The sequence below is a fragment of the Vidua macroura genome, chromosome 4 (genome assembly GCF_024509145.1).
Source record: "Vidua macroura isolate BioBank_ID:100142 chromosome 4, ASM2450914v1, whole genome shotgun sequence".
Lineage (NCBI taxonomy): Eukaryota > Metazoa > Chordata > Aves > Passeriformes > Viduidae > Vidua > Vidua macroura.
The window spans coordinates 62,150,673-63,268,768 of record NC_071574.1 but is presented as its reverse complement, the minus strand read 5'-3'; the positions used below and the strand labels follow the sequence as shown (position 1 = coordinate 63,268,768).

General features: G+C 38.6%; 10 protein-coding genes across 19 annotated transcripts; 4 read left to right on the top strand and 6 right to left on the bottom strand.

Annotated features, from left to right (window-relative positions):
- Positions 1–27,131: 27,131 nt before the first annotated feature.
- Positions 27,132–50,313, bottom strand: SH3TC1 (SH3 domain and tetratricopeptide repeats 1). The gene is made up of 17 exons (XM_053976120.1): positions 50,106–50,313; positions 47,728–47,802; positions 45,419–45,546; positions 42,860–42,965; positions 42,518–42,661; positions 41,689–41,863; positions 41,300–41,373; positions 40,300–40,495; positions 39,134–39,261; positions 36,513–36,554; positions 33,267–34,952; positions 32,725–32,905; positions 30,698–30,848; positions 29,430–29,552; positions 28,988–29,138; positions 27,919–28,115; positions 27,132–27,705 (listed from the first exon to the last, which is right to left on the bottom strand). The coding sequence occupies exons 1-17, from the start codon at positions 50,311–50,313 to the stop codon at positions 27,475–27,477; spliced, it is 3,996 nt and encodes a 1,331-aa protein (XP_053832095.1). The 3' UTR covers positions 27,132–27,474.
- A 17,595-nt stretch (positions 50,314–67,908) lies between these two features.
- ABLIM2 (actin binding LIM protein family member 2) lies at positions 67,909–195,671 on the top strand. Of its 7 annotated transcripts, none has more exons than XM_053975986.1 (22): positions 67,909–67,971; positions 103,946–104,089; positions 115,748–115,931; positions 125,790–125,905; positions 129,740–129,866; positions 131,896–131,989; positions 146,803–146,890; positions 149,506–149,564; positions 151,712–151,789; positions 156,397–156,543; positions 158,416–158,448; positions 161,055–161,175; positions 162,886–162,984; positions 168,374–168,475; positions 169,788–169,841; positions 173,309–173,361; positions 173,964–174,087; positions 178,328–178,386; positions 180,350–180,404; positions 181,738–181,802; positions 181,974–182,054; positions 193,932–195,671. In XM_053975986.1, the coding sequence occupies exons 1-22, from the start codon at positions 67,956–67,958 to the stop codon at positions 194,043–194,045; spliced, it is 2,013 nt and encodes a 670-aa protein (XP_053831961.1). In that variant the 5' UTR covers positions 67,909–67,955; the 3' UTR covers positions 194,046–195,671. The 7 variants fall into 7 exon arrangements, with proteins under 7 accessions (XP_053831961.1, XP_053831960.1, XP_053831963.1 ...); XM_053975985.1 differs by lacking the exon at positions 67,909–67,971 and adding an exon at positions 96,146–96,298; XM_053975988.1 differs by lacking the exons at positions 67,909–67,971; positions 162,886–162,984 and adding an exon at positions 96,146–96,298.
- Positions 195,672–205,248: 9,577 nt separating this feature from the next.
- On the top strand, positions 205,249–319,154 carry AFAP1 (actin filament associated protein 1). Of its 2 annotated transcripts, XM_053976479.1 has the most exons (18): positions 205,249–205,325; positions 255,531–255,659; positions 260,732–260,829; positions 273,726–273,834; positions 279,186–279,397; positions 282,408–282,587; positions 291,814–291,906; positions 293,402–293,486; positions 296,703–296,852; positions 300,110–300,321; positions 301,719–301,864; positions 305,281–305,398; positions 306,817–307,074; positions 308,875–308,989; positions 310,222–310,386; positions 310,957–311,147; positions 311,871–312,032; positions 316,452–319,154. In XM_053976479.1, exons 2-18 carry the CDS (start codon positions 255,533–255,535, stop codon positions 316,476–316,478), a joined length of 2,448 nt encoding a protein of 815 aa, XP_053832454.1. In that variant the 5' UTR covers positions 205,249–205,325; positions 255,531–255,532; the 3' UTR covers positions 316,479–319,154. The 2 variants fall into 2 exon arrangements, with proteins under 2 accessions (XP_053832454.1, XP_053832452.1); XM_053976477.1 differs by lacking the exon at positions 306,817–307,074.
- An 11,481-nt stretch (positions 319,155–330,635) lies between these two features.
- SORCS2 (sortilin related VPS10 domain containing receptor 2) lies at positions 330,636–860,169 on the bottom strand. The gene is made up of 28 exons (XM_053975679.1): positions 860,067–860,169; positions 686,412–686,479; positions 559,738–559,837; positions 436,306–436,470; positions 431,445–431,518; positions 422,118–422,182; positions 419,596–419,714; positions 416,267–416,356; positions 406,133–406,312; positions 400,748–400,894; positions 399,284–399,386; positions 390,176–390,252; positions 383,208–383,299; positions 381,634–381,741; positions 368,394–368,514; positions 366,986–367,119; positions 366,285–366,413; positions 364,358–364,529; positions 360,454–360,640; positions 356,459–356,592; positions 355,199–355,322; positions 353,376–353,488; positions 351,630–351,755; positions 346,946–347,045; positions 345,625–345,727; positions 337,099–337,244; positions 334,900–334,979; positions 330,636–334,561 (listed from the first exon to the last, which is right to left on the bottom strand). The coding sequence occupies exons 1-28, from the start codon at positions 860,094–860,096 to the stop codon at positions 334,538–334,540; spliced, it is 3,111 nt and encodes a 1,036-aa protein (XP_053831654.1). The 5' UTR covers positions 860,097–860,169; the 3' UTR covers positions 330,636–334,537.
- Positions 860,170–909,162: 48,993 nt separating this feature from the next.
- On the top strand, positions 909,163–915,326 carry GRPEL1 (GrpE like 1, mitochondrial). The gene is made up of 4 exons (XM_053975723.1): positions 909,163–909,271; positions 910,116–910,284; positions 911,701–911,782; positions 914,262–915,326. The coding sequence occupies exons 1-4, from the start codon at positions 909,201–909,203 to the stop codon at positions 914,606–914,608; spliced, it is 669 nt and encodes a 222-aa protein (XP_053831698.1). The 5' UTR covers positions 909,163–909,200; the 3' UTR covers positions 914,609–915,326.
- Positions 915,327–916,981: 1,655 nt separating this feature from the next.
- TADA2B (transcriptional adaptor 2B) lies at positions 916,982–923,207 on the bottom strand. The gene is made up of 2 exons (XM_053975721.1): positions 922,924–923,207; positions 916,982–921,627 (listed from the first exon to the last, which is right to left on the bottom strand). The coding sequence occupies exons 1-2, from the start codon at positions 923,191–923,193 to the stop codon at positions 920,635–920,637; spliced, it is 1,263 nt and encodes a 420-aa protein (XP_053831696.1). The 5' UTR covers positions 923,194–923,207; the 3' UTR covers positions 916,982–920,634.
- Positions 923,208–924,208: 1,001 nt separating this feature from the next.
- On the bottom strand, positions 924,209–989,408 carry TBC1D14 (TBC1 domain family member 14). Of its 2 annotated transcripts, XM_053975719.1 has the most exons (14): positions 989,198–989,408; positions 983,186–983,921; positions 967,883–968,003; positions 953,177–953,295; positions 950,491–950,573; positions 948,365–948,482; positions 946,740–946,846; positions 945,831–945,911; positions 944,238–944,332; positions 943,134–943,205; positions 941,706–941,834; positions 938,643–938,752; positions 928,773–929,031; positions 924,209–927,536 (listed from the first exon to the last, which is right to left on the bottom strand). In XM_053975719.1, the coding sequence occupies exons 1-14, from the start codon at positions 989,238–989,240 to the stop codon at positions 927,471–927,473; spliced, it is 2,139 nt and encodes a 712-aa protein (XP_053831694.1). In that variant the 5' UTR covers positions 989,241–989,408; the 3' UTR covers positions 924,209–927,470. The 2 variants fall into 2 exon arrangements, with proteins under 2 accessions (XP_053831694.1, XP_053831695.1); XM_053975720.1 differs by lacking the exons at positions 967,883–968,003; positions 983,186–983,921; positions 989,198–989,408 and adding an exon at positions 957,294–957,371.
- On the top strand, positions 989,307–990,983 carry LOC128806850 (collagen alpha-1(I) chain-like). Its single transcript, XM_053976683.1, has 2 exons — positions 989,307–989,976; positions 990,270–990,983. The coding sequence occupies exons 1-2, from the start codon at positions 989,307–989,309 to the stop codon at positions 990,320–990,322; spliced, it is 723 nt and encodes a 240-aa protein (XP_053832658.1). The 3' UTR covers positions 990,323–990,983.
- Positions 990,984–996,493: 5,510 nt separating this feature from the next.
- On the bottom strand, positions 996,494–1,060,189 carry KIAA0232 (KIAA0232 ortholog). Of its 2 annotated transcripts, XM_053975717.1 has the most exons (9): positions 1,060,032–1,060,189; positions 1,043,075–1,043,578; positions 1,029,030–1,029,167; positions 1,015,885–1,015,951; positions 1,014,447–1,014,528; positions 1,009,877–1,013,174; positions 1,002,096–1,002,177; positions 1,000,120–1,000,217; positions 996,494–999,136 (listed from the first exon to the last, which is right to left on the bottom strand). In XM_053975717.1, exons 2-9 carry the CDS (start codon positions 1,043,303–1,043,305, stop codon positions 998,957–998,959), a joined length of 4,176 nt encoding a protein of 1,391 aa, XP_053831692.1. In that variant the 5' UTR covers positions 1,043,306–1,043,578; positions 1,060,032–1,060,189; the 3' UTR covers positions 996,494–998,956. The 2 variants fall into 2 exon arrangements, with proteins under 2 accessions (XP_053831692.1, XP_053831693.1); XM_053975718.1 differs by lacking the exons at positions 1,043,075–1,043,578; positions 1,060,032–1,060,189 and adding an exon at positions 1,039,807–1,040,121.
- A 40,721-nt stretch (positions 1,060,190–1,100,910) lies between these two features.
- S100P (S100 calcium binding protein P) lies at positions 1,100,911–1,105,599 on the bottom strand. Its single transcript, XM_053976132.1, has 2 exons — positions 1,105,437–1,105,599; positions 1,100,911–1,101,194 (listed from the first exon to the last, which is right to left on the bottom strand). The coding sequence occupies exons 1-2, from the start codon at positions 1,105,572–1,105,574 to the stop codon at positions 1,101,045–1,101,047; spliced, it is 288 nt and encodes a 95-aa protein (XP_053832107.1). The 5' UTR covers positions 1,105,575–1,105,599; the 3' UTR covers positions 1,100,911–1,101,044.
- Between the last annotated feature and the right edge of the window lie 12,497 nt (positions 1,105,600–1,118,096).

Here is a 1,118,096-nt window from a genome sequence, read left to right as displayed (position 1 = left end):
TAAACTGGAGTAATAAGCACTGTTTATTTATCAGATTGTCTGCATCTCATTTCCTGAACCAAACAGCAAAAGTCTGTTTGCACTCCTGACATTGCAAGTCTCACAAGCTGATCCAAGAGAACATCTGTCAGTTTGTTTTCAAGACTGGACATTGCAGAAGAAAAGAAGAGGTGGGAGGAGAAATGAGACTTTCACAAACACATCAGTTCAAACAAAGTGAGAACTTTCTCAGCTGTCTTCATAAGCCAGGCAAGCTGTGCCCTGGAAATATACTTTTAAGGAAAATTTCTTTCTCTTTCCTCCATCCCCTAATAGTAATTGAAAAGCAGAGGTCATTTTTCTTTTTTTGTGTTCTGCCTAAAACTGATGCCAATAAACAATCTTTGGAAACGTTAATGAAACCAAAAGTCTATTCAAGAAATGTTCTGAAAGTATACTGAAAGGAAAGGTAAAAATCGAGAGCTTTTTCTCCTCTAACATGTATTCAACTATTCTGAACTCATTGCATTTGGTGCAGGAGAAAAAAAGGTAGGCTTTTGGCACAGAGACAGGATGATCTGAAGGAAATGCCACAGCCTGCTCTCTTCTTCACTGGCTTTCCAGCCAAAAGAACAGTTTGTGTCAGTATGTTTAAGAAGAGGAAATTGAGACTGTTAATAACAGAACTGGCCTAGAAATCATAAGCTGTAAATTTTGCCACAGTCGTAACAGGCTTTTTTGTAGATCTGGAAGGGGGAATTGTATCTCAAACTTTATTGTTAAGTTATTCTGCAGTCAAAAGATAAGTGTATTTTTAAGCAGGTGTTTGGGAACAAAATAAGAATCTGTTTTTTATTGGAAAATACTGATTCATAGAAATGAAAGGTGTCCAGAGGAACAAAGCAAGAGGATTTGTGTTTTGAAGAGCTGTTTGATGTGTGAGGGTGTTTATAAAGAGACATGGGTAGATCAAAATATGTGTTTGAACAGGGAAGAATGGAGAAGGAAAGAAGGAAAGAAAAGACCCCTTTGTTTTTTCCCTCCATGAAATCCAAGTAGCAAAATTTCAGGCTTTTTTCCTGAGCTGTAGGAGACAATTTATATTCTCTGATCTTTCTGGTTAAGAACAGGGACTTGGCTTTGGTGCTTTGGTGTTGCAGGTAAATATTCTATCTACACTGGAAAATTCAGTTTCTTATATAGTTTTAGAAACTTTTGGATTTTTGCAGAAGCAGAAAGAAAGGAAAGATCAAACCCACCTAGTAGTGCAGGTTTCCTGCTTTGCTGCCCCCTCTCCTTGCTGCACTGTGCAAGCTCAGGTGGCTGCTTAGGGGGCTTGGGGGGGCTCTGCAGACCTCAGGCAGAGTCAATGCTCAGCAGAATACCAAAGTTTGTAGTTCTTTAAAAATACTGATCTATTACCTGATTTTTTAGGATTACTGATTCTTACCTCCTGCTGGCCTCCAGAGGGAGAGTGGTGACACCAGCTACTATCAGTTCAGTACATGAAGGGCTATTTGAAAGAAAGAGAAATCTCCTTCAAGTCAAACTTTTGTGGGTTCCCCAGACAAGACATGTTGCCAGGCCCATGCTACATCTGCTCTAGCTCACAGATCTGTGTGTGTGTGATTCGAATTTGTGGAAGCAGCAGTCACATGGAAATGGTTGTGAGTCATAGAAACTCCTTATTCTTGTCATAAACAGTTACTGTGAATTGAAGGAAAACAAAAATGTAAATGGCATTTCAATTATTTTCTGCTCCATGAGCTGCTTTGCTGTTGAACAACTGCCTAGAACTTCAAATAACTTAATCCCAGCTGATGTATCCCTGTGAATATACATGTCCTGCAACATCCTGCTCATCAAAAAGGATACAGTGCATTAAAGGGGACTTAATTTCTAAGGAATGAGTTAAACGAGTCACTTTTAGAGGTTTTCTACTTGGCTAGGCCGATATGTTGCACCTCAGGATGCTCTTAATGAACTGCCAGAGTCAACCTAGAAGAGCAGTTCACAGAACAGTGAAAATAAAATCATCTTATAAGCCTACAGAAGACCATAAAGTAATAAACAGACATGATTCAAACATACTTTGTCTCAGAAGCCTAATTTCATCTACAATAGAATAATAGGTATTGTAGACTGTGTAAAAGCTGTGAGTGTCACATAATTACATACTGATATTACTAATACCTTTGATGATATTTTTGTAAGCAAATGGTGAAATTAAAATCTGGGTAAAACTTCACAATGCACAACTTCTCTGAATTCTGTCCAAATAGTCATCAGTCCTTCAAAGTCCATCACAAATTATGTTGGATGTTTCCATAGGAACATGTCTTGAACGTTCCTTCAGCTAACTGCAAGACAAAAGAATAGAAAAATTGAAAATTACATTTATTTCTTTAAATGGAGAAGTCTTTCCAGTAAATAAGATGCAATTCAATAAGAGCAACTACAGAGTGCTACACCTTGGCACAAGTAATGAGCAATCCAGTAGTGAAACTGACTGGTTCAGTACCATTCCCCATGTAAGTTTGCAAGCTTGTGAGAGACCCCACCACCTCACCTCTCCTGTTTCCTCTTGCCTCACTGCTTGTAAGGTCTCAGTTGGAATTCAGTGCCTAGACTTGCATTTGTTGCTTAAAAAGTAGTACATTAATCAGTTGGAGAAAATCCACAAGAGTGTAATATCATTAGACCTTTAGAAATATTACTTACAGCTAAGCTTTAAAGACCTGAAATTGTTTAGTCTAGGGCAAAAGAAGACAGAAAAGGGACATGATAAATGTATTCAAATATGTAAAAGGTTGCTGAAAGAGAGTAACAGTCTGTTATTTGTGTTCACTGGGGCAGCTCAAGAAGAAAAAGTCTCAAAAAGCCACTGGAGAATTTTAGAACTGGTACTACAAAGATTGTCTTCAGTGTAAAGTGTATTTTTAAATATAAAGATAGCAAAGGACTGAGTTTGTGGACAATATGTGGAATCTCTATTTTTAAAGACCTTGTTTATAAGAAAGCTTATATAGTTTTTGTTCAGAAATTGCTCTAGAAAGAACAGGTCCTGTCTTGGAAAGATAGGATCTTGAACTCCCTTCCTATTTCATTTCTGATTGTCTCACCATAATGCAGACAAATGGCCTGATTAAAGGGTATATGATTGGATAGCAGAAGTCCTTAAATGAGTTCAGGGAGCCCACTCACATTTTCAAGATAAAAGAAAGAAAAAGACAGATTGGAATTAGAGATGAAGGAGGATTCCACTAAGACTATTACAGACTAGGAGTTTCAGTAGTGTGATAAAACCACAGGGCAAAACCCAAAGAGAAATACATTGAGACTGAAAGTGAAAATGGTTGTACAGCTAGAGTCTGAGGCCTAGGGATGATCAGAGGATAAAGTGCTGAGGGTGGGGGGGATCTAAGAGAAATACATAACAGATGGGAGGGTGGGGGAAAGAGAAACATTTCCTCCAGATGGCATGTATTATCTCCTGGAAGGATTGGCAAGATTAGAGAATCTTGCCAAAAGGAGGATATACTGAGAATAGAGCTATACTGACTGTATTACATTAAATTCTATTCAGCAAGTAAGAAAAGACTTCTTGTAAATTAGTTACTTTTTTAGAAATGCAGATTCCATGTATTAACCCAACTTGCTCCCTTTGTACTATCATTATTGGTATCACTCTGCATTCAGTACACAACTATGCATATTTTCTAAAACATCCCAAAATCAACCTTCTTCTGTTTTCCATTTCTTCCCTAATTTTTTTTTTTTTTTCCTTGATACCATCCCATTTTATATGACTGTTTTTTTCCTTTTTGGCAGAGTAACAAGGTTCAGGGGCCTGCAGATTTTATGAATCTTTTTATGGTGGCTTGGCTTTGTGGAAGGATGGTGTGGATGTCACTGGATATCAGCCAGTCTTTCTGTGAGAGGGTCTGCAGGGTAGGTGCCAAGAGGGATGGGGACTGGAAGACTGAAACAGAATTTTAGAATTAATTAGAGAAACAAATATAGAATTAATTCTAGAAATCAAAAGTTTAAATTTATGAAGAAACCTTTATTCTCTTTAATTCATGACAGGATAAATTGTTATATTTAACTTGGGAAGAATTAGGGGATTTACCATAAAAATGGTGCTTGCCTAGAGTATATGATGCTTTTCTCATCAAATTTTTCTAATTAAATGATCAGTCAGTCCAAAGGAGGATTGCTGAAGAAAGGTGGGTTTAGGAGCCTTTCCAACCTCAAGTTTTCAAACTCCCGAGCCTTTTCCTAGTTATGAATTAAAAAATTAATAGCCTACATTTGTGGGGGTGGGGGGGAGTGTGTTTATGGTCTTCTTTGTATAAGCCTGAGAGTTGTGTTTTTGAGCTTCCCTCTGTGAAATGAGAACTGGAAAATTGTTTTATTATGGAATGGAAAGTCTCAAATTACTACTGTAGTTAATGTTTGAAGAAAAATACCACAAATTTCAATATTTGCCATAAAATTATAAGAGTTGGAAATTCTGGGTTAAGTCAGAGGCCTAAAACTTAAAGGTAAGTAGAACTACTTCTCAGGAATTAAATAGCAACATAAGCACAATTAGGAAAATAATAAAGCAGCCTCAGTTTTCCCTATGAAGACAGAATGATGTCAGAAGAGAGGAGCTAGCAGAACTCAAAAGCCAGGGTAGGGAGATTGATAGGATGAGGGAAACCATAAAGAGGGGAGCATGAGGACAAGTGTGGAGAAGAGAAGGTCAGTCCAAAGGGCCTCTCATTTATGGTGACTTAAAGCAGATCCCTGGAAAAAAGTAAGAAAAGTGACACTTCCCATGGTAGATGGTGCTGCTGATTTGGAAGCAGCAGTTTTCTCACATCCTGCCATTACTGTTCTAAACTGGAGCTCTCAGCCCAACCATGTGAGTCAGAATAGCTTTGAGTGAAAAGGCTGATTGCAGAGGTGGTTGTTACACCTTCTCACCCAAGCTATGGGCATTTTTATTAGCTCAGCCCTGTGAAATAATTGGCCAGAGCAAGTTAAGAAGACAGGTGTTACTGTTGGTCCAAGCTGTTTGCCACAGGGCTGCATTTGCTTACCCTGGCACGTTTCGTGTGATGTCAGCACACAAAGAATGTTTCTGCAGATAAAGCAAACAGCAAATGATTTCATGAGCCTGTTTGTGACAGATGTGTGCAGTGTGAAGAAACATTGTAGCACTAACTATAGTACTCTTCAAGATCATGTTATTCCAGCTCATTAATCACTTCTCTCTGGTCTGTCTCCGTGGATAACTATCTGTGAAAACTCACCAGTGCTCACACAGCTTTCTGCTTGCCACCCCCTCCACATAGAGGCCTGTTGAAATTCTGTGTATCGTTATCAAAGCCCCACTGAAAGACAGATGGGAGCTCTACCTCTTTCACGTCTGCTTCACACTCCTCTTCCATTTGGGGCCAATAGCTGCCTTGTACAGGAAATCTCACGCAATGTTTCATGCTGAAAAAAATAATGGGTTTAATCAGTATTCTCACAAATTCTTTTATCAGTTTGCTTTATCCCAATAAGTTAAAACTATCATGGCTTTTTTTGGTGTTGACTGGGTAAAAGAAGAATTAATAATTGGCACTCTAAATGAGAGGAATTTGCATAATGAAATTACTGAATCATATTGCTACAGTGAAATTGGAGCATAAAATATGTTTGGAAACATGCATGTTTTAAGGGTATTTTTTTTAATATGAGGGAGGAAAAAGAGGAGATGCTTGTCTTCTCTCCTCTCCAAAGAACCCAAGGGAATGTATAATTACTGCTATCCCCAGGACTTCTGTGTGCTCCTGGCCCAGTTTTTGGAAAATTTTACTAGTCAAGAAGTCATGCATGCCTGTTTCCTCATCCTTTACTTGTCATGGAGCAGCTGCATTTCAGAGTTGTTAGGAAAGAGCAGTGACTACATATGGAAGAGAATAAAATTAATATATCAGTATTTTAAGTTGAGATTAAATCTGAAAATAAACAAGTAATGTGATGTTCGTTGTTGCAAGGAAGAACAGGGATTAAAAAATTCCTTCTCTATTGGTGCACAGACTCATAAAGCTTTTCTACAGACAAATCTTTTAACATTGGACATTTTTGGCAGGTTGAGTTGCAAGGACAGTTCTTTTATACCAGTTTCTTGGTGTTCAGGAACAGCAGCAAAGAACCAGTCAGGTCCCAAATGGAATGCACTTTTCTCCACTGAAGTGCCATTCAGTCAGGTCAGAGAGCCTCAAAATTCCAATCCCACTCTCCCCACCCTTCCTGCTATCCTAAGGGAAGGAAGAAGGCACTGCATCCTTAGTAGGATTATGATGAACTTTAGTTTTCCAAGGCAGTAGATGAGGTGTTTGGTGTTACACAGTGCTACAAAGACATGAGCAACTGAGAGGGGATGGAATTCCTCACAACCAGGTGGCTGGAAATCCCCAAAACAGGTCAAGTGTGACATTGCCAGGTGGGAGTCACTGCAGTGAAACAAACCCAGGACTGAAATAGCTTCTGCACTGAGGTGTCTGGGTATAATCCCTGACTGTACTTTGGCCTAAATCTTCTCTTCAGAAGACCTGAAGGAGATGAAGATTTAGTTATATTTTATATAGCGGTATAGGGATTGGAGAACTCATCCTGAAAGCAAGGAAAAGAACTGTGTGCCATTCTCACACAGAGGGTGAGAGGAGCTCCTCCTGGCTCTCCATCTAACCTGTCACTAGCAACTTCCCCAGGTTCTTAAGAGGTTGTCTCATCAGAATTACTTTGTTTAATGTTACCTTTGTCTCTCATCCGGCTTCTTGAAGAATCTCTCTCCTTGTTTCTTCCATTTATCCCCTGCCTCATTCACCTCCCACATTTAAAGAGGTGACTCTTCCACCAGATGTCTGATTTGGATGTGATGAACTTCACTCACATGAATGATATAATTTATCAAGTTATAGAGGTCCCTTTTCATCCACCAACACCCCCACATCTTTTCCCCCAGAGCTGCTCTCAATCCATTCTCCTTCCAGCCTGTATTTGGATTGGGAATGCAGTCAAGTCTGTCTGTTGTATCCACAGGGTATAACTAAACCAGTGAACTGTAATGATAGTTGTCCCTACATATTGTGCTCAACATTTTGCTTGTTCTTATATAAATCAACCTGCTCTTCCTATTGTTCTTCTTCTGTTAAGTGTTCCTCATCTTATAATATGTTTCAAAAAAAACCCTTTAGATGAAAGCATTTATCATGTTGAAATGTTTTTATCAACAAATGGGAAATCATCTGGTATCAATATTTAGTAAATAAGTATGATTTAGCAACACCAAAATGTTTTTTCCCTGTTTTTGTAACTCTCTTTTCTTGACATGCACAAAGTGCCAACAATCTGGTTTTCTATTGTAGTTAATGTTTTCTTATGCATGCTTTTTGATGGCTGTGGTCTAAAAACATCTGTTCATGGACAGGATCACTTGGGATTTTGGTTGCTTCTTGATTTCCACTTCAGTCTTTGGAGTTCAAATAACGCCCACTCACCTGACAACATCAAAACTAAATCAGAACAAAAGCCCATCTGCAGTGGGTGAATTTCCCAATGCACAGCTGACAGCAGATCTAGAAGGGAGCTGAACTTGGGGCCAAGTCCAATGCAGCTTTTGGTTTGCAGAGCTCATTTGAATCCAGAGCACACCAGGAGAAATCTTGGCACCTAACACTGAGTGCAGAATGCAAAACTAGATCCACAATGTTCTGGACTTGGTTTTAATGGTGTTATATAACCTGTCCAGGACACTGAGGTCAGTGTCTTTTCCCTTGTGAAATGTTCAATAAGATCTTTGATTGACCACAGGCCACCAAGGGTCAGGTTTATCTTTCTCAGCAGTACAGGGTCTCTTTGAAGCACATTGGGCACTTGGAGGGAAGACTGCTGTCTGCTGAATCACTACCACCTTTTCACTGCAGCATCCAGCAGTCCTTTGAGATCACAGCTGCCATCCAGATTTTAGCCACTCTGAGCCTGCATTGCTCTACAAAATCTGGAGAGATGATAACCTAAGCTTGTGTAGTGTCTGAGTTAAAGCGTCTCACAATTTCAGAAACCTTTAAATCAATGGCTGATAAGTATTTACTTTGCAGGCAGGCTAAAATTTCCACAATACACACAACTTCCAGAATACAAATACAGCTTTCAAGACACAACTAGAGAGATCAAACTGAGTTAACTAGTGAAAAGGTAAAAATGTATAGGGAACTTAGATGTCATATTAGAAAATCTATCTCTTCACACTGAAAGCTTCCTCTTAGATACCTAAATCTGTGGTTACAATGAAACAGTTTTACAAAATTTGCAGGAGCTATAGAAAATTACATGATCTGGAGAGCCATTACAGTTCTTTGAGGTGAAAAAGTCCTTATGGATCAACCTGGAGGCGCTGGCAGAAAAATGAAAACTTCAACTCAGTGTTGGTTATCAAACACAAGAGAGAGGCTCTCTAACTTTTTATTGTTATGGACTTTGAGTTATAGAATGTTTAGTTGAAGATCAGCAGAACATTTAGTTCATTTCATGAATATCCATTGAATTCAAGGTACAATTAATTTCATCAAATGTGGGTCTCTACTTTCAGATTAGAGAAATAATTCCATGTATTTTACTGATATATTAACTCCATTCATATTAAGATTATGTAAGAGTTGTAGACATGTCATTTGCAACTACTTATGGTTCAGTCCAGTTGCACACATATGGATCTATTGCCATCTGAGCTGCATTCTGTCTGGCCTGCAAAAGGGCACTGGCGCTGCAGAAGAGCACAGCTCTCTTATATGTCCCATTTTTCCTGGCAGCCTTGCAAATGTCTTGAATATATTAAAGTGCTAAAAATCACAATCTGCACTGATACTTAGACAGTTGAATTCAGACCTTGAAGTTAGGGGAGAGGAATCACATGCATTGTGTCTTGTTTCATTTGAGAGCTTGAACAGACTTCAGTTCATCTTTCACAGAGGACACTCAATCTTTCCCTTGGTTTAGATGGGAATCAGGTAAGCTATATAAAGTAAAGGTAACAGTTTGGGAGACTGAATAGCCCTTCAAACTGACACTATCCAATATCCAATGCCACAATAATGACTGCATTATTTCATTTCAAATGAAAGTAATTGATTGGTCAGAATCAAAACTTATGCTTATCTAATGGCTGTTTTTTTTAATCTCAGTCCTGTAGATTAGTATCTGCATCCCTGATAAAACTGGTGTAGTGCATACTAGATATGTATCCAAGACCCAGATTTTATAATACTGCCAATGAAGTTTGATCCAATTAGCAAGCTCCAGAGCTCTGTAGTGGGAAGTTACTTTGTAGTCTCAGTAGTCCCAGTAAAGGCAAAGCAGGTCTGGCCATTGCCCGACAGCTGAGGGTTGGGACAGGGCAGTCACCACAGCAGTTACAGTGGAGAAATGTTGTACAGTGCAAAGATGTTGCTGTGATGGGTTCTGATTTACATTTTCAGGAATTTCTATCAGGCACTGTTTATCAGATTCAAAGAAATTGGAGAGGGTCTAGAGCATTCCTAAAGCATGCTGGACAATCCAGCACATCCACTCTCTCATAGCTGTGGAGGCATTCCTGCTGACTCTGGCATCAACAGGGGAGGGACTCAAAGCCCACTTCTGCTGCCAGAACTCTCAGAGCAGAAGCACTTTACAACAAAAAACTGTGCATTTATGAGTTGAAATGCAATACATGTCATTTTCCTGTTAAAACTTCCTTACACATATAAAGCTTTGCTTCTTGGCTTGCATACAGTTGTCCCGTCCTAACCAAGCTGGATATCGAGCTGTCTGTTCTCTAATAAAGCCCATGACCATCCACACTCTTGGTATCTTTATGCCAAATTCTTTTGATGAGTTTGTTTCACTAGGCATTTCATGTACACACAGAGAACAGTGACCAGCAGGCATCTTACATTAATTCATTTATTCTAAATTAATGCAAAGACTTGAAGAATATGCTTTTAGAAGGAGACCAATATCTCTTTTTCGTGTTGTAACTGTTTTTCAAATTCGGCTTCCCTTAGACAGTAGAGAGAGCAGAAGAACGTGTGGGGTTTATGAATTGTCGCTAGCAAACTTGTGTTTCATCTTTTTAGCTAATTTTCACATTTGAAAATGACATCTGCTCCTTCCTTCTTTCTCAGTAAGACTTTTTAGGAAGAGATTAGATGCAACCATTTTCTAAAATCCCAATATAATGAAACAGCTGAAAGAGAAGCTTAAAAGAAGGCAACTGAAAAAGAAATATATTCCCCACCATGATCATAACTTATAGCTATGTGTTATGAGAACTCTAACAAGCTAATCCATCTGGTTTTGGTTTTCAGTCACAGATGAACTAACAGCCTCTCATTTAAGTTATTACATGGAACCACTGTGAGCTTAAGAAGCATTAGTCATTTTATTTGCATTCAAAGGGTTGTGTTTTTTAGAATGCAAGGAATATCCCTTCCCTTAAGAAAGGAATATATCCTGCATAGCAAGGATTAGCAGAGAGGTTGAAAAATATGTGTTAGCTAAAAATTGATTACATAGACTCATTTGGGTTGGGCAAGGATCCTTCTGTGTCATCAATTCCATTCCACTGCACCAGCATCAAACTGATGATACGAGTTGGATTGTGGGATGGAAGAAAGTATAATTTCAGAAAGGAAGAACCTAAAATTATTTCAGTCTATGTGTATGAAATTAAGGACTTTGAACTGTTCTGATCTCTCTCCTGTAGAAAGCACAAACAAGATTTGCATTATTTTTGCCAGCTTTCTTTTTAATACCCTCAGTGTGATATTCATTGATACACATTTTAATTCTAAATATTTGCTGTTTCTTTTCTCACTGTTTCTTTCAAGAAGGTACTAAAAGTCCTTCAGGAAGTAGTTATCAGCAGATTACATGAGATTTAGCGTCCATGCTTTTGCCATATAGCAAAGAAGCTAATAAATGGCCTTCAGCTTGTCTGCTACATTAAGGCCTGTAGCGGTTAATGAAAACTTCTAATTGTGGAAATATGCTTCTATTCAAGGGAAGCCATACCATAAGGTCACAACAGGCTTTCTTTTTCACGAATTCAACTCAAGTTTGTTGTAGTTTTTACTCTGCTTCCATTTGGCATTGGGTCAGGCCTCTTCAATGATGAGTTTGAAGCCCTCATAGAGAGGAGAATATTCTATGCAATAATAATTCAAAGAAATTACCATGCTACAGTGGAGCATAGCAGAAAATTTTGCTGTCATAGGAATTCTAGTCTTTCATTTTGGTTTTGACCTAGAAATTATCTGACATGCTATAGACAGATTAATTGTTACCATTTTTTTTTGATTGTATATGTTGTTTGAAATAAGCTCAAGCAGTTGGTTTTCAGTATGTTTTCTATTTTTTTTAAATATTAGTCTCATTATCCCTTACTCCAATGCTATCACTATAGATTTCATAGAAAGGCAGAGATTATCTTAAAAAAAAATTGAACTACATTATCCCTAACTCACTGGCAGTGTGTCCTTCATTTCTCAGAGACTGACAAAGCAGGGCTCAGCTGGGCTTGGGAGGGTGTTAACTTTAATTCAACACATATCTAAGTCAATATATATCTGTTTTCCTGCAGATAGAAAACCAATCAGACACAGTTGCATGGCAATATATTCCAGACTCTTACAATGCAAAATAGCTAATTTCCCAAAGAACCATAGGGTAACAGCATTGTTCACAGGAAGCATTTTTAGGACATCACTGTGTAAGGTCACAGGAAAAGAGACTTTGGATTCCTTCCCAAAGAGCTCCTGATAAAAATACTTGTGTATAACTTGGATCAAAGATGTCCAGACTGTTGAATGGAAAGACAGAACAAAACTCTGAATTTCTGTGACCAGAAAATTTCTGTTAAATAGTGCTATGTTCCATGCTATGGTACATTTTATGGGGTTTTATTTTGGTTTATTTTGTTTGGCTGTTTTTTTTTTTAATTATGTGTTTTTTACTTTTTTAGAAGCTTCAGTGTGGTGTGATTTTTTCTGTGGCCTACATCTATCATTAGCTATTGTTTCTAATTCTTAGTAGTTCTGTCACCTTTTCTATTAGACTATAACATTTTAGGGAAGAGAATTATGGTCTTCATTCTACAGAGATAATGTTGTCTACACATATGAGAGTATATAGACATATGTGTGAAGGAATTTCTTTTCAGGCCTCCTGGAGGCAATTTTTGGTTCTCTTTACAGGCTTTGAGGATATGTCCTCTGTGGTGTCTGCTCTGTTACACTTTGGGTAATACTAGCAGAGATCCCAGAAGCTGTTTATATGAGAGGTTGGAAAATCATTTAACAAGCTGTTATTCTCCCAACCAGCTTCATAATTCTCTCCTACAGAAAAATGGGATTTGATTTGCTTTCCTTTAGGCCTCATGACATAGGTCAAGATTTTCCATGGACAAATACAATCAGCACTGGTATCATTTCATAACTCAAAATGGCTCATAAATCCACAGAAATTTTCCATTAGTGAGAGATACATTTACCTCAGAAATTCATTTTTATAAAAACGACAGCCAAAATATTCTTGAAGTCATCTCCTTTTATATCCATGGTAATAGCCATTTTGACATAAGGTGCATTTGGAAATTATGGAATTTTCAGTTTAAAATTTAATAAAAACATAACTTATTGATCTCACTTTACTTTCCTCACTAAGTCACTGGTCCTATAAAAGAAGAACAATTCTGCACATTTCTAAAATTAAAAATTATACTAAATATTTTATTTTCCTGGTATTTTACTTTACTTTTTCATCAAAAGAAAAGTAATTTTTAATTAAAAAATATTTAAGAATCATTTCCAATCCATACTGTTTATACTAATGGGCTGTTTATTCTTAATAACAGAACCAGGACCACATTCTGCCTTATGGCACATAAGGGCAAACATGAGGGTTGGAAACCACAGCCTTAGTGTTGCCTTTTCAGTCCACTAGTCTCAAGCAAAAATATGGCTGTCCATTGAAATTCAGCAAGAGTAAGCAGAAGATATTATTTAGGATCAAGGTCTTGTGAAAGGCATATTCTATAAATAACAGCAAACAGAAATAAAAAATGTATGCCGTCATTAAAAAAAATTCTATTGCTAAATTATGCCTAGCACCTGTGGAAGACAGCAATCAGCACCCAGCCTATAAATTTAACATTTTTTGTTCACATAAGCAAGTCTCAGTTCTTGCAGACTTGGTTCTGAGCTTTGCCATTACCTCACTCGGGATTTGTGCTCACTGGTGTGTTTGTGTTTGTGTAGCAGTGGAAATTTTTTTTCAGCAAGTATGAGAAGAAAGCCTGCATGTTTTTCAATTTTGAAAATATTATCTTTGGCAATGAAAGTGATAAACTGAGTGGCTAAAAATGGTGTACTTTCTAGGGTATATTTCTTGGTTTATACCTGAAATAGGGCACCAAACTCAATTACAACAAATCTCTCAGGTGGCAAAATTAGCACAGTAGCATGAACTCTGCCAATTAACCCTGAGAAGGCTCTCATTAATCTTGATTTTTGGAGTTACGTAGCGATACAAATAATTTATTGCACATATTACTTATTTGGTACCATAGAATGGTTGTGTGCACCTTTATAACTTTTGCAGTGTTACTGGAGAAATACTGTAGTCACTGGAAAAGCAGTTGTGTTTTAGTCTTCAGGGTGCTAGCCTGAGTTTTCATCAACTTCAAACCACAGTGCCCAAAGTGGAAATGCCAATATAGGACAATCAACAAAGTCAATTGGATGTGTAATGGAAGTTTGCAACACTGGGATCATTGTGCTTCACACACAGCTGACACCCAGCAAAAGTAGGTAGATGGAAATTGCCCCACTGTTTTACAGGTGGGACTTCCTCTTCTAAAAGAAAACTTTTATTCTGATAAGGACCTGCTTTTGGAACTGCAAAGCCCACATATGATTATCTGGGACCTTTGGATAAATACTAAGATATTCAGTAATGGTATCCATCAGTTTGTGGGAAACCACAAAGCCAGAGAGGCCCTCTGTGATTTCACAGTATTATTGATCTGTTTAGAACATTCTGTTACAACTTCCTCCATTTTCTATTACCTCTTCCCCAAAATTAGCAGTGCCTGATGATTAGAGAGGGCAACCTGTTGCTGTTACTCTTTTTAAAAGACTGATTTATTAAGGAAGTTTGAAACTGTTTTCCAGATTGAGCTGTCAATCCAAATAAGCAAAGGAATATCTTGTTAGCAGATTCTGATGGGACTTAGATTTGAGGTTTGAGCTATTAGTCATATAGAAACTAAGGTTGTACCACAGGAAGATCATCAGTCAAGAGAATGCACTGGCCAAAATTTTAAGTGTCTGTGGGTTTCAGATTGATTTAAGCAGCTGATAAGCATGAGTTTGAGTTCTGGAGCTTTGGTTTCAGGTGCTGAATATCTGACCATTCATCTGTGTAGCTCACACAATAGTACTTCAAAGTATTTTCATTGAGGGCAGTGGATAGAAAAGCGATGTAAGCCAGAAGAAACAAATAACAAGAAGAATTACTGGAAAACATTGTGTCATGCTTCAGCCAGTATTACATCTGATTCTGCCTGATAAATATTGTAAAATTTTGCAAGTAGCTTCATTTTTCAGTTACCATTAGGGAGTCTTACATTCAGCTGAAATAAAAATCTGCATATGAAACAATTCTGCCTATAAAAATGTTTTACTAGTGGAAATGAATTTCTGAGCAGACCAGTAACATGTGATTGATGTAACATTTCTGTTCTAAATTATGGGTTTATAGTCCAAAATGTTAGTGACAGCTGTTCATTAGCCTACACTCCTCTATCAATCTCATTTCCTGGTGGACAGGCACCCATAGCAGAATCATCAGTCTTGGTAAGTAATTGTTTCTGCATCAGCCTGGAGACTAAACTATCCTCCCATAAACTGAGAAAGCCTTTTAGCGTCATGTATTTCATGCTGTGCCTGTACAGATAAAGAAATCATGTCTGTCTCTTTTGCTGTCATATCTACTTTCATTCACAAGCACTAAGCTTGTCTGAGCACAAGAATAATACAATGGAAAAGTTAAATCTTCCAAAAAGATTTTTTATTGTTTAGCTTGGGTTTACCAAAGCCCATGCAGTCACTGTAGGATACGTCATTCCTTACTAAGCATCTATCCAGTGTTTTGGTATAACCACCATTCAAAATCTCTCATGAGCTCTTCAATCTGATTAAATCCCATGACACTTACAGTTTTGTCGCTGGTCACAAGCACATTAGCACTGACAGTGCCAAAGATATGGCTATAGCCTAAAAAATCTGAAATAAAACAGGTTTCCCCTATCTCTTGCTCTAGTGATGTAAGCATGGTTTATTCCTACAGAGCACAACCAAGTGAAATAATGCCTTTTTAGTTAGTGGTTGGACAGCTAGACATGAAAGAGTCTGAATCACCATCTCCTTTGGCTTCTATCCACTATAGTCTGGGACATTTACAGATGGAAGGCTTTTAATCCCTCCAGCTAAATCTGGTCTATTTTGTCAAATTAAATCCTGAAAGCATGCAAATGCAAAGGATCAAATGGATCCCTAGGGATCTAGTGCAACCCTGGTGCCCTGAGGCAGAAATACCTACAGCCAGGACACCAAATATTGAAAAAAAAAAATTTATCTAATTTGTTTTTTAAAAGTGCAATGAGTGTGACCCTCCATATGTGGTAGATCTTGGTATTTCAATCAAGTACTCCTTCTATTATGAAAATATACAGTATAAATTGTTTTCCTTTCCCCTGCAGATGAGAGGAGCTATCCTCTTTGTAAAAGGCTTTTACATTGTCAAGCCTGTTATATCTGCCCTCGGTCTATTCTAGACTAAACATTGCTCCTTCCACAAAGTTCATATTTTCTAAACTTATTATCGGTTTTATTGTTCCTCTTTGTGCTCTAATTTGTCAACATGTTTCTTCTGTTGAGTTGTGCCTAAACTGGATACAGTCCCAAGATCTTGCTGGACAGAGAATAAATTTTTCTCTGTTGTCCATGACATTTCTACTGATTTGAAGCTTGTCATTCTTGTACTACAGCCAAAATGTTTATTAATGTCTGACTTGCCACCCATTACAATTCCCCATCAGCCTGTTACCCAGTCAGTTATTCCCCTTCCACATCTATTTTCCGTAACACAGGCCTTCAACACGAGTTTCCTTTCTCAAAGAGATTTGAATTCTGATCCTGCCCTCAGTAGTGCATTTAGCCCCTTCCAATTTGCCATTAAAGGCAAATTATATACATCCAGATTTCTTCAAAAGAAGGCTGATGTTTGAAATCCTTTCTATTTTGATAGTGTGAAGTCCCAGTTGCTTGTTTTCGAATTCTTTATAAATCACATATTTACATCATGCATTCCTGTAAAAGAGGATGTATGAAGTGACACTGTTTTACAAAATTTGTCATTTATGACTTCACCTTCATCCACTGTCCCATTAAAGTACTTATCCTGCAAAACTCTGATGTGTGAGCTCAAAGACACTTTACCATCATCTTGGTACTTCCTACTGCCAATTTTAAGCCAGTGGCACATATTATGCCTTCGTTTTATTAAATCTCACTTCTGAGATCCTTGGCTTCTACAGGTTTCTCAAAGTATAAGGACAATGGCAACCAAGGAATTGCAAAAATTGTTGTCAGATATAAACAGCAGAGACTTTGTGCTTTTCTGCTGGACTCTCTATAGTAATAAAGAATTCCATCCAAGAGTAGGCTTTTGGGACTGAACCAAATTTACATGTTCTTGGGAAAAGGATGTGTGAAATAAATTTGTTACAAGTTATTTTCCTTTAATAAGTTCAATTATAAATATATAAACATATTTCTAAGTCATGATTTAAGCCTCAACAATAATGAAAATTTATTTGCATGGTGCTTTGTTCCACGTATTTTATTAGTTTGTTTTCATTCATGAAAGATGAATCTAAAGAATGAACATGATTTTAATCTGCAGAAGAGCATAGACCAAATGAAAAATTATACTTTATTCCACCCAGCAAAGAGCTACACCTCCCCTTAGATTGAGAATTTGAAAGGAAGAAAATAGCTTCAGGTTGCTTTCCAATGTTCTTTAAAGTTGGATGAATTTAATTCATTTTGTTTTCCACCATTTACTCAGAAGTATTGCATCAAGATATGGGTTATTTCAAACATTGATATTCCACCATACCCTATAATACAGGATACAGAAACTAAACATGATAGTAAAAATCAACAAATTCTTCTTTCCTATGCCTGAATTCAGACATTTGCCAAGATTGTGAACATATCTGAGATATTTATACTCCGCTCAGTGAACCTATGGATCTGGGGAACTCAAAGGTTGTAACTTAAGTACTTTATTCCATGAGGTCTAACAACAAATTATCTTTCATGTATCTTCCATAGTACCCCAATTTTCCTTACATTGCATGAAAATAAATTTTTCAGTCAACTTAAGCAAAATAAAAATAGGGCTAAAATCTTAACAAGAATTGTATGTTTGCAAAAAAAGAAAACTTGAAGAATTTTTGATCTGCAGTAAAGTAATAAAGGTACCTAAGAAATGGAAAATAGGCGTATTATACAAAATTTTAATTCTGAAATCTTCCATCTTTTCGTAATTCTGTTGGTACTTTTCATGTACATTTATTACTTTTTTGATGCATGTAATTTTTACCGAAGACTTCCTATGGGAATGTAGCTAATTAATTATTTTATCTTATTGGCATGCACATCTTTAGTTACCAATTTGAGTCTCTTTGCTTAAACTATGTTACTGGTAGCTCTGGAGTGAGTTTAATGGCTTTATCTTTAGTTGCTATGGCATAACTAATCAATAACATGACAAAAAATCAACTTTTGAAGATGCAGTGAAGATATTAAAAATTCATTGTTGTCCTGTGCTTGTCCACTGAACAGATTTAAATCCTTTTTTTTTTTTTTTCCTCTGAAAGAACTGGATGCATAATTTATTCTAGAGATTACAGTTGGTTGTTTATGCAGAATAGAAATAAAGTCTTTAAAAGCAGTGCAGTAACACAGCATTAGATAAAAAATAATGCTAAAAAAGAGGATCTACAAGTGTCATGAAACTGGTTCTGCTATGTTGGAATTCTCCAAACTACTTTGACTGTAGTGGAGAATATTCCACACACATTGATACTTTAATTCAAGCCTAGATGCATATTAAGTTAGATCTTTCAAGAGTATTTTAAATTACCTGAGTGATATTGAAAATACACATTTTTGCCTAATCAAAACCTTTATATTAAGGTGTTTCACCTTTAAGTTAAAATTTCTGAAATTACAAAAGAATGAGGGAAAATATGGCTTGATGCAACTTTTGAGTGATAAAAATTATTCAATTATTCACAGTTTCCTTTATATTTTCCTGTATTTCAGAAAAACTGAAGTCTTAGTTTTAAAATCTCCTGACTCCCCAGTATTGAGAATTAAATGAAGAATAAAATTATCCTGTCATTGATAATCTCTCATGCAGTATAACTGATAAACTAAGTGTGGAAGGTGTCTGCACAAGATGACAAATTGAGGAAGAATCCAAGCAGAAATTGTCAAACTCTTATTCCAGTGAAATCATCCAAATGTTAGCTTCATGGAAGTGTAAACAAAGCAGTCAGTAAATTGGCTAAGGAATTGTGGAATGGGAGAAGACTCTAATTACGGAAATACAAATCAGCCAATAAAGGATAATGGATTTTTTCAAAAGAGAAAAAAATCCTGTAAGGTCTTGAACTATAGGGAAAGTGAGAGGCTGGTTTTAAAGCATGCACTTGTGATCTTCTTCCAAAATCAGACTTCTCTAATGGGTCTTATAAACCAAATCCTGTAAAATGTGTCCCACTCTGCAGCCCACTTTCCAGTAGAACCTTTAATATTTTGTAGAGCAGTAAAAGAGAGGGGAAGGTCACTGAAAGGACAAGCGAGAAGGATGTGTAGGAATATACCAAAACTTTTACATCCTGTGGAGAAGTGCTCCTCACGGTTTAGTGCAAACACAATGATGAGGAAATCTCTCTCATTCATCCCTGCCCACGTAACCCACTTCTCCAGACTCTCACGTGGGAAAACACACACCAGAGCTGCTCCCAGATGGGAGGAAGATTCAGTCTCTCAGCCCACATTCACTGTTTCCATTTTTTCATTCAACTTGAGCCCTTTTGCAGGACCTCAGCATTCAGCTTTTATCTCCCATGGCAAGGGAATGTTGTGCTAGATATAGACCTTGAGCCAATCTCAAATTCTTAATTTGACCCAGATCTACAGCTTTATTTTAATGGAGCTTGGCTGATTTATGTGAACTGAGAATGTGGCTTATTGTCCAAATCAGAATTCCATGTCTCAGCAACTGAGTAAAATAAAACCTTAACTTGTGAACACAGAGGTCCAAAGGCAGCAATATAAATATTTTTAAATGCTCAAAGTTTATATTAGATTTAACTTGCTATAAACCATATCCAGCATATTTAATCCAGGATTAGTTTATAAAAAATAATTTTAAAATAGAACACAGTTCAGAAAAGATCAACAAATACATTTGGGTAATCATGGTATAGATTTTAAAGTAAAGTTGATGAGCGCTAAAAAAGCAGATTGCAAAACTGCAGATATTTGAAAATTAAAAAAGAATAAAACCATAGTGAAATGTGCTCAGTGCACTGCTTTTAAATTTTACCCCTTGCGAATTAGAAAGGATGTGTATAACAAAAAGCAGCAAAGAATTCTGAATCCATATAATTGCTGTGACAATGGGAGATTGGACATTATGTAGCACTGTCTTCAAAAGTAGTTCCCATGGCATTTTTCCTCATTTTGAGCAGAGGATAAGCCTTGTTCATACTTATGACAGCTTTTCTCCTATTTCCTCTTGGAAGTCTTGTAGGTTTCCCTTTTCAAGGCACAGAGTATGCACATGGCAGAGCCTGCTCACCCCCACAAGATTCAAGTAGATGAAGCTTGCTCAGCAGGCACAGAATTTTGGTAGTGTGCTTCAAAACATCTTTCCTACACAAGTTAAAAATTTTTAAAAGCTTATGAGAGTAATAATTTTCAAAAGGAAAAAGCACACTGGTAAAAAAAACCTTCCTCTTTCCTGGCAAATCAGTGTTCCTGGTCACTAATGTTTAATAGTGAACAGGTAACAAAACTTTGCTCAGTCTAAAATAAACATTGACCAATTAGTACACTTTTCTCTAGACTCATTCTTAGAAATAGGATTGATTTTTTTCCAAGATTAACTGGTATGTGGCAGACACCCAGGAACCAGCAAGAGCATTGAAAAGCCTGGCAGGCATAAAAGTAAAAATGATGTCTAAAAAAGGAAAGCAATAGAGCAAACATAATTGGCAAAAGATGCAATAAGGACAACTTTTCTCTGATTTAGTAAGAAAGTGTATCATCTTTTTTATTATCCAGAAAGTTACGGATGCAACTTTATACACATGATCAGTTGGAAGGCAGAAAAAGGAAATATGTAACAGAAAAGTGATTCAACACAAAAATTCCACTGTGAAAGAAGAAAAAATATGTTGGAAACAAAGACATCAACTGAAATTCATTAGTAAAGGACAGATTTTTAGGCTAAGATACTTTTTGACATATACCTCAATTTTCTTGAAATTTCCTGTAGTTGCAAATATTTCAAGCTTATAAGAAACCTGTAGTTATCAGTAAGTTTAAAGAAATGGGATATCTTGGATATTAAAGAAAGAGTAATAATAATCTAATTATCATTATTTTATGCTGAACAACTTATTTACTCAGCTGTATGTTTTCATGTAAGACTGCTGCTATCTCTGGTATGCAGGAAGAACAGAAAAAAGAACTTTTATACAGTGTATAATTGACAGACCTACAGCAGAGCATAAAAGAAAAACAGTTTTCAGATTACTTAGTAAGCAATTTACAAGTGTTTTCTCTTGAGTTCAATTCATCAGTACAGAATGCATGATTTTAACCATGTCTTTATACAACATAAGTCTTGACCAATATGAGACAAAGATTCAAGATTTAAAGGAATTTGCAGTGCATATCACTTTAATCTTCCAAGGAAATAGCTACAGGTTTATGCCAAGAATTAAAAAGTCAAGAAGAAATAATTTCTAGGGAATAGCTTCATGGATAGGGTGGATGCATTAATTTCACTATCCTGTGTCTGTACAAGTCAGGTGTTTCTGTGTGGTTAATACAAATTTTACAGGAAGTTCCACTTAATATGAGGAAAAACTCCTTTACTGTGCAGGTGACAGAACACTGGAATAGGTTGCTCAGGGAGGATATGGAGTCTCCCTCACTGGAGATATTCAAGAAATGTCTGGACACAATCCTGTGCAAAGTGCCCTCAGTTGACTCTGCTTGTGCAGGGAGGTTGAGCCAGATGCCCATGTCCAACGTCACCCATTCTGTGATTAAGTGAATATCAGCTCTGAAAACAGAAGACAAATCCTACCACATACATTTTACATTTGTGCTTAGAAATTCAAGTCTAAATTAAGAAGGGAAGACTGAAAAGGGATCTGATCAATGCACACAAATATCTCAAAGGCAGGTGCCAAGAGGATGGTGCCAGACTCTTTCCAGTAGTGCCCAGTGACAGGATGAGGAACAATGGACATGAAATACAACACAAGAAGTTCCTCCTCAACATGAGGAAGAACTTCTTTACACTGAGGATGGAAGAGCACTGGAACAGCTGCCCAGGGAGGTAATAGAGTCTCCCATTCCAGAGACATTCCAAACCTAGACATGTTCCTGTGTACCCTGCTCCAGGTGACCCTGTCTTGGCAGGGAGTTGGACTGGATGATCTCCAGTCCAGCTCCAGGGAGCTCCCTTCCAATCCTACCAATTCTGTGATTCTGTGAATTGGGAGTGAAATTGCCTCAGTAAACAACAGGTTGTTCAAGGCTGAAGATATTTTTTTAAAGGAATGTGGACTAAAAGTGATTCATTTACACTTGAATTTCAAGGAAATACAGATGCTTTGCTGCATTGCCACTGAAGAGTGTAACTGGATTTGGAAGGTTTTGTATGTTATTATATGGATAAGAATTGCTAAAGAGAAATTATAGAAAAATATAGAAAATAACTTAGGAGGTTGCTGTATCACTAGACCTAAATCCCCAATTCTTCTAAAAACACCCACCCTCACCCATTCATGACCAAAGGTCAAAGTGTACAAGAACTCCAGAAAAGGAGCCAACATTAGGGTTCACATTCAGTTTCAGTCATTTCTTAGGTGTTCACTTGCAGCTCCTAATACCCATCTGCTCTTGCTGTCTTGCTTTTTGATATTACAAAAATCACACTGTTATACTGGCAGTGGGTTAAATCTTCTTCTTGAGGGAGAAAAAGAAACAGCTGTGTTGAACCTCAAACATGCACCCATGGCATATATTAGCAAAGGCAGGCACACAAAAATATGTCTTCATCTTAAGCAAAATGCAAATAGGAGGATAATGGTCCATGACTTTTTGTAAAGTCTTTTCCCAGCTTGGGAATGGATTGGATCCTGAGAAGTTTCTCTCTCCTTCAGTGTATAACCTGACTGATAGAACACAAGTATCTAATACCAGCCCACAGTGTTAAATATACTTCAGGAAAGATTCAGAAAGAACCAGTGTTATTTTTAGAAAAGCAAAAATGCTCCATATATTATGCTCATTTCAACTTCCAAAAAATTAGATATTTTCCATGCAATGGTGGAATTCCCTTCTGTTGACTTGGCAAAGAAAGGCTACTTTGAACAGATTTTGTACATCTGCTACATCAGGAAAAACACCTGCTGACAATTTTTGAGAGTTTCCCAGCACATAACTCTCTAGAGTAATTCAGCATCTAAATGGCAAACAAGTTTCAAAGTATTGTAAGTCAGAGTAATTGTGTTTAATTTGCCTCTTCATGGAAAAATACAATCCATTTAGTATGTCAGTGCACAGGCAACTTAACCTGCCACCTAATGCCAGAGAGAGACAGATATTTATGAAATTAAATGTTTTTCTTACCTTCATTATCTGAAATGGCCAAATGAAGGCAGCAAAGCATTAGGAGCAAAATATTTAGAGGAATATTTCCTGAGCATTCAGCAGAGAATAACACCAGGCAGGCAATTTGTATTAACTGGGAAAACAGCTACTTATACCAATAATAATAAAAATATGTAACAATATTTTTGGTACAGCTTCAGAAAAAGTTCTTGGTTCCTTAGGTTAGGTATTTTGAATGTCACTGCCTAGACTGTAGCACCAGGCTCATACAAAGAATTAGTGAAGCATTTCTCTTGGCAAAACAAGCAGATGTCAAAAGTTGACCTTACTTAAAAATAAGACCAGGAGTTTTGAGCATGTACCTGCATCCAACCTCATGCATCAGGTTTCTTCTCTACCACAGTACCTCTCACTTGCACAGCAGTTTGCCTGTTACAAAATAAATCAGCATAATACCTCAGAGCAACTTTCTCTAGATTGTGGATAAATCAGTTAAAGGCGTTTCAAAGTAGCTTAGAATTATTATCTTCAGTTCTTTTTACACTATGCAAATCCTCTTTTGCTTTCCCAAAGTGTATTTCCCTTGGAATAGATGCTGACTGGTGAAAGCTCTGTTTTGCTTGCCCTGGTAAAGGGTCTTGAAGAGTTTTAGCTCATCCGTTTCTAGAGGGTTTATTTCAGTGAGTCATGGGGTTGTTAGGGCTGTTTTTTTGTTTGTTTTAAGAAATTTTAGCTGGATGGAAAGGATATTGGAGAAAGTGGGATGCTTTTCCGAGTTGGTGTAGTCCTTTGTTAGCTGGCGGGCGGGAAGGCGCTGATGCGAAGCGAGACATTGCCACCCCGTGGCCAGAGGCGCTCGGCTGGCCAAGGCTGGGGCTCCGCCCGCAAAACACGGAGTGCCCAGACCAAATTAGGGCTTCAGGGTCCTGGAAAAACGTGAAGGGGGCTTCAACTTCTCCAAGCAGGCCAAAGCTGCAAACACAGGGACACGTAGCCCTGACATCTATTACTCCAAAGTGAACTGCTTATCCATGAGAGGGGACAGGACTGCCCTGCCTTGCACAGACACACACGGAACATGCAGAGTTTGGAATGTCTTTTTATTGAACCAGGAGAGAGGGAGAAGACAGGCCCCTCACTGCCTGAGTACAGTACTATGTATTTTCCTCTTTGGAAACATGAGCTTCTACAGGAGGACGTCCTTTCCAGTAATTAAGTATTCCGTACCATGGTACCATCACTACAATTTCCTTCTCGTCAATCCCATTTTAAAAATGAAGGGGTGATACTTGGGAACGTGTCATTTCTGGATGAGAAAGCACCACAGGCATCTGGCTCTATATCTGACAAGGTTCTACACATGGAGCTGCTCACAGGCACTGGTTTGTGCCAGTTCAGGAAGCAGAACATTGTTATTTCAAATCAAGCAGAAATACCTACAGTGTGTCAGTTCCTGCAGAGCTTTTAACAGCTCACTGGCACTTTTTGGCTCCTTAAGAGTATCAAAATTTGCTGCTGATCAGCTACATAACTAATTCTGGGTAGAAGCCCTCTGAATCTTCATACACTTCCTATGTCTTTTTCATTTATCATTCAAACATCCCATTTCTCACTGTCTTTTCTATCAAACAGACTCTGCAGAGACATGATTCTATACCCTCTCTAGGAGGTATCTAGACTCCATGCTGTTCAGCCTTTTTGCTTCATTATGCTGGAAGAATGTTCTACCAGTTATCTGGCCAAAACTGATCATTTACATAACAACTATGGGAAAACAGTTTTATAATAATCAGATTTCCATTCAATAAAGACTTGCAGCAGGAAGCTCATTGGGTAAGATTCATCTCCCACACCTCTGGAATTCCACACTGCAGACCATTCTCTGATGCTAAAGAGACTAGGGCCACCTAACACGTGTCTCCTGCAGGGAAGATGAATCCTACCACTCCCAACAGGATGAACAGGACTTATCAGTGTAATCCTTCTATCCAAATTCAGTTCCTCACAGAAATCTGAAATTCCAGATTTGCTGTTCAAATGCACATTAATTGTATTTGTTATCTCAGAATCATAAAATGATATTGCACTCCCTGGAGGAAAAGATTTAGTTAAAGATCAAACAGGTTTTGAAGCAGTTTTTAAAAATTAAACATGCCATTTATATATATAATAGAAATGCAGTTCTTTGAAATCCTCTGCACCTGTGATGTACTTTAACCACATGCAGTAGCAAAACAGAATTCCCATGTCACCAGAGCAAGGAGAGAATTCAGATCCTGCCTTTCCAAAAACCAGATACATTTTTATATACTGCTCTACTGGCTTCAAGGGAATGGTTAAGAAATTCCATGTACTATACAATCTTAAGCATAATTTAACACTAAAGGGTAAATTAATAATGTAGAACAAGATTGCTATGAAAGTAAAAATTCTGTGGGATCAAGGCAACAAGATGAAGTAGCCATGTAAGAAAGAAGATAGGTCTTATCAGCAGAATTGAATTCCAGATAAAGTGCAGCTTCCCTTCCCAGAATACAGAGACAGCCTATGATTGCAGCAATCAGAATCAGCAAGAGGTTATAAATTTAGCTAGTCATTCTATTTTCCATTTCACCAAATGAAATGGAAAATAGAATGTCAAGCACTGAAAAGCAAGCTAATGAGCAAAGAGCAGCATCCACCATTTTTACAGCTCTGAAGAGATCATACAGGACTTCTGTTGAGTTTCCAGGTCAAGAGCATCTGGGATAATTAATTTCCCATGCTTAATGGGACATGATGACAGATTCATGCTGGTGTCATAAAGTCATTCCTAAGACACCATTATACTAAACTTTCAAATTTACAGTGTCAGAAGAGAAAACAAGCAAACAAAATGCTTATTGTGTAAAGAGCCTTCTAGAAATAGCAAATACTAAGTGTTTAATCTCAAATGCCACTTTAATTTCTGGACATTGAGTTAAGAGCAGGACCATGAGTTACCTTGACTAGTTAAGTCATCACACTGCTTCAAGGTGGTTAAAAGGCCACAGTTATCATGATAGTGGCAATTATCCGTTATATAGACCATGTGAAAACAATGGAAAAAGATGCACTTCCCCTTTCCCTGAGACCATCTCAATTATATCTAGATCTATATATACAGACATAGATATGTAATATACATATTGTATATATGTAGGTCAAAAAGACAACAAAAATCAGATACCTGAATGTATATATAGAAAGAATTCAGAGCATGCTCTGAATGACAGATTTTAGGGAAAAAAAGATTCTTAGGCAAAAAACCAAGGCAATGAGATTACATAGCTATAGAGTTCTGAAAAAAAAAAGCGTGTTTTTTACCTTTCCCCAGACATGACAATGGAAACAAATTTAAGATGTAGCCAACAGCCCCATCTGGTTTCTGAGACTGAATGTGCAACTTCCAAAAACATCCATACTTCCATTATTTGTAATATCCCTTAAATATAAAATAAATCAGCAGTTTCTGTAGAGAATTCTTGAGAGAATGATAATCTTAAAATTAATCTGATCTAATATATAATTTCTACTGTAACTTCAGTACAAAAATGTTCTGAGACAAAAATTTAGAAGTATCAAAATTAACAATCTAGACTTTTTTTGTAACCAAAGTGAAATAATACATTTTTCTGAAATTATTTAGTTCTATTTAACACAGTAGGAAAAGCTGTAATAAGTCATTGCAGCCAATAGTGACAGTTCTGAAAATGGCACTTAAATTGTCTTTGAAAATAGGGAAGGAGGGCCTTCACATGACCACTGAAATCCACAAAACTCACATTATGAGAGCCTTCAGATCTACAAACCAGTTAGCTCTTAGTAGAATATGTATGTAAATTTTCTTGAATTAGAAGATAAAGCTAGTTCCCATAAGTACTGCAGTAGATTAATTTGACAGAAAATGAAGAGTGGTGTCTGGGGAACTGGGTGAAACCAATTCTCAAGCTCATCTAGCATGCTTGTGCAGATGCATTCACTTGATGTCAAAAAATGTAATAAAGCTAAGTCAGGCAAAGGAAGCCACAATTCATATTGAGTGTTTTTTCTGCTGTGACACTTTATTAAATATTTTTCATTGCATCTATGCATTAATCATTTTCCAATATCCATCAAGGCAGAAAGATACAGCAAAGAAAATTGCAGTTTAAAAAAAGGACACTGTTTAGTTTCTGTTTTAGTTCATAGACTGATCCTTAACAAGTACAAGACTGTATCTCAAAGACAATGAAATGTAATTCACTGTCATATAAACTGGTAATTTAGTCTGGGATGAGGAGCTCCACCTTACAGCACAAAGATAATGAGTCATTGAATGCAGCCTGCATCCTCCTCCAAAGCCAGTGCAGTATTTCCTTAGGTACTTCTGCAGTAGTTAGGCTGCATTTTCCAAAAATGCTTATGAACTCTTGTAACACCGATCAGGAGCTAGATTTATTCTCCTTACATTCAGCTCTGTTGCAAAGGTTCTTGCCTTTTGGTAGAAGAAGAGAGACATTTCCCGATCCACGAGGAAATTATGGTAGATCACAGCAAGTCTGGTGTAAATCTTCAGTTGAGCTTTTTTATTGCCCAGGTCCATGGCAGCAGCAAGCGCCAATTGGTAATAACCAGCTGCATCAAAGGGGTCCTGAAATAAGAGGCTCAAAGATAGTACAACCAGTGCAAGAGGACTGCAGAGCTCAGGTTTGTAAGTATCTAATAAAAATAATATAGATTCTGAGTTTTTGAGGTTTTCTCACTTTACACTCAAAACACACAAAACCAGAAAATGGCAAAATCTGATTCCATTAAATATTACTCAATATAAAAAGTTGCCACACAAGTTATTAAAATTTCTTACCTTAAGGTCATAGAATATAATATCTCCTAAGATTGAGTACACCTTGACATAATAGAGTGTTTCCTCCTCAAACTCCAGAGGAGAGGAGCAGAGGGACAAGGCCTTTAAATAGAAGTGTTCAGCTAGTTCACAGTGACCCAAATGGTGATGGATGGCTGCCAGGCGATGGTAAGCTATTCTTTCATTTAACTGGTTTCCTAATGAGATAACGTAGGGGTCAGGAGAAAAACAAAGAGACAAAGTACTCAAATCAATGCTACTTTTTAAAAAAAGTCTGTATTGAATTTGCTGAATTTTATTGAAAAAAAACCCTACATTTGCTTAAGAGATGCATGGTCAAAACTGCCATTCAAGAAAAATCCTATGGAATTTCTGAATTTCCTGCCATACGATTTAGCAGTGCCTGGGACTTTAAGAAATAGCTACATTCATCTCTCATGTATATATTATAATACACACACAGAGTGCATACCTACAAAGAATACAAATGGATTATTATGAAAGAAAGAAAGTTAATGGGAATAAAGATTCCCTTGCCCATTCCAATATATATTTTACATGAAAATTTACAACAAAAATATTATTTTCAGACTGATCAAAATGACCTCTCTGTGCTTGTACAGAGGGTTAAGAAGGTTCTTCATCAGTTGAACAGCTACCAAACTTGAAGAATAGTCATTTTGAAACAAGACCTATCATTTTTGATTTTTCCATCTTATGTTGGTTCACAATCAGAGCTTTGGGCAAATCTGAAAGTACTCTCAAAAGCCTCTTAGGACTATTTTATTCATGAGTATTGTATCTTAGCTTTTAGAAGCACACTCAGTTTGGACATAAAATTCCAGGTTTGATTCTGTGCTCTACCACAGGTTTTCCATTTGATCCTAAGTTGAGGAGTAAGCAATAAATTGCTCATTCTTGAATTAGAAGCAAAAAATAGCAATTATAGTAGTGTTATGAAATCCTGGCAAGAAATGATTGAACAAGGGAAGAATAAATTTAAATTTAGAGTTCTGTTGTATTTTTAGAGGTATCACTCATACTCAACTATAATGGAAATTGTTCTTACCTAATTTTACACTGAGGACGAGAGCTACTCTTGCATATTCCAGACTTTCCTCATAAGCCTTCAGATTCATCAGCAATTCCACCAACTTATTGCATAATCTGAGTTCAGTGGTTTTGTTGCCAGTCTGAACAGCAAGCGGGAGAGCCCTGTCCTGAAACACACAACAGCAGCTTAGGTATGGCTGAACCCCTGTGCACTGACAGGCTCTCATTTATGTCAAATCAAGTAATTTCTGGTTTCATTTTGCTCTTTGTTTAGAACAGTTCTTGCAGCCAGAAGTGGATTTGAAACAGGTGATATCTACTAACACCATGACAAGTACTCAGCTGCACTAGGTTATAAACAGTTTGCTGAGGGGTTCAGCTTTTGGTTCAGCATTTGCAGAATACCTGCTATGGTGGGAGGTACATAACTATCAATGCAGCAGAAAAACTGCACAAACCCTGTAGAAAGTCACTGCTTTCTCCTTTTCCCAAGTACCATTGAAAAATATGTCTCCAGCAGCTTCAAACAATTCCATTCCTAAATTTGGATCTCCTGTGCAAAGAGCAGCATCCTGAGCAACCTGAAAAGTAAAAAAGGAGTGGGGAAGGAAAGAAAGAAATTAAATGTTGTTTACTCAATGGTTAAAAAAATCATAATTATTAGCAATTTTAAAAAGATCTTTTTATTTTCTCTCTTATTATAATGATGAAAAAGGCTACATTTGATTTGAACATGCTCCTTTTTGGTACCCTGTCTTTGATCAAGCCAGTGGCAGATGCTGAAGAAGAAACAAAAACCTGGTTACCTTTTTCTGGTAGTAGTATCCTGCTATCTTTGTCAGCACATGACATTCTAAAACCAGTGTATTTGATAGCTGCCAGATAGTAAATTTGAATTAGATCAAACATATAATAGAAATAAATTCAAATTGTAAGTTAGATATTGCTAACTGCAGATTTAAAGGCCTGTGAACTGATTTCTGTAAATAAATGCAGGTCCACTATTCTGTTCTCATGGATAAATACATGTCTTGTTAGCAAAAAGGATTTAATGACAGAGCATGCAAAGCAAGAATACCAGGATCCTCAGAGAAAATAGTAATGAAAAATGTGCCTTTTACATTAGGCAAGGTTAATAATCCTGCTCTGGCTTTGTCTTCTTTAGTTCTCAAATTGCATTCAGTTAATACAAGTCCTTCTTTCTAGTTGAGCACAGAGGTGTGCAAGACACAGGTTTCTGCTCTCACACGTGAAAAGACAACAGCAGTTCCAGCTGGCTCCGTGTCATACTAGGCAAGGAAAAATTCAGATGCTGTGGAAATGCTTCCTAAAGAAGCTACTCTGTTTTCCTGGGAATCTGGCCCACAAGCCAGCGTGCTAAGGTGATTATTCTCTGTTACCCAGCAGAATGTAGCATGCCTGTGTCATATAGTTGCTGTGGTGCTGTAGAGCTGGTAAATGATGTTGAAGGAACGCAAGAATTAACAGCAACTAAGAAAGGTCACTGCCCAGAATCCTTCCAGAATCAAGAAAAAGATTAAAATGGATTAGCAGTGGAAAATGCGGAGACTTTCCCTTCACCTGCTGAGCATTACATGAATGTTGGCACTAAGTGATCAGAACATCAACTGGCAAAATGTATGGAATTTTTATATCTAATTACTCTTACCATGCCATCTGCACAACACTGATACCACGTGCATGCCTGTAAGTGTTGACAATGTACCTGAATATAAAGATCCACAAGCTCGTTCTGCCTCAGAACATAATATATCTTTCCTGCCCGGAGCCAAGCATATGCCTCCTTCTCTTTTTTCTGGAGATCTATAAATATTCCAAGGCTTCTTTTGGTATATTCCAGAGCTGACCTGTAGGCCCTGAAACAGGGAAAAGCGCTAATCACAGAAGGGTTCTTCAGAATTGCAAATAGTTTTCTTCATAGCAAGAAATGTTGCTGTAAGACATTCTGTTTCCCCTATTTAGGGCACAATTATAATTTCTCATTATATTACCCTAGTAACTACAGAACTCTTTTTTTTAAACTTTTGTTCTATCCACATTTCCTGTTAGATTGTTACCCATTATATTTTATTATGTAAATGTTTTATATATAATGATATATAAATTGTTATATTATGTTATGCATAAACTTTTTCCTGTTATATCTTATATTATTTCAAGATAGTTTATATGTGTCCTTGCTCTACCTCACACTTGTGAGAAGTAGAAAAGTCTTTCCTCATCTTTAACTCTTCTATAATTTATGGATTTTTCCTAAAAATGTCAAAGAAATCACATCTATTTTTTTAAATCATCTATACATCTGACTTAAGTGCAATTGAGACTAATCAGCAATTTTTGAAAAAAAGGGAGAAACTGGGAGGAGAGTGGTAGGGCAGAGGAGAATGGGACATCTCATGATCATTTCTAGAAGAACTTAAATTACCAGATTGATCTTGTGGTGCTTTATACCAGACATAGAAACCCTAGATGGCTTAAATCTTTCTCCATCTTGTGCTAGATTCCCATCACCTTGACCCAATGCATTTTCTTCTGAGCACAAGACACAAACATATTAAAATAGAACACGACCCACACAGTTGTGGTGTTGGAAGAGCTGAGTTTCCTTGTTACTCAGGACAACTAACACAAAGAATACTGGATACTGTGATCTAATACCACATTGAGTTTATGCTATTATCTGGTGGCATGCTAAGGTTATACAGTCAACATCTGGGAGCCAGGCTGCTGGGATATACAGATTCCATCTACTACAAGCACAAAGCAGCAGCTTCTCCAGCTAGTAAAATCTTTCTGCAAATTCCAAGCAGCTTGAAATCTTAACCAACTCCTTTGTCTTCAGTCTCTGCAAAGGATGGTCACCAACTATATCATGAAAAAGGCCTAACGAAGCAAAATAAATTGGGTGACCTACTAAGCATGTTAGATGCTCAGACTATAGGCACTTAAAGCTAAAATAGGCATCTGTTCTCTTTCCAGGACTGAGAACATTTTTTTCATCCTTAGTGAGGCAAGCTTGGAAATATCTGAATCTAAAGTAACACCTTGAAGTACAGCAAGAAAAAAAAAAAAAAAAAATCAAACAAAGCAGCCTTAAAAACACTTTAATCATTCTTAGAGAAAACTAAGTTTCCTCAGCACTTGCCACTATAATTTAACTTGTGCAGTTTGTTATTTCAATAGATCAGTGTAAAAAATTGGAATTTGGAAAATAAGACCAGTATAGAAATTGTAGAAGAGCAAAACTATGCAGGTTTCCACTTTGGCTTTGTACTTATGTAAGTTTAGAAAAAAGCCCTTCCTTGAAGAGAAACACTTACATAGAAGCAATTTAATGCCTGACCTATTTGGAATATGTCCTTTGGTGCCTGAAAAAAAGTCTTGCAAAAATCCTTGAAAACAAATCACCTGATATAGCAATCATCAAGAGCTGCATAATGTATAATAGGTTTAAAATGTATTTACATAGATTTTAAAAATAAATTGGTTTTTGAAGTAGTGCTAATCCCCACAGAACATCTTGTCTCTCTTGAGAGATTACAGTTACTTAAAAAGAAACAAGAAAATTCTCCATTAGACTGGACTTTTCAATTCTGATAAAGTGTATTACCAAAGCAGAGAGGAAAAAAAAAGAAAATCAGTCATATTCAGTTTTTGTACAAAAATTGAGATCCTTTGCAGGATGGAAAAGTTAAAATCAGAATGAAAGAAAAGTCATTCAACATGTCTTACCTTTCTGTTCCTAAAGACAAATACAGCTGACTAATGGTTTCCAAAATTTGTCCCTCCAGAACTTTGTTGGACATCTTTCTGGCTAAAGATAGTTGATATTCATTGTAGATGACACACTGAGTCTCATTGGGAGCAACTGTACTGTAGAACTGACACAGCAGTTTAATTGCTTGTAGTTGACCTAGGAGAATGGATTGGAAATACAAACATGAATTGCTGTTTTAAAATGAAAGTTAATTAATTTAAAAATTATTCATTTTCACTGTTTCACAAATTACAGCACAGACGATGAAAAATATATAACAAGAATATCCCACTGCCACTTCATTCATTCCCAAAGTTAACAAAGGCTATGGGCTGCTTCATACTTAATTTCCAAAATAAAGCAGTAACTGAGTCACCTTACCTGCATTAGCTGCCTCAATCATACTAAGAAGAATAACAAAGTAATACATGCATCTTCTAAGTACAGATGTAACATATGTGTATAACCAACATTTCCAAACAGGGTACATTTTGTGGCTTATAAAAGATATACTTACTCTCCAGATGACTTGTCTCCATTGCAACTAAAAAAGCCCATTCATAGTAAAACCTTCCTTTCTCCCTTTCAGTTCCACCAACATAATAACATCCCAGCTGAAGGAGGACTCGGATAAAATCTTGACCACAGTCCATAATTGGAAGCTTGGAGAATAGCTTGACTGCCCTGATAAAATAATGTTCTGCCAACTTGCTGGCTGCTGCATGCAGGCAGAGTGCCCCAAAATTAGCCAGGGCTATGGCTTGGTTATGGGTCATCTTGGTCTCTTCTGAAAGACACAATGCTTTGTAGTAGCTCTCAGCAGCTTCTTTTGTGCTGTTTGTCCTTTTCAAAGCAATGGCAAGCATGTTATAAGCGATGCCGAGTTGCTGAGGACTGCTCCATGCAGAGCCTACAACAGCATTTAAAATGGCTAAAGCCACATCACATTGCTTGTAAAGAATGTATAGCCAAGCAAGTAAAACCAAAGAGTTGATAGTTTCCTCTGGCTTAGCAGAAGCAGAGTCCAGTGCTTTCATCATGTAAGCAATGGCTTTTCCATACTGTTTGTGGTGGCTGTACAGCTTTGCTAAGCTGAGATAGATAGTGCTGCACAGTCCTTCCTCCTCATTAGTAAAGTCAGAAGAAAGGGCCTGTATGAGATAAGGTGCAATTTGGGGTGGGAATATTTGTCTGAGTTTTCTCAGGCCATATAGTTTGGGAGCATTTTTGATGACTAAATCAATCCTTTTCAGGGAATCCATTAAGGTACTGGAGCTCTGGGGAGAGGTAACCTTTATGCAACTTAACACAATGTGTGGCAAACACTTTTCGTGGTAGGACTCTGCCAGTTTGAAGTAACAGTTGTTGGATAAATTGCTTTGTAAACCCAGGTCATTGAGCAACAGCTGAAACCTTTCCAAGAATGGCAGTGCCTCTTGGTGTTGTTTGTGTGCACTGTAATGTTTTGCCAGCAGAAAGCATGCCCTTGCCTCTGCATGTTTGTTCTGGCTCAAAATTGTCCTCTTCAGAGCATACTTCAGTATATCTGACTCCAGGTCAGCACTGCAAATGTAGTTGGGAATTCCCATGAGAAGAGATGCAGCCTTGTCAAAAATATGAATACACTTTTCTTTGTTTTTCTGGGTCAAGTAGATGACTGTTAGATTTGTGTAAAGAGCAATCACAAAGTACAAATCACTAAACCCTCCAGCTACTGCTCTCAATGCTTCCTCAAAATACACACGAGCTTGGGAAAACTTCAGCTTTTTGACACTGAGCCTGCCTAAGAGAAAACACAGCCTTGCTAGTGCCCAGGACAGATCTGCTTTCTTTGCTGCTTCCCTTGCTAATCTTAAAAAATTAACCAGTTCTTCTTCTTCTGAAAAGCCATAAAACATGCTATTTGTAAATGAATAAGAGAAATTATACAGGCTTTTGAAGCTGCTCTCATACTCTTTCCTATTTAAGAAGAGTAACAATGGCTCAAAGATGTCAGATACTTGAATATCTTCTTGACATATATGGAAACAAGGCCCTTCAGGTAGAGGAAATATTTCAGTCTTTGAAGAGAGAGCAGATTCCTTCCCTTCAGCAGTTGGCTCTTCAGCTTGAGTGGCCTCCAAATTCTTGAAGTTCTTGAGCAGTTCTTCTATCTTGCCATTTTTGCTAATGGATACTGGGCTAGAAGGTGAGCATGCAATTTCTGAAATTTAAAAAAAAATTACAGATCACCACTCCCTGTATGCATGCACACAAAAGCCTTTGATAGACCAACTAAAACATTTGTCAATGAAGATGCTGTTAAGAAAACATTATATAAACATACCATGATTTCTTAACAGAATGTCTAGGAGACAAGCCAAAGGTGTAAAAAGATAGCAAGGAGGATGAAGAAGTGTGGGAGACTGGAGGAGTGGGAATAAACAGAACTTGCCACATGTAAGCAGGTTAGTGATCAGTACACTTGTCTAGCCAGGCCCTGGGCCTGATCCAACACTAATCCAACTGAAGTCCAGCATTAATTCAAACTGCCTTTGTCTGTGTATACTCAGGAAGTACAGTCAGTGTATATTCTCTGCTCTCTCCATGTGTACATGAACGAGAGACCTGCCAAAGAAATACAATTCAGACTAGCTGGTAAGCAGAAGGGAATCTAGGAAGATCCAAGGTCTGAAGTGGATAAAGGGCCCAGGGTCAGGGCATAGTTGGACTTAAGGTGTGAGGGGAAATGGGAATTCAACTATTCAAGTAGAGTAAAGGTATGCCTATGTCCTGACAGCCTGCTCAGGCAGGTCAGCCAGGGCAGGGGGTAGGACTGTGCTCTTTGAGCTGGTTCAGTCTCACATGGGTGCTTGGGGTGCCTGCAAAGGTTCTGTTCTCCTGTCCTGGCCAGCCAGGCCTGTGTATTGTGTAATAGGATTTCTTCTATCAATCAATATCAGCCCCGATTCTCTGCTGGCACAGATTATCTTTCAGAAAATTACCAATTTGTGGCAACTGATGTGGCCATTGATCTCCTAGCAACAACATTGTTGAATACCTTACAAATATAATAAAGGCAGATATGTCATCAATTCTTAATCCTCCCACTGTTTTCCAGCCCAGTTAATAGGGCAGGGATTTGGGATGGAGTATACAGTCATAGTCAGTCCTTGAGTTTACAGCTGCAGATCAACAGGAGCTTGTTGAAGTTATAGATTTAGAGCTCAATACCCTTAGACTCTCATTTCTGAAACTGCAGCAGAATCATAAATATAAAAATCGTTGTTTAGGAAAATGTTGTACAATATGAGTAATGATAGTGACAGCTTAGCAACAAAATGCCAAAGGGAAATAATTCTGCATTCTCAACAAAATATCTCCTTTGGGAAATCTATTTCTGGGACAAAGCTTTCTAGTAGACAAAATCTGCTGGAATTCAAACTCAGCAGTTGCCAGGTGCCCCATAAGCAGTATTTTGCCTTGATAAACAATGTGGAGGGGCTGGGAGGTGGTGAATGTGTGTCACATCAGTGAAAGGGAAGTCATAGAATCTTCAGCTGGATAGAAAGTCCCAAGAAAGACACTTGATATCAGTGAAAACCCACAATGTCATACAGAAAACCTAATAAGAAGGGGTTAAAGCAAAATCTCAGAAAGAAAACAATGACCAAAGAAAATTAACATGTGAAGAGACATAGAAGGAGAATAGCTGGCAAAGACACCAAAAATATCATAAGTCTCATTAATTTTATGTAAAACCTGTATGTGTATGAAGTATTACCACATTCATGAGCTTTCTGAAATTCGGGTTCTTCTAATACATCTGTAAGAAAGAAAACAATCATATTAGCTATAGTATCTTGGTCATTTATTAGTTTCAAATCCCCTAAAATAAGGCTCTGTTTCTAATTCTTTAAGTCATAAGAATTTGATACATCCTGGAAATTTAGAAGAAAAGAAATATTCTGTCTGACCCAAAGCTAACAGGGATTTGTGCTTCTGCTGACACGATTCACTGCTTCTGCGTGGCTATCATCAAGTAGCTACCTCTGCTCAGTAAGGTGGGGAGCACATCACAGTCAGAATTAAAGCCACCCTGTCCTGCAGGAGGGAGCCATTTCTGCTGCATTAAAATACAAGTGGGCAGCAAAGATATGACCATTTTCCACAACCCACTCGTAAAATGAGGTAGCAAGGAGCCCTTCATATTTTTAGTGTCACTCCCAGGGTAGAGAAGTGGGAAGGGAAGTTATTTAGGGTTGTTTGTGTAGATAAATGTCAGACTTTTGTAGCCATTCCAATAGCAGGTGGGTGAAAAAAATACCTCTTATTTAAAAAAAAATGAGCTTAATTCTATAGACATTATAGCTATAGATCTAGCTTTACATTTAAACATAGCACATCTGGAGAGCATTTAAGAATTACTATTTTGTGTAGCAGATATTTCTCAAGGCATTTCAGTTGTCATGCTGCATTTCAGGAATATTTTCACTATCTTTCATACATTTGATGCAATAGGGTACAGAGGGTATGAAGGATATATATATACAAAAGCAGAGGCTCACAGACCTATTTAAGTTCTATTTAAGCTGGTGGAAATCTACTTTACTAGTCTTTGAGAATGACCTCTCACTGACTGTTTACTTCTGGAAGTCCTTTTTATAAATGCTTTTCTGACTTTGGTGGATGAAAGCCACAGATGTTTACAGTAGTTGTAACTTAATACTCTAAATATTTAATCAGGGAAGTGCTCATAAGTAAATACTTCTCAGTAGATTGATGTAGATGGAAGAATTGAAAATCCATTTAGTCAGATCGCACAACAAAATATCAAGTGAATATTGAAAGTGCTTGCTCTGGATAAGTTGAGTGATGAGAATCAATTGAGCTGTTTAAGGGAAAAGTGGTGAAGATGGTACTATGAGCTTGGGAAGATGCAAAAGAAGGTGGTACTTAAAAAGATCAGGGAGGAGATACAGTGAAAAATGTGCAACAGCAAAAATAGCAGTATGTCCATTAAACCCATGACATGGTTTAGAGATTTGAGCTTTTGTTCCCAGGGTTTTCATCAGAGCACAGGAGGTGAGGTGTGGAGGCATTTTGCACATTGCCAGGGCAGGTCTGACACGCCCTAGTTATTGTTCACACTCACAGTCTGATTTGCAGAATTAAACCAACATGCCTGACTCCAACCTATACAGTGGCTCCTTTCAACCTGAAGCCTCTCAGGATGGCACTAATGGAGATAAAACTTCCTTAGATATTGGACAAGCATATGCATCACCAACAGCCTGTGGTGGAATAAGAAACCACTGCCTCTCCTCAGTTCAGCAAGACTATTACTGATGCCTCAGGCTTTTATATTTTTCAGATTCTGTAATGCTTTAGTGTGTGGGTCTGGGCTTCATGTGGAGGATAGGAAGCTCTCTTCACAGAGCAGGGATACAAATTCCTTCTCTAGCTGGAGACGAAGGATAACTGATCCAGATCTCAGGCCCAAGAGCATAAACAACATGGACTGAAGAGAGGAAAACAAGAAGGATGGGACTTCATGGGCTGGAGCTGTAATTGGGCAATTAGCTCCAATATGCTAATGGACCAAAACTTATAAAAGTGTGAGACCCCGTGACCAGTTGTCCATTTTGTGACCATTTTGGGCTCACCATGGGTGTAGGCCTGGCTGGACTCTTGTGCTGCCCAAGGTAGATCTGTGAGATCTCCTAATAAATACCTACTTTATTCTTTAACTCTGTCTAGTCGCTGTTCCAGGTTGGCCTTCACAAGGCATCATTACATCACCCTGCCTGACAGTAAGTCTATAAATGTGAAACCCCAGTTATCCCAATTGCATATGCACAGCACAGAGAAATTAGAGGTGTATCAGAGATTATGTTACTATGACTAGATTTTGCTATTTTTCTATACCTATGAAAATTAAATCAAGCATGAAGTGGTGTGTGTTTGCATTAGCTGTCAATAATTATTATGCTGCGCTATCTTTCCCAGGACAAAAAGCCAGCAGTGTTTGGGTGTACATACTGCTTTTTACAATGCAGCCATGTGAAATTGTAATTTATAATTCAGTCATGTAAAAGCTTGGAGATCTGTGCAGCACAATAAGAGAGTTTTTAAAAGCCTGTTGTTTAAATTCACTCAGAAAAAAAAAAAAAAAAAAGACAAAAGATTTACAAATCCTCTGCTGGAAAAACCCTTGAAACAGCAAAAAAAATAGCAAAGATAATATAAAGGATTTTACATGCCATATCAAAGATTCAATTGATTACTAAGATATTTCAAAATAGGTGTAAATGCTGGGGTATCATTGAAAAATTAATTTTATAACAGGGGTATAGGAACTACACATGTATCTTGTGCAATAAAAGGAGTAAAACTTATACTTACCTATTCTGTACACAGAGCAAACATCTGTGATGGAGGTTTGTTTCAACAAATGTACTACTTCTTCCAAATTTTTTTCTTTTGAAAAAAAAGACAGCTCTTCTGCTTCAAGAAAATCCAGATCTTGTGGTCTAGCAAGGAAAGGAGTAACTTTGAAGGTGCCTGAAAGCAGATTTGGCTTAAGGAGCTCACTGCATCAGTCACATATGAACTTGTTAGAGAAACCAGTGCAATCTTTACATTACAGGTTGTGCTGTGTTCAAAATTAGTTTCAGTCAATTTATAAAATATGCATATGAACTGATAGTAACTATGCTTACAACTAACAGTTTCTGCCATATCAGAGTAAGCTTTATGTCAGTGTCATTGGATAGCATTTTATGAGAGTATTTATTAGAAGCATGAGTCTTGGAGGACTTTATGGTACTGATTTTCAAATATAAGCTTTAAGTTACATATGAAATGGACCTGCAAGCAGCATTTAAGAACTCCTTGTTTCAGCATGCAAACAGTTCAGGCATATTAATAAGAGCAGCCTATTTACATGGTGCCAATGCATGATGAAATATACCCTTTTTTAGACACTAGTCTGCATTATTAGCAACTGTTTGCAAAGGTCCCATTAGAAGCAAGTTAAGGCATATAACTGAGGGTACTAGAAAAAAAACAGAACTTGGATGCTTTAACATAGATCTTGAGAGACCAGCAAGAGAACCTTCTGCAAGGGCAAAGCTGCTTGGATCGTGTAAGCCAAAGAATAGAAACTGAACCAATGCAGTAAGTCCAGCAACCTCTTTTCCCAGGAAGAAACTCAGCTACAGAATAATAATATTTTGCAATATTTAGGCAGACTTCATATTCCAATTCCTTTGTAGTTTTGACTGATATGACAACTCACATTAAAACAACAGCAACAAAAAACCCCAAAACCCAAAAAGCCAAAACAACAAAAAAATACACCAAAAACCAAAAATAAAATCCCAAAAAACTAAAAAACACCCCAACCTCCCAAACTAAACACAAACCAAAACAAAAAAAAAGCCCCAAAACCAAAATAAAAACAGAAAAAAAAAAAAAAAAAAAACCAACACCCTGAATTTAATGTTCAGCATTTCAAAGCTGAGACTAGGAGACTAGGTTCTTTTTGTTTATGAAATATAAATACTCACTTATTTCTAGATAAGTCCAGTTTAACATGACCTGTCTTTACAAAACCTATTTGGCCAGTAAACACATGTCTTCCAAGAAACCATTCCATGCATTCAATGAAGTAGCCAAGGATCTCTATTTTGTCCCCTTCCTGGAAACTCAGCTCTTCTGACACAATACTCTCATAATTCATCACAGCTAGACAGGATCCCATTGCTGTGTAATAAGGAGATAAATAATATTTGCAGATAAAGTAATTTAACAATAGAAATACACTTAATAGAACAGCAAGTCAGCAGAATATCTATATTTAACAAAAGACATTCCTGGAACCTGTGAGTTGAGTATCTGCCGTGACAAGATTTAAAGCATCCCAACCTCATTGGTTTGGCTTGATGATTAGATCTGTAAATAGCATAAAAATCTTAATTTCTCAACCATTAGAAAGCAAAGCCTAAAATATTCTCACAATTCTATCAGATTTCATAATGGAGCAGCAAAAATATATGTTTTAAGTCCTTAGTTTCCCACTTACAAAAGGCTCTGAACTTGGGCCGGAGCAAAGCACTTGAGGCAATTTAAACAATCACTATGGGATAGATATGGGTATATACCAGTCAGTACAGTATTAAAACTGAAATCATGGAAGAAAATAAGCCATATTTGCTCTCTAACCTCAAACCATCTGTATAAGTTTAATTTCTCTGTCAGTATGAGAAAAAGCAGCACACATATCAAAGATCCACAAATACATTGGTGCATTTTCTGAGGCATCCTCAACTCAGTCACTCTCTACTACCTTCTGTACTATGTAGGAGGAAAAAGAGGAAAGACAAGACTTTAGAGTTTAATCTTAGACCAATTTATAGTCTCACTAATTTTACTGCAAACTAATTTTGAAAGCTGTTTCACCACTCTAATACAATGGACAAAAAGTTATTGAACTTTTTAGAGACTGTTCTAGCAAAAGCATGAAGTTTGGGGTTATTCTAACGTTGATGTTTGAATGAAGTTTCTTACCAACTTTTCTGATCGATTTAGATTCATTTTTATATGAAAAATCAATGGGATTAGAATATCCTTTAAGAAACCACCTGAAAGCAGAAAAAGAAATTGAAGTTAGTGTATTCTTCACTAAATATCGTGACAGTAACAGTCATATTTAAAATACATATCAAAACTGATGTGTCCCTCCCACAATTAGCTTTCAATTTCAGCACTGCCCATACACTTCAGACACATTTATGGTTTCTTTAATATTAGTAGTAAAAGTACTGCTACTTCAGGAAAACAAACCAAACTGAGAAAGTCATACTATTATTCCCTGCCCCAGGTAGAGGCATCTCTAAGCAGATGTGTGTATATGAATCAGATGTAGATGGAATAGATAGGTAGAGTCAGGTACCTACTGATGGAAAGGCTCCAATGGCTCCAGGGAAGCATTAGACCACATGGGCATGTCACTATCCACAGATCCACCTGTTGCACCTTCAGTAAAAGCCCCAGTCTCAAAATAAGTTTTTTCATTGTCTGTAACCATCATCTTTTGTATTGTATTATCAGGATATAAAACAAAAAAAGATCCTAAAACAAAAGCAGTTGAGCAGATGTCATTTTGTGTAACATTTTAGTGTCATATAAGCCCTAAAACTGTCTTCAAGAGCATCAGAATATTAATTTAGAAATTGAAAATCTGATCGTTGTCGAGAATTTTCTTGCTGATTGTCAGATATTCATCCATTTCTGTCTAGTGTGTCTTTCAGTAGGGAAAAAAAAAACAGAGATGATGTCTTAATGAAGCACAGAGCCCTCTGCTGCAATTCTGCATATTCCTATTGCAGAAACAAATCATCTACCTATGACGTCCTGTCTCTGGCAGTACCAGCAGGTGATGCTGTTTAGGAGAAGCATATGAGCCTGGTAACTGTTTATAAACCACATCCTGCACATCTCCAGAAGCTGCAATAACATGAAGCAAGTTGGAATGTACATCACTCCCTAATCCTTTTGGTATCCATTTATGCACCAGCTGCACATGAATTTCTTCAATCCCTTCATGATCTCACTGAACCTAATCTCTGTTTGTTCCTTTCTTTTCTCTTTACAATGTGCATTTGGAGTGAGTAAATTTAAACTTCAACTGCATTAAGTATTTCAATAGGTCTTAATGTCTGATTTGTGGATTTTAAATAAAGATTCTTCCCTGAACCTAGCCTTAGCATGTACAGTCTTTCTTACCTTCCTGTACTAGCAGACTTCTGTACATCAAATTTAATGATTTTTCATTTATACAGACTTCAATGCCCGTATCTTCCTCCTCTTGGGAGTATAGCCAGAAAGACTGGTCTAGGAATAAATTCTCCATGCAATGATTTATAAAACCTAGGAAAAGAAAATCCAATTTGTTTTCTTTGCCATTTTACAGTATTACACAAAAATACAAACTTTCATAGAGTTAGAGACTACTCCATTATTACTTAATGCACAGTGTACAAATCACAAAATTCAACAAGTTCCCAGAAATTGTGTGCAATTGAATACAAATTAACACTGAACTATTGTATGGTGAAACAACTTTACCCAATGAGTGGTAGGTTAGAAACTTCCATATTTCTTCAAAAGTTTTAAATGTCACTACTATTAAATCTTGATCACTGTGAATAGACAGGAGTCTGGCAGAAAGCTCCTAAAAATCAAAACAAATACTTTAATTACAATTACACCAGATTTAAGCATGATTTCTCACTAGGTAACACTTAGGCTAAAATACTATTCATTAAGAAGGATTTAAAAAAATTAGAATCCAGAATTTTATCTGTATGAGGTATCTGTTCTTTAACATACAGGGAGCCAAATTTTAATCTGACTCTTGCTTAGCAGTTGTACTGACCGTTTCAGTGAGCTTAATTTACAGAGGAAATAAAGACCACACTGAGTGAGACTGAAGGTTTGTCTAGTTCAGAAATGTCTATGTATAGTCATAAGCATAACCATATAGTCAAATGTATATCTATAGGCAAGTACATAGTAGTTCTTTCCAAGAATATCCTCTGCACAGAGTGGTTTACAGCTTGGGAACTGCCTTTGCCAGACGTGTGGGCATTAATATTAAATAGTGGAAAGAAGCTAGTTTGGGGGTTTTTATAACTTGAAATTTCTCACTTGATTGGTGTAAATGTTTCGGTTCTAAAACTTCCTAATGTAGATTACCCTCAGAGCTCTGTACACACACAAAAATGCAGCTCCTTTGATGCAACTTTGAACCTGCTTCCTGGTATAGTCTTTATCCAGAAGAGATATTGAATAATTATTTCCAAATTCACTCCTTTTTGGTTAAAACAAATATACTGAAGTGTTATTTTTCTTTTTTAAAAAATGCAGTAAGATTTTTTAATCCTCATTTGTACTGGTTTACATTGCTAGAATAGCATTAAATTACACTTTTAACAAAGATAAGCAATGACCATTGTAAGTGGTAATGATGGATTTTAAGTTATTCCAGAAATGTTAAAAGGAACAACTACATAAACTTTCAAGTAAGTGAAAGGAAAACACCTTTTGATGGATTCTAGACAGAGAGGAGTAATATAGAGTCTGGTTGCACTCCAGTTTGTAGCTTAGAAACAGGGCACCCCAGTGATGCTGCCTTTCAGGGAAATACAAAGAACTGTGTAATTTATGAGACAAGTATCTGAATCACTATCTCAGAGAATAAATCAAACTTAAAGCTAACAGGTATGATGATACTGTAACCTTACTCCCATCACATTAAAATGGAAATGGAGCTCGAAAAAAATTGAAGGACTGATCAAGAAATTGATTCTAACTCAAGGCAGCAGGGAGGAAATTGTCTCTCAAACCTTTTCTATAATATGAGTAAGATGGAGCTGATTCACTGATTTTATGACTGCTACAGCACAATTTTAAAAAAAATCACCGAATTAATTCTGTCTAACATCCATATTTTAAATTCACACAATCTGAACACATTAAAATATAAAAGTCCAACCTAGACTTCTTCAGCAGGCATGTCTCATCACTGCTTTGATCTTCTGCATGCACCTTTCTACACCAGATTACATATTAATGAGAACCTGAAATCTATTAATAAATTGCCAACACATGCTGAAGTATGTCAGCCTCAGGGGCTTCATGCACTGCTGAATATCAAAACATTCTAACGAAACTTAACATTATCTATCTTGTTTCCTTCAATGCCTTTTCCAGTCTGTTTCTAATAAGGCCACAAATCTAGTCCATTTGTTTGCTCTTTGCCTCCCAATCCCATTTTCCTTCCTCCCTCTCCCTCTAAACACAATCCAGAGCAGAGAAGCAGAAGTACAGACTTTGCACAGCCACAAAGTCAGCAGCCTGGTGGTGGGGTGGTCACAAAACATGAAAGGAAAATGGTGTAGCAACATGTGTCTGTATTAGCCAAAACCATAACTAAGATTTCAGTCATTTGGCCTGCTAGTGAAGGAGGCTGGAACCCATGGTACAGACAAAAAAAAAAAAAATAGACACACCAGAGGTTAGATGGTATTTTTTTTTTTTCAATATGAAGGAGGAGACTAACCTTTTTTTTCAAAGTAAACATCACTGGTTGTAGAGGACAGGTTTCTCATATACAAAAAAATTTGAGTAATAAAATTTGGCCAACAATTGTATGCTATTTAAAGTTATGGCCATTTAGCCCTAGGAAGTCCTAGGGCTAATGCTTAGGCTATTCTCTTCCAGACTTCCTCTTTGGCTTAGCAGTGAGCTTCCCAGGAAATGAGCATGCAAAATAACTCCAGGTGTCTAGAAGCTGAAGTGATGGGTCAATACAAGGACAAATTAAAATAAATCAAAGCCCCATTATTTTCCTTGATGTAAATGAATGCAGAAAATTTTTAAAATAAACACATTCAATTACTTATTAAGGTGGGTTTATTTATTTTATATCAATTTGATGTTCCAGTCTTTTTCAATAATTATTTCTAAAGTTTCTAACTGGTTTTGGGCCACAGGAAACTGGTTACTCAAATTCAAGCACTCAGCCTGTAGATGGAAATAGGACTCAAATACCTTGCAGACTATTTCAGTAGCACAGGAGGTATTATCTGAATAAATAAAACAATTTCCAAGCAATTGACTTACATTGAAGACAGTCATCACCTCCTTGCTGTCATTTTCCAGAAGACGGAGCTGCCCTCTGAGCTGTCTTTGGAGCCTGGGATCAGGACATCCACTCTTTCTTTTTACCATTGTTAACTTCAAGGAGATATCTAGAGGAGGAGATCCATTTTCAGTACTACAGGGTTTGTGAATCAGCTTTGGATAACCAGAAAATGCCGCAAAATCATAGAATACACATTAAGATAGATTTTTTCAGCTTCAGAGACAGGCACACAGAACACTGATCTACTGCATGTTTCTTTTACATTTTTGTTATCCTGTAGACATAGAAGCCTAGCATGAAACAATTTTGAGAGACAAATGATACTTATGGATGGCGAAGGGAAAAAAAAGAAGAGAAAAGCAAGTAGATTGGTAATTTGTCAATTTAGACATTTCTGGGCATTGCAAACATGCCCAGATTTCCAAATATTCCATGCATATCAAAAATCAAAGCAAACAGATACTGGCATCACCAAAAAAACAAAAACAAAAACAAAAAAAACCCTAAACAACAAGAGTTCAGCATGTTACAACCCTTCATACTAATCTTAAATTCATAGCTATCTGACATGTCACCCCACTGCTTCAGAAGGCTTTTATAAATCAAATGTTGTAAAAGCTGATTCTCAACTAAGCTGGTTGAACAGTACTAACCAAGTTAAATGGTCCAACTACAAGCTCACTTAGATGATTTTCCCAGCACATCTGTAAGCAGCTAGATGCGTATTCCCAAGCTCTTGGCATCTGTTTATGAGAAGCTTTTGCTACAGCTAAGGGTCCAGTTCCAGCCAGCTTCTCTCACATAAAGAAGACCTTTGATAAAGCTGCTTTTATTCCATATTAATTTGGTAGTTTAGCTCAATAGCAGTAAATAATACATTTTCAGACACCCAGATGGTCACATATAAGCCAATAATACCCAGTCAGGAGGAATTCCAATTGCAAAGTATGTAAATAGGTCACACTTCCAGCAATATGGTACTGTTGTGCATACTAAAATATTCCACCTCCGCTGAGTTTCACATTTTAATCTGATAAAATAAATGGTTTTCACGTTCTAGTCTAATATGCTGTATCTTGATCTGTTTTCAGAGGGCTTCCTATGCATGTCTCCAGGAGTTTTACCACGACTTGCATAAATTACTCATTACTTTAAGGTCAAGAAGGGTGGCTCAGAAATATAAACCTGTGTTACTGAATTACAAGGCCTCTCCCTTTAAGCTGTGGTCATATAGTCAGTCGTTAGTAGGAAGAACACAAAATAGAGTCTCTGAATGTTGTTCAGATCACTGCTAGAGTAGAATTACTGACCTTTTCATTTTACCTGAAAACATAAAACATACTGGCACGAGAGAAGACTGACTTAAAAATGTATAAGTACAATGTGTACGTACATTTTACTCAAACTGGTTCTGAGGTAAATATATAATGGTAGGCACACAATCTAAATTTTATAAAAAGTTAATGTTAATGAAATAATTATTACATCAACTTAAAATAACAAAAATTCAGCTACTTCTGTCAAAAAAAAAAAAAAAAACTATAATAATGCCTTATAGAGATGCAATAAGGTGCAAAATCCCATTATAATATCCTGTCTACTTCTGTGAGCCCTGACCCATACCTCCAGTTACAAAGAACCTAAATTCTGTCCCTGCAAGACAAGCAGGTACATAAAGCACAAATAATTTGACTAGAAATAACCATATGCCTGGGGAAGACTGCCTGCCACTGAAGTGATTTGTCAGGTCAAGCCAGAGAGCAGAGAACAGCTCAGTGTTGCTTTTGATGGCACAAGAAGGGAAATATGCCAAGACCCTCAATTCACAGTGCCTGCCATGAGCCCTCCAGAGGTGAAGCCTGCTGAACCCACTTACTGAAGAACTGCACTCGATTGACAATTTACTGAAAATACAGCATTAAAACAATAAAAAATAGATACTTGGAAAGGCCGCAAACTTTAAAAGATAAGAAATTTGAAGGATTGAAAGGCATATGTAAAATAAGCTATGAACTTTTTATTTGCTCCTCTTTTTTTTTGTAACCAGTATATTGCAGTACATCAATTATGTCTGGTTTTTATAGCAGTTGCTCCCTCTTTTTGCAAGAAATTTTAAACAAATCTTATGTATAAGTTGGTCACTTCACAGCTGCCATGAAATACATTATAAAACTTACAGGAGTGGTGACTGCAAATGTTGACATAGTTGAGTTGTCTCAAAAATAAAAAGTAAACTATGAGAAAATCATTATAATATTAAGATAGGATGGGAGAAAAAATGCCTTACCAGTTGGAAAATTCTCTGCCTGACTGGGAAGGGTCCTTGAACTGACATTCATGCATTTTTCACTTGGAGAACACTCTATTATGATAAATGAAAGGAATGGTTATGTGCATTTTCTAAGTCATATAAATCACATTGAAAAAAACCCAACAAAATACCCCATGCTTTCAAAGCATTTGATGCATCAGATAATTTCTAAGACAGAATAACTATCTTCTCCCCTTCCTGCTATATAATTCCCAAACGCCACAAAAAGTATTTGCAGAATATGTCTTTCCTCCTGGACTGGAGGGATCATTGCATCATTTTGACGTGAAATTTCAAAATGGGGAATTGGTGGAAAGAAAGGTTCTCAGGAAACAGAATTCTCATTGGGGAGAGAGCAAGGGTCAGACCTAATTTTCTCTGCCCTTGCACCTATATTAAAAATGGCTCCCACTGATGCTTCAGTAGTATAAATTGCTGTGCTTTGTACCAATTAATACATGGAGAAAAATAACTCTTTTCTTCATCTGTTGTATATGTAATACATGCAAGGAGGTACTGTAAAATCAAGTGATCTGACATTTCAGGAAAATACCACAAATAGGATATGTTTTGTATTAATACTAATCTGCTTTTTTCATTTAGCCCATATTTCTTCCTGTCCTTTGGGGAAGGATATATTTTTGTGCTGATAAGACAACCATTTCCATTTTCTCAAGGCTCCCTGGGCAAGTATCAGTGAAGACAAGGCTTCATATTTCTAAGAATAAAAGAGAAATAGATCTTTCATTTTTACTAGAAAATTTCTGAGGCAATTTTCATGTATCCCAAGACATTGTCCTATGAAGCTCTGCTTTTAGAATAAACCCTGTAATATAGCAGGGCATGGTAATTTCCAGGTCTTTTGCATCTTCCCTCAAGTGCATCTATGAATGTTACATGAATAAAGTCATGCAAATAAATAAGGATACATAAAACAGAGTTTTCCCACTTCACAGAGAAAGGAAGTAAGCACAAAAAACATTGTCTTTAATGCCTGTTACTAGCACATACTCAAACTAGAAATTGAAATCCCCAAACACCTTAGTTTTGTAGGGTTTTGATTGGGTCTTTGACAGAAACATTGCGGTTGGGATTTTATTTATTTTCTTAATATGGACTACATGACGTTTGGTTTAAAATAGAAATTTGATAGTAAGCTCACCACAGTGCAGGCTGACTGTGTTTAGGAAACATTCTAAATTCAAGTCCCCTATAGCTTCTGGGACCAGACTTACCTGTAGTTCTGCTTTTTCTGGTTTTACTGACAATTACAAACAGAAATTGTCAAAACTTGACATGTTATCATTTTGATAATCATTTAATTGTTAACAAGAACACTAAATTAGCATTGGTTTTTGATATGTGAACTATTATCACTATTATTTTGATATTAAAAACTATAAATTTCATTGAAAGGTTGTTATCAAGACATTAACATCCATTTCTGTGACTTTTAGGAAAAGGCAAAGCCTATCAGCAAGTATTTGAATTACCCATCAGTTTAATTTAGAATAATAGTTTGCTGTTAAATTTTAGTGAAAGGCTAAGAGTTACTATAAATACAGTTTGAATATATTTAAACTTCTTAAAGTATTAGAATTAGGTTCAAAAACTTAATATTAACGCCTACTTGGTGGAATGTCTTGCATACTTCTTGGAAAGCTAAAGAGCAACTTTATACTGCCCTGGGATGCTTGCACCTGGTCTTTGATGTCAAAGTGTTGCAGTTGTGAACAGAAAGATACTGTGCAAGTCACAGAACATATACTTTTAAATGAAATAGGGTTTTTTCCATGATTTTTGGAAGTGTTTTCACATTAAGAACACTCTTGAGCCTACTGTAAACTAAGAGCCTGGCCATTGCCACCTACCTATGTTCCTCTACTCCTCTACCCAAAAGATCCTTCTGACTTGCAAGACTTTACTCCACAAAGTAGATTTTTTTTTATACAAAGGCAGTGCTACACCTCTGATGAAAAAGGAACTTAAAAAATATTAAAATTGAAACTTGGCTTCTGAATCTTACAGATATAGCCAAAAGTGCTAGAAAAATAACTTATATTTCAGCACCCTGGCTCTTGGGTTCTGATAATTTTCGTCTCCTCTTATCTTACTAAAAGATAATCCATTTGCCTGCCCCAAGTGAATTTCAGTGCAGATTGTTCAATAGTCCAATCTATGCAGCATTTCTATGGAGGAAACATAGCTGCTTTTTGTATTTCAAAAGAAGCCCATCTGGGTTCTGTGATTCTGTGTAAAACACATGAGAATTCTCAGTTTGTGCACCATTTAAAAAACACAGTAATTCAAGCACAAGGAGGAGTCAGGAGTAGAGGCACCACTTGAGGTCTTACCTGTTTGTTCTTGCAACGTGTCCATCCCAACTCCATCCCTGAGGGTGCTGATGGCAGCATTGGTCTTCACATGTTTGCAGTCACACCTGCACATTTGCTGCTCTGTTTCTTCCCTCTCCAAGTTCCTGTCTTGCTCTCCCTCCAGAGCAGGGACAATGGTGTTTGTGCTGAGCATAGAAATGCCACCTGCCACTGCCAAACTCTCCATAATTTGAAGTTCCTCACAGTAACACAATTTACATTATCAACAACCTGAAAGGGAAAAAATATCAATAATATTTTGTTTTAAAGCATGAGAAAAGATGAACATATTCAAGAGCTGTCCCTCTCCTGAAGAGTTTATTTTAATTGTAATATGGATTAAAGAATTTTGCTATAGGCTTTTTTCAGAGGAACTGTTGTGTAACAACCAAATTTATCCCAGAAAAAGATCCTGAAATGAGGTGGCATCACTGCTTTAGGAACAAAGCAACAGACTTGGCTAACAGCAACAATCAAAGGCCTGAAGTGAAATGTACTTGTGCCCACTGCTAATTATTCATTCTTGGCCAGCTATAAAGCAGAGCCTCCCAGGGATAACATCATTCACATCAACAGAGGAATTGCAGGGGAAAAACATCATTTTCTAAAGGTGACAAGAATGGAACAAGTACTGCATGCTGAATTCAAACAACAAAGAAGGTTTATATAAATTCAGCTGAAGAATGAATCCTCCACAGGAACCCACTGTGCAGGAAGATGGACATCCAAGTATTACTTTGCAGCAAAGCAGAAAAATGAAGCCCTACTGAAGCTAGAGGCTGAGTCTGGCAGCAAGACTCCATTTGGCATAATCAGGAAGAAGGAATAGAAATGGAAGTAGAGCACAAGCTTCACTGCTGCCTGCAGTCACTGAGGTGAGGCATCTTGCAATCCCATTTCTTGGGCACAAGCTACTTCAGGGTCAGGAAGATACAGTCAGACCACCAGTCAAAGCATCTGCAAAGGATGTGACTCATGTAGCCAGAACATGCCCACTGATGCCCCTTTTCCGCAGTGGGTTTTCACATGTGTCTAAATGATTTCATAAAGCCACAGGATAGATTTTGTTTTAGTCCTGTCATTTGGATTAAATGTGAATTCCTTTGTGTTTACTCCAGCCATACTCACTAACGAGCTACATTCATGAGTGTCCAAGGTTGTAATCTTCAGGAAATTTCATCTCATTTGTTTTCCAGCAGAAATTGATTAACTCTGAAGCTGTAGATGAAAGATGCAATTCACTTCTGCTCTGCTAAAGCCTCAGACTAGTGCCTGGTCACCTAGTGCCCACTCATGATCTGCCTTCAGTCTGGTCAAGAAATGTCTCACTTCTGTATGAAGTGTCCCAAAGCACATTAATTCTGGCCTTTTTCTCCACAACCCTGCCTCTTCCAACACTTCTTGTCCTCCAAGCTTCACATCATAGATACCTAACCCTGAGCAAACCAAGTACCAACATGAACAGCACAACAGCTGCCAGCAGCCTGCCAGGGTAAGCAGGTACACAGGACAAGGCAGGATCTGTCTGCACAACTTTCCTACTCTTTTAGAGTCATTGAAACCTTTGCCCCAAATGAGCACTTCTTGAAAAAACAGTGAACTATAGATAGACTGAGGCAAGTTATGCAATTATAGAAAATTAATGAGGTATAGTTACAGGTTGTATGACCAGCTCAGAGAATTAAACCATAACCAGATCTACCACAAGTTAATGAAGTATGAAGAAATCTAGGCTGGATTTTGCTTTAATGTTTTCATTGCCTCATTTTGCCATTTATTCAAAAGTGCCTATCTGAGTGCTGAGGCTGACTTTCAAAAGATGCTTTTGGTGCTGCAACACAGTTCTTTATATAAAGCTATGTGTAAAAATTCGTATATGCACCTATGAAACACAGGTGGTAACTCAAACACAAGTAATTTTTATCCCTTCTCTCACAAAAGAACATTTTAATTAACATATTTGGTTGACACTAAAAAACTGCCTATCAGACTTGATGACCTAGTTATAAATGATTAAAAATACAGACTAAACTCACTATGCCAGGGATCTGTTTTTCCATTTATATAGCTGATCCTTTCCTTGAAGTAATGACAGTAGCTAACACCAATCTTTTCATTACTGTACCAGGATTATATGTAATGCATTCCAATTTTCACACTTAGAAATTAAATACTTTTCTGCCTATATTTTGTAACTAATAGTATGTCCTGTTGATGAAGATGTAAATATTTTTGTATTAATGATAATTTGGTTCCAAAGGAGGTTGTTTAAATTATATTTTTCTATGAATCCAAAGCCAGTTGTTATTTTTAGATCAGGATTACCCTTAATCCCAAAAATGAAGTTCAGTGTTCACTTTATTATTTTTTTTCCATAAGCTCCTATCCACAACCAAAAATATCATTCTACACAAAATTTTGGAAAAAAAAAACATACTCTGACTCAAATTATTAGAATTCAGCTGAATTGAAGAAGAGATACTGATAAAATTTTTCATCTCTTCTGCATTAGCTTCTGTTGGTAAGAGTAACATATATGCAGGTCTGTGAATGGACTTAGAAAGCTTGGTGCTGTAAGAGCAAGTTGGACATCTGAACAAATCAAAATGGATATAATCTGTTTAAGAAGATTCAGTCATAGAGCCTAAGCCAAGGGAAAAAAATCAGAATGAGTGAAAGAAAAGCAAAACAGGTATGTCCTTATGTATGTTTTCCCTGGGTTCTTCCAAGATGCACAGAAGAAAAACTCAAACCTCAAACATTTTTAGCAGTCATGTTCTCCTCTATAGATTTGTTTTCCATTTTTAATGTTTGCCTTAACCACCAAATGTCAACCCATGTGGCTTTGTGTAAGTACTGAGAACAAAATAGTAAACTTTCCTGTAGCTAGGCCCCTTGTCTACCTAGGCCCTTTTTAATGCTTATCTGGCATCTAAATGTATCCTAACTGACGCTAATTTGGTCCCAAGTGACAAAGATTTCATAGAAATTTACATTAAATCCCTGTACTTTTATTATTTGCCTTTAACTATCATGTAAGTACCCCAAGACACATAAGCAAAGCTACAGTATAATAATCCTATTTATTATGCTGATGCTTTATCAATTATTAAATTGTTCCACCACAAATGAAAGCAGATTTAATGGCACAGAACCAGAGAAAAACATTCATCCAATATAAAATAGCTTTAGAGAATATTAAACTGCAGTGCTTGAGTCACTCTCGTTGTTAGAGATTTTTTCATAAATCTATAATACTAGTAAGTATAATGGTAAATTAGCAACTAACACAAGATTAAGATCTTCAAGAGTCAAGATCTAGCACTCACCATATAAAGTTTGTCATCTCAAACTAGTTCTTATAATCTACATTTATGTGCAGACTACGTGTACTGACTACGCATTTTATTTATCATTTAGGTAAAACTATTTTTCTTGTACTCTTTGAGGCTTGACCAACAAATTCATATTTGGTGCAGGATGTTGGCTTGCAAATAAAACTTACTGATCTTCCTGTTTTTCTGAACCCAGAGCCAACCTCTACTCAAAAGCCATGCAGCCAAGAGGTGGCTCTCCCCACTGCTCAGGGGGAGGCTCAGTTTCCAAGGCAGCAGAGAGAGGAGTGGCAGATGCTGGACAGCTCAACACCTTGGGTGCTCCTGCGTGCTCTGGTGTCCTCCCTGCCCATGGCCCTGGGTACTCTGGTGTCCTCCCTGCCCATGGCCCTGGGTACTCTGGTGTCCTCCCTGCCCATGGCCCTGGGTACTCTGGTGTCCTCCCTGCCCATGGCCCTGGGTGCTCTGGTGTCCTCCCTGCCCATGGCCTCAGCTCCCTGGACACTGGGAGCGTGTCCAACACCTCTGTGTGCTGCCCCACGCCCCTGTCCAGGCTTGTGAGGTTCAGAAGGTAACTCCACCTTCCCTGGCCCTTCTCAGGGCACAGCAGGCAGGAAAGGACAGAATCCAACAGTTGCTGGGCATCAGGGGAAATGAGACAGTTTGTCCTCCTGGAAGTTAACCAGAATAATTCCTTTATCATGCCTTTCTGTGTGTTCCTGCTTCCTTTTTGCTGAGTGTTTTCAAAACCTAGCTAATCCCAAAAAAAAAAAAAACACATATAGCTTGGTATTTTCCATGTAGGCTGAGGGTTGTTTTTCTCCCCTGTGGTTTTTTTTTTTTTATTATTTTTAAGATGTATTGTGGATGATAGGAACACCAATTCATTCCCATTTAAAAGGTGTTGAAGGAGAAAACCAATAGCAATCACTGAACCAGATTCTCTTTCTTCCTCTAAAGATAAATTTCTGAGGCTAGGACCTGATATACAAAAATGGGCTTTATTCAAACTAGCTGCCTAAAACCTGTATGCAATACAACATTTTTTTCATTCATCATCTTCCCTCTAGGAACCTCAGGACAATGTACTAATAACTTACTAAAGACCTGTCCTGCAACTATATTGCCTTAAGTTAATCTAGGTCATTTTCCCAAACTGATGCTAGAGTAGTTATTTTATTCCTTCCTTCCAGTTCCAATTAACATTTCACATCTTCTGTATTAGGCTACAAACATCTTAAAGCCAAGATCACTACAAACTTTTTCCTTAGAAAGTAAATCACAGACTTGATCTCTATGAAATTCAGTAACAGGCATGAATGTAAGAAAAAAAAAATCCATATTAGGTTCTGTATAGGCAACAATGTTTATGTATTCCACATAAAGGTAACCAAATCTATAATCAGGGTAAACAAACTTAGGAATCTGAGTGCTTTCCAAAAATGGAAGATTGACTCCTTTATCACAGAAGTAACTCGAGTTTAGTTAGCAATTCTCAGTAAACAATGTTGCAATAGGTATCATTGTTCCCAGCTGGTCTACAAACAAAAAAGCCCTAGCAAGCTTCAGAGATGCAATAGATGCCTTTAAAAGCTTTGGCTCTCTCTATCATTTATTTTCTTTATATCTCAGTAGCACTGAAATATATTTTTCATCCTCAACACAGCTCTAAAAGCACCATATGTCCAAAATTTCCAAGTTGAGATATGGAAAATTGGAGAACAAATCCACAATATCATATGCTTAAAAATAAGCATAAACTCAAGGCATGCTTTAAAATAAAAATCAGATCACTGTTAGAAAACTATAAAAGGCATCTGTGAATCTCAGTACTTCATTCTGAGTGCTAGATGTGACAGAACTTGGCCTGTGGCAGATAATGCAGAGGAATAAAGTAGGAGCTGTTGCTACTGAATTGCAGCTCAGCTGACACCACTCTACCTAGAAGAGGGAAACAGAGCAGCACAGAAAATCCCAGCAGGTTCTCATAACTGTGACAGATCACATTTACACATATTTTCCAGTGATTTCATTATGGACACACCAAAGAACAGAACACTACTGAAATTACCCATTTAACTGGCTGCAATTCCAACACATTGACAATAAAATAGTCAGATACCAGACCACAAGTACCTAAAAGAGAGCAAAAGGGGGAGATGCAGACATAGAGCACAGGACTTCCCCTACCTTTTCCAGGTCTGATCCACTGTACCATGCTGGAAAAGAGCAGGCAGATCCCTGCCTTCCTCAGCTCTGCTCAAAACTGACTCCAGCACAGCTCTTCCTGTTTGACCTTCTTATCTTTCCTGTTGATTGCACAGCCTGGCTTGGAAGTGGTCAGTACAAAAAGTTGTCTATTAACCAATATGGTTAATTCCAAAACTTTTTTTTTTTTTTTTTAAAGAAAGAAACATTCCTGAGAATGGAGTTGAGCTACTAAAGTTCATTATGCAAAACAGAAATGTATCCAGTGTGCTGGAAGGTTCATTCACACACTCCAGTTTTTCAAACGAATAATTCCTTGTGGCATTTTGCATTGGTGGCTAAAAGGCTCCAAGGGACACATCCAGGCCATTGTGTTAAAAAAGCATTGTTCAGAAAAAAGTTACAAACAGTCCTTCAGAGAAAGTACAGGACTTTGTCACCCTTTTGCTTTCAATTACAAAACTAGATTTCTTGCTATCATTACAGCTGCAAAAAACACTGATGAAAAATTGTTAGACAAAAAATTTACACCATTATGCTCAGGTTTAAATGCAGAAGTCTATTATTTAGCAGATCTATCATGCATCATGCAACATTAAATATCAGTTTAGGGAGTTGAGCAAGACTGTTATAGAATGCACACAGAGTTTATCTTTTGTGTAACAAGACTCATCCATGCACCATATCCTAAATGACCCACAAAAGCAGTGGGGTTCAAGGTGATGGGCTGTCCCCACTGCACTGTTGTCCTCCTACAGCTCTTGCCAGCAGGAGTACCAAAACCAGACCCTTCAGATGCCTTTGAGACTTTAGTTATGACTCCTGCCAGTCCATCTCAAGGAGCATGCACTTGAGAGTTGTTTTTAAACATTAGAAATCAGGTGTTAATTATAAGTCATGCTCTCATTTACCTTATTTCATCCCATCACCCGACGTAAACAGGAATTATAAATGCTACTTCACACTGATCAGGCAGTCTGTTCCTGCAGTGGGCTTGGGAACTCTCCATCTTCCCAGAAATTATGCATTTGGAAGATACTCAAGTGATTGTGTAAATCACAGCCAACCAATCATCCCAGAGGGAATTAATTGATATTGCACTATAATGCAGTACACAAAGCATACCACTTCAGGAATAATTAATTTATGTAGTAACTATGCCAACAGCATGAAATACCACATTTGTCACCACTTTACTGATTAATTTTCCATGAGTTTCATAAATGTCTAAGTCTTTTCATCACATTTATTTTATATGTATATTTAAAGATAACATTTGGTTACATTTTATTACATCAATTCTTCACTGGTATTCCTCTTTTTTTATGTGATTCAAAGTAGTTTTGAAAAAAAACCTCAAAGAATCATCTAAGCTTATATTTTTCCCAATGGATAATAATCTTTCAGTCTCTGAGTCCAAATCATTGTAGAATCTACCACTGATTAGTATGTCCCTAAAATCTTAAAAGATACAACTAACTTTTATTTTAGAGTACTGAAATTAGGAGAGATGCAACTCACTTCAAGAAACACAACAAAATAGCACCAACTGAACTCCAGGCTCCTTAGCTCCCTTTTCCATACTATCATAAAATAGTTTGGGTTAGAAGGGACTGATAAAAGTAGTCTTCTTCAACTCCTCCCTGCAATCTTCAACTAGCTCAGAAATGTTCAGCTCTGATTTTACTCTGGAGTCATGCTCCATGGTATTTCATCACACCACAGCCAGTATGTCAATTCTTGGTGATGTATATGGACGTGTAGTTTAGGTGGAACAAGAAAAAAGTTTTCAGTTTCAAGGTAATGACATCACAAGTTGGCCCTGGACTGCCTATTGTCTTGTTGGAACAGTACTAATCTGCATTACAAAACTCTAGGTGAATAACGTTATTGGACAGCAGCTCTCAGGAAATAACTCCAGAGACCAATATATTGCAGCAAACAGGAAAAAAAAAGAGGTAGCACAGATTGGTTTCCACATTAGTAATCACATCCCTTATACTACATTCTAATTACTATGAATTGTGCTACCTGTTTCAGGTTTCCTTTTGCTAAAAATAGGCTTCAAAGTTGTTTCTACTAGTCAATTCTTTAACTAGTAGAACTACATGAAGACTTGATGGCCCTGTTTATGTTGGGTTGTCCCTGATCTCTCCAGAATTATTAAAAGAAGCTGACAGGAGGCTGGAGAGGACATTGGGTGTTGATACAAAACACTTCCTCTAATTGTCTCTCTCAGGCATTGCCTTTCATCATCCTGTTTGCCCTTCTGCAGCTGCATGTTTGTCTGACCATTTTTTCACTTCAGCACCTTGTTTTAGGGAAAAAAACACATTTTAATTTTAAGGCTGACTCATCCCTTCCAGTATAACTATTCTATCACAGTTGGGGAAATACCTATGAAGGAACAGCCCACTGCCAAAGGGACTAACTCTAACTTGTAAAAATATTGAAGCATAACTCATTTGATTATTCACTGGTAAGTGACAGAAATGCCAGTTTTAGGTAAGAAGGGATATTCCCTTGCTGGAACCCATCATAAAAAGTCCCGTTTGTTCCATGTTTTGCTGACACTGGTATTCTCCACTATTTACATCTAGCCTGGCAAATTTGAAATCACACAGCATACTGACTGCTGTCTTAGCTAAATCATTCTCTGTTGGTTCCTCTTTCAACTGGTAATTGAGGTACACCCACTTAAAAGAAATGTAATATTATACAATCTGTATTGCAAAGTTCAAAAAGAAATATCAATTGAGCCCCTAGATGTGAAAAACATTCAGCTTGAAGTACTAACTCACAGTGGTAACATTTTAGCAAATTTACCCAATTATATTAATTCTAGCCAGATTATCAGCATGCATGGATATTAGTTGTGCTATGTGCATGCTATGATTACACACAACTTCCAGAGAAATAGGTTTAGCCATATGTTTCCTTTTGATTAACATGTTATCTCTCCACAGCAACTGCATATAGAGCTAGCTAAGTGCTTTCTTCTGATCTCTTGTCATCTTTGCATCTGCCTGCTTGAAAACCAGATAGCTTTACTTCCCCCCAGGTCTTGAAAAAACACCATCCCAGCTCCACAGCCAGGTTCAGAAAGGAAAAACAGAAAACACAAAAAGAAAAATACACCGCCACCCATCTGTACGGAAATGCTGTCGCCTTCTAGTCTGCAGGAAAATGCTGAGTCAAAGCATCCAGCTGTGACACCACTTCCACAGTTCCTGAGCTATTTACACAGCCCACTACATAATGGCTAAGCTGGCTTACAATTACCAAATGCTAATAGTAGAGTTATTAAGCTTGCTATTCCTGAGCACAAGGAGGACCATGGCACACACCTTACAGAGCTTCCTTCCAAGTTCAGCATCTCCCAAGTGCCACTGCTACTCTCTTGAAAACACTTTTATCTGCAGACCAAAAAGCCAACATACTCCTAATCAAGGAAGCCCATATTCAAATGTCAGCAGGCAAAAAGGGATCCAGTCATGACTGGTTTCACAGTTCCATCTCAGCCATGGCATGGATCATAGGCCTTCCGACAGCAGAGGAGAAAATTTCTAAAAGAGTCTCACCAGCTCAGAATAAAAACTGTAATTATCACTTACAATTTAGAATCACTAATACTTAGATGAATCATTTCATTCCTATACTTTATGGCTGAGCAGGATTTATTTTCTTCCCCACAGGAATAACAACCTCCCCAAATCAAGCACAAACTTTGGAGTCCCGTGCAGCACAGAAAGCACATTACTTCTCAATCACCCCAAACCAAATACACTGAGAATTTGTATTCACAAGCTTCAGCATAGGAAATGAGCTTTCCCTGTTTTGCTTTCATCTTGCAAGTGGAATTAAATTCCTCTTATCTACTGGAATTAACAAACCACTTGGCAAATAGAGCCTCTAAAACATCCAAGTATAAAGAAATTAGAAAATATACGTTGACAGGGAAACAATAATTATGTTTCTCTACAAATCTCCAACTATTAAATGGAGGAAAAAAAGAAATCTGTATCCCAGACACTTTACACTTAAAATCCCACAGAACATCCTTTTTTTTTTTTAAAAAATATTTTTTTCCCCCTGACAGGCTAAATCCCCACCTTTTGCAGCATTACAGTGGAATTAAAGAAAAAACAGGTACTTCCTTTTATAATTAGGTGAAGTGATTTTTAATTAAAGGTTAACTATTTTCAGCTGCTTGAAGTTTGCAGGTAGAAATAAGAATTTATTCTTAAGGAAACCTTCTTATAGGTAGCCAGGAAATAATTATATATTACAGTCATATATTGAGTAGAGATTATTTGTTATGCTGTTCAAATGGATTTGATATCTCTTTTCCTTCAGAGGACTCTTTTCACAAGGTCATATATCCATCAAGGTCAGAAGAGACCTTCAAGAGCATCTAGTCCCACATTAAGCATTTAGAAAAAGGCACCACTCAAGGCTTTTTCCTGGAATAAGATTTCTTGCTGAGGTTGTCACAGCTTTTCTGATGTCCTTTAAAGCAGAGGAAACTATGTCAGTATATCTAAAACTGTTTATTCTGAGGAGTGGAGTAGAAAGGCACAGCTCCTTGATCTTTAAAAAGAAGGGGGAGGAGCAGCAGCAATGAATATTTAGTTATGCTTCAATTCCTTCTCCCTTCCTAGGATTTGCATAAATGTGTACTATTTGAAATGTATTTCTATATTTCTATGTACATATTCAACTCTTTTCTTTACTAGAGTGCCAGAGCACTTCTGGGATGGATAAAAAGACTTTCAAGAAAGAAGCACTTACAATCCTTAACCATACACTGAAACACTTAATTTGCAGAACTGAAATTTTACCCATCTGTTTGGTGATTCTGCTTAGTGCTAAAAAGTGCAGGGCCATGGAAATTTATTTATAGGAGCTTGAATGTATGTGGAATACAGATATCTCCTGAGCTAGATTTGGCATTGAGAAAGTAAATTTTGACTTCCTTAGGCATTCAAAAAGTGGAGAAAAGATGTTTCGATATGGATTCAGTGGAAATGAAAGCTTGCTTTTGGCTTTCCTAATGCTCTGTGGAAGAACATGCCTGAAGGAATATCTGGAAGACCAAAACCTATAGAGAGCCATCAGGGTAGAAACAATTACAGAATTTCAATTTATCATCCTATAAGCTCTGTTCCATTCACTAAGTGCAACTTGGTTTAGTGCCAGTAGTTTTCCCTGTGACCAAGGAAGCCCAAAAATACTGTCTTCCTATAGTTTGGGATTAGCATTTCCAGCCACCAAAATGTCTACAGTGAGAAAATCCTATAGTGATAATTTTGACTTCAACAAATAACTATAAAAGTCTGTCTTCACAACAAACTAGCAAAATAATTGGAATTTTTCCAAATTACTGCTGCCCTCTAGTTGAGACCCGAAGAAGGGTTTACATATCCATTTTTGCAGCTTTATCTGTAGATCTAAGTTGTAATTTCTAGTAACAACTTTCCTCTCACATTTATCTTTTTAGACCATTTGGCCACAGGTACCAGAACTAAGTATAGTAAAAGGTGTTTATAAACATAACAAGAACAACATTTTTCTGCTGAAGTATCCAGTCTTGTATGCTTGAGGTTTTACTTCTTGTAAGAAGAATAAAATCTTAAAGAGGTATAGTGCAACCCTCAGTCTTGAGAAATATGAGGAAAGATTTCTGTTTATCAGGGAAAATCTGAGACAGTGGAACTTTTGTCAATATAGATCTGAAAATCATGAAAACTCTAGATGCTTCCGGTCTGAAATTTGGCCTTGGAACCATCCTACAAGTCCATTTATGGATTTTTGATTAAAATAACTGTACTTTTACTGGCCACCACAGACAATAATGGTGTTAAGGTGTGAATGTGTGGGGGGATGGTATAAAAAGATTCCTAAGTTTAAGGCTATGCAGCTAAACACAAAAAATTTAATAAGCATGAACATATTTTGGACTCACTTCATTAAATGCACGGCATGTTTAATGTACATTAATTATATTCAGTGACATTTTTTCCACTTTTTCCCATGTTTGAAAAAAAAAAAGTTTCCATTCCTTCTTTTTTTCCTATCCTATCCTTTTTTTCCTGTGCATATGCTATCCACAGTCCCCATGTAAACTTTAAGTTCTCATTTAGCTAGGCTTGGTCCAGGCCATTTCATACAGACTGAGACCTTCCCCTAGTGGAGCCTGGAAAGCAGCACTGCTAGTCCAGGATGGCTTTGTTGCAGCTGAGGACACAGAGAGAAGTATCAATCACAGCTGCATTTTTCTAGGGCCTGATGTCTCAAAATGTTCACTGCCAGAGTGGGCTGAAAGCTCCTGCAAACTGTCACACATCTTCCCAGGCAAAGCCTCACTTACAGACAGTGCTACACGAGAGTTTTATCACATCAGAAGAGTTTATATTCTGCTGGCTTGAGGCTGTGTTGTATGGGTTTTTTTACATAAGAACAGGGTTAGATATGCAGTGTAGGATATGAAGTGGGAAATCAGCACACATTAGCCTGGGCTGCAAAACACAGTTAAATTGACTCAGAGTTAAATTGATGTTACTGAACTGTAATATCATCTACTCCAAGGGAGAAGCTGTAGCTTCACATAAAGAGTGGTTTTCCAAGGAGTCATACTGGCAAGGGATCACAATATACTTAATAAGTGTTAACCTCTCTGCAACAAAAGGGACCTCATTATCCTTCTTGTTCACTACAGAAAGCACAACATTATTTACATGTTTACTGCTGTAAGTACTGATATCAGCGGTTACACACACTGTGTGACATGGCACTGAAATCCTTGCAAGCTTCATCTGCCATTCCCAAATTAAAATTAATTTTTGCCAATGTTTTTTGCAAGTGTAGTGACTTTATATTATTCATGCTTTGTTTTGGCTCCTCCCCAAACCTTTCTTTGCATTTGTATTTCTGCCCATTTCATTGCTGTGACCTTGGAGTTTGTCACCCTTGTGTATGAATTCTATATTGGTGCTCATCATTACCTTCTAGACTTCCTGCCATGTGCAGCAGTCTGCAATACTAAAATTTATTTGTTCTGACCAACTTTCCCAAAGCTGACTGCTGACATGAGAGAACAGTCTTTGATTGTCTCACTGTAACAAAGATTTCTTTCATCCTCAGCCATTGCTCCCTTTGATGTTATTTCACGCTTTCTGTTTTCAAAGTTTGCCTGGGAGTTTTATTTGACCTACTGATCATAATGCATTTAGGTTTGTAATGGGTAATGGATATCTAAGTTATAGCTGCTCATGCAGTGTTTATATTCTTCCCACAGTGTGAGAGGAGCTTTGTATAAAAGTTATTGCTGACATCTTGATAGTGCAACTCAGACATCTTAATATAGTGCCACGTTATTATTTCATTACGTCTGCTTCACAGGAATTCATTATTTATAAACACGTGTGCTTCTGGCTCAGTGAGTAGCTGGCAATTTATTCCCACATACAGAATCTCATTTTAAGATCTCAGTTTGGTACTGTTCTGGAACTTCAGACTCACCTTATATTTTATTTACTACCAATGTCATTCCGATACAACACAGAGAGTAAGGTGGTGGAGAGGTAACTGCTGTCACTGGTTGCAAACACAAGGGTGGTTATTTTGGCAACTGCCCCAGTACCATTCTGTGATATCTGTGATAATTGTGTGGTAAAGTAATTTTAATGTAAAAAAGTCATAACTCGATATGGAATTAGTAATAAAATTAGAGAAGTTCAAGTCTAGCTACTGTAACCCAGGCAAAGTAGCCCAGCCCTGAATTCCTAAGAGTTATATGACACCAGAAAAATAAAAGTAGAAATGCTTTTAACACAGAGATGTTTAGGGAGCTTTCATCACACAACAGTGAATCAGTAAAAAACAAAAGAGGGGTCATGACAGCATGTCATGTCAGGTTCTTAATATTCTGTGATACAAAAGAATTCCTATTTTTGAATTAATAGGAAAATGACATATTTCTATAAATTTGTAGAACATGATTGAAGGATAATTTCTCACTTAAAACATAAGCACTTCAAAATACATTACTGTAAATTGCAAGATTTCTTTTGTCTTCCAGAAGATATAACAGCTGTCAAAAGACAGCAGTTCAGATTGAAAATCAGCCTATAAAGTAGAATTCAAGTTAAAAAGTAAAAATTACTGTAGATTCTTAGGAGCTTAAATTCAGTTTTCAGGACTATACAATAGAACTTAATGGCATGAAATACAGAGCTGCACAGTAAGATTCACAAAAGCAGGTCTAATTTATGTGATTTTTTTCTAATTTTTTTTCATGAGATATCTATTTAGGACAACTTCAGAAGGGTTTCAACAACTAATAGCATAGCTGGCACAAGTAATTGTTCTTTTAGGTTTCACTCCAAGTTGGTATTTTACCTGCAAATCTTGGGATACTGTATTACCTTTGAACATGAAGCCAAAGGAAAACTTCACCAGGTTAAACAGCTGCTTGGATTTGTAGTTTTCTATAGTCTGGATTAGCATGTAAATCACTTCTGGCAACTGGATGGATAATGGCTTTTTTCAAAGTTTTTGTTTGTTTGTTTTTTGTTTGTTTGTTTGTTTCTTGTTGTTTTGTTTGGGTTGGTTTGTTTGTTTATTTGGGTTGGTTTGTTTTGTTGGGGTTTTTTGGAAGAGATAAAGGTTCTGCTTCATTCCCAGTGCAGAAGTTCTAGTTCCTCTCTCTCTCTTGCTGGATCCTCCATCATTGAGGTGCTTTTAAAATATGACCCCTCTTATATGGCAATGACCTAAAAAACTTTCAGACAAATAATCAAATAAAACTAATCATTTTATTGTCCCGGAAGACTATGACCACCCTGAAGTTGGAAACTACAGAAATATTAGAAACAATCCTTTTTTTCTTGCTTCAGCTGGACCTTTTTTAACTGAAGACACACTATATTGAATTTTTTATTTTCCTTTACATTTACAGTGCTCACTCTTTTTTTCTTTACAGGAAAAGATATTCCCTTACTGGAGGGATGATACATAAAGATATATTCCCTTATGTGAGGAGGATGCATTTCTGATAACTGGGATGGTTACAAATTCAATAGCTAGTGAAGATTTTGTTTTCCTGATACAGCTAATGCAATAGAGCAAGACAGAAAGATGTACTTAAGAAAAACATAGAGTTTAAATGCACATGGACAGTAAAATGCAAAGTTCTTCCATAACATTGTCCAAATAATAGTAGTGGAGAAATTTTAACAAACACTTGTATGCTAGAAAGTAAATTTGTCTTGCATAGCATTTTTCAAACTAAAAAAAAAAAAAAAAAAAACCAAAAAGAAAAGGTCTTAGAAGAATTCAGGATGACACTGAGGACATGAAGGAAGATCATCAGGTTTGCCAGGTGCCAATTGAATTCACAGTAATGACAGAAGTGGTGCAAAGTGCTGACAGGTCAAAGGCTGACTTTTCAGCCTTCTTTGCCGTAGCTGAACAAGCTGATTGCTTTCCAAAATGAAAATCAAGAGATGACTGCCCACTAGCCTGAGATTGGTAAAAAGAGGCTGAAAATTACAGTGCCCCAAAGAGTGTATCTGCCCTTTCTCAGGACAGAAAATTGTCCTGAAAGATTTGAGCTATTTATTCTGTGAGACTGGGTGCTCAGTTTAAATTATTTAGTATAAGTCTTCTTGGCAACTCTTCCTGGATGGTTTCACTTTGACTGTGAAGCCAACAATTTCACCACACTTTTGCTATCAACCCTTTCAAGGCCAGCTTCTCAGAGAAAGAGACAATGCTTTTCTGGAGAGCAAGGATAACATCAAATCCAACAGAATTCAGAATAAACTCTGCCAACCATTTTTGCCATGTACCACTCATGCACTGAACTGTGACCTCTTCCCAAGTAATGCTTATGTCATCTGTGTCATCCATGATACTGAACTACCTCCAAAAGCCATTGAAGCAGAGTTTTTTCTGGAAAAGCTTGGAGAAGGTCTTTTTTAGACAGTAGACCTTTTAAATGCTGATTACTCCCTTATTCAATGGTTGGAGTAATGGGATCTTACCAGAAGCAGACCGTGATTTTTCCACTGGTTCACAGGAGCTTTTAATCAAGCTTGTGGCAGGTGGCATTACCCTAAACAAGGGAAAATTCAAAGTCCATGGCCTGTTTCTCAGTGTTTCCTAAGATCTGGCGCCGTGAGGGCACTTCGAGCATTTGTGTAGTAACCTGGACCTTTAAGTTGTCTCTATGACTTGTAGGAAAATCTTCCAAGAACCTCTTGTGACCCTGGGGTTCTCACTGCAATGAATTATGAAAGGCTTTAGCAAGCATTCTCCTTTTGCACTGCCACCCAGCAGAAGGGTCAAACTGTCTTTTAGCAGCCTTCAAGCCCAAGGCAGTTTCCTCTTCATTACCTCCAATATGGATTGTACACCCACCACATTCAAGACAAGAGTTCTGTCTAATTTAGCTTTCAAAGCAACACTTATGCATAGTCACAGGGTTACTAATATCACTCAGAGATTGCCTTGAACTCATGATGATTATAATATGTGAAGACACTTCATTACTAGAACCAAAGTTGATAATCAACAATAAAACTCCAGAACAAATGACAGAAAGTGACAGCAGCATGGTACTGAAGTTACAAGTCACCCATTTTAAGGAATGACTAACTAGAGTAGGGGTGAAGGGTGGAATCTGATAGAGCAGTGTAAATTCATAAGTGGCACAGAGGAAGTGAACAGGGAAATGTATGTTTGCTATCTCTTCTATTACAAGAATGAGCAGGTATCAAGTAAAAATAGCAAACAGCAGGTTCAAAACAACAGCAGATAGTTCTTCACAGCAGACAGGTCAGCTGTGAAATTCCCTGCACAGGATGCTGTAGTTGTTTGAAGTGTGCATGGGTTCAAGCTACAACTGGACAAGACAACAGAAGAAAATCCACAGAAGATTCTTCTAAACCAAGAACACACATCTGGCTCTAGAAATCCCCTCAGCAAATACCCTCTGATGGTGGCTGTCAGGAATGGGATGTTACTTGTTTGGACTGTCTGATCCTGTGGCTGCTCAGATTGCAGGTCCACATTCTTCCTGATGGCAGTGATTATGTCCAGGGGTTCCCCATGCACAGAAGGTACTGCCATTCTTACACAGGGCCAAGGACCCTGATTCTCTATCAAAGTGTGATGTGTAAGCACTGCTTCAGAGCTCATCTCTCTTCAGTTTCAGGTGTAAGATGGGAAAGCTGTGTAGGTTTCATGCTTACAACTGTTAATTAAGTTATAACTTTTAGGCAACTGTGAGTGGAACAGAGCAGACTGATATTAATGCAAAGCGAGTCTTCACATCCCTATTTCCTCACGCTGTTACTGTAACCCCAAGCTGCCCTGAGCACAGTCTGAAATCAGCATCGGTGCAGCTGTGTTGTACAGCATGCTTATGCAACCACTCTGGCTGCTTTTGTATTTGTTAAAACAGATGTTTGATTTTTTTAAAAAAAAGATCCCATTAATTCTCACAGAAATAAAACAGATTTTCAGATGGATGAAATGCTGAATAAATCGGTATTTAATAAACAAATGGCTTTAATAGTAATAGTGTGCGCTTGTACTTTCAAATCCAATGGATCAGTGAAAGTTCACCTGATCCAGAAAGCACTGCTTTTCCCGGCTAAACGCCCAGACTTGCTGCCAACACCTTCCGTGCGGTGCAGCGGTGCCTGGGAGTCTGGGCTGCGCCGAGGAACAGCGCAACCATCCTCATCGTCACTGCCCGGGCGCTCCGGGGACACGCCGGAGCACCTGTGCACCTCAGTGCTTTGCTCGGGCATCGTAAGAGCCCCGCACAAGAGGGACAGGAAAATGCAGAGGAAGATCTCAGCCGCAGGGCGAGGGAGGCCGGGCGGAGCGGTGGCGGCCGGCAGGTGGGAGCGGGCTGCGGCTTCAGCCGAGACCTGGGGAGAAGTTTCTGCGGGGCGGGGGGGCTGCAGCAGCTCTGCTCGCAGAAGCGGCGGGGCCGGAGCCGCCCCCGCCCGCAGCAAGGCACGGAGGGGGATGTAGTCCGCGGGCGGCGGCGCGGGGCTGCCTACACTTCCCAAGGTGCCGCCGTGCCGTGCTGTGCCGTGCCGTGCCGAGCCGAGCCGTGCCGTGCCGGGACTGCGGGTGCCGGCACCTGGCGGCGGGGGCGGAGCGCGGCGCGGCCCCGCTGCGCGGCGGGCGGGGACGGAGCCGGAGCCGCCCGCGGGGGCGCGGTGACGGGCGGCGGCGGCAGCGGCGGCAGCGGCCCCTCCTGCGCGCCATGAGCACCGGCACAGGTAGGCGGGCGCGGGGGACGGCCGGGACCCCCGATGTTTCGGGGCATCTTTGCCGCTGCCCAGCTCGGGTCCGTCTCGTTGCCAGGCGGGCTGCGGGCAGCGGCGGCCGGATAAAAATTGCTCACCTAAAACCACCCGACAATACGAGAATCTGTGTGTGCGCCGGTCGCGGGGGGAGCTGCCGCAGCCTCGGGCGCTGCCGGAGCCGCGGGCGCTGTCGGGCGGGAGGGGCTGCGGATCCGCCGCGGTGCGGGCGGCGGGACCCTGCGCGGGGGCTCCGGCGGAGCCGCCCCCGCCCCGGGCGTCCCCCGGCCGGAGCCCGCAGGACGGGCTGGGCTGGGCTGGGCTGGGCTGGACCGGCCGCGGCCGGGCTGCCCTTGTCCATCCCCCGCTGGTACCCAGCGGCTCGGGCGTCTCGCCGCGGCCCCGCAGCCGAGGTGCGGTGAGGGCAGCATCAGCTGGTGCCCCGGCCCGCCCGGCATCCCGGGTGGGAGCACACAGCTTTTCAGACGGGGATATTTGGGTTAAAAGCCGGCCTTTTCTGCTGGCCGAGGTATTGTGGTGATAGAGAAGGTGGATATTAGGGATGTGCCACGGAGCCCAAGCTAGGATTGCTGCCCGGAGGAATCCAGTTGCCCACGGCAATACAAAAGTAATTTATCCTGTGATACATGCAGGGTTTGAGAACTGACTTGGAACTGTATTTTTTAGCGATTCAGCATTCATCTGCGTTGTGTGTCGGCGGAGGGTGGTTACTTCAGAGCACAGCTGATTGCAAAATATTACAGTCCTTAGGGCAAATGCAGCGTTGTGCACAGAGGAGAGGGGAGACTGTGGGAGGTGGTTGTGTATTTCGTTTGTGAGGGTAACTGTAGTGCTAAATATACGCTCTGCCACAACAACAGGGAGAGGCTGAATAGCTACAATTATGTGGTGACTCTCTATGTCAACATGCTTAATCATACCACATCCTCGCACCGAGCCAAACGGGAGCCTGGTGTGAACAGACGAGAAGCAGCTCCGGCTAAGGACAGTGAGTGACCTGGGGTCAGGCACCTGCTGCAGATTTCAGCTGAAAGCCTGGTCTGGCATTTCCTCATGTTTGTTAATGGTGTAAGTGCTTTCGTGTGTGCTGGTTGTCCACGTTCCCACATGGCCTGTGGGTGAAACTCGTACTGCCAGCATGCCAGTCCTCTCTGTGGAAGTGCCCAGGCCAAGGCAGGTGTGCAGGTGAGAGCAAGGCATGTGTTGCAGGGTGTTTGAACTACGATAGAAATCCCAAGTCTGTTTCCGGTCTTTAAAGAACATCGAGATAGTTAACAGGGATGGTAAATTTCCTTTGGCACTGGTGAAATGCTGGTACAGAATCCTTTCCTTGGTCGCCTGGCTGTAATTTTGAACTGAAGAACATGAAATACTGAGAAATGTTTAAGTTCTCTTGTGGTAGAACTGAGCCTGGTAGAGGAAATATTAGAGTCCAAATTTTTCTCTCTATAATATTTTATATGTCAATTAAATGGATTCCGAAGTTATAAACCCAGTAGAAAAGTTAGTGCAGAGGAGACTTGACACAATTCTATCTGAGTAATTGCTCCAAACACGGTGTAAATTAAATAGCAAAAAAGAACAGTGCCAAGATAAAAATAACATCCTGGGAAAAAAGAGACTGGAAAAAAAAAACCTGAGAGTTCTTAGGTCTCCTTTGAAAGAATAACTGGCAGTTTTAGGAGTTTTGGTTTTAAGTATAGGGTTAGCTTTGATCTTTCCAAATTTTGATTTTGTGTGTCTGTGTGGGCTATGTAAACAACCTGCAATCAATTCTCATGATAAATTAAATGTGAGAAGCCCATATCTACTCAGTGAAATCAATGGAAATTTTCCACTAACGTTGACAAGTCAAGTATTGTACAACAAATTCAGTGCCACAATTTGTTTAAAATTGCTGTTCCCAAAAGATTACCACCAAAATTACTATGGAAAGGTTTTAATTCAAAGTTTGCTGTTTACTCTAACAGAAATATATTTGTGGTTCTGCAAAGAAAAGAAGGGTGCAGTAGTGTGTTAAAATCAGCCCCACACAAGATCGAGTGAATTGCTGCATGGTATGGTAATTTAGGAGAAATCCCCAATATTTCTTTTACTCTTGAGATGGAGCAAATCACTGTGGATTTGCCTTATTACTCCAGAAACATTTGCTCAGTCTGTGTCCTCTCTTGCACCAAGGCAGCACATCATTCACTGTCTGTGTCAAGGGGGTTTCAGGCAGTGCTGTGGCACTGCTTTGTCACTTTAACCATAACATTTGACATTGGGTATAGAAATGCTTATATTTGATAAGCGTTATGTAGTTTGTAATGTATTGATATAGCTAATGCAGTTTAAAATGGTTCAATAGTACATGCATTGAGCCATTGTCCTGATGAATGGACTGCAGACTCAGGCTATAATTTTAAATCTAGAAAGCATATGGTCATCTGGTATAGTAAGACACAGTTCAGATGCATTATTACATATGTTGTAATTAGATTTTTCCACACATGATTTTCCTCGGCTGCCTTCTATATACTTACCATTGGTCTTGGCTGAAACTATTTCTAAGAAAGAGCCTATTCACTGCTTTTTATACCTGGGAGATTTGCATGAAATGGTTGTACTTTTAGGATACTAAAAGTACTTTTAAGAGTTTATAATATGATTTTTCAGCCTAATAATTAAGTTCTTTGCCATCTTGAAATAATAGCAAGAAGAACAGAATAGGTTAAATATTTGAGATTGTGAAAATGAGGTTCTCAATTTCCAGAAATAGGGTAACATGATGTCTATTATTTAAGTGCAAAAAGGGAATCACGGAGCTAATTACACACTAGGTGAGTTAGATTAAATTAGATTAAATTAAATGTCATGACACAAATTCACCCAGCTATTTAGTCTTTAAACTATTATATTAAAGGGGCAATTTGATTGCATGGATCAGAGAACAGCTAATGGAGTGTCACAGCCCAAATGGAGCAGGAATGTAGTGGCTCTGGTTACAAAAGAGGTTACTCAGGTTGGTCACACAGGGTCCAGCTCAGCTTGGAGATGATTAATTCCTTTTCAAAGTTCACGTGCAACTATGCTGATAAGAATCCTCCCTAGAGACAAAAGTTATGATTGTTTCAGACTGTGCTATATTTTATACTTAGATACAGCAGTTTTCTTTCAGCCCTTCCTTCTGAGCACTGGTGAAGGAGCTAGACAGGAGCACCAGGAAGTCAACTTGCTTTGGAGTTTGCCTGCTAATGAACGTGTTCACCTTATAAGATGCAATCCTACATGTTTCATTATTAAACAAAAGCAGAACTACTTCATTTCATTGCCATTTTAGCCAAGTTTCCCTGAAAAAAAAAGCCCAAACAACCTGTATTTCCTGATGGTATTTTCTTCTTCTGAGGTTGAATTGCAAAGATGCTGTTTGATTTCATAGACTGTAAAAAACAGGAAGCTGTATCTTGGGATTTGTTAAGGTTTTGGGGGATTCTGTACAGCTCTTAAGAAAATGGTTTCAGCTCGGTACATGTATCTTTTAAATGGCAGCATGTTCTTGGATGGTGGAAACACACAGCACAGTTAGGAGAGGGTGAAGTAGGTCAGAAGAGATTCTCAGGTGATGTCACATCAGCTGGTAACTCCTGACTGCAGGACATCCTGTTTCCTGGTGGCCTTCACATGCTGCAGCCCATCTCTGGAAAGGTGGCTAGTTCTGCTTAACAAAATCCAGATATTTGGCTTTCTGAGTGAGGTCGTTTTCTTGCTCACTTGCCTATTTTCAGTGCAGCACCTGTCCAGTGCTGAGCACCCTTCTGGGCTGGTATGGGCTGGTACCTGTTCACATCTGACTGCCCCTGCAGTATGATGTACAAGTAGTATGCTTTCAGTTTTGTTCTTCAGGACATTATTGCTTATGTACTTAATCACCAAGAGTTATCTTTGATCTAAAAACATAGAGGTCTAAGAAATGTAGAGAAAATTGAGAAATACAAGCATGGCTACTTTTATCTCTCTTCTGTGTGATGGGATGGCCAACATTCAAGGAGAAGTGAAGAAATCCTGATTTTAGTTTTGCTCGATTTGACAAACAATTCCCCTCTACACCGCACAAATTAAGGCTTTAGCAGTGGAAACTCCTCTCTCCTGATTGCTGTTAATTGTAAGCTCACTGCTGCATTTTCCAGTCCTGTGGGGGTTTGCTGGTGCCATTAACTCACCTTTGGACTTTGGGTTCTCCAACCAAGCACCCAGCACTCTCAATAATGAATTAAACATATTTGTGTTAAATGGGTTTGTGCTGCATGGGGCTGTTAGAAACAGAGCTCTGTAAGTGCCAGGATGAAAGGGGGCCCAGGCAGTAGAGCTGAGTCTCTGCACAAGCCCAGCATCAGACGGAGGGCAGTGCATGGGCCTTGGAGATTATTGGACAATTTGCTGGCTTCCTCTCTGCATTCTTAAATATAACCTTAAGGCAAACATTTCTGAAATTGTATTATTCCCTGTGTCAAGATCCATTAGCAGCGTGTCAAGGTCCATAACTGTTACTGTCTGAAACATTGGAATGTTTTTTTTTCACAGCTTATTAGTTGATGTTCGTGCTCTGAAATCTAGATGGAGTATTGTTTTGCATGAAGTGTGGTTACTTATTTTTCCATTTCAGATAAGGAATGTGAGATGAATAAAAACTTTGTTCAGTGAATATTTCAATAGCTTTAGGAGCCATTTTTTCCCCTTTCTCTTTAAAATCAAATCCTTCTACTGGCATTAGTCAAATTTATCATTAACTATGTTTTGAAGAATCTCCTGATCTTATAGGACAAGTTTCTTGATCTGTAGATGAAAGAAGACAAAGTCTAAATGCAGTTTGCTGTGAAAAATGCACATTCCTGAATTGCAGGAGATCACTAGTGATGGTTTGAAAATACTTCAATTGCTCTTAATTGCAGGTTGGTTTTTTCCTACTTAGAAACGGTTATTTTTAGGTGTAAGTAATGCTATCATTGTAAAACAGTAACAGATTGCAGTTGCTCCTCATGGTGGATATGAAGAACAAGTGTGTAATCTTGGTTGTTACTGCATAGTAGCTGCTCACAAATACAGCATCCAGTTCCTTGGGAAGTTTTCAAGTACCTCTTCTGTCAGTTCATTTCTAGCATGAGGCACTGTGATACTTCAGAGGAGGATGAAATGTGGTTCTTCCTCTTCCCTTTTGCCAAATTCATTTGTGCTTCAGTGGTAAAAAAATCCCTCACCTGTACTGGTTTATGGAGTGAAATGTCTGGGTATGGTATACAAAAGGGGAGCACTAAGCATTCAGTAGTTGTGTTCCTTCGAGTCTATTTCAGGCAGTGGCAAAGTAAGATTGAATTTCTGTCATACTGTTTGTATGGTAAAATTCATGGTGAAGTAAGAGTTAAAGTTTGAGGCATATCATGAAGAACAAGCCACAGAACCTGTTCTGCTTAAGTGTCAGGCAAGAGCTTTTGTCACTTTAAAAAATAGGTCATATACTTCCTTCTCCTCCTAAGTATATGACTTAGAGATTATATGACATAGAGTATATGACTTAGGGTAAAGGGAAATTCAGAAGTGATTCATAAGGCAGTTTACTAGTTGATGTCTAAATATATACCGAGATCTCCTATGCTGATCAACTTATTTTTTGACTTATTTTTATTGGCTTATTATTTGACTTATTTTTACTTCTGTCAAGAGAGTTTACTGAGGTATGTTTATAAATTCTAGATTGCTGTAAATTTTGCAGTTTAAAATAATGTGAATGCCCTAGAAGTCATGAGAAATACTTTTACAGTTTCCTATTTGTTTTTGTCTCTGTTACCTTCATTTGCTTTGCTCTGTTTATAAGTTCTTCCCCTTTCTTTTTCTGTTGGTGTTCTCGGTATTGCAAACTCAGCTGGAACCTGCAAGTCAAACAGGCTTTTTCTGCTCTTTACCTTGTAAGAGCCCACTGGGGATATTTGACTGACTTCACCTGGGAAGTTTGGCTTTATGGAGTCTTGTAGGGTCTGTGATGTTTCCTTTGGCTTTGCAATACCAGCAGCCTGAAGGCAATCACTTGGTTACAGTTTTAGATGCAACACAGATACAGAGGATCTAATCTTTAAGGTCACGTACACAATTGTGTACTGATACCAAAGGAAAGCATAGAAATGGCTGTGTTGCCACTGTTACCCTTGATGAGAGGAAGATGGGAATGGAGAAGGGTTTGCAGCCAAAGGCCTTAGCTGGGACACAAGGCAGTCAGGAACAGCTGGGGCTGCGTATGTCTGTGCCGTGGGTGTCTGGCACGGGCTCCGGCACCTCACCCCTGTGACTTGCACATATGCTCTCTGTTCTGCTGTCTGTTAACCTGGCTGCAAGTCAGGCTTGCCAATCTGGGGCTTTGCCTGTGCTCCGAGCCTCGGTTTGCTCTGCAGCTCCAGCCCTGCTCAGACTAAACTCAACCCTGTGCTCTGCCTCTGGCTTCAGGCAGTGACAGAAACGTTGCTGGGTGCAGGTGATGGGTAAACACTGGTGATAAGGGAGGAGAGTTGTTTTGCACTGACCTTTCCATGACTAATAGTGTAACTGAGCTATGATGTTCCCACCCACCTGGTCAACAGAGTGGACCTTCCAGGATTGGTGCTGTGAGCATGATGGGGAAGCTGCTGTGTGCTTCTCTTGAGAGTGTGGCAGGCAGGGAGAGGTGGTGGAGAGCTCTGCTCTTGATCCACCTGCAGAAGAGAAGACAAGACAGAGGGGAATTGAATTGTGTTTTTCAACACACCCCCCGCCCCCGATGGGAGGGTGAAGTGGAGATGAAGCCAAGCTCCTCTCACAAAGGCATAGAAAAAGGGCAAGAAGCAACAGCGAGAAGGGGTAGCAGGAGGAGTTCATGCTGGTTGTAAGGAAAAGTGAAATCCCAGGGATAGTGCTTGAACCCAGGAGGGAACCAAGGGCAGCAGAGGGGCATTGAAATCTCCAGCCTCTGAGATTTTCAAAATTTAATAGGCCAGGTTGCCCCAGCACTTACCAAACTGAAGATTGACCTGCAATCAGCTGGATCTCTGGGCATCTGGTCCAAAGTTTTCTGTGGGTATTTGAAACTGTCCTTAACCATGACTGCAGAGCATCTGTTGTGTTGCTACAGAGATCCACAGGCAGATTAATCTTGAATGTTTCGTGTGGCCATTTACCAACCAATCTTCCTGGACATGTTTTGATGGCTCATTCCTGCCTTGGAAAATTGGAGAAAAATTAGTGGCAGCTGCATGTATGAACATTGGTAAGCTGTCCTGAACCAGACCCCGTGGAGAAATGTGTCACAAATCTGTTGAACAATTGCCTAAAGATGCAGACCTGTCCTGGGGGTTATGTATGTGCAGCTGCAGAGCCCCTTGACTGGGACGTGGAATTCGGTGTGAAAATCTGTCTTCTCCACTGCTGAGACTTTGAGAAGTTTTAAGTATCGTCACCCATCACTGCGAACTGCAGTGTTTTATCTCTCTGAAACCAGGGCATTTATTTGTGTGCCTTTTTACAGAATTAGGTGCAATGATTTCAGCATCTTTGTTCTAACAGCCACAGGTTTTCATGGTACCAAACTAAGGTAACAAGCATCTCAACAGATTGCCTTAATGTGTTGTCAGTGAGAGCACAACCAAAGCTTTGCTAGCAGCTTTTCTAGCATCTTCTGTCTGTATGAGCCATGAGACCTGTAGTAATGAAAAAACACAATTGTGTTTATCGTGTGAAACAAGATTGTGTTTCAATTTGCTGACATTTATTGTCATTATTTCAGATCATTAGACTGTACCAGCTTGGATTGAGTGCTTGTAGCCCAGTAGCTTGTTTCCAGCTGTGCCCATTGGCTTGACCTGGGAACTAACGGTGACAGGGGCTGTGTCCATCTTGGTCTTGTATATTTTTCAAGATGGTACTAAGGGATCATCACCTCAGATTTTAGCTTCTTTTTGGTAGTGTGGCCTAAATTTCATTAAATGCATAAAGCCAGCTTAACAAAGTTCTATTTATATCTTAATAGAGCTACCCACTGACACTGCTGCAGATTTGCTTGTCTATATTATTAACAGGATTTGACCTAAGACTAAAACCTAGGTTGTGCTGGGAACCCTTAACTTCCATTACTGCAAAACTTTGGGGTTAAATCATTTTTCTGGTCTGAAGTCATATGATACATTTTCATAAAAACTGCTGAAGCGATAGGCACATTTTGCATTTCTTTCCATAGATCTATAATTTTAACTTGTGATATGCCTGAGTTTTTTCCCAAGGTCAAAGCTGACTTTTGATGGGAACAACTCAGGCTGTGTCCTGTGAAGTTTATGAGATTGATGTTAGGGGAGTGCTGCCAGCTCTGAGGAAATGCACGGCTGAGCTTTCTGTGTCTTGTCTCTGAAGCACATAAGGTCTACATAGATCTAGAAGCGTGCCATACTCATGCCTATTTTAGACAGCAGCAAACAGCACGAGCTGCAAATTTAAGTTGGCAGAAGAAGCCTGGCTGTTAAGCTGAAGCTGTCAGAAACTGCTACAGTGTTGGTTGGATGCTTGATTTACCTGTCCTGCTAAGAATTAGAAAGGCGAAGCTTCTCAGGCCCTTTCTAAATACAAGGGTAAATAGTATTTTTGGAAATATGTAGAAATCCTGTATATTGGAGGTAGTCCCAGTTTCCATCCTAGTAATTTTGCTATCATACATGTGTTTTGTATGGTCAGTAATTATGTATTTATTACAGTGATGATGCTTTCAGTACAGCTGTTTGTACCGTGGGCATCAAAAAGCACAAATATTTCAGTTCTGCACTCCATCTTTAATTCTAGTTACTTGCATAAACTATTTTTGAGACACTGCCTAAGTAATGGGTCAAATTCAGTTGCTAAACAATCCTCTTTTCTGTGTAAGTGGTTGTTTTTGCTCATATATCCTAATACAGAGTTGCTTGCAAATGCAGAAGTGTTTTCTTTCAAGACAAGAAAAGCTATTGAACATATAATTTCTCCTGATAGTCCATTTCTGTGTTAGTTACACTGAGTGCTTAGAAGTGCTGTACTGGTTTACATTTTTGTAATAAAGAAATAATTTTCTTTTTTCCCTAGGTGAACCTGAATCTATTTTAAGGAGTTTCATGTCTGTTGTTGCTTAGAGAGACCTTAGCAGTGGGTAAACAACAAACCTTGACATTTTAAAGGAAGATTCCTACCCTTAGCTTCCCTTGTGGATCTGGAAGGCAGATCATGTCTCTTGTGCTGGAAGGCAAAGGACTGAAATATAGATAGCCCCTGTGAATTTTCTAGTGAAATCATTGTAACTGTGCTGTGGAAAAAAAAAAATTACATGGGCATTATTTCCATTGCACAGATATTATGGTACCATGAAGAATTAACACTTACTAAAGAACCAGATTGGTCACAGGCTACCTGGCATTTCACCTTGGCAGCTCTGGGTGGCACTGGAGCAGTGGGGAGGGAGCACTTTGGGTGGGCAGTAGGAGCTGCACATCCACAAAGCCATTGGACAAAATGGCTTAAAGAAATCACAGACAAATAAACAAATCATCCTACATGTTCCACTCCTTCCTGTCTCTAGGCTGCTTCCAACATGGCTCTTGAATCTCACTGTCAGTGTTAAAATCTCTTTTCATCAATTTATTTTAACTTTTTATTGCATACGTCTTTGTAAGCATCCTGAAATGGTATGGCTTAAAGAAAGCAATAATGCAATAAATGACTGGAAAACTTTTAAATACAAATAATGTAATTATTATGATAATTGCTGTTATATGAATATTCCCTGTATTTTTTCCTGACTGCAGTTTATATAGTTTGTAAACTATTGGGAGGAGATGTTGTCTCTGGCTTTGTGTCATAGGTAAACAGCTGTACTATTTTTAATCCCAAACTAAAAGATAAAATCTTATCTTTGGAAAATTTTCCCATATTTTGCAGGAACCCCTTCCTTTTTTGGTAGAATGTATGACATTTATGTTCTCTGATGTCCGAGTTTCTTTTTGGTAGAATTTCATTATGGTGTGTTCATGCTCATATTTTTGTAAATATGTTTAGCTTTCTAATAGTATTTTTTGTCAATTGACTGCAAAACTCTCACAGGGGAAGGGGATTTGCTTGTGCACACAGAACTGAGAGGAGATTTGTGACTTGTGTTGGGTAGGATTAGTCAAAAGAAGAAGAGTCTGGAATATCAAAGTCTGAATTAAATGTTGCTTTTTACATGTGTAAGACTTAATACATTTTGGGTTATTTTTGGCATTGGCATGAGTGGCTGACATTTTCCTATAGATGTAAGAAAGGAAAATGAAAGGTTAATTTGTTTACCATCTTCCCCTAAGTTTTGAAAATAATATCTGGTCTTTAGCTTGTCCAGCAGCTCAACAAGGGAGGGAAGAGTTGGGCTTGAGAAAACCAACTGCAACAAAGCCAGTTTCCTGGTGCTAACTCCATGCCCCTGGCAGCCTAAATATTCCTGCCCTTCATTTTTGTTTCTTTCTGGATCACATCCATGAGGAGATTTCATTTCAAAAAGAAACCAAGATTGCAGCTGATGTCACCCATCAGATAAAACTTCACATGTAAAATACTTTAAAAGAAAAAATCCTTAGGACCTTACCCTGGAATTTATTTTTTTAATTTTTTTTTTTTTTATTTTTACATGGTAGGAAAAGGCAGCATGTGCTGGCACCCAAGCCGTGAGCGTGCAGCCCCACCAAGGAATCTGTGCAGCCCACAGTGACGCCTGTCCCAGCAGACTCCTGCCAGCAGCTGTCACTGTCACTTGCCAGTTCTTTAAAGCTCTTTAAAGGTGGCATAACGTGGCAAAGAGATAACGTGCAGCTTTTTCCTCTAGAGGCAGGCTTAAGTTAATATTCCCCCAAAGGCCATTGTTATGGATAAGCGCAGCTTTATGGATAAAGTGGAAAAGCTCTGGGTTTCTCTGTGCTCACCCATCTCCCTTTCCCAGCTGGGTAGAGAAGCTGGGGTTTGAGGCAACTTTCCAATTTTTCAATTTCTGCAGCTTTCATCAGTTACAATCACATGGATTTAATAGGTAATTTAGAAAATATTTGTGCTCTCTTCCAGGTCACACTGATAGCACATGTCAGCTTTTGTGTCCTCCAGTGGCCTGAAAGCTGAGTTGTTGGGGTGAAGATTATTTCAGCTCTGAGGGCTGGTACTGAGTCAAGCTTCTTTACTGAGTATGATTGTCTAGATAAAGGGAACCTGCTCCAGGCCACACATGGCACTCCAAAAGATATTGAGACAACTGAGTCCATCTTAAAAATATCTGACCAAAGGGCACTCTGTTGATTGTGTCCTGTTGCTGTGTGTTTGGAAGCATCAGATTCCTGTGTTTCATTTCTTTGTCAGCAGGTTTTGATCATGTAATCATCCCAGAACTGTCACTGCTGGTATAAGTTAATTGTTGGGGGAAAATCATATGCATGATGAGAACTATTCCAAGGAGAGGTGGAGACAGGCCACATTGGGGGTGCCTGCCGGGGAGCAGCACAGGGTGGTTATGAAGAACTGTTGCTGAACACACACTCCTTGCAGCTTTTTTGTTGTTAGAAGCCTTTTGACACCTCTGGCCTGTGTTCCAGAGTGTCTCACAGTGGGTTGTGCCTGCACCTGCGTGCAATGGGCCATTGCAGTCTCAGTGAGGAGTGGCTGTCTGCCCACCATCAAGTCAGATGAGCTTGCTGTACAGAAAAATGCAGACGAGTGTTTCTGTGCAGGAATTCCTCAATGCCATGCAGCATTATCCTTTAGCTGGGTTTACAAGCACAGAAGCATGTTTTAAGAGCTGTATTTTTAAAAGTGCACTCCACAATTTTGATTTTACATTAGAGTTTAAGTTCATGAGGGTTCTTTGCAGAGCTGTTGACATGACCCCACTGCTGAAGCAGCAGCCAGCCCTGCAGTGCCTGTAGGAGAGGCCTGCCATAGTGCAATGCCTAACCCAAATCAACAAGGTAAGGCACTGGCAAACTAAATGTCTTATTTGTGCCCAAAGCCTCAAGAAACCAGACGTGCTAATGCGAGGGGTGCTGATTTATCAAAGGGCTGCAGCTACATGCAAGAGGATTATTTTTACTAATACATGCTTAGAGTTTGTCAGGCTAATAAGGCTCTGCAACATCTCTTGTGAATGCACAGAAAAGTTCAGTAGACTTCATATTGCTCCTTCAGTTTCAAATGTACAACGTTCATCTTTACAGCTTGGAATTCCTCATTTGTACTGCTCATTATAATGTTTTAAAAATTATTCTGAAACTGATTCCTTAAAAGTTTTTGAGATGAAGAATCTTCAAGTTCAAGACTAGCTGTACTGTCATGTATAATCCCATTGAATCATAAGGAACTATGTATTCATATAAGAAATAAAACTTCATTCTGTAGTTACTAAAATCTATTCTTACCTTAGAATTAAAATTTTGAAGAATATCTTTTGAAAAATTTTGATTCAAATAAGAATATTTAGATTTCAGATTTTAATACTGTTACTCAGAGACCCATTGCAAATATAGCTTTGGTCAGCTTTCTTAGGCAGACACAGAAATTAAGCTATTATGCCCTAAGGTTAAACCCCTAGAGCCCCTTCATTTATGAATTATTGTGCTGCAGATTGTTAACAGAACATATTATACTGGAAGTTTTATCTGCATCTGTCTTATATAATTTAATGCAAATAAATTGTAGATAAAATATCCTAGGACATTAAATGTTTATTTGTGATAATAATTCTGTTTATTCAGCTTGAGGAAACTGGAGGTGAAGTTAAGAGTAAGTACACTTAAAAGGAAGCAAGAAAACAGGTTTTAATTATGATTTAAAGTAAAATAAGCAAATAAGTCTGAAATAAAATGATTAAAGATTGCTGTAGTGGTACATTAACATACTAAACTATTTAGAGTGTGACACATTTTCCACATCAGAATTAAACAAATAGCAGCTTAATACGTTAAGTCATTTCAGCGACATCTGCTCTGTCAGTTGCCTACGGGCTGGAAAATGAAGTATTATAGCTAAAGATCCAAAGATGGATCCAGCAGCTCAGGATTTGCTCTGAGTGCTGGAGGGCATGGGGCCAATTCTGGGTCCCTTGGCACCAGCCATGTTGGTGAGATGCCTTTGGCCCCTGCCTTGGTTTGGTACAAGGTGCTCAGCTGTGGGCGTTGTTGCCACTGTCCTATTTCCCCACCACAGCCATAAAATCAGTGAGTGGGACAAAGAGGCCACTTCTGCTGTTTCCAAGAGGATTTTCACTTGCTGTGGGAGTATTTTTTATTTATTTGTTTATTTTTTTTTCCCCTTAATGTTTTTTCCTTTCCTTGGGGCTACCTACATTGGTGAGTGAAACTGCCCTGTCAGCCCTTCCCAACACCGTGGGAATGTCACTTCAAACCTCACGTGTTGGTGTTCTCTCTCCAAAGCAAGGTATTATATTGTATCTCCAGGACTTTAAATAAATAAGTACATATATTTTCTGGTTTTTAAAAAATACTCTAGTATCATCAATTTAGAATATACAAGCAGAAACCAAAACCTTATGCACATTCCTGAGATCTATAAATTAGTCCATGTACGCGCACAAGAACATTAAGGGACAAATCAGGAGTAGTGGCATCCATAATCATAAGATGGAACAGAAATTGGAGCCTCTTTTCTACCATTTGCATTTAGTTTATGTTGTTCATACTGGAAAGGGATGAGAAGAATTTCTAGAATGCTAAAAACTTCTAACCTTTTTCTGCAACTATGACAACTAGAACCAAATTAATCTAATAAGAAAAACTAAAGAACAGATTGCTGTACAGTCACATATCTCTGAGGGATGGTACTTAATTTAAAACAACAAGTATTTCAAGGCTGTGATAGAACTTTGAGGGCTTAACAATACTTCTTATGTTGCAGTCAAAACTCCCAGAGCTCCCATATGGAAGAGTCAGCCAAAATTCACAGTGCAGCCAGATTAGCAGTGTTAATCACATTGCCTGTTCTTTAAATTGCAAGGAACCTGGGCAGGGTGTAGAGGCTGGAAACTGGATATCTGTGCAGTAATGCCTGTGATCCTGAGGATATATTGTTAGGTGGGATTGGTGTTTATTGTCTCAATAAAATCTCTACTTCTAAGGCAAATTGCAATGTCAAATGTGTAACTTTGTAAGCTGCCTTGGTTTCTCTGTATGTTTGTTCTGTGCATAGATTTAAAAACTATTTGGCTGCTCTACTTGTGCTGTGAATTTTTGGTGGTGGATCACTGATGTCACTGTGTATCTTGTATTTGGTTTGTAGGGTCAGTCCTCAGTTCAGGCTGCTGCAAATCCATGTATTGTTGTGACTGGTAACACTGTGGGACAATAAAGTAATTATGACATTTATATCTAAAAGAAAGGCATTTATTTAGCCATTTAAGCATGAGTATAATATTAGTTTCTATTATTTTAGAATCCAGTGGTCTAAAGCTACAGATGAGAAATGTTGACATACCCCTCAGGGCATTCCAAGTTCCTTTATGGCAGATCCTGATAGAAGAATTTTGGTTTGTTACTTACGATACATGATGCTATGATGGAAGGTGGCTGTGTAAAAAAAAAACCTGGATGGACAAAATGCTATGAGTTAAAGGTGTTCAGCAGCAGTGAAGAGTGGATCAGCTTTCAGATGATACAAAATATGGGTTTGGAAGGCTAATTTTAATCACCCTGCTTTAAATTTGTGTCCTCACTCACCTGTGATGGTGTTCATGTTAGAGAGGGATTTTAGAGAGACCTGCTTTGCTCATGCGAGGGTCCTGGCACTGGAGGAAGTGGAGCAGGGCTGTGGACAGAGGATGGGCAGAGGCTGGATGCACAAGGAGGGTCTGCAGGAGCCAGGCTCCTTTGGGAGGCTGAGGGAGAGCATCAGTGTCTTCATGTCCCACTGCTGGGCTGGAGAGAGGATGGACCCAGGCTCTGCTCAGAGTGGCAAAAGGACAGGACTCAACTCCATGGCAGCTTGCACCATGGCAAGTTCTGATTAAGTAGGAGAGAAAACAAAATTCCTGAGAAGATTGTAAAGCACTGGAGCAGGGAAAGTGGCAGCCTTACATCCTTGGAGGTTTGAGTTTTGGACGGGATGAGGCCCTGGGCAACCTGATCTGGTGGGATCTCTGCTGAGGAGGAGGCTGGACTAAATGACCTCCAGAGGTGCCTTCCAACCTAAATGATTCTGGTTCTAAATATAGCGTGTGGGAGTGCTAAACTTGACTTTGGCATGATTAAAATTACATTTAAAGCTAAAGCAGGAGAGCAAGACAATGCTTCTGGGGCCCTTGTGCAGCACTTCCAAAAAACACTGGCTCAGATACATTTCCAGGGGAAGCTCAGTTATTCTGAAGCACAGTGTTACACCAGAGTTACATGGTGATTTTAAAACCATAGCTATGCCTCAGAGTGTGTGTGGTGCTTACATGTGCTTTGTAAGAGGTCAGATTTATTTCTACAGGTCACAAACTGAACAGCTGAATGGATTTGAGGCTCCTAACCCCCATTCTGTGACAGATAATTAAAAGATCTAATCTCTTGTACAGTTGACCTGAGAATAAATTTCTAATAGTCTGTGGATTTGCTGCACAGCAGAGTATACAGCTTCTCGTTATAATTTAATATGTTGTTAGTACAGCTAGAACAATTTTGAGATGTCTTGATTTAAAGTTGAATCTTGGGACTGTTATTTTCTTTTTGAACATAAAAAATACAAGAAATTCCTAGCTAGGAGAGGTATAATCTCAGTATTATAAAACTGTCTGTAAAATGATAGCAAAAGATACTGAGAAAAAGGAGTTTTTATTTAAAGATAGACCAATTTCAAGTTTAAAAAAAAACAAACTTTATTTTATTACATTTTCTAATTATGTCCATACCTAATCATACAACCAATAAATGGATTGATATGTGCCAAAGTTGAGGTTTAGCATATAAGTATTAAGGCTTTTGAGTAGGTCTAAATGTGTTTGAAAGGTTTTGGTGCAGTGCTTTAAATAAAATAAATTAAATCTTACTGTGTGAGTAGAATAATAAACTTTAAAGTGATTGTTATAATTCTACCTTTGTACAAATCTAATCTCACTGGTTGAAAAGAGAACGTACAAAATGAATGGAGAACTCCATCTCAGTAGTTGCAGAGGGATGAGTTTATTTTCTGTCTTTTTCCAGTTTCTGGTAATTATTAACACACCAAATGTGAAAGTAGGAAATCTGTCAGTCTGCTGGAGCGTGTTTGGGGACTGCTGCTGTTGTGCTGGAGAGTTGGACACTTAGGCTGCCAGTCTGGAGGACAAAAAGATGACTCCCAGCAATTTTCCTTTATCCTTTCCTGATGCTAAGTGGAACTCACAGCTGAAATTAACCTAATCAATTTTTAAATAAGTGTTGATTACACCTGTATGGATATAACCACCCTAGCAGACTGTCAGTAACAGGGCTGAAGGCAGGAATTATGTGGCAGATTTGATCTGCAATTGGAAAGAAAGTTCAATAGAGGTTTAAAAGAAGCAAATTGTGAAGTGCAGCAGAAAATAATCTTGAACTAGAGGTTCAGGGATTCTGCTGCTTTCTGAAGAGCCATACTGAATGGCCTTGTGTTAGTGGTGTATTTCTAAATCAAGATAATATTATTGCTGTGTGTATAGAAAACCTCCATGACACTGTCTTGCAAAAGAATATTTATTAAAATAATCCTATATTTTTAGATGGCAATTGTAGAATGACACAGTATTACTCATTTTTTTCCAAATGGTTAGCTAGTCTTTGGGGCACTTTTTATTATTTTCGTTAAGAGGAAGAATTGACAGCAGGTATTCCTTGCAAAATTACATTTTCTCAAGAAAATAATATTAAGAAAGGCCTATTTTGTATGAATGGCAGGGCCCAAGATCAGGCAGAGTTCATCCTGCTATTTCTCCACTCTTAGAGAATCTGTTGTTGTTCTCTTACTATTGAAAACAGTAGTTGGTGGGGTTTGCATTTCCCCTAGTCCTTTTCTTTCCTCAGGACCACATCTGTGTTGATCAGCAGTTCCCAGGTATTTGTATGCAGGGGTTTTCTGTTGTTTTACAAATATTCCCCTAAAAGAGGTAGATTTGTTCTCTTCTCTTTGTTTTTCTTCTTCTTTCTTTCTTTTTGACTTAGTCTACATTAAAGATACAATTTGCACATTTATTTACTATTTGGTTCTATCCTGACTTGCATAATCAGCATCTGGAAGTAAGAGTTTGTAACATTTTGAAAACAATCAGAAAGAGAATTTCTTCTTCTAATGCCTAATTCAAAAGCTGGAGATTAATGATGTTTCATTTTTATTATGCAATACCACATATTGCTAATTTTTGCCCAAGAGAAATGCTTAAACCATTAAATATTATATCTGCTTTGAATAAAATATATTTGCAGATTGTTTCATACACAGTATTCTCACTGAGTGATTTTGTTGGGGAGTTACTAACTCTTCTGATAAAATTTGCTTGCTATTGGCAGTAGCATTTCAGCAACCTCTAGCAAACCTCTGAAGTGTTACCTGATCTATTTGTAGAAAGCTCATGTTTCCATAGAGGGAAGAACTGAAAACTTGTTCTTTTGAAGATTACAGCTGCCATTGGAAAAGATGCCATGTTAGTCTTACTCACAGTGCTGTGGAAATATGAAGGTGCCTGAAAGCATTGCTGTGATCAACTCAGTGGTGCAATGCAAGGCATTAAAACCTGTCTGCCCTGGGCTCTAGCAGGGTGTCAGACAGGGAACCTGTGACATGATGGGGGCCATCAAGCTTGCATGGCTTGGAGCATAAGTGGAAGTTGTTGTTCTGCGCCAGACTGAAATTCAGAGTTTTCAACTCTGTTTCAGCTCAGCTTTGGAAGAAAATGGAGATAGCAGAATTTCTAATGCTTAGTGATACAGCAAATCCTACTAACAGAGTCACTTAAAGAGTTGGGATTGATTTGTGATTGACAGCATGAAAAATGTTGTCAGAATGACTGAGTCTGGAAGCTAGGTCAAATTAAGGATTTCTGCAAGTAATGGTGGCTAATTCAGAGTTTTCTGCTTTTGGCATCTAAGGTCTCATTGGTTGGGTGAGCTAGTTGGTTGTCAGTAGAGAGAAGCATTTCCATTTCACATTTTCCACAGCCCCAGTGACAGTTGTAGCTAAAATTATTACGGTGGTAAGGATTGGATTGCATTAAGGAATTGTTCCTAGTTCTCTGCTTATTTAACATGTTAGCTTTTACTATGTCCTTTTCCTAAGTCTTATGTAAGAAACTCTATTGCTGAGAAAATTCAATTGCATCCTATAATTTTTTACACCCTGAGGAACCCAACAGTCTTTTCAAGGAGTTGCATATTGTGCTTTGAATATGAAATTAATACTTACTGATTCCAGCTCGATCAGTGTAATTTTATTAGGATATGTTTTCCTTAGGTACCTCACTCAGTGCTACAATCACATCTGTATTTTAAGAGAGCACACAAAAAGCAAAATAACTTTTTGAAATTCAGGCCTGTTTCTACAGAAACACTTACAAAATGAAGGAGTTTAAAAGTCCAGATAATGATAGTGCTTAGCAGTGCAGAAAAACAAGTCACACAGGAGAGAATGCTGATTTCATTCATTACAAAGCAGGATTGTCCTTCTTTAATTCAGTGAGAGCAGGGCTGTCACTCCAAATGATAAAGTGGGATGTGACAGAAAGGGTATTTACCATCTGAGTCATCATTTACTTCAGGAGTATTTGGACTGACTCTTTGTTTATCTTCTGTTTTGGAAATAAACGCTGCAAATGTGCTGTGATAGCATGGATCACTTGTTCTTTCTGTGTGTTGCATTAAACTAAAGTTGGGCTTCTCTTTAATTAAAATGGTTATTTTTCTGTGGTGCTCTGGGAGTAGAGCAGTGCCAGACTCTGCTCTGATGCTCCTTTGATACATGGTCAGCAGTGGGGAAGGGTGAACAGAGCTCCCAGGTGTCACAGCCCTGGGAAACAGTAAGGGAGACTCACTTCCTCCAGCAACACGGTGGAAGGAATGTTTGAAGAAACTCTGTGCCCAGAAGAAGGGAGATGTCCAGGAGAAGGATTGAAGTTGGGAAAATGAGATGCTAAGGGCAGTGAGGAAGGAGCATTTGTGGGAAAATAGAGCTAAATTAGAAGTAAATGGTTGCAAGTAGATTGGGCATTGGGTATTGTCCTGCTCTCGATGAGCCCAAGTGCCTCATGGCCATAGCTTGTCCTCTGTTCTTAAACTGTGTGGGGGTTTGGTGGGGCTGCATGTACTTGTTGGGCTCCTGGCTGGCTGTGTGTGGACACATCCCTGCACCCCACAGTCCCCCAGTTTTGACTGTGCATAATTTGTCCTGCTTCTACATAAAGCCAGCTGCCCGTATGTGAGTGACCATCCAGTGTGGGGTAGTGGAAGGGAGCCTGAAGTGCCTGAGGTGGGAGGGCTGTGAGTGCAAACAGCCTCAGAGCTGGGCAGGCAGCAGAGGGGATGTGCTGGAACATGTCATGGCACGAGCTGTGTCCTTGAACAGCCGTGTCTGTGATGGCCCAGCAGCCCAAGCCTGGCTTCGGTGTCATGTAGGTCAAGGGACAGCGCCTGCGTCACTGCCCTCTTAGGAGGTTGTTCTTAAGGACTGGAATTGGTGGGATTATTGGCAATTGGAGCAGCTTGCAGCCAGATGAAACTCCTGGTTTCCTTGCCCTTGTTGTGGGGGGGAGGAGGAGCGACCTACATCTGCCCACGGGGCTGTCAAGCTCCACACTGCAGTGACTTGCTAGGCTTTTCTCTGTTAGGGACAGAGATAAAGGCTTCTCTTGAGACAGAGGGAAATAAATGTTCTTGGTGTTCACCAGGCCTTGGCTACAATTTTAGATTAATTGTATGTTTTGTATAGAGTGTGAGGAATTAACCAGCTTCAGTGGCTGGATGGGGAAGAGTGTGCTTCAGGATCTCCTGACCACACTGCTGTTCGCTTGACACAATAAAGATACTTCGTGTTTCAACCCCGTTGAAATCAGAGGAGAGAGGTTAGTGTGGAATTTGGCACTAGATTTTCAACTGTCCTTTACTGAATTGCATTTCTGTACATTACCTGGGAAAAATGCTGTACAGTATCTTTCTTTTTACATATAAGACATGATTTTATCAGATAATGTTGCTGCTTCCCCTTCTGTCTGTAAAAGGTGAATATAAAGCTTCAGAACAAAATATTTATTTTGAGCTGAAACACATTTTGTGTCTGAATGCAGTGGTGTTTGCAAATTAAGCAACTCAAAACTTGGTCTAAAAGCATGTTGCACAGATACCTCAAAATGTTCCTGTTGATAATAGAACTGTTAGTTGCAGAACTGTGCAAGAAGTATCACTGTAGCTGAAGGCTCTGGGGTCGTGTTGGTGTGGATGTAACACATTTCTGCTGTGGATGTGGTGTCAAGAGATAATTGCAGAAATTGTGTAGCCTGAATGTGAAAAGGGAGGCAATGTGCTGGTTTGTCTAAAGGGGATGAAACAGAATTAGATTTGTATAAGTGTAACTGAATCTAAGAAATTCTTACAGTGTGAAAAATTCTCCAAAGATAACTAACTTGCACTGTATGAGGTAGTGTGGCTTTAGTACCAGAGCTTCAAAAACATCAATATCTATGTGTATTTGAATTAACTCCATGATTGCAATAAAACAAGAGCTAATCCCTTTCTAATGCCAAATTAAGCAGAGCAAATAAAAGCAGGAGTTCAGTTTTATATTTCAGAGTAACTATTCTAGACATTTTTATGCTGCAGACTACAACATAAAAAGGAAAGAGCTTTGCAAAGGTCCTTAAGTTATTAATTGTAATTCTTTTAGAAATATATTTCATATAGTGCTAGTCGAAAGTTAGTAAATTATATTAATTAATGATTGGGGTGATATATTGTGTCTTGGCTAGCAAAATGAACTATTGCTTTTATATTATTTTATCTTGCTTTTACTTTTTGGTGTTGCTGTAACAAACAGGCATCATTGTTGTTAGTATTACTCTGTTTGTACCAGGGAATGGAAAGACAAATGAGCCGTGGAAATTCCTTGTACACTGTTTTTCCCCAGTTACAAACATTTGCTCATTTCCAAGCCAGGGAATGTGCTTGTCCCCCTCCCCCTTTGGAGGACACAGATGGAGCAGATGTTAGAGTGAAGAGTGATGCAGAGCAGGGGTGCTACAGACCTGGGTGCAGGAAATAGCACCACAGTCACAGTTTCTGGTGTTGGGTCACGGCTTTCCAAAAAAGAATGCCCTAAAGATGAGGGTACTGGCAGAAATATGGTTTGGGTAACTGGTGGAGGTGCTAGAAGTGATCATCAGGCAGCCAGGGAGGTGCAGAACAGTAGTAGATATAGAGTCCAGTTATTTTTTTTAGTTGATTCTTAAGATTTTGGAGCTGCTTACAGTGGAACTGAGCAATAAAGAATATCAATTAATTTAGACACACTCCAAGAAAAAAAAGATCTGCTTTGTTTCTTGGTATTAAAGCTCAGAGACATAATTGCATTTCAGATGTTATGGATGGGAAATTGTAACCTCAGGCAAGCGGGGGAAAGGCTGAACTTTCTGGTTGTGATGAGCCAACTGCTGAGATCAAAACTTGACAGAATTAAGAAATAAATGCTGATGAAAGTTTTTGACCCAGATCGATAATGATTTTACTGGTGGACTTTACTGGGAGCAGGGTTAAGTGTAACAGCATCACATTTCCAATGATGGCTTCTTTTTTACTTTCAAAACATCACTCCACGTTGTTGACAAATTCCTCAGTGATCATCAACCAAAATGAATGCATTTAAGTAGGATTTGGATCTGACCTGCTGCTTTGCAGCTACATCCCTTCACAGAGAATGGGATTTGGAAAGCAGGCAGAAGAATGTTCTCTGGCATGGTCCCTGTGGGCTGAAGGCAAGGATTAAAGTGCTGGGAGCTGCGTGTGTGTGAGAGGACACAGAGTGCTGCAGATGAGGATGTGTCTGAAATCCCCAGTCCCATCTGGGGCAGATTTCTTCTTCAGGACTTTTCACTTGGGATTTGAAGTCTAGATCCTAAATATGATTTTCAGTGTTTCTCTCCTTTGCAAACCCAAGCAGAGCTATCTGTGCAAACACCAGGGTTGGACTTGCAGCTGCTTGAGCCTCTGAGGAAGAGGAATTTGCATCCATGGTTCTCTACTGGATCTATTGGTGTAAAACTCACCTTGCCACTTGTTCAGGTGGCCCTAATCTGAAGATGGTAGTCAGCTTTTTTTGCACAGGGTGGTCTCTGCATGGCCATATCTAAACGGTCCTGGTGGAGCATCACCATAGCTTGACAGAGCTGCAGGGTTTGTGGAAAGGCATCCCAGGCTTGTGGGATGAGTGTATCCAATAAATGTGACAAGGGTTCAGAGTGGTCTCTTTGGTCACAGAGCTTTTGTTTCTTGGAAAACAAGGAAGGTAACTCTTGAGATGGAAACTTCTCAGATCTGCTGGGTGACACCAAGTAAAGCCCTCAGTACCCACACTCACAAAGGACATGAGCTATAAACAAGCACACACAGCTCTTCCCACTACATGTGGAAGCCAAAGGTGCTTTCCCACAGTTGGCCATGGACAGCTAGGAAATGGGAAGTGAAAAATCAGCTTGCCCTGCCTTTGGATGTGTTGAGGAGGGGTTTCCAGCCTTACAGCTTTGGACTTACGTGTGTGGCATTTCAGGCACATGAGTTCTCTTAGACATAGACCCAGGCCTCTTAACTCTCAAAATGTCCCATTTTGGGGGGAATGATGAGGGTGGGATGTGTACCTTTTTTTTTTTTTTTTTTTTTTTGGTAAGAAATCTTCAAAGTTAAATTTATTGATTCCAATTAAAACACATGAGAGGTTGAATCTTTTTTTTTTTTTTCTGGATAGCACGCACCCACATCATCATTTGATAATATTGTAAGGTAGCTGGTGATTGAAAAATTATGGCAATTTCTGTGTAACTTTTCAGAAGAGAGCAGTGCAATGAAGGTCCTTTAAGACTGTCTAATTCTTTAGGTAATACTTCTGTTTACTCTCTATTTAAGCACTTGACATTTCCATTGATTAAAAATCCAGACAATTTAAATGGTAATTTTATATATAAAACAATGATAAATTAAAATTTAGTAATCTCTTTCTCTCTTTGTGTGCATGTAGCATCAGCCCACACAGAAGAATCTTCCCTTTAAAGCCTTCTCCATGCATTCATTTAGTCCCAAAAGAAATATCCAAAAATTATCTTGGTGTCTTTGCAGAGCCTGTCATCTTTTTTGCCCACTCACAATCCCCTAAATGCCAATATCACATTGTAGTTTAAATCCTCCTGTATTCAAATATATAAATGAGTTTTTTTAATTCTCATGCCTACCACGTGCACATTTTGGCTACACCAACTGACGTTTATTGCCTTGTTCTGCTTATTTGATTTTCCTCACATAAAATTCTGATTTTTTCCTGGGTGGTTCTTGTTACAGTACCTTTTCTGTTGCAGCCAGGATGCCTTCCCTTAATACAATACATCCCATTGTGCTAGCTCACCACTGGGTATAGAGTTTCCCTCTTGCTTTTTGAAGTCCTTTCTGTGAAAAGTCCCTTGTAGCGCCTGACCTTTTAGAAACCTTTTATTAACCTTTTGTTAATTGCTTGCCATATCCTTATTAGATGACAGGTTTTCTCTGAGCTAAATTGTAGCCTATAACCTCTACCTTAGCAGATCTTTCCTTATCTGAGGTCTGCTCCATTTTACTGGCAGTCCCTGTGAGTTTTAGAAGGTCAGCAGAGTCCCGGGGTAGCAGGTTCATTCCTGAAGGTGTGTGACCTGCGGGACCATTGCTGTGCCTCTCGTTGTCTCTCTGCTGCTAACCAGACCCTATCCCTGTATGCCCTGACCTGGGTCACTTTGCACACTGCATTCTGGATGTCCTCTCACCTTATTATGGGGCAGTGTTTGGCTTTTTCAGTTCTCTAAGCATTTTCTTGCACCCTGTTTTTAGGTTTGATACACCACTGTTTGCCATTATAAAATCTCTGCTAAAGGCTTTGTAGGGTATATATTTGATTTTTGCTCACTATTTTGGGTGCACAGTTTTCTGAAGAATATTAGATGGTGCTTTCATTCTAGCTGGGGGAGCACAGGGGTCTAATGCCAGCTTTGGTCTGGATCTAGGTCTGCCATAGAGAGATCCCCCTTGGAAAAAGGAGCTGGGAGTGGGAGAAGTTCTGCTTTCATTCATCCAACTTGCTGGCCAGCAATCAAGGGCTGTCATCATGGATTTCAGGGCTTAAGGAATCTCTTTATTCCCAAGAGATAGCAAGGAGCAGAGCAGGACTCATGACCCAGTTACCTCTGGAGCAAACACAGCTGCCTGCTCTCCGTCAGAATTCAGAGTGGATCCTCAGTCTGATTTTTCCTGCTTCATGAATATGCAGGATTCACAGAATCACAGAGTGGCTGAGGTTGGAAGGGGCCTCTGGAGTTCATCTAGTCCAAGCTCCCTGCTAGAGCAAGTTCTTTATTTCAGTGCCTTGTACAAGAGCCCACTGTCTCTGACCTGCTTGCACGTCTTTCAATTAAAGGGGAATTGCATGTGGCTCATTGCTGTGCAGCTAATGAGAAGTGTTATCTCATGCATGGACTTGAGGATGGAGGTGTTTGAGAGTCAGAAGTTTAAACTCAGGCTGTTTCTGAGCAGGACAGGTTTTGGTGGCATGCAACAGGTCACTGAGGGCAGAGTTGGGTGGTTTTGCAAGTCCATTCCCAGCAGAAATTGGATTAATGCAAGAGAGGCTGGGCAGACAGTTGGAAGACATGAGTTTAGTTGTACAGGCACCATTTACCTAATTTACCCTTTTCCTGCTCATTTTCACTTCTGCCATGGGTTTGTCCTTTTTTGATTCTATCATGAATGCTTGGGGATGTGGGCCATTCAGCAGTAGTTCCAGCTTTGGACAGAGCTGCTAGGAATACCTCAGTTCAATTAATAAATTGTGATAATTAGGAGAAAACATCTATTACTTAATTTTATTTTTGTCCTAGTGATAAAATATTACTGAAATCTGTATCATTATATATAGAAGTATATTTAATTTTATTGTATTTTTCATGTAATAGAGTGTCCTGAGTTGGAAAGGACACACAGGGATCCTCAAAGTTTCAAGTCTTAGCCCTGCACAGCACCATCCTCAGGAGTCACACCATGTGCCCCAGAGGATTGTCTAAACACTTCTTGAGCTCTGCCAGGCTGGTGCTGTCACCACTTCCCTGGGGAGCTGTTCCAGTGCCCAACCACCCTCTGGGTGAAGAACCTTCTTCTGATATCCAACCTAAACTTCCTCTGACACAACCTCCATTTGTGTCAACAGGCCATTCCCTGGGGCCCTGTCACTGTTGCCACAGAGAAAAGGGCAGTGCCTCTTTTTCTTTGTGTATTATCCCCAGTAGAAAATCCAAATTATCACTAACCTGGATCAAAACTACCAAAAGCAAAAATAACATGAAGCAGCACTGCAACCAGTTTTAGCAACTTAGAAGAAAATACATCTTAAAATGTACTGAGAAAATTTGTGAAATATGATGATTTCTTGTATTTTCTAGCATTTTCAAAGTAAAATTCAATAATCAGAGATTATTTATGAAAAATTAATATCTTAATCTGTATTGGGACTGGACTCTATGGAGTCCCCATTTGCTATTGAACAGACATATATACAATTGGGTAGAAACTTGTTGAGCGACTTAAAGTCCAGGGACTTAGTTTTATAAAATCATAAAGGCTCCTGTGTTGGAAGAAACCCATGGGGATTGTTGAGTCCAGCTCCTGACTCCACACAGGACAACCTAAAATTTAAACCAATATGCCAATCCCAAGCAACATAAGAGCTGCTGCAAGCTAACAGGTACATACCTGTTGTATATTGCCAAGTCCCTGAATCTCAGGTGGTGTTATAGCTCTGATTTTTTAAAGAATTCTTAGCTAGAAAATACTTCCATATTTTATAGTGAAGAACATGACCTACATTCTTCTACATTTAATGAAATAATCGTTCCAAAACATTTTCAGAGGCTGACTGTGAAAAAAGCTCAAAATGGGCCTAATGAAGTGCAGTGAAGAACAGAAACAGGGTTAGACTATGCATTGTCACCTTTCTAGAGCCACATTCCTAGAATCCTACTGGAATATCTCAAACTGAAACGAACCCATGAGGATCATCAAGTCTAACTCCTTGTTCCTTGCAGGAACTACCTAAAACTAAACTATAACCAGTCAAAGTACTACTGACATTCACTTTAGCTTACATTTGGGAAGAGGGCAGTGAGTACAGGAAAAAAGTGTAAGTTAATTAGGAACAGGTCTGAAATCTTTTTAAAATGTCCTTTTTAATTCATGGTACCACAGGTTATAAAAATTTTGCAGCCAGCTAATCCATTTCAGAGTGGCCTAAATTCATTGCTGTCTGGTGGCTGTTTGCAAAGATGTTGGTGACGGCATTGACCTGGGTAATGTAACCTTGGAAAAAGCAAACCTGAAACAGGAGGGGTGAGAGCACTGCTGTGCCTATCAGGACTTCACTTGAGATTTTAAGAGGAGCCAGGTGTCCTGTCCTTCTCTGTAGCAAGGGCAGTGTGCTGTTACTACTGTTAAAACAGTGGAGTTACAGGTGTTTGGTCTGTGTTGATTTGAGAAATCAGGTTAAAGCTACACAGTTTTCTGGATCATTTGCAGCAGGTCTCTGATCTCTCGTCTGTGCTGCTGCCACTGCTGTCCCTTGTCATGCCCATCATGAGTCAGCCCATCATGCTAAAGAAGGGCAATGGCCTCGTGCTTTGTGCCTATGAAGCCCATGGGTGGTGATGGAGTTCCTCAGAAACACCACGAAAACCTTCTGAGCTCCTCGAGTGTGATTTCTCCTTTGCTGCAGCCAAGTGGTGAGACTGCAGGGGGAGGCTCAGGGATCGCACCTCAAATTGTAAATACAAATCAGTGCACTGTGTGACTGCATTGTGATCGTTCAGTGTTAAAATGCAAGTTACCAAGCATTTAGCCTTGGGAGCCTGGCAAGCAGAGGGAAAGGCTGTGTTAGAGTGAAAGCCCTGTCACTTTTCCTGCCTATTAATTTACGTGCCTTCAGAGTGTTGCCATTTAGCAAAGTGCCTTTTGTGTTTCTGCCAAGCTGAAGTAGCCTCTGGGAAAAACTAAGTAGGCCAAACCCTGCAAGTATCTGGAGAGCTCAGCCAGGATGGCTGATGGTGATCCAAAAGAGAGTGAGGATGGATTTGGCTTCATGCAGGCAGCACAACAATATTGAACAAAATAAAAAGCTGACATAAGAGTTTCGTGTCAAGAGGTATTGCTGCAAGATAATGCATATAGAAGATTTTTTAAAATTGAGTAGTTAATAGTTTTGGTTCAGTGTATAGCTGGGATCTGTGCTCTGGGTCTCAGGCCGTGTCAGCTGAGGGCTATTTAAAGTTAGAGACCATGTCTGGCATGGCCCAGGGTAGTGGTGTCCTCACCATATAGATTCCTGAAGTCGGAGTACTTATAGAAGTGCTCATTCTGTTCCCATGTAGTGCTTTAAATAGCTGCACACATTACTGTTATTCCAGTGATACTCATTCCAACTCCATCTGAGCAATCAGGGCAGAGATTTTTGGCTGCCAGGTATTGCACAGTGGGAGCATCTCACTGCTTTCATCATCTCCTTCTGCCATCAGTGCTGTGCCCTCCTGCACCAGGGGAAAGGGACCGCTGTGTTTGGGGGTTGTCTAAAGGGATTTCCCTGCTACCTCAGCCCGTATTTCTAATTTATGACAAGGACTTTGCAGCTTTTAGTTCTTTTAGCCCTTCTCCCCAGGTGCCCAGCACCACCGCGAAGCGGCTGTGGTATCACCTGATGCGAAGACACCCCTTGCTGGCACGTCCTGCATCCGGTCCCTCCGGCACAGTGGTGCCACCGCCACGGACGTGACAATATTTCGGCTTCTGTCGGACGCTATTTTTGCTCGGCGGTGACGAGGTTGGCTCCGCCGCCGCCTGTGCGGGGGTGCCGCAGGCGTCACCTGACCGCGGGCGCGCTGGGTGCCGGCGGCGGGGGCAGCGCACGCCGCGGGTCCCGCTCCCGCAGCAGCCAGCAGCACGGCTCCTGCGCGAATTGCCCCTCTGGAAGGGAACTGATGCAGGAATGCCCGAAGATACAGGTACAGTGTGGTGACTCCGCATTCTGGTCAGCCTAGACCTGAAATGACTCGCTTTTCATCTGGGGCTGTGGTAACTGAATCACTGATGCTGCCGTGAGAATAACAGCTCTGTGTTTATGTGGAAACACAGCAGAGTGGGGAAAGATGCTTAAACATTTATTGTAAATTATGCTTTGTGTTCTTTTAATGGCGATTTGGAAATTTATAATGAGTCTGGTAGTTAGCTGACAGCTCAATTTGAAAACTTTCCTCGTTTTTTCAATGGAAATTGACTTCAGTGTTTATATTAGACTACAATGGGAAAAAAGTCCCTATTTCTTTATGCAGCTATCTTGGAGTATTGTTTCTATATCCTATCTCATTGCAATCTGCCTAAACCTGTACAAAAATAGCCTTTACAATACTGCTGTAGCAGTTACTCCAGCTCAGCAGAGATTTTTATGAACTGTGTTTGAATTCAGTAAATATTTTATTATAATAATGAGGGCAGGAGGTTAGCTTATGCTGGGTTTGTTTATGTGATGTGAATTTAGCACAGAGCATATGGTGCGATTTGAAAATCTTGTGTGAATACTCGAGCTGTGTTGCACCTCCTGTGCTTGGTTTATTCACATCCTGTTGGATAACACCTCTCTTTTGCCTCTGGTCCCATAAACTCTGTAATTGGCGGTAAAAGCAGAGGTCAGCTCAGTTGTGCTGTGTGCCTGGCCTGTATCAGCTGTGGGTTTCTGTTTTGATGATGATGAGTAGGAAGTGCTGGAAAAGGCATGCCTTGGAAAGGCACTGTAGGAGTGGTTGCTTGTATGTAGTAAAAGCAGGTATGCATTTCAAAAAGGAGCACAGTTCTTTAAGCATTTTGCTTTGTATTTTTGGACACTGTGGAAGAATTAAATTGAGACATATTGATGTGGAGATTTATCAAATTTGATGACTATTTTCTCTTATAATACAGGAACTAAAGAGAGAAGTAATAGTGCTTTGCTGGAGGAGCCACCACAGAGGTCTTGGAAAGAGCAGTGAGCACTTCTGAGGGGATGCCCAGACACTCTTGGTGCACAAAAACACTATTGGGAAAGAGAGTTAGTTTGTGTGCTGGCCTGGGGACACTTCAGCCCTTTGTGTGGCCAGCTGGATGGCTCGAGGGACCATGTCATATGGACATTGACAGCAAAACTTCTTTCCCTTTGTCCTCCTGATCTGGTTTCTCATGAGACATACAGAGGAACAGGACATTTTTTTGAGAAGGTGCCATAAAGCAGGGAAACATATTTGTAAAGTCATTTAACACAAGGGGCTAATTGAGAAACAGGGTAAACCAGGTTATCACCAGTTATTTAATATTATTTTCCAGAAGATCTAACATGTCTGCTTCTTAGGCAGGGGTGGGGCCAGGGAATGGCTCTTGCCCACTGCTGAGTGGGGTTGGCAGGATGGATGGGAAGAGCTTGTGGAGTTCCCATTACACAATTACTATTTATCTCATCTTTTTTCTGGAAAGGACCAATGGGGTCTCAGGCCCCCTCAAGCCTCCATAATGAATCACTGGTTCTTAAGAGAAAAAAAAAAAAAAACAACCAACCCCCCCTTATCTAAATTAAATGTACAGCTGACACCCATGTAGCTCTCTGACCACTGCATGTATTAGTGTATTATGTATTTCTGTGTTATCTTCACTTCAGAACAGCTCCTCATCATTGGATTTTAAACACAGACACAAGATAGGGAGAGAGCAGAGGCCAGCTTTGCAGTGGGAATAACACTTCGCTGGGATATATAGAAGCACTTAAATGCTTCTTTCCTTTGTTTTCATCTGGATGTTTTTAAATTCAGCCCTGAGTGTTTTGACTCAGTTGATACAAGAAGGGTTTGTTAAAATAACAACTTAAACTCCAGTCTCTAATTCCTGCAGTACTTGTGTGCGTCTTCTTTAATCCTGCTTCAGGAAGATTGCAAATTTAATTCCCCTCTGAGCTGCTGTGAACCTCACCAAGTCACTTGATACAGCATATTAGCAATCAACAATTTTGTCCTGTTTCTCAAATACTTAGTGAGTAAATGGCATTTGGGTCTCATATTTGTTTATTTTGATTTCTCAGTAACCACCTGTAGCTATAGAGATGAAAGGTTTCAGTGTCAACACAAAGATAATTTGCTGGTAATTCCTTCTTGCAGAATAACATCCCTTACTATTGCTGTGTGGTTTTGGTTCAGAGTTGGAATGTGGCCTTTGCCTTTGTTGAAAAAGCTGAACATTATTATGAACTAAACAGCTTATAATTACAGTTTTAAATATTGATGTCTAATATTTTTTCCACTCAAAAATATGTTTTCATCTCATGAGGCAAAAGGTGGTGGATTTATGGAGGAGCCTGTAGTGCTGATAGTTGCTAAAGAAAATTGTTGTATCTTTTCTGCTGATGGAGGGTTGCTGTTGCGGACCAATGATACTTTATTTGTGTGAGCCTGAAATGAAAGGCCTGCACTTCTTTATCCCAGCCTCCAGAACACAATAATAAAAGCCCCAGAAAAAACCCACAGAAAGGAACAGGGAAGGTGCCCCCACCCCCCAAGCCCTTTGTTTTTCCTTTCATTGTTGCCTTTGGGCTCTGGTTCTGCGCTGTCCTTCCAGGAGCCTTGGTGAGGAATTACCACTTTCCCTGCATTGAGAGTTAATTGGGTGGGTTGCAAATATTAGGAATAAAATTTCTTTTCATATGACTCTTGTCTCTCTACTCAAATTACATATTTCTTTAGACCACAGTACTCTTTAAAATGTCAGCATCACGGAAGGACAGGTTGGATGGGGCTTTGAGCAATGTAGTGCAGAGGAAGGTGTTCCTACCAATGCAGGAAGATTGGAACTAGGTGACCTTTGAAGTCCCTTCCAATCCAAATCATTCAAGGATTCTGAGATTATAATATCAAATTGTGTCATTTGGCCTTGTATAATTTTGGGCTTCTTTAATCACCAAGAGCAGTAAATCTATTAAACTGTTTTTTTTTAGAACAGAGTTAAATAATGTGGTGCAAATGAGTTATATGGCCTTATAGTAAACAAAGAAGGTGGAAGTCTTTATTGTTAAACTGCACAGTTGAGGTTTGATTCCAGATTAAATGTGCATTCTTAAGCATGACACTTCTTAATTTTCTGTACTTTCCAAGCTCAGAAATGGCTTCTGTAGGTTCCTGTGCAGAGTTGAAACAAAACACAACAAAACTGGAAAAAGCATTACGACTGTGTCAGTAGGACACGTCTGCAGTTTCTGGACATGTTTCTTCATCAGGTGTGTAATCTGCCATGAAGATTTCTCATTTAGCTGTTGGAGAACCTGATAGCAAAGGAGTTTGTCATCTTCTGCATAGACCAATCCTAGACTGGGTCTTCTGCCAAGAGTTTGATTTCCCTCAGCAGTTTGCTCGCAGCAGAGAGGAGGTGACATTTTCTGTCCCAGGCTCCTGAGCAGAGCATGGCCAAGGACTTGTGAATCCTCTTCCTTCTGTCACTGCCACCAGCCTGTCTTGTTCTGCTTCCGAAGTGTTCCTGTCTCACCCAAATCTTTTCCCTATCTCTAGCACCTTATCCCGGTCCCCAGAGCTGTTAAGTCTTGCTTAGTCTACAATGACAAAGGAGCTGGGCTTGGTCAAAGGGATGGCTTTTTACCACAAGCTGTGGATTTTGGATCCAGTGTACCTGTCATAGTGTTCACAGAGGTCAGGCTGCAGCCTTTCATCCCAATACTTCCAAAAGCAAGCTGCTCTGCTTTCTTTTTAATGTTGAAAACCAATATATTGTATACTAACCTTTTTTCACCTTTATAAAAAGCATAAACATTTTGTCTGAAATTTTTCCTGAAGAAATGAGTTTGAGATCATCAAATGTGAGTAATGTTCATGTGAATGGGTAAAGTTTGGCAAAGCTTTCAGGCAAATATTGTGATTTTTAGGGATGATCCTCTATAGGACCAAGAGTTGTACTTGATGATCCCTGTCTATAACTCAGGATATTCTGTGAGTCTGCAAAAGTTATAAGCACACTGAAAACATCACAGTGGCCATAAGATGTGTAATGCAGCTTTAATAATAAACAATGCCACTGTCCCTCTTTCCCTGTGGTACATGCAGCAAGTGCACGTCTAGAGTAAGCAGTATAAAAGTGAGGAGTTTATCTTATCTGACAATTCTTCAGCAAACTGTTTCTGGTTAATGTGCCCTCCCTACTTGGTCTAGAACTAAGCAGAATTATCTACTGTGTAGCCTGGTGGACACAGACTGAGTCTTGACATCAGAGATGTGTGAGCACTGGACAGTTGGCAAGAATACTGGCAGTAATGTCCCCAGCAGACAAGCCTTGCACAAAGAAGTCCTGTGGAAACTGCTCGTTCATTCCTTGCCAGTTTTTGTCCTTGTCAAAAAGTGAGTGCAGTGGGATCCTTTTAGGGTTTCAGGATTAATGAGGAGCAGAATGTAGTCTGGGAGAAAGGCAAATTTAGAGAATCAGGTATTCAGTTGTAATTTTGTTTAGAAAAAGTAGCTTAGAGTTAAGAAGGAGATTTCTACAAATCAGGATATAATGGAAGAATTTAATTTTAAATGAACTCTTTAGTTAGTTATGATCTGATGAGTAGTCTCAGATCATTACATTCCATCAGTAATTCATTATTTCACTTATTAAATATGTTGATTGTTTCTTCTGCTGCTTTGAAGACTGATTTTGATACATAAAGGCATAAGGTAGAATGCTGAAAATTGCCATGTAAACTTATCTCCTTAAATATAGTTTGAAACGTAAGTTAAAATGTGAAGTTCCCTAACGAAATTAGTTTCTCAGGATTATCAGCAGTTGAAATTTCAACCTAAACCACATTACATGTCAGTGTAATAAATGTAAAATAAATAAATGTAAAATAAATAAATGTAAAATATAAACTAATATATGATTAGTTATATGATTTTGTTGTACTAGACGGAGAAGTAAGTGTTTTAAACTGCCTTGAGAAGGACTTCTTTGTAATGATCTCAGAGGCACTGTAGTCCCACTGGGGTTTTGTGTGAAATACTTAGTAGCTCTGAACTGAAGAAGAGAAAAATAATTACTTCTTTGTCTGCAGTGTGTATTTTAAATATGCTTTGTGTTACTTAAAGATTAATACAAAAATTCCAAAAGAAATTTCTAAGAAGAATTTTAAAAAAAACCCAAACCTAAATATTTTCCTTTTTTAATTTCTTTTTGAGTTACTGAGTTTTTAATTACAAACCTTAATTTAGAGACCCAAAGGGAAGGAAATGTGTGAAGTCCTGCCCTGTAGCTCTGGACACTGAGCACCATCATCACGGAACTGACACATCACGGAAATCAATTTTTTTTCTGTTTTCTGTCACATTTTCAGTTTGTAACCATTGCCAGAAACCAAAAAAAAAACCAACTTTGCAACAATTTTCAGTGTTCTGCTGCTTTGCAAAAAGTGCAGCATTGGACTCCCAGGGGCAAGAAATCAAGTAGAAAAGCAGTGTTTTCTCTGGAAATGGGAGGCTGTTGTCACTTAGGGAAGGGTGTGTTTGGAGGGGTGGGCTGCCCTCTGGCAGTGCTCCTGGCTTCCTCCTGGCCCTGCTCTGCCCTGCGGCTGGAATTCCTGAGCTGGGTTCTCTGCCCTGTGGGACACACCACAGCATGAGCTGGCAGCCTTCTGCACTGGCCAGGCACAGATGCCTCTGGAGAGATGCTGTTCTGAAAGGCTGAAACAGGGGAATAGTTGAGTGTGAAGAAAAGTCAGTTGTTTAATTGTTCCAGTCAGAATTTTATATTTCAAATGCAACTGTTTAGGCCCAAATGTTCTGGCTATGGTCAGCTCCTTTTAAGTCAAGTCTTTAATGAATTACATGCTATGAATTTGATGTTTGTTAGCAAATCTGGAAAGAACAAACCTCTATTTATAGTTGCACATCTAGCCACTACTCTAGTAACTAACTCAGGAAAATACTTTGGTTTCTTACAGGGTTGATTCTTTTTCAGGGTGGGTCGTTTGTTTTGGGCAGGTTACAGTACAGAGAGATTCTTGCGTCAAAAGTAAAATATTGCAAAGTTCAAAGTTTCCTCTGTTTTTATTTGAGGAGTAACTCAGACCCTCATCGTTGACTGAACGATCTGTACTACTTGCTCTGTGCAAGTTTGGGCATCTGCCTTTTTATAAACTTCCAGCTGCCTGTCATGCTTATGTTGTTTTTATTGGAGATGTCCTTAATTATAACCAGGCCTTCAGTAATTGCTCCAAAGTTCACAATGCCTTGAGCAGAACTTTTTGACCATCACAGAACGTGTAATTTTACCAGACAAAATGCTAATTTTGCTAAAAGGCAAAATGCTAATGGGTGGTGAATAATGTGGTGAGAAGCTCAAGCCCATGTATCTTCTGGGTTAAAAAAAACCCCAAACCACTTTAGTTGCAGGAGTAGAAAGTGCTGTTTTGGGTAAAACTTGCAGCAAGTCCTCTGGAAGAGTGTGTGGGAGGGAAGCTTAGCATCTTACTGAAACACTGACTCCTTCAACTCAGTGGATGGGAAAAGGCCTTTTTTTGCTGAAGCATATTGGTGTATGAGAGGTTGCTTCATCTTGACTGCTTGGTTGGTTGGTGAGTTTATTTTGTAGCTAAAATTTAAACAAAATCCCTTTGAAATAAGCAATCCAGCCTTTGAGTAAGCATGCCACATTACAGAAGAAAATGTCATTAAATATGTCATTGACTTGAAATGCTTTATATGCTTTCCTGTTATTAGTTCTTCACACAGGGAAAAAGCCAGATGTGTTGAGTTACAGTACAGCTCCTTTATAATTAACTGCCTTGATGTTTCCTCTCTTGACTCCTAAGTACACTGTGATAAAATATTGATGCAAGTGCTGCAGCAGGACTGCAAGAATAAGGTCATATCTCACCTGTTCCACATAACACGTTGAGATGCCAACTTATCTTGTGTTATCAACAGCACAGTAAATGCAATTTCTAATTTACATCACAAGATGGCAGCAAATTTTTAATTCACTTAATTTTCACTAACCTATATTAACCTAACCTCTTGGAATTGTGGTTTCCTTACAAAATGACAGAAAACTTTGTTTAATGGTCAGATATGTGTGCTCTTTACAGGGATGTCAATGTTTCAGAAGTATTCAAAACACCTACAGAGCTGTATTTCTGCCTTAAAATCAGTAAAAAAAAAGCATTTACTATGAACTTTAAAGATCAGTAGCTCACAGTGTAAGAGTTACCAAGTCCCATTAAAGATATTTTGAATAAAAACCTATAGCTTTTATCTACATTCTTTGATTTCTTGAAGAGAAAATATGACAAAGCATTTTTTGAAACTCAGGTGGAGGCTCTCAAGACTTGATCATGTGGATTCTTTCTTCTATAAGGAATTCTGATTTATGTTTGAAGTGTTTTCAGTCAAAAGCTTTCAAAGTTATGAAATAACGGTTGGCTTGGCTCAATTCCTTTTGGCAGATCTTTTCTGCTGTGCTGGCCAATTCCAGAAGTTAAAATTTTAATCTGCTTGAGCTGATTTGTCCTAGGTGTTAATTGTCATTGCTTGTAGGTCTTAGAGAAGATGCATTTATGGCCTTTAAAATGCTCTGCTTTTTGTTTTCCCCTGCAGTTTCACAACCACAGGCTGTACATAGCCAGCTGGAGAAGCCATCCAGTACTGCAATTCTCTGCAATACCTGTGGAAAACCATGCAAAGGAGAAGTTTTGAGAGTTCAGAGCAAATATTTCCATATTAAATGCTTTGTTTGCAAAGGTAAGTGTGACTGCTGCTTCTGTGAGTAGGGCATTAGCAATGGTGTGTGACTTAATGATCCTGGAACCTTCACAAGCATATTTTACGATCCAATCCATGCCTGAAAGGATTTCCTATGAAATCCCTGACTCCTTACCGTGAGATTATAAACATCCTAAGTCCCAAAACTGGAGAATGTTTTCAATGGATATAAAGCTGTTTATATCCATATTGGAGTTCACTATAGATTTGAGATGTCAGGAGGAAGAGCACCTTGGGAGAGCAGTGCAGAGCTTGGAGAGAATGAACATTTGCAAAGAAATTCAGAGGTTTTCTCTCTTCCAGTTCTCTAATATGTTCCATAGGGTGCATCATGGCCACATCTGTCCACGTTCTCTTGTGTTGGGCTGTGATCTTGAAATTCCAGTGTGACCCTCTGTGCTTTTCCATTTTTTGGGGGGAATGACTTGGTTTGCTCCAGGTTGGTGCCTGGTGATCTAATATTGTCACATGAATAGCAGACAGATGGTCACAGGAAAAGGGAATTATCTGATACAACACTCCTTCTGTAGATACTTGCTTATTTAAAAACCTATCTGGAAGCTGCAAAGATCTAATTTGTTTTGAATGTACAAGTACATAAATGTTAACTGATGTTTACTGAACAATCTGCTTACTCCATTATTAACCAGTGCTTCAAATGACATTTATTAATCGCTGTAGCCCAGTCTAGAAACATGAGTATGTCTCTGGTTCCAGATGTTACTGTAACTATTTCTAATCTTCTTTAGAGGAAATACTAGAAAGAAAATGGTCACTATCTGTTAGCTATGCTGATATTTTTTTAAAATCCCATGGGATTGAGTACATACTATTAATAACTGAGGCAATCTTTAATGAGTTAAGACAGGACTAAATGTTCAGCTCAATAATTGTATTCTATACAAAATTGAACAGCAAGCAAAATAAGCATACTGCATTTCCTAAACAGCAAAAATATTTTGGTCATCTATTCAGAAGGGACAGCAGAACACAGCCCATACATGCATCTTTTAAGTTCTTTTAAAGCCAACTGTTCTTACAGGAAATTTCACAATTAAATCAGTTTTTCAGACCTAGCTCAGGAAAAGAGCACTTGATTGTTATTCAGGAGTCTTGTCTCCTACATGAAGCCTTGGTAACATTCTGGTATTTCTTCCATATTTTTATCTTTATGAAGTCCAAGCCCTTTTTATTTTTAACAGATTTGCTATGATTCTACAGAGGGAGTAAGACAGAATTTTACATCCAATTTTTGGTTTTATAGGCCATCTCCATTTAGATGATGCCAGGTCACCAGCAAATGCATCATGTGGTCACTTAACTGATTCGCTGATCCCAAATTTATGCAGTGCAGAGGGTTTTTTTCCCACCTTCATGCAGAGGAAGATGATGAGTGCACTGTAGAAGCTGCATTGCCCCTATCTGTCTGTAAGAGATAAGAAGGAGTTTGTTCTGCTTCTGGCAGATCTTGGATAAAATGAGGAAAAAGTCACAGTTAACGAGGTAGCAGGGTAGCATCTGTCAGCCACCTGTCAGTCTCTCAGCTGGCACAGGAGAGTGTCAGAGGTGTGGTTAAACTGCTACTTGGTGTCAAAGCTCTTGGGCTCCTCCTTACTAATCATTTTGCTAAGTTTGCCCACATGATTGGTTTGAGGGTTTTCTCTCATTATTTAAATGCTATAATTTCTTTTATCACCTTTCAAGGGTTTCCATCAATTTTCTGGCATTCTTCTGGTATCTGTTTTTGTTTTGTTTCTGGCCTTTATTTGTTACTTAAGAAGCATAAGTTGCTTTGTAATATGGATTTGCCATGTTGTTATGTGAGAAGAGCTTTGGAACAGAACAGAGCACTGAATATATATTTCACTAACTACATAAAAGAAGAAAAAGCAGGTTAGGCAAATGTGACTTAGATTTTTTAATTAATGGATGAAATAATACAGTTCATGTGTTAGGATTTAGCAAAAAAGAAAATGGTATTCAGTTCTGATCAATCTGCTTTCAGCCTTGGAGGAGAGTTTTGTGCCATGGCGCTTGCTGTGCACGGGCAGGGTGATGATTCTGGGAATGTATTTATCTTACTGTTGATTCCACCCTGTGGTGCATTTATTTCGATGCTACTCAGCAATGCAGTTTGTCCTGTCTTACCTCATCCACCAAAGATAGCACATGGAATGAGGCTGTGTGTCCAGCATGCAGTGCAGCTGCAGGACTGTCCAGGAGAGATAATCCCATGTGTGGGCTGGCTGCATTGTCCTGCTAAGATGCCTGCCTGCTTGGTTGACTGCCTCTGTATTAAATCATCTTGCAGCCTGCATCAGAAAACATGTAATATTTACAAAGCTGCAGGAAATTTTGGTCCCTCTCACAGAATTTACGGCTGTACAGTGGTGGAAAATGCAAACTGATATGAATGACAGATGACCACGGTGTCGTGTTGAGAGGTATTAGAGGTCTGTTTGAATGACCTCATCAGTGACAGATGATATTACACTGGAAGAAGTCACACTTTTATTGAATATGTGTGAAATTTGAAGCTATTTCTTTGATAGTTTTGGATAAATTAAAAGGTTTCAGAGGGTCAAATACATTGAGTTCTGTATTTCTACCCTTTTTTTTATTAGGCTAGAAAGGTAGTTTTGTGTATTGCCATACTGCTGCCTGATTATTCATAAAATGGTTTGGGTTGGAAAGGACCTTAAAGATCACCTTGTTCCAGCCCCCCTGCCATGAGGAAGGACACCTTCAACTAGACCAGAATGCTCAAAGCCCCATCCAGCCTTGGGCACTTCCAGGGGTGGGGCAGCCACAACTTCTCTGGGCAGCCTTCCTTATGGTGACTGTGAGTTTTAGAATGGTAACAACAACTATATAGATGCCTTTTGTATTAAAATTAAATTACATAACCAAGGAAGGTTAGTACAAAGTCACTAATTCCCTTGCAGTTCTTCTTTCATTCCCATCCAGTTCTTCTTACATTCCCCAGATAATGATTCTAAACAATTCAAAGTTTTTAAAAGGCAAAGAACTTCTTTATTATTCAAGACTAAAAGACACATCCAGATTAAAAAATTTAACAGCAGTACTGGGAGCATCTGCTAGTTTTGCTCAGTGTCAAAGTATAATAGGCATTATAAATAAGGTTTATACTCATATCTATTCATATGTGTTATTTCCTGTTTAGCTGCACATCTAATCTGCTGTATCTGCTAAATACTGTAAGGAACATGCCATCTAAGCATCAAGGAAAATTACTGAAGCAATAAAATATTAGTGACTTAGATTGTCAAATTTAAAAAAAAATTGAATATAAACTATTCTGAGGGTGTCTGTTAGGTCAGGACTGCATTTAATGGAGTGGATGGTATTAGAGAAATATTAACTTGGAGCTTGCTTACAACTGTGATTTAGTACACCCAGTAGAGAGACACGTTAACATAGAATTGTAGATAGGAATATGTAGATGCTGTAATTATATTATCTTGGGTAGCCTTTGATAAGGATAGAAATTACCCTGTTTTATTAGTATTTGGCAAATATTTAATTTTCTGTGTTTTGATAGTGTCCTGACACTTCCAAAGTTGCAGTGACCAATTTAAACAGGGGAACCCATACCATCTTGCTAAAGAGTGTTCTTTGTACATATGTGAGAAGAACTATAACTCACATCTGTGTCCTTTCCTGGTTAGTCTTCATGAAAGGAAATAAACTTCCAGTCTGAGCCTTAGAGGTAAAAACATGACCTGTGTGCTATACCTGCTTCATTGTATCTCATATGTATCTTGTTTTACCCCTAATCAAAATTATTCTGATTGCTGTGTCTTGTTATGGGTGCAGCACATGCAGTCTTCCCTGCTGGCACAGCTACTAGTTGCAAGTATATTTTTTTTTCCCATTAATTTTCATGTTTTTTTTTAAATTAATCTGCTAGAATTTAGCACATCTTCAGCTTAGAATGGGGTATGTGGTTCTGGGGATTAGTGTTTCTGTGACCCTGCAGTGTCCTGGGAACTGTGAAAAGGCCCAGGTCTGGATATATCACTTCTATAATATTTTCTCAGTAGAACATCAACAGAACCCAGAGTTATATCATTTATTGGGAAGTCCTATTAATGGGAAGGTCTAAGACAAAATATTCAGTGAAAATATTCAGTAACTTGACAATAGGAGTTATTTCTTTGTTAGCTCAAATACATCTGCTAGGATATGAACATGTTCTAAGCTAGGCTGAGTGATCTGAGTGACTCACATTTGAACATAGCTACGGGGTTTCACATTTCAAAATGGGAGTCACTTACGGGAAGATCATTTGTAAGATTTCCGAGTCCCAGATTTTTGCCAGGCAGTAGCAATTTCTGCTATTTCTGGTGTCATGGGCACTGGAGATTAGTGTAGGGAGTCTTATTTATCAGGCACTCTCAACAACGTGTCCAACACTTCCTGAGTCCTTCAGGAGTTTGCAATCCCAGATCGTATTAACTCAGTATAACAGGAAAAGCTGTTTCCAATGTAAGGCTCACCAAGGTTACAGAGTGTGGTAGGTTTAGGGCTGCCTTACCAATGTCATGTTAGCTTGTAATTTTTCACTTTTCACAATTTTCACATTTTCACAATGTTTCACTTTTTCACATTTTCACAATTTCACTGAAATTATCATGATGATAGTAATGATCACTTTTGCTGGTGCAGAAGTAATTTAATGTAGCGGCAAATGGTTCTATATTGTGGTTTTAAAACCTGAACTTTAAAATTTTTAATCACTGATTTTCTAAAAACAGCTCAATAATTAAAGCACAAACAAATTTTGGTCATTTAGCTAACTTTCACTATCACAAAGTAATGGATAATTTCTTTATAATCATGTTCTTTTTGCAACCTTTCTTTGCATTCGTTAAGAGCTTTGTGCAGCCCCTCACATCCTGGCCATATGCCCATCACACCAGCATTCTAGCAACATGGTATATATATTTCAACCAGAGTCTGGTGAATCTTTTTTTAAGAGTATCTTTCACGAATTTAATAAATACATAATACTAGTAAAGCATGGTGAAATTGGAGGAATCATGGTTATGAGTACTGGTAAAGGAATATCTTAATAACATTCAATAGAAGGAAGCTAACTACCCACCAAAGGAAGCCAAACCTCTGTTGCTTCTGTTTTCCAATTTATTTACTCCTTATTTGCATCCTTCTAGTCCGTTATAGTAGAAAGATAAGTGCTCATTAGAGAACTTGAATGAGACGTTATAGTAAGAAGGTAAATGCTCATTAGAGGATAGAATTTTCAAATCTATGTAAGGTTTGCAGGCAGTAAAGATACTATTCATATAAAGAAGTTTTGAACATACATAGTTTCAGCCCACATTAGATGATGTCACAGAATTATTATTATTTTAAAAAGCCTGTAAGTCATTTTAATTACTCAAGTTCTCTTTTTGGGTAAGGTTTTCCCTGTGCAAAAAAATGTCAGTGCAAGGATGTCTTTATGCAGGGGACTTCCTGACTAAGTGATGTTCTTTCCCTTGAGGACCCAGCAGGGATACAGCAGCACTCCGGAGTAGCTACTGGGCATTTCAGTGCACTAAAGTGATGTGATGCCTGTATTGAGACCCAGGGAGAGTTGTTGTATAAAATTCATCACTGGCACAGTGGTGTTATTCCACCTCCCACTTTCTGCAACTCATTAACATGAGACCATCTGCCATATCTGTGAATAGAACGGGGACTTAATTTGCAAACCTGGAACTGGCACCCAAAGCACTATTAAAAAAAATCTGAAAATATTTGGTGTTGTTGCTTTGCATGTTGGGTGTTTGTTTTGTTTTTGGTTGTTTGTTGGTTTTTTTTTTTTTTGTGCTGTGGGTTTTATTTTATTTTATTGTTTTTAAAAACCTGTTTTAATTAGTCTAGCTAATGACAGCAGTATTTTATTTATAAACACTTAAGTTGCTCTTAGGTTTAAAATGGGTTGAAGCACATTACACTGTTTCTTAAATTTCTTTAGCATACTTGTAAATTTTAAATAACCCGATTGAGTCCTTAAAACAAGAGATGAGTATAAACAAGACATTTTTTCCAGTTTTCCTGGGGATTGTTTTGGTAGTTTGAAACAGCCACATACCTAATGCTGTGAGGACCTTGCTCACCTCTAAGACTATGGTAGAGTTTTTATAGGGCAGTAACACTGTCTCTAAGCCTTTGGGAAACTATGATCTCCAGAAGGAAAAGGGAAATATACTTTCTAATGAAAAATTACTCAATGTGTAGTTCCCATTTATTATAGGAGTCAAGGTACATAATGCACAGAAAATTTCCTAAACTTTCCTTCATTTAATTGGTGCACTCAAATATTTTGTCAATTTCATAAGAGTATTCTGAATCTTAAAGGGTTTTCCTGCATTGAAGTGTTTACTCCATAAATTAATTTGTGGGCATCATGGCCAGTGTGGCCTGGGAGCTTGTGTAGGTGCTGTACTCTCTATCCTTTATAGCTTTATCAGTGCTACATATGCATGATGAAGTGTTGCAGGATAGGATGTATCCCCACAGTTTTCTGTATCTTTTCTGCTCCTGAAAGTTGCTGGTTTTCTTCCATCAGACCTGTCTGCCTTCCTGCATTTCCTGATTGGAAGCTGGAGAAGAGACCAGCAGGTCTGTCCAGGACTTTTCTGCATGCTGCTTTTGTTTGCCCTGGATAGTAACAAAATGAGGTATCATTCAAGTCCTTGAGATTACAGATGGTATTTTAGATATTATTGCTAATACACTGCCAGTGACTGACAGGCTTGAGTATTCTTGATTTCACAGATGTGTTTGGAAAGACAGTTGCCATCACTCGTGCATAGAAGAGTGATTGAACTGTATGGTTTATATACCCCATTGCAAGGTCCCTTCTGTCTTACTGCTGCTCACCTATAGACTGAATGTTGAGGTGTAAATTAACCAAGAGATGATATTCCCATGCCAATATTTGTATGGCCAGCAAACTTGGAGTTGGGAAAGACTTCCCCAAAAGCTTTGTGAAAAGCTTATCTGGACTTACCACAATAGACCATGCAAGAAGGAGTATCAGAGTCGCAGCCATCTGCTGGAAATGAGCTTAGACTGCTTCAGATTAATTGCAGTTCAGTTTGAACTTCAGTCAAAGCTGTAGCGGTGGAAGTTTGCCAGGTGGTTCTGATTCCTTCTCACAGGCATAGTGACCAAGAGAAATATTCCACATATGATCATGGGCTTTTGGAGAATGGGATACCAGACTTCATCAATGGTGTATGAATACACAGAGTGTAGCTGCCAAAAGAGAATAATATCAGCGGTGTACTATGTGCCACTCTTAGGATTGTGGTCAGCCAGTGGCATCCATCTCATGGATGGAGGAAAACACCAGAAGTGGACATAAAACCACAGTGCTGAGGAAGAAGAATTTTATTTAACTTACATCAGGCAGAAAATGGGAGGGAAAAATTTAGACTTGATATGTGCAGTTGCATGTAAGCAAACCACTTGATTGTCTGGCACGTTGACAGCAGAGCAGCACTGTTGGGATGACAAGACCTGCAGTGCCTGCTGCTGCTGCAGTGTGCAGCAGCACAGTGAGCGTAGCATCCCCCAAGCAGCTCAGGACACAGCTGGTTTTTAGGCCCAGCATGCAGCCAAAAAATTAATCTACTTTCAGTAGGCTCATTTGGCAGCACAGAAAACAGATGCATTTTATGTTTGTACACTGCAAATGGAGTACTGATGGCGTACAGTAGTGGAATAGCAATGTGCTTAAAGTGCATTGATTAATTGATTTACTGCTATTTATTTTTATAAAATCATAGCATAATGGGAGGGACATTTAAAGGTCATCTAGTCAAAACTCCCCTGGAATGAGCAGTGATATCTTCAGCTAAATCAGTGTGCTCAGGGCCCTGTCCAACCTGACTTTAAATGTTTCCAGAGATGGACCATCTACCATCTCTTTGGGCAACCTGTTCCAGTGTCTCACCAGCCTCACTTAAAGAAAAATTCTTCCATATATCCCATCTAAATTGTACTTATTTTAGTTTGAAACCATTACTATTACACATTGCATAAATTCCAGTGCTTCAGGTGCTGCTACAGACACGGTGCTAAGGAAAAAAGTAGTCAGTTTCTAAACCAGTAGAGGAGCCCCTCACATCTATATATGAATTATTTTGGTGTCAGGTAATTGCAAACTGTCTTGAAAAGTGGAATTATCCAGCTGTAAGAGAAGCCACCATGAGATACAATCCCTAAAAATGGTGTGGGTATTGTCCCTCTCAAGTACCATAGCACATCCAGGTACTGGCTTGCTTCTAAATATCATAAGAATAAGAGACAAGCACTTATTCACTACTTAAAAATTCCTCCTAAAGCTCGGGAAAAGGCATTGCCATGTATGTAAGGTAATACTGAGACAAGAAGATGAGTTACTCTATGTTAGTCTCTTCATTAATATAATTACTGGTTTCAGTGCTTTTCTCTTACCACCAGGATGAACTCCAGAAACTGTTGAAAACTGTTTCTAGGTTAAAAATAACCCTTCCTCTAGATACTCCTTTTGGAAGACAAATGCTAGGTAGGAGTGGATGTGACATAATGCTCATTTCCTGTCCTAGGAGAGTAAGATCTGGTAGCTGCCTTCAGATATTCTCCCTAGACTTCCTCCAGCTTTCCTTTTCTGGTTTCTTGTTTCTGTAGCATCATCTCAGATGGGCAGTGTCTTCGTCCATGTAAGTAGCTGGCAAGGGGCACAGCATCTCACCTGAGGGAAGGCCAATGGATCTCTTTTCCTAGCAGCTCTTCTCAGCTTTAAACCATGACTATTTTAATATCCAATCCAGTATTTAACTGGAATCCTTATGTTTTTGTCTGGTCAGCTGGGTTCAGCAAGTGAAGGAGCAGGCAAGGCAAGGGTTTGTGACTCAAGGTTTGGCCTGTGGAGCAGAGCTGGTGATGTTCATTCAGCCACTCTTTGCATATGGGGAGGCTGAAGTGATGGTGATGCAGAAAGGGGCCTGGTGAGAGGCTGCCAAGCTCACTTTTATTTTGAAGTCCCAATAACTCGTTTTTCTGGCTCTCTTTAGCTGAGCAGTTTCACTGCAGGGTTTCCTGAGAAGCCAGGATTAAGTGCATTAGTGCAGACTGCTTTAGTGACAGAACAGAGAGATCAATACCCTCAGGGTGAGACAGAGTGCCACCAAATGCCAGTGGCACAACGGTTGTTGAACCCACGTGCCCCAGACCTTGAACCAGGACTCTCTTAGCTGCAGTGAGACAGAGCCTGCCTGGCTTCCATTTAGACTATAAATATAGATTTGCTTGTGCTTATCTCTCATTTTAGCAGGTGAACAGGGACAAAAGTGCACAACAGAGCAGTGGCAAATAATTTGTGGCTACACTATCAAGTCATCTTCCTCTGGTTATGGAAGCCCAGCTCTAAGTCCCTCTGTGATGGTGCACAGCAAAATGTGTTAACCAGTGCCTGTTCTGTAGCTCCAAGTGGCTCTTGGTGCCTTTGTCCAGGTGCACTGCAGTCAGGTGTGCTACTACCAGCATAAAGAAACATATTTAGGGACATAACCCCTCTCTGCACTTTTCAGAAATGCAGTTATGTCCTTATAACGTTTTTCTCTTATGATCCACTTTACAAGTTCAAACACTGTATGATGCAATTTAGAACTGCTCTAGGGCATCAGTATCAGCTCAGCATGCTGCTCAGCATCATCTTAAATCCATAGTTGAGCTCTGCTTCTGGTTCACCAGTAGGTAGCTGAAATATATAGGCTGAAAGAAACTCATGATATCCAGCAAGTTGTGCCAGACTTTTGGAAAGTCTGTTCAAAAAGCCTGTCCTTCGTAAAAATGAGAGCATGGGTGAGAAAGAGAAATGCTAAAGCAAATGTGTTAAGCCTGTGAGATAGAGAACATGAACAATGTATTGAAATATAAATCGTCTAATTCATGTTGTCCATGACACATGCAATATGACTGGAATTATTTTGACTTATAGGAAAGATTAGAACACATAGTTCTTCAGTTCTTGACCATGCACTAATACAGTTCTAGAATGATTGTTGTTTTCTGACTCTTAGTAGTCAGGGCCATCTCCAGGGAGAATAATGAGCACTGAAATCCCACGCAGGGATGAGCCCTCGGAGGGTTCAAAGAGGGCCTGGAGCCCAGGCCTCCTGTGCTACAATTAACAAAGCCTATAAAAAGGGGAGGGTGATTGGATGTAATTTGGAATGAATGATCTGGGTCCTCTGCTTTCTTGGGGTTTCTGCTCTGTATGTGTTACTTTGTGCCTTGGGCATCTCTGTTGGACTCTTTTCTTGTAGTTTAGGTGAAAAATGACTGATTCTGACACTGCAAACATGTTTGGGTGTGAATTGCCAGGCTTTACATTTAGAAACCAAAGTGCCTGTGTGCTCTCAGGTACCTGAGTGTAAATCTCAGTCTGGAATTTTAGAAGCATGGATACTTCTTCTATTTTGGGACCAAGGCACTGAGCAACTCTACAGTGTTTTGTACATGCATCCCAAATTTAATAAGCAACATTCCCACTCCTTTTCTGTGGGCTGTATGTGAGTAGTGACACTGCTGTGGTTCAGCATAGTTTGACTGTAAACACCATTTGCTGATGGGAACACATTCCTACATGAACATCCCCAGGAGCAGGAGTACGTAGTAACAAGTGTGGTGCTGTGACTTGCAGTAAAGGAGTAGTCAACACAGCAGCAGAATCACAACTTTGAAGTCCAGTTCCCTTTTAAATCAAGTCAAGTCTGTTTCCGAAGATCCTGGTCAAGGTGGATGATGGTCATGTTCTACGTAACTGCTCTTTCTGTAGGACTTCACCAGACCATTGTATCTCTCCTTTCTCATCTTATATGTTCTCAAAATTCCAGCCTAGCTTCATCCTTGGTGCAATGAAGAAGACTCCTCAACAGTCTCAGAAGCCTTTGGTTAATCAACTATAACCCTTTTCTACAGGTTTAGTTTAAAAAAATCGAAATTGACATTTAGGACTAAAATCTTACTTTTGCCATGAGTGGATGAACCTGGAGGTGCCTCCAGTTCATAAGTGGTGAGTGATGTTCATCAGGTAAACATGAGAGCTGCTTTAAACTGATATAACTTTTGAAAATGTGCAGCAGTGCCATGAGCATCAGCCCCCGTGTTTAGAGACAGCTCTAGTTAACCCTTTTGTGTCTAAGAGGAATATCAAACACCTGTAATCTGTCAGAGATGTTTCTTTGCAACATTGCTGGTTTAGATTTTAAAGATTTATATCCTTTATGCATTTCTTTTAACCTGTTAAATATGTTAGATGTTGTATATGGTAACCCTGAACTTAACCTCTACAGACTTTAACTTTGTACTCACAGCTGCTGCACTGAGGGTTTTACATTAAATAAGTCCAGGCTATGAGTGTCCAAAATACATGACTGATGTAATTTACTGTAAGAGTAGTGTCTTTCAGATGCACATCTGCTCTGTGATCATAAGCCCCTATATTGAAGTGCTTAAATACTCCACTGTGAACCATTCAGATCACAGGTGAAAAATCAGCCTAATCTTAGAGCATTTGTTTCTTGCCTTCTGAGTCTGCCTTTTCTCTTTCTGCAGCTTGTGGATGTGACCTGGCTCAAGGAGGATTTTTTGTGAGACAGGGAGACTACATCTGTACTTTGGACTACCAGAGACTCTATGGCACACGATGCTTCAGTTGTGATGAATTCATTGAGGGAGAAGTGGTCTCAGCACTGGGCAAAACCTATCACCCAGACTGTTTTGTGTGTGCTGTCTGCAGGTAGGTTTTCTACATGAAGTTGTGTTTCTGACGCCAGAATGCCCTGAATGCCAGGCATTCAAACCTATTGCCTAGAGATAGGGGTTTTTTTTTACTCACTCCTTAAAAAATTTCATAATTAAAAAGAAAAAAAAAAATCTGTAATTTTGAGTGCCTCCCTTTTTTCCAAATGTGTTTTTCTTTTTTATGTTATCTTATGTGTGAGGTTTTCAAAGTACTTTAGAAACTTCCACTGTCTTCGTTGTAAGACATTTTGCCCCAAGTATTGCTTAATTTCTCTGGTGTCTGCTGTTTTGTCATTTGTTGGCTTGAAGTTACAAAGGATTCCAGTGCCAATGGCTGAGTCCTCAGCAGGCTGCTACTAAAGCCCAGTGTGGTTCAGTGGGATCATTTCCCCCATGGGTCCCAAACTCAGCAATACAAGGGACTGATGTCATTTCGATCTGCATCTTAATCCTCTTGTGTAGAAATAGCACAAACATATATATTGAAAACTTCATGAAGAAGCTTGAAGTGCACTAAGCCTTCAGAAAACCTTCAAACTGCTGTTTTAGCAGTTTGCATCACATGGAAATGCTGCCATAGTTTCTCTGGCTAAACTTGAGCTTTTAGGAGTACAAGAAAAGCAACCCCACTTTCAAAGGGTTTCAGAGCCCAACGAGGCACTGGTGCAGCACAGTTTAGATGCTCTATGTGCTGGTGCCTCATGCAGGTGACTGTGCAGTCCCAAACCAGCATGGCCATGTCACTGTGGCTGTCTACCAGCCCAGCCTGCCCTGCCCCTGGAGCTCAGAAATCCTCCTGTGATGATGCAAGAGCAGGACGTCAAATTCCAGAGCAGCTGTGGCTTGTGACAGAATCTTCAATAAAGCAATTGCACAAATAATAATAATAGCTGTGATAGAGGGGAGACTCTGAGATAGACAAGCCTTTATTGTATTAAATTCTGTCTAAGTTTTGATGTGTTTAATAGGCAGTTTTTTCTTTTGGATAGTTAAATGTGGAGAGTAAAGATAAGAAAAAATCCTAACATCTTTTTCATATTTTATTTTTTCTTTTAATAGTAAAGGAAAATTACTTCAAGTGTATCTCATTAATTAACTGCTGGCTGCACATGCTATTGGCCTGCAGCCTGGCAGTATTACAGCTCTTGTAGAGATGAGCAGAGCTGTTTTTTGGTACCTTTATTCTCAGCACTAGTACCTTCTCCGTCATTTAAGAGAAATCAAAAAACTGGTTGATTCCATTTTTCTGGCTAAACGTGCCTGTATCCTCATCACACCACTAGAGCTTAGCAGAAATGTATTTAACTGTTATTACTGTACTTAGAAACTACCTACCTTGGGTTTCAGGCCATTGGAAATACCAACTGCTGCTTTATTTAGTCAGTCCTTCAGCTCTGGTTTGGAGTTTGGTGATACAGTTTATTTTGTCTCCCTGAAATTTGGAATAATTTTCCTTGTGACTAAAATATTTAAGTACATAACAATTCAGGTGAGTTAAATTGCAGCACTGGAAATTATTCATATTGCAAATACAATGTGTGATGAAGATGTGGTAAAGCTTTTAAAAATGAAGTTCCTGACACAGTAATCTATCATATAAAAAAAATAAAATCAGAGATGTTCCCTAACCCTCTGTATAAATAAATAGATGTATTAAATGCTGTTTTGCTGTTTCTAGTAGTTCAGTAGAGAGACCCAGATCTGCTTCTGTTGCTTTTCTTGGAAGGACACACAAATTCATATTGTCTACATCAGAGCCAGCTAATGCCCTGCTGACTAGCAGGATTCAATTAGTGTCTCCCAGGGGGGTTGTAACACTGATTTGTGGTGCAGAGCAGCAGAAGAATCCTGTCATGTATTTATATGCTTTAAATCAGCTTCAATTATCCCTGTCATTGCAAGCCAGACATAACCTGTGTTTTTTATGAGGAAGAGTGTCCTATCTAATCATCAGCATTTATTTTATTGAGCGATATCCTCAGTAAAAATAAGGTTGGTAGGCTGTAAAGACATGTTGTTTAAGCCAAAAGAAGGAACTTGTTTGTTCATTTAAAAAACAGTAATAACAAAATAGGGGGGAAATGGTGTAAAACTCTCTACCTTGATATTTTCCATGGTGGGAAGAGTCAGGAGAAGCATTTGTGCCCTCATTTTTTACAGATGGGTGGAAACCTTAAATACTGTGCCAAGGCACACAGTCAGTAGTAGTTAGTGGATGATGCCAACTGCATTTGGCATTACCTTTTACAGACAGACTTTGATGTGGGTGCTGTGTTAGAAATCTAACTCCAGGATGGTGTGAATTAGAGAGGTGGTGACTGCCTGCCAGTGGGGCTGATCCTGCTCTCATGGAAACCAAGTCAGGTTCTTACTGTCTTCAGCACGACAACACTGGCAGCAGAAGGCATTTTGCACTCATGACACATTTCTCCAGAATGCTGCAGGATTGTTGAATTTTTTAAAATGAGCACTGCTGCAAGCCCTATTTCTGTAGCTGCTGAAGTAACACTTCTAAACCGTTTCTACATTGCATAGTAAACCAGTGTCAGTAGCAAGTCCTTTTTTTCCCCCCTTATTTTCAGAGAAGATAAGGTTTGAATAGAAACATGTGGGAAGTGTATGGTAGCATCAGTAAGGAAACCTAGCTAGCAGGAGCAGTAGGAAAAAGTCAGCAATCCAAGGCCAGTTGTCTCCTGATATTACTACTGTTGGATGCCACATGGCCCAGTGTCACAGGGAACTGTATTCTTTGTACCTTCTGCACTGCATTTGTAACCTGCTGCCCTCCTCTGTGAAAAAGCTGGAGTGTCAGAAATCCAGCTCATCCTTGGGCATCTCTTGGGAGTCAGATGCTACTGCCCAGGGCTGCCGCAAGCTAAAGTCTAAAGAAAAATAAATGAATTAATATTCAGAGAAAAACTGGTAGAAGTACAATATAATGTGCCATCCTAGTTGATTGTTTCTCTCCATCCTGTGTTAAACAAGTGGCTCTTTAAAAAAATCAGGTTTCAGTTGTTTGCTGTGCTGGAGTAAAGATTAAGGGCTTAATCCCTACTTCTTCCAGTGCTGTTCATAGTCTAGTGAAACCTTTTATCTGCTGTGGTGTTTTGTGATGATAATGCCTAAAACCAGGAATGAGTGGAAAAATAACAGCATAGATTGAAAACTGTTGCAGATTAAATGCTTACTCTGAATTCCCAGGAAGTGGCTGAGCAATCTTCTTAAAGCTTCATTAATTGGAAGGAGCTGTGTCCTCCAGAGGGCTGCCAAAAACATTTCCTTCAAAAGCTTCATGTGTTTGTAAAAGTGAAATAGAAAGAGGGAGAAAATTGAGGCTGGCTGTAGCAATAGAAGCTTAGTTTTATTAAAATTGTGCACATACTTCTTACATGTGTGTTGTAGTCAGGACAGTTTGGCTCTTATATAAGATGGGAAAGGGCAGGACATTGAGTCTTTCAGAAAGAAATGGGTTGTCATACCTGTGATAATACTCTGAAAATGGAATTTTCAGGAGATGTCTTAGTGTTAACAAGTCCTATAGATTTAGTAAGCATATATAAGATGTATGGTCTGTCTAATGTAGTACCTAGAGTAGGATTTGTGCTACTTGTGGGCTGTTTGTTCACTGAATATTAAGAAAACTGGGATTTGATTTTATGGGTATTATTGTAATTAGTAAAGTTGGAGGCTTGGTGTTTATGTATCCAGTTGGAGGAGTGCATGCAATAATTACTCCTTTAGTTTCAGTATTCTTGTACATAAAAGTTGGGAAAAAAATGTGGCATGTAAATGATAAAGAGACGACAATTTGACCCCTAGGTGGAGGGTAGATTAGCACATACATCCTGGATTAATAAGGAAACAGGTTTGTGTTGCCTTTACGGAATTTTTATATTTAAGTTTTTCTGAGCTCAGGAAGTTTTCTTTTAAAACAACATCTTGACAGAAGCTGAATATGTGCCATGTAGAGGTGAATAGTATGTGGAGGAAAGAGGCAGATACATATTCTTCAAGGGGTTGCCTGCCAAATCTAGCTATAAAACCTCTTTCAACCCATTTGTATTTTTACTGTCTTCAGGAAGGTAATTCACTTTGGCCAGGCAGTTGAATATAAAAAATCAGAAATCTCAAATTCTTTTCTTTTTTTCAGCAGGAGATTGTGTAGTCCTACTGCTAGTTCTAGAAATAACAGAGATCTTTTGTGTATGTATGTCTTAAGAAATTAGGATAATACTGAAAATTAAAAGTTCAAATTCAGTTTTTTCTTAAACATAGCAATCATGACAAACTTTTTGAATATGCTAAGCCTTTTTATTTGCTCACTTTTTTTTAGTGCTGCTGAATTTGGAAAGGGTTTGATTTCCACTTAAGCAGTACCTGGTGCTTCTTAAGGCATCTCATGAAATGATCTTCATCCCACCACCAGTCACCCACTGAACCCTGCTAGGTATTGCAGAAACCTAGGGTGCTGAGCTCAAGATTTTGAAATCAGCCTGAGCGTTCTTGGCATTTTGATTCTAAACCAAATATATTTATCAATATGTAGTTCTTCCTGAACAAAGGGATGGTGGTGTGCTGCTCTTCAGGTTTAAGTCTGTGGCTCTTTAGAGGAAGGGTCTGGAGTGCAAGTCCTGTGAGGAGCAGCTGGGGGTACTGGAGTTGTTTATCTGGAGAAAAGGAGGCTCAGGGATTATTTATTGCTCTCTACAACTGCCTGACAGGGGGTTACAGTGAGCTGGGGGTCAGTTTAATCTCCCAGGCAACCAGCGATAGGACAAGGGGAAATGTCTTTATGTTGTGCCAAAGGAGGTTCAGATTGGGTATTAGGAAAAGCTCCTTCACTGAAAAGGGGGTTAAGCATTGGAACAGGGTGCCCAGGGAAGTGATGGGGTCACCATCTCTGGCAGTGTTCACAAAATCAGTAGACATGATGTCTACATGATCACTATGTGATGACATGAGCATGGTGGTGTTTGGTCAAAGATTGGACTTGATGATCTTGGAGGTCTGCTACAACCTTAGTGATTCCAGGATTCTTTGGTTCTACATGGAGCATCCCTATAGCCCTAGAATAATGTAGGATGGAAGGGATTTATGGTGGTCCTGTGGTCCAGCCCCTGGCTCAAAGCAAGTCCAGTTTGAGTAGACAGCTGATGGCATTCCTTTAACATATTTCTGACAGATGCTCTGAACAGTGTGTTCCAGCATTCAACAAGCTCATGGTATTTTTTTTTCCTTATATTGAGTTGGCATTCCCCATGTTCCAGCTTATATCTGCTGCCTCTTGTCCTTTCACTCTTTACCTCTGAGAAGAGCGTGGCTCCAATTTTGTGTACGTGTCACCAGGTAGTTTTAGACAGCAACACGATCTCCCCTGGGCAGGTACATCTGCTGCAGCAGCCCCTGCCTGCCCATGTGTCCTGTGCTGCAGCTCTGGACCTGGCCACCTTCCCTCATCTTCCTCCAGTAAATCTTGTCCTGAGGAGCCCAAGATGGTGCCTGCTGCAGTCTCCTAAATGATGAGCAGCAGGGAAGATCACATCCCTGGATCTGCTGGCTACACTAATGCCTCCCAGGATGAGGCGGGCCAGTTGCTGTGGGGACATGCTGCTAACTCATGTCCAACATGGTGTCCACTGGGACCCCACATCTTCCTATGCTTTCCAGCTGATTAACCCCTGTGGTGCACTGGTGCAGGGGGTTGTTCCTCACTGCTTGCAGGATTTAGCAATTTTCCTCACTGAAATTTGTGTAGATGGTAGATAGCACTCAATGTCCACTTCATATCATCATTTTAATCCACAGGGATTAATCCCTATGGAGCACCTTGAGGGATGTGATTGTACCAGGTACGAGTTAGAGCAGAATTTGATTCTGCTGGTCCTTAGGTTGCCATCTGACATTACACCTGACCTGGTGTAACTGCAGCCAGCTGCTGAAATGAATAGCTTTCCTCTCTCAACAACCTGACCACAGGCTTCTCTTAATTTTCATATATCAAATTTAGTTGACTGTTCAGCCACAGAGTCAGATCAGCAATTTAAAGAATAGATGGGCATCTATCTGCTCTGAAAAAAAAAAAGGAATATTTTCTTTTGTCCTTCCCAGAAAGCTTGAATGATTTGCCCACAGCTGCATAGATTGAGGCATGGTGCAGAGAAAGACCTGACCTTTTGGCATCAGCACACAGTTACCCTGGATTAGACTGATGGTGATTTGATGTCTTACAATATAGTTTTGTTGGTCACCTCCAGATTTTTTTCTGGGTTTGCAAATATTGTAGGCAGGTGGATAAAACAAAATTTGTTGGGAAATGAGTCATAGATGTATTAAAATTCTGCAAGTCATTTGAGAGAGCTGCTTTAAAAATGCTCTTAATTCTCATTTTAAAAATAGATTATCCAACTGTGAAAATCTCACTGAATATTTATTAAAGGATAAGTAGCTAATTAAAACCCTGTCCTGGTTTTTGCAATACCTAGCAGTGTTCAGTGGGTGACTGGTGGTGAGATATCCTTGTATTTGAAGGCAGATATGCTGCTCTTAGCCTAAAATTCTATATATAGTCCTGCTCACAACTTAGAGAGCTCAGAAACTGAAACCTTGTTAATTGACTGTTACCACCTTCTGTTGTGCCTTCACTCATACTGGCACTGAAATGCTTGAGCAGAGCTGCTCGTGAAAGGGAGAGGTCAGCAGGTACAGGAAAACTGACAAATATGTTGGGTATGAATTCCCAGTGAACAAGACAGTGAAACAAACTTTGAGACTTATGGGTTTAGCAGACCTGTGAGAGGAGGGAATGTCTGTTTAAACCTTGGGGTGGACAGCTCCAAGGAACTTTTCTCTGGGGTTTTTTAGAGCAAGATGTCTTGCATATTTGGTGAACAATAAAGAACCAAAATTGTTGCCCTCTTGCATTGGAATGGAAGGGCATGATGATTAGCTACTGAACTCTTAGAAAATAAACCAAGTACAGTATTTTTATGGGCTAGGAAACCCCCTACATGCCCTCCCATCTAAGGAGGCTCTGTGACTTTCTGTGGTGCCTATGAGCTTTGGCATGTTTGGAGGTGTCATCTGCCTGGTTCTGTCCTTGAGCCATAGGAGGTCAATAATTCTCTTCTTTGCCTCTATTTTAACTTATTTCCTTTTAGATTGTCTGATTGCTTAGGCAAAGATGAGAGCCATTTCAAAGTGGGCAGTCCCTGCTTCTACATTAGCTTGGTGCATCTGTTTGAGAGGGGCTTCTGAGCTCCACTGGAAGTTCAGCTGGATCTTTATTCGGTATATCCCTGAGTCGGGAAGATGCAATTATAAGATATACCTTATCTCTCCCTACTGCTCCTTATATCCTACATACAAGATTGTTCAGTAGTCACAGTCATTTCTTCAGAGCTCCATCTTCTTCACTGCTCACAGCTCCAGCACGTCACCATCCCCAGGATTATTAATGGTGCAAAGCCTGCTGTTCTACTGAGACATCTCATGAGAGCCCAGCTGGGTCATGAGCTGAGCCCAGCCTTGGTTCCCATGGAGACTGTGGCAAAACACAGTTGGAGATGCTGTCCTGTCCAGGGCATGCAGTTGTGCATAGGAATGAAAAATGCCAGGGTGGTTGTTTGATGGTATCAGTGGAGCAGGGTGCTGCTTTTGTGGGGGTTTAATTTGGAACAGATTACCAGTGGTTATAATAAGTCTGTGTGTATCTGTAAGTCAAGATGAGATGTCTTCCTGAAAACATGCAGGAGATCAGATACAAGTTCTTGTCTCAGTTCTGCAATGGTTGAAATCCCTTGGCTTGTGTCTTTCCAGGTCAATTAGTAGTGCTAAGTTCTAGGCTTGATTTTGTAATATTTCTTTAAAATGAAAACACAATTAAATGGTTTCTTTCACATTTACAGTAGAAAACTAGGACAGCATTTGAATTGTATCACTCCATTTTTGCGACAGTTTTTGGTAAATAATAATGAATTTTTATTATCTATATAGAAGTGTATCACATTTACTAATTTTTATTCAAATATATGTATGTTCATTTGAATAAGCTTTGGGTTGGTCCAGATGACCTTCAGAGGTCCTTTCCAACTTCAACTCTTCTGTGAGTTCATAAAGTTCTTTTATTATTCCATGTATTAGAAGTATCTCTGACTTCAAAAAACATCAAAATCTGTTGCAGACAACAGTTATGACCTAAAAAGGTAGCATTGGGACTTTTTTTGAATATGTAACACAGAAGCTTGCTGCTGCTGCAAGACAGGACAGGTTTGCTTACTGGAGTGCAGCTCCACCACATCCTGCCTGTCACACTAGAGACAGTGTTGTGTTCTGGTTAGGTTATTGAGTAAAATTCATGGTACAAAATGCTCCTTGAAACAGATGGAAATTTAGGCCTCCTGGATCTATGCTAACGTGGTGTTGGACCTCATTGTACCAGAGTCATACACAGATCATTGAGTTGGGTCAGAGAGTAAGGCAATATTAAAGGCTATTTCCATAAAGTTTTTTTCCTTATCATAACTTTAGGTAAGTGACAAGGTAGGATGTTTTTTGACTATAAAAACTTGAGAAAGAGAAAAAAAAAGTTTATTGCAGAATTCATTTTCAGATATCAAAAAAGATAATAATATTTACACTTCATGTGCCCTCATGATTTTTTAAATTATCACCAGTGGTCCAAAATGGATAGCACTTTGCTGGTTTCAAATATATTTTAGTAACATTATATAGAAACAAAGGACAGCATTGCTTCTATTCTTTTTCTAAGTAATAAAAAATATTTTAATTTAATTGCACTGGGAGCAATTCAAGTGTAAAATAAGTTTCTCTTAGACAGTTTAGGGAGCAAAATAATGTTTAAGTTTAGCACAAAGTATCTGTGTAGCTTTTGTAGTGGAGACAACCTTGCAATTGGTATGAATTTGATAGCATTTGTGGGAGCACGCCATGAGTTTTAATGAAATGTTAATGAAATAAGGTGGTCAGATGGACTTCACCATGAAGCAGAAGGTGTGTGTTGTGTTTGTGCCCCATTAAGCCATATTTTGATAGCTTGGATGGGAATTTAGTTGGACATGAGCTTTGGGTGGCGTGAAATGTGTTTCTAAACCCTCACCATCCTTCGCTGCATATGAAGTGATTTGTCCATCTGGTTTCCTTAGAGGAAAAGCCTCAGTGGTTTCTATGCCCAGACAAGGAAGTGCGCAGCAGAGAGCTTTTGTTTTAAGAACATTGATAAAAAGGAATGATTTAATTAAGTGTAAGGAGAGCTGTTGTTGGCTAGGGAAAACAAATAATGTGGACACTGTGGGTTTTATAACTGGGATAGGTTTTTTCCCTTTGAGAGTTCACTAACATTTGCTTTCTGAGCACATATATTAAGAGAAAGACTTTGATGTGATAAAAGTTGTGAGGACAAGTGCTGATTTTTAATGTATAAAAGTCATCGCTTTTTTGCAGCTATTTAACAACATAAAAGCAGCTGCATTTGCCTCTACTTAACTCCCTGTAATGCCAATTTTATTTTCATTCTGTAACTGATCCTGTTAGTGATGAACTCTGGCTGATACTACATTTCTTAGATACACAATAATTTGGACTTGAGTGCTCACTGTGTTTTTGTATCTTCAGATATTATTATTTTTCCTAAGAAGCTGTAACCATCTGCATTTGAAGTTCTATGTTTGATATGCCCCTTTGATACTTAAGCCTCTAAGTGGCTGGAAAACTGAATGAGAACTGGGCAAGCAGAGAAAAAGAAGCCAAAGTATAATCAGTTCCTTTATGGAAAGATATTTAATTTTGATAAAGGCATGAGGCAGTAACCAGTTTGCTTTTGTTTTTGCTGTTGTAGGTTGCCTTTCCCTGCGGGTGACCGGGTAACTTTTAATGGGAAGGAATGCATCTGCCAGAAATGTTCCCTGCCCCCTTCCAGCAGCACTGGCTCCTTCCCTGTACAGAACTTGCGAAGTAAGTACGGATTTCTGCTCTTTTCAGCCAGCATTTTCTACTCTTTTCTTAGTCTGCACGGGTTTCAAGAACATAATTTTACACCAGTATGTAAAATTGGAACTTCTACTACTCTGCTGCATAAGAGGTGTCATGAAATTCGAGGTAGCCATGTGAAAAAGTATAGGGTGGTTTTTCAAGAAAGTCTGATATTAAAAAGAAACACAGATGGTGCCATTATAGGATTAAGAATACATTAAACCTCTCAAAGATTTGATTAAAATGGGCTAAATCAAATTATCTGGAGAAAAACATAATATAGATGCTAATATTTTTGAGGATTTAGTCCAGTCCATCTGAAATAAAAGCCAATGTGAGACTTAATGATTTTTAAGTGTTCCAGTATTGCTTCAGAAAATATCAGTGGCAGGACTGCATGGCTAAATACTACACAGCAAGGGGTTTATGTGTGAAGTGTCAGTGGAGGGCATTCACCTTGACCTCAGACTGTTGTGCACTATCAGAAGATACAAGCACTATGGGAAAGAATGGTCTTTTCACACCAACTCCTTTGCAGTAGATCACAGAGAGGTGATGTTGCTCTGAACTCTGTTCCTCTGCTGTTTTGCTCATAAAGTGCTGCCGTGCTTTAGGAGTCCACCACTACCTTTATGTAATTAAACAGCAGCAGCAATTCAATTAAACAGAAAAGACAGAACAATTTTTAATGACTGTTGCATCAAGCTGGATTCAGCATGGCTGAGGAAGGGCCCCATGGATTGCTCATCTTCTGCGTAAGGAATCTAGCCCACTTCTGGGAGAAATCTCTCCTTTTTTTCTGTTTTCTTTTTCCCCCCACATTTCTTCACAGAAGTTTTCACCATCTCCTTTCTACAGTTCATCAGCAACAGCTGCTGTGTGAATGCTCTGTGAGATGCTCTATTGATTCCTCTTGCTAATGCCGTTCTCTTTTGGGGATAGGTTGGCCCTCTCTGTTAGGTGTTTTCTCATGTCACTTATGCCATAGATGGATCCTCCTTGGCCATCTTTGCTATCTCCTTATCATATGTGAAAAGTGCCTTTGACTATAATGGACATTATTTGCCTGGTTGAGTACTGACAGAACAAGTTCATTTGATTATCTGTGATACAGAATCCTTTAATATATTTACATTCCCTTGCTCTGTGCACACGCACACTGTGGAGAGTTTTTCTTCTCATTGCACTTCCTCAGCTCTCCTGGGTCACTGCACTGAGCCTTCCCAGAGCACAGATACCTGCAAACATCAGCAAGCCACTTGCCTCAGAGGGATACAGCACTGGGAGCAAGCATGTCTCTGTGGCAAAACTGACCCTGGAAAATAAAAGTTTTCCTTTTTCCCCACATTATGTAGAGCAGTGAATGGTGTATCTCCTGGGAAGAGCTTTCTTGGAAAAGACCTTCATGCTTTAAACAAGCAACTCTTGTTAGTAGTGCACAAAAACATGACCTCAGGCAAACTTTTTCAAGGAAGGAGTAGTACATTGACCACTGTTACATTGGGTTTGTTCCTGTCTCAGAACTGTCTGGTGTGTACCACGTGTGCTGTTCCCCAGCCTATTGTATCTCGGCAGCGCTTTCAGAACATACCTTGGGGGCTCATTGAGCTCCCAACATCACTGCCCTCTCTGACAAGTCCTTCTATATTCATCCTCCCCTTTTGCTTCTAATGTCCTTCATGCATTCCATTTGGAAGAAATAAAGAATGTAAAATACTTGCTTTCTGCCTGAGTCCTTGAATTTTTTATTATATAAGTACCTACCTCTCTGTTTTGTTTTGTTTTATAAAACAATAGCTCTGAAAACCTCTTGTGACAGTGTTGATTTTGAGAGAGTACTCAAGGAAGAATATTAACATGTAGCAGCAAATTGATGTGTTCTGCAGAGTTATTGCTTGAAATTAGTTCAAGGATGCTGCATCCAAGATGGGAAGACAAGGACATGCATCAGTAGGCACTGTTGGCATAGCAACCACAATATTTGTTTGTAATTATCTGGCACTTTACAGAGAAAACAGCAGTTGGGAATAAAAAAAAGTAGCTCACAAAATCCTGCATTTCTGCCCACCCAAGCTTAAACCAGCTGAAAGGTGAATGACATTTGAGCGCATGATGTTGTGTTCGGTTTGTGAAATAAACCCTCAAGCAGTCGGATTAAATTAGATTTCCAGATGAATCCCCAGTACAGGGGAGATCACAAACAAATTTCTGATTGCAGTTGAACAACAGATACTGTAGAATACTGCAGGGACTAAAACCAGGCACACCCCCAAATGTTCTTTATTATTAGCAAAACTCAAATGTTCTGATTTGCAGTGCACATGCTTTTGTGCTAGGCTTGTTTCCAGGTATTGGAAACAAGAGGGTAACATTAAAGAGACACATTATTGCTCCCTCAATACATTCCAAATCCACTAAAGGAAAATACAAACTATACTTTATCACTGTGTGCTCAGAAGTGAAACATTTACAGTTTCACTTACTGTCTCATTAGGGTCATGTAACCAGCAAAATACAGTCTTAAATCAGAAGTTTTCAAGAGGACTGTTTAAATGTTTTAATAAGATCCTAGGTTGAGAGTTCTTTCTTAATAACTAGATAAATCTTTCTAATGCATTTGCCTAGCTTTGTGTTCCATGTAAGACATTGCTATGGGTTTGTTTTCTCTCCTGGCATTTCTGAATGATTCAGTGTCTTTCAGGTTTTGTCTTTTCTCTAGAAAATTGTTGATATACCTGAAGAATTCCTAAAAATACTATGTATTTTTCCACATGAGATGGAAGATATGTTATGGAGGATTAGAAGGATTACTGAAATATTGCTACTAGAATCAATTTATCACTGGCATTTATCCCCTTTTTTTCCATATATTCTGACTATTTCAACATTTATTAAGAAAATCATCCATAGACAGGAAATCTGTAGAGTGAAGAGTGAGTGATGGACCTTATAGAGTATTAGAGGGTTCATTTGGGATATAGAGAACCAGATCCAAATCCCATGTCTACGTAGTATCTCTGAAGAGGGCAGAAACTGATTGTAGGTTTGGCTTTTGCTAGCTTAGTCAAAATCTTCCATTGTTAAAAAGAAAGACAACCAAACCCCCAGACAGTCTTGTTCTCAGTTACTCTTTCTGGGAAGCATAACTAGTTTACCTACAGCCTGTTAAACCAACATGGACTAACCTTTGTTACCAGTTATTGCATGTTTTACATGTATTGTTTCTTAGCACATCTTGGACCTTTGTGTAAGTGAATTTTTATAGAGAATAAATACATAGACGGCCATCACTTTCATTTCATATTGAAATGTCACTAATGCCTCTTAAGTATTGGTGTGTTTTTCCTGCTTACAGGGCATTTCATACCAGAATTTCAGCTTGGATTTTTTTCATGATTGCAAAAAGAATTTTGAAATAAGTAGAGCTTGCAGATCCAAATTCAAAGGCTAATATGAAGAATCAGTTGATTCTTTTACTCTTTGTGTTTTTTATTTATTTTATCAGGCTGATTTGTGATGCTTGAAAAATTAATCAGCAAAACTTCATTTTCTTAAATGCAGTGTAAATGACTTAAAGCCTAAGTCACTAGGAAACTGAAGTCATCAGCTTTTTTCTTTGAGTGATGCATGTTTTTTAGTTATTTCAGAGCTTTCTAAGGGCAGCAACACTTGCCATCCACCACTGAGCAGTGGAGTGAGCAGTGGAGCCCTCGTGAGCTATTACTGGGACACTGATGGATCCTTGTACTGCTGCAACCAACTGCTGCATGACCAACTAAAGAAAATGATTCATTAATTTGGTTTTTTCTCTTGCAGATTGTGGGGGTTGTGGTTCAGAAATAAAAAATGGTCAGTCCTTGGTCGCCTTGGACAAACACTGGCATTTGGGCTGTTTTAAGTGCAATACATGTGGCAAGCTACTGAATGCAGAGTATATCAGCAAGTAAGTAAAGGAGTATTTTGACCTTTTTAAAGCATTCTTCTAATGCCAAATAATTTACCATTTCATACCCTTTATTTTATATATATATATATATATATATATATATATATATATATATGTTCAAGAATATATAAGATATTAGATATTATTGTCTAAATTATTATCTAAACCGTATTTTAAAAATGAAATGGAGAAAAATAGAAGTCACATTTTTCCATTTACCTGGAATGGGACTTGACAAAGCAGCTATGCTACAGAGAGGCAACAGGTGGAATATGTTTTCAAGACCAAATGTATGCCCTTAGTTACCTATGGTTTTGCTCTCTGTGATGCTGTAATGTACACAGCTTGTTGTTTACCTGTTGTAAACAAGCAGGTACTGTTCTTTCTAGATGTATTACATAAGAAGAAATGTTAGCCAGAAGTTCATTAAGGATGCACATACCATGCTTTTGTGCTGCTCCAGACCCTCATGCTGTCAGATTTGGACTGAATGTGATGGCAGCACTGAGAAACAGCACAGAGCACACATACAGACCACATCCCATGTCAACACTTTCATCTGGCCAGTGATATGCAGGCCTTTCACTGGCCAAGGCTCTGGGATTAATTTCTGCTTCAGAGAAGTGTGTTATGCTGAAATTTTCTTAAGCAGCAAAATAACTCAGTCACCAGTGCCCAGAGATGATGGAGTTTCAGAGCCTGTCCCCCACTGACTTTAAACAATTCTTTGGATTTCAATTAACACAAGTACAACATTTAATTTCACAGCCTGCATTGGAGAGCAATATTTATTAAAAGGGTGTTCTTAAATAAGGTTTTTTTAATTGTCTCAATGTTGGGCTAGTCTGCTGTATTTTAGTACAGTGCTTTTTTTGCTTGTTATTGAATATAACCCCCCTGTAAATTGTAAAGATATAATTATTGCAAAATCAACTTTTTAAAAAGGCTAAATGCCAAATAAAATAACTCAAGAGAAGAAACATCCTGTCTTTAATTAATTCAATTAATTATTGTGATAACTTCTAGATTAGCCTCTAAGAAATCCAACTTCCAGGCTATAAAATTAATTTCTATGTTTCTCCAGGGAAATGTCTGATAAAATTATGCCTCTGCTAATAAAACATGGGCTGTTTTAGTATAATAAACAAAACATATTTAACTATGTTTAACTTGAACTTTGAAACACGAGAAGAGTGTCCAGTTTCTTCTTAGAGCAATTTGTTTTCATTCATCAGTTTAATGGTCTACATGTGCAATTTAGTAAAATTGTAAAATGTAAAACTAACAGGTTCTTGTCAGGGCAATAGTCCAAATGTTCTAGTTTTTACTCTTTAAAATAAAAGCTGAGACTCCACGTTTATTTTTTCATATTTCAAAATTGTGTCTTAATTCACTGGTGGTGGTGAAATAGCTGCTTACATCATGCATGAACACACTGCTGCTCAGGCTGAATTCTTGTTGTCATTGCTGGCATCTGTGGAGCACATTCCCAAGTTTTTTGATCCATGACTGTCTTTAAGCAAGTCCAGTCAAGCGTGTCAGTAGATTTAAATGTTTACCAAAACTTGGTTTACAGACAAGATATTTGAGAAATTACTCTCTGCAGTCTCAGCTAAAGGATTAGGTAATACATATATCGGATAATACATCAATGGCATGAATTAGATGATGAGGGGAAGAGTAATATGTAGAAGTAGCTATCTTTCCACAGAGGAAGAAACTCATGAAAGAATTTAATAGGTAACATGATTAAAAAGGTGGTGTGAGGGTCTCAGACCACCTGAGTCTTATTACAAGTGTTATTACAAGGTTGATGTTTAGCAACAAAGGAGAAAATTGGTCCAAAATAGTTGTTTATTACTATTCAGCTTTTTACGATATTAATAAATACGAGACACTTGGGAGGCAGGAAGGCCCATAAATACCCAATAAGGTGTTGAAACACTGACATTTTAGATTCATAATCTCCCAGTAAACTGTAAGCTTACATAAAGCAGCATCTGTACAGCCTGTTGTTCTTCCCTAGGGATGGGGTTCCATACTGCGAAGCAGACTACCACGCCAAGTTTGGTATCAGGTGTGACAACTGTGAAAAGTACATCACAGGAAGAGTGCTCGAGGTAAGGAGAACCTGTCATTCAAGCACATCTCAAAGTGTACAAAAAGACTAGCTCTTTTGGATTTAGTCCTGTGCTTACAAACGAGTGTTAATGCAACAGCTTAATGTTACTTCTATTAAATACCAGGACCTTTTTCTGTAATAGGGTTTTTTGTTTCTTCTGTTAATGATTTGGCAATACACAAACTCCCTAGATTGATATTTATGGTACTAGAGAATGTTCAGGCAGCAGAAGTAAAAAATGAATGTGTTATCAGGCACGTTTTAAAACTTGTACTAAATTAATTTGTAATTTCTGGGGTTTTTTTAATTCTCTTTTATGTTCCCCAAAGATAGGATGAAGCTGTTGAAAAGTAAAATGACTTATTTGAACTATGTTTTTGTAGCCAGAAATGAACTGTGTGGCAGAGATTTTTTTGCACTTGTTGTTCTAAGAAGCAGGAAGTTGTTTAGTGTAGGTGTATGTTTTTTGTATGCAAAAATTTCCATATAACTGACCCAGTGTCACTAAATGAATATATTCCTTTGATCAGAATAAAATTTATCCTTGGATCTAAGTGTATTGTTACCCTGTCAGTGTCATTTATGATCTACTTTTTCTTTCTGCTTTTCCCTGTGAAAAGTCCAAGCAGTGCTGGAGTTAGGGAGAGTTGCTTAGTTCACTCTTTTCTCTTCATCAGCTAAAAAAGCCTGGAGAAGTCCCAAAAGGCTTCCACCAGAGAAAGATCTGCTTGGAGTCACACAAAGTCTTAATATCCAAGTGGTGGACAATTATAACTTGCTAGGAACTGATGAGCAAGTGTCCATACCAAATGGGAGTCTGTATTGCATGGGATGATATGGTGTTAACATAGGCATGAGAGACTTCTCCATTAACAAATGGTTTTACAGACCTGTCCAAAAAGAGATTTCTAAAAGGGAATTTGAAAGAGTATAAAGACAGTTTTCTCACTTTTTTGCACACAGTTGTCTCAACTGGAAGAGGCAAAACAAAAGAAAACGTCTTAAAACCTTCAAAAATGTAAAAGGTGACCAGTGGAAGCTGTTTTGGGAGGCATCAACCATTGACACTGAATGAAAGGGAGTAAAAGGGTGTGAGATTTGAAAGTGAAGGTAATTAAGAGAGGTGAATGCAGAGAGAAGAGTTAAAGCTGTAGCAAATTTGGAGTGTGCTTACTCAGAGCAGTTTATAAGGAGTGATTAATACTGAGATAGGAGAAGAAGAGAAGCTCCAGTTTCTGTACTGAGTCTTGGCTTCACAATATTGTGTTTTTCTGTCCTGGTTCTTGCCTTGAAATATGTGCAAGAATGCTCTTTTTATGTGGTAATATTTTACCTGCAGTATGGTTAAACAATAGCATGTGGTGTGATGTGATTAAGAACTGGGTCCTTACTGTCTCTATGGGTAATAAAAAGAAAAAAAAAAAGCCTTAAAGATCTGCATAGTAACAGTACCAAGTGTGATCTGTGGAACCTGGGAGCACATGTGACTGTAGTTGATTCTTCTGACTGCTTGGTGAGAGTGTACTGAACAGGAAGACAGTTCCTGGTTTTTATTGTAGATGAGCCAGTAGCAAACTTGGGAAAAACTAATTTTTGAAAGCTGTTGTAGGAATTCTACCATGACAGATTACATATGATGGTTTTGGTCAGTGTGTGTGTGTGTGTGTGTGTGTGTGTGTGTCCCTGTCCTCTCCATTCCCCAGTGTTGCTCTAAGGGCAGCTCTGTACCACTGATCCTCATCTTGCTTTGGTACTGGTTCAGGCTGGGAGCTATGGCATTTAACTGTGGAAAAAATACTGATGCAAGATACCAAAACCTTTAAAAAAATAGATTAGGAGAAAGGACTTTCAGCATCTGTAAAAGCACAGATAGTATCATTGTGAAACAGGAAATATAGGTTGAGGTTAGACTGGAGCAGGAAATGGATTTGAATGGTTACAATGACTTTTAATGTCTGGACACTTGTTGGAAGAACCTGGGAATTTTATGATCTGTAAACTTTTTTTCTGTAGAACTGTACAAAACAGTTTGTTGGTTTGTGTGCAGTAAAGCTAATGAAGCTTGAACATGGGTGCATGTCCCATGTCCTAGCATTCTGCTGTCACAGTAGGTCCTGTTCCTCACAGCATCTCCCAGGATATCTGCTCCCATCCCCTCTGTTTTTCTGACACATCTCAAGAGCTTTCTGTACGTTCCCGCTGCCTCACGGTGACTCACACTGTGAGCCTTCTCCCATGGTGATCAGCCTGGATTTCCATGACTCTTTGGAGCTCTGTAAGGGATCACTTAAAGCAGCCATTGAGTTTCAGTGTGGACTGTGGAGAGCAGCTGGATGAGGAGGTCATGCACACACCTCGTTTCAGTCAGAAGCCAAACAAAAAGTCACGGTCTGAGCAAACAACTTTGAAAGGACGCGGAGAGCGTGTCCGTAGCTAACGTGGTTAAGGCATTTGTTGTTTGTGTGCAGCAGATGGACTTGCTCAAAAGGCTTGGGACTGGGCTGATCTTTTCTCTCTCTCTCTGGTCTTGGTATTGAACTTGATGGCTGTTTGTCCCTAGCAGGCTAATTGGTGTGTTTGTGTATCTCCTGGTCAGGAGGACAGAGACAATGCAGGGTAGTCATGCCTGTTCTTTGTTGTAGGAGGTATTATTAGTGGAGTTGTCTGGAATATTGACACATTTTTCAAAACATCAGTATTTCTTTTTGCAATCTTGCATATTTTCTGGAGGAACACAGAAATAACAGGGCAAATTGCTCTTAAAGTGAGGGGAAATCTTGACAGCAATACTTATTAGGCAGGGGAATACTCTCCCAAGGGAGCTGCTGGAAACTATCACTTTGAAAGTCTTGTAACAAGATTGGACAAGGCACCGGAAAATCTGTGTTAGGGAACAGTCCTGCAATGACAAAGGGAGGGACTATATGACCTAATAGGATTTTTTCCATCTCTGATTTCTGTGATAATGTCAGGAGGACAGCTGCTTCCACAATTATTCTGTGCCCAGATTTTATAATATCGTCTCCCTTTCCAACACTTGCTCATTTTAAGTGTTTATTCAGCAGAAAGGAAGGGAGAGTCAACTAGTGTGAGTTACTGATAAATTGTAAAGTATGACTGTTTTTGTAGGTTGTCAGCCAAATACAATGATGATTTAGTTACCTAAATTCTTCTCTCAGCCCATTTGCTGAGGGCCAGAGTAATTCCATGTAGTAAATGGGCTTAAACACAGGATAGCTTTTTTTATAATTCCTTTCTAGTTTCTTTCTTCCCTTCCAGTCCACCTTGGCTTGCACCCACTCTCCCAGGGAACTTGTACTGGAAAAGCTATAAAAGGGGCTGAGCAGTTAATTTATGGAGATGATAAATTCTATTACTTTTAAAGTAATGATTTTGCTGGTTTGGTTTTCTTTTAAACCCTACCCACCAGTGCATTTATGGGCAAGATTTGGTTTGTTTGTGATGCATACGGAACACTCTTAAATGCAAATCAGTCCTCTCCTAGAAGTTGTGTTATTTTATCCCTGACCATATTTATTGGTAAACCTGCCAGCTTAAGGGAGGAGCAGGAGGTTGCTGGAGTTTACTTTTGTAGTTTGACTTAAAATGCACTGTAGGAGAGAAAGGGTTTACTTCAGTGCTTATGCTGTATCTCTGCTGCCAATCTGCAATAGTTAGCATCATGCAATAACACACATTTTAAAATAACAAGCCATTGATTTTTATGACCAGCCATTTCCCTTTTGTCATGTTGCAATCTATTTCTCTGTACTTGGCACTAAAAATATTTTTCTCCTTTTTTCTGTTAGAAGCAGTAATTCATTAGTTAAAATTTCAACTTGTGCAAATGAGCACATCCTAAAAAAATGTAATTGTCTTTAAAAAAAAATAATGTATTTATTATGATAATACAGAGCCTGCTTTAAACCCCTTTCATTCAAGAAAACACTTTCCATTTGTTTCCTCATTTTTAATCAGTCTTTTAGCTGCGTTTTGCTGGGGGAGGCAGAGATGTGTAGTCTGTCTCTTGGTCCTTCCCACATAGCAAGCTGTGTAAAAGGTTTGGAAAGCTGTTGAGGTTCATGACAAAGCTGTGTGACAGCCAGTGACTCCTCCTTGTCCTCTCCTGGGAGGTATGTCTGGGTTTCCTTAACATCTGATACTTAGAAACATCATGTCAATTCCAGCATCTCTCTATTTTAATGTGGTCCGCATTAAAAGAGTCAAAAGCTTTGGATAAGATTGATTTTTAGCTTTTTTAAAGTGTTTTCCCCTCCAATTGATGAAATCTAAGGAGAATTTATAGAGAGTAGTCTTAGTTCCTCTCAACTTTCATTTTACAGAACTGAGTGAACCCAATTCTCCTCTGCTGGTAAAGTCAGCTCCAGGCTTTTCTGGTGATGCTGGACATTCTCACTGTGGGTTCCTGGCTGGACACACCTTCTCTCAGCATGGATGAACACTGTACTCCAGACAGTGCCTCAGCACTATCTTGTGCAGTGATAGTAACCCCTTCCACCATTTCTAAAGAAAGTGCTTTCCTTGTCTATCCCACACTGGTGCAATTTTCTTCTGGGAATTCTCTTTAACACTGACAGCCCATAGTGAGATGTTACTTTGAGGGCAGGGGATCTCTTCATCTGCTTTTTCAGATGGTGGCTTCCTTCATTGTTAGATGAAGCCTCCTTATCCAGAGATAACCTTCTGGGGATGTTTTAATGGCAAACACAATATAGGCTGTGAGGGGGTCACATTTGCTTTGGTAGGCAACTGCATCCCATCAGTGGCCCTCAGGGGTATTTTCAGCACTCAATTTCATCTCCAATTGTCCTGTGATTCACAGCTACATGACTCTGGTGTAAGTTCAAGTGCTGTTGAAAATCACTTACAGCAGTTGGAACCATCTTTATGTTCAAGATCTGACATCCCAACACGGCAGCATGGCACTCAGTTTATGTGGGGGAAGAAAGAGTTAGCATTTTACTCGTTTACATGTATGTATAAATGTCTAGAAAAACATAACCAGTATATGTTCTTAAAATCTATTAATCACAACCATGTGTTATTTTGAAATAAGGGAACAAATGCAGTGGGCACTAGGCAGGAATGAGACTAGAAATGTCAGTAATTTATATGTCAATTAAATGTCATGACAAAATCACAGTGACTTACTAATTAAAACATGAATTTTATTTTTCATAGTTTGTTTTTACCTTGCCCTAGGGTTGAGCTGATTTTATTTGCAGCCATATCTACTTTGTAAATCGATTGCCTTTCCCTTTGCAAGAGTCTCAGGATAGCAGAGAGACGATACTAATTCTTTACAGCAGGGAGTACAAATTTCTGCCTGCAGTGTGGAAGAATGGTTCATTCTGCAATGTCTGTTACCCTGCTGTTTCATTAACAACAGGACCCACTGATGTGTGAAAGGTGCTTGAGCAGCTTATTATATAGGAATTAACAGTGAAACATGCAATAAAGACAGCTCTGTCTGTAGGAGAGAAGGGTTCCCTGTGCATGGGCAGCCTCGGGAGGGCTGTCAGAGCAGCAGAAGGATCCAAGTGTCAGTGCTACCTTCGGTAGAAACTGCTCTCTGCGCTTTTCTCCCTTCAACAGAGAAGAAAGAAAACTGTTGGAAAGACAAATCTAAATAAATCAGCATTAGCTCTTGCAAAAGGAGACCATCTAAGGTAGGAAACATTAACTAGCCCTTTCAGTGCATAATGTTTGCTGAGATGCAAGGCATTTTGCAGCTTGGGAATGGTCTCTGGTTTGATGCCACTTGCATTTATCTGGGGCTGCTGGCTTGCAAAGGCAGGTTAATCATCAGCTCGTTTATCTGAATTAGGCTGGGTAAGTGTTGACAGTTGATCTAGACTTTCTGCTTTAAAACTGGTATCATTAAAAATACTCTCAGCAAGCAGATAAATAGCAATGCAAATGCTTTTTTTCCTTATCTTTTAGCTTTTTCTGTAGCCCAGTTATATTGGTCTAGATGAATTTACCTCAACTTTCTCCCACTTCCAGCCTTTCCCTTTTTAGCCCTCTTCTCTCCAGAAATACAGAGCTATGCCTATCTGTCTTTATTGTCTGAACTGCTAAAAACTCACAGATTGGTAATGTGTCACGAGAAAACTATACATTAAACCAAACTCTTTGCATAGCTTTTACCCTGTAAATAATTTGTTAGGTTTATTGAAGAGCACTGAATGCCATTTGATGATAGCTTAAGACTTATATTTTTACCAAAGGAAAGGGTTCTGCAAACTGTTTCTGAATAACATAGAAAAGTTTAGGATTTGAGGGAAACTGATTGATAGAGAAGAAAGAATGACTGTTCCAGGTTTTTTAAGAGTTTTTTATTTATTTTCTCAGCTGCTTATTTGCTTTTTTGTTGAGAATTCCTCCCACATGTTGGGGAAAGTTCTCAGTAGTGCTGCTGTGCATTTGTGCTTGTGTGGGTTTGTACATGTTTGTTTTAGTGCAGAGTTTGATTTTTGAGCCTGGCAGACTTGTGGTGTCCATTGCCTTTCCTCACGCAAAAATGTAGTACCAGTTAACTATCTTAAGTTATCTGAATTGACTGAAAGGATCAAAGGAGTGATTCCAGTAGTCACCCTGGTACCTGCTGAGCCTCAGACCCCAGCAGCAGAGTCTGCAGCTACACTGCCTCCCTAAGCCACGTGTTGCTGTGGTGATGCACTAACATCCAGTGCCGTTTGCCATTTGCGTGTTCTTACGTGTGAAACGTTGCACCTCATGGATGTCTTCAGTCCCTCATCCAATTACTTTGTGTATTCTTTCATTCCTGGTGGTCCTCTGACCCACATCAGGGGAATGCTGCTGTTGCACACCTCTGCAAAGCTCTGGACCTCCCTTGACCCAGTCAGCAGCACAAGCCCCTGCCTCCAGCTCTATCCTGTAACCGTGGCAGTGGTGCAGCAGTGAGGGCACTCAGTGACAGTTGCCTTTGTTGATAAAGTATTTCCAGGATGTTCTGGCCCATGTGAAAACAGTTCAACATGTCAGCTAATATCAGGAGAGCAGCCTGTGACTCATTTCTTGTAGCTTTAAGATTTTTTCATCCTACTAACCTTCAGCATTTTTGGTGCTTTTACAAATTTCTTTCCTCCCCCCAACCAAGTAAGAACTTCTGAATGGTATGTTGAACTGGAAATATGTAGATTAGGTCTGAAAGTAGAAACTTCCTACTTTCAGGAAGGTTTATTAATGTCAGTTCTGCATGTGACAGCAGCATTTCCACTCCCAGGTACATCTAGTGATCCAGAATAGCAGTCCTTAGTCAGGCACAGAATGAGAGACAGCTTCTGTTCTTAGATGTTTACAGCCCAGATCACCATGTTTGGCTTGAAAAGAGCCAGCTGGCTTGAAAAGTGCTGGCTTCTTCTGATAAATGGGGCTGTTTCTCCAGGGCTGTTCAGTGTTGGTTGAGCTTCATCCTTCCCATTTGAAATGGGTGCGCTAAATACACAGCTGCAAAGTTGAAAATTAAGGGGAATATGTCTGCAAGTCATCTTTCTCCTTCTTCACTCCCTCTCTCCTCTCAAGAGTTGGCATAAGTGAGAGCCAGCTGCAGCTTGTCTTGGCCCCTAGGTGAGTTTTAAGGAGTGGGAAAGGAAGGTGGAAAAGAAATAAAGGAGATTTGGTGAGCAGATGGAAAACAGAAGCCTCTTCCAGTCTCTGTGGGTGGCAAGAAAAATTGCAAAGCTGAGAAGAAAAAGACAAAGGAAGCAGATCACTCACTCCGTAACAGAAACAACTGAGTGCAAAAATCAGAGGTTTTAGGTATGACAGACCATTTTGATTTACAAGAACATTTACCAAATTGTGTAGAAAAAAAATACACTGTTGTCCTTTTCCAGATTTTATCTGATTTTGGCAGGGCTGAATTTGGTCCTGAGCCAGAACTTGTCTGCAGATGTCACAGAATGATATTACAGTTGTAATAGTGCTAGTTTTCCTTCTATTATTTATTTTTTCTCAATTATCCCCTTTATGGTTTTTTAATTACTTTTATTTTATTTTCTCCCACAACGATTAGAAACTTCTTCTTCTGTGAGTCCAGTATTATAGTAAGTTGTTATAATTCTGAGATAAATGTTCCTGTTGGTACATTTGATCTGTACCTTATACCTGGAAGAATAAAGAGTGTGTGGGAAGCAATTAAAATGACTCAAATGTGGGAGGGAATTCTCAAGGCTCTGCAAAGCACAGCAGGATGAGCCAGAACCAAGACAACATGAAATAACTGTACATGTGAGATTGCTAAAGCTGTAGGTAATGCTGCAGGTGTGCGTAGTTAGCATTTCATGTGACTGTTTCTTGGCATCCAGTAGGATGATAAATGAATCCAGTAAGGAGAAGATGAGGAGAATGATTGATATAAAACATTACACTGCATTTACAGTGGTGTAAATCCTGATGAAAAAGGTTCATTTGCCCTGGCACGCTGTTGAAGTGAGTCAGTGGTGAGTCAGGTCCTCTGTGACTAAGAGAATTAGTGAGAATTTTTCTCCACAGAATTCTGTCTTTAGCTTCTGGCTCTCACACTTTTTTTCTCCTCAACACTGTTGTATGACATAAACAATAGACATTTTGCCAAATACCTCTGCCTTGACAGTGTTGCCTGTCCCTTCAAAGCCAGTAGATGAAATGGCAGCTGTTTACTAACTTTGCCATTACTGCATACAACTACTACTGAGTAATTCTTTGAGTCCTTCTGTTGCATATGCAAAACTCTGGCTTTGCTAGAAATGAGAGTGGAGATTTTATGTGATTCCACTTAAGGCTGTTAACTGAGCAGAGTGTTATATGCCAAGTACAAAGTGTATTTTCTGAATAGCATCGCTCTAATTTGAATATACCCCTTAGAATTCAGTTTATGGAATTGTAATATGCTACAATGTGGATGCAGTGGCAGGGTTATCAGTGTGTTCATCCACTGCTAACACTTGATGGTGCAGTGCTGTGCACCTTCTTCATGGTATTCCTGAGAGAAAGACAGGACAAACCTCTGAGCTCTAGATTTTACACAGCCTTTTGGATTAAATGCACATTGTGCAATGTGGGTTGAAGCACTGGCCAAGAGCAGGAGGGTTGTATTAACATGTGGGAATAAGCAAGAACAACCCCTGATTGGGTTTGCCTAATTGGTGGAATAACTTGATAGGAAAATTTTCTAAGCCAGTTCTGTTCTCTGTGTTTTCTAAGCCAGTTCTCTCTATTGTTAGGTCAGAGAGTTATTAAATAACATATCTAATGTAGTTCTGGGAGCAGGAATTAAAACCTTATCTCAGCCAAAGTCGGGGAGCTGCATTTACTTAGAGAAATTAGGGATTTGCCTTTATAAATCAATGCAGCGACTGATTGGGCTATTTAACAACAAAATGCTGTATCTCATTCAAAAACATTATTAAATTTCATAAAGATAAATATGTGGAGTTCCTTTTTATACCTGTGCTTCATTATCAGTTTCCTGTACATTCCTGGCACCTAAGAAAAAGCACAATTCATTCACATAATGGCCTAATATCTTAGTAAAAACAATCATTTGGGGAATGAATAAAGAAGTATAAACAGGATGGATTAAATATCCATTAAAGGAGTTCAGTGATTTTACATCTTTTTTATTTATATACTCTGAAAAAAAAAAATTCCCAGTGAAAGTACCTGCTCCTCAATGTTGAGTTTAAAATGACAGATAATGAAGCAGGTACAAAATGATAGAGAATGGGAGCAGAACAGAGCCAGCAGATTTTAAGGAAGTCTTCCACAGAGTGCAAGAACTAGCAATGTGATTTTGGTGGAGGACAGCCATGATAGTTGAGGGATTGGAGCACATATTCTGAAGAGATGCTCAAGAAGCTGAACTTGTTCAGCCTAGGAAAGTGATGGCTTTAATGGAACCTCATTGCAGTGTTCTTATACCTATGAGAAGGCCCTTGAGGATGTGGAGACAAGCACCTTACTGAGACACATGGTGGGAGGGCAGGAGACAACTGTCATAAATTTAAAGCAGGGAGGTTCTGACTGGATAAAAAGGGAAAAAAAATTCACTGTGAATAACTTAAGAATAGCTACTATCCATTGGAGCAATATTCTCAGAGGTTGTGCAGTCTCCATCCTTGAAGGTTTTCAGTATTCAACTGAAGAAAATCCTGGGCAGACTGATCTGAATTGATTATCAACCCTGCTTTGAGCAGGAGGTTGGATTAGATGAATTATTCTATCATTCTGTGATCACTTGCACACTTCCTGGCTTTAAACTGAATTCTATTTCTGTTGCCTGTACTATGAAGTTTACCTGAAGGAATATCAGTGTTCTTTAATGAACAAATGGGAATGTCCATCTGAATGGACATTACTCAGAAAGTAGAGACAAAATATACAAAAGAGAATAATTTTCTAATTGAAGTTGTACAATTTCACCCATCCCTACATTGCCTAAGTATTTTTCCCCTTCTCATCCCATACAAATAGTAAGTTTCCTCCTCTTAGAAAAGCAACAGAAGTCAAGTCATATGTCTTCTATGAGATCTTTAATACTTCATTTAAGGTTGAGAAGCTGCCTGATGGGAGGGATTATTGACTGTCAGTAGTTTTGTGCTTTATTCTGTTTCCCTTTGCTTGGCCAGGTGGTTGTCTGGTGATGACACAGCTCTCCAACAAATTTGTTCCATGTGAAAAGCTTTTAACTAAGAATGCTTTATACCAGTCTTCTGTGGGCTTTGTTTGTGGGTCAGGCAGCTGTACCGTGCCTTGGCATACCCACCAGCTCAGTGATTTGTAGGCTGTTTTTCATTATTTCTGTTCAGGGTAGGGTACAGTTAGGACTTGACTTGGGGATTTTAGAGTATGAGGTTGGCAGGATTTGGATCTTCTTCAACAGACAATACTTAGTGGTAATGAGGAACTATTATAGCAACTAGATTGTATGATACACTCAAAATGGAAAATATGCTTTAATATGATTGAATCATTGCAGCAATCCAACCTTCCACAAACTTTTTACTCCCAGCAATAAAATGTCAGTTACCCCTATGCATTTTGATAACAAGATAGATTTTTTTTAAAATGTTATTACTTTTCATTTTTACAGGAAAAGTTTACTGATAGCTTTTAATTCTCAGGAAAATAATCAGATAGTTGTAAGTTTGTCTAGTATATTAAACAATTTTCTGTACTTTCTGTCTTCCCTTTACTAATTCCTTCATTGAGTAATGCAATGAGGATGTACTTAGACTTCAGTGATGAATCGGACATCAGAAATCTTGAGTCTTCCTTCCAGGACTCAGCTCACACTCTGAGCTTTAGGCTGCTCAATTTCTCATGTGTCAAATCCATAAGCAATTGTCGCTCATCAACTGCAGTAAAAAATTATATCAATCACACTTCCAGAAACAGCATGAGAGATCAGACAAGCAATGTCATTGTGGTAGAGTTACAGCTATTGTGCATATCATCTTTTATATATTCTACCACTTCATCACTTATGGCAGCCATAGCCAGAAAATGAGCAGAGTTTTTTGCTGAGCTGTCTGCAGTAATGTAATATATTTTTCCTGGGTGATGACAGCTAATTTAAAACTCAAATTTAACTAGTTAAGTTGTTCCTTTTGGTATGAACTGCTCTAGTTTTGCTAGTGCTGCATGTTTTCCAGGCCTGGTGACCATACTGTTCTGAAGACTTTCAAGTAACACCCCTTACTGTCTCCAAATTGTACTTTGAGCGATGTGATTCACATTTGTCACATCAGCTTTATTCTCCTTTTACTTAGTTCAAGCCCTCAAGTTGTGAGAAATGAGGAAAGGTGGTTGTATGTACTTTGTTGCAGAGCTCTCTGGTCCTGCTTTAAGTGAAGCATGGGTTTGTGTGTGGATGTGCTGTGGGACAGGTTGCAACACTGAGATAGTCCCTGTGCTCAGGGCAGGAGGTCCATGTTCATCAGCTCAGATAAACATCATTCCTCATGTTGATCAACCCAGAAGGCCCTTCCTTCTCTGCAGAGGAGACTTTACATTCAAAGGGGTCTCTTATACCTAAAGGGAAAGAACTAACTCATAATACTTTGTCTCAGAGTGTTGAGGACTGTTTTGACTCCATTTAAATTGCACACTAAGAGTGCAACTTGATGATTGTGGAAAGCTGGTTCATGGTCAGTTGAAGAAAAATTAAATTTTAGGTATAGGTACTGGATTACTAAGGACACACTTTGCTATTCAGGTTTGAGGTAATCTCAGCTGAAAATTACGCTTCAAATTGATCTTCACAATAATACTATATTCACATTCGGATTCCTGGGCACAAAGACCTGGTGCAGTCTTGAAGCAATTGTAGGATATTGAAGAGGTTTTTTAGAACTTATCACTTGAACCATAAGTGATCTCTTAAAGATGAATGTTGCTTCTTCTGTGATGTGAGTGTGTTGGTATTTTATTAAACACTGAGACAACAATCTGTCAAACTAAGCTTTCAAACTGTGCAAAGAAGAACTAACCATATGGTTAGGAATTTGTTTGCTGCATTGAACTACTTCACATCAATATAAGCAAGAAGAGAAAAAATGAAGAGGCCTTTATTACAACTAGACCAAAATCATACAATATTTGCTGCCCTAAGCTTATAAAATAGCTGGGTTCTGCTGGAACCAGTTGTTCATCTATGAGACCAAGCCCCTGGAATTGAAGGGACAGGAGAAAGGGGCACTGGTGAAAGCCTCCTCGGCATTTACCCCAGGGACTCTATGATTCAGACTCAGGTCCTATAATTTGTGATATCTAATCAGGGTAACTGCATATGCATATCAGTAAATAGTGTTAGTTAATTCCTGCATCAGCTGCCTAGCCTCAGGTTCAGCTAGCACCTCTCATTTAGAAATATGGTGTGGTCTTTTTTAAATACTTCCAAGCGTTGAAGTGTCTGCTGTCATGTCTTCTGTGCTTTGATTAGAAGGACAAAAAAAAAAATTAAAGGGGCGATAAAAGTCACTGTCAGCACTTAGACTCACATGAAAAATTTTGAGTTTGTGCCATTTTGATTCAGAGATACTTATGCAAAATGCACTGGAGTTCTCGTGGTGTGATCATCAGCAAAAAGTTTACTATACTTTCATCCCCTAATTTTTCTGTTACAGTTGTGTCTATGTTATAAAAGAGGTTTTTCTGTGCCATTCTATACCTAGTTGATATTACTGACTATGCAAGTGAATTCACTAAGTGAATTAAAATTATATATTTGGTTGTATTGTTAAATTTAGGGAAATAGACTTTGTTCTGTGATGCATCCAGGTTATCTGAGAATTTGTCCTGGCAGTTTATTTTAGCAAAGAAGTCATTTAATTCCCTTAGAGAATATTAGCCTGGGAATTGTATCATCTGTGCTAAATCACTTGAGTTATTGAGGTTATGCATTCCATTAGCAATGCTTGTGCGCTTCCAAGGCAAATTATATTTCTTTTCAATTTGATATGCCAAACATAAATTTATCTGGTGGTTGAATACTCTTCCGTGCTTAAACACCAGTCAAGCAATTTTAAACCTGAAGTTTAAGCTTAATACTGATACTTTGTGGTCTAGTACTTTAAAGGTGTTATCACAGATAGTAGTGACCATCTTCCATGTCTAAAATTACAAAAATCACTCTGAAATCTGCACAAATGATAACATAAAAAGAGTGAGCTTGAGCAGAGCTGTTTTCAAAATGGCAGTTCTGATGTGCTGTGTTGCTCTTTATTGCTAATCTGAAATGCTGCAGCAGGTTTTCAGGAGTGAATCAAGTTAACACTGATGCAGTAAAACCAGAGATTCTTTAATTTAGATTTACTGCATTCCTGTGATTGGTATTGTGAATGGCAAAATAGCCCCCAGACACAGATTACATTCTTTAATGTAAATGCTTCTGAAAGCTTTAAAATTCAGTGAATAAGAAAGAATTAGAAAAGTCACCTTCATAGTAACAGGGCTAAAATGCTAGATTGATAGAAGGGGATGTGCAGTGCAGTGCTGTGAGAGCCTGTTTACATGCTGAAGGCAGTGGGGCAATAGTTGATAGTAGTTTCTTAAATGCATCCTAGTCCTAGTAGCACTTTCAGTGTTTTTCAGGTAAGCAGGTTATGAGACATTCTTTATGCACCAAAATGTACATATTTTTAACTTCAGGAGAATTTCTACTAAAGTCAGGCTTAGCTTAATCTTAAGTTAAATGTAGTTTACTTTAGCTCTAAGCTGTAGAGTTACTTGTTCTTCTGGCTTTTGTTCCTAGTGGAAGACCTTAAGCCATTTAAAACATGGGCAATTCTGTTTAGCTTGGAAGAGTGTGAGGTCAAAGAGGAAAAAGGAACTCTTTAGTACAAGTTACCTGCAAGACACTTTCAAAGCAGCTACAAACATTCCTTGCATAGAATGGTTTTTGCTGAGCATTACAATTATGTATTCAATGAACATACAAGTTGCAAATCTGTGCTCAAGGTTATGACCTCCCAAATTCCTCATGCAGGTAAGTCCTTAGCTACCCTGCACTTGGTTTACAGGGAAAATGTGTTCATTGCATAAATTTGTTTCTGTCCTGTAAATTCAGAGACTTAACTATTGCACATAAACTTTTTTTGCTTTGTGTAGGCAAGACCATAATTACAATTTAAAGCATGAATTGTCTAGAATGACAAATCAGCATTGTGGTTGTAGGAGACTGTTGAACTAATTGTCGTAACTAATTAAATTATTCAAGAGAATGAAAGAAAAACTGCTAAATTGATCACTATGCTTAATCAGCTGTACCTTCTTTCTGAACAGGCAGGAGAAAAGCATTATCACCCAACCTGCGCACGATGTGTCAGGTGCAATCAGATGTTTGCAGAAGGAGAAGAAATGTATCTTCAAGGTAAATCAAACAAACAAAAAATAAAACAGTTACACTTGGCTCTCTAGCCCACAGCCGCTTGCCCACACCATAGGCTTGCAGAGGAGAAAGTCAGTGTTACAGAAGGACTAGTGCAATAACGTAGGCAATGGGAAAGAAAGTAGTTTGACATAAATATGAGCTGAAGTCCTACATATGTAGCAACTTCTAGCGCTACTAAACTGATCAAAGAAAACTGCTTGCACAGTTAAATACAGGGGAAAACTTTTCAAAGGAAAACAGAAAAGAGAAACTCAGTAGGATGTGGGAACTGCAAGGCTGGTGTATTATCCTAAAATCACATGCCTGCCCACATCTGTGTTTACAACTTTGCAATTGTCTGTGGTTTTCTAGAAGTGTACTTTGAAATTTTTACTTAAGCTGGAAAAGTTAGACTTTATTTAGAACACAGCAGTGGTCTCAGTAAGATCTAATTATGGTTTAGTACTTTATTTTAAATTAAAATTTTATTGTTACTTTGGTTTGCAACAAGAACTAGCTCTTTAAAAGACATAGTGATACTTGTCTGTGCTCATGAATTTTCCCTCAGCAGCCAGAAAATGCTGCACTTCTTCCAGTTGAAAAGGATCTTAGCAGAGCTGAAACCCCATATGAAATCAATGCTTTAAAAAAGTACATCAAACTACAAATTTGTTTCTAGATTTCAAACTTTCTGAAACTTGTTTGCAAGTCAGTTTTTTTTTTTTAAGTTCCATTTGTTGTGAGGGTGGATATTTGTTAGGTTTTGTTCTGATTATTAGTTCAAATAATAGCAAGGTATGCTCATGTTCTATTTATTTGGCTCCATTTTACTGTGTTTTCTGATGCATGGAATGTTTACACCAGCTTACTGTCATACCCTTTTTGTCTTCACATGGGGAGCAGTTTCCATTGGAAACTGGTGTTAACGCCATGAAAGATCAATGATCAGTTATTTGGACTGCCTAATCTGTTAAATAATAAAAAATATTGGAGCCCAGGGTTTTATAATGTGTTCTTCATCCTCTTAATAAACTACTGTAAAGTTACTTTAGGTGTTGTGTGCTCCTTAGCAGGAATCTTCAGTGGTCATCTAACAGACAGCTTTTTGGGTGAAAGGACTTTTTTTCTTCAGTGTGAAAATGTTTCCCAGACAGTGTTGCTTGGCTATAGACAGGAGTAGTTAAAAAAAAAATATATAAATACTTCTTAAATCTATTGGGATAATTTGAAGCAATTTATGGGACAAATGGGGCAAGCTCAAATCCACTTGTAAGTGGAAGATAACAGCATTGAATTTAAAGGTGCTATAAAAATGTTTCTTGTCGTTCGGTAACAAAAAAACCCAGTAACTTAGTAAACATAATTTATCTGGTCTGTTCTTATAGGTACTCTTTTACTGCAACAGTCTGGGTTCATCTGGGTTATTTTTGTGAAATAAATTCTAATGATCTCCATCTGTCTTCTGGGAAATAGACTCTGTTTCTATCTTGTTTCCAAAATCCACTAGTTAGAAAACTATCAAACTGCTGTGAAAACAAAACATTCCCAATAACTCTTCTTGGTACTCTCCACCCAGTATAAACATTAAGCATTTATTATGCAAAGGTTCTCAGATTCCAGTTTAGTCAGGCAGAAGTTGTAGTGCACTCACGCTGTTTACCTCTGGAGCTTTAATCTGTGGTATGTCTATGACCAGACTGGCATAAACATAAAGGTTTCTTCTTACTATTAAAACTTGCAAATAATTATTTTATTTTATACCATTATACAAATTCCACTTCTACTGAACACTATTTTAAACATCATGTTCAACTTTTTGAAATATTTTTTTTCCTTTGTGACTAGTGCAAAACTATTCAAGTTTCTCTCTCACACTCATTGTTTACTTATATCTTGTCAAGAGCCTTGTTTCAATACCTTTATACAATAGAGAATTGGTTCATTTGATATCTCCTGCTTCCTCCATGATGGACATTCCCTTGAGTTTATGCAGTTCCTTAGTAGCTGACTTACAGGAGACAAACATATGGGAAGTGCAAGATTGGAACAGTGAATAAATGATAGGCTGGATGTTCAGCTAGGGTTACATGTGCTATACATGTGGAATAGCACAGTGCTATTCCATCCCACAATGGTGTGCTACTGTGTATGACCCAAGCCTGACTACTACAAGAGTATGTATTATAAGAGTGTAGGAAATGCTAACTATATATAAGGAAAAAAGTTACCATGAAACAGGCTGCCCAGAGATGCAGTGGAATCTCCATCCTTGAGATAGGCAAAGCCCAGCTGGACACAGGCCTGCCCTGAGCAGGAGGTTGGACTGCTGGAGCTCCAGAAATCCCATATCACACTTCTTAGGACTCAGATTTTGATCTACCATATTGAGGCACATGTAACTTTCTGAAGTCTTTTAAATGTCTGCGATCAGGGTCACTGGGATGGAGAGGCTGTCATCTTGACCTCTGAAAGTATCCTGCACTAGCAGGGGAAGTAGTCAGTAACCTACACCTTATAAATCCTTATAGGAGGGTTTAATAAGGTTCTTATTTTGAACTTTTTAAAGGTTCTTATCGTGGAACTGAATTAAGCAGAACTTTAAATTTACTTTACAGGAACATCCATTTGGCATCCACTTTGTAGACAGGCTGCAAAGGCTGAAGAAAAAAACAAGGTAAAAAACTATTTTTACCCAGTGTTATTTGATTGCCATATTATTCTCTCTCCTTTTTTTTTTTTTTTTCTTTTTTGCAGCAGGCATGGATGGAAGGGTTTGGAAAATTTTCACTACTGTAATTTTAAATTTTAAATGATGGGAATCTACTTGGCTAATGAAATGTAATCATGTAATATAAATACTCTGCTTTTAATCAGTGATTAAAGCTACAGATTAAGGAGAATGTTGACCTAAGAGTTATATATATAAGCTGAATAAGTAAAAATGTGAAAATATTAATAAGAAAAAAAAGTTAATTTTTAACTTCTGTCTGATTATGATGTTATCAGTTCATTACCTCTTTTCCTGTGGCTCTAAACTTAAAAGATCAGAGGACTTTCATTTTATTTGTTTCTACAAAAAAATAAATCTCCTTGGAGTCTCTGTTTTATTATTTGTTTCTAAAATGTTGGCAAGCCAGCCACAATTTAATTTAATCTCTGGCTTTAAGTACCTCCTTAAGTTGGATGATTGTGCACCTCTCTGTGTGCAAGGGGAAAAGGGGGCAATTCTGGCAGAAGATTAGCAGATAAATAAGCTGTCCCTAGGACATGAAGAATTAATGATCCTTCTGAAGTGGTGGGAATGAGTTACAACTATCTCATTTAATGTAGAGGCCAAGCGTGGGTTTTTCACTTCTGATGTTCTCTGATGCTCCAAGTGGTACCCTTGGTATCCTTGTTCTGCTTTGGTTCAAGGCTTGGAGGAAGGCACATGGGACAAGTCAGAACAGCAGGCAGCATCCATAAAAAGATTGCTAAATCTGGTGTGTTAGAAAGTCCAACTTTGACTAAATTACAGCTTGAAAAAAAAAAAATTGTTTGGGCTTTACCCTAAAGGATCTTGGCTGTAGTTTTTGTACCCATGTATTTGGGAAGTGATTGCTTGGTTCATGACAAGCTCTGAATACCAAAAAATGTTCCTGAGCCTAGCAGTTTTTCTTCTTCCTTGAGTTTTTCCTATTTTCTGATCTTTATGTTCATTATTGAAAAAATAAAACCAGAAGGAAGGATGCCGTTTTTAAGAGAGTAATAATGAACTTTTCAACATAACTTGTAAAGTCTGGAATGAGATCTACTGCTTGAGAAATTTACTGTTTGACCTTGCAGTTTGTTGTTTTTAAGTTCTCTTCCTATATATAGATATATGAACAGCATGTAATTACAGTAGGTGACAAAGGCAAAAGGAGAAAGTGGCAGCATGCTCAAAAACTTTGAAGATGGAGTGGAGGGGAAAAAGAAGTTGTGAAAGAGAGTGACAGCATAAAGAAAGATGATGGGAGAGTGAGATTTTAAGCAGAAGGGAGAAAGCTGGAAAAGACAGGAGGAATCAAAGCAGCAAGGGAAAGTAAGATCTATAAAGAGGCATTTAGGGAAAAGAGGTAGGTGGAAGAAGAAGAAAAATGTGTAATACAGAAAATGAACTAATAGAGGCAATAGAGTCAACAAAGGTGTGAGCTTTTATTGAAAAAGCTGGGAGTTGGTGTGGAGCAGGCATGGTTGGGGATGCTAAAAGGGGTAATGGATCATGAAGAGAGTAAAGAACATGTGTGAGATGTGGGATGTCTCATATCTAATTCCTTAGCCACCAGAATCCTCCAAGTCCTTCTTCTCCCTTCACCACCCAGTTTGTGGAGGTGATACTGGAGATTGCCCTGACCCAGGTGCAGGACCTTGCACTTGGCCTTGTTGAATTTCATGAGGTTTGCATGGCCCCACTTCCCAAGCTTATCAGGATCCCTGTGGATGGCATCCCTTCCCTCCAGCGTGTTGTCCCCACCACATGGCTGCTGTCATCTGTAGGTGTGCCAAGGATGTGCTCAGTCCCACTGTCTGGGTCTTGGATGAAGAAATGCTCTGGGCCATTTCATTCTGAAGAGCAGGGATAAAAAACTCATGTGTAAAACAATTCTTGCATTTTTGAAAGGTTAAATTGATTGTGTGCAAGTGTTCTTTTATTCTTAACTCCATGTTTTGAGCTCTCTATAATATGTCATTTTTGAGTGGTAGAGATTGAATTAAATGTCTTGTATGCTTTTTTTGAAATAAGTTACATTATCTTTGACTCTCCTGTATTTCCTATCTATTTCACTTCTCCTGCCATAGGAAACAAGGACTTCCTCTGAGAGTATTATTTCTGTACCTGCTTCAAGTACATCAGGTTCCCCAAGCCGTGTGATCTATGTGAGTATTTCTCAGTGAGATTTGTTCTGTGGGATGGGGAAATCCTTGTGCTTCCTCCTACAGTTTAGCATGTTATATGGCAAGTTAATGTCTCCAAACCACTGCAGTTGCTGAGTCCTCTAAAATGGAATTATTTTCTCAAGTTTAAAATATTTGAATACTGCATTTGCTCTAACAGAATTCTGGCATTTTCCTCCTATATTTTGTGGTGTATTTGTAGCACTTACACTACAGCTAGTGCTGGCTTATACCAAAACATGCAGAATACCACAGTTCTTTCTGAAAAGAAAAGTTTAAGTAAACAGTACAGCCCACAGGTAGATTACAAGCTTAGATTTGAACACAACTTGTTTGAATTGAGCTCCTGAGCCTGCATCTGATTGCTTATGAAAGCACTCATGGGTGTGATAGCATTGGCTGTGCCAAATGCCAGTCCCTCACTCAGAGGACCTTTGATGTGTTTATGGTTTATGAAGCACTCTGGAAAGCTCATTGAGAGAATTTAAAATAACAAGTATAATAAAATCTTAGGATTTTTTTTTTCAATACAAGATCAAAATTGCTGTTGTGTTCATGATCAAATTCTCAAGGCTACCAGCAATAGATACAAAATACAAATGTGGTATGATCCATGCAGATATCTCTTGCAGTGCTTCAGCATTTCCAGGGCTTTTCTTTCTCCTGGTCAGGTATCCCTCAGGTATGCAGGTCATCCTCATCAGTTAGAACCATAAAGTGAGAAAATTGCTGGAGATGCAATTGGCTTCCAGAGAGGTTATTATGCAAATATTAAGGGCTTTTGTCTCCTACATCAAGACAAGCAAAAGAGTGCTTTGGCTCTGAACATGTCTTTTTTCCTCAAATAAAAGTAATTTTGAATACAATATGTACTGTATCTGAGTAAGATTGAACTTGCAGTGGAACAAGTGCCCCTTCTCTAAATGCTTATCAGTGGTTCTGAGTGTTGCTGAATACCAGTGGTATATTACCAGCCAAGAAATGCCATTGTGAAGAAAGTTCATTGTGCTGGGAGCCTATTATCATGTAAGCACTTTCTTTGGCCAGATGAGCTCTTTTTCTTCAGGCATGCACCATCTCATTGTGTTTTTAAGCATGAGAATTCTCCTAAGATTTAGAATTCTCCTAAGATTTATATGTTTTTAGAGGCATTTATGTAACTGCAGGATGGTACTGTTTTTATTGACGTTTGTGTTACAACCTAAAATGTGCTTCACTGGCTGTTAAAAGTCAAGGATGAGCCTCCATTCTCCTTTTCTGTTTTTGTTTGTTTCTTTGTTTTTAAAAGCTATCATTAAATCAGCGCCCAACCCTGATGTTTTTTACTGTAATATAAAGCTGGGACTGGCAAAGAATAAAGTTGTCTAGCAATACGAGTCAGTCAGAAAAAAATATTCCCCAGAGGAGTACAAGTTCTTATTCTATCTGTCCCATCTCTCACTGCTTAATTGTCAAAACTTAATTTTGATTGATTGAATAAATCCTATTTTGGATTTCACAAACAGGAAAGTAGAAAGAATTAAAAACATGTTATTGACTTCTATATTATCACAATGGTCCTTTGGCTATCTGTTTTTACATGTGTTTTCTGTTACAGGAGTGTTATGACATACAGACATGCTCAAGATCTGTCTTGTGTACTTTTGTGGCTGTTTTTGCCAAACCTAAATTCTTGCTGCCACTGAAAGGAAGGTCCCACCCACATGTGGCCCTGTCCCTCTCTGGCTATGCCTTCCCATCTCCTCCTTGCTGCTAATAGTAGTGTGTACACACAGATATGCAGTCAAATTTGAGGCCAGACTGAGCTAAACAATAACCCAGGAAAAACCTCCAGATGACCAAAGAGGCAAGAAAAAAAAAAAAAAAAAAAAAAAAAGCCCAAGCTGTCTACACGACTTCTGATGCTAGAGTAGAAGGCAGAACAGGGTGGGATGGTGCACACAGGACAGCAGTTTTCAGCAGTAGCATAGATTCAGATCATTAAACGTGTAGTAAAATCATACCTTAGCAGCTGGTGAGCTCTGTGGAGTATTTCATGGACAAAAGAGTTTAGAGAAAACAGTTCCATCTGAGGAACTGTGAGTTTGTGGTGCTTACACTTCCAAAGCCATCAAGTCAGAGCAGTGCTGAACATCATCGTGGGCACCACCCCATTGCAGGGCAGCTGTGCTTCTGGGCCACGGTGGCCTGGTCACACAGGGAAAGGTAAAGAAAGGTTTTTTGTGACATAAATGTGAATGTGCTTCATACAGATGGTTTACTAAAGCCATACCACTTCTTCTTCATCTACTGGTAACAGACTTTGGTGTCTTCTTGCACTGAGAGAGGGCACAGGCCAGTGCCTTCTGAAGGTAAGGGACATCTTTTCATGACCTGTAGGGATGACTTCATTATATCCAGACTGAAATTTTCCCTAGTGCTGGCAACCTCTCAGAGTCCCTAATTAAAAATTGGTTGATTTCTAAATTATGCCATTAAATAAGGTTTAAAAAGTCCTGGTTTATATTTGCTTAATTTTATTAGGACAGAATTAGGTGCTCCAACCTAATATATCCAACTGGAAAGCTTACACATAGCTGTGTTATATGTGCTCTCACACAAGGAATAGAAATCACACTAAATTTTTATACAGCTCATATTCACAATTATACGTTTGTAAAATTACATATTCCAAATGAAACAGATACTCTATACTTAGAACATGGTTTTACCAGAACCCTAAATACCAAATTACTGAAGAAATGGCTTGCAGCCTCTCAACTGTAATTTGAGCTTTCCTGAGCCGATTTGAACTCCATTCACATAATTGAATGTAGGTGAAACAAATAAAATAAAAATACAGCGTAGACTCAATGTTTGAAGGATTGAGTGTTTAGAAAGCAATTGTATCCCTAAGGTGTTTCTTCATCCAAATTTGCCCACATTGTTATATCTAAACTGAAAGGAATTACATAACAACATAAGTTTTAGTCCTCTGACAGATCTGAAATCTAATGGGAAGTTGCACATCAAGATGGAGAGCCAGATGACTGTAATTCACATTTAAATATTCCCAATTCTGAACTACTTTGGATTCACTAGAATAATGGCCAAAAACCTGGATACCTTAACTGAAATCACAGCCTCTTTGGCCTTCCTTGTAGGTATAATGCTGGCCAAAGTATTTCTGGGACAGATTGGACAGACAGATTCTTTACCTTTGCATTACCTGTCTCTGCATCAGAGCTCTCTGCTGGTTTCTCAGAAGGGAGGGATTTCTTTTCATTAAGGGGCTATTTCATTGTTCTTTAGCTTCTTAAAGGAGCTGCAAAGAAAGTGAGATCTGTAGATTGGTGAAGAAGCACATACTTGGTTAAACCACATTTTTTCATTAGTGTTCAGGATGGGAATATGTGATGGTTATGGCACCTTAGTTCTACTTTCTTATTTAAGAGTAATCTTCCTTCTTTTCATGTAGTTTATGTTTGCACAAATTGATGCATTGTTTTAGAAAGAGGGGTAACTGGAAGTTGTCAGACTAAATTTTTCCTGTGTTATTAATCTGATAGAAAACTCCCCTGGAAAATCTATTGAACTTTTCTTAGCTCATACTAAGAAAAAACAGAATTACTGCACACATAAATCTTGGATACTTTTGTATTTTTGCATGTGGAAAACATTATTACAATTTTATAGCTGATCATACTGAGATTTTCAGAGCAAGATGCACTCATCATTTTGTTGCCAACAAAGAGCTTATCCTTCTGCAAAACTTGAAGTGGGAATGAGACCATTATGCTGCCCATTTCTCCACTCTCAATGTGCCCAACTTATTGTATCTACAGCATCGTATGTGCTGGATAGAGTTTTGGTGCAATTATCCTGAGGATAATCTGTTGAAATGTGGCAGCTTGGTAATAAGTTACACTTCTGGAATATGTGTAGTGGGAGGAGAGCAGGGACCAGTACAGTCTTTTCCCTATGTTGGTTGTGTGAGTCTGATAAGAGGATTTGAACTTTACTTGAGTGGCATCTGTGATCTTCCACCATGGTGCAAATCCATCATCTGATGGTTTGTGACCCATTATTAAGGGCTGTTTAGGCATAGTCAGGAAAGGAGGTGAAGCTGTGGGACACAACTGAATGGGAAAGATCAAAGAGCTGAGTAATGCTTTTCAGCATCTGGAGAGTATATGCTGGAAATACATATTTGGTCATTCCCTACTGCTTACAGCAGGGGAATTCTGCACACCAAAACCACTTCAAAATTCAATGTGTTTTGAAAAACTGAAAAAGACTACAATATATGTCCCCTATATCTGTTTGTGCATCCAGGAATAAGTGGGATATAACCAGGGAATTGGAATGATGCCATGCTACTCCTGTTAGCCAAATGCCAGTGACAAGGTAGAAGGCAGCAGTATATAAAACAAAACAGCAGTAATATTTAGCATAGTGTAGTAAATACAAGAGATTGAAATGTTCACAAACAAAAAAAAAGTGGTTTATTATGATTATGGCTTTTCTACCTACATTTATCTTTCCTAGTCTGATTGCATCCTCCTCTTATTCTTTCTTATTCTCACTGCTTTCTTTCCTCCTTTTCTTAGGCAAAGCTTGGAGATGAAATTCTTGACTACAGGGACTTGGCTGCTCTTCCTAAAAATAAAGCCATCTATAACATTGACCGCCCAGATATGATCTCCTATTCTCCATATATCAGTTACTCTTCAGATGACAGGCATAGTTACGGGGAGGTACTGAAACATGGGTATTTTTTTAACTCTTGAGTTTCAGGTTCTATGTGCATCATTGAACATGTTGCCAAAGACTATTAACATGACTATTAACTTTTTTTTTTTTTAAATGTAACTTTTATAGCTCTAGTTAATTGAGTCATCCATTCATTCACAATGCCTTCCAAAAAAAAAAAAAAATGAAACAACAACCTAACCCAAGATGTTCATTTCTGTTAATTTCATTTTTTAGTTTGTAGAAATTAAAACATTGCTTTCTGTGATCATTTTTTAAAGACATGACATGTAATTAAAATGTTTTTCCATGGGAGCAGTTCTGCATGCGGTAGGAAACAGGAGCCATTGCTAATTATAATGCAAAAATGAGAAGCAAAGCCAAATGTCTTTCATGATTTTTTTTAAATGTTATTTTGGTAACACAACATGTTATTTTGGTAACACAACAATGGTATCACTTTCCTGTGTACAAGTTTCTTTCAACTGTCCCTTACTTAACCTCATCCTCATGTCATGCATGCACTTCAGCCTTTTCATATGCAGAGCTAATATGATACAGTTTGTGCTAATGAAATCTAATTTAACTCAATACTAACATACTAATAACTAATTCCAGGCTTTGTGAAACATACTTGTATATAACTCCTGTCATGCAAGTTAGTTCTTCTTCTCTGAACATACCTGCATTTCATTTGACTTTCTGATTGCTTTTATAATTTTAGCTAAAGTTCTGCAAATTAAACCATTACAATATGCTAGATATGGGCAAGATACATACAGTCTAGCACGGAAGTCTGCTTGTTCTCTCCAGGTGTCAGTGAATGGGCAGAAATAAATGCTATAATTAATGGTCATGATATTTAGAATAGCCCTAGTCATGCTACCACTTGCACCTTTTACACTTAATCAGTACCACTAATGTCTCAGTACCACTGCCAGGTGAAGTGCAGTGCGTATGTTAGGTTTTGCAGACTTTATTCCAAGTCCCCTCTGCACAGTGCTGAACCATGATAGCTCCATTGTAAAGTATTAAAAAATAATTAAATTGCATTTGGTAAAGGGTTTAAATGGTATTCAGGTTTCTGATTGCACAAAATCGAAAGCTGCTGCCTCACCCTGAGCATGTGGAGCATAATCACTTCCTTTCTATGTCAGAATTTGTTGGTGCTGCTGATGGTTGTGGCCCGCCTCAAGTGCCTGGTGACATCCAGGCTTGGCAGAGGTGCACAGACCAAACATGGACTGTGTTTGCAATCCAACATATTTCCTGGTGCTTCAAATATTTATTATCCTTGCTATTACCAGGGGAAAAAAAAAAAATCCTCTCTCCCAAGTCTCAGCGTTCTGGCTTCTTACCTGCAGCTGCAATACTTTCAGTCTGTTTGCTCAACTAACCAAAGATAGTGTTTGATTTGGAAAGAAAAATGAGCAGCAGATTGTCAAATTACATGACGTTTAATTGAAAATAAATAGTGCAAGTGTTTTTCTTTCCCTTAAAATGGTCAGTTCTAGTGCTGATTTTGGAGGTCCTTCAATGCATATTTAAATTAGGGTTTCTGTGTAGTTTCAGGCAGTTGCTGTGCCTGGGAGTTCCCTGTTGCCTTTCTCTGTGGCACAGGACTGGCCTCACCAGACCCCAGGATTTTGTAGTAGAGAAATCACTCAAAGACAAATATGGAATTATTTATATATTAGGCCTTATGTACTAAATTAAAAATAGATAATAAAAAAATTGCCCTAACTTAATTGACAGGTGTTTTTCCTAACTTTATCATGTGTTAAACATGGATAGTGATATTTTAAGAGTAATTCTTCTCATGAGTAACATCATGCATGAATTTGTATCACTAATTTGTTGTGTGTTGCTGTTTGCAGTCACCTCAGTTGCTCTCTCCAACACCTACTGAGGTAATCCCCAGTGCCTTTGTTCTCCTATTCTGACCCATTTTGTGATGCATAAACCTGGTCATATTAATAACCAGCAGTTTGAAATGTGGGGTTCACCCCTTGCCTCTACAGTTCATGGGGTTTATAATTTATGATTTTCAGAGTGTTACTTGTGTTCAATATGTGCTCTGCTTCTGGATTGTTTTCTGTATGCATCTGTCTCCACTGTCATCCATGTTTCTGCTTTCCAAAATAAATATAAAAATATATAAATATGGCGGTCACTTCTTCGAGCTCTACTGAATAAATTATATTGGGAAATATGATTTATGTTCACATTTAAAGCTGTCAGTGTGAGCTGATTCAAATTAGTGCTTGGCATAGATTTCTCCTCTTTTTTTCTTCTCATTTTTTAATTCCACAAATAGTTAAACTGCTTATACTATTTGTGTGCACCTAATTTTAAATCATCTGCACATACCTGAACTTCTAGGTCTGTGTTTTTTGATGTGCATTAATTAAGTTAGTCATTGTTTCAAGAAACACCTTAAAACTTTGGAAGCAGTGAAAGCATTTAATGTATTTCCCAGATAGTGACTCAATTATATATCATGGGTCTGGCTAATTTCTCCATTATGCCAATTTTATGCACTGCAAAATTTTGGTAATAATGGAGAATTAACGGCTTTAATAACTGGTTAACAGAGAAGTTAACCAGTAGAGATGCATTTTTTTTGATAATTTAAAAATAAAAGCATGTTTTGTATAATATTTGGTGACATGGACTAGGTTGACTGTTCCTTGCAGAGACATAAGGTACACAAAGGTAAGGTCTGAAACAATATGAAAACTTGATGTTTTGTAAGATTATAGTAATATCCTTTAAATTCAGTTACTAAACTGCCAGTTTTAATTTCCAGAAGAGATAATGGTGTGGAGGTTGGGACTGCCATGATTTGTGTATACTCCCATGTTATCCAGCTTCTCTGTGCTTGCTGTCTCTTTTTAAGGAATCTGTGATCAGGTGCTCGGGCATTATCATCTGCAAACTTGTCACCAGTTTTGTTGCAAGGATTTTTTGTTAGGGGAGAATTCCACTGTGTCATACAGTTGGACACATCACAGACCATTAGCTGACACTCATATGCTATTTAAATATCATTACAAGACTCTGTAGAGCCATTGCAATACTGCTTGTAATTCTCTCCACAAAGGTTAGAGTGGGTATTGCACAATGTAGGTACAGTGGGAATGAAGCATCTCAAGCTGGACATAGAGGAGTTGGTGGCAGAATTCCTGCAGAACACTGCACGCTTGGGAAGGCATCAGGTGTTCTTTGCTTTTTGTAAAATTACTTTGCTTTAATGTGATGTTAAACAATAATACTGCGGGCTACTGTACTGAGCTGATTTTCCACTTTTGAAAATGTAGCTAGTAGGTCTGGGGTAATGTTGAAGGGACAGAGCATATCGTGTCCACAGGAGAAACCTGATGATGTGAGAATATTGTACATCGCTGTAGAGTCAAGGATAGTCCCAGAGAAGCCAAATTCATCTAAAGATGAATGTATGGCCATAATTAAGTTGTTCTGATAGGAATGTGGGAGATGATGGTAGGGCTAATAAAATACATGGTTTGTTTAAATGATGAATCAGCCAGTGGGAATCACACAGGTGCCTAAAGGCATCCCCATATTCATGATAAGTGGCCGACATTTGTCACTTGACACTGCCACAGTGTAGGATATCTTCATGCTTTTCTACTGGAACAGGAGAGGGGAAGCAATTTTGAAGTATGACTTTCCATAAAAGAGCATCTGCAGGTTACATTGATTTGTTCTAATATGAACTTAACTCAAGCCAGTTCTCACGTGTCTTAAAACAGGGGAAATTTGAATTTGATTTTATAGCTAGTTTACACGAAGTCACTTCCCCATCTATTTCACTCAGTAGTGTTTTGCTGTTAAGAAGACCCTACTTGCAAATTGCAGTTGCAGTTTAACAAGCTGTTGAAAATCAGTAGCTTGGAGGATTTGTACATGGTTTTAACTGGTTGAAGCCAAGGGTTTTGTGGGAATTGGATTGTATGAATGGCTCTGCACAATGGTGCAGTGTTAATGCTAATGTGTTAATATTTGGTTTCTTAGGTAATGACCATATTACAGTGTGTCACACTGGGCAATTTATACACAATCAGTTTAATGATGTAGTGAAACCAGCAAATGCTGATTTTTGTGTTGTCTGCAACCATTATGCATCTATTCATATGGGTGCAAAGTGACCATAATACTGTCATGCTGACCTGAGCTCATCTTCCACCCACTTTCATTTGTTCAGGAAATTACACTGTCCTGAAGCAACACCTTTACAGTTCTTTTCCAATTAAATTGTAATTTTAAATTTACGTCTGTGCTGACTTTCCTGGCACCATGACCATTCTCTGGTACTTGGCAGAGCTCTTTCAGTCACTCTGCAGGTGGAGGTGCTGAAAGCCACCCCATTTCATTAGGACTGCATGGAATCTTAGGGCAGCAACTCCCATCTACACAGCACAGAGATGGCATACTCTGCCTGTTTGAGAAGTTGCTTCTCTTCCCTAATAACATGTGTTTCCTCTCTTCCTCTAAGGGTGACCAAGATGACAGATCTTTCAAGCAGTACAGGACATCAAGTCCTAGCTCTGCTGGCTCCCTGGGCTATGGTCGGTACACCCCCACCTCCCATTCTCCTCAGCATTACAGCAGACCAGGTAATCCAAAGCAGCCTTACTTATTCTCTAGATTTTTCCATTACTTTGTAATGTAAGTAGAATTGACTTCAGCAGACAGGGGTTTAAGGTGGAATAGCAGTTCATTGCAGTGATTTATTTACCGTAAAAAGCGAGTTCCATGGGGAGTAAAGGCAACAACTGCTTCAGGAACGTGCATCCAGGAAAACAAAACTAGGCATTTACGAAAAATTGATTCCGTGTATACACAAGATAGGAGGGTTTAAGGGACTTAATCCTGGTCTCATCCTGCCTGAAGATACACACTCAATTCACAGTTCTTCCAAGGTGTGGCACAGTAGCAGTGAATGCACACAAAGCCAAGAGGGTGATCGAGTGACCTTGTATGACGTTCTTGTACCACAGGGTCGTGGTTCTTGTCCCCTCTCCACAGTGTAAGAGCTGGAGGAATGACTAATTCTGATGGCTGAATTTTAAAGGCCAAGTTGCTTTAGTTCAGAAGTTTACAGAGTGTTTTTTGCAGTTTTGGGCTGTAGTAGCAGCTGTGTTGGTGCTCTTGTCACACAGACAAGAGGGATCATCTCCTTTTGACCTTTGCATGGGAATGCTTTACAAAACCCCTTTCATATTTGGACTCTGTACAGAGTTTTATCCTTGGAAGTAATTGGTGACATTGCTCAAAATTAATTGTATTTTTTCTCTACTCCATCATTTAGGTGAAGAACACAGAGCATTTATATTTTTTTTTTTTTTGTTGTCTTTTAATTTCTTTGGGAATACATTATAATTCTAAACTAGTTTGAAAATATGCATGTTCTTACTCTTTCCAGGGGAAATGAAGATTATAGAGGTAACAGAAACAGTTTTTGACAGGAATTTAATATTTGTACTACACAAAGTCTTTTGACAAAATGGAAATGAGGTGGAGTATAAAATAATCTATTAGAGAGACATTAATCTCTGCTGAAGGTCTGGTAGCTGTCATACCTCATCTTATTAGCACAGTGTTAAAGCAAGGAGGAAAGACAAAAGGAATTCCAAATAAAATCGAATGCTTTAAAATTTAGAAGTTAATCTTCATAATCACCATTTTTAATAATTGCCACTGATCCTGCAAACTGTGTTATCAGGACATTATTGCAGCAAAGCAGAGATGACTTGAGAATATTTTTCAAAGTATTTAATCGTATATCTAACTTTCAGAGCTTAAATAACTTCAGGATGTTTCTTCAAATACTTAAATTAGACATGCACTTGAATGCCCCGTGCATTGTGAACTAAATCCTACCAGTGTGCAGCACCAACAGTGAGAACTGGACCCACTCATGGCACAGTTCTCTGCAGAGACAAGGCTCTTCCCATTTCATTTCATTAGATCCATTATAAGCATTTCTCATTCCCTCTTGCAGCTTTTTAATATGCAGGTTTTCCCCTGAGTGCAGCCATGCTTTTTATGGTGCCTTTTCTGGAATATTTTCTGATGCGTTCCGGCATTTTGGGTGATGCCCTTTCTGGCTGCAGAAAGCCCCTGTCCCTTGGCCGACCCCATAGCGTGGCCACTGGCATGTTTTTAGCAATAACCAGAGAAAGAGGAAGACTTAAATGTAAACTGTATGTTTTCTAAGCATCAGGAGGAAAATGTTCCTGGAAAAAAAAGGATGGCATTGTAATTTGTGGCTTTCAGTAAGTGAACTAAATAGTTTATTTTCACTTACTCTCTGTTGCCCCCAGCTGGTACTCACAGTCTTGGTACCAGTAGCTGCATCTCCCTGCCCCAACACCCAAGCCTTACATCTACATTCAGACATCATTACATCCCTTTCTTCAAAGGTAAGGTCCAGGAATGCAAAACCGTGCTGTGATAATGTAGATTTATTCAGCTGTGTTTCACTTTTATGTCTGTGCAAGCATGGCTTTCACTTGGATAAAATTTGTCTTAATTTTGTGCAAATGCTTCCTTGATGTACTGTGTAAGTTTTACAAACTGAGTGGGTATGGGGTGTTTTATTTTTGCTTTTTCAGTGAGTGTTCAGTGTCTTTCAGAGGGGTAGAGGGAAGGAATTAGCTTTTAGAATGAAACTGAGGAAGGGAAATATTCAAAAATCTGTTAGTTCTAAAATACCTTTATCCTTTTTGGTGATGCTAAATAGTATAATAAGCTTAGACATTTGATACAGCATAGGATGATCAGTTATTTAACCTTTTAGCCTACATTTAGATATCCTTCATATTATTTGTAGTATTGCCAAAAATTATGACAGCTGGTTACATCAGTGCAACTGCCCTGATTATCAATTAATCTGTGCCATGTCTTATAAAACAGTAACTAAATTTGTTCTCCTTGCCATTAGTTTTTTTGCAGTGGATATTAACTTCTAGTAACCTCCATGTTGTGGACGAGACAGTGCTAAGGAATGCCAAGAACTTTTCAGGCAAAGGCTTTTTTTTAGTCAGTTGGTAAATGTCTGAGAGAGAAGGCATTTACCTACCACATTTGTCTTCCCCTGCGTCTGTCTTCTCTAGTAACAATCAACTTTCAATGCCTGTTCCTTGACTCTCATATACTTTCTGGTTTAATAAAGTAAAACTGTTTTTCTTGAGGTTGTAACCAGTAAAGAAAAGGGAATGACCCTCTGCAGGAGACATACTTGCACATTCAAGTGAATAGCAGGTAGTCATTGCCCTTGGAATAATAACTAATGCATGGTTTTTGGGCCCTGATGCTGCCCAAAGTCAGCTGGACATAAACCGGAACAGAATCAAGCTTGAAACATCCAAATATGATCCTTGAGAGAAAATTTTTGAGAAAAGAACTGATGAGATGAAACTGTTTGTTGTTGTTTTAGAGGCTACCTGCAAAGCTCCTTTCCACGACCGGAAGCAGTCAGCCTCGCACACATTTCTTTAAAGGCTGACACAATCCTTTGTATTCTCTGAGGCACTGCTTGAACTGTTTTTGTATCTGTCCTCTCATTTTGGATGGTACTATCCAACCTAATGTACTGAATAAGAGAAACTTCTTTGGTGTGCTGCAGCACATGATTTCAGTGCATGGAAAGCTCTTTCTCAAAGTCCCATTGGCAGTTGCTTGGCAGCACTGCTGTGCAAATGAGTTTCTGCTCACTGCTACCTGCTGTTTCACAGAGCAGCAGCAATTATTAAGTGCTGCTGTTTGGATAAAGGAATCGTCAAGTGGTAGCTCTTTGTGCCCAAATAATTTTTAGTAATGTGACCAAAATTATAATATTTTGCAATTCTGAGGCACTTTTTTATCAAGGAGCTAAAATATTTTGCAGGCAGTACCTTTCAATGCCTCACAGTGTTCCTGTGAGGTAGGTGAACCTTTTTATAATTTTCCTAAGTAGGTAATCCTGAGTCCTGCCAAGGTTGAATAGATTATTCACTGGTTTACACTGAGTAAATGTCCCTGTCCAAAATGAGTCAGAAGATTTGCTTCATCCTCTTCAAGGTCTCTGAATTCAGAGTTCCAGAGTGTGGTTTTTTCCTTATCTTTAGAAGCCTTTTGATGGTGTGGATGTGTTCTTTTTTTCTCTTCAAAGTGGTTAGTGTGGGAAGAGTGGGATTGTAGCAATAGTTGGTTTGTAACCAGACCAACCTTAATGTTCCCACTTCAGTTTTAAGAAAGTGAGATCCTGCTTATTTTAAAAAAATTATAAGATCCAAAAATAATACACTGCACTATACTAGAAGTAATCTTTTTAAAACCGGCTCTCCACATATGTCATAAAAGAGATTTCTTTACACTTCCAGTAGACAGATACATTACTACCCTAGGGAAATTAAGACAAACAAAATCTTCCTTTTGATTTCACTGAGGTTGCCTCATATTCTTCCTGATAATGACAGGGTTCATAATTTTTTCCAGTGACAAATATGATTACTAAGTTCCTGTTCTTCCATCAGTGTTCTGCAGTCTAGCTCCCAAGAAGTGTAATGGGATGAGCTGTTATTTATCATGAAGGCAGATGATTTGAAGGTTGTGCTCTTTTAAGGGTTTTTGTCTTCAAAATAAGTCCTGTGACAACCTCACTTCAAGAAAGCTTCACAGTTCATGCCACTGCAAGTGATACGTGTGATATTCCAAGCACCTATGCTTGGTGTAGTAGTTCCTCTTGAGGTGATGAATCCTCGAGTGTGCTGAGCCCTGCTGAAAAAATGTTTGCTTAAAACATGGTGGAAATTATCTTGCCTTTCTAGTGCAGGAGCACAGCTTCCAAAACCCTTTTTTTTTTTTTTTTTGGCTTTGAAAACTTGAAAAGAATTAGTCATCAAACTTCAAAAAGCTTCTTCTAATTTAGTCACTATGGGCAGAGATATTAAAGGGCCCAGTTTTGTGAGTAGGCTTAGACAGCTCCCTCATTCAACCAGTGGCATTTGTTTGTTCTTCAGTCCTGAACTTAGATAGCTCTTACTGTAACTTATTATAAAATTTCCCATCCTCACAGATAAGATAAAAGCTGACTAAGTAGGAGATATTACCAATATTATACTTCTCCAGACAGTGCTTTGCCAATGGAGCATGGTCTGAGCCCTGGTCAGTTGGCTCTACACACACAGGGTTAAAAGTACAGCCTGCCCTGTCAGCAGCCAGAAGACACAAGGAAGTTTTGTGGTTTATACTCAAGTTCAAAGTAAGCCTTCCCAGATTCTTTCCAAGTTAAACAACATCCAGGGAAGAGTTCAGGATTCTGGTTTTTTGCTTTTCACTGATCAGTAGAGAAGATCACAGCCTGTGGCTGCTTATGGCAGAAGGCAAACCCAAAAGTTTGAAAAATTGCTCTCTCTGATAGTTGTCTTTTCTCTGAGAATTTATTTGAAGTTCTTCTTCAGTCTATACTAGGCAAACCTTGAAAGAGATAGTTTATTGGCAAAGTCTCATTTCAGAGATTTAAATTATAGCCTAGCTTAAGTGGCTGTCTGTAGTTCTTACTCATTAACTTTCTACATGGGTCTTCAGTTTGCTTTATTATTAAACACTTACTTTCGTATGCAAAATGTGAAATACAACTACTCACATGCTTATCTGAAGCAGTGGCAGAATTAAAGTTCAAATGTGCATCAGTTTGTATGAGTGGAGTCCAAGAAGAACCTCTTCTATAATTTCATCCTTAATTCTTTCATTTTGAGCAAGTTAGAGGTGATGGCTTTGCAAACTGCTCCACACAGATGATCCTTGCACTGAGCAATTTTTAGTTTCCCTGTCCCCTGGTACTTGCACTCATATCTTGTGTTCCTACAAGTTTATTCCTCATAATCAATGCTTCCTCCTATTTCCTTGCTGACACTCTACCCTATCACTGAAGAATGACTTTCTGTGTGTGTACCATACCAGCACCTTGGGTCGCTGCTCAATGAAGTGATTATTCATGCAGATCATATATGAGTAGACATTTTAATAATATGCTAATTTTTAAGTAAATGAGGAATCAATACACTGTGGAAATTGCTTGAGAACTTTAATTTTCTATTTAAATTAGATAACTCCAATAACAATATCTAATTTGAGTGAAGGACATTACAGAATTTTTAAGAATTTTGGAGGTGTAATGGACCTTATTTTACTAAGTATCTACTAGTGACATGGAGGCTTCTTCTATTTAATAGGGATAGGCAGGAATCTGGGCAGCAAGCAGCAAAGAAAGAGGGAATTCATAAATGTGGAGTGGAAACCTGTCCCCACTTTTTTCCTTCCAATGGCAAAGTGGGAATCAAGAAACTGAATAACCGTCTGGTTTCTTGTCTGAGGACTACATGCCTGCAAGCTTGTGGTGATGCAGCAGATTTTTAGTAATTCCATTTTTTTTTTAAAACATTTTGGAAGGACCATAGGCTATCAGCACCTGTAGTTGGGATTTCAATCTCTCAACATCCCAGATTACACTTTTTCAACAAGAAATCACAGAGTGGTCACAGCTGAATAGCTTTTGAGTTACAATTTTTGGTCTACTGTGAACACTACAAACGCAAAATTTAGGATGGATTAGTTAGTGTATTGTGATGAGATAACACAGCACGCTCCTCTGACCTCGTCTGTCCTGTCTCTGCTCCCACTGAGCTCGGTGGCACTGTCCCCTTGACCTCAGTGGTGCATGGCAAGGCTGGCTTTGGTGACAGTGGGATGGCCATGCACCCACTGTGTGTCAGCAGAGACCACCTCCACGGGCATGGCCGTGACAGCTCTGGTAACCCAGTAGCTCTGTGGTTATGAAACATCCCCTTCATGAAGGCAGATCTAATGCCCTGAGCTGCTGCACTTTCTTTACCCCAGAGAAACTTGCTACACCATCATCATTACTAGCCATTAAATTTGTGCTTCATCCACACTAAAACAATAACAGCAAATTAACAATCGTTTGATGTAAGAATAAATGTCATGTTTGCTTCCAGTTGCTTAACAGTGCTGTAAACTAAAAGGATTTTACAAGTCCCAAAAAAGTAGAGCTTTACTTTTTTGTTTGCCAAGCAGCACTATAATGCCATAGAGTGTGCTTCAGGGAAATAAGCCAAGAGGAGATGAATGGCACCTAATAAACATTTGAAAAAACAAGTGGGAAAATGAATATGGAAAAACCTATGTGTATCTTGAAATCTGGTGAAGTGACTATGGCATTATAGATCCATGACTTGATAATCCAACCTTGTTTGCATAAAAAGGCTGTGGCATGTTACCTGTGGGAAAAGTTTGCAATTGAAAGCCAAATTTCAACATCTCTTTTTGTCACTGATATATGCAGGATTTTTTGACTTAACCATAATGTTTATATTTTGGTCTAGTCCTGCTTTGAGATAATTTAAGCACTACTGAATTATGTATTACTAATTTCAGGGGCAGGCTACGAGCCATAGCATTAATTTTTTAAAACACTTGATCAGTAGATTATTCAGTTAAGGCTATGCAAACCACATTGCGAGATTCTGGATGTTTTATCCTTTGATTTTCTTTTTTAAAGCATCATTAAAAGAGAAGTTTTCACTTCAAAGTAGGGCATCTTAATCTGATATCTATCAGATAGCAATTTTTGATGAGGTGTTTGGAGTCTGAGCCAATATACTATGCTGAAAAAGAATGGGTTTTACAAAAACATATATTTAAAACTGTTGGATTAACAAGTCATTCTGAACAAGCTTTTATGCTTGAAATACTCTACTTTGCTTTCCATTTTTCTTTTATCTGCTTTCTTTGCTCTTCCCCTTGGAGGCAGTGAAAGTGGTCGGAGCACTCCAAGCTTATCCATGTACTCTGACAGCAAATCTTCACCTTCTGTCTATCAGCAGGCTCCTAGGCATTTCCATATTCCAGGTAGGCATTGACTGCTTAGCTTTTGATCTTCAATTTCTAGCACCTGTTTGTTCTCTTCTGAATGTAATTTTTTTTGGCATTGATTTGTGAATTTCAAAGTGTAGAAAGAGAAAATGTCTGCTAAGTGAATATCTGTTGTTAAACTTCATCTCAAAAATAAAAGAAAGCTGTGTGCTTATGTACCTATATGTTAAAAAAAAATTGCTTTACAGAAAGAACAGAATGAAAAATGTTACCAAGAGTACAAAGTTGCAGCAGTGCTGGGTTAGTGGCTGATCTAGATGATCTTAGAGGTCTTTTAGAGCCTTAATGTTTTTAAGATCCTGTGATTTATAGTGCCATAACTGCATAGATATATTGAATTTGTGTGCAGGAGGAATGACTGAAGGGGTTTTTGTTATTTGGGTTTTTTTCTTATCATTCTATTATCTGAATTTAAGTAATAGTAACATAAACTTTTAAAAGAAGCTGGAAGACTTCAGAACTGCAGGAGGCTCATTGTGGCAGTCTTTGTATATGTACTCTACTGTTTTCAAGTTCAGTTAACAAGCACATTAAACTTACATCCACACCATTTGGCTTTTTGACTGCTAAACACATCTACCTTCTCACTGTATTCCTTTTTTTTATTCACATTTAGCTTCTGTGGTTAATGTTTCTGTAAACAGACCACAATTAGGAATTCTATCTGCTCAGGTTCACAGTACTGAATAAATTTGATGTCTGTACAATGTGATATGGGAACCCTGGATTGTGGCTCTGAGTGCTTCCAGAAAATTCCTGGAAGGCCAAGTTAGCTATACAATTCAAAGTAAAGACAAATTATAGGATTTCCTAAAAGAACAGTTTGTATTTCCAGTATAAACATTCATGCCTGAACATGTACACGTTATTTATAAATAATGGAGAAAATTCTTTTCCAGGTGTGACAGTTGTAGTAGTCTGTTGTACTCCTATATGAATTTTCAATAGTGGCAAGTGTGCCAGTTTCTTTTTTGCTGATAATGAAGTATATACTGGTAGTGCAGATACCACCTACATATCACCAAAGGGATGCCACTCAAGTTGTCTTAGAGCATTTTGAGGGACTATGAGGGGATTAGGTTGCATAGGTAGGTATAAAGGTTTTCAACTTATGATGGATAAAGTTCCATTCTCTTTTAATCACCAGTGAATGGCAAAGCACAGATTGAATGCATAGTCTTAGCTGAAGTTTTTGCATTGTTACTGTTGCTGAGAGGAGACAAGAGCAGCGTGGTCTGAACTGCTTGCTTACTCTTTCATTCTTTCCTTTCTCTTTCCTTTTCCCCAGACACTGGCGTAAAAGATAACATCTATAGGAAACCTCCTATCTACAAACAGCATGGTACAGTCTGCTTTTCTCTGTTGCAGTTTTATCTATGTGTCTTTGCAAAAAAATGTGTATTGACTCCCAAATTCGTTTGCTGTAGTCTTTGCATTTCATTATGTCCCTACAACCTCAAATATAAAAGGAGAAAAAGTAACATGAAAATTAAATAGCATTTTGTATAACATGATGTCCAAGGATACAGTGAGTTCTCCAAAGCTGAGATACTGGTATTTTGATACGTTGTGATGATTCAGAGCTGATAATGAGTGCCACATAAACTGCTGTGCTACACCCTGACTGCAGTTCCACACCCTGTTTGCCCTCTCCTGCCCCTCTGTGCCTGCTCCTCAATATAAAACCTTAGATGCAACTTCTCAGGCTGAGCAAAAAAAAAGAAAATACAGACAGTTTAAAAAGTTGATTATTATAATGCAGTTTGGAAAAATCATGAACAAATGCAAAGTAACAACCATCTAGTGTAAGTCAGAATAGTTTCACTCATTTACAGAAGCTGATGATAGGACTCTGATATCCTGTGTCCTGGCTGTGTAATTAAATTTTATAGATACATTTGGTTTGCAAAGAGGATTCTAAGCAACAGCCTTATATTTGCAGGCTGGGCATTTTTATATCAGTTGCTGTCTGTCAAAGTCTGGAATTATGTCAGTTTTGCACTGCTGTATGGAGTTGTCTCGTAATCACTGAAGTGAGCAAGAATTAAACTAGCAAGTCAGCAATCTCATTAAGTTAACAAGAATATATGTTTTAAACTTTCTTTTCTACATTATAGATGTTTTGAAAGATTGTGTTGAAAATGCTTTTTTTTTTCCTACCAGAGGGCAAAACATAATTTACTGTAACTAAAAAATCCCCAAAAACCATAAAATCCAGAAACAACAACAACAACAACAAAAATCAATAAACTTTCCTTCCAGTAAAAATAATACAAATGAAAATCAAATTTAAAAATACTTATCTTTTGTTCTGGAAGGACTTGCAACTAAAGCATGAACACATAAGCAGCTGATGATTCAGCTCCTTAAGCTAATGGGACACCGAACAAATTCATAGTGAAAAGGAGCCAGAGAACATTCCTTTGTTGAAGAGACCAAGTTTGAACAAACAAGCACAAAAATGTTCTTTAAAACAAGAAGTGCAAGAAGCTCTTCCAAAACATTCGGTTTAAATAGTTTTAGTTACATCAGCATCCAACAGATTTGCTGTAGCTACAGCTTCTGTGTTTCTGTTATAAACAACCAATTCCAGAATGAGAAAAAGGTGGTGGAAGAATGGAACATGCAAGAGATCAGACTCAGAGCTGGGGTTGGAAAGTGAATAGTGTAGGAGCCTGCATGGTTGTGTTTGTATGTTTGTGTTTTAGAAATATTTGATCATTCAAAGTTACTAAAAAGTTTTGAAATCACATTGGGATTCATGGCAGAACCGAGTATCCCTTGTAGTGGTGAAGCTAATGCCCAGTACTGATGAAATTCAGGGCACTTAGATTTATCTGCCAGCACTGTGTTATTTGAAGCCTTCTCAGGAGCTTGGGAGGGGCTGGCCTTCATGGCCCTCGCTGATTTTGGCTGTGAATCCTCTGCATCTCTTTGAAGTCAGATGCTTTCAAGATCTGGTGGAACTTTCTTGAAATTTCTGAATAGAAATCTTGAGTCAAGCATGGGGTGTTTTTCCTTTGAAAACATCAAAATTTTTGTCTTGAAACAAAAATAAAATTTACAAAAACACATCAGATCCTCTATACAAATTTCTGATGTAATGGGAGCAAGATCTGTACACGTAACCTGGAATAACTTGTTGACTTGCAGTTTAGGGTGTGCTCCCAAAATATCTGTGAACCACATTTAAGCCCTTCTTGCAGTGTAGGGGCTTTATTCATCATCTGTCATATTCGAATATTCCTTCCTGTTTTATTCCTCAGAGAAGCAGCTTGCCATCTTGGGAAAATACCCTTGTCAGGATGCTATAACTGTGAAAACCTTTTTCATAATGCTGTTCATGTTTTCTAACCCAGCTTTTTTTTTTATTCCCACACTAAATTGAAGTGGGGGGAAGCAGCCAAACCCTCTACAGTTCCAGATTTTCACCTCTAACCTACAGATATTTTCCTTATGGCAATTTGTAATTTTTTAGCTACCACGTCCTCAGCAAAACCAGTTAAGGTCTGGATGTGAGCTGTACAATGGCAGCAGAAATTGCATCAGAATAACACTGAAATACTTTCAGTGATGGCCTTTCACCTGTGTTGTTTAGACACAGGGCAGATCATCTACAGACATGATGGCTGGGGAACTGGAGAGGGCAGAGATTTTCCCAACTTGCTGGGAGTTTTTCAGCACTTCTAATGGTGCAATTTAATCTCTGTCTCTAAGAAGCTCATCTGAGCTTTAACTTTTGTATTATCGTACTCTTTCTCTTAATAATAATTACATTTTCTGTCTACATTGCATTGCACGGGGCCATTTTTCTCAGGCATTGCAGACAACCCCTTGTCACATTCATTTCTCACGGGCTTAAAGTTATGCTCTGCCCTTCCATTATTCCAGTTTTGCACCATTAAAACTCTCCCCAAACTACCCAGAGGGATACAAAGGCAAGTAGGGCTCAAATTTTAAGAACTTACCTGAAATTGTGTGAACTTTGGCACCAAGCTTTCTGTAAGATTCTTGAGTGTAACTCGGTGTCTGGAACAATACCCTGGGAAATAAAAGACAAGGAAAAACACATTCAAGGGTTGGGAACTATCTAATGAAGAGCTTTTAGGCTTTCAGTTTTCTTCTCAGCAAGTTGAAAAGTTACAAGGAAATAACCCATGGTAAAACATCAACTTTTTTTGGGAAACATTCTTTAAGAGTACAATATGGGCAGAGGAGGAAAATGCAGTCATAAAAATTGGTTGGTCAAGAATTTTGAATTTTAGAGTCTGACAACACAATCTCTTTTGCATATTTTATAAAGAGGCAATGCCAAGTTTGTTTATAATTTTCTTTACTATGATTGTCTGTCCTCTTTGGGATCCCAGGAGACCCAGGTGTGCTGACTACAAAATATCTGTGTGACTGCTTGTACTTTCATGGTCATTGTAACACAGAAGGGGGAAGTGGCTTCCCTGTGAGTGGTGGCCATAGAAATTTGTCCCTAAGTTATGATGTACAATTCCTTTTCCCACCAATCATTCCCAAAAGTAGTTTCTTCCTGAAAATGAAGGTTCAAAATCCAGCAGGAATAGATTCTCTAAATTCACTGTATACATGAAGGATGAGTATTACTATAATAATTTCAAAATTACTTTGATTAATTATGTGAAACCACAGCTCTACACATCAAATTTTCTGTCCCACTCTGTTTTTTAACCTGATTTTTCTCCCCTCTTAAAAATATTTGGAACATAACTACAGTCAAAACAGAAGATAAAAAATAAGATGCATTCTATTAAAATTTTTAAAATTAATTTAATTTTACAGCAGCAAGAAGATCAGAAGGGGAGGATGGAAGCTTGGATCAGGACAGTAAGAAGGTAATGATCAGAAAGAACAAAAGGAAGTATTAATCATTCTTGAAGAAACTGGTTTTTAAAACACATTCATATGTAAAGGTATTCTTTTAAATAATTGAAATAATCATTACTACTTTTAGGTCTTTCCGAAAAGACATAGAAAAGCTTAATCTCTCACCCAAAGGGTTTAGAATATACATTCTGCAGTAAAGAGAAGTAGGGATATTGAGATTAAGAGCAATAAACTATGGATTTTCACTCGGTCTCAATGTCTGCGTTGGTGATTCAGCTAATCCTGCACACACAGGATGCATATCAACCTAGAAGAAAAATGTCAAGAGCAGATTAATTATAAGAAAATGGCATAGGGCACCTTCTAAAGTGGGGCGCAGTGGGTAGCTTCATGAACAGAGAAACTATCCTCAGTGCAGCTAAAAACTGAAAGTTTCTGGTAGCTGTGATGTCTAATTCACCATACAGTCAGCTTTTATAATTTGGTAAAGGATGGTACAAGCTGCAGTGAGCAGACAAGCGGTTCACAAGGCATGTGAGACAGCCGAGGTAGGAGAAGTGCCTCTAGGTGTTAAATCTGGTATCTTACAACAGGCTTTTCCTCTCTGCAGCTGAAGACCAGCTGGCTGATCCTGAAAGGGGATATGGACACCAGAACCAACTCCCCGGATTCGGAGACGCGGTCGCTGTCCCTCGCTGCCGGGGCGCAGGAGGGCACGGCCGCCCAATACTCCCGTGAGTGCTGCGCCCACCCCGCGCTGCTGGGCACAGGAGGGGGGTCCTGCTGCAGCCCCAGCCACACAGCTCCCTGGCTGCCTTTGTGCTTCTGCTCTGCCAGAATTACACCCATTTGTCAGTTTCTTCTGCCGTGGCTTGTAAGCGTTCAGTTTGATGATGAAACTATAGATTTGTATTCGTGAAAGGAGCAGCATTGCCTGTGTAAATGAACTGTTGTCCCTTTGGAGAGCAGAGATGCCTTACCACAAAAACCCACGCCTCATAAAAGTGCCCATTTATTATATGAGACCTGTTTTCAGTAGACAGGATGGCAGTATCAAGCAGATTTTTCATTTGTGCTAATTAGTCCTTGACACAAACTATGTATTTTGAATATTGATGGAGCCATTTCTTCTCTATCATGATACACATAAAGATTTCCTTGCTCCAGAGATTAACTTAGGCATTCTTTTTATCACTCACAATTATAAGGTCACAGAAATATTCCAGGTGAAAAAGGGAATAATTTTGTAACTGAATACTGGCCTGGAGAACATATGCCCATGCTAGCTGTCAGTACCAAAAAATTGTTCTACACATTTTTTATTACACATTTCAGCAAGTCTAGCAAGCATTACTATTGGGCCTGAATTTTACTTTTAAGTTACATACATGACAAAAAATAAGTTTAATGAATTTTAAGAAATAACTGGAACATTCCTCTCCTTGCCTCCTCCACTTTACAACATGCAGCAGTAGCAGGTCATCCAGGGTAAACTAGTTGGGGAAGCAGTTTTCCAAAAGAATGCACCCAATGCAAGGCATGTCTGGCAGCAGGGCTAGGATGTCAGTGTTGTGGGCATTTTGGTAATGTGATAGTTGGTTCCATCAACTTATATTAAGGAAATTATGGCTTAGCTATGCAAGGAAGAGGGAAAACAGATGCTACAAAGTCTGTAACAAGATAAAGAAGAAAACTTATTTTAGATCATCAGTCTCACTGGTCTAGCTTAAAGGAATTTGATAACTAAATCCTCACTAGAAATCACAAACATGTGCTTAAGGTGTATTGCAGGATTCCCTGTGCAGGGGAAACCAAGTCTGACACCTCACATGCTTAGCATCTGTAAATTGTTGCCCACGAATGAGCACCTTTGAAACCTTTCATTGTCATACATACATGGGGTATGTCTGGAAGCTTTATGGTGTAGATCTGATGCTCTTCTACACATGTTTTGAGAGACCAGTCCTGAAGTGCAGATTTTAAGCAGGGAGAAATATGTAGCACACCAAGAAGTGTTATACAGGAGCAACATATGGTGTTCATTTTTTCCCCTGAGCATGTTGCTACACCTGTCACTCTGCTATACTAGCACTTCTTTCATATTTTTGATTATCTTGGGAATGTGGAACTATTAAAACTATAAATGGAATAGATAATTAACACCTCTGTGTCAGGGTCAATATCACATTTGTTTGAATACAGGTTCTGTAGTTCATTTTCCATTGTTTTTTATCAGCATTTCTCTGTCCCTCATGAAAGTTGACTCCATTACCCAATTAGCAGCTACACGGAAATGACATTGAGGAAGTTTTATCTTCTTGAAATTTACACTTTTCCTTACGCTTTTATTCACTTACCTGACTGTTTTAATATCTGTGGACATCCGAAGTAATTCCTTCTCTATTCAATGTTTCCCTATTTAGCTCTGAATATTTATAGTCTGTCATATGTCCCCCACTGGCCACAGAAGAGTAGCATCTCTACCTCTTGCTCTTCTGCTTGAGAACTCTGGCTTTCAGCCCCATCTCTGTGGCATAGTCAGTGACTATCAAAGAAAATACACTTGTGAGGCATAGGTTTGGTGCCAAGTGGTTACATGCAGAGTGGAGGGAGTTAGCAGGCTGTGAATTGGTGGTGATGTTTCCAGATGTACTGAGCAAAAAGCCATTCATTTTTCTGTCCAGCCTCTGAGCAAACCAGAGAAGGATTGTTTTGCTCTAGAAGAAATTTTGCTACATTACTTAAATGCCCAGAAGAACACAACTAACAGCACAGCACATCAGTGTGAGGCTTGTGCAATCAACAGGCAAGAGTGGAGCTTGTATCTCCTTACATCCACCTGTGAAAATGGGTCTTGTTTCTGTATATGTAATAGTTAATAGTTGTTCTGTATATGTAATAGTTCTGTATATGTTTAATAGTTAAACATTTTCCATAATTTATGATTTTAAGTGTTGTGTATTTGGGAAAGCAGGCATCCAGGAAGGCATGTACCCCTTGCTGTTGATGTGTCCGTGATGTACTGAGAGGTGGACAAAGCAGGAGCCATACCCCTGCAGAGGGTAGCTGATGTTCAGACAGTGTCTGATCACAGGGGAAGGTTGCCGGATCAGCGGCTCTCGGTGCTGCCTTTCGGGCCGTTCCGGCGCAGCTCTGCGCTCCGCTTCTCCGGGCGGCCACACGGTGTCGCCGGCGCCGCGGGCGCGGCTCGGCCCGGCAGCTCCGGGGCAGCTCCGGGGCAGCTCCGGGGCGGCTCCGGGGCAGCTCCGGCCCGGCTCCGGCCCGGCTCCGGCCAGCTCCGCGCCTGGCTGGCTCTGTTCCTCACGCGTCTTTACCTTGGGGCAGTGTTCCTCGGTGACCGAGTATTGTTTAGGGACGGAACAAACCTCACTCGCCCGTCTTATCTGGAGCCAAAAGGCCGAGAGATTGATCTGCACACTGATGTCCGACATAGCAGCTTTTTTCCAGGCAGGAGCAGAGATGACAGCTTTGTTGCAGATACAGGCATTCTGTCACAATGGTATTATTTTACTCTTCTCTCTGGTGGCACTACCATTCACATAACAGGCAATTATAAGGTTTTTGTTTCGTTATTTTTTTCCTCTGTTAAATATAAAAAACTGTAGTTGCCCTTCTCTGATGGTAGGAAGTATTTGGCTTGCAATTCAGTGTGAGCCTGTTGCTCCCTGTTTAAGTACATTAAGTGCTTTGAATTTTTTTTCCATCATGACAGTGATTCACTGGCATACCCTTAGCTTTTCATCCTTGCTCAATACTGCACTTTCTGTTCCATGGATGAAATACTCCTTCAGTGCTCAAGCCCTACCTGGGTTGTCTTTCACCTTTGCTGAGTGCTGAGTACTGACACAGTGCAACTCCCAGTGATTCCATTTCTTCTTTCCTTGTTCTCTTTTTATTTGGATAGCTGGAGAAACTTTTGCTATTTGTTTTAATATCATTTTCAGTGTTTAACTCAGCTTGACTTCTGGCAGTTTTCAGTTTATCTCAGCATATTTTGAGCTCTCTGCTGATCCATCTTTTGCTTTTTCTTTCAGTATGTTCATTCCTAATAATCTCCTTAGGGTATTTATTAATCCAGTGGGGTCTGGATTCCCTCCCTGCATTCCTCTTTGGACACAGACTGCTAACAATTTTGACAGAAAGAAGTATTGTACATTCAGTTCTTTGAGCTGACTTCTGTAACACTTCGCATCAGTTTTACATAATGTCCTGTACTGGAATCAGGAATGTTTATTATATATGTGTTTGTTCTTCTATTGCTTAACTTTTAAACTTTCTTATTAGAGTCTTAATACTAAAATTAAGGCATTTCAGTTGTCTTACAACAACTACACAGTTTCATCACTGTGTTACATCATTTATTTGTAGTAACACCACTTTGCCAGTTTTCTCCATTTTTTTCACTTCGGTGTATATACTCTGGCGGATTTACTTTATCCACTGTTGTATCTTCATTTTTGCTTTTTTTTTTTCCAAGAGAAGTTTTATAGAAAGGGGAAAAAAAAAGTTTTTACTTTTTTTTTAAGTGGTAGGGTATCAAACCATCTTTTTTAAGAAACAAAACCATAACCAGAACTCATATAGCACATTCAGAAGTGATGATCTAAATCCCTTTAATCCCAATTTCATGTTATGATTTAACACCAATCTGGAAGGCAGAGATTTCACAATCTCTCAAATCTCAAACTTTGCATCATGTAGGTGCATGAGGCTTCCATAATGTAAGCCCCACAACTCCCTCCACATGGTGCCCTGGCATGCTGATGTTCTAGATATTGTTACACATGTTCATGTGCATGAAATATGGAGAAAAGATGAGCCTAGGTCAGTTATATTTCATCTCATTGATAGAATATTTGCATTGATCTTGTAATTGCTGTTTCTGGATGTTTTCTTGGATTCCCTGTTTTAGTAGGCTGTGAAAGATTTAGCTATATATTATTTCTTTTACAGGATTTCCGTATTCTAAGTCTGCTTCTCTACCTGGCTATGGAAAGAATGGCTTACATCAGGTAGGTACACATTTAAATACATTCTTCAGGAAATAAGATCTCATAAATAGACAACTCAGTAACTAGTTGAGAATCTGCACAGTAATAACACTTCAAAGGTGTTTTGGCTGCCAGCCCTGTCTGACAGATTCATTCCCTAGGTGGGTTACAGTTTGTCTCTCTGCAAGAGTAAGACTGACTGAGGCTTCTTTTAATTGTGTGCATTGTGAACATTGGGAATCTTGATTCTCCTCCCAAAACAAAGATCTAAAATGTACAGGCTGCACATATTAATCATAGGATAGCTTGAATTAATGATAGAGACAGGCCTGTAATTAGGCAAGTAATGATCTTAGAGCAAAGGTGGAACAGCCCACATCCATTGCTTTCCTTGAACCATCTGTTTTGTTTTTTCTAGTGTAAATGTGTGCATGTGTGTGGTGTGTGAATTCACACACAGCCATTGTACTTTTAAAGCAGGGAGGGATCAATGAAGATTGAATGACAAGCAGCAATCTAGAAAGAAAATTGTCTAACAAAATTATGATCAGAACAGACAAGGAGTTATTTTTTTAATCCTTTTTTGCAATTTTTATTAGTCTTTAATAAAAAGGAAGCTTTGACAATGTGGCCTCACTCTCTCTGGCATCTAGCATTATGAATTCTCAGTTCATGGCTTATACTATTAGGTGAAAATACACTATGGTTTATAGTAATGAGCAATACATAGATGCATGTGCACCTACCTTTTGAAGAATTGATTTTTGTCCAAATTGCATGGAGAGGACCTTGTTCAAATTCCCTTCTTTCTCCAAAGGAAGATGTGAAACCTGCAAAAGCACATGAGGAGGATTAAACCTCCCCAGACAAGAGTCAAACTGAGAGTCATTTGGAAGGAGCTACAAGATGGAAATTATCAAGGAGTAGCTAAATGGATTTTTCCATTTAGCTGCTGAAATGTCCATCCCTTTGAGTTAATATTACAGGACTAATTATGTCTGTGTTGCTTCAATCCCTGATTTCTTGAATTCTTCTCTGAAGAAAGGAATGACACTGAAATTTTGTTGAATAATATTTAGGAATTTAAAAGGGTCTGTATAAAACTAATCCCACCTATGAGTCAAGAGGGGTTGTTCTGACTGTTCAGAATAGGTGTTGCCAGTAACCTGAAGTGAGCAAGACACTGACTTGTGCCCAGCCACTGCAATGGTGAGGCACTAAAGCCATCCCAAGGCTTCCCGAGGCCAAAGCACTCAGGATGCCTTGCAATGTGATGGGAAAGCAGCAGATGGCAGCATCTGTCCCATATAAAGAATCCCAAACCTGTATGAGAGTTGAAAAGGTTGCTCATGGTCAAATCCTTGAGGCCAAAATTCCTCTCAGAATGGATCTCCTCTGTTTGGATTGTAGGTTCATACCAGCTTTTGTGGTTTGTTATTTTTAATCAGCCATCCTAGTGCTGCATAAATAAAACCCCAAAAGCAAACAACGGGGAGCCTTGCAGGTTATTGTGGGCATAGCTGTGCACACCCATTGATACCCTAGCAGGCAAAAATGAGACTTGGGAAAAAAAAATCCCATAATACTGCTTTTCTGATTTCCTGTACTGTTTTTCATCGCAGCATTTGTCAGCAAAGGAAGAAGACAGTGGTTCAAACAAAGCACATATATGGTACATGTAGAGTTCTCCCTGGTCAGTGGCATCAGCAGTGTGAAGCAGAAGGCAGAAGGAGAAAAGTTGCAGTGCAGCAGAAGTGATTTGTGATGATGGCAGTAACACATCAGCATCACACAGAAAAGTGACAGTTTCAGTGTTACCTTGCTTACTTGAGCAATTAGGTCAAATTTGAATGAGACTTACTTCTCTTTCTCTCACGCAAGGATCTGTATTTTGGTTCTATGTCTTTCTTTTTTCTCTCAACAATGTTTAGAGTGGGGTTTTTGTGCATTTTACTGCTACATTGTTTCTTTCTTTCTCTGTCAGCCTGAAACTATGGGCCAATATGAAACGGACCAGGATGCAAGCTGGGGGATGAAAGGTACATTTTTTTTTTTTTGCAATATCATTTCCACTCCCCTTGTGTTTTCACCCTTTCAGGATTTTAATTAACACATTGCCATACAGGTTACTATTCCGAGCTCTTCCTGTAGTTCACATAATAATGACGAGCCAGAGACACAGCTCAGTGTCCTGTTTATCACAGAGAATCTTCTTTTTACCTACCCCAACCTAAAGGCCTGACAGAAGTCTTGCATCATAAGGTAGTGCAACCAGGCTGAGTCAATAGCAGGATCCTAGATATGTGGCAACAGCCTTGTGGTGTTGGTCTTGTATCAAAGACAGGAGGAAATTTAAGATAATCATTCCTTCAAGTCTAGTTGGAAAAGGTCTATTGTGCTTCTTTGTCGTGCTACAGCGTGGTTAAAAAGTGCAGAGTTCAAAATGCAGAATTTATTTGCAGTGTTTTCTTTTATTGCAGTTTTAAGTGGACTGTGCACTTAATGTGGAACTTGGGTTGGAATTTTCAAAGGAGCTGAAAATTTTTATTTCCAAGACACTTTAATGCATTTTTAAAATCTTACTCTAGTGCTTCACTTCATGACTCTGTGTTGATAAAAGTCTTTGTCTCTATGTTTGAATAGGTTAAAGGACAGGTTTTGAAAAGCAGACTCAATCTCTGATTTAATTTCAGACCATAAAGAGGTCTGTGAAAACCTTTTGGCTATCCTGGTCGCATTTAATCACCATTGTGAATAGATAACATTGTGTAGTTATATCATATATAGTCATACACTGACCTAACTAGAATTCCTTTGTGCTAGTGTAGATCCAGGAGTCATTGTTACCACATCCCCAAATCATCTTTTCTTCCCTATTGTTATTCCCACTGCAGTCAGCCCAAGTGCAGGGTGTTGGCATCTTGTAATATCATATTATTTCAGTGGTTTTCATCTATGTTTCCAAACTGACATGCCTTTAATAATCCATATATTTTAACTATTTTCAGTAAAGAACAATAAGGGCAGGAGTTTTGGATGACAGACTGACTTAACTCTGCACATAAGCCTCCTGTAAAAAGAGATACCCAATTTTGCCAGACATACTCACCGTGTAACCCAATGGCATCGGGAGATGGATTTTCTGTAATAAGCCTTTGATTTCCAGGACAATTGCTTTGGTAATAGACAGTGTTATAGGCATTCAGGGCATGGGGGTCAAATTCTTACTATGCATGCAGTTATCCAACAGCTACTGAGAAGAGACAAATGTAGTAGCAGAGCACATTTGTGATGTACCTAAATGTTCATTGTGGTGACACCAAAAGACGGCTATAAATTCTAAACTGTGAACCTGTTCTCATTCTTTTGCAGAATACAAGGTAAGAAGGGCTTTTCCAACACTGGAAGAACAATCAGAGTCAGCACTTCCTAGCAAGGTTACATGGGTTCCTTTCTTTTATTTCATTTTATTAATTTTTGTCCCAGTGAAATATTTGTCAAATCAGGATGCAAGTATGTACCATTTTTTAGTAAGTTCCCTGTACCACCATTTCCATGCCTCAGAACTGGACTCAGCTGGAGTTCATATGCTCTTGTCTTTTTAACAGATTTATCCTTATGAAACACTTATTGTAACAAACCGAGTTCGTGTGAAATTGCCTAAGGATGTGGACAGGACCAGGCTGGAGGTAGGAATGATATTTGCTTGACAGTTCTGCAAGCACTTCTTCTGTTTTGCTTACTATCCTGGATATCCCTGCACCTCAGTAATAGCAGCAAAGAAGACAGAAGAGAAGAGAAGAATATCATTATGTCTTGTATTTTTTTTCAAAACAGTCAGTATGTAGGCAGTTTAACTAAAAAATTGCCAAAAACCTGGCAAATGTCTGACCAAATGGTGTTTTACAAAGATACTGATGAAACCCATCAGTTTTAGATGATTTTACAGGGTATTGGAAGTTCAGGTGGGGAATGGGAAAACATGGAGTTTGTTTTGGTTTGAATTCATATTAAAAACATCCTCACAGAATAACCTAAATATTACAAAAAGGCTCAATTTATCCTGAAAACACATGCACCTCTATTTGGTTCATTGTCTTATTCAGCCTCTCCTTTGGCTGTGTGATCTGTGGTCACTCTACTACAGCTTTGCTGTACCATCCACATTCACTTAAGGTAGAGAAATGCAGATATAATCTATCATAACAGAGAGCTGAGTTTCCAAAGATCAAATCCTGAAGTTGATGTTCAAGCAAAATTCCCAAGGTTGATTTTTTTGACTGCTCAATGACAGGACTGAATAAAGACGCACCTTAATTAATCTTTCAGTGAGCTACTATTAAGAAGAAGAGATAGCTCAATAAAAAAAATATGTGATGGCATATTTTGGACTTTTAGAGAGATTTATATTTTAATAAATTTACTGTATTTTGAACTTGATAATATGACAAGAAAAGAAGAAGGAAAAATTACTTTTAAAACAAGAAAAGAAGAAAAACTTTGAAGGAGCAGAAAGTTCTTCATTAAAGATCAGTTTTTAAAAACCATTATTTTACCAAATTTGCATACATGTACTATGCTTTGAAGTTGGAATTATGCTCTTGAATACTTGAATGTCCTTGTCACTTGATTTCCCAACTAGTGTTTATTTGATTGTAAGGAAAAGAGAGCCTCAGTAATGTGCTGTTTTAAGTGTGGTTTATAGCAAGGCATGATAGCAATACTGAAAAGCATGATGAGTCTGGAAAAAGGAGCAGGGAGTTGGAGGGATGCTCCTCTGGACATACCCTGTAAAGGATTCTTTCATATATATACGTACACACATGTGTGTATGTGTGTGTTAAATAACAGAGTCTTTGTTTAAACACAGCAGACTGGTCTGCATAGCAAATGCAGCTCTACATTGCTTTGTTAAGACAACATATAGTTTGCTTTGGATGGATCATGCCTACCCTGGCTGCCATTATCTGTAACTCATACACCATCCTCAGCTGGGATTGCTGTTTGTTTAACTTTGGAGCTGTTCAGTCTGCCTCACACCAGGTGCAGCACAGGGCCTGTTGGCTCAAGGAGCTCAACCACTTCAAAGATCTCACAGAGGTTTTTGCAAAAAAGAACAATAAACAAGATCTGCTTCAAACCTGCACCAGAAAAGCAGTGAGGGGACCAGGCCAATCCTGCTGATTGCTGCACTATGCTAAACACATGTGTCTGCAGGAAGGACTCCTTTGTAGAATGTCTTACATTTAATTTAATAGGGATTGGTAGTTCTTTAAACAATTAAATTAGCAGAGTTTTAATAGCACTGTAACTACCGTAAGAGCAGAGGCAGTTGCTCATCTACACATTGAAACCATATGCAGAGTTGAGTGACAGGCACAAACCATTGCCTTCCCTGTCAGCCTCTTCCCCTCTTTCCTGACCCTTTCTTTTATATTACAGAATTCCTGGAAATAAGTAGCTTTGCATAGAAAAGCAGCTTACTATTATTTTCCTTTTGTGGCAGAAGTAGAAGATAGCAACTTAATTATTGACTTGGTGTGCTCAGCAGATTTCAGGCTTGGGCAGGACCCAGGACTCAGGAAGCCCAGGACTATGTGTGTTTTTAGGTTTGCACAGAAGCAGACCAGGCTTAGAAATGTGGATACAGACTACTGTCTGTTAGTGGAGGGCCCACTTCACAGTATCTTCAAGCTTTTGAGGACAGCACTGGGAATACTGAAAGCATGTACTAAGGTTATATTTCACCTTTTCTTGAGGTCCATTTCACACTTGCTAGATGGTATGATTCAGTGCTTGGGATCTCTTAAGAGGCAAGTGCTCTTTCCAATCCAAATTGGTTTCCAGCTGATGTTCTGTTTTCATCCTGCACATCCAATGTCACTTGTGAAAGGGCTGGATTTCACCTACAGAAATGGTAGCAGTGCTAAGTCCATGTATTATCCAAGCTGTAGGGTGATATATCTAGGAAAATCTCCTAAGAAAAAAATCCATTTGCTAATACACCAGTTTTATTCTGATTATTTGTGTGGGCTGAAGCCTCACCTTGCTGTTGCTGCTGCAAATCAGAGCAAGTTCCTGGGTGTGATGGTTGTGGCCAAGGGTACAGGTGGCGTCTGTGAAAGGAGACCTGGAGCTTCTGTGCTTCATATCAGCTGCCAAACCTTAAAACAGTCTTACTGTGTCTGGTATCAACAGAATATCTCTCTCACATGTGATGTTTCTGATTTCCTGGTCCACTTAGAAGCAGTAAGGTTGACTAAGTTTGCATGAAGTAGATTTATTTAAGAGCCATCTCACAATTTTACTTGAAGCAGCCTCCTCTTTGTGAAACAGTTTGTTGTGAACTTTGAATGATCCATCACAGATGTCATGGAAGGGGCATTACTGTTTGTCTGTGATTCACTCTTCCAAGCAAAGTCTCCTACATTGAGTGTTCCTATCACGAGAAGTGAGCTCAAGTCAATGATGTTAGCTCCTGGGGTCAAATTAAGGGAGGCTACAACGAAATCTTGGCTAATGTTCAAGGAGCACAGGAGGGTGGGGGTTTAATGGGTGGTAGTGTTTTCCTAACTTCACTCCCATTGTAAGTATTTTTTAGATTACACTGTTGTGCAAGAAATTTATTTTAAGGATTATAAAACATATTTTCCTGTAAAAATACGTATTTTTCTAAGCCCAAGAGGTATCTAGAGATTAGGATGGCTCAACTGGTAATAAATGCATTCAAATAATAGTCATTCTTTCCTCAAAAGTACGTGTAACTAAGCATAGAAACACTCAGCATGTTTTTGTTTGCTTGTCTTATCTCAGCAGCGAGACAGAAGTACCCAGTTCCTTGTGCTCTTCCAAGATGTTTATGCCAACAGTGAACTACTAATACATGCAGCACCAAGAACTGGTTATAATGAGCAACCTGCTGATTTTTAAATATGTTACTGGCACTTTGGTTTTTGAATAAATAGCCTGGATCTCACTTTTGTATAAACTGATTAGAAATGCAGGGAATTTACAGTAGATAAGGATTTGGCCAAGGAATTTTTTTAAGAGTTTCTCTCTACCACAGTGCTGTTTATTGTAACGTTAGATGAACGGAGCAGCATTCCCATGAGCTATTCTAACAGGAAATGGTGAAGAACAAGTTCATTCACATAACATTGCAGAACAACCAAGCAGTAAAACAGGGGTGGATTATATAACCTGGGTGGAAAAGAGGAATTGCACCCTCACCATGTCTGCAGATGACATGAACTTGAGGGAACTGCAGCTGATGCTTAGGTGAGCAGAGCCTCTGTTCAGAGGGACCTGGCCAGGCTGCAGGAATGGCTGACAGACACTTCATGGAATTCAGTGAAGATAAATCCACATTCTTGCACTTGCGACCAAGTAACACTGTTCATCAGGACAAGATGGGGGGAACAGCTCTGAGGAAAAGTACCTGATGATGCTGTTGGAGAACAAGCTGAAAATGAATCAGCAGCTCACCTTTGTAGTAAAGGGGTTATAGGGCAGAACATACCCTTCCCAGAGGGTGGTGCTGGAAAGCCAAGAGGCAACAGTCACAAGTTGCAGGGAAGGAAATTACAAGTGGCTATAAGGGGAATGTTCCTCACTGGAGGAGTAGTGCAGTGAACAGGTTGCCCAAGAGGCTGTGGAATCTTTACCCCTGAAGGCAGAACACAGCTGGAAAAGGCCTTGAGGAACATGGACTGTTCTGTCTTTATAGTCTTCATGGTCTTTAAAGTTGGCCCTGCTTTGAAGACCTCTGTAAGTCTCTAATTTGCCTAGATTGGTATATTCTGTGAAGATATAGAGTGTAATTACAAAATGGCATTATTTGGTGGGTTTGCTGCAATAGCATTTGAAAAAATAGACAATTTGGTCTATCTTGGAACTTTTTATCTTTTTTTTTTTTTTTTTTTAATGCAATAGTTAAAATATAAGTGTTCTGAACCAAACTCCCCCATTTTGGACAACTTAAGTCCTGAGTTTTCAGGACTAAGACATCACCTTTGGATGGTATACATTGGCACATTCCTTACCTGATGCTTCTTAAAGGAAGTTGGGCTTACAGACACTTTCAAATATTTTGCAACCTTTTTTAAGTACTTGAATACCTTTATCATTTGTGCCTTGTGCTCCTAAAAGCATGCATAGGGTACTTTTATCTTAAGTTGGATATTGTTTGCCTGTTCTTCAGTCACATCAGTGTGGTTCAGTGCACACATTGCACATTCATATTGGTAGTTCATGCCCAACTGCATAGATTTATATTTTTTTTTCCTTCTGCAGTTGCTTTTATCACAGAGTATAAGATTTCTTTTGTGGTTACAGGCTGGTAGTTTTGAAAGCCAACACAGTTAGGATCTTCCATTTGGAAACTATGTTTTAGTGTTTTCATTTAATTTCCTTATCTTAATGTATCTTAGTTTTTTTAGCTGTTTCTTTTGAATGTCAAGGCTTAAAAGCATTATCCATTCATGCCTATCAAATGCAGTAGAAAGTAAATTATTCCACTTTTTGTTTGAGCCTGTTCATTCTTTGTTTAACTGAGACAATTGCTAAGGAAAAAGTACTCTGGAATGTCAAGAGGCAAACTTTCATTTGCCACCTTGTTCTCCTGTAAACAGAAATGAAAGCTTTAAACATGGGTGTGGTCTTACTTGAACAGAGCGCTCACTTTAAGTCAAACACGCTTTTCCTCCTGGAACTGCTTGTCTGGATTTGCTTTAGGGATAACATTTTTTCCACTAGTTTTCATTCAACAATCATTCTCGGTTCCAGCCATTTGAGCTTCAAACATTTTAGGACTTGTTTCCAGTAACTGAGGCTGAATTTTTAAGAGCCCAAGCTCCTGGATGTCATTCATACAGGTAGCATTGTGTGTCCCACCTCCTCTGGAGCTCAGATGGGGAAAACGAGAGCAAAATTGGAATGCTGTGTGTTTTACAGTTTGCAGTTTGGGGCTGGGTTTGAAGTTATAGGATGACTTCACAATAAAGGTCATAACCTGGGGTGAAAAAGTGTGGGGCACTGACTTCAGTAGAACTATTTCACAGTGTTTAACTTGAAAAAGACATGTGTGGTGTTTCTCATTCTAGGCATGTGCTTGTGTTGTATTCAGTGATGCATGTTTATATCAGATTTCAAAGCCTTTTACAAAACGAGCCATTATAAAATGAAAATACGCATTAGAATTGATGTGATATGATGTGAAAGGTAATTTCTTTGTGAGTGGAAGCACTGTAGGAGTGAACAGAGATTAGATGTGGAACATTTATATTACAAGTACACTAAAGTCCAAACTAAGGGAAGCTGGAAAATCTACTTTAAGAATAAGGTATTTTATGTCTAAAACAAATGAAATTTTGGAAACTCATTGTCTTCTTTATATTTTCATAATTTATTATGGATTCCAAGTTTGGTTTTTTATTTATGAATTATTTTCTTAATTATACAGAATTTTTTATCAGCCATCAGCTGGAGGCAATGACTTATGTCCATGTCAGTAATGAAAAAGCTCATTTGACTGACACGATGGTGGCATTGATTATCATCAGAGATATTCTGTGTGTATGCTATTTAAATAATATGTTCTTATACCTGAGAGAAATACTTACATCCTCCCAGCTTTTTGTATCTTTATGGATGACTCAGCTGGGAAAAATACTGGCTGTATAGTGCTCCTACAGAAGCTTTTCTGTGTGCCTTGTGCTATTTCCCAGGAGGTTTGATTGGCAGTGCCCTGCAGTGGCAGTGCTGAGTGGAATGCAGCTTCTCCATGAGACTTCATGGTACCCAGAAACACTGAACGAGATAAAGCCCCAGATGCAGGAGCCTTGTAGAGGTGCTTGGGGTGATATGAGCATGGGGAAGGGTCTCAGAATCCTTTCCTTGCTGCTTCTATTACTGCTTTCCCTGGGAACTTTTCTGGGGACTTTCAGCAGAGCCGCCCTAGTGATCTTTTGATACCTTTTAAAGTTCATTAGGTGGCAATTCATGCCATTTCTTAACTTTCCCTCCCCAATCACATAATTACTTAATAGTTTCAAATATTTATTGAGCATGAAGCTTAATTAGGCTGTAGATGAGCATAACATTCAATACTCCCTTGGGAATGTGGCACATGGCTAATTACAGCTTTGCAATTAGCCATGCAGCAGGCTTAGAAGAAACCTCTGAAAAGCCTGCTGAGCCCCAGCAGTGCAACAGAAAGAGGGGTGAAGAGTGCAAACCTTGTGAAAGCAAAATGAGGATTCAAAAGTCAACAGAAAAAAAAAAATCCAGCAAATTTTGATTGGCCATCTGAGAGTTTTATTTGGGCTAACCTTGAGAGGCATGAGAGAATGGAGTGGAAGGGCAGCGAAGAAGAGAAAAACTGGAGAGGGGAAGAAGTTATTATTTTCTAAGTGTTGAAATACTTCTACAATCCTGAATCTTACTATAGGAAAAGATTGTATCTCAGCAGCAAAGCTTGTGCACCAACTTGAAGAGCTCAGGCTTGGTTATTTACATGAATGCTCACTTACCTGTGAATAAACCTTTCTCAATAAATCCCTGTTTATTTTGAGTATTTCTCATACTGAAATCTCTGGAGAAGATCCTGTAGCTTTTATTTCTGGATTACGTGAATCGGAAGTTGGAAGTGTTGCAAGGATTTTGAATAAAAATGAATTGAAGTAGACAGCTACTTAAAATTACACTCCATAAAACAGAGTGCACAGTAGTGCCTCAGAGAAACTGGCTGAGTCACTACAGATTCAAGCAAAGGCAGTGTAGTGCTCAACTGTCATTTCCCATGAATACAGCAAAACAAAGAGCAAAAGAGAAACAAACCTGAGGTTTTAAATTCCTCTAGGAATTAGGACCTTGAGTTCTCTAGTCTTCAACTCATCACCTGCTGCCATCCACTGAGTTCTTTCATTGGTTCAATATTGACTCATGAGGAAGTAAGATATCCTTGGAGCTTCCTCCATCAGCAGGTTTGCTCATGAGGATTCACAACCAATTACTGACACAGAACAGAGATGCTTGTGAAGCACCTCCTGGTCACCATGTACTGCAGGATGGCTGCAGGTGAGCTGCAATTTTATCTTCCTGTGACTTATTCATACTAATGCCACGTTCCTAAGTGCTGGTTTTGGCTGGGGTAATTTTCTTCACAGTGGCAGATGTGGGGCTGTGTTATGGATTTGTCCTGAACACAGGGTTGATAATAGAGAGATGTTTTTGTTATTGCTGAGCAGGGCTTACACAGAGCCAAGGTCTTCTCTGCTATTCATACTCCACTCTGTCAGGGAAGTTGGAGGTGAATGGGAGGTTGAGAGGAGACACAGCCAGGACAGGTGACCCAAACTGGCAAATGGGATATTCCAGATCATGTGACATCATGCTCAGTATGTAAAGTGGGGGGTGGAAGGAAGGGGGAACATTTGGAGGTTTTGTCTTCCTAAGTAACTGCTATGCACGATTGGCCCTGCTCTCTTGGAGATGCATGAGCACCTGCCTGCCTGTGGGAAGCAGTGAATTAATTCCTTGTTTGTTTTGCTTGTGTGTGTGGCTTTTTCTTTCCCTATTGTCTTTAATTCAACACATGAGTTTTCCAGCTTTCACCCTTCCAATTCTTTCCTTGATCCCACTAGTGGGGGAGTGAGTGAATGGCTGTGTGTGTTGCCAGCTGCAGTGAAACCATGACACTATGTGTTGGTTTTGAGCATCTCTGAATTTCATTGAGAGCTAAATTATTCTTGGGGAAAAGAAATCTCATTGAATTAAACAGAGATTATAACTCTATTTAGAATTATTACTGGCTTTTTAGCACACCACAGAAATAGAGACAAGCCTCATTAATTTATAGCGAAAAGCACCACTTCCTTCTGAGATAACACTGTGGAGCAAGTATTTGAATGTGCAATTAATTACTTTTGTTCTGAGAGAGTAAAAAATGAGGTCACGTCTGTACCACTCATTTTCATGTTTGTGTTTCATAGAGGATGAGGATTTTCTGTTCTAGTGGTTTCAATGCAGTGGAGAGGTTTAGCTCAGCCCTTGCTTAGTTCTGTATATCATAATAAAAGCCTCAGATTAATACAATTTTATCAAAACAACATGATGCCATAGTCCTTTCTACTGGAGCAGTATCTCACTTAACTATACCACAAATGCTGATATTCTGATGCTGTGAGGTCCAGTATAGCAGTCATTGTAGTGAAGAATCATCTTTAAATTGCTTACCTTATCTTTTAGCAAGGATTTCAGGTAGCATCATGTTAACATGATTATGTAGCTTCCAAAATGACCTCACTTACATACAGTGAGTTCAGAGTGTGGGCAGAGCAGGACCTTGGAAGGTCCTCTCTACTCTCCTCAGTGTCTGCAATGTGCCCAACCTTGCTGTTGATGCACAGCAGAGAAGGAGTTTGAGTTAAGCTGCCTGAATATGGCCAAACTGTCACAAAGGGAATTAGGAATCATTTACTAGCACACTGTAAAACACCCAGACTTCCTATGTAAACAAGGCCAACTCTAGTAAAAAAAAAAAAAAAAAAAAAAAAAAAAGGAATGAATGTTGCTTTTACTAGTAAGTTTGGCCACTCCTTCCTTTAATAGGCCAGTGATGCATTATTAACATAGCTGGATATTTTAAGCTGATCCATTACTGAAAAAAAGAAAAAGGAAATTATCTTCTTGGTCTTGTAAAGCATAGCTTCACCCATATTCTCTCATACCTCAAGATGAATATCTTTCATATTTCCTGCTCATAGTTTTCAATTTCCCTTCTTTTGTTTGACGAATGAGAGAAGGTAACGCTTCAGTTAAGGCAAATTAATATTCCAATAGCTGAGAAGAAAGATGAATCAGTCCAGAATTTCTTACTCATACATTTTTTCTTCCTTTAGGTTTGGGAAGAGCTCTAGGTTTTAAAGCTTTAAGGAAAGCTGTTAGGAAAGACCCAACAATGAGTGCAGGCAAAATTTAGCATCACATAGAAAAGTGTGACCATAAACTTCTCACACTGGTGTATTCCCCTGGTGTTTAGACCCTTCAAATACTTGTAGATACTACCATATTTTACCTTAGTCATCATTTGGCTGAGCTTAGACATACTCAGGCCTTTTAGTGTTTCCTCGTAAATCAAACTGCAACCCATGGTTACTTTCATTGCTTTTATCTGAAGCTTTGCCAATTTGATGATATCATTCTGGGACCAAGGTTTTATTCCAAATTTGAAGACAGAACTTAAGTCATTGCTGCTTCTAGGGTCAGTCCCAAATCTAGAGCCCATGGTGCTTAAGAAGGGTATGGTGAAAGCTTCTAAGATGCAGGGACAGCAGCTGAAAATAGGGGGACACTGGGGACAAACTGGCATTCTCAGAGAGTTCACACCAGAGGGAAAATGTTCTCTTCTACCAGAATTATTTTTGCATGTGGATAAAGCATTGATGGAGTAAGAAGCTGCTAATATGGAAGTCAGTTTGTTAGTCCTTGAGATGAGGGCATATGTGGAAAAAAATTAAAAGCAAAGAAACTCTCAAATTGAATGGATGTGGAAATAAGTGAGCTTATGCTTTCTCCATCTCAGTCACTTTGTCCCTGGGCTGGAAACTGTCACCTGCTTTTGGACCAGGCAGCACCCAATGAGACCTTCTGGGAGGAGGAAAAAAATGTTGCTGTTATAAAACAAAACTTAGTTATAAAAGACAGAAAATGAGTGTATGCAAAGAATGAAGGAGGTGTCATCTGGGCACAGGCAGAGGAGCACAGTGCACAGCTAATTCATTCTGGCTTGGAGAGCTGTGTGTGGATCGAAGGCTCACTAAGCCTGAGGGCAAAACAAAAGGATAATTGGCAAAGTACAACATTGGAGAGGGAAGGGGGAATTGCACAGCTAGTACTGAGATGGGTAGCAAGCTTCATTAGGAGGGGAAGATGTAGCAAATGTTTGGCACTCTAGAGGAATGGGGTGATTTAGGGCTCCTTGAGTTTTCCTCCACTGACCTCTCAGATCTAATGAGACCACAGCAGTTTCTCGTAATACATGGTGTAAATTACCTCAGGAAAAGAAAAATGGTGAAAACATAGTGCTTTTAAAGTTTTATGTAATTTTCTATGCTTTGGATGATTGGCAAGGTAGCTTTACCTGCAAGGGTATATAGGCTTTCTCTTTTTCTGAGTAAGAACTACAGTTTGCCACTGCTTTCTTCTGCATGAGGAGATGTCTCAAGTGTTATCCACAACCTAGGAAGTAACATAAAATAAAATATTACACACTTTGCTCATCCAGACTTCTTTTTCAATCCTACAGCCTACAGATATGTTCCTTGCTTTGGGGAGTTGCTAAAGTTAAACGTACTTGCATTTGTCCACTGGATTACCAGGAAAATATTCTAAAAAAAACAATGCAGAGAGAAGTTACTTTTTCTTTCTGAGCCCAATAGAATTAAATTCTGCCAGTGAGAGATTGTTTCTAAAATACATTGTCAGATGTTGCTCATTTTCATGTGAAAAATTATCTTCTTTGCTAAATATGCATGGAGTGTTTGTTCCATGCTATGAGCAGCTCTTATGGTGGGTTGTTGTCATTTGTCACATGAAAAGTGAAGGCTCAGTTCCAAGACTTTAGTCACTATTGTTCTGAATATGTGGAATCTCAAGGGAAAAAAACAAGTCCTGTTTAAAAAAAAACCAAGTCTGTCCTTTCTTAAGAAACAAGAACCCATGATAACCATTCAAAGTAATTACATATAATGACTTTTTACAAACAATTTCTTTAGTTTTCTTGAGTAAATTACATTAGAAAGATGAAGTCTTTGTTAATAAATGGCAAGTGAAAATTTACTTCCAAATTCATTCACATATTTACCTTTTCTACCTTTTCTGTGTGGATGCTAATAATTGCTAGGAAATTGTTATCCTACCTCCTTCCAATTCTTTATGATGGATTTCTTCCCTTTTTCTCCATCTCTTTTTAATTTTTTTTTTTAATATTAAAGCATGACAACATTGAAAAGAAGCATATTTCTTGACATTTAAAAACCTCCTACTTTATCCAGCCTGAACTTCTGACTAGAGTCTCTCCCCATGGATAAGCACATTTTGGATTTCAGAATTTAGCAGTATGCTCTCTCCTTTGTTACAAGGTTGCTATTAGTGGACCAGTGTGGTGTCCAGTGCTTTCATTAAACATCAAGGCAAAACAAATCAAAGTCTAAAATTACATTGTTATCAATCTCTTTAAAGTCCTGGAATAACTTGAATTTGTCTCAGTGTGCTCTGTCATCAGGCACCCTGGATAAACATACTTTTTCCCAAAAACCATGGTTTCTGTTCAGTTAGAACTATATTGAAAAGATTACTTTTTTTCAAAAGTCACTACTGCCATCAATAATTTCATTTCCCAGCTACTCTGAGCTCATTTGGTTTCGATGCAGTCTTTTCCAGAAACAATCTTGGAATTTAAATGCAAACCCTAATGCATTATTTTGTGGTGTGTTTTAAAACTTAGGGCAGAAATATTCCTGTGCACAGACAAGCTTAATGATATCTTTTGTATTTTCATTTTCAAGAGGCATTTGTCCCCTGAAGAGTTCCAGGAAGTCTTCAAAATGAGTATTGAGGAATTTGATCGTCTGGCACTTTGGAAGCGGAATGACCTGAAGAAAAAGGCCCTGCTTTTCTAAACCCTCCCGGATAAAATATGTGCTTAATCAAAACAAAAATAGTCTTGCCAGAACTATCACATGCACTTGCTGTTGAACCATTGTCCAGCTTCATTGTGTTAGTATGTGTCGGGGAAACAAGACAGATTAGATGGTAATGTGTTGGGATACAGAGAATTTGCTAATCTTGCATTTCCAGCTGGTTTTGTCAGTAACTCCTGGTCCTACCCAGTTTACAATGTGCAAAAAATCTAGCTTTAAATTTATTGTTGCTTGCATTTGTTGCTTGATGCAAATGGAGACTCTGAAAGGAAGAGAAAAAAGTGTAGCTGTACACAGGAAATGCATCCAACATTTTGTTCCATTCAGTTTTATAATGCAATTTTTACAAAATCAAGTAAGTAATTTTCCAGCAGGGGATCAGATGCTATTAAAAATGTGGTAAAAGCCAAAGAAAAGCATATCCGCAAGCAATTATTGCAATTGTTTCTCTGTGGTACTTTTTAAGAATGAAAGCAGAAATATGGAAGCACCTTAATTCTACTTCTTATATTTAAACACAGTGTACTCTTTAAAAGATCATATTTGTCTAGAAGGTAACTATCTATCTTTAATTACAACACCAGAGTTTTATTTTATTAAGAATATATTGTGACATAAAACGGTTATAATTACTAAAATGTATACAGACCTACTAAGATTTAGTTCCATTCATCAGGAAAACTGAAGCCTTATACAAAACTGGTTGAAGAGTGTATTGTGCCAGTTGACTGTGTTTTCCTACTAGCTTGGGGTGTTTGAAAAATGTTTTTTTTACATTTCATGCTGATAAAATACCATGTAATCTTAAATTACTATGTAGATAGATCTATCTATCTATAAAAGAATTATTTTCATTTATATATGTCCTAAGTGAAGGCATTCTTACTTTCTCAACTTTCCAGCTTTACACAGTAAGCCATGAGAACTGTGATGGCATTTGGTAGATGTGGAAATGGAACAGTTCAGCATAAAATGTAACAAAAAAAGCTTGGTGTGCTCTATCAGTAATACAGACAATTAGAATCAAATCCATAAAACCCTCATGCATTACTATTTGCATGTTTCTGTACAAGTCAATTTGAAAAAAAAACAAACTATGTGATACTGGTGCAGTACCTTGAAACTATCTTAAATAACAAGCAAAGATAACAAAATCTAAGCATTTGATATAAGTGTTAGACCTTAATATCTCTTCCAGCTGAAAGACTGTATTAGATTTAATAGTTTCATTTGGTCAGAGGTATGGTTGCTGACAAAGAATGTTTTAAAGTGAGTTGCTAGTTTTTTTGTGATACTAAATGAGCGTTACAAAAAGTACATTTTTCAGCCATGTGTCAGTATTCTGCATTTTTACTGCCTTGGATGTTTGTACTCACCTCCTACTTCACTTTGTCTCTTCGCATTTCCTTACGGTAACTGGTTAATATATGCACTACAACACACTATTTCAACTGACCCAGCATTGGAAAAATCATAGCATTGAACATGCCTTCTTCCAACTAACTTTCAAAGTCCATGCTGTTGGAAATATTTTCTCATTACCTAAATGTTTTGTCTGATGATACAAATGTTTAAAAAATTCATTAAAACAAAGACATAACTGAATGACTTTGCTAATGTGTGTATAATTTTTTAGATCATATTGCTGCTCTGGATAGGGTCTTCTCATTATATTAATGTAAATAATATCTAATTTGCATTAAATTTGCTCACTGAGGAGAGCGTTGAGTGTACCTCTGAATGTCAAGTTACTGTAAAGTTAGTCTTGATTTAAACAATCTGTCAAGCAATGTCAGCAAGCAGAAGTTGCTTCACTGGTGATATACAAAACCACCAGCCTGTGTAGAGAACCATTAGCCAGTTTCAAATGAGAGCTCCCAATCACATGTAGACCACATCCATGATGCTCTTCAATCTCAGAGTAGCTTGTTGCACTATTTTGTGAAAACTGGCAGCCCACTGAAATGAGCCAATCCAAAATGTGACCAGCAGGGTCCATTGCAACTAAGAAAAATTAAATCCAGAAGAATAATTGATTGGAGAACATTATGAGGAAGTTTGATGTTGGCGATGACCACTCTTCTCATCCACACATTCCTGGGACATCAGACTGATAATAGGCATCTTCTCAGTGATTAAGAAAGTCTCAGGTTGATCAAAGAAATCCATGTATCAGTGCAGATCAGGTTCAGTATGGATTTTCATAAATCATTTGAAAATTTCTTAATCACAACAGCTTTTGTACTGGTGTAAGATTCAACCTGTGCTGTAAGGGAAAAGTGCATTACTGAGCACCACAGGCAATCAACAGCTCTGTGCTGCTCTACTGTTTTATGCACCAGCAGATGTGTGGCTGATGACAAGTGAGGATGCTGAGCTCATGTGATCTGTTTGACTCATTTGCACTGTTTTGAGACAGTTCATCTCAAGCCTTAAAAGTGGCTCTTGAAGGTCCTTGTCCTACCTGAGCTAAATTAGGTACAACTTTTGTTTTACATACCCCCATCTAGACTTTTTAGCTCATGAGCATGCCCAACTCTATTAGGAATTGTATCCCTTCCTGTTTCTATATTTGCAGACAAATTCCTTTATCATTCTATGCTTCCTTTTATGGTCAGTGAAGAGAAAAAAAGCTCTTCATTCTCATCCTAATGTTCAAAATGCAAAATGAATTGCCCCTATCATATTCCTGTCCACTGAATATAAAGAATGGCAATCCCTCTGCAGAAGTACACATTGCAGGCTACCTAATCTTGGATGAAATTAATTCTATGCCTACAGTCTATTGGGGGACATAAGCCAGTTTTTACCAATTGGTAGAATACCAATCTTAAAACCACTTGCAGTTCCTAGACCATGTTACCAAATCACTCTCAAGCATTCAGGAAAGTACTTTGAATTGCACAGATCTCACAAAACTCCCTAACACAGTAATTTTTTGTGCTTATTATACTATTCACTAAACAGGCATGCATTCAATGCCAAACACGCAAAAATGTTTTAGAAGACAGTCAGTTTATCAACATACATTCCTACTACCAGCCAAAACCAAAATGGAATTTTGGCTTCCATACACAAAACCTTTGCTGACTTTAGATGAACAAGTACTCTTGTGTGTCCTTTCATTTCCATGAGAGTTTGAACTGGTCTGTGGATGTCTGTTCCATGCAAAGGGGGCACAGCTCGGTAAGCTGTTCATGTTTTCACATGACACATGCCAGTGTGTCACTCTATATTTAAAGCATCTACTGTCGTATGGTGCAGTGACCTATTCAGTTATGCTTTCTAGCCTAACTAAATCATCATTTACAGTATGATATTGTGTGCTGGATTTGGCACCAGCTAAATATACCAGTGTAAAAGGACCATAAAGTGAGTAGCACTGTAATTTACTTCACTGCTAAGTTGTCTCTACATCACCTAAACTCCATAAACCATGGTATACCAAAGAATGCATGATTCCTGTTTCTAAAATCTGTCATGTTTTCCCCATTTAAAATTTGCAAACTGGAATTTCAGGCATGTTGTTTTCTTTCAGGAACTTTGGGTGTCTAATTAAATGTGGATAGACTGATATGTGGGTAGTAAATATTCAGGTTCCATATGCTAATCTTATGTAGTATTATGAAATGGAAAAGGCATTCAGAGTAATGAGATAAGACTTTGCCAGAATGTTCCATCTGATAGTGTGGTCTGGTGTTGGCAGTAAAAAACTGAGTCTCAACAAATCATAGGCTGTTTTTCAGATAATGCTCTTTAGAGTTATTAAGTTAAGTATTCTATAGTCTTGTTTTCAAGGACATGCTGCCTTTCAGCATTTTCATAAGTATGGATATGGCTATACAGCTCAAAAGAGAAGTTTCTCTCTTGGAGAAACTTACTTTGATATGTATACAAGAAGCAGGGGAATTCTGTCAGAGATTTCATTTTCATTCTTGGATCTGAGCTGTATGTCTCAGCTGCTCATGTCAGCCCTATGTATGACCTAATTCTCACCTCATGTATTTTAAAGAAGACATGTCTCAAACTCAGCAATGAAAGAGACAGCATTTCATCATCACAGTCTTTGAGACAAAGGAATATGTGGGGTTTTGTGGTTGCTGAAGGAATATCTGACCAACAGTTCCAGCTAGGAAACCAGGCATGCAAGGTTACCATTATAGCTGTCTGAGAAGGCTGGACATTTTTGTCTGACCTTCTGCTATTTCTTTTCCTCATGGTTCAGGCAAGAACTCTGAAACCTGTAATTGCAGAAACAAGAAAATACATAGTTGTGAGACAGTACCTGGAATCTAATAACCCTCTGAGACAAGGCTAATTTTACATGGGCAAAAAAAGATATGGTTCAGACGAAGAGAGATACCTGGTTTTACATTCCACATTTTGATTTTGAGAAGCCATCTATTTCACATTTCCCAAGCATGACCAAGGCAGACCAATTATTTTACTAACCTTTTCACATATCTGCAGGAAAATGCTGTTCTGTTATTTGCAGATGAGCTGGATGAGATCCCAGGCACTTCTGTCTGGCACTCAACTCTGGTGCATAAGCTTCAGAGTGTCCTTATATTCATAGTCTCCTGCCCCTTTGATTTGTGTGTGAGAAAAAGGAGAGGATCATTTTATAAACTTCCTAAGACCTCAACTGACCTTTGACCAATGGGATTACTTGATAGGTCACAGTTGTGGCTACCATTTTCATATATCTTGAGTACCTCAAAAAAAAAAAAAAAGGCTGTTATTAATATCAGAATGACAGATGTGACTCTCTTGCACATGTAAATTTATACTGGAAGCTTGCATCCTTTTGTTACATCCAAGCTGCCTCTGAGGTATGGCTAAATCCTTAAAGGCTCATAGGAGGTGCTGGCTCAGGCTTTTTGAGTCTCTGTATCCCTTCTCACTTTTTCTAGTCTTTGAAAAGCTATGTTAGAAAATGTGGTACTCAGTAAAAGTACATGGCCATGAAAAGCAAGATCTCAGTAGTTTAACTCACAGGTGAAACACCCACAGCAAATTGCAGTTTGTTGTGTTATTGCAGCAGGCTGTTACTCCCTCCTCACAACAACCATCTCCATGAGTTACAGCTCAGAGAAGTTACTTCTAAATGCTGCTACTTTTCATGATTTCGGACATTTTTTTTATTCCCCTTAGTGTTTGACATCTGTGCCCACAGGTGCATGTGAGCAGGTAGGTTCCATGTTTGTAATGCTTGGACAGACATCTGCAGCACCCGGGCTGTTGGGACCAGCCAGTCCTTCCCTGCCAGCCTGGACAAGCAGCAGCTCCAGAGGGATCAGGAGGAAACCAAAACCAGGCAAAAGCATCGTGTCCCACACGGGTAAATGTATCACAGTTTGGACATTAGTATCCCAGCTATTACATATTTGCCTTTTGTTACCAGTCTGGATAGCGTTAATTTCTGTTTTGAATCTGGTTACATTTGTGTCATGGATGATTTGTTTTTGATCTGTCTTTTTCCATTTGCTATGATACATTCTTTTATTATGTCCTCTACCTTGTCTCTCCACTAATAAATGCAATGTTTTTTATTTCTTTGAAATTAAAACATTTCTTTGCCCTTGATAGTTCTTCTGCAAATTTCTCTCAGCCCATTGTACCTTGTGTTCTAGAATGGTCTGACAGAATAAAGGCTTCCTATTTGCCATGTTATGACAAGCACTATAACTTTTTTTTTTTTGGGGGGGGGGGGGGTGGGGGGAGGTAAGGAAGAAGAAAACTGAGAATGTCTTTGACTTTTTTTGTTACTAATCTACATTATGCTGATGCCTTGCTTGACCTAACCTCACTCTTGCAAATTGCTGGGTTTTTTTTTTTTCATTCAAGTGGACATGATTCTGAGCTCTGACATGAGTCATTATTATTTCTACTACTATACATTTTTTTTATATTAACTGATAATTAAGAAAGCACCATGACTGATAACAAATTAAACACCTGAGGTTGTTAATGGTCTGTCTGAACTTCCTTTCAGTTCTCTGACCTGGAATAATTCATTTGAGGAACAGGGTTAAAACTGTTCATGCCACTTGACAATTCTGCTAGTCAGACTTTAAAAAAAATTCTCTCAAGTTACGGATGTGGAGCAGAAACACTTTGAGCACCCAATTTTTTCCCAATTTTATACTAGACATTTTTCATCTGAAAATTAGTTTTTGATGGGTGGAAGTGCCATGAGGATTGTATGAGTTGCTGTATAAGGATCAAATTCTTCAAATTGCATTTTTTTGTCTTAATCCCTTTTTTGAGTATGATAACTGATTATTTTTATAGTGTGATAAAAATAATGTAATAATCAAAGACTATTGAAATAATTTACTCCATTTTAAATGGCACAGGAGACAACATAAATACAGAATAGAAGTTAAAATTTATCTTTCAATAAGGTCCCACTTTTGGCCGTGTTGCTTGAATTCAAAGAAAGCAGGGGCAAGGAGGCAAGAATTAGAGGAAATCTTCCCCTCCTGTATTCAACTTTAATATAAAACTTAAATTTATAAGAAGTAAAATTACAAGAATTGGAATTTTTTTTTTCAAGTTAGTAATACCCAGAGGCAGAGCTACTTTTCAGTGATTCTGAGGGTTTAATATGCATTTAATAAAGGGATGTTAGCATAGTATTTTGAAAATGTCAGTAACTAAATGCTAATCCCACTGAAATCACTGGCATTCGTACCTGCACCAGAGCGCAAAGGTCAGGTTATACAGAATTTCTTCCAAAACTGAAATCACAAGGAAGGATTGTTTGCCTATGTTTAGTTCAAACAGAAGAATATAAGTGGAAAGTAACTATTTTTACCTGCACATTAACGTTCTGTAAAATGTATATTATCCTTTTTTATATATTCCTTCCTTTGCCCTGATTCAAAGTCAATAACCTAATTTAAGGTATTTACATCTCTGTGAATTTGCTTGCAGATAGTTTTGTTACACACATGACCTACCTGTGTGGAGAGTAAGGAGAGGCCTGTGCATTGTAGAAAAGCAGCATAATCCCTGCTCTTGGAAGTTTCTATGATGCACACTTTTTCAAATTTGCTTTTTGCACAAAGGTGAATGGCATTTCTGCTATATAAATCCTTTTGGCACATACATGTACTCAGCACTAAATGATTCCTTAAACAAATTTTTCAAGTGTATCTAAAATATAATTACTTTTTCCCCCAGTGGACCTGGAAATTATGTGGGACCCAAGAAGAAATAACTCATTATACTCTTTTAAAAAAAATTAAAAATATGCCATTAGGTTCTTAATAACAATAGATTCTGCTGTAACAGGATCACAGTATATTATAAGAAAGGGAAGAAGACCCTATATTTATCAAGAGTTATGTTTGTAAAATACATTTATTCCTAGTCTGTAAATGCCTTGAGTGTCTGAGACAACTTCAAAAACAGTCTTGTTTTCCTTACAGAAAAATTACGGTTTCAAAGTAACAGAAGAAGATTTCTGTTCTAAAAAGGTGTAACTTGCCTCCTGCTTTTGAAATCCTGCCATCAATATGTTTTACTGAAGAGAGTGGCAATTGCTGCAATGTCACTCCATCTCTTGACAGCCCAGATTGCACAGTATTTTTGCCTGCTTTTCTCTCTTCCCTGACACCATCCATTCCCCCCGGGCAATACAATATGAGGCAGGAGGTGGGACACATCAGGAGACAGCTGATGCTTGCTCCAGGGAGCCTGACGTCCCCTGCCTGACACACCAGTGTCACAGGGCAGTGTGGGGTCTCACATGAAGTCAACATTTTGCCAGTTGTAGGCTTTTTTTGTCTTCTCCAGCCCCCATTCCAAAGAAAAGAAAAAAAGAAAACAAAAAAAAAAAACAAAAAACAATCCAAAGAGGCAAATTATCAGACAATCTGTCTGATACCAAATATTAAGAACATACAGGCTTTTCCCTACAGCTATGATTTCACTTTAAGGTATTGGAAAAAGGTTCAGGCACCTTGAAAGGACTTACTGAACTGTATTGAGCAGACTTTCAGGGAATACCAGTCATGATCTGGAGCATCCAGTAGGTTTTCTTACACTTGCTTTCTCAATAGGATGTTGCTGAGTTTTTGGGGTCTCTTACACTAGTGAGTTGTCAAGTTATGGACTCAGTCCAAGGCAGATCTGAAGTGGAATTGAGTGTATCTTTAAAAACCGACCCATACTTCTAAATGCCTAAAGTACTGTTTTCCTGCCTTTTTGCATTACTTAAGTGAGCCAAATCCAAATTGCTTGGAATACCTTACAAGACATAAATCACAACAAATGGTTGGAGATTTTTTTTCTCATGCCTGTGTTTCTCAGATTTCATCCAATGTTGATTTTCCAAGGGAAAAAAAAAACCCTTAAAATACACATAAATAACTCTTTTAAGCACATCCTAAAGATAATAAATATGGTCTGTCATTGTCATGACTTCTCTATTTCAACACACTACAGATTATCTGATGGGTAAAGTCCCAGTCTTGTAAACAACTCTATTTGGATTCCTTAATGCTGGGACTACTTGATTATTTTATTTTTCTTTGCTCTGATTATTTTCTTTTCTTTTGTGATAACCAGTGCTCAGAAGATTACAGGAAGATTGGGGATCCCTATGACTAAGCTTCACCAAGTCCTGCCTAAAGCTTGTGAAGATTATTTCTACAGTAATGAAGTTCCCCTTGATAGAATAGAACTTCATAATGAACTATTGATAATAAAGACAGTTTTGAACACTGCATGAATACTTGGTCTTAAAGTTAAAAAGTGCTTTTTCAAGCTGGAGGACATGTATTTCAAATAGAGACATTTACACAGATTTGCTTTCTGCTGCTTTGTGTTAAAAGATGATTAGTTTAAAAAGTTTATTGGGTGCAAAGTATGACGTACAGTTACTGTGGACCTCAGATTTCCTATTAATGATGTGACTTCAGTTTCCCTGCAAGCAATTCCTTAGGAATCACTTGATTTATTTTGATGATATTGTGTTCTAGGTGAATTATATGCTGCTCTTTTTAATTCTATAAAATAGAATTTGTATTTAAGTAGTGTCATTAAAGATTCATGGGGAAGAAATTCAATGAATCACTAAGTTGTATTTTGCAGCTGAAGTAGCTTATAGAATGTATATGTACAAACTAAAATGTGGGGGAGTAATGACATTTTGAAGTGCAGCATTGTGAAAACTAAAAATTCAAATAAGAAAAAAGTCCTTTTGAGCCCTTCAGCCCAAGAGTTTGTCCATGAGGAACAGCTTGTGCTGTCTGATGATTGTCTTTATGATAGATGGCCCATTATTTAGTCCCTTTGGAGTTACCACCACAAGACACAAAGTCTTAACCACTCTCTCCAACAGCCTAAGGACAAACCCTTAAGTTATCTCACTTTCATATCTGACAGAGGGCACAAAGCGCTTATTTTCTTGATGGTCTTGTGATGACTCTCTCTCATCTGTGTTTCTCTGCTCATCAGCTTCCTAATTTCTTCAGGACATTTCTGTGGAAGAAATACTCCAAAGTGTTGCCAGAACCCTGTTTACAGACCACAGCATATCTTAGGGCAGGCAGAGGCTGAAGTGTTACTTAATGTGATGTGTGCATTAAAAAAAAAAAAAAACAAAAACAAAAAAACAAAAAAAAAAACAACACAACAACAAAAACTGTAGGCAGTAAAGCCAGCAAATAATGCTCACTGCAAGCATACAAATCAGTGTTACTGCATGCACCACAGCAGCCAAGGGCTGTGCTTTTATAGCAAATTATTGGATTGTTCTCCCTAGAGATCATATTTTACAGGTCATGATACAAATTAAGTAGCTCAAAGAGAGCAATAGCTGCAAGCAATTGAACCATGGAGAAGAGGAGCTGTGGTTTAATTTTTTCAAGACCAGCTAAGCACTTTACTATTGCCTGAAAAATCACTACGTCTAAGTATTCCAAAGCCTCCCCCACCAACGCACAACAAGTAGAATAGAAAAAGGCAGGTAGGAGCAGGCTGCTGCTCTAATAGCTCATCCAGTAGGCAAGTCCTTCCCTGCCCATACCCAAAGGCATACAAGAAAGAGAACAGCTGGAAGTGAGATTTTAGGCTAAGTAATACTTGTTGAAAAGGTTGGGCTGTGAATTCAGCTCTCCTGTTTTGGGCTACAGAGATCTCATGCATATCCTAAGTGGCCACACAGTGTACATGCTGACTAAATAGAATTTTCCCTGGTCAAACCTGTTACCTTTGGTATGACCATCTTGGAATGACTGAGGATGATGAAACAGGACAGAAGAGCATATTAAACCTGGCCAGAACAACCCAAATTGTATTAATCAAAATTTAAGGTGCGTAACAAGTTGCATACTCTCTGGTACAAAGTAAGCTACAAGCTTGTACAGAATTAGGCACTTGCATGTCCAATTTCCCCAAATACTTCTCACAAGAGCACACTTGTGCATCCAGCTGAAGTTAAAGGAGTTCTGACCCCCAGCTGGATTAAAGACAGAGTTGCTAGTATTAATGTTCTTCCTTTAGGCACTTCCATTGCCCAAGTTCAGCAATTTGTTACAAACTGAAGCCTTCAGGTTTACTCAATATAAACCTTAATCTCACCTTGATTTAGATCTGGTTTCTATCAAGCTAAACTAAGATGATGGAACCAGGTGTTAAATCCGTGTTGGGTTTGTGCATATTTTTACACCATTTCAACAAAAGAGCTTAAATTTTAGATAAATGCAGACACGCTCAGTATGCCCCAAATCCATGTCATTCCTCCACTGCTCAGGTCACAGCATCTCCTGGGCAGGAATGGGGAGGGCACGGGCTGCCCTGAGGCTCCCGCTGGGATATCGCAGTATTCCAGCATTTACTCGGGGAACAAGCCTCCGGCTCCTGGGACGCTTTACTCTGGGGCAAGAAGCCCAGGTTTGATCTGCCAGCATCTGCCTCGCAAGGAGCACTTCGGCTCACCTGCCCCTGCCCGGGGGCTGCCGCGCACACCTGCCCCATCCTGCCCCGCACCCGGGGGCTGCTGCGCTCCCCCCCGCCTTTGTTCCGCTGGCTCCGCCTCGGCGCTGTCCCCTCCCCGCGGGGCGGGCCCGGGCGCGGGAGGGCGGTGGGAGCGGGCGGCTGCTCCCGCCCCGCTTGTCCCCTCCCCGCTGTCCCCTGCCGGCGCGGCGCTGGCTGCGCTCCGCGGCAGAGCGGGGCTGCGGGAGGAGCCGCGGGAGGAGCCGCGCTCGGCCGCTTTGTGCCGGCAGCCGCCGCAGGACGGCCGCAAAGGTAGGAGGGCTCCGGCCCCGCTCGCTCCCCGCCCGCCCCGGGCAGCATCCCTGCCGAACCCCGCCGGCGAAGAGGGAGCGCAGGAGGGAAGAAGAGGGAGGGGAAGGGCTGGATTCAGAAATGGGCTTTTTCAGCCGCTGCTCCGCTGCTGCTCCAGGCAGCCCCGTGCTAGGAGAGCTGTGGGCTTACTGGGAAAAAAAAAAAAAAAAAAAAAAGCTGAAAAATAATTAGAAAAAAAAAAAAAGAGTCTCGCTCGTTTTCTTGGGCGGGAGCAGCACAAGGAAAGAGCTGGGAGGGAACCCGATTATCGGGCGGTGGCGGCTCCTGCCCGGGCTTTGGGAGGGCAGGAACCCGGCCGAGATCCTGCGGAACGCAGCCCTGTGTCCGCCATCCCGAAACTCGCATCCCTTCCCGGGAGAGGCACCGGCCCGGCAGCCGCGCTGCCGCTTTGTACCGCTGCGAGCTTCCTTATTTTCTGCCTTGCGGGGTGGGCAGAGGTGGTCTCCCCGCAGGCTTGGCCATTTGATCTGTTTCATCATAGCCGAGAGATTGCATCATGTTGCAGTCCTGGAGTCAGTCAGGGCAAAGGCGAACAGAACCATCTTTCCAGATCCATCCCGTTGGCTTCCCGGGCCGACCCCCTCCTTGATTTCCTGTTGAACGGAGGTTCGAGCTGAGAAGCAGCCTGCTATTGGAGGCTGGGGGGGACAGGTCACAGCGACGTGGTTCGATTTCTTCCACTGAGAGGTTTTTTGGAAACTCCAGTTTGTCGGTCCTACGCGCGGTATGTGTCTTGTGCGGAGGGCTTAGAGGAAACTTGCCAAAGATTTAGGCGGTAGGAAAATAATGGGCGGCAAAAGAGCCAGATAAACGGCGAAAACCAGGAGTCGCTCCATAATCTAAAAGCTCTGGAGTGACAGGAGGTGAGTGGATTCAGGCAGGCATCCCTCGGCAACCCAGTTATTCACCTGCCCTAAAGGATAGTGCAGCTGAGTAAATGCACATTCTGAACGGCAAGATAAGACACATGTGAGAAACAGAAAGTATTTAGCTCGCTTCCCCTCTGGATCCTTTATGATCATTTTGGTGCAAACACTTGGTGTGCCTGTGCCTGTTCTGTTTATTGTATTACTGAAGTTTGCGGCTGAGATCCAACTATGAAATGATAAGTCTCAAAGCCAGAGAGATTCAATTAAATCATGTACTTCAGTCTATAAGTACTTCAGTCTGTAAGTAACCACTTACACTATTTTAAAATTTTACAATCTTAGTGAAGGATGATTTTCCTTTTTCTCTCCTGAAGTCCTCAGAGTTGAAGAGATATTGTCTGAGACATAAAACCCAAAAGCAAGTATTGAAGTCTTAGTGGGACAGGCTGTATTTGGTACATGTATGACAAATTGTGCTATTCCTTTCAGTGGTGCAAAGACAACTTGCTGTAAGGCGACAGATTCTGCTGTTCTTTGTGCAGTTCTTTCTTTTGTTCCATAGGGGAAAAAAATGTCATGACATGGCTTGGTTCAGTTCTCAGAAGTATCCATAGCAATTAATGATTATTCCATAACTAGTGTCTCACCCTTGCAGGTGCTCTGCTACTGTTTGCTCCAAGTGTTACAGGACCACTCTCTTCCGTTCATGAAAATAATAGTATTATGAACCTTTTTTTGTGTGCCTTTCTGAGAATGTCTGTGCAGGGGTACAAGGGAGCAGCTTGGCAGCCAGATGGATCTATCCATCAGTGCTCTCCGATATGGGCACTTGGTGCCTTTCCGTCATCCCTTGTGCCTCCTGGTGGTTTCCATGGGAAGAACTGCACAATTACTTCCTTGTTTTGAACAAACCATTTTTCCTTTTAGAACTGGTGTAAAAGAAGAGCAAATGCTACATTAAAGCCAGAGGAAGAGCATCCTGTCTTTCTGGGGCTATAGGGCCCCACATGGGTTTAAGAAGAATTTGAAATGGATTTCAAAAAGAAAGATCTACAGTTTTCTTTGTGTGTCAGCCAGTGATTGCAGTGACAAGCCGGCAAACAGAACAATGAGCAGATACTCACTGCCTTTGGTGATATGTGGCACTGTTTGGTGTTTCCTAGGAAATTTGTCATCAAAAGTCAAAGTGTTGTGTTGTGTTCCTGTGTCTTGGGTAGATTTTTAGATGAAGGGATTTGGAAGGTCTGTGAGGTTGAAATGGAAGTATTGAAGCAGTGCCAGTGAGGATGGGGTAAAATGCAAAACTTCAATAGATTAACCACTTACACTATTTTAAAATTTTACAATCTTAGTGAAGGATGATTTTCCTTTTTCTCTCCTGAAGTCCTCAGAGTTGAAGAGATATTGTCTGAGACATAAAACCCAAAAGCAAGTATTGAAGTCTTAGTGGGACAGGCTGTATTTGGTACATGTATGACAAATTGTGCTATTCCTTTCAGTGGTGCAAAGACAACTTGCTGTAAGACCAGGAATTGTATTGCCCTGCTGCTTGCTGCAGTTTCCCTTGTGACATAGCCTCAGGACAAAGAGACAGCAGTTCAGGGCTGGTTGATGCTGTCTGGAGTCGACTGATTTAATTTCCATGCATTTTCAAAAGTTTTGTGTCTGATAGGTCAGTCAGTGGGAGTCTAGTGTCCAGGAGCCCGCCTGGTTAACTGCTTTGTTCAAAGCTGTGCTCTTTGTTTCCTGAGGAGGATCGAGGAGGAAGAGGAGGAGGAGGAGGAAGGGATGTACTTCATTTTCAGATCTCCTGCTGAGGTGGGAGGGTGGGATGCAAGGGCTTGCACCTCCAGACTCCTGTACAGTTTAGTCCATTATATGCTGTTATGGGTGAGTCACAATAAAGCATACTGTGGCAATTTTTCAAAAAAATTATGCATCCCTTCCAGTTGTGCAGTTCAACTGGTTTTAAATGTGAATGACACCTAGCTACTGGTATGGTTCTGACTTCCCTGACTCATCACTTCATTGACAAATAGTGTTTCATCTGGTATAGAAACTGTCTGTCTGGGCTGGGCGGGTGACTGTGTTACAAGTATTATTATGTATGTATTATTCCAGATCAATATACTTCTAATGTAAAGTGTTCTTAGGCTCACAGTTCAACTCTTAATAGTCAAACCCAACAGAAGTAATAGAAATGTGGAAGTCAGCTGGAGGACTGCAGGTACTGTGAACTCTGAGCTTTTAGTGAAGGATTGAAAAAGCCAGATCTTGAATGTACTCCATCTATAAGGATTGTCTAGGAGGAATTAGTTTTAGGAATTAGTTTTCCTACTATGAAGCACCCCAAGCTGACCTTAGAGCAATTCAAGTTTCCAAGACCATACTAGATGTCTTTTTGGGGAGTGTCTGCATGGAGCCATACCAAGAACAGTCTGTCAGCACAGAATGAGCAGGTAAGAAGACACGTAGCTGCAGTGGCACAGGGGTGACCCTGAGCTCAGAGTTCAGGGCTTACACCAGCACAGCTGTCTCACTGCACCAGCCTATCTGTACACACATGAAGGTCTGCCTTTTGTAGTGCATCAGTGCTCTAAAACACTATATGTAGATTCAACTGCTCTTACTCTACTAGGTGATCTTTAAGGTCCCTCCAAACCCAAACCATTCTGTGATACTCTGTGATCAGAAGTTAACTCTTGACTCTCCAGGCCATAAAAGACAGGCTGCTGTGAGTCATGATAATGAGTAGTATTGCAGGAACATAACTTGGGTTTGTGCAATGGGGGATATCTCATAGTAGGTAACAATCTTTTGGGACATAATCTCTATTTTCCAGAGATATGTCAAGAAATTAAAACCTGAATGGCAAAACTGCCATCAGTTTCCCCTTTGCCATCCCAGCGAAAAGTCAGTCATGGCTTAGTGTGCATAGTAAGGTTTGACTGCCAAAGGTGCTGAGCACCCTTAACACAGTAATGTCCAAATGAGCTGCTGGTGGTTACCTCTCTTAGAGTATGTCTTTGAAAATACAGGAGTCTGTGAAAAGGATAAATCAATATCTCTTGTATATTTTGCCAGTGTTTATCAAGAAATCTAGGAAAGAAACTCCTAAGAGGATTTTTTTTTTTTTATTAATTGGATCTTGTATAGATACTGCTCTTTACCTGTATTGGTATTTAAAAATTTGATGGTGTATGTTTGGCAGTAAAAGGAGCAAACTGATAGGCCTCTCTTTTCTAAATCTCTTTCCTCAACTGAAAAAGGAAAAAAAAATAAAAATCAATGTATTATTCCTTTTATGGTGACATAGTGGTGGGATTTTTTAACTATCTGGGGGATTTCTGCTGCCAACATCTCTCTGCCATTATGTAGTTTTGAGCTGAGTGATAAAGACTATCTTTCTCTAAGACAGATGTTGGTAATGGCCTCATTGTGCCAAAATCTTTGTGAGGACAAAATGCTGTATAAAAATATTTCCATCCATTAATAGTGAGTGCCAGAAAAGAGTACACAAGTGGTTTCAAATTTAATCTGTAATGTAGCTGATGTCTCAAAGATAACAACATCTTACCCCCAAGAAATACAACACTATATGTGAGGTAATTGCTATGAGTTACACTGAATATATATTATTCATTAGGGGACTGTCATTATATCATGCTTGTGAATTCCCTAAGGTCTCTTATCAGTGTCCTCATGACATCTCAAAATCTATGGAAAAGAGGATTTTGGTGTCCCACTTGACTGCCGATGCTTTGGCTTGCTAGTAGCCACTTCTAGTGAGCATGCTTGTCTTGTTAATTTAAAATGAATAGACTCTGGGAAAGGAACTTAGTTCATATATTCACATTATCAGAGGGAGCACTCCTTCACAGGGAATATGTAGTGGTATGTTATCTCAGTTTTGCAGAAGAGCAAATAGTAAAAGTTCTTTCATATGTAGCTTTCATGCTAAACTACTCTGCACTGTCTTCAAAGTATAAAGGCTCAATATTTGGCCAGTTGCTGTGGATAGATAATTTTTTTTTTGTTTTGGTCCATTAAAGGATCTTTAAGTATGTCTTTGAAACTTATCTGGTCTCTCATCAGTTACACATACTTATGGCATTCCTCTTAGAAATTGGAAGAGAGGAAAAGGCAACGTAAGGACAGAATTTCCCTGTTATTAGCAATTAGTGGATCCAGATTTTATTTTCCTGTACCTTTTTTTGCCAGGAGCAGCTGCAAAGGGAGAATTACACTGTGACCTTCACAGCACTTCCTAGTGCCATCATCAATCAGATCTGGCAGAAGCTTTATCACATCTATCAGTGTGGCTCATAAGCCACATGCTGTCTAGTCTGGGGGGAAAAACAAACAAACAATGGGAGCTACTGGAGGGTTTGTTTAAAATAAAACAGCCAGGAGTGAGCTTTTCCCATATGTGCCAGCTTTGTAGGCAGATTTCTGGTTTTGCCGTGTGCTGTTGGGCTGATTAATAAAAGATGATGATTGTAAAGCAGTGGAGGAGACTTTCACTGCATTTCAGTTGGCACTGGCAACTCATTCACAAGTAGTTACAGCTTTAGCGTTTCTCAGGCGATGCTCTTCAGTCCCATTCTAATCTTCACCATTATTTTTACAAAGGAATTTATGCAGTTAGATTAATTCAGGTGTTTTCTACACAGGTAAATGTTACAGAATAAATAAGTGTTCTCAGACTTCTCTGATTCTTATATGAAATTACATAGCTTTCTCAGATTAAGTGCTTTTTTTTTTTTTTTTTTGTTTTTTTTTTTTTTTTTTGTTGTTTTTGTTTTTGTTTTTGTTTTTGTTTTGTTTTGTTTTGTTTTGTGGGATCATGTATGCCTTTGCAGGCTACTCTAGGTCTCTTCCAGAGGCAAGTTCATAATGTAGCAGCCAAGGTCAGCTGATCAGCTGCAACATCTCCCTTTTCAGCATGAAAAACATTATTAACACCCTGTAAGTAGCTGATTTGTTTTCTGGTTGGTTGATTGGTTTTCCCTATTTACCTTGGTCTGATAATGGAGTTTTTCCTAAAATTTAAAACATTTTGTGTTCTTACATTTTTTCATTTTTACACCAAGTTCACTGCTGCTTTCAAATTCCATTTCTTGCCATCTGCAGTAGATAAAACCTTCTTGCTTTCCTTTCTTGGGCTCAGTACAGTGACAGTCTGACAGGTTGTCACCTTGCAGGCACAGTCCTTGCTGACAGGTAGATGGGAGACAGGCAGAATTGTTACTGTATGTGTAATTCTAGCTGCCTTCATGGTGATATGTTTGTGTGTGTATGTGATATATACAAATGAAGATGTAGATGTATACAGATAAAGAGTGTGTATATGTATAGGTGATATATATGTTAGAGCTGCCTTTGTCACACGGGTTTTCTGACAAAAATGGCTAATTGCTAGTAAATAAATAAATGTACTGTTACACTTTTGTGTAAAATATTAAGGCCTTGAGCTTCTGACTGTAATGTTGATGGCCAACAGCAGGGTGTGATCTGTGATTTCTGTGGTTTTTAACCAGCCAGTTCTTGGCAGAAGCCATCTTGGTACCAGATCTGGGCAAGGAAGTTTGAAATGCCGTATGAAATGAGCAGGTGCAAGGAAAACGCGCATAAAATGTGAAATACATTTAGCAAAAGGTTATCTGTTCTGTCAGGAAAAAGGAAATCACATGAACTGGCTAGCTAGTTATGGAAATACTTTTGTGTTTTTCCTCAGTGTGTGCTGTGCCAGTTTGACAGGCTTTGTAGCCCCAGCTGCTGCACTGGCACGGGGCAGGGCTCAGTCCCTGCCCCACAGACCGGCAAACCTGGGGGGCAAGGAGCCTGCCCAAAACTGTACTGCCTGCTCTCCATCTTCTGGTTCCAGCAGCCAGGCACCATGACTGCACAAACACTTGGTAGAGAGGTTTTAAGAGTCCAAAGCCATGAGCAGTCCCATTTCAGCAGGAAAAAGGATGAGGAGGAGAGGGAAAGCTGCCAGCAGGAATTGGTCTGAGATGCTGAGTCCTGTGTCATTGTTTGGGGGCTCCTGCTTCAGGAGGATGCAGCAAACCAGCTGGCTGCCTGCTGCAGGTCAGACCAAAGAAAAAGACATGGTTTCAGCCCTGAAAACAAGGTGGGCAGTAATGAGGAAGTAATAAAATGGCAGGAGTTGAAAATAGGAGAGGTAATGCAAAAGGCAGAGGGATGAGTTAAGGAGCAGGGCTGCCGAGTGTCACCAGGGCAGTGGTGGTTGGGAGCTGAGCTGCAGAGGGGCTGCTCTGATGCTGCTCTGCTGCTGCATCTTAGCATAGATCAAACAGAAAGAAACTGCCCCTTGGAGAGTGGGATTTATTCGTGTAATGCAGTCCATGCTAGGGAATAGAGTGACATACTGGATTTGTCACTGGCTGTAAGAGATCAGACTGAAGAAAATAAATGTCTGAAAATGTTAGGAAGCTCAGTGATTCTAAGCTCTGTTAATACACAGCATTATCAAAAGAATACCCCTTGGAAAATTGAAAGATCTTTTTCTTGGAAGGGGGAAAAAGTATTAAGAGTGAAGAGCTTCTGAGAATACACAGAACTCTTCTCGTTGCCTGAGCCCTCTGTCTGCACCATGTGTTTGTCATTAACACCATGAAAAGCTGTGAGTCTCCTTAGAGGGGGAATGGTGGGTGCGTGGTGGGTCCTTCAGGAAGAACCAGGAGAGCTGAGAGGAGACAAGGGGCTAGGTCAGGCCACAGCATTTTGTTTTGAGCTTAACAGCAATGAAATCCACCCTGAAGAGTCTTGGGGAAAATTCTGGATGAGGGCCAGTATGAATAATGCTGAGTGCAGATGGGTGGGACCCCACCTGGTTACAAAAACAATCTTATTTCCAAGGTTAGCTATTTCTGCTGAAAAAGGGGATATTTAACAAGTAAGGTTTAATTTAAAAGAAAAAAAAAAAAAGCAACAGTTGGAGGCCTTGAAAAACATATCCAAATCAAAATATCTAAAAGTCTCTCACTTCAGAAATTAATGAAAACAAGCCCCCAAACATGCAGACAGCTGAAAGCACACACCAAAAACCTCAGATAAACAAAACAAGTGTCCTCTGGGGAAAGGAAGAGTTGTTCCCTCTCTGGGAAAATTTGTCTGTTCCTGTGGCTTGTGAACTTTTCATCTTCTCTGGGACTTTCTGCTGTCCTTGGTTTGCTTTTTTCAGCTTCTTGGTCTTCTTTCCCTGGAGCCTAGAAAATGTTTATGTGAGCACTAGACTTTAAGGAAATGAATGATGAGTGCTGTTCCTCAGGGGTTGGTTTTGGGACCAGTCTTGTTTAATTTTTTGTCAGTGACAAGGGCAGTGGGATTGAGTGCAACTCAGCAGGCACTAGCCTCCACTCCTGCAGCTTGTGGCCATCAAGACAACTTTCCCCTTGTGACAGCCACATCCTGAGCATTATTCCAAAGCTAATCTGGAGCAAACTGTATTCAAGAAGCCCCAAAAATGCAACACTTAATTTTAGTCTGACTCAAGTTTCCATTAGTCTCCAGTTGACTACTGTTCCTGTCTGTCTGCAATGACTGAGCCTCACAGCCCAGCAATTTCCTTCACATCTCTTTGGATCTTCCTCTTTATTGTTGTTTGCAAAACACTGAGTCTAGATTTTGCATATGTGGAAAATCTTGCTGAGAGCTGTCCTCCCTTTGACCTCATTCTTTTCAGATCTCTCATTTTTCTGTCTTGCTTATAGTCCAGCTATGTAACTTTTAAAAGTGGTCTGAGTGTAAAAAATAAGTTGTAGTGAAGGCTTGTCTGTAAACAATAGCTCTCTACAGCCCAAGGGCAAGTGGATATGTGTGTAGAAGGCCCAAATGACTGACTGTCCTAAAGAAGTGACTAAAATACTGATTAGATTCAAAGGAAAGCAAAAGTTGCCTTGAAGAGGTGTGATATTTGGGGATTTCTAGACTTCTTCAACCCTTTGTAAAACCTTCAGGTTTTTTTTTCTACCACAATAACATCTTTTAAAGCATTATGGAATTAGCTCTGCTGTTCTTGCCCTTGGGATTCCAGTCTAGTTTATGGTCAGCACACCCACAGGCTCTAGGATATAAGTCCAAACTCAGATTGCCCTGAAGTTTATTGTACTTTATGGGAGCAAAGGGTGAAATCCATCTTCAAGACTTGGGGTCATTTGGGCTAGGCTTCCTGACATACCAGCTCTTACAAAAACCCAGCTGTTCTGAGGTTTTCTACCAGCTTTAAAGAAAAACAACCAAATAAAGAAAAAGTACTCTGGCAAATAGGGATCAAACCTTAACTTGATTTGAGTGTGCTTTAAGTAGTCTCAGTCTTTGCATTGACACTAGTTAAGTTCTTCTGCTTCAGGGAGGTAACTTGGAAGCAGTATTTGTGAGCAAGTCCAGGCCTTTCCCTGCACACTGCTGTAGGGAAGGCTGCTTCCTACTGAGGTCTAAGTGTTTCCCTCTGTGAGATAGGATCTGAACAACCCAGAGCAAGACCTACATGTAAATAATGTGAAAACAAAAATACATGAAATGATGCTGCTTTCCAAGGTGTGATTGTGGAGTAGTTCTTGGCCAGGAGGCATCACTTGGATGGCCCATCCTCAGCCAGGACCAAAGGAGACAGCACAGCAGGAACGTGCCCTTTCCCAAGCTATAGTTTGAGCCATGTGTAGAGAGCAAAAGAAGCACAGCCCTTCTAGCAAGTTGTCATCAGTGACTTATAAAGCACTTGGTACCTTAGAGCAGCTCTTTATATGTTAATAACTCATTAAAATCTAATGACTTCATGAAATTGGACAAGCAGTAGGAACTGGAAATGGCAGATGCTCAGGGTGCAAAGGGAAGGAGAGAAGCGACAGGCTGCCTGAATGCTTGGAAGAAATGCATAATAAAGTTGTAAGGATTTTGGTACACTGGTCACCTCTCTCATCAGCCCTGCTAGTGCCTCAGCACTCCTGAGGTTTCAGTACAAACCCACAGTCTTCTCTAATGAAGTGCAAGGAAGGGAGAGAAGCATGTAAGAATCCTTTAATATCTTCTCCATTTATTTGTGTTGCCACCCCTCCTTTTTAAGCTTTCCTTTTTAACTCTTGCAATGCTAGTGAGTTTAGGAATACTCCTAAATTCTGGGATAAACAAGCTTTTATCTGCTTTACCTGGAAACCTTTCTGACATGATGCCAGGTGTTACCTCCCTAACACCTTTTGCCACAGCACCTCTGAACTGCAGTTTGCAGGGGTCACCTCACCTGCCCTTGTGCCAAGCAGCCTGCAGCAAACATCTCACCTGCTTGCATGAGTGGTGCCCCTCAATGCTCTGCTGTTTGCTAGTGAAATACAGACTGTGCCCTTCTCCCAGTGAGCCTGCAGAGAAAAGCTGTGCAGGTTTTCTCACTGATGTGAGACGTGCTGAGACCCTCCACATGTACCTGCACTTCTCTTTGATTGCCTTCACCAGGGTCAGCTGTAAGAGCTGACCATCCTGGATCAGTTCAGTTCATGCCAAAATAATCGTTCAGTTCAGTTAATAATAATAATTCAGTTCAGCTGCACGCAGTGCACTGAAGCAACAAAAAGTATGTGTGTAATTCCAGAGGGCTCTTACCAGCTCTAGGAGGGGTGGAATGAGGCATGGCTCTGTGTGTAACATAGCACTTCACAGGGTTGTTTTGTTATAATCAGTAATAAAGAGCATTTTTGTGTCGTTCAGTAATATAAAAGTAATATTGAGCAACTGCACTTTGTGATGAGAGTTGCCAGGGTGTAACTACATAACAGCAGACAAAGGGCATGGCAAGAAGGTTTTTGCTTGGATTGAAGAAATTGTTATTAGAGGCATAATTCTCCAAAATTGTAGTTGTTGGACCATCTGAAGTAAGCCTACCTAGGAAAATATTTAATTCCTTTTGCCACTGTTACTTTATTAAAGTGAGAGTTTCTTCCTGGTGAGATTTTTGTAAGGGGGAAACTTCACATACACTGGTGGAAGTTGTCCAAAGCAGAAGGGGAAAATGCCATTTCAAACTGTTAAGTACAGAATTAATAAAGGCCACCTGGAAAAATAAATGTTCATTTGTTGTTGATTTTGCATGTAAAGTGCATTTTCTTCTGGAATTATTATTTATACTGTAGTAAACCCAATACAGAATTAAGTAATTTTATTCAGTTTTTAATGTGGCATTACAACCAGCTGATGCCTCTTCCTTCCTGTGCTTAAGAATTAACATTCTTGTCTACAATAACTCTTTGTCTGCCTGTAGGCAAGTGAATTTTTGTCATTGACTAACACCAGAAAGATCAGGGACTTGGGACCCTAACACTAGGGCTGCTGGGAAACACTGAACACCAGCAGAGAGGCCTTTGAGTGGAGAGAATTGAGGATTTTCATTGCTGCCATTATCTTGTTTTACATTCTGCTTGTCTGCCAGCTTGTAGCTAGTAACAAAGATTATTAAATCTGGGCTTTTGAAAATCCCATTATTTTCCTTTCTTTATCTGATCACACCATGGAATTATGTCACTGAATTAAAATTCTGACAGTGGTAGACTTTGTGTCCTGGATGATTAAACATTTTGTCAACATAAAGTTGCATGGTTTCTAATTTAAGGATCAGAGGGCTGCATCCCTTCTGCTCAGTGTGAGGTCTAAGAAATAGCATCACTAACCTAGCAAAACAATTGTAAAATGTGTATTAAGACTAGCAAGTGAATTCATTGGGGTAGTTTCCTATTGCCTTAGCTTCTTTGTCTTCCCAGAGGGCTTTTTCCTACCTTCTTCATACATGCATCCATTTTCAGAATCTCTCAAAGCAAGAACTGTGTATTCTGGATAAAAAATGTGCCACCACTCTTTTGCTATATAGTTATTATAGGATTTTTACATGTTAGGTCAGATTGGTGTTGTTTTCCAGATTGAAAATAGTAACTTCTGAAGGGAAGATTTAGAATGATGTATTAAGTGTGACTGATAGCTGATTTTCCAAATGATCATCTATCAGCATCTACTCATACAGGGCACTTAGCAACATAGAATGACCTTAATCTTGCTGCAAGTCCAAAGATGACAATATATCTGCTGGACTTGAAAAATATTAAACTGGTTTGTCTACACACTTCACTTGAAAAAATATCCTACCCCAAAACAACCATATTAGTTATTGTTTATGCTTTTGTTTGTTATTAAGCAGCAGTCTGCCCCACACTGGAGATATTTTGGATCCATGTCTGAATGGTGCCCTATCCTCTGTATATGACTTTTGCCATCCTTTTTTTTTAGCCTTGCCTTACTCTTTTACTGAGTACCTGTGTCTGTTGTTAATTTTCATTTGTGATGAATTTCAGATAGGGTCAGTAAGTATCCTGACAAATTGCTTTAGAAGACAAATGGTGAGCAAGTGTCCCCATTATAAGAAATGAGACCAAGGTGCTCTGTCGTGGAGATTTTCAGTCCCTCGGTAGAGAATCTTGCTGATGGGAACTTGTTTGAGTCTCTTTTCTTATCAGGAGACCATGGGTAGAAATTATGGAGGGGATTTCATTGCTTTCAATCACTGTCCTTCAAAGACAGAATGTAACTTGACATGTGCAGCCAAAGGGAAAGTGAAACAGAAGGCAACCAACTTGGACATTGATTAAAGATATGAATGATTGCAAATAGTAGTAAAATTTGTGAAATAAGGTGGTTATCTAATCAGGTGTAGAAGAGCAGTAGTGGGATCCAGAGGGGTACTAAAGGGATATTTAGCTGCATTATACAGTGTACTCTGGGGCTGGAACTAAATTGCTATGGCTGAACTGGCGTTGGTAGGTCAGGAAAAGCAAAGGTACTGAGGTTAGTGCAAGCCCTGCTTATCTGTGGGACTTGTGGGAATAGGCTTGCTGTTTGTTAAAACCATTTTCACTATGTTTGTGGTGGCCTGTCATGTTTGCTGTTTTGATGGGTGTCAGCTATGAGCCAAAAGTGCTTTCTTTCTGTCCTCCCTTTTCTTAGGACAGTGGGATGAAATCTTTCATTTGTACATCACATCTGTTACGTTTTTCATGTTTTGAGGCATGGAGAAAAAGACCATGATGCGTCTGTGACAGGAGGAAGCCAAAGTTAAAGTGAAATGAGAATGTGTTTTTATGAAGTTATGTTACATTTACTGATTTTGAAGATTAGCATTTGGAAATGTGCTTCTTAACTGAGGATAAAAAGTTTGTTTTAATCTATTCACATCTAAATTAGGACTCAGCTATTGGTACTTACAAGGCACTAAGAAAAGCACTCACTCAGACCATCTGTTGAGAAAATGGGAATATGAAACTGTCATTGTATGTTCACAAATCCTGCCTGTCCCTGGCGCTTTAAGAGCAGCCTCATGTGAATGCTGAGTGAGTCTGAAACTGAGGAGGCTCTTTGGGATCTCCACTGTGGCTCTCTGTGGTGCCAGTTAATAGGTTCTTCAGAAAATGCAAGTCTAGATATTTCTCTCACTTCTGTTCTCAGCAAAACTGGTTAAGCGCTGTTCAAAGATGACATGAAAATAATAAATAATAATAGCACAAGTAAATATATGTGAGTATAACATATCACTAAACAACTTTCTAACTATATTTAAATATGTTACTGTAATGAGAAAGCTCTTTTTCACTTTCATTTTAATAAACATGGGATCAGATTTCCAAATGAAAGGCGTGTGAAAGCTGATAGGCACTTAGAGTGGGATGCATTCTGCCTGACTTGAGCCACACGTGGCAGAGCAGGTCTACAGCTGAGCTCCTTCCCAGCAGTCCTTCTGTACAATCAGGGGATGCAAATTGGCTTCTCTAGGATGTGATTATCTGATCTATTCTAGACATCTATTTTAGGAAGACTAAATTTCTCCATTGACTGTGCATTGAGCCTAGGGCAGCTAGCTGAGATACAGATGACTGCTTTGGAAGCACTGGCATGTAGTCAGAGCAGTGTCACTGCTAAAGCTCAAATGGCCAGCCTCACCTTTCAACCCTATAAAATGAGTAATTCATCTGAATTAAAGGAATTTATTCCGGAGGTTTAAAACAAGATAATAATTCTTTGCATTTGCATATAGTGTACTCCTACTTTGGGTTTAGTTAGTGCTTACTAAAAGGTCTGTCACATCTTTGCATGGCTATTTCAGGGCTTTGATGGCTTATGGTATTCAGGGAAATCTTTGAAAAGAGACTGGAAATGTGAGAAGGATTGCAGAGACAGATTCTCAGTAAATGAGGTTTATAATATTAAATTCTTAGTGGTGTTCTTCTGGGCATTGCTGTATAATTTTAGTTTTCTGATTTATGACTAGTTTGCCATATTGGTCCCATATAAAATTATTTGCATACCAAATGTGAGTTCATTCAGCTGTGAGATTTTTATTTAGGCTGCTGCTTTCCATGCCTAACTAATTAAGATGTTGTGCATTTGAGTAACTGAGGTTCTTAATCTTCAATAAACTAAAAATAATTAGTTTTATTGCCACTGTTTAAAATTTTAAAACAACAAATAAAAGTGCCATCAAAATAAAATGTTCTCAAGACAGGAAAAGAAACTGATTGTGTAGTGGCTTGGAAGCCATCAAATGGGAAACTACAGGTAGAATTTGGGGAATTTTTTTTCCTTGTGTGTTTGAAAAATGTGCACACTAGAGACTGTAATTTCTGGGAAGTTCAAGTATCTGGGTTTCAGCAATAATTTACTAATCTGTTTAAAAATGAATCTTACATTTAAACAATATCTGGGATTTGGGATTTTGATAGGAAGCCGAGGGTGGACCAGTGGCTTGGATTTATTTCCAAAACATGATTCGTTTTTATTTCAGGTTTGGCCAGAAAGTACAGATATAGATAACTGAGAAATATGCCTTTCTTCAGCAGAAATCTCTGAAATATTGTATTGTAAGGTGATCTCCTTAAAGGCTGCTTTTTAATCAAACTCAGTTGTTTTGGTTTTTTACTATATACTGTATCATATTACATTTTGAATGCATTTTATATATTTATCATTCTGAGGTAGTGTAATAGAGCAATAACTTCCGTGGAATGTAGAAGAAATTTAAATAGATATGACTGGAAACTGTAAACCTGCAACAGCACTCAAATGACTCCAGTGGGAAATGAACACCTATAAAAATGGGTTTGCCCACGAGATACAATCAGGCAGAGTTCGTTACACACGTGTGTTTGCATTGAATCCAGTGGAAAAGTTCAGAGGCTTTTAAATATGTCTATTACCATGCCAAAAGTCCCTGGAACTGCAGACCTCGGAAGATGCAGAGCACCTTATGAAGCTCCTTCCTTTACCCCTAAGGCAGACAGCGTACACAACCCATGTTCTCGATTTCTTGTTGATATTAGTCAACAGTATCAGCCTTTGTCTGATTTCTTGTTGCTGTTTAAGTCTTAAAAATAGTTCAAAGACTTAATAAGCTTAAGCTATTTTGTAAGGAATGTAGGTCTTCATCACTGCTGCAGGCTGAATAATTGCTGTGTGGCTACATGTTGCTTGTATGGTAGGTGACCTCCCAGAAAGGTTCATTAATGTTTGGAACAGGATGATTATTCTTGTATTGTTTTACCTAAATAATTTTTGTTGAAAGAAAGAGATAAGTTAAATATTATTAAAAGTTGGAGAGGTAGAGTGTATTTTAGAAAGTGCTGTTCATAAACACATCACATTCACTCAGTGCAGACTACCACATGGTTTCTGTTTAATTTAGGCAAGTGTCCATTTACATGTTCTTTACAAGGGCTTGTGATACATTGAGCAGTTAGGGTTTATGTTAGCTTTTTTATATTAACTAGAAAGGCAAGGTGGAAGTAAATGAGATCATCAAGCCTTGGTAAATACTTCTATGCTTTCTTCAAAACTGTATCCAATATCCCTAGCAAAATACCACGAGGTGCTGCAGGTGTTGGTAGGAAGAGATCAGCTGGAAATATATTTACACAGCTCTCCTTACCTTTCTGTCCAGAGAACTTCTGATTTCTTTGACAGTTAAAGACCTTAAGTGCAACAAAATGTCAAGGACTGGGCAGGGATTAAGGATTTTAAGTGCAAGGAACAACCCTCTGGGCTGCCTCCCTTTCTCACTATTGACCTCGATTTAGAAGAAATTGGTTTGTACTAGCAACCATGTAGCTCGTAGATGCTTACACCTCTTGTCTTCTCAAGGATATTAACAAATTCAACGTTTAATAGGATTTCTTGACTTTAAACTAATTTGTAACTTGTCTTCTCCCCTTCAAAGTAGTGTGGTCTGCCCTAATCTAGTGGAATGTATTGCAAGTGTAGTTCTGGAATAACACCACATACTGTTCAACGAGCCTACATTGAGAGAGGCTCTCAGTTGTAAAATGGTGGAAACTTCTAAATTTTTTAATTCAAGCAACCTCATTTTCTGATCACAAGTAGATCTGTTGAGAATTGACCCTAGCTTCTTTAAAGATGACTAGCTGGTGCTGATCACTCCTTTTGTTGCTATTCTGATATTCTGCAGAATATGCTTTTGTTTATCTATCTCACTATGTAGGTACTTATATATATATATATATATATATATATATAAGTATATACCAGTTGTTGTTCTTGGAACAGTGGAGGATGTTTGAGAGAATGTTTGAGAGAAGCCATGCTATGAAAGAACACTCAAATCTACGTCTACCTGTATTGCCTCGTCCCTGGCACTGAGATTGCTGTGTGACACATACCCCCGGGTCTCATCAGGGGACCTGAGGCTTCTCTGCTTAATTTAGGGAAGCTTGCCCATTTTTCCTGAGCCCTGGTGAGGATTTTTAGCTTTTCCTGAGCTGTTGGATTTTGATGTAGAAACAGAAGCATTGGTAGTGCTTCCAGTTGCTGAATTGGTTTAGCTGAGTGTGAGTTGTGGGATAGAAAAGATGCAGGTACTTAAACTGTGTTATGGACAGCAGGTAATATATAAATACAATACATGTGTTTATACATATATTATATATACAATATATAGAAATACAATACATTAACCCATTGCAGGAGAATTCTAAAAGCCTTCAGGAAAAATTTCTTCTGATTGCTTCAGATGCATTTCCATTTTTCTCATAAACTGGAAACACCAACTACCTTTCCATACTCAATCCTTAAAGAGAATGGGTTATTGGGTTATTTCTGTTTGTTTGAGTGTTGGGGTTTATTGTTTTGTTTTTTGTTTTTTGTTTTTTTTTTTTTTTTTTTTTTTTCTTGGTTTTTTTTTTTTGTTTGTTTTGTTTTTTTTTGTGGTGATGGTGGGGGTTTGGTTTGGTTATGTTTTTTGTTTAATGCTTTAATTTGCCATATTGCTTGTGGATTTCAAAACCTTGCCAGAAGGTATTTTTAAAATCGGTCACTCCTCTTGGTTGTCACACATCATCACAAATCAAAATACTTGTCAACTATTTTTCCAATAAATATCTTTATTACATTTATCTTACAGTGTGAGCATATGTATGTAGTCTGCTTCAGTAAGGGTTGAATAAGATGCTTGAATCTTACTTCAAGAAAAGGAGACTGTAGTAGGAATTGTAACATATTCAATTTCACCTGGAGAAGAATGTCCTGAGGGTTAAAATACATCAAAAAATTAAATAATTTCCTTTGGAATGTGAGATGTGGATAACTGTGTGCATTCCTCTGCTACAACTTTTGCTTATCCAGTTGCACTCTTTTCTATTTAATTATCAGGAGCACAAATCAAAAAATATAAAAAGGAACAAGTAGTTATGATATCCCATTGAATCATATTTATGTAAGAGAATATAGTCTCTACTGATATTTTACTTATTGACCTTAAACCAGATTTCAGAAGGCAAAATAAACAATGTCCCTAATGTAAAACATGAAAGATTACAGGACTGTTTAATTCTTACAGAATTATTCAGAATGAACTTTCCCACTCTTTGCATGGTTGCCTTGTAGTCTTTAAAAGCACAGTGCTGCATTGTTATCAGAGAAGATAATGCTTTCCACAGAGCTGCAGGAAAACACCCCTGCTAGGAATGCACTGCCCCAGGGAGGAGAAAGCTAAAGGTGAGCCTGCTTGCAGCTTTTCTTTCATTTGAAAGTAATTATAACATTTAGGCTATTGGTGACATTGCCTCTGATAATTCCAGCAGGTTAGAGCATCTGAGTCTGTTTCACATGTAATACACAGAAGTATTTTGCATATGTTTTTAATAATTACCATTTTCTCCTTCGGGTGTTTTTCCTTTGGGTGTTTTTCCTTCAGGTGTTCCTATGCAGCCCCAAATTTCTCTGTCTGAATCACGCATGCTCCAAGAAGCTGGGCGTAGTGATGATAAAACCAGCTTTGTTTCTGCTCCCACATAGCTACTGAGTTCTTCAGATAAACAAGGGAAACCCCAAGGAATAGGGGCTGCTCTCTGAGGAGCTGGGAGGGAGCTGCAGCCTTCCTGCCTTTCCTGACCCAGGAAACAGAGATGTTTTCTCCCACCACTTGTCCTCTGGTAGCTGTCATGCTTCCACCCACAGCAACATGGGGATAGTAACTTATGGAAATGTACAGCTGTGTGGAGATATATATATATAGATATATATGTATATATATATGTACATCTTTATACACACACATATGTAGGACTAGACCATGTGCAGTGTTACCATTGTGTGACATCTGCACCAGAGACTGCTGTTCCACAGTGACTTTAAATCTCAATGTAGGCTGCTACTCCAAGATATTATATCATTCTCCCTTCCTTGCTCTTGTCCTGCAGAAGCACCAACAGAAGCTCTCACTGGCATGTGATGAGCTGGCTCCAAGCCCTCCTCTGGCTCACCCACGGCCCAGAAATGCTAAATTTGGCCCAAAGGAAGTCATGGAAATGAGGGATCAGGGATGACATCAGTCTCTCTCAGCAGCAGCCTGGGTTAACTTTAACTTTTTGTAAAACCACAGCTTTCAGGAAAGGCAGGGATGAAAAAAAACCCAGAAATAACCATCTGATTTGAAATACCAACTTGCACACTTGAGAGTGCTTCTTTCACTTGTAGAGACTGCTCTGAAAGTCATCTCAGTATCTCAGAAAGTGACTCTCCAGTTATTGTTTTTTCAGTGCTGGTGACTAATTTCAAGGAGAACATCCAGCCTAGCCTAAGGGATGGCAAGTTCTCTAATCAGGAAATAGTTAAGATGAAAGCACCCTGCAAGCATCTTGGAAGGGGGGAAGTAGAAAGGACATCAGCAGGAGTTTTTTATTTATATTCAATTGTATATCTTGTCCTCTCACAGAATATATTATTTTATCTCATGCCAGTCTAAAAAGAGAAGTTGGAGGAATACCTTTGGAATTTAAAGTCTTAACAATGTCAGAATTACCTTTTGTCCTGACTTTTTCATTTTTCATTATTTGCATATGTTACAACTACTGTCTAAATTAAATTGGCATGCATCAAAGAGATTCCTTAAGAACTTGATTTTTTTCACTTAAATCTAATCATGTTCAGTTTTATTTAAGTCTTTAATGAGGATCACTTATTTCCTGTGAAATTTGTATTTTGTTTGTATTGAAATTGTATTGTATATTGTATATTGTATCACATTTTCTGTGAAAACTAAGAAGAAAGAAAAGGAGGATCTTAGGACAGGCTCTGCACAGAGCTTCTTTACTGGTAAGCCTGTCAAACCCTTGGTTAAGAGCTCTGGTGTACACTTCTTGGGCAGCTGAAGTTAATTCTACCTGTGCATAGCTGAGCTACTTATGATTCAAGCTGAACTGCTTGGCATTCAAATACTAACAAGAAACAGGGATCTTTTGCATGAACGTGACTCTTCCAGTCACAATGGCTCAGCAAATGAAATGAGGCTGGCTCAGCTTCCATGCATGGGGAGGAGGGAGAGGGACATCCTTGGCAACTGTGCCAAGGTATGCCCAAACCCCAAGAGATCCATGTCATTCTGTTGAGATGAGCTGATTGTGAAGGGCCTGTATAGTGTCTCTTCCTTTTGTCTTTTTTTCTCCTGCCTGAACTTAGGTAACAATTCAGGACTGACAAGAAGGACCCAATAACCCATTATTTCTGCTCCATAATTAGGCTTTGTTGTGGCCACTTCTTTACAACCTTCTAGTTTGTCATATTAGCAGAGCTGTGTTTCCTCCACACAGCTTTTTTTAATCATGAAAGGATAAGGTCATCTGAACTATATATATATTGTCACTGCTAGTACTTCAGGCAGACACAGAGCTATTTCTGATTAAAGTGATGTGCAGTAATATCAGGAGGTGTTGGATTCTGCCATGTTTTTCCCCCTGTTACTCAAACAGTGCTTAAGCAGAAGCATAGCAAGTCCAGGTTGAAGGTTGTTCCTGGACTTCTAAGCACATCATTTGTATCATCCACTTGTAAATCCTTCCCTTTCCATCGTTCTGCTTTTCATAAAACTGACTGCTAGAACATATGGGAGGAGTTGGCAAGCCTTCTGCAGTATCTTGGCATGTGGGAAGGGGTCTCTCAACCTGGAGCAAAGCAGTTTCTTCAGACAGCCACCAGCTGTCTGAAGATGTTTGCAGCTTTTTTGTCATCTTGTCTCATGCCCAGATGACAGAAAGGTTTATTATTCTAGGCAATTACAGTGAATGTTCCCCACTTGTTTTTCATCTTTGGTATGATAAATTTGGTGATGAAACCCTGAAGGGTTTTTTAATGGTGTTTTTTTTTCCTTATGCAGAGGCTGAAGGCCAGTAACATTATAAAATGTCATCCCTGCCCTCCCTTACCCACGTTTAAGTAATAGACGTAATTAAAGGTAAAAGTGTTAGCTTTCATGTTGTTGCATTACCTACAGCAATAATCAAGTAACTGTAAACACTCCAAGGTGTGGGATGTGGTGGCCATGTCTTGGCCAAGGCTGAAGGACTGATGGCAACCCTTTGCCAGGGTAACAGGCAAACACTTTACTGGGAGTGTTGTCTGCAAGAGATGTCAAATAATCCTCAGGACCCAAATAACCTTTGAGAGGGCCTCATCTAGAGCAATGTCTCATGTGGGGCACTGTACTTCAGGGATAATTTGGACCATAAAAAAGATTTCAGCACAAAAGCAAAAGGAATATTCAAAAGTTCTGAGGATGCAGCCTGTGAGAGGTTGGGGAAGGGATTTCAGTTGTTTAGCAGAGAGAAAAATGAGGAGAGGCATCATGATAGTCTTCAGGTATGTTAAGGCTGCAATAAAAACAGCGTGTTCCCCATATATTCTGTGGGTAGAACCAGAGCAAATGGGCTTAAGACTCAAAAAAGATTGATAAAGCATGTTAGAAGCACTCTTTCTTAGGTTAACAGTTTAAAGGTTGGGTTTGGGTGCCAGGTAAAAGGTTGGACTGATTTCCCTAAGGAATGAGATAGCTGGTCTTACCTAGGATGAGAATGATGAGCAGCATCACTTCCTCAGTGTTGCTTTCAGCCATATTCTTTGATTGAAGACAAACTATTTATGTTGTGTGCTTTTTCCTATTTTTTTAACCCTTTGCCATGCAAAAGATTGATCTTTTCTCATGCTAATGCTTAATGATGTCTAAACAAAGTAAACTTAAACAAGAGTAAAGGACATTTTTCATGAGGTATCTTGGATTTCCTGGCTGCTCTCTTCAGTGACCTGACAGCTTCTGTTCCCCCATCTTAAATACAGTATGATGGTCATACAGTGACTAATGAAAAATAGTTTTGACCTTTTGGAAGCTTTAAATGCTAAAATACCATTGTTTCACTTATCATATCCATAATTCTTCTCAAATCACAGTTCCTTGTTCACCCAAAGCTGCTCTTCCATAGAACTTTATATTTGGCGTTATTCTGTTCTTTTCTACTTTTATTGTGTTCAAATTAAATTCTACAGTTGTAGTAAAATTTACATGTCCTTCACCCATTCATCCCTGAAAGCAGCTGCAGGATGGGTTGCTTTGTCACCTCTTCTCAACAGCAATGCCTTCCCTTTCTCTCCCTCCTCTTTGCCTCTCAAATGGCCAGAATTTGAAAACCATCTGCTGTCAGGCTGGGACGTGCTTACTGTTTCCTTTCAGTTTTTAGCTGCTGGCACTGTTCGCTCCCTGATGGGAGCACATGGCTGTCCTGAGTCAGCTCCCCACTCAGCCTCCTGAGAGCCAGCCCGCGAGGGACACGGCTTGCAAAAGGCAGAGTGGTGTAGAACTCTGTCTTATTGAAGTCTTCAGGAGGAAAATCTCCAACTGAGTGTTTATAGGAGGGAGTGTTGGAGAGGCTCTGACAGAGCAGACATCTTCTGGCATTGCGGTCTGTCCTTCCTCTCGCTTGCTTCTGTTGTCTCATCCTGCTTCCTCTGATGGCTGCTGCTTTAGAAGTGGCTTTAGTACAAAAAGGGTTTTCTTTGAAGTGTTGTGGAAATGCCATTTCTAAGAAAATATGACCAGCAAAATCCCAGCTTTCTTTTTCAGCTGTCTGGTTATAGCACAGCACCAGTATCTGTGTTTCTCCTCTTCTGATGTAATATGAAAACTTCCAGTGACTTTTACGGTTCAATTGCTTTTGGCAAACTTCGAACTTTTGGTTCTCCATCTTAAACCCACGCACTTGTATAAACATAACTGGCTTCAAGCTGTGTCAAATATAATCACTTAGCTACAAAAACAAAAACACCCAGATATAATTGCTAAGATTCTACTTTTTATAAGCATTTTAGACTGAAAATGAGAATTTGGAGTGACAATCACACGCTGCTTGCTAGTATTTTTCCCTTTTTGGTTCTTCCATTCATTTTTCCCTGTTGTCATCCTCTTTCTATTCGCTGAAAACACATTTTTACTGCTCTGAGCCCCACAGAAATATACTTTGCCTAAATTGTGTCTTAAAAGCATACAGAGACACATGACAATGGGAAATACAAAGCAAAAGCTGAAATATGACACCACCATTCCTTAAGGAGAGGAATACTGAATATTAAGTGAAATCCTGAAGTTTCTTGTGCTGCTGCCTAAAAGCAGCTTGATATGGGTGGTGAGCATTAAAAACCAAACTATGTTGTGGAGGGAGCGGAGTCAGCAAAACAATTCAAAGAATTCATTGGCTTTATGTTTCTGTTTGAGAGTAAATATTTGTTCTACATTAGTCAAATAGGAAAAAAAGAAACTAAAAAATTATTTTTAAAAAGTCAGTGTGCTGGCAAAAACAAACTCACAAGTGGTGGGGCAGGAGAGATTGAAGGGTTTATTTTGAAGAGGATCTTGAGATATTTTTTAGCAATACCTCCCTCCCACACAGTGCTCCAAAGCAATGGATCACTTTTGGCTTTGTTTGAAAGTTAAAAATACTAACCAAAAAAAAAAAAAAGCCAAACAAAAAAAAATAAACAATAAACAATCTCCCCGTGCTTTTTTGAAAACTGACAGTAAAAGCATGGAAATGTTGTTCTGTACAAATGAGGTCAAAAAATGGGTTCCCAGTCCCCCAGAGCTACCCAAACCTGAACTCTCTGAAAGGCTCTTCCTGAAATTCAGAAAACGCAGTTGCACTTTGCATGAACATCACAAGCTGTAATAAGAATTCAATTTGTTTTATACTTGTTTGTAATTCCAGCTTTTAGTTAAAAAAACAAAAACAAAAAACAAACAAAAAAAAACAAACAAGAAAAACCAAATGTGCCAAACAATTATTAAGCCTTGTGTTACCTTCCATTGAGCAGCAGCTCTGGGACTGGTGAGACTGCAGGAAGGGCAGATGAACATGAATTCACTGCTGATCCTTTTGCAGGCTTCACTCCTACACTTGCCCAGGTATTGTCTAGTTCACTTCCCAAACACACTTCCCCAAACCCTCTGAATGGAGCTTGGAGCTGCTTTCAGGGTAGACAAGCAGCTCAACACAAGCAGATAAGGGAAGAGCTGAGTGGGGGTCATTTTTGGGGGCTGCTGTTCCTGCTGCTTCCCAGTGAGGATGGGGTGAGCTACAGAGGAGTTGTTACTCTACCTGTGCATTCCCAGAATTTCCTACATGGGCCTGAAGACAGACAGTGAACCTATGGAGATGTGCTCCCAGAAGCTCTTGCAAAGCCCATCAGAAGTTACGTGTACATGATAGAAATCCCACACCTGAACTGGGTTAGTCTGCTGAGCAGTGCTGCAGATGTTCCTGTAGCAAAAGACACGTTTTGTCAAATATTTGAGTATGAGTAGTTGCTTGGTTGATTATATGGAAGGTGTTAACTACTGAACAGCCTGTAAATGTTTACTAAGCTGTAAAAGTCACAGAAAACTGAAATCTTCTGAATAAGATTTAAAAAATCCTTGAGAATCTTTTCTAGCTCTTTGTACAACCTGGGTATAAATTCAATTGTAAGTTACATTATTGTCTTCTCAAATGATAAAAATACTCCAAATTTCATAGTAAGATAGCTGAATTGTTGAAAATTCCAAAGGTTTCTTTTCTCTGTGGTCCAATTTGCTCCACTGACAAAGAGAAAAGCGTGTGGTTAATATTACTAGAGAAAGTACACACTTTATTGATGGAACTGCTTTCATTTACTTGGTTTTGGAATACATGGGTTTACTTAGGGAAAATCCAGATGCAGATGATTAGATGAAAGGGAAAACCACCAAAAACAATAGGATGAGACTAAATCTGTGGAGCCACCATAATGTCTCTGCATATCTGGATCACTATTTTCTCATAATGAGTAACAGGACCCGGAAACCCTTTAACATATGTTACATTCACAATGAATCAACTCACGGTTTTACTCATATCCTTTTTATACTTTTATAAAACAAAATTTGGATCTGGTTCCAGCAATTTAGAAATGTTTTATGGCAGCTGAATCAAAGAATTTGGCAGGTTTTGCAGTTTGGAATGCCACTGGAATGTTTTGAAAAAGCCATACTAATGTCTTAGTAATAATGAGGTAAAAGTAATAATATTTTTTTTTGTTGTTGCAAAAAGTAGGATTCTAATTTTTATTTGACTAGTTAGAGGATATTCACTCTCTAGGAGATTGCTGTAGGTTTTGTCTTTCAGATGATAGAGTCTCTGTAAGGAAGGAGTCATCCATGAGCCTTCTGACTTTTTTCTGTATTTGCATGGAGATGGATGGTTCATATGATATGAAGAAATGGACTGCTCTGTTTTGTTAATAGATTTGTTTAGATAAACTTGTTTAGGAATAATTGCAGAAATTTCTGGTCTCTTTCCTTATAATATTACAAAAAACAGTTATGAATACATATTGGTTTTCTAATATCAAGCTTGGTTTTTCAGGGAACTAACAGAAAGACAATGTAGGATAGAGTTTTTATGTTTCACATAAGGGCCAAGAAGGTGCCTAGTGCTCCCTGGAAATTATGAGAGTGTAATAACATCAAAAAAATCTCACCCCTCTTTCTTAAATATTTAAACATCAATGAACTACCATGTCAAAATGTTTAATGTGGGCAACATGATTCTGGCATAAATAACATGATGCTTTTTTTTTTTTCTACTAAGTTTGCTGCCTAGCAAAATATGTGTGCTTTTTGGCAAAAAGCATCAACAATTCCTAACAAACAGAATCTTGTCACTGATGCTGCATTTTCCAGAAGGACTGAGATGAGGAATAAGTGCAAAGAGTTAAGGAACTGGTTTCTTGATGCCAGTTAAGTATTGTGTTAAGTATTTTAGGAGTATAGATGGATTTTCTTGTAAATCAGAGTAAAGTAAGGAGTAAATGCATGAAAGTTAACAGAATACTCCATGGTTAAAATCGGGGTCTTCAGAGTGTTGGTGTATTTACTCCTTTATGTCAGCTAACATGGCACATGAGGGCCTATTTGTACAGGAATTGTTGGATCATTTTGTTTGTGCAGAAGTTACATTGTCAGTGGTTTGGCTCTGGTGTCCTTCCAGGCTGTGTTAAATGTTTGATATGGTTGGAAGAGGCACACTGGGAGTCTGACCACTTCCATCAGTAATGAGAAGACTTCACCATATTGCAACACTTGTGAAAAGAAGGTGTCAGTATGTCACAGTTGTGAGAGACCTTAAATAAAGTCAACGTAGGCTGTACCGGAAGAACGTGAAGAACCTGAGACTAAAATGTTGTAATCTAAATTTCCAGCCTTCCCTATCTGATCATTGAAGCCACTGGTTCCTGATTTACAGAGGAATGAAGCTTGAAAACCACCAGGAACTCAGCAGGGTTATCCCATCTTTGGATCAGCTTACAGAGCTGGAGTTACACTGAGTTCTTGTCGCTGAGGGTCACTCCTTGGCTACCAGCAGAGAAATGATCCTTCTTTGGCTCTCTAAGACCTTGGGACTGAACAAAAACCTTGATGTTTTGATTTTCTTGTTCAGTGGTATCTGTCTGATATGTGTGCCACTGGGGCACATACAGGGTGCCTTTGGGGTTTAATATACCTTCCCATGTGCTACTGGGATTAAAATACATTTGGAACTCTGGTCTGCAGAGCAGGTGTCCCATCTGCCAGGGACAGCAGAGGCAGCAGGGACCCAGGTTTCATGAGCAGTGAATGCGTATGGGCACAATTATGCAATGCAGAGATGTTGTTTCTCATTTGTGTTTTTTTAAATTAACAGAACTCTCGGGAAAAACAATGTTTGTGCAGCATATTCGTATTTTGTCATAAATTGTTAATGCCTACAGTCCAGTTATGATGATAAATTATTAATTATTCACGGTTTTGTACTCTTCTGTATCTTCACGTAGGATAGGTAGCTTGTGGAGCATTAATAACTCTATTAAGCACTGGAGCACTAAGAAGGGAATACATCTGGTAATAGCAAGACTTTCATAAATTTGAAACAAATTGAATTAGGGAAAACAGAAGAGCGAACAATCTTAGACTATCTATTAGTGTTTGAACAAAGCCGTATTTCATTCAAAATTCGTCATTTAAAATATATGTTAGTAGATCATAATCTTCATTTTTTATTGTATTTTAGGTTTGATTTCTCCACTTTTGGTGCACAAAATTGGCAAAATTGCAAAATTGGCAGTTATTTTAAGTAGCAGTCACATCATTAACAGTCTTTGCAGGTTTTTCATTGTTGCAGTTCAGATTTACCAAATACTTTTTTTTCTCTTAAAAGCTGTTTACTCATAAATTATTTACCTGTTTCAAAACAGAAGGTGAAATAGTCTGTGTACTTTTTCAGTAGATGCTGAAGAAAAAGAAAGGAAAGTTGGACCACATAGTCACTACTGGCATTTGTTAGGATTATTATGCTGTATAACAGCTTGCTTTTACTAAATATCTTTTTGATTGGCCACCAAGCCTTTCCTGGACTTTTAAAATTTGACAGTTGAGTCAAGCATGTAATTTCAAAGATTATATTAGAAATTTGGAATTGGATTACAAGTTTATGGGTGCTCGACTTCATGACAATTTTGATTTTTAGACTATTCTTTAAACTAATAAATCTACTATTTAGTTCAGACAGATGCCAAATAAATGACTTCTGCCAACCTGGCTGATTTTTTTTCCCTTTTCCTCTCTGAATACAAAGATAAGTATTCTGTTAGTGTTCATTTGAAGGGACACAGTAATTGGATATGTACATGTATTCATCTTTAAGTTATTAGTTGAAATTCGGCCAACCTCAAAGTCATTAACATGACTGAGACTGTTTCCAGCTAGTGGGAAATGAGCTGGAAGTCTTATCTAACTGTTGATAGGCATCTATAGTAAAATGCTTTTGTTGCCACTGATGCAGAAAATATATCTGTAGTGGGCATAATTAAGTATATAAACAACAAATAATGTAACTTCTTAGGATGCAAAAAAGTTTTTTGCCTAGAAAAAATGTTGTCTGTATCATTGTTTGAGGTCTTCTAATGGAGAGTATCTTTTGGAGTTTTCCCTTACATTATTGTGCTATGCCTGCTGGGCTTTTAGAAATAAGACTTCAGTTTTCATGACTGAGATGTATTTCAGACATGGTAGAATAACCTTCAGTATAATTACAATGTCTGTATGTGGATGAAATCTTGACACGAATGTAGCTTTGATCCAGAATGGAAGGCATGTAAGAACTGTGTCTCTCCTAACATTAAGATAAATACTAGAGGCAGATGAGATTAAATGTGGAAAAACCAACCTGAGCATCTAGTCCTGCAAGTAGTGGTACTGTCTTTGGAGCTCTAGTAAAACCTCAGTTCATTTCACACTGTTTTGCAATCTTCTGAGTATTAGTATAATGAAAATAGTAAAAGTATTGTCAGTATATTGTAATTGTCATCAAAAGTTTTGTTCTGCAGATGTGGGCCTTCTGCAGAAAGTTCACTGTTTATAATTCAGTTAAATTAACTTGAATGTATTAAAAACACATTTATCATTGTAGATGCAAAAAACTGTAGAATTAAATGTCTTTAGAAATTTAAGTAATTTAACAGGCTGGGACCTTTCACAGCCATAGATCATCTCCCTGGAGCCCGGAGTATTTCCCTTTTGAGGAAGGGCTGAGGGAGCTGGGCCTGTTCAGCCTTGAGGATACTGAGGGGATTCTTAAAGGTACGTACAAGTATCTTTAGGGCAGGTGTCATGATTGTGGGTCAGGCTCTTTTCAGTGGTGCCCAGAGGCAGGGTAGGGGCAACAGGCACAGGCAGAGCACAGGAAGTTCCATCTGAATATGCAGAAAATCTTCTTTATGTTGAGGTTGAAAGAGGACTGAAACAGGTTGTGGTCTCCTTCTCTGGAGAAAGGCACAGCCTTCCTGGATGCAACCCTGTGCAGCCTGCTCTAGGTGAAGCTGCTTGAGCCAGGGAGTTGGACTAGGTGATCTCCAGAAATCTCTTCCAACCCTAACCATTCTATGATTCTGTGACAGAAGGATGTGAGAGTCTCAGGTCACTTTTCAGCCACTAAACACAAAAGGAGATGGGGAAAACTTTCATGCAGAACATCAAGCTCTGCCTCCTTGAGTGAGGAGGAGCAGACAGGGTGATTACAGAAAAGAATGGGAATGAATCTGTCAATATGTGTCCTGCTGCATTTGGATGAAAGAATGCCTTCCTGCCAGAACATGTACCAGCCTTCTGAGGACCCAAAAGGCGGTCTGAATCTCTGAGTAGATGAGTCCAGAGGAGCATGTTCTGAAAAAAAGTGACTGGTCACATGAATTCACATTATTATGGCTGTGACTGGTGTATTTTGCTTAATAACTTGTAGAAGCTGATAAGGATGAAGGTTCCCCAGGTGTCATCTACCCCGCAGCAGGTCTCCCCCAAACCCTCTCAGTTCTAATTCTGTTACTGTTTTGAAACTATGCTTTGCACTTTGAGAAATATTTTTTTTTGTCTTTATTTTCCTTAGCCACTTCATCACTGACAAAAAAAAAGCAAGCAGTGGCCCTGCAGCACAAAGGGTGGTTCCAAGGCATGGCTGTGTCTCTGTCCAGCAGAGTTGTTTTGTGCCTCAGGAAATGTGACCTGTGCCATCATCAGGTCTGTAGTTCCAAGAGACAGTGGCCTAATATAAAAGGACTAGCAGGAGGTATTTAATGAAAATTTAGAAGGCACTTCCATGGAGACAGCTCTGAATTTTCTATATCTTAATGTTAGCAAAGCATTCTCTTGAAACAAGAACGACTTGTTGAATGTATAAATGGATTTTGTGATTAAACTCGACTATCAAAAGACTGCATTTTCAACCTCAGAGTAAGACATTAGCAAGAAGAACAAAAAGCAGTTGGAAATTGAGTTGCTCCAGAGTAATTTTAAAATTAAAGTCAGCAGCTCTGAAGATGACAGCACCTGACTGGATTGTTTTACCAGGGACTTGGTTGGATTCATGATGAATGCAGCAGATCTAACAGTTGTGCAGCTACAGGGTGAGATGGCTCTTACTCAAGGAAAAGGAATCCTTCCTTTTGCACTCAGTTGAGGTGCACTGCACTGCTGAGTCTAGTTCTTGATGGGGGGAAAAGCCAGAAACCCACAGAAGAAAGTGAGGACAGAGCAGCTCCACCGTTTCCCAACAACCCACAATCACACTGGGGCATAGAATTGCATTTTCTAGCCAGATGTGCTAGAGGAAAAGGATCCAAGTTAACTTTTGTGTTTGCTATAGGTTCTGCAGGTCTGTTCAGAGTGACATTTCCCACATGCCTGAAAGCAAGAAGGTGTTTTAGGACTGTTTCTTTTATTACAGTTGTCTCTGATGTAACGGAGATTTTTTTTCATATGAAACCATATAAAAGTAGTACATTATGGCATTGACACTGTGTCCAAATTGATGTTTTTGTATTACTTAGAAAATGTTCCAAGCCAAAGGCAAAATGCCCCAAATTAGCTTCGAAAAAATATAACTCAGAGAAAAAATCGTCCCCTGGATAAAATCCAGCTCTGGAAACAGAGAGAATTAGATTGTCATCCTAACTGGCACCAGCTCCTGCACAGCATTTGGCAGATTACTTAACTCAGATTTTAGCTGTAGTGTTTGTGATTAAGTGAAGAGGCTCTGGTTTCCAAGCAGGTTAGTATATAATGATATTTTAACTGATAATATGGGCCAGTTCTCTCAAAAGTGCTGAAAATTTTGAGCTTTTGGGGATTTTAGAAATGAATCAACAAAATTCATGTTTAGAAAAGCATGTAAAATAATGATGTAAAGACAGACTTAAATGTCTTTCTATTTACAAAATTACTTTAAGGAATTCCAATGCCAAAATTTAATTGGCTTTTTAAAAGATTGAAATGCATGGCTCTTACAAAGGACTAAAATAATAGCAAATTATTCTTCATGGACCAAATAGACTAAAATAATAGCAGAATGTTCATTTTTTTCCCTCCAAAAATAAAGACCTTCTGTTCATCATAAATACTACAACTGAGAAGATAGCGCAAGTTACAAGAGCTTTTGTTTACTTTGTTTTGAATACAATTGGAATTTATTTCTGCTTCAGAACAAAAGTTTAGAGGAGAAAAAAGAAGCTTCTTATTACAGATGATTTTAATTTACTTCTAATAAATCTGACTTTATACTCATTCTTCTGAGCTCTTATTGGAAACTGCCTGAGCAGAAAGTTAATTTTTCCTGAAAAGTCACACTTCCTCCTGTATGTGAGTAATAACGTGTATGTTTACTTAGTATTTTTTTTTTTTTTAACTAAATAAAATACCTCTCCAAATACACAAGGCTGCCAAGAAGTGGATATTTGCTGTTAATTTTCATGGTAAGTTTCCAGAGCATCCTTTTCTAACATATAACACTGTGCTATTCTGAGGTGTAATAAAATGATCTTGTGCTTTTAAAGCATTAAAAAATGGCTCTGAAGCCCTGGCTATAAATGAGAGGACCTTATCTCAGTACCTCAGGTTGGTGGGACACTTACATTTTTTTCTTGATAGAAGACTTCTGAACAAGCCTTTGGTTCTCAGAGGGGATCTCTCACTATCCACATAGTATTTGTGCTTGGCATATTGCAAATCTCACCTCTTGGTGTGGCATTTTCTCATAGTCTTGAGAGAGTAATGATTGAGGAAGTGCAAAAGAGCACTGGATCTTCATCATAGCATTTGGTTCTTGCTGAGGAAATGGCCATTTAACCCTTCACTACCTCCTCCTTCTAGTAAGAGTACACCAAGGCATAACACTATCAGAGCTGACCCTTGGCAGTGATCTGTGTGTTCCATGAACTGCCTTTCACTGGTGGCTCTCACAACTGCTCAGTTACCAGCAATGTGGTGTTACAAAGGGAAACTTCATCATTCTGGGATGGGAGCTCCTTTGCTTCCACCTCTCTTGCTACCATGGTGAAGCTGGTGGCTCTGGCACACAGTTCAGCATCTTTTTGTGAAAAGCACAGCTGGACAGCTGTATTCCCACCAGACTGTTACATTAATGTTCATCAAAATTATACTTTACCTGCTTTATTGTACCTAAATCCTGCTATAAAGGAGACTTCTGTTTTAAGGAATTCAACACGTTCTTGTACAATGCCAAAATAAATAGGGAGCAGGAGACAGGGATGAAACAGAGCTAATGAGGATTTTCTGCTGAGTGAATGTTTGGACTGTAAACTCTACAGTGGTTTGGGCTGTGTATACACACTTGTTTTCTAAGGAGGCTGATCTCAGCACCGGTGTCCAAGAATATATAAGATTTTGCAAAGAGAATAAATAAAATTTTGAGAAGACAGATAAGGCTGCAGCCTGTCCCAAACCAAAAGGCAGCAGAGAGGCTCATTATGAGGTGCTGAAAGTTTAAAAAACATGAAGATTCCATGCTCTTTGAAAATGTGTGTAAATTAGAAAATAATTTCATGCAATTAAGATAACCAAAATAATAAGCAAATAAACTATGACCCAGACTATTCCTTGAACTCATCTTTGCCCTTGACTTTTCTGCTGATTCACTGGCACCAAGACATGCTCCAGTGTAGGGACAGAAACAGGGACAATTTGTGATGATGGAACCAAATATTGCTAAGATCCTGCCAAAGCAGATGCAACCCTTTTCTCCTGTCTGTCTATGTCTGAGTGCACTGTTGCCAGAGGTCCAGCTTTCTAACAAATGCACAAAAAGAGCATGTGCCATCCCATCGTTTTGGTCACCTTGGCATAACCAGACTTCTGGGAAGTTTCTTATTAACCCCTGAGAAACAGATAACCCTATCTGGTGTGTTTCCTACCCTGTGGACAGACTTATTAGCAAAAGATACATTCTTTGCATCCTTGCTGATATTTTATATTTATACTTTTAGTTGTATTTTTCAAGTTGCTACCATTCGTATTATATCAATTGTTTTCTTTGAATTGTGTTTACTCTATTTAAAGTTCTTATGTTATTTAGCTTCCTGTTGTTTAAGTGGGAAAGACTAGAAGATGCATGTTTATTTGTTCATTTGGAAAAACTTCACCATTACTCAGACCACCTAGAAGATTAAACCCTGCCAAAGTACCGATGACCTCTCCTGTGTACTTTACTCAAAGGAATATACTATAAATAAGGATAAATAACAATTCCTTATTGTCTTATGCAGGGAAAGTTAGAAATGACTGAACAAATTAGACAGAAAGGTTGGATTGCTTGCTGGCAGACCTTTGGGATCATACTCTGCTTACATTTTACTTCTTGTCATGCTTTCAGATTTCTGTAGCTGAAAAACCACTTAAGAGTTGGATGACATACATAAGAATTCTTATGTTGCTTTCATATATGTGTTTTAAAAGATACAAACAATATTATTTTTATCTCCAATGACAAGGTGATAAAAAGCCCCAGAGGAGGTATCATTTTCTTCAGTGCATCTCATGGGTCCATGAAGAACCAGAAGCATATCTGCTTTGTCTGGTATCTTTCTTCTATCCCTCTAATTTTGGAGGAGCAGATGTGTTGGGGCACAGCCTATTATCTGTCAGCTTCCTAGGCTTTCCATACAGGCTTTGAAGCCAGGATTGTTTATTCTCCAAATAGGTTTCTGAGATGGTATTGAAGCTTCTTGAGGCAAAATTGTCCTGGTGTGTGGCTGAGACTTCCCTAGCTTATACCTGCATAGGTACCTGGACGTGTTTGCTGTGGTGCTCCTCAGATGCAAATTCTTCAAATCAGAGCATAAGGGGCTTGCTAGACACTCGCTGACAAAATGTTGTTTTCCAAAGTTGATATATATTCTGAAAAATGCCATCTGACTGTGATGATTGCCAAAGAGCAGTGTTTTCAAGGCACCACTGCTGAACCTAAAATTTATGTCAAGAGCTCAATGAACCCTTTTCTTTTAGCTTTTAATTTGAAGCCCTGCTGACAGCACTGCTCCATTGATCTGCTACATGGATCACTGAACTGTGGCCTCACAGACCAAGCTTTGGGAAGCTGTTAGCAGAGCTCGAAAGAGTGATATTATTAGCTCACGATTTGCTACACTTAAGCAGTGCTCCCAAAGGAGCAGGGTACTGGACTGAGTTTTCAGAGTTCTGAATTCACCTCTGTTTTTGCCATTTATTTTTGTAGTGGTCTTGGGCAATTGCTTTTCTCCACAGTCACTTAGTTGTTGCTCCTTTAACCTTAGAGAAAGATAATTGTTGAAAGACTTGATGAGACTATGGAGAAAGAGCAATCCTCAAGTTCCACTTAGATGTTTGAAACTGGGCTTTTATGCCTTGTTTTTTTTAATCCATAAAGGGAAGATACCAACGCTCAAACCTGAAGCCCCCTAAGTTGTGAGGCTTAATGAATATTCATGCAGTGCTCTGAAGAGTATGTGCCTAAGAATTTTCCAAATAATAATTACACCTGCTGACTTGTATTCCAAACCCCCTTCCACCCTTTCTTTTACATTATTTCATCATATAGTCTCTCAGGGCTGTGGAACTGAGACCATTGGAATTTTATAATGAACATTTCAGAGTTGTGCATGCGGTTTGCTTGCATATGATGATAATTTTCACCTATTGTTTTATTTCTCTATGTTCTTCTTGTTTCAGGCTTTTAGGATGAGCTGTTATAGTGGGATACAGTTTCACTGTAGCCTGTGATATAATTTTTTGCCAGTGTCATTGTGTCAGAGGGTGACACAAGCCACATATGTCCAGGCTGTGCCCTGGCATCTGCAGCCACCAGTGGGGGTGATGTGTTGGCATGGTTGAGTATTTTTATTCTGAAGCATTCATTCTTTCTCCATATTAGAGATTTAAAAAAGGAATCCGAGTAGTTCTAATTAATCCATGCTGCAAATAACCTCTGGCTTGGATTGCAATCCTGTCTTCTTCCTCCCTACTCCTGGATCTAGGTAATCCATTTGCCTGCAGGCTAGTGCAAGCCAGGAATGTAGGTCTGGGGCCCAAGGTGACCTGTGATTGTCCTTCCAGGCCAGACTCCTTGGGCTGGGGAGACTGGGTGTCGCTCTGAGCCTGCACCTCCTTCTTGGCAGTGGCTCAGCATCCTTCTGCTCCACGTCAGGATAATGAGGTGAGGGGCCCCGGGGGCCGAGAGCGCTGCCAGGATGGCTGTCAGCCCCTGACTTCTCGCCAGCCATCTGAGCAAGTTTGGCACTGTAGATCGAGGAGAGGCTGGAAACTAGAAAGTCATGAATGCTTACATGGTTCTGCCATCATCATCATCATCGTTATTATTATTTATTAACATCTGCACATCTGGTCAGGCCATGCTGTGGCTTGTGCAGAGGCAGCTCCTGCCAGTGGGATCTGCCTCCATTCACAGGGCTGGGACAGTCCTGCAAAGTCAGGGAAACCTGCACAGTTGTGTTGAAACTTCTTAATAAAATTTAATGTTATAAAAGTTTATATAATAGTAAATTCTATATGGTTTTAACAATTTATTTAATAATTTTCTATTTAATGATTTACTATATAGGAGTTTGGGCTTTTTTAGGATTAACATAATGTTTCTCTTCTTCAACAGGTCAATAAGAACTTTCCACTGCATTTAGGTCATATTATTTAGATCCACATTTTCATTACAAAGCCAAAGACAAAAATAGACAACACTGTCAAAAAAGGATAAAATTAGTCACATTATCTGGAGAGGGCCACAGCTTGATTTGGATTTTCAGATGTGCTAAGAGTTAGATTATCTCAGCAGCCGTTGACACTGGGAGAACTTTACCATTAATGGGAATCATTAGAAAAAGCTTTTTGGATCTGAGATTCCATTCGGTGTATATACACATTCAACATGTATATATTTGGTCTGTAGGGCTAATTTGGTGTTGCAGCACAGCAGTTACATTGACCCCAAATTTGTGGCTTTAGAGAACTGCAGAACACAAAATTTCCCCATTTTTCACTGGTCTTCCCATGAGGGAAATACCAGGGTGTGCACAGAACTGCCCTATGCAGTGTGGTTGGGACACCAGCCCTCAATGTGTCCTGTCACTCCTTGTGATATCTCACACAGGAAACAGGACACAGAGGACAACTTGATTCTTTGATTACCCCAGTATTGCCTGGTCCTAGGATAAAAGGAATTTCAAAACAGCCTGAGTTTGTGACTAGAGCCCTACGAGCTCCATGGGGCATTAATGTGGGTACAAGCATGTCTATGGTCGTGTTCCACCATGAAGTTACTCCAGCATAGCTGGGTATTGCTTTTAAAAACTTTATCAGACCCCTGCTTCAGTCCATCCTGTGCCTGCACAGGCACACATGCCAACCCAGAGAAGAGGCAGGAATGACAGCCTGGGTTTGGGAAAAGCTGTGGTTTGGGAAAGGTGCCCATAGCTGCTTCTTTTGGTGGCAGTGCCAAGTTATGCTCTGTGACAGTCTTTGTGGTACTAAGCCTGCCTCAGTTTCCCATCTGTAAACCACGGAGTGCTGCTTTGTAATCCAAAAGAATGGTGGGAAAATGGAGTAGTCTCCAGTGTCTTGAGAATGAGCATTGCTTTCTAAAAGTTAGGAGATGATATTTGCTCTTCTGTTTCTCTGACTTGAAAAATTGCAAAGGCTTTTTTTGGAATCCATGCCTTCATCATAATGATTTCTTGATTTAGCTATTAGTCAATTTTCATCACTTTGCCATCTGGAATGAAAAGGATGTGTAAGCTGATTCGCCTTTCTTCATATTTCTCTTAAGGAAAATGTGGTAAAAAAAAGTGTAATCATGAGAAAACAGATTAAATAAGCAAAGAAGACAAAAAGCCTGACCCCAAGCACACATTTGCATCTTTCCTATAAACAAGCTATTTAACTGAGATAAACCTTTCTGTTTTTCTTCCAAGAATGCTGTAAAGGTTCATGGATTGTGAATGACCCATCTTCCTCTTGTTTTTCTTCTCACGTTCCTTCCATTTCATCAGGACCACCTTGCCTTTTTGAAGCACCTTTCTGCCATTCTCAAATGCTCCAAAACAAGGGCTTATTTACATAGATTATATTTTTCTCCTGGTCTTTTCTGCCTTTTGCCAATTGTCTGTCCATTTCTTTTTTCTAGGAGGTGGACAAGGTTGACTAGCATTATTTTATTGCTAATGTCAGTATCTGTCCTGAGCCCCTACAAATATGGGGACAGAACTAGAAAGGACTTGGACATGATGGAACATTTTATCCTTTCTAATGTTGTTTGGATTTGGGTTTTGGGGTTTTTCTTTTTAGTTTTAGAACTTTATTGACTATAGCCATGGTTCTCAGACTGTAGCTTAAGAAAAAATGGTTGCAAACAGTCATCTTAGCAGTTTCTTCTCACTTCATTATCAAAGTGCTTTAAACAGAAGGGAAATGGTTTGGGCTTTGGTTTTTTGTAGATACATACATTTTGCTAGAATTCCCCTAAAACCTGCTGAAGTATATTTGACTTCTCGCTTTCTTATTGTAAATAATTTCTAAATTATGATAATAATTATGAAATAATAATATAATAATGATTAAAAATACATGTAGGGTAAAATACATTTTACTAAGAGGCTTTTAAAAATGCTCAATTTGATGATGTTCTTGTAAGAAGTTTCTAGTGTGTCTTCCATGGGAAGGAAGAGAGCAGGTTTCTATCTCAGATTATTGCCCCTGAAGCCTGTGGAATTAGTTCTTCTCTAGAAGTCAGTATGTTGCAATTTATGTATAGGGAATGTCTCTCTAAGACTTTCTCTGGATTAAAGGCCACGGAACTAAGATTTGTATGAGAATTGTAACCCCAATATATATGCTTGCTTCTTCTCACATCTTGCTTTTCTTCATGCAGTGCAAATCAGATGCAAATAGGAAACTATTAGGAATAAATGATCAAGATGATAAAATGCAATTTCCTTGTTCCCTTAACAGCCATGAACAGCCCCTAGAAATTGGACAGGGGTAATTTATACAAGCAAGACCAGTCCTGAGTTTTCTGTACTTTTGCTTGGGAAAGACCTTCTTTTGTTCTTTGAAAGAGATGCACACTTTATTAATTTACTTTTTAACTCTGATGAAAATGCATGGGGGATGAAGAAGGGGAAAGTAAAAGAGCACAGACCAGGAGGAAGATTCAGTCCAGTTTGTTTCAGGGTCTACAATTTGGTCTCTCTTGATGGAGAACAGATGCTGTCATATTAGAGGCCACTGTCACCCCATGTGAGTTGCAAAGAGGGTGGCATGTGTCATCTAATAATGATCTAAAGGAGGATGGACGTAGCATTAGCTTCTGGTTCAAGCAGCCACTGTATTAATTTTCAAGTGAGCAGCAGCAGCAGCAGATGGTGAGATGAGGCAAGGATGAAAATGCTTGCCATGGAGAGCTTTTGTCTTTGTGCAGCAGTCAGGGCTCGGCTGCTGCCTGGCCAGCCCAGCTGGTCAGTGTGAGCCCGGCTGGTCAGTGTGAGCCTGGCTGGTCAGTGTGAGCCTGGCTGGTCAGTGTGAGCCCGGCTGGTCAGTGTGAGCCCGGCTGGTCAGTGTGAGCCTGGCTGGTCAGTGTGAGCCTGGCTGGTCAGTGTGAGCCTGGCTGGTCAGTGTGAGCTGGCTGGTCAGTGCGAGCCTGGCTGGTCAGTGCGAGCCCGGCTGGTCAGTGTGAGCCTGGCTGGTCAGTGGGAGCCTGGCTGGTCAGTGCGAGCCCGGCTGGTCAGTGTGAGCCTGGCTGGTCAGTGGGAGCTGGCTGGTCAGTGGGAGCTGGCTGGTCAGTGGGAGCTGGCAGGTCAGTATGAGCTGGCTGGTCAGTGTGAGCCTGGCCGGTCAGTGGGAGCTGGCTGGTCAGTGGGAGCTGGCTGGTCAGTGGGAGCTGGCTGGTCAGTGCCAGCCCGGCTGGTCAGTGTGAGCTGGCTGGTCCGTGCCAGCCTGGCTGGTCAGTGTGAGCCTGGCTGGTCAGTGCCAGCCCGGCTGGTCAGTGTGAGCTGGCTGGTCAGTGCGAGCCTGGCTGGTCCGTGCCAGCCCGGCTGGTCAGTGCGAGCCCGGCTGGAGGGATCCTCACGGGGCTCAGTGCCAGACACCAGCCTGACCCCGTTGTTTGTACTCTGATGCAATGGGATAACTTTTATAGAGAGTCAGCACATTTTTGATAATAACCGAGACCAACAGATGCATCAGGCTGTGGTTTCCTAGTTAGGTTATGAGTCTGGGAAAAACAAAGCACATGAACTCAGGAAAATGTGCAAACTTGCTATAAACTCTAATCGTTGCTGTTTTGCTTTTTTTCTTGAGGGAGGGTGCTGGGTTTTTGCCTTCGAGATCTCAGTGGGAGGACATTTGGCAGTGCATCTTCTTTGTTACTCAGGAATATGGGAAAAGCTGGGGAACACCATTTGGCAAATGTGGTAAAAGAAACCATCCAGGATCTCATCCAGACAAACAAGGCATTGGATTGATGGCACACCCAGCCCTTGGTGAAGCTCATGTCGATCAGGACATTCCCTCAGCTGTGACAGAAGCTTGGTGAGGACAAATGGACATGCAGTGAACCTCTTAGTCATAAAATGTGACTTCCCTGCCTGAGTGATACTGCTGAAGTGTGCTCAGAGGTAATTTCTGCTTGCTGTGTAGTTTGAATATAGGATTTTGTTCTGAACCCAATGGTCGGTCCATTTTTATCTTGATGGTATCCATCAGCTGATACAAGTAGGCAGTCACAGAGAGAATATGCTAAGGATGTACGTAAAGTGCTTTTCTTCTTCTCTCCTGTGGCCTGATAGGAAGTTTTTAAATGCTGTAACAGTGAGGAGCTGATGTTGCTTGTGCTGTTCAGTCCCAGCACTTTTTACAAACTGTAAATTATCTCCTTGACCTGAAGAAAAGCAGCCAGATTCAGAGTGAGTGAGAGCCACTGGTAACATTTTGGACATGCATCCTCAGAGCTTAGAAGTATTCTTGGAATATGGACTAATAATTTTATTTTTTGTAAATACCACCTCTCTGTTGGGAAGGGCCAGGTGTGAGGGGGAGGATGGCGTTGGCACAGCTGGCCAGGCAGTGCCTGTGCTGGTGCCAGGATGTGTTCTGGCAGCTGCCCTGGTCTCCCATCCTCAGAGCTGCATTCTCCCACTGCTGGCAGGAGGAACAGACATCTGACTGTTTGTCTGCTTTGCTCCTTTTGCATTGGAATGAAGTTAGTGCCTTTTAGATGTAAATAACTAAAACTTTTTTTTTTTTTTTTTTTTCTCTCTCTGAACTCATCCTGCTGCTTTGGTTAGTGAAACTGATCAGAAGGATTGGGAGATTTTTTTACCATGGGAAAACATTTGCAGGGTCTGACCCAAAGGTAGATAACAAACCAGCTGCATGATGAGACATGGTGCAACTGTTGGTCAAGGGGGAATGTGAGGATTATTGCTGAAGGGAATGCTGAAAGAAAGAGGGATTTCATGGGAGAGAGGGAGGCTGCTTGGCAGGGAAAAGGGAGGCTGTTTCAAACATATGGGGCAGTGTGACCAGATGTAAAAAAAAACCCAGATAATGTCCAGGAAACAGAAAATTATGCAAGAGGAGTCCAAGTCATTGAGGTAAATTTTCCCTGAGATCTTACAGGTAAATCTGTCTAGCACAGTCTGTATTCCAAAGAGGTGCAAGGCTGATTGGATAGAAGAGGAAAGGTGCCTAGAGCAGCCTGAGAGAAAGGTGTTGACAGCAGTTTATTACTGTTACTTAAACATATGCTTTTTGGTTTCATGATAAATTCATTGCACAGCCATAATTAAAATGAAATCTGTGTAAAATACAAGGATTTGCTGCCTGTCCAAGGTTGGAGTGAATTAATTGGGCTTTAGTGAAACTGCACAAAGTACACCAGATAAAGACCCAAAGTTTTGAATAAAGGAGTTTTTTTCTTTCTTTTTTTTGTTGCAAGGAGAAATATTTTTTTTCTTCCCAATATGTCTTGTTTTCTGGATGATCAGTATTGCAGTTGAAAATCACCATCTATCAATACTGTGGATATTGAAAATAATTCAGGTTTCCAAGTTAGTGTATTTCAAATGGTACATTGGTGACATGGTGACAGCTTCTTACATGAGATTTGTGGGGTCTAAATCCAGTAATGAAAATTGTGCCAGAGTGTTTGTGCTCCTCTCTTCAGCATGCTCATTTTCAGGTCCCACCCATGACAGTAATATTGCCCATGCCCTGCCCAGGTAATGAGCCTCTCGTGTACTGCTGCCATTATTTAAAACTCCACTGTCACTTCCAGCATTTCATGCTAGAATATTCAAATGATGAGATTTCTGGCTATTTTAAAGGTGGGAAAATGAGACTTTGTGATAAAATAGCATTTTGAATTCCAGTCCAGTCCATAGCTCAAGTGGCAAAATTTCAGTCGACTTACTGGACCAACTTACTATTAGTATATTCTTTAGCACCTCTTTTTTTCTAACAAATATATGAAAATGCACTTGTTTGAATTCTGATTCTCCTATTGTAAGAAAATATAACTTAGTTTAAGAGACGTAGGTTTTCATCATTTTCTGGAATGTACTTTCTGACTTCATCTTCTTTAAGAGAGAAAGTGTAACCTCTGATCACTTAGTAACAAATGGAGACAAAGAAGGGGCCTTGAAGGTTGCTCTGTGAGCTCCATTGGCAGGTGTGGATCCCACTCCTTGCTGATCTCTTCCCTGTGGTCAGGGTGTTTGCTGTTGCCCTCCTTTGTAGCAGCCTCTGTCCAAGCCCAGAGGCACCTGGATCAAATCCAGGCTCCCAGCACTCTCTGTGATGGCCATGGCAGGCTTCCATGGGGAGCCTTGGTCTTGTTTGCATGCTGGAGAGGTGTGCTGAGTGAAGGAGCTGAAAGGAGTAATTTGCCTCAGGCTGGCTGAGCTCAATATTTTTTTTAATTTATTTTTTATTTATTTTCAGAAACTATAAAATTAAAAGTTTATTTAATTTTCCTGTCTTCTTAGTAGCCATGAAGGAGAAGCAGAAGGAGTGAAAAATCAGAGAGACATTAGTATATTTCAGAGAATTAACCTGAGGGGTAGAGGGAATTGAAATTCCCCATTTTAGAACTACAGCTTTCCTACTTTATCATAGCTAGATGAATCCACTGTTGAAAGGCATATATTGCTGTTTTCAATAGAGAATATATTTAATGCATTCATGGATCATGTGTGTTATCTGTATCAATGTGTACATCTATTAATAGAAATTTTCAAAAGCCTGACAGGAAAAGCAGAACATGCTTCTCTTCTTAGGGGAAGCATCAGACAATAATCAATGTATGGCAGAAGTTACTCATTGCATAATGAACCCAGCAGTGAGAACTGTCACATAAAAAGTGTTGTAGGACAGAAAAAAAGGGGTTCTTTTCCATCTTCACATCCAAATTTGAGAGCTTCTGAATCTATTCTTGTAAAATGAAATATTATCTTATTTCTGGCTCTAATTTAGCTGCATACTGGAAGTCTGGAGCTCCAGATTCACAAAGTGAAAACTGCTCTTCAGTTGTACTGCTCACATGGATGACATGATCAGGCTCTGGACTTGAACAATTTTTAAGTTTGCTATTCGACATGAATAATAAAATTGTGTTGCTCAATACAGAAATACCAAATTATGATGTGCAGTTCCTGCCATTGCCATATTTGTATTTCTTTGTCATTGTTTTGCTATCCTGTTTCTCCATTCCATTAACTTCCTTAATTTACTGTCTCACATTTCTTCTGGATATGTAATTATTAATAACTTTGAAAGAAATTCTACTTTAAGAAGAGGGATCTGTGTTCATATGAGGACCTGAGTGAAGAACTCCCAAGGGGTGCTGCAGTGCTTCTCTTTGTTTTTACTGCCACAGGTCACTGTTTCTGTGTGACTCAGCCTTATCTGAGCCCCATTTCCCCTGGGATTTGGAGACAGGCACAGACTTTCACCTCCTACTGCAGATTTTCTGTCCTCATCATCAGAGGGAACTGCTTTTCTTTTGTGGATTTACAGCCTGTTCCTTAATTCTGTAGTGGCTGCTTATCTTTGGTGGTTTGGAGGGAGGGAGGAGGTGAGATAATGCAGGAGCCAGCAGACAGGACCTGGAATGTCTTGTCCTGATGGGATGATGTCAGCTGATACTTTCGGAGAGGGTTAAATGCAAGAAATTCCAGTTTCCTGCTGCAGAAGGTGATGGGAGTCCAAAAAGAAAACTCAGCCTGAGTGCCCACAGAGAGCACAGAGGCAGGAGGGTGAGACTTTCTCATCCAGTGAGGTTGAAATCCATGTTCATGTGCTTTACAAAGTGTGTTGCATTTCTTTTGGGAGCAAAAGAAATCTCATATGGAAAACATACTTTTAGATAAAGTCTTGAATAACTTTATAAAGTCCACTGTAAGTTTGTTTAGTTAGTTATCAGCATTTCTTTTTCTTTTTGGCTAGCATATTATGAGTTCCATGTAGATAATTGGTACTTCAATAAAAATAAATGCCTTGAACACTGTTTTTTTTCTTCTTTTGTTTCTTATTCATTTTTTATCTTTATTTCTCCTTTATTAATTTTCCTTCTCTATTTCATTTTTAGTTCTTTTTTTTCTATGAGTCTGTGAATTTGCTTAAAAGCAGATGTTCCTCTCCAAAGTCTGTGGTGTTGCTTAAACACTGGTCTGCACGTTGAAAAATAAATGCTTTATCCATCCACCCTGTGCTACTGGATTACACCCCACCATTGCTGTCACTCATTGCATGGCTGTAGGATTCAGTGATGGAGCAGGATTTTTGGCAGCTCGTTTCTTGTCCAAACATTCCTTAATGCTTTCCCACCTCTTGTTTTATCACCCAGGTATTGTAACAGTAGCATCTGGAGCTCTGATAGCTTTTTTGGAAAGCTGGTTTTGTAAAAGCCAATTCCTTGAGAGCTGAAGCAGAGAGAAGAAGGAGAAAGAGGAATACATGTGGGTTGTGGGTGAAGTGATCCCTTGACATTCACTGAGGTTGATCATAAATATGCATGAGACAAGAGGAGTTTTTAGTAGATTTGTTTTGCCTCTCTTGCCCCAGGCTATCTGGAGAGAATCTTTGTGACAGGCCAGGGAGTGCCAAATTTTAAACAAAATCTGTTTTGTTTAGAGGGGTGTAATTATTTTTATGCTAAAACACTCTAATGGAAATCCTTATGTATGTTTTACTTGCTTCATACTAGTTCTTCATCTCTAGGGCTTCATTTACTATTTAGGATTAACCCCTTTTTAACACACTACCATTCTTCACTGCCATGTATCCCCAAGCTGATCATCTTCACTTTCTGAAGATATCTAGTATGTTTATCAGGTAGAATCCATCACACCTTGAACATTGTAGTTCTCAGGGCAGCAGAGAAGGGCACGTGCAACCAAGAGAAAACAAGTGAGAAGTCTTGTCTCCTCACAGGGTGTTCCTCAAGCAGCAAGACTTTTTATTTCTTGGGGCAAGGGATTCCAATACAATTTTCAAATATGTCAACTAGTTTCTGGTAGCATATTGAAAAAATTAAAAACTTTTCCTACTGCTAAATATGCTCTTACTGCCTGCTTTAAGATCTTGTGTGCTTCTCTGTGAAAATCTTTTCCTGGATAATGATAAAATAGTCACGAAAGGAGCTTTTTTATTAATTGCTGGATACAGGATATTTGTAACTGTTTTATAGGATTGAGTGAAAGTGCATCAAAGTGATTTTGTATTTTTCTTCATAAAGAGTTTTGTCTCCTTGTGGCTCTGCATTCATTGTAGTGTCCCTGATATTTATAGGTTTATAAAAAATAGCCATGGTTTCCTCAGCAGTAGTCTGTTATGAGCTTTTAAATAAAATATTCAAATTACAGCATTCAAAACTAAGGATAGTGACACTATTTCAAGAGAAATGGATATAAGCATGAAGTTCACACTCTGCTTTTTATTTTAAATGAGAACTTATGTCTCGTTTCTACAAAATTGCTTGTGTACCCAAATACCAGTGAGGTTTTTTTGAAGGATTGGGAAAGTCTCTATGTTTCAAGAAGTTTTTATATGTAGGTTGAAGATTGGCCTCAATATTACCCATTAATCCAATCAGATTTGTTTGGGGAAGTCAAGTGGGATCACTCCCCATGAAACTATGGCTCAGGATGCTGACGTAAATTTTTAGCTTTCCTGGAAGATGTACTTAACATAAATATACCTCTCTACACAAACAGAGAGGTAGCAAGGTGAAAGTCTCTGGCCTGTATTGTACACAAAGTCAGATTAGGTGATTTGTTGTAGTGGGTCTCTGTTCTAGCCTTTAACTTCTGCAAATAACAGACTAAACAGAGAGCAAAAAACGTAAGCACAGAGAATTTTGATTCAGCAATGTTCAAGGAACTGATCAATAGAATCTTCTGAAAAACTGAAACTCAATTAAAATTCATGTTGCTGTGATAGATTTGTATACTTATGTATTTTCATAAATGCATTTATAACAGAGATGCAAGCATGGAAGTAAAGTTACTCTGTGTGGGAGGTTTGTGCTGGATGGACAAGACAATAATTAATAAACATACTTCCTGTCCTCCTTCCTGGACTTGCATTTCTTTTTCTTTAAAAGTTCACCAGGGTATATTAGTCAACTGAAAAACACTTTCAGGTCATTTGTGCTATGGCAAGGTTAAGAAATACTGTAATTGGTAGGATGCAACAAAAACATTCTGACCATTTTTCTAATGAGCTCATTCTTGTAATTTCTTCTGATTTAAGGAACCTTGAAATCATGTGTGTGATGCAGAACTGTCCCTGCAATTTTTTTCAAATCAACTGGAAGTGAAAACTATATTCTTTTAAAAAATGGTTATAAGCTAGTATATGTAAACATAGATTTGGAATAATTGCATCATTATGCATTTTTATTCCCATTTGGTTTTAGTTCTGGTTTGGAAGAAAATCTGCAGTGTGATGTAATTGCTTTCTGATTATTTTTGCCTTGGTGTATTCTGTTGCTGGCTTGTGTATATAGTTTTTATGTGCTGCCATTTTAAAAACTTTAAAACTCTTGAGAGCCGGTCTTGGAAACCCTTCTGGATTTATCATTGTTTTTTTATTTGTGCATGGCAATTACAGCAGCCCATTAGGGGCCTATAATTCCTACTGAGCATAGAGTGGACTTCTCATCATTTAATATGGAATGTGATCTTGTTCCTCGGTCAAGCTAAAATCAGCTTACTGTTGTGATTACCATCCCTGGGCTCCACCCTGCCTTTCACCACCTTCCACTTATCAGTAATTCCTTTGGCAATGAGAATACAGCCAAAACTGTCAAATAAATTGGCCCCTTTTTGAGAGCCTTCTTCTGATTATTATTCTTTCTTTGTGGTGATGTCAGATTTCCAAGGGTAATCTCTCACTGGAGGAGTATGTTTTTCTTTGGTGCTTGCATCACCCTCTCTTTTTGAGTCTCCATTTAAGAAATAATGATTGCTTACTGAAAATATGTAGATTTTCTGTTAGTTCCATTTTTTTTTTTTTTTTTGTGAGCACATCATCACATTTCTAGGAAGGAGAAAATAAGATTTTTTAATCTAGAAAATCAGCCAAGGATTGGCAACAGGGAAACTTATTTCGTCCTCTGAACATACAAGTTTATTTGTTGCCATCTTGGAAAAAAGAGTTTTCAGTACTTTATTTCAATACACTCCATGGCAGTATTTCTGCTCTTTTCCTTAAGCAACAAAAGTACTAACAGAGGAAAGTATGCTCTAGGATATGTGGAAAGAGTGTTTCTTGCTAGCTGGGAGCAGTGTTTCCCTTCTTTCCTTTTGGATGTTTGACATCAATGCATATATGAAGTCAAATTCAGAACTTTTCTTCCTTCACACTTTGATATTTATGATGCTATTAACTCCCACAAAAGAAAATACATCCCTCATTTAGTCCTGGTAGAAACAATGTCTAAGTGTTCATGTTTAGCATTCGTTAACAGCTGCTAACAATTTCATTCTGTTGTCGCACTAGCATTGTGAATTAGCATTCATGGCTGCTTGCCTGAAGTCGGTGTCACACACCTGTGAGCTTGGCAAGGCAGGAGCAGCAGTCTTGCCTTGCTCTGTGTTCCTGGCAGAGGCACTGCTCGACCTCTGCACCTCTGGACAACAGGCACACGCGCTGAATGTCAGCGTGCTGCTAAGGCGGTGTTTTGGTGCCTTTTCAAGTGTTGCCTCACTGGTATCAGGTTCATTTTCCCATCCTCTTATCCATCCTAACCAAAGCTTTGTTTTTTAAATCCTCTGCTGGGGAAGTTAAATGGCTTCCAGTACCTTTGATGGGCTGGTCATTGTAGGTCAATGGGAAGGGGTCACCAGGGACTGCAATGCAGATTTCCTCCAAGACACAGAGAAAAGCCACACGTTTATGGTACAACCAGGAGAGATTTGGGCTGGTGCCAGCTCCCAGAATTCTCCCCAGTTGCGGTTTCCTATCTCTTGTCCTCTTGCTTCCCTGTCTCCTTCCCTGGTAACTCCCTCTTGCTCTGTTTTTGTTTCTCATTGTGCAATCCATCTGTTTATATTAGATTATAAGATCCTGAGACGAAGCATCTGATAATTTTTAATAACTTAACACAGTTGTGTACACTTTGCATATCAAAGGTATCTGATGCTTTCATCCTTTTTTTCCCTTCCTAGAAGTGAAGGTGCTCAGCAAAGAAATGAGGTGACTGTGGCATACAGTATTCTTTGGTGAAGAGGTGAAGGCAGAGCTCCTTTTCAGCCTATTTACAGTCCCTTGCCTTAAAGAAATCAGGAAACATGGCATTGCAAATAAATATTAGTGTATATATGAAATTACTAACAGTAATTGCAATTACTAACAATAAATACGGCTGTAGAACTACATGAAAAATATACATTTCTTGTTCTGCATGCTGATTAGGTTTCACAATGATTGCCTAGATTGTATAATAATGATAGCTTTTGAAAGCATATATCATATCAAGTAACTATTAAAATATTCATATATTCTGTAACTAAAATGAGCCATATTAATGAACTTTCTATTCAAAGCATATTTAAAAGCTGGAGACTGCTCTACACAGAATGGAATATACATCTTGTCTCTAAACTTTATAATTTGTGAAAAAGATATGAGCTGATTATTTGGGTATTACTATTTTTTTTTTGGTCATATGGTCTTTTCATTTCTCCTAGAGTCTTGTGATCACTTACCACTTTGCAAATCTGAATCTATGCCTTTGTGCTTCAGAAAGCTGTATGCTGTATATATGTTGTTTCATAATTTGAACAACTCTGGAAGTAATAGGGTTGTTGTGAAATACTTTGGATTTCTGACAGAATTCTAGAGAGCTTAGACAGCTACAAATGTGATGGCAAAAAAAAAAATTACCATTGTAGCCATGGGATGTTTTTCATGAGCTAAATTGTGAAGTAACACAGACAGTTTTCCTATAATTTTAAATACCCTCTTTCTGCCAATATATTGTGAAAATCTTTGAGAAACATAGCTCCTGAAAATGTGGACAGTTTATGTAATGGCAGTGTTACTGCTCAGCTGAATAAAGAGTATCATCAACAAGAAAAACTTGGGCAGGATGGAATTATATGTACAAATGAATAGTGTGTTTGAGAAAATTTGTTTGAGAAAATTAAGTGTATGGGTCTGGAGCAGAAGTCCTAAGGAGCAGTATCTAAGGGAGCTGAGATTGTTTAGACTGGAGAAAATGGGATTCAGGGTGGCCATTGTCTGCAACTACCTGAAAGGAGGTTGTAGGGAGGTGGGTGTCAGTGTTTTACCCCACATAGCAAGTGACAGGAGAAGAGGAAATGTCCTCAATTTGCACCAGAGGATGTTTAGTTTGGATATTATGAAAAATGTCTTCCATGAAAAGATGGTCAAGCATTGGAATAGGCTGCCCAGGAAAGTGGTGGAGTCACTGTCCTTGATTAACACATGGATGTGGTGTTTAGGGACATGGTTTAGTGGTGCACTTGACAGTGCTGTGGTTGGACTTGATGATCTTAAAAGTCTTTTACAGCCTAAATGATTCTGTGAAAATACTTGCCCAAGCATACTTCTTCAGGAATTTCTTTGTTAAGCTGTTTTCATGCCCTGGTATTGCTGACTGGCACATCTTCTGCACTTGCCAGGAGTTTGTTGGCTTTCCCAGAGCAGTCAGAACGTAGGTACAGTCTGCAAATGCATGGGAAAATCTGCTTTTCTTGGAGACAAATATAGGCCTGGAGTGCCTTGCAGGAGTGTAGCTGACATCTGCAGGCTTCCCTGCACTGTGCTGTTGTCAAATGTGGGATAAAGCAAATGCACCTCAAACAAGGGTTGGTTAAACACCCTGACACATTCTCAGAAATGGAAGAAAGGATTCCAGGTTCACTTGGATAAACAATTGTATCAGAAAGGTTTTAGGAATAGGGAAGAGCTGGTATGGGAGTAAGCAGCAAAGAAAGACCTTTTAGAGGTCTGAAGGGGCTTAGCAGCAGTTGCCCAGTTAGGCCTTGAAAAGACTATAAAAACAAATGGGACTAAGTAGAGAAAAATTTTAAGTGGAGGCATTTTGGAATGAGGATGCAAAACTATAAATAGTACCTCCCCTTAAGCAAAGGGACCAGAGAATCTCAGAATTATGAGAGAACTGAAGCATGAAAATGTGGTTCAATACCATGGGTTTCCTCTGAAACCTGCTGAAGGGATGTCATAGATCAGGCTGTAACAAAGGTGTTTGTATGTATGGTCTGAGCTACTACTGTTCTTAGGACAATGCAAGACTTCAGAGATAACTTGAAAGGAAAAAAGTAGAACTGTGCTTATGAAATTCATTGATGAAAAAAATGAGAAGCACTGGGAATAGAGAGAAGGAATGTAATTTTTTCTAGAGTTGGAAAGCTTTGAGATCTGGAATGATAGAATAGGATGAAATGTGAAATGCATCACATGGAATCTGGGGAGTGATAAGAAAACATGTGAGAGATTGGGAGCTTGTCTTTGGAGATCATAAAAAAGAAAAATCACTGCAAAGAAAAGAGTACCTGCTCTTTCTTACCACAGCAAACAGAAAAAAGAAGATGAAGGAAAGATTCATTAAAATACCAGTGGTGTCTGGAAGCTTTACCAAGCCTTAAATTTGTTCTGCTGTAATAAATTTTGCAGTTTGTTAATGGGAGGGGAACCAGAGTGGCAGAAATAGAAAAGCCAGGGGCCACCATCCCTGCACATAACTTGTCTAGTGCTGGCTTCATCATGTGGCATGTGAAAAGTTACATCTTTCAGATTGGAAATAAATGTTATAAGTGCCAGCAGTGTTCACTAATGGATTATTCTGTTGGTTCTGTTAGTGTATAATAATGTTAAAGTATCTTTTCAGCAGGGAGGACTTCATTTCATTTTTAAGAAATACTGGAAAATAACTGTGAATGTGGATAAATGAGAATTAACTCTTATCTTTTTTTTTCCACTGGGACTTTTCATAAAAAGTAAATCTATTCTTTTGTCTTTCAGCCATGGAAGAGTTAATAGTTGAGCTGCGCCTGTTTCTTGAACTTCTGGACCATGAATATCTAACTTCCACTGTCAGGGAGAAGAAGGCAGTAATAACTAACATTCTCCTGAGGATACAGTCATCAAAAGGTCAGTGCTGGGGTGTGTTTTCTCGCTTGCAGAATGCACAAAATAAGTCTGTGCTCAGTGAAATAACTTTTAAGAGCTGAAGACAAGCCCTAAATTGAAGCAAGACAGAAAGACAGGGTGAAGCCAAAGTGTAATTTTCCTGAATGCTTTCCTTTGTGTCCAGCAGTAAAATATTGCAAAAGGCACACTTAGAAGTATGTTGGGTGCACATAGGTGAACCCAGCCATAGAATTATTGCCTAGGTAGAATGTTTTCACTTCTGCTGGTAGAGTGGCTTCTTCATTTAGTTCGTGCCAGTAATGCTCTTGTGAGTTTTAATGTCAGAGAGTGCTGGCCACAGCACCGTTTCATCTGTCTCAAATGACCCAAATCCATCAAAAGCCTTGATACTGAGGTGGAGTCTGGTGCATAACTGATACAGGAGTGCCAAGCCAGAGATAGGAAATGGTTGTCAGAATGTTTGGATTGCATTTTGCAATTAGACTTACTTTTGTGTTTTCTTCCTATCTAAAACCATTTTTATTGCACAATTGCTTGTCTCCGTCAAGGTTATGGAACTGAGTGCAACATAAGTGATTCACTGTGTACAGGAACCTTTCCACAGAGTTTTAGTGAAGAGCATTCCTCACTATTTTTTCTAACAGTACCCTTATATTTTTTACCATGCTTTTCTGTATGCAGTGGCATCTGGGCCCTAAGACCTCTGTCTCCACTACATCTGACAGAAGTACTGCCAGTGTAAACCCCTGGTTTAGATTTTTGAAAAATAACAGAGTTTGTTGAAGAAAAATGCCACATTGTGAGCAACTGTATTTCTCTTGATTTGTTTCTTCTCTGGTAGAAAAATGTGGTCTTGTTTGTTGTAGTGTTGCCCCCATTTATTAAAGAAATAGTTTTTGCCGTGGGATTTAAGTCCAAGGAGATCTTTAAAGTAATGATTGTCCTCTTTTCCATTTTGACATTCTTAAAGACCCACCGCTATTTCTACTTCCTACTGAGAGAACAAGGTAGATACCAATTTCTCATATTGTGGAAGGAGTCTTCATGCTCCAAAAGCTCATCAAAATACACCAAACTCCTCAAAAATCTGTAGGGGTGAACCTGCAATTTATGTTTAGAAACAGCTGTATTTTACTGGCATTCAAAATAACCTCAGCAATGCTGAGCTGACACTGCGTGTTCTTCTTGAAATCTTTACAACTAGATTTACTGAGAAAAACATCTGACTTTTTCTAGAAGTCAGGTGTCATTCTGTTGCCAGCTTTGAAAACATGGGGAAAGATTGTCACATCCTTTCTTTTGGGATTGTGGATGGTGTTCCAGGATACGAAAACCCCTCCATTTCACAATGCTGAGTATGTCTCTAGACTCTAGAGTTCAATTATTTATGCTGTTAAATTGTGGAGTGATGCTTGCATTGGTTTGGCCTGAGCAGACTTGTGTCCTCCATCAGTTTCTAGGCATGATGTGGGAGTTAGCTCGGCAAAGATCTGCTCCTTGTAGACAGCTCAAAATCACTTTGAGGGCGAGAGGTCTTAACTGTGTGAATATCAATTTCTGTGTGCCAGGACACTTTCCTAGGTGTGTCCAGTCTATGGCTCTACATGTGGTGACAGATAAGAAGACCCCAGAACCATAGCTTCAGCACCTACCATTTAGGTTTTAAAGCCTATTGCAGGCTCTGTAACAAGATCCATTTCATCCAATTACAGGATCCATCCATCACCAAGATCCCTATGAGATCCATGTATTAAGTGGTAGGGCTTTGCTCAGTGCGGTTGTTACTGGAACATTTTACTCACCTCTAGTGCCTTCGTTCAAGGAGATCAAATGTAATTTCAAAGAAAAGTTGCAAAAGTGATTAAAGGATCCAGAAATATGCCTTCAAATTAACCAAAATGAGGTGTCATAATTAATCTTTATGTAGAAAAGGAGTGACTGGGAACAAGCTCCTAGACTTACACAAGAGTAAGTGCAATGGCTGAATGCTTGTTTTTGAAGTGGAAATAAAGCATGTTTTGAGCATTGAAGCTGTGAACTAATGGAAGAACTTAGCAAGTTCTGCATGCCATTGCTGGCATCTTATCAAGATGGAATATTTTGCTAAAAGATATGCTCTAGTTCAAACTAGAGTTAAGGAAACCCCATAGTTTGGTTAAATAAGAGATCATAGGACTATGCTTTATATGTCTATAAACTTTAGTTTGTGTAATTGAATAGACTTCAAGCCAGCATGGCCTCTAAAAAAGCATCCAGTTTCTCTCCCCAGGCTGCTCATGTATTGCCTCTTCCTTTCTGCTAGCACAAACATTATTTGGTTTTTTTTTACTGGTTTAGTCCTAACCAGTGTCACTTCCCTGGTCTGGTTCAACCTAAGGCCACACACATGCTGGCTCAAAGGAGAGGTTGGTGCAGGGACAGGAACAAGGCAGGGAAGGAGAGGAACTGCCTCCTTGGGAGCTCTGCCATGATGTCCTGGCCTTGAGTGTGTGTGAAACTACCCAGGGAGTCATGTACTTTACTGGAGCCGACCCTGCTGCTTTTTTTATCAGTCATAACATTCAGTACTCCCATCCCTTTGAAACTATTCATCTCTTCATTAGAATTAAAAGCAATAAAAGATGCATAAACCCACAGTACTCTGTAACTAAGATGAACTATCATTTGGAGTCTGTTTTTCAAATTGTTGTTTTACTCCACCCACACGACTCCACACGAGCTCTTAGGTTGCTGGCACAGTTTAAGAGGCTTGAGGACTATGCTGAGTTCAAGCTCTGTAGTTGCATTTGCAAAAATCAACATTCATGAATCCAATAGGATTTTTTGATTGCTGGAGAAGAACCTGTAAGATCAATGGGGAATGGTGATGGTGGATCTGGGAAACTGGGAACTGGCTGCCTTTGTTAGAACGTCTGGAAATGAGCAATTATGTTTTTCTTTGTAAAGGTGTGGAAGTTACTGTGATGGCCTGGTTTGGTTTCAGTAAAACACTTCAAACTGAGTGAGTTCTCACTTGGGGAATTCTTTAGAAGTATTTTGCCTTGTTTTGTTCCATCTCCCCTAAATGCACACTGTTTTCTTCATCTAATATCTATCAAGCAGAGAGAACTGGGCCAGGCAGATGTGTTCTTCAGGTTGTAGCTGCTTGGCCTCAACCTGCCCTGCATCCAAACCAGTGGTTACTCTGAATAGCTGGCAAAACTATAAACCTTATTTTTCTTCCTGAGCCTTGGCATGTCCAGTGGAGTGTAGGTCTGAAGAAAACACTTGGCATTTCATTCTAAAACTCAGACTTTTTTCTAAAAAACAAAGACACAAAGAGTTTATTTTGGAGTAAGAACTGTTGCTGGATTTAGTAATTTAATATGACTGTCAACACTGCCTGTTTTCCTTAACAGGACCTGATGCCCTAAATCTGTTGTACTCCTTTTGCAGTGTAATTTGGTAGAAGGAATTAAACGTTAGAGCAGGTTCTTGTTTAAATAGATATACATGAAAACTGGAGAAAAATAGTTTTATAGAGTCAACAGTATTCACTTGGAATAGTTTGGGGTTTTTTCAGTAAAAATTCTTTCGTATATGACTTCTGGTTGTTATGGAAAGCATGGGAGACATGGATATGGATGGCAGTCACAATATGGACTCATCACTCCTTTTAAAGAGCAATGAATGAAAGTTGTACTGAAAAAAAAAAAGAAAAAAAGGAATGTTTCCCAAGACTAATCACTCTCTTTATTTGTAGGAAGAAAGAAGAATCAGTAGTCTTTAGAGACAGTTTAATAATATCAGTGTTGTTTTTCAACCCATGACTTCACAGCCAGTGGGACTGGGATATTATGACAAGAAATGTTTCATCATTGATTACATTTTTGAGAATTATATGATCTTGACCAAAAGGCATCCATTTGACTATGTAAATATATATTTTAAAAATGCAGCTAAAGACTAGGAACTAAATTCTGTCTAGGGTTAAGAAGGGTACAATCCATGGACTGAATTTTTGCCAGAACACTGAGGAGATGCACCCTAATCTTCTTTTGATATTTAGAAGAATAAACAATATCCTGTTTCTATGAAGGGAATTCAACTGTGATTTAAATTACTGTGCCAAAAACACATAGTGAGTTGGTCATTCCTCTTTTCTCCTGTGAGGGAGATGCAACAATGACACAAAGGACCCTCAAAGCAATTTACATTCATTCTTTTCCCTTATCAAATTCACCTGGAAAACTACAAGGTTATTAAAAATAAAAAAAATAGTAAGAAGGAAATGCTGGGAAAATATGCTCAGTGTGCATTTCTGTTAATGCTGAATTGGTTTGGGCAGTGTCCCTCAGCAGTGCTCCAGGCTGGAGTGTCACAGCATCCTGCTCCCCTGGGACTTAGACTCACACCACAGCTCCATGATCAGAGGTGGTGGTGGCAGCAGGGTCCCAGGGAACATGGGCACTGTGGGCTTGGCCAAAGAGCTGTCACCATCACTTCCAGGAAAAGCAGGCAGGTGGGGGCTCTTTTTCCACCCTCTTCTTCATTCTTTTGGCATGAAAGATGGTTTGGGGCTTGTTTCTGCATGATGGCTTTGCCCATCCAAAATGTGCTACAGGAACAACTGTTGATCATCTCCACTGAAAAAAGGCAGCTGGTCATGTACTGCCCACAGGCTATGTTTTATTCACTGTATGGTGCCACTGGGATGTTTTCAAATGTGGCCTATTCCCCCAGTACATGTTTTTATCTGGCAGGCACCTTGGCAGCGTGTTTTGAGTTTGAGATGGATGGGCAGTTCAGAATGATTTCCTGTAATTTTTTTTAATGTCTGGTATTTGTTGATCCAAACAGCATATATGTCATTATCATATAGAGCAAGTATGTGTTTGTTCTGCTTGATTAAATTCCTGAATTCCCAGCATTCTTCCAGTCTTGCCTCAGTAACTGCACTTGGGAGGTGGGCTGTGATCAGAACTGCATGCCAGATTTCAGTGTGTGACAGTCAGACATGGGAGCCACATGGGGAAAAAATACCCCATTTGCATCCACCAAGGTATTAAGTGATGTTTGTTTCTCTTCCACAGGTTTAGAAATAAAAGAACATGTCCAGAAGCAAGAAGTTGCCAACAGTTTGCCGGCGCCTCCTCAAATGCCTCTGCCAGAAATACCTCAGCAGTGGCTGGTGAGTGTTATATTTAATTATATAAATATATAGAAGAGAGAATGTATTTATGGTAAGTCCTAAAAGAATTGGTTACAAGGGAGAAGAGCCTGCAGGTCCAGGGAAATAATTATTCCTCTCACCTCTGCTTTGGTTGAGGGAATTCGGTTCAGCCTGAAGAAGAGATGTAAAAAAATTCCCTGTGGTGAAATAAGCCTGGGAATAGGTCACCTGCAAAGGCTGTGGAATGGCAATCCTTGGAGATTTTCAGAATTCAGACAAAAGTCTGAGCAACATAGCCTTAATTTCAGAAGTTGACCTGTCCTATGTTGGAGGTTGGCTTAGCCAAGCTCACAGGTCCCAGACAGTTTCTTACACTTTTACTGGCAACATTTCCTGGAGCAAGCCTAATGAGAAGATTCCTTTCAGTCGCTGAAAAATGAAGATGCAGAGTTTAAAAATGAAGGAAGAATACTTCATTTTTTATGAATAAAGTCTGTAGTGCCTTTCCTGCCCAGTCTCTGGGTAAGAAATTCCCTTCAGATCAAGCAGATGCACTGATTCTTAGAGGTGTTTATAGCAAAGATACTGATTGAGATCTGTAATTCAATCCTCCAGTTGGGAGCAGCTGTCTTGTTATAGAAAAAAACTGTAAACAAAGTTTCAGTGCTTCTCTCCTAGTGACCTTACAGTAGATATGATGAAGAAAACATTTTCAACATTTTTTTGGAGAAGCATAAGCATATCGTGGTTCAGCCTGTTGAAGGTTGAACTGATACTGATAAAGTATCCATCCCTTTATTCTTGTGTGGAAAATTTTGTGCACAGGGATGAGGACCATCCATGGAGACCCACATTCATTGAAGCAGGAAGCACAGATGCAGCTTACAGGGCCAGAGTAACTGGATGGCTGATGTTCTGCCTCATTTTAGTGTGGTATTTTGTTACCACATTTATGCCTGGGATATATAAGCCAGTAGCATCTTATGAACATATAAACTAATGTATCAAATCAAGCTCCCAGCCAGCCTTTTTTTAAAATGCTATGGACTGCAGAAAAAAAACAAAAAACAAAAAAAAGCCACAACAAACATGTATTGTATAGAATACCTTAATCTTACTTTCTTTCTAAGCAAAGCTAGCTTTAGGTTTGTGACAGTAGATTAATTATGCATATATTTAATGGATGCAAAAGAAGTCTTATTAATATGCAGTGAAACTTAGAAAATCCATTTCATGGTTAACAGTGCCAGAAACTGATTATTTTTATTTAACTCAAAATACATACAGCATAAATTAGAAGGGAAAGAGTTCAGAACAGGCAGGATAATTATGCAAAATGAACATGCCTTTGAAATGTAGACTTCAGGTACTTCAGGTTTCATAAACTGAAACCAACTAAGATCCTCAGTCTTTATATTTGTGTGGGTTCAGTTTGGCTCTGAATATTCAAGTTGTTTTTCTTAGGACAGCCCATCTCCTTTTCCTTTTTCATACACTAATGTGTAAATTCCCCTAAAGTTGGTACAGCTGCAGCAAGTTAAATGGTGTGAAGTATGACTTAGGTCCAGGAGGTCAGCACTGGTTTTTGCAGTAGTTAATTTTGGATTTTTAATAACAAAAATATTTCTCTGAGATACTGTGGGAATTACCATGGAAGTTGACACAGTTAGAGTTGGCTGATCTGCAGTGTGGTCTTCCCATGCTGAGCCTGGCAAAGTGGAGTTTGAACATGGCCCTCCCTTGTGATCTGCCTCTAACACTGCAGATGTTTTCACCTCAGTGAATTCATCAATTTTTTCCATAGAGTTAAGAGCTGATTTTTGTCAGTGGTTCTGCAATTCTGCTGCTGCTGTCAGGCAGTGGTGGATTTCACCTCCCTTTCAGTGCCACTATGAGATGAGCCAGGAGGTGTCCCAAGCCTCCCATTGTCTTACACTATCCAAATACAGGTTAAAAGTGGTGATATTTTAATATGGTGTCACATTGTAATTTGTGAAAAAGATGACAGACTGCTGCTGTCCTGCAAAAGACCAGGAGGAATCCGAACAAAAAGACAAAACCATCAGCTTTTTTGTCCTTTGAACACTGTGGTAAGCTCAGACCCCAGTCTTACTTTGAATTCTTCTCCTGAAGTCACATTGCTATAATGGAGTTGATCATTAGCTGTTTCTTGGAAACCTTTCCCTATTAGGTGTCTCTTAAACCCTTGATATTATTGATATGTTCAGAGACTGTCATATTAGCTTTCTTTTCATACACAGGACATTAGTGACAGTGGCCAAGATCTAATTCTCTCAGCCATTACTGCTCTTGTATGGTGATTTTTCAATCCACCCTGAATCAATGGACTCCTAAAAATTTGTAGCTGATGCCAATCTCTATGAAAACTGTACATAATTGCAGTGATATAAATACTGAGCTACCTTTCCAGCCACTTTTCATAGACTGTGTTTCCATAGCTGAGTGGCAAAAAATTCCCTGGGCCCCACAGGCTGGAATATCCTGCTGCCGGTTGCCCTTCTTCACGTGGCAAGTTGGAAGTCATTCTCTATGGCACCTCTTTTTGACAGCTATTCAGGACAAAAAGTTTTTTCCACTTGCTAAGTAACATCTAGTGATGGTCTCAGCCTCCAATGAAAACACATTGTGCTGATGGAGCATAGGAATTTACTGGAGGTGGGAATCAATAACTTCAAATAAATTATACACTGTTTTAAAATCTCTGGGTTTAGCCCATTGAATGTGATGAAAATTAAAGGTTCATTTACACCACTGTTGCTCTTTATGTCACTCAAGGATTTCTGCATTCAAAAATGTTTAGTCTGAACTGGTGTTTAAGTTTCTCCTTATGTAAAGATGTGTGGGTGGGAAGGAATTCAATACTCCTTAAAGTAGTGCCAGGAGCCAGAATTATGTGTGGGCAGGTGCTGTGCAAGGTTTCCTTTGTAAATCTGCAAATAGACCTGCATATTTGCTCAGGCCAAATCTTTTATCAGTTTTGTTATTCATCAGCCCATGAACAAAGAGTATAAAATTCATTTTATTGAGACCTACTGTTAATAGTTTAAACTAAGTCTCCAGTTAATAAAACACATTAGAACCTGGAGAGTTTTCCTGGACTCTGTGGGCTTTTAAGGGACAAAGTTGAGGGACAAAGTTGGGCCTTAGATACATTTGAATTAAGAAAATCACTAAGCACACAGTCTCTTAGTAATTCTCTTTTATATACATTTCCTTGGCTACATCTAGCTCTCTAATGTAGAGGACTAGTCTGGCAGACTTTCTGTCAGGCGTAGAAAGTCCAAATCCCTCTTGCTTTAGTCTGTGTGTGCAGCTCTTTTAGGTGGCTGGCAAATTAAACTCTGCAGATAAAGGATGTGAAGCTTAAGGGCAACGCTGAGTCCCTCTAGAGAGCTGAGACACCACTTGTCTGGGTGTGTTACTTTGAATTTGCCAGCAGGGATGCAGTGCCAACAGCTCTGAGGCTTTGTTTGGGTCAGCTGCAGAGCAGGAGGTCGCTGTGTTTGAAATGGAGTCCTGTCTGTTCTCCCTTCCGGAACCTGCTCACTGCCAGGGCTTGTCTTCAGCCTGCCTCATCCACCTCCACATCAGCAGCTGCTTTTATGGCTTTCCCCTGCTCTTCACAGGCAAGAAGCAGTGCTTGATGATGGGTTTGGAGGAATAACACAGCCAAGGCTCTGTGCATGCTTCAAAGTGCTGCTGATGGTTTAACACCTGGGATCCCATCATTGCACCATCACCAAGCTGCCTTGAAGTACATTTTCCACTGAGGCAGTGGGATAATATCCGGTGTGTCCCGCTGCTCAGATGTGCCTGAGGATTACTGGCATAAATTATCCACAGCATGACAGTGACAGAATACTTCTAGCCTCCAAGCATTTGGTTGTCATATTACATCTGACAGTTGGTGATTTCATTGCACTGTGCTGTCCAACAAAATCAAACACAAACAGCACACTTAGCTATTTTGCATGTTTTTCACAGTGAAATTGAGTGTACGTTTTGTTTTTCTTGGAATATTGACAATTTAATAATTATTTAACCACAACAAATGTTCAGCAAAATTCCAGAACCCTGTAGATATGAATCAAAAGAATGGGTCATCTTCCTCCAACCCACTCCTGCACAATACACATTCACTCTGTAGGAGTGCTTCATATAAATGGGTTTCCTGTTGTGGAGAAATCATTTGACAGCCTCCCTTTATCTGGCTGCCTGTCAGATAAACTCTTAGATATTTATTAGAAAATGCTGAAATGAGACAGCATCCTTGCAGAAGAAGAAAAATCACTTGGAAATCAAAAAGAATCTTGAGGTGATATATCACCAATTATATTAATCATTCTTTGCCCAGCAAACAAAAAAGTGACAGTTTTTGAACTTTTTCTAAAGTGTGCCTTGAGAAAAGTGCCATGACAGAAGCAAAGGGTCCATGTGTCAGGTGGGTACTTGGGATTCTCTGTTTAATCTGCCTTTTCCTTCTAACACTGAAAAACAGTTGTTATTCTCTGTTTCTCTTTAAAGATGATCTTAAGACAGTGCTAATTTTCAGGTTCTTTCCTTCCTTCCTGGAGCAGAGTCAAAAGAAGAGTCGAAAGCCACAAAAATAAATTTAACAAATATTCATTTGTTTCGTTCAGAGCTGGCTATACCCTCAGCTTGAACAGGTCTGAGCAAGTTCTTCCATAATGATGGAACAAGTACAGAAGCCTTTTTTGAATTATCAGTGCAGTTACTCTTACTGCAGGCAGTGATAAAGTATTAACCCTTTCAGAAACCAACTAAAATCTACTTGCTAGCATTAGGTTTCTTTAACCCACTATTTCAATTTTAAAGTTGTTCCACCATCCCAGTACTCATTGCCAGTCTTTGTCTGTGTGTTTAAGTAGGTCCTTTCCCCCTCACCGTACATGTGCTTCAGATATCCTTTGTAATCCAAATCATATTCCTCTCAGATTTCATTTCATTCCACTGTGTATAAGAAAGGCTCTATCAGTTCCTTTCTGAGCTATGGTTTAATGCTAGTGAATGATACCAATGTTTCTCCTGAGCAGCTGCTATAAGGATCATGTACTTTGCTCATGGGTGACCAGAACAGCAGTCATAGGACATAGAATCATTTAGGTTGGAAAAGACCCTTAAGATCATTGAGTCCAACTGCTTGCCTAAAGCTCCCATTAAACTGTGTCCCTCCATGCCACATCTACACAACTTTAGATAGCTCCAGTAGTGGTGGCTTCACTGCTTCCCTGGGCAGCCTGTTTCAGTGCTTGGCCATCCTTCTGGTGAATACATTTCTTCTGATATCTGAACCTCCCCTGGCATGACTTGAGACAGTGACGTTTGTCCTGTTGCTTGTTACTTGGGAGAAGAGACTGACCCCACCTAGCTACAACCTTCTTTCAGGTGAGGGATAGGGTCTCTCCTGAGCCTCCTTTTCTCCAGGCTAAACACCCCTGGCTCCCTCAGCCTCTAAGACTTGTGTTCCAGACCCTTTCCCAGCTCTGTTGCCCTTCTCTGGACTCGCTCCAGCACCTCAGTGTCTTTCTTGTTGTGAGGGGCCCAAAAGGATTTGAGGTGTGACCTCACCGGTGCTGAGTACAAGGGGACAGTCACTGCCCTGGTCCTGTTGGCTACACTACTGCTGATCCAGGCCAGGTGCCATTGGCCTTCTTGGCCACCTGGGCACACTGGGATTGTGGAATATAATATGTCATTGCATAAAGAATAAGGAGGAAGAAATGTATACCACCTCTTTTTGATGTTAGCAATGTCTTGCAGGACACTATAGTTGCTATTTCTGTTTTCCACGGTTGAGGCTGGTGAATTATTGTTGATGATTTATTTCTCATTTACAAAAGGTACCCCAGAAAAGTTTTAGTTAAAGCAATTACCTTCTCAGTTAATTTATAGTATACCTTTATAGCAATACACATCACCATATTTCAAGACTTTCCTCTTGTCTAAGCTGCCAGAATGAGCTGTTCTCAGCTGCTTTTAGTTGGAATTTACATTTAAACTGGATGAGTTAGAGTAGAATTGAACTCCTTTACCAAATTCTTTCTATGATCATTGTGAAGCTATTTGCCTTTTGTCTTTTTTTTAACTAGATACTGATGATCTTTGACCTTCCTACAAGAAAATTATTAGATTACTAATGCCACAGATTTCGCAGGATATTTTCCCACTATTTATTGTAGAATGCTCACATTTCTGACCTCAGGTTTTTCATTTCTTGTTTCTATGCCACAGCTGTCCATAAAACCCCATCCCTGTGTTAGGGACCAAATTTTTTTGCTTTCCTGATCATACTCATTAATGTTTTGTGCACAAATACATGGGGAAGAAATTAGGCCAGTAAGGACCAAGTCTCCTCTTGTTGTAATTTGATGCAGTGCTCAGACCCTTAGACCTATTGTTCCAGTGGAAATGCTGTTGGGTATACTTTTATCACTGTACTGCCTTGTCCTCACTGTCATGTCACACACTTGGATGAGTTTATTAACTTCTGGAAGAGAAAGGTGATTTTGTCTTTTCTGGGGAGTACAGACACTTCTTTGAGCACAGTCAGAATAAACAACTCTGACTGAGAGCCCCATGCTGTTTAAAATTCAGATTAATCTTTCTCATGTAATATGTATGAAAGTATTCCCTAGCATTAATTAAAGCCCATTTCATTTCTTGGTACACACAGCCCCTTTGCTTGACATGAGTCAAGTCTATTGTTTTGTCTGAGTGATGCTTCCAACTGGCTGTGTAATAATCTTTTACTATAAATTATGAATGATACAGAAATACCTTGTTTTTGTTTCTGGCTCATTCGCTTTCACTTTTAATTATTTTTTTAGATCTTCTGTTTCTTCCATTGAGTCAGGAGTTTATTTTCACTCCAATCTTCCACAGAGTTTGGGCGTAACTCTTTCCAGCTACCTGTCTTTTCAGTGGTGCATTCCATGCTCCAGTCTTTTTGGGTTTATTTACTATCTCAAATAATACATATGTAATTACATACAGCAGCAAGAACTGAGACAATTTGTGTCTGGACACAGACTGACAGTGCCATCAGAGGTGCAAGAACCAGCTGGGTTTTCTACTCAGTCAATATACTATGTTGTTCTGTTACTGTTTCCACTTGGTCCTCTTCATTGTCATCTTTGCCTTTCTGTTTCTTAGGTGAAGGGGTTATTCAGGTATCTGAGCAGATGTGTTGTAACTTGTGAAATAGTAACTCAGCTCCTGGTGAGGTACAGGTGTAAATACTCTTCAGACAATCTTCAGATCAAACTGTGGAGCCATAGGACGCCCTGATTCATTCTTCAATGCCAGCAAGTCTGTTCAGATCTCTTTCCCATCATCAGTCTGTGCTTTCTGAGGCTGTGATCTGTTTGTAGTCACTGTACATACTAAGCACTTTTCCAGTGATACCTTTAATTAGGCATTCACCCCCGAGTCAGCAGACACACTCTCAGGCTGTGTCAGATGTTCCTCCTCTCCCTGGAGGACAGCATGCCAAGTGTGTGCCTGCTGTTCTTAACCTTAAGCCTGCTCAAGTCCCTGTTCAGGATCACCCCCTAAGGAGAAGCTCCACTTGAGCTTATACTCATCCTCTGCTGGGTGATCACTTCCACTTCTTTCCCCCTTGCCCTCATCTGAGGGCACTGCAGGAGCTGGTGTGTGGCCAGTTCTGCATGAATCCCAGACCATGGGATTCATATTGCTGGGCATCCCATTATGTCAATCTCTGGGTGTTGGTTTTTCAGGGAATTCCTTCTGGTTTTTCCTGGTATCACTGCCATTGTAGAGGTGTGTGCTATAATTGCATGTGCAGTCAGAGATGGTCAGGTGGGACTACACCAACAGCCCATCAAGTGGCCCTGTTACCTCCCTTCTGGTGGGGCTGACAGGGTTACTCCATTCCAAAAAATTGAGTTTTGTAACTGTCTAGCTGGTTTTGCTGCCTTTTGTGCTCAGAAGCTGGGAAGATAAATTGTTAGACTTCCTTCACATTATTTGGCTCCCGGTTTTGTGGGCTCCAACTGACAAGCTCAGAAATAATAAACTTAGAATATGAGGCAGAGGTCAAATGAAGACTATTTCTCAGCTTTTCATTGTGTACACTCAGGCTAATATTGCACAGCTTAAAATGATCTTAATGTCCCACAAAGTCAGCACTTTTGTCCTGAGTAAATCCAAGGTCCATCCAGGTCCTCAATTTCTAGAAATAAATAGTGAATTCTCTTTTGTACAACTATGAATTTATTTAAGGGCTGTCGTACCAAGCTCATGGCAAGTACTAATGCCCAGTTTCCAACCCTTACTGTGTTACAAAAAAAGCCTGATTGAAATGTATGCTCAGTAATTTTGTGAATTGCATTTTACTCAGTTTGTTGGTTCATCTTGCTTTCTGGACCTCCATTTCTTCACCTGTGGAGTTAGGGATCACAGATGTGTGCATACTCTTCCCCCTGCCTCCAGGCTGAAGATGCAGTGGGGTTGTGCAGAGGTCAGGTCTAAGCTTGCTCCAGAGCAAATGACATGTGCCCATCTCAAAGTTTGTTCTTGACAGCCCAGATTTGCCTGCTGGCTCCTGAACAGGTTTCTGGGACATTCCCATTGTGTGACCCCTTTTCTGTTCTTGTGTTGCTGCCTTCAGCACTGATGGGTTATGTATCAGGTGGACCCAAACTGGTGGCTGATGTAATAACACAGCTGTAATGTGGCACTTGAGTTGCTGGCAGTGTTTGCCTGCAGCATGGGTTATTGACAGGCTCTGCTGAACTCACTGCTTTGCACTGGAAATCTCCACATCCTAAATCATTGCATGAAGGAAGGTATTTCTTTCTATCAAGTCTTCATTGGGGTATAAGGTGATTTTATATCCTCAGGCCTCTGTACATTGACATTTATTTTCCTTTGTCTTTCAGGCTGCTTTCCATATTGTCACCAGATTATCAGATAGACCATCCATAAAATAAAACTTACTGTCTATCTTGCTCAGTACCCTTGGACAGAAGGGGGGAAATAAAGTAGTGTATCTCTTAGGATAAAGGAAGAAAGAGTTTATTGGTCTGTGGAATACAGGTGGGCAGGTAGAGGGGAAGATCATAATATGCCATTAAATTAAGATGTCCATACAAGTCTGTTTCAAGAGTCCAGTAGGATAACAAATTTTACCATTTTGTTTCTTTCTCCTAACAATCAATCCTGTAAGCTGGAATTGGGCATCACAATCCAGTCTCTAATTTCATCAGAGATCTCAACTCTGTAGTGTAATGATCTGATCACCTCATTTGCTTCTTGGTTTCAATTAAAGCAGCTCTCAGTTGGTCTCAAACCCAGGGCCTGACAAACATCTTCATCAGTACTGTTTCATTATTGCTGTTATTATTCTGGACAACAACATATTACATCTTTGTCTCTATTCCTCCAAGGAGATAAAAGTAATGTCCATTTCTTTTCTCAGTTCTTATTCCTGTGACTGAGAGAGGTGGTTTATCTTGAGAGGCAACATTCTCTAGGTTTCTTCTCTGTTGTCTGTCATTAAAACAGAACAAAACAAAAAAAAAAAAAAGGGGAGAAATTCATGCTGATGCCTTCCTTGCAGGTTGCCAGGTCTTTCCTCCTGATACCACTCAAGCTACATATGTTCTGGTTTTTTTTTTAGATTTAATCTTTTTACAGAATATGTAAATAATTTTGTGGGGTTTATTGCCTTTTTATTTTTTCAGGTAAACTATTGAAAAGTTATTGAATAAAGACTTAATTCATAATTCATAACTTCATCAAAATTCTTCCAGCAAAAATTGCTGAGTGGAAAGAATGAAACAATACAACTAGCAATAGTAAAAACATTAAAGAACTATAAATACTAGTAACTAATACCAGAATGCACACATATACATTTTTACGTATCTTGGTGGTCAAACTCATAAACTCCATAGCTGCTGAAAGTTACAGCTGTTTATGGTACAGATTTGAGTGAGATTTTATTTTTGTATTTAATCAGTTGCATTTTTTTTAATATTAGAGCAGCCCCACTTTTATCAGAAAGTATTTAATGTTGGATGTTTCTGTTTCTCCCTGGAAAAAAAAATATATAATTGTTTTCAACTTTGTTATGGCAAGCACTGCAAAATGCATTTCAGAGAGGAGGGCCCAGTTAATTCAGCAATGGATTCCATCTGTGTTGACCTTGGCTGCACAGCCCAGCCCGCCTCAGCTGTATGAAGTAACTGGTGCTCCAGCAGGGTCAAAATCAGACAAGCACCATTTGTGTTTCATTTCCTTTTTTCTTTCTTTCTGAAAAACATTTTGTCTAAAAACAGGGATTTTTTTTTTCTCATGATCTTTATTGGAACTTCTCATTTGCCCCCGGATAAAATAGAGCTTTGAAACCTTGGTGCTGTGTCAAGTCAAAATTGGGATGACTCAGGACATGTATTTCCTGGGTGAATGAGGTTCAGTAATGATAGGAATTTCATATATTGTATGCACCTGATGGAAAAATGGTTTAAGGCTCAACCAAGAAATTAATTTGTCTAATGAAAAGGGTGGTATGAATCTATACTGCCCCAGGAACAAACTGTGACCCCAGCTAATGAGAACAAGGTTCTACCCACTGGTGTGAAGGCGGAAAATCCACTCTTTGGAGGCAGTTCTGCCTCTTGTGTCTACACTTCAGGCCACACAGAGGTGATATGTGTACGGCAATTCATAATTGCTGTCAATTTTCCAACAGTAATGAACATGTAATAATTTTTAATGTCCCTTATGGCTGTTGTGCAGCAGCTAACCTTGACAGACTCATTTATTTTGTCATGATGTGCAGGTTGTCAGTTTGATTTTTTTCAGCAAAATTATGGGATCACTACACTAAAAGTCATATTTTTTCTTTATTTTGCTTCTTTGACATATAATTTCTCTAGCAAATCTGGTCTGTGAGGAAATCTGATTTGGTCCACATTACAGGTAACAGTAATTGCCAACTGTAATTTGTAATTGATTGTGACATAAGAAGTTGGCTGTATTGTTTGATAATAGAAGTAATATTAGTGTAAATTTCAGTCTGACCAGGAATTTCTGTGTTTGGTCATGAATCAGTTCATTGTTCATGAAGAAGTTTCTCATTTTACTTGGTGTGCAAAGGTAAGTCCCTGCTGGATGAGCTGAAGGGCAGGGTTAGTCACCTGCTCCTCGCCTTCCTGCACTCTGGGAATGCACAAGCACTTACCTGCAAGGTGGAATAACCTACTTGATAGGAATTTGACTACAAAGCACTCTAAGGGTGGGACTCATCTTCATGATGGTGTTAAGAATTGGGTGACTGATGTAGGTGTGTGATCAGCAATGAGATTTGGAGAGGTCTAGCTTTGAAATATTCAAAGGTGAATGCAGCCCTGAAAGTGCCCACAGAAGTAATTTCAGTGCAGTTAATGGCACATGTTATTAAAGCTCAGGCTCCTCCCAGGTAACTTCAGGTCTGCAGGAAAAGAGGAGCAGAGTCCCTGTGGCCTCGTCTGTGTGATGTGGAAGAAGGCTCTGCTAGACTGGTCAGCCCTCCTGAGGCACAGCCCAGAAGTGTCTGTGTCTGACCAGGTTCTCGCTTCAGTATCTCCCTTCATTCCCTTAGTTTACACTGGATCAGTCCAGTGCAGACAAACACCGTTGTATCTCTGTGATTCCATGAAAAAAAAAAGTATTGAAAAACTGTTACTGCAGAAATGCGACTCTTCTTGCAAGTTAAGTTTTTGTAATCATGCAATAAACCATTGGTGCTGAAAAAAGGCTTCAGTATTTTCTCTAACATACAAATATGAAGCTAAAAACCTGGGGCAAATAGGAATGGGTTCCATAAAATACAGTTGTTTTGGTACTTGTTAGGAAATAGAACAGTAAAGTCATACAGAAGAAGTCACAGAGTACTAAATTAACTTTGTTTTTACATCAACATACCACCAGTTGGTCAGTTTTAAATTAAAAACAGGTTTATATTTAAAAGGATCAATTTAGAATTTGACCTAGTATTTGACACTTATTTTATCATGTAATATTTTCTTGATTTTTCAAATTTTGTCTTGTTTGTAGTTCATTTTTCACTATGTAGTAATAGCATTATAAACATTAATATATATATTAAGAATTGATTTGCCATTGAAGAAACACCTTTCATGAAAATATGGTTTAATTATTTGTCCTTAGTCTCTGCCAGCCCAGGCTATTTAACTTTTCTACAGTGTCCAACCAAACTGCTGTTTGCTGCTGTAATGTGAAGTATTTTAGGTGTAAAATATTAATAAATAAGCCTTAAAGTGATCTATGCATAGAAATCTCTTTCCTACATAGACCTGTTAGTTTTAAATGGAGAACTGTATCTTTTCAGCAGTTTTACCACTTAATGCTGTTGTAGAGAAAAATTCTTTTAATGTAGCTGTTCTATTGATCTTGTCATTCTTAGCAATGACAAGTAGGATTCTACAGTGTTTATCATCTCCAAAGGACTCAGTTGGAGGAAATGCAAGAAGGTTTTATTTCCTTATCATGAGTAAAAGTCTGGACAATAAGGATACATTTATAAATGTATCAGCATGTTATGAAGCATAATTAAGTCGCTTTACTGCTTCAAGTGTCAACCTTTACTTATTATTGCTTAATTATAACAACATATGAGGAACTTGAGATTTGGGCTTGCTTCTCATCTAAAAGATGCTGCCTTGCAGAGCATCTAATTGAGCCCTCCAGAGCCTTGCCTTTAGAGATAGTTAACATAAGAAAGTCACAAGAGCAGGGTTTATGAAGCTGGTTGCATTGGCGCTGATCATGAGCAGATGTTCTGTCCATGTTTAATTTAACACCTTGTTGCTCTGTAATCACTTTTTCCTTTTTTGTTCATTTAGCCACCAGATAATGGGCCTCCACCACTGCCAACATCCTCCCTTCCTGAAGGCTATTATGAAGAGGCAGTGCCACTTAGTCCTGGGAAGGCTCCTGAGTACATCACTTCCAGTGAGTAAGATATTTCCAGACAGTTTCTGAGCAGTTGGTAATTCCAGTGTCCTTCAGCTTTTTTAGTATTTGAGAACTCCATCTCTGTTGGTGCTGTGGTGTTGTGTTGTGAGAGTTACTTTGACAGTTTGGGCCAGTTCTGGGTATCCTCACTGGCCATGCACTGGACTGGTTTGCAGAACTGTTTTGGTGTGCTCACCACAGAAACAGTTTGCAGAATGGTTTTGGTGTTCTCCTTTTATAGAAAACTAAACTTGATGCTTAGGTGAGGAGCACATAAACAATTTTCAGCAGCTGTTGCAGAGGGTCCAAATTAGTCATTAACCTTTTAGATTGCTTTGAACCACAGACAATGGGGGCACTGGACCAGGAGTCCAGAGTTAAATATAGCCCAGAGTAAACGCCTTTAAATTGATCATATTGTGAATGTAGAGGTCTCAGAAACTGGTACTGACCTGCACATCTGCCTGCTGTGCCTCTATTGCACTGAGTTGCTTGCTAAAATAGACAAATAAAAAGGAAAAAATTAACTGTTGGAAAGATATGATTTGCAGTATTTGTGATGGCACATTGTGGAAAGGGAAAGGGATGAATTGGTCATGGCAGCTCCCACAAGCCATGTGTGATGCCTGTGTCAGTACTTTTGTGACCACTTGTTCAGGGCAGTAGGCAGAGGGCTGCCTCTAGTTGTCTACCAGAATGTCCTTCTGCAACATCCAAGTGTTCTTTTTCACACCCAAATACTTCCCCAAAGAGCTGTGCGCTTCAGTGGAGCTGTGCTGAGAGCACCCTGATGAAACACTGCAATGACTGCTGTGACCTCTACACAGGGTCATTTATGTACCATGCTTTTTTATTGGCTGGAGTAATTTATTACTTGTGTAGGGCTGATTTATCACTAATCATTGTTTTCTATGGTCCAAAGATTAAAGGCATATCTTCCCCTATTTTATAGCCATTTTAATTATTTTAAATTATCTCTCTGTTCTTAAAACATGCATAGGAGTCACCTTAAAACTAAAATACTATTCATCTGTACACTGAACAAACTGATGTTATCTAGCAGCTTTTAATTAACCTAAGAAATTCAAGATAACAAATGTGCTGGAAAGCAAATGAAAGAACATATGGACTTAGAAGAGCAGCAGAATCACTCTTCTCTTCATTTCCTCCCTTGAAATGCTGCAGGGTGGTCCTGCAGCACCTGTAACTAGTGAGCTTCTGACTTGGGTTTTGTCATAAACAAGAGCCATGCTCAGGCAGAAAAATGTTAATAGTGCAAATATTAATAGCACTGCTAAAAAATCACCTAGGGAAAACCAAGACAAAGTATGAAGCTGATTTCTTATTGTACTTAACCATTTAAATGCATAAAAATATTTAGGATAGCTGCCTTAAAAGTTCATTAGTAATTTCATAATTTAAGTGTATATATATATATATATATATATATAATATATCATATATATTTTATATAGTATATTTATATATATCTCCAGACATTGAAAGCTCTGTTAGTGTGACTTAGCATCTCACTTGCTGAGATTTTGTTACATTTTCTTATGTTCTGAATTTTATCATATCTTAAAAATTGTGTTAAAAGAATTCCTCTCTTCACCAGTAATGAAGCAGCTTTTAGATTCAATGTGCAGTTAGTAATACATCTTAGCTCATGCAAAATGTCCACTAAACCCAGTTGTGTGGTAATTTGAATCAGCTATTAAAGTGTATTAAAAGAGCTAAGGTTATAACCCTTGGAGTATTTGAGATGGAGAAGACAATAGAAAAAAGTGCTTGAAGTAGAAGAAGTGCAAGAATGCATCTATTGGAATATATATAATTATTTTAAGTAAACATTCCTATGGAATTTTGTTGTAATGTCATAAATAGCACAGAGACTTACATACCATGTGTCTTACCTGTAAAAGTAAACAAGCACTGAAGAAAATTGCAGAACATAGTCATGAAAATGAAATATCCATAACTTTCCCAAATCCCTCTAATTGGTTTGTAAATAAGTGCTTGCATGTAGATGAAAACAAGAGTGTGTATGACTCGTCTGTTAACTCTCTCTGTATGAAAAGCTACTGATCTCTACAATATGTCTAAATTAATACAGACTAGTCTTAGGAATACACTATTGCAAATAATATGAAAGTCCACTGTGATTTTCATGCATAACAATGGGAAAATTTGTGAACATGAAGGTGAAAAGCCAATGTCAAAAGAAGTTAGATGAATGTGCACAAAGTGCAAAATATGCAAAAACTTGTAGATTAGCAGCATTGGAACATGTTGTATCAGTGCATCCTTACCCTCTGAAATTTTGAAAGACTTAATAAATGCACTTTGTTTTGGAGAGAGAGACATTTTTCTCCACATGCTAGTTTGTGTGTCAGAGCCTGGAAATCTTGTTCTGGATGTGATGGAGCAGTTTGGAAAACAAGCAGTAGAAGCAGGATGTGGTAAAGAGGAGCCAGGTTTCATCAGGGATGATATGAGCATTGGAGGATGTCCATCCTGGTGTGAATCACACAAGAAGTTCTTTGTCTGGCCAAGAGTCCCACAAACCAAAAAGGGAGGCATGGAGAGTATTTAGTAGGCAGGATAAGGCAGCAGGTCCCCCAAAAATCCCATTAACCTGGGTCAGGATGGGAGTCTCTCCTGTTGGCTTTCATCCTCCTAGAAACAGGGATTTGGATAAAACTGCAGCTGCAGTGCCAGCAGAGTCCCAGCTGAGCATACAGCTCATGGCTAGCAGGAAATCTGTGCTAGGAATGCTTGTGAGCCATGTAGGAAATACCTGTAGGGTATTAAACGTGCAGAATTTCAGTTCCTACTATGAAGTCCCAACAGCTTTCTACAATTATTTTTTTCTAGAAACTGGTAGAACTTGCTGTAAGAAAATAAATAATAGGCTTCAATGTTTTGAGGAAAAACCAATGATTTAACCAAGTAAATTTGCTAGTAATAAGGCAAGATTGTTGCATGGGGCTTATAGTCAGAAGAAAATCAACTTTTCAGTGTAGGGTAAAGGGATGACCTGTAATTTCCATCCAAGGTGAAACATCCTTCAATGCAATATGAAAAAGTTAAATCGTATTCTAAACAGGGAAGAAAAACAGTGTGTTGAAACAGATTCAATTTTTTCATCCTTTTGATTGATGCACTTAAAGGTGTAGTTCTCTGATAGATAAGTCTCTGTTGTTCAGACTTCCCATCTTAAGAATGCAGAAAAAGAACCCAGCTCCACTCTCTTGGGAAGAATATACTTGAAGATTGTCCCCTCTGAACAGTTAAGTTTCAAGTTAATCTGACAAAATTTAACCCCTAGACACTTGCATTCAAAAGGTAGTTTCTTAATGGAAAAATTTCTTTAGCAATGATAATGGAAAATCCCACCAGAACAGTGTATCCATATCTCAACATGTGAGCAGTGAGTTCTTACTTCTGCTTCTCACCTAAAAATCAAAATTGTTTCAGAATAATATTTTTGCCAAAACCAAGGCAAAACCACAGATGAGGTAAAAGAATATTGTAGAAAGGGACCAAACATCAACATGAACATTGTGACATTGGCATAGCTGCGACAAACATCACAACTGAATATAAAGAAAGGCTCATTAAGGTCTGATCATTACATCAGACCTTACATTTTGTATTTGGTAGCTCCATGTGAATGATTCAGTCTCTGTGCCCAGCAGGCTGGTGTGCTGCTGTGTGTTTGTGACTGGTCAATGATCTCTCAAGCATTTCCTGATGTTTCTGTGTGAAAGTTTGTGGGAAGCTGCTCTGAAAGAAGTTGGAGCAGGGAGAATATTTTGGTTTGATTCTGCATTTGGGGGATTTTTGTTTAGGCTTTTTTCCTTCTTCAGGGGTAAGAAGGATGAAGCAGCAAGTTCTACTAGATCTTATATATTCTTTTAAATAAATATGCAAAAATAAATACTCTGGAATAAACGTTTCCAAATTTGTCAGTTTAAATATTTGCCCTAAGTTTCTCCGTCCTCCTCTTGATTTTTGTAAAGCATGTGAAAAATTGGAGTGTTTTCCCACTGATAATCATCTGAGGCTTTTACCACTTGCCCATATGGAGCTGCCCCAAACCAAACACCCAGTAGCAGAATTGACTGGAAAATAGCAATTCAATTTTAAAAATGAGCTTCCAGGGTTTTAAGTTTTACTTTCATTTCACTTTGGGATGGAGATATACTGTTTCATCCACTTTTATGAAAACAGAAATTGGATCAGAATATCTAATTTTGATTCAGAGATGTGAGGTATGTTCCATTCTGACTATACACATAGGGAGGAACTGATGCAGAATGAGCTTTCCAGCAATTCACTGTCTTGTCCTCCTCCCAGTCTTTCCAATTCTCCTTCCTACACCCCAAATGTCTCCTAATCACCTAGCTAAAGCAAACAAGAGATTTTCTTCTACCTTCTGGCCTAAAAATATATCAAAGTCTACATGAAATGTTTAGATGAAATTTCAGCTTTTAAAAATACTCTGGTTAGTTTTCCTCTATTTGAACATGTGCCAGTGGATAACAGGCGTTCCAGTGTTATTGTCTGAAGGGCTTTACATACATATACCCACATAAACAAATAAGTATGGATGGTGGAAGACAGGGTTCTGTGATAATGGCAAATGAGTTTGCTAGTTGAGGGTACTGCTAGATCTGTTTGCATTGTTGAAAATGAAAGGCCTGAAGAAAAATTGTTTAATTAAAATGGAAGCTTGCCATTCCATCACCAAACTTGGGGCAGGATTAAGCAGCTGAGGCTAAGCACAGAACAGAAGATTTGTGCACAATGCTTTTACCTCCATCAGAATCTGTAGTTCAAGGGACAGCATTGTCTATTGAATGCTTATTGTAGCAGTACAGGGGCTGTATTTGGGAATTACAGGAAATGTTATGGTGGGTAGATACTGCCCCATAATGTGTTCTTATGGCCTTTGCCATATGGGGTGTTTGTTTCTTGATGTGGTGTCCTAAAGCAAGATAAAGATGTTTCTCTGTGAAAGAATTACAGAAAATGAAGCTGTCAAATAATATTTTGAAGATAATGAAACACTACCTGAGATTCTAGCTATGTATTCCCAGTTTATTGTTTCATTAAAATTCACAAGGTGTCTGTATGGGTCTTCTATAAAGTTTCATATTGGCATAGTATCTCTTGTTTAATTAACTGAATGCATTGATATTACTGAGCACTGAAACAGTAACTTGTTCATGGCTGACTTTCAAAAGCTTTTGCTTAAAATGAATCTTCTTGAGGTTTTCAGTTATTTCAGTGTGCTTCATGGCTAAGTGTTTTAACCTAACACTTTTACACTTTTATTAAAGATTATGACTCAGATGCCATGTGCAGCTCTTACGAATCCTACGATGAAGAGGAGGAGGATGGAAAGGGGAAGAAAATGAGACATCAGTGGCCTTCTGAGGAAGCCTCTATGGATCTGGTGAAGGATGCCAAAATCTGTGCCTTCCTTCTGAGAAAAAAGCGATTTGGGCAATGGGCCAAACTACTGTGTGTTATCAAAGAAAACAAACTACTGGTAATTCTTATTTTCAGCTAGCTATATTTTCTTTGTACCTTTTAGATGATGTATTTATTTTTACAGGAATCTGATTTTTGGAATATGTTCTGCAAACAGTGGCCAAGTCTGCAGTAACCTTACCAAAGAGTTCAGTCATGATTTACCCAAGAAGCAGAAAAGCACTGAAATTATAAGTGTTATCATTTTGCCACTTAGAATTTTTATTTCATTTGAGCTTGAACCCCAGCAGTTCTCTGATATTGGAAAGAACATCTGGCCCATTATCTTCTAAACTATTTAATTTGGAAAAAAATAGTTGCTGAAACTGTAAATCCAGTCTTTCATTCCCTGCGGACAAAAAAATCTCATAGGGAGCTCTGTGTGTGAACCGTTGGATCAGACTGCTGGAGAGAAAAATCCCTTGTTGGACTGAGAATTCACTTGGCAGCATATGCTGTGGTAATGTATACACTTTAAACTAAACCTTTGCCATCTGTTCTGCAGTAATTATGATGCAGTATTCACATGATGCACAGCTGCATTATAAAAGGGACAGAAACAAGTGGATGTATTTATTCCTTAAGCAAATCTGTTATGCTTCTTTCTGATCGGAGGCACCAGTGAAAGATTCCATTAATTATCCACTCATAGATTTATTTTTGTTTTCTGAAAAGAGACCTTAATTAAGGGAAACACTTACTATGTGTTGTTAGGAGCAAACTAATGCTTATAACAATCAATAAGTTGGGGTCATCAGTGCTCCTGCCTTCTGATATGGTGCTTCCAGCCATTCTACCTAATTACATAACAATTACTGCAATATCCCAAATGTTAAAAGCTGATTAACAGGTCATAGAACATTTTCTGTGGAACCTCTATATTCTGCAATGGTACAATGTAGTTTAGGTGTGTTCACTTTTCAACTACATTTGTGCTTATGGCAGTACAGAAAATAGCAGGATATGAAATGGAGGTAAGAGGTTTCTGAAAATACAGTTGGAATGAATTTGTTAGTTTGCAGTAGCTTTAATTTTTGTACCCTCCTGTATTTAAATGTTGAAAAAAAGGTTCATTCTGATTCAGCTTTTATTATATTCTAATAATGCCATTATCCTTAATGCACATTTTTATTACCATATATCAGTATCATACCAGATTTCAGGACCATCTGATAACAACTTGAAGAAAGGAAAGAAAGAGACAGAGAAACAGATTTTTCCCTGAAGTCATACAGCATTTGTTCTACAATTACATTTATTGCTCCATATAAAAATATGTTATTTTTTATATTTTCATTTCCTTTACCCACATGTGTGGTCCAAAAAGCTTTTTTTTTTTTTTTTTTTCCTTGTAGCGATCATCTTTCAGTAATTCTGTAATGGAGATTAAGAAAATAAAAGTCACAATAGGATTCTAATGACCAAGTTACACAAGATTGGTTTATTGTTTGAAGGAGGACTTGGACAGTTAACTTATGAGATATGCAAGTAAAACAAATATGTGTTCTTAGGGATTAGTAATTGCTTCTGTCATAAATGCAGCTGTCATCATAAAACAAAAATATTTTAATTAGAATTAGACATTAGAAATAACTTTTAGTAGGGAATTACTTTTCACTTAAAGTCCATTAGGGACTAATTTTTCACTTAAAGTCTTTGTATATATACATACTTCAGTTTTAGCAATGTATAACTTTAAATAAAATATTTAGATTAATATAAAAGGAATTACAAGCTGTTTATTGGTTCTTAAAGTGAATAATGTTGTATATCTTCAAGATTTCATAGCTTGAAAACTTAGTATTTTTTAAATGTTGCAAATTAAAAATCTGTGACCAAATTGGAGAAACTTTGGTGTAATGGGCTTTGGAGAGGGAAGACATATCAGTGATCTGCAGAGGCTGGTTTAGAGTTGGCTGTATTTTCTCAGCTAACTTGTAGTGTTTATAACATACTTTTGTCAGCTGCTGTCTTCCTGACAATTGCATCCTGGCATGAATACTGCTGCAGGCATGCAGAAGTTCATGTGCTTTTCTCTATTCACATAAATGCTCAGCTATTCTTTGTATGCAGATACTAATTAGTCTTATTGATTGTCAGAGCCCCCTTTATTATCAGATGTCTTTTTAGCTTTAGTGCTTATTTGTATGAGGGAAAGCCCAATTTACACAAGTATATAAAATAACTGGATGTTCGTATAGAGAGTTAAACGTTGTTCTGCAGTCTTTGGGAGCCTCAGCTGTACTGGTGTGTTGGAAAGTGGGAATGGAGACTGGGTCTGTAGGACATGTGATGTAAAGAGGGAACCCTCTGTCTTCAGATCACCAGCTCCAAAAGAGAACAGGTCATCAGTGACCCAGCATGAAATGGCTGTTCATTGACAGCGTTTACTAATGAGGGAAAAAGCGTAAGTACATCACTGTAGCCAGGAGCTTGCAAAATGAAGTAACATGGAAATTTGTGCAGGGACTATTAGACTCTATTAACTGAAAAAGTGTGATTTTACCCACTTTCCATGAAGTTTTTTTTAATTTATCTCAAGAAAATGAACAGATGAGTAAGGCATGTGCAAGTGTCTTTGCAATTTCAGTGTGTAGACAGTGATACAGATTTGCCTTCATATGCTGGTCTGTCACTGGAGGGCAAGGTAAACATCTGGGCTTTAAAATTGTTAAGTTACAAGTTTTATTCTGCTGCTACATGTGAACAGATATCCTAAATCACCCTCTTCCTACCTGATAAAGGTTAAGGTTGAGTCATAAGGATAATGCAGAGACACTTAATGCTCTCCATATGTTTTACCTGTCCTGCAATAAAAGACATCTATTATTGTCATTCTGGAAGTAATTTTGCTTTACAGAGTGGATGAGTTTTCTCTGGCTGAACTCCATGGTATGTGGTAAAGGGATGTGTAAAATATATTCAAAATTTTATGAATTAAAAATATAGCATTTCTACGTAATAAGAGCTTTCCCCCAAGGTTCAGAAAGATAATATCTAACTCTGGAACTTTCCTTATGGTTTTTTAGTGTTACAAAAGCTCCAAGGACCAGCAGCCCCAGATGGAGCTGCTCCTGAATGACTGCAGTATCACCTATATTCCCAAAGACAGCAAAAAGAAGAAGCATGAGCTGAAAATCTCTCACCAAGGAGCAGATGCCCTGGTTCTGGCAGTGCAGAGCAAAGAGCAGGCAGAGCAGTGGCTAAAGGTAAGGGGGGATTTCTGACCAGCAGTTTTTCTACCCACAAAGTGTTCACATTGCTCAGTTGCTGTTACAAATTGAGACACAGACAACAACTTCCAGACAAATCCAGACCACTTAAATCCCATCTAATTTGGGACTGCAGAAATACAGACATTAAATTAAAGCCTCAAAGCAATTCCTCTGCGTTAACCCAGTGCTGCTGCTGTGATGGTTTTCACTACTAATAGCACAATGATCTGGCACAGAGAGGAGAGGTGGCAAGTTCTCTTCCATCTTCTTCTCCATTTTCCAGAAAGATTTGGTGGTTAGGGCACAGTCGTGGTGAATGGAAGGTTCAAATTCCCTCAGGTGGAGGCAGCTGGCACCCTTATTATTTTTGGCATGGTGCTGCCTTTTTAAAAGTAAGATTCTCTGAAGAGATACCTGTTTGAATTGCTCTGGATGGAGAAAAATCCTTCAGCTTCCTGAAGGCCATTCAAGTTTCCTAATTCTGGTTTAGCAATGTATCATCTGTTATGGTTTGTCCTGGGAATGCAGACTTCTGAGAAAATGGGATTTTGTCATCTTCCATTCCTCTCTGTTCAATGTCTGCTAACATGGAAAATCCCAAGGCAAGGGCTGCAGTTACAGATCCTAACCAGATTACTAGTATTTATGTTGGCCTTTGCCAGTCCCAAAGGTGGAGGTCAGTGAAGTAGTGTGGGAAACTATCACTGCAGTTGCAGTAGCAACTGTTTTAAGACCTTGAAATCCAGCCTTTTAAATACATGTATAAATCTGACTGCATCAGACTCATCAGGCATTCTCCATGCTGTGCTCTGATCTAACCTTATATGGTACTTAGTTTTCTAAGAATAAATTGTATTTCTCCAAATACAATTGAATTAAACACATCGGAATTTCCTGATGGCACATAATTTTTCTGCAGAAGAGGGAGACATAAAATGCAGCTTAAGCAGTATAAATTCTGCTGTGGGCTAATGTACTAAATGGAAAATTAATCTGTAATTTCCTATTTTGCAATATTGGAATATACCTTTTGGGGGTTTGCGGTTTATGTGTGTTTGGTTTTGACTGTGGCTTTGTATCCTAGCTTAGAAAATGTTCTCTCTATTGTCATTGTAATGGCAACTAATCCCAGCCATGTATTTGTTAGGCTTCTTCTAACATCAGTATCTTGTTCTAAGTTTTAAAGTCATGCAAGTGTCCCACTAGTTCAGCTAGCAGTTCAAAACCACTGATTGGAATGAAAAGAAGTTCATAAGTCAGATTCCCTTCCAAGGGAATTCCGCTGTAATTAGATCATCGAAACTGCACCCTTATTTCCTGTGTTGTTCTAAATTCGGGTTTGGTAATACTGAATTCATTGGCATCTATCAGACGTTCTTTCATAAAATTGTTTTATTTTCTTTTTTTAAATTGTATATAAAGCATCCCCACACAGGCAGACAGAGCAGTACTAGATTTTTCCATATCCCAGATGCATTCCTGCTGCTTCAAAATGAGAAGAAAAAGAGGGATTTTGTGCAGTTGCATGTTCACACAGTTGTGTATTCTGTGTGTCTGCAAAGCATTTGGAGACAGTCTGACAGCACTTTATTTAGCTCCTTCATGCTGCAAAGCTCTCTATTCATGAAATCTTTCAAGTACATGGCAGTGTTACTGTACTCAACTTCCAAATCCTCAGTGCTGCTTCAGCCCCTTGCTTCTGCAGTACAAATTAATTGCCTGTCCCACAGCTAACCAGAAATGATCTGTGCGGCTCTTGCAACAGTTCCAGTGTTTTCCAAAAGAAGTATGGCCTTTAGAGAAATAAAATAAGCATTGCTTTCTGTATTTTTTAAAATACACCAAAATTTAAGGATTTTTTTTTATTATTATGTAAGCAATTATGTTTGGCTCATTCAAGCCTTATTCAAAATTAGCTTCTGAATATCATGTGTGGCTTTGTGTAGGACATTCTTAAACTATGAAGGAGGTCACTGCTTCATCTTGGGAGATTTTAGCTTTCCCAGCCTGTCCTTTACATGTGATTTCTGTAGTTAATAAAATGGGCAAATCCAGAGACTGCCAATGAGAAAGGACTCTACAACTATATTTTTAGAGCATAAGATGCCTTCTTGGTCAAAGATACTGCACCAGTTTGTGCCACTTGAGGTTAGATTATCACCCAGGAGCAATGGGTTCTCATGAATTCAAATGTTAAGTGTTTAAAGCTTTACACTTGATCCTCAAAAGCTCAAAATGTTTTTGGAGACCAGATTGTCCTGTGAAAATGAAACCTTTTTTTATTTTCCAATTCATGTATATGATCAGTATAGAATGTTTGTTAAGTAAATAATTTTAAAATATCTATTGGAAGACAAATTCTAAATCAATGCAGAATACTTTAGACTTTTTTTTTTGTCAAGATGACACCAAAAAAGCCCCAACTGATAAACATAGTGCAAATTGGAGTCTAGACTGAAAACCACAAAGGGAGCTTCAGATTTACCAGCTAAAAAATGCTTGATGAAAACAGATAGCTGATGTCACCAAGGAGCCTGTCAAGTTTTCAGAGGAAGGAGCAAAGCTAGTATAAATTCAGGCTAGAGTTGAGATCATCTCAGTAATATGGTGGGCAACAAAAAGTGATGGAATTTTCCAGACTTGAGTCCTAAAATGTTCCCACAAAAATGTATGTGAAAAAAAAATGTGTGCAGTTACACATTCTGACCCAAAAATGATCTTTTTCCATGTGTGCTTGAGTATATGTGCATCTGTGCACTCTTTTGTGGTCTCGTAAGGTCTGAAATTTTCCTGTTTGTCTCAGCACATCCAACAGACCGGTAAAACTACATTTATTTGCCAGCATCCCTGGGAAATGCTGCATTAAAAATAAAAGGACTAGTAAGACCATGACCTTACAAGAAGATGCTTGTTCAGTGGCTTCGTTTGTACAGATGAATGTGCTCTGTGTGCAGTACCCTCAGACTAGGCCATAGAAAACTGCACTCAATATTAAAACTACATGGATGCCAAAGAAATTAATTTGAGGTAACTTGTTGTAGAAGACTGGTAGAAGAAAGAAATGGTCACGGTGACTGGTCCCAAGGCCTTCTCTTCCTCCTAACATTCCTCCTGCAAAAATGTATTTCTGATTTATCATGCATGAGATGTAATCTATCATTCTGGAGTACTGGCCTTGATTTTAATTTTTCCCTAACATTAGGCACCCTTTGTTAACTTCTCTTCATTTTATGGTGCTCTGTCACTGTGCAGCAATCTCTCCAGCTGAGGGTCTGTAATTGAGCAGTGAATCTTCCAGCCATAAGGAGACATTTCTTCATCTATCATTTTGACAATGCTCAGCCAGTTCTGAGCTTGTTGTAATAAGGAGGATATTTTGCCCTGAAGAGAGAATAAAATCATGGTTGGGACTGTATCCAGTCATCCAAAGGCCCTGCAACATTCCTTATAGGGCTGTTTAGCTGATTCACCTACCCAGTTTTTCTCTCTGATTAACTGCATGTTGTCTCTCATGAAAGTCTTTGAAAACATCTCTTTTTTTCACTCCCCTAAGTTTAGTGAAGGTAGTCAAGTAACTTCTGGCCTCCAGTCTTTATGTGGACAGCTTTACTGAAGAGTAAACTACTGACAGAGCTGGTCTTTAGCCAGTTTATATCAGCATAAAATTGAGCTTGTAACTGTAAACATAGTGTGGCTGCTTTTGCTTTCTATGGGAATTTCCAGCTAGAGATCCTCAACACTTCAAGCATTTCTTTCTTGTCTTATGTAATGCTCCCCAAAGAGGTTATTATCTCCATTTTGTAGCTGAGTAGAATCAAGTGCTGAATGATCAAGCCCTAAAACTGACTAAAAAAAGTGGTTTTGGGGATGCATACTTAGTACTAGTGATTTCCATTAAGAAACTTAAAGAATGTACTGTGACCCAAGACAGTCTGGCCAGGTTCTTTCTCCACTGCCCATCATCACCTGCAGCAAACTAAATGAAACCTCCCAGGAATTACACCCCTGTTGTCTCAAGCAGATGGTTTAAAGTATCTCAGTTCAAGTCACAGCAAGGTCAGTGAGTTTGCATAAGAGCTGTTTAGGGCCTCACCTGCAGAGGGGACAGACCAAACTGCACATGGGAGTTTTGACCAGTCTGCAGGACTCTGCCAGTGGGCAGAGCTAGAGGATCCCAGCTTGGCTGTGACCCAGAGTCTGTGTGTGTGTGACCAGCCCCATGGAAAACAACACCTTATTTAAAAGAACCAGATGTATATGTAAATTTAAAAAGCCCAACCAAACCACCCTCAAATACAGAACCACAAACATCCCATTTATTTATTTTCTCAGTGATAATTTTTCTTTGGGTTTCCTGGCTAAAATCACAAATGCGAGCTGTCACAGTCAGAGCAGAACCAGGAGGGCTGGGATTTTCACCATTAGATATTATTCCTCCTCTCTCCTACTCACAGCTTTGGATGGAAAATTATTTAAATCACACCTAGCTCAGACTCACAGCCTAAAGTGCCATGTGCATCACCACAGCACCCAGCCTGGGGACACAGCTCCCCTGGCACAGGGCACCTCTGCCCTTGGAGCAGCAGTGCCTCCTGCCACCCTCCCCAGCCTCTGGGGAGTGCCTCCTCCCTGGGCTCTGCCTGATCCGGTGGCCATATATGGCTATGGACCTCATGGCAATAATGCAGGAGAAATGATACAGGGCTTGTCTTGGTTGAGAAAGTCAGAAAAGTATTCCTAAGGGGATGCAGAGGCACTAAGGACAGGCTTACTGACTGCTAGTCTGCCAGAATCTCATCCTCACTTTGCTCAGACAAATGGCAGTAAGGCAGAAAGATTAATTTTTCCAGGCTAAGGGATACCTAAGAATAATGCTTTCCAGTACAGAAGGTAAAAGGAGTTTCTTTTTGAGACTTAAAGCGTAGGCTGTGATGGGAATGATTTCTGCCTTTCCTGCCTAAGATTTTCCTCCAGGTAAACTCCCTGAGGCATTTCTTCTCTGCAAAACACTAAGAGGAGTTTTGGTGCTCTCCTAGGGAGGAGGGTATTGACACTAACATATGTCATATGAAACAGTCCACAAGAAAGAGAAAATGAGGATTTAGTCATGCCAAAATGACAGAGAGTCCCAGAAAGTCAGTACTCTTCCAGCAGTGAAAAAGGAGTGCTTCAGGAATGGGAAATACTGACTTACATCTGGAGCCAAACCCTTTTCCCTCTGCTGTGTTGTACTGAAGCAGATTTCAGCTTTGCCATATTCCTATTTCCAGAGTTAAGTGGCAGAGCCAAGGGATACAGCCCATCCCATTTCTAGCAATTCCAGTATTTGCAAAACATGTGGGCAGAGGGGGACAAGTGGGTGGGTGGCTGGCTGGGTCTCTGGCCTGATTACATAAAGTAAAGCAAATGTGCAGTCAGTCTGTGAGCTTTCTGTCTTGAACTCGATTGAGTTAAAAGTGTGAGTTTCTCATGGGAGTTTCATGAGAACACAAGATGGTACAAAATGCTGTAATCACATCCCTGTGGTAGGGAGGCTGTAGCTTGAGCTCATCCATGGTATCCACCAGGAGAGAGGTCTGCAAGCTCCTCGAGCACAGGACAACTTTGAGTCTTATTCCTTGACAGGTCCCAGAGAGATCAGCCATAAGGAACTATCTACAAATGTACTTTTGCTCAGAATTTGTTTGGTTTCTGTGTGGCAGGGACTGGCTGGCAAGCAGCTGGCTTTCTGATTTTACTACAGAGCCAGTGCTTTTTATCTGGAGCTTAGAACTTTGAAGTAGCCAGAAGAATCTAATTTACTTTTTCTGACTTTGCATGTAGAAAGAATAAATGTTGGGCAAGTATTTTGCCTCCAGTGCTGGTATGTCTTTTAAAATAAGATACAAGAATTATAGAAATTTGTAGGTGAATGCAGGTATGAAGTTTTTTATAGAAAATATTAGTGCTTCTGTAGTAAGATAGTTTTAAAGAAAGAAATATTCCAGACACACCATGTGGCAGAAGCAGGGAATCTTTCCAGCTTCCTACCTACAAATATTTCCCCTCTGTGCCTTATGTCACTGCACTCAGTGCTGTACTCTGATTTATATCCTGATCCACCTGGGGATTCAAGGTCTAAAGCCCAAGTCTGATTAGGAGCAGCTAAGGGAGCTTGGGCTGTTTAACCTGGAGAAAAGGAGGTTCAGGGGGGACCTTTGTGTTCTCTGCAGCTCCCTGAAAGGAGGCTTTAGCCAGGTGGGGATCAGTCTCTTCTCCCAGGTAACGTGTGACAGGAGAAGAGAAAACTATCTCAAGTTTCACCAGAGGAGGCTTAAATTGGATATTAGGAAAAATTTCTTTACTGAAAGGAACAGGCTGCCAAGGAAAGTGGTGGAGTCAGTCCCTGGAGATATTTAAAATACTGTGTAGATGTGGCACTTAGGGACATGGTTTAGTGGCGCATTTGGCACTCCTGGGTTAACCGTTGGACTCTGTCTTAGGGGTCTTTTCCAACTAAGTGATTCTACAATTCTATAAATAAGGACTAATATTACAGTTCAGGTTGCAGAAGCTTTTTCCAGGTCTGCATTTGAAGGTGGTGGTTCTGAAGTCTGCTAATTGTAACATTGTAATGGTAACTGTGGTACTTAAGATTCTTGCTATGGAATAACAGAAGATTATTTTAAATGCATTTAGTTTTGAGGCTATCCAAAGAACTACAGGGTCTTCAGTTTTCTGATTACATTTGCTCATATATTTTAAATATTTGAATAGGTAGTCTGCTTATGATCTCAGTTTGATTTTCCTGGCAGGTCATACTGTGTGTGTGTACATGTAATGTACAAAGGCATTTATGGTGAGAAAAAGAGAATTATTTCCTTTCCCCAATGTGTGAGAAAAATTAAGGTATTAATGGAATACTTAACATTACAAGGTATTCTCAGTGCAGCCTTCCATGTGATGCCATTTTATTAAAAATAACATTTTGGGTATTCCTTTTTTTTTCCCCTTTCTGGTTTTGAAGCTATTGAGATATATTTATTCATATTTTTACACATTTCATTGCAATGGATAAAAGTTTCTTGAACTCCATTCCTCACTCTCACTCACAGTTACTTTTTAATGAAAATAATGATCTTTTGTTTTCATATGGCTCCAGAATATGGAACATAGAAAAAACTGACAAGAACTTTTGAGTCTTGTGATTGAAATTATGCAAGCTGGCAATCCTGGTGGAATGTTTTATCCTTAAAATTTTTAGCTGAAGCTATATGCATGTGAAAACCAGATTTTTAATGGCAGCTGTCTGCAAACGTAATTATAGAGAGTGCATCCAGGCAACCATTGTATATTAAAGACATTTCATCCTGGTGAGGTGGAGGAGAATGAGCTTTGTGCTGTGCACAATTATATTGCACATAGAAGGTGATGAGCAAGTCTTTGCCAGTGAACCTTTTGAACCCAAATGAAGTGTTGGATCCTTGAATATGCATTTACATTAGATCCTGCCACCAACTCCATTTTGACAATGTGTCATTTTTTGAATCAAAATTTAATTACAACCCAATTAAGCACTTCAGCTTCAGTTCTTAAATATGTGGGGTACGATAAGAACCGGATTTACTTGAGTGCATGACTTAGCACATACTATTGAGTCAGTGCTGCCAAATCATTTCCCTCTGTTCTGTCTGTAACTCCCATTACAATCTGCCTTTGCCAAAATTAACTAACTGTGTGGTGTGAGCAGATGCTGAAAACATAAGCCATTGAATGAAGGTCATGCAGGAGAGAGAAATGAATGTTCCCAGAAACTGTACAGTCACATTTCTCTAGGAAGAAAACAGCAGTGTATTTACACCATACTGAGGACCAGTGATTGAAAAAAAACCAAAACTAGATGCATAAAAAAATCTTATGATTTTGGGGAGTTCAAGGCTTTTCTTAACTCTGAGGTCCAAATCCTCTGCCACAGATACATCTACATTTTGTATTACAAAGGACACCAAATGCCATGAAATGCTGGTCTTGTTTCTGGAACAAAAAATAGGGTAGTTCAGACAGTCAGGTAAGGATGCTGAAGTTTTTGAGATTCTAGTTCAGAAGCAAAAGTGTAGATTAATCTCCCAGCTTTGGTTAGATTTTTTGGTGTGTCATTGAGTGAGTGATTTCATCATTCTTTGGTTCCTGAGTTCTCCCTCTGTAAAATGGGGCTGGTGTTCTTCCTTTCTTTATGGTGTATAATGCCTGTAATTTATGATATGCTCCTGAGTAGCATAAGAGTCTTTTTAAGCCCATAAACATTTGGTTTGTTTTAACTTCACCCTTACAGGGAGCTTAAGTGCTGGGAAAGGACTGTTTGATGCTATCCTTTGCTTTTTAGTAGTTTCCATATCAAAATTGTTCTATTTGAAACTCAGCATGAGTTTGGATCGAGAGCCTGTTCTCATCAGCACAAGCAGATTCAGGATGATAATGGGCTGGTGATAACCTCACAAGAGATAAAACCCTTACCTATATCCATGGGGAATCATCAAACATCTTTACTCATTGTGTACTTTTACATTTATGTAACTTCAGTTACAGGTTTTTAAGTTCTTCAAATTCCATCAAAATATCAGCAAATTCCCAGTTCAAGATTTTTCTTTAACTTTTTAGAACAGAAAGTGCCATTTCCATTTGCTACAAACATATTTACAATTACTTTGACCTTTAACTCTCAAGTTAAGATGCATTTATAATACAAAAATGCCCCAAAATACCACAGTGCAGTATTGACTCTAATCTGATCAGCACTTCATTAGTTCTCTGGAACCAAAATCCAGAATCTGTGTAGTATATTATACAAAATTCTTGTCTGTTGGCTTGAGGTACCTTAGATCCAATTTTCTCATCATCGTAATGAAATTAGTTTGGTGGTGTCAGCTGAGTTCATATTGCAAAATTAGCTCATGGAAATCAGCAGTGCTATTGGTTTCTTCACTTAGGAGGGCCTTGGAGCTTAGTCTGTTTAGAAACTGAAACCTTCCACCTCTAGACTTTATGTCTCCTTCAGGTCATATATGAAATGACTTAGGGAGTGAGCATGGAGAAGTTGTAGTGTCACCCTGCCTGACAGCTGCCAACCTAGTAAATATCTGTGTAATTCTCCTTCCCATCTCCTTTCACATCTGTATATAATTTCTAATCTCTCTGATTTGTATTTTATGAATAACTAATAAGTTTTGCCTTGTCTCCTAAGGTTATAAAAGATGTGTGCAGCAACTGCACGGGAGCTGTAGACTCTGATGGGCCATTGTCTAGTTCTCCAGTACACAAAGTGGAGCTGGAAAAGGTAAAGTTATCAAAATGGTGAATGCAAAATTCCTTATGATTACTCAAAGAGACACTGGTAGGCACTGGATGTAAATCCTTGCTGCCTTGTGTTGCTGTTTCAGGCACACAGTCCCTGTGTTGTGTTGGTTTGTTTGGATACGTGCACACATCCTGCAGAGTTGAGGTTTCTGCCATGTCAGTTTGTTTGGCCATGAACAAGCAGCAGGCTGGCTTGGGTCCAGCTTCTCTTCAGCCATAGCAGGGTGCAGATTAATGGGTCTGGTACATGTGCTGAGATGCAGAGATGGTCTCCAGCAAATGCAAACAGCAAGTAGTGGTGTCACTCCTGAGAAAGAATAGATGAAGATTATACCAGGGTTTTAAGGGAAAGTCTCTTATTTTGGGGAATTGAGTCCTTGAAGAGCTCCCTGGGCATGCTGAGGTCACTGTTTTGGCAGACTCTTCCAAGCATTCGTGTCTCAGTAGAGAAACTTGGCTACTCACACATGGTGCTTGGCTACTCCACTGCCTTGACTCAGCAGGATGTGAGAGCACAAATTAGGGAAGTGAGCAGCTTTGCAGTGAATGATTGGTGCATTACCAGCACCAGTTTAAGCCCCTGCTCTGTTAAGGCATCCATGTGAGCAAATCTCTCTGCAGCCCCTGCTTAAAAATCTCACTGACAGTCTTCATCACCCAGTTCCTAATGACAAGTGCTACCCCTGTGGTGGAAGTGCACCACTGCCTGTGGCACTGTTGCTTTGGTGCTGGGAACTGTTCCAGGACAGCCCAGACTTCCTGGTTTCACAGGCAGAAGCTGTTGAGTTTGCATGTTTGCACACACCTGCAGAGTACTGACAAAGCAACTTAAAGTGTTGAAAAATTGTTTTTTTTTTTTCTAAAACACATGCCATGAAAAGGTGTAATTTATCCTGTCATCCATTCTTTTTTGTGATAATCTGCGCATCTACTTCACCACTTCTGAATAATGTGGTCATCAAAACTGTTCTGTCATAAGCTCTATCTACTTCAGCCCAGACCTCATGCATAACCATTACAGAATAATCAGTGCTAAAAATTCATTTCAAAAGCCTTGCTTGCACATATTGAAAGCACTTGGAGGACCTTGTAGGAATACACTATTTTCTGATAAGTTGTAATTGCAAATGCATGTATGAAGCATTTTTAAAGATACAGCTTTTGCCCTACTTAAATCTGATATGTGTAATTCTTTATTGCAACATTTAGAATCTAGAAATACATTAAAATACATTGTGAATTAGGAATATTTCACTGTTTTTTTTAAATACACTTTCAAATATTTACTATTTTATTGTTTCTGTGACTTTCTAAAGGCTCTTATACTGAAGTTTTTACTATCTCCTAATTCTCTTCCAAGTGGATGAGAGCTTGAAAGTGTATTTAATTTCATAGTAAGTCTGTTTTTGAAGGGACTCTGACATTTGACTTTATGAAGGTGCAAACATTGTCAGCTGATCTCTTTGCCCCTGCAGAAGCTGTCGTTTGAGAGGCCAAGCTCAGATGGGGAAGGTGCTGTGGAAAATGGCATCACTACTGTGTGCAATGGTAAAGAACAAGGTATGTCTGCTGTAAGTAATGTGTGCTTAGAGAAATGGAAATACTTCACTTTTATCTTCCCAGAAAGTTAAAGTTTTTGAGTGGTTTTATTAGGATTCAGTTTATCTTGAAAGCTGAGCTGTGTCAAGAAGGATTCCTTCAATTTTGGCAGCAACATTTGATGTTATTGTGCAGGTAAAATCAATATAATTAGTATAAGGAAACAGAATATAGAAATTTTGATTTGGCCTTTTCTGTGTTCAAAAGTACAGGTTTTCAGAGCTTGGGCGACCACTATAGGCAAGTAACAGTTTTTTTCTTAACTGTATAGTGGCAATATAAATAGTGGTGTAAAACTTCTAAGCAAAAAAGCTATCATTAAAAACTAGAAGGAAAGAACCATGTATATTTTTATATATATGTATTTTTAATATATGTGTGTTTGCATAGATACCTTCATATATAAACTATCATATTACATACGATTATTTATATTAAAAAAATATATAGTCATGCAATATCAGTGAGTTTTTGAGTACATATGTGTATAATTTTGCATATGCTACTTTGGAGCCATGCATTTTCTGTCATCCTTATTATCTGTAAATCCCACATCCAGAGGGAGTTCTGGCCAAGTTCTTTCTAATACACTCAACCCTTATGCTCTCTTCCCCATCCCCTTCCCTACTCCACAAAGCAGAAGAAATTCTGTGGCTTCCTTAACTTGCTATTAGATAAGTCATTTTTCTGTTGCTGTTAAGTGAAGGGTAACGTGAGCTGCACTGAGCACAATGTCAATACTGGCCTTGGAGCCAGCGCTGTCTCACCTTCTGATCTTATCCCTTATCTCCTCTCTGGGTCATTTTCCAGCATTTCCTGGCCATACAGATCTCTGAACACTATAGGACAATGTCATGGTTTGTGGTTTTCATGGTACATTTTTACTTTTTTTTTTTTTTTTTTCCACATTTTAAAATCTTCTATTAAGCTTTCATAAAATTCTCAAACCTGTGGAGAATCATCTGTGACCCAAAATCTGTGTTGACCACGATGTCCAGAAATACCTGGTGGCTCAGGTACCCTGCAGAAGGTGTGATGATGCAGCTGGAAAAGCAGCCCAGCTTAGGCGCCTCAAGGAGGGTCATTTAAAATCCCACTGATTTTTGAAAATTGACTTTCAATACATAGTAGGAGAAATTATGGGCATTAACGACTGCAAGAAGACTGCAGTGTCCTTGATGAAATTACACTATGCATTTTTGAAATGGATAGGAAGTGTTTAAGGGAGTACATGGCAAGAGAGACTTCAGAGAATGATCATCTCCAGCTGGCACCAACCACCAGCCTCTGCTCTGCTCTAAACCAGCTGCTTGCTTTGTTGTGGGGAAGGAAAGGAGAATAAAAAGCTTTTGTGAAAAAAATCACTGGCAATTGGGCAATTAGTATATTCTCTAGACTCAAAACGATTAAGTCATGAAGGCCTTATTTTTGCTGCCTCTCAGTTCTGCAAGGAAGAAAATCCAGCAATGTAAAGGAAAGACAGGACAGAAAAACAAACACTAGAATGGGCTTATTCCACTGTCTGGTCATGCCTGTGGGAATGATTCCTTTTGGTTTCTGTCTCACAGAAATGAGATTTTCTGTCTCTGGCTTTTTTCAGTGCTTTTCATCTGCCCCTCAATAGCCACAGTCAGCCTTTGGCTGCTGCTGTGTGGGATGGAAACCTGTCTGAGGGTAGGTGCTGTGCCCCCAGGCAGGGGTTCATGAGCTCGTTGGATGGGTGGCCTTCCTCCCTCCAACAAGGGAGCCTGTTGCATGTTTAGAGAGAACAGTGTAAGTTGTGAACACCCTTCCCTTGAAAAAGATAATTAGACCTGGGTGTGTTGGAGTTGGCTAGGGGCAGCTATTGGCACTTGCAGAGCTGCCTTTCCTCCTCAGCACTGGCAGATCTGTACAGTCTTGGCTACAGATACAATTTCTAAATAATGTTCCATGATTGCTAACAATTAAACTAAATGATAAATTATCCCATGGTGAGTCCCAAACTGCTTCTCTATTTGCCATGCATTCTTCTTCCCAGCTCATCAGTTCGTACAGTCATTTCTCATGTGAACATTTTGTCCTTTTTTCCCTCAGTTTGTGCAAGTCCATAACCACTGAGTGTTCCCTGTTGCAAAAGAAATTGGTATATTTGGGATAAAAATAGAGCAGCTCAATTAGTAATTATTTTAAATTAATTGTTCATTAAAATCACATATCAGGGCAAGTTGATGGAATTTTTGCTGCCCTGTCAGTTAGCAGAGACTATGTTGCCAGAATCCAGTTTAGGCTATTGAATGCAGTTTTTGAAGTTTATTTTTTTTGTTCTGTTTTTGCAAGTAAAAGGCTTGTTTTTTTCTGAATCTGTTTAGTCTTAGAAACTCTTCTTAAAAAAAAAAAAAAAAGTGTTATTATTTTAATCAGGTAGGCACTTTTAAACACCATGTCCATAGTCCTTGCCATATTGCATTCAGCAGCTGAACCTGCTTCAGTTCTCAGAGTCGTAATATTCCTAGTATCAAATGAAGTCAGTGCAAGCATAGACTGGATGTTAGCAAAATACCTCTTTTCAGCAGAGCTTTTTCTTTCCAATGGTCACAAAAATGCCAACTTATAGCTATTGAATATTCATGCTGATCCCACTAATTTCTTAGTAGTTAATTCATAAGTGTTGTCTTTCTAAAATGTCCATTGTGGTAAGATCTCTTAACCTAATTGTACACGGGAGAAGTAATTTTGCTCAGCAAGCAAATTCTGTCTTTTTTGTGTACTTAATTATTGAATTATTTTGAGAAAAATGTTTAGGAACATTTAAGAAAACAATGAAGAAATGTCTGACTGGATTTTTATTGCTGTGTATATGAGCTAAATTTGTATACAGGTACTTCAGTCATACTCCTAAATTAGATGATGACTGCTCTGGAAAGAGACTTGAAGCTTGATTAGATTGAATAAAGTTGCAAGATTGATTTTTGTTTGTATTATCCCTCAGAATGTCATGATTTTTATAACACAGAGGTTATTAGGGAATACAGTATTTGTCTCATTGAAAACTGTAACTTTTGTACAATTGTTTGTCTTTGCTCTTCTTTATGTCTTGCATAGAATGTTTTTGTCTGAACTTCTGTTTTTATTCAGGTTCTCTCTATTGGTTGGTGTACACACACTATTAAATACACACTTCTGCTTTCTTAACAGTGAAGAGGAAAAAAAGTTCAAAAACAGAAGCCAAGGGCACTGTGACTAAAGTAACAGGGAAAAAAATAACAAAGATCATTGGTTTAGGAAAGAAAAAGCCATCAACAGATGAACAGACCTCATCAGCTGAAGAAGATGTTCCAACATGTGGTACGTGGTTTTTCTCCTTGAGTCTTAAATGCACATTGTTATTAAAATTTTATAGCATTCTAGCCTAGGGATTTCTCTAAAATTGCTTTTACTGCAATAATTCTTCCCCCAACATTGGAAGGACGCACCCAGACTGCCAGAGGAGTAATCAAGAGTTTGTCATTTGCAAAGAGACTAAAATAATATGACTTTTTCAATAAAATGGTAACACAGGCTCAGGTATCACTGCTCTTTGCAGAAGTGAGGAAGAGGAGGAAGAGAAATGTGACCAAGAAGCATAAAGAAACAAGTGATGTTCTCAAACAGATGGTTATAAAATGAATATAGGCTGAACTATGAAATAAATTGAGGCTACAAAGTAGAAGAAGGTTCTTGGAAAGTGATCAGGTCTTTTATAGTAGATTGTGGTTAAGGTTTTATGGAATAGCAGACTGCAGTCAACTAGACTCAACCAAAATGATTTGAGTTTACTTATGGATTCCTAAAGTGGTACATATTGGACAAAATGAAGTAACAAATTTCTAGTAAGCTCTTTTAACTCTTAATTTTGACCATTCAGTATGACAGTTGTAGTGCACAAGGAAGTGTATAAAAAGGCATGCAGAAAATGCTTGTGTTTTGTATCGTAGCTGTTACGATTTGCTCACAATTTAAGATGTTGTGCAATGCACTTAGCTGATGTCCTCACAGCTCTGATACTTTAAAACAATGCAATGTTCTTATATTATCCAGTTTATCTTCTGGTGCTCCAGTATTAGGTAACACTTACACATGAATAAGATGGAACTCACCCTTCACCCAATCCCTTCAAAAGACAAGTTTCCTTGGAAAGCTTTGAAGCAATTGCACCAGATTCTGAGTTTGGATTTTACCCTTTAATTGGCTAGAAAAACTTAAGGAAACCCAGAAGTCTGTGATTAGGGAGCAGTTGGCATAACTCACTGGAGCATGAAGTGTGATAGATGCCTGTCCAAGGTGATGGAAGCAGGTCCATGGACCACCAGAGAGAACTTCATTGATTACAGGTGGCTTTCAAGCCACACTTTGAGCATCATTCACATAAGCAAACTTTGATTAAGTACGTGTATGTGTATGTGTCTGTACATCAGCTAAGTACAGATGTGATTTATTGACCAAAAGAACAGCTGAGAAAAGCTGTGTCCAGCCAGATGCATTGTCCAAAGCATCTGGCCTCCATAAGGGCTCAAACTTCCGGGCTCTCATACTCTGTTGATTATTCTGCATTATGTGAGAAGTTAACCACAGCTGTACAATCTAATTCCTCATATTTCTATCATTAGTTTGGATATGGACATAAATACAGATTCAGACGTTACTATTTGCCTGCATTTGGCTCTACTCAACACCACTTGCAGATTTTAAAGGAAAATATATAAATGTCTAGGCTTTGGTCATTGCAGGAAGTCTTTGCTAGAAGGAGTTTCTCACCACCAGCAGTTTGGCTCAGTTCAGTGCCCTCTGGGAGGCTGCTCCATAGTTGAAGGTTTTTACACTTTGGAAGGCACTACCTCCCATGAAGAAAGGGAAAATCCCAGCAGGGCTGCATATGTCACCCAGCTAGTATAGAAACTAAAACCCACCTGCCCTTGCAGTCATGGCAAAGCTCTTGCCTACACCATCACTGCTCCTGGACTGCTGCACTAAGCTGAAGTGCTAATGCCCCAAAGGGAACACACTCGAGGCATTTTGGTCATGTCAGCCCGTGAAGGTTTAAGCAGGGATTTGTGGGGGGGAAAGTGGGATCCTGTGTAGTTCAACTCTGAAGTAAGAAGTTTTGCAAGAGCTTTTCTGAGAGGTGCACTGGGAGCAGAGGGGAAAAGCTGTCTGAAAAAAAGGACTCTCACTCCAAAACAAGCCGTATCTGGCTTGCACAGGAAGGCTTTTTTCATTTCTATGGGTTGTAATGCAATGCATAGTGATACAGGGTTTTGTTACAGGAGGAGGGAGGAGAGCTGAAAAGTGTGATTATCACAAGGAGCCAAAACCAGAGGATTAAGCACATCCTCATTTTTTATAGCACCTTCCAAGATGTGAACAATTCTGATCTGCTATATCCTGTTGGAACACACTTTGACATTGGAACCATAATGTTGGAAGGAAAACCTAGAAAAAAGAATAATAAGTAATAGTTTTAATGAAAACCAAAGAGAGAGCTCTCCAACAGGATTAAATGAAAATCATGTCTGAGATAGAAGAAAGCTTTTTAACCTCACTTCTGGCTTTTGCAAGATATAATTTATTTCCCTCCTCATAACATGTTTGGAAGCAGCAACATGCTGAATTCATGTACCATTTATAATGTAGAAGCAGAAGTAAAGAAGTAAGAGGTGTTTTGGTTTGTTTTTTTTTTTTTTTTTTTTTTTTTTTTTTTAATTTCCAAACGATACTAAGGCAGGAACAATGGGCATTGCTTTGATTGTAATGTTTGAGTCTGGAATAATTTTTGCTATGGCACAGAGAAGGAAAACCACAAAACTCTGCCTGTTTAATGATATTATATGCCTAGACACTCTATTGATAGAGAGCATGATCGAAGAAGTGGGTGCTTTTCAAAGAAAATGATATTTTAATATGTAAGGGTACTGTATCATAATTACTTCCTGAATTTTAAACCAATCTGATTTTTTTTTCTATTTGCATAGGTAACAATCTTTTAAGTTCTTGTTTGCAAGTGCTGCAAACCAGATGTGCATTCCTCTTTCTAAATGTAATTAGAACATAGAGCATCAACACTTCCTAGGTATTTTAAACCTTGCTTTTGGATGTTACACAAGGTAGCTGAATACATACTTACATAATATGAGCTGCGATTTTCCCAGAAAAAGTTGGCCAGCCACAGTTACCAAAGTCATTACCCACAGAGAGGCAGAGCGAGCACATCAGTTGTGTATGTAACTGTTTTTATCAGTGTTCCTCTCCCATTCTTACTGAAGTCCTGGGGACCTGTGTACTCCTACACATGCAGCTGCTGCAGGGACTGACACAGAACAGCCATTTGCACATGAACTGGATCAAAAATTAATATGCTTTTTCTAGGTTATTGGCACAGTGAAAGTTTTCATTAAAAGAAGTGGGGCAGGGTCATTTACTTGTCTTCCTAAAATCCATCTGGACTTTCTATTAGAAGAGGAACAAGTTATTTAAAGGCTAGCATTACACTGAGAAGTAAGTTTCTTCTTTTCTTCCTTTTCAGAAAAAGCGAGGAGTAAAATATCTCACATTTCATTTTATTGCAGGATATCTCAACGTGCTCTCTAATAACCGTTGGCGTGAGCGCTGGTGCAGAGTGAAGGACAATAAACTCATTTTCCACAAGGACAGGACAGATCTGAAGACACACATTGTTTCTATCCCACTCCGTGGCTGTGAAGTCATCCTGGGGCTGGATTCAAAGCATCCCCTGACCTTCCGCCTGCTCCGCAACGGGCAGGAGGTCGCTGTGCTCGAGGTACAATGGCTGTGACTTTTAGCAGCTCCCACAAGGTGAATTAGAGAAGCACTTTCATACAGCCTGTGTCTGTCCATTCTAAAAAAATCTTTGGAATAATATTATTGCAGAGCTGAACAATAAATATTGGAAGGAGGAAAGAAGTAGCAAATGCTGTAGACAAAGAAAGAGCTGAGATTAAATGTAGTTCAGAAATCTTCTCAGTAAAATACTTTTCTTTGCACTGACCTCCCCTTGACCTTGCACTAGAATATCCCTGCTCCTTCTCTAGGCACGCTTTTGTATCAGGGATATAATTACTTTGGGTAAATAACATAGCAATAATTAAACAATGGATCACTGTTGATGAGAGCTCTAAAACTCCTAATTTTGATTTGTCTGCTATTTATGGGAACTCCTTTTGCTCAGTCTGTGTCTGTATTAATAGAATTATGCATTTCAGAAAATGCAGTGTGCCAGCAGCCTGGTATGTCTCTTGACTTAGGCTTTCTATAGGGGCTTTATTCATCATCTTGTAAAACCTGAAATGAGAAGACACTTAAATGAGCAGGAAGCAACCTTCTACTTTCAGTGGCAGGACAGGCACTTTGACTGCTTTGGGTTTCTGACTACACATCATGTCTCCTGTCCTTGCAACCAGGCCTGTTATCTGAGATCAGTTAAGAGAGCTTGAAAATCTGGAAAACAGCTCAAGGAACTGTGAAAAGCAATGAAATACATAAAAATAAGAAATTTAGAAACTACTATATTTTGTTAATGAAAAATTGTTGCCTTTCCCCCGCTACTTCAATCCAATATTTGTTTTGCTACTGTTTAACTTCTGAATTGATAAATTGAAGCAAAATACAAAAAAAACTTCAGTTCTTTTAGTAGTATTAATGCTTTTACTTGTGTTATTAGGAAGATGAATGCCAGACAAATGTAGCAAAATTTTTCAAAAAATAATGTTAAAATCTCTTCACTATTTTGTTCCCTCTTCCCTCTTGTTTGTGTTTAACAGTAACACTTTCTTCTCAGGAGTTATGCTATCCAAAAATCCTCCAGCCTAGCATAAGAAAATAATTATGTTAAAGCTTTCAATATTCTGAAGTCTAAAATAAGCATTACTTGAATCTAAATCCACTGGCCTTAAATGATTATTTTTTCGTCTTTTTAGTGGATTGCCCACTTTGTATTACATCATAACTGATGAGCACATAGCTTAGTTAAAGTGCCCTTCTAGCAAAGCAGATTTCATATGAAATCCTTGGGTTTTTAAGAGTTCAGCAGAATGAAACCAGAGCCTCTCATGCCATGTGGTAGCAATTTGTCAACCAAGAAGAATGTGAATTTTGCAATAATGCTCAGCCCAGTGGCAGAGCAAAGACCTGACCTACGTTCTCACCCTCTCCTCACAGGCCTCCTCCTCAGAAGACATGGGCAGATGGATAGGAATTTTGCTGGCAGAAACGGGGTCTTCAACAGACCCTGGAGCTCTGCACTACGACTACATCGACGTGGAAATGACGGCAAGCGTCATCCAGGCTGCAAAACAGACCTTCTGGTGAGCGCTACCCGGCTGTTCCCAGTGCTCTGGGAATTTATATCCATGTGTTAACTCCACTGCCAGCACTGCTTATCAGAATCCACCTCCCCCTTTGGCAGATACTGAACTCCTGAAGTGTTTCAGCATTGCAGCATGTTAGATGTATTTAGGATTATTGTGTTGGAATCCTGCTAAGTTCTGTAAAAGATGCAAGGCACTATGCAGCTTTACTCAAATCTTTACTGATTTTTTTCATTAAGTCCCCTTATCAAATGTTATATTTTAATCTTCTCTTTTACCTAAAGTCTTAGAGCTATTCCTGGAAGAGAACAAATATTCTGAAATACGCAGCTATGTAATTCACATTTATTGGCTGTATTTGCTATACCTATAGGGAAATATACAGCTTATTGTATGTTATATGCTGCACACTCACAATGTATAGCAAATTTAAATCTTGGACAGCTACATAATCAGCATTTCCTTCTCAAGTTCTTTCTGATTAATTAAAAACTTTATCAAACCCACCCCAGTTCAATTAATTTCTGGGGTTTAATATAAGAGGTGAAAATTGAGAAAATGCCTAGAGGGTGCAGCATGGAAACTGTTGAAATTGCAAATCAATAAAGTGAATTCCCCGTTACTGATCCTGTGCTAAAAGGAGAAATGCATACTTAGCAGATACAATGATTTACATTTTCAAATCATTTGAGGCACTAAAGCAGTCCTTGGTGGGAAAAGACCATAATTTTTCCTTGGCTATATGAGGTTTTTAGATCAGGAGTGAAGAAACAGTGGGACAGGGGGATGCCCTGCTGCAGTTGTTCCCAGTGGTCAGGGAGTGGGTGGCCTGAGAAGACAGCTGGCAAAAGCATCATCCCTCATCCCACTGCAAGATGACACTCCCTAGACTAATTTGGAATTTGTGTGACTTAATACATTAGAGAATCACACCCCATCTGCCCATCATGACTTTAAACGGTAGAAAATGAAGGAAAAAAAAGAAAAAGAGTTCTGGAGTTTTACAAAAGTAGATTCTTTTGCCATTAGCAAGCTTCCAAGAGGAGTTAAAAGGGAAAATGCCCAGCTTCAGTCAGAGTCCAGTTTGAAAGACTTCTGATGGAAATCAGACTTGACTCAGTGTTAACACAAGCCCAGTTTTGTGAAAACCTAATAATTTTGATAGAATTAAAATGCACTTAGCAGTCAGACTTATGTTAATATTTGTTTAGAAGTTAATAGAGCCCAAAAACTTTATCCTGTGTTGACATGTATTTTTGCTTCAGTCAGCATCTAGCAATAACCACAATTAAAAGAAATAGAATTGTAACCTTTTCCCCCTGAATTCTGCGTGGATTTCCTTTTCTGCACAAATGTGGTACTAATTGGAGCCAAGTGAAAAAACATATGCAACTAGACCACATGTTAGAAAGCAATGTCAAACAACTTGCAAAATAGCAGAATTTCCCTGTTAAGAATTAATTAAAATGCATTGTGTGTCTTTAAGAGCCTGTGAGGGCTTGCTGATAAGCAATAGAGTAGCTGTCTGCTGATTTTCAACTACTGCTAGAAAATGAGGAGAAATTACAATGGTACTTAAATGTTAATGAACTACTACATTTGCCCTTTATAGAATGAATATCAGTATTCCAAATTAAATGCAGTTATCATTAAAGCGTAGTTTATCGCTCAGTCACTTTAGATTATTGGTTATTCACTTACTAAGACCGATGCTTTGCAAAACTATCAGCTCCTCATTAATAGTCCCATCAATTTCCTTCACCTAAATCATTAGGTATGGAGGAAAAGCTAATGAAAAAGTGCTTCCAGGCAAGTTTCTCCATTTTCCTTCTAGCAGTTTCTGAATACAATTAACTTGCATGGATGCACCTGAAAACATGATTCATGAGGATTATTGAAATTATGATTATGAATTGTTTGCAACTGCTGAGATAAATCCTGCCTTCCTTTGGTGGTGGAAATAATTACTACAGGTGTATCAGATGCACTAATGAATAGCCCAGCTTTCAGACATGGTTATTGTATATTGCTGTAATTGGAGTCTCTTAACTAGAAAGAAACAGAGCAATAACTCCAAACTCAGTTCTTGAGACCAACCAGAAACACTTGTGCAATGCTGTTCTTTAAGAACAGTATGCAAATGCAGCCCTCTAATAATGTCTAATAAGGTATGAGTTATGATAAGGTTAAAAGCATTTTTATCTTGGGGTTTTCCTTGGGCTTTTTGCTGTTAGTTTGCTTGAAGTAAGAAAAGCTTCTGTCTAATGTTTTTTCCATCCCCACACTGCCCTGAAAGGTTCACAGTGAGCTGGGCAGGTTTATCCCTCCTGTGAGCCCAGGTTTCCCGTGGCCCAGGTGATCCCCAGTTCTCCCTCTGAATGAGAAACTCAATGGACTCCATGTTATTCCAAAGCCAAAAGAAAGCAACTGTTGAAACCACAGCATTCCTGAGCTCCTGCCAACGCTACAGAAGACCCTCTCTGCTTTAACAGTGCTTTATCATATTTTATGAATGTCAGCACAGACTCTGAATAGTTCCATTGTTTGGGATGGAAAACATTGTTTTCCCATTTATGTACACCTGAAACTGTAGGAATGGAATTATTTTGGATCTCACTCTATACCTTATTCAATTCCAGCAGTTGCTACAAAGGAAAACTCACCCTTGGAGTCATTATTAAGCAACAGTGTTGACTGGGACAGGATAAGGGGGAAGAAATTAAAATATATTATATATATATGTATATCCCTTTTGAAGTTTACAGAGGATTCAGGTCCACCATGTGTAACAGAGCGAGAATGAGCATATAGAGTATTTGCATGTAAAATTACCCACAGAGAGTTGGGAAGCATAGTGCCATAGCCAGCCAAAAGTCCTGATACAGAAAAGAATTCCCAGGTTTTGAGGAAGTAATTATTCAGGAAATTTTTATAGATATGGTAACTTGGATTTCATTGAAATTATGTGGGTTTTTTTCGAATTTTTGCTGGATTTTATTCTTGGTTCTCTCATTTCCTAAGTTTGCTTCCCCCTAAGCATGCATGCACACAGAAACACCTGCTTCTCCCCAGTGCAGACAACAAGGGAACGTTTCTGGGACCCTGTCAGGCTGGTGTGTAACAGAGACCAGCAGGTTCCTATGTAAACATGCCACTGAGCAATTACAGCTGTTGCCCTCCTGGCCTTCACACAGTCATATCCCCACTGTAAGAATGGAGAACAGGAACACATGTTGTGTTACTGGCTGTAGCAGCAGTGTGCGAGTAGCAAAGAAAGAAAAACTGCCCTGCAGAAAGTGAGAAGCTCTGTGCTTCCAGGCTACATAATCTAGCACAGGGAATATACCACTGTATCATCATTTAGGCTTAGGTTTAAGTGCTGGTTTTTATTATTTTTGCTTTGCATTATTCAGTTTCATGAACAGGCGGGTTATATCTACAAATCCGTACCGGGGAAGCGCTGCCAATGGCTACGCCTGTCCAAGTGGAATGGCACTTCATTACGATGATGTTCCCTGCATAAATGGATCGGTAAGAGTTGAATTTGCACAGAGCAAATGGTTTGCATGTGTTGAATGCGTAGACATCTGAAAATTATATTATCTAAAGATCCTCAGTGGGCAGTTTCCAGATGAACTCATATTTTTTTGATAGGTGGTTGCAAACTCCTCTCACACCTACAGAATATAAGAGCACGGGACATATTGTTTACATTAACCTGCATGTGAGCCAGTGTGCATTTAGAAAGCAGTTGCCTGCTGATGATTTGTTGCCAAGTCCTTGAATGTAATACTCACTTGAGGAGGTATTTTTTTAGATCACACTGGAAAGGGCAAAATTAAGGAGTCAATTACACCAGGCACTTTTTGATGTCTGTTGAAAAAACACTAAAACCCAAACACTTCTCAGTCCCTGTGGCTGCATTCCTGAGGATTGCAGGTGCTGCTCGTCCCAAAGGAGAACCACAGTGGTCACTTCCATCTTCATAGATTGCAGAGCTGATCATAGGCAGATGTGTAATGGGATTTAACATCTAGTGGATGCTAACCAATAGCAATATGGGGTCCTCAGGAAGGTTTACAGGGGAGCTATGTCTGCTCTTAATTTGGGCTGTTGTGTAAAGGCCCCAGTAAGGGCGAACTCAAGAGAAATTAATAATTTCAAAGTGTGAAGTGGACTGGACATTCAGTCCTCCAATATGTCAGTAATGTCCAAAAGATATTAGAAATCCCCTTTTGGGAACAGTGCATGATCACGTGTGTGGAGAGCAGTCTTTGTGTAGTTCTTGGATGTGCTCATGCCTTTGTTTGAGTAGTGTGCTGCCGTGGCCAGGATGAGTTAAGGAAGGATATTTAGCAGTCAGGTTGGTTTCTTTTAAGGTTAATCAGATGAACCACTGGAGTACTATTGTTGAACTTTCAATTTTTCTAAAAATTAAAAAAAAAAAAGAGATATTTTAGTTCTTGTAGCTCAGAATAATAAATCTCTGTCAAATAAAATACACTAGCATACCAGCAGCTGATATTCATGGGAAAGACATGTAGCCCGAAGAAATTAAAAAAAGAAGCTAGAAAGAACTTGGCTTCTGATACTGCTAGGCTGTATTACTTTTAACAACTCACGTACCAGATGTAATCCCGTGGATTCATCTGTGTAAACTGCTAACATAGTCTGCCTGTGCCCCCTTGGTGCTCGAGCTACCAGCTGAAGGTGCAGTCATGGTGACAGGTTTGCTTATACTCAGGGCTGAGGCCGTGAGCCATGGAATGCAATGCTTGCTTTCCACACAGTGTCCTCCCCCCACTTTTCTAAATAGTTTAAGTAGTAAGTGTATGCTCACTAAGCACTGAGGGCTTGCTGGAGTCCAAAGCATCACTAATGTTTTAATTTCACTTAGGAGGTTCTGCATGGTGCATTGTTCACTAACTGCCGAGGTGTGTGTGTTGCAGTGGGAACCAGAAGATGGCTTTCCTTCTTCTCGTAGCAGGAACATGGGAGAAGAAATGCTTTATGATAACGCAGGCCTGTACGATAACTTGCCGTCTCCAAAAATCTTTGCGCGCTATCCGCCAGCTGACAGGAAACCCAATAGGTTGTCTACTGACAAACTCTCCTCTAACCATTACAAATACCCTGTCTCATCCAGTCTGTCTTCTGCTCAGTCTGTCACTAATACCTCTGCTGTGGGGAGGGGATCTGGCTCGCAGGTACTGTACTATTTGATACTTAACAAAGCTTTTTATTTGTTCTGTTTATCTGGTTGCTATCTGGAGGGACTCAGAGTCCCTTAACGTTAGCACTGAAGTGCCTGGAGTTTAGTTATGAGCCCACTGCAAATGAAGCAGGTTTGCAAAGGTATAAATTCCAATGTGGAAGTAGTGGTACTTGTGAAAGGCTTTGCCAGCATGTTCTTGATGAATTACAGATGGCGAATAATAAGAAAAAAATAAATGTGACCTTCCACAGTTAACCTGAATGCATGTCTAGCTATCTTTTGGCTCCTCAGGCAGAGATGTCTTAGAAAAACCCCAAAAAGATAGGTGACATGTGACCTGACTGTGACAGCAAATTTATCTCTTTAGAATTGTACTAATCTATATATCATGTATACTATGTTTATATATTTTATGAATATGCATATATATAATAACATTGATTTTATATATTTAGTAAATTATATAGTATATATTTGTATATACCATCTTTATATTATTGCTTGTTATTTTCTTCCCCATAAAAAAAAAATATAAGCCTATGTGTGCTACTTTCTAAGGGTGGTTACAGACTTTTGTACCTCAGAGCAGATGAACCTACAGAGCAGATGAAGTCCTGTGAGCTCAGCATTGTAGCAGATGGACACAACCCAGCAGGAGAGCAGAGCTCCCCTGCTCACAGCCATGCCAGGAACCTTCTCAGAGCCCTTAGCTGGTCTCTGAAAGGTGGACATTGGCTCAAACCAATATATCACAGTGTGAATATATCACAGTGATGCATGATTTTCAATCTTTTCTGACATGGAGCAGTTAAAATAAATGTTTCCCTTGAATAAGGTACTTATCATGCTGTACCAATCACACATAGTTAAATGTATTAACTCACTTAACCCTTACAAAAATTTTGTATTGGAATATTGGAATTCAGTGCAGTTGCAGAATTGGAGGTGGACATGAGCAATAAATTACTGCAGCAGCATGCTTCACTCCCAATTCAATCCTCACAAACCTTTGGAAGCAGGAGAACAGAGCATGGTACACATATGCCCTGTGCTTGGCTGGAGCATCCTCCTTGGAAGCACTAAGGAGTAGTCAGGGCAAGTTTATCTTTCCAGGGCTCAGTTCATTGCTGTGAGTCCTCTAAATGGAAACCCCTTGAATACGAGATGTTCTCTTCCTGGCGATCTTGTGAGCCTGTCTGGCCGTTATGTGAGAGGATTTTCTTAAGTAAGACAAGCTTTTAAGTAGTAGCTAGAAGTTGTGTAAGGGGAAGATATGTTAACGCCTAGCACTTAAAAACATGTAATAATCACATTGTTAAAAAAAAAAAAAAATCCACCACAAGGATGGCAAGGTCATACAGTAAATAAGAAACAATGTTGAATTTTTGTGTGGCAAACCCTGGTAGGTCTTGATGTGTGAAATTAACTCTGAAAAACTTGTGTTTCAAGAGTCTTTACTGTGAAAAAATTTTCAAAGGTACATCATCTTCTGCCTTGCAGTGGCTTTCTTAATACTGTAAATGCCAGGGTTCTAAGCACCTTGGAAACCATGATGCCACCAGAAAGAGGGAGTTCATCCCCTTGTGATTGCTGGCACGGCTCCTGCTGAGCAGGCAGCTCCCAGAGGCATCTCTGGAGGAAGCGCCGTCTCCAGCTCAATCAATGTGCTCTATTAAGGCTCTCTGATGTAGCAAGCAGGTTTCTCTCAAGCTCTGCCCTTGATGAAAGGGTGAAAGTAATGCCAGTGGCACGGGAATAGCTGGAGCCCATTTATACTTTTGTTTCCAAACAGTTTAAAGGCAAGAAGCCTCCTGTGACTACTAATGGGATCGCCGGAAAAGCAAGAACTTTAAATAGCCAGCCGAAGAAATCTGAAACAGTTTCCTGTGTGAAGCGCACTGCATCCAGTAAGTATCTGTCCTCACTGCTGCCTCGCTGGGGAGTGGGGTCAGGAGGGTGCATGAAAGAGCTCTTGTCTTAGCAGGCAAGGTAAAGAACCAGTGTGCTTTTTGTGGGGCTGAGAGGCTGAGGAGGAGATGCCAAGACTGAGCAGGAGAGACCTTGGTGACTTAACTCCAGTCACACCACACGAGAAAAGGGTGCCTGTCATATGGGAGAATGATAAATATGGAATGTGGACCCATGGCTGCTGCAAAGTCATGAGGACAGCAGGGAAAAAAAGGATAATGATTCCACATTTGGAGCAGAGAGGCATTCTGTGTTCCTGTTGGGAAAGGAAGATGAGGAGCTGGTATTGACATAAGAACACTGTTGCACAAAAGTGGACTTATCAATGAAGTCTTATTTAAGAAGCTGTGGATTTAATGGCAACAAGAGAAATCGGTGTTAGGCTTTTGGACAAAAATAAGTAGCTTCTAAAAACAAAAACTCGTTTAACAGCTCTTTGTCAGGAATGTTTTCATACCATAGAGTGTGCCTTCAGATATGTGACAGACAAAGTGATCTCTTAGCTGGTGCATCTTCTTTTAGTCTGCAACTGGAGCAGAGCTATAGAGGGGGCTGGGATATGAATTAGACCCCAAATATATGTGAGCCATGAAATGAAAGCATTTGTATGGGAAATTGAAAAAGAAAGCTGTCAAGCATCAAAGAAGTGTGAACATCTTTGTATTCTCTTATGTAAGGTGAGAAAAGATGTGCACTTGAAGTAGGAATGAAAGGCAAAAGGCCAAGCAGGTTTTTTTCCTCTGACCCTTCCAATTAAAAATGAAGGGTTCATGGCTAGAAAGGAGCCTCCTTTCCATCTTCTGAACTACAGAGAAAGGCAAGGCCATTTTTCAAAACCAGTGTGCTATCAAATAACTGGTATTTCTCATTTTCCTCATGTAAGTATAAAAAACAAACTCTATCCTCTATCATTGTTGTAGCTGTGCTGCAGAACTTGGCAGAAATCATGGACCTTGAGAAAGTGCCAGTGGAAGAGCAAGGCCAAACCTTTTCCTCAAACCATAGAATTATAGAATGGTTTGGGTTGGAAGGGAGCCTTGAAGATCATTCAGTTGCAACACCCCTGCCGTGGGGAGCCATGACATGCTTTGTGTCATGTTTAGTCTCAGGGACTAATTCAGAGTTGTGCTGTTAGTTTAAACCCTAATTAACTACAATCTGATCCATGCAGATGCAGAGCAATACAAGTATGGCAAGAATCGTGTGGAGGCAGATGCAAAGAGGTTACAAAGCAAAGAGGAGGAACTGCTGAAGAAAAAAGAAGCCCTTCGGAACAGGCTGGCCCAGCTCCGGAAAGAAAGAAAAGATCTGCGTGCTGCCATTGAAGTCAATGCTGGTAGGAGGTGCTTTTTTGTGCTGAATTCTCACCTGGGAATTAGGTTTAGTTATCCAAACAGCTTTGTATTCTGTGCTGAAGATATGTCACCCTAATCCAGGTTAGGTTCAAATGCTGCTGTGTTCTGTAATGTCTATATTTGCTTTCTATATGGATACAAAATGTGTAAGATAAAAATACATGTGTGTAAGTGTATATACTTATTTTATATATGCATGTGTATGCATCACATACCTAAGGAATTGCACTGGTGAGAACTTCAGATAAGCAGAACATGGGAATGATTTTTTTGTCATTAGCTAATTATATTTTCATGATACAGAAAAATAAAGAAAACAATACTGATTTGAAACCAGAGTAGATACCTAGGAATGTCACTTGATAGAAGGCATTTGATTTATGGTACTAAACTTTTTACATGAAAAAGGTGTTCTATGTAAAGTACCTAATTTTTTTTTTGTCACTGATATCTAGCGACCTTGTTTCCTTACTTTATAGAAATAAAACAATTTCTCTAAGTTCAATTTAACATTATTATTATTGAAATAATAAAATTGCTGTGAATGACAGGCAGGAAGACCCAAGTGATTCTTGAAGACAAGTTAAAGAAGCTGGAAGAGGAGTGTAAGCAGAAGGAGGCTGAGCGTGTAAATCTGGAGCTAGAACTGACTGAGGTGAAGGAGAGCCTTAAGAAAGCCTTGGCTGGTGGCATCACACTGGGCTTGGCTATTGAACCCAAATCAGGAACATCAAGTCCACAGGTATGCAAAGCCATTGAACATGCAAATCCCAGTACCATGGGCTGGGAGTGCTCAGCCTTCCCAGCTCCAGCAAAAATGAGTAGGAACTGAGAATTGTATAATGGTTTATTAAGCTTCAGAAATAAGAGCAGAATTAAATACCTTTATATGTTGCTTACATTTCCAGCAGCAGCAGGGAGCAGGTAGACATGGGAATCACAAGCAGGATATGTTAAGATAATGTGCAAAAAGCCAACACCTTGTCCTCAGTGGCTGTATAAATGCAGGGACTGAGACATTGCTCCAGCCCAGGGAGATTTAAATGCACCAAGTCATCATGCAGTGATGAAGACCTGCTTGTGCTGGTCCCCTGCCAATTGTGTCACACTCTGCACGGGCTGCATCTCACACCTTCAGCATGGAGCTTGGCAGTCTGGGCTTGTGCTATAGATCTGTGTCTGAAGCAGCCATCAAGAAAGATCAGAGGGATACATCAATTTCTCTGGATTATCCATAGTTGTTTAATCAGACTCCTAGTTGTTTAACAGAAAAGAAACTTAAATTTTCATCACAGAACTCACATTGTTTTTTTTCTTTTGTTCTAATCTCCTTTTCATTTATTCATCATTATTATGAATATAGTTTCTTTATAAAAGAGTTCTGCAGTTCTGAATCTAAAGTAGAAAATATTGTACGTGTGACTACTTGGAGGAAACTCAATATAGACTTTTCACTCTTTATTAGTCTCCAATTTTCAAGCATCGAACTTTGGAAAACTCTCCAATCTCCAGCTGTGATACCAGTGATACTGAATGCTCCATCCCTGTGAACAGCGCAGCAGCTCTGAAGCGACCTCCCTCATCAAACAATTCTCCATGTCGAGGCCATGTCCTTCGAAAAGCTAAGGTGAGAGCACTGATGTCTTAATTTTCTTTTTTTTCTGCTTTTTTGTACTTTCTTACAAGGCCTTATTTAGCCTTAAGAAGTGAATATCTAAATTACTCATATTACTACATAAATACTGCTGGTTTGGGGAACCTTGTTTTTCTCTTATGTAGAAAGACATGGAATTTTTGCTTTGAAGATTTAATTTGCAAAGTAAATAGCCTGTGGTGTAGACCGTCCATGTGTCTACTACTCTGTGTAGCAGAGAAGTGATTAAAAGAGCACTGTTGCAGTAAGTGATTAGAAATGGCACAAGATTGGATCTGATCTTTTCCAGCCACTGCAAGAACAGAATAGATGTACATTGTAATTAATGACAATGTGTTGTGCAAGTATCTACTCAATGTACATTTGAAGTTAAAGTTGAATTACTTTAATTTTGTACTGCAAGTACCAGGCCGAAATTTGCTGTCCTCTTGTATTGTTACAGTTTTTCTAATGTCTGTGGTTTAGTTTAAATGGGATTTGTATGACCATCCTTCTGGGCTGAATTTGCTGGCAACATAAACATGTGGACAACACATAACAAGGGTGACAGTAATAGTGTTGGGCCCAAGCTTTTGTTTATTTAGTAGTTCACTGCTAGTTGTAATTTTAAATAGCAATAACCACAAACACTTGTTGCTCATGAAGGCTCATTTCATTGATGTCTTCTGTACTGGGATTTCTTCAAGTAACTTTTGTTACATGTAGTCATTGATTATATACATTTCCCATGTCTGAGCATAAGCCTGGAACCTAAATGTAGTAGATATTGAAAAATCAGCATCTCAAAAAATTATATTATTAAATTATCATAATCGAGTTACTTTTCCTGATACACCATTTGTGACAGTTTTCTCACCCTTCTTCTACCCCCTTTGCATGGACATAAACTGCTTTTTCCTGACAGTTAGCCTAATTCATTTAAATCCAACCAAGAATAATTACACTCAGTTTTCAGTTTCTAGGTTTCAGTTCTAATAGGTTTCAGTTCTAATCAACTTTGAAGTTTGCAGCTTGTGTTTCAAACCTGATGAAGGATTTATGTGCTCTAAAGCTTATCTGCGTATTCCAATTATAGCCTAATTTGTGCCATAACGATATCATCTCTAACTGTACACTCTGTCTTAGATGTGGATGTCAGCTCAGCAATACTCAGGGAATGTGGTCTAGCAGAGCACAGTCCTTGCAAATGGGAGCATGGATTTGTGCTGGACATCTAATCACTACAGCTGAAGAAGACAGGCCATTATAAAAACCTAAACATTTTTGGTGTAAAGAATACCTTCCTGTAGTACATTTTTTATGCCCAGCACATACTATATAGGAAAAATCCTGTTGTGTTGTTTGGTGTCGGTGTGCTTTGGATGGCACAATAAGTTGGTCAAGCTTTTTGTGAGAGAAATCTTGGATATAGGATTAGGCTAATCTAAAAGGATATGGAGCAACTAAGCATATTTTTCCCATGCTGGGAAAAACAACTCAGAGTATCCAATTCAGCTTTAACAGCTTTTTCCCTAAAACCTCATGCACTAAATATTAAGAGTGAAATTTTGCTGAATTAGATAGTGCAACCCAATCTGTTCTCAGCCCATTGGCAGCCACAGCTGCCATCAGGTGCACATCTGCAGCACGCCCCACGCTCGGGGGTCGCTGTACGTGTGCGGGGGTGGAATTTGGCTCTCAATTCTTTTGGCCTTTTGCAGTTGTGAGTGAGCCCAGGCCTTGTCAATGTGGCTCAGGAAAGGGCGTCACACGTGAGTATCCCAGAGCAGGACTTGGCTCTCCACGCATGGATGTCAGTGCAGTTTGTGGGAGTAAAACAGATCCCACGGCTGTGCTTGCGCTTGCGTCTCCAGCAACTGGCACATCTCCCAATGCTATGAGAGAGTTGTATGAACGTTCAAAATGTCAGAATATGGTTTTCCCCCCTGGTGTGTATTTGAATGCACTGAATGCCTTCCTTCTTGGCCTTTTCCTTGCCTGGAGGGTGCTGAGCCTGTCACCTGGCAGCCTTGTGTTCACAGCCAGCCTCGTGTCACGGCCGTGCTCAGCAAGCAGCAGCGCTGCGCATGTGCCGGGGCAGCTGCTGCTGCTGTGCCCTGCACAGCTGGGACGTCAGGCACCTGGGGCAGCAGGTTTGGAAGCTCTGCCACCAAAAGCTTTCTCCTCTCAGATGCACTAATGTTAGAAAGGAGTACAGAGAGAAGCAGTAAGACAGATCTAGTGTTAAGTATAAGAAAGAGAAGCAGTTTAGGGTTTGGCTGTTCAGGACACACAGTATACATACACATACATATGCATACATACATTTGAATTTTTTAACTTTTCTTTTTGCAAGTATCTTTAAATTTTTTTAGAAAGTAATTATGTGCTTTTTTAAGAAGCCAGAAGGCATTTTAATTGCCATTTTGTCTCAGCTCTACTTGGCTAAAAATGGAGACTCCAATTAAAATATGGAAAACAATATCCTGCATCAGTAGTCCTAGAGAAGTAAAAATATTTAAATATCCTTGCTGTACAGCAATTATTTAAACATTTCACATAGTCATTTAAATATCAAATTAGTTTCTAAAACCAAATTGTTATGTGCAGCAAGAAAACTGAAATTAGTATTTCTCATTTGTTTTTGAAACTAGTGGGCTGGTGAATGTCAGCATCTTACATCTTGCTTGTGTTCAAGGACTGGAGAAGAAAAGGAGCTGTCCCAGTTTCTCAGCTCCCAGTCAGGCTGTCAGTGTTGACTTAGACATTCTTTCCGTGGTGTGAACCTGCAGGAGCAGTGGGAAGAAAGAAAAAGTTCCTTTTGCACCTGCAAAAGATGTTTCTTCTTTCAAGGCTTATTTAACACTTTAAAAAAATCTCCTCCCAGTTGCTTAGCCAAAGACTACCTTTATAGCTTTGGTAGCATATCTATGGAGAATACACATTTAATAGAGTTTTAAAGTAATCTAATTTTTACCAGTACTGTATTTTAACTTCAGAATTACCATAATTTGAAGAGTAAAACTGAATATTTAAAATACACTGAATTTTAGTAAAAACACCATTTAAATAAAAAAAAAAAAAAAAAAAAAAAAAAAACAAAAAAACAAACACAAGTTTAGGAACAAAGTAAATTATCATTGCTAAAGCAGCCATCAACTTTACTGTTATTTTACAACAGCTGAAGAGGCGTCGTGGTCATACAGCTGTTCAGCCAAACTAATGCTCTTACTGCTTTCAGCAGCAGAAACAGCTATTTACGTGCATAAGTAATGGATCTCAGTCAGAGCTCTTAAATGTTGTGGAATGAGTATTGAATTCAGGAATTCAGGTTGGAAGCCAAGTCAGCAGGCTGCCTGCAGAGTGTCTCTCTCTGGTGGGTCAGAGAGGAATCTGCAGCCCCCAGTGCCTGGCAAGGAGCAGCTGGGTGTTTGCTCCAAGGGGATTGCTGGAGCCAGAGGCCACCTTCTGTGGATCTTCAGTAGTTCCTGATGGCTGTAAGGGTGTCATTCAGGGAGGGGTACAGTGTGGATGTCCTAAGGTGAGCCCACCCTGCTTCAGCCCTTCTGCTCCTGTGTACTGTTAGGAGATGCTGTAGGTATCATTTGATAGCCACAAGTTTTTCTGACCTGGGGGTTCAGCTGTAGCAATCTCATGATTTTCACTTACGTGGCAGAAGAAATGGCAATACCTTGTTCTGAGACATGTGACCAAAAGGATTACAGATGACATGTTTTGCTGTGGATGGTGTCCTTGTCCTCAGCTAACGGGAAGAAACTGAGGCACAGAAAGTCAAAGCAATTTCTTTAACTTGCCAGGCAATAGCTCAATTTGGAATATCTATAAGGGAAACAAATGCAATGCAAACTGACTTGTTTCTCTTAACCCTGCCTGTTAGTCTCTCTGCTAAGTTGCTCTTTTTAGCCATAAATTTATGTGTTTGCTGTGAGTCTTATAAAAAGAAAAATGAAGAGCAGTAAAGCAATCACTTGGTGTCAGCTCTGAGAGATCTTGAGGGCTTCCTGCTGTCTCACATGAGTCATTTAGAGAGCCCTGTGTGCTTAAATCAGCCTCTCCCTTACTCAGGGAGAGTAAGGGAAAAAGCTAAAGCTGAGTGCTTTAGCTGTGGAGTGTGAATTGCTCCAGAAGTCCCCTCTGCACAATACAAACATGGCTTATTTGCACTGCACTAGAAAACAGGTTGCTGTATGTAGCTGTGGAAGGGTGGATGCTGTGCACAGACTATCAGAACGTACTTGTTAGCATTCCCTAACTAATTTTTGGGCCGAATCCAGCAAAGTTAATGAAAAAACTGTTACTGACCCCAGTTGTGGCTTAGCACATATGATGACATCAGTGAAATATCCTGATTTCTTTTAACATTTTCTTTATCTTTTTTTCCCCCCTTTGCAGGAATGGGAGATGAAAAATGGAACATAAACATAACAAAGCCACACACTTTCCATAAAGGCCTTACCTACTACAGACCAGATATAGGCTGCAAAGGACTCACCTGGAAGGTCACATCAAGTGATAAAACATAAGAAGTTTTAGAACTCTGTTAAGTTAATGGTAGCTTGGCGCTAATTTGCCTGTATTCCCTCTACTGTATTGCTGTGTAACTACATGTGCCCCTTTTTATTAGCTGTAACTCCTTGTTTCCAACTTCACTGGTAAAGAAAATGAAAACCAAAAAAAACATAGGAACTAAAAAGGAGCATAAAGTCACAGTTGAATGTTTACTTTGCTGAACCAGTAAAGAACCAGCAATGTTAATTACAGTGCATCAAACGGCCAGAACACTGCTGAAGACTGGTGTGAAATCTTGACTCCTGCAAGGTTAAAACTGCCTTCTGAACTCTGCCACAGAGCAGGTCTAACTCATCAGCAGAGGCTTTGCTGGTGGCTGCTCACATGGCAAAACAAACCTGAAGAAATGTGCTCGCAGAAGCAGCAGTGCCTGCTCGGCCCAGCAGCTCTGCAATGACAGCGACTCATTGGTGAAGCGTTTTTTGGATACTTTTTAGACAGATGCTTTTGTCATTGGGAGATAAAAAGCTGCCAAACTTGGAGACAGATGCATTTTTGTATGTTCTCTTTATTGCTCTTCTGAAGCACCAGTCATTTTCAAAGGTCATGTTCTTGAACTATGACTTGTTCCTGATTTTTTTAAAAGGCAAACAGGTATTTTTAGATACTGCTTCTTTTCTATACATTTTAAAGAAGAAAAAGAAAACAATTGAACTTAGTCCTCGACAGATAGTGGCAACTCAGAATAACTTATGCAGTCAGTCTTGTTTTGTTTTTTATAATATAGTATTGTTAAACTTGAGGTATAGAACACTGCTGTACTTTGTTTCCTTTGTCTGTTTTCAAACCTCAGCTATTATTTTTGAGGAAGATGGACTGAAAAGGTAATAGTTTTCAGACTCTTCTATAAACGGCTCAACAAATAATTGGGGATTTTCTCAAATAGGAGTCCATTTCTGTTCACTAGGAAACAGCATCTTGCATTTTAGTCTGTAAAATTATAAAAATCTGTTTTTCTTTGTCTCCATCCATGTCACTTCTGAGAAATTACATGCAGTAAATTGCCACTGAAGCCCTTCAAAATCTCAAGATTGGTTTTAAAAAATCAGAAGGGGGTTGGGGGGAGAATGTGTAATAAGATGGCTTCTTTTAAGTTTTTCTCTTTTGTTTTTTTTAGGCCTTTGGAGAGCTTTCAGTCATACTCTCAATATTTTTTTCCTCCTCAACTGTGAGGAGCAGAAAATTAATTTTAAAAATTACCTCAAAATATGAGTGGTATTTTAATCACAGATGTTAGGGTTGGAGTCTTGATAATTAGTTAAGATTGCAATTAAAATCACAGAAGTTGGCAAGACAGCAGTCATCAAGGATCCCATCCCTTTATGGCCAAGCCTGCAGATTATCTCTTAGCTTTAGGAAGGGGTGTGTGCAACTCCTGGTGGGTACACTGGGATTCTCAGCTGAGTTGGATGCCAGAGGACTTCCTGCAGGAGCTTGTGGGATTTGAAGGCACAGATCTATCAAAAAGACCTGACAGGAGACAGGGCTGTGTCCTGTTCCCAAATGCATTTAGGGCCAGGGATCCCACTGACCTTAGCAATGCAGAAATGGGGCCCAGCATGAGAAAGGCTCTTTGCTTCTTGTGACTGTACTTGGTACAAAGTGCCACAGGAATGCAGATACAATAGGAAAGCAAGTGTCAGTGTGGTTTTCACTGAAAACACAATTTTTTAAATATTAGTTTAGGTCACTTATTAACTCTCTAACTAGACGGCACATCCTATACTGTATGACTACAGACTAAACAGCGTCAAATTCCCATAAATAATAGCAGAAACAAATTTGAAGCAAAAGTAAGTTCATTTAGGCTTTTTATTTCAAATTAAGTTATTTATTTGTATATTTCAATAAGTATTTAATTTATATCTGTACATATTTATAATGCAAATTAGGCTTCTAGTCAGTGTTAGCAATGATGTAACAGTTGCCATTAAGAAGTGGTCCCGCATCAAGTAATGCAGAGTAGTCAAAAGCCAGATCACTTGTCTTGTTTACCCAATATTGGCATTGTCTCTTTCCACCCCTTTAAAAAAAAAAAAAAAAAAAAAAAAAAAGAAGAAAAATTCCTTGGCAAGGACAGGTTTTAATCTACACCTGAGGCAGATGTGTGTAAATCTCTGCCCAGGAAAACAGAAATTGTGTGGTGCAGCCTTCCTTCAGCTCTGCTATAGGTGCAGGTCTCTGTCAGCACCTACAGCCCCCTGGGCCCCTGTAGTGTCTGCTGCACAGGGGCTGCCCCCTAAACTATACTTCTCTCACTCTTCCTCCAGCAAAGGCTCCACAAAGCCACAACCACTTTAGTGTATTCTGTGTAACAGCCAAGGTTCTGAAAGGAGGAAAACCAAAAAGCTTGGGAAATAACCTCTCTATAGACCAGTCTCAGTGCTGTGAAATGTACTCTGTTGCCTTGAATAGCACTATTGCTGCACAATTTTTTACAAAGAGCAACAGAACTTGTCTTTTTCACCGTTTTTAGATTCCAGGATCACCAGGCAAACTCAACCATAGAGCAGCATGACTTTTGTTTTAAAGGAAAACTCTTGTATTTTGAACCATTTCTATGTCTTCTAAGAAAATGTTACACTTATGCTTCCGCACCAAATGCCTGTTACTGTACCAGGTGCTTTTTTTAAATGGTTTGTTTTGTTTGGTTTTTTTAATGGGTGATGCTTTTTTTATAAAAAACCAAGATCGTAACTTTGGGGGATCAAGGGTGTTCTTTTAATGAGATGATTGTGGCAATTTGATTTTTCAAATGGAGAATATTAATTTAGTATCAAGTTTTGTTAGACACTTTCAAATTAATTGGCCAAGGGTGTATGTTGTATGATAATGTTCTCATATTAAGAATGTAATTATTTCCTTATTGTATTTTTTAAAAAACAAAATCATATTTAAAAAAATCTCTGTGAAAAAAAGCATGATAGAAACATGAAAAAAAAGGTTTTGTTTTATTTTTGTTATTGGATATGTTGGCAGTGCCCATTATAATTGACTGTAAATATAGCCTTTCTACTGTATTTCTCAGTGTATTTAAGTTCTTTTGACACACATTCATGGACAATTCTGTTAAAAAAAAAATAACAAAAGTCCAAAATAGACCCACCTTCAAATGTGTGTCTTAGTAGCTTCAACTAACTTTATGCCTTTCTAGTTTAGTCTTCAGAAAGTCTTGCAAAGTGTGAGAAAAGACCGGCACCTGGTAGGTGCGACAGATCCGAGACCATTATTAATAAAGTTACCTGTCAAAAAAAGGATTTGCATTGTTGTTTCTTGGTGTTTGTCAGTTCCAGAGGCACCTTAAGGTGCTGACATGGCACCTTAGCAGCTCTCCTGCAATAGTCAGCAGCTGAGAGCCATCCTCCCATGCCAGTCAGTTGAAAAATGTTTGGACATTATCATGAGTATATTTTGGTTGTATCAGTTGTATCCCCATTTAACTGAGCAATGACCTCCTGCAACTTGAATGCAGCCCCCAAGGACTCTCTTGGCAATGGAAATGTGGAATTTGATGTATTCAGAGCTCATAGCAGCATTTCCTGCTTGCCTGTTGCATCTGCACCAGTTTGCTTAGATGTCAACTCCACTAATAAATTATGCAATATGTAAAACATTAAAAATTACTTCTAAGAAATGAAAGTGGATTAAAATTAAGCTGAGCTAATTACCAGGCTATGTAAAGATGAATGCAGCAATTTCTTATAGATGACTGACAGATGAGATTGAGCAATGTTAAGCTGTAATTACTCCTTGCTGCTTTTCTTAGATTTCGCTCTTGCTCCTGTTACACCACAATTATTACCAAATTTATAAGGTAGAAAGCTTAAATAGAATATACATTTAATTTTCTCAAACTGAGGGAAGCAATATTCTAAAGTAGCTATTTTTTTTTTTTCTGTAGTTACAGCCTCCAAGATCATAATGGAGTTTTAATAGGTAGGTCCATGTACTTACTGCACAATAACAATTAAAGACAAAAAAAATAAATGAAAAGAAACAAAACACAAGAAGAAAAATAAAAAAAATAAACCTGCCATAATCCTGTGGTCTAAAATACAGCAAATATCGCTAGTCTCTGTCTGATTCACAAGACTTGGAGAAGCAAATGGCAAAAAAAAAAAAGAAAACCACCTGCATTGTTGGTGTCTCAATCATCTGCTTTTGGACTTACACAATATTATCCAAAGCCTGGGCTCTGACTGCCATAAATAGATAAACTCTATGGGAGATCGTACAAGGGGCACAGCAATCCCTCCAGACAATGAAAAATTCTATTCATATTACAATGAAGCTCAAGGGAAAAACAAAGATAAGGTCATTCTAGTGTGGGGAAAAAAAAAATCTTGAGAAGGGGACTGTGCTAACAGGTTATAAAAATGGGGAAATAAAATAGTCCCTGCCACTAACAGTGCAAACACTGAGGCTATCAAAATCAATGATGAAGTTCAAAACAACTGCCCAATTCAGCTACAGAACTTGTCACAGAATTTTATTGATGCTAAAAGCTTATATGGGTCCATAAACAATAAACAACATTTGTGGCAGAAAGTAATTACTTAAAACTATCAAACACAAAGCTCCCTGCTTCAAAACAGAAAATTCCAGCTCCAGGGAGGCTAGAGGCTGGAAGTGTGTCTAAGTGTCCTTGGGTGCTTCCCCCTGCTCTCCTGACATATTACTACTGATAAATGAAGTTGTTTTCTTTCACAGAAAAATACTTTTTTTCACACCAGCAGTTACAAAAACATTCCCTTCTACAAAGCTGTGTATCATATTCTTTTCAATTTGACTTCTAAAGCAAGAATCTCTCTTTTAAGATCATGGTAATGCAAAATTTTTCCTTCACAATTTATTAAATAACAAAAAAATTAAATCTTATCAAGGGTATTCCTTGTCAGTAATCTGATTATAAGGGAATAATTTTCATGTTCAGATTTTGTAAAAGCAGTAGAGTTGCAGTTACATGGTCCTGAGCTGAACATAAGCTTAATTCATGGTTTATTTACTGATTTTTAAATAGACTTTTAATTGCTCTCACTGAATTATTCCTTAGAATTTTTAATTATTTAGCCTGTTTTTGGCATGTACCACTGATTTTGATTTTTTTTTTTTTTTGAAATCAGCTTTTGGTATGATGCTGTAATGGCAGGAATGGATCCTTTTATCACTTTCAAAATACACTGTGCAGCATTTGTACTATTTTGCTTTAGCTTTTGAAAACCATGAGGGTGAGAGTACAGTACATTTTCTCCACAGCAGCTGGATCCATAAGAAAGCAAAACATCTTTCAAGGCATAAATCACAAAAAGAAAAAAAAATGAAAAGAAATCAGTGTCCTAATGGAAAACAGGAAAAAATATTGCCTGTTGTTTATGCCTCAGAAGTTTTATTATAGAGACATGAGTTATGATGATGTTGAAACCAGTTAAGCTTCAAAACAGTATAGCAATTAATATGACTTTGATGACGATAGCAAAGGAAACAGAAGTGAAGCAATTATTCTTTTCTTTCCACAGAAATCAGTTTCTCAAGTAAAGTAGCCCTTCAGGTTAAGTATTAGCAAATTTTATTTGGTGTCTCATTTATGGGAGCAGCATGGCTGTGTCTGTTCTCACTCCTGACCTTCCAAATCAGGAGGTTTCCTTGGAAAGAACTATTGGAACATTAAAAATAACTTTAGAATTTCTTTGAGTTTTGCTTTTATTTATATCAGAGCACTAAATTTGGAAAATGAGATGTCATTTGAGATTCAAAAGTCTGCTTTTGTAAAGATAAACTGCAGTTAAAGCCTCAGCTAGCCACAGTATAGGATTAGAGAACCTAAAATGACAAATGGCAGTGTTTCCTAGCTGAGCTACACAAGTAGGGGAAGCCTCAAGCTTCATTCCTGCATTCAGCCTCACATTTTAGCATGGTGTGCCACAGGGTAGGGTCAGACTGCCCGCACCACAGCACTCCTCCTGCTGCCAGCTCCTTCAGCAGGCACTGTGAGAAAGTGCTGAACTAGGGCAGACTGAGAAAATTCAGTTTAATCTTGTCAGAATTATTTTTCTTTTTAATTATCCATCTTTAGATCCTCAAAATATAGCCACTCTATGAATAAATAATCCATTTGTGGCCCTACTGAAACTTCATTGCAGTCTATAAAATTTGTATGGCTAATTAAAAAATCGGTAGATAATAATTCATGTTGCTGCTTTATCCCAGTATGAGGTTTAGTAAGACATCACATTGCAAATCCACAACCACAACAATTAGCAACACTCCTGGTTTTCCCTGTTGTGGGCAACAGGCAGTGAAAAGAGCCATGAAGTGTTTATTCTACCAGTGTCAGACTTTCCATGGGAAGGCACCAAGCTACACAGCAGCAGCCACCTCTCAGCAAACCCTAAACTCTATTTCAGCCTGAAATAGGAGCTACACCAAAAGCAGCTCATCTCTAAACTTTGAAGCAGGAAGGAATGCCCAGTCTGTAGGGATGCAAGGCATATTCTGACTTAGCAATTCAGTGACCTTTGCAAAGACAGAGAGCACTTGCCAGGACCAGTAGGAGAAAATCTTTAGGACATTAAGGCCAAGACTTTATAGAAATACACTATATAATTTTGCATTTCATTTCCAAAAACTGTAGGCAGAGTGAAATAAATATACGTGGTAGCTGGGCATGTTCAGTGGGCATAATTCTGAGGATTTTGGATTTGCTGGCTTTGTATATGATTGAATATAGTTTGTAGCTTAGTTTTATTTTGAGTCAAGGCCTGATTCTTACACACAGCTACATCCAGCTTAAGGGCTAATTTTGACTTGCAGACCCCTCAATTTTGCAAAGAGAATGCAGCTTCTATAGCACAGGCAATTCCTTAGGAAAAGAGTGGGATAAAGGAAGGGCAATTAATAAAAAGAAAAGAAGATATTGGAATAAAGGCACGGGAAGGGCAGAACACACATACTTTTGTTCTGTTGATGGCGCTCTATCATAGGGAGATCAAGGCTGAGGCCTGCGGAATTCTTTAGCAAGGCAGAAATAGTCAGCCTCTGACTCAGTGACTTCCAGAGCAGCAGCTGCATGGCTCCCGTCTCACCGCAGGATGTCACCCTCCACCAGTTACACTCCAGACACTCATCTCCCAGGGAAAAGGAAAAAGGACTTTTCCCTCTTGCCCTCGGAATGGAGTCGAGCTGCAGTGTAGGAGGATGGAGTGGCTAAAGAGGAGGAGGATGAAGGTTTGCTGCGGCCTTTGGGCTCAGTGTTGCAGAGTTGAGTCGTTTGCTGCCCAATACAGACACACAGACTCTGGGGACTGGTTAAACCGGTTCCCCTCCACAAACCCTGTGAGAAGCTTCAAAAGGAAAACAAAGCAATCAGTAGTTTAGAACCAAATTTTATTAAAGAAAATCCTGGAGTGCAGGTTCTCAGGACAAATGCATACCTTTGGATGCAGTGGAGTACACAGGTACGTATACAGTAGTTTGCCTGCTACATGTTTGGAAGCTGAAAGAGACCGTGATAATCTGTACTGCACAGTTCATCACCATTGTTAAAAGTTGCCAAAACCTTGCTTGTGGATCGCTAACAGATACTTGGTTATGTGTGTGCACTACATATTGCACAAGACTTTTTGATTAAGCTATTACTTGTGCAATTGAATCACAGTTAAGTGTTACGTCAAGCATATTCAAACATATATTTGCTTCCTTTTCTCAAAAACAGCACATCACTACAAAACTGCCATTAAATGTTACATATTTACAAAAATATACAAATAACACTTTTCCCCACTTTTGACAATGCACCAGTTATGGATTTGTTTCATTCTTCACTTGAGCCCTGTTACTGTATACAAAGAAACCTGCTTAAAGTCAAGGTCACCTGAAACAAAATTAGGAGAAGGCATGTTCTGTTTTCACAAATACTAGAATGTGCAAAGGCAGAAGGAGAGGACTGTGTAGCCTTGTTTGTTAAAGGTAGGGGTTATAGCATACTGATGACTGCTAAAAACCTTCACATGGAGTGGAAAAACCTTTTGATCAAAAATCCAGTTGGATACAGTGTTAAGCATTTGCTGACCAAGCAGTCATAAGCAGTTAAAAATTCAGTTCTACCTTGGTTGTAATTAGCTTACATCTATCCAAAGAACTCTCATGCTAGCAATGGGAATAAAAATTATGGTGAAAATCAGTAAGTAACCTGTGTAAGCACAGGTGCATTGAAAAGACTGATTTTAAACTACAGTTGCTTTCCAAATTCACCGCAGATTAAATTCTTCTGTAACACAAAGCTGAACTGATAATGTCTGTGGAACTGCATGGCCATAAATAAGAGTAGAATTTGGCCCTGCAATGCCAAATAAAGGATGTTCCACATTAACAACAAGGCAGTGAGACATGCTTTGTGAATCTTCACAAGACATTTGTCAAGTCTGGTTTTTATTTTATAGGCTTTCATATACTTACCAAGAGCTGCAGCACTAATTAGTCATGAAATATTATTTAGGCTTGCCTTACTTAACATTTTTTTCTCCTTTTGTTTTAATGGGTAATGCCAGCAAAGTCTATATTTATCTGTCTTTACCTGGATTAAGAGACTTCGCACCCGCCTGTGCTGGAACAGCCACAGATGCACTGTAAATAAGCTGGCTTCCATCCTTTACTCTTAAAAAGGAAAATTCTCCCACTCCAACTCTCATCTCTCCAAATATTCCTCCAGTCTAGGATGAAGCAATATTCCTAGTGCTGCTTCATAAATACAACAAGTTAGTACACCAAGTTCATTTAGGTGAGGAAGGATAATACTTGATGCCTCCTAAACCCACACTTGCAATGCACTAGGGTGGCATTCTTGAAAACCACCTTCTGCAAAGAAGCCTATCAAAGTTTAATGGAAAGGTAAATCACAGGCACTGTACATATTTGTAAAAATAAGTGGTAAGTAAAACATAAAACGTGGAAGCTTCCCAAAGACTCTGCCAGATGATCAAGTTCCCCACCCTCTTCCAATCTGCTGTTTCTCTGCAAACTTCTTGTATTTATTTTTCCTCAGCCACACAGAAGAGGATGAAAATTAGTTAATCACCTTTTAACATCAATCCAGTTTGTGGAAAGAATGACAATCAGAGAAAAACAACTCAGAGAAGACTGGAATCAAGAGAGGAGAATTCAAGTATACTTCTCCATTTGATTATGTTTTCCCTCCAGAGCCTCCTGCACTGCAGCAAGTGCAACCCATGACTTTACACCCATGAGAAATAAATCATAGCCTGTCAGTGACAAATGAAAAAAAGGATCTGTACTCAAAGGCCTGGTGTGTATATGAAACGGAGGAACTCTCTGTTCCTAAAATTAAAATTTCTAGTCACATGTTCAGTAAACTCCAGTCACTGCTGTTTACCCTCAGGAATACTACACCAGCTCCATTCATCTTCTTTATACATTATAAAATTACAGCTCATAGAGGCATTCTAGCAAATTGCATTTCAACAGTATAAATGCAAGAGACAGACTCTGTAAAATATTTTTTTTCCCTTGTCTCCTAGCTTGGTGCTGTGCTAGGGAGGAACACCATTAGCAAATGACCCCCAATCATCTGGAGCACACATTCAAGCATCTCAACTCCAAAAGCAACATCTTTTCCATGCACCTCAGGTGGGATGTTGCTGCAAGTCAGATCTGTCTTAAATTATAGGCAGAGAGGTGGTGATAATTTTGGATGTATCTCATGCTGCTTCAATTTAGACTCATGGTTTAAAGTCTCTGCATGCAACCAACAAAATAAATAGTTGCCATTACAAATCAAAGTAAGCTTCAAGACTTAAGCAAAACAAAATCAACAACATGGTAAAACCATACACACTGGTAACACTGACTCTCCCTGCTTTTCCTTGTCCTGCTTAGTCCTGTGCTCCCCTCCCTCCCACACCTCTCTCACACTCCCTAAGACAGGCTGTACCCTTCCAAGATATGGCTGGGCTTTTCAATGATCTTACTCCCATTACATTCTCCCAGCTCCTCCAGCATGATGATTCTACCAAATATATCTGGTGACTTTGCTTAAATTTGTATTTTATGGAACTTGAAACCAAGCCATTTTCCCCACCCTCTAGGAAAGGTTTCATACAGACTCATTCCATAAACCTGTCAAATCACATTGCTCCCGACCCTCTATTAACAAAGAATTCTCTTTACTTCACCTATTCTTCAGCTTTGGGTTGTAACAATGTCTCTAAAAGGCTGTGTGTCAGCTTGGGCCTCAGCATTTACCATACTGAAATACAAACACAGCCCAGTGGTCTGGCAAGGTGTCTCTACCCCTGCTGCAATTCTGTACCTGCCAGACTGCGAGGCTGGCAAAGCAAGCCAGCCCTTGCTGTGGTCCAGGAAACTCATGGGAACACCATGTCTCAGCCTATAACCCAAAAGGAGGCAGAGGAAGATATTTGGGAGATAACAGATAACCATCTTTGTCAATTAAATACATAATTTTACTACAGACCAATGGCAAAACCAATATATACACTGGTGAGAGAGGAAATGCTGGTTTTTATTCTTTCAGAGAGCATAATACTCATCCACATCTCAAAGTAGAAGCATGTGCTCTCTGGGATGAACATCTGAGAGAAGTTTTTGAAAAGTAAGAGATAAGAATTCCAGAAAGGTTCAGCAAAAATGAGAGCCAAAATTAAAGCTGAAAGGATTAAAAGATACTGAAATGAGAAAGAAACAGGAAGGATGGGCTGCAGTGACACAAAGTACAGGGAACCTCATTGACTCAGAAAATACAGCAGAGCTTAAAGGAGAACCAGGAATGGGGACGATTGTTATTCTTCTTGCTATCAATTGGGACACAGTAGGGTGCATATCCAAATAGAAACACAGACAGTAACATAAAGGAGAACAAAAAGCAAGGAAGAAAAAGTGGACTGTAGAAAACTGTCATCTGGAGAAGCCAGGCAAGGCAGAGCCACAAACAGCAGCAGTAATGAAACACAACAAAAGGACTACAAAACAGGGGTGGGGGGAAAGGAGGAGAAACAGAAAAGAGTGGAAATTCAGCTTTTTTTTTTTTTTTTTTTTTTTTTTTTTTTTTTTTTTTTTTTTTTTTTTTTCTAGTTTCAGAAGCTATTTGGCAAAGATTTGGAAGCATTAAACAATGCAGGTGACTTCATGAACAGTTACTTCAGCATCTCAGAAGATTAACCCCAAAGAGAGGAGTGTATTTTCAAGTAAATGGAGCCAATGAATTTGGCAATTCACTGGGCAGTTTGTTTGTGAGATATTCTAACCATTTAGATGTTCTAACCATAAGATATTTTAACCATTTAAAGGCCCTAATGTGAACCTGAAACATAGAGGTGGTGTATTGCAATATTCTCCTTTGGATTAGTTTTACCATTTGCAAACTGCCTACGTGCATGTTATTGATGTTTGGGGTCATGTTTCTTCTGCACAGTCCTTTCTATTCAAAATCCTAATAAGAATATCTCAAAAGCCACATGAATATAAACCTACTGTTTTCCTGTATGAGCTGTCCTCATTAAAAGTATCTCTTTCACCATTTCAGAAAGATTTCATTTTTAAACTCTTAATCAATAAGCAGTGTGAATTAATACTTTTTCTAAAAAGCGAATAAACCAATTCATTTGCTTTGATCTGCAAGAGCAGACACTGTCAGTAAGAACTAAATATAAGTATCAAAAGCTGGCTAAATTAGCAACAAATAACATAGAAATATAAGACATATTAAGAAAGTTATTTGGAATGCATGGTATTCCTGGTGATTAATATACTCAATATACCATTAAAAATACGTGCAAAAAAGGCATATTCTTTAAGCAGTGCCAGGTACGGCTGCTTGTATTATTGCTGCTTAACAGGGCTTTATGTCCACTATATTGCAAGTAATCAGTGTAAAGATGCAAATTATACAGAAACTCAGAAATCAAGGCTGATCAAGACAGATGAAGTTTGTGTGAAATCCAACTGTTGCAAGGAAAAATATTAAGCAAAATTACTTGTGTAAAGGAAAGAATGCACTTCTTTTTAGGGCAAGTAAATGTTCTCTGAAAGAAAATCAATCTGGAAGGAGAGAGAGGCAAATAGTTTGCAATTAAGAGTATGTATTTTTAGAGATATTACTAAAAGGTATTTAATGCGAACCATAATAGCTCTTTGATACGGATTTTTTTCACACAGCTATGTTGTTGTATTTTAGAGTACATATTTCTAAGCCTTCTAGTATTTCTTAGGTACTGTCTTACAGAAGATCATCTCGGATACCAGCATATAAACTAGATGGAAACAGTAATGCTGACATGCTTCACATATGGAAAAAAAAAGGATGAAAAGAATGGAAGTCATACATGGCTCCACAATTCATAGTTTAAGTAATTTACTACTCCATTTAACAGGAGGAAAAAAGCTAGGACTGAAGACGTACAGAAATGAGATCTCATATTAAAAATCATGAAAAGAACTTGCTGTACATATCAATTTCAATGGAAAAATATCCCGAGGATACATTCTTTAGCCTCCAGAGCAGCCTGAAGTACCATTACAGGTTCTTCTTTCCCCAGTAACATGCACCCTCTCTGCTTATGCAACACACTTGAAAAGAAGGAACAAATAAGAACTTTTTCTGCATGACATTCCCATCCAGATTTGGGAAATGGGCTGTTCTAGGATGTCTTAGTATGGAGCAACCCTTCTGCACCCCCTCCAGTCTGAACATGCACAGACAACTGGAGGCAATGCTGCTGAGGTGATCAGCTGGGTAGAAGGGCTGGCTTGGGATAGAAGATTACAAATTTGAGAGGGCACAGCTTGACATTTCCCAAAGACTGCAGGGTTAGGCTATTAATTGCAAAAGCTAACCAGGGGTCTGAGTTATTTGTCACTTTGATGATTACAGAATAAAAATAAGTCAAAAACATTACATGAATAAAAATGCATTTAAATGGCACTGAGAGGGCAAATGCTAAGATGCTGAAAGGAAATACAAAGCATGAAAATACAAACTTAACATTAAGATAATTATCTGAGCAGACCTTATTTATAGCCAATTAAATGCCATTCTAATGAAAGATTTAAGTTTTCTCAGACTAGTACTGGCTATGTGCCAGTCTTTTGAAGAAAGTTGTAGAAGCAGTGTACAACTGGGACTAAAACAGATAATGAGCCAGGAAGCAGCTTTCTGGATGGACTTAAAAGACAAAACAAAATTTTGCATCTCAAAAATCAAGATTTATAAGGATAAATGCTTATAAATTTTGTCCTGGTGGAAATCCAATATTTTGAGAGAAATGGGTACTTACTTTCATCTAAAATGCCAAAATAAAAATGAATATGGAAACAATATAGTGGTATCAATCAATATACAATAAAACAACTACAATAACTCCAACTGGCAGGGACTGTGCAATGAAATAAAATGTTTAGTCTCTCTTTTCCCCTGAACTCTCATTAATGAAAAAATGACAAAACTTTTTTAATAGGAAACATAGGAGAAATCTATGACTGAAATTGTCATTGATTCTATCTACTTAGAAACATTGACTTGAAATAACACTAGAAATTCAAAACTTATCAGAACCTTTGGTTCATCATCAAAAAACTACTGTATGTATTTAATTTCTTATAAGGATTTTCTTTTTCCCACATATTTGTTTGAGCATGTATCTGTGTAAGGAGGATGGAAATTACTGTAGTTCCATTCTAGTGACCTCTATTAAAGATACAGCATACAGTCTTCCCACTAAGAGAAGGTCTCATTGGACTGAAAACACAGTTAACCATGATAACCATGTCAGATGAAACTTGCTTTGCACTAGGAACTAATGGCAAAGCACTGATTTGTCTTACTCTACAGGACAGTTAGTTAATAAATTATCTATTTTATATGAATAAACAGCTTACTCCTCATTACACTGGTCATTGAAAGAAGAAAATGCATCAAGAAGGATTTAATTCAATGAGAATATTATAAAAGAGTTCCAAGAAATTGGATGTGAACTGTGGATAACAACAACGTCTCGCCTCAGGCCTTCTATTTCTTCACAGCCATTTCCACCACCCTCTTCAACAGAGTATAAAAATATACACTGCTTTATATTGCTTATATTATTGAAAAATTAATTAACACTGTGTGCATTTTCCCTTAATGTCCTCTGAGCATTTCTGAATACTTTATATGGATGGGCTGTTCCAAAGCCATATAAAACATTTAATGTCAAAAGAGAAAGCAAAGACAACAGCTGTAAATCTTGATGGCTCTGTTAGAATGCTTCAGATCATACTGCTTGGAGCACTCTGAAAAGTACAGTGTTTTTGAAATTGCAAATATATCAGATTTTAAGAAGGCCAAAAGAGGCCAATGAGGCCAGTACATTGCCAACTTTTCTTAGATTCAGTATACTTCAATATCAGTGCTGATAAATATCACTGTACCCATTTTTATAAGGTTTTTGATCAAATAACAATGCATACAAGTGAGTTGACAATACTAGTGTGCAACAGCAAAATCAAAGCCAATGTTGCAGTGCTACCATGTAACAGTATGTTCCAATAGCAGTGTTTAAATAAAATGACCTTTTTTTTTCTTTTTTACCAGTGATGCACATTTTTTGAATTATGCATTTTTTTACATTTATACATAATTGCAGCTGGTTTCAGTAGAGAAGTTTTAAGAACAGTGATAATTACAAGTGAAACAAAGAAAGTTAAACCATTAATAATTTATACTCATAAAATTCTTTTGCTCTGATGATCCTGAACAAACAGTAACTAATTTAGCCTCACAATGCCCCTGTGAGGTTGGTAATTACTATCAGCCCCATTTTATAGGGGGGAACTGGAGCACATACAAGGGAAATAACTTGCTCAAAGTCTGGGTACAGAATCCAGATATCTGACAGTCATCATCTATTTCTTAGCCACCACATCACCCTTCCCCACTAAAAAAAGCTTAACTGAAATATGTACAGATACTGTATGTGTGCATGCACACATGTGTGACTAGCACTCGTGCATAGGAGCAACTCTGTGTTTCTGAATACTCACGTATCAGGATTTTAGATACATATAAAGAATATAAAGATATCAAGAGACGTGAGAACTAGCACTAGTGAGTCTTTTCATTGACAGACAAACCAAGACACCATGAATGAGAGAATGGTAATAATACTTTCTCAGTTTTACAATAATTCATTTTAAAATTATTCTTGTGAGGAAATCAAAGGCTTCCTTTATTATCTGCTGGGTATTATTAATACAGTTACGGTAATACCAACATGTCTTTAGAAAACAGTTTTTAAGACATGACAAACCAACCTCACAGGAGTGCTGCATGAATCAATTATTAAGCATTGGAAAAAATTATTACAGGCACTACACTGTGCTAAGTTTTAATTAGAATACCAAGCAGTTAACTATTCTACCACATTCCAAAAGACTCCTGTGATCAGAGACACAAATCACCCTGAATTAAATGTATAAAATTATCTGTTAAAGCATAAATTAGATGTGTGACCTAGTTCCAAAAGAGTCCTTTACCAATCAGACTAACCATGTGAGAACAACCCCAAGCCAGAGCTTCCACCCCATTCCTTGTCTATGAAGCTGGTTTGCCACTCACCTGCCCTATACAAAAAACCTATTTCAGATTTATTTCACAGGAACAAGTAAGATGGTTGCAGTGTTATTTTATTCTCTGCTCCAGAGCTCATTTCCACTAGAAAAAGCAAGAAGAGCTGGTGAGGAGAGAAAGCCCCTGGAGTTTACAATTCACAGCATGTTTTGTATAAGCACTTCTCTTCAAGAAACCCAGATTCAGATACATTTAAGACCTTGGATTTCCATAGTCTGGCGTACAACAGTCAGCCAGGGCATTGCTTCTCTGTTAATAAGTTTACATGGCACTATACAACTAAATAGGCAGAAATCTTAGAACAATTTTTGTAATTGTTTTCCTGAGTGGTTTGCAAGTGCTTTTCAGAATCTTCACTCTAACTTTCCCACCTAGTTCCTTACAGTAAGTTTATAATCTAGATTTTCTTGTGCTTTACTCATACATCCTATGGAGTTAGAGCCTACAGTACTACACTGAATTACCACCTCCCAATCCGCTGCATTTGATGATAATATGTTTTATATTCACAGCTACATGGAAGAATGATTCCAATGCATACACTGATTTTAAGACAGTTCTTTTCTATTTGACTAGCCTTCATTATTTTCTGTTTGCATACTCTGGACGATGCACTATCTGTATCCTTCTTAAACAAGGTGTTGGGCGAGCTTGTCACTAGCATCAGTATGACATTCAGTGAGTACAGAGTTATTTATTCTCTATCAAAGGCAAAAAGTGAAGAGATTATATAGGTTTCTGAGAGAAGCATCCTAATCCCAGGCAGCTGTGACACACAGGATGCCAGACATTTAAACTTGCCACACTACACCATACTTGTTTTCCAACATGGCTAAAATAAACCACAGAGAAAAGACAAGAGGAGTGTGGATTCACTGCATTGCCATTCTTTAGGGATGCAGAGTCAAGACTAGGAAACTCTGACCCAACTGACAAAACTGGGATGAGGAAACAAGGATCCGACTCACAAGCCTTTGTGCAGGCAGCTCCTCCAGAAGCCCTTCCCCTGCTGTCCCTGCAGAAAAAGGGGCCAGTGGTGGTAGGGACTGAGAGACACCCCCTGGTGATGGGGAAGAAATGGGAAGCCCTAAATCCCTTCCCATCATCCCCGTGACCCTCTGGATTGTCAAACCAACCCAAGTGGAAAAGGTCAGGTTGGGATTTGCCCACTCCCACCAGCAAGGGCAAATGCCAGGGGAAATCCCAAAGAGGGATGCTGTGGGAAGGAGATGGCAGTGCTACCCAGCCCTTCCCAGAGCAGAACTCTGACCCACCTGGCACAGCTCCCCTTATAGGAAGTTTAAAAAAAAAAAAAAAAAACATACAAGGAAAGCTGCATAAAAGAGGTATTTACACTCTCTGGAAATTTAAAAAGAGACAGGCCACCAATCTAGGGTTTAACAGGAGAACTTGTCTGGCAGCTGCCATCATCCTAGAGGGGTTTGCTCAGGAGAAAAAAAAAAAAAAAGCAACTAAAATTACTGTCTTCAAGTGAAGGCACCTGGTCTGGAAATAGCATCAAGCTGGTGTTTTTCTTTCACATGTGATGGGACTAGGGGAGATACTGGTGCTGATACTTTGTCAGGACTTGCTACACTTACAAGAGAATTATTGTATATTACAAGATATCCTAATTAACATTTTACTTCCTTTAATCCTCAGAAGGGCCTAAGCCTAAATTTGTTAGATTGTCTCACACGTGTTTCAGTTAAGAGCTGGTCTCATCTAGGAGTGCATTTGTCTCTCTCTCAGTCCTTTCCCAGTACAGAAACACTTGGCCTACTAAAAAAATTGTCATTGTGATCAACCAACCATCTTTTCTGGTCTAGTCACTTGTGTAAAAATCACCTTTTCGGGCTGAAGACTCCCAGCCTTCCACTGAATACCTCAATCAAAAATATAATTAAAAAGTTACAGTCAATCATTCTAAAAATAAAGAAATAGAGCATATACAGAAAAGAAACAAGGTGGCATTGAAGGTGCCTAGGGCTACAAATTTGCTACCATAGTTTGAGTTTTGGTCAAAATGAGTTCCCAGGCCATAGAGTGAATACAAGACATGTTATCCTTCGCCCTTGGTAATTGATGAGGGATGCTTTTTTCCACAGGACTGATAAGAAACCTCCTCTCCATCAGCATTTACAGCCATGTTTGCAATTTCGGGACATCACCAGGGAAAAATAAAATGGTACAGTGAAGAGTCTTTCGGTTTTTGTGTTCAGCTGCAAATATCAGCTAACCAGGTAACTGTGCATCTCTCTGGAGTTGATGCTCAAAACCACGCCTGAGTGATTGCCTAGGAAAATACAGAAACAAAAGGCCAACATTAGTGTATTTAAGGTAGTCCACATAAAATCCCCCTTTTATTGCAGAGACAAGTAAATTGCATAAGAGAGTGTCTTTATCAAACAACAGGTCAGGTGAAGGTTGGTGCAACAGCTCCATGTACCTACAGCACACTTTTGCACAAAGCTTTTGCTCATGGTGGTGGATTTGTGGTGAATTCCTAGGGTTTCTATCCCAGTGACAGCATAAGTTGGTTCTCTTTGTGGCTTATAAAGGTGTAGTTGTCTCGAGGGGTGCAGGTGAGGGAGGAGAATGGAACCTGAGGCGTCCATTCGACATGCCACTGACCTGGGACTGGACACTGACCGGCATCAGCAATAAGGGAACTCTGTAGCTGTTCAAGTTGCCACTTCTCCCAGAAGGAGTCACTGCAAGGTAATGGTGTTGAGGAGTCCCAAGGTGGGGGTTGCGATAAAGTAGGCAACATAAAATATATAGAAAACAAAAAAAGTGGATGGGTGAGTCTGGAAATACTGTACTGTGGAAATTCAAAAGTTATGAGAAGAGAGAGAACAAACAGAAACCCAGGCCTGTAAATCCCTGCTGTGCATGGAGCGGAGGCGGCTACTGACATCTCCCAAGAGGGAGGGAGAAAGCTCACCAGAACTAGAAGGGATCTCCATAGCATAGGAACCTTCTGCAAATAATGTAGTAAACCAGAATTTAATATAAAGCAGGGATTATAACATGTTTCATACTCTAAACCAGATAAAATAGAGTATCATTAATAGGAAAATTTTCTTGGCAGTACTGAGCAATACCGGAGCTAGTGGAAAGTATTGCAAATAACAAAACAGTAGAGCGAGCAGGAGTGTAGTTTTATGTATTAAATAACATCTTCTCTCAAAAAGCTGTACAGTAGCTGACAAATACAAATTATTATGATCCACAAAAATAAACTTTTTACACTCTCCTGCTGCAGACAACCTGGCTGAAGCACAAATCACCTCAAAATCACATTTATATTCTTATGTCATCAAAACATCATGATCTTGTACTCTTTAACCCAAAAATAATGCTCTGCTCAGATGGAAGATTTTTGTTTTCTCTGAGTAACGAGTGCAGGGAAAGCAGAGATTAATTCTAAATGTGTTACAAATCAGGGTGGCATTTCTTTATTAGAGCATCCCAAGCTGCCTTCTTTTAAATAAGCCACAAGGGATTTTCTACCATTAAAAGAAATATGCTTTTGTACATTACTAGAGGTGTTTGAATGCTCCACTTTAATAGGCATGTCTGCAAGAACCTTGTTAGCATTCAGCTTCTCCTCTAAAGACCCTGGAGACAAGATGACCAAACAAATTTAACATAGACTTTGTTTTTCCAGGTTTGTTTTTGGAACTAACTCCGGTAAAGTCAGGAGAGTAACAAAGGTCATCTTACAAAATTAGAATGAAAGCAGTGATACTCATACACAAGAGATAGAAACACACAAAGCAAAGCAAGAGGCTGGATTCTTCCCTTGTGTTCAAAGCTAACACCTCCAAGAACCTAGAAGCAGCACACAGTTCTGCAAATGAAAATAAAGACATCGACAACAAACAAAAAAGGTGAAACCCAAGATAAAGAAATCTCTCGTCAGACCAGGTTCTGTCTTGCCCAGGCTACCTTGGGTGCAGCTAAAACACATCTTCTTCCTTGAGGTTCACGAAAACATTACAGTTGCCTTTCACACCATCAATCTACTGCTACAAATCCCAAAAGCTTTGGATCATCTGATTTATTTTCACAAATTTTCAGAAATGGAACTGGGTGCTTTTTACATTGTCCTAAAATTTTCAGACTGTGACCTGAAAGCAGTCTGAAGAGAATGTATTATAGATCAGAACTCCATGTTGCATTAAAATTAACCACAGGGTGCCAGGATATACACTTCCACCTGACACTGAAATAATTTGCACTGAGAGATACTCACAGAAAGTTTCCCTCATGGGTTCTTTACAACCACCTCATGAATACTAGAAAATCAACAGCTAAATTAAGAAAGACTTATGATACTTTTGATACATGAATAAATTTAATGTTTCTAATAACAAAAACTTTAAATGCCATTGGAATATGAAGGCAAATAAAGCAATGGAGCTCCATACAACCCATGAAATCTCAGAAGCATTGACTCTACAAATCCTTCTGGCCTGAACTCAATTTTCCACTAAATCAGGGGATTATTGAGTGAATTCAACTGTTGCATATTATATCCCATTCTACCAAATATAATTTATCTCTAAAATTGTCCAAGTCAATCTCCTGACATTAAACTACTATGTCTGTACTCATGCTCTATATAGCACATCATCCATACATTAGGCTGTATCTCAAGTAAGCCAAAAGGTGACTGAGATAATCCCTTGTTAGTGGTGTTACCATTTGCATCTTTTTGAGACTGAACAGAAAATGAAAAAGAACTAAAATGAAACCAAACATCAATTTAAAATTAACTACTTGTGAAAATTTATAAGCTAAAAACGAAGTTACCTCTTGCGTTACCTAGTGTTTGAGAGTCCAGATCATCATCAATAAACTCCTCACCCTGGATGATGTTCTGGGTGTCCTCACTGTGATTAACAGGGCTTGTCATCTCCTGCTCTTTTTCATTGTGCATCTGAGCGTAGACATTTCTGCCTGGCAGTTTCCTAAATGGGACAAGAAAAAATTTTGGGATGGAATTCTTTCGTGTTACACACACTGGCATCAGAGCAGAGCTCCAGCAGGACAAAATTGTTCCAGAACAAAAAATGATCACCAATCCCATCCTTCCTTATTTTTTTTTATTATAACCTAAACTTACAAACTCTTTGTTCTCTGTCGCAGTTTTATGTAACTGCTTATCAGGATCTTCAGGCTAACATAATATTTAAGCATCCATTTCTAAGATTGGCAGACAATGAACAATGTTGAAAAAAAATACTAAAGCCACATAAAACCTATTTTAAGAACTCAAGCAATAAAAGGGCGCAGTGGATGTTCATTCTTGATCCCAGGTTTCTTCACATACATTAAGCTGGGCTGCAATCATCATCACATCTCCCTGAGCATGTGGGCTGACATTGAAGTGTGATAGCATCTGCTGGCACTCATAGTCAATCAGGGACAGGGAGAAAAAGTCAGGAGGAGTCCAGGAGACAGGGAATGGAAAGGAGCAGAGACGGAAGAGCCAGGAGGCCAGGACCAAGGGAGAAGGAATAAGAACATAAACAGGCACCAATAAGAGCACAAGACAGGGGAGGCTGGTTAAGTTTAGCAGGCAGCACTGAAGGAGACACAGTATAAAGTTTGGGAACTGATGAATTAGACAAACTTCACAAGAGACAATAATTCACTCACTCTGACTGGAATCTAGAGAAACAAAAAGCATCTTATTAAATTATCAACATGGCTGAGACTGGGAGGCTTACGACTTAATATTGATAAGGGGCTCTTAACTAGATAAATTTCAATTAGACTTTGTCAACTCAAAGGGAAAAATCAGGGACTGCTAGCTTTGCAACAGATTTTATGGTTTAAACATTCCTCAAGAGCCATGCCTTTTGTGCTGTGGTTGTGTTCACCTGCAGTCTGCCTAGGCACATGAGGACATCCTTTCCCAAGCACCAAGCAAACACTTCTGATTAGGGAGCTGCAGGCTCTCAGCTCCATTTTCTACAATGCCAGAAGATGCTTGACAGCTTGAGCAGCCTGACAGCAGATCATGGCTGTCAAAGTTTGTGCTTAAAGCCAGATTATTACAATTGGTAGAAAAGAAAAACAAGAAGAGAAAAAAACAGGGTTGAACATCTGTGGTTTCTGTTGAGCCCCTTTAGACAGTGAGAGAATAGAAAAAGTGACACTAATTTTTAGGCATCTCTCTAAAAGCAACCATCTCCTGCTCCATATTACAGCAGCAGTTTAAAAGCTGGATAAATATACAGATTATTCTATTTTCTCTAGGCTTTTGAAGAAGATATGTTTTAAATGCCATTTCACAAGAAGGTGTCTTTAGCATTTTAGTTTGAGATAAAAAAAGTTACTGCAACAAACTATTCTGAAAAACAAATTCCATTGCATCGAAGGAATGAAATTTAACTTACTAAAAAATTAAAGATGACTGAGGATAATCTCCTTCCTTTAATCTGAGCAATCCAAAATATAAATTGAGTCCTACATATCTACACAAACACACATATCTGTAAAGGTAGGTGTATACACGCACATAATTATATCTCTAAATAAAAATTAGGTATTTTATCCCATTATTTGTAAGCAGTACAAAACCAAAAGGAAAGGAACAAGGATGGAAAGTCAGTCTGATGACACAATGCTGTGCTATTATGATCACTTCAACAGGTCTGAGGGCTCCTCCAACAAAAACATACACATAAAGCCAAGCCCTGCATCACTCTCCTTTCATTATATGGATAAAAAAAGCCATTTTGCAAGAGGGAAGGACATCCCTCATAACCAAAACAAATACATTAGGTAATTAATTTTGATTTTTTTTCTCCAGGGCCAGTAACTCCAGACTGTTTTTAATGTGGCAGGTAATGAAACTGGTCATGTGGAGAACTATTCTCTCAATCAGACCTGCATCAAACCTGTCAAACTGCTCACTTTCAGTCCACCATCAAAAGCCTAAGGGAGACAACACCCAGAAGAATGTCTGTAACGCATCTGCAGAATTAGCACATATGTTTCTACAATAATTATAATAACCTTCTCTGAACTATTTCTGACAGATTGGAGAAGCATCAATGGCATTATCAAAACAATTTTGACATAATAAAATTGTTAAACATCTCAAACCCATATGGCGCATCAGACCTTTGCAGCTGAGTAAAGGGAGAAGAGCTGCCAGTGTGACTACTGCCTATGAAACCAGGTTAACAAAGTGTGCCCTTTGGTGTAAATCCTGAGGCTTCAGCTCACGGCTCCTGCACAACTTATTAGTTAGAAATAACCATGAGCAGAACACATACTAGTAAGCATATTCAGGAAGAATGACGAAACCTCTCAAATTCACAAATAACCATTAAACATATTGTTGCTAAGACCATTTCCTTATGGTTTAAGAATTAAAGGAGGAAAAAAAAGTGTGAGCTGTTATTTCTCACTTGCCTTATCCTGCCCAATTCTGCTACGTACAGATCCTCTGGGGAAGGTATAAAGCTGAGGTATTCAGTACTTCAACCCTTTCCTTTGCTTCTCATACTTACATGGAAAAGACTGTAACATGGAATGGATCGGAGGAAGGAGAATATCACAGGCCTTGAGAAGACATGTACTGTAGGCATTAGACCTTTTATACACTACAGAGATCTCTCTGTGTCTCAGAGTGGTTGAGGTTTACAAGGAACACACTCAACCACCCTGAAGAAAATGATAGTCCATGCCTTTCCAAGAGGCATTTTTAATACATGTGCCAGATATTCTGTTTACAAGGGACAACCACACTGTGGGATGAAATAGAATGTCGATACTGGAGCCTCACTAAAGATGGGCCTGATTCTGGCAATTTTACTTCTTGCTTCTCGAACATGCAGGAAGGAGGCTGCCATCTCTACTTACACCGAGTAAAACTCTAGTGTACCCTGATGTACTTTGCTCTTCTTCAAGAAGCAGTTAATTTTGAGTCCAATGTAACTCTTTGAAGAGTTACAAAGACCCAAATTCTTGGGTCTACATAAAAGACTACTGTGAAAACATGACAAGACATGAAATTTGACCCAAGAGATTTGCATCAGCAATATGAAAATTGAAAGCACATTTAGAAGAACAGACAAGAAGATTATGCAATAGTTTCTTTGGGGGCTTAACTCATCTGCAAAATGCATGTGCTTCACATCCATCACTGGAGACAATTACCTCTGCTGAGCAGCACTCCATGGTTTACATTTTTAGTTCCTTTTGGTTTTCCTGTAGCATTTTATTTCAATCATGAAAAAGAAGATATTTTGCCTGCCTTGAGGACCATAAAAATATAAGCTAGAGATGTAATTCTGCACACTACTACTAAAGAACATCACAGCACATGATTTTCACCAAGCTCTCCAGGTCCCACAAAAGGTCTTCCCTTTTAGAAGATATTCCAGGAAGTATTTTGTTTTCCTTCCTTTATTCACAAATTCTAATCAATTCATACCCCAAACTGTTAGCACTTAAAAATGTTCAGCAGGAAGGAACAGCAGGAGGGGGATGTGATATTGATTCCTACTCATTTAAGCTCTAGCTTATTTGGATTTCAATTCTTTCTTTGTGGAAAAAAAATATCCATTTGCCTTTATGAAACTTCATTTATTTTCCAGAGGATTGATTAAAATTCAGTTCAGTATAAAAAATTTGAACATATCCACATGGCAAAGAATATGGAATAATGTAGCATTCTCTTGGAACTTAAATAAAAATAACAACAATAATAAGCCATTAAATAGAATACTTTATTGTGGTGTTGACTTTATTATGTTTGGATAAATGTTCAGATGACTGACTTCTTTGTGCTTTAAGGCACTCCTGATACACTCGCCTCTCTCATTTCTGAAATCTTTTCTGCATGCTATTACTTTGATTTCTGAGGATGTTTTTACAAAATATTATGGAACATTAAATTAGTGCCTGGTTTTTTTTTATCACTAAAAGGCATGGATTGGGACTAAGCTTGCTCTCATGGAACATAAAAGTAGTATAAGCAAGGTGGGGAAAAAAGATAGCTTTTCTTCAGAGACTGAAAATGAGATAGTAAGTCAATGAGGCAGAAAGATAACACAGTTCTGCTCCAGATTGTGGAAATTACCCAAGAGGGGATTCATTTACCAAAATTGGTACTTGATAGTAGCAGGCAAAAAAGGAATACACACAAAATGGTATAAATCTGGGTGAAGACGATTCATGTGATTTGTGAAAACAGTGCATGCAGCTTTAAGTAGTGTAGTAGTTTGCATACAAATTAAAAGGTGAAGATTTTCATACTCTTTCAGAGAATTGAATTTGCTGCAATTAACCAGGTAAAATACATAAGCACAAAAGCCAGCTATTTGCTCTGGTTTGGCTACTCTAATATCCTGCTATTATACAGAAATGAAAAATAAGAAAATGATGATTTCAGATCTTCTGCTAGTAGCATGATGATTTCAAGGCAGCTTTGATGTGGCTAAAATATAATTTTCCTTTCCTTCACTTTGCCTGGTGCAGACAGTGCTATTTCCCTTCTCTATACTGTTGCCCAGGATCCCACACCATAAAGCTTCTTCTGAGAGGATGAAGAAATCTTTTCTGGATGGCAGCTTGAAAACCACAAAAAAAATACAAACATTGTTTCAAAGGGAATGGAAGAAATGTGTTTTTACTGAACCAAATCTAGTAAAGATGGCATGGTATAAGAAAACTCTACGCATATCCCAGATCTGCATTAAGAAATAGCCCTGGATTTTTCAAAATTATTTTCCAGCTGCTTCATATTGTGGACAAAAGAAGCAGCTGCAGTCCATTTTACCTGGATGCTTAAACAACTGGAGCATACTAGTGAGTATTGCAACATGTTGTTTGCTTGAGGCACACGCTCTGTGGTGCTTTCCATAGTCAGGAAGTGAGAGCAGAGCAGAGCAGGGCAAAGACGCTTCACTCGTGGCTTGCCCACCACCCAAACCTGCTGACAGTGATGCTCCTCCTGCACAGCCATGGTTCATTCACCTGCAAGGAATGACCCCTTGATCCTTGTTTCCATGCTCAAAATTCCTCCCCTAAACTATCTAAACCAAAAGCTCAGATAAACCAAACAGCTCATTTGCTGAACACCATTTCAATTAGTTTCTAAAAACCCATCACATTTATAACTTAAAATTTATTTGCCACATACTGAGTAAAAATAGCCCTAATTGGAATTCTTTATCTATTCTGATCACAAAGGATCAAACTCCTGTGTTTTCTCAAAACATTTTTGCTTCTTTCTTTTTTTTTTTTTTTTTTTTTTTTTCCCTTTGTTTAAAGCAATGAATCATGCTTGGGATTGCCAGGAGTCACTTCATGAGCTCTGGGGACTCCAGCAGCAGTTTTTCAGGAAGTGGCGGGATGCACAAAAAAACCATCAGATAAAGTGGGGGGTGCATGAATTTCAGGAATGGGGACATGAAATGACAAACACTTGCAATTTTACAGCATGTAAAAACAGAGGGCAGCAGTCTTCCTAGTCAATGCTTAAGTATTTGGGATTAGGGCATATAAGAACAGATGTGACCCACAGTCATCTAATCATTAGCTAGACAGCCATGACACTTCTGGTTATCCAGTAGATCATAAAATTATAGACTTCAGGAAAAATTTGGGCAGGGGACAAGACGTTTCAGCACTCAGAAACCTTGGGGCAGTTTGGGTGTGTTTTGCCATTTTCTATCAAAGCTGTAGGTCTACACAAAAGTCTGCTATCTTCTCTCCTTTTTTTATCACAAGTCCTGAATTCTGTCATTGCAAAGAGATGACATGCTCTCACATGTGAAGCTGTAACCTCCCTGCGAATCCAGTTACCATCTTATTTTTGCAAGCCAGTTTTTCCATCTTGCACCTTTGCAGGTATCAAACTTAACTTAGAGCCAGCAAAGAGAGAGAAAGAGAGAGAAAGCAGCTCAAGACATGCTCATACAGTCTCCTGCAAACCACCTGCTTTGCATGTGCTCCAATGCTAGCTGCAGGTCCTGCAGATGCAATCAGTTCAGTGATAAAACTAGGATCAAAAAAAATTTCACTGAGGTAGGGAAAAAAAGTTTTAACCCTTCTATTAATCTACATGAATGAAGGGAAGGCACCGCCATATGTCTTCCATCTCCTCCTTAGGTTTGTAAATCATACATCATAATTATGGACAGTATTATCCTTTCAACACTTTACACATCTGTAACTTCTTTGTGGAATTAAATAATATTTTTATTTCCTCAAGTTATCTGAGTTACCGTAGGCCACTGTAGTTCTGAAATTATCACCTAAAATTGAACATTTTTTATTGCCTATGGCATTCTTTCAGCAAATTTTTAATACCCAGGCATATAATAGTGAAAAGTCTCCTTTATCTATTTTAACTTGTAACTTTTATAGCTATAAAGGACACTCATTTCATAGCCTCAGTCCCTATGGACCAGTTTGTAAACTATGTATTCACTGTACTGACTTTAAAATGACTGTACTCCCAACAAGTACTCCATGGGGACCCAGCAATGCACCAACCATCTCCTTAAACACAGGAGAGACTTTTTAAAAAGGATTAAAGACTTTGGTGGGACAGGAGGTCACAGGGAGCCCATGAGGAAAAAGCGATTTTTGAAACATAGCACTGATTAGGTGCTCAATATTCTGTGAAGAAGAAATTGCAAATGAAGGATGCAACAAAAAAATTGTCAATTTTGAAAAGCTTAGCAGTAATATTTAAAAAGGATTCTTTCAAATATCTCAGAAACAGATAAGATACAGACTAAAATTGAACAATACTGCCTGGTCATTCATCAATGCCAACAGCAGTAGTAGGCTACTGGCAAACTTTTGAATATATCTCACAATAGTGCTCACTTGCATCTAAATTACCCCCAGCCCCCAAATGTAAATGCAAATGATTTTCACGAATTATATACAGAAGTGTGAGAGACATTAAATTTGTAAATTGTGCTGTATTTTCCTCATTAATAAAAGCTCTACTTATAAAGCAATGGTTCATTGGGCATTTTAGAAAGAACTCAAGGAAGAATATGTTTCTTTCCTTTCTTGAATATTTTATACTTGTTCTACCATGCAGTAATTCTGACTGTTATTTAATTGCTCTCATTTAAGAGCTAATAGAAGATATAAATCAGAAAGCTTTTAAAAGATATCACAAGGAAGTTTTATGATTGAAACACAAACAGAAAATCCTCCATTGTATTGCTATTGAAATAATATAATTACATCACATCAACCATTTTTATGTTTTTTCTTCGCTTCAGGCACCTAAGAGAGCAAAATGGGTTTTTAGTCCATTGTAGACAGTCTGATACGGTATTCTGTGCTTTGTCCTTTAAAGCAATCAGTCACTATGAACTCTAAAGCACTTAGGTTCTTGAAGAAAAAGGAGTTTTTCTCTATTGACATAAAAATATTTTAGCTAAACAATCTCTTACTTAAAGCTAGCTTAATTTACCGCTGTAAAAACTTAATGCTGCTCCTAGTTCTATAAACTTATATTTATTTTAAATAAAAATCACTCCTTAAAAAATGAGGCAAATCAGTATGAATCCTCACTGAGGAAGGACAAGGGAAGATGATGATGATGATGATGATGATTGATGATGATGATGATGATGATGATGATGATGAAGGCTAGTTTCCAGTATGCTCAAACACTGCCCCATGAACAACAACAAATTATTTAAATTGCACAGCAGCTTGGTTTAAAATCAGTCACAGAGATATCAGACTGTCCAAGGCTGGCATTGCTCAGTTTTGAGAATATACTCCACACAAGGGCCACTTGCAGAAATATTTCTTCCCTCCACACTCTCTACTGCCAAGTTAATGCTAATTTCTTTCTGTCAGTCATTCTCCATGGCATTGCCTCAGCAATTAAAATGTAATGTGTGCAAAGAGAAGCCCCAGAGCATTACATGCTTTGATAAAACTACTCTTCTAAGCAAATCAGCATTGCAGATGCACTCCCTAGTTTTATCCCTAAATTCCGATAGTTTTAGCTTATTCATAACTGTTAGGAGTAATGAGAAGGGAATTAATCAGGAATAATATTTTATTATTAAGGAGATTCAACTCAGATTCTTGATGGCATTGTTTAGACAAACTGAACAAACTCTCCATAGGTCCCATATTGTTGATATTTATCTGGGAACACAGCAAGTGAAACAAGCATCAGTGCAGTACCTTGATGTCTGAAAAGTTCAGAAAAATATGACTTTCAAAGTGGTGTACTTCGTACAATTCTTCAAGAAATCTTCTTTCTAAATAACAAACTCTGTCTTGCTAATCCATGGATAAATTTAATTATTAAAATGCATCTGTTGATTAAGGTTTACTTGCCTTTTGAACTTGTAGAGGATGAAAGCCCCAACTGCAACTAGACAAATAACAAAGAGAACCACAATAGCCCAGTAGCCACTGCCTCCTCCAATCCTCTGGGAGTCTGAAATACAAAATAAAAGAACAGTTTTACATGTCCCCTTCAACATCATTCACATTCTTGAGCATTCTTTTCTATGTAATTGTCAGGTAAAAAACATTGGTTGTTGTTTTTGCAACCTCTTCTTTTCACTCCATCTGACTTCCCACAGAATTCGTTGCTGTCTTGTTACTGAAGGACAGAGGACACATTTAAAAAATAGAAAGCAACAAACAGCAAAATCCAAGATCCTGAAGATTTAATTATTTGCATACTCAGTGGTTGTTTGGGTTTTTTCAGGGAATCTAAAGATGTCATATTAAATGATCACACCCCCTAAATACATGCTTTGCAAAAGCAGGGCTGTATTAATTTTATAGATGGAGAAACTAAGTCTCTGAACAACAAACAAGCACAAACAAAAATTACAGAATATTTTCATAAAATATTCAAGTCAAAGCTGGACTTTCTGGTTAAAACATCATTTTAACATCTCTCTGTTTAAAATACACACATACTCTCTTCAACCACTTTCCATCAACAGTGAATCCAGGGAGGCAGGAAAGGCACACCACTACCCCTGCCCCTGCCCTATTTCCATTTGTTTTAAACAGAGAAAAAAACTTAACTTATCTCAGGACAGGATTAGCAATGTGGAGACCCTACAGCAACCTTCCCATTAGTTGATCAGAAGATCAGAGATACATGGCAGAGATGCAGCAAGCCTTGTGTTAGACCCATCTAGTCACAGCAGCAGAAATAATGGCTGATACAGGGCAAAGAAGTTCTGCTTTCTTAGCAGCCAGTGCAACCTAAAGTGCTTTTAGATCACCAGATGAGTTTTTGAAGCCTGGTTGGCTCTTCCTTCAGGGCACTATTTTGTACAACGGCGGTATTTAATTTATGTTGTGGTAACACAGAAAAAGCAAGAAGCATGTGATACAAATCATGAGGTATGAAAAAATGAAAACATAAAAAAAATATTTGTTTGGTTGTGATTGTTAATTATGACCAAATGAAAATGTATACATATATACGTGCATGTATATATATATATATAAACATATATATAGTCATATATGCATATGTGTTTATTTATATGTAACAAGTACCAAGTAAATATATACATATGTGTTATATGTACACAAACATATTGATATCAAAAGTCTTTCTCCTTAAATTATTAGAACTTGAACAGGCATCCGAAAGTTGGTCTACTGATAGTTTTTTCTGTATATTTACCTGAACTGGAGTCAGCTAAAGTCACTAAGACCCAGTATCCTCCTCTCAGAAAGAAACTGATGTTGTGTGCATTCAGGGCCTGCTTTATAGCTGCTATTCTCTGAAAATACAACAGAGAGAATGTCAGATGTCTTGTACTCTGTTCCACTTTGAAACACAATGTTTTAAAAATGAAAACCTCTGGTTCTTTAAATGGTGAAAACACTTGTCAATGACAAGTTGAAATCTAAAAGAAATTCAATATTTAAAAATCAAGCAAAACTTCAGAAGACATAAAAGCTGAAAATGACACAATTTTATAGCCAAATCTTTCTTTTTGATTACCCAAGTCTTTACGTTTACCCAGTATGAGACAGACAGCAAGCAATTTGCACACGCTATTGGGTTTACCTGGGTCATAACTCACACAATGCATAATCCATATTAAAAAGCCCCCATTATTCTAACCTATCAGAAGAAAACCTGTGATATCACTTTGGATTTCTTGCCATGAAAATTAACTACTATTTAATAATGAACTGCATGTCATAATTTACCTTACCTCCTTACCTATAATGGAATAAATTCCATTTATAGCTAATTTTTAACAATACTCCATAGAAATATATACATTCATCCATGTGGAAAAAAATCAGTATTCCTCTCATTTTCCTCCAGTGAATAGAGCATAGTGAAATATGGTCTCTCATATTTTTATGGAGCAGAACCATAAAATATACCCTCACATCCTAACCCCAGATGACAAATTGTCTGAATTATACTTTCTACTTGCTTGTGTCTTCAACATGGTCAATTTTCTAAAAGATCAAAGCTGGTTTTATACTCTATGCCTTATAATTTGGGACACGACTTCCCAGAGGATGCCAAATTAGAAATCTGCTTTATTTCCATGAAACCTTCACAAGTAACTCCTTTTATGATATTATCAATTATGGTGCTCATCTTTTACAAGCTTTTGAAGTATAATGGATAAAAATCCCTGTAGTCCCTCTCATATTATGGACAGACACTATACAAAAGTTCAAATATCATCTTTTTTTTTGAGGAATATCTAACTTCTGAAGCTATTCCACTGACTTTATTAAATTTTTTTAAGTGGGAATGACTCAACGTAAAGGTGAAGTGAGCATGGCTTCAGTTATTTCACAAGACAATTACAGCAGACAGCTCCTAAGTATTTATCTTGCTGCCCAAAGCCTGAAAAGAAAATGGAGATGACAACTCCATTTAGGAGTTAGGAGTAACTCCTCTTTAGGATTAGGAGGGTTTAAAGTGATGCTGCTGTCAATGAATAAAGTTTCTTTGTATCAATCCAGGTTCATTCGTGAGTTCATGGTGTACAGTGCCAGAGACAACTACTTTATGTTAATCTGACTACAGCAGTAAATAAAATTTCTGAGCTCCATAACTTTTGATTCCTCATATTTTCCTGTTAGGTCCATAAGGAACCCAACATTTGATGTGGTTTTTGCTTGAGTAATTAAGACTTGTTTGTTATTTAACTCCCCACTGCTGCATTCGTACCCAAATCTATATGAACAACCTGTCCTCAGGTCAAAAATTTGAATCTCATATGAATCCAGCCAATGGTTCTGACTTACTTATTTCACTGACAGACTGATGTTTTTTCAGTGCTCATGGGTTGGTTTTTTTTCCTGCCCCAAGGTATTTATTGAGCTCCTCTCTAGACTTCTTAAATTAAGATTCATATACCAACATTTGAATTTTCCATCTTCTTTTCCTACATTTCTTTACAATGACAATAATTGAACATGTGAACACAATGGCTCCTGCATTATAAGAATGTAAAAGAATGAAAAAAAAAGATACTATTAAAACTCTTACCCGCTTCTACATTTTGGGTTCTGACTTTCCCTTTTTGCCAAAGCAACTCACTGGGAATTTTTGTGAAGTAGTTTGTCTGGATAGAAATCTTCCTCAGAGCCCCTGCCTTCCAGATTATACTTTAATTACATTTTAATTGACTCTTTCAACTGGACTCATCCCACCTGACATTAGACATGCAGTAGATGTGCATAAATTAAGCAACCAAGTCTTCTCTGGAGTCAATAATTAGAATGGAATATTTTTGAAATTTCTCTGTTCTTGAAAGCAGGTTAAATCACAGTCAGCTTTTATTTTTCCCTGCATGTATTTGAAACAAAAAGGGCTTTATTAGAGTGGAATAAAATTTCAGAATTTTCCAAAGGGCTCCTCCTACTGCACTGACAGCTTACTTACTGTCATTGTTATTGATGGCTACTTTTATCAGTAATGATTCATATTCTACATGACTAACCTAATAAACAGTATCACATCCCAACTCTTCATGTAAAGCACCAATAAAAAATCCAGCAAGCAGCTGTTCCCTGCCTGAGCAAGAAATTATGGCCTTTAATCTTTCTGAAATAATGTAACATTCCCAAATCTAAAAGGTTTTCAGCCAAGAACAAGGAGGTTCTCTTGAAGAAAAGACATTTTATAACTACGTCTAAGTTAAAGGTATCAGGGCTACCTCCTCCAAATGTGCAGAAAACATTCTGCATTGCTGAGTTCTCACAAAAATGTCACAACACTGACTTTGAGAACTGGCATGAGCAGTGTGACAAAGCATATCTTTCCACTGATTCATGATAGAAATCTTCAAAATTCTCTTCTAGTAACAGAAGGGAATGTAAGGAATCTTTAGACATATGACAACATGAGTATTTTCCTGTTGGCTTACCAGAAGCTATTGCTTCTAAGTTTATTTATATAGGGTATATTTTCAGGATATTTCTCAAGTCACAATTGATTCTGATATAACACATTTTATCAAAATTTTTGCCATTGACAACAAACAACAAATTTATATGTACATATCAATAGCTAAAACAATGTCCATTAGCAATAATATAAAACCAGAAATGTAGGCAGCTGTCACAAGAGGACTGGCTCTCCATCTCTACAGCACTGTACTCTACAAAACAATCGGTGTTGAGATGTGAGACTGGTGTACCTGACTTATTATCACAGCACAGCATTGGCTGCTGTAATCGCTTCTGTCTCCCTTATTCCTGCTCCAGCCATGGGTCTGACCTGGTTCATCCTAACAATGTCAGAAATGTACACATATTCTCCAGATTATACAATTAGTTTCCCCTTCTAGTGCTCCTCTAGTTCCAGGAAACCTTTGCAAGGTCTTTCTGGAGAGCTAATTACACAACCGTGTCCTGCTACACTACTGGGACATCCCTATAGCCCCGCTGAATGGAAGCTTTTCCAAATCATTTACAACATGGGATTGCTCCTCTTTATGCTTTAAAGGAACTCACATGATGTTTCATACACAAATATGAGAAAAACCTTGGGACAGCATTGATTTTAACTGATACTTTTCAAGCTGCCTTGAAGCACAGCACTAATATAGAAATTGAGATTTAAAGGGAACTAATACACATAACACTTTGCACTGAAGTAAAATGTTTGTACAACCAAAAGAATCTATCACCATTAGTTTCCTTAAATTATTGAACATGTGCATTCCCCACAGGCTCAGAATAAGGAATTTCCTTTAGAAGCTTCACCTTGCTTCTTCAAGAAATGTAAATTTTCAAATAATTTTGAAGTCGTAATATTCTCCTGGCTGAAAGCCGTAGTTCATGAATGTGTCTCTAAAAAAGAAGTAGCTTGCTAAAATTAACTATTTCCTGCAACATAATCAGGAATTCAGACTCCCAGGAATTCTCACTGTGATTACATGGGAGAACAGTAAGGGTTTCTGCTGAAAAAAGTAGAAAACTTTGTGCACTCTCACATTTTAATGATAGACATCTGTTCAAGTACTTGGACAAGCTCAACATACTCCTTTGGACCTTCCCAAGTATATCTCATGAACTCCAAACACAATCTCTTTGGTTTATATCAATATGAAGAGCTTTGTTTTACCTACTTCTCCAGCTGTTCGGAGACCGTGACCTTGTCTTAAAAAGCTGTAAAATGCCCTTCAAAGTTAAGGATACCTTACACTGATTCTTTGTAACTGGCAGGACATGAACTGCAAGGTACAGGCACAGAGCTGGGATATGTTTCTTCTCTATCACAGCAAAAGGACAAATATAATAAATTGTAAGTGCCAAACAGTCTTCTGGTTTTCAACTGGCATGAAGTCTTTTACTACGGAGGAAACATGGTTTGAAAACAACTAGGGAGAAACTAATGTCCGACTTTCAATCCTGTGTTCACTATATTTTTGTTTCTTAGCAATTGAAAAGGACATTTTCTTACAAGGGCAGAAAATACTTGCTTGATGCTTTTTACATTATGGGTCAGTGACTAAGATTCTGGGTTTGTTTGGACCTGAAATCTAATTTCCTTCTGAAGACAGTGCAGAGACTCTTTGCTCTACTGGATCTTCACAGAATGACATTCATCACTGCTGTTTCTGTTTAAAAGATAGACCAATATTAAATATTCTTGAGAAATACACTAATACTAGAAAGAAGTAGATTATGCTGGTCTGTACACTGTCAAACACAGCAGACATAGCTGCTGTAGCATTCACATGTATCTTGTCAGATGGGAGTGAGATCTTTACATAGGCAGGGATCACCTCTTAATTTCATATAAAGACAATGAGAGTACAGCCACTTATTGCAAAACAGGATGAAGACTGTCCTAGGCAGATGTGCATTGCTCTTGTTACCTTATCACTTGTTATGCTTCTCTTCTTTTTTGGTTGATTTGCTGGTAGTAGCACATGCAAGTCAGCAGCTGTGGGCAGACCAGGTTTCACAACTGTCATGAGTGTTTCCTCAGGTATACTGGTCTCCTGTGAAGACAACAAAGACACACTTTGTGTTTTATATAAAATACATAAGTAACTCCACATATGGCTTTTAGACTTCATTGTTCAAATCCTTAATATTTAAAAGGAATTCCACTAGAAGCTGAAACATGAACAAAGCCAAACATAAATGTACTGAAATGTGAGTTGCTCTTTGAATATTGGAAGACCTAAGTGTTGTTATCACACTGAAGTAATTCAGTGGCATCAAGAAAAGAGGCAAAATGAAGAGGCTTTCAGGTTCTATCAAAACCCTGCAATGGCTGAGCACTTTTGAGATAATATACAAAAAGAAATCCTGAGTGGTTTAGAATCCTTTGTGGGCCATTCAGACACAGTGTAGACTAAGAAGTGTGTATTAATTACAGCTACCTTTAGCTTTTGAAGGTTGCTTAGGGAAGTGCTTAATGGACACAGAGAAGTCCTTCAATGTGAGACTAAGAACACTCAGATTCAGCTTCCGAAATTGTAATGAACACCTTTATTCCCCTGCTGAAAGTCAAGTGCATATCTTTGTAAAATAGTTTGTGCAAATTTAGCTTTTAGTCCCAAATTTCTCCATGTTTGTACAATGCAGCCACACAATTCTAGTGACCATAACCTGGGCACTTTCCTTGGCCTTCCCCAAACAGATTCTGAAACTCCATTAAATTGTTCATATACTTTGGCAAATGTTTTAGTAATTATTAAATGCAAGAGTATTTTATAGGGGAGTAAAATATTTTTTGATTGACAGTAGTAGAACTCATTATGGAATGAGTTTAATTTGATAAAAGCAAGAAATTAATTTGACATTCGATAAGAATCTCAAAAAAAGAAAAAAGCAGGAAACTCTATAAAGTTAAAAAGTTTAGAACCTGATTTGTATGATTGCAAATCCAGGAAGAGTAAAATGATTTAAAATTCAAATATTTTATAAACAAGCTGTATCTCAGTAATACTACCCTCATGAAAGCCAGTGTGTGCACTCTTAGTTGCTGGCAGGGTGTTTGCCTCAAGGGCTCTCAAGCCCAAAGTTTCCATGAGGTGATCTAATGCCACAGCACTACTGCATAGTTTGTATTTTATTTAATCTACAGGATTCAGGTGTTCCAAATCCAGATTTATTTTGTGAACATGCTCTGAAAAACAACTGTGTGCCTAAACAAATTGTGTGCCTATATATTATACATAATTTTCAAAGTTACAAAACAAACATAGGAAATTCTTTCTTTCTGTTTTGTTTTTACACAAAGATAATGTCTGTTATATTACACATTGCTTAGCTTCTAAATCTATCACATTTAAGCTACTTAACTCTTCCTGCTTTGGAGTCAGCAGTGTTTGCTAATATATCTATCCCTAATCCCAGAGAGCAATATTTAGCATTAATTGCCAATTAAGCTGTGTTAGAACTAAACTGTCTGTGTTACAATATCATTGTCGACAGCTTGCACTTAAAAGTGACACTAGGCTCAAGCTTGCATGAAATGTGGCTCATGAGGTTCACTTTATTATTTTGCTCTGCCTCCATTTCAAAAAACCTTCCAAATGAGAAGGTATTAATTTAACCTTCAAGCTTTACGACTGGCGAGGGAACATTTTACGACCAATCTGAAGGAGCACCTTTGCAAGAAGTCGCGTCACCACCCGCCCAATGTCTTCCCTCCACTCCGGTATGTCGGGGTTGTACATGTCCAGGTCCTTAGTAAACTTCAGAGGAAGAACATGAAAATGATCTAGAAAAACAAAAAGAAATAGCAAGAAATAAACTAGATTGCAAAAGGGGTTTGACAGAAGGAAAAGGTAAAAATCTCTATTTAGCACTTTTTGCTGTGCAGCGCTGCAGTATCTAGGACCCCTGCTGCTCTCTGTTGTCAGGCATTCAATTTCCTTCTCTGTTTTCATCAACATTGTCAAAATTGTGCCCAAAGACTAAGGAAAGGAGGAAGAAAAGGAAACAAAGCAGATTTACATACATGCTCTGGGGTCATAATGTTCCCAATAACTTTTCCCTAGCTCAATAAGGGAGTATTAAAAGGAAGTAATTGGTTTCTTTTATTTGAAATGATAATGTACCAATGGATTTTGTTCTCATGGAATCATAAGCATGTGGGGGTTTTTCCACTAGATGTTTCTGTTTTCGGTATAAAATGAATACGTTATTCCATAAATTAGATAAGAAAATAGGAACAGAGATTATATGACAAAGGCTAACTACTTCCCTCTTTGATGAAAAAATAAAACAAAGGTACACCCACAATATTTCTCTGGATACTGTCTAAAATATCTGAAATACTAGAAATGAGATGATCCTCAGAAAGTAGTCTCTAAAATCTTCCCTTTCTCCCTACAGGATCCTTGGATGAAAACCTAGGGAACTTAATGCAAAGCAGGGATAGAGAACCTCTGGAATGCACAAGTCAAACTGGCTTCCCCCCAATGTTTCCAGCAGAATTTTATTTTAACATGGCTTTCTTTTTCAAAAGTTTCTTTATTTTCCTGGTGGCCAGTACTTTCATGCTCTTGATATCAGGATTGGCAAAAGAAGCACTGGAATGATAAAGACATTGATGCAGTAACACTAAGAGGGTTATATTTCTAAAGATTTCTTAAAAAACTGATGCATTTATAAGTGGTAACATAAATATTATATCCATTTATCTTTAAAAAGGAGAAGGTTCATAAAAGCTCCATTTAGCATAAATGGAGGTTTTGCCATTATTTCAAATTAGTAAGTATACTAAAAGCAAAAATAACAGAATCTTCTTCAGACCATAGAGATATATCACGTCTTGTGTTGCAAGATATCTGAAGGCTTTTAGCTCTGCATTAAAAGAAAAGCTTTTATGCTTATCACAATTCCCACATGTGACAGCACGAATACAAATGTAAATAATTTTCCAGCACTGCATTTTCCACAGTATATTCTGCCTTGTCACCACATTATAAAACACAAAAAAGCCACACCAGGGCACAATATGGAACAAGAGCTGAAGGGTTATTTCATAATTACAGCAGAGCTATATTTGATCCAAAATCTCAGATAAACATCAAGGTAAGAGCGATATATTGTGATGAAAGGCAATTATTTGACATGGTTTTCAATGCTGAGAGCATTTTCTTCTTTTTTTTCAGAGGTATTTAGACTACTTTACTTACAAGTTCTGGGAAACTTTCTAGTCACAGTCCAAAATACTACTTAAACACATATAGCACCTGGGAACCACAGTAATATTTAAAATAAGCAAAGGAAACAAAATGTTTGAGATTAAACCTCCCATAGAATCCCACTGTTCAGCTCTGTGGAGTTATTTAGTGACTGTTCATACCTCTAATTTTAACAATTAAATCTGGCATTAGATTTAATTTTACAGTAAGCTACTTGTGGTAGGGCTGGTTTTAGAGGTCCATATGAAACAAAAAAAGGAAAAAGACTAATGTCTCACCAAAAACATGGACAACTTTTGAGTCCTGAAGCATAGAACTCCCACAGGAAACTTGCACTGTAACTCTGACATCACCTGTCTCAGCAAACTTTGTCACCAGAAAACTCTCCAATGTAAGCAGTGGCTTTAAAAAAACAAAGAACAATTGAAAACAGAACTTCAGGAAGAACGACGAGAACAGTGCTGGAAGAGACTGTTGTTAAAAATAACACCCAAAAAATTTCACATCAAATTTAAATTTTTCAATATTTTATCAAATAGATCTATTTTATCAAATAGATCTATTACAATTTTCAATATAGAATTTTTCATCCCCTAAAAGGATCCTATATAATCAGAATAGCAGCCAGATGAGGAAAATTTCTTTTAGAGTAATCAGTCAAGTACTAGGTTTTCAGTCAGATCTCACTAAAATTAATGGTGTCTGAGGGAGACTCAGCAATCTCTACAAGATTGTAGGAAGCAACTCATTTGCCTCAAAAAATGTAGGGTATGTCAGGGTCAAAAGGATTAATGCTGTCAGCTTAGAGCACCAGCCCACAGTGACCTCTAAGGTGGAGCTGAGATACTCTGTTCCCTTACCACATCCTTAAGAATTACAAAACCCTTCACAAGACCCACATTGCCTCTTCTTGCAATAGCAAATTCAATAATGATGAGCAGATACAGGCTGGGATTAGGGTAGACAGCACATTCACAAGAAGAAAGTTCACTGCACTTATTTGAAGCATTCTTCTGTCACACTTAGTCTGTCTCAGAAAGAAAATATCTTATCTGTTATTGAAGAAATTACCTTAAAAGAAATTAACCCAGCTATATAATAAATATTCCCCAATAGAAATACTTGGATATTTAATGCTCTAGGACATGTTTATATAGACTTTGATCATCAAATGAATAACACTAGATTGTTTGAGTGCTCTCAATGTTTTGATATCCTTTAAGATAACACACACACACACATATATATATATATATATATATATATATATATATATATATGTTCAGAACTTCAATTTACATCACTCATGTTATTAGCTTGGAAGTGCATAAATCTAAGTTTCATCATTCACCAGTTACGACCCCAAATCCATTCCCCTCTAGAAGTTTTTTTTTTTTTTCCCCACAGGTAATGAAGTAGAAGAAATTGTTGTTTCCACCACCGACAAAGCAAATAGTTTAGAAACTGAAAGAAAGGGACAACCTTTATTGGAAAGAGATTGAAATAATCTCTTGAAATAATCAAAACCGTTTATGTACCTGAAGATTGTTTCCTATCCACCAGTAGAAAACTGTCAAATTAGGGTTCTTGGGCAGAATGACAGCTGTCAGGTTCACCTCCTGGTTTCTCCCAATGACTGGAACCACTTCTAAATTTAAAGCCTGGAGTGGAGCTGAAAAAAGTTCCAAAAATATAATTGAACAAGAATCTATCAATTTATTAACACCTCCTTCCCTAAAAGCCTCCCACCTGTTCAAAATAAGGTCCTGAATTTATTTTTCCCTCCCTCCTTTCCTCTCTCTTTTACATCCATGTTGAAAGCTATGGACATAATTGGAAAGACCTCATTTCAACTAAAAAACATCCCCCAGATGACCCCAAAACCCCTCAAACAAAATCTTACTGCAATAAGACAGATCAACAAAATGGACTTCTCTCATGCCCATTCTTTTCATTCATGTCCAATTTGAGAACATATAAGCAAATTACTCCAGTTAAAAACTGGAAAAGGCAATCTCAGCTTTTTTTTTCTTTTTTTAAACTCAGTAACAAAAGATCAAACGAATAGAAATCTAACAAATCTCAAATTGCTAAGGGAAAATCAGAAAACTGAAAAAGAATGCTGCTGACTACTCATTTTCATTATAAAATATAAAATATCAGCTGTTAGGCTCACATTAGGCTCAAATCTCATTAATTCATGCTTTCAAAAAGATCTGTACATCAGGGGAGCATTTATTTGCAAATCAAAATATATAACCTCTGGACTCCAAAATGTGCCTTAGAGTAAGTTGATTCCTGGCAGAACTACTAAAACCATAAACATTATTATTTGTTTAAAAGAAATGCATCATTACAACAGTTTTATCTGCTTGTGTTATGTTTATTAGTGTTGTGCCGTTTCACAGTACAATAACTGTGTTGAAAGAAAATCTTTCCTTCAGAGGTTTCCCAATATATCAGAATGTCTGAAGGTAAAAGCTTTTTAACAGTACAACATGATAACTACAATTTCTTAACTTCACCTGCACCAACTACCTGGGATATGAAACCACTGTATAGCTCAACATTCATTCATTACACAGAATGAATACTAACCCATCCATTTCTGTTCCGTTCTAAATATTTTTTAACTCATTCAAAGGTTTTTCATCTCAGTGCAAACTTAATGGCAATTAACACTGGTCTAATGCATTTCTCTTATTTTGTATCAGGAACTGAGTCATTGCTAGTTCACTTCTAATTTCACTTTGGCTAAACTGACTGAACTTCTGAGAGCAAGTTGTCCAAAGTCCTTTTCCACCTCACTTCACCTAGTCTGTGTGGTGCTTCATTCGAATGTAAGGTTTAATTTTACTCTGCAATTTCTCCAATAACTCTTTAACCACCTACATGAATTCAAGAAATGTTGGGTGCTTTAACAAATTATTTCTTCAGTGGCTTCCAGAGGAGTAAAAATGCTTCTCCAGTGATGGTGTCTTTGAAGAAAATTCAGAAATGTTAGGAATTCCATTAAACTTGTTCCTCCTAGAAATAGATTTTCCTTCTGGAAGGATCTGAGAAACTTTCTGGCTTTTGACATAAATGTGTTTTCACAGAGGAAACTGATTACTTTGAGATATGGTTTTGTTCCTGAAGAAGATTACTTTCTTTTCCAAAATTTTTAGAGGCCAAGTTGTTTGGTACTTGAATGATGACTGTAATTTCAGCTTTGCTGTTTCTATATATTAAAGAGCTGAGAGTAATTACTGCAAATCCTTCTGCTTGTCTCTGTTACACAATTCCATAATGCATTTGAACAAACTTCATAGCACCCTTAAGTGTGTACAATTAAGATTGAAGTTACATGATTTCTGTTTACCTAAGTAAAAATTTCAGTAGTTTCCAAAGTTCCACACTACACAGGTCATGGTTCCATGAAAAACAAAATGCAGGCAGCATATACATTAATGTATGTATGCAGTTCTTCTTTAGTTCTTTTTATTCTGAGTTCTTGGGCCTCTACAGTTGCCTACTCACATTTATGCTAATTCTAATTTCTAATTTCTCTTGCAGTTCATTAGAAAGTTGTAGATTGTTTAATCTGGATCAGAAAGTATGATTTGGATGACAGGCCAAAATTCTTATAATTGTCCTGCATTACAAATATCCCATAGCAACCTGGCAGAAGTGAAAATATTTCCCCTACCATTTGTCTCTGAAAAAATTCCCTGGGAATAATACATCAGTTGGAGACTGCTGACTCCTGAAAACAGAATTCTACAGAGACCCCTGCTTTCATGGCATTCCACAGTGAAAAATGTCCCTTAATGGCTATCAGTGTTTCACTAGAATGTAGAAATTGCCGTTTAATTAGTGCCAACTAATTTCCTCAAATCTTGTAATTTACCTAAAAAAATTAAACAGAGCAAATCACATGTAAAGCATTTACTCAAGCAGGCTGTGTAACACACTTCCATGAGTCTGCCAGTCTCTGTGCAGCATTCAGGGGCAGGCTCAGGAAGGAATCACATCTGTCAGTGCCCTGCTGCCTCTGCACTTCAGCACCAAAGTCTCCCTAATGTACCAGTCATTTACTTGTGTAAAATAACTCTGCTTTCTGTAATTTTAAAATCTGCTGCATAAAAGAGAATCAACCTCCTATAGTTGTACTGTTTATTCTAACATAGGCCATATTAAAAGCACACTTTGATAAAGTCTTCTGCTTTCCATCATGGCTTGCTACTGCTTGTCATTTTCTAAAGGGTTAGAAGTTATTCTTGGAGAGAAGAATGTCACACAGAGTTTTTCCTGTTCATTGCTTGTACAGATCTACTATTTCTTTGCCTACTCCACTTCTCAGCACCTAGAAGCTTCTAAAATGTAACAGTGAAGCCCTAAGTACTTTATCCGAGCTCTCTGTAGTTGTCGAATGATTTAAAAAACAAACACAAAAAAGAAACAGATAATGAAACTGAGGTGTAAAATTTGATTCTGATTCTTTCTGCTTGATATTAACAGGAGATTGGTCTTTAGCATGAATGTGTTTGGCTTTGTCTGCTAATCAAAGCAGAACTGGAAACTCTGAACTCAAGGACACTGACTAGCAAAATACAAAAAATATCAGCCGTCACTAGACAAGCTGACATAAGGCAGATGGCTCTGTGCACAACCTGGTATATGGCTCCAGTGATTTCCATTGCTTTGGGATTAGGATGGAAGACACACCACTCACAACAGAGGGAAACAGACACCTGGAGAATGCAAGATAAGTATCTTTTCCTTTGATGTTACTTGTTTCTGAATTTTTGACGCATCTGAAAACAGGGAATAGCTGTCTTGAATCTCAAAGGAAGAGGAGAAATCTGTTCCACTTTTGAGTTTCCTTCTTCATTTCAGTTATGAGATGACTGAGGTACATTAAGCTTGCAATGGTGCATGATATTCCCTGGGCCGTGCTATTCTTTATTTTATATCTGTTTGATTGGGTTTTTTTCAGTCTTAATTAAGGAGAGGAGGAGAAGTATAAGTCAAGTAATACTGCCTGCAAATATTTGAAGTTATACCCAAGCACCATTTAAAACCGTGAGAATTAACTACCTAAAATTTAGATTTAGAACCACTGAAATTTTGACTATTTTTTAAAATCATACAAGAGCTCATGTTTCCCAACACATTTGTTAACTTGCTTTACACTGCACCTGGAAGCTCTACAAAGACATAGCTCAAAGAATAAAATTTTAGCTGCTAAGGCTGACAAGGGGTGTTGAATCAGGAAGATGGATCAAACCTGAAATTTATACTGAGGCATGCTTGTTATTTAAAAGATTAATAAACCATCCTTCTGCCAAATCCAAATGAAAATAATCCTGACCTCCCACTGGATTAGGTTTACATGCCTCTGCATTACCAACACACAACACTGCAAGACTGCATGAGGATAGAAAAAATATGGTCTTTCCTAATTGTGACTAGTAATTTTCCTTCCTACTTCATAGCTGACATGAGGTTTTTACACAGTGGCGAAAGTAAGAAAACCAAAGAGCTGATTTACAGCTGACTTGGACGAACACCACAGCCTCGTCATGCCCAGCCACGTTCTCAGCCTTCACCGACACACGGTAAATCCCAGGATTCTCGTAGCGGTGACGGATGGGCTCTCCAGTCATCGTCAGGTTCACGTATATCGCCTTAAAGCCGTCTCCAAGATCTACCTGGTATTTGGTACTCAATACATCACCCTAAAAGGAAAACACATCAAAAATATCTTAAATGGCCACAACCAAAATAGACAGGACACAAGTTCATAACCTTTTACCGAATCACAGCAGCGTTTTCAGCCCCAGCCACACATCTTGACCCAATTGCAACAGCTGCAGTAAAACCACTACTGCCATGGCAATTGCATTAGTGCAACAGATGCTGTGTGCACTAATAGAGAAAATACCATGTTTACAGGGCAAGGTGCTACCTTAAAATTATATACCCCAGACCACTAACCAAGTTGCATGCCACAGAAACCATCACTCTTCTCTTAATGCAGCTGGAAATTATATAACTTAATGGTGCAGGGCAGCCCCAGGTTGAAAAGTGATGCTCATGTGATTGCAAGCAACTGAAGATTGCTATTTTAGCTATTTACTACTCATAGCACAAGCTTCTAGCCTTTGCAGTTATAAAGTAAAATTAATTGGCTTAGATGCTCTTCACAGCACTTTCCAACAGCCCCTTCTTACTGTCAACCATGTGGCCTTTAAGACCCAAGCTGGGATCTTCACACAGAGTTGTAGAGTGTTACACTGAGCTACCAGCATGCCAAGAACTAACATGCTCTAGTGCAAAATTAGATGCATGCTTAATAAAGCAGATCACTGAGCTGAGTTTGGGAAATGGTTTAAAAGTCCAGTCAAATAATCCTGTCATGTCAAATAGCTCATGAAATTTATAATTCATAATACTGCTGTTAAGTGCTCCTTTAAGTGACACTGTTCCTAAATTCAGGCCTAAAGTACCACAAGGCTGATACCATTGTCAGAGGACAAACATGTCCATCACTTATGTTGTCATGGCTTAGCTGCCCAAGAGAGAAATCAGGCCTGTGCCACATGGACTGGTCATTTGGATGCAGTCAAAGGAAAATTGGTTTTAGCTGTGAGCAGCAGCACTTTCTCAATACTACTGGCAGCACTGCCTGAGCAAGTGGCCCCGATTCCTTGACCTCCAGCAGTGTGGATGTCCCTGCTTGCTTCCCAGAGATCATGGCCATCCCAGCCTTGCAATTCAGACAGGCTGCAAGGCCAGGCTTTGTAGAAAAGTCTCTTTGTTGTGGAAACATAAGTATTGATTTCAAAATCTTCCTTGCCTCTAGGAAAGGAATGTATACATCCATATGCTGGTCAAGTGACATGAAAGGCCATCAAAGCAGAAAAGGATTGACATTAAAGTATTCAAAAATCACTTTATTTCTCCAAAAGCCATTCTCTGAAATGCTTTATTTCAAAATTTAATCCTAAAAGGCAGCACTAATGTAATTATTTTCACAATGGCAACGATCAGTGATTGCAATAATCTCCCCACAGAACTGGTGAATTACCCAGAGTTGGACACTTCTAAGATTTAGCAGGACAGGTGCCAGGCATTTTATCCAGCCCTATGCCTTTCCCAAGAGAGGTTGGACCAGATGATCCTTGAGATCCCTTCCAACCTGTCAATCTATATTTCTATGATTCTTTGAAAATCAAAGGAGGTATCATGCCTAGAACCTACCTGCCATTACAAAAGGAAGGAAAACATACTATTATTTCCTCCTTTTATTATTTTGTAGTGTGGATGATTTTCTTCTATGTTTTATCACATGAAATAACGTTGCTTATAAAGTTAAAAACTACCCATAATAAGGAACTGGTAGGATTATCAAATACTTAAGCACTATATTTCAAAACACATAAAGGGCTGTGAAAGCATCTTCATTGCGAATAGTTTTTTTTCCCAAATAATGTCTTTCTTTTGACAATAGAATAGTAGAATTTTGCAGAGGAGATAATATGTTATTAAAGTTTAAAGCAGAAGAGATATTTCCTTGCCAGCAATGTGTTAGTAAGTGGAATCTCTTTAGATGACATTAGCTTGCATACAATTCTTGTTCACTCTGTCTAATGCTAACAAGTGTACATGCATATTTTTTCCAGGTGAGACAGAAACCAGCATTGAAAGACAGTAGAGGAAGGTTCTATTAATGTTTTATTCTAATAACTTCCCTCATGTAAAGATGAGGGTGCTTTTGTCAAAACACCAAGGTATTTCTATTTCCTGACCAGTAAAGACAGAGACTGGAGAGACAGCAAAACAGTGACAAAGGGAAAAGGCAGATAAATCTATAAGGAATTGGGGCTTTCACTTCCATAAAAAATAGAAGATTTTCATGACATTATTTATTCATATATTCAGCCAACAAAATTTGGGGAAAATTATGATCATGATGGTGTATTTAGTTGCTATTATTATTTCTAAGGACAATTGCAAACTGCCCAAATGTGGCAGAAGCCTGCTTCCTTTCCTCTCTGATGTCTGGTATTCCTGCACCAAGCAACATGCATTCACAGAAACTAGCAAATTAATTTTGTTCACCAGAGAAAGTAGTATGTTTTGGTTTGTTGTAGGAGAGCTGATTCTTAAATTCAGTAATTGTTACAAATTCTCATTAGACTTTGTCATACAGATTAAGTCCTAAGCAACGCTCAGGACATTTGAGTTTAAATATTATTCTTAGCCATAGAGGGCACCAAACTGCTATATTTCTTCTGATGTATGGAGCAAAGACTTCACCAAAAGACACAGCAAGGGATTCTCTTCAATATCCCTTACTTCTGGAGATTTGTGAATAATTTTAAATGTTTTTCATACTGCCACAGAGATTCATGAAAGCTTCAATAGGAAGAAAGTCAAACTGCCAATCAAAATCATTAGAGTCCAAACTGTAACCAAATGCTCTAGGCTTACAATAAACATTTCCAAACAAACTCTAAAAAGAGAAGGCAGCAGGACTTGCCACACAAACTGGTGGGGCACTGCACACACTGGGACACAGAGCCTGCAAAGTATTAAGCAGCCCAGTGTTCTGCACGTAACCTTCTTGATTCTATTACAGAAATAAATCCCAAGTGCTCGATTTGTACAGCACAGGTTTGCCAAAATGTGTGAACTTTCTTCAAGTTCTTGAAAACTAGTGGGGTTAGCCAGGATTACAATACTCTGGTAACCTGAGCAGAGCAGTTATAGCTTAATGCTAAAAAACAAGCATGAGAAAACAAACCCATGGCAAACAATTAATCCAAAAGCTACTCACTGCTGCTGGTCAGGGTCTTAGCGAATTGTTTCTCAATAAACAGAAAAAAACCCATATCTTTGGCAACATAACTAATATATAATAAATATTATATATAATATATATAATAAATATTATAAATATTATATATATAATATATATAATAAATATTATATATATAATATATATAATAAATATTATATATATTATATCAGCTCTTATGCTGAGCTATTTGCTGATTTCTGTAATGCTTTGCCTCATTCCTTTCTGAAAGGCTGATTCTCAAAAACACCTAAACCTGATTATTAAATGTTGTCTCCATTTTTGTTCTTCTCTGATACAGCAGTTGAAATTTTCAGTCCAAAAAGACTTTGGTAATCCAGTTACTCTGATTTTCCAAGAAACCAGTGCCTTTTCTGCTGAGGAGACAAATCTTGTTCTGTGGGTAGAATCTGGAGGTTCACTGAGTTTACTGGCTTATCTTATTCACTTGAAATCAAGTTTCAGTATTTACAAAGCTGTTAATCTTTGTCTCAAGCACAAATTAATCTTCATTCAGCAGCAAAACAGGTAGGAATGAAACTAACTCTAAAATCAGCGATTCAACTTCCATGTAGCCAATGTTTATTACTACCTGCTCTTGTTGGACAATGAAGGTGATGTCTTCCCCAGGCCTAACAGCCAGACTTTCTTCTCTGATGCTGATCTGTAGTCCCTTGGGAGCAATCAGTGGACACATATGGTGTGCTAAGTTCTGCTGCAGGTCTACTCCACCTTCACACACATTAGAAACAACTTTCCTGTACCTGCAAAAACAGTAAACAGTGGGCACAGTGAATTGGAGGTAAGCAAAAGAGTGCCAGCAAAGGCACCAAATGCATGTGTGATTGAGGCTACTGCATTTTTCTTGGGTTCACAAAGACAAGATTGCAAATTATCAAAGCCAACTAACAATGCAAGTACTTTCATTGGGGGTACTTTCATTGCCTTCAGTAGGGGAAACCCACTAAAGAAAGAGGATGTGGAGTGTGGATGAGAATTTCACTTGCATGCATTGGAAGAGTCTGTGTTTTCCAACTTAGAAACATGCCTGACTAGCCCTCAGGGACCTAGACAGTCTGCTGTCTTCTCTGTCATCCCCTTTTCTAATATCCAAGTCTTCAATGCTCTAGAGATCTGAGTTCAAATCCCAAAGATCAGAAAAAAATTAGACAAAACAGCTTCTACAGAAGCTTCTAACCCAGAACTAATTGCTTAACTGCTGCTTCCAAATCTGTTTCTTAAAATACTTAAAGCATTTGTTTAATATAACCAAATAAAAGAGTGAAAGGACTCACACTTTTAAAGTGCTAATAATGAAATAGTCGGATGTGTACAGTAATTATTTACAAATCACTTTCACACAGGTATGTTCTTTTTAAACATCTTTACAGAGTTATATTTCATTCTTTTGAATTCCCACTCTGTATATCACAGCTGTCAGCCCCAACCCAAAAGGCAGCATTTTCCTCTGTAAGGTAAATATACACAGAGACTGTGATTCTATTGCCAGATTGGACAATTCAGCATTTGGTTCTCATCTCCACAACTGACTGTGATGGTGTTATGATAAGCTAGAATAGATGCCAGCTGCAAGTTATTCTCAGCACAGACGTCAGACTACATTGACTACATTGTACTGTATATTCTATGCAGTATTGTTTATAGTTACTAAAGTTTTCCTTTGATTCTGAGTGTCCCATATGGGCAGGAAAAGAATCTATTCTCCATAGAACTCCTTGCCCTTATGGAAGTGAGAAACTTGGAAATTTTGTGAGATGTTGCCGGTTCCTCAGATTAATTCATTGGATCCAAACTGAAAATTACTCTGAACCCAAGAAATGAGCTAAAAGACTATGAATGAACATCCCTATCAGAAATGTAATAATAGATACAAAATATTACCAAAAAAATTAAGATTTTGAAAAGACAGCTCCGCCTCTTCTCAAATGGATTCATTTTTAAACTGCTGTGAACATGCAAAGCAATATTTTTCTTTCATCAGTTAATAGGAAGCTTCTGCTCATGCTCTAAGTCAGAATCAGAACTTTTCCATTTCCCAGTTTTTACAGTTTGCCTTGTTTACATTTCATAGAATTACAGACTGGTTTGGGTTGGAAGAGACCTTAAAGATTATCTCTTTCCAACCCCCCTGTCATGGACAGGGACACTGTTCACTAGATCAGGTTTCTCAGAGCCCTATCCAACCTGGCCTTCAACACTTCCAGAGATGAGAAATCCACAGTTTCTCTAGGCAACCTGTGCCAGTGCCTCACCACTCTCACAGCAAAGAATTTTTTTCCTATTATCTAATCCAAACCTTCACTCCTTCAGTTTAAAGCCATTCCCCCTTGTCCTATCAGTATGTGTCCTTGTGTAAAGACCCTCTCCAGCTCTCTCGTAGATTCCATTTAAGTATTTAAATATCAATTTCTTTCAAATCACATTTGAGGCTACTGGTTGAAATATTTTCCTCCTCTCTAGAAGCCTCATCATGCCCATGAAATGCAAAATCAGCTTACCCAGTGCTGCTGGTGTATGCCTGCCCCAAAACACAGTCTTCAGGAGGTGCTTCTGGGTTAAACCAAAAGTCAGCAAAGCATTTGCTCGACTCCAACTTCAGAGGTGCAGAGCGCTCAAACCCATAATCACTGAAAAACAACACCAAACGTGTTACTATTCCCACTTCACTCTGCAATCCTGTTTGGGGTGAATGAGACTAAATTTTTCAAAGTAAATATATTTTTTCAGTGTTATTCTACTAGATGAACATAGAAATTGATGAAGCAAATTCTGTTCTAATTTCAGTGGGAGTTGTGTACACTTGGGGGAAAAACTGATTGCAATTACTTTGTCAGTTCTGAAAATTGGTAAAAAGAGATTTTTTTTTTTAAGGTTTCCTTTGACACTCAGACTAACCTTTTTTTTTTTTTTTTTTTTTTTTTAAGCTTGCCTTTAAAATTAATTCAATGGTCATTTTTCAGGTCTTGATCAATAGAGAAAAACATCAGGATTTGTTCCATCAGGTGAAACAAATACTTAAACATGTCAACATTTTTAAACAAATGTAAATGTAAAAGAAACCTGTTATTCAATAAAAGGTTGCCTATTTGCTTATACATGAATATGTAGGAACAAGGGCAAAAGGAGGAAAATAAACCTATCTCAAACTCTACGTAAATATTTATTAGAAATAAGTCAAAAGGCCCACAGACAGACTCACCATAAGAAATCAGTGTTCACACATTCACAAACTTTGGATGTGAGAGCTGATGTGAAACTTTTCCCTTTAATGCACCATGATGAAATCTTCCTCTTTCGAAAGCTTCTCTGCTGGCCCATGATGCAACGATCACCCTGAACAGCAAAGCACTGGACTTATTGCAACAGAACCTCCACAAACAGACCTTGTGTTGTCCTGAGAAAGGCTGGTCTTACTGTCAAGACTATAACCTTACCAACCCTCTGATCATCAGATATATAGGTATAGAAAGCCTTCATATCCACTGCTGTCCACTAACAGGTCATTACAGAGTTGTAACACAGGCTATATTTCCAGGACACAAATCTGAAGATGCACGTCAAAATGCAAGTGCAATTTATGTTTCATGAGTGCCCAACCTGTGTGCAAAGCTCAGAATGGCCATTTAAAAATTTCATCTGGCTGCAGATATCTGAATTTCTCTATATAATCATATCTCATGTTGGCTGTCCACCTGAAACACCAACCATGTGGACACAGAATAAACTCTCTCCATAAGCACTCCACTGGTAACTGGACAGCTGCAAGTACTCTGTCAAAGTCATTTTAGAAGTTTCTAATTTTTGAAAGATATTTCAATGTCAATACCCAAAGATACTGTTACTCTTTAGGCTCAGATCTGTGTAACATTCTTTGTATACATACAGCAGCCCCAAACAAGAGGTGTAAAATTAGGCATGAGAGCTAGCAAATAAGAGCTGGAGTAACACTGAGTAGCATGCAAAAAATAAACCAACCCTGGTAGAAGAAGCAGAACATAAAAATTAGAATGATTATGAATAAATATGATGTGTTCCATTTAATAAAAAATCCCACCACATATTGGTCTCTTTAATCAGTACATTGTACAGAGAATTTAGCTTCCAAAAAGTCGATGTGGCCAGAGCATCATGATTAGCACAGCCTTAGTGCATTACTGCAGAAAGGGTATTGCCCAAAACAACTGGACTCTCTTATGTGATTGGTCCACTGAGATCCTAAATTACTTCTGGAATGGACTTTACTTATGGCAATTTATATATGAGTATGGTATGTGGTCAGGAAGTTGGCAGAACATGACTGCATGTTGAAATTGTTTCAATCAATATTACACACTTCACTTTATGGGACATGCTTCCCAATCCAACAAGACCACCTATTATTATGGCAGCCCCCAGATATACTTCTGCCTTTTTTGGGACACAGATCACACAACCAAAGGGAACACAAAATCCTCTCTGAGTTTAAACTCCAGTGAAATCAGCATAAGGAGACTAAGCCGGGGGTGTAGCATCCAAATTCAATTTGGAAACATTTTCTCAGCACACAACTCTATAGGAATCTGAAAGCTATGGAAAAGTTTTGTCAGTTAATATAAAACCATGAATACCTGCAGATTTGTGAGTTCCCAAGACTCATAGTCTTCATCAGTGCACTCCCTGGGGAAGGATGGTCTGAAATCCACCTTCACCAGTTCCCAGTCTGAACGGTAGCTGATATGTCCAAAGACTCTGAACAAAAGACCAAAAGGAAACTTACTGCAAAGAAATACCATACAGCTGAGATTCAAAATTTCAGTCCTATCTTTTCCTATCCACAGCCATAGTTCTTTGCTAAAAGTTCCCAGGTTAATTTTTTTCTTCCACTTTTACTCCTCTTCTATGAAGAATGAGTTGTGAGGAACCATTTTCAATGGTATGAAGCTTTACAATGAAGTGATATAATGCATATGTTAAAGATTTTTCCCTAGCAAACTATCCAGAAATTTAATAGGGAATAATATTTTCTAATTTGGAATAAAAATTTTTGTCTTGACTATTATCTTGCTATGTGAAACAGACAGAGCTCTGATTTTGACTGGAAGTTCAGATCAGGGAGCAGAATCCCAGATCACAAGAGTCAGTTTCCAGCTCTGCCACTCATTCCTTATGATTTGCAATTTCTTCAGTTGTTTTTGTTGTGGGATTTTGTGTTAATTTCTACAGTCTTCAGATTGTAATGTGCTATTGTTAAGCTCACAGCATTATCATGATATTCTATTAATTTCTTAGGAATAAACTACATCTTCACATTGTGCTGGAGAACTCAGAGTCTCTTCTTCATTTCAGATAGTTCAATGCATAACAAAAACCAGCCACAAACTGTACAATTTTTGTGTGTGTGGGGGTGGGGGGGAAGAAAAAAAAGAAGGAAATCTCATTACTTTAAAAAACAAGCTGCACTTTCAAAGCAGACAACGTTTTTTAACTCAGAATCTTTATTTCCAAAACAGAATGGGTATGTATGACATCCAACAACAAATTAGAAAGGATAAAGACTCTTTTTGGGCAAAAGTAAAATGTATTTGTGGTTTGTATCAGGCTTATGTGACTTACTTGCCAAAGAATTTAAGGTTAATTCTGAAGCCAACAATTTCTGTGCAGTTCATACTGCACAGAGTTCATATTCCAAGCTTTAGTATCATTGTCCAAAGTAATTAATTCCTTTTGTTTTGCCCTCAGCTTTGTCCAAATCCAGGCACAACAGGAACAGTACAGTTTTACTAAAAGCATTCTGCAGTGCCCAGTCATTTCTCTTGTCCTGAATTCCAGGTTCAGATTGGAACTGGAGTAGACCAGAAGTGATTGATTCTCTACAGCACAGAGGCAATATACAAAGCATGTTCCCTGAATTCTACCAAAAAGGCTGAAAAATAGTTCACAGAGACTAAAGATGTACAGTGATTTCCCCCTTTCCTTTCTGGTGTCTTTGCTTCCCCTCTACAACAGAGAGATGTAGATATCAATAGGTTATTGCTCACACTGCTCACATTATAATGACTGGACAACCCAGGCTCACAGGAAACCACACCACAAGCACTGCAGTTAATGAAACACAAACATGTGCATTTAGTTTGTATGTCTTACTCTTTTCTTGTAAGGCTCTGAGATTAAAGGACTTGGATGATCTAATTCCTTTCCTTCTAAATGTACTTATGGCTCAGAAGTAGAAGCAATACACACAAACTAAAAAATGTGTCTCAGTCCACTGGCTGTATGTGCACATAGGTGTGTGGTCCCATTTCTCTCATTGAGCCTAAGGGTTTGGTTCTTTTTTCTGGTTCAGCTGGGTCCTGAGAGCTGCTGTCACCATATAATCTTATTCACTGGTAGTTACATACTCAATAAAGTGTCTACTTAGGTGGTCTCTTGCTTTTTCCACAATGCCTGTTTCAATATGACTAGGTTTGCTGACAGACGTGAAGTGTCTTTGTATGCAAAATACCTGCACCTCCTTTCTAAAATCTTTGTTTCTCCATACAAGGTACTAACATAAGGCAGATTTCACCATGTGCTTATGCCACTACCTACCTCAGAGATTGCTGCTCCAGACATCACAAAACTTCACAAATTTACTACATTTCTTTTATTAATTCATTCATAAAAAATACATTCAAGTGCAAGTAGCCAAGTCCTGTTAAAGCTTTACTCCTGCCTCAAGAAAAGTATTTTCAACAGAACAAATGAAATTTTCTCCATTCGTGTTAACTATCTCAGGCAGATTAGTCAAGGAAAGAGGACGAAACGGGATTGTGTTTTGAGTTCAAGGCAGAACAGAATAATGACATTCTCCTGAAAACATAATCTCTGAACTACTATTAATGATCTTTGAAATCTCATGAGGGTGATTCCAAATAACTGTGGCAAGGGAAAAATGTTGCTTATATATATAAATATGCACACACAACCACACATACACATTTATATGTATATATAGAACCAGAGATATAAAGGAGCAAAACAGAGCTCAGAGAGTTAGAGAATTAATTTTGATATCCACAGAGATATCAAAGAAATTATTGAGCTATCCACTTCTAAGCACCTTGGAGATAATTAAAATGATAACAAACAGCTACTACAGATTTATCAAAACCAAATCATGTCAAACTAATGCAATTTTCTCCTTTTACAAGGTAACTAGCTTAGTGGATAAAGGAAAGAAAAAAATGTAGCATATTTTGACCTTTGTTAAAACTGTTACACATTTCTACCTGACATTGTCTCAATGTAAAAAAGAAAACAGTGCAGATAAAATCACAGTGCAGAGGAATGGAAATACATATTGAATTAGAAGAATTCATTTCCAAAAGGTAGTTGTCAAATAAAGAATATTTTGAGATATGTATCACAAAGATATGATGGGTCCACAGCCAATATTTTCATTAACAATTATAGTCAAATGAGAAAGACAAAAAAATTTGCAGGTAACACATGAGGAAGGGAGTGGACATTGACTGATGGAAGCAATGTTCAGAAATCAATATGATGACATATTCCAAAACCAAGCAGAAAGTACTGGAATTAAAACAAGAATGCAGTGTTGCTGCAAAATAAGAAAGACTAATTCTAAGTTGCATTCAGAACTCGAAAACAGAAGACATGGAGGAAATTACTTTGATAAACTTGGCACTGGTAAAGCCTCTGGAAGAATATTGTGTCTAATTTTGGATTTTATATGCATATTTACAGACCCACTAAAAATGAATTTGAAGAGGGGCAAAATGACTCATAAGCTGCTTAGAAAATGTAACCAATGAAGAATGATTGAAAGAATTGGGTTTTTCACTGGAATAGATAAAGCTGAGAAGCACAACAAAATGTTTGCCGAGTCTTGTTATAAAGAGCTGTCTTCAAAGAGACCTGGAGGAAGGGCAAGAAAGATGAAGGACAAGGATAAACTTAAAGGATACAGACACATTATTCTCTAATCCCTTCTCCTCAGTACTGGTGAGTTTACATGTGAAGTACTGGGTCCAGTTCTGGGCTCCCCTGTACAAGAGATGCAATGACTGGAGGGAGTCCAGCAAAAGGCTGTGAAGGTGATGAAGGGGCTGGAGCAGCTCTCGTAAGAGGAGAGGTTGAGAGAAGTGGGACTGTTCAGCCCAAAGAAGAGAAGGCTCAGGGGAAACTGTCAAAAACTGTCTATAAATACCTGGAGGGAAGATACAAAGAAGATTCCTTGCTAGGATTGGAGCCAGGTCTTCAGCAGTGCCCAGTGACAGGACCAGAGGCAACAGACTCCAAATGAAACACAGGAAGTCTTCTCTGAACACCAGGAATCAACATTTCTGCTGTGAGGGTGCACCATTACAGGTGCCCAGAGAGGCTGTGAATCTCCAGCCTTGGAGGTATTCAAAAGCCATCTGGGAATAGCTCTGTGTGATTGGCTCTGGGTGCGTCTGCGTGAGCAAAGGGGTTTGACCAGAGGTCAAAGTTCTGACCTCAATGATTTTATAATTCTAGAATTCTGTATAAGTAATGATTCAAGATGTTGAAGTTGTTTATTCTGCCCCACTAGAGTGAGAAATTAGAAAATATCAGGATTATAGACAGAGGTTAGATAAATATTGCCCACTTCCACACCTTATAATGATAGAAAAACTATAGAAATTACTCTGGAAATTATGCAAAATCTACTAGGATAATATGGCAGCTATGTAAAAACCATACATGCAAACAGCAAAGTCACTGTTTCAGGGGGTGAACTGTCACATTCTCTTTTGTGGATTTCTAGGAGAAGACTGAAATAATATTTCTGCATGTTAGTCCAGCCTCTTGGAAAAAAAAAAAACAAACCCAACAAAAACTCCCAAAAACTCATTTCCATCATTTCCATTATGGCTGTTCTGATTCTACAGACTGAAGACATGTTCTCACAGAGCACAGTAATAACACCAGTGTTCCCAACATTCTCTGGCTTAAACAAAATCCCAAAGATTTAAGAAAGTGTCCCAGTACAGTCACAAACTCCATTAAAAATGCAGACATACAGCTTTGTAATTCCTAGGGTAAATTTTCCAAGGAATGCAGCATTTTACACACATCCACTTTAGCAAACTCTTTGGAAAAAAAAGTCTTAATGATTATTAATGCTGTTGCTGCAGTAGCATGTGTTGCAGACACCTCACATGAGCACATTTAAATGTACTACTAAAGATCACTAGAATAAAAAAGAAGTATTTTTCAAAGTAACTAAGGCAGGTATTAAGTAGGATTCAATGGATTAGACAAAAATATGAGCTACAATAAAGCAATATATAACAGCAATCACAATATAATTGCTCAGGTGCAAAATATATAATATATATGATGAATAAAATCATATGAATGAAAAAAACTGGAATGGTGCAGCAAGTGTAACTGATGACTAGAAGTTATTTATCAAGATTATAGCAATTTATAAGCTACTAAAACCTTCTTCTTGATTAACTATATTTCATTAGAAAGCCATCAAATCAATTCTGTTGAAACTATAAAAGATTATGCTGTGATAAATAATTTTTGGAAGAAATTCCAATTACCTTGGAAATTAATTTAATTTTATTTGCAAGAATTTAGGATCCATAATTTTAACTTCAGTGTTTCAGTTGCCATAACAACTTTGTACATTTGTTCCTAGTTCATTTATGAGCACATAATTTTTTAATTTGATTGCATCATTTGATAGATAAGACAGTTTAATGCAGTTTTTAAGCTAACTCATTTAAACTATTTGCTGGAGGATTGCTGGTTATTTCTGTTCCTGATAAAGCTCATAATCAGGCAGAGTTAATTTACCAGAAATTATATGCAATGATAATCTTTTCCAGTAAATTCTGTTCAATAGACAAGACCTATTCAATAGAGACTCCTTGTTCAGGTGAGCAGTAGTAGCTGTGTCATCTCCTGCCTGTGTGTTTTGCTTTACTCATGAATACCTGAGAACACTCAAAGACCTCAGAGTGGCAGGAGTGATCCTGCAGGACTTCCCCACCAAGGTCACAGAGGTCACATGGGGAATTTATTGAGATGTTTAATGTAGCAACTAAAACTGTGCAAGTTTCACAGTTGTACTGAGGACAAGTGATGACAATTTTGTGATGCACAGTCACTTTTGTTTGAAATCAGAAGCCTCTTTCATTCTAGACTCACTGCCTTAATCTCCAAGTGCTGCACTGGCTTTTGCTCTGCTCTATATGAGTTTGCCATCAACTGTGATGTTCAGAACAGGACACTGTAGCAGAGTGTCTGCACAGTGATGAGCTACCCTGTTGGCATACTCTGCTAAATTCATATGCCACTTGGGGGTGGCCTCTAGTTTTTTTTGAAAGTGACTTCAAAAGTATAGAGCTACTGACAGTAAAAGCTAGGATTTGAATCAGGGTCTGCTGAGGGCCCCACATACAGGTGATATGGGCAATCCCAAGGGCTCTCTCTTGGATAATATGTCTAAATTTCTCTGGAGAGCACCTAAACAAAGCTGTCCAAGCATGTACTCGAAATTCTTTACAGATCTAAACCTCAGTAGCTACCAGTGAGTATATGATGAAGCTGGGAAAGGAAACCACACTATGAGAGATGCTAGTTAATTGTTTTAACAATTCTTTCTGTCTCCTTTTAAATGGAAGCAGTCACACAGCTTTGTAAAAAAATTATATTTATACCTTGTTCCATATATGAGGTCTCCTTTACAGCAGTAAATCATATGAGAAGGAAATAGAATGATCAGTGAACTTATTGTTTTGTATATTTTTTAACTCTCAGACCTCTCTACTAATAACACAATTGCAATTTCAGATTAAATATTCAATCTACCTTACAGTTCACTAGATATCAAAGACCATTTACATTAAAAAACCATCGTGTTTCTCAGTGATCTTCTACATAAAAGGATTAGTTAGAAGTCTCTTGTCAATTCATGGTGAGTTCAAAGAGCTGAGTCCTTTGCTCCACATAGACCTTTACTACAAATGATGACAATATCCATGAAAAAGCAAATAAATGTGACAATCTTCTTTTTTGTTCTGCCTGTTGTGGTTCATATTATTACGGTGTCTTTGAACATAGAGCAAGACATGCCAAATCTCTGTAGAAATGACCTAGCTGAGGAGTAAAGTGATGAGATGGTGGCATGGAAGGATGTACTTTAGTATAGCCACTGCCAACAGGTAGTGCTCTCCTTAACTCACAGGAATAACATTATTAATGGAAGACTTTCCAAAGGGATATGGGTTGGCAGAGACAGCCATGAATATGTCCTACAGTGATATTTAAAGCCTACTATTTTCAAAAGAGAAAATGACAAGTGAATCTTTATTAGATGAGCTTTCTTTCCAACAGTTGTCTTTGCCTCCATTACACCACTGTAAAATCAACAAAAACCTAGATAAGCCAGAGGGTTCCTTCTGGTAAAATGGATGAAAGTAATGTGAGATTCAAGCTGCAGTCTGTTACACATCAAGATTATAATTCAGCATATTTTTCTAATTCTCCAAAAGAACATAGCAGAGGTCACATTTTAGTGGCCTTCCTAAATTGCAGCTACAGAAATGATGAATGCTTCCATGTGCAAAAGCAGACACCTGCCTACATAAAGCAACTGCACATAAATATGCTTGTGTATACAGGAGATCATGTGCAAATATGCTGAGACATTCATGATTTAAATGTCTTAAACTACAAACACATGCATATACTTAATACACTAAAGAGAAGAGTAGGGTTTCTTGGTTGGGCTTTTTTTTTTTTTTTTTTTCTGCCAAAGTGAAAAATGAAGGGAGGAAACAATTTAGTTGAAATTGAACCAAAATATGTTTTTTCATTGTTTCCTGCTCCCATAAGCTAATAATTGCCATTCATTCTTTAATGCCAAAACATCTTGGTTTTAGCTCTTTGGGGGAAAAAGAACAGAAATGAATGCTTAGTTTCTCAGAAGTGCTGGGGAGAAGCAGAATGAGGGTGTTTCCACTTCATCCAGGAGTTCAGTAGCTCCATGATATTTGTGAATTACAATTTGTTGAATTACATCCAACATTTTTCCCCATCTATTTGATAAATTCCTGTCCAAGAAAAACCTTTTAACATGTATGCTGTTTGGAAAAAAATGCAGATTTAGTGCCTAGCCTAATGTCTTATGCAGAAGTAAATACAAGGTGGACAGTGAACAAAATTGTTTAAAGAGAAACATATGACACTGTAGAGGATAGCTTTTACATAATTTGACTCTCTGTTTTCATCTTACTTAAAGATCAAATTAATTTGGGAAACTTGCAAAATTTTATTATTCCTTAGCTAATACTCTCTTTCCTACTCATATATTTAAAAAACAAGTCTCATCATAATTAGAAATTCTTAATTCAGACTTCACCTAGCAGAGTTAGAGTTAATAGATTACAGTCATCTAAATTGTGCTTCCTTAATTTTGAGAGCAAAATATAGTTCAACGCCCCAGCCAAAAGTAAATAAAGTGTTAAAAAAATTTAGTTGTTGTCTAAGTTTGTAATGGTTATTTATTTGAAATAGAAACTAAAAGGGAAGCATAGTTAGAGGATTAAAGCTTCAGGCATTCTCTTTGACAAAGGCTTAAAATTACACAAAGCCTATTCTGAATGAAAAAGCCACATCACCCTTTTCTGTCCTCTCCTCCTGTAAATAGGGACAAGGTGATAACAGATTCTTACAGAACACGGATTCCTAATTTTCAGTTCCTCTTACTCAAATATATTAACAGATCTGTCCTAAAAAATGTATTAAATATGGGTTTTAAAGTGACACTGAAAGCATCCTGTTCCTGTGCTTCTGACTACAATACGAAACTGTAAGGAAAGAAATTTAAAAAGCAAACTTTACCCACTAAACTTCTTTTGAGCAGAGGAAGAGACCAGGGCAGTACCAGGTCTTGACTCCAAAGTCACAAGTTGGTGGTGACACTGCAATGCTTTGACTTGCTCTGCTAACATCTGTGTCCACAGAGGTGACAGCAAAAGCATTAGGTTTGCTGCTAAACAGAGATCTGTACATCTGCATTAGCTGATATCTAGATTAGATGGCAATAGAATAAGCAGTTTGCTTTTCCAATGCTTTTTTCACCACGTTTCCTCTATCTACTCTCAGATAGGTTCCTTCTCATGCAGAGAGCAGAACAACCATTTCATACCTGAGCAATGATTCTCATTCAGGACATTAACTAGTTGAAAAGAAAACCTAGAATTTGCCTTCAGAAATCAGCTATTCTCCAACATAATAAGGCTTTACCTACCTTTTATAGGTGTTGCAATATGAGAAAGTCAGTAGAGAAGAATTCTAAACACAGAGAAGTACCTTCACCTAGTAAGATACTCAAAGAGAACAGGAAAAGGAGTGTGCTGCTACGTGTGACATTAAGTTCCACAAAGTACATGTAATGTTGACTGTTATCGATATTGTTATAGGTGAGGTTGACATTCCTAGCAGAATCAACAGATACAAAAATCCAAACAGCTCTGCCTAATATCTAACACCTATTAATATTCACCTAGTTGAGTAAGTTAAAATTGGACTATCTTCCTGTTTCCATGATCACCCAGGAACCCAAAAGGAACACAATGGGCATTCAAGACAGCAAAACCTGTATGCAGGAGCTCAGAGATGTCATAAAGTTCCCAGCAGCATCCAAAGTTGTTTTTCTATAAGACAATACAAAAAAATAACCCTCTGGAAAAAATACAATTACCCACAAGGAAGATTTTGATTCTACCTGACATAAAGAAAAGCAGTTCTTTTATGTAACCTCTTATTGGCCTTTTAAAAGGGGCTATGGTCTGTGGTACTATGGTTATTGTGCCTACTGGGTTTACACTGAAATCTAAATAACCTGGTTTGGGAAACCCTCCCAGAAGCTGAGATGTGATTTAGAAGCGTTTTCAGCAGGTTTGAAACTTTCATTACATTAACTATTTCCTCTGAAGAGGAACTTCAATATTTCAGACACACAAAAATTCTTCCTTTTGCATTGAGTTAGGACATTACTCAATGCAGTATTAGTGAGTAATTTTTCCAACTATAAAAAATTGTTCAGTATAACACTGGGTTGCAGTAACTTTCGTTGCTAAAAATTTAGAACAAAATAAAACCTACTAGTCCATGCACTATTTTGATGAAAATATACTCGTTGAGAAAATTTCTTAGCAAAGCTTACTTACTCATTTAGCAATAAATATTGGATTTGAGCTCCTCATTTAAGAGTTGATTTTTATACAGGTCAAGTTTCCTAAAATTAATGAATACTTTATTGCTTATCTTTCCTAAACTCCTAACTAGGTCTCTTTAGAAATGGAAATCTAGACAGATTGAAAACAGAATGATTTTCCTAAAGTTTTTGAATACTTTACTACTAAAACGCCTAAAAATCTTAACTAGGTCTTTTGCAGTGCACAATGGAATAAAATATATTTTTCTTAGCATTTGTATGTACATATCTTGAATACTGCAGGGGATTTCGATGAATGATTTAGATTAATGTTGACTGACAGATGACAACAGAGTTTTATAAAAACTTTTGACAAGTTAACATTTGGCTTTCCTCTCTGTTTTGAAGAAAACACAAAGCTTTCTGAAATGAAGACTTGAGGCAACCAGGTTCACATTTTCCCGTTTCTTCAGTAAAGCTTACGAGACCTCTTCATTTTGGAATGGAAAAGAGTCATGAGCAACATTCCTGAGGGGTCACTATTGGGATTAGCAGTGTTGAACACGTTTGCCAGAACATGGACAGTGGGATCAAGTGCTCCCTCAGCGAGTTTGCCAATGACACCGAACTGTGCAGTGTGGCTGGCACATTGGAGGGAAGGGATGCCTTCCAGAGGAACTTTGAAGGCTTGAGAGGTGGGCCTGTGTGAACCTCATGAAGTTCAACAAGGCCAAATTCAAGGTCCTGCACCTGGTTTGGGTCAATCCTAAGCACAAATACAGTCTGGGTGGAAGAATGAATTAAAAACAGTCCTCATGAGAAGGAGTTGGGGATGTTGGTTGACAAAAAGTCCAACATGAGCCAGCAGCATGTGCTCACAGCCCAGGAAGCCAAATTTATCCAGGGCTGCATCCAAAGCACTGTGGGCCTCAGGGCAAGAGAGCGGATTCTGCCATTCTGCCACTCTGTCCACTCTCATGAGATCCCATCCATAATGCTGCATCCAGCTCTGGGGTCCCCAACATGAGAAGGATGTGGAGGCGTTGGACCATGTCCAGAGAAGCTGTGGATACGCCATCCCTGGAAGTGTTCAAGGCCAGGCTGGATGGGGCTTTGAGCAATGATTCGAGTAGGTGTCGCTGCCCATGAGAGGAGGGGTGGAACTAAATCGTCTCAAAGGCCCCTTCCAACCCAAACCATTCTGTGATTTTATGATTCTTTGATTTTGGATAAATTAGGACAGAACTGGAATTCAAGCCACTTACAAGTCCAGTCAATATCTCAGACACCATACTGGAGAATAAGAAGTCTCTTACACACAGACTGACTTCAGTAGAACCAGGATTTTACCTTAACAGTCAATTTCAGGACACAAAAAATATTCTTTGACTCTTTTGTGACTTTATTCTAGAAGCTTTAAATTAAATACTGTCTATTCCTTAATTTTGCTGCACATTTTTTCAGTTATTACCTTCCCACTTCAGAATTATGCTATCTCTCCTAATATATGCAGATTTTGACATCATACTCTTTATTCAAAATTTTCATTTAAGCACATTCCATACCAAAGGAAGAAAATCAAATTCCACTACTAGGAAAATATATCAGACTAGGTCCTTGGCAATGGATTTGGGGATTCCTCAAGGTGAAAGACACTATTAATTTATTTCCATTGCCATTTACAAGTTCACCTTACCATGTTCTACTTGGAAGAAAATTCTATCTAACAAAATGAAAAGGTGGCATAGTTGATTTTTTTTTTTTTTTTTCCCCAGGGAATGTGTATTTCTCAAAAGCAACAAATCACTGTAGATTAAGTCAAGCATAATAACTTAGTACAAGTTTTCAGGAAAAATGAACTAAGCCAGACAGAATGACAAAAGGTCTTGACATGAAGTCAGACAGAGCACCACTGGGCTGACAACATCACCCTGAAGGTAAAACAGTCAAAAGCAGTGGGAGAGACAAGGAAGTTGATACAATGGCAACAATGAAACACATACTACAGGTTTATTTTTCTCATTGTCTTTAGAATCTGGTAGGAAATGTGCATGTGTCTTCATGGCCAGTCTGTGCTATTAAATGTTTGATGCTCTCCATGCTCAGTAAAACTAGCTCAAAAGTAAGAGCCTACAAGCCTGGCATTACACATTAGAGCCAGACTCTTGCTGTGCCTTTAGATATATACAAGTCATGTGATGCTTTTGTTGTCAACTTGGGCTCATGTACCAAATCTAGCTGCAGCTCTACATATTTTAGATAGATGATTTTAGAAAGGCATCGTGTTTTACAAGAGCTCTTTAGCCCATTTATCCAGATCTTCCAAGCACATCTTCACAGAATCACTGTTTTTAATGATACTTAATAAGGGAAAACACCCAAGTCCATAGCACACAGTTACCACACATAATTTTATCTGCCATTAAGTAAAGTTTGGGATAAGCTTTTGATCCATCTACTTTTACTGAAATCAATGGAAATCCCTCATTCAGAGGCATAAATGTCTCCATGTGGCATATATGATATCATAAATCTGTATTTGAGAGAAGAGGCAGGTGATGGGATAATACTGTTCTTCTCAGGTGCATAATGGAGGATAAATGGGGCAGTGAAGAAAGAGAAACAACCAACAGACCAAATCCCACCTCTGCACAGTGCTATGAGCTTGGCACAACGCTTTGAAGCACATTGGGCAGGATTTCTGTTTTGCTGAGGATCCTTTATACACTGGGCTAATAAGTTATTTTTCTCTGGGGAAAATGCTACTGGTACCTGTCAAAGGCAGCTCTATTTGCAGCTCTTGGGAGAAAAAGCTTGTCACGAGCACACTGAACTCCATATAAAGAATCACACAAACTGTTGCAATAGGAGCACACACAACAACCTGTGTGCATTGCCCTGAGTGCATTCCCCTCTCTGGCTGCAGGCAGCATGTGCCTTTCTCCCTGACTGGACAGGTGGTTTTTACTCTCAGACACTTATAAGCATTTATCCTAGAGATGGAGCAAAATGGTGCAGCTCAGATCCAGATGTCCCCAATCCTTTGGAAATAGACAGATACACAGGATAAACAATTCTGAGTTGCAGAATCTGGTTATTTTTAACTCTATTCACAGAATCTGCGTCTGTCACTGCACAGAATAAAAACAAATATTTGATAGCACAGTGCTTGGCTACATCAAGTACTGCAGTGCTATTTACTAAGACAACACTATAGTTTTTTACACTGTGAAGACAACAGATGTTTAACATTTTTGATGTCTGACTAAAAATCTGTAGAAAACAACAACAACAACAACAACAACAAAAAACAACAACAAAAAAACAACAACAAAAAAAAAAACAACAGAGGAAATACTTATTTTTCCCCTTGTAAAGCAGATTGTAAAGATTTGTAAAGCAGTCCTATTATTCCACTCTCCCCAGTGGTAGCTTTGCAAGATTTCATTTGAACATAATCTTTAAGATCTGAAATACTGCAGTCAGATGATTTCAAAGACAGGTTACATACCAGGGAGGTTCAGACATCTACTGTAAGTGTCTGTGTGACTGTGAGAAGCAAAAGCCACTGACTCAAGGACCATCTCAAACATGCACAGCTGAAAATCTATGCAAACGCATACACAGAGAGAGCCCTGAAAAGAGAGGCGGAACCAAAACCTTACGTCATGACCAGTGTCTCATCTCCAGGTTCACTAAGTAGTCCATCTACAAAGACAGAAGTGCTGGTAAAATTATGTGTGCTCCAGGTCTGGCCTTCATCTATGCTGAACCTGTAAAAAAAGCAGAAAAAGCTTTCATTTACAACTATTGGTATACAAAGCAGAATGTACTTTAAAAATCCCCTCACTACTAAAGCTTAGGATTTTCAATCACAAAATAGTGTGCCTACACAGTGCATGATATTAATGTGATCTTCTTTTCAACAACTTATCCAGGGATTCACATTTTTATGAGAAGGTGTAATAAATTTTCCACAAAAATAAAATTTCTCAGGTCGATTAAAAACTGAGCTCTGTCAACAAATTATCTTGCTACCTTGAAGATTCAAAAGCAAATTAATTAACATTTTATTCTTTCTAGTAGTCTCTGAGATATAGACCTGTTAAGCAGAGGCCAGTGAAACATGAGAGGCCAACTGCTAAAACATGGGAGGTGTACTAACTCCAGGCACCAGTATGAGGATGGCCCTTCATGGCTGCTACCATCCACTTAAACATTTGCTAAAGATACTGATGAATCAGCCAAACATATTTCAAAACATATTTCAAATATGCATCCCAAAACTTATAAGTCAAAGTCTCTTTTTTTTCTGTACACTTCCTTCAGGTCTTTTGGACAGTATGTTAATGATGGCTTTCACTCCAGATAACCAGGTACACAGCCTAGTTTCTATTCATGTATATAACACAATTCTGCAAAAATGAGCCAATTCACAAGTGATAAAGATGTATTTTTACATCTTTTAGTGTCTTTTTTAAAAATATATTTTTATGCTGAAGATTATAGCTCTGTGTGCCTTTACACAAGGTTACCATGTTTTGCTGCACTATCATACAGTCTAAAACTTGATATTTTATAACAAACTGCTTTGCAACAAACCTTTCCTGCCAAACGGGCCGAGAAGGCCATTTGCTGCACTGTCACCTACAAGAAGATCTATGCACACTGCAGTTAATTTGTGCATGAATATCTCAGATGAGCTGTGATTCTGGCACACCAAATTAACACAGCACATAAGTGCAAATAAATCCTTCACCTGTTGGCTTCCAAACTCTACATTAAATTGCTCTTGCCAGAGAAACTCAGGGCTATTCTCCAATTTCCCTATGGCCCTTAGAGGAGACAGAGACTTTCCAGTATCAATGAACTCTCCTGACTGCACACCTAAGCCACATATGCAGCACAGGCTGAGCATCACTGACACGTACTGATGGTGCCAGCCAGTAAAAGATAAACAGTTATGCTGAACATGCCTTCTACTGCAGAGTTCCAGAACAGTCTTTTAAGCAAAAAATGCCTACAATGATGCAAGAAAATTTTATTATGATTAATGCATGATTCCGTGGTACCATTGGTAAACATCCAACTGCATTTTTGTTGACCCAATGAATGTTAAATTAAGTTGACTCCACCTGCAGTTCATACATGATCACAATGAAATGCTTATCTTAAACTCTGAACTTTGCCTGAGGTCTTGAATACACAACAGCTCTATTCTAATTGACTGTAGAATTACTTGAGTATTTTCAGAGGGATAGAAGTGTCTTTGATAGCCACAATAACTCCACCATGGTCCAAGTACAAGATGTGGTGCTCTTCTTCAAAGACCTACAAGTCAGACAAAGAAAGGCTAGATAAGCAAATGTAAAAAACAGCTGAAATAAAATGAACAAGCAAACAAGAATTAAGAGACTTATGTTTTATAATGTCCTCACTTCAAGCTGAAAAGGACATAAAAGTCAGGTTAAGTCTTATATTTCTCACAGCTGTAAAAGAAAAGAAAGTTAAGTAGATGAATCAGAAAAATGTTCAGGTTCAAATCACAGTCAGATTAAACTGCCTAAAGTGATTTTAGCCCAAGCTTATATTTCTCATAGTATGCATTCTGCCTTCCTTCCTGTTATATATCACCAAGTGACCCATCACCTTACTTTAGTGTTTGCCATATTCTGCGTATCCTGCAGAATAAAATGCTTTGTAGTCTAATTCTAAGGAAAAAAAGGAAAAGTACTGCTGTGACTTTCTCACATATTCCCCAGAACCTACAGAATGTGAAATAATTGGTGCAAGCATGTTTTCCATAATTCCAGTGTCAGTGAGTTTAAGTTCAAATACTATGTGATGTCCTATGGAGACCACTGTGAGTTTGGAACCAAGATACATGTAATATTGATTTAATGGTATAAAGGATTAAAAACTTTATAAATTATTTTAATTCCTTTTCTAGAGGTCATCAACAGTGCTAAAATAAAAGCACAGATAGATACCTTTGCTGTTTTACATCTAAAATCTGTTTTAAGACAGGATTTACTTTTGTTATTAACCTCTGTAAGTTCATTTAACACAAAACCAAGCGATATATGAGAATTATACACATTTAGCATTTATAGACAAATATGCAGCCTCCCGTATGCTTTGACAAAGCAAAGGCGAGAACAATAAAGGTTGGCTTTATTTTGCGTTGTAAATAAAAAATACTGACAATACAAATTATTTTCTTTTTTTGACAAAACTAAATGCTACATTTAGAGGATTTCTCAGAAAGACTGAGCCAGAGCCAGGGTGAAAATATCTTACAGCACACTCACAATTACTTCAAAAATAGGAAGCATTTAATTTGGGTTGAGAACTCAGTCTTCCTCTCATCTAGTACGAACATATTTTATGGGAATCCTAGGGCCTCAAGTGTCTGATCAGTTTTTGATCAGAAGTTGCCAATTTACAGGCAAAACCTTTGATACAAGGCATTGATAGTCTGACCTACTCATTGCCCCAGCTGCGTATTTTAGAAGAGAATTCAGTAAAGGACAGACATTAATTTTAGATGCACTTCAAAAGGATGAAATCAGCTGGAGTCAGATAAGCAAGCAGAGTTGTGATCCTCCTCTAAACTTTGTTTGAACTTTCTCTCAAACCAAAATGCAACAGGACGTGCTGGGACACCAAGTCTCCCATAGCTTCAGCGCTGAAGATAAAGGACGCTGATACCTGCACCACTTAATGCAAATCAGCCTTTCCCAGAAAAGGACCATGGTAGGTCTTCACATAGCATTTTAATAACCCTGCTTTAGCACACTATAAAGTACAGAGGACACATTACAGGCATATTAATGCTGTTGTTGTTTCATGCTCTTCTTGTATACACTTCAAACTTTTAATAAACAAAATGCATGAAAGCCTTATGAAAACAATCTTTCATCTTCAGTACATTGAAATGAATGAACAGTTTCATGCCTGTTTATCACAAAAGTAAATATTTATCTCTACTTTTTAGTAAAAAAAACCAAGACAAACAGTTTGCAAAGGATCAAGGCAAAGGTGGTCCCAGTGTGAGAGATGAAGTTCAGACCTATGAAGATGAGATATGTGAGTTCACAGAAGGCCATGAATTCTGATATACATTTCTCCACTAACTAAAGCAGGCAATAAATCTATTCTGATCCTTACTAGTAGCCAGCCACTACAGAATAAGATTTTTATAACCTATTTCTGTTATTTTTTTGTGCATGTTTTGTGCTTTATAATCACAATATCAGCTTCTATTCTATCCTCTTCCTTCTGCTCTAAATGCTTTTCTTCCTCCATCTGTCTTAACACTTCAGCAGCTATTTCAGGCCAGAATATCTGTTGGAATAAATTGGGACAGCTCCATGAATTCAGTGAGAGCATATTTAAATGGTTCTAGAAAAAATATATGCCATACAATTTTACTTCACAATACAGAAGTTGAAAGAATAAACAAAATTCCTGATATTACTTTTTTCTTTCATCAAGCGGTATCTATTACTAAATTGAAATCTGGAAACAGAAGCTTTTCTACACAGAATGAACTGCTTAGACCTTCTCAGGGTTGAAAGGCTGGAATTACATCCCTTTTTGTTGTGCTTAGAAGTGTTACCATCTATCTCCTAAGATGCCTGCAGGAAAACATGTATTCTCACTTAACTGAAGGTTTTCCAAGTTGCTTTGATACACAAGGATTTGACACAGATAAATAATATTCTAACAAAAAACCACCAGACTAAAGCTCCAGAGATCTGGATTTAGTTCCTAGACAACCAAAAGGCTTTCTGTGTAACCTCATTAGTTTAACTGAACATTTTGTTGCTGCAAGAGCTACTCTGGTAGCAGATCAAATGTGAAAGGTTTATTATGGCTGACTTCTTCCTTTTATTTAAGCCATTTGTTTTTGAAATCCAGACCTTTCTCTTACTCTTTGCTGTATAAATACTTTGCTGTATTTCAAGTACAGTGTTGTAACAGATGCTGTTGAAATAACAACTGCAACCAGAATTGTGAACACAAATCAGTATTAAAAAAAAATAAAAACACTCACATATATACATAAGGTAATCCTTAGCACTTAACAGAGTATCCTAACATTTCATGTTCATTAACCCATTTTATTATATTCTTTTCCTGGTATAATAGACAGAGAAATCTTTCAAATAAACATGAGTTCACCTTAGGCTGCATCTTCGTGATCCACTTGGCACTTAAGTCAAAGGTTGGACTTAGGGACCTTAAATGTCTTTTCTAACTTTAATGATTCTATGATTCTAAGCCCACATATTTCATGATAATTCTAAGCCCACATATTTCATGAGATTCTTTTCTTCTACAGCCCAGTTCATGGCATGGATGTTTAAAGTGCTTGCCAAAGAGCTCCTAAAGCACTGCTAGTTACAGAGCAATTTTGTACAGTACATAGCCACAGTTTTCAGTTTTCCTCAAAGAGTGATGGTTTCAAGGTATACCAACAAGCAGCTCAGCCATGCAATAGAAAGGTAGAAGAACAACTGGAATCTACACAAGTGGTATTGTGGTTATTTATAATAACAATTCTTGGCTTTGCTTTTTGTGTGAGCTGACACAGGCAGGATGCAGGAGCAACCACAAAACCACAGATGAAATGCAATAATAAATTTATTCTCATTACCTGGCCAAGCAGGGGAGCCCTGAAGCAGCACCTGGGCAGAGACATACAAGTGGGAATGCAGACACTGCAGAGCTCAGTCCATGCCAGAGGATAATCCAGCCCACTGTATTGTAGGGGTTTGCACAGGTGTAATTTACCACTCTGCTTTGGTCTTTGCAGCAGCAGGGCAGGAATCTCAGGCATATTTGATACTGTGCCTCTATCACAGGCTTATGTTATCTAAACACAGATGTTTGACTTGTCCAACACAGAGGGCCAAAATATTAATAGTATGATATATGTGGGTTTTGACACCTGCACATCACTTGACTGTGTTTACAGTCCTCCTCACCAACCTTCTGATTTTACCTGGATATTTCTATTTATCACCAGAACTTACTTAATTTCAAAACCTCTTATTTAAGCATTCATTTCTGTCTATAAACTCTGGCTGTGTTTATAGGTAAGTCTTCCTTATATGACCACATCAAATGCAAGCTATGGAAGGTTTGATGCTGTCTCAGAGGACACCATTGAATTACAGGATCTTTGACCTTCCCCTCAGTCCTATAATCCAGAGTCCTATGAACCAATACTGCTATTATATCAAGAAAGGTTTAATTAATTCCTTCCATACATTTTCCCCTAAGTCTCTTATGTTTGCTTTTCTTTATTCTCTGTCTCTATACACAAGAAGATACAGACTCTCTCTCTATACACAGACTGCTCCTCTTCTCCTCTGTACACAGCTCAGCAACATCATGCGAGCTTGTGAAAAAGGTGCCAGACCCTCACTAATGACAACCACAAAGTCTCCAAGGCAGAGACCTAAACTCAGACAAAGTGTTGTGCCAAAGCACAGGATTTCACCAGCTCACAAGACTTGCAATTGACTGAATTATCTAAATTCCTGTATCACCTGACTGAAGTCTTTTTTTTTGTTGTAAGAACTCCAGCAGAGAAAGGAAATGTGCTGCTGTCCTCTGGAAGAATTGTTTAATTGTGCACAGTGAGGCCGTGAAATACATAAAATAATCTACAGTTTCATTCTGATCACAAATATTAGAATTGAGTAATCTCTTTCAAGGGCTCCACAGGAGCTTCAATTAAAATAAAGCAATGTTGTTTGCCATTTTGACTGTCACAATGAGGGATCAGTTTGTGGTCGATTTTACAGCATAATTAGGCACCTTAGGGTCAAGTTACAACACATATCATTTACCTGTGTGTCTCTACAAATAAAAAGCAGTGAAAACATGAATTTGATCTCATTCCTCTTTTCTTCTTATTTTTCACCCCAGAAAAACTATAAAACTTTGGCAAATGCTGACAAGAAATCATGAGAGGCCTCTAAGAAGTATTAAACAACACAGTACCCACTGTAAATCCTGGAAGGCTTTTGCATTTAGACACCTATTTATTGTATGCTAGATTTCAAGATGGAATTTGGTATAAAATTTTATCTTTTAAACATCAAAGGACATAATCATTATAAAAATAACCCATTTCTTTTTAAAGTACTCTGTGGAGTACTAATGGAATCCTACCATAGCAATATAAGAAACTGTCTGTATTTTTCTCTTTTAACCTCAAATTCCCCAAGCTCAGTAACACTACTGAGAACATTTTCACACTTAATGGTTCTAAGAAAATAACAAAATTTTATTTCAGCTGAACACTACAACACTATTTTAACTGAAATCAAATTATTTTTTGAAAACATTTTGGACCTTTGAGAGTGCTTTTTTTTATCCTGGATATATAGTATATATAGAATCTATATGATATTCTGTATTGTTGCTATATACATATATAGAGAAAGAAAATATCCCTATGCTGAGTGCATTGGGTTTGCACAGCAAGGTTTTGGTAGCAGGTTAGTCTACTGGGGTGGCTTCTTTGAGACACTTCTAGAGAAGCTGTTCCACATCCTACAGCCAACACCAGCCAGCTTCAAGGTGGACATGCCACTGGTCATGGTCGAGTCAATCAGCGACAGCAGTAGCACCTTTGGGATTATGTATTTAAGAAGTGCACAACAGCAACTCCAGCAGGAGTGAAGAGTTGAAAATATGAGAGGGGGAACAGCCCTGCAGACACCAAGGTCAGTGCAGAAGGAGGGGCAGGAGGTGCTCCAAGTGCCAGAGCAGAGGCTCCCCTGCAGTCCCTAGAGCAGCCCATGGTGAGGCAGCTGTGCCCCAGCAGCCCATGGAGGTCCAGGATGGAGCAGAGATCCACCTGCAGCCCATGGAGGACCCCACACTGGAGCAGGTCGATGCCTGAAGGAGGCTGTGACTCCATAGGAAGCTGATGGTGGAGCAAGTTTGCTGGTAGGACTTATGATCCCACAGGGGACCTACACTGGAGTTCCTGACGGGCTGCAGCGCATGGGAAGCACCTGCTCTGGAGAACTTGTGGGGAACTACAGCCCTTGGAAAGGACTCATGCTGGAGAAGTTCAATGAAAGCTGTCTCCTGTGGAAGGGACCCCACACTGGAGCAGGGGATGAGTGTGAGGAGTCCTCCTTGTGAGGAGGAAAGAGCAGCAGAGATACGTGTGTTGAACTGACCACAGCCCCCATTCCACATCCCCCTGTGTGGCTCAGGGTGAGGAGGCAGAGAATTAATGAGTAAAGTTGAGCCTATGATGAAGGGAGAGGTAGGGAGATGCTGTTGTAAGAATTGAATTTATTTCTCACTATCCTACTCTGTTATTAATTGGCATTCAAATAAATATTGCCCAAGTCGGGTCTGTTTTGCCTGTGATGGTAATTGGTGACCAATTTCTCCCTGTTCTTATCCCAACCCATGAGCTCTTTGCTATATTCTCCCTCCTCTGTCCAGCTGAGAGCAGTGACAGAGAGAGATTGGTGAGCACCTGGCATCAAGCCAGAGCAAACCCACCACACTGGGACAGAGCAGCTTAGGAAACAACACATGAGAAAGGTGAAAGCTTTAATTGAAACTAGTCAGTGGAAGAAAAAGTCATTCAGAATTAAAATAGCATTACGATATCACTGTTCCCTTTTTAATACATTGGTATTTGTAGTCTCTGAATTTATCAAATCATGCCAAAAAACCTTAAAAATTTTATTATTTTTTGCAAATCTCTTGTCACTCTCACTTTCAATGAAGAAAAGGTTTATGCTTTAGTAACAGCTTTCAGACTATGAAGCAGAAGAATTTGTGCCCTTTGTACCTAAGCTATGTCTTTTAGCTCAGAATGTTTGTACTGCAAAATCTCCAAGTCCACTTCATCATTAGCATAGGAAGATTACTTAAATTATTAAAAAACTAAACTGACACTATGTTTTTTTTTGCATAAGATACTTACAGGATCTTTAAAGAGACCAAAATATTTGAACTTCAGCAGAACCTGACAGCCTGATCAATTTGAGTCTTAGAAAATCACCTTCTTAATCTCTTAGTTTCCAAGCAAACTAGAGATAATAATACCACCTCCTTCAAAAGAGTGAGTATCTAAAGATTAGTTAAGCATTACATAATTCATCACATTTGGTACATTCAAATTATTTCCAGTTTCCTTTGATGATTTATGCCTCCTACCTGACGCCACGTGTTCCCACAGTCAGATGTTATGTACATCTCTTCTTTATACTCAACCAGCTGGGACCCCAGGTTACCTGTCACAAAAGAGGAGAAAACAAGGATTGCATCCATATGAGCAAGAGAGATTGGATCTAGTCCTCATGCCAGTCTGAGTGAGAAGTTTCCAGGTCAGAGCAAGAACGAAACACAGTTGAACAGGCTTACTTCATTTCTGGTAGAACCAGCAAAATCCTTTAAAAACACATATGTACAATTTCAAAGTCTTCCTTTCCATTGCTAGGTTGTCCATAGGTGGAAGCAATGAGGCTTGATTCGAATACAGAAATGCAGAAGTCAGAGCAACATTTTAGTTTTGTTGCTGCATGCTGAAAATTTATTATGAAACAGCATGTATTTAAGAAGTAAGTATGAAACATCCATAAACTCAGAAGCTTTAACCTTAATCATATTCTGTAAAGTTATTCACATTGAACTCAAACTGTTAAAATGAAATATTTTATCTTTAAAACTTGAAGTGGTAGCTAGACTAGAATCTGGTGAAATATGCAACACAAAGAGAGGGGACAGGACTTTTGAAAAAGAGTAAATACAAAAGAAATGAAAGCAGAATTATTTGATTTACCTAAATATTAAGCAGAAAGTTACTGAATATATTGACAAATAGCACTGAGGAGAATTCAGTTAACTGAATTCAAAGTTAACAGAAGTGTTAAACTTGGGGAAGATGATAGCAGATGCAGTCCCAAATACAGAGATCTCCATCTTTTAGCATGCAGTACTTCAAATAGCAAATTATTAAACCAGCAGGCAGTTTAGTGTTCTAGGGGATAATCATTCATGGCACAATATTCCTTCTAAATTATATCCTCCTGGGGATTTTGACTTAAATATATGGTTTGCATGTTTTCACAGTAGAAATAAGATGCAAATTATCAGATCCTCTTAAGCAGAAGAGACGATGAAAGAAAACACTTGAGATTAGATTAGCACTATGAAATTTCACTTGTGTGTTATATAAATAGCTGGTTTTTAACCACTAAACCAGATCTGTTTATAAAGAGTGGGTTTACTGGTGCTGAAAGGTTCCCAAGAGGAACGACAGCTCCTACTGCCCAAAATACACACTCTATTTAGACTATCAAGGGTGTATGTGCTCCACTCTTTAACAGGATAACTCCACATTATTTAACCCTAAATATATCCTGGACAGGATTGGAATACTTATATTGAATCAGGGAATTTATAGGAGTCAGTTAATTCCTTCAAATTGCATCTAACAGTTCAGAAGATGCCACTTCCCAGTCTTGGACTTTTCTTGGGTTTTTGTCTTTCCAGCACACTGCACATTCTCTCATTTATCACATAATTCAGCAAAGATTTATCTGGTCATAGAATCATAGAATACGTTGAGTTGGAAGGGACACAACAAGATCATTGAATCCAACTCCTGGCCCTGCACAGGACACCCCAAGAATCACACCATGTGCCTGAGAGCATTGTCCAAATGCTTCTTGAACTCATGCAGGCTTGATGCTGTGACCCTTTCCCTGGGGAGCCTCTTCCAAAGCTCAATCACCCTCTGGGTGAAAAACCTTTTCCTGATATCTAACCTAGACCTCCCATGAATATAACCAAATGAAATAGTTCCAAAATGAAAGCTTCACACATTAATTCAGTTATATTTTCTCCCCAAATACAGCTTTAAGATTAATCTGATCACTAGAAGGAGATATGAATGAGAAATCACCTTCTCAGGGCTGAAGGAAGGGAAGGAAGATTTGATAAATTGCATATACAAAATACATTTATTTTGCTCTTCTTGCTTTCCTCTGTTATACTTTTCACTGCTCTATCACCTGCAAATGGATATATTCTTGTGCTCCTGAAGTTAATCACAGAATGTTTTCTATAGGACAGCTGAAAACAGAAATATTTATTTGCTTGCTAGAATCTAACATACTACTGTCAGTCTACACTCTTCTTTACACAGATAACTTTAATAAATGCAGTGTTAGTTTTGCTCTTGAATAAATGCTGCTTATTCTACCTCTTTTCACTACTTACTGAATTCTACTTGCATGAGTAGGTCTTTATTTTGAGCATTGCTAGGGATCTGCACTTTAAAGAATTCAGTGGTAAATTGCCTTGCTAATGGAAAATTAGCCTGTAAACTAAACAGCATCTACTTGTGCTTCATTAAAAAGCCTTTTCAATCCAGCTGATTTAGTAATGACATTAGCAACAGCATTGTACTTGCAGCCCTGTTAAAAGACAGACATGACTTCTAGTTCTGATTTTACCTTTACTGTCTTTCCTTGGGAAAAGAGCAAAAGGAGTTGGTGGGCTCAGTTATAATTCCTTTTCATTCTGCCTAAACCACAACTGATGCCAACAGGAACAGAATCTGGGACACTGCTTTTGGAAAAAAGGACTTCAGTGATGTCTGACCTTTGAAAACAGTCCATCCATGGGCCAAGGGTTGAAGCCCAGAAGTGCTGCATGCAGGACCTGCTGACTGTTGACACAATGTCTAATTGTGTCATTAATGAAGGCTGTAATTTTCACTACTTCTAGACTTTTTGGGACACACAATTACATTACATAATTTTGGAAACTTTGTAAAATGAAGTCTTCAAGCAGGGAAAAAACCAAAACCACACTTCTGTAAGGAAGGATAAAACTAAGTGCAGCTGGAGTTTGCTCTGTGGGTTCCACAGCCTGCTGAAAAAGAGCACCAGTGGATTCAGAAAGAAAAAGCAGGCAAGGCCAAAAGAAGGAAAGCTGCAGCACCAGGGGAGACAGGCAGGCTCCTGCAAAGTGCAGTGGGAAGCACCCATGCAGCCAAATCTGACATGTGACAGAGAGAAGGAAACTTCCACAGGAACAGACAGAGATGCATAAGTTTCATAATCCATAGAAAAGGCACTCTGAAAGCTGTTAGCCTGAAAAAGTAGAACTGGAATAAAACCAAGACCTTCAAAGATCCAAGTGAACTCCCCCCACTTTTATTAGCAAACCCTTCTATTTAACATGTGTGACACAAAAGTTATGAGCTTTCTCTAGTTAAAAACGTACATAGTTTTAACTTTATTTTTCAATATGCTAATAAAACATAACTTCAAAGATTTGGAGCATTTTGTTCTTTTTGAGATTTAAAATAAAGTGCATAATTTTAGGCTCTAGCTACCTTGCAGAGTGTTGTGTTACTGGATAAGCCAGCAAACTTAACACAGTGCATGCAATGGCACCCCATAAACCCCTTTACAACAGCTGCAATTCACATCACATGAAATGCAAAACAATCCTGACATTAATAACACTGCAAACAAACAACTGCAAAGCCACAGCAGCACTCAAAGTAGAACTGAGAAATTCTGAACCTTTCCATGACATATCTGAGGAGAATTATAAAACGTATTTGTGGTAAGTGTGGCACCGAATAACATGTGAGCACAACTGACCTTGTGACCAAGTGACACGAGAAGGTGAGAAAGAAACAATTATGCCCAGCCCAAAACTGGAAGTCAGCGATGTTTAAGTACCATTCCCACCATGTCTTGAAGTGTTTGGACTGTACCACACCCCCCAAATATTAGCATGCTACTTTGCCTGGTGGGACACACCAAAATCTGTGCTTCCTATTACAGCTGTAAATATCTGCAGCAACTCCTCAGGTGTGCCACTCCAGCACAGAAACTTTTCTAGCTTGTTAGTGGGTCTGTGTTAGATCTCAAAATCCATCTGGGGGAACAAGTAAATGTAATCTAATACACTGAAGGCAAGTCAGGTTCATACTGAAAAAGTAACTGCAACTGGAATGGGTAATCAGCTGCAGGTATGTGCTGTTTTGGGCTGTGGCAGAGTTTATTTTCTTCACAGCACCTGGTACAGGGCTGTGTTTTGGACCTGTACTGGGAACGGTGTTGATGACAATACAAAGATGTTTTCAGTACTGCTGAGCAATGCTTACAGAGTCAAGGACTTTTCTGCTCCTCAGACCACTCCACCAGTGAGGAGGCAGGGGGTGCACAAGGAATTGGAAGTGGGCACAGCTAGGACAGCTGACCCCAGCCAACCTGGGGATAATTCCAGGCCATGTGTCAGCATGTTCAGCAATAAACTGGGAGAGAGGTTGGCGCAGGGGCATTGCTCAGGGACAGGCTGGGCACCAGGTGGTTGGAGATAAACAACTGTTTTCATTTACATCACTTCTCTTTCTTGGATTTAATTTCTCTTTCTCCTTTATCTTTTAATTTCAATTTATTATTATTATTTATTTCAGTTATTTAAGCTGCTCTTCTCTCTATCCATGAGTTTCCTCACTTTTACCCTCCCAATTCCCTCCCCCCATCCTTCTGGAGGGGAAGTGAGCAAGTAGCTGTGTGATGCTTAGTTGCTGGCTGGACTTTAACCATGCCAAGGCTAAATTAGTCACAGCTACAAATGGTACCATTCTAACATGACTTCTGATCTGAGTGCCCTGAAAACTCCTCTGACACATGACACAGAGTGTTTGCCATCTAGACTCAGCAAGATTTGTTTGTAATGCAGAAATTTCTCAAATTTGTCTTACAATATTTTGTAATTTTTTTTTTTTGTAACTAAATGACCCATTTGTGTGCCTTCTCCAATGCCTGGGGGATGATACACACCTGAATTGTCCTTAAACACTCTCCCAAAGGGTTTGCCACCAACACAGCCAGGATACTATGATAGATGGACTCTGCTTGAGTTAGGTTTGCTCTGCTGTTATGTTCTGACACTGCTTCTATTCAGGAAGCAGAAGGAAACATTTTGGCCGGCCTTTTTCAGTTTTTGATTAAGAACGGTCATTTTTCATTTCTGCTACTTGCATTCTTAGAAACCTTTTCAAACTGTGTTTTGAGATACATGAAACCTTCTTTTACTTTTTCACTTGTCCAGAGTAAAGCTGATTTAAAGTAACTGCATAAAATCGTGTGTTCCATCCTTGCAGGGGTGGCAGTACCAAAAACTAGAATGCAGAGGCACTAACTACTGTTTAACACAGCTTTTTTCCAAGCTTTCTGTAACTCTGCACATGACAGTTTAGCAGCTAGTAGCAAAGGGAGGTGAAAGAAAGCAATGATTTTCAGTGATGTCTGGTGGCCAGCAAAGTTCTCTGGAAAGGTGGTGTAGCTGTGAGAAACACAGCTCTCAATACAGATTTGGGCATTTTAGCAAGTTCTTACTGCGTCACAAAAAATATGGAAGATTACTTAATTTAAAATTTACCATCCACTTAAAAATTTACATGTTTTAAGTGCTAGTTATTGCTGTGTTTACCATAGTTATATATGTGACTTTGGACACATTTACAGTAAGAAGGAATAATCCCCATATGCAACGCATAGATAATCCTTCTAATATGGAAAATCTTTTCCAATCACTTAAATGTAGCATACAGGCAGACACCTACTCCAAAAAGAGAGATGTGCTTTGCCTAGATTACTGGTAATTAATACAGTTGTAACATACCTTTGGGCCATGCACAATAAGTTAAAATTTCATGGTTTGCAGTCTTGTAGTCACAGTACAGAACAAACATCCAACCAATTTGTATTTAAATCTCCCAGACACACAGTTTTGCCTGGCAAGTTGAAGATGTGTTCAGATGAGGGAGTGGGGAATCAGAATTGAGGAATGTAACAAAAATTTAAAGAAATTTTAGGATGTTCACTCCAAAATGTACTTGGAAATGCTCAATCACCTCCCTGTTCCCTTATTCTTTTTTTGATAGAAGCATTCTAGTGTGCTACTTCTGTGAAAAATGATAGAAATTCATCACAATGTATGCAATTATATTTGGCCCTGATATGACAAAAAGTAAACAAACTTTTCCAGCACTCCCTCAATTTGTGTGAATGTGCAGAATTTACTGCTTGCTTGATTTGCCATCTGGATTGGAAGCTAAGCAGGCAATTATTGTAAACTAGCACCTGAAAATGCTACACTTCTCTAAACATTTTTCATAGAAAAGTCCTTTAGCAAGTTTATAGTAAAAATTTACACATCAATTGACACACATTTCATAGCTGATGCTGTGAGGAATAGAAGTTGTTGCCAAGATTAAAATGTACAAAAATCAAATGTAAATGCAAAATCCTATTGCATTTCTTAAAGAGAGCAAAGCAGTTATTTAAAATACCACTTTCATATGCAACTACAAAATTTAATATTCTGTCTGAACAATTTATATACAGACATAAGCTAAAAATATGAATTCCTGAGAACTATTTATGCAAGTTTAACAGAGTGGTATTTTTATTTGTAAACATGAGATTAAAAGGATGCAATTTTAACATTTTATTAAAGATGTTAAATTTTACCAATTGTCTAGGTGTTAATGCAGTTCACCAATTAATTATTCCTTTTTTTTTTAATTAAAACAATATTCAGTAGTCTCTGATCTTTCCAGCATTTTCCATATCAAAACTGTACTTAAGTCACAGAATAGTTTTTCCATTACCAAAAGCAGCTATGTTGTATAAGCTTCCTAGAAAGAAGCCAAAATCTACTTTTTAAAAGGATTTTTTTTTCTGCTTTTTGATCGATAATATTCTTATGCTTAGGAACCATATATCCAGTTCTTATCCACCTGTTTGCATCACTCATTTCTACCCCATGGTTACACTTCCAGGAAAAAAAAAAAATCATATTATTTTTTGTCCTTTAGTTTTTCAGCTAATGGGGGTTTTCTTGTAAATATTCTCTATTTCTATCAACTGCCAAAGAGGCCTTCTCAGCACCTGCTCACTGGTCCTGAAAATTGATTATCAGAATTGTACACAGTCATATTAGTAGTGTCATTGTACAGTATTTTGCCAGAGTATTAATAATTCTCTCTCTCTGTTGGCAATTATTTACCTATTTCACACCAATAATTTTGCTTTTTACAACACAAGGCACTGATGATTCTTAGACATGCTGTGATCAACTGACATTCACGGATCTTATCATCTTCAGCCAATTCCAGATGTCTCTCCCTAAATCTAACAGTAAAATTCCAATAGTGTGTGATGTGGCCCAAATAATCTGATTCCTAGATCTATTAAGAACCTAATACTTATGTTGATTTGTACAGGATTATCAGTTCAAGGATCAGGCCAAAGGAAATTCAAGCTCACTCTATGTAAAGTATTTCTGATAAGAAGTGTAAGTTTACAAGGGTATCAGGTTTTCCAGATAAGACTGAACACATGCACTGAATCCAGATGACCTGGGCATCCAAATAATGTAAATGCAAGTCAAAATCAGAGTTGATTCAGGTCATCTTTTGGCAAGGGGATGCAGTTGCTCTATAGTATTTTTAAGGCTTCCAAATAGATCCCTTTGCTCTGTTTTCAGCTACAGAAGCTTTTCTTCTACCAGAAAAAGGACACACTGCACTCTCTTGCACTCAAATTTTTAGGTAGCTAACAGCAAGGTGGCTTGCAACTGAGCAAGGGCGCCTTCTACCATTCCCATTACATTACTGGTTGCTCCACAAGCAAGTCAAATTTGGCATATTAGTTCAGTTCTTCATGATATCAGGATGTTATCAAAACTACTCCCTCCTGATCACATTGAGGAAAGCTGTTGACAAGTTCTCTACCTGGCAGAGTAAGACAATGTCACAGTGATAAATGTTACCCCATTCTAGAAGGGAATTAAGGGCAAAATATATATAACCTGCCCTCCCTAATGTGGTCTCAGAGAACAGTGCACTTAAAAAACATCTACAAACCCCAAACAAAAGAAAACAACCCAATATCTCAACAAATATCTATTCAAGACATCAGATTACAGTGCAAAGAGAAAGAAAAATGAAATAGGAATAATGGAATAATTAAATCTCACTGATTAATTTGCTACTGGAGGACATTTAAGCATGATATGGTGAGGCTAAAATTAAGTACCTACATTTTGAGTGCTTTCATGAAAAATGAAGACATTTGAAATGGAAGATATTTTTTTAAATATTTGAATTCATAAAGTTTGACCTGAACACATATTAGGAATCTATCTACAAGGGCATTGCACAAATTCTTAGTCTCATTTGTACCAATAAAAACATAGCAGCATTTCACATATAGATTTGTCTCCAGTAAAATACTTTGAACTCTCTTTATATTACAGAAAAACTTGAAGTCTTCCGTTATATTGAAAATTACTAGTACTGGCAGCTGTCATTCTCTTTAAGTACCAAATCTTCTCACCTTGACATTCTCAGGAAACCTTCAACGTAGTAAACTGTTTGTCAGAGACTAGTGTAAGATACAGTATAAGCCATAATTCATTGAAAACAGATGTGCTTTTATGAAAAGAGAAGCCTACATGTCTGCATTTCACCTAAACATTATTCATAACATAAGAATAAAATAATGTAATTTTAAAAAGTTCTAAGTATCTTTAACATTTAGACAATTTTGAAACAAAGAAACAGAAGATTAAATAAAATGAATAGATGGACAATAAAGATACAAAGCAAAACTGAGTTATGTGAATATTTTTCTTGATGAGTGCTCAACACTGCAATGGAATTTCCTTTATTAAATTCCACTTAATACTGACATAACTCCATATGTAAGTTATAATGGAGAAGCCACAACCAGCATTGTTCCCAACACAGCGACACATTTGCCTCTTTCAATTCCTCTCTCTTTAGGCAGAAAGGAATTAATAAAAATTACAAGACAAATTATCTGTATCCAGGCCTAAAGAACAAAGGACTGACCACTGTTTCCATCAGTTTTTCTAGGTTAATCATGATGCTGGAGGGCCTACATTCTTCCAGAGAAAAAAGAATGCAGGACATGTCCTTCAGCCACCATCACACCTCCACAGTACATTAATGGGGAAGGAGGTAGTGCACAGCAGAGCAGAGCATGATGTACCCAGGTGACTGATAGAGATCTGTCTGAGAAGACACAACTCTGGGCTTTTCATTAACTTATGTATTGAATTGTTTGATCATAAAGGATTATTCTGCAGGAAATCCTTATTTTGGCAATGTTTGCAGCATGGTATTCTTACAAATCCAAAGACTAGACCTACAAAGACCCCCTGCCACATTTCAGGTCTTAAAAAGCAATGCCATGCACTTACCTGCCCCCATGATGAGCCCTGGTGCAGTGTCCTTGGTGTGCACTGTGCCTGACACATAGGGATTGTCTGCCCACCGCAGATGGAGGTGGAGGTAACAATCAGGCTTGTGGGGGAAGAAGCAGAGACCAGGTTTTAAAAATCACTGCTACCAGTTATGCTCCTACAATAAATGAAAGCCCAGACAGGGAGCAGCTTCAGCAATGTATGTCTTCATAGAGAAAAAGAATGGCTGCTTCCCATGGAGCTAAATTCCAGTCTGAAATATCAATCTTCACTTTATATCAAGAATCTCTGGTGATATCTGCACAGTGTGCCACTCTCTTAACAAAAAGATTTCCAAACTCAAGGAAATCAGCATTATTATATAAACCCCCTTCTGACAAAATAATTGCTTAAAAATGTTAACTAACAGCAACAATGTTTGTTGGTCCCAGGTAAATGGTAAAATTATTATTAAAAACAACTGTTTGGGCTGAAATGTCTCTTTTAGTAAAAAGGTGATATGAAAAATAGCATAATGAGTTTAGGACACATCAAGAAGCAACTTATTGCTTCTTGGCCTTTGTGCAGTGCACTCAAAGGTCATATTGTTCACAGCAATGTGCCCAGGGGCTTTACCAGGGGCCAGCTGCCAGCACTGCCTGGGAGCTGCTGCCACTGCCATTGTCCCACTCATCTCCCATGGATCTGCACCACACCCTGCAGGCTGGAGCCTCACAGCACAGCCTTGAACTCTTCAGAAGGGAACCAGCTGCTCCAGCCCTCCACTTGTGCCATGGGGAGAGGGAGTAAAGCTCTGGCTGTAGCAGGACTACTCATTTTGCTCACCAATGCAGAGCTTTGAGACCTCAGGAGCAGAGAGACAGTGAGAAAAATACAAGGTTTTCAGTCAGCCTTACAAATAACAATATACTATGGGCACTTGGGCCATCTAAACAAAGAGAAATAATATCATCTTACAAAAATAAAGGAATATTTTATGCAAGTTACCATGGTATTTATTTTCAAGCAACTTTCAGAAGTTCCCTTTAACAGGGAACCAAGAGTTACCTTGTTTTCTTATGAAAGAAAAATATGAAGAGATGGAAAGAGAAAAATTATTGGTAATCTCTGTTTGACTTATGGTGTGCCCTGTATATCCAAACAGAAATGACTGCCATGATTATTCTGACCTGGGTTGTGTGGTTGACATGTGAAGAAGAAGAAGAAATGTGTCCTCTTTGTGTCAAAGTGATCTCAAATATGAAATGCAGTGCACCAGAAAGCCCTGACTACTCACTCTACACGATGACTGGACTAAGAGCCTGTGGAACCACGGCTCATGCAGTGCAAGCCCATTTGCCTGCTAGTTTGGCTGGTAAACTCAGCACAAAGCTCTTGGGCTGTTGGAACGACTGCACATGCTACCATGCAGATAATTCTTGCACATTTTAGAGGGAGGATACTCCAAAAAGAGCTACTTACAGGTTTGCAATTGGTGGGTTTGCCATTCATATCGATGTCTGGAGGGTTTAGAAAATCCCAGTCACGGCCTTTGTTGTAGGTTATCAGAGTCGTGACTTTCCCATCAATTTTCTGGTTGGCCAAAAAGACTCCTTTTACACCTCTGACCTGAAGCATAGAGAAGAAAAGTTAATATCCAGCACATACACATTTTTTTCAACAAGGATTATCGCTGATTAGCTGCTCTTTTGTGGCTCTGAACTGTGTATCTCAGGTAGTTTCTCCTGGTAACTGAAAGGAAAGTGGATGATACCTAAAAAAAATATGAGGAAGGCAAAAATATAAGAGGAAAGGCAGAAAGGGGGAAGGCAAGGACAATTACAAACTGATTTTCATTTCTAAATGTATTCAAAAAGGATTTGCAGTTCTCTCTATGTCAGAAGGCTAATCAAACTACATGTTTAATATAGCAAACCACAATATTTTATAGAGCAAAATATAAAAATTATGATAGCATGGCCTCACCAATAAAATTTCTCCTCTGCATTTTCTTTAAATATGGACATCTTTAAAATGCCACTCTACAAATGATGTAAGCAATTTTTAACAACCATCTAATTTTAAACCTGAATTTCTGTGCCCATATAATATAAATATCACAGAAATAGGTTACAATAACACAACACAGTATCATATCTTTTCAAATAACACTGATTTGGGAAGCACTCTTGTCCTTTGCAGGAAATAAATATAGGCAGATCATCTGAGGAAGACACATTGAGGGTTGAATCACCCTCTCAAGCATCTGAAATGCTTCCACACTCCAGTTAGCCACCCTTCACCTGTTTAACCTCTCGAGAAAAAATAATATCAAAAAAATGACCCTCTTCTCTTGGCCTGTTATTTTATTTCAAAACAACCTGTATTAGAAAATTACTACAACTCAAAGAGTTAAAGTTAATGGGTATAATTTTAGAAGCAACCTGACAGTAATTATACCTTAATATGTTTAGTTCTAGCCCTAACATTTATGTTATTAACATATTAATGTATATTCCACCCATGGGCATGAGATAAGATCTTCTATTAAAACTGAAGGTTTCCTTAAGAGTGCTCCTAGTTCCCTTTCCATTATTTATGAGACTTCCTGAATTTTTGAAAAATTCTGGACAACATATATAAACTGATACACATTCCCAGCACAGTACAGCTTGCTCATCTCCTTGGCTGCTGACTCTTAACAAAACTGAATCATTCATTACAAATAAATGCACAAGACTGATGAATGATCAGGAATATTTGCCTCCTGAAAACATGATGCACTTCTGAACTTTTATTTTTCATTTGAAATATTTACTGTTCCTCTCTTTTTCCAACTGCCAGTTATTGACTCCAATTAACATTCATTTAGCAGAAGTCTGCATTGAAGGTGAAAAGAAGGCATTCCTACCACCAGGCTACAGATTTGATACTCACTGTTTATAAATACAGGAAGGAACTGATCCAAACTTATAAACAGCCTAGAACTTGGAAATATATATAAGTTTATATATATATATAAAAATCTGTATAAACATTTAAATACTCTACTCTCTCATGAGATCCTTCTTTCTTAAATCCTGTGCATATGTGATTGGGTTACTTATCCAGGATGCTGAAAGTTCAGAACCACCTCCAAGTCAAACATACCATAAAAGTCAACTATTTGCAGTGCAGGTGAGAAAAGGAAAGTAAGCGAAGATGAACCTGCTTTCTTTACTTTCAAAGCATTTTAATCTTGCTGGGGATTTTTTACATAGTCTACCTTTGAGACACAGCTCAGCCATGAAAAGTCTGGCAGTTCAAATATTTACGTGGAAGGGCAGACTTGGGGAAAAAATTCTGTGCATGTCTTCCTTCCAGTGAACATAAATAAATATTTAAACAATAATTAGATCAGGGACTGCAACTGAGGTTTCCCTCTTCATTTATGGATGGCAAAACCAGTGCTGCATCATGATTATTTTTGTTTCTCCTCTCTTTCCCCTCCCCACTCCCTCATTTAATGAATATTTAATAATTCCATATAATCATCAAATGGGAGTCAGGCTAAATTTTTTCTCCATGCCCACTCTCATTTCTAATCTAACCAAGCTCCAGGGTAACTTCTCCTCTCTAGAATATGGGACACAAGTGTTTGAATCTATCAAACACTGAAAGGTTATGAAAACATTTCTTCCAGTGACTCAGTTAACTTCTCTCACTGCTGCTTTAAAAGATAAAAGCCAACCAGAACTTCACAGCAGTTGCACTTTGAATGAAAGGTATAAACCCTGCTTGAAATAATAAATAGGTTTCAGGCATCTATCTTCAGAGCAAGTTCAGAAATATCATGTTTGGAGTGATACATTAGTCTAAAACCCTATAACTAACATAAAATTTTGGTGTGTAAAAAAATGGCATCTTTAAAACATCCCATCCCTGTGTAGAATTTTCCATTTCATCTGTCCTGTGGCCTATACAAATACACACCTGACTCTGTAAATACTGGAAATGAAATGTGTCTAATCTATCTCCAGAATTAGACTGTGATGCCAAGGCACCAAATTCTTCTGTACATTCTACTCCTTGACTTAGTTCCCTAATCTAAAATTGCAAGATAAGTATCTTTCTATCAAGAAACGAAAAGAGTCACATTAATAATAAGTTTCTATGGAAAAGAAGACATTTCAACATTGTGCAGTGCTCGGTTACTCTGATGAACAGTGCAGGAGACACTCAAGACAGCTAAACAAGGAAATTCAAAGCACCTTTCTGCTGATTTTTCTGAACTTCGAGCTTAGTTCTCAGAGTACCTATTTTCTTAAATAGTTCAGGGAATAGTTGTTCCCCAGTACTCTTAGAAAAGCACTTTGTCCCTTATAAAATTTTCTGAGACTTTCTGCTGTTACTTATTAATTGTTCCCTGTTACACTTCTGATACTCCATCCCAACAATATTCTGTTTAGTTAGTAGCAAGAAGAACAGTTCAGATGGTCCCACAGTGTTTATTAGCAGCAGGTACTGAAATGTAGAAATTACTGCTATATAATATATGTTTGTGACTGACATTTAAATATATACAATTTGTTGTTTGGGGAAAAAAGGCATGAAGAAAGTATACTGCAACTCATGTAGCTCTTATCTACATAAGGAGTCACAGCAGGAACCAATGTAGAGGTATTACATTAGCATGCCCATTCTGCAAATATGCCTGTGTCAAATTTGTGACTCCTTCACACTGGCAGGACTTGATACAATTTCAAGGATACGCTCCTTGTCACATAATTCAAGGGCATGCTCCTTTTGGACAGTCATTTAGTACTTAATTTTTTTTTTCCTTCTCTTCTTTAAACAAGTATTTGTAAATTGTTCCCTTTTACGTGTTCAAATGAAAAGAAATGTGGAAAAAAAAAGATAAAGCATATAAAAGAACATATATACAGACAGACAGATACCTATTAAAATTTTTATAGCAGATGTACAAGTAAAAGATTAAGTGGAGTCAAAAGAAGATAACAAAGATGAACAGTACAAATTTTAAGGAAAATTATACACTGGCAGAAAGGGAAATTTTCCACCACTGAGGACTGTCTCTGTGCTGCACTGAAGGTTCCCCTTCCTGAGATGGGATACTTGCATTAAAATGCCCAAAAAATCTCACCCAGATTAGACCAAAAAAAAAAAAAAAATCCCATCCTCAAGGGCGACAATATGTGTTTTATTTATTAGCAATTTTATACTGAGTAAACAACCCACACATTATGAGCACTTGATCCCATTCTAGTAAACAAGATGAGCACTAATTATTTATCATGCAAGCTATCTAGAAGTCATCAGTGGTCTCCTATAAAGCAACTCAATTTCAAAAATAGCTTAAAAAAATTGAATTGTATGGCTCCTTGTGTATTGCCCTTATCATGTGTACTGTCCTTATCATGTGTACATTTCCTTTTTAATGTAACCCTACAAATTGATCCAGCACACAATGAACTACAATTGCATTATCTAATATGCCCTCAGTAACATTGGGAAATTATGAAACAATCAGTGTAACTGAATTAAGTTAATAATTCTTGTAGACAAAAGGATAGCCAGGGGTAGCATCTCTGTACAACTTATCTGAAATTACATGCTACAGGTGATGCAAGGAGTAGAGATTAGAAAGCACCTGACTGCCTTTTAGTAAAAGCACCTGATGCCTTTTAGCTTTGCTTGGTCACAGGGGTGCCCAAGAGTAAAATGCTGCAAACTAATGCTGTCAATAAATCACCCTGTGGGAACGTGGCTACACACAATGCGTAGCTTCACTCATTAGGAAGCCTCACTTCTAAAAAGGTAGAGTCTAGAAAATAATCACTGGTAATGAGAGACCTTTTTGTTTTACCACAGCCATTTAGAAAGAAAAAGCTAAAGAAAGATGGAGGAGATAAGGAGGAAGAAAACACTATCATTTTCCCCCACCAGGAAGAGTCTAATTACAGCCATTTAACAGTTCTGTCAGTGTGTGCCTCGTATCCAGAATTACTACAAACCTTTGCCAAAGAAGTCTGGTGCACCCTTAAAGTTTTGGTGTTTTTTTTAAATTAACACCAGGCAAATTACGTGTAATGGGACAAACTGAGTCAGACCAAAGCCAGTTTAATGTTCTGATAATGGCCAGAAAGAACAGAACCATAGCAAATGTACGTCTTATTACATTGAAATTCACTGCACTGAAATTCCATTCCCTAAACAGGAATGGAATTGATAACAGCCTGTGATACTCTTCCAGAACACTATAGTCTTTTATTTTGCCAAGTGCACTGATGTTAAATACAAGATAGATTTTTTTACAGCCGAGTTTGTTTCATAGAAAATGCTGTTGGCACAAGACACGTACTGAAAGCAAGTGGATTTGCTGTCCAATATTTAGTTTTGTTGGCTCTTAGCCTTTCAGAACTGACACAACCTAGCACAAGGCTTGCAGGATTACTACTTAAAACCCTACTGGCTAAAAGATGTCCTGCTCTTAAGTCAGGAAACATGACACTGAGTCACCTAGAAGAAAAAAGCTGTACATAGACAGCTGCGTAGCTTCTTACTTCAATAGTAAATTGTGCTGCCAGATTCACTTTTCAATATCTAAAAAAAAAAACTTAGCAAGTTTTGGATTTGCACATCCATAGAACCCCATCCCAAGAATCTAGTTAGAGTACACAACACATTAGTAGGGCAAGAGAGAAACATGTAAGTAGTAGCAATGTGCTACAAATAAGACAGAAATCCTAGACTTTCTATTTAAATATAACTGTGAAAATACAATACTTAACTTAATTATACTCATAATAATAATAATAAAAAAATCCTCCTCACAGACTACAAATAATGGAAAATATAAAGATCTACCTCCAGAATATCTATCAGGACATTCTCTTCTGGCTGCTTTGTGCTCCGGACATTCTCCAGCAAGAGGGAGTAGTAAACACCTTGTGGGTCAGACTGGTACAGGTTGTATGTATCTGTCTGGTACCACTCCTGTACAGCCACAAACACCTGGTTTTCATCTGTACTGATTATCTGTAAGTCCTGTAGGAAAATAAGGTACATAATGACTATTTTTTTACATAATTTATATTTTACAAACAGTAAATTGGTCAGGAGAGTTTAATACTGGGGGGAGGGGAAACATCTGAATGTTTAAAAATAATAACTTCCCAAATTAATACTAATCAGCATGACTATCCCACTGCTCCAAGGTGGTTCCTCACTGCCTTCTCACTGCAGTGCAAACCACCTTAGTGAAGAAAAATATCATGAATGTGCAATATCTGTAATCTGCTTTGACTTCAGCAGGAAATGATTTTTTGAAAGGAAAAATAGGGAAAGGAAAAAAAAAGAAACAGGTGACTGACTTTGCAAGATCTGGATAAGAGTCAATGGAAACAACATTAGCAAAGCTAATCTAAAAAAATAATCTTCAAGTAACAGAGAAATGAAAATTAGGTAAAAAAATAGCATAGCACAAAGAGGATCAGATACAATGTACAGCAGTTCACATAGGATATAGTATTTATCATGCACACAGCTCTTGTGCATTATAGTAGATTACATTAATTTGTCTATCTATGTCTACACAACTACTTAAATATTCAACAGTAATAACAGGAGAGTCAACATTCTGCATTCATTTTCCAAGAATTTCAGGCATGGATATTGCTACAGCTTGCTTTCCGTTTTCCCAGATTCTTCACTCCAAATGTCTCAGACAAAAAAAATGCACAGCTGGAGAAAATAATTTAACACTAATATCAAACAGAAGAAATAAATCAGGAAGTAACAACACTGAACTAAACTTAGGACAGAGAATAAAGGGACACGAGTTGGCAACATGATCTGGCAGCACAAAGGCAGAGGTTGGGGCTATGTAAGAAATGACATCAATTCACAGAGACTGAAAGCTTGTAAACTCTTCATGACCTTGGTACTTTACTGGGATACTGTATTCAGTTCTGGTCACCTTATTACTGGAAAAGTAATAAGGCAATGGAGTGAATATTAAAGAAAGCTACCGGAATGTCAATAGAATATGAAATTAGGATGAATTAGCTTAAAAAAAAAAAAAAAAAAAAAAAAAAAAAAAAAAGAAATCAAGAAAACAACTTTGTAGAACTCAAGGAGGCAAACCAAATTCATAAGAATCCAGTTAAGACTGAAGAAAGTGTGAGTAACAGAGCAACACTGAGAACCCAGCAAAGCATGGTAGTCGTACTGTAGGCAATATGCACAGTGACTGAGGCACTTGGACTAAAAAAAGACATGTATAGAAGTAAAATAAGGCAAAGGGAAGATTTTTAATATGATCTGAGGAGGGTTATTAAATACTAATAATTTAGTTACATTTAAAGTATTTTTGCATATGTGACACATCTCAACACAAAAGAATCTAAGTGAATGAAGAATCTAAGAATCAAAGCTCAATGCTGTTTCCAAAGACTCCCACTTGAACTTTGTAGTAAAGTAGATTTTTTGTTTAGCATCCCAGGAATAGTTTTGTTGTTTTTTTTTTTTTTTTTTTTTTTTTTTTTTGGGGGGGTTTTTTTGTGGTTTTTTTTTCTTTTTTTTTTTTTTTTTGGTTTTTTTTTTTTTGTTTTGTTTTTGTTTGTTTTTTTTTTGTTTTTTTTTTTGTTTTTTTTTTTGTTTTTTTCTTGGTACTGAAAAATTACTCCAAAGCAGAGAGTCTGGCAGAAATGCCAGCAAAACACAGCAACTGATCACAACAGGTTCTTTTAAAAGTCTCTTTAATGTATAGAATGTTTCATCTCCTTCCTTAAACCAGGGCAACATGAGGTTTGGTAGCCCACATTATACTACGTGGAAAGTTCCCATGACTATCTGATAACAAGGATGGAAGCAAAGCAGAGCCAAAAGGAATAAAGAAACAATATGTTAATATGAAAACCTCTAGAAAACCCTTAAAAACCCTTCCACAAAGCCAGGAGCTTTCTGCAAAATTAACGACTACATTATTACAATAAAACATTTATACAGTGCCACAGACAAATGCAAACCTCCAGGGAATGTAGGCAAGGCACTTGTCCTGCCCCAGTGCTGTCCCACTCCATGCTTTCCCTGGTGAGGTGGCAGTGGTTGCTCGGGTGGCCCTTGGTGGCAGAGGTAAGAGCTGGAGGAACAGGCTCAGCTCTGGGTCTCCCATCCCAGGGAGGGGTAGGAGCAGCTGAGCCATCAGAAGCAGCATGCAAAGAGCCAAAATGTGCAGGGCACAAGGACAGGGAGATTAATTTTGGGCAGACTGTGGGGGTCACATGAGGGAAAGAGAGGTTGGATGCAAAAGTTTACTCAGCAAATCAGAGTTCACTCATCACAGAGTTCACAGCCACTGGCAGTGGCTGTTACTAATAAAGATGTTTGTCCTCTCAGGCTGCTGGTTGGTAACTTTGCTGAGGCAAGAGCTTAACAGATCCTGGTCTTAGCAAGTGAAATTACCCTTGCACTGCCTTGAACTTTGTTCCTTCCTTTCAGAATTTATGCATTCAGATTTCCAGTTCAGCCTTACAGCTATTTTCCTTTCACAGTGATTTCTTTTCCTTCAAGAAACAAAGCAGTCCTTCAGTTATACTACCTTGCAACAATCCTGTGCAGCATTTCCTGCCCAGTGCTTTCTGATACAATCCTCTGGGAAATGTAATTGACAATGTGAGGAAAACTGCAAATTTCATGCCCAATTCTTCAACTTATCTTTCAAAATCGTGGATGACACAAGCTGCTGAAAATCTAGTTAAAACAAAGGTAAATTATCATGTCACTCGTACTATTCCTATTCTGATACGTGAATTTAAAAAGAATTAATTGATTGGCAAATACAGGGGATGGGTTCCATTCCTTCATCCCAGCTACCCCCCACTGCTCAAGAGGTGAGAAGCACATGGAGAGGGGACATCAGCAAATATTGCTAGGCAGTACCTACTCTCTGTCACCTAAGAGTTAACTAGAAAGGATGTCTGAGGAAAAAAAATCTTGATGGAGGGAATGCACATTTTTACTGCTTTATCTAATTCATGGACACAGATACAACCTTAGGCTGTAACCTCAGCAGATTCTATAAGGAAAGCATTTATTCTTTTATGATTTCACGCTTGGACTAAGGCAATTGCCTCTTGCTGGAGCTCCTGCTTTCTCTCTCTACATTCTGCAAGCTACTCAAAGTGTCACTGATCATCTAATTTTTTTCTGTAATTATGCTATTCACACACAATTTATTCAAATTAATTTATAAAGACCTTCTTTACTGATGCTAGAGATCTTCAGGGTTTGGAACATTTCTTATTGTCTCTATTCAGATTTTTTGTATCTCCAGGCTGCATTTTCATATACATTCCGTATTAAGATCTTGTGGTTTTCTTTCACTTCCATGCTGAAATGAGAGTCCATGCCTTTCCAGATGTCCCAAGGCAGAACCTTTTCCACAGTTTGCCATAGCAACCATGCTGTTTCCTCCGTGGAATGCTCATTTCTCCATGGGCATCCCTTCTCTTATCTCTGCTACTTTACTTTTGCCCTCTCAAGTCTGCCATGCCTGCTCTATCTCTTACTGACCCAAGTATCCACGCTCTTGCCATTTTCACTTTCCTCTTTCTCTCTTTGTTTTTGCAAAGCTCACCAATGTCAGTTGGTATCAGCCATAGACTGTGATTCCCAAATACTCCCCTTACCTCCTCTTCTTAGGTTGTAAGCTTTTGCACATTTCTAAAGTTCTATGAGCTGCATTGTCCAAAACTTTTTTTTAAAAAAAAAAAACCTCTAAGCCCCTATGAGATTTCTCTGTTTTGTTTACTAAGGTGCTTCTTTTGCACTGTATTTTGAAATTCCTTTATTACAATTTTTCCTTCATCCTTCCCTCTTCACTGGGATATGTTAGACCACACTAAGCACAGAAATCTGTATATTTATCACTGAAAATCTGTGAACCTACTCATAGGTCCAAAGCAGTTAATCAGCCCATGGAATTAGAATTAAGGACAGCTGGAGATCTGTTGAATCAGAATTACTTTTCTACAAAAAATGCTAAAGGAATCCTGATCAAAGAGTTCATATTAAAAATTGGCATGATTAAGTTAGGCATCCAGTGACAGGTCATGTCACTCCTGCTCTCTCAGGGACTTGTAAGCTGCTATGTTTGTACTACATCAATAGCAGAGAACATAATTAACAAACAAATAACACAAAGAGAGTTTCAAAGTAATACTCAAAATAATTAGGCATTTACAGAAGGCCAACTTATGCCAAAAGATGAGCACCACTTCAAAGAAACTCCATATCACATGGAACAGACATGGTCTGTTAAATAAATGAGTCTGAGGGTGTACACAAGGCATTGAAACAACTGTGCATGTTCAGCCATGACCTGGAGCACAGGCATCCAAGAACACTTCCAGCAATTATACAGACACAATAAAATATTTCTCCTTGGAAACACTGCTTAAAAATTATTTCTTTACTTCTAACACAGAGATACCAACAGTCTTTTCATAATTAATTACCTGCTTTTAATGTAGTCAAGTCTGTTATCACATAAAGCTGAATGAACACCCAATCAAAAGTTGGTCCAAAAAAGCACAAAGCTATTAAACAGAGTTGGGATATGGGGGAGTTTTGGATAGCAGGAAAGAAGGAAAGATGTTTAAAGGAAGAAGGAGAGAGAAATGAGTTGTTTTCATTGTATACAGACACATACCATCTACATTCAGTAACTGACCAGCCTATAAGTCTGCAAATACTTTACAGAATTTTGTATTCAAAAAATGCTCAGTATGGTTTACCATATTACTACCTGTGATAAGAAACTCTATGACACAAATAAGTACAATTACAGCCTGAAGACAGAAGGCTATAAAAGATGACAAAGATTGTACAGCCCGACAGTGCTCCTTTGTCTACAATGTGCTGATAACATAGAAAGTATCATTCAAAATTCTTGGGTTTTACATCTTATAATTTTTGGTCAGATGTCAGAATTGTGCCCCTTTGCAATCTTCTGATGCTGTGGTTGAGCAAAATGTTAACATGAAATAAGCAATGTATTAAACAGAGAATAGTGAGGAATAAATATATCAGTAGTGGAACAAGGCTCGGTATTTTCAGTCTTGACCTCAAGATGTACCACATTTATACTCCTGTAATCTCTCGAGCACAATCAAGGTAACTGGATGGCACATATCCCAAAGATAATCCTCCTAATCTTCCTTGCCTGGCCGAGGAAAAGAAGTTCATGTAAAGAAATCAATAACTTGCACAGTGAAGGAAAGAACAGTTCCTTGAATCCTCCTCAGATGGATTTGTACACCCAGCAAGTCAGACAGCTTCTATAGCTCAGGTTCACTGGCTGCTGTGGTGACACTGCCTGGAAAAAGGAATATTTCCCCTGCATCAAATGCCACTGCCACCTGCATTTCTACTTTGTTCCCTTTTTTTCTTTGCTCAACAGCCATACCAGTGGCCTTTCAGAAGAATGGAGCTGCAGCTGAAAATTGCTCTTCTGCCTGGTACAGGGGAACAACCTCAGCCAAAGCCTCGCAGGGTAGTGAGTGGCAGAGGTGGTAAAGGGTCTTCCCAAGTGGAACAAGAATTTCTGTGAGACTAAGAGCCTTGCTAAATGAGCTGTCATAGACTCAGTAGTTTGCAATCCAACCATCAGGCAGCCAAATCCTTAGAGAACATCACACAAAAGGGTTGCGGGAATCTTCCATAATTTCTGCTGTTAATGGATATGCCCATTTAAGGATTGTCTTATATCTATTATTGAATGATACAGACAATTTCAGAAGTAACTCTATGGTTAAAACAGTGATGTGTATTCAGACTGAGGCAAGGAAGAGGTGGGCATGCTTTGAGGTGATTAGGTGATAACCAAACAAAAAGAATACATGGATCTGATAAAAGGAACCTATAGGAGATTCATATTGCCATGAATAAAGTACAGACTTCAAACTATTTCTAAGGCAATTGGATTTTTTCTTCTTTTGTTTTTGTTCACTCTTCCCCTATACTTCCATTTAACTTGGTTACCTAAAAAATTTTACATTATTGCCTATTTCACAAGATTGAAAATAGATACAGAGATTGAAAAATATGAAAGAAGATTTTTCCACACCATATCTTTTCAGAACTAAACTTTCTGAATTGCAGCAGGATACAACAAACAATAGAGCTCTTGCATCATTAAAATTTTATAGGAGGCATGAACGAATGCAGAATCAATCAATGTCTTGCATCAGTTCTTAAAGGGAGATCATTATCAATGGAATTTATTTAAGAGAGATGGGAAGAGGACTCCAAATAATTAAATTATTCCAAATTGCAATAGTAAAATTGCCATAATTTGTAGCAGTTTCCTTGGCTTGGTCAAAAATTTTGTTAACATTTTTTTTTGCTTAAACTCTCAGAATGAACTAGTTCCCAGTTTTATTGTTACCCACATCAGAGCAAGACTGAAATACCTGAACAAGGACCAGACCCAATGTACTGCTCCAGTCCCCCTCTTCAAATTGCCCTTCTCTAGGCAAGGGCAATCAGAGCTGCAGGAACTTGTGCAATACAAGTGTGCTGACAGTCTGGATGGGGCTTTAGCCTCTGCCCCTGGGCAGACTTGCTCTCCCAGCAGTGGCAGCTGAACCTCTGCTCCAGGCTGAAAGCAGCCTAAGGGGGATTGCTGGATCCCCTGGGACACTCCTGGATGCTGAACCAGCCAAGCTGACACACAAATGCACTCCTGCTGCTCTTGGCTTGATTTTGGTATTCACTTCCTATGAGTTCCTAACTGCTGATCTAGTTTTAGCAGCACAGAACAAACAATCTTGGTAAAATGGAATACAGTACAAAAACCAGTTCAATTTTAAAGTAACAGTTTGAAAACAACAGTTTGAAAATTCTTCTTCTGTTTGGGTGAGCATACAAGCAACTTTTAATATGGTCTCACTAGTCTTTGCTATCACCCTTCCTGGCAGCAGCCAACACTTGTCAAATGCAGGAGACAGCTGTGGGATTCCATGCAATGTCAGTATCAAACACAGTGTTAAAAAAAGAAAAAGATCTCTCAACAGCACAGAAAAAAAGTTTAAAAATTATCTGAATCCTGATGGCCCCCAATGGCTCTGCTGTCTGTACACACACAGAGCTATGATGTGTTACAAAAAGGTGATCTCAGTGGCACTGTGGAGCTGGAGCCCAGAAACTTAACTGAGGAAAAGCTTGGCTGGAAGCTGCTTTTAGCAGCCTTTTATTCACAAGTAAGGAGGACTGTAGGTACGTCCAAAGACACACTATTTTTTTTTTTTTAGGTTCCTCTTTGGGAATGGATTTGGACAAGTACAAACATAAACACAAATGCAAATGCAAACAACATAAAAAAAAGAGAAGAACTTCTTTGCAGATTTCCAACCTTTTCATACTGAAAGGAAAATGAGACATCAAAAACATTTTCTAACTATTCAGTCTGAAACTGCTTGTTCTATCTCTATATGCAAAATCATCATGAAAGGAATCTATGCAGCAAAAGAATAATATCTGAAGAACTCAGCCCAGTTCCCTAAGGCTATAGGTTGCATTTTGGCACAGCTCTCCTGACGGGTACAAGGGAGGTACAGGTACATCCTTGACCAGTCTACAGCATCTTCTGACTTGGTTACAGTTTTTCTTCCCTGTATACAATCACTGCTCAAAAATTCTGTACAGAGACCACTTGGAAAGAGATTTTTTTGACACCTCATTTCATGCTTTCAAGAAAAATGAAATATAGCCTGTTATAGTCATGCTTCATCTCCTGGTAAGGCAAAATCTAATATTTAAATCTCTCTGAAACTCATCTTTCAAAAACTATTTGATTTAATCCATCTTAAAAAACATCCTTTGTAAATTCATCTATTCTGTTTTACTCCTACCACCATAAAATAAGCAACTCCAAAGTCACATGTTCTAAATGTACATTTAATGTGCAAGTGTCTTTGCTGATATTCTGTGTCTTTGCAAAGTTCCAGGATCCAATTCTACTGTACTTGGATGATTCTCACTGAAATATAGCACTGTGAAAAATTTCAGAGCTGTGTTCTTATTTACTTCAGTGTGTAAAATTTCTTTTGTAATGTGAAGGTACCAAATAAATTAAAAAAAAAAAAAAAGTCTTTCTCAGAAAAGGTTAAAATGTTTCATATTTGCCACTATTCTAAATGTATGTCTGGCTTCCAGGCCCTCTTCCTGAAATTTTCAGCTCTGTTTTGTGCAGATACCAAAGAAATGTCTCCTGGAAGCATTGTCAAATGTTAAAGAGATAATATTTACTTTATTCCTCTTGTTGTGTATTTCCTGAACTAGGAAGAGCACAAAAACATCCCTTTCAAAATGACATAGTCAACCTGTTCCTAGGTAGTTATAGACTCTATCCAAAATGAAACCATTAACTTCTAATTTATTTATTCAGTCAGGCCTGGGGTAATCCCCTTAGCTAGAAAAAAAAAAAAAAAAAAGAAAAAAGAAAAATAAACAAAAGCCATATTTTCCAAGGCAAAGAATTGAGCATGCAGCACTATTTCAAACAATCCAGACTCCGTATGACAGAAATGCCAGGGAATTGTGACTGACACATTATGAATGTGTCAGAAGCTCCTTGTTTACACTCTGCTTCCCTTCCTTGCTCCTTAATTTCTTATTTGTGTCCCAGTGCAGGGTTCAGTGCACGGCAGTCCCTCGAGGTGTCCATGTTTGGCATACTTTAACCTTCAAGACCTGGATATTCTCCTGCTGTTTTCCTGACTACAATTTCCCCCAAGAAAGCATAAAGGCTGCCTTCAAGGCCTAAAAACACAGAAATAACTTTGTGTTGGTGTTGGTCTACATACCTGCCTTTGAATATACATGTCTTGACGAGATAGATAGATAGAGAGAGATATTTCTGTATTACTACTAAGAGCATATCCAAGTTTCAGATTCTTATTCAACTAATACCTGAGGATTTGATCTGAGATTCTGGTAATATGTTGTACATTTAAAATTACTTCAGACCACCATTTATACTGGCATAAAAAAAAATCTAAGATGAAAAAAAATCTGATATTAGAATGTTTGCTTTATAGCAATAACAGCAAAAGGAAATAAATCGTACTCTAATGTCCTTCCTTAGATGAGCAATTGATTAAACTAATACAATTCAAGGCATGCAAGGAAAACAAGTTCTCTGCTAAGTGGTAGAATCACAGAGAATCAAAGGAAAGAGCAGGAACCTCATGAGACCTCCAGATCAGCTTCCTGCTGGGAGCAGGGTGAACTGTAAGGTCAGAGCTGGTTACTGAGGGTTTTATCCCACTGGTTCTTTTAAACTTCAAGTTATTTTTCTTCAGGACTGCAGAAGCCTTCTAACTGTAAAGTTAGGAAATACACTGTGTGCAGCACAAAAAATTCAACTGCAGCAGCTAGACCATAATTTAAATTTCTGTGTTTAATTGCTGATTTACTATGGAAATATAAAAACCCTATCACTAGGGAGATATGGTAGACTGAAGGAACCTCTCACCAAGTCTTGCAATTTCATTGAGCAGTCAAAGTCCATACTGGGATTCTTTAATTACATAGAGAAACACCAAGTAGCAAAATTCTCTTATATTAGAATTCATGCCTATACCAGACAACACCATGTGGAATTAAAATGTAATTGATTCTTGAAAGAACACTTGCTCTATATCTTTCCATTGCCATTGGATGTATAACACTGCCTCATGGAAGCAAAGCTCAAAAACTGTTGCAGTAACTTATGACAAATAAGCTGTTGTATGTTATTCCCCTCTATGGTTTATGAGTACTACATTAATGGAACACAAATAAAAGCAGTATTCAAAATAAAAAGAAGGATTCACAATTCCTTACAAGGAGAAATTGTGAACTCAGAATAATGAGGTTTGAAAAAGAGCAGAACAAAACTAGGTAGAAAGAGAAGATGACAAATGCAAAAAGAGAAAGAAAAGCATGCATACTTACTTTTGGCAATGCATATTTTGGCAACTTCATCTGTACAAAGCCATTCCGACGGTACGACACGAAATACTTGGTCCGATTTGCTGATGTTGTCTATACAAAGGAGAAACAGAACTCTGTGACAGATTATGTTAAATCTAGAGAATTTGAGATTGAAGACTGTTTTGCATTTAAGCTGTAACTGAAATATGTAGTCATTACTTTTAATGCAATGTTCCAAAGTACCAAAAGGAATATTCTAAATAAACATCAGTGAAAATAGCCAACTCGCAACCTCTCCTGGATTTTCTAACCAGAAACGTATCACCAAAGTGCTGGTATATAAATTGGCATAATTCCAACTAAACCTTTGAGCAACACCAGATAATATCAATAAGTAAAAGTTAGCCTTTGGTAATATTCCACCTTTTTTTCACATTGATACTTGTCTTCTTTCTTTTACTTGGGAAATCCATTTAAAATCCTACCCCAATCTCACTATTTTTCTCCTAAATTTTTGTGTTTAAAATGGAACCTGATTTGAAAGACAGACTATCCTGAAACATGAACACTTGATTTGGCTTGGTAAAAATAAAGTTGATATCTACATACCTGAATATTTTAAAGGTAACAAAGTATTTAATATCGTATCGTTTTTTTTTGGTTTTGGTTTTTGTTTTTTTTTTTTTTTTTTTTTTTTTTTTTTTTTTGTTTTTTTTTTTTGTTGTTTTGTTTTGTTTTTTTTGTGGTGTAAAGAATGTGATGCCTTTAGGAATGTGATTTTTTAAATGATGATGGATCAAACCAAAAATCTCATCATTTGCTTAACTAGTGCTAAATGGCAGTCTTACCCATCTGTTCACAGGCTTTTTTTAAATGCATGTTTTAACGTCATTCATTTAAATGGAGATGATGCAAGGCAGAGGAAAATTGGACTTGAAGCATCTAGTCATGCCAAGCCTTACTGGTATTAAAGGCTGGTCTGTGCTTAAGTACAGCGTTGAAGCTTTAATCCTCCTACTGAAATCACCTCTGAAACTGTCTGACTGTCAGTGCAAAAAAATGAGTATTAGAAAGTTTCTGATATTTGTGGTATATACATACTAAAGAAATGTGGCTGAGATCTTCCTCTAAGATGGTAAAAATCTCCAAAATAGATTTGGGCCAGTGCAGACCTGCAACACTCTCAGGGGTAGGGAGACAGTGCCAAACTCTCCTGTCTTTTTGCACAGAGGATTCTGTCCCATCCTCCTTCTGACAGGCATTGCGGTGATATCATGAGGAGTCCCTGGTCTGATTATAACTTATATAACTGCACTTTATTGTAGTGATAAAAGAATTTCCACATGGTTTCAAAAGTATGCTGTCTTTCAGATGTGCAGCTGCTGTGTGCTTGCACTGGAAAGGTTGCACTGGAACAGGTAAATGCTGTCCTGCCTCACACCTCTGGGGTGCTGTGCTTCAGATGTGACTACAGGATCCCAGAGTCACCCTCTATCCTCCAGTAATACAGATATGGCTAACTGCAAACCAATTTAGCAATAGGATATACATTACATACTGTGGTTTACTGCAGAAAAGTCCAAAGGAAAAACACTAGAGATGTTTCCCCTTTATGTGAACACGTGAACATCTCATCTACTGGCACTGACATGTCTCAGATCTAGAGAGACCAAAATACCAAAAACATCATTGAGCAGCAACTGTCTATTACTTCTCTGTACATTTCCACCTTGCAATTCCATTTTATTTCTGCTCATGTCTGTCATGAAAGGGAATAACAGCTCAGGATGCAGTTGTACACAGCACCCAGCAAAGCAAAATGCTTGACAAGGAAGCAGCCAGAGTTTTGCTGAGCACAGCAGTGTAGAAGTTTGCATGGTGAGAAGCAGTTCTCAGCATCTACATACTATGAAATGGATTTTTAGACTGTTCCTGTGGGGAGCCACAGATGATAATTGCTTTGAGCAAAATGTGTGCCATGAGTGCTAGATCTTATCTGAAAAATGCCTACTTTAGTCCAAAAGTTCTTTCCCAATGCCATTGTTTGGGTTTTAGTTTTGGAGGTTTTTTTGTGTTTTGTTTTGATGTGGTATTTTTTTTCTTTTGGTTGGTGTGTGGTTTTTTGGTTTTTTTTTGTTTTTTTTTTTTTTTTTTTTTTTTTTTTTTTTTGTTTTTTTTTTTTGGTTGGGGTTTTTGTTTGGTTTTCTTTTTTGTAGTGTTAATTCTTCTAAGCCATGTAGGTCCTTGAAACCACTATGGCAAACAAGAGGAGAACAGATGCTTTGTGACCCTACTAATTTACAGGTTGTTGCAGAAGAAACAGTCTCAAGAGGGGAAAGCTGGAAAGGAGATAATCTGATGCACACTGAGGCACTGATGGGGAGGTGTATTCATTGCCACAAAATTGTTTTCCTGCAAAACTCAATAAATAGATAAGTCTTGCAGCAAGCAAATCTCATCAAAGTAAGAGGAAAATTATAGCCAAGCAGTAAGGAAAACACAAGCAACTTCCCTAGTAAAGTCTAATAAAACAAAGAGGACATAACTGCTCCTTGAGAAGTTTGCAGTTCTGATAGATTCAAACCAGTGCCAAGCACTTAAAATAATACTTACAAGTGTGCCTGAGCTGTACTGGTGCCACATGGCTGACAAAGTTCCAGCCCATATTTCTGCAGGCAGGTCTTGTAATTTGGGAATGAAATAACCCCAATGTAGTTTGGACCACCATGAGTTGTAGACGTGGTGCCTGGGGACATGGTTTAGTGATGGACTTGGCAGTGTTAGGTTTGTGGCTGGACTCAATTTTAAGGGTCTTTTCCAAACTAAATCATCCTATGATTCCATGCTAATTTGTTCCAAGCTCCCCAGCTATGGCCATTTTGCTTCCTAAGCACACCCATGTTAGCAGTTCTTTCCTGGCAAGAACATTTCCTCTTCAGAGGAGAATCTATGTGAAGATGTGCAACTACTCTGTCAGTGGTTGTCCTTGGATGTTCTTCCCAGGGAACATTTTTGTGTTTTGTCCTGGAAAGGACCTAGAAGAGTTTGTAATCACAGGAACATACGGTTTGCATTTCACCTAATACACAAGAGTATTTATAAAAAGTAACACAGTCCATTTGAAAATTTTAATATAGTTAAAGGGCAACTGGTTGCACAAACTAAAGATTTTTTTAAATTTCTTTTTTGTTTGGACTGATAAAGGAATGCTTTTTTCCATGTAAAAAATCATAAATCATTCATGAATCCACCCATTAATTCCTCCCTGCTCTCTACAATGTTGCTGCATTGTTTAGAATTTTTGTTTTTGAATTTGAAAATGAGCTGTCTCTCCCAAAAAATGGCAGTACCTGAAGAAATATGTAGTCGTCCTGCACAGTCAGGGAATCCCGATCAGTGCTGCCAGCAAATGGGACTGTCATTGTCTTATCAGAACAATTTTGAATCTGGCAAGTGATGTAGCGATAACCTGAGGGAAGAGAGACAGAAACATATGACAGGGCTATCAAGGGAAAAAGAAGCAAGCAGTATTAAATGCTATTCTTGTAGGAAAAAGGCTGCCTTTGCCAGGTAAGTTAGTTGTAGAATTATTATATTAAACTCTCATATAAGACTTTTTCAATCTCCAGCGTACTGAGAATATATTAACTGCTTACAGTTCAGATCGTTCCCTGAGGCAGCCTGTTATTATCCAAATTTTGCTGGTCCAGAGAGATTAGGGGTTAGATGAATGAGCCATTCATGGGTGGGGATAATAGAAGGAGCCTCTTTTCTCACTTAACCTATGCACAGAGCCGAATTATTCACTTGGAGTAATGGCAGCCTGACACAACATAACTGAAATCAATAGATCAACCCCAGTATAAAACTGTGATGAATGAGAAAAGAATCAGGCTCCATTTAATAGACAGCGTGCAGAATTTTAAAGCCTGTTTTCAAAGCTCTGTAAGAATGTTCAGACACACTATTAGCACACTATTGGAACTGGTCTGTTGGGGCAGGATTTCTATATTCAGAGTTAATACCTTGCTGAAAAAGCTTAGACTGATTTATAATCAGAGGAGGCTATGGCCTTTCTCTTCCTCTCTAGTCAGCAAGGACTATTTTCTCTTCCTGGGTTCTTAGAACAGCACCACTGCATCTTTGATACAATCTGCTCTTATCAGAGAGAGCAGAGCCAACAATCACTATCTTATACCAGCTGTGACTTAAAGACCTTCCCTGGTACTCTTAAAGACCTTCCCTAAGCTCTTGTACAGCTCATTCTTTGTCACAAGCTTCTGAGCACAAAGTAGTTGAATGACTTGCCCAAGCACAGTGAGGAAAATGTTATTTACACAATCTTGTGCCCAGATCACTAATGCTACCCACACTCCAGGTACAGTGTGAGAGAGCAGATACTGTATCCACATGTCCTTCACTACTTTTGCAGTGTGAGGGGAAATGCATCTCACATTTAATGACTTTTTATTATAGAAGGACAAACCAGTATCCTGGATGCAATTATTTGTTATAGAATCTGGATCTGTTTAAGAGGCAGTTAGAGTCAATCCAGCTTCTCTTGCTTATGTCCAAATCATCACCATGAGGATGTTTGGTGCAGCAATGGACTATCTAAAGTCTTGCAGGTGTTCCTAGTTCACAACAAAAAATTACAGTTCTTTGTCATATGGGTAGTGCAAAGATGCTATTTCCACTAAAATCAATGGCTATGCTTGTATTGATCCTAATTGCATAAAGTCAGTTTGTTGAGAATCTAGCCAGGAGATATTTCATGAGAGTTTTTCTTTCTCTGCTATTTCTTAAATAATACAAATAAAATAAAAAAACCCACAAAAACAAAACAAAACAAAATGACAAACCAAAAACCAAAACAAAACCCCAAAACTGAAACAAACAAACAAAAAAGGAAGCAAGCAACCAACCAAAAAAAACTCAATAAGCAACCAACCAATCAAACCAACCAGCCACACTCCCCTCCAAAAAAGCCACCCTAAACCAAAACCGACCAAATGCAAAAAAACCCAAACACCCAAAATCCACCACCAACCAAAAACCCCTTTGTATTCAGGCCCTGAAGGATCATCTTACATTGTCTCTAAAGAAAACAGCTGATGGAGCTGTCACCATGTCTCATAAATCTTACCGCTAAAAGATTTAGACTTTTTTTCATTCAGCTTATAATATGGTAACTTTGATTTTTTAATAGGGCTATAATTAAGAAAAGCTATGGGAACAGAGCAAGCAAAACTGTGCATTCTTTATGACTCAGTGTTAAACTGCACAGGAACTTAGATGATCTGATTCAAGGAATTAAATTATCTTTCAAGAGTATGATAGGTAACAAGAAACGATACAAGCTTTTGGAATCATGGTGACTCTTTAAGCACATTCTGACTACTAATCTGCTTTTCCATTTATTTTTCTTTTGAAGTTTCAAAGTATACTGGATACTATAACATGAGGAAATTCTGAGAGATGGTGGCTGTTGCACTAGACCTGACACGTGCAATGATTCACATTAACAGACACTTACCCGGCATTAACGCTGCATTGCAAGTTTTATTTGCAAATCAGGAAAAACTGTCCAATGTTTAAATGTCAGGATAAATTGCACTATTAATGGACATTATCAACAGAGCTTAGCATCTTGACATCAATTCCTCTTAAAGTGAAAAACAAGTAGATTTTAAATTACACTATATTTTTATATAACAGGACAGTTTTGCTGACTACAAATAAACAGAGAAAGAATCTGACTTGCACATTTTCTCTTCTGACTAGTTTTAAAAACAGCCCGAAAAGTACCTCTAAACCAAAGATAAACAACTATATACTAGTGTATCAATTGATAACATTTTCATTTGCATACCTCCACTGGGGTCCTGGATTTCCATATGAACTAAATCAAGGTCCCCGTCAACTCCAGCAACAGCCCTGAGAACATAATATAATCAAGTTATGTAGAGCCAGCTACAGAATAGTAATCATGTGGATGGAAGAAAAGAGATAATTTCATACTAACCAGCTTTAGAATTCTAGCTGGGAATAAAATAAACCCCATTTATAATGTCCTATTACTAACATCTATAAATAGTTTTTTTTCTACTTTACATTATGCTTTCCTTAAATTTCTTTAAAATCTCTTCTACTAAAAAATGCATACAAGTAGAATCAATTAAAAAATGAATAGAAATATGCATGAAATCAGGAAAAACCTTCATAATCATAAATTGATATACACACACACAGATATGCAGACACTCACATGCGCTGGCAAGAGCTATAGCATCTTTTTACAATTATGTTTAACATTTGAGACTACAAAGCAGATTTAATGCTAAAAAAAGGGTTAGATTCCTTTCTTATTAGAAGTATCTTAAACTTGACACATGGTTTCCATAACAAATTGATATCTTCGGTTACTATACTCAAGAGAAGAGCACATTCTGCTTTGGCAAAGGAAGTGAAGAATAATTTTGAGAAAAATATCCTGAGAAGGAAATTCAGTCAGGGTTGATCAAGGTACAGTTTAACTTTGTAAAGGTGTAATGGGAACACAGGATGATGTTCTCCCAATATCTCTCATGTCAAATATGCTCAGCCAAAAGATGAGTTTTCTGCCCCAGGGCTTCCATCCCAGCCTGGGAATGGCAGCCCCAACTGTGCTTTTTTCTGGCCCTTCTATTGTCATTAGTCAGGCAGATTCTGCAGAGAAAGCTTTGAGCTGGCAGTTGTGCTGTCACAACGTGAAACAGAATCCGACCCCACTCCCACAGACATCACTTTTCTCAAGGCCCTTCACTGGCAGGGCAAGAGTCAGCGAGTCAGAAGATGCAAGCTGAAGACATGCAAAGGAGACACATTGAGTGATAAAGTGCAGCTCGATGCAGATATTAAAAAGGAGCACTAAGATACTTAAGAGAAAATTATCATTGTGATAAAATTATTAACAAGCAAATGCAATAAAGCTATACTTCGGACTGAAATTGCATCATTATTTAATGATTTTAGTAGCAGTGATTTATGAGGAGTGGTTAAAACTCAGACTCAGTAATTGATGGCTCCTCAGGAACAACAGGCCAGGGGGAAGAAACTGGATGACTTCCACTGCTGCATAACAACCAGAAATAATCACATATGCTGATTTTCCCTAATAAGATAAATGATCAGTCCAAAGGAGGAAAGAGAAGGGGAAAGATGAGCCCCCTCCAAGCCATAAGATGTCAGAGAAACTTATAGTGGGATTTTTTTTTTTTTTAGCAAAGCATGGAAAAAATCTTGGATTTATTAAGAATTTGATCTCTCAAACACAAACTATTTTAGCATTTTGGAGGCAATACGTTAGGTTAGAGAAGATTTTAGATCCACTGAGTTCTGATGAAAATAAAATGAGCTTGGGAAGGGATCTATGAACTTTTGTGCTGTGTGTGCTGTTATCTATGTTTCTAGATAGCTACAATACAAAATCAAGCCTGTTATAACTCTGTAGTCAGCAATTTGAGGGAAGAAAATGTTTGCTGAATATTTTACTTTTAGTGTTGGACCTCAGGCAGCTGAACCAAAAAAACTTTTGGGTTGAATTTTCTGAGTCTGAGCCTGACATGCTAATAAACATCAATAATGCAAAGAAAGTTTTTGGGTACTTCTGAAATGACTTCTTGTATCTATAATTTATCACACATGATTTCATAAGCACAGTTTGAGGTATTTGTTAATATCTTTACCTTCTCATCTTTATTTCAACAGCTCAGAATTACAATGATCTCACGTCTATCATGCCCCTCCTAACAGTGGCAGCTGACACATGTAGACTCAAATCTTGTTTCCATTGTAATTTTTCAGTGAAAAAAGATGTAACTGATCTGTTTTAATGAACACTGCAGAATGAAACTTTCCTACCCAGACTACTTTTCTCCTATACACTTTTATTAATTATAATTATTTAGTTAATTATAAATTACGCAGAATATTTCAAAAATATTATTCGTGTTTTTCATTACTCTAATTGTACTGATGAACTCTAGCAGCAGACACTATTTACTCAATGAAGATGTTACACCCTCAAAGTCTACTTTTGAATGTCAGCTAGGGAGCAGAGTTTCTGAACTCCAAAGTCCCTTTACCCAGATTTACAAACACTTAGGAATCGTCCTTTCTTCTTTTACTGAAAAAAGACCAAATCTCTTACAGCTGCTAAGAAAATCTGCAGAAGAGAGTATAACTAATATAGAGAATTTGAAGCTATATCCCTGAAGAATAAACTAATCTCATTTCAGTGGACTCCTCTGCCAACAGTACTTAAAAGATAATGCTGTTATTTCACTCGTGCTTAAATCATGAACCAGAGGAAAAGCCGTGTGATACTCTGAAAGCTAAACACAGACCAGGGCCCTCTGCCCAGCTTCTGAAAATAATAGCAAACGAGGTGCATACAGGAACACAAACCTTATGTGGTCCTCTGAAAAGGAAAGCTTAGTTGCATACTTTTTCATATTGAGGGAGAAATGTAAGACAAAGTTGGGGTTTTTTTGCATTTTCATTTACAAACTTACTACTACCACAACATAAGTGCACTGTACCAGTATGAGCTTTGTGTCCACACATCCACTCACAAGGACAGTTTACTGTTCCCCAGCTGGCTTTAGAACAGGACCTCTTCTGTCTTATAAAGCATAGATGCAATGGACCCTGATAATCTGACAGCTTCTTCCTTTTTGGTTGGCATTTCAGAATAAATTTTAATTTTTTTTTTCCTCCAGATAGAACAAGCACTTTCTTAGGAACTATCTCCTTTTCTCGATTTCAGTAGTGGTTGTTTTTTGGTTTGATTAAAATTCCCCCACTCTTCTCAGAGTACTTTGCAATTAAAATGTTCTCACCTCAGCAATCTGGGAGTACTTGTTTGTTTAGTAGTTTTACTTAGGCAAATTCAGGGCTTTCTGGTTGACTTTTTAATGTTTACATTCAACTGCTGAGTTTTCCAATGAAATTCAGACTAACTTTCAGATCAGGCATGCCTTCCTCTAGGAAAAGAAATATTTCTTGACCAAGTGTACCATGCTGGATAAAGAAAGTGCAGCACACCAACACTTCAGATCACACAACAGGGTGGTTACAACACTTCAGATTTAAAAAAGTCCAACTTGACTGCAGGGTGGTGTAAATAAAAGCAGCCTCAATATGCTTCTTCCTTTTCCTGTGAACACAAACTCCCTTGTGCTTGTCTGACACCATGTTGAGCCTCTTGGGAAAAACAGTTCTGCAGAATGTAATTTTAGAAATTTTTATGAGGGATTTCTTATGCATATGAGTTTTTACACTTTATAGAAGTTCTCCTGAAAGATTAGCTGTTGTATGACCTAGTTCTTCATAATTTTTTGCATTAGTGCTTTACCAAGTAATTTCACTGACCTTAACAGCATAATATCAGCATGAAAATGGTGCAAAGGAGGTGACTGAAAAGCCCTTTGTGTTTGTCTTAGTAGGTGTATAAATGTATATTTCACGGTACAACCATTAGGCATTCTGTAGTTTTAAGTAACCGTACTGAAATTCTAAGAATTTAGAATTTTCTGTTAGAGGTTTTATGGGAGACCTTTGGTATTATTTTAATAAAATCTTTTCTTTAATACAGCTACCTCTCTTTTTCCCTAAATGCCCCAACATTGTCTTCCTCTAATTCAGTGCAGCATTAGGAAAACACCAATACTCACCTGAAATTTCACAGTTATGCAATATTCATTATTATTACCAGGAATAAAGTTTATCCAAAAAGCAACATCTTCCCCATTGATACTGACTGATTTCTATCAACTGGCTTAAGGGCACTGCCACGCTTAGAAAGCAGGTTAAAAGTATACAAATGTTTTCACTAAGTAGTTTAAAATGGCATTGACTCTTGGCAAGCTGGCTACTCAGGAAGACAAAACTATGATTTGATTCATACAACCTAAAAAAGATCTGCTTATGACTGATTTGCGTTTCAGGCCTTGTTGCCTTCCCATCCACTTCAAAAGACACACCTTTAATGATTCAGTCAGTGCCTTACACAGCCAACATGTGCTGTTATTCTTTATTTCCTATGCTTAAATGCTTTTTAACAAAAATGTTTTTCCTGCTGTTTTGTCCAAACAGAAGAGCTACTGTGGTTTTTCCCTGCCTTGGGTTCACCTTGGCTGGCCACAAGGTGCTCACAAGCTACTCTCACTGCCCCATCTTAGCAGGACGGGGGGAGAATATATAATGAGGTCAAGAGTGGAGGTAAAGACAGGGAACTCACTCACAAATTACTGTCACATGTGAAACAAACTTGACTTGGGGAAGAGTAATTTAATTTATTGCTAATGAATAACAGGATAAAATAATGCCTCACCCTGGCCTTCACCACAGGCTGCAGGGGTGTCTCTGCCCTGGCACCTGGAGCACCTCCTCCCCCTCCTTCTGCACTGACCTTGGTGTCTGCAGGGCTCTTCCTCTTACATATTCTCACCCCTTTCTCTCACACCTGTTGTGCACTTTTTACCCTTTAATCTCTTATCACAGAGGCACCACCAGCATCACCCACAGGCTCAGTCTGGCCAGTAGAGGGTTTTCCCTGAAGCTGGCTAGAACTGGCTCTGTCTGACATGAGGGCAGCTCCTGATCTCATCCTACAGAAGCCCTGAACGCTCCTGCTACCAAACCTTGCCACATAAACCAGTCACACACTTTATCACACAGAAACAGAAACAAAACCTTTTTCAAGTGATTAAGTCAAAGAATAAAAAATTCATTGACAAAGGCTCAGTGAAGTCCTCTCTGCATTTCTCTCCTTCAGGACATAACATGGCTGAAATCCTCTCTTTCACCTGACACTTGAACAGCCAGGCACCCACTACATTTGACATAAATTGGTACAGCTGTGACTGAGTATCTGTGTGGAATTTCATTATGAGAACAGAACTTTGTCCCCTGAGAACAACTGCTTCATCAAAATAAACTCATCATTTTTTATTTTTATGTTCTTACCTCTCAAGAAAATGGAAGACCTGTAGCTAAAAATAAGAGCAACTGATGCCCATAGCATAGGATAGAAATATCTGAGTGAGTCAAGGATAAAGAATTCCTAAGGCTCTAGATAGTCATAAAAGAAATGTGTTGAGCCTAATTCTCTGGTAATTACCAATTCATTTCTTACTGTCCCAGGGAATATTTGTGCTGGTGTAGACAGCTGATTCACAATCTATTCTTTGCTAATGTATTACTAAGACCTATTTTGAGAAATCAAAAGGATTTCTCAATGCTGCATAAGCCTTGGGGACTGAGAAGAATAGCAGCAGACCTAGAGGAATCCCAAACTCCACTACTCTTTCTTCTTCTCAAGGATTACCACGTAATACAGCACTTTTTAAAATGGGCTTCATACACAAAAGCAGCTCTATACCATGTAATGGGTGAGTGTTTGATGTTTGGCTGGGATAGCTCATATCTTTGCATTCCATGCTACAAGTGCACTAAGAACTGAAAAAAGCACTTATAAAGGATGGGTGCTATAACATCTCTTAAACTGAAATCATCACACTGGGGCAAATGCAGTTTGTAGGCAGAAGTAAAACTGGTCAAAGCAAATGAAGTTTCTTAATTTTACAAAAAAAGAAGTTGCTCAAAATTTAAAAAAAATAGCTAATTAGTATTTATACAGAAAAAAGATATTTATTTTCTGTATGTTGATACAATTTTTTTAAAATTACAGTGTGACTTAGTATTTTATTTTGTTGCTAGTTTCAAATCTGACTTTCATGCTTCTGCTTTATAGCTCTTTTGGTTTTATAATAGGGTAGAATAAACTATTTCATTTAGAATGCACCAACAACCCTCCAGTCCCACTGCCTGACCTATTTATTACTGACCAAAATTTAAAGCAAGTGGTTGATGGCCTTGCCCAAATGCCTCTTAAACACTGAGAGGCCTGGGACATCAACCAGCTCTCTGGTAAACCTCCTTTGCCTCCTAAAATGCTAGGAGAAGACAAGCATTATGAAGGCTTAGCCAGCTTTCTTTTTCAAAAGAATAAATGAAACAAATAGGAAAATCAGCTAGGACGGTGTAAGAAAAGATCACACTGTATCACAGAAGAAAGAAAATATTCTGTGCTCCTAAATTAGAGATGGTTGTATACAATTTCCACTGATGCCAATACTATTTTCATTAGTTCCACTACCATGAAAGATCAAATTCCACACATAAAATCTAGAAAGATATTTAAGGAAGGATCAAGAACACATGGAAAGCAAATAAACCCTTGAAGATTATATTAATATGTTGCTTATAAATCTATAATACGTATCTGAACATAAATATTTAGAATACTCAGTGTCTAGTGACCTTCCCTTAATATAAATACATAACATGTTCCATCAAATTAATTGTACTTAGATTTTAATTTCTTTTTGAAAACAAAAAGAAAAGCTTATTCAGGAAATGCATGACGATATGGCTGCTTCTGAAGGCACAAAAAAATGGTTTCTACAAAGCACAGGAAAATATTATGACTGATAATATTTGTAGTTACCAGACTGAAACAAAAATCTTAGGCTATATTATTAACCTCAGTGGCAAAGATCAAATTGAAATCAAAGAGGAAACATCTGCTAAAGATCTGCCAGTGAAATGTTCTTGGCACAACCAGCCATGATCAGCAAGAGACATGCCCTCATTTATCATGAGATGTACAATTAGTTTGGCACAATATTTTTAACACATCAGATGTATGTTGACAGGAAAACAACACTAGACTTGTCCTTACAGTCAAACTATTACAAAGCCCAACTCTTACATCTGTTGAAAACAACACAAACACTTGTTTCTATTGAGCACTCAGATAATTTGGGTGACAAAGGCCATAAAATACTGGAAAGTCTCACATGACAGACAAACTCCCACTGGAAAGCCATCGTGTCCAACTCTCCACTCACAGCTCACTCTTTATATATTGCAAATTTCCATATGAGATAGAAGTAAAATATAGATCTTTAATCCTTGTAAGTTTATGAGAAGGATAATTTGGTAGTGATGCACTGAACATCTGCTTCCAAACCCTTGCTGTTGCTGGCTGATTTCTCTTTTGAGAGAAATCACTCTGGTCTATATATAGAAAAGAGGAAAACAACCCCCTAGAAAATATTTCTACCAGTTATAAATGTACAGACTCTTCAGATTTATAATTCTTATTTGTGAGGAGTATGACATTTATGAACAGCCATGACTTTGAAGTACTACATTGGAGTTATTCCTATCCTATTCCTATGGTATAATGAAACATAAGGATTCTTATATATTAAACATGCCGTACACAAAACAGTGACAAATTATTTGGGTTGGAGCAAAACTGACACACATTTCAGTGGCTTTCTGTATTTTTCATAATTTAAGTGTGCTAAGTGTCAGATGAGCAAAAACTCCAATTAAAAAAAAAAAAAAAAATCTGTGAGAGAGAGGCTGCCACTCTTTTTTCTTACCTGTTAGTGACTTGGATGGTTTCCAGACTTCATACATTTTAAAATATTTTTATTAAAGACATAACCACATGCCCTCATTATTTACATCCCATATAATCTCACTAGGGAAGAATTGGATATAAGGCAGATATGGCATTTCTGACACACAGTGCTACTTAAAAACAATCATACCTTTCCACAGGGTACTTAAAAGACCTGAAAAGTGTATGGCCTATGAAACTCCATCTGCTGTGCAGAAATAAGCTGTTCATTGCTGTTCAAAGCTATACTTTGCAGGAGCAAGTAAGCAGAAAGTGTCTGCTCAACTCAACTGTTTCAGCAGATAAAGTTGAGGCTAACTGGAATAAATCAGATGAATGTTCTACAAACTGACCATAGGCTACTTTTATAAAATTATGGGCAGTAAGTAGGTTGCAGATTGAAAATGAGGCACTTGGAAGGGTGAAAAAGCTTGTGTGTTGTGCCCAGGGCTAATGAGACCAACAGGGCAGCAGGGCAGGTTAGGTCTTGTGCTCCCAGCTCTTTCAGACAGGGTTTGAACTGTCCCTGTGTCTCTGCCCCAGTCACAACCTTCCCCCTGCCCAGCTTCAGCAGCAGCAGCACACATGCAGCACACCCTTGGACTCACCAAATTATGCTTTGGGCAGTGGCCAAAGTATCTGTGGGCACCATAACATCTCTGTGAAATCAGTTTATGCAGGTTTTGTTTTGTTGCTTTGCTTTACCCCAAGTATGGCCAGGATGAGTATTTATTTCAACACAAGAGCGAAACAACTACATGAAAAACTGGGAGGGTCACAGACGAAACTAATAGCAGGCACCTATTGCAATACTGGCACCACCCCCAGCAAACCACAAAATTACCACTGAAAGCCAGATATGTTTCCATAGACATATAGAAAATTATACTTTGCACAACTGACAAGGATAAGAGTCCACTTAGGAGTTAAAAGCCATTTAGGGAACACAAGAGTTTAGTGTAGTATGACTTAAACCTATAATAAAAAATACACACAGAATTTAAATGTGAAAGGTGGGAGTGTGAAACTGACCAATTAAAAAAATAAAATTAATTAAAACACTATCAAAAGTTTAATTTTGGTTTTAAATAAGCTATACAATTTTCAAAATAATTTTATTTGTTAAAATAAGGACAATAACCTGATTTTCAAACATTTTGAAAAATGTTTGAAAACCTGTTAAAATCACTTCTTAAATACTTAGTGAGATACATATACAATGTGAGATCCCTACACAATACTTGAGCTGAAAATGAAATAATTAGATATATATGTTCTCAATAAAGTCATATTTTCCAGCAGTTTTTTAGCAGTGCATGTAGGTATGATCCAGCCTCTCTTAAAAAAATTTTATAGATCTTTCTCTGCAAAAACATTCCTCTCCTTTCTAAAGATCAATTTCACCAGTAAAATGGTGAGCAATTTCATTCAACATTGCAGCTTTCTTTAAATCTTGGCCTCCGTAGATCCAGACCTACAGCCCTTCCATGTGCTGATACTCAGTAAGATCCCTGGCATGAGTATGACTTTGCAATAGAGGATACAGAAACATTGCCATCATCTGCAAAGGATGGCAAGGCTCACACAGTCCCCATTCCTACCTCTGTAAACATCTCCTTGGAGTAGAATGAAATACTTTTATTGCTCATTTTATTATTTCAAAAATAACAGACTTCTTACCAAAAAAAATGATCTTTAGAAACTCGTTCCTGCAAAAGGTTCCATTTTTTCCCCAAGTCAATAGATACATAAATCTAGAAAAAGAGAATAAAAGGTGAAAAATTAAATTATAGGAAACTGATAATACTGTACATCTTCAAAGACAGGCCCTATATCACTATTAGAAAGACAGATTGTGCACAAATTAAAATAAAACAAAAGCAAAACCAACAAACAAACCCAATAGCACATTACCAGAAGCTCAGTACCTTGTTTTCCAGAGTAACAGCCTTTCATAGAGAAATTATTTTAAAATATCATCTATAATAAAGAAAATGCTGCAACAATGACTTTTTGTTTACTGTGAAAGCACAATTCATTTGGGGTCAGATTCTTTTTTACCTCAGCATGGTTACACAAGAGGGATGGTAATAAGGCACTTCTCCTTATTCCCTTTCATTGACAAAGAAGCACACAAATGTTTCCTTTATGCTTCAAGCTTTAATGCCATGAAAAACACTTAAGCCAGGAAGCCAATAGATTTAAAACTCTGCTAAAATAGGACCAATATATTATATATTACAGAAATGCTTGAGAGATTTGATGAGAGATGCACTTGTGGGCTTGATCTGCAGACACTAATTTGTAACCCACCAGAAGTGGTCCTTCAGCACAGAGGCAAAAGATGCCCTGGAGGAGAAGGATTCCAGCTCCACCTTCTCTATGAACAGTTCCCCACTGGTAAAAAAACAAATGCTAATGATATGGATGGATATCAAAAGTGCAGATGAAAGATGTTCTCCCTCAGAATAAAGTGGGATCTAAAATAGCTCTTAACAAATCTCCTTCCTTTAGCATTTACCTTCAAAATGTGTTTCCTCCAGTTAAAATAGGAAGTTTCTATCAGACTTCTAAAAAGACAGATTTAAAGCCCCCTGCTGTCTGCATGCATTTCTTATTTGATCCAATTTACATAAGATGGGTTTTCTCTTGATATCTAATAAGGGGGATAAAAAGGCAAGTAAAACTGTTCTTCTCTGATGTAGAAGTCACCAATTCAGTGACTGAGTGTTGTGGGGAAAGTATCTTATAAGAAGTAGTCAGGAATGCTTATGTTTTAAAATGACAGGTTCAATGACAAAAGATAAAGAAACCCCAGTTATGTATTCTGTTCTACTACAGAAAAACAGCAATATTAATATGTAAAGATAAAGGTTGAGGTAATGTAGCATAAACTCTATGGGTAAATTTACTGAAGTTTGAATTAGAGATAGGAGAGAATTTCCCAGTTACTCTGCACTTCACAATAACTGGGTTTCCTTGCATTGAAGGAAACACCTGATTAAAGTAGATAGACTACAGGGTAGGAAACTACAATAGGGACTCAGATTGCTTATTGACTCAGTCAATGCACAGACAGAAATGGTTTGGGATCAAAAATTCTTCATCCTCAGAGCTAAATGATTCAGCTGCAGAGCCAGGCTCTTGATTTGCCTGCTAAATTTCTGCTATTAATTTTATGTGGTTTAGGATTTGGTGCAACCAGTGTATTTTATAACATCCTGCTCTGAGCAACCTCCTCTGGGGGGATGGATGTGGCTGTGAATGGGCTGGACCATGCAGGGTGAAGAACCTAAGCTGCTTACTCCTTCAAACACCTGTCACCACAGACATTGCAGAAAAGAAAACCACCAGGTTTGTCATTTTTCTAAAAAGCCCCTGCTCACTGAGAAACCTCCCTCAGTAGACTGCTTAAATCTGGGAGAGATGATCATTTAATGCATTATCCTAACCCTGTTGTCTAAACTGCAAAGAAAGCCAAGAATTCAGAAATTCCCGGCAAAAGGGAAGAGAACTGTTTAGGATAAGGGACAACACTGGCACGTGAACAAAGGGATATATTTTTTGTCATCAATGAATTTCAGAAGAAAATGAAAGATTCTCACCCTTTGAACATAGACACATATACAGGAGAAGCCAAAGGCCAAACGAAATCCACCCCCTCTCCACCAAACCCAAACTACCTGCTCACATACACATTTAAGATCAAAGTCTGGGAGCTTATGAGTGAACAGTTTGGCTTTCTGCAGAGGAAAAAAGCCCCTGCAATCTTACTGTTAGGGAGAGTGAACTAGGACTAATAAGGCATATTCAAACTCAAATGAAATTTTAACTGACACAGCATATGAACTAGATAAAAAATAACATGTAACTAACTTACATACACATTGAACTTTCTGCAATAAAAAACCCAAGTGATCTATATGCATTATGTTTTTCAACGGGCACATACGATAAAACTCTTAAATGAGATTAGATAGGATGTGAAAACAGTTATTTTAGTAGACAGCTAAAATCTCTGGCTTAAGCAAACAGATCTAATAGATCTTATAATTTTGCTTATTTTCACTTGTGCAATAAATGTGTGGAAAAGCTTTTTTAAAAATATTGAAAATATTTTTCTGTTTGGCCATTATTTCATCCTTTCTGCTTCCAAATGAATTAAAATTATTATCTAAAATAATTTAAATCTATTTCAATTAAAATCTATTACATCCTTGACAATTTTTTTTTTTTAAATCTAGAAGCATTTATGTAGGCTCAGCAAATAGATGATTGTTATTCATTATAACAGAGGGGTAGCCAGAAAAAGAGTGTATAGATTTGAGGCAATAAATGGATTAATCCAACCACAGTGACTGGATTTGCATTCATTTATAGTGCCAGCTAGAGGCTAGAGATTTATTTAAACAGAATCTAGGGTTCTGAATGAAAGAACAACACATATTTTGCAATATGAAATAAGCCCTAAATCAAATCAAAAGTTGTGAAAAAGGCCAAGATGCTCCAGTAGACAAAGAAGCCTTGCTGACTGCTATTTATGAAGGACCTGATTCCTTGCATTCCTTGCAGTCTCTTACAAAGTGCCTTCCTAAGAAATTATTTGAGTAACAGAAGCTAATGGTTTCTCCATTTTAGAGTTTTAGATTGTATTAGATTCTGATACTACTTCTTTTTTAGGGAAGGTAAAGTTACTTAACTCAAAAACCTAGAGTGTACTGACTCCTCAGGGCAATTTGAGATCAACACTATCTCTCAAGATCATTGATTTTAGTACAGTGACCTTTTCTTGTGTCAAGTTGCAATTTTGATTTTCAACTCCTTCTCTGCAAACATCACTTTATCTTCCTCTCCCTTCTAGACCAAATATATCAGATTTCATACAAAACATAAGCAGGTTACTGACCCAGTTATAGTCAAAGGCATCCTTCATTCCTACACATCTAAGGTAAAGATGTAGGACTTGTCAAGGAAGTCTTTATGGTTGACTCTTTTTAGTGTCACTGAAAGCCTGAGAAAAGTCCATCAGATTACCTAACCCTTCCAGCTACTCCTGCAGAGCTATTCCTTACTGAATATTTTTTTTTATAGTTTTTTGGTTTTGGTTTTTTTTTTTTTTTGTCCAGTCACATTTTAGGCATGGCAAATTTTTAGGCATGGCATCACTCCTTTTGGGAGATTATCCAAGTATAAAATGCCTGAAAATCTTCCTAACATGCTTCATTCATCAAAACACAAACCAGCTGCTTCACTTTGTTTTTCTACCTCCTGCTTTCTTCTGACAAATACTTCTACCCACTTGCTGTGGGCTGGACAAATTGTTAATACTTTTTGGACTCTTACACTTCATGATTCTGCCACTCTAACTATAAAAAATACAGTAATTATATCTACTGTCAGGAACAAAAGTCAAACCAAACGAAGATATTTTCATAACAAAGGCTTTTCATTACTTCAGGCTTCCCTGATGCATTTTATTTACATAACATGCATTCAAATTATTTGTAATTGGGTTACGATTTCAAACCAAAGCTAAGTAAAATATTTAGTGTAATTTATGACTTAGTTTGGTTTGCTATGTTTTTTATTCTAGTTCTAGCCTTATTTGCAAATGCCTGTAAAAATGAATTGGTTTGGGATCAGCTGTTAACTTACATATGCAAAAACATATCTAAAAGGGTGACTTGATATAGCATCACTGGAATCAGTGCAGTATTTGGCTGCAGTATGTGCAACTTCTCTGACTAATCTGACCACCTAAACATACACTTTCTGTGAGGTATGATCAGGGTAAAATGGACTGAAGTTTACCAATTTAAGTTTAAAACAGGAGTAATGGTAGAGGTGAGTCAAGCTGCTACCAGGACCAGAACGACAGTGAGTTTGCAGCTGCAGTTTTGGCACTGTGAAAAAGAGATGAGCTACACACTTAGAGATGGTGGGCACACTCATCAGTGCTAAGCTCAACCCACCCAGAAATTTGACTTCACAGTTTAACCACAAGAAATCTGAAAGAGGGTAAAAATTTACAAACATGAACAGCTCCTGAATCTGAAAGTGGTATAAAGCCACTATAAGAGAGATAATTATTGTACATTTCTACAGAGTCACTGACTCCACAAATTCTATTCTGCTATATGAGTGTGCAGTTTGTTTTGTATGAGTTTATTTTATGTCCTGTGAACAGACTTTGGAGGCAATATTTCAACTTCATTAACTTCCTACTGTACTATAAATTTTTTATGGTCACTTTCTAGTGAGGACCATGTTTCATTATTATTTAACTGTATTACGCAGAAGGATAAATATTCTCAATATCCATATCAGCTGAAAATGCCGGTATTGAAACTACCATAACCACAAAGATTTGGACATCAATAAGATAAATATTTAAATAAATCTGAAAACCACTATATGATTCCCTTCTGGACAACTGTTATTTCATAAAACCCAACACTAATCAGCATGTCAGAATTGCTTTATATAATCTTAATAGAGTAATTCCTAAATTTCAAAGAAATGCAGTGTCTTCAAGCCTTACCTTGCCTTCCTTGGTATAAGCAAGTACTTTATCTTCTTCTTTTGGGTGAAAAAGGAGAGTTTCCACAAAGAAAGCAATGGGTTGTTTCTGGAAAGTGGCTCCTTCATCTGTGCTTATGAAAAGGCTTTGGTCACGGTCATTATGGGAAGAACTTACAAGAATTATCTAAAAGACAAAAACAACAACATACCTTCAGCAGCCTGATTTCTCTTTAACAGAAAACAGAACCTTTTTTTTTTTTTTTTTTTTTTTGTGTAAATGTCATATTCTGTACACACCTTACCTTATGTATCAAAATTCTGCAGACAAGAAACTCAAATCACTTAAGAGATAAGGATTGCAAGATTTTATTAATCTTCCCTGACCAATTCTATGAATGCTAAATTCTATAACTTCTCTTGCAATCCACACCAAACTGATTATGCTTCTCATCTCTACTCAGAATGACTGCCTTGGGTTTTGGTGCTTGTACAAGGTTCTAATACTGATAATCTCTAATAATCTCTTTATCTAGTGAGGCTACTAAATGTAAAAATAATCATTGCCATAGCAGAAGAATGACAGAGGAGAAACTTCTTTATAATATCTCTCCATTGTTTCACCATTCTCCCCTTCCTGATATATTTTGAATAAAAAGGCAATTCACTTTGATGCAGAAGAATATGCCAACAAATTATTTGCATTTCCTTCTCAGGTCCAAACAATTCCTTGACTCAAGATAATATCTTGAGCTGTTTCCTTGTGTGACCTTTATGTTAAGCTTTAAGCAACAAAGAAATTCTCCCCACATAATTTAGTTAGAATTTCACTCATTTCAACTTCACCTTCTGCTATAACATCATGGTTCTAAAACTGCCAATGTTTTAATCAATCCATTTTGATTGTTTTTCCAGACCAAAAGGGTCCAGTTGGCATTCAAAAATCTGCCTTTATCAACTGATAGCCTGCAATCAAACTGGATTTTCAAAGTCCAGCTGGGCTCTCTCTAGCTCACTCTTCAAAAACAATTTAAAAAAATCCTTAATTCAAAATGTATTTAGAATATTCAGCAAATGGTGCAGAAAACACCACAGAATACTGATCACTCTGATACACTGACTGTAAATTGCTTACAGAGATAAATGACAATGAGTTATTCAAACAGAATTACAAGAATGTGAATACAAAAAAGGAAAGAGTTGAACAAAAACAGTACAATTTTTATGTAGTCATTTTTTTAGAGCAGAGCTGAAGTTAAAATTTTGAAACTTCAAATGAATTATACAGATACGACAGCTGGGCTGAGCTTTTACTGCAATTGGTCTTGGGGGGAAAACTATAAATTCAACATTTATAGATGCTTCAATTTGACAAGTAACTTAAGCATGTGCACTTTTCCTTGAAGCACATACACAGTGGCACTAATTTTGAGGGCTTTCATATACCTCAAATGGGGAACCTATTGAAGTACATTGTTGAACAAGAGAGACAACTGCAAATACTTTAGGGTTCATGGTCCAGTGCTGAAATCCCACACTAAAACAAATATTAAGGCAAAGGTATTCCATTAGCTGCGTGACTAGGTCAATAAGAAGAGCAAAATAATAACCCATTACATTGTTATAATCTTGCATTTTCTAATGATATAATTTACCCAAAAGAAAGAAAATTACATTTTTATTGGAAAGCCTCTATAAATGACACCTTCACAAATGCCTTCTCTTATTTCTATGGTATCCACTGGCTTTCTGTCTCTTGGGCTTTTTGTCTCTTCAAACAGTGTCTGTTTAATTCATTGCTATCTACACTCTTCCAGTAGCTGCTGGTGGCCTAGATACAAAGACTCTTGTAACACACTCATTTATTAGGTTTTCTGCAGCAGGAATGGCATGAACCTGAAATTGAATGTGGCTGCCATGTGCTGTCCTGTGCCTGCATCTCAAGGGGGAGTGAAGAAGTGTTTATGCCAAGCACAGACATTTGTACTTTCTTGCCAGTCTGTGACTTAGGCTTAAAATATCTATTTTCTCTTGGAAATAAATAAATTCAAACTATTTTCCTGCTGAGAGAGGTATATAGGGCTCATTCCTAGTGTTTATGACCAGAACATAGAGAGAAGGACCTGATCCCCAGAAAAGGCGTGAACTGCACTTGTACAGAACAGTAATCTCTGGACTACAGCAATACTATCTTCCTTTTTTTTTTTTTTTTCTGACACTATAAATCTTACACTTCAAAAAATATCAAAATTATGGCTTCAAAATAATAAAGGAATGAGATTTATAAAATAGGGAGTGGTTTTCACTGTTAATGAGTCTTAAATATAGGCATTGCTAAGTTTCATAATGTGGACTCAACAGAACTGAAATCATAAGAAAAATACTTTTCATAATGTAATGCAAACACACAGTGATATTTGCTAATGCTGTCCTTCAAAAATATTATGTATCTTTTGGAGTTAAAACGATTTTAAAAAATAGCCTAAAGATTGTACTTACAAGTATATATGGCAGGGCTGCTAACTATTCTTTTATTCACACACACATCATAATTCATTTAAATAAATACTTTTGAATTTCACTCAGTGTTGTAATTTATATTTTAATAGTTTAAACCGATCATTATGTGTCAGACATACAGATTTCCTCCCACAGCTAACACACCGGGTGCTCAGACTTGCCTGCTGGCTAACACCAGTTATTTAGGAAAATGCTCCAGAGTAAATATCGTATCCACATTAGATGCTTTCCATAACAAGCTTTATTTACTTTGAAAGCAGAACAAGTAGCAAAACCCTCCTGAAAGCAACTGATGAAGGGATGCAACTGGGACATACTATCTGGAGAGCCAACCAGCAGTGATGGCTTTAACTCAAAATAAACTTCTTCCCTGAATAAGTCTGTATTTAAAAACCAGAACAGATTTTAAACACAGATAAATTTGAGCTCCTTATAAACATTTTGCATATAATTTCTCACTCCTGTGAGATTCTTCTAATATTTTTTTTAATTGTAACTTTATATTATGTTGTTTATCTCAGACATCAGTACTTAATCTCCATCCAGCTAAATAAACCACAATAACACGTGTATACAGTCAGGTCTTATTTAAGTCTACGACTGCTAGTAGCTACACAGAAGTAAAAAAAAAATATTTCAAGGAGATAAACAGCCCTATGGTTTGTAAAGAAAAAGAGTAAAAATAATATCTGTTATAGACAAACAAAGGGAAAAGGAAAAAAATCCAATAAAAAAGAAAAACACCACACCATGCCAATATAGGAATTAAACCATTCCAAAACTAAATAAAAGCCATACTTTTCCTCATTACAGGAAAAGTCAACGAGGCAGGAGTTAACAGAAAAACCAAATAAATCTGAAAATAACATAATTAAATCCATTTGTTTAATCTCTCTTTCAAGACTGATTGGCCAATATGCATGTCTAACCATTCCTACTATGAGTGGAATCACAATCTGAGCCCCAAAGAATGAAAAGATTCTGATGGCTTAGGCTACAGTTCTTTGCATATCAGACTTTTTCTTTCACTGTTACCATGAAGATTTGGAATAATCATAGTGATTACTCAGGAGTCTTAACTGTAGATTTGGCAGCCATTCAAAGCTATGCTGCAATTTCAAGTGGCAATAAACAGAGGATATTAACATGCATCATTTGCACTGTGTCTGAAATATAACCCCCCTCCCCTCAGTTTAGGTCCAATCAAAATTTAAACTCAAGACAAATTTCATCTTAATCAGCACTTTCTCTAAAACAAGGCAATTTTCTAACATATTACAATTGTGCTGTCTCTTTCAACTCCAGCAACTGATCTTAATTTTAATTGTAGCTGTTATTTTCCTTTTTATTTCCCTAGTATTATAAAGAAAAAAAAAAAGTAAAAATGCCCATGATTAATAAATTTTTACACTCACAGCATCTGACTTGCTATAGGAGACTTCTGCAGTAAGTGGTAAGAGAGATGAGACACTATTTTTTAATTCTATAATCCTCCATAAAGTCAGAAATCAAGACACTCCTCAGCATGCCTTACTGACCCTGAAGAAAGAAACCTCCTTTGGTCAGAGTAAGAAATGAAAAAAAATGTAGACTCTTCATTTAAGCACACAGCAGACATGCACTGAGAAGCCAAGCATGGCCATGAAGAACCTGTGCTTCCTCAGCCACCCTCAGTAAGCTGAACTCCCACTGGACATTGAGAATTCATCTCTGGGGCATCAATACAACCCTAAAGAATGCTGCACCCACTCCAGGGACAAAAACCCTTAATGATGTGAACTTATAAGCCATTCACAGTGAGGTCAAATCATTTCATAGAACACTTCCAGGGAGGGGTCATTAATAACTACTCTGAACAACAATCTTTCCAGCATCTCATCACCCTCACAGTAAAGAACTTTTTCCTAATATCCAATCTAAATCTGCCCCCCTTCACCTTAAAGCCATGAAGCGCATGCACTGCTAATGCTTAGATGAAGGTGACACCAACACAGAAACCTCTGATGGGAAATGGTCTCTGTGCTAGTACTGCCAATCTCAGGGCAGTATTCACAGAGCTTCACGGCACCCTCAACATTTCTAAGATTAATTAACTCATCTATTTTTCTTGGGTTTATAATTCATATTATTCATGTGTTATTAGATACACTTGGCTGAGAGAGAGAGATTACTAAAGCTCCCGATCCCACTTGTAAATGAGATGTTGCTTCTCAGGCAGCATTCATAAAACACACAAAGTGGACTGCAAAAGGTTATGATTTTTATTTTGGATGGTATGAGAGATTTGATAACTCAAGAGTGGCTAAGTGAGAGTGAAATATAGTCCCTTTACTTTCAGAGTGGTGAAAAACAATACCTAAAAAATCAACCCAAGGTCATTCCAAGCAGAGAGTAAAATAAAATGTCTCCCAGATAGCACTTCAATCTTGTAGATTTTCCCTGGAAGTTGCATTACAAAATCACTCCTCACAAATGTTAAGTTATAAGTGGATCTAATAAGTCTGCTTCTGTGTCCAACTGAATTGGGTGGAATACATACAGAAAGGAATTTACATACATCCCAGAACAATATTTTACTTTTTATGCTAAGCATTCACAGCTTCCTCTAGAATTTTTACTTTCTCTTGAAGTAAGCTGTCACACAGAAGCATTTCAAAACAGCAACTAGTCTCTAGGAGAACCACCATAAGGGAAGGGAAAATGGGAATATTAAGGATGATTCCTGAGAATTATTTGCTACACTAATCACACAATCTCTGGACACAATCAAAGGCCATCTGAAGCAATCCTGGTGGAGCTAATGGAAAGCATGTATCACAGTTTCTTCTCCCCTGGGTTGTGGTCAGCTCATTCATCATTTGGAATATCACAACAGAAGGTGCAATATTTTTTGTCTAGTATCAGCAACATATTAGGCACTTTAGGATGTGGAATGAATATTTAGAGGTCAGGATCTTAAAATAAGCTGGTTAGCAACTGGAGCAGTTGGTAATATATAAGACATATTGAAGAGGGAGTGAACATCAGAGTTAGAACCATAACAGAAAAATGTGTTGAGAGTAACTGGACAGAGCACAATTGGCTTACATTGCACCTAGGCAAGCCTGAAATAATATAATCAGATCATAAAAGAAAATAGCTTTGAAAGAGTTGGGTTTCCTTTAGGGCATTCACCATAGTGAAATCAAGTTTATGTCATAATAATGAATGCATGCAGAGAGACAGCTATGGATGTTCTGACTGGTGTTGATGAACAGACTGACAATTCTGCCCTGTTGGCAACCTGTATCTATCTAAATCAGCCAGATCTTTTGAACTAAACACCTCAAAGGGGCTGATGATGCCAAGTCTCTAGGGGATACCAATTACAACTCAGTTTATCAGTCTCTTTACTTAGAGAAGGGTAGGGATACACAAGCTGATCCCAATTCCTCTACAGGAGCAAACCTCATGCATCTATAACCTGCTAGAACCAAAACATCATTGTCACTTGACTACCATGCCAGTGCAAATTTTCATGAGAAATGCTCTCTTCAAAAACATTTCAGAGCAGTGTCTCATGCTACCAGCCTGAGAATTCAAAAAAACTGGCACACAATAAGCAAATTAGGAATTTCTGCAATATACTGAGAAAGGCATGAATATGCCAAAGGTCACAGTAAAAACAGAAGAGTCCTTTGACCTTCTTGCAAAGTCCAGTGTTAGCCTGGCTATTGCTAATTCTTCAGCAAAAGTGATCATTTGATGTGCCCCTTGTAGATTCCTACATCCAAAGTGGGCAAAACTTAATGTTGAGATGCTTGGAGGGGTGCTCACCATATTGGTTTGCTCACATATTCAAAAGTCTGGGTTTAAATCCATGCACTCCAGTGTATCAAGAACTAAATCAGATGGTCTTTTCCAGGATGCTCTAAATCAGCAGTTTGAGAGGGGAATAGCATTGGGGAAGGCATAGTGACAATTCTTGTCACAGCAGGGGAATGTTCCCTAACCTGGTTTTGTATTGCCCATGAAATAAGAACATTTTCTGTGTCTCAGAGGAAGAAAAAAAAAAAAGGGGAGTTGTATTAAAAGCAGAAATGGGCAAGTTTCACTCCTTCCCACCGATATTTCCACAAACATTAGTATTTACTGGAAAAAACAGGCACACAGAGATCTTTTTAGCTTAGACATTCACAGATTAATCTAATTAAAGAAGATATTTTGTAGACCTCCAACTAAACTGTAAATATTTTCTGCCTGAACACATCACAGAGCAAAAATATAAAACAATGCTTTCCAAACAGGATAATGGATGCACAACAAATGAATGCATATGTGATTTGATCTAAATTAATGAAGAAACAGTTCAAACAGTTCCTAGCCACCAGCCATTAATTTGTCAACAGCAAAATCTGCACTAAGCTCAGAGAGAAATTACATGGATGGTAATTAGTGACAGGAAGAAAACATGAAGGAAAAAAGGCAGTTGTGGTGGTTAAAGTTATCACTCATATAGGATTGATCAGGACCTCACCATCTTCTGTAATAGATAAACACTTTTCTGTCTTAAAAATACTAAAGGTATGCCTCTTGGTCCTTTACTACAAATCTCAGCTCTGTTATAAGGCTGTATAAGAATGTTCTGGAAAGACTACAAAAATGACCTTTCAAAACATTGCTCTGGGGAATCTCACTTTGCACAATTTCCCCCCTCCAATCCCAAATACTCATCAGGTGTTTTCACAGGCAAAGGTCTTCCCATAATGCACCCAAGACATCCCTAACACCAGTTGAGGCATCAACTTCAAGCACATCTATTCATTTCTCTCCCAGTTTTATAGAGCACTTCTTATGGAGATCAAGGTATTTAATGACTGCCACAAGTTATAAAGAATAAGTAACATTTTCCAAACTTGTAGATAAGAAATGTCTCTCTCTCTCTCTGTGTGTGTGTGTGTGTGTGAATACACACATTTGCAAACACAAACAAGGTCAAACAACCAGATGGGCCACCTCCAAAGCTGCTGAAGCTGCTGACAAATCACTGAAGCTTTGAAAGGCTCAGTGACTGGGAGAAGCTCCTAAAGACTGGAAAAAATAAACACCATGCCTGTCTTAGCATCATCTACAAAATGCCTGCGTGTCTCACAGGTCTCACATGTATTTTGCTTTTGCCCATTTCCATATCAAAAGGGGTAGCTGGCACTAGGAAATGAGCTGTTAAAGTCCTTATCCCTCAGGAAGCCCTGATTCCTTTTGAAAAGTGTAGGCACTTGCCTGAAAGGAGGTCTGGGTATAGTTAAAGATTGAACATGGTCTTCTCCCCTAGACCATGAGGGAAAACACAAACCTGGGGGAAAGAGCTGCTCTGAGCAAGTCTTTCATACTTAAGTCACAACAGATTATGTGGGTTTAAAGGAGAAAATGGGAGACAGAAAAAAATGGAGAGCAGCAGAGGCAAGTGCTGGAAAAACAGTAATTATTTTTCACTTGAATTTGGCCATATCTCCATTATGTAGGCTACAAAGCTTAATTATAAAAGCTCTTGCTATTGAAATATTTCCCCTTATCTTTGATATCCAGTCCAAATGGACTGGAAAAAAAACTTTGAAAAGCAGAAAGAAAATGTCTTTTAAAGTAATTTTTGGTCCCATTAGGGTGAATCTCATTAATAGAAAAAGGACTTCACTGAAGAATAGAGCTTTTATATTCAGAAGCATACAGTACTGCTGTGCCTGATTGTAGCAGCACTGCAGATAATAAACCTTTCTCCACTGGGGCTTAGATTTTTTGCAATTGTAAAATACCCATTTGATATTGAGGTAGGATTTCAGTAAATACACATATCTGTATCTGTTGTCCTAGTTTTCTCTGGGTGTACTTGGGAGTGGTGTTGACTGGTGCTTTTGGAAGAGGATGTTTAAAATATTTTTTTCATTGAAAAGCATAATTTTGTCCATAACTGAAATGTATTGCTGAAAACCTACATCAGATTTACGAGCGTGATTCCTAGGGCCCATGAATGACTTAGGGGGAGAGAATAACTCCCTCTGGGGATGCTCCACCTCATGAACATAGTTAGAAAATATTTGTTGGGGCAGAGATACTGGCTTTGTTCATTAGTTGTTAAAGCACTCATATGTGTGATTGCAGGACCAAGTCCTGGCCTCATCCCGGTTGAATGCTCTTATTACCAAACCTTAGGTACATATTCTCACACATACGAGAGAGGAAAGGCTGCACAACACCCCAACCAGCTCAGAAACAGAAACAACATGCTCTTGCTCATTTGCTACATTGGAAAAATTTAGGGGCAAGCAAGTGTTATTGTTTCTATCTTTGTTCCTGAGAATGTTATTTTGACTCTTTTCCACTACATTTTAATGAGTAGTTTAAAAGTGAATACAGACATTAATAAATGAGTGAACAAACATATCTACTATTACCCTTTTCTCCTTTTACTAACATTCAATCCTCCTTAAAAGCTTGTAATTAAACCAGGCATTTGTTTGCTTGTTATTTTGTTTGGTTTTAACATAATATTTTACTGGAAATGGAAAGTTGAGGAGCTTGGCTCCTAGCAGTGTGTGTAGAGACAGAAAACAGCAAGGAAGATTTCAGGAGCTTTTTCTCCTGCCAAGAACATTGCTAGAGATTCAGCTACAAATTACAACTGATATGGAAAAAGAAAATCCAAGCAATATTGTTATTTTCCTTTCTAAGACAAGCAGCTACCCAGAGCTCTAAAAACATGAGACCAAAATTAGTCTTGGAGTTTCAATTCTGATCCTAGTCAGATAGAACTCTGCAAACTGACCATTTTGCAGATCCTGGGACTGATGCCATCTAAAGCAGAATCCAAACAAAACATCAGCCTTATCACTGCTTTTGCCCTTACAAGATTTTTGCAGTGGTTCTTGAGGCTGTAACATGAATGTCTTACGAGACTTTACATTTATCACAGTTTCTCTACATTTCCCATCAATACCAACAAGATGGGAATAAAAATTTGTGTCCTTCGAGTGGCGTTAAGAGATGGGTTCCTACAGAGTGTGGAAGTAACTTCACAACACAGCTGATGAGGGACACAACTAGGGCACATGACCTGCTGGACCTCCTGTTTAGGATCAGAGAGTGCTGTGATCACAAAATTGTAAGTTTGCTGTTCTTGGAGAAGCATTTATGACATTTGGAAGAAGGTTGTTGTAGTAGCTACCACAGGTTGTCATAAGGCTATGCAGGGAGAAACTGGAAGGGCCAAAGCCCAGCTAGAACTTAATCTGCCTAATGCCATTAAAAAAAAAAAAAATTATGGCTTTTCTTGTGTGTTTTGGAATGCAGATTTTTATTGTTTTGTTTGGGACTTTTTTTGTTGTGGTTGTTGGGTATTTTTCCTGTTGGCATTAGCCCTGCAAATGACACTATACTTTCTTATTTTTATAAAATCCTTGCCAGTATAACTGTCCAACACACCTTGTTCTTCACCTCTTATGCTTTAAGCTACTGCAGCCTGGGACCACAGCTAGACATTGAAAAAGAATATAAGGATACTTACAGACTTTTTGTTGATTGCATTTGAGATAACGCTCCTAAAAACTTGTAAGTACCATCAAATCACTATAATACAACACATCTGGGTGGAGGCCAGTTTGAGCAAGCCATAAAGGATGAGACATAAAAAATGAAACACTAGGATATATAAAGAGCCTCTTCCACATAATTAAAAGTTAATTAAAAACTCCCAGTATAATCTATATCCAGAAAAAATGGCCTTTTGTAATTTCTTCAAGTGAGTTTCCTGAAAGAAGCACTCATCTGAGACTGCAGTCCATTCCAGAAAAGTAAATAGAAATCACAAAATAATCAACAGCCTGTCCCCAGCGGCATACTCATTTACTAACAGTTCTTGATAATTTATTGCAAGTTAAACAGTTCAGTGACAGGCAGGAGAAAAAAAGGGGAAAAAAACTTATTTATTCTCTTTTCTGACAGTGTCTCACACTCAAACCTATCTCACTTCATCAGCTTGTTCCTAGGCATTTCTTTGAGAGAATTAATAAGTGGACAAAAAAAGTTTGTAGAGAAACAGACTATAACTTTATTGTTACTGAAAATAAAAGGGTTGATAGAACTCAAAAGGTATCAAAGATGACACATTTACAAAAAAAGACCCACACAAAAAACCCCTCGACCTGCCCCCCCCACCAAAATGAGAAAAAAAAAAAATATCCCAGCAACCAAACTCCCCCAAAAACCAAGAGAAAAGATAAGCCTCATTCAAGAAGCAAGATTGCCCAGGTGGATGGCTACTTTTCCCAAATTGCCTCCGAACAGACCTTCGTGGTCTGTGAAATAATTTGCCTACGATAACTAAACAATATGTTGTATGTTTATACAAAGGATCCTAATAAAAATGTTTCAGGAAGAGTAACGAAAATTTCTATGAGTTTTAACTGTATAAATCCAGGTGGTGATTTGGCATGCAGAAATAACACCAATGCTAGAATTCATAAACAAAGCAGCAAGAAGACCCCACCATCTAAAATGTGCTCAGCATGCCTGTAGTCCCAGCTAGGTTTCCAAAGGACTCCAGCACATCCATTTTTCTGTCAGCCTGATTACAAGTTGCCCAGGGCAAGACTCTCTCCCTGCTTCCCATCTGGACAGTGCCAAGCTCAATCATACCTTTGCCTGTAGGTGCAATAATGATAAGAGTAAATAAATACAGCTGCAAAAACCAGACTGGTCACACCCAGTGCTAAGAGCAGCTGAGTGTTTTTGAGGCAATTTTTTTTTTAACCCCAAATGAGAACTTGGTGATTTTTAAAGAAACAATAATTATTTATGGCAAATTAATTCAAATGAGCTACACACTGTCCTCATTTCCTCTGTCATATTCGGAAAGCAACTCCACTAATTTAATTCACTGTACTACTGCTGATACACAAGTGGTGTGATTTGCAAACTGCTCAGCATCAGAAATTCCCAACTGTGGCATCGTTTATGCTTTCCACAATTTTTAGAGAATTCAAATCTATGCCTACAGACAAGCCTGGGTCTGCTTAGCCTCATATTCTGAGCATCTTTTCCAAGGTTTATCACTAGGAAGAGTTTTCAGTATCCCTGAGCTATGAATGTGACTTTACAAACAACCATGGCTGTGGGTATTAATGAAAGGCTTGCTGTGATCTGGGCTGTTAGAGCAGCTGCAGACAAGGAGAAAGAGAGCAAAAGAGAACAACACAGGTTCATGCCCCAAGAACCTGAAGTGGCACCACGCTAACAGACAATAATCACTGCAAGCAATTGAGAAGCTGAACTGCTCCCCTGGAAAACATGCTGTGACAGAGAAATGTCAGATTGCCAACAGCCAATTGAAATAGAATGAAACAAGAAGTTGAAGTTATGTTTTTGGAGTGGCCTATATAATTTCTGCGGAATGCTAAATTCTTGCAAACTCTCAACAACAAAACACCCAACCTGTCAAACCTCAGGTAAGATGTGTTCATCTGATTCCCATCACTCTCTCAGTGACATTGAGGGACTGTCAGGTCCCTCTGCTGAGCAGGGCACAGGATTCTACAGAAATCCAACCAGGTGAGCAGCTACAGCACGATGTCAATATTTTTCTAGTACAAAACAATTGTTTAGTTCTTTCTTATCCACATTCAAATTTACAGTGAGTGCATATATTTAGTCTTTCAGTTTTGAGAATTCAATTTGTGAATTCATCTGAATTAGACCACAGATTCTTACAGAGCATGAAACCTACATCTACTGCAGAAAGGGAACTGGGACCATAAGATTCAACATAGTGCAGATTTGGTCTCCAACTAAAACTTGTTCTAGAATAAAGCAATTTTCCACTGGGAAAAAAAAAAAAAAAAAAAAAAAAAAAAAAAAAAAAAAGTCTGTCTTATATTGAGGCATTTTTCAGAAATAGGTAAAAGCTAAATTCTGCAGCCTACCCCCATGTTCACACTATAACTTATTAACCAAAGCTTGGTTATCTCTGGTTTCTACCAGTAAAATGAACAGTCTTTACATGTCTGCAGAGCTTTGGAAACATTCTTGAGATACAGATCATGTTACAACATGCATTTCCAGTTTGTATGGTCATTAGTGTCTAAGATTTACCATGCTCAGGCTGGGAATTTATATATTTTGTTCCTCCAACCCCCAGGTACATATTTTGATTTCTCTCCATTATTCATGTCTAAGTGAAAATGCAAGTTGGCAAACTATTACTGAAGGAGAGGGAGAAGGAGGAAGAGGAAGAGGAAGAGGAAGAGGAAGAGGAAGAGGAAGAGGAAGAGAAGGAGGAGGAGGAGGAAGAAAAGGAAAAGGAAAAGGAAAAGGAAAAGGAAAAGGAAAAGGAAAAGGAAAAGGAAAAGGAAAAGGAAAAGGAAAAGGAAAAGGAAAAGGAAAAGGAAAAGGAAAAGGAAAAGGAAAAGGAAAAGGAGCAGTGTAGTTTACAGGTAATTTAAATATGCATCTCCATCAAAAGATGCAGTTAAAGTGATTTTTCGCTGCCCTGTATCTTTAGCATATCTGGGCCTCCCAGGGAAGCATTGATTGTCTGTAGTTCCCATTATGTAGCTTGATAGCAATGGGTGATCCTGTGATACTATAACTTCCATGAAAAATGGTTTGGCTTTATGTCAATATTCTGTCTACACTTGTCTTCAGAATTTAGGAATGACTTCAGATTTTTTTTAATCTATTCCCAAATCCTCTACTATTTTTAATCAGGTCAACTGTGACCTTTGTTAATCCATACTCACTATGCTAAATATAAGGGGAAAAAACACCTTCAAAAGTTTTAGGCTACTTTTTGCAATGTTGTTATAGTGAAAAAACAATTTGTTGTGGATGGTGTAACATAATGGAAGCTGACAAGGTACAATAACTGTTTCCCAAAGCACACTGCACTCTGCAAACACACATCACAGCAGCAAAAACCACACAGCTTTTCCTCAACAGATTTGTAATAAAATTATATGCTCACAAAGCCTTCCCTCTCAACACAAGGCCCTAAATCTATGCCAACTCTACTGTATGTTGAGGTGAGTCTCTGCAATCTCTCTGCTGAAGGCTACATTCCAGAAAAGGAGCAGTAAAAAGGCCTGTCCTGGTCATAGACCAGAATATTACGATAAATTGCTTTACGATTCTTGGAGCCCAACAAAGATGTGGTGTGATGGACAGGCAGCAAACTAAAGCATTAGAGAGCCCAGGCTATATTTGATATTCTCTCAGCAATTCAGTGTAAGACTTGAGGGAGTGTTTACCTCACCTCTCTGTGCTTTATAATACCCATCAGAATAATGTAGGTAAATGCTTATGTGCATTGCAGGATTAATGTGATGGAATAAAAAATATGCCTTAATATTGAACTGTCCTTTGCTGTAAATACTCCAGAATATCCCTACTTATATTTCTTAAAAAAATAACTACACAAGTTTCATCCTCTGTGGGTTTCTTCTCATTTTCTCTGCTGGCATTTTGACCGTTTGATGTAAAACTTTTGTTGCAATGGGCATAGTGTAGATCAAAATAGTAACCACTGAACAAGAAAAAAAATATTGTTTTGTGAAGAAAAATAAACATTTTTACTGTTCAATGGAATGTCAAAAGCAGATTTTCCATAAAGTAAGTGAATCTTCTACTCATTCAACTTCGTAGCTCCCTGTAGAAATGACAGAGCCAAATATGAAGACCATTAAATCTGCTGAAGCTCAGTCTAACAGATGCAAATCTTTACCCTGAGAAATAAATGCTGTTGCTGAAATACCTCTTTTAATCACATTTGCCACTGTAAAAATTGTGGCTAAAACAATGAAGTCCAGATGTATTTTGACCTTTCAAAAAAACAGAGTTGGAGGTCTATACAGTCCTTCTTTGCTTCAATACAGGAGGTGTTTTAGAGAAATAACTAAATAATCATTCCTTATGTAAGGCAAGGCTGCTGAATCAGGTCTGCCGTGACCATCTGTTGAACTAAAACAATTTGTGATGAGCATTTTGTTTTTCAGAGGTATAAGAATTCAGGCCTTTGAGCTGCTTTATCCTCCATAGCACACCAGCGCTCTGTGAATTTCATATTATCAAGAACTACTCAATTCAATGTGAGAAGTTAACACTTGCACTAGCACTCCATTTTCCCTACCCTACCTGAAAGTAGTTCTGACCTGAAAGTTAGCCAATATACCTATTTTTAGTTCTAGCAATTACCACTCTTCAGACTCTCACCACTGAAGAAAGATCTGAATCACAACACTCACCATTATATAAAACATATGAATGGACTGTACTTGAACTACTCAAGAAAAAGGAATCAAAAGTTATGTCAAATCATGCTGACTATAGGTTGGTATAAACTTTTCTTTGACTCAGGAAAAAGGTCACTCCATCAGCACTGATAGTTACCAGTGCTCCTGGATGCTGAGTTCTGTGTCAGTTTATTGGAAGTAATGGAATACAGACCAGACACAGTCTGATCACAGAAAGATTCTTAAAAATATTTTTCAAGGAAACATTCGTGCACAGTCTTGATCGGGGTTTTATTAAAATAAACACAGTTCTGTATTCTGCAGAATACAAGACCATGAGTGCCTGTTGCAGATGGCAGAGAAGACTTGGAGGCTCCTGACTGTTGTTAGCATTCCCTTAGACCAAAACCCAAGAAAGGTTTGTATTCTGCAAGATCAGCCTTCCTCATTGAGCTAAGGACTAAAAGGAAATCAGAACTACAATACTCATGGAACCTCACTGGAAATAAATAAATAAATAAATACAGACTTTACAACTACTGCTGAATTATCAGAATATTTTTCTTCCTAATATCCTTTAAATTCTGAATTGCAGTTTGGAAAGCAAGAAGTATGTAACATAGATTTCCACCTGAAATTTTAATCTTGTAAAAAGACAAATGGATAAAATGAATGGAAATCAAGTATGAGTCTCACATCAATGCAGTTCTAGTGTGTTCCTATACAAGAGTGAATATGTACCACTGCAGAGAAATATGTCAAATAATCCTAAGATTTAATTATTTTCTTTCTATTTACAGAGCACATGTATTTACAAGAGTAATCTTAAGGACCTTTGAAGAACAGTATTTGGCTGCTTGAAAAATATTAAAAAGCCATTAAAATGTGGCATTTGTACAATTCATGCAGACAAAAACTGCAGGAAATCTTAAAAGTCATGCTGCCTTCTGAATAATCACTGGGAATACCAGCATTACTCACACCACATCACTAGTTATTCCTCAGTCACAAACAACTGCAATTAAGGAATGATTGGAAAATGTGAAAATGTATCTTACTGGGCTACCAAAATTATTTTTATCACCTCAAGAGATGCATAAAAAAGACCATGTCAGTTACAGACACTTTTTTTTTTCCCAATTTATACTGTATATATAAACAACTCCGTTTTCACCAAACTGGACCTCTATTTGCCTTGCTTTCAGTAATAATTATAGATACAGTCAGTCTTACATGAGAATAATACAGGTACATTTTTCCTTGTTCATCATCTCTTTACTCTCAGTCTTGCTTATTTAATTACATCTATAGCAGAACTTGCCACATCTTACAGGGACAAACCATTTTACATTTCGGTAGTGGCTGTTAATCATTCAACCCAGCTCCTTGCTATCCAGACACATTAATTTCTTTATTCTCATTACAGTGCTGAATTAACACATATCCCAACATTCAACAAGGAGCAGCACTTCAGGTGCCTTGATCCAACATGACTGAATCATTGACATGACATTGCTTCTGAATCAAAAAGACTTCCTTGTCAAAAGCAATCTCCAGTTCCTACAACTTTCTGCTGCTGCTCTTCCTTTCTCTCCCTGCTCTTGCACCAGTCTTAATTTCCCCTGCAGGGATACTCGTCTTTTTTCAATCCCACTTAGCTTGCTTAGATACAAACCTAACACTCCTGCTCCTTCTAACTTCAAGTGTCAGATGTATCACCTGTCTACTCAGAAATACCCACAACTAAAAGCAGTGTGATCCTGTATATAAGTATTTGAAGGGAAGGTGTCAAGAGGATGGAGCCAGACTCTGCTCAGTGGTGCCAGCCACTAGGACAAGAGGCACTGGGGAGAAACTGATGCACAAGAAATTCCACCTGAATAACAGGAAGAACTTCTTTACTGTGTGGGTGACCAAACACTGGAACAGGTTGTCCGGAGAGCATGTGGAGTCTCCCTCACTGGAGATATTTAAGAACTGTCTGGATACAAACCTATTCCATGTGCTCTGGGATGACCCTGCTTGAGCAGGAAGGTTGGACCAGGTGACCATGTGTGGTCCCTTCCAACCTGACCCATCCTGCGATTCTGTGATCCTGTCTCAGAAGGCTAAAATACAACAGTTTTATCTGAAGGACATCTGAGTACTTCTGTACCTCTTTACAAACCACAGCAGCTCAGAAATGTGAACACAGAGAAGTAAAGAGATTCTATCATTTCTACTGTAAAAAAGCAAACAGACTGAAGGACAAAGGAAAAATATTACCATTACTCTCCATTTTGTGAACTGATGGAGAAAAATAAAGATCTGCTTAAAAAAAAAACCTCTTACTACAGCATGTAAACAAAGACATGGCTTTGAAAAAATACTGAGAATAAAGCAATTTCTTTTGTGACACCGTAATTTTTCCAATTATGTCAAAACTTGTTACTCTAAGCCCTTAAAAATCTGGTCTTGATCTTAGGCACTAAGCAATTTTGATCCTTTCTGTCCTTGCCTACCACCCCCCAAATCTGTTCCCAAAAGGATTCTATAACAGTGAAGTTTGTTGCATTTTATTAATGCAGTGCATTTTCTGTTTCACTCAAGAACTTAATACATAAACTTGATACTTAGTACAAGAATACACATGTCTTAGTTTCATATATGAATATATTTTACGGCAGCTAAATGCCTGCTCTCAGTGTGTCATTAATACCAAGCACCTATAGCATAGGGCTATTACTTCAGAACACCACACTAATCTTATGAGTAACAACTCATCCTTTCTATCAGATAAAAAAGAAGTAACAATTTCTGATCTCAGATTACAGCTGTGATGTTGCTGATGGAAGAATATTCTGTTTAGTAGAACAACCTGTGTTACCTTTTGTTAGGGAAGTGTCAACTGTGAAAGGCTTCATTAAAAAGAGAGAATGAATGAGCAAGACATAAAAGCCCTTTAAGAAAGTTGGGCTGTCAGGTTTTCTCCAAGGAAAGTAACAGCTCTTTCCACACTGCTGTGTGAACTGAATTATATTTGACATTTACTCCAACTCAAACCTACCTAAAAGTTACACAGTCAATCAACATTCATTAGAGTCAAGCAGATTTATTAAAGTGTTTTTCTCTTCCCTTCACACCCCCACCTTTACAGATCCTCCATCAGTAACTTTCCAACACAGCATGGTGCAAGACAGTCAGCTTTTTACTGAGCTCTGTGCATGGCATAGTTTAGCTTAGTGAGCTTTACGAAGGTGGTGTGTACCTATGAAACTTCAGAGATAAGTTTAATTGAGGCAGGTATCACTACTGATACACAGCTGACACAGATATGCACCACTGCCCTTTAGGGACCTGTCCAAGGCTTTGCTATCAGATATTTGCCACCAGGGGTTTCAGGGGAGGTTCAAAAGCTCTAACATTTGAGATTCCTATCCTACCTCCCCAGCTTCTACCTCTTAATCAATTGTGATAAGCCATCACTTGTACAGCAGGTTGTGAACTTACAGATTAGACAACAGAACACACTCAGCTGTGCTCAAAGCATGACAGTGTTGGTCTCAGTGCAGTGAACTGGGGTTGCAATGTGATAGCATTAAGCTGTGCTCCTGTTCAAATGCAGGGCATGCTTCAGAAGGCCAGGTAACTGAAAAACCTTTTATCTCTCTGTGACATAAAAATAGACAATAAAACCCTATAAAAAATTATGGAAAGTTTTGCTGCGTGTCTTAATATTAACTCTGAGCACCTGATAGTGCTCAAATACATCTATTATGAGGCTTTCATTTGTTGGAGGACTTGATCTAAAAGGCAGCCTGCAACACACATGTAAACAGCTGAATCAGTTATGCATTAAACTATTGACACGAAACAATTTTAAGCATTCATTTACCATAAAAAGGCAGAGCAATTGCTGTATTTTTCCTAACTATAAAAGCCTCACAGTTTCATACCTTTTAAGTCTAGAAAAGGCCACTACAACAGTCTCTCATGGGAGCAACACTGCTGAAACTGCATGTGATAGTAATGTAAATTTCTAGCATCATTTTTACACTGGCATAATTTTGCTGGGTTGCTGGATTTTCCCCAGATTTAATTACGCCTTCAATATTATGCTGCCTATACTGCTCATATAAAAACCACTATGATCTAAACCTTCAAAATGGGGCAACTTTATTTCCTGTATAGGGTTCACTGCACATGTCCCCTTTTGCTGTAAAATGTAGTTCATGTCAAAAAGCAGAACAGTCTCAAGATCAAGAGGCACTGGTGAGAGTCATACTAACACCATCCACACTCAACACTCAGCATCCTATCAAACAAATCCACCATGGTGGGGCTGTGTATGAATACTTCAGGTTTTATCAGAAGATTTTGGGACACCATTAATATCCAAGTAGCCTTCATTTATCTCTACATTAATGGAATCATATTCCAGCTGAAGAAAGGTCATCAGCTGTGAAGGACGAGCGTTAACCACATTAGGAATTGCAGAGGCAGTAGTGGCAAGTAAATTGGGCTCATGAAGGACTCATGGGCTGTATTTTTTCCCTGAAGCCTATTTTCAGGCAATTTTTCAGTGCCATCAATTACATCAACAAAGTGAAACACTTTGTTTATTCCAGACTTGAAATACCTGCTCTTTAAAATAAACAAACAAAAATGACACTTTACATAGCTCCTTTCTTTAGTCTGCATCTCAGAAAATGCACTCTGTGCAACCAAAACATTTCTCTCTGGCTTTAGGACAACAGCTGGAGGACAAAAAAAATACAGTGAGATCACGAATATATATGACTGTCAGTTTTCCATCTGAACTGTTCACTAAACAACTTATCTTGGTTGAAATCCAAAAATGTTCCATTAATTTTAATGGAATGACTTTGGAATTAAACTAGCATGGAGCACAATTTGCTCCTTAATGACAGTTATTTGCAAAGGGAAGCTGTTTCATGTAATCAGTCAGAACACCTGCTTTTGTAATCAGCCTGTGGAATCAGACAGATTACATGATTACTACCAAACGTTGTGCAGATATATGCTGAAAGAATTCATTGCTACTTCATAATTTTAATCAAGAAAAAGGCCCACTGAAGAAATAAAAATAAGGTTCCATCTCAGCAGGTATTAAGAGGATGGAAGAGAAGCATGACATTTGCCTGAAGCCTGTTTCTGAAACAGATTTACAACTTTTAAACCAAATTTTTTATACCAAAATTCCAAAGAGAAATGCATCATTTGACAAGGTCCACATAGGGCTTGAGATCAATCTGCAATCCACTGAGATCATCCTTAATTTTAACACCATTTTACAGTAGCAAGGGAAAAAGGAATTGGCAGTGGACATGATAACCTCCCAGATTCATGGTACAGTATGAAGAACTTGTGTGGATGATGAAAATTAAGACACCAACCTCTTCCCAGTGAGATCCGCTGTGAGATTCTACCATTGAATACAAACTTTTACTAGAAAAAGTCACAAAAAAAAATTTGGCACACCCTCCACCAAGTCACTGGGCATTTGTACACTTTTTGTTTCTCTTTTTGATTTCTAATTATGTTGTAAAATAGTTGTATTTGAAGACCACACTCAAAAACATATCTGACATGAAACAAGCTGAGAAATAGCATCAATTGAAAAATCTTGCAGATAGTGAACTTCACATTGGATTTGTATAATAACTAGTTCAGAATAAAGCAATTGGACTGCATAGCATGCAAAATGCTTCAGCATATTTATAAACAGACTGAAAAATCACTGAAAAAATAAATCTACAGTCTATTATCCTGATAACACTGCAGCAATACAGAGAAGTAATTAAGATACCTGACTGTAAGGACTCAATCATAACACTATTATGAATATTTTCAATATGAGGAACTTCAATATTGAATTCAGTACCGTATATATTATAAAAATAGGAATATTTGCATCTTGAAAATATAGTATGATTGAAATCCCAAAAATTACAAGGTTCTCTCAGCAGTGTGAAAATATCTCTGTGTGATGTTTGAGCCATATTACATTGCTTAGAAAATTAAGTAAATACAAGCCTTGGAGATTGCTAATTTATAGCATAGGAAAGTTTTTTCAGTAAAAAAAAGACTCTTCAAAAATGTTGGTTACTTTAAACCTTTTAATAAAATTCCTCTAGTTATAAAGAAAGCCCAAGAGTATTTTACCCTTTTTCTCAGCTTGATTAAGGACTATGGCATGGAAATGCTACTTTTCTGCACTTTTTTCATGTTAAAAAACCTCCAAACCCAAAAACTAAGCAAATGACAGTTCTCCAAAGGACAGAGAAGCTTCCAGCAGTTGAATTCAGCCCAGAAAGACTCAGGTGCTCGTGCTTCCAGTGTTGCCTGCATTATCTACAATTTATCAGCTCTCCCAACTACCTGGGGATTGAAGAGTTTTTGTAATCATAAACTTGCTAACTCTATTATACTAATGGACATACTGTCAAGCAGGCTCTTGAAACATTAAGATGAATGACCATTTTGTCAGTGACAGAGTAACCATAATGAATGACTTAATTTTTAAGAAGTTGCATAATTACACATGCAAGTAGATGCAGACTGCATGGGACTGCATCTCATGTACATGTTTACTGAAGCAACAACTGAATTTTCATCATTACTATGGACATAGGTTAGAGTTTTGTGCTTACAGAGATCTATACACTTTTATACATACATGTTCCAAACATATGAATAAAGCCTCTCAAGATTGTTGCTGAAAACAAAGTATAACCTTCTGGCTTCATCTTTGGAAGAAAAGCTAAGAAATCAATTCCGTAGAATAGAAAAGGCTACAATTAAGATAAAATTTCAGTGCACATTTGATTGGATTTTATGTTTATAAAACATAATATATTTCATCTGATAGAAAATATCAAAGAAGAAATATCAAGAAATACAGATACAATATGTTTTCCTTAGTATTTACAACAGCACCTCTTGATTTTTTCTACCAAAAGCACTTCTATGTTGACTACCAACCCATGTAACACATTACACGTGTATGATGAAACCACACATCATGTCTTGCTGGAAAGCAACACAGAATGTGTCATCATTTAATCAGGTTGACCAAGCACAATTCTATTTGTTTGGTCAGCCATGCACATACCTGCTCACGTGGTTTATGTGTGGCTGTATTTGCAGTGTGCTCTTAGCATCAAATTATGTCTTTTTTTGCATTACCAAAAGAAACCAAATCATGATGTGCTACCTCAGTATTTATTCCCTCTGCATTTCTATAATTTTCTGCTATCTTTAGCAGAACTTGCTGGAACTCAAAATCAGAAAGAAATAATGAAAAATTAATTTTTCTTATTGCCAGATCTTCTGTCTGGTCTAGTGCTAGAGAATCCCTTCTCTACATTCACTCACAGCGAGAGACCTCTTGCTGTATGAGCAGATCCAATGAATCCAGTGGGTTTACTCCTGCAGCTAGATGCTAATGTACACGACAAGTAAAGTCACTGAAACTGGGCTCCAACATGTTGTTTGTTCACAGTTTTCACAGATGTTTTCACAGATGTGTTTATTCAGCTCCTAATATTCCAGTACTCCTGTCTCAGAGATATGGACCAGAAATGCTGGAGCTGTAATTGTCAAAACTTACTCGGAAGTTTCTTGGCTCAGCATCTCAGGTATTCATCACAAATTAGTCTTTGAGCATGTGCTCCTTTCTTTCTTGCATATAGTCCCACATACCTTCTTCATTGTCTGGCAAAAGATTGATATCTAACCTTCAAAGACTGTTTACTACCTAATATTAAAAAAAAAAAACAAGTAGCAGATATGGAAAATAAAAATTCAGTCTTAATTTTACCTAAATCCAGCCAGAACTATAAGCAACTTAAAAGTCCCACATTAGGAAGTACTAGGGAACTTTAATGACAATTACAAATACTTGAATCAACTCTTTGACAACACATGCAGACCAATCCCATAGTTTTGCTATCTGTACATTTTGTTTTCTATTGCCATGGGATCTGCTGGCAATAATGTTTTGCTATTAATGTGTTATGAAAGATGTCTGATTTGATTTGCTTCAAACCCCTGCTATCTGGTCTGTACCTCATATTAGCAGGATGTTTATTTAGGATCTGTTGCTCAGTATTTTCTATTTTACAATTCTTAGCTTCATCAGTGTTCAGGGAACCCAGGGAGATGATTCTTTGTACCACCAAAATCCTTTACCATCTTCTTCACTTCCACTTCAGAGAAAAGTAAATTCTTGTCTGCTCTTCCCAGCTTTACAGACTATGACATATTTCTCCTTTCACATCGACTGGCTTTATTTCAGCCTTACTTTATGTCTTCCCTATTGGCCCTTTTTATAAACATGTTAGGGTCAGATTACATTTTCAATAAAAAGAACTTGAATTTAATTTATTATCATGTTAAAAAAGTTCTTTATCTATCATTGTTATCAATATGTCATCTCTAGAGTTTTTTGTGGTTTTTTTTTTTTTTTTTTTTTTTTTTTTTTTTTTTTTTTTTTTTGCTTAGTATATGACCTGTTGGACACTCTGTATGTAACAAGCTTCACATTTGGTCAAGCTGAACTTTGAGAAGACCTGTTTCTTCTTTTGCTCCTGTTTGAGTGCTCTTGCCCTAAGATGTGTCCAAAGGGAGGAGGAACCTTCTGCCCTCTGGTTATATTTGTTCTTTATCATGTTCTTGGTACAGAGCTGGAGGCTTAGGCAGAGAACATTGTGCTACTTTGTAGGCATTTTTATTTCAATGGATTTCAGCTATTCTTGTGTTTTAAGTCACCAGAAGCCTTTAAGTTCCAAGCCTCCAGTAATCCAGTTAAATATTGGGAAAGTGCTACATAAGCATTAAATGCAATTGTTAATATCTTCCAGGGGCTCCCAACAGCTCAGATCATTCTTAACTGGCCCCCTTGGCTGCCACACAGGGCTGTATTATTCATCTCTGGAGGGAGATGTGTCCAGTCAACTTTATCCACTGCCAAATATGTTTATTTATTACAGCACTTCAATGCATTCCCTAAGCTCTTCTGTTCAATAGCTGGTGGAAGAGGCAGGATTAAAAGACTGCTTCTCAGCGTCTTTGGCTATCTTTACATTTTTCTTCAAAGACATGTATAGGACAGAAGCTACCCCATGGCTTTTAGAAGCAGAGATGATGAGTGATCCTCTTTGGCTGTAAAGCATACCTTGCAGCTGTTCCTGATTTTTATTTCTAAAGTTTACTACCCTCCTTGATCTCAATTGTAACTTCACTGAAAAACTGAGGCAAGGAAATGTCAAGTTTTAAAACAAGGCAACAACCTTTTGGAAACAACATTCTCTTTAAAAAAAAAAACCACAACAAAAATGAAGGACTTAATGGCTTAGTGCAAAATGTAACAGTATGTCTGCTTCCAGGCAAAAGCATATTAATATTTTGTTTAAACTACGATTTTTTCTGATGCTACAGATTCTTAAGGTATTCTCTACAGAAGGGTAAGAGAAAGCAAGAAGCCAAACATCTTTAAAGGTACTCACTAAGTGAAAATTAATGAGATACTCTTTTCCTCTTTTAACATACCCATAGGGACTGTTCTATCGGCCAAGAATACTAACAGGTTTCACTTTTCTAAACACAAAATCACCATGTGAAAGCACAATTTTCCTCTGAATATTCTCTAAGCCCAGCCCTCTCCCATCTTCATTATCTTTCCTTCTTGGCTTCCTCCCCTAAAGGGAATCCTTCAGATTCAAAGGTGGCATATTATGACTGGGAACCCAAATGCAATGGGGTTACATTTATTTGACTTAGGAAGTAAACTGCCTTTTCAAAGAACTTACCCAAAAGTATCTCATTCCATGATGTGACCTTACTCATACAGCTAGTCTTTTGACAAATAATAAAATTTTTGCAAGTCTAGAATAGCTTAGGTAAGACAAAATCTACATGCTAGCATCATTAGCCTAGATGCAGGTTAAAAAAGCCCCAAAATGGAAGCATTCACCTTGAATCCCTAATATTTAGCATAATCCAACAATATCTTACCTACATATTTTTTCAATGAGAGTTATTTCTTTTCCAAAGACACAGTTCATTCTTATTAAAAAACAGAAGACCATACTCATGTGGTACAAGGAGCATGAAACAGTTGTCCACTTAGAAGCTGCTGCTCATTAAATTTTTTCGAAGGCTTATTTCAGACAAGACAGATTTATTGGATAAGAAAGATTAAGGAATCTATTGCTTCTCACTTACCACTAGACACAGCAGTATATATGTGTGCTTCATATGACATGGTCATCATCCTGTAGATATGTAACTTGCCTCAACCTTTCACCCTCGCTTCTGTCCTTGGGATTACAGCTGTGTCTAAATTCAACATCTTCACCGGGTAGGGATTACCTCACATTTTCTATGCACTGCACGAACATTAACTTATTAACCTTCATAACAGCCATGGGAGATTCATCTGAAACCTATTCAGATCCCACTGGAGGATATGGGAAGATTCAGCTTTGAGTCAGGCTCCATATAAGTAAAGCAAAACATAAGATTCTGTTTAACTCAAGACTACATAACGACCCAAACTTCAGTCAAGGTCAGTTTCATCCTCTCGATTATTTACGGATGTTCCAACTCCTCTGGCTGTTTAAAACATTCCTGTTACTTCTGGTTCTGCTTACAACAGCCAGAGTGTTACAGCAAATCTCACAGAGAGGACAAAATGTTCAAGGCTCCTTGTGGTTTCATTTAACCATTTTTAATATTTTTAAAGCAATGCTTGTGCTCTGAGAAATGAAGATTTTATCCACATCATTACTGAATGGACCAGGGTGCTTGGTGGGATTGCAGCATGTTTTAGCCTATGCATTTCTGAAGTTTAAGATTACAGAGTACAGTAAGCACAGGATATATTTTTCTAAGGTATCTAAGCATACCTTTTCCATTGATACATATTCTTGTAAGTCATTTAGTCACCTTAAAAATTATTCTAGCTATGATTAATTATGATCAATAGAAAAATCAAAAAGTGGGTCTCAGTGCGATTTCTACTGTGATTACTTAATGGAATTTTTATAACTCATAATGAACCTAATATTTAAATTAATTAAGTCCTAATATAAAGGCTTTTTTCTTTATAGCTATGATAAGTTAATTACTTATGAAAGGAATAACATAACTCGAAGTGTTTGAGGCAAGTTTGAATGGGTCTTTGAGCCACCTGGTCTACTGGAAGGTGTCCCTGCCTATGGTAGAGGGGTTGAAATTAGATGATCTGAAAGGTCCCTTCTAACCAAAACCATTCTATAATTCTATGATCAAACTTTCAGAAGGCTTCTTATATTGCTGAGATATTTGGTGTTGAGATTTTGAGTTTGCATTTGGGGTTTTTTGCAAATAACCAGTGGCAGAAATCCTTAATAGAAACAGAATACCCTTAAATTAAAAGCCCGGTTAAACTATAACCTTTTCTTAAAGGCCACAAAGATATAACATTGATTCTTGCTAAGGCATATCACTCCATGCCAAATATAGTTAAACTCTCCAGGTTCAGTTTGAAAATTCAACATTTTTCTCCAAAATGACCAAACAACTGCCACAAACTTCAAAAATCACGAAGGACCCAAGCCATCCTGAAATGGACCACTGTGACTCTTTCCTTTAAATATTAGTACATAGAAAAAGGAAAACTTCAATTAATATGTGCATTAAACTAAGTAGTATTGTCCTTGTGTACTTCCCCAAAGCTTTTTTCAGAATTCAAGAACCATAACAATAGGACTGAGAGACCCTGAGTCCAGGTTCAAAGAAAAAAAGGTTCTCTTGAAAACTCTTCCAGTAACCTGATAGCTGAAATGCTTTAAAACGTTCTAGCAGAACTTACTGTCAGAGTCCTCCAGTAAACATAAGCCATGTTATTTAGGGTTCCTCTGCTAAAAAATCACTTATGTAAAACAAACTTTCAACTAGAGGCCAGGTTTGAAAATGAAACAAATATTTGGAGGAACATAAAACACCTTTGCAAGAAGAGCAAAAAAAAGCTTGTCTGTTTCTGCACATTCTTCTGACTACTCTCTTTTATTTCAACAAATTTTCATTTCCTTGTTCAGTGATGACTGTTTTGGAAAATTTTGAAATTTCTTCAGTAGACAGTTGTAGAACAGATAAGGGGCTTAGGCAGGAGAACACTGCTGTAAAAATCTTTCTATTGGAAGATCTGTATTTCTGACTCACTGGAAAGAATGTGCCTTTAGAAGGAACACACAAAAGCTGACTATAAAGTATAAGAGGACTTGAAAAGCTTATATACATCATCTGCAAGCCAAACACTGTATCACAAATATCAATAAAGGCAACTTCCAACCCTGAGAAGCTGGGGGAAATATGATTAGTACTTAAATAAATAGATTGATGTCCCCCTGCAAATCCTGGTTTAAGATTTTATACTGCCATGAAGAAAATTATTAATTTGACTATAACAGAACTTTGGCAGCTCAGATGACCTTGACTCACAGTGTGAGATGCTGTCCTGGCACAAACACAGGATTGCAATTTTCGGCAACAGTTTTGACTTCAAAATACAGAATTATAGAACCTCCCAGAGTAGGAGGTTCCACTTGATTTCAATTACTTTATTTTGACTTTTCTCACGCATCCAAGCTTGTCAAGAAGTAAACTAGATGGTTGCTGTATTATTTGACAACTACAGCTACGTGGTATATGGGCATTGCAAAGAATTTCTGCTGGATAACTTCTTTGATGGCAAAATTTCACTGTACAAAGTGCTTAGGACTTTCCATCTACTAGAATCCAAAACACCATGCATAGCTTTACATTCTCCTTCAGATCTTGTCTATTAATATGGTACACACCTGAGAGGCTTATCTTTTACAGAAAAACCCATTTTACAGCTTCAAGAAATTTGTTAATACTTTTATGTCACATTGGTCAAATTATGATGGGACACAAAAGCATCAGACTAATAATACAGAATCTCAAAGTAACAGGCTAAATGGAAAGCATTTATGCTAAGCTTTACATAATATATTTTTTACATAATATATTTTTTCTTTATAACTAATGTAGTTGATACAAAATAGGATACTATGTTAATGGCAAAACCCCCAACCCTTTGGGATTGGTCATTTTTATCTTAGCCTGGGCTTGATTTGTGCTTAAGCTAAAAGAGGACATCAGTTCTGGATTCCATTTTCACTTTCCTGTTCAATGACACACACAACATTGAGGTTTTCTCCTCATCTGGTTTTAGCTGGAAAAAGAAGATCACAAAGAAATACAAATTACACCAGATGAGCCCAAGGCACACTACATGTGCTTCACATTTCAAATGTTAAATAGTTTAGATCATATAACTAATGAGAAAAAAGTTTTGCAAACTGGTTAGTTGGGGTTAAGTCTGAAAACAGACAAGACAACAGACAAGAGATGAAATGAACATGAGCTACTAAGGCTACAGGCCTCAGAAGAGTAAAGGAGAAGATGGAATAGTGCTGCTTTCAAAGAGGAGTAATTGTTTTATATTAGTGAGACTATAAAAGTTACTTATTAAAAAGCAAAATGCACTATATCCAAAATGAAAATTACCGGAAGGGATAAAAACAAATGTTTAATTTTTATATCAACTGCTACTGCCTGACTTTGACATATTATTAGTGTTCACTTCTCTATTTCTTCAAATATCAGTTACAATACCAAAGTGAATATTGGAAGAAATGCTGAAGCAGGATTTCACTGGGGTAGCAAATATGGTTAACGTGCAAACAGATTTCTTACTTAAAACATGGGTATCACTATAGCTGAAACAGAGCCACTTCCAAAAAATATGTCTGGAAACTGGTCACCTACTAGGTGGATTCAAAGCAGGAAAGTAGGCCTAGTGCAATGAGAAATTACAGAAATATGCTGGAGAAGGCAGTACTCTTGCAACTAAAAATGGCCACTGTTCACAGAGATTTAGCCCCCAACAGATTGCATAGTCCCCTTAACTGCATGCAAATAAAGAGAAATCTGGCTGAATGTTTATGCTTTCACTGCCTTGGCAAGAAAATACAACAGCTATATGCATCTAGCAATAAATACTGTCCCATTTCCTAAAGCAGTTGCCTCTGGCCACTGAGCAATTCCTATTAAACCCTTTTTTTCCCTCTCTTCCCAGCAAGGCAGCACGATTCAGCAGTACAAACTGCACCCCAGTGACCACCCATCCTGCTCCAGGAGCTGTCATTTTCTGGGGCTCACTCTGCCAGGGAATCACAATGAAGAAGTGTCTTCACTTTCCTGTCTATTGCACTTTTCTGTAAAGATGATGGTGATGGTGATAATACCTTTGTAATCACAAAAATAGAGGGGAATGATAAATGATTTATGGTCTGTAAATGATTTATACAACACACTGATATAATGGGGAACAACATTTAAGTGTAAAGTGTATTTCAGTTATGTCAGCTACAAAAAATAGATCACAAAAGCATATTGGAGCTTGCAGTAACATTTTTTGCTAATTAGTGGTGCAAAGGGAATGAGGAAACTGGCCTTCCAATACCCATCACTAATGAGACTCAATTTAGGCCTTTTACATAATCTACTTATGAGAGCAAAGAAAATCCCCACCCCATCTGATAGATATATACTGGGATAAATTTCCCAGAGAGATTTGCCTCAATCATGAAACCAAGCAGAATGTTAAGACTTTGATGTGAAGATAGAGGCTTAAGATGAAAATCACTCTACAAATTAAAAAAATGTGCCTTCCAAAATAACAGCTGGAAAAGCTTCTAAAATCAATACAGAATGAACGATTGATAATGATGTCTCAGACCAGAACCTAGCCAATGCTTTCCCTGGGCACAATCGTTAAGCTTTTGAAAGTGCTTATATGCTCTGAATAAACTTAATTTGAAGTTAACGTGCTAGTTGCCCTTTTTTTTTCCAAAACAAAAACAAAAAAAACCAAAACCAAAACCAAAAAAAAAAAAAAAAAAAAGAAACCCACCAAAACACAAAACACCCACACATAAGGATGTACCTGTGGACAACAGTGGTTAGCTGAATCAGTCCTTAATGTGCTTATAACATTTTCTTGCAGCATTAGTATCTTTGCTAGTCAGATACTACTTCACCACTTTTTACAGATCCGAACCCTCCAGTTCCATCAAGCTCATAATGGAACTTATGAGCTCTTTCTTGGCTATTTAAAAAAATAAGTTTCTTTTTAGCCTCAGAAGAGAAATACCACAATACATAAATCTACAAATTAACTACCATGTAATGTGAAAACCCACAGAAAATGCAGGTGCAGACAACGTCTTATAAACTTGCAGGATGCTTATTCAAAGACCTGTACAAGCTGGGCAAAAACTAGTCATAGTTTACCAAAATATATCCAGCAAAGACATTTGATGACACATTTGTTGTAAGATTACACAAAAGATAAACTGGGCATTGTCAATGACATGTTTTCTCCAAAGGGTCTTTTCAACCAGAAATCAAAAAAGTATATACAATAATAACAGCTACTACAAAAGCCTTGTTTTACACTGGCACCATTGCACACTGATTTTTTTGCCAAGGTATGTTGCCTTCAGGTACAGACCTGACCCAAATGGTGATGTTCTCTGACAAGAGACTCAGAGCTGCCAGGGAGGAAAGCAGCAGGATTGCATCTTTAACATCTACATGCATCTACTACTGATTTAAAAATATGCAAATGGTTGTTAGGGTCTAACGTGGCGATGAAATTTGAAATTATATGAAATTTACCTACTTTGCCAACACAAAATTTATCTACAATTTTCAGCAAATCAAATGAACCTGAAACACATTATTTAATCAACTCTACAAATTGTAAGGTCCAAACATAGGACAATACATTAGAAATATGCTATGATTTAGAAAACCTTTGTTCATGAAGCAACCTGAATGAAGTCAACCTCAGTGATTTTTCTTTAAAATCCCTTGAAATATGTATTTTGTGCAAACTTGGGTAGGTTGAGCAGTTTTGAGTTTTACTATATGGATCTATGGGTTTTTTTCCTACTGGAGCAATACATGAAAGTTTTTTATTGTTACACTTCAGAATCAAAAACTAAGAGTAATTCATGAAAGCTATGTAGAAGAACAAAAATCACTGAGCTGGCTCATCCCAGCTACAGTTGCTAAGCAATTGTTATGTTATCCTATTTGTAAAGTGCTATCTGTATACATACATATCTTTTTTCCGTGCCATCCCTAATGTCCTTGTTTATCATCCTGTACCCTTTGTCACTGACCAACACCTCCACAGGAAAGCAAAAAGACCACAGTAAATTTTAATTTATTTCTGTTAAAGTTTTAGCTGATTAAGGTAAAGGATGACATGATTTGACCTCCCATTAAGAAATTTGAGCAAGTGTTGCTTTTCCAGACAAATTATCAATAACGTTTTAATTAAGGTTTGATTGAGCCAAAGCAATTATCACATGGCAGCAGGTACTGAGCAGCAAAGAGCTCGGGGTATCATTCTCTCCCTGTAAGGGCTGGAAGAAGACAGGGTAATTACTATTGACGAGCCTAATCTTCCAGTCTTCTAACCTCAGGCATGCTCAGAGAGACAAATCCCACTCAGCATTCCTTGTCGACAAATTGGTCATTTACATAAACATGTTTTCTCGCCAACATACGCTATTGTAGTAGATTTCCCAACGATGGCAGCAGGCCAGACACTTACTTAGCAGCCAGTGTTCATGTCTTTTGCATAAACATATGTGCTTTTCTAGCCTTTACATATAAGTCTGGAGACAAAACCTTACTAAGGGCAAGTGGAGCTTTGGGTCAAAACCTACTGACAAGGGTCCCTGCCTTTGAAGTCACTCCCTATTATCATAACAGCAGACAGCTATAGTGCTTTTTTCCCCACTGGACACTTCCTGTCCCCCCAAGGAAACTTTCAAGGCTTTTGGAAATAAAAATACTGTTAGAGAGAGCATACACATTTTTTTTACATACTGGTTTAGCTGTCCAAAAGCATTACTTCAACACTGCATCTCCATTATCCACACAAAGCAGTAACCCATGGCGTGCCCTGCTCAGGTTGTTTCAACACAGAATTTACATTTGTTCTCCAGATACCAGACTGAAGCTGTGGAAGGGTATTATTTCATTCACAAGTTTTATTCACATGAAGATGCTGCATTTATTACTGTTCACCCCCTTGTCCCCTCAAAGGTCAGACTGACTCCATTCACAAGGAATGAGAGCACCCTGACAAGATGCTTATCTGTAATGACACTAATGTAGATTATTGCAGTTACACTTACTGATAATAGTGACTGCCCACCCAACTCATGGATATTTCTGTGGTCTTCTACATGGTATTAGGAAAATAAAATAAAATTAGGAAAAAAACCCTTATATCTACCTCTTATTAATTATATTACTTTTTTCTTTCTTTTCTTTTTTTTAATTTAGACTAAGCAAACTCAAATGCTGCAGTATAAACTAAGTGGATACACAAAAATATTGACAGAATGTTGACAGATTTTTTAGTAAGTGACCTCTGTGATGTCCTTCAAACATTTTACAGGCTATCCCTGCTGATGAGCAGCTAACCCATCTCACAAGGCTCCATCACACAAGAAATAGGATATCTAATTATTCTGCATCCATCACTGGAATGATCTAAGCTTGGACTAAGAAATAACCACCGTGACATCTCATTTAATATTAGATATATTTTAAAGATGATCTTTTTAAAACAGATTTCCTTGTAAAAAACAAACCAAACCAAACCACAGAAACCAAAAAAGAAAAATCAAACATTTTTGTACATCCAATTTAACATTCTCCATCTTCTCAATTATTTCACAGAGAAATTTGCAAATGCATTTGCAAAATGTGATTACAGTCTTCCAAAGGCTAAAATTCCAATCATCATATGAGGCCTTTTCTGCTTCACTGAGTATATTTCTCTAAATGTTCCTGACTCTCATTGCAGGTCAAGGGAAATATTGTTAGTATTTATCACTTGCACAGTGTCAGAAAGAAACAGTAATGCACTTCCTACAGACAGATGGATGTTATTCTGAAAGGCATAAAATCAAAGTAGGTAAAGAAAAAAAAAGAGAATGGATAAAAGCATTCCTAAGCTCAGTACACATTTTGTTGTCTCAACTCTATTTGTTTTTCTTTCCATATTTTTTTGTAAATAAAGTCATAGCCTGATAAAAGGTGGGCAGCAATGTGTACAAACCCTGCAATATACACTCCTCTCTGGTATCATCCATGCTGAGACTAAATGGTGGGACAGTATCCCAGTGCCTTATCTGAATAGATTCCCAAGCTGCCTCCTGCCTCAAAAACCCTTCTGTTTTATTTCTTACATGGCTAAGGATTTTACCTACACTTTACACTATAAAGCCAAAAAAATAAAAAAAAAAAAAACACTTCTTGTGCTTCTACAAAAGAATTGTAGAAATTCACTATGGTGAGCAGTGCAACAAACACTTTGGATACAGGTAATCCTGCAAGGAGCAGGGAGTTGGACTTGACAATCCTTATGGGTCCATTTCAACTTGAGACATCATCTGAGACTCAACAAGTAAAAAAATGGAAAAGGTAACTAACTGAAAGATGCATTTATTAAACTTCATCTGACAGTTCAATCCCTTTTGTCCTTGAACAGTTTAGTTACAGCTTGAAGATGACAGCTGTAGATTTCCTTCCAAGGGGTTTCAGAGTTTTCTCTCAATATATTCATCATGCATTGATACCTTTGCAGGGCTAAAACGAAGATTACACTTTCTCGTATCTGTTGTCAGATACCAATAACATGGATTCTAGTAAGTCTGTAAGGATTTGGTCTGAAACTTTTCACTCTGTGTCCCAGTTCCTTACAGTCTCCTTGTGATGAGGTCAGTCAGGGAGGAAGGGATAACACATTGGCTGTTCATAAACCTTGGGCTGTTACTTCCCTGTTTATCTATTTTTGAGACTAGTTATAAATTTTGACATTATATTACTGCACTAATGAAATCAGAGGAAACCTTCATAATAAATATTGAGTGAGAATTGAGAAATTTTTGCTGTCAGATTCCCATACTGGCCAAGGAAAGTATCCCCTGAGGTGCTTCAAAGGCACCACTGCTCCCAGACCTGTAGTGGGGCAGTGGGGCAGCATCCTGTACTATGGCCCAAGTCTGAATCTGATTGAAATAACACTGATAAAATTTCCTCTGCCCCGAGTGTTGCAGAAAGTGTTGCTTCATGAGCTGCATAATTCAAAACCACAGGGAATTATATTCTCTCCCAAACCAAGCATCTCCTCATTGACAGGCACAGGTAGATGACATTAGTTACCACACAGCTCCTGGAACTCTTCATTCACCAACGCAGCTGTAATTAACCTTCCCACAAGCACATTGTTGTTGCTCTGGGAATCCACCCTGGGCATGGAGACAGTTCCATCCTGTGCTGCATATGCCAAGGAAAAGTCACACTTCTGAAACTGCGCTGTCACTCAGGGGTGTCAGAGCGGTTGTGAGCATCAGCATCTTGGCAAGAGATGGGACGTCAGCTCAAGAGGACAGTCATGACTGATCTAATGAAATTAAGGCCACAGGAGGTGCCAGGGAAGCCAGAAAGCCACTGGTTCATACCAGTTCAAATCACCTTTCCTCCCACTTCTCCAGAGTAAACAATCACTGCAGGAAATAAAAATTTCAAAACAAGAGGAAAGAGTGCAGGAAAGCACTCTCCTGCATTTCCACATATAAATGACATCATACTAAACAACAAATTAAAAACAAAGAAACCAACAAAAGAATTAGCTCTTTAACCTAATCTACAACAGGCACAGAAACTCAATAAGACTATTTATTTTTAAAATTAATTCAGTAGACTTACCTATCTGAGAAAACAAGAATCATAAAATCTAAACAGAATAGCACCTTTACTAGATAATATTTAGTTTGCACACCACAATTTGCATTATAATCATCATCTGCTTTCTTCTCAGAAAGGATTTCTAAAGACCAACATAATGAGATTTACAATTTATTGTATTTGTAATTGTACATTACCGTACGAATCTCCAGCATTATTTAAATTTATCAAATAATATTTATTAGTAGTCTGGGAAGCCTTTAATTCAATAATAATCTACATTTGTCAAATAAAGAACTAGAATACATTTTGAGTTCCATTATCTTTTCTTTCTTAAAAAATTGAATTTGTATATTCACTAATTTTCAAAATTCAGTGTCCATTACATCTTTACATCATTAACTCCTTTGGATCCTAATACAGTATTAATGAAATTAAAAGTAAAAAACCCAATCCATTTGTAGATATGAGAAGGAATTTCTAACATAAAACATTCTATTGCAATGTAAAAGTAATGATGTGTTCCTCAGGTTTCCACAGAAATATTTCATCTGTCCATATTTAGGGAGGTAAAATAGTACTCAGGCATCCAAAACTCAAATAGACAAAATTTAAGCAGAATCCAAACATTAGAGCTGAATCCAAACATTTTCACTGTAACACCTTCCATATCTAATGGTACCTGAGAACTTCTGCTTTCTTTTGAAAAAAAAAAAAAAAAACACCAAACCCTGGGATGTTTTGAGTTTGCTGTTGTACACTTGCTGACTTTGCTCAGCTCTTTCTGTAAATGCCTGCCAGCTCCAGCTAAGACTCACAAAGTCAGGCATCTATGGGTCTAAAATTTGTGTCTACTAATCTGGGAGATGTACTTAGCCACTGCCCACAAGCATGGACAGCAAGAAGCTCAAAAAAGCAGAAAACTAAGAGCAGAAGACAGCAGCATTGCTCACATTTTCCTAATAGCATGTGATGGCTGAGCACTCTGCCTAGGAAGTGCAAGACCTGATACTATATCTTCACCTGAAAAATACTTATTTATTATTGTAGAAGAATAGCAATATAAAAAGTATAAAGCAGAGTCAGTCAGAAGCTGCAGCATGATTTCTGAGCTGTGCTCTCTCCTGACAGACAAATGCCTATCCCAGGAACACTCCAGTCAGGCCACAGACACATTTTTGCCTGCTGTCTTTGTTCACATTTTCCTGACAAATGGCTCAAAGGCATTTCCAGGCTTCAACAGGATTAAGCACTATCCAGTTTTGTAGTGGCACCACCAATAGTTGGGAACTGCAGAAGGGGCAGGAGCAGGTTATCAACATTTCAAGGGCAGCGGTGGCTGGAGGGGCTTGTGTGTGAAAGGCTAACAGCAGGATGGAGGTACTGGGATCTGCCTGATTTGGAAGAACTGGCTCTGAGGGACCAGGGATCACAGCTATTTAAGCTGCAGATGGTTGAAGATCTCTTTCTTTCTCTTCCTCCAAACCATGTTCCGCCAGGGATCTCACTCTCTCCCCTTACTTCCTCATGACACCACTGACAGTCTGTAGCTGCTGCTACACCTTTGCACTATGTCCTGCAGCCCCAGGCAACTGGCTCCTGCTTTGAGCTGCTCAGACAGTCCAGCACACTTCACATCTTGCACACCTGACAGTCCTCATCTGTTTTATAAAGAGCACATGCTGGAAGGTGGGATTTTGGGCTCCATTCCTGGAGCTGGATATTCAAAGAACAACTGATGATATTCAGCAGTGTTGCAAATCCTCTCCCGGGTCACCTTCAGACCTGCTGGGTGATACAAAAGGCTCATTCCCTCAAAAAGCTTCATTCCCTCAAAAGGCTTTGAGGTAACGAGGGTGAGGATACCTCACTGCCCTTTTAGGGCATTCAAAACCTGCTTAAGTTAAAATGAAGACTGCTTTTCTACTCTTTTTGCTTTTCTTCTGCTAAGGACCTCCCATTTTCACTGGGCTGGTCCAGAATTTACAGCACTCAATAGGAAGAACTGTAATGACAACACTTTCTTTGAGCAGGCTATTTGATATTGACCTCAACAGTGGTGGATCAGGCTCTAACACACATATAAATTTTTACCCCAGTACAGAAGAAACCAGCTACAACAAGGAGTTGGGTCTCTGTGACAAAAGTGAAAGTGGAAGGAAATATATGCTATTTCCATGTTCACAAATGCATGAAACACCCAAAACCACGATGGGTCCCATCACCTTGATTACCAAAATATGACCTTTACTCTTAATTATTTTCATGCTTCTGAAGGTTTGAGTACAAAGCCTGTCATAGCTGAGTTTTTCATGGTTGGAAGTATTTGTCTATGTCCACTGTGTTTATGTATTAAGCACTGTTAATGTACTCTACCACTAAGTAACTTTTTCAGTTTAAAATCAGAACATAATAAATTTTTGCTTTCTTCAAGTCACTGCTGTAGTGGTAATCCAAGAGAGGAGGCAGAGTCTGTATTTCAGAGATCCTCCACTATGTAACTGCTTGAAAGGCACTTAGCTATGTCTTACAACTGCTTTTATCACTTTGTGTACTAAGCAATCTTTTTCCTATTACCAGTTACATCCTCCCGAAATAAAACCGTTGGAAAGCCCCTGCACCTCTGCTTAATGTTAAAAGTTACCATTTGTTCACTGTAACTTTCCAAATTGCAGCAGTTTTTTCTTATGGGATTTCTATATGTTCTTGCAGCATGCAATCAGATACTAAAAAGACTAGGGAAAATTAGACACTGAACTATGAACTTTTCTGGGTGACCTTAGACAACTTTTCTTTGTGATTCATCCAATTAATCTGGGGGGAAAAAAAAAGACAACAAAACTGCCAAACTTTATTCCACCCCCCCACCCCCCCCAAAAAAAAAAAACCCACACTGGAACAAAGATAACAAATACCAACAAAAATAAACAAACAAAACTTAATAAACCCACCCACCCACAACAGTGTAAAACTATCTCAGATCTTGAGGAAAATTGGAGGTGACATGTCATCTGAGCTCACCTTGTAACACCATCCTTCTACAGGGCTGAGCACATTCCTGAAATTTTGATTTTATAAATTATGTATACTGTACACTGCTAGAAGATACAAGTGCAATCCTGAGAAGTCAGAAGTGCCAACTGGCTAAATCACTATATTTCTTTATACTTACATTCTGAACTTAGAATTCACTGTGAAAATTTCAATTAGTGCAAACTATGGTGTACTAATAAGCTGAGTACAGGAAAATATCCTAGTTTGCAGCTTTGATTGTACAGAATTCATGAACTTACCAGTGAAACATCACTAATGTGGTAGCAATAGATGTTTGCTTATCAAAAAGAAATCACTCAAATTAAGAATTTACCCACCTAACACTGCAGTGCCTTTTTGTGTGCAGTGTCTCTTTAAAAGGTGCATCAAGAATTTAGGCCATCATATTTAGGACCCACTGTTTGTCAGTCCAGGACATGAAAAGGTGTCCTACTTCTGGAAATATTTTTGCTGCTATTTCTTTTCCTGTGTGTTCCCTACTTCTTCATCATTTGGGTTTTAAAACTTTACTACTTATTTTCTATTCCTCCAAATGCCATTTTCTATCACTTCCTGCTGTCTTCCTCTGCACTTGTCTGGAGCTCACAATTGAAATGGATTATCTGAACTCAGCACTGTCTCCAGAGAAGTCACCATGATGACAAAATTCAAGGAAATAAAAACATATGAGTTACTTATTAGTCAGAGGAAAGGGGCAGACAGGACAGGTGGGGACGAAAGGGAGACGAGCCCATGATTATTTAAACCTCCCAAGTGAGTCACGATGAATAAAACCCTGAGCCCAGCTGAAAAGAAGAATTTAGGAATCAGGAATTATATACTTCAGCAAACATATTGACAGTCTCTCCCATAGAAATATTTCCCCTTGAAGCACAATAGAGTTGCAAAGGGACTGTTTCTGAGTTGTATTTTGAATATCTCACTGACAAATACACAGCAACACGCCTTCACAATTCACCTGCTTGTCTTAATTTACAAAGATAATCCACAACATGAAGGTATTTGGGGTTCTACTGTTGTGTGAAAATGATGGAGACTGTTTCTAAAACCAACCACAATTAGGTAGAAATAGACTCCTCAGCCTTGTCAAGAATGACAAGCAGTTGGAAAGAAAGCTTTTGCATTAAGTAACAGGTTGCAACCTTCTTCTCTAAAGGAGTGTCAATCTGTGCACTGCAATGATGAGAGGAAAAAGAAAAAAATGAGAAGTTGTCAGGCACTGAGAAGGAGAAGCGCGGATTTGGTATGAATTCAACAAACAAACAAAACACAAAATGTTTTGGTACAGATGTAGAGTTTAGTACTTGATTTTGTCCCAGAATAGACAATTTCCAGCCATAACAGCCTAGCAGTACCAGGAAATCACTTTAATAAGTACTTTCTTGTTTGGTTATCACTGACTTTTTTTTTTTCCATTAAAATTATACATATGCTGAGTTACTGAAATCTCTATAATAAAATTATATTGAAACATTAAAATAAGTTATTTTAAAACCTAAACAAAATGCCTGCAATGAGCAGGAAATGTCTCTTACTGAAGAATAGCTGTTATTATTATTGTTTCGTGCTACAGCAGATGTCTTATAACCCTTATATGTACTATCCAAAGTACTTCTACATTTTCGATATTATATGCCTCATGAATCAGAACATTTTTGTAAGACTTTTCTGATTTAATAATACAATATTTTAATAATACTCAAAGCATCTTGAAAAGAGTCTGTTTTGCCTACAGACTCCAGACAAGCTCTCTTCAGCTCATCACACTGATGTCAGTCTGTGATTTGTATTCTACAAAGAAGTTCAGTGGACCTTCAGGCCTAAGATTTATTAATTTATGCACTTCCCTTACAAAGCAGCACAACAGCAATTACAGCTTACTCCAAACTGTTTCAAGTTTGAGGGATCTGGACTGATGGGCCAAGGCCAGTTTTAGGAACTTCCACAGGGCCAAGTGTTGGCTCCTACCCCTGGGTCACAACAACCCCAGGCAGCACCACAGACTGGGACAGAGTGGCTGGAAAGGACCCAGCAGAAAAGGACCTGGGGGTTCTGATTGAGAGTGGCTGAACATGAGCCAGGTGTGCCCAGGTGGTCGAGAAGGCCAATGGCACCTGGCCTGGATCAGGACTAGGGTGGCCAGCAGGACCAGGGCAGTGATCATCAGTCTCTTCCCCCCAGGTAACAAGGGACAGAACAAGAGGACATGGCCTCAAAATACACCAGGGAAGGTTTAGATCAGATATTAGGAAAAGCTTCTTCACTGAAAGGGTTATCAAGCATTGGAACAGGTTGCCCAGGGAAGTGGGGGAATCACTGTCCCTGAAAGTGCTTGAACATGTAGATGTGGTGCTTAGGGACATGGTTTAGTGGTAGGTCTATAGCTAGATAAAAGTAGGTTTTATAGATGATTTTAGAGATCTTTTCCAACCCTAATGATTCTATAAGTATATGATTCTAGGTCTCTTACTCTTCACTAACCATAAGTAACTGCCTCTACCCCAAAGTGGTTTGAGTATGACTTGATAACTTGGTGAATTCTAGTGGTCAAAAGCTGTTAGCTGTCTTCCTCCAAAAAAAAGTAGAGACAATTCTATCACATTTCATTAGGCTTTTTTTTTTTTTTTTCTTAAATACACAGCATGAAAATGGTAGGGAATCCTCCTCCCCTTCTCTTGATGTCTTTATTGAGTGGATGTCACTTAATTTCATTCATTGGATAGCTTTTTCTCTTAGATACAAGCATTTTCTTATGAAATTTCCTTTATGTCTGTTATCTCCAGGGATATTCTGCTCTTACCATTCACTTAATATCACTTTTCTTAATCTTTATAAATGAAAAAAAATGCTCCCAGTGGTGTGAAAAGCATTAGATTGGGTTGACAGTAAAGACTGGTGTTCAAAACCGTTCACATATTAGCAGGTGACTAATAAATCACAGCAGTATTACAATAGTATGCAGGAGAAATATCCCTGCTTTGGGTGATCAATATGAAGAAACACAAATGAATAGCAGAAAATGACCAAAATTTGATGGATTGACAGGCCTATTGTAAAATAATGAAAGAAAAAGGAAAGTTAAGCCCAGAGGAAGAGATCAGGTCCAACATCTAGGGGTGAGAGTGACAGCCACGCTATTACACGATCAAGTCTTAACATTATTGTTCGCTCAGAAAAGATCCAGAAGAAGATACTTCTAAAAGTGGTAATTCAGACAAATTTTCAGCCACCTATTTAAGCCAGAGTTAGTAAAATCTGAGAAAAAAACATATGAAGAGTAAGAGAGAATCCATCATTAGAACTAGAAAACTGAAACTGAAAACACAATCAGTTCAGTCAGTTCTAAAGAACTGGACACAAAGTTTGGGAAAATGTCCAGTAGTGGTGACACAGACGGCTTCAAATGACTGTAACAAAGATTATGTTCCAACTGCTTATTCAGTTTCAGATTCAAAACATAGGACAATGTAGCCAGATGTAACTGCCATGATATCAAGAAAAGTTTATGATTTTCAAGTTCTCTATTTTTCCACATCTACTGGAGGAGGTTTTCATTCTGCTAACAATGTCATTTTTTGGTCTAACTTTGCCAATTTAATTATAATAAGAATTCGAGACATCAATATTAACTTATTTTTCCCAGAGCTTTATTTATTACTTGGGGAATCACTGATTCACAGATTTTTAATGGAAAGGATCATCACAACTCCTAGCCTGGAATCAGCACAGTTAGGACTACATGATACCACTTAGTATTCACAAGTTCAGCTAGTATTTGTCTACAGTATTTTTCTCATTATAGAATAAATCAATAGTTTCAAACCTCAAGAGGTACCTCAAGAGGTGAATGTCACAGCCCATTAAAATTTGCATGCAATATGAAGTTTAAATTGCCTGGCTGAGCATTTCTGGAAAAATACCTCCTCTTACCATATACATAAATTGTAGTCATGCTACAGTCACATGATATCTTAGTATTTCTTTTGAAAAACAAATGTACTACTTAAAATTCTTTGAAATATATATATGCAAAACTCCTCCAAACATGCAGCTTTCAGTAAAAGAGTCACCTAATTTGTCACAATTTGGATTTCTTTACTATGCTGCAGAAGGATCCAGCCCTGCATGAACTCATGAGCTGCAAGGTTAACCACAGGTAATTGAAAGCTGTCATCTAAATGACAAATCCATTAAATACTACTGGAGATTACTGGTAATTTTTACTCATTTGAGAGGACTATCTCTACAGTTAAAGAAAAAATGCTGGCATTCAGTCTAGGTACCTCTCTTATCTGATTGTCTTAGTCAAATGAAACAACGATATGAAAATCTCTCCTGGATGTGAAGCAAAGAAAAATTAATTGATTTGGTTTGAGAAGGGCATATTGGGTACAACCCTTAACTGCTGGCATTAAATAAGGTTTTAGAGCACTGCTATTTGTTGAGAAGCCATCACCAGGATGGATAACTGCATCTGTGAATGAGGCACATGCTTAGAAATCCCAATAACAACTCACGGAATCCACTTGAAAATACAGTGGAGAGTATTAACCTGACAGGAGGTTGAAGCACTTCATCCTCAATCGTCTTCTTAACTGGCATTGGCCTTTCCAAGCACACACATGGCACATCTCTAGCACCTTTCCTCCTCTCTGCAGCTCCCACAGCCTCAGAGCTGCAGCTGTCACACACCCACTGCCCAGTTTCCCATTCAGTTCTTATTTTCCTGATAAATGATTTGGCTACACTCAGGTTCTGACTCTTCCTGCTGTTCCCATCTGTATTCTCTCACCTTCTCTCACCCTTCTTCTCTTATCAAATGCCCAGAAGAAAATCTATCAACAGCCAAGTATAAAAATATCCCTCCTGCATAGTGATACATTTTTCCATTCTTCTAATCCATCTGTAAAAATGGTTGATGTTCAATATGATATGTCTTGAATTCAGCTAAATATATAAGGGTTAATATCAGGATATTAACCTATCATCATGGATCCAGGCTCCAAGAAATCAAATCACATAGCATTCAAATTCCTGTAAATCTTTTACAAATATAATGTCATAGAAGCTGTGTTATTCTCATGCCCATAAGGAATTGTAACTCCTTTGACTTCTCTCCAACACACTCCTTCTAATTGAAGCTGGACCTTCTGCCAGTAGGAAAGAGTTGTTAAGAGAGGAGAGGAAATAAAATACCTGTCAATATGTCTGAAAGAAGAAAATATTAATATAAGCCATAAGCACTCTGGCATTTTTGAGTACATGCCACAAAAGGATCATTTAACACACTGGTCTCAGAGAACTGCCTTTTAAAACTTACTTCTTCATTTTTAAAAGGAACAAGATAAAGTAAAAAATTCTTCAATTGAAGAGATTGATTCCCACAGTAACATTGCTCATGTAAGGCAAAGTCATGATAAGGATTATCAGATTTTGTCCACTCTGCAGAAAAAGATTCTTAATGATCTTATGAAGAATCTAACTAAGCTACATTCAGTGAATTTTTGTATTTAATCACAACACATCAAGTATTCAGAACTGAATTTTGCATGTTTATTAAAAAGTATTAAAGAAGAGAGGAAAATCTACATTGAGAAAAATTTTATAAAATTCTGATAAGACTATGGATGTATATTTCTAAATACTACTGCCAGTTAAAAAAATACATTTTTCTCAAGTAAAAAGCCACCAAAATAATATTTTCCCTAGAATTTAATTTATACAATAAGACTTCTAGAAGACTTTCTCTTATTTATCCTGAGAACACTGACAACAAGAATGGATAGAGAAGTCCTCTAAAATACCAACATGTAAACACACACAGAGCCAGATGAAAAAGCAGCACATCCTATCAGAAATCCATCATGTATGTACAAAATATAGTGAGGATTTGAGTGTCAAATCTCACAGTGGTGGACTTCATCAAAGAAAGAATTGTGTCTTCTTTGAATACTGGACCAGGATTTTCTTCAAAGCTTTCTGTGAAATTGACTTCTAACAAATCACCTTTAATCTTTAAAGTCACAAGAAAAAGGTGCAATTCTAGAGATGTTATAGCTGCAAGAGTGAATTCTTTAACTAACTTGTGGTGGTGCACTAACTGACCATTTTTATTAATACAATTGAATTTTAACACAACTTCCACTAAACCTAAGCCATTATGAGATCTAAGGATTCCAGGTTTCTCATTACAAGGAGGATATCTCAAAGCTTTGCCTTGAAACAATGCACTGAATGAGATCTGCTACAGCAACTGCACTTGTTCTCCACTGAAATCTGATGTCACTGTAATGAGACTGATAATACCTTGTTACCACAGAGGAAAGTCTGTGATAAGATAAAGGGATTTCCCTGTAGCATAGCATGAATTTGTCAGAACAAAGAAAGATCATCCCTGCTTATCCTGTAGTACACAAATTTAGTGAAATTTGCATTATAAATATGATTGCAAAGTATCATAGTAGATGACATTCTCCTTCAGAGATTGTTCATAGCTATTTATTGGTCCTTCACTCCATATGGAGATCAAAGTCAAGCTGAACTGCTCAGAAGTTTGTTACAACCAGAAATACAGTCATGTATTAAATAATTTTATATTTATTTAAACACATAGTACTCAACCCTGACTTTACTAAGATGCCAAAACACCTGCTTCCAATGGACTTTTAGAAGTGCAACTTCTTTCAGGTCTGTAAATAATCTGACTGACATATAAACAGAAACATTAATGAGTTTTCATGAACATAGTAAAACTTAGTGTGATACTGTGTTAGAGTGATTCTATAAATGGGACAAATTAGCCTGGAGGAGAGAAGGCTTAGGAGAGTTTATCAGTGGAGTGCAAAGATGATGGAAGATACTTACAGTGGTGCCCAGTGACATAACCAGAGGCAGTGAGTACACAGTGAGACACAGGAGGTTTCCTCTGAACATCAGGAAATACCTTTTTGCTGAGTGTGACCAAGAGCTCTCACCTTGCTTTTTGAGCAACAAAAGTTTGTATTTGCCAAAGTCTCAGTGTATTTATCCTAGACTAATTCCAGTACCTTGAAATGTCACCACTGGAGGATACTGCAGGAGAGGCTCAACTACATACTACAGATCCAATCAAAATCAGGAAGTCAGTGAAGCAGCACCCATTCAGCTCTTTCTTGCCTTTGAGTCACTTCTGAACATCCTGGGTTGTACCAGCAATTCCTTCATAGCTTATGATACACACAGCACTAGCTAAGCTGGTGACAAATTGAATTTTGAAGTAAGTATGCATTTAGAAGATAAGAAATGTGAGAAGTTCTTTCTGGGTTTTAAAATTCTGTTTTGGATTAGAAGAAAAAAACCCGAGAGTTTGGTTTTATACTAATATTTAAGTAGGCTAATAGCAAATATTCTGGCTAATACTGAAATTAGTGAGGTTTTCCTACTGAGATGCCTTCTTTTTTTATTCATTGCTTTAAGCTGTTTTACAAATATGCTGAAACTACAGCCTTGAATGGCTTTAACAACATAGGAGCTATTGATTTTTGCACCCAGTTCCAAGAGATGATGAATGTCCTTTTTCCACTTCAGGAGAAGAGAGATGGCAGCTTTTCCATCTGTTGAGACTGAGAACCTTTTTCACTGAAAAACAGCTGGGTCTTTTTTCCTCCTAAGGGAGGAAAACCAGAAGAATTTGGCCATGTAGATGTTCTTTAATAGACAGTGCTTACATTGAGAGTCTACAGCAAAATGGGCTGCTTTCTATGGAGGGCTTGTTTGTGTCCCAGGCACCAGAGCCAAGGGAGATGGCAGCATTATTTGCTGAATGTTGCTGTTACTGCAAGATAAATACAGCAATTCTTCTTTTTATCTGTGAAGTGCCTTTCAGATAAACAGTCTGACCTGAAGTAAAGTCCTTTGCTGTTTAAAAACAAAATCAGAAAAGATCTGTTTTCCCAACAAAAGCAAGACAAAGCAGAGATGGCTTTGGACCTGATGTTTAAGACCAGCATCTGATGCCATCCCAACCAGGGTTACATTAGCGGAGGGGGGGGGAGGGGGGAACAAAAAAAAATTAAAAGGAAGTTCAAGAAAAATGCCACTGAAGAAATTATGTGACATGGAAACAAGACAATACTAAGGCTGAAATTTGCAGGACCTTTGCTGTCAGGTTCTGCAAAATCAAAGTCAGTAACAAGCCCTGGCCCAGAAGAAGGAGCCCAGCAGGGCCATTAGGACAGGGTTAGGACTGACCTACAACTCTCCAGTGGAAGTGTTCTTTTCTGAGCTGCTGAGTACTGAAGCAGCATTTTAGGAGGATAATAATCTGTATGAAAATTTGTTCTCTATTTCACCTTTGATAGGCTACAATGTAGAAATGCTTTTGCTCATAAGAATGAGAGACCCAGGGACTAAGTTTGCTCCTCTTCCAAGTTCAATGCATATTACATCCTCAATGCATACATTACATCCTCATATTTTCATATACCAGTAATATACAACAACTGTTCAAATACAAACATGTTGTTTCCAAGAATCCAACATAAAGATAATAGATGTTACTAAATGCATCATATGCATTTATTACCTGAGGTCAAAGAGCTCTCCCTGCTCCCTCTGCACTCTGCATTTCCCCAACACCAAGTACAGACACTTGTTCTTGAAACCTCAGAGAGTGGAAGCCTCACTTTACCTCTAGGCTGCCTGTTTCAAGGCTTCACCCTCCTTATTGTTAGAAGTTTTTTTCTGATGTATAACCTAAATCTTCCCTGCTGCAATTCAAGCCTTTTTCCCACTGATGTCCCTGTAAAAGACCAGGAAAGCATTCTCTATCTCTTTGCAACAGCCTTTTATATATTTGAAAGCTGTATCATAACATCGTAGTCCTACCTTCTCTGTATCAAATATATCTATATATATAATCCAATTCCTTCAACCTTTTCTTAGGGTTTTGTTTTTCTTAACAGATTTCTGAGGGCTCTTGGATTTTTGCTGAGCTCTCCTAAATTGGCCCATATCCTTTTGACCTTAGGAGAATCAAGGACTAAAGAATTCCTTCTGATGTTTAACACAATATTCCTGTGTTCCTGTCACACACTCCAGATGGTGTTTGACACCACTGACAAGAGATTGTTTACCTAAGTTCAAGTTAAAATTGACTATTAGCACACAATTTTTCTTGTATGGCTGATTCCTAAGGAATCATTACCTACCCTCTGCTTGCACAGTTAATTATTCTGTTCTAAATATAGAAGCTTAAATCTGTCCTTTCTACACAGCTAAGCTTATTTTACTTTTCCCATAGTGTTTCAGTAACGGAATGGCTAAAATGATTTTATATTCACAGGATTCAGACTTTGTCTTCTAAACACCCTTGTATGTTTTATAATGGTTTTGTCATGACCTGAAGACTGAATAAGCAGTCTCTGTCCTTCATTCAAAGTATTTAATGAAAATATAGAATATCAACTGGGCTCCTAAAAAGTCCCATTTGATATATCTGTCTGTTCTGACAGATTTTCTAATGCGTTAGTATATAGACACCTACAGCTTCTCTCCTATCTATCAAAACTGTTAAGCTGTCAGAATAGAGAAGCGACTTTACTTTTTTATTTTCTTGATTAACCTTGGTTTCTTGATTACAGTTATTATGCATAATTATAATCTTCCAGTTTCTTACAATAAAATTATTTATTTCTTCCAATGTTTTTCTAAAAAATTAGTTAAATTGCCAAGATTGTTCCTCCTTCCCTTCTTTTACAGATGGCATTATGTTTGCCCTTTTCAACTAGGTTTTGCTTAAAAACTATCATGCCACTGAAGGCCAACCAGTTTGAAAACAAACTGGAGTATTTCTTGCCTATATGCCTACGAATCCTCAGTTTGGTAGGGGTTCTCAAAGTGTGAGTAACATTTACCACCAGCATAAAGACCTGCACAAAATGCAGCAGTGGCAGAATAGTAGTCTGAAGTCCAATGTTTTCCTCTGCCTGGAAGGATTCAAACCCATGTCTCCTATCCAAGCAGCTGTAGATGTGAAATTACCTCTTGGGAGGGCACAGAAGGGAGGAACAGGGTTTATGAAGCCTTGTGGCCCTTCTTAAAACAGCACTCCTGTATTTTATAGCAAACAGTCTTTGCTTAGTACAGAAGCTGAGCCATAAGGATCCACATCAGCCCTCTGTATCCTTCCTTTCTCACTTCTGGTGCTTCAGAGGGCACAAGGGCACAGTTTCAGCAGGACAGGAGAGTCAGAGTCCATCATGCTGATGATAGCACTGAACCAGTCTCTTTCACCTCCTAAGCAAATATTCCACTAACACAGGACATTAATATCTTCAGAAGTCCCCTCCAAACTACAGCTGAAAGACTACTGCCATCTTCCTAGAGTGTATCTAATAAGATTCCACACATTATGTGGTCTGTCCTAATTGCTATAATTGACAATATTTAAATCATCAATCATTATGCACAGATATTCTAAAAGTCAATTCTAATATTTAGCAAATCCCTCTAGAACAGTATTTTCTGTTTCATCCCAGTGTATTGAATTTATTTACATCAGCAAAACTGAATTCACCTCACTAGAAAAACACTGATTGAGGCCGTGCACTTAGAAGTACTGACATAGTCTGAGTGCCTGAAAATATCACTGCAAGAATGCTTACTTACTCCTTAGATTCACTGTTAGAAAAACACTATATTTATTTCATAATACATAAAAATACCTATTTCAATGCACCCATACATACAAAGCAGTGATCACATTCAGAAAGCATAGCCTGAGAAGTAGTTAAATGTCAAAAAAAGCACATAATCCCTCTCCCCAACAAAAATATCTTTTATTGGTATCTTTCGATCATACTTTTAATTTGCTTCCCAACAGGGACAAAAAACCCACTACATTTAGCATATCACAAATTTCTGATCATCATAATCATCCTCTATGCTGGATTGCTTTAAATGTTAAAAGAAAAAACAAACAAATAAACAACTAACCAACCAAACAAAAAAAACCCAAACAAACAAAAAACACTACAACCAAAACTAGAAGATTACACTTATCAAAACAAAAATATATGGAAGCTATTCATTATTCCTTACTTTAGGATCAACAGAAATAGTACAGGTAGAGCAAGGAAAATAGGCAACATAAACATAGAAATGTACTGTAGCTAAGCTAGAAAATAATAGAAACTACTTTATTATAAGGTACAAAGCTTAGAAAAGATGCTTGCAAAAGACATGATCATTATTATTATTATAGATCCATATAACATGGGAATGCCTGTGGGTGTTCCTCTTATACATGTGGGATTTAGCAGCAAAGGAAATGAATATAAATAAAGCAGTAAGAAACCTCTCCAGACTTTGGTTTAGCCCTGCATGGCCTCCTTTGTCATTCCAGCTGATCAATTGGTTTTTAGTGTTAGCAAGAGCTTATCTTGCTAACATTGCATGTTTCCCAGCTTATTTAAACTGTAAACCCTTGAAGCAAAAAGCTGACAAGTTTTCTGGAAGTAACCACAACATGAATAAATAGCTACACAATTTATAAGTCCAGGACAATTATATGTTCTTTAGGCTATTTCATCCATTCCTCGTGGAAGTTTATTCTAAAAACTTTAACTCCAATTCAACAAAAATAAAGTTTCCTCTTAAATCAATGGATTAGGCTGAGAACAGCTCCAAAATACAACCAAAATGAACAATAGCATGTTCAGAACATGTCCTGTTCTGAAACTCAGGCACAGAGCAACACCTCTGATCACAGAAAAAGGCCTAAAACTAAGAAAAACATTGTCTCCATAATTTAATGGAAGAAGAAATGACCACATCTGTTTTACAGAAAAGAGAGATGGCTACACTGCAGTTCCCCTAAAATGCTGAAGTTTGTTTAAAATGCTTAAGTTATGTCAGGTTCACCCCCCTTTCATTAATAACACACAGTTATTTGCAGGGAAATAAGAGATCTTCGGAATAGAAAAGCAGATAAATCCTTGTATATGGATAGCCTGATTCTGTGGGGCACACTCAGTGCTCCAGGTGTAAGGCTTGCAGTGACCCCAGCCAACTCATGGGAACTGGGAGCACAGCTGGAGTCAAGCTGGTGCCTCGATGCTGTGCCAGAGAAACCTTAGTGCCCCACAAATGCCATTCAAATTAATTGTGTACAAGCAGAACCAATGGCAGCTCTTCCCTTAAGTTTTATACCCACTTGTCTCCTAACATACTAAAACTCATCAGAGCCTAAAATTCAAAGCAAACTGATTTTTCTGTAAGTTTTAAGCAAACACTGGCAAGACTTCCAGCAACTTCATATCGAAACAGAACTTCATCTGCACAAAAAGATTCAAGAGAAGCCTTCCACTCAAGGACTTTATGTTCTCCTCTCAGAAAGGAGAAACAACAGACTATGTGCAAGAGGTTACAGAGCCACAACTCCAACTTCCATTGAATGGAGAAAGTCTCTGACTTCAGGCAGGGGCAGTAACCCACTGAAGAACAACTAAATGCCTCTGGTACAAGTGTCGAGTACTTGTGAGCAGATAGAACTCAGTGACAGATTTCCTGAATTTAGCATAGAAGTACCTTTCTTTCAAAAGGATACTTTACATTCCTATAGTCTTGACCTCCTTCTCCTTGGACAGAACATCTGAGCCTTTTCCATTCCATCCACAGGTACCAGACTATCTTCTCCCAAATGGTATAACTGGTATCAATATAACTAAATATTGGCAAACCATTTTCTTTCAAGTTTACCCAGTTCTGCTTGGAAGACAACAGTCCAAAAGCTTGCCCAACTCTTTGCAGCTTTATGATCAGTGCAACAAAACATTGATCAACTGCCAATATATTTGCCTCCTTTGTAAGTCTTGGAAAGCACAGAGAAGCCTAAGGGTGTAGTTTACCAAGGTAGCTTTTCAAGTTCTAATTGGAATTCCTGTTTCCATACTCGGACCATGTCAGTTCTGCAACTCAGATCTTTGAAGCATCAGTGCAAAAGCTATCACCAAGACTCATCAAGCAGTTAAAGAGTGAATTGAGTAGGACACAAACATTTTGACAGGTAGATAAGTAGGTGAAATGTCCAATTTTTCTGATTTCTGCTAGGAAATTAGAACACATGGTATAATATCCCAGCTTCTCTAGCAACAGAATTTCCACACTGTCCAAGAAGTGCATCAAATGGGAAAAAAATGTATCATCTACAGTCTGACTAACCAGAAATTTTCCTTTCTTCTTATTATGAATAATGTTGAAAACACTACAATAAATTCAAATGTCAGAATCTATTAAAAACTCCTTGCTAGAAGAGGTTTGATTTTCAGGGGAAAGAAATCCATACAGATCTGACTTATTAATGGTTTATTAAAAATTAATTCATGCCAAGAGCACATTAAATGTTCATCTTATTAGAGAAAATATAATGATTTCAATGAAGATAAAATAAGAACTAGATGTTAAAACTTATTAATGGGATTAATCTTAAAAATGTATTGTCTAGAAACACCACAATGGAAATGCTAACATGATAACTAAACTCTTAAAAATTTTCTCCACAGCTATTTTAAAGTTAAACAAATTTTGAAAGCATTTATTTTTCTGACACTTGATCACTTAAGACCAATAATTTTGATACGATACAAATAAATTGTTTGGCAAGCCTTTGCTTAACCCCACAGTGCTCCTACCCCAAATACAATTTCTCTAGTGAAGTTAACACTATGGTATTAAGGGAACAGGGATTTAAGTTCCAGTCCTGTATTTCTTTTGTGAATGTAAATAAATGATTTTCTTAAACTAATAGTAGCTTTCTAAAAGAGGGTTTAAGGAAAAGATTTTGTAAAATGTAAGGCTCTCAAGTAAAATTAACATGCATATAGGGATGTATGTCAAGGTAGTGTATTAGGACATATATAGAGATGTTAAAACACTTCTGTCAGAAGCAATATAGGGTATAAAAACAAAGTAACCAACAGCCTTTTAACAACAATATTCAAATACAATGCTAAACTAATATTACCAAGAACATTTCTTTTCTCATTGTTACACAGAGGTAAAAATTGCCTCATCACTGAATTTTTATTCTGATAAATTCAAGTATTCCCACTTAAATGATAAAATATCAGTCAGTACAAGAAAAATATTCTGGTTGGGTAGAGCAGTTGCAATGCTGAAATACAAGTTTTAGGCAGCTGTGATATTAAATAGCTCTAAAGTTTCATATAAAAATCTGCAGTCTTCTGAAACAAATATTGCATCCCTTTTCATTTGCATAGACTCTTTCACCCAACACATTAGATGGAAATGTCACACCTCAGGGGATAAAATGGATGCAGAAAATTTTCAATTGCAATCATCAAGAAAAATAGCAAATACCATGCTTTGTACTCAGCCACAATTTCTTTTAAACTTGAGCAAAACTGAGGCATTCCCACTCATTGCAACATCATTACATTTTCCAGGTACCTCTCCCTGTTTAATCACATTATAAGCTTTTTTCCTGATCTTCTGCTTCACTATTTTCCAAGTGCTTACTGTACTCCTCAGGTTGGTGTCATCTACAGATTTAATAAGCACATTCTTGACACAAAGGCTTTTTTTTTGACAGTGAAATATTAATAACATTCCCCTATTATAGCTTTTTCAACAGTTTTTTATCCAACTACAATAATTTCTTCTGTTGAAGTCAAAATATGACGCCTACTGCCTGTCCTTTACCCACAAGGCCTGTTATTCTACACAAGATGAACATTAAATTGGTTTGACATATTTTGTTCTTGGCAAATGTATGTTTACCATCCTTTATCTCCTTTATTTTTCTAGGTGCTTACAGGTACCTTGAGTGACTTCTTCCAGTATTTTTCCAGTAACTGAAGTAAAGCATGTAAAAACCCTCACTGAATAGCTGAAGTCCTGAGTAGAATGGATATATCAGATATTAATTTAAAATAAATAACATTTTTAAATGCTTAGTTGATTCAAATTTTATGCAGCCTAAAATACCTAGGCTTCCTAATACCTGAATATTTTCTTCTTAGAAATACAGTTGTGACATTCACCCACCAAGAGTTGGGTGAAAATTAACTTATTCAAATATTTCACTTATTTAAGCATAATAAAAACATAACACTCAAAAACCTACCCAATGTTCAGTGACACAGGTTTCAGCACGCAGTAGGCAATCATTTTTGAATTCATTAATGGATTGATTTTACTGAGTTTCATATTATTGCAATTTTTACAAAACTCAGTGTTTGAAATCCTAGTACAAAGACCAGGGAGAGCACGTGTATTCTCTGCCTACAGCAGACCCAACAGCTGTTATCACACCATGGCTTTGAACAGAGGTAAGAAGTAGCTCAGGTGGTGCTTTGCATCAGCTGTAACCACTTAAGAGAGAGACAGTGCTCACCTTGCTTTATTTAAAAGATCTCCTAATGGGATGTGCTAAACTGATGTCAGCAGAATTTTGTTACTATAAAATGAGGCATGTCACTTCCACATTACTTAAAAACAAAGGAAAACACCCAAAATACCCATTCCTTACATATTTAAGAAACAAAACTAGGGACATCACAAGAAGGAACAGACAGTTTTGAATTTCCTACCTTAGGAAATTCCTTCCTTGCTCAGCAAGCCCTGACTGCCTGCTTGACAGAGAATGTTAAACATACTCTACTGCAATTTACTGCAAGGCACCTTATACTATATTGACCAAAATCCTGCTGCAATTTCTTTTCCTATTACAATCCCATCACATCTTCAGGTGAAGAAAATAATTCTGGAGAACCTGCTCAATTCGACTGACCCTGAAAATTTTAACATTTTTAAATGGCATATCTGCTTTTTCACACCTAGCATTTCCCTTAGTCTTCAGTGTCTACACTGTGAGGAAAAAAGACCATGCAAGTACAACCTTTCTGTTCACTCGAGTAATATTTTTATATATGCAAATATCTGGCTTACTTTCTGTTGACCATGACTTATGTATTGAATTGATATGTAACGTGCTTAAGTCACACAGTTTACTACAGACTTACAACTGCAAATAAAAGCTGATAGGTGACTGTCTTCAGCATAAAACCAGGCAAAGGAGATTATATTTTTAGCAGAAATATCCCTATTCTCAATTAAAGTGTGTTTTCCAGGCTAAGTGCTTTAAGAAGATGCATTTCCTTTTCACAGCACAAGGATTTGATGCTGTGATGGGTATATTAATACCAAGCTGCCAGAAGTGCTTAGTAATCTCCTGTGGGTGCAATCAGCCCTGCTCACACTGCCTTCACCCAAAACAGGAAGGAGGAGTGAAAAGAGTTTTACCCATTATCCTACAGAGTAGGAGAGAGCAAAGCTTTAACAGAGCCAAAGACCTGAAGGGGTCTGGGATGTGTCAGGACCCTGCCTAATCCAGCAAAGGCTGTGACATAAGGCAATTCAGAGACAGAGGCTGTAACATACACTTGTTTTTCTGACAACCAAAATCTCTGTATCCTCATCTAAAAAGAAATAATTTAAAATACCAGCATCAAAAGATGAACCAAAGAACTACCTAGGAAGCTCCAAAGTTAACAAGGAGAAACCTACAGCATGAGAAGAGAGTTGTCTATAAATTCCTGCCATATTCTGAAGCTAAGGCATCTGAGTAAGGGCTCTGTGGCTCCCTCCACTTGAGGTCCAGGTGCCAGAGACAGGACTTGTACTAAAAGCCATGTCCAATTGTGGGTGACAAGAACCACTTACACTGTGCCCTTTAGGTTAACACATATAGCCAGGAATGGAAGAGATGGGGTCAGAATTTTTCCTTGGGTAGAAGAAAACACTACCTGTCAGGTACTTCAGAGAGGCAAGTCTTCTTCCATCTAATTCCAGGTGCTTTCCTAAATTTGGAGAGAATTCGCTGCATATCTCTCCAGGTTGAGAGAGAATAGATGGGTGTTAGATGGGCAAATTATCTGCAAATATGTTTGATGAACTGTTGCAGACAGGTAAAAGATGCTATAAAAGAAAGGTTTTGTGGATTTCTTCTCTCTTGGGGTTCCTGCAGGTCAGGGTGACCCCAAGAGAGATTCGAAAAGAGTCTTTGCTTCCTTAGCCCAAACATCGACAAAGAAGTCTTGGAATGCTTCCAGTTGCTTTTTCAAGGTTGTTTATTATTTCTTATCTACAATATTTTCTCTCTGACCTGCTGAGATCTCAGCAAGGCAGCCATGGCATTCTCCTCTGCCCTGTTGGGCAGTGTTTACCTTTTATATCAAAAGTTACATATAGTATGTTTTCAATTTATTACCAATACCTAACATTTATGTTGGACAGTGTGTTCCTACCTTAAACCAATAGAAAAGTGTCACTATCACAGCAAGACATGGAGGACAAGAAGAACAAGAAGAAGGTCAGGACATGCCCAAATCCCTCCATCTTGTACCCTGAACCCCTTATTTTAAAATCCCAAAATTCTACTTTTCCACCCTGTGTTAGTTCAAATACCACAATACTAAAACCCTTGTGACTTCTAATTCCTCATCCAGAGTTGGCAGTTTTCCACAGGCTAAAATCGAAGCCACAGGTGTTTTTGACTTCATGCCAGGGTCTCCAAGACCCCTGCCAGGGTCTTGAGAGAGCCAGGGCAGCCAGAGGGATTCCTGGACTCCAACAAGGTCTTATAAAATATGGATTAGGCCCTGCTATTTCAGCTAAGATAGCAATAACTTGCAAGTTCCCAGGCAAAGCAATCTTGGGAGTGAAAGTTCATTAACACAACAAACTATTTGTAGGTGAAAAACAAGGGCACCTGTAATAAAAAGGGATCTGTGTCATAAGAATCAGAACAAAAAGTCTGTAAACTAACTAAAAATATGGAGTTTGATAGATATGCAAAATACCGTGTACTGACCAATGAACTAAGCGTGAATATATTGTCAGCCAATAAGATCTGACACAGTGATAATCCTATAAAATGTGACCTATGCAGTAAAGATTCGGCTTTTTTGCATGAAGAAAATGGAGTCTTGGCTGACTTATTACAACAGTGAACAACTGCTTCTCTCTTTCCATTCATTATTGAGGTGAGATCCTGAACACCTCAGGGCATTTCAATTAAGCATCTAGAATTTACTGGGAGGAGTACAAGTCAGAGTGCCTGTCCACAGCCTACAGGAGAGTCTGGTGAAGATGTGTTTCATGGATGCATATTAGAGCAGAGTATTTGCAGGCAGAGTGAGCTGTTCTGTGGCCACATGCTCAGAGTATTCAGTGGGAAGTGGGAGAAACTGGGTTATTCACCCTGCTTAGTTTATGCATTGTACATTTTACAGCCACCCAATGAAAACAGAAAATGCCCAGAGCAGGGCTCTGAAGTCAGGCCTGAGTCCCCTGACATTTGGCCATGGAGCAGTTTGCAGGGGAGACACCACATTCCTATTACACATTTGTGACTGAGGTGCATGCAGGAGAACAGAGTGGAAGAATTACACTGCAGCCCTTGCCTTTTATTAAAGGATAACCAAAAAACCCTCTCCACACACAAAACCTGGATCGCACTTTGTATTGCAATCAGACAAACATTTCATTTGTGGAACACCATGTGTCCAAGGAAAAACCAGAAAACTATTAAATAAATGTACTCATCTCATAGCTGCAAATGTTAAATTATCTTTTTTCTTGAAATTGCTACACAAAGTGCCACAGATCATCCTCATCTGTTTCCAGCTGTGATCTAATGCTTTAGAGGGATGCTTAAAACCTCATGCACCTGGAGATTAGGAGATTTCTATAACTCCAGCTGATCAGCTTGCAAAACCAAAGCCTAACATTTTACATAATTTGTACTTTATATTTAAAGTGTGCACGATGGTTTCACATTCAATAAATTTTATTGTGCTCATTTTCACATTAAAAATATTCTTCATGTTATTTTCAGATTACTTATTATGGATTAAGCCTTTCTAAGGGGTGGAAAGGGTGAATCTTGCAAAACAAGCTTGGTTTTTCTGCTATCCTGAAGGATTGCCCCCACCCCTTGTGTCTATTTAATAGGTTAAGTTTCTTTACTGAGACTAGAGAGTACCATAACAACATTAATGACTTTTAAGAGAAATAATCAAATGGCTTGCAAATAAATAAAATTAAATTTTAAAAAGTGGAGTGGAGGGGGGAAAAAAAGCTATTTTTTACTGAGGTACTTATACTCTTTATCCTTGTTTTTAATGCAAGATTGGTGAAATACTACCTTATGGAAGCTGATGGCAAAACTCCCTTGCTCCTTTGGTGAGAAATATATTAGAAGATAGGCAATAGAAGGGAGAAAAAAAGCTGCATTTTCTAAGCCTGGTGCCTGCTACTGGAATGTTGTGGTGGAATGAGGTTATGCAGAAAGAAACAGGGATGTGTTAGAGTTAAATGCAACGCTCAGAAAACACAAAAGAAACTGGAATGTTAATGAACCAGAGAGCACAGTTAGAATGCAGAATTAATTTGTAGTCAAGACAAGTGAAGCCTGAAATTTGCTATTGGATTCTGCTACTTGTTGTCTGAAGCCTGTGTTAGGTTCTGAGGCTTGCTTTTTCCTCATTCTACTGGGATTTAGCACTTAAGAATAAGCAAAATTTAAGTATATGAGTCACACTAATGACCCAAGAGTAGAAGGCTTTAAAAGTCCTGTTTCTTGGCCAGCTGAGGTCAATTATACTCTTAATCCTTTTGTAATAAATAAATAAACAAACAGAAAGGTAAGACAATCCTTTAACTTGAAAAAACAGAGGGTGGACATGATGGATGACAAGAAGTTCCACATAGTTCCAAGCAAGAAAAACACGTGTACAGCTCTTCACAAAACTGCAATTTTGGCCCCATTTTGCAGGAATAGCATAGTGGAGGATTCAAGAGTACCTGTCTCATTTTTGCAGTGGTACTGCTGGACTGCTTGCCCATGCTAATTTATTTACCTCTTCTTAGCAGCACCAGCATCTTATCTATTATCAGCACTAATTGCCCTTTTCACCACTCTGGGCTCACTCATAGATGCTTCCACAAAGGTAGTGACATTCTGAATTAAAAGATACACACGGGCTTCTGCAGGGACATGTGGCCCTTGGAAGTATCAATAAGTATTTTATACTACTGCCACCTTATTTTGCAACTTAATAGATGTTCTCTGACACTTCTCTAATAAATTCTGTGCTCTTCCAGCACCCTGAATGCATGGGGGTAGGTCCCCTCCTCATGGAACTTGTTTGCAGTTCCTGAGCATGATGACGAACTGCCCTCAAGCCCCGTTACCACACACCTCCTGAAGGTTATTCTCTCTTCTCTCTTCTCCTCTTTTCTCTTCTCTCCACATGGCACATCCCTGCAGCTCCTTTACAGGACCGGCAGCTGATATGTAAACCAAGCACTGCTTTGCTGCCTCATGTTCAGCTGCTTTTGCTGCAGCCCTACAACCCATGCCAGGTTCCTCCAGGTATGCAGATCCATTTCTTTTGTGACCATGTCTTCAAGCAGACAGTTCTTCTCTTCTGTCTCACCCACTGTGTGTGTGCCCAGTGTGCTGGCCATGCTCTGACATCCTTGCTGAGCTTGTGCAGTAAGACCCTGAAGATCATCATCTAGTAACCTTAGCTTTTCATCTCCATTCCCAATAATTTCAGCTCACAGTGTAAATGTTTGCTGTCAAATATGATTCATATTTAAATTAATGGAATGCCCAAAAGAAAAACATGGCCATTACTTTTTATGAGTTGCCCATGTTGAGTGGTACTTGATAATACAGCTCATTTGGACAACTCATTCCTACTGATTTGCAACAACAGGAAGGCAAATAAGCTAAAAAAATGGGGAACTAACCACAGTGTGGAGAACTGAGCTGACATTCAGACATAAGAAAATGATCTGGCAAAGAAAACCCCTTAACAGATTATTCAGGACTACAGGTGCTCTTAATTTCACTAATAGGTCCTGTTTTATATTCTTAGCAGAGAACCATGTAACAATTACTAGGTGAAGAGGAGAAGCTAAGAATAGAAACAGGATAATTTAAGATCATTTTTCATAATGATTTCTTCCATATTTTAATATGTTTTCAAAAATAATTGTAAAAAAAATCTTGGCAACAACCTCTTTCAACTAAATATTTAATGCATATTGCTTTCAGAACAAAAGAGAAATAATGGGAAACTTAAGTTCTGCACTGGGCCTCCTTTATCTGTAAACTTTTATTGAATCTCCATGTTTGCAAACAATAAATAATAATAATAAAACCAAGCATTTTTATAGTTGTTTTCATCCATAAACTCCAAGGTACTCTTTAGTACGCTTGTCTAACTATAGCCAATAATTTTCCCCTGTTGACTGGTGTGGAATGCTCAGTGCAAGTGTAGTCCATTAAAAGGGAAATGAGGAGAAAGATTGTCTTGTGGTTAGTGCCTGTGACTGGGAGTAATAATTCTTCAGTTTTATTTCCAGCTCAGACATTTACTCACACAATGACCCTGGTCAAGTCACTAGCATGAAGAAAGAAAAAGAGAACAAAGTTTGTACCTTTGATTTAACCACCAATATGAAGTTTGATTTTCCTAACTGCCAACTGTCTGGAAATTCTCTTTGTGTAAAAACCCTGTCCTAATCCCTTGTTCCAGTAGTTGACCCATCTGAAATTCAAGTTAACTGGTTTAACTTGAATCAATTTCAAATCGATCTCATTGATTTGTTATAAATCTCAACTGTATACATGCTTAGCCTAACTAAACTCTCACTTAAGTAACAAGCTTATTTAATAAAATATCTATCTTATTAAATAAAATTTCAAGTCAACAATTTTAGAGCTTCTGGATTAGAAAATGGCATTGGTTTATCCTGGTTCACATTCAGCTTTCCTCTAAGGAACCTTTCTATCCTGGACCTGCATTTTGTAGGCACTGTTATGTCATGACTCTCCTCTCACATGATTCAATTCTGTTCAATATATTACATTGTCAAACCATTATTGTAGATTCCTTTTTCCTACCTTTAGCTCAACTTTTACCAATCTATCACTGCTGAGAAATCTGTTCCCAATTCCAACTAGCCAACCTTTTGCAAATGTCTTTGGGGAAAAAACCCAACAAACCATCACACTCAGAAAATATTCTAACCAGTAACACTGGTCTGACAAGATTAGTCTTGATTAATTTACTCTTATGACAACAGTGAAAACTTGACAACAATTTGTGGGTTTTTGATCAAACTGTGAACTACTGGTTTTCTCAATACAAGGAAAACCAAAGCAAACCCATATGCTAATAAGTGATGTTGCTGCAAACCTTTTCTATGGATCACTAATGAAAGCCAATAGACTATCAATGGCACCTTATTGAAATTATCTCTCACTCTCTCAAATATAGTAGAGGGCCTCATTTGTGTTTAACACATTTAAAAGGGAATTCTCACTAGTGAGTGTATACATTTTAGAATCAAACTGATTCTAAATATCAATATCACATAGATTCTACATAGCCACAAATAGAACATTCTTGATGTTCATATTTTACAAAAATTAAGTCACATTTATAAATGTTTTAACACAGTGTCTGCATCAATGTGCTACAGTAGGAGTAAAATTTCATGTGCTGATTAGTGAGTACTGGTATACACCCTGATTTGAGAAAGAAATTACCAACTTGTGTTTTTATTTCAGATCTTTTCACTATCCTCAGATTATCTATATAACAAAGTAATTTGTTTGTTAATTGGCATGGCACTATCCCCAGTAAAATCAATGGTTTTACTTCATTAATTAACCAGCAGAGCCTTCTAACATTTAATTTCTTCAATGGAAATTCTTGAGAGTTTAGTTTGTCATACTGCAGAAAGAAAATAAATTATACAAAAACATACGAATTGAAGTATTTCATGATGCACTTTTCTGCCAACAGCATAAAGAAACTTTCCTTAAAACTACCAGCAGCAGAGAAACACCAGTTCTAAAGAGAGAATACAACTGAACATTCAACTACTCAGTACAGGGGTCAAGAGGGAATGAATATCTGGAATTATGTTAAATGGAGAAAAAGAATTTACTTCTACCTCTCCATTTTCATGGGTGAAAATTTGCCATTTTTTTGTAAATTCCTGAATCAAAATAAAATGGGAAAACTATGAATAGGCTGTGGAAGATTAGAAGAAATTTTGTAAACAGAAAAGAGGAGAAATAGCAGGGGACAGAAAATAGTCAGAAAGGTATGAGCACCAAACAGGAGAAGCAGCAGTAGTAGGGACAGATGAGAGGAGAGAGGCTTGAGATAAAAGAAAAACTGTACAGAATTCTGTTCCACAGACTCAAAAGCCTTCATAATCTGTTCACTGAGCAGCTTTATGAAGGGAAGCAAAGTAGCATATAAATAATTGAACATCTTTGTGAATAAAAAAAATTGAAAATAAACCCATCTGTTAGGTTTTCCACAGAAAAAACACAAGCTTATAACATCACAAAAGCATGTTGACAAGAACTTCACCAGGAAGAAAAGCATTGCTTTATAATACTTAGTATTCATAAAATCACAGATTAGTTCAGCCTTTCTGATATATACATAAAACAGTTTCAAAAATAATAACTATCATCAGATTTTCTATCTTTGTTGAGAACAGGTGAATGCTTTTCACTGAATTTGAGCCCTCTCCATCTTGTTGGTTTGATCCCGAACACAGCAACATTTTATGTGCTTTGTAAGAAAGAGGGGGAAAGATCAAAGGAAATATCTGAAACATTAGGAGTAACACTGGGCAATGAGAATAAAAATTAAGTTCAGTGCTTGTAGCTAGGTTTAACAACAACATAGGCACAAAGGGTACATACATTTTTTTAAATGGCACAAAAAAGCCAAGAGGGTGGCTCAGGTCTGTATTATGTTACTACTGTGTTATTTTTAGTACTGTCATCACACAAAACCTATAGTAGTTATATTTCATTTGTATTTTTTTATATGTTGCACACTACTCAGATGGGGACTGGGTCTTTTCCTGTAGCTTCTGTAAAGTTGAAATACTTCATATGGTACCATAGGAATTTAAAATTCTAATACAAGTGAATGTGTGAGTCTTGGTTCCTGACCTAGCAGGCATTCTTTCCTAAGCATTTCCAGTGGTTTGCATGCACCTGTGGACTGTAAATGAAAACAATTTAAAATAAAAATCCCCAAAATTATACATTTATTGCCGGTTTTAGCTCTTGTAGTCAGATTTATGAAGATACAGAAAGCACTCAAATACAAATATGTGCTTAAAATGAGCCCCAGCAGTGCCCACAATCATTTAGCTAAACTTTGGTTTTAATCACCAAGTTGTTTAAACATTTATGCAAATTCTACAAGAAGGCTGCCTGCTTCCTTTGGCCCCTTAACTTCTTTATAAACCTTAATCAGAGTCTGCAGTTTTATTCACGTGACCTTAAAGCTTCATGAAATCTTAAACACATAAGAGATCTATGCAGAAGGGAGCCAGATCTTATTCCAGAATTTCTATTGAACTATTTATTTGATTCCCCATTAATACTATGATAAGGAAAGGAAAAAAAAAAAAGGGGGGGGGGGGGAGGAAATTGCTGCAGTTTGTCCCTACAACATTATCTCAGCTTTGTCCAAGATTGACAAGACACCTCATTATACAAGCCAGCATGTGTACAAACTGCATAGGGACACAGAGATGACATTTATAAGCTCTGTGTGAAATTTTCCATGCAAAGCCCAAGGGACAAGACTATGTTGTTTGCCATGGTTTGGAAAGAATTTAGATCATTTTTAAGCCAGTATTGGGTCATGTTGTATGGTAGATTACCTTTTCCTTTCTAATCTTGGTAGCATCTGGTTAATAAACAATTCAAATACACAGGGGATATGGTAGATCACTGAGGATATAGAAGTGTTCTAATTTATTTAGAGAAAGTTCTCTTAAGGTGAGAAAATGGTAATTACCCCTGCAACACAGAATCATCAGCATCTACGCTTGAGGAGCTGTAAAAAATCAGTCTAAAAACTGGTTCAACTTCAAGAGCCAAGACAGTCCCTACTGCATGGCTCACTGGAGTCCAGACCTAAATGGAGCAAGTGAAAGAAAGCAAACATACCTAAAAATGCAGCATTCCAGTTGTAACTGTTTGTCTACTTCCAAACAGCTGTTCCTCTGCCCCTTCCCTGTGCAACAGTAATGCCAAAGGCAGGGTGATTTAAAAGATTTCTGCTAGACTTATACCTGCTATGAGATATCCATTGCCACTTCACACTACCTTTTATTTATTTTCTTTTTATTTATTTTTTAATAAACTGCAATTTGGTAGTTAGATTGGAACAAATCTGATTTTACCCCAGCAATCTGGAAAGACAAAAAACCTCATTTCTCTCTAATATCGTGGCACAGAGGCAGACACCTTGAAAGGGCAACTTTTAGCAGTCATTTTAGACATTTATTTTAGAACAGGATGCATAATATTTATACTGCCAACAACAATCCAGAAATGTTCCAGCCTTTAATATCTGATACAGAGATTTCCAATGTTTGTGAACTATTAGTTCTAGAGACAGATGTTAAAGCTCTAATTGATATTAATATCAAGTTTACCTTTTTTTTTAACCTGAAGATATAACCATTTTTTTAACCTGAAGATATAGCCATTTTGTAGACATCCAGATGGCTGAAAATATTCTCAAAGGCCACACAATTAATTGCAGTATATGGTTCATAACAGAGAGCACAGTCACTTTATGTGTGCACAGCTAATTCTGAATGCCTTGAAACACCATCATATTGTCATTTAATGAACCTCTCTCCTAATGTTGCCAGTTTGTGATGTCTCCCTTTGGAAAGCAACAAAAAAAAAATTATCTGCCTTGGATATAAAGCCAAAGGTGGTAAAGGAAAGCTTTGGTCTTCTATTTCAAAGAGAGTAAACAATGATATTGAAATTTTCATTAATGCCACCATGAACATATCTATAATTATTTCTGCTGATTCTTGAGACCTAACTATTAAAGAAAGCAAAGGGTTTTTATGATACTTTCACTCCCAGGATTAATTATTTAAAAAAAATATTATTGATGTTATTTCTTATAGTAAATATAATGATAATATTTTTAATATTAAAAATATTATTGATGTTATTTTTTTTAAGGAAATTAATACAAATTTAGAGCTACAATCACTGGTACTCTACTGGTGGCAACAGAAATATGTTTCATTTTACCTTAAGTTCACATTAAAAGAGTCTTGCATTCTGTTTGCACCTCTTGGCACACTGGCCACTAAGAAGATACAGTAATATTCTGCTTTCTCATTGAATTTTCATTAATATCATTTATATTTTAAAATAGCATCAAAAAAGAAAATAAATAAATTTATTTTGTGTGCTCTGTAAGTCCAGTGGCTGGTAAACTGGACCAAAGGAACACTAAAACATACCCCTGAAGCAGGCAGATAGTATCCAGAAGCTTCAATACTAAGTGGCCCAAAAACCTTCTGAAAAACTCTGTGCCAGGGTTCAGTTCAGCAGCAATTAGTTACGAGCATTTGAAAAAAGAGAGGCAAATGCTCTGCTGGCTGTACAGACCAGCAGCCCTGCCCCAGGGCCTGCCAGTCACTGTGATGCAAAGAGGAGCACTAACAACTAAAGAGAAGCAGGCTACTCAGCATCTCCCAATTCTTAACATTTGCCACAGCACATTTTCCTCTCAGCACACCCAGGGCAAAGCACAGGTTATTACACGGGGTCGGTTTTTTATTTCACTTCAACCCAGCTTTCATTTATAAATATATGTCTCCTCCATCTTCATTCTGGAACATTTCTTCTGCTACAGAGGCAAGTTTCAAATATTTTATAGATTTATATACATACAGACACACTCACACACTGATTATAGATGACTTCTGATTGCCTGTTAGACAGAATTGATCCACTATTAATATGATTAATATGTGTCTACATTTTAGTACAGGAAAAACCTGGTCAAGTATCCTCATTAGTTAGAGAGCTTGGTTTCATACAGACTTGTAACCCTACCCTATAACACTTTCTCTCCTCCTTCATCTAAGCACACTTTCTCCTCAGAAACTGTAACATGAACAGCTGCAATGAACCTGGCTGTTTGTGCTCAATGCTTGCAAAACCAAGTTCAGTTTAAACAGGTATCCACTCTTTTTTCATCAGCTACAAAATAAATATCACATCTTACATAGCAATTATATTTAAATATCCATCACTTGGGATGTGAATGCAGAAACACTTAATTTTTTTTGCATTTTGATAAATTTTCATTCTTAATAATGACATAGGTTTAGTACTTAACAGTGGAGCAAAATAAACAAAAATACATTAAATGGATATGGATAAGAGAATATTATTATTATTACTATTATTATTATTATTACCTTAGAAAATATGCATCTGGTGGCAAGAAGGTTAAAAAACTTCAAGCAGAAATTCCCAATAAGTTTAACACATATGCATTATGGCCTGGAAAGACAAGGTTTGATTTTCAGGGAAGATAACCAGCATTACAACCCATGGAAGTCCTAAGAAACAAGACCTCTTCAGGACCCTTGCAAATCCAGGCTTTATTTGCTGTGCATCCACCTCACAAAAGAATTTAAGGAATTTAACTCAAGGCCCCAAATGACAGGTTTGCAATGCACAGAGTTAAAGAGCTATTGTGCTGGATGGATTTTCAATGGAAGGCACCATTATACCTTTTATCAACAGTATGAAAACATACAAGAAAGAAATATGCACAGAATTCCTGGAGAAACACCAGAAAAGCAGTTGGGAGGGGCTGTGACAAGGAGGAAACCAGAAAAATTTCAAGCAAAAAAAATCTGTACTACTATAACTTTTGTTCTACTTCTTCTGTTTTAAATTTAAGATTAAGAGAGTGTGCCAAGAAATACATATGGGCTCCGGTCCACAGTGCCCTGGAGAAGGTCACTAAATTTTGCCCGACTACAAGAAAATCCTCTTTGAGTTGGTTTAGGACAGCATAATTATATTGCTTATTCCAATGCCACAGTAAAAAAAATGCTAAAAAAAATGAACACACTTCATCAGTGAGTATCTTTACAAAGTCTCTGTTTTAAATCTGTTTTATTAAAAAAACATATAAGTGAATAGAAAGATCATTAATTAGAGGGAGTGGAGACAAAATTATTTTCAACAAATGGTTCCTAAGATGCTTGGGGGCACAGTTACCCATGGTGCACATATACAGTATCCAACACAGACTTTACAGGTGCTCTCCAGATTTTGCTGCAAGTCTGTGAAAAATAATAGTCCTCTCAAGGACATCCATTTTCCCAGGGTTTAACAAAATAAATCTAAAAGATGAATGGCCTTTTTTAAACCAGTCTCAAAATTACAGGGATTCACCAGTATGGCAGTCTCTTTGAAAGTAAGGGAAAGCAGCCATAAACAGTTTAATCTCCTGATTTGATGATGTTTTTATACCCTTCACATCAAAACAGAGCAGCTGGTATGCACTAATGAATTGGCCCATGGCTCCTAGCTTTAAACTCCCTCTTGCTCATACTAAGTCCCATTCTAACCCAATTTGACACTCACAGCAGAAGCAGCTTCTTGGAAATTTTCGGTTGGCAACAATGGTAAGGGTTGGACCACAGTAAACCGTTCTGAGATAGGCCAGAATGTCATTCCTGATTAGGAAGCAAAAAAAACTCCATGGTTTAGTTCCAGGCAGTTCCTTTCTTGCTGCTTCCCACCACCACCTCTAATCAGAGCTCTACCTCATACATATTTGTCACACCCATCTGGCAATAGTCTCCGCATTCTTTATCCCTATGAACCACAAATGAATGCAGAAAGGGCCCTGTTCTCTCTTCACACCAATCCTCTACAGCCCAAACCCCATCCCAGTTTAAGTGAAAATCATGGAATCACACAGCAGAATGCAATGCCACCAAGAGGAGGGGGCAATGAGGCAAGGACAGCAATTTCAGATCTCCTTGGTCAAAAAAAAGTAAGCACAAAGGAACTTGAAAGGGTTCAAGGAACCCCTCAATTGCATGTCCTAGTTAAAATGATCCTTGGTCTTTCAGAAAACTTAGGTTTTAACTCAGAGAAATCGGACTTCATACAATCATAGAATCATAGAATTGTTGAGGTTGGAAAAGACTGTTCAGTCCAGGCATCAAGGTAGCACCACCACTATTCACCATTAAACAGATTATCAAGTGGCATATCCACATGCTTCATTAACACTTTCAGGATGGCCACTCCAACACTTCCCCTGGGCAGTGTTCCAATGCTTTATAACCCTTTCTGTGATTTTTCCCCCTAATATCTATTCTAAACCCTGTGTAACAGACCAAAGCTGACACAGAAGCAGACTGCATTGCCACATTTCATCCCACAGCTGGAGCAATAACAGGAGCTTGCATATTTTCTAGCTGCTTAAGTAAAAAAAAACCTCACTGATATTTGCAACAGATATTTAATGACCTATAAACAGAACTAAATCTAAAACATTACACTGGCCACTAGACAGAAGATTGAAGTGAGGGAAATTGGTTTGATAGATCTGGAATTCAGGAAGAAAAATTACATCTCCCTTTCATTCACTTCCTCTTCCTTTGGTTATTCGTATAAGAATAATGAATTCTCATTCTCTTCCTTAGAGGCTCTATCAATAACATTGCAGACAAACCCAATTAGCATTTAAAGGCTGCAACCTGCTTGAATTGCTTTGAGATTCCTTTGAGCTCATCTACCAGTCAGACAATACACTGAAACTGATTTAGCCCACTCTTTTTGAAATATCACTGCTATTTTGCTCTTAATATATCACAAACAAAAACATGCCTTCATTCTGACAGAGGGCCACGATGGATTTTGCATAAAGTTGAATAAATGAGAGCAGATGATAACTAAGCAAGATTCAATCTCATGGTTTCAAACAGTACATCTATTTTGCATAAACAAATTAACTTTTGAAAACAGGTTCCCCAAAACAATTTACTTTATACTTGGCTCAAAAGTGGTGAAATCTGAAATCATCCTAAAGCCATGCTGGTCCAGGAGTTCTGAAATTACTTTGAAAACACTCAAAGCTACTCTCATTTTTGAGGGTGGATGTTGCACATTATCATAGATGCAGATGCTTCACTTGTTCCCATATATATATTTCCAGGTTTTTTTTTTCCAAGGCTGGTAAAACAGTAGCCTCACTACCATCTTAAGGAAATGACTGCATGGGTTAATTATGCAATGTGTGAATAAATCTTTTCTTCAATTGGTTTTTTATTTCCCCCTTCCAGTTTCAATCAGTGTGTCCTTGTTCTTCTATTCAAGCTTTAAAAATAAAATACAAATTCACATCCTGCTTTTCTTTACTGTAATCACTACTTGGGCTAATTTTACTGTTTCTCTCTTATTCATCTCTCCTTAAATAGTCTAAGGCATTTCAGGCTCTTCATATTTTCTCCATAAACACCTAATCGTCCCTCTAAACCCCTCTCTGTCTCTCTCCGGTGTCTTTCTGATGCAGCAACTGGAACTAAACACAGAATCTCAGGTGAGGGCAAAGCACTGATTTTTCTTAAGTTTTTAACAAAATCATCATCATAGTGTTCTCAGCATTTCCCCCTCCCTCATTGTCACAACTTCTGAACATTTTTTTATTCCTTGGCAGCTGTTGCACATAGAAGCCTGAATGTAGCTGTCTACACTGATGCCAAGATCTATTTTTGACTGGATGTTGTCAAGTTAGAGCATAAAATTAATTTCTAAATTTAAACATGTGCATGAATATCTAGACCTGAAATATGTAATGAAGAGAAATAGGCACTTTAAGCTACAAATTCAGACATACATTCTATGATTTGAACTACATCCTAAAAATGCAATTTCTTCCATCAATTACAATTAACTGAGATATTGACATCTACACCTTAGGAGGAATCCTACCCAATTAACCATCTTTAATTTTTACAATTCCATCTATACATGTTTTTGAATACATTAAAAAAAAAAAAAAATGTAACAAAAAAACCTAAGAAAGAAAAAAAAAAAATAACAATAATAATTTTAGGAGATTTTCCTCCCAGGCCTGAAGCCAGTTTTGTAAAGTGATCAAAGACACAGACGACTACCAGAATGGGTAAACAATGTTTATCTTGATGACAATATTTCGAAATCAATGTTGTTCCATTCATAGTTCTCACAGTTTTGTCACATTTTTCTGAAGAATTGTCAAACCATTTTTTCTTTCTTTTCTTTGGGAACAAGCTTCCATTTCATCTGACAATTTCCAGCTTGAATTACAGAGTTGGATTCTCTGCTACTTTGTTGAGTTGGTTCCATGGTCAGATTTCAGAAGGGCACACAAGACACTCAATGTGCAAACCAAATTGATTGAGAATTTCTCTGAGACAATGTCAGCTAAGAACTCCCTTCCCCACTTTGAAATTTCATTCCTATTTATGTCATTGTAGAGAAGTGAAGATGGGAATGGCAGCTGAGGAAGAAAAGAGAAAAGAAAGCGAGAACATGGAGCTGACTTAAAAAAAAAAGAAAATTCTATCTTTTGCAGTAGAAGTGACTCTATTGGTACAGCACATACAAGAATATGGGATTTATATTCCACAAAAATAGCATGCATTGCTTTCTGTAAAAAAAAAAAAAAATCAAAAACCCCACAAAAACCCAAACCAACATCTTAGAAAGGTCCTGAAAAGAAGTCAAATTTAAAGTAAAATTCCAACAGCATCATTGTAATTTTGTGCAAATGTTGAAAGCTAGAGGAAGATTTTGTTTCCTAATGGCAATGACAGCAGCTGTGCTCAAGAGCTGTCCTGGGTTTTCATTTTGCTTGCTTGTTTTCCAATAAAGTACTATTGATTCCCAGTCAGGTGGTACAAAAGGGCTGTATAAAATAGTCTCTGAGAAAATTACCACAATGTCTTTACTCACCTTCCGCCCTCTCCTTCAACTCCATTTAAACAAAGGAGACTTAATGATTCCCCTGCTTGGTGCTTTGGAGAATAGGAATGTGCACTTAAGACAGCAACTGCTGTTTGCTTACTAAATCTTTTATCTTAAATGCAGGCCCTTTAAGAATATGTTGAGATGATTTTAAAAACTATGAAAAAAATTAGAAGTGCTTTCTGTATAATGAGACATCAAAGTTTGATGTGGAATATGGTTTTGCAATAAAAATTTATCCTTTCTCATTTACATTTCAAATAAACCATTAATATCTTACAAAAGGACTGAGAACTGAGATAAAACATATTTTACACTTTGATATGTTAGCTGTTGTTCACCCCTGTGGCTTCAACTTTTTCTGCTACTAGAGTACTACAACTTCACACTTTTTTTAATTTAGCCTTATGCCATCACCAGTATCTGAAGCCCAAAAAGCTGCCTTGACACGGGTTACCAAACACCACAAAAACCTACAGTACAGACGGATTATAGCTTCAAAATCTTTCAAAAGGGACTTGCAGCTTATTTTCCTCTTTATCCCCATTTAATGTCCTCAGCCCCCATTGCAGCAGGCATCATCTGCTGCTGAACTCCCAATCTGACTCTTGCTGTAACCATCTGTAACCTGAAAACAAATTTAAGAGAAAGATTAAAAAAAATCCCATGAATGTCCTAAATGATTAACCTGAGTTTCTTCAGCCAATACTGCCAAATTTGTAGTTGTATATAATCTAGGAATGCTACCAGGAAGGAGAGGAAAAAAGAGGTCAGTGGTGCTTGTTCCCACCATCACCACATGCTGTAAGAAATCCAAGCAAGTTTGTATCCACAGGGTCCCAAAGCAGCAGCTGAAAGTTCACGGCACTAAAGCTCCACCTGAGCAACAACATTCAGGATCCAGAAAACATCTGTTTATTGCCTACCTGACTTGTTTCAAAAAAGCATTTTTAGGATATAAAGACTGTGATTATTCTGGAGATAGCCTGCCTTTGATTCAGTGAGAGGTCATTTCTGGTTTGTGCGCAGCACGGATTCAGTCCTGTGAGAGAGACACACACCTTAGAAATGCTGATAAACAGACAAAAAGGACAAATGCAGCCACACTTCATCCACATTTTCCAGGTGAATGACCTCTGCTCTCCATAGAAAAGCACAACCTGACTCCCACTGCACATACAGATCGCGAGCACCGCTGCCAGAATTTCTGCCAGCGTATTATTATCCAAAGCGTGTTTTATCAAAACTGTATCAGCCAGAAGGAGAATGTGGACTGCAGAGAGCCTCGGCATGCCAGGTGCTAGGAGAAACCAAGATTTTTAAAGTGAAATCCACTAGAGCTGTTCACAGAGCATCATCTGGGGATGGATGTTAAAGGTCAAGATGGAATAGCATCTCTTTTACTTTTAACTGGGTCTTTTCAATCATATATACCTCCAGAAAGCATACATCTGGTAAGATCTTTATCCTGCCTGGTCTTCCTTCCAAAAGAAAATACTTTGGAAAGTTTAAGACAGGTTTACTTAGCCTGTTTTGAGTATTCAAGCATAACAGAGAAAGCAGTGGTCTTTCATTAAGAAAAAAAGTTCTGTACTTTTCTGCACACTCATCAATCTAACCTTCACATTTTATCTGTAGTTTACTTGTTTTGAGTGCTGACAACATGCTGTGCACTTCATGAGAAGTAATCCCTGCTCCAGAGAATGAGGGTGATCTGCAGTTTAAAATCACAGCTAGTCCCCACTGAATTAAAAAAGATTATCCATGTGTGTAAAGTTCCATTTATACAAAAAAGTAACATTTAGAGCTTAAAGGAAGGCTGAAAACCATCCACCCCACCCCACCCCCCCACCCCTAACCAAACCAACCATTAAAAGCCACTGGAAACAGCAGAGGCTGGAGTGAAGAGGGGAAAATCAAAGAGTGCTTCCCACCCCTAAAGAGCCCCCTGAGAACAAGTCTGTGCCACTGTTCAATTAGCCCCAAACACTGATGTTAACAGGACTGTTCATATGGATATGGTTTCCCCAGCTGAGCTCAGGTATTTTCAGCAAAACATAAAAAACCCCTATGGCTGGGGAGCAGGTTTTGTTTAAAATTAAAATAAAATTAGAATAAAATTCTAATAAAATTAGAATAAAAAAATCAGAATAAAAATTCTTCTTTAAGTTAATACTTTCATATTGTTGGCATTGTACATAATCTAAGTCCTGATGCTTGTAATAAAGGACTATATGGTTTTCTGCACATCACCAAAAAAAAAAAAAAAAATCAGATTATAACATGTTGTGCATATAGATTAAAGAAATTACTCTGAGATCATGAAGGCCACCTTTGGATCAACATTACTCCCATAATAGTTAACCATTTGGGGTAAAAGGTTTGCATTTGCTGTTGGAAACTGCTTGTTTACCAACTCAAATACATACTGTATCCACATGAAAATTCAGACTATCTCTTATCATGTTTCCAGATGAAATATGTGTCTGCTCTCCAGTTCCAATGGGCTTTGTATCTATGTGATGCTATTCCAAATCATGAATTACTGAATCTCTAAACAGAGAGATTTAGAAGTTGATGAACAAAAAGGCTCTAAGACAAGTTTTCTTTCTTTTCAAATATTTCAAGAAAAAAAAAGGATTAGAAACTGTCCTTAATAAAATCACTTCCCCAATGCATTTTCCCGCTTTCTCATTAAAGGTAAATTTAAATTTAAAAAGTCAATACCTTACAATATCATAACCACATTTTTCAACCTCTTGTGTATTAATGATATTAATTCAACATAAATTTCAAAGTAGCTTTATTAAGCAAATTTCTGCATTTTTCACTGGATACAGCTATTACAGGAAACTTAATGCCTCTCAACTCTACTAACAGTCATAAAACACTTTGCAGAGAGATTAACATGATTACAGTATCATCCAGGGAGACTCTGAACTATGGTTCCATCTGAACTCAAACTAAGGGGTTTTGCTACAGCCAGCACTGTCAGCCTGTCACTGTCAGAGATGTTGCTACATTCAAGTTAGGGGAAAAAAATGAAAATCAATATTATTATAAATTATATGTTTTCTAGAAGTTTGCAGTATTTAAGAGACATATCTTGAGAGACAGATACTTGTTTGTAGACCAAGCCTTTGAGCCACAAGAGTGATACTGATAAAACACATACATGTGTCAATACTTGAATGAGTAGTCACTAAAAAGGTTACAAGTGCAGCAATTCTAATCCAATTATACAGGCAAAAAAGTCCATAAAATCTATATCAAAAGCTGAAGTCTAAAACTTATTTCCATTCCACAGTGACAGATGAAAGTGATTTCATCCTTAGAGGTATCTACTGAGTGATACATTTTTTGCTATCATTTAATAGTCTAGTTATTTAAAATCAATACTCCCACGCATGCTGTCATTCTTCTCCTCCTGTCCCATTCAGGACTGGGGAAGCAAAGAACTCCCATATGTAATTATAAATCCATTTAAAACAAAATATTGAACCATGTTTTCAAATCTTCTTCCCACTACATGGCATTTTCAATGTAATTACTTCTAAAACTTCCACAGCTGAATTTAGTTTCCTTATAGAATAGGCTTGGGAATGCAAAAGAGAAAAGGCTAGAAATGCAGAAGGGGATGAAAACCTGTATTGAATTTCAGCATAAGTATCAATACACTCCTCTGGTCACATCCACAAGGAAGTCAAGACACCTACTTGCCAAAATAGAATAAACAATCGCACTTTTTTAGATGCATAAAGGTTTGTCTAACCAACTGCCCTGACAGGGCTCCCTGAGCCATGCCTGTAAGCAGAAGCATGATGAAAAGACACTCTTACCCATCATCCCAGCACAGACATATTGATTGCAGGGGTAAAAAAAACGTAAACTTGCATATATTTAGTTTCCCTTGGGTCTGTGTTAAATTTTTGGTACTTTTTAATTATTATTATTATTTCTTCTTTTAATCTACTCCCTATTCTGAATGTAAAGACTGAGAGTAGAATATAGAGTGGAATTCAACTCCTGTTGGTACACTGTAAAGGGCAGAGGTTCAAGAGTGCACCTAATATAAATGACATAAAATAGTGAAAAATACCATCTCCTCCTAGAGATTGTACATTGAGCAAAAGCAAAAGCTTGATACTGAAAGAAGACTGGAATTGTCAGCTTCCTCTCAAATTAAGTATTCCACTTCGTATGGAATACCTGTGTCACATAAGTGACACAGGTAGTATTAGGGGTTTTTTAAGCTGGAGGAAGGAGTGTGGGAATTGTTATTTACTGCACCATATGATCAGCTACACTCTAGGTTAAAGAGCATGACACCTATCAGCTTAAAGCCATACTGGACAAGGACATACACTAATACTTGCTCATTGGGTCAGCAAGAAGAGATTTAGAGAGGCAAGAAAAGCCAGTGATAGGACTTGTCTCTACATCCCCTCTTCCATGAATCATTTGGGAAGGCAAAATCCTGAATTTGGTTCAGAAGTACTTTTATATCTACTGGTCACTGAGTAGAAAGTAGAAACCCTTCTAGGGGAATGGAGATTTCTCTGAAAATCAGAAGCTCTGGTTTGGATTCCTTCTAGTTAAAGCAGTCCTGTGATCCCAGTATTACATTGCCTAGACAGATGCTCTTATCACTTACCCACAGGTATCCAGGAAAAACCCCCATTTGTAACAGCTATAGCAGCCACAGCTTTGCAGCTTTGCAGCACTGTCAGTACATGTTAGACATGTGCTAAATACACCTGCTACAGTATTTGCTTGGGAGGTTGAGCAGTGAGTGCAGCTGCATGATCCACACAGCCTCTGGCACCAGGCACGAGCCAAGACATTCAGCTCAGCTGAGCCTGAGCCACCTCTGGGCTCTCATGGCAGTAAAACACTGGGCACTTGAACTCCACTAGTGAAAAGAGCTGGACTTCCAGGGTTTGCAGCTCACTAAGTGACATTCTCAGGATTATTCTCGTGCACTTTGATTCCATCAAAATTGTACTCAGATGCTAAATTTTGAGCTAGGCTTAAGCAAAAATGAGGCAACAAAGGAATGAGTAACTGGGAGAGAGGAGTGTCACAGTCACAGAGAAAAGTGTATCCATAGCTATCTGCTGAAAGAAATGAGATGATTTAGAAAGCGATGAGAAAGTTTAGCACCCAGTATCATGTTCATCCATTGAATCCATCACTTAACAAAGACAATATACAGCAAACATCACATGAAAAAGCTATAAGGGAATTCCATTTGAAGGTTAAGAAAGAGTACATTGAATCATTCTAGGAGCACCCAGATATATTCTGGTATATCTCCTTCTGAACAGGATAATTTACTGTGTGATACACATCATACTACTGAAGCAGTTTTTAATTAAGACTATTCAGTTATAGAAGAGCAAATACTCAATAATAATCTATTTAGAGAACAATATTAAACTTTAAAATATACTGGCTGAATTTAGCATTTAATATTTTTTTAAAAATAATATAGTCACGGGAAGCAGTGGCCAGAGGAAGATGCAGATGCTTTACAGGGCTTTTGCAATTTTATGCTCTTCATATGATTAACTGCACTAGTGATGACAGAGGTTTCACATCAATGCCATTCCTCCAGGAGAGGAATAGATTCTGAGAAAAACTACTATAGAAAAGCAAATCTCTGCTCCACACTTTTTGCCCTACAGTTTTTCTACACTTCGATCTTCCACCAACTCACAGTTCAGTACTTTTCAAAACAAGAGTGGCAGCTTTATGTTTAAGAGCATAAGCATGCTTTTCTTCCATTCATTTCTTAATCCATTTTTAAACCATTGCAAATGTTTGGCATCCATAGACTCATGTGCCAACAGTGAAACACACAAAGCAGCTGCAGAAGGAAAGTAGGACTACCAGAAAACCCAGATAGACTATCAAACAAATCTTTCTCTTTCAAATATTAGTTGGTTCCTCAAAAGCATCTCTGACATATTTCCAATATTCAGAAGCCCCTCAGTATACATGTTATTTATTATTTTTATTGTTTAAAATTGTTTCTAATGATTAGTTATGGATCTTGGGCTTACTGAGTAGATCCACAGATCACACATCTTCCCCCTCCTTCCCATCCAATTTTGAGGTATATTGCATACTTTCTAGTGCTCTGGTGGAACATAAGATTTCAGCAACTGTTACAAAGCAGAGCTATTTAATCCCTAAATTCCTTTTCCCTCCTGGGTAATTACCATCAGCCTCCGGCAATACATTTCAATATCTCCTCTACTGTCACTTCAGATGTTCCCTGTGAACAAGAGTGATGGTAGGAGGAACCCTTGATTCAATGCACACAGTAGAAATTTATTCCACTATCTTTATTGTTTCAAATTTACACCTGACACAATCAAACCAATTGATTATCTTCACTGTGCAACTCTGAAGTGGGGAACAACAAGGTGCTTACCTTCCTTTGATGGGTATAAAGTCAGAGTAATTGATATTTAAGTGTTCTCACTGCAAACAGATTTTACTGCAAAAAGAACATTATGCAGTACAGATAGCAGAAAACAAGTAATTATCCTGAACAGCAATTAAGTTTTTCACAAGCTCAAGTTGAAAATCTATTTCATCCATGCTAGGTTAAAAGCATTAAGGAAATTGGTCCAAACTTTCATATCAACCAAGGAGTATTATTTAAAAAGATGAAACAACTGGATTTGACTTTTGTAAAGGTGTTTCCATAAAGTCTAATTTAGAGGATCAAATTAAAAAAAAAAGAAACAAAAACAAAACAAAACAAAAAAAAAAACAAAACAAAACAAAACAAAACAAACAAAAAAACCCCCACAAAACAAAACAAAACAAAACAGAAGTTATTTTGGTTTGGGTTTTTCATCTCACAATTTACCCTTATTTCTGTTAAAACACTTATGATCTTTCAAGATTTTGCTCCAGAAATCCAATCGCCTATGGAATCCTTTACTTCCTTCTGCAGATTTAACTATATAAATTTATCTAACAATATTACCGTAAAGCCATGTTATTTTATGGAGGGGCATTTGTTTTCTTTATGCTTTTGTAAAGCCAAACACTTTCACTGGCAAGACTGCAGCTTCCCACATAAAATGTTTATACCCTTTAAAAAACACTTTATCACATTAGTAAACTTAAATTGGAGCTGTCAGATTTCTTCAAAGTATCCTGAGGAATCTGTCAGCAGCGTGGCCATGTGCATAAATTCTGGCATTTCCTTTCACAGTATATCAAAAACTAGACAGATGAACGATCTGAAACTGTTATGTGTGTGCTGCTGTCTGAAAGAGTTAAGCTGTTTGGTTTAATGGCAGAAAAATGTTCTTCCAGCTGCACTTACATGACATAATCATGATGTACAGTCAATGGTCACATTTACAGTCGGCGAAATAACACCATATTGGATATGTGAAAGCAGCAGGCAGCACACTGCCCATTTGAGTTCCCAGCTCTAAAAGCCACCCTTCAGTCAAACACTTCCCACAACAGACACAGCTCTTTTCTAACTTGCACGTCTGCATCGGCCATCAGCAAGGAGATGGTCAGAAGACTTGACTGGGAGGTTGGTCTTGTCACTAGCCCTTGCTGCCAAATAGTGATTTCAGGGAACCATACCTGCATTTACTTCTAGAGTAGAATAAATAGCAAAATATGGTCAGCAAAATGCTCTCAAATACAACAAACATATACCACAATCTCAAATGTCTTGTTGACCAAGTTCAGCAAAAAGAGGCCTTCAAGTGCATCATCCCAAGTACAAGCTAATGCAATCAAAATGGAAATGTAAAAAAAAAAACAGAAAGGGGAAGTAAAAGTAGCCAAATATTACAAAGATTTAAAGGTATTTACTCTTCTTACAGAGAATTTTGATGAAGGAATCAATACTTCATATACACAGGAGATATGTGAGTAGAGTAACAGAAAATAGCAACCTGTTGCGGGGTTAACAAGTACTGTCTGCTTAAACCAGATTTAGGCTTTTCATACTCAGATTGCACTGTTGATCTGGTCTCTCTTCACCTGGCCTTTACTAAAAGAAATTGATTCAGACACTTTGAAATTGCCTAGCTGTGGAGAAAACTGCTCTAAGCTGAACTAATCACTGTTGCCTTTCTTCTCTTTCTTAAACAAACAAACACAAACCACCCCCCCCCCCCCCCCCCCGTTTTCTCTCTGTATGAAAAAATAAAAAAGTATTACCAAAGTTTCAATTCTTGTAGCTGCTGGTTAAGAGTGAAGAAGTCTTAGGAAAAGAGAAAACAAAAATTGAGAATTACATCCCTAGATATCTTAACTACTATCATACTGAAGTATGTCAAATACATTCTTTATTAAAAAAACATAAAACTGAATTCTCCTACTGTCAGTGTTACTTAATTTTGCACCCATTTAACCAGAATTTCCCTGACCTAATGAAAGTTTCAAGCAACCTCTATTGTCATTCTACAGCAGCAAAAGCAACCCATTGCTCATTAAGGTGGGAGTTTATACTCAAAGACACTGTAAAAATTGATTCCTTTGCTCCCCTTACTACATAAAGACTCCTCAGACAAGGTATGTGCAGTCTCTGCTGCATGCAGTTATGGTAGGGCAGCAGAAACATCAGCTATTAACATCCCCCTCGCAGCATCTTCTGACTCCTGGAAAAACAACAGTTAAGCAACATATAGACAGAGGTACTAACAACTTTTGACTTGCCCCTGGGCTAGGCATGAGTTGCCTCTTTCTGACCTGTCTTGTCATAATAGCTACCACATTTTGACTAAGACTTCATTACGCAGAAACTGACAATCAGAAGGCCTTTTTTTTTTAATGAATGCTGATACATGGAAAGAACCTGATCCCATCAAACCTGCTTTTTCAATTTTTATATAAAATATGCTTCATCAAGTACTCAGATAGCTCAGATCTATCTCCCAAAATTAAAAAAATCAAGTTTTTAGATGTACTTACATCTAATAATTTTCCAGCATGTAATAACTGGTAGACTACAATTCTGCAAGGAATCAGTAAGTTTATATTTAACTTTATACCTCTCAACTAATTCCAAATACCTTATTTTTATTGTAAAACAAGTCATCTATCACTATGCAAGAAATATATGAAGCTGTAAAACCTAATTTAAAATTACTGTAATGTGTTGGTCCTTTCAGAATATCATTGTGCCTGTGCAACAGCAAACTAAACAAATCTCTTGGTTCAAAGAACATCCTGACATGCATTTTAATGCCCCTGAATATTCTTTGTCATCTGCAATAATAAATTGAGAGCCAGTGCTCAAGGAAATAAAAAAAACTCATCTGAAAGGCTGTCATTGGCATAAGCAACTTCTAATTGAAATGTTAGAGCTTTGAGATGAGAAAAAGTCTGTGGTTTTTACAGAGGAAACACTTCTGTGTTCTTATTTAATATATGTATATACACACACATACACACGTCCCTTCATCTACAATCAAGGTCACACAACTCTCACTGATCATTACACAGAAAACTTGGGTTCTAACTCCAGTCCTCCAATTGATAATATCACAGAACCATTGAGTACAACCTTTGACTGATCAGCACCTTGTCACAGTCCTTCTTGAGCAGCTCCAGGGATGGTGATTCCACTGCTGAAGAACTCATTCAGTGCAGGTAGCTCGGTGAGCAGCTGCAGCGTGAGCTGCAGGTTGAGCTGCAGGCAAAAGGCCATGAAATGCCACCCTTTGCAAAACAAAGGGCTCAGGGACCTGTGGCACGAGCCAGGGGACTGGACACTTAGGGCAGGAGCCAAGGACTCACAGACATTTTGTGCTTAGACTGAGAGGTCATTGTTCGAGGTCCCTCCTTGGAGGCACCAGCTGGAGATATTATTTTGTTATTGCACCAAGACTAAATTATTTTAACAATTGAGACATCTGAAACTGTGCTGTGGGAATCCTGGTCTGGCTGGGTGAGTGTGGGGGCTGTAGCTGTGGGGTGGCCTCGGTCCCAGCTCAGGTGGTGTGGGTGTGACTGCCAGAGTGGCTCCTGGATGGTTGGGTAGGGAAGTTTCCTAAACAGCACCATCTCCTTGGGCAGTTCATTCCAATGCCTGAACCCATATCTACCTTACAGGTCTTCAGTAAACAAAATACAACCTCAGACAAAGGATACTAGGGGTATTCAGGCCATCTCAGAGTATGCTGGAGTGATAAGAAACAATTTTTAAATTAATTAATATGCTTACATATAAAAAATGTCTAGACAACATCGATGAGTATGACTTCATCTGTATTAATTAAGAAAAACATTAAGACAGATAAAAAGGAGTGCTATAATTGGAAGAAGCAACTGAGACAACAAAAAGTAGTAGCTGTTCTGATTTTTTCACATAAATATGTAGATTATCTTTGTTCCTCCAGTAACTGCACTGCCTGGTTTATTCTTCCCTTTGTTACTCATTTCTAAGTCACTGCTGTGGAATTGGGCAGCTCTTTCATTCAAAACCTCAAATACACAATTTGCAGATTTTATAAGAAATATGTTGTACTGTCTTTATCCTCCAAAGCAGAACAAGACAGATTTTCTCATACTAACTCTAGCTATCTTCAGTGTAAAGGTAATAGTGTCAGGCCAATGGACAGAGAGGGCATTATTTTCTTACTCCATCCTTTTCTATGCTGCTTTAATAAATATAATATTACTATGATAAGAAAGACTTTGTATTTGGAACATGCTTTTAAGATTAACCATATTTTTAGGAATTCTTTGTAAACAGAGCTTCTTCCTTTGAAGTTGGATTTGAAAACATTGATAGTGTTTATCCCAGAAGGGAAATAAACAAGAAGATTCATAATTAATGTATCAAAAATAATGAGTTATATTGAGAGGGAACTTCAGCTCTCTGTCTCATGACAGAAGAGTCATTCCACAAAAATGACTAGTGGTATACTTTAAAAAAAGGAAATATTAACTCCTTCCTCTTCACTCCTTGTTATGAGATATTGTTATCCTAAACAAATTTCTCTTTGAGACAGGATATTAAACTAAGCAGATCACATCTATCTACCTTAGATTCCCATCTATTAATGTTGGTTTCTTAGCACACAAATACTCTAATAAAGAAGTTTAATAACAATAGTCCATGCATACATTCAGCCAGAGATTAGATTCCAAATTCAGTTATTATAGTTTATTCAGCTAACAAATATTACCTGGCCCATGGCAACCATCAGTGTATACAGTCTTAGAGCATAATAAACACAAATTAATGCACTAAAGCTTAATACACAGTGTTAAAGATAACTTACGTGACTGTCAGACACAATACATGATTGCGTGTTTAAGGTGTTAGCACCAAATTCATCCCTCCCAGCTGCAGACATCCAGGGGTAATACTTAACCTGTGTGCATGGCATGGTTTGTGGTCCTTCTTCAGTGAGTGAAGACTCACACTGAGCTATTCACATCCTAGATGGAAGGAAATGCACCCTCCAAAGGCCATGCCCCTCCACAAGGAAAGACTACGATTGAGGTTAGGAAGGTAAATCAAAGATAGCTATGCACGTTTTGGAATTAAGCTGAAGCCAAATGTACTAATCTCACCCCCAAAAACTTTTTTCTCCGTGATTAAAATAAACCAAGAAAAAACTGAAAGCTGGCAGCTCCAATGGCTTCATGTTTCTACAAGGTGTAAGCCTTTCCCTTATATAAGCTGTTGGCTAATTCTTTGGCTGAAATCTACCCCTCCTGCTGTTGACCAAGGAATTGATTGTATAAGGACCCCTCTTCCTCAGCACAGACTTGGGTGGCTTGACTTGGATAGCTACTGAGCCTTGATTAAACAAAGATGGTTGTTTTGCACAAAAGATGCTGAAAAGCACTTGGATTATTTGTTCTGCTACCTCAGCTGTCTTCTGCCAAAACTTCCAATGCAAAGGTCAAGCAATTCAGGGATGATACCATCTCAGCCCACTGCAAGTATTTCTTGAAGGCCATGTGACCCCAGCTGAAATTGCACTGAATTCACAGAACAAAGTATTGCTCCTTCAAGGAGGAAAGGACTCAACCTCGGATTACAGACACACTGTGAACTGGCAGCATCACTCTTAAAAACTGTTAATAATTCATTGTTAGCCCCTGGAGAAGAACAAATTAAAAATGCTGCTTGAAATCTCATCTTTATTGGCAATACTGGCGTAAAAAAAAAAGCAACTTATTTTCCCTATTCACTGCATGCAAGCACACAAAGAAAATGGCCTTCTTTAAATGAAAACAGTTGCTGACATTTTACATTTCTGATTTTACTTTATTTACAGAGGATTCTGATTCTGTCTACTGGGAAATGACATTTTCCTTCAGCTAACAAAATGAAAATATATAGAAAAAATGGTGGAGCTGGCATTTGCAGGAAATACAGCCAGAAAATTACAGAGGACAAATAGCCACTTGTGTTTTCTATAATTACACAGAAATATGAATTACAGTTTGCATTATTGTGTTTCATTTATGATTCTATTTATGACCTCAAGAAAACAATAATAGAATCCTTTTTAAAATCTACCTTTCCAAGCACTAGTTAACACTGACTACCAGAAAGGATATTTCTTCAAATTATAGTCTTAAGAGTATAACTATAAGTTTTTAATAAGGTGACTAAAATATAACAATGAATATATGCAAGTACAGATTGATCAAAATAACAAATTAATTCTTATCTCTTATCCAGGAATTACCATAGATATTTATTGGAAGATAATGTTAAAATGATCTCATGAATTTATTTATAGCCTTGAAAATACAGACAGAAAGATGAAATATTAAACTCACAATAGAATTATTCAATCAAATATATTGCATTTCATCCAAAAATAGGATATCAGGCTAACAGCATATTCTGGTTAGGCAGCACAATTTGACTAAGTGCATATTTTTATTTGCTACTTCTTCAAACTGTCAGCAATTGTAAAAACACAGACTTTGTTTCCAGTGATAGCTGACAACACAAGTAACCAGTTTTGCCTTTCCTACATGCTTGAAGAACTGTAGTATCATTTATCCATTGCAAAGGCTCACAAAGGCCTGGCAGAGTGAGATTAATATGTTTCTTTATGAAGCAAGCAGTAATGTTTCTATCCTTCCTTCTTCTTGAGTAGTGTCTGACTGCAAACCCTTTGTATAATCAGGGTTGATGGGTGTCACTGGAGGCTCAAAGTAAAATAAATGCAAAAATCACACTTCAGAACAAATAAGGGAATACTAAGTCATTGTGGAAGAACTTAGAAAGGATCAGCAATGCTTCTGGTTTTCAATTTACTTTTCCAGCAGAGCAGTAGCAGAGCACTGCAGACATCCCCATCTATTTGCACTGCAGGACCAACAACACCCACTCTGGAAAGCTAAAATACTGTATTCCCAAATTGTTTACATCAAATACAGAAAAAAAACCCTTTTCTGCACACTTTCAGATCGACTCTGAAAAGTGAAAGCAGCCAACAAATTCAGTCTTCTAGGAGGAAAAAAATCAGTTGTTTTTTTTACACACAGGAACTCGGGTACCTCGTTCCCAAGTGCCACTTCCATCAGCCTCCTGCAATGCTGCAGCCAGGGTGCAGCAAGAGGAGATGCACTGCTGGGGGTCACAAGTCAACAGCCTGAGTGCTGAACCTTGGTAAGCCACCCAGGAGTAGAGCAAGCCAGGGGACACCACAGTTTATAGTCTGCTCTCCCCATGAAGTTAGCATGGATTTGGTAACTTTAGAGGAGTTGATCAGGATTGATCTGGTGTAAGTGCTGAGCATGTCACAGTCCCATATTTGCCGCTCTATTTACAAAGCAGCACCTCAGATTCCTTCTGAAAATCCAGCTTTTCTGCAGTTCTGCTGAAAGCAATTCATTTGCTAATACCAGCAGTCTCACTGTTTTATCCACTGTAACTGAAAGATTTTTAACAATTTAGCTAACCATAGTCTTAACTGCAGTCCTTTGGGTACTACATCTTTAAAAATAAGGCAATAAGGAAGATGAATAGAGAGTAATCCAGATTCTTCAATACACACTTCTAAACCAACCCAAGGAGGGCAAAAATTGACAAAATTTCTGAGTTTGTATGAACGTGTACAGAGCACACAGGCACATATTTAGATGCAAATACTCCCTTTCCAAAGCATCTAACACATTTCTTAGTGCTGAAGGCCCAGAAATGACAGGCCTATGACTGTGCCTTTGTTGAGGCACTGAAGAGCTCCTCTAAATAATTTTTAGGTTGAATTCCCCCGCCTTCAAATCATCTTTAGAGTCCTAGAGAATCAAACTCCCAGCAGGTGGCTCAGCTTTAAAATAAAAGTAAGCAGTGACAACCACTTGCTAGAAAATTATTTTTGGTTGTAATTGTAGGGTGGGACTTACTAAAGCTCTCATTGCCTAGCTTTGCTCCCACAGGCTAAGTGAAGAATGCTATGATCTCCAGCAGGAAGCCAGCAAAACAGCCTTTGACTAGCCAACCTCATCCACAATTACAATTACATATTTTGTGAGCAACTCAAGAAGTAGCCAGCTGCTCCAATTAGAGCTTATATAAGTGAAGTAGTATTTGGGGTTCTTTATCTCCCAGAAATTTGTCACCATCAATGATCATACAGAAAAAGATCAATACAGAATATTAGGTAGGTAGGGTAGAGTACAGTTAGCAAATAAATTTTCTCAAATGTAAAATTTTATAATGCCACAAATCTGTAAGGAAAAAATAAGCCATAGAAATGCTCTTAAGAGCTGAAAAGCCAGCTTTACCATGTAAGGCCTCCAAGCTCAATCTGTTCAGCAAGAGCAAACTGTTCTTACCTAAACAAGGAAAAGATGCAGTGAAAGAGAAATGCTCAATTTTAATGCTGTATGTATGTTAGGATATGACAGATGAAAGCTGAAATAAGAAGACTTGATGTTGTGGCAGTGAAAATAAACCAGTTTTTAAGTTCATGGTTTTGTCTTGTCCATGTTCACATGAGATTTAGTGACTGGGACAGAACCCAGCTCACCACCCTTGGTTTCTTGTGCAAATAGCATCAATACTCTGGTTCTGCTCTTTACACATCGAGCTTTGTTTTTTTTCCACCTCCTTTCAATTGCAGTTCTACTCATCTTTAAATACAGAGATTAATTTTTTGCTTATGGCTTCCTGCCAAACACTCCTTCTTTCATGTTCTTGAGCCCTGGCTTTATTAGCCTTGTCTATCAGTATGCCCAGAAGATGCTCTCACCCATGCACCTGACAGGCTCTTCCTAACATTTCCTAAAGTACTATCAGCAATGAATTGTCTTTCTTCTTAGTCTGAAGGAATTCTAAGTTTCTCCTCTCTCCTTTAGCCTGTCAGAAGCATTACTTCCCTGGCATTAAACATTCTGTTGAATGATCCAGTGCAATAAGAAGAGTTACAAACCTTTGAAACTTAAAAAATCAATAGTTTTAAAATATGAAAATTCACCTATAGTGATTCTTTAAGCTTTTTTCCTGAAGATCTTAATGCCATCTGCAGCTGCTGCTTTTATTAAGATTAGAATTAATGCATTTGTATTTTGGAGCAGATTTATATAGTGGCCCAGATGCAATTAGGGTTCAATTAAAATTTGACGTTGGAGATTCCCAAATCCAACACAGTCATGCATTAATGCACAAAATCACTGCTGTCCAATAGATCTGCCTTTCCATCTTGTGCTACTGAGACTTTGAGGAAGATTTTTCTAAGGGTAATGTTGGGTTACTTATTTGAGAAGTGAGAGGTTCTGGCCACTTACAGGTGATCTAGAAAAGGGATATAGGGGTTCCTGCCACAGACAGCTAGGGTGGTACACTGACCACTTTGCTGTGCCCCCCATTTGCTCTTGCTGCCTTAGCAGAAAGGTTTTTAAATTTTTTTTCTTCACATTGAAACTCCTATCAGGTGGCTTGTATTTGCTCTATTACTTTAAATTATAGAGGAAATGCCCACCAAATACCCCACCATGGAATCCTCTCCATGCCTCCTGAAATGACACATGCCTTTTACTGAAATCTCTGACACCAATAAATCCTAGGGTTTTTTTTTTCTTATAGAATAATAGACTATCCTGAGTTGGAAGAGACCCACAAGGATCATTGAGTCCAGCTCCTGGCCCTGCACAGCATCATCCTCAGGAGTCACTCAGTGTGACCAAAAGTATTGTCCAAACACTTCTTGAACTCTGTCAGCCTTGGTGCTGTGGCCACTGCTCTGAGGAGCCAGTTCCAGTGCCCAGCCACCCTCTGGGTGAAGCCTATTTACACTAGGCCTTTTCCTTGCTTCCTAATTCTTCATTTCTGCATGTTGGCTCTTACCCAAAATGACAAGAATTTCTACAACCATCCAGATAAACACTCTTAATTCCCTTTAAGACCTACTTTTTCTCTGTGTTAAATATGACTTTGTGTAGCAGATCTGAGTTTAATTCAGCCCTTTTTTTTTTTTTTTTTTTTTTCAAAGATATTTGAAGACATCTGAGAAAAGAAGCTTAAGACATTACAATATCAGTGTACACAACAATCCTGCCCTGGTCTGACTCCCTAGTTTTTATCAAATATTTAGATTTAGATCCCTTCTGATTTATTTTGTAATCACTCAGTAGAAATTTGTGTCTTTTTAAGGCCTTTACTCCTTCACCACTCCAGGAGCCCAGGTGGTTCAAAATTTGTGTCACAGGGTGGATACAGGGCAGATCCATGAGATGCTGCTCCCACAGATCCAGAGGGGCATCACTGATAGGCTCAGACACCTCAAGGAAAAATGCAACAAAGGGATTTTGTTTGAGGCTCTCAGGAGGAATAACAGTGCTATGCTTTTATAATCAGCATGTCCAGTGGTCAGGCTCCACCATGGAAACTGCTGATCCAGTTACCAAACTTAACCAACATGAATATCAGTCATGTGCACATTTCTTGAAGAGAGAAAAAATAGTCTCTTTCAAGTTAAAAAGTTCATTCTTTCATATCACTGTTGCAGAAACTCATAATTTTTGCCTGACTTATTACCAAGTAACCTCGTGAATATCCAAGGATACCACTCACTCACTCACCTCCCTGTACAAGCCTTGAAGGCTTCAGAAATCCCTATTGATCCAACGCTAACTCCCCTGAATTCATAAGTCAACAGCAGCAGTGGAAACTAGAGCTTGCAGGCCTTACTGCAGAAACCCATCTGTCAAAAGCCTGGTAACACACACAAATGTTTTCTCAAAGAATTGTTAATTTGCCTCCCTGACATCTGTGACACTTTTAAGAGTCAAAAGCCAACGTTGCTTGTCTTGATACCCAATTTTCTATCACCGCTACTCCTCACAAAGTTTTTCCATGTAGATCTGCACATTCTGCAGGTCTGAATTTCCCTGGATAATGTGTCTTTAGCTATTTATATATTTATTAGTTATACTTTAACACAGCAGTTCTGCTCACCCCCGAAGGCTTCTAAGTCACATATAGGGCCAATGAAGCTTCTACAACAGTGTGACAGCTGACAGCTAAAGAAATGCCTAACAATTACAGATTTCAGCAGGTCACATTCTCAATGAATGCAAAAAAAATCCACCTTTACTAAAAGAGCCATGGAATCTAAACCTCATCAAGCAGGTAGGACACTGATGTTCCCCCTTCAGCAGAAAATACCTGTGTTAAATTGAACAAATTACAATTAACTTGTTTCAGAAGGGAGATGATATTCACACCTGCTGCCAAATCTGACTGGTACCACACTGAAATAGTTCACTAATTATATATTTCAGAAATAGTGCATTGGCATGCAACTGAGGAAGATGCTCAAGTTCTACAAATACATCAATAATTTTCAGTACATCCTATGCATTAATAATATTAAAATATAACTTTATATGTACTTCCTTTCTCTATTAATCACACTGAGACTTTCATTCAGGGCTAATTTTAAAGGAATTTAGTTACTTCAATCATACGTTATTGATCCTAGTTTCCTGTCAGAACTACCACCTTTCTCATTATACCCTACTAAAACAATGCCCACCACAGATTGTTACCTAGCTCAAAATTACTTCCAAGTGGTTTTGATCTGCAGATACAGAGCTACATTTATCAGGAGACTCCCTGCCTATTCATTTTTAGCATCTCTATTTCAGTAACATTAGACACAAAACAGTTACTGTCCCCTATTTCCCATGTCTGGAGGAAAACCTGCCTAATATTAATACAGCTGTTGTCTTGAAAAAGACACCTTCAGTAGAGCCCATCTGAGGTAACACAGATGCCCAAGTAACCAATAGGAAATTACTTTTATGCCCAAGTAACCAATAGGAAATGACCACGGACATTAAAGTGTATTTAAAATGGTCTCACACACCTAGTTGTGTATTTTCTATTATATTTTTCAAAATAACCCCAACCAAGTTACTACTAGTAGGAGTGAAAAGACACTTCAGCAGAGATGGAGTTCAAATCTGTCATGGGTGTATATTATTCTGAATTTAATTTCTTCCTGAAGAACAGTGCACACACAATTGAGAAAGAACACAGCTTTTCCAAAGACAAAAGACCTGGATTTTAAGGAGATCAGCTATTAACAAACTCAAAGTTAGAAAAGATATCCCCAGCTCACTATGTTCATCTCCAGGCATCCTATGATCTTGCAGAAAGGCCCCCTCTAGCTCACCTATTTTTTCTGTACTGCTGCACTCTCATTACACCAATTTACAGTCTGCATCACAGTTCCACAGGTTCAGAAGTCACATTTTATTGCTTTGGGAGGTGCTCAAAAATCCTCTTGGAGCAAAGAGAGGTATCAACAGCAACAGACCCCAGTCACCCATCTAACATCTAAGAGTAATAATAACAGCAATTCATAGCAGAAGACATGAAAAACTGAGCAACCAATAACATCTATAGTTTCAAGTCATTTTATAATGCATGGCAGAAATGCAGATAGAAATTAGGATTTCCTCATTAATAGTTTTCATTTGTTGGGTCAGAGATAGAAAAAACTCTTTAAAACAAAAGTTTCCTTTTCTAGTATTGATTTAGACATGCAAACTTAACACAGGATTAGATGCTTAAGGTTTTAACAGCAAACACACACACAATGAGAAAGTCAATGACAATGAAAGGCCAAATTCTAAATCTTCACTGGCTATTTCTAAAAATCTGCCTCTCAGTGTACATTTCCTCAGTCTCTAAACAAATCTTGTTATAGTCAATCAATGTATGTTTCATCTCTCACTCCAACTTTATGACTTCTCATGGTGAGATGTCGCTGGCTTTTTATTAATTTGACAACTAAAACGTTAGTACGTTTTAGTTGTCAAATTAATAAAAATGCCTATGTTCTTAGATTGCTACAGTGAAAGGAAGTGAGACCCTTCTCCCTACTAGATTACTACTAATTACTACCAACATTTGTGTCATTTCTGGACCTGGCCAACACTGTACAAGACTACAGAATTACAGCAGCAGTACTTTTATGGTTTTTTTACAAGTCACAGGACTGAAGAATTATGAGGGAGAAAATGCCATTCTTTAAAAAAGAAATTATATACAGTTGAAGACTTTCTCCTTTTTCCTAAATCATGAGGAACCAGAGGTATAGTTTGACAAACAATTTTTCCTTTTTCCACATACATCTTTTCTTTAATATTTTGCAAGCTACTTCTTTGTGCAATACACTTGCTCAGTTAGGACACTTAGTCCTTGCATCAATTCTGAATATAGGACAAAGGATTATGAAAAACTGTTTAAAACCTGCAATATTAAATGAGCCATAAACACTGGATTGTTATATACCAACCCTTGAGTTCAACTCGAGGATAACACACCACACAGATTTTAATACAATAAATGGTCTAGCAGGAACCAAGATGAGCAATACTCATTACTGTGACTATAAAATCAAATACAGGAGCAAGCTGGAAGGACTGGCCACACACCACTCATATAAAATACGACAAAACATCAAACCAGTGCCAGAAGACTCAAATTATGATTTCTTTTTCCACATCCTAGCCTTTGTCTATTTCAGGGAAATCACTTCAGCCAGTCTCAGTTTCAAAAGTGAGCACCATAGCATTAAGAGAGAAGCAGGCAACAAAAAAAAGTCTCTAAAATGGTTTGATCGCTACTTAAGAGAAAGGTTTGGGGGTTTGTTTGAAATGAAGGGATAGCTGAATCTGTGATTTAATGTCTGAAGTTGATGAGTGCATGGGCTGGGGACAAACATGAACCACTTGAAGTAGTGCTTGCCTTGCACTCAATGCAGGGAAGGCAGGTAAGAGCCACCAAGGTCAGGTCTGCTTTCTTCCTACTGCCATGGAGGTGGAAGCTCTCAGATTTTCACTGCTTGTACTTATGTATTTAAGTGATTTTACTGTGACCATGGCTGAAATATTGGTCCTGGTTCCTGCCCATTTAAGTAGCTGTTTGTTAACAGAAAGCTTAAAAATCCAATGACCTTTTGTAGTTGCAGCAACGTGTGTGTTATCCTGCCAATATCTACTCTCTCATGAGCTCCACGCTCATTAGTTGACATTAAGCATGATTGCCATAAAGGTGATGTAGCTGAACTTTAAATGGTATCTGCATTGTCCTATGGATATTTATTCCATGGCTACACTGTAATTAAAGGCTTTATCAAGCCTTTTGGGAAATTCACTTACAAAACAGAGTTAAAGAAATTTGAATTGTTCTAAATTACTGTATTTTCACCCAGAAATTCAGTAGACTGCCATAAAATGCAGCAAAAAATCTTAAACAATTTTTAGACTGGGAACAGAGATTAGCAACAACCAGTTCATACAATTACTGTGTTATTTTCAGAGAGCGTTAACAGACACTGACCTAAAGACCAATTACTCTTCTGCCTCATGGACGTATGAATGTCTTGAATCCCACAATATGGAAAACACAGCTCGTGATGGCTGAACAATATGTTGTATTAAAAAAATTCTCCAGAATGCACTTCCTTGCAGCAAAACAGAATGAAGTCTGTATTTTCCACCCAACCAAAATGTTGCCACTTAGACAGCCAAGAGACAGAGCTAACCTCAGTCAAAAATTCTTTTTGATATGTTATCTGGGTAAGAGTTAAGCCTGCTTTCTACCCTTTCATAGTTAATTCTTGCCATTCTAAGTGTGGCTAAAATAAATCCACAGCAAATCAACCCAATATAAACATGAGATATCACATTAAGACCGATCACCTTAAGTCTACAAAGCTCTCCTCTATAAATCAGCTTATTGTTCCAGGCCTTCATGTTAAGAGCAGTGAGAGACAGGTTAAACACGGTGCTGAAGGATGCAGACACACAGTACATTATATCTCCATTTCAACCTTTCTGAAAGGTAGTCTGAGGAAGTGCAGTAAACTCAGTAATTTCAGTGAACTATGCTGCACAGATTTAAGAAAATTATTTCTTTCTCCATCCATCGAGATTAATTTTTCATGTAATTAAACTGCTTTCATGGATCAATAAGCACAGATAACAACTAAAAGTAGTACAAGAGCATCCACCAGCAATCTTTTTCATTAAGTACATAACAAAATATTATTTGTTAGGCTGCAACACAAAATGCATCTAAAGGATCTCATTTTGTTTGAAAGTCGAGGGACAGCCAGAACTTGTGACCTTGTAGAGATAAGAACATAAAATCAAAGCATTCAGGAGCAAACAAGCTAGTCCTTATAAATTATATGAGGTTTAAATCTAATATGAGCTTTAAATCTAATTTTTAAAGGCAAGGCTCCAATGAAAATATAAACCCAGTTAAAATGACAGCTGTTAGAATTAGGCCCTCAGCAATAATATAATCACAAAGCAAAATAAATTCAAAATCTTTAACAAAAAAAAGTAAACATTTCAGATGTGTATAAGCAAATAATTTTTTTACATTTTGACAAGTTGATAGTTCTTTAAAATCACTGTATAAGTAGGAAGTATCACTTAGGAAGGAGATGAAGAGTAGTGAGAGAATACAGAGAAAGTAATGTTTGAGTTTTTAATTCAGCTCCTTGACATTTTATTTGTGTTGCTTAAAATATCAGCCCTGATTGAACACAAAAATCTACTCCTGTACTAACAATGATAAAACCCCCCCATCATAACAACAACAAATATTGCTTCTAAATACTTAAGACCCTTTTTTTTTTGTCAGGGAAAGAAAGATATATTTACGCTTGTTCCCTTGCCAAATTTTGCAGTCTTTAGGAACCTGAATTTGAACTTTGGCATTCTCTTTTGAATTTGGCCCAGTGTTAAACTGATTCTTTCCCAGAACTATCTTATAAAGGTCTTTGTATTAAAAAAAAAAAAAAAAAAAAAAAAAAAAAAAAAAAAAAAAGCTTCACTTTGTTTACAGATCCCACATGAACATCCTTTGTACCTGGAACAGTGATTTTTGGAATCACCAGAGAAAGCACAAAGCATCACAGCTACACAGTACAGAAACCAGTGAGCGATGGCATCCATTTAATAAAGCTTGTGATAGCTCTATTTCTTCATAAAAGCAAAAGCAATTTCAGTAAAATCTAGAACAGCGATATGTCAGTTTTCAGAAAATCCTGGCTAAAAAAAGATGCATATTTTACATGAACTTGCATATTTTTTTACATTTGAATACTAGCAGAATTTAAAAGCATTAGCACCATTGGTATTAATAGCCTTTTCATGCTCAAATCCCACAAAGCAGGACTACTTCCCTTAGTTTCCATTTCTCAATGCTTTAACTGCTAAAAATGTGTCTGTTCCATTGTCCCTGCAAGCATATCTGTTCCAGGCAAGAGACCAAGTGAGTTTTAGAAATCTCAAGAAGAGGCATCCAATCAAATTACACCATCCAAAGATATTCACACTTTATCTATAAATGACTCAGAAGCCAAGACAAGGTAGGACAATGATCGACCATTGACTCATTAACAGCCCCACATCACATCTGCAAGTGTGCTCTCAACACACAGAGGCAGAAATGGTTATTCAGTTTTGCAGGATGATTGGAAGCTTCATATTCCAGGAGTAAAAACAGGGTCTCAGCCCTCAGTATATACTACATTTCTAATTAGCATAAAAATACTATTCTGCTTTTCTGAAAAGAACTGTAGCTGACAGGGTAATCCCAAGGAGAAATACAATTACTTGTATTGTATTGTCCTCTCTTCCTTAACAGTTGCTCATTAAGGGGCTTGATGCAAGTGAAAATGGTGTCAACATTCTCCCTTAATGCAAAGCAGTTGCTTCCCAGCCTCTGATCATTTTGACATTTTCACCCAAAACAAAAAACATTTCAAAGTCTGCACTGTCTGTAAGGGATACAGGAAGTGGAGAATCTGTTTATTCTTGCATGTTTGCTTTCAAGGTTTATCACTTGGTTCATGTAGGAAGAGAAGGGGAAAAAGAAATGCCAAGAAATAACAAAGGGAATACAAGAAAGGAGCACATCTGCTGATGTATGCTGTTAGAAAATTGCATACTTGGAAAAAGGGGGGATACATGAAACATTGACCCCATCATCTTCCTCACATCCAAAACAGGGTTCAATCTGGACAGAAAATTGCCACTCCTAGATGGGAAGATCTGGCTCTGCTCCCTTTGTATATTATATATAGATTACAGACAATATCTCCCACAGTGTAACATGCATGCCTCCACAACTCTCCATGGAGGTAATTTACAGGAATTTTTGTGACCCTACACTGACCAGCTTTCTGCAATCAAAAGAACACATGCAGCTGAAAGTCAAACGTGCTGTGGCTCCCATCACAAAGCTGCCACACTGAGCTAAGCAGGAGAAGACAGAAGAAAGCCTCCCACAGGCTGTGTTCTGCAACGCCCTGCATCCCTGGACAGCCCCAGACAAGCCTGCTATACCTGGCTGGCTGGCAGTTTCTCTATATAATGTTTGAAAATTGTACCAAAATTCCTGCATCCCTGGACAGCCCTGCATCCCTGGACAGCCCTGCATCCCTGGACAGCTCCAGACAAGCCTGCTATACCTGGCTGGCTGGCAGTTTCTCTATATAATGTTTGAAAATTGTACCAAAATTCTCTGCTGGGAAGTAACAAAGACAAGCTGACAGTGGCAATCAGCAACAAGTACACGTGCAGTGATTTTACTGCCACAGGACTTCACATGCTGGCTCGCCCCTTAAAGGTGAGCATCTATGGAGAAAGCAAAAAAGGCTGTCCCAAGCTTAGTGTCTTTATGCTAATGTATTTTCATGTTTCATCGTCTTTTTCAGCATGTTTCCTACTCTTACCCTGTCCTGTTCCTTTGTGCTGCCCTTGATGCTTTCACAGACTTAGATAAGGAAATTGTACTCAAATAGATAAAGCTGTCTTCTGCCACTATTACTTACACCAAACAATACCATATAATTCTTCCTCTAGATCCTTATTCAATATGAACAAAGGAAATACGACCCAATCCGAGAATCTAGTATTCTTTTTAGAACAGTTTTCAAGTTTATCTATACAATTTTATAGAATGAACAGAATTTATCTAATACATTACAGTTATTCCACAGGGAGAGAGAAAAGGGTAAGGGAAACCAAGGAAGTAAGCAAAATAACTCTGGCAGGATATGCTTAGATCTCACCATACAACTCCCCCCACACAGAAAGAAACACACAGCCACCAAAGTAAACATATATTATACTGTACTTATTGATACAATTATAAAACCATTAATTTTAAGAAAACATATGTTTTTCTGAACTTAATTTAAATGGAAAAAAATCTATGATTTCTACAGGGTCACAGTCTTGCAGTGACTATTGTGTTTATTATTAGATATTTTAATCTTACTTTCCTAACCAGGATGTCTTACTCAGGTTAGACAGTGGTGGATGTCAGCTAATCCACACCTCTAAGCCCATAGAAGTGTCACTTGAGACAAAAATCTCAAAGGCAGCAAGTCAACAAGTTCCACTGACTCCATCAATGCTACCAAAGAGGGGTCTGGCCCACCAGACACGTTTGCTACAAAACTCTGCCACAACAGCATCCTCACCAGCATCCCCTGCTCTCCTCAGATGCAGCTCTCATTGCCACCACTCTTCTCTTGACCTTCAAGTCACCAAATGATCTTGCAGATGGCCTCACTTTGCTGGATGGTACTACAGACATGGGTGCCTTCTGTACGTCATCTGCTGACAGCTCAACAGAGATTTACCACTCACCTTCTTCCTAATTAACCTGGGCTAAATTACAGGCTAGTGCAGAAAAAAAATTCAGTGTGGGAATGACTACTAACATAGAACAAGGAACTGAACACCTGTACTCATATTTATAAAATTAGCCTCACTTTTAACAATTTCTGCTTAAAGAAAAGCTTTAACTATGACAATGTAGCTATTGTATCTATTCTCTAGTTAATGTGCTGCAAAGGCCTGCACACATATTTTGTCTGCTTTAGCAAAACAACTAGCTGCTCCATCTATTCCTTCAAACTCCAGTTTAGCTTCATTGCCTCTCTCACACTTCTAGCACTGACTTAACTGGTCTCTTTAGTCCTCACAAGTGCATTAACAAAGCTTCCCATCAAAGTATCACCCAAAGTACTATTATTAGCTTAGCTCTAATATAGCAGAGAAATTGAGAATGGCTGCAGCTAGAAAAAGCCTATGTAGATGTTACTTGTCTGACAGCTTCAGGCTTATTTTCAACATGTTAAATAACTCAAAAATGACTCAGGCAGCTCTTCACTGACATCAACCCCTGCACAGCTGAGTAAGTAATGTTAAGGCCCTGTAAATGGAAGGAAATCCTATTATGAATGCCAGAAGGGGCATCAGTCTTTTCTTCCAAGCCAGTGCTCCCTGTGAATGAGGGGAACAGTACTAAGAACCAAACACAAAGCCTGATTTCTAGCAGTTACAGTAAAGCAATACATTCTTCCAAGGTGGGGACACCCAGGGAAAAGCTCCAAAAGACTCCGGAACTGCTGAAATATTGACACTTTCAGAAACAAATCTTAAACAAGAAAATCTCTACACTACTAAAAACTTCATGGAGGCTATACTGAATAAACAATATCTGGCTGCTCTGCTTCTTGCAATTTATGTTTTTTTTAAATTTCCTTTTGCCACTTTCTTCATTCAGGTCCTAACAACCCCAATACCACCAGCCAGCCTGCAGTCAGGCAGGAAGAAGCTGGGCTCTACAGCCTTGGTCCTGGGGAGGGAAGGGGGGACAGGGCAGGGGGAAAGGAGCAAGTAGATACACAAAGAGAAACTATTAGTCACTGCAAAATGTCCTGCCAGGGAGCGTTTGGGAAATACTGTTATTGAGGGGCACATAAGCGTAAGCAGATCCTTTCTGTCACTTCAGAGGAAAAAGGGGTGAGGATGAAGGAGGTCTTACAGAAGGGAATATCTGTGCAGAAATGGCAGTTAGTCTGGGCTAACCAGAAAACAGTAGCTGAACCTCAATGCCAAAGTCTGTCCCCATTGAGAGCAAGGAAATCAAATTCCATTCTCGTTTTATCTTGGCGCAGATCTTTTGCTTCAACCTCTGAATTACACCAGTTTCTGTGATTAGGACTCAGGGCCATTATTTTTGGCCTTTTAAAAAAAGACTGCACTAAGCTGAGAGCAACTATGTCTAGTATACAAGTGGAGCAATGGGTAAGTTTTAATTCAGACACATTAATCAAAGAAAATAAAGCAATGTAAAAGCATCTGGCAACACACAAATTAGTAAGACTAAATGTCTCACTTCCCACAGTAATTGTTTCTTGGTTTGATAAAGGAGGCTTTTCTCCTCTCAACTGTCCTGAAAGGTTTGCATTTTCCTCCCTTCTTTGAACCCTCTAAGGTATTGCCATAATGAACATTTCTCCTGGAGACTTCTGGATAGATTCAGCATATTTTGGCTGTGATTTCCATGTGACAACTGCTAAATTTCATTACATGAGCGCCACTGCAACACTTGCTGGACTGGAGCACAGTGCAGTGATGTATTAAAAAGGAGAATGTTGCATCTTGTCTCCTCTGTGGCTTCTGCTGTCCCAGGTGGGCAGAGACACAGCACTTACCTGTAGGCCACCAAACTGGTCTTTATATTATTTTCCTCATTAACTGCCCATATATCCCAAGGGGAGCTGTATCTCTTTATGGATTCACTTGGAAAAGAAATAAAATAAGTACCTTCAGATGATTACGTTTTATAATGAGATCTATTTGTCTGTCACAACCAGCCTGACAGAAGCTTTTCCTCCTTACAGAAATTATAAAACAGACTGCTTGTTCCCTTAAAATGACTCTACTCTTGGCCCTTCATACACAAATTTATTCTTCCAGTGCTCACACACAGTTTGAGCTTTCTTTCATTTAGTTAAAATGAAAATTATTTAATTTCAAGATTATCTGAATCATACTAAATAATTCATGTAACTGAAACTAAATAACAGCCATGGTCTCAGTTATACATCAAATCTTGGTGTAACTTACATGACATAACATCAGAAAACATCGTCTTTGAGCAAGGGATACTCAGACTCTCCAATTACTTCCCGTTTACCACTAGGGGCCAGCAGTTCACCCGCTGCTGCTACAAGGAGGAGTACCTGCCCACCTGAAAGAAATTCTGCTCCCTCTTCCACCTGCTAAACCATATTAAAGCAGGCTAGAAATTCATATCCACGCATCTTACACATAAGGAATAGCTCCCTTTGGTCATTAGAAATACTTTATAGAGGGAGAGAGAATTAACTTAGGCCATTATGAATTTAAAGGAGGTAGAAAAAAAAATAGAAGCATTACAATGGGGGAGAACAATGGGGGGTTTTTGTGGGGTGGTTATTTTCCCCCATTGAAAGCTCTAAGCCCAAGGAAGGGTGCTAATTGTTTTCACTGTTTTAATGCTGTCTCTGAAATTAGTATCTATGGCCTGAGTCATATAATTTAACATTTGGCTGCCCTTCCCTCTAGCTGTATGAGGCTACCTAGGGAGCAAAGACACAGTGGATTTGGTATCTCATTCCAGCACATTCACTTGGAGACAATCCCTTGCTTTGGAAAACGGCAAGCAGTAATCGTATGGAAAAAAAGTCTCTGTTTAAACATCAAAAAAAGTAAAGATGTTTAATATGTCTTCACCATATATATATATTTACCTTTACTTGTTTTGAAGACATAGGAGTAAGCAAGAGCTACTAAACAGCACCTGTATTATACAGCTTTTATGTCATGGTGTCAAAATTACAAGGGAAAAACCTCATCTTATCACAGACATTGCATTACTGTAAACAATTACCAGATTATGCAGCTCTGGACAAAACCAGTTTAGCATTCTTTTGGGTTCCTCTGGACTTAAATAGCACCCATCTCCTAGGAATTTTGTAATTTAAGAGCACAACAAGAGAACTACTGAAAGAGATTAAGAGATTAAGCTATTAATTAAAACTTTTATCTGATATTTAAAAACCAAGCAACCTCTAGTGGAGATGAATAAAGGACAAAGCTTTAGTTATAGTTGTCCTTAGTTACAGTTTTCCTAAGGAACAGACAACCAGTAAAAGATGAGCCCACCAATTTCACCCCCTTACTTCCACCTCTTTGCAAACCAGTGGCTAAGACTGCAATGCAGATACTGCTCACATGGGAATACCTTCAACAATAGTTTCTCCCTGAAAACTGGAACTCCTTTAAGCACTTTTGCACTATGCTGTGAAATAAAGTCTCACAAAATATTTTTGCCTACATTAGGGAGGTTCCATAACAGTGATGGCTGATCCCAGCTAGGAAAACCTTGGCATGGTGCCCTCTTGAGAGCCGGGAAGCATCAGAGGTGGTAAAAGGCTTCTTCAAAGTCTGAGCAAGGAATCTCTAAGATTAAACCTAGATATTTTCCCCATTTCACAATAAGCAAAACAGCACAGCATGTAGGGAAAACAGCAGTCACATGCTGCCCATCAGCCTCAGAAAAACCCCAAACAGCAGACCCTCAGCTTGATGTGACAAGCAAAGGTCCCCTGAACACACTGTAATTGCATCAGTTTATACCAGCTGTGAGTCTAGCACAGGGTTTTCCTAACTATTAGCAGCTGGTATACCTCTGTTAAAACTTCTCAGCACAGTTCAGCTGCAGGTCAGTCTGGTTTCAAAGAAAACAAAGATGATAATTTTGGTGAAATAGTTGCCTGAAATAGAATAAAATACTCATTAGGGAACTGAGGCTGCTCCTACCCTCAAGAGCATTTGTTAACCCTTGTATTAGGTTCCTCAAATCCTTTCTGCTTGCAGTGTAAAAGCAGCCCAGTTTTCCCTGCTGCCTCCATTTTGCATTGTCACAGTAGTGTGCTTGTAGCTTCTCACATTTTTAAGTCAGTAAATGGGTTTCAGGACAACAGACACCCAAGCCCCTGAGTATCAAAATTCTTTAGGAAAAAATAAGATGTAAGAGAAGTCAATTCCATCTGTTCAGCTTCACTGAGTCCTTCCCTTCTTTTGGCATGGATTTTCCATTGACATCAGGCTTGCACCCCCAGCAAGAGGGATGGTCAAGCCATTACATTTACCAAAACAAATTATGCAAGCTGATGATAGTAATTTCTTCTGGCAATATCACTCAAAGTATGGAAGAGGGTATAGAGGAAAAAGGGCTCAAAATCAGGTGTTGTTATCAATGAAACTTTATTTATGTCAGCAGAGAATCTGTGTACCAAAAGAAAAGAAACAAGAAGGGAATGGCTGTAATTCTTTAGCAGGAATCCAAATTGAAGAATAACATATCTCTAACAGAGCTACTTAGAAAGTCCTTCAGCAAGTACACCTGAATCCAGTAATTGCAGCATTCTTACAGCTGTAAACAGATTACTAAAAAGCAAGAGTAATCCTGGGGAAAATGTGACTATAGGAGTGGTAGGTCTCATCTAACTATTTTGTATTATTTAGCACATATTTTCCAAGTAGTAGAAGACCTGCATTTTCAAAGAGAAAAATAACTGCTTTACCAGAGCCAGGGAGAAAAAGGCATTTTGAGAGACTTGCCCATTAACATGGAGCATAGAGGTTTGCAGATATCCAGATAGGCTTGATTAACTACTGCTTTTGCTTGACTGGCATACAGTTTGCTCAAGAGGCCCAACACTCACATTAAGCCTAGAGTTTTAATGTGCACTGGAGACTTAAAATTCCCAAAACTTGAGACTGACATGTCTGTCAATGCACAAGAAAAGAGTAGGTACACATTTATAGAGGTAATAACACAGAACTCACAGTTCCGAGCAGAGTCTTGGAAACAACAAAAATTATGTTTGTATTCAGAAATAAAACTAAAATCAGTGATATTAGCTCAGTTAGACACACTATAATAATTTTATTTGTTATTGATTTGTAGGTTTGTATGTTGAGACAGTTCTTCTCTTTTTTAAAGTAGCACACTCAGCTTTAAGAATGTGCCCTCTGAAAATCTCAAAACATTTGCTTCACATTATGGTCACTGCTCTGAAGTCTGCAGTGACAGGCTCAGATCCTAAAAACCAAGTTTCTCCCTTTCTGTCAGAGAAAGTCCACCAGTTCACAACAGTGAGGGAGACAAAAGAGATCTGAATCCTTTCCTGTGACACATGCAAACTGACAGGTGTGGTTGGATATAGCTGTTAGAAAATAAAGAAAGCTGAGCAGTTACAGCTGTTTGTCTCAGAAAAAGAGAATTGTATAATCAGCAAATCTAACTGAGTTGTATTGATCGAGCCAGCAATGTTGCCTCTTCAGAAACCTGATGAAAATGCCAACACAAAGGCCACCAATAGGTGCTCTACAGTTTATGGGGAGAGCTGAAAGTATGTACAGAACATTCTTTGTCTATAGGCATGGTGCAGATTCTCAGACTGTGTTTTCAAACTTCACAAAGAAAAAAGCCCTTTAAAATTCTACCATCGATACCCTGTGTGCTCAGCCAAACCCCCAGCAGGTCACGCACTGGCAGTGAGGAATGCCTAGGAAACTACACATGGAGAACACTGCCAGTTAATTGGCTGGCAAGCAGCACTCTGCAAGCAATCCCTGATGCTGTCACACACAAAGTGTGACCCACCTCAATGGTGTCTAGCTTTCTCTGTATCTTTTTCCATGAAAAATTGCATTCCAGCACCTCACATGCAATTTTGCCATGAGTTACACAAATTTGTCTAACTTCACTTGAAGTGAAAGGTATAAAGCAGTTTACCTACATATACACATTGTAAACAAAACTAGATTGAAAAGGTGGAAAAAAGCCCCATCAATAAACAGCAAATAATGCAATGTATAGAAAAAGAAAAAAAATCTGCAGGATAGTGGGTGGCTCTGTAGAGGGGGGAATACTCCATGTGCACACTGTGTATTTCTCTTTTACCAGTGAACTTGCTACAAAAGGAGCTGGCAAACCTTTTGCCTAAAGGGAAACCATAACTAAAGGCATCTGCCACAGCATTTACTGAATTGCAAAACACAACTTCAGACACCCTTAACTCCCACACAATAGATCACCAGTGCCTCTCAGGTTCAGCTGGTCTCCAGCTGAACAGGAAGGTTGTTATGTAAAAAGTCAGCCAAGTGACAAAAGAACCAATATCAATATACATAATGCAACCAAACCAAGTGAACTTGGTCATCTTGCTTACAACAGCATGGCTTTCCATCCCTGGAGAAATTGGGATGTTCTAACAGGATGCTGATTCTTGTCTCACTTGGGCTCCAGGGGCACGACAGGAGAAATCTTTTTGTCCCATCAGAGAAGGAGAGGGGAGAAAATGCTACAACCTTGAAAGATCTAGTTCAGATACCTACAAAAGGGAAAGGATATCAAGGAAATTATAAATAAATGTTTAAAATGGGTATTCTGGCCAACTGGAGAATTGAACCAACACATTTTTGTGCAGTGAGCTGTGTGAAACTGGTGACTTCAAGACTCAGAGTATCTATTTTAAGGATTTATACTGCAGGTTGTACAGCATTTTCATTTCTTGTGGTGTCTTTCACTCTGCAATATAAAATCAGATTATATATATAAATGGGCTGACTCACACCACTCATATGAGAAAGAGTCATATGTAGTTTTGAATTTAATTGAAACAACTTAAAAATAAATAGACATTAATTAAATCATACTCTGACTAGAAGACCCATGAAACTGAATTCTGAATGTGTGGGGCATTCAGTCACCCGAGAAACTGAGCAGACCTCAGGAGTTCTCCATGCCAGACCCCTGCTCAAGCTGACCAGCCTGGGGGCTGAATTATGAGGTTAGTACAACAGCTAACTTGGGTTGAAAATACTTGTGAAAAATTTTGGGGTGAAAAGGAAGAAGAGGCTCACAGATACCCCGTGGGGAAGCCACAGACAAGGCTGGGCCCCCCCTCCCTGGCTGCAGCCTCATCACCATCATATGCTTGGCAATCTCTGCCTCACTGGCCACAGGATTCCCCTTGGCTCTGAGCTCCCCATCCCACAGGGAGCAGCTGCCTTGCCTTGCACCCTCTGACATCAAATACTGAAGCTGGAATTAATTGCATAGACTTCTTTAAGCCAGGGATATCATTCTGTGTGGTGAAAATAAAAACTAAACAGCACTCTAGAATTTTAAATTAATAGGAAGGTTAAAAAATGACAGTATAACTATGATAAGTAATCAAGTAGCTTCCCCAAACCCGTATGCAAATGCACTAAAAAGGTCTATTTTTTTCAGGTATAAGAAAAGGTTCAAAGTGAAAGAACTGCTTTAAAAATATTTTTAAAATATATTGTAAAAAAAGGTACTAGATCATATAAAGTATTTTAAATAATAGAAATAACTTCAAGCTACTTGAGTTTACTTAATCAACATCAGACAATGCATGCTGTGATGTAGAACCACATCACTACTTACTGATCCAAATTAGTAATTTATCTATAGGTAATGAAATAAACCTTAATTTTGCAGGTTGGGTTGGTTACATTACCAGATCAGTAAAAAGCAGGTGGATATGTTCAAGGTATTCTGGGGCAAGGTATCTACTCTACTTATAAATGGCATTCATTAATCACATAACCAAAAAAAAAAAAAAAAAAAAAAAAAAAAGAAAAGGAAAAAAAAAAGAAAACTGAAAAGAATAGCTCCTTTTTAGGAACATATTTCAATTATTGAACAAATAACGTGTTCACAGAAAAACAGTTGCCCTTCTATAACAGACAGTTTTAATGAGTCTATTTCCATAAAAATGCTTGATTTTCAGCTTCAAACCACTCCAGTGCCCTCCTTCAACTCCCTTGCTAGGCATCTGATTAAAAACAAGTATCATGAACAACATTCACAGTTTTATTCATTTGAGTCTTGTTCCAGGACTCTGATATCACTCTTAGCTGTTTCCCATTAAATGCTCTAGGGCGTCCATTGCTGATTAACACACACATGCACACACCTCACATCCCACACTCCATTTCAAAGAACATGGATTGATTTATGGATTGTGATATGGTCTAATACCACTTACAAAATCTCCTACTTTCTATTGCAATGAGAGTAAACCGAGTCACCTTCACAAGAGAGATTATTTGCCACTTCCACAAGAGATGGAGGTTTCATTTCTCTACTCCCTGACTTTCAAATTAGCCATTCACAGCTCCACAAAGGTAAACACACCAAACCCTACACTCTCACCAAAAACTGCTACATCCCTACAGAGCAGGAGCTCCTAGAGCATGAGCAGAGCAGCCAGCCTCCTCTACAGTGTCCTGGGTGACAAGCCTCTCCTGCAGGAAGGCTGCTGCATCAGATTCTATTTGAAAGACAAACAGAAAAAACATCAGGACTCATTTCACTTAAATCCCTGGGCTTTCTTTCCCCTTCAATCCTTTGGGGTTATAACTTTGTAAGAAGAGCTCCTTGAAGACCAACCTGCTGCACTCTCTTTTTAGGGGGGAGGGAGAGGGAGAAGATATGTCTCTAGAGCTCTGTGCTGGCCTGAAATCATATTTAAACTCACTCATTGGGAAGCAAGGCTCTGGGACAAATCCCCAGCACATATGTATCCCTGCAATACAAACCAGCTGCTGTGTCACCTCTGCGTGGTCTAAACCTGGACGTCTTCCCCGTTTTAGTGGTGCTTTCCATAACAGTAGCTTAAATCCAACTCTTACTATTGGCAGAATTTCAAACCCTTTCACACTACATTTGCCTGAGTTTAAACAGCACTGAACCATGCAGTGAAGATATAGCCCAAATTTCAAGCTCTTCCAGAAGAGCCTCCAATGAACAGCCGACCAGGAACGCAGCAGCAATATGATACTCCTTTAATTCCTCAAGAAAGAAGAGGACAGTGCTTTTTCTCAATCATTACTATGGTCATTACATATACTACTGTATTTCAAGACTTAACATTGCTCTGATTCACAAGCAATAAAGGAGGGAATAGAAAGGCAGTGGCTCTGCCAGGTCTGCTCTTGGTCTGGTTTGGTTTTTTTTTTTGGAAGTGTGAAATTGCTGTCAAGGCAATGAACTGCCCATTTCTGTGGAAGGTGTTCCTTCAGGAAAAACCTACAGTGGCTTTAGTCCTTTTATCTCAGTAGAGGTCACCCTGAAAGCTGCATTGAAGAAAAAAACAAAAGCATGTCTGATGTAATGTGTCTGACTACTGAGAAGGAAAAGCCCCACAAGCTTGAAACAAAGCCTCCAGCAAAAGATTTCTGTGTGCCCTGTAACACACACAGCCATCAGCAATTTATAACTTTAAAAAAAAAGAGCTAAGAGGAGGCTTCAGATAAATTGCATTTTGCTGTAAAACAGACTTGATTTGCTTGGGAAAAAAAAGCTACTCTTCTAATTTATAAATTAAGACATGGAGAGGTTCCTGTCCCACTCCTCTACTAAAGACTAATTTTTGCACATTCCATCTTATTCCCCAGTTCCCAAATACAATTGTGCCAAATGCTTAACCTTAAGCACTGCACTGAAGTCAATAGCATCATCCACTTGCTTAATGCCAAACATGACCAGATTAAACTCCAGCTGCAGCAGAACACAGAAACCAACCTGAAATCCAGGGTTTAGATGAAACTGTGACCAGCGCTCTACAGGACACGGGGACTGCTGAGGCTCTTCTAATGTTCATCTTAGAGATACAAAATAACACAGCAGCAGAACAGGGAAAAGAGCCCAGGATTTGTAGCTTCTCTGTTTCAGACTGTCTTTAATTTCTCAGATCCATTTGCTAATGGAGTAGTTTGTTAGGCTGTTTCAGTCCTGATCAAGACATTTGAATATGAATCTTACTTTAGATTGTTGCTGCAGCTGCTTGAATTAAGCTTGACAAGTAGCACAAAAAACACAGAGTAACAAATATGCATTACAGGTCCCTTAAGCAAAATCCTTACTGATTTTAGAGGACACCTGAAGAGCTGAAACACTAATTAAAAAGACATGCATGGATTCTACATAAGCAGTATATGTTTAACAACTTTCTTAAAAAAATTTATTAGCCTAATTTTTAAATTTGCATGACAACACATACTGCAGCCTCTGTGTACAAGATGTATGTACTAAGCTACCTGACACCAAAACAGGACTTTCTGAGGCAATAAATAGCAGTAATTTCTAGTGAAGATGATGGGAAGAAATGCTGCCATTGGATCATCTCCCTGGAGCTCCTAGAGCCTCACACTTCTTTTTCCATGGCTTTCTAACACAAGCCTAGACTAAGGATATGTCTTTTCTAAATAAGAAAGAAGGTCTGAGGAGGCAGTGGGTAAGTGGTGTTAAGTCAGACCCTTTCATTAGCAGTGGTTATTAGTCAGAACTTTGCTACTCAATGCAATGATGCATCACAGCAAGTGTACAAGAAGGGTTGAAATATACAAATACAAAGCAACTTATGCTATTGATGAGGTTAACATTCCTAAGCAAGCAAAGATACTGAAAAGTCAATTTATAGCAATTTCAAAAATATCATTGCTCAATAGGCAGGCCAAAACTTTCAACTTAGCACTTCATTTTAGCACAAATATTTGTTAAAAACCAAGCAAATACCAGCAACTCTTACTCCTCTCTTTTACTGAAAAATCAATTGTTTGCTGTGGGAAAAACATGAGCCAGGAACATATTTAAGTTCCTATTAAAAAAAAAAAAAAAAAGTGCAGAGAATTTTACTTAGAAAATGTGGACAAATGGGTTATTCCTTGCAAAGATTTATAGATCATCTAGAGGCTGTTGTCACACCAGACTTAAAACAATTTTACCACACTTAAGAGGCTCAAGAATACTTTTGTTTGAGCACAGAACTTTTCTAAACATAATGCAGCTCTGCTAACAGCCACCAGCCCTCAAGTGGAAGCCCTTGGAGAGGTATTACCCTGAAAGCCATCTATCTTTTACTTCAATTTGCAAGCAAACACCAACACAGAGGGCCATTAGAGAACAAGTGCTCTCTGGATGCTGAAAATCAATGGAGGAAAATTAAAAATCAACAAAGCTCTCACATACAGCCTCTTAAATGAAATGGCCTGTGATCCAGTCAATCCTAGTTAAGAGGAGAGTAAAATAAAATCTTAATCAAGGATGAGCTTTAGTGACACTTCTTACTATATTTATATTGTATACCAGGTACCTCCAACTATAACCTGTGTCATAAGAATATAATCTGCTAATAAAGAAAGTCATAATGCATAGAACAAGAAACTATTTTGAACACTCAAGTTCTAATGCCAGACTAAAGTCTGATGCTCCAAGAAGGTTGATGACAAATGAGGTGGCACAAGAAACATAGCAGAAGTTTTGTACAATATTTTGATAAATGCTCCTTCATGTACATCCTCAAGAGTAAATTCAGCTAATTTACATTTTATCAAACTTAGGTTAGATCCTGTAACACCACTGGGAGCAACACACTGCCTGTGATGCTCTTCCATGTTGCTCACAGCCATGGAGAAATTAAAAAAATAAGGAAATAAAAATATTGAAAAGATTTGTTTATGCTGTTTTGTCTACTAATCAATACCACCAATGAACCAGTCAAACCACTGGTTCTGAGAACATGAATATAAAGATGGCAAAATAATTCAATGTCATGTGAATTAATCTCTCTGTTACCTTTTAATAAATATGCAACAGCATGAGGTTTCCCAACAAAATAGAAGATCATTCAGCAAGGCAATTATTAGCCATCCTAATGTGACAATTCCCCTAGGATGTAATAGGTATAGCACAACAAAGTAGTTTTGTCCTACATACACTGAAATAATCTTTACTGGTTGAATTCATTTTCTCTATTGTTTCTGCATAAGGAGAAGGTCAGTGTTTCTACTTTTGGTGATAATTCCTTAACATGGCAAGCAGAGAGAAGATGAAAGGATTTACTTACATCCTTTCTAATTTCCATTATAAACATGATTTCTGTGAGGAAAGAGGAATTCAGAGGTAAAAAATAAACAGAAATGAGAGCCCTTACACCCAAGGCATGTCTCCCCATTTGCTTACAGCCTGCTCAGCAAATAGAACCAGTAATTCGAACTTAATGCAAAGGATAGGGTAGGAAACTAAGCACAACAGTTTTGACTGAGAACAAGCAAGATGTAAAGATCAGGTCTCCAAGTTATCTACCTTTTTACTGCAACTGCTCCTAGGTGGATGTGCAAGAGTACTGCATGACACTGTGGTAAGGATTGGTTGTTTTACAGACATACTGGCTGGACAAGGTGAAGTGATGAAGCTGTTAATTACTCCAAAAGATCAGAACAATTTGCGCCTTTGATATGGTGATGGATTTCTCTGTTTATTTATGTGTCACGGTCCCACCTGAGGCTCTTTGAGTGCATCATCCATAGTTAGATGTTGTGGAACCACCCTGTGCTTCCAACTTCAGATAGACAAATCTGGGCAGAATATAGTTTCTCTTTCCCTGTTCTTTCAGAGAAGAATCAGTGCTTCAGGCTCTTCTGTGAAACTCCTTTTACTCAGCATAATGGAATTACAAATCCAACCAAAGCATGTAACTCCTCCACAAACTTGACTGCTACCTCTTTTGTTGGGGCTGTTTTCATCAGCAGCAAATGAAGTCTCTCCTCTTTGCCTGACCTTCTAGAAACATACAGACTTTGAAAACCTTTTCACACACCTTTCACCTTTATCTTGTACAAAGACTATTTTTCAAAGGCTTTGCAAGCTGTTGGGCGCAAAAAGCCTTTAATGATTACCATATTTTCCTTGTTGACTAGTGTGAGTGTGCTAAAAATGTGGGCATCACTGATGTTCTTCTACCAGAAAATACAAACTTTAAAGTGCCCAAATGGCCGCCTATGTTATAATCATGAAGACAGATGGAATGGCATATCTGAACACAAGCACAACAAATTGAGGACTACATCAATCTGCAGAACTGACATTTCAGGATAATTGTTTGGCAGTCAAAGTGTTTTCAAAAATGATAAAAATGAAAATTTGCATTTTATTCTTCCAGAATAAAGACAGTTTCCACAGGTGACTAACTCAGGAAGTCTTAGATGACGGATTCAATAATTTTTAATAGGTAAGGGAATAGAAGCTAAAATACAAACTGTACTTTAGCTTTTTGTTTTCACCGCTGAGGTTAAGATAGTTGAAATTAGGGTGACAGAGAGAATAGCTCAGAACATCTTTCTTTATTGAAAAGCTCAAGAAAATTCATAAGAAATCACAGTAGATTTTCTCTGATTATAAAAGGCAAAGATAAAATGGCAGTTGCCAAAACCTTGACTACACTGCCTGTTCTTCCCTATCAAGGTTCATTTGATTGCAAGTTGACTCATCAGATGTTGCTTTAACACCTCTTGAGATGCACAGAGTTGATGTCTACGCTCCCCTGAAGACAAGAACATATTTTTCAAGGCTCTAGGCTGCCAGCCGCACTGCAGTGAAACATATGCTGTCCTGTTACTTCAGATAATAAACAGCTTCTCTTTTGTTCAGCGAATCAGCTGCAGAAATAAATTATTTTGTCTCCTGAGACTATTGAAATGAGTGAGGTCTCTGCAAAAAGGCATCAACTGCATTGTGTTTACTGGGTAATATACTTCTAACACACGGCTTGATTATTGCAACCAAGGTATGATAATTCAGCTGGCTTTTGTAAGCAGCAGCTGAGGCAATCAGTTGTGACTCTGCTATTCCCAACAGCAATCCTTATGGAAAGACTATAAATATTGCATACCCACCATTACATGTGATGAACAAACATTGACAATAGACTGTATTCTGAAATGGTCAGTAAGTAACCTCATTCCCATAAGAGAACTCCATTTAGGAAGTGATTTTTAGATTGAGAAAGTATATCCAAGATTACAAAGAGGTCTGATGACATTGTTTTAGAAACTTTGAGTGCTGACAGCAGTCACCAGCTCAACCCCTTGTGGCACTACTGCTTGTACTCTCATTCCCTAGGCATGAAGAGCATTTCATCTAAATAATGGGTTCTTCACACAGACCTAGTCTCACAGCAACCATCAGCACACTTATTTAATTTGGAAGCCACCCATCACCATGGTGCACTCATTCCCATCATCCAGATCATTAACATTTTCATCAGTGATCTGGATGGGGGGTCACAGAATCATAGAATACCAGGTTGGCCAGGACCTCCAGAATCATCTGATCCAGCTAGTCTTGGCAAAAGAGTGCACTTTCAGTAAGTTCCCAGATAACACCAAGCTGGGCTGGAACGTTGATCTGCCAGAGGGCTGGAAGGTTATGCAGAGTAATCTGGACAGTCTGGACTAATGAGCCAAGGGAACTCTATGAGGTTTAACAAAGCAAAAGTGCCAGGTCCTGCCCTCATGACCCCTTCATGTCCCTGGCACTTAGGGACATGCGATAGTGGTGGCACTGGCAGCATTAGGCTTACGGTTGGTCTTTCTTAAAGGTCTTTTCCAATATAAATAATTCTGTGACTTTATGGTATCCCAGTGTGAACTGGGGATTCATACCCTGGAGCTTTAGAAAGGGAAGGAGTTTACATAGAGGTTTGAACAAAATAATGCCAGGACATTTCTTTGTCCAAGGAAAGAGATAAAACACCCTGAAAGCAGAGCACCAGTTTGAGATGACTCTTGACTAAAACTGTATCTGATGTGCAATTTTTCATCTGAGGTACAGCTCCCTTTCAGTGCTGCAGTATTTAGCAGTGTCCATGCAAGGTTGCCCAGCCATACAGGGTGAGCTGAATGCTGCTGCTGTTGCTCCTGGTGTGAGCATGCCAGGAAAAGCCCCCTCTAATCTGCAACTGGAAGAGTGGGAGGAAAAAAAGAGAATTGGAATGAAAATAAGCTGGAATGGAAAGATTCAGGAAGAGACACTAGGGAAACACTTTTTTTGGAGCTATCACAAAAGCAAAGTGGAGAGAGATGTGCCATTTCCATCAGCCCACCACTCCCAGAAGCTGACTAGAGTCACAAGGAATAAAAGCAAACCAGGTCAGAGTGATGCCAGACTTCCCCAGGTTACTATTCCAGTTCTTGCTATCTGAAAAATCAATACTCAAAACACATGAAAGGCCAGATTGCAGCACTGTGCACTGCTAAACAACCCTAGATGAAAGGTCATCAAACTGGAGTACGTCTGATTAACATATAACATACTACCACAGAGCTAGGCAAGCCTAAATTGAAGGTTTCCTCCTGTTGTTTACCATTCCTTAAGAAAAGAAAATAAGCTGGAAACTTCAAGCATCTTAGTGTGCAGCAATCACCATATATTTACTGGATTTAAAAGTAAACTGAAAATTTACTGTGTGTTCTTACATTATTCTTAATTTTCCTAAGATCTACCAAAAATGCCTACAGCCTTGAGAACCGACCTTTTTTTGGAGATTTCTGGTAAAAGCCAGAATAGATGTCAGTGCCAGTTTACAGCTGTAATGTTCTCTGGGGTAATTTTGTTAGCTGAAGCTGTGGGAAGGCAGGAAGGGGGACTCTGGCATTCTGTCACTGCATCATTTGCTGATTTTTAAATAAACTTATTTGCTATCATGAACGCTAAGAGCCTTGGACTTTGTCTCTTTTTTCCTGGGTGATATTCTGAACATGGCTTAAATGCTGTGGCAGGTGACAGAGCAGTGTTAAGGAACAGCAAAGCGTCCAACCTCAAACACTGACAAGCTGCAATAGTTTCTTTAGTCAGAGAGCAGACAAGAGAGATGGTAAAAAACTACCACAAACAAAACACAGCATGCTATCACAATGTTCAAAAGAGATAAATAACTGGCAATTACCTAAATCATGGACCACTGAACACAAGATAGAAAACCAGAGCAGTGTCACCTGTAGACTGCGAGCATCAGCCTAATGAATTTGCCTCTTAAGATCTTAGTTAAAAAATGGGGGGAAGAGGATAATGCCCTTACTAATGAATCAAAAAAAGGAAAAATACATAAGCAAAGCAGTATCCCTTATAGCTTGGAAGTAAACTCAGAATTATAAATATTATGTAAGCAAAAAATTTACCAGCTATCAGAGTAAAAATGTATAAGGTTCTGGCACTTATAAGGCTATTAAAATGTCAGGGCACTTTCAGAAAAAAAAATTTTGGCCAGAAAATGCTGAAGTAGTAAAGGCGACGTTTACAATGCACGTTTTAAGTCTGACTAGTTTCCCAAGCCAAATGCTAATTTTAATTAGGAGAATTTATTATTTTTATAAACAAAACTTGACATAATTTTAAAGCACTACATTTAAAAGGGTGACAACCTAAACAAAATATTCCACTTTATTTCATTGGTTTTCCTTATCTTAGCTCCATCAACACTTTCCCAAATATTTTATTTTAATTTGGAAGTCAAGATACATATTTTTTTTCAGAACTTTTCAGAGTCTTGGTAAAAATTTATGATCTTATCCTAATACAGCCATGTGGTAATGGTACTTGACATGGTAAATGGTTTATAGAAGATACGTGTTAATAAAAATTGAATTCTGTGAACTGTGCAGAAGCACAGGGGCAATGCTTTCCAACCAAGTATCTAGAATTAAGATCCTATGTGTGAATTCAATTCTCTTCTTCATTTCTGAGTATAACTTTTTTAAGATGTTCAAATTGCCTAAAACACTTTAGAAAAGCTTTAAAACTTTCATTACCTTCACAGAATAGCTTTCTACAAAGTTATGAAATTTGGCTCAGAAGTCACATCTTTCATCTTAGAGATATTTTATCTTAGACAACAGATAGATGGATATTTTATCAAATTATGTGTATTCACCTATTTAATCTTAAAAAAAAAAAAACAAACAAAAAAAAAACAAACCAAAAAAAAAAAAAAAAAAAACAAAAAAAAAACCAAAAAAAAACCAAAAAAAAAAAAAAAAAACCACAAAGTGTAAAACTCTACTTGATCCCTCTTAAAGCTAATTATGATCTTACCATTGAAAATACTTCCTGAATTTTAGTCTTTGATTCTGGAAATAACAACCTTTTTGGGGTTTTTTTCTGTCATGAAAATACACTTTCATATAGTTGACTGCTGATATTTATGGTATTGATAGACCTTCCACAAGCCCAAATTCCTCTGTAAACTGATAATAATTTATATTATTTAATTAGTCTAAGATTTCACTGTGGCAGGAAAGACTAGTTTTCAAGACTAGTCTTCAAGCTGAGAGACTGGCTTAGATGTGTGGCATATTATTAAATTTCTCTAATTTCTTTCCCATGCAAGTAATTTACATCTTTCTGTTTCCACATCTGTAAAAGGGAAATCTTATAACCTCTCCGGAATTCCCAAAGTTATTAACAAGCAACGCCAAGTCATCCACACGCACATAAAATTCTGAGATCTTATGGCAGAGCACAGCACACAAGTGGTTTTAATATGGTCTTGCAATATACCAAGCAATACATTAGTACCTCCTGAATGGAATTTTAGTCCAGAATGGACACTTTTATAGACTACGTTAGCCTAAGTCAAGTGAAATTTACAGTTGGACCTCACAATAATAAACAGCATGTAAGAGTTTCTGAGGAGCCTTTGCTTTGCAATCCCAAAGCCCAGCACAAATCCTGTGTCCCTGAGACTTACATAGCAAATATGTAAAAATAATAATATAGATCCAGATCCACATCCAGACTTCCTGCTCCTGTGCTACAGGACTTTTTAGAGCATAGAAGCATTTCGGAAATCCTCAGCAGCAGCAGGTAAGAGAACCATTGCCTTTGCTGGAGCCCACAGAAAGAACAAAGTGTGAGACACTATTATTCTCATGGACAGACTGGAACCTTTAGCCAAATTAGCCCCACTCATTTATGCCTGCCAGCACTGCATCCCAAACAAACTGTAAAAGCATTTAAACATGGAGTGATGTAATCTGTAAAAAAATTAGTTCATAGGTATGGCTGAATGAAAAAAACAGGACATATATATTAGCACTATAAAACTACTCTAGTGCATTTACTATCTTAAATTGATATGAGATGTTTGATTATTCCCATGGTTCCCAGGCTGATTCCTGTAGTCATAGTTACACTGAAAGCACAGCTTTTATGTAACTTGCAGTCATCCATTTTTGGCACTGAGTTTTACAAGATAAACACCTGCAATCCCCCAGTGCTACCTGACACACTTCTATCCCACACTCTCCCTGCACAGATTTGTGCCTTCTAAAAAAGAATGAGAGCATCTTAGTCAAATCTGAAAGCCAATCCAAGACCCAGACTGCTAATTTTGTTTAGAGGACTGAGAATAAAATAATACATCTGTAAATTGTAGATCCAGCAATTGCAGGAAAAATTAATCCTGTTCTTACTGGGGCAAAAAGCTGACTTTTCCCATTTCAGTGAGAATAAAAGTATTCCAATCATATTCAAATTATTACCTATGTACTGAACCAGCCGTGACTGATAAATGCCAAACAATCTTTAAAAATACAGGAACATATTTATAACAATTATTTTCAGCATACTGCAAATCTTAAAATGCTGTTGAATACTGCAGGGGTGTGACACAAAAAATACCTGATAAATGTGCATTTGTCTTGAAACGGGTTCATAAAAATACTTAGCAATTATTTAGGGATCATATAGGTGATCTAGAGACTTCAGTATTATGGTCTTAAGTTTATACACAAGGAAACTAAGCCAGACTAATTCTGTACTCTGTGCAAAACCTTACCTTGCAATCTGATCTCAAGGTAGGCTGTCAAATCATGTCATGTCACAGTGGTTTTGCACTAGGCAAGTGCAATTACAAGGTATGAGGCAATAGGAAGTCAGGCTTCAAGGAGGCTCAGGTTTGCTCAAGGTCATAGAAACTGATGTCAAGTTTCCTGGCTAAAAGCTCCCCGACTGAATCATCCTACCACCACTGCTGAAGAGATTTGTTTTATGAATGATACTTAAGGATGCGTCAACAGATTTATTATTATTATTATCCCAAGAATACTGTGATTTTTGAATAGAAACATAGACCATTAGCTACATTCTTCTAAATAATATTTTTCTTTCGTAATTGTAGCCATGAAAGAAAAAGCTTTAATTTGGTCCACAATCTATGTGTGAGCTGTAGGAAGAAGTAATGCTCAAAAATGGAAGAAAGAAAAGTAGAAAGAGTTTTGGAAAGAGATTAAGAAATGGAAAAGCAGAAAGAGGTGATGAAAGGTTACAAAAAAAACCCCACCAAAAGAACAGTGAAGAGAGAAATACCTGATAGTCACAAACTTAAACAAGATTGCAGAAGATCCCTCCTCAAAACTAAACAGGCAATATTAAGAGAATCCACTATTCATTTCATAGCAATCTTCTGCTATGAAGGGATGGCAGAAACCTAGTGCATTACTCCCGCAAATGGAAAAATTCTGTCTCTATTACAAGCCCCAAAGAGACCACATCAAGTGGCTTCAGAGATGGTTCAGTTGAATATGAGATTCCAGTTCCCAGGAGGAAGAATCTTTCTCTGACAGAAACACATAGGGTGAAAAAAAAAATTAAAAATCTGTTTTATTTTTGCAAGAATCTTTGCTGACTGTGCTCAAACAAATTTGTGCAGGCTGTATTAGAACATATTTGCCACACAGGTCCTGCTTTTTCAGTAGACATTTGCTGCTGCTGCAGGGTGCTGGGGCTACTTGGAGTCAGGGCTCATTTCAGAATTAGAAACAGGTAAGCTAACAGCTACATTCATCCCTTCTAGTAAATCCACAAAGAGAGTGGAATAAACAAAATCACTGGAATACTTCATTTCTGCAATAGTTTAAAAGTCCTGCTTGTGGCATGACAGGCAGATTGCAAAAGTTGACTGGTTTAACACCAGTTTTACTCCTGGCAGATCAGGGGGGCAGCAGCCCCAGGGATTCTCAGGGGGCTGAGCATACTGCCAGCCCTGCAAAATGGTCATGACCATTTAAACCCTGCTCATTTCCACTGTGCTTCCATGCCAGCTCTGGGGATAAAAGTCCTGCTGCATCTCTGCTACTGAGAGAGCCAGAGAAGCCTGTGTGGTCTGCACAAGGGAAGTTGAACAGCAGTGGTGAAGAGAAGCAGGATTTGACACATCAGTAGACTGGACAATGCTAGCATAGTGCGAGGCGTGGACGCTGGGACTCATCCACCGTTCCATCATTGGGGAAATGAGAAGGAAACACACAGGGCTCTAAGAGATGCAGATGATCCATCAGCAAGCATGATGAATATGTTTCAAACACTCTACACCATTATTTTATTGGGGCTGTCTGAGGAATATACCTACTGGTCACTGTCCTTGTCCAGACCTCCTGAATGGTACTCATCTCTTGTCAAATCCAGTTTAGCAGTTTTCACACCGTCTCCTAAGCATGGACCTCCTGGTTCCTGCCATTAGACTCTGAGTTAAGATGAAAGAGTTCCAAATTTCCTCCCTTCCACAACATGGGGAACATGATACAGCCTCTTGGCATGTTGTGATGTTCAGTAAATAATTAGACAAAAGTAATCTCAACATACAGGATTATTGAAATTTATATAAATAATCTAAATCAGTCACCAAAAAACCCTCATCTTGCCTATGCCAGTTCAACAGAAACCTGACTCTGTTCTATAGACTTACCTGTACCCCTTTCATCCAAGCAGATTTGGGCACCAGCTAAATACTTATTGAGTTCAGTAAGAGGCTTGTTACCAGTCCTTTACCATTTTCTCTTTTCTCCTGTTTTCCCTTGCTAAGATTCAGCACCACTAATGCAGCACATCTCCCTTTCTTGTTTTACCTGTGACAGAATTCATGCAGATTGAGTAACTCTCTATTCACTCTTCACATGGACACCTTCTCCTTTGGACACTATCCCATATATGATGATTTGCCTCCTTGTTATATTTAATTCTGCAAGTTCCATATTGCATCAGAAAATCTTCCAGGATGATATTTGCCTGGGAATATATAGCCTTAGAAAAAATATTGATTAGAAGACTTTTGTAGCTTTTGCTAGGACACATTAAATTCTCTGCCATGATGGAGAAAAGCCTCATTCAGGTCTCACTCAGGTCTAGAGATCTGCTGCAGATAGCTGTGGTAGATTATTTGAGTTTGTTTTTTCCCTTAGTTGTTATCTCAAGCAGAGAAGGATTTCAAAAGTACTTTCAGGTCAAGGAGCACAGGGCCAGGCTGTACAAGGGAAATACACAACTTGCCTGGTTGTACAAGGGAAATACACAACTGCACTGCAAATCCACAACTTCCACCCCCTCTATATTTTTCTCTGGCATATGGCTCAAATTTAGAATTGGGCCTAAGAATTTATATTTTAAAATAATGAACTTGAAATAACAACCTGGTCTAAATTTTGTAAAATTACCCTTATTTTTAGACATAGCAAATCAAAATCACAGACCTTAAACCCCTCCCACATGGAATATTGTGCATTCCCATTCCCTCTGACCAGCACACCCTCCCCCAGGTGCTGGGGGCAGCTTCAGACCTGCTTTCTGCTGCATGCTCTTGATTGACTGCTCCTATTTCTCCAAGCAATGACCCCTGCTCATCATAATAGCAAATAAAACCTTGCTGAAAATACGATGCTTGGAATCCTTCTCTTTCCAGAATTACTGGGAGGGAAATAGATGTCTCTCAAGTGCAGAATCATATGCACAATGGTCTCTTAACAGTTGCTTGGAGGTCTTTTCCATTTTCACATAAATCTTTTTTATGTTGTACTCCCACCAACTAGTCATTTTATTTTTGGCTTCACTACAGTAAACTTAATTTAACATTACGTCTTTTTGGTAGTTGTTGGTGTGCTTTTATAACTAATGAGTTTTAGACAGGATATTCATAAAAACAGAACAAAAGCATCTATAATGAGCATACCATAAAGACAGGCCTATTTTTCCTCAGAATAATTGTATGCCTGAGCACAAAAGATTGCAAAAGTTGCACATTAGGCTACAAAATCACAGTGGAAGGTCAGTCTCAAAAACTTAAATTGAGATCTCTAAGCATCAAATGAATTCTAAGATAGAATAATAACACAGAATGTCTGTTCAAGCATGCAGCTATTTAACTCACACACCTTCTACCTTGATTATCCTATATACTTACATGCTGTGGGAAACCTACATGCTGGTCATGGCATTCTACTGTTTACTTGTACTATTAGTCAGGTTTGTTGGCTTGGCTGGTTTTTGAGGGTTGTTTTCTTTCTTGTTTTTAATATCAATTGCAGCTTTTAATGACAGTGTACTTCAGGTACTGGACTGTAGAATATTTATTGGCTCCAAGAGAGTAGAATTGACACAAAAGTTTCAGAGGCACCTTCAGCTTGCATGGTTCAATGTTTTAGTAGTTTAGTAGACATGCATTCAAAAAGGGATTCAAAGAAAAACGTGTGATAATCAACAAGATCTAACCATGATCAACAAGAGCTGGGGATTCCTTCTAGCTCTGCACATACAAGAACAGGATGGAGAAATGCACAGAAAGAGTTTTGATGGAAACAAAACTAAACTAAACCTTTCTCTGTCACACTGTAGAAAAACTCATAATCTACTGGTTAGGAGAAAGGGTATTCTCAAATAGAGGAATAATACTGCTCCTACCTTCCACTTATTGAAAAGGTTACAAGGAGTTAGAATATGACAATGACATAGGAGTTATACAATTTTTTATGCAGCCCTGTTTACATACAAATTGTGAAAAAGCCCTGGTTTCTCAACCGTAGCAGAAATCAGTCCAGCTGGAAAGCTACAGCTCCTACCCTCCATTTAGCCAGTAAATAACTCAAATACTTCTTTAATAGCCAGATCCCAAGCCATTGTTTCATCCACAGTTTTAATTTTCAACAGTTCCACTCTGTTTCTCAAAGCTTTATCCTATTTTTTCCACATATACATAGTCACACCCCATCAAACAGCATCCATCAAATCCTCCCAATATATATCATGGGCTTGGTAGTGGTGGATGAACCTCTGCTGTGGACTGTGACTTCAGCTAACAGCTCAATGAAAGCTCTGACTGTTTTAACCTATTGAGTTCCAGCTGTATTTAGTAGCTTCCTGGTTGTCAACGAAGCAACTGCTCATCAGTCATGTGTGAATAAAATCTGGGATTTCTGCCCAGGACTGCCTCTCACAGCAATCTAACAACTAGCAAAGTATGGGTGGGGAGAAAAAAAAAAAGAATCAATTATTGGGCATATTTCTGGTAGCATCTGGAATACCTGAAGACAAACTGAACAGTCATGGACTTAAGCCTTAAGCAAAATGATGCAGTCAGGTCACATTAGTGCTCTGATGGTGCATCACTGGAATAAAACGGAATGGTGACACTGCTTATAAGGCAAGAACACATCATGGTAGAGATCTCCACATACAGACTCAAATTCTGTAATTTCACAGGGAAATGTTCCTGAAGTAACTACTCGTCTTATTGAAAGAAATATCCCTTACCTGACTACTACTAAAAATGTAAGATAATTCTGCTCTCTGTATTTGCAGATGTTCTGGCATGGCCTCTAAGGAAACTGATACTTGAGCAGAATTGTTCCTTACAAGTGAATGCAGTCATACTGCATTTTGACAAATTCCACAACCAATTGTTCTACTCTGAAAGACCAATGTCAAAATTATGTATGACTCCATTTACCTGTAAATGCTTACAAACATTGCTCAAGACAATTGCATCTTGGGAAGTGCTTTTATAGGTCTAGCAAATACTCTTCTGCAAAGTGTAACTCATACTATTTAAATTATCAAGAGTTAAAATAGTGTATAAGAAAGCCTATATCCTTATTACTATCTTAAGTGTTCTGCGTTGTTTGGCAAGCAAGAATACATGTTTGTCACCTTGTCTTTCAGTTTGGAAAAACATGCATCTATTGGTTATTGTGACAGCTGGGAAATATAAGTGTTCAACTCATTTAACTAATAAGTTAGTGTATGCACAATCAATACTTATTTTCTCTTAATATCAAAAGCCTGAATATAAACTGCTTAGCTGCATGTTTTCCAAAAGCATATAAATGGAAGGATGGATGCACCAATTGCATTAGCATGAATTAAAATTAAAATATGCACTGAATGTGAGGGAAAAAAATCAGTGTGTTCATTCAACTCCTCCCCAGCAACACTACATAAAATCAAATATGTAATTTCTACATCCAACAGCATATATGCCCCCAAAAAATGTTAAATATTTTCTTGATAATTTAGCTTAGTGAAACTAAATTCTGATAACTTTTTTTCTTCTGTAGAAAGAATTTACTTTGTTCACCAGATTCCAGACTGACACTGTGGAAGCCTTAATCCCATACTCTATAAACCACACACATCACACTTCCAAGTCACAATTAAAATGTTGGTTTGGAAAACAGGGAACACAAAGCAAATTATTTCCTGCACATGATGGATTTCCTGCACCATTCAGCATGTGCTAATTACTGAAAAGGAGATAATTACATAAATTCTGTTGTTTAAAGTGCAGGAACATCCCTTATCACTGCACAACCCTTCAAGACTGCATTGGGAAAGGCTATTTTATAACAGAGATCAATGAAAAAGTGCTTCAAATGGAGAGGTTAGCATCAGAGAGCTTACACAGCAGAACTCCCCTTCACTAGTCTACAGCTTTCCAAAACTGTATCAGTGTCTTTAGCTGCTGGTTTATACTACACTAAAACCAGACAGAATGTAAACCAAATATTAATGCATCCTAAGGAAGCGTGAACTCTTAATTAGAGTGTGACCCTGCCTATTTCTCTGCTGTTTCATAGCATTTAGGGTGATGATCTTTGATCCTACTTGGTCATTTGCAGGTAAGCCAAGATGTTTTCTACTTGTGCAGCTGCTGACTGCAATTCAACTCTGCCTCACAAACAATACAGCCACAGTTCACACCTCCATCCCATGATTTCTTCAGAAAGGTCCATTCAGAGAAAAAAACAAAGCCCTCTAACACTCTACCCTCAGAGATTTGCCATCATTTCTTGTCAAAACTGGGTTTCATAGTTCGAGTTCTCTGGTAACTGCAGCAACACAATTTCTGCATGTGCATTCTGCTGCCTTCAGCCATAAAAAGACCCAGTGAATGAATTTACCTCAACTGCCAAAAGACTGTGTAGACATGACCTTGATACAACTCCTTCCTGATTCTTAAGTTAGGCCTATGAACAGTACTCACCACAAGTTATACATAGAAGGCTATGGCACATTTCCAAAGCAAAATGGAATGTGCCGCTTTTTGAATTAATGTAGTGGGGTTTATAGATGATTTCCATACTTCCTCCAGCTTATTCAGTCCCCAGCATTCCTATATTTTACCTTATAACCTTGTGGGGGTTTTCATACAATCCTTTTTCCATATGTTGTACTTTTTGCTATTGCACTTCATCATCAACTGCATTATTTTCAATACATCTTAAGAAAATTAAAATTAGAGTAATTCACATAAAATTTCCAGAAAAAATTCACATTTACTGTATAAAGCTCACCTAGAAGTCCATTAGTCTGTCTGGTATGATTGCAGCTCACAGAATGGATGCAAGCTGAGTGAAAGTCTAAGCCACTCCAGGAGCTGGTGTACTGGAAGCTATGAACTGTAAAAATTATGTCAGCCCAAGAACTAGACTGGAGCCTTCTAGCAGATATTTCATTTAATTGCATTTCAAAACAAATAAACAATCTCCCACTTTGTGTTTGTTTCTTGGCCCATGATAGTTCTAGTCACACCACCAAATCAAAGAAGGCAAAGGCTGGGACTGGGAGAATGAAGAAATTGCCATGGAGGTAGGAGAAGAGGTTTGAGACCATGTAAGGAACCTGAAGGTGCACAGGTCCATGGGACTTGATGAGAGGAATCCACAGGCCCTGAGGGAACTGGTGGATGAAATGAGCCAACAGCAGTGTGGTGCCAGCTAGGGTTAAACCATGACCCATCTCTTTGTATATCTTTGTAGGAAGCCACAGTTTGATTCTGTTCAAACCCACAAGAGTCACAAAGTCAGTTACAGATACCTCCACAAGATAGTTCAACCTTATTCTCATAGAATTCTCACAAAGAACTATGATTTTAACAGTATGGATTGCCTGGCCTGGAGATACCCATATTTCTGCTTTGATTTTTTTTTTTTTTTTTTTTTTTTTTTTTTTACAGAGGGAGAGAGCTTGACCAGATACCTAATTCTAAAGAACTTAAATCAGGTGTGCTTAATGCTCTGATGACACTGAGGTGGGAATGATGAGCTATAAATGTGCAGTATCTGTTCTTCCACAGATGAGGACAACAATGGATAAATGAAAAGAAATCATAGAACACTTTTTACTATTTAAAGTATTAAAAATCCCTATAAATGTATTTTATCTTTGCTTTCATGTATTTTCATAGTCACTAAATGCTAAGTGGTAGCATGGGACTACCTGTGCTTTAAATTTAAAGTGCATGCTCAGTTCCAGTACATGCAGTTAGCACTCCAGTTTCCATTTTCAGCACATTTTAAAAGATGTGAACTGGTTGAAGAAAACCCACACCATAATGATCTGAAGTAACATCAAGAACAAGTAAAACCCTGAGACTTCTCTCAGCTCAGAAAAGGGAGTCAGAGTTCTAAATATTCTATTCCACCCCAGTGCAACTGTGCTGAAGTAGACAGACCAGGAGATATGACCCTCCATCATCCCAAATAACTTGTGTGAGATCAACTTAGTCTTGCTCTTAATGCCTTAATCAAAGGCCCAGCACCTAAAATTTCCCATTTAGATGAAGCTCTTACAACATGAAGACTTCCCTCTTACCTTCCACAGGTGACTGCAAAACCTCCAAGAACAGTCTGAAGTTGTTGGCTAAAACATGCAACCCCACTGCTTTCATAATTTCTGTACCACATATGCATGTATGTATATTTCCATTTATTAATATATCTCCCTCCGGCATCATTTAAAGGCTCTAGAAATCCTTTCTGCTCTGCTGTTTTTGTTGTCTGTATACTAAACAACAACACCTTCATAGAAGTAAATGAAAAATAAATGCTCATAAAAAGAGCATATTTATATTGACTCAAAGGGACTTCCTGTATCAGGTGGCTTTCAATATCATATTAGTTTACTAAGTGGGGTTTGTATCTCTAAGAATTTCAACTCGTGAAATTCAGTTTAAAATAGATTTTTCTTAGACAGGATTAACATGAGGGTTCTTGTGAACACTGGTGTGTCTTTCAGGCTTGAAATAAAGCAGTGATCTTACTGCTGTTTATTTTTTCATTCAACTGGCACAACCATATTGTCACTGAACTCTTGTGCTTGGGCAGCTTTGATATTGTAGCTGATTGAGCTGGGAAAGATCCTCCATGGGTCTCACATCCATCTCATTCTTCAAGCTTTTATTCCAGAAACTGAGATGGTAAAGATTTTTGGTTTTATTCTTTTGTACTTGAAACCAGCAGTAGATTGTATATCTGAGATACACAATCTGAAGAAACTTTGTGTTTGTTGGTGGTTCCACCTCAAGAAACTAAATTATACTTTCTAGCTTTGTAGCAGATTAAAAATATATTACCAATCTCAGACATAGCACAGCTTGGGCACAAAATTCCAGTGACAATTTCAAGGAAAATATAATATGTACTTAATCATCGAGGCAGCTTTACTGAGTTCTACTGATTTTTGATTAAGCAAAACAGACAGACAAACACAACAAACATTGTTCTTCCAATCAGAGGCCTCTACCTGAAATCAGTGTTTCTGTATTACACTGGATTTAAAAGGCCCTTATCAAGAGAAAATTCTTATTTCATGAAAAACCCACTGTGCTTATGTTTCACATCATACTTCAAATTCTTGCCATTTAAATCACAGGCACTTTGAAGACATAGAAGGGTTGTTACTGTGATTTTTTCCCATAATCATTGTTCCTTTTGCTTCTAATATAACATCCATTGTAAATACACTCAGTGGGTCGATTTTGATCTCATTTATAAAGTCCACTTAACCTTTCCAGGTTCCAGGAAAAGTGTTTTGTTTTTTAGTAATGATGCAGGAACATTTCTTAACAAAGCTTCAAGGAGAGGGGTTTTTAAAAATTATTTAATTAAGGTTTTACACAGGATAAACATCATTATCAATGACAGCCTGCCCAATCACTATACTTTGTGCATTAAGGATCAAGAGTTTGAATGTTAGTCCTAGAATCCATTGGAATATGTGAAAACCTACAGATGTTCCTTTTTCATTTGCATGGAAAACACTATGAAAGCTTGATTTCCAGGAGTCATATAAGTCAATGATCTCATAAGGTTTCCATGTCCATCAAGGTAATTTTTTTTCTGTCTGTACTATTCAGGAACAATAAATATCCCACTTCTGTATGTAAGAAATGCACCAAAGGTGATCTTCACCTTGATTGTGAAAATCAGTTTCCTATATTGTGAAAACCTGCAAAACACTCTTCACATAGTCGCAGAATCTCACCTGCACTACAAAAACGTTTTTTTTGCCACATACCTTCTTTTTGTTGGTGGAACAAATGTAGAAATTGTCAATAACAGTGGCAATCCCAGGCTGTAGATTCAACTTTGTGTATAATGTCCCAAAATCTGAAGACCTGAAAGAAATCAAACATCTGTAAGAGCTCTCTTCTAAAGGCTTCAGCATTGAAACTCTGAAAAGAAAATCCCTCTCTGTGCAACTGCTGTCCATTTTCAATGCTCCTCTGCCATCCTTTTGTTCTTTTCAATGCTCATTAGCCACTAAAATAAATCCACTATTATGAAGGAAACTAGGTTCTAGGTTTGAAAAAACTGGCTAGTTCTGTCTGTACTTTGAATTTCTCTGCAGTGCTAGTTTATTTTTTTCTGTGCAGTGACAGAAGCCTGACATATACACCTTTCCATCATTACTCACAAGGTGGAAAAAAAGAGCTATGAAGAGCACAGGCTCATTGGCAAGTACTAACAGCACCTCCTCAGCTATGCAGAAAAAGAAGAGTTGACTTCAGAGCTTGCTGTTGCATAAGAGAAGAATTTGGCCCGAGATCTGGAAGACTCACATTAGACCTCAAGCAGAATTAGTACTGGATAAAGGTATCCCATCCACTCCTCCAGCTCTTTTTCAGAAGATCACTGAATTTTGAATTAAGCAAAGGAACGTCAGTATTTGGCCATCAGTATGTCACACAGATGTCTCCATGAGTATTTCAAATGTGGGCACTGTGCAGAATTTGTTCCATATTTCTGAAAAGCTATCAGTGAAAAATGGCATCCATGCTCTGCAGTTTTATTGCCAAAGTCAATTATAAAAAGAACAGACAAGTAAAATGTTAATATAAAGAAAAGTTAGAGAAATTTAAAGCAAGTCACACCCAAATTTAAATCACTTTGGATGAAACCTTGCTTGTTCTGTTTAGGAACAAGTTGTACCATATGCCCTCTCCATATTTACAGTTATTCATTTTGCATTTGGAAAGGGACTCTGACACATCTAAGGCACTTGTCCCTTCTTCACCAAGGAGCACTCCCTAGGACAGAGAGTTGGTGTGAGGACTTCTACTCTATACACCCTTTTCTCTCCCTGGAATAACAAATAGGGCTGAAGGTACCCTGCCCTAAGTCTTCATCATTCAAACAATCGGGAGCACTCAAAAGCTCTCATGTGCAAGAGAACCAAGACAAGACTGTCCCTCCCAGTGTGACACTGCACTGCCTGTGCAGTGATTTCTGCCCTACAGCCCCTTTCTACCATGTTCATTGTTCCCCAGCAGGCTCTGCTGCCCCATGCTCCTCACCCAGGGCAGTCACTACTGAAGTTTGTGGGAGCATGACTGAGTACGAGAGAGAACAGTGAAGAACCAAATCCCTGTCTGAGTGTGTACACGTTGAGAACTAGGCCACTGCCTGAGGTATCCTCCAAGCCATGTGAGGTAGGTTATTCCCTGAAGGGCTAGTGCCCACAGAAGGCCACCATGAGCATCTCACCTATGTCCCAATGCCACTCAGAATGTCACTGAAGTTGGCGGGTATTGTTGTATGAAGCCAGAGGTGCCTTCTGTGTTTTCACCAATCCAGCCTTCCACAAGATACAGGAACTTTCAGGTGCTGTCATGGAGCAGCTTTCTATTGCTTTGGCATCACCAAGCACAGTGGGCAGACAGTGATAAGCCTGGAACAGGTCCTAATGAATACCTAGAAAGGTTAATGTTTACCTTGTTTTTCTTCCTTCTCCACCAGTTAAAAAAACTCAACTGGTCATAAGACTATGACACTCAGGCCATCCTCCAGCCTAAAGCTGAGAGTTTAACCATTTTATAGCATTATCTGAATAGATTTGATCTGGGATTTTTTCCCCCACAATGTTGCTTTCTCTGCAGATATACAGCAATGCATTAGAGAATTAACTGACTCATTGCAATTCAATTTTGACAAATAAATATGTAGATATCAAACACACACAATTGCAGTGTACAACTGGGTGTTCAGCACAGAACTAATTAAAATTCTAAGGGGAATAGTATGGACAGTGCTAAAGCTAATTTGCCAGTGCTATTTGACAGAAATAAATTAATGCAAAGACTTAAAATATCAACTTCAGACAGATGTACTGAAACCATGCAGAACAAGTATGTATAATGGAAACATAACCTAGTCTATTCTCTTTAAGGGAAGAATATCAGGTCAGTGGCTAGCCCAGTAATAACATCCTGAAATAATTCTCTGAACCTTAAAGATGATTCAATTTACTTTGAAGAGGCAGTTCCAGGATTAATACAATGGGACCACTGGAGAGTGGCATCATGCGAGGGACACCATGGCAACTCTGTCAATGTGTGAAAAGAGTACAGGCAGGAAGCCCAAAAAAGATAAGTTCCAAGATATAAAAAGTTCCAGTCCAAAACTTTTCCTTCTAATTCTCATGACTTATAGAGAGCAATGCAAACAACGAATGAGGTTTTAACAAGATGAGAAAACTAAGATAACTATGGTATTTTCAGACAAATGTAATAAAACTACACCGTCAATTTTTTTTTCAGGTAAAAAAAAATAGCAATCTCAAGGGAAAAAAAAAAATCCAGTTCCAGTCTGAGAAAATAGGCAACTGTATCTGCCAAAACGTATACCATGCCTAAGCAGGAAGACCATGATTGGAAGAATCTATGGAATCAGAATGTATTCTGACTTCCAAATCTTTTTTGCTATAGCCCAGACTTGAGAGAGCCCAGGAATGTCAGCTATTCTTTGAGACATTCATGCACAAGAGGACATAGTTCAAGGACATCATTCAAGGGAGGCACTGTGCAAAATAATTGCTTTTCCAAATCTACTATAATCCAGAGAGAACAGGTCACCTCGACTTTTTCATTTAAGATATAACTTCGAAGTTCCTGACTCTGCATATATAAAGAACTAACATTTTGTGGCATGCAGCTAGAACAGAATATCCTTTAATTGCACTATTGAGTTACACACAGTTGGAGAGGATGAATTCTACGACCCCAGTGCACGCCTATTTCAATATATATTTCAATATATATTTAAATATATATTCATATTTGTACAAAATTAAGGAGAGGAGGAGCCCTTTACGGTTTTCCAGTCTTTGTGAGATTTTTTTTTTTTATTAGGAACCCAGCTCATGGAGTGTTTAGGAGATGGAAAAACCCCACATGAGTAATCTGCTTTTACCAGGATAAACATATTCTCTTTCCTCCCTAAAATCATGAAAAGATATTTCAAGTTATAATGGAAAGAGGAGACACATGCACTTTATGAGAAGAGTAAAACTTCCTTCTATACCACAGTTTATTTGAAGTGGCAGCAAAACAGCAGATCTCCACAAACCGGAGCAAGAAGTGTACAGACTGCCTTTGTCTGTAGAAGGGTCTGATCAGCAGTTCTAAGTGATCTGGACGCAGTTAATTAGAATTTTGGCTTTATGTAACACAGAGCAGGGGAAACAGCAAGCTATACTCAGGCTGCTTCCTGCTGCTATGTATCCACTGTGCACTACAGGCTACAGATTACAAGAATGTTTCTTCATTTGAGAGCAAAATTCAGTGGAAGATTCACAGGATACACATCTTCCAGTACTCAGGTGACAGCACCATTGGATGGTGGGACAACATGATTACTCACATACTGATGCAGACATCACACAACCTGAACCTGACAGTTAGTGGTTTTTTTTGAAGTCATGTACATGTTTCTGCTTTAATATGTGCTAGTATTTTTTTTTTCTTTTGTGGAAAAACTCAGTTCTCACTGTAAGAACAGCATGTTCGGATAAGAGGCCTCAAAATCATTCAATGATATTACAGCATAGACATAATTAGGTCTTTTTAGCTTAATATTGTGAGCTCAAAAAAATAGTTGGGAAAGCGCCCAAGTGGTAAAGAAATGTACCCTAATGAAATAAAACTCCCAAAGCCCCTAAGCTCTGTGCAAATTTAGGTCTCATCCTCAAAAATGTAACTTTTTTAGATTTGAGGTAAAATAAATCTATGTCTAACATAATTTGGAACTGTACCTAAACATTGGATCTGGATATCTTCCAACAGAAATTTTGAGAAAGAAGAAGAAATTTAGCAGATACCAAAAGAGACATGAATCAAACGCTTGCCTTTCGGAACTTCACTATCATTATAAAGCTCTCCCCTGGTGACTCACACCTATGATTCAACATTGCTCATTGTTAGTGGTTTTCCAGGTTATATTTACAAGTAGTTATTTAAAAATATATAAGAAAAATTAAAAATTAATAAAGTAAGATATTAATGAAGATTCTTAGACATGAAAATTGCATTCCCAAATCAAATGTAATACTCAAAGAACACATCAACTGCAAAAAAATGCTTCCTTTTTTTTTTAAATTAATTGAAGAGACACACTGGAAAGAAAATGGTTGGAACTCTTAACACACATGTTCATCAGATTTCCTCTACTTTTTATTCTTGAAGACTAACTCAAGATCTGTTCTAGTCAAATGAGTCATATTGTACAAGCTCCATTAACTTAAAATCCTGGAAGACAACAATGAAGAGATTTCAAATGACTCTTGGACCACTTAAGTGGTGAAACTAAAAGAAAAGTCTTTGAAAGAAAAGAATACAGAAGATCTGCAGGTTTAGATAATTGGGAAATTGCTGAAAAAAATTCAGTTGAGATGCACATTAAAGAATCAAGAGTGGATCTGTACGTAAAACCTACTTGACTGCTTCCCACTTAATTTTGTCCAGACTCTATTGCAAATGTCATCTTCCCACCTTCCCCTCCTTTCAGTCAGCAGAATAGTCCAAGATTTACAGCATGAACTTTTAAAATGCAGGAGAAATTATTTTAGGTTCTTGCTCTGTGACAGACTTACATCTAACAGTAGGATTTCCTTTGTGCTCTGGTCTCTCACCTGAATAATAGAGACACTGTCGACTACACCTCAAATGACTGTAAGGAAAATAGATAATACAGCAGAGTAATGAAGATCTGGCTGATAGAGTATGTAAAACAGATACATCAGAGGTTCCAGCAACAAATATCAGGACAATCCTACTGAAAAGGAAGAAACCAGAGGAACATCATTAAAGAAGTGGAAAACTAACTCATCATCTTCACTTAAACAGCACAGAAGCCTTCAAAGGTTTTTACACGTCCAGTGTGGAAACTGCAGAGGCTTTGGTTAGCCTCATGAAATCCTTTCAAACAAAACCAAAAACCTCAAAACCCCCAAAGCCTTTCTACAGAGAACAAACACATTGTAACATTGAATTCCAACACCCAACTCACATATTGAGGAATTCATGCAGATGAAAGTTTCTTCAAAGACTGTAGAAGAGTAGGACTCCTAGCAATCCAATTAACACCCAGCAATCCAATTAACAGATTATTAATCAGCTATCAGCTTTGCTGGAGTACGTTTTCGAAATGCCTTTCTCTCTACTTTCTAAAAAATTGAGCCTTTTGGAAATTACACATTTTTTGTCTCAAAACTAAAAATATAGAAATGCTTCGTCCTTAATTCAGTTTTACACTAAAGAATCAATGGTGTAGGCTAGAAGTAATATGTAAATATTTTAGTAACTTCATATTTAGGCAACAGAGGGTTTACCTTCTTTTTCCAAAACCACTAGAGATTAATATGTCCTGTTTTCACTTATCAATTATTTATATCATATATTAATCACATATCTGATAACATAGATTTTTTTTTAGAGCTGTTGGCAATCCCAACTGCCTTTGTAGTTGAAATTACCTGTTCTGTAATGCTCTGCTGTGTACAGGACATGGCGCAAGCTTGTATTTATACAGCTATAGAGACTCCTTCCAATAATTACAGGTATTAATGTCCATATATATTTGATTGTAAATTGCTGACCTAAAAAATTCCACAGAAAAAAAAAAAAAAAAAAGAGAGAGAACCCAAAAGACTGTATTTGCATCAAGTGAAGACTCACGGAGGATCATAAACAACACATATTCTAGAACTGGGCTTTTATTCAAAGCATTAAACATATCCAGTTCAACCAGCCACAGCGGAAGGAAAACCAGTCCTCTGTAGCCAACAATAAAAGCCAGGATTACCATGGCAGGTGACTTTAGAAAGTCAGATCTCTCTTCAGGATAGGCATGCCAGGCTACAATCTTCTACCCTGATGTTGCAATTACCTTTGAAGAAAGGGTTTTGAGTCCACGTTTTCCAGGAACTATCCTGTCTCAGAGCTGTCTGGACCCAATGCTTCGTACAAGTACAGCAACCACGCACATTTTCTTATGAGAGAACATGGACGGTGGTAAACAGAGCTCTTTGGACAGATGGGGGTGTTACTTGATGGAGATATGTGAATTATACAATATGTATTTATGTACTGTATCTTCTGTCATGCATTTGTCAGGTACTGGTTTTGGTTAATTTCTTCATCTGCACAATGCCCACACTCACATGCTCAAAGTCCAATAGTTAGCAGCATTGTGTCTTTACTATCTACTACATATCTTTCTGTGCTGTATTTAAACATTCCTGCTCTGCATATCTCACTGTATACCATTGCAGTTATCTTTTGCAGCCCTTCATTAGTCCTTCAATATACCACAAACATCCTGCTCATTAGCCTATAATCACTCTGCTTATCAGTTACATTTTCAAGCTCCTCATTACTTTGCTGCACAGCTGCAACAATTAGCTTTTATATTCTACAGGCTGACAAAACATCACATTAGCTTCTATTAGCTGCAGCCATCTCCTGTCCTCTCAGAAAGTGTTACTTTAGGTTAGACACCTATTCTGAAACTACTGCCTTGGTGCATTAATTCCATCACCAGCACACAGCACTTGCTGACAGTATGTCTTGGAAGGTACAGCCTATATCCATGCTTGCAGTACACAGATACTTGTGATGAATCCACTCAACCATAAAACAAGCAGTGTCACAGTGACAAAGCAGACAAGACACCGCCAGCAAGACAGGATTATGTCTTACTTTTGCAAAAACTAAAAGGTCTGGGTTATTTCTTCCTTAGCTTTGCAGCCATGGAAGAGCTGGGGCATGCGCTGGATCATGCTGCCCTCAAGGGGCACAGGGGTACCTTGAGGTGCTTGGGGGCAAATTAAAAATTCCCCCACAATCATTCAATCCCAGTCATTTGTTCCTTTTAAAAACAAACTTATTGAAATTCACAGGCAAATTAACTCTTTTGAAGTCTTGCTTTTGGATCATTTCAGTAATGCTGTTTACAGTTCCTTCCCACAAACAGCTCCAGTGACCTACATGAGGGAGTGAAAAACAAAAATGAAATTGTGGGAAATAGGGAAATATCAATTTCTTACCACACTTTCTTCACTAGATTTAACGTATTGTGTAACTAACAGTGAGTATGCAGGCATTTCTCATAAGAAACAGCCCTGTGTAGATTCAGTTTCAGCAGCTGCAAGTCCAGTGCTGAATTAGCAAGGAATGGATTGTATTATGGAGCATTTGGGAGGTTTGCTATTTAGAGACTTAACTATTCCATTAACTATTCAATTATTACCTACAAAACAAATTAATACTTCCTACATAAAACTAGCTTCCTTTCACCTATTTAGACAACCATCTCTGGCTAAAAAAAGGTTGGGTTTAGTTTGGGTGGGTTATTTTTTGTTTGTTTTTATTTTTTAGTTTAGGAAAAAGAAGTCTTTGTTGCTAAAATGCAGATTTCCAAAATTATGCTTACTAACTATATTGCCAGAAGTGGAAACATACATATATCACTTCCAGTATGATTTCTCTTTTACGAGTGTTGTGAAAGGAAATGAGTAATTACAAAGGAATTATTTCTTATCTCACATATTTGTGTTCTTTGGGGAAAGGAGATGGTTCAAGAATAATTTCTTGAGGTTTGCAAGGAACATTAAAATTTTCCACCATGGAAAAATGCTAGGCATTTCCCATAGCCCAGGCTTTTAATTTAAACCACTAAACGCAGCTGAAACATTTCTGAAACAACTTTATTCTCAGTCAGGCAGCTTCTTGGAAGGCAAGGAACATGTTGGGATATATGAGAGAATTTGGCCTTGTGCTTTCTGACCAGAACAGCAAATTTTCTTGTAATCACTGGATAGAACTGGTTGGAATAGGAGCATTTACGGAATTAAAAAAGAACTGATAATAATTTAATAAATTGCATATGTACATTCACATGCAATTATCTATTCCTCTAGCAATGGGCTCTGCCAACTATAACAGTCTTCTACTCACTCTTCAGTAAGCAGAACTCTTCTTTAACTCCAATTGTAACAGTTTTAGCTTTTGCTGCTGATGTGCTGACCTCCATTTTATGATTGCTGTGGGGGAGGTGAGACAGAAAATGAACTATATGGCCAGGTGTAGCACTTTATAAAAAGGTAAATTAAGTCAATGTTTTGTCAGTAATTTGACTGTGGTATTCTGCACCTGAAGCCAAATGCTTGGCAAAACTAAGGGAGTAACTGGACATTTTTAAAACAAGTAGAAATCCTAAACAAGTAAATACAGAAAAATAGATCCTGGAAATGTATCAGAGACCCACAGTTGCCTGTTGTGATTTTTCTGGAATGCTTCTCTGAAACTGCAAATACACATCCAGGATGGAGGCTGGACAGTGCTCAGATGCAGCTCAAGTTCATCCAAGATGTCAGTTCCCATGTTCCCAGTGTCAAAGGAGTGATAATTTCAAGCTATTAAAATTGCATCAGAACAAAACATTTACAACAATTTTTAAAGAAATGTTTTGAGTCCCTCTTCTTTAAAAACAGTCCATGTCAAAACAATCATCCGTCTCACCCATGTCTGCCCACAAACAAGATTGCCATGATGTGTCTGAATCATGAAAACACTCAGATGATTAAACAAAATCAGGTTTTCCTAACAGGTTTAAAATCACTGAATGTCTGAGCTGACATCATGCAGAACACAATGCAGAACACGATGGGAAGCCTGCAGATAGGAATGGGAGGAGGCACATGTCAGGGTGCTGCAGCAACCAGGGACACTGGGGAATTCAGATACTCACAACAAAGGTTTGTTTCTGTTATTTGCTAATGACCCCAATCATAATCTCCTAACAGCCTTCTACAGTTGCTGAAGGGGATTTGTTTATTTATTTATTTATTTTGTTTAGAGCTTTCAGCAGCCCAATTTCCTTTACAGGCATCTCCTGTAACTGCAGTGACACCTGTGGAGGGCTGAGCCCATCAGCTGTAGTTTGGCCTGCTGTTGAACTTGGCAAGCCAGCAGCACATAAAGCCCCAGCAGATGTTTCTGCTTTAATAGCAGCTCTTTCAAACCCTTGGCCAGACATAAATCCAAAATAGATCCAGAAAAGAGACAAACAGTGCCACCATCATGGCTCTTAAAATTAGGAGGCAGAACTAGCCTTTTCTGCGGGACTCTGAGAGACCATTAGCAGCAGAAGGTGTTGGGAAGTGTTCTCATAAATTATGCTGACAGGTTAAGAGGGCCAGCCACAGCAAATGCAGCACATTTTGCACTGTGTCATGGTTTGCTAGGAAACAGAATCCTAAGACAAATACACACATTTACACAGGAGTTTCCAAACTAAGATCACGCTTCATAGCAACAAGTACAGGAAGCAGCCAATTTTATGGTCATTAACACCTCCACATGGATCTATGGTGCCTCCACACCATGTGAATGAACATTCTAAAAATAAAACAGTAAGGCAATGAGCCTTGGTAGAAGAGATCTTCTGAATACATGCCTTGCTGGATCTATTTCCTTAAAAGAAAGCTGCACTAAGAGTGTACTTACAGCTGCCACTGTGCTTTATGGGAGAGGAGGTTGATACATATCAGGGTGACATGCTAATACATCCATTCACTTGGTGATGACTAACTGCGCCAATAGAAGCCTGGTCCACTATAAATTACTGACATGTAATTTCAAATGCAAGTTGAAACAACCCCCACAGAATAAGATTAGTTCTCAGCATTCAAAATAACTCAAAGCACTGAAGGAGCTGAAAACTTCAATCACATTCTTGTCTGACATTAAAGGAAACTAGGAAGAGAAAAAAGTGACCCAGTGTCTAAAAATGAGTACTTTTGTAGGAATGAAGGTTATTACCTGTTCTCCTGCTTCCCCTATCACCTACTACTCAAGCTCAGATGGAGCTGCCAGTAGCAGATGCAGCTCTGAGGCTGTTGAGGTGTCTGGGCTTTCTCACTGAGGCTGGGACAGCAGGGGATGGGCTCCTTCCTTGCACAAGCCTTGTGGTGGCTGAAGTTCACCAAGAGAGCAGCTTCAGATGGAGGCCAGCAAATTTCACAGTATCCAAGAAGATGAGAAAGAGATCCATGATGATAGCAGCAAGTTTACAGATAATACAAAACTGTGAGGAGTGGCTGATATATCAGCAATACATCTTGTGGAGATACAGGCAAATGGGAATCTCATAAAGCTCAGCAAAGTGAGGTACAAAGTACTACACCTGGGAAGAAACAGCCCCATGCACCAATACGTACTGGAGGCCGACAGGCTGGAAGGCAGCTTGGCAGAAAATGCCCTGGAGGTCCTGGTGGGCATCAAATCAAACCTAAGCCAAGAAAGTGCCATTGCAGCAAAGGCAGCCAACAGTGTCTCGAGGTGAATCAGGAAGAGCATTTCCAGCAGGCCGAGGGAGGTGAATCCTTCCCACTCAGCACTGCTGAGATACAGCTGCAGTAATGTGGACCCTCAGAATGAGAGGCACAGACATATCAGACATATGGAGTACACCCAGCAAAGAGCCACAAGATGATCAGAGACTGTAGCACCTATCACAAAGGGCAAGGCTGAGAGAACTGGGGCTGCTCAGCCTGGAGAAGGCTCAGGGGAGACCTTATCAATGTATATAAATAATGGATGTGAGTGTGTAAAGATGAAGCCAGACTCTTCTTGGCAGTGCTCAGTGACAAGCCAAGAGGCAACGGACACAGGACACAAACTGAAATACATTAAACATAAGAATTTTTTTTTTTTTTTTTTTTTTTTTTTTTTTACCATAGAGTGGCTGAACAGTGGAACAGGCTGCCCAGGGAACTTGTGTTATCTCCATCCTTGGAGATACTCAAAAGTCAGCTGGACAAGATGTAGATCACTGTGCTTTGATCAAGGGGGCTGGATTCAATGATGTCAAAGAGCTCCCTTCCAACATCACTCTACTTGTGATTCTGCAGTTACTGAAAGTTAAATTACATAATAATATCTTGAAGATACTGTGCATCAAAAGTAATTATCCATAGACAACCAACACAGTTAAAGCATCACCAAGTCATAGAAGGAACTTCACTGCATATTTGCTAGGGAATCCACAACTTCACAAATGAAAACCAAAAGCTTTGTTATTTTTTTTTTTAAGTTCAGCAGAACTGAATTCTGCTTGGAATGTGCTTGTTCCAAAGAAGTTCCTAACTGGCAGCACTGTGGATTAAGCCAACAAAAGAAACCTTCCTGTTTACTGATAAGAAAAATGCTTACAACACAGAGCCTGCATAATCTTTGGATGTGAAGTCTGAAATTACAGTTGTATCCCAAACTCTACATTTGAAGTGACACAAAAGCATTTTATCTAAATGTCATTTTGCAGTCATATAGCTCAGTCTTATTCAACTGCCCAAAGCAGTCAAGCTAAAATAAAGAGAAAAAAAAATAGACTTGCCCAAGGAAAGCTTTTTTTACCCTTTTCTGCTGTTGTTGGTTCCACTCTAAACCCCTGCTTTGGGTAATTTACCCTATGAAAGCTTTGGCAAACCTTTTGGTATATGCAGTGACGCCTCCAGTTCACAGGGAAAGTTCAGCATGACACAACTACTCTACAAATAAATGCACAGATTCCAAATTCTAGCCACTAGTCCCACCAGACATGTTTTATTAAATACCTCTTACACATGACTTGGAAACCAGCTTGATCTTACACCAGTAAATTAAAACCCAACATGCCAGCATTTGGGAAGAGACCAAGATACATTTGGTGTTCTTATTTCCAAATCATTTCCACTCCTGGGCAGTTTTCTTCAAAGAAATCCAGATTCCAGATTTCACTGAGGAAAACAACAGTAAGGTGGTCAGAAGGAGTCACTCAATGCCTACAGCCCTACATTTGTGGAATATCCCATGGAAAACCACAGAGTGCCATCTTCTTCTCATAAAATCATCAAATCATTTAATTTGGAAAGGACCTCTAAGAATATCAACCAATGAACCATTAACCGAGCACTGCCAAATTCACCACACATGACACATTTACATATATAAATATGTGTAAATTTATATGTAAATGTATCTTGTATGCAGACTGGATCAGACTGGATCTCCAGGTATGAATTGTTTTCTTTTTACTGAGACAAACTCTCATTATCATCATATATATATATATATATATATATATATATATATATATATATGTATGTATGTATGTATATCTTAAACACACATATAATTCCTTGATTGCTGAATCACCTGAAGTGCTTTATCATACAGGCATTTTATATATTTTTTTTATTTTTAATATTCTTGATAATAACAATGAGATATTCAAGTCACAATTTTTATTTCTATATATTACTTAGTATGTAAAGGGAATTTCTTTCTTCCAGAGCCATCTATCTAACTTTAGACTGTGTCCTGGGAGACTGACTGTATTTAATATTACCATTTATTAACCCATCTCTAACATCTAACCCTGTAGAAAAAGTGCTACAGAAAATTTAGGGAAATGAAAGATAGTGACACCACAGGGCATGCTAAAAAAATGCCAAAATCTTTCAGCATATTGAAAGACAAAAATTACCTAACTTCTGAGCGTGTATTTGCCAAATGAATCGCCAGTGAATGCAATAATTGAAATAATTTTTTAATGTCTGTAAATTACCATCCAAGAATTATCAACACTAAAACATGATAATTCTTAAATTAAATTTAGCCATCTTGCTTCTTTTAGTTACTTAAATGTGTTCAGTACACATTTAATTTTAGTTACTTAAAAAGTTCAGACCACTTTAACATAATAGATTTTTTTCTATTTCTAATTTTCAGAAGTAATAAACTGCGGGATAGGTTCTCCTACAGGAGACAACCATATTTCCAGGTCGTACGTAATGGTTGTTCATCATTAGCTACTATGCCAAGGATATCAAAATGGATATCATGCACATATATTTTCCAAGATACACTTTTGTCACGTTCTGATCTCTTTTCTTTATTAAGAATTTGCTAGTAAAACTGATTGATAGGTAGTCTTATTGTACAAGGAGGATGTGTCATTCAACTCTTTGACCTTGTCTTCACACTAACAGTCAAGTGTCTTTGAAATCTGTTTACTTCAGAATTTACAAGACCATTAAAGACAGGATGTCAGCACATCTTAAGTTTGAAAAGATTTTATAATAATAACAAATGAGTTTGGACAGTAGGGTCATCTGTAATGTACTTTAAGAAAGAGAGACAAATTTCATTCTTCCACTTTATAGTTAAAGACAAGTAAAACCATTCTTAAACTATTCTGTGGTTTTTTTATTGGTTTGGTTTTGTTTTTTTGGACTGAGAACATTATTTTTTGAGACCAAGATAGGCCATATTATATGAGATGAAGACAAATGCAAAATACTTCCCAGAAACAGTTACAGAATCTAAAATGCTTTTTCTTACCTCTTACTGAGCAAGCTCTGGGCAAGTTTGAGAAGCAGGCTCAAACCTGGTTTGCTCTTTCATCATGATGTACAATGCAGAGAACTGAATTTTCCCCTCTGTCACTAACATGGAGCCAGCATTCCCACTCTTCAGAGTCACAAAAAGGAGTGTGATGAAGGATGGAAATATTTTAAAGTGGTAACGCTTTCCTTTCTTCATTAGCATTATTACATTAAGGAATTATATACGGCAATTTTTTTTTTTTTTTTGTGGTTCCTAAATATTTGCATTGCTGCATAACTGTCTCAGAAGGAAAAGTGATCTTTTGTTCCAATTTAGAGAAGAGTGCTAATGATGCCAAAGTTATGGCTTCGACCCCTGTATGGGCGATTCACTTCAAAGCTGAACTTGATGATCCTTTTGGCCCCTTTCCAAGTCAGAATATTCTGGGTGTGAAAATAGTTGTACTCTCTTTATTTGCCTGCTCGGAAATTCATTTCTTCTACTGCGTGAGATTAGTAAGAATAACACAAAATATGATAATCAGATGACCCATCAAATCCCACAGAAACTGTCCTCCATATCAGTACTGTGTCTTCAGGAACTGACTAATCTAGCATAACAAGGAACAGTCACATCACGTCCCTGTTTGCATTGGCCACATATGGGCTATCAGCAGCTATGTGTGGATAGCATTTTGATTAGCACTTAAAGTTGATAATTGTTTCCTTTGTTATCATTTATGGATCTGTCTCAGATTCTCCTAATATTTTGCATATTTTACATAGATAAATAAATATGCATCCAAAACAACTGAGCTTCAGATGCTTCATATTCCCTCAAATATTACAAAAAGTCAGAGAAATTTTGGATTTGTCTCAATAAAGCATTTAAATCTAACAAACTTTTACTTGTAGCCTCTAAGACACTAAAGGATATAAATGTGAAGGGTATTACCATACAATCAAAGAAAGTGGTAAATAATTATAAAAAGAAGTAAAATAAGAAGTAGCTTTGAGTCACTTATTCTGTTAAAAATGCAAATTATAAGTAAGGGGTATTAGCTGATGATTGATAAGAAACTTCAAGTGATCCCAAACCTTTAAGTTATTCATGCTGGTATTCAAAATGTAATTACTTTCAAACCACACAGTAGAGTTGGATAAATGGAACAAATACTTTAGAAGTAATCCATGAGTCATGCCTACTTATTATTATGAGGTTTGGATTACTTTTCATTTCAGCTCAGTGGCTTTACTAAATAACAACAATAAGTAACACCACATTCAGACTCTCACATCTTTACACACATACTGTCAAGTATAAAAGTAAAGAAAATGAGAACATTTATGTTATATGTTCAATGAAATGTCTTAAAGAAAATACAGATTGGGTTATGCATATGGTAGATTTTCCAGGCTTTAGTTTTATGCTTTGCAGTTGTCTCTTCAAATCTTTAGGTACAGATTTGAGGAAAAAAAGATACCTTGTCTTTTTTAGTAAATGTGTCAAAAGGCAGAGAAGAATGTGGGAGGGAATTAGTTCTGCTTTTCCTCAATCCCTTGAGCAGCAGATACACAAAGGCAGACTATAATGAAATAGGAAGAGAGAGGCATCTTCCATGCCTTGTAGCGAATAAGCAACACTGCAAGGCATACAATAACTAGAGATGTATGTGACTTCATCATTAGAGGACCTAATGTCTTGAGGAGGGAAACATGATCTGTTATCCTCTGCTGCCCACCCTACCCCTACTTGTTACTTCCCTCAAGCTTCTCCCCCACCACTTCAAAGTCTATGAGCAGGAAAGCAAAATTTGCCTTTGGAGATGGCTGACCTTTAGTAACTGCATTTCCAATTATTATCAGAGCACTAATTGCACATACAATCTTTCTACCTATCTTTTTCTTTGCCTTCTTCAAGACAATAGCATTGTTTTTTGCTACTTTTTCTTCCCATTTCATTCTTATCTCTTGGTAGTGATTACACAAGACTCAGTGTGTAGCACAGAAAGGAGAGAGAAATGCATTAGTCCTTACTTTGAAAACTGGACATGCTAGGCACAGATTTAATCTAAATTGCCAGAACAGCATCACTAAGAGCACTGATAGCAATATCAGGCATCCTTGGACAAAGTCGAGAAGCCATATTTGCATTTGCCTTGGAATTTTCTATTATCTTCTCTTTTAGCCTAAGAACACTTGGTGTCAATTTACTGTTCCTGTCTCAGAAAAGAGAAGACAAATTCCTTAAATATCAGGTATAATTTCTGCAGGCAACTGGTTCCAAAAATGTTAAATAAGGGGCTCTCTGTCAGAATATTTCAAATATCACTACACACTGCCAATTGAAAACAACACACCTGCAATGCAGTTCCACAGCTCAGCTGCGAAGCACTGGCCCATGGGCTTGCAGACCTCACTTGCCACTCTCACCACCCTAGTTTCCATCATAACTAAAAAAAGGTGAAACTGAGACTGGTGAGACAATTTGCATTTCCTGAAAAGGGTAACTATTCTGGAAAGATGTATACAAGAAGGGAAGAGATGTTAGGAGCCAGAAAACAGTTCATCCTTTAAGACCCCCTTTAAAAAGGCACATACCTAAGTAAATCACTTGGAATCAAGCTGTGATTTCTATGTATATGAACACTAAATTCATCATAGTACACCAGTATATCACAGAACACTGTTATTATGTTATCCAGACAAATTACTTTTTGCAAGGTATCAACAATAGTTGCTTCAGAATATTTGTAAAGTAATTCTTGACCTGTATCTTGTTTGGGATAAAATGAAATGTTTCCTTATGCCCTGGCAGAGGTCAGGTAAATTTAGTTTTGCCTGATCAACTTGAGACTTGGAAAACCAGAGTTCTGCCTTTAGAATCTGTGATTATAAATTCTGACTGCCATCCTCAAGAGTTCTGTAATGCATAGTTAAAATCTATTGATTTGGAAAATCCTTTTGCCGTTTGCTGAAGTCTATTTGTAGAAGATGAACAAAAGACATGTCTAGACAGGACTGAAATAAACCAATTCTCAAATATGAGCTAATATTCACAGAAAACAATATTCTGTTGCTTGACTCAAGCAGAACAAGAGATGCAATTAGGCATGTGGCTTCTTTGATGTCCTGTGTCCCAGAACAAGACTTGGCTCCCTAGCCTGCTGCCATATGCTTCCCGTTTGAAACCAAACTCAACTACAATCTCAAACACACTCAAATACAGAGAAGACTTCTGAGGGAAAATTAACTGCCACAATCATCCTTTCTGGGTTGCACCTTCACTGATTCCATGGTGGTATTGGCTTGTCAGTTGATCCTCACTGTAGGAGTACTGTCCATCAAATTGCATCCACAGAACAAAACAACGCCAGCTCCTAACCTCAGAATAAACACGTGCAGACAGAAGCAGAGGACCTATACTAGTCTGCTCCTAGAGAACAACAGTCAGTTTAGAAAAAGAGTGATATGAAAAATGGAATTGGGTCTACATGCCATGAAGAACATGGTAACAATTCCTAGCAGGGCTGATTCTGTTTATTTGCCACAATGAGACTCCCAAACACACCCCAGAGCTTGGCAGAACAGCTAATGAGAGCTGCTCTTCTCAGTTGTGGAGGTTTTTTACAGGAGCTTCTGGTCACCTTGTGCTCACGAGGAAAACCACTTGATCATCCAGAGACAAGTAAATATTCCAGCATTATCCTTCCATTTCTCTGCCACTATCCCTGCTGATGCAGAACAACAACACTTTCTAACTTAACACTTCATTCTTTAAAGAGTCCTTCATAATTTAAATGTTAATTTCCTACTGCCCTTCACTACAGAAAAGCGTTTAGAAATACATGATTTCATCTCGAAATCTGCTTATCCAAGTGGTTAAAAATAATTTCAACTGAGAACATGTTCCCATCCAAAGCAAAAGTTATTTCCATAATTAAAAAGTACTGTTTCTCATCCCCAGCTTGAGACCATCTCAACAGAAGTGTGCAGGGGAAGCAGTTCAAGAGGATTTTTTTGTTCACTTCATGAACCACTCGTAACAGAACTTTGTACTCTTGAACAAGTATCTCAATTATTCTTTGTGTACTGCATATGCCTTCAATAATGCTCTCTTTCCTAAGCACCCCCCAGACACACTGCTCCTCTCTTTGGAACTCATAGTGACTGAACAGAAGTATAAGAGGTAATTTGACTGAACAGAACCATAAAACAAATATGATCTCTGCTGCATGGAGATGCAGAACAATCACCACAGCTATCCCAACAAACCTATTCACAGAACAAGTGCTTCTTTAGCTGGTCTGCACTTCTTCATTTCTGGCAGTGTTTTGCCACTAGAAAACATCCCTCTTTCAATACTAACCTTGGAATTACTTGGTTAATATGTTTTGGAATACTTCAGTTTTCATAAAGATTTGATTTCAGTATGGGAAAGTCAAAATGCCATCAGTCAGTAGCACAAACATTTCTTAGCTTCTTCACCTACATTTAGTGAGTGTTCATATTTGTCTGAAAATGTTTGCAGGTGGAAAAGACTGTACCACATAAACCAACCTCCAGCTAAGGCCCTGCAGGTATTGCCATGGACACTGCTCACATCCTCCTGGAACAGTGGGCTACTCCTAATAGCAAAGACATCAATGGATTTTCCTTTTTTAAAAATGGATGTTGAATCCAGCAATAGAGGGATCTGATTCCAGCGTTCTCCCTTTATTATGGAGCTGACATCTGTTTACAACGGCAAATTCATTTACAACTTGGCCCATGGCACAGGGTTGGAACTAGATTATTTTTAAAGTCCCTCCTAAACCAAGCCATTCTTTGATTCTATGAACTTTTCATGAGAATCCAGGGGAACTAACAGGGTTAACTATTTTCTGTATTTGACAGCATAAACCCACAAGGTAATGCTGCAACTCGGAACAAGCCTGGTAGAAATTGTTCCTTCTTCCAGAGCTGAAAGATATTTCAGATAACAAAGAGAACTTAAAATGCATTAGGGCAGAAATGTGAACATATGCAAAGCATGAAAAATCTTGATTTTTCTTGATGAGCCTTCTTGATTTGAGCATAAGTCATAATTAGCAATCAAATTCCAATTTCTTGTCACAGTGCCTAAGAATATTAAATTTTTGTATACAATATTATTTTTTTTGTATACAAGTACTGTAAAAATAACTTTCAACTCAGCAAAAGTGTTTCAGTCCTCAATCCTTGCATTACTGAACAGTAGATCTAAACACACATTTCCAGCATACCTGTAATCCACATTGACAGAAGCACCTCTCAGGACTAAAAACATGTTTTCTCTATGAAAAATGAAACATCCTGGGGGCAGACAGAACAGCTGCCAACCGTTGGATTACTGGTGAACCACTCACCTCTAGAGAGGATTCTTTCAGGTGTCACATCCACCTCACTCACCTCAGGGCACCCTGCCTACTCTGCCATGCCCACCTCCACCTTGGCAAAGACAATTACAGGGATACAAGAAACTGAATCCTTTGCCTCTCTCAAACTCCCATCAGCTCCTACTTTAGGTTATTCCTCTCTATGATAAATGTGTCTCACTACTTTTCAATCTGTGTTTATGCCACTTTACACAACAGTATCATGTCACATAGAACAGCATAGAGCAACAATGAGACCGAAGGCATGGAGGCAAATTTTGCTTTACTGCACCAATGTTATGGAAGTTGGTAAGAAACCCTAACTCCACACAGAGCAATGTGCCAGCGGACTCTATTGACTTTCTTAATGTGCTTTCAAAATTATCACTTTCAGAAGGTCACAAGAGTTATCAGAATAACTGACACTTAAAAAAAAAAAACAAAATACTAGCAATATGTTTCATTTACCACCAAGACATCAGAGCAGATAAAAGTGTCTATTTTAGGCATGGTCAGAAAAGAAGCTTTTGAGAAGGAAGACACAATTTACCACATACCGAATGGATAAGAACATCTAATTCTACCCTACCACAGATACATTAAATAATTATTGATCAACATACCTAACTTAAGAAACTCTTATAATGTAAATTTAAACAATACTACCTGTAGATGAAAATTTTCAGACTTTAATATGCAAAGCGGTAAGCAGTCCTAAAGCCCAAAATTTCTTTTCTGATAATATCAATTTTCCATTAGAATCAAAGTAAACAAACAAACCAAAAGAAAAATTCAGACATTAGAGCTGCAAGTTTCTTCAAAAGATGCCTACTTAATTTCCATCACTGCCAACACAGGAAAATTATACTTTATCCCTAACAAATGTTTGTTTGTACATTTATTAACCTCCAGTAATGAAGATTTTAAAACTTTTTCAGGCAAATAATCCAAATAGTATATCACCATAAAGTTTTCCCTATTTTCTAACTTGTGTTTTCTTTGCTGACATGTAAGCCTGCTATTCACCATCTAGCATTATGCATTTAGAGTCTGCATCCTCTTTGCTGCTATTTTTTATTATATTTGATTAACACATTGCCTGCTGACTGCTGTTCTTTAAAATAAAACCCCCACATTCTTCTGGTCTTTGTCACAGCTCAATTGTTAGACCATCCTTCACCCCTGATGCTCTTTAGGCTCACTCCCATCTGATTCCCTACAAGGCCAAATTGAACAGAAGGACTAATCTGTGTCTTTTACACATAAATTAAGATATACATATTCCAGTGGTTTGACTTTTCCAGTGGTTCCAGAGGTTTGACTTTTCTGCATCACAATGACAGCACTGAAGTGCAGTTTTGTGGTTAATTTTAAAACTTGAGTTTTATTTCTGTAAAATTTCCATTTAATTGGTAGCTCTGAAGCTATGAATTCCTGCTGAAGTGCAAGTTTGCCCTTAGACCTATTAATTAATCTCCTCTGTTTTTCCCATCATTTCCTCAGTTTGCCAACATATTGAATTCCAGTTTTGTCTTCCAACAACGCTTAGAAACCTTTCAGATTCCAAGATAGACAAATTAAATCTATACACTGCCTAGTCCATCAACCAGATCAGTAATAAAAGTTGATTGACCCCAAACACAAAGATGTCTAGAGAATCTCCTTCATCTCACTTTTCTGTTTTTCCAGTGAAGCTGACCATGAAGAAATCTTTAGACCAGCTCTCCACCTTCTCTGTAGCAGCTTTATTCTATTATTCACCCCTAGATACTGGTTTGCTTTTCATGAGACTATCAAAATCTTTGGACAAAAATAAAGAACTGGATACTCTAAAATTAATTTATGAAAAGCAACCAATTTAAGCAATAAAATTCACATGCCATTTACTGAACTCACACTGATAATACCATCATCCTACATGCCAGATTACCATCAACTTCAGTGCTCAGCATTGGAATATTAACAATTCACATCATAATTCTGGTACTTACAAGTGAGATGTGGTATACAATGGCAAAGGAGATAATTTACTGTAGTTCTTTGCATGCTACCCACAGAAAAAAAAATTAAAACTACAGCAGCAGGGAATAAAATATTGTCTTTAGACACTAACTTGAGTAGGCCTTGGGACTAGAACTATGTTTGGTGGAGAAATCTGATAGTGGATTATAGAGTTGACATTTGCAACAAGTATCATCCCTTATAGTGAAAAATCAAGAGATTTCAGATTTGGGCCTGCAGAGAAATTCAGATCCATGTGCATGACAGCCTTGTGTCCCTGGACAAAAGGATTATTGTGTTGGACATTCAGAAGCCAGTTTTGAACATGGTCTGGATGCAGTAGAGTATGTAGTTGTGCTAGACTTCCACTGCTCACATTCCAAACACATCACTTTTCTTGTGCTGACTATATTCAAAAGAACTACCCACAATAATTTGTCTATATCAATGCCTGTAGGATGAGTAAAAGAAGAAATAGCAAGACATTTTGAAAAAATAAAAGAGAATAGGTATAGTTTATCCTAAAACAAAACAGAATAACCTAATATAAAGACAGATCTGAAGAGCTGGATCCACACAGCTTGGGAAACAATGAGTTGCAGGGGATTTTGGCAGAGCAAATTTAACAATGACAGCTGTATGTAGTATGACAGCTGTTTAACAAAAGGAAACAGCCTCCAATACCAACATGTTTAGGTTTCATTGGATGCAAAATAACCAAGCTTCTCTATAGTTAAAGCAGAGGTGGCTTATTCAGCACTGAAAAGGCATTTCCTCTCAATTTATCTTTACTGGGAGAGAATTTCCCAGGTTTCCCCAGTGCCAGCAGCATATGCTGAAATGAGAAAGTTTAATCAATTCCAAATACTTCTTCAGCTTACATCTCCTGTACATTTGAGTGAGAGGTGGGGTATTTGTCTCACAATTAAATGGAAAGGACTTTTTCATATGGCATGACAGAAATTTAGAAGTGATTTCTACGAACGTGCTTCATAATTCAAATCCAGGTAAAGGAAACATTATTTCCTCCTGTCTAATTCCTTGAGTGTGCGTCTGTGACAAAGCAAACCAAAAACATGTCTGAACAGTATTGCATTATACTTGATAATATTCTACCATATCCAAAAATCCAAACGAATAGAAAGCATTAATATGAAACAAACTTAATACATGACAGAAGGAAATGTATCTGCAGTGCATCTTGTGCTAATCTTCTCACATGACAGAACAATGCTCAGATCAACACCTTTTGGCAAATAAAATACCATATATATGTATCTACACACACACTTAAATATGTATGTGTTGTTATACATTTTTATTATTAATTTGGAATTTGGGTAAGTCTATCCATACACACTTACATTACTGAGATTGTATAATTTCCTCTACTAACATTCCATTATCTTTCTCACCTTACAATGACTCCCTTCACAGCTGGGCAGGAAACAATTTTCTTGTCATATAAAATTTTTGCGTCTCCATACTGCTATGGTTTGACTTAGGATGAAAATAAAGGTAAAAGACCAACAAACAAAAAGACCTTCATCAATATATCCACTAGTCCTGTAGGAACCATTGGTTCAACTAAGAAGTTGACCCTGCACTGCCTACAGGACCACATTGCTTTTTCTGAGACAGGTGTTTGTTTACGTGTGGCCCCCTCTCCCTTCACCATAGAATTTCCAGCCACAAACTAGAAATTTTGGAAAAGGATTCTTCGTGAAACCAGTACAGGTCTGTAAAAAGCTTTATTTCCATAAATGTAAATGTATATCCCAAAAAAAAAAATAATAATAATAAAAAAAAAACCTTCAGCCACTTTCAGACTGACCCCCATTTTATGCTCTTACTGAAAGCTGGTGAAAGCACAGAACCAGGAGGAGAGTACACACTTTATCCCAGAGTGACTGTTGGCAGAGTAAAAGTAAAGTCAAATTGGAATGAGTGTGTAACTCAATATTCTGTTTTAATCCTATTCACAGCAACTGACTGATAAGAAAAAAATGAATATAGTTTTAGTTCAATTACTAAAATATTTGAGTTTTAATATAGTCCTTTTTAACTCATGTATTTATTGTTAGCTTCCAAACCTGTAAAATCTTAATTTATGAGCTTTTTTTATTTTAATCACCCTAGCCATCTGTAGCACATCTGTTACTTGCTAGTATACAGTAATTAACTTAAATGTGGACTGGGTACTATCCTGAATCAACAGATATCAAAGCACCTGCTTTAATAAGAGTCACACACCTCTTTATCAGCTATAATAGTTGCTCAGGTTAGAGCTAGATTTACTATCCATCCCCTAAACATTTGTGATCTATCTCTATGTAGTAATTTAAAAGAAAGCCTTGATTTTTTTAATGTTCTCCATTTTAGTTGCAAAATGGTCTCTCTTAAGGAGACATCTCATATAAAAAGACTGGTGCTCTGATATTAGCATTTATTTGGTTTTAAACACAAACCTGACTGTTTCACATACATTCAATTAGAAATCCTGTCTCACTGAACTTTTTCTGCTGAATATGGGGAAAGGGATCCATCTTTGTGGTCTCTGCTGGAGAGAGCACATTTAATGATTTTTTTTTAAAAAGTTCTCAGAATCTTAATTCATTAGGTTTTTAAATACTCATCATGATCATGCTAAATCCACATAGCTATTATTCCAAAATTTGCAGGCAGCCTTGAATTGGTCACATGACTGCAGCCATTAGACTTCCCAGCCAACTGGATCTGTCTTTAATTGCATCCTCAGTAGAAGTCACTTTTGACAATTCTGTTACATTTTAAACAAGACATAACAGAATCCATCATGAATCCCTGGATAATTACATTTTGTTACCTTAGAGGTCCGTGGCTGCTATAATTAATTGCATTCCTTTTAAAGTCAGCCTAGAAGGGAATGGCTTTCTGCCAAGAAAGTTTTTTAAATGTTCAAAGACTCATTCCGAGGAACAGCAGGTGCTCTTTGTTTTTATTTCTCAGTGTGCTCATGCCAGAGAAGTGGGGCATTCAATTGCCATGTGTCCACAACCTAATGCTCTCTCCATCTCCATAAAAGACAGAGATTATTGTACCAGTCAGAGGAATACTCCAATAAACACAGTAAGGATTGGACTATTAGGAAGGCTGTTTTGGGAAGTTGTTCTCTTGGGGAAACACGGTTCATAGGTGCCTGTGAAAAAAAGTCTGCTACAGTATTTGTGCATCAAACCTTTCATCACATGTGTTACATCCTCAGTGAGGGTGCTCAGCCTGCTAGTTCTCAGAACACAAAGCATTTCAATCCGCCTTCCCTGGGCAGCAGGGAGCTCATTAGTACCACCAGCTCACCATCTGTCTCTGAAGGAGGAAGAGACGGAATTAATATATGATGGAGCAGAGAGGAAAAAAAAAAGGCAAACAAAAAAAATGGTTGGGAAGCAGCAGGATGTCATCCAGAATGGCATACGATGCTTCCTTTGAAATAATTTCTCCTTGTCTGCACAAAACATGGAGAACAGTTTGGGCATGGCTATGAAATGTTCACAAAAGCATTTGTAAAGACTGAATTTTGGTAATTTTAAATAGAGTGTTGTTCAAAAATCCTCAGGAGATATTCATTAAATACAGCTGTGCACAGATGAATCCTGTGAAACCTTCCTTGAGCTGTACTGTCTGAAGGCAGGGGCAGACAGCAGCTGAAATGATGCTTTTCTGCTTTGAGGCATAATGAGAGAAAAGGTAATGAAAAAGAGCAGCTCCTGGTACAGACTGCAGCACATCCTGAAGCACAGCCCATGTGTGGGGTCAGTGACAGAGGGGAACAATTATTTATAGCTGGAAAGGGTCACACCTGGCCTGCACACCCAAAATAAAACCAATCACCCAACTGTGGAGCAATCTCCTTCCCACTTCAAGTCAGTACAAGTCACTGGGAAAGCAAGAAGAGGGCAGAGAGGGAGAAGTTGGGGGTGGGATAAAACCATACATGGTCACAGCTAAACCAGAACTGAAATCCCAAATTATTAAGTCCAGGCTCAATCTGAAAGCCAATCATGAAGTGCCTCCTGTACCATCTGGTCCTTCAGGAAATCTGATAGAAATATTCAGAAAGAAAATACACCTTACTGAAAAATCAGGAGTGGCTGCACAAAGTATTTAAGACTTTAAAACAGTGACATAAGTATCAGCCTTACAACTGATCCCACAGACCTTTGGATCAAAGCAGCAACTTCCCAGATGTACAAAAATGAACAGCTCAGATATTAAATGTCCACAATCTGAGCCTCTTTCAATTCTGTTTTCTTTGGCTGTTAACTTCTTTGTCAAGGAAAAGACACTACAAACCACTTAAAAATTGTGGAGAAAGATCCAGCCAAATAACACAGAACACTTAAGTCAGACAGTGGTATTTACATTGACATATCTAATCAAATGCTTTGATTTTCAGAATGACTGGATAGTTGCCAACAGGTATTGTCAGGCAGCACCATTTTTTGGAAAACCAACTCATTGATCTACAAGGTACAATTAGCTTTCAGGTTTTTAAATTTATTTATTTCAAAGTTGTGTTCTCCTAAAAGGAAAAAAAATGTCTAGCTGTGAATGCCAAAAAATGTTAATGGTGTGACCTCAGTTTTCTGCTGATCATGAACTATGTGGCACTTGTCCAATAAACATAATAGAGTGGGAAAACGAGTAACTGAGTTCTTGAAAAAACAAAGTGAGTATGTCATCAGCACACAGAGTAAATGCACTTTTGTGCTACTTTCTGGGTCACAGACACTCAGAGCCCACAATATCCTTCTCCTGACTATTTCATACACTTCTCAGGATCTGACCTACCTTGACAACCCATCTTTGTCATATTTGCAACTTCAAAAGACAAATGTAGTCACAAAAGCAACGCACTATAGCAGCACATTGGTGAAACCAAATCTTACATCTGAAGAAAAACATGTTAATGACTCAAATTCAACTCTGTTTTACAATGTGTTTAGCTGGCCTAGATCCCTGATTTTCAATGGAACTGACCCAGAAATGCAACCAAAGGACCCTTTTTCTCATCAGCGTAACAAAGAGGTGAGTCCAGTTCACAGCACAAGAGCTCTTACACTTTGAAAAAGCGTCATCCAGATTAGTTATGAAAAACATTTTCATTTCTGAAGTTCTAGTGCCAGTGATGAGCAGATTATTTGATTGCATTATATTATTTTCTGCTTATCATATACAAATGTGCAACAATGGATAGAGGCATGTAAACTATTGGATGCAAATCCCTGCCATAGAAGAAAATTCAGAAATACTGATCCCAAGACAGTGAGACAAGACACAACTGCTCATACTGATTTTGTATCAAGGAATAGAGTGGCTACAGCCCTGTTCACAGGATGAGGTATAGAAAACTGGAAATCATGAAAATCATAAGTGTTGGTAAATAGGGAGACATTAGCCAGATCAGCACAGGAAATATGACTTTGCTTGTTATAAACAGCTATTTGCTTCTTTTGAAGACATTAATATGAGGTTTATTCATGTCACCACTGTACACTCAACTTTCTAGGTTTCACTGTTGATGACCATTCATAAAAAAATAAATTAATGAATACTGGCCTTCACGATATATTTAACAAGCCTCTCAAAATCCAAAATCAATAATCTTAGTGCTACCCAACTAAATTGCTACACTGCCTGCTTCTAACACAAAATGGTTTAGATTTTCTAAATACAGTAGTTGACCATGACAGCTGACAATCATCTAAATCACTTGTATCTGTTGGCACACAAAGAGCAACTCTTGTAGTAATTTATAACAACTATGCCCCAGGATTAGTATTTGGGTTCTGCTCAAGAAGAAGTCTGCTAGGTAACAAATGCCACATGGAAAATGATGTCTGAAAAGTAACCTTCTTTTTTGTTTAATTTTGTTGGATGGTAATTTTGAAAAAGATGGTTGCATTTCTTGAGTAGGGAGTTTGACTAGATTGATGACCTCCAGAGATCCCTTTAAGGACCTGGCAAGCATCCATTCTCTTGAAAAAGAAGAGGAGCATGTGCCAACCCACAATACACAGTAATCACTGTTGTTGCAGAATTTTATCTGCTGAGTAGTAGATAGTGGTAGATAAAAACAAGGTGCCCCAAAGCTGGAAATACAATCAGACTCACAAGAAAGGGGAGAGAACAGCTGCCAGTCCTGAAGATAGATTTTTCACAAGGAGATTCATATACAGGTTCATGACACATTTAGTTTTGATGAGCCTCTAGCAAGCAAACATATACATACATGCATATATATGTATACAAGTATACATACATATATATATATATATATATACACTTGTAGATCATTAACATATTGCTAACTTATCTGGAATAATTTTTCAAAAGAAGGTACTCCCCACTTAATTGGAATTGTGTCAGAGTAGAATCCCTTCTTTTTCTTTGCTTAGCTCTTGCCTTGAATAATTTCTTAAGGGTTTTTATTCATTTATAATCTAGGTAGGCCTCCTAGAGGGTTGGAATCTTGTTTGTTCTAACAAATTGCAATCATAATTAATAAATATACTAAACCTGCTGTCAACCTAACTGATGAGGAAAATTTGACTGGATCTTAGCAGGGAAGGATTTTTCCCTGCTGTGCCTTTTTTAAAAGAAAAAAAAAATCTACTTCTGGTTCAGGACAGAGGTAGTGAAATGAGAGAAATTATGTTAAAATTATGTTAAAACGCTTTAATACTCCAAATAAGTTTTAAAAGCCTAAAATTTTAATTTTAAATTTAAAGCAAAATTTATGTTATGGCTGATATTGAATTAAGACCTTGGAGATCATTAAAATGGTAATTTGAAAACAGGACATTTTATCTATTGCTCCTCTAAGAAACAAACTTCTGCTTGATCTGGTGTGCTGATAGCTCGCCATATTCTTGGTAGTGTGTCTTTCTCATAGACATCTACAAGCTTTTCCTAGAACTATCTAACACTTATGAGTTTCATGGAGAAGAGAGAGAATTATCTCCAATATTGTTACTCAGTGCCCCGAAGTTTGTTCATGGGGCAAATGCACAGTAACCCCAGGCACTTTGATGAGGGTTAGAAGAAATGTCATAAAACTATCATAGAACTACACTCTTTTCTAGGGTGAAGAATAAGGAAAACACAAGGGAGAAGGAAATACAACATGAAAACACAACACACCTTAAAGGGTGTCAAAAATCCTATTCACTAAAAGCCCACCACCAACATTGTTAGGATTTTCACCAAACACAGTGTAATAACTAGTCATTAATAGATTATCACACTGAACTTCTAGGATTCTAAATTATGAGGACAGCACATGTGTTAAATATTTAATTGGAAATAACCAATTACATTAATTAGGGGGACTTTAGGCTGCTGTTTCAGTGGTAATTGTATTTGTCAGGACAGAAAGAGATTTACTCCACAATGTCAGTATAATATTCTTCAGAAGAATAAGTATTGATTGAAACCTAACTGTGGTTATCTAACTGTGGCTAAAGGAATTATGGTGCCATTTTCAGTGCAAACGATAAGTAAATGAAGAATATGCCTGTGATAAAAAATAAACACAATAAAGCTATTAGGTTCCATGTGATGCGTTAGGAACTTGCCTGGAGTATTCCCTCAAGTAAAGCTGGGGATACTATTAAAAACAGTGAATCATAGCAACTGCCATAAGGGAATTATCCAGCACACTTTCCTGCTCTGGTAATCTTGCAGCCCATGGACAAGGTACACAAAACCACCCTCTGGGAAAAACTCTTTACTTCTCTACTGTGTTGTTATGTAAAAGACTCTGATGGCAATTTACTATTTTCTGTTCCAACTTTTTTTCACCCTTCTTAGCCACAAAGCCTGTCAGATTTCATTTGCCATTAATGATGCTTAGCTCAGGGCCATAGAAATTAAACTCTTAAAGGACTCATTTCACCTGTAATTTCCATGACTATGCCTTTGCTAGGAAAAACAGAGCAAGTTTCTGACTTCCCAGTCACACTCCAAAATACAAATCATTTATGTATGCTCAAGCTCCATAGCAATACCTTGTTCAAACTAAACCATTGGGTCTGACAGCAGTGTTTAACTATCAATATAAATATTGTGCAATGAAAATTATAGGGTCCCCAGCTCCAAAGTATCTGATTATCTAACAGAAAGGTGGCTGAGCAATGTGCTATCTTCACACATCCCAGAATACATGTATTAAACAGTGTTAACCAGAAAGGTTCTGCTGAATTTCTGCCCATATTATTCACTACAGTCAATCCCTGCTAAGAATAACTCTCTGCTCCAGTAACCCAGAAAGTGGAGCAACATCCTCTGCTTTAGCCCTACAGCCAGTCAGCCCATACAGCATTTACTCAGGCTTCTGTTGAATCCCTTTGCTTGGATACTATATTCACAAATGAAATGAGGTAGTGGAAACATGATAGATGTGATAGGAGATAGCAAAAAAAAACAGAAAAAAAATTTAGCATTCCCCCCATAATAACAAGAAGCATATAGAGCAACTATATGTAAGAAAGGAATAAAATTTTAAGAAAAAATTACTCCACTCTGTATAATTCTTAAAGGTTGTTGCAAGCTAGAGAGAACCCACTTTGAAATTTCTTATTTTATTAACTTTCCCAACAGCTTTCAGCATTTTTCAGTATAATTTTATGGCTAATAAATTATCATTATTTTGAATTGTCTGAAAATCATGAATCAATTTAGTCACAAAGCAGATCCGTTTGATTAAATGTTCTTGTTCCTTACTGCCTCAGTCTTGCAATTTTCCCCATTTGCTTCCTTTATTTCTTTGCCTCTCCTCATATCACCCTGTTGTACTGCCTTTAATATAAAAGATGGCCTTCATTCTCATGTACTATTTAAATTCATCATGTCTGACCTCTTCAAATGCAATGAATGCATAATTAATTTTCATTATAAATTTAGAATACTTCCTCTCTTCTTGCCAGTTCAAGCTTCCTGTAGCTTTCAACAGCTATCTTGTTTTATTTTATATTCCTTATGAAATTCTTTCATGCTGTCTTCCTTTCAAATTTCACTTCACAAACAATTTGACTCTGGTGCACACAGCAGGAACCTGCTCAGGGCCTGATGCAAGAATCACCAGTAAAAGAATGGGTGTTTGGTCCATCACTAAAACACAGACTGTACTCATACAGCTGGAAAAACAACTGTGGGCATCATCCACCCGGGAAAGAGTGGTTTTAGGATTAATATGCTGAGTCCTTACTGTTAATAACAAGTATTTAGAAATAGATACAGCACAGAGCTAAAAGTATACACTTATTTCACTTGCTAAAGTCCGTGATTACTTCAGCATTTTTCTCTTTCTCATAGTCATTAGGAATGCTCTTTCATGTTCGCACAGATTTCTAAAATCCTGGTGCACAGGCTTTGTATGGATATTGCTTTTCCTCTTAAAAGAGGGTAACAATTCTGTATCACTAAAATACTGCCAGTTGCAGCTTCAGCTAACAATGGGTACTTAACACAAATTCATGGAGACAGGGTGATCAGCCAGAGACTACAGAAAGGAAAGCGGCTTGCTCAGGTTGGATTTCAGCACCTTTCATGTCAAGGGGACTACCACTTAAGAGAACTTCCTTGCAACTTCACAGCACTAAAAATTAAGAACTTTGCTGAGCAACCATCAGGCTTATCTAATTGACCTGAACAGTTTTGAAATGTACTTCAAGCTGAACAAATAGACTTGTGAAAATGCAGCACTCAGAATGTTTTCCCATGAAGGACATAGAGGTGGAAGACTTATTTCCACTCTGCATTCCCAGTCTGTAGGAAAAGCATAATAATACACTTCCCATAGTTTTATGATTTGACTAAACTAATTTTGTTTTTTTTTTTTTATGACAGCTGCATTAACTTTAGTTCCTGGATTTCTTTTTTCTGCAAAATTGTCTTCAAAGAAAGGAAAAAGCTTAATAACAGATGACTAGTCATCAGTAAAACATCAGATCTCCAAAAGTCCTCCTCCTGAGCTTCCTTCCACTCTGTAAAACACACCCTTTAAAGACTGAAGTTTAGTTGGTACATCAGATCTATTGTAACTGCACAGGAAAGCTTTCTATATGCAAGTTAATGTACTTTTAATTATTTTGCAGTTTAGCTGTTCTGCATTTTCATAACAGTTCTCCAGCTCTACTAGCTCACTGACTTGAAAAGAGCCCTTTTTCAGAACAGCAAACTGAATTGTCAGGGGTTGTTTTGTTAAACCACTTTTTGTGGAAAATGAGTAGTTGTGCTGTCATTTCCATCCTACTGTCCTAACAGATCAAATTTTAACTTAAAGGCAAATTCTTGCCAAACAAGGTCCCAGTGACATGACATCAAGGCAGAAAGGTGCCACATTAAGAATGCAGTAGTGGCAATTGCTGTTTTGATGGATTGTCTTAGGAGGCATGGAGTGTTGAATTTTCCTCTTTATCCATTAAAATAAAGGGTAAAAAAACCCACCAAACCTCAAACAATAACACCAACAAAAATAGGAAGCTGCCCCAAATCTGTGAACTTTGCCTTCTGAATATAAGCGAGTTAAATTAATGGAAAGCTATCTGCTGTACTGCCCTGGCTTTGGCTGGGGTAGTGTTAATTTTCTCCTTGGAAGATGGCACAGTGCTGTGTTTTGGATTTAGGATGAGAATAATGTTGCTAACACTCTGATGTTTTGGCTGCTGCTCAGTAGTGCTCACCCTACGTCAAGGACTCTTCAGTGGCTCATGTGTGCCAGTGAGGAGCTGCACAGAAGGGTGCCAGCAAGGAGCACAGCCAGACACCCAACCTGTAAGGCCCAAAGGGATATTTCACACATAGAGCTCCATGCTTAGGCAATGACCAGGGAGTTGGCTGGGAGGTGCCAGTCACTGCTGAGGGACTCACTGGGTGGTTGGCAGCAGATGGTGAGCAACTGCAGTGTGCAGTACTTGTTCTTCATGGGATTTATTTCTCTCTCTCTTTTTGTTGCCCACCTTTTTGTTATAATTATCATTATAATTAGATTTTATTTCAATTATAAAGCTATTCTTTGTTTTACTTGTTTGTTTTTTTCTCTGATTCTCCTCCCCATCCTTCCATAGGAGTGGAAAGTGGAAGGTGTGAGAAATCAGCAGTACGTGGCTGCTGCCTGGGTTAAACCATGACACATGAGCTCCGTGTATTGCTGCTCCTATCTGCTATACTTGGATTTAAATAAGCTGTAATAGAGAACTAAATAATATTAAAAAGAAGCAAATGGCACAAATTCCAGAGATTTAACTAATGCACTGGAGATTATTAAAAAAAGGGAAAGAGGGTTATAGCATACAAAGTATCCCATATAATGAATGGATATAATGCTCATCAAAACACACTCTAAACAAAAGAGCCCTTGGAAAAGTGATACCAGTTTCTTAACCATAGTCTTGGAAAAGAGCTAATGCACTATGTAGACTACAAGCCTGGGGACTATGACTACATGCCAGAAGCACACTTATATAATTTTCCTGGTTCTATGGAGAGATGGTGAAAAGGGCATTTACTCTATGGTTAGATATTGATACAACCATCCTGCAAATTATCCTGGAGAGAAGGAGGAGAAAGGGAAATGCTTGAGTGGAAAGAAGATTTATTGGATAATTTAATAGGATTTTCTCATCACTAAATTCTATTTTTTTTCTGTCCCTAATCACCTTTCTTCTACCTCATTAAATCCAATTTCACTTCATCTTATCTTTCTTTACTCTCTAATTTCATAGACCATCATGTAATTCCTCTCTTGCCAAACGGCATACTTTTTTTGCATCAGTCTTTCCACATCTACTTTTCCCCACCTTATCATTTAGCTGCCTCATTTCTTCCTGCTCATTATCTCTCTTGCCATAAACTTATCACTGCTATGGTGGTGTCCATCCTGTATCTGCAGCCTTATGTGTCTCTACTTTGTTTGATTTCTTTTTTTTTTGGCCAATTTTTTGACTGAGCCATTTTAATATTTTTTTCATTTTTATTATTTCTAGAAACACACACACACATATATATATATATATAAAAGGATAACTTCAGCTGTACAATCATTGAATTGTGTAATAGGGAATTGCATCCATGCTCCTGAACACATTGTTAACTATACTGAGGTTAACTGTACAAGAATAAAAATAAATTTAATACTTCTACATAGTTTGGACTGATCTGCATTTTACTCATGCCCCTGAATTACACTCTGCTTCAGCAATGGACATTTCAGTAATTCTGCACATTTTCTGATTTTACACATAATGAGTAAGACTAGTTGAACATTATATCATCTTGGGAAGAGTCAACAATGCACTTGGAGCAGCATTCAGTCTTGCCTGGATTGAAAAGACTGAATCCTACCAAACAGCATTTCAACACCATCTTGTGCAATTTGTCCCCCACATATTTTTAATGAAAGAAAAATGTATATACACACACAAATCTCCTCCTTAGCCACATTCCACATCTCTCAAGGTTTTAATGGAAAAAAAAATTCAAAGCCACTATCACTAATTGTTTTTATCACTTCTGAAAGAGTCCCTATTCTATCATGATAGTGGATCCTTTCGATAAGTCAATTATCATCTAAGGCAAAGAAGGGGACTGGGACACTCCCCAAAAGGGGAAGCCCCAAATAATCAGACACTCTGGGAGTTTGAAGTCAGGCATCATGTCCATCCATAATGTCCTGCAGTGATCCCCCTCTCTAAAAATAAAAAGTATAAATGTATGTGTGCAATGTGGTCCTGAAGTCCTAAACTTTGATTGCCCTGAGCTGTCCCTGAAGAAAGCCAGCTCCCAGGAGATAACATCCATCACATACCAATCTGCCAGCTCCTCAGGAAACTGTATATTCAAGCAATCATGCCCAGTGGTACGGGCAACCTAGGAAAGAGAGAATGTACCAACCTCTTCCCTAACTAATTTTTATGAAAAAGCGAAAAGATACTCAGGGGACATTACCAGCAATTATTAAGGAACAGATACTGGGTGTCTTTTGATTTAAAACAAAAAAGAACCTAGGAATATCTGATCATGATCAATGGAATATTTTTAGAAGTACAAGCAGTGTTGTCTGGAGCTGGACCTACTCTCATTTACCTTTGGCAATATGCTAAAATGTAAAATATTAATAGCCATATATTGTCAATGTGTTCATATATTCACATAGAATAGTTCAAACTGTAGCCCTCTATATTTACAAACAGAAATTGGCATGAAATATTTGAATGTACCAGTCTCAGAATAAACCCTGCACATCTTTTGCAAGGAGACATCAAGAAGACCTAATTCTTCTCTGATCCTTCAGATGAAACTACTGGGTAAACAGAGGACTGACTGGAAAGGTGCAAGTTGAAACCATCTGCATAGATGTAAAACTGTTTCAAGAACACAGTAATAGGTGAAAGTAAAATAAATGTTTGCCAAATTCATAAGTTCAGAAACACAGTATGTGAATAAATGGGGTTCTGGGACAGGCTAGTCATTCCCACTGGCTTTTTTTTTCCAGCTAAAAGTGCTCTATCTGCTTATCTTATTATTTCTTGTCTGTCAGACAAAGATTTGGTACTACCATCCTTGTTAACAGACCATCTCTTTAAAATCATCACTCAAATTCCCTGGTTCTTGGGGACCATATGTTAAATAAAGGTGCAGAAAAAAACCACAAATCAAATCAATTTCAGTTTGTTCTGTATGGCATTTTCCAGTCAATGGTCTTAATGTTATGTTTTATCATGTTTAACAATGTACGACTCCATTTGAATCAACTTAACTAATGAGATGTCAAAAATATATTTTGTTGCATTTATCTAAGTTAGTAAGAAATTCAAAATTCCTTTAATGTCAAACTAATATATTTTCATTATTAGAGTCTTTGATGTTATTCTATAAGTGAATGCATCTGTTGCATTGAAATTCTTGTGTAAAGCTGCATTCATCATTTACTTTAGAAAATAACCTCTCAACCATAAAACTGGTTCATCTGGACATTAAAAAGCAGAACATCAAGAACAGAAATAGGAAGAAGAAATCATTTCGATACAAAGATACAGTAGTAAAACCTCGTTCACTGCTACATTAAAACATACTTGTGCTCAACTTTATTTTTTGCTTTTTTATCACTAGCTGCTAGTACAGTGAACTCAAAAATAAAGACTCGTTATACTAAAATAATATACACCAAGAAAAGCAATATATTTCCACATATCTCTGTTCCTGATTTTATCTATATAATGAAGAAACCTTTTGTATTCCAGGGCATAAGTACATAGAGCATGTGGAAATGAACATACACATGAGATCAGTCAGTTCACTGACAGATTCTCTGAAGAATGGATTTTGTCTGGGGACAGATTCTAGACCCAGTAGTCTCAGAGAAATTCTTATACAGGACCAAGAAGATTGGAATCCACCTCATGGGACATTGAATTGTGATTTTACAGGCAGAAAAAATATTAATTAAATGAATGCATCTTTGCTTCAACCTTGGAAAATATTTTGGATTTAGGGCCTGATATGTCTAGTCCATATTCAAAATATCACATGAAAGCCCTCTAAGTTTATCAGGCCTGGGAACTGACAGCCAGTGAGTGAAAATACAGAAGCAAATGGGTTCTCATTTGTCAAAAGCAGAAGATGATGACAGAATTTTAAAAACACCATTTTAATATTTTACCATGCAATTTAGATTTCTTCAAGAATGCAGAAACTTTAAAGTCTTCTGTAGAGAAAATGTTAATTAGTGTAAAGTGATAACTTGTCACTGCTTATTTCTAAAAACATGTGAGCAAAATACCAATGGGGAGAAGGGGAAGGATGAAATTTTCATTCTGCAAGAAGTATGTTAAATCTACTCTCTTTTCAGGTCATGCTTTTTCTTCTTTTAAAGCTTCATTCACAGTTGTTCCTATCCTCCTTTTCTCTCAAAAACCCTTTTTTAGCCACTTTGTATGTCTCTGGTGCATCAGCATTTTAATAACAGTATAGGACTTACTACACTTGCTGTTTTCATTCATTCTGTGCAATATCTTAGTATTCAAAAGTAGTCATCAGTCCCTTCAGGCCTGCTCACAGTCTTAACAGAGAGTAGGGCTGTAAGTATTTAAGTGTCTGAAACTGTCAATTTATTTGAAGCAAACAGATGATAAAACATGTAATCTATGCCATCTGAGGCTCCTCATTTTCCATTAAGAATTTACATGATTACTGAAATAACAAGCCAATCTTCCTTAAACCAAGGGTGATTAAAAACTCTAAATCTGTAGGGAATACCAATCTTAAAGACAGGCTTAGATTAATCAAGTCCTTGAAGAGATGGGAGGCAAGATAGCAGAACTGAGGACAATGGTGTTTCTTAAAAGCAGAAGTATTTTGTGATATGAATCTAATAACCCTGTAGTGAGGGCTGGAAGAATGACAGCAATAACATTCCTGCTATGGAGGAAAGTTCTGGGTTCAGCAAGTCCTAGTTCTGTCACTAGAGCATAGTTCTGCAGTTCCAAATTGCTTTATTTCTCTCTTCTCCAGCTTTTCAGCTGTAAATGGGGTAAAATTTTTCTTTTTCCAAAACCAAACTCCTCTTGACCCAATGAGAATACAAAATCAAAGTTGCACAGACACAAACATAGTACTTGCACACACCTACACACTCTGGCAGAGAGGACTCTGTCTCCAGAGAGAAGCACTTCATGTCAACATATACCAAGAAATATTAACTAAACAGGCATTGACTTGGCATGTGGGAATCAACATTGTTTTCACAGCTAACAGAACAATTTTTCCCAGATTATATTTCTACTCTACTACACAACCAAAAGAATATTAAATTAATTAATTACATATGGCCACTACTCTCTCCCTCTGTAATTGCATTCTCTTACTTTACCTGTACAGAAAATGGTGTGCTTGATTATAAATGGACACTCTTTTGTGTTACCACACTTGCCAAAAATAATCAAAATGTTACACATTGAAATATTAAACAAAAAGAAAATTAAATGTTAAAAAAGCCAACACACTTTTTTTGCATGTTTTTGTTGCAGACGTAATTGTTTGAGAATTTTTCTACTTTGTTGATTTCAAAGACTGGCATTTCTGCTTATTTATATGTCAGTTTATGCTCTTTTCCTTTCTTCAAAACCAATTAGTTTATGTAACAAAGTTTTTCATCCCTGCAGAGATTAAGATTTCAGCATAAAGTTTTATGGAATGAAGAACAGCATGAATATTCTGATGACAAGTATTATTTAAAGTTCTATCATTAAAAATCATGCTAACATTTTCAAGTGACCAGACTTTGTAACTCTTCAGCAACAACTGGAATATATTTTCAACTTCCTAGGAAACTCCTATCTTTATCAACATTTAACTTTTTTTAATGTCACAAGTTGTATTACCCCATTAATCAAATTGATAGAGGAGACTTGAATTTCCCATTAAAGTCAAAAGTAGTAATTACACAACTGTGAAGAAATTTTAGATTACATGTCAGTCAACCTCTGAAGCAAACACAACACATCAGTCCCTGCATTTCATTTATATATCATTCAAAATGTCTGTTTTAAAATCTTCTAAATCAAGATTTAGGAGCTGTGCCAACAGCACATTTTACTAAGATGCTTCTGCTGAGAAAATACCCTGTTTCCATTGGATTGAGAATAAAAGTAGTTGTAAGGTAGGTTTTAAATGGTTAAAAAGGGGAATCATGTCCCACAAAGGTTCAAATGAAGAAAACAGAGAAGTGTTAAATCCTATCTATTAGTCAATAATAACATGACTCGTTTAGTGACAGGAACATGCTCAGAGCTGCATGCAAAAGAAAGAAGGCAGGAATCCTGCCCCAAGGCAGCTGTAATCACACACAAGACAGGCACATAAGACATCACAGAGTTGAAGACAACTTTATCTTAAACTGTAAATCATTTAAGAAGACCTAAAATCATTTGCATGACGCATCAGTATCAATCACACATAGGAGATGAATTCTCAGAAAAGGGTAGAGGAGAGCTTAATTTCCCCATTGAATGGGGAAAATCTTCCAGGTGTAAATAAGAGATCAAAGTTCAGACTGGAGGGAAAAAAACCCCAAAAATAAATGATTGAATATGAAAATCATGCTAAGGAAATAGAAGGTGAGAAAATCAGAAATGTAAACAGCATCAGAGAGCAGCATATAAATGGATGACATTAGTTTTGCCAGCAAAGAGATCCAGGAAAAAAGAAAGTGAGCAGTGGGGAGGGCAGCAGGAGGGATAAAAAATGGAGAGGCCAAGTGCACATCCACAGAAATGAAAATAAGGAAAAGGAGTTCTAGTTTAGGGGACAGAAAGACAATTTTATACAAGAAGCTACAGGTAAAAAAAAATTCCCAGAGGCTGAAGGAAGATACTTAAAAATAAATTCTTTTTGTATACAGGTCCTTTCCCTCACTATTTATTGCCGCAACATAAGACACATCTGTAAATATTGATCCATAGGTATGTTGGGTAATTGAAACTTTAATTTACAGTTATTGCTCCTTTTATTAGAAAGGTCACTTAATCCATGTCAGCTTCTGCTTTCTCTGACATTATTTACACTTGTTTTCAACAGCTGGAGAATATTTTCTGTATGTAGCACACAGAGTAGATTAAGATTTATTGTACACAGGCCCAATAAATTAAAAACTGTGAACAGAGGAGTGTGTAGGTGCTATATTTGCATTTTAATCAAATTTTTCTATTTCATACAGAAATGCTTATAAGTCTAGCAAGAAAATTAGTAAGTACCCATTATGCTTGAACATAAACCAGCTATTGACTGTGTAAGAATGCTAAAACCATGAAAAATTCCATTTCTTATATGAGACTACTCCTTGCTAAGGGAGAATTATATTGGTGGGATCAGTGGCCAGAATAAATTCAACAAATTAATCTATTCTAAAGATTCTTTTCAATGTCACATCTTTACTATTTCTCCTGATCTTTCCTGAAGAAAGGAAACTGGGCTGGCAGGACCCTTGCCCTGACCAAAGCAGCAGGTGTTGTGCTCTTTCTTGGGCAAAACCAGGACATCCTGAACAAAGAAAAAAGAATACATATTTTGAAGAGAAAGCCTGTTTAGGGTTTGTTAAACTCCAGATTTATTAGGAGACAGAGGATGTAGCCAATTCCCTTGCTAGTGATCTTGCAATTTACTGAAATAGATCAGATCATGTGCAAATCCTTAAAAAGTAGAGTTATTCAAAAGACAAGTAAACTTGAGGCCAAGAAAAAAGGCACTAAGCCCTATCCCAGTTTACTGCTAATGAATGCACACAAATTCTCCAGCTATAAAAGGGAGCTCAAGAAACAAACATCATAGGGCACAGAATCAGCTGAGCTAGAAACAAATGCACAAATTAAAAAGTCATTCATATTTCCAATATGGCTTTCTATAACATGTTTTCTGATATTCTAGTGTTATATTAAACTCATACTATTAACAGACCCTATGCAGGTCTATGCCCTCCTTTTTAAGTCTAGAGAAACTCCTGAAGTGACTTACTCTTGAAGACTTGAGCAGGGGTGCTTTAAACTTTCTTCCCCTTCCCAAAAGAAAGAGATTTCAAAACCTATGGATTGTTTTTGACAGTCACCTGTGGCTGCATGTAAATCCCAGCCCCAAACCCTGTTTTTGTAATTACAGCACTTTCATTTATTTGGAATGATTGATATTCTAAAGCTGAAAATGAAAATAGAGGCTTCTGATTAAAATCCTAAGGGTAGAAAAAGATACTGAACAGATGAGAACAACAGGTAAGAAAAAGTCAGCCCTCCAAAACCAAAAACTTGGCTGAAGTTCTTTAATAGAGGTGGGAAGAATTTCATGTTTCTAACAGGATAATGGTTTCACTTGAATTTTAAAAGAAGGGATTAAAATGCACTGTTGATTGACTTCAGGTGCTTCAGGTTAGGATTTTGTCAGTTTTAGGAAAAAGTCAGATGGAGCCAAGGTACAGAATATAGCAACTGGCATTACATGGTGCACTGGCTGTAGTAAAGCAAGGAAAACCTATCAGCCATTTCTTTCGTAAAGGTCCTCCAGAAACTTGTCTGTATCTGGGTTTTGCCCACAACATTGTTCTTAACTTTAGAAATTACAGCTGCAGTTGAATTTCATGCAGGTCAATCCCATTTCTAATATGACTGGGTATCTCAGGGCAATAGCCCACTGCCAAAAAGGAGGTTGTGGCCAATATTGCCAACTTATTCCTACTTATTTAAATTAATTAGCTGGATTTTAAAAAAATATAATAAAATATGGCCTTGAATAATTTGCAGCATTTCATGTTTAGAAACATCCTGTACCTGCAATGTCTTTCTACACCACCACAACCCATGAGATATTTTACCATTCTGAAAGTCAGGTGGGAGCCGTGCCTGAGTGTTGACAGTGAGCTGTAGGAACATGGTACACGTTCACAAACTCTCCAGAGTCCAGCCACAGGCACTTTTTCTCTCAGAAGCTGTTGCAATGAAGATCCATGTTGAAGGACTGGATAATTTTACAATTACAATTCTCAGCCACTTGTGAGCTGCCTGATTCAGTTATACTGAGAGCATTTGGCATATTAAAGCAACTGTACAAAGTGCAGTGTAAGAAGCTTAACTTTCATTTCATTTCCATCACACTGTATTGCACAAGCTCTCCAGACCTTGCAGTGAATCATGCTGAGATCTTCAAAGGGGTGCAGTTAGAAATTCCGAACCTTAGATGTTTTAGTAAAAAGGCAGATTACCTAAAATGCTGTTAATGAATCTAAAATATGAAATAAATGAATATGCTTCACAATTAAAACTAAAAGGATAGGAGAAATATTCCACTATTTGTAGAGACACATCAGTGAAAATACTATGTATTTGGCTGCCAAATAACCAAGATACTGAATTCTTACTTGATCTCTGTAAATGGAGAAAATAGTAAAACTATGTCTTGAAAGATCCTACCAGGGGGACATTGATAATGGAATAAAGAGAGCCTTGAAAATGTGTGCTACACTGAGATGTGTAATTAGGACTTCTAATTCTAGCAAGACTTACATCAACAGATGGCTTAAAACCTTAATCCTTTTATCATTTTATGGCATCTATAGCAGACAGCTGGAAGAACCAATGGAGGTGGGAAAACAGAGAGTTCAATGATGGATTAAAGCCTTTCTTCATCATAGTGAGACACAACAGAAGGAGTTTATTAAATTATTACAAGTGTACATACACATATTTAACTGAATTATAACTAAAGATATGTCCATAAGAAAGTAATTTTTCTCTGAGTGACAATCACAGGACTGTGAAATTATTTTCTAAAACCTTTTCTCATCTGAGATTATAAACATTATTCCTTAAAATCATGACCCCTGTATAAATTAGAGCTCTTGTCTGTTGCACAGACTTTTGACCACCCACATTTCATGGACTTTTCCCTTCTCTTCAAGGCAGAGTGAATGCGATTTATATTTTCATTGTTTAAAAGACAGATATGATTTTAGTTCAATTTATGTTTTCATTTGAAACTTGAGTGTTGTGACTCTAAACCCATGTGCAAATTAGATTAAGGCAAGCAGATTCCTGTAGAGAACAATCATTTTTCTATTCAGAAACTATAAAGTCAGAAATCAGTAACCTGTTTATATATTTTTAAAAGGACCCAAAATTTTAAATGTCTACCCCAATGTCTACCCCCAAATGTCCTCCCCTAACACTCTACAGATGTTTTCTTAGTTCTTTGCTTTCTAGCTTATCTTTTAATGCATCCCATAGTTATCCTTCCTTTCTCAAAAAGAAATACCAATTCAATAGAATGAACAATATTAACTGAAACTGTTGAATGTGACAAAGTTGAAATGTCATCATGGGTGACAAATGAGTCTCTTCAGACAGAAATTTTTCTTACTAAGAGCTGAAAAGCAGAATTCCTGTCTTCCAACCACACAATGATTAGAGCTGCTCTCTCCAAACAATGTGAGGTTTTTAATGAGAGACAAGTATGAAAAAAATGTACAGCTCATGATATGTGCTACTTAAAAGAAAGGAGAAATTAGCCTTAAAGCAAACTAATTTTTGCGTCAACCTGATTCCTATTGAAACTAATGAGAAATCTCATTTAGGCTTCTAAAAAGGACAGATATATTATAGACTTCAAGGCATTTTAAAAATTACATCTCCCATGGTTTCAGCAGTCAAACAAATGGGAATATCCATAACCAAGAATAAGTGTAATTGAAAACAAATTAATCAATTATCAAAGCCTTACCAATATACCAACTGATAGAAATTCTTTTGAAATTGCATTCAAATTAATGAGAAATATCAATGTTTCTTACTAAATTATTATAACTGTGGTCTTTAAACTTCCATTCATAATGGACATTTGGGGGATTATGAAGGAGGACCATACACCTCTCTCCCTGTTCATGGATTACACATACTGAAACAGGTTTTCAGGGAAAAATCCTCTACGGTTTTATTTTCTTCACAAACTTCCACTTCTCTCACCATTTCTTAAAGTTGAAATTGAAAATTCTATTTAACAGCCATTTAAAACATAAGAAAAGGAAACGAAATATTTTGAGACAACTTTCTCTGTTGGCTTGCATATGCTTTCACAAACATGACATTTTGGCATCCTTCAAAGCAATGACACTTCTGCAGTTAAGATCAACTTCTATAGCAAACTCCAACAGAATAAGAAAATATATATATAAGGTAGTTATATTTTTTTTACATCTAGCAAACTAAAAACAACCCAAGTAAAATTAATTGAGGGGTATATTTTGTGACATGAAATAAGGGAAGATATCTCTAAAAACACAAGTGAAAGAAAGTGGTCTTTTCCCATATAATCACTGTGTTTGGAATGCAGAGGACACAGCCATCAGGGTTGAGCACTGCCAGCTCTTTTTTAATTTGATCCCTAATAGTGATTTCAGAAAACAAAAGAAACCTCCACAAACACTAGAAGGTATAGACATAATTGCAATGTGACTTCTTAATGACAGAGATGTAGAGATGAAGATATTTTATCAGTACATTAGGTTACACTTGAGATTTACATTACCAGTATCAGCATTACTGAAAATGACTGCATTTTTAAGAGGTAATAAGCTACTCAACAGTAAAAACATGAAACTGGGAATGTGAAAATGTGAATCAGTGTGAAGAGAAAATTTTTAAAAATTCTACCTATACAGATTAGTAGGACTCAAAGCTTTCTTGCCTAACAGTACAGTGGAGACACAAGAAGTTTATACTTAAATTCTCTGCAGTTTGAAGTTTTTGAAAAAGTTTCTTAACGCCTCACATTCTTGAAGCTTGTAAGATAATTATAGGTTCAAAAGCAAGTTTATAGGCCATGTTTCTTATCCTTTGATGGCATTTCCTCTTACTATCCTAGTACAGTGGTACTTCCTTTGAGCACTTCTCTCATATTCTTCAAGTAAAGTTATTCCTAATACCATACCTCCTGGTAGGGCACTAGGGGAATGTAATCCTAATAATAAGAGATCTGAGAACTTAGGACTCTGAACCGTCTGTAAATTTACATTAATTTTAACCTCTCTTCTTCATCTGATCCAAGGTGAATATTTTATTAATCATTTTATTAATTTAAAAACAAACAAACAAACAAACCAGAAACAGAAACAGTTGAAGAGCAGGAGGGGTTCTTTGGACTTTTACATATGATATAGTGAGGAAAGAGTAGTGCAGTTGCAAGACTTCAGACAGGTACCTCCCTAACAACGGGTCTTAAGACAAGGAACCTCTGTTGAAAAGTTTCATCAGGATTATATACAAAAGTTTCTGCAAAGGGCATCTCTTGTTATTGTTCTAAATGCTTCTACTAAAATCCCTAAAACTGGCAAGTGATAAGGAGACATGAGATCCTACTATACATCTTCCAATATTAAACTGGGATACTCCTGGAGCTGGGAAAAAAAGCTTTATGTTTCACTTTATCCCACAAGACCAGGGTCTGAAATTAAAGGTCAGATCCATTATTTCACATCAGTGCTAAAGGCAAGAGAATTTATTCACTACAGAATTAAAGATTAACCAGATGCTTCACCAGGCATATGACTGTCATAACTTAGCAGACATTATGAGAATGTAGAAATCCGAAAGCACCCTGTAAAAGTTGATGCTATCTCCAGAAGGAGACTGGGAGAGCTGAAATACCAAAAGTGGTTTTACCTTTGTATTTTCAAAGCCAATCTTTTTTTGCACCACCCACCTTTGGCTGCTGTTGTGGTAGTAAATTAGCCATCAAGATAAGGAGAACAAGCAGGGCTCATCTACAGATTTTGACAAGTGGCAAAGCATCACAAAAAGCTAAAGTTACCTTTTATTATTAGGATCAATAAATAAAATTAACTTCCCATATTATCCCTCCTTCTTTCACCTAGACGTGCAAAGAGAGCAGTAAAATATTTCATGTTCTCTAAAAGTTCTATACTTCAGGTGTTGCTTCGCTCTTTGTTTTGTTTTTCTTTGGCTACTAGATCCATACGGCCTAATACATGGCAACTTAGCTGTTGCCCAGACTTTGAATAATATTTCCATCTCTAGCCTCCTGTAGGCACTGAAACAGTGACATCAACATTATCTAATTTATGTCAAAACCCAGTAAGATTATTCTGTGCAGTCATCTCAGCTTATTTTCAGATGGGTTGCCTATAAAATTCAGTCCTCTGCTAGTCTTAGCTTGCTTTAAAGGCCAAAGTTTTAGAAAACGCAATCTAATGCAATTTTATAAACTTAGAAGAACAACCTCCTTCCTGTTAACATTCTTGTTCTCAGGCTCTAACAAGAGCATCATTTCACACCACTGCTCTCTCCTGCATTCAAATGTGTAAAATCCACTGGGGCCAGACTTTGCTTCAGTTGCCTTATTAAAAACTCCAGGTTACTCTACCAAGCTAAACAGGATGAGGCTAAATTTGTGTCAGCTTAACTGAAAGTGAATCCAGATCTTTAAGATTTTACCCCAAAACTCCATTCAATTTATATTTTGGGAAATGGACTCAACACTAACGTCTTAGCACAGGAGAGAGAGCCTTACACAGTCTGTAACTTGTAATCGCCTTCAGTTCTTGTTGCACCTGTCTTCACTTGCTCTGGAAAAGTGATGTATTTGCTTTCTGCTCCAATGGATGAACAGAGCTGCTTCATCCATAACCGTGTCATTACATTTCCAGCTCTTAGACGTTTCTTGGATACTCCCTCAGGCACTACATTTTTTTGCAGTGCGTGACCCATTTCCATAATCTGCTCTTTTCACTGCTGTCTCTCTGAATGGGATATGTTCTTCTTTTCTCTGAGAATCTGCAGCAGGTCTCCCATGCATATCCAAAATGTTCGTTCTCGCTTACAAGCTCCATCACTGGCTCGCTCATAATGACATACAAGCACCATTATTCTACCAAATACAAAGGACTTTTGTGACAGTAAAAGGTGTCCCTAGTGATCTAAGGCTGACTCAGCCTTAGATGCAAATGTGCAGACTGTAAAATGATGATAAATTGATTCTGTACCAATGAATGCACATCAAGCACCTTAATAATCTGTTTTCAAAGGCAATCACTTAGGTCTTCTGTTCATTTTTAGAGACAAACTATTAAATCAAGTAAGAAAGCATTTTTCCCTCCTCAAAAACATGTCAGAAAACATTACGGTTTCTCCTCTGCTCAAGAGAAGTAAGGTCCATGCACACAAATGTGATTTAACAGAGTGCCCTTGGCAACTCTTCTCATTTTAGTGCCCACTTTGGCCTTTCTTCCATGTAATTCCATCAGAGGTACTGCAATACAGCAGCTCTTGAAAGCTGTGTGAGCAGGCAAGAGTTCACAGGTGCAGGGCAACAGACCCCAACTTGCCTCACCAACAGAGGGGATCACAGAAACATTTTAGTCTGGAAACCACAGCATGAGGGTCTAACATGGCAGTTTTACTCCCAGCTTCTTCTCTTACATGGAACTGGACATCAGTCTTTGTGACACCAAAAGCAGGGTCTATCTGCTGTTTAATTTCTCCTCCAAATTTATCTTCCAGCTCATTAATCCGTTTCCCAGCAACCTGTCCCCAGTTTCTATTCTTACAGGCAATTCTTCTCTGAGCTCCTGCTGGGAGGCATCCATCTTTCAAAGCAGCCAAGCTTTAATTCCTTCTTGTCTTGCTTGAGCTGCATCAATCCTTCTTTTTTTCTGTCCTGAAAATTCAAGACTTGTTCTCAGATTAAGAAAACATTGCTGGAAATGGGACAGCTAACCTGAGTAATGGACACTCTTCCTTAGAGAAAAAGCTTTCAAGTACCTAGAAAAGGAACACCCCATATTCTAGTACAGAAATTATAACATCTCAATAAGCAGAGCCTCATTTAGCATGGTAATTCTTCAGAGAACAGAGCAAGCATCTTCAGTGGCAAAGCACCTTCTAGAATACAAGACCTAAAACTAATTCAAAATTACCCCATCTAAAACATTAATATATATATGATAAAGTTCCTACATTTAATGTTTTTCATTTATCCAGAAAACAACTAAACAATTGAGATGTTATTAGTTTCAATTCCTACCACAGTGGGAATGTGTATATAAATAAATGGAAACCTCTTTTTAGAGCATTTGCATATACTGCCAGTGCACATTTGCAGCCCGACTTCTGTGCTGTTGTTTGCTTTGCTTATGCTAACAGTGGAAAATATTTCTAATACAAAGTGCTCCAGGTCACTTTTTGTACCTGATGCAGAGATAATAAGAGGCTTTTTCATTAAAACTCCTTTATATTCAGTCCCAGCTCAATTAAGAGATGTGTTTTCTTAGCAAGTTTCTCTTGTCTGTCCTGGTATCCTTGCACACTTAAGGATTGCTGACAGATTAGCCAAGCCAGCCCTACTACTATCAGAACGATTGCAGGGAAGGTAGGTGATGTGACCCCTGGTTGCTTCAGTGCAAGATACAGCTGCTGCCACATTTCGCTTTCTCACTCTTGTGCTACTACCTGTATTTTTATTGTTTAGGCAGACTCATGCCATATATTTGGAGACACTTTTATCAGTAACCAGAAGGCTTTGTGTGTTGTTCTGCTTGAATTTTTTAATTTAGGGGATTTTTCCTGGTTTCCTTATTTTTTTTCTTCCTGGCAGTTACTCCAATATAGGGCTATGCCTACAAAGAAAAGACGACTTGGAGATGAGTTAGCAGATATGATGAGTAAGGGAAAAGATTGATTTCCCTCTCCAGTACTCCTTTATTATTACTTGTTTAGGGTTTGAGGCATGAAGTAATTCCCTTATCTGGACAAATATATTTGACCAGAAGTAGTTCAAATAATAGAGGCAGCAAGGAAAGCTCCGCTGAAGAATACAGAGAAAAATATTGGAGACAATATACCTGGGGAGATGCTACAAAGGCAGAGAAATGGTGGATGTGGATATCCACAGGAGATGTCATATTGAAAATTTAGAAAAAGGAAAAAAAAAGGAGGAATGAGAAGCAATAGGCTAGCTTGAACCTTTGTGTATTTCCTCTATACTCCAAGGTCTGGACCAGTTCTTTCTTTGTTATTGTTTCTATTTCATTAAATACTCTGGGCCCACTTAAGGTGCTCTGGCTATTCCTGTTCTCAGTCTTACATCATCCTCCCCCATTTCCTATATGGACAGCCTGAACCCCTTCTATTGTTGAAATTCATCTACATTTTTGGCAAATAAACTTGGTGGTCAGTTAAGAAGTACCACAGGAATGTCTGCTGCACGTGTGCCAGGGCCACAGGGGACTGCCAGGCTGCACAGGGATAAATACACGCCGGAGCGTGCGCTGGAACAGGAGCTCCCAGAAACAGTACTCAGAGGCACCCCTGAAGGCACTGGAGACACTGGAGTGTACTGGTGATGCAGCTGGACCTAAGGCTGGCCTTTAGCTGCCCCTGCACAGCAAGGATGTAACTTCCCTGTACAAATGCTTCCTGCTGTAGATACAGTATCACACAATTCTAAAGCAAAATTCTCTGCACGCCCAGGCACTATAAAGGGATGCAGTCTCTGTCAATGTTGCAGAGCTCCTTACCTTCCAATGTTGGCTGACATTATTAACCATGACTAATATAGAAACAGAAATATGAGGGAAGACTGTTTTTCCCCTTATATTTAGGTTAAATGATAATCCACAAAGGATATTGGGCTTCCAACGCCATGTTTACAAATATAAACTAGTAAAATGCTAACATCATCTACATTAGAGAATACTTTTTTCCACACTGCAGTAGCATTAGATAATTCTCTGACCTTGTCTTATGAATAGTTTGTTGCCAGTTTCATTTCTAACACTCTTACTACGAAAAAGCAATACCTGGGGAATTTTAGGGCACAAAATCCCTCCAATACTCCTTAAAAGTTGCAAGGTCATAATTATAACTAAGATGGATATCCCTGTTTTTATCCATTTATCACAGTGGTCCTCTGGAGAAGATTTCTTTGCTGTGAATGGCAACAAAAAAAAAAAAAAAAAAAAAAAAAAAAAAAAAAAAGAACAGACGAACCAAAGACCTCGGGAGTTTGACAGAGTACAGGATTCAGCAGCCTGAAACAGCATAGACCAAGCAGGCATGCTGGAGGAGAACAAGTCTGGTCTAGTGTTTGATGGAGTGACTATCACAAGCTCCCTATCTTAATTTTTTCTTTTCTTGCTTGTCTTCCTTTTACTGTTTGCTATAAACCTCTCTATGCTTGATATTCAGTCACTCTCTTTTCTCCTCCAAAGGTGTTTTTTGGATTTTTTTGTACAATGTGGAATCAACTTACTCTCATACAATCTGCAAAGAAATTCAACAAAGCCTGCAACTCAACTGTGAGTCTTTGAAAAAACATAGAATCAAATATCAACAACACAACTGTGTGCCCACATCTATTTCATCCTGTGACAGCATCATAAATTTCTTACAGAGCAACTATCACTCCATAGTAGCACTGGAGACTGGCTTTCTGCTGTAAGCCTCATAAAATATTTTTATAGAAATAAGAGTTAAAGAACTCATCTACCTCCCTATTACAACATAACAAGTGTTTTCCTTCACATATACATTATGTCCCCCCAAAATGACAAAATATATGTGACAACTTTGGCATACCTAATTACTAATTCAAAAATAAATACATTTCCAGCTGAAGGATAAAATATACTGGAGGCATGAAACATTTCTGTCAATAACTGATGTAAAGCCTTGAAGGACACTATGTAGCAACTAAAGCACATATTAATCATATTTATTTGGTTACATGCCACCAGTGTATTTCTTAGCACCACCAGCTGAACTGCTGCCATTTCTTAATCAAAATCTATTTCTGGCCTATATGGAAATCTGTGGCTCATAAATATAAAGTATATCTTGGGACTATGTCCCTTTAAATTTTTTTAATGTTTATTTAGGATCAAGTCCAGACTTTATTAAGTCTTGGAAAGAGTCTTATTTAGTTTTAAAGCGCTTGTTTAACTCACTGGGCAGTATGCACTGCCTCAGTCCGTGGCTGCTATGGCTGAAGGCCCTGGCCCAAGCTCAAGACAAAAGTTTGAAGATTTCCATTACCATCTCCTGCATGACTCAACAGGGAGCCATCACACTCTGACCAGACTCATGAGAAACTCTCTGGGCTACGTTACAAAGTGTAACTGTATATTTAAAAGAGAATGAAAGATAAGCCTTGACAGATGTATTTCATTGGCATAAAGTGTAATGTAAGAGCATGCGATAAAGAAGAACTGGCTGGGCTCCTTAAAGCCCAGACATCTCTAGAATAAGTTTATTCCATCCCATTTTTACAATTAAAAGAAATTGCAGAAAGGAGAACCAAAGCATTATCCAGCTCAAAATATAAATATGCTGAATTAGCAAAGTCAAGAGCTAATTGTTACTGGCTGATAGAGCTTCTGCCCACACTGGACAGCGAGCAAGAGATGGAAAAACTCTATATTAACAAACAAACTCTGAACTCATTTAAGACTATAAATGCATTTTTTCTTTGGGCAGATATCTTCTTAACTTTCTTAGATCATAAAGCAAACCACAGAACAATAATACTCAGATATTTACTGTAAGCAATCCCATCTTGAGTTTCTGAGCAAAACATGGAAAGTCATTTACACACTCTCATAGGCTTTCAGATTGTGGTCTCAAGCCTGCCTATGGGTCAGTCACAGACACATGACAAGCTTCCATAGCTGCTTCAGAAAACCACATTAAATGCTTACATCTAATTAAAAAAAAAAAAAAAAAAAGTTCATAAGGCAGCCCAAGTGAGATGCAAAAGAAAACAGCCCAAGTCAGATGAAAAGTAAAACACCTTGGAAATACAATTTAAAGTATTACATACAGCAATATTTAAACAACATTGTACTGACTCATGTTACTCTCTCAAATAGCCCCAGTGAAAGCAAGAGGATGACTTTTAATATAAGGTTCAAGTAATATGGTTTTCAGGTTAATAAAAGAAACATTCTTCTAGGTAGTCTCTTATAATGATGAAGTTCAAAAGAGATTAAATGACTGTGAAAGGCTTTTTTCCCCTTTCCCAAAATTCATATTCCTCTTTTCAATTTCACTTTGGGTTACACATTTCATACATTCAGTTCATGAATGCGAATGTAATCTTACACTATGGATCATGGCCCCTGTGGAGCAGGGACAAAGGAGCTAAAAGAAGATTGAGAATTGTTAGGCTGCAGTAATCTCCAAGAACTCCATTCTTCCAAGGTGGAGAAATGAGAACAGGCTGTGATAAGTGACTACACATGGTTGCACATGCTGGGAAAGTGCTCATCTAATGCAATTGTTTACAACAGCTCGGATCCTCCAAAACGTTTGTGTGAGCCAGTAATTACAGATGCATCTCAGTCTTTACATGGTAGAGGAAGTAAGTCACTGTCAATTCAGGGGGTCACTTAAAAATAAATAAACCAAAAAGAGGTCAGGAATTTTAGTTTAAAAATGCCAGGTACTCAGATCATATGCTCTGGAAGTCTACAACAGGAATTATTCCTGAGCTGTACACAACGATTCAGATTTCTATAAGCACAAGTGACAGGGGCTGAACCTATGGAAGCTAGGCTACAATTACACACTAGCAGTACTGACTACAGCAGCAACTAATTTTCCTTGGTCCCAGCCACTTATTCCTGCCCTTGCATGGCAGGCAGTACTGTGTTTGAGAAGGTGTTTGTGTGCCCAGCTCATGACTAAAAAAGGAAAACCAGTCAAACTGCAAAACAATTCTAGTAGAAAAATAACAGTGATTGTTATTAGTAGGGCTGTAGCAGCACACATCGAGAACCAATGAGACAGCTCAGAGAAGACACTGATTAAGTTATGCTGCTACCACGAGGTTGTTCAGCAGTTACATCCAGCCAGGAAGAGTTGCCACATCTCCCTGAAAAGCTCTACCACATCTTGTGTGCCCAATTTCCCATGTTTTTTTTATCAGGAATAGAAGAATAAAGAGTAAAACCAAGGATTCCATTGGCCTTCTTGGCCACAAGGGCACTTCTGGCTCATGAAAAACTTGTCCACCATGAACCTGAGATCCTTCTTGGCAGAGATGCCTTCCAGCAGGTCAGCCTCCAGCCTGTGCCTGGGGTTGTTCCTCCCCAGGTGCAGGACCCTGCATTTGCCCTTGTTGAATTTCAGAAGGTTCCTCTCTGCCCATCTTCGAAGCCTGTCAAGGTCCCTCCAAAGGGCTGCACAGCCCTCTGGGGTACTGGCCACTCCTCCAGCCTTGTGCCATCAGCAAACTTGCTGAGGAAACTTCCCCTTCAGCACTGACAAACAAGTTAAAAATACTGGGCCCAGTAGAGAGCCCTGGGGGACACCTCAGCTCTGTGCCACTGATCACAACCCTTTGGGATCTGCCACTCAGCCAGTTTTCAAACCATCCCACTGTCCAGTCACCCAGCCCACACTTCCTGAGTTTGCCTATAAGGACTTCATAACAGACAGTGTCAAAAGCCTTGCTGAAGTCAAGGTACACATTGTCCACTACTCTCCCTTCATCCACCCAGGTAATTTTTAGAGGCAAAATACCCTGTAAAGAGAAAATTTCAACTCTCCCTGGCAGTATGTATATATAACAGATACAATTTTGTACTTACTGTAGTTTCAGTATTGGAAAATAAGTCTGTGACTATGATCTTCTGAAAGACTTCAACCCTGATTCTGTCTCACTGGATGGGTTTGATCTCTCCTTGGTCTCACTTTTGTGTTCCAAAAATCAACAGGACACACATCACTTTTCCCAGCAGTACAAGGAAAAGTGGCTTTTCATGCAGGACATTACCTTTAAATAGTTTCTCGGAAGCAGGCAACAGAGTATAACATTTGTGTATTTTGTCTCCTTTCCTCCCTCATCAAGATTTATAACAGAATGAACCTAAAGCAACTACTGAAACACTGGGCTGTGGTGTTTGAATTCATGCAGAGGTAATTTTTCCTGTTGTAAAATAGACTGAATTATCCTTAATTTGTCAAGGTGCAACGAGGGGTGACTGGTCTCCAAAGGCCAAGGTCACCAGGGCAAGAACCTCACTGACCAGTGTTTCATTGCAGTAAAGTGAGCTGGGCAGGCTGGAGATGGTGGCCTGGTCCAACTGTGACTCCAGAGGGTAAGGCAATATCCTGGTGATGAGCCAGGACTGAGCTCCAGCCACATCAGGCTCATGTCAGACCGTGGAGCACATGGCCAGACAGGCATACCTGGTGTGGTAGCAGAGCTGGAGACAGCTGCACCCATGGTGTGGCTCAGGCTACAATGATCCCCAAAGAGCTTGGTCATGGCCACCAAAGCCCATCGGTGCCTTCACGGTACACAGTTCCAGGAGGATTGAATGGATTTTATTGTCTGCTTGATTTTGAATTTAAAACCACTGAAAACTAAGGAGATCATGCCTAAGCTCTTCTGAATGCTTTACTGAGCTGGGCTCTTAACATCCATCTAATCTGGAGGATTCAATTTGCTTAGCTTTTAGAATATATTCTTTTTCAGGGATAAAAAAGGGTATATGTGTTTTTCTACAGAATATGCTACTATTTGTTATTGTCAATTAATTATTAACATAATTAGTACAAAATTTCAAAGACTTTGTTCTGAAAATAATCCTTATGTCCATAGGCCTTTAAAAGATAATCATGGGGTATTAGGTAAATACTCTCTCTAATCAGAGGAAAAATTTTGTATTAATGCCATTTCACATTTGAAAGTCCATATTCAACTGCCCTTGAAAGATTCTCCAAATGGCACTGAATCAGTTACACTCCACAGGGACTACAGAATTGGGCCCAATGACAAAAAATAGAAAATAACTTTGCCACAAGGACATTAGCCAGTTCGCTGTCACCTACTTTTACCAGTTTGCCAAATAATCCTCCTCAGAAATTGATGCATTACCAGTAAGTATTTTTATCATCACCAAACACAAAGAATTTAAAAAAAAAAAAAAAAGCTCTAGTGTACTGGGAGTTGCATGCCACCACATACATGCCAAAGCAAATCTTTGAAGTGTTCTTTTGGGATTTTTTATGTTGCTTTCTGTTTTACTTCTGACATCTCTGAATCCTTTAAAGCTTTACCTTTTTTCTTGTGCAACTTTCTGTGCTTTTCTCTAATTGCCAAATTGTGCTAAAATTCAGTGTTGATGTGCTTGCTCTTCATTACACCGACCTAAAGTTTCCCAGGAACTATTTGTAGAACAGCTCTCAGTTATTCCTTGTTCCAAATGTGAATAGCTCTTTATGTTCCATCCCACTTCTTCTTGATATGGTTTTTCATCTTTATGGATGAGAGCAGACTTTTGTGTACTTGTCAACACTTTTTAAAAGTTTTAAGCTATCCACACCTTTTCAGGCACAATAACTGAGACACAAGGTACTTCTTGGGATGTTTAACCTTTGCTGACAATCGATTCCACAGAAATTATTTGTACTCACTTTATTGCTGTCACAAAAGAAATTTAATGTGATGGACATATGGTTATTTTGAAGCAATGTGTTTTAAATGAACTCTTAAGAAGTAATGTTGTACACTAGCCAATCAAATACTTTGATATAACTCCAGATACTCTATTAATTCTGAATTATAGCCCTCCTTCCTAAATCTTCTTTCAGATCTCATGTCCTTAATATACAATGAAGAGCACTTATGGGAATTGGAAATAGAGAGTTCATACTTATGGCTGCAATCCATTTTTTTATTAGAAGTCAAAATCAGCCCATCAGTCAAAGAAATACTATTTCCTATAACAGTTCATGAGGGATGGGATAGAATTTTTCTAATACTTTTGAAATCCATGATAAGATGGCTCCTTAGTTGAGAAATCCTAAAATCAGAGGTAGCAACCAAGACCAGAGTGACGCCTCAATTTGCAGATAGAGGAATTGCAAGTGGTTTGCCTAGTTGAAATCTAACATTCAGGACCAAAGTCTGCTGCCTTTTTTCCTCAGAATATAGTATTAGAGATACTTTATCTCTAAAGTCAGATATCTTACATTCTGTGAGACTGTTTTAAATGCATATTTTAATATTTAAATCTATAAGAGCACCTGAATTCAAAAAATACCAGTGAACATAGAACTAAACTAACATGGAATGTCAGTATGACTGTGCATCTGTGTCACTGCATTATCTGTACCCCCCAACCTGAGGCAGACAGCAAAGCAGAGAAGAGGATGATGGTCTTGACACAAAGCCTTCCAGTGTAGGCAATTATGCTATTGAATATGAAGTCAAAATAACAAATTGCTCATTAAATAATTTTAAGTGATACTTTCCTAGAATATTCTTGTAACAAGATTCAATGCCCCTGTCAAAATTTCATGTCTCCAGTCCTACAGACTGTGGCAAGCAGATTAATAACTGCAAGCGTAATGCACTGTTATCCTTCATTGTTATCCTTCACTGACAAATTATGAGGTCTCAGATACATAATTTTTTAAATCTTGGATTTAAAAAATGATATAATCATGAATGAAACCACTCCAAATTTTACTCTTGACAATCTGCAAAAGACTCTGCTTATGTTGTTACATGTTGCTTCTGGTTTAGTTCTTTGAACATGATTACTATTATGAGTATTGGAAGACATGAAGGATTCTGGTATTAACCTGTGTTTGCCTGTTTTAGCAGCCTAACTTGGTTTCTTTGAGCTGAATGGCACTTTATAATTATATTTTCCTACACTGACAAATTTCACCCTTGGAATCCAGGCATGTGGACAGGACTGGATTGCATAATTGCATTGAACTTCTGCAAGGTGTATTTGATCTCATTTCAGCTTAAGCCATGTATTTATTTCAATTTAGCTGAAGCTGTGTAGGAACACACTGAAGGTAAACTAAGTTTAGACACACAAGCAAGAATACAGATATATGTGCTGAAAACTTGTGAGCAGTAACAGCTGTACTCAGGGCCTTGGAATAAACCTATCCAAAAGGGAGACAAAAATCTCATCTCACATTTGTGATGGACTAAGAGCATAGATTTCATTGATAAAAATGAGCTGATGAGCTGAACCTGTAACACTACCAACATTCAGAGCAGGTTTAAGTCCTCCTAAGACATAAGTGCTTTGCCCCTGTTTAATTAAGGAAGACTGTGCCAAGACAAGACCTTATGTTAATAGTCTTATACCACCAAAATCAAACAGCTGAACTACCCAGGATCACATCACCTGACATTTGTTTGCACAAACAATTTGGCACATGCTTATGAACAATGGATGCTTCTGTGGAGGCAGGATCATTCATTACAGATTATGGACTGAATTATTCATAGAAAATAAATTATTTAGTATCAGTGCTTTAAAGTACTGCATGCCAGTTTGGGCACTTATTACAAAAAGGACATTAATAAATTAGAGAAAATCTGAAGTAGGCAAGTAAAACAATGAACAGGTTGTAAAGATAAAGCCCAGAGGCGAGGGAGTGAAAATGCTTTGTTTATAGCCGGCAGGAAAGGTGAGAGCACACCTTCCAAGAATAATTCCTCTGGCAAGGGATTATTTACAGTGGGGAAGAGACCTAAAAGAAGTAATAGCTTGAATCTAAAAATGGACAATATCAGAAGAAAGCAAAAAATATTTTTAAAATTACTAATAATATAAATTTAAAGTTAAGAGAAACAGAAACAGTAACAAAATCGTTAATGGCTTAGAAATACAGAGACATTGTGAAACAGGTATTTCAGATATTCTACTATACTTCACAGAGAAATTCAAGCTACAAAGCCTAAGTTACAATTTAAAAAAAGAAAATGAAAAAAAAACAAAAAAGAAGGAAGAATAACCTTAGTAATCATCTGCCACAAGACACTAGGGAGAAGAATCTAAGTGACAAAAGTCTGAAAGGAAGAGATCAGACAGTCTGAATCAGTGCCATCCTCAATAAAAGGAGACGTGTTGTGAAAGGAGGGGAAAAGCTGGCCACAAAAGGCATTAGAGGGATTCATTCTATACAAAGACTCGTCTGTGCAGCATATAGAACACCCTGTCAGGTAGCAGCAGGATTTCATGGGTGGGGGAGGTGTAAAACATAATATCAGGAAATGTACTGGGGCATAAAAATACCAATGTGGCTCTATCAGGGAGGGGTGGGAAGCTGGGCAACCACCAGGCCACATTCACTTCTTCTGTAATAAATCTTTTGCTCTGCATACTTTCATGCCTGGTACAGTGAGAAATGACAAAACCTGCCTCTCTTTCACAAATGGTACATCCCTCTACCTGACTCTAATAATTATTTTCACCAAAAGCTTTGGGAGAAAATAAAATTGTATTTATAAAACAGATATGAATTCTTGAGATTACTCTAAGTTCAATGCCTCTATTAAGGGTCTAGCATTACCATAAAATATCACTTTCAACAGTGTTACCTCAGCCCATCCTTATCATCTAACAATTTATTTTTGTTTGGGTTTTCTGGAGTGCTTTCCCTTTCCTCTTTCAGATAAAAATTGTGCTACATTGTTTTTATCATTCTAATATTAAAACAATCCAATCAAAAAGCAGCAATAATGTTTTGTTGTCCCTTCAAGGAGACTTGAATCTTGCTCTTCCCCCAGCCTTTATTTACATCAGGAGAAAGTGCCCCACCAGCACAGAGCAGTTTGCACTCTGAGTAAAGAGTGAATGAGTCATTTAATCATGTAACACACTCAACATTTGCTAGAGCAGAACAAGAAATGTAATATTATCTAGTAAGCCTGTTAGTTGGGTGCTTTGTTACAAAGTAAGTAGGGCTGAAAAATTATTAGAAACACTTAGATAATCCTCAGATTGGCTCAAATTTTCCAGCTGGAGAAAGGTCTTTCACTATTAAAACAGCCCCCAGATATGCATTAGAGTACTGGAGCTGTGAAATGAAATACCCTGAGGCTTCCAGAGCTTCACAGAAGCACTGTACTTACAAATGTTCCAAATATATCAACTTGGTGACAATGTTCAAGCCCTTTGCCTGGCAGGATGAATTGCTATTGCCAGAGACAATTACAAAAGAAATTTTCAAAATATTCCAAGCTATTCTATATCAGCTGGTTAAGGGAACTTTCTAAAGAAGTCACAGAGAAAATCTAGAAATCACTGTTTTCTAGAGACTGCTAAAAATGTTAACATTGTTATTGTTTTGTGCTCTAAATTTCTAATGTTCAGTGAAATTTATAAAAATTATCTTGTACCCAAAATTTTACAGTGCTGTTGTTGCATTCTCTGGTTGTACTGTTCAATATCCTCAAGTCTTTGAGCTGAATGTCTGCTGTGGTATACACCAACAGCAAGTCACCCCTTTCCATGAAACATGAGGTACAGTTTGAAGAGTAAAGGGCTCTGACATAGGCAGGGGAAAAAACAACTTTCTAGTTATTTGAGGTTTGGACTAGTCATCCCAGAGACTGCAGCCAAGCCATGGACTGCAATTTAGACATTTTGCAAAGATTTGAGCATGATAAGGTCAATTCATAAAGCCACAAACATACCCACTCTAAATTAGTTCTGCTTTTTCAATACAAGAGCTACTGAAATATTTTCTTTGGTGCAAGGCAAGAACCTCATCTGATAATTCTGCAGACTGTACTTTTGCCCTAGAAAAGGTATGTTGAGCCACATCAAAGGGAAGTGCAAAGTGCCTGTGACCATGAGAAGCCCTGCACTAACAGGGCATTTCCACCTTCTTTGCTTCTTCATCCAAAGCTGAAAATGGGCTAAGACCATATGGATATGCAGAGGCACTGCCTCAATGGCTTGAAGTTTTAGCTATCATGACTCATTTATTATTCTAACACATTTTTCTGTTGTAAAAACATTCCAGAAAATTTACTCTCCCTATGCCTACTCTCTCCATTGAGCTTCCTCCTGTACAGAAATTTCACAAATGTTTCTTTTCACTGCATGTGAACAAGGTGAATGCAAAAGAATAGTATTAACATCTGCAGCTTTTCATATTTTTAAAGGCTTATTATCTCGAATATTGCAACCTGGTAAAAGAAAAAAAAAATATTTGGCCTTGTTCATTAATAAAACAAAAGAGAGTCCACAGATCTTTAAACAATATTCTACAAACCCACAGTCTTATTGTTATTAAAAGTCTCACATTAAACCTGCTCTACTGACAAATATTGCTTGACAAGGAACAAGTTCAACTCATTTAAAGTCTAGTGTTGCCTAGAGCTTGCCATCAACCCTGACTCAAGCACCACGGTAATCCTTCCATTTGTTACAGACTGATCATAGCCTAATTTACCTAAAGTAAAAAATCAGAAAATTGCATTTCAATTTCATACATTTTCAAAGTAAGTAACTGGTAAAACCAGAATGATACATTCTCCCACTTGTAATGCTTTCAGTCAATGAGACCGTGGATCCAAGCAGTGCTGATTGCACAACACCTTTCTACACACATAATCCCCTGCAGCAGTGCCGCTTGTTCCCACTATAGCAATAGTGTAACCAATTTCATGCTATCGTTGGAAAAATCAGTATGCACAAAGTGTTGGTTCCCTACTGAAAAATTAATTAGTGCTATTTGTATGCATCACTCAACTTTTTGTAACAGTGAACAAGAGCTGCATAGCTATTTCCTAAATTTTGCTCTAACTTTTTTGTGCTGTTTTAAAATTCAAGGAGCACAAATCACTGGTGTTTTATACAGCTAAACAACAAACTGCTTTGCTATGACTCCTACATTTATTTACTTAATGGAGACACTTATAATGCAAAGTCCTTTGAATACCAATGCTTGTTTCCATAGGTGCTCCCTCCTAGTTTTAAGGGTTGTAAAAGTATAACAAAAGAGAAAAAAAAAAAAAAATTACACTGTACTCTAAATTCCTCTACAGTTTCCATATATCATGCCTGTAATTTCAGAATTTGCACTTCAAGCATGGATATGGCTCAACACATGGATATGTCTCACACATAACACCAGACCCCATGTAAAGATGTTGAGACAATTGATCTCCATGCATCTAAGGGGGATTTCCATCTGGGATCATCTGGCATAAAGAGAAGACTGCTGCTAACACTGACTGAGGAAACTGCACAAAGCAGCAGTATTTTTATTTCACAGGTATTAAAAAATAATTCCTGCCTCACTATTAACATTCACAGCATTACAAGTAGTGAAATAAAGTTCTGAATAGCCAAAATAAGCAGCCTTACCAAGTTTCTCAGCAAGCACACAAAACTCCCAGCAGTGAGGATTTCAATAACGAAATTTAAATACAATACCTAGAAGTACTATGCATGACTGATTGTTATGTTAACACAACAATAAGACATGAGTTATTTATTTAAGCCTTTAGTAATCCTGTATCATATCACTGATGGTTTTATCCTATTCAAGATCAATCTTAAATGCTTAAGCCTTTCAGGTGGGCTAATGTTGCTTCTCAGTCTTCATTGCAGTGAGAATGAAGGGCAAAGTAAATGATTAATGGAGCATTTCATTAGTTTTTTTCATCGCAAACTGTGAATAGGAGTTTCCATTTGACTGCCCAATTTCAGCCCATTTGGAAGGAGATGATATTGGCTGGATTGGTTGGGACACATGGTGAGAGGCAATTCATATGCAGTGTGTTTGTGGAGACAAAGCCATCGACCAGAAAAAGCAACAGCCACCATTCTTCTACCACCCACTACCTAAAGGCTGAAATGTCAGCAAAATTAATGTATGGATAGTCAATTTCCAGTATCTATCTTTTTTCAAATATGCCATTAGAAGGAAATGCTGCAAACACAGTCACACACAAAGCAGATTTAACAGTCCAGACAGAGGCTACTATGGTCTTCTAAAGCAATCTCTAGTCTGACATATATCCACACAAGACCCAAAAAAATTAAAACCCCTCAAATTTGTGAAATTCTGAATATACCAGCTTAAAAGTTTGTCCATGAAGGCAGTTGGCAAAGCAAGTATGACTGAACTTAAATATTCACTGAACACTATATTTGAAATATGTTAATGGCTGAACTGATAACTATATTTTGTAACAAAGTAATTCACTACCTGATAGTTGCATGTCTCTTTTCTGAACCTTAAGATCAGCTAAGCTTTTGGAAGCTAAAAAGTTAAGAGTTAAGCCAAACCTCTGAAAAAGTCATAATTCTATTCTTGCTAGAGCAAAATATTAGGAATAATCTGCCAGCGTTCCAGATACAGTCAGTATCAAATCAAAATTTACAAATAAATAGATGTTAGGATTAATCTGTGGTCCCATATGATTGTGGTGCTATTTTCAATTACCAAGAATTAACATTGAGTTAGGTATTGGGCTACTTCTAGCGGGTTTAAGGTTTAGGTTTCCTCATTGGCCTCTAAGTGCTACAAACTTTTGACGTTAACTTCAGGAAGAGAAGGAAAGTATGTGCTACATTCTACATGTAAAGCTCCAAGTGATATTTATCAGCAAAAAATTGATGAACAACTCTTTTGGGAAAAGGTCTCAAACCTCAGCTCAGATTTAAATGGCACTTAAACTCTATTTTCACTGGCTTCTGGTCCAAACTGGCCAATTGCAAAACTGGAAATCTGCTATTTTGAGGATTTACTCCCCAAACTCCTCCCATCCGCTACCAATCATTCCAAATAGCAGCTGTAAAACCCAGGGGAGCAGTCTTATGGGCAGAAATACCTAATGAGTATCTCTAGCACTATAGCAACCTTGGCTGGATTAATTTCAAAGTGACTTTTACCAGCAAAGACTAGGCACAGCTAATTAAGAAATATTAATTCAGGCTTATTATTTTTTCACAAAAGAGGGCTAAGCAAATTCAACTGTATTCAGCTGAGCTGTGAAGCCTGTTTAAAACCTATACAGAGGACAAAATCCAAGTAATAATTTCATAAAGACTAAAGCAAAGTGATACTTACTCCTTCTGGAATAGGAACTAGCAGAGCATCATTATAATTTTAAAAAAATCTCATATGAAACGCTATTACCTGATCAAGAAGGCATCTGCTGAGGGGTACAGAAATACTTCTAAAGAGATCAAAAGAAAGCACATCAAACTCAAACAAACAGTTATAAAACAGAGACCCAAATCAGACGGGATCCTGTGCCACTTTACAGCCAAATACACCAGAGATGATGTAGGAATGAGATTATCAAATTTGCTAAAGCATTATTTCACCTCTTTTTTCTGTCAACCAATACATTAAAATACCACTGTAGCAAATGACACACCAATCTTAATGAGCACCTAACCTGCTTAGCATTAATGTCCCAAACATGCTGTTGTTCTCTGTGACCCTTTCAGTCACCTCTGACAAACCGCCCTGCTGTCACCTCTCTGTAACTGCTCGCTGATGCCTTCAGTAGATGCACAGGCTGTCCCTAGCCCTGCTCCCCTGCCACAGGCCATGGCTTCCCCATTCATAGCAAAACCCCGGGCAAGAGGAGTGAGTCAGAGCCGAAAGTGCTGCAAAAACACCTGGCTGTCACCTCCTCCTGTGCCCAAGGCTGTCAGCCAGCCCGCACCCTGCCCTCTCTCCCTGCAGCCACACCAACATCAGCCCCTGACACGGGGATGGGCGGCCTCTGCCTGGGGGAGGAGAGGGAAAGGAGCGGCCCTTTTCTGTACCAGAGGAGTTTCTGGTCATTAAATTGCCTGTGCAACTCCATCTTTAAGATACATGTTGGACATAATGAGGACTAAGAAACAAGCACACAAACACAATACCTCAAGCCTTGCACTTGCTGTCCATTTAAAAATAATTCTAAGGTGTTTGTAGTGGTGTTTTTTACCTTTTTCAAAAAACATCAGCACTGTGAAGGCAGTGCTGCTGTTTGGCACATGTACATGCCAATGCTCTGTCCTCTAAAATAGAGGCTGTGCTACATATTATGCTCAGATACAACTGATTGCACATTGATCTAACCCACATATGCAGTTTCATAAAATACATTTGCACGTAACAAAGCAAAATGCCCACATTCACTGCACAAGCAACATTATATTCAAAGTCAGACTTCTTTTTCAGAAAGATTAATTTTAATGAACTTACAAATAAAACCAATGAAAGCCAGACAAATTGAAGAGATTAAAGTGTACGATCAAGACAGGCTAGAGAAATTGTGTTGTGAATAATTAATCACAAATCAAAAGGCTTCTGAAGCCAATTATTTTCCTAGGATTCCTTCAATTGTGAATATCCACTATGGAACGACCTATGCCTTTCCCATTTATGTTTCTCTAAAGCACATTACAGGTACTACTAGCAATATCAAGGATTCCCCCAATTCAGGATTAAATTCCTTGTGGCAGCAGAGATTGGCTAATTGATAAATCTTACACTTAACTCCTCTGCAGAGATTTTCAGCCATGAAAAATCCATTATTTTTTAAATGTCTACAAAACCATCTGTAACTTGGGATATCCCATCAGCGCTCAATTACAGGATGGACAGAGGCTGAATGAAAGAACTTTATCCAAGTAGAAGGAACATAGATTCATAGAATGGTATTTGTTAGAAGGGTCCTTAAAAAACATCCAGCTCCAAACCCCCTGCCCTGGGAAGGGACATCTTCCACTTCACCATGCTGCTCAAAGCCCCATCCAACCTAGTCTTGAAATTTTCCAGTGATGGATGATGCCAGAAGGCTCCTAATTCCAGCAGTACAGAGGGGTATGACACACTCCCATACAAGTGCATGGATTTCTACAGCAAACATGCACAATTGTGCTCAGGTTCTCAACAGCAAATTGGGAACACTGGCCTTTTTTGAATTGCACACTTTCTTTTTTACAGCACACATTTACTTAAGCAATTACTGCCTGCTGTCTTCTGTGTACTAAGCATTTGGACTGCTTTTTTACCTCATCAGTACATCTTCAGAAACAAGGTCTCAGCAGAATCTTCTCTCTTTTAATTGCCTGGTTTGATACATTAGTCTTTTCAAAGTGCTCCCTGTGTTCTTTAAATATTTAAGGAGGATACAACCCCCTCATCTTTTGAAAAGGCCAGATTGTCATCCAAGATGCTTTGTTCCAGTTTGAAGCTCCATTGAACTGGAAGCACAAAGTCCATGAAACTGTCCTGATCTCTCATAAAGTTGCTCCCCTGCCTCTTTCCTCCATCGACAGCATGACTTCCTACCCCTCCTTCCAATGCCCTTTTACACATGAGAAGCTCTGTTAAGCAAATGATTCATCTTCAGATTTCTCATTGCTCACATCCCTCCTGAAGACCCCCTACTGTCATTTACACTATACTAAAAAAAAAAAATAATAACCACCAAAAAAACTTCCCAAAACTTTCTTTTCTAGTAGGTTTTTTTTTTTCTTTTGTCCAACATGCTGTGCTTGCATGTGATAGCAACCCCTTTAACCAACTGCTTTCTCTAGTGGTTCTTTTCAGCCTTTATGCTCTCCAAGGAAGTTTCTCTACTCTATGAACAAAGCACACAGCCCCAACAAAACATATTGGCTAAATACTGAAATGTAGAAAGATGCATTAAGCTGGGCTCTTTTTTCTGTTGCTTTGTTTAATTTCTGACATTAGGGGATCTCAGTGGAGAGCTGCTCTGAAATGCTTTATAGAGTCGTGGTAAGGATGCAGGTGAAGCTATCTGATGCTGAAAAAATATCAAAGGAATTCAAGTTAGAAAGTACAGGGAAAAAAGACAGAAAAAGACACAAGGACATACAGAAAAAGTATATTTGGGAAGGAAATACAAAGGCAGAGCAGGCAGAGAGATGAGAACAGGAAATGCAAATACTCATCTTAGCAAATCAATGAACATTAGAAGAAAATGTTCATAAGCTAAAAGCCTATTCAAATACTTAGAAAGGTCAGTACAACTTGGTTCATTGTGTTTTAGCTGTGGGACGAAGTTCACACCCTATCTGTATAGGTTATCTGGTCACTTCCTGATCTGGAAACACACAGGTGAAATTGAATGTTGTTCTACAACATGTGAAAAAACCTGCATCAGTGGATCTCTATGCAAAAACAATCTGCTGCGAAATGCATGATTAGCAAAGGATGTGTATGGAACATATTTGCTTAATGTTTAAAGTATTAATATAGGTTCTACCATTGTTTTCTTTATTTTATTAAAATACCTATCTCTTGAGTGATCAGGAACCTAGATGCAGGCTTGATTGGTGAAGAAGCTTACAACAGCAGCAAGATAAACACATAAAGTGAAGTCTGTTTTGCCTTACAGATAGAGGGCAAGCATGGGGGAATCTGATGATTTCACAGCATGGCAACACTTCTCTCTCAGCAATTCACAAAGCTGCTATCATCAAATCACAAAACCTGCAGCTTTCACAGGTTTCTTTGATTGTTTTCCTGTAATTAAAACACACATTACACAATATGTTTCCTACACTGTGAAAAAATTTCACTTTTACTTCTAGTATCACTTCTGAAGGTTTATTTCATTGCCAAAGCTGGTTTTTTTTCCAAGTGTTTACTGGGGAAAAAGAAAAAAATTCTCACCTTTCAGCCTCTTACAAGTTTCCTCTCTGAAAACACTTCACAGAGAGCAAGCCCAGCTTGCACCCACTCCCCTTAACAGCAGACCTCAGGAGGCAGCGTGGGAGAAAAAGCAGAGAACAGACATGGAAAACAAGGTAAGAAAGAAAAAGGAAAACTGGGAGGAAAAGAGCAGCTTCAGAAAAGACCTGCCTCAGTGCACAGCCCTTCAAGGCCGCCAGCCCAGTGGGGAACAGGTTCAAGAGGGCACCACACTGCTTCTCGGAGCACTCCTGGGCACTGGCTGAGGCAGGGAAGGCCAGAAAAAAAAGGCCTTTCCTACTGCTCCCCCAGTGCATCACCTGCCCAGCATTCCTACCAACTGCTGCCTCAACAAGCAGCTCTGAGGCAAAACTGGGGGTAAAGGAAGACAAAGGGTAATTGTGGGTATTCTCAGCTCAGTCAGAGAGAAAGAGAAAGGTTTTCTAACCAGGCAAGAGCCTGGGAAACAGTTGGGAAAGAATGCAAATAATTCTCTAATCTATCTTGCTATTCACATTGTTTATAGATATGCTCTGCCACTGTGCGTCATTCACTGCACACCAATGGTGTGACATGTTTTACTCTAAGACCAATGAAATTAGTCCTCTCGATGTTCTCTATATATAGAGCGGTACATTTGAAATAAAGAGAGAGTTCATTTTCTTTGCCTTCTGATCTGGAGTTCTCTGTTCCCGTCCTGCTCAACAGCGTCAGGTAATGTGCTGGATTTACTAAACTGTATTTTTAAAAAGAATATATCATGTGTTCTACCTGTCAGTCCCTGTCCAAAGGAATTATATACACAAATAAAAAACATTAAAGAAAGAAAACTCATCATGAGCTGTACAATCTTTCACAGGTGCTGGAAAGTAGGATTTTTCTACAATGACCAAAACCAGCTTTACCTCTCCTCCACTCCTTTTTCACCCTTAGCAACTCTCATGCAACTCTTAAGCCTGGTTAGTATCACTCATCTCTGTGTGACAGGAGTGACATGAACTGTCCAGAAACTGAGGCACACTGTGTGTCTGCTAGTTGACTGCTGGCTTTGAATAGCAGAACATATGGCCAAGAGTTTCTCCTGCAAGTGCATCACTTAGCACTGACAGCAGCTGAGAAGCTGCTCACACTTTCAGAAGGTTTAGACCCTATTCACAAACTTCTATGGTGACAGATCTGAGAGACAGAGGCTGTAGTCTCAGGACCAAGTGCTGCATACTGGTTTTCAACAATCACCTCCTCTGGAAGTGTTGCTCAAGACAAAATCAATTAGAATTAATAACAGAGACAGGTAGGGAAATCCTGAGGGAGACATCCCTTAAAGCGAAGGCTTTGCTCGTGCTAAATCCACATGAAACAAATCCAAGAGGGATGTGCTTGTAGTTAGTTATTGTCATGATTAATATCAGAGTTAAGTGTGATGTCATTATCTTTTGCCTCCTTAGTGTACTTAGAAATCACAGACTGGAATAGAAGGCACAAAATATCCTGCCTACCCCAGATAGACAGAATTTTTAAATGCACTATGATGCATGTATTTAGATAGCAGTACTGGTAATAGAAATGCCAAAATATTTACCCCAAAAAAATCCCTTTTATATAAGTGTTGTGATTAAATCAGACCTCCTGTCATAAGAAAGAAGCTACCAAGACATGAGTCCATTTTTAAAAAATTGATTAAAATGAGAAATATGAAAAGTCATCAAACATAATAAGGGAATCCATTAGCCCAATCAGAGATGCCATCTTTCAGAGACATTGGCAAAACAGGAGTACCCAACCTGAGGATGCACAAGAAGCCAGAAGCAGAGAGTAATGAGTCAGAAGGCTGATCAAACCCTACAAGGGGTCTTGGCAACAACTTGAAGATATCCAAACTAATTTGTCAACCTGTTGCATTTTATCACTCATTAATGGGTGACTCAACTGGAGGGAAAAAAATATGAAGAGTGCAGATGGGCAATGCTCAATATTTGAATAATGGATCATTTCCATTAAGTTGTAAAAAGAATGTAAAATTGCATGGTGATCTATTAATCTGATTTAGTGATGGATAATTAAAATTATGAATATGGATTATATATTTTTAATGAGTGCTACATTTAATGAGCATGAGCATTGGTGAGTGTGAACATTAGTGAATGAATAGCAAGGCTTAAAAAGTTTTGGATCTGACAAATATAACTAGAACTCTTCCTAGCATGCATATTATTAGTATCTTGAGATTAAACAAGATCTATTAGAGCATGTAATTGTTGACAGATAAAGACATCTTAAGTCATGTAAGCAGCTTCCTCTTGCTCGGTGAATATATTTTACAGTCTATATTGTACTGCATGGAAATGTATTTCCTGCAGCTAAACTGAACTGACATTCCTGTCTTTTACCAGGCTGGCAATGGAAAGAACAATGAAAAATACAAGGGTTGGTCAAATTTTAGTATAAGCTAATTAATAGTTATGAAAGGAAAGCTCAGGAGAAGCAATGAAGTGGAGACTCAAAGTCCCATTAGAAGACAATCAGATGCCAGGATGTCCACGCCCCAAGCATCAATACTGGAACAAAGACACACACCTGTAGTCACACCAATCTAGCCACCAAGCTTGCCCACAGCTGCTGGTTACCACATATCACCTCCTCCACAGTATCCCAAGCTGCTCATATCCAAATTCAAGCATGTTATTTTTCATCTATTCATGCACAGTGCAATAAAGATTCTTCCTAGTAAAGTTCCACTAGTTCTCTACCCATTTTGTAGCAAACACAAAACTCACTTCACATCAGAATCAATCTGCCTACCAGAGCTCAGGCTTAAGCCTATGCAACAGTGTCCTCTTTCCTTCTTTTTCCCCTTTTACAGTCTTATATAGCTGCTGCACTAGTGTCAGCAAGTGAAAGACATCATTCTCCTTCTCTAAGTACCTTTTGAAGCTGTATTAAATAGATAATGTCTATAGACAATATCTAGACAGCTATAAATTGCAAAGATTTTGTTACACTTACAGTTACTATTTCACTTCAGATATTTACCGTTCATCACTCCCTCTCTCCATTATTCTCACAAGTTTTTTGGCATCATGATGCTTGCACACTTACAAGATGGAGATATGAAAGCAATGGCATGAAGCTATACAATGGAAAATGCTTCTTTGAAAAAGAAAGAACTTTATGCAAAAGGTGAAAAATTATTCCCTGTTCCAGACAGAGCACAGCAGAAACTGCATCTTCAGTGGAGCCTCTTGTGGAGCCAGAGATCAGAATCCAGATTTGCTGGCTTTCATTAACAGGATCTTATCACTTGAGCTCCTCATGCAGTACTTTTTCATAGCAGACGTGCTCAGGGTACTTTGGTTTGCTACAACCGAGCATTTCAGCCCATCCTTCCTGTGAATATTTCCAATGCATTTTGATCTATACTCCCTTTTTCCTATCAGCTACCTCAGTCTACCTAAAAGATGTTAGTTACAAAAAAAGCAGGATTTGGCTAAATACCATGACAGCTCCAGCTTCCCTTAGTTTTTCAATTTTGTTAATTCAGCCACAGAGCTCAATATGCAACTTCGATGCAGTTCTTTTTTTCACATATCAGTGAGTATTCATCTCAGAAAGATAATTTCCATTTTCTTTAGCACAACTGAGGTTTGTTTCTTTTTCATTTTCCCATCCTAGGAAGAACAGTCTGCCCTGAACCTCACTGGTAAGCAATTAAAATTTGGAAACTTGCCAGCCTCTGTGGTACTGTGAATTCATTTCCCAAGTATACATGTAATTCTTGGAGCTGAAGTTGAGACAATAAAATGTGTAAAACTTGACTATATTATGACTCCTCACTCAATGACAAAGCCCCTCTCACACAAAGAAATTCCAGTAAATCAGTCAATAATGAGAAAGTGCAGGCACTAATTATTTTATTACAAATCTGGAAAATATGCATAATTTAATTTTTGGAAATTAAATGTTCCAATGATAGAATAATCATTTTTCAGGTGTGACATCATTAGCACTCCAGTTGTCTTTAATATTTCTCAATAATATATTTATTCTCACCGTTAAAGCTAAGCAACATTCCAAATATCTAGATTTCAAAAACTCATATTCTGTTTGCAGCTATCAGTTTGATCCTCTCCAGATACTGCAGAAAAGCCAAAAATCACCAGTGATTCAGGGGAAAGGACATTGTAAAAGCAATGTTTTAAAGGTAGCATAGCCCAGTAAATGCAATTAGTGAATCTTTGCCCTGTGTATTGAATGAAATGCAGAAAAACAGCAGTAGACTTGCTGGAGGGTTCACAGGAAGGTCACAGCCACAGATGTCAGTGTCCAGACCAGGCACATTTCACTGGAAGGCAACTGACTTCCAGCGCCTTATCCCTGCGGATTGAACGTGGATTTGGGAAAGCTTCAGGTTTCGGGCTGGAAACAGAATAAAAAGGGCAGGGGGTGGGGGAGAGAAGTAGACTCATCAGCCAAACCATATTACATTTCCCACTGCACTCCCACAGCTCAGGCCTTGAAAGAAGTTAATCCTAACAAATCCATGTTATAAAATTTTTTCACCTAATTCATACAATCATTTTATTGTTTGTGTATGTGTACCTATCCCTCACAAAGATTTAAACTGTGGTGTGCCTTACATATATTGGAAGATTAACAAAGCTGCTACAGCATGTGGCTTGCTGGAATCAAAGGGAACAGATTTGTTCCAATGTCCTATAACTGTTTTAAAATAAATTCAGTGATTTCACCTGAAATCCTATATGGTGTTCTATGCTATACAGTCATGATTATGACATTAAAGTTAAAGGTCAGTCAAGGTTCATCTTCTAGCCTTTGATAAATGGAGAATTTATTCTCATGAACTCTTTATATGCCAAAATTTAACACTGTGTTATTTGGGTTCTACAGTCAACACAAATGTGTTTCCGAAATGTGGTATAGATCCATTAAGGAGCAAAGTAAAACTTAGGACCTGAAAAAATCTTCCCACACTTATATAGCAGTGCATGAGAGTAAAAATATTAAAAACAGTCCTTCATTAAATGCTCAGTAATTTTATTAATGTAATCCAAAAATAGCTATTAAGGAATTAATATTCATTCATCAGTGTCTGCATCCTAATTAAGAAAGACTTCTGAATTAACCAATGTATTCTTTTAGGCCAAGGTTCAGCAAAACATAAAAGTACAAGTCTAAATCCATTTCTAGCTGAATAAGTCTACTTTATGCTTAATCCAAAGAGCTAAATCCATTAATTAAAGAGCTAAAAGGGGTTTGGGGATGGAAATATATAGAATGATACCAGTATAACCTCAAAAAGAGTGACTTAAAAGGCTGAAAGATTATTTTACAAAGATAAAATTTGAGGAAACATGATAAGCATGCTGTATAACAAAAGCACGTGCTACAGAGGGCTGTTGTAACATATTTTTTATTTAATGCAGTACCATGACAAAGGTATTGAAACAAAGAATATATCAAATCAAACCTGATCAAGCAAAGCAATTTTTTTGAGCAACTGATGCATATATTTCCCTGCCGCATCATAAAGAAACCAAGTAGAGAAGAATGATATTTAGCTCATGGAATGATATTTAGAGAAATAGGATTTTCTAGAGCTACTGGCAAGTCTTCCATCACATTTTGAAAATCTTACTGAACCCAATTCTTCAGTGTCTCAACCAGTTCAGATATCACAGAAACCTCTCAACCCGTTCTGCACTTTCCTTTAAGCGTTTGGTACTCAGATGTTATACACTGGACTAACTGCATCATTGGTCCCTAGTAGCCATGTGCTGCTTGAAGATCAACATACAGATTCTCTTATATCAGCAAGACAAAGTCATTTGGTCACCTGACAGTATAATGGCATGGTTGGAAACTTCGGCCTTTCACATTCTCTTCTGCTTATCCACAGTCTTTATTTATTGCTCTTAGAAAGCTGATTTTTCTTCCCAGGTATACCCCTAAAAGTGATTTTTTTTTTTAATGTTTTGTTCTTTTTCCCATTAAAGAACAGCAGCCATTCAGATCTGCGCCACTATTGTACAATGGTCTCCAAGTGATACACAAAGATCAGTGGTCAGGAGGACAGGTGTGTTCAATTGAATGTTTGGATTTTGTCATGACAGCAGCATGCCTTGCAACTAGCATTAATTACTTCTCCTGAAGTAGATCTGACAGTTTTACTCAGAATACACTCAATCTATAAAATTTCATGCAGCACTGCAGACTGATTACTGACTTTGAAAATTGTAATACCAACTCATTTCTCATCAACTCAGAACCACTTAGGGTATGTTTAATAGATTCATTTCAGTAAGGTGCCCAACCCTACATAAAAATACCAAAGTCATCACTAAGTATATTTTTATTATTACACTTATTTTTTTAAATTCAGTATTTTTTCTTTTACAAAGCCTCACAGTGGTGCTAAGTAATAGAATTTTTCCAAAATCACTAGTAGCTGAAGAAAGATTAGTGCTAGCACAGGTCTGAGGACCTGAAGAGCACTGTAGGCTATTTTCTCAACAGGGGCTATAAGATAGTCCTTGTTTCCTGCTATACCACTATAAAACGTAATGCCATGAACTTGTGATCAATGTATGCTAGAAAATAATACAGCATCAGATTCCCTTCCTTCAATAGTGAAGGCAGAAGATCCTACAATCAGTGGAATTATCTTCCAAAATGCAAAAAGCCATCAGTATTATTTTAATATAGCACAGACCATGGGAATGATTGTAATTGTCCTTTTATTTGAGTAAAAATTGAGAATAAGATGGCCTGTACTAAATGAAAAAGGAAACTTCAGACACATAATCTCTTCATTATAGCTATTTCCTTTCTAATATAGAATTTCTTTTCTTCTAATATGAAGCTTAATTTATAAGCTGTTATTTAAGAAACTGATATAAAGACATCAAACTAAGCTATACACTTGATTTACAACAGTATGTTAATTACTAAAATTGTAACAGTAATTAAAACTTGCATATTTTAATAGCTCTAAACCCAAATAATTTCTCATAGGAAAAATGCTATAGTAGCATCATTTTGGTTATGTAAATAAAGAATTTTTATATTCAAGGAATAAGCTTGACTCAAAAGTGTCCATTCTCATGTGGCTGATATCTATTCAAATATGCTTTATTCTACACAGTCTAATGATTTTAATCTCCTCACAGATGCAAAAATTTCATTGTTCTATATTTCCATATCACTTGTGTCAACCCTGTTTGGTAGTGCTTGATACCATTGCAACTGAACAGTTAAAAACTAATCTACAATTCAAATGCTCACAAAAGCACTGCATGTAGTCCTGTTTTTTGTAATACCATACAGAAGACAAGCATTCTTACTCAGCACTGTTGCAAATATGACTTTTACTCTTCCAAAAAGAAATTCAAGAAAAAGTTATGAGAAAGTGTCAAAGAAAATGAGTACATAATTCCATAAGCACTCACTCATAAAAAATATCCATCTATTGCCCACCTATTCCCCTAGCACATATAAAGGAATTCCCATGCAGTGAAAAACATTTGCCTGCATTTGATTGATTTCAGTTCTTGAAGATCAGGACTCGCAGGATGGACTTTCACTCTGCCACTGGCTTGTCTGTAACCTTGGGCAAATGACTCAATTTCTTTATCCTCTTTTATATGAAAAATGGGGCTATGAATAATGCCTTTAGGAGGGCAGTTATAGGGATTATTAATACTTCCTGAAATGCTCCAAGTTCCTCTAATTAAAAATATTTTATAAATACTACCCAGAGCATAATGTTACAGTGTAACAATTGCATGTTAGTACTATAAATAAAAATTATTGAGAACAAGGATAATATAATGAAGATTCAATTACATCTTTTAAAAAGTTTTGTGAATAGCTTGAAGAAACTAGGCAACTATCATTTATGACCCCTTGGCTTCCTAAGTTGCTTTAAGTCTAAATTCTCTCAAGCATTTAGTCAATAATTGACTGTTCGCAAACTGAACTCAAACTGCAGAATCAAAGCAAACGGCATCCAAGACCTCCACCAAAATCAAAGCTTTGTGTAAGGAAAACACATACTGGGCCAATGCAAAGCATGTTTTGATTTTGATCTTCTTTTGGATATTTTTCAGTCTCAATTTTGTCCATTAGCCAAATTACTGAGGCAATCAGAAGGTAGTTGCCCTTAGTGAACTAACTGTAAAACCCTGCTACATTTTGGACATTTTGAAAAGCTCCAGAAGTCTGTCATACTAGAGGCAATCTTCAGACTTAATGTCTTCCAGTCCTAAAGAGGTTATTCAAATCTCCCTGGACAGTCCCTTCTTTAGACTCTGCAGGAGCAGAGATGTTTCAGAGCCCACCTTCTACCCTGCTCTTCAAGGATCAGGCTTATACCGATGAAACCCTGCTGCCACAGGAACATGAAGAACATTTCTAAGTGCACCTGAGCACAATCCTGAACAGAAGACATAGAAAACTAGACACACAGTAGGTGATTGCCCTGTACTCAGGTAAACAGCCAAGCAAAAGTTTTCATTTTAATTTTTCTTGCCCTGGTCTAAGAAAAACACCCTCTATATGCATTAAAAAAATATGACCAGGAATAAGACATCACAATCACCAGGAATATGACCATCACAAGACATCACACAGAGAATGATATTCGAGCATGTGTACGTGCTAGATTTCATCAGGAACATTGAGGTGAGGTTAAAACCAGCTGTATGAGTCAACATAAAAGTGAACATTTTCCCACTGCTGAACATAATTTATATACCATTATTCTTCCAAGGAAGGATTTTTCAACCCCAAATTCTAGATTTCACCTTTTTTTTATATAGCCTTTTCAATTTTTTTCTAATTCTGCATGATAACAGCAGGGACAATTGAATTGTTATGTTTTCTCACGTTTCTGTAGAATGACTAAAACATTTTGGCTTGCGTTTAAAAAGTAGATTAAAATCCCTATCACATCAACAGAAGCCTCACTCTTTTGGGCAGAGACCAAGCACAGACAAGTACAGCCTTAAGTCGAATAAGTCTTTAAAACAAGGAGTCAGAATACTTCTATTAATAGAACTTCCTTCTCTGCTGTCTGCAAAACTACTTTACATCTTCAATCAAGGAATTTAACAGGTAGTGAAGCTGTCCTAAAATATTATCTTCTTTTACAGTAATGCATGGAAAATGAAGATCACCCCCAGTACACTGCATAATTCAAAAGCCAATAAAATAACTGCAAAAAAATTGATCCAGAAGCCATATCAGACCATCTCTGTATCTGGAGTGATACATTAAAACCAAGAAGTGACACAGGCGCATGGTAAATCGATTCATAATCACGCTACACACAGCACTAGAAACATAATCCATATTGTGCTGGTGAGATTGCACTAGAGCCCAGCAGGAGATGGAACATATTGCACCTCTGCATAGCTTTATTATCCATCTCCATGGGCACAGAATGGCCATCTACAGGTTCCAGAGCCTGACCTCAACCACATGCACCAGAAATAACGAATGGTCATACTTGAACAAGACATGCTAAATTCATTCTCTTCACTGCAGAGAAACCCATTGTATAATGCTGGGAAAATCAGCCAGAAATTTGATAATTCAAACTCATTCTTTACTGTCTGAATTAAATTCTTCATTAGCCTACCATGACACTGATGTTCAGTTTTCAAACTTACACATCAAACTTTGCCTAAAAACTATACATACAGAAACTCATGTTTTCTTTGAAAGTGTGAGTAAATCACCTTTTCAATTAATTTACAGGTCTGCTCTAACCTATCACATCTATGGATGCTTTTTGCCTTTTCTTGTAGAGGTCAGGGAATAAAGATAATAATTTGTGTTTTTTCATATTATTGATAAGGAAGACACTCCAATGCCTTGGCTTCAAATCCAAAGAAGCATTTTCCTTGTCCGCACACCAGGAAAAAAACTACCCTTAAAACGTGGTTTGATCAGCAGTTGTAAAGAGGCAAAACCAATAGAAACTATATTTAAAAAAAAAAAAACAATTATAGTAGCACTATGTAGTACTGTGGCTTAGTCACCTACAGCAGCTGCAGTCACTCCCTGTCACGATGTGTTTGTGTTCAAGGTTTTAGTTCACATGCCTTTGTACATCCTGTTAGTGGGAGTTTAGACCCCTCATACTTAAATTAATTAGGCATCCTCCTCTTTAAATATTTTAGTTGCAAAGTAAAACCTGCCAGATCCATTTAATACCCTGTACATTATGAGAAAGATTAAATGCATCAAACATAAGTATTCACTGATCAATAGCTTCTTTCCCTTCTTCCCCTCAAATATCTTCAGCACTTCCCCACCCAAATTTGAGCTACCTACTATCTCTATAAGCTGCATCTTGTATAATAGCTTATCCATCTACATCACCAGAGATTACAGTAACCAGCATAAAACCCATTATCCAATTCAACAATCACCATTAAATTCTGCAGCAAGCCATGCCTTTTCTAGATAAAGAGATTGAATGCTACTTTGATGTTCCTTACAGCCTAATTTACTGAAGATTTGTAGAGCATTTATGAAGTTTTTCCTGCAGAGCTCTGAACTTGCCAAGACCAAAATCAGGAGCAAAGATGTAAATAAAAGGGAGGCAGTTTAACACACGCACAAGTCAGTCCACACCAGCTGTTCATTCCTTAGACAAACAGTATTGAAGATACAAAACAACTTCTAAAATGAGGCATCCAGGAGGTATTTTGTTTTGACCCAGAGAAGAACTGCAAATACACTGCTATGAAAACCTGGTTTGTCCTGGTGCACACAAAATTCTTTGATTGTCTAATGAGGAATTAAAATTTGGCATTAGACACCATAAAGGAGGACAGATGATTGATAGTATAGAAGATGTGACAGTGCTGCAGAATAGAATGAAAAGGGGAAGGGGTGTCATCAAACAATCATGGTTATTATGATAATTTGCTGTTAAAGCACATCAGTTTATTATCCACACTTCCGGCCCTGTGAATCAATAAACACAGTATAGTAGAAGACATTATAAGTTAATGGATGAGCTTTTTCACTCTGAGGGTCAACAATTAAAATATTTCTCAATTTTCTTCATGGAGAACTTGAGAACAGAAGCTGTCCGGTTCATAGTAGTTCAGCCCTGAGCTGGCACAGAGAAACTGGCCCAGCAGCGGGTTTGCACTGCTCCTGACCACATTGTTTGCTGCATTTAAACTCACTTTTATAATTTAAGGAATTTAGTATCATTAAAAAAAAAAATATATATAGAACAGGTCAGAGGTCAGAATAGGATTGGATAGAACACATCATTTAGAATAATGCATAGAGAACAACATATTTCTTGACTAATTTACCACACCAGTCCATTCACTTATAGCACAGCTGTTTTTCAGCTAGTTTACACCACAACAGAGGATAAATATCCCTTTAAAAACATCCAGACAAGCAAGTGACCTTCCTTTCTGTTTCCATATTTCCACAATCTTTAAAAAACTGCTTTCATCAAAAAAGAGAAACTCTGTGAGATAGAAGCAGCAGCAGTTATAGAGCAATTATATTCTTTCCACATTTCAGATCAGGGAGAATGGATTCCTACAGGAACCTTATGGCATGACAGTGGCTTTCCTTGTTACATTTCAGCAGTTAACTTTAGAAGCATTTGCTCAGCATCACCCACATGCAAGTAGCCAGTCACATCACTTAACGGGAATAGTTTTCTCTCTGCATTGCAAGTACACATGTATTTTAGTGTGTGCTTTAGACCAGAAGAAAATAAGATGAAAACAAGCCTGCTGTACTGCATTTCAACTTGGAAATAAGTGCAATAAATCACTATTTCCCTTACATGTTCTGAGGCAAAAATATAGCTTAGCTCTTTCACCAATTTCTGGAAGAGCTGAAATCAGCAAACTGACTTTGGCATGCCAGGTTGGGTTAGCAGCCAAATGTGGACAGTGAAGGCTGGTGGAATCAAAGGGCTTTTTACATTTTAAGAATGGTGAGAAAAGCCTGAAAAAAAAAAAAGAGGTTGACATCTCATAGGAAAATTCAGAGAATATTTAAACACCATTCCATAGGAGTCAAGTTCTTTGCATGTACCACTAGGATGTAAAGAACTTGTCCTTACTTCTACTAAAACAAACAAACAAACACAAACTACTATGAAGTGTTGCTTGAGGGAGAAGATCAATATATTTCAGATATATATTTCTGAAATGCCAGAGATATCCAGTTCTGCACCAAATTTTCACCACTAGGTAAATTGAAGCTGTCGCCCAATCAATACTTCATGCTCTTACTATATTATAAGCTGCATTCACTTGTCCAGCTCATGAATAAAATATTATGATATAGTGTGGACCTATTAGCACAGAATCTTAAAATATTAAAAAACTTTAAACTCCTCTCTAGAGAAAAATATTACCTCTGCTTCCTCAAAATGGATAAAGTCTTGTCTTAAATCAAAGGAAATAATTGGCAGAGTTGGGAATTAAGTACTTGGGATACAACTGTATGACACAAGCCTTTGTCTTTAAAGTAAAGATAAATCCTCTTGAAAAACATGGTTTGAAAGTTGAGTTTTCACTAAGGCAGTACTGCAAAATTCGCACGCAGAGAAGAGGATGACAACAAAGTAGGTTATAAAAAAAGGTGGAGAGTTTTCAGAAAGAAATGCTTATAGCAGGGACAGCAGATTCCTATGCCAGTGAGTAATCCATGATAGAACAGACTTCAGCCTTACTGGTTCTTTGCAGGTCATCTTCCTCAGTAATTCATCAGCAAAGAAGAACTCATGAATAGCTACAGCAATCCTGATGCAAGCTGTGGTTCCATGAATCTGAAACTTTGAATGCTGACAGAGACAGGACATGTCTCTAAATCTCCAATCTGTGTGTGTTTTCATACTCTGTCCTAAGCATACTATGTCACTCCTTGCTAGTAAGAAGACATCCGGCTTCAAAAACCCATGTGCTGAACATTTTCCTGTTTTGACAAGGATTTAGGTTTCTTCAATCACTTAAAATTGTTGTGCCTTAGTTTGGTAAAAATAAACTTCCTATGAAAATGGGCACAATTCAATGACTGTAATTCTCTTGCACACTGCTGGCACAAAACTGCACCCACCTCAATTTCTGCTGAATAATACCATTTAGGTATTATGACCAGTTGTGAACAGTGTCACAAGGACAAAAATTATGTTATAAGGAACAAGACTATGATCCAGAAAAAGTGCTGAGAATAATTTAAGATGCCTTTTCAGATCAAAATTGACAGGGCTGTGACCATATCTGCAGTTAATATTACCTTCCACAAGAGTAGCACTAGCTGTATGGCAAATGACTCAGAGAAAGACACATCTCATGATTTTGAAATTTCTTTTTCCTGGGAAAAGGTTACCTTGAGATATAAGAGCAATTTCTGCAGCACAGAAAGTATTTGTTCCATGGTTATCACTACCTGCATCAGGACTGTGGCATATAAGAAGTCTTAACTGTTGGGAAATGGAGATGCTATGATACTAAGTGTTATGTGTTTGTACAAACACAGAATTCACAGAATGACTAGGTTAAAAGAGACCTTCAAGATCATCAAGTCCAACCCGTACCCCAACACCTCAACTAAACCATGGCACCAAGTGCCACATCCAGTCTTTTTTTAAACACATCCGGGGACGGTGACTCCACCACCTCCCTGGGTAGACAATTCCAGTACTTTATCGCTCTTTCTGTAAAAAACCTTTTCCTTATATCCAACCTGTATTTCCCTTGGCACAGCTTAAGACTATATCCTCTTGTTCTGTCAGCTGCTGCCTGGACACCCCCACCTGCCTACAACTACCCTTCAGGAAGTTGTAGAGAGTGATAAGGTCACCTCTGAGTCTCCTTTTCTCCAGGCTAAACACCCCCAGCTTGCTCAGTCATTCCTCATAGGGCTTGTATTCCAAGGACTTCACCAGCCTCGTTGCCTCCTCTGGATGCGCTCAAGCGTCTCAACATCCTTCCCAAACTGAGGGGCCCAGAACTGGACACAGCACTCAAGGTGTGGCCTCACCAACACCAAGTACAGGGGAAGGATGACCTCCCTGCACCTGCTGGCCACACTATTCCTGGTACAGTACAGTTCTTGGCCACCAGGGCACACTGCTGGCTCACATTCAGCCGGCTGTCACCAGTACCCCCAGGTCCCTTTTCACCTGGGCACTGTCCAGCCACACCGTTCCCAGCCTATAACATTGCAGGGAGTTATTGTGGCTAAAATGCAGGACTCGGCACCTGGACTTATTAAATTAATCTTATTGGACTCTGCCCATCCATCCAACTGTTCCAGGTCTCTCTGCAGAGCCCTCCTGCCTTCCAACAGATCAACACATGCTCTCAGTTTAGTGTTGTCTGCACATTTACTAATGAAAGACTCAATACCCTCATCCATGTCATCAATAAAGACATTGAACAGAACTGGCCCCAGAGAACCCTGAGGGACACCACTGGTGCCTGGCTGCCAGCTGGATGCAGCACCGCTCACCACCACTCTCTGGGCTGGCCATCCAGCCAGTTCTTAGACGAGCAAAGAGTCCTCCTGTCCAAGCCATGGCTGCCAGCTTTTCCAGGAGTATGCTGTGGGAGACAGTGTCAAAGGCCTTGCTGAAGTCCAAATAAACAACATCCACAGCCTTTCCTGCATCAACCAGGCAGGTCACTTGATCATAAAAGGAGACCAGGTTGGTCAAACACAACCTACCCCTCCTAAACCCATGCTGGCTGATACCCTGGCCATCCTGTAAGTGCTGTGTGATGACACTTTATATAAACAGTTCCATAACCTTACTGGGTACTGAGGTCAGGCTAACTGGCCTAACCAGGATCATCTTTCCCACCCTTTTCGTGAATGGGCATCACATTGGCCAGATTCCAATCATCTGGAACCTCACCTAAATAACACACTAAATAACAAGCCATCTAAAAACCACCATCTAAAAACAAGGTCATAATCTGCCTTTGTTCAACTTAACATCTGGCTGAATTTTCTATCTGAATTCTGCCTCCCTGCAGAGCTGACAGCATGTATGGGTCCTCCTGAAACAAAACCATTTATGCAAAGCTACAGAATGTAAAAGCATCTATTCCCAACCCAGATGATCCTGTGCTCTCACATGCCCAGCTCCACTTGTAGGCAACTTCCTCCTGGAATTCATCGCCACCACCTTCCCATCTCCCTCATGCTCTGCTTACTTCAACAGCTGCTACCAAAGGCAGCTACTTCTGAGCTATGCAAAACATTCAAATTTTGTTTCTGTTTGTTTGTTTTTGTTTGAAGTTTTTGTTTGTTTCTTTTCTTGTGGAAGGCTACGAGTGGGAGCCTACCTCAATGTGCATACTGCACTACAGCATTTCATATTCCCCTCCCAGGGGAAGATGACCATGACTTTCATAGTTTCATAGACCATGAGTTCTCTCAGTATTGTCTCCTAGACTGATCCATTAAGGAATTGCAGCCTGTCTGTGTTGCTCAAGTAGCCACTGCATTCATAACTGTAAGTGGGGGAAAATGAAAATAGCTCCACAAGCTTCAACACATTTGCTTTGCAAGGCCACCGTGCTCACACTACTCACGGACCTCCTTCAGGACTCCCTGCTCTAATAGAAACAGGGATGACATCCTAAGAGTTAAATGAGCAGAATTTTTGGGAAATAGGTGGTATTAAATTCTGTTAAATACAAAACAGCTTTTCTGCCTTGTCTGCACATTAAAATGCAAAGTTTTCCATTAAATGCTTGGCTTACTTATAGAAGATTGTTTAGACTTAATCCAGTAAAAGGGAATTATTCACCAGCACACTCATGCAGGTTGTGGACTACAGTGGAGGGTATTTTTAGTCCTTGTATGGTTGCTATGTTGCCTTGTATTGTTTAGTCCATGATGTGTCTGCCATGATCCTTGCTGATCCTTTCATCAACTACATTAAACACCAACTAACTTTGTCATCTGAAATGCTGTAAAATCATGTAGCCAAAGCTCAAAGAAATCAAAATAAATAGCAGCCACCACTTGGCTATAAATAGCAGCCACCACTGTGTGTGCTTCAGAATTCTGCCTAGAATTCAGATACACAAACTTCCACTTAATCTGTGTCCAATTCATATTTTGTCACAGATAATATGTGTGCATTCACTAGATCATTGATATGTTTCCAACCCATAAACCTTAGAAAAAATAATGTATGACCCTCATCGACACAAGGACTTGCAACTAAGTTGCTGGCATGGCATTAATGGAGAAATAGAGGAACTTGAGGAAGTTTGTTCACAGTGAACTCATTTTTACATAGCTACTTTTTTTTCAAAACTAGCTGTTTATAGCATGTTGACCTTTTTTTCACTTTCTGTGAAGGGGAGGAGGCAGAGAAAAGAGCAGAGAAAAACAGAAGCAGATCACAGGTCATTGTAAGAACAGGTTTTATTCTCAGATTTGAACAAAAGTGAGTATCAGCACCAATTTTAAAAGATTAGTTGTATCAGAGGGAGGCCTCAGAAGGCAGTCATTTTCCAGATACATTCTTCCTATTTGTAAGACATCAAAGGACAAAGCCTTACTTTTGTCTTTTTATTTTCACCTATACCTTTACTTCCTTTTTAAGCAAAAGCTCTCAGTGACAATGCTGGAACATCAGAAAGATTTAGTCATAATAAAAATCTATATCTATATATGGGCATACATAATGATAATGTGCAAGGATATAACATTGACTTCATCTTTAGGGTCTGAATCCCAAGAACATTAATTTCTTTTTATTAATGGAATAGGGATGAAGAAGGGAAAGCAGTGTCAGAAAGTTAATAAGAAAGAAAATGTGTCAGCTTTATTCAGTAAACTTAATTACATGAACACATGTAAGTGATGGTACACAAAATGCCCCAATAAGGCAGAAAATGCTGAGTTGTAGGAGACATAAATTTGACGAGGGTTTCCTTGAGGCAAAGTTTTCATGCAGAAGAGCATTTTCCTCTTTCACCATTACTGCTGCATTACAAGGGGCTGTATTTGGACAGTGTTTTCTGCACCAGGAGTTAAAGGTGGTCTGTGAGCTGCAAACACTCTGCACTCAGGGCAGGAGCTCCTATCTCACAACCCCCAGAGGACTGGCTTTCTCCTGACTCTCCACACATCACACCAACTTTCCAAGGTTAACCTGAGCATCAGCGTCACTTGAAATTTTCTTCTTAAAATAATCAGTTATTCATAACGTATTCCAAACATCAAATATAATTTCCTACATTAAATATTCATATCAGATAGGTTTTCAGTTGTAAGAAATCAATGCTATTTTAAAGGCCCTAAGTCTGCAGTATGTAACTTTAAAGAATATAAACATTTCACAAACTGAGTAGTATTTACATTGTTCTCTCTCAAGGCCTGTGACAAATGTATGCTGTATCTGACAATCTTAACTTTTTACAGCTATTAATTTAGAATTACTACAGATTTAATTATATGCTAAGCAGTCAATGCTACAAAGTGACACATTATCTGACTGCAGAGACAACTTGGGTCAAATTAGAGTTGGATATTCAATTAGTTTCAGCTTCTTGATGTTTGTGTATGTTTTTTTCCACCCCTACTGAAGTCATGAATGTGTGACTTGATTATTTAGCAGTGTTGTGAGTGCACAAAGTAAGAAAAACATAGAGAAATAATTATAATTTAAAAAAGCCCCAAAACCACTAGCACATTATAGAGTAAGTAGAAAAGAAGAAAAGCACTCTCAAGCTGTTCTTTTTGCAGAACAAACAAACTACCCAGACCTTCATACAGGCAGGGGATATAAATATCTTGAGCTAGAACATTCAGACTTGAGGAGCTTATCAGACCTTGAATCAGAACTACTCAGTTTGCAGCAATTTGAGCTAAGGCATCCTGAACTGAACTTGTAACTTCCATAACAAAATAGACTCACTTGACAATATATAACTCATGGTACACAGAAGCATAATGAGGCAAACTCTTTGAAGAGATCACAGTCTGTCTGTATTAAACCTAATCCCGTTTCATACTTGTAATATAGCTATTAAATATAGTAATGCTTCTTGTAGAAAATTCAAAAGTTCAGGAAAAATATTTTTTTTTAAATTTCATTAGGATTTTCCTCTTTTCTTAAATAAGGATTAGTCAAAGCAGTACAGCTCTCCTGTTTTTCCAAAAGCCAGGCATTTGCAAAGCAGGCCAGAGAGCCATTAAAGCATTTTCAAATGGGCAGCAGGTATATTGAATAATCTTCTTTGCCACTCAGTCCAGCACTGGCAGTAACAGCAGTAGCCCTCTACTATTCATAAAGGAGAGGAGAAATCAGAGATTTTTAGGAAAAAAATATCTACACTCCCCTCAGTTATATAAAGTACATCTATAAAGTAACTCTGCTAAAGATGCCAAAGGGAGATAAAAATAATCTTGTTTTGGGTAGAAGTGAATGGCACCTCAAGTTTGTGAGTGGCCACTGCTGCCCACCACAGCCCTGTACATGGAGAATCACCTTCCTGCACCACCTTCAAGCACCACCTGCTGTGGGAAAAATACCTCAATTCAAAGATAAGAGTCACGATTTACTGCAATTTATGGGAAAGTCCTGTAGCATAATGAAAAATAAAATTTTACAGTGAACTAAAATTATTTGGTCTGCATTTACTTACATATTTTATTTTTAAATATATTTGATTAACTTAAATGGCTTTGAAGATTTAAATAGCAACATGGATAAAGTTTTGCACTGAAAATGGAGAAGGACATAATAAATCCTGTCAGGAAAGGCCATAGAGAAAGCATAAAATGTGACAGGTAGAGAGGAAATACTGTGAGGTTTAGGTACATGAGAAAGCTGTCTAAGTCTGAAAATCAAGCATATTATTTAGTTAATTATTCCACATCCTAATCTAGGCAATGAAACAATTAACTAAACTTCAAAGAGCTGGTATCCATGCAAGTATAATTTGATTTTTTTTTTAATTTTGGCATCTCAGTGAAATAAATATTTACACCCCTTAATGACTATTCTTGCAGCGAGACTTTAAAAAAACAGAGAAGCAAAGAGTTGCTGGTTTACACTTCTAACAACTAAAAGAAATCACTGAAGAAAGAGGAGCTTGATTTGTTTTGGGTTTCTTTGCTGCTGTTGTTAGATTTAGGGGGCTTTATGTTCCTTGGTGATAGTGGTGATGCTTTGTTTGGGTTTTTCTTTAGAAAAGCTTAGCCACAGGACTAGATTTAACCCAAGGAATAAAATGCAACATATTAAGAGTTGCACAAAGAGTTGTAGAAAGCGACTCAATTATCCATCCATGCACAAGCACTCCAACACCAAAGCACTTACAGACCAACACAACCCTTTTGTCATTTTCACAGGGAACATGGGAGGCAGGGGCAAAAGCTTCTCCTGAGCTCTAACAGACAAGGAAGGAAATAAAAATCAGATTTAGAATCATGTAGCTGATGTCTCGTAGCTCCTTTCCATTTTACTCCCATGTCTCAGATGCCGAGTTTTACCACTGACTTTGAGTCTCAGGCTTACTTCAAATATATGCATTGAGGCAAGAAATGAAATAGCACAGGAGATATTCTGTGGTTGGGGCTGCAAGAACAAAGACAACTGGTAAGTACATTTTACATTCAAGCTTCCAGGAATCTAGTTTTAACTCTTTTCTTCTGCCTTACTTGTATAGCAAAAATGGCCCTCTCTGGCAAATCAGAAACTTACTCTTAATAAAATGAGAAACACTATATAAAGCTGTTTTGCCCGTATCTGTAAGTTTCCACAGCACTGAGGCAGGCATTGTTTTCTATACTTGTTTTTTACTGAGTTAATTAGAATAAATAGGTTTTCCATTTCTGCTCACCTCTTTGGTGCCAACAAGCACTTTAGGGAATTCCTAGCTGGGTTTTATCAATTAGTTGATCAATCACTTTTCTATTAGAGACACAAACATTGAAGATATGATTGAAGTACAAGGTTATTTAGTCTTCACACATTCAGTGGCAGCTGCAAAACAAAGCAGCCAGCAAAGTAATTAAAGTGATTAAAAAGGGTCAAATAAACCATAAAGAACATTTTTAATTGTATTCATAATAAAGTTATCTTTACCACAGCAGTCAAAGCAGCTGTGGATGCTCTGAGATCTGCAGAGTACTAATGAGCAAGGGAATAAAGCACAAGACTCAGAGTCAAAATCTGAAGACGTACATTAGGTGTATAGAAAATACTGTGCTAAACACGTCCAATTCTGAAGGATACCATTATGCTGAGGACATCAAGTCTGCAGTGTCTTAAGTCTCTGCATTTCAAATTCCAGATTTTATCCCCAGTCCCTCTCTTGGGACTTACAGCAACATACAGATATGTGAGACACTTCTAATTGAAATAGATATTAAAGATGTGTACTCAGATACTGGAAAAAACCCTGCTGAGAAATTACAGGAGCAGTTGCAAGATGAGCTTTCATGTGCATGTGAGCTACCCTGTGCCCTCTACTTTCAACTATCAGCCTCTGTTCTTATGCTCCTCTCTGCTTCCTACAAAAAAAATCTCAGCCAATGTCCTTTGTCTTGAGATTTGCTCGCAAGCCTCACAAAACATCCTGCCCATAACCCTTTGTCACCATGTCAGCACCCTAAGCTTACCTGAGCTCAGTGAACAATGGAGGAGATGGAAAGAAGAGCCACCAGAGCCCTGTCATGAACAGAACCTGTTCCAGGATGGCCACACCATCTGTCTCGGGTTCACACCAGGCATCAACCACTCCTGGGTGGCTGCTTTCCCTCTGCAGAATTTCCTAACTGTAACTCTAAATCTGTGGGGTTACAAAGCTCTTTGCTGCCAAAACACCAAACACTTTTGAGGGCAGGAGTGGGTGCCAGAACAGCACATGGAAGATGCCACAGGGAGTCAATGCAGTTTAATAAAACCCAAAACCACATCTCCTCAAGCACTGGGGGAGTAGGGAGTTGTAATAATACTGCTGCAGTCGTGACACAGAAGGGACAGCAAGCAGAGGTAGCACGTGGCATAGCAGCTCACATACCACAGGGCCTGAATGAAACGTTCTCACTGTACTGCTGTGCAAATACCACTGAGTATTGTTAAAAGTATGTCACATTTGCAGATACTGGCTGCTGGAATTTGCCAATGGCACTGAGTCTTTGTGCTGGCACAGCAGCACAGCTTTCCTTGGGCTACTTTTCTCAGTGGAGAAAAGTAAAGGGAGTCCTAGCAAAGACAAATATTTGACTTCATACATTCACAAAACCAACACATAAGAACCTCAAAACCTTCACCCACAATCTGTTTCACATATCTGAATGAGAAACACTTTAAAAAAATATGTTCAACATCAGACTACAATATTCATGATGATGACTTCACTGTGCTTACCTTAAGCAAATCATCTTCATAAAACAAAATTCTATTTAAAAACTCAAGCATATATTTTACAGGAAATTTGAAAACCCCACAGAATAATTTCTCCAAAATTTAAAGCAATAGTTGGCATTAAAACTGAAAACAAACAAACAAAAATATTAAGTTATAATTTTTAACAAAATTCAAGGGTGTCTGTACAAGTAAAAACTTCTACATTCTCAAGAAGTCATCATTACTTGGACAAAAAACAGGCCATGAAAGAATCATGCTTAAAATGAGAGATGGAATTAGCAATGAAAACAGAAAAGAAACTAGAACATATACATATGAGAATAAAAGTGAGCATGTGGATGTATAAGGCTGAAGAAAGGTAAGGGAAAGAGCATAAAAATAATAGTGGCAAGAAAGATACAGCAGATCTGCAAGAAGTGAATGGCAAAACTGCAAAAGATGATGTAAAGTACATAAAGTACACAGAAATGCTCTATTTTTTTCCTGTTCTGCATTCAGAATGAAGCAGGAGGATGTATTCACCTCATGCAAAGTTGTGGATGGAATAGGAAGTCTGCCATATGTGATAAAGAAGGATGTTAAGCAATATCTGCTAAAATTAAACAATGTTCAAATCAGAAGCCTGGATAACACATACCCCTGAGTGCTAAAAGGGCATGCTGAGGAGCTTCTCTGAATTGCTAATATTATTTTTAAACAAACCTTTAAAAAATGGGGACAATCCAAAGAAAAAGAACTGCCAAAAGAGACCTAATATTTAAACAAAGATAAAAGAGATGGGCCACAGACCTCTACAATAGTTATTTAGCATTCACTAAAAGGAGTGATTAATTTCAAATTTCATCAACAAAGAATTAGAGGCTAAAAATCTAATTAATGTCAATCAGTTAGTTTAATGGAAGGCTGGTCTTGTAAAACAAACCTATTGTCTTTTCGTGAAGAGATAACAGGTCTGCTTGACAAAGGAAATTGTATGCTATAGTGCACTTGATTTCTCCATGGCATTTGACTGAGTACAATATAACAACTCAATTAAAAAATGATGATGTGGAATTAACAGTGTACTTCAGTTGGATTCAATTGTAGAATACTCACAGGTCTCAAAATGTTCTTGATACCAACAACTCCTCCTCTAGTGGAATGACAAGGAATTCATTCTTCATCTGATGTTATTTTTATAAAAAATATAAAATGTCCCGTGTTCACAGCAGTAGGTGAGAAAGCTTCTCAGGGTTAGGAAAGAAAATGGGGTACCTGAGAAATAAACTGACAGCCTGCCTACATGGAGAACCTAACAAAATTTTTATTTTAATACAACCAAATGCAAGACAACACAAGGGGAATTCAGAAAGGAATTCTTTTGTTCTGAATGGGAAGTCCAGAATTGTACTTGACTTGCCTACTTAAGGTATTTAGTTTAGATATTTGTCAAAGTTTTAAAATTAAGGGCCTATGCTTCCTACAGAATTACAGAAAAGAAATAGACACTTCCAGAGCTGTATGGCTGAAGGTTATCAGTTGGTCACTGCCATGAGAACCACCTACTTTGGGAATTTGGAGAACAGTTTCAGTGGAAGTAAGAATAAAAAAAAAAAAAAAGAATGAGAACTTCAGGAAAACCTCTTGAAATACTTTCTTGGTAAAAAGCATCTATCATATTCATGAGGGGAAAAAATAACTATATAAACCTTAGACAAACAGAAATCATCCCCATTTTATATTATTTGTGAGCCCTCTGACAGAATACCAGCATAAAATCCACATTTTAAGAAACATGTGGAAATACTGGAAAACATTAAAAGGAGGACCACAAAAATTACTCCAGTCTAGAAAACATGATTTATGATCTGAGACTTATGAAGTGCAATATACTCGGATCATCAAAGAGAAGGTTATAAGCTGACTTCATCACCACATAGGTATTTTCACACGTAAAAGCTAACTGATAAGAGGATGGAAATAGTTAATCATGCAGACAATGGCATAACTAACTTCCAGTCACTGGATCTCATTAGCAAGTTAAACCTTGAAAGAAGCTTTTGATTACTTTCAAAGCCAGGAAAATCAAATTGAAATATTTTACCAGGGGATTCTGCATTGCTTGAAGTCTTTAAAAGAAAACTATGCCATCCTTCTAGAATATATTTCTCTTCCCTTTTTTTTTCCCTGCAAAAATTCTCTGCAGTAAGCACGCTTTGGACTGAACAGGAAAGATCATGCTTTGACTTCCAGAGGCAGAAAGACTATAAAAGTAAGACTCCACACCCTTTGCCTGCTCATTTCTCTCCATTCACAGGTTCTTGCCTTCAATCACAGTTTCCTTTCTCTACAAAGAGTCAGATTTAATTCTCTTCTCCATTAAGAAGACGATTTTACTGAAATACCATATTCTAGGATTTCCAAAATCACCCACTGAGGTCAGAAGCAACATCTTCTTCCTTTCATGCAGCTAACTAGACTTACTCCAAAGGCAGAAGAGAAAGGACTCGATTTAGCTTATTCTACTTTATTAGAGATTAAACACAATCAAAACTTAAAACTAGGAAAATGGTGCTATGAACTTTCTTTTCTGATGAACACATGTCATCATACCTAATAAATTCCCTGTCATTCCAAGAGTATCACGTACTGGGAGGTTTTGTCATCTCTCCTGCTCTCTGGAATAGTCTCCAGAAGACAAAAAAGCTTTAATCTGAATAAAGGGGTATTTGAGTTTAAAAAAAATCTATTATTTTCTCTGAAGAAAATAAGAACTAAATTCTCTAGTGGTTCCTTTGGGCCTGAAACCCTATGAAGTAAAGCTTGTATCTTCCACAGTTTTCATAGTGATTGTCAGCATGTCAAGATACAATGTGAAAATAGGTAACAAGTAGCCCTGGTTGAGACTGTAATTGCACTGAGATTATGACAATTGGAAACAGAGAATAAACCTCCAGAAAGATAGGATTGCAGTGTACATTTTGCATGGCATTTGAGAAACACAGTATATGTGTCTGTCAGTGAAACAAGCTGACTACCCAGCCCAGGGAGTCACATTCCCAGAGCCACAATTGACCCTGAAGCCTCATGTTTCCTAAATGCAAAAAACCTGTCACCGAGATGCTCTGTAGATGCCTAGAAAAAACTCCTAGAAAACTCTCTGAGAGTACCAAGCATAAACCTTATAGCAGAACTAAAACCAGGATTTATGCCTCAACTAGATTGTCCATCTATTCTGCGTTCCAGAATGCATGGCACAAAGACTGCATTTTGTTCTTACTTGATTAGTCTGCACAATTCAGGGCTAGACACAATCCTGTGATACACCAAAAAAACCTTCAATGAAAACTCCAGGAAAAAAAATCTTAGTCATCATGTGCAAAGTAATCTTTCAAAAGAAACAACAAAGAAAATTTGTGCCTTGTTTCTAAGACAAATAAACAACCATTATGAGCAAGAGTCACATATACAACATGTAGCTAATGCTGTTATTCAGTGGCTTCCAGAACCATCTGCTAATTCAACAGGATGTGAATGCTCTGAATTACAGGGAGATAATCTTCATTGGATTTGCACTAAAAATTATACAGCCTCTGTTATTGATGGTCTCCAGTATGACCGGATGACCATAAGTCTTAGTCATAGACCCTCATCTGTCCATAGAATCATATCACCCATCTGCCATCTTCTTATATTTTCACCATGCCACCAAGGTGTGCATAACACAGTCTGAACAATGAATTAAGCCCAGCATTTCAAACCAAAAAGTTTCAAAGAAAGGAGGTAGCCTATTGCTAAGTACTTACTCCTGAAAAGCAGATCACCTAAGCTTGAGTGCCCTTTAAAAAAGACATCACAAGGCATAAAGATCCCCAAGAGCCTCCTACAGCCTCCCTGGGCTGTGAGGCCCTGCTCCACGTGTCCCTGGGGAACACTGTGTAGCAAGGAAAACACTAACACTTCCAGCTCCTCAACTTCCTGAAATCACTGCTCTGGAATTTAGGTGTAGTGTGCATATGGCTTCCTTCATTTACACCGGAATATGTCTTTCTTTTCCTCAAGTAAATAATTTTCTCAGGTTCAAAAATGCACCAGAATGTTTTTATCTTTATCACTGTTAGAAAACACAGCCCAGCTGCCACAGCCATTCTTCTCTCTCCAAGTGTTTGAATACACCTCACACACAGTTTCTTTCAGTCAATAAATGTTTGTATGACAGAAAAAGACATCAGACTTCCTTATCTGTTTTGTCCCCAGAAAACATAAGGTTTCTTGTAAAACTCACTGGGTTTTGATCTAGTACTGTTTTAGGAAAAAAAAAATCAGGTGGGGAACGGCAGAGAAGGAGCATCGACTCAGGCAGCAAAACCTTCAAAAAGCAAATAAAATCATCTGTGTTGTTACTGTAAAGAGTCTACAAAGCTGCCAACCAATTTCTGCTGCAAGAAAGATTATTTTTAATATCAGAACTGTTTCTAAGAGAATGTATATTCCCAAGATCAAATCTAATGCAACACCATCTGGATTTGGGTCTAGACAACATCCCTGACATTTTATAGTACTTATCAGCACTCCAGTTAAGTGTTGCTGACAGGGGCTGTGGAAAGCAAACTGGGCAGGCAAATTAGGCTGGAAACTTCAGGCTCCTGGGAGGAGCCTCTGTTTAGGACCTCTGTCTAAATCAGGTTCTGTGTCTGTCTCCAGATCATTGTGCCATTGTCTGCAATGGCTTTAATATCTCTCCTGTCATGAGCTGACAGCCTTCACTAACTGAGGTAGAAGGAAAAGCAAAGCAAGCAGCCAATTCACACCAATACTTTGCTAAATAAAAAAATAAACAGAACTCATTGCACAAAGCATGTATCCTTATACTTAGCAGCAACACATTGTGAAAATTTGCAGCTCCCATACATTGCAGATTCTTTAAGTCTTATTTAACATGAAGGGAAAAAAAGAAAACAAACCAACAGAAACACCTCAGAATATCCAGATGTTTCTGAAAAGGCCATCATTGTTTCTCATTTCACTGCATATGTTATTCCATCATCCAGAAGTTTTACAACACATTTCGTATTAACTTTTCAGGTCAACAGTTTTTCAAGCTTAGTGGGCTCAGAGCCTTTAGCACCTCTGCAATTTTTCAGTTTGGCTTTCTCCAAAGATGGGCCATCATCCAAAAGCCCAACTTCTACCTCAGGGCTGCTCTCCCATTCTGCATTTCTGGCCCTCATTTCTGATTCTGTCCCAAGGCAGGCCAAGTGAGAGGAAGAAAAAAAAAAAGGTCAAGGTTTGTGTTAAATATTCAAAAGGCATTCTCTGGTTTCTTTAAAGTTTAATTTAATTTTTTGCAATTTTCCTAAAGGAAGTTCATTTCAGACTTTTCTTACAGGACAGTAATTCACTCCAACACCTGAGAGAACAAAAGGACTGAGTCTCAGGAATGAATTCAGAGAGCACCAGAGTCACTACACTAAATGTGAGCTCTTTTGCAATGCAAGTTTGCCACCAGTTCTATCACAATGCTCTGGACTATTAATTCCCATGGGGCATAACTGCAGGTGTCCCTGACTGGGATTAGGTTCAGCAGTCACACATGCAGAGCAAGTCACAGGAGGAGGAAGTTCCCAATAAAATCATCCTGCTCTTCCAAACAGCACTGACCTTTCCATCTTCAGCTCCTACAGAAGGAGACACAAAAGATGCCCAGCCTTCTCCATCACCAGCTGTGTATTCTTTGCCAGGGACATTACATAAGAGAGACAATAGAGCCCTTCTGGTTTTACCATGTGCCCAACTCCAACCCACGCCTTCAATGGCCATTCTGTCAGGGCAGGGAGGAACAAATGCATGTGCAATCTCTAATGATTAGTGCAATCTACTTGTCCATTTCCTACTATTACGAGATCAAACAGAAGCCTCAGCCTGGATGCATTACAGTCTCATTAAGCCTTAAAGCCAGAATGGAATAAACCATTGCTCACAAATTCATTTACTCTTGAAATTCAAGCCAGTCACTCAGGACAGGAAGGACAAGAAAATAACAGCCTTTTGTAGTGAGTAAATTACAGACAAATGGGTTTACAGGGCAGATGATCTCAGTTTTTAAATCTAGACTCAACTAAAACAACTCCACTAGAATAAGAGGTTTCATATTTTCCTTTAATGTGTGGAGCATACATTTGCTGATGTACACAAGTAAACTAAAATGGGTTATTATAAGGTTTGAATAAATAAGGCCACAGTCTCCCCAAGCCCTCCCCTGCCTACAAACCAAGTAAACAGAAAGATGGCATTTAGCAAAGAATGCAAACTGAGCAAGTAATTGCATTTAATAATTACATAGATCAGTAGGAAACTGCTCAAGAGAACAGGATTTAGAAGGATATCTTGAATAGCCTACTCCCATTTGGATTTTGTTAAGCAGACTGTATAAAATCTAATATTAAATTTATTAGTATAAGAATGTTTAGACAGTTTTGCGAGCTAGGACCAGCCTCAGAAGGAGAGCTGCTTGTCACCCATGACAAACATAGAAATATAGCTAATATATCTACAACAAACACTGCTTTTTAAAGCAGTGAAAGAGCCAAAAGATGCAAACTACTAGAAAGTGCTGCTAGTGAATGAATGCTATTCTATTCCACCTCTTCCCATTCAGCATTGTGAAGTAAGAATATTCAAGTACTACTGCATAAGATCAGTAACAAACACTGAGAAGTCAAAATATTTTCTGAGGCATAATTTTTAATTAAAAACATACATTGTATTAATACATAATGTTTTAATACACAGTTAAGTACAAATAAGGTATTTCATCTTTAAAGAAATAATTAATTTTAAATTTCATTTTTGCTCTAGGAATAGAAAAAGAACTAACATATAATATACGTATATAAAATATGTTTTGAAGTAATATTAGCCAGTAAAGAATATGTATTAAAACTAGCATATGCTGTTTTAACTTGACCTTTTTTTTAACATTTGGAACAATTCACCTTTATAAACGTGGACTTAAACTATAAATGGGAATACAGCTAAAAATACTGGGGTTTATAATTTTTCTGGGTTCTGCATTTGGGACTGCAGGCATGCAACTCACCAGCTGTCACAGGGAAGTGCTCTGTTCTCAGCCTAGAACATCACACTTGCCAGGTGAATGAAGGAAAACAAGATTCTGCCCAAATCTGCTTGAGCAAAACCCTATCCATGTGATCCTTACAGTTCTCAGGGAATCCAACAGCATGAATTCAACTGCTTCTTCTCAATCTAGGGATTTTTTGCATGTTTTAAAACATATGTATTTGTGAATTCATACTTGTATTCTAAAAATTCAGCCCTACCTCAGCACTCAATAATTTCACATGTTGCACAGCTTCAGTTACATTCTTTGGGTTAGTATAGATATTGCTTTTCCATATTTAAAGTGGTTTGAGAAAAGACAATTTAAACTTACTGTAGGATTTGCTTTGCTCCTAAGTGCTCTATATTGATTGCCCTAAAATCCCTCATGTTCTTGTTTTGTTGTTTGGTTTATTTCCTTCTGATGCTACACAGGGAGCTTGAATCATTTTTCAATCAGCTTTCTATAGGGTGAACCAAAAATAACTCGAGGGGAGCTGTGGCAGCAGCTCTCTGGCCACAGAGAGCAGGCACAGACTTTCCCAGGGAAGGCTGTGAGAAGATCAGAGGAAAGAATGAGAAACAATTCTTATCTCCACTTGCTGCACCTGCTGTTGGGTACCTGTGGAATGTGTCATGGAGATTTGTTTACCAAAGGGTGATTTCTTAATTAGACACTGGATGGTGTTTGGATAGATTGACCAATTAGGTCAAAGCTGTATTGGACTGGCTGTAAGGGTTACTGAGTTTCTTAATAAGTATAAAATAATATAGTATAGGATGATATAATAGAGCAATTGATTAGCCTTCTGCAATCATGGAGCCAATGCTAATTATTCCCCAGTTGGGGACCTGTGGTGACAGGGAGTTCCACAAGCCCATGCTGAGTATGAAAAGCTCTGACACCCCACGAGGTGGAAGAGCCCTCACCTGGACACTGCATTCCCAACGAAGCGCTCTGTGCCACGGTCCATGGGAGCCCTCGTGGCTTAAAACTTGCAAGTGGTGTCTCCATCTGTGTGACAGCCCCCACATGGTGCAAGGCCTGTTTGGGGCCAGGAAGGAGGATGGCAGCAGGTAAAGCAAGCTGAAGCATGAGCTGTAGCTGCAGTGCAGGTGTCCTCCTACAGCCCTGCTGCAAAAGGGACCATTGGCATCGGAAACACCTATCCCAGAACTCAACACACCTTGATGGCCCCAGCTGTGGGGCATCAGAGAGAAAGGGAACCCTGTTGTAGGAACAGGCAAGATACATGTCTAGCCATGGGAATTATCGTTTTTTGCATACTGTGAAATCTTATGACAAATCTGAGTATCATCCTGAGATTTCAGATTTTTTTTTCCTTTAAGTGGCCTTTCTTTTCAGACAGATAATCACCAAAAAAGATCCCAGCTCTCATTTTTTTCTTTATTTAAAGCAATGCAAAAGAAAATTTCTGTTTGTTGCTAAAGTAGAAAAAGACCCTTTAAGAATACCAGCCCTAAAGACAAAAAACACCAGAAGATAAGCAAAAATAATTCAAAGTTTAGTAACTCAAGACTGTTTCTGAATTCTGAATGTACAGGATTGGCATTGCCTAAAGACCTCTATGACCCCAAGTATTTAGTTCTATATCTTCTATTCTTGTATGCAAATATAATTAAGAAAATATGTACTTCACTAGTAAGTCAGAAGACTTCACTTATTTCTAATGCCACTTGAATTATTATTCCCCACTCTTGAAATGTGATTCTCAATCTAATTCTCATGTTGACTCTAACAACTGGTCTTTCTAAATAGTCCAGACTTCCATTAACAAAAGTTATGAGAATGCTGTATTGCATATGATGAAGTAATTTTACATATTTATGATGTTAAAGTTACATGAGTAAAAGTGGAATCTGAGATTTCATTGATAACTAATACAATATGCAGTGCTCTGCTTCCAAGAAAATTTGCATTATGACCTGACATTGCTTGGTGTATACATGCAATTCTGGTAACTCAAAAGGGAATTGGAAGCACTCACCAAAATTTGCTATTTAATGAGCATGGAACAGAAGTTCCCACTGATGATTAATATCCAAATTTTCATCACATTTGAGTGCCTGATTAAATTCACTGATTTGTTCTCATCCTCTAGAGAGAAGAGATCCAAAAGCAAAGTCTGAATCTAGATTTGCTCCATTTCCTTCCTCAAATCCCATCTCTGGGAATTACCAAGGAAAGTACAAATAGACTGCAAGAGACCAGAAAAGCCTCTGCAAAGGAAGAACTGCTTGTATTAATTCACATGCTGCCACTGTAAATTTATCAGCAACATATATATTTAGCTAATCAAGAGATCCATGCAATTTCATAATAAAACATAATAATCAAGTGAAAAAAAACCAAACCAGAAAGTGGAATTCTGTTTTCTGTGTGTCAAAACAGGCATTAGAAGTTCTTTAATGGAATGAAAGGGGAGAATATTGCAAACGTGGACTTGAAATGAAAAGGCTTCAAAGAATCACACATGGACACACACAAATAAGTTGTGCAGGCCCTGCACATGACTTCTTTAGTTTTAAAGGCAGTTTAACAATAGCAAGAGATTTTATATTTTCCAAGGAGGCTTTAAAAGTAATTATTGTCTGTGTGTTCTTTGTCCATAACTCTTTAGTGGCAGCCAGCAGAATTTAATTTTCTTCCCTTATTTCAGTAATAAATTTCTTTTAACTTTCTTTTGCCCCAACACAAAAGCAGTATTCAAGTCTAAGAAACAGAAGACTTAACCAAGGCAAAACACCATAACTGAAAATAGTGGACTATTTCTCTGGGTTCAAGATCATGTTCTGAATATACGTCAGTTCTTAAACACCACATTTTTAAGGCCATGGTATCATGTCACTGACTTTTAGGAATAAGAAAGGATGCTCACAAATTACGTTTGGAACCCAGGTTAATTCTTCATCTTGGATAGATCACTACTCAGAAAGAACAAGCACTACAGGAACTTCTATTAAAAAAAACCGCTCAAACAAAAAATTTAATCAGCTTTATAGTTCCTTAATTAATTTTTAAATTGTACGTACATAAACAAAAATGGGTATTTATATTTTTATTATACCTTTTCTCAATGATGAACTAAACAGGCTATTAACTTCTTACCGTAACAACTTTTTATGGAATAAGAATTTTACACACCATTCTATAAAGGACATAAAGCCGGAATACATCAAGTTCTGAATACACAGCAAGTTAATCTATGGAGCATAAAACTTCAACTTCCTAAAGTAAAGCATTTTTCTTTCTATCCAGTACTGTATTGCCAAGGGTAGGAAATATTTCATTCTGCTTACAACTTGTATCCTGAGTTCCTGGGTCACTTCTGACTGGCAGTGCCAGATACCTAGGTTACTGCATGGCCTGGGACAAGAGATAATCTTGGGAAAAAAACTATGGAAAGAAAGAGGCAGAAATAATCTCCTCTCTTGTAGCAGGAAAGAGGAAACGGATGATTCCCTGGGGTTTCTTTCAGTGTGAGAGCATTCTGCAGCTTTAAAACATTTACTTGAGAAATCAGTATTACTCTGCACATTAGACTCACATGAAAGTTAGTAAGTGGCAATATGCCAGAGCACTCAGCTGTGTGCTCCTGTCAATGAGGGGATCCCTCCAATACTCAGGAAAAATCTTAAACTATAAGAATCCAAAGACTAACAGCACCCTGGGATCTCAGTTTTCTGTCCTTTAACTTCTCAGCCCTAGTCCCTAATTGAGGTAAGTACAAAAACACAAACACCCCCCTCTTACACCATGCCCAAATTAATCCTTAGAAAACAGAAATTAAACTAACACTCATCAGAGCTGATGGAGGCAGACACATCTTCAAAGGCATGGACTCAATTGGCTTATAAGATTGGTTATTTTAGTTGGTGGGCAAATGCTGGAAGAGCAGATGAGCTTATAAATACCTGTGGATCTCACCTGTGAGCAAAAGCCTGCAACTAAAAATGAGAAAACCAATTATTCCTAGATGCTGTCTGTGTTTATTTTCACCCAGGTATTCCTAAGTCACACCCATCACTTTTCAACAAGGTAGAGATATTAAAGCATCTAATTTGGCACCAGTGCAACATATGTCTTCTTACAGACTGCGGGCAACATTAAATACTCCAGCAAGATCCAGGAAAGCAATATGAAAGGTTTGAAAAAGTTAGACTCACAAAAGCTATGGATGCAATTAGCACTAATTGTCAATCACACACTTAGGTGGTAGTGATTCAACAGGCAACAGCCACGGAGGCTGCACCCTCCCTCTGCTAAAGATGGACCTTCCACAGCATGGAGCTGAGAAATGGGTCCTACCATCACCTTTACTGAACCCATTCTGAAGATGAAAGGTGGCCCTTACTTCCCAACACTATGATTCCTATTTCAAAAGCACAAGGTGTTTCATAAATATTTATCCTTTAGATACCATAAGATATTTCTGAAACACAGTAAGATGGAGTTCCCAGCTATAATCTATCTTCAAAATAATAGTAAGGTATATGTGTGTATGAAATTCATAAATTCTGGAGTGCTCCATGAAAATGCAAGTCTGATTTGCACTTCTATTTTATTTCCCTCATCACTTCATATATGCGCTTTTATGGCCAAACTAAAACCAGCCTGTCTTCACCTAACCTGTTGATGAAATTTTGCCATTGTCCAAAATAAAAAAAAACCTCTTCCAAAATCCAGTTGTGTTCAAAGTCAAATGTTTTGAGCCAAGTTGTGAAATTCTTGTTTAGGGCACTGTTGTAAGCGAATAAGGTGGAAGGATGCAAACATCCAATGGTTCTTACTTGCATGAGTATTCCTCAGTGGTTCGAGACCTCTCATACGCACTTTATAAGGGTTACCTTTATTACAAGAAGAAACAGTACCAAAAGAAGTAATTGTTAAAACATATGCATATGTATAAAGTAAATATCCAGCCCCAGAGGTGCATCAGCAATAATCCCTCACCTCAGTTTGCACAGCTGCTGATGAAATTGCCCAATGCAAAGATCACAGGAGGCTGCACCACAATCTCCAATAGTCATTTCCAGCCAACACACCTGTGATTCTATGATCCTGCTTCTACTGCTCACTTACCCTTCCTGTGAGCTTTAAACTGTGGGTAATTAAGCCTCAGAGACTAGACCACAAACAAACAAATCTGTTTCTACTGCCTACAAAGGGAATTCAGATTCATCTGACATAAAACTTCTGTGCCATGCCATCTCCCCTTAAAGCACCTACACTGGGCCAGGGAGACACCTTTAGCTCAGCTTCATCCTGGCCCCTGCTGCCTCCACAGTGCTCCTTGGCACATGGACAGAGAAGTCTCTCTCATCTGGTAGGAGGTTCAGTTCCCCAAGATTTGCAGACTAAAAATGTAAAACTGACAGTTGCAAACATGCTTCTTCAGGGACGCAATTCTTTCCAAAGAAAGGCAGCAATAAGAAGAGAAATTTGAAATTGTTCATGCAGTTCTGGTATTGAACAGAGAAAGAAATTCAGAAATTTCACTCCTATGTATATACCAGCTCTGCAACTTAGCCAGGTAACACAGTTATCCTCTGGTGACTTCTCTTTCTCAGAGCTCAGGCTTCATTCTAATCATCATTTCCAAAGGTGGGAATCCTACCTGTGGCCTGCTCAGCAAAGGAGATATCAGATTCCATGCAAGTGGGCAATTCCTGCTGCAATCCTGATTTGGGCTAGATCTTCCCCTTCAGAAGGGCTTACAAAAAGCACTTGGTATACTGTACATGAAATACAGTGAACCTCTTTTTGACCACAAAAAGCTCTATATATTAACTTGAAACAAATCCAAGACAAAGGAAAAAAAAATCTCTAATGCTATCACCCCTGTAAGAAGGGCCTAGAGATATGGGTCACTGTTCAAATAATCTCATCTTGAAGAATGGCTTAAGAGTTCAAAAGCCTGAGGGGTATTGCAAGAATGAATTTTACTTTTCAGGGAAGACATCAAACTCAGACATTTCTGTGGCAGACATACCAGCATATCCTTTCAGATCCCTCTGAGTATATTTTCCGCTTTTTGGATTTGAAATCATGAAGCAATACAACAAGCTCTTGTTTTTTAATTAAGCTTCCTGTAGGCAAGGCTGAAGAAGGAATATCAGCCAGTATCTCTGAAGTGGGAGTTAGCACAAAATCCCAATAATGGGCCCATTGACCTAACATTCACAGACTTTACCATTCCTAAAATATTTTCCACCAGTCCAGGCAACAACAAATAACAGGTTTTGATGTCCTTAGTCATGGTACATTATCAGGGAATATACAATCAACTTCTTTTTGAAAAGTTTGACTGCTATTGCTCTTGAAAGTTCATTTATGTATTATACTCTCCTGCCTGCAGTGCCAGAGTATGTACTGCATATTCTAGCAGGACAAAATGGAAATGTTGCACAGCTGCTATGATTATTCAAGCTCTAATTGGGCTGGTTTGGCTTTTTTTTTTTTTTTTTTTTAAGATAGAAATATTCCCTTAATTGAAGGTGTGTTTGCTGAGAGAAAATAATTGTCATGGAGGGAAAAACTGTCTCCTCTCAAAGGAAAGAAGCTCAAGTGGAGTAACAGGATGCATGTCAGACAGCCATATATAGGAGATTTCATGAAGAGTGCAATTCCTTCTAATATTCGTGACAGCCACACTTTACAAACTACCAAAGATTGGAGAAGTGAACTCTAGTGATAAGCAGCTCTTAAGAAATGAATAGCTGGTCAGGTTTATACCAATTCCTTCCCATATCCTGCTGCTTTTGGAAGATCTTCTCATAGGCAATACATTGAAAACTAAGCATCTGTGATTTCAAATCTAAACACTTTACAAAAGTTTCATGCAATAAGGAAACGTTTTCTAGCAATACCAAACTATTAATGTTGCATGCTGCAATGACATGATGCTAGGTGTATTGTCTGCCACTCTAGAAGAGGAAGTATATAAAGCAAAGCACAAGGTTTATTTTGAATTTATACCTACAAGAATTTTTAAATTTGATTATTACTTAGTTAGCAAGCTTGTCCTCTACCTCAAGTGTTTTGCAAAATGCTAAAACACTCACACTGTTTTGTTTTGACTTATTTTTTAATTTAGTTCTCTAGGAGAAAAAAAAAAAAATTACACTCTGTCCTCAGCTGTGTGGTTAATATACGTTGTTTGCATTTGAAACCCACAGGACTCTCAGTGCTTTCTAATCAATTAATTCAGAAAGGATTAAGTCACACTGTTTTTCCCATCAAAAAGTCAGTATGATAACCAGATGCAAAACTATGACTCTAAACACACACATGAGAAGATGTTGACTGTAATTACTCTTATATCACTTTGGTTTTCTTCCCATTGAAATGTTCAGCTCAGAATTCATGCCTCTCTTGGCCTCTCCATGTAGTCACATGCACACACACACATCCAAAAAGTGCATTTAGATAAATGGATAGGTCAATATCAAGGTATATTAAGGTAATCATATTCCCAGGAAATAAGAAAAGATAGAAGGAGGTTTTGGTTGGTTGGTGATTTTTTTGTTTGAGGATTTTTTCTTTTTTTTTTTTTTTTTTTGCTTTCCCTATAGATGAAAACAACAGCCGGGAAAAAACAATAAGAATATAATATTAAACTGAAGGTCCAAAAGTTAAACTTCAGGAACATACATGCAATATACACACACAAATTAAAAATATGTAAATATGCACCTTTTAATGATCAAATCTCAAAGTTACAGATCAGGACTTCATTAAGACACTATTTTCATCACCCTGCCAAGAAAACTTGCCAGCTGACAGAGCTCACCTCTACCCTTCCTAAGGTTTCTAGTTTGCTTCAGGAAAGCCTTGAAATTTTTTGGGACACAGAAGAAATCTCTTTGTCCTGAATGTTCTCAGCATGCCTCAGAGTATTTTATGAAGTAAAGTCACAAAAGGAAAATGCATTTCCCAAGTTCCTCCTCCAAGCACAATCCAAATGATGAAGTGCAGCAACTGCAGTGCAGAGTACTTAAATGACCAACAGTTTAAAAATGAAAGCTTCGCTCTGCTCTGTACAGAACAGAGCATATTTGCTAGAACTACTTAGGTAATTGATTTCTTCAGGTGGAATGAACATTTTAATTAGCAATTAAGTCATTTTACACTCTAAGGATAACAAGGAAATTATCACATTGTCAGAAACTAAACAAAGTTTGTAAAGGTAGTTTATATAATTAATTGATTTACACAAGGTTGCATTTTAGAACAAATCATGATGCTTTCTCCAAGTAAAGATGTGTGTTTAATCATATTTTCAGTAGTATAAATATCCTGATATGCCTGTGTCAGTGAAGTTATATTCCACAGTAATATCTTACGCAATTAATCAATGTAATTTTATCCCTGCCATGGAAATACAAAAGATTATTTAAATCATGCAAGGGAGGGCTGTAATTTTTCATCTCTTGCTGATTAAATCCCACTTTTCAATAAGGGTTAAAGTGTATGTTATGCTACCTTCCTACTTATATTTTCCAATGTGTTAATTTTTTTTTTTCTAAAATCAGTTCAGATACCCCTGCTGCCAATCTGTTCAATGAACAAATGAAGGTGCCACATTAAGCTGCTTCTTTACATAAGAAAAGAGAATCTCCCTGCCCATCTCTTAACCAAGCCAGCCAGGAATTAGTTGAGGAGGACTGTAGTGTCCATTTCTTTTGGATACTTCTTCTCAGAAGGAAAAGTCTAGCAACTCACTGAACAAGGCAGGAAGTGATGGCAGCAACATCCCTATTCCATCAAAACTACTAAAACTATGGTTATCATGACCTACCTAGGAAGACCTCTGAGTACACAATATACAAGCAGCAATCTTTCCCACTCAAGAATTGTCTGAATGGACGGAGTGATGGGAGTGAACCAGACACAAGCATCATCTGAACGGTGTTGGGGAAAGATCCATTTCATCTGCTCCTGTTTTCCTCACTCTGTGACTCAGTCATTCTCCTACTGCATTCCTCCCACCTTCATTACTGGCTCTTGCTCAGCAAAGCACCAAGCTGAACTTCACCAGTCCCACCTACCCAGAATTGTTTTTGTTATATTTTTGTTCCCTCTTTTCCCCTAAATGTATCTTAGATGCAAAATAAGAGAAGTGGAGAGAGCTGGTACCTCTTGACCACCTTTCCTGATGGGACTCTTATGATCCAGATTCATCCCACTTAATATTCACCTTACAGAAATCAGTGGACAAAGGCAACTGCCATGGTCAGGTCACCACCCCCATCTTCTCAATCATCCTCTGGCGACCTATACTCATCTCCATTAGCAACACATATGTCCTCAGGCAACTACCTACTTAATTTAGGCATTTAAGTTAATGGGAATATCTGGGGCTCACAGTCACTTGATGAATTTAAAAAATAAAACCTACAAGGAAAAGAGGGAAATGGAATTACTTACAATTCTGCTCATTAAAACTTAAGTATCTGTATTTTCCTTGTTTTCCTCTTTGTTTCTAGTAGCACTGCTAAATATTTTAGATAGTTTCTGCTTGACAGAACAAATGGATTCAAGCCCTTACTAATAAGTTCCTCAACTCCAAATTACTCATGACTGTAAGAAAAGTAGCAAAAAAGGGCAATTTAAAATTTATAACCTCCTTAATATTGTGTACAGTCTTTACAAAAATACACAGACAAACCTAAAAAGCATTTAAGTAACTGTGTAAAGGTTGCCAAACACAGTAAAGGCACTTCCAGGGAATGATTACTTCTGTTTTGCTTCAGCTGTCTGTAGTTTGTGGGGCTTTTCTGACACAGGCAAAGAGGAATTCAGCCAGAAATCTGAAACCTGTTACATTTAGGAACACATTTATGTGTAGTAACTAGGTGACTGATGACTTCATGGGAATATCTAAACCTATTTAAAATTTGGGAAAACCAATGAATGAGTATTTTTATTTCCTGTTTAATTTGCAAACCACAGGAAAAGAAGAAAAAAAGAAAATTATAAAAGAAATAAACAGTTGCTCTCCAAGAGATCCTACACATTTCTTAGTCTCCTAGAATACCACATGTATAAAATCTTGCATATTATTGCAAAGATATATTATTGCATACTATTGTAAGAGCTATATCATGTCTTTCTATAGCTTTAAGGAAATGCACTCAAAAGCAAATCTTTGAAACTAAGATGGGTGACAGCAGCAGCTTTGGGTGGCTGAGATCCTGCAACTGCTGAAAGTTGATCGTATCCAAGTAACATCAAGGCAGGATTTCTCCTCCCTCTCCAGGGAATGCCAGTATTCCCTGGCTGCCAGGGCACAATAGTGACTGGTACAAGAAGGAGCTGAAAAACAGTTATAAATGCCTGTTCAATCCCTACTTCCCTTCATACCCCCCAAATATAGAGAGTTTGACAGAAAGTCCAATTTTTCACTCCACACTTCTAATTGACATAGGAACTACAAATTAATAATAAATAGAAGAATACAATCCCCATAGCACAAGAGAAAAAGCACTAAGAAAATTATTCCTATGTCTACATGTCAAAAGGGTTAAATATGCCAAAAACAGGAAGCAAAAGAAATTCTATTTTAAATTGCTGCTCTTTCCTCTTCATTGGAAAATGAAAGCATCTCAGTATCCCCCAGTTAAACCAATTAGAAAAGTTCATTATGAAATCCACTTAGATCCTAACTTGTAAAGTTTTCCTACATTCAATTTTTTTGCAATACATATAAAGTACATGCCCATGAGAAGGGGGGAAAAATCAAAATACAGAGCTAGAAATTAGAAATTTAAACTAGGAATTTAACATGTACCTTTCTTACTTTTCCCTCTATATTTTACTAAGTTTGCTGTTTTCCAGTTTTAAATACATATGCTTCACAGCAATATTGTAAGTATTTAGATTCACTTGGTTTTAATCTGGAACAAGCATTAGAGCTTCTAACCTGACCTGCTGAATTAAACTGGCCAGAACATTTTGCTCTGAACATTTACAGCTGCGTGAGAGGACAGCAACTCATCTGACCAACGCACGTCCTTCCAACAGCCACCCAGCCTTAGCAGAATTTATCACTTACTCTGGTTTGTTTCAGTATACAATTATCCTTCTAATTAAAAATGTGTGCCTGAATTCTAATTTGAATTTGTCTTGCTTCAGTTCCCAGCCATTGCTTTTATTCATGTCTTTTTCTTGTTAGAGTTTAGAGCTCTCCAGTACTTGCTCTGCTACAGAGGACAGTGGATTTCTCCTCAAGGGGCTGCATGTGTGTCTACAGAAACACACAAATACAGAGAATCACATCCCCATTACCTGAGAGCATCACCTCTACAAAGTCCAAAAACATGCATGTAGCAGTTGAAATGCATCCAGGATAACAGGCTCAAGTCCTCTCTTTTTATAAAGACTGTTTTGCTAAAAACAAAAGGTAATGATTTTATTTAGCACCTTATCAAAGAAACAGCACTGACATAATTTTTCATCATTCGAGCACTATGAGTCACTCAATGCCCACTTCCTTCTCCCTGCTATGCTTAGCACAAGGCTCCAGGTTTGAACTGCCAGGATTAAGGCTCCACTGCAGTGATATACCCCTAAATAGTCAAGTTGACATACACAGGCTGACAAAGTAATGATTAATAGTTTAATCATTAATAATTTTTAATACAAGTATTAATAGTTTTATGCAGCATTTATTTGCACATTAGTTTCTTCTGCAACAAAAAAGTATTAAATACTCTCCTAGGAGTTTCTCTTACACCTCTTACTTTTTTACAAGTTTTCCCCTTCTACTATCCTCTCCTTTTTCTCAGACACAAAATAGACCAGATAAAAGAAATGCAGGGACAAGAGGACAAGGCTTCCTCCTTTTCTTTTCTTGGCAGCTCTGATATAAAGACTTATTCTTGTAACAGGCTCCTTAGCAAGGAAAGGACCCTGTGTTGCACAGGAAGGTCATAGGCAGAGTTTTACTACTGCAAAAACAATCAAAAGCTCTTATCTTAAAAATATATTAAATCATATTTGGCAGGGCTTGGAAACCTAATGAAATTCCTAGGAAATGTGATCCACAATTGACCTTCTTAATAAATACAATTTTTGATCATTTTTCTTAGAAATGCCTATCTCCTGTTACTAACATTTCTGGTTATATTTTAAAACACCCTGAAAAAATTGGAGGCAGAGGATGAAGAGAGATCTCTTCACAGATGACAGATGTCTCCCTGTAAAGGGGAAGGCATAAGCAAGAGGCGCAGACAGTGAAGAAGGGACTCCCAAACATCACTGCTCAAATCACTGACAGGCAGGATCCACTAAAGGCACAAGCAGTAGTGAAAGAAACTACAATCCAGATGACTAAACTGTTTCTAGCCACTAAAATTAACAAATAATGATGTTCTGGAGTTAATGTCCAAGAACCATTAAACAGCAGTTTTATTTTAAATGATGCAAATGATGGCCAAGCATTGAGGTTTAATTGTAAAGCCCCAGAAAGTGTTGGCTGCCTGGTGGATGCAGTGTGGGAAGCTGCTGCAGACATGCAAAGCCTGTTTCACTCATGTATATTATCTCTGTTTTGATTCACCAGAAAAGTCAAAGCCTCTGCATGCTGGTTAGTTTCAACTTAGTTTTATAACAAATATATATAACCAAAAAAAAAAAAAAAAAAAAAAAAAAGGCCAGATGACAAATGTACAAAAAACACATGGCCACGGATTTTACAAAGGCTTCCTCACTCTTTAGTGAGAATTTTCCCAGGGAAGCCACTGGAGCGAGGGGGAACGACAAAAATTCTTTTGAGTTAATGACCCTCTTCCCTAAAAAGAAACAGCTCTTCCTAATTTTTGGCATCTCCAGTGTGTAAACTCACAGTCACAGGAAAAGAAGAAAATAAAAGAAATCCCAAAAAATATATTGATAGTAAAGACATTGTATATATGTGATGGTATTTAGCATCACTTGCTTTCTATTTTTTTTTTAACGGAAATAATAATGCTTAAAATTAATTCCATTTACTTTCTTACTTACATTTTAAGTCAATAACATTGATAGCCACATGATGAGAAAGCAAATTAAGAAGAGACATATAGAAAAAGAACGTTCAAAGGCACAGAAGAACTCACATTTTGGGACATGCAACTTTTGAAGAAGGAAGGCAAACACTGTACAGCTAAACAAAGAATAGGAGAGAGATTGTTAAAACTGAAACTGGACATCATTGTAAACAGTCAGATTAAAAAAAAAATCTCCCATTTAAACAAGCATGGAAAAAGTAGAAAAGCATACCAAAGGATAAATAATGCAATGTCCTTCTATATATAAAGGTTAGATATTAAAGAAACAAAGGCGGAATGCAGAAAAAAAAAAACCAGAATAACTAGCAAGGGTACTATCCATCAGAAAGCTAAATCTAATAAATGAGTTAAGTGTAGGAAGTAACACGGAATGCCCATGGACTGGAAGTTCACCCCAGAGGGCTGGGAGCACAGCATGCAGCATTTAGCATATCACCACCGGGCTGGCCCGCATGGGGGCTGTGAGATTTGCTCCACAAACTCAACGAGTGCCAGATCAGGAAACACAGAACTAATGGGAGATTTCAACGACCCCACGTAGATTGTTTAAATGTTACATCGGGGCACAGTGCCAAGAGCAAATTTTCAGAGCAGCTTCGTGAGCAGCTATCCAGGAAACTCTGAGGGGAAGCAACTCTTCACTGGGTCTCAGCAGGGCTGTCAGTGAGTCACTGCAACCATGAGCAGCACGGACATAGATTCAACATCCGTGCATGCGTAAGGAAGCCAAAATATCCCCAAGGGGAGGGTTCTTGCACAAAAAGGAGGAAGCTTAGTTTAAAAAAAAAAAAAAAAAAAAAAAAGAGAAAAAAATCCAAAGAGCTAAAAGAATGAGTGTAAAAGGTAAAATTTTGGAAACATCTTTCCAAAGGCATAAGACTGAATTTCAGTGCAAGTGCATACCACCTAAAGTGGACCAAAGATAACAAAAGGCAGGATTGAAAAAAAATATGACTCAAAGAAAGACACACAGTTTTAATGAGCTGTATTTGACCTGCTGAAGATAATGGGGCAAAACATCCTCAGAAGGATAACCTTATAATGCAATAGGCCAAAATAAAAACCTTTGAAATACAACTTGCAAAAGTTTACACTGTAACAACAAATCTTCTGTCCACCTCCCAAAAAATGTGAAGTCCACCACAGAAACCTGTGGAACCAATACACGAGTGAGGTGAGAAAAGAGCATTCAGAGACAAAGCCACAGCACAGAAAGCAAACTAATGGTTTGCATCTGTTCATCCCAAAGCTGCTTTGAAAGGTTCCCATGTCAGAGCTCTTCTTCACTGTCATTGTATTAAGGAATGTCTTATATTAAAGTGTCAGTGAAAGAAATTTTACAGAAATCAATGCTACTCATCTGCCCAGACCAGATGGTATTCATCCAAATGTTCTAAAGGAACTCAAGGATGAAATCACTAAGCCATTAATTGCAGAGTGTCTTCTCATTTAAAATAATGTTTGTATTATGAAAATGAACATTGCAAATATGGGTTCCAATTTCTTAAAGGTCTCCAAGAGTAATTCAGAGAGGCACTTGAGGGCATTGAAGTCTGCAAAATAGTAAAAATTATTCCATCTCTGCAATTTGACACATAGAGAAATAAAAGGTACTGAGTGAGAGTCCACATTACTTTGGGAAGGGAATGCATGACCCATTAATGTCCTCATTTTTTTGACAGAATCAAAGAATGTATAAAATTAAAACTCAACAAAATTGTCTTCTCTAAGTCTTTCAGGAAGATCCCCCACAAAATGTGCTCAAGAAACTGCAATGATAGAGGATAGGAGGACAGGTCTTCATTGGGAGGAATAATTATTTTAAAATCAGGAAACATCAGGTTTGATTAATTTTTTGCTATTGAGAAAAGCCCTCAAAGGATCCCCACAAGGTTCTTCATCAGTCCTATTTAACCTATCATAATTACAGAAATGAGGCAGATGGTGACAAAATGAATTTTGAATGATGTGTGTCATTCAAAACCAAAGTAAAACAAAGAAAAGTAAATATCAATTAAGACAATAAATATGAAAGTTTGTAGATTAACCTCATGATGCTGAGTGACTGGTCATTAAAATGGCAAAATACATTCACAGTACATAAATCAAAAGGGAAGTTCTGGCATTACATTCAAAATGAAGGCTTTTGAACAAACCCTAAATGTTCTTGAGTTATATGATCCAGGGTACCATGAACACACAAACCTGCTATTCAGCAGTGATTCAAAAAACACAACCTCAGAAATATTTAGAACAGTAACAGGTTTTTTCTAAAGGTTGAGAAACCACCACTACAGCACTGTATTAGACCCTTCACTCTACCTTTACCTTTAAGATGTTCAACACTGCTGTACTTAAACAAGGACACAAGGGAAGCATAAGAAATACAACTAGAGAAACAAGGGCAAGCAAAGAAGTGAAATTACTTCTCTTCAAGGATCAGAAACTGTAGTGTCCACAAAATCTAAAGCTTACAAGATAAAATGGAGCAGGTGTTTCCTCAAAACCTTTTCCCTGTGGGGGAAAAAATGTGAGAAATGTGCCCAAACATTTTTCAAAATGCCAAGGAGTGTATTCCTGGAAGAATGAATGTCCCCCCTATCTTCTAAAGACAGGTTAAAAGCAGGAACCAGGGAGCTACAAGCACTTCTACCTCTCCTTCATCCCTGACTGAGAGACAGAGAGCTGGGAGTGCTCATCCTGATGAAGAAAATACTCAGGGGCCCCTGATTCACATGCATAAATACATGATGGGCAGGTTTAAGGAAGCCGAGAGACTTTTTTCTGTGGTATCTAATGATGGGACACAGGAAATTCCATGTAAAGAAGACCTTTGAATGTGAAGAGGGTCAAACACTGGCACAGGTTGCTGGCCCAGACAGGTTTAGAATATCCATCCTTGAAGCTGTTCAAAAAACAGCTGAGCACAGTCCTGGGTTGACAGTGCTGTTAGAAGGACCTTGGACTAGATGATCTTGAGACATTCCTTCTACTATCAATTATTATTGATAATAATTGGTCTGTGAAACTCCAATACAGATTTCTGTCCTTTTCTGGCAGTTCAATTTGCTATGAGCAACTGGAAAACTGAGCCAGCTCAGTGCTCTGTTCTGACCTATGGTCATTTCCATTTTCTGAATAATTTTCAGGACACTATTTTTATTTAAAATATGTGGAATGTATCATTATAAGATGGAATCAATTTATGTTCATGAAGACTACTCAATGTGACTAATATTTTCCAAAGGTTAAAGAAAAAAAAGGAAAGGAAAAAGAACAGCACACACAACTCAGCTTTTTCTTGCATGGAAGAATCAACAGTAGAGCAAATCACAAATTAAAGCATAAACCTAATATTTGCTTTCTTTCACCTCATCTGATTAGAGCCATTAAATTTGCATCATCCTTAGCTGTGCAATTATTATCACAGAAAGCTTAGCCTGTTAAATTCAATTCTCACATTGCAAAGCTTTCCAGGGAGAGAGTCTCCTTTTCATATAACTTCCCCAGGATATAAATGGAGGTTATGTCATTTAAAGAATCTATTTTTACTCCTAATCTTCCTTCTAAAGGAAGAGGGAAGAACTGACTACTTAGAACTGATTCGTAAGAACCTTCTTATCCCAAACCAAAAAATACAGGGCAGAAAATTATGAATTTGTAGCTGAGAACAACCTTAATATTACTTTGCACTACATCACCCTGACTCTTACCATACTCAATGAGTTTAATGTCACTTCCCCTCACTCCTCATCTGATAGAAAAAAAACAGGAGGAAAAAATTAATGGCAAGGAAGGGAATATATAAAGTTCCTAAAACAATAACTCCTAAGTAGCTTCCTCTGCATGTACAAGGTATTTGTAGGAGAGGTTTGCAAAACCATACTCTCCAACTGCGATTTCATCTTGATTTATTTTTCCCCTTCCTACCCATTTATTTTAAATTATAATAATATTCAATCCATCTAAATTTAATAGAGCAATTCAGAACAAAACTTGAATAACTTTTCAAATTATACAAGACTGCTTATCCAGTAAATGGATGCGATGTAAATTGACCATTAAAATCTACCAAAAACATACAATCTTCAGTGAGAGAAATGCCCCACATCCAAGCCAACACCATTGCATAACATCTCCATTTAAAGCTACATAAAACCCTCATTTACATGATTCAGTAACACTATAAATTAGCAAGTCATCCATTCTCCCTCTGTGTACTGACCTCTTTTCCTAATGAGGACATGGGTAATTTGAGTATTTCTAATTGTTAAATGCTACCAATCTAAGGTATTGGGTATTTTGTCTCTTTTTCAGAATTGTTCCTCTAAGCAGAACTGACACAGAAGACACACAAAAGGTTCACTCATTTAACGTTTTCATTCATGCAGTTTTTGCTGATAACCTTTCAATCTGAGCTACCTTGTTTCCTTTTAATTAATGCTCACCGGGGAAAACATTCCCATTCAAAGTGACAGAATACACGGATGAGAAGCAAAGAAAACAGGAATAATATCCTTGCCACTGCTCTCAGAAGGAAATGCAAAAGCCTGAGAGTGCATAGATACCCAAAGGCCCACAGCCCTGGTCTGTACACACCACACTTTGCTAAGACACTTGAGTTAATCAGGCTCTCAGTGAAGGCCCAGGCATGAGTCTGGATGCCTTCTTCCCTCCCTCCCCATTGCACAAAGGTAAGGATGCCTTCTGACTTCACACAGTCTTTAAAATAATTGACTAACAACATTTCAGTGTTTCAAAACTTAATATTTATGACACTAAACATTTAAGAAGAGAAAACTGAACATTGTGCTGATGGCCAAAGCTCCAGTCTCAATCATCCACATCCCAAGACAAGAGCATATTTCACAGTTGTATTTGTATCAGTTTCCTGATCCTTTTGCAGCAGCTCCCTGCTGGAACATAAATCACCATTGACTCTCTTGGGGCTTCTGACCACTTTAAGAATTTGGCTGTGAGCAATCAGCTGGAGATTACTAACTCTTCCAATGCACAGTTGGTGCTATGTACTACTAATTTATAAATTGGATTAAATTTATAAACTAAGTTAATGTTTTTTAAAAAGCATTATTGACAAGTCAGAATGTTATAAAGCTTTTTGTAAAGACCTGTGATAAAGTCTTCCATGTACTTATTTTCTTACTTGCCTTACTACTCTTTGACCCTTCACCCAACCTGTAGAAAAACAACTGGAGAATGAGCATACCTATTCAACTGAGCAATTACTACCTCCCTTTCTTTTTTAAAGAAGCTCACCAAAAACTAATTTACAGAGAAATCTGGCTAAGAAGCAAGAAGTCAGAAAGGTATTTTTGTCAAACCAGGTAAGATAGGGAATATCAGAAAAAGGAAACAAATGAATAGAGGTCATTCATCCATCACTTCCCTGAAGCCTGCTGGCTACAGCAAGGGTAAGCCAGGGTTGAGCAGAGCAAACAGCAAGCACTCCTGTAAATTGAACCGTAGATTTAAACAGCCCTTTACTTCCCTTTGATAAGCTGAACATCTGAAGACTGTGCATCCCTCACAGCAGGCCATTGTCTCCAGCTTCCAAATGCTCCCATGATTCTGTCCCCCTTTTGCTACATGCCCTGATGTACTTGTCATTTATTTAGCACTTGAGCAAAGGCAGTGACCAACTTAATACACATGCTAACAGCTTTGGTAAGTCTTAGAATAGTCTTGGTGAGTCACATGCTGATTTGAAAATAAATGAGACGACCAGAAGCCACACCTCATGTGTATCCTACCACTGACCAAATTCTGAGCAGTGGCCCCACACAACCGGAGGCAATCAGTTTTCTTACACTTACATTTAAACATTCACATCTTTCAGCAGATGTGGGACTGATCCATTTGCTTGTCTTCAATATGGAGCTAAGCTGAGGTGTTTTGAGCAAACTGTGAAAGAAACCATTGCCTTTCTGCAGCCAGCCGCCCTGCTGCCATTCAGCTGTCCAGGTACAACTGAGTTAAGCCTGGTTAACTTAGTGGGGGAGAGGGACTCAGTTCAACACTGGGACTCTTGCCATTTGCTATCAAATGCAGAAAGAAACACCAGGAGCCAAGAATCTACTCAAGCCACTTGGCCTCCAGTGCGCCTCCTTCTGCCCATTCCACCAAGTGACAAAAGGAGTAATAAGGTGTGAGGCTCAACAAAGATCCTTGCTTGTGATAGAGCAATGAATAGATAGGAAAATGAGAATAAGGGGATCAGCAGACTTAGTTCTAACACACCATTTCTCTCCATTTTGATGTCCAAACTGATGCAATTAATGTCAGATGCATAGAGGAAGCACAAGACCTTTCAAGTGTACAGTTTTTACTCAGATTAAACTAACCTATACATATTCAATATTGCCTTTTTCCCACCCTGAGGAAAATCACCCAGTTTCTGTGTAGTTGAAAATTCTTTATGATGCAAAAAACCAAAATTGCTGAGTAAACTGTCAAGATGAGAAAATTCCTGTTGTTGAGCTTGTGTTTAACCCTTTTTCTGCTGCAGGACTTCATCTGTGGAACACATACTCCAGTGATCCAACAAATGCCTCCTCAGAGGCCACCAAGCAGCGGGAAAAAGGAATGGGAACTACTTCCAGAAAAAATAACATAAGAAAAGCACTGCACAGATGTTCAGTCTAAAGAATCACAGTTGGTACAATTTTAGGACCTGACTTGTAACCCAAACAAATCAATAGAGCCCTAGAGCTTCCAAAGGTGCTGGAGTGCTTTATGCCAATTCAGCCACTTTATTCTCATGCTGCCCAAGCATTTGTACCCTAAAAGAGTTTGTTTTCCAGGAGAGAAGATGGAGGGCTTCACAGGTTAGCTTGGCCCCAAGGGTAAGACCACACAGTTCACTTCTTCTGGAGTGGCTGTTTTCCAGTAATCAACCTGTGACTTGCTGAAGGGGAAATCCTGCTCACTGTGAGCACAGCAGCACCAACAGCTGCTACTTCTCATGGGAATTTTACAGACAGAGTGCAAAGGAAAATTAAACAGTGAATTTATAACACAATGCAGAGCTCCGAAAGGAAAACTGGAACAAACCCTGTGTGGTCTAGGCTCTGCCTCAGTGTCATCCCAACATTTTCTTTGTAATGTGTAACACAGTGTTCTCTTTGCTTCACTACCCACAAGAGAACAGACCAGAGCCTTTTCATAAAAACCATTCCCTATTAGCCAGCCAAATGGAACATATAGATTCAAAAAAGACAGAATCATAACACATAAAAGTTTTGACCCTTTGTTCTTTCATTTTTTTTCCTAACAAAACACTATGGCAAAACTACATGTTCAAGGGAACAACTTTCAACAGAACAAGTGCAACCTGACTCCCTTTTGTTTCCCATCCCCGGTTCTGAATGTTCTCATGACAAAGACTGTTTCACTATTTTACTACATAAATTGAAGCAAATCCATCAGCTTCTCAAAGGTTCTGAGGTGGCTACTGTATATTTGGACTTTCAAAGTTCATGCTGAATTTCATTCCATTTCTTTGAATTATTTCCAGTTAACTTGAATTCATCACATAGTCTACAAAATAATCCAGCTTTGATGGGAAGATGCCAGGAGACAAGAAATCCACCAAACTGCTCCTCTTACAATTACTTCTCAGCTTATAATCACCTTTTAAAGCAATCATCAGATTTACTCCAGAGATTTCAGGTGTCTACAGTGACCCGTGAAGTACTGCCAATTAACAATATACATATACAAAAGTATAGGTCAAGTTAAGATGATTCAAAATTGTCCAAAACCCAAATCCAATAGCAATAAAAACTGCTGTATTTAGTCCACTCTTTGAATAAGACTTTAGATTTACCTCCATCCCAAAAGCCCTCAAAAAATTCTGCTTTGCACTTTTCAATATTCTCAATGGAAAGAACACTCTTTCAAGTGAAGGATCATTAAAACAAAAATTCTCCTTCCTTCCTGGGCAAAACTTAATGTTTGTGGTCACATTAATGTTTACCTGTGGTAGACAAATCTTCAAAAGAAAAAAAAAATACTTTAATCTGCCATTCAGTCTGACTAATGCTTTATTTAGAAAAGCCTATGTTACAACCAATTACAGCACATCCTGCCTAATTACCTGGGAGTTGCTCTACAACAAAATACAATTCTATTACTAGAAATAATAGGCTTGGCTTTGGTTTGTGGATTACAGCAGCTGCAGCCAAGAGATGTCATAAATAATGTACCAGCAACTAAATCAAAACCTATCAAGAATTCATAGTGCATAACAAAAGTGAGGACAAAAAGTTAATGCTGGCATCCCCACTGTTCTTACACTGAGCAGTTCAGTGCAAACAAGACCAATGTTATCTTTCTGTACAGGTAATGAAGTGACTTGGGTGTCTAAGCAATTTCTAAAGAATTGAATTTCCCCTGCTAATGATTTCAGCATTTCACACTGATTTTTACATTCAGATAAATAAGGTAACTATTCTAAGCAATTCACCATAGAACAGTCCATTTTATATTGTGAGAGCAGCAGAAAGGAACTTCCAGAAAACAGATAATCCCAGTTCTGCAAATGGAATGAAAAAAAAAAAAAAATTAAAAATCTGTGTCACTTCATGGAATAAAGAGATTGATTCACTTCAGCAATGTGAAGCCAGTCCAATGGAGGCTCATTAAGATGCTGGGAACTGGAGCACACAATGTACAAGGAATGGCTGAGGGAGCTGGGTTAGGTCATTCTAGGAAATGAGGCTAATGGAGGATCTCATTTCACTCAGCATCTAAAGAGAAGTTTTAAATAAGACAGGGTCAGAGTAGTCAGTGAAAAGGCAATAGATGGCAAGCACAAGCTGCAAGATAGGAAATGCCAGCTGACATAACCCCTCACAACGACAGCGTAAAGCTGTGATATTTCTGACCTGGACATTTTTCAGAACTAGGCAGGATGAGGCCATGAGTGACCTGATTAACTTCTGCAGCAACTCCTGCTTTAAGCAGGGATTGTACTTGATGTCCATTGTGCTCCGTTGCAACTAAAATCATTCCCTGCATGGATGGAATATAGTAGAAACTTGCCAGTAAAGCAGTGATATAAGGGACTAACAGGGTATCAGAAAACTTATGTCCTACTGCCAGCATGCTAAAGAAAAAATAAATCATTATTTTTATTATAATAACAGCACTGTGTATTTATGCCAAACATGAATTTAAAAAAATAAAATAAAATAAAATAAAAGCAGAAGAACTCAAGCACTTGGATGTACCAAGACTTCCAGTTGGCATAGAAATCAAATATAATTTTATATTTAAATATTCACTCATATTTATTTATTGATGTACCTTTAAAATGTTTACAAGCCTTTTGAGAAGATAAGCCTTACTACCACTTTGAAGCCCTCGGAACTCCAACCCTGCTTTTCACATAGCTGGGCACATTAAGAGATCTCTAACTGGACCTGTTAAGGTAATGCTATGAGATAGGTCATGGTGTTTTATGAAACATATTTGTAACATACTTTTCTGGTCTTTACACAATCAACTTTATTTCCTTCTTCAGTTTTATTTAAAGATGATTCTTGGATGCTTTCCACTCTGGAATACCAACAGATTAAGATATTCATCTGAGGCCACATGGAAAGCTGAGGCATGGGAGTTTTCACTGTAGGCATCCACACTGTGCCAGAATGTGCTGCACTTTCACAGTGCAGAGGTTTCATCTTTTACTGGTGCATCCTTTCCACTAGCACTGAGAAATCTGAATTGTACTGAAAACTGCACCAAAATAGCACCAAGAGCTTAAGTACTATGCACCCAAAATCATCATACATACAAAACTCCATCACATGTATATTTTGCTTCCAAATATTTTTAATTGGGGAAAAAAGTAAAATACTATTATTTTTCTAATTCTACCTGTTAGGCTGAAGAAAATTAAAAATTAATGAAACCTGAGAGACCAGTATTTAGCACAGAAACTGCATAGGGGTAGGGTGAAGGGAGAGAAATCTCAAACTGTAGTCAGTGTACTTCAGAACAGCATAACTTGATTTTTACATTCTATCCCAAGGAGACGTTACAAAATTAGGGACTGGACAGCTTATGGTAAGAATTAAGATAAAACAATGATAAGTTTCCAAATTCTTGGAAGAGAGTAAAATTTACAATAATTTTACATTGAAATCTTCAGAACAGCCAACAGTCCTAAGGAAAGATAGCATTACAGAAAACTATTCTAAATCATACAGAAAGCAGAACCATACATACCCTTCCTGCCAGAATGGAAAGCTTGGAAGCCAGACTATCAAAAGGCTGAATGACATTGATGCTTTTGAACCCAATTGTTAAGTTTTTTGATATTAAGAAAGTATGCTTTACCACGTCTCTTTATTTGTTTCCCTAACTTTTGCCCAGAGGTGGTTGTATTTCACTGATACTGTGATGCCTTTCTATCAAGGGGAGTAATTTGATCTGTATGCACACTCTTCAAGAAAAATTATATTCACTTGGTAAAGAAAGTACATACCAGATTTAAAAAAAAAAAAAATTTTTACTCACACAGATGCTTTTCAACAAATGTGTGATAAGTATTGCCCCACTCCTACCCAAAATGACAATTACAGATCCTATGATAGAAAGTTGGGATAAAATGTATTCACAAGCCATTGAAATATCTACAGTCTGTCAAAGCAACTGAGAAGAAAGCCCTACCATCAGAAGGATATCAACTCTGGAATAGCTTTCTAAAAAACATGTTTGGAGCTAATGTGTTAGGCCAAAATACCAAAACTTAACACCTCACCTAAAAAGCAGCTTCTCCAGTCTGGACTGAAGCAATCAGGCCCAGAAGAGACAAACCAGTTCTGTGAAAGAGGAAGGGTAACAGCTAGCCAAAAAAGGCCACTAGGAGAAAAAAATCAGTGAGGAAGTGAAATATCCTTTTTGAAGGTTAGCTCAAGAATAGGTATTTGTTGAAACATAGTAACTTGCTAATCCGTGTTCTATAAGCAATAGAAGGAAAATACACCAAGGGAGAAATAGGAGGAGCAGAAGCAGGAGGAGACAAACCCAACTTACACATAAATCTCCCCAAAATAATTTTTTAAAAAATAGCTGGAACAGAGATTCAATTGACTAATTGACATATTATCAGTCATCTTTTCAATGAGAGGCTGCAGGGAGAGGGAGGAAAAGCCATCAACTAACATTCTGTATTTCAAAAAACAAAAAACAAAAAAAAAAAAACCAAAAAAAAAAAAAAAACCACAAAAAAAATCAAGACATTTAAATCTTACCGTAAAATGTATTTCATTTTTATCAGCTATCTACACCCTCAAATTCTTCAGCATGTAAGATTATATTTACATTTTAGAAACTGGCTTGTATTGAGTTTTTAATTGTCCCAATTCTTACCAAATTAAAGCTGCCTAACAATACGTGGATCTTAATAAATAAGTTATGTGGGAAATATTGCCTTTGTTATTTTCACACTGAAAAATATATTCCACACTGCAGAGATAATGAGGGTATAAAACATTAACACTACATTTTTCTATACCATTCTGCATAATTAACTGTGCAGCTGTTCATTCATTCAGTCCCAATAACCAAATTAATTTGCAATCAGTTCACAGTGGATGCTCTGGAGCAGACTGCATGTACTGCAGAAGCAAGTGAAGCTGCTCACATTCCACACGCCACATCAGTGCACAAGCTGCTCAATTCTAAGAGATGCAACAGGGTAAAAGAGATGCAAAATAGTATTTTCAAAGATCAGCTATAAAAAGGCACTGTGCCATCAGCTGTCTCATAGGGAAAATATGGGTATTTTCAGGTGAGTCTCATCATGTGTCAGTGCTCTCTGATGGAGCCCTGTCCTTCTCAGGCTCAAGCCGAAAACTTTAAGGACACAAACATTAAACATCCATAAACAATACAGCTCTTTCCTATTATTTGTATTAATGCAGTATTACAGCCCCAGCACTGGTGGGAATCCCACAATCAGTTCTCCAAATTACCTATATTCCCAAGAAACAAAAGACCAAGTGAGGAAAGCAGAGTAATAACAGGTTCTCAAAAAAGGTCACAGAACAGGCTGGTGGAATGAAGGTGGAGCCAGCAGCATCACTAGCTGCTGAGTGGAATGTCACATGTACCTTTTCACAAGTTCCCTGACACCATGACTTCAACCTTTTCAGATTTTAAAAAATATCCTATCCCAGGTTTTATACCTCATTCATCATCATGAAAATGCAATGAGCAATGAAGCTAGCTGCTTTGATTGTGGTTTCTCATTTATTTCATTTTGCAGAGTGGCAAAAGAAACATTGATACATACATAGAGAGAGAGAGAGAGAGAGAGAGAGAGAGAGAGAGAGAGGAGAGAGAGGGGAGAGAGGAGAGTCATTCCATCTGCCCCAGGTTAAGGGCCCTGCACCTCCCTGCTGTGCCAGCCTGCTGACAGTGGGAGCTAATGGGTGACAATGCAGCAAAGCACCTCCTATTACCAAAAAACTTGACAGCTCACTGTTTTCATATGAACTTAGTACAGAGGAATCATGCCACAATAAAAGCTCCAAGATTGCTGTTCTCAATTTGTTCACATAGAAGCGTGGATCATGGGCAAAACTTCCCTCTTTCATGTAGGGAGGGAGGGCAAAAGAAAATCACAAGCCCCATGGATGACTAATGCATAGAAAGACAGCATTTCCTGTTTCTCACCTTAAACCTGTCTGCTGAGGCTGGCAAGAAAGAGGATAATTTCTTGTAGGGAGGCTTATTCAATAAGATACCATGACAAAACTGAGGAAACACCAGCAAAGCAACTTTTCTAAGCATCCTACTGCTACCACCCTGCATGGGTCTTGGGAAGGAAAGATCAATTCTGTTACCATCAGTCCTGGCCAAACAGAGTCTACTTAAAACAAGAACCTGTGGTATAATTCCCACAAAGTCTGCTGCACTAGTTAAAGGAATTAGAAATTCTATTACTTAGGCTCAAGTTACTCAAACAAGAGAAAAGGATTCTTAAGCCATTTAAAATAAACGGTTATTCTTTCTCAATAAATTAACTCACTCATTATGAGTTACATCTTGCAATAACTTAATTCATTTTCCAGAAGGAGGATTAAGGGGGGAAAAAAATCAACCTGTAAAGCAACAAAATTCTCATGCTCCAAGATGTATTTAACATGTTCAGCAGCCATGCTGCAATCAGCTTCAATAAGCACAAGTGTACTGCAAGAGCCCTTTCCTAACTACATAAATCACAGCTTTCTAACTGGATCTTAATTTGCATGTCATACATTCTCTATGTGATCACAAGCTAGTGCAGAAACATGTTAACATTCAAAATCATCATCACTATTCCAAGTTGCTGAAGACATGGAAAAGTAGTTGTGACAAGCACTCTCATTGGTGACCAACAGATATTCTGTAAAGAAATTTGGATAGACTTATTTGGTAGCTTTTACTTAATATTTTTTTCAGTTTGGACCTTCATTCATACTAAGACATTAAAATAATCTTTAAATTCTATTATGGAAACACAGACCAAAAAGTACCTGTTTCAGCTAAATCCCATGCACTGGAAAGCCTTTTAAAAGACATCTCCTTCAAAGGAGTCTACAGGTCACAGCTTGGAGAACAGTCCCAAATACCCACAGTCAAATTTCACTCCTCTGTTGAATGGCCAAAAGCTACAGCCAAAACATGTGGCAGGATGAATGCAACACCAAGGTACCAACAAGGTTACTGCCAGCCCATTGCGCTGGGCTCGGGCTCAGAAAGTCGATGGTGGGTCCGTGTCCCTTGGAGCATGCACGGCAACAGCGGCACCCTCTGTGCTCCTGAATCAATTCCACTCCCCATTGAAAACATCAATAATTGTCTCTTCGATACTTTGCACATTCCAAGGTTTGTCAAGATATGCTTATTTAATTTCCTTCACCTTCTACATCTTTTTCCTCCTGACACCCATAATAAAACATTGCTGATATGCTAAAACCTACTACATCCACTTTTTAACTATGGTTTTACAGCACATTTTAAATCTCCAAAATAAATTTAAAATACCGAGTTTCCTGCACAATTCAACTCATACTGGCACACTGTTGAGTATTAGCAAGACAATGCAAGCTGGAATAAAGACAATGAAAGTCTTTGTAATACTTTTACATGAATATAGAAATATGATCAAAGAGAGCATAGAAAATCTGTTGTTCAGTAAGAGAAAGAAAATTCTAATTGTAAGACTGTCTTTTCAACACTACTGCCCAAAACCTTTGCTCAGTGGAACAGGTGTAAATAAGGATATAATATAAGCACAAGAGAGCTACACAGGTAAAATTGAGGACACTCTACTTTGATTGCATAACTTGCATTACTCATGATGATGCATTAGGTAGAGAAAGCACAGCTAGACTTTAGATCCCAAGCTGAGTTCACTGGGCTAATAATTAGAAAGCCATTTTTTTTTTCTTTTTTGACTTGGAAGGAGACAATTTGATATGAAAATCACAGACTCAATAACTCCATCCCTTAGGGCCATTTCTACAAAGTCACTTTTCAAAGCAGAGCCACAATGTAAGGCTATCTGGAAGTGAAAGTTGTTGCAGAATACAGTTGCTTATTTATTAAGCAGTACTTCATACCAAAAATTTCACTGGGGCACTGAACTGTACATTGGGGGTTTTTGTTTTCCTTTTTAAATTAATTTCAGGAAACAGCTGAAATGAGTTTCACCTACAAGTCCAAAGATTTTGGAAACAAATGCCTATATTCATTTTCACAGATTCTGTGAGCCATCTGGAAATTTTACTTTCCTGAGCCGTATGCTGTTCACTCTATCCACCTTAAAAGAATCTCTGGCTCTTTGTAGTCTGGATTTTTGCTTTGGTGTAGGCCTGCACTCTGTAAATGCCCAAAACCCCCTGCAGTCACTGTGCCCCAATCACTCCTGATGGCCAGCAGGCTTGCACAAGTGAGCCTTGTCCTTGAATAGGTGGTTTGTTGTGGGTGCAGACTGAAGGAGCTGTGCCACCACAGCCAGGATATTCCTGACTCCTTGGGATTTGCCGAGCACGATGCTGTCGGTGAGGCTCTCCTGCGTGTTCTCACCTCTACCTACACAGCCGCTGATCTAGACTTTGACCCTCCCACAGCACTTTGACTTTTATTCCCCCTCAGGCTGCTTTTGGAGTAAGGAGTCCCAGAAAGCTCAGCTGGGATATCCAAAAATATTTAAGGAGGTGGGGAATTCTGTTTCTTCATTTAGTATTTCTTTACCGATAACATGGGGCAAAACAAGCCAACATCTCTGAAAACAGGGCTACCTAGCATTCATCTAGGGCTACCTAGCACTCAGCAGGCAAAGCTAAGACGATCCAACAGTGCAGTTAACATCGAGTAATGCCATTTGTTTTGCTGTGGTGAAGCTGTAACAACGTGGTGTTGCCATTGGGAACAATGGCAATTACACAGCAAGCCACTTTAGCATTACTCTATCATTACAGCTTGATAATATGTAATCAAAATGTTATTAGCAATCATCAGCAGCATCTATTATTCATTGCTTAGATCAAGCTAAGAAACAGAAGGCTGCATGCCTACCAGTAACAGGACTCTGAGCCAGTCTAAGCACAGGGTTGGAAGGTAATTCCATGGCCATATAGTGCTGAGTCACCACTGCATAACCTTCAGCAATATTACCAACTCAGTTGTTCCATGTATAAAATTGAATAATAATAATCATCATCTATATTTCCAGTATTATTAGGAATAATTAACTCAAATAAGTATTATCATTAATTTCATACTGGTTACTAATTCAAAGTTAAACTATTTGATTGTAAAATTTAATAATTATATCTGAAGTTGCAGGCATTCAACAGATGCAAGCAGTTACCTGAGGCTGTAAAATATGTGCATCTATATATTTGTGTACAAATGGGTCCATAAAGCATATGAAAACACACTCAACAAAAATGGTCAGTTGGTTTCAGCTCCTTCACACTGTAAATATGCTGGATAAATATGTGTGTGAACTCTGACATGAACAGCTCTAGTATGTAAAGTATCTTCTATGTATGCACAACTTGTTGCAATAATTTTAGTATTTGAATTCTCACTTTTTTCATTAGGCTAATGAGCTCTAACATAACAACCAACCTGTATTCCCAATATGTACCACAGTTTGGAAACTCTAAAAGTAGATCTCAAAACAATCCTCTGTTCCTTCTGAAAAAGTTATTTTAGTTTATATTCAAGAGGCAACCAATGTTATATCTATTTATTTCCTTACCTAAATTTGAGTAAAATAATTATACAATTTACATATTGACAATTACTTCATAAGCAAATTAGGAAAGCATCAGAAATAGCTGACTAAAGAAGCACAGTCTGGTATTTTTTAACTGCATACTTCCATCAGGATTTTGTCTTCACCTCTTCAGTGCAACCAGACATGGCTGTTACAAGTAAAAACTCTGTTAAGAACATCATTACACAGCACTATTTTCCCTATTTATTCAACAGTGAAAAATTCTAAGGTAATTCAAATTTAGGTCTCCCAAGTCTGTAACCTGACTTATGTGGGCAGGCATAAGTTACCTAGATAAAGTGACAGTGCTCTGCAGAGGTACAAAAACGCAACACCAACATCCACCCACACATCATCTTCACAGAGTTCCCCCATCTAGGCATGTACCTCTGACTGGTGTTTTTCACCACCATTTGCATCACTCTTAAAAGTCTGACTGCAGCTCCAAGGTCACTAAGAACAAACAAGTATCAGTAGACCATCTTTTCTCATTCTTTGTTCCACTAAAAAAGGGGAAAAAATTATTTTGAGTGAAATTCTTTTGATGGGAGAAAAGGAAAGAGATGAAGGGGATATATGTTTTAGAAGATGAAAGACGCAGTTTTAAGGAACAAAATAACTGATAAACAACCTACGAAGGTAGGTTAATATTTACTGTCCAGAAAGAGAAACTGGGATATTATTAACATTAAAAAATTACCCTAGTCAGAATTGATTCATTTATAGAAGTAGTTTATTTTCACTTAGTGACTAAGTCACATAGTGACTTAGACAATATGATTTCTGGTATTATCTAGCCAGGCAAGATAGGAACAAAAACATTTGGCCAATTCAGGAAATAACTGGAGAGGGTCTATTACCACTAGGGCACAGAAACAGATTAATTGCATTTCTCTGCTAACAAAAAAACCCTGTACCATTTTTCACACCTGTTTTACAGCATATTTGTTTGATACAAATAAAAAGAATGCAAAAGAGAATTAAACAAAAAAGCTGAAAAATAAATACACTGTGCATACTGGTCAGGCTGCCAATGCGAATTCAACACCCCAGTTCCATCAGCAAACGTGGGTGAAAACTGGTGAAGCTCCAACCATTTTACACAGGGAGAAACACAGAAGTCTCTTGACTGTAAAGGGACTTCAGCTTCAATCAGTTATTTAGTACAAACAGTGAGCTACATCTCAGCAGAGAGGGGCACTATTTGATACTTTTGCAATGGTTGGTCTGATTGGCACTTTTCCAGACCCAAGCACTTTGTAACTTTTCCAGTTTGACAACAGCGTGTGTCTCTTCTACGTCACAGCAAGCAGAGGTGGAGGAAGGAGGTGAGCCCAGAACATATCCAGGTATGGATCACCTAGATAGTAACCCCTGGCCCAAGTGCTCATCTTAAGTACTCACTTCCTTTCAGCTTTTCCATCCTGGTTTTAGAAACCACAGAAACACAGAATGGTTTCGTCTGGGTTGCAAGGGGCCTGAAAGACCATCTAGTTCCAACCCCACTGCCATGGGCAGGGAACCTTCCACTAGATTAGGAGACTCAGAACTCATCTAGCCTGTCTGGTCAAACCCCAGCCTCCATCCTCATCCCTGGCTCAGCAGGTTCTGGGCATCATCACATCAAGGAGGGAGCTCCCAAGGGCTCTCTTGACAAAGTGGACAGCCCAAGGCACCATGATGTCTAGTCCCAAGGAGAGTCCCCCAAGGCCCCATTCCTGCTGCACTAAAGTGGTGCCATGGGCACCCAGCACATCTCCAAAGCCTGACACCACTGAGAGCCCTGAGGACATCTGTGCCCAGCCCTTGGACCAGGACCATGACCTGTGCCAGTACCAAAGCATCTGGTACATCTGTTACTGGTAAGTAAAAAGGCACAATTTCCATATGATGTGCACTAGTATCAATTTTATTTGAATGCAGTTCACACCAGTTCTTTACACCAGCTGTCAGCAAGGTCTGGATGACCTTGTTTTAAGTGTTTATGTTCTCCAAAGAAAGAAACATTATCTGAGGCTAGTTTATGTTTATTTTAAAAGACCAAAGTGTTTATTTTGAATAATCCAACTGAAATGCTTAAAAGACTATGATAGATACTCTGAAGTACGAATTGGAAAACTTGAAATATATTGCATATGTTGTATGGGCCACTGACAAATAACAGGAAAGCAGTTTGTGCTGACGCAGTTGGGAGTATCCAAACTGTCATTTGGTTGTCTTATTTGTACAAGATGTTAGACAAAAATTAAAACAGAAACAAATGTGCAATAAATTTTGCATCTTGTAAGTTTAAAACATAGTTACAAATGACCTGTCATAGCCCTAAAAAGGCCAATCCTGAGCTAATGCTAAGCAGTCTCCATTTGATCTTACTCTCTTTCCTGAATACCTCCTTCTTACAACTAGAACTTTTTAGAAATACCCTTATTCTGCATGGATCACTGGCCCTAGCCAGACTGAGCACTATTCAGACACTGGCATGACAGCAAGTTATTGCAGAACCACTGTCACTGAAAAACACCACACGGTTAAAATAATGCCACGTCTTTCAAAATAAGTAACAAGGCTGTTTTGCAGCATGTCCTAGAAACAGACTTTTCCCACTCCCTATTCCCTTACCCAGTCCTTTTCTTGGATTGTCTCTGTAAATGTCCTTATACTCACAGATGAAGGCCAAGTCCCCATACAAGCTCTTGGGACAGCATGGAGTTTGTAAGTACCTAAGCCACACGGTAACAGATAAACTATTTGTTTCTAGACCTGAGCTTATGAGCTACATTTGAATTTAACTCACCTGTCATTTATTTCTACTGCTAGAAATAACCAGCAAAACTAGCAGAGCAAATACTGGTGCGCAGTACCACATTTATTGATAACAGTGAAAGACTTACATGATGCGTCTAGCAAAAATTTGTTTTGGAAAATTTACACAAACCCAAGAAATTTATACACACACCAAAACAAAAAAAACAAAACAAAACAAAACAAAACAAAACAAAACAAAACAAAACAAAAAAAAAAAAAAAAAAAAACCCGCTGGAGCACAAAAAGCCTCCCTAGCAAAAAAACAACTAAGACCTGAGAAGATAACCAGTGTGACTAGTATAACATACACTTATCTTATCCCTGCCTTTGTGGTGATGTACATCTGAACATGCAATTTGTGCACACACAGGAAACAAGCATATTGGTATCTTAACTGACAAGTATTATGGGAATGAGAATCAGTTTAGAAATTTATTTGGATTACTATTTATTCCCAGTTGTCATAAAACACAATATAACTTCCACTGCAGGTATATTTCATCCAGACAATCCTAACTACTTCCAAAGCAGGATTATTTACTAACCTCAGTACACGACTCTAGCAGCAAGAATTCCCAAAGGACACATCCCACTGCAGTAAGCATTTCAAACTTTTTAAGTAAGTTTGATACAGAATTTCTAGAGAAAGGAAAAACATGGCAACTTGCAAAGTAGCATCAAGACGTTACCTTACATTCTCCATCATTCTTTGTTGCTACTGTTAAAACTCATTACAAAGTCTAATTCAACAACAGGAAATGCATTCAAGGAAGAGAAGGAGTAGGAGCTGATGACAATCTGAATAATCTTACTACAATAGCATCAGTCAGCTACCAACACAACCCAGCAGCAGTCTGGAAAAGGAAGGGATGGATCTATTCCAAGAACAGCAGGAGGGAAGGTTATGGAAAAAGCAGAGGACTTACCTCCACAAAGAGCTCTCCAGAACTTTCCCCATATCAGTATGATAATACTTGGTAAGGATCAGGATCACCTAAAAGAAAATGAGAATAAATAGATTTAAATTTGTAAACAGATGTAAGAAACAGAAACGGACATAGGCAGCATGATTTTGGGAAAAACAAAAGTGAGGCTTCTGAAAATCTGAACATCATTTAATCTCATTTTTAACTCTTAAGAGTGTTGCTTTTTAGGTTGGCTTTTTCATTTCTCTTTCTGGGAAGAGTGATTTCAGCACTTGAAGTTTTCTGCAAACCTGGTGACTGTGAAAGACTGCCCATTTCACATAAGCAGTAGAGTTGGAATTGTCACATAAATACCACCATCACATGACATTCCTCAAGCAATCTTTATGACTTTCTGATTAGGAAAAACCAACCTGGTTGCTAGTTTAAATTTAGGAGGCAACTCTAGAGACACAATTATTTTTTTAATCCAAAGTGTTAAACAATGATGATTACCTTTGATTATCCAGATTTTAAAAATCAGGAAAAAAAGAGCTTTGCCCTTCCTTACAAGATCAGGAATGGAACTTTCATAGCTATCACTTTTCATTTCTTGAAGAATCACTTTTTCCCTTTCATGAATCATCTCTGTGCTCAATAAATTACTCATCTACATCAGCAACAGCCAATAAAATACACAAGCAAATTTTATCCACAAAACATCTTCATCCTATGAAAATAGCAAAAAATATTTTCCATCTGCTCAACATGTGACAAATGCACTGGTCAAATATTGTAAAGCACTAGTCTGTCAGCAGTGTATCAAGCTCAATACTATGGTTTATCTTTGGATTTTTACAGGTTTCTTTCACTTGCTGCCAGCCCATATTAATGGCTCTTAGAGCCACATGCCCATAGCAGCCCCAGAGAGGCAGAACAGGCTGGTCCCCTGCACAGCTGGAGGTTTTCTTTAATGTGGGGTCAACACCAGTCTCCAACAGTTTGGAGCAAGCTGTTATTTAACTGGCACTGCTCTGCTCTTTCCACCAGATGAAATCTACAGCAAACAGCAACTGTAGGTGTTCAGTTTGATTATTCAGATAATTAATATGCCAATGATACATTTATGCTGCACTCCGTGTATGCTGGAGATTGTGAGAGAACAGAATTATAGACTGAGGATGTTATTACATGGAAATAATTCAGTGTTTTACAGAACTGAAGTATAATACCAGTCTCACTCAGGGTTAGCCAAATCTAATAAACTCACAACACATATTCCTGGAGGTATATTGAAATAAGCAAAAGTGGAAACAATCCATAATTCACAAGTAGTGTTAGTCACGCCTATTCTCAAAAGAGTCACAATCTACCAGATCACTTTTTTAGAATTTGATTATTTAAAAAAATAAAGGTTTGGCTTAAAAAAAGAAAAAAAAAATGGGTTACTACAAGACTTAGAAAGTAAAAAGAAAGAACCATTTTCCAAAGGAGAGTGTATCTGTGGATGAGATCCTTGGCTACAGGCCAAGCACATTCTACCAGGTCAGCTATTTATTGTATCATCAGTGTCTTAACTACAGCTTTTTCTGGTGCTTGCAGTTAAGAAGAAAAAGAAAGAAACTTCACTATTGGGAGCATCTATTGGCTCAAATTATTAAGGAAAAAATTTCAGACTGTGCCTTTCCAAACAAGTATAATCCCTCTTAAGTCACAAAAACTGATCTGGAATTTATTTTCTTAAGAGATACAAGAATGCATATTTGGTACATGCAAATAAAAAAGAAAATCCCTAAAAAATACAAGAGATTATACTTTCTTTCCTTCCATTTATGCAGAAATGGAGGCTGAATCCTGAACTTGGTGAACTGACTTTCTTCATCCCTGTACATCCTAGAATTATAAATTTTAAAATTCAGATAATTTTTCAGCAACGTGTGTTGGAGACATCCTGCCACATGCTAAGACAAATGTTCCATTCCTGAATTAAACAGATGAAAATCACACACAGAAAATCCTGTTGGGTCACCCTCAGTCTACCTGCTTTGAGCATAACCTGTATGGATGCACCAACAAAGAACCTTTCAGAAAAGCCATTTCTGTAACTCAGCTCCTGTCAGGAATGTTAAAGACTGCCAGGCTCACGGTACTGCTGGCTAGCTGCAGTTCATCTGGGCATGCACACACTGAACCAGAAAGCCACTGCTGTTCCACACACTTCAATTGAATGGCTTTCAGGTAACTGCAAACTGCAGTGGGGAGCAGCCATTAGCAGTGAAACATCTTGATGCTGCAGGATTGGTGCTTTAAACTGAGTCAGAGTTCTGAAAAATAGATGTCAGCACTTTCCAATCTGACTGGTAAATACATGGAAAATTTTAAATACCTTATTTTGCCCTTTGGAAGTAGAGAGAATGACTTAGTAGGAAAAACAAAGTCATAAGAAGCCATCTTTGAACTCTCAAACAAATTGGCAGATTCCTGTCACAACTTAAGAAGAATGAAGCTGCTGAGGGGCTGACCATCACATCAACTATGCCAGTGGATTTCATCCCAGTATCTGAATAATGGAGACCAGCTATTTAACAGATTTTACAGCACAGTCCTTTAGACTGTGGGCATCTTTTCAGGTGATCCTGAAAACAAGATCCAGGCTGACCATAATGGCAGTTTTTCTAAATTAATAGATAGATCCAAAGAACAGAAGGAATTGTTTCACAATGAAAGCATAAAGGTCTTCAGGATCTCTGGATTCTACCCATCATTTCTAAGAGCAGAAGCCTGTTTCACTGATTTCATTTTAATGAGACTCCATAATTACGAGCATTTTACAGGCTGGATTGAAGCCAGTGGTTCATACACATGGTTCTCCTAGTGAAAGTGCTTGGGTGGCCTGTGGCTGGGGAGAGGCACAGCAGCAACTGAGCAATGATCAAGGATATGATTCTTAACCAACTCATACTACCATCAGTCATGGACAGCCGCAATAAATTTAACTACTTTCTGGTATTATTTTACAGCTAAAATAAATTTAGGCAATGAAGGAGAATTAGATTTATCAGATTTTTTACTTTATGTTGGATTTATAGGATTATAGAAATCTCTACTCTATCCAGATTTCCAGAGACTTGTGAAACCATTTTAAACCATTTAAACTTAAATTCACCCACAATTCTTTGAGTTCCCTCCCAGAGTATGACAGTGGAGGTGACAACAGTGATTACTGTTGTGTGCTAGGGACCTATGAACACCTGATGGTGCTTCTGGACAAAAATACTGAAAGGGAAAAAAAGAAAGTGAAAACTTTCAGCTTTTATCACAAAATTGGTACTCTATTACCTGCTTCTTTAACAAAGTCTTTGGTAAAGTCCTCTCCATAAAGCCGGTATTTCTCTCTATGTGCCACGGTATGGCACATAGAATCCCTTAGGATTCTAAGAATCAAATGCAATGTGCATTATAAGTTAGTTTTCCATGCAAGAAATAACTAGGCTCCAATAAATTTCCTTGTCTTGGGCCTTCAGAAATTTCTCTACTTCATCTTCCCCCTCCTTTTTGGAGGGGTAGAGGTGCACAGATGGAATTTTGATTTTCCCATATCATTCTCCTGCTTCCATAACTTCATTCCTGCCTGACTGAATTCTCAATGCTACAGTAGTCACAGCTCAAAACTGTTCTCCAAACAAAGGAGTTGAAGCAGTTTCGATCCAAAATCCTTTCTGGATATAGACCTGTCTTCAGGGGTGCACTGGATTTTCAGTGAATGACAGACCAGGAAAACAAATGGAAAATTCCACAGATATTATTACCCATGAATAATGAAAGTTAGAATGATCTATGTTTATCCCCTCTCCTTTCCTGTTGCTCTCCTCTGAAAATGCTTTGTAGCAAGGCTGGGCTGAAAAGAGCACAACTTCACTTTACAGGACACAATGTGCTTTTAATCATTTCCTAATAAAATTTTGGCTTTAAGAAGCCCATTTTAATCCTTTCTTTTCATCACCACATCAGCTAAGAGGGCTGAGAAGGGAAAAAGGAATGAATTCTAAATCAATCACCTTTCCTGGTGTTTATATTTTATCTTTCTGTGGAGGACTTGCTAAGGTCCTTTTCTTTTTGATAAACATTGACTTTTGGAAAACTATTTTATTTTTCCCCATGCTCCCTCCATGATGCTTTTTTTCATGGACCATTCTTGACAAAAATCTCTCTTTTTCTATCTACATGCAGATTCCTACAGATAAAGTTTTATTTGACCCCTGAAATTTGTGATTTTAGGTTTTGGGGTTATTTTAATCTATTCAGAAGTTTCATAGCAAAAAATCTCATACTTTCAAATGCACAGTTACAAGTATGATTGCAAGTTTTTGTCTTTTCTCAAGTTTTTAGAAAGTGAGAGCATACTGTAAGTACTTCTGGGCAGCCAGAGCTACCAGGAAAATAAACTCCTCAGACAGATTCAAGTTTCTGTAAACTTTTTAGCATCTGCTTAATTTAATTCATGTGAATGAACCCACTGAAATCCAAATAAATGTTTATGAGAGTCACTTAATACTCTGTAGGACTGGAACATAAGCTGCTGTTTTACTCAAGAACAGAGCCTCACTCACCTTTTCAGGTATTTAACTATTCCACTGTACACCACAATTATTTTGGGAGATCAAGAGGTTCTAGGCACATCCTATTAATTTTTCACTACCACCCCCTGTAATTACAAAGCTTTTTTGACACCTAATAATCAAAAAGCTCTCTAACAAATTATAGGAAACCACCTACTGCGCCAATCCCTCAAGCCATTTCCACTTTTGCAGCAGCAGGGTCTTCAATCATCATGCTAAAAGCAATGTTAATTTTCACATTTCTTATTAAAAACAAAGAATCTTAGGAGAAAAATAAAATTCAGAAAATTATTAATATGAAGGTACATTACTACAAGGCTATTATATGGACAAACTATCATACTACTATTAATAAGTACATCATAATTTGATTATGCTAGGAAAACTAAACAGAAAAAGGGCATTTAGGTTGACTCTGCTGCAGCACTATGATAAAAGGTAAAAAAGCAAACATTTAAACCATTACTTAAGCTATTAAGAATTCACTGTATAAGCTTCTACTCCTCTCTGGTAATAAAGTTCACAAAAGCAATATATGATTTAATATGAAATACTTAAAGAATTAGATTTCTATTTCTTCCAACTAAATTGTACTGGGAGATGAGAGGACTTAGTGTGTATGAAGTCACTGACTATACCAGTGCACTTGTACTAAACATTAGCAATAATTCTGTACAGTAAATTAATTCATAATTCAAAGTAAGACACAATAATGACTCAATTCCTGTTCTCTAAGAGATATTTCCATCCACAAGAGCTGAATAAATGCATAGTCTTAAAAGCAGTGGTTGTGATTGCTTCCAGATTCAAAACCATTTTAAACATAGTACTTCACACATTGACCCTGAAAACATTCATACAGAAAAGTAACTTTAAGATATCAATTACATTTAGTCCACTATCTAGCACAGAACAGGATTATACTCTGTTAGCTCTGTACAAACACAGAGCAAAAAGACAACCTACTGCCTTCAGGAGCCTACAGGTCAAGTACAGAACACAAGAAGTCTTCAACACCACCACCATCAACCACCACCAGCTCATGCCAGATTTTCAATGCAAGCTCCTAAGAAAATTTAAAAAATTATGTTTACATGATGCCACTCCATATGTATGACACTATATATATATGGGTTTGGCTCCTCATCCCTACATTTTAATTCTAAATCCACGGACCGATTTCAATCATATTTGACAGAGTAGATAGCCATATGGCTGAAGTAGCCATATGAGTTTATACCACAAGTCCAGATGCATCTAGAACAGTAATAAAATAAAATAAAAGAAAAAAAGTAGAAAAATACAAGAATAGGGAAGGCATATAAATAAAGATGCTTCCCAAATATATTTTCCTATCTTCAGTAATTTGTAACATGGGCAGCTGGGCTGCTACTGCAGTTGTTAGCAGCTGGCTCCTGGACAAGCACAGTTTCTATGTGCTACTGCCTGACCCAAGAACAGACACTCTTGTTATGTAACTGTTAATGGTCAGTCCCCAAAAATCAAAGCTTCTGTGGAACTGGTCAGCCAGTGTGAACTGCTCTTTTCTAGAACCATTAGATGCAGGTCCAAGATTTCTGGGCATACTGCAGATGCAGAGCTTGCTCAAGCAAACAGAAGGGAACTCAGTCTGAATTATTAGAATCAAATCTGCAACTTTGGAAACTGTCTAACATTTTAACTAGTTGTTTAATTAAACTTCCTGTTCTTTTTCAAACAGCCCCAAACAATGTCACCTCTGACACAAAAATCTCCAGTTTTCTTTCATTGCCTTTTACTACACAAGCAGAGGAATTTTTAGGTTTAAATATTTAACATAGCATTTGATAAATTCTTAAAACCACATTTGCAAACATGCCAAGAGAATAAATTTCTAAAGCATGAAGCAAGAATTTTCTTTTCCTGTCTCTCTAGTCTCCTAATTGTGATTCTTTTTTAAACATGGACTAGCTTTACTTATCTTCCCTACTAATGTATTCTAAATTGAATTAGCAATCCTTCCTGCAGAACCAAACTTATTATGTCAATATTCCCATGAAAATTCAAGAGGAAGCAGAGCTAACATCGAAAGATGGCATATGTAAAACATCTTTAGTCACTTTCAAATATTTTAGGAATTCAATATTATAAATAAGCTGTTTACTTAGATCATCCCTATTATATAGCTATACACTACCAGAAAAGAAAAATCAGATTTTAAGTGCAGTTTGTGAAATATTCCTGGTCTCTCATGTAGTGTTACAATAGTAAAATATAAAAACTGAAAGTGAGCTTCTAATCTGCATCACTAAATGCTTTCTCAAGGCCAGAGCTTCTTTTTAAAAAAGAAAAACATTTATATATAAAAATAACTATTTTTTTATTAAAAAAATGAAATTATTATGCAAGACATATGGAAATAGCTATAGAGGAGGATACCACAAGCTGGGCAGAGCATTCCTTTGACGCAGGGCTGTTGGCAGACGTGTTCACATTGGTAACCCTCCCTCACAGCTGCTCTGTCTTCACCAGAACCACAGGATTAAGTATCATTGTACCAAATAACATCATATTTACCAGAGGTTTTATCAACCTACAATGACTTAAAAATAACATTCAATTATCTCTGAAATGGCTAATGGTGTTCAAATGAGACCTAATTATCTATCATAAAAAAGCTTTATAGACTGTACATGGAAGCAAGGATTTGATGCTTCATGAAGATCAGTCAAAGAACCCCACTGTTTAATGTCCTTCTTCATCATGAGTAAGGGCTGAAATTTATATTAACTGAATATTGTAGGTGCCTGAGTTTGTTCTGTATGAATGAGAAAGATAAACATGGGAACATGGTCTACAGAGTGGAACATGGGCACACTCCTACCTGAAAGGAGTTCTGCCAAGACAAACATGCTAAAGACCAAGGCAATTCTACTACAGTGACAGAGTGATGCTGATTAATATTTCAGTCAGAAGACCAGAGACAAACCAGAGGCAGATGCAAAACTTGTTTCACACCTTTTGTGATGTGAAGCGTGTATGTTGTGCTAATCAGCATTTACATGGTCAGGGATACTTTAACTCTGCTTATTCTAAAGTCAAAATCAGGCCTGGAAAATGACAAAAAAAAAAAAAAAAATGACAAAAAAAAAAAAAAAAAAAAAAAAAAAAAGAGAGAGAGAGTGAAGACGATTAAATGGGAAAAAAAAAAAAAAAAATCAGACTGCCTAGTAAAACAAGAATAACCCAAAACAGATCTGGGGCTGATACTCCAGGCACTGTTTAACCAAAGTTCTCTAGTCCCCCAGCTTGATCACCTTCCCAGTGAGGAGTGCCTGGGTGCCTCTCCAAACAAGGACCATACTCTCTGCGGTTTCACACAGGGATAGACAAGGCCCAACACCACCCACTTTTCCTGGGTGGAAGTTGGTCTCTCTAGGACTGCCTTTCATTTTAACTGTTTCATCTTACTTATCTTGCTAAAATAATTAATTTCAGAAGTACCAACACACTGCCCCTAGTGTAATGTGAGAGGGAATAATTCCCACTCAAATGCCAAGCCTGCCTACTCCCCGTGGCCCCATTCACAATAAATTTGGAACACCTCAAATGACATTAACAGAATTCAGCTACTGTAAAATACTGGGAATGAATCCCTTTGAGAAGAAGGATGAAAGGACATTTATCTTCAGCATTATTCCTGAAGCAGCAGAACTTCATATCCGTGCCAATGGAAAGGGCGTAAAGGAGCTGAGGGAACATCCAAGTGGGTTAGGAGACTATTAGAGAGGGCTTGGGAGCAGTTGGGAAAATTGGTCAGGGGCCAAATACGTCAAAGAAAACATTGGAAGCGACTGAGGGAGTGCTGGAAAGTTCTCCACATTCAGTCTGAAGCCAAACCAGAAGATTTCCAATCTGTGAGCACTGAGTTTTTGCCAGCTTTTTGTGTTTCCTCACCCAGCCTCTGCCCTAGGTGTCCATTACTTTAAGAGCCATAAAAAAGCTAAGTGGAATTATATAACATTATCTGTGAAAAGGAACAGCTCTTTCGCCATATCGTGTTGGATCCCTCTTGTCATACAGACACTGTGCTTTAGTTTAACCACTATGAAGTATAATAACATAATCAGTCATCTTAGAGCCAGACTTCAAATTTGCCTTGCATTCCACTCTTAAACCTCTAATACATTTTAAATGACCCTCAGATCAAGTAGATACAAGCAGGGAAAGATTGTAAGCCCTAATAAATGAGATCTATATTTCTTTATTTTACTCCAGTAAAGACTTCAGTATTCAACAGATTCTTCAGAGAGAGATTTTGCATGTCAGCATTTAATTGGCTGCAGCTAGAGCTGCAAAGCAGTTTCAGTAACAAACTCTTAATGCAAAATTCTCCCCCTTAAAGACTGATATTTTTCATGGTTGGTCTCTCCCCGTGATCACAGACTGTTTTAGAAATATGCTAAGTACTTCTTTCTTCATGCTATGAGCACTGTCTTCATGGATTTAAGGATAGGTCCAATAGTTAAGCAGCACAAGAAGTGGAAGGAAAATATATTAATTCATGCCTAGAGCTCTTCTGAACAGTTATCTCTACACTTCCACCTTCTCATGGCTCTTTTCTGTAGAAATGTTCAGTCTTCTTACGCCTCCTTAACATAATGTTTATTTTACATTTGAAAAATGGAGACAGAGGTATCACCCAGGTTTATCCCAACTTCAGGATAGGAAAAGTGATACCTCTAGAGATTAATTTTGCCCATCTAGATGTGAACAGTTCTTTGGAAGTACTTTGTTTCCTAGTAATTTATCACACTGAGGACCACACTTCCAGCTTGACCCTCTCAGAAAGAGTGGGTGAATCCCTGTCTAAATAAGCTGAAGCAGAAGTCCAGGCAGAGCAGAAAACATCATATAAAGTAAGAACAAGCTGAGAAGCAGGATCAACAGACACATCTAAATTCCATATGCCTAACCCCAAGGATCTTTTCTGATCCCTGATGTTCCCAGACCCAATTCCCACATCTCCCAAAAGCTTTCAGGGTCCCAAGACCCTTTCCCTTATCACTGCTACCCACAACACACAGCAACACACTCACATGTGGAGCCAGGAGGTCTGCAGTACTTATGTGCTTCTGACATGTAACAGAAACTGTGCCAAAGAGGCAGCATCTTCAATATGGGAAAAATTCTTTTTTCCCTTACCTCCTAGAAAAACTAAGGAAAGAGTTGAAGAAATTTGTAAAATTATATATAATTTTAAACTAAATTTTTTAACTACAAAAAAAACCCCATATTTCATTTCTTCAAAATCGTGGGTATGACCATGATATACTTAATCCCAAGGTTCTTTATAACAGAACTTTACACTATCAGACAGTTAAAACTTCTGTACAGTGTACATGACATTTACTGTTGTCCTCCATTATACTGAGCATCTCTCTGGAACTGCTATTTATTTTCCAATCATTTTTCCTAATGAGTTTGTTCTATATTTGAATTACAAATGCCTGTCTCTGTTTATATTTTATTTCTGAAATTTAAATAATAGTCTTCTCTGTTTACCAGTCAACAGTCTTTTTCTTATAGAAATTAACTTATCCCAAAGCAAAGAAAAGAATTTGAACCTTTAAATTCTTGCACATTGTTTTTCTCAAGTTAGGGGTTTAACTGATGCCATGACAGAAAGACAGTAATAACCAGAGCTCAGAAGTTCCAGTCCAAGACCAATAGCAGCTTTTCAGCTCAGTGTTGTCTATCAAATGGATGTTTTTGTTGCTCCCTCCTCCCCCTTCCATACCCACGCATTTACTCAGAGTCTGATCCAAGGTCTGAACCAATTAGAACCTGGATTAAGCCCATTCTAAACACAGGAAAAATAAATCAAATCTTGAAATTTCTTACATGAAGAGAAGGATCCAGTTTTGATGAAACCTGTATTTGGAAGTCTCACACATTCTGTGCACAGGAAAAACATCCACATTGTGCTTTCTACAAAATGCACATAATTGTACAAATTTCTGACTTTAAATGTCAAGTTATAACGGACATGAGACTACTGCAAGAGAATAACTAGAGCTAAACTTAACAAAGCCAACTTTTTCACCATACAGGGTGAATTTACACTGCTGAAGCTATCTCTAAATAGACATTTCTTGAAGTAAAGTTCACTGTACAAGATGTACAAGAGAAAGTAAGCAGAAGTAACTACTGGAAATTACCTCAGACCTATTATGTCAATCCCTGATCAACTACATACATTTGTTGGGTTTTTTTTTTTAATATTGTATTTTGCAATAATTTTATAAGATTAGAGGCCACAGGAAAAATGCATCACTCGTGTCTAAAACAACATTCAATTCCTTTCAATTCCCCACTTTGGAAGAAGAAATAGCTTTTCATCAGCAGAAATTATTTTTCAACCTCTCCCAATCCCATCATCACCTTAGATAAGGCTGTAGGCCTGTATTTTTCAAAAGCAAATAGAAGGAAAAAAGAAGCTTTCAATGCAGCCCAAGAAATAGCTGCAGAAGATTATTTTGTAGACAGTAAAATTAATAAAACATCTGCTCAAGACCACTCAGCCACCTCCTGAAGACAGAAGCATGTCAAAACTGACCAAGTTTTAGGGGAGGAGGGGGACTTCCCTGGCAATTCTTCAATGAATTGTCTTTTTCCAAATAGAAGACCTGTGACATTTCTTCAGGAAACACAATGTTAAAAATAAGGAAATTAAAGTTTATTTAAGCTAAAATTTGACTTTTAATAATCAGTTGTAGGAATGGTAACCCAACAAAAATGTTTGTGCATGATGTAGGAAAAATACAGAGCAAAGTGGCTCAGGCTTTCTTTCTGAGACTTAAAATGAGCAAGGCTAACACATCACATTAGTTAATTAATACAGCATCCTTATTACTACTATGTGAAGAGAGAAATTACAAATGTTACAGTTAAGTGCTGGGAGATTTTAGCTCAGTCCAGGGATTTTCTACCTATGTTCATAAACTGCCTAGCTCAGAGCACTTCCCACAGACATCTAAGCAATTTGAGGGGCATTGATTCCATATCAGCAGGGAAAGAAATTAAGTCCCCTCCATATTCCCTGGTCCAGAGAAGGTGAGAGAATTCTTTACTCTTTGTGACACAGACTGACAGCAATTTACCTGATTTTTTTTTTTTTTTTTTTTTAACAGCTTATCTATCCCTTCCCCAAATCACAACACAAACAGCCTGAAGTGCATTTCTCAGGAAGGACTCATCATATGTACACCTCTTAACGAGTTGTGCTTATAAACTAAATTACCAATAGATGATGATCCCAAAAAAATTTTACCAAAAGAAAGAAGAGATCCATTTTATGGACATAAAGGTCAGGGGACTACAGTGAAGAAGTAGAAACTATCCAATATCTGGAAATAATGCAAGTCCTCCATGAATAAAATAAACAGGCAGTACATGTGCTATCAGAGAAATACATCAGCCAGGAAGGGGGAAACAGATACTCAAACACATCAGTTCAGTTTCTTGGTTTCTATCTTAACTATATTAGTGCCTATTTTCTTAGTGAGTTAAACTATTTGGAGATCTGTCAGTCTCTAAGAAATTTTTACACCTCAGTGCCTTAAGAAAAATAGCTTAGAGAAATATGCAGAGCCTCTGATCACCACTCAGGCAAGTTTTTGTTTTAGTTTTAGCATCCTGGTACCTAGGGTTGTCCCTACTTCCCTTCTTTTTATATTTATTTTTTTATTTTCTCAGAGCAAAGAACACTAACAGTCTGTGGCTATGCATGACTGGCTAATACAAAGACAGACAGAGATCTACAAAATTCAGTCCAACTCCCCAGGCCCAGAAACAGCATTATGGACAGATAATAAGTGTAATCTGAATTTTGCAAAATGGATTTGTGTCCAAACAAAGACTAGTTGCTAATTCTTTCTTTTACTTAAAAAGAAAAAAGCAACTTACCTACTCCTCCCCCCAACAAATCAATGTATTTTAGATACATTTCTCTGGATCTGTCTTTAATTATTAATTAACTTTCAGCTCTGCAGTGACTCTCATGGTTATTTCACACTGATTGACCAGAGAAAAGGGTCCATCCCACTACAGCTAGAAGAGGGGTATGAGGATGGACAAAAGCAAAAAGGAGGGGGAAGGTAAGAATTGGCAAGCTTCCATGACAGTTTGTTTATTTTAGTTTCAAAGATTACGAAAATTTTATCTTCAACACCAAAGGAAAAAGAAATAAAAAATTAAATAACTGCCTGGAGCTAAATGTTTCCTGCTTAGAACTGAGCTGAAAATCTGTAGAAATAGATATTTCTGCAACTACAACCTAAATTCCAATAGTGTTCGATACAGTGAAATGTAACAGTCCTCATAGCAGGTAATGGCAGATAATGATCACAAAGACAAATGTTTTGTGGCTAATTCATCATGAATCCAAGAGGATAAAGGCTACAAAGTAAGTGTTACTAGGGTGGCAGGGAAGGTAATGCTTTCCTGAACTAAAAACTTTCCTGAACTTTTTACTGCAAAGTGAATGATTTCTATACTTAGGCATCTCAGAGAGCCTGTAAGGCATGCTGTAGTATAGCTTTTATATTCTATAAACGGTTGGTTTTAGCTCCTAAGGTGTACCTGTAGTTAAACTTACCCTAATACTGTTTGTATTTTATGTAAGATACAGTGATTGTTCCTGAAGGTTTATGTGTCAGAAACATTCTGATTTATTCTAACTGATTAATTTGATATTTTGCTCTTACATTGGGATGGGAAGACAGGGACAAAATTCCCATAGTCAAGATTGCCATGATTCAGGCACTAGGAGAAGATGGTCTCTCAAAGCAATGAGGCAGAAACAATTCTGAACAGTGGAAATGGCCATCAAAAAGCACAAAACAGAATTACATTTCCTAAAAAGGCTCCCTTTATAAATAGGTGATAAGCCAGAGATCCAGATCTTTGTGTGCATTATCTCAGGCACTGCCTCACCCCAGGCTGTGGCTGTCCTCAGCTCCCTGAAGGAACATAAGTTTGTTGAGGGGTGCACGTGGGCAGGTGTGACTGCAACTGGAGCCAAGAACGTGTTCAGGAGAAAAAGGGATCTTTTTTGACCTCCTGTAGATTGATATTCTGTGGTGTCAGGTAATTATCATGTTGCTTTAGATTTGCAGTCATTATAAACACAAATAACTCTCCAGTGAAAGAAGCAAACTGAAGGCATCTCAGATGCTAAATCCAAAACTAGAAAGGATCACCTGGTCCTCTCTGTCCATTTGCCTCTCCTCCTACACTTCCAGACCCAAATCCATATAACTCAGAAACATACTTAAAGCACATCACACAAAATGCAGCAATCTACACTTCAAAAAATATACTGTTCCTACCTCTTCCACTAGCAATGAGTTCCACATTTATTTATGCAACCAAGCAAGTAATGATGACTTATTTCTTGAGTAAATTTATCTACCTTTGATATTTATCTACAGGATCTTGTCATGTGCTTTTATAGAAGATTAAAAGACCTCTGCTGACAAATATATTTTCCATAAATAAGTTCTTACACACAGTGATCACATTGCTTTTTGACCTTTTCTGTTTGATAAGATTAATGACTGGCCTCCCTACAATTCACCTCATAAAGGTTATTTTTCAGCATCTGGATGATTTTTTTGGATCATCTCCCTACCCCTACTCCTCACCCCTTATCTTCAGAATATATTCTCCAGAATTGAGGACATTTCTGAGGTGACGATACCAGATCTGAGCAGCAGCAGCTACCAAAGGCAAAGCTACGTTGATTTTCTTACTTGTTCTTGAGGTACCCTTTATGGCCAGCCCACAAACAGCTTTACAGGAACCTCACCACAGGTTTCCAGGAACAGCAAATCTGGGATAAGCCAACATAGTGCTGCTATTGAAAACTAACTTAAAACATTTTGTTCTTCTTTCCCTAGAAGTGAAAGCCCACTTGGCAAGTATGCCTAATAAAATCAGGCCATGCAGAGGAGGGACTAAATGAATGCATATACATATAAAAATAATCAGCATTTTTTTTCAACCACCCCACTAGGTTCTCCCTGAGAATTCAAGAACTTTCTAAGCCCAGACATTATTCATCTCAGACTCCAAAGAGCTCTTTTTAATCTGTCTCCTCTTGCTTAGCCTTAGACTTTGTAGACCTACACCTACACCTCCAGCAATAATTATTCTAACTAGTCTCTGCTTCCCTGGGCTAATTGCCAGCAGAATTCAACTGATTTTCTGCAGAAGAGCAAGCAAGTTTGTCAAGAAAAAGTCTGCAGCTGGAGACAAGGAGAAAAAAAAATGAAAGCAAGAACATCTTCCAGGTTCAGTTCACAAATACATATATAGGAGAATGTCAACATCAAGAACAAACCTCTTGAGCTCTCTTTCCCATCAATTCAGTTGATGTACTCATTGAGGAAGCTACCCCCAAAAACCTTACATTTGACTTCAGGGCTGCTAATTCCCAAAGCAGCCTTCCATCCTGAAAGCCTTATATCTTTGCATGTACAGCTCTCCATCTGTCTCCATAAAAGTGAATTTTTTAATTTTTATCTAATCAACCATTTCAGATTATGTTTGCAACAACCTTCAATATTTTAGCAATTTTTGTTCTATCTACAAACTTATCAGCAAATTCACGTAACTATCCATATTGGTGATTGAAAACCTGGAAAGACTGACTGGCACTGGATTCAGAACTAACGCTTAGAAACTAAGTTAATGAGTTTTCACAAAATTGTGAATTATGTCCCCACTGCTTCCCCAAGGGAGATTTTTCCTTTTTCCTGGCACTTGCCCCAGATGGACTATTCCAGCTTGTGGAAAACATGCTCTGACTTCTGTAGCTGACAGACCTGCCTTGGATCGTAAACACCCAATATCCTTTTTTCAACACTAAGCCATCATTTGAATTCACAGCTTTTAAGGAAACACCATGTGTTTCAACTGTCATATTTACCCAACACTAAAAAGCCTACCAGGAAAAATAAATTTTATTCTCATAACGCAATGCGTTACATTCCTAATTGCAGAACTGGAAGCAGTTAAAAACGGAAACTGTTCACTGCATTACATCATGCTTAGCACTAAAGTGGCTCCAGTGTTTCAATGAGCAATGTGCCAAAAGACACTCTCACTCATCTCTCTGCAACTCGCTTCTTTGTCACCTCTCCAGGAAAATGAAGCTTTAGAATTTGTACTTAATATCACCACTATAACCAAGCACTCTCTTCTTTCAAACTGGGTTTCTTCCCTTTTTTGGTTGGTTTTTCCCCTCAGAAATGGAATGCAATGTGCAAAGGCAAAGATCTGAATAACTCATCCTCAGTTGCATTCAGCTTCTCATGACAAATCTGGTGTATAAACTATGTCCCCTCGCATCCAGGAGGGGTGGGGATCCTCTCATTGGTACTTATTCAGTAACTCCCTACAACACAGGGTGCAACATAGACAAACCAGAATACAGTGTCCATCTTTGGGATCCTGCTGCAACAAAGACTCACAGCCTGGAGAGACTCCAGTAGAGGACCATGATTAAAGAGCTGAAGCACGTGTCAGAAAAGGAAAAGTAAGGTGGCTCCATTTGTCCAGTGCAGCACCTTCCACTATCTAAAGAGAAGAGAGAGACAGACTCTTCCCAGGGTCTGAGAACAAGAGAAATAAAACCACAAGCTGGAGGGTAAATTCCATGGGGATATAAAAAGAAAAATAATTGCACCCTGAGAGTAGTTCGGTACTAGGTCACCCAGGGAGGCTGACACATCTCTCTAACCTTGGTGTTCTCAAATTATGCCTGAAGCAGACAGACTCTTAACACCTTCATCTCACTTTTGATATGAGCCCTACCTTAAGCAGGGAGGTAGGCCAGATGACCTCCAGATCCTCCTCCCAGCCTCAATTACTCTGCAATTCCATGCCACATGGATGGCTTAAATTAATTTCATGTGCCTTAATATATTATGTGAATATAATATTTTAAGAGTTCTGTTGATCAAATTTCTAAGTCCAAAACTTTATAGGAAGCCAAGTATATTTTAATATCATAACCACTTTCCTCACTTTGTAAGGAAAACAATTTTTTCTATCCTTTTAATAATGACTTCATAAAAAAATATTTGAATAATTTATAACTTACCAACTTTCTCCCTGCTGTTGCAGTTAGCTGTTGTCACTATGATAAGCACACAGTTAAAAAGTATTGGTTTTCTTAGATAAAGCAAGTTCAGACATAGGATTGCTACTTAGACTTAATCTCTAACTCAGTTTCTAGGCATAATTCATGGTCAGAGTACAGAGTACATCACTGGGTTTCAGCTCTTCTTTTCCTTTGTTGTTTTCCTATCCTTTTTCATTATCATATTATGGCAACAGTAACACTACAGCTACAATAACCTAAACCAATTGAATAATGCTAATATTAGGAATATACTCACTAACTAGTATGATTAATAACAGTCTCCTCCTCCACAAAAAAAATATTTTCTCTAGTATGCCAATAGCTGTACTCAGTTGAGGTTGGATCACATCCCACTGGGGTCCCTTCCAACCTTACTTCTTCTGAGACACTCTGATTTGGTGCCAGTGATTGGACAGGTTGGTGGCAGAGCTGGGACCAGAGCCAAGGACACCTCCTTCACCATTAGACCATGCAGCTTCCACACATCTCAACGTTTTTTCCAGTGAGATGCTATAACTCATTTGTATGTATGGCTAAATAAATAACAACAACAAGCTTTAATATTTTGTGATATTAAACATTATGAATTCAGGTGTATTTGTTATATATGAGCAAGTATATTTTACATTGTGATGCTCAGAGTTGAGCTAATAATTTTCCCCAGAGAAGGAACAAGAAAAACTCTCACTGCTTTTCCAAAACACTGTTATATACACTCATTGCAAAGGGGGGGCACTGTATACCAGTGATTCACAAAAGATCTTCCAATACACAGTCTATAAAATGTTTCAAAATATTCTTGGTGAAACACTGCACTGAAATATAACACCACATCATACGTTGTCATTTTGGAGGTAAAACTATATGCTGTTGCAGTATGCCTTTCACTCAAATTCATAGAACTGAAAAGCAAGGGGAGAAAAGTAGTGGCAGGATGGCTCATATGACAAAGTAGCCTGTAGCAACCACATCAATTAGGTTTGCATAGATCTCCAAGTGTGAGGCAGTTAATGAAACACTGATCATTTTCTCCAACTCTAACTTAGACATGTTAATTAAAAATTAGAAGAAATCATCATCATATAAAATGAGTTCACGGAGAGAGAGTATAAAAATACCTACCAGGCAGTGCTCTGTACATGAGACTTCTTTTCAACACTAATTAAAATGGATATTTCTGCACATGCAAGTCTACCCAATGAAACACATATAATAGTGTGAGTTTAACATTTAATGATTTCTCTGTAAAGGAGAAGACTTTCATTTGGGAATGCTATAATTTACTCTGAGTAAGATCCATTTAATCATCATGTTTACTGCCTTCTTTTTCGGCTCACATTTCCTTTTTCTAGCCAGTCATGCAATTGGCAATTTAAGGTTTAAATTGTGACCACTTAAGACTTTATCTATTGCATTTCCCATCCCCCCCTTTTTTTTTCCCTTCTTGTATCACAAACTAGCTAGCTGAAAATCTTCCCCAGCTGATAAAACAAGACATTTACACTACCAAATGAAACACTGATGTGTACAGCTTCACCCCGCAGCAGAGGAATCACCCCCGGCAGCGGGGCAAGCTCAGTTCAGCTGCACAACCGAAAGGGAGAGGGGTTACAGAGAGCTTTGCACAGGGAGGGGTGAAGCCAAGCCAAACAGGAACAAGGAGAAGAGGGAAACTACTCTGGAGACACACATCCTGAACACAGACAATTCAGAACAAGCTCCTCTGATGGTGAATTTTCAGCCTCAAGGAAGTCTCCTTCACTTAACTCCCCATGACCAGAGAATAGATACAATAATTCTTTGTTTTCCTCATGCAGTCCTTGATTTGCTAAAACTTTGCAGTCTCCAAGACAAACGCTTTTTGTCGTGTAAGTAAAGCATTCAGTGGGATCAAACTCTGACGTTGACTGAGATCTTAGGGAAATGCACAGTGGTTAGCAAAATTAAAGGATGAAATATCAAGCACTCCATAAATAGCCAAAGCTAGGATTAAAACTACTACATTTTGTCAACTCTTTCTCCTGCCTGTCTCTTCCCAACTAGCCCTGGTTCCCAGTCCATGGAAATCACTTATTACACAAATCAGCTTCTCTTGGCTGTGCATTCACAAGCAAAGCTGCTAACTTAGAGGAGCCTATTTTTAGCTAGGGTGCCTGGTTTCCCAGAGCGACCAGGGCTGTAGCTGCAAAGCATTTCTTTCACATCTCCTCCTGCAATGAGGTGCAGCAGCCGGAACGGGCAGCGGGGCTGCTGTGGCTGTGCAGGATCTGCCCTGAGCACTCACTTGCCTCTAAGATAACATTAACTCCTTTGAACACATTTGTTTCAGTGAAAAATTTAACAGACTGCAAAGAGAAGACTGAATCTCTACCTGACATTCGTAACAAAATGGTCACACAAACTTCTTTTTAATAAGATGTACATGAGCAGATGAGCAAGGGGAGATGAGTCACTTCATTTTTTTTTGAGCCCAGAGATTTCTGTTAAGCCTATCCTGTTACTGCAGCAGAACTGGAAGGGTTCCAGGCTAGTAAGCCCACTATGAAGAAGAAAATAATGGTGTATTGTGAAAACCACAATGGAGGCTAATGGCCAAATTGTCAACTGCTGTCTTAATCAGTGCTGCTAATAAATAAAAAAAATTTAAAAGCCACTGCACAAGTACTTTTTATTGTTAAACTGCATACAAACTCACAGAAAAGAACTCCGAACCTTTCAGAGCAAAAAGACCCATAGCTTAAGGAAAAAATAAGAGCAGTGCAGCTGCAGCAAGTGGCCACAGCTCACTGCAACAACTGTGGACTTGTTCAGTTGTGTGAGCAACATTTTCCAAGCCTGAATGGTGACTTTCTCAAATACTCATCATAAACTTAAAATGACCCTTCCCCATCACCCTGTGCAGGGTGCTCAAAAGGGACAGAAATCATGACCTTAGGAAGCATGGAAACACAGACTTCTATTTAACAAGAGGAGTTTAATACATCAGTTGTCCCACAGAAGGGACAAGTTCACATAGGTCGCTACTGCACAAGACGTTCCCTCAACTAAAAAAGCTCTAAGTGTGCAGAATTCCCAGGATCTAAATCCCTGCCAGCCAATACTCTGAGACAGCCCAAAGAGGACTCAATTAGGAGGAGCCAAGCCTGTAATTCCAGCACAGAAACCATGATTCAGCAATGCACCCAGGCACATACCAAGTATTCATCAAATAAGGCCTCAACTTCCTAACACTCATTTTCTAAAGGACAACTGTGCTGCTGACGTAGAAAGCAGCAATTTGTTCCAACCCAACTTTTATTCCATTCATACCATGGGATAGAGAATGTCACTGATCAGCTGCAATTTAGAATTAAAGAAAAAATGTAATGCAAAAAGTGGAGGTTTTATTAGTTTGTTTTAAAATTCTGATATTCCTCCTGTAAGAGTCAATTCTTTGAATGCAACTGAATTTTATTGTAATAAAGAACAGTGCCATTCTATTGATGCTAGAGTAAGATTTGTTTTGTACAACACAAGAATTTCTATGATGATCTCCTATGTACCTGTAGCACCTTGGAAGCCCCCAGTATTTCAAATCTATTTATAGTACTAACATATAATTGGATAAGCTGTGATATTGTTTCTGTAAGTATCAGTGATGTCATGTATTTTAAAATACATGTATTTTAAAAAAATTAAATAAAAAAACAAGAGCAAAACCAAACACTTCATTTCAGCATCTAACTCTCATGCCACAAGGATGACTGTCTGCTCATGACCAATGAAATTCTGCTTTCAAGAATGTGTCAGTGTGAAAGATAAGACTTGCAGTTAGGATAAAATTCTTCCTACAAAATCAAAATTGTCTGGTCCAATTCTTATTGTTTTCATTCTCTACAGATTCAGTCAGTGTTATATAAATATCTCCTGTCATTGAATGTGATCACTTATACAGTCCATTGTAATGCATCAGAATAAGGCCCCTTAGATCATACATGAACATATAAAAAACCCTATACCTTGTTAAATATGAATTTCTTTTTCTGAATCAAATCATTTCACTTTAAACAGAAGATGCTGATGACGTCAAAATAAAACCTTTAAAACAACATTCAGGATACCTATAGATTATATTTTAAATTAAACTTAAATAATATTATTTATTTTACTGTTGTAACATCTGGTAACTACAAAGCACTGTAGGTCACATTAGAAAAAAATGAACAATAGCCTGTTTCCAACAGGACAATGCCAGATATGTTAAAGCAAGAATTCTCCCCTTAGGATAACTTTGCAATAGTAAATAGCACCATTAAAAGGAAGCCTTCTTCTATTAATCTTTTAAGACCCATTTATTTTCTTAAGACAATTCTCTCATAGTTGGTGTAGTTTTATTCTGGAAAATGAACTAATTTTGCAAATAATAAGTCTTCAAATTTACATCAATTATCTGCACCAGTAAGATCTTGCTAAGAACATCAATCTCACAGAGAAGATTTTTCAGCAACTTCTTCTTCAGACTGCAACATTATCATCTGTTGAAACAATGCTTCATGACAGCTCATCAGGATTTCAAAGTGAGAGTATTAACTAGCTGTAAACTATTAATCAGCTCTTAAAATTGTACAAATAAGTTGCATGAATTTACAATCAGGTTTTCCTCATAAATCCGTATATTATGCACTTCTGATATTTTTTCTTTTGGTGGAAAGACTTATTTCAAAGCATTCCTTTCTTTCACAGAAACAAATAGAAACCTTTATATCTAACACTCTGCTAGACTACAAACATCACCATTAAAACAGCAAATCACGTTGCTAATAATGTGAAGGAGATACTCGTTTTACTGTAATCCCCTTCTCCTCCTGTGGAAAGAAAAAGGAAATAGGAAGAATCCAAAAGAATAGTAAAATGTCCTTAAAAACTTAGAGCTAAGAAATAAGAAGTATTCAGCACTATGCCCAATTGTGTTTCATCTGCAGTTGGTTTAATTTAGTGCCACTGCACACAGGCAGCACATGGGTAGCCAGGCTCAGACTGCTTCTTTTCCATCTAAAACCAAGATGAGCAGAATCTGATCGCTGCTTAGGAAGAGCTGCGGCACTCACTGCGTTCAAACCTCTCTCGCAGTAAGGTTTCCAAAGCAGTTGAGGAAACACAACCACTCCTTTTCTTTCAACATTTCACCAGCAGCTTTACATAAATAGCTGTTGAATGGAAGTTAGGCTGTTGTTTGACTCTACTGCAGAGCTACCCCTCAGGCTCCTAAAAAAAACACCAAAGCGCTGCTTCAGTATTAACTCAGCCTGACAGTTCAAATCTGACAAGCAAATGCTGAAAAGTTAATTTGCTATTGTCAAGCTTTATGTTGGCTCAGGTATTATCCGCCTGCACCACTCCAATCACCCCTATGGATCAGGTAACATCTGTCTTCCAGCACCAGGCACTGAGCCAGCACGGATTTCACGCTGCGCTGCCTGGCTAATTTGACAGCAGTGCTCCAGATCACACTTGGTCTGCTGGATGATAAAGGAGCACCTGGTCTAGGGTTAACAATCATGGAGCTGGACTCTTATTTCTGATTCATACCAGCCTGGGAGTAGCAACAGTTTCCTGGGGAGGAGAGAAGAGCAGCAGGAGAACCAGCATCTTCCTGCCTGGGATCGCACAGCCCAGGACCAGAGGGAAGAGGGCACACACAGCCGTGCCCAGAGCCTGCAGGAAAACCTTCCCCCACAACTGTGCACCAAGACAACCTCAATCACAAGGATCTGAAGGCTGTCAGAGCTCATTCACTGCTCTGCAACTCCAGCAGTCAGATTTCTCCTACCTAAAGTGGACACGGGGACAAAGAAACAGCCTCACAGCAACAGATCCACACTACACAGCCCCAGATGTGGATGAATTTCTCCCCAGCCATCCTTGGCTGAGCAGAGCTGTACAGCTGTAATTCTGACCAGACCAGTCTGGGTCACACAGTGCTGCAAAATGTAGGCATATTTCAGAAGCCATCCAGGTTATTTGCCATTCAGTGGAAAGCCCTGAGACACTGTCAGTCTGGGATCTCATTCCTGAACCCAACTTAATGGCATTATATGCTGATAACAAAGATACCTAACATTTAAATTTCTTTTTTCTAAAAGTCTCCTAGGCAGGGAAAGCAACACTGAATCAATAACAAACTTATATGAACCGTGTATATGTGTAATGGGAGAAAGAAGAACCTCCACAGGGGATATAGGAAGCAAAAGTTTGGTGCAACTGTGATTGTTGTCACTCTTGCTTTCCTTGAGGGCCAAGTTCATTGCAAAATCTATTAACATTAGCAACAAGCAGAAAGTTTATAACAACTGAAATTCAAGTTATTCCTTTTTATTTTGAGTAAAATTAATTCCACAACAATTCCCCCACATCTCGCTGCTAAGGTGACTGCCCGTGACTTGTCCCCCAACAAGAAGTTTCTGCATCCACCTCCTTTCCATGGTACAGCACAAAGGAGGGTGACCAAGTCACATTACTTAATGCACTGATGAGCTAAGTAGCTTGTTAATATAAAGATTTACTCCTACTATGAAGTGTTTCACATTAGGACTACACAGTTTTTTGCTAGCAAGGAAATAAGTTTCACCAAAATCTTTCCTTCTTACTTTAAATGAAATATATGCATCATGACTAGGAAAAAATCCTCAAGATTGTTCTTGTGACTGCCAGACTCAAATCTTCCCTGTTTCAGAGACATACATGAACTAAAGGAGCATCTCCCTTCTTTATACAATATACACTATTGCAGAGACCGCTAATATACAGTCAATGCTTATTTTTCTTCTTTTTCATTTTTTCAGTGAGGGGGGAGAAATGTTTTTACCAGGATTGGTGTGCTATTATTCTTCTGATGGCCCACGTTTCTTTTTTTTCCCAACAAACCTAAACAAGAAGCACGAATCTAAATGCTGTTATGTAAATGAGATGAAGTGATTAAGTAGATGAGATACTAAAACCAAGAAGTAATAAACTATAAATATCAAGAGACCCAGAAAGATGTACCAAATATACACAAAATACATTTAAAAAATCTAAGATAAACTCTAGAATAATGTAAACACCAACAAGAAAATAACAAACTATTAAGAAAATTTGAAAACTTTTCTTATACTAAGAAAGAATGTATCAGATATCTTTGACCTACTGTTAGATAAAGAAGGGTTCTCATTGTCAGAGCACTATTCAACTTGCTGCAAAACAAGCAAACTTGAGTGATTTTCTTCATGTACCACTAAGTAATCATGATGCTTTTAAAGCAACAAAAAGCTAAAACCGGATGTATTAAGTGTTCTGGGGATGTTAATATGAAGTAAAGTAGGGGACCTGACATTTGTGCATTTGTGACAGCCCCATAACTGACCCTATGTCTCAGCAGTGCTCCCTCTGAACCCAGCCTGCCCTAACAACACGGCCTTCAGCTTTAGAAGCTAAGGGAAGCAGAAAAGAACTCCACCATGGAGTACCACAATTCCCTAAAGAGACATCACCATAACCCCCCACAAAACCAGTCAGGTTTTCATCCAGTCTGAGAAATGTAACTTGTCCACTCTCTACCCTGCACAATGGTTTTTGACAGACACCAGAATTTTACACACTCAAGCAAAACCCAACCCCACCCACAAGGGCTGCTGCAGAGGGGTCAGAACAATTCACACAGTGACAACCAGCTGCTGCTCACTGTAAAGTTGAGTCAATATGACAGAGGTGCAAAATCCCGGCAACTCTGTCACCTGTGCCCAGCCACGGTCAGACTATTTAAGCTGCCAATTAACTGTCCTGGGTTATGGATGCAGCTCCACAAAGAGCACACTAAACTAAGGTTTATTAGCTCAGGTGCAGCAACAACTCATTTTTGCAGCTTCTCGCCTAGGTTTTGTCCAGAAGCGGAGCAGAGGTATTTCATGTTCACAGCTTGAGCTAATTAGCCTTTCCAAAATCCTGGGGGCTTAGAACAGTGGTTCAAGGGTCTTTAAACTGCACTCCAAGCTTATTCTGGATGACACATATTATCCAAAGCCTACACCAACCTCCCAATACCCTGGATAATAGAGAAATGACTACAAGCGTGATCTCTTGACTTACAATGCAAGGATCTAATCACTACACCAAGTGATGAGAAAGGCCACCTGAGGCCTTTAAAGTGCTACAGTTTCTCAGAAGAGAAAATTAGATCAAACACAAATACAACATATGCAGCAATCCTGAGCTTTGCATGAAGACATTTAGACACAGGCATTGTCCATTTAGACACAGGAAACAATATTTATCATACATAGCAATTCCAGAAAAAAAAAAAAAAAAAAAAAAAAAAAAATTTGTATTCCCAATGCCAAGACTTTGCTTCTATTTCCAAGGTGCTGCATACACCTACAGTCTCTGTTTAACCCTCTGTCATCTCTTGCTTGCTGATTTTAATTTATATCATCTGATATAAATTAAAAGTTTGTTAAATTATTTATTGGCTGCTTAGGCACTTTTTCTTTGATTTCCATTCTGTCTATTCAACAGAGGCCACACTCCTGAAAACAGTATCTGAGCACATTAGAGAAGAATACTAAGCAGTGATTAAAAACTACTATGTAACATTCTCTAAGATTTCTCTTGGCCAGAATTCTGCATGCTACCAAGAATTTTAAGAGCTTTAATAAAACATCTAACCTGTTCAGTGTTTGCTTTTCAAAAGGCAAGCAGATGAAGCATGCCTGGTGTAGGCAAAATAAGTTCATGAGCTTTGCAGTGCTCTATATTGCACAGAAATATTACACAAAAAGATACAAATGTCCACAGCCTACAACGTGTGTCTCACACTAGAAGGTAGGGGTAGCTATCTCTTACTGCACAGGTCCAACATTCTCCTTCAGCCAAAGGATTTCCCCCAGTGTAATGGGGAGAGAAGCTTCTGTGTTGACTTTCTGGGTTTTTGCCTTCATCTTAAGTCAGAGACCACTGATGTTAATATTCCTTATTGCTTAAACTTGTAACTGCATCACATCCTCTGCAATGGGTGCATTGGCTTTCTTGCACCTGAGATACATCACCCAATCCAGGAAACCCACCTAGATAAATAATGTTCACTCTGCTCTTACCTTTCTGCTTTATAACTATTCTGTCTTTCTTGGTAGCCTGGTAACCCTAGCAATTAAAGACACCATTCTAATAAGGTTAAAAAAAAACCCCAAATCCGTAAGTTTCAGGGCATGATTCAGCAACTGGGAATACAATTCAAGTCATAAAACTATTTTTCTCCTTTTCTCTTTCCTTCCCTCTCTACCTTGTTCCTCTCAAATACAACAAAAAGTCCCTGGCCTCAGGATTTTTGCCGGGGGTTATGCCCTTAAAGTCATTTCAGAATACAGTCAAATCTCAGTCCATTCTCTGATGCTGGAAAAACAGCATCACTCATCATCACTCACCACATATCTATGACAGCATGATAACTCTGGATGTTTCCATCAAGTTGACAAAGATGCATAACTTAAATAAAAATTCATGTTCAAATTATCAACAAATGAAAGTTAATGATGGATCAAATTTGGCAGAACTATTCTAATATGTAACACAATTTGGTACCAAGCTATAAGATGTGAAATTTAAGTGATAAATGGTTGCTAGAGACCTTTTCAAGATAATTGACATGCTACAGTGTATTAATATTTCTTCCATTAGTATCCATCTGGAGCACTCATATATTGGCAGAAGGCCAAGTGCATTGTGTAGAAAATACCACTACCACAAGAGTCTTCTGCTTAAAAGACAAATACTTTGGGAAACCAAATATTAGTCAGATAATATTAAGAATCTGATTTTTGACCTTGGTTCTCCACTGTCATCTCTTTTCACATCCATATCTTTTATGGAAATGATACTACCACAGTCTGAATTATTTTTTAAGTACTTGATGTTTTGTCTGGAACCAGATATTTTTATATGAACATGACCTGAGTATCCCCTGCAGATCCTTTCACAGATCAAAAGCACAAAAATAATTTTTGAAGGATAGGATTTTGTAGCAAGTGTCATCTAAGTCTATTGATTATTTTCAGAGTAAATCAGTTACAATTATCATCTTTTTCATCTCTTCTAAGAATTGTAGTTCCTCTACTGTATAAGAAGTCTTGTTACAAAAGAGCATGGACAGGTTCCTGGGGGCTTCATCCAGCCTGCTGTTGCAATGATATTATCTCCTCTGTGTGTTTCCTTATAATTGTTCCACTTGAAAGCCAGCATTCACCCTGCATAAGAGTCTCATGCTCATTCTCAATCAGCATTATCCACCTTTCAGCTCTACTAGGCACTTCTAGTTTGTCACAGTGACTTTGGCCATAAGATTCTCCCAGTAAATGCTTTCAGCAAGTTATATTTGTCAGAGTCCTGAGAAGCACCAACAGGCTTTATTTGCTGTGGTCAGTCCCACCTTGGAGCCCAACCCATGCACTTCCCAGTGCAGAGCCTGTAATCTTTACTTCAGCTCTGCCACAGAGTCCTGGCCTGAGGTGTCACAGCTGTGCCTGTTCCCCATCCCAGTCCCTGATATTCCTGAACCGTACTTAGATCCCCTGGCTTCACTTTGGACCTGACTTTATATCTTTCCTGCAACTAGGGAAATACTCATTCTATATAATTTTTAATCCAGATCAAACTTAAAAAGCAAGAAAAAATTAAAAGCTTACAAATTTTCAGACCCTAGTTGACCTGCTCTTTCTACTTTCTTGTACAATATTCTTCCAGTTTCGGAGAGGTGGTTACAGCACACGCTTGCAGATGAGGTGGAGAAACAGCACCATCATTCAATTAATGGTAAAAAGCTAATAGAAATACTTTTAAGCCAATCATTGGCAAAAAGTCAAATAAGTACAAAAGAGAGGGAAAAGATAAATCCCGTGGATTCCCCTGGGCCAAACAAGCCTTGAATTCCCAGCATCAATAAAAAGAGCAGAAAAAGAAAAAAGCAATGCAGTTGTCCCTTGTGTCATCCTATAGAAGTTAAAAAGCACAAGACCCTTTTCACCCTGCAAAATCACAGTTCACTTCCCTTTGAAAAGATCTAAAGATCTTTTGAGAGATTAAAATACATCTATTTTCTGCTATTACAACCACAGGACAGTGATCCTTGTATGGATTTTATGCCCACACACAGGCAACTGAAAAAGATAGCGATGTGAGCAGCTGCTAACCGAGATCTGCAGCACAAATAAAAAGAAGACAACACCACAGGCTAAGCTTCTGGAGCCACAGCAAATAGCTGTTAATGGTGTGGTGCAGGTACTGCTTTGGGAGCCACCTGCCGCCAACCAGGTCAGCCACAGAAACTTCCATCATAAGAAAAAGGAGCAGGAGAAGCCAACTTTTTTCTATCACCAATCCAAAACATTATATATGGATTTCAAGGGAATCATAATAGAATAAATCTGGAGTATCCTGGAGAAGAGGATTTTAGCATAGGAGACTTAATTACTTTTACCACAGAAAGAAATTTTTTTCCCTAAAAGAAAATAGAACTGAATTAATGGCCTGGGAGAAAAAGCTAAACAAGCAGGCAAGTGGAAATGCAAACCAAGATTATCTTAAATGCACATGGGACAGAATTCAGAAGAGTAGGAATGTTGCTGAACAAACAGCTTAAATCCACCACACTAGAGAGCCACTCAAGGGACAAAAATCAGAAAAGAGCCTAAATTAGAAAGAAAAAGGGGTAGAATAGTATATATACAAATGAGAAAGACATTCATAAAGAGCATATCATACATTCTGTCTCAGTTATACAATCATCATTGCCAACCTGCTTAATTCTGTGAGATCATAATTCATCCTAGGATCCACACACATCCATCTTCTTCATTTCCTGTTTCTCCTTCAGTTTTAGCATGTATTACCTCCTAAAATATAAATATATCACTTGCTTCCCTGCCACATGGATCTCTTCCTGACTTTCCTGAATGTTTTCTATGCACACCTTTCCCACACAGTTTTTGTCCATTTGGATATCCAATAATCTCATCTGGAATCTATTCAGTAATGATTTATTTTTCCTGCTGCTTAGAAACTCCAGCAGTCTACCCCACCCCACAGATTTTTCAGGATGTGATCTATATCAGAAACAGCATCATTCATCTGTACGAGTGATTCCTGACCAGAAAGGCATTTAGCAATACAGACCTTTGAACTGAGGCTACTTGGGGCCACGCATCTCACAAAACGTACCAAATTCTGCATGTGCTTATGAGCAAGGTTACAGTGGCCATGGCATACCGTGGCAAGAAAAAAATTCAGAGGGACTGAGGCATTATAATCAACAAGAATGTTGCATCAAAAGATTATTGGCCAAATTGGGCAAATGGACACCCATCTCTGATCAGAGCAGCCCTCAGGGGGATGCACACTGAGGAGGGGAAGCAATATAGTGCAGCACAGTGACAACTTCCCAAAAAGACCCCAAACCTTACGTAAAATTCAACCAACACACAAACTTTGTCATAGGTAGATAAAGGGAATATTGATCAGACTGCTTTAGGATTTCTTTCTATTACATGTATCACAGGAACAGCAAACTGTCTCAGTCAGGGTTCAGTCCCCATTAAGTCACCTTATGGAAGCCTGGCCCAGCTGGACTTCTCATACTGGTTTTCAGCAGCATCATGGCTGGCACACTATTTTTCCTAAGTGTGTAAATTTCACCTGGTTGGCTGCAGCTGTTCTTGATTTGGTCAAGGTGAAGAGCCTCTGCTTCTCTAGCTTAGTGGTCCATAACAAAAATAAATATAAATTTTGTAAGGTTTTGATATAGAGCAATGTTCAGTGAGGGTACCAATAAGGCAGCAGGAATCTTCATTAGTCCTATGAGGGAAAGGCATATATTTATTCTGGTTTCCATCACACAGTGGAAAAAAATAGGCCAACATTATAGGAATTCCAGTCCTTGAATAAGAGCATCTGTAAAATCAAAGACTGAAATAGGGGAAATGGGTAAAGAAGATTAAAAGGCTTCATGTACCTCTGAAGTACAATAATTTAAGACAGGAAATTGGTATCACTATAGCAACCAACATAGTATCATGAATGGCTGAAAGGAATTTTCAAAGCCTACAGGGGTGGGAAACTGGATGTTTGGGACACTAGAGGAACATTTTCTTTACAGTTAAGCACTTAAAGAAACAAATCAGTCATATGGTACATTGTATTTCTAATAAAATTTTCCTCAAACTTGGCATTATATAGTTTTGTTACATCTAATTAGCAAGAAGTCTGATTACAGTTCACAGATGGTGAAGTCTTTAACAGGAATACAAAAAGACTACTTCTAATCAGTCAGCATCTTACTTTGGTAAGTCTGCAGGCACAATATCCAGATGTAAATAAAATTTAAAGTGCCAAAATATTTCCCATGAGGGAATGACTTGCAGGAGCTATCAAGAAACAAAAGCTTGCAGTAATAAGACCAAATTTATATGGAACTCCAGTGGGAGAGTGTGGAAAGATGGCTTGGGGTAAAATTAGAAGAAACTGAGAAGTTGTATTCACATCCTAACAAAAGTTACAACACTATGGAAATTATAGGATAAAATGCAGCTGCTGCTCCCTGGATGGAATGCATTTGGCAGCTCAAAACCTCTGCCATGATGCTCCCTCATACACAGAACCTGCAATCATAGCCCCTGCTAAGGGGATGAATGGAAGGTGGAGCAGAGCAGAAGCACCACTGCCAGGCTCTTTTGAAATCCTTGCAGGGAGGGGAACTCGATGGTAGCTGATAATCACACAGCGCCTGTCAGCCAGGGGCGATGGGGGAAGATGTCCTGCTGCTGAGCCAGCAAGTCAGGGCTGAAATTGCTCTCCTCAGATCAACTTGGTTCATTAAAACCTAATTGTAATACTAACACGCATGTCCATCCCAAAGTTACCCATGCCAAGGTACAAGCCACCTCTCACTGAGTATGCACTCTGAATTTATCAACTATTGACTTTAGGAGCAAGGTGAGACAACTTCACACCAATCAGTAACAAAGATATGTATGACTAGAGTCACTCAAGCACCACCTAAACAAAGAAATAGTAGAAAAGTAAGTTGAGAATAGGGAAAAGTCAGGGAAGACTCCATCATAACTGCTGGGATCAGTCGATGGGCTGAATCTCTTCTCCCTCATAGGGACATCTACTGGTTAAGAACCCTACTCTGTGGATGCTGAATATTCTTAATGGGGATTAGTTTGTCTGTGTACTACTTTGAATATGTTTTTGCATTCAGATACTATCACCAGCAATCCCTGAAACTTAACCTATATTCTATATTTATTCAGTGTTATTCTGTAAACTGTTGGTGAGTCCTTCATGGGCATCAGTAGTTGCCAGCAGTGGGAACAGTCAAATAAAGTGGAGGACCCACTGAGGGGTCTCCCTTATGCTGGTGGAGTGCCCCTAAATCAATCAAACCCCCCTCTGCTCCAGCAGCATGCTCAGCCCGTATAGAAAGGGCTCTATAACAGGACACAACAGAATGGTCAGGCACGAGGGACTCGGCTTTCCAGGGGCACTGACAAACCAAACACCAAGGACTGAAGAAATCTCCCCACACTAAGGTTCAAGGAAAACGCCCTTTCTCATGTGACAGAGGTATGTACAGGTATACCCCTGTAAATACAATGCAATGCAATGTGTCAGAAATTTCTCTTCCAAACCACCAGCAAGAGAAGCAAGATACAATTTCTCCTGTCAGTCAAATTCCCAGTTAGTGATGAAAGTCCTATGCAAGAAAACAATGACAAGATTTTAACAACATGCTGGGAGTTCAGAAGTGTTGTGACAAAAAAAAAAAAAGGATTTTTTTTAAAAAGGGGGAAATAACTGATTTTCAAATTGTGAGAAAGGATGAAAGCATGTGAAAATAAATAGGAATGCCAGGCAAGACAGCATGGTTAGTCTGGCAAACAGTATGGAGACCTGTGTCTCCTCTGTAGTTGTTCTGTATATTCTGCTCTTGATTTAAGTGGAATTATTTAAAGGCAAAGATTTCCTGAGAAGACAGTGAACCTACTAAAGTTTGGTACAAGCTTGGTTTAAGCTGTCCCCTAAGCTTTACCAGACCATTAGCTTTCATGATGATATTGTACAATATGTCTCTTATTAAACCCACAATGCTAGATGCTGCACGAACACCAAGCCCAAAAGATCCCCACCCCAAAGAACTTGCAAGTCTAGATAAGCCCATATAAAGTGTATATACAGCAGATTTACCAATACTAGAGGACCCTAGAGCCAGAGTGCCTAACCCATGAACTGAGGTGGCATGGAGAAGAAATACATTTCACATATGCAGAAATAACTTAGAATCACTCAGTCTTTGCTTAGTCAAAAAATGCCCTTTTTCAGACACAGCAACTTCTGCTGAAATACCAAGGCAACCTTTCCATACTGGCTATGAAAAAGGCACCAAAGGCACAGCAGCTCTTGTTCACTGCATTCACCAGCCCAGGGAAACCACCACCTGGATATCCACATGGAGAATAAGAAACATCTATGGATCCAATTGGCAAAATGAGACAGCAGCACCCAAAGACTGATGACAGGCTTCTTCCTCATTCCATAGGCAATTACTCCAGCATGTTAATGGTCTGAACAAAACAAAGCACCCTTCTAGAAGACTAATCTCAAAATCAAATATTGAGTCCAGATGTGACATGAAAAAGCAGCATTCACCAGGCCTTCTGAGAATTCTGACCAGCCAAAGAAAAGTGCAAAACTGAATTAAAAAAATCTCTAAGACTATAAACACCAGAATGGGGAGCTAGAGGGAGAATCTTACCAAAATCAAGGAATAATGGAGATTCTTCATAGAAAAGAGCAAAAGGAAGTGGTCCAAAAAAACCTAGAATTTTGCCAACTGTATTTCTCCATGCTTACCAAATGCAGAAAGCTGACAGGATCAGGCTACAGCAGCATTTCCTGCTACAGAAAACATTTTTAATAAGAGAAAAGACAGGTTTACAACTGACAGAAGCTGATTAATTTCTTTGTATGCAACCCTTACAATATTAACAGAAGGAAGCCTTTAATTAATATAGTAAGACTTTAAAAACAAACAAACAATAAAAACCCCAAAACCAGGGCGGACATTTCAGCTACTGCAAGAAGATTTTGCATGATGCATTCAGATGAGACTTTTGTGAGCTAGGTTTTGTAGCAATTAAGAAAGTCTGAAATGAAGAGGAAAAAAAGAAGATAAAGAGAGTCTAAGATCAAAAGCTGGGAAATAATCTGTGAGAAAAGGTGTTTTTACAAAAATTGCAGCCATGAGACACGTCAGAGTGTTAAGCTTGCAAAACCCAAGATAGCACTCAAATAATTTTCTACTCTCTTGCTTATGGTATTTTCTTAGAGCACCAAGTATCTTTTATTATAACTATGACTAACATGATTGCAACTTGATAATAATCATTATCAGAACCCCAGATTCCTGGCAGGAGAACACAGAAAGCTGCAGAAAGTACTCAGAATCAATTTTAAAATATGCATTTCTTGGCTAAGATGTGGTGAGAAGGATTTGCTCTTTTACTGTCTGAGTTATCAGAAAATTCATAAGAGCAGTAAGAAATTAAGTGCTTCAATTTTAAAGTGCTGTTTTGATTATAAAAATAGGATAAGTAATGGAAAACCCAGTATTTTGATCACTACATATTTACCACACCTGATGTCTGAATAAATCTGATAGCATGATCACGTGTTTATAGTTCCCATAAATATGCCTAATCCCTAAGTATTTTAGGTTAAGCAAATGATGTCTAACTTGCAAGACACCTAACCCCAGAGATAAATGATAATCAGAGTTGGTCCAGCAGGAGCCTGCTACAAGATTAGACCTTCCAGCTATTCTTTCTCCTGATCACAGAATCACAGACTGGTTTGGGCTGGAAGGGACCTTAAAGAGCATCTCATTCCAACTCCTCTTCCACTGCACCAGGTTGCTCAGAGCCCCATCCAAGCTGACCTTGAACATTTCCAGGGATGAGTTCCATTTACTTTAACAGAACTCTGCATTTTCACTATAGGTAAGTGCAAACCTTACTGACCAGTCAAGCAATAAGATTTTTTTAAGAAACAGGCTCAAAGAATATTTTTCAAATTTAATCAGCGTGCATCCATTTTCATTTCAAATGTCTGAGTCACATTCCATTACTGAAATGAGAATTTTAATAAGGTTACTATTTTGCTTCTGTCTCATTAGTTTTATTACTAATTGCAATGATTTATATCTATTGTAAATATTACTATAAGGCACATACTTCAGGGTTACATTCAGGCCAAACTGTAATTCAAATCTACATTTTATTACATTTAATTGTGTTTCTCTGACACATGGTTCAGCTATCAGATCTACAGGAGATATTCTGGGTCTTGAATTTCTTGAATAGAGCTGCTAAGGAATTTAAGTAAATTAAAGATTCTCCTTTCCCCTGGAAACACAGATACGTCCTACTACAGTAAAATCAGTCCCAGCTGCTTACTCTGTATTGCAAGGTGTAGTGGGAGATGCAGAATCTGGACAAGTCATTAGAAATATGAGATAAGACTTTCATCCCTTTTTTTTCAGGGGAAGAAGAAAAATGAAGGGAAATTAGCTCAGGGTTTTGTGTCTCTGCAGTACCCCTCAGTCAGAATTTCACAGCCGAAAGTTCACCACTTGTGCAACAAGCTTGGCAGAAAGATTGCAAGCTCTAAAGTTAAGAACCCACTACAACTGCATTAAGAAGGGAAACTGGGGAAAAACAAGGTCAGCCTTAGCAGGATACTTATTGACAGCATGGGCTCTGAGAAGTTCATGTCAAGCCTTCCAGCCTGCAGATTGAGACTAACCCAAACCAAAATAGAGTGTTCTCCTTGGTAGTAAGATGACAAAGTTACTCTAGTTTGTCCTTGTAATGACTGTCTTTCATTTTCAGCAACTGAACTTCTTTGCCCATGAAAATCCTCAAGACGTGTGGGTTCTCTGTATAAGAAAAAAATCTGCATAGCAATTTCTCCAGATACACTCAGAATATGAAAGCTCTATGGCTTTAAGTAAAAACGTGAAGAAGCCAGCAAGAGGGAATAAACAGCCCTTACACTTATATCAGGTATATTTCTTTTTTCCCAGAAAATATAAATTCAAAATAGACCAATACCAAACAAAAAACAACAATAACAAAAACAAAACCACAAACACACAAAAAAACACCCCTAAAATAACCCCACAAAACCAACAACACAGTATGTCAGAATCATTTTCATAAAAGAAGTTTAACACACTTGAACTGGATCTCTATGCAACCTTTATGCCCATTTCAAATGTTTCTTTCACTACCAGTGGAATACAAAGCTGCTGCTGTACAAATTGCTCTTTTACTTCATGGAACATGAAGCCTAATAAAATCCTCCTGTTAAAGTTTTGCCTCCCAATTAAAAAGACGGATTAGTGCTCTCAAGCAAAAACCAAGAAACATTTTCTTTGAGTTCCAGATCATAAGATTTGTTTTCTATCTCAAAGGCAGTGGATGCCAATAACCTTGATTCCTGTTGATAAGAACTTGAGAGGAACTTGCATTAAAGATATTCCCATCAGAGCATCTTACTTCACAGCTGAAATGGGAAGCACTGAAGGCCAGCAGGAAAAGCTGTCTCTCCTGGGCCAGCTGGGATGATAGGAGCGATCAATGTGCACAAGCTGTTTGTATGATTTCAATACTTCTCATTCAAAGGAGTCAAGATCTCCATCCCCTGTGTAGAGGCTGAGTGCACTGAGTGTCTAAAATAAAACCAACAGAAGGAGGAGGTCTCATTGTATGTGCAGGAAACACTGTTAGGCCAACCAGGGAAAAAGAATAGCAGTTCTCTTTAGACTTCCAAAAAAACCTTTCAAAGCTTCCCCTTTCACCTAAGTTCTTGCAAATATTACAGTTCCACGTCAATAAAATGCAATCAGAAATTTTAAATGATTCTTCCTGTGTGTATATACATATATACACACACACATATATATAAAGCCTTACAAGTAAAAAGAAAAAACAAAAGTATTTTCAATTCTACACATGCTTTAAAAGTGCTTTAACTACCTAATTACTCTGTAAAAGTATTTAAGAACTCCAGGCCATGCAATACTAAGAAATGTGTTTTAAGTCTATTGTTCTAAGGAAAAAAATATATTTAGGACCTACAGCATATGATGAGTTAAAAAAAACCAACAGAACAACCAACAAAAGAAAAAATCCTGAACAGCTCCTTTGTATCTGTAAACAAGCAGGCTCTTTGGACCCCTGTCCCGTGCTCACATAGCTTGTGACAACTTCAAGTTACCGGCCTCTTCTTGCATGAAAGATCTGTTTAAAGAGAACATTCCAAGAGACTGTAAATCACTGGGTATGGACAACAATGTGTTTTTCTCAACATATGAGCCAGGTCCCCTTGGGAAGATGTTGACAAACTACATCAAGAGAGAGTTTCTATGCAATTGGTGTGGTTTGGGCCTCTGCTAATTCCTACTGCCCACATTTCCCCCAGTGCTAACCCCACAGAGTGGGACCAGCTTCTGAACTTAGAAGAGGGATTGCATCAAGATGTGCACTGCTGAAACCATGCTCATATTTGGGTGTTTATTTTCTCTGAATATATCAGGTTTGCAGGATGCTTTCCTCACAAACAGGAAGCTATGCTAAGTGCAAGGCCAGGTGCACTGGCAACACATCCTGAACCAATGGGACCTTCTGCCCTCCAAAGCTGAACTACTGTAGGCAGGATGAAGCTTTTCAAGCCTAAATTGGTTTGGGGAAAGACTCTGTCTGCCAGCCCCTGCCCATTGCTGCAGTGAGATGCTGGCAGGCTGTGCAGACAAGCTGGGTCCTGAAGCACAGTTATGTGGGGCCAGGAAACTCATTCAGGCTTGGCACCAAGCCACATTATGATGGCACCTGACAGAATATTGCAGTGATTTTGTTACCTCCATCAGCCTTCTTTCCAAACACTTACTTTGCCTTTGCTGAGGCACAGAAAACCTTCTGATTTTCTTGTTTTCTGCACTGGGATCCAGTACAACCCACAAGCATATGGTGCAATTTTACCCTGTAACACTCCATCCATGGCTAGTTTGGTTTTAGGAGTGTAAAAGGTGATGTGTCTCTTGTTACAAAACTGCTTTATGCATCTCATCTGCCTGACATGAGAAGTGCCCTGGGCAATTGGGATTACTGCTAATGATGCACTTACCACCAACACACATATTTCTGTCCTTGCCTTTCCTGGCTTATTTATTTTGCTCATTCTGGAACCTAAAGTGCAGCATTTCCAATTCTATATGGTTATACATAGTATAATAAGGATGCATCTGGGCTGTGACCTCTTCACATAACAAGGAAATACTTTTATTCTGCCACAGAATTGTACTACCATGAGCACCAGGATGATTTGGCCCTTTGCCTTCTCACCTCTCCAATACAGACAGATCATATTTTTAAGTAAACAGCAATATTTTATAAAAAAAAATCCATCTTCCCTCTTATTTATTTTACATTCTGAAATTCTTTACCTTTTCCCTGCCATATTGGCTGTGATAACCAGTATCATCTGCAGCATCACTTCTGGGTGAACTAGAACAGCAGGCCAGCTGCATTTGCCAGGTAAAACCATACCTACCTACCCAGCCAAAAAAACCTTCCAGATCTACATCTTAGCATTAAAGCTGGATAACAAGACAGTGGATATCTGCTACAGTAGATGACAAATAGTTGCATCCTAACTATGTCTGAAAATGTAGATTTTTGCATTCAAAAATTCTGATTTTCAAAATCAGATTCAGATGGTAAAAGCATTTTCACAAGACTAAACTTACTGATCATATTGATCAAAGCAGTCATCTCTGTACTCAGATTTTGGAGTTGTTGTTTCTGCTCATATGAAAATGCTAAAGAAAAAGTTGCATTTCATCGATCAGAATTTTCAATAGCAATACCAAAACTTGTTGCTTGTGGTTCCTCAGTGAGTCTTAGAGATAGCTGCACAAGCTTAGAGCTCTTCCAGGGAGGGGAGAAGGCATTTAAGACTGGTTTTCTGAAACATTGAAAGGGATTGCAGGCCAGAAGGCAGACAGGAGGAGTAATTCAGAATGCCTATTTGTATGCATTGCAAATACGTTCATGCAGTTTTCTTAAGAGACAGCTCAAGTGAAGTGAAGCAGCTGTGCCAGGCCTGGCAAGGGCATCCCAGCCAGAGTTCTGTGCCCAGATGTAAAACATAAGACATCGTCTGTGGAAAGTCAGTTTGCAAGCAATTCCTAAGGGAGCTTCCTAATGCACTGGTGACCTGCAGACCATGTTGTGTGCAAACCTATGAACTAGATTCCAAATCTGGGTTTTTCCTAAAGATATCAGCTCTAATTCTTAGCCTCAGGGCAACTACTTCACACCAGATGTAACAATTCAAGGAACAACTGCTAGGGAAGTGGATAAAAAAAATTGAAAAGGTCCATATGCAAGTTAGTTACTGGTATCACGAGGATCAGATGAGAAAGATCATTTCCAAGGCAAGTCCCCAACCGGCTGACATATAACAACAATATGAAGTAACAAACAGCAGAGATTGAAGTGCAGAGTCAAGTAGTGCCAGGGAACTGAGAAGTGGCTGATGCAGAAGAGTAACCAGCAGCCTGCAAAAGATGCTGCCCTGATGCCTGCTGGTATCTGGTACAAAGACACATGGAGATGCTGCAGAACCACAGTGTGGTCTGATACAAGGCCCTGAAGCAATTCTATGCATGAGATAAAACTCCTGAACTATGAATTGAGACTTTTTTCCTTTACTTATCCAAAAATTAAAGAATAGTCATAATTCATCACCAGCCTTTGCAATAAGGAAAAATTTACTTGCAATGGAATGAGAAGTCTTCACTCACTGTATATACACACATACTTTGGAAACAATATTTCCAATACTGCTGTACTAAAAATAAAGCTCACCCTTGATGACCACATCATAAGACTTCACAGCGTATTGACAGAGCAAACTTACTTTTGGGTGGTGTTGAAGGTGGTCCCACCCAATGTCCCTCCAAAGCAGTTACCTTTCGTTCTCAGACATTTTACCTTGCTTACTAAATGACTAAATGCTTCCTTTGGTGGTTCACAGAAGTTCCATGTAGCCCAAGGATATTGTTGCAGTAAACACAGAAGCACATTTTTAAGCTAAAAAGCTCCAGCTGAGACTGCTGTTTCCACCAATTTTTGATGCCAGGCAGACAAAGATAAAGGCTGAGCAAGGGAAACTAGTGCAAGTGATCAGTAAGGACAGCTGGGGAGATTGAAACACAAGGAGAGCAGCTGAAACTAGCTGAATACATGTCTTTCAGTAATACTAACTTGGAAAGAAAAGTGCAGTTTAGTATTCTCTCAGCCTTCAGAGGAGAGTGAAAAAGCATGAGATGGTCTTCTGACAACATAAAGTATAATCAGCCTGAGGAATTAGTGTTGGCTCATCAATACATCTACCAAAGGAAAGGAATGCTGCTGAGCCTGGAATAGTTCAATAGCAGTTCAGCCTACTGATCTAGCTAACAATTTTGCTTCTGTTTGCAGGTTTTGCAGGACTGTGTTCTCAGGAAGGTCACCCCGGTCCAGGGGAGTTTCCATAATACAGTAGAGGATTTTTTGGGGGAGAGCACCATATAGATACAGTGCAGATCTCATATCCCCAGTTATTCAGGTAATGGCTACCAGGTGTGTGTTGTTGCTCTGTGGAAGGTAATTAGATTGTTAGATTAAAAACATGCAGGAGTTGATACAACAAAAACTATCTCAGGTTTCTCTGAAAGAAAGGAGATGAACCACGACACAGAGATGCAGGGAGAAACATACAGTAACTTCCCAGCATGTTTCATTCACAGCAGTGGGGTATCAGATATGAAGAACTGGCAGAATAAACTCAGAGCCTCAACTCATAGAAGTCTTCAAGAAGATTTTTGCAATCTACCCATGATCTTCGTGCTCTTCCTCATACAAATGGGCAGATATACACACCTTTTGCACATGTGATGGGCTAAAGTATTTGGATTCCTGTTAGGTAATAAAAATAATAGAACTTCTAGTTTTGCTTTCAAATACTTACTTTAAAATGCAGATATATGAACTGATGAAAAGAGTCTCTGCACCATTAGATGCTACTGCTCCTTTATCTTCAAGGTCTTTGATGTTGTATTGTTATGGATGAGGAGTTAAAGAATGTTAATTACTGCTGATACATAGCAGCAACTGCTGCTTCTTGAATTCCAATAAACCCTTTGATATCAATGTATGAATATTATAGGAGACATTGTCCCATTGAAGTGATTAAAAAAAGACTGGCAAAAGAGGAAACCATGTGTAGATCAGCAGGCAAGATGGACAAATATACTGCAGAGAAAGCTACCATAACTCTTGTCAAATCTGTCCCTTTTGATGTAGGTCACTTAGGAAAGGCAGAGTCACAACCTCAATATCCCCAGCAAAAGGGAAGAGTGGGGATTTTTTGGGGGAAAACAACTGAGGAAGGCATCTGGCACACAGGAATTACTCCATTATGGCAGGCTGCTCAGAAGCAAGCATTACTTCAGATAGAAGAAAAAAAAATATATATTTATAAAAGAGATTTCAGCAGTGGCTGGGAAGAAGAAAGAAATTCTTATCTGTATTGACCTGGGAAGAAGGCAGGGCAGAAGAACCTGACTGAGACATATGATCTCTGTGTTCTCAGAGGAAAGGGAAATAAGAAGAGTGTCCCATATGTTAAAAATTAATAGGCTGAAGTCCCTATTACAAGGATCAAGCAATCAGTTTCCACTTTGATAATTGTTTTAACCACTACACTGCAGCTTTTGCCTTTCCTGTCAGCTCTACTGAGGTATTTTTTTCATTTTAACCACGAATCCAAGTGCCTATAGGTACTGAAGTGGGCCTTCTGGCCCACTCCCTTGGGGAAATCTGGTGCACTGCCCACTCCCAGAAGAGAAGTCCTCACCACACCTGAGGCCGCTTCTGACCCATAGCTCAAGTCCGGCTGAACGCAGCGAGTGCACAGCCAGAGCTTCAAGCCACAGCCGCCTCTGGAGAAAGGGCAGTCAGAGACCTCCCCTCCAGCTGCCTTGTACTTATTAGCAGAGTCCACAGGGCTGGGGCAGCATGACCATCAGCTCAAGGGCCTGCTGCTGACTTAGCAGTCTTGTGTTCTTCCAAATCCAGCTGGACCTTACACTCCTCAAGCACCCAGTACCCTTTCTTCTAAGCACTTGCTTTTCTGTCCAAAGTAGCCCAAATCCCCATTATTCATGTATTCTTCCAATAGGAGCCCCTGAGTTTACACCAACACCCAGCTGTCAAATACCCATACCATCTGTATGATCTCAATACACACAACCAGTCTCACAAACCCATTTTTAAAGCCACCCACCTCCCGGTGACTAAGCACTCCATCCACATACAGCTTTCCTGTCAGATGCCTCTCAACTCTCCCACTTGTTTGCAGGAGAGGTCAGTCAGGGGCTCTATTTCTTGTACACTTCACAGGATCTGATGTCTCCCATCCCTGCCCTACCTGTACAATATTTTAAGCGAGATTCACTGATGAAAATCAAAATTTTTATTATAAATTCACCTTCAGATTTTACTTCATAAACCCAGACAGAACAACCTGAATAGTATTTGACAGTAATTTTTTGGCTTTACCTAGCTAAAAAGAAAAAAAAAACATAATATTTTTTACTGTGGGTGGATGCGGATGTGTGTTGAAGTGGTATTTTCACAAAGTAATCTTAACAAGTATAGCATTACAGCTATTTATAAAATTAAATTCCATGGCTGACAGTTTTTCTGGGAGCTCAATGCTTCCTATGATTAAGATCACTTTGCTGGAAATCAGAAGTTCCATACTAACAGAGTCACAGATGGAAACTGAAGTATAACACTAAAAAGTATTGATATTCACCACTACTAGCTCAGATTAAAACAGCTAACATGTTTTCCCAAAGGTAAACAGGTTTGTTCTCCCAAAGTTGGACAGGTTATCAACAGCAAGAGTGAATAAAAACAAAACTCTTTTTATTCACAAGAGTGAATATTCACAAGAGTGAATAAAAAGCAAAACTGCATATACTTCAAGATACAGTAAAAGGAATCCCCGAACCCATGGACAAAAATAATAGTATGCCCAGGCTGAAGTTTGGTACATAAACCCATGACAACATTTAACACAAGCAGTGCTTCTGCTAACAAAATGGGTTGAAATTATAATTAAGGAAATTCAGGTATAATCATAATCGTTGCATGTTTCCATCATAATCTGAGGCCATGTTCATGACAAACTCCCAACCCTACATTCGCTTCGTGGTCAGCAGGACATGGTGATGCTCTTCTCTACTAAAAATTCATGAAATTATTTAAGCTTGGCTAAAGATCTATATCTGTTCAGAGGCTTTTGGTTTACTTGTTTGCTAGCATTATTTATTGATTTATTTACAGCTGAGTATGGGTGGCAGGGGAACACTTTCCCCTATTATTTGTCAGCATCTAGTTTTGGCCAGATATAAGTCTGCTGTTGCAAAGCCCCATGTCTATTAGCAGTGAAGCCCTGCCCTACATGTTACACACAATCCTGTACCAATTTTTCTGAGTCTGGGTTTCTAGTCTAGGCTGTCATTCATTAATTAAAAAGGGCAAAGTTGATGATAATAATGACATCAAAGAAATTAGAAAGATTCTATGATTTCTAATGAAAGGAAAAAAAAAATACATAAGTGAAGAAACAGATATGTTTTTAGATAAAATTATCTAAAAAAATTCACCTACAAATACCTTTAGTATCTATAATGCTTAGAGCATTTGCTATAGTGCATACCTGCATGCATAAAGGAATGATCAAAATTTTTAGACATCTTTACTGTTTTACTTCATGTAAAACTGGTAAGATAGAGAACAACAAATCTTTGTGTTGAGTCATCTATGATCAGAAGTCGTTCCTAGAACTTTATAGGTGACTGTTTTCAGTAGCACATAATTAATGTCCCTTCTCCCAGCCTATCCTGTCATATAACCAGCAATTAGTCTGATTTTAAAATACAGAAAATATCTCCCACAGAATTCAGTAGAAAGTGCAAGTTATCAACATTCAGGAGATCTAAGTTGTTTCTGTTTAGCAACTGAAATTAATTTGAAAATGTTTAACCTGCTGGGTCCAAACCTTGAGTAAATGACTTGTGACTTGAACAACATCTTCCGTAACATAATTAAGAACAATCCTGGTAACAGAGCACTTAACAAGGCACCGGGGGCCTACATGTAGCTGACAATAGGGAAATTTCAATTATTAAGTTGTAACTTCACAGAATCTACAAGCAATAAGCTTCTGGACACGAAGATCAGCCAAAAAAAGGCAAGAAGGCAGGGAGAAGATTTGCTGCAAGGGAGGGTATGTGATGAGATTTTGTTATTCATAAATGGATCATTGTTTTAAAGTCAGGAAGTCACTACTGCATCCTCTGAGCTCTCCTCTTTTAGGCTTCACTATAACCAAGCCTTCATACCACATTCTTTTCTATACAAAAAGGCAGCAACAAAAGTAATACCAGCAATAAAAAAGCACATTTACAGCAGAACATGAACTGCTGGACTTTGTGGTTTGCAGAGCAAAAATATCAAAGGAAGAAATGTCTCTGGCAATGAATACTGCTGCTACTGATTAACAGATAGACAAGTGCAGCCTCCCCTCCAGAGATCAGCAGACTTCCACAAAGGCTTTCAGAAAGTTGAAACACACACCTCAAGGCATACAGCAAATATCAAACCGGTGTCTATCCCCTCAAACACTTCAGTCTCCACGCCCACCAATGCAATTCATTACTGATTCTCAATATTGTCATAAATATTGTATATTGAAATTCTGCTATAACTGGAGGAGGAAATGAACCTGGCCTTAGTTTTCCCACAGAAAGCAGAAAAACCTTAACTCAAACATTTGAAGTTGCAGGATAAAAGGTATTTCTAAGGGTATATGGAAAAATCTGTACTAAACAGAGATAGTTATTCTTTATTCTCAGATGCAAAGTTAACAGAAATCAATAATTACATAGTACACTAAAAATGCCAGTCTTGGAAAATTTAATTTGGCAACCAGAAAACACAAGTGTACATTTAGGACAAATCCTACCATACCCAACATCTAGCAGTGTCATGCTAAATGTCCTTGTTCTCACTGACACAATTCTTCAGGGGTCCTTAGTGAAGCACAGAAACAATCCTTCCATTACTTTCTTTCCTTCCAGTCTAACAAGAAGTGTTGCCTACACAGAAATACAGGACAAGCATGTATTGCCTAACATTTTTACTTCAGTTTTCCATCATGCACCTCCTCTTTTTATTTGTTAACTAGTGCTCCAAAAGTTCATTAACTAATACTTGTAAAAAGTTTTGACGATGAATATTGGTAGATAGGGATGACTATTGTTATCAAAGAACAAAGCAGAGGTCATCAAGTGTCGAGCAGGTTTGTTCTGCATGAAAAAAGCTTTACAAATTCTTTCCCATCTCTCTAAAAATTCTTCCATATCATGAACAGATATTGCAGGAAGGACATACTACTTGTCAAGCTCTTCCAATGCTATTTACTGATACCGAAATATAATACTAAATATGGTTGTGGGGAAGAAAATGTTTTAAAAAGTTATTCTCCTATTTAAACTGAAAATGTACGTTTTGAAAATACTGATGGATAGAGACACATCAATCTTATATTGGACTGAGGTTTGTGTTTGGTTCTACCAGTCTGTTGATTCTCTTTACAGGTGACATGCATACATATCTCTGCCTTTATGACAAAACTGAAACAGATTTGCCATAGTTGTCACTTTACTACAACATAAAAAAAAAAACAATAAAGCAGTACATCTGTTGAGAAAACATATAGGAAAATGTTCATGCTGCTGCAAACACCCAAACCATCCAAGTGCAGGATGATTTCTCACTGCAGCAAGGCCACAAGGATGGGCATGCAAAGAACATCCTAATTTTAGACATCTTTACTGTTGCTGATCTGTAGGCAGGCAGCTCTTCTCCAACAGCAAGGGCTGAAGATTTATCACAATTCCCTGTCTGTTCTTTAAACAGAGAGTAAAATGGTACAGAAACCTGCAAATGTATCTCCTAGCAATGGCAGCTAATTACCATTCAGGCTTCTGCTCCTATCCCAGCTGCTCTGGGATAATTACCCCTAATGAAAGTGGTGGTGCAGGCTTCTTGGCTCTGCTAACTTGTCTTAGAATAACAGACAGCCAAAGGCATTTGGCATTCAGTACACCTTGCCACAGAGGAACACTATTGATCCACGTGCCATGGCATCACATTCAGACTGAGAAATTCAGTTGTGAAAAACATATGATACACTCAAAAGCAGAGGAAAACATCACTCCCCAAGACCAGACAGTTCCTCTGTGCCAAGACTGTCTTAAATGCAGCCTGCCCACAGGACAGCACAGCTCCTTAACACAAAGCCATTTGGGGTGACAGATAAGTAATGCCCTTATTTACAGAGCAGTTAGGACAGATGAGGGTGCTAACAGACACAGCAAGCTTAGGTGTGGTTGGGGCAGACCCTGGTCTCTTTGGCCACTTTGGCCATTTACACTGTACAAAACACTTCTCACTATGGTAAAAACATCAACAGGATTTATTCCAGCTCAAATTTCCCTTCAGTTCTAAATTTGCTGTTTTGGCAAAACATTCAGTGAGCATGCTACAGATCATGTTCCCCAGGGATCGGTGTTGGGCCAAGTCCTGTTCTGATGAACTAGATGAGGGGATTTGAGTGTACCCTCAGCAAATTTGTGGACTACACCAGTTGGGCAGGAGTGTTGATCTGCTGGAGGGTAGGAAGGCTCTGCAGAGGGATCTGGACAGGCTGGATTGATGGGCTGAGGTCAGTGGCAGGACGTTCAACAAGGCCAAGTGCTGGGTCCTGCCCTTGGGTCACAACAACCCCAGGCAGTGCTACAGGCTGGGGCAGAGTGGCTGGAAAGCAGTCTCGTGGAATAGGACCTGGGGGTTCTGGTTGACAGTGACTGAACATGAGCCAGAGTGCGCCCAGGTAGCCAAGAAGGCCAATGGCCTTCTGGCTTAGATCCGGAACTGTGTCCAGCAGGATGAGGGAAGACATTCTACCCTTGTACTCAGCAGTGGTGAGGCCACACCTCAAGTGGTGTGTCCAGTTCTGGGCCTCTCACTGCAAGAAAGACACTGAGGTGCTGGACTAAATCCAGAGAAGGGCATTAGAGCTGGTGAAGAGTCTGGAGCACAAGTTCTACAAGCAGTGGCTATGGGAGCAGGGGGTGTTTAGTCTGGAGAAAAGGAGGCTCAGAGGAGACCTTATTGCTCTTTACAACTACCTGAAAGGAGACTGTAGCCAGGTGAGAACTGGTCTCTTCTCCCAGGCAGCTATTGACAGGACAAGAGGTTATAGCCTCAAGCTATGCCAGGAGATGTTCAGACTGGACATCAGGAGAAAATTCTTCATGGAAGGGGGTGCTAAACATTGGAATGGACTGTCCAGGGAGGTGGTAGAGTCACTGTCCCTGGGGGTGGCCAAGAAACAACTCGACAAGGCACACAGCTGACAAGGTGGAGATCAGTCAAAGGTTGGACTCTATGATCTCAGAGGTCTTTTCCAAACTAAATGATTCTGTCTTACAGTTTCAGCTCTAGAAAAATGGTATCAATATTTCATGGTCAAGATATTTTCTTTTGACGGCTTTTCTTTAGATGTGCTACACAGCAAATGGCTGCATAATATTTGCCTGAGGTTTTGAGAAGGAATGATTCTCATTTGGTCTAACAGAAACAGTAGGAAAATAATTCTGCTTGTCCTCTTTTTCTACACAGCCATAAACAACACAGATAAACCAATATCAAGATGCAACTTTCCATGTCAGAGCTGGGAACTGATAGGGAACATTTACAGAACATTTTTGCAGGGAGCAGCCTCAGGAATTGACAGAACAGAGAAAATATTATAAAATTTCATCTTAGAGTATTTCAAACAAAATTTACCCTTTGTTTCTTTTTGGATTTTTTTTTAACCTTGACAATATACACTTAATGACTGCAATACCAAGACAGAGCAGAATGACAGAAATGAAGGTACAGAGAAAAGGGAGAAAGATACACTCTTAGACAAAATGTGAAGCACAGAGGACTGTCAATAATGTGAATTGATGAGCTGGAGAGGTGTGAAAAAATTGTTCCAAAGGATAGAAGAAATAAGGAGTTTCTCTGACAGCAAGAAGACTTTTTGATTTGCCAAGGAAGTGGTCATCAAGATGAAAGCACAGGAAGCTGGGAAAAGTGACAGAGAAAAATACGAATTGAGAATGTGGAAGAATTGTGGAACCTCTCCAGCTTTTTTATTTTTTTGAATGTGAAAATCATCAAGTCCTATTGTTATTGAGATGAAATGACACTTTTGCCTTTAAGTATGAAAAAGAAAAGGAACAAGAAAATGAATAAGTACTATGATGAACAGCTATGAACATAAAGTCAATAAAAAGAATGGTTGAGAGAATATCCAATCAATACACAAATGTTATAAATAATGTTTTGGACATAATACTACTTACTTTTTTTTAGTCTGCATATGATAAGGTTCAGTAATGCTGAAATTTATATTTATTTGGCAGTTACATATTACTGGCCACATTCTATCCCTGTCTTTGGAAAAATCAAGTACTTCCTAGCAGTAGAGACTACAGGAGTCACACAATTCTTTTGATGCAACACTGCAAGTTTTGCATTCTCCCTGTGTTTGGTTGACAGTTGCATTCAAAGCTTGCTTAGAGAGATGCCTAAGTTGATGGCCCTTAATTCCACAAAATTTGAATACCACATTGCTAATTTATACTTCACAAACACTGAGAAATAGCATGTGAGACCCCAGAGACTGTAGGTTCCCAGCACAGCTGAATTTTAACATCCTAACTTGTGAGTACATATTGTAATTTACATGTTTTAAAAAGACATAAATGATTTGTAACTAAAGTGAAATAAAGGCCTTCTGTGCTAAGGTGCAGGACAAGAATGGGAAAAAAATCAGAATCATTCTTGGTGCTCCTTCCAGTATCTGAATAATAAGGGGTCTCAAAGCACTGGATGACCTCATTAAGAAGTGGCATGGTTAAATTGCAAAGCATTTCACTATAAATAGAGCAACTACAGACAATGCTGTACAACAGAAACTAATTTAAGTCTTAATTCCATAGATCCCTGATATTGTAGGTTTGGCTTTGCTGGAATTTAGGAAATTATGTGAATGCTATTCCAAATCCTACACCTGTGCTTCAGAAGAACACCTTGTGCTTAGAGCATTTCAGGATGTGCACAGACACACATAGCCCTATTTAGAAAGAACTTACTCTGCACTGATAATACTCACACTTAAGTCTTTTTCTTTCTCTTAACAAAGCTGTCAACTGGCTGATAAAACTTTCTTTGCTGTCCCTTGGAGATTACCAGTTTATCTAAGATTCTTCTCAATTACAGCACAAAAGAACTCTCCAGGTCCTCACACATTCACTCCATCCATCTAGTGCGACACCCCCTGCTCTGGTTAGGAAGGAAAAAGGATCTTGCAAGGATGCTTGCAGGTTCTGCACACAGGGTGATATGTGACATTGCCACCTAGTTCTCAATAAAGATCACCCACTCCACTGCACTCAATTTGCTTCCCATCAGCTGTAACAAATGTTACTTATTTCTCTACTCTTGGGGGGAGAAAAACAACCTTAACTAAATTGGGGCTACTGGTAGGGAGCCATGAAGTCCAAACAACAAGGAAACAAAATGATTTTTCTTTTAACCTTGTTCCCTCCTACAGCCCTACCACAAAGCCTGGTGGTCTGAGAAGGGGGATGTAACCTGCAGATCTCTTGCCCTGTGCAGCTGGCAGTGAATCCTCCCTCGAAGCCCTTACGAAAGTACTTACTGCTTCAGGCACAGCCTTGTCTGATCTGAATGGCAAGGGATTAAAATTAAAGGATCAACAGCATTCAAAATTACAGTCTTCTGTGTCAGCTAAGTGTCAGGCAAGGCAATAGCTCCAGTCCACCTCAATTAGTTTAATTCCCATTTGGAGTGCATCCACCCTCCATCTCAGTGAACAGCTCTGTTGCCTTGTCTCTCTGCCAGACTACTTGGCCTTCTTACGTGATGATATACATGTAGAAGGATGATTTCTAGGATATAAACCAAAAGGTATACAGTTTATTTTACTACCAAAAAAGTCATGGCTTTGTCAAGGATTCTGAACTCCCCCACAGAAGTAGATTTGTCCTGTTTCATGACAATACCTGCGCCTAATTTAACACATCATTTTAATTATTGCTAAAAATCAAATAAGCAGCACATTATTTCTGTCTCCTGGGAGAGACTGCAATTTACATCTCCAAAAATAATATAATTCACATCAAAATTGAAGTCCCAGTGTGTATAATAATTTTCTAAAACATACCCACCACTGTCAATTAACCAAAACCTATCTAAACCATTCTATAATGCCCTAGATAATTTAAACACTAAAATAGCCTTTAAAATCCCATAGAATAAATACAATACCTCATCCAAGATAAAGTGATTATCATTTTCATTTCACTCCTTAGACAGCTCCTAATAGGGCCTATTCCCCTAATATATGTCCACAACATCCATTAAGGATAATGAGAACAATGCACATGAATCAAGTAGGAGACTGCAATTCACATTTTCTGGTAGGGACCAGACCATGACCTCCCTTGCCACACAAGTCTGAAATAGTTCAGCTGAGCAGTTCCTCCACACCTTAGCAAATGAAAGCAGACCAGAATCTTGCCCCAGATTCCTAATATTTACATAACACTAATGAAATCAAATATTTAAGGAAATAACTTGAAAGGAACCTCAGAAATCTTCATGCAGTGCAGAGAAATAAAGGAAAATATTGTGACTAGCTGAAGAAAAGAGAATACATATCTACTACAAGTTTATGTACTAATAGACAGACGTATTTCTAGATAACTTACAAATAGATATTAATTACTCCAGAGCTGCTAGTGGTGTCATTCTCCTTAGTGTTCTGAGTTGCAGGATCAATTTAAGCCAGCGTAATCTTTTATAAAAGATGCTGTTTCCCAAGTTAAAACACACAGACCCCTGCAAAACAGGCACTGGACAAATGCAACCTGTAAGCAGCAGACTCTCCAGTACAATTATAACACCAGTGCTCAGCAGTGTGTCATTATTTTAACCTATCCATAGCCCACAGACACCAAGCTTAAATGAACAGGTACTCAGATTGTAGAGACAGCTTATACAGAATCCCCTTACACTGCAGAGAAATTATACAAGGAGCAAGAAATCTTCATGTGGTATGGGAGAAGTTACTCTTTTTTGCAGGCTGAACCACTCATGTCACCTTTCATTTATTTAACACAGAAATTGGTACCAGAACTAGCAAACTGTGATGCAATGTTTCATTTGTGGAGCCATGGTGTTAGCAATGGTTAATTGAGATTATTTCTCATAAACTACCATTAAAGTACTCTTTGTAATTATGTGGAGCAATTAAGCATAAATTAAGTTACCAAAAATGACATTGGGCAAAAACATTTGCATATATTAACTCTGCTGACCCCTGTGACTTTACATGGAGCTAACCAAAAATATGCCTTGATGGGCAACTTGGAGCTAGGCAGGAAAAAAAAATCCTATTTAATTTGAAATACATTTATTAAAGGCATTCATTCTAATCCAGAATCTTTTACATTGTTTACTGAATATCAAAATATCCTGAATTATAAAAGCCATTTTTAAAGCCTTCTCAAATTGAAACAAAGACATTACTACACATCTGGCAAAGTTCTGCTAGAAATGCTGTTGTCCTGTTGCAAACAGCCCCTTCTACTGCACAGCAAGGAAGAGAAATTGGTCCTTTTTAAAAAATTCAGTACAAATTATAAGAAAGTTTATTTTGTTTCCAAATGTTGAGGGTTTACATACATGTGCCTCCACTGTACATTAATATATGCTCTAAACCATCTGTAGAAAACTGAATACCAGAATAATCATATGTTTCAGTGTAAAAACTTAATGAATACATGGAATCTTTTTTGTCTTCCTTGTCTGTGTTTCCCTGTGTCTATGCTGTCTATGTCTATATTCAAAAGGGACGAGTGCCATAATTTTAGAATGAAGACATAATATCTAAAAAATAAAGAACAAATATTTTCTAAAATTTGTGTAAGTTAAGTATTTCTGATACTTCTTTTTTGATGCTTTTTGTAAGATTCCATTAAAAATACAATCTTTTAAATCAACTTCTTCTTTCACTTCGAGAGAAGAGCAGATAAACCTAAAGGTCTATTAAGTTTGATCAAAAAGCAGTACAAACCAAAATAAAATGGATGTCTAGTAAGTTAAACAATATAAGCACTAGAGAAAAAGCCAAAGTGGTTTCCTCCTTAAACAGAGAAATCTTTTCTTGTCCTATACCACCATAGTCAATGGAAATCTGACCAATAGTATTAAGCATATAGTCTTTCCAGTCACCAAGATAATAAAAATACTTATCTTCAGTCATCAGCATTTTCTTTAAATCCACAAATTATTAAGTACTTTTGTAGAGTCAAAAACATTTCTCAAAAAAATAATTATAATCACCAATAATCCTTTTAAGAAATTGCACTATATCCTCTAGGAAGCCTTTTCCCTTCTCCTGTAAGAACACCTTCACGTGCCCAAGCTCCACGTGTCAAGTCACAGGAATCACATCTAAGTGCTCACATGTAAGTGTATCATACAGTTCCAGGGAGCCATCTACAAAATCCTCATTTTCATGAGTAGGTTCCATGAAATATTTTAATGTCTTTAGGCTCTCTGTTAATCACATTTTGATTACAACTGCTTCTATGTATATTAAATGTACAGGGCTCAGAACATCATCAGAAGAAAATCAGAGTATGAATTTTGCTTTGTTCAAGAAGTGTTTGTTGTGAGCCATGGAGATTTGCGCTTGGAGCTTCATCTTGTTGAGAAGATTCTGTATTTCACAAAAACCTGGGTAATAGGTTGATAAGAACATGCAATGCCAATTTGATAACTGATGGGAAAAGATAGTGTGTTCAGAATCAAATACCATCCCTAGAGACTTCCATAGCATGCATAGAGTAATTTGGGACAGGCATCATGATTTCTTCAGCTATTTTCTATCCCTCCTAAAAAGAACAGGATTGACAGATGTGAACATTTAACACACTTCAGCTTTTCCTTATGACCTCTGATACAGCCACCCCTGTTCCTTATTATTATAGTACGTGCAGAAACTGTGTGTTGACTGAAAATCATTTGTGGTGGCTTAATTCATGGATGGATTTTATTCTATCCTGCTCTGATCTGTTCTATATCCACAAATAGCTGGAGACATTCAACACCTTTTACCTCTCACTGATTTACCTCCAAGGAGAAGTTACTCAAGAACTGCCAATATAAGGGTCTAGCTTCTCTCTGATTTATTCACTTGCTAGAAAGGCATATCAAGTTTCTAAACACTCAAACACAGGAGTTCCAACAACACAGAGAAAATAAATTCCATCTTTGACCTTTTTTAAACTGCTCTTATAGCATCATTCTGTAAGACTGAATTCATTATTCTACTCAATATATTCCATTCAGTGGCTGCAAGACATTAGCTAGGATTAAAATCAGGTCAGCAGTACTAAGAATATATAGCACTTTACCCTGAAGTAAAGGCACCAAAACACCCCAAAATGGTCATAACTGATCTATTTGCTCTAGGATTCAGTATTCTCTGTGGCAAGCTGATGGTCCTCTTTCAGTTTTTATGAAGAGTAACAATGAACACCATTTAAAAGATCGATATTTATAAAAGAACATGATGAGATCAGGAGAGGCTTTAAAGGTGGAAATGACATTACTGTTATTCATGACATGATAATACCCAGGGCCTCTGGTATGATATGACATGATAATAACCTGGGTACTACTGTGTTAGTTATTTTACAAAAAATGGGAGGTAAATGGAGTCATCACATGAAAAAATATATTAAATATATAGGAGAGAGATAAATATATATGATAAAGAATGGGCCAGATCCCCAGGGTCACAGCATCTCACATGAGAATTTCAGACCATACAATCGATCCATTTATTTACTCATCTGCCCACAACATTAAACACCTCCTAAATTAGATCATTAGATCAAGTTCCTCCCTTGCAGGTAGTTATATCTGTATGTTATATATAATATATCTGTATGTAGTATCTGTTAACAGATACTGTTATCTGTATGTTGTACATCACACCAGCCGGGCAACTAGGGGCATCACAGAGAATAACTGCACCTAAAACCTTAATCAGCGAGGGCAGAAAGAGTATTTCCAGTTAGGTTCATCTCCAATCGAGGTGGTTGAACTATACAAGATCTGTAACACTTTCTCCCTTTCCCCACCTACTCTATAAATACAGATATTACATATGGATACCCAAATTACAGATGCCTGCATATCCCAACTCATTATCTGCATATATTACTTGCTATTTCAGCAGAAAATCCTCTATCACAAGCCCTATCGCTCTGCTTGCCACTGGAGTAGATGCAGACCTGACCTGAAGCACGAGGTCTACAGTGCGTGCTGAAGAACTAAATCTGCCTGCGGGCAGCCCCAGCAGCCCTAAGCGCTCGGTGGGTGAAGCACCGCGGCAGCGAAAGCAACACATTGGGGGCGTCGAGTCCCACGATCGGGGCAGGTTCCTTTGGGATCGGCGCGGGTTCCTTGGCATCGCGCGGGCTCCTTTGGGATCGCGCGGGTTTCTTTGGGATCGTGCGGGTTTCTTTGGGATGGTGCGGGCTCCTTTGGGATCGCGCGGGTTTCTTTGGGATCGCGCGGGCTCCTTTGGGATCGCGCGGGTTTCTTTGGGATCGCGCGGGCTCCTTTGGGATCGCGCGGGCTCCTTTGGGATCGCGCGGTTCCCTCGGGCTCGGGGAAGGCGCCGGACGGGAGCGGCAGCTGCCGGCGCCCTCTGCTGGCGGCCAGCCCGCGAACAGCGAGCCGCCGCTCGGAGTCGGGTCGGGTCCCTCCCAGCTCCAGTGGCCCGCGCCGCCCTGGCAGGTGGACAGGCCTGTCCTCTTCGTCTGGAAGAATTTCCATCATCTTCATGGTGCATGTCTGAGGTTATGCAGTGACAGTCATATTAGCTCGTGACAGACAGCAGATATTCACGTGTATTTTGGGGTGAGCTGTGCGTGTCTACATTTACTGTCCTAAATGTAACAATCGTGCTGACCCTGTTTTCAGCAAGTATTTGGCTCCTTCTCTGTGGCATTTCCCTCGGACTTCATATCAGTGATAAAAAACAACACCAGGGAGGCAATCTCGTCTAGGGTCTAGGTAACCTTGCCCTGGAGCCTGGGTTCTGTTGGCTGTGCCCCTGTCCCAGCCCGTGACTGCTGCCATGTATATAATGTATACATGCTTTGTATACATTGCAGTAGCACCTGGAGACCTCCAGAGCAGGGCAGGGTGAGGGCACATCTCTGGTGTGAACCCTTAACAAAAACCAGGCTTGGCCTTCCTAGGTAATAACACGGGAAAAAAAAATGAAATAAATATATTGTAATAAGGCGTCTGAAGTACTGTGTCATTAATTTGGGTTCCAGTTTCTCCATCTGAAAAGCACTTTGAGATGTTCACATGAAAGATGAGCGTGGATTTTTGAACACTGGTATTACATTATGTGGGAGGTTTTTTGACACATTTTCCTACAGTAGCTTTTTTCCCTGGAACAGGTAACACTGAATCTTTCTGTAGACTGTGTTTCCATGATGACAAGATACAGAACTGCACAATACCTCAATTAAATGTTTGCTTTACAACTAGCAGTAAAAAAACTACATCTGAAACCTTCATCCTTGGTAGTTATCTCACCCATAGCTGCAAATTATCTCTTTTAAGTGAGATTCAGAGCCAGGACTTCCACATAAGCAGTTTGCTACTCAAAGAGAAATTCATTCAGCTGACAGGACCATGAAAACCTCAGAAGTTTAAGAAATAAAAATACAAAAATCACTGCAAGTTTTTCTTTTTTGGATTTCACTCCCTATTTTAACTATGTATGTCCACAGCTCCCTTCCTTTGCCCGCACACACACAAAACTAGCTGCAATGCAAGAATTCAATCCTCAGTATAAGGCTGTCATCACACTAAAATAAAACTGCTCATTTTTAACCAAAGGAAACTTTTTTATGACTTGCTCCTCCAATAAAGCCATCATCCCATGCTAACGAGGTGCTGTGAGATAGCTCACATGGTCCTGCCGAGGCGCTGCTCCTCGGCTCAGCACGAGGAGCGGGAGGAGGCTCAGCACAGCTCAACCTGCCTGCTCCCTCATACGCAGGGAGATGTCACCTCCTCCTGACCCCATTCTTTGAGCAAAATTAAGAGCCTTTCCACTGGAATGCAGTGCTACAGGCAAATATGCCCTAAGGAAATAAGACGAGCTATCAAATCAGTAAAGGCTTGCAGGATGAGGCCCTGTCTCTATCTTGCCCTGATACTATTTTCCATTTCTCAAAAGCTGTGTCACTGCCAAACCTCAAAACTGAGGCTTCCACATCATTGATGTTCACATGAAGGGGCTGCTGTTTTGTTTAGTGAACTAAAGTGAATACATTTTAAGCTAAATTTTAATTAACCACTTATTTGCACTTATGGTAACATGTTTCTAAACGCAGGTTGAAGAAAGCTTTGCTACAGTTTTCTTTTATTTATTTATTCTAAATTCCCTCAACCAGATTCTTAAAAGGCAGCTAAACCTAAAAAGGATAAAATTCTACATTTATTATAACCACAAAGAATAGAATTAAGGGGAGTTAGAAAGGTAAAGCGGCAGCTCCAATTTTCTTGTTTATAAGCTGGTAGAGCTCTCTGCAGAAGACTGCATCTTCTGCAAAGCCTATGTATGCATGCACACATAATGCAATGGAGTTTTAATAGAAGAGTTTCTTATTAAACGAGGTCAATTTTCATTACTGTTACAAAGATAATATTATGAAAAAAATAGAGTATTTGGATGTAATACAGTGAAAAACTTAAAACACTGCAATGATCTTTAATAGACCCTTTAACAGTTTCCCTGTGCTACTTTGGCACAGCCTGCATCTTTTCTGTCACTGTGAGACTGGGAATAGCTACCAATATCCCCACTGGGGGCTAACATCATATGTGCCAGCCATGCTTAGCACAGCCTGGAAATAAGACTCCAAAGATTTTACTAAGGGTTATAAAGAGCTGATAGGCACAGAGCCCACATAAATGAGCAAGTCAGTCCATCTAGCTGATGGACCATGTCTTGTAATCATCCACAAGGAAAGCTGCTGCCCTGTCTGCTGTTCAGTCATAGAACTTCTATCACTGCTGAGCTTGAACTTTGTCATTCCGACAATCTCATCAGAAATAGGAGAGATATGAAATACATTGAGTCTGAACTGAAGGATTGCTGCTGTAAAGCCACTGCTCCTCAAAACACCCCTACCCATCCCCTGAACTCTTGAAGTACTAAGTTCATAATTTAGTACAAGTCTAAAATATCACTTTGATCAACCAACATGCCCTGGAGATGTCTTCTCTCAAACAGGCATGTTGAACTGCTCAAATCTGACCTGCATGTGACTGCAAAAATGCACCTGAGAACTACTGATTTATGGAGCTGACTGAAGAACTACTTCCCTTCTAATACAACAGGCAACCACAGCTCTGGAGATGCATGCTCTGAGGAAACATTCCCGAATAGGTAAGTATCTCACACATACCTCCTCCAATCCAATAGTTTGTGGTTCCCACTGACCCTGTCTTTATTTGGGACCCACAAGTCCCAACATGTAAAGCAACATGTAAACACACTTAATGATAGGCTAATGATAGGTTAATTTCCTACCCCTGGGACATCCCAAACTATTTAATGGGAAAGACCAAACTCAGCTGGGTGACTTGCAAGTATCTTATTATGAATGTGTTTTAAAATGGCAAGGTTCAGAGATGGACATCCATAATGCAGCCTAGGACAACATATCACCTTCTGTCACATAATGAAGGTAAATCAGCTTGGGTTCTGTGGGACTGAGGGTAGCAGCAAGTTTTTAGACATAGATATTTGCATGATGTCTAATACAAAGCCTATGCTTTGTGCCTGTTAATAAATGTGTCCTTGTAAAATCCCTGTGAAGTATAAAAGTAGTGTTATCCTGATTTTTCACAGATGGAAAATGGAGACACAGAGAAATTAAAGGGGAGAGGCTGTCTCTAGGGTACGCATGACGCAAAACAGCCAAATCTTTATAGGTCAAAACTGCCACTTTGAATTGCACCTAGCAACAGATGGGAAGCCAGATTCATTCCATTATGTGTCCTTTTCAGTAGGGAGAGAGAAAATAACCAGTGTAAAAAAAATGCGGCTTATTTTTGCTATTATTGTTTGTTAAGGACTGCTAGAACAGAATATGCTGTGGAGGAGATGGAGGGGTAATGATGATTATTGCAAGGGTAACATTTACCTACAAATCTTGTAATCAAGGAGTTGCTTTTTGCACCAGTCTACTCCCAGAAGCTTTAAAATCTCCCAGATGAGTAAAGACATTTGGTCTCTAGCCCAGTGTTCCCTCATAGGAAGTAAAGTAAATAGCAAGCCAGCAAAAAGGGAAAAGCCAGGCTTATCAGGCTGTTGCTGCTCTATCTCTTGCTGCCTTCCACAGTTTGCAGGGCACATGAAAAGTAGAATAAATACCCAGTTACATTTTGCTTATCATCTGACACATTTCACAAAAAAAAAAAGAAAGGCATCCACTGAGGATTTTCTCTTTTTAATTCTGTCTGCTGCTAACAGGAGGGGTGCTTAGAATCAGACAGAAAAGATAAAATGGTTTTAAATATGTATATATTTAAGAGGTTATCTCAAAGGAAAAAATATTTTCTGCTGTGGTTGTCTGCTATCTTAGCCCTGCTTTAAACATTTATCTGATGAAATCACTGCATTCCTCAAAAGAGACGGTTCGTGAGTCCTCAGATTCTTACAGCTAACAAATAATTAAATAGCCCAAACCCTGCACTTTTAGCAGTAAAGTGTCTGACTCATGATGCCTAGTTAAAAACCCAGCAGGTTCAGCATGGCCCCCTGCTTGGTGGGGTAATGCACTCTCACACAGCAGACAGCAGGACGGGATTTTGGCCAGGCACCTCAGCTCAGGAATCCCATGGCATTTCAAGCAGCCCCTGCAAACAGGATGCAGACGGATTCACCACGGAGCCATGCTGACAGCCTGGACAAGAGACATTAACATTGCAGAAATTAAAGCAAGATGAATTAAGGACATCAGTTTTTCTTTGGGATTAGCTGATTTTCTAGACCTTGGGACAAGCGTCAGCTTTTTAAAACTACTTCTAATTTGAGACTGCATGGTTTGAAAGCCTGTTTTTAAAGCTATGGGGGTGACCCCAGTTCAGACAGCAATATGAACAGATGACTAGTTGCTAATATTTATAGTTCTTTGGCATCCAGGTGTCTCAGAGCATTTTAGAGAACCTTGTGAGAGGAATTTCTAGAAACTGTAAATCACATGGGTGATGGCAAACAAGAGACAAACAGGTACAGAGGATTAAATGACTTCCATGAGGTTGACTGAACATGTGAAAACCTAAGTCAAGTCCTTTACACTCTGCTTCCATGTGGTTTTATTTCATAGCAATTGAAAAGTCCTGTTGTTATTGTTTCCCTGATATTTTTATTTAAGCATTTTGTATAGTATAACTGTCAATGTGCAAACCTCTAAGAGGAGTCCCAAGTAAATACAGTATTTCTACATGTACCCAAAATTAGGAGAGAAATTACTTTAACAATAATTAAATTGGATTAATTCAATCTGGAACAAGTCAAGTAAGGGAGGAAAAATATAACTTGCTATCCCTTTACAAACATTCTGTCTGGGCAGTAAGTTATAGACAGCTGTTAGACTGGTGGAAAACCCAAGGGATCAACACAAGATGACCACAATAACAGCTTATATCCAAAGGAACCTCTAATTTCAACCTCAGTGTTTGTAAATACAAATGTCACATTAATACACGTGAAGGTCTGCATGTGTTAGAAACACCAACTGCTGATTTGAAGTGCTAGTAATCTTCCACAGTACCTCTTTTCCTTGACAGTGTGAAAAGAGGTGGCTGGTACAACTGCTGCAACTTCAATTACCTGTGAGGACATAATTCTAGATGCAAGCTGTCTTCAGAGTGAAAAACATAACCCATGTCTTGTGCTCCAGCCAACCCTGGATTTAACATGACAACAAAACTAAAAAATCTGCAAGCTGATGTGAGTGGGATGCAAGGTCAGGTATCCTTCAGAAGTACAGGAAGGGAAGGAGGGAGAAAGAGGAAGGGAGAAGGGGAAGATCGTGAACTAGATTAATTTAATTACAAATAACCTACCACCATGCACTTGATGGAGGTGAGCACTGATAAGCCCCCGTAAGAACTGAAAAGTCTTGAAGTCAGGGATCACAGTTTGTCTGAAATGGCAGAAAACCTGCCTGGCTGCCTTAGAAGGGGTTTGGCCAAATCCAGTTTGATTTCCTAACAGGTGCTGCAGAGAACCATACAAATTAATTAAAAGGTAATGAAGGAAATGATGCCTTAGATTGTCTTGAGATCTCTTGCATCCAATATCGGTTCAGTGTAGCAGCCAGGAAGGGATCTGCAGGAAAACATCAAGGAGAAATTGGGGAAAACTTCTTATGGCATCCAGACTTTTCAAGTGACTGACCCAACTCTGCTACATCTCACCATGTGGAAAAGATCGAGCACCTTTCCATGTGCCTTTGCCTTGCTTCCCTTTGAGTGGAAGCAACAATCTGAGGGATGGGCCTGAGGGAAGGAAATTGATGTTGACAGAAGGTCCAGAAAGGGCAACTCATGCCTTGAACACAACTAGTTCAGTGGTTAAATGGGGTAAGATGTACCACACAGGATGTAAAGGGGGATTCTACGCTCTGTACTTTAGACAGGCCAACAGTTCAGTGCCAGCCTGAAGACTGATGATTATTAAGAAGAAAACCTCCAACTGCTGATGTTATTCATATCCAAGCTGCATTTGTTCCAAGATTTAAAAAAAAAAAAAATCTCTTGCTGCAAAATGTTCATTATAATAGAAATATGATGTGGCAATAGCACAGGAGTGGAGTTTGTAATCCTGCTTCTGTAGCTCAGCCCAGCCCGGGCTCCACACAGCTCCTCTTTGGGAGGAGCTGAAGATGAGCCACGCAGTTGAGGAGTGAACAAAGCAGATCTGTATCAGCTTTCCTTTCCCAAAAGCATCCTCTCTGGGACAAATTAAAAGCACCTGCATAACAGAGAGCCAGAGATGGGTAGCTCTGGATATTCACAAGGCCAAAAAGCATTCATATTTTGAGTACATCTCCATAACAGTAATTCTAAATACATTGTGGCCATGACAATATACATGTTCTGACTCACTTATCAAGAATTAACTTAAAAACAATAACTTCAGGTTGATTTGAATGGCTCTGATCCATCTGCACTGCTAGAAAGTTGTTCAAAATTATGTACTATATATCTTGAAGTGCTTAATGAAAAAGTTTTATAGTTCACTTCTATAAACTGTAAATCCCAAACAAATTTTTCATCATTCTTCCCTTATATAACCTCTCCTTACTTGTAACTAATTAAAAAGCAGGGCCCCAAATTGCCTGCTCTTATAATGTCATCCTAGGGGGGGAAAAAATTAAAAATTATAAAATTGTTCCAACACTTTGGGAAATTACCTTTTCAAATGTTGCCTCTGAGTGCAAACATGGACAGAACAGAAATAAAGTCAAGTGAAAACAGACAAGCCAGGTCACCAAGAAATCAGTTCTCCTTACATTACTATGTAAACATATAATGGAGGGAATCTAACACCTGGAGATCACAGTGAAAAGCCTAAGAGAGGTCGAATATAGTCAATGATTCCCAGAATTCAGGCCAAAGAAAGAATGCAACATTTGTTTCTCTGGCAAACAAGTTCTGGAGTTGTCCCTACTTCAGTCCATTAAAAAACTTGCAATAAAAATACATTTTATACCTTAAAGCTTGAAAGAATCTATGCAAGAATGGACTTTTTCCATGTTTGCTCTTATTTAATCAAGTGAAAAATTTCATTTCACTGAAGTTTACTCTGTATGATTTCATCAATGCACAGTAGTAGCAAGTAATTTAAGCATTTCTGTTCTCAGATCTTAATCTTTACGATGTAGTTTTTAAATCTGCCACTTTCCTATTTGGAGGGTAACTAACAACAGAGTGCATTCATTCCGTCCTTTCCCAACCAAGCAAAACACTCACTGGGATTTCCTTTTCAAGCCTGCTAATTGAAAACATTCTGCAGTTTATTAGTCACTATACAGATTATCTGCTGACATGCAAACTCTCACTCATTCCGGACTTGTTAATTAACATGTAATTACTGATCCCACAGAGACTGGACTGCAGGTGTGATGCTCTGGGTCCTGCTCTAATAACCGTTCCTCTCAGATGCCGGCACAGATGGAATACACAGCAATTGCATTTTCCCAGAACACCATCTCACCCTCCCCAAAAGCATTCAGGCTCTGTTTCAGTTTTAGTACTTTTTACTTTTTTTTTTCTTTTTTTTTTCTTATTTGTCTGGGTTTATTATGTGCAACACCCACTCACAACTTAGCACAGAAAAGCAACAAAAATCTCTGCTCTCCCATCAGCCTGTCTCAGCAGGAGCTGGCCCAGGGCAGCTGTTCTGCATGGTGAACTTGAATGGGAAGACCAAGAGGAAAAGAATGGCAGAGGATGAAGGAGAGAATAACAAGGAAACTGACAGATATTCCCTGTCATTTCTGTGACCACCTAAACGATGATCTCACCTCTTGGTGTATTCAATGCAAGGTGATTCTCAGTAAAGTCTCTTATAGAGCACTAATGTCTACATTAAAATACTACCTTCCAATCAATTACTCTTATATGAAGCTTCATGGTACCATAACTATTCCCTTCATATATTCTTTGGATAATGGGATGTTCAAGAAGAAACCTTTTTCAAATCCCTTGCCACTGAATTTTCTATAAGGCTTGAAATGTTTCAAAGAGTCTTTGCTCAAGGAAGACAAAATGGTTATCAAATAATAACAGTGAGAGTATAAAGGCACTGCCATGGAAAGCTGGGTCAGATGAAAGCACCTACAAGTTTATAATTCCTTATTAGCAAGGTTATACTGGTCATGGGATATGGTCAAGAACCAAGTCCAGAAGGAATTTTATTAAGCAAAGTAAAATTGTAAGGGATAAGTACATCTAAATTTAAAACAAAGGAATTTGACTGTTAAAGCATGTAGAGTGGGCAAATAATTCTATCACTGAAGTCAGAAGTAAAACTGCCCTTGACTGCAAGCAATGGGAGTAGACTATATTGACAGTTTTGAAAATGTAATCCTACATATATAGAGATTAAGAACAATTTCTGAATCCCTGGGAGAGGATCTCCAATAAAAACATACTCAAAAGTCATGAAAATTCCCACCTCAGATGGACCCCCAAAATTTGCTGCACTGTGGTTCATTATGAACTGAGTATGATCATAACAAGCAAGCTTTCGATACTCTTTCATTATCCTATTAGAGGAAACAAAAGATTAAACTGTTCTAAGTAGGAGCAACATTCCGTTTGAAAGTTTCATTTACTGGATTTTAACAACAACAAAATCTTTGCAACAAGAACACTGTGACCTTCTGGACCTGCATGGACTCACCTTTCTATGCATTCATTGTCAATTCACGTTTAACTACACTGCTAGTTTATGAACCTTTCCACAAGGAAATGGATAAGAAAGATGGTGCTAGTACAAATTGGTTAAGAGAGTCACTAAGGAAAGGGACTTCTGGAATTAATAAATCTTTTTCACAAGATATACTGTCTGGAAAGTGGCTGTGCATTTGCATCAGAGGAGAGATGAACTCTGTCTAAAACAAAAGTGCATAACCTGTCAAGAGAAGGAACAGGGAAACTCCTATGTGATACATGATTCCAAGATTGTCAGATCTGGGTCAAGATATTATATCACGAGCAGAAGTAGTTACTTTTATTAAACATGACACATTAATAACATTAAAGACCAACAATGACTTAATAGCCATGGCACTGGTAGAGAAAGCTGTAACAACATCAGCCTTTCCGTATTTGGAGCAGCAATATTTCAACCTGGTCTTGCATATGGGCATTGCAGGACACATCTCTTCAAGGCACTGGCTTCAAAGGGACTTGAAAAAATGAAGCAGTAAGATAGGTCACTGCTTAGCTATCATATGACAGTAATCTTCTGAAACCTTGATGATTCCTAGCAAAATCCAGGTTCAGCCAAGCATTTGGTCTACCATGGTCACTATGTGATCCTGACCTTGCCAACTTCTCTCTACTAAGGATTCAGTAAGAGCCTGTTCACAAAGCTCCCATCAGTGACAGATTTAGAACAGACTTCATGCCAGTATTTCACACAACTGAATTTGCCAATATAAATGGACACATTATGCAATGTCCATTATGCAATTCCACTTTTTGCAGTGGAATTTTATGATAATTCCTACCTTGGCTACAAGAAGGACATTTTATGCAACTCAGTGACCAAAGCAGACTGAAGAGAAAACTAAAGCTCTGAAGAAGAAAAATGCAAGACAGTTGTTCACAAAGTGTTGATAGGTGGGAAGAACCAGATTTATATAAGCAGTGATTAAAATTATCTGTTCAGCTTGACAGTAGATGTTTTATCTGTAAACTCTTCCACAAAAATCAGTGAAGATACTGCCTACAGAACATAAGTTGGAGCAAAATCCAGTTCTTTAAGAGTTAATGTAATTCTAGGAGAATAAAGCAAATTCTGCTTCTGACCCTGTCCGTGATACATCAGTCTTCATCACTGTGAAGTGGCCTGACCTCTTCCTCCAAGCAGAATGATGAAAGACAGCTACTAAAACTACCCACTTTCAGATCTTGGCTTCTAGAAAAGAGGCATTTGCCCCTCTTTCTGAGTAAGAAAACACAGAAAAGAATTACCAGAAAAGGTCACACTCGGCCACATCTATGTAAGGGTTCAAAGGCTTTTTCATACCTGGATAACATTGGGAAAGACCCATCAGGTGAGCCACAGCACTGTGCAGTGCCACTGAACAGCTTCCAGCCTCTAGTTTGCTGCTGAAAATCTAGGACAATAAATGGTGAAAGGAAACACATCAGGAGCAGTCCTATTTCTCTTTCCATTGCTGACACTGTTATTCATAGGTGAGGTCCTGAAAGGGCTCCTTTACACTTCCAGTACAAACACTTAGATGGGGTTTTTCTCCTACCTCAATTTAGTTTCAAATAATATCCAAATAAGCCCATCAGCCTTTTGGAAGGATGACAAAGAGAGTGTCTATCAAGAAACAGAGTCACATAATGACATTTGCAGCACATACTCTTAAACCTGTGCTTTCTTGGACCCTTTCTCCTACAGATTGTAATGCCAATATAAAGCATATCCCTTGAAAGAGGAGAAAACCTGGTCACAACAGAAAGAAAAGGCAAGCACAATTTTGTCTTCTAAAGTGAGGCCAGAGAAGACATGAGCTAGAAATGAAATATGTATGGAGGCTCCTCAAGTAACAATTATTTGTATAACTGAAAGAGAACAAAAACTGTGTAAGGGATCGATAAGAAACTACTAGTTCTTTAATATTCTCTTTAATATCTCTTCCTTATTTGTTAACCTCAGAATAAGAAATGTGTTATCTTGTTTATGTGGATTTCTTTTCCTAAGATAATATTCAGCTCTGGAAAAGGTGAAGAAAACAATGAAGTTTTCTCAGTCTAATATTTCTGCTCATTAATGGAAGAAAGTGAAATCTGGAAAGAAACAAAGAATGAAATGAAAACCTATCCTTTATCCAGTCTGGGGCTGTTATCTAACTGTTGTTCATAAGACAGCATGGTTTTCATTAATGAGCTACTCTTTCATGCTCAGTGCTTAGAGATCACTACAGTACCACAGAAATCTTTCAGTATTAAATACACAATTCTGACTCATTCCAAGACTCTTCCCAACTGTGTTCATCAATGCATTCTATGGCAGAGTTCCTTTTGAACTAGCTCAGTACACAGGTGTTATTACAACATACATGAATGTGATTACAGTAACAATGAATTGAAATTTGATCAAATGCAATCTCATTAATTGATCATATCCAATTTGACAATTTAAATGCATTAATAAAAAATATTGTACTAGATGACAGTAAGATTTTGACTTGGTTAATTTTCTAAAAAATATCATTCCAGCTTACTACTTCATCTTGATTTTATATATCTTAATTTTAAAATACATAGTACTTAAACTTGGAAAGAAGTTTAATCAAAGAAACAGAAAACCTGAGTGTTGTCCTAAATTAATGAAGCCTCAAAAGAGTGCTTTAGATTTCTACTTACTTGCTTCCCCAATCACTCAGACAGTCAGGACACCAGAGATCCAGACAGACAGAGATAGTAGAGTGACAGCCTGCCGTCCTTGGGCTATCAAAAAAGCAGGTGCCAGCATGCCCAACCACGACCCTCTGAACTCACCTGAAAGATGTTCAACAGAAGAGGGTTGGGTTTGGTTCCTGCAGCTGGTGCAGCATCATTGCCACATCTTCGTAAGGCAAGATGAATGCTTGTGCAATAGAACTATACTCGGGTCTTGATGCCTACTTCTTACCACCCATCCAAAAGGGGAAATACCAGTATTCTTCAGCAGCTTGGGTTGTATTTACTGAAATGACTGGATTCAAGTCAGCTTGGGTTGTATTTACTGAAATGACTGGATTCAAGTCAGCTTGGGTTGTATTTACTGAAATGACTGGATTCGAGTCAAGGGGACAATGCCCACAGTCCTGACATCCTGATTTTTTTTCCTTTTTTAAATCAAGCACTGGTGAAGGAACATACTCCAGGCTCCTTTTTGACACTGCTGGGAAGCAGGCGAGCTTGGAGCATTGTTTCACCTTGCAGAGAGGAATCCAAGACAAAATATTGGCTTTCAACATCTTTTATCTTTTAGAACAAATCAGAGGAAACATTACACCTGTGAATAACAAAACCACTACCAATTACACAGAGTCTGCATTTTCACCTGCTGACCTGTATTGTACAGACTTCAGTCCCTGAACTATTCTTTCTAAGTCAAGTCACTGGTTTGTTTTGTACAGCTACACAGACGTGATCACTGTATATGAATACCTCTCCAGAAATCCATCCATTGCAGAATGAGACAGTCTTTAAAATAAATTATTTTTAAATATGCAGTAATCAGAATAGATTACAGATTGAGTTAAGATAAACTGAAGGCTTCTTATTAATATAATAGACTATGGATCATATCCTGAGGGTGATCAAACCAAGCCCACCTATTTTATTAAAAGCCTAAACACATGCCTTGTTTTTTAAAAAGTGCTGAACCTTTAGCAACTTGCAATGATTTTAAAGCTCAAGATTTTTGAAAAACAGTAAGCTATAATTTAAACATCTAAACACAAGCTTACTGGAATTTGCAAAGAAAATTCTAATAAATACCTATGTAATTAATTTACAGGCCTTGAGCAGTACCACTAGAAGAATCTTACTAAAGATGCTTCATTTACATACTGGTGGCTGTAATCCACTGAAGTATTTTAATGTACCAAGAAAACCACAAACACTTATCCCAGCACACTTCATCATTATCATCTCAAATTCACGTTACCACAACTCTGATACCCTTATGCACTCTGTCAGCCCACAGCCAGGTAATCCCATGGAGCTCAAACCTCTTACACTGAGATTTAAGGTAGATTATGCTGTTGGGCTTTCACTGTTGTACATTAGCTGATGCAAGGTCATTTATTAAGCTTTAATAAACTGATTACAAGTCTAAGCCCTAAGTTTCTCCTGAAGATACCAGCAGTTGCTGAGAGTCGTGGAGTAACAATCACTTAAGAAGTTACCACTTACCAACCATTCTGTGTTGAAGCATCCCTAGGGGTGTTTTAAATCAATTTAACTTCCAATTAGTCATTCCACACTCAGTTGTGTCTGTACCATATACAATGTAATTTTAAACTGCATCATTGAACACCATGCAGTTGCCCTTAAAAAATATATCTGACTCAGATAGGTTTAATTTCCATAAGTAAACATTCAAATGCAAATTAAACTGATGTAACTGGTTTTTAAGAAATAAAAAGTTGTGCATGAAAGACTATGAATCTATTTAAACACATCTGTGTCTTTTTCCTCATTCTTAAATAAAGTAAATTTTAGACTATATTTAGAGTACTTTGGATAAGTAGAGCTCTAAAATGCCTGTTTCACATAGCTTTTTGGATCTTTAGGAATTACCAATGATAATAATTAGCAGAGTCTAACAGCAGCTATGTACATTATTCTTTATATGATATTATTTTATATACAACTTATAGGTAAACCTTATATTATTATATATTATATTGATATATTATATATTATATTGATATAGGAGATGAAAGCTAATATAGCAAGAAAATGTTTAATTAAATTTAAAAATCCTTCAGGAATTGCCTATTAATGAATTGCTGTAAAGTTTGTATTTAACATGTAATTCCATGATTTCATAGAATCACTGAATCATTTAGGTTGGAAAAGACCTTTAATATTATCAAGTCCAACAATTAATCCAGGTGCTGAAACACCACTAAACTATGTCCCAAATCACCAATTGTGCACATTTTTAAAATCCCTCCAGGGACAGTGATTTCAACACTTCTTTGAACTCCCTGTCCCAATACTTGACAATGCTTTTGTAAAAAAGCTTTTTCTAGTATTAACCTAAACCTCCCTTGTGCAATTTGAGGCCATTTCTTCCTGTCCTCTCACTTGCTGCCTGGGAGAAGGGACCAATACCCACCTGGCCACAACTTCCTTCAGGTATCTTCTCTTTAGTGAATTCACATCTATTATTTTTCCAGAAAGAAAAGACTAAATTTAGAGAAAATGTACGCAAATCCATGACCTTCAAAAGAAATGGGAACACCTGCTCATTTCTTTTATTAGCTGCAAAACTAGAAACATTAAGAGAATTTGGTATGAAGAACTGTCTAATGCTTGTATGCAGACTACCAAAATACAGTGGCAGCACTCCTCAACAGGATGCTGCAGTGAGCACTGGTAAGAAAAGGTCCATAAGGAAGTAGATGAAAAATGTTTTCTATTGAGCACCTATTTAAACAGCAGGTGATGCTTTATCAACACAAATGGCCAGAGTCAAAGCTGAAGCTCTCTAGTAGCATCCAAATGCTGCCAATGGGTAAATGTCAGATTGTCTTTGGTATATTACAAATTATTACAAAACAAAAATCATTGTCATTTAAAAACCTTGCTCAGATGGAAAGGAAAAATGACAGAAGTCTGCATACAATATAAATAATATATGCCCAATTCTTTGCAGAATCAAGGCATAAAGTTACAGATATAGAAAGTCTTCAGATTTTAGAATATTTAAACAAAGTTTTGAGCTTTTACTCTGTTATACCTAATCCTATATCTTTAGGGGCCATAATGATGAACTGCAACTGCATTTACCATCTGAAAATTATTTAAATCACTAAAGATTATAATACAGCAGCACGTATTTCATTATGCTACTCTAGATCCTGGTTGACAGGATACCAAAACAAGACTGCCTGCTTTATCAGAAAAAGCAGAACACCTCCTGGATTTTGGCAGAAGATCAGTCCAGAGTTCCTGGAGTACAAAAGTATTTGCAAAGCATCTGCAAGAATCCTACAGACAGCAGATTAAAAAGCCTGACTTTCTCAACTCTCCAGAATCCAATAAAAATTTTGCATGCTAGTAAAAGAGAAACCAAAATGTGCGCATTACCTAAATAATTTCTATCTCTCCTCCAGCTCTGTGGACAGTTATATCCCTTGTTGGGTCAATATTTCATTATTCCATGAAATTAGAACCCAAAAGGTTATCCCAAAATAAGAGGAATTCTAGAATCTATGTGGAATCATCTGTGATTCCAGAACATATAATATTGGTGAGGGTATGACACAGAGCACATAGAAAAGGAACAGCTTTCTTTGTCCCTGCACAGCCTGTACCTGTCACTCCAATGTGTGGAGACCTATGGAAAATGTTATTTTCACAAATTATTTAGGAGCCTTGTTTCGGCACTGTCAGAGTTTGCAAAGTAGATGTCCCACATTTCTGAACACTAAATGCAGTTATGTGGCATTAAAAGCCAGAATCTGTGTGTGAGAGGAGTGCACAGGCTGCAGTGGCAGCAGCAGCAGGGAGCTGTCATTCCTCCGCCTGCTGCAGAACACGTCAGGGAGTCAGGGCACGGCGAGATGAGTGCTGATGGGTCTGTGTAACACTTCCTTCAAGTGATGGCAAGTTAGCACGCAGGTCCAATCAAAGCTTGCAGCACGCGAAAACAAAATCAAAGCAGGGCCCTTGAGGGACTAAATATAGCTCCAAATCTAAACTTTCTGAGAAATTTTAAGAAAAGATGAAATGTACAAGAAGATTGACTTATTCTAATACAGAGCTACATCTGATCTTTGGACACCTGCCTATCAAGACACATCTTAACCAACTGCCTCCAGTGGTTTAGTTCATATTTTTCCTTTCTCCTTAATATGGCTATTACAGTAACTACTTTCAATTTAAATCTGGCAGTACGAGCCACAGTCTGGTGCTATTAAAAAAATGTATTAAACAGGATTACATACTAGATGATGCTACACACCCAGAAAGCATTTGCTGGGAAACTGTGACCTTCTAGCTTTGCAAACACTGCAGCATGTGCTATGTATAGATGTATACATTCTTGAGCTCCTCTGCAAGCACACATTCTGCCATGGCTCATGTATATAAAAATGGATGAGTACCCACACTGTAAGAGAAAAGGACAATGTGTTTGATCTGTAAGCAAAATAGCAACAGATCAAATCAAGGAAAAGTGAAAGAAGAAAACAAATACATCAGATCTGCAGTGCAGACACATCACTTAACACTTGGAAAGCACATTAGGCTGCAACTTCATTTCTTAAAACAATGAGGAACAGGTAGAAGAGCTCTGCAGGAGAACCCCCACTGTTGTCCCAGCTCTGGCTGCAGCAGAGCAGGGGGTTTGTTCCTCACCACTGAGAGCTTTCCTTCCCTTTGTTTCACAACCTGCTCCCCTGGCACCACACGCCTGCAGGCTTGGTGCTGGATTTGGCCTGGCATTTCTTCTGCCAGGCCTGCTCTGTTCTGATAGGTGCCAGACTGTTGCTGCAGCTGTAGCTGAGGTCTCAGGACATTGTGCACATATGACCAGACTGATGATAACAACTGTAAGAGGAAGGAGGAAAAGAAAGAGACTAGAAATCAATGACTTACTGTACCAAGAAAGAACTAATTATTCAGCAAATCTGCTCTTGGTAATTCTGTCACACAACCTCATTCATTAAAGTTCCATCATTATTTGAATTAACTGTTGCTGTCACAGCAATAATATTCACAATCAGACACTCACATTCTGCAACCTACATAGCTTCTATTAGACCCAATTTAGTGATGTCGCCTGCAACTAATGAACTGGTTTGTAGTTTAATTATAGTGCTTACCAGATAATTTATTAGACAGCAATAAAGTTTAGATTTACTTCTCCTGCAATGCTGCTCCATTATTAGATGCATACATGAAGCTGCATTTTGTTCTCAATTACACATGTATAAATCTTGAGAAACTCTACTGAATTAAAAGTCATTTTAAATTGACATGCAACTACTTTGCATTTGAAAATCTGTAACAAAGCACAGTTTTGTTCCATGTATGTGCATTACTTACAGCACTCCAGGTGGTTACTTTGATAATGATACAGAACATTTTTGTACTGTTGAAATAAAGGCCAATCCTGTTATAGAAAATGCTTTTATAATAAGAAAATAAATGAACTAAACATTTAGTGCAAAAAGCAGCCTTCAGACAATTCCTGCTATATAGTCAAAGATTATTAACTAAAAAGGAAAACTGCTCTCAAAAAGGTAAAATTTGCCTCAAAACCAACTCAGTGAAATATTAGGAAGCAGAAGCTACTGTATAAAAATCTGAGATCAATTAACAGAGCTAACAGCAAAAAAAGGATTGATTTTTTCAAGCAGATAAGAATAAATACAAAAAAAACGCACAAGGTAATGTTGTATTTATTATATTACAATATTATATGGTTTAGCTCTACATAGAACTAAAAGGCTAGATAGGACTCAAACTTCAAATTCATTAAAGCCTGAACCTGGACAAACTCAGTACTAACTTCATTTTTTAATTTTTTTTTTTAATACAGTATAGTGGTGGAATTTTATAGTTGCCTTGATCACACATAACCATATATTAGCACTTTTCACTTCCTTTTAACTAATCAGTGGCATTCAGTAATGAAGACTGTGATTCTGCTCATATCTCAGTGGTGAAAGTTGAGCAGGTGAACTACTGTGAAAGCAAGGAAAATCTTGCATTAGCCCTATAATCCCTCTTTGGGATACCTGGCTTTGGGAATGCCATAGAAAAGCTGCTTCACTTCTCTATCAGTTCTCTTTCAGTGAAATGGGGCTTAGAAAACCAACAGTTAAATTACATTGTGGGGAGACTTCCACTGGGGAGGCCACCTTCTATGTGATTCTTAAATAATTCTGGCCTGTTCAATGGCACACTCAGTCATACAAAACAGATTCATATCTTCAGAGATTTTGAAAAATGTGAGCTCTCTTCCTAGGGATCCAGGTCTTGAGCAGATGCAGATTATGTAAACCCAAATTACTGAATTTCCTCATGTATATACCCCATTTACACAAGAAGATACTAATTTTTCCTTTGTCTACTGCTAATACGTGTATGTTTGGACTGTGAATCCTTTCAATTACAATGGTTTCTTGGTTCATTTCTGTAACAGACAAGGTACTAACTGACAGTGGAACAGGTAGATGCCACCAGTATAAAAAAAAATCTAATTACAGAAATAGTAAAATGGGTTGTTCTGAATGCTGTGTGACATTTTTTAACATTGAGGAAACATAATGAAATACATTAATTTTAAAACTGTAGTCTTTAAAAAACATTATATATTCTTCCCTATGGTTTGCTTTTAGCTCTTAACTTCAATTTTTAATGAACAAGAGATTTTGACTAGAACACCTCATGAGGTCTCAAAGCCCACAGCAGTTTTCATCATATCAGTAACTTCAGCCAAAGCTGTGAAACTTTTGTCAGTAGAATGACTTTGAAGTTGCTGGATTTCTGCAAGAAGCATGGTTTTGACCTAAAACTGGAAAATTTTAGAAAGGATAAGATGACGAAAAATCCAAATGGTATCCAACCTGTGCCCCAGTCCTTGAAAGTTGAGTTTTATTTCTCAAACAATATCCTTCCCCTGAAACTGGCTCTTTCTTCAAACTAGAGTGCCTTCAAATGGTCTGTGCATCTGCCCACACAGCTGGCAAAGGGCTGACTGCCAGTTTAAGGTGTTACCTCTACACAGATTTTTATTTTATTATTTTATTTATACAGAGCATCCTGTATGTATTGAAGTGGCAGTATGGCCTTGGACAAAACAGAGGGAAAAGAGTATTCTTCTCCTTTCTTTCTCTTTTAAGAAAAGAGAATTCTAAAGTACTTGGGGGAGGGTGGGGAGGTTGAAGGAAGTATGCAGGTATGAACACATTCACACAAATGCAAAAAATCAATACAAACTAATTTACATTTCAAAGCTGTAGCTGATAGGAAACCAAGAAGTCTTCTGTCCTGAAGATTTAAGTCAGCTGCTCAAGAGCTAGGGGCTCTTTGCCAAGTCAGATCTGAGTTTATATTTCTGATATATATAAAAGCTCAGGAGTCAAACTCACCAGCAGAAGAAGAAACATCTGCCACACACACATCTTCTGTCTGCATATTCCCCATGTAAAACTCCCGACCTTTTTAACCAAATTCCCAGAAACCTCCAATGTGAATGCCAAGTGTGTAAGGAGGGAGGGGATGAAACAGTTTGTTTTCACCTCTCAGTATCACTCACCCATACACACACACTGAAAAAATGGCAAGAAGGGCACTCGCAGACCACTACATACTGCACTTGTCAAGAAACAGACAAATAGTCAAGAAAATCATGACTCTCTTATGTCTTGCATTTATATATTGATCATCTATGTGAAGTGACCACATTGCTTTGGTAGGCTCCAGTCACCAATGACCTATGTCAAATCAGTTACAAAAATGCAATTATCAAGAAATTATTGTTTTTTTCTTTCTGCATTGAAGTAAAATTCTTGTATTTTCTTTACCTAACTCCTCCACTTCTTGCTACCTATTTCTTTAGGCTGCTAACTTGTGGCATTTGTCACAGACAGAAAGCACACATTTGGAAATAAGATGCCTGGAAAAAGCTGAATAAAGCTAAAAGAGTTGATCCATTATATCAAAATAGTGATACCAACAAATGACATAGGACAAACTAAAAGCGCATAGAAAGAAAGCAGCATCTTCCCATCACTGCCCCATTGTCATGTCCTTTACTGAGTCTCTGGGTTCTTTCAAACCTCTCCTAAGAGTGCAAGAAAGATTTGGATAATGACACTCGTCACCTTCAATGCTGCACTGAGCCCAGTTCCAATTTCCTGCAGTATTCCAGCAGACCTCAGAAATACTAGTGCTTATTGCCTCAGGCTAAACCAAATTACAGAATCTCTTGCTTTCAATTTTCTATTCCACCAGAAGTCCCTAGAGCCACAGCTGTCACTGGACTCCCCAGTAATATCCATATGCAGGGTTAATATTAAGGGACAGTTAATACCCTTTAATTCATTTTTGGCCTATCTGCAGTTTAAGATTCACATAAAGTGGCAAAACCAAGAAAACCATGAAATATAGTCAAGTTCCACAAATTGAGTTAGAACTTTTTATCTAAAATATTTTGGTAATACAGAGATATCAATGAAAAAATATGTCAGCTTTCAAGATAAACAAGGAAAACAATTCAAGTAAGAAACCAAGATAAGCTTATGCAGCTTTGGGGTTTTTGGCACCAGTCTCTTGACACACATACAAGCTGTAGTTGAGTTACTGAAATATAAGATATTGGTCACTTTTAATACAACATATCCATAGGTTTTGTATTTCTATTTATTTTTTTTTTTTTTTTGGCCCAAACTGTTGGATTTGTTGTCATCTAAAATATAAAGCTATTTAGTAATAAACACTTATAGCAGTGTTTAGCAAAGCAAAGACCCTCAGTGACTACTGCATAAAATCTCTATCTTGATTTGAGCCATATTGAATTTAACTATTTTAATGATAACTTCCCTCACCAGGAGGTCACGTAATAACTTTCTCAGCCTGTAGGGAGAGAACGCAGCTGAACTGATACATCACCACCAATACAGTTTTATGCATCTCTGCTTTATGCTTTAAGGAAGCATCTTCTTTCACACAGCTCTACCTGTTAAATATTGTGCAAGGATGCCACTCATTTGAGTGAAAAAATATGCAGCATAAGGCAGACGTGCACTACAAAACCACTGATTTTAATTGAAGATACTGAATAGCTCTTCAGAGGTTTGGTTGTTTTAATACAGCCCCTAGTTTTTATTCCCTCATAACAAACACCAGTTCAAGCACAATGCAACTATGTATCCCATTGCATTCTGCACGTTAATTCAGTAAGCTCAATAAAAGGACTCTGGCAAGCAAACTTATCAATACTTCAGCAAATCTGGAAGACCACCACCAAAAGCAACCCTTTTCCTTTTCCAGTTTTGTACACAAGTGCAATGTCATGGATCCAATAGATGTGCGTGTGCTTACGAGTCACACAAGGCAATGGCTGGACCAGTTTAAGCAAGAAGGGGACTGGGTTTGTGCTCCCAGACTATACACCTCTTTTATCTCATTTTTCAACACGTATCCTTTCCTACTTCTCCTCTGGAACTTGAAACAAACAAGTGTGTTTTTGCAGCTCTTGCCTGTACCATAAACAAAATATACACCCAAGAACGCAAACCAGAACATTACTGCCGAGCTCTGAACAAACACAGAAACAATGACAGTAGATACATAATGATTGTTATTTTCTACTCATGCCCTTCATACTACACATCTGCCAAAAGTTACTTTATTTGCAAAGATTAAAATTTTTGAAAAGCCAAAAGCACTTTAGAGACTTCCTACCTCTCTGAGTATTGGATTACAGTACGTGCATACAACTGACTGACAAGTGAAAAAACAAAAAAAATATTATTTATGCTTACATAAGATCAAAAGCATATACAGCAATTATTTCTGACAATATCAGGACTATTCCTGAATAACCATCCCATGGAACTGGAGTGGAAAAGAAGGGTTCATTTTCAGCCCTTGTACAGAGGCTTGGAAGTATTCCTAATCCTTCCCAGAGCAGAAGAAAGCATAAGCACTGGAAAGACCTGGCTTCAAATGCTGGCTCCGATGATTTCAGATGAGTCAACATTTCACCCAACATTGAATGTGGGAGATTTATTTTGTAAGCAGCACAAAGCAACTGAAGAAATGCAGTTTCAGAAAGTGACTGCTGACAATCGACCTCCTGATCCTGCAGGACCCTCCAGAGTGGTGAGACAGACACTGGCTGCAGCAGAATGGCACAAATGCTACAGGCTGGTCCCTGTTTCAATGCAACAAATATTTGGGGTTTATTCCTTATTACTGCTACTCTCATTTAAAATCCTTCTGATAAAAAGCAATAGATTTCCCTTTAGGTGTCTTCTTTCTATATTGTAAATGGAAGCATATAAAGAGTTTTACTTATGTTTTTCATTTCTGATTTGAATTTCTAATGGTCCTTCATTGCCTCTGGGATGTCAGGCACAGTACAAGATACTGTGCAGTCTGCAATGTGTCCAGGTTCTGCCCATCTCAGCACACCACAGATTTCTCCCAGCTATACCTAATTCAGGGAGCAATTTATTTCAAAACATTTTAAACTACCATACTTGTTTGTTTGTCTCCATATCCTTTACCTCTGTTCTACTTATTCCTGGTGAACTAGCTCAGTTGGTTAGAGCATGGGGCTAATAATGCCGAGGAACACATGGAGCACACAAGGCTAAGCTGTGACTTCAAAAGCTGATTTAATGTCCTTAAGGTACACACTGTGCATACCTAGATTTCAAAAGACTAATGAGATGGACAAATAAGGTCGATCTTAGCAAGAGTTGGAAGTTATTCCAAGTGAGGCTATCTTGAGTAAGGTGCCAGCCAGAGTACAGACATCGTGCTGCCACAAGCCCTGCGTCAACACTTTACCTCTCTATGTGTCAGTGCAGCAAATAGCTTAAATGAATTGCATCTAAGAGGGCACACAGCTGTGTAAATCTGCACTCTCTGGGCATAGAGTGCTTACAGCAGTAAATGCCTGGAGTAAAACAGAGGTGCCCCGAGTACACCGGGGAATGAATGAGCTATACCTTTGTTAGACCTGAGATACCACTCAGTGCAACTGAAGATCAGAGAGTTCAGGTTTTACCAAACAAGAAACACATTTGACCTGGAGAGCATTATTCAGGATGTCATGGTACTCATTAGGTGTAAATCTACAGTAATTCTATAACAGAAGCTGGAATAACACCAGTTTAAAAAGGTGAGATTTAGAAAAGAATTAAGCAATCTTCTTGGTTTGTTTTGCATGGACTAATTAACAATAATTGCAATCTGCACTAATGAGGCAGGTGTTACCTAAGTGTAAGCAGCAAAAAAACCAACCTCCTAAGCAATTCTCTGTCTAAACATTAGGTCTTCCTCAAATTTAAAGATACATTCCATACCAATTTATTTTAATTACTCATAAGCAACAGGGGGGAAAACCACTCACATCTTAGTAATTTAAGTCCAAATTTCACTAGTACACGGATGAGTTACAAAGACCTTCGCAACACAGCTCAGGATGGAAATCTGTTGAATCTAATGATGCAACAGAGAGATTAAATTTACCTCACAAACCATTCAAATCTGGACAGAGACAGATGGAGGAAGTATATCAAATGTTGGTATTTCAGGGGAAAAATTTTAAATAGTGAAAACATGATTACAATATCAATTTAGAAAATATAAAATCTATTGAAGTCATACTTCCTTAGTCCACAGAGGTCACAAATGCAACTGCTGAAGGATTGATGCTACAATTTAATTGTGGAGATATTCTGGATTCATATATCACAAATGTTTCTGCCCAGCTGCTCTGTACCCCATGAAAAAAGAGCCGAGCTTCATCATCCATCCACAGGACCTGGCTTCAAATCCTGGCTTCAAGTTCTGGCTCCAATTCCACTCCTTTCTGAGACTCTAGGAAAACAATTTAACTCCTAATGGCCCAGTACTAATGCTGACTAATCCTGCACAAACCCTCTGATCTATCACAATTCAACTCATGAATTCTTTTGGAGCATGCAAGTTAACCTAATACTATTTTCTGCTCATCCACTGGGATTACAAAAAATTCACTCAACAGTCTCCTGTCTCCTCCCAAGAGCAAGTCTTGAGCAGGCACAGAGTCACAGCCTCAGCTCTACCCAAAAGCTCTGGCCCTGTCCTTGGAGAGCCTTGGAACCCAGCAGACAGAATGTTGCCCTGCCTGCTCCATCACCCAGGCACAAGTTTGGGCAAACCAGGAGCTGGAGCCAACTGCAGCTGACCACAGCATAAAACAGGCCCCTGTCTTGGTCAAATATTGTTGTCTCAATCTCCCTGTTTCACACTGCACCTAAAGTTACTTTGCTTCATCCTCTGGACAACCATGATCTGCGTTATTTAGTGAATGGGTACCCTAGTGTACAAATCTGTAACACTACCCTGCTTCTTGTCACTGCATTCGAAGTGATACAGAGCCAAGAAAAAGTAAGCAAAATTCTTCTCCCATCTCACCACTTCTTCAGCTACTCCAAATATTAGCTCTGCAGAAGTCCATATAGATAACACACACAGACACACACAGACACACACACACAAAAAAATTAAAAACCTGTGCTTTTACCTTCTGGTTGAATTTGTCATGCTTTGGTTTCCAGCCAAATGTTCTTGCCGTGTCTTTGACAACAGGATTGAAGATCCCTCTACTCTCAAAAATTATTCCCTCTGTGGGTAATTATAGTTGTCACACCATTCAAAAACCTTCTAAATGCTCACTTCTACCATAATAATTTAACAAATAAAACTAGTCAGGTTTTACTTTTTCAAAGTAGGTGTTTGTAGACAAAAATTGACTTCTCCATATTAAAAACAGGGGGAAATAATCCCAACATTTTGGAAGAGAGATTGGGAGATTTTGTTACTTGCTTTGACAAAACTTAGTCTCCTTTTTAATCTTTTTTCTGTAGTTGGTTTTTTTCATTCTTTTCCCAGATCCTTTCATTTCTTGTAGTCAAATCAAAAAGTAGGAGGCAGACAGATGAAAATGGCATTTAAAATTCAAATACTTAATTATAAACCCACAAAATGTAAAACTTTCTCTTGAAATTTTCAAACTTTTAATAGTACAAAAACTCAAAGCATGAAAGGGTTGCTTTTCTCTTTGTTAAAACAGCTCTGTATCTGGGCAAGTTACAGTCTCATTAAAATTATACTCTTGAAATTAAAATATATAAACATATATTTTTGAAGGCATATTCTCCTCTACTACTTAGCCTCTGAAATGCACTTTGCCTCCTTTCTTTTCTTAATTTTCCTTCTATTTTCATTGCTTCTGATGTTTGACTGTAAGTTCTGCTATTTTAAGACACAAAGAAAAACATTCAAATGCCACTGAAGGATAAATGTATACAGAAAAACAATAATGAGCACTATAAATTTATTACCTCTAGCTGTATAACAAGATGACCTTATTTGCAATATATCATATTCATTGGCTGTTACATAGTGTCCTTTCAAATCTGTTAATTCTGCAGTAATGTCTTAATAATATCAAACTGTGTATATTACAAAGCATATCTATTATCTCATGTATTGAAATAACTTCTCATTACAGCATTTCCTAACTCCTACATCCCCATTTGACACACATTTAAACAATTTTTACCTCATATTTTAAAGTATGGCTGACAAATGCAGAAGATGAATACTTCCAGGAAAACAGGGGAATAGTAATGAATATACTTCTTATCTATGACATTGCATTTTTCTGCTTTCATTGTTCACAGTGCTAATACAGTGCTGCTTCAAAATGCAGTTACTGATAGATGCAAATCACTAACAATGGCATGTTCTTCTTTTCATCTCCTCCCTTAAATCTGAGTATTTTTAAAACTAAATTGTACTTTAAAAATGAGCAGCACCAGAAAGCCAATCAGGAGAAGAAATCTAGGCTTTTTTCTGTTTTTTCCTGTTTCCTCACCCAGAAAAATTGCCAAAAGCATAAATAAATGCTTTAATTAATTAATTAATTAAATCACTTTCCTGTTACCAGTAACAGGAATAAATAAGCTTGGTTTTCCAATCAAAATGAAATTTTAAGAACAGAAAGTAGAGAGAGGGAATAAATACAGAAGTCCACAAGCAATTACTGAGGTCACCTTCTGAACCACACAGATTTTTCTGACAACAAACCTACTCTAATCTAGAACAGAGGCTGACAATGATGTTCCTGTGGTCACAATACTCCATTGTATCAGCCAAATTAGTGTTTCTTTTATTCATAATGTCCTTGCATTTTGCTGTCCAAAGTCACTTAGGTGAATTTTCTGAATATATTTTCACAACAGTAGATCAATTGGAAAGGCTTAGGAGCATATAATTATTCCATATCATTGCATTTTACTGCTGTGATAGGACAAACTTATCCAAGGGGGGGGGGGGGAAGATCCATTTCAGAGTACAGAAGGTTTATTTCTTTCTATTTATGTCTTTTTTTTTTATTCCTAAATGTCCCTGGCTTTTATACTTTCATAAGTAAAATGATTCACTGCAGGAAATGAAGCGTTAGTGCAGCTTCACGACATTTTGAAGCTACAGCTGTTTCAATAACAAGAGTTTTAGCCCTGAATGTACTAGTAGCACTTGGAGCTGAAAGCATCTATTGAGTGAGGAAGGGCTTGACCCTTTGCTCAGTGACTTCAAAGTTGTGAGTCATATGGCCTGAAAAGAATCCCTGAAGTCTTTAGAAATAACAGTGTAACATAACCATTGTGCTACAAATGGCTTCTGTAAAAAAGCACATCTATCATTATGCACCAAACTACATAAATGAGTCTGAAAAACTTAACCACACTTTTCAAAGGTTAAACGCAAAGAAGTAGAAAGCTGCAGGCCTGGACAGCTCAGTCTCCCTGATGGGAGAGGAGCTGGTTCAGTCCCACTGCCATCTGCAGCACAGGCAGGCTCTGGGCTGTGCTCTCCTCACTAGAACATTTGCTAACATCTACATGAATTGCTTTCTCAAAGGAGAACAGTTAGGAATCACAATTGCTAACAACTGTACTGTCTTTCACCTTCTCCAGCAAAGATTGCTTCATTTGCCAATTAGAGTATACTCTTTCTTTGCCTCTTAACAAACCTTTTCTCATAGTTTCAGTGGGAGCTTCCATCTCCCAGGAGCCTCAGCCAGGGTCAGTAGGCAATGAATGAGTCTCTAAAAAGGAAGGAAATACCTGCAGGTGTTGCTGATCAACTGTACAAGACGTAACAGCTACTATGAGCACAATCTCATGTCCAATATAATGAAGGTAGAAGGGGGAAATATATTTTAATTACCTGTATAAAATATAATTAAGATGGAGGCTAGAACATATCCTAAACAAAACAAGAAAAAACATATTAAAAAAATAAAAAAAAGGGAACTAGGAAAAAGGTTGAGAAAATCATTTATCTAGAAAAAAAATTAGTAATATTGGTTCCAGTGAAGGAAGAGGTAAATAACTGGAAAGGAGACAAAACAAAGGAGAAAAATACTGCAAGCAGCAATATCAAAGGCAGGAAAACTGCTATGAAACAGAACAAAGGAGACTCTGGGGAAGAAAGGATGGTAATGAATGCTTACTCAACCCAAGAGCTGTGAACATTAGGTATTGGTCTAAACAGACAGTACCAATGTTTAAAAAGTATTTATATAAGAAATTAATCAACAAACATGTTTCCATCCTGTAATCAATGGTTTATGTAATATCTTTATTACAAATCAAAACGGTTAAAACAGATGTCTGTGGGTAGCACAGCATCACTGAGGCTGGACACTGAAACAACCTGAGAAAAAGTCCTAAATCCAAGCAATACAGCAAATTCCAGCAATACAACAAAGGAAAGCCACAGTAATGAAATGCATTCTGGAAAGATTCAATGAATTCACAATCAGCCTTGACTCCTCAGGGAAAGACATCATCTCCTTATGGTCATATGGGCTGCTTGATTAAAATCTTCTGCTCACTATTATGGAAAAGATGCACTTTGATCTGTGAACCAAGTTCCTTTCCAGTGAAGAGGCATTGGTTAACTGTATCCTGAAGTACTTTAGTTCTAAGAGAACTCAAGTTATTCATTATTCTTTTAAGACACATGAATATTAAAGAATGCAACAAAAACTTTGTCTTCCTTTAAATGGGTTTTTTAATTCAACAAATCCACACCAAAATTAAAAAAAAAAAAAAAAAAAAAAAATAAAGCTGAATCTGAGGTGAAAAGACCTATTTTTCGAATAGGCCATGAATAATAAAATGTTCCCCAAAAGGACTGGCTTGCCAGACATGCAAGGGCCAGATGAAACTGTCTGATGACAGCCAATCCTTAATTTTCCTGCCTGCAGCAGACCCTAAAGGGTTAAGTAAATGAGGTTTTTTCCTATTCAAAACTCTGTGCAACCTGTTTCCTTACCCAGAACATCTCATGCATTGTGTTAGAGCACAATGAAAGTATTCAGAAATTCTTGTGATTCATTCATTTTCTGTCACTGGTTTTAGGCTGCTGGCTAGGAAAGTGTTAATGTGGAATAACACAAGTGCTCTGATTAAAATTACTTTGGGTCTTTAATTCACGTCTTCTGGACTTAGGGTGACACAAGCTGAAGCAGAATCTAGCCTCTTCCATTTCTCACATCATTAAAATAAATCTGTGAAATATGGCTTCATCACCCTTTTCATGAGATATAGGAGCAATACTGGGCTAGATCATTAATGTCAGAGAGTGGCTAAAGCCCAAAGCAATACAATGATTTTGTCCAGCTGAGAGATCAGGTCTATTGTTATGTAAGGATCTAAAAGGTAAGAAAACTTTCCATTCTGGAAGGATGCTGCTGCTATCAAATGTGCATCAGCTTCTTCTGATTTAAACATCCATTTGCCTCTGAAAAGATTCTAAATTATATGTGTGCTTCACATGCAGTGCTTCACAGTAATCAAATAACAGGGCTAAGAATGACATAGATGCTTCAGTGCTACACATGAGTGCTTATGGTTTCTGATACCACAGAGCTACCTATCTGCAATTAAAGATGATCTAGAAAACCACTGCAAGCCCCTATGCCCCCAGAAAATCTGGAAAAAGCTAATATAGCTACATGGGCAGGGAAGTGTCTCATGGACAGGCAGCTGGTGGCTCCATCTCAGCTCACCAGGCCTCCAACTATGATCTCCTCAATCTTGCTCCTGGGTCAGGTATCTACATAAAAAATAATCTGAACTGTAGGTTCTAACTTGGTTTATTTAGAATATGCCAGGAAAAAGAAGAAACTTCCTACAAAACCAAAACTACAAGGAAAAGAAGAAAATTTCTACAAAAGTAAAACTACAGAATATAGAATTAATTCTTTCCAGGTTTGGATTCAGACTGATCCAACAAGCCTAGCTTTGTCCCACATCTGTTGGGAGGATGGAAAATTTGCTTACATTTGCCCTCAGGAAGGGCAAATTGTGTATCAGAATGTTGGTTGAGCAAAATAAGGAGCTTGTGTCCAAATTGTTTCTCAGACTGCAAAAACCAAAACTCTAAAAGATTATGGTATCTCCCTGCTGGAAGACAAAAACTATGTTCTTTAAAAAAAGATGCTGTTACAAAGAGGATTTTCTGCTACATACACACATCATTCCAATTTTGATGAAAGTCTCATAAATAAAATTAACAAAACTGTCTCTCTCCCTGGCAGGTCATTTTTTATCATACCCAAATTTCTTAACAAGTAGCAATTACCAAGCCACATTGCCTCTAAGTGCACCCAACAGTCACAGACTACAGGATGACATATTATACCCATGAATACCTCACAATTGAAATACATTTTCCCTATGGGACTACATCACTGCTTGATTTAATTTTTCCTGACATTTGGCCTGGAGCTTCTTTAAAGAAATGAACTTAGGATGGCTTTGCTGACAGCAAAGGACAAACCATGGCTATATACTCAAATCCTACTTAAATCATCCACACTACCCTTTTAAAACACTGATCCTGCATAAATTGTAGGACAGTCACTGGGATCTATTAGTCAGAGTTCATCTTCTACTGTTTGAGGATGAGCTATAGGTCCACATAAGCAGTACAAAAGGTCCAGCATAAATCATACAACTGCAAAGGAATAAACAGCTTCACCAGTGACAAATTTATTGATGTGAAGGAGATATGCCAACACGTCAGAATCCCTACCAGGGTTTTTTACAGCCTCAGGAGTTCTTACTATGAATCATCCATATTCTGCTTTGGATTGGTTTCTTCTTCATTTTCCTCCACAATGTTCACTAAAAAAAATGGTACCTAAAAAGATTCAATTTCAAGACAGAGAGGCAAATGGAGAACCTTACTGTAAACTGAGGGAAAAGAGGTTAGGAATTAGAACAGTACAGTCTTTCTAATAAATCTCCTGTCTGAAGAGCAGCCAAAGAAGTCTACATTCATTCCCCAATTAGGTTATATATTTCTCTTTAACATTATGAAGCTGTTATTAATGTTATGAAGTTTTGTGTCTCTTCAAATACTAATGTCTATTTTAAGTGACACATTGACAAGTTCAGAGAAGGAAGTGCTCTGGCTTTGATAGAGGCACAGCAATACCATCTATGGAGTATTTTCAATGGTTTCATGACAGTGTCTCAATCCTGTGCCTGAGAACCAAACTGTAGCTGTGTGATCTCCACTTCTGGAATCCTTGGTTTCAGTATTGAGGGGAACTCTACGTATCATAAGGAGGAAAACCTACCTAGTTTTAACTGTGTAAAGCTCTAAGAAATTATTTGTATTTTAATTAACTTATTGTCTCAAAAATACATAAAAATGGTTCCCAAAAAAAAAAAAAAAAAAAAAAAAAGGAAAATTATGGAAAAAATTAATATTAAGACTGAATTAGGCCCCAACCTCATTCCTCTGAGGACAGTTTTCTCTGAGCTCCACATCTTCACCTCACAGCGATCTAACAATAAATGCTCCTCAACACAAACCCATCCACGGTTGGCATTCCACCAAGACATCAAGTAACAGCCTGTATCCCAACAGGAGCAGAAAGTATTTCATCCATAAGCAGACTGGTCACCCAGGAAGCAGTGAAGCACTGTAACAAGTTAAAGCAAGACAAACAGCACTGCTTGTAGATACCATTACACTCTATGCAGTCTAGGTTTTGTGACTCTCCTTTGACATTTTGAAGCACTTCATCTAAAGATAAGTTTTTCAGTCATTTTGTAATCTGTTCCACACAATTATCTCTAAACTCAATTTTTTTTCTCATGCTCTTTTATTTTCCTCCAAATCCTCTTTTCTCTGTCCTCTAGAGCAGCTTGTCCACCTGCAGCACAGAAGAACACAGGCATGGAATAACCCATTTCTGGGTTAAAAATGGTTAGTTCAGGATTAAAAGTGGCCACGGTTGACCAATCTTTGAATACATGAATCTTTGAATCAGTGACAAAATGCTTAAAAGCAGCTTAGACCTGTCCCATGAATAGCAAAACAGAGAAATTGGATAATTTCAAATGCTCACTATGCACATTTCTCATTCTTTCAAATGCACAGCCTGCTCATTTGTAGAAACCATGGGACAATATGCTCCAGGATTAGGCCTCAAGAATAATCTCTTTCCTTTTTCATGCATCTACAGGATTGCCAGTGTTCTTGTTGTCAGGGTATCTTTTGTACCCTGAGCAATATTTTAGAACATGGAGAAACAATCCCATGCAATTGAGTTCCTGCTTATCACACAAACCTTGGATGAAATGTTCTCACTGAAACCATGAAATTAAGTTAATGTAAATTACCACTAAGTAAAGAAATTAAAAGATTTCTGAGATAGAAAGATTGCGTACATGAGCCGTTTTTCACACACTAGTGAATTTTGTATGTTTTGAAAAAAAATTCTCCCCACTTTCAAAAATAAGTGAAAAAGTTTCAATTCAATCTCTGAACATATTTCATTTTGAAGAGGCAAAAAAAATGCCTTTTAAGCGTTTAGGTTTGCACAAAGAACCTAGACTGAATCATACTCTCAAGAACAAACAACAGCTCCTTCCAGTTCAAATAAACTGAATTCTTTTTCAAAAACTCCATTCTTTTTGCTGAGCTCTTACTCTCTCTATTCTGTCCCTCTGGCACACCTGATCCGTGTCTCCCTTTGCCCATGTTACTCTCAATAATGATGATTTTCACTCTCCAATACTGTAACTCAATCTCCTCATCTTTCCCTAGGTTTCTTTTGCTTGAGGCAGTCAGAACTAAGATTATTTTAAGACCCACATTTTTTCCTAGGTATGTAGCAGACCCTTGGTGTGACCAAAGCAAGTCTTTCAGCTCTCTGCTTCCATCTCATATATTTAGGAGAGGACATCAGGCAAGGACAGTCCCTCCATCACAACTCTTCATGTTCAGTAGAACCATGACCTCATTAAAGGACCCAAATGATAATATTTCTGTGTCAGATTTTAAATTCAAACATGATTTGGTTGGCAAAATGGTAAGTATATTTGTTCCTTAACAACACTTTTAAATCACGTGTAAAGCAGCAGAACTAACGTCTACATTGCTAGGGCAGAATAAGATATCTTAGTGCCAACTCTGGTCCATTAGATTTTAATTGGCTCCAGCTGGCAGTCCCATAAACTATAACATTTTTTACCTGCAGCTCAGCAGCTGTCCACACAAAGTGAAGAAAAAACTTTCCTACCCAGGAAAAAGAAGAGAATATGTTGCCTGTTACTTCTTCCTTACAGCCTACAAATACAGAACTAAGTGTATCCAGTGTACCTGATTAAACAGCTCCTTCAGAGTTCCTTTTTATCCAAAATCTAAATAACTTCAAAACTTTAAATTCTGCAATGTATTTACACAAAGAGAATCAGTCATTCAAACGCAATTCTTCAAGCAATCTGTGTAACACTGTACAAGTGAGAGAGTTAAATTTAACTCAGAAACTTAATATGAACTCAGAAACAGAAATGATCAGGGTTTTTCCAACTCTCAGCCTTTGCTTTACCTGCCTGGCTAGATGCACTATGGGGCAGAGCACATCAGTGCTTCTTGGGGGCAAACTCAACAGGCATTACAGCTCAGACTGGAGAATTCATTGAAGTTTTCCCACTCAGGTAAAAAGGATTTAGTCACAGAGACAGATACCAATTACAAACAGTTCACAAAAATTACAGCAGCTTCATCAAATTCTTGTCCCATTGTAGTAAATCCAGAGTAATTAGCAAACCAAAGAGAGATTCCAGATTTCCACTAAGAATAACCAGGATGACAACTCAGTCTGCTAGATTCCAACTGTACTATTTCCTTTTCCTTCCTTTACTTCTCTTTGAGAACAAACAAGGAGGAAAAAAAAAAAAAAAAAAACAGAATTTCAGTCTGAGCAGCAAATCAAGTCTTTTCAGCAAAAGAGTCTCACCTGTATTACTGCTAACAGTGTTAGTAACAGACAGTAACAGGGTACTGTCTCCTGCAATCCACCTCTGAGAGGAGAGGGTGGGAGCTGGGCAAGCCTTTCAGATACACCACAGCATTCCCCAGGGCCACTGCTGAGCCCCCTCTCCACCACAGCAGTACAAGAACAATCCTGCTGAGGTCTGCAGGCACTGCCAATGACCAGCACACAAAGAGCTGCAAAAATCCCCCTTTGCCAGCTGATATGTGCAACACCTCTAAGAGGAATGTTGCCAACTCCCCTTTAAAATCTTGAAACTCAGATGGGTGTTGTGTTGTCCCCCTGCTGAGCACACAAGCCCCATTCTCCTGCCTCCCCTGCTCCTGTTCTTGTCCCGATGCCACAAAGGTCTGTTGAACCAGGAAAACCACACTGAAACATGAACATCTGCAGGGGTGTGCAGGCCTTCAGAGCTTGAGGCCTCAAAGATTTTCCCTGCTCGGGGAGTACCCAGGAGGATGTGAGGCTTGGCTTCCCACCCTGCTCAGAAATGAGCAGCCTCACACTCTGGCATCCTTCCTCCCTACACACGTGCCGGCAATAAAGCAAACAGTCAGAGCTATTTAAAAAATTACTCTAATGATGTAAATTAGACAAACATTAATAAACTCAGCAGGTTATTTCCCTACTGGAAAAAACACCATAGATCAGAACAGCTCTCACATCAGTGATTCATATTGTTATACAAGGCCTGTGTCTGGAAATAAAAGTTCCACATGAGACTTGCACTGAAAACACCTTATCCGTCAGGACTGCCTTTATTATTTCTGAAGTACAAAGAGGCCAATAAAAGAGCTGTATTAAAACAGAGGCCCTGTTACCAGAGTGCTGTGATTAAATGTTTGACTTACAGTTTGCTTCATTAAGCAAAGCAAACACCATCAGCTTTCCAGCTTTCTGAACTTTGAGTCATTTTTTAGCATTAGGGCTGACCCAAACCTGCTCATGTCCTACAAGCCTGGAAACAGTACATAATGCAATCCTGCAGGTCATATTTTATCCTACTGTAAATTGTTAGCTGCCTGATTATATAAGAGTTAATTTACCATTAGGGCGATCTCTTAAAGCCAAACAACAGAGAGACTGAAGAATCACAGGTTTTGCTCTTGATAAAGAAGGTTTATGGCAGACAGTTACTTCTCATTTTAGAAGAAACACATCATCTTACATTAAAATTGAATCAAAGAATTCTCAAATTCCTAATATTTTTGGTTAATGATGTCATTTCTATATGTGAAATAATACATGATTTTCAAAAGAAGAACACTAAGGAACTACAGACTAACAGCCAAAAGACACCAAAGTTAAAATACTTTCTTCCTACCTCCATACTGTAGAGAAATTTAAGCATGAAGAAAAGTTCCTCAAACACCTGTAACAGAATCCACATCAATGGGACTATCAGCATGTCAGTGGTGGGTGAGGCTCCCAAGCACCTGCCAGCAGTGGTCTACCCTTCCAAGGCTTTCTCCAAATATACTGGCACAGCTAATCCTGACTGGGGTTTTGATGACCATTTTGGCATTTGAGAACTCTCTCTCCCAAGACTATCTTCTGCAGTATCTTATTATGAATGATTAATTCTATGCTAGAAACAAAAACCTATGGAAGCAGACCAAAGTACCACTCCAAACACTGCTTTTAAATCTGATGTCAGCAACCAGCACACAATGCTGAACAGCCCTAGACTGTGTTACTTCACAGGATGGATAACTTTAGACTGCTACAATGAGATCTTTACTGACTTGGTCAAAGAATTTTTGCCTCCTGCTTCCTTCACAGTCTATTCAGATATTTAAATTTAAAAGCAGAATCTTACCCTAAGGTCTAGAGGGATGATGCAGGCTCAGGTTTTACTGAATGCGTTGTCATCCAAATCTTTCCACCCCTAAGACAGAAGTGCCTTTATGAGGAGTGTGGGGAACTTTGCACCAGAGACAGATTTTACAATTTTCACTTTGTTAAGTCACAAATGAAAGTAGTTCGTGCTGTTCCTTCTGCCTGCAACTTGTAAGTAAAAAAAAAGTTTTATGTAGGTAATTTAGCCATTGTTCCTCACATACATTTTAGCTGTTCTGTTGCACTGTAGACTGTGAGGCCACAAAGGATTTAAGCGTGTCATTTAATCATTCTCCAAAAGACAAGCTGAACAATGTCACATCTTTATCACTGCATATGGCATCACTTACCCTGATAGCTGTAAAAGCAAAAATCACTGTTAGGCATTTAATCCTGTCAGACAGGGACATTAACCTGCTATTTTAGAAGCCATTGCCATCTGATCTGTAGTACTGACAATGATGGCTTCCCAAGGAACAATTCCTTCTGCCAAACCACTGAACGGTACAAACAGCTTTGATGGAAATGGAACTCTAGAGCTGGTCGAGAAAACTTTTGATGCAAATAGAATTTTTTTCAGTAAAGACAGTGTAGGAGGAAAAACAGGCTCTTTAAAACATTCATTAACTTCCTGTAGTACCTAACAAGTTCATCTCTTTCCCTCATTTGTAAGCATACACACATACATTATTCACTTATCTGTGCCTACAAGGATAAAATCAAAGAATGACCTCATGTCACAGTTAATGTCCTAGCAAGGATCTCAACCCCAAAGTACACTTCAAGGGGAAGAAGGTGAATAAACAGAGGATTTTGAGTAACAGATTAGACATTTGCTTGCATAGTACTGAGCTGAGACCAAGCACAACTGCAGGAAGCAACTGGACTCTAGATTCAGAGCAGAATACAGCCAAACCAGCTGGACTCAGTTGACAATGAGTCTTTCAGACATGAGATGTTTCATTCATATATCACACAATGGCTACATGAGTAATGAACAGATGGGTTTGCTATTCGCACCACTTAGTGGAGCATGAAATGATGCACTGACAGGTAGGAGAGAGAAGAATTCGAAGCAGGTGTTGTAGTAACACTATGACAGCATACAGTATGTCAAAATGCAGGGTGCAAAATACTTAACTAAAATATATTCAGAGGCTCCAAAATTAGAAATATTATTTAGTAGCTAAAGTTTTTAAATTATTTTTCAAGATCAAAGGGCAAAAAATATAACAAGCTAGGACATTTTGGAGTGAACTCTGTAACTAATCCACTCAGGCCTGTATGTCCTTCTGTTCTAATGGAAGAGAGACAAGGATCATTTATATATTTGTGCCCTCCAAGCCTGACTGCTGCAGTGCACAGGGCATGGGACTGAAAGCTGGAGAGGTCTAACAGACTCCAGCTGATGTAACAGGCAGCTGCCCAATTAGTAATGGTTTTGCTGTCTCACAGACACTTTGGTGCTCTGGATACTGTATTTGCTGATGAGAGTAAAGTTTAAAAAAAAAAAAAAAACACCAAACAACCACCAGAGTTTTTATCTTCAAATCTATCCTATTTGACTCTCAACTTGACTCTCAACTGGAAACTCCAGGATTGGGTTTCTGCCATTATTTGATGGTGTCTGGGACTGGAAGCTGCTTTGCCTTGTAGAGCTAACATAAAGAAAACCAAAAGCACTGTTTAAAATCACACCAATTTCTCTGGGATTTAAGTAAAATCATGCTGAATCTCTCTCAGAAGCCAAAAGACCTCAACTTCAAGTTACATTTTGTATTCTTTTTAAGTGTCATGGATGACTTTTTAAAAATCATTCATTAAGTTAGGACTGAAAGTTTTTAATATTTTAACAAGGAATGCATAGCAGATTTCATTTCTTCCTAAAATATTTTAATAAAATATTAACATTTAATTATAGCTAACAATTACAAAGTAAATTATTTTTTGTGTTATACTCAAAACAGTGCAGTTTTTGCTGCAACTATCATAATGTGACTGAAATAAAAAATAGCTTCTCTTCCACAAGGAAATCTGTCTCTGTGTGAGAAGCTTTGCTTGGGAGCAGTACATCTCCTCATATGTCATTTGTCCTTAGGGTTTTACCCATATTACTTACCTCCTTGGGCTTTTTCTCATATTTTTGGACAAACACATTGCTAAAGACAAGATGTTGGGATTGACACACCGTCCATTTCCACTGTGTGAATGAACAGCAGCTCCAAAGCTCAATAGCCATGCAAAGCTACTGTTAGTGAGACAGAGCTTGGATCTCATGTCCCTGTTGCTTCCAAACTTTATGGCACAATAAAAAAGAGCAGCTGTTCACTTGGAAAGATGAGATGTAATTAATGAGAGCTATAGGCCACTGGGGTGGAACACACATATTTCCATGGAGTCTGTGCACAATCCTGACTGAGCCCAGTCACTGGGGCGTGGCCTTTGTGTCCTCTCCCAAAGAGGGGATCCGCAGGAGCGCCCTGCAGCTCCAGCTCATGGCCTCTGCACTGACTGAGGAAAGAGACTGCCATCTACTGAGGCAACCCATCTATTGGCAAACAGGGAGTTAATGCAATGAAGAGGGGATTCATGGTTAAGACAAGGAGTTTAGAGAGTTCCTACAGACATCAGCTGTTCACACTAACAAAGGCTTAATAGGGAACAATAATTTCAAGTAAACCTTATTCTTCCCTTCCTTTCCTCCCCAGCTACTTTCCCTTAGTCAACAAACTGATTTTCTAATGGGAATTATTTATTCCATGTATCCTTTTGCAACATCTAACCCCTGTAATCCTTTTGCTCTGAAGGACAGAGATTTCTGTGTCTGCTGTTTTGCTGCACTGAAGAAGCAAAGCAAAAAGGTGGAGTATCAGAAAAAGAAAACAGCAAAGGAGAGTGGAGTGTTGCAAGAAGGAAGGCTTTTGAATGCTCACAGGATTCACCAAAACATTTATATGGAACAGTCAGTGGAAAAATTCAAAGAAAAAACAGTAAAACATATAGTGAATAAAAGAATATTTCCACAAACAGGTCATCCCCACTGACAGACGAGTGTGTTCCTACCATTGTTCCTACCATAAGGATAAAGCTTAATAAGCCTGAGCACTTGAAAAGCATCTCAAAGCAAAGATCTCAGAGCAATTGCAAATATTAAGGTTCCTTCTTGCACCAAGTGCTCTTCATAATCAGCTATTAATATCCATCAGAGCCAATGGTGTTCAGGATCTTGCAGAACCCAACTCTAATTGATTAAAAGCCTCAAAACAATGCAATGACATATGAATTATTGTCTCAAAATTAACCAGAAAAAAAAAACATAAGAAATAAAAGATTTCAGAAGATACTTCATGCTTCTATGTTCCACTAAGATCCACTAATTTTCCTGGAAACCCAGAGAGTTCCTACAGCAAACATAAAGCTGAAACATTCAGTCACGAATGCCTGTAAGAATATACAGTTAAGTACAGAAATAGCAAGTGCTGGGAATGTTGGGTGTCCAGAAGGAAAAGCAGAGTTGTAGGTTCACATTAAGAAACTAGGTGGCTTATATAAGTACCTGGTTGTAGAAAAAAAAACTCAAAATATTGTCCATGTGATTTTTCAAATGTCATCCAGCAAGCTGATCTCAAAGCTGGGATGAGAATAAATGAATTTTTATCCCTAACCAAAAATCCCAACCCATTCTTCACATGATGGAAAGTGAGACAAAGGAAGAGGGTAATTATTTTATGCTGGGATAACTCAATTCCATTGAGGTAACTCTGCTCTGATGGAAGTAAAACTTTTCTGCTTTACATCTTCCCAGGGCTGTTACAACAAGCATTACCACATAGTTTCAGCTGACTGCACCTGTTGTTGACAACGTCACTTCCCAACTGTGCAGAGATTTGGAAATGGTTATTAAACACTCATCAAAGAATAAAAACAAAATTGAATCTAAATGGACTGTGCTACACTCCATGGAAGAGAGACAGCTGGCAGAGCTGCATTGCACTGAGGCCTTCTGTCAGACTCCACAAGGAATGTCACCCAGCTTCACTGGTGGCATATCAGCTGTAGTGGCAGATTCCCACATTCCAGGTTATCTGCTCAAATAGATTCTCCATACATAGCATGAGACATCTTCCTTGGTTTCTTTATAACAGGCTGCTGAATATGGCTGTACTGAGAAAAAATTAACCCATCTGGTTTGTTAAAAAAGTATCAATATCACTGTTCATTTTTTATCTTATGTTCTTTCAAGTAGGACCACTCATTTTTACACATCATTCAAGACAGAAATGCCTGAAGTAGTTTCCTATACTATAAACCCTCCAGGACTAAAAAATTAGGCTCACTGGAAAGTCCATATTTTCTTATTACAGTCAACATTTTTATTTGTTTCAACTGTCTGTTGCATAGACACAGAGATGCCACATTCTCCCATCTCCCAGAGAGGTCCTGCCATTGACAAGGTGCTTTAAAGAGCAGTCTGGGAAGTAGGTACACACATGATGAATCCCATTCCCACCAGCAAATTGCCTTACAGACAAGTTTGAGAAGGCTCCAACACCCAGCTTGACTTAATTACAAAGCCATTACCATTTTTGTCTTGCTGCAGTCATGCATATTTCAAGCAGTGTCTTGCATGTTTTGGAGCTAAAGACTCTTAGATGTGAGGACAGTTTTCTGCTCAACTACCATGCACTGCTGGCAAATGACTGATTTCTTCACTATCCAAACTGTTGAGCTACAAGTGGAGAGGGTGAGGGAGGAAACCTCAGGGGAACAGGTCAGATCTCATTTCTTATCAACGGTTCACTGCTGCCAAACGCAGCCATCAAAGAAAATCCAGCAAACCTTAAACACTCAAAAATTGAAAGACTGAACATCCCTCAGAGAAAAGCTAATGGGATACAGAGCTTTTCACCTCTAGGTTACAAGTTCAAATCTGGCTCCTCTCAGAAGCAGCAAGACTAGCAGGTTGCTCCTCAGCTGGGTGGAAGGATGCCCAGCCAAGCCCTCACTGCTAGTCAGTGAGTTTTGAGAAATAATCCATTACACACCAGTGCTGCTTTAAACAGAGACTGTAACTTCTGCATTCAGAATGTCTTACCATCACAGCCACAGCACATTAGTGTTGAGGATGAGGTAGAAATACACTGCCCAGGATGCTTATTTAAATTTCAACACTTTCATCTTCTGTCATGGTTGACAGTTCCCAATCCAGTGTTATGTACTAACTTTTTTATTCAAGATGTTTTTCTTACTGTTTCTGCTTCATATAAATGGTCTGACAAACTCGTATCAAGCCTCAGAGGGAAGCCAATGGGAAAGAATGCAAATAAAAGCGTAGCTAAACTTTTAGGCTACAAAATAATGTTTCTTTCATACAGTAATAGTGTGGAACTGCCTCCCACACACTATTATAGATGTCACATATATAAATGGATTACAGAAATTAGAGGAATGAGTAAGAGTCATAAGGTCTGATTTAATGGGCAATAGAACAGGACTACCGAGACTTGGAACATGTGCTAATTCCAACTGAAGTTAAAATTAACATCTCCACCTGCTGTAATGGCACATGGACAGATCTTTTAGTTATAATTTAGTGAAGCTAGTGGAAAAACAAGTACTAAATTCACATCCAAATATCCAGATGCATATTTAGAATCATAAAATATAAGGGAAAGGATTACTGGAGGTCATAAGATCCAATGCCCTGATGAAAGCAGGGTCAACTTCCAAGTCAGAGCAGAGTTGTGGGTTGTACCAAGCAAAACAGTGAGGATCCCACAACATGTCTGGACAACTGTTGTATTGTTTAACTACCAATGGCTTTCATGGTGAAAAAGCTTATACTAATATCTAATGATATTTTTATGTTCTTTATAGAGCATAAGCAAAGGATCAAGAATTTTCCTGAACTGCTGCTCAATAGGAAAGAGAGTTTCTAATCACATCCGATAACATATTGTATCCTCTCCCTTTTTTATCTCCTCTTTAACAGGAAAAAATGCAGCAGAAAAAAAAGGAAAAAATCTGCTTTTTTGACATCTCAGAATCCATGACACTAACTGCAGTGATTGTCTCCAACACCAGAAAGGAAAGTCTGTGTAAGCAGTCAATAGTCTCAGTATGAGACTTACAGATGGTGAGGCTGTCTGTGGGTGTCCTATTCTCTGAGGCATTTTATATGTGTGTATATATATATATATATATATATATATATATATATGTGTTTATATATATAAAATCCCACTAATATCTAGTCTCTGATTTTTTTTTTTTTAATTTTCATTCTGGAGTTCCATTCCTGTTATTCAAAAAACTAAAAAAAAAAAAAAAGCCTGAGGAGGTTATTTCCATAATGGCAGAATGTTTTTGGTGACAGCAGAGTTTGCTGCAGGTGATGTTATAACATAAAATCTCTGCTATATTAACTTCATCACAGTGGTCCCTTGGGATACGTTACTGAAGTATATTCTTATGATAAAACTCAAATTTAAAAATAAAAATGACCAGAGCTATATTTAGCCCTGTGTTCTAAGCAGCATAACATGCTGTTAGAACTATGCCTCCAATATCTTCAGGAATTTGCTGCTTAGCAGTAATTGCCAGCAGAGCATGAACAAGACAAAATATAGTTCTCACAAAGCATCTGGTGGAAAAAAAAGTGGCATTATTTTCCTTGAACTAGAATCTATTACAGCATTAATGATTGAGATATTCAAAAGCTTTCAACTAACATTCAGATAAGACAATGGAACACAATGTCAATATCTATGAATATACAAATACATTAAGACAATAGGAAAAAGAATTCTCTTCTAAATGACTTCTTTTCCATAAAGACAGCATGAACTGCAGTTCTCCTTGACTCTTCTCTGACACTAAGATACATGTATTCTCATAAATTCAATTTTACTGGGGGGAGAGGAGGGAATATTTGGGGGGGGGGGGGGGAAGACATGAACAAAACCTGCTCAGAAATTGTTGGATTTCTGATGAAAGCTTATTTTTCCCAAAATAACTGGTGATTTCACATGCTTAATTTCACAAGGAATACTGAAAGGACTTGGCTTTCAGTAAGTGATGAGGATGTTTTTATGAGGCAGCAAGACAGACATATAAAGTCATTAGTGATTTTTCAAAGGGTAAATTTGTTCCTAGAACACATGCCAAGGAGCCTGAGCAACCAATAGAATCACCAAATCATAGAATAGTTTGGGCTGGAAGGGACCTTCAAGACCATCTAGTTCCAACTCCCCTTTCACAAGCAGGGACAACTTCCAGTGCACAGCCAGTCGCTCAAAGCCCCATCCAGCCTGGCCCTGAATGCTGTCAGGAATGTGTCATCAACAATTTCTCTGAGCACCTGCTCCAGTGTCTCACTACCTTCACTGTAAAGAATTTCCTCTTAATATCTAAGCTAAACCCACCCTCTTTCAGTTAAAAGCCATTTCTCCTTGTCCTGTCACTACATGTCCATGTCAAAAGTCCTTCTATACCTCTTGTAGCCCCCTTCAGGTACTGGAAGGTCTTCCTGGAGCCTTCTCTTCTCTAGGCTGAACAACCCCAACACTCCCAGCCTATCTTCATAGCAGAGATGCTCCAGCCTTCTTGTGGCCTCCTCTGGACTTGCTCCAGCAGGTCCATGTCCTTCCTGTGCTGGAGGCCCCAGAGCTGGATGCAGCCCTGCATCCAGGGTGGGGTCTCAGCAGAGCAGAGCAGAGGGGCAGAACCCCCTCCCTGGCCCTGCTGCCCACACTGCTTTGGATGCAGCCCAGGACACATTTGACTTTCTGGGCTGTGAGTGCACATGGCTAGCTCATGTTGAGGATCTCATACACCAACACACAATAATATTACACACTCATATAGGACAGGACTTGAATGCAATACCTTACCCAGTGGCAGCTGATGACAGAAGTCAGTGAGACTGCACGTAATTACCCAAGCTGGAATTTTGCCCAGATACCCAAGTTAACAACCTAGAACATACATACCACAGATCTTTAATTACCACCAGTGTTCATAACCTCAGTTTTATGCACCATCTGAAGTGTGCCCTGGGAAATAAGCAAAGTCTCCAGTATACATGACTGAGTGAAAAACAGTAAAGATTTTGGTGTTTTGTAAGGAGAAAGGCAAAGCGCTGGTTAGAACTGCAAAGATCTCCCTAGGAAGGTAATAGAGATACAAAATCTGAGTTTTGTCACAAATGACTTTCAGCTAGCAAGATCTCATGGAGGAAAAAAAAAAAAAAACCAACACCCCTTTTCTTTCATCAGTCAAAGCAAGTTTGATGATGCTGCCTCTTGATTTAATGTTGCTCTACCCAAGAATAAAAGGGAATTTCAAAGCTACTGTACTATTTAAAGAAACTCCTACTGCCTTAAATCTTTTAGAGAATATACTGATTGCATTACCAAGAGATCAGAAGCACTGGTTTTTAAAGAATTTCTGTTGTTACCATCTTCACCTGTGATTTTCTATTTTTCATTTTCCTCTGTATTGTGATGCTTAGGAACAGTGAATTGTTAGAGGCACTCCCATTGTTGAAAAAGGTTTTATTTCTTCGTGTCCCTTAAAAAATATGTTGAGACATTCTTTAACATGAGTTAAATTGGTTTATGCAAAATATTGTTTAGAAAATAGCTCTACCAGAGAGATTATGAAAAGCAGAACAAAATCAAGTTTTCCTTTAGCGTCTACTGTAATTCATCAGTGAGCTGGCTACTTCTTTAATTGGACAGAACTATCTTTGTCACTGCCTGTCTCTTAAAACTACCCATTGCAAGAGTACATACATAGCGCTGAATTTACTCTCACATGAGAGTTGGGGAACAATTGGCAGGAAGAAAAAAATCAATGGCTTTAAACTGGTTTAAAACATTTCATTTGGTTTCCATTTTTTTAAATTCATTCTAACTAGGAAATTGGAAGAATCATTAGTATTCAATCAGATTTACTCCTAAGACCTTGAGAGGTTGTTGGCCACAAGACCATCCATTTTATGTATGATACAGTTAAGGAGGTACAAAATCAGGCACAGATGCCTGTGTCAGAGCCTGAGCCCCTTCTCTGACACTTTGCTGAATTACACAGACTGCAAGGTAAAACGATGTGTTCATTTCCTTACCTTTTCCTTGTTAATGTGTCATTCTCCAGTGATTTTCCTCAGTATATTTTGGCTACAGCACAGATGACCCATTGTAATTTGTCTGCGAAATCTCACTCCGAAGGTCTCAGCTGTTTGGTTTTACTCAGAAATGTGACTGCATAAAGATTTCACATTTTTATTGCTATTTTTCTTTTACTCTACTGCCCCTGTAGAGTCTCAGTGAAATCTGTTCAGTGGAATAACACAAGCAGGGCATGCTGCTTTCTGCCCCTGCTCGTCCTGCAAACCTAACTCAGTGAACAGAGGAGGAACTGGATTTTATTCTGGCTCACACTTTGTCAGCAGGACCATTAATGAAGTTCCAGCATTTTCACCTGCACCTCCACATTAACAGAAGCTTGTTTAACACTGCATTTGCAAGGAACAAAAGTACAGTAGGAACCCACAGTGCTGCTCTGGCACTCACTTTATCCTCCAATTCTCTTTGAAGGAAGGATTAAATCCACAGCCGAAATAAACACCTCTCTTGGAAAAAAAAAAAAAAAACACCACAATAAAAAAAAAAAAAAAAAAAAAAAAAAAAAAAAACCATACAGAATCCTTCTTTACTATGTTAAATCCACCTTTTCAATAGTATTACTCTGCTGTAAAATCATATAGGATATTCAAGGAATTGTTATTTTTTAGTTGCTTATAATTTGTGTTACTATTCAGAAATATGCTCTGTTAAATAAGAAGTGGACAGTTTTGACAGTTCCTGGTTTTGCAAGCAATAAATTATACAATGGCAAATACTCTGACCATCTTCAGACAAAAGACATTTTAGTAGACGTTCAGGTTTGGGGGGTTTATCAGGTTTTTGGTTATGGTTCTTGATGGGGCTTTTTTACCCTATTGCAAACCATGTAACAGTAACAGAGCTTTTTTTTTTTTTTAAAAAAACAGGTCCAACTTCTTTTTAATTAAGATGTCAGAATACTAATGTTCAGGAAGATATCTGGGATTTTAAAAATGAATGTGGACCTATTAGCAAACAGATTGACAAAGTTCTCTTATATATGGGCAAAAGAACAGGAAAAAAGCCCTGAAAACTGTAAAGTGAAGTCACCTAGGAGCAAATGAGTTTAAGTGCATGTACAGGCAATTAGAGATCAAGTAAGCAATAGAGATCAATAGCAACTGAATTAGTACCATAATTCTGATACCCTCTTTGGCTTTTCAGCACTTATTAGAAGCTTAGGGGTTTTGTGAGCATTTTTCCTACAATAAGCCTTAACATCTACAAGTGGTGTTCAAAATCCTATTCATTACCAATGCCAAGAATATGAAAGGACATTACCCAGCACACACAGGCAGGAGGCAATTCATCTAAACTCAGCATGAAAATGTGCTGTTACTATTCAAACCAGAGGGCACAACATGCAATGAGGCACTGGCTGGCCTTTGTTGCTGAAGAGTTGATCAAATTATCAAGTAATACACATCCTGATTTAAAAGAAGGGGAAAAAAGACAGTAAAGTGAACTTTAAGATGAATAAAAAATAAGCTTTCTTCAAGACTAGCAACTGAACAAAAACTTCAATCATTTTTCTGATTTAGAACTACTAAAACACCATTGAAAAACAAGGAGAGCAGATAGCAAGCTACAGCAGCCAGTCAAATCACTTACATCACACTGGAGATCTCTGTGCAAAGAAAAATGAGACTCAGTTCCCAGAAAGCCCAAATCCAGAAAGTAATTGGTTAGATACCAGCAAAAGAACATAAAATAGCTAGGGCAGTACCTATCCTTCCCTCGTCTTCGTGCAGATGCTCCTGGACAGACATTCACAAAGCAAATTATGGCCTGGGAAAATAAGTCAATTTTAAATAAATCCATGGATGACAAAGTCTCCAGAAGATTAAAGCCTACAGAAGGTAATTCAGAATCACAACCTGTTTCTTTTTGAAAGAAGTGAACAAGTATGAAACCTGGCTTCTCAGCATCAAGTTAGCTCATGAAAACATCTTGAATACTGACTGCTGTCTAACCACAGGGCCACAGCCACACGGAGAAATCTCACAGCAAGAGAAAGTCCTCAGTGAGATGCCAGAAGAACTGAAAGAGAAAAGAATGAAAAAATCCTCAACAGTTGAAGATTATTTTCAGCCTTTATTGACCAGAACATTGTGTGTAATCTACAGTTTTATCCCGATGGACATTTTGTGTGGGGAAGCTCCAATCCCATCTCTGCTCTTGGATCCACTGAACACCAGAGTCCCATGCTCTGAGGTTTCTCAAAGTTAATCTCAGTTCTGGCCCAGTAGCTACAGCACATCACCCAAGCCCCCTGCAATTCACCTATGCAGTACTTAAAATATATCTTGTCTATACATTTTAATCTAAAGCACTGTTATGTCCTTAGATGTAGGATGATAATCATATAATTTACATTTACATCACACTTCCATACATCATACTTGCTCCTCTCATTGTGCTTTCATTAGGTAATCCTGGTATAAACCTACAGTGTGGCTGGGCAGTGTTTTTAACCTCACCTTTCAGTATTTCATTCATCCTGTAGTAGCCTTTTACCCTGCAGTTTGCTGGAATTTTTTTTTTCATCTTTTTTTCCCCATTTTTTCTGTTCCTCATTACTTGGCAGCCCAAGGGAAGCAAGGTTTGGATTAACTTTTAGGGACTCCATGGAAGAAGTAGAAAATATTAAAACTCACCCAGCCCAATACCTATTTCATTTAATGTTCACTGGAATATTTATTGGTCAAAGCACTTTGTTAAATGTGAGACTATATGCAAGGGCATTTTATCTAAAAAATAAATCTGATCAGGATAAGGACATGAGTTTGGATGTACATTATACTTATAGGGAGTGGTTTTCATAACATGAACATATTTGTCTTCTACAAGCAATTACTTCAATGGCCAAAGAATACAGAAAATTAAAGAGAGCACTTAAAACAGTGAATCACATTTTGTTTTGCAGTTCATTATCAAAAATTCACTCAAAAAATAAAAGAACAAACAAAGGAAAGAGGTTGGGGTAGGGTAGTCTAGCTGCACTGGAGGAAAATGCCCATGTTAAGTGCAGTGTTAATCAATGAAGCTTAGCAAATTTTAAAGACAAATGTTAACAGATACTTCATAAAGCAATCAAAACATGTTTTTGCAGCACCCTCTTCCTTTGACTTTACTCTCTCTTTGTTCCTTTCAGAGAGGACTATGGAAAATGATTTGGTATAAACAGGGGATTACTTTCCTCTCTCATTGCTCATTCCCCATTTGCTCTGTTTTGACAGCACAGCCCATTATTAAAGCAATAACACAAATACAATTCTGCTTGCTCCACAGTACACAGCAGTCACAGGTACTTTTACTTACTGAAATGGAAGTAGAAGGGGACGAGTAGCAAGCCAGGTAATTTCCAGATTCCATTTGATTCTCAAAAGCCAGAAGAGGGTATGGATACAACATAACTTTTTATGTTCTACTCTGCATCCCTTTGTGGTGGGTTGGGTCAGATCAGCATCACTCACTGTGCCAAGCCCCAGGGGCAGGAAAAAAAGGAAAGGGTCATGGCACTGCTCTCCTTTCTGTGGAGCCATGCACAGGGAATGCAACAACCACGTGCCCACTCTTGGAGGCTGTCTGGCCGTTAATGCTGCCTTTGAAATTTTCCAACTTCACATTAAGCTCCAGCTGAGCTGTAATGCTACTGCTAAGTCCTAGGAATTCAGAAAATTACTACATTTTCATAAATCATGTCAAGTTCTCAAATTCTCCCTCCTGCACACAGTCCAGTCTTGAAAACAATACTTACTTTCATTTCCTAGGTTGGGTACAGTTTGTGACAGCTACATAAATCTGTAAGATGTCCACATTGCACCAGATTCACACCACAAGAAATGAGAACAGAATCCAGCCCTATAGTTTCACTCTTTGAAATGTTTTCTGGTGTGTTCCAATTTGCTGAACTGCTTTTGAATTTGAATTCCCAGTGCCACAAAGACATAGACAAACCAAAAAAAGTATTTAGCAAAATCTCTAAATCTATTTGATAAACAATGTCTACATTTAGGGCACAGACTGTATGGTCAAAAAATGCAAGTGAATAATTGTACTGATAACAAAAACTATTTTCACACAAGCAAGGTGAACAGGCTTTGACTGGGAATCCCTAGTGGAGGAAGAGGCTGAAGGCAAAGAAAACCAAAAGGAGAAACAGAACTCCCCAAGGCTCAGTGTTGCTATGTCAGCATCAATGTGGGCACTGCTCTGTTTTATCTTACAGAGAGATGTGAACTTTAGCTGCAGTAGAAGGCAGCTCTAGCTACAGCTGTTCTTTGACATCTGAGGCCAGATGGCTCCCAAAAAAGGCTTATTCAAGACATTGCAATCCTTACCAAAATGGAAGCTGGTAATGCTAATAGTAGGATAATGTGAGAGAAAGTGCAGTATTACATGGTAAAGAAAAGCAAAGGTGATAAGAATCAGTTCTCTGCTCCATCTACTTGATGCACAGCTGCTGCTTAGCCATCACAGGTTCTGTTCTAACACATTCCTGTAGTATAATTCCTATTTTTTTTAATCACTTGGGTTGTGGAGGCCCAACTTAATTGTTTCTCTACAATAAGTACTATTTTGTCTGATTACCACTGATGTTCTTGACAACAAGAAAGAAAAAGGCATTAACTCCTGACAGCACTTCACTTTCAGAGTTGGCCTCATTATTTGTTTTCTGCTTCTCTCTTGTCCCCTCCATTTCAATTTTGGTCACTTGCATATTCAGCAACATGCTTTACAAAGTGTTGTATCCCCCAATGCTTCCTAACCAAGCTTTGACAGTGTTCATAGCTAATCCAAGAGTTTGCACAAGTCCATAGCACAAGGTCAAGTATAATTATCTTCTCCACTTTTCCCCCACTCCCTCAAGGCAATAATAGCTTCAGGGAATTAAATATAGGATCAAAAATGAGAACTCTACTCCTATTAATTGACCTGCATTTTTAGAAGCATTACAGGGGGAATGTCAGGGTTTCAGGTGCAGCAGAATAAAGATATTAGCATCTGGTGTCACGTGTGAGGCTTCCTTACTCCATTCTTACTGTTTGGAGCTCACACAAATTGCTCAGACAGCATTTCTCTAGTTTTGGGCAGAGGCTGCAAGAAGTTTAGGCTACATACAAGATACAAAGTTATGCCTAGGTGAGCTTTCATTCAACATGAATTTTTCAGTGCAACATTGTTCAAAATACTCTATTTCCTCTTTCTCCACATATGTGCAGTTCCTTGCCTTCCTTGCACATCCTTCTCCTTACACAGAAAATGACAAGTCATCTAAAGTTCACTGAGTACTTTAAAGAAGGTAGAATGACAAAGCCAATATTCACACTTTCTCATGGTTTAAATAAAGAGAAAAATACAGGAGAAACACAGAGAGAAGTAGGAAGAAATTAAGCAAAGGTTGGATTTTCAAGATTATGAGTTTCCTTGTTTGCTCCGGAAGCAAGTCATGTTCTGCCAGAAGCATGCTATAATCTATTTTACAGTGCTAGGATTAGAACTTAAAGATTAGCAGCATGTATTAAAGACAGAAGTCATTCTTTTTTGTTAAAAATTAAGGGACACAAAAACCCCTAAAAAGACCCTGCAAGCTAAAATTCAGCAAAACATCTTCTATGTTATCTGCAACCATGGAATGTGGTCTCTATAGGATATCTCATAGATATAGGCAAATTAGATAAGTCTATCAAATTTTCTCCAGATCTGCTGTTGACATATTCTGCCACAGATTGCCTTCTCCTTCTCATCACAGAGAAGGAGCATGCACCCAGCATGCAAACTCAACATTTTCATAGCACTGAGCTCATCCCCATGAGGATCATCATAAAGCTCTGACACACCATTCTTACCACTGAATTCCCTCCACTGGCTTTCATTCAAGGACACCTTCCTTGGCCTCTGCAGTAAGCCTTTGCACAGCCTACGTTTCCACTGCTTGTCTCTCTCCAGTATGCTTGAACACACCAGTAACAGCAACCTCAAATAGCCTTTTGTCCTGTCACCTACAACTCTGACACATCCAGCCCTAGAAATGCTGTCTCAGGACCAGCTCAAAAGGTTCTTGTGTCAAATCTACTTCTCTTAAAGGTTAACAGTTAACTGTGACCAGACACTGTCTCCTTCTGCTTACCCATAGGGACTGATTTTTGCCTAGCCAACCATGGGCCACATCATGGTTGTCATCACAACTTTCCATCCCTTCATGAGTTTTGAAATGTCTTATTTTGATCGAGATCACAAGCTCCCTGAAACATAATTTCTCATTTACCACTATATGTTTGCACAGTTCTTGAAGCACTATGAGCAGATCTGACTAAGAGTGCCCAGTACAACAAGCATATAAATACAACCAATTTCTGTTTGTCCTGGTTTGGACAACCAAAACCATTACACAGTTTCTGTTCATTTTAGTACCAGACAAAATAAACACCATACGAGTCTTCTTTATAATCAGCAATTGAGTGTGTATTTTCTATTCTCCTCAATTCTCTTGTAAGCACTCAGAATGACTCCGTCCATGCTGAAGACAGAATTCCTGCTATATTGCTCTTTTCTGCTTTGGGAAGTTTGTCTCATGCAGGCTTAGGATGACCAGCACTCCTCATTCTGTTCCATAAGTAAAAAGAGGCACACCACTGCCCTCTCTGATCTCTTGGTAGAGCCTCCACCCAGGTGTCCCCAGGAGCTGGGGAGGAAAAACACCACAGTAAAATCTCTGTTGGGAAGAGCAGACACAAAGAGTTGCTGCAGAGGGAATGGCACTGCAGAGGGCTGGGATGCAGGAGGGGGAAGGAGGTTAGTGCTCTTCTCCCACCAACACTAATAAAACCTTAGCAGAACAGAAGAGATTTTCACTCTGCAGAATCATCAGACTTAACAAATATTGATTTGCAAGATGGAGAAATTGCTGGACCAAGCCTGCCACAACCTGCACAGCCGGGAGCCCAGAGAGGCATCTGCAGAGGGAAGCCTGGGCATCAGTGTTGTCATCAGCAGCTGTTTTACACAGCTTTTACTCACAACATGCTTTGCCTGGGATGGGCTATCAGTCCCTTCCCTCTGCAGTCCCCTGGGATACCCAAGGCACTGGTGTGGCAAGAGTTAAGATAAGGAAAACCATCAAAGCTACAGGGGACTCTTTCAAATTGCTTCTTGTGGGGCAAAACACAAATGTTAAAATACACATTAATTTTCTTCCCCCATAGCAGGAGCTTTGCAGATATTGACAACTCTCTCAGGATGAAGCTTACAGCAGCTGCATTAATTTATACTATTGAGCTATAATGCTTTTAATTTATTTTCTAATTTGCTTCACATCCCCAAATTCCCTAAACTGTTTCTGTCTGTTTAATATGAAGGTTAGGCAAGGCTCTACCAGATAAATCCACCTTAAGGCTATCAGAAACCTTTTGTGAAGCAAAAGCATTCTCCTTCCAAAGAGGCCTTTCTTCTGTTCATGAAAAGACTATTAATAACACAATTATTCCTGTTGAAAGAAAAGGCCATAATTAATAGACTCAAGAGCAAAACATCCATCCTGCAGGAAAACAGATTTTCTGTTCCTGGAGGCAATATTTTAAATCCAGAGTATTCCTTTGGATTTAGAAGCTGCTAAATCTAGAGAATAATGAAAAATAATAGAGACTGAAAAATTAAAAAAAAAAAAAAAGTTGCAGATTCCATGAATAGCTTAGGACTGAAAGCAGAAAATGAGAGGCTACACTTCTTATTTCCCAGCAGTCAATTAGACTTACCTTTCACACCATGGCTTGAACTAAATGATCTGCAAATATATTTTACACATGTTAAACCAAAGCTCAGCATTTGAAGTATACAGGCATATATTTTTAAGGATACAGCTACTTCAGAAGTATTTCCCTTATTTGCAACCTCATTCTGTTAGCTGGTAGCTGAACAAAATATTAACAAGCTTTCTGTGCAGTGCTAGAGGAAAAAGAGCATGGAAAAGAAGGATGAGATAAATGAAGAGCAGAAAGCAGAATGATACCAGAATTTTTTGAAAGCCAGTGGTCTCCAAACTTTCGCAGCTACTAGCTGATCAGCATCACTCTTGCACCAGTGATAACCCACCCAATCTCAGCTGTGCTTGAGGAGAACAGTTAGAGTCTACTCTACACCTCACCACCTTAAAAAACACATATTTGCTGGAATTGAGCCCCATTTTGATTTAAAGTGAACCTAATTAAATGGGATGCATGCAGGGAGATAGAGAGACTCATTGACTGGGTAAAGAGTAGGAGCCTGGAGCTGTAGTGATAAAAGTGAAGTACCAGGGGTGTCGCCCCAACCAGCTGTAAGTTCATTTCCATTCTGTAATATTTCATTGGCATGACAGCTGCTCATCTGTCGTGCTTCTAATCAGCTGCAAATGTCTGGGGGGCTGTCGTGTGTCCATTTGTCACCACTGGCTTCTCCTCATTCACACACAGGCATGCCAGCATCTCTGCTTTTTCACCATGTTAATCATAGTGTGGCTTTGGTGGTTTGGGTTTTGTTGCCTTTTTCAGGTTTTGGGTTTTTTTGTTTGTTTGTTTTTTTGGTGTTTTTTTTGTTTTGTTTGTTTGTTTGTTTTTCTGTTTGGTTTGGTTTGGGTTTTTTTTTTGGGGGGGGGAGGAGTGTGTCCCTTCTCACCCCCTCCCCCCTGCCATGTTCCCATATACCTTTGACACTGGAGAAAAGACCTCTCTTCTGTTTTCTCCCCTATCATGATTTACCTTAACTCTGGCCAATGTTACCCTGTGCAAAGTTTTGGTTATCCCATTTCCTACCATTACTACATGCTCATACTAATAAATACTAAATATCACAGTTGAGAAGCTACTCTCCTTTTATCTTAACTGTGTTGCTGGAGGAGATTTCTTCAGAGCAGACAATGATTCAGCATCTTTCTTTATCAAAATCACACCAAAGTGTTTGGTGCTGCTCCGCCTGAGCCCCCATTGGGTGTAATGTGTCACCCAACACTCACTGAATTTGAACAGTGCAAAGTCACATTACAAACACCACAACTCACTCAAAGTAAAATGCTTAAACCAGTACAAAACACTTCACTTGTGTTGCAAAAATAAAGCTGTTGTTCCTGACAACTGTGACCTTTAAGTGTTCGGTGTACAGAGCCAAAAAAGGATATTTTGCTGCTTTACAATAAAAAATTTCTAGGATGTCCTACAGAGTGTCTAAACCCACAGATTTGTTGGTGAAAGTGCTGTGTCAGTATTGTTAATTGTACAGAGACACATGCCCACATATAGACTTATACACAAGTATAAGGATGCTGTAGCATATGATATTTTAAAGTAAACTATGTAGTTACCTATTTCATTACTATACTCAGTACTATCCCATCAAAACCAAGTCAACACAGAGCACTGCATGAATAACTCTGGGATGACAGAAACTAAGAAACAATCTGAGAGTTGAGGAGGCCTTCTGACAAATTTCACTTTGAGTGTATACTTTGTAAGAACTAGTTGTTTAATAATTATAAAATGTTTTGCATATAAAAACCAAGAGCTGTAGATATTTTCAGTATTTTTCTACAGCAAAGAATCGAAAAACAGTGATTACTGCTGGGTTTGGTCTTGGTTTGGTTGCACCAAAAATTCATGCTTCACTTGCAAAATCCCATATGACAACAGCTATCATTAAAATCTGCTTATTCTTTGTGTTGTTTCAGGCTTAATGCACATCCTCTAAAGTGACAGGCTATACAGGCAGCCTTCAGGGAAAAATCTGCAGAGTATTATTACATTTGGATAGCCAGGCCTAAGGTGAAAATACTCATCAGTATAAGCTTGTTAGCTTATAAATTCTGCTACCATTTACAACAAGGCTAAAACAGCTCCTTAGAGGGGTTCAAAACATATACCATCAACTCAGGGGACAGCATCTGTCACAGGAAAAGGTAGGTGAAACACATTTTGCATTAATTCAGTGCACACAGTCCCCACAGAATTCCTTGGCAGAAGCCATCCTGCCACCGCCCCAGGGGGCAAAATGGCAAAACAAGCCTCTCAGCTTTGTGCTGTGCCCTACATCTCACACACACAGACACAAATCTGCCATTAACCTCTCCATGCACCTCAACAGGCAGTTGTTGCAACACAAATCTGTGCAGCAGAGCAGCAAACTGCAGTTAAGGAGACACATGGTCGTCGCCTATGCCTTACATCTGGCAATTCCATCCTTTGCACTTCCAAAGGCAAACCTTTAAGCCCTTCTCCCAAAGCTCCTGGCTATCCCTGTTCTGAAGGATATCCACATTTTCCACTTGCTAGTACATGCAAGCCAAGCTTTTACAGCTCAGGAGCTCTCTTTCACAGATCTTTTCGGAATTCTGTCTTCTATTAGGCTTCTGTGATATTTGCCACAAGGAGGAAAAGGAGGGAAAATACCCACCTATCAGTTCCTGCTAGATTAATTCCTGTAGATCTCTTCTTTCATGGACCTTAGTGAGTTTATATACATATAAATAAAGAGGGGGCCATTGTTAACCCTCTATAAAAGAATGAGTCTCTTTTATCTTTCACCCATGGATTGGCAAGACATTCTGATGTCACTAGTTTTCCCACTTCCAATATGAGTGCAACTGACTGCATTGAGGTCAGAGCTTAGCTCACCTCAGTTATGTTTAAGACAAGAGAGCTCCTTCAGCTGGCGAAAAAAAGATAGAAAGCAACACCCAGGAGAATGAAAAAATCTTTCATTTTGTATTCTAATTTTTGGTCATTGGAAGCTGCTTCTCTATGGTGATGCTAATTTGTTTTTTTAAAATGAGACTCCCCCCTGGGATGAAAATCTCCTCAGAGGTCTCTGGCCTTTTGTTTCAAGTTCCTTGTGAAGTCCTTAGGGTTGAAAATGCGGCTGCTTCTTAATACATTCAATTTTCCATGTGTTAGGGTCAGTAATCCAGTCCCATGCAGAGCAGGATCTTCCAGTTGGTTCTGAGCTTCCATGACGACAGTGAGCAGGGAGATAAACATTATGGAGACACACAGAGCCTCCAACAGCAGTACCTCACAAAAACACTTTCCAGCCTGTCTTTCCTTCTTTTCTTTTTTCTTTAAATAAATCATCAGTGAATATGTGCCTTGTGGTTATGCTCCTATGAGAATCCATCTGACAAACCATAATTAAAAACCATCCAAAAAATCATTCACTGCATTTTTTAACATCTGCTTTTACATCCCTTTTAGATTTTCCTACCTATTTTCGGTGCACAGTGTATGTAAAACCCGGCACACAAAGGGAGAAGCGTTCATCTCACGCCACTTTATCTTTGAAGTGCTGATAAGAGGACCTAAAAATGCTAATACACTTGGAAATTCCCTACAGAGCCATAATGAACAGATTTCTATAAACCTCAGTATTCTGCCAGTGTCTCGGGTGAGAGAATTCTTCAGTACAAGCAGTTTTCTTCCTCATCCATGCTGCATACCTCAGACAACAAGCAAAGCAGAGCAACACTTTACAAAATCTACATTTGCTCTCCCTTTCTGCATGTGTGTATTAAGAGTTTATATGTTTAAATTCATGCAGCCCACCCTGAATTGTCCAGCTGCCATACTACTGGGCAGGGGAGTTAAAAACCAAGAGCTAAATTAACTTCAGCTCAGAACAGAGCAGTGGCCCAAACCAGTACAAATGTAAGAGAAAGTGGCTCAATCTAACCTGAGGGCAGCATGTGACTCCCTAGCAACCACAAGCAGCAGATGGGCTTTTTCCTCTGCCTCTCTCTCTTACAAAGGGTAACAAAGTTGTCCAGAGATTAAAGCTGCTGGGAGAGAGGAACCTGGACCACTGAGCAAGATGTATATTATCCAAGAAGAATCTTGTTCCTTACAGATTCCTCATGGTTATATCTGTAAAACAGAGAACATGCTATCCTCCAATCCTTCCAAAATACCAGGAGGTTCATGGACGTAAGGTAGAGACACACAATTTTTTTGGAGCAAAAAAGTACAGGCTGGAGAGGGCTTAATGTTCTCAAGGAAACACAATACTAACAACTACACTTGGATGGTAACAAAAACAACAAAAAGTTGGAAATGAAATGGCGTTTTTCATCAAAAGATGACAAAGCATTGTGCAATGGATCTCTACCTCCTTAATTTTAAATGAGGACAAAACAGAAAAGATTTTCCAAGGCCATCCACTAAGTGAAAACTAAGACTAGAGAACCTGACTCTGTTATTAGGTACCAACCATCCTGGGAGAAAGGACTTTGTTCATCTGACCATATCTGACTTGGGCTTATATTTAATTGCCTTCCTAAAATTTTGATGTGTATAAGGCAGTATTTCAGATTGGAGTGGAATCTGAATTAATATAATAAAACAATTTTAAACACACATACCTTTTGCCCCAAAGGATTTCCTAGTGTTTAGGAAAACCTTACTTGCCACATCAAGAAAATGAGGTGGCAGAGGGATATAGCACCAATGTTACTCCTCTGATAATGTTTGAAAGTGATGGAAGAAAGGTGTCCAAGAAGTCTAAAAACTTGCATCATTACAGGATTGTGTGATTTTAGTCATGCACATGCTGGCAAAACATATATAGGCACAGTGCATAAGCTGCCAGATAAAGAAGTTGTGTTGATTCCACATGATGCCCTTTAATCACAAAGCCTTTAAGTTCAACAGAACCTAATCCATGAGGTAAGTTTTACTTGTATTCTATAGCATATTTCTGTGCTTATCTTGGACTACTTGTTTGCTTTACTGTGTTTCGTGCCTAAATATTTCTGCCCAAGCAAAATTTGCTTGTATTTATAGGTTTATTTAATTATTTTTCCAAATAAAAGAATTGGAGAAATCAGTATTAAGCATAGAATTCATCACATTTACATGAGACAGTTTTGGACAAACACTGAAGCACTGAGACTGAAAAAAATTTCTTAATTCCAGCCTCTGAGCTGGGCATCTCCATTCTAGCTCACATGGGGTTCAACTGCCTTTCCTACAGAATTATTGCAATCAGTATTGTCTAAGCTCTGCTTTGTTTGAGGATGCAGAATTGGGTGTAAGGAGAAGAAAATAATATTTAAACACTAAAATTTAAGTGCTGACTGTGATAACATCGCCCAAGTCCTGCTAGAGTGTGTTCCAAAGCACAGTGCATTGACCATTTCTATGATAGATACAGCATTTTAGGAGCAATAAGATCTGGGTAGGCTTGGCACTTGAAAATTTCTAGCCCTGAGTTCCTGCCCCTCTAGTACTGATTACTTACAGGGGTAGATACAACAAAGATCTACCTAGAAGTCATTTGGGTGCATAAGAGAAAAGACTAGTTCATAAAAAGAATAAACAAATCCATTTGTTTCAACTTCTCTTAATCAATTTTAGGTATATTTTGAGATGATACACTTATAAATGCCTGAGCAAGGAGATAGGCACACAGGATGTCTGCTGATTCAGGCTGCATTACCTCTACTGCATTAAGGCCTTACACAACTGCATAAATGGCCTTGGGATTAGGTCCTGTGGGAAGTGAAAACAAAAGTAACATACTTGAGTGCAAACTAAATCAATAATCGTGAAGCTTTTTATTCCTCTCAGTCAAGAGTCAAATGAAAGACAATCAATACAATTATTGTAACTTCTTCCTGAAAAAGCAACCAATAATCTATTCGGCAGAGTCAGAGGAACCCAAAGCACAGTGCAAAAGATCAGCCCTCTTCATTGTGAGAATAGCAAAGGATGCTCAGTGCTTTTCTAGCCAGTTCTGCCAAACTGGCAGGAAATAGAAACAAATTCCAGGTTAGTGCTATTATCATCAGTGGATACTTTCTAAAAGAGACTGCATTCTCCACATCATTCAAATCTGCACACCAAATGGAAACACTCGTGTGTACAAAGCTCAAAACAAAATTTTTGCAGAGTAAAACTTTCATCAATAATTGTTTTTTGCTGCAGGACAAGAAATGTTCAACAATCCAATTTTTTCATTCATATTCACAACACCTTCCATTTCTTCAACACCACCCCATTTTTTTCAATTCACACTTACAGCCACCCATGCAGAATTCCCTTAACACCACTGGCAGCTGCACTAACAAGAACTGACCATCTCACATTATTAGACCTTCTTCTGCTACAGATCCTTTATAGAGACTAAACAGCCTACAAGCCAGACACAGCAATGAAATGTAAACAACCTTGGTAGAGAGAGGGAAAAAACAAAGCACTGAAAAAGGAAGGAAAATCCAGGAGTTTTGAGCAATCTAAAACTGGTGACAAGCATAGTGGCTTTGTAACAGGGATGCTTCTTTTTTGAAGGCATTTTTCTTAGTAGCAGTTTCCCAACTATAAGAACCACATATATTTCCCCTACAAAGATCTGTCTTGCTAGTCTCAGCCTAGCCAACTGTCCTGACAGCTCTGCAGTATTCAGAGCTGAAAGCATCAATTTAGAAATATCAGCTATGATGTCCCTGCCAGAGAGATTTGCACTTTTTTGTCTTCCTTAGAGGTGACTCAGTTTTAGTATTTCACCTCTTTGTCTAGTACATACAATCATAATGGCAGCAAGAGAATGATTCTTCTGACAGGCTGCTCCAGTGTCTTGCTCTTCAGTCCTCCTGTATCACTTTCGAAAAATGTCCTTCTGTTTGCTTCTGATATTATCGTTGTTGTTATGGCCCCTCTATGGGTTTTTTGGTTCTATCAAAAGGTAGATTTCCCAAAACCATTTTCTCAATGACTCTGAGGAAAGCACTTCATCCCAACGGCACAGACTTTTGTTCAAACCAATTCCTCTTCCTCTCTTCACTAGAAGTTGCACAAAACAAGTTTTATTTGGGAAATTTTAATAACTAAAGCAACAAGGAAAATGCAAAGCTTCCAGGCAAAGGAGTTAATTCTGAATTCAGTTATGCATGTACTTGCACTCATTATTCCCAGGTTTTTACTACCATTCACAACTCTTGGTTATTCACAATTCTACTTATTAATACAAAGGAGGAAACACTTATCCAGTAGGTAAGGGTCTTACAGTGAAACATGCACCTCTTGCGTAGGTAGAAGGTCTCCTACTGACCAGACTATTAAAAAGATCGGAGCAGAGATACTTTCTAACACTTCTACTGCCCATATAAGGGACTATTCAAATTTAGGTATTTACAACTCAAAAAAAAAAAAAAAAAAAAAAAAAAAAAAAAAAAAAAAGGTGTGAGGGAAAATAAGCAGCAAAAGAAGTAAATGCTAGGACCCAAGTCCTTTTATGAGGCTAAAAATTTGCCCATAATAGCACAGGAAATCTGTGGAAGATAAAGGAATAAGTCTCAGTCTCTCAAGTTTCATAGGCACAAGGTAGAATTCCCTTTCTATGAACAGCACAGCTTCTGTATGTCCAGTAACAAACAAGTATTGTGATTCATAATCTATGTTAATATCTTAAATCATCACCTCTAAAAACAGCCTGGAGAACTATATTGGTTTGAAGAGCAATTAGAAACCAATGTATTATGTTGGACAAGAGTTAAACCACAGTGGCATAAATTAAAATCCACCGAAAAAAAAGTACAGGAGAGTACTTCACTGTCTTCAGGAAGACTTCACTGTCTTCTTGGTACACAGACATTTTTCATTTGCTCACTGTTTTCACATCAAGATCAGAAGTTTGTCAAATCTCTAATGTTCCAGGATACCATTATTAGAGATAGTCCAGGCTTTGTCCTCATCCTTGTACTATTTTAAAAATAATGTTATTAATGAGGAACAGTGTGTAATTTTGTGCTTGGAAACAGATGAAATCAGAAGTGTGTGTTCCTGTGTTTTAATATGCAATTGGAACAAACCTGTGAATTAGTCATACAATGCAACATCAGCTGTTATATTTGTTATAAGAATCTTTCCCCCAAGAATTCAACTGGCTGTTTGATTATGGATATGTAACTAAAGGGGTTTATCATGGCCCAAAAATTCCACTTTGTGAACCACACCTCAAAGTCTCTTCTCCAATGCCATGTTTATTTCTGACATACAGGTTTTTTGTTTGTTTCGGTTTTTTTTTTTTGGTTTTGTTTCTGGTTTTTTTGTTTGGGGTTTTTCTCTTGTTTTGTTTTTAAGAAGCTAAGGCAAGGCAATTTAATAATCTATACTTTAGTAATAATGAATAAAATAAAATAAAAAATAGGCTGGAATCTCATTAAATATAGAAACATAATGGTCTTCAACTCAGAGTCATTCCACAGATTTTCCTCACTGAACATTTTTCATGGACTATACCAATACATCTGAACTTCCCTGAAATACAAGAAGCAAGGGAATACAAGAAGAAGGTAGATATCAAACACACAATCATTTTTTGAGTAGACTCAAATGTTTTCCTTTATTTTAAACTGGAGGGGAATTATGCCTTATGCTATCTTGCTTAATTAATGAAAACACATTTTGAGACAATGAAAAGACACACAATGTCAGCTTGTATTCTAAAATTGATGCAATTAAGTAATTAATTAATGCAATTATAATTCTCTTCAGAAAATATTTCATTGCTGTTTTCTCTAAAACTTTACTATCTCTGAAGGTTTCAATGTGGATAGGGCCTTCTATATCATAAAGTCATCTTATGCTTTTTGTAAACAGATATAAAAATCCATCCAAGATGGCAAAAGCAAATAGCCTTCCCTAAAGTCACAGACAAAAGAGGAAGAGAATGTAGGAAGGTTTGTGTAATACAGAACTAGAAAATATTTGCCAATATTTTACTGGTCAAATTTACCTGTATCAACATATTAACACAGCTGAAAACATTTAAACCACTTCTCAACAGGCTCTATGGAAATAGTTCTGGTTGCCCAACCAGCACTTGTATGTGTTGTATTATTTGAAAGAAGTTTTAAACAGGAGAGCTCTCAAAGAGGGTGACAAAACATCCTCAGTGCTGGAGGAGCTCACCTACAATAAAATTGCAAAGGGAGCAAAACCTATGAGCTGCAGAAAAGAGGAGGAAACATCAATGTAGCTCATGACTAACTAGGTGAAAAGTAAAGAGGAAAGAAGGGAAGGATTTAGGTACATCCAAAATTTAGTGCAAAAGGAGAAACCATTTGAATAGCTAGAAAGTGTATAATGATCTCCCCATAAAAATGACAGCAGACATGACTCTTCAGATACTTGAAAGTATTGTTTTGTTCTGAAAAGCTTCAAATTAGAATGACACCTTCTTTTCCACAGCTCCTTGCAAGACACTTGAACAAAACAAAATATTACTACTTTCATTCCTCATAACCTTGTTCTCACTGCACAGTTCCATCACCTTCAGTGAGTGAGATCACTGAAGGCATAATCTAAAAAAAAAGTAGATTTTTCTTATCTGATAACAGTCAATGAACCTTCTGCCACAAGCAGCTTATTTCTTACTGGAAATAGATTTAAGCATACACACAGAAAAAGAAGGAACATAACTTAATTCCCACATTTCAAAATTGAGTTTATGGGTCTGGCAGGAAAAAAAAAAACCACAGTTTTTCACTGGCAAACTTAATACCTAAAATATTGACAAGTTGCAACTATAGAACCCCAGAATGTACCAACAAAGGCATTATTTGAGAGAGCAATTTAGAACTAAACAGAACTCAAAAGTAACATCCAACATTAGAGCAAAGAACGTCAAGAAATCCCAGTGCTCAGACAATTTCATCAAGGCTATGAGAGCAGTTACAGCAAGGAGTACATGAGGACCCAAAACTGCATTCATGACAACAGCTCCTTTCAGTGCAGTAACAGCAATTTTCAGGTTTGTTATTCCTATACATAAGTAAGATGACAGTATTATTATATATTTTTTAGAAAACCAAAACTTTGCCTTAAGATATTTGCTTGTGCCTGAAAGCAAGAATACCAATCCATAAATAATTTCTAGAATAATATTTTAAGCAGGGTGTGATTTTTTAAACAGATTTATGGCCCATGGTAGGTAATCATAAAAGAACAATTTCTTCTCATATAAAGAGTTTCCAGTAGAATTTGTTATTATGTAAATTTACAAGGTTAAGAAAATGAGAAATATATCAATTGCTTTTAATTTTGGCTCCTATTGAAGGAAGTTTATTCATATAAATTCAATAATCTGGTTTTATATTGAGTAGGTATCAGAGCATATTCCACAATTAATGCTCTGTTCAAATAGGCCAGTTAAGAGTCATACATTCTGAACTGGAACTGGAGATTCCATTTTGAGTGCCAAAAATTTTTCATAAATGAAAAAATTAAGGAAAAAAACCACAGTAAAACAAAACAAACTAACTAACAAACAAGCAGCCAGAAATGTTAGGATCCTGACCTCTCAAAGTACTGATTTTCTTGCCACATTACAAAAGAAATTAAGAGGGAGAAGGTGTTGATGGTGATGTTAACATGCTTGAAAATTTACTCTCAATGCCACTAACAGCATAACCATTAATATAAACCCAAGTGTGCATTTTTCTTAAGTTAACCTAAAGTGGAATCAGGGCTTTCCCAAAGATTCTGATGATATTATAGTGGAATGGGGAATTAATGAATTAAATATAAAGCTACTGCCATTTAGTTTTGCAATCAAACTTTATGGGCAATTGTTTCTATGGGGATTTGGAGGGGGGTGGGGGGAGGCAGGAGTGTTTGGGGTTTTTTTTGTTTTATTTTGTTTGTTGGTTTTTTTTTTTCATTTTTGGGTTTTATTTTATTTTTACTGTTTTTCATTATTGCTACTGATTATCTGATCCCAAAAGAAGAAGCATGTAGAGAGGTGAATGAAGAGAAATGAATGGGTAGATAGATAATTATACTCCATCAGATGTACTTGAAATCAATCACGATGCAGTGTATTCAGGCTGTTTTCCTGAGTTTTCTGTGTCTATGAAGTGTTCAAGGGGAAACCTCAGTAATGATCCAGCTTTCTACACATTGATTTTTAACAGTGCTGTCATTTTCAGCCAATAGAACTCAGGCAAAGACTAAAATGTTTTCTTTTATTTGGGAACTAACAAGTGTATGTAGGAATTTCTGCATAAATAAGGTAAAGAAAAAAAAGGGATGGCAAGAAGAGGGAAGATGATCAGAAAGACCAAAAGGCAGTGTTTTGGGTTTTATTAATGAGGTGTTTAAATGTTGCAGATTTTGCTTGTGGTTTTTTGTATATATGAAGCATTCTCCAGGTAGATAGTAATTACTAGTGTCATCAGTCAGAATATTTCCATGTCTGTTCATCAGTTACAATAAGTTAATCCACTGGGTTCCAGTAAGGGACAATAGTATGTTTGTTTATGGCTCATCTGTACAATAAAATTAGGGAAGTTTTACTGAATTAAAAATGAGGAGAAAATAGTCTAGTATTTATTTTTTTATGAAAGACTTTCTGTAAATATCTCTGATGTTTATTTCATACTCACTAGCTGTTTGGACAACAGAATGTGCCACAGGCAAATAATATGTGTGATAACTGACCCACCTCTTTTTTTTAATAAAAAAAATCTAATACAAAGCATGAAATGTAGTAGGCAAAATTAATTTAAAACATTTTCCAGTTAAAGGAACTATAAGTAACTCTAAGTAAGTTAAAGACTTAAAAAGAAAATGTTGCTTTTTAAACCGCTAGTAGTTTAATACCAAAAGCAATCATTTTGGGGAGAAGAAGATTCCACTTCAGCAACTGGGTTCGTTTTACCATTTGAATAACCAATAAACTCAAATTACCTTAACATGTCAATCCAACAACTAAAATTGCTCAGGAAACTCCCCACCCTAGTGAGAGCTTTGCCAGTGCAAAGGGTGATACTCTCACAATTTTCAGAGTCTGAAGTTCCAGAGTTACAAAACAGATTTTATATCCAGAAGGCTTTCAGAATCAGAGCTTCACTTTCAAGTGCAAACATTCAGAAACTCTGCACATTTTACTTGTAATTATTGAACTCAACAGTAATATGATTACTAGAGAACACTTGTTACATCGGTATAGCATGAGACTATATTTGAAGGGTCAAATGTCAGGATGATCAATGTCAGCCATGTAATCCAAATCTAAACAACATTTACTTCATTTGAATTCACAAATAAAATTAATTTTGATTTTACACAGGATGACTAGCACCTAGGCACTTCCAGTTCTAGTACAGCGACTCCTTCCATCTTAACTTCCCCATCTGTAAAACAGGGCTCAAACTTACCTTCCTCTCTCAGCGGATATGGGGATTAGCTAGGGAGACTGAAAGCCCTTTGAAGATGAGACGTGCTCGTCATTATTATCCAATGGCAGCATTCCAATTACAGGCTCTCATCCTTCTTCCTTTCGACGGTGTCAAACACAGTATAACACTCCATGCGTCACAAAGATTAAATGTGTCTAATATGACAGATCTAAGATGGACAGGATATTATCTTAACGAAGTTACATGCAAGCAGAATTCTCGTTCGCTAATTCATTTCATTTAACCTACAATCGCTGTCAGTCTGCTTCTGAAAAGAAGGACCCCAGAGTTCTGCCATTAAGGGGGCGTTGTTTCTTAAGAGTGTATGTGAAAAAACCTCCTCTTCCAACTACCTCCACCATGTCAGACCTGTTATTTTATTTTGGTCTTAGAAAGACATTGTAAGAATTTCACATTTCTTGGATATCTTGGATTCTTTGAAGTTAGTTTTTGTCCTCAGCACTCTGTCCACCTGCCACACACTTTCTATTAGTGAATTTAATCCTGGTTATATTTTCATTTTACTCAAGCAATATCTAGAGTATAGAAGCCAGGGGCAATTTTTAAAGGCATTTAAGCACCTACAGTAACTGCAGGCTAAGAACAGGTTTGTTTTTAAAATTTCATAAGGCCTCTGTCTGAATATTTAAGTAAATAGATGCTCTTAAAAACCTTATTTTCTTGAAGTCAGAGAAAAAAACATCTAAACAAGAATTCATGTGTTTTGATATCAGCAGGATAGCAGGATGCATCTTCTGAAGAGGTCACAGTCAGCTGATTCTCTAAACTGACTTCCAAAGTAACAAGTATCACTTCGTAACAAAAAAAAAAAAAAAAAAAAAAAAAAAAAAAAAAAAAAAAGATACCATCACCAGCAAAGTACATACAGTCCCAAAAAATCCTGGAGGACAAAGATGCTCATTTCAGAACAACAGGTTCTTTGCCCAGGACACATTGGGTGTCCTGTTTCCGCACAACCCAGGCAAAGCCGCTGCACCCAGGCTCAGCCCCATGGAGTGCTGGCAGCTCCCGCTCTGCTGGGTGTCCCCAGTACCAGCAGTGCCCCAGCAGCCACAGCCTGGTCAGCACGGTGCTCACTGCTACCCCCATTAGCAGCACAATGGGGACACATGGCCAAGTGCCCTGCACTGCTCACTGACAGGTAAGCTCAATTTTGCAATATAATGAAGGAAGTGAACTAAATGAGAAGAGCTCCAAAAGCATGTGAATAGGATAAAGAGAACACTGCATTTTTTCTTTGCTTTTTCTCAAAATTTTCATGTCAGGCTAAGCCAAGATGAAAGCATCAGCTGACAATCCTCAGCTAACCTGCTGGAAGTCGAGTTTTACAGGTTAAATTCAATGAGGGCTTTAGAAACTCACTGTATTCCTTATAGCAATACAGCTTCATTAAAGAATTTTCAAACATACCATACCTTTGAAAAAACAGGGGACGGCACCTCTAGCTTCTGACCTAGATATTTATCTTAACAGAACTAGGATTTACAAATGCCCTGCAAAAGGTGATGGTCTTTCTAATCAGTTTAAGCAATAAAGAATGGGATTTTTAAGGCTCACTTTCCCATGAAACTACAGCTATACCCTTTCATGTGGCTCTGTAGGTCAATCTACAGCACATGCAGAGCAGCCAAGACCCCCATTTGCTGCAGCTATGCACACAAACACACAGGAGCCTGCTGCCCTTTCAAAAATGGTGAGAAATACTGTATTTTGACTTATTTTAAGGACTGCTGCTACACTGTCAAGGCAATCAATTCCATAGAAAATTCCTCCCCATTGATAGGACAGCTTGCTAGAGAAATCTGGGTAACAAAGAGATTTCAGTTCTTAGGGAGATGGTTGCATTTTCTGCAGATAAGACCACTTAGGACTCATCCTTCTCTGTTAATAATCACCAATTTCTAAAAAGTTAAAATTATTTTTAAAACCAGGTTAAATTCTCCTTTATGATTGTCTAAAGACTCAAAATGATAACGGGTGAAGGGTGAAGGACAGTGTTCACTGGAATTATAATTGCCAAGCCATTTGAAACACATTTTTGCAGAAGAGCACATAGATGCACTTAGAAGTTTGATGTTCAGACACACAATTAATTTTCCATCATCTCATGACAGAAATAGGCCGAGAAAGAGGCCGAGAACTGATTGACAGATTGCACTTCAGAGAAACAGAGGGATATCTGTTTGAGTAACTTAACTTTGTCTTGTCAGTTACTTTGCAAGAGATTGACCTTTATATTTCCCATGTGAACCTGAAGTTAGAGCAGAAGAGGCCTGCTACACACACTGCACTGATAACTAGAAACACTTTTTTTTTCTTAATACTAGAACACACATTCCTTTATCTTCAATTCCTCAAGGGTGGGGCGGTTAGGCTTTGGCCAAACGAGACACTGCTGGAACGGCAGCAGCAGCCTGGGGCTACAGCTGGAGCTGTACAGCCAAGCCAGAGCCTAATTCCTCTGCCTGCATCCTTCATACTCCAGTGTGGCTCAGCGAGGCTGGAGATCCAATTTTGCAGCCATCCATCTTGATCTGATCGATGAAAGTACAGTCCCCTACAACTGCAAGTCTCAACAGGCAACACTGAATTCTGATTTAAGTAACTTCCAACTCTGACCACCTGAATCAGTGGCTACATCTCTATAGTAAAGACAGCAAAACACTACAACCCCAAAGACTGTAAATGGAAGAAGACCAAATATAATAACTTCATATCCATATGGGCTTATTTCTATCATTATGTTTTCATTTCCTTAATGGCTTTAAATATCTTCTGTAAATATCTTCTGTATCTCAGGTATATGTGCAAGTTAGACTCCTTGTTTGCATAAACTATAAGTTTCTCTATAGCTATGTACACATTTAAAGTAATCTTTGCAAATGTCTACAATTTTTAAAAAGCAACAAAGGCAACACAAAGTAATCTGAAATCTTCCTGTTCCCCCGAAATGCAGGGTGGGTAATTTTCTTTAATCATCTGTCCTGGGTGCCTTAAACAAATCATAATGCCCCTGCTCATTTGAAAACATTTTTTTGTGACATCTCTGCTGCACCAAGCAATAGGTGCCACACCAAGGAAATGGATTTTCAATACCATGCCACCATTAATACCCCTTTGCTTGGACTGCTTAGATAGAGCAGCTGTCTTGATTTAAGATCTCCTCTTCAGCTCAGCCCCAATCAGAGCAGCACCAGAAACCTGGCAGTATATTTAAAGTTATTCACTGTAATGAAGCCATACCACACACACAAGGAGTCTATTGTCAAAGCATAATTGCCACTGCTGTTACACCTTGGGACCTCCGACTGGATTACTGTATTGATTTTTACATGGAGCAGTTGTGGATTACTTAAAAGTTGCAAGCAATGGAGAAAGCAGCTATCAACAAGGAACACAGCATTTTTTCAGACCGTATATCTGCCCTGTTAACCCTAATACAGCTCAGGATCTTGATGCTGAACTATGAAAGGTTTGGTCCAAGCTATTTTTAAGATCATCTTTCTTCCTCAGTGTTGTAATGTTAAAGGAAGCCTCCAAGTTTTAATTAATAACATCAACAGCAAGATGTTTTTACTGAAGCAAATTTAACAGTGGCCTATTGTTTCTGTGTATATCTGATACAGTTCTATCTCTCTGTGTTTAGGACAAGGTAGATGACTATGATGACACACATGGCAAACAGGAACCTATACAAACACATCTCTGCAGTACATGAATGCTTTTTTTTTAATTTCAAAAATATTTTAAAGCCTTGTCTTAAATTTGCAAATCCTTTAACCAATCCTTTAACCTTTAACCAATTGCATAGGATTGCCTCTACAATCCCTTCATTTTCCATGGTCATGCAAGATAGCTCTGCTCTTGAGAAACAATGCAGCTTTTAGTGAAGCAGCAAGGACCACGTATTTTCAATGGCTGGATGCCAAATATTAAAGTCCTTGTCAAAAGAAATTTGCCAAAGACTGATATTTAACTCCAAATATAAACTACATTTTGGGAAAACCTTTCTTTAGGTGAACCATTGATAAAAATCATCCCCACAAGGAGAAAAAAGCATGTTTGATTCATATCGTTGTGAATGCAGAGAAATAACAATCTTGATGGGAATGAATACTGATAGTCTTATTTTTTTTTAAATAAAGCTTAATAAACATATTAAGATTCATACCTCAGTGGAAACTAAATTGGATTTCTAAATCTTCATCTATAGATCTTTGAACGTATTTAGTGTCTGATGTCAGGTGATTCAGTTTTCAGTGCTTTGAAAATCAAACCATGTACTTCAAAGCCCAGGGAGGATTTAAGCAGTAATTTTGAAAAAACCCCACCCATCCCAAAACCAAACAAACTTTAAAACCTACCTTTCAAATTATATATGACCAAAGAAAGGAAGGGTTGCATGATATCTGTATGTCTTAATCCTGGCATGGGTATATTTATTTCTACTGTCTTTGATCAATAAGCAGTAGAAATCCATGCACCTGGGAAGTTAAAACAGAAATCCCGGCCTGACTCAGCAGCTTCTCCCACACACAAAGCTGTACTTCTAGAGAGGGTCCTGCTGAGCTGGGATCACATTTAAGGAAGGACTGTTAAACATGGAAGAAGGCTACACAATCAGGATGAATACATCACTCACAAGAGAATAAGGGAACAGTATTTCCATACTCTATTATAGGGGAGGCACATGGTTTATGTGTGTTTCCATGGGTGGCTTGGATTAATTACGCATAGCACAGTAAAAAATATGAACCATGAAAATTGTAATGGACTGGTATCATTTCTGGCCACTTAGTGGCTTTATGCTCTCAGCATTTTTTCCCACACACTGGAAAACAAACAAGTACAGGTGCAAGCTCCTTGTAAATGGAAACAAGCAAAGCTTCCCTAACAGCTGCTTTATCTCCTTGCTATCTCCGAGATAATACTGCAAACCAAAGCCCTAACTAATCCAACAGCTGTAATAAAAAGGCTGATGCCATCATTTCTAATCATTTCAACAAGGTACATATACACAAAGTGATTATTGCATACACTATTACTCTCTTCGCTTGCAGAAATCTGATCAGCCTATTGATTACAGCTTTATATTTACAGTCCAACAATGTAAGTATCTTAAGCTTAGAAAGCAGCAGCCTGGCTGTCTGATTAGGTAGTACCCTATCAGAAACTAGTACCTACATTAATATCTATGACTCACTAAAAAATTGCCCCTTTAAAGAACAGCTTTGCACTCTCTCCACTAGAAATACAATTCCTTTCTTCTTCGCCCAAGACAGAAGCAGCTGCAATTCCAGCCACAGCCCTTACAGATACACCAGCCCTGTCAGCAATCCCAGCAGGGGCATTATGGTAATTACAGAATTCTGTCCGTTGAAGAATAGGGTTATTCTGAATCAACAGGCGCCTCTGAGAGACCTCAATGTTTCTGAACAAGAAAGAAAAAAGAGAACCCATGCTTATGCTCTGAAACTAGTATCACAAATATTGCTTCATTTTTAGCCATATGCCTTTGCATTTGGATGGTACCACATCCCAAATGCCACAAACCATGGTCCTGAAATGCTGTGGGGAACAGCTACAGCCTTGCATTAAGTTCAGCCAATGGTTCCAATATGGAACCAGGAAATAGATGTCCCGAAGAGCTATTTAAGTAGAAATTGATCATTAATTCTTCAAAAATGAAGAATCAATTTTATTTGAGGGTGTTGGCAGAATACAAGAAACATATATTAGAGAATAAGAATGCTGTAAAACTCCTGGTGTAACCAAGAGGTGAAACAAGCAAGTTTATATTTTTTTTATTCTACTACTTGCTATTATGTTCCTCCCAGATAGCAGCTATTATGTGAAGTTGACATTGCAGGTGTGCAGCACAAGCCTCTGTGTTATCAAGGCATTTTGGAATTACATTAACTGAATATTTTAATTGAAATAATCAAAAATTACTTACTATACTTGAAGCCAAATAGGAGTAGCTTGGCTTTCCTCCAGTATGTGCTAGCAACAATACCCCAAGTTTGTTAACATAAGCTTTTTTATAGGCAAGAGATCAGAAGGTAAATCAGTTTTTCCCCTTCTGCAGTATACAAATCATGTATTCATTCAATACATACCAAATCCTTCTCAGACATCTTGAAGCTTTCTTTCTAAGAATACACCAGGCTACCTAATAAATACAAATGTCTTTTATGAGTGGATTAAATTCCCAGTGAGGTCTATAGAGTTCAGGTACATCACAAAGATCCTTTCAAAGAGTTAAGCAAAGCTAGAGAAAACATCAACACTCACTGAAAGATATTCAACTGAAAGATATTACAAAGTTTGCACAGAATTTCTTTAATTTATTTGAAATATTCCTTTTTTGGGAATGAGTTAGTCCTCTAAATTACTTGTTCAAACAATTAATACTTTATATAAATTCATTTTTTCAACTTAGTCACCTTACATATGAATGTATAAAAAGACAAGAAGACATTAAATAACATTAGTACATACAAAAACCAAATAAAATCTGCTTCAATGAATCACTGCTATCACTATTACTTGTAAAATATAAATTCCTCATTAACAAATTTACACGTAAAAAGCCTGTGCTCTCTGCCTTAAAAGACTTGAATGGGTGAGGTTGTCTATGGAAAGGTGTCCTTGCAAGCAGAAATCTCCAGAGTATCCAAAGTGCTGTGGTCATGCAAGCAATCAACGTGGTCATGAACAGAAGCATCCAGCAAAGACATTGCTGCGTTGTGAAGCTGCAAAATGAGCATTACTGCAACTCCTCAACCTCTGAACAGAGGCAGAGCCACAAAAGCCTGGAGCTGCCACAACTCTGGCAAACACTGACAGACACTTGAACTGCACCCACACATGGCTGCTCAAATCGTCCCTGCTCTTGGAGGCAGCTGTGGATGAGAGAACGGACAATGTCATGGTGGGAAGGAATGATGGTTATGTGTTCATGCGGCGGAATCATGACAGCTGACCCAGAGCAGTGCAAGAACAGCAGCTGGAACTGCTCAGGGGATCGCAGATGAGAGGACAGGAGAAGGAAGGAGGGAAGATAAGAGCAGCCAAAGAGATGATGCATCTAAAAGACTATTCCAGAAAACGCATTCCAGCCTATGATTAAATCATTAAAATAAAGGCTGAAATACTGAAAACTTAATCTTAAAGCTGGGAAAAAATTATCAAAGTAACTTGTTTCCAAATGATGAACACCATGAAACTTTAATTTAAAGTTATTAGAAGGTATGAGTGCTTAACAGTGATACAGATCAGGTCACTTGGTTATTTAAGAGGGAGTGATGAATTTTCATCAATGAGATAGGCTACACATCCCAGATTTGGAGTCGGGAGGTTTTCATGGGCCAGGCTGTTGCAGCAGTGACATATCTGAGTGCTTTTCCATGTACAGGGGGGAGCTAATCCCCATCTCCTCTGATTCCTCTCCAGGAAAGACAAAGCAATACAAGAAATCCAAAGACTAACAGTTTATGCTGATTTAGGGATATATTTTTAGATATGTCTGGGATTTGAAAAATTTTGTTTGCTGTGACTTCATGCATGAGCAAAAAAACTCCTTTTTCCAAATCCTAGTAAATCAATAGCTGCCACTAAATATGAAACTATTATGACACTATTTCTGAATCTTCATGGTAAATAAAGAATCCATGTCTTATCTAGCCCTCAATATAAAAGGATTTCAAATTCTCAAGGTCATATTTTATACTCCCTGCTAGCACACTGTACAATTTATTAGTTTGTGGATCACAAATAATAACTTATGATATATTAGTGTAGGCAGAGAATAACCCACCTCTGCCAGTTAGACCCAGAAGGCATTCAGAAGTTTATTTTCCCCCCGTGTCTTCCATTCTGAAGACTTGGGAAAATGTGATTCCAGCTGATTCCACTGACTTGTCTTCTCCACATAAATAGCAATTTAAAAGACAGAAATGTTAAAAGGCTGCTGTCTGTTGAGCTCAATATATTACATCTGGAGAGAAGGCCATTATGACCTGATAAATTGAAACTGATAAATCTTAGGTTGTATCCAGATCATGAGAAAAAAATTAATCATGAGGATGGAAAAGAAAACCATAATGTTACATTTGCCTCTTCTCCAGGAATATACCTAGAAATATAAACATTTCAGGAAATAATGTGAACTAATCAGCAACTTTTATATTGTGATTGGAAAGGACTACTCTGTCTCCAAAAATTACTATAATCTGTACATCAAAAGAGAAATGAAAGCTCTGCAAGTTTATGTAGTATTTAAATATTGCTGAACTACAAATGTAATGGTAAATTCAAGGCAAGAAAAAGTAACGTATTTCTTCAAGACTGAGAAGTCATGAGTGTTGTGACTAGTTTAAATGATCAAAAATTACACTGGAAGTGTTTCTCTTGAGCTGTACACTTAACACATCAACTGCTTTGCAGTGCAACAAGCTACGGAGTACAAATTACCTGGGGAAAATATCCTCTTACATGTTTTCTATGTCTCCTGTGCATTTGTGTATTAACAGATTTATACCATACAGTTTTTTCTACCCTTTTTAAGGGTAGAAAAAATTAACACAGAACATTAACACAGAACAAAGTGCTCTCAGGAATAAGTGTTCTCTTTTTCTTTAAATGATAAAAGCTAAGTATGAGAGGTAGCAAATTTTACAAATATTTCATCATAGTGAGCAACCACACAGTGTAACACATCCAGTGTAGCACTTACAAATTCAAAATTTCAACTATAAATATAGTCAGTAAGCAAATCCTAAGAGTTTCCAGAATTACAGCTCAGAGCTGATATGTGCTTAACACACTATACAAGTACTGCCATGCCAAAGTCAGCTGACACCTTTAATTGGTGAACTCCACAGACACTATCATATTAAAAACAATGCACATTTGGAAGAGGTAGGCAGAGCATTTGAAAAGGCTTTTCAACCCTAGCTGGCATTCTTTTGGCACAAAATCTTAGTTTAACAGATACTGGTGCAAACATAAATTATTAAACTGAACTATATTCATCTGGGGAGGAAGCTTCTTATTTTTGATGGAAATACCCATAAAATAGTTCTTAATTCCTGAAAGAAGGAGAGAAGGTCTCAACCTCTGGATAGCACTTCCCCTATTCACCTCAAATTGTCTCAAGTAATTTAATTCAGAGACAGAGCACAGAAGCAGGACTGGAAATATTCTACCACATTAACTTCTGATTAGAGATGGATATAAATTTTGGGAAACGAGCATAGGCAGACCCACAAGACAACCTCCAAGACAAGGACTGCCATTAAAAAAAAAGACATGAGCTGGCCAGACATTTGTGTTCTCTCTTCCACATTCAACAATAAATTCTTCTGGTGACTTTGTTGAGTCTTTTAATTTAGGAGTGTTGCTACTACCTCCAAATATACTTCTTGAAGTGGAGGACAGTATAAAGCATACAGATGCAGGAGCCAGCAACTGGGGAACAGTTACTGTGGTCCTTAAAGGGGGCCTGCAGAAGAGCTGCAGAGGGACTTTGGACAAGGGCATGGAGGGACAGGACAAGGGAGAGTTACTTTAAATTGAAAAAGGAATTCTTTACTGTGAGGGTGGTGAGGCTCTGGCACAGGCTGCCTAAAGAAGATGTGGATATGTGATCCCTGGAAGTGTTTAAGGCCAGGCTGGATGGTGCTTTGGGCAACCTGGTCTATTGGAAAGTGTACCTGTCTGTAGGAGGAGAGTTGTAACAAGAGATGGTCTTTAAAATCCCTTCCAACCCAAGACTTTCTATAGTTCTATAATTCTGTCTCTTCAGTATAGTTTTTAATATTCTCTGCTTCCTGCTGTTTTTCAGGAAGTGAAAAAAATCTCAAATTATCACAACAAATGAAATATTGGCCAGCTCTTCAAATGGGTACCCAACATTGCTACGCCTGCAATGCCTTTCTGCTCACAAGCAGACATGAATCTCTTCTCTGCCACCATCAGGAGCTTTATTATCAAAATAAATACTATGGGGGCAAAAAGAACTCCCATGATGGTCACCTCATCATAGCCACTCTTCTGACTCTTGCTCTAAATTCAGCTTCAAGTGCTTTAATCCATATCAAGAAAAGCATACTGAAGCCAAAAAGCCTTATAAAACATTTGACTCATCATGGGTTTTAAATCATTTCAATGCATCAAGTTGAAAAAAAGATGCAAAGGTTGTAAAAGTATCTTTTGAGTCCTCACAGAAACATTTGTACCCATGCTTGTGAGAGCAGGACAACACCAGATTCATTCTATGAAACTCCACATCCTGCTGGAGACTAGAAGAGATACTAGCTTCAGTTTCTGGAACAATCATTCAAATCCCAAAACAGGTAAAACATGGTTCATTCTGAACATTTGCATTCTCTCAAAATAATCAATTTATGCTTCTATTAAAAAAAAAAACAAAAAAAAACAAAAAAAAAAAAAAAAAAAACCAACACTTCAGATGTCTGCTTCAGTGAGCAAATTCTCTAAATGGAAGAAGGATGGGTCCTCCCCTTGGCATGTTTACATCATTGTAATTAATTCAGGCACTGCATCTCACCATTGACAATCTGGTATATTAAATAATTCAATTTCATGGATGGCCCTACGTGGTGCAGTTAGATGTACTTTCTGCTGATACACAACTGTTTGTGAGTTTAACCAAGTCTGATCCTTTCTGGATTGCAGGCAGAAGCAATACAGGGAGCAGCAGGGTCTCCAGTGCTCCTCTCCTTGCACGGGGATGCTCCTCTCTCTCAGCATGGGGATGATCCCAGCTTTACACAAGTGCTTGAGAGTGGTGGGGCAGTGTCCAGAAGGCAACTATAGGACTTGATGTTACTGAGATGTCCTGTGCAAAGCAAAGCAGGGTTGCTTGTTGAACTTCAACACATGCAAGCCTCCTGCTCAGCTTGTTCCAATAAAAATCTCCTTAGTGTTCTCCCAAGGTTGTGTAGCAAGAGATTGTGTCTCACAAGAGAGAAAGGTTTTGAGTATTAAGAACTGTGTTGCTGTGGTGATGTTGATGATTCACGCTTAGTCTGTGGCCTCACACATAACCACCATGGCACAAATGTCACACACATGACACCATCAGACTCCTGCAGTTACCCTGGAACAGATTCCAAGCCAGCAAGGAACACACCCACGCTCACCTCTCATGCTAAGGCAGTGGGACTTAGTCACGTGCTGAAGTGACTTGTTGACTAAAAATGGACTAAAGCCATGTCTGCAGTCAAATGCATGCTGAAATATTTGGCTGAAGTGGGACATAAATCTGCCTTAAGTTTAACTTGCCTTCCTTCCTTCATCTGCGTAGATTTGTGGTGGTAGTAATAGTTTTTACAGATTCACAGAAAGAGGAATAGAGATTCTTCTACTTTTATAACATCTCCCAGGACTCTCTGGGAGATCTTGGGCTAGAAGAGAATATATACCAGTAACACAAACCATAGATCACAAGCAGAGTTTTGCAAAATGCGTTAAAATTAATGTGCATGATTTTATTTTCAAAATAAAACTTATGAAATATAGAAAAAAATTCAATACCACAAAGCAATATTTAATTTGATTTCCTCAAAACTCATCAAGCAGATGAATATCATTAGATGGAATTTAGTACAGAAAGAAATAAAAATTAGGCTCCAAACACCAATTACCTGACTCTGATCTTAGTTATTCAGATGTAAATGGGAAGGAACTCTACTGAAACCACTAGGAAAAGAGCACCGTCATGACCTTAATCTCAGCCCACTACACAAACCACAGTCAACATTTGCCAAAGATCAGAGGTCTGAGACTTACCTAGAAGAACACAAAACCTGGCCTGGAGAATCCAAATTGCAGATTATTAAACAAATATGCCAACAAAAGTGCAACATTTTCACTACTGCCCAGCACAATCATTATTTTGTAGACATTTACAATGGCAAGCAATGGCCTGGTGCTTGCATGCTTAAAATCCAAATGGAACAACAGAAAGCTAAAGGTAACAAGCTCATGATATCCTATTGTCCAGACCTCAAAATAAATATATTTTCATTCTCATGCAGTACATAGTGAGACTTGTTTTGCTTTGTGTGGCTTCTATATGAGAAGTGTTTGGCAGCACTCTCTATGAACTATCTCTGCTCTCAAGCAAAGATTTAAGAATCTTTAAGAAGAAGGAAACAGGCAGACACCTACAAACCATGAGAGTTTTGATTCTGGACTGTTGTCAGTACTCAGCATAGTTTTAATGTTTAAATACATATTTTTTTCTCTGCATGTAGATCTTACAATGTGTTTCTTACTAGTGGGATTCATATCTCTCACTCAGACATACATAATACAAACAAACATATTTAACCTTCGTCCAGGAGTGAAATGCAAATTGCATTTCACACACAACAAATTCCATTATTATACCCAGATGTACTGCACAGGACATTTGTGTTTCAGTCATGTCATATCTGAAAACATTTAGAGAGAGGGGTTTGCATGTGTGTGCTCTCCTTTGTTCCCAAGCAGCTAGTTCACTGCTAAGAAATGCTGACGAAATAGATTTTTATTGATGCTTCATCTAACATACTAGGATGTTTGGTTCACAGTAATTGAATTATCAATTTTTAGCTTCTTTAATATATTAATTTATTAAATGCAAGATATGTACATTGATATTTCAAGAAGCTAATTTTCAAACTAAGGCAATGGTGGGATTCTTTAAGAACATGACCTCTGTGTTTCAAAAGTCTGGGGATATATAATAAAAAAGGCAGCCAACAAAGTAGTAAAATGTTTTAAATATAGTTGTTTGAATTTAGATAACATAATTTTATTATCAGCCTTGGAAAAATTAGGCTGAAAGAAATATTCTCACTAATAAAGAATGTGATTCTATTTCAGGCTAATTTTTTAAAATTTTGATATGTATGTTAGCCAAACCTCCCCTGCATTCTCAGAACTGTCAGCAGTTTTACCTTTAATCATAAGTCATGGAACAAAAGGATAATACAACACTCACTCCATAACAAAGATAAACCCATCAATCATTACCATCATCACCTCTGGGTTAGTGTTCATCCTTTTGAAAATGGAAGAGAAAATGCCAACATCCAAGTTCTTTTAAAGTAGGATAGAGAAGCAAGGTTAGTACAATTGTCTTTTTTTCCCTTTTAAACTCTTGCTAAGAGATTCAACCTACAGCTCTCCATGATGGATCTCAAAAGCATTGTCATGTCTTACACTTTCTGGGGTGATGCTGGCAGGTACACATCCTCCAAAAAAACCCATCCTTTTATCAGAGAAGAGCCCTGCACAGAAACAGGCTGACTAGGGGAGAGGGAAGTTTTAGAGCTCTCCCTTTTCTTCTTCCTCTCTGAAATTGCCTCCCCAGCTGCAGAGCAGGTAGTCCCAAGAGAGAGGATGCAGTGAGGGCCACCAGTCATGCAGACACTGCCTGTCCTGGCTGCAGCTGAAGCAGGGGCTGCCAAAGTTAGCTCAGCCTGGCTGCTTCCATCACACACTGCACCAGCTTCTGCCTTTGAAAGGCTGAGATACAAAGCTGGTATCTGAAAGAAAAGGTTATTGGGGCTCTAATTTCCACAGGCATTAAAATGTCATTGCAAATTCAGCTATTAGAGAAGAGATAAATATCTTCAGGGCAAGTAGTGTTTATATTCTCTGCAATAACTTGCTGGTAATTTTCTGTTTAAAAGGTCTCTGCTCCTTCTCATCCATGCTAGGCCATGACCACCTAGCCCCTATCTGAACTCCAGTATCACACTTTTTGAGGAAGAAACTTGTCATCTCAGCTATGCTAGAAGAGAGTCACACATTTTGATACCAGTAGTGCTTAAACCATACCAAAGCATCAGAGAGAGCCTCTGCATCAGCAGGGAGAGCACCAGCCCCACTGAGAAGATGCTGCCTTGCTTTCAGCAGGGGAATTAGGAAGTAACTTTCCCTTGTCTTCTGCATTAGCCCCAGGCCCCCACATAATGATGATAACTGCACTCTGCTTCTTCCCTGCAACCACACAGTTATCAGGAGGGATGAGATTAAAACTTGGGCAATGCCATGTGCAAAAAAGTACCTCTGCTGTTTGCAAGGTCTCATATAAGAAGTGTTAGTTATGAAAACCTATTCCTGCTGTCTGCTCTCATTCTTGTGGAGACTCCTGGGTAACTCTTCACCACAGCACGAGCAGGTAGCAGTGAGGAAGACAAACCAGAAATCTGCTGCCATACAAACAGTGCTTAAGCTGCAACCTGCCAACAGAAGCAGTGTGTTTTCACACTGTATCAGACTAACCAGCATGACAGGAAACCTAAAGCACCTAGGTACTGCAAACTGATGCAAACCTCCAGACAATCTTAGCCCAAAACAGTGTATCAGCAATTTAATGAACATTTTCAATGATCAAGTGATTGACTCAGCACTCTCAGTCGAGCATGGTAGCTGACAATGTACACTCCCAGTCCTTTGTAATACAAAATAAAACAAAGACATATAAAATACTTTCACAGCAAGTTTTTAATATATGACCACTTGATTGCTTGCAAGCAGCTCTTCATGTGGGGATGCTTCCTCTGGAATCAGAGGGGATTATTTCAATTTAGTCAGAAATTTGGTTTGTCAGTCTAGGAGAAAAAAAGAAATTAAAAAAAAAGATCACTGTAGAATACAGATACTCCCATAGAGACTTATACCAGTAAATCTGGAATTGTTTAAAGTCACACTTAAATTTTTCCAGTAAAGCTTTTTACAAGCTGGCCATGTAAAATCAACACAGATGACAGCCTGTGAGAAATAAATTATAAGACCTTGAAACATGGTCATAATGCAGCCAGTGCTCAATCCACCATGATTCACACTTTCTTAAACAATGAGAGTAATTTCAAAAAAATCTATGGGTGTTCACTGACCATCACAAGAGCTGTGAGCTTTCCCAAAGCTCTACCATACAGGAAAAACAAAGGTTTGGGAGAAAATTCTTTTAACATTCCTGGCATATTTGTACAACAAAATGGGATTCCATGACGATACTCCTTATTTACAAGTCCCATTAAAATTTCATCCTAATATCATGGAATCCGAGTAATTTTGATGAAACTAAATTTAAAAAAGGAAGTCAGATTTTTTTTAGAATGGGAAAAATATGAATTACCCATGCAAGGCAAATAAATTAGATCAAACCGTTGTGTGGCACCCAAATAAATCTGCTGAGCAAAAGTTTGCAGGAGGTTTTCTACAGGGAAACAAATTGTGTCTAATCTCACCCTTTCTCCCTCTTGTCCATTTATATTCGAGGACTATCGCACAACATTTTATTTGGTAAAAGACAAAATTGCCAAATTATTTTTAAAAATGCTGAAGCAGGACTTTGCAAGTATATTTAGGAATAAATCTCAGAAGTCTTGCACTGTCTCAGAATTTTTATGTCAATTTTACTGGTTTTGTACTGATTTCATTAAGCATTCTATCTGCCAGAATTTAAATGTAAGCAATTCATAACAGAATATTTTGAAATAAAGTAATGCAACACATTAACTAGAACTTTCAGTTACACCGTACAATTTGTCAAATTGCCAACAGAACAACTCATTTGAAAAGACAGATTGTTGCTTATTCTTCAGCTGTCACTTGTGTTACTTCACTTCAGCTCCTTTTGCCTGACACTTGGCGCAGAGTTAGTCAATCATACTGACGGCTACCTGATGAGCTCTGATAAAACCCACAAACAAAACAGAGATTCTGGTGACTCATCCATCAGTCTGGAGAGCAATTTGATACCCCAGATAGTGGCTCCAGGAAAGCAACCCCTGCCAGCCACACATGCCAGCAGATATTAGTGACACAATCTAGGCATGGCATCCTTCCCAACACTACGATATTATGGGGATAAATTACTTGGATTTGCTGGATTAAAAAATATCATGAGATTCTGAATCTGTGGACTTTCAAAGTATTTTCACAACCTCTCTCTGCTAAGGGTTTCTTTTAAGTGAAGGCATTTAAAACACCTACCTAATATGAAAAAAAAAAAAAAATCCCAACCAAAAATCCAAACCAAACAACTCGGCAGAGTGTAGAGATTCTCTGTACCTGGTCCAAACACCTCTGGAGATCCAACCACACATCTTCCACCAGAGACTCCATTGAGATCACAACCAATTTTTGTATTAGGTACGCAACAGTTGCAATGCAATATGATCATCTTGTCACTCTCCCTTCTCAGAGGCTCTGTTTTCCTTTCCTATGTTTAACTCGGCCATAAATTTTTATATCCTGTCTAGCATTCCACAGGTGGAGCACTAATAAGACCTTATAAAATGATGCAGTCACAGAAATAAAGAGTACGTCCACTGTCTGCTGCTTTTCCTCTCCCTTTCATGTGCATCACATGCACAGCAATAACCTTCATGCATCTTAAAGCTGCAACTGCTCACTCATGTGTGAAAATGAACCTCGGACTTCTAGCAGTGACGAGGACAGAAGCCTAATGGTTTCGTTCAAATTACTCTTGAATTGGGTCATATATATTTTAATGAAGTAGAGGCTAATGTGGGGGCTGGATGCTAGATGAGTGCCTGTGATAGCTTTTGTCCTTGGTTGGATTAGTTTGGCAATCACAATCATTTACATAAACGGTGAACACCTTACAGAGGGAGAATCACATCCCAAGGGGGCAGGAGAAAAGAATGTACATTCCATTCATAAAAAGATCTTACTGTGCAAATAGATACCAGGTAATTTTATTCTCTGTCCCTGTGTTCATAATTGACAAAGCAACTCAGGTGGCTTAGGCAGTACTGCTGCAACCAGGACTGCATCCCTGGCCTGGTCACTGTGAGAAACATGATGAACATCAGGGGAAGAAAGATGGATAATTTTCCCTCTCATCTTGGTAAATGGGTATGCACGTTCTAGGAAGAATTACAATCTCCAGAAAGCACATCCCCAAACAAACATTTAAAATTTGCCCAAGTTTGTCACCACAGCCTTCTCTCAGCGGTTCCACCCTTCTCAAGCAGCACTGCAATTCACTGACTTGGTCACAAAGCACAGATATGCACAGAGAAGGATTTCATTCAGAGTTATCCAGTTTATAACCTATTATTAATCTATATGGAATTAGACAAACATCAAAATGTTAAAAAAATTCATTTGCCCACAGAATTGGTGCTGGCTGCAAGTTTTTCCACTGACTGGTGTGTTTTTAGACATAAACTCAACTCATTCATCTCAGAGCAGAAAAGAGCAGTAATGCACATCCTGATAGTCCTTTCCAGTCATCTTGGAAGAACTTAATTACACTGAGAACTTAATTACCCTTCACTAGCTTATGGAAAGCATCCTTTCGCATCTTTCTTTCCCATACTGGACTGAGATAACCAAAACATTTCACCATCACTGAGCAGGAGTAAGCAGATGTTACCAACCCCATGATTCTTCCAATTTTTCAGGGAAGTCTTTTCTCAAATATTTTTATCTGTTGTATAGGTGAATCAATATTATTTATTAGACATATTAATAAAAATGATAGGTCTGTCCTGCTGTCGGAACTTCCAAGTAGGAAATCTGTGGGACTCCCTTCCAAAAGACGTCATGAAAACCATGATTTTACATGGTGTTCAACATGAATTGGGCAGGTACATAAGAGATCCATTGATAGTTACTGTGTAAATGAACCATATCAGGTTCAAGAAATCCCCTGAGCTAAATATTGTCCGAGGCTGAGAGAACATTCATGGAAACATCAGACAGGTTTGTCCCCTTCTTATCCCCTGGGTCTACTTACTGTGGCCACTGTTGGAGACAGGATATTGGGTTAGATGAAGTCTTTGTCTGAACCAGTATAGCTGTTATTATGCAGAAGGGGTAACGTCCATAAGAGTTTACTATGACAGAACAGATGTGAGGAAATGTTCAAGAAAACAGAGAAGATGAAAAGTAATTTGGCAAGTAATGTTTTGGCAGCAGAACTGGTTTAAATAGCCTTCTTTCTCCCTGACCTCACCCACTTATTCCCACCACTCCCTTCTTTGTGCTTGTACAGCTGTTTGTGTAGCCACATTGTGAACCAGGCTAGAAAACCATTTGGATGAGACACCTCTCTTCTTTCCTCCCCCTTTTCTGTAAGTTATTTTTCAGCCAGATCAGTATGCAGATTTAGCTGTGCTGCAGATTTAGCTGCTGCACAGCTGAACAAATAGTTTGCCACGACTACACAAGAAGCAGCACAAATCAGGAACACGTGTCCAGGTCCAGGACATGTTTATGCTCAGCATAAGCAAAGTTTAAGCAGGACCATAACATCACAACCAGCCTGAGACTCCCTGGGGCAATGAAAGTAGTGTCTTTGCCCAGAGCGAGAGCCCAGCTTGCTGCCCAGCCACAGCTCCAGCTGTGAGGACACTGCTTACCTGGTGTATTGAAACCTGGAGTTTCAATACTGATCAGACAGTGAGACAAGTTGTTTGTACAGACACTCTCTGCATCATAACTCAGACAAACATTAAAAGCTCTCCTAGGAGAAATGAGGCCACATTCAGGTTAAAAATGGGACATGGCCAGGTACCTGTAAATCACCTGAGGATGTTCCTGCTAAGCAGAATTACTGTGTCTCTTAAACAGTAGTTATTGAGTGCATTTGGCTTTATTAGTTCTCTGGGCATTTCCCGATTAGGAACACCCTGATTAAGTGCAAAACAATACACTGCCTCTGCATTCTCTATAAACAACATATGGCAGTTTACTACCTAGGCACACACAGAGGCTGAGCAAAACACAAAGCAGAGGAAGGACCAGGGTTCTACTAATGCTTTCAGAGCTTACACTGGCAATAAATGACAACTTGGCTTCCATGTCATTGCACAATCCAGTCTGACACCTTTGCCTCACAGTAAACAGGAATAATGCATTAGGAAACAGCAAGGTGCCATTAAAAGCACACACCTTTTCTTTCTCACATACACAGCATTTAAAGGCAGGGACCACTGTGTACATTGCTTTCCTGACAGGCTGCCACAATAGGAACCAGCTCCTACCAGAAGTTGCATTACTTTGATACAGATGGACCAAAAGATCAAAATGCAGAATTCAACAAAACTGCCTTAAACTAACAGCAGCAGCTGTTAACCAGTGTGCAAGTGCTGGCAGCCAGATCATGCAGCCTGCATGACTGAAGGGTGCTGACTGCATACACTAAACTCCTCTCAAACTCCATGCTAATACACCTGCCTGGATGCTGTTTCCCAGGTCAGCTGGAGGAAACCAGCAGAGCCTGCATACAGACAAATTAATAAATGGGACACTACAGGCAGCTTGAAGCCTGTACTTCATTATGTTCAAAACACAAACACAAGTCAAGCACATACCAAACAAGTATCAATCGAAGTATTGATGTTGTCACTCTAAATTGTCTCCTTCTGATAGATTCTTTGAAGGTGAAGGAATTAGGTGTATTCCACCAGAAAGGTCATATAATATGACTGTACAAAACCAAAAGAGAAGAAACAGAATTCAGACACAAAAGCTGATTTCTAAGAAACCCCAAAACTAAATTGACTTCACCTCTCTCAACCCTTCAGATGCAACTGTCTCTGGTAGATTCTCCCAGTACATACATACCAGCTAAAATTAGGCTCATAATTGTGACTCATCCAAGTGGCTGCCAATCACTTAAGTTAAAAAAAGAAACAATTCCAGCAGTTGTGTACTGCACACAGCCCTGTGCTGCACAAGACACTTGAATCCAATTTGGAGCAAAGCAGCTTCATCGCTTCAGAATGAAAAAACAACATAGGCAGTGCATTTCTTAAGAGTCAAGGTCCTTTCTGATATATTATTTAAAACTACGAAAAACACAATTGTCTGTGCTGATTCTGCTCAACGGCTGGATTTTGAAAGATTCATCAAGTATGTGATAAAATCATTTACTTAAAGAATGTTTTTCTGGCAATCAGAAAGATACTGTCTCTGTGTTTGTTCTCCACCCATTAAAAGAAAAATTGTACCATGATAGTCAAAATAGACAAAATTTTCAGGGTTAACCCAGCTACAGGAAAAGAACTGTCACACCTCCGCATCAAAGCAAACCAAACCAAGCCTGATTTATTACAGTCTCCTCAGGAGTCCAGGGAAAATTTGTTTCTGAGCGATTAGGTCTGTCTGTTTAAACTGGAATCTTCTGCTGTGAAGAGCCACACCTTCCAAGAGCAGCGAGCAGTCAGCTCATGTTTAAGTCACTGGAAGCAAGAGGCAGTCAGTACTTTTGGACATAAACTCCCTAAAGAATAAATTATAACAGAAGAAAACCAGTCAGGCTGCCACTACATTTAAAGACAAAATTCCCATTGAATTCAGCAGGACAAAAGTAGGCTTTGATACACGTTCCACACAAACTGGCATCAGACTTTGGTCTGTCCCCAAAAGGGGCAGAGTTGTGACAGCCCTCACGAAACGGAAGGGAGAGCGATATTAGACTTGAAGACACTTCTGCCTACAAACAATACTATATTCACTGGGAACTTCTATTTTAACATGCACATTCTGGAGCACAATTGTAACAAGCTGAAAGCTACAACTTTACATGCTACCATCAAATCTAGTCCTTTGAAGTGTGCCACAGAACTCACTCCCTTTATATTAATATATAGCAACATAGCAAAATTAACGTGGCCTTGCCTCTGTAAACCCTGACCAGAGGAACTTAAAAGGAGAGTTCTACACTTTGGTCCCCAAGTGATGAAAAGAAAGTTAGATCCTAGTGTAGCTGTAAGCTCTTCTGTTCTCTCTGCCAGGGATATGTCAGGAAAATGAGATTGGAATGTGGCCCCAAAACTTTACCAAAACGGTGGAAATTATGGTTTTTTTCAAATGCTCCAACATTCTGCTCCAGCCCATCAAGCCAGCATGCTTAGGAATCCAGAGTACCACAAAGGAGCCTTTATCTCATCAGTATGACATTGCACATGTCTCTAAGAAGCTGTATAACTACTCATTAAGAAACTGCAGTTCATCTGCTTTGGTAGAGGTAGAAGGTGGATCAAACCAGGCTGTGTTTAACAGCACAGTCTTGATATTCAGAAATGTATTAGATTGCTACATTTGCACACGACAACTGCATTATGTTTGGGCAACGGGTTTGAAGAAATCTCCCTCCTTATATTGTAATAATTACTGTCTTTATTTATAAACTAGAAAATATCAGTTACTCATTGATCAAAACACACTGTCCATTAGTCCTTCTGCACTCCTCTTCAGCAAGGTAAGACTCTTTGGGTTAGATGAACAGAGGAGCAAAAAAATTCCAGTGTGTACGTCAAGGCTGACATTCTCAAACTTGGCTGACTTATGTTATACTCCTAAATCCTCATTTAATTTTTCAGTAATGCTGCAAACCCCCACACAATGTAACACATAAAGACACCGTGGGAGTCAGTGTCTATAAAAATCAGAGCAGTCCTACTTACATGCTTAACTACAAATTTGGATGTTTAACTTCAGATATCAACATTCAAAAAATGTTGGCCTAACTGATTGTTGTTCAAAAAATACTGGCCTAACTGATTTATTTAAGGCTGCAAAGACAGTCAGGCTTAAGGACTGGGCATGGAACCAGAGGACCTCACTTAGGCCTCTGCCTAACCAAAGCCTCCTCAGTGTGCAAATACAGTTACCTGTTAGCTAGCACAGAACTAAAAGAACAGCCAGAGATGAAGAGAGGTGTTCACAATGTGTGTGAACAGAATCATGCACAGAAAGCTCTCTTTCCTTCTCTATGGAAGCTTAATAAGCAGGGTTCTGAAATGAATATATCCACTTTCCAAAGGCAATTGCATCCAGCTTCTCCAGCAATAAACTTTTAGTGGACACTTTACTCACCCCACACTTCTACAATGTGCAGCTGACATTACAAGATGCATCCAACGTCAGCACCGAAAAGAAACTGCAGTTACCATTTAGTTCATTCTTCACCATCCAGAGGACAATTAATAACAACTAATAAACCTTCAATCTGGGTGCTCTGCAAAGGGGGTGGCTGTGAACAGCTGCTGGTTCATAAGCTTGTAAAGTGCTGCTGCCTGACAAGCCTGTCCTGCTCTCCAGGAGGCCAGAGCCACCTGGAGCATCAGGGAAACCCTGATGCCTTCCCTTTCAGAATGCACAACATTCATGTGTGAATCAGCACCCATACACTCCATCTATTGCCAAACCATGGAAAATTCAAAGTTAAGAGCAGAGCTCTGCCCACCCCCACTCCAGTGTGTTTAGCTGAGGTAGTGCGTGTTGTGTGTCATGTTGGATCGCCGTGCTCTCAAGGACATTGGCAAGAGCAGGCCTGAGAAAGTGAGTTAAAAGCTGTACATTTCTGATATGCCACAGAACATCCTCGCTTCTTGGTCTTCAAATTGGATCCACATTGTTTCCCTAGCACGGTCTAATATTTCCCAGGCTCCAGAAGGTAGGGTGGGGCCCAGCCCCATGGCAAACTACCCAAATTCATCATCCTCTGAAGGACCTGCAGTTTAATGCTATCATTCAACAGAGATTCAGGGAAAGGATGGAAGATCTGTGGATAAAAACAACAGCACAATGCTTAGTTTGGCTGAACAGTCTTCAATATTGCCTATTTCTCATAAGTATGTGCACGTTAATTAAAAATATTTCATAATCTGGTAGTGTTTTGCTTGAATGGCTTCTGGCAAGCTCTTTGATATGCTTGAGTTTTTAGGGCATGGCAGTGTAAAATACCACAGGTATCGGGTTCAGTACTGAAAGGGTCCAACATTAAAAAGGTCAAACAACACATTAAAAAGAGAAGACGGGAAGAATTTAGCAAGAAGAAACAAGTACTTTTCATATTATTTTAAGGTGGTAACATGAGGTTTATTTCTTCAAGAGATGGGATTGTTTCTCAAGGAACTGAGCCAAATCCAACAGAAAGCTAACAAGACACAGACAATAAAGTACTGCCAGTAAATTTAACAGATGTTTTTCAGCTTGCTTAGTTTAACCTGTCCTTGCCTTTGGCAGAAGACTTTTAATTTTAGCAAGACAACTAGGATTTCATAGCAATGCTGAACAAACATTTTAGAAAGAACACAGAAGAAAAATGTTTATGCATACTCTGTGCAAGATGGACACTGGGTACTTCCCTCACCTTTCTCTGTTTGAAGTGAAGGATAAAATTCACAGAGCAGAGTTAAGCCACTACAAAGTGTCTTCTGAAAACCTTGCCCGTAGTATGTTCCAGTGTTTCTCTTTACACTCCCATGAGGTGATAATTTATTTTATTAAACCAATAGTTTACACTGGAACTAAAACAATTTATTGCAGATATTTCTTAATCAGCTTCATCAAGCTCAAATGAAAAATATTTAGCTTGTTTAAAGAAATCAAATATTTGCGTTTAGTGGATTATTAAGTAGGAACAAAACCATGTTCCTGACATATCTGGGATTTGATTAATAAGAAATTAAAATGTCTACATTACATCGTAACAAAATTCAGAGTTGCTGCATTAATAAAATGCTATCATGTAATTAAAGTATGAAAAATACTTTGCTGATTTTGAAATTCCATATCCTATCCTTGTGCTGGGTACACATTAAAACACAAGATATATATTGCTTCTCTCTTTAAAGGAAGCTGAATTGGACAGCTGGGATAATGTAAGAGCTACTTGGTCTGAGCAGCAGAAATGCACAATATTCTCCTGGAAGTTAGAAGTTCCTCCACTGCTAAATGTTTCTTCTGGTGCCAATAAAGGGAGGATGTGTCACAAGGGGAATATCTGCCACTTCAACTGTAATTAAACTTGTTGCTGAGTATGATCCATGTAAAAGTAATTCTTGATCCACTTCAGCTGGTGATTATTTCCCCATAGAAAAATGAAGGACTTTCAGTAGGCGGTGATGAAGACATGGGATTGAATACAAGCAGAAAAGAGCCACTGGGATGGAAAGAGGCATGTTGAAGGTTTTACTCTTTGGAAGCATTTTAAAGAAGGATAAAAGAACTTGTCTCCTTGTAAGATTAATCTCAAAATTCAACAACACCTCACCAGGGGTTGAAATTGCATCTTTCCTATGGCCTTTCCCTTATAACTGGTATTACCACATTACTTATTACTGCAAAATCATTCCTTCATGTACAAAACTTTGCATTTAATTTCTAAGTATATACCTCTGACTAATGAAAGGCTGGTGGCTTGGTATCTTTTCCAGGCACAGGTGTGCAGCCAGCTGTGAGCAAACTGTGCATAGATGGAGTCAGAAGAGTTCCAGGCATTTAAACTGCAATTAAAATAAGTATTTAGTGCAATTTCAGATGCCTTATTGTACCACACCTGGCTGATCTAAAAAGACATGTATTTTTCCCAGGTCCAGCATTAGGCTAATTCTATGTATATTAATAGGATATGCTGCTTGTATAGTGTCAGAGTGGCACCAGGTCAGTACATTAAACACCTGAGTTGCTAAAAAGTAAAGATTCTGGTAACCTGGGCCAGGGAAGTACCCAGGATACACAACTATGAGATGTTAGAGATGATGCACAAAGCGTATCAGAAGGAGTTGACTTCTAATCATACACTGCTTTTTCTGGCACAATAGCTCAGCCATTTGGGAAAAGAAGGTGAATAAAACTTGTATTCGGAATTGTTTTGACTGCAATTGCTTGCACTAATTGCTTTTAAAAGGATTTTGTTTGATTGTTTAGATAGCATTTTAAGAGAGTAAAATTAAGCACTGAGACAGGTTTTGAACACTTCAAACATTTCCAGAGAGATTTATGGACAAAATCTTTGGTGATCAAGAACAATCCAAATCCTGAATCAAAACGTTAGCCTACTTAGGGCTTTTCATCTCCTTGAGAAACCATGGTCTCTTGAAAGACTTTGGCAGACCTGGCTGGATACTTTGGTACTTAATATGCAACAGCAAGAGCGAACAAGCTTGTGAACAGCCATTAAATCACAATCAAGGATAGAGTCTAATCAAGTCTAAAAAGAGCAACATTAGGTTTGAGCATGCAGTTTGTTATCAGCTGAACATATTAAACCATTAAAAGCATTCACACAGGAATCTGATGAATAATTTCATAGATCAATGATACCAAAATTTGAATATGAATACAAGCCACAAACTCACTTTGGGTTGAAATGCCTGCATCTCTCAGCTACACAGCAGCACCAGATATAATGCAGGACACAAATGTGATGTTAATAGGAATATTTTACAAAGTAGGCATCAAAACAAGAGATGGAAATAGCTTAAAATTTCATCTTAAGGGGCTAGCAGTGTGGCACAGGGAACTCTTAAGCTTCAAAACCTGCAAAGGGGGAGCTCATGAAAATTCTCTATCTCCATCAACTGGTTTCCATTCTTCACAGAAAAAAAATATTAATACCAAATACCATCGTGCTCATTTCAGGGAGATAGAGATAGGCAAAGTATGTGTCCACCAGGGGCCACAACAATATGTAAAGCAATACTAGAGAGTTGTAATTTGTGAAGCATTCGGAATCTTTCAAAAATATTAACTCTGACAATATGATGAAGTGCATCTCTTTAGTCCTCTGCACAGAGCAATTAAATGAAGCTAGGAAAAAAAAGGCATCATTATTTCCAAAGAGGAACCTTAAATAAGGCTCCTCAATATTAGATAGATGTAGATTTTCAAAAATGACTGGTGAACTGACTCACACTCATCTCCACTTTAAACAACCTTAACTTGATCTGATTTTTAAATAGTATTGTGCTCTCAGTCCTTTCAAATGATCCTTAAAAAAAAAAACAAGCTCAAAATGGGTATCCAAAAATCTTAAATATTTGAAATAATTAAATAGCTGTAAATATATCATTATAATTGATAACTTCTACAACACTTGGTTTTGCTATCTTATTTTTGTTACTGGAAGAGCTAGGCCCTTGGTCTTTGTAAGAGAGAAAAAAGCAGAATATCCCTTCTGGAAACAAACCAACAGCCAAGTTAATCTAAATACTTGGAGCATGAATTTTAGAGATTCAATTTTATTAATACAAATTGGTAAAATGTTCTCTAAAGCCCATTTTGTGCTATGTGTATTGAACACACAAAACAAAGATGTTCAGCTCCCTGGCTGGGATGCTTAGACACTCTGGTAAGGAGCAGCAGTAACAAATCAGCAGGACAACCAGCACCAGCATCCCAAAGTCTGCACTCCCAGCTTCTCACCAATCTGCCAAACCCAGGAGCACCAGCTCCTGCTCCACGACAGGCTTTATGTTATGCCACACTAAATGTGAAAGTTCAGTTAGGTGTGGCGCGTTGCCCACTTTGGTGTGGGTGAGCAGGGAGAGCAGCAGCCCCGTGCCCGGCGCAGCACACAGGGGTGTGGAGCTTCACTGAACCACCAGCACTCGTCAGATGCCCTGATTGCCCACTCTTACTCAAGAGAAGGTAACGAAGCAGCACCACAGCATTTCAAGGTCCTGAACTTAAAAATGAAAACCAAAAAGATACACAGAGTGACTGCTCAAAGGAAATGCATTAGTGATGGGATGAAGGGTGGCTTTCACACACTCTGACGTGAGTTGCTAGACACCGAATCAATACACCGTTAAAAATTAATTTGGCTAAAAAAAGTCTTCTTGGCTCACCAGATCTTCACAGATTGAAGGTTTCTTCTCTTACATAGAAGGGTTCCCATTAGGGAATACAAAGCAGACAGGTAGTGGAAAACTTTAACAATCCATGGGAGTGAGAATATTCAGAGCCCAAAGCCTGACAAAGAAAACAGTTAAGAGAGAAAGAAAAACAGTAGAGTGAAAACATGAATACTGTGGATGCAGTGTGTTTCTGCTTGGTTACACAGTCCTAAGGGGCACACTGAACACTCCAAGGCGAGAGCAGTGAGAACTGCCAGGAGTGTCCAGCACACTGCAGGACTCAGCTCTCTAACACAAACCAGAGCTATTGTAATTACATGATTTTATAACATAATCGAGGCACATGCACATATCCAAAGCATGTCCAATGTCTATTGGAAGACAATGCAAAACATTATTTTGCTTTTATTTTAACTTGGACCATGATTGGAAAGAACAGAATCTCAGGTTCCAAAGAAGACTCACATGAACTGAGTAGTCTTCAAGAAAAACAAGAACTTCTGATTCCACTTTTGACCTCCTCTCAGTGTACTACAATGTACCAAGCTTTAGAAAACCTCAAAAATATTACTGTGTATTCCATGGATATAGCCTGCATATAATTATACTCAATAACAACACTACCACCACCAGCAGCTGGTGGTTAATAAATTAATTTTCAGGGTAACTAAATGTATTTAAGGAACCATTGCTATTCTCACTTTACAGAGTCAAAGCAGAAGATCAAGATCCCAGGGACCAGTCACTTTGATCTGGCTCCTGTTGATCCGAGCTATGACATCCATCATCAAACACAAAGCAATCTCTATTACTGTGACTTAAAGGATTCCATTAAAGTCAAGCTTCTAACCAAAATTCTCAAAAAATTACATATAAATATTTCCAGGAAAAATGGATACACTTTATAGCACAGTCTAAATTCACACTATCCTGCAGTATTTCCACAGGATGGTAAATATCCCAAATATCTGGTTTAATTTTCCTTGAAGAACATGCAGTCCTAATACATCCACACTGTGGATTAATTAATGTGGTCAGTCCCTGTGATACCAGGACTTAAGAAGCTTCAGTTTAAATTCATATTTACTTCCTAATTTGTTATTTGGGTTTTTGAAAGCAGGTGTTTATAAATTTCACAAGGTGACAGGCCACTACAGTGAAAACTAAATGTCAAAAAGGTAACTAATACTCAGGCTAGAAACAAAGACAAGATAGATCTATTCAAAATCACCTCTTCTAAAAAGTCCTGCAATCCTTAGCCAGGGAGATAGTGGATCACTTCTTTTGACACAAATGTACACAAAACTGTAGACAATAAATCCTCTGCTTTAATCGCCTATTATGCACTTGAACCAATAATCCTTCAAGAAAAAAAGTATAAATAAAGCCTACAACAAGCAGCTGAAGCAGCATCCATGCTCCTATAGCATCTTCATCTTGCTTATTCTGCATCTGGCCCCCTTAAACCTCTTTACCCAGCAGCAAAACTCAACCAGAATATGCTGAGCAGCTCCTTCCAGCCTCATCTATTACTTAGTGAGGAAGAAGGTGGCACTGAACAGAGTTGGATACTTGTCAAAGAGCAAGTATGCTGAATGCACACAACACAGTAAATTACAGGCATATTTGCTTGAACTTCATTCTTATTCATCTCCTTAAATCAGAAGGTGGGAAGCACAACCTTTCTGTATTCAAGGTATTCATATTGGTTCCTGATCATCATTCTAATAAAATGAAAACAATGAGCTTGTGAAAGGCTTTTCTTGCAGTTTATATGTGCTTAGCCTCTCTTTTGGTTACTATTCCACCTTTTCTCATTTAAGTGTAGGCCACGTAAAATCTGAAAAATGTACTGTATTTTCATAGGTAGCACAGACAACTATTTCTTGATACTTCTGCAAATAAATGCTTTTTTTCATTCATGCTATAAAATATTAAAGAAAAGACAATCAGCTGGCTACTAAAATAGTTATTGAACTTTGTGAAATGATGCCAAGATAGAAAAATGGAGTTAGATGGCAAAAGCCAGACCATCTTCTCTAATTAACATGTCACTAGATTTTTGGTTTCCTGGCAACTTTGTAGTTTCAGCCTTGTCAGATGGAAAGTATCTGCTTGATAAAATTTTCAGAAATTCTAATTTGTGATGAAAACAGATTTTTACAGGGAGCAGGAAAAGAAATTAAATTAGATCCTGTTTTCTTCTTTATTCAAATGGATAAAAAAAAAAAAAAGAAAGAAGGGTCTGATAAAAAATTATATTATTTGTATCATTTAGCAAAAACCAGCTCCTTATTTCACATGAAAGACACAGTGGTTCAGCCTGGGTGTATATAACCCCCTTGGAGATACTGTAATATGACCTTAATCTGCATGACTGAATCTGACTCTTAGGTTTTGCCAAAAATCTGTACACTCATTTGTGAACAACATCCAGAATTTAATGTCTCATGCATCAGTACAATAATGAGAAATGCCCTTTCCACTTGGCTGTTAGAAAGCTTGTAAACTTCTGAGCAACAACACTAATATAACCAACCTCAAAACATGGCCAGAGACTTTGTTGTCATACAGAAAAAATTAATTCAGACCAGTTCAGATTCCTGTACTGCATTTCTCAGCACAGCACCTGAGCATGCCTGCACCATAAAATGGCAATAAATCTACTGTAGTCACAGAAACAGAGTTGGATCCCCAGAGAAAACCCTTCAGAGTCTCCCTGTTCCACTTCTGTGCCATATGGCTCAACTCACATCACAATTTAATAAAGGCAAGAATATGTGATCCCTTTGAATCAGACTCTGCATCCAAAAGTTTCCCTCTTGCAATAGGATACAATAGGATGAAAACAAATCTGCTTGAAAAAAAAAAAATTGGAAAGAGCATGACAGCCCCCAATTTCTTTTTCTCCCCTTTAGCTTTTCCAGGCTTATTCCAGTGAAAGCACAGCATGCCCGGGCCAAATCCAATGAAAAGGTGCTCCTGGAATCATGTCAAAACCCACTTTGTGGTAACCCAGGCACAAACCATACTGTTACAAATACTGAGCTCCTAAGATGACTTTGCTAAATACCTCTTCTACCACTAACTGAGTACCACTAAGAGACATTGAATGTTAGCTTGACAGTGGTTTATGGAGCCTTGGTTGTAATCAAAGTCTTTTCTTTTTCAGAATTGCATTATTAAATGGCCATAATATCCTACAGGAGCTTTTGAAGCTTTAAATCTATTAGCCCAGCATATACTATCAATGGTAAAAATATTACCTATCCTTCCAACAGACACAGAATGATGGGTTATTCTCATTTCAGTTATCCCAAGGGCCAAATCTTTACCTTGTTTTGTTCTGTTTCCCAGCTACAAAGAGCAAAACATGTCCTTTCAGTCTGGCTGACTTTCATCAGTGATTAAGGGGAGAAAGAGAAAACCTATCAAATCTAAGGGACACACAGCACAAGCCAAAATGTTCCCTCCTTAGTGCTATGCTCAGGCTGGATGAGCACTCTGTGACATGGCAGAGCAGCAGCTTTCTGTCCCAGGGAAATGCCACAAGCTGAACAAGGCCAGGAACTCAGGGAGGACAGACCAAGAATCCTTTGCTTCTGGCAAGGTAGCAATTCCTGCTCTTACAGGCAGTTTGGTGAAGAAAACCACTATCTTCCCAAAGGAGAGATAAGATTGAGCAAGAGTGCAGAAGGCAGCTCACTCTTAAAGAGGCCAGAGGAGGAGGGAGTTGCTGCCCCAGCAGAATATAAGCAAAGAGGGATTTCTGTCTTTCTGCAATTTCTATCTTTCTGTGATTTCTGTCTTCCAGCTCACATGTGCCAATGCTCTCCAATTTTATTTTTGCAGCTTTGAGTGTCACCCAGCTATGAGCAATCTTTCTGGGGAAAAATAAAAGTATGGAAACTGTTATTTAAGATGTAGAATATACAAAGTGGAATCACACAGAAATAATTTTCCAGCTGGCCTTGTTCTCCCATTCATATGATAGTTTTCATTTTCTTCTGGAATTCTGTGTATTCAAGCTGCCAGAATACAGACACTGGCCACTGTAAGAGAGCAAGCTAACTCTGCACCCATGACTGACCTGCAAAAAACACATCTTGTGATAGACACAAAGTTGCTTCGAAAAATCTATCAAATATTAGAGAGATTCAAAACACTCTTTCTCCTGCAATGTTTAATTTTCCACTAGTTTCCTTGTATTCATTCCCTTATTTATTGCAGAAAACTGCATCCTGCATAGTTAGGAAAAATGACATATTTTCCTTTTCATTTATCCCACACAACACAGACATTCAAGCTGGTGATTCAGCAGAAAGAAGGTCAATGTACTAATGGAATCAATAAACTTAAGTGTGATGAAGTGACTGCCACTTCAATTACTGTATAAACCATAAATCATTTTCAAACGCAAGAAATGTCCTTCTATCAATAAACTACCTGTTTAAGCAATTGTTTAAAAATCAAAGTGTGATCTTGTAAACATTTTGGATCTCAGTTACACTGTACATCTCACTCATAACTTCTGCCTATTCCTCATCACTTATTCCTTATTGACTTAGATTCAGTACAGAGTACAGACTATCTGAAGCAGTATTTAAAATTAGAAATTTCCCACTTCTTTTCTATATTCCTTAGTCATAACTGGATGCTGTGACATTTCTCCCAAGAAAACTGGGAGCATAGAGTCAAACTTATGTCCACTCTAAGCCACTGGTGCTGTCCAGACACACAGAGCTCCATCTTCACAAAAGGTCTCTGCAAGCTGCCATCACTACCAGAAACTCTAAAGGCTGAGCTCGTGTGTCCTGATACAGACCAATGGCTAAATATTCCTGTTAAGTTCTACATGCTGCACGGCCCTGTAAGACATGTCTCTCACTCAGGAAGCAAAGTCACAGGCATTTTTTTCTCACCATTTTTTCTCTGGAAGTTTAAAATATGGTCCCTGGTGAAAGGAAGTTATGTCTGCCCAAGTTAACAAAATACCATAGCATGATATAGCATGACCTGCTCTTAACAGTCCTCATTCCCCAGTGAAATGTATCACCCACTCATTCTCTTTCTCTCAAACCCTGAAAGATGCTCACTGGCACAGAAAAGGAAGAACAAGAAAATCCAGAGAGACTATTACTGATTAAATACTGTATATACAGTGGCATGAGGATGCACAGAAACCCTTAGATGCAACAGAAGCTTTTCATCCTGCAGTCCAGGACAGATATGAGTTATTACACAGAAAGAGATAACCACTGGCAACACTAATTATGTAGCCTGAAGCAGAACATATGTGGGATCACAAACTACTGAAGCATATATTATTAGACAAGTAGAGCCAATGCTCTCTCTGAAAACTTTTTCTAAAGATCTGCTACAGTTCTGCAGGCAAAATAATGAGCATCGACTCTGCTTTTGGGGAACTCCACTTTCCACATTATAGAACTTCAAAACTCTGTTCAAATTTGGGATTCTTCTGCACTTTGTGCCACAGAAATGCATAATAAGAAATTGCTTTTTCCCTGAAGTTTTATCTGGAGAGATTAAAAGCATCAAAATCAAAATAAAATGTAGATTATCCAAATCAAGAAAAAGACTGATTTCAGGGTTCAAAAATCCAACCTGGCTGTAGTATAGCCGAAGTGGGAAACTGAGCCTGAAGACAACAGTATCACTGCTCCCCATCACAAAACTCCCACATCTCTAAATACAGCCACCATTCAACATGAGCCCACACTCTTTCTCAGAGCTAAACTTCCTGACTCCCAAGAGAGGCAGCAGACTTTAAATTGCAATAGCAACTCCCACTGGCCCAATCTCCTTTGCTCTTTGTTTCCAGGTCCCAAATTATTTTCAGAGCTCCTGTTAGGTATTTATAAATTTCACCTTTGTTTCTTCCTACAACAAGAATACCATGAGCTCCGAAAACTTCCTGACTGCATTAAAAAACAGTCCAAGCAGTAAAAATGTCAAATCCAGAGCAATCTTTAATATTCAGTGAAACTACCTAATGCCAAATCTTTTCTGATGTCTTTTGAAGATCCAAGACATCTTACTTCTGGGATGCTAAGCCTTCCCTTAGCACTCTGCCTTTGTACTGTCCTTAGCTAACGAAGTCTTGGACCCTACCAGAGGTAATTCTCATATTACAACTCAAAGTGCTTCTTTACAGCACAGGTTCCCCAGGGCAGCATATACAACTGCTGATAAAGCTTCACTGACCTCGGAAAAAATATTTGTGAAACAGACAGTTCCGTGCCTTCAGCATTTCAGTTTCCTCACAATTCATGGCAAGCCCTGTAGTTTTCAGTCGTGTCGTACCTAAACCGATGCCAGTAGCAGTCTGTGAAACCTACTCAGCTTCCAAAGTAGAACATGCAGGACAGTGAGGCATTTTGCAACACATGAACTGCACCAGAAACTTCACCTAATGTTGTGTGAAGTTCCCACAGCACTCCTGTGTGAAGAGCAGATCCTGCACTCCTGTGTGAAGAGCATGGTGGCCCATGTTTCACTGGTTATTCTTCAATAGACTTTCCTCAACAATTTCTTTGCCCTGTCAGTAGCAACGGCTTGGTAGAAGCCCCAGCAATGCTTCTTCTTTGTTCTGTTCAGCAAGCTATGCACTTCTATTTATCTGAAAAATCAGTTTAAGTCTTATAGATTAAAGCTTAATGCTCTGCGTTCTTTTTCTTCTGTTCTCTGAATGTGTCTGCAAGAAATTCTGCAGTTCTGAGGGTTTAACCACTGTTTGGTTTTACTTTAATTCCATGTCTGGTCTTGGTAACACTTAATTTCATATTGCTCTTAGATGATGTTTTGAATTCATCAGCAGAACCGGAATTTTGCAATCATCAGTGTTATCAAATCACAGTTGTCACTTTTTCTTGTAAACACCCAGAAGGAATTTACTTCACTCAATAAATTTCAGATATCTGCCTAGCAAGATGCAGGGACACTTAAAAGCTGTGCAGTAATAATAATAAAAGTGAGAATCCTGCCTCTGAATTCCTATGTTTAATGCATTAACATCTGCTGAATATTATTACCTACTTTACCGTGGCATCTCTACATCCTACTCCAAAACCAAAATCTAAGGGACATACAACGTACTGTTTCAGAAGCACAGATTTCACATTGGCCACATGGGAAAAGAGACAGAGAAAAGAAAACATTCAACCAAAGCAACAGAGGTCGTTATTTGTAAACATTTCAATGATTTTCTGTGGAGAAAATAAAGCAGAGGTTAACCTACAAAGTAATTCAAGTGAGACATAAATAAGTATATCTACATGCACACAGAGCTTCTAATTTTAACAGAACTTGTTTTTACTTCTGTACATTGCTTATAGAAAATTTACCAATAAACGTCTATAATGCAGAAATGTATTATGAAGCTCATGTAAGTTGAAAAATTAAGGATACAGAGGGAGATGGAAAGAAAATTCCAGCAGTGCCAGAAGACTAAATAGAAGAAATAAAGAAAAGAAAACAGATTACAGGAGACCAGGAGACTGCCCAGCAGTAAAAGTGAAGTGAGGTAGAGGTGAAAGGAGACGTGGCAGGACATATGCTGTGTGCTCATATGCCAGAAAGGAAGAACATCCAGGCAACAGCATGCAAAACCCAATGACACAATGCGAGACTTGAAGTAGATGCACTAATTCAAAGCAGGGTTTGCCATGAGAAGTAGAAGCCACAGAAATACAAAAAATTTTTATTTTTCTAAAAGATTCATTTACTTATACATTATTTTAGTCAGCAAGAAAAATAATTAAATTCATGGAGTTTACAATAAAATGAGCAAAGCTACCTAGAAGACCACAGTTGGAAGAGCGTGTTCCTGCCAGAGAATCACAGGACTAATGCTGATTAATTGGAAAGAGCCTGGAAGAGCACCATAAAAATGATGAGCAGTCCAGAAATGCAGCACCAAGTTAGCAACAAGGAAAGGATGGAAAAGTTGAGGGTATTAAATCTAAAGAACACAATACATAGGAGAAGTCTAATAAAGGCTTTTAGAGATATTAAAGCTTGATGAAAACAGACAGGAAATAAACTTTTCTCCATATGGAGTGGATAAGGAAAGAAGTAAACTGAAGCAGAGAAGATTTAAATCAGACATTAAAGAAAATAGTCTAACTCAGCAGTCCAGGTTCTTGTTATCACAATAAATTCTCTCCAATTCAGTTCTCCACAAACAACTACAGTGAAACCAGCTGGGAGTGTTTGTATAAATCTGGAAATACTCTGTAGCAGCTTAAGGCAGCACTGCTGCCCGGACAAACAGGTAGCAAACTGTACATCAAGGAATGTTTCACACCACACTGGTTCAGCAGTGAAGCCACTTCCCCAACGTTCATGTTTCCTTAGTGCTTTGGCCCCGTTTTCTCTGCCCCTTGCCTGTGTCAGATCTGTCTCAGTTGGGTCAGCATAGTGGCTGCAGAGCTGCACCCAGCATGAGTACACTAAAAAAAACAACCTTGGGTTTGGAGGGTTTAAGAGGGCTAGAACCAGGGAGAATGTAAACTCAACATACTGGAAAGCCTTTAAACCCACCAACAGACAGATGAACCTCAGCCACTCTCATAAATGGGGCTTGCATGCCATGTTTGACACTCAGGAGCTGCTTACATCCAAGATGTACAAGCTCTCATCATTACAAAACTGCACTGGGATTATACACCCACCACAAATGTACTTTTCCTCTGATGTCTTTGCACCACCATGCTCACAGGGCTGTTTCATACCCTATACTACTCTCCTGAGAACAAAAAACTGGCTCTTCAGTAATGAAAGTGGAATGCTACAATGACATATTCTAAAATTAAAATATCAACATGACTTTCTCCTAGACACTCCCAAGCAAATAGTTGCACTTACACTGTTTTGCAGTAAATTTCAAAGCAAGTATCTTTTGAAACTAAACATATTATGGCTATTAGCAATGCTAATGCAATCCTCATTAAATAAATATATCTACCACAGAACATAAATTAAAATTCCTTTCAAAAATAGAAAGCTATCAAGACAAATATTGAGGTTTATGAAGCCTATAGTTATAGGCAGGAGGTTGGTTAGCATTATCTAAATATTCAACCTCATTGCTAGAGTACAATGGTCAATGTTATACAACACATGTAGACCCCCTCAGGCCTTCCAGAATAGAGTTACAGTGATTACAAAGCACGTAGGTTAAATTTGTTGTCTAAGTAGCTTAGCAGTTGACCCTGAAAGTAACTGAATATGAAGGCCCAGTTAATATTAAAGACACAGAGATTACGTTGTTAATACAGCTCTAGGAAATGGAACAGGAACAAAAAGCATTGCCCCAGATTGCAATGAAAGTCATGCGAAAGATTCAGGAATCAAAACAAGGTCCTACTATACTGAGTTGTAAAGCTCACTTTTCTAGACCACAGATATCCCTCATTATAACTTGAAGACCTCATGTGGCAATTATTTTAGCTCAAATAAAACTTCTGCAGCACTCCACTGATTTGTAATTCTTCTTCAGCAGAAGAAGTCATATTCTTTCACAAACAGTTTAAATACTAATTATTTCTTTGCTGAACCCTGCAGTGAAACTCATCTCTAGAAGGGGCCATGTAAAAGCACTTCCATATTTCTGCTGCCCAAAGAGCAATACTCTTCATTCGCTTCAGTGATTTTCTACCCAACAGGTACAACAGTGAAGTAATGAGCATTATAAAACTTAATACAGTGCCATATATATTTTATGACTCTGTAGATCCAGATCAGAGAACATCCAGATTGTTTTTACAGAACTAATACCAGACACATTTCAAATTATTATGTATGCAATGATTCTAATTAATTTATAACTCTTACCAAACTAAAATTAAAAAAACATATAGCTGAGAAAAATAATTTTAAAAATACCAAACATTCCTTAAAGAAGTTAAAATTTCCCAAGATTTTTTTTAAATAGATGTTATTATGAGAGAAAATAATATATATCAAAATTAAAAGTGGCTTAATAAGAAGGATTTTTCACTAATGCAAGTATAAGACATTAAAAATATATGAAAATGAAAAACCATTCACAATGCTCTACTGTTTGTACAGTACAGCATTTAAAAAGCAATACCATGGAGGATGTAAAGCCACATAAAAGCTCTGGATAAGGGACTGTAAAATGAGATTCCCTTATATCAGACTAACATCAGAAAAATAACTTCCCTGTGTAGATTTGTCATTCTTTCCCTTCTGTTTACCTATGGTAACATGATAAATTTCCAAAGTATCCAACAACTTCATGATCTTTGATGTTGCCCTTATAACCAAAAGGTGGAACAAGACTTCCATATTGGACATTTAGATATGGCAAGATTCAAGTTACCTGCTCAAGGTTGAACAAAAAGCCTCTGGCAGCCCTGCAAACCAAAAGCAGTTCTCCTGAAGCCCAAGAGATTCAAAAACAACTGGGCCCACCTTGTTTGCCATTTCTGCAGGAATACATCAAGGTGCAACCAGGCAGTCCTCTGTAGAGAAATCACAACTCCCCTCGAGTCTGTTTTTGAGACAGAAACTACAGAAACAGAGGCTTGCACTGTTGGCAATCTGAGCAAAGATTTCCTACTTTAGGACCTTACTGAGGAGAAAGATTGGCTGCGCATCAGCTCTGGACCAAATAGTTTGAAAAAAGAGCCCAATGTCCAAATATCTTGATTAGAAAGCTCTTTAAAGCTTGTTCGACACTGCTCATATCCATCAAACACTATGTTTTTCTTTATTCAATTTCTCTTCCTCAACAGGAAGTTACAGCCGGGTGTAATCACAGAGAATTAGCTCAGTATTGGCCAAGTACAGCAAGGAAAGTTCACAGGAGCACAGTTCTCTTGACAGTAGTGTCACAGTTAAAGCCAACAGGAGTGGACAGGCTTCCCCAGCTCCTGGGGAGGAGCTGTCCAAGAATTGCCCATCCTATCCTCACTTAGAGAATATATTATGTTTTACTTACATCAATCTGTGTTTTCAAAGAAGAGCAGCTCAAATTTTAAATCTACAAACTATATAGGCAGAGTAAGTGTTTAACATAAAACATGTTTCTGTGTGAAAAGAAAGTTGAGAACATAATGTCTTGGAAAGCACAAATTTCAACAAATCTTCCATATCTAGTGTGTGCTAGTTTTGGCTGGGGTAATTTTCTTCACAGTGGCTGGTATGGGGCTGTGTTTTGGACTTGTGCTGAACACAAGGTTGATAATATAGAGATGTTTTTGTTATTGCTGAGCAGGGCTTACACAGAGCCAAACCCTTTTTCTGCTTTTTCACCCTCCACTCTAGCAGGGAAGTTAGAGGTGAATGGGAGGCTGGAAGGAGACACTTTCAGGACAGGTGACCCAAACTGACAAATGGGATATTCCAGACCATGACATCACACTCAGTATGTAAAGTGAGGTGAAGGAGGAAGGGGTGAGATATTTGGAGTGGTGGCCTTTGTCTTCACAAGTCAGTGTTACCATGGTAGGTCCTGCTGTCCTGGAGGTGGCTGAACGCCTGCATGTACATGGGAAGCAGGGTATTAATTTTTTAGTTTTCTTTCTTTGTGTGTGTGGCTCTTGCTTTCCCTATCAAACTGTCTTCATCTTCAACCCACCAGTTTTCTAGCTTTTACCTTCCAATTCTCCCCCAGTCCCACTGGTGGGTGAGTGAGTGAGGGCTGCGTGGGGGTTAATTGCCAGCTGAGGTGAAACCATGACAGCCCTTTTTACTGCCAAATAAGGCTGTTGTGGTTTAGGAATGGTATTCTCCACTTTAGTATTCCTCTAAAACCACGTGCCACTGCCCTCCCCCCTCCAACTGGAGGCACGCATTGAGGTAAGAACAATTTGCTGGAAATAGCAATGAGAAAAAAAATTAGAAAATGAACAATAACAGCAAGAATATTAATAACAAAAGGTATAAGAAAATAAATTATTCACACAGAAAAACTCTCAATAATAGACAATATCAGATGGATCCCTCCACCATGTTTCTTGACCAGAAGGAATCCCTTCTCCCCAGAAGGGATTCCCTTTCCCCCTACCCCAGCAATGATGAGAGGTGGAATAGAATAACTTCTGTGTCCTAGACATGCCCCCTCCTGGATACTGCAAAACAAAACCTGTCCTGGCTGGAACCAGGATGCAGGGAAGGTAGTTTCATACAAGATCCGAAGTCCAGTTTAGAATGAGCACAAACTCTTCAGGAAGAGGGGCCAGGATACAGCCTGCTAGTGCTGTTACGTGCTGCTTTTCTGACCCACGTTTGACAGAATCAGCCTTGCATGCTGCCACCACCCTGAAGAATGATTAGGCCTGTCTAAGACTACTAAAACTATTTCATAACTAAATCCAGAAACACCTCTCCTAAAGAGCAAACATATGATTCAATTATTTTTTGTTTGGACAAACAAACTTTCCACCTAGTCTATTTCTACAGAACAGGAAATCTACTATTTCCACAGAAAAAGCTGCAGCCTTCCATTCTCACCAGAATATCTCCTTCATATTCAAGAAACCCAATCAGCATTCTCAAAGGCCCTGATTTCAGTGCAAGTTACATGTCTTAATTTTATTTAAAATGTCTTCTGGAAACTACTGAACATCCTCTCCTCCAGTTTCTCACTGTATGGTATACAGTGTCAGGTATACACAGGAGGGGCCCAGGAATACATTGCAATATCAAATATAAGTGTGGTTGGGTTTAGTTGTGTTAACACAGCACAGCTGTCCCAGCTGAATTTGCCTTGAAGATGAAGTATAAGCAGCACTGCTTAGTATGCTTCACAGTTGCCTCTAACAAGGTTTGAATGAAGGACAGAACAAATACAAACAAAATTATCTTACTTCCTCTTGCACTTAAATTTTGACAGACTGGAAACTGTCCAAATTCTCCTACTATTTTGTGGTTAAAATAGGAAAATCCAGTCTGCTACAAATGGCGAACAGTCCAATTAAACACATTTATTACTGAAAAATTGTCATCTCTGGAACTGCTTTGAAGCATGATGCATCAACAAATTTGCCTGCTAAGGAAGCATCATGTATATAATAACTAAAGTTTGTGACATTAGCAAAGACCCTTCAAAAATGAAAAGTGATACAAATTGATGCAAGCTTTGCTTTCTAAACGTCTGATTGTTCCTGAATATGATACAAATAAAATCAATCTAAACTTACTCATTTTTCCAGCATCTGTTAGGAATTCTTTAAGAGTCTGTTCGTGGGGACAATTTGTCACATCACAAAACGATGACATTTGCACCACGACATGCTGACATACTATCCTTTTGTCACTATTTGTGACAAACATGGCCCTACAACAACCTTTTGTTAACCTCTCTGATACCATGGACAAATATTTGACCATGTACTGCAAATAGCATCAATGACACCTTGGGATCAAAGCAGAGCAAGTCTGTTCCCTTGTGTAAGCCAATGTCAGCCTATTTGCTCTTAATTCTATGGTACCAGGAATGCCACAAGTGCCACATGCTCTGATCCTGCAACACAAACCCCCTGCCTCACCTCTGAACAAGGACAGCCTGAGATGCAAGGAGTTAGTTCATTGCAATAGTCAAGCTAAATGAAGCAGTAACAGAGCTCTCTAGTCAACATCTTTAAGTGGGAACAGGGAAGGATGAATCCAAATTAGCCTTCTAATTATTTTCTCTTTAACTTGACTATTTAAACAATTACCTAAGTTGCACAGTATAATGCCCTGAAATTTTTTAGTACTGAACAGGCTTGGTTTGCTGCACCACTGTTCCTTCAACAACAAAAAAAAAAAAAAAAAAGAAGGAAGAAAACCTTTTTTTTTTTTTTCCTATATAGACATAATAGTGAGGCCTACTTGCATGTCATTCCTCAGAATTATTAGCGTGTGATTCAGAAACTACGAAAAATTACAAACAGAATTGGTGCTGCTTTTGTTGTCAGGATGAGCCTCATGCTGTTAGCAAAGAGAGATGAGAGCCACCTAATGCTTTGGGGGCTTCAATAGCTGTTAACTAACAGGGTGACTAGTATGGCTGCAGCATTAGCCCAAGGGCCTGACCCCAAACACACTGAAGCTGCTGTGGCCTTGCACAGCCTTTGGGCTCAGTGACACCATATGGAGAACCCCTGCTCTCACAGCTCAGAGAGTGCAGCAGAGAGCTCAGGACAATGAAACTCCACTACAGGGAGCCTTTGCTGCAGGGAAGTGATGAGGACTCAGGTCTCGTTTCTCTCTGCTGAATTGATTGCCTGAGCAAGGAGATTGATGCAGAAATCAATTCACTCATGCCAGCTGGTTTCCCTCTATCTGCACTGGTAGTAAGTTGATTGGGATATTAGTTTCCTTCAGCTGATGTGTCTTCCATATGTAACATGCTGACCCTAGTGATGCTGAACACACAGCAGCTAGAAAGATTAAATTAACTAGTCCATAGGAAGGAAGGTAGGGGAGTAAGAGAGAGTAAGAAAACAAAGAAAGGCAAAAAACAGCAACCCTCAGCTCATGCTAAGAGGCTTGTTTCTTCTAAATAAATGCAATAATATAGAATCTTAGAGAAAATAAAGTGAGGAAGATCAGTAAGAAAGAACAGTGTGGAATTCAACAATTAAAATATAATTCTTGGGTTATTACTTGTTTCTGTTTACTTTTCTCCATTTTGTAGGCTCTTGCACTTCTTTCTTTCCATTACTGTTAACATTCCATTACCTGTGAGATAAATTAAAGCCAAGGATCCTTCCATAATGGACGAAATTTAAGTCAATGAAATGGTGCTGCTTCATTCTAGCTGAGAAATACAAACGCAGCCTGGGTTCCCAAGGAGTCTATAGATAGAACACTATAACTGAATGTTTTTACTGATGTCCTTCAAAACAATATTTAAAATTGAAAGAGAGTACTAGAAATCTCTATTTTAAAATTATGAACTATTTGTAAATAATAATGAGAAAGATTTTCAAAATTCACCTTCAGCACTTCTTAAAATCTAAGAAACTTGATCATGCCTGTTTAATAAACCTTTTAAGCAACTTAAGAGAAAAGGATTGATTTCAATTTCAAAAGAATCACCAATTTTTACTGAACAAAAATCTAGCTTAACTATGCCATGCAAACTTGGAACAAACAAGCAGAATTTCTTGTATGTATCAAAACAACTTTATTATACAGCACACCAGAATATCAGCTGTTTTAAAGTCAAATGCTGAGACATCAAAGGCATATTTTCATACATGAAAAGGGTGAGACACTCAGGTAAACTTCCATAAATTAAAAATGAGATTCACTTGTTGATAAGAACATACGCAGTATTGGTTATGTACCAAAGGAATAATGGCTTGAATTTAAAATTAATCCTGGCTTAGATGAGGATGTCCATTTAATGAACATTTATTCAACTTCAAATAACCAAGGAAAACATTTGGGATACTTTGTACTTTTTGCATATGACAGCACCATCATTTACACATCTAAAAAGATGCTTTAATAAATTCCAAAGAAACAAAAAGACATCTAAAACTGCTTTTGCCATGCATCTTTCTTTCCAGAAACAACATTCACTCAAGATAAATAACATTATTTAAGTACCCAAGAAAAGAAACTTACAATAGAAGAAAACCTATAATTTGTAAATTGTGTTGATAGAGCTATTTGTTACTTCATTAATTTTTCTGAATTTAAATACTATTTAAATCAATAAGAATGAAAAAATGGTTTTAAAATTCTAAAATGTAGAGACAAATCCACAAAATCTAAATTACTCAGAGAATATATCCCAAAATTTCAACTCATTTAGCTTTATGGAAAGGGTAATAGAAATACACTACTAGCAAGTACTAGTCATTCATCTTCCCCCTCATTTCATGTTTACAAACAAGGTGCTTCTTGCACCTGAGAAGCTTTTACAGTTACCCCTGAGCCACAAATTGCTGTTGGCCAGAAAATCTGTCTGGTGAAGGATCACAAAATTTTCGTCTGAGTCTGATACTCTTCCCTAAATATCCACAGGTCTAGCCTAGTACAGACATTCTCATGTTCTTCTTAGAAGTCATTCCCATAAGACAGTATCAACTTCATGTTAGATAAAAGCACTCTAAATCTGTTCATCTTCTTTCAGTCCATGAACCTCACTGACTACACAGCAAGTGCACTTGCATCAGAGAAATAAGCTATGCCAGAAACCAAGACCTTACACGTTTCTGCTTTTGACTCCCATGTTTTCAGGGCTGATAAAGCAACAGCTTGGATATATGAGATTCAAAGTTGCCTCCTGTGACAGCTTCAAACTCATTTGCTGTCTCTGCTTTCCTCAGATTGTGTTTGTTTTCAAAAGAATCTTCATACATTTAAATTCCTGCCATAAGTAACAGCTTGTAAATATTTAATTTCATTTAAAGGAAAAAAAAAAATCATTGCCTATCAGCTGCAAAAAATAATAATGAGGCATACTTGGCAAAGTCCCACTTCAGAATGACATCACCCAAGTATGAGAATGACATGCACTAATATTTGAACTTAACCCAGACAATAAAATCCACAGTAATAGACATTTCAGAAGCTGTGTTTTGCTCACAGTACCTCTTTTATATATTAAATCTAACACTGAATAGATTATGATTATTTTTCAATTACACTTGGATGATCAACCAAGTCATTTCAAATTCTTATTAGATGGCATGTGCAGATCACAGAACTGGAAATGGAATTTTGAATATTTCATTTCTAATTATGATTATTTAAACTCACCTGGAAGCTTGCAGTGTATTTCATAGTATGTCCCCAGTCCAAAACTAACCCTGGGTAAGATTTAAGGGATCTCTTCACAGCTTTCAATTTGGGGCATTAGGTGAAATATACCACTCCTGGGCCAGTTTCAACTAAGATGATGTATTTCGGGGACAATTGTTTTTCAAACATCTACTACTGCTGTGCTCTAGAGCTACAGGTCCTGCCATGAACACAAGATTTCCTTAAGCAATGCCATGCAGTCCATCCAATTCTACACACAACATGTGACCAAATGTGCACATCTATTTTCATGGGAATGGCAACTCCCAAACTGACGACGTGTCAGTGTCATAACTAACCATGTCTTTCAAGATCTCATTTTTCAGATGGAATGGGGAAGGTGATGCTATTCAAACCCTCAGGGGTGAGAAAGGTGATTCAATACTGAGAAGGAAATGAAGGGAGAATAACAAAGGAAACACACAGAGACAAAGGAAGGAGGAAGGAAGAATGAGACATACAAAAAAAAAAAGCAGATGAGGAAGTAACAGAAACAAAGGATAGCTGAAGAACTTGACTAAAGGGGAGCAAAGTTTCTGACTGACTCATAGAGACTGTGACAATCAGGTCCACTTAATAAATACAAGTCTATTTAGTGGCTACAAAAAATAAAAAGCTTGCCTATTTTGTGCAAACCATCCACATACAACAGACTGTGGATCAAAGACTATGAACTCTTTATATTATTCCCTGGCACAGAGTCTATGCCTAAATGTGAATTTCAGTGCTCTCATCTCAATGAGTTCAACTTCTGAGCTACCAACCCCTGTGAAACATCACACTGGGCTGAGTTCTGCTCCCTCAAGGAAGCCTTGATGTACTTCACAAAGTACAGCAATGCAATAACCAGATTTGCTGGCAGTTTTTGCAAACAAGATAAAAATTACATCCTTCTGTAGCTTTACATTCCCATCTTCAGGAACAGTCTCCTCACAGTTAGGAACATTAGAGCCAAGATGTAATTCCTCACAATAGATGGACATTGATTCAAACAGGAAGTGGAGGCACTTCTTTTCATGCAGCTGCAGTGTTCATAAAGCATCTCTTGCCTCAGGAACACACACAAAAGCGTCCTGAACATTCCTGTGTGCTTGCAGACTGATCAAACTAAACCAAGTCCACCCACTGATGAAGAAACTTGTCTTTCATTCAATTCTTATGTTGCAGCAGTTCATGTCAGTTTAAGAAGTGCCTTTCTGCAGTTAACTAAACCACAAAAAATATTTTATATTGATAATTTACCAGCTAACAACCCAGTTCTCACACGGATTATATATGGTCATCTGATATCAGTCATCTCCCTCCCAAGGGTTTTTAAATCAAGAAATGGAACAGAGGGCACAAGGTGCTTATATAATAAATTTTTTAAATTCTCTCTTAGGGTTTTCGAGGAGCAGTGAGATTATTAAAAGGTTCAAAGCCTTCTAAATGAAGCCCACTTTATAAAAAGAACATCTGGTTTAAAGCAGTTGGAAGAGGAGGAAGAAAGGAAGGAAGGAAAAGAAGATCTTGTTAGTAGCCCTCAGTGCTCTGCCCAGTAGCCCTTGAGAGATGCTGCAGGAAGATGAACATATGTATTTCATTATGAACTGAAAACGTGTTCACTGAGCTACATTCTACCATTTTTAAGCAAAGATGCCTGATTCAGCCAATATACAGGGAATGTGTTCCTTCTGCATCTCACTTCACTTTGTTCAGAAGCTGACAGGAACCAACAACTTAATCAGTGAATCAGAAAGTGGGTTTCACAGAGCTACAAAAATTCTGTTCAGCTGATCTGCAACACATTTTTTTTTGCTTCTCTTCTTTACAGTGGCTTTAGACAGTGTTAAAGAATAGCATCTGTGACCCAAGAGAACTTTAGTACATTGATAGTGGGCTGCTTGCTCAAAAAATATGGACACTTTTGCTCTATATCCACACATCCTCTTCCCTCTTGCATGAGCTCAGCAGCACCTTGGTGGATGTCACATACAAGAGAGGAAAGAGGAGCTTTGGATTCTTTCATATTTGTTTTTCCTATCAGGCTGGGAAACTACAAAAAGAAGAGGATTAAATCTCAGCTGACTCCACCAGTACTGGCCTCCCTCACCCAGGGAAAAAGAAAAGCTCAGAACTACTAATAGTGACAGCTCCCCAGTTTTCTACCCCAAGCACCAGTACAGTCAAGGACAACCAGAGAGTTCACTGTCAGTCCTCTGTAATCTGTCACTGGTGCTCAGGACACAGCTCTTGGCATAAATGTTTTGCATAGTTTCTGTTCATCTTGTACTTCTCACTCAGGGCAAAGAACATGTTTCAAGACTGATCTCAAGGCAGCTGAGACCTTTCCACATACTAGCCATTTTGTGGTTGGGTAAGAGGTAGGGAAACACAGGGAATCACTGATTAAAAGCCAAACAAATTAGCAAAATAAGAAATGGCCTTTTACATCAAAAGCTGGAACTTTGATGAAGTCCCACTGCCTATGAAGAGGCATCTGTGCTTGAGAGAAGAAAGCTTTTTCTATGCTCTAACCTCATGAAATACTACAATACTGAAGATTCCAAAGCCCTGTGCACAGCAATTAAACTAGTCCAGATTACAAGACTAAAATGAGAGAGGCCAGAAGGAAATGAAGTTCACTTAGCACATGTGCAGAGCAATGCATAGCAGCCACATCTAATGTGAACCCTCACTACTCTCAACAGGGCCCCACAAAGTGCTCAGAAAGAGCACAGAGGGATCCCTCCCAAAACCAGCTGGGAACTGACAGACAGAAGTTTACTGACTCCAACCTGCCATGGAATAGGATACTGGGGTTTCCTTAGTTAAGAATCATCAAAATTAGAGCCTGGAAGTACAAACACACAAATGCATAGCTGATCCTAATAATCTGATTTTGACTTCCTTTTCCACTGGGAAAATCACTGCAGGTTGAGGTGAGGTGGGCACAAGAGCATCAGTCTTTCTGTGACATCCAACTGCTCCAGCAGTGCAATGTGCTCTAGCATCACCAGCCAGGTCCATGGGAATCTCCAGGCATTTGCTGCCACAAATCTCCCCAGAATTCACCTCATGAGCTCTGTACCAGGCTGATTGTTAGAGCACTGCATATGTGCATGGCATCCATTTGGATCCTATTGATTACCACTGGCGGTTGTAATTGAAGTAAAGATCTCTGCACCAAGAAAGAAATCCACTAATCCACCTGTTCCTGGCACATGCTGCTTTTGTTTGGTTTATTTCTGGTTTTGTATCTCATCCATGGAGACCTTCAAAAACCATGCATAAAATAGAGCTGCCCATACTAAAGGGGCTCACAAGTTCCCCCAGGGTTATACTCTTATCTCTACCTATGTTAACACTGGTGCCTCCTTAGGCTGAACACCCAAAACAATTGCTGGGAGCATAAAACAAGAGCTGAGAGAAGTGTGTTCTGCTCTCCATAAATGGCAAGATTTAATGAGTGCTGCTGCAGATTTAGATGTGTTAGACTTCGCAAACAGTTCCTATCCTCTGAAAAGACCAAGTTACAAGGTATCTTTCTGCTAGCAAACACAGGAAAAATACCTTATTGTACCCCTTGAGGATTTTATGGCAGCCTACTACCACTGATACAATTGTGTTTTCAATGAAGAAACAACTATTTCTTCAGAATCAGTCACATTTACCACTGTGAAACGGTGCTGAAAGCTCAAAGAGTGATTCCAACATACTCCTCTCACCCTCCAGCTCCATTCCCTTGGGCATCTGTCTTGCAGTGACAATTGTTGGTGGAGAGAAGCATGGGAATGCATTAATCATAAACAGGCTCTTCCTCACCACCTGAGAAAAGCAACATTTCTCCATCATAGCTCAGTTAGGGAGGCCAAGCTATGCACTGATAAAATTTACAGCTGGAACAGCTCAATTCTCTATCATCATCATTGTTATTTATTGGTATTACACAGCACCTAAAAGCTGCCAACTGAGAGCAGAACCCCAGTACACGTTTTGCTCACACACATGCAGGGGGAAGATTGCTCTTTCCCTGGGCACTTTCAGTCCAGGGGCCAGACCAGAGACAGTTACTGTGATTTAAAAAAGTCTTTTCACAGAGTGTTGCTTGCCATCTGCTAAAACTTAACACACTGGCCAGTAAACATGGGCCTACTGCTGCACAGGGATAAGGACACATCACAGAGGTTGGTGCTCCCAAATACAATGCTACAACACTCATGCAGCTTTACCGTGCCTCCAGTGACAAAGAAACAAAGTTCATTAAGTGAATGGGGGTAAAAAACATTAAATACATCTACTTCATCGACTAGAACAAACTCTTAATAATGTTATTGCACAGTAACCACAAAAAACAGCTGTTTTTGCTAATGAACAAATTATTTAAGTGTTTTTATGACTTCCCTTAAAAAAAATTATTTACTCTTCTGTGATTTTCTTTTTAGGAAAACAGATAATCATAATGATGATTAGAAGGATGCCAGAAGTTAACAATAATCTCTGTGGGCAAGTACCTTTCTAAAAATGTGCCTGTAAGATACACAATAGGTACTATTATGTTTAGGTACTGTCCTATCCATATGGTGCAATAAGAGCTAGCAAAAGTGAGCTAAAAAAGAAAACTTAAAAGGTCAAAAAAATGTTATTCAGAGAAATAATTATTAGTCTACAAGAGCAGAAAACATACAAACACTGAGAAAGAAACATAGTTCTTTGATTAAACTGCTGAACAAAGGCAGAAAAATAATATTAAATGCAGGTTAAGTTTCACTGATGCTGTTTTTAGTCACATAAGACTGTTCAATGATCTTGAAGTGCCAGAGTCTAGGCATTTAAGTTAAACTGGACTACACATTAAAAGTAGCCCTGATCAAAACAAACATCAGAACAAGCAGACAAGTTTGCATGACTTGTGAGAGTCTTTTCTTCTCTAATTCCTGGGCTGTACTGTCAAAGGAGCAAAGAAATCACAGATGTGATTTTCCTGCCTCTTTTAGGTGTTATGGTGATATCCATTACTTTAATATCAAAGTGCAAAACTAATTTTTAGGCAAAAGCCATCCTAAGAGATAGAGAACTACTATTATTCTCACCTTGCAGGTAGGAAACTGCAACATCACTTATATAAGGCAAGTGGTACTTCAGAAGATACTGGTGAGGTAAAAGTTCTTTGGTACTACTATTCAGCTTCAATTTAATCCAACAGCTCTTGGAAACTCATTCTTTGCCTCTGCCAAGCCTTACATTTCTCCCAGGCATCAACTGCACCTCAATTCTTGCTTAGAGCTCGCAGACGTGGCAATGGGGCTGCACAGAGCATCACCAGCTCTGCCAAGGGCTCTCAGTCCTGCAAGGCAGCAGCACCTCAGCATCTCTCCTCTTTCCACAACAGCCTCACCCAGGGCTGATGACACCCAGTAGGATTCACAAGCCTAGCACTTCTCTACTTATCACACTAAAGTCAGCAAGCCCAGCAGATATACCCAGATTTCTCAAGCATGTCTGTTAAGATTGTCAGGGATCAATTCAGAGACCATCCCCATCTCCTTCCTTCTGCAGAAGTCCAAGCTTAGACTTAATCACTGAATAATAGAGTCACATAATGGTTTGGTTTGGAAGGGACCATAAAGTTCATCTAGTCCCAACCCCCCTGCCATAGGCAGGAAACCTTCCACTAGACCAGTGGTATCTCAAAGCCCCATCCAGCCAGGCCTTGGACAGCTCCAGGGATGGGGCACCCACAGCTTCTCCAGGCAACTTTTTCCAGTGTCTCACCACCCTTGCAGTGGAGAATTTTATCCTTACTAAAGAAGTAAAGCACAGCAAAGGATCCCACACATTATTTCTTTAAAAGTGGTTTTGTCATTGGTGATTTGTTAGAGTTTTAAATTATTATTACTGGGACAGGGGGTTGGGGTTTGGTATGGAATGTGAAATTTTGAGAATAAAAATTCTGAAGAAGTTGCAGGTTATCAGGTTTCATTCTGAGCTACAGCAAGAATTCATATACTGCAGAATAGTTTCAACCTATACTTTCTGCTTTTGCATAAATAAAGTTGAGTTTACAGAACATAGAAGGATTCCACGTGATTGTACTGCCGATTCTCTTTTATGTGAACAACCTTTAGTCTTAACTGAAACAATCATAAAATATTATATTTGGACAGGCAAAGGACTTGGCATAAAAGCTTCTGTAATCTGGGGAGTTTCATGTTTTAAATGCATAAGGTGGTCCATACCTTCAGAGCTTCCCATTTTAGCAGAACAATTACTGTTTTTATGAAAAGCTCATCATTTCCCCCTTCCATTCTTTAAAAAAGGATCTTCTACTCTATTGAATTTTAATAAAGTCAAAAGGGCTGTCCTCAATTCTTTCTCCAAAGATCTATATCAGTAGATTTCTAAGACCATCAATTTGGGAAGAATGCATTATGTTCCCACTGTGATACATGCACTGCTGTCCCCAGCCTAAACACATCCCTTATGGTTGCTTTGTTTATGATGCACATGTAATACATCAGCTGTATCAGAGGCAGGATTTCAATCTGGTGTCTCTCTAGCGTGTATATTGCCAAATTTCCTTCTTAGATTTAAACTAAGCTTGTCCCAACATCAGCACAGTAGTATTGCTGTAATAGCTTGCTCCTAAGCAAGCCAGGTAATGCCAGCAAACCAGGTAAAACCAGGTATGGCTGCAGGTATGGAGGAAGACTTGGAAGCATGTTTGAAATACACATTTACTAATTAAAGTTTGTATCAATTTTAAGTGTCTACTTTGGGGATGAGAAGAGGTGCTACCTCATTTTCCTTTAGCAACTGGAATTTGCTGAAATGTGGATAGAGCTCAGCAGGCAGCAATATGACTTACAGCCAGATGTAAGGCGGGTAGAGAGGGAAAACAGAGGCTGGTAGAAGCAAATAGATGAAGTAAGCCAGAAACTTTATACCAATAAAAAAGAAAAAGGCAAAAGAAATTTTAAACTCCTGAGTTACTTCAATCAGATTAAAATGATTCTGCTTTCCATGTGGGATTCTGCTGTTCCATTCAAATATGATTATTGGGTTTGGTTTCTGTTTGTTTTTATAATCACACGATCATCTCAAGGAATTTTAAGAAAAACCTTCCCTATGGGAAATCTACTTTTCACTTTGCAATATATCTGCCATTTATCAAAGGTCTGAGCTGTCAGGATTTTTGACCTCATGCTCCCTTTAGTTTCATAAAATGTAGTCTGACTACTCTGCAGAAACACCACCCAAACCTTACTAGAAATGGACTTTAGCCCATGTTTGCATAGATAACTACATTTACCATTACAGGTACTGCTACAGTAATGTTGAAGTCAATACTTTTTATAGTTTTTCTCACAACTGATTGCAACTGAACAAAACAGAAAACTAATTAAATAAAATATCTGCCAGAAGATACATGTAGTGACCACTAGCCTCTACAAATCATAATGGTGAAACTGTATCAAAAAGAGTAAGTTTCTAAATTAAACAAAGTATCTGTAAATCAAATAGAAATAAGTCTGTACCCGCTAATTTTTTTGTGTGTAGCAATATCTGCAGATGTGCAATAGATTTTTCTTTTTGGTAAGTCACTGTTTTTTAGGACTCAAAAAAAATTATGTGCATATTTATATTTATTTTCCATAACAAACATGTTTATGGGGGATCATAGCATCAAGTTACTGGAGAAATAAGCACCTGCATGGACTTAATATTTTGACAACAAACAAAAAAATGAAATACTGGCACCATGAAACTGCAGATTTAGAAGTAGCTGGCCAAAGTCCTGCTCACACTACTTTAGCAGTCTGCACACAGCATGAAGAGCAGCCCCTGAATCAAAATCAATTGTGAATACGAGTCTCATTCTCCCCCTATTTCTGCTTTGGCTTTGATTTTTTTTTTTTTTTTTTTTAATTGGCTAGTATGAATGCATAACGGGAATTCTTCAGGAGGGTCAAAAAGAATATAGTTTTGCAAACAAAGTTGCTTATCTAGCACCAAGAAAAAAGCTCCTGGGATGACTAAGGTCTCTCCAAAGGAAAAGTAGGATTTTTAAAAGCTGTCATGAATTGACTATTTTTTCCCCAAATCAGAAAGGCTTGCATATTTTTAGTAAATCTGGGCATATGTATATTTAGCTTAACACACTAAGGGCTATTCTTTTAGCATGCTACCTGCATATATTCCAATTCTCAGTGTTATTTATCAGTTACACGGATGGCAATTACTTGCCCTTCCCACAGTAAATGGTGTGTCGCACCACCCACCTGCCATGTCTTCAGTTTATGATATTTTAAGACTGGCAGGAAAATTAGTTCCACTTGCATGAGCCTTTGTTTGAAAGGAAGACCACACAACAGCTTTCTGTGGGCAGAGGGGACGGAGAGCTGAAATACTAATTGCAGGAATTCACTAACCAGATACATTCTTGCTGTGACAAGTACTGGCTTTGCAAGACCTACATCACCAGTGATGGTTTTGACTATACATCCCATTGTAAAGAAAGGTTGGGGACTTGCTTCTTGTTCATAGGATTTGTAAATAATTGTTAGACTACAAAATAAAGTAACGAGGACACAAAGCCAGAAGCAATTTGCCTATCTCCCAATACAGCTCTCTCTTGACAAAGCAAGGAATTGTATCCTGATCCTCCCAGTGATTCAAGCCCACTTTACAATCCATGCAACCACATCCTCTGCTTTGCCATCAAAGCCACCATTTCTCTAGCTCACCAAACTAACAGCATTACAAGAGGATAGTAACTAAACATCAGACTTCTGCAGTACAGAAAAGAGGGAAGAGTTTCTCCCTAGTTTCTCTCAAGAGATCTCATGTAACCAAAAATCACATGCTCCTAGTACTGCAGCATAGGATGACTTACACGATGCAAATTATTTTTTTCAAACTCCATGTGCACATCAACCTAACCTCTGCCCCTCTCACATTTATGTATTTGCCCTTGATCCACACACGAGTACTCCATGGCAGCACTTTCAATGAACTGTTCATGCAGGTGAACATCCCTGAGGGATGCAGCTGCCCCCTCTGCTTTTATAGTTATTTATCTCTTCATCATGGAGCTCAAAGGAATAATCCTATTGCATATTTCTTCTTCATTTATTTTACTAGGTGAGGTGTTTAAGAGGATATGTGGTCACCTGGAGCTCATCACTGTCAAATTTTCAGCCACACAGCTGTAAAGGGTAAAGAAACTAGTTTAGCTCCTTGGTTTACAAAGTGCTGAGTGCCTCCAATGAGGTGCCAAATGTGTGTGGTGACAATTTCAGATTGCTGAGCGCCTCCTGAGGTTCCAGGGCCTGATCCAAAACCCCACTGCAGGAATGACAGCCCTCCCCTTGGCTGCAATGCACCTGCGACAGAACAGAGCTTCAAGACTCAAGTCTGTGCTTCCAAGACAAGGAAAAACTTGCCACAGATTTAAGAACACAAAAAAAGGTGGCAGATTTGAGAAGCACTGGATCATAGCGTTCCTACCTCCAAACAACAACCCAGAGTAATATAAATAAATACAAACATATCTACTTAATGAAATAGACATTCAAGACTACTTTAAATATGTTTGAGATCAGGTGCTTATTTTCAATTGTTTGAATATAACATACAGTAAAATTCTCTCCAAACCTCTGGAGCCCATCCTGTTTCCTTTGAGCTTAATGTATTTCTTCCACTCCTTAAAAAAAAAATAAAGAAAGAAAAGAAATATTCTATGCATTGTCTTTATAAATCATTTTTCTCTGGAAGCCTTTGTTAAAATCAGCTCTTCTTCTAGAAGCATGCAATAAAACAAACCCAACTAACAAGAAAAGAAGCTGAAAAAAATGCTGACAGTCATACTGTAAAACATCCACTGCAAAGACTGGCTGCTTTCATTTGGGTTAAAGTAGCAAAGTCTTTCATTAACAGGTCACTTGTTCAAATACTGGCTCACTTGACAGTAATCAGCTGATGGCAGGCAGAGTAAGCATCATACTTTGTAAGGAACTTTGCAAAAGTATTTTTTATTGAATGTATAAATAATGTACAGAACGTCTGCAGACATTCATGATGAGTGTGTCCTTCTGCAATACTGAATTAGAAGATAGCAACTAAGAAAACAAAAAAAAAGAGCTAAGTTGCAGCAAAGACTGTAACCACTTTCATTTCTTCTGACAGTTGCCATTTATCTTTGCTTTTGAAGAGACTATGTGGTAGTATTCTAGTAAGGGAGCTGTAGCATACTGTGAAAAAATAATAACATTTTAGCAATACAAGCCCTCACTGCAGCATCTGTTATTAAATCTTTGCAGAGAGGCGAGGCGAGACCGCTAGTCATAACTGTGGATTAGCAAGGTTCTACTATATTCATTTCAGAGTGCAGAATGCTTTGCATCAAAGCTGTTACTTGCCTTCTATGTCAAAAAATGAACTTATGCCAACTTTTTAATACTGAATTCTTCAAGGAAGCTGTCCTAACAGCCTGCAAGCACTGTCCACAAAAAAAACGGCAGCCGTCTAATAGCAGAGAAATGGAGGAAGGACAGAATCAGAATAGCTGATGCTGCTGATTTGCAACACTTTCTTTCCACAGAAAATGACCATCATCTTACACTTCCTTCCTGAGCAAATCAAAAACTGCCTTTGAAAGTGTCAAGCTTTGTGATGCTGACTCCAACTCTGACACCCGATTATACAAGAGCATTAACATAAGCGCTCAGCATGCTCCAGGGAATCACTGCATCCTCATCAGTGGAGCCTTAGCAGCTCCACATCCTGGCTGACTCCCTAGCAAAACAGGCAAAAACCCAGGACTTCAGGTCCTAAAGAAAGGATGATAATTCACATGCTTATGGGAAGTATAACACACACACTCTGAACTGAGCCAACTTCAAGTAAACTTTATACTAAATTCACAAAGTTCAAGCAGAGTCAGAGCTTAGCTGAATGTAGTTAAAACGCTCAGGAGTTTTCCAGAAACACTAAAATCCTCCAGGAGAAAGTTCATCTTAAGCTTTCATAACAATATTTTCCTGACTATGAAGTTGCACAGACAGTGCAAGGTGCTATGCAATATTTACCCGTGACGCCCACTGTTATGATATAATGTTTCAGTGAAGAATAAATTAGAAGCAGCAAATCCCTGAAACCACCCGTGCGAATACACAACCATTAATGGATTAATACATAAAGTGAAGACTTGCTGAAAGTGAAAATTAGTTTAAAAAATACTAGTGGCACCCACCGTGAGAGCTGCTGTCTAAAACAGACAAACAATAAAGGCAAGACACACTGCTTTAACTGTGAAAAGTTGTGAACACTGATGCTCTAATGCAGTATCACTGGTCCCAGCGCAAGGTTTTTTATGCACCGATGTGGCTGTAAAAGCCCCCTCGGAGAGCTGCTGCTATTCCGGACCTTTGCAGGATGTCCCTACGCACCTGCGGCGCCCGGCGGGGCCGTCACGCTCTCTCACTCCTGCTGCTCACATCACCTCAAGCCCAGAGCTAGGTTTTATTTCATTTTCGGTTTGTTTCGGGCTTTTCTTTCCCCGGCGCTTGAGGAGGCAGAGCGCGGCGCGGGGGAGATTACATGGGGATGACTGAATCGCGTGAATCGATTAAGCCTCGACAATTTAATCTGGGACTTCATGCGGGGCTGGAGGAGATAATCCCCGCACCGCAGCTCGTCCGTGCCTCTCCTTTACCGGGATACCCTGGCACAGACCCGGGGGCACGCCGACCGCACACGGACACCGCCTCGCCGGTCCGGAGCTAAGCCGCCCTCCTCCTCCTCCTCCTCCTCGCAGCGCGGCGCACACCGCGCACCCGACGCCTCTGAAAGATGCGCGCTCGCATCTTTCCAAACTTTCCAAACTTCTGGGAAGTGGCGAGGGGTACGCGGGGTCGGCCCGACCACGGCGGCGCTTCGCCTCCCGGCGGCACCTCACGGTCCGCAGCACCCCGAGCGCTGCCCGCGGGGACTCCCCCGCCCCGGGCCGGCCAGCGGCAGGCGGGAGCAGAGCGCTCCGGCCGCACCGAGGCCGGCGGAGCGCAGGTTGCTCCCCGCAAGTTGGAAGACCAAAGCAACGGCAAGGGCAGGGACCCCAAACCCCGCCCGCACTGCCCCTCGTACTCACGCTGCTGTTCTCGCCCGTCCAGTGCACCATCGCCTGGTTGTGAGACGCGTCCCCTTTCAGCACGAAGGAGGTGCTGATGAGGGAGACCTGCTCCCGGCCGGCCGCCAAGGATGCTCTCCTGGAGCGGCTGCTCCCCGCCGCCGCCCCGCCGCCGCGCCGCGGCTCCGGAGGGCTGCGCGCCCCGCGGGTCAGGGCTACAGGGCGCGGGCGGCCGCAGGGCTCCGCGCAGCGCGGCGCGGCAGCGGCGCCCAGCAGCGGCGGCAGCAGAAGCAGCAGCAGCAGCAGCGGCGGCGGCGGCAGCCGGGCAGCCCCGCGCGGAGCGGCAGCGGCGGACACGCGTGGCCCGCCGTGCGCCATGGTGGCTCTCCGGCGTGGTAGTGACAGGCGGGGAGGTGGCGGGGAGGGAGGGAGACACCGCGGCGGAGGGCGGGGGCGGGGGAGGGCTGTAACCGGAGCGGGGCTCAGCGGCAGCGCCGTGCGCGGGGCTGCGCGCCCAGCCGGGGCGGCGCCGCCATCTGCTGGTCCGCGCCGAAACGCCGGGCGGGCTCCGGCACGCACGGACACGGGCACTCTCGCCCTGCGGGAGCCGCGGCGGGGACGGGTCTCTAAGTGGCAGCAGAGCCCCGCCGCTTGTGAACTTTCACGCAAAGCTCCAGGGAGAGGCTTTCCGAGAGCGCCCGAGCAAGATTCACGCAGACGCTCGGCGCCGGTGCGCTGCTGCCCGAAGGGCGCGGAGGGCGAGCACCCACCGCTGCCTCTTTGGACGCGAAGGATGGATGGCCTTGGTTTGGCCGTCCGTCCCAGGAGGCTGCAGTGAAACCGTCAGAAGGGGTCTGTGGTCAGAAGCTGAGAGCTGAGGAGCAAATGAAGCCAGTGCCAAAATACGATTCCTGTCATTAAGATAAGCGCTTCCATGGGGAAAAGGATCCTGTCCATTCTTTTGCCCCTCAGCTCCTAGGAGGCACCTGGCTCGTCACCTGCATTGTCGAGAGCCAACTGCTAGTCCGCTGTTGCCCACTGTCGGGACATGTGCCTTGTAATCTGGGACTGATCCATGGCAGCCCCAAGAAATGCTCTCCTGGCGTGGGCACAGCCAGGAGGGACGATGACTGGACCTGTGCAGGGTGGTGTCACTCAAGTGACAGGTGAAGTGGTGGAAGAAGATTCAGCCACCACAGTTTGGGTGCTCTTCCTGCTTCACTGCAGTGTGCTGTGTAACTGTGAATAAACTGGGACTTGTGAAGCAGTTTGCCTCACATGCTGTGAAGAGAGCACAAGTTAGAAACCCACAATAACTGAGATTGGCAAGGACTTCTGGAAAAGTCCTAGTTCAACCTGCTGCTCAGTCCAGGGCCAACTCTGAAACTCAATCTAACTTCATGGTAACATAAGGATACTCAGTTCTAAATGTAAGAAAACAAGTTTGTAAGATTATTGATGAAAGTAATGACTCCAGGTGTAGGCATCTAACAAAGGAGATCTGGGCTGGTTAAACCCAAGGTGAGTAAAGTTAATAAACCAGCTTTAGCTGTAATCTGCCTTTACCCTAATGGCCTAGAAAATTAGGATTACAAAGGCTTTTCTAGGAAGATTAATAGAAAAAATAGTATCCAGTGGTTTAACTGTATCATTTACAGGCCTGTGATGACTACCACAGTGACCTAAAGTGACCTGGTTATACCAAATCCATGTAAAAATTACTTTCAGCAAGCTATATGACTATGTATTAGCTGCGTACCTTCAGTGCTAGGAGACCTATGGTAACCTGCCCTGTTATACCTGTAATAGCTCGAAGCAGAAGGCAGTTTCAAATTCAGGATGACTCTTCATCTCAAAATAAATGCAGAATAAAAATTAAAATAGCATTCTTAAAGAATCACATGTGCTTCTTCTGCAGCTCCCAATAAAATCCTCTTTCAGAATTCCAAGTACAGCCCTACAATCTCAAAACAACCTCTGTGCAGCCTTCCCCCTTGTTCCTGCAGCACAGTGTCTGAACCAAAAGAAGATATTGCCCCTTATCTAGGAGTCTCCAGATGCCATTTATGGAGATTCTGTTCCGAACACCCTGTCAACAGGAGCCCAAGCAGTGACAGAAACTCAGGTAGGCAGCACCACATGACCCAGGTCACCAGTAGGTGCCTCTGGGACTCTGTAAGGGGCCATGTATTAAATTCATTTCTGAAGTACATCTTGTATAAAGAGAAAGTTAATTTTTGGCCTCAAGTCTTGATTCTGGAGACAATATCAAAAGCTCAGAATGTCTAGGAGAAGCTATAGGGAGCTAAGAAAGATGAAACAGGAGCGTGAGACAAGACTGAATTTGCATCCATTTAGTTTTCTCACAGTATCTTATCCCTCTGAAACACTACCCTTGTAAAGTAAAAACCACCTGGATTTAAGTGAGCAGAAAGTTAATCTTCCAGACAAAACCCTCTTGACTCTTGTAAACTGGTCTCAACGACAGCTGTGGTCCAACAGTTATTTGAATCACTGCTGTTTGGGCATGTTCTTCAGGGACACAGAAATTGGGCAGTGATACAACAGTTCACAGAAGACGCACACAAGCAGGAAGTGGTTCCTCTTGGAATAACAGTTCCATACTGAATGAGTCACCTTCCATCTTTTGCACCTCTGCACAAAGAGGAACAAGAGAAAAAATGCAATGCAGAATTATTAAGAAAACATTGACCATCCACAACTGTATCAACTGACATGAAGGGGTCATTTCCCCATTATTAGGAATACAATAATTTTGATTGTTATATCATGGTCTATCTCCTGTGTAACTGTGGATATTACCCACAGTTTGTAGAATAACCTAAAAGAATTCAGAAGAGATGGAAGGGCCCAAGACCCTACATGTTAAAACTAGCACGCAAAACCTAATACTTCACCTGAATAAATGCGGCTGGCCTTTGTCATGCTCATCCATTTTGCATTCACCACTGTGTTTGACAAGTTGGGCTCCCAAGAGCAGCAGCAAAGAGATGGTAACATCCACATTCCTAAAAGTCAAGCTCTCTGTATCTGTCTGTTACTGACACTTCCCATAATGAGACTTAAAAAGGAAAAGAAAACCAAGCAGTTTTTGCAGAATTAATGAAGCCTGGTTTCCTCCAGCCTTGCACCTTATGGTCAACTGCAAGGTCTGCTCGAGTCTTTCCCCACTGTCAGAAAATCTTTTCCATGATTTTCACAGGAATCTAGCAAACCCACTAATAAAGTTCTCCTTGTCTGCCCAATCACAATCACAAAACTTGCCATTTATTTTTGTGATCACCCCCAGTTTGCCAATTTAATTGAAATTGTCTTAAGTGCTCAGAAGACTCTGACCAAGGTGGATGGACGGATCCACAGACCAATGAATCACTCACTGACAAGGACTAATCAAGCCTTTTATTCTTAGACAAGGTAATTAAATATTTCACCTAAAGAATGCTAAAGCTGAGAGAAATGGATGTAATTCTTATGTATGAATTGTGAGACTTGAATACATGGGGATGAATCACTCAACCTACAACTGTACTTGTCACTAATTGAATCCCTTAGTATCAGGCTTTTCAGAGGTCAAGGATTTGATGGAACCAAAAGTAACTTCTCCATTTTCCTTTCTTTAGAGATTATCATAACCAAGACAGATGTGTGGGCAACACTATGAAATCTTTGCACCATCTCTTGTCTCTGCCACTTAGTGACAGGCTTTTGCCTGGCTTCTTCAATGGCTGTTGAAACTGGGTTTATATCAACCAGATTAATACTGAATACTGCAATCTAATAAATAATGCATATTTAATGTATCATTAATTCACAATAATAAAATGTATCTCTAGACAAGGGATGCTGTAGAAACAATACCTATATGGCATTATTTCACTGTGGTGCACACTTAATGACAGTAGAGTTTCAAAATACGAGCAGACTGGATGAGAATGCCAAGGTTTGCAAAACTGGAAAAGAAGCTTCATTATATAACTCTCATTAATGCATTCAAAGTCCTGTAGCTAAGTTGCCTAAAAGATAAAATGATGTCTTTATTTTGTTGAAAGTCAGGTGACTGCAACACAGGTCAGAGCCCAATTGTCTTAGGTACAAAAAGAGAAACAAAGGTTGATCCAGCTTCTATCCACAATGTTTGGTTATGCAAAGGACAATCAAAACAACATACTTCTAGTCCAAAGCATGACCAGAATATTTAACTACTTCTTATTCTGTTGTGACTATTCTAGCTGAAATGCAAACACAAGAGAACAGAAGTGCTACTGATATTCGTGGGTTTGTTAGCATCAAAGTTGCTAATAAAGGAAGGAAGCTAATTAACAGACTAGCAAACATAATTTTGTCTAGAAAGCTCAAGCAAGCTAAGCAACATAAGAGACCAACTCTGATAAGGGAGGAGCTCTCACTGGTTTAGATTTAGTTTAAGGATTCCTAAAACAAAGAGTCTTCCCTAAATATCTGCAATCTTTTATGTCTCTTATAAACTCTGTCTCAGCAAATACGCAGGGGCAGACAAAAAGATAAATTACTGAGTATCACAAACCTCTAAGCTTGTCTAGTCCCAGAATAGAAATAGAAAAGGCTCAGAAATCCAAGGCAAGTTTCTTCCTGTTAATGGCAGAATTATTACTGCTATACTAATAACATTTACTTACATTTTTACTATCACATTAGATTAAAAGGCTTCAGTTAACCCACATTATTTTTACCATATCAATTTTGAATCAAATACTGGAAATATTACAGAAAGCTTCAAATTCTGCTCAGGCAGAAACCAAGATGCAATGCTAATACTCCTTTTGCTTGCAAATAAAAATACTGATAACAATTTGTTACATGTTTCACCCTCATAGCTGCCTTAGGTTGATAAATCAAGATGACTGCAGAAAAATCACAGAAGGATGACTGGAAAATCACAGAAGAATTACCCATTTAAGCACATTCCTTGTATATTGTTCACCTCTTTTAAAGGTTGATTCAAATTAATGTATCAAGGTGCATTTAGGATACCTTATTCTATTCATTAGCTATAAACCAACTTCCAGTTACATTGTGTTTATGTTGACCACATCACTAAAAGCACAGGGACCTGCAGGTTTTTTGACAAAATGCTCATGCATGAAAGCAACTTAATCTCACACGTTTATCAAAATGCCCAGCTCCAAAACACCTTGTGATTCACTCTGACCATATCATTAGATAACTTAATAAACAGCAAAGCTTTACTTCCTCATTACTCAATTAACAAAACCCAAATGCTTTTTTCTTTGTTAAATGAAAATATTATACATAATGCCATACCCTTATGCCAAATAACAAAGCTTTTATTTAGCTATGCCTCTGAGGTTCCAAAATAATTTTTATTTCTATACTGTAACTACCAAAAAAACCCCAAATCTTTCTATAGTCAACAAATCTAGGTGTCTTAACACTTTTCTCAATAGTTACTCCATTTGCCAGAATAAAAAACGAAGCAGGTGTCAGGTTGTTTTAATCTCATTAATTCATTGAGACATTGCTGTCAGCAGCCAGTCCAGATGCCCACAGAAGAAAGCCTAATTAATAAGTAGCATTCCTTGTCACAAAGAAAAAAAAAAAAAAAACTCTACTTCTGTGGGAAGTTCTGAAGTAAAAAAAAAAAAGTAACTGTTTTTGTTCTATGAAGAACTGACTAAGCTACAAAGTACATGTTCAATTATCCTGTTCAAATTTGAACAATATAAAAGAGTGGATTTCAGTATAGTGTATTATCTCTGATTATTACAGAGAGCTCTCTACAGGTATACTAGCTGACATGCACTTCTGAGAAAAAATTTGGAAGAGCTGTAAGTGATTTAAGGAAAAACTAAATAGCTTCCAATTTTACCAGTATCAAGTTAGCAAACAGCATATACACAGAAAAAACTGACACAACCACCCCTCGGCCAGTAGCCTGTAAACTTCCATGAAAGTAATTGAGTAGTTCAGCACTTTTCCTAGTGAGTAGGTAAATATACAGTATAATTTTGTTTAGTTCTAGCTCATAAAATAAAAGAGAAAACAGGTTGTACAATCCCTGTCACTGAGAAAACAGGCTGACAATTAATACAAGCTGTCTTGCTCTCCTTAGGTTTTATCTTCCATCAATCACAAGAAAAAATAACACGTTTGTTATGCCACAAAGCCTGAAACAGTGGCTTAGTCTGAAACAGAAAATAAAAGGTGAAGTATAATGTTGTGGTGGCTTTGTAAGATTGTCTTTTAATTAATTAATTTGTAAGAAATTGTAAGATTATCTGTCTTCAACCTTCATAATTTCTCATCAGCAATTAATGCGCAATGTTCTGAAAACATGAGAGTTGGACTCATTATCCACACCTTAAGAGCTCACAAGAGAACAAAATTATTTTTGTTTATGTGGCCAGCTAGATTGTGGGAACTTGTTTTTCCCAGAGTAGCTTTTTTTCATGTTTTTTGCCCTAAAATTTAATGGAGCTTATTTGGCAAAATATGGAAAGATGAGAAATATTTGGGTATTTAGATAATCACAATGTCATGTGAAGGATGTAATCCTCAGGTTTAGATTCAGCTTCATATTTGTCTATTAGGTTCCTTTTATTTCAAATATAGTGTTAATGTCCTACTAACCACTTAAAATCTAATCTAATCTTAACAGTACTTTTATCAGTGTCATTTTATTAAACAGTTTTCTAATACAGTTGCATTTCTGAGAAAATGGTGTGAGAAAAATAAATATTAAGCTCACCTAAAACCAAACCATTCTAAATCAGTCTTAGTCTTTTGCAAAGTATCCAGAGCTCCAAATGTAAGATCTGGGCCCTACATAAAGGCACCATTTTTCTAGGGGGAGATGTTCCCATCTGGTAGATGTTTAGTGGGAAGTCAGTATGACATGTTTACAGCTACCTCAGTCCTCTTGAACTCTTCATGGAAAGAGTTTAGCAAGGAATGCAGATGTGAGTAGGCTCCAATTTATGGTTAATATGTTTTGACCATAGAGCAAATCCTTTCTATTGCAAGCATGCAAGCTTGAGTGGGTGTGGGACTGGGACCTAACTGTGTGGTCTGGTGTGCCTGTTCCAAGGGATGGGGAAGGCTTTTGCTCTGAGTTTTCCAGGGAGTGTGCTAAATTTTGTCTCATGGCTGAGGTCTGCAGATACAGCACTGGCTGGTTCAAAGCCAAACCAAGAAAAATGAGAGGGTTTACTGCAGAAGACATATTCAGCTAAAACATCATAGAAAACCACACTATTTTTAAGCTGTGAAATGGATTTACTGAAAGTAACAACCTTCAGCAGTGTCTTCTTTAAATAATTAACAGAACTGTACATGAATTTTGTCTAGGTAGTATTTTTTTTCCTGAGCTGGCTTATTATTTTTCATGTAGTTTGTTTTTTTTTTTTCCTTATTTGCTTGCTATAAAAATTTGCATGATCTCGGTGAATAGATAGAGATAAGTCTTTCCCCAAAAAAGGAAGTTACTGAAATAACATAGCACTGTGAAAAATGTGTACTATCAGATGCCAAGGAACCTGACTGCCACACATTTTGGAGAAGATCATTTTCCAAAAAAAAGGCCCTATGAGTAATAGTGAAAATTAAAGTAATAGAAACATAATAGACAACTGGTGCCAATTCATCTCCTACAAACTATTGTTTTTGAAAAGCTAAACAGCTGGAGGCAGATGTTTTATGTAAGTAAAAGGCTGGAGGGCTTTGGAATCACGAGCTGGAGAAATACAAAACACTTCACACTTTCCAAGGCATCCCTTATCGATTCCGTTTCTCCATTTAAGAATTCATTTCCTTTAAGTCACTCTTGCTCTGCATGTCAGCCAGTTAAACAAAACCCCGCCATATTTTTAACATCTTAAAAATCTTATTTTATGCACCAAGCCAGGTTACTTATATCAAGACACTCTACTACTTTTCCCAAAGAAAAGGTACTTTTTGTCCTTTTTCTATGAACACAGGATGACTCAACTACCTTGAGAAAAAACAAACTGGTACATAAATATCATACTGTTTTGAACAGCCGTCTATAAATCCTATCATTGGTACCTCATATAAACACAAAGGATGAAAAGGTAAAGTATTTCCCTATCTTTTTTGTTTTCTATGTGATATTTTCTCTCCAGTCCCAAACATTTGTAGCCTACTGTGAAGTTCCCTTTCACCTAGAATCTTAAAAGTGTCTAAATGTCTAAAAATTCAGGTAGACATTTTCGATGCTCTTGGTTCCTAATTTCTAGGAAGATCAATGGGATCTATGAGCCCATATGCATTAGAAAATTAATTTCCTTTTAGAAATTTGGCATTAGTGGCTGTTTCAGTTTGCTTTGGAATTATCAAGAGCAGGGAAGTCTGACAAACATCAGTGTTTGCTCCATATGCCTGGTACATCGTTCACTCTGAACCTGGCAGTAAGCACCGTGTGAGAGGTAGGGAAGAGCAAATGTGTGTCCATAGGAAACAATTCACTAGCACAAGGGGGTTGTGGACTCTCCATCCCTGGAAGTGTTCAAGACCAGCCTAAATGGGGCTCTGAGTAACCGGGTGGAAAGTTCCCTGCCCGTGACAGGGGGTGGAACTGGATGATCTTTAAGGTCCCTTCCAACTCAAACCATTCTGCAATTCTAATAGATAAAGCTTATACGACAGCTTATAGTAACAATATTTTTCATAGAGCTCCAGCTGTAAGATCAGGAGATTACATAAAAGTCTCAGTGCTGGCTTTAGCAAGTGTGACAGTCCTCATGTCTTCAAAGAAAGACTGAAAACACTGAATAAATTAATCCTCTGCACTCAGGATACTGGGAAACAAACAAAGAGAGGTCAAGAACTTCATTTAAATTTTATATTATTTAAGACATTATCATGATTTTTCAACATTTTAGTTTTTCTTTCACAGTGCTGTGTCAGAAGGGTCTAGCATGATGCTGTCACCATTTTCTCCTGCCTGACTAAACTTGCAGAAGTGTTTGGTGGTTATCACATTACTGTACTTGAGATAATTGCTTCTGCTTTTGAATTGTAGAATAGTTTGGGTTGGAACGGATCTTAAGGATCACCTAGTTTTGACTTGATGCCAAGGGCAGGGAACCTTCCACTAGATCAGGTTGCTCAAAGCACCATCCAGCCTGGCCTTGGGGAGTAATTTTTATGAAAAAGGAACTTAAGCTAGAATTCTTTTTTTCCATCCTTGGTTGATAATTCTGTATCCCTGAGCTATAGAAGACAGAACACAAAATCTAGGGAAAATTACATTTGAAACACCTAACAAAACAAATCTGCCTAAGGCTCATGAAATAGTGTTTGAAATCTGAATTTGCATCACCCAAACTGTAAAAATTGACAAAGAAACAGAGAATGACTTTCATATACATTTTAGTGACAACACTACTGCTAATAACCTCACTCGAATTTCATATACGATTCAGAATCTAGCCAGAGAAGTAGCACATTTATCCACCAAAATACTTAAAATAAATACAGTGTTAAAAAAAAAAAAACTCAATCAAACAGAATGATCATATCTTTTCTTCAAAGATAACTTGCTCAAGAAAAATACAGCAAGCCCACAGATTTTTTTCTGCTATTATGAAGATTCTGCAGTTTTAGTCTGCTGTAATCATATAAATTCATCCATCCATAAACTTAACTACTGTAAGTCTTATTCAAGAAAAGCCATTAAAAATACCTGAATGGTAGAGCAAAAATAGCAATCTGAAAAGCAAATAAACCATCCATAGCTATTTTTATAAGACTGAAACCACCTACACCATACTGTCAAAAATTACTTTTCCCCATGAATTTTAAAACTGCTTTGTGTGGCAAAAATAATCACCCTTTGTGCCTATAGTGCTGTGTTTATATGTTTTCCCTTGTTCAGTTTTTGATACAGGAATAAATCATTGTTCCTGCAATTTTCCAGCAGTAGTTCCAGCTCTTGCAATTTCAGCCTGCATAGAACTGAATGAAAGGATACAAATATTCTGATTTGGGAAGAAAAAAATTTTAAAAAAAAGCTTTCTCATGGGGTTTCTGTTGTCAGCAGAAAATATTAGTGAAGAGATTCAGTTGTAGATATCTTGCTACAGAATTTTTCTCATCTCCAGTTTATTTCTACCACTTCATTTTCAAAGCACCTTAATTTTCTAGGTTTTCCACCTCAGCTGTATTAATAGTTATCCCTAGGGATATGAGTATTACTGTGAATCAGGTGCATACTCAAGTATCCTTCCATCTCCAAAACCAGTCTAGTACTTTGTCCAACTGTGGAGTATTGCATATGGCTCCTGGACTTCATTAGTTTAATCAGTCACCACAGCAGCATTTGTGCTTGTCACTGTTAGGTTATAAATTATGGAGAATATATTGTATACATTACTGATTCTGCAATTAAAAAAAAAAAAAAAAAAAAAAAAAAAAACAGTCTTCCAGATTTCCAGACTTCCAGAAGATACATATTAGCAGAAGATACATATTAGGCACCTGTGCATCCTGTATTACAAGAGGACCTTGCTTTTCAGCAGAAGAACTTTCATGAGGGTCTGTGCAACTTTCAGAGAATATTATCCCATGGGATTTATTGTTTCCACAAATTTATTTGAGCCAATTTCTAAAACATTCTGAATCAACATCTTCAAAAAAGTAGAGCAGCAGTGTTCAGAGTAGGTTTTCTTACAAAAACCAGATTTAGCCATGCAGATTGTGAATGAGGTATTTATTGCTGAATCAATAAATGCACCACTTACTTCTGTAGTTAGTTTGACCCTCCAATTTTGAGTGTTAAAATAAATGAACCTACAATAAGATAACAACAACAAAAAGACAGAAGACAGGTGGAAAGTTTGTCTCCCTTAAAACAATAAACAAGAAAGAAGATACTTGCAAAGATTTGAGTTGAAAGATCGTGAATGTGAATACAATCTTATGAAATATTGCCAAGAGTTGACCCATTAATGACAACAAGATGAGAACACTGTCGTTGGTTTAATAGGGAGCAAGAGGAGGCTTTTTAGATAATAATACACCAGTCTACTGAGTCAGGGCCAGACTCTGCAGGTAAGCAAATACCTCCTGCTGTTCTGATGAGCGTAAGTAGATCACATCACCTTCTGTGCAATATCGTGCTTTACACTTCTCAGAATAGCATCTGCTTCTTTTTTAATATACGTATGTCACAAGGGTTTGGGTAGGGAATCCCTGGACAATAATATTTTAGAAGAGCTTTCGTTGGCTCTATTTATTTTCCAAACATGTGCAGGTGTAAGAGGCAGAAAGGTTTGGGTCTTAATGCCACAGCATTCCTCATCTGCACACCTGCACTTCTGGCTGCTCTTCTCATCAGAATACTGAGAATTGGTAACTGTCACTGCTGTATGATTAATTTTAGTGTTTAACATGTACTAGCTCTGTGTATTGATGAAGCTAATCAAAACTAAATAATATCCAATAGTGGCACTATCCAACTGGCTAAAAATAAAGCAAATTCTTACCCGCTTTGAAGTCAACAGAGTTAATTGTTCCAAACGGCATATGTGTTGAACTTAGGCTTGGTTATACACTGAGTGCAGCTGTAGGACTGACCAATATAGAAAGGGCATTAATCTGGCATGTTGTCTGAACATCCTTCTTTCCAAAACCTCGAGGAACCATGTTGGATAAGACACTTAAAAATAGTCCTCTCCCCACACAAAATTTCAACACAGCATCTGTTATTTTACCATATTCAACAGCAGCAAGGCCATCAACACACAGCAAATCTCTGAAACTCCCACAGGATCCTCCTGTGGTAGGCATGTGATACACTGATTCACTCACTCAGGATACCTTGTCATGTGGCTGGACTGTGGTGCTGAGCTTTCTTTTCAGAGAACTTTTTATTGCTAACAAAACCTGTGAATACTTGTCTAGTTCTAGAAGAACACTGGGAACACCTTTCTCAGCAATTGTCTCATATGAGAACTGAATTTGTCTCTCTGCTATTTTTATTATGCATTTCTCAAAAAAATCAGTAATCACTCTATTGTCACAACACTTTGGATGAAACATATTCAAATTAGAATTTACCAGCCATGAATGTTTCCCCAGGTTGTATTCCCATGGATTTCTCTAAGAAGCATTCTTCTTTTAAAACCAGGCATTTCTTCCAGGCTTAATATGGTGCATTCATACATTTGAAATTGGATGCTAGATATCCAGCCAAAAAAGTAGCTACATGTAGCTATCAGGCCAATATACAAGTATTTCTGTGTAAAATACACTAGAAAGAAATGCAGCATCTCTCCTATTTTGTTGATGACACACTATGTTGCCTGTCTCCAGAGGTGATCAGATCACTCCAGACTAGAGCCCAAGCATATCATACAGACATTAGGGATGATTTGGGCAGCAGAGAACTGAAGTTTGAGATTCAAGCTAATAAGGCAGCAAGATCTCATTCTCATAGCTGAGGAGGTGGTAGAAGTAAAGGGTCTGAAACACAGAAAGAAATGTTAAGGAAACATTCCATAAGATGAAATCCAAATCGGGAAATCCAAATCAGGAAACGTTCCATAAGGTGAAATCCAAATCAGGAAATCCAAATCAGGAAACATTCCAAAAGGTGAATTGCCAACACTTGGAAGAGAATACCTCTGGTGACTGCAGATCCCTGTGCACTTTTTTAAGCACCAGTAGAACAAGGCTTTCTGGAGAATGGCTGAGGTACCGCTGACCCTGGTTTGGAGCCAAGAGTTCACCAGATGGCCATTACCAGCTATATTTTACATGTGCATAGGCTTTATTTTAAACCAGAACACCACAAATGGGAATATAGCCCTCAAAAGAGCACAAGTACTGAGCAATACCTTTGGCTCAGCTTTTCCTCTACCTCTTTTCAACCAGATATTCCTTTAACTCCTTTCAAAGTACAGTCCTTCTTGTATTCCTTGGTCTCCTGGCCCATTTGCATACAGATTTTCAAAGCTCTTATATGCTTTAGGCTTATATTATCATTTAGTTTTCCAGTCACTCTGCTTGCCAGCTTCTTTACCCTCCATTACCTTGTCTGATAGAATTTAGATTGCTTTTCCAGTATCTACTTCACCGAACCATTTAAAAGTCATTCTTAACCACTCTTGTATTATTTCTACAGCAACATTCATTTATTATTCTCAAAATTCCTTACATGTTGTACATACAGGTCTAAAATTACAAGGAGAAAAATATATCTTAGGTAGAAGTTTGTTAGTCATGGAATATTTTGTAGCTTTTTTAAGCAGATGTTTCAACTATCAATAACAACTTTTTATCATGTCATGAGTACAAGAGACTTCCTGTGCATAAAACCATGAATACAATATTATGATGGGAAGTGCTTGTTATTAACCTTACTGTGTATTTAGCAATTTATTTAGTATGCTTATTACTGTAGCTGCAGAGAACTGGGGATTTTGACATCTTGACTTGAAGATGTGTCTAAGGCAGAAGAAAATATCATCTCGATTATATATATATATATATATATATATATACACATATATATATACTGCATAGATCAGAATATGGCATATACATGGCAGGTACTGGCATGTGTAATCTTGGGAGGACTTTTGTATACACAGCCCAGGGAGCAACAGTTACACCAAAGAAGCAGCCAGAGGCAGCTGTGGAACTCAGAAGTGAAAGGGCTAAAGGAAGTACATACAGGTCAAAGAAGTATCTGCTACAGAACCTGTCATAACGTCATTATTTGGGCACTCTGAAAATCCTTAAAAGTAGGAAAGGGTGCATTAGATGAGATTAAAGGGGTAAATTCTCACCTTCCTGGATGAACTCAACAGCTGTAAGGTAAATGCCCTGTAAAGACCTTGTAAATGTCATGACAAGGCATTCAAACATTATTTTCCCCTAGTATGGTCACATTTTTCAAAAAAAATAAATTGGGAATAGATGCAAACACAGCTATAACTGTTGTGTTTATACTTTACCCAGAGAAGTTGTGGATTCCCCATCCTTGGAAGTGTTCAAAGCTGGGTTGGATGGGGCTCCAATCAAGCTGAAAGGCATCCCTGCTCATGGCAGGGGGTGGTGGATAAAGTCCTTTCCACCCCAAACTATTCTATGATTCTATGAAATTCTGTGTGCAGTGCTGATCTTGCCATTTCACAAAGGGTGTAACAGAAACTGAAGAAGAGAACGTGCAAGGATGACTGAAAGTATGAGCAACACTAGTATGTATGTGAAGAGGCTAGTCAGACTCTTGAGCTGAGCTGAAGGATGACTAAAGAGGAGTACAATACAGTTCTATGAAATAATTGGTAGGGAGAAAATAGCTCATGAATTTGGCATGCAGAAGAGCTAAAACATTTTAAAAGAAACACTTCTTCGCATAATTAAACTCCGTATGAGATGTTGTAGAAGCCAGAAGTATAAAGAGAGAGGTAATGGCACATTAAGGCATTTGAGCATCGTGGTACAGATGGAACATCCAGCCAGGTCTGAAAGTCCATGAGTTGCAACTTACAGAAAGGCTGGATGGCACCAGGGAAAGATTATTCAGTATTTGCCTGTTTCCTTTATTTTTCTCCAAACATCTGCTACTAGGTATTGAGAAAAAGTGTTCTATTTATATCTCTCTGCTTTGTTTGTATCATCACTTTAACTTTTTAAATGCAAAGTAGCTAAACTATAAAAGGAGAGCACAGCAGCAAGCACACCTTCTATCCCTTTGTACACGCAGATATGAAGCAATAATAACTAAATAACAACAAAGGCATGTGAAATTCAATGACTGACATGATGGCATTATCAAACTAGCCAGGCAACTACCAGAATTTTGTCCAAATGCTATTAATTTCATGACCTTTAATTGCCTTTTACAAGATATTAACCAAGTCAGCCATGTAAACATCTGGGGCCCAAGAAACTTGGTGCAAAAGCACCAAGCTTGAAGTCTCCCCCTTAAGGAATGTGTTATTTCAGTGAAGGAAGTGGTGGAAGATTACTGAATTGGAAGAAATAGTCATCTACTCACAGAGGAATTTAGGAAAATTAAATTATTTAATGCCTCAGAAATTGTGAGGGTAGGCTGCAGCATGTGTTCTGGACAAATAGGATTAAAGATATAATGGCAAAAACAGAACTGCAGAAAGAAATCTGCATCTGCTGGATAGATTATTATTAGTTACTAGACATTTTCAGCAGCAATTTTGGTTAAAATTTATTGAACTCTTCCTAATGCACAGTGATGGTAAAATTCTAGAAATGTTCACCAGGAAAAAGGAGCTGTAAACTATTAGGTTTCTAAACATTCAGTTTTAGCCTCATGCAGGATGACAACTTCAATTTTAGAGTTTTTGCTCACACCAATCTCCTCTATATTTCCTATTCTCCTAAAACATTACATGGCACCTACCTGCTCCTTTGCATTATAATAAGGTGCAAAGTCTATTCCAGTTTGATTGGGCAAAGTCTTGTCACCAATAGATAATACCAGAAATTATGGTCTCTATCATATAATTAATATCAATCTGAATAGAAGTAAGGTGTAGTTGCTACTTATTAAAATTCTACCTCTAAGCCATAAAAAACATATATTATTAATTTCATAAAAACAGAGCAGATTCTACTACAATCAAATGCCCTCTCATCACAGTTATAGTGAATGTTCTGTTACTTATGGTCTGCATATAGCTTCATTTAATTAATTCTCTTTAGTAAAACTTTTATTATCCTAACTTACAATCTCAACATAGAAGAAGTGTTGGAAGCTTTGATTTTACTCTATTTAATGAGTACTCCTTCTGAAAAAGATCTGCTTCATACCTTCTGAGTATGAAGCTCAGAATTTTTCATTCACACTTGGACTCTCAGTTAAACTTACAGTTTATTTATGAAGTTCAGTCTATTTCAATAATGAACCAAAACACAGTTCCAATAAAGCTGAGAAACTGAATTACACAATTAAAGTCCTAATGGTTTGGGGTTTCATCAGGCTGTTCAGCACAAATGGAAAGAGGACACCAAGCCCCAGAAAGGATAGCTTTCAAATTTCAGTCAGACAAATGACAAAGTTGTAAAGATTAGGAACATGGGATCGATATGGTTCCATCTCCTGCAAAAAGTCTATATTAAATATTTACATTCTGAAAGCATCATGATGTATGTGATTTCTGTGAATTTGAAAAATGGATCTAACGTAAGGATCTGAGTGTTATATCTAAAAGTGTGCTCTTAAAATATGTGGGAGGTGATAAGCACAGGATTCTTAGGGAGGCTGAGATATCTGCCTTCAGCTTCTTGCAGTAGAAACTCTCATTTACAAATAAATAAACTAGAAATGTTTTTTCAGTAGTTTTTAAGGACATTGAGAACATTTACAATTTCAAAAATTATTTCTTGTATATTCAAAAGGTTGTCTAGTTTAAACAATTGCAGAAAAAGTGTCAGAAAATCCAGTTTTTCCCAGACAAAGCCTTTCAATTATAAACTACAATCAAAATAAACCATGTTTTAGTGAGCTCCCCTGATTTAAAATATGTACTTCAACAACTACTAGCATTAAGAAAACTCAAGATAGATTGACACTGATGCCTGAAGACATTTGAATCAAAGCTATTCCAACACCAACAGGTTACACCTCCCCCACCAGCCAACCTGTTCTCAGAAAACATGCAGCAATATTATACTTATACTCCCTTTCAAATTCTGGTGATTTAACTATTGGTGAAACCAGACCTGGCTGTGTCTTTCCCTAGCAAATAGGCTGTTATTATTTATTGCCACTAAATGACTCAAAAAACTTACTGATGCTGCTCAAAGGACAAAATAAACTAAAATCACAAGTGGAACTTCCATCTGCAAGAACACACCATTGTCTAGAAAAATAGAGCAGATATAGCTGCAAGAAATAAGAAAGAAAGGAGCAGGGGTGGAAGGATTATTTCTAATATGTCAGAATCTGACCCTAAAGGAAGGAGCTTCTGGCTGTTGTGAGAGTGGTTGTGGAGGAAAGTCAGGGCATGGTGCTTCACTCCATTCTCTGTCCCTACACTTCATAAAGGAACTGTAAGTGCCAGGAAAGCAGTGGACCAGGAGGAGCACATAACACTGGTCAGATGTATCCAGCAGCATCCCTTCTTTCACAATATGGCTGCATCTGGTACTGGCATTCTTCTTTGGTCAATTTGTAGCATTCTCTTGAATTCTCACTTCCAATGCTCTGAATAAAAGCTTTATTTTTTTCAGTAGTTTTAAAATCAGAGGGACAATTATTGTTGCAATGGCACCTACTGAAACCAAAAGCAGCTTTGTTGGAGGTACACTCTGGAAATATAGCTCCATAAGATCTTGAGATATTCACACTCCATGATAAGGAGAAGACAAAAGTAATAAATAACTCATGTTCCACAAAAACCAACCAACCAACCAAGCAAACAAACAAAAAAACCCCACAAAACCAAAAATAAATAAACCATCAAAACCCAACCAACTAAAAAAACCCACTTGAAAATGCATTTAAAATAAAACAAGTTTCACTATAAACTGCAGGTGAACACTTCTTAAAATCCCCATTCCTTGATATAAGGAATAGTAGATTCTGTAATTTAGAATCACAAAAGATGATGTAATGAGAAAAATAGATATAAAAATAAATTTCCCCCAATATTTTTATTTTATTCTTTTAAAAATGCTGGTGAATTCTGAGTTCCACGCAGAATGTATATCAGCAGAAATGAGTAGTCTGAAAGCATGAAAGCTGCTCAAGTGCTGCAACATGTCCTTACGCAGAAGACCACTGAGTGATGTGAAGGCTATGAACAATCTGACAGTTTGCAGACATATTGAGCAGCAGCAAGACTGCATTAGAATTTTAAAATATCTCACTAGAAGCTGTAGCTACAGCATTTGCTGTGCTGTGAGCTAATCTGAAGACAAACTGGCAAAAAAAACAAGACAAACAAAACTGTACTAGCTGGCTGATAATGCATCAGCTACAGGAACAATGTAAGGAAAAAAGCACAAAGAGAGCTGGATTTTGCTTATTCAGTAAATCAGTCTTTCAGTGTCATGAAAACTTACCAGTCTGGGCACCTGTGCTTTGCATAACTAATATGCAAATAATTAATTATGAAAAGAGTACAGAAGGTGAACCTTCTGTACCTGAAGTTATGAGCACTGAAAGAACAAATCCCAGTTTGTCTTTTATGAGGACTATCAATGTAGCCAGGTCCCTCTTTGGACTCAAACCCAGAGAAGACTGGGACAAGGGAATGACACTCCTAACCTCAGCAGGTCTCTTTACCTCAGCAGGTCTCTTTCAGTATTAGTGATTTAGCACTTTAGAATTTATTTACCTGATACAGAGATTTTTATCATTATCCACCTCTGCCATGATACCTAGATGAAGTCAGCTAACATGATATTAAGCTAAATGGTTGGGTTTTTTAATTCCTCTAGCAAAAATGCGTGCCTGGATACATGCATACGTACACTTTACACATGGAATGGTAATTTCTTTTGGATGTTTTTATGTTTCTTCACTTCAGCCTTAGACTGTAGAAGCCAGACACTTTGCTATCAGCCTCATGCAGCATTTAACAGAGAAAAGCCCTGGTCCTCTCCAGCTCCTCCAAGTAAGACAGAATTATTGATAGTGGTGATCAGGGCCAGAGTCCTGAACAACTCAGTACAGGACAGAGCCATGTTGTTCCAGTGCCGTGTGTCTCGGAGGAGCCTTGCATGGACCGACTGCCACAAGGAGGGGGCACTGGGGATGAATGCTGAATTTGCAAGTAACAACTGATGATCTGTGGTAAGACCTATCATGACAGGTTGACTCATGCATTAGGTGAAGATGCTTTTATAACCACAGAAAGTATATCACAAACCCTCAGATTTTTTAATTGCTATGCACTTGAAAGTTCTGAAAACAATAAATTCTTTTTTTTCCATCACATCATCCAGCTGTTTAGGTGTGTGCAATTAATAAGACAACAGATGTCTACTACTAGGCAAAAATATTTTTTATTTTATTCCTGTATCTAATATATATGTGCATATACTAGATATATCAGTCTACTATATATCTACTCCCTGTATCAATCTAAAATTATATGTAACTGCTCATATATTGTAAATTTGTGTACCCAGTGTATTGTATCTTTTCATTCTTCGAACACACTGTGTACATTCTTGCCATGAAATGAGATTTTCATATCTATATGCACATCAGGACTCAACCAGGTAATGGACTATACACTGCATTGCTCCTGCAGAAACATACTTTTTTTGTCCATTTTAAGTGTTTTGAGGAAAAGGGATGTCATTTTCTTCAGATTTGTCTTGTCCTGCACTCTTGAACATATCTCAGCATGTTGCTTATTCATGCTAATTGCAGCTAATGAAGCTACAATTCTCAAGCACTGTTGCTTCTTAATCAGGATGTATTATCCCTGCTGGATCCTTTGGCCATGGCTGCAGTCACCAGCCCATCTTTCGCTCAGTTTGCTCAGGCTGTTAAGGGAATGACATAACATATTTGTCTGACTCATTGACCCAAGGAGCATCAGCCTATTGGAGCCTGTCCAGAGAAGGGCAGTGCAGATGTTCAGGGGGCTGGAGCAGCTCTGTTGTGAAGACAGGCTAAGTAAGTTGGCGTTGTTCAGCCTGGAAAAGATAAGATTCTGAGGAGACCTTACAGCACCTCCCAGTACCCAAGGGGAGCTTGGGGAGCTGGAGAGGCACTTTTGACAAGGGCATGAAGTGATAGCACAAAAAGTTTCTTTTTAGGCAGCAAGAAACAAAGTTTAGATTAGGTATGAGGAAAGAAGTCCTACTGTGAGGGTGATGAGACACTGGCACAGGATGCCCCGCCTCAGAGAATGCCCCACCCTTGAAAGTGTTCAAGGCAGCCAGGGTGGACGGGACTCTGAGCAACCTGGTCTAGTGGAAGGAGTCCCCACCCATGGCAGGAGGGACAGAAAGAGATGATCTTTACCATTCCTTCCAACACAAACCATTCTAGAATTCTATGATTTCTATGAAAACACAGTCAGGACATCTCTTTGGGAAGGACAGAAATATCTTTAAGTCCCTGGCTGACAAAAAAACAAAATACTTCTCTGCCCTTCCCCAGGGCCTTCTTAGAATCAATAATGCAGAGCAAGCATTGGTGTCAGCTTTCTCACTCCTGGCCCACCACTCACAGACACCTCCACAGGCTCTGCTTCATGCCAGCCTTGGCCTCCAGGTGAAGATTTCCTAAAAACACATCAATTATGAAAAACTTGCCAAGAAGATACCACCACAACTTCTGTTCCCACTGGTGACATTTTTTGTTCATTACCATATCAAAATGCCTTAGAACTGAAAGGCATTGCATGCTTTCTCCAGTCCACTCAGCAATCCAACACATGAGGGTGTTAATCCAGACACAATTCACTATACATTAATCCTGTCTGAATTAATTAGGCACAGATAAATTCTTAATTAATTAGAAGCTTTCAGGAAAGAGGAGCACTACTGTAAACAGATTAAATACAAAAGATCCTGATCAACACACAACTGCAAATAAAAAGGCAAACAATGTGTAGGATTGTGGGAGAAGGAGGGAAGACATGATTTCATGAGATTTTCTGACTTATTTTGTGTAATGGATTGATATAAAAAATGTATTTTAATATGCCATCCTATTCTAGTCATTACTATGTCTTCAGCTGAAATAGAGCAGTTAATTCTGAGAATCTTACTTTCCTCTATTATCTTTGAAAATAAGTGCTTCAGCAAGATGTCAACAAGAAGAATCATATGATGGACATATATAATCAATGGTATAGCCACAGTCAGCCAAGCTTTGGTGTACTTTCACTCAGGGAAGCAGTAAAGGTAAAAGGCAGAAGTATTTTAAATACAAAAATTGTCAGTTAACCTCTGAAATTCATCACCATCAGGCATTAAAAGTATATCTTAAATATTTATATAAACAGGATGAACACATAATTTTTATAGCAGGAGTGGAAAAAAAAATTAACTTCATGTTTGGGTGCATTTCTCACTGACAGCCCTTACAAAAATACCTCTCCCAGAGGAAGGTCACTGCGTGATTTTAGAAAAGGGTTTCTCAAATCTCACTGTGGAACAGGCCATTGTCAGACCTGGGATACCAGTCTAGAAACATGATATTTTGACATACATGGCAATTCTTGTGATCATATACTTCATTGTTCACTAAAGTGATAGCTCATTTAGACTAGGGCATTGGTTATTTTCAGCAACCTGGCAGAAGATGAAACAAGTATCAGCAATTTTATCTTTTTTTACCCATTGTCAGTCAGTAAGAGATCAAGAGCTGCATCAGTCTGTTAAGGGGATTCTATGTTCAAACTGCCTGCAAGACCAGGACAGGATTCACTGATGAGGCTGGACCCTTCTGGCCCTAAATTACTAAATACATACTGTACCTGAAAAGCAAAGTGTTTCAGGATTTTTACATTGGGACCACAATCTCCATTCAAGTAAGACATCAGTTATGCTTGACTATCCATCAGCTTGATTCTGCATGCAAAGCACATAGAAAGAGCTCTACACCTTCATGTCTGAGCCCACAAAACGTGATGCAGTGATGCTTGAAAGCGCCTGAGCCACTGGCAAGACATCTGTGCTTATTAAAAGCAAGGAAATAATAAATTCATATTAATTTTTTGTTTGATCAGAATTTGAATTTCATACTAGTTATGTTTGTTCAGATTTAGAAGCATCTGTCATCCAAAACCACCAATCAATATTTTATTCATCACAAACCATTTAAATCCATTGTGAAACAACGTGAAGTAATAGCACAGAATTTAAAACTGTTACAATTAAAAACACAGCTCAGCATTTTCAGTCCAAATTAATGATCTTCTGAGGGCTTTTGTTGTTGTTTCTTCATTGTTCATACCCAAAGGTGAGATGCTTTTGTTGGCTCAATTTCCTTATGGTGGTCAGTTTATTTTATGTACTTACAGTTAAAAATAGAGAGAAGGTGTTACCAGGAGTAAGAAGAAAGAAATACCAAAAAAATCAAGAGACCATCCATAGTCACAGACTGGTTAACCACCATGCAACTGAACACAATGCTGCAGTGGATGGGATTTCCTGCAGAGTAACTTAGCATTTCAATACAGGGAAGAACATTTCAATTCAGCTTTAACTGCTGAGTAAGCCTTGTGCCACTAAGGAATTACTGAAAATATAATCGTCAGGCTCCTGCCACTGAATCTTTCTCCTATTTCCCATCTTGTCACAGAAATTTCTTTGAATATTCTATCTTTGAATAGTGAGACAGTCTGAAAAGTAAAGAAAGCTATGGTGTTGCCTTTGAACTAATGACAATTTGCAGCTATGCTGATTGCCACAGATTTGAATGATAATTTGAATTACCATGTAGAAAACCTTTAATAACCATTGCTTTTGTTTTGCAACGGTATTCTTTACTTAGTTAATTTTCATTGTTGGCATGCATTGTTATTTTCTCTTTACTGACAAAAATAAAGAACTTATTTGAGTAATACACAGTTGTTTGGACTCCTCGGGGTCTTAGAGTCAGACTCCTGTGAATAGCACCTGTCTTGTTTGTTAAACATCTGCCTCTTTGTAACTTCTGTCAAAATGAATTAGGATTATAAATTCTGATTCATCCCAAATGCATAACACAGCATTTGAAGCTATTTAATGAAAAGTAAAAATGTACAGTCTGCTGTGTACCTGAAGAAAAATGTCAACTAATATTTTCTCTAATAAACTTCCTAATTGATAAGGAAGGCTTTCCTAATCTAAAATTAGCAAACTAATCTGATTTTCTCTTATTCCTGTTGTCACCAAATGTTTAATTAGTAGATCTGATCATCCTATCAACAGTTTGAGAGAAAAACAACTTTTTCTGCTCTTTCAGCACAGGTCAAGCTCTCAGCTTGGCATTAAATAATATTGAACAGAACTACCTGAAAAGTCCAAAATAAGACAGAATTTTTTGTATCCACAAAAAAAAAAAAAAAAAAAAAAAAACCAACCCCCCCCCCAAAAAAAAAACAAAACAAAAAAAAACCCCACCAACCAAAAAACCTAAAACCACCTATATTCTAGCCTCAGCAACCAATGGTTTAAAATACTTAGTCAGTGACTGCAGTGGTTTGACTACTGAAAATATTGACAATATAATAAACCTCTATGGAATAAATATAACTGAAAAGCAACTAGAAGTATTTTTTACTAATAACATAACTTATTATATACTCATGTTTTAAACATAGGGTTTTTTAAAGATGTATTTTCAAAATAAAAGAGTTTTAGCTTAAATTTTTAAAATAATTTAAAATTACTTGGTTTTTATTCTACTTTATCAAGCCAGCCTGATAAATAACTTATTAGAATTCATTTTTCATTATCACACAGGTCAAGAAAGAGGAAGAAACACATTTTCACGCAGAATAAGGTAATAAACATGACCATATTCCTGGGGCCTCAGCATGTACCTTGTTGGACCTTCTGGGAGTCTGAAGCAGCAAGACATGACCGGACCAAAATAATAAGCTGGGAAAAAAAGTGAGATATGGTGTAAAAGAGCAAGGTTCAGCAAAGACAGACTGCAACACAAGAAAGCACTTATAAAGAGAAAAGAAAGCAATATTGAAGAAGGAGTAGTCCCAGGAAAAAAAAAAAATGGAGCAAATGTCAAGGCGGTCAACAGCAGTCAAACATCAAGGTGTACTTTCCACATGGGACTTTATCACAGACTTGTCTGAGTTCGAAGGGACCCACAGGGATCATTGAGTCCATCTCTTAAGTGAACAACCCACACAGGGACTGATCCCACAGCCTCGGTGTTCTTAGCACCACGCTCTGACCAACTGAGCCAAGATCAGTTCAATACATGTGGCATACGGGAGGTGCTTGCTGGCTGCTGCACAAAGGGCCAAATGTCCAGGAGATTTTTCATGGTGTGCATTCCATTCATATTAGAGACCTTCAAAGTGCTGAGGACAGTTCATGGTTTTAGTCATCATTATTAGGGATTGGGGCATATTTGGTACATACCCACAGCAAATCTTCTGTATAGTTTCCTCTGAAAGCAATTTAGGTCATTCAAACTGCAACTGCTCTATGATGGAAAGAAATGCACAGTGAGTGTTGACAACTGGGAGATCTGCTTCAAAAATACTCTTCTGCTTCAATCCGGGCTGACAGCGAATCCACCAAAGACACACTGGAGCCTGGATCTTCCTTCCACCCAGACCATCAGGCTGGCCCTACCACATGGATGTCAAGGCACAGGAAGAAGGGAAGGAACAGTGCTTCATGTACAGCACCACACAGAGGCTTAACTCCTAATTTCATCCCCTGTGAGATGGGAGCTCTTCACATCAAGGCTGCGTGTTCCTGTTTTGGAACAAGTAACATTCATTCTGACATTTCCTGAGCTGATCTCTTGGAAGCCATTCATAATATTTGTGTGTGTAATTAAATACATTTCCACAGTTCCACAGGAACAAGGGGATACTAATATTAAAAAAAAAAATCTTCTTTTCTTACATTTAGGTAGATGAGAAGCAATAAGACAATATTGATCTGCACAACAAGCAGCATGCTGCAGGGTGGAAACCAATGACACAAAATACGGATTGTGCTTACAGTAAGGTTCCACTTACAAATATTTTTTAAAGGTTAAATGAGTATAACGTTATAAAGATGGTGTAGATTTCTATATATAAGATTTACATACTAAGGCTGACAATATCATTAGAAGATTTAATCTCTAGTTAAAGGCAATGATCATAAACAATTTACTGGATTGTAATTGCTGATTTTCCTTTCACTCAACTATCTATGAAGTCTTTTATTGACCCTCTGTATGAATCTGACTATAACTTATGACCACAACATGGATTTCTGCAGTTTTTTGCATCCTAGCCACTTGACAATTTCCCTAGGCTAAAAAAAACCATTTTAGACAGTGCTTATAAGTAGGTGTTATCAATACACTATGTTATGCTGTTGGAAGAAAACCAAAGTTTATTGCAACTCTCCTCTATATTAAGCACTTTGCCACTTGGGAGGACAACATTGCTTACAGAGAAAATGTTTCAAAGCAGTTTAAAATTAGTTCCTTCTTTCTGCTATTATAGTTTACTGGCACTATTTCCTTTCTCTTTTCCTTTCTCTATGTTCCCTTTGGGACAGATGGAGTGAGTAACAGTGAATAAAATGATACAGTTGAATTAAATGCAGCAAGCTTCAGCAAGCACAGTTCCTGATCCTGTAAGATGCCAAGTACTCTCAAGTCAAGATAAGGTACTTAGAGTTCTACTCTGAATGAAACAAGCATGAAAGACTAAGTACGAAACTCATTAATAGGGAACAGGCACCAAAGAAGGGCATCTCTTGCCTTACCTACAGGACTACTCCTGAATCACTTAAATGGTCAATTACCCAGGTCATCACTGCAATATCAATTTCCATTTTTGACTCCCATAGTCCTGTGAAAATCAATGACTATACCATTGGTGCATATTGGTTTTCATGCACCTTGATGCTCCCTTTTCCCAAACTACTGAAGCCAAAAATTGATATTACAGTATGTTCTTTATAGGATGCCTAATACTAAAATATGTTTTTAATGAGCACGGTCATACCCCATTGTTTTATTTATTTTTGCATAAAGCCAAGTAATGATAAGGGAGTGACTGAGGATAACTCCAAGGGCCACATCCAAAGAAATGCCTGTTTTTCATGGCATTTACAAAGAATGGCTTTTCACTTTTACACCACCATTCATATGTGGATTTCAAAGCCCTTGACAGACATCAATAACACCTCCCAGTTAATCAAACAATTAAAAAGAGACAGAGGAATCACAAACAATGGAGTGGAACAAGCAGCTAGTTAGCAGCACAGAGCTACGCCTTTCAATGTCAAAGCTTAGAACAGTACTAATGTCTAGATGTCTAATTTGGAATCAATTTAGAAGTCCCCAAACCCATAAAAATTCTTGATTCTTGTGACACATTCCACTGAAATTAATTAAACCACTTGCAAAAAACAGGAGTTAGGTAGAGTAGAGTAGAGTGTGAGTATCTCAAGGACACTAAGGCTAGTATCCATTCTCAAATCACATTTTTATCAATGCAAATTTCAATCAGCTGGAAGGACAGGCTTCTAGGTATGAGAATCATAAGCCTAAGGAAAAAATTTAACTCAACTATGCTACAAGTCAATCCATTAGCCCTACATAATTTAAAGAAAACTACTAAATCCTTAAAAATACAGAAATTTTAAAGACTTATTTAAAAATAATCAGACTGAATAAAATGTATTCAGGAACCAGAATTCTTCATACTGCAGTTAAACGGACCTGTGACTCCAGCACACAGTTTGAGATCAGTTGAGTTCCACTGTTTTTTCTGTCTCTTTTATCGCTTTATCTCCCTCTCTTAATCACACAAAAATATAGAAGTAATAGAACTCAAACTGAATTTTACAGAATTATGTGCATAGATACTTCCTTTTCAGCAAACAAAACAATCAAGTCTATTATCACAAATATGTTTCGACAAAAAATTAAAGATGATAGATTATGCTTTAGAATGGTCTCTCTTAGCTATTTGTCAGGTGTCACAACAGTTATCATAACCTACAACAAAATGAACCATCCAAAAAAAGCCTTAATCTAATAGGACTGTTATCTTTGATATAGACATCAGGTTACTGCTGGCCATCTATTAATCTATTTTGTGTGCAGGATTACACCGTAAATCAGTTTTTCCCAGGATTATCACAGATCAAGAATTTTCTATCAGAAAATTTGCTATTGGAAGAGACCTTTCCTCACCTACATATTTAGTCAAGATATTCAAATTCCAGCCTATTAATTTCAGAAGGATGTAAGTTCCTCTTCTGAAGCTCCACTCTGATACTGACCATGATACAACCAGTGTAACTATGGACAGCAGTGTGGCTGCACATAAAGGCACAAGCTGCATTGTGCACTGTCTCTTCACACACTTCAGGCATGATTGCTGGCTCTCCTCCCTTGCACACACTTTAACCCAGTTTCCAAACAACACAGCTGAGAACAGCAATGCTTGCACCAGACATGTGCTACCTGGGTGAGCTCTAAATTTTGGGTCAAGACTTACAAAATCATATAATTAACTTTCACACAACGGTCCATTAAAAGTTCACCATAGATACTGAGTCTGTGTTGCACTTGACAGGGCCCACTTAGGCAGATAGGTACAGTGAGACACCAAAATCCAGTGATTTGCTGGAGGCCACAAAGACAATGAAGCTGAAAAAACCCCATATCTCCTGTCACCAAGTCCTGTGATTTTCTGCAAGACCAAAATTACCATATTAGTTGCATATAATAACAAATCACTTACAGATCACATCCTGGAACTTCGCAAGGAATAATGATACAAGCAGGGGCAGTAATAAAATAAAATTTAAAGTTTTCTAAGTTTCAACATACTCGTTATATGTTCATAGGAGTTATATCAGAGCAAAACTGAGCAAAGGATAAGTTAATATAAACCTGAAAGTAGTACTTTTTTAGAAATATCATCTCCAGAGTAATTTAAATCATAGCTTTACAGTCTCAGTAGCTAGGAATCCTTGTTGTTGTTTTAATGAGAGGGTGAATTCTGAAAAATAATTGCTGAGAACTAATATTTTTTAAAGTTTCAGCCCATCCTGAGCTGTCTCAGATGTAGGCTTTCAGTTTGGGAAAGGTAAAGAAATCAGCAAACAAGGTCACACTTCCCTTACCCAACAGTCAGAAATTGCTGTGGCAGATAGTGTGTGCAGGACCCAAGAGAGGCTCTTCAGCGTTTAACACTGCTGAAAGCACCACATCATGTCCTGATGGTACCCACAGCTGCACAGACCAGCAGAAAGTAGTACAAGTGCTCTTCCACAAGTGATTCACCTGCCCCTGCCCATGGAGTGAGCATTCTGGTTGCTCTGCTATAGCCCCGTGGGTGGCAACCCAACGAGAACTGTTCACTGGTTTCTGAACTCCTCGTTTCAACAGCTGCTCCAGCTGCCTTGGAAAGAAGCTGCAGGGAAACATGATCAGCCTTTTCCTTGTTGTGGAAAAGGAAGCAAAGGAAGCTGCAGTACTTTGCCAGAAACAATTCTAGTGGCAGCAAAGTTGGCTACAAAAGAATATCAACAGACTATAGCAGCAGTCCACATCAGTTATTTTTCTTAATTATGGCTCATAAATCCTGTGAACACTTTACATCAACATTAATTGGAAGTCAAGGGTTCACAGTACCCTCCAGGAATTAACACTACAGAAGGCACAGAAAATGTTCCACCAAGTAACATAAGGATTTTACTCTCAAATAAAGCCCTGTGGTTTTATTTTTATTTTGGGAGGAGGGAAGGGAAGGGAGCCAAGACACAAGCAGAGTCTTATGAGCAAATACAGATTCTTCTCCCCTGTCTTGCCCCATTAACTGTAACAAGGCTCTCCAGCCTCTCTACTCCACATTACTCTAATTCAACCCCAGTTTCCAGTCACCATTGCTAGCACTTCCATTTATAATACAAGTTAATTTAAGTCTCTCTCTGGGAGCAGTACAACACTGAGGACTTTCATTTTCTCTCAGTGTTAAACAATCAATGTAGTCAGACAGAAATTCCAGCTATAACATTTTGCATTTTTACAGTATTGTTCACTTTTGGATGCTGTTTTACTTAGAGGCTTACCCAATATGAGGCCCTGGCGTGCTATATGCTAAACAGCTAGTTAAAATTCACTTCCTGAGCCAAAAGGTTTGCAGTCTAAATAGGGAAAGAATGACAGAGGAAAACAAACCAGTGACTTTTATGCATTATCAAGGCAGCAGTATGGTCAAGTCCAAAGCCAGCTCAGACTTCCACATGAGACCACGCTGTTATTCAGGCACTACCTGAGCTCTGTGACACTTCTAAGGATAGATACATCCATGGAAATCAGGAGGAGAGACGACTCAAGGACTAGACTAAGATCTAAAACACCTTCTGTGAAAGTGCACAGAATAACTTCCAAACCTCACACTTCTTTCCCATCTCCATTTTACACCTCTCCTACATTTCAGAAGGATGTCATGTCCAGAAGTAAAGATTTGCTATAGAATGGGATAATTATGGAATAGTCAGTTGGAAAAAGACCACTTAAGACCAACCTCTTCCTCAAAACATGGTGAATTCCAAAGTGAAACTGGGTTGCCCAAGGACTTAACAAATTACAGTATCTGCAAGGATGGGGACTCCACAACCTCTCCAGATAATCTATTCCAGTACTTAAATACCCTCCCCTCCCTGTAATATAAAACTACATCATAGCTAAGAAATTTGACTAATGCCTTTGAATTCCTATGCAGAAACTTGGATGCATTACATCTGGCCCTTCTTCTGTGCATTCCTAATTCCATTCTCTCTCTATCTCTCCTAGAGGTACTGGAAGACTGTAGTTAGATCCTCCCTTAGCCTTAATTTGTCCAGCATAAGCAACCACACTGATCTCATCTTTTCCTTGCAGTGTCCCAATTTTCCTATGCTGCAGTTCTCTAACCATCTTACTCCCTGCTGAACTGCTCCAGCTTATTCCTCTTTCTCTTGCACAGCAGGTCTAAATTGAACATAGTTCTCTTCATGGGGTATTATAAGTAATGAGCAGAGGGGAATAACCACTTGACCTGCTGGCTACAGACTTGACAAGGCTGCCCAGTGTGGAACTGGCTTTCATTGCTCTGAGCACGTTCCTGCTGACTCATGATCACCTCGCTGCCCACTAGGACGCCACAGGTCTCTCTGCAGCATCACTTTCTAGACAGCTGGCCCCCAGCCTGCACTAATCTGTCTTGGCAGAACACTGTCTTTGTATTGTGAGCATTATGAGGACTCTACCAGACCATTCCTACCATTTGTTGAGGTCACTCTGTATGAAAGCTCTGCCCCAGTCTAGCATACCAACTGCTCTCCTTCCACACACAATTTTGCATTATTCATTAACTTGCTGAGGGTGCATGTTGCCCCTTCAGGCTGATGTATTGGAACAGGCTGCCCTGGGGAAAGGGTTAAGTCACCATCCCTAGAGGTATTTAAAGACATGCAGAAGTGCTTAGGTGCTTAGGAACATGATTTAGTGGTGGACTTGGCAGTGCTGGTTTAACTGTGGGATACAACGATCTTACAAGTCCTTCCCAAACGAAATTTTTCTATAATTCTATAAACCTATGAAGATGTTGAACAGTATCAGACTCAATACTGATTGCTGAGGAAGATCACCTGTAGCTACCTGCCAGTTTTAGTCCAAACCATACAGGAGTCTCTTTGAGCAAACAGTCCAATTTTTCAAAACTACCCAATTCATGTCTCACCAACTTAGCTACAAAGATAGTGTGGGAGATCATGTCAGAAGCCTTGTCAAGGTAAACAACATTCATAGCTATTCCTTTACAATAGAGCACTCATTTCATTCTAGAAAGCAATGAATTGGTCAGGAATCATTTATCCTGGTAAATCAGGGCTATTCTCAATTATCTTCTTGCTCTTCAAATAGCTGGGAAGTAGCTTTCAATATAACTTTCTCCATAACCTCTTCAAGGACTGAGAGATGCTACCAAGCCTGTGGTTGACATAGTGCCCCTGCCTGCATTTTTATAGAACCTCATTAATTTAATAAAGCTGTGGAACAATTGATTGGATGCAAAATAAATGCAATTAGAATGGAAAACAGCCCAGTGGAACATAAAACTACAAAATCCTTACAACGTTTCCTGTGTCTGATGCAGCAGCAGAGGAAGGAAGAATTCTGAATATCCTGAGCAGACACCTGCTGTGCAGATTTTCCACATGGAATGTTATTTGAAGCCAAAGCACACAATTATCAAAACACAGCTATTAACTGCCAGATCTTTTCTATGGTGTCATATAGGAGGACACTATAATCAAGCATTTATCTGGCTAGAACAGAAACAAGACAAATATTTCTGTTTATTCAACTTCTCTTGCAGACTTAAAGATGCTTCTCTAAAATCTTACTCATGTTCATAAAAAAAGTCAGGAAATATATTTAAAATTGCAGAAAGGAAACTGGATTCTCATCTCAGAGGATGACTTTTTTTCTTTCAGAAGTCCAGCTCCTATATAGTAGAATACCTCCTACTGCTTTCAGTATGTGTTAGACTAAGCCATTGATTGCCACTTGATAAGCCACTGAGTACAGGACTAATATGAAGGAAGACTAGAGACCAGCATATATTCAATCTGAAGTTGCTATGAGAGAGCCAGAAAAAACAACTTACCTCTAGAAAACAACCTGGAATTCAAAGTTAACAACTATTTGACAACCAAAACCATCTGTATTACGTGGAGGACATATAAGCACAGTTTAGAGACCAAAATAGCTAGAAAATACTATCATTTTCACCTCAATAAATTAAATATGTTTATTTTAGCATAAGCACAACTTCAGTGAAATATTTTCTGGAAAATTTGAAGTACATGAGAAACCCTCTTTCAGACCCAAACTACGCTTAAGAGCTGTGCGTGTGTCTGCCTCTCTACATAACACTTCTGTCTGAGAATTCACACAGCATTTGACACCTTTGATTTCTTTGCTACAGATCTTTACTAGGCATTTCAGTCACCTTTAGTTTATGAACTACTTTTTAGACCCTTTGCAGGAGTATCAATATTGAAGAATCAAAAAATCAAAAATGGATGGCGAGGAAGTGACTGTTCCTTTCACAGGCTAATTCACATTAGTCTAATCTAGTCAATTTAAAAAAAAATCAAACCAGTAACATGTACAAAATGAGTCACAATTTAGTACAGAGCATGACATTTAAAATAACATGGGTGACCCAGGAGCCAAATATTATTGACTTTCCATGACATTTATTCTTTTCAATGCCCAAGTTGATTTAGACAGTGGGGCTTAATTTTTGTAATGTAGTACCTTTTCTTCCCCACAAATCTCTTTGTGACTTGAATGGGATTAATGAATGCTATTTTGAAGTATTATGCATGAATATTACGGCATTCTTGTGCTACATCTAATCTGGTTAACACCTGTGTAGTTTACATATACTTCTTTAAGTTTCTGAGAGTTAACATGTATATTTTTATGGTACAAAACTAACAAATAAAAACGTGATTTTTAGCAGCTGTCTGGAGTAGTTACTGCCCTAACATTGCCTTAGGTACTGTTACTGCCCTAGAGCTGCATATTGCCATTGCTTGGCTGAAATTACTCCCTTTACATTAGAGCCAAGAAGTGAGAATATGTGAGTCCTCATTTCCCCAGGACAAGGACAAAGCTTACCTTAAACCATGCCTGTCTTGGCTGGGGCTACAGTGCCTGATTTTTCACCACACTGCACACTCAGCAGCCTAATGCTCTGCATGAGCCATGCCAGCCTCCAGCTGAAGAATGTGTCTGTACCTTTAGCCACCTTCTGGACAGCAGGGCTACCCACACTTCATCAGCATTTACACAGGCTCACACATAGTCAAACAGGAGTTCAACTGTGCCCTTTTAGTTCAAACCAAAATTGAAGGTTTTAGTAAAAAACTTAATGTTAATTTTTTATAAAAAGTGGGTAGAGTAGTTCTTATGCAGAAGCTAACATTTCAGTAAGTAGAATGATAATTACTTAGAAATTCTGCCTTAAAAACAAACAAAATTATGTCTGCTATAGAAAATCAGGCTGTGTACATACGATATACCATTACAATTTTTACTTCTTAGTTATCATATAGTTAGCACAAGTCCCTTCCCCTACTGTGGAAAGATCTCAAAGCCCTATAGGTCATAACTCTGCATAATTTTCAGCTATTTAAAATAAGGCAGAAGAGTTCAGTGTTATTAACTCACAGCAAAAGTGCTTTTCATTCCCATTACACTAGTGTAGGCAAGTTGCATCACAAGCCATGCTGCCAATTGCAGAACAAAATGAGCACATCTGTAATGCTGGAAGATTATCTTCTACTTCAAAGTAAGACCTGAAGTATCACTGAACAAGTGAAATAGAAGTTCAGGTAATGGTTCACATGCATGGTTGCAGGAAGAATGTCTCAGTTTATTATTTACAGAAGGTTGTTCCTATCCCTCGCCACAGGCCCTGCCCCCAAACCTTTGCAAGTAGAAGAAACAAGCAAATGTTCTTCCTTTCCTTCAATGCAAAGCTGGATGTCTCAGCTGACTTTTCCAGGAGATGCTTTGAGAGCACGTGCACAATGGAGAGCACTGGACACTGTGCTGCCATTACCAAGGGCTTTAGGGATTACTTTAATTAATAGAATCATAGAATATGCTGACTTGGAAGGGGTCGACAGGGAAAATTGGGTCCAACTCCTGGCCCTACACAGGACATCCCCAAGAGTCACACCATGTGCCTGAGAGCATTGTCCAAATGCTTCCTGAGCTCTGTCAGGCTGGTGCTGTGATCCCTTCCCTGGAGAGCTGTTCCAGTGCCCAACCACTCTCTGGGTGAAGAACCTTTTCCTGATATCCAACCTAAACCTCCCCCACCTCAGCTTCATGCCATTTCCTCGAGTCCTGTCACTGGTCACAAAAGTGAAGAGATTGGTACCTGCCCCTCTGTTTCTCCTAATGAGGAAGTTGCAGGCTGCAGTGAGGTCTCCCCTCAATCTCCTTTCCTCCAGGCTGAACAGACCAAGTGCCCCCAGCCACTCCTCAAGCCACTCCACGGCTTCCCCTCAAGGCACTTCACCATCTCACTTCAACACCTCTTTTGCTCACTACCTAATACTTTTTTATATTGTGGTGCCCAAAACTGCAGCTTGACCCAAATTACCATGCCCAGTTAGCCACAGCACTACATTCTTGTCTATGCTATATCTGACCTGAGAATAAACAAGGTTGCCTACAAGGTTGCCAATTTTTATAAATACAAATTTCATTAAGGAAAGATTCCTAAGTTAAATATGACAGCTAAAATTTCTATGGAGAAAGAAAGCCCACAAAACATTTAAAAAAGAAACAAAGCTTTTAAAGCAATTTCACATTAGAACTCAAGTTAAGTGAAAGAAAAATAAGCTGACTAAGCCATACGCTCCTCTGTAATGGCTGAATTGCTTTCAAGTGAACTCTTCATGACAGCATTTGACATAACTAGGAAGTTCTGCATTTTAATTCAACATTCAGGACTTGAACAAATATCAAAAGGTGTCTATCTATTTATTTTATATAATTGCTAAAATTTATATGAAAGAGGTAGAATATTAATTCATGTTCCAGCTTGCTTGTTGTAAAAGTTCTGAGAGACTCTGCTGCCATTTAACAATCAAGAAGTAATTCCACACAGAGATACTGACAGTGAACACAATGATGTTTCTGGGTTTGTTGTTGTTGTTGTTGTTGTTGTTACATAATCCAGAAAGAGACCTCCATTTTTATTAAACAAATTGGAAACTTTGCTCACTGAAATTTTTCCATTGCATTTCCAAAATGGAACAAATACTGTCTAATTTATATATAAAAATAAGCATTGTCACTAGACTTCATAAATGCTATGCTGCTTTATAATTTCTTTCTTTAAGAAATAGGACAAGGAGAGAAATTTGACAGTGAGTGACCTCCACCTTTGCCTATATCTATAACTAATGATTTTAGAGCTTAGTTTTTCAGGTGTCTTCTATGGACTACAAAGAACACAACACTACTGGGTCGCATATAACATTCTTCTGTTGTAAGATATTTCTGGAACCATGAACAAAATCAATTAACACAAAGCCAGATCAGAACTTTGTGAAAAACTGAGTGGGGGTCTATTAGAAGTCAAATAAATCACTCAGAACATAATTTTTGTGGACAAAATAACAATCTCAAATGTTTTTGCTTCTTATCCAATACATTCCACAGAAGTAAAAGAAACTTAGTGATTTTGTGAAACGTTTTAAGACAACCAGTGTCATATAGGCAAAACAAACTTTAGTTCTAGACACACAGGAAGTCAGAACACCAAGAGAACATCAAGAGAAAGACTTCTGGAAGCCACTTCAAAGGCACAGGACTCTAATAGTAAATGTTACAATTCAATAGGTTACAATATGGCAAAATCTACATGGCTTTTCCTGAGACCAGCAGAAGGAACGTGCTCCTGCCTTTGAAATCACTACTGCAGTGAGTCAAGGAGAGAAGTACACAGGATAGTGAACAAAGTATGGAGGAGGGAGATACATCACAACCAGCTTTCCAAAGTCCTGTTCTTGTGGATGGGTTATAAGATTTCAGTCCACAAGGAATCTGAAAGGAGCTGTGCTTTATAACATCTCAGGTAAAAGAGACACTGAACTACCCAAACTGTTTATCAGTACTTAAAAAAAAAAAAAAAATCCCCAACATGATTCAAATCTATTAATTAACACTCTGAAAGTCAAATATAATACTGAAATAAATAAGGTATTCTGTACAGCAATATTTGCCACACATTTTATAATAGAGTCCAAGGTGAAATGGAGTTGAAAGTGCTTTTATTTTCACAAAACAATAAGGAGTGAATAAGTTTTATTTCCTTCCAGTATAATGAACTTCAGCCCTTTAAACAGAGAGGATCAGAAAGTTTTCCTTGGAAGTATGAAGCTTTACTGGTCTCTTGTCATTCTGCTAGCATCACTGTTCTACAAAGGGTGAATAGAGCTGTTAAATCTGTGTATATATACATGTGACCTTCAGTATGGAGTGTTCTTTGCAGCAACCATGAAGTGACAAGTTATTTTCTGAGTAATCTTGTGTGTACACATATTTCACAGGATGATATAAGATTTCATGTAGTAATCTACTCTGCTCAGTGGAGTTAGGGTGACATATGCTGCTTTGTGATACAGAACAGAGTAAAATTGAGTTTTCTAATATAAGTCCTGACAAAAATAGCAAGTGAAATACCAGTAGTGCCAAAGATGATGGGGCAAACAGAGCCACTATTATGAGCTTTGTAATATCTCAGACACAGTCCTTGATTTTTAGAATTAATTTCACTGGGAAATGGAATGTCTGACAAGACACAGAGGTGATTTTTAAGAGGGCCATTGACAGAAGCGACCTCAATTTAACATATCAGCTGAAAGATAGTACCTGTTATCATGTAGCTTCTTCTAAAATCACTCTTCAGTGACAGCATCAAATACGAGTCACAGTCCCAAGGCAATACAACAACCACCTTGTAACTTTCTGCTCCAAAAGCAAATGTACAGTGAAAAATTAACACTCTGTCACCAAGGACTTAAAGGATGAACAGAAACTCATCAGGAGCCACAGGTTATGCAAAAAAAGCCACTGGACAAAACTAATTCTTATCCAAAAATACTTCCATTTCCTTATCTTCCAAGAAAGAAAGCAGCATTGGATTCATTTCACAATGGATGAAGGACATGAGTTTAAGAGATATTCTATGTCTAGAAAAATGAATTTTCAAGAATGTCCTAGAAGGTAACTCCCATTGAGCTCAGTGAAATGTGGGTAACTAGGAGTGTTCAAAAATGTGCCTAAAATGACTTGATTAGAGCAGCAAGTTAGATGTAATGTCATAAATGAAGCAGCAGGGGGCCAGCCCTGTGCCCATCCCTGCATTGAAGCTGATCACATCACTTTACACTCTATTCTCTTTTTTTAATACTGGTCAGCCACTTGGTCACACTATAATGCAAAGAACTGACAGTAAGAGGTCCAGAAATGTAAGGAAGGAATTTACAACTTCAGCCTTGGTTCTATATCATCTCTAGTAATAACATTCAGCAGCTTATGTCTGATCTTCGATTGTCTTTGCTTCACAGTCCAAACATCCTACATTTCTGTGCCCTTAGGCTGCTGTACTATCACTAAAGAACCTCCTTCCCAAGACACGTTGCTTTTCACATTTTTAACTCCATATATAATTTCTGTCACCTCAGGAGCAGGAAAATGTCTAGAGCAGTGTTAACATCTCAGTTACCAGCTGCTCGTGTTTTAAATTAATATTTACAATGTTAATAAAAAATTCATTGTTTACCATGGCAACCTGTATCATACATATGCTGCTGATGAGAGTGAGAGAACCCATTAAAAATAAATAAAAATAAGCACAGAAATGAACCATATCCATTTCTGGAAACATGATACTTCCAAAGAAGATGAAAAAATTAATCAGCTCTATTAAAAATCCAGATTTTCAAATCAATGCAAGACAGACTGGAACATGAAATCTTGGGATTCAATTATGAATCTTCAGTTTTTGGGGAACTTCCCCAATTTGGGTCTGTACAGTTCTAACAGGGAGAAAATGAGTAATATCAAAATAGAAATTGGATGTAAAAATCACAGTTTGATCCTACTTCTGCCTAAACTTTATATTCCTCTATTCCTTTCAGACATACTTATTAAAATAGAAGCTTTGGAAGAACTCCTATTTTGGCCTATTTATTGTCCCACCTGTTGGTTTGGTTTTGTTGTTTGTTTGTTTGTTTGTTTTTTTTTAATAACCACAAAATATTCTGCTACAACATGAGAAGCTTATTTTAAAAACCAAACTATCCCCACCTTGATTTCAGGAAACCCTCTAGAAAATATCAAGCCTGGACATCTCATAAGTACTAACCCAAACTTTTTTCTGAAGCAGGCTTCTGCCTAATCATGTCTGTGGTAAAGCTTTTCATATGAAGCACGTGATGAGGAGCAGCATCCTTCCCCTGGAATAACAGGAGCTCATCTCCTGCATCTGAAAGGCACAGATTCAAGTCCCTGTGCACTCCTGTCTGTGCTGGCTGCAATCCTACAAGCAGTTGTTCAGGTAAGCACAATTACCTGTACATGTGTATTCAACCAAAGAGAAGGAATTCTGCTGGAGTGCAGCCCCTCCTGGAACAGCAACGCAATCAGAGCAGGTCACTCTCCTGCCTAGCAGAAATAACTCTGCTGATTTCAGAAAAATTACAGCAAGGATAAATTTAGCTCTGCACAATAAAAATGAGAACTTTACTGCAGCTGAACAATTGTCCGTACCCTATCTTTTCTGAGTAGATATAAAACATCAGGGGACAAATATTCAGTATGGTTTATTATTTTTGTTGTTGTTCTTGATGCCAGTTACTGTCAAAAAAATAGATATCTTTTCAGAGCAACAAAAAATATACTCCTATACTTCCTCGTCTTCTTTAACTATGGGGAAAAGATACTAAAACATCATGAATTGCTATTTTTAATATAAGATTTTTACGTGCAATGACTTGTTGCATCCCGGGTTTGGGTTCAGACTAGGGGTTTTGATCTTTGTTAGTTTGCTGGTTCTGTGTACCCTCGTGCATCCCCCGTGTTTTCTCCCCCCACCCCAAGGTTGGTTAGCTCCAGGCTGCCTGCCATTGGAGTTTCCCCCCTCCACTCTTGTAACCACTCCCTGCCAACTCCTGAGGATTCCGTGCCCATCACCCCATTCCCGTGGTCCCACTCACCCCGAAGCTCCGTGTCCGCCCCTGCCACATTCCCGTTGGTCGCCGTGGTCCATGTCATTGCCGCAGCACCTGCACTCATCGGGCGGGAGGGCCTTCGCCCTCCCTGTCCCACCCCTATATCATCCCGCTCCCCGCCCTGGTCCCGGGGCCACTTTCATCCACCAAGGTTGGGAGCAGTCTGCGGCTTCTCCATCGTGGCTCCTGCGGCCATTAAAGCATCCAGCCGCCACACGGACGGATTTGGACGTTTTCCTGCCTCTTTATTTCTTCCCTCGCGCTGACGGCAAAACGCGGCCAGCCCGCCCCGGAGCGCAGCAACAGAAGCACCCGGGAATTGTGACAAGCTCCGGCCCCGACGAGAAGCCAAGGCCCCCAAAGCCGGGCACTCAGGAGCTGACCAGGGCCGAGAAAAATAACACACTGTCGCTATGACTTTTTTCTAAACGTTAATAAATCAGGAGCAAAGGCTTGGTCTCTTTGCAAAACACAGAATACATTACGTACAATTTGTTTTTATTGATTTTCAGAGGCATTTACAGAACACAAAGTGCAGTATAAAAAGAATATATTGCTTAAATATATTCACAGGCATGTTCTTTTCATTTCAGAACTTCAGAAAAATAACAGAAGGTCTTTCCAATCTGCTGTATGCTGGCTTCCACTTCTCTGTGGCACTTGGGGCAGCATTTATTGTGAAATGCAATAGGGGTTATTTTCAATGTGGTCCAAGCACCAAATATTTTATCTCCCTTTCTATTCACTTAGAAGGAATGAGTTATCCAAAGCTACAGGAGGATCTCAAGGAGCATACAAAGCCTTCTTAGGCCAATGGTTTGTTTTTAAAGTCTATGTTCTGATGTTGTCTTAGGGTTCAAAGCAAGAAGAACATGCTGGTAATTATTTAGGAATTCAATATGAGACATGAGAATGCACTCAGATGACTTAAATTCAGGTTATGGTGACCCTCACATTTCTGGCCAACTCACAAGACACAGCACAAAATGGAAGAGTAAAGACTCAAAACACCTCCTGAAATAGCTGAGTAAACCCCTGACAAGAGTCAGAGTCACAAGAAATGCTGCGAAGCAGATGAGAGCAGAGCCAGGAAAAATAGACTGAAGACCAGAAGACTGAGCCAAACAAAGGCCTCAGGATGATTCTGAAAGGCAGACTGGAAAGGGTATCAAAAATTTTGCCAAAAGACAAGCAGACACACAAACAGGGGAATGCACAGGCAGACAAACACAAATGAAGCAAAACTGCGCACTGACTGCAAGACAGAGAGGAACTTGCTGGGACTTAGATACCTTTGAGAGGCCCTTCTTTGACACGCAGAGAGGAGCCTGTACAGCAGTTCCAAAGATATGGCTGATATGGTACCTGTAGAACTTGGCTTATAGGATTTGTGTAGACTTATCCACTAGAACTGATGCTTGAAAAGTGACTCAGGTGCCTAAAAACAGGTATGTAAAGATATCAGTATGGGGCTGCTGGCAATAGAACAGGACTTAGTAAGACTTGTGCATTTCTGGAACAGCAGCTGGAGGTCAGGTGGGGTATGAGTTGTCTACAACAGGACTGCACAGATTTAGCACCTGCATCACTTATTTTGTAACTGACATGGTAGAAAAGACAAAACTCAGTCAGCCCAAATGACAGATACAGAAGTTCCACAGTGGTTTCACTGGACAAACAAAATGAAGCCTGACAATCCTCTCCCCCTTTTAGCATTTGTATGTCAAAACAGTGCTTGGTTTTGAAAGTATTACTGTTTCCAGCCCAATACCACCTCTATCTCACATTATATGTCATCTCAGCCTCTGTGCTTCAAGTACTCATCCATTCTAGAAATAAATGTAACAAATTTCATATAAAAACACAAGTTCAAGTAAAGTAGGAGTGCTTACAGGTCAAATGGAGGATTCCTTTAAATTAAATTCCAGAAAGTCCCTAAACAAGGTGACATTTCACCACAGGGCAGCACAGGCTCTTCTAGAAGAAAACCGAGACAGTTCTACAGGAACGAATTTTTCTAAACCAGAGGTTTATATTTATCCAGGTTATAGATTTACTTAACTAGAATTTCACCTAAATATACAATGAAAATATGTCATGAAAAGCAAAAACAACTAATGAATACACAACCACTGTAAAATTAAGCCTAACACAAATTTTCCGGAACTACAAGTGAAGAACATGTCTGAAGATCAAAATATTTATGTGCATAAATAGAGATCAGGTGCACAATTTCAGCTATTCCATTTGAAAACTTTGCTTACAGCTTTCATAAAATGTATTAGAAGTTTAAATACTGGTATTTCTTTATGACACCTGATACATGGCATTAACATGGAATAAAGAAAATAAAAAAAAAAAGACACAAATAGAATCAGGTCATATTTAGAGTTAGCAGGGTGTTAATCTCACTGCAAAGCCAGGCTTACATTTTATGTCCTGGCTCTGGCTGGGATGGAGTAAATTTTCTTCACACCAACTTGTAAGATGCTGTGTCTTAGATTCATGGTTAAAACAGTGTTAATAGCACACTGATTTTTAGCTAAGGCTGAGCAGAGCTTACAGTGTGCCAAGGCCACCTCTGGTTTTCCCTCTATCCCCCAGCAAACTGGCTGGGGTCAGACAGGAGGCTGGGAGGAGACATGGCTGGGACAGCTGACCCATGTTATCCAAAAAGTTATTCCATGCCATATGCCTTGCTCAGCAATAAAGCTGGGGAGGGAATCTTTCCAAGGTAGTCATGGCTCAGACACTGCCTGGGCATGAGCCTGTGGGTGAGCAGTGTCGATTGCCTTTTTCATTTTTTTCTTCATTTACTAAACTGTCCTTTTCTTGAGCCACAAGCTTTTCTTGCTTTTGCCTTTCCAATTGTCTCCCCCATCCCTGCTGTGGGAGGGTGTAAGATAGGGGCTGGTGGGTGCTTTGTTGCTGGCCAGGGTCAACCCATCACATTGCATCACCAGAGGAAGACAAATGTACTCTGTCTGCCATGCATTGGCTCTGCTGGAGAAGCTGAGACTGACTTTAACTCATCACATTACTTTTATCAGCATTTTGCATGCTCTTCATGATCTGCAGAGCCCTTACAAAGGCAGGCAATATCTGAAAAGTAAAAAGCTTGGTAAATTTGCTTTCTGCCTTGGAACAGCCCCCACTTGGGAAATTATTCCTAACAAATCATAAGCTGTAACAACAAAATTGCCAGTAATGCATAAATGTTTTCTGTGCTATGTTCTTGCTTGACATGCTTGTAGCTGTGCTGGCCAACTGCTAACACGATCTACATAGTTTAGCTGGAGTTTGTGGAGAACTTGGCTCTGAAATACAGTTATTTGCAATGCAGAGGACCACGAGAACAGATCCTCTGAGTTTGTCATGCTATCTTCTGGCAGAAAAGTACAGCATCTATTTACAGCTCTCAGAGTTATCTCTGAATCCTCAACTTTTTGTTTATCCATACTTTATTCTCTTGGGTTTGTACCAAAGTATTAATAATAGTTATTGAAAAACAACCAACAGTCCCAAACAGCTCCTTCTGTCCCAAATAACAGAAGAACTGTCAGATCAATGTGTAGACAGTTACTAATTTATCTGCAGAGCAGTGTAGAGCTGCATGAGATAGAAGTTGCCTGGGGTACTCCAGCTTTCCAAAAGCACAAGCAGCTCAGAGTTAATTAGCATGACAATGTACTGGGACACTTAAGCAGGTTTTCTAGCTGGAACAGAATTCTTTGGCACTTCCTGACTACTGTCAGCTTTCAACTTATACCAAGTTAGTCTGGGTGGATCTGTCCTACAGAGCCAACAACACTGTAAAAATAGCACAAATACACCATTGAGTACATGTGCTTAATGCAGAATGGGGAAGACCAATGCTTCAACACTTCACAACTGCATGATTATATTACAAATATTTTTCCTATGTATTCCTATTTTATTTGAAGTATTATACGATTATATGATTCTTACTTTCCTCAGCATCTTCAAACTTGCATGTCCCATTCCAAGGAGGGAGTGGATTTTTATAGCTGTAACATGACAGTGATTTTATTCACTAAGATTTTGCCAGCCAAAACATTTGGGGAATCATAAAAAAGGTATACACACATGAAAAAAAAAAACACAATAGAAACATTTTTTTTAAGTATCAAAATACAAATTAGACAAGCAAAGAAAGGTAGTCTAATAAAAATACAGGCATCTTAGTTGTAAGAAAAGCTATTTCTTTGAAATGGAAGAGCTTGCTTTGTTTGGTAATTATGATGAACTAAAAGAGAAGTCATGGTGGGGCAGGTATTCTCCACCTCGATGCTTTCCCACAGCACAGGCATAATTACCACCCAACACCAACACTATGGACCAGAGCAGGAGGTGCTGGTCACACCATCTCTAGGGATGAACACAGTGCTCTTGAAGCAGTGGTCAGTGTCAAAAAGCTGAAGTTGTCCTTGATCACAGTGAGATCTAAAGGGAGGACAGCTTCGGCAAAACCCAGGAATGAGTAAGCAGAGATGGAAGCAGTGTGTTGAAGATCTAAACACAGCAGATGTAACGACGGAAAGTGAAGAGCAGAAGTTAAAAGAGGAGGAAGGAGAAAGAAAAACGTAAGGACAAAAGCCAAGGACCAGCGATGTGCTGTAGCAGCAATGAGAAACAGCTCGTCTGATCAGATCAGAGAACAGTGCAGAGACCAGGAGCTGGTAATGGAGTCAGCAGGGAAGACTACATGGTTTCAGCTACAGCAGAATTCTTATTTAATACCAATCATTAAAGTACAGATTCCCTTCTTGGTATTTTATTTTATAAACATCTATCACAAAAGCATTCACAATGCTGAACCAGTAATTTTCATCCAGTTTCTGATGATTAATAACACATTAACCCGAGGTGATTCATGAATCTGATGTGACCTTTAAAACAGCAGCGGAAGTGTGATAATTGTTAAAAAACTTAAAGCAGCCATGTTGCTGCTTTCCGAACAAGGTGCAAACACTGTGGATGTAATTAGGTGTTTTCTTTCAGTTCTGCCTGTATCTGCCTGGCATGAGATTTACATTCTAATTTTATATCCAAAACCTGGAGATATACCATAGTAACAGAACCCAAATGATTTCGAGGGAAATCTGACAAAAAGATACACTTGTCTTAAATGTCATTGGCCTTTAATGATGATATGAGCTCCTATAACATGGTTGAAGTTGCACCTTCAGAGATGCTTGTGGAAAGCAAACAAAGTGTGAAGCATTCATTTTAGGGGCAGGTTCAAGTCCAGCTTCAGAGACTGTGATCTTCACACAAAGTACCAATAAATGTGTTAGGCAGATTTTATTTATATGGCAAATTTTGGAAAACTTTTTTTCCCTCCCACTACAGCTATTTTTAGCTGAACTCCTTGTCCCCATTCTGGTCAGACTCATCTAGCCAGATTAGGATAAAATGGAGCACAGCAGTGGTCCCACAGGACTGTTCACCCCCTGATTAGTTAGTCACCCCCTCATTAATTAAAAGTCCTTGCTGCTTTCTAGAGTTGAATAAAAGAAGATAATATTTTTAAAATTTTGCTTTATACTTCTTTCATTCATAGCTTTTCAAAACCATTGCACAACATCAGCAGAATGAGCATTGCCGCTCTGTCAACCATCTGGGAGCTCAGAGAACAGCCTATGGGACTGCACTGGGATTCTGTGCACTGGGATACACTGAGCCCTAGAACATTGTGATGAAACAGAGCTCTGTGCACTGCCCCAACCAACCCTGCTGTTCAACACCCTGTCAGTCATCACAAAAAATATGTCATAAGCAAAGGAGAAAGTCACACCTGAGCAGTAAATAGCCACCTCAGGCTTTTATGGTGCTACTGGCAGCCTATTTGCCAGCATCTGGCCTGGCAATCCTTCACTAGACAGCACTCGCTCTGACTAATAAAAATCACTTGTATACAAGGACAGCAGAAACAAGCCCACAGCAACTAATTCATCAAACCTTAAAGACAAATTAAGAGAGGAAAATGTAGATCTGAATGTCAAAGTACTATTTCATTTTTAGCCTGTGTGCAGAAATAGAGACCAACAACTGCTGTCTTCTCGGCAAATCTGAATGTGACCAGAGAGCTGATGTCCCCTTCTGTCCAATTGTTCTGGTACACTGAGAGGTAACAATTGATTTTTATGAAAAAATCTTAAGAAATGCCATGACACCACACTCAGAGAATCACAACAGATTTGACAACTCTTCTCTCAATGCTCAATAATTTTGTCTCAAGGTGGAAAGCCACATCAGCATGACAGTAAATAGTTTCTGTGCATTTGAACAGCTTAGTTCTGACTGGTAACTAAATAAAGATAGACAATGCCTGATTGACAGAGGTTTTTCCATTTTTATATCTCCAGGAATGCTACACGAGGCATACACGAGTGTCTGCAATAATATGAGGGCTAAGAGAACCGTAATAGATAGCCAGATTCAAAAATCCTTGGGACACCAGATGACTTATGCATTATATTACAATAAATTGCCTCTGAAATTGTGGCATGCTGCTTTGGGGAAGGAACACTTCGGTGTCCTCCCAGGAACAGAACTTTTGTTATTCTAAATTGCTCTAATTAGCGCGCTTCAGAGCCCTGTGGCTATAGCTATTAGCTTTCCAACACAGCGACAACATTCTCCAGGCAACAAGACGGTTACAAAATACACCCTTCGAACTAGTTAGCAAAAGGCTATGGGAACTCAAAAGTACCCTTTATAATCAGAGCAAGATGTATTATTCTGTATTTTCAGCCTAAGGAGAAACCAGGCAGAATTCATTCACTCTTGGGAGAGTTTTCTTAAAATGTTTACATTAAAAATGACAAATTCTGAATGTACAGATTAACTATTTTTGTACTGCTCTAATTAAAAGCAAATAAGCTTGTCTCCCTACACACACACATCCCAACCTGCATTTCAGGATTAAAATTTTCTGAATTCAAATACTGATTTAATTTTTATTGTCCTCTGTCTGAAATGGACCCATGGAGTATCTGATCCTCAGTCTTGATAACCCTTACAGAAGAAAAATTGCTATTATTTTATACACAAGGATCAGTCCCTTAATTTGCCACTAGGCATCTTCCCAGAGTGGACTATGGAACACTGTGGCTGTGTGGTTTGATCTGTGATCTTTTCTAAAGGGCAGAGGTACTAATGTTTGTCTTCACTGCTATATAGTTCAGTAACAGTCTTACAGCTACATTAATATTTTTAAATTTGATTTAGGTATTTCCTGGTTACTGGCTTGAAAGGTCACTGCTAGAATATTTACAGAGATATTTTTGGTGGTTCCACTCCCCACCCCAAGCTTGCTCTCACCACAGCTAATATTTGGTTCTGGCTGGGATATAACATTTGATTGGAGAACATACCATAGCCTTTTCCTTTACCCTCAAAACATGAATAATAAAGTTCATATTTGAAACACAAATGTAATGACATTCTGTTTGCTGCTTGAATATCAATAAACTACATCTTAGCAATAAGACTCTGAACAAGGTTTGGGGTTTTTTTTTAGAGAAATAGAAATGCCTTTATTTTTCATTTACGTTTTCAAGCATAGATCTTATATTTGTGGCATTGTTCATCTTGAAGAATTATGGGGGTTTTTTTACCACAAGTGCAATATTAATAATTAGAGACTTATTCAGTTGATATTCTGAATTTTCAAATTATCACAGAGATTCCCTAGTGCTCACTACACAACTTTCTTGTAAGGTATTGAAAGATTACTGCCCTTAATTGTAGTTGTAGAAATGAGATTAAGTAACTGCCCAAGACCACAATGTTAATCACTAGAGGAAGTGTGCATGCTATCCTGACTATTTCATTCTATCGCTAACTCAGAGAAATTAGAGGTTAGAATCACTTTCAAACCACAAGCTGAAAAGTAGCAGCCTAGTTCATAGAATCACAGAATGTTCTGAGTAGGAAGGGACCCAAAAGAATCATTGAGTCCAAATCTTAAGTGAATGACCTATGCAGGGATGATGGTTGACTGTTTAGAATTCAGAATAAGAATTATTTATCCTCAATTCATATTCAAACCCAGTATTGGTGTGAAGAATTAAAGATCGCTTTATAGGGAGAAGACTGGATGCGAAAAAACTGTGCTTGTTCCTGAACACTGTGACAGCCAACCAGGTCCAGCAACAGTGGCTGAACACTCAGTAGCTGAGTTTAAAAACACCCAGCTCCTGAGCTGACCCTGCAATAAACCCAGAACAGCCTGCAATAGCCTGAGTAAAAACAAGACATGACAAAGTCTTGAGTGGGACAGCACTTACAGCCAACATCAGCCATGATGCAAACAAGCTCCAGTATGTTCAAGCTCTTTGTGTGTTTTTTTCTGAAGCTGCAGATGTTGTTTTGTCTTGACCCATCAGCATCTAAGCCAGCTGCAGGTTTTTCATGGCAGCTGTTCAACTTGCATGACTCACAACAAAATGCATTTTCACTGTCCCTTATCTTGAAAGATTACTTGCAGAAGGCCAGTGAGATGTCATTGGGGTAAATGGCTTCTAATACAAGGATATTGTTCCAGACGTATAAAGTCTAATACATATCCCCAGTTATTGAGATATGTTGGCAGTGGGTTCTTCTCAACCTTTTGTTATCAATTCTGTGATTTTGTGATCAATCATTAATCAAGCACAACTTCCAAAGGTGGCAGGCAGCAAAGAAATGGAGACAATCTGAAACAGGAATCTACATCCAAAGATGGGGGGAAAAACAACCGACAAGAAATATGAAACAGACAGACGACTTATCTAGGTTTTGTAAAGAATAATCTTTTCAGGAAACATTTTAAAAACATCAGACCTACAGATTCAATTGCCTTCTCTGTCTCATTTCTTCATGGCTTTCTGTGGATATCATCCTTTATGTTCTTTGTTTTCTCCTTGTTCTTTCTGATTCTTTCTCAGCATTATCTTAACAAATTTCCTCAATTATTTCTTTCAGTATTTCTGAGGATAAAGCTTGAAATTTGTGGCTCATCAACTTTCTGGAAAGCAGATACCACTCCATGTGGACAGGACACAGCACACAGCCTCCCTCTTGGCTGTGTTCTGCACAGACAAGCCATGGGAATGTACCAGTGTCACATCACAGAACAGCCGTCAGCAAAATAAGGCTGGTGTGGGAGGATGGATTGTAGGAGGAGATAGTGCTGAAGGCAATCTTACCCCTGAGGAGCTGGAGCTGTACTAATTACCAAAGAGTAGGAACAGACTTGCCTTTAATAGGTCACAGCTATGTCCAATAAGGATGGGGGTTATAGAAGAGTGGGTTAGCTGGTCGAGAGGACAGCTGGCTGTGCTGCTGTGAGGAGCAAGGGTCAGGTGGTCATGATAGGGACAGAAAGAAGTCAGCCAGCCATGTGGAAGAAAGAGAAAAGGAGTCAGTGCTGTGAGAAGTCACAGAGAGAAGGTATGAAAGTCTTACAGTAAGACAATAAACTAGCAGTGACAGTCAGTTCCCATCCACGGTTGATTGGTGCCAAGCACTGATGCTGACAATTGGTGGTCCATACGGGGATGAGTTCTGACACAGTGGGATCTCAGCTTGCCATGGTGTGAGGCCACTGACCTGTACCACTTATCCTGCTTTCGGCACAGGCTGTGACACAGCCCGACCCAGGCAAACCCATCTGCTGAACAAATGCCATGTTCCACTGTACTGAGCAAGGTCCCATGGCAGCAAACCAAAAATGCAAGCCATGGTCTCATGCAGCAAGCCAAAAATGTTTTCTACGCCTTCTTTTTCAGTATGCAGTTTAATTTTTCACTTGAATATAACATCTACTAAATTTGCATCATGGAATTTGCATCCTTTTCTTTCAGATTTCATTTGGAGAGTGCACAAATGCAGGCAGGAACCAGGCTAACAGCTGGTTTTCAGACATCCGTGCACAATCTAGCACTCAGCCTCACAGCTCTACAATACATATGTGACCCTGATATTTTCCCCCCCTCCCCTTTACCAGGATATTGACAAAACAATTGACGAACTGCCCGAGTTCAGCTATCCCAGCATCACGGTGCAGGGTTCCCATAGCCTCGTTACACAGGACACTTGCACAAACAGATGGCCAAATCTAGAATTAGTGGATTAGCAACATTATCCCATTTAATGAAAGCTCAAGATTTCTTTAAATTAAAAGATTGTCCAGCAAGAGTATACGCAGCAGTTACAGCAAGTGCGTGTGGATGGAAACCTCTGTGTGTAGATGTGCAAATTGCTGACGGGTGCTACAGCGTGTTATTGGTAACGGGGTTATCCAGCACTTAAAATGAGCTAAAATCTTCAAACTTTTCCGGTCACAGCTGGGACAGGAGCGATGCGGATCACGCGAGCGGCACCAACAGCACAGCGACTCTCCTGCTCCCCGCCCCCGACAAAATGGCCGCCCGGCCCGCGCCCCGCCCGCCGCGCGTCACGGTGGGGCGAGGCGCGCGCGCCCCTCTGGGCGCTCCGCCGCGCCCCGGAATAGCCGCATGTCCGGCCGGGGCGGGGCGGCCGCCCCGCTGATTGGCTCCCGGCCGCGTCACTCCCGGCCCGCCCGCTCGCTGATTGGCGGGGCCCGGGGGGCGGGCCGAGGCGGCCGGCGGGCAGGAAAGCGCCATGGCGGCCGTGGCCCAGTGCGTGCGGGGTGCGCTGCGCCCGCGCCTCCCGCTACTGAGCGTCGCGCTGAGGTGAGGGGGCCGCGCCGCGCCGCTCGCCCGACACCCGACATTCGGGCCGGGGTCGCGCTCACCGCCGGACCGGGAGGAGAGCGAGACTCGGTTCCGCCGCGCTGGGGTCCCAAGCCCGGGGGAGCCCCGTCCGACAGCCGGGACGGGCCGGGGCCGCCCCCCAGCCCCCGCCGCTTTTCGCTGCTCTCCCTTGCCCTTCTCCGGGAGAGCGGCCCGGCGTGGCCCGGCACTGTGGGGAGTCTGGAGGGCCCCAGGCCCGGAGTGTCCGTGCGGCGGGCGGGGATACGAGCCCTTGTGTGAGCGCGGCGCTGGTCCCGCAGCCTCGTCCTTGGGTGGCTCAGCTCGCTGAGCCTGGGAAGGCCGGGAAGGGCTGAAGATCGATATTTGTGCGGGCAGGCCCGCGCTTGCCGCGGTGCTCGCTGTGCTGGGCGGCGGGGACAGGCGGCTCGGGGGTGCCGCTCCAGCGGCCAAGCCCTGTTCTGCGCGGGTGTTTTCAGGGACGCTGTTGCTGGCGATTGCATCACGGAATTTGTTTCTTGCTAGAGCACAGGGCTGAAACACTCTTTAAAGTTCTGTGGCTTTAAACTGAATGTAGTTTACACTACACTTACAAGCTGATATCTTGCATCAAGTTATTTACTGCTGCAGTTTAAATGGTCGGAGATCTGCTGCTTCTGACGGAGGGTTCTGCACGCAGTATTCACAGGCTTAGAATTGTATGAATTCGTGGTTTGATGTGAGAATTTTGTGGATGTTATGTGTCAAAGTGTCTTTTATATCTAGAAAATGCTGACATCTTAAGAGAATAAGTAACAGAATAATAATGTCCATCTTTTTGCCTTAGAACATCTCCACGACTGCTTTGTGCAGCAACACAGCAGAAAAATACTGGCCAGAACTTGGAAGAGGACCAGAGTCAGAGCCAAAATGAGCAGAAGGTGGAACCCAGCTCTGCTGAAAAACTGCTAGCTGAAGAAAAGGCCAAACTGGAAGAACAACTAAAAGAAGTTACTGTAAGTGATTCCTGTATAAAATCCACAATTTGATAATTTCTTTAAACTTTAGAATACATGTGCTACAAGATCTGGGATGCATCCCTGGTCCAAAATTAAGATCTTAATTTCTTTCCAGTTTCTGGACGGGATCGGACATCTTTATGCCAGAAAATTTGTTACTGGTTTTCACATAGGTTTTGCTCAGTGGAGAAATAATCTCTGGGAGCCATGGAAGGGTGTTACTGTGTCTCTGGTGTGTGCATTTGTGTGTGTTAACAGTAGATTTCATGGAAACAGCTGCTGACTTTCCAAAGGTCAGAGTTAATGGTGCTTAGCTTTTGTACAATAGTGTACCTAGGCCATAGTTAGGAAGTTTCAAACCTTTTCTGTTGGAGAGCCCTTCAGACTCAAGGCTGAAGCGTCACATCCCTTCTGTGTGGCCTTGTATATCTTGTTTTCTCTCCTGTGCACAACTCCAGCAGCTGAAGGATGCCCTGGGAGATGGGCATTAAGCTAAGATATTAATGAGTGCTTTATATAAAATGTCTTTCTGACATTTGACACTTCAAGAGGTAGAACCTCTTGAAGCTTCTATAGAACCAGCACCTGTGGATCATATGTGGATTGAGTTTGCTTTCTGTTGCCCTTCCCAAAGCTCTACAGGAAAAATTTAAGATGTCATTTAATGTCTTTGTTTGCTGTTGGTTGCTTAATGCAGCTCCTCAGGCAGCTTGTTAACTATTTTTATTCTGTTTTGAGATTCTTCACTGGCATACAAAGCTCCAGCATATTCAGGGTGGAAGCCATTCGGGGTTAGTTGGTAAAGCACTCAGCGTGAATTTTTATTTTATTAATTTTATTGTATTTCACGTTGTAGTACATCTGCTGCTAAATGGCCATATTTCTAGGAATAGACCAAAACTTGGCCTAAACAACAGAGGAGTTAAACTTCATAGTTAGTAAGGGCTGAGAAAACTGGAAGGCACTCTGTGGTACACATGGAGAGGGAAGAGATGGTTCGAAAGTCAGGGCTGGGTTGACTCTGATTTGCTGTAGTGTCAGTGTACCTCATGACTGGTGAAGGATTTCTGGGAGTACACAGCAGAAAAAGCAGAAATACTGGATTCATAGAAATTTATATATCTGTAGAGTGAAATTTTTTTTCCTAAAAAAACAGCTAATCTGTTGACAAGTAATAAGAGTTTGGAAAACCATCTGATTGCCTTTCCTTCATTTCTGTCCTTCTGAAGTGAAGCAAACTTTTGTCTTGGTGGGAGGGATAGTGTGATAATTGGCATGTTGTTTCAGATTGCCCTAAATGGTAGATTTAGGGTATAAAACTGTTTAAAATGCTGTTTTATACTGAATATACTGAATTATTGTCAGCTGCCTGACTAGGAGAAATAACTTCTATTACTGGTTTTTCTTCTTTAGGAGAAGTACAAGCGTGCCTTGGCAGATGCAGAAAACGTGAGGCAAAGAAGCCAGAAACTGGTAGAAGAGGCAAAGTTATACGGTCAGTGGAGGCTTCTCTGGTGTTTATTTAGTAAGACCCAGGAAATGCAAAACCTGGAAAAGTGAAGCTGACTGGCCTTGCAGTATTGACAAGTTGTACTTCCCAGTGATTCTGACTACTTGCTTAAATAATGCATTTGAGGCAGAGAGGTTTGAACAGTTCCTCAACTTTCATCAGAATTGTGATCATCTCCCCAGCCAAGGGCAGTACTTCAACTGCTGAAGTCAACAGCTGACATTTTCTCTAAATTTGGTATCTGGTTTCCTACAATGTGTACTGCATTCGTAGATTTTTTCAGTAAGTCTTGCAGCCTGAAGTTTGTCTTTTTCATTTATTTTGGTCTCAGATCTAACCAAGAGCATGGAATATTGGTTCTGCTTTGGATTTCTGGCTAGTTTTGTTTTGATTTTTATTGGGAGAGGGGGCTATTTGGTTTTTGGGTGCTTTTTTTGTGAGGTTGGTTGGTTTTTTTGGGGTTGGTTGAGATTTTTTGTTTTGGTTTTTTGGTTGGAGGTTTTGTAGTTTTGGGGGGTTTTTTTGTTCTTAGTGTCTGTTTTGAATTTGGTTCTTTTTTGATTTTGGGATATTTTTCGAGTTTTTTTAGCCTTTTAGAGTTGAATAACTGTTCTGTTGAAGATGATACCTTTCAAATAGAAGTAATACCTCTGAATGATTGGATTCTTTTCAGTGCTAGGAAAGCACAATCACTGTTTGTGAGAAGTGCTAGAAGCATGTCTTCCTTCAAGAGCCAGGCTAGTAGCATCTGATTTAGCTTTTCAACTTTTCCAACACAAATCTGTAAATCAGAAATGGTGTGCAAATGCTGCAGCAGCAGAGTGCTGGTTTATCCTGGTGTTTGACTGCCACTCTGCCTTGAAAAATGAGTTGTTCTTTTTCACTGCCCCCCATACACAGCTGTATAGTGTAATTCTCAGTACTCAAGTTCTAATTTCTGAATACAGGGTCTTCAGTTAATGTGTACTGTAAGAAAAGTACATAGTACTCTTGCATTCTTTTTCATGGATGTTTGAGTGCTTCATCCTGAGGTTGATTTGCAGTAAGCATTGTTTCACTAATACTTTACTTACTGCAGAGTACTTGGAGTCATGTCTGAGCTCAGAGGTGCTACAATAGAAATTAGTTCACCTTGAAAACTAGATTACATATAATCTGTAAGTTTTATTGCTTGTGCATGACTGCTTGTTCTGTTGAAAAAAGAGAAACTCCTTTCTGAGACTTGTATAAATTCTGAGTTGCAGTCACAGATATTTGCAAATATAATGTATGCAATAAAAAAACGAACCAAACCACCTTCTGAAGAGTTTGGTTATTTGGTTTGGTCCAGATAACTGCTTTATGTATATTTGGTACAGTTCAGCCCCAACCACAGCTCTAGTTTTTAGTTTAAAACCATGATGGTTTTTTTTTTCCAGATTTTTGGAACTATTTGGGCATTGTTAGTTATTGTTCTGTAAAGAGCTTGAGTCTCTACAGAGTTGTGCAGTTGTTAGAGAGACCCTTTCCTGAGAACTAGCTGATCCCCACAGATCTTGTAAGGTGCTTCTACAGTTCTGGAGTTTTTCTTTTTAAACCAAAGATGTGGCCTCTGGTAATGGTCATATCACTTCTTGGTAAGGAAAAAAAAACCCATCCAAAATGTGAGCTAGAATCAGAAAGGCTGACTCCAGCTTAAAAAAAAAAAAAAACAATGCCAAAACCCAGTGCTATTTGTCCTTTGCTTACCTCTATGTAGAAATGTGTTAATTTATAGAACTGTTTTAATTTTTTCTTGATTGCTAATGCCTTAAGTGAGATTCGTCCAGATACTCTTAGTGTGAGCCAGAGAACAGCTTCAGGACAAGGACTGATTAATTTGGAAATTGCTCAGTATTTGCAAGGCACAGCTGCTGATTCTGTAAAAAGAGGTTTGTAGTGGGAGGGAGAGGTGCAAGTTATTTTCATTCAAGGAAGAATCCTTGTTCATCTCTTGAAATCTTCATCAGTCTGATTACACGTTTTGCCTTCTGCAAATTTTTTTATGACATGAGATTAAAGGGTAGTACTAGGGCAACATAATGCTTTGAATGTTAGGTGATGAGAGAGACATGAGGAAACTACTTGAAGCTACAAAATCTAAAGGTTTTGGTAACTTTGGTGAGAATTCTGTAACTGTTAGGTCATTAGCCTAACTTAGCTCTTTTGAGTTGAAACCACTTTTTTTTTCCATAGAAGTAGAGGAGATGGTGTGGATTTCAAGGTATCTGTAATAAATCTTTATTATCATCTAAAACTGAAAAGGATATTTTACCCCAAATGATTACAGTAATGATTACCCCAAATGATTACAGATTACATACATTCTTAAAAGTTGAAGAGTGCAGTTTATTGCTGTAGCTTTTGGGGTTTGAGGTTGGGGGTTTTTAACACTTGTTTCCCTCAGTGGACTAATCCCATTCTCTTCTCCTCTATACATTTTCAGGGATCCAGAGCTTCTGTAAGGACTTACTAGAAGTTGCAGACATTTTGGAGAAAGCAACAGAAAGCGTACCAAAAGAAGAAATTAAAGATGAAAATCCTCACTTGAAGAGCTTATATGAAGGTCTTGTGATGACAGAAATACAGATTCAGAAGGTGTTTAAAAAGCATGGCCTGCTCAGACTGAACCCTGTCGGAGCCAAGTTTGATCCCTATGAACACGAAGCGCTGTTCCACGCTCCCGTGGAGGGGCAGGAGCCCGGCACCATCGCGCTGGTTTCCAAGATCGGCTATAAGCTGCACGGGCGCACGCTGCGGCCTGCCCTGGTGGGGGTTGTGAAAGACGCTTAGCTGCTCAGGCTGAGAGTTTTAAATGCCATACAACTATTAAACAGCTGGATGGTTTTTCTCTCACACTGTGCTTCCCTCGTTCCTCTGCCCCCTGAGAGGTTTAAATGAGTTGGTTGAGGTCTCCCAGTGAAAATGAAGTAACCGATGAAATTCTCCGCTTAGTGGCCTTCAACATCACTGTTCCATAAGCTCTTCTTCAGTGTGAACTGCAAGAGCCATTAAGCCCTTTAATGCTTTAGATTAGATGTTTTTTCCAACTATTGCTCCCGAGAAGGTGAATTAAATTGAAAAGAATGAAACGCTCACAAGAATGTTGCAGTTTCAAGTTTATCACTGTGTGTAGATTGAAAATGCAGATAGTGGTTCAAACACTTCCTTTGGTTTTGTAGAATCTCACATTGCAGAAGTGGGTGATGTAGTACAAATAACCTACCTTCTGTAAGCATCCATCAGCTTTTACACACTGATGTGATAAATGGCCTGTTTTGTCTATTCAAAAATAATCTCTCAACAACTGAAACTGAAACCTGTGTGAATTCTGAACTGTAAATAAATGGCAGTGGAGATTAGATATCTTTTGTAACTGTTCAACCTTTTTGTCCTGTGCTAATGTTGAATCAGGAAAACCATCTAATACTTGTATGGCATTGAAGAACCAATGGAATTTATCCTATCCTCTGGATTTTTAATTTAATGTTATATAAAATGGTTTAAACAATTTTTATAGTCTTGTAACTTCCAGTTTTGCAATCGGTTTGTTACGCAAACTGTAGTTACAATCCTGATGGGAGCCAGAACACCCAAAGAAGTGAGTTGCTGAGAGTTTGGTATATGATTTCTTTTAGACTTACATAAATAACTGCATGTAAGTGGCTCAAAGAAAAATGTGAACTTAGTTTCATTTTCTTTATTTCTTACATGTACTCAGCTTGGATATTAGGTTGCACCACAACTTTTCTCCATGCAGCTCTTGCCATGTCTAATTCCACCTGTTGCTCCCAATGCTGCAGAATCAGGATAAAATACAGCACATGATTTGTCTGGTCACCTGGATAGGAGTGGGTGAAACCTGGCAAATTACACAACTGACAAAGGATCTATCCTCTTGTATTCTGAAAGCCCACACTATTAACACACAGGACAGAATCTTCAAACTTAGGGAAATTATTAGGTCCTGTAAAAAGTAAGTACTTCTGAATTTTTTACCATGTTTCTGATTATTGTGGATTAAGGAGCTTCTTACCTTAAAGTCAGGTATTGATTATATTTTTTGTGGTTCAGATACAGAGTTGCCAGGAGCTTACTGAATGCTGGACCTACTCGTGAGAAGTGATTACTCATTCCTTAAGACATTTTTCCCAATGCTGGGTTCTGTCATGGGAATTAAACAGTTAACCAGGAACAGCCTAAGTGCATAAAACTGAGGGTTAGGCATGTTAATCATATTTAAGGATTCATTCTTTCTCAACTCTGTGAAAGAATGCTTCAACTGGGCAGAGGAAGGAGAGTAATTTTTTGATGGGTGAAGACAACTACAGTGCTAATTTTTTTTAACTAATTAGTACAGGGAAAAAATGCAGAGATCAAGTTTAAAAATAAAGGAGGGGGGGGAAAAGGGGATTCCATATACTGAAGTTGAATTTGGAAGTATCTTTTCTCCCTCTGGGTTTAAGAGCACACTGTAGTTGTATGAAGTAGAATTGAAGAAATGGTTCTGTTGCATTTTGATTGCACCTGTTCTCATAACTGATGTCAAAAAAGGGACCAGGTTCCATTTTATATACCTTTAAAGAATTGTCATGTGTTATGTCCCCTCCCAATCCCTCTGGATCTAAACAAAATGTAATAATAATGTCCTTAGTATATAAGATTTTGTAATAGAGAGTTAAAACAAAGGGACACATTGTTCCCCAGCAGATGAAGATTTTGTTAATGAGCTTCCCAATGCTTCACACAAACTGTCATTTTTGGGCTACATCAGTTCATTCGGGGTGTTCTTAAACACAAGCTTCTGTTAAATGTTCAGCACAAAAGTCATCTTTAAAGCTGGTAACTGAGTCTTATTTAAGTGGTTCCCCTTCCCTGGCTTGCTCTTAGAAAGGCTTTGGCTGGGAGTGGGTCAGTCTATGGAGAGCTCCAATCACCAGTGCACTCTGCCACAGCCCAGGAAGGAGCACTGAAGAAATGAAGGAACAGAGGAAGGTAGTTCTGAAATTTAAGCACCCAACAAAGCTATCACCTGTACTAGCTATCTCATATGCTACATTTCCACCCATCACATTTAGCTACAATGTATCTCCAGTTGTTACTGCAAAGACTTAAGCCATTTTCCTCACTGCCCAAGCTACATTATTGTTAAATCAGTCATGGAAAGAAAGTTTAATACAAGTTTATTTACCAATACACAATGCAAAAATCTAGTAAAATGCTGTGTGCACAACACCAGTTAGGCTTTGTGTGATTTCAGCACAGGCGTTCGTGTGTCTGGCACAGATACAAATGCAAACTTCAAATGAATGCAACGTTCTCTTAAAGAAAGAAGGTGATGAGCTGAACATGCTCATGGAGTATCTTGCTTCACAGTATTTAATGTGTCATCACTTAGGAGTGACTGGAGCACAGGCAAAAACATTTTGTGAGAAGAGTAAACCAGAAGGTTTATGAAGCCTGTTCCAGTTGCAAAGGAATCGAATGTGGTGGCCACACAAGAGAATAATGGCAGAGTGCTTAGTTTGGGTGATTTCCAAGGCAGTTCATGGTCACAGACTAGTGCAAACCCACAAAGACTCTTCTCAGTGCCTGCTGGGCCTGCCATGGGCAGGGGGCAGGAGAGGCTGGAGCCAGAACACTGCAGCATCCGAGCCCAGTGCTGGGCAGTGCGTGTGGAGTGAGATGGAGGCTCCTTCCAACAGAGCACTGGGATGGGACACACAGCACAGCCCCTACCCAGAGCACAAGATCAGTATTTTCAACAGCTTAGAGAGTGCTTTTTCATAGGCTTACATCAATGCTGTTAAGACAGATTCTATCATTAGTAATAACTTTTAATTAGAAAAGGCAAGAGCATTCAGCATATAAAACATCTTGTCATTAGCAACATGAAGGCTGGATTATTTGTACAGTACAGGAAGCACTTCCAGATCAACACAAAATACAAGTTGAAAGAGCTCTTTGCCATCTCAGCCCCTTCACCACAGAAGAGAAGCAGCATAGCTGTAGTAAATTGCTGGATTAACATTAACTGCATCTCAATTTATAAGCAATCAAACAGAAAACCAGCAGCTCATAACAAAGGAATGCTTTGACTAAATCGGTTCCATGTGAAATATGGAACAGCAGCATCCTCTAGTGCAAGTCACCTTGAAAATTAAAAGCATAGCTGACAATGAGACATTGCTTCTAGGGAAGCCCGTTCCAAGGGACTAATATTTGCTAAAGCAAACATATACCACCTTGAGTTAGCTTGCAAGTACAAAATAAATATTGATATCCATATTGCATACATTAAAAATACTTTTATTTTACATTCATTTTGATGTTCAATAAGTTACATCTAGCACCAAAGAAACATTTTGGAGGGGTTGAGGAATTAAGAAGCTACAAAGTGTGAATGCAGAATTCACTTTGACATTTAAATGACTCATTGGTGCCTAGATTTTTTCCTAAGTTATTGTTCAGATGGGCTTTATGCTATTGCTTCAGTTTAACTTAGATGTGCCAAAACAGTGTAGAAATATGAAAATCACATATTTGAGGGGAAAAAAAACCCAGAAAAACCAAAACAGTTCTCTTAAACTCCCAGCTACATGCAGAATTGAAGCTTCAAAACAGCATGTTATGGCAGTTAAGTAACAAGTTACAGGAAGAACCAAATTGCATAACTAGAATGCTGAAAAGAAAGACTGAGCTTCCTTCCCACAGGAGTAGGACAGAGAAAATAACCAAGGGTTTATACCTTATGAACTTGTGTGCTGCTTGTACATGCATATAGGGTAGAAGTGGTTATTAAAGCTACTCAGCACATTGCAGTTAGCTCCACTGCTGCCAAGAAGAGACAGTTTTGTCTCAAGTATGCCACAACAAACCACTTACAGATAAGCCAAACAAAGTATTACATCCCAGAGGACATAGCCCTTACCTTTTTTGAAGGGATATAAGCTCAAAAGAAAAAGGCACTAGAGTTTTGGTTTTTTTCCTTAGAAATGCTGGCTTTGTAATTGTATCCCTTTTATTCTAAACTCACTGGTAACACTAGTTTCGTAATGCTGGATGTATTAAATGAAACCCAGTTCTGATCAGAATACCTCTGCCAAACTGCAGAATTAATACTGTTTTAAGATTTGTGGTATCCTCACTGACTACAGCCCAAAGCATCAAAGCAAGATAACATTTCCAGATCTTGCACTCCTATTGAAAACAGTCAGGTTCCAAGTTTGGTACACTTGCACTCTAGAAGACCTGCCCAGCCTTCCTCCAGTCACAGCTTCCTGCTCCAGACACAACCAGCAGAGAGGCTTAGGTACAAGTAACTCTGCCATCTTCCACGTGGCAACCATTTTTTATTCATTTGGTTAAAGATCAGCAGGGAATTGAAGGATGAAATGGGCATAATAGTATTTTTCTAATCCTCCTTCAACATCTTTCCTTTCATCAATAGATCTTACTAGAACGGTACTGTGGGTTGGGCATTTGTGTTTCCCGCTGTGTTACATCCCAGCTGGTGCCCAGCTCCAGCAGCACTCCAAGCAGCAGCTGTCAGAACTGGAGGAGATCCCTCCCAAGGTGCACTGACTGCTCTTCTACCTGTCAGTAAACTCAGTTTCAATGTGCCTGGGCTGGTATGTTTCAAGGTATGTGCAATTAGAACCCTACAGTGGCTGGATTAAGCACTCCAAATTTAGGAGCAAGCGCTTTGTGCATTTTGACCAAATCTGCATCAATTGTTATTTTTGTTTTTAAAGACCAATCTCAGCGATCACACCCCATTTGAGAATCTCGCTCCCTTTCCCTAACTTCCCAACGAAATTCAGGAGGCAGCTCCTCAGCCTCTATGAGCTCAGCAGTTAAGATGCCGAAGGAGGAGGAGCAGCCTTCCACACCAAGGAAAAACAGTGATTCTGCTGCCTGAGGCTCTCAGCTTCTGCCAAACACCTCACTGCCTATTCTCCCAAATGCCACTTCTGGCCCAAATCAGGTACCTCCCTGTAGCTGACCCCTCCTCTGGAGCAGAGCACCACAGCTGCTGGGGATTCTTGACACTCCAGCACCAAGCAGGAAATGTCAGCTCTTCAGAGGGGTCTGTTTCAGGAAACTCAGGTCAAAACAATGCCCAGATCAGCTGGGAGCTCTTCAGGAACCCCCCTCCACAGCACAAGTCCCTGGAGGCATCTCACCTACCACATTTCCTTCCTTCCTTCCTTCCTTCCTTCCACTCCTTGCCATGGCTCACCCCTGCTGTATTCTCAACAGGAACTCTCACACCAGTGTCCCCATGCCTCGGCTGTAGTTACTAAGGAGAATGTTCTAAAAGCTTATCAGTGGTCACAAAAGTCCCTGCTCGCCTGCTCCTGAGCACAGGACTTTTGTAAGCTTCACTTTGCTGCCAGCATTATGCCAAAAAAAAAACAAAACAAAGGGTGAAGAAAGTTTCCAGCAAATGAAACTATCTCCTACCTGCAAAGAAAAGCAAGGATTACACTGATATTCATTTATCCAATAGTACGGACTAAAGCAACTACTCTGGGACTACCGGACTTTAGTAAGTTCACATGAAAAAATCTGTTCTAAGAATGTACCAAAAGCAGTGAAATCCAATGTAGAAGTTTCACAATTAATAATTTTCCATGATCCAAAGCAAAAGTCTATTTAAACCACCATGGATCATGATGACTGTGGAGGTTTATGTATTTGCTCTTTTGTGTTTTTAAGCGACATGGTTTCTGTATCTTTGGGGAGGGAAGGAAAAAATAACGGAGTCCTTGAGGCTGTAATGGGCCTCTGCTGTGTTTTTTCAGATCAGCTGAATTTCATGAAGCATCCCTGGATATCCAACCACTTTCTGTCAGAAAGTTTAAAATCCTTTTCTTCAGTACCTTATCTAAGTAACTGGGAAGGCGACTCTTTGAAGGAATTCCTTGTCTTTTTTGGAGATGGTCTTTAATGATGATAGTTTTTACAGTCACGTAACGTGCAGGACTCAAGTTCAGAGAGCTGCAGAGCACCTTTTCCCTGTCTGATAAGAGTTCAAAGCCAGGCAGGTTTTCAATGGCAGCAAATTCACCTTCTTTACCCTCCTCCTTCCCTCTCTTGGAACTAGCTATGTTCTTGTTCTCCTTCCTCTTTTCCCGTTTGTGCCGGGCCGCCTCGTACTCTGCCGACTCCTCCATTTTGGTGATCCCATTTCGCCGATACCGCTGCAGCTCCCGAATCTTCGCTCGAAGTATCCTCTCCTTGTGCATGTTCTCAAAGAAGTCTTCAAACTCCTTACAAGACATGAACTGGTACAAAGGCCTCAGTTTCAGCCTCAACTCCTTTTCTTCTTTTGTGATTTTTCGTTTGGGAGCTTTCTCCTTGTCTTTTTTATCCTTCCCCAGGAAGGCCGGTACCAAATTATAGTCTCGCGCAATGTTCTTCCGCCGCTGCCTCTCCTTGAGTTTCCTCACGTACATGTCCACGTGAGCTCTTTTCAACTCGATTTCCACGTCGTCGTCGTCGTAGTTCACCGAGAGGCCGCTGATGAGCGTCTCGGCGTCCTGGTCGTACTCGATCTCGTAGTCATCGCGGAGCGGCATGTAGCCCAGCTGCTGCTGCTCGGCCACCGAGATGTCCAGCGGCGGCAGCGGCGTCGTCAGGCTGGGGGACAGTGGGCCGCCGCTGGGACACGTGTGGTCCGTCACCCTGTTCGGGATGGTGTCAGGGATGCAGGCTTTCCCCAGGTTGCCGTGGATATACATGCTCACGTAGTGCTCCATCACCTCCTGAGGTGTTCGGGACGCTCCCACGTGAGCAGCCATGTCCTCCTAAACAGAAAAAAAGGAGGAGTGATAAAACGATTCCCATTACATCTCCAGCATAATGAGCACTCAGGAAAGAGCATGCGTTTTTCCTTGCTCCTCAAAAGCCAACTCCCAGTACCTAAACTTCTCTAGCAATGCCGGCCACATTTCTATCAGATCTGTGATTTCAGCTCTGGATGAGTGCTGACAGTGCATGGATGCAGGTAAGCCACGAAAACAGCACCACAGGGTGATTCCTGAGCACCCATGGCGCTCCCACAAAGCCAGCTCACCATAACCAGGAAGCTTTCCAAGTCCCAACACCAACAGCGCTGTACAGCTTGGCTTTTTGCTTGTTTATATCACATTACTGAGGAGCAACATGGAAATAAACAGTTTTTACTGTAAGAGTAACCATTTTTATTCCTTTATAGTTATTTAAGAACTAACCAAGCTGCAATGATTGTACACTTTAAGGTTTGAAAAAGTCTTTATATTTAATGAAGCAAAACATAAGCAACAAATCAAATCAATCAAAAATTAATCAAATGGTGCAGCAGAGGGCAATGAGGATGACTGGGGGACTGGAGTGTCTCTCTTACAAGGACAGGCTGAGGGAGTTGCGCTTGTTCAGCCTCAAGAAGGGACAACTGAGAGGGGACATCACCAATGTCTATCAGGATCTCAATGGAGCTGTCAAATGGACGAAGCTCTGCTCTGTGGTGCCAAGAAATAGGACAAGAGGTAACAAGCAGAAACTGATTCACAAGAAGTCCCATATGTACATGAGGAAGGACTTCTTCACTGTGCAGGATACCGAGCACTGGGACAGACTGCCCAGAGAGGCTGTGGAGTCTCCCTCACTGGAAATAGTCAAGAATCGTCTGGATGCAGTTCCATGCAATGTGCTCCGGGATGACCCACTGGACTCCTTTCCATCCTGACCCGTTCTGTGAGCGTGAGATGATGCTTTCTTACTGCTGCTTTTTAAACCCAAGTCTGGCTGTGCAGTGACACTGAGGGCGAGCAGGCAGCCCGCAGCTGGGACATACTGACGGCAAAGGCCGGGCACGGCTAAGAGGCAGGTGCAAGATCTGTGACACGGACGTGCTGACGGGAGGCAAAGGCAGAACTTCAAGTAGCGACAGGTCCGAGCTGCGGAGTGCGCTCCTCGGACCAGCGGGGAGCCCGCCCGGAGAGACAGGGGCAGCCCGGGCTCCGCAGCGCAGGATGCGCCCCCTGACAGGGGCTGCTGTCAGGGCCGCTGCTCCGAGGAGGAGGCTCGCTCCCGCCCCTTGTCCCTCGCCCCTCGCCCCTTACCCAGTTGCCGAAGCCGAACTGCTCGATGGCGTCCAGCAGCAGCTGCTCCTCGCGGCTGCTCCAGCCGCCCTCGGCCTCGGCGCCCCAGAGGGTGAAGCGGCCGCCGTCCACCAGCTGGTAGCCGTGCCATCGGCGGTGCGGGCCGATCTCGGCGCCCGCCGAGAAGCACTCGGGGCAGAGCTCGATGTCGGCGCACTCGGTGCAGCGGAAGCGCAGCGGGCTCACCTCGGCCAGGCAGTACACGCAGTACTTCTTCCCCAGTTCCGCCATCTTACCCCGCCCGCGCGCGCGCGCGGCCGCGCCCCCGGCGCCCGCGCCGCCAATGGCAGCGCGCTCGGGGGGCGGGGCCGCGGCGAGCACGGGCCAATGGGGCCGGGGCTGGCCGGCGCGGGGGCTGTCAGCGCGAGCGGACGGCTCCGATTGGTCGAGGCGGACCCGTCTGCCCTTCCCGCGGCCAATGGGAGGGGCCGCCCCGAGCGGAGCTGCCGCGCAGGGGCCGCCCGCCAGGGGGCGGGGCCGCGCACGAGCAGGGGGCGGGGCCTCGCGGGTGCCCGGCAACGGGGGAAGCGGGGCCGGGCCGGGCCCCGCGGGCGGAGCCGCGCATCGCCGCGGGAGGAGCCCTGGCATTGTCGGGACATTCCGAATGGAAACACCTCTGCCCCGGGCAGGTGAGGATTAAAGAAATAAAGCGATTCTTCTTTTAGATCTACTCCTCTCGGCCCATGCAGAAAACATCAGGCTGAGGCGTGAAATCCAAACTGTTGGAACCACCGTGACTCGGAGAGAACTGCTCAACACTCTATGGCCTGTAAGCACGTGAAGAAAGAGCTCGACCATCTGTGATGAAATTCTGAAGCTCAAAAAGAACGTATGTAACGTACCGCCCCCATATTCTCAGCCACTTCACGGGAAAACTGGAGTTAGTGGAAGCTGAAAGCCAAGGCAGAAAGGGTGAACGGATGGGTGGGAAACGTGTCAGAGGAGAGCGATATCCTGACCAAAACAACGCCAGCCAGAGAAACAAACTGAAAGCCTGTGGAGAAACAACCTGAAACTGCAGCAGAAACGTGGAGTGCTTGGAACTGAGATACCACTTCAGAACTTCGAGGAAAAATACTGTAGAGCTGCTGAGTCAGCAGCTGGAAATGCAGAAATGTCACTATGCTGGGCTGACTCCTGCTTGGAGGGGAGTTCAGATAAAAGACAGAAAACTGGTAAAGCCATCTGAGAAGAAAAAGACTAGTACTGGAATTTTCAATATCTAAATTACATTGACAACAGTTGATTAAGATAACTTTACATGACTTTATTTAACAAAACCATATATTTACAGTTGAAAAAGTTCCAGTTTGATACACATATCTAAACAAAACAAACATGGTAATTACATAACCCAATTTAAACATGATGTGCAGGAGATGTACCAACACTTCTCTATAGATCATTCTTGTTTTAAAACATTCAAAAATAAGCTGTTACAAGGTACCTTTTTTTTCCAAATGAAATTGTTTACTAAATGAAATAATATTACTGATTGACTGCAGATCAAAGTTGCAAAACTGCTTTATTATAAAGTGCAGATTGGAAAGAATCCCAAAGCTGGTTGGAGTTTTCTGGTTTCTCTGATCTGCTGCACATACAGTGGCACTTTCCATGTACTGCAGCAGTTTCATTTTTCTTTAAACTCATGAAGAAAAGAAAGTTTGCTTGATGGGGACATTTGCTCCATGAAAGAAAATCTCATGCATCTTGTTACAGATACTTTCAAGAACCTGAACAATTAAATTGTCATTTTTTTAATGCAATTCCCTGAATTTCTTGAAGAAGATTTCTGTATTAGCTAATTAAGAGATTTGGTATACTGCAAGAAACTTGAAAAGTTCAGTGGCAAGAAATTCTATGCCATTACTAGTCAGCTCTGTTTTTATCAAAATTCAAGCATTACCTTCAAATCAAGTTACTGAGAAGTTGAAATAATTGCATGTTTAGGCAGGTGATTTTTTTTCACATGTATTTTGTTTGAAAATAAACTGTGCAAAGCTCCTTATTGCATTGCTGTTTCTTCATTAAAGAACATACCTTATATACACAGAGAAATCATTTAGAAAATATATACAACTTCTAAGAACAGATCAAATCACAAAACAAAGTAATTACATTTGCAAGTAACAAACAGTGCACAAGTGTTGCAGCAGGCCTTTTCCCCACAACTATGCCCACTGTCACTGTTACATTCAACATCTTATTGAGAAGAGAAAAAGAACAGGCTGTTGATGGCTGCCAAGATACCTAGTAGCTAAAAAATGCTTTTTTAACCAGACAAATGAGCCACACTTGTACACTTGCTTTAAAAGAAAATACAAATGTAGTTGCAATGAAGACTTAAATCACAAAGCTAGTTACAGTACCACCTAAACATGTACATTGAGAAAAAGTGATCTCTGTGTTCCATAAACCGTTTAAAAGCATAGTGCAAATGTTTCTGATGGTAGGCCTCTCGTATTCCTCATGGAAAGGCATATTTGTTGTAGTAATAGAAAAAGTTATATTAAAAAACACTTACTGACCTTCCTGCTTTCTATTGCACTTCAAAGCAATTGAGCATACAGGTACCAGTTATTGGAGAACAAATTCTGTACAAATTCTGAGTGAATTAACATATTTCCTATCACATCTTAATGTCTATTTTCAGTAAGTGATGACTGAGGTGATGTCTTGTAGTGGAATTAAGATGACCAACAAAAAACCACATCCATTACACCAGCTAGACAAAGTGGACAGGAGAAGAGGTCAATGAGGTATCGGACTTGCAGGCTGCATTTGCATTACACATCTTTCAAAGTGATTATGAGTCCTCACTTACCAGGGAATCTTGTTCTCACTCTTAGTATTACAATCAAATTATCCCTCATAGAAATAATGTCTGTACCAAAAGACAGTGTTTTGATTATGTCCCACAGTCCTTTATACTGTATGTTGAGTTGAGCAGTGTGCAACTATTCTTCTTGTTTTTATTCAGACAATGCCAAACTAATCAGCATAAAGCAGCTGAAGAGCACTGGGAAACTGCTGACCATACAGCTGGAGGATTTAGTAACGCCTATTCACAGTTAACACAAATATTGCTTCAGTTACCTTTCCCTTTTCAATGATCATCATTAGTATAAAACAAGTTTTACACTACACACTATGCAATAAACATTCTTGTAAATCAGAGGCACTCATGATTTGCCCTTCAACAGTCACCTGAATGAAGAGAGGATCTAAGATGTATGAGGGGTTTATGTAACAGCCGTTTGCTGCCACTGTAACTTGCTCTCTTGTATTAGAGGTCAGATAAAATGCTCAGAAATGACAGCTTGTACTTATCCTGATGGTGTCTGGCACATTTCCCAATAAACTTCTTTCACTTGTCACTCTATGGATCTGCTCCACATAACTTTCCCACTGTGGCAGCAGCAGCTTCAGGAGACTCCACAGAGTCTTTTCTTTTCAGCAGCAACACTGGCGAACATTAACTGGTCCCATACCACCCTTCTTCCTGAGTTCTGCCAGTGAGTAAAGCTGGGTTTAAAGTAGCTACCAAAATTGCTTTTAACCATTTCTCAGTTTATCTGCTAAGTCCAGTTTATCTCCATGACTGGACACATGGCACACAGTAAGTAGATGGTGAGCAAGAACATCGTGAAACAGCAGTTACCCAGGAGAGGGACATGTGGTAACCTGCACTTGATAGTATGTGACCTTGGCTTTAAACAGAGGAAAGAGAGTACAAATTGGGAAATGATGCCACCTTAACACCAGAACCCTCTTGGTGAGTTTGGAATCTAGTCTGATGAATGGAATTTCCTCCATATGCATCCAGTTTGGAAAATAAATTTCCAAGGTATCTTGAAGAATAATTAGTTTCGCACTGCTAGTTTGTCTTCTCTTCCAAGCTTACTTCCTACTTAACTTTTTCTTATTAAAGAAAGGAATGTAGTTCTATGTCTATACGATTTCTTTGGTAAATGGGACCCACAGCCTATAGAATCAGAAGCATTTCTAAAGAAATGGTCCTTACATTATTTAGAATTCCAGCACCAGTTATCTAAAATCCAGATCCAGCTACTATTACAGGTATTGGAAAGATATCCTGCCTAAGAATGGAACTGGAATAGCTGTCAAAGCAACCAACATTGCTGAATGTCCAGTCTTTTAAAACATCTAAGAAAAAAAAAAAAACTAGAAAACCCCAAACCCTTGATATTATTTTGTTTCACTGCCCTCATCAGGAATACAGAATGTGTAATGCTCTGCACAGCATATGCTCATACTACTAAAAGTTTAAGGCTAAGCCTAGGTTTAATTTATAAGGGGTTTATCCCCTAATTTCCTTTATTTTTTTTTCCTCCTCCTCGTTTTTCTTCTCTCCTCCTTAAGGCTATTCTACTACTAAATGTAACTGAACTAACACTTTGATTTGCAGGCTCATACATGTCAAACAGTAATCAATACTTCTGCCACTTTAGCTCTTTTCCTGGGAGTCACTGGAGGCAAACCCAACATTAACGTTTCAGTGAAGGACTTCCTTTTTCCATTTCCCGGTTATCTTTCTGCAGAGCAGCCAGTATCTAGACATTTCAAGAAATAAGAGAGAAGAAAAGTATTAGATTTTAAAAAAATGACTCAATTCATTCTGAAGAGTTTCCAATTACATATGAGCAATACTATTTTAACTATTGAATGTGATTAAATTTAGAGAACCTCTCCACCGACAAGAAACCTCTCCCTTAAGTCTTTGTGACATGGTGGATAGAAACAGATTTAACAAAGGTTTAAACTCCATCTCCCCCCAACACACACTTTTGAAGCCTGTTATTTGGGGTATTTGGCAGAATAGGACCCCTCTCTCTCCTTTCCCATGAGGGAAGTAGCAGCAGGATGGCAATTTATTTGGAATGCAATCCTCATGCACACATGACATGTTCAAGGAAGGTGAGACAACTGAACAACCTATGGAGCCACTCCTGCTGTGAAGGTTAGGAATGTTCATCTTCAAGAGAAAACTGGCAATCCCCAGCATCTACAGGCACTGCTACCCCAGGAAAGAACCAGAAACACCCAGTTGCAGCTGAATTGTCCCAACCACTGTGTTTAACACCACCTTTCGTTTTCTCGGCAAAAAAGCAGTTGGATAAAATGGGCAGAGCTCTATTATGGAATGACTCACAAAGTGGGCTTTATTGCTGCTTTGAGCAAAGAATAAAAAAAAAAAGGGGGTGTTTCCACTCTCCAACATGAATGGCTGCTACAGCCACTTAATGATTTCCACATTCAGATGACACATCCTTTTTCTTTAAACTGGATTTTAATTGAAATTACAGTGATGAAACAATTTCTGAAATCACATGCTAAATCCCAATGAAGATGTCAGAGATGCAATCACTTCTGTAGAGCCCAAAATTAGGCAGAGTAGAGATCTTCAAGAAGATTAAAATGACTGTATGATAGCGTGTTCCGACAACTTCTCCCAGAGAGTGGATTTCTGCTTTTAAGTATTAAGTTGTAATGTTGCTAGCAGCCTTTGTAATTAATAAATTTTCAAAGTTGTGTGACTTTTTACTTCATAAATTTCACTCAGTATTTCAATTTTGAATGTTGACTGAGCTCTCCCTTTCCAGAGGAGATTAAGCTGAGGGAATCTATTCATCTCAATGTATGCTAACAGCATGGAGTGAGCTACACAGTCCTACATACCCATAAAATCAAGCACTGGCTCTGTTACAACATTCTTCCAGATGTTGCCAAACCCCATTTTCATGAGTAAAGTAAAATCATAAGTCACCAAAGATTGACATCCTCTTTACCTGAGCCCATTTTTTGTTTCTACTTTGCATCTGAATGGCAGCAATAGATGTGAAGAATTCTTCCGAAGGCAAGTCCTCTGGTAGCTTTGTTAAAAACTGAGCTATATGAATGAAGTCCATTTTGGTCAAAATATCTTCAAAAAGTTTTAGTATTCCCAGTGCTGTACGGAATAAGAACTCTTCTCCATCACGGCAGAACACATCCCAGACACGACAAGCCAAGTCTAGTGGCAAAGATTTGCTGTACAATGTGAATATCCTGAAAGACAGAAAAAATTTTTAGTTATTGGACAAGAAGTCTTGGATACTCACAGAAATACACACACCAATCATCAGTAAGTTTGAGGATTCTCAAGTATTTGTAATTAAATATTTATTTTTGTATTTCAGAAGTACTTCTGTTAGTTGCAGCACACTAATCCATGAAACAATATAACATTTTGCAACCATTAAGGCCTGGTCTCTAAGTTTGATTTTCTTGGATCATACCAGAAGAAACAATATACATGGTTTTACAATGGGCATTTGATGACCACATCTATAATCGAAGGCCTATTTAATCATCACTTCAGAGCTAAGAATTGATGCAGTTTTACTTGCAAAAACTCAAAAAGCTGAACCTTAAGACAAACTTCAGTGGGCATTTTGTAGTTCAGATAAAGGAGATGAGTAAAATTAACTCTTGTGTTCCAGGCATGATTGACAGGCAAAGTAGTATTAGCATGAGTTCTGGAGGAAGGATCAGCTTGAACTCCCTTGAGTTGAGAGAAACAGGCAAGGCAGGATGTCCAGAGAGGTGCAGACAGTGGCAATAAGATGGTGGCTCAGTGTGCCTGTACGGATGTGATTTCCAAGGAGAAAGAGTAATACCAGAAGCAACAGCCTTGTCCCAGTTGCTAAAACTCTTTTCTCATTAACTAGCATGAGCACATTTCTTCCTTCACCAAAATGCTGACAGCCTTGCAGCCAGAAACAAAAAGTTGCTCCTTCCTCTCTCCTTTATCCAATATCTCGCTGCATAGCAGAGCAGGAGTATTGCTGCCAACAATGACCTAACAGCACATGATGAGAATAATTTCCTGGAATCATTTTACAGTATATAAGGGGAAAGAGTTACAGTGTTTTTTTCCTTCAGAATTCAGAAATAACTTTTCCAAAGATGCACTGCACAAAAATCTCTGTAAAACTGCAAAGAATTCTCTCCCCGGCAGAGGTCAGCAAAGGCTCAAATTTCAATCAAATCTTTCCACAGCTTTTAACAAAAAACTCCTTTTCAAGAATGCTGAATTGAACAGAAGTTTTCATGTGTTTAAAACTACCCTCTATCCCCTCCAATTTTTTATTTGGGAAATTTGGATTCACATTAAAAAGATAAAATGGAACAATACACACACATATATATGAATAGAATATGAAGTAATGTATTTTCACAGCAAAGTCTAACAATCAGATGTTTTCTGCATTATCAGCTTTTTACTATATAAAAATTTATTTGTATGATGTGTCATCAAGTATATGGCTTATGTGTGAATCACCACACTTTAGAAAAAAGGGAAAAGACATTAATTTGATTAACATCCTGATGAAACGAACATTTGCACAAATTCAGGTGACAAGTGAATTGCAGGTTTAAGGTCCTTAGGATTTTACTGGTTTTCCTATTTTTACATCTCATTGCAATCTTCTTATAACAAGTGGAACCATTTAAAATCCTGTTCTCCAAAAAGCTAAATTAGAATTCTAAAATAAACAAACAAAAAGTATATGTCTGGATGCAAAACCCACACACTTGCTCATCACACATACATGCAGGTGTAAGAAGAGCATGACACAAGCTCTTTGGGTTTCTGGCCAATCCTGCACTGCAGATTTCATTTACTTTGTACACTCTTTCAATCTTTTTGAACAGTCACAGACCATATAAAACCATACAAAACCATACTGCTGACACAGAATACTTGCATGGCAGCATTAAGACTTTTGTCTCTACACACACACACAGAGGAAAGAGCAACAGGTTTTTAATTTAAAAGGAATAGTGTAATAGGAAGCAATTCAGCTGAGTCCTTTCCTGGTCACCAAGTAGCAGGCAAACACCCAGCCAGAAACAAGTCCTGGTTAAAGATAAGTAACAATGCCAACTTTATAGACCTGTTGTTATTCACAAAAGTAATTATTCCTTCATGATTCAAACCTAACCTGAATAACCCATTTGTATTAAATCTCCAACTATGCAGAAAATTAACTGTCGAAAGAAAGAACTATTTATGAGAACACTTCTTTGGTATGAAAGGATTTACTCACATCAAAAAAGCTGCCACATCAAGTGAGGTATTTGCCATCAAGCTCTTCATAATTTGGAATGAAGTGCCATTTGTAGGAACTTAACAAGGCAATTAACTTTCATTAATATTTGCATGGAATTGATGCATCAAGACCTAACAGAGACTGGGCCCCTAGAATAAGCAGTGAAAGGCCAGTAGGAACCACTGCTTAGAACGGGTATAGCATTTCATCCCTTCAAACATTTCCTACTGAAAGACATTTTTTATTAGACACCTGAGCTACTGATCTGGAACTCTGCTGGAATTTATTGGAGTAATAAAGCAGCTGCCAGACTGAAGCAGTTCCAGCAGCATCTTTCAGCAGCACTGGCACACTCCTTGCACATAACCTGCTGTCACTGTACTGGGGGGTGATTTCTGTCTGCAGCTCTCTTGCAACCCACTCTAAGTCGCAGGTGCAGACAATACAGCTAACTCACATAGAGATGTCCAGTGTCAGAGCAATGCAGGTGCAGGCTCCTGGCCTTTCTCTGTTTGGAAGAGGAAGAGAAGAAGCACCAGATGCTCCTGCTCCTCCCTGGTCCTGTTGAAGAAAGTGTATTTGAGGTAGATGCATGAAGTCCTGGCTGGTTTGCTACTCACAGCAAAAGCACATGACCATAAAGTCATCAAGAAAGCAAAGCACTGCTGCCATGATAATCATAAGCTCCATCCTTCTATCCTTTTTCTTCCCCCCCTCTCATTTTTTCTCTTTTCTTTCTAATTAAAAAGTCTTTGTAAGATATCAGCAAGAGCAATGCATACAGGTAGGCCAGATTTTGGATTGGCAACTCACACACAACATTGATGCAGATCACATCTTATGTATTCTTGTACTACACATTCCTTTCCCATGTCTGTAAATTTTAAAATCATTACAGTCTAAAAAAAAGTAGAAGTGTTTACTTAATTTCTTATTTGGAAAAAAGAAATAAAGTGCTGACTGCAAGAGAGGATTTTTTGGGGGGCACGGACTATGCTTTTCTCAAAGGAACAGAAAACAAACTTATACACACCTTACTGAAAGTGCCTACTAAAAACGGCCATGCAAAGTGGCTTGGACCTTCATCCCAACAAACACATGGTGTCAATAGAAATTCAGTGTTCATGGAGCACAGTCACACTCCACATAATACTGAAGAACCACTGATCAATCCATCAGTACAAACACAGCCCTTGGCTATAATTATTGCCAAAATCATTTTCCTGAGTAGGGATAAAGAGGTGTTTGTATAGCAGCAGCAGGCCATAAATAGACAGCATGTGTCCTTGGCAAATCCACATTCCACTCTGCTCACAAGAGCCTGCGGAACATCAGCTGACAGAGTGAGAGGCCAAAACTGGGCTATTCAGACACATTTCCCCTGTGTTCTTTGAGAACCTGACTGCACATTGCTCTTTATGGTTTTTTTCACACTTGATCCCCTTTATACTCACCAAAAAAAAGTAAAACCCTGTATAGTTTTTGAATTCTGTCAACAAGATTTATCAGTTGGAGTTTGGGCTTAAAGCACATGGGTCCTTTTTAAATGGGGTGCCTTTACTTGTGGCAGGTATCCCCCAGGAATCATGTCACAGTACCTTTAGTTAAACTATTCGGTCCTTGGAGTTTTCTCATCACAGAAGGCAGCAGTGGAACTAAACTGGCAGGAGGGCTCTCCTCCCTAATTGTCTACCAGCTCCAAGAAAACCTACACAGCTGGGCCCACCTATAGCATTTATTTTTCTTGGAATATATCCCTTCAAAAATTATTTAAGCACACCAATTTTACTGCTGTTCCCTGCAGCACAGGTGACAGGAAGAAGCACAAAGCGGACTAGTTGTCTCCATTCTAATTGTGGCAGGAGCAGGAAGGTTTCCCAGCAACTGGTCTGTGCAGCACTGGCTACTGGAGCCTCCCAGAGCTGGCACCAGCAGAGATTTACTGCACACATGCCTGCACAGTAACCATACCAGCCACTGGAATAGCAGCAGGCATCCCTTTGGAGCTCAGAACAAATGTTCTGAGTAATGTTACAGCAAGCCTCTTTCACAGAGATTTTTACCTACAAGCAAAAGGTCTGCCTACTCAAAGCAATGCTGTACCGTATTCTTCCCTGACATTAAATACACTGCAGCCACACTCATAGTGGCAATTTAAAGAAAAAAAAAATAGAAATCTGCTTCCTACAGGATCAAAGTATTTTGAAGTAGAAAGTGTGCATGTGCACACACACATATAAATACCTTTACACATATATTTAAGTAAAAGATGTAAGTTTCACATACATACAACCTTCACTGTCTAACAAAATTAAGGACAGAGTGGTATGAGCTGTGTAGTTCAAGACAAGTGTGAAAAAGTTTAATATAGTATTGGGCAGGTCTATCTCCAAGAGCCTACATTCCTGTGCAAGATCAGTGTTGTAACTCTCTAGGGATGGGAAGGAACACAGTAAATTGTCCTTGGAATTAAAATAAACATCTTGAATATGGATGCAGGTAGTCAACAAGAAATGTTAATTGTCAATTCACTGATGCAAAGACCTTGAGAAGCACCATCCAGAGTCACTCCTCATCAACTTCTCTTTCAAGTGCTCTTAACAACACCCATAGAGGTAACAAAAGGGGGATCTGATATGCCTCAAGACTTCAATAACACTTCAACACAGACGTCATCAGTTCTTCACTCACTCACTTTTTGGTTTGTTTTGGTTTTGTGCTTGTTTTTTTTTTTCCTATATATATACTAAGAGAAAATAATTAATCATGTAAATGTTTACTCAAGAAATATAAATATAGAGTATTCTATCAAAGCAAAATTCCTGCAGGGAATGTAAATCTTCAATCTTCTGTCAAAACAGTCTTTTTCTCTAAATCTCTAATTTCTGGTACTGTTTCTCAGGATTTCTTCTTTACAATGCAAAGTTAAACAATAGCATGATATTAACATGCCTGTACCATGAGGATGCTCAATTTTAGCAATCACCTTATCTATGACAGCACCATATCCAACTAGTAAGCCATAGCATCACAGAATACCCTAAGTTGGAAAGGACCTACAAAGATTATTGAGTCCAATTCCTGGTCCTGCACAGGAGCCACCTCAAGAATCACATCATGTGCCTGAGAGCACTGTCTGAAAGGTTCTTGATCTCTGCCAGGCTTGGTGGTCTGACCATTTTCCCGGGGAGCCTGTGCCAGTGCCCAGCCACCCTCTGGGAAGAAGAATCTTTTCCTAATATTTAATTTGATTTTCACAGCTTCATGCACTGTTACCACAGAGAAGGTAACCCCATCTCTTCTCCTCACAGGGAATCTATAACTGCAGTGAGGTCTCCCCTCAGTCACCTCCAGGCTGAACAGACCAAGTGACCTCAGCCACTCCTCACATAGCTTCCTCTTAAGGCCATTCACCATCTTTACTGCTCTCCTTTTCACACTCTCTAATAGTTAAATATGTTTTTTATATTGTGGTGCCCAAAATTGCCCTCAGGGCCCAAGGTGAGGCCGCCCCAGTGCAGAGCAGAGTGGGACAATCCCCTCCATTGCCTGCCTGGCCATGCTGTGCCTGATGCACCCCAGGACAGGGCTGGCCCTCCTGGCTGCCAGGGCACTGCTGATTCACATTCAACTCACCACTGACCAGGACCCCCAGGCCCCTTTCTATGGTGCTGCTTTCCAGCATCTCATTCCCCAGTACATCCAGGATTGCTCCATCCCAGCTGCAGAATCTGAACAGGTTACTACTGTGAGATGGTATCAAAATCTTTAGTGAAGTCTAAAATATCACATCTACCCAACTAGGTGGGTAACACTGCCATAAAAGGAAATTAAGTTTGTGAAGCAGGGCTTTCACCTCATGAACCTGTGCTGGCTGTGCTATTATCCAGGTGTCTTCCAATACGTTCCAGAATAATCTTATGGCTCCATAATTTTACCAATCACTGTAATGATTCTGACAGGCCTTTAGTTTCCAGAGACACCCTTCTTGAAAATCAGGACAATGTCTGCCAGCTTGCAGACAAACGGAACCTCTCCAGATTCCCAAGATTGTTCAAAAATCATTGAGAGAGATCTCATGATGATATCTGCTATCCAATCCAGGTCCCATAGACCATAAGGCTGGAGCAGCAAATTCCACAAGTTCAGGGTCAAATGGAAGTTTATCATCCTCACAGCCATGGTCTTCCAGCTCAGAGCTCTGGGACCCCAAAGCACATCATCATCGTTAAAAACTAAAGTGAAGACAGCATTAAATAGCTCTGCCTAGTCTGTGTCTCTGCTGGTAAGGTGGCCATCCTCATCGTGTAACAGGCTGATGTAATTTCTGGACTGCTATTGACATTATTGTCCATTAAAAATACAATAACCTGATGATTTCAGTGTTGTCTATCCAGTTACTCTCCCACATGTTTACAGTCATCTTATTCTGATGTGCCTTTTATTCAATTGCTTTCTCCACACAGGCTTTCACAACACTGAGGCATACAATTTCAACATCTTTCCTCTTATCACTGAACACACCAGCCTCTGCTCTCTTTCTTCCATTCTACCTTATCCTAGTACTTTTTCTATTCTCTGTGCACAGATCTACTTCAGTTTAATATTCTCAGCCTCCAGTCACAAATTCTTTCCCATGGCATTTCTCCCATTAAATGTTGGGGGAAATGAGCCTATTCATTACAACCCCCAACAATTCCCCTACACATGATGCATTAAAATTTAATCCCAGTGTAACAGCCAAGTCACAAAGCCCATGTTACACCACCCTCTGTGCAACAGGCATATACAAACCATGCAAATCAAGCAAAGGCAGCAAGTCAATTTGGAGTTGAATCAACCAATGGACATTAAGGACAACAAGAAGGGCATTCCTGCGTGTGCAGGAAAAAAAAAGGCTCAGGAAAACATGAGCCCACTGCTGAACAGGGCAAGGTACATGGTGACAAAGAACATGCAGACAGCTGTGGTACTTACTGCCACCTTCATGTCAGCCTTTACTGAGACTTGTCTTTAGGAATCTCAGGTCCTCCAGACCAGTGGAAATGCCTAGTATAAGGAAACCCTACCCTAGATGGAGGAGGATCATATTAAGGACCATTTAAATAAATTTGGCATGTACAAGTGTGTGGGGAAACTGTCTAGTGTTCTTGTGAGGCCACTTTCAATTATCTTTGAAACATCCCAGTGATCAGGGGAAGTTCCTGAGGATCTGAAGGAAACAAATGTCACTCCTATCTTCAAGAGACAGGATCTAGGGAACTACAGGCTGGTCAGCTTCATCTGCATCCCTGAAAAAGCAATGTAAGAAAAACTCCTGGAAATTATTTCACAACACATTATGGACAAAAAGGTGATTGCAAGAAGTCAGGATGGATTTATGAAAGCAAAATCATGCCCAACCAGACTTGGTAGCCTAACCGATGGGATGACTGGCTTGGTGGAAGAGGTGAGAGGAATAGACACTGTGTATCTTGATGTTAGCAAGGTTTGCAACACTGTATCCTATAAAAGCCTTGCTGATGAACTGATCACGTATGGATTAACAGTGAGGTGGACTGAAAACTGGCTGGAACTGTCAAGCTCAGAAGGCTCTCATTTAGTGGCATGAAGTATAGCTTTGAGCCAATCCATTGATAGTGTACTCCAGCGTTTGATATGAATCCAATGCTTTAAAATGTCTTCATTAAGGGCCTAGATGATGGGTTAGACTGCACCCACAGCACGTTTACTAGGTGATATAAAACTGGGAGGCTGGTGGCTGATACCACTCCACAGTGACCTTTGAAACACTGGAGAAATGAGCCAAGAGGAGTCCCACAAAGTTCAGCAAAAGGAAATGCCAAGTCCTGCACACAGGTAAGAAGTAAGCCCAGACACAAGTTTATTTGGGAAGCCAACTGGGTGCGAAGCAGCTTTGCAGAAAAGGACAGGGAGGCTCTGGTGGACACCAAGCTGAATGTAAACCAGCAATGTGCTTTTGCAGCAAAGATTGCTCACAAACTCCTGGGCTGCAGAAGAAACACCACTTCCAGCATGCCAAGGCAGCTTATCCATCTACTCAGCACTAACAAGCCAGCTCTGGGCTTCCCAGTACAAGAGAGACAAGGATATACTGCAACAAGTCCAGTATGAATGTGATGAAAGGCTTGGACGTGTGACACAGAGGGAGAGACTGAGCAGGCTGGTACTGTTCAGCTGGGAGAAGAGATGGCTTGGACCTAAATATCTAAAAACACTTGATAGGAGGATGAAAAGAAGAAACAAGAAAACAAGACAGAAACAGACTTTTCCTAGTTGTATCCAGTGAAAGGACAAGAGCCAACAACCACAAAATGAAATACAGGAAATTCCATTTTAAACACAAGAAAATAAAAAACTTGTTAACTACAAGGGTGGTTGAATACTGTAACAGAGTTGCCTGAAGAGACCGTGAAGTGTTCTTCCTTGAAGATACTCAAAACCCAACTGGACAGGACAGGGTCCTGAGCAAGCTGCTCTAATTGACTGTGCTTTGAGCAGTGGGTTTAGATTAGATGATCTCAGAGGACTTTTCCAATACCTCAGAAATTCTATGATCCTATGAAAATTAACGTATTCAAACTTTGACCTTGTATTGGACTGATTTACTTTAAAAGCTTTTTTGTCTAAGAGATTAGCAACATGTTGAATGCTACCAACTAGGTCTTAAAGATCAGGGTACTGCCAAAGACATTGAAGTAAAATTGCATTAATACTACAAATGTTTTCCAAAAGAACAGCTTATTAATGTCAGGAAAAGCCTCCCGCTGTTACCACTGGGCATTTGTTCTTTTACTTAGGGTATTTGTCCAATACCTGAGAACAGAAGAAATTGTCAACAATGTAAGGGCAAACCAATTTTTCACAAAAAATCTTTCATATCATCCCAAAACTGACAATGAAGTCTTGCTGAAAAGAGACTACTTAACTGCCCCAAACCAAGGTCTGATAGGTACAAATGCAAATGCTCAATTTGGAGTGCATAATACCTCACCAAAATTTGGCAGAAGTGCAAATTAGATGTTTGTCTTTTCTCCTCTCTAAGGAAAAGGTTCTGATTATACTAGAACTTAAAAGAAAGACAGTTTCATCTAATAAAAAGACTCTAATTTCCCATCTGCTAAGTGGAATAGCTTTTCTGTAGCTTTGAGTTTTGTGTTGTACGGACAAATGTTTTAATTATGCTTTTCCTGATCTGTGCAGGATAAAGTACACATTTCAAATGCAAGACTGGAAATATTTTCTGAATAGACAGCCCTGGTACACACCTGCACATGCAACAGACAAATTCTCTCAGAAGGTCAGCATTATTTCAGAATAAGCTTCCAACTTAACACAAGTACAATACAGGTTAGGCAAATGTTAAACATCACAGAAGTATGTGGGAATGATTTGGATTGACAACTCAAGTACTGAACAAAAAAAAAAAAGCCTCTATCTTGGAACAATATTAAACCAGGTAAGAAACTCCCATTTCTGTCACAAACACTGACATGAAGCTATATGTCACACAAATTAGTAATTACTCTTTCAATGTCTTACCAATCAATTAAATAGATGTCTGGAGTTAAGTTATTTTTTTTGAAGTGGGCAAATAACTTTGGCAGATTTTCTTCAAAGAATACCTCAAATGCAGCAAAGTAAGTCAACATCTGAGAAAATATAACAGGGAGAAAACAAGCAGTTAGCTGTGTTATTAGTAAGCTTAAATGTATTATCTGTTGTAGGATTAACACTCTTCAAAAATAGGATCAATGAATTACATGATACTATAAAGAGCTAAGCATTTACATAAAAGGCAGCATCTGCAAGCACTAAGAGTTTAAGATCTACTCTATATATGATTCTCATACTAAACAATGTAACAAACATTTTCTTTGGGTCTTGGCCAGCTTCCTTTGGAAAGAAAAATACCAGCAGGAGGGAAGTTTTTGGCTGATTTTTCAAAATAATTATAACAGAATGGTGTTTTATGCTTGTGGCAGTAATTTAATATTACACTGAATAAAATCCAAGACCCAATGGAACATAATGAAATACAAAACTAAAATAATGTTAATACTCCACAGCAACAATGAAGAGTCCAGTATATTCAAGTCATAAATCACAATCTAATGCCAAAGCTATTCTAATAGTCTAATACCAACATAATACCACACATTCTACATTTAGAAAATAGGCATTTCTTTTGCAAAATGGAAAATATAAGTTTCACACAAAAAAATTCAAAGACTGGGAAAAAACATCTATGCAAAAGAAACAGTTTGTAACTCTCTGACATCATAACCCCTGAACTTCATTGCTTTAAACACAAAGACTTTTACGCTATTTTAGAATTCAAGTATTTAGTCAAATTTCATAACAGAGAACATGTTAAAAATATCTTCCAATTCAAGTAAGAGTTAAATACAAAATATTATTTAATCATTGTCCCTAATACTATATGGAGAAAAGTTAAGCAAAGTCCTTGAATGATTCAGTAATAAAAATCCCAATAAAAGCAATAAAGAAAGGCTGTGATTTCTTCAAAATATGACTTGCAACAGAATGCTTCTCCCCAAAACATCACGACAGTAAAGGGAAAAGGGATCCTTTTGGAGACTTCTGTTTGAAATCCTTTTAAAGAATGAAAAGTTTATCTCCCAGGTTTTTTTAATGTCCTTACAGAAGCATTTCCCATTTCCTCTGAATGAAGTGACAGATGGTGGACTACTTTCATTAACAGTGACAGACAAACACCTGAACCTGGCAGTCAGTATGAGGCTTTAAGTCAATCAGAGATGGTGTATGCTAGAGAAATAACTGAAGTTACTGAAATCTGAAAACTGTCAGTTACAAAGAAACAGCTTTATGTCAAACATGACACCAGAAATCCAGGAAGAAATTAGAGAACTGTACCCCTGAAACAGCTCCCCAGTGTGGATTTTTAAATGCATGAAATCCAAGCATCTATGAGACTTGTGAGTATAAAGAAGGAAGCAGGTAATGCATCAGACAGTCCTACTTACAAAATAATCTGCACCACTGTATGATAATTCTACTGAAGTTCCTACTTTCAAAAGTACAGCAGAGGCAGGACCTTACACATAACTGCTACGGTCTATTACTATCTATTGATAGTACTGTGGGCAGCAGTACAAGTAGTTATTTTGATCAAATCAACATTCAACAAGACTTTTCCTTAGTGGTAATAAAAAAAAATATTGTTTAATAAAATTAACCAACAAAAGAAATCAAGATAAACCTGTATAAATTACATTATTCACACAACTAACTTACACTGGTATTATTTTTTATTAATTTACTATACAACGAATCAGCATTTGCTTATTAAGCTGACACAAAAAGATGAGGGTAGACTGCAGATTAGTATGTTCACAGAAAGCAAAAACTGTCTCACTCAAGTGTCACTAGTCCCTTTGAAATACTAGATGACATTTTCCTTGTGTTGTTAAATCATGGGTTTGCTTTCATGACATTAATATTTCATGTATCACCATCTCTGCCCTTTGTAAGCACACAGTTATCCCATAGTCCCTATTTGGCCAGGCTAACAGAACTGAACAGCACTATCTGAAAGAATTGCAAACCCACTAGCTCAGCTAAAAAAATATTTATCTTAATTCTATCCAATTCAATTCCAAAACCATCTTCACACAAACTGTATTTACACACTGAATACATGAGCATGCCCTCCTTTTCCAAGTACTGTAATGGAGATAGCTGATCCTGCTCCTAGCAATGCTGTCTGCCCTGTGGCACTTTTTCCTATGGTATTTACAACTGATGAAATTCAGGGACTGAACAGGGAATACTTTTCCAGCAGGAATACTGATAAGATTTCTAGTGTCTACTTTTTAAGCAACAACAGTGACTGTTGTCATCATCCATTCTCTTGTTTTCTTACATCTGAACTCTTAAGAGGCAGATCCTATTTTCACAGTGCTAAGAGGTGAGAAAGAAATACAGAATGCCATATATTTTACACAAAAATACCTTTAAAGTAAATTAAAACCACATTTGAGGAGATGTGTCTATTTTGCTGGTGTACCTGCTGACATGGAATTTCAGAGACTCTAGAGAAAATGAGGCAATCAGCTCCTAGTGAAAACTTGAGGGGTGAGAGGTTCCTTTCTCTGGAAAGCAGGCTGTGGGACTCAAACACAGCTGCTACAGGAAGATATGGAAAATGTGCTTCTCCCTGCAACAGTCTGTTTTTAGCAACCTATTAGCCTATGATAAAAAGTACTTTCAAGACACTTTTATCAAGGTGCTTTCAGCTTTCAACTGCAGCATTGTTGAAAACCACCTACAGTAATATTCTCATAGCTATTCTCTGAGCATTATAAAATAGCTACTCAACAATTTCATTCACATGTCTTGTTCAAAAAGGTTGATAGGATGATCTTTGGTTGGGTTTGAATTTTTTGACGGATTCTGCATATGTGTGTTGGTTTTTTTTTTTTTTTTGCTTGTAAAGTGTGTTGATTTAAAATAAATTCTGATTTCTTTACCAATCCACTGAAATAATAAATTTTTATTTTTTAAAACTTTTTCTACACATTATCCACAGCATGTTGATTACAGATTTTTTTGCATACTTACAAGGCCATGGTCCACACGGAAAAATGCCATCTGACAGGGTTTATTTAAAAGGTTAGAAAAAGCAATGAAGGCATCTGCAGTATCCAAGTTCAAGATCAATACAGCTGCTATGAACGACATGCCCTGCACCTGAAGAAAGAAGAAGTGTTACCCTTTACCAGTAACTCTATTATTATATTGCCTCATTTTGTCCTCATGCTCACTAGTATTTGATGCACTCACTGAGCTGCTGCATCTTGAGAAATGCTCAGAAAAGCAGGACTTTTTAACCCACATGCCCCTTGATATCACAAGTTCAGTGCATGGAAGCTAACAATTCTCCTGTTGTCTTCTTTCAAAGACTCCAAGTTGAACTCCTAGGATAGGCTAGGTTGACAACACTGTCAAATATACAGAATATAGATTTTTTTGAACAATAAGGTGTTTCAAAGTAATCCCTTTTCTCCCAGGGATGGGTCATCTAGATCCTTATTTGAGGAAAGCTGAACTTGAACTCTAGAGACAAAGACTGTACTTTTGTTTTTCAATAAATTACCAGCAGTTAAAAACAACTGCACTGATTCATTTAATAAACAAAACCACTCTAAGATTATACTCTTGTTTCATTTACCATAAGCTCATTATATTGTTCCCTTTCTCTACAAAGTCTGTTGTGGAATCCAGGCAAACCTCCCTCACCCGGAGGGTGCAGTGCTGCCATTGCGAGTCACGTGGAGCAAGGTGTGATTGTCATCCCTGCAAACCTGAGGAACAGGATCCTTCCCAACACAACAGGTTGTTGCTGTGCCACATGAGGCACAGCAGCTGATCTGCCCTTTGTCTCATTTCCCAGCAGTCATGTTCAGCAGCTCTTGCCAAGCATTTTGTACTATCTACAAAGTAGGAACATCACCTCTCTCCACTTGCCTTGTCTAAAACTGCTCCACAATAAAGAAAAAACCTCTCTGTATAACCCTGCTCTGCATACAGAGACTAAATGAAATTCACTCAGACCTCTCATAATCACTACTTCAAATACAATGATTGAGCTCATGTAGCTTCAATGAGCATTGCTCTAGAGACTGGTCGAGAAACTCACAGTGCTATGGCACAGAAATGACAATCATTTCAATTCAACAGCAGTCTCAGTAAGACTGGTACTAACAATAAGGACATAACTACACCTTGTCTTTGATTCCAATTTTCAAATTATGTATTCTTCAGTACAAATATGGATTTTCCAATTAGTTAACCTGTAAAAAGCTTAAATCCAGCAAAATAAGTGTTATACACATTTCTCAAGCATGTACTGGAATAGAAAAAAGCACACACAACCCCCCCCACTCCAAACCATTTAATACAGGTCTAAAAATGACTAATTAATAAAATCCTTCCTCCTTTTAAGAAATATCTCCCTCCCCACTCCTGAAAAATAAATTCTTCACTTACATAGCCTACATCAGGTCTGTAACAAGTATAGGCTCCTAAAATACTGTGCAACGTGTCATGGTAAGGACCACCCTATAATTAAACAAAAACAGCACAATACATCTGATTATACAACAAGCATGTTAAAAAAACTTCAGTGCTACAGATGGTCTCTATTACTGCTGACAAAGTAGCAGTAATACTCTTTCCCAATGTAGGTTAGAACAGCTGAACCATTCCAAATAATTTTAGCTTTAACAGAATGAAACAACTCTCAAACCCCATTTATTATAAATACATATAGTTCATCCAATACATTGATTAGATATTAAATACTTATACAGTAGGAATGCAAGCCTAAGAGATTCCTTACAGGCCAGCAGCACTCTGGCAATAGTGCCAAGGCAGTAGAACAATAATGCAAACCACGTAATTGTCTGAGACTGGAGGCAAAAGTCAACCATGAAGAAAACACTCAAAATAATAATATGCCATAACACAGAAAGAGCATATTGAGAAGAACATGTACAGCTAAAAAGAATTTCACATTGCTGACTACTAACAACTGCCATATCTTACACTGAGTACTGTAAATGACTGAGAATTTCCAAATTGAGAAGTTTTTTGCCTAAAAATGTTGATTTATCACAATCTAAACCTTTTATAGAGCTGCTGAAATCTGTGCATAAAAGGACAAAATCTGATTAACCTGAGTCACTAAAGCACACTAAAACCATACAAGCCAAATCAGTTTTGTATCAAGCTAAAAAAAGGCCAACAAGTCCCATTTGTTTCAGATGTTCTCTCTCACTGTGTATTTATAACCAGCAGTGTCGATTTCACTGACTTTGGAACAGTCAATTGCATCACTTCATCAAACAGAAACCAGCATGAACTATATTAGATAAATCATAATGATTACCAAACAGTTTGGGGTTTTCTATGCACCTTGATGTTACTCTCCTCTAGATTATTTCTAGTTTTCTAAAATCTCTAGGAACTTCATCCTCTCAAGATGCATGCTCCTTCAGAACTGTTCAACAGCCTGTTCCAACCAAGGGACAGGCCAGATTATGTAAACTTGATTTCCCCAACACACCAAGACAAAAAGTTAACATTGCTTACTTGTTGGAATATACAGAGACTAGGAAATGTTCTTGAGATATCCAGTTTTATTAACTCCAAGCTTGCTTCCCTGTCAGCTGCAGAAAACCCAGCATCTGAAAAAGCCAAAGTTACTACATTTATTACAAACATTCAGTGAATGTTCACTCTTTTTTTTTTTTCAGCAAGGTTTATCTTTTGCACAATTCATGTATTTTGATGTGAATGCTAGGGAATAAGGCTACAGACAGAACAATTCCCCAGTTCAGCAGACAGGCTCAGCAGAAAGTACATCCTGACCTAGAGAACCCTACAGTGCCCAGTGACCCTCAATAGGTTTTGAAGTGAAGTGGGGAAAAATACAGGGCAAGGCAGGTCAGGCACTTTTCCTGTATCTGCTGACAAGTCATTGGACAGATACAAGCCTGTTAACTTGTGACCCCTCACCACCACCAAGGCTTCCCAGTGGATGCCAAAGTAGCTGCCTCTGTGAAAAAGCTGTGGTGGAAGAGGGAAGTCCTAAAGCGGCAGCCTGTGATGGATGCCACCTATCTCTTCTACTGTGAAAGCTCTCCTTTCAGCTTCATGTTTATTTAGCCTTTGCAGATCTTGTAACTGATACTATAATACACTCTCCATAACTGAAACAGATCCTGTACCAAGTATATTTCTATAGCATTAGTCTTCATTCTGGAATCAAGATGTCTTACTGTTATTGTCTGTTCTGTCTAGTTGGGAATTACCTACTGCTGTTTACTGAATAAGCTGTCAATAGACAATGAGCATCAATCACATAAGCATCTACACTCCAGAAAATAAAGCGCAAGAGGAAGCTGGAAACATACTAGGTGTTATCTTATTTAAGACACAAACACTCTCAAGGTAACAAAGTGGGAATTTCCAATCAAAAATATTTTTCTGCTTATAAATGCCAATACGTAATGTTGTCCTTTTTTTTTTCCTCTGTTCAGTATAATTACTTACTAAAGGCAATTTCAATCATTTGCATGTAGTTTCCTAATCTCTCAAAACCAGTCAACTTTTCCAATTAGTAAATCTCAAACTACTTCATCTGCAAAAAAAAAAAACCTGCTGCTCTCTGAAAAACACCAATGACTTCAGCTCAAAGTTGCAATAAGGGACTAAAATGCAATTTTCTGCTCTAACCTGAGTTGCAATCCCAAAATTATAGATGCAGAAAAGTATTTTAGTGTTGCAATTCCAGTGATAATCCCCAAACTACTATTTGTAGTTTTACTACATATTTGCTTCAAAGTAAGAACTGCACCCAGAGATTGTTTATTAAAAAAAAAAGCTTGAACAATTGTGTTTTGTACTACACCAGAATTTCATTGAGAAAAATGCAGCTATTCCTTGCTTTCACAAAAAGACATTTTCTTTTTACCAGGACACAACTTTATAGCTGGTTTTTTTTTGTTTTTTTGTTTTTTTTTTGTTTTGTTTTTTTTTTTTTGTTTTGTTTTTGTTTTTTTTTTTTTGTTTTTTTTTGTTTTTTTTTTGTTGTTGTTTAAAATATGTGATTTGATTTGAAGGAACTAGTCTATAAAATGTCTTATTCTGTAACACAGCTGAAATCATTTACAAAAAGCATACCTTCACATTCTACTTCAGGCCCTCCTGTACTAAGTGATCGCCACTTCTCTTTGGCACGAGCCAGGCAAATATCATACAGTTCTGGAAAAAGAAAAACACAAAACCAAGTCCACTATTTGAACATGCTTATGTCCACTAACCACCCACCACATGGGCAATGCTGCCCTAGGCATTAACGGTAGCAGAACTTCTGAGTTAAAGTTTTGGAAGCCATGCTCCACTCACCTCTAACTTCATATTAAGTGAAAAGGAAAGGCAATCTAAACTGCATTTTACATTAAAATATTTGCTTTTTCTTGCAGAATACTGATGTTCAAAACTACAGTCTGAATGGATAATTAGGAAAGTCTAGCAAATTATGTCAAATAACTAATTAATGCACAGAAAAGCAGCACAATACAGCAGGAGTACAGGCAGTCTACCACATTTCCATGCTGGAATTAATTACATAAGTTAGTCTTTCAGAGCTGAATTTTTCTGTACTCAGAAGTAATAGATTATTTCTATTTTCACAAATCAAAGTACAAATCTTGCCAGTCTGTTAATTTCTTATAAACCTGTTGTCTTACTTCAAATCAAAGGAAGCACACTATACACATATTCATATGCATTTCAAAATTAACAACAATTTTATGTTTCAAAAAGAAAAAAAAGTTGTGTCACTAGTTCTGACCATCTCCATCCAACATCAAAGCAAGACACAGTGATAGCAATACTCAGAAACAATTACAGCAGCAGTCCTAGAACAGCTACAAGATTAAAAGACACTATTTTTGAACAAAACACATCAAAGCAGCTCAAAAAAAGCGTAACTAGATAACATTTCCTCACACCCACACCACAACAGATACAAGAATGTCCCCTTGCTATTTCGCTTTGTAAGAAACGTCGACAAGACAGCAGCCTCACCATGGGTGATGTTTAACTCGTTTCCAATTGCCAAGCTCCAGACTTTGCCTCTCACGCTCGGTGGAATGCCCTGCCACCACAGCTCTCGGACTTTACGTGAACAACACCTGTTTAAAGTAAAACAGGTTATTCTAAGAAATATTTTGTTGCCAGCTGAATTGCAAATATATCATCCTATCGCTGCTGATGGGATTCAAACCAAAATGAACATCAACGGCCCAAGAAGTAAAATACAATTTGCACATACCCATTCTTTAGTACTATTTTGCTTTGAACTGCAAAGGAAATCTTTCTTCCTTCCAATGTAACGGCTTTATATTGACAGAAGCACAGCAATCCCAATATGAATAATCTGCAGCCACACTTGATTAGCAAAAATCATAGGGAAAAAGTAAACAAATGGAAAGGAAGTCCACACCTATGCCACTGCCTATGCTAAAGACTGGACAGCTCCATGAAAGACTAAATACAGGAACAAGTTATGGAAGTCTATCCTCTGTCATCACCCTGCTGTGCAAAGACATGCAGCTTCCCACCTATCTTTGTAGGTCTGTGCCTCTGGAAAAATGCATGAAGATGTGACAATGATTAACTTTTAGCTGGGAGCTTGAAAGACATTTTAACAGAAAACAGGCTTTGAAATAGATGCAGCTGATATTCAGCAAACTGAGAGCCCAGGAGGAGGAACAAAATAGCACCTAAGCACCAATGAAAAGCAGTAAAACCACAATAATCCATTTATCTTTCAGCAGATTCCAAAAACTAAAATGTAAAACAGTGAATACATTGGGGAAATTCTGCATTTATAAACCAATAAAGGAAAAGGTGACCTAATTTTTACAGCAACCATGGCAGATGTATCTTTAAATACTGAAGACAATTTGTTTAGACTTAGCTTTTTATACTCCAGTCCTCCAGAAACACATTTTCCAACAAATTCTGTCCATCTATTTAATACATAGTCTCAGGATAACTGAATTCCATTGTTAAGCAAATTGCACTTCTGAGTGCTGTTGGTTTATAATTTATGTTGTTGTGGTGGTTGTATTTGGAGTGCTGGGGGCTGTTTTTTTTTTTTTTTATATGACTAGCAAAGACCACCAAGGTAATTTATCAACTGCCTGTGCCATGACTTTGAAGGAAATCTTCTAGCATTTAATATAAATAACTTTTCCCCTATTTCTCTTTTCCATCATTTGATTATTCCAGCATGTACACCATTCTAGAATTAAAAGAAGCTTCATAAACCATTTACATACCTCAATCTACACTGATATTACATTAACAGCTCAGTCAAGGAAAGCCCATTTCTGATAAATGGATGATGTTCAAGTACTATGCCTTATGCTTTTACATCCTCTACCACAGATCACTCCTCAGTGCTTCACAGTTTCTGAGTATCTTCAGCCTTCATTAAAGACAAGTAGTAAGACTCAGCACTGCATCACTTCCAACCACCTTGCAGAAATAAAGATGTTGCTTATTTCTTTTGTAGCTGTTCAATAATGATGTTCTAACAAAAGCTTCCAGGACCATTTAAAATTTAGGCTTCCTAACTTTGCAACTTCTCTTCAGGATATAGCCTGTAATTTTAAATTAAAACTCAATATAACATACTGTCTTACATAGTTTCCCAGTTGGGTAAGATTTCATTGTTCCAAGTTAAAACAGCATTGCCAATGCTGTCTTCCAGTTTACAGCGTTCTTCCAGTTGTTTCTTTCTCTTCTGGGCTTCTTTAAGCTCTGCAAAAAAGGAATTTCCTTTCTAAGTTAAGAAAACCAGAAACTAAATATTCAGTTAGTCATGGCTATGCAACCACATAAAGCACATTGTGTTCACCCTGAAGTACAGTGGACTGCTTGAATTCTGAAAAATTCCCAAGCACACAGCAAGCTGAGCAGTGACTGCAAATGCAAATAAAGAACTAACTGGAATGGTAAGTTTCATTTTCCACAGTTGGGACATGGATAATGTATGACTTCTTTGACTCTTCAAATCTAACCACACTATTAACTTTGAATTAACACTTCAGACAGCTAACAGCCTCACCTAGTAGAACAGGTCAGAGTATTTCCTAATAAAGTCCCACCCCTTTTATAGCAGACTCAAAACTACAGGCCAAATGAATACAAATTTTTATTTTGTTTTCATTGTTCTATTACAATTTAGGTATACTGTCAAGAAATCACAAGTGCCACATTTTTGATGCTACTTCACATATGGATAATCTAAATGTTACACATCCCAAATGGAAGCCTTTACTTCACTAACAAGAAAACATATTTCATGTCCAGTTTAGATGTATTTTGCAGTTCTAAGTTATCACTCAATATTTCTTCCTGCATTATCAATTACTGCTTTTATGACTGGAAAATTTGTTAGACAAATGCAGGCAGTCTCTACAGCAGGACATGGGTGTGCATTCACATGCCGCCTACAGTATGAGGAGGTGCTCACCTGACAAGCAGAACTCACTGAAGAACAGCAGACCCATGAACAAGGTCTTTGGAATGGACACATTTTACCTGATGGATCCACTTTAAAGCCCCACAGAAGCTGTGCCTGAGCAGAACCATAGCAACTGCCTCATAATGTTTTCAGCTTTGATACAAGCTCTTTTCAAGCCTGCTGAAATGCAGGCTTTCAATTTTTCTCTAACCAACAAGAGGGTGTTTACAGTCTTTGATCTCCTGACCTCCTGACAATGTATCGCTCTGCAAAGCTGCTCATCTGGAGTGCCTTTAGGGAAAATGGGTTTGTCTTGGTATTTATCTGGACAGAATGACATACTCCATTTCAATGAAGACAGCACAAGGACCTGGTCCATCACCTAACAGTCATCCCATTTTCCCCAGGCCACCCACCCTACATGCAAAGAAAGAACAGAGAAATTCCTTTAGATTACACATACAGTAGCAGATATATTGAACAGGAGTCACATGAAGTTAGAACCTCACTGGTGGGTATATGATGTTCAAAATCACAAGAGCATACTTCTATTAGTGTGTCAACTGCAGAATCCAAGTAAGTCCTGTGTTCATATACCCTTTTCCCTGTTTCATATGGTTCAAGTGTCTGGCCAGCTGGAAAAAAAATATTTCCAGTAGCTCCCACTGGATGCAAAACCCAAGTCTGAATTATTATTGCAGTGCTTATTTTTAATTAGAAAATCCAGATGGTAAAAAATATCAGCCAAAAGAAACCACAACCATCACCTCTACCTCCTGTCCATGGTACAGTGTTACTACGACACTTCTGTGGAAAATACCAAGAAATTATGAGCAAATCCTTGAGAAAGCTGTAAATTTTAAGTAAGTGATTATCAAATGAACATAACTGCACACATTTTCCTATGTGGAAAATTATGTGTTTATGTACTACAGTCTGAACAGGTTGCTTCCAGCATAAAACTGACAAATATCCTGCAGTTTTAAGTCCAGTCTTCACTAATTTGATCAACAATTGACTTCAATATATTACTACATTTTTAAACCCACAAATAGATGTCACTCATTTAAGAGTTACGGATTGAAAAATTATTTCCTGCTGGATTCTAGGACCATTTTCTTTTCAGCTTGGGGCTGTGCTTTTCAACAAAATGACCTTTGCTCCTCTCTCTTGGGAGTGATCCTTCTTCGAGAGGAAGCAGAGATCCCTCACATTACAGAGCAACAGACTGACACACAAGTGCATTCCAGGTTTAGAAACACCCCTATACTTTTCTCCTCTGAAGACAAGAAATTCCATCACCTCTTTTTTTTGCTTGAACCACCATTTCTTCGTACTGTTGCCTGTGTTTCTGAGCTTCTTCTGCTGGTTTTGCAGGAAGGTTCCTAAAAAAAATAATATTTACAGTTGGCATGACTGTCTAAATAAAATTCTAGACACTTCTAAATGCAAAGCACACTCTGCTTCCTGTCAAAATATCCAGTCAAAGAGCAGAACAACAGATCCTTGGAAAGAATCATTTTTTTGCCAGAGTCAGCAGAAGGGAAGAACACCAACCAGCTATGACTACGTTTATACACAAAATATGCTGAGTAATTTCCTTACATTTGGTAATTTCAGCATTTTTATTATTAAACCAACTGAATCCACAGAGTGATCTTCATAAAGAGAATATACTGGTATATACAAAGCTGGCCGTTTTGGATTTGAACTGGTAAGATATAGGACTGTACTCTTTTTACTGTTCACCTTGTTTAAGAGTTACATCCACAACTTTCTTTACCCACACATAATGACTCCCTAACCCAGCCTTTTCCCCTCTGCTCTCTGAAACCCCATTTCTATTTTAAAGACTTAACTCCTTTCCCTCTCTTCTAGAGCAACAAGTGGCACTGAAGTCCTCCTCAATATTCTCCATTTATTAATAATAACAAAGCATTCTGATTTATGATTAAGGCTCTGCTATACAAATGCATGTGTTCATATGTTGGAACACATGATCTTTCAGCTAATCATATTTGTAATTAACATAACCATACGTATCTCTTACAACTTCAGGATCAGCAAAAGTTCAAAACAGGAAATGACTAACTATTTTGTTCTTCTGTATTGTAGAACACTGTATTTTATTCCCAGAACGGTTTATATCTTTGGTTAATAGAAAAGCTATGCAAAAATTCACTTTCATGTTCCTGTAAGGTGTCACACATCAGGCAGCTGACAGCCCCCAACACCATTAACAGTTAGCATGCATTACTATTCATGTAAACACAGTGCCTGTAATGTACACATAAGCATGTGATACAGGCCCATGAGTATTTTCCCAAATCAAAATCCTTAGTAGAAAAACAAAAGTAAATTTTCATTTTGGTGAAATGTTGGTTTGTTAACCAGAGAGACCAATCTAGTCTTTTTCCAGCTTCACTTCGGTAAATTGATCTGCATCTTTTTCTTTAAATCCAAATCTTTATAAATTATTTAAATTAGGGGAAGTTTGGAAAGGAAAACCAGATGAAAGAAGTCAAGTATTGCTAACTTAAATTCTACCACACAAATTATTGGCTCTATGTCTTAACATTGCCAACATACACGTGAGATAGTGTTTAGTATCTATTAAAATTCAACTAATGCTTTTTCCAGTTGAAGCTAGAGGCACTATGGAATATTTATTGATTTTTTACTGTGAAGTTTTACCTAAGCCCTACAAATGAGTGTGAAATCAACAACGGGTATTTTGAAAAAAAATAATCTCTTTTCTGCCTAAAGTCTTAAAAAGGAAACTACTCAAAGACTAATAAGTAATCAAAAAAAAAATAGTATACAAAGTGTAGGTAAACAATTAAAAAAAAATTCCTTAGTAAGAGTCAGATGACAGCATTGCTGTCCAGAGCAGTTTTCCCATTAGACGAAAGAAGTGATGCTTCAACTGTCTTCAATTTTAAAAATACCTTTCTGCTACAAGTTCCTCACTCTAACAGTAGGAAAGAACGCAAAATGTGAACATTCTTCTGCAATGTAACACTAACTCCATCTGTCTGAACACTGTACTACTCAGATTATCCCACAAAAAAGAGATTTTTAACAGACAGGTTTTAAATACATAGATAAGCTAGTACACTTTGTTTCCAGTTGTATGTAATAAAGCCTGCTATAACAAATAATCCCTCTTTACATTTTTCTACATCTCCCAATGTCTTGCCACATGGTCCATCAGCCAAGTCAGAAAGTTCCTTAAGTAACCCTACAATTAGACTACTTTGATATGAGCATTTTTCACACAGGTTTGTTGACAAAAACACAGATCTATGTTATGCCAGTTCTTCACACCAATGCACAGCTATACTAAAAATGCAGATGTCATGCCCATAAAGCCAGCTCATTCATAATCAGAAACTGACTAAGCATGACTGAAATTGTGTAATTCAAGAGAAAAACATGGTAAAGCAGCTGCCAGTAAATTGCTTTGGAGTCAGTTTGCATATGCAAAAATCTCCTTGCAGTAAAAGGTATGAAACAACTCATCAAGTGCTTGACAACCCTTAAAATGTGATGCTGAACTCACTGCAGAGCAATCACTATACTATTTCATTATTTATGGAGGTGTGGTCTTTCTCTGTGTAAACAGGACACTCTATTCTTGCTTCTCAATTTCTTTAGCATATACCAACTTTGTTTTTATGCTTAGGTTATCTCATGTAAAATAAAAATCCCTTAATCATGATTAGGAGGTAGAATTACTCAAAATGAAAGCTCTGCTATCCTAATGAACTCCCTTCACAAAAAGCCATTGCTTTTGTTATAAAATAAAGTTCCTTCTGTTTGAATAATTTTTATCATAATCACCCCAATTTCATATTCACAAGTCTGAAAAAAAATATCTACTTTAGATTTTGAATTATCTGTTGAAGTTAGAGTAAGCAAATACACTGAGTTAGAAAATACTTGTTAGGTTTTAAAGAGACTTCACTGTGGCACTTCCAAAACTTACGCTGGTCGGTCCTCTAAAATAAGTGCTGTAGTGGAGAGTGGTTCAAAATCAAGATTCTTCCTCACACTTTGTTTAGGAGACAGTGGTCTCTGAGCTCGTCCAGTTTTTTCTTCATATTCCTAGAGAAGAAAAAGACAAGGAAACGTACAAGAGTGGAGAGCACTGAGATGATGCACTTCAGAATTTAAAAAGGAATCTACAAAATTTTTCAAGACAATGCTTTCACATCTCAGCCCTACTGCAGTCCCTTTGAAGCTTTTCAACTAGAGCATCCTCAACACCAAAAACACTGACAAAATTTATGTTCAGGAGTGAATCTTGATGGTTTTTTTTCCATTCTTTCTTTTTGTAAAACATCCTAAGTGCCTCTGGCTGACAGCCTGCTTTTACAAAGTGTTACTAAGAAGGAGTTTACAAACAGCAGACACTATCTGAGGTACAAAAATAGGACTGATTAAAAATTTTTTTATTTACATGGTTTTGAAACGGAAGTTAAAAATTACCACAAACTCCATGTCTTAAAATCTAATTGTAAGATTTTTCCTATGCAAGCTGTTTTCATATGCAACAGCTCAACAATGGGAAGAGAAGAAAAGGTTAAAATAAGTGTTAGACAGAAAGTCCACACTTGGTACAACGCCTTGGACAATCCTAAATCACAATAGAGCATAACATGTTAACCTGTGTCTGTAAGCAGACACTGACACACTGGAGCAAGACTAACAAAGAGAGATCGAGATGTCAGGATGTGGAGCAAGTGCCATATAAAGAGAGGCCAAGCGAACCAGGCTTGCTCAGCCTCCAGAGGAAAAGGCTTTGTAGGGAGAGGAGGTGAGCACTGGGACAAGTTGCCTGAGATGTGACAGAACTCCCAACCTTGAATGCATTCAAAGCTCCAGTGGATGAGCCCTGAGAACCTGGTTTAATCAGACTCTGTCCTGAGAGGAGAGTTCGCCCCTCAAGAGGTCCTTCCACCCTTAATTACTACATCACCCTGACCTAAAGGAAAGGACTTGGCATTCAGGTACCATTCTATTTTTACTTTTCCTACAAACACTAGTTTAAAAGAATGCATACTAAAACCATGACTCAATGGAATAAAACAACCTTTAAGCAATATGCAAAGTATCAGTGATACACAAACAACATGGTCAAACAGTCCTAAGGAAAAATCACATCCACATTATATGTAGTTACTTCTACATTCAACTTTACAATGATTCTTGCCACTTCCAAAACTCAAAGACTTTAATGCACAGCTTTTTTATACCATTTCTATTAAAATAAAATTTAGAAAAACACAAATGTACACTATCAATGAGCACTTCGAAGGGTGCTCCAGCCATAGACCTTTTCCTGCTAGCAAAAGCGTTCCTCAGATGGTACTGCTTCTTTCTCTCAACCTAACCTCTCATCAAAACTTCCTTGGGCAATAAATAGGACATTTCCAACACAATGAGGTTCATTCAGCAACTAAATCGGGATCCATCCCTTCCAGAACGGCTGTCTCCAATCACACCTTAAAAAGGGGATGAATGAAAACAAGACATGATGCAATGAATGTGGACCAACACAGCCCTGGTCTTCTATTCTGTGTTGTACAGTTCAATCCTAGTTCAAACTACTTCCGTGGGACTCTGGGGAGTCCTGAGGTCTGTGCAGCCCTCAGGACACAGAAAATCCCTGTTTTTCCTTGTCTATTAACTGGGCATTGCCTCAACAATCAATCCTATGATGACTACGTTGCTGTAATGGGAAACATGGTCATGAATTTGGAATGTCTGGCTCATTAATACCAGCTAATACTGCTATGCATGACATCATGTTTTCCTTGAAAACAAGGAAAAGAACTAAGGAAAATGCATTTAAACTATGGACTATTACTTAGCTTTGTCAAGTAAAGGGACAGTGCTCATGCTGACAAAGCCATTCACTAAAAAGACCTCCAGAAAGAAAATAAGCAAGATAATACTATAAAAAAGGTATTGAGATAGAAAGCATATTCAGAAAGCACAGGCTTACACTGATCACTTGCACCAGCAAACAACTGAGAGTGACCAGTATGTAAGTGCACCATCATAATGGGCTTCAGCTGCAGCAGCTGCAGAGTAAATCTGCTGTACTGATAGGAATGAAGTAAATGGCTTTTCTTTCTCCCAGTTTCTATTAAGAGACTGATTTTTGGAGTCCTTTTTCACAAATTAACACAGTCAAATATTAACCTCTCTGACTCCCTAAAGAATCTTAGAATTTTATATTAAAACATATGCAAACAAACAAACAAATTCCAAAAAAGCTGCTTAATTTTGACTTATGAAAATTATATTCAGGGTCTTCTTTCACTGAAAGCCAACTGGAGTGCAAAAGTGCTTTTGGAAAGTGAGAAAATAATGTCCACACTGGGCTGCAATGGGAATTTATTCTGAACACCCAAATTGATTTGGAAATCCCTTTCAGCTAAGCACAAAGTTCTCCAGATCAGCACTACGCATCTCCTTACAAGAATTTCTTGATTAAGAAAATGTTCTATTTCTAAATATGGATGGCTAGTTACAGTATCAGCACATCAGTGCAACTACGCAAACCTCTCAGAAGAGCCAAAGCCCACCCTGCATTTCAGCAAGTTTTCACTGGAGCTCTACTCAGCACTACCCTACAGTAAAAAAGCCAGACCAGCACAAAAATGGGAGTGGCACACTTGATCAGATTACAAGTATGATTCCTTTGTACCAATTTCATCCTTTTCAGTGGTAGCCAAAAAAGAATAAAAATGTCCTCTTGTGATATTATCTACAAGACTGGTTTTTATTAAGGGAAAATTTAAAAAAATCAACCAAACAAAACTGCCCATCCCAGTTCCCCCCCTCAAAAAACCCACAAAAACCAAACACCCCAAAATTCACAGAAAACAAAAGCTCATGAAAATTATCTTTTACTCCAATGAGAATGCAATTTCAGAGCACAATGTATGATACAGCAATGAAGCACACTGAAGCCTCCACAAACTCATATTAAGAGTATCTGCTGACTGAGCAAGCATTTGCACATACAGGCATATTGCAATAGGCCGAGCTACACAATAGCTCATTTTAAGCTTTTTATTTTAAACCAGACTCAAATCTCTCACAGGTACAAATAATTCAGGATCTGTTTAAGTGCTATGCAGCAATTACGGGTTACTAACCTGATACGGCTGCAAGTTAATTTTAGGATCAACTTAGGATGAGCTGACTGTTTATGATTTAAAATACAGCCTTATCACTGGGATCATTTAGGCTTTCTTCCAGGTTTCACCTTTAGCTGTTCGCAAGAGCTGAATTAGGGTTTGAAGATGTTCTATTAAGAGCGTGCTGTAGATTAAAGCAATCCCAAACCAAACCAAACAAAGAAAACCCACAGAAACACGCCTCCCGAAACCAAGTTTATTTCTGGGTGGAACCTGCCAGCTTTGCAGTTAAGATGCAAGAAGCTCTGACTGTGGTGATCCGCTGCGATTCTTCAAAAAAGACAAGCCAACCTACAAAGGGATCCTCAACGATCTCTACCGAGAGACGCAAATAACCCTCTAGAACACGGGGCAAGCGCTGAAAGACCAACTGCTCTGCCCGGGAGAGCGCTGTGGGACTTCCCACACGCCCCAAGCTTCCCCAATCACCAGCAGCACGGCAGAACTGAACGTACAATAACACAAGCTGCTCTATCAAGGTCATCTTGTTTTGGCCCTGCGTGTTTAAAGGCAGCCACTTTCCGCCGGAGCCGAATATGAAATATTCATGCTGGGTGCCGGAGCGGCGGACGCCAGGCTGCGGGACTCTGGCTCCACGGGCGGCAGCAGGGCAGGGCAGGAGGGATGGCCGGCACAGCCGGGATTACAGCCTGCAGCCCCCATGCTCAGACACCCTGAACACCCGGCAGAGCTGCGCTGCCGCCTTCCATCCCGGCGGAGCCCCGCCTCGCACAAAGAGAATCCCCTTCCCGGTTAGCTGGTTCTCCCCCGGACTCGGTGAGGCGGCTGAGAAGCAGACGAGGCCGGGTTCACCCACAAGCGTTCGAGTCCGCACCCGCCCATCCAGCCTGCCCCGACCCCCGCGCCCCGCAGCTGCCTCGCTCCGCTCACCATGAACGCTGCGGTCCCTCACGGGCGGCGGCGCCGGAGCCCCATTGCCCGCCCCGCACCGCGGGCCTGGCTCCCGCCGCCCCGGCCCGCACGGCCTCGCGGGCCGCCCGCCCCGCCCGGGCCGCCTCCCGCGGGTGGGTCCGGCCCGGCCGCCCCGCCCCGCCAGCCGCGCTAATCACCCGCGGAGCCGCCGCACACCATCGCTTCTCTCCGCCTCGCCCAGCGCTGCCTGGGCACGCACGGCACCGCCAGGCACACGCTTTCCGCCTCCCGGGCCGCCCCGGCGGCCCTGCCCTGCCCGATGCAGATCCAGGTCCATGATGGACAGCCCAAGCCTCGCACAAGCTCGTCTGCATTAGCCGCAGTCTTTGTCAGCTCAGCATTACGAGTCCTGGTTTAGGACGCAGCTGCATTCCTCAAACACTGGCATCTCTCTCCACTGGTTTCCCACACTGCCGCTTCCCCTCCCCGCGTCCCTGATTTTTGCTTTTGTTTGCGTTTGCTTGTACGGAGTCGCGCTGCTGTGCCTTGCTGAGACAGCTTCGGTACCTGTCCGAAGTGCAAGAGCAGCTAAAACTAACCAACCCCTACATCAGTGCCGAAGGAACAGCAGCAGCGTTGTGCTGCAATACTTCCTACAGCACAAACATCTTTTCAGTACCACTCACACTTTGTCCACCTCTCAGAGCTGTAAGATATAGATATATAAATCTCTTCTACAGTTCAGACAATTTACACATTACCTCTTGCTAAATATTTTGCTGCAATCGAGATAGAATATCAACCTTGATTTTTCTTTGTCCAAATGCTCTGTTATTTATCTCAGTAGAGACATCCAAGTTGCTGTGGCTTCATCTTTGGTAGACTTGCATTTTAACATATTATCTATTGACCTGCAAGTGTTGCCATTTTCTCAGCTCTGTACTAAGGATTTCATATTCTTAAGTATCACTGACTGTGGTTTGCAGCTGACAGGGTGAATTGCTCATGATCTTTATCGAAGTCTGACCCTCAATCCCAAAATTATCAGCAAGGACTGATCTGAAAACAAGCAGTCACTTAAGTATTCTGCTTTCAAAGAGTGGCTTTGCAGAAGTTAAATTATTTCCTCAGAATTGCTAGGTGTTTTATCAGCTATTGTTTTCAACCTGTGACTTCATATCTATTTCACAGATGCAGCGATACGATTCCAAGTACAGAACAGCTCACTGTTTAGCAGTTTCTCGGCTCCATTCCCACCAATGCCAATTAGTTACAGACACCTGCCATCCAAACATCTCATGTCAGAGCACAAGTCAACACAGCTCATGCAAAACACTACAGGCTCCAGTGCTAATGTTTTCTCTCATGAACTATCTGAAACAAAATTATCACACATATCAAAAAACCATTCATGTAAAGTTATAGCTATTAACACAGGCAAAAAGCAGCTCCTGAGGAAGAGCACCCTTGGGTGGGCAGTGGTATTCCTGCAGTAGATATCTGTGCTTTCACATTGAAAATAGAATTGTATTGCAGCTCTTCTGCAAAGCCAGTGCTTTGAGAGAGGGGGATGCCTGGCGACACAGGGTAAAAAGTGAAGTACTCTGTAACTCAAACCACAGCTGGCCGCATGTTACATTTGGTAGCAGTCACTATTTTTAGGTTGCTGCATTCACAACAGTACCTGAGACTACTTAAACAGGTTATGCACAAGATTTAATTACATTTTATTTTTTCCACTGGCCTCACCCAGCATATGAAATAAGAACTGGACTAGAATTGCACAAGTAAAAAGAAAACTATTTTTTCCTGTTTTTAAGTCTTACCACTACCTCAACAGTGCTTCAATGTTCCCTTCCACTGTTTCATGACTGTCTAATGCATGTCTATCTGAAATCTTTTACCTTTTCTAAATGAAATAGTTTGCCAGACAAATTTCAGCTGGTGCACACCCAGCACTTCACTGCCCCCCACCCCTTTCAGGCCCCTCACACCATTTCCGTGCCACCATTATACAGCCATGTGACTTTCAATATGCTGGACTGGGGAAATGACACCACCAAAACCACACCTTCTGTTCTGTTCCATTATTTTTGTTACTTTGCAATGCCTGCTGTGGGGCAATGTAAACGTGAAAGAAAAGGAAAGGAAAGGAAAGAATATGCAGCAGGACTACGAGATCATGAAATTTGTGGTGATCTTTGGGCTGGGAAACTCAGATCTGATTGTTCACATGGCACCAGGCCATAAAGTAAAAATAATAAGGACCCTTATATATACAATAATCGAAGAGAATTTAAGGAGATTGAAACCTCAGGTAAAGATCGGATTATGAGACTATCCTTCAAAACTTAATGAAGAATACATACTTCTGAGTTCAGATATTACACTGTCAAACAATTTCTTAGGGAGCTTTTTATATAACTTTAAAACCAGTACAGAACTATTCTGAAATGCAATTAATTTATTAGTTACTGATCTAACAACCTGAGAAATCAGAATTACATGGTCAATTTGTACACTTTAGTGATCTGCCATGCTCTACAAATAATCAATGGTTCAAAAACCATCAGCCCTTCTTGCTTTACAGCTCTCTGTATGTGTATACATATATGTTTAACCCTCCTACATTAAAGAAAGTATATGAGCAGAAGATAGCAATGATATGACAACACTTGATGGTAGTAACATATGTATGAAGTTTTATCTTCCACCAGGTCATCTTTCTCATCTTTAGTACCACAGTATTCTCCTGTTCCATACTTTACAAATTAGGAATGCCTAAGCAATGTAAAAGATAAGATGGCCAGGAAAACCTTACACTATTAGTAGGCATAATTTCAAGTGCTCTGAAATTTTCCTCTTTTCTTCTGGGAAGCAGCTACTTTTCCTTTCAGATTACAGGGGATACACAACCTGGGCTGGCAACTGATGTGATCCCACACAATCACACTAAAGTTAAATGAATAAAATAATCCATACATCTTACAGAAAGTTACAAGTAAAGCAATAGAGTGAGAAGCAACATACTCTGTTTTGCAGTCCTGTGCTCCAGCCACTGGACTATTTTAAAATTTTTCCATATACATATTTTTATAACATATTTTGAACAAGATTTGGATTAAGGAACATTTAAAACCTAAGCACAAGGCCAGGTAAGTTCTTCCAAGAAAGAATACCAGCTTGCTGTTCTGAAGTCTGTTGCCTCTAATCATTCAACGTGCTATGTATCAGATGGTTCTCACCCCTCAGGGCTCACATTTCATTTGCGCTATATGTAAATAATTTAAGTGGGTTTTGGTTATATAGAGTGACATGCTTTATTAAAAAAAAAAAAAAGGAAGGAAAATATTTGAAGTACTCAAAGACAAAGCATACCATGAACCATGTTGCTTAAGAACAGCTTTTTACTGTCAAAAGCTTCAATCAGATTGCGCAGTGTAATGTTACGAGTGACTCCAATATGAGTCACAGTAGCAACAAAAAAACAACACCCTCCTGCTTAGAACACTGCAAAGGACACAATTTAATCTGCACATACAAACGTGTGCACACTTTCCCTAGGTACTGACACTATCTGGTACACTACAGTGTTAATCAAATGGAAACATCTGCAAGAAAGGCCTCCAACAGGACAAGCATCTGGGAAATGTCTGAGCAAGAAAATACAAGCTAAATGGTTGTTTTATTTTGCTGCTGGTTTCTTGTGAGCATCTGCCAAATTAAAACACTATAAACACCTGCATTCAGCATAAACATTACTTCCAGGGACTGGAATTCCACTGGATATGAAAACATAACTTCATCTGTATGCCTACTCACTGATCTCTCCACCTTAATTATCTGTGTAGTCTCAGCATCATATCCTTCTCCAAATAACCTCTCAGCTTTTTCTTCTGACATTTCACATTAGTGCTGATGTTACAGAAGAAAACCTACCTTTCCTATCTAGTCTCCACACTTCTTATTGTGGCTGAAGATCATGTCAGAACTGTCTCCCTCATTCTAAGAGACACTAAAATAAAGGAGTCTCCAAGCCACATTAACCTGATGCTAACACCACTCTGAAATGGCCAAAAATCCAAGTTAACCCCAGGATATAGAGAAAAAGAGCCATAAGAATATCACATTTCATCTTGCAAGTTCTAAAATCAGTTGCAAGTACCAATGCTTGTAATCTTCAACACAGTGCAAAAGTCACCCAGGAATGCCACCTACTTTGCAATTCACAACTTGTATTTTATGCTGTTCAGAGACCCTCCACAGCACACAGTCACTGTTTTGTTTGCAAACAGTTGTCTTCATAGGTAAGTATGTGCACACTTGTTTCTAGCTCCATGAGTCCAGCATGTACACCATACTAGTGTAGGGAAAGGCACTTCACTTGATACTTTTAACCATATTCTCCTTCTCCCCATTTTCAAATCTCTCTGCTAATTTCCCTTCTGCTTCCTCATCAAGACTCAGATATCTTTAAGGGTCTCAGACATTTTCAAGTTTGACGCTTGTGTACCCTTGGAAATTACAGAAAAATAAGGAAAGAGGTCTACTTCATTAAAACCTCTGAGTGGTTTTTTCCACCCATGTTTGCTTCTCTGATCCCTGAAATTACCTTTGAAGCCATTACTGGTGCCAATTTCTCATATGCCTTATAAAAGTTTCTTTTGTACTCCTACTAATAAGTGTGCACCATATTTTCTCTCATCACTTGGCCAGAACCTTGTGCATTCTTTGTTTAATTTTACAAAAAAAAACCTGTATCAAAATGTAAATATTCTTGAATACAATAATCTTCACTACTTAAAGTTCAGTCTTGACAAGAAGAAATTGTAGTTTTTTAAAGCTACACACAAATATAATATTTGAAGGAGGGAAACATACCTTCATAGTGTGGCTTAAAGTGATGATTATTTTCAAGTTTTAATATTCATAAAGCTCTTTCCACTGAATTTTTTTCAGTGTCAAGCGACATTTCTCAATAGAGCACAAGAAAATTATGTGAAAATACTAACAGGCATGAAAAAATTGTAATAAAATCAAGATAAAAAATAGGACCAAGAATCCTCAGAGGAAGAAGGAGAATGAGGACATAAAATTGGCTAGTCTTCCTTCAGAAAGACACTTCAGGAAAAAGCACCAGTCTGGCTTTTCAAAATCCTTACAACCATATCTTCAGGTAACACACAGTACCTCCACTGATTTTGCAGAGCTAAAGAACATCAGTTTTGTTTGTTGCAGCTAGTGAGCACAGTAAGAGTTAGCCTTTCAAAACCTGTATCTACACCCATTCTTTAATTTTAGATGAAATAAATTGGAAGATGTATAACTGTATGTATAAACTGGAAGATAGACAAAGAAAACCTTTGGGTCAAGTTTCTCAGGAGCTTCCTTCTGCTTAATACACAATTAGCACAATGAAGTCTAGCAAAGCTTTCTCAACACTTCTTATTGTGTCAGCAATGGAAATGTTCCAGTCTCCAGTTAGAATAAGCAGTTCCAACACAATATTTAGGGGCTACACACCTGCTTTCAAAAATTTATTGCTAGCTCTGCTTCACAGCAATGCTTTGCCAAGTGTTTGTACAATGCAACAGCCAAAGGCACGTGGCGCTATTTCCAGGCTTGCTCTCTACAGACATCTATTTTCATTCAAAAACCCATGAGGGGAGGGGGGAATCTGAGAGCCTCCTGTGTGCTGCCAGTGGAAGGTTACTACATGGAAAAAAGTTTTCTGACTACACAAAGAAGTGTTTAAGTATCTTTCTATTACCACTGGAAGACACACAAATACCAGTTGCATGATGGATTCTTACTTAACACAAATAAGAACAAACTTCCATTGATGTATCAGCAGTCATGAATAGTTGTAATCTCTAGAATTAAAATTTTGGGGTTAGAAAGAGTTGTGTACCTGATACTCGAAAGTTGATCATTTTTCCATGAATTTGTGGCTTCCTGCATTTAAAAATAATCTTGTGCTATCAGCATTCATATTCCAATTAATGCTAATTATTAACCTGGGCTACAAAATAACTGTCCCTATTGAGACAAAGAGAACTACTTCAAAGTTACTGCACTTCCCCCAAAACATACCACCAGCATTGAAACAGACCCTGCAGCAGAGACCAGCATTGTAACTGGTCTCATTGTAACTGCAAGCTTATACTTCGTATCTTCACTCAAGAAAGGAGATACTTATCCTCCAATACTGCCTGCTACACCTCTTTAGGATCCCGCCATCTTCCACAGCTTTTGATCCCCACAATTTACTAGGCATTCTAGAGAGTGACAAAGCTAAAATAAAAGCTTTAATTGTGGAAAAGGAGGAAAAAAACCTGTCACTTCCTTTCGAAAACACCTTGCAGCTTGTCATAGCTATTTAACCAATACTCAAAGCTTACTGTTTTCTATTAGTCTGATGCTTGTAACATATTCTGTACTTTCACATGTTGTTAACATATGGGAAGAAGTTCCAACAGCATCAAAAGCTGTTTGTCAGCTACTCTGCTAGATTATGATACCTGATAGGGTCATATTAAATGATTTTATTTTTAAAATACTCAGGAACAATCATCCTGACATAGTATTAAATCACTTTAATTTACTGTGAATGGAAGCTATTACTCTTGCTTTATCTGTTTAAATATGATAGTATTTTTGTTTTAGGCAGGTGATTTTCAAGACAGGACAAGGGCAACACAGTCTTCGTAGATTAATACAGCTTACTAGAATTGCTGAATGATCTATTTATTACAGTTCTTGTTGGGGAGAAAGAAAAGACTTTTTAGGACATCATCATTGACATAATAGGTTTCTTTTTTTTACTTATTTATATTTACCTTCACAAAAGTTAGATGCCCTTTACATATGATTACAACAAAATAAAAGTATTTTTGTAACTGGATCAGAAGGAAAGACACAAAAGAGCTGTGCATTAAGGCAATTTGCAAGTTTTGGGTTACAATTATTAAGTGAGGAAGTGAGTTACACCTTTACTTCCAGAGAATGTAACAATAATAGGCATAGGTTAGACTAACCTTCTAACTATACCTTCTTACACTGCACTTTCTTCTTGTTAAAAAAAAAGGAACTCTGCCACACAGATCTAAATCCTGCCTTTCTGAAGGCTGACAAATAGAAATTAACCCAGTAGTGGAGAACATGGGAAGTGACTTATTTACACCCTGGGACTTCTCATGTAGAACACAAAAAATGCACTACACAGCTTCTAGCTTGAAAGTGGCAGTCAAGTCCACGTGCAAACATTCACCCTATTGGCAGCTATAGCCATCAGTCACCATGACTTACCCAGGCTACCCAAAGACAAAGTCTGTACAAACAGGAGACTGTGCTCCAACCAGAGCTGAAGCTTTGGCTCCTGCCACAGCCAGCTGCCCGCTTGAACCAACCACTTCCCCTCCAAGGGCCCCGCAGGGTCCATGGGAATGCAGCAAAGCAGGCTCAGGCGAAGGCTCAGAAAAGCTCTGTATTTTTAGCCACTGCTGGCCATCAGCACAGGCTGCAGATGTGGATGCGGAACAGGAGGCAGCAGCTCCCCTGGCTGCACAGCTTCCACCCGCACATGGAGCTGCATGAGGGCCTCCACACATCTGCAGTCTGGGGACTCTGCTCTGCTTTGGGCTTTTTTTAACCTGGAGAAAACACACTGCTTGTAACAGGAGAGTTTATCACTGTCTGCTTAAAGCATGGCTTGTAGTAAATTCTTTCCGTATTTCTTGCAGGGTGCTGCTGCTTTGAAACTCTTTTCCATGTAATAGATCCAAGCTAGAAAACAGACTTTGATAAAATCATTTTACTTCATCAACCAGGATTAGAGCTTCAATCAAGTGAAAATTGAATTGAATTATAATTAACTCAACTTATGAAGTTTTTCCTACAGTAATGTTATAAGCTTTACTGTTCATCCCATAACAAAGTATCACCTGTGAGCCAAGTAATTTATTTTCCTATTTCAAGAGCTCAATTTCACTGTATCATGTGATGCAGAGCAAGCCTCTTCAGTACAACTGACTTTAATTGACTGGAATGTTGACCCCCCACATATCCTAATTATTACAGAAAAATATTTGGGAAGATTACAATCCCCAGGTTAAAAATCACACTTATTTTTAATTATTAAGGAACTGCCATTAAAATTTTTAAATATTCCAACATAGAATGTCAGCAAATGAGATCTTAAAACATTCAGACCTGAATTTCTGAGTAAAGATTGTAATTGAAAGGCCTCAAATGTTATATGTGCTGAATTTTACCAATATTGAAACTTAAAAAAATAAAGATATTCCATTGAACTCTTATTGGAATTCATACAGTGACAGCTAAATTGCACAACCCTCATAGGGTCAAAGCACACTTGGAAGGGAAAAAAACACAAAGCTTGCTGATTAAAAATTGATTTCGCTATTATAGAAAATTAAAATAAATACACTATATAAAAAAGGCAATTTAATTTCACTGGGGAAGAAAGCAATAAAATGTCTCTAGGTTATAGCCAAAATCTGGCTTTCCTCTATATGCCTTATTCTTTTAATACACAAAATCTTGACTGGACACATGCAAACAAGTTCTGTGAAGACAGATCACATGAGAGGCAACCAAATGACATCCTGGCTACCTCTTCTGGAATTTTAAAGGAATTTCTTTTGAAGAGCATTCACTAACAAAACTACGGGGAGAAAAGTTGTTGCAAATAAATGGTATTTACATATACTTCCGTGCTTGCCAAGCTTGAACTGAGTTTCTAAGAGAAGCAGTGGATGCAAAGCCTAGTTCAGTTCTACAGTCTACTGGGAGAGAACTTAACTTCAGTGGTTATTCTTGGTGAAGTTCTGACATCTGACTGACTTAGTGCATTTTCAAACACCAATTGCAAAAGCAACTGGCATAACCAGTTCTGCTCAAGCAGAATTCCTGAAGAGAACCGATATAAATAATTAATCATGCAAACCTCCATTGCAAATGCACTTCCGTCTTCTCCAAGATTACTCATCCTGACAGCTTCTAAGTTTTAAAACATTTAACTGGATAAAAACTATACAAAAGCTCTCAGTGACCCAGTAAAGCAACCCAGCCTGAGCACATACCAATATTGTTTCTTTCTCAGAAGACTAATATTCACATATATTTTCAGCATTAAAAACAGGACAAGCAACATCTTAGCTGGAGTGACTTTAATTCCTATATTGTTAAATTATAGTATGATGCTATGTTGTATCTACACTTGTTGAACAAGTGGGTGCTGTCAGAAGAGTTTTTACAGGGCTTGAGAAAAGGCTCATGTGCTCAAAAAGCCTGTCTGACCATTGTTTTAGTGAGGGGTCACCTAAACCAGGCTGTGCTTTTAGACGATGCTGAGACTCAATTAGTGACTTACAGTTCTACTCATGACTCAGTCTACATGTCAAAAATAACTTCAAAAAAGCACCAAATCATTTAGGAAGGATTAGTTACTGTTACCCAGGAGGCAACAGGAGACAGTTGTTCTAGGCTGCAATTTTGCCAGAAACTCACTAATGGTTGGATGCCATACCACATAATAATTTAATACTGACTGTTTTGTAACAAATTTAATAGAACCATTGAAAGCTGTAATGTAAGACAGTTTGGATGTAAAAGAAAAATATTCACAATAACAGCAACAACCATAAAATGTTGATAAATTATTTACCCACTCATTAAAGAACATGCGCTACAATAAAATATACTGCTAAATGTCAGGGTACTGCACTTATTAAGCCTCTTCAATTTTGCCATCAAAAATCTTTGGTGAACACTTCAGAACCACTGTGTCAAGAAGACAAGCTGTAGATAAAGTCTGAATGGTCGAGTACAGTGACAAATTCAAAAAGCTGCCTCAATTTCATCTTAACAGCCTAACTACAGCTAAGAACAGGCACATGACACGTGGATTTCCAGAATACTTTACCCTGAATTAAGCAGCACAGTCCTTCAAATCAGCATATGCATTTCACACACAGCAGCTGGTTTTGAAGTTTTACTACATGGTCTCTTTCCATGCAAACATTACTATTCCCACAGTCATTTGAACAAGGAAGTGACAACTGAAATACAGAAAAAGCTCCAAACATAACAAGGCTACATGTAATACAAAAATCCCAGATCAAGTCAGACAGATTGAAAGAGGCTGTTTTCCTGCCACTGAAAGAGCAGCTCATGAACTACTACTCATGACCACACAGCTGGATTTCACAAGATTTTCCCCACTGGAAAGGTAAATCATTTGATTCACCAGCCAAGAGCTTGGGTTCATCTGTAGTAGAACTAGTTCTCTGAAATGTTGTTTTCAACAATGCTGAAAAAAAGTGAGTTTCACTTAGGTTTTTTATTCTCTTATGACACACTAAGGAAGGCTCTTCATGCCTCACGTACTCAGTGTAATGACCAAGTGGAACACATTCTTCTGAACAGCACTGCTGTAACGGAAGTAAAATTTCAACAAAGAGCCTTTTCTGGTACTGAAATTGTGTGCAACTCAAACAAACAGGCTGCACAGTCCTATATATAGATCATAAACATAACTGGCTTCGTCATTCACCATTAATCCTAACACAGAATTAAATAAATACCTTTTGTATTTTCTTTGGGTCTTTCTGTAAGTTTTCTCCAAGAGGTACTTTTCCAAATAACTTCCATCGCACATCATTTTGTTTTTCAAATCTTGCACTCTGCTTTCTGGTAAACAAATTCCTAAAAAAAAAAAAAAAGTTTTATTAAGAAAAAGGGTTGATTAATTATAATAAAAAGAAGGATGAACATTCGCTAACCGTACATAGACTAATCATATATTCCAACTCCTCTTGTGGTTGTGCTAACACTGTTTCCCAGCTTCAAAAGGTAAATCATGCAGTATTATCACCATACCAGGCAATGGACTTTGTTGAATTATAATTTTTAGTAGATTAAAAAAACAAAGTTCATTTTCCAACCTTCTAAAAGTGGACACCTTTCTTTAGTATTCCTGGAGATCATTCAGCCTCACTCTTTTAAAAAACAACTAAGACACTAAAACTCTTGCTGCACAAACATTCTTTACTCACCTGTTACAACACATTACTACCAAAAATCACAAAAACCTTGGAGACATTGTACCCTTTCACTGTATTTGATGGCTTTCACAAAAGATTATTTTTCTAAATAAGCTTAAAAGCAGCTATCAAAACACTCTGAAATGTCTAATATTTAGCTTAAACACTGTAGGAACAATTATAAACCTAGACATAAAGCCACTGAAAAATAGATTCGTTTTATTGACATTGTTAGTTTTTAATCATAAAGCAATTCACCAGACTTGCATCGTAACAACTACTTTTTCCAAAACTGGACACATGATTTTCATGATTTTGATAGCACTCAGCTCCTCCAAAAGCACAGATATTCTACTCCCATGGCATGCCTGCATTATTAAAATAACAAGTTTTCTTTTGTCCTACTGTCCAGTTTATCACATATTCAAATATGTCCAGCTTAGTTCTGTTATTTACTCACCTCAAGGCAGGTTTTTCTGGAAACTGACTATCGTTTTTTGCTCCCTCATTCAAAAGAAAAAAAATCCACTGAGACAAAAGCATTTTTCCTACTGCAATCAGTAAGGCAGCTCCAGCACCTTCACATCACAGATGCTTCCATTCTGACATTACTGCTTTTCCTTACAGTTACCACCTTAGTGCCCTGTGTGTTGGTCCATCAAGTACTGATTATTTCTTACATAAAAAGTGTGATTGTTTGGGAAATAAAACTATATTGAGTTTCACATTCTAGAAGAGCTGAATACATGTCTGCGACAGGAACAACCCTAGGCACTAAAAAGCTGTTTTTCTGGGCCACATTGTATCAAATGCCATGAAAAATACCACAGCTATACCAACAGAGATAACACTGCTGGAATACAAGAGATATGCTTCATATGTGAAAAACAATTAAGGTTATAACATCAAAGTGTGCTGAAACATATTATAAGGTTAATAGTATGCACTGCCATCCTTCAATATGCATACATTTATACAAATCATCACATGCTTCAGTATCACAAGGGTACCGTTACCTTGAAATTCAAACCAAGAACAGATTATCATATTAAAAGATAAGGACGAAGTGTTTATGTACAGAAACCATGCAAGTCAATTACACCTGATGCCAAAGCTAAGCAGTAACTGTACTTCTCCAAATGCCTTTCAGCTGTGCAGAGATTGTAAGGCAACTAAAGCCCAAGAGGATGGATCAAGCAAGTTCTAAAATGTATCTAAGAATAAAAAGGAAAGCATGGCAAAAATAATAAAATCTACTACATGTAAATAGGATACACAATGCAAAACAGACTGTGTGTTCTTGCAAAAGGTTTTTTTCACGTTGTTACTACTTCAGAAGCCAGCAAAATCCAGACTCCAAACCATCTTCAGAGAAAACAAGAACTTCTAGCATCAGGGCCACTGGAAGAGCACTGTAAGGAGGCACATCTCTGTGACAGCCCTGTGCACATTCAAATCCTTTTGCAAGTAAAAGGCTTTCATCACACTTCATTAGCACTGCAATAACACAAAAATTAAAGGCAATTTTCTCTCTGCCTCTATCCACATTAGAGGTTCCTAGCACAAGTGTATATACAAGCAACAACTCCTTCAGTCTCCTCTGAGGGATTTTTAGAACAGCAGTAGGTCTTTACCATCAGAGCAAAGTAAAGATGAATTGGAATGATAAATTGTAACAGCTCTCTGCTGCAAGTGCCTGTGTAAAATGAACCAAATCTGGAAAGCCAATCTCACACACTTCCTTTCAATTCAATTCCACAATCCTAACTATCTACTTTCCCTTTAGTGGCAGTGTCATAATAAATAATCTGTTCTACACCTTATCTAGCAGATGGCACAGCACTTGTTCAGCTCACTCTTCTCTATTCCTACATTCTAGGGCACCAGGCATCTCTTCCTCCCTTTGTACTATGTCAGGGATTTCCAGTTCACTTTTAATTTAAAAAAAAAAATAAAAAAAAAAAAAAAATATATATATATATTGAACTGAAAGCAGCAGGCATGGTCCATATACAAATTTCATTCTGTACTGTCCTTTTCCTCCACCCTCTGTCTGAGCCTAAATCCCACTGTTTGGTAGGTGTCCACACTCTTTACAAACTCAAGAAAGTCTCAAAATCCCGCAAAGGCTTAACATTGTCAGCAGCCACAAGTCAGCATAACCAGATGTAGAAGAGCAAACTACAAAGTGTTCTTTTTTTGACTGAGGACATACAGCATTAAACCCTGATCTGCCCCAGACTGAAACACATCAAAGGTAATATGTGACAGGGTGGTATGGAAGCAGCAGAAGAGATGCCACCTAATTTGCACCTTTTCTGAGAAAACTTAAGGGAAAAAAAAAACAAAAAACCCAACAACAAAAAAAAAAAAAAATCCAACCTCCCTCCGCCTCCAAAAAAAAAAAAAAAACCACCCAAAAAAGAACTGTGGAATGTTCTCAGGTTCAATTTCTACAGAGCTTTGCAATAAATCAGGACAACACCACAGATCCTGATAAAGCCACTACTTGAGATTCTTGAACTGAAAGTAAACCCTTAAAATATGCAACTGCCTTAGGAGGAAGTTTCTGCCATAGCAGAAAACTCATAGCAAAACCTTTCATTTTTCTGCTGCTACAGCACCAAAATGAATTACTTTTCTCCTATTTTTACACAGTTCCCTCGAATTTTCAAGAAAAGCACTAAGCCATTTCACTTCTGAACAAATTCACTTAGAAAAATTCCACACTAAAGGTAACTTAAGAAGAGCTTACTAATGGAAAATACATGTTAACAAGAAGCAAAACTTCTCTATTTGGAAAAAAAAAAAGCCTAAACAAACAGATCTTTACTCCGAAGATGAGCCCAGAAATTCTAGGGTAAAAGATGTCAAAGCTTCATTACAAGTGTTTTAAGGTAACAAAAATAAATTTGAGATCCTGAATGTAAAAAAGGGCTGACATGACTTGAAAGAAAAGATTGCATGCTCATCATTAGTTCAGTTTCACTGTTCTCTTCAAAACTATCAGAACACATCATGATGATCCCCAACACGGATATAAACAAGAACATCTGACATGCTGCATGATGTCTGCAGTCTCATTAGTGCGGAGTCATTAAAGTGTCATGGATTACATCTGCATTCCTGATGTATGTGCCCACTATTTTACACTAAGTATTTGTAGCTGCTTGTTTTAGAAAAGCCAAGCACAGAAGTTAAACTGAGATCAAATTTCAGTTAGAAAACTTCTTTTTCATAGTCCCCTACAAACAGTATTTTGCACCACACAGCTGTTTAACCTTGTTATTTTAATTGAGCTGTGGAGAGGGATTACCTACCTGAAGAGAATTTAATTCTAACTCCAGAGTTAATTTTTACATTCAAAGAACATCATGTGGTAGAGGACAGAGATGGAACAATCTTTTGCTTGAACATACAGATATTGCATCACCACTCTACACTGATCTGCCCAGCTGCCTTTTCTGTGGGGTAAAAGAGGAAGTTAAGTTTAGCAGCATCAGGCAAACCTTATTTTTTAATAAAACTTAAGAAACAATTCCATTTTGGTTCTCTAAGCACTGCTAAAATAAACTTACAAAATAGCTGCTAATATATGTACTGCACATATGTATATTGCCACTCTTTATGTAGCTTTGTATGCTACCATGATCAGGCTGAAGCCTCAATCAAATTTAAAAAATGTGGTTCTAAAGATATTAAAAACACATTAATAACAAGTAATTAAGTCAAACCTAGCCATATTGCATCTGTTGGAACATTTTCAAGCTTTTGCTTTAAAAAAAAAATCCAGCATCACCACTGGAGTAGAAAGTTTATCTAGTTCTGTCCAATTTTCTTTCCAAAAAGACAGGAGGTCTGCAACACAACTGCCAGCAATTACTGCCCCGTGAGGAGTTGAGAGCAGCAGCTCCAAAAGCATTCAGCTATTCATTTTTTCCACATTTCAGCTGTGCTTTGCTCCAAGCAAGGTTAGTCACTTCTGTGAAGTCACCTCTTAAGAGGTTATTCCCTTCCACCACGTCCCTCCTGTTCAGTATTCAAACCTATCCACCAAAGCAGCAGAGACAGTGCTGCCATGGCTTCTGTTGCCAAATTACTCCAAGTCATGAAGTCAGCTGCAAAGCTCCTTTCCTGGAAAGTCTCAAAGTCTTCTCAAGCCAGGCAGGCTCAACATTGAGCCCATCCAGATATCTCTGAAGTTTGGTACCACCAGAGTCAAGGAACTGTTTCTCTGGCACATGTCACTGAAACAACAGGAAAAAAGGATGGGCTCACATGAGCTGTCAGAGGGTGAAGCTGAGCAAGGCAAGCACACACACCCCTCTCTGGATTCAGGCAACACACAGTATCTTTTTATCAGAATGCCCGTGATATACCAGTTTACTGAAACAAAAGAGGAGCTTAGGATTTAGGAGTTTTAACAATTAGAGCATTTTGGTTATTCAGAAAATCTGAATTTCAACTTTACTGATGTGACTATTTTGCCAGGGCTTCTTAGAGGAAGTTCTGCAGTACTTGAACTACTGGCATGCAACACCAAATCACAACTGCAAGCAATAGAAAAGCAAGATGGTATTTGCTGCTCTGTGCTAGACTAACACTGACCTGGCACAGAGATTACTTCAGCAAATAAATGGGTTCCTTACTCTTAAAAAGATGGTTGGTGTACAGAAAATTGTCTGTGTACAGAAAATTGTCTAGAAACTGACCCAGCTCATGCAAACTGATGCAGTTTCTTATCTGCTAATATAACCAACTTAACCAATGCTAATTTGCAAATACAAGTGAATTTTTGTTACATGTTTTAAAAATACACACATCATCTCCAGCTCTCAAGATGCATGCTCCAAATTTTAATTGTCTTTCAATTAAGGTTATTTTCAGAAGACAAAACAAGTGAAATATCATGCAAATGAACTACTGGAAGGACTTACTGGTCTCATGAGCACAACAGATGCAAAATAAGGACAGTGGGGAAAGTTCAAAAGGTTCAGTTTTGTAGAAAAATTTTATCTTGAAAGACAATTTTTCAAATGAGTAACAGACTGTCATGTGCTCTTAAGAAGCAAGAAAGATAGAGGCAAGTCAATTTCAGCTGGTCTGAAGGAAGACCCTGAAACTCCCCTGATAACTCTAAACTACACAAGGAGAGAAGAGACATCACCAAGGTCTTGAAGCCCTCAGCCTATCCTAGGCTAAGGCCATGTATATTTAGATAAATAAGCAGGTATTAATCATAAGAACAAGGTAAACCCACACTGAGCACATAGGCACTGTAAGACATATCTCCACAGACACTATTCCACAAGGCATCCAGAAAACTATATTGAAACAGGACATTTTAAATAATGTGCAGCACCTATTAAGCAAAAAGCACATTAAGATAAATTTATTAAGTATTTCCTGCATTGTCAGCAAAAATGTCCAGCCTCCTTATCTGATGTAGTATTAATTCAATTAACACTATCTAGGAAACATTCCCCACAACATTATTTTCTTCTCATCTTACAGTGACCCTTTCTATTCAGTACTAATCATAAGTTTTGCAACTTACCAATAAACAGAAGATTCTCACCTCTAGATGTTCCTATTTTGCTCACTTAATTTTCAGAGACTGAGAAAAAAAATTCTGAAAAATCAGCAACATTCTATTCTATCAAAGGAATTTTTGTTACCTGATTAGTGGAGGAACAAGACTGACATAAATCATGATGACTGGAGAACTGATGGACTTGAGAAGGCACAGTTGTGAGGAGACCCACCAAAGTCTCCTGAAATACCCTAAATCTACATTCTCCAGAGGGAAAAGCAACAATTGGCACCCATGACCCAGTAACACTGGTTTCTAGAAATAATTCACTAGATGCAGTTCTTACATGCTCTCCTCTCAAACTCAGATCACTTCTTAGTCAACCTATACATCAAAACAACCAACAGATAGGACAACATCAAAAAAGTTCAAGTTCTTTGGCTCCAGTCAAGAACCTCCATAAACAAGTCAGAAGTTATGCTTTGAATAAGATTCCAAAATTACATACAAAAGCAGGGTTTACAGGATTTTGTCTCTGGAAGATTGCCAAAGGTCAGACTAAAGGAAGAATAATGCTTGGTTTATGGTTAAACAAATCAATAGAAATAAAGCCAGACAGCCTACAAGTTGACTTACCTATGAAAGAGGTAACTAATCACAGAACTATGTTTTATAAATTCCTACCACATTTTATAAACAAAGTTTTCCAACTACTAACATTCCAGTATGTTCAGTAAGAATCAAAAACAGTAACACTTCACCATGTAACAGATACCTGCAGGTCTGGGTAAAAAAGACTTCCACAGTTGAGAGAAACAGTAATACAATATAAGTTAGCAGCATAGGATACCTGATAGCTTGCAATGGGGGAACCTGGAAATTTCTCTAGATTTCTGGGGAAAAGAGCAGGGTTTAATAAACTATTTATCAAAACAGTATTCTGCATTTATCTTTCTTCTTACAGGTTCCCCTAATTTTATAGGGGAACAAAGTAGTGCTGACTGCACTGAAGTATCCAAGACATACAAAGGTAAATCAGGCAGTAACCCTGCGAGTTCAGCTTTAGAACTGGTTGCAGCAAGCCAAGAACTGTTTTTCACATGGATAATGCACAGTGCTGGTCTACCATGCAAATACTGAAGAATTCTCAGAAACTGGAGTTTCAGCAAGTAAGGACTGTCACACAAAATCAACACTCAGGTCCAACTTCAAACTAATATATTAGCATACATCAGCTATAATTAATGATCATTTTCTAGCTGGCCAAATTCCCAGTTATCCTCATATTATCAGAGTAATTGAAAATTCCATTCCTAAAATCTGAAAGTAGATTTCTTCATTGATTTGAAGCACTATTACCACATAAATAAAAAAACCAGAATACATGAAATGTCATCCTAAGCAAAAAGCTGAACCCAGGTAAGCTCCAAGACCTTGCAGCAACAGATATTAAATATGGACCTGTCTACATTAAGATCAAAAGGAAAAAGTGAATAAAAGCTCTGCCTGTATCTGTATCTAGTGTCGGGCCTCTGGACTACAACAAAGAGATCAAAAACTGGAGGAAGTCCAATAGATGACCACTATGATGGCTGGCTGCTGAGGCCTACAACATACAAGCAGGGATGCTGACAAAGGTGTTTTCATTTAGTCTGGATGAGATCCTCAGAGATGCAATGAAGAAAAAGCCCCAATGAAGAAAAAACCCCAAGATGCAATGAGGAAAAAATCCCAAGCTGCTACAAGGCATGTTTCAAATGGATAAAAGGGCAGGGGGAAAAAAAAATCACAGTAGCAGAATATAAATCCTGAATTGTGCAGCCCAGGGAGGTTAACTCCAAGCTTGAACGTACTCACAACAACTGCACGGGGTCCGAGGAACACGCTCTGGCGCTGAAGCCAGCCCCGCACCGAGCAGGGGCTTACACACAGCGCTCCAGAAATCCCTCCTGAGCAGAGCTGCTCCGAGATTCCACTCACAGAAGGCTCCTGCTCACAAAGGGGAGTCATGCACCAAGTATATGCTATGTCCTGCCTTCAGCTACTGCCAAGTTCTTGTGTTTATTCTGTCAGCTCCAAGGTGTAAATGACCCTAATATTTACTGTAGGGTTTTTCTTAAATTATTATTCTTATGATATGGCTGGAGAACTTTGGAGGCATTTAGTGACTAAAAAGAGAGGCTTAACACAAATAAGGAATGGATTCAAAAAATTTATGGCTTCCATATACCAATTATGTTAATAAAATTCTGCATAAGGATGAAAACTTTAACAGACCATTTCTTGTTTGAGCCTCTATAAATGTATTTAAAACCGAAGTTAATATTGACTCCAACTCTTCCACAGATTAAGTAACACAGGAAGGGATACTGTATAAAACAAAACATCAAGGAGCAAAAATTTTATTTATTCCATCTAATTTCACCTTTCTCACAGCATTTTTCAGGAAAGAAAAAGCTGAACATTAAACAGTACTTTGATCAGATGGAGAGATAGAGCATCACACAGAAGCAATTGTCCTGATACGCTCAATTCTCCATGTCATCTACTTCTCACAGCTCCTTTTAACAAAGGAAAACATCAGTAAAGCTCTTGCAAATTAAATAAAGATACAAAGACCCACTCTAACCCACCCATTCACTAAACCTTCATAGAGACAGTGAATCAGAATGAAAACACAGCTTAATTTCATTAATCTGAATTAGCTTCTGAAGTCGCATGCACATCTGTGAGAAACTTTTGTAGTTCTCACTCTTTCTATTCAAAAGAAGCGTATGCAGCACTGTATTGGGTTTGCATGGCAAGATTTTGGTAGTGGGGGGCTACAGGAGTGGCTGCTGTGAAAAGCAGTCAGAGGCTTCCCCCATGCCCAAGAGAACCAGTGCCAGTTGGCTCCAGGACAACTTGCCATTGGTCAAGGCTGAGTCCAGTGGAGACAGTGGTAGCTTCCCTGGCATAACAGTTCAGAGGGGAAAAAATTTGCTGCACAACAGCAGCAGCCAGAAAAGAGGAGTGAGACTGTGTGAGAGGAACAGCCCTGCAGACACCAAGATCAGCACAGAAGGAAGGGCAGGAGGTGCTCCAAGTGCCAGAGCAGACGTTCCCCTGCAGCCCCTAGAGCAGCCCATGGAGATCCAGGATGGAGCAGAGATCCACCTGCAGCCCATGGAGGACCCCACAGTGGAGCAGGTGGATGTGCCTAAAGGAGACTGACCCTGTGAGAACTGGAGCAGGCACCTGGCACCTCTGATCCCTTGGAATGAGAAGCTCACGGTGCAGCAGGTTTGCTGGCAGGACTTCTGACCCCACAAGGGAAGGGAGGGTGGGGGGAGCATTACAGCTCAATGCTGCAAGCAACATTCAACACCCATCTATGCTACAAATTTCATTCACCAGCCATATCAGACTTCTGTAGTGCTTCCCACCAGCCACTAGAAAAGAAACATATACATTTTACCTGCTTTTAAGTAAAAACTAGACCACATTAAATCTCACTTACTACACAGTTTTGTACAGTTACTAAAAAAACCTCCAAAACTCAAAGTATCACTGAGCAGATTTTCATTTAGCTTCCACAATGAACAAATAAATTCAACAAACCTCTTTGTTTAAAGTCTTGTTTGTGTAAAACTGTTTCCAGTTACTCAACAGCAAAACTAAGATGTTAATCTACTAAAGCAACTTCCCTTTATTCTAAAGAGCCACATCTCAAAATTTAGTGAAAAGTTTAAGGCAGAACCAAAAGAACTGTAATTGTAAGGAGTTACATTATCCCACACAAAAAGGGAAAATAAGAACTGCAATTAATTTAGACAGTTTCAGTTCAACACCTAGTGGAGAAAAGGCCACATGACAAAGTTCAAAGCTTCATTCTCTGAGCAAGACAGGAATTCTGTAAACTGTATCATACAATTTTCAGCCTTTATTGAAAGCAAAGGCTGTTAGCTGTGTAGAATTCCAACTTTCCACCTGTGGAAGACCTGTTTTGAGAAAGAATGTTTATTTCAGAAAATTCTGCTGATTTCTTCTGTTTCACACAGAGACGTGGTAGTATATACAGGTGGAGAGAGTACTTTTAGTCTGTCAGTTTCAGTAGACAGAGTGGCTTTCAAGTAAGAATTATCCAAAACCACACTGTGAAGACTGAAGCACCTTTCAGATGAGCACACCTGAATGCCTCACAGGCTGCTGAAATATTGCTGAAATATTATCCTATGTTAAACAGATCCTCAGTGCTTCTGCTGCTTCCCACACCACCAAAGCATGAGCTTGTTTGCCCTCCTCTCTTCCTGGCCCTTTTAGCCACCTGCTATAGGCAACAATTTGCTAGAAATGCACCCAGATAAAGCAGCAGGGAAGGACAAAACTGCCACTCAATTATTCTCTTCCCTCTAACAGGGCATTGAATCCTGTGGGGCCAGGCATCTACAGCGCTTGGAAGCCCAGCCCACGGCAGGGCAGGGAAGCAGACTGTGCTCGGTGGCCGTGCAGGTTCCCTCCATCAGAGGCTGGGTTTCTGGAGTCCTTCCCATCAGCTTCTGGACAACTCCACCTGCAGCTCAGTTTGGTTTTGCTCATTTGTGGTTAGAACAGTGAACTTCTATCTGCCCCCACAGTGCATCCGGCTCTTTCTGTTCCTCCTCCTACACGCTTCAGTCCTGTTCTCAGCCTGTCTCCTCCTGTACAGCCAATACTCTAAGAGGCCTCATTGAACAGAAACTTGCATAGAAGAGGAGACAGCATCATAACTGATATCACAGATTAGTCAACTGCAATTATTTTCACAATTTTTCTCCCTTCCTGTGGTCAGTGAATTCCCATTTTTGGAGACATGAAAGTGGGAAATTAACACTACAATGCTCCTTGTTATTCTACATTTTTTTTTAACACCAAAATTAGAGAAGTACAATAAGCTGTCCTCATTAAAAGCAACAAACAGCATTATGAAAGGGTCCTATCCATTAACACAGATGACTGACTTTTGCCACTGATGGACATAATTCCTAAATTCAGAACTCCAAATTATATGTGATCAGTAATCTCAAAACATGGGTGTACATATATGATATAAACATATTAAATTCACGTGATTTCAGACTTAAAACAGTTACTGAAAGCAGTAGCTACTATTTTGAAAATTAAGACTTTTTTCTTATCAGATTACAAGTAAGGTCAGAGGTACATGCTTCTACATATGGTATAGGATGCCAATCTTGCTCCAGAAGCTTTCTTCCAGAAATGCAGAGATTCTTTGCAAATAGAAAATGTATGTTCTTCTTAAAGCCCTTTATTTCATGTGTAGTCCCTATACTCCTTAGAGGCTTCCTGACATCCACATACTTAGAACACTTGGATCAAAAACTTCTAGGAGTAGCCTGAAAAGAAAGACAACCCGGATTCTTGGGAAAACAGACAATATCCATGGCAGTGGACTAAGTAAAGACTTAGGCTGCTTGTACTCCATTAAAATGAAACAAACTGCCTGGCTTATTATTTAACTGTACATAGTCCTAACCCCTTTATGGTCACTCTCCATGTAAGCACAGAAGTGCTCATTCTCAGTCTCCAAAATGACAGTTGAAAATGATAAATGAAAAGAGCAACTTCTGCATTAAGATCACTACAGTCCTGATTCAGCAAAGCTGCTTAAGATCCAAACATTTAAAAAGTTTCAGCAGTACTGAAGTACAGTAGTAAAGGTAAAACTCATTAACCCACACTACTCTGGGTCAATAAGGCAAAGGAGCAGACAAGTCACCAACTCTTTAGTCTCCCACCCAGTTATTTACTCACACTAGTTTTCAAACCAAGTTCCTGCATATATTCAAATGAAGGAAATTAATTCCAACTCAGGGTTACGTGAAAGACCTCTGGGCTTTTAAAGCTGATACAAGTGACACTTGAAAATAACCAACATGTCAGGTTTTTTTGCCAACAGTCAGCATTACAGCTTCTTTCAGAAGCAGTAATTCATTTTCATATGCCGACCTGGAGCCTAAAGAGAGCACTGTACCTGTGGTGCCTTAAGCTCTTCCAAGAGGAAAGCTGTAAGCAAGAAAGTGGCCTCTTTCTCACGTTTGATCTTCCTGGCCACACCCAAAGATGCATCCAGCATCCTGAGGAAACAACCAGACATTATGGATACTCAAACTGCTGAAGACACAAACTGAACCAGAGAAGCAGTCCAGGAAACTTTCTTCACCATAGTGCTCAAGGAGGCAGGGCAGGAGCACTCCATTCCCAAGTGATCTTGAAGGTGCTAGAACTGAAGGAAATAAGCCAACAGCATTCCCTTTTTCTTTGATCTCTTCTACAACTCATTTTGTAAATGCAGTTTCAAACCAAAACTTCATAACACACCACAGAACTGACATGGAATATGCAACCTTGTGCACAGTGCATATGTACATGCATACAGTTTCCAAAGGAAAAACGAATGTACAGAGTGCCAAAAAATAACTTTATATTCTAAAGCAACTACTTCTCTAAGCATTTTCTTGGTACTGAGAAAGAACTAGCCCTAGCTGATATGTAAGTAGCTTAAGCACATGTGACCAAGCACTGGAGGCATCTAATTATTGTCAGTATTATCTCTACAGGCAGCCACAAATCTTAACTGACATGTCAAGGCCAAGTTTACTCTGATAAGATCAGAGAAATTAGCACATCCTCAGAGGCCAGATGGGGCCCAATACAAGCAGAGGTGCCATTTCAAGAAGCAAGGTTTCTCCCTTGTACCAAATATCAACAACCTGTGCAAAAAATTAAGCTGACTCATCTTTGCTCTCAATAGCTCAAACCTATATCCTATTACCCAGAGAAGCCCTCAAAGTGCTAAACATGCAGATTAAGGCTGAGTATCTGCACTGCAGTCTTACCCCATGACCATCAGGCTGCTGCAAGGCTGTGTACAAAGCACTCAAGTGTCATTATTCCATGTTGTACACATGTGTGCCAGCCACTGGCCAAAGCCAAGACAATTTGGCTTTCTCCTGCCATGGTTCATGCTTGGTTTTCCAAAGTGAAGTTTATGCACTCAACCTGCGAGACTGAATCGCAACTTTCAGCACAGAATTCAGTGTTAAGAACAGACTCCTTTCTGGGACTTTGTTTATACTCACCACTGCAGCACTTGGAACAAACTGCTTTAGGAAGCTCCCTCTTAGCAAGCTGGTCTTTAACAACACTGCTCAAAATGCCTCCTCTTCATCTCACACTGCACACAAACCCTGGTACAGAGCACAGGGTGAGCTGGGTAGGTAGGCCTCTACAAAGCAGCTACTTTCAAACAAAGCACTGGAAGACCCAGGTTCATTTACTTCAGTACTGGTATAAGTCCTGGGAATCCAAGGAGCCCACAGGAACTCCAGGGAACAGGGAGTTTTCAAACCTACGGATGGCAGATTAAAAACACCAACAAAAACTAGCAATGGCATGTTTTGAACCTTTACAATGCTGACAGTATAAATATAAATAGTACTCCCTGTGGCACAGAACAACCTCCGAGGCTCTCTGCTTGTTCAATACCTGTGAAACTCACCACCAGGTCTCATTACATGAGACAGATGCATAAAATATGGGGGTGTGGTGTGCAAGTACAGACAAAAAGTGGGCAGCTCTTGTTTCCAAAACAGAGCAGGAAGTGGATGCCAAAGAGGAGGATATTCAAGGTCAGGTTACAGACTGAGCACCTGGAACTTCAAAGCCGATCACCTAGTTTGAACTTAATCCTCATATTCTTACAATGACATCACCCAGTGACCAAGATTATCTGATCCCCATTTAAAAGGCAGTAATGACAGCCTTTTGTTTCCTGGCATTCAATGTACCTGCAAAGATTCAGGTGCAAAAGCTCAGTCTAGTGAGTACTACAGTTTCTACAACACTGGTAAAACCACCACAGACTACACTAGAACAAAATTTGGACACATGGCTTGCTTTGTTGGATAAGAAAAGTTGAGAAACAGTTAAACATCCTACTCTGAGAGGGGTCTAAATGTGCCTGTTCCACTGTGCTCCCTTCCAGGCTGAAGGACAGCATTTGTTTGAGTTAGGAGTTGTGCTACCAGAATGGGTAACAAAAGTTTATGCTTTGAAGTGCTGAAAGCCTCCTGCTTCAGAATTAAGTCTGGTTCCATGGCAACACACAGACAAGGGTCCACAAAAGCATCAGCACCTCAAACATGACTGATTTCCACATGGCTTCAGCTAGAACTGAAGTTCTGCTGCACAGTACTTTAACCTAAGAATAAAAATCAACAAAGGCTCCAGTCAGCTTAGCAGGTCTAAACAAATTGATTTTCTTAAGCTTCGCGAATAAGGCAGCCTTTCAAAGAATGTTTTTTGCCAATTCTTGATGTATTTTATTAGCCTACTTGTCTCATGCAAAAAAAAATTTGCATGAGGAAAGAGATACTAGCTGAAGCCATGTGCAAAACAGGTTATTTACAGCCAACTCCGCTTGATGTCTAAAATTTCTTTCTAGAACAATTTATTTAAAATATATCAAACTTCAGATGATAAAAGTAAGAAACATTATGAAGGCCTTACATAACTTAAAAAAAAGAACCCACTAGCAAACAGCTCAACCCCTCAAAAGTAGATTAGTCCTCTTCCTTATTCCCCACTTCCCTGGGGTATCTGCATTTAGAACCTTATCATTCATACAAAGGCCACATTTAGAAACTGCTTTGGGTAGCCAATGCCATCATTTCAATAAGTGGGTGACACAATGTCAGATGTTTTCATTCCATACAAAAATTAAGGAAAAGGATATTAAAAAAACAGCAACTGAGATTTGGAAAGATCAGAGTAGTCACACCAAGTGTTTTTAAAGTATTTCTATTTTAAGCTTCATACTCTTAGAATGATCAACAAAATATTCCATCACTACTAAACTACTTATGAATCTTCAGATGTTAAAGTTCTTTAATATAGGTATGGATTCTACCTATATTTATCTATTTATGTGACACAAGATTAAAGACCTTGGCCAAAATCACAAAAGATATCACTGGAGAAGCCACTGTTCAGAAGAAAAAAGACCTCGTTCAGAAATCCTTTTACTGTAATATAGAAGGAATCTTCCAAGATTTAAGACGTTTCCATACACCATAAACATAATATAGAGTAGGATGCAGAGCCTTAGACCCCAGCAATATTTGCCTATTTACTCATAACTGAAAAAATATGTTAATACCAATCTAAATTAAAACACCAAGCTATTCTATCTTTCAAAGTACAATATCAAACAGGACCTTTCTCCTAAGATCTTACATAATCCATTAAAATATATTTTATGGAAACATTACCTGGCAAAGAAGTTCGTAAAAGGTCTCAGTATTTTCCGTTTACTGTCCGCATCTGTCTCATGACAATACTGCTGCTGGTTCTGGTCACTGCTGTCTCTAGAGGAATTCAGGGTAACATCTGAAAAGTGTGCCTCGTCAGTCTCGAGATTCACAATTGCACTTGAACTGCTTGTGACCACAAAGTCCAAAATGTCCTCATTGCTAACTGATAAAGTTGTTGACAGCTCTGTGCTAAGACTAGACACACTACAAACAGAGATATCATCACTTCGATTTAGAGTTTTTGAGGTTGGACTATAAAGCTTGACAGTGTCATACCCAGTTCTCGGGAAAGTTGAGGATTTTCGCACGGCATGGTCATGCTCAGCAGTCAGCGAATGCGGAGGCACATACGGCGGCAGCGTGCACGCGCTCTGGAAAGCCCTGTCAGGCACAAGTTCAGGTTCTGATTGCTTTCTCTTCACATTCAACACACTGCAGTGAACAGGCTCTGGATTTCCTATTTCTAGAGTTGGAATACCAGAATCCACTGATTTAAGGCTATGACAATCTTCTAAAGCACTGGACAGCGGGCCAGGTCCATACTCAGGCAATGAGATATCTCTTGGGGTCCCAGAGTTCAAGTTCTGAAGGCCCTGGATACTGCTGCCCACTCTTGCATCCAGAATTCCCACAAAGGTCAAACCATTTAAAGAGCTGGATAAATTTGCTTCGGTTGTCTTGGTCCAGCTGGTAACTGGTTAAAAAGAAAGAAAAGATTAGGAGTTTGCAGGAAAGTTGTGGTTTGTTCTTGACTGTTTGTTTTGTAGCGTTGTGTTTTTTTCACAGTTGTTTCTTGGTTTGTTTTTTTAATGCACTCAGTCCTGTCCTAATTTAGGCTTTTAATTAAAAATTATTTGTCTTCTCTTGCACATGATTACTATCCCTTCCCCCAGCATGAACAACCAGGACAATTGCAACTTAAATTAGGCTTCTAGAAAATGTGAAGTATGAAAAGCTTTTCATAAGCAGTTTGTGTGCCCATGTTTGCTTCTTACACATCTCCTGAGAGTGAAATTGCATACTATAAAACCTGCAGTATTTTAATGTTCCCTGTCAATATTGAGGCAAATATATGAGATTTATTTTTCTACAGTCAAAAATTCCTATTTGCTGATGTCAGAGGGCTACAAAACTTGTTTCCATACACTGAGAGCAGATTCGAAAGTGTTCGTTTAAACAGAATTTCTCAGCATTCTTCTGGAAACCATAAAACTGGTAATAAATTTGTCACAGAAGAGAATGCATTATGTATCATTGTTTCATTAAGGAAGAGATGCAAAATCTGAACAGCTATAAAGCTATTCATAGAGTCAATGTTTTGACAATACACACAATGCACTTCATCACTCTCAGGGGCTGTGATCCTCCATCCATGCTGTCTCCCCAGGGGCTGCCAGCGGGTCAGTTAATCCAGTCAGTGCCCCATTTCCAGTCTGAATCTGAATGACCTGCAAAGCAAGGGCTGTCAAATAGGAGCTACAGGTTGGATGCACCCAACTCGATGGTAACTTTCATACACCTGGAACACCATTCGGAATATTGCCCTGGCTTCCAGAACTGCTACTGACCCTTTAAACACTACATGAGCTATATAATTAACACCATATATCACACAGATCTTCTCTTTCCATATGAGTAGTAAATTGTCTACTGCCCTTCTGAAGTTTGCAATGCAATTACTCTGCAGCACTTGGCAGAACAAATATGCACATATTGCTTCAATTTCTTCTCTCTGAAACACTCTGGGATAAGTGTGAATGAGTGAAGAACACTCATTCCATCTTGCAAACAGACTGATTTCTAGACAGATTTTTCTTCAGTTCCTGAAGCCTGGTCTCCTGCCTCTGGTCTCCTATTCTCTCTGAAGCAGAGCACTTAATTAAAGGTGCCAGCTGTTCTCTACAAGGTCCTCCCCACATTCTATTTTTAAAAAAGGAATACACACATACCCCCAAAGAAAACCCAAACTTCTCAATTTCAAACGTCAGTGAAAGCTGCTATCTCACACCAGTTCTAAACCTCTGGTTAATGTCACCTGAGCCCTGCCAAACACCAGGGTTTGACACACAGTCCATTCTCAGATACGAGGACATCAATACAGTTCGGCATTGTGATACCAACAGGCAGTAAGTAAGAGAAAACTAATTTCAAACAAATCTCACTGGCCCAAACAGAATTCTTTTCCCGTAAGTTTTCAGTCATGTGGAAAGTTCAGGAATCCAACTTACTTTGTATGCTACACTAAATCTTTAACTTACTACCTAAACAATATTTGCTAGCAGATATGAAACTCCAGTTCAATCCATGCCTAAGCACAGGCAAAAGTCCAGGAGAAACAACCCTGGATATTTCATCTTTTAGACTTCTTCAGAACTTTTTAACAGCCAACTATATGCTACCCATCCAAATCAATCAATGCATCAATTGCCTAATCCTCTGCCTAAGCAAGGTTTCAAGTGTATTGTTTTGACTAAAAAGCTTGTGAAGATGTGTGAAGTCTTTTCTTAAAGAGTTGCTATAGCAACTTTTTTTTCATATTACCATGGTTTGAAAAGTTTACATCCCCTGCAATTAAAGTATGTTTTGAAATAGCTGGCACACCAACTGTGTACATTATAAATTCCCTATTCACTAAATTAAAATTGCAAGGGCCAGCAAAAAAACAAACAACCCTAAACAGCAATTCTTGAATGGAGGCAACAAACTATACTCAAGGAGTCAACAGTGATAGTTCAAGCGTACAAATAAGACATAACATGGAGCATTAGATATAATTGCTGCTGTATATACTGGAATCTCCTGTTCTCAGACCTTCTTACTTGAATTCACTTGTTTTTGTAACATAAGTCTGACTCTTTTCTTCTCCCTGTGTTCACCTTTATTCCTTCATATACTTTACGTTGCTCTTCAAATCCACAGCCCACCCCAGCCCCTTTTGTTACTCTAGAGCATATACACATACACACTTCAGAACAGGTTAACCAAGGGTTTTGACTTACAAGAATTCAAACTTAGGAATGCATCTAGAAAGTGCTGTCCAGAAAACAAAACACAAATGTAATCTGTCAGGAACAGCTTTGATGATGTTTGGGTAAACAGTTCCCATAATGAATTCCTCCCATGACTGCCTTTACTTCTGCTCAATGATTTTCCCAAGCAGCAGCCAGTCCTTAGCTTAATTGCACTGCTCTTCTCAACCAAGCTTACAAATGGTAAGCATTCAAGTGACCTTGGCAGAGGCAGTAACTACAGCAGCTCAAGAGGCCAAATACTGTAAACAAAAGAATTAAAAAAAAAAAAAAAAGTGAAAATAGCTTCTGTACTTGGTATTTTTTCAAGCAATAAACTGAACAGAAAGAGACCCTTTAAATGGGCAACCAAGAAATGCAGAAGTATACAACACTACAGCTTGCTGGAGCAAATTATGCAACAGCAAGCTACAAAGGTTTTACACAGTTCAGCAAAACTGTGGGAGGCTTTGAAGTGTACCCATCAAGGGCTTTAAATGAAAACCTGAGATGCAGTCAGCTGTCAAGAACACACAGAAGAACTCCTTTATTCATCTGGAGTTAAGTTGTTGTAGGATTGTTTTTAAAAATGGAGTGATATGTATACTCTGTTTTAGCTGCCTCACTGGTAAGTGCAAAATCTGACAATTGATGTCAAATATTCTGTCATGTACTCCAATGCTAACTTCTTTCCATAAAGCATTTATTAACATAACGATTTTGAAACATTATCATCTGAGTACCATGAACTACTGAGAAATAGTATGCAATTTTGTCCACACAAGATTCATAATCCCCATTGTTTATTTAAATATACTACGATAGAAATAAAATCAGTATTTGTAAAGTCCTGACATCCTATGTCTTATAGAGAACATGATCTCATAAGAGGGAACATCCCACAAAAATAACAAGGAAAAGGGAGTTAAAAAAATACAGCCAAGGTCACAAGTGGCAATGAGAGAGCAGATAGATGTTATTTACTCATTAACACTTCCAACTTAAGTGCTAAGGAGCACATGATAAAGACAGTTTTGTAGCCAGACTCAAAACTAACATCAGGACACAGCTATTCACACAAAGGGCAGCTAACCTGAGCAACTCTTTCTCACAGAACACCGTGGATGCAAGAAATTTACATTAAAGCCTGGGAATACAAAATCACTGATGATTCCTAAACAAAAAGAAACTCAGAAAGGCTCTAAACCGAAAGTATCAGAACTTCATGAAAACATCAACATACATTAGTTCTGCTTTCAGACCCTCTCCTAGGTAATTCTTTTTCTGACAGGTGGAGTTTCGATCTATCTATACGGCCTCACATTCCCCAGATTCTGATCACAGCATGCAAGAAGGCATGTTCTGACAATAACCAGAGGCTTTAAAACAGATTTTGGCTTTGCATATTACTCAACCATACAGAGGGAACAAGTAATATTTGATTATAATTTCTAAGATCTACAATAAAATGGCTTTTTAACCCCCTTTGATATAAAAGTTAAAGATAACAGCAATGCCAAACCATTAGAGTAAAACAAAACCAGAAAGATGCAAACTCAAGGCCCGTTATTCCAAGTTTGCTGAGAGTTATGATGCAGTTTAGGCAAGCAACAAGAGTAAGACAATAATTTGCAAAAAAGGCTCTATATTTTCTTGCCTCGCAGGAATGAAAAGAGGAATGATTGCATACACAGCTCAGATTTCAAAGAGTCAACATCACACATTATCTCTTCAACACTTACTTCTGCCAGCATTTTTTCTCAAGTTTTTAAGAACAAGGAATTTCTTCAACTACAAAGTTGCAACTTCTTTTTCTTCTTAAAGGATTTTTTTTTTTTGTAAATTAACAGTTTATATTCTCCATGCACTTAATAATAATTTTGTTGCATGTACCAAGAAACACATTGCTGTTATCAAGGGCAGCTTTGGGTGATCTTGGTGCACAAGAGCATCAAACTCAGTTTTGTTTATTAAAGATTTCTTGGTTCTATTTGTTTATGTGCACGTTCTAACAACCAAAAGTTCAACATTGCCAAAAGTGAAGAACTCCTGAAACTACCAAAAGTCTTCCTTTTAACTAAACATGGGATACGGCAATTAAGGCTACCTATGTAAGTACTGCCAAAACTTTACTGGAAAAATGAAAATAGTGGGGATTTTTTTTTTTTTTTTTTTTTTTTTTTGTTTTAATTAACATGACTATTATCTAACTCTCAGCTGGTGACCTCTTAGAAGTGAGCTTTGCAAATCTGGCTTCTGAGTGCAGTGCTCGGAGAGTAATCATAAGTAAGCCATTCACGGCTTTCCGACTGTTTTTGCTCCGTCAGGCAGGCAATACAAACAAGTTACAGTGCTCTGCTAAAGCCTCTGCTCCAGAAGTGCTTTACAGGGCTTTACCCTCCCCACACCATTATTACTGAGAACTCTGTGAACCACGTTAAATTAGCAGCAACGTCAGGAGAACTTCAGCTACTGTGAGATGTAGTTTTCTCTGGTTTTTGGGAATTGCCTGGGAGACTTCGACTAGAAGAGAGGCAGCGAGATTAAAATTGCTTCCTTCTCACGGGCCGAACACGACTCGCTCTGCGGAGGTTCCGAGCTAGCGGCCTTCGCTTACAAAACAACCCATAGAAACTGAAACAACCGGAAAAAAAAAAAAAAAAAAAAAAAAAAAAAAAAAAAAAAGCCTTGAGGAAGCAGCGCTCACTCTTCTCGGCGGTCTTCACTCCGAGAGCTCAGCCCACCTGCTCCTCTTAACTTTTTAACGTGGCCACAGCCGGGCAAGTCAGTACCGCAGCAAGCGCGGCCCCTCGGTGCTGAGGCTCCTCTCCTCCCGCCTGCCCCGCTCGGCCCCGGGCTCTGCCCCTCAGCCACATCAACAGGTACCACCAACACCCCCAGCACCGGCAGGGCTGCGCCGCCGCCCGAGCAGGAACAGCCCCGAGGAGCCCGGACACCTCACCGGGGTAGCGCTGCCCTCCGTCGCTCTCGTCACGCTGGGCCATGCCCGACGCGCCCCACAGCCGCCGCTGCGGGACTAGGAGGCGGCCGGCGGCTGCGGCGGGCGGTCCATGTCGCTGCTCTCCGGTCCCCGCGGAGCAGCGCCGGGTTCAGCGCGGCTAAGGCGGAGCAGCCGCCCCTCGCCGGACACCCCCTCGGCGTGGAGCGGGGCCTCCCATGGCGCCGGCGGCGCACACCTGGCTGTGGGACAGGTGCCGGGCTCCTCCGGCGATGCTCCAACCCCCGCAGCCCGGACTCCTCCCGCCCCGCCTCCGCTCCCCCTGCCCGGCGCGCCGGGGGAAGCCCCGCCCGCCGGGGAAGGGAACGCCTGCGCGGAGGGGGGCGAGGGGCGGCCGCCGCCGGGCGCCATTTTGAATCGCCTCAGCGCCTGTGGCGGCGGGTGGCGGTGCCCGCTTGGCTCAGCAGCGGAGGCGCTCCGGGAATGGGGCTGTGGCGGAGGGTGCTGGTTCCGAGGAGATCCCGGAACGGAGGGGAGCGGGGCTGTGGCTGAAGGCGCTCATTCCGAGGCGCCCCGGTCTCGGCGGGAGCTGCTTTTTAGCCGCCAGGCGCTGCAGCCCGTCCCGCGTTACTGCCAGGGCCAGCGGGCAGCCCTGGCCGCCCCCGGGGGAAGCAGGTGGGTGGGCGAGCTACACTCGTGTTGCCGCCGGCGTTTAAGAGGAAAACAAAACTCAGTGGGTTTACAGGTGTCGGCTACGGAGCGTGTGCGGGCATCATGTGCAGGTGTGTCCTTACCTCTGTGGAACTCTGGCGTTACGCTCTGTCATGCCAAAAGTGGAGGCTCTGGGGTGGTAATTGCGAGTTTTGTATGTTTATCTTTCCATTCCCTTCACCTTCCGTCTCAAAGTGCACCCTTTCACCGTTCGCATGGTGGAGCTGTGCACACCCTGCTCTACCCCCACGCTGATTTCCGAGCAGTCAGCACCTGACCGGAGCAGAGCTGTCGTGTTTTCTTATCATCTGTGAAACTCGGCACTGTTTTTGTTTTCTGCAAAGGTCATATGTTTTGCACCTAGAGTCGGTGATCATGCCTCTAGAACGGTGTCCCCCATCTGAACCCAGGATTTAAGCACTCTCGTCACCTCACACGTCTCATGTCTGCACTGAAGCTGGAAGTGGGAGGGCAGCAGACGCAGAAATATCTGAACTTGTGTTGGTGTAGCCGATTTGCTGTGAAGCAGATTATTCAAGCTTTTATATGGGCAAGTTACACTTGAATGAATCTTGAGAGGCTGAGGTAAAGCTGTACAGAAGTACTTGCCACCATGACCCTGTTGACACTGATTCCATACTATAAATATAAGAATTCGATCATTATGAAACTGCTCTGAAAATCTACCATCAATCAAAAATTATATCTCTGCAGATAGTTTGTTTCTGTGACTGGATCAGTCCCTGGTCTGCTGTATTTCTAAGATGAGTATCAACATAAAATGATTTAAGATTGGCACTAATTTTTCCATATCTTCTTTTGGAAATGACTAGTATCTCTGTAAAAGAGCTTCCATATTAAATGTAAATAAGGTAAATAAAAGCAAACCAATTTTGAGGCATTATAAACTTGCTTATTTGCAAAAGATTTTTGGAGCATATACTGTCACTAATTCCTTTTTCTGTATTAATTTTTTTTCTTCTGTTTTTGAGAGTGTGAATCAATGCTTCTGTTGGAGCAACCAGAAGAGAGTATTGTCATAATGATGTATCATTGTGCCTAGGTCAGTTGTTTGGTTCCCAGGGTAAATAAAAGAAAGGAAACAGTCAGAAACTCTAATTCTGCAGAGTGCCTGCACAGGAAATAATGATACTCCCATCTTTATATAATTTAGGCTGAGGAAACAGAAAAACCTGCTGCAGAATCTTTTAGTGGTAGCAGAGCATATGGGAAGTCACAGAAAATTGCAGCCTAGTCAATATAAAAAACCACCCCTCTATTGCACATGAATGGCTGTATAACTCATAGGAAAGGGGAAGTAGCATTTCTGGTGGTCATGAGCTATTACCAAAAGGTGTTTTGCATTTGCAGTTAGTATCAGTCCTTTCATGCCCCCTTCATCCCAGATAAAGTAAATTTCTGTCTACAAATGTTGTCTATTATTACTTCTCTGTATGGGGAAAAGCTGAAGGGCTCACACTGTGACTAAACACAATGTCACACCACTAGCTGTGATGAAGTGTGGCATGTGCTAATTACTAAAAGGAGACAGAACAGGTACTGCCAGGTACAGGAAATATAAAAGCATAACTCAGCACAAAGGGGACCTTTAGCACCTTTCTTTTCTGCAGCTGTGCAAAATTTAAAGTCCACAAAGAAGAGCACACAGAAATCAAGTCTTCCTGTTTAAACACGTGGGTTGTAAGTAAATCCTCAGAAGTGTGATAAGAAGTTAATTGTGGCATTTAATCAGCATGGTTATTATTGGTCTTCTGATTCAAGGTCGAGTAAACCTGCAGAACACTTGATTTTATAAAAATTCTTGGGATGAAATCATGCTTTGTTTAAGAGTGTGTTGCCTGCAGCTGTTGTGTAGGAAGAAAATGTTACATAGAGCAGCCTCAAACTGGCAATTGATGTTCACCTAGTGAGCAAAAACTACATGTCTAATAATAGACTGGTGCTAGAGAATTTATTTTTTTTTTAAAAACATGAAACTCTGTCATACAGACTTATATTCATGCCAGCAGAGTTTGATATCCCAGTTTAAAATTATTCTGCAAGGAGTTTTTGCTCTGTTCTGTCTCTGATTTCTCCAAAATATACTACATATGACAAAAGTACACCAAATACCAGTCCTTCCTCTGTTTCATTAGAGCCAAGGAAGTTTCTGTCATACTTCTTATGCCTCTAGATGTGAGAAAGCATTCTCTGCTTAGGCTTTCAGTTCTGTTTTGAAGCTTCAGCAATTTTATAATTGATACAACTTTGAATTTATTTTTTTAACAGCTAGATGAGAACATCTAGATTGAATTTTCATTCATCACAAGCCAAGTGTGATGCAAGCAGCTTTCAGAGCCAGCCAAACTGAGCTTCATTTGAATCCACTGTGCAGCTCCTGAAAGTCAGTAATTCTCTGTCATAAGCTAGAAGGCAATTTAATTTTTTTTCCTTTAGTTTAAAGAAAAGATTAGCATGTTGTGAATGTACAGCAGTTGTGCATCACTGTGAGCTGACCAACAGCTCCTGCCTCCACTTGCCATCACTGTGATTTAAGGCAGTTGTAGCTCACCCAAGCCTGAGTGCAAGGATACCAAGTGTGGCAGTGCTGGACACTCTGAGTTGTTATCCATCATACCACGGGACAGAGAAGCTCTCTCTGGAAAGCAAATGCTAGCAAGACAGGAGACATTGCTCCTTTTCCTTCTTGCTTTACAGAATTACCTGTAGGCACTGTGAAATAACCCATGCATGTTATATGGCACAAGAAAAGGGAACAATGAATATATTCAGGTTTCTACTGACTTGTAGCAATGAAAAGGGTAATAATTCTGTGAAAAAATCAATACCTTGGAAGCAGATGGTGATGCTTTTGAGAAATGAATATTATGCTCTTCTACTTCAGATTCATCAGAATTTTTTTATCACACAAAACTATTTTTGTCTGTCCATTTTCAGCGTGGCCACCATCTGCATGGGCATTCCTACTAGAGGTGGACTATCTGTACACCAGGCCATTTTAATAGGGTTGGGGTGAATCAGGAACAGCTGGAGAACATGCTATTTGATTATCCCAAAAGGCTGCCTCTTCCTATAGGAAGTTAGACCTGTTAAAGGATGAGGAAGCTTGGTCTATAGCTACCATCACTGTTAACCCTTCTGTTACCACTGGGTAAGAATAGACTGAGATGGTTCCCCTCCACGAGATAGCAAGAAAATGAAGAGCAGGAAAGACAGGGGAAGGTGTGTGAGACTTTACAGCATGTTTGAACTGGTATTACTGAAACATGATGCGTGACAGGATTTTTTCTATTGCTGTCTACAAGCTGTTTAGGAAAGACAACATGAGTAATAAAGTGTGAAGGAGTAAAACAGTAACAACTAAAAACATTACTCCTTGTGTAATATCTGAGAATTGCAGAATCCTGAGTGCCCATAAATAATCGCTAACAAAGCCTCCACGGTACCTCTGTTACAGATCTTCACTCATCACTAAATCATGCCAGAGAAGAAAACATGGTTGTTATGCACAGCTGCATAATGAAAAGCTGGAGTTCTAGAACAGATTTATTATCTTATGCAAGCACTATTTAAATTACATTTCCAAAAGAAAACAGATCTATTCTGTAGCAGTTGTCAACATGGCAACATCTATTGGAACTCACTACGAAGAAAAAAAGAAGTACTGGACTAAAAATCAATTGTTGTCTAGACCTAGTAAGGATGAATGAAACTAAGTAACATTCAGTTTGGGCAGGTAACAGATCCCATTATTATGTCTCCTTGGATCTGCAGTGCTTCAAAGAATTCAATATTTTTGTACTGAACACAATTATAGGAAAAATGGTGGCTTTTTCTCAGCAGCATGTTGGCCCACTGTCAGCTCTGTCAGCTGTTTTTTCCTGTTCATCCCATTATCATCCCATTGGAGCAGAGGTAGACCATAAAATTTATAAGCATTTGCATGTAATACTACATTTTGAGAGGAACTTAAACAATGGAATGGAAGTCTTACATAGTGTCGTGGTTTGACATGGAAGTGAATTTTTTTCCAGGAAGTTGGGTCAAACCAATCAGTGGTCAGGTTTGGATATTGGCACCTGGAGTGACCACTGAAAGTATGGACACGCCTCTGAGAACACAGGGGGTTAAAAGCAAGAACTCCCAGGGGAACTGTCTCTTTGGTTCCGGTCGTCAGAGAGTGCAGACTCTCCCCTGCCCAGCCACGGGCTGGGTGGGGGAGGGGAAGCCACGCGGCCTTGTCCAGGTAGGCCATGGGGCTGAAGGTCTGGAACCAAGCCAGCTCCTGTGGACGGAAGGGTGGAGAGAAGCGGAGATGCCTTTCTTCCCCCCGCCACAGAGGGAAAGTGACAGAGAGCCTGGCGGCACCTGGAAATTTGCCAACAGAGGAGAAGGAGGAAGGGGGGGGGGGGTGGTGCCCAGCGTGGGAGATGGAACGCTGGACCGAGATATCAGCCGTCCAGGGAGTCTGAACTTTTAACCCTTTCCAGGAAATGAGGGCTTTGTAAAATATTACTCCCCCTTGATTTGTAGTGGAAGAGAGACAGTCCGGGACCTGACATGTTAGAAGAAGAAATATTTAGGTGGGAGGAGATGATGAAATAGCTTTTGGCTGGACTTTTCTTGTTAGCCATGGACTGAACCAAAATCTCCTGCAATAGAGACTGCATTTTAGGGGGATGCAGTGGTGACCCAAGGAGACCTGCTTCAGCTTCTAACAGCACAGGAATGGCAAGAACAGAAGAAAGCTGAGGAGGGAATGGTGATACCCTCTGTCTTCGGGAAAGAAGATGATCTCTGTTCCTGGACCCTTGGCCCCAGGGGAAAATGGGGGGGACTGTAGTCCCAAGATGAGAAGCTGAACTGTTGTATCTTTGGGTCTGTGGCAAAGCATCCTTAAAGGAGCCCTATGAGCAGTCTGTCCATGCACCGTGGTGAGAGCACTGTGACATGGAAAGGAAAGTGTCACACTGGCAGATTTTCTCCAGGCGGTTGCCATGTGTGACAGGGAAACACAGGAGGTGGCAACTGTGTTTCCTGTGGGGTCTGTGGTGCAAGAGAGACTTCTCTCTCCCTTGATAGACTGCGTATTGATTATCTGAAGGGTGGTAATTTGATCAGGAATCCCGGGTGATGTTTCATGGTGGGTGTTTTAGGAATTGGGAGGAGGAGGGGTGTTTTGGGGGGTCTTCATCCTGGATTTAGTTTATGTGTTTTCTGTAGTAGTAGTAGTTTAATAAAGTTTTTTTTTCCCTTTGTTATTAAGCTTGGGCCTGCTCTGCTCTTTTCCTGATAACATCTCACAGCATTTATTTGGGGAAGGTGCATTTTCATGGGGGTGCTGGCATTGCGCCAGTGTCAAACCATGACACATAGGAAGCTAAAATATATCAGTAAAGATTCCTTTGTCCCAAACCTCTGGAGTCTTTTTGCTATTAGTTTCACAGGTAGTAAAATTATGTGAGATGCTATATGTGGAAGGTAATGACAAATTCATTGGGGATAATACTTAACTATGCTGGTCCTGGCAGGGAAAGAATGAGTTACTGTGAAGGAATCCTGGCTTTCCAGAAGGTTCACTGCCTTCCCATGTATTTTCACATCAGACACTCCCATGAAGGCACAGTGTGACATTTACAGGCAGCCTGTCCTACCATTGATGGATGCACTTGCTCCAGGACTATACAGTGGCAGTTTTTGCATGACAGAAGCATTGTTTACACTGGAAACTAGTTCTTTACAATATGTGTGTTTAATATTAATTCAGATACAGGAACTGAAAAGCCTGGCTGATGAAATGTAGTTCCTTTATCAAGTATCTTCTATAAATGCAATGAAACTTTACTACTTCTGCTGTATTTAAGAAATAATTGAAAATAATGTATGCCTTTAAAAGTTTCAACTACCAAGTTTGAACAAAAGTATTCAAGGATCTTACAGAGGGACTCTTCCATTATTTCCAAGTATGTTTCTGTGTCATTTTCACTGAACTTCTAAATCAGCAGAATTCATTCTGCACAGAATTCCAGGTTACTTTGGCTGCAGACTTACAGCACCAAAATTCACAAGGCTCCACCAAGTAGAATGTGAGCTGTTGGGGCTTTTTTTCCTTTCTCTGAAAGGAGATGCAGCCATGGAATTAGTGAGATACTGGTTTCTTGATGGCTGAACACAAGCTGAAAGCGGAAATAGAAATCTGCTGGGCTAGATCCCGTATTACATACAAGTTCTTTAACTATTATGTGAGAGGGGGTCTGGGTTTGCTTGGGTTTGATTCTTTTTTTTAAAAGGTCTCATGTTTTCTGAACATGAATTTGTCATTATGAATTAATTTCTACAGAAATAAAGTGTGGACAAAGCTTATTTTGTCTTCTTTTTTTTAAAGAACATATGCAATGTATTTAATTTTCCTATATCCTAAAAATAGTTTAAAAATTACAGCAATGAAAAGGACTCCCAAATTAGGTATGTCATACTATTTCTCCAGAATAGTTAATGCTTAACTGCATGTTGTATTTAAGTTATACACATTAGCCGAAGAAAATGAACACACACACACACACCATCCAATTGTCCTTTTATATTTTTATTCGGTGTTAAGTAACTCCACAAGAAAACAAAATCAGTTACTCTGGTGTACGTGAAATCAGAACAATACAACCACTTGAAGCAAAAAGTAGAAACAAATTTCAGCCCAGGAATGGAAAACTGATACTCCAATGCAATGGATATGCAATGCGCTTCATCCCACAGCATGGTTCAGCGTATGCCAACCTTTAATGCTCTTGTTGTTATTGTTGTTCGTGTGTGTTTCTATCCATCTAGAAAAACTAAAAACCACACTTCAACTCTCACTGAAAGCCTTAGAGCTTTAGCCATTAAACTATGAAAACGAGTAAAGACAATTTGTTATTGCCCAAGCTCAATATAGGATTTTATTTTCCCAAAGGTGCTGGAATCATTACATGCCACAGTGTAACTATGAGCAACACCTTTGTTACTTTTGAGCCCTTTCTTACCAACAAAGAAGCTCTAGCCAGAATTAACTGAGCTGAAGTTTGTGTTTGAAATATGTCCACTTGGTCACTTCCTGTTCTCAAATGAATTCTATTCCATTCTTCACTGTAGTGATTTGAAGAATTTGTGTGTAAAGTTCATTTTTCCTTTCATGTTACAGTTAACTAGTTTCAGTGCAGGTGCTAAACAACCTCTCAAGGAAGCTCCAGAAGAAAGTAAAATATATAAAATCTATTCAAAGTCTGCAAATAAATTAAGAAAAGAAACTGTAAAGTGTCAAAAGATTTGCTGTATGAATACAAACCCTAAAACATAGTCTAAGAGGAGGACCAAAAGAAAGTCCTTGGATAAGGGCAACCAAGCCAGTTTCAGTAAGGATCTCACCAAAAGCGTTGCACGAAGACCGGCATGGTTTCCCAACCACGTATTTAAATTCTTACACTGTCAATTGAATAAAGGCAACAAAACCCAGTTACTCAGAAAGCATTTCTAGCGCAGAACATATTTCAAAGGCAGTTCAGCTCACATTTCAAACAGCTATGTTTCTTGTGAGGTTTATTGCCTGTCAAAAATAATGGTGAAGCTTTTCAAGTCAGTATTGGACTTTCTGCACTTCCTGGTGTTATAGACATGCTGTGATTGTGTAGACTAGTTAGTTGTTGTCATTTTTTAAACTAGGAGTTGTTAAAAAGTCAGAATGTTTAGTTTTGCAAATATTGCTCCTCCTGGCTTATACATTTTGCATAATGTGTTAAAAGCAGAAGGAGTTGATAGTCTTGTACAGATGCAATGTATTGCAACTTGACAATGTATTGACTTTCTAAGTTAACAAAAGAAAATTTAAAAGCAAGTCACATAAAGCAACAATCACTACTGCAATCACACATGTATGTTGTAAGTCATCACCTTCCCTACCCCCACCCACCACACACATAACTTGCCCCACACATTCTCTCAGAAACACAAAATGAACTACAAGATTTACTAAATTACAGCCACAACAGCAGCTAACTGCAGCAGCCACAGGATTTCTTTCAAGTGAAGCACTGACCCTTTGCATTTAAAACATTGAACACTGAGCATTTTAGAGTTTCAGTCATTCAGGCTCAAGTTCAGTTACAGGATGCTTTTGCAGGTTACATGAATGCCTTCATCTGCAACAAGACAACATTCTCATTACTCATTAACAAAATTCACAACAATCCACACATCACCCCAGTGGTTTATTATTTTTGGTGTTACTTTTTGAACTTCTGCCCCACATTGGCAAATTGCTAAAAAGGACAAAAAAAAAAAGAAAAAAAGGAAAAAACCTCCACATTGCCTCCATACCTACAAAAAATCCTTGGCTTCTCCAGTTAGCAAAAATACAAACCATGGTATCCTCAGTGTTGGTTTGTGGGAGGGGGGAATCATAGGATAGAAAACACAGTTTCTGTAAGTCTCTAAAGCACAACCCTGTTGTTCCTACTTCAAAGTTATGAGATTTACTGAATGAAGACTGGACAAGTCATTCATGCTTTTCTCCTGCATTCAGAAAGGCACTGATAGATTACAGTGTTAAGTATTTATCTCCCAGTTCTTAAAGAACAAAGCCTAATGTGCAGAAAGCTGAAGTCTCTGAATAGCAGAAGTAGTTGTAGACACTGCGATGCTAAGAAGATCGTAATAGTGGTAGGGCTACAGTTACGAAAGAAAATAACTGCAATTAAGATGCAAAAAAGCAGTGGTACTACTAAGACAAGCACATGCACATCCATTCTTGATTTGACAACACAATCTAGTCTAGTTCAAATAGCCAAGAATTTAACAGTATTTTTTTGGGAAAAAAAATCTTCAACAGGACAGCTGTGTCCTCATCTATAAAATAAGCAAGAAGAGAAAGATAAATACACATCTGAATCCATTAACTGAAGAGGAAACTCAAGTTGTTGTTTTAGAGCTACAGACCCTCAAGAAAGATAATTTTCCATCTTATGTTACTTTTCAATCATCTGCTCTACTCTGCAGTTTTTACAGTTGAGTTCGAGAAAAAAGCTCCTCCTCACATGGATCAGCCCATTCGCTTCCACCTTCTGAAGCTGTGTCTTCAGAGCTGGAGCTATCACTGGAGTAGATCTTCTTCCTGAAGCCATTTGGTTTTGCCTCAGCATTTATATCATCTGCACATCTTGCTTCATAAACAGAAGAAACCTAAGGATTTAAACTGACAGTGTTGATGGGGAACAATAAAGAACATGCTTGCTTTTCTCTGGGCTGGGAGGGTTATATGGTTTTGTAGTTGTCCAAGAGAGATGCCACGATTACAGGGCAAGTCCTCCTCTTTCCTGACTTAGTCCACTATGTAGAAAGGACTGCAGAATAGCAGGGAAAAGAGGTGGTGCTTTTATTATTTTTCCTATTCCTTAATTTTAGGATTTGCACAAAACAGCAAGAGAATCAAAAGTGAACTCAGGATGTATCTTTATCACAGTTCATGTTAGAAAAATTTTATCTCCAAAACTTGACAGTAAGTATTAAATAGTAAGAAAACACAACACAGATCTGACTAAACTTCAAGCAAATGTATTTTAAATATATTTTCATCTGAATGAGTAAAGCCACAGCAAGCATGTCACAATGTTAAACTAAGTGCTATCACCACTCTGAAGTTTAAAGGTATATCAGTAAATACATGTGTACATGAAATTTTTTCCTTAGATAAAAAAAAAAACCAAACAGGTTTTTTTTTTTTTTGGTTGTAATGAGGACAGTATTCAGCATGTATTATCCTTATGACTTTATTTGCTAGTCCTTTCTGCCCCCATAGTGCACTTCAGCTCACTCTACACTTACTGGAATTAGAAGTTGAAGGAAAAGAAGACTCATGTTTAACACTCATGACAAGCAAATGCCAAGCATTCCCAAAGGAAACTGGCTTTGCTTATCTACTAGAAGTACAGCTGTTTGTACAAATGGTTGTACTCCCCAAAGTACAACAGCCAGAGGAACTTTCAGAAGGATGCTCAAGATGCAGAGGAGGTTAAAAAACAAAGCAAGAGAAGAGAAGCTTTTGAAGTTTTTGCAGGAATTTCATTTGAGGGTAGACTGAGAACTGTGATGAAAGGAAAGATGCAGTAGCCCACCCTTATAAAATAAGTAAAAATCTTCCTCCCCAAAACCATTGACAAACTTACCATATTAAAATCTAAAAGATGTTCATCATCATTGGATACTTCCTTTACATCTGCAAGTTCTCCTACACCATTCTCTCCCTTGGCATTTGTATAGCACTCTTATATTGTTTTTGTGGGGGTGTTTCAGATGCAGAGGAAGAAAAAACAGAATTGAGGAACACTGTTATTTACATATACCATAAATTAAAGCATCCAGAGATGTATTCTTGGAATTCACACTCTATGCCATGTAAACTCTTTGCCTGTGGGGGTTTTTATGGTCTGACACCCATAAAGAAATCAGCATAATACCTCATGGAAGCTTCATCAAATCCTACCTGGATAACTAATAGTAAAAGAAGAAGCTACTTAGTTAATGAAAACACCTAAAATACCAAAGAGCAAGAATTACTTTTTTTATGATAAATGGTTCAGTACATTTTTTAATTCTGATATTGCATTGTGTTCCACATCACTCCTATTTCTATACCCACACAGTATAGACTGAAACAGTGGCCTGCTCCTTACTGAAACACAAGAACCCCAGCTGATGTGAATGGCTATGATTTCTACTTACCAGAGTAAACTTTTATATATATAATATAACATCTATCATGTAGATAGATACATATGGATCACATGCATCAACACCCACATATAAAAAGTACCCATACTGACAACTGGATACAGAAAAAGGTTTGTGGATGAGTAACGTCAGCTGTGAGGGTCAAGTCCCGGTCTTGTTTAAAAACTGAGTCGCACAGAGCAAACGCTGGCTCTGTTGTCCCTGACAGACATCATGTTGTCCCTGGCTCTGCCCCAGAGCTCCTGGGCTCGGCCAGGGAAGCGCTGCCACAGTGACGCGCGCTCGCCGCCAGGGAACAGCACCGGCCCCGTTCCCGGGCACGGCCCCGCGGCTTTGCGGGGGACCCCAATCCCCGCTCTGGGAAGACTGACGGCTTTCGCCAATGGGGCAGGCTCTGAGCGCCCCTCTGCTCCTGCACTGGGCGCAGTTCTATAGCTGGGAGCGAAGGAGAAGTTAAGATGTTCTAGAAAGTCACCCAAACTGTCCTAAACACCAAAGTAAGGCTGTTTTGGAACCAAGAACACTGTTTAGCTGGTTGCACTTAAAGGTGCGCTTCAAAAATAATAACTGGCTAATCTACTTTCAAATTATTAAGGAACCAGGTCTCCAATCAAAACTTTCTCACCCTCAGCCTGTACCAACAGAAAGCACCAGTAATCCTGTCAATGCAAGATATAGAATGGTCTTGTTTAGCTTCCTGCCTTCTAGACAGAAAAGGTGAAGGTATGCAGGCAAAAAAAGCTGCCTGGATTCTTGCCGGTCCACTGAAAACCTGGGCTTGAGTCAGTTGTCAGAGGCTACAGATTCCTGGGAGAGCTGGAAGCACACCTGCTTCTGGTCACGAGCAGCCTGCCTACTAAGACTGGACTTGCTCTCTGTGCAGGACAGAAGAATTCCAGACTGTCAGTGTGAAAGGAGTGGGCGAGTGGCAAATCCCTCTCCTTCCCAGCTTCAGAGAGATTCCACACATTCACTGAATAACTGGCACGTTATTTATGCATACCCATAAAAGGTAATCATGATATTTTCACATTCTTATAGACTTACCTACCTAATAAGTATTTTTCAGGATGAAACATTAATAAATGTAATAAAGTGCTCACAATCAGAGATTTTCTGTTTATTTAACAGCAGGTTTTGGAATTACGTGAATTTGTGTAAAGATTATTTTAAAACCACTTTATTTTAAAGCCAATTTAGAATCATGCTAGAAGTCTACTACAAGTGCAACTGAAGCATCCCAGTTCTCTCTCAGATTAGAGAATTTTTTTGGAAGCTTACTGGTGTGGGGTTTTTTTAAATACAGACAGTAAATCCAATTCGTCTGCAGCAATTCCAATCCATAACAAGGAACATTTCATTCTAACATGGGTGCAACAGCAAGTTAGTTCTAACAGGCAGAGGTGCTTACCTTCACACTGTGATGCAGGAAAAAGGGGAGAATAGAGCGCCTTTTCCCACCAGCATTGCTTTTCCTGGCTGCCACTCATTCTCTGCAGATTAGTATTCAATATAGGAAAGTGTTTAGACAATAATCACACTTCATTTTGCCATAAATAATATACTTACATGTAGAGGAGGAAATTCTGGTATTACAATGAATTTTCCTAAGTCTTACAGGTCACACTGCTCAATTTGTACATTAATGGGAAATGACTGTCAAACTGCAGCAGAACATCCATTCCTGAACTCTTATAAACCAATATGAACTCCATGCTGGGGCTCAGACTTCGCCCATACAGAATAATACAAATACAGAAAAAAAAATAATTCCAGCCCTACACTTTATAATCTAGAGAGAGCTATCCAAAAGATGGAAGTACAGTGAAATGTTAGCCAACATGACAAACAGTTCAGTGTAACACAAAACAGAGAAGACAGCAAACAAAAAGTGGCAAAACTTCATGTTTAAAGTTTGGGAGGATGAATTAGCAGTACCATTACTCAATGGAAAAACACAGAATTAGAGAATTATATGTCAACATGAGGAAAAAGAGGTTATGAGGACGATCAATGATTTAGAAGTAATGATCAATGATTAGAAGTAATCAATTCACTAAGACTGCCAAAATTCTCTCCCTTTCCTCATATTTGAATGCTAGTTTAATTTTACAGAGGCCTTTCCTTATGACATGGCTAGAATAGAAAGAGCTTGTCACAACACACATGTCCCCAGTTTCATTGCTGCACCTGAGGTAACCTCATTAGCTTTCAAAAGATTATGCCATCCTGTAACATCCTCTATAGATATTAGAATGATTCAAAAAACAAACAACAGTGTAACTGCCTACAACAAACATTAACAAATGAGCTTCAACACTGACTTTCTAGCCAGCTTTCTCCTCAGTAAACTTGAGAATGTTTAAACATGTTAGATTAATAAGCATCCCTTTGTTCCTCCTTAACCCGCTGGAGAACTACACACCCATAGAACTTAAACTGACACACACTCATTCCTTAATAAAGAGAAGCCCCTCTTCAACCAAAGGAGTGACTCAAGAGTGCTGTATTTAGAAACATGTCCTAGATTCAACTTATTTGAACTTATCCATGCTGGTTTTCTGTCGTAAGACCCAGCAACAGTTTTTTTGGAACAACCCTCCAAAAATTCAAACCCTTAATTCCAGAAAAGGGAGTTCTTAGGAACTGAAACTATTGGTTGGTGACTTTTTTAACATTAAAAAAAAAAAAAAAAAAAAAAAAGAAAAGAAAAAAAAAGAAGCAGCTCAAGGGTATAAGCAGGACATAGTAAGTAATATATGCATTTACTAATACATTCAATCATGGAAGCTTCACTTTGTGCTGATTATAGATAGAGGCATCTAAACTCCACAGGCACAATGTGGAGTCAACAACTTCACAACTTCAAAGTCTCTCCCTTGCTGCTGTCACACCTGCACACGGCATAAGCTGGATGAACCCCAGCAGGTACTGGCAAAGCCAGCGTGAGTCTGGCAGGGCACAAGGAGCTGCAGCAGCCTTGCTTCCCGGGCTGAGGCACCAGCAGAGCTCAGCACCTGCTCTGGGATGGCTCCCTGACTGAACTGGCACTGGCTCCTTCAGCCCCCTGTGCTTCCCATACAGCCCCAACCCCTGGAGAGCTGGAGCAGGTCACAGAGAGCTCCCAGCACATTGCTAGATTTTTGTTTGGGAGGGCATACAGGACACTTTTAATGTCCATTTTATACATTTGCAGAAGTAAAGTTTTTTCCTACAGTTGCTTAAGTGTTTCCTAGAAATGCACAGTCTCACATTGTGAATTTTTTTGTGAATTAAAGAGACATTCTCAATCAGTAAATACAAAATACCAACTCCCAAATAGCACCATGAGTCTACCTTCCTTTGTTGGCAATCCTTCCCTTTTAAAAGAGGATTTTCAATTTATGTCTCCTTCTCCTCCTCTCTCACACATACTCCCTATACACTTCCAGTGTTTTATGAAAAGTTTTATTAAGTTTTCCAACTAACCCTCTAAATAGCAATTATTTAGAATGGTTCTGATATTATATATTGTGACTGGAAGTCTCTCCTCTCTGAAACTATTCATATTTATTTTACTTTATTCTTAAGTTAAACTCATAAACAGCAAGGCAAAAGCAGTTACAATGCTGTTTCACTCCCAGTTTTGCTGCAGGTCAGAGAGAAGACTGATGGGTTTCTTTTCTGGCTTTAAAGCTAGGCATAGGGTAACTGAGGCTTCTCCCAGACTATTAGATACTAATTTGGAAACACCATCACTGACTGGTTGTACTGCTTCAGAACGGTTGCTGACAAGGATCATGGCTGACAAGGGCAACAGGAGGCTTGAAGAATGTGAACAGAATAAGCACTAAAGCCTCAGTATGATCTGAATGAATATTATCAGAAGTGTTACAACTGACAGAAAAAATCATATTAATCTGTAAGCAAATATTTCTTTGAACCTGCTCTGCAAGCCCTTACTATCAGGAAGAATACACCACATGAATAATTCAGAAGGCCAAAGCAGCAATGAACCCACTGACTCCCTTTCCAAAAGATCAGGTCCTAATTTTACTTCATCAGCCACCCAGTGAAGATACACTTGGCTCAAGAAGCCAGTCACAAACAAACAAAGGGAGCCGAGTCTAGACTTTATAATCTTAAAACCTAAGATAACAATAACCTCATTGTTGAATTTTACTGAAAATATATGTGGAAAGGACTCTATGAGATAATCTAGCCTCTACTCTTGGACAAAGTTGGAATCAACTACAATGCATTATTCCTACGTTCAGTCTCATCAAGGCAGAATTTCCACTGCTTCCCTAAAAAATAATTGAACCTTACAGTATGCTCCTTGTCTGGTTACAATTTTTATTCTTCTATTTTCCTTAGTGTGCTTTAAGGTCACCACATCCAATTCCTCTGTGTTTACCGGAGCCTACAGAGAACACAGCTTTCCCTTATCTCCTCTAACTATGAACATGGCTTCTGCAAAACTGCTGCCTCTGCTCAGAGTCTCTCTTATTTAAGAAAAAACACCCCCAGTTCCTTCACTCTGTTTTTGTAAGTAGTGACCTTTGTGTTTTCTCCTCAAGACATCTTTCCTGATACAAGGACCCTGGTACTCCAGCAGAGCAACTTTTTTCAGGAGGGTATTCTTGTTCATGGATCTCCATGTTGCTGTCTTTTGCGGTGTATTCCTGATTTATACTCAACTATGATGTATTTAAAGATGCTTTTCTGTTTCACATCTCTTTCTCACCTGTCACTCCTCCCATAGTGTTTGTACAAAGAGGGTTACTATTTTCTGTGGAAATTTTAGTTGTCCCTGCAGGATTGCATTTTATGTTTCAGATGCTGTTCAGATTTAACAACTTTTGGTTCTAATCCTGTCTTCCAGTTTAACTGCAGACCTTCCCAGTTTGTTATTATCAGGGATTTTCATAAACATGCCACATACTAGAAAAAATAAACATCTCTGTTGTCCTCCAGTAAGCCACTGACTGTTATTTTGAGAGTGCAATCTTTCTCCTAAACTAATACTTGGAAACTTCCTGTTATTCACACATTTGGGACATTTACATTACATTTACAGTTTGGGACATTTACATTTATAGTTTAGCCAATTTAAGAGGGTCATTAGTTCCATTTACCCTGAGTTCTATTTTCCTCTTTAAAAACAAGATTTGCTTTTTATATATTTTCTATCTTCCATGTGTTCTCAAACAAGTATTCTAGCTAGTAGGCTTTTCTCAAATTAGTTGCTGCTCTTCATGATACGCAGGTTAATACTGCAGTGGCTAACTGAAACAGTGCAATACCTGTATTTCCATTAACAATGGCAATAGATGCACTAATCAATACTTTGGATATTACATTTTCATAGCTTTCCAAGCTTGTTAGTTCTGTTTATCAAATATCTTTCTGTCATCTTTCTGTTACTGATTTACTTCTAGAACTTCCAGGTATACCAAATCTTTTTTGTTTGCTTTGTTTAAACCTTGGGATTTTTAAACTGTTATTGCGAACTCTATCTTTCTATAATCCTTTCATACAAGCCCTTCAATATCTTGGCAAAATAATGTTCTCAGAAGGTTAAAGCTTAAGAGTCTTTGTAGATGTTTTCATCACCTGCCATGATCTGCACTTACCAAGGACTATCTGGCTCAGTCCTGTCTTAGGTAGCCCCCAAATTACTCACTATTTACAGTCAGTTCTTTGCTTTGTATGTGAATGACTCTACATGCTCTTTTTCCATTTGATTTCCTTAATTTTAAGGCACACAGTAGACACCTCCAAATTTTGTCTCTCTCTTACCACTACCTGGATTTATGACAGCTTACCTTCTACACTGCTAACCTCACAACCAATGTTTATAAAGCACTCCTCTTCCCTTCCTCTCTTGACACCCCTTTCTAAAGAGGTTATGCACTTCTACTGCATTACTCCAGTCCAGCACAGAACCCCAAAATCTCAAGGCCAATTCAGTCATGAGATACACAAACGCAGTTTTTCTCAGTAAAATTTCCTCATCCCCAAAACCAGTGTCTCAGGCATGTTCACACCTTAAAACCCCAGAGATCCTTTTATTTATCTCAAGGACCCAACAGCATGAGCATTCTTTGCGCACACCTGCTGGATTGGAGCCCATATAAAATTTGTTGACAGGAGATGCAGTGTTGGTATATTCACAGGCCATGAACTGGTGCAGATTGTGTACTTACCCACAACTCCACAGCTAAACAGTAGGAGCATTTACTCAGAAGAAAAAGGACTATACTTTGCGGGGGGCAAGGGAGCTGTGTTTGTGGGGTTTTATGTAGTTGTTTGGGTGGCGTGTGCTGGTGGTTTTTTGTAGAGGTTGTTTGGTTTGGACTTTTAAAAAAAAATGTTTTGTTGGTTTCATTTTGTTGTTGATTTAATTTTAGGTTTTTTTTAATCTTATGGCTAGATATATAAATATTGTTCATGTTTTAAAAAATTCAGCAGAAATTCCTGCTGCAAAATACACTGTAATTCTAAAAGAAGTGCTCTAATATAGAAGGTAAGAGGGAAGAAAGTGAACCAGATTCTCCTACAGTCTTGTTCATAAATAGGAGGTATTCAGAGATGTGTGTTTCCACAGCATATATATAACTCAAGTTTAAGTGATGCAAAACAGAATGTGTTACTATTACACTGTGGTTATATTAGTATTTTCACATCCATTATTTATGCAAAAATATTGGAGGTACCTAAGAACACAACTCAAACTTTACATTAGATGACTGAGTTAAACAATGATTTTAATTTCTGTCCAAAGTCAAGCATAGAAACACAGACAGTTTCATTAAAAAAAAAAAAATTACAAATAATGATCTATACTAATCAGTCCAGACCATAGTGCCTGCTTTTCCCCCATGCATGTATGTGTGAGGTGTCCATGTAAAAAGTTTCTCCTAGACTGTCCTAATTCTAGGTATTTTATATTGATTTTGCCTAATGCTCATAAAAATAAATAATATCACTCTTCAAAAGAAAAAAGCTCATACACATCTGTTAGAGACATTTTAGCACAGTAAGAAATTTAAATAAATGCTCTTGAGCCCAAAAGCCAATTACCTTCAGACTCCAACTACTGGTGCTTAGAAAAGCCTGGAGTGTGCACACACCTTCTTGAGACATGGTAGATAGAGGGGGACAAGTTAACCCAGGCTGTCTGAGCTTAGGGGGCAATCAAGCTCCTCAAGCCCCTCCAGGAAGAGCTTAATTGCAAACCAAACTGGAGTCTAGACTGCTGAGAGGGTTGTTGGCCCTTGGTATTTCTCAGTGGTTTATCACTTTGAAGTTATGAAAATGCCTACAAAATCATGTGACCTGAGCAAGGGAAGCAGTAAGTTTTCCTCTTTGCACTAAGGAACTCAAATAAAATGAAATACCAGAGCTTTCTGAGCACTGTTCACTACCAAAAGACCTTTTACAAGCCTCAAAGCTACCATAAACTATGGTACCACTGTATATACCAGCCACTTACTAATTTCTTGAATGGATAAGTGGTTGAAGTGAAGATGAGAGTAAGCAGCCTCACAGAGCACACACTTCAGAAAGAAGATCTGAAAAGGGCTGGAAGGAACTTCAGACTCTTGCTGTCACAAATAACTGTATAATCACTCGTTAATTCATTATGCCCTACTGCTTGATGAAGTTAGATTTCACTTACTCCTGGTAAAAGGCAATTCCAGAACCTGTTCTGACTTACAGTCTAAATTCATTAAGTTTTTTGATGACTCTTTCTGCAAGGCCTGGCACAAATATAGAAACTTCCCAGACTCCAGTAAAGATTTTTGAAGCCACTTCTTCTCTGTTAACTTAACAGAGCTGCAGGAACCAAGATGTCTAGAAAGGGTCTGGAAAAGTCACAAACTTGATTCTCTTACTGATGGTGGGAAAAGAAGCAATTAATTTAAAGGAGGATGAGAGAAGAAACAAATAAGGAAGAAGGAAAATAAGAAATCCGATTTTGTTAAACAAAAAGGTGAGCTTTAGTTTTAGCAAGAGAAAGGTTAGCTTGCCTATATATGAGTTAGTGTTTCAAACTTATAATTGAGAAATATGCAATTGCACAATGCAAGCTGGGTGCAACTCTCCAGTCGAAAATGGAAAAACTTCCTCCAAACGTAAATACTACAACTGCTGAGTATGTGCAAGAGGAGGCTGAAGAGGAAAAGAAAATGTACAATGTAAGGAAAAGAAAATGTAAGATGTAACTTATACCTATCCAGACAATATCTCTGGGCTGGTCATACATCTAATTTATTGTGATAGTTAAATGTTTCTACTCAAGAACAGAGGGAGCTCACAGCAAGAAAAACTCTGGGTATTTTTGGCTAGAAAGGATTTTTTATCTAGATTATTACTTAACTTATGGCTACAATTACGAGAAAGAAACCTCTGAGCTTAACCCATAGTTATGCTGAGGCTTTCTTACGGTACTGTGGTAGTGCCAGGTATTTTGCATCCACGTTTTATTTCTTTTTGGCTATATTCTGCAAAGAGGATGCTTTAATTTCCAGACAATTAAGCCTTTTTACAAGTCTTTCTTTGCTGAAGTTTACATCCAATAGTTCAACTCCAAATTATTCTACTTGGAAGAAACTATATTGAAAAGACTGACTTCAGATCTTTTCCTTCAGAATTTTAAAATATGTTTGAATCAAAATCAGTAATATTTCATTACTCAAAATTTATGCACATTTTAACATTTTATATGTAAATCAGATAACCTAAAAAACCTAAGGTAAACAGATTTTTAAAGTCACATGAGTGTACACATGCATATATTTCTAAAGGTATGCAAGATGACACCAAAATACCTGAAGATGGCTAATTTTTCACAGAATCACAGAACGACTGAGGTTCAAAAGGAACTCTCTGGAGGTCATCACATCCAACTCCCCCTGCTCAAGCTGGGCCCAGTAGAGCAGGCTGCCCAGGACCTTGTCCACATGTCTTTTGAAATCTCCAAGGATGGAGACTCTACAGCCTTCCTGGGCAACCAGCACCAGCACTCGGTCACCCTTACAACAAACAAGTTTATTCTTATGTTCAGATGGAACCTCCAGTTTCTCTACAAAACTGTATTTTCTAGAGATCTATACAATCACAAACATTTAAACTGAACTGTCACATGACAAACTGCTGGTTATCAGCTGCCAGCTGCAAATTCTGTAATTTTATATATCCACATACCTCTTCATGCTCTCCTGAAGAAACAGGATTATCCTCATACGTGGGGAAATGACACCCTGCTTTACAACTGCAAAACCTGCCAGTCTCCTCACGTGGCTCCACTATTCTGCAGTTTACTTTAGAGCTCTCCACCACTCTTCCTTCTAGAGATTCTTTCATACTGCATTCTAAACAGGGATCTTGGTTTCCTACTGGCAACATCCCGGCCGACTCTTCTTGGGAATCCAATGATGTCTGTGCACTCTTCTCCATTCCAGACTTTTTTAATCTGGGAAGGAATTTTCCAGATTCAAGCTCTGATTTTCCGTAATAATGCCCTTCTTTTTCTGCATCTTCTTCCAGAGGTTTGAGATCTGCCTGTGGATCCTCAAATACATCTACTTGGGGAGGGACAGCAATACCTCCCTCATCTTTTTCTGACTCAAATTCTGACTCGCTTCCACCACCTGGAGAAAGTTCAGATGCAGAAATTGGGCGAAAGTGAGTCCTCGGAGAAATCCGTATAGCCCTGTACTGCGTTCGATCAACACCACATATCCTGGGGTGTAAAACCTCACTGTCTGAATCAGAGCACAGAATGGACTTAGGTTTAAAACTAGGGCTGAAAGATGCAATTCCTTCTGGCTCAAACGAACACTCTACATGAAGAACTTGTGAAAATGGATTGTTCAGGTCAAAGGAAGAGAATGAGTATTCAAGCCCCGGTTCTTCGACTTGAAAGTTACCACAAGCTCCCAGTAAGTCTTCATGGAAGATAAAAGAAAAACCCTTATTTAATCCATTATCTCCGCTCTTTGATTGCTCGTTCTGTTCAAATGATACAAATGGCCTCCATAATTGCCTGTGGCCAGGGGCAAAGCTATTACCTGGAGTCATAAAAACATCTGTACCAGCTATTGTCACCACATCGGAAGCTGCACATTGCAGTAAGCTCCCCTTTGAGTGACCAGGTGGCACCACTGCCCATTCTCCATCACTGTTAAATGTTTTAAGCTCTCCATACACACCACCAAGTATAAATGAGTTTTCTTTATCCTGGTTAACATCCCAGGGTTTTGATGGTGTGGTATAGTCACCACCATCTACTTTTGATAAATCATTTGAGACAAAGGCTCTTTTCTCTACATTCTCCTTTTGACCTTCCCAAAGGTGATACTCTGATCTTTGCACTGCTTTATTGGGTTCCTGGAGGGTTTCAACTTTTGCTTCTGTATCCAAACAGCAGCAATAATTATTTACATCAGTTGAAAACAATTCATCTTCTATTCCTTCTATTTCTACCATCGCTGCAGAATTTCTGTCTGTCATATTTGTCCAAATATCTTTAATAACCCCTGAGCTGTAGCCATCTCCATGTGGACTGCTTTCCCTACACCCTTGTGTAGTTTCATAGTCTTTACTTTCTGCTTTTTGTTCTAGCTGAATACCACAGACAGATTCTAGCTTAGATTTCTTTTTGAAAATCAAAGTAGGCATTTCTCCTAAACTTCTAGCTTGTTGCTGGCAGGTTTCTTCTGGCAGAAAATCTAGAATTTCTTCATCTACATAATTCGAAGACACTCTAGGAACTACATAATTAATATCTTCTGCATTAAATTGCGTGGATTCTTCATATGGAATATTTATAGTCTCATTGTCTGAACGTGTTTCTTCCGAATGTGACCATGGACTACAGGTTCTTGTTGAAAGATTAGAACAGTGTTCATTTTCATCAAAGGCACTATTTTTGGTCCATATTAGCAATCTAGACTGTGTTTTCCCAAGAATATTAGCAGTGCTACTAGAATCTGCATTTTCATTTCCCAAGTTGAGTGTTTCAAAAGAAAATGGTAAAACAGAGTTACTGCATTGCACTTCAAACACTGAAAAACAAGAGTTTATACCAGACCCTTCATTAATATCTGAAAAGAGCTCTTGATTGCCAGCAAGCATGTGTGAATTAAGCATTGTGCTGTCTAGGATGGGGGAGAATCTGATTGGAGAATCTCCTCCAAAACTTTCCCCATCTGCATCACCAGAACTAGAAGATGAACAGCACTCCCAAAATTGAGCTAAATTACTAAGATCTTGCAAGAACCACCCTTCAGCACCAACAGAGCTGGTCGAATCAGTCCATATTGCACTTTCCCCTTGCAACTCCATTCCATCTAACACTATGCAACATTCTGCCTCAAAATCAGTTTTTTCTTTACTCTTCTGTCGAATCATATTTAAAATCCGACTCTCCCCTTGCATCGTATCTGAGGCACCAGGATCCAACATGGATTGATCAATATCCACTTCATAGAAGTGCGTTAGTTCTGACAGATGAACATCATCTAAATACTTGTCGTCCTCTGGTTGAGAACATATTGAGGTCCCAGCGAGGTCAATATCCTCATTTAGAACTGCAGGCATTTCTACAAAGTGACCATCGATGAAAGTACCTGCTGCGAGGTATGTTTTATGAGTATTATTGTTGCTAATACAAAGACCATGCACTGATTCAGACAACTCTTCTACAGCCTCTGATGTTACTCCACATATATCTTCTCTGTTGCGGTACGTAGTCTCCAGCTTGCTTTTTCTGCTAAGAGGAACAAAGTACTCCGTAATCGGCTCAGTATACCACAAGGGCTCTTCTTTATATTCCTTTTCATTTCTACTGTCTAAATACAAATCTTTTCCATCACTACCGCCAGCTTCTTTTCTTCCAATTTCTTTTAATGGCCTTTTACCTCTTTTGCACAGTTGTTTGATGGACCCGCTGCTGCTGCTGCTGCTGTTTCCGCTGTGGACTTTTCTATCAACCTTTTCACCAGATTTCACTGACAGCCTGCTCTGCCCATTCCGCCCTTTTTTACTCCGAACCTCTCTTGTTTTGTGTCTTACTTTAATACATTTCATTGATGCCTTGTATTCACCTTGATTACCACTAGAACTTGAGCCAGCCTCACTGGATCCCGATGACCAGGAGCGGGGACGCATCTTTCCTTCAGACTTATGTCGGACTTGCTTTTTATACAAAACAGGCTTCTCTTCAACAGTGTTGTTACTAAACTTGTTTTCTTTCTCGTTTTTACTCTTCTTCTGCTGGATTCTTTCCTGTACAGTGGCAGATACTTTATTACTTCTGTCTTTAGTTACTTCACTTTCACTATTGCAGTCCTTTGGAGAAGATGTATCCGTGCTAGTTGGTGGAACAGTGGATGAAGATGAGGAGCTAGAGTAAGAGCATACTTTGGATTTATTCCATACAGTCATAATTTCCTGCAGGCAAACTGGCTTTTCAGAAAGAGGAGGAAATGCTTCATAGTACCTGAAAGCAAAACAAAAGGGACATTTGGATTGTAGAACTTTAGATAAGCATTAAGATTAGAAAGCATTATCAAAAACACAGCAAAACAGACTAACTGCTAAAAATCTAGTTTGCAGTACATATGCACATGGCACTCACTGCACTATCTGAATGATATCAAAGGGAAAATTAAAATGACTTTAAAAGTGCTGATATTAATATAGGTTTAGAAATATACTGCATACAAATAAAACAATTTCCTTTTCAGAGACTACAAAACATTCTCTCTGTAGAGAGAAATTGTAGATGCTTACAAGAGTGGCTCCAGGTTTATTAGATAATGTGGTAATTAACTACAGTCTTCTTAAATGTTTGATTTAGATTATGCATGAGGAAGTCCTGAATTTCAGTCAGGTCAGTCCTGAATTTCAGTTTTTAAAATTCTCGTTTATGAAATGAGATACTATCTGTCAAGTTCTATGTAGTTTGATCATGCAGTTATTAAAAAAAAGCTATTAAAAAAAGGTTAGGTTTTGAGTAGTTTAAGATGCTTAACAGCTTTATGCAAAAGGTACAAGATTAAAATATGGTTTTCTGCAACATTTATAGTAGTATGTGTTTGGTAGTAGAGAGATTTTTACTGAATCACATATCTTTCAATGAAAACTTATTCAAAATTTTTAGAAGTCAGTTAAATGAAATGCACATTGGTACAATCAGTTCCCTGAAGATTGATCATCCATTTAGTAACATTTCTACTAGGCTGTTGCTATTATTAAAAGATACAGAAGCAGTTGTACCTCCAAGAGAGGTCAATGACAAAACTCCTGGATAGTTCAGTAACACTGGACTCAGGTACTTACTAACTAGGAGATCACTTTGGTTGTCAAGAGTTTAAAGGTTATAAGAGAGTTTGTTTGCCGTTTCTGCAATAGAAGCCAGTGAGATCTGAATCCAGGAAGCAGATTATTCCCTGCTTGTAAATCTACATGTCAATTAATTGTTTTAAAGGTTTTTGTCTGGTTGACTCAGTCTTCAGGAAACTAAAATAAAGTATGGTTTGAGTTCTGTATATAGTCAAATGAAAGCAGTCTGGGCTTTGACAGAAATTACACTAAACAAGTGCTTATATTTAAATATACAAGATTAACAAAAGAAGATGGCATGAAAAGAAATGTATTTCTTAATATCCACGAAACTCCAGATTTCTTCCTAAGTTAACTTCACTGTGTTAAAATATGGGAATAAAAAGGGAAAAGCATCTCAGATAATAATAAGAAAAAAAATGCATACATTTCTACTTGATCCTTTGCTGTGGGAGATAAATCAGTCTCAGGAGTCAAAGAGCCTTCTAACTTTTTGTGAATCTTCTCCTCTGTTTTGGAAGAAAATTCCAAATGCTTAACAGAAAAATTCAAAAAAGCCAATGTACTTTATAACAGTATTTAACAAAAAGCACCAGGATGTATAACTGTAACAGTAGTAAAATTTCCATACAACACTGTAAATAACATTAAGAAATTTTGAATTACTACCCAAGATTCAAGTTTTTCACAGTTGTCCAGTCCTGCAAATCTGACCAAACATGACTGGCCAGCAGCTCCATGCAACCTCATGGCTAGCAATGCCCCACTGGGAAGATTCCTGCTGAATGTTTAATTGTTCCATATCCAAATCCTTATCTCATTCTTGCATTGCTACAGATAGAAAAAAATATTTCTTAAAAATCAACTATTTAACTAAATGTTTTTATCATTGGCCACATCTAACTTCTCATGTGTTTCACTGAAAGGAAATATCCTTGTAGTAATTTTTGAGCTTTGAGTGAATGTAAAGGCATATTTCCTGTGTGAGAGGTGACTGAAGATTTTCTAATTCTTTACAGTCAAACCTTTAAAATAAAAAAAAAAGTGAGAAATACTGTTTTTTTATTTTATTTTTTTCAAAATAAATGCTCAACATCACCTGGGCTCAGGAAGAAATTCACAGCATTATGAAATACTAAGAGCTGACTAAGGATTACTGTTTAAAAACAAAAACAGGAAATGGAAACTGCTAAACCCATGCTTTTAGCAGGTAAACATTTCTCTTATTTACAGCTACTTATACTACATAATAAGCATATTAATTTTACTCTAATTGTCCAAGGCTGCTGCTGTGTGCCTGAGCAAACATTTATGAGTGACAAACTTTCACTGGAGACAACACAACTTTACATTATGCTCCCTCCCCCCTATACTTGACATCATAAAGTGCCCATTATCATTCCCCTATAGCCCAAAAATTTTAAGTAGTGGTAGTTACTTGGATGCTTTTCACAAAAATACTTTCCACATAATTATTTTGAGGCAAATCTGCTCTTTGCAAGTATCAATACACAAAGGGAATAGAATCAAGCCTACTTTATTTTCATTACTTTTGTTAGGGAGGGGGGATGCTGAATTTGGAATATGTACTAAAAAAGCAGGCACAGCTGGATATGAATAGTTATAGCTTTTCATGAAGAAAGCTCCATTTGTGACTGGCTATTTCTTAGTAAATAAAGCATACTAATACAAAATTGCTTAAATTATTTGAATGAAATTATTCAAATGTATTTTAAAATTGCATGACCTGTACTAAAAGCTACTGAAAAGCAGCCTACTCCCTCACACCCACCCCCATCTCAGAATGTTGCAGAGTTGATAAATACAATACATGGCCTCAGAAGTGTAAACATTTTTTTCCTCACCTTGCTTACTCTGAAGGTCTTTCAGTTTGGAGCAAAGCTCCTCCACTAACGTTTCAATCCCAGAGCTCTGCACAACGTAAAAAAAAAAAAAAAAAAAAGAAAAGAAAAAAAAAAAGAAAAGAAAAACAGAAAACATAACTTACTAAAAATAGTTTTAATGTCATAGAAATATACCAATACAGTAAACATATCTCAGCAGACATACTGTTCTTTTTGCACAGTAACTACACATGAAAAATCAACAAAAATTATTCCTAGTATAAATCCAATCCTATAAATACATTAGTTAGAGGTCAAAATGATTTCATGGAAAACGAAGATACATTCACACAGAGGTTTCAAACTACAGGTCACATTGTTGCATCATTGGATATCCAAGGCTTTGCAAACACAGCATGTCACATTTACTGCATGGTATTGCTGCAGATTTAGCCAGAAGTCTCAGGATAGAAGCTCAATTGCTGCAGATTTAGCCAGAATCTCAGGATAGACCCACTGATCACTAAGAATGCATTTCAAAAAGCTAGGCCTGATCCTTTTGGCTGCACAATTTATACCTGTGGGAATAGGACTGTTAAAAGGATACAGAAAATCAGGCATGAAGGTGGAAAGGAGAACAGTAGGAAGGTGTACCCACATATGTGGCAGAGAGGGAGAGGAAATGCTTCCACAGTATCTGTATGCAAAACCCATCCCATAGTCTTGCCAATTTAAAATGACCAGGTATTTTTTTCTTTATAAACATTGTGTTATTAACAACATAGGACAGGAGAGGGAAAAATAAACACCTTCTTCATATTCCTATAAGCCTCCATTTTCCTCCTATATTCCTCCACATAAATATTGAAATACTGAAAATAAACAATACACACAAAACAGTCCAATATATTACCCACAGAGGAAAACCTCATGTCATTCCAATGGAATAAAATTTGAACTCCAGTCAGTGAAATACTAAACACCAACTTAAAGCCTGAAATGACCATTCCTGTTGGAAGGAAAACTAGGTGAGGTGGGTACTGTGTGGATATTTGTATTGTCATTATTCAATAGTCAGGAATTGTGCTTGGAGACTGCACTTCACACTTTCCATAACAGCAAACAGAGCTGGAATCACAGCTAAACACAGCAATCTGGAACTCATGAGGAAGATACAAGAGGTCCCCTGCACATCACCCTACAGCTGGGAGTGGTAATAAGGGAGGACCATGCAGCTTATTGTATCCCATGCACAGTTTCCTCAATATCAACTCCATCACTGTTGGAAGTCTAGTTCCACTTATACGTGGAGAAACTTACACAAACCCCCAATAAAATTATCTCATCTTCTGAATTTAACATGGTCTTATTGTGCATATAATTATGGGACATGTTTTCTCTCCAAAGGCAACTCTGATCAAATATCAAGTTACAGAAATACACAGAAAAGAGTTTGACTTGCTGTGTCACTCTAGTGGTATAAAGATTTCATTTTTCCAAGATCTAAGAGTTTCTCATGTCTCCTGATTTAAAGTCCAGAAATTGCTGAGAAATGTGAATATATGTTGCTAAAGCACAAGCAAATATTATGAAAAAGAGAGTACTGATTTATTCAGTCAGACTAGCTTGTTTAATTCACTGTCAGAAAAACACACTTCAAAAATCATACACTGAAGCAATGATTTATATGCTAACTCTAAACTTTAATTATTTGCAGCCAAGTGAGAAAGAAAGCAATGTTCTATTCCTAATTGTACTGCTGCACTGAAGTGCTAAATATAAACCTTTACGCTGCACACTTAACTGAGGATGACTTAGCAATATCAAACTTCAGAAGGCATCTTCTGTATCAGTAAATTTACCAGTATAAATGTAATCATTTAGCAAGAACCAAGCAGGAGAGTAATATGGACAAAGCTATGTAGTTGTAATAATTCGTCACTTTATGCCTATACCACTCTTGACTCCCCCCTCCTCCCTCAAAAAGGTCAACAGAGGAGGAGCTGGCCTTAGTTTTCCTTAGGTCCCCAAACTGTCTAATCAAACAGACACCTGCAACAAACACTCCAAGGAATACAGATTCACTTCCTTAATATAACATAATGCTAAAAAAATGCCCCAAACCAGCAACAATATGCTTACCATTACACCGAAGAAGTGAAAACTTTTGGAATCAAACGCTTCATTTCCTCCTGTACCATGAAACTAATACTTGAGTCAGCTGACGCGTGCCCGCAGTCCTGCACGGCGCTGAAGGAGACAGCGCTCGCTTTGAAAAAGGGGGGTGGGACCCACTGTGCAGAACACCAGGACTCCAGAGACCCCCTGCTCAACTTCTTACTGCAGCACATGGAAACATGCTGCAGACTTAATGCCACAAATGCCATGGCAGTTATTTCATATATGACACTAGTGTTCTCAGAATATAAGATTTAGTTACTTTTGTCATTGTTTACCTTAATGCGTTGTAGCTGTAACAGCCCCATGGCCTGAAAGTAACACGCTCCAGACACTGGCTTGGTTCAATAGGACACAGTTAGCTAACAAAACTAGGTGATCTGCTTGAATTACTTTGCTTATGTTCAAATTTAAAGACAGTCTCCGTACAGTACAAATACTGGAGCACCTCATAAACATTTTGAAATATGGATGTTTTGGTGCCCAATTATCATTGCTTTTGTAATTCCATCACAAAAGGCTTAAATCTCAAAATTGTCTGGCCCAGATTTCTACCAACCTACTTCTCTTATTTGAATTACAAAGGACAGTGCATATTTTTTTTAATTCATATTTTTAATTTTAAATAACAATATTTCCTGCACACCAAACACATTTTATTCTCTTCTACTGTTTTTAACATATTCCTCTTTCCTTCCCCTACTTTAACGTACATCCAGTTTCACCAAAAGTTGTTCTTTTTGGCTTCTTATCAGCTGGCTGCAGCAAGGGAAGGATTACATAAAGGATAGGTGTTATGTTACTGGCATAGGAGAGATGGTGCTAACAGATAAATTAAGCTTCTGAACTCACCCAGCATGAACAAGAACAGTCAATCTGACTGCTGGAGTTACAGGACTCCAATAACCACTGTCTTCCTTACTGACCACCATGACCCTATTCAGAGCCTAATTAATGCAGTTCTGCATAATGAAGAATAAGACCAATTAAAAAAATGCATAATGAAGAATAAGACCAATTAAAAAAAAAAAAAAGCAGAACAGCAAAGCTCACTCACATTTTTATACATATTTGTAAATATGTTTAGTACTTTTGACTTCTTTTTGAGGTTGGATTTTTTTTTCCTAAACATACAAGCACATATATATATATGACAAATATTAAATCAAAGACCTTTTGAACACACTCTACTTTGGAAGTAGAGCAGTCAGAGATGACAGGTAACTCATTAGCCTAAAGCAGCCCCATTGCTTTTGTATGTACATTCACACATCTGTATAGCTGCAGAAAATGTCCCCAGAAGATATTAAATCTATAAGTGTAGTTACTTCAGAAACATTTTTATAAATTTAAAATATTCAGTTATATTGTGAACCATGGAGACACTCTGTATTATGTGCACCAAACTGAAATCACTAAAAACTGTTGCCTATGTTAGCAGTGGGCACTGCCTTCTATGTGTTCAGTTTTGAGTAAGAAGCTGTGAAACATTAGCTCCTCTCATATGCTTGACAAATCACTTGAATTCTTAACTGATATTCACCTCTGCTAGCAGGTTTCTTCTGAATGTTGCAAACAAGCACAGGACAGTCACCATCCAGAAAACCAGAAGTTTTTCCTGAATTTGATCACAAACAGCACCACTATTATTTCACATAGCTATACTATGGAACTGAGAAGAGGATTGTTCAACAAAATTTTTCATTTTCACTGAGCTTTCATCTCTTCCCATCACCCAGTAATGATATCTGGTTACGGGTCTCATATTTCCAACAAAAAAATGCCATGCAAACATATACTTTGTCCTGCAAGTCTGCACATACGCAATAGCCAAGCCTTCTGGACAAAACAAAGGAAAACAAAATTCTGATAGCCAGTACTTAGAAGGAGATTTTCCACATTTGACGGACCATGAATATAGATACAAAAACTGAAAAACTCCATCAGATTGTATAACTCAAAGGAAGTGTTGTTTTAGGGAGATGCTGTTTGGCTTTAGGTTTTTGGCAGGTTCAGTTTTTTTGTCTCAAGTCTAACCAAGTTAAAAACTTCCTCCAAAAACTTTGATATGTGCAGTGCAAATATTTACTAAATATGGCTTGTGACTTCAGGCCTCTAAGGTATGGGGAAAGGTTCTTGCCCCTCTTCAATATTTTTAAAAAGCAAAAGCATTACAATTCCTTCTACTTCAACATATTTAAAATAATCACTCATTTGCTCTTAGGCTTTTGAGAGCTTTCTAGCTTACACTTTTAAAACAAATCCTCATTTCCTTTTCCCAAACATACAAAATTTGTTTAGGTTGGAAAGTACCTCTGGAGATCGTCCAGCGCAAACCCCTGCTGAAAGAGGATAACCTAGAGAACACTGACACTCCTTTCACAAAATACAAGTTCAAGCAATCTAGAAATTAAAGTAAATCAATATATTCATAGTTTCAAATCATTGATTTAACAGGCCATAGGGCTCTCCAGAGAAGATGGTATTCTGACTGTACCAGGACTGTTTTCTTGGCATGTCTCCTGTCACCAAGTGCAGGATTAGACAGCTTTTCTACATGAATCAGCTGTTAAGCCACGTGAACTGAGTAAGGCACAAAATGTGATTCACTGCAACCACACATCTATTTCTATATTTTGTAGGATGATGAGAGAAAGTTAGAAGTCCAGGTTTTCATTTTTTAACATTCTGACACAGTACAATTCATCTGATTACAAGTACTCTCAAAAGAGGTACTCAAGACAGACTGAAAAAAAGACTAAAAAAAATCTTGGCCCAAGGTCGGCACTACGTGAATGAATAAATAAATCAATCCATTAAAACAGTAGCTTCTCTGGGATGTTCAACTCAGGTGGAGTTCAAAGGAAAAAAATAAGGTTCCAGCTTGCATTATGGAACTTTTTTCCATCATAATAAGGTGGATGACACTAAGAAACATTTAAGAGTATGTACTTGTGCAACCTTTTTGACCCTTTAGAAGTAAGAACACAATTAAATCTTTATCTGTTCACTTCAATACATAATGATTTACAACAAAGATATTGGTCCAGTCAGAAAAACAGATTCTATTTATTAACTTCTTTTTTTGGGGGCTCATGAGCACTTGATCCAAAGTAATCTTCAATCAATGTGTGACCTCAGAATATCAATTTCCAAGCAAACTGATTTAATATCACAAAAATGCAAGCTATTTTAAGAAATACGAGAGCAATAGCTCTCCAACAAGGAAATAAAAATATTTCCTTGCAGCTCTCTTAATTCTGTCTTTGGTATTAAAACAACAGTAGGAAAGGTAAATTACATATCTGGTACATAGCTAGGATCAGGCTCAGATTTCAGAGCTATGATTCACCACTTCACACAACACCTTCTAAGAGAGAGATAATAAATAGCACATGCTATTTACTAATTCTAGATAAAAGAGATCATCTGCCAGCTCAAATTAACTTCAAATGAACATGCTATCCCTAAATGTAGGTTACTAGAGCAGCTAATCTGACTTCTGTTATTTAAAACTTAATTCTTTTAGATCCCTCCCATAGCAGGCTACCCTGAAATAGAAGTTATCCCCCCAAGAAAGGATAATTCCTCACTAGAAACGAATCTTCCGGATTATTATTCATCACATATAAACAAACATGCTGACTTCAAAGCCACAACAGACTTGCTATCCTTGTAAGCAGTGCTGCTGAGATTTCACTTAATCACAGTACTTTGGCTTGCCCATGCTAAAATGTTCTTATTTGTATTATCAATGAAATGGGAGAAACTCGTGAAGTGTGTTCCCATCAATTATCCAAAGGCTCTTTTCTGCATCAAGTGAATTGCAGAAAGGACACTAGAATTTTCCCCAGCAGGTGCTCTGCCAAATTTGTTCAAGTTTGCTTATGTGTATGACAAAAATTCATAATGGACCCCCAACTCAAAATTTTGGTGAAAATGATTGCTCTGCATTAAGGAAAATTATAATAACACTCCTCTGTGAGGGAACACAGGGCATTATTCAGGAGAGCTCTGTAACCAACTCTGGCATTTTCCTGGCCGCTCCTTTGTGCCTGAAAGACTGTGCTGCTCCTCCCTCCAAAAGGCATATGCCAACTTCACTTCTGTCCCAGGCTTAGCAGAGAAGCTGCTGTGAGGACAGATCTGCCATGCCCCAGTTTGTTCCCATTTTCATTGGAAGCACATACAAGGTGAAATAACTTTCCATCACCCTGAACACATACTTTCAGCCTTCATGACAGTCATCTGTACTATTGGAAATAATGTTCATGAAGCCACTTTTGTGTAGACTAAGCTCCCACAAGGAACTTCTCCAGTTCAATATGTATCTTTTCTATATTGAGAAAACACATACAAAAATTGGAATAATTAAGACTTTTGTCAAATTCAATTAATGTTAATATCACAGACAGCAAAGTGGCTTCAGTAACACGACAAATGAGATACGCGGTACTATGAATATCTGTTTTATGCCATAATCATAAAGAAAAAGAAATTGATTTATTGTAATTAATTTATTCTGTGATGGTTACCTTGGTGAGACAAATGACTTTCATTTCCTATATGGTATCTGAAGTTATTTTTAAATTTTTTTCCTAAATAACACTGCATGTTCTGGAAACTGCTGGTATATCCCTTTCAGAAAGGGCAACTGGGTACGACTCAAAAGAAAGATAATATTCATTGACTTTGTGAAGTGCTTTGGCATTTTCCAGTAAAAGACTATGAACAGAAGAATCAGACACACAGAAATGCTTACTACTGAGCTAGTCACCATATATGCTTCAAGAACCATTAAGACTCTTTTGGAATCTTAACTTCAGTTTTTTGCTTTAATAAAATAAAATTTTCAACATGCACTTCACTTTTCTGACTTGTTAAGATGGCTTTTACACAACTTGGTTCATTCTTGTGATGTCCCATATCTTTACATTAACACTCTTGTTCATGTCACTTTTAGTTATACAAAAATGTGCAATTTAAATCACTGAAGAAATCACCTGATGTTTACAACCTGATTTCCTGGTACACCAGTGTAGTAGTCTGTGTGTATTACCTAATTAATATTGGCTTACATTAGAGAAGCAGGGAACAGTAGGAATAAATCAGTGATTAAAATTCATTTTAAATCATCTAGTTAAGGTGCCATTCTATTTAAAAGGAAAAGAAAGATTTTGCTACAGCAAAAAAAAAAAAAAAAGCAAAAAAGCTTGTTCCCTTGCTACAAACACCAGAAGTCCTTTTTTCTCAGTTCTTGCCTATCACTATTGCAAAGTGTAAGGCAAATTATGCAACAGTGCCTCAGGCCAAATGTCACATAGATACCATAATCTCCGGAGGCAGCAATAGCTGGCCAAAGTAACCCATCAATAAAAACATGCTCAGATGTGCAATCATAACCAATTTATTCATTTGGCCTGGATTAGCAGATTATTTCTACAAAGAAGGTTTATGTGCAGAACCGTAGGAACTACATGGATGCCCCACCCCTACAAATGTTGAAGGCCAATTGGATGGGGCTCCAAGGAAACTGGTCTAGTGGGAGGTGTCCCTGCCCATGGCAAGAGGTTTGAACAAGATGATCTTCAAGGTTCCTTCCAAACTATTTTAGGATTCTATGATGCTATGAAAGTTTGACAGCTCTGCACTTTGAATAAGAAAGATGACAAATACTAAGAGAATTTCAACAAAATCTTATTTTAGACACATCTCAAGTGCTGAAGCAAGGCACATTTGAGAATAAAATTATCATTTTAAATTTTTAACAAAACTGTTCACTAGAGCCACACTTTTTCCTCTATGTGGTCCCATATGATAACACAAGTATCAGAAGCGTTACATTCCCCCCTCCTGACTCAAAGTAAGCAAAGCCGATGCTCTATGCTGTTAGCATGCCCGTACCTGAGTAATTTAAAAGGAATTCCTGTTACAAAGTTTCACCAATTATGTTTCTATGTTATCCCCAAGCAGTAATTTCTTAGAACAGTGGGATGGAAGGCACTGTGTGTTCTTGTCAAATATATTAGAGGAGTTATCTTTCAAAATTCATCTCAGAATCTATCAACCAAGACTAGCTCTTGCTCCAACATGTTGCACAATGTTTCACGTTAGCAGATTTTGAGAGCTTGGTTAGTTCAGAATGGACCACACTGCCTGAACCCCATTATGGCAGGCCTTGGGAGATCAGCAGCACTGGACACTAGGAATGCCTCAGGATGTGCTGTGGACCAGCTTAGGTAAAGTGGCTCCCTACACCGGGAGAAAGAAAGAGTCTTGGAGCACTGGTTTCATCTGTGCAGAAAGTAAGATCACAGGAAGTTGTCTCCTTTGCTCATTCTTAAAAAGTCCTCACACGTTTCAGCAGAAGGACACAGCAACTGGTTTAACTGAAACTCTGGCACCATCTTGGGGTGCAGCTTCACGCATCACACTGCAAGTGTTTGATTGAACTGCACTCCACAGGAACTGCAGTAACACAGCTGGAGACCTGCTCGCTCTATTGGACAATGCAAGTTTTAGCAGAAAAGTAGTCAGGTACAAGCTAATTAAGCTTGGATTTGTGACCAATGGACAGGCACATAAGTAATTTCAATATTATTACTAGGAAATATACCTATTGAAAAGTCTTATATGTATCAGTCTCCATAAGGAACCTCTAATTCCAACCTTGCTCACAGTATCCATCTTGTAAAAAGTAACACACGTGTATTTCTAAACTTTTATTTATTTAATAAATTTCTGAGTCTCAAAGATACTGCTTTCTGTCTTTTTACAATAACAAGACAAGTAATGACAAGTTTCATTATTCAAATACGAAATATTGTACTTTTGGAATTAGGAGGTTTAAAAAAAAAAAGAAAAAAAGAACCTCCACTTGCACCTGAACAAACTGATTCGTGTTTCTACAAACAGCAACAACAAAGCTAACCACCAAGCTATTTAATCTTGACAGATGAGACGTTTTTACTTAAAATTTGAGGCAGTAACTTCAGGATAACATTTCTTATTTTCATCAAAGGACTTTTATATAAATATTCCCCAATCCTAAACATTAGGATTTTTTACCCAATGTTTCATTAGAATGGACATCCCCACTTGAGCAGTTAACTGCAAAACAACCTTTTAAAATTTCTTCCATACTTTAGCAGGATAAAAATTAAAACAAAATCTCTACTCAAGGTCAATATTAACAAACTTTTTAAAATTTGAGCAATTCTTCAGCATGTCTTTAAACTGCTATTTATTCAAGTGTTTCAGAAAAAATAAACTTTAGAACTACAGTAAGAATAGTAATTGATTGCTACATTAAAGTACTTGTCTTAAGTCTTTCTTACCATCATTCTGTCTCATTTTTTGGCAAGTTGCAATGTACTTACATTTCCTCTGCTCCTGACTGCATCAAGAGCATCTGCAGCCAAAGACTCATTCATACACATATAGACAATTTGAGACACCAAAATGCTTGTTACACAAAAAATGCTGTCCTCAGAATGTACATATATTAACAATTTGCATTCCTACATATAGCAGATGGTGCCTGTCAGAATAAGGCCACCCCCCACACACACACTTAGTCCACAACAGGAAAGACACAGTGAGGCAGAGCAGCTTCTCTCACTCTTCATTCTCTACAATGTAGGAAATGTTTAAGAAATAAACGCAAAACTTAGGCTTCTTCAAGTCAGATGTTTGTTTTCAGCACTGTGAAAATTAAAACTAGAGCCTTGGATTTCTGTCTCAGATTAGTGGTTTATGGCATTACTCTTTTTAACACAAGAGGAAGAACAGAAGTCAAGCAAAACTAAGCTACCAAATGAAGCACCTAAGTATGAATGTAAAATATAAATGAAGTATAAATGTATAAATGAAGTACCCTAAGAATGGAAATGAAAATCCACAAGAGGTGATTTCAAAATACTTGTTTCAACCACAAAATGAAAGTCTGACAAAAAAAGTACTCACTGCTATCAAGCCAATTTTCATATAATCTATTTTATGACTTCCTCTCTCCATCAAGCACCTTTTTGAAGTGATCACCCAGTTTTAAGGCTTTTGGTCACGGGTAGGTGAGGAGGCAGACTGTCTGACATTTCTTAACATGTTATTAGTTTAAATAGTTAAATGCAAAAATCAAAATTACCTTAACCATATCTCTGTAATTTCCTATGAGAGTTACAAAAGTTACTACTGATCCTCATTACCTTTTCATCCTCTGCATACTTTTTTCTCTAAAACAATCAGGCTGCAAAATCCTGAAGTCTTCATTGAATTGTCACCTTGTTTTGGCTCTTTTGTGTGTGCCTATACATACATGTGTATATATACTCTGTCTACAGACACACACAGGGTAAACACTATAATCACTTCACTTAAATACAATTTTATTTAAATATATTTAAGTTGAAATCCACTAAGACTCTTTTCCAATTTCCCCTTTCCCAATAAAGGGGCTCAAACTTGCTTGTTTTACTCCAATACTAAGGTTGAAAGAAGAGGTTAGGCTGGAAGAGCAAGTGTTCCATATTCATGTGAGCAAACTGGCATTTCTGCATCCATCTACTTTTTCAAAGGGATCACAGAAGGTAAGCAAAACTATAAACAAACTCCATAACTGCCCATGTGGATTATTTATCAGGCCATTTGCAAAAAGAGAACATCCTAATGAACACATCTACCTCATCTGACAACAACAACAAAAAAACCAAAAAACCAAAAAAACCCAAAAAAAACCCCACAGGTAAACATTTCTCAGATTATTCAGAAAACTATTTTTAAAAATTCAAGTGGCACTGGAAAAAAATATTTATTTGTATCCCAACAACTTTTATAAATACTCCTTACACACAACTGATCTACAATTCAGAGGGTTTTTTTATCTTTTTGTAGAGATGAAACCGTGAAATTATATGGAGCAGCTTGAATGCCTCAGCAGAAACATTATTTCAACATTATCTTTCACAGCCCAAAATCTATTCATTATTCCCATCAGATCAGCACACAAACTTAAATACAAAAACCCAACAAATGTGTTTCAAAAATCAGAAATAAAAGATATCTTACAAGTTACTTTGAAGTATTACTAGCATTTAAGCAGGATCACGCTTCCCTTTAATTCTAGGGGAAAAAATAAAAAGCTTGTATTTCTTTCATGCAATGCATGTGTTAAACTACCTACAAAGCAGCTTTAAGTAAAAACTTTTTTTAAAAGGTTTAAAGGTGCAATTCTGTGTTTGAATATACATTATAAAAATTATGACCTGCAATTTCATTAATGACAAAAAATGTGCAAGCTTAATTGTCTGAGTAGGCAACAGGAGTCAAAATAGCTCTGAAATAAGTCTACAGGTTGCAGATTATAGGTTAATGTTGAACACTAAAAATTTGACGTGACAGAGGTCAAAGGTGAAGTTATTTTTCAACCTTTCAGATCTCATGTAGTTTTATTCTTTCAAAAATGTAGTTGAATATTTTCTTCCCTTCTCTATTAAAGATTATTTATAAATTCACCTCCTTCCTTTTGCTCTGCAACTGAATTTCTCTATATAATATAAATTTAGTTCTAAGTGATGATTCTTGATTTTCAGCTATGTGGAGATGCATCCATGTAATTTCTGAAGTTAAGAATCGATCATCAGTATTCCTGTATGAGACCTACATTTTACTGTTCATAAAATGAGTATACAAAGAAAAACATACCCTCAAGAAAGACATTACTTCTTGCAATTATTTCTCTGTATTTGCTTCATATTCAAATTAACTTCTATGCTAGTTGGCGTGCTGACCTCAATATTCTGTAACTATGAGAGCAGAGCAAATTACCAATAAAATTGTACTTTCCATCACTTTATTAGGATAATAAGTAATGGGAAAATGAGAGGTCAGAAATCTCCCAGCAAGTCATTTAGCAATTTGGTAACTGAACAAATACTCAAGTAGCTTCACAGTGAGCCAGAACATGATGGTAATGCTGCTGAAGGTGGTGGGAATAATCACCAAATCTTCCCCACTTCCTTGATTACTTTTCCACAGCCTTGCTGGCACAAGTGTCTGTGCCACAAATCCGACCAGGAAACCTTTCTGGGTTAACATTTCCTCTGCCCCAACCAGGTTAATATCAGGAAACTGATTCACTTTCCCAAACCAGTTGTCCATTTGGGTGGTTACCCAAATGCTTGTGCAGGCACAAGCTATGACTAGGAAGGTGTGTAGAGCAGTAACACAACCAGACTGCATGGGTGAGGTAGTTTCTTCTTACAGTAATGACAGTGTCAGAGTATTTATAGTTCTGTAAACTAAAAAAACAGTTTCTCATTTTTGCTGTCTGAAAAATCTCCCTGGAGAGCATCCTTTAACTTGTGCTACAGATAATTATTTCTTTTTAAACATTGCCTTCAACTGCCTCTCCCTTTGTCCACTTTTCTGCTCAACTACATGACATCTGCTGCCTCTGCTATCTTCCTTCAACCTGCTGCCTTCACCTCTCCTCACCTGCTCTACTCAGTGCACTTCAATTCCACTTCCACTCAATCATGTAACCTGGAAAGTGAACATTTGCTACTGTACATGGCTTTTTATTTAGGAATTCTGGATTACACATGTTGCATGCACAGAGCAAGATGGCTTCTGCCCACATACTCCAGTCCTTTCTATCCACACACAACACAAAGTCAACTTAGAATTCTTAGAATTACATTTATGCAAAGCTTTGTGGTAATTGCAACTCAAACTGGTGCCCCTGACAAGAATAGGGAAGGGTTTACAGAAAAGAAAGCATGACACTACATAGTACGGAATCTCTTGTGAAATCATTCAAACATACACCAATTTCATAATCTACTAAATAAAACCGAAGAATACTTGGAGAACTCTTGGCAAACTAGCACTTTAAGAAGCCACAAATTAAAATATAAGCATCACAAGCAAAATATACCTAGCACAAAGAAAGACATAAAGCCCTAAGAATCTATTAAATAGTCCAAACTTACTTCATCAGAAGCAGAGCGAAGACACTGGACAGCAGCCTGCTTTTTCATTTCCTCTAGTGTTAGATCAGAGCACTTTTTCTTACTCTTTCCCCATTTCTTGTAAGCTCCCTTTTCCCAGCCCAGGAAGATGTCATTCTCCTAAAATCAAATAAGAAATTACATTATTTAAATACATTAATATCTTGGTACTATAGCAGAGCAGGACTACAAATAACATACTGTGCAAAATGAAACCAACCCCTTTCTATCTGCTAAAAACTACTTTTTACCAAATTAAAGATTAGTTTGATTACATAGAACTTGCACTTACTATTCAGAAAAGCACATGCATCTTTCACAGGACATGGAGGCAACTCACACTTCACTGTAATATTTTCCAATTTTTGCAAAGTATATCCACAAAGGCAATTTTATGGCCAACTTATGGTTGAATGTATTACTGTAATTTACAGTATGTTAGTTTCACTGATCTCTGAAATAATAAGAATGAAAAGCAAGTAGTTCTGCGTTAAGATCAAACTTAAGAGAAAGTTAAACAAGCCAGAAGAAGGAAATGCAGTGTTAGATCCTGAAGCCTTCAACTCAGTGCTAAAATGAACATGATTACAGCTAGAGATAGCAGTATCTATCATAAAATAAACATGAACTGTTTCAGAAGAAAATTCAAATAATTGAGAAGTGAGGGTGAGTAGGTGGGGTTGGCTTCTAATACATGTAAGAACGATGAAGAACAATAACATCAAAGTAGAATGCTATTGTATTATATGCAATCATCTGAAGATATGTAACATCCCTATTATATGGCTTTTCAGAATTTATAAAATTTATTACCAGACTTGCTTGTTCTTCGCTGTCTGTTTACATACATACACATGATTTTCCATATTCATCTCATTAAATAATATTTTGGCTATCAGTAAAATAGTCTTTAATATCTTAAAATGCACGCTTGTCTAAAATAATGTTCTTCAGAGAGATCCACAAACATCTGATACTTTTCAGCTGACCTGTTTCAACCTTTTCAATGTATCTGTTACTGCTTCCAAAGAAAACCAGGCTAAGGCCTACCCTCATTTAAAACAATTCCTAATTCCCCATGGATTTAAAACAAAGTAAAAACAAGTTGTCAGTGCAAATAATTGCCCCTGTGCAATCAAAGAACAAGATGGGAAAAAAATATGGGCTAAGAGAGACCAATCATCTTCAGAAGCAGCCAACGAAGGGCTGCCATTTGTGACTTCACGTGAAGGAGCAGAGCAATTTGCTGGATTTACTGCTTAAAGTCTTATTTGAGCACCAAAACTGGAGAACTGCATTTAGTGCTGAAAGAACAAAAAGCTACCAGTCACTCTGATTTTCCTAGCACTTGTGCAAGGTGCTTGTGATTCACTTCAAACCAAAAATCTGAGCAGACTACTGTACTGTTATTAGAAGGACTAACAAAAGAAATAATAGAAAAGAATAAGAAAAAAAATCAGAGAATATGTTTAAAAGACTGTGCGTATCTACAATTCATTAAAAAAAATAAATTTTTAAGTCTTTTTCAAAACTGCAGTTTATATATTTCTTTATACAACAAGGCTGTAGAGTGCTCTAACTCTTCCCAATATTCATGGGAAAGAAAACAAACTGATGAGAACCAAGTACTCCCCACCAGCTCCCAAAACTCCTCCAGCTCATTCACATGGGCACAGCTGCAAATAAGTAAATACAGGCCCATTTGTGTGGGTGAAGATCCAGGTACACCAGCAAATTTGCACTGGGTTAACTTCATTTGTTCTGATTTTATGTGGAAAGTTCACAAAGACAACATCTGCAGTAGGAAAACATTCCCAGAATGCTATGTATTACTGTTTTTCTCTATGCTAACAAAGGTTTGCTTTGTACTGATAGATCACAGCTTTACCAACTATCTGTCAGCAGAGCAGCAAGAACCTTCATGCTCACAGAAATTTATAAAGCATTTCATTCAGTCCTTCACACATGTAATCTGAAAAATATCCGTCACTTGTCTACAAACTTTGACAGTTTTCAACCTTTAAAAACTGAAAAATCTCTTTTTTAAAGGGGGAAGGGAAGCTAAATGGAATTCTCTCTCAGGCCCCCAGCCCAGAGCTGTGGTATCATGGTGTCATCCCTCGTTCCAGAGTGCATGAGTTTGTGCACTCTGGGAACAACATGGCTTGTCTTTAAGGATGCAGCGATTGAGGACATAGCTCTGATAGAATTCTCATTTTCTTTCTACCTCGTTATACAATACACACAAAAAAATTTTTTGGACACATGGTTTTCAGTCACACCTGGCTGCCAAGTTTAAAACTTGGGTTTGGATTTTTTTTCCTGGACAAACTCATGAGTTTTATAGCCTCAGGTTTTACAAGACTAGCAAACACCATGGATTACAGCTATTCCACACAAAGTTTTGCAGTTTAAAATCCTCATCTAAAAGACAGTATTTATCAGCACTTTATATGTATTGGATATAGCCTACGTTACTGAGGATCTTACACCTTCTGCAGACAGATCAAACACCACACCCATAAAACCCTACAGAACAGTGAAGAAAAAAAAATCCTTAGGCATAATTCTTGTGTATCAGAACCATTCTGGATCAAAGACACAAAGGTGACAAAGCCCAACATTGTAAATGTTGGTAAAATGCCTGAGAAACAAGGAAATGTAATACACCCTAGAGAGTGAATTTGTAGAACGGTGACACAAAGAGAGTGATCCTCTTCTTTTATGATGACTAAATTTACAAAAAACAAAAAAACCCAAAACAAACAAACAAAAAAACCAAACAAACAAAAACAAACAAACAAACAAACAAAACCCAAAAACAGACAACCCAGTAAGTTCCCAATGGTTTATATTAGTTAAATAAGTTTCTTAATTTTTTTCCCTCTCTTTTTCTCTCTGTCTTCAGCAGTCAGGAGCCCATCAGTAGGTTTACTCCTTCGACTGAAAAGTATCAAGTCCACAACAAACAGGAAAGAAAACAGCTCAGCAAAACATTCTGTATGAAGACTACTTCCTCCACATGGAAAGAATAACCAAGGACTTCTGATCTCTTCACCTACTAGATGCCTTCATTTACCATGTTTCTTACCAGAACTAGAGATCATAACATAATGCTTGTTTTAATTCAAGAGCTCTACACTGGTCACTGAACTTTTCACAAAAGCAATGCCACTCTGAACTTACAGATTTTAAAAAGTGTACATATACACAGAAGAAAAACTAAAATTTTGCTTACAGAGTTCAAATATTTAAACCAGACTACCATTACCTACATTTTCAAGAAATGACCATCCAATATTAAAGAGGTATCAACAGAAAGCCAATGCCCTCTGGATACTGAAAAAAAACCAAGTTTGTAGATCTAAACTACTATTTAAACCTCTACTCTTCAGAGTCCTACTATCTCCTACCTACTACGTAACTAGATAATTTCATTAGAGATCTTCAGTCATGAAGACACTGGAAGTGCAGTTTCCTGACAAGAATAACTTAATAACTATAAATATGGCTAAAGAAACATTGATGAAGTATCTGTACTCTTCACACTAATGGTGCCTCAAGAAAGCCAGTATTTTGAGTGCTTAATTCAACTTTAAATTAAGATACAGGCACAAATTTTAGGAAGATTTTGAAATGGTTTATTGTATTCAATTACGTAAAAGCAGCAACTTCTGTCTAAACTATGAAGAAATTGGAGAAGGAAAAAAAACCCAGCAAGTTTGATAGTGATTCTCCTTTCATTTGCTGTAAAGAGAAATATCTACTATCCGTAAGAAAACAAACATGACACCTTGCAATACGACTGAAATAAAAACATTATGAGATTCATGATCCACATAAATGGCAGCATTAGAAAGGGAAACATGACCTGTTTTTAAAAAGGAAAAGAAAAGGAAGACTTAGGGAACTACAGGCCACTCAGTGTCATTTCTGTGCCTGGCAAGATCGCGGCACAGATCCTCCTGGAAAGTGTACTAAAGCACATGGAAAATAAGGAGGTGACTGGTGACAGCCACCATGGCTTTACTGGGGACAGATCATGCCTGAAAAATTTCATGGCCTTCTATGACAGGATAACAGCTTTGGTGGGTAAGGGAAGAGTAAATCATGTCAACCACCTGGACCTGTGCAAAGCTTGTGACACTGTCCTTGCCTCTGGAAAGACATGGATTTGACAGATGTACCACTCAGTGGATAAGGAATTGGTCACACTCAAAGAGTTTTGGCCAATGGCTTGATGTTCAAGTGAAGACCAGTGACAAGTGTTTCTCTGGGTCTGTATTGGTACTGTTTAACACCTTTGTCAGTGACATGGACAGTGGGATCAAGTGCTCCCTCAGCGAGTTTGCCAATGACACCGAACTGTGCGGTGTGGCTGGCACATTGGAGGGAAGGGATGCCGTCCAGAGTAATCTTGATGGGCTTGAGAGGTGGGCCTGTGTTACCTTCATGAAGTTCAACAAGGCCAAGAGCAAGGTACTCCATCCAAGTTGAGGCAATTCCAAACACAAATACAGGCTGGGCAGAGAAGGGATCAAGAGGAGCCCCAAAGAAAAGGGCTGTTGGTTGACAAGAAGTTGAACATGAGCTGGCAACGTGTAGTCACAGCCCAGAAGGACAACTGTTTCCTGGGGTGCATCCAAAGCAGTGTGGCCAGCAGGCAAAGGAAGGGGATTCTGGCCCTCTCATTCTCATGAGACCCCACCAATAGTATTACATCCCAGGTCTGTTCCCAACATGAGAGGGACATGTTGAACTGAGTCCACAGAAGGGCCACAAGCGGGCTGGAACACTCTGCTATGAACACAGGTTGACAGAGTTCTAGGTTGTTCACCCTAGAGAAGAGAAGGCTCCAGGGAGATTTAAAGCACCCTCCAGTACGTGAAAAGCCTACAGGAGAGCTCAGGAGGGACTTCTGACAAGAGCATGGAGAGACAGCATAAGGGGGGATGTCTTTAAAAATAAGGCAGGCAGGTTTAGATTAGATATTAGAAAAAAATTCTTTACTCTGAGGGTTATAAGACACTTAAAAGGTTGCCCAGAGAAGTTGTGGCTGCCCCTTCCTGCAGGTATTCAAGGCTAGGCTAGATGGGGCTCTGAGCAATCCAGTCTTGTGGAAGGAATCCCTGCCCATGGCCAGGGGCTAGGAACTAGATGGTCTTTAAGATCTCTTCCAAACAAAACCATTCAATGATTCCATGACAAATTATATCAAAAATGGAATACCACTGCCTCTTAGAGGATTTCACAATTGAGATTTGGGGAAAAATTGCAACAGATCAGAAATGCACTTAACCTTTACATTCAACAATGTAGAAAGACCTTCAGTCATCTTGCCTGAAAAATGCTTCCACTGAACTGAGATTCAGGAAAAAATCCAATAGATTGCTTAAAGCCACAGTGATGGATACCTTTCACAATGAGATTTATTATAAATACTAAGAAAAGTCTGGTGGGCTTGGATCAGCTTAGACATTCCTTACAGGCTGCCTCAGACTGAGACAAAGATAAAGAGATTATACATAGGTGAGACAGTTCAGAAGAAAACACAAGAACATTGGCTCAAACTCAGCTAATATGCCCCAAGGAAATGCAGACGAAGAGTACATTTCAGAGAGCAGCGTAAGTTTTCTCCATGGCAAAAAAGCACTGCTAAACACAGAATAGAGAGGACTGGGAAACGTTCTTTAATGTTAGATAAGAACTCCAAATCCAGGTATTATCATGGAAAGAATTAATCTTAGACTTACAATGAAAAAACACGGAACCACCTAGCCACTACAGCCACCTCTTTCCCAGATGTCCCAACCAGGACATTATAACCCTGCAGCCAGACTGTAACAGAACAGCTGATAATGTAGCAGATCACAACATGCACTGCTATGACCTCAGGACTGATGGCAGGCAGGGAAGAATCCTACTTATCAAAACTAATCAATCCAAATATAAAATCCTGTAATCTGAGTTTCTGTCAATTATAAACTTTTGCTTATAATCCTACCAGTTTGAAAGGGCAGTCTATGTGATGTTCACGAATTAGAAGTTACTTCTAGGCTAAAACTAAGGAGAAGAAATTTGTCACACCCACTCCAAAGAATGAGAGAACATGCAAATGCTGCATCTGTTAAAATCTTAAGCTTGTTGAGCAGACTGCCTTTAGACTTTTCCCATTAAAGTAAAAGCAGAAAAGAAGAAAATTTAGCAAGGCTATAGCTAGAGCTACAAAGGCATCATTTTACTTACACGTCTGACTTACACTGCAGAAAAGAAAGCCAGGAACTCAACAGAAACTGTCACTACAGAGTCAAGGTGTCTGAAAGTGGCATGTCATGACTGGGGAAGTTATTTCATAACATTTATGGTTGCTTTCTTCCCTTTAGAGATAAAGCTGTGTGGAAAGCATCACAGACCACTGTGATCATCTGCTTTCAGAGAATATAGGCAGTGCATATCTATGCTTGGAGAAACGTGGCAAGTGTACTGTCATGCAATGGCATATACCCGAAGAACATCAAGGAAGTATCTCAATTATGCCCAGGAATCCAAACAGTACAATTGTATCAGAACAGAGGTGGCTGCAAAGAAATCCTGACTGTTAGGAGGACTCACCAACCTGGCACTTGAGCTTCCATCTCTGCTTTGTATTATGTAAGCCTTTGTGAGAATACATTAGCAGTCACAACTTCATAAAAAAGGAACGAGCAGCTCAACACCAATACAAACACAGCAGAGAGTGTGGAAATAAAGTTTCTCAGATAAGCACAGTCCTTGAGAATGAATGCTTTTCTTCTGCACTAACACACAAGCTGAAGCTGACTGCCCTGGAACCTGTACAGTTTGCACAAATACAAAGCCCCTGTGAGCCTGCTGCTGAGCTCCAATCCCTGCCACCACAATTTCCACCCCTAAAACGGAGTACAGAATGCAAACTCACAGTCCATGATACTCCAAACCTGTCCTGTATATAACAGTCACTGGACAGAGAAATACAGAACAGATCCATTACTGCACAATTAACAAGACAAATGACAACTAAAACTCAATAAATACATTTCCTGAGCCACATGCTTTTACAGTGAAGACATTTCAGGCATCTTCCATTGCTTAAGTGAAAAAGAATCCACTTTAAACTTAGTTATCTGAGCTTTTAGAAAGTGGTTTTAACTTTTGCATGAATAAGCTTTATGGGCATATTCATTTCAAGATATAGTACAATTTTCTAAATATTATTAATTGGTCCTTTCTTCAGTTTACATATTTATGTATGGGAAGAAGAAGGGTGTTATTCCCATTGCTGTAAACATACATTTCAGTAATCTAAGGATTTCAAATTAGTCATATAAAAAAGTAGAGCTAAAAGTCTTGTTCCCCCTCCTACCTATTCTTTTCTTCATACACTGATTCCCACAATTCGAAATCTACATACTTCACTGGGGTACTGACTAAAAAACTACGGTCAGAAAATTTAAAAAATTGTTCCTACAGGACTGTTGTACAGCTTAATAAGCAGCAACATAAATACAAACTAAACAGAAAATGCTTTGCATTCAAGACACTTATTTCTACATGTTGCTGGTGAACTTTGAAATTTACTGACACTTGCGTACAGCAGTCACACTGTGTTTCCCTACTGCAGCTGAACCCACTCTGCATATTGTAATGCAGTATCAAAAAATGTGTTTGAGTGACCCAAAAGTATTTTTTAGGGATGATAAAAGAATAGGTGTAATTATACTAGAAGCAGCGTTGCTATTTTTGTCAAATAGGCATACCAGCCAGACATTAAACATTTAACACATGGTTAGTGGAGTGTACAGGACCAAATCTTCATTTCTCCTCCTCTCTTTAGGTTATGGATGAGACATACAAAAACACAAGACACATATAAAACCCCACATCCTCTTCCACCCAAAATATACATGGGGAAAAACTAGTATCTATTACTAGAATATAAATCCAGACATCAGGTCCCTCTACTGGGTTAATATGGGATGGCAGGAGAACTAACAGCACATTCCACTGGATCTGGGAAGCCAGGAAGTGCATCCCAAATTCAGTCACCAAAGTGTCCTGTAACATTAGCACATGCAAGCCAAACACAGATTATATTTGGCAATGATGACCCCATCCCAGGGCAGAGGGATAGGCCAAAATCATTTATGGACTTAAAACCACAAGGTAAAGCCCTGAAATACATCACATATGGGCTGAGGTGTCTCTTCTGCTGCTCTCTTCTTAATATAAAAAAGAAAACTACATTCTGGACTTTAAATATATAAGTGAAAATTATGAAAAAGCAAGAATAAAAACTATGATCAGTCAGCAGAAGTGTAACTATCATTCTGAAGACTTTTTATGCCTCCATATAAAAGATTACCTGAAAGGAACTATTTCAAATCAGTCTACAAATAATTAGTCTACCTGCAAAATGCTTCCTTGTTAAAAATTGAAAAATCAAAAGCTAAATTCTCAACCTGGCACAAAAGTACATAGTTTGTAGTGCAATAGCCAATTAATTCTGAGAGTTAGGAAAACATCATCTTAAGAAAAAAATAAAAAGGATTTTTTCAGAAAAAAACTGTTAACTTCCAAAAACAAGTTGAAAGAAGTAGATCAAAAGCAATGGGAGAACTTGATATGGAAAACATGCATAACAAATGCATTTTGATCTTCCTGCTGCATGACCAAAGGCTTACAAACAAAGCCTTTATCTCAGAGTGTCTAGCTGTTGGGCTTAGGTTTTGTTGGTTTTTTTTTTTCTTTTTTTTTTTCTTTTGTTTTTGTTTGTTTTTTTTTAATAAAGGCTCTATCGCTCCAAAAGGCAGAACAGTCTACAGCAACAAATCTATAGCTCTAAACCATAAATTTGTTATATTCAAAATCAGTTAGGCTTACAATTAGTATGTGAAAGATATAATATAGAACACTGATTTTAATGCTGTATAAAGAATGATCAATGAAATAATGTTTCACACAAAGTATATTTTAAGGCAATGCCTTCTGCTTCACACAGATTATACTCTCTTAATGCAATACTTACTGTATCATAAACTGGTTTGAGAACACATGCATCTACAAATATATTTTTAATCAGCACTTAAACAACAATAAAATCTTAAAAGCACCTAGCTGGTTTGCCACTAGGAAACTAAGAGCAAGGTATTCTGATCAAAAATTAGTCCAGCATGAAGTCAAAAGGCTGCCTCACAATGTTCAGATCTCCACCAATAGCAATTCTGTGGGTCTCCAAAAGTTAAAAACTTAACAGCAATTTCATGATTTTCTGCTTAATTTATCCAAAGTAAGTAAATTCAGTAATAAAATGCAAATGGCAATTTGAGAATTGTTCTCTAGAAAGATGGTACACAAGCAACATCTTCGATTGTAGGAAAAAAAAGGGCAAGTCTACCACTGAAATCCTTACTTGTCTTCTGATAGGACAAACCTCAACTAGCCACAAAATCCTCAAAACTATTTCTATTAACTGTATCACAGGAATCAAGGAAAACATACAAACCCAATTCATACTATCTTTGTATTTTCTACTCTATCAGTCAATACTGGGAAAAAAAAATCCCAAAGAGTCTCCTACTTCTGCCCATTTAAGCCCTCCCATCAGCAGTATCATTGCTGCCAAAAAAACCTGAGGGGAGAGGGAAATAAAAAAAAGGAGTACACAGTCAGAACGAAGTACTTCTTAAGAACTTTTACATCTTGAGCTCTTAGACTCATTTCCAAAAGTAGCAAGTATGGCTTGGATAAGAATTGTGCTCTAGGTGCCAACAATAACTAAGTTACCTTCAGTACTTGAGTATTTCAAAACAAACCAACATGCATTTAAAGTGTGTATATTTAGAGAATTTTACAGTAATTCTTGATAGGTATGAATAACACATGTATAACCATAGTCCTGAAGACCCTCATGCCACAGTACAATTTACCACAAACAAGATTGCTTTCTTGGAAATTCTCTATTCCTTCAAAATACAGCTGGGCAAAACATACTGGCTTATAAATTTTCCCAATATTTTAATAGCTATTTCAGTTTAAGCCAATGAGCCAGAATAGAAACTGCAAACATTCCAGTAAAATTTGGTTGCAGTGTATTATGGTTTTACTTCCACCTATGTTTTCTGTACTTGCAAAAATCTGCTATGAACTCTCTGGAAATTCATGACTTACCAGTCTAACATTTTGTGATACTGAGCCTGAATCCATATAATAATACCCAACAAAGACCATTCTAATTGGGCAAGGCATAGATGTAACACCAGTAACAAACCAAAACAAAACACAAAGCCACCCTCACACACATACAAATCAAGAGGAATGAAAACCAACACAACCCCCCCCACACACACATCCTTAGTCTTATCTTCTATCCAGACATCAAACTAGCTCACTGTACAAGAAAAGATAATATTGGAGAAAGCCACACGAGCCTGCACCAGAGTAAAACTGGAGAAACCCACAAAAGACTGCATCAGAATCAAGACCAAAACCCACATATTAAATATTACTAACAGAGTAGAAGGGAACATCCTGCTTGTTTGTAAAAATAACCCTGAAGATCTAATCAATCAAGATTCTCATTGTCCATCAAGATTCCCATATTCCTTTGAAATTCTTATTTTAACTGTAAACAGAAGTGACTTATAACGTGACAACAGTGATATCTTAAATAACTGTGTATGCCTAGTAAGGTTGGGAATGGGTTTTATTACTTATTTTCAATACTAAATCTTTTTGTACTTACCTGACAGAACCTCAGTCCAGACTTCAGAGTTCCATTTCCCTGCTACACTTGATGACACCAGAACACTATAAAGCAAGCACTGAAGCAGGCTCCCTGAAGCAACTAAAACAGTGCTAATGATACCATCAACACTCTGAGGTGGAAAGACCTTAATGACCATCTTAACTTCAGTCTGTAACATTTCTAATGAAGATGACAGTGTCCATATGATTAAGACTTCCTAAATTAGTCCTCTTCACTCCCACTCCCCAAAAAAGCAAACTGCAATGAATTGTTCCTATGCATAATCCCATTGTGAGACTACACATTCCTTGTAACCTGCTTTAAACAGAAGCCACTGCTCTATTTTGAGGAAAAAGGAATGGCTACTCACTATCCTCAAAAACAGAGTTCTAAAAGCAAAGAATCACAGAATCACATAACAGCTCAGGCTGGAAGGGACCTCAAAAAATCATGTGGTCTACCCTTCCAAGGGAAAAGGAAACTAAACAAGACCATCTAGCACCCTACTGCATCTCAAAAACCTCCAGCAACAGGGATTCTATCACATTCCTGAGGAGGTTGTTCCAGTGAATGACTGTTCTCACTACAAGAAAACAGAAAAAGAAAAGAATTCTCATATCCAGATGAAACTGCTCCCAGTGCAACATGTACCTATTGTCCCTTGTTTTCTCCATGTGAATAGACTGCTTCAGTCCTTTTTGTAGCTGTCCTCTAAGTTGGAGAGGAATCATTGCAATAAGCCCACTATTGAGAATAGCTCTTTCCATGGAAATTCTCTTATCTTTCTTAAGAATTAAAGGAATCACATGGGAGAAAAAATTCCTGAGATGCCAAGGACCAAATCTTCAATGGGAATTAATCTGGGATAAAGAAGCTCAGTAACTCTAAGTATTTTACGCCTAAATTACTTCTTAATTCGGTATTTAATTCCTGTTCTCTTCCTTGACTTCTCCTTGTAAACAACACTAGTATATGTTTTTCCCCTTTGTCTTAATGTTGTACAAATCACCAAAATTGGATTGAAATTGCTTATATGTAAATACATGGTTTAGAGTAAAGATTTTCTTGTTTCTGAATAACTTCACCAAACCAAAACTAATTTAAAATGTCAAGTGATACAAAGAACCAGTAAGTAACAAGCAAAAAAAAAAAAAAACAAAAACAAAAACAAAAAAAAAAAAAAAAAAAAAAAAACAAAAAAAAAAAAAAAAAAAAACAAAAAAACAACCAAACAAAAAACCAAACAGTAATAAATAAATAACATAACACATGTATTTAAATATTTCCTCAATTTTCTATGTTAGAAACTTGTACTTGCAGGCTTTACAGACTAAGCTATCTGAAAAAGGAATTAGGGAGCAGTATGTTTCTAAACAGGTGCAGCTGATCATTACTACAGAATATAATCCCAAAACTAAACTGATATTAAGTCTCAAAACTTAGAAAAGGGTTATTTGAAGTAGGGCAAACAAATGCAGTAAAAGTACATTATAAACAGGATCAAATTGGAGGATGTGGAAAAAAATCTTCCAGCTTCAAAGCCCAATGTTGTTCAGAAGACATCCTGTACATTGGTACCACAGCACCCACTCAGCAACACAGGTTTTGGCTACCCTGTCAGCATGTGGTATTCTCCCTTTGGCTCATTCGGTTCAGATAATCAACTTGGAAAAAGAACAGACATATTCCTAAAAGCTCTGTTATCAAACCCACAAAGGATTCAGTTAAAGTATCAAAATGAGAAATAAACTGAATAAGATTTTCATAATATAGTTACCCTGCTTATTGAAAAGCCTGATGAAAAGAAAACTAATTTTGGTACTTCAGTAATTTGAAGTATCACAGTAGCAACTTCAAATTTATGACTGTGGTCTGAAATGGACTGAAAAGAAACACATCTTCATTTCCCCCATTGAGGAGCTCTAAAGCTCCTCAAGTTCTCACGTGGTTTCAATTGGTTTCATTTTTAGTGTCCTCATCCCACATGCTCCTTTCAAACAGGTTTTGGAATCTTTTTTTGCCCCCTTCTAAAATACAGTTATTCATGTCTGACCAAGACCTACATGTTAAGATACATTCCAGAAAGCGCTTACACTGGGTTTTTTAAATTATTATTATTATTAATCGTAGGGTTGTTGCTGATGTCACCTACTGCTGCCAGATACACTTTTGAAAAAAAAAGAAACAAAAAAAGTTTTACAGATACAAGTTTTCCGGTTTGCACAAGGGAAGCATGAAGGCTTTTATGCATGGTAATGGTTGCTAAAAGTTCAAACACTGACAGCATCTGACGTGAATTTTTTTTGTTCTTCAGTTATACTTACATCTATCTCACAATAACCTGCTCTGCTCTTGCTGGATTTTTAAAAAGATAAACTAGGTGACAATGGAATTTCTGAAGCAGTTAGGCAGCAATGCTTGAAGTATAACCAAAACAAAAGTAATGAAAAAGGACTAATAATTAAGCTATCAAATAATAGGTATTTGCTTTTCTTCCTTCCCACTGTCACCATAGCCACCTTCTTAGACAAAGTCTATGTTTAACAGCATCGACAGCCTTTTCTGAAAACACTGTAATTTCTCTGAGTCCTGAATTCATAAAACTCCACTATTAAAAGTATTTCTATACAGGTTCATTATGCAGACAAATAAAACAAAAAAGAAAAAGAAAAAAGGTATTGAGACTGAACAGTATGTTCTAGGGTCACAACTCTCTCGCATGCTTTTTATCAGCACTCAGCATTAACATTATTTTAGAATAAATGAATAATGTATGTATAATAATGTATTTCAAATACCTGAAGACTAAAAGATATTTAGAGGGTGTTTATTCTTTACTGAAAATAGCACAACATGAAATCCATGGGAATTGATGGGGAGGTCTACAGACTACTGTGAGGCTGGGCAATTTGACACAGTTTACAAGAATTACATTCATTTACTAATGTTCCAATATGAAATTAAGCTTCTAATCACAAGTAGTGATGGTCTCCATTTAGGACAGAGATATTCCAGAGTTAACAATTCTTATATCAATTGTAGCCATGTGAAAACACTGTTTAATGTAATTGCCCATACAGCAACCTAACTACTTTAATCTCAATTCACCCATCTAATCTGACTCCACTGTGGTTTATACCCTCCTTCCACCCACACACTTAAAGACAACCACCCCCCCAACTGAAGCATACCCAGGTATAATACACAAAACATAACTCGTACAAAAACTCACTTTCACTGGACAACATCTAAAATATGTAAATACCTGTTCCTGCAGGTCGTAGTCATAGCTATCATGCAGCAGAAGACTGAGGACATACCGAGTATAAATCATGGCATCAATGCCACACTTCTCTAGCTCTTGTCCCAGCCAGGTCTGCACTGGACCCAAAGCATGTAGCAGAGACATTTCAGAAACAGATACAGGGCCTGGATAAGAGCTTGAGGAGCTTTCAGATGGCAAACCATCCACAACAACTGTACAGATAGGGCGCATGAATCTAGGTGGTTGGCATCCTTATAACGTGAAGCATTTTCTGTAGTTGATTTTCCGTCGATATCTGGAGGTGATTTTCACTCCAGTAAATAGGAGAGAGGCTTGACTTCTAGGACAATCATTTATATTTCCTGGCTGTTAGCCGACTAGAGACGAACATCACTCTTCAGGCATGACCAGTGAATAAACTAAATCCTAATAGCAAACACATATGTAGATGTGTTTTTCTACCTTAATTTCACATGGAGGCCAGATGCAAGTCCCCAGCAGGACCTATAAAGAGGAAAAAATGATAAGTTGTGACAATATGTATCCATACATGAATAATATTAAACAGTGAAAAAAACCACCCAAAGTAGAAAGCAGTCATTTACACACTGCTTACTCCAAACGTATCGTACATCTACTCAGTGTTATTTTGAAGAGTGACAGGAATTATTACAAGTTTAAAGGTGACTTCTAGAAAAGGTACTTTTTACTGTAGGAAGAGAGACTCTTTCATCAAAGACTTCACAATTAATCTGTTGATTGAAATGTATGTCTGACCTAACTTTATGGGAAAGCTGAGATTTCATTACTTCCACTATTGGCTAAGAAACCCCACTCATTAAAAAAATCTATGTTAGTTTGAATAAAGACTGCATATTTTGCATCACTAGAAGACAATATAATCCTACTGTTTTGCAGTGATACCCATTTCTGGAATAGAAGTGTTTTTTTAAAAAAATACACTGAATTAATGAAATTCATCTGATCGGGAGTTTCATAAATCCTATGACTAAATAGGCACTACTACCTTCAGGTTCAGTTTTTTTGGTGGTGGTGGTTTTTGGGTTGTTTTTCCTTCATTTCAATTATTTGCCTTGTTCCAGGACAGTAAAACATTTTATCATCCAAAATCTGTCCTTATAAAAATGTAAATCCCTGGAATAACTTCAAAAATTTGAGCAGAGTATAATTTATCCGTGCCAAAAATTAACATTCAACCCTCTTTACACAATGCATGCACCTATCCTACCTGAGAGCTTAAACTCTAAACCATGTCCTAAAATAGACGAACTATCCTAAGACTTATACCACCCACAATCACAAATCAATCTTGATAAGCCAGGGGCAGAAGGTGCAAGCACTACACACGTCAGCATTCTGCTCTTGAACGCAGAAAATGTCAGCCCAAAAAAGGCATTTTTGGATTGGTCTACTTATCAACCACATGCCAATCTGGCATTTGTGTAGGCCTTCTTTCTCCTCTCCAGCTTCTTAGCATGAGAAAACAAAGCTCAACTCCAAGCAGGAAATATCCCTTCACTGAAAGGAAACAAAATAGACTCAAGTGACTATGCAAAATCTGCTGTTTTGTTTCAACCCAGTGCAAGATAACCAACACACAACAGGCACCACCTAATGCAACTATCTGAACTAGATACTGGGGGCAGCATTTCATGTGGGCAGCATGTGTTCAGTGGCCAAACAAAACTGAAAGTCAATACGTATCAACACAACAAAAGATGATAGTTTTTAGGAGCTTTCTTTACACCACCACACAGGTACAAATGTATATTCCAGATTTTTCAAAGTCAATTGCAACATCACCAAATAGAAACCCATTACGATCAGTTGCTACCGAGTTCACAAAACCCCTTCCCTCTCCTAAAGTGACCTTACTGCTCTGGCTGCAGTGCTCATTTTGAGAAAGGGGATAACATGACATTATTCAATATTGCTCAGCAGCATGTTTCAGTTAGTCAAAATTTTTAAGTATGCACAAATAACAGTAGGCAGAAAGACGCTGCAAGGCACTGGAGGTTACTGCTTCATCACATAATTAGAGAACAGAAAGTACAAGAAAAGTCTAGTATTGTGACCCAAGGTAGTCCAAATCCAAGAGCCACTAACTAACAAATCCAAGAGCCATGGTCCTAACTCTTAAGTCCATATTATCTTAATTGTTGAAGAACAACATTCCAAAAAACCTGTTCAGTCCTGTTGGCTGTCCACAGCACAGCACGTGATGAATGTTCTCCCTAAGTCAATGTCACAGTCCTTGTAGCTTCTGGCTACTGACTCACTTCAATCAAAACTTTGACACATTGTTTAGCTCCTTAGCTAAACCTAGAAAGGACTGAGTTTATGCTTCAGCTTTTCCCTGAACAAGATGATAATGGGGCCTCTCTTTTCTATCTTACCACTTATTTAAGTGAGACATTTGAGAAATTCAGTTCTTGAGACCTAAGCTAACAAAATCTGATTGACTTCAGCTGACCAGTTAAAGTGCGTCTTGCTTTTATTAGATGTGGAGGAGAGGGAAAAGACAGCAAGAGAGCGACAGATTATAAGAGGAATTATGAAATCAGACAACAAAATTTTTGTAATTTGTTTTGCACTCCAGCTTTTTTTAATATAATATTCCACTACCTCTTTTAACATTCAGTTACATGATATAAAACCTGGAAATCTAAACAAATCTATTAAATATTACTTAAGAGTTCTCATTTTACAGCTCTCAAGTATTTTGTTTCACAGATGGTCTTAAACATTTCCATTATGTTTAGAGTTAACAAAATTTCATAGAGTATTTTTCTATCCCACTACTAGAGAGATTTTCCATATGAAATTAATACAAGCCACTCAAAGAGCAAACATTTCTGCTGATAGATGTGAAGCTTGATTTTAGAGATAACACTTTCTGACAAATAAGTTATTATCCCTCTTAAATCTATTTCACACTGTATCACTAAAAATAATTTTTCCATCCTCACAAGGCCAGGACTAATCTGAACAGAGGGAGCACATTACATCTTAAATAATTAGTGGAAACCTAGTTATTTTAACTAAGTCAGAAAGGATTCTCCATTTCCAGCTATAAAATATGACAGATGGACATGCCTTATAACAAGAATTACCAAATACAAATTTAAACATCTGTATCAATACTTTCTAAAAACTACTTTTTATTTACGAAGTAAAAAATATGTGTTAAAACTATTTCAAAATAATTTCTCCTTACTCCACTTCTTAGTATATTTTTTCCTTTAAAGTAACCTTCAGTTTTCGCAATACTAATCGATGACCTTAACAAGGTCACACTAGAAAACATGTCAGCAGCTTAACGAGTAGAGGCATAAGAGCCAATTTATGAAGCATCTTCTAAAGGAGTGAGAACACAATATTGTATTAACACTCAGATTCTCAGATTTTTCAACTCAGACTGTCTTAGAATACATGTATTTCTCAAAATTCTATTCAGTGTGATAGACACTAAATACTCTCTTTTGATCTACAATAGACAAAAAAAGAAAATAATTAAGCTTTAGTCTCCTTAGATCCAGCTATGGCAAAGCAACAACTTTAAATAACCTATAGCAGGCACCAGAAAGGAGGATCAATGATATGGAAAGTGATGCTGGAGCTCTCCAGGTTTGTTCCCTACAACACAGTTGCTCTTTCATGGTAAATAACCTTTTTTGAAGGCTAAGTAATCTAGTCTTCCCCGTAAAATAACTGGAATATGGGTACTGTAATAACAAATACACAGGACATTTTTTTAAGTGTCTTGGTACTACAATAATGAGTAACACAAATCCTTGTGGTAGTTGTGTCTAGGGAATACAGGACGACAGCATAAAATTAGAGATTACCGAAGAATGCAGTAAAAGAAAAGTATAGTTAAATTACTCTTCAATGAAGCTTGATACAAGCACACCAAGAAAGTGATAATGTCTGGATTATCAATAGAAACATTAACTAAAAGTTCATGCCAAGCAAGACAATTCCATGTCTTTAACAGCTTTTTTTCTCCATATTCTCTTTCACACTGTTAGAAAACAGTAACCAAAGCCAAACCACAAAACCCATTGAATTAATCTAAGGTAACCTAATCTCTACTTTATCAGTATCAAGAGGCCTCTGAAAATTGTGTATCCATGTAATAAAGTCCCAAATAAACATTTTTTTTGTAAATTACAAAACCCCAAAACAATACAATGATTTAACACTCTTTCAAGTTTTTTTAAATATCAACTTTTAAAGCAGTAGAAGATATTGGACTAAGAAAGTAAAAACTATACCCTTACAATTGTCCTATCAGGTAAACTAAAGGTCCACAGGCAATGTCTTGGGAATCATAAAAGATAACTTGAAAAGGAAGCAAATTGTGTGCAGGCTTAAAGTCACTACATTGGGGTCTATACCATCATTAGAAAAAAAAAAAAAAAATATTACTGGATTACATATTGAAAGAGGTTGAAAACTAATATGCTGTTTACTTATACGACCTGCAAGCGAGTCTCTAAAAACTCAAATTTACTCTTTACACATCTTGATACATTTCTACAGAGAAGCCAATCTCTTGGATAAACCATAGATACTACTTTTCTTTCCTCCAGTTCTCAAAAGGGAAAACATCTGTGTTTCCAGTGTTTCATGCTGCCTACTGCTACATGTTAACAATTAGACCAAACACATTCTCACACAATAGTTAAATCAAAACTGCTGTTTTATACAAAGTTTCCTCTATTAGTCTTTGAAATACACCAGTGCATTACACAGTTTAAATTAACAGCTCTCATTTACAAAACATTTTTTCTCCATTTTCACACATTTCATTTATTCAATGAACAGAGGAAAAAAGTAGACTTTTATATATATATATATTTTTTTTTTTTTTAATGTGGATAGAATACATTTTTGTGGATAGTCCACATTTTTTAACTAGGACAATGTTTTTCAAACTACTGCTTTTTCCCAGCATTGTTTCATTAAAAGCAAACAATATGTTCTCTCTCTGGCAACTACAGGTAGGGAAAAAAATATGAAAATTCTAATTGATATTTTTAAAAGTAAAAACTTTATCAAGTTTGGTCAACAACATACTAAAATCACATACACAGTGCAGTAAATTTCAGTCCCCTTTAGAAAACTGATAGTCAAAATCATGACCACATTGTATGATGGCAACAGAATTTCAAATTGTTCTTATATATTGTGGAAGAATCTGCAATTTTACCCTAATTTCTCTTGTTTCTTTCCACAAAAATGCTGAACAAATCCTTAATAGACAAACCAAGCAGCTACACACTGGGAAAGGCACTGTCAAAGCCCAAAACCAAAGCCTATTTAAAGTCTAGCAAACAATGGAATTTCTGTGCTTAATTTCACACGGTATTTAAAAGACATGTGAATTCAGAAGTAAGAGAAGTTGTTATTTTTTAACCACATTCCTTGATAATCTAAGAAATTTGGCTGTGTAGTCTTCAGAGCAAGGACAGCTTTTTATGCACTGGTGATGTCTGATGTTATTGCACAACAAACAGCAAGAGCAGCATCTTGATTCATGACCAATACTACAGAAATATTGTCCTGCCATGAGAAACAGAGATTAAACACCTGGCTGGAACCAAAGCACTAAAAGTGGTCAGAAGCATAAAAGCAGCTCTGTGAGTCAACTTTAAATATACATAAAACCATCTCTTTTAAGAAGCATTACCAAGAGGTGCAAGAGTGATACAGTCTTATTTGTAATGGGTTTATGCTTTATAGGGAACTGATGTCTAACAAGGCTGGGCTTATGGTTCTAGGGTAATTCAAGTCAAAGAACCCACACAGGAGACAGAAAACAGTGTGTGGGTGTTACTGCTAGATTTTTTCCCTTGCAAATCTGCAATCTTATTTTCATAACACTTATCCAAATGAAAATCTGAAGCTGCTAATCCTGTATAAAAGCTTAATGGAATTACTCAAAGGATTCAAAGCTACCATGTAAGCCCTAGTTACTTAGGTTAGCAAAGAAAAAGAACAAATATAAACAAGATGACACCAGGGGAAGTCACCAGCACAGTTCTGAAAGATTCTGCTCTGGGACCTGCATTACCTGATAAAGTTCTAAGTGGCATGGAAGATGAGATGAGTGACACAATTTAGAAGCTACCAAAGGACAGCAAGTGATCAGGAATAGTGACTTCAGAGTAACTGGAAAAAATACAGAAGGCCATTATGAAACTGGACTGGGCAATAAAAAAATAAAATATAGCATAGGCAAACTTGAAATAAGGCAGACGGGCAATAACCACCTGATGCTATCAGGCATAAATCATTGAGTTGTGTGCTATTAATCCATGTCTCTCCATGGATAGAGACTGACTGTTCAGTATCTATTTTTCGTTACTAGAAAGTACTAATGAGTTAGTAAGATCTACATACAAAACTTCTCACAACAGCTTGTAGAATTTCTTGCAAGAGATACTGAAGACTCAAAAAAAAATTAGAAGGCCTTCAATAGAAATTGAGTAGGAGAGATCCCTTGAGAGTTTTCAACTAGACAAACCATATCAGGGTCAGGAAATCCCCTAGGCTGAAAATAGTGTGTGGCTGAGGGAGAATTTAGGGGAGGTATCATTCTCCCTGTTCTGTTTTTGTCCCTAACTGCTCCTTTAGAGATGATGTTGCAGACAAGTGCAGGGTTTATCAAAGCCTCTGTCTGAACTAGTACAGCTGTTCTTATAAAACATTTATGTTTACCATCATACAAAAACAACAATTCAAAAAAACAGTTGCTGGAGGAGTGCAACAAGCTGATCCACTCACAGGCTGCACATTATTAACACACAGGAACTTTGTTTAAAGATGTCAAAATATCAATCCTGTCAGGGAGCAAAAACTGAGCTATGGGAAACAGCTGTTAAAGGATGGCAGAACTAGCAGGTGAAACACTTGCACTAGGGGGTCACTTGCATATCAAAGACCTCAAATTCTTGTCATCTGTGTATTCTTCACTTCTGCAAAACAAATGTGTATGTAAGCTGGAAAATGTAAAACTTTTAAGTTAAGGAAGAAAGGCAAGACAGAAAGAGGAAATGCATAACCTAACAACAAAACCTGCAGACACGGTGTACACCCCAAAACTTCATCATTTCATAGAATTGAAAGGTTTGAATGTGCCTTCATAAACAAGACTCTTTTGGAAAGGTTCTCATTACATACAGCAGGCTTGTAAAAAATTATCTCTGCAGAGTGGAGACTTATCAAGTAGTCCTTCAGTATATATAATACGATTTAAAAAAAATCATTAATAAGCCTAATAGTTGGCAAGTTTTGCAGATCATGGTTCAGTGGAAGTCTTTATAATTTGGGAAGCAAATTTTATCTTCAAGATGGAAGTCCTTTTATTTCACAGCATCACTCAAGAAACTGCTTCAGGAGGTCAATTCAATATTAAAGCTGTATTAAAAAAACCCAAAAGCAAGCATGCCATTATGCAGCACATAGATACCACTTCAATAAACAGAATGGAGCTCAGAGCATTTCTGACAAAATAAAACATGACAAATAAGACAATCTCCGATAGCACAGATTATGCAATTACACCAGATAAATTTAAGTGCAGCACATCTGTAACCTGCAACCACCTCAACCCCAAGAATTAGATCTCCAAAAATTTTGCTATTTAAGGACTTAAAACTGTTAAAAATACCTCCATTTATCAGATTTAAGAAATGGGAAGATATCTGTAAATTGCCTGAATCTAGAGAAGTGAAATGCTGCCTCACTATTATCAAATGCCCAGCTGCCATTAACAATGGCAACAATTACATTATTTAAGAATTTGTCCAAAAGGTTATTCAGCTAGCAATACAGTACTAATAATTCCATTCTATCCATAAAAAACAAACATAAACTGACATGAGAAATTTTTTTTCCAATTTAGTTTGTTACTGTCTACACTGGTGTTTGAACCAATTTTTACTTTGTTTAAACATGACTACTTTTTTTTTTAAAATCTTAGCTGAAAAGGAAAAAATGTATACATACAGCATAACTTAGATGTATGATAACTTTTTAGAAGTTTAAAAATACAAATCAGCATCTAATGACAAAGAATCTTAACAAATATTTTTCACATCAAAAATTAGTTAAAACAACATCACACAAAAACTTAAAGGAATTACTATTGCTGCTAGCACAAGTACCAGTTTGCAAAAACCAGAAGTGATAATTTTTATAGCAGTAGTAACTAACTTCCAAGAGAACAACAGCAGCAGCATTTTGATAGAGAAACTTCTGTGGATGACTTGAAGGTGAGTTAGTTGTCCTGGTTCAGGACAAATTTGGGAGAGAATTCCCAAAGGGGTTCCTCTAGAAGGCAGATTCAATTGGCCTCTCCCCCCAGCCAGTTCTGAAAACAAACTCTGCACTTCTTCTCCCTCCCTTCACTCCTGGAACAAGTCTTAAAGGCGCAAAACTTATTATTCAGCATAAACAGAACAGACAATTGGGGATAAAAGCATCATACAGTCAACCTAGGACATTAGTATAACTAATTGTTATATATACCTAGGAACTGAACCACCACTGCACACTGCCACCAAGAGAGGACAAGGCATTCCACTGCTTCTCTCATCCTCCCCTCCATGCTCTCACTCTCTTGTCCTTGTACTTAACACATCCACTGTGTGGCTGCAGAGATGAACTGTATCAATTTTTTGTTCCAAATCAAAGATTTCATTTCTGGTAACCCAGTCTTCAAAAAATACAAATCAGTGACCAACTCACTCTCTCACCACGAAATTTCTACATGTAGCATAAGACAGGAAGTGGGGTTGCCCCTTTCAGCAGCAACTTGCTATTAGATCCACTTAAGAATAACAAGAAAACATTAGGAAGGCAGAATGCAGAAGCTACATTTTAGCTAATTCAAATCCAAGTCTTTCAGACAACGATTATTCTTAGGAATGTGAAGCGTGGAAGCCAATTCAGGTACTTCAATAGGTATGATATTTACTTCCAATATTTTTACAGAAATTCACTAGGCACCTATGCAACCATACCCTGTACTTGTAATATCCAGCAGGCTCAGTCTCAAATGGTAGTGGTGATGACAAAGAAATTATGGGTTCCTTCAGATTTGCTGGGAGAGAGGCAGGTGTTGCTCTGTAACTAACTGAGAATAGAATGGATCACCCAAGTGTGGAGAATCCAAGAGAATGAGAATGTGTAGTAGTGCAGAAGACAGCATGTGCAGACCTCAAACACTGAGGCATTGCCTCACCTCATACTTTACCCTCCAACCATCAGTGTAATTACAGTACCACTAACAACAGCTTTCAGACCTTTCTGCTACATTTCTTTTACCACTGAAGATAGTTGTATGATTTAAGTTTTTCAGTTTAAACTTGCAGATCTTAACAGTGTACCAGGGCAATGCCAGAGACACGCATCTTGCTCTCCCTTGTTTACCTCAATTTATTACACAGGCATTGCCTGGATGGGCTGCTACTGGACCTGAGAGATCCTGGGGAGAAATCCTTCTCTAGATGCAACTTCAAGGAGGAGAAAGCTACAGTCTTTTCTGTTCAGTCCCATGAGAATCTTCACATGGACACTATTCATCAAAAGCAGTACCTTTTACTATGTACACAAGCAACAGACTACACATCATTGACTACCATCATCATACTTCAATAACGCTTCCTCAGATTCAGGGAAACATTAATGGAGTTAACAGACAACAAAACCAAATAGAACTGTGATCACATAGATGCACATATTTTGAGTTCACCAAGACACTTATCTTCAGGATTTTTGGCAGGTGAACTCTGTAAGCTTTCTCCTACTTGAGTCTCACTGTATTTACTAGCCTTAGTATCACTTAGAATATATGAAGGACTTAAAAACACAACACAGGATAGAGTCAAGTAATGGAAAGACTAGATATATGCTCTTGACTATTTGATCATTTTCTTTCCTGCCCTCTTGATGTCCTTTATTTACATAACTTTTAGAGCAGTTCAAACTATCTGCTACCAACAGGTACTTGCCTGTGTTTGAACTCCATTTCCAAGTGGGATGCTAATGCTTTGAGTGGGATGCTAACGCACCAAGTTACATGTGTGCATTAAAACAGACGTGGCCCCAGTTCTGAACACCTCAGTGAGTAGACACAGGCATCCACCCATGTACCCCAACATGTGCTGCAGACTCCCCCAAGGCACAGGCAGCCACCAGGTGAAATCATCCTCCAGGCCACCAGCAGGACCACCCCGATAATATTCGGTGCTCTTCATATCAGCTGGAATCCAGGGGCCACTCTTGTAGTGCAACCATACAGGATTTAGTTCAATTAATACACAAATTACTCTCAGGCACACACTGCATCTTTCAGTTGGGCAAGGAAAAGGATAATGAATTATGAATGCCAAAGATCCAACCACCAGTGTTCATTTAAAGGCAACGATATTTGTCCTGTTATTTATACTTGCAAGGTTAATAATCCATCTGTATATAAACAGCTGACTCATTAAAGACCACACTGTATATTTTACTCTGGTTTATTAATTTCTTTAATTTGTATGAAGGTATTTTCTGAATACTTACTATTGATGTTTTCTATACTTGGTCTGCAGCTCCGGGAGTTAATTACTATCTTGCTGAAAAGCTTTAAATAGCCTCATAAAGAGTTTAAAAAAATATAACTTCACCTAATTATATAGCCTTTTCAACAAAAAATAAAAAAAAGTTTCTATAAATTCAGTTGGAAGTCATATATAGACAATGTTTTCATTAATAAGAGTGTAAGAACTTACAGGATGTGTTAGCCACAGGAGGCTCAGTAAACACAAAAGAGTTCTGACAAGTTGCATTTGCAAGCTCTATAACTTAACCAGGAGAGAAGATACTGACTTTACACATAAAATATGGTAGGCCTACAAAGGAAATAGTTTCAAATACTTTTCCACTGCCCCTCTACCACCTCTGATTTTTATTACAGAATATTAGTAAATTAGCTTCTATCTATTTATGAAATTGAAATAAAAAGTAGGATACTCTGCAATTTTGAAGAGAATAGCAAGTCAACATGAAATACTTTCTATTTTAGCATTTGAATGAATTTGCATAGGCATTTATTGTTCAGTTTATGTTGTAAGACTGCCAGGCTGTCTTTTTCCATTAAAATAGTGATGATATTTGTTACCATATCTCCACTTTTATGATTAAGTATGTTGTTTAAAAGCATTACTTATTAAAAAAAAATTACTAACTGAATAAGTAGGACAATTTAATATTGCTCTTAAAATAATACATTTGTTGCTTGATACAACAATGACAGCTGATACTTCAAATGACAGCTGAAAAGGTCATTTTACTAAAATGCAACCAGAAAACCTCTTACAAAAACAGCAGGTCAGCATTACATTAATTCTCATAAAGGAAGTTACTGTACTGTTAACCAAGGCATTTCTTTCACAATTCAAGAACAAAGTTACTAAAAACTGGAACTCTAAGGTTTCTCTGAAGTCAGTAAGATATTCAGTTCAGAGAGGCTGGTGAAAAAATCATCTACATATGATAAACTAATATCTGAACTTAGAGAGGTATTTTAAAACTTTTGTGTCACCTCACACAATTCAACATCACTTCCATCAAAACTGCTATAAAAGCATCAATAAAACAAAAATTACTAAAGGTAATTCAGTTTCACTGTCAAATGCAGTGGATTGAACTTCTACCCCAGAAAACAGAACCAGAAGAGGAATTCACTGAACAGTAGTCTTTAGCTAATTAGTAGCAGTAATTAGCTAAAAATCTTCAGAGAACAGAAACAAATATCATGAAACAGTAAAAGTTTTTCCTGTACTTTTAAAAGTAAAGATATGAACCCAACAAATAACTGGAAGCTGGCCCCATTTCTTTCAGGACATTCCAGTATCCTAAATACAATGCAATATTTAAAGTTGCACATCCACTCAGCCACAGTCTTCAATTTTGGTTCAAGTTCATAATAACACATTACAGTGTCACAAGGATCTAGTGAGAATTAATTACTCATCCAGTGGCAGCAATATGCATTACTGATTTCTTCATTAGTGATTCTTCAGGCAGACCTTTTCCTTTAGGCTAATAAAACACATTGTTTTCTTAAAAAGTACATATGACACATGCTAAATTAACAAAATAATTTATTGAATCAATCTCTGTGTGTTTTAGCATGTTTTCTTATTTTACTGTTGATGATTATTATCTCAATCTAAGTTCTGACTACGCTATCACTACCTGGAATAACCTTGCAGAGGATACGGATCTTGCAACTCTGCTCTGCTGCTCTGATGTTAAAGCTGTGCCATCTTATGTCACGTTGCTTTATTTTTTCTGGCCTTCAGCTACCCACAGTCTCTTACTCCCTATCTCTCTCTCTGTGTACTTTCTTCCACAGTATATATATATGCAAAATCTCATCAGCAAGACAACCATGTCTGCCTTCAGAATTCTTCTACAACCAAGCTAGTCCATAAAAACAAACTCACACAATTTAACAACCTACAAAAGGAATAACAGCTACTCCTTTCCATACAGCACCTTAAACACAAGCACATGAAAATGAAATTTCACTTGAATTCACTCAGTGGTACAGCTGATAGAAAACTTCATGCAGGTCTCTTTTCTCAATCCTAGCCCAGCACTCTATCCAGCAGACCTTATTCCTTTGGTAAATTGAACAGTAACTAGAGAAAGATTTTTAAAAGCTGTAAAAACCCCACAAAATTATTCAGATTTCATCCCTGTTACAATTTATTTTTATTTATTAACAAACTTTTTTTGCACAGAGTACAAATTTTCACTTGCAATCCTTTCTAGAGCAAGGCCTAGAAAGTTACAGCCACAAGTAACATTAGCATGGACTGCATATCTGAAATTTCTTCCTCAATACAGCATAACCCAGAAATTTAAACATTCCCCAAACTGTATTAAAAATGAAAATCACTACATCAAGCCTGAGCACAGACTTAGCAGGATATAATTAAACTTACATGTAATATCAGAACTGAAAAAATGAATTTAAATACACCATAATTTATATTTCCACACTAATAAAATTAAAATATTACATATAATATCACAAGAGTGAAAAATGAATTTAAATACTTCATTATTTAAATTTCCACACTACTGCCTCAGAAATAAATCTCTTGGAAAGACAGATTCCATATGTCCTCTTTGGTATCAAAGTTATGAACGAATTTAGATGCAGAAACAAAACAAACAATGTATAGTATTATGCAGGTAGATCCAAACGTACTGCATATGAAATTATAAAGGAAGTAGATAATTTAAAATTTTAGATACTCAGCAGCTTCCAATAAAGGTACAGAAATAGCTGCTAGTAAGATGTCTGTGAAAGAATAATCTTTGTACTGAATGTTTAAGCTACTGAACCCTTGCCCCCAACCACCTCTATGGGCCAATAAAATACACATTCAATCTCTTAATATCCATTAAAGATGTACCCAATCAACTTTAGGAAAGCAGAGCAAGATGCTTTTTAGTAAAAATATTATAACTAGCCCATCTAGATATTTTTCTGCTAAAACATTCTGACAGTCCTGCAGTTATATGGTACTTCTGACTAGAAAAATCTGGTAAATTATTTCCAAACTAACAAAAAACCCCATAATTTTCCTTCCAATCAGACAACTGTCCTTTTGTCTGTGTATTGAAACGTAACTAAGCACATCAATACTCATTTGAACATTTTTCTTTTGTATCATGCGATTGACATTAGTTGGAAAAAATTCCTGGGGCAGGACTATGGGGATGGACAACACAACTCATTTCAGCAATTCCATTTACAAATTATCCAACCAGCCTGTCACTTTTCTTGGACAAAAATGAAGGATACCAATCTCTGTTCCACGAGACAGAAGAATATCCTAAAAACAGACTATCCCAATAAACAGAACATATTAAATAGCTTCTACAAGATCATTTGTATTCCAAGCTCCATTAGCAATGCAGATAATAGGAATATTTCCTGCTAACTCTCCAACTCTACAGGAATTCAAAGTCTTACTGCCTTCACCACATTCTGCTCCACCAGACATTGTTGCCTATCCTATTATAGTACTAAATTGTTACTTTTAGTTATTAGCTATTGCAAAGAAGCAGCAAACGGAGATAGGATTTTGCTAGGATTCCAGCTAAGCATATAAAGTGTCCATTCTGACTCTACAACACTATGCCTAAAACCCAGTAAAATCCTTCAAGAAAATTTGCCTGTGCAACCTCTTGGTTGCTTTATTCCCCCTATATGCCTAGAAACAAGATGCTCAAGATGAACAAATAATGAAGTTTTGAACAGTATCTAGATCTTCCTCTGACCCTGTTCCTGCTAGAATGCACAGCAAATGAGCAAAGGAAAATGCTGACATCATTTTACCCCTATGGAAATTCTCTTACTTGGAAGAATAACAAACAGCAACAACAAAAGCAGTGGGGAATGCTGAAATATGCCCATGAAACAGGCATAGTAAGGTAAGAGAAGTTCAGGGCCTCCATTTTTTCTTCTTGGGTTATATAGATCTCTTTGACCCTTATTTTCCTTCCAATTCCACTGCTCATGAGCAGAAAAGCTGGAGGGTCACATACCGAACCCAAATTTGCAGAATCTATGGACTCAAAGGGTCTTAATCCCAATGGTGCTCCAAACAGATGGATAAAGTTCTGTCACTGTACATGTGTTAATATCTGTCAAGCAGAACATGGTGGGGATATACGCTGCTGAGGCTTTTAATGGCCTGTCTCAGGATTTCCCCTATAATTGTCAAGTCTTTGAAAATAAACAACATTATGAACATATAACATACTACTCATTTTCTTCAAGTCACTTACATCCCCTCTTATATCTCAATGATGAAAAGAGAAAATGTTGATACCTATATGATATGCTTTATTGACTAGAAGAGAATGATTGTACACTACCATTTTAGCATATCCATACTAACAAGAAACAGCAGATGGAGGATTAGTACAAAATAAAATCTGTACAGTTACACGTCAAGTAACAATCAAGTTCCATGTCATTTACGTTTGTAAGGCATATTTTTGTCTTAAATCGTAAAGAAAAATGTCAATTACAGACTTCCATGGATTGTGAGGAGTTTGCAATACCCAGGGTTTAAGCACTGCAGTGAAGTACTTTGTTTTACACAATTATCTACTGAATCATCACGAGTTCACTTTTGACAGCTAAGAAACCAAAGTCAATCGGCAATTCCCACTTCATTCCAGGAATACAAAAGAAATATATGGTGTACAAGAGAAACCATAAACATTTTAAAGGGTTTGAATGAAGAAAAGCAACTACACACACCACAGAGGCCTCCGATCCCAAGCTTATAAATTACCACCCAAATCACTTATACACAGAAAACACCAGAATACAGGAATGTGTTTTATTTGAAAGGAAGGACAAGCATTTTCACCCTTCAGATCAGTATCAGGTACTGCAATGAGTAATTAAAACAAAGACAAGACAGGAAAAAAAGGACCGCAGTTTCGATTTTCTCAAAGTTTCATAACAGGATTCTATACGTGTATACTTTTAATCGAGACGACACGAGGAGAAGATGGGAAGGAGTTTGCTGGAGCGAAGTGTCAGTTTGTGTCACTTCTGCATTCAGCTGTAACCTTCGCCAAACCTTGTCCCCCACCCCGCCCATCGCCGCGAGAGGCCGCGGCCGGCGGTCCCGCCCCAGCGGCGCCCGGCTCCCAGAGCCCATAGGATGCGGCTCCCGTCAGTCTCCCATCAGCCCAGCTCCGCCTCCTCAAACAGCAGCAGCCCTAGCCTTCCTATCCGCCTTTTGCCTTCAATAGGCCCTAAAGGACAATGCCGCTGGAAGGGGAAAAACGAAAAAAAAAAAAAAAGGGAAAAAAAAAAAACCCCAAGAGGGGAGCGAGCCCCGCCAGATCGGCCCCCGGGGCAGCGCTGTAACACTACAGCTCAGCCGGGGCGGTATCCATCGGCCCCACGCCCGCACAGGATAAAAGGTCACGGCGTGAGCACCAGCCGGGCCCGGCAGTGGTGCAACCCCGTCACCTCAACCTCGGGGTCAGGCGGGGCAGGCGAGGCGCTGCCCGGATCAGGAGGATCTCCCTGCTCCGACCCGAACCGCCGCATCCTCCGCTTTGCCGTCTGCTGGCGCCGGATGACACCGGCGCGGGCCGGCACCCGCGGCGGGTGGGTTCTGGGTGCCGCCTTTCCCTCCCGCCTTCTCCTCCTCTGCTCCCGAGCGTGACCCAGCCCGAGGGCACCGAGCCGCTGCTCCCGCTCCAGGCTGGCGCCTCCCTCCCGGCCGCGGCACAAGCCGCTCACCTGGCGCCAGGTCCCGCCGGGATGGAAGAGCGTGGAGTCGGCGGCAGCCACGGAGGGCTCAGCTCCCCTCCCGGGCAGCGCTCTGACCGGGGCACCCCGGCCGGGCCCCCGGCCCCGCCCCCGAGCCCTGCCCGCCGCCGGCCGGCAGCCGCCCCCCGCCCGGCCCCCGGCGCTCCTGTCACCCCCTCCCCGGCCCCTTCCTCCCGCGCCCCCCGGCAAGCTCCCGCCGCGTTGCGCCGGGCGCAGCCCAGGAGCGCAACGCGCCGTCCCGGGAAACCGTCCTCCCGGCGGGACCAGGCCCGGTCCCGCAACTCCTCCTCTTCCCGGGCTGTTAGCGGAGCGGGCAGGGATGCGCGGGCCTTCCCGGTCGGGCCCCGAGCCACCGGGCCAGCGCTCCCGGGGGTCCAGCCCGCCTGTTCCAACGGAGCGGTGGGAAGGAAGCGGGGGAGGGGAAAGGCGCCCGCCGCCGTCTCCCGGCTCCGTCCTCCCGTTCCACGGACAGGGCGGCTGCCACTCTCCCTCCCTCCCTCCCTCCCTTCAGCCCTGCCCCTCCCTCTGCTCCCCGGGCCCGCGGCGGGAATTTACCTGCCGTGGTGGCGCAGAGCGGGGCCCTGGGGCCTCTGGCAGCCGGAGGAGGCAGCGGACTCCGTCCCGCTGCTGCCGTCCCCGAGTGAGGCGGGCGGGACGGAGCCGGGACCTGCCCCGGGAGGCGTTACGTAAACCGGCGGCGGCGGCGGTTCCAGCGCCACGGGGAGGGAAGGAGGGAGGGAGGGGGCCGGGCCGGCCGCTCCGTCACCCGGCAACGGGACTCAGCGCCCCGGCGGACCGCGCCGCCGGCTCCGCCCCGTATCCCTCCGCCCAGAGGGCGGCCCGGATCCCTGATCCCAGAGCCGTGGGGCTGCGCCGGGCGGGTGGGGAGGGGCTAGCGACCATCGCGCCGGTGGGCGGGAGACTACGGGACCAGTCCGGTCCGTCCCGTACCCATCCCTGTCCCTACGTGCGTCGTCGTCCTTAGGGCCCGGGCGCCGGCGAGCCGCCTTCATGTCGGGGCTGCGGCGCAGGAAGGGCGGGGGGAGGAGGGGAAGTGTCCTTTGCCCTGGTTGTTCAGCCTCCCGCCGCCTGAGGAGAGCGCCGTGCTGTCCGCCGGCCGCCTGAGGAGGGAAGCGGCGGGCGAGGCGCTCGGAGGTCGCCGGGCGGGCGGCGGGAGCGGCGCCGGCCCCCGGGGCCGCCGCTGGGGCGGCAGAGCCCCCGGCCGGAAGCACCCGCGCCCCTCGGGAGGGCTGTGCCGCCGGGTGGGGAACACCCCGGCAGGGCCGGCGCAGGAATGCGAGGGAGGGAGCGGGGGATAATGATGGAGCGTAGCGGTGTTTGTCATGTGAGGTCCTTTTGAAATCCTGAACGACTCCGTGAGCAAGGTTAGCAAATAAAAGTTTATTTTACTGCGCAATGAAAGCCCGTCTGGAAGGGAAGTCGTCTGTTAGAAGATTCTTGCCATTGAAAGTCGGGTTTAGTAGGTGAACTCCTCGGGAGCCACGGGGATTTTGTTCCAATTGATTAAATGCCAGTTTAATCACAACTGTTTACACAACTGTGGAGTAATGAAAGGGCAACATTTTTAGCATAGTAAATGGGTGAAAATGGGCCACTGTAAGGCTGAAAATATGACAAGACACACCAAAGTACTCATTAAGCTTCTTAATTGGGAAAATAATGATGCTCTTTTCAGGTGTACACTACCACCCCACATTTCTCAAATGCATGAACACATACGGGCCTAAGGAAAGTCAATATTATGTAAGATGTCAAAGTAAGTCTTCTGTCTGTGTAATCCTGAGGTTTTCTTCCTTTTGTTCACTGCTCAACGTGTGGCTCCTAGAGTTCCAAAATGCAGTATGTCATCCATGTTGGCTCACACTGCTTCTTTTGTGCACAACATCTTCAGTCACTGGAACCAAGATTGCCTTTGAAAGCATGATCCCCCAGTACCGGATGTGGTCCCATTTAGGCCTTTCAACAAGTTAAGTCTTTATATAAAAAATACATCTTATAAGAAGCATGAATGCAAACACTGCCTCCCAGCCTGTATACTCATTTTCTGATACAGAGCAACATTATTCTTATTTTTGTTTTAGCTAGGGTTTGCCAATTTTGAACATCCTTAGCGCCTAATTTAGTCATAAATCTGACTTAGGCTAGCCAAAAGTTAAGTATGCAAGATTGTGTAGCTACATGAACTACCAGCATTCTCTTAAATGTTGCTGAGGCAGTAATTGATGTCGTATGAACGTGCAGTTAATCAGTTACTTTCTCCAAACCTTGCAGGAGCATTTTGGGAGAAATCTAAAGAGAAAGAAGTCCTTTAAACTGTGTGATAAAAGGAGAGAATTATTCTCTGAACTATTTAATTACTGTTCAAGTTATTTTCTTGTTATGAAAAGCTGAAACTGAAAAGCTTTGGGAGAAAAATCCTGCTGACTGTTTTCTGCTGAGTCATTCCCCGGGTTTATCAGAAGCATTTCACCACCACTGTAACACAACTCGCGCCAATCACAATCAAATCTGCTTTTGTTCAGGAGTTCAGTATTTGAATTCCCCTTTTCAAGGTAGAATAAGATACACTAAAATATGAGGCACCTGGGATCTGTCTGTAGTAACAATTGGCACCAATTTAAATCAATCTCCATACAGTCCTCTGCACATATCCTTAATGTATTAGTAATGTATATCATCAATACGAATCCACTTATTCTATTTCACCCTTTCTAAACATTTTTTCTCTGAAAGATTATAGAAGGAACAGATGTTCAGAACATTAGTGTTCTTCTAATGGAGCAAGTCAGAGCATGGAGGCCAATGACAGATTATTCTGAATATTCACGTAGTTGCTGTGTGACATTTCAAATTGACAGTTCTGGTTTTGTGGTCAGATCTCAGGAATCCCGACAGTAGAATTTTTTGTTTGTTTGTTGGTTTTTGTTGGGTTTTATTTTCCTAACAACCAACCCAGTTCTGATCTCAATTTGGCAAGCATTTCAGAAACAGCTGGTACATGACCATATGCCGTGCTGGCACTGCTGTGAGCTTATTTCCCACTTGTCCTCCTGGTCAATCAGAGTAGCTCCATGTGCTGAAGGACAGCTGGTCCCTTGGCATGCAAAGCAGCTAATGAACTTTTCCTCCAAAAAGCTGTAGGGATAGAGCATGTGAGCTGCAATCAGTGCTTTTTGCTTTCTGAAGTGCTATCAAAGATGGAAGTTTTCTATGGGAACCCTGTTTATTGCCTCTGTGTGACAACCTTCACCCTGAGAACAACTATGTGGGTGTGCACTGTAGGTGACAGCACTTGTTTGGAAAACGAAGGCTAAATGATCTGTGTTGAAAAGAATGCTAAACCACAACTGAGTGCCTGATGGACTTGTGCCTTTAGCTGTCAGCCTCAGCAAGTAGCACAGTTTCCCTTTTTCATTGTGATCCCTGCTGAAAGGGTCTCCAATAAATGTCTAAAAATGTATCCATTTCATAATATATAATTTTTCCCTTAAGTAACCTACTGAAGGAGAAATTACACAGCAGTTCAGTATTAGATAGCCACAGCTTGTAAGCATTTTGTTGTCAGCCTCCTCTTACTTCCTTAAAATCAGTCAGTTTATAATATTCCCTAAAATTTCCTTGTAGGTGCAATAAAAATCCCCTGATTTTCCCTGAGCGGGGATTATGTATCAGTTAGCTTTGAAAGTCACGATAACCAATCAGTAGACAATTCTGTTGTTCACAGTTCATAAACTGTTCATATGAAATGCATGATAAAAACAATCTGCCCATTCAGCATTTTAGAAACAGAGCTACAGTACCATTCGTGAGGGAATATACATAGTCCAAGAACTTAAAAGATCATTTAAATGTGCAGGATCTAAATATATACATAAAGTCATAATATGTTTTTAAAATCTAGAAAATGGATGGACGTTAATGTAACCTGAAACAGGGAATATCCAATAGACTCATGACGAGTTTTATTTGAAATCTTGATGCACAGATTCAAAATTATATTTATCTCTTTGAAACTATTCTTAATTCCGTGAAGTCTTGCCTAACTTTTTTACTTCTTTTCAGGATCCATTTCAGGTTTTAAGCAAAGACGTTCACACCTCCCAGAAGTAATAAATCGGTTCAAATGACACATTCAAAAGGTATTCCTCAGCACTAGATCAGGTTTCAGATTCCTTTTTACTGATCCCCATTTCCTAATAATATCCCTGTGCACTGAAAAACCAAGCTCTACATACCCACAGAATCAGAGGACCACTGTGTCGTCACCATCAAGGACCTCATCTACTGCAGTGAATGGAATGTGACACTGAATTTTAGTGGGGCTTTCATGAGGCCACAGTTCAACTCTTTTCCTTTCAGACTCCTCTCAAAGAGGTTTCAATATCTTTAACAGGAGCACACTAGTGTGATGAGCTTGGAAGATCTGAGTCACTTGACAAATCAATTACATAATTCAAAGTAAATTTATTTTCTGTTCAGTCCAACTTGATCACTATAACCTCAAAATGTACTTTTGTTTTCTTTGAGCAGAAACTGCATGTAGGAAACTGTCACAGAAACTGCAGGTCAGGCAGTGCTGTTCTGTAACAAGTGTCTGGGCTCAGTGTTGGTATTTCTTTACAACTTTACTTTTAAAAAAAATTATTTGGCTTCAGTGTTACTCTTACCCTTTTTCATCCTGCAGCACTAACAATTGAGAAACCCTAATAATACCTTGAGAAACCCTTGGACAGCCCAAAGTAATATGTGAACAGGACTCTTTCTCAACATGGTGCTGTGTGCCTAAAACAGACCACCTGAGTCTGTTGCAAAAAGTACTTAGAGAAAATTATAAAGAACCATGATAATTATCTGTAGCCATTTGGACAAACTGCCAAGCAGTACAAAAAGATTAAAAAAATGAAAATGTTACACTACATAATGAATGCTAAGGTCCAAGTACCTAGATACAGCATTTGAAACCATACACCAAGGAATAGCTTTCACTTGGAGTGTAATGAAAGGACTACAGGAAGTACAGTGTTACAATTTTCACAAGTGATGAAATACAAAGCAAGTATTACATGCAATTGCATTTTAAGGACAATTAGTCACCTTTAAATATACCAGTGTCTCAAAATCTGATCTTTTTTATAATGCATATGTAGAAGAATTTTATATCATAATGAGGTATGAATTTAATTGCATTATGTTTGTTGCTACATCAGCTATTGTTAAGCTATCAAGTTAATTACATGTTACGTTTTAAACTAGATGAAACACATTATGACATCTGTTTTTTTCCTATACACTACAGCCACTCCAGAATTACCATGTTGGAAATGTCTGAGGTTTTGGCAGCTCACTGTCTTACAAATAGTTCATGAATACAATTAAACAACCTTGAGTAGCCTGCAGCATCAGCATCCAATCCTTGTCTTGCTCATCAAAGATATGATATTGTTCTACACTAATTCCACCATGTTTTTCCCAGATATTGACTGTATTCTCAGTCAGTGAAAATACTGAAAACAGAGTTGAATGCATTCTCATAGCTGACAATCTGGCCACAGACTTGGAATGAATGTACTACCATCTTTATTAATGATATATAAAAAATGAAAGGTGAAATAAACACTTGAGATTTTACTGAGTTCTTAAAGCAATTGCACTGAAGGTATTATTATTTTCCTTAGCATTTTCTTAACAAAATATACTGTTGCAGAACCTGGTAATAAAAAAGTATTCCTTTGTGTATTAATGGCTTGTTGTCCAGGAAATTTGACATTATGTTTTGACTGATCAAAAAGTTTTCTTATCTGATCCCACAGTAAAAAACTGCAAAGGAAAAAGGTTGCATGTTTTCAGATGCTTAAAAACAAAAACAAAAACAAAAACAAAAACAAAAAAAAACCCTCAAACTTGGTTTGAAAGCTGAGACTTGAAAGTGAAGGAATCTGTATACATGACTTACAGACTGTAAGATTAATATTGTTGTTCTTAATAATAAAAATGTTGATATTTTTATTTGTGTGAACTTTTTTATCTGTGTGGGAGCAAAAGGCAAAATGGCCATTGCTGCTTTCTGATAGAAATGATAGGCTGGGAAGTGCTGCCATTAGAAATAACTCATTCTGTAGATATCAAAGGATTAAGAGTGGCTGATTAATACCAGTAGCCATTACAATGAGGGGAAAAAGTCAAGTTTGAAAAAACAGCATTTCAAAATGTGTATTGAATCCCAACCAAATATACTACTATTTTGATATTAAGGGGAAAAAAATTGGCAGTACATGCGGAGCTCTAGTATCTGCATTTCCAAAGCTGCTCTAGGAAGAGATTTCTAGCTGGTGTGATTGACTACAAGGCTGTCATCCTGAAATAGAATCCATTTGAGCAGCATGAGCGAAGGAGAGGGTATTTTTCTGTCAAGAAGTAGCTAATATTTCAATATTTTCCAACTAGTCTGATATGCTCTCAAAAGTATATTTCTTGATTTTTTTGGCTTGTAATTCTAACTGAATTAGATTAAGTGCTCATTTGAACAGTTACTCATTGGAACTTGTTAATGGGAAGAAAACTACCTCACTTTCCAAGGCTGGCTTATGTGTTTATGCTAAAAAGGTGTTTTCTCTCAATAGAGTTATTGCTGTTGAGATGAAAACTGCTTGTTTTCCGGTTCCATTAGGATTTTTTTTTTGTTAAAATAGGGTTGCCCTTTGAGTTTGATACTATTTCAATATCAACTGTGAAGAAACAAAAAAACAGGCATAGCTTTAACTGGCTGCACAAAAATTGCTATCTTGGTGTTAAAACACCCCCACACATTTTGGCAGTTGAAGAGGTCATGAAATAAATGAACATTTAAGTGCCTAAACCCAGCCAGCTTTTCCAGGTGTAGAGCATTCATTTGTAGAGGTCATTTCCCCTAAGAAAGTATTTTTTTTTTCTCTGAGGCTGACTGCAGGCCATACTGTGTTCACATTACGTAGGGAGGAGGCACTAAAGACCAAGCTAATCAAGCCATGCATGGTGGTATAGCAGAGGGAATATTAGATGGCAGGATTGGGCCACAAGTACAGATTACATATGGGAATATAATCCTACAAGATGGATTGTTTGAACATTATTTGTTAAAGGGGTAAAATGAACACAGTAATATTAAATAAGAGAATAGTTTATTTCTCAGAATAAATATTTTCCTCCTAAATATAAATGTCAATATTCATGGCATTGAATAAGAATTTATAGCCAAAGGCCTCACTTTCTGGCTTATTGCAATGTTTGATTTTATAGATTTTTTTTTTCCTGGGAGCATACTTTCACAGATGCATGTGCTTCTGTACAATGAGCAGTATTTGTCTTTGAACTTTTCCAGGTAGGAAATCATATCCTTAAGAAACCAGATGAAAATTCCATGCTTCACTGTTGTGCATAAAAGTTGGAATTGAAGTATTGCTGTGGCAAAAAATATTATGACAACATTTCTTCCACAGTCAATGAAAAACTATAAGGCCCTGTAAAAAGGAATTCAGGGCACCTGTGTGAGGCACCAGCTTCTCTGCTCTGACTGCCTACGTCTGCCAGCTGATCCAGCACTCCCACATGCTGAAATGGAGCGCTGCTTAGAGCTCATCAGTGCAAAACATTTTTGAAAATCATCTGAAGAGTCAGCAGGTTTGGCTTTGCCAGAACAAACTTTTGACACCAAGACATTTTTACAAGTAAGTAGGAGCCATGAGAGGCTCCCACTTCACATCCACATGACTGTTCTTTCTTCCCACTCCTTGAAGCCAGTGTGCTCCATCCAGGTTTCCCGTCAGGGATGGTTCTTGGCTTGTGCTACCTCCTGATGATGCTAGGCTGCTGTTGTTGGCCAGCTGTGCTAACAGTTAAGCACTATGTAGTGCTGTGCAAAGGTACCTGTTGATTTGGGCATTTATCCTGGAAGACAGAAATGTGTTTTCTAGGTCCAGGTCTAGGACCTTTTCAGTGAGTGAGCTGAACCCACCAATTCTGATTTTCCCAAGGAATGAACAAATGGTAGCATGCCCAAGGACACAGGCTACTCTCTATCCCTCTTGTTGCAGCTAGGTTATAGAAAGGAAAGACAGAACCAAGAAGAACCTAAACCCAGACCCAAACTCCCTTTATCTTGTTGCTGAAGATCCTCCTTTGAAATGACAAGTCTAATAGTCTTGGGGTTCAAACTCTGTTTCCATTTGTATGCAGTTTACGCAGTTCTGCAGTGCAAACTGTGAATACTGTCTCTATCTCATGAGCGAGTTACTAAGAGTTGAAAGGAGGGAGATGTGAACTTCATCCCAAGGTATTCTCTACACTACTGGTTAGAGCAGTCTTCTGGAAGAGCTCACTCCACATGCAGGATAAGAGTGCTAATGTCAGCTGGGAGTACTAAATGGAATTTGGGCTAAATTCAGAGCTACTCATGGATGTTAGGTGTGGAAATGGCCTCTCTGGGGATGAACTTAGGCATTTCTTTCTCAGTTACAACTTAAAGAGTTCAGTTTGGGATACTTTTAAGTATCTGAGGGGATGGGGTCTATATAGAAAATTTGCAAGTCCAGTATGGAGACTCTAGTAAATTTTCAGCTCTTCCATGGTCATTAGGTGACCTGAATAACTCTCTTGGATTTTAGACACTGTGCAGACTGGAACTATTACAAAACTGACAAGAAGACCAATGAGCAGAAATAGGCTCTTATGACTGAAACATGTTTTTTGCCCTCTCATCTTCAAGACATGCACATTTGGGAAAGTAAAGAAGGCAGTTTCCCTGCTTATAATCACCCAATTTTAAATGAGGAAGTAAATTTGTGTAGGTTGGATTCAACTCCTTAAGATATTTGATACATTTTCTGTGTGTTTGTGCAGTTTTCCTTTTGTGAATGAAATTATCCATATATATCCAGATACTATAGTCCATGTTCCTTGTTTCATAGATTCACCACCAACTGCCTGGTAATGTATATACAGTGAAAGTGAGGTATTCAGCTGCAATTTCTTTTCAGCAAACTCCTAGCTGACTTTTCTAGACAGTTGCTGCTTGTCATTATTTGTGACAAGGGAGTTTTGAAAACTGTTCTGTGAGCTAGTGGTAGAATGTACTTCCAATGTACATTAAAAGTACCTCTTCATTTGTTTTACAAAGAAAATCCTAGCCATAGCTCAGCTGAAATTTAATAACTGCCTGGTTTCACTGCTGCTGCTGGTCTCATCCAAAGGGCTTACATTTTTTTTTTTCTTTGATTGGTCTCGAATTTGTGATTGTTTGCATTAACTATTCTGCTTTGTACAGAATTATGTACACTAATGATACAGATGTACAGATGATAACAAGCTCCCGTGACTTGGTAATTTTTTTTTTAACTGTAGATGCAGAGAACATTTTAATTGCTTACCACCCCATTTCAGGTGTTCACCTGAGTCATGTTTCACTGGGGGCAGGCAGGTTTTGAGTTTATGCAGTTGTATGTTAAATCAACATTCTTCTTTTCTTGTGATGTGCACTTAAAGGGATTTTTCTTCTAATTCCATAATGATTAGATTCTCCAGTGCATTGCTCTTTTTTTTCACGGTGGTAGATTCTGTAATGTCAGCTGAGATTATATTCCTTTGGCACACCTATCATTTGCATACACATAAGGCACTGAAGGTGCCCGTTATTTTCAGCTAGCAAGTAATCTTGTTCCCACTTAACTTGAAATACATTGTTCTCTGTATCCTAATTTTGGCTTTTACAGTTACTTGCTTAATTGCTTTTGGATTACTCTGCACCGTGTTTTAATACATTATATTTAAAATCCACAAGATAAACATCACCATAAATAGATGTGTAGATATAGTCACAATGGAAACATTGTGGCAGCTGTAGAGGTTGACATGATTTACCACCTGTCAGGAGTATGTCATCACTGGCACAGTGGACAGTGTGGTGCTGCTCTGCTGGTAAAAGCTCTGTCTTTCCTCTCATCCTACCAGGCTCTCAGACTACCCAGGGCTGAATAGAAAGGTTGTACTAAAACATTTCTGCACTCACTGGAACGGTGGCAGAACTCTCCACAGACAGGGTCTTGTGATAATATCACTGCAGCATCAACCCCTTCTTAGAAGGGGAAAAGATTTATGAAGGCTCATTCTGCAGGCTTCACTTTTTTAACCCTTGAGCTGCTGGACAAATATGCCAAGTGTCTCCTTGCAAAGCAATGACAAATCACTCCTTCCTGTGGGAACAGCAACTTCTTCTGAGATTCATGCACCTCTTGAGTTAGTAATTTCCTTTCATCTCCAGCCCAAGATTGTACAAGATGGCAATGATGGTATGACAGGAATAGTCTTTTTTGGCTGGAACTACACCCATGGTAGTGTATGATAATTACAGACAATATCAGTTGCTCTTTGCAGTGGCTGAATGTCTTGGTAAGAAGTTAATGTAATGCCAATGAAAAAAAATAAGTTATCCCTTATCTCTTAAAGTAATTTATCTCTTTGGGAGGCTTTTATAACATACAACTGTGAATGCTCCTTTCATCTTGCATTAGGGTTGTTTCTTTTACTTTCAGTCCTTTTCCATGTCTTAAGATAATCAAAACAGACATTTGTACACCTACAATATGAGGCACTTCACAAGAAGCCACCACAGAATATTTTCATTTATATGACATTGGAAAACCTGCTTCTGAAGATTAAGCATTAGTTAAAATATTTAGGTTGCATTAAACAATGTGGTGTACATTTAGTTCTATCAGATCAGAATGCACCCTGTAAATCCCTATACCTGGAAGGTCTCTGTGGCAGGACCATAAGAGCTCTGCCATATTTTTGAAAGGGTATAGCATATATAGAATGTTCTAATAGTCTCCCACCTTCATCATGCTGACAACTTAGTTAAGGACTTCTAGAAAGCACAGAATAACATTGATGCAGCCAATTTGCAGTTTAGAAAGATGTCAGATAAGATGCTACACAGACATGAATCTACATTTACTTGGTAAATATACACAAAGTCCTTATTTTCCTAGAAAGAAGAAAATACTGGTGTTTCAAAGTTTGTTGCAGAGGTGCATAAAAGTGAAAGCAGAAATCCATAAATATACATGCATATACCACAATATATTGATGTCTATAAATTATATGGGTTTTTCAGCAAGGAGCAGTGAATGGTACATCCCTGAATTTCTCAGTATAAGTGTATAACATTTCCATGCATGTTTCAAGAGATAAATTGAATTCTTGAAGGTGAATGATAAGGGAGTGGGGGTTGTGGAGGACTGAGATAACTCAAGGAGTCACCCGCAGGGTATGGAAAGGGTGGAGCTACCAAACTTACTACGTCAGACCTCACAAAAATTGAATATTCAAGTGGTCTCAGTGTTATTTAATATATTTTCAAGCGTCTTATGAACTCATAGATTTCTTTTGGTGGATTGCCTGTGTTTTCCAATCACAGCTTACCATGATAAATATTCTTTCAGGAATGCATGTTATTAATCTGCCCCTTTAAGCATTGAAGTATAGGCTGAGCCTTAACTGTGTGCTTAAGTCTTGATTTCACTGGGATTTAATCACAGGATAAAGTGGTTTCCTGAGTTAGAGCCAGAAAGATAGACAGTTTACAACTAAAGGACAGGAAGAAAACCTGTTTAGCTCCTAGACTGCTCTTGTCATCTATATATGCATGTTTACAAATCCTTTTTCATACAAATCTGGGCATAATTTGAGCTTGGTAAGAGAAAGAAGTACATCAGAGCCTGCCTCTGAACTTAATTGAACTGAGAAGTCATCGAATTTGGAGAATTGCTTCAAACCCATCTCTTGCAAATATGATTTGGAATGACCAGAAGATGTTGGATGATATCCAAAAGACTATTAGTAAAACAAAAGCTATTAGCATATATAATGATGTGCATCCTGGCAAAGAGCTCAACAAAAATTCATATTGATAAAGACAGTGGGATCTGGGTCGTCAGTGTTTAGGATCATACCTTTAAATATTGGAAAGATTTACCCGGAATTGTGTAATGAACCATTTTCATACCAACAAAGTTTCTATATTGCAGAAAATAACGTATTATTATAATGCATAGATTTGATGGCATATAAAGGGAATTTCTTGCACTTACCAAAAACACAGAAAATAAAAAAAAGTCAAGGAGTGGTCCATTATGACAGAGAATGTATGCCTTAGATTATTTTCTGTGCTGTACCAACAAAAAAGCATAACAGAAATATTTCAAATGTAAGATGTGTGATCAATGTGCATAAATTTAGCTAGTATATACAAAATAGAGACAACAGTAAAGAAAATAGAGACCATTTCAGTTAGGCAGGAGGGACTTGGACAAGCTCAAGAAGTGGGCACATGGCAATCTCATGAGGTTCAACATGGTCAAGTGCAAGGTCCTGCATCTGCTTTGGGGCAACCCCTGGTGTCATTACAGGCTGGGGGATGAATGGCTTGAGAGAAGCCCTGTGGAGAAGAACTTGGGGGTGCTGGTAGATGAAAATTTGGTCATGAGCTGGCAGTGTGTGCTTGGAGCTTAGGAAGTATCCTGGGCTGCATCCAGAGCAGTGTGGGTGGCAAGTTAAGGGAGCTGATTTTGCTCCTGTGCTCTCCACTCTGGTGAGACTCCACCTTGAGTGCTGCATCTTGCTTGGGATCCTCAGTAGAAGAAAGCCATGGACCTGTTGGTTTGAAATGAACAAATTCTGTACAATTCAGACTAGTTGTAAGGGAGAAATTTTTTTATGATTAGGGTGGTGAAACACTGGAACAGGTTGCTCAGCGAGGCAGTGGATGCCCCATCCCTGGAAACATCCAAGGTCAGGCTGGACTGGGCTCTGGTCAACCTGGTCTAATGTAAAATGTCCCTGCTCATTGCAGGTGGGTTGGACTAGACAAGCTTTAAGGGTCCCTTCCAACCCAAACTAGTCTATGATTCCATGACTGTATATAATTTCTCATCCTGAAAATATTTTGACATGTGAAGTTTTATTTCCGTATTCTAGAGTTTATGTAAAAGATGTGCCACATTGCAGGTAATTATGTAAATCAAAACTTTTTTTGTTGTTGTCAATGTAATTGTAGTAAGTTTACTAGTAAGATACAGCAAGGAACAATGGGCTCCAAATCCTTGCTTAGTTTGTTAGATCCCATATTTGTGTGCTATTTTCTCTTTCCTAACTTTCAGTATATCTTCCTCAGCAGCCACCCAGTGCATGATGCATTCAGTTCACTACTTTCATGTGATATATCTGGTTATAGTGTCAGAAACAAGGTTACTCAGTGATTCAACCTAATGGAATTACTGGTAGTGTTTGGATCAATTCTTCATAAATACACAGTGAGGGGAATCTTCAAAAAAGGTTGCATTGCTAAACAGATTTATTGTCTCCATTTTGATACTCATAATGATAAGTAGGAACAAAACGTGTTTTATTGAAATATTCTGTATGAACATTTGCATTTTATTTAACATGAAACTGAAAAAACACATTCAATATTTTGAAACCTTGATCTTTACTTGAAATCTGAATTCAAATTTAGATCCAAAATTAGTAAATTATTGAATAAGCAAAACTGAAGTTTCTGTCTATAATGGTGGCTCTTGCACAAAAAAAGGCGTAGAAGTGAGTAAGAATTCCACACAACTAATATAGAGCAGTTGTTTGCCATTGTTATTTCTCAAATTGCTTTGCAAATTGACTTTCTCTCATTTTGTGAAGGAGAAAACTGAGACACACAGAGAGAAGGTGGTTTACCAAAGGTTTTACAGCAGGCCAGAGTCAGTGGCCCAAGCAGAAGCCCATTTCTGGCTGCCTGGTTCTGCCATCTGTCCAGCAGGGCCATGGTGCTCATCAGTGATCACTGGGAAAGAGAAATCTTCAGGGAGTATTAGCCAGCTTTTGCCATAGCAAAGGCTTTTTCTTATTCATGTATAAGGCATTACTTTATCTGACTGGAAAAATGAAAATGGAAGAAAAAATGAAAGTCCCTTCCATTTCAAGATGAGAAACTGGAACATTGTAGTAAAATTTATGCTACCAGAAACATTTATTCCTCTGTGATCTTTTACTGTTTTCTTAAATCAACAGCTTCACTCCATCCAGCCATAGTGATTCCCTCTTCATTCCTATCCAAAGAATCAATTTAGACTGATTCAAGTACTTTCACAGGCAGTTTCCAAATGAATTTCACTGACTTTGCAAATGCTGGTTAGGTCACAAGTTGCTCAGACAAAAAGATTCCATCATAAACACTGGTTATTTTCACTTCTCTTCCTTCTCACATGCAAGAGGAGTGAGATTCATCCATTGACATTTATTTGTGAAATAGACAGTCTTGTCTCTTCATATATCATATACCAAATTAACTATGTTATGTCAGCTACGTGAATTTTTCACCCCATTTAATTATACTGTTTAAAATTATGTATGCTTATACTGGTATGAAGGTGTTTTACACTGACACTGGTTTTACTTCTGCTCGGGAAAAATAAGCTATTCTTACACAGCTCCTGAACTGGAGATGTACAGCTTTAACTGTACTAATGTAGTTAGGTCAGCACAACTGTTGTAAACAAGGTCTATATTGCACAGCTAAGGCTAGATTACTCGGGTTTGCACAAGCTCTGCCTACAGAATATGCACAACCAGTGTAACTAGTTGTGCTTTAATAAATACTAATAACATGTGTCTAATTACGACAGTTCATCTCGACATTTCCTGCCTGCCTCTCACAGAATGACTAAGCGCTTCTCTCTCACCGCCGAGCCAATTGCTGCTTGCACACTATTATTAGGGGCAGTCCTGTGTCATTTTCACAATTATAGTATATGTCATTTCATACTTGTGGACTGTCCATCCAGAAGACAAATACTGCCTGCAATCACTTTGATTGCAGCGCTGAAAATTTGACGCTGAAAGAGTCAAATGTTTACTCACAGGCACAGCTTTTCTGACCATGAATAGTCCCTGTGCTTCCAAAGGGATTAAGCCTGGTAGTAAGTATTTGCAGAATCAATGCCTTGATTAGCATGCTCAAATGGTTAATTTTGCTCTTTGCAAACATGTTTGAAGGATGCTGAAGTAGTCTTATGACGGTACACATGCAGGTTAGGTCCTGGTTTGGAATTGCATTTCGATTTTTAAAAAGCTTTGGCAAGCAAACCCCCACTGTCATATTTACTCCAAAGTGTGTTTAGTGATGAATGTAGTGGTCAAAATGTCACTCAGACAAGTACTTCATTAGAAATGTGCAAATAATCAGACATGCAAGTAATCAAATTACAGTGTTATAAAATCTTATTAAATAATGGGATCTAGAAACTGTGGGTTAGATTTATGACTGGAATGAACAGATACCGTTCATGGAAATTGTAGGATAATTGAAAAAAAATGTAGAATATGTGGATTTTATGGAAAGAAAATTTACATTAGTTTTTTTTTTTTTTTTTTGCCTGCTTTTCCATCTCCTCTTAATATGCAGCCAGCTCCTGCTCTCTGTTTTTGCTCTGTGGTCTTGCTGTCATCTTTTCCTGTATACACCCTTTTCATAACTCAGTGCAACACTAGATCCAAGAAATCAGTTTTGCCTGCTAGTATGAAATCTGTACTGTTTTTGAGTGCTCCTCTCAGCCAAAAATCAATTCCTCAACTTTGGCTCTTCTTATTTCACCCTACAATTAATCATTCATAGGTCACTAGGGAGTTTAGCCACAGAGGAGCTCACTTTCTCTCTTGTAAGAGGAAATGCCCTTGTAGGTGCCTTGAGCCTTTTCCAAGGAGCTTTGAGAAGATAAATAGCGTGTCTGTGCTGTCCACATTGATCAGCTGCAAATTTTGCACCTACTTCTTATCTTCACTTGTCCACAAAGCCTGCCTGTCACTGTGCACATGCAAATGCAGCCTCAATAGCTGGCTCTGTGATTGAGAAATTCAGATGTACGTGATAGCTGCACCCATACCTCAGCTTCACCTCTTTCCAAGCATGGCTGATGCCCCTCCACTCCAAAAAGTTGTTGAGACCCCCACACTGAAGATGCGCTTGGTGTTCAGCACCTGAATCATGAAGAGTTCTATATTTTATCAGTGTGATTAAAACCAGTCACGTCATAGGGAACTGGATTTGTAGAAGATTTTGCAAAGAAGGTTAAGTTATCCTACAGCAGTTGTGCATTGCATGAACTTAATGATGTCTTTGTTCTATGAACTATAATAATGAAAATCTAATCCACAGTCGAATCAATAGATGTTGCCATTATTTTCATTAATGTATGCACATAAATAAGAGTATAGGGAGAAGCTGTAAGTATATGTGATGAAGCCTTTGATAATAGTTCACCTGGTATTTTCATTGTTTAGGTACATTTAGGTACTGATAAACATAATTTAATGTTACTAAATTAAAATTAATAATCCAAAAAATGAAAACTGCTTACCAAAAACAGTTCAGTATAAAAATATTTTAAGAAGGGAAAAAGAGCACATATAGGTAAGCAATGTCATACTGTTGCACAAAAATAAACATCCTATGAGGATGTCATAGAAGAAATGTTGTATGTAAATAAAACCAAATAATCCTTCCACACTACTTAGCTTTAAACTTCAAAATTGATCATGTTCTTGTTTTTTTTTTCCAGATCAATGAGAGCAGGAGTCCAAGGACAAGCAACAAGATTGATTGATTCCCTTCCTTGATAGCTCAGGACCAGAACCACTAACAGATGCTGCAGAGAAGCTCACTGTGCACATTTTTGATCCACATCATGTATATAAGTGTAGCATGTTCATAAACTAAGGGATTAAGATATTGTTGAGCTGAATGCCACTAAAAGCATTTGCACTCAAAAAAAAAAATATAATGATCTCTGTTTAATAAAGCAACACATGACTTGCATAAACTGGAGATGAAAATTTAGGATTGTAAACCACTAGAATATCCTGAATTGAAAGGGTCCCACACAAGGATCATCCAGTCCAACTCCTGGCCCTTCACAGCACTATCCCCAAGAGTTACACCATGTGCCTGAGAGTGTTGTCCAGAAGCTTCTTGAGCTCTGTCAGGTTTGGTGTTGTGACCACTTCCCTGGGGAGCTGTTCCAGTGCTCAACCACCCTCTGAATGATGAACCTTTTTCTAATATCCAACCTTGACCTCCCCTGATACAACTTCAGGCCATTCCCTGGGGTCCTGTCACTGTCACCACAGAGAAGAGATCAGTGTCTGCCCCTCCTCTTCCCCTCACGAGGAAATTGTAACTTCAGTGAGGTCTCCCCTCGGTCTCCTCCACGCTGAACAGACCAAGTGACCTCAGCCACTCCTCCCACAGCTTCCCCTGAAGGCCCTTCACCATCTTCTCCTTTGGACATTCTCTAAGAGTTTAATGTCTTCCTTTTATTGTGGCACCCAAAACTGCCCTCAGCACTTGAGGTGAGGCCACCCCAGTGCAGAGCAGAGCTGGAGAATTCCCTCCCTTGCCCAGCTGACGATGTTATGCCTGAAAGGGCAGGAAGGGATTTCCTTCTGGCTGCCAGGGCACTGTTGGCTCTTGTTCAATTTTCTGTTGACCAGGACCCCAAGGTCCCTTTCCATGGTGCATCTCATTCCCCAGGCTGTCTGTATATCCAGAGTTGCCCCATCCCAGGTGAAGAATCTAGAACTTTTCCTTGTTCCGTTCATATGGTTGGTGATTTCTCAGTCCTCTCATTTCTCAAGGTCTCTGTGCAGGGCCTCTCTGCCTTCAAGGGAGTCAGCAGCTCTTCCCAATTTAGTGTCATCTGAAAACTTAGTACTAGGGGTATATAAGGGTTTTGCATAGCAAAAACAACTTAAAAAGAAATTATCTGGGGGAATATTGAAAGAGTAAGGCATATCCCTCCTGACCAAGACTATCACAAGCAGCAGCATACAATAGAAGACTAGACTAGGAGCCCACAGCCTGAGTTCAAATCTTTCTGTTCTTCTGCTCAGCAGAGTGAAGAGGTCAGCGTTTCTCTTTGTTTTCCTTCCCACTGAAGTTCTTGGTTTCTCCTTTCTGTGTTTTGACCTTTTTGCTACCTTTGACTTTTATCTCTTTGGAGCCAGACCATCTTTCCCATAAAGTTTAGTAGAATGTGTCTCTGGGTCTTTGTGCGCAACTTCAGACACTGCCACAATTATAATTTGGCAGGAAGAAAATTAATTTCTTTCTTAGGCAGGGAAATGATCCCAAATATATGTTAACATCTGAAACTTGAATTTCAACAAATGGCTGTTTGCTTCTGTGGCATCTACTTCAGCATGCCATTGACTTCACAGGACGTGTGCTGGGGACTGGAACTGTGCATATGCTGCAGACAGCTTTCCTTTGGCTGAAGACTACAGAAAGCTAGAATGGCATTAGCAGCTGCCTGAAGCACAGGTTACAGCAAAGTATATCATGTTCATATCATCATTACATACCTTGGATTCCACTGGAAGCCTGAAGTCTGGGAGTGAGGAGAACTCTTTGGACCATAAATACATTAGCTCGGCGTGATGAACTATGTGAATTTGTCCTTCAGTTAAGGGTAAAGAAGAAAGCACTTTTATTCCACAGTCATATTCTTGAGACTGCATAGTGCAAATTAAGACAGGATTTTTTCTCTTGTCCCAGAAAACTTGGAGACATTTCTGTCTGTAACATATACTACTGAAATTCTCAATATATGTATATAGCTGAAGAAAAGTGTAAATCTTCATTCACAATCAAACTTAAATAATAATTTATGAGTGTGCTTACAGCTATGCCTGCAATAATAGTTCTTTATTATTCAATATGCATTTTATAGAGTATTGGCAATTTTTTTAAGGGGGAATAGAAGAAAAATTGTATAAATAAGTAAGAGATAATTATTAGAAACCCAGGGAAAAGAGAATTTTGGCTTTTATAATGCTTGGACACTGTGGAGAGGAAATGGAACAAAGACATGAAGGATCAAAGATGAGGAAAAAAAAAGGCATGATTCTTTTATGAGGGAAGGACTTGGCAGCAAAAGAAATGTTTCACCTTCCCTAATACTGAATTTTTCATATGGCCAAAATAAGCATAGGGAGAAAAATTAAGCCAGAGGTAGAAATCCATCTGACTGAGAATGGATCCAAGAGATTCTTCTATTGTTGTTGTTGAAGTTCAATACATAGTTGGAAGATACAGATTTTTAAAAATAATGCATATTTTAAAGTAATTGTATCCACAACTACCAGAAGCAAGTCCACCATAAGCAGAAATGCTTCACTGCTTTCCCTAATAAGGAAGAAAAAAGGCATAATATGATGACTCTGATTGAAAACATGTCCTCTTTTCTCTCTCATTTGCTGTCAAAGTCTAACAAACTTATTTGCATTCACTTGTCCCAAAATTTCTGATAATTTTGTCACTTGCAGCCAAGCCCCTGTGACTTGAAACATGACATTGTCATATCATCCAATCAAAGTCATAGCTGCACCATTTACTGTACAAAAATTGAGATTAAATAAACAAATTCTGAAAATAGGGCATTTGGTTTTTTTTTTTGCACTTGGAAATCATAGTTGTTTTTTATCTTACCAGAAAAATTGCCCCGCAAAGCGATTTCTGACCCTTGATTCAGCACACTGCTTCGGCATCGTTCCCAATCCCTGTTAATCCTGGGCATAAAAACCACCCGAGGCTACTGCGTGCTGTTGCAGAGCACTACACTATGGGTCAAAGGGACAACTCTTCTCACCTTTCTTTACTGCACTCTATCAAACAAATAATTTAGACATGTTGAAAACATTTGGCGTTAATAGAAGAGACCCTACCCCCACATGCAGAGTGTTTCCAGTGAGCGGCACGAGGCTGTGCAGGTTTCACCTGTGCATTAGCTCGTCCGTGGGCAGTTCCAGCAAGGCTCAGAACATGAGGCCCCTCTAGCAGGGCTTGCAAAAGCTAATCCACAAAATGTTTCTGCTAACTGAGTCATGTGCTTGAACATGTGGAAATTAGAAACGAGCTGAACCTTTTTATCTAATTGCTAAATTGAGCTTTGTGTACTTCGACTGAAAGTAGCGGAGGGGACCTTCCCACTGCACAACATAGTTGGACTGTGTGTGGGCTGAATGGGAAATTTCTTTAGTGCATTTCTCTGATAGAGTATATCGAGTGTATTTCTTTTCTTTAATTCCCATACTGTATTTCTCTTGTAAATTTATATATGTATTTGTGCATGTTTCAGTGATGTTTGGGCATGAGTATCTTGAGGATATTTTTATATCCTCATGTGCTCAAATGCAGGAGCACACATATTGACAGAAAGGAATGTTGGAAAAAAAGGAAATATTAATGGAATTATTTTTCTGTAAATACAAGTAATTTACAGAATGATCCTCTGTAAGTGTTATCAATTTGTGCTACTGTAACTATTACTATCAAATTAAGTAGGAACACTGCAGTAGCTCCTGAGGGCACTAGTCATAAATCTGTAAAACTGTAAAGTCTCTGATACTTGCTGCAAGAGTATCAGTGGCTCTGGAAAAATGTGTTCTGCTGGGGAATGGGGGAGGCAGCCAGAGATAGCTGCTTGCTCTTTCTGCTTGATTAGACGCCCAGACCCTGACGAGTACAGCTGGCCTTGTCAAATGCAACGTGCCAAGGCCAAACATGGCTGAGCATGGAGAGCTGTTCTTAACTCATGAAGTATGGCCCTAGCCCTGCAAGGACTGCAGCACAAGCTTTCTGAGCTGTACAAGAGTATATGAGTAATGCCCAAGTCATCTAGCAATAGACACAGAGCTGGATTAAACATTTGGGTGCCCACATGCAACTTTTTTATCTGTTGACAAACCTCTAAAATTTGAGCAAGAATTAAGGATTAAATGTGGAAACCCTTTTATAACAACAACAACAACAACAACAAAAACCAAATAAAAGAAACCTCATCCAACCAAACAAAAAAAAGGCATTGACATAGTCTGAAAAGAGCTACCCAGAGTCCTACCAAGGCACCTGGTAGGGCTCAAGCTGAAAGATCAGCCCAAGCACAGAGGAAACTACTCAATGAAGCCCCACGCACTTTCCCAGTGAGTTATCACTGTGCTGCAGCATTATAACTGTAGACAAAAATACCACCCTGAAGCAAGCATGCGATGAGTGAAGCAACACAGTTATTGATGCAATCTTGGAAGTGCCAGCAGTGCCTGAGGTTTTCCTTTTGGTTTCTCTGTGCAGAATCCAGGTTTGAGAGATCCTGGCATTTAATTCTGGAACTCCCCCAGTGATATTCATGCACTTCCCTAAACTGGATATTGCACATACTGAAACAAGTGTCTGTGCTTCACTGATCATTCTGTGGGAAAATGCGTCTGATAAAAAAGTTTAGTTCCTTTTCCCCGCCTCGATTCCTTCTGTTTGTACCAATTTTGCATAAAGAAAATCCCAAACACCGTATTCCCTTGAAAATATTTTCACCCCAATCAGACCTTAAATTTCTACTCATGGCCCCTGTGATTCCTGTTCAAATATTCTATGAGGAATTAAGTATCTAAAGTGCTGAAGCTGTTAAAATCAGACTACGAAACACCGACAGTTTTCACAGCTGTTTTTGCAGCTCTGGGCTGCGTCCTTTCCGTGCTCACGAAAACACGCTTTATCCTGTTTTATTGTGGCTAAACTCCCGCAGCTTGCGCGCTTCAGGGAAATATTGCCCCGTGACCTGGCAGGAGTCCCCGGCGGCGATAACCCCATCCCTGCCGCGGCCCCGCTAATCGCGCCTCCCACGCTGCCGGCCCCCCCGGCCGGCGCCCTGCGCAGCCACCACATCTGTATTCGCTGTTTCACAGGGTTCTTCTGCACAGCAGCCTGTTCCCAATATCTCCTTGCAGTGCTGCTGGACTGTGAAGCTCTCCGTGGTTACTCCGCATCAGCGCAGAGCTGTTTCTGTAAATATGCAGCCTGAAAATACTCGGCTACAAACTCCCATCCATGCAGAGCTATGACCGGATTTGCAAAAATGTGTGGAAAAAAGAGATGAACATTTTCAAGATTCCTTTACTGCTGCTGAAAATGAATCATCTATACATTAAAATTATGAAAACGCAAAAAATGGCACATTAACATACATCTAAAGAAGAACTGGATAACAATTATATAAATACCAAGTCTCTACCAAGATCTAAAATGTAATTACAGGCTCTGTTTTCTGACAGATGAAAGAGACAATTTTACAGAAATTTGGTTCTGTCTATGCCTCAAAGATACTGAATAAAACCTTTCTTTCTTTTTATCTTTTGTTTTTGGTCCTGCTACACTGCTCCTACTAATCAGTAAAATTCCATATTTTTTTCATAATGTCTTCAGTAATAGAGTTGCTACTTGGAGAAGTATGGCAAAAACATGATATTTCAACCTTGATGACTAGGTAAAATTAAAATATGGGTATGGTACAATAATTCAGTTTATTGCAAGTATAATGAGAAATTTTCTTATGGTGTTTTAAAATTTTAACTCTTTCTTTGTTTAAGTTATTTCTTTATGGTAAAGGCCTACTAATTTTCTTTGCTACCACTGCCTTGAGCCTTGTGACTTTGAGCCCAGTGTAAGGGAACTTATTTTGAAAGTAAAACTGAAGACAGTCACCTCATTTAAAATATTTTCTTGAAGGCTTGATATACAACTTTTAAGTGTTAGTTTCCTCCCTCATGAGCAACTGAGGGAGACAGAACAGGATTTCAGTCTTTAAATAAATGTAATCAGTTCTCAGGAGTTGTCACTAAACTTAATATTTTCCTGTGGATTTTCAGCCTTCTAGGTGTCCATTCTAGCTGTCCCCTCCTCATGTGAACTAATAGGCTGGTGATCACTAGAATTTTAATTTGATTATGGTATTCTATGCTGCATTTTGGTTTCTTTTGTGATAGATACAGCAAAAAATGTGTCAGTCCAAGTTTTGTATGAAGCAGCAATTAGCCATTCCCAGGTTGGCATTAAGTGGCTGTGTGGGCTGGATTCCTGAAACACCTGAGAAGTGTGCTGGTGCCTGATGTTTAAAATGTATTTATGTATAGCTTTGCTGAGCATGACGAAGCTCAAATGAACTAGAGGACTAAGTGGCATTTCTGAAGCAGTATGGATGCTGCCAGGTCTGAGGATGTAGTGTGACAACAAGGTACCCAAATTAGAGGCAAACAAGGTGACAACTAGGAAACAAGCCAGTGCTGCAACTGAATTAACCCCCATCCTCCCCAGACTAATTGGCCCTGCTGAGAGTGAGTGCTCATTAGCCCGGGAGCAGCAGCAGCCTCGTACCCTCTGCGAACCAAAGGTGCTGTTTGGGACAGGCAGATCTCAGCCATGCACAGACACAGGCATTTGCACAGAGACTCCTGCTGCAGCATGGCGTGGCTGGAGGGGACAGCGCTGCGGATCCCCGCTGGCCCCAGGGGACACTGAGGCTCCTCAGTGCCTGCATTGCTTCAGCCACAGAGGCACACCTTGGTGCCAGGGCACGCCAGCCCCAGAGGGATCGAGACCTGCTGCTGGCAGATCCTGAGCTGATAAACTCCACCAAGGCTGCCTGGCTCGGCTCCAGCCCTGACTGCAGGAGATCCAGGCGGGAGCAGGAGAGGTGTGGGACAAGGCAATGTGGCAGATGTCAGCAAGAAGCTCAGGGCAAGGAGGCAGCAGGAAGGCGCAGAGGAGGGTGTGGAGACAGGGAGGTGACAGTGACAGAGCCAGAGTTAAAAAAGTTAAATCTTAGAGGCTTTTCAGAGAAATGAAACCCATTGGTGAATCTCCAGGAGTATCTGGTGAACTCTGCATGGACTATCAGGCTTCATCTTCTCTGTTCACCAAAACCAGGACTGGGTTCTTTTGAAAATCTGTCCCTGCTGTACAGGGATGGGGTTTTCTGCTCAGCAAAAATATACTTTGATAATTCATTTGATCAGATGGAGAAAGGCAGAAGGTAGTGAAATCTGAGAGATAAAATGGAAAGGCAGATCTGTTCAGGAATGGGGCTAATCTGACAGTCCACCTGGACAGTGGACTTTAACCTGGGAGGAAAGGCTGTAATTTTGAAATTATCTTGGTACAGTCCCCAAACAAAGTGTCACAGAGCTGGGGCTGGTCATCACCTTGACTAGCAGCTCTGCTTCTTCATTAGATGCTTTTAAAAATAAATAATTCATTCTAAACCCCATCCTAATATATTAGGAAACAGTGTTGGAAACTTTTCAACCACATTTTATCCTGTTGTGGAAGCACATAGTAACCATCCAACTACAAGTAAGGCATTAGTTTGGGCCTCCTCTGACAAAGGCATCTTTGTAATTCTCAACTGAGAACTTTTGAGCACCTTAATATCCTTTTTTTCATGGTATCAGGCTAGAATTTACATTTTTCAAAATTAACTAAGCTCTTCATTCCTTTGAAGTACATATCTGTTTTAATTACACTCTGATGGTGTCTTATAGATTGTCCTTTAAATCTGGATTACATCTGTGGCCAGAATGATCCTCTGAAGGCTGAATTCCACAGTTCCCTGTTTGTGGCATACAACCTTTACCATTATAGGGGTTTGCTGATATTCCTTAGAAGCTCTGTGATTTCTCTAAAGTCATGCTAAACTATTCCAACCCAGTGAATATGTCACAGCTAGAGGTGCAACCTTGAGACACAGAACAGGATCTTAGTGTAAATGAGAGGCTTGTGCCTGAGAATGTCTAGGACAACATGCTGCCCTGAGTTTCATGTTTACATGAGATGTGATAAAAGGTTTTTCCTTTGCACTTTGAGACAAATATATTTTAAGCCTTATACTTTTAGATTGGTCTTGGTGCAGAAGAGATTGTGAGAAGGATTTAAGAAATATACAAATCTGTTCAATAATATTTCATTTGTTCTTAATACCCCTTTTATGACATGTAAAAATCCTATATTTTTGTTTTATAAGTCACACTCTCTGTGTAAGAGGTAAAAAGCATCTCTAGCACATTGCAAGACCATTCTGTCTGTACAGCTGGCTGTTTCCAAAGGAGAAAAATTACCACAGCAAGTCTTGGGCTGCCTTTACCCCTACACACTTTGGAACTCTAAGCCTTGGTAAGTTAAGTGGGGTGAGAATAGGACTTTTGTGCAAAAGGTACTGCTTTGGCCAAGCATCTGTCCCACATAGAAACAGGAACACAGCTGGAAGGTGTGTTTTGGAAAAGATTTGTGCATGCAATAAGACATGCACATAGGGCAGCATGTCAGCATGACTTCCTACCTGCTAAAGAAGCTTTTCCTGCCCTTTTGTAAATTTGCATTTGAGTGGTGCATGTTTTCTAAGCTGAGGCATAACAAGACAAAACAGTCTCTGGGTGATTTTTTTCCCCTGGTTTTGTAGGGAACCTTCTGTCTGCTTGTTCATCTCTCAGTTCTCGTTGGCTTCTGGAGCTGTGTATCAGATTTGATTGAAATTAGCCAGAATTGGGTTTGTTAAATGCAAATTTAACAGATTATTCCAGTCTCACCATATTCCTACAGTACCTGGAATTTATGCCATTTAATTTGACTTGAGACTTCCTCAGTTTTTTTCTTTGTCTTGCACAGATGTGAACATTGAATGCAAGACCAGCACTGGTAGTGCCTGTTCTGTAGAAAAGATCCTGGTATGTGCTAGGGAGACAAATGGGGAGATTTTTGTTAGAAGAAATGGACTTGGTATGTGCCCGCAACTAAACCTGCTTAGAGCTGAAGTGCTCTTGTGCAGCACTTTGACTCTGGCTTCTGTAGTTCAAGAATTGTCTGGACCACAGACACACAACAAGAGTCAAATCAGAGTGGAAACCTTGATGCTGATCAGCCATTTATTCTTGTTAGCTTCTTAGAGCACAGGTGGCTTTTTTCAGCTTAAAATGATGGGATTAATATAGATTCTTTGGCTTCATTTTTCAACCAGCAAAAGAGCAATATATTTACCTTGAAGGAAGAAAATATATTGGTTGTGAAAAATATTCACTGGAGAGTCTTGGAAAAAGAAAACACTGTTGCTTCTTGTTCTTTTATTAAAGGTGGTAAAGCAAAGGCTTCCTTGCTTCCCTGTCACCAAAAACAATGGGTTTACCTCTAGTTTTAAGAACTATTCTTATGCAGAATGTTCTCAGCTAATCCATCCAGCTACCAGCAAAGGAATTTCATGAGGTTTGGATGCTATTGGAGTTGAACAGGTAATTTATTTGCATCTGCATGATATATGTGCACTTTTGTTTAACTCTGACATATAAAATAAACTGTCTTGGAAAGTGTGATTAATTGAAAGAGACATCAGTAATCAGGCTTTTAAAAAGGTCTCCTGCAATGGAGCTACACCACAACTGTTTTCTCAAAATGGAACCCCAAAAATTTTAACCTAAAGGAATTGAGTCTTAGATGTCTCAAAGATAGTTTGCTTTCACAGCCTTGCAAAACTTCATCAGGGAGGCAGATGAAAATAAGTACTCCTTACAGAAAGGCAGATTATACTGTGAAAGCAAATGTGTTAGTGAGTACCAGGGAACTCACATGAGGGAAGAGAGAGCTGCAGGAAATGTTTCAATCACTACCTGCGCCTTATTACACACATAATAACCCAGTCAAGAACACAAAGCCCTCAGCAATCAACCTTCATATGATCTGTCATTTAAAAACTCTTCATTTGTCAGACAACCTTGATCCCTGCTCATAGGCCAGGGAAGCTGAAGCATCCTCTGGAGCACAGATGTGTTATTATGTTGTATTCTGCAGGCACACATGGAGCACCTGCTCTGTGAGCAGCAGGGAGTGATGACAGGCTGCCCAGGGACCAGCAGCCTGCTGTGCAAACACAGCATGTCTCCTGCATTTTCAGCCCTGTGTCCCCCTTACTCATCATATTTTTCCATGGGGTTTCAGCACTACCACAGTCAGTTAAGTCCAAATATTTTCAAGCTACCTAAGAATTATTTTAGATCTCCAGGTGACACTGGAAGCAATTTGATGAGTTTTCTTTCCCAGCAGCTGGCCAGCAGTTTGCTGTTGAGAGAGAAAATGCCAGGCAATGACTCCTCTTTTTAATCTGCTGTGCAGCTTTGAGAATTGAGCTTTCTGTCCTCCACTGAAGACGTTTCCCCCAGGTCCCAGTCTCCCTCTTTCCTCCAGCAGCAGGACTCATCACTGTACTCACTGGGAGCTTTGCCCCTTCCCCACTGCCCTCTGCCTCATGGGGGTTTGCCTCTGGCCCCCAAAATGGTAATGCAGAGGACATACGCCTTTCCAACTCTTCTCAGACAATGTTAAATAATGGTGACTAGGATCATTGTGAATTAACTTCAACCTGTGAGCAGTCCAGAATTTGGGTAGAGTTAGCTGAGCAAGGACTACAGGCACCTTGAGTTCCAGATTATAATATTGTGCAAGTTCATCTGTTCACCTCCACTCCTCTACTCCTCTGTGTGTTTGTGTGTTTGTGTTTGTGTTTCAGGGTAGAGGCATGTCAATGTGAAAAACCCCACAACCCATAGAAGGGAGAAGGGTTGGTCAAATGCATCACTGGGATGGAGGGGTAAGCCAAAAGAGCACTAGCTGATCCACACACAAATCAGCAGAGTCCACTATCACCCAAACCAGATTACTGAATTACCCATCCTGAACCTGGACAGTTTCCAAATTCTACATTGGAGATTCAGCCTATCTAATTAAATGTGCTTCAGAGGCTTGCCTCACTGCATGCCTCTATTTTGCAAAAAATGTAGGAAAAGAGGCAGCTACCATGCACACCAGAAATCCCGATTCTACTGTACTTGGGAAGGTTGTATAACCCTGGCCGATAATCAGTTAATAGATACCTCTATTAAATAGAAAAGCCAAGAATATATTCAAGGCAAGGTGTTTGTCATCTCTGTTTGAGACTTGGCTGCAGATGCCATTAAGATTGCAGTTATTTCTAGTTACCCCTTTCAGGGAACAGCTCCATGTCCCCCAAAGCCAGGCAGGGGTCCCCTAAGGCAGAATGTTCCTGGAAATTGCTTTAGCTCCTTTCTCATACACCCACCCCTCAACAGAAGCAATTATCTGAATATCTTGAGTCAAAAGGCTTTAAGAGCAGGTCACAACTTCTGTACATATTCTGTAGGGGTCTTACAGCACAAGCAAGTGCTCTCACCTGCCATGGGCTATTCTCAGAACCATGTTAGAGTGGGAGACTTTGACAGTCCTTTTCCCAAGGTCAGGAAGGTTTGGGCAGACCTCTGTCCTGCATTAGCCAGCTGAGCCTGCAAGCTGTATAATGGCTTGCTCCTTGCAGAATCTTCAGCAAAGCCCATGGATGTCCCTCAAACGTATCCTGTGCTTCCACCAGCAACAATCTGCACAGAACCCCTCTTTTGCACTTCTGCATCACCCCTTTACACTGAAATGGGGCTGCTACGATGTATTCTGAAGAGAGAAATATTACATAGTTGTGGCCTCCCAGGAGAAAAAGCATGTTTTTAAATATAAAAGCAGATTTATTACATGAGAAAAAAATGCACGGTGCATTTTGTCACTGTTTTTATTGCTTTCTGATCCAGAGGGAAAATATTTTATTACAGCAGCAGTTGCCAAGTCAACTGTTGTGTCCCAGCCATCCCCACGGAGGGGGCAGCTTGTCACCTGGTTGTGGGCACACAGTCTGAGGGGAATGAGAGCTTTTTATAATCACATATCACCAGTTTTAATACAGCTCAGGTTTTCAGCGCTTATTTACAGGCTGGTTTATGACCTATTGTGACATTGCTCTGGATTTACTCCAGTTTTTAGTAGGCAGGAACTCACATGTTTCACTTTTTTTTTTTTTTTTTTTTATTGTCAACCACAAGGTTTGAAAAAGCACTGAAGCTGGACTCACAAATTATCACAGCATGGCCTGTGCCTGTAAGTGATGGGAAAAGACTTGTCGGCCCTTCCTCATTGTCTTGGAAAGAAATCCTGGTCATTAAGATATTGTATCCTCTCAGATTTCAGGATGTATTCACCAGGATTTCTGGCACATGTTGTGTGCCAGAAATGTTCCTGCTTAGCAATGTAGCAGTAGGTACAGGCATTTGCTGGAGCTTTACTGTGTGCCTTCTTATTTATGACCTTGTCCTCATGCTCAGCACTGGAAATTCTCTCTCTGACTCTTCCACACATCAGCCTGAAACAAGTACTTTAAAAATGTCTGAGCTAATTTCTGTTAGCATAGCCTGGCTCTGCAAGAATAAACCTCTTCCATTCCCAGATGACTACAGAGTGTAGGTCCAGGTCCCTCCTGGGAGGTCCCCAAGCATCCAGGTTTAGGATTTGTTGCCTTAGTGTATCCTTGCTTTGTTATTTCTTAGCACAGGCATTGTAGATGCCCCTTCATTGCTTCAGCACTGTTTCTGCACTCACATCTGTTGGCAGCAGTGCACCAGGGAATGAGGCACTTCAGTGCCTTTCCTCTGAGCTGGGGGCATGGAGGGACAAGGACAGCTATGTCCTGCTAAGCGTTCTGCAGCCTCCACAGCCATGCTACTCCTGTTCTTGCATTTGATGAGGCCCCAGCAGCAGCAGCAGCAATGATATTGTGGTTTTAAGGGGTCCATAGCTTGTCTGGATGAACTGAGGACAGAAATGCAGGGTGATCAGTGTCACTTATGGCTCTGACTAGGACACTACTGTGATGCTACCAGTAAGCCATTCCCCCACCACCTTGAGGCTTCAGTTTACTAAGCCCAGCATTTATAAGCGTGACTTTGTAATTCTTTCCCAACTTTATTGAAAAAAAATCCCAGACTGTTTTCTTAAACTTAATAATGAATGAAAGCACTAAGTTGGGTCTCCTCAATTTCTCTGGAAATCTCCTCTGCATGAACCAGGAGAATAACTGAGAATTTGTTTTTATCCAACTTCTTTTAGCACTAGAGTTTGCTCAGTATATATTGCTCTGTAGTGAATATGCCTGCTTATTACCAGATATTTCCTTTCCCTCTCCACTGCTTTTTATAAAAGCAGAATCTAATCCTATCTGCTACTAGAAAAAAAAGCCATCCTTGCCCCTGGAGTACAGGCTTTATTCTGGGCTGAGATGAGTGGGCTGGAGAGAGCCTTGTGTGAGGAGAAAGGTACAGACAACAGCTTTTGGGCAATATCAGTATCTATCAGAATTGCTAGTATCCAAGTTTGTTTAATTCTCTAGTCTTTTCTTTTGGTTTTAAAATCACACAGATCACACAGGGGGATCCTAGATGATGGGCTCCATTTGGGAAAATAATCAGCTATTGCTCAAAATAGGCATGATTACACACTGTTCCAGCAGGTACCTGCTTGGAAAAAAACGTGTGTGCAAGTGCAAAAACCAAAACCACATGAGTGTAGAGTCTGGGAGTTAGGGCAGGAAGGGAAGGAGCTCATGGATGGTTGGACTTTCTGGCTGTAACAGTCACTTCAAGTCCTATTTGCTCATTAATTGACAAAAGGGAGAAGAGCTTGAGGAAAACATTGAAGTATCCCATCAAGGCACTGGGAGCCACAACATTCAAAGAAGTCCTGTGGTCCATAGTGCTGGGAGCAGCTTCTGGTTTGGGTTGGGGAAGAAGCAGTGGGATGGCTGAGCAGAGAGCACGGCTGCTGACCAGGGAAGAGACGCCTGCCCTTTCTGATTAATTTTAACATTCTGTTCTGAATATTAGAAAGTACATTTGCAACAGATGTTTAATGGGGAGAAACCTCTTTAATCCCTTCCTTCAGGCTAAATAGCTTTACAAAATCCTCCCCATGGCTTTGAAAACCCAGTAAAAATAACAGCTGAGCTACAGATGATAACTAATCTTGCTGTATGTGTTCGATCACAAAATGGATGGCCAGTAATATGTCAGGGCTTTTTTGCTGAGATATGTTATGAGTTGCACTTCTAAAATCTCCTGATACAAATAAAGAAATTTTACGATTGACTAGGTGTTTGTGTCATCAAGCATCAACCACTTTCAACAAGAACAAGATGAACATAGGGTCTACCAGGATAAATTATATGAGGGATGACAGAAGAGTCACTTAATGTGATTTAAGCATCAAAATATTACTCCATAAGAATAGGAATAAATTTACGTCCACATCCCAAATTATATATTCATATTGGGATCTATTTTGAATGAACCCTTCAATCACTGGAAGCAACAATGATGGAGTTAGACCAACACTGAGAAGTTTGGAAGATTCCAGCTCTGAAAACTGTTAAAAGACTTGTAAGCAACTAGAGACATAATGAGAGGTATTAACACTTTTTAGTTATCTTGTCGTACGGCCTGGGGACCTTGATCAGGAATTTGGACTTCCTTTGAGCTGGGCATTGTGCATAAATTAGAGTAGATATCTTTAAATTAATATAAAATATTATGTTTGGAAACTGTTACATATTAAGAAATATGGTTGCTTTGTGCCTCCATCTATGTCTGTGCCACTCAGAGCTAGTAACTCCTTAAACAGGGATTTTTTAGCTGGAAAATCAGCAGCAGAACACTATACCAGCATCTAAATTGTTTCTAAACTTAGATTATTTTAAAAAAGGAAGTCTGGCTTTTCCTTTTATTTCATTGAGCTTCGCTGCTCTATGTAGGTCAGTGGCCAGCCTGTTGGGGCAAATAGTCCTTGATCTTGCAGAAGCCAGTCTGGGAAGAAAATGAAGGCTCAAGCCTTGGTTGGAGGGATCATGTTGAGTGGAGCCAAAACCTGTTGGCACAGCTGTTAATTATAATTTTAATTCCTGAGTTTTTAGAAGGTCAAAGCCTTTGTGTGAGGTGTCTGCTAACATTGCCTGTCTTTTGCAGAACCTTCACTTTTCTCCAAGCCTCAAATTTCTCCATAAGCCCCAAAATGTTTGCTTTCAAGATTTCCCAGGCTGGACTGGGAAGACAGAGTCTGCTCCTGTTCAGTGCAAAAGGCTAGAACTGATTGCAGAACAACACAGACATCACTGTTAGTCCTTTGGTTGCTGGTTCATTGCATTTCTTTTCCCATGGCCAATGGAAATTAATACATCTGGTTTTATTTGGACCACAGTGAAGGGTTTGTATCCTTCCTGCACTGAAAGAGTAACTTCAGGCTTGGTTTAATGTCCTGAGAGGTGATTTCTCCACATCCCCCTCCCCACCTCCTGCCATCTCCATCCTTTCCCCATGCTCTCTATAAGAGTACTTTTTAGTCTTCCCACATCATCTTCTGCTGTCTTCCTGGGGGCTGCTGTGATTCCCAGCCCAGCTGAGACTGTCCCACCCCAGCAGAGGCAGATAAGCACTCGATGGCACGTGGAGAGCACGGAGCGGAGTACAGCAGTTCCAACTCTCATAGTGGAGGGTGGATAATGACAAGGGTGAGGCAGAATCTCTTTGTGGAAGAGGAGGGCAAAGGGCATGGGCAATTTGGCTGTTTGAGGGACAAAAACAAAGCTAAAATGATTTTGCTAAGTACTTCAGTGCTTCTCAGAAGACCACATAAATCAGTGCAAGGTAGGCATACTCTAGATAATCCAAAATTTGTGGCAGGCATTCCAATGGGGTATTGCAGACTTAGACACTGTCATGAGCAAAGCAGAACACTAGAAGAGGTCTAAAAGAAAGGTAGACATGGTCTCTGCTTCTTCCCTCAAGGAGATGCAGCACAAATGTATTTCTTTATCATTCACAATTTCAGCTATAAATACAGTCATAGGAATCGATTTCCTTCATTTTATGCTGCTTCTCCCACTGTCTTTAGCTTTTCTTTTCCTCTGTAAGCCCGATCTATTGTTTTTGCTTGAGGTCCAGAGCTGATGACTTGTTTGCTTTCATTGTCAAGTATTGCTTTCTGTTTCACTACTGTTATCCTTCACTTGTACTTTGAAACAAAGGCACTATGCAAACAGAGAACAAACCATGTCCTATAGCAAAGCATTTAAGGCTCTTTTGTGTGTTATCATGAATTGTCTTCTATCACCCCATATTGTTGACAAACTGTGAAACTTAGTACTTTTTGCTATCCACTGGACTTGGGGACCCAGCACTATTTTTCAAATCACATTAAGGGCTTTTCCAGCCAAAAATCTTAATCCCCACATCTTTATGCCAAAGTCCAAAGTTTGATGACCAGATATCAGCATTCCTGTAGCCTGGCAGGAGGAGGGTCACCACTTCTGGTCCAAGTACAGCTGACTTTTGATGCTGTTTGGAAAGATCATGTGGCTATGAATTGTGACACATTTACCAGGTCTGTACTTCTGTTTTTCTTTTCATGTTCTTTTCTAGATGTGCTTCAGTACTATGTACATTTTCAGAGATAAAAAGAAAAAAACTTTCAAAAAAATTTTATTTTTAAGTTATTTTACAACAGTATATGAAGCCCAAGTCTTTAACAGATAATAATTATTTAAATTTTTAAAATTTGAAATATAAAAAAAACTTTTTAAAACCAAAATATAATAATAGTAAAATGTATATACCACAGCATAGTAAAATATACTAATAATTGGTTTATTTTAATTTGAAGATTATTCTTTCCAAGAACAGGTAGATTTAGAAGAAGGGGTGAGGTCATACCAGCATCTACAGAGTGCAGCATCTAGTGACCACCATTAAAATTCTTTATATTATAGATGACCTCCTGAAATTACAGGTGGGACAGCTGCTGAGTCCCAGTCCAGGCATGGGGCCAGTCTACAGCAGGCTCTGGACATCATCTCTCAGGACAGCAGCCTTGCAGAATGTCTGTGATTCTACAGCTCTGTGTCTTCTACTGCTCCATATGAGATGGTGCTGCTTGTGCTGATTCTACAGGAAACATTTCCAAGCCCAGTTCATGCAAAAGCCCAGAGATGCTCTCATCTCTGAGAGGCAAAGTATTAATGTGACCAAAATTATGCTTTGCAATAGGAGAAACCTATGTAAACCTACCTCCTCTTACTGTCATCCTGCTTGGACTCAGACCTCGTACGTAAGGTGGGTGGTGGGGGTGGTTCCTTTCTCCCCTTCCTGTCCAGGGTTGGAAGCCTCACTCAGCTTTTTCTGAAGCACATGGTTATCACTACCTGCATGTTGCTGTCAGCAGCTCTGTTCCTAATCCTCAGAGAACTGGTCCAGAGCTTCCCTGGATCTCTCTAAAAAGCCTTTCCCCAGCTTTTCTGATTACCTAAAACATTCCTGTGGAGGAAAACTTAATCCAAAAGCATAATTGCAGGAGGAGACAGAGCCAAATGGACCCTGGACTTGCTTGGCACCGCACTTCCCAAAATAAAGATTAAACAGCTATTTAGTACTGTTGAACTGTCTCTTGAAGACCCTTCATTTCCTAATTAAAGGTGTCAGGAAAATAAAATTATTTGTCCTTCTGCTGTCATTAGCACTGAACTCTGCAGAGGACAGGCTGCCCATGGAGAGATCTTTAGCTCATGCTTCTGTAGACAATGTCCTTCAGAAAGAAGGTTAACATTGCTTCACTTTTATTGCTTTAAAACTGAGAGAGCTGCAAAACCCAGCCTAAACCACAGCTTTGTTGTATCTGAACCCTGTTGCAAACCAGCCCATTAATAAAGTAATTTGGCATAGCCTGAGCAAATTGGAATCACACATTGCTTATATTCAGCTCTTAATGTGCTCATTCTCTGAGGGCTGAAAGACTGAGCTGCCATGCAGCAGGGTGGGACTCACCAGAAAGGACTACGTTGTGCAGGCTGGACTGTGAGCCAAAATAGCAGCTGCCTCTGTCGAGAAGAGGACAGCTCATTTGCTTGTCTTTGGGGGACTTTGCAGGACAGAAATGCTTTGGTTTGTAATTTACAGAATAAACCACAGAGTGGCTTTCTGCTGAAAGGCTCCTTCATATTAGAGCTGGAAGAAAATAGGAAGGAAAAGAAGGAAAGCATGAAAAGCAGGGAAAAACAAGGATATAGGGGAAATGTCCTGTCCTGCAGGTCTGCCTCACCCCAATCCACTGCCTGTGGCCCTTTGCTGTGTTCCCTGCCTCTCCTGCTCACAGAGCTGAGGTGATGTGCCTGCAGCCTGTGTGCAGGGGCAGGCTGTCAGCGAGGATCTGCTGCTGCCTCAGCACGAGGAAGAACCAGCAGAATCTCCCCATTGAAAGATCCAGTACCTGGATTTGCAGGAGTTGCACTTATCCCTGCCAAAACCAGACTAAAAAGAACCTATCCCTGAAATGATGGCTGGAGGCACTACCAGCCTAAGGAATGTATGTCTTTCAGTATGCCTGTGAATTTGGAAGGTAAGGTGGCACAAGGCTGGGCACCCAGCTACATGTTCAGATCAAATATTCAAGCATCAGCCCCAAGTTGGCTTTCCAGCACCCTAAAACTGCAGCCTGGGCTTTCCCTTTCTCCTAGCCCCAGTCCTAGGCTGAGTCCGAGGCTGAGCCTTAGGCAAGGCACACATGTTCACCACCATGTAGAGAGCCCTCCAAGACAAGCCTAGCATCATCCCTGCCTTACTTGGGATTTCTATTTACTTTAGATCCTTTCCAGTTCCCCTACAACTGCAACTCTGGGTTTTCTCTTTCTCTCATTCATTTCATTTGGGCAGTCAGTGATAGGCAGGAAGAAGTTGGTTTTCTCATGGAAAATTAGAAATTCATTTCAGACAGCCCTCTTAGTACCTGCAGAAAGAACAACAGAGGGCACTGGTTCTTTGACCTTTTGTCTGTTCTGCAGATTTTACTGTTCAGTATTTTAAACATATTAACTTGGCACTGACAGATAGGAAATCTCACAGAGAGTATGGGGAGACTGAGGTCAGCACAGGTGGGGAAGTTAATTCAGAAACATAAAATTGACTTTTGTGATGTATTGGTGGCTTCCAGAACATTTCCATCTGAAACCGCTAGGTCAAATCATCACAGACTTAAATTACAGAGAAGGGTTTGGCAATGAGGAGAAAGGAAGTAGTTATAATCACTACAACAAGGATTTTGCAGGCTAAGGGAAATAAATACTTGGACATTAAAATGCTTGCAAAACAAACCCACAATCCTGAGTCTTCAAGCCTTCATCAGGTTTAAACCCTTTTGGGTAGCATGGCTAAAACTGTAGCAGGGACCTGCAGGTTGCTTCAGTCTCTGTGTTCACGTACTTTCCTTCCTGGAAAGGAAGATTCTGGCTCTCAGAGCAGATCTCTGCTCAGCTTTCTCATCCATTTCTTTCCAGGAACCTTTTGTTCTTTCTGAAGGCAACAGTCAATAGTTACCTAATACTACAGAGACCTACTTCTTCTTGTCATGAAACAAAAGAAAATACTTTTGGCAATTGCATAATTGCATCTAAATAGAAAGTTATAAAATTGTGAGGAAAAGAAAATAAGTACATTTATTTGGATACAATGGAAAAGTTTAAAAGACAAACTCAAACTCATTTATAAAATATTCTGGTGCCTAGTCCTGCAGTATGCATCTATTGATCACCTGCTGGAGAGTAGCAGAGCTGTATTCTTAAAAAAATGGAATTTTCTTTCCTTTCAGACAATGAACAGCTTCCAGAATGGAGCTGTGACCCAGAGGTTTAAAGGCTGATACAGGATTAAGAAAAAATTATTGACTAGGAAGGAAAAAGAAAGGAATTTTTCTGGGGAAGAAAATGGCCCGTAAAAGCTGTACAAAAGCATAGTCAATTAGCTGCTGGAATGACTAATTTCTAGGTGGGTGGATCTGAGCAGACTGCAGAAACCTGTGTTAAGCCCCAAGGCTCTGCTCCCAGCATGTGGGAGAAGTACCTCAGCAAGGGACCCAAAAGCATGAGCTCTGCTGGGGAGCTTTATGACACAGGCAATAGGGCATGGCCCAGAGGAGGCCAGGCAAGCTCTCCTGGGCTGCAGTCATGAACCATTTTTAGCAAAATAGAGACCTCAATCCTTCCCTCCAGGTACCTGAGCAGGAGTCAGCTTTTAATTTTTATTTAAAAGCTTCTCTGAGCGCTGCTGAGTAGTTAAGGCAGGGGAGATGTACCAGCAGGACTTTCACTCTGCTGGTGGTGGGCTGAGCATCACCTGCTGTTTCACAGGGCAGGAGGAGGAGACACTCCCTCAGGGAAGAAGATGAGGGTAAGGAGGAGGAGGAGGAGGAGGAGGAGGAGAAGGAGAAAATGATGGAGGAGATGCTCCCTCTCATCCTCTGCTGTCACCTTTTCAGCCTGTTGCAGAGAACCTTGTCCAAGAGAGAGGACCAGAGCAGTGACCATACTTCTACTGTTCAGTGGTGTGGGAACTCACCTGGCAAGAAACATCTTTTCAACTATGCCAGGTCTGTGTTTTGTATTAAAAAGTCTGTATTAAATGACTGTATTAAGTCTGTATTAAATGAAAATACAGAATGTGCTCTTACCGTGTCTCTGGGACACAGACACCTGCAGGACTGGCCATGTGCTCCATCTACCAGGCCAGAGAGATGTGCATGCAGCCTTTTCCAGGCCTCCTCAGCCCCACGAGCATCTGCCACGATGGAGGGAGTCACTGTCAGGTGCCCTGGGCTTCCTGCTATTTGGTGCACACAGCTGGCGTGGGTGGGTTTCACTCAAGGAAAGGTTTGAACACAATTTCCCAGCTCTTACAGGAGCGTTTCATAGTGAGGCTGTTACATAAAAGACAGGTAATATCTCCTCCTCCTCCCCTGCCCACCTTCTGTAAGGAAACCAGCAGCTAAAATGTATTTTGTGAAAAGCTTGATCTTGACACTCCAGGTCAAGTGTTGAAAGTGCTCGTTGCTAGTGTAGGATGCTCAGAGGATTTGGGGAAAGAAATCTTCCCATTTTCAGTCCCAAACTGGGGTTACTGGGGAGGTAAACAGTGTTCTTAACTGGATGATTTTTTTTTTCTTCAAATTTTTCCTTGAACTTTAAGGCAAAATAATGAGGAATAGTCACAGCCAAAACTGCAGCATAAGTGGCCACGAGTGACTTAAGGGTTAGGTAACATTATGCCTGCTTTCCCTGTATGCACACACTCAAATATCAGATTTCAAGATGTCATTTAAAAAATTGAAGAGTGTTGACAGTAGCCCACTAGATTTCAAAATGGCGACTACAGATACTGCAGTATTTTAATCCATAGAATTCATCTGATGTTACTATAAATTTATATTTTTTTTCTGTATTACAAAAATATCTATTGGCTGATTTGCTGCTTAGCTGACTTTCTCACCTCTGCCTTTAAGACTTGCTTAATTTGGAACTCATCACAAGTGATGATTTCCCATATTGTCATTTGCTGGTAATATATTTTCCCATCTATTTCTTTCCTTTCAGATAGCTAGGTCAAATGTGCACGAGCCACAGCTGTTAGTTTATATATTCCAAGATGCCTTTTATGTTCTTTTCCTTTCCCCTACAGCTGCCTATACAGTTTCTTAAATTATCTCATCGTACATAAGATGTTGAGGCCTAAAAGTTGGAATTAAATGGTAAGTTTAAAACCAGGTCTACCATCTCCGTAGCTTGAACTTTGAGTTACAAAAGTTTACTGAGGGAAGGAAATACACAGGATATTCTGGGTAAACTGTAGGTTCATCGTGAAAATCAATAATACTGGGAAAGAAAATTAATGGATTGAAAGATACTGAAGTGACTCTGTTCAGATGCTTTTAGGTTAAATAATATATTCTGAAAAGTCACTTTTGTTCTATGGTAAGGTGGGAGCTATATGTTAATTTCTTTTATTCCTGGATCATTTTCTCTCTGAGGTGTCATCAAGTTGAGTTTTCAGTACTACATTGAAATGAATATTCATCACAGAGTTACAGCTTTTGAAAAATCTGCAGGGAAAAAGAAAAAAAGCCCCAAACCCCTTTTCTTCCCCCCCTTCATGCAGCTCTGAACAGGCACAGCTCCCTTGGGTTAACAAAGCAGCACACAGCATCTGTGTGCTTCTGGGCACAGGCTTTGAGCTCTCCAGGTGTCCCCTCATGTGGGACCAAGAGGTCAAGACAAATGTAAGAGTTTTGAGGGTTGGGGCTGCAGGAACAATGAGAACAGTGAGGGGCAGCCCTGGTACTCCCTCAAGGAGACAAAGGTACTTGAGCTCATCACAGTCAGAACCCTTGTGGGGAGGTGGAGCAGTTACCAAGCAGCTTTGGGCTGCTGGGACCAGGACTGCTGTGAGCAGTCCTCCAGCACTGAAAAAACCTACAGATTTTCAGGAAAATGGACAAAATGGCATTAATGGGTGAGTGAAATGATGTGGGTATTGGACTGGGGGCAGGAAGTTTAGGAAACAAGAGTGAAATGTGGGGTATGTCACCGCTCTCACTGGTCAATAATGTGGTTTTAAAGATCTGATTGATAAAATGGAGTAACAAGGTGAATTCCTTGGCTCACAAGACAGGTAGAGCTTTTCACCAACATTCTCTTTAAAAGCTATGTTTTAAAAGCAATTTCAATGCTGTGGAGAACAATGCAATTTCAATGCAATGGAGAACAATGCTGCAATAAATTGCACAGGAGGTTTGCAATTTACAAGTAAGAGGAAACACTTCCACAACGGTGAGATTGGGCTGGTGCAGCTAAATCCTTCCAAAAGCTCAAGAGATGGAACCTCTGCCTGGCCATCAGTGCTGCTTTCACTGCAATCAGTAAATGCCCTTGATGGGACATATGGCATTTGTCCAGACATAAAATTGCCATTTTATTGACATGTTATGAACACTTCTGATTTTTTTTTCTAATCTTAATGCAGATTCTTTTAATTCTATATTGATACATGCACCTTTGGGCTCAATGAGCAATAAAAAGGCTGCATTTAGTGCCACATAGTGGTAAAAATAAAAAAAAATTCAGCGAGGCTGGATATTTTGTAGCAATGCAGAACATTAGGTGTTAATGCTAAACTTGTGAAAGTAAAAATACATTTCAAAAAAATGAGGATATACCAATCAACTTGTGATATGTATCACCAAGATCTGATTGTCTGAGGATGGTTTATACCACTCGCTAGATAAATGTGCAATACAGGAAATTTTTGACTCTGTATTTAGAATTAGCTTGCTTTGCAACAAGCAGAGTATTTCGCTCATTTATAGCTTGACAAAATGGTGAGGGATGTGATAGTGGAGTTGGCCCTTGCAAGGGGCACAGCAGCCACAGGGCAGAGCCATCCTGGATTAGAGCTGTAAAGATATCTCAAAAAATGGCAATAATACGGAGCAGTCTCTGAAGAAAAGGCTAATATGGGATCTCTGGTTTTGCACATTTTGGTGATGAGTAGTTTTTTGCTCAGGTAATGCAGAAAAATATTACTCTTGTCAGTAACACAGGTAATAGTACTTCTGCAAGTGTAATGGATGTGTTGCAATTCATCTCCATCCATCCAGCACCAGGGCAAGCTAGATGAAACAAAACCTGTAATGGTTAAAACAGGCTGAAACAAACTAATAAGATCAAAATTTCCCATCAAGCTCTCCAAAAGATGAATACACCTAAACAAGATATGTTTGTATAGGGTTATGAATGGGTCAAACCTGTGATGTAACTTCAGATTCAGGAAACACAGTGAAACTGAGCTCCTGTTCCTGCTTTTGCTGTGCTGCACGATCTTTCAGGGGCTCCAGAGGGACTTGTGACACCTCTACCTACACAACACATTTGCACACACAGTAGGACAGGGTATTTCCCTGGCCTGCTGGCATAGCATACCATTGAACAGTACTGTTCTGTAGAAAAAGAAACTAAATTTAATATTTTTGCAATTTGTGTTGGGATGCTCACTGGCAAAGTGCTTCAAAATATAGATTTGATTCTGTATACAGTCTTGCTTCAGTTGCAGAGTTCAGCTGATATCTGTTGCCTTCTCCTCTGAAAGCAATTTCTTCCACTTCCCTACACAGACATTTTTCAGGTAAGGAAGCAACAATTGCTGCTATTTTTGCTTCAGGCAAAAATACTATGGCACACTATTTGGGAGGGTATTTAAATTTCTTTTAGAGCAATATCAATATATTGGTACAAAAATCTTATGGTGTCATAGGAAATAAATCTATGTGATCTGGGTGAGATGGCTCACTAGTACACAAAACTGCACAGAATCCTCCATGCAGAAAAAAAACAGAAAAGGTGTTTGGGATTGTTTTGTTGTTTTAACCAAGGAAGAACCTACAAGGCAGCACTGCAAAAACCACATGGTTGAGGGTACCAAATAGGCTCAAAGGTAGTGCCAGTGAGGCCTGTCCTGTACAGCTGTGGTGGCACATGTGTGGGTTTGGGATGCATCCAAGAGATGCTGGTGTATAAAAACAGTCTCCAACTGATTCATGGCTCCAGCAGCCCTTGTGGAGCTTCTGCACTGGTATGAATATTGAACCTTTTGGCTAAGGAAAGAATTTTAAAACCAGAGAAAGGGAGAAACTACTCAGTGTGAGTTAGTGGGAGTCATTAAACCCAGGCTTTTCCACAGATGAGAAGAAATTAGCATTCAGGATGGGGAATAAGCTCAGTAGGGTTTATTTTTACAGTCCAGCGTGCTTGCAAACTTCACGGCAGTACATGGAAAGCGTGAAGGGATCCATATCACGAGCATATGGAGCACAGGCAAAGACAGCTTTTGTGAGTAGTTTGACAACTATTTGGCTGCATTCTGCTCAAAATATTTGTGACAGCAGCAAGTCAGAGCTGCCACAAAGATGACAAATTCTTTGAAGTCCACTTGGGAATCTCCATTTTCATCCAGGTTCTTGAAGACTTTATCAATAGCATTCTTGTCCTTCCCAGACTGCAAAAGAAAAAGAGCAGGCTGAAGTGAGAGGATGCACAATCCCAATGCAGCAACTTTTCTGAACAAGGTCCTTTGGTAAGGTGCTGTGTGTTCCCACTGTCTGCACAGCAGCAGTGAGTACCAAAATCATGTGCTTCTGCATTTATTACACGAGAGCTGCAGTCATGCACTGTCACAGACAGGCATGTTTGCTACATTTAAAACAGCATTTATCACCATTAAAGCTGTGCAGCACAAAGCCCTGAGGACAATCCCCAGATGAATTAACTGCTATGAGTTCCCCATCCATTCCCCTGGAAAGACTCAGTTGGAGTACAGGCAGTTTGCAGTTTTGCAAAAAGATGCTTTCCTGGGGCAAATGTAAAATTTAAGCTTCATTGGATATTTCCACCCCAGAAAATATGCAAACAGCCTCAAAAGTGCTTTGACTGCTGCCACCGGCCTTATGGTCCAGCAGAAGCTGCTCACAGGAGCTGGTGGCTGGGAAGGTGCCTCCTGAAGCCTGTGGGATGCTGAGCTTGAGTTAACACAGTAAATATTTTTCTAAATTGTCATTATTCTTCTAAGTTGCCACTATTTCAATGGAATGACTGAACACCATCAGCCACAGCCAACATGGCTTCATGAGAGGGAAGTCCTGCTTATCAAACCTGACTTCCTTTTATGATAAAGCAACCCACTTAGTTGATCAAGGGAAGCCAGCTGATGTCTTCTTTTTGGATTTCAGTAAAGCTTTCAATACTGTCTCTCACAGGATCCTTCTGGGCAAAATGTCCAGCACACACCTGGATAAGCACATCATGGCATGGCTGAGCAACTGGCACATGGGTGGGGCATGACAGGGGGACATCAGACTGGGGACCTGTCACTAGTGGGGCTCCACTGGGGCTCCATCCTTGTCCCTGTGCTCTTCAACATCTTCATAAATGACTTGGACACGGGACTGGAAGGGATTCAGAGCAAGTTTGCAGATTATACAAAACTGAGAGGAGCTGCTGACTCTGTTGAAGGTAGAGAGGCCCTGTGGAGACACCTCAACAAATGAGAGGGCTGGGCAATCACCAACCATATGAAGGGAACAAGGAAAAGTTCTGAATTCTGTACTTGGGATGGGGAAATCCTGCATGTACAGACATAGTGGGGGATGAGGTGCTGGAGAGCAGCACCATAGAAAGGGGCCTGGGGGTCCTGGTCAGTGGTGAGTTGAATGTGAATCAGCAGTGCCCTGGCAGCCAGGAGGGCCAGCCCTGTCCTGAGGGGCATCAGGCACAGCATGGCCAGGCAAGCAATGGAGGGGATTGTCCCACTCTGCTCTGGGCTGGGGCAGCCTCACCTCAAGTGCTGGGGACAGTTTGGGGCACCACAATATAGGAAACATTAGAAAGAGTCCAAAGGAGGGCAGTGGAGATGGTGAAGGGCCTTCAGGGGAAGCTGTGAGGAGTGGCTGAGGTCACTTGGTCTCTTCAAGTGGAAAAGGAGACTGAGGGGAGACCTCACTGCAGTCTGTAACTTCCTCATGAGGGGAAGAGGAGGGGCAGACACTGATCTCTTCTCTGTGGTGACAGTGACAGGATCCCAGGGAATGGCCTGAAGTTGTGTCAGGGGAGGTTTAGGTTGGAGATCAGGGAAAGGTTCTTCATCCAGAGGGTGGTTGGGCACTGGAACAGCTTCCCAGGGAAGGGGTCACAGCACCAGCCTGACAGAGCTCAAGAAATGTTTGGACAATGCTCTTGGGCACACTTGCTGTGGCTCTTGGGGTGTCCTGTGTAGGGCCAGACTCAATGATCTTTGTGAGTCCCCTCCAACTCAGCATAGTCTGTGCTTCTGTGACTCTGTGAACCACTACATTTCAGGGCTGATGTTAAGAATTGTATAATCAAATTTTAAAGTATTTGTTTGTTTGTTTGTGGTTTTGTGGGTTTTTTGTTTTGTTTTGTTTTTTGGTTTTGTTTTTTTTTTTCCATTTTGCCAAAATAGATTAAAAAATAAAAGAAGTTTACAGGAGGGCTTTTTGGCACTGATAATCTACAGGGCTTTTCGAAGCTGCAATTTTAATATTAAACAGGGGATGGCAGTACAGACCTGTTAAAGCTAGGAAACAATCGTGTGGCTTTCGTAGAAGGTAAAAAAAAATCTCATCTAATACTAGAAAGAAATTATATAAACTTTTGAAAAATTTCCACCAATTTAAAACTATTACTACCTAAATTTAAATCTGAAGACATTTTTTGATCATGTTCTAATTAACAAAATATGTCATCCTGCAATTTAATGTTTCACTTTAAATGCAGATGTTTTAAAATCACTAAAAATTAAACCATTTCCTTAGATTTGACAGATGACTGTATCTGGAAGGTTTAATTAATTTTAAATTCGTAAATTACAGTGTTTTAATTTTACAAGGGAAAATTATTTAGTGAACTATATGAACTAGTTGTGAGATACAAAAATAGAAATTGCTTTTTGGAAATTCTTTATAACTGAGTCCAGTCCTTCAGTCCTGTGATATTTATGCCTGCCTGATTGACTCAAGACCTTTCCAGGAAGTTGTGATCTGTGCCAGCTATAACCAATTCTAAGGCTAAAAGTATACACGAGTAATTGGAAACACTGTTCCCTAGATTTTCTAGCAAATAAAAAATACAGATATAAATGGCAGGAAAATGCAGGTAGAACTTTTTTCTGAAGTCAGACTTATGTTCTCAGTTTTTTTTCCTTGCAGTTATCAGTCTGGCAAGACAGGAATAAGGAATATTATTGGTTTAAATTTATTTAAAATAGTGGCATTAAAATGTGGGGGGTTTGGGTTGTTTTTGTTTTGTTTTTGTTTTTTCTAGAAGAGGTAAAGTGGGAAAGGGAGATGAAGACTAGAATATAAGAGGGCAATTAGCTAATTATCTTCCTGGAAAATTCCACGTTTTCTACCAGGTGCAGGAAATAGGTAGAGCCAGTATGAGCAGCTGTGGGGAACTGGAAGTGGTGCCAGGCCACCAAACACAGTCAGGACAGACCTGTGAGCGTCATCTCATTTGGTAGCTGCTTACTGCAGTGGCTCCCCAGCCTTATTTCGACCAAATGCCAAGTGTCTGGGGGATTTCCATGCCATCATAGAATTGTGGTTTTGTTGTTGGGTTAGTTTCTCTTTACATGGAAGTGCTGTGGGTACCACACAGCTCCATGCTCAAGAGCAGGACCCTTCTGTGATGCTGTTGGGTCACGAGCATTTACCTGTCTTACACAGATTTCTCAGAAACATTGGAATATATCCCCACTGAGCCACCCAGGTCCTCATTCTGAATATTGCATCTCTAATTTGTGAGACATAACTCCAGCAGGCATGGATTTCATATGGTGAATTCATACAGCTTGCATGGAAAGATACTGAATTGTATCAAGTGCCCTGGCTGCAGTGCCCTGAAATAGTTGTTATAAAACTGAACTATGCTGGATACAAAAACTGAAAACCACACAAGGAGCATTTTGTTCTAGACTTTTGCCGTTTAGAAGAGTAACAAAACAGTACAAATAGGGAAACATTATTCCAATGTGGAAAGAACAATGTATTTAAAAGTATTTTCTGTATTTTTAGTGCAGGGAAACAAATTTAAAAAAAAAAAAATTGAAATTGTCTCCCTGGCAGCTAAAGCTTTTACTAGAACATGTTAAGCACTTTGAATACCTACTGAAATGTATTTTATGATTACATACAAATCTATGTTATACAATAGAAAACATGTCTTTCTTTTGCTTTTAAAGACAAATGCCAGTTTGCTTTGAGTTAATCTCTTGTTCTCATTTAGGCATCATTTTGATGAGCATAGTGAGTATGCCGTATAAATACCTAGAGAAGGTAAATGTATAAATATTTAGAGACATTCTCCATCTGCAATCAAGATCCTCAATTGCTGACAGCACAACTACCTTCACAGAAGTTGTGACATGAAGTGAGATGTTAAATCCAGGGATAAACAGAAGTAAGTGAATTCTGAAGTTGAAACCAAATCTATTTCAAAGCCATTGTCCTGATAACTCAAGTGATGAATTTAGCAAATAGGGAATGGCCCTGCCTATTAAAACCAGTTTTACACAGTTTGTGCAAAATCTTTTTTAAATTTCATATTTTCCTACAAGCCATTGCATATTTTTGGATATAATTTCTTCAAAAATGTACTTAAAAACTGTTTCTCCAGGCTGCTCTTGCACCTGCTACACAGAAACGGTGCCGCGCTGTTCTCTTACCGCAAGGAAATTTGGGAGCTCCTTTTCCAGCAGAGTCTTTAGCTCTGTTTTGCTGAGGGTTTGCCTGTTGCCATCAGTCCTTGCATACTGGTCAAACACAGCAATGGTCATTCCCATTGCAGTTTCCAGCTGAGACATGTTGCTTCTGGAGCCTGGCTTTCTCCTGAGCAGGCACAGCCTCAGGGCTCTCTTGGAGGATGGAGCCTGCTCTGCTTCTGGGGTTCTTTATGCATCTGTCCCCTCCAATCAGTGGCTGCACACCCAAGGGACAGTTATCCATTAGCAAACACCTGTATCTGGAGTACACACCTACATGCCAACACCTTTTCAAAACTAAAGGGTTTTTTTTTTATTGCCCTGGCATGACTGGTACAACCAGTTGCTCACCAGTAGAAACCAGCCTCTCCTTCAAGGTACACAGCGTGACTAACAAATGAAAATCAGATTTTGTTACTGGCTGTTTGCTCAAGATTTGTTCTTTCAGATATCCCTATGGGAGCAGAGAGTTGGCAGACCAGTTTTGGTGCAGTATCAGCCTCCTCTTCAGGAGGAAGATGAGCATCTCACCTCTCCCTCACCACCACAGTTAGGGACTGTGAAGGGCTGCAGGCTTGGACTGCCCTCTCTGTCACACCGAGGACCTTGTCAGAAACCACATAGATCACTAACACACACTTGGGGTGGGATTCTCTGGATGAAAAGCAGAGATCTGCCATTGAGACAGCTAACACAGTCCTCCTGGGCTTGTGCTCAGTCCATAGCAGATGTCTCAGACAAGTCTTCTGAACCAGCATCTCTCCACAGCCAGCAAAAGGAGCCCTGTATCTGTCCAGGGCCAGAAAAGGGAGCCTTGCAGAGCTGCTCCACAAAAAACTTGCTCAGGCAGAGATATCTGAAGCAGTAAATCTAATACTTGAGCAAACAGCCAGTATCAAAATCCATCTTCATCTGCAATAAAATTACTTGCTATTTACTTTATGCAGTACAAATTTTGCAACAAAATTACTTGTACTGAAAACAAAAGGTCACTCTCAAGTCCTGTGCTCCTCTATGGCCTTTGATGAACTTCGTGCTTTGCTTGGAAACTGAGGTCCTCCATCATTAGACACCAAATTGGCTGGGCTCACACCTACCCAGAGCAGAGCTGTTTGAGGGTCTGTGCTGGGAGCTGGGTGGCACCTGGACAGTGAGAGCGCAGCTGGTGGAAGCTACAGCCATGCTGAGTTTTGAACAAGTTCTGATTTCTGGCCAAGCACAGGGTAACTTGGTCTCTGCCAACTCCAGGTGCTTAAACCAGACCTGGAGGAGCTCATTTGAGGTAAGTGACATCTAGAGTATGCAGAATGGACACACTCTGAGCAAATTATTTGAGGAAACTCATCAAAACTAGGGCATTGTGCATGAATAATGCTGATGCATCCCAGGGTGCACCCAGGGTTCTCTGTAGGAGACCCTGATTGTGGAGTTCCAAAATTAAACCTGAGTTTGGATGTTTTTGGACATCCTTGAAGAAGCTTGCAGATAACTTTCCACTCACAATATACTAGAGATGAATTAGTAAAAATTGGTTTTTATTTAAGGAAAACTTTAAAAATGAAACTTCTTTCTCCCAAATGCCTATAGCAACCTGTTCCCCAGGCAAAATCTGTCCTCTAACATCAACACTATCTCAGAGCAAGACTACACATCTCATGTATGTAGAAATCTAGAACCGTTCTGAAACAAAACCTGTATGATTGTCCATCTTACATTTTCCAACAAGTGATTTTGCATTTCCCAAAAATCACAGCAGCACCTCAGGCTGTATACTTTATTCAAAGAGTTCCTGAGAATTATTTGCTCCTGACTTCAACCTTATGACATAGTTGAAACTGATTTGCATTACAGGGATAATGGTTTTAAGTGAAGTTCGAAGTTTTTACATTTACATTTCTCGCATTTTACAAAGTGCATGTTGAAACCTGTGGGGATTCTTCTTCAGAAGAAACAAGAATAGAGCAAACAACTGGCCCTTGTCAGCTATGAACATGATCTGGTCTTTGCACACACCCACACAGTGGCACTGTCTGGTGTGTCAAGTGCCAGGAACTTTTCTTTTCCCTTTTCTAACATGTGTCTGCAAAATGAATATTAAACATGGCCAGTAAAGAAAAATAAATTCCTGCATCTAAAGGGAAAAGAATTTAAAATTAAAATGTATATTTTATGCATTTTTATGATTTTGAATCATGAACATCTTTGTTAGCTATACAGAAGGAAGAAAGTGTTCCCAAAAGGGCAGAGAGGGAGATCAGCTTCAGTCAACAGGATGTGTCAATATGTCCACAACTCTCCCACGTAACATGGCAGAAAAGGTGTTCTCACACATTTTCCTCTGCAAACATAGGTGACTCACAGTTTTTGATGATGTGGCTGCAAAAGTGCTAAAATGTAGAATAAACCACAGAGCTTGAATTCCTTCTAACGGAAAGGTCACTATGGTAGTGCTGCCTGGATGGGTTTGTTTATTTTTGATGTGTATTTTATCTGTATTCATGCATGTACACACACATCAGTGCTGCTCAGAGTTTTCAATTCACACTTTCTGTACTGTTTAAATATTTTCTTATGATTTGATTGTCATTAAAAATAGCAGCTTTGTGCACACAGCACAGACTATTACAGTTGTTTGCAAAACCAAAACAGAATACAAATAGAAGACCCACATAGGAGACCTGGCAGTATTTTGATGCCAGCCCATCTGTCCAGCTCCCCTGTGAGAGAAGCTATTTCTGTGGGCTTGTTTAAATTTTGTATTATAATTATAAATAATACTCATTATTTGCTTCTTTCAGGTTTCTTTCTTTGAAGAATGGTATAGGCAACAGTTCAGGATGAGCATTTATTGAGTGTTTATAGAGAATTAGGTCGTACTGTTCCTGACTTGGACCAAAACTTTAAATTATATATGTGATACAAATGTGGACTCACACATGCATAATTTTCAAAAACCATTCAGGTGTACCCCAATTTTATGGCATTTGGTTAGATATTCAGGCTTACATGAGATTTGTGTGACTGTGCTGATATTCTCTTAGATAATAAATTTTATTCCATGCTCTTTGCAGCAATGTCTGTTTTGGAAAAGTCTGAAGAAATATTTTTTTCAGTTCTACTGTAAAGGCCCATTTGTGTCACAGCCAGATAAATAGTTGAAATGAGATAGTTGAAATGGTAAACTTCTACTAGAGCTTTTCATCCCTTATAGCTTATCTTATTCCTAAAGGTGTAGAAAGGTACATGAGAAGGAATTTTTGACAATTTCCACAACTGTGTTACATATCTGGGTGGAAGAAGCACAGGAGGAAGAAAACAACCTGAAATTATGAACTTGTTCTTTTTCTGGTTTCTTGGCAGCAATATGAAAAGAAATTTATTTTCCTCTTAGCAAGACAGTAACATTTGAACAATAAACAAACATTTCATATTCCACATTGAGCTGAAATTTTCAAACTCCCTGAATTTTCCAGTGTCCTGGACAGTCTATTGAACTTCAAGCATAAACACACTTCATTTTCTTTGCACCGCGTCTCAAAATTTTCTGTAAGTCTGGTTAACAGTCTTTAAAGATCATTTCATATCCACAATACACAGTGAATTTATTTATGTCTAGTGAGCAGATGATACAATTACTGCATTGCTAAGCAGAAAAAGTAAAAAAAGGTCAGACTAAACAGTCACTGGTGGAGCACAGGCAGAAGATGAATTCATACAAGAACAGTGTGCTGTTCAGTGACACACTGGATAGGTTCTGTTAATTATAGACAGATCAGTTTTCATTGTTTTATTATCATTTACTTCTCATTGCATTAAAAAAAAATGCCATTAATAAGCTCAGATGTCATTTCAGTGAAGGTTAAAGGCAGGTGAAATGGATAAGATTGAGGTCAGTTAACTGGCTGTGTGATTTCCTGGGCTGAGAGCTGGAGTAATAACACTGTCATCTGGCAAAGCTGTGCCATGGGAAACACATTTGCAGCAGTGCATATTGACTCTAATCAAACACATTTATTAGTGCACGAGACATAGTCACCTTAGACTGTAAAATCAATGAATATATTTACAGCCAATAAATTAATATTTGCAGGGTAAATACTTCTGTCTAGTTTTCACTCCTTGTCTGAATAATTTCCTGGATGCCATTCTTTGCAGGGTTCTTTTATACTTCAGTTTTAAAGTTCTTGATATTAAGTCTTCCAAGAATACTTTTTATTTTTAGTTGTAAAGAGAGAAAAAGAGGTCACACCCTAAGGTAACCGAATGTTGTCCACACAGGTGCTGTAGTTTCTAAATCCATGATTCCCCAGCCAGTCTCTCATCAGCAGCTCAAGTGCCATTTGCTCTACTTTAATACTTACGTGAAATCCCACTCAGCTATCAGCCAATCCTGCTGAGCTGTGGTGAGCATAGTAAAAAGTTGGTCTATGGCATGGTCAGAAAAAATAGGTGAAAAAGAAGAAAAGAGAAAGGAAAAGAAGAACAAAGAGGAAAAGAAAAAGGAAAAGAAAAAGAGAAGAAAAATCAGAAAGGCTCAAAAAGAGCTATGAGGGAGGATGGTTGTTTTGTAAAAATTAAAGCAACTGAGTAACCTTTTAAAGGAAGTTCCTAGTTGTTATAGAGAGGTACAACATGCAAAAATGAATAAGCCAATTCCAAGAAAGTTCTCAAGACTTCTGTTTGCAGGGAGGAATATTTTGGCTCTGTTAGCTGTCATGCTTAATTATGAATTAAGCAATACACTTTTCCTTTCATTGTTCAAAAAAAAATTCTGAGAGGAATACCTAAGAGAAAGTTGTTTACTGTTGAGTGTCAATGCAGGAAACACATCAATGAAACACCTATGCATTCCCCTTTTTGAAAAACTTTTTTTTTTTTTTTCATTTTGAAAAATTAATTTATGTGTACACTGAGGATATGGGGTAGGACTGACCTACTATCCCACAGCTGTGTGTAAAGTGAAGTGATATCCACAGATGCCGCCAGGAAGATTTACAAGGCAAATTGCTAGAGTGGAAGTTCCCCAGGTACACACATTTTACAGAGCTAGCTGCTTTCAGTTTCCTGAAAGCAATCACAGAGTGTAGAGCAACTGATAAGGAGTGGGGCTTTTTTAGCAGTTCTGTCACTGCTAATGGCAGGAAAACTGGGCTCAGAAATACTGGAAGCAGGGGTGGGAAATGGAATTAGAGCCTGCTTTTGTAACAGATAATTTAATATCAGATTTCACTTACCGGAAAAAGAAGAGACTTTCAACAAATAGGAAAATAAAAAATTATCTGCACAGAAGTGGGAGAATCCTTGCTTTAGAGAGGGGAATCCAGCCATGAATAGAATCTCACCTAGAAGAGATGCTTGACTGTATTGAGGAAATGTGGTCACAAATACCAATACAGGAGCTGCATTATTTTGGCCGGAATTTATCCTTTGAATGTGTTTACACCTATCTAGATGTCCTACCTGGTATGTGTCTTAACTAGAGTAGCCATTGCTGTGCCAGGACACTGGCTGTAGTGTCTTGGGAACAACCTGTACCTGTGTGATGTCCCCGTGCACAGCACCCAGACACAGCACTCACACAGCTCCGCGCCCACACTGCTCATCTGAAGGTGAGGTGAGAAAGCAGCCCTATTCAGGGGCAATCGGTTTGAATTAAATGGTAACTACTCTTTCCATTTCCTTTCTTGCTTGATAGCAACCCCTCTTTGAGATTAGATCTGCAGTTTAGATTAAGCTTAGTCTATATTTAAAAAGAAACTTGAAATGACAACTTTTAATATTGTACAGCTGCTAAACTGAATAAGCAGAGCTTTTTATCTAAAAAAAGAAAAAAAAATTGGTATTTTGGAGTGTCTTTCACGCTACTACCTGACCATTTTGTGCTTTGTTAGATAAGCTTATGGCTTTTTTTCCTTTCTCCAGATTTAAAAGCTAAAAAGTAAAGGAGGGAGCAACACTTATTAGTTGCTTTAATTGTTTATTTCCACAGTAGTACAAGAAACCCTAACCATGGACTGCAATTGTGTTAGGCCTGGCAACTTACAGATATAGCATTCCTGGCTTCTGGAGCTGAGCATTCAAATTTAGGATAAGACAAGGACATCGGCAGATAAAAGAATAGACAACATTTCAGAGCAAATATACATGACAGGCCCAGTTCCTTGCTATGGTGTCAAGCCCTTAAGTTGCTCAGTTATACATCTGATCTCTGGCTGTCTTAAGTCAATTAATAATACCTAACACAGACCCTGCACTTGTTGCCTCTCTGCCTTACCCTTTTTTTACTCCTCCACCTCTGTGGAGTTGGATACTTCCTGAAGCAACATTAGGAAGGGCAGCTTTGGCTGTATAAGGAATTGCCAAGCCCTGCCAACAGACTCTGCTCTGGGAAAAAGACAAGGAACTAATTTTTGTCACATTCTCCCAACAAAATTCACTGGCACGCAGCACCAGATCACAGCAACTTAGCCAAAACTGTTTTATTTGAATGTTCATAAAAATCCTTCCTCCCATCTCAGCATTTCACATTATGTAGAAAACAAGAAACATTGACAGATGATCACCTGCTCTTTCTCTTCGTTAGAGAAATTGCTTCACATTCTTTTGATCTGCGTATTTGTTTGTCAGTTGTATTTGCAGTTTCCTGTTTACAAAGAACTGACAGAAGAGCACTTAGCAAAAACAATGATAATAAAAAACCCTTTACAGCTGCCCTCGTTGTAACCACCCAGGGGAGGCAGGAGTGAGGAGTGGCTGTGCAGAGCTCAGCTGCCAGACAGGGTTAACCCACAGCATCGCTGCTGTTCTGACAGCCCCGTTATCAGGCACAGGAACATCAGTCACAGCACCACACACAAACAGAGCTGTTCTGCAATTGGGACACCTCATCATCCTGCCTGCCGCTGAGGGTCCTTGGTGTAATAGGGCCGGGAATGCCTGCTCCATAGTCCTCTTCCATGGATACAATGAGAGGAAGGAGCCCCATTCCAGGGCTCAGAAGAAAACGTGCAGGTCAAGCTAGATCGTACTCAGTCACTAAGAGTAGCTACCTAAGTGCTAGGAAGAGTAAATAAGATGTGACTCCTTGCATGGTTTTGCAATGGATTGGGAAGAGAGAGAGTTCAGGCTCAAGTTGACTGTACTAGCTCTCCAAACCAGGGTCAGGAGCGTGACAGAAGCAGAGAGGGAGCCTCATTTGTAGGACTCTGACTAAGCCAAGTACATTGGTGAGACATTAAAAGCATAGAACACACACAAGGCTTTTGAATTAATTGTGCCAGACTTGCTCCTAAATCAGCGTGTTTCAGCCCGTGCCCAACACAGGACTTTGGACATCAAATTAAATGGAATGGAACCATCATTTTTCAGCAGCTTGTTCAAAAGGGAATAACCAATAAAATGGCTAAAAGCAAAGGCCCAGGACTCTCTTCTATTATTAGACAGATGCCTTCATTATATACTCATCAGCTAAACAGACAGTTAAAACTGAGATCATACTGCATGCTAGAACGTGACCTGCAGTTAATTACAGAGCGCTCTTTTGTTTTAAAGCTAACAAAACAGCCAAGAAGAAGTAAAACACATAAGGATTTATTGCTTCCCAAGTGGCTTCCCAAGAAGCAGAGAAGTTAATATATTTGAGGCAGAGGTGTCAAAAGCTGGAGCTCTAAAAATACTCTACTGGCTCATAGCCAGCACTGTCAGCCAGATAAAAATAGATCATGATAAATTGGGCGTAGGCTTCTACAGATGTTGGAAACAACCATGTTAACATACAAAATGTGAGCAGCTATTAAGAAGGCAGCATTCTTTGCTGCTAGGAGCCACATTTAATCAAAATGTAATGAAAATAGGATTTGGAGACTATTAAGCTGTGGTTTTCTTTAACATTTTCCTGAACTCATTGTGATAAAACAGAGAAGTGGCAGCAGTATATAGAAAAACCAAAATTTACTGAACCCACTAACAGCTCTGGTGCATAACTGAGAGCTTCCTTTAACAGGGACTTGGGCTGAAGGTCAGCATTTTGCAGATTATCACTTTCTTGTGTATCAAACAAAGTTACAGGGTTTGGGGGAATCCAGAGCAGCCCCATCTCTGATCCTTAAAGGAATATGGCACGTGACAGAGTTTCACCATGCAGTAAAGCAAATGGATCTGTAATAGTGAGTTTCAGGGAAAATCCCACCAGGATTTTAAAATATTTGAACTTTAAGAAGAAAAAACCAATATTCTTTTGCTTTATTCAATTTACACACAAATACCATGAGATGTATTTTAACAGTCTCTCTCATACAAGACATAATCACAGAGCACTGATTACAATCTAGTTCAGATAGCAGCATATTTACTGCAGTAAGGAATTCAGGGCAGGTTACAGAACAACCCAGGAAAGAGGATCCACATCACAGAGTGACACACAGCTGAGTTACAGTAATTTGAGAGATGGCTTTGTGAACTGCAGTCACTACAGCACAGACTGAGCCATACCATGAGCTCTGCTGTACGGCCACAAAGATTTCATTAACAGTATTTAGTAGGAAGTCAGTCATGCATTTAGACTACACAAGCAGTTTTTAAGGGCTCTGGGAAAGCTGGTTTGTGTCTATTGCACTGCCCAGGTACAAGCTGGACAAAAATCTCAAGTGAAGTTGTTTCTACCTGCATTGATGGCAAGATGTTCTAACCTCCAGCTAAGCTCTGAAAAAAACATTAACAGAAGATGACATAATCCTGGTACATAAGCATATTCACATTTCAGATATCCACTCTTGGCATTCAGCAGCCCTTGGACAACTGTCATTAGCTTTGCTGTTAAAACTTTTCCCCTGTGTTCTGACCTTGGAAGCCAGGTTCTCCTTCATTTTTTCAACTTCGTTTTTTTTTCAGTGATTTTTAAAAAAGTTTTAAAGCTGGCAAAAGTGGAACAAGCATTACCACCCCTATCTCCTCCAAGCAGCTTTCCTCAACCACTTAGACAATAATTATACATTATATATATATATATATTCATTTAAATCTAGTATTCCATTGTGTGTAGGAGACCTCTTTCTCTGGAAGACTTTTGTGACTCTAGTTTGTGAATGAATTAACATTAACAGTCCCTTTTTCACAGGAATATAATCCTTTCTGGCATACCTCTCTTTCTATAATGTGGTCAGAACTGATGACAATTTCAGAGCTCAGTCTCCATGCATTGTTTTCTCTACCATCTCCTATTCATACATGGGCTTCCTGAAGAAATGCTTGTGTTGGAGAATGTTGCTGAGTTTAGAAGTTTTTTTCAAAGTATGGTAAACTCAGTATTTCTGGACACCAGAGGAAGAGCTGAAGACAGTCTTCTAAATTACATATCCTTCAAATTCAGAGACTCCTTAGAGTGTTTTGTTAGTGACTAAATATTCAAAAACTGCTTAGAAACAACTGTTTTTCTTGTATATTGTCCACTGACAAGCTTTTGGCAGGAAACACATAACTCATCTTGCAGCACCAAATGATCATATTTTTCAGTTTCATAGTTATTTAGCCATATTTTGTTTAGTTCTGAATGTCAAGGTAGATGGCAGATCTACCTTGGCAGATCTAGATGGCAGATCTTTATCTCATTCTAGACTTCTCAGCTGCCCTAGTTTGTGGGATTTGCTCATCTTCTCCATTAGATACAATAGTCGCAGTGGATTTGTCATCTTTTCCTCTTGATTCATTGCAAAAAATTTCAAGTGAGTCATAAAGCATAGACACAGCCTTAAAAAGCAAAGAAAATGCCAGTCAAGATTTATACCCATAAAGAAGATGTAAAATGAACTTTTAACCACGACACAGCACAGCCCCAGGAAACACAAAGAAACACAAGCCATGAAGTTACAATTACAGAGGAAAAGAATGTCTCGGTAGTAATGTTGAAAGGCAAAGCCTTCCTATGTGCAGATTCAATTCTCTTAGTTAATTAGGCAGCAGGCACAAAGTACTTTTTTAGAATACTAAAGATGCCAAGTTCCAGTGTAGCTCAGATTCTATAAAATCTGAAATGGAAAACATTTTTACCCCCTTAATCTTTTAACTCTGATATTTCCAAAAAACCTCATCATACTCTTCCCTCTGGCTGGATGCTCTTTTGATGCAGTAAACTAGCACACTGCTGTGGTATTCAGATGTTCTTCTGGACAGTGCAAAAGTCATTCTATTCCTAAACATACATAAGTAAGTCCTTTAGCAAAATATGAGAATTAAAATTCTGCCTGAAATGTAAACAAAGACCTATTCCCACAGACATATAAAATCAAAATCTCAAGCTGAGATGGCATAAATGAATAAATGGGTGGAAGTAATGAAGCAGCTTTCTGTCTTCACACTTACACGCTGCTATGGGGGTTTGCTGTCTGTGTTCTGATGAACCATATTCAGCACAGAGAGGTACCTGCCAGACAGATGTCTAACAGGAGGCATGGTAGGGATGGCCAAGCAAGCTGGATCACAATTCTGTGCAAGAATTGCAGTCAAGAGTGATCATTATGCATGCTACCATGAGCTGGAAGTTTGTATTAATGCTACAAAAGTGCTTAGATTTTGGCTGGAACCTGCAGAATTTGATGAAAAAATCATCAACTGCACTGGGAATTCCCTCAAAAGCCAAATTCCCCTGCAGCTGGCAGAACTGTCTGGAAAACATTCCCTGAGCATCTCAGCTGGGAATCCCTGTCTCTGGAGAATCATGGGATGATTCTCCAGAGACAGAGACAAATGCTACATACTGAAAGCACAGCTACAGGAGTCAGCTTTGCCATGAGGATGTTCACTCCCAGGTTAAGTTAAGTTACCTTGGGTACTTGCACCTATGTGTTGTCACCTGACCTAATTGCTCAGCGTTGCTGTGACATATAATATAGGCGAGAATAAAATCCATGGCATGATTCAATTTCTGTGTTACAGGATTGCCTTTTAAACACCAAGAATTGTAAAAAAAGCATGAGACTGTAAATAGTCTTGCAGAGGCAGATAGAACCTTCATGTTCACTGTTGTAGAAATGATGCCCAAATGAACTCAGAATATTCACCAAATTTCCAAACTTAAAAAGAGAAGTGTAAGTTATGTTAAAAACCAGAATGAGACTAGTTTTTCCCAAGAAAGTAGAGACTTTCTCACAATCAGAAAAAAAATTAAATGAAGGTGATTACATTCTGCATTACAATTGAAAGGAAGTAAGTGCAATTCCAGAGATACCATAATATTTGCTTATCACTACTGGCTTAATTTGTTTGAAATGTGGTGTCCATTACACATTGTATGTACTGGCTTTACTAACCTACCAGATCTCTTGAATGATTTATAACATCCAATTATGCTTGAACATTTAAGAAGATGACACTATGAAACCACTCTTTCTACTTTCACTAAAATAGCAAAAAGGTCTGTTACGGGAAGGAAAATGCTGAACCTATGTCATGACATCACCGTGGCTGGTAGGTACTAAATTATAAAGCAGCTACAAAAGATCGTAATTGCATTCACACATCCTCTAGAGTAGTCTTATCCACATAAATCCTGAGCAGTAACTGGCTACTAATGAACTTTTCACTCAGCACCCCCTAGGATGCTTGTTTTCTCATTCTTAACCTCGTTTTCCTACATCTTCATTAAATATTAACAAGCAGAAGAGTAATCCCTTCATAGCTAGTAATTAGAATAATTTATTACTATGACCAGACCACATTATGACTTGTATTCTTGTAATTTTCTACTATACTATCTCCAGTTAAAGCAAGTCTCTTAGCTTCAGTGGCAACCTACTTACAGAGAATGAATTTTCCCAGGTATTTTCTTTTTCTTAGAGCAATGACTATTGCTCAATAAAAGATAGATATTGCTGTTTCACTACCTGCATGCTGAAATTTTCTCTTGCCATGACCACAGTACCAGTGTGATGAAATCATGGCTGCAGTCAGGTTCTCCTATGGGAGAATCTGGGAATCTGTAAGCCCAGTAACTGCAGTTGTGACCACGGGCTTGAACATTTTTCATCTATTCTGTGTGATCTTCCCAAGCCTGTCTAGCTGATTGCAATGAAAACTGTGCCTGCCTATGCAAGGGTTAAATTAGGGCTTCTTTCCCTTGTCTAATTTATGTTTCAATGTAATTAAAAGATAAATAATTTGCAAGGGAAAAGGAGCTTACCAGAAATCTGCTACCTGCTCTCAGCAAGTGTTGCCTGCTCTAATGACCCTATGAGCTGAAGCTGGTCCAAGCCCCTTGAGCTTGGTACACAGTTACACATAAAGGGACTTTCTTGCCACTTTTTACTTCTCCTATGTTTCTTTCTTTCACTCAGTCCCTATATTGATATTCTTCACTTTTTGCTGCCTTCTTTTCCAGACAATCTTAGAGTCTTATTACCTATAATAAGAGATTTCAATACTTTCCTACTACATAAATATAACTCTTCTTATTTCTGAATGTGGATTTTTTTTTTCTTTTGCTTTAAACCTTTTTTCATGTGTAGGAAGATGCTGTCCTAGGAACAGCAGGTTGTTGTGTGCTTTCTGTTCCATCCACTCCCCAGTACCTCATTTTGAAAACCGTCTCGTAGCAAGAGTCTTTTTATAAACCTCTTACCCATTCAGCAGAAT

Coding starts and splice junctions, on each gene's coding strand:
- TADA2B (XM_053975721.1), bottom strand. CDS start 923,193: ATGGCGGAACTGGGGAAGAAGTACTGCGTGTACTGCCTGGCCGAGGTG. Junction 921,628..922,923: donor AGTTCGGCTTCGGCAACTGG/GTAAGGGGCGAG, acceptor TTTTCTGTTTAG/GAGGACATGGCTGCTCACGT.
- SORCS2 (XM_053975679.1), bottom strand. CDS start 860,096: ATGGTGCACTGGACGGGCGAGAACAGCAGC. Junction 400,895..406,132: donor TCCTGATAGATATTCTGGAG/GTAGATCTTTAT, acceptor TCTATGCTTCAG/GTCAGAGGTGTAAAAGGAGT. Junction 383,300..390,175: donor GTGGGAACACGTGGCGTCAG/GTAGGAGGCATA, acceptor TCTGACTTGTAG/GTCTTTGAAGAAGAGCACCA.
- ABLIM2 (XM_053975986.1), top strand. Junction 115,932..125,789: donor TTTGTGTGTGCTGTCTGCAG/GTAGGTTTTCTA, acceptor TTGCTGTTGTAG/GTTGCCTTTCCCTGCGGGTG. Junction 168,476..169,787: donor TAGGCATTTCCATATTCCAG/GTAGGCATTGAC, acceptor CCTTTTCCCCAG/ACACTGGCGTAAAAGATAAC.
- KIAA0232 (XM_053975717.1), bottom strand. CDS start 1,043,305: ATGCGCCCTATCTGTACAGTTGTTGTGGATGGTTTGCCATCTGAAAGC. Junction 1,029,168..1,043,074: donor ACTACGACCTGCAGGAACAG/GTATTTACATAT, acceptor ATTTGATTTTAG/GAGAATGACATCTTCCTGGG. Junction 1,015,952..1,029,029: donor TTCGCTCTGCTTCTGATGAA/GTAAGTTTGGAC, acceptor TACGTTGTGCAG/AGCTCTGGGATTGAAACGTT.
- S100P (XM_053976132.1), bottom strand. CDS start 1,105,574: ATGTCTCAGCTGGAAACTGCAATGGGAATGACCATTGCTGTGTTTGAC. Junction 1,101,195..1,105,436: donor AGCTCCCAAATTTCCTTGCG/GTAAGAGAACAG, acceptor TTTCTTTTGCAG/TCTGGGAAGGACAAGAATGC.
- TBC1D14 (XM_053975719.1), bottom strand. CDS start 989,240: ATGGCCCAGCGTGACGAGAGCGACGGAGGGCAGCGCTACCCCG. Junction 968,004..983,185: donor TTTACGAACTTCTTTGCCAG/GTAATGTTTCCA, acceptor TTTTTTTTTTAG/GAATTTGTTTACCAGAAAGC. Junction 938,753..941,705: donor TCCGTGTGGACCATGGCCTT/GTAAGTATGCAA, acceptor ATATTTTCTCAG/ATGTTGACTTACTTTGCTGC.
- GRPEL1 (XM_053975723.1), top strand. CDS start 909,201: ATGGCGGCCGTGGCCCAGTGCGTGCGGGGTGCGCTGCGCCCGCGCCTC. Junction 910,285..911,700: donor AACAACTAAAAGAAGTTACT/GTAAGTGATTCC, acceptor TTTCTTCTTTAG/GAGAAGTACAAGCGTGCCTT. Junction 911,783..914,261: donor AGAAGAGGCAAAGTTATACG/GTCAGTGGAGGC, acceptor ATACATTTTCAG/GGATCCAGAGCTTCTGTAAG.
- SH3TC1 (XM_053976120.1), bottom strand. CDS start 50,313: ATGGAGAGTTTGGCAGTGGCAGGTGGCATTTCTATGCTCAGCACAAAC. Junction 41,374..41,688: donor CCATTGGAGCCTTTCCATCA/GTAGGTACCTGA, acceptor TTCTGCTTTCAG/GTGGTTTCTTAAAGGATATT. Junction 36,555..39,133: donor TTGCTCTGTGTACAGAATAG/GTAAGTATAAGT, acceptor TCTTTCTTACAG/ATGTATTAGAAGAACCCGAA.
- AFAP1 (XM_053976479.1), top strand. CDS start 255,533: ATGGAAGAGTTAATAGTTGAGCTGCGCCTGTTTCTTGAACTTCTGGAC. Junction 300,322..301,718: donor AGGAGGTCGCTGTGCTCGAG/GTACAATGGCTG, acceptor CTCTCCTCACAG/GCCTCCTCCTCAGAAGACAT. Junction 312,033..316,451: donor ATGTCCTTCGAAAAGCTAAG/GTGAGAGCACTG, acceptor CCCCCTTTGCAG/GAATGGGAGATGAAAAATGG.
- LOC128806850 (XM_053976683.1), top strand. CDS start 989,307: ATGTCGCTGCTCTCCGGTCCCCGCGGAGCAGCGCCGGGTTCAGCGCGG. Junction 989,977..990,269: donor TGTGCGGGCATCATGTGCAG/GTGTGTCCTTAC, acceptor TTTTGCACCTAG/AGTCGGTGATCATGCCTCTA.